This window comes from Eretmochelys imbricata, chromosome 16, assembly GCF_965152235.1.
Source record: "Eretmochelys imbricata isolate rEreImb1 chromosome 16, rEreImb1.hap1, whole genome shotgun sequence".
Lineage (NCBI taxonomy): Eukaryota > Metazoa > Chordata > Testudines > Cheloniidae > Eretmochelys > Eretmochelys imbricata.
The window spans coordinates 10,827,762-11,981,194 of record NC_135587.1 but is presented as its reverse complement, the minus strand read 5'-3'; the positions used below and the strand labels follow the sequence as shown (position 1 = coordinate 11,981,194).

The following is a 1,153,433-nucleotide window of genomic DNA, read 5'->3' as shown; positions in this document are numbered from 1 at the left end:
TTCTTGGAGCAAAGTTGCTCCCTGGAGCTTGGGTATTGGTATTTTTGCTGAGATTCCTGAAAGAAGGGTTGGGCTGCATGCTGCCTGACCATCTCTGTTCCAGGACTGGTGTATATCGTGTAAATGAAACAAGATACACTAAGAAAATACCTAGTTTCTACCACACTGATTTCTCCAATGGGAAACTGACCTGCAGTGGAAATGGGAAACTGACCTGACCTGAAATCTGCCCCCACTTCTCAAAGGGGGTGACAGGGGAATCAAGGCTTACCCTATATTAACTGGCAAACTGTCAGCAAGACAGGGCTGCATAAAAGAAAGTATAAGCTTCGTTGCTTCTGTCTTCTAAATATCCATGTTCCATGAAGTATACAGGCCATCCTGTATTTGTTTTGGATTGTGCTGGACTGTGCAGAACGTAAGCTGCCCAAGGCAGGAACTTGCAATCTGTTTGGCACAGTTCACCTGTCGTTAGCACTGCAGGCACAACATAAATACGTGCCCCGAGCTTGCCCCCACACATGAACCAGGACCGAGCTAGGATTCCTGTCCCATTTAGCGATCTAGGGGAAGCAGGGTGGAGGTGACTCCACAACATCTTTTCATGACCCTACTGGAGGTTGCAACCCCTGGATTGAGAACCCCTGGGTCTTCTGATTCAGACCATTATCAACGTAGGCTAGATCTATGCCATTCAAACCTGGATCTGAAGTTTGGAGGAGCTCAGACCCCAGGGGTCTGATGTGGGCCCATCCCAGAGGTAAAGCTCTGCTTTGTCTAGGGGATGCACAGCATGAGACATTAAGGGAACTTGCTTCCTTTCCTTTCCTTTCCCCTCTCTCTCTCTGTGTGCTAGCTCAGATCCATCTCCTAGCGGTTGCCATGAGAAATTGCTCTAAACGTCCCATAAATAGCAGCAGAATAATTGTAATCTATATTCTAATAACTGCTGCTATAATAACCCCCCTCCCACCCCACTTTCCTCTTTAGGGGTGAGCTGCCAAAATGAGAAACAAAATTACTGTGTCTGTTCAGCAAATTCTTACTGACAAAATCTTTAAGCGTTGACAAGACTAATATACTGAAAATTAGTTTAGAAGTGTTTCAAGTTTCAAAAATCAATCAAAATCAAATTAAATTCTGAAGATGCTGTCTGTAGAGTTTAAGGAAAATAAAGATCAGCTCCAGCAACTCGGGAGCATGGACTCAACCTTTGAGCTGGTGACTGATTCCTGCTCAGCAATTGCCTTGTTTTACAGTCACTCAGCCGGCTCCTGGCCTTTGGGAACGGAGACCTTGGCTGGGCTGGGGGATTTCAGCCATCGGTAGCAGATAGAGCTCTATCAGTGCAAACCCCTAAACTGAAATTTGCCATCAGGCACCTAACGCACTGCTTGAAACTAGTCTATGCTAAGGGGGTGATTCACATCTCCGCTTCGGGGGATGGGTGGTGAATCTCTGCTATTGGGTTGTGTAAAGGGACCATAACAGCCTGCAAGTGCCTGGTAGGAGAGCTCCCGGGACACAGTGAAGTAGGATGTGTGGTACCCTCCTTGCAAGCTCTGACATAGGGGCACACTGCGGGGCAAGGTCAAGCATGGGAGTGGGTGTGCTAGGGGCATGAGAGGGTGTGGAAGCCTGGGCAGTGGTGTAAGAGGGGGTTCCTCTTTCAGATGAGAATTGTAGTCCAAGTCACAATCTAACCTTGAATTAGCTCCAGTTTTATTCTGGGTCACAGTAAATTGTTCTGGTTCCGGATGATGTAAACTATACCTGAAAGCAATTATTATTTCTGAGTCGCTGGTACTTTTCTGGGCTAATGGATTGCATCACACACTCTGGATGTGCTGTCTTCCTTAACCTTCATCCATATGGTGACCAGACCCCTTCTTGGTCCAGCCAATCCAACAGTTTCTGACCTACAAATTCTCAGCCATCTGCTTTGCAAATCAACCTCCACCCTGTTATTCCAGCATTGGCTCAGGTGGATTGATTTTTTTTTTAAGTCTATATTTTTAGGCTGACGGTTATGTCATTGCTGATTATATTCCACCTCAGCTCCTGGCGGGAGAACCTTAACAACTCCCCAGCATTTCTGTTCCCAAAACTGTGAGCCGATACTTTGATTCTGTCGCCTGCATAAAGGGGCTTCAATCTGTTTCTTGGGCAAAGTTCCTTGATAAGATTATATGCTACATAAATGTCTCTAGCAAAACACATTTCACAGGGAATTTATCTCTGCACAACTTCTCCAGCTTACAGCACCTTATCGTTCCAAGACATCTCAAGGCACTATCCAAAAGGTGTGGAATAATAACACTGCCTTTTACGTGAGTACTTCAGAGTGCTTTATAAAGATGGGCACTATCATCCCTGCTTTACAAACGGGGAGACTGAGGCACAAGAGAAGACATAAATGAATTGCCCAAATGCATAGTACCACAGCAGAACCTATGACAGAGCCCAGCGCCCAGAAAACTGCACTCTTCAGTGGGAGAGACAAGGTGACTGATGTCCTCTACTGGACCAACTTCTGTGTAAGCGCAAAAGCTTGTCTCTCGCACCAACAGAAGTTGGCCCAATAAAAGATATTACCTCACCCACCTTGTCTCTCTAATATTCTGGGACCAACACAGCTACCACCTCTCCTGAGTGGGTGTCTCCCTATAATAGAGTCTGCAATGCCCGGCTCGTGACCATTATCAGACAGCCACCAGACTGGCTCCCCTCTACATACTCTCTAGCATGTCTACAGCTCAGGGGCTGTTGTGATAACTGGGCCTACAAATTTACCCTAATTGTAAGCTCAACTGGGAAAAGTGAGTGAAAATCCATAAGATGTCACAATAACCTACGACAACAAATGTGGATGGGAACAGGTGCAAAAACGAGACTGGAAGACTGAATTACTCCAAACAAATAGGCCTTAAGGTATGCTTTCAGATCATGCTTGGTGAACAAGAAAAGCATGGAACTGGAAATCAGGGATACAAAATTGGTGTGTCTGAATTAGGCCTAATTGGTGGAGAAAATAATGAGGGAGTGAGCTATCCCACCCACCACTCCCTTTTGGGTCCATAAAGAAAGACTTTGGGAGAAAAACTGGCAATTGGTGTGAGCTCACGAAAGCTTATGCTCAAATAAATTTGTTAGTCTCTACGGTGCCACAAGACCATCATGGCTGCCACTCCCACCCTCTCTTGGGACCCAGGCCTTTCTCATCTTGATCTTGAGAGGCGTGTCCTGACTACACTGAGAGAGAAAGATCTAGATAACATCGTCCCTTTCACCAGCTCCAGCGAAATCCCAAACACCATCTGGAATGTGAGACTTATCTCCCCAGTGTGTCCTTTTCCTTCCCTACCTTATTTCTTCTCTTTCCTATTGTTCCCCTTTTCCCTTCTGTCTAATAAGAGTCTGGCGTAGCTGGCCAAGACTGTATATTTTGCAGCACTGCTGTGAGCCTGTGACCAGAAAAAGGCAGCTGAAAGCAATGCCCTAACCAGTCTGATGCTGGTATAAGTTTGCCACGTCTGAGTGGCTGATAAGACCATGGACTGTACCTGTGTTTTTCTGTGAAGTTGCAAGAGAGAGTCAACACCAGAGACAGAGCTTCACTTTCTACCTTTGCTGCTCTTTTCACTCCCCTTTTGTGTGTCTTTGTCTTGTTTTGTCTTCTAAGCGACGAGATTGGACTTTAGCAATAACAGCAGCTCCAGTCCATCTCAACCAACTTCTTCTCTTTTCCTCAAAGGGACCTTTGATACCATTCAAAAGACTGTCAGACAAGGGTTTTCTTCTTTCTAAAAACTCTCTCCAGCTAAAGGGAAAGGGAACAAGGGATGTTGTTAAAACAAAAGTCTTACAGAATACTTTACCTTTCTAATGCTTTACTTGGTTTTCCTTCTTTTCTGTATCTTTAATAAATGGTTAAAAGGATTGTTAATGGTGTGTTGGCCAGGGTACTAAGCAGGCTGAGGTCTCTGTACACCAAACCCAGAACCTTGTTTAATGCTGTATAAAGTTGGCTGTATGTACATAAATGCTGTATAACAGTGACTGGGTTCTGTTAACACCTTTGACCCTTTGGGCCTATATATTCCATCTAAATTAATATGTATCTTTTTTTTTTTTAAACCATTACCTGACTGCACAGATGATCTTTCAAAGGAAACCCAGGGTTTAGCCTTCAGCGTGAAAGGAAAAAAACAAGGCTCGGTCCCGTGTCCTTCTCCCACAGTACAACTGATGTAGAAGGCATGAAGAGCGTTCTCAAAGGTGCTGATTACTTAGGGAACCAACTGTCTCCAGCTTGAAAGTAGACAGAAGTTTGTGATGTCCCCAGTACCCACTCTTGGCTGAAGATCAGCTGCAGTCTGTGTGTGCAGCTCCATGTGGGAGTCTGGAGATGGGCTGAGTGAGACTCCTGGTTTCCATATGGGCTAGGAGATTGGAGGCTGGGGTGCCCTTGGTATTGTCTGTGTGGAAATTGGTCACTAAAGATGATGAACTAAGGGATTCCAACAACCTGCTGGGCAATAGGTCCCTTAGTTCCTCTAGAAAAGTGCCAGACAGGGTCTTTGATTCTTAGTGGGCTAAAGCTACTCAGCAAAGCTTCCTTTTGCTCTTCACTGTGTAGCTCATGCAGTGACATTCAAAGGCACGTGTGCCTGGGGTGGGGCGCCATCTGCGTCTGAGATTGGAGGGAATGGCTCTGTTACTCTGTCTCCTCTTTTCTGCTTTTTGCCTTGTCCTGGGGTCTTCCTTTGTTTGTGTTGGACTGAGTAGCCTCTGAGGACCAGTTAGGCTAGAGGTGACAGTCAACCAGGCCTCAGTGATGTAAACTGGAGGAGGGAGGGGTCTTGCCCAAAGTCACATAGTGGTGCTTTACTGATGATCGATCTTGTTTTCAGCAGCAAGAGCTTGAGGCTGTTACCCTCCAGTAGAACCACCAGAGACAGGGCAATGGCAGGTATCACTAGCCGGACTGGCTTCATCTACCTGATTATATGCCTTGGCCTATGGGCTGGCCTTGTTGGCTTTAGCTGGTGGTATCTTTCATTTCCAGTTCCTGCTAGAGACTGAGCTCCCAGAAGTTCCTTCTCCTTGGAGAGGCACATGCAGCTGCTGCTGTAGGCATAGGGCTACAGTGGCCTCTCACAAACCATTTGCTTCTGCTGTACACGAATTGTGTTGTACAGCTGGCCACCTTTATCACATGGTATTGATTCTGTTCCCTGATTGGATGAGTGAAAATTCTTTATAAAGGAGAATAGCAAAAAGGAATGAGCGTTGTCCTGTCTGGGGTGAATTCACAGCTAAATAATCCTTGCTGCTAAAATGAGTGAGCAAGAGAGCTGGGCAAAAAAATTTCGGACAAATAGTTTATTTGCCAAAAAGTACAGTTTTGGTCTTCCCGAAACTGTTTACTAATTTGACATCAATAGTTTTGCCCATTCATAAAACAGCATTAGGAGGTGGCAGCTGCTGCTGCTGCTCAAAACCCCCCACACCACCCCGACCCTGTAACCTTTAACCCAGCGGCTAAGGCAGTCACATGGCTTCTGGGAGATCTCCCAGGTTCAACTCCCAGCTCTGAAACAGATCCAAAACAAACTAAATATTTCAATTCACCAACATTTTAAAAAAAAAAAATAAAACTTTTTAATTTTTTCTGAATTGCCACCAAACCAAAAGATCAGTTATTCAACCAGCTCTAGAGACCGAGGTCATTGCTGTGATGTGCTAGGTGTTGTACGTTTTTCTGGCTACCCAGTGTGACAGACAGGGTAACTTCCTGCAATATCTTTGTGGTCATTTGATTTAAATGAATAGTTTGTGTGTGACTGTGTTCTAGTCCATTGGGGAGGGCTACCCCAGTTCCTCCAGGAACTAAAAACAGTGGGGAGTGATTACAGCCAATCAGCCAGGTTGTAACACCGCCTCCTATTCCAGGAGGAACCACCACCTGGAGACGCTCATGTATACTAGTTCGAACTGGATTCTCCAGAGACCAACAGGCAGAGAAAGGTCTTTTGGATAAACTGCCTGAGTTTAAATGGACTCAGGGCCTGCTTTCTGATCCAGCAATCAGACAGGATCCTCAAGGTTGGGCGTGGGCAATACTTGCGGAGGAGTTGAAAGGGCCTGACCTACTAGGCCCCCCAATAAGACTGATCTTTGGTAAGCTTTCTAGCATTTGTATAGGAATGTTTGTTGTTTTTATATGTTTTCTTTATAATGTTTTCACCTTAAGAATAAATGTGCTTGCTTAGTAAGAGCCGTAACTTGTAACTGCTGGCAACACACTGTTCAGAGCTTTCAGAGAGACAGCAATGTGCAGATGCTAAGCCTGTTTAGGCAGTCTGGCTTGCTGAGAATATCACTATGTAATGCAGGGAACTATGCAGCCTTAAAAAGCCTGGTCAGGGGGGAGAGAGACATGGGTCTCTGCCCAAGAGCGGTGACTGGAAATCCCTAAGTGGGTGGACTATGGAGGGGGAATTCAGGTGCAGTTACACTGAAACGCCAACACCCAGCAATCCTTGTGACACTCCCAAGTATACACAGTCTTAGAAGTAACAGCAAAGTGGAAATTCATTGAATTTACTGCTCTGATTCTCATCTGCATCCTCGCCCCCTCTCACCTTGAGCTCAGCTGCCTAACTGGTGTCCTTGGCTCCTGCTTTGCCCATCACCTTCCTCTGCATTTTATCATGTTCAGTATCCTCTTTTCCCTCTGCTCAGCTCGTATCATCAAAAATCCCTTTGGCACTTTCTCTATCAGTAAACGGCCGTTTATCTGCTGTATCATTGGAGAGATCTCTAAAGCCTGCCTTGGAAATGGACCCATTTTTATTTGATGCAGGATCATCTGAAAGGAGGATGAAAAGCCATGAGAATATGTTTTCTTTGCATGGATCAATATGACTTTAACCTTCCTCTTCATCTACCATGGCAAGGCCTTTCTGCCCACCTTGTTGGTTTGTGTACGTCTCCTTCCCTCCCTCTCGCTTGTTTTCCTTCACCCCTCTGCTCCCTCCTACTGTTCAGTCTGCTTTAATGCTCTCACCACTTGGATCGTTCAGATCAAGTCACATGGGAGCAGAATTTTGCCTTGGGGGGGGGGAGGGGGAAACCAATCAGATCCAGTGTGTGTGTCCAGCTGTGCGCCCCCCATTTCAATCAAGTTGCTGACTCCATCATCCAGTGGATCAAAGCTCCTTTTCAGCTTGTCCCATGCCTTAAATCTCTTTGCCATCCCCAGTATTATATTATATTGAATTCAGATGTTTTGAGTCACTGAATGAAGCTCTGTATTTGCCCAGGAACCCACCAAAGAAAGATGAATTTCTAGCACCATTGAGGTAGTGTAAATTTTTTCCTGTTTTTCTCTTCTTCTCCCCGTCGAGTCACAAACAGTAGAGCTCTTCTCTAAAACACCCTTCCTTCCCAGAGTGGCAGATTTACTCCTCCCTGGCTCCCTTACAGCTGCTGCAGCTGCCAGGTTGAACAAGAACCTCCACATTCATTTCATCTTTCACCACATTCCTTTCCAGTGGGACCAGCTACAGAGACAGCAGCCATTCGGGGCTTTTGTTGCTCTCTGAAGATGCTGGGTCAAATTTAAAGAGGTGGATGCAACTGGTGAACGTTCAAAAACTGCACTGTTTCTTTATTGGCTCTTCTGTGGGGCTCATCACTGTAACACCTGAGCACCACACAAACAACAATGAATTTAGCCTCGCAACACTTCCATGAGGCAAGGGGGGGCAGTCTTTCTGTTTTGAACAGCACCTAACACAATGGCCCAGGACTGGGGCGCTTAGGTGCTATGGCAACACACATAAATTCATTAATTTAGTATTACTTTGCAGAGTTAAGAGGAAACAAGCTGAAAAGGAACTTTAATAATAATAATATCATGATACCTGGGGAAACTGAGGCACAGAGCGGTGAAAGGTTTTGCCCATGAATAAAGACTTCCCTCACCTGCTCTGAACCAAAGTCCATGTGCTGGTCAGAGTCAAAACTTACCCCCCTTCTTGCGGTTTGGCTTTAGTAACAGAGACATTAATAATGCATTAATATAAGGTTCAGGTCAGATTCTTTGGTGACTCAACGGGCCATAAAATACAAGATCCTGTCTGCCTCCTTGTTGGTTACAGCGATGTCAAAGACTGAATGGGATTGTGGCTGCACTTGGATAACTTGGGGATTGAAGCATACTAGATGATACTTATTACATAGATTTGAAGGGAGGGTATTGTTCTCCCATTTAAAAAGTGAAGAAACTGAGGCACACACATTGAAGTGATTCGCCCAAGGTCAGTGGCAGATCTGGAATTAGAAACCAGCTCCCTTGACTCCCAGTCCAGTTTCCTGCCCACTGGATCGTGCAGCTAGCCAGTGCAGCTAGATGGAAGTGTCTCCTACCCTAACTGATGAGGAAAGCTCAGACACATGTCCAGGGCAGTTTCGGGGGATGTTTGCACAGCTGGGATTTGAGATGTATCTGCTGTGTGAATAATTAGTGAGTGTCATTTTCCAGGCTTTAGTCTGGCACCTTCCCCCAGCATCACACCTGTTAAAAAAAAAATTAAGAATTAAACTTTCAGTACAAAAACCACCTTGACAGTGGGAACCCAGAGAAACATCAACTCTTGCTCCTTGTCAGAACAGCTCTTAAGGAAGGTGCTATTTTTATAATTACTGGCTATGGTAGCGCCACAAGCCCCTAACGAAGATCAGAGCCCAGCTGTGCTAGATGCCGAAAATACATGTAATAAGAGAGTTATTGCTCCAAAGAGCTGTCCATCTGAAAAGGCAAAGGATGCACGTCTACACTGCAATTGGGAAGTGGGCTTGTAGTGCAGGGAAGCAATGGCGACATAGGCAATGGTTGCTGAAGTATGTATTAAAGGTCCTGGGGCTATCGTTACTTTGATCTAGCTAGATCAAGGCAAGCCCGGTATATCTACACAACATGCTGCAATCTCACCTCCTGTTTGCAGCGTAGACAGACCCAGAGGCACAGAGGTAAAGTGACGTGTCCAAGGCCACCTAGCAAACCACTGGCAGAGCTGGGAATAGAACCCCAGGGCGTGATTCACAAAGTTACTTAGGTGCCTAACTCTCACTGAGCTCAATGTCTTAGTCCAGCATCCTACCCACTAGGCCACGCTGCCACCTTGGCTTAGGCCTCACCTACTTAGCAAGCAGCTCTGGAGCCCCTCAGTTAGCGAAGGCAGGTTCGGAAGGCTGACACCTATTCATACAAATAAGCAAAAAGTGTGACCAACGCACATTCCATTCCAGCCCCTCATCCTTCACACAGAGCCCTCTCCCTGCGAGCAAAGGAGATGAGAAAATGTTACTGAAAAGAAGGAAAATAAAATTAAAAAAAAAGCATTGATCCTGGGACCTAAGAGACGGTTTAAAGTCTCACATCAAAACAAAAAAAGAGACAGAGACAGAGAGAGAGAGAGCTGGCGTGTTCTGTCCATATCTAGCCAAATGCCAGGTGCTGTCAGAGATTAGACAATTTCGCAGATAAAAGCAGGTAATAGGACCTCGCCAGATAAGGACACAAAGAAGAAAATACAGGGGAGGGAAAAACCTGCAGATGAGGAAGAGGTGAAAGGACAGACAACAGCTCTGGCTATCTGCAGATCAGTCAACCAAGCTGGCCGAGATGCTGCCTGGCCCAATGGCAGTGGGAACATCATATCTACCCCCCCCCCCACCGTGCGGCCAGTGGAATGATATCTCTGTCTCCACATTCACCAGTGCAGTAGGCCCACAGATCACCTTGCCCTGGGCTCAGAACCATGGTTCCTAAAGGCATGGGGTTGAGGGGGAATGAATAGCTTGTGCTGCAGCTGGCTGGCTTTGAGATAGATACCCAGAAAGGGAAACCAGCCGGGGACAGATTCATCCCATGTAACTCCATGAAGTTTCATCAAGGATGCATTTAGCCCTGTAAGTTGAGGGTGTTCGAAAGGGTCCTTGACCCTCGCTGAATGCTTCCTCCACTCCTCAGGGTTACAAGTCCGGAGCATGATGTTCACTGCATCACCTTGGTCTGTCCAGTGCCGAGTTGAAGCCACTCCATTGATACTACCCAGCATCCCACGTCCTGGGCTAGACATCACTGAGTCCTGGTAAAGGCTCTGAGATGCAAGGACAAGTAGCAGCGGGAAGCTGTGAATATGACTAGTGGGGTCTGAATATCCTGTGGGAATTTGCTGAGGCTGTGGGGATACGGTCAGTGGCTAATGCCCGTGGATTGCGGTGTCTCAGAGAGCCTGAAATGCATATGCCAAGAATCTTTGTTCATGGAAAGAAGTTACAGCTTCATTCAATGCATCTTAGCAGGATAGCTGTCTGTGGGAAATGCCCTAAATCTCCCTCAGTCCTATCCCAGCATGGGATGGATTCTTCAGGAATTGGCTGAACTTTGATTGCTCCAAAATCTCCATCAGAATCACAGAGGGGTTCTTAAAAGGGCAGTACCCCTAAATCTGGCTTTATTAACACTCCATAACTCAAATTAGCAGCTTGTAGGAGAGGTGCCCAGATATGCAGTGTCTTGTCTAGGCCTTTCAAGGACCAGGAATCCTCTCTACATCATTCAACCAGTCCGCTGAAGGAAATGAATGCTCCAGAAGGGGATTCATTCTTCTGCCTGCAATTCCCATGCGTAACCCTAACAAACCACTCTCCTGCCCATGGGCCAGTGCCTCTGCTTTGTTAATTATGCCAGACAAAAAATGAGAAAGAAAGAAGGAACTGGCCTCACCCCCCTGTGAAATCTTCTCTGGCCACCACAAGTCTGCCAAGCACCATGGAGTAAATCAGGCCGTCTTCTCATGTTTCATTATCCATGACCCAGATATATAACATTTAACCTCCATTGATTATACCATGCGAGGCAAAGAGGCATTCATAGCCCCTTTTGGTTCTGGTGTTTTCTCTTTGATTCCGATGCAAGCAACCGAGGCCGGATGCCGGGACTCAGTTACAGGCTTTCCTGCCCAAAGTCCGGTTAATAAACCTGACTACGTTGTCACAGCGAGACATCCGCAGTGACAGGGCACACGGTGTTTCCATACAGAACACCAGTGTTTGACTTCTCTGTCTCCTGAACTGTCATGGATGCAACCTTCTTGCTTGGTGGCTATCAATCACATGGTCCCTCAGATCCCTGCAGCAGGAAAGTTTTCTCAGACTCTTGTTAAAGGATTCAGCCCAAGCAACAACTAAGGGCCTGATCTAGCATGGTGCAGAGAGCCTTCAGCTCCCAGCTGGATTTAGCGGGACCTGAGAGCATTCAGCACCTTGCAGGATTACGCGATCAGCCCCTGAACTGCATTACACCTGTCATTTCCCTTGTATGTAGCCTCTACTGCTCACAAGTGTGGTCTCCCCCTAATAGTAAAATAGCCACTGCTTCCTGTGATTTATCTATTGTTTGTGTGGCCTGATAATTCCCAAATCTACCATTCCTCCTCATAAATGTGGACTCCTCCTCGCTTAACGGGCTTCTTGTGGGCAACTTAATAGCAGGGGCTCTGCAGAGGATACTGAAAACCTGGAAAGATCTTGAAAAACTGGATTCCAGCAGCTGTGCTTCTGACAGTTGTGCTGGAGGAAAAACAGCTTTCAGAGGAGACGTAAAACCCAGGCCCTGACCATTTGTGGTCATTAACTATCCCATGCTGCTTTTTATAAAGATACGGCATTAAATGCAATGTCCTGGCTAAATTTCAACTCAGCTATCCTACCTAGCTACCTAAATTCTCCAGACAGTTCTGAATGGGTACAACATCCTTCACTTTCTGTCCTATCCTGTTCTGTGAGTAATGTTGCCACATGCTGTTCAACAGCTGCCCCATTCCACCCCAGATGTGGCTTCATTCCAGGGGTGTAACTTCAGTGTTGTCAATTAATTTAGCCATTTGTGTGTCAGTTTTCCCATTAGTAAAATGGGATGAATAATATTGATGTATTTACCTCAAGGGAAGCTGTGAGGACGTACTAATTATCATGCATGCTTGGATTGCTCTTTGTAGTAAGACCAGGTTAATAACGGGTTAATAGCTGACAATACATGGTTAATCGCTCATAATGCTTTGTACGCATGTGTTTATAACCATCTAGAACACATGCTGTAGCAGGCTTTTAACACCTATTCACCCTTTATAATCCATCTATGAATGGATCCTTAATACAACGTGTGATCCATGTTTATCAGTGGCTTGGAGGTCAAGAGCTCTAGAAATGCCCAGGATAGTTTTTCTCTTATTGGTCCTTCAGTTACGCAATGCTGAATTTAGCATGACACCCAGTCCACCAGCAGCAGAAACTGAACCGAAAATGTCTGGCTCGAAAAGCATGAGTTACCTACACCAGCTGTGTTAGCTGAGGCCTTAGGAGCTCATCCACATCTGTATGTGGTTAGAAAGGGCCACAGCAACACACTGTGTGGGTGAGAGCTACTCTTCACGGAAGAAGCCAACAGCTCCGGTGCTCATTTCAGCAGCGTTTGTAACTTTCTGCCTGCCTCTTCCCCCCATGAATAGTATTCTTTATGGTGGCACCTAAGATGTGACCAGCCCTTTCCAAACACTGAGGAAAGGTCAGTCTCTGCTCCAGGGAGCTCACAGTCTAAGATCATTCGGACAAGCAGATGGAAGTTAGGGGACTGACAGTCGGCATTTTGTATCTGAGTCAGCTTTGCTTCACCATGGCACGTGGGTCTGTGAAACAGACTTCAGCATGGCCAGGGTAGGGCTGGGGGAATGAGTTCAGGGAAGCTGTCCCTGGCACAAGAATTGAACATTGCAGATGGAACATTGAAGAGAGCAGAGCATGGATCCTACTGGAAATAATGACACCGCCCTGAGCCGGGCATTTTCATGGATCATAGCAGAAGGTATGGTCCGAAGCTAGGCAGGAGGAAGACACCTTGTTATGAAGCAGCATGAGAGTCCAAAGCAAATGCAGGACCAGATTTACCTCCCTGAGCTTCTCTCGCTCTCTGTCCACACAGTAAAAGGAAAGCGACGTTTGCCAAGCTTGTTAGGACTCAACCGTTCCCTTCGGTGCAAGGAAGAACTGAAAGTAAGGAGGCTCATGCAGTGCTGGGAGGTAAGAGGAGAGTAAAGTGCTACCGGTATCCTCTGTGAAGCATTATATAATGCCAGGATAAGGAGCATACGTGGCCAGGGCAGTCCCTTTTTTAAGCCCTGTCCCAGCCATCCTGACTTTTTTTCTTCAGAAGGAGGCATTTGTCACATTTGCTCTTGCTGACTTGATCAGTTAGCAAGGGCAAACGGGACAAATGGTCACTTTTGTCAAAAAGTGGGATACGGTGCAGAGGAACATGCGGGGAATGGGGGGGGATGCCAGCTCCCTGAAGGGGGCGAGAAAGAGGTCAGGAGGAGGCAGCATTCCTGTATGGCCCCCCCACAGGGTTCCAGCAATAGGCAACAGCCTCGTGTGGGGAGGGGGGCTTGGGTGAGTGGCTGGGGGTGTCCCATTTTCTCTTTGGGAAATATGGTCACTCTACTCCAGGGCTGCAGAGGACAGATTCGCACTGCCGCACACTTCTGTGGAGAGCATGCTCCTCTGTGCAGCTGACATGGGGGTGGACCTCCTTCCGATCCCCCTCTGCAGTGACTCGCACTGCAGGGAGCACTCAGGAGAGCAAAGGCACTGCAAGCAGGGCTAGCGCCAAGAGGCAGAGTGGGCAAGACCCCTTGTAATCTCTCCCCCATTGGGTACCCACAGCCTCAATCTGACTGGACACAGATTAGGGCCCAATGCACAGTTCTGCTCTAACTCCAAATCTCACCTCTTGTGGGAGAAGGCAGAGTGTCAGAGCTGGACCCATCTCCAGCTGGGAAAGGGACACCCCCCGCACTGATCATCTGCACCATGCAGCATCAGACCCAGGCAAAAGCACTGTCAAACCACAACACAGCTGCAATCACTTTTCTGGGGGGAAACATGGGTGCTTTGCATAAGGCAGACACATGCTGCAGCTTTGGCACAAGGAGATCCGGTTGGCATTCGCTTGCCAGACTTTTCCCACCCTCCTCTCAGACCATCTGCCTCTGAGAAGCACTGAAACTCCCATCTGTCAATTTTACTGTAAACACACAATTACCGAGCTGCCGAAAAAGCTCAGTCGACCCCTGGAGGTTAGCGGGCAAGCCGGGGAGCTGGTCAGCCCTGACTACACGTTATCTTGCTCCTTTCCAGCAAGGTGCTCTGGCGCTTAAGAGTCTGTGCCCTCCTTTCCTGTTCTGCTTTAATGGGGCTCTCTGAATCCTTCCTCCCAGCTGGGAATCAGAGCTATTAACCTCGCTGACTTCTCGTGACGTACAGGGAGCCTCAGAGAGCGCAGGAATCACTGCTGTAAATTTGGAATTAAACACAAAGGAACAGAGCAGCACACTGGCAGTTGCAGAGCCCCGAGCATCACAGCTTCGATCAAAGCCCCCCAACAGCCCTCATGGCGTGTTTGCTGGAGAGAAGAGTAGCCAGGGATGTGCACTTCCTCCCAGCAGTGCCGTGCCAAGTCAGCTAGAACTCCCAGCCACGTGAATCTCCTCACGGCAATGCCACACTGATGGCATCCAGAATGCCAGCAGAATGAGCCTGGACTGTGCTTTCTGATGTCCATGCCATCTTATGTCCATGCCAGCAGTGTGAGCTTCCTATCAGCAGGGCCATAGCCATTGGGCTGGGATTGCACCAGAGAAATCGTCCTCCTATCCATGCCAGCTAGAATGCCAGCAGGGTATTTCTTTGCAGCAGTGTTTGCGCCTTGCCAGAGTGGATGCCAGCAGTGTATTTCCCCAGAGCAATGCTCAGACCATATTAGCAGTGCAAGCTTCTTCAGAACAGTGCCCTCCTCACGCTTTCTAGAGTGCTGTCTGGGACAGCTTTGCCCCAATCATACCAGGTAGGAAAGCATTGGCTGTGTGTGTAGCACAATCTCAGCACCCATCAGCGTAAGCCAGGCTGCCCCCTTGTTTGTCTGTGTTTAGCAACAAACCTCACTGCAGATACTGATCAGCCACTTCACTCCCTTCTCCTACTCTGAGCCAGAATGCAGGAGGAGAGGGCGGTGTGGAGACAGTGGGAGGTGGGGTGTTGGGGGCCGAGGAAAATGCAGATAGTTCACCAAATCAGGGCCCCTCTGGGGCATCTCCAGCTCAGGAAGTGGCTCCGCCACCTGTTACATTCACCGGGAAAGAGATGGCAGAGGTGGGGGGAGCAGCTGGCAGATGGCATGTGTTCCCGGAGATAACATTGGGCTAGTTCAGAGGTTACTAATTGGGTTTCTGCTTGCCTTTCATATTCAATGTGAATCAAAATGAGAACGCACAGTTTAACACACACCTCATCCTCTCCTCCTGCCTCCTCTCCCCCCACCTTCCCGCACACTCACACCAAAGAGGCTAGAACCAATGAATGAGATAGTTACTGTTCATTCACAAGCTAAAGCAAAATAGCAGCACTGCCGACAGAGAAGCCAGTCAGTCCCCGCTCACTTAAAACAACTCCAAAGACCAGGGTTCAACCCTTCCATGCCAGCCGACCTACTAACAAGCTATTGCCTTATACAGCTAATGTTAAGCCATCCACTGACACACGCAGCATGGGGAATAGAACTCACTACTCAGGTAGCTCCCAAGTGACTGCAGAGCATGCTGGGATTGGTATGACACATGCCAGCCAGTAGGGGACAGTCATGCATGCCCAGAAGAGCCTGTTCATTACAGCCTCTGAAGGGGTGTGTCTTCAAGCTTCAAACACCTGCATTGCTTTCCTTTCACAGCAGCGCACTTCCCCTGCCTTCCAATAGTTGTACCGTATTTCCTTTTCAGGGGCTGCCACCTCTAAGCTCTAGGCTATCTTCCCCCAATAGCATGGCAGGACCTTCAAAAAGGGGTCTCTAGTGATGGCAGCAGGAGCTGCTCAGGAGACTGATGGTGTGTTTACAGAAAGGGAGCACGGTGCAGTCATTAGACGCCCTTGGTCAAGATGATGTGGGATGCAAAGCCTTGGCCTTTGGCTCTAAAAGCATGAGCCTCTACTGCTTGAGCTAAAATTAACTGCTACGGTCTGTGAGTTAAGGGAGACTCTCTATGTGGTCCAGTCACCAGAGGAGGAGAAAAACTTACATCTGCCAGCATGAGTTATGCAAAGCCCTGGCCCTGCATAGTTTATCCGGCCATGGGGACAGCAGACATATGGACAACATTTCTCCCTTGGGTAAACAGCTGGATTTTCACAGCATACAGTTTGAGGTGGGCACCATATTTCGTGATGGAATATGGTCCCCTAGCCTGGGTCGGCATATGAGACTTAGGGCTCCTGTGTTCTAGCCTCGGCTCAGCTGCTGACTTCCTGCACAGCCTTAGATAAATCACACAGAGCCAGATTTTTAAAGGCATTTAGGTGCCCAGGTCCCATTGAAATCCAGATCTGTGAAAGGGGGTGCTCTGGATCTTCATTAACGTTTGTAAAGTACTTTGAGCTCCTTGAACGAAAGATGCCATAGAAATGGAAAATAAAGTTCTGAAAATGCAACCAAACAGGCCGTCATGATTTCTTTAGGAAAGGCCAATATTGCACCCCTGGTTAGAATCAAATCCAATCAATATTAGGATTAAAAAATAAGCATCTAGAGTCTCTGACCCTGACTGTCCTCTCACTTACACTGGTATTACACCAGTGGGCTCGGTTCCCTCAGGAGCTCAGGGATAGCTTGTCAAGGGGGTAGCATTAGACGTGATCAAACATTCTCCATCCAAACATGTTTCCCCATGAAAAATGGCCTTTTTCCCCAAAATTAAAATTTTCACTCACTCCAAAATGTTATTTTTTCAGCTCAACAACAACAAAAATGTTTCTCAAAATCCAAAAAGTGAAAAATGTAACCAAAAAAAAAAATTAAAAATTGGTTTGTATTAAAAAAAAAGAAAAAAAAGGTGAATTTTTTTTTTAAGTTTTTGTCTCTTTCAAAAAGGTTTGTAAAAATGATGTCCCACTTTCTGACTTCCCGCCATCAGGGTCAAATTTTCAAAAGGGCTCCACACCCAATCTGCACCCTTCGCATTGAGCCCTTTTCATAATCTGGCCATTTATTAAGCTGTCTCAATGGGAAAAATCAGATTCAATGTAGCTACGTTGACTGCGCTACAATCACTCCTGATTTACACCAGTTTAAATATTCTAAAGTGATGATATTAACCACTGGTTGGGATCCGTAGCTTCTCTCAGCAGGTGTTCACCACTGGGGGGATGCCCGGCACCATGGTGCAATTAAGCACCATGAAAAGGCAGCTTGTCGATGAATGCACTTGTGATGTCCATTTTGAGAAGCACAGGACTGGGGAGTGAGGAGGAGACAGAGAGAGGTGGATGAAAAAAGGAGGGGAGTGAGAAAAAAAGAGGGGTGGGGGAGAGATATGGCAGGAGGGAAGGGGGACAAGCTGAGAGAAAAGAAGGAAAAACCTTTAAAAGCTACTTCTCCAGGGTGGTAGCAGTATCCTTGGTTGTGCCGTGCCACAAAGCTAGAGCAGCTTGTGGTGATAGTGAGGGTGGGACTGCTGGCAGGGGAGAGGCGAGTATCAGCAATGGGCTAGCCTGGCAATGGGCACAAAGCTCTGGAAGCAACATGTAACTTCAAGGGAAAGCAGGGAAGGCTGTGTGAGGAGGGAGCGCTGGCCAGTGTGTCCTGGGGACTGTGAGATGCAGGAGAGGGACGGCAGGGTGTGGATGGCTCCCTCACGTCGAATCAGTCCCCTGGCTCTTTTACACTGCAGTTAGATTCTACAGTCTGTTCTTCTCTTTCCCCCACCCCTTTCTTTTCCACCCAGACACATGCCCCGGACATAAATCACTGTCGATCAGGATAAATGGAGGCCTGTAAGTGCCGTAAACACTAATGACAACATTCATCAAAAGCTGAAGTACTCCATATTGCGCCGGTCACAGGGATGCCCACGGCCATATGGACGGAGCTCATTCCAGCAGCCTTCGCTCCCCCGCTGCCAGACCCCATCCTCCTGTGCCAGGCAGCGGGCCCTTGCCTCTCCTTCACACATCAGCGTGGAGCAGCATCTTAGAGCTCACATGTGAAGCGACCTCAGGCAAGAACATGCCGGCTCCTTGGGAGAATGGATGGCAGACGGGACTGCGAATGCCCCCCTCACTTCTAAGCTTCATGCAGCCCAGATGGGGATGGCTGCTAGATGTTACCATTTAATGGCTGCTGAGCCTCCTATGTAAAATGAACTGGCCTCAGTCCAGGTCCCAACTGAACAAATATCCACCTGATAAGAAAACACTTCGCCGCACCTGGACGGTTCAATTCAGAGCCCTCAGAGACCTCACCTCGAGAGGGGCAGGTTATGGGAAGCTCACATGGCCAATGCCTAGTTTATACCAGCCCTGTGGATGCATGGAGAAATCCAGGTGCCTGTGAGGGACAGCCCAGAACAAACTGCACTAAAAAAAAAAAAAATCCTTTCAACAGGAAAAACAAAACATAAGAACAGCCATATTGGTCAGACCAATGGTCCATTTAGTCCAGTATCCTGTCTCTGACAGTGGCTAATGCCAGATGCTTTAGAGGGAATGAACAAAAGAGGGCAATTATCAAGTGATCCATCCCCAGTCATCCAGTCCCAGCATCTGGCAGTCAAAGGCTTAGGGACACCCAGAGCATGAGGGTCCGTCCCTGACCATCTTTCTTAATAGCTATTGATGGATCTATCCTCCATGAATTTCTCTCATTCTTTTTGAACCCAGTTATACTTTTGGCCTTCACAGCATCTCCTGGCAGCCAGTTCTGTAGGTTGACTGTGCGTTTTGTGAAGAAGTTTGTATGTTTTTAACTTGCTGCCTATTAATTTCGTTGGATCACTCCAGTACTTGTGTTATATGAAGGTGTAAATAACACTTCCTTATTCCCTTTCTGTACACCAGTCATGATTGTATAGGTTTCTATTATAGCCTCCCTTAGTTGTCTCTTTTCTAAGAGAACAATCCCAGTCTTTTGAATCTTTCCTGGTACGGAAGCTGTTCCGTGCCCCTAATCATTTTTGTTGCCCTTTTCCAATTCCAATATATCTTTTTTTTGAGGGGACAACTGGAATTGCACACGGTATTCAAGGTGTGGGCGTACCATGGATTTATATAGTGGCATTATGATATTTTCTGTCTTATTATCTGTCCCTTACCTAATGGTTTCTAACATTTTGTTAGCTTTTTTGACTGCTGCAGCACATTGAGTGGATGATTTCAGAGAACTATCCACAATGACTCCAAGATCTCTTTCTTGAGTGGTAACAGCTAATTTAGATCCCATCATTTTGTATCTATAGTTGGGATTAAGTTTTCCAATGTGCATTACTTTGCCTTAACCACCACTGAATTTCATCTGCCATTTTGTTGCCCAGTCACTCAGTTTTGTGAGATCCCATTGTAACTCTTCATAGTCAGCTTTGGATTTAACTATCTTGAGTAACTTTGTATAAATTTGGCCACCTCACTGTTTAGCCCTTTTTCCAGATCATTTATGCATATGTTGAACAGGACTGCTCCTAGGACACACCCGTGGCGGCCACCACTATTTATCTCTCTCCATTCTGAAAACTGACCATTTATTCCTACCCTTTATTTCCTATCTTATAACCAGTTACTGATCCATGAGTGGACCTTCGCTCTTATCCCATGACTGCTTAGTTGCTTAAGAGCCTTTGGTAAGGGACATTTGCAAAGGCCTTCTGAAAATTCAAGTACACTATATGCACTGGATCACCCTTGACCACATGCTTGTTTACCCCCCTCAAAGAATTCTACTAGATTAGGGAGGCATGATTTCCCTTTACGAAAGCCGTGTTGACTCTTCCCCAACATATTGTGTTCATCAATGTGTCTGATAATTCTTTGCTAAAGTTTCAACCAATTTTCCTGGTCCTGAAATTAGGTTTACGAACCCGTAATTGTCAGGCTCACCTCTAGCACTCTTTTTTTAAAAATCGGCATTACATTAGCTATCCACCAGTCATCTGGTACATGGACGGCTTTAAACGATAGGTTACATACCAAGTTAGTAGTTCTGAAATTTCATATTTGAATTCCTTCAGAACTTTTGGGTGAATATCATCTGGTCCTGGTGACTTATTACTGTTTAATGTATTCAGTTGTTCCCTACTGACCCCTCAATCTGGGACAGCTTCTCAGGGTTGTCACCTAAAAAGAATGGCTCAGGTATGGGGCTCTCCCTCACATCGTCTGCAGTGAAGACTGATGCAAAGAATTCATTCGGCTTCTCCGCAATGGCTTTGTCTTCCCTGAGTACTCCTTTAGCACCTCAATTGTTCAGTGGCCCCACTAATTGTTTGACAGGCTTCCTGCCTCTGATTTACTTTTTTTTAAATTTGCTATTATTTTGTGTGTCTTTTGCTAGTTGCTCTTCTAATTCTTTTTTGGCCTGCCTAATTATAGTACAGGGGGATCCGTGTCCAATGGCACACGCCAAGTGCTCCTTAGATTTGGCCTTGCTTGGGACATGTGAGTGACACACGTGTGCAACCATTCCCAGAGACCTGAGGTCAAATGCCTCCGCAGAATTAATGAGATGCTCAAGACTTTTAGTTGACATAAGTTATCTCACTCAGGGAGGTGAATTAGCTAAGCCCTGGAGCAACATAATTTATGCCAATTTAAGCGCCAGTGTGGACAGCACTATGTTGCCAGGAGAGCTTCTCCAACCAACATAGTTACTGCAGTTCACGGGGGCTGGAGTAATTAAGCCAACGGGAGAGTTCTCTCCCATTGGCTTAGAGCAGCTACATCAGAGAGCTGCCATACGCTCTCTAGCGTGGCCATAGCCTAGCTCAGACAGAAGTTGTGGCCTTGATGCAGAAGATACTTGGTGAGGTCAGAGTAGCAATCATAATAAGGGTTCCTTAGGGCCTTAAAATCTATGAACCAGAAGTGAAAAAAAGTGGGAGCAATCTCCTCCAGTTGCTATTTTGTTATATCATGGATGTAGGGATGGTTTGGTTCAACTTAGCATTCCAAAGTAGAGATGGGTCTCTGAATCTCTTGAGCCTCCATGAAAGGAGAAAAAAGAACAATAATGAGGGAAAGATCTAAAATTTTTTAACTCCACTCAGAAAAAAGTTCTGTTTGGCTTTCAGTTTAAGAGAGGAAGCTTGAAGGCAAAGAGGAAGGATTATCCAGTGGTTAGGGCACTCACCTAGAATTTAGGAGACTGGTTTCAATTCCCTACTGCACCACAGACTTTCTGTATGACATTGGGTAAGTCATGTAGATCCACATCCCCAATCCAAGTGAAATCAAATGGGAGTTATGAGGCAGCTCCTCAAAGATATTTAGGCTTCTATCTCTCTGTGCCTCAATGCCCCATCTGTACAATGGGGTTAACAGCTCTGCCTTACCTCCCGGGGCTGTGGTGAGGATAAGGATTGCGAAGCACTTTGAGATCTAGTGATTAAAAGCACTACATCGAAGGTAGGTATCGTAACTAATTGTTTCCAAAGCGATGTACCCTAACATCCCTACCAAAAGCAAGTGGGGAGTGAGGTTAGGTCTAGAGAGAGGTGTATCATCAAAGCTCTGCCCTAGGAAACCTCAGTGTACTGCCTGCCTTTCAGACACCAGCACTCTGAGTCCCGTCCTTTCATGAGCAGAAAAATTCACTTGCAAATGGAAATAAATAAAAGTTTATTGAAATATGAAATTGCAAATGGAAACGGCTGGTTTGGACCCTTTACAGCAATTATGCAAGGGACGTTCATTTCCTTGTTTTTATATGGAAGTAAAAAGATATTTTAAAGTAATTTTGTGATTTATTTACCTTAGGAAAGCTCAGCTCAGATACAGCATCTGTTTTTCCCACATTGGAGCTGACTTCTCTTCGCTAGTTTCCTAGCTAGCTTGAGACGCAAGAAGGTCAAGTGATTTACCTCAGGTCATACAGCAAGTCAGAACCTCAGTCAGGTTTAGAAGAACTTTTGGCTATGTTTATCCCTGTCTAACCAGTCACCTCAGAGGTCCTACAGAGTAGACAGAACCAGGAACAGTTGTTTTTAGAAATATTATCATTTATATAATGATAGCAGCTAAAGCTAGGGAGGGAGATGACAAGGGTGGGCTGGGAATCATTTGGCCTGGAGGGAAACTGAGGTCAGATGAGAAGCCAGGACTGGGGAGACTGGGACTGCCTAGAAAAGGAGACTGGGGCTGGGAATCAGTGGGACAAGGAAACTGGAGACCATTTCTGACTAGGAAGTGGGGGTGATGTGGGAAGAACTGGGATTGGCTGGGCAAAGAATAGAGATTAAGGCCACATTGGCGCTGGGTGCTGTACCAGCTCATAGAAGAGATAGTCTCTGCTCCAAAAAAGCTCACAGTCTAACTAGACAAGAGATGAGAGGGGAACAGAGGCATAGAGAAATGAGAGTAGCCCCAGCTCACCCAGTAGGGCAGAGGCAGAGCCTGAAACAGAACCCAGGAGTCCTGGCGTGAAAGCGGCCTACCCAGCCAACACACCGGGGATTGAACCAGGGACCTCCAAAGATGAAAAAAATAGGAGCTAAAGCTCCCTAGGCAGGGCTGTAACAGACTCAGGGCACCAAGGAGAGACCTGCAACACACACCGGCTTACACTAGCTCCTAGTCTCATGCCCTAATCACTGGACCATGCTGTCTCTCAAAACGACTGTCCTGGTTCGGTTCTGCAAAAAAACCAGGGGTGAGATGGATCTGGAATGTAACTCAAGTTCAAGTGTGGAAGGACTCTGGAAGGGAGGGGTGCTGGCTAAACGATTCTGGGTTCAGGCCCATCTGTACCAAAAAGATAGTTAGAAAGGCAGCTGCCCAGCCTGTGCCTTCAGCTTACTATTCTGCTCTAAATCACGTACAGGCCCTGAGACAGAGCATTCCTTAATTCCTTCATTTCATGGGTGAATTTCACGCTTGCGAAAGTGAGGGAGTAATGGCTCCAACCAGGTCTGCAGTGATGTCTCCCAACTGTAATCCTGGCTCTAAATGCAGACCTTGTCCAAACCATGTCCCATGTCCAAAGACTATGGCTCTGGCCCAACTCTTCTATAATGCAGGCCAGCTCTGTGCCTGCCTCCCCATCCCTGGCAATGCACCGTATCCACGATCCAGAGCATCCCCCTAGTCTAGCCCTGAGCCCCTGCTTACAGCTCTAGCAGTGGAAAGCCCCCGCTCCCGACTGCCCGTCCTGCTTCTGCAGTGTGAACAAGAGTCCGCTAAGAACTGAGGCCCCCTCCACTTATCTCCACTTTTGACCCTCAGCAATATTTGAACTCAGCGCTCCAGGGATGAAAGGCTGGAGCTGGGTCATTGGTGCCAGTGCCCCCTTACTCAGAGGAAAACACACCAGTCAGATTGTCCCTGGCCAGCCCAGGGGGACCACAGGGTTCTTACTGCATGGGTGACATACCCACCTGCACTCTCAAGCCCAACAGAGCTCCCACTCAGCTGGGGGCATCCAGGTCATGCTAGGACAAGGCTACATCCCTAGTGCTCTTAATGGGCCTTGTCAGAGGATGCTCTTTGATCTGTAGGATGATTCACTGTAGCACAGAGAAATCCCCACTGACCTCTAGACAGGGGCAGATTAGGGTTTTGTGGGGCCCTGGGCCAGAGCAAGTGGGGGCCCCTCCCAACCTCTTCTGCCTTCAGTCCCCCTGCCCCCATGCTCCTGCCAGGGAAATGGGGTCAGAGCACAGGGGTTTGCTCCACTCCACCTGCCTGGCACTCCCGCAGGGGAGCGAGGGAAACCCCCACATCCCAACCCCACTCCCCGGCAGGAGGGCTGATTGGGTGGAGCAGGGCAAGCCCCCGCACCCTGACCCCGCTCCCCAGAAGGAGCGCCTGATGGAGCAGGTCAGGGCATGGGGGGGACCATTTTTCTGGGGCCCCCAATTAGTTGAGCCCCTGGCACTGACCCCATTGGCCCAGTGGCTAATCTGCCTCTAGACCTTCTGGCAAAGCAGGTATGTTGGGATTCGGGAACGGTACTATCTTCCTTACTGATTCTTTGCCCTTCCACTCCGTCCCCATTCGGTCCGGACCCATTGTAGCTCTGGAGGATTCTCCATAGCCACAGGCTGCAAAGGAGAATCATCTCTACGGGTATCTGTGCGTGATGGGGCGCCTGCCCCTCACTGGTATGTAAGGAGTTAAAGCAACCCTGGGGAGGCTGTGCGGGAAGCAGCCAATAAGGCAAAGGCTTGCAGTGCCAGCCAATTAGGGGAAGGTTTAATGGAGGAGCCAATCAGGGCCAGGCTGGCCCATATAAGAAGAGCCCGCAGAGCAGAGGGCAGTCACTCCCTGGGGTTTGAGGGAGGAGGACCACCAGGGACAGAGCAGTGCTGGGCAGGGTCAGCAGAGTAGGCGACAGCTCCAGGCTGCCCAACTGAGGCCCTGATGCAAGGGCAGAGAAGGTGCTGGGGCTGCAGGGAAGTGGCCCAGGGAAGGAGACGGTGGAGTTGGAGGAGGGGCAGTACATGGCTGCCAGCTATAGGGTGCCTGGGTCGGGACCCGGAGTAGTGGCCTGGGTCCTGCCCCCTTTCCCCCCTACTTGCCACCGAGGGGAGTGACCAGTGCATGGACTGCAGTTTGCCACTGCGATGAGCGGCTAGAATCGGGACTGCAGTTCACCACGGAGGCAAGTGGTTGGACTAAGGACTGTCGGTCCCCCGGAAGGAGCGAAAGGACGGACTGGGACACCGCCAGAGGGCTGTGTCCAGAAGAGGATGACATGGTCCGGGGAGCGATGGGGGTCCTGGAGATGGAAACAGATGAGATGACGGGCGAGACACCACCTGAGAAGAGTGTAGTGGCAACTCCCAAGGTGATTCCCAGGATGGCCAGCTGCAGGACTGCAGTGATGAGTCAAACCCCATCGCACTGCGCCAGCCTGATCACATGAAACTAAGGCTGCTCCCAAGTTTAGTGCCTGCTATCTGGCCACTGGGCAACTGGCCCCCTTTCACTGCTGTTGAACCCAGGCTGGCTTGCACAGCGGGTCTAGCTCCCTGCTACATGCACAGCAGGTCACGCTGAGCAGCAAGAGGGAGATTTGAGAGCCATCTCCACGAGATTCCAGATGCCACTTTGCCTTTTACAGATTGGCCCATTTTCAAGTCAAAGACTTGGGCTTCTGCTAGGAAAACACATTTGCACCAGGAAGGGCTACAGTCACACCCACAAACATTCCAGCCAGCAGAGGCCGCGCAGGGTCTCAGGATTATTAGCTCCATGTCCAGCTTGTGGGTTGGCAGCCCTATGAGGCATCCTGGTGAGAGGAATAAAAGAAAGATTCCTCATCACGCATAAGGAAGGGGCAACAGGCAAGCTTCCTACCATCTGTCCCTGAGGTCGCACTATATCTCCCCTGCTAGCCTCAGTCCATGTCTCCACTCATAGCTTGAATAAATCTAGTGCTGGCTTGGCAGACCGAAGGGCTGTGGCCCTAGCTATATACAGTGGGGGGCAGCTTGCCCATGCTGATCGGCCAGTGTCTGCTAAAGGGAACCGTGTCTGGGTCTGGAACCAATTCAGAGCCCTGTTAGCCCTTGGATTCCCTGCCCGTGAAGAAGCCCTTTAGTGCCAGTGGTTTCTGTGATGCGGAAACCCAGCCGGTGTTTTTATTAATGATGATTGTGTTAAGCCCCAACACCACATACAGGAAACAGAAAGAGAGGATGCCCAAAGAGCTTACAATGGACCGCACAAGAGGCTCTAGGAGATGCAGCGGACACTCACAGTGTGTCCAGGGGATTTTTGCAATGCCATCGCTACCCCAGTGCAGGCCCTTGACTGGACACTCTGTGCCAGTGTAAAATGAGAGCTGTTCACAAATTGAATTTCCATCCTACATCGAATGTAATTTCTTTGGGGCAGGGACAATTTTTCTGTTTGTATCGTGCCTAGTACACTGGACCCCCCAGTCCATGAGTCCCCGCTCTTGGGTTCTATCCCACTATGAATAGCAAAGTAAACTAATTTCAGCATTGGTGTTTGTCCTGAAACAGGAGGACGTCAAAATACCAAAATGTTCAGACTGAGCCGTGCCCATAAAAGTGTAGCTTGAGAAATGTCAAAGTGCGCATGTGCCACACTTTCAGTCCAAACAAAATGCTTCCGTTTTCTTATTTCCTCCAAAAAACATGTCCTAGGAAGCTTTAGATTTTGACACAACCTCCTGTCTTGTCCAGAATGTCTTTCAGCCAAAACATTTCAACCAGCTCTATGCCCATTCAAACCCACGTAAGCCATGCTGCTGCAAGCCCTGTTTTAAACCAGTTCAGTGCACTTACACCGGGTGAAGTCACATTGGCACAAAATGTGGATGAGCCCGTGGAGCGGTGGGGGGGGAGGGTTAAGGTTGTTTAAGAGACCAGCCAGTGACATCAGCTCAGCAACAGCAGTTTACAGGTGGATGTTCGCGCGACTGGACTTTGCTTTGTTCTAAGCTGGGGGCCCTGGCTTGCTGGGAGTGGGATGCGGTTCCAGGCATAGTGGGGGAGTGTAAATGAAGGTCTGAGACTCACCACCCGCGCCTGAGAGTCAGCCATCTCTCACTGACCACTTCAACCACCTGTTCTCCCTTTCGCAGCAGTGAGGGGTGCTCTTTCCCCCAAAGGGGTTAACATTAGCATAAGAGCCATCTCTTTATAGAGGCAATTCCTCTGAGCAGAATTTCTTGTAGCAGCAGAGGCTGCAAACACAGAGCAGTCATTTCAAGCAGGGTTTGCAGTAGCGTGCGGAGGGAGGGAGCATTGCAGTGAATGGGCATGGGGTGGAAGGTAGGAGATATTGTTCCAAGCAGTATTTGCTGCTGTGTAGGAAGCTGCTTAGGGGGGGATATTGCTCTGATCAAGGTATTGATTGGTCCTAGTTATTGCTTGCTGCATAGAAGCACTGCTCTCATTGTGCTCACCTCTTGCCTAAGCCTTATTATCTACTCCTCGCAATTATGTTGTGAAATGAATGCCGGGCTGGAAAAATCCTATCTAACCACATTCAGTATAAATTTTAAACAAGCAGCCTTTCAAACTCGATAATATTTCAGGGGCCATTAATCACGCATGCTGCTCACTGCCATGGCAGGCGACTACGTGTTAATAAAGAGGGGGCTGGAAATAAAACTTTAAAATAAAGTGTGGTGAAAGGTAATGTTCCCTCTTCTCTCTGCGTGGAGAGATCTGGGCTATTGGGCTGGGGCTGGGCTGTAAGACACATCCCCTCATCCCGCGTTAGCAGGGGCTCTGTAGACTCAGACTTTAAGGCCAGAAGGGACCATCATGACTGGACTTCACTCTGCCTCACTGAGCCACTAACCCCTCCACCCCACTCCACCCCACCCCTGAGCTCTCTGCATCCCACAACAGGACTTGGGGGGAAGCGGGGGAGATGAGTCCACATGGAATCATAGAAATGTAGGTCCCTTCACTTCTAACCCCACCTACGCATATGTAGCCCCCTCTCCCTCCAGTGGAAGGGGCCTGTCTCTATGGTTGTAACACCTCCATCCCCCAGAGTCCCTTTCTCCCACACTAAATGGAGGTGTCTTGCTCTTTATCCCCTCTCTCCAGCTCTAAGACATTCAGACCTACTGCAGCATGGACGTGGCATTTCTCCTCACCCCATGGTAACCAACACCCGGCCTACTCTCGCCGGCCTCGGTTCTACTGCAGTTTGCTCCGTGCTCACCCCTTCTAAGCCACAGTGAGTTATTTCACATCCAGCTGGGGAGGGCGAATTGGATGCAAGCCCTGGCTTCTTGTGGCAGAGTAGGCCGTCTAGGAACACCCCCATAGCTACTCTTTCCGGATTCCTGCCTCACTCTCTTTCCTGTGGGGGAGTCAGAAGAAAGAAAGAAAGAAACATTCTGAGTCCTGCGAGCCTCAACTCTCCTCATCCTTGGGAACTGACAAAAAGAAACGAAAATATGAGGGGGGGGGGAACAGATGAGGGGGGGGGGGGAACAGATAAGGGAAAAAGAATGAGAGAGAGAGAGAGAGAGAGAGCGCCAGCATTTTTGAATGGCACAGATTCTAATCTTGTTACCGAGTTCAGTTCAGGAGGTTGATACACCCCTGAGGACAGATTGACATTTTGATGCTCCTAGTTAGGGAAAACATGAACTGGGGAAGCCGCATTAACAAGCAAATAAATTTATGATCGGCTGGCAGTGTCTCGCTGTTTGTCGGCAGCATTTAGGCAGTGATATATGAACAGGGTGAGCTCCCAGTAAAACATCTTCCTCTCCCACTTGGAAACCAACACTCGCAACCAGGTGGGGGTGTGGATTTCTAGTGCTCCCATCATGCAGGCAGGCAATACTAAAAGACAAATCGCAAGGCAAAGCTGGGCGGGGGCGTAAAACACAGTCTGAGGTTTGCAAATGATGCTGACTCAGCACCCCAGCCCAGCAGAACTAGGGAGCCTGGCATGCCCAGGGATGGGAGCAACGTCATTCTAGAGGCAAGAAGTGTTTGATTTATAGCAGACATCAGAGCAACTGTGATTTGAAGCAGACTCGTATCATGCACAGAGAAGGGGGTTGGGGGACTCCTTCAGTATCCAAGACAGTCTTATGCTTGAAGCAGCAGAAAGAGAGTCAGGAGACCTAGGCTCTAGCCCAGCTCTGCCACTTGACCCGCTGTGGGACCTTGGGTGAGTCACTTGGCCTCGCTGTGCCTAAGTTTCCTTACCTGTGAAGCGGGGTTAGTACTCACCAAGTGAGGGGAAGGGTTGGACTGTAAAATGATTTGAGATAGTACAGTGGAAAGCACAATAAAAGAGCAAAGCCCCTTTTAACATAGGGGTGGAGGGGGGGTCTGATTATCAGGATGAGGGTCTGGATTAGAACTCACAGTAGCATGACAAGGAGAGATTTTCTGGATTTCTGTTAGGCCATCTTTTTGTTCTGGGGATGCACCTAGCACTACAGGGTCCTGGTCTATGACTAGACCTCCTAGGTGCTACAGTAATACAGATAATCATCATTGTACATTGCTCTTTTAGGACCTGATCCACAGCCCACTGGATTCAGTGGGCTTCTTTCCATTGACTTCAAGGGGCTTTTGCTCAGGCTGTTACAGTGATTTTCATTTGACATCTCACATATTTAATATGAATGAATTCAGCTTCCCAACCTACCCCCTGCAAATGAGACTGGTAAGGGATATACAGTACTGGGCTCTCCCCCACACAACACACACCTCTGGAACACTGCCCCCTCAGGGGTGCAGCTATTTAGCAATGCCCATTGGAGAAGTCAGGAAATAATTTGGAGCTTGATTCTCCTCTCACTTACACCAGAGCAAATCAAGAATAACCCCAACTGAAACTAACAGAGCTTCGCTGCTTTAAACCCAGTGTGCCTGAAAGGCGAGTCAGTCCCAGTATCCAAGGGAATCTCAAGTGGGAATTTATAGAAACAATAATAAATGAATCATGCTTTGCTCTTCTAGAGCACTTTTCTCCTCAGAAACTCAACACTCTTTTGAAACATGAATTAAGCTTCACAAAGCCCCCCTGTGAAGTAAGTTAAGGACATCTGGGGCCCTTTCCGCCCACCCTGAAATGCAGAGAATGTTTAAGCACCACAGACCAGCAATGCACAACAGTCCAGGAGAGGAGGGGAAGAATGCTGCATCAAATGGAAACTGCAGAGCACAGCAGAGGCCAGCAAAATTTAACTAGTGGAGTTGGAATTGGGCCAAGACCCTGGGGTTAACACCCTTATTCTTACAAAAAGTACCCTGAAGTCTTTAATGACCACACATGGCTCAGAGCTCATTGGACATCAGAGATTCCAGCATCTACTAGTCCCACCCTTGGGGCATTGGTCCCACACAGACTCCAAAAAAATATCTGTCTATGGAGTCAGCAGTACTACCTGCGATACTTTGGAGACCTGCCTTCCAGGTACTGAGCAGGCCCTGCAGGGCTTCTAGTAGCAGGACGGCTGCTTAATGAGCACCCACTCATGGCTAGAGGTCTCTCTCTGGTGCCCTGCTATCAATTTCTCCCACTTCAGAGCCCCTTAGGAACTCACAGTCCACAGGTTAAATTAAAACATTCTCCTCCTCCGGTTCCAGTTCAAAGTCTGTCAGGCTTTACCTGGCTGGAGCTCAGCCTTCTTCAGCCACGTGGTTTCCAGGCCCCAAACCCTCCTCCAGTCAGGGTCTCTAGCAGCAGCTGGGCCCATATTCCCAGGCTGTCCCTGGCTGAAGCTCAGCCTCTCTCAGCCCTCTGGTTCTGGCTTCCAGGCCCAAACCCTTCTTTGAGTCAGTAGCTTCCTGATCACAGGAAGTCCTCTCTGTCTTAGCTCCCTTGGTCTCAGGAGACTTCCCCACTCTCTGTAGCCTCTCAGCTATTCCCTCAGCATCACCCACTGCACTGCAGCCTCCTGCTGCTCTTTATAGCACAATCACACCCAATCTTTCCATTCTGTAATCAGGCATGGCTAGCTCCAGCCCATCAGGGGCAAGCCACCGTGTTCTACTTACCGTGCTGGAGCTGACATGAGCACCATTCAAGGCAGTGACTGTTAATGAATGCCTAGGCCCTGGTCTACACTATGAGTTTAGGTCGAATTTAGCAGCGTTAGATCGATTTAACCCTGCACTCGTCCACACAACGAAGCCATTTCTGTTGACTTAAAGGGCTCTTAAAAATCGATTTCTGTACTCCTCCCTAACGAGGATTAGCGCTGAAATCGGCATCGCTGGGTCAAATTTCGGGTAGTGCGGATGCAATGGGATGGTATTGGCCTCCAGGAACTATCCATTGTGACCACTCTGGACAGCACTTTCAACTCAGATGCACTAGCCAGGTACACAGGAAAAGCACCAGGAACTTTTGAATTTCATTTCCTGTTTGGCCAGCATGGCGAGCTCATCAGCAGAGGTGACCATGCAGTCCCAGAATCGCAAAAGAGCTCCAGCATGGACCGAAGGGGAGGTATTAGATCTGATCGCTGTATGGGGAGACAAATCCGTGCTATCAGAAGTCCTTTCCAAAAGATGAAATGCCAAAATATTTGAAAAAATCTCCGAGGGCATGATGGACAGAGGCTATAACAGGGACCCACAGCAATGCCGCGTGAAAACTGAGGAGCTCAGGCAAGCCTACCAAAGAGGCAAACAGCTGTTCCGGGTCAGAGCCCCAGACATGCCGCTTCTATGATGAGCTGCATGCAATTCTAGGGGGTGCCCCTGCCACTACCCCACCTCTGTCCGTGAACACCTGCAAGTGGGGGAGTCTCATGCAAGAGGGATGAGGATTTTGGGGATGAGGAGGAGGAGGAGGAGGAGGATAGCACACAACAGTCAAGCGGAGAAACTGTTCTCCCCGACAATCAGGAACTGTTTATCACCCTGGAGCCAATACCTTCCCAACCCTCCCGAGGCGGGCTCTTGGACCATGAAGCCAGAGAGGGCAACTCTGGTGAGTGTACCTTTGTAACTATAATACATGGTTTAAAAGGAAGCATGTTTAATGACTAATTTTCCCTGAAGACTTGGGATGCATTCGCGGCCAGTACAGCTACTGGAAAAGTCTGTTAACATGTCTGGGAATGGAGCATAAATCCTCCAGGGACATTATTAAGGGGACATTCAGAGGTGGCCATTCTGTCTGGGGATGGAGCGGAAATCCTCCAGGGACATTATTAAGGGGACATTCAGAGGTGGCCATTCCTCCTGGGCTGTTTGTCTGTGGCTGAAAAGAAATCATCGCCGCTTTTAGCCATGCGGTGGTGGGGGGCGGGGGACATTCATGCTGCGTTGTTCACGTTTGGCTGGTAGGGATCTCCCCTGAAACTAGTCACATGGCGGGAGGACGGGTGAAGCGCTCATCCCAGAGAATTGGGTGTGGGGAGGGGGGGCTGCTGCACGTTAATCTGAAACCCGCAGCCCCTCCTTTTAAATGGCCAACCCAATGAGTGCTTGGTATGGGAAAGGAGGGCGCTGTTGTTTGAAACCATTCCCACATGTTATGAAGGTTGAAGGAGCCAAAAGACTGTGGTTTACCATGGCTGCCTCCAAGGCGAATTCTGTTGCCTGTCCCTGCGTGTGTGATCTCTCACACCAAACAGGGAGGCCCTCAATATAAGAGGCAAAATGCGACCTGGTACCGAAAGCACATGTTCTATGTAATGTTAACAGCTTGGTTCACCATGAAAGAGTCTACCCATTGTTCTCTAAAATGTGTCTTTAAATACTACTCTCCTTTTCTTTCCTCCCGCAGCTGCAAATGTTTCAATGTTCCCCCTATCATCTCCGTCCCAGAGGCTAGTGCAGATAAGGCGGCGAAAAAAACGCACTCACGATAACATGTTCTCTGAACTCATGCACTCCTCCTGCACTGAAAGAGATCAGCAGAATGTATGGAGGCAAACGATGGCAGAGTCCAGGAAAGCAGAAAATGAACTTGAGGACAGGAGGGACGAGCAAGAGGAGAGGTGGCAGAAGCGTGATGAGAGGAGGCAGGATGCAACGCTGAGGCTACTGGGGGATCAAACTGATATGCTCCGGCGTCTGGTGGAGCTGCCAGAAAGGCAGCAGGAGCACAGACCGCCACTGCAGCCCCTGTGTAACCGCCTGCCCTCCTCCCCAAGTTTCATAGCCTCCTCACCCAGATGCCCAAGAACGCAGGGCAGGGGGCTCTGGGCACCCAACCACTCCACCCCAGGGGACTGCCCAAGCAACAGAAGGCTGGCATTCAATAAGTTTTGAAGTGCAGTGTGGCCTTGTCCTTCCCTCCTCCCCTTATCCACCACATCTGGTGTGTCCCTCCTCCCCCACCCCTTCCGGGCTACCTTGGAAGTTATCCCCCTATTCGTGTGATGAATTAAGAAAGAATGCATGATTTTGAAACAACAATGACTTTATTGCCTGTGCAAGCAGTGATCGAAGGGGGGAGGGTGGCTGGCTTACAGGGAAGTAGAGTGAACCAAGGGGGCGGGTTTTCATCAAGGAGAAACAAACAGAACTGTCACACCGTAGCCTGGCCAGTCATGAAACTGGTTTTAAAAGCTTCTCTGATGCACAGCGCACCCTGCTGTGCTCTTCTAATCACTCTGGTGTCTGGCTGCGCATAATCAGTGGCCAGGCGATTTGCCTCAACCTCCCACCCCGCCATAAATCTCTACTCTTGCACATATTGTGGAGCACACAGCAAGCAGCAATAACAATGGGAATATTGGTTTCACTGAGCTCTAACCGAGTCAGTAAACTGCACCAGCGTGCTTTTAAATGTCCAAATGCACACTCTACCACCATTCTGCACTTGCTCAGCCTATAGTTGAACTGCTCCTTACTACTGTCCAGGTTGCCTGTGTATGGCTTCATGAGCCATGGCATTAAGGGATAGGCTGGGTCCCCAAGGATAACTATAAGCATTTCAACACCCCCAATGGTTATTTTCTGATCTGGGAAGTAAGTCCCTTCCTGCAGCTGTTCAAACAGACCAAGTTCCTGAAGATGTGAGCATCATGTACCTTTTCCAGCCATCCCATGTCGATGTCGGTGAAACGTCCCTTGTGATCCACCAGTGTTTGCAGCACCATTGAAAAGTACCCCTTGTGGTTTATGTTCTGGCTGCCAAGATGGTCCAGTCCCAAGACAGGGATATGCATTCCGTCTATCACCCCACCACAGTTAGGGAATCCCACTGCAGCAAAGCCATCCAATATGACCTGCACATTTCCCAGAGTCACTACCCTTGGTAGCAGCAGCTCAGTGATCGCATTGGCTACTTGGATCACAGCAGCCCCCACGGTAGATTTTCCCAATACCCGACTGACTGGTAGCTGTCTGGCATTGCAAGCTTTCAAAGGGATATCACCACTAGCTTGTGAACTGTGAGGGCTGCTCTCATCTTGGTATTCTTGCGCTTTAGGGCAGGGGAAAGAAAGCCATAAAGTTCCATGAAAGTGCTCTTACACATGCAAAAGTTTCGCAGCCACTGGGAATCATCCCAGGCCTGCAATATTATGCAGTCCCACCAGTCTGTGCTTGTTTCCTGGGCCCAGAATCGGCATTCCATGGCAAGAGCCTGCCCTATTGCCACCAGGATGTCCAAATTGCTGGGGCCCATACTTAGAGAGAAGTCTGTGTCCATGTCCTCATCACTCCGCTGCCATCACCTCCTCGCCTGCTTTTGCAGGTTCTGGTTCTGCACATACTGCAGGATAATGCGCGAGGTGTTTACAATGCTCATAACTGCCGCGGTGATCTGAGCGGGCTCCATGCTTGCCGTGATATGGTGTCTGCAGGAGAGCAGAGTTGCAGCGGTAGCGGTGGCTGACGGATGCCACGAGAATAGATATTTATAGAGAACGACGAGAGGACCTGCGAGGTGGATTCATGAGAGCAGAGTTGTATCGGAAGCGGTGGAGGATGACGGTTTGCAACGCGCACGTTTCCCGAGGAAGAACACATGTACCCGGGAGCCCAGGACAGACAACATGGAGAAATTCGCTATTGAGACAATAGCAGCAGAGCAGAGTTGCAGCAGAAGTGGTGGATGACAGTGGTTAGCAGTCCTACTGAACCGTCTGCTGAAAGCAGAATGGCGTCCACATGGAGAAAAGGTGCAAAATGATTGTCTGCCGTTGCTTTCATGGAGGGAGGGGCGACTGACGACATGTACCCAAAACCACCCATGACAATGTTTTTGCCCTATCAGGCATTGGGAGCTTAACCCAGAATTCTAATGGGAGGCGGAAACTGCGGGAACTGTGGGATAGCTACCAACAGTGCACCACTCCGTAAGTTGATGCTAGCCACGGTAGTGAGGACACACTCCCCCGACTTAAAGCGCTTAGTGTGGACATATGCAATCCATTTCTAAAAATCGACTTCTATAATATCGACCTAATTTCATAGTGTAGACATACCCTAGTTCAGGCCCCATGCAGAGACAGCAGGCATCACAAGATGCATTTGCCAGTGTGGCTGGTTGAGAGCTTTGGAGAAACACTGAGGCATCAGTCTATGTCTGGCAAACTAAATAAAGCACTAGCTTTGTAGTCACTACAGTGGAGAAAACTCTCTCTTCTCTATCTTACAGATTTCTCTCCTTCTCCTGGTCTCTGTGCGAGTCCAGAGTTGGATTTCCACCTACTCCCTTCCCTCTTCTCACCCACTTCCCCCTCAAGAGGGGGACTTGGCGCTTCTATCACATCTGGATTAGTTTTCCACCACTGTGAGAAAACTCAGGTCTGGAATGGTGTTCCAAATTCCTGGCCTTCTCTTAACTGGAACATGTCAGGTCATGCCAGTCCCAAGCATAGAAAGAAGCATGGATGAAAGATAGCTAGAAAGTAGGAATGAGCAAAGAAGTTTGCAATCCCATGCAGCTGGTATGGCTGTCACTTTGGCCACTGCAATGACTCGTCCCTTTCAGCATCCTGCTGGGATCTGCATCATCTGACAGCCGTGACCTCGTTATAAATAAATTGCATCCCCAGGTAAAAAATCAGAATGTTTATCCAAAAAAGAACTCCCCCCACAACACATGAACACCCAAACAGACATATGCACAATCACACTCAAAGGTATCACAGATAATATATGAGTGCGAGTTTGTGTCTAACACATAGGTGCCAAACTTACCCAGGCACACAGATTCAGCCATACAAGAGCACAGGCTCAACTCACCCAGAGAGACATACAGAGCAACCCCACACAAACAGAGAAAGACACAGACAAATACATACAGACACCCCCCCCCCAAAAAAAGCAACCCGTACAAAGGCACACATACAAATCTGTGCATATATACACACACACGTGCCACACAGACATATCGCTACACAGATACATTCTAGCACATCATGCATTTAGATGCATCAATACTTTTCATGTTGGCACTTTCCCCAGGAAGGACACAATGGCAGCGGTGCTGTGTGGTTCTCTGGTACAGTCACTTGCTCGGGAAGGCAAGGCAGAGGGAAAGATGACCATACGGTTAGAAAGTTGGCCACAGTGGCGATACAGGAAAGTTAGCCCATCTCTGGCGAGCTGCCTTCTCCCAGTGCATTTGCATTCTGCTGTGAATGATTATTGCTTTCTGCCGGCACAAGCAGCCTCCCTGATAAAGTTAAGCTCGAGGGTATTAGGGAACAGACCTTCACTTGGTTAATTTTCAAGGTCCTTCATATCTCCTGCCAGCAATTCCAGTGCCTCACAACTCCTTCAAAGAGCTGCTCTCCGGGAAGGCTCAGGCAGCCTTTCCCCTGTCTTATCAGCCTCCCTCAGACTGGCTTATTTGCCTAATGGCAGTTCGGTATCTGCCATGAGACACACGGCACACAAAGCAAATGACCACCAGGTGACCTCCCAGAGCCAAGCTTCTACAGCTCCTTGCATGACAGTACCCGATCCCAACTGCCCTTCCCTGCATCTTTTCACTCCCCCTCATGCACCCATCCCTTGACTGTAGGTGCAGAGCAGTAACACCCACTCACCCCTCGCTTCCCAATAGCTATCTTTTGGGTTGATAAACCAGACCCAGTGGCTTTGGACGCTGGGTGAAATGGGACTATGGAGAGAACCAGCCATGAGCCCGAGTCCATAAACATCACATCTGCTATGCTATTGTGGACACTGACCTGCAGAATCAACCTCTACTGGGTTTTGCCCACTTATGGCCCTGGGGTGCTCCCCTGCCTTGGGTGTCCCAGCCTCAGAAACTCTCAAGCCCCCTTGCTGCTCCAGCCCTCTGGAAATGAACCCTCCACTAAGCCCCCATGCTGTGTACGGAGCCACACCGTATGGCCCTCTCCTCCTACACAGTCCCTACCACACTTCCCGTCCCTCCTTGGCACACGGAGCCTGGGCAAAGTCACTGTGGGCCATCAAATGCCTCTTTCCAAGCCTTTTCAGGTTCCCCTCCATCCAGGAGAGACCCATTTCTTTTCCCATAAGCCACCAAATTGCTGGTAACAACTTTGGGTCTGTAATGTTCTGGGTTGGTCTGAATCAGCACCCAGGAGCCAAAAGGCTTAACAGCTCAGTGCCAACCTCCTTCCAGTCAAAGTGCGGCTGTTTTCCAACTAGAATGAGGCCCTGCAGTTCGACAGTTCTCACCATGCTTTCCACTGCATGACATGGAGTCCGTTCTCGTCTCTCTCACAGGCAGGCCCAACCACATCTCAAGGGCCTGTCTCTAGACCATGGACACCAGGCTCACTGGCTCTCATCAGAATCTCCCTCACTCGATTTATTTGTGTTGGCAGGGAGGAGGGGGGAGAGGAAACCAGACGGGTCTCTTCCGTGATAGCACCACAGCCTAACTGTGCTGGGGAGCTGGTCATGGAGGGGGTCCAGCACCGTTATAGGGATCCAGTAGGCAGAGCTGGGGAAGTTCTACATGGAGCTGTCACTAGTGATGGGGAAGAGGGTAGAAAAGAGAGGAGAATATGAGGGACAGGAAGAGCAAAGACAGGAGAAGGGGAGAGACTGGGATGAGAAGAGACAAGAGGGATGAAGATGTGTGTAAGGAAAGAAGGCACAGCTGGGATTCGCTCCATGGTCTCTCTGCTCTCCCAGCACTGGCCTCGCTTTCCTTTCCCCGGTATCGGTGTGAGAGCCTTCTCCTTTGCAGCTCCCACTGCTTGGAACAGCCTCCCTCCATCATTTCATCCCCTGAGGGGAATTTGTTTCACTCTCCCCCTGTGAGATGATCTGGGATAGAGATTTTAGGAAAAGTGCTATGCAGAATGACACAGCATTGCTCTGTGCTACCTATTGCATTGTCACGCCCTCTGCGAGCCACGTGCAGTTAGGGCTGTGAGAAGAGGCGTTCCTGGGCAGCTAACTGGAGTCTAGCTAACACAATGCCTACGTTGCCAGCTGACAATAGTTAGGTACATGATGAGCTATGGCAACTGCTCTCTATGCTAAGATGTGTGTTTATTACCTCGTCCTTTTCCTCTCCCCTTACTCTCCAACCCCAGACTATTTAATCCACCTTTTGTATTCCACTAACCTAGACTGTATATTCTTTGGGGGTAGGCACTCTCTTTTTAACAAGGCTGCGGACAGCACCTTGCGCATCAGGGTACGGATCTTTGATTGGATCCCTTAGGCACTACTGGAATAATTTCTTCACAGAAACAAAATCTACAGCCTCTTTGTATATTTCATTTTGAGTCACGGCACTTGGAGCCCTGGACTGGCCCTTTCCCCTGTATCTATTTGTTCTGAATTGAAATAAATAAAGCCCAAAGGCTAAAAAGGTGGACATGATTAAGGACTTGCCTACATTTGAAATGCTACACCAGCACACCTGCAGCGCCTCCGTGTAGATCAGAGGTGGCCTCCTTGAGCTCTCCGCCAGGGAGGCTCGCCCCCAGCCCCTTCTCCCACTGTCCCCCCTCCTCCGCAGCCACGACGCTGCGTGGGCAGTGCTCTGGGCGGCGGGGTTGTGTGCTCCTGCAGGGCAAGCGCAGCAGCATGTCTGGCTCCGGCCAGGCGGCGCGGCTGCCAGACATGCTGCTCTGAGCGGCACGGTAAGGGGGGCGGGGCCGGCGGGTCCCAGGGGGCAGTCAGGAGGCAAGGAGCAGGGGGCGGTTGGATAGGCGGTTGGATAGGTTGGACCCCCTAGGGAGTCCCAAGGGGCCTTTCCAGGGGCAGGGGTGTGGATGGGGTCGGGGCAGTCAGAGAGCAGGGGGGGTTGGATGGGGGTGGGTGTAACGGTGCTCCCCATAAGGCTTTATGGAAATATGCTTATGAATATATATAACAGAACTGAAATATGTTCTATGCTACATATGCCATGTAACATATCTCTGTAAAGGTTATAATCTACAGAATCTATTACTCTTATTTGTATGCATGTATCATTTTTGTATTCGAAGTTATGAATATTGGCCATGTACTGGCTTGATTTCTAAATAACCTTAGTAGAGCATTTGGTCAGTTCCTGGAGAAAGGAATTCGCAAAGTTAGGTGCCCAATCAAGAAGCACTTAAGGAATAATGCATCTTGGAATGCTCCAATCCACTTAAGAAGTCCTCCTGGAGACATTCAAGATACCATAAAAACAACAAGGAGTCCGGTGGCACCTTAAAGACTAACAGATTTATTTGAACATAAGCTTTCGTGGGTAAAAACCTCACTTCTTCAGATGCATGGAGTGAAAGATACAGATGCAGAGATAAATATACTGACACATGAAGAGAAGGGAGTTACCTCACAAGTGGAGAACTAGTGTGGACAGGGCCAATTCGATCAGGGTGGATGTAGTCCACTCCCAACAATAGATGAGGAGGTGTCCATTCCAGGAGAGGCAAAGCTGCTTCTGTAATGAGTCAGCCACTCCCAGTCCCTGTTCAAGCCCAAATTGATGGTGTTAAATTTGCAAATGAATTTTAGTTCTGCTGTTTCTCTTTGAAGTCTGGTTTTGAAGTTTTTTTGTTCAAGTATAGCTACTATAAGCTGTATACAGGGTAAAACAGATTTACTTAGGGTTTGGACCCCATTGGGAGTTGGGCATCTGAGTATTAAAGACAGGCACACTTCTGTAAGCTGCTTTCAGTTAAGCCTACAGCTGTTAGGGGACGTGGTTCAGACCTGGGTCTGAGTTTGCAGCAGGCTAGTGGGTCTGGCTCAAACCAGGCAGGGCGCTGGAGTCCTACGCTGCCAGGGCAGGAAAGCAGGAACAGAAGTAGTCTTGGCAGATCAGGTGGCAGCTCCCACGGGTGTCTGTGATCCAACCTGTCACAGTGGGAGTCCCGGGGGAGGGGGGGAGGGGCTGTCAGGGTGTGGAGGGTCCTGGAATGGGGCGGTCAGGGGACAAGGAGCAGGGGGGGTTGGATGGGTGGGGGGTTCTGAGGGGGTCAGTCGGGGGCGGGAAGTGGGAGGGGGCAGATAGGGGGTGGGGACCAGGCTGTTTGGGGAGGCACCGCCTTCCCTACCCAGCCATCCATACAGTTTTGCAACCCCAATGTGGCCCTCGGGCCAAAAAGTTTGCCCACCCCTGCTGTAGATGCTACCTATGCTGACGGGAGGGATTCGCCCATTGGTGTAGGTAATCCACCTCCCTGAGAGGAGGCAGCTAGGTCAAAGGAAGAATTCTTTCATCTACCGAGCGCTGTCTACACCAGGGGCTAGGTTGGCTTACCTATGTCGTTCAGGGGTGTGGATTTTTCACACCCCTGAGTGACACAGCTGGGTCGACCTAATTTTTTAGTGCAGATCAGGCCTAAGGGATCTCAAGGTCTCCTCTGGCATATAACCCTCCCTCCCTACCTTCCCCTTTCCTTCCCCAGTTCTATACCACCGTCCCAACCATAAATTTGGCCCTCAAAATTTGCACACACAGAAATTTGCTAAGTTCAAAACAACAAATGTCAAAAGGTCAGCATCGCCTACCCTTATTCACACTGCACATACCTTCCTCCCCGAGGACTGCCATTGGCTCCAGGGCGTGCACACACTGAGCAAGGGTAGCAGAATCTGGCTGTCTGAGATAACATGCTGTTTCCTATTCAAGGGAGCCATTTCCAACATACTATGGACTCAATCCTGCAAGAGATCCTGCTGATTTCAATGCGACTACTCACATGCTTAAAGTGAAGCATGTACTTGAGCTTTGCTGCAAGGCCAGAGCAGTCGTCATCTTGTAGCACTAAGCCCTACAAAACTAACATTTATTGCTGGGTTACACACAATGTGAAAACTACATATGCCAGCTGGCCCACTAGTTAGTTATCACCAATACAAGCCAGCAAGTAGAGCCAGTCAAGATCTTCTGATGGTACAAAAACAACGAGGGGTCCTTGTGGCACCTTAGAGACTAACAAATTTAATTGGGCATAAGCTTTTGTGGGCTAAAACCCACTTCATCAGATGCATGGAGTGAAAAATACAGTAAGTGGTATATATATTACAGCACATGAAAAGATGGGAGTTGCCTTACCAAGTGGGGGGTCTGTGCTAACAAGGCCAATTCAATTAAGTAGAAGTGGCACTGTGAAACTGATGGACCAGTTTTCCACCAGAAAAATGTTGATTTGAGTAAATGCAAACACTGTAAACACAAAATTTCAATTCAACACTATTCTTTTCAACTTTTTCATTTTGCTTTGACTCTTTTGTAAGGACTTTTATCGTCTTTTATAATGGACTATAAAATAAGAGTTAAAACAATTAAGTCAAAACAAAATTTTCAATTTCATCAGCATGATGGAAGCAAAACATTTCGCCCAGCTCAAAACAAAACTTTTCGCATTAGTCTATTTTGCCAGAAATGCTGAATTTCTATTTTTCTTCCCTTCTGATATGGAAGAAAACAACATTCCAGAATCTGGTAATCTCTCATGGGTGGGCAATTCCACGTTTTCACTCAGCTCCCCTAGCCAGCTCTCCGTGTGCTGACCCAAATCCAACCCACCAGCTGATCTACATGTCAGAACACCGGACGGAACAGCCATTCAGTTCTATTTATAGGAATATTCTTCTGCTCTGCCCACACCCTGTACTGTGAGCACTCTGCATTAATGCACATTGAGACTGCATTCCCTCTCAAAGCTTTGCTACACATTTCAAAGGCATATACCTCATTGAAATACAGCGCAGTCCCCATTATCCAAATAGCAATGGGGATAGGGATTTTATTCAGATAATTGAGAGGGCAGGAGCCATTCAGCAGTGGGATAGCATCCCTTATGGCTGGGGCCTCGTGTTCCTCTTCCTCACAGCCCTGCCCAGGGGTCTCTGCTCTGCCTGATGATAGCAGGGCTGCAGGGGACTCTCTGCACTGCCACGTATCCAGTGACACCAGATCCCTGCAGGCGCCAGGTGCAAAGCAGAGACCCCCAGCCAGGACTCTGTCTCGCCAGGACCGCAGCCCTCCTTGCACCTGCAGGGACTGGCGTCACTGCCCCTGCGGCGGGGCAGGGAACCCTCCGCAGCTCCGACTTTTGCAGCCCCACTCAATCCTATGACAATGGGACTGCAGAGGGCTCCCTGCATAGCCACACGAGACATTCAGCAGCAAGGTGTCCTCCCCTGTGGCTGGGGGCACATTCTTGTCCTAGCCCTGGTTGGGGATCTCTGGTCTCTTATCCCAACTTCCACTTTATCCCAATCCCGGCCTTGTCCCCCAGCATGTGGGGGGTGCAGATAATGTGGAGATTCAGATGATAGGGATTTGGATAAATGGGAGCATACCATCGTGGGCTCCCTAACCCCAGCAGGCTCCTATGATCAACCTTAATAAACCATCTATAAAACCAGTGGTGCACATCCAACAGCACTGCCGAATGAAACGATTGTCTCATTTCTTTTTGTTGTATTAGGAGCACCAAGGAGCCCCCTTCATGGACCAGGACCCCATTGTGGAAGGCGCAGATTAGAAGAGGGGGCAGAGTTAAGGTTAGATGGGCAGCATGAATCGAGGGGGAGACGAGGGTTTGTTGCCATGGGGAACTGGCCGTTTGTTTCTCGATAGTCACTGGAAGCTGTACGCCCTCTGTAGTTAAGTGTTAGGTTTTTAAATGGGCATTGGCCAGATTTCTGTGAAATGCACCCAATTATTTGTGTGGGAATAACACTCACCGGCTGCAAGGGGCTGTGATGAATCGCCATTCCATGAAGTCGTACGATGCTTTGAGATCCCTGAATGGAAGGCAACATTGAAAGGGCCAGTGTCATTAGTGCTAGTGGGGAGGAGAATCGGACAAGCAAGAAGAACTCCCAGTGCTGGGGATTAGGGGTGGGATGAGCTTCCTGGCCTGCCAGGCTGCTTTCTCAAGGCTGATCTTTCACTCGGCTCCAGACCATCCGCAGCTCCATTCAGTCTGTTCCCAGGTCTCTGCCGTGGAGCTCTGACGCCCCCTGCTGTGAGCAGCTCTCTGAATCAGAGACATTTTCCTGCCTTTTTACACCACGCAGTCCTGCAAACAGGGATCTCTGAATCCATGGGAACAACAGAATCGATACTGTCATCCGCTGGGGGAGGGAAACAACCCTTCCAGAACCCCTTCAGCGGGGAGTGCTTATCCTAGCAGGGACGGCTTTCCAGGCCACTGCTAGGAGCTGCCAGGTATGCACACAGCAAGCAGGCGTTTACAGACCCTTTACCTCTGAAGCGCGTCACAGCTCCAAACTGTTGGCTGTCCGTCACTCTGAGATCCACTAGAAGAGGCGACAGTGAGAACCCAGGGAAATGGTCACGCCAATTCTAAGGCAACGTGGCCACCTGTCCCCAAAGCTCGACCTGGACTCCGAAGGCAAAGTCAATCTTCACTGAGGGTTGAAAAAGTTTGGTCAGCTAATTATTGGCTCTCGTGCTGCTAGGCATCTGCACCTCTGGGCTCCAGGAAGGGCCAGATCCTCAGCTGGTTAACCATTAACTTTGGTGCAGCTGCAGGAAGATGTGACCTGAAGTGTCAAGACAGCATGAGAGAAGCTGCTCTGTGGATCCTCAAGCCTGATGGGTTTCAGAGTAGCAGCCGTGTTAGTCTGTATTCGCAAAAAGAAAGGAGGACTTGTGGCACCTTAGAGACTAACCAATTTATTTGCGCATAAGCTTTCGTGAGCTACAGCTCACTTCATCGGATGCATTCAGTGGAAAACACAATGAGGAGATTTATATACACACAGAACATGAAAAAATGGGTGTTTATCATACACACTGTAAGGAGTGATCACTTAAGATGAGCTGTTCTGTGTGTATATAAATCTCCTCACTGTATTTTCCACTGAATGCATTCGATGAAGTGAGCTGTAGCTCACAAAAGCTTATGCGCAAATAAATTGGTTAGTCTCTAAGGTGCCACAAGTACTCCTTTTCTCCAAGCCTGATGGGAAGCCAGGGGAATGAAAATCCCTAGGGGCTGGCCTTCTCCCCATGAGATTGGGCCCACGAGGTTCACGCTGTCATCCAAACTCCACCTACAAGCCGCCGGAGGATCAGCCAGTACTGACTTGTCCTTTTGCCCCCTGCTTCCCTCCTCCACCTGGGGCAGAGAAGAACAAAGCCGTGAGGGTCTGGTGAGCAGCGAGGAAGTGGTTGCTTGCTGCAGGGCCCATTCAGAGCTCTGCTGGTCTCCCTCCACCTCCCCAGCATGTGACGATGAAAGAACTGTGCGGAGGGGTCTCAGAGCCTGAGCTTCAGCCCAAGCCTCAACAGCTGCACTGCAATTTTATAGCCCCGCAAGCCCGAATCAACTGACCTGGGCTCTGAGACCTGGCGGTTTTTAATCCCAGTGCAGACGTAGCCCGAAAGTCTGCCGTGCTCCTGGCCCCATGTGCAGCTCAGTTGAGTCCAACATGTTTAACCAAGGCATTTAATTCTTGCCATCATGGAGGGGACTTGAACCGTATGTTAACCATGTTACCAAATCATTCCACCCGCTCAGCATAGCCCAGAGCCTTAGCACAACTGGTAACGCTGGTCCATCTCACCAGGACCAAAACCAGCCTGGGCACGATCAGCTTGAAACCAGCGCATCTGAACAGAGCAGATGCAATTGAACATCGCTAACCGGAGCGACTGCCTTTTCTCGGTATCCTCACCCTCCCTTCCCTCTAATGGTTTGCCCCACACTCCCTTGTTGTGCCTTGCCGATTTAGACTTAGGGACCAGATTCTCAGCTGGTCTAAATACACTGAGCCCCGTTGGTGTGTGATGTCTCCAGGTGGGCATCCGAAGTCAGAGGCCCCCGAAATCACGTGTCAGGGTGATAACTCTGGGCCCAAGCCCTCCCACTGCAGGGGTATGCATATGTCCCACTGACGGCAGAGGGAAAGGACAGTGGGATTTCTTTCTCCTTCTTGCAGAGGGGGATGTGTGGGTGGGGGAGCCTGCTTGATTATCTGAGTTTCCACACGGCAGACGTTCCCTTTTGATAAGGATGCTGACTGTGATGGATCAGAGGAAGTGTTACCGTTTGAAGAGGGCGCAGAAGGAAAAACACATCAGCAAAGTTTCCACGTGCAATTATTAACTTCACCTCCGGAAGGAAGTGGGGGAGGTGGAGGCAGGAGTGAGTGCTCAAATTCCCTGGGGGGTGCTTTGGATCGGCTTGCTGGCTGGCTGAGCCCAGTGGAGCATATGGCGGGGAGATCTCTGGTCTCTGCATCGCCAGCACTGCGGTGGAAGAGAAACTGCAGCTGCACAATTCGCTGGGCACAGTGACTGGAGACAAGCTCCCACCAGAAGAAAACTGATGTGGATGCGGCAGGCAGGAGTAGATCCCACCACTGGAAAGTCACTACTGACTGTTCTAGAGCAATCCTGCAGCAGGAGAATCCGAGTGCCGGATGCAATGAGAACTGGGTCAGCTAAGACAGGATGCGAAGTATGTGCCCTTGGGAAACGGAGGGGAAAGGGAACTCAGATAGGACAGGTGGCCGAGAGAGGAAGGCTGATCTAGTGGTCAAGGACTAGGTTTAATTCTTGGCTTTGCCCCAGACTCACCGTATGATGTTGGGCAAGTCGCGTCACTTGACAGGGCTAGATTTTCAGTTCCTAAGTTGGGTGCTAAGCCCTTTTGAGAATTTGATCCTATCCGTGACAGGCCCAGGGGGAGGGACAGTAGTTGGTCTTTGTTTTGCATCTAACATTTCAAGTTGCCATTATCAACAGAGCTCAGCAACAGCAGCTTCCTTTGCTGCTGGGCACTGAGGCCTTTTGAAAATCTGTCCTCGCTTCAGTACCTTGGTAGGAATTGAGGAGAGTTGAGCTCTTGGGGACTTCTGGCCCCAAACGAGGAGGCATGTCTGGTGGTTAGAGAAGGACACCATGAGCCTGAGCTCCTGCCTCCTACTCCTGGCTCTGTCACCAAGTCACTCTGTGACTTTTGGAAAGTCACTTCATTCTTATATTTGATATATTATTCTTCATTGGATGGCACTGAAAAGCACACCGGGCACTTGGGCTGGCCAGAAAACAAGAATTCTGTTTCACATAAAATTTCAAGCTGTCAAAATTTGTTTTCATTCTTCCTTGTGATAAAAATGAGATCTTTTGAAATGTTTCATGAACAAGTCAGAAAGAACAGGAAAGAGTATGCCCACACTAACCAATAACCTCGTATGTGAGAGACCCAGGTTCAAATCCCTGCTCTTCCTGATTCTCCCTCTTCTGTGGTTTGATCAGAAATTCCAACCCAGACCTGAGAAACCTTCCCAACAGACGTTGTCAAAACCAATATGTTTCTGCCCAAAATTTCAGTTTTGACGAATCAGCATTTTACAATGAAAAATTCCCAGCTAGCTTTACCAGGCACCTCCCAGTAAATATCTCATCATCCTTGCTCCAAAGAACTCACCTCTACGTGTGCCCCCATATCTCTGGAGCTGATCGGAAAACGGGGGGTGGGGGGTTGTTCCTGTGAACATTTTTGATTAAAGAAAAAGAAAGTTTTCATTCTCAAAATTCTTCAACTGTTTTCATGGAAAACTTGAAAAAAAATCACCACAATCAGAACACTTCCCATGGAAATTTCCATTTTGATGAAAAAGTCTCATGGGTTAAAAATGTAGTTTTGAGCAAAAAAATGTCAACTGGCTCTGCATATGACCTTATGACCTTTGTAAAATGGAGATAATAAACACTTCTCTGAGGGTAAGTTGTCCCGGGGAGGGGAGTGTGTTCTTAACTCAGGCTAGCTATCAGGAGTTAGAATAGCAACAAGGACAAGGCAACATGGGTTGTAAGTCAGGTTAGCAGCTCACATTAAAGTCCAACCTCTCCAGTAGGCTTTACCCTGAGCTGTTAAGACTACTTAAAAGCATTTGCTGTGTCTTCACTCTTCTTTTAACCCAATTTAACTAATCCAATTGAAGAACACACACACACACACACACACACACCCCTTTTTCTTTAGGTGCAATGAAGTCATACTTCAACTTGCAGGCACCTTAGCTCAATTGACGTCTATAAAAGACTTTGAGCAACTTTGAGCAAGAGGCTGGATAGAAGCACTACATTAATTTTCCTAGCGCAAGGTCAGCAACGAGGTGGTCGGGACCCCATTAGCATGGGCCTGGCTAACTGGTTTGTCAGCAGGGTTGAAGAATGCCGCAACGCAATGGGGATTGCTGCTCTGATTTGCAAACGCTGATTTGGGTTGGTTAGCCGAGTTGCAGCTGCAGGCAGAAGGCGCGACCGTCTCTTCCCAGCTTGAATGTTTGCCTGGCTTGGGAGTCTGCTGAGACCGTTTGAAGTAGGAGGGGTTTGTAATTGCACATTTTGTGGTAGCTAAGAGTCCCCCTGAGCCAAGCAGGCTGCCTGCTGTAGAAGCAGAGCTTTGTGCTCAGCAGCTGGGCTGAGCCAGTGCTCAGAGAACGCCTTGTGAAAGGACACTTGCAAATGAATTCTACCCCAAGGTCTCTGTGGCAGATTTACCAGGCCATACAGATCTCTGCTGTAAACGCTTTGACTTGGAAATTAACTTGGCCCATTGCAAGGAATTGGTTCAGCAAAACAGAGCCTGTCTGGAGCAGGGTTCCAGCCACAGGCAGACTGACTTCATCGATTCAAATCCCTGCAAGGAGCACAGTTCATTCACACACATGTTCCTTTGTCGAGGACTGGTTGGATTGTGGGAAGGAAGCAAGAGAGGGGATAGCAGCAGCATCCTCCAAAGCTCTTCCAGACAGCCAGGAGCAGCAGAGAATGCAACCCTACAGCTAGAGAAATGGAGATGGATGCCAACACGTAGGGATTCATACACTGGTCTAGGAGCCAGGTCTCTGTTTGCTGTTCCGGCGCAGAGTAACTGCGTGAGCTTTGACTAGTCGTGTCCTCCTTGTGTGGCTCAGTTTCCCCATGTCACATGGGAACAACAAACAGAATAGAATATTAGGATTGGAAGAGACCTCAGGAGGTCATCTAGTCCAACCCCCTGCTCAAAGCAGGACCAACCCCAACTAAATCAAAAATATTTCCCTAGTTGTCAGGGGCACGGCAAGGTTGAGATCCTCCCATGGAAGAGGTCCAGTGGTGGAAGGAAGAAGTCAGAAGCAGAACTGCGAGGGATCTAGAGGAAGGTGGCAGTGCTGAAAGGGATGGCTGAGGACTCACCAACCCAGGCTCCAAGAGCCCTGAGCCTTACTGAAATAAAGGAGAGGAGAAAACAATAGAAGGCAATCGAAGTCACCTGTGAAACACAAGATGTCAAATTTACATAAACTCCAGCCTCTGCTCTCCGGCTCCCTGACAGTTATGTCTGAGGGCTTGAATTCAGTACAGGATTCTCAGTAAACAAATGTAAGAGCTTTATGCAACAGAGTAATTGTTTAGCACTAAATAATTCTCTCAGATTGTATATTTCAAACCCCAGACACCCTCCATTTAATCACAGACAGGGATAAAACCAGCCGCTCTACTAAAAACCCAGCTAAATGGAAGACATCTTGTCATGATCCATCCTCAGGGTGCTTGCAGGCTGCTCCTTTAGTGGCTTCTCTTCCCCCTCCATATCCTTCTACGTGCTGGGTTTCTCCAGGACTCTGTCCTCAGTGCCCTCCACATGTCTTTATAAACCAGTATTTCCCAGCCGAGATGGGGGAACCTCATCCTCAGCCTCCCACTTCCTGGATGAGTCTAACAACAGCAGGAGGATGGAGAAAGTTACATGGTCCTGGGTCTATCCTCTCCCAAACAGCACCTGCTCTCCCCCAGAAGTTCATACTGCACTCTTTCATAACACCTTTCCTCTGGGAAGCTCAGCCATCTAGAAACATCTGTTAATCAAGCCCCACAACACCCCTGTGAGGCAGGGACATTGTATTATCCCCATTTTACAGATGGGGAAACTGAGGCACAGAGCGGTTTAAGGCCAAAAGTTTCCAAGGCGGCCGCTGATTTGGTTGCTTCGGGTATTGAGGGGCTCAGGTTGGGCACCCAGAAAATGAAGGGACTCAAAAATCAGTGGCCACTTCTGAAACCTTTGACCCAAGTGTCTGGTCAAGGGCCGCTTAGAAAGTCAATAGCAGGCTAGGAATAAAACCCGGCAGAGCTTATCCTTTTGTTGCCAGCTTCAAGCAGTAGACAAGCCTTGAGAATTCAGCAATAGCTTGATAGCAGGCAAAGCAACCAGGGAAATATTACACACATAAATATAGAGATTTAATGTAACACAAGTAGTATCAGCAAAACCTTCCTGCACCAAAGCAAATCACTCACCTATTTTTAGCCATACAATTTAGTCACACACTTGCAGGAAATAAGGTCAGTTTCCTTGCAATGTGTCCCTTTTTCTCTCTTTCTTTCTTTCTTGATTAAAATTCCCCACCCTGCAGCAGAGCTCACAGACTCGGTGAGATCCTTAGCATCTGCAGAGTCAAACTGCGTCACTGGCCCAGCAGGGCACTGTCCAGCTGTCAAGGTGTCTGGGCTAACGAAGGGATAAAGCCACACAGTCCGGATCGACAGTTGGAGCCAAACATCACCATAGGTTAGGAGCGTTCGGTGTTTTTAATCGGTCATTCTCCAGCCGGGACTCATGTGGATGAAAGAGAGAGGCATGGTCCAATGGTCTGAGCACGCCCCTCAGCTGGTGTCAGAGTTGCGTTGCTTTGCACCAGTGGGGGATCTAGCGTGGGAGCTCCCAAGTTCCGATACCTGACACTGTGGCCTTGAGTAAATCACAAGTTCTGTGCCTCGGTTTCCCTATCCATTAAAAGGGGTTGATAAATACCTCCTGCCCTGAAGGAAGGAAGGAGTTGATGTGCATGAAGCACTTGGAAGATGATAATGCCCAATACTATTACAGGCGCCCCCCCCACGCACAGCACCATGTTAACCTGCCATCGGTTAGAAAGACTCTGTCAGTCCACGTGCAGGGCGGGGCAGGACCAGATGATAACTGGATGCAACAAGCTTGGCATCAGGTGCCCACTGGCTTGCAGAACCCACAGGGCAAATTGCTGGAGGTTCTGCACACTTCTCAGCTGACCACCTTAGAAAGATGGCATGGACTTCCAACAGTGACAGAAGGGTGAGATTTGCCCTGGAGAATGGGGCTCCGTGCAGAGGACAGCTGCCTCTCAATTCCCATGCTGCTATTACTAACCGGTTCTGAAAGCTGCTCCAGGGAAACTGGCTTCTCTCTCGGGGGCTGCAGCAAATGCAAGATGCATCTGTGGGAGCAGTGATGGCTTGCCAGAGAGCAAGAAGAACAGCGTGCATGGTTATGAACCCTTGCAACCCAGGGCTGCAGTCAGGTTCAATAAAGCCCAGAATTGTACAGAGCTCCAAAGCAACTTGTTATTTCCAGCTCAAAGGGAGGGACCCAGACACCTAAACAACAGTATTGCCAACAGCAAGTCTTTCAAAAATCATGAGTTACAGTGCAAATAATGATGACGGGTTGAAAAATAACGAGATTTTAAAAAACAATGAATGTACAGTTCATTTGATTGGTCTTCTCATGTTGGAGACTTTAGGGTGCAAATGTTCACGTGTTTTGCTGCTGTCATGAGGGCCAGAAATTTACTTTATGTAAATGAGAGCTGAGATTCTTGGGCAATAACATGACTCCAGCAGTTGGAGGCCTTAAAAAGAATCCCCAAAATAGTGATACTCATCAAATCACAAGAGTTGGCAACACTCTGAAATTCCAGCTCAAATCCAGGCACTTGGGGCCTGCTCCAAACTCCCCTGCTCCCAGATCTCTTTTTGCACTATCCCCAAAGGAGAGGTTTGGGATCTGAAGGCTGCCAACACACTGCCAGATTTCCAGGCAGCCCCATAGTGACACACACCTCTGGGAAGTACAGAGTGGGGGAAATACAAGAGAATGGGTGTTACCGCAAGGAGGGAGCAAAGACGGGGTTCTGGACGTACCCCCGTGCTTTGTGCCACTTTGATCAGCCTCTCTCAAAGGGCTGGGACATGATGCATCTGTGCCACGGATCTGTGCATCTGTGCCATCCCATCCTTCCCCTTCACTCTCTATGGTTCAGTGGAGTCAGAGGCTGAGCGTCTGCCTTATTCCTTGAAGCTTCATCCTTAACCCACTGAGCCATGTCCCCTGTGACATGTGCTTGTGTCTCAGGTACAGAGTCCTGTGCTTTATGGAAGGTCAGACTGGATAAACTGGCTAGATCAGACCAGGTGACCTTAGAATCTGAGAATTCCGTGCAGTGCCCCATTGGTAGTCAGTGCTCCAGGGCCTTTTGGTTTCTTAACTCGTGGCCCCTGTGAATGAGCCTCCTGGTGGGATGCTGAGGTCTCTACCCAGAGGGGAGGAGAATGAGGAGGGAACAATCTGTGTCCCACTTCCCCCCCGCCCCGCAGTGAGTCTTGTACAAGCAGGCAGGCTCAAGTGTCTATAAGTGCAGAAGTCGCTGACTTGCCAGCATTGCAAGTGTTACCACTTCCAAAAACCCAGGTGTCCCCCGTGCCTTTGCTAGAGCCCCTGCAGTCACCGATGCTGCTGTGACTCAAAGCAGCAAGGAGCAATGCAAATGAACGCCCCCGAAACATCATCTTCCCCAGGACTCCCAGAATGCTGCTCTCTCCGGTAGTGTAATTGCCTTCAGCAATTCACTTAAAACTCTCTTGGCCCAGATCAATATTCCTCCCTGCAGCCCCCCATGCTGCTGCTTCCGCCTCTGGAGAATTCCTTTTTCTCCATTCCTCTGCAGAAAAAACAAACTCCCTCCATCAGCTGCTCCTGTCCTTTTCACACAATCTTCCCCCCCACCATTATTACCATCCGCAGCAGACACATTTGCAGCAAGGAGCATGGAGCTAATGGAATTTCTGTGAAGTTGTAAACGATTATTCAAAAGGAAGGCCGCACCTATTTATCTGCTAATACAGTCAGGGGGGGTGGGGGGTTAAAAAAAGTCCTTCAATTGCATTTGGAATCTATTTTAACAATCTACCCATGTGAGTATTAAGATGCCAACGCTTTTCCATTAGTAATATATTCCCAAGCAAAATCTTTGTTAAAATAGGTTAAGGTGGTAACTAGCTGGTAAACAGACAATTAATTTCCAAGTACATAATTAGAACACTGTAGTTATGTTAAAAAACAAACAAACAAACAAACGCCATATTATTTGAAAGTCAGGATATTGAAAGGCAAGATGTAAAATGTAAATTGGCCAATCAGTGAATTTACAACCAGCTTTTCAAAAATCCCAAATGCTAAAAAGCGTGGAAAGATTTGATTAAGGTTCCAGCATTGACCCTAACTGTGCCCCACTGCTCAGAAACACCCTCCTAACATCAGTTGTGCCAACAAAAACATCCACCCAAAAATATCCACGAGTGGCAAATAATATACACAGCAATCATGGCTGGACCAGGCAGCCTTTTGGAATTCAAACAAATATTTGTGAACAAAGTTATGCAAAACTCAACTTACACTAAGAGCTGAAGACTAGAGTCTGTGCGACTTCCAATCAGAATCCGCAACAACTCCCACCAGAGAGCATGGAAGACTTTTCAGAACACATCATTCCGATTTTTCATTTCAAAATTTCTTTTTGTTTTCAAGTTATAATTCAAAATCGAGGAGGGGAAAAAGTTCTGAAATCAGAACAACGCTTAGATTGACCCAAAATGAATATTTTTCCCCTAAAAAATTTAATTTTCTGGGACAGTTTTAAAAAATTGCTTCAGTAACAATTTAGAACAAAAACAAATGCAGAAACGTGTGAGTTGCTTGAAACTTGGAATTTCCATTCCACTGGAAACGCCTTCTTTCATGTGTGTGGATGGGATTTACAGAGTATAAAAGGGTCTTCCAAGGTCCTAAGTGGTGCAGAATTTGTATCCTCAAGATGGTAAGGCTCTAAAGCTGTGATTCTCAACCAAGGGTACATGTACCCCTGGGGGTACACAGAGATCTTCCGGGGGTGCATCAGCTGATCGAGATATTTGCTAGTGCTTTTTATGTAGCCTGTTGTAAAGCTAGGCAAAGTCAGTACAAACTAAAATGTCATACAGACACTGACTTGTTTATATGGCTGTATATACTATACACTGAAATGTAAGTACAATATTTATATTCCAATTGATGTATTTTATAATTACATAGTAAAAATGAGAAAGTCAGCAATTTTTCAGTAATAGTGAGCTGTGACACTTTTGTATTTTTAAGTCTGATTTTGTAAGCAAGTAGTTTTTAAGTGAGGAGAAACTTGGGGGTACGCAAGACAAATCAGACTCCCGAAAGGAATACAGTAATCTGGCAAGGCTGAGAGCCACTGCTCTAAAGCACGAGCATTCCTAAAGAGATAAGCAATCAAAATGTACAGACTTAGCGGTCACCATTGGTATTGTAAATTGTGACAAGTTATAAAATTGATAAGAAGTAACGAGATTATCTTCTGCTGTACAGCAGAACCTCAGAATTATGAACACCAGAGTTATGAACTGACCGGTCAACCCCACACCTCATTTGAAACCAGAAGTGCACTATCAGGCAACAGCAGAGACAAAAAAAAATTAAAATAAGAAAAAAATTACAGAACTGTGTTAGACGTAAACTACTAGGAAAAAAAAAGGAAAGCAGCATTTTTCTTCTGCACAGTAAAATGTCAAAGCTCTATGAAGTCAACGTTCAGCTGTAAACTTTTGAAAGAACACCCACAACGTTTTGTTCAGCGTTATGAACATTTCAGAGTTACGAACAACCTCCATTCCCCAGGTGTTCGTAACTCTGAGGTTCTACTGTATTGAGAAGTCTGAAGTTCAGCTGCATGTTGCTATTGTTCTGTTTGCTGGTCTGGACTTTTCCTAGTTGATAAAGAGACAACAGACCAACTAATGCTCCAAATAGAACTGCTTGAAAAGTGGGGGGCGGGAGGGGGAATTTTAACATTTTCAACAAAATTTGACCAGCTCCATAGTTGGTTGAACAAACAGGGCAAGATCTGTGAGCCTTTTGTCAATTTATTTTCCTGATTTTTTTTTTTTTGGGGTGTGTGGGGGGGGTATTTTTGACAAAATTTGGAAATTTAAAAAATGTTAACCCGCGTAGGTCCCACAGGAAGCTTTCGCAGAACCAGCCCTCTGCCCAGTGGAAATAATCTCATTTTTACTTGGTTAATTTTTTAAAATGCTGCTGACACTGGCCTAAAAACCTTCTCCCTGGAGTGTTTGCAACAGTGTTCTGAGAGAGCATGAGAGCCCGAGGGTGAAATTGATTAGGAGCAAAAGTGAAATTGACGAGTCAGTTTTCATTGTCCAGAAATGAATAAGCTTCCAAAAGTAAACAAACAGCATAAAGGATGAAAAATAAATGAGATTTTAAAATAATTTTAATTTTAATAATTCATGCCAATGTTTTTCTAACTTGGGTACCTAGAAACTGCAAAGGACAGTACTAAAGAAATGCTCCTTTGTTAGGAAAAGTTTTTGATTGACAAACCCCATGCAGTGAAGTAATTGGGAAAGGAGCCATACAACAGGGGAACTGGGATATGCAATTGGTTTTATTTTAGAAAGGATCAGCACAAGACTGTATCTGCTTCTCTCCAACTGGAGCCATGCAGATGGAGTTATGACAACCGTGGGGTAGCACTAATGAGCCAGATCCAGAACCAATTTATCCAACAATCCTGCATCTTCCTGACTCCCCCATCCTCAGACCTGGAAAAATTGGGACTTGGTTCCGAACCAGCCTGACTGCCAAAGTTTTACAAAACTAAAGCTACATCTGGGCCAGGTCTACACAAGAAACTTTTGTAGGTATAATGTCAGTTAGAGGTATGATTCTTTGCTGCTATAAAAATGTCATAAAATGCCCTCGTGTGGACACCAGTTGTACCGGGCAAAAAAATCCTTTTACCAGTTTAGCTTAATTAATTTGGGGAACAGATATAAACTATTTTGGCAAAAGAACTCCTTTGTAAGAGTCTAAGCCATGTTTCTACCAGGAGGGTTTGCTGGCAGAGCAAATCTTCTTAGTGCAGACCTGGTCTGGGTTTTGCCCACCTAGTAATTCTCACAGACTACAGAGCCGTAGCAGGCAGAATGTGGCCACACCCTGAACCAGGAGTGGCACTTCCTCTGAGATCCTGGCCATCATGTATATAAACTCCCTCTCCCTGCATAGCTCTGCTGCTCCTGGGTGGGGAATAAGTATATTTCCCCTCTTTTCCAGGATCTTCTCCTGGATAGGTCAGCTCCCCAGACAAGCAGCTGCAGCATATACAGCCTTCTGCAGCTTGTGCACCTCAGAAGCCATTGTACTTTGTGTTCAGAATAAGGCTCAACACAATCAGGTGCTGAATGGAATGGAAGGTTGCATGATGCCTGTGTAAGTGTGATCCATGTACATATTTGCCCTGGCTTATTGCAGAGGATCTCCCCACACACTCACAGACACCCCCACATGTTCACATGCACATGCCCGTGTCTACCCAGATGTGCAGAGAAACACACCTGCATGCGCCCCACCGAACGTACCACACACCCCTGAAGAGCTGCAGCTCCCATGCCTACGTAGCTTATTCCTTCCTTAAGCTCGTTGGGGCAAGGACCATCTTTTAGTCTGTTCCGTGTTTGTACAGCACCTAGCACAGCGCCTGGAGCACCTCGATCCTACTGTGCTGCTGCTACCATAATATTATGCCTGTGGTCACTTGCTCAGACACGCACATTCCTACACTAAAGCGTGTTTGTGCACACGCACATACAGGGGTGCACAGGTGACCCGCTTATGAGTGTTTGGTGCAGGTCTCCCTCTGTGCCAGTCCACAAAAGATGACCCTCTGGGACCATGCCCAGCTACAGAGCTTTAGCTCAAGCTGTGGTAACCCCCCACGGTTTTAGTTCTGGAGGTTCCCCCGTTCAAGCCCCAGTGCATCAGCTAAGATGGTGCCTGTCACGTATGCATGTAAACATTCACAGGCGCGCCACTTTCCCCCTTGGATTGAACTGCCTCTGCCTTAACAAGGATGGATGTGCATGACCCAGAGAGGCCACACCATATGCAAGGGAAAGCCATGATCCTGTATGTCTTTGCTGCCAAGCAGCAGGTCTGACGCCAGGGATTTCTGCCCTTGACCTTTGCCTTCCCCCCGAAGTGCAAATTTCCAAAAGGTGGCCAATTAAAGAGCAATCAAACCCTTCCAAGGGAGGAGGAGGGTAGGGGGCATATGCAGCTTCCCTGCGAGAGGCTGGCATTAATGTCCCTGAACTAATCCATCATTTCATGCCCGCTGGACCCTCTGATTGGGCTTTTACAATTAGAACCATCTCATCTTGGCGTGTTTATGGCACAACTCTGGTGTTGGCTCGCTGCAGCTATCATCCCAGATTATATAGGAGTTTATTTAGTCTTTTACTGCCACTCCCCCAGCCTTATTTGCCACTAATGAGGGCTTTGTTCCACGCTGGGGTTTTAAGAGGGCTGCAGATTGCTGCGTCCCCACCGCCCCTCCTTCCTCTGTCCCAGATCTGTCTGTCTCGCTCGCTCTCCCCGGCTCCATTGGATTAAGATGCTATGCCATGCGACAGCTCTCTTTATATAGCAGATTGATTTTTTCTCCCCCCTCCAACTCCCCCCTCGCCCCCCCAATCCTCTTCCCTTCCTCTAAAAGAACAAATGGTATCGGATATGGCAGGGCTTTTCATTCCGGAGTTAAGATTTACTGTACTTCTCAAAACAAACGCATGTAACTTGTGGCCGGAAAGCAGAGTGACAGGGAGAAGGCTAAAACTCCTTCCTAGGAGGAAAGGCAGGGGGACAAATGACGCGAGAAGGCTCCATGCCAGGACCTCAGGATAAAGCATGCAGGGCCCAATCCTAGCAGGTGCTGAGCACCCACAACTCTCACGGCAGCCAATGGGAATTAAGGCCAACATTTTCCAAAGAGGCCTCCATCTATGATACCGATATGGCCTCTCTCCCCATAGTATCTGAGCACCTCACAATCTGCAATGCATCTATTCTTAGAAGTAGGGCAGTGGTATTATCCCCATTTTATAGGTGGGGAAAGTGCAGGACAGATAGACCCAGTGACTTGCCCAAGGTCACACAGGAAGTCTCGTGGCAGAGCAGGGAGATCTATATTCAATTCCCAAGTCCTAGACTCATGCCTTCGCCACAGGGCCATCCTTCTGGCATGAGGTGCCACCACTTTTGGGTGGCCACCTTGCAACACCCAGGCATCTGATGCTCAGGAAGTGCTAAGCGCACGCAGTTCCCGTCAACGTCAGCTGCACTTTGCTCAGCCCTTTCTGAGATTCAGGCCCCAGATGCCTCCAAAATTGAAGCACCTGAAATCAGAAAGTGCCTTGAAAGTGCCGACTTGTGAGCACTCAGTGTAGGACATTGCCTGGGTGCATGTGATCCTGAGCCCCTCTAGTGGCTGACTCGCATCAAGGATAACCAGCTGTTGCTTGCTCGCAGCTCGCCAAGTAGCCCCACGAATACAGGCCAGGGGCTCACATGCTTGGAGTGGAAGCCCCAGGACTGATCCCTGCTGTCAGCCCCTGGCATCTCCATGTAAGTGGCTGGTTCTGTTACATCAGCACTTTGCAGGATCAACCCTGAGTATTATTACTCAGCATGTATGTAGAGCTTTCCACACTTAGTTCTCAAAGCTCTTTACAAAGAAGTGTGACCACCGCTAGCTGCATTATACAGAATGGAAAACTAAGCCACAACTGAGGTCAAGTGACTTGCCCCAGGTCACCCAGGAAGCCTGTGGCAGAGTCAGGAACAGACCCCCCAGGAGGGGTGAAAGTCCTGGCCCTTTTGAAGCCAGTGGGAGTGTTGCCATTAGATTCAGTGGAGCCAGGATTTCATTACCAAGCTCCTGCTCTAAAACAGACTGCACCCCTGGGCTCCAGCCTGCATCCTTGCTCCTCCCTCTGTCTGTAGAATACCAACTACACCAGCCCAAAAGCTACGCCATAAAGGTTCACACACCCCTAATTGGCCACACTTTGCCTTAAGTGGCGGCTGTTATGATCACCCACATTTTGAAAGGGTCATTCCGTCCCTGACAGCAGCAGTAAAAACCTCCACTCTTGTGTTTTGTTCTATTTTTGCAGATTTATTCCCCCCCAGTGATTTTACTGCAATTTAAACCTGTACTGGTGGTTTATGAGACGCCCACCCTCCCTCCACCATCTGCATGTTTTCCCCCTTCCCTTCCTTCAAGATTTAGCTTGAGGGTTCAACCCCGGTGGTAAAATACCTGGCCCTTAAAATTTCAGCACAGCACCATTGATCGCTGCAAAGCGATTTTACCAGTCAAACCGAACAAAATGGAGTCTTTAAAACACAAAATGCCAAGCCCATAAATATGGGGCCTCGTAAGGCCCGGGACTGGCTCACAGCGCTTTAAAGTGGTTAACCGTGCTATTTGCATGTACCAGTGATGTAACTTTGCTGGGTGGTACTTACAGCCCCCCAGGACTCATAGGATAGGTTCACCCTGCACAATGGATGCAGCAAGCCATTTCCCCTAGGTAGGTCATAAATCCTACCTTTATTGCCTTTTATTATGTTGTTTCAACAGACTCTTAAAGCTGGAACAGCCACCGATTCATAGCTGCTTTAAATCTTTCAATTTTTTGCCCCTATTACTTTCCCTTCCCAGAGTTGCTTTTCTTTTCTTCTTTCCTCCCCCCTGCCCCTCTTTCCCTTCATGAGTCAAATTTTATAGGTCTCCCCCTGAGGACTGCAGCAGAATAGACACAGTGTTTGTGATTGCGAAACAGTAACCAAGAGAGAGACAGAGACAGACAGCGTTTATTTTTCACCGTGCTACCAGGAAGAGGAGGCACATAAATTGAATTAAGCTTAAAGGGAGGGGGAAGATTGGCAGGATACGAGCCCAGGGAGGATTTATTGCCATAGAATCAAGGGAAAGAATAAAATGAAAAACTAATAATAATAATAATAATAATACAGTTCTGGCTCGATTACTGTGCTTCTGTTAATGGCTGGATTCACTCCCCGACATCGCTCTCAGCCGACTGCTCGCTTAACCCCAGTAGGAGATGGAAACACAAAGATTTAAGCTAGAAATCAGACTGCATTTTTAGGCTCTAATCCTGCATTGAAAATCTTGGCAGAAGTTACTGATGCAGGATCTGGGCCTTCGCGTGTAAGGCTGTATCTACACTTAACACTGCAGCTGCACCCACTGTCACACTTCAGTGCAGACATTACACCAACGGAAGGGGTTCTCCAGTCAGCATTGGTAATCCACCTCCGAGACCTGGTAGCTAGGTCGAGGGAAACAGTCTTATATCTGATATGTTACAGATAACATGTTGTATTTTGTTTTGACATGATCAAAAGAATTCTTCCATGGACCTGACAATGTCTACACCAAGGCTTATGGCGGCTTAACTACGTCACTCGGGTATGTGGATTTTTCACATCCCCAAGAGAAGTAACTATACCGATGTGACTTTTCAGTGTAGACCAGCTCTACGTTCTTTTGGGCAGGGACTACCTATGTATCATTGCAGTGCCTAGCACCATAGGGGCCCTGAACTCAAGTGGGGTTACAATAACATAACAATTGCAGGGATTTGCTCCAACTAGACAGCTAGTGGGAGGAGGAGGGAGGTTCAAGGTGGTAATGCGTAAACCTCAGAACACCTCCACCTACTTCTTGATAGAGACCTCTGCACCCTGTGGCCTTCTTTCTAGAGCTGCTCAAAAGTTTATTTTGGGCAGAACAGGTTTCCCATCAGAAAATGCAGTTTTGTAGAAATTAAACCACTTTACGGGAACATGTCGGTTTCAATAAAGTTTTTGAAGGGAAAGCCAAAATGAATCATTTGAGATTCAGTTTGGTTTGGCTTATATATTATATTGAATTACTAATTTTATATTATATCCAATATATTTTATATTTTGTTTGGACATGATACAAAATGAAACATTTTTATCTGAGCAAAAACAAACATTTTGACATTAACAAAAGAAAAAAAATATTTGAAGATGATCAAAAATAATTTTGTACCATTGAAAGGATTTATTTTGATCAGTTATTTATTTATTTGAATTTTCACTCCATGGGAAATTTCAAAATTTCAGCTTTTCAGTTGGATTTGGAATGAAAACAAATTTTGAAAGGTCAGAATTTTCTGTGGAATAGAAATCCCATGTTCTGACCAGATTTATTAACCTGGCCTTGCTACAAAGGCTTATGAACCTTTGTAGCATCCCTGGGTCTCTGAGACAGAGCCAAGGCAGAATATAGCTGGAGAAACTGGACCACAACAAGAAACTATTAGGGAACTTTTTTTCTGTAGATGGGTGGTCCTAGCTCAGGAGAGTCCAAAAGTTACAGGAAGGTCTTCACAGACCCCCCAGTAATGAATAGCTGAGCTGTGAGATCAGCCTACACCTGCAGGCACCAATTGACACTGTAAGGGAGTTTTCTAACTCTAAAAATCCAAGATCACTCAAAATTTGCAGAATAATGGCTCTGGTGTTCAGCTCCCTCTTAGTCACCTAAATAAATGGCCAATTTTCAAGAGTGCTCGGCCTGCGGGGTTCACAGTGGGAGCAGAGCCAGTCGGAAAATCTGGCCCTTTTATTTCGGACTGCAATAACAGCTGAACACTTTGGAAAAAACTAGCCCTTACTGTGGGCTCTGAGCACTTAGAAGTCCATCCCTGAGTTCTAAGGAAACTCTTCCCATTCAGCCCTGCTCTCCGACAGACATAGGTCGACCTAAGGCAGTCCACCTAACTCCGTAGGCGTCTGCACTAAAAACGTCACTCCCACCGAGGTAACTCCACCTCCGTGAGAGGCGTACTGCTTAGGTCGACGCAGTGTCAGTGTCGACACCACGTGACTTACAATCGACTGTTGCTGCCTTTCAGAAGCCGTCCCACAATGCCCCATGCTGACAATGAAATCGATAGAAGCGCTCCTAGTGAGGTTGTGCACAGCTGACACAAGTGTAGCGGGGACGTGCAAAAGCGATTTAATTACTGCAGTGGTGATCAAGGTTCCGTCTAATTTTAAACATCCATGTGCGGAATGAATTTTGTTGTGTGCACCAATATGGAGGTGATGTGTGGCAGGGGTGGGCCTGAGGGTTTTGGAGTGTGGGAGGGGGCTCAGGACTGGGCAGAGGATTGGGGTGCAGGGGTGAGGACTCCTGCTGGGGCGGGGAGGACTCTGGGATGGGCCTGTAGATGAGGGGTTCAGGCTGCAGGAGGGGGCTCAGGGCTGGAGCAGAGGGTTGGGGTGCAGCTAGGGATGAGGGGTTTGGGGTGCAGGCTGCCCCGGGGCTGCAGCAGGGAGAGAGGATTCCCCTCAGCCCTCTCTCACCAGAGCAGCCCCAGGGCTGGGGCCAGGGGAGAGGCACCTCTCCTTGCCAGCAGCAGCTTCAGAACCCGTATCCCTCAGAAGTCGCTACCCCTGGACCACTAGGGTACCAAGTTCTGCCGGGTAAGCAAGGGCCATCCTTACATGGCGGTAACTACTACTGGTGGGAAAATGTGACAGTGGTGGCCTCTCCCCACAGTAGCCCTGCATGCCCCAACTTGCTCCCCTCTCTGCCCACCCCTTACCCCTCTCCTCTCCAGGCCTCTGTGGTTGAGTGCCTATATGGCTCTTTATAGCCCGCTGCACGGCCACGCAGCTTAGAGGGAACTTAGGTGGCAATACATCAATGTAACTTAGGTCAACTTAATTTTGTAGTGTAGACTTGCCCTCGGTCACAATTGGGAGCCAGTGAAGACAGAGGGCAGGAAATCTGATCTGCCACTTTCGATGGCACCAGTCTCAGCCCTTGCTAACCTTGAGTGTTCAAATATAATAAATGAGGCATCTCAGAATCATGAGATGGGCTTAAAAATTGTGAGCTGTGTAGACATGATTTTTAAGCCTATTTGCCCTCTGGTTTCTGAGTCCTTGCCTCACTTTTTCACGCTTTTCTCCCAAACATGATTGCATAAGAATCTCTGCTTCCATTTAAAATGAAAACTTTAGCAATCTCTTGATGTCAGCAGCTGGGGGTTTAATCACAAGCCCTGTGATATAAACCACAAGTGTTGGCCGCACTGCCCATACAAGTCTCTTATGGCAATAACTTTGCTGACCACATGCTATGAACCAAACCACCCAGTGACAGGCTGGGGGCGAGGCATCCTTACTCACCCTTTGGAAAGCCAGTGATGTATATGATTAGTCTTTAAGGGATAGATTTTCCAGATACCATGTAGTAATTTAGCCCCTCAAATCCCATTACCAAGTCTAGTCTGTGGGTACCGAACAGCCATATCATGTACATGCTCTGAGCTGAAACTGCACCAAGCACTTCACATGAATTTCTCCTCTCCATGCAAATGAGAATGAACACCCTTGTCCCGTATTTAATGGGGATGGGGGTGGAAACAGACATTTTGATTGACATTCTACAGCTTGACAGGCTCCATCCCTTCTGATTTGTGTGACAGCATGCTCCATAGGTGGAGGTGACAACTGCTCAGTGTCTGATACTTATGCAAGACAAGAGGGTTGCAAATTCTACTGTTTGTCACCAGCTCTCCCCCTGCCCCGCCCCCCACTCTCTGACATCCTCATGCTAATGCTCTATTGTTGAATTTAAAAAAGTAGTCCAAGACACAAGCCAAGTCAATGTGTGAAAGTGTTGCTGGCATAGCTATGGTGGTTTGGGGGATGATTTTTTAAATTTATTTTTTACAACCTAATTATGCTGCCAGAAGTCCTAATGTATATGCAGTTTTATTGGCAAAAAAAAAAACAAGTCATTTTACTGGTATTTTGCTCACCAAATCAAACTCTACTAGCAAAAGCACTTAGTGTAGATGCAGTTATAGTGGCAAAGTGGCTTTGGCAGATGAAGCTATAGTGGCAAATCTCGTAAGTTTAGGCAAGGCTAAAGTGGATTCTATTCTGCACTTCGTTCAGTTGTAGCCACCATGCTTATTAGCATGGTTCTGTGCTTAAGTCTGAGTTCAGTTCCTGGTTCTGCCACAGACTCCCTATGTGGCCTTGGGCAAATCACTTCATCTCTCTGTGTTCCGTTCTTCATGTGTAGACAGAGAATAATATTTCCCTACCCACATAGGCGTCGTGAGAGGAAAAGTCTTCATGCTTGGGAAATGCTCAGGCACTATCTAGACAGAGGACCCTAGACAGCTTGGTCCTGGAACATTGATTCCTGTCATTACTACTTTGTTTAATAAATAGCTGACCTAGGGCCAAGCTCACTACCCATTTTCACCCCACCGCACTATCCTTCCCACCTGCTAATGATCCCTCTCCTATTCCTACCTCTGAACTCTCTGCAATAACTGCTTGGTTTGTTACTATTTCTAACTTTACTGCACACCCCAGAAACAAAGACTGGCTAGGATAGCCCATTTCCAGTGTAACCCTTCTGCCCGTCAGAGTTGGCAGCAACAAGGGCCAAGTTCAATATCTAGGGGATCCATTCCAATAACACAATGCAAACCGGCTCAATCCCCCACCCAGTGACCTGGGACACATATATACCACCCCCGCTGGGCGCCTCCAAGAGACAATACTTCCCCTCTCGCAAGCACATAGTCTGGGTGTAGCAAAAAGCCTTTTAATAACAGAGAGAAACAATGTGGCATTATGTTGGGGAACCACCACCAACAGGATTCATAACACAACCCATGAGCAAAAACCCACCCCAAGCAAATTTGGGGCATGCCCTTTCCCTTTGGTTCTTGAGTCCAGCAACCCCAAATCACCCAAAGTCCCAAAAGTCCAATGACCCAAAAGTCTCTGTCCTTGGTCAGGGCAGCCCCAGAGTTTGAAAATTTATCTGCAGAGCTTTACCTCCCAACCTGGGTGGAGATGGGGGGTGGGGGGAAGAGAGGTAAGGGGCACCTTACATGATCTGAAGCTGACCGCCCCACAGCTCCATAGGCCTTCGCTCCGCCAGCCGCCCCACGAACTGCTTCGCTCAGCTCCGCTCCGCTGCTCCACCAGCTGGTCCACGAACTGCTCCGCTCCACGTCCCACAAGCAGCTCCCGCCGTCCTATGAACTGCTCCACCAGCCTGTCCACAAGGCACTCCAGCCGTCCCACAAACTGCTCCACAATATATCTTCAGGCTCCCCCACTACTTAACACAATGCTCAGTGATTTCAGCTCTTAGTCAATTCAGCTCTTCGATGAATTCAGCTTGTAGTGGGGGAGCCTCAGTGGTGGTGCACCATTAGCCCAAAGTGAGCTCAGCAGCCTGTAACTAGACTCCTAATAGAATCAAAATTAGCTCTGATATTCCACAATGGAGAGAGGAGGAAGTGCAATTAGCATATAAGGCCCTCACCCAGAAGCCCATACCACCAAGTATTAATACTTGTCCCCAGCCTCTCTCAATTCACAGTTTTGGAACCCACGACCCTTGCCTAGTGAGTGCTACTTAGTTGATGGTGAGTCCCTCCATCATGACAAAAGGCCAAGTACAGTTCCAAGCACAGTTCCCATAATCAGGGTAACAATTTATTCTTCCTGCCCCAATAACAGAGACACTGGGGATCCCACAGCAGCCAAAGTGACCATTTGGGCAGCTATGGCCTCATTCTAGGCGGGGTGGGTGTGCCTATGCAAATGAGATCGGCCCCTGAAGTTCTTTTCCACAACTTTCCACACCTCACCACCAGATGTCAGGGTGGAGCTCATCCTGACACTGCTTACACCAGTATTGATTATGTTCCAGCCCAGACAGTCAAATGGCTCTGGATCCACAGAAGAGCAGGATGGTCAGTGGAGTTGGGAAATACTGAAGTTTACGAGCCAGTAAAAGCAAGAAGCCAGGCACTTAATGATCACCCTCACGGCTTTGTGGATGGTTGACTGATAGCTTCTCTTTGGACAGTCCTTATCCATTCATTGCATCACAGCATATCAACCAGGGGTGTTGGTCCCCATTCTGGGGCTGAGCCAGAGTACAGCTGCATACTCCTGCTCACAGGTAGTGGATTTATCTCAAGCCATGGCACTAGAAATCTTGAGTTCAATTCTCTGTGGTAACAACCCCCTGGATGAGCTACACCGTGAATGATTTTAACAGGCGTTTTAATTGGGGGGTGGGGGCTTAGCATCTCCTGTGTCATGGCTACTACTGAACAGAAGGGAAATTGGAGTCTGCCTTCAGATAGGTTTCCAATGGGTGATGTTATGATTTTGGACTACCCCTGCCACATCTTCTACAAAGGAAATATGGTAAACAGAGCACTCGGTACAAAGGTGCTGCACTGGGCTGGAGAGAAATGGGTCTTCTCTCTCTGAAGCAGCCTGTTCAAATCTGGCTTAGCACCGGCCTAGCTTAGCGCATGATACGTTTTGGAGCCCCTAATCCAAGGCATTTGTGGATATTTCACATGACAAAACCCCCCTCCAATTTAGTGACCCAGTTTAGCCAGGGTGACCATATGACCTGTTTTGCCTGGGACGGTCCCTTTTTTTAAGCCCTGTCCTGGCTTTTTTGGCAAAACTGGGCATTTGTCCCATTTGCTCTTGCCAAGTGATCCGTTAGCAAGAGCAAACTGGACAAATGCCCAGTTTTGCCAAAGAAGTGGGGTGTGACCCCTAGTGTGGCATGGAGGAATGTGTGTGGAGGAGGGAGGGGCAAGGGGCAATGCCAGCCCTGCACAGGAGGGAGGGCTCAGGCCAGGTCAACTCTGTGTGGGTAGGGGTCAGGGGGTCTTGGGTTGGCCCCAAGTAAAGGGGATAGAGGGTGATCTTGGGCTGGCGGGCGGGCAGTAGGGGGCCTCGGGCCAGTCCTGTGGGCAGGTGGCAGGGAGGGACCTCATGAAGCAGGGGAGTGGGGGAGTCTCAGGCTGGCCCTGTGCACTGTTTCCTTTTCCCTTTGGGAAAATATGGTCACCCTCTACCCAACCAAAAAGAAAGCTAGGACTGGAACAGCAGGGAGTGGCAAAGGGCAAGACAGAGGAGGGCTGGCAAAGCTGAAAGGATGAAGCTTGCTTAGCGACCACTCTTACTGCATCAGAGTTACTCCAAGTGACACCGATATATTGTTCCTTGCTTTAATGAGCACCAGTCAAACGTCAGTCAATTAAATAGAGCTGGGCAAACATTTTCCGTCACAACTTTTCTTCAATGAAAACTGGACTTTTTTTTGTTAGTGGAAAATGTCATGGAAAATTTTCCCATTCTGTGATAAAAACCAGACATTTGTACTAAGAATGAAAAAGGGTTTGGTTTTTGACTTTTTTCCCCCCTCTTTAAAAAAAATTGTGGAAAATATCAGGAAAAAGTTAAAATGTTTTCTGTCTTGACATTTTTCCTGGACAATATTTATTGTTTCCAAACCTGCTCTGAATATGAAGCAGTGTTTCCCTTGCATCCTTCTCCCCTGTTTTGGAATATTCAGAGCAGCAAAGAAACCTTTGTATCAACAGCTGAACAGGAAGGTGATATCTAGAGATCACTTGTGGTCATGCAAACTGCCTCCCCCCTATGGAGGAGGAACTGCCACATGGATTACTCAGCGACAGTATGTGGCAAATCAAACCAGACTGGAAAGACCTTGAGTGACTCAGTAATTAAACAAAGGGCTTTTCTCTGAAAGCCCCTGCTGATGGATGTCCTCTGAGGCTGGGAACAAGCTTGAGTCATTTGGTTTTGTTCCACCAGCCATAAATAATAGCTCTCCTGGGAGCTGAGGAGAGGGCCAGGATGGTGCTTGACAGTGAAATCACAGCAAGAAGAGGACAGCAATGGGGACCTCAAGGAAACACCACAAGATCCAAGGTAGAGACAATTTATCTCCACCTTCCTACTGTGGTACCAAAAAAAAATCTCTACAAAATGAGCAAGCCAGAAATTAACATTTCAGCAGAATTATTTACAAGCGGAGAAGATAGTGGGGAAATGAAGCTTGTTATGGAGATGGGCCTGAATGGGAAACCTCTGCCCCCAAATCTGAATACCCCTCAGCATTAGGGAGGGAAGGAGACCAGAATTTGAATGAGGTTCTGAATTTCACCAAGAGACTCTCTCATTGTAATAATAAAACGACCACTATTAGTGACCATAGACCTCGGTCCACTTTGCAAACATGGGTTGAATGATCCCCAGGCTACAGACAGGGAACCTAGAACACAGAGAAGTGACTGGTCCATGGTCACACAGCCAATCAATGGCAGAACCCAGGTGTCCTGACCCCCAGTGTGATGCCTCTATACCTTAAGGGTCAGATTTTCAGGAGCTCAGCTCCCACATTCAGAGGCTGATTTTCAAGAATGCTCAGTACCTATTTCGGCCCCGAAATAGGGGCCAAGTTTGCACCACTCTTCAACCCCCAGCAGTTCCTGCTGAAACACAGATGGCCAGATTGCCAGCAGAGCTCAGCAGCCAGCATGCACCCACTGCACCGAGCTTGTTCAGGAAACTTATTTTGCTGCCTAATGAATGGAGAGGTGAGGTCACTGGGAAATGTAGCCCTATGTGGCAAACCTTGAAGGGAGGGGGTGAAAACCCGCTCTGTAAATGTTGCTGCATGCATGATTCATCCTTTTACCATGGGGAGTTCGGAGTTCAGCACCATGCCTGTCTGATTCAGCCCTCACCCTCGGAGGTGAAAGCACTGAAACAACGTGATGTGCCTTTTCACTTTCACTTTGGTTACTTAGCCTAAATTGCTTCCTCTCTTTGGCAAGTTTAAATGGTACCAGGGAAACCTCTGAACCAGGCGCAGTTGAAATCAATTTGTGCCAGATCCAACCTGAAGAGAATTTATAGCTGCACCCAAAACACCACAATGCACTTGCCTTTATTCTTTTTCAACAGAGCATCCTGAAAGTAACAGTAGCAGAGCAACGTCAGAGACAGAGAGAGTTGAGCAGAAGCTGGAGAGAAAAGGAGAGAATTAAAAGTACAGTAAGCTTTATGGAAAGCTGGAGGTGAGTGGGAGTCAGCAGGGAGGGAATTTGAGAGAGGACTTCTCACATCTTGGCTCTTTTCTCTGGTGCGTGCAGCAGTGTGAAGGGATTGTCGAGTTTTTAAACAGAAGAGATAAAGACAAAACTGGTCTCATCCGCAATGACAGCCGCCGCTTACAACTGACCCGAAGGGGAAGATGAGCAGAGTCCAGGCTTCGAAGAGCACTGCCAGCTGCCTAGAGGGTACCCTTTCCTCAAAACATCCAGTTTCCCGCTCCCCTGGATTTTGTCTTCCTGCTACTCTGATCCTCTTGAAAACATCCCTGGAGACCACACAGAACCATAGAAATGGAGGGCTAGAAGGAACCTCCGGAGGTTTTAAAGTCCAGCACCCTGCACTGAGGCAGGATCAAATAAACCTAAACCATCCCTGACAGATGTGTCTAACCGAACATTAAAAACCTCCCCTGATGGGGATTCCACCGCCTCCCCTGGAAGCCTATTCCAGAGCCTAATGACCCTTAGAGTTGGAAAGTTTTTCCTAATACCCAACCTAAATCTCCCTGGCTGCAGATTAAACCCATTACTTCTTGTCCTACTTTCAGTAGACAGAACAATTGATCGCCGTCCTTTTTACCACAGTCTTCAAATACGTGAAGGTCTATTATCAGGTCCCCAGCCTCCATCCTCATCTTTTCTCAGGACTAAACATGCCCAGTTTCTTTAACCTTCCCACAAAGGTCACATTTTCTAAGCCTTTTCTCATTTTTCTTATTCTCCTCTGGATTCTCTCCAATTTGTCCACCTATTTCCTGAAATGTGGCACCCAGAACTGGGCACAGTGCTCCAGCTGAGGCCTCACAGTGCCAAGCAGAGGGGGCAATTACCTCCCATGTCTAAGGGCTTGTCCACACTTGAAACGCTACAGCAGAGCAGCTCTTCTGTTAGGCACTACCTACAGCGACAGGAGTGGTTCTCCCATCGGCATAGGTAATCTACCAGCAAGGTCAACCAAGCTCTGTCTGTACCAGTGACTTAGGTCAGCTTAACAATGCTGCACAGATGTGGATTTTTCACACCCCTGAGCAAGGTAGTTATGTTGACCTAATCTTCTAGTGTAGACAGCCTTTACATACGACTCTCCTGTTCATACACCCCAGAATATTAGCCTCTTTTACAACTGCAGCACACTGTTAACTCTTACTCAGTTTGCGATCCACTATAACCCCCAGATCCTTTTCAGCCATACTATCTCTAGTCAATGATTTCCCTTTTTGTAGTTGTGTGTTTGATTTTTCCTTCCTAAGTGAAGTACTTTGCACTTGTCTGTATTGAATTTCATCTTGCTCATTTCAGAGCAATTCTCTGATTTGTCAAGGTCATTTTGAATGCTAATCCTGTCCTCCAAAGTGCTTGTAACCTCTCCCAGTTTGGTGTAATCTTCACATTTTATAAGCATATTCTCCATTCCATTGTCCAAGTCATTAATTAAAATACTGAATAATACAGGACCCAGGACTAACCTCTGCAGGACCATACTTGATCTGCCCTCCCAGTTTGACAGGAAACCATTGATAACGACCGAGTACAGTTTTTGAACCAGTTGTGCACCCATCTGATAATGATTTCATCTACACCATGGTCCCACGTGATGGTCTCATAAGCAAACTAGGGAATATGTCAAAAGCCTTACTGAAAAAATCAAGACATACCACATCTACTGCTTTCTCCATAACCAATAGGCTAGTAACACTTTCAAAGAAGGAAATTAGGGTGGTTTGCCAAGCTTTGTTCTTGCCAAATACATGCTAGCTCTTCCTTCTAATTCTATTATCCTCCAGGTGGTTTAATAATTTGTTCCAGTATTTTTCCAGGTATTGAAGTTAGGCTGATTGATCTATAATTGGCTGAGACCTCTTTATTCCTTTTTTTTAAAGATAGGTACTATGCTTGTCCTTCTCCAGGCCTCTGAAACCTCACCCATCCTCCAGGGTTCTTGAAGGTAATTGCTTCAGCTAGCTTCTTAAATTCCCTAGGATGAATTTCATCAAACCCTGCTGACTTGAGTAGATCCAACTTATCTCAATACACATACACAATAGATTGATCCAGCAGTATGCAAAAGGGACTGGGAGTCAGGACTCCTGGGTTCTGCTCCTCCCTCTAGTTCCAGGAGAGAGTGTAATGCTATGAACTTGGAGTCACACGTCTTTGGTTTTGCTCCCTAGTTGTCCTACTGACACAGAATCACAGGACTGGAAGGGACCTTGAGAGGTCTTCTACTCCAGTCCCCTGCACTCAAGGCAGGACTAAGTATTATCTAGACCAGTGGTTCTCAAACTTTTGTACTGGTGACCCCTTTCACATAGCAAGCCTCTGAGTGTGACCCCCCCTTATAAACTAAAAACACTTTTTTATATATTGAACACCATTATAAATGCTGGAGGCAAAGCGGGGTTTGGGGTGGAAGCTGACAGCTCGTGACCCCCTATGTAATAACCTCGTGACCCCCTGAGGGGTCCCTACCCCTAGTTTGAGAACCTCTGATCTGGACCATTCCTGACACGTATTTGTCTAACCTGCTCTTAAAAACCTCTAATGGAGATTCCACAACCCCCCTGGGCAATTTATTCCAGTATTATTCACTGTGACTATATCTTCACTGCAGGCTAATTACAATTTGGGCAACAGTGACATTGGGTATGCCTATACCACAGCTGGGAACATGCTTCCCAGCTCAGACAGACACCCACTAGCTCTACTCGAGCTAGCGTGCTAAAAATAGCAATACAGCCTGTGGTAGCCTGGGTGGCAAACCAGACTAGCTATCTGAGTACAACCTGCCTAGACCCCTTGGGTATGTAATCGGGCTGCTAGCCTGAGCTGCTGTCTGTGCTACCCCCAACACTGTTATTTTTGGCATGCTAACTCTGAGTGGGGGAAGCAGGGTCCCTGCTATAGTGTAGATGTATCCTTATAGTTACCTCACAATAATTTAACTGGCTACCGCATGAGCGCATTGTCAGGTTTCACACCACACAGCCACCCCAGCACGGTGTCATAGCAACATAAAATTACAGACCCACAGGGTCAAAGCACAGGCTGCAAGGGACAATACAGATATCTGGGTACGTATCCTCTAGTTCCTAATGACACGATTCACTGTACTGCCCCATGCTCGTTTTCACAGGGTGCTGCAGGACAACTTGCTGGGGCAGAAATGGCCACGGCCCAGGACAGTCATCCCCTAGCAGGACCTAGTGTGGTGGTGAGCTGTTACCTCCCTGGGCTGAAGTTACAGATCCTGCTCATTGCAACATCCAGGATGGACAACGTCTGGTTTTCATGGAGGCAGTCTTTCTTGGTGTGCCTTTGTAGAAGCTGCCATCAAGAAAGGGTGGGAAGTGTTTCAGAGGTGGCTTTTTGCCTGGAGAAGAGGGAAGCAGCAGCTCCAGTCAGGGGTCAGAGCACAGGTAGATGGCAAGACAGTGTTCTAGCAGACCATCTTCTATTGCTTGTTGGGATCGGCTGTGGTTGGGCATCTTCCCTGCAGTCACTTGAGTTAGCAAAACACAAGATAAGCTAACTCAGGGTCTGGCCTTTACCTCAGGACAGGACTGCCTCACCACACAGCAAGACTGTGGCATGGCTGAGTAGTGCCAATTTGTGCACTTGGAATATGTTCGAGGAGGAAACTCACCATTGAATCCAAGTTACATTCCCAGGGAGGACAAATCCTATTTGACTTTGAGCAAGTCATGGCACTTCCCTGTGCCTCAGTTTCCCCACTTGTAAAAAGGGCAATGCTATTGACCGGGTCTGTAAAGTGCGTAGAGCTCCTCCTCCCACGAAAGATTCTATAGAAGAGCATAGTGTTGCCATTATGACATATCTAGGCCAGTCTATCAGTGTAATACAGTCCTGACCTCCTGGTATGGCTGGCTGTGGATAAAAGCAAAGCCAGACCTCGCTTAGATGCCTTGAACACCCCTCCCCATCATTTCACAAGCAGCAGCATGTGCCAGAATAGCCCCGCCATGTTCCCCCGGCTTTGGCCAGAGTTCCAGGCTGTTTCTAGAGCCACATCCCAGCCCTGAAGGATAGCTAGGCACTGAGCAATCTGTGGCAGAGGCAAGCGAGCCCTGCACAATGCTTTCAAAGAGGGTTTCCACAAAGCACCGCGCTCCTGTTAATTTCATTAATTTTATTCTCCCAGCCTCCAGCACTTCAGCTTCATGGAGCACCAGCCCTGATTAATTGGAAGATCTCCCACTGATTCCTGATTAGCAGCTTTTGATTAGGGTTTAATGACTTCACTGGGCCCCTAATTCACAAGGACGAGCTGCAAAATGTCTACAAACTGCTTCAACAGAATTACATTTTCTCACACCCCAGAGCCATCACTTAAGCTCTGTGTACAGAAGCCTCCACCTCTCCTGAGCCCCAGGTAATTGTCCCATTCCCACCCCTCCCATCCTCCTCCTGCATCCTCATACATAGCAGCAGCTCAGAACTCTGAACTAATATGCCCGGCTGCTAGAGGAGACATTAGATGAAAGCCTATCCCAGGAATAGGATATGAGGGTGGAATTTTCAAAGCCACCTAATTGCTAAGGGACACCTGATTCCCATTAAGTTGAATGGAAATTGGATGTTCACATCCCTTAGGCATGTTTGGAAAATTCTGAACCGTGAGGTCCACTTAGGCTATGGAATAGTCACGCAAGGAAAGTAGTGGAAGCCTCATAATTTGGGACCTTTAGAACTGGACTGAACAAACCACTCCAAGTCAGGTCCACAGCTGGTTACATGAATCTAAATCCATTGATTTCAACTTCACTACACCAATTTCTACCACCTGTATATCTAGCCCACACTAGGAAACAATTCTGCACACATGCGGCATGGACAAGATGACCCAACTGTTCTTTTCTATTGATAATTTCTTGGATCCAGGGTTTGGGCCTGAACCAAAACCCAGGATCCAAAGACCCCTACACCTTGGAGTGTTTAAGATCAGGGATGTAAACTCTACCCCTCAAGGTCATCTCAAATGTTCTGCTTGCCTCCGAATTGGGGAAGAATTTAGTGGGAGGTAGCTCCCCTAAGTGGGGTTCCCTCACCCCAATACATTTCTTTCTAAATAAATATCATTGTCTAAAGATAGTCAGCTCAACCCGAGTGCTTTCAACTCAGAGGGCTTGATTCTTCATTAGTATAAGTGAGCACAGCTCATGTATTCTGTAGAGCCATGCCAGTTTTGGGGCCCCCCTTGAATCTCTCAATGACCAGATATCGGGTGGGTCAAACACTATTCAGCAAATAAATTATTGCATAAATTTCACCCTATTTGACAAATTTTTTTCTCCATTAATGACCCAGCTCCAGTCAGAAATTTTACCGGAAACCAAGACTCTATCAAAACCCAAACATCTTACCCAGAGAAGAGACCCAAACCAGGATTCCTAGGGAACATTTCTAGAGTAGGCAAAAAGTTCAAATAACTCTTTCATTGTTTGTGGCAGCCCCAACATGTTCAGGTTCAAGTTGGGACCAGAAGCAAGGGCGGGTGAGATGCTGAAAGGAAAGCTCTCCTATTAAAATTTATATGATCGTACCACCTAGATATACAAACCAAAGCCAGTGTCCCATTGTGCAAAAGCACTGAACAATGGCAGTGAGGTTAAGAGTGTACAATTTGTGTGTAGACAAGCCCTACAAGATAACCCCTGCCCTGAAGAGTTTACAGTCTAAAGAAGTGCTTTGCTGGAGGTCAACAGCAGAGCTGCAATAGAACCTAGGTTTTATGAATCCTAGTTCAGAGGTTGGTCCACTGAGCCACAGTCTTCTCAAGACAGCTGTATACCCAAAGAGTTTTTTCTAATGTTAGACCAAGAATCACCTCAAGCAGAGCAGTGGCAAGAGGTCCCTGGTATTGGTCATCAGCCAGGGAGACAGAAGCAATTGAAGCTGAGAGATCTGTGCTGGGTGGGAAGATAGAGAATGTGGCTCAACATGATGCCTTCAGGAAGGAATTGGAGTGGAAAAGGGGTAGATTGTTCATATGAGAGGCAATGGGGAACCCACCTCAGCGGCACATCCAGGCTCTTGGGGCTCTCTAAACTCAGCACACAGTGGCAGGCCTTGGAGAGAAAACCATCATGGATAGGTTTTTCCCCACGCACTTTCCTCTCTTCACCTTATTGCCTCTCAGACTCTCCCTGCTCCCTCTCCTTCAGAGCCTCTCTCTCACTAGTTCCTGTTTTCTCTTTCCCTCTCCTCCATTTCAGAACTCACCCTGGGCCAACTTCTCAGCTGGGGGTAGCTTTATTGCCTTCAGTGAAGTGATGTAAGCCAAAGATTTGGCCAGCTCTCTCGTTAACACTTTCCCTCTCTCCGTGCCTGAGAAAACAGTCTAGTCAGATTCCCAGGAGTTTGCCCTGCCAGGGAGCACCATTAAACGCATGCCCCAGGCAGTGGACGCGTCAAACTGCATTAGTGGGAGCGCCGCTAATAACTCCGCCAGCCTTGCGTCTCAGCCACCACCTTGGAGACAGAGCTGACTGAAGGTCGTCTTTGGCTCCTGACAAGGCGGGAGCATGAGGGAGGTACTGAGCGCTGGCTTTCAGAGGCTGCCTCTCCTGAAGATGTGAGAGTGCATTTATCTTCCAGAGACGCGCACTAATCTATCAAATCCAGGTGAAGATAAAGGGATAAAAAGATAGTCAAGGCAGGGGGAAGAGGAGCCATTTTATCAATGAGAAGCCTTTCGTCCGCTCTCTGCATCCCCCCCAAGGCACAAGGACTCGGCCCTACAAGAGTTATTGATACTCGGCAAACAGCTGCCTTATCACAGCTCTCCCCACCAGGCTTGACCTGACAGCACGAGGGGACAGCTTGTGCAGCAGAAAAGTCTCCTCGGCATGCCCCAAGCCCCACTTTTCATCCACTTATCTCTGCATCTCAGTGACAAGGCAGACAAGCAACTAGACTCCCCAGAAAACATTCCCTGTGCAGTTAAAAAGACACGGTGGATTTAGTGAGGCTGTAAGGTGCCTGCCTGTATTTATGGACGAGCAGGTAAAGGGCCAGGTAGCATTAGCAGAAGTGTCTCCTCTGATGTCCCATCAATGTGGCCTACCCAGACATGGAGAGCCCATGTTTAAGGGCAAGAGAAGGATGCTATGTGGGTTAGTGGACTGCAACTTGGCAGACCTGGAGTCACTTCCCAGTTCTGCCACTAGCCTTCTGGGTGCCCTAGATCACGTCACCTTGCCTCAGTTTCCCCTTCTGTAAAATGGGGGTGATGACAGTGACCTCCTTTGTAAGGTGCTTTGAGATCAACAGATGAAAAGAGCTAGGTATTAGGATTCTACTCCACGGTGCACTCTCCACTGGGGACCAGCTCAGTATCTGAGACTGGCCACTTGGTCAAAGACTCTATATTTCCACCAGAACGGGAGGCGGGGCATGGGTTTCCAGTGAAACTAACAAACAGCTTTGAAAGACGAGGATTCGATTCAGGTCCACATTAAAGGGCAGGGAAATGAATGCAGCGATCAAAGCGCCTACACTTTCAAATCTATCAAACAGATAAATAAATACGGTTAAAACTTTCAATTATGTTTGAAAGCAAGCGAGGGAGAAAAATCCCAGCAGCCCTCTGGCAGTGCGTTTATCTGTGGTCCCTTTCCGTCTGCATGCCTGGGTAATCAGAAGCAGGACATTGGTAATGAGAGAATTGTGGGTCCCAGTAAGATCAAATGAGTGTGTTTTTAATGCCTCAATTAAGGTTCATTCCGATTGGTTTTTAAAAGCAATTTAGCCCTGCTAAGCCACACCGGGTCAGAAGCAGGGATAGACAGCGTGTCTCATTTGAAAGCTGAGCACATACATTCCCATCATTAACATTCCCTTCCCATTAATGAGAATAATATTGTTGGCTTATAACATTGCCTTCATTTAGCAAGTGGAGAAGAATGAAATGCTTTCCTCTATGCTTGGCCCAGTGCCAGAGCCTGCCTGTAAAATCCAGATAAGGGTTCTTAGCACAAAAGTTCTGATAAGGAAATTAATGGTTAAACTTTACACTTAGACTTGGAGGGAAAGAGCCACGATCTCTTCTCTGGTGCTGGCCCTGTCAGGGCTAATCCCCCTAGAACCAGCCCGCCCTGCTCACTCAACCTGCTGTCCCCAGGGTCGGTGAAACCAGTCCTTTCTGTACCACCTCAGGGCTGGGGTGTGACCGAGTAGTTTCCTAGAGGACCTTCCCATTCTGCTCCTTAAGGCCTCTGGCCCATTGTTGGGGAGGGTCTGACAAAGGGCTGATGTCCTCTAGATCAATCTCCTTTCTGCTCCCCACACTGATGTTCTCAGTATTTAGTTGTCTGCACCTGAGGACTAACTCCCCATTAAATCTAGCCTGTTCCCCTCTCTCTAGAGGCTCCTCCTTGATGGTTGTCCTTCCACCACACAACCCAGTTAGGGCTGCCTGACCTGGATCCATAACGTATCCCACTGCACCTAGAGAATAATGTACCCACATTTCCTCACATAGGTATACCTTTCAGGTGCTATCTAAGGGGACATCCTAGCCCCCTGGTGTGGATGAGAGCCCCTGAAGACAATCTGGATGAAATATTCACCATGAAAAGACTCTTTGGCATCAAGTTTGCCGAGTCCTGAGTTTATGAAAAAAAATCCATCACATTAAAGAAATCCCATCCCAAAAGAGTAGCTGTTTGGAAAGGAGTGAACAAAACGTCAGTCAGGAAGTGGAGTGCAGGTTTCTGATGAACAGTGTTGAAAGCTGCCTGCCAGTGCACATACCACTGCATCGAGAAGACACCTAGCCTAAGATTCTGGCATCATCTAGAGGACATTCTCCTCCCACCTTTGCCACCAACAGGATTGAATGGACAACTTCATGGATATTTCTTTGGTTTTCTGACCATGGGCCAGGCACATGATCTCTTGTAAAACAGGGATAGTGTTCTTGGCTTGCTGCAGAGGGGAGCTGGGAGCCCTAACGAGTTAGTATTTTAATCCTGGTTCTTCTGACCTTGAGTCCCCTCCCCATCACATACCTAATCCTCTTAGTGGCTTCTAGGCAAGTCACTCTCTGCCTCGCTTTCTCCATAAGGAAACTGGGGATAATATTTATTTCCCTATTATCTGCCTCTCCATGTGTAACCCACACACCTCCTGGCTGCGGGGTTCTGTCCCATGTACTGGCACAGAGACCATTTAGAGATTAATAAATCTGCTACAGCTTTAACTAGTAGCCACGTGGCTTTTAGCTCATGCAATAGAGGCTCATGCATTGAGTTTCAGAGGTCCTAAGTTCGATCCCACTCGCTGATAACTAGGCTCTGTTGGTGTTACACAAGGGTACCGTAAAGCTGCACATACTAGGATCTTGCCTGTGGTACAGACATCATTGCCCCATTTCCCATATGGCAAAGGACATCAAAGTGAAGTGACTTGTCTTGGAGGCACCATGACCAAACAGACTCTTCTTCCTTCTTTTCTCCAGGGGTGGGCACCTCTTTGATCTGCTGACAAACCAACTCCTATTAAGCAAAAGCCACTGAACACACAGAACTTCACCAGAAACTCAAACCAAACCCAACCCCCAGAGCCATTCTGAGGGTGGAAAAAGTTTGGTTGACTTCCTTGTTAGCTGCTTACATTATGCTGCTGCTGGACTTCTGTATTTTAAATAGGAGCACCAAACACCACAGGAAAGGCTGTTCCCAGAAAATTTCTGGCATGACTTGGAGCTGAGAGAAATTTCATCAGAAAGTCTGGTTCGGTGATAACTCCAATGCCAATGCAAACTCAATAGCTCCTAAGCTCTAAGCATTTATTAAAACAAACTTAAGAACTACAGAAGGTCTCAAAGCCACTGCTCTTGGTACGTTTGCCAGATGTCCGGTTTTCAACCTGATCGAAAAGGAATCCTGGTGGCGCCGGTCAGCACTGCCGTTCGGGCTGTTAAAAGTGTGGTCGGCAACACCATGGGGGTCTGGGGCTAAGGCAGGCTCCCTGCCTGCCCTGGCTCTGCACGGCTCCCAGAAGCCGCTGCCAGGTCCTGAGACCCCTAGGCACCCCTGGGGTGTTGTGGGGGGGCTGGGTCCCAGCAGTGCTTACCGCAGCTCCCAGGAAGTAGCCACCAGGTCCCTGCAGCCCCTAGGTGCATGAGGGCTGGAGAGGCTCCACACACTGCCCCCACCCTGAGTGCCTTCTGGCTGAGAATGTGACCCATGGGAGCTGTGGGAACGGTGCCTGTGGGCGCGAGGGCGGTGCATGGAGCCTCCCAGGCTGCCCACGCACCTAGAGGCCGCAGGGACCTGGTGGCCACTTCCTAGGAGCTGCAGAAAGCACCCCTGGGATCCAGCACCCCCCCTCCAACACCTGATCACCTTGCCTCATCCTTGAGCCCCCTCCTACATCCCAAACCCCTCATCCCTGAGCCCACCCCAGAGCCTACACCCTCAGCCAGAGCCTTCACTTCCCACCCCAATCCCCTGCCCCAGCCCTCTCCACCTCTCATTTCTGGCCCCACCCCAGAGCCCTCTCACACACCCCAAACCCCTCATCCCTGGCCCCACCCCAGAGCCCACATCCCCAGCCGGACCCCTCCCTCCCCGCCCACTCCAACACACTGCCCCAGCCCAGTGAAAGTGAGTGAGGGTGGGAGAGAGCGAGCAACCGGGGGGAGGGAGGGGCAGGAAATGGAGCAAGTGGGGGCAGGGTGTCAGAGAAGGGGGTGGGACAGGGGTGTTCAGTTTTGTACCATTAGAAAGCTGGCAACCCTAGCTCTTGAGTTTAACTCCTCAGTTGAGATTTTAACTTTGTCCCTTTCAAAAGGAGATATTAAGATCAGGCCTGATCCAAAGTCCACTGAAATCACCAGAAAGAGTCCCAGTGACTTCAAAGGGCTTTGGAGCAGGTCCATAGTTTTTTAGTTCCACCTATAGCCAAAACTTTTGCTTATGAGTCTCAAACAGGACTGAAGACACCAAACTCCTGTTCCCATCCCAACCCCAACTCCCTCCCAAGACCTGCTCCTCTGAATCTCTTATCACCATGTACTCCCCCCAACCCTTCCTGGCATTTCGGAAGAGCTATGGAAAAGAGCTGGTTGGGGATTTTTGTTATTGTTGGTTTTGGTTTTTTAAACACTTTTTGGCTGGAAAAAGCCAATTGTCAAAACTGAAACTGTTTATGGGGAAATGGTTTGAAATTGTCTAAACAACCCATGTCAACATTTTCTAATTTAAAAACTCCATTTTGAGTTCAAAACAACCCAGTTTCAAAAAGTAAAGAAATTATATTTTTAAAAGAAGAAACATTTCAAAATTATTGAAACAAAAATGTTTCATTTGACTCAAACTGGGGTGGGTATTTGTTGTTGTTGGTATTGTTTTGGATTGTCAATTGGTGAAAATTTGAGATGGACTTTTTAGCCAAATCCAGGATGAAGAAAATTTTCAGAATCTCAAAGAGTTTACCTGGATGGAAAAAACATTTCCCACCCATCTCTAATGGAACCCTGATTTTATTGGTCTGTCTCCTCTTCTGCTTCGAACTCAAACAGAGTTAACTAGAGTGATCCAAACTTGTTAAAAAACCAAGAGAAACCTTTCATATTTCAAAAAGAACAGGAGTACTTCTGGCACCTTAGATTTATTAGATTATTTATTAGAAATTTATTAGAGCATAAGCGGCTGTGGGCTACAGCCCACTTCATCGGATGCATAGAATGGAACATATAGTAAGAAGAAATATATATACATACAGATAAGTTGGAAGTTGCCATACAAACTGTGAGAGGCCAATTAGTTAAGATGAGCTGTTATCAGCAGGAGAAAAAACTTTTGTAGCGATAATCAAGATGACCCATTTAGACAGTTGACAAGAAGGGGTGAGGATACTTAACATGGGGAAATAGAAGCAATATCTGTAATGACCCAGCCACTCCCAGTCTCTGTTCAAACCCAAGTTAATGGTATCTAGTTTGCATATTAATTCAAGCTCAGCAGTTTCTCCTTGGAGTCTATTTTTGAAGCTTTTCTGTTGCAAAATTAAAAAATCTTTTACTGAGTGGCCAGAGTGGCTGCAGTGTTCTCCTACTGGTTTTTGAATGTTATGATTCCTGATGTCAGATTTGTGTCCATTTATTCTTTTGCGTAGAGACTGTCCGGTTTGGCCAATGTACATGGCAAAGGGGCACTGCTGGCACATGATGCCCCATCATGTCAGGCATTGGCACCCTGACAGCAGGATTGTCTGGCTATGTGGACTCTCTCCTCAGGTCCTACACTACCAGCACTCCCAGTTATCTTTGAGACACCACTGACTTCCTGAGGAAACTACAATCCATCGGTGATCTTCCAGAAAACACCATCCTGGCCACTGTGGATGTAGAAGCCCTCTACACCAACATTCCACACAAAGATGGACTACAAGCCGTCAGGAACACTATCCCCGATAATGTCACGGCAAACCTGGTGGCTGAACTTTGTGACTTTGACCTCACCCACAACTATTTTGCATTTGGGGACAATGTATACCTTCAAGTCAGCGGCACTGCTATGGGAACCTTCATGGCCCCACCGTATGCCAACATTTTTATGGCTGACTTAGAACAACGCTTCCTCAGCTCTCGTCCCCTAACGCCCCTACTCTACTTGCGCTACATTGATGACATCTTCATCATCTGGACCCATGGAAAAGAAGCCTTTGAGGAATTCCACCATGATTTCAACAATTTCCATCCCACCATCAGCCTCAGCCTGGTCCAGTCCACACAAGCGGTCCATTTCCTGGACACTACTGTGCTAATAAGCGATGGTCACATAACCACCACCCTATACTGGAAACCTACTGACCGCTATACTTACCTACATGCCTCCAGCTTCCTTCCAGGACATACCACATGATCCATTGTCTACAGCCAAGCTCTAAGATACAACTGCATTTGCTCCAATCCCTCAGACAGAGACAAACACCTACAAGATCTCTATCAAGCATTCTTAAAACTACAGTACCCACCTGCTGAAGTGAAAAAACAGATTGACAGAGCCAGAAGTCACCTACTACAGGACAGGCACATCAAAGAAAACAGAACACCACTAGCCATCACCTTCAGCCCCCAACTAAAACCTCTCCAATGCATCATCAAGGATCTACAACCTATCCTGAAGGACGATCCCTTACTCTCAGACCTTGGGAGACAGATCAGTCCTCGCTTACAGACAGCCCCACAACCTGAAGCAAATACTCTCCAGCAACCACACACCACACAACAAAAACACTAACCCAGGAACCTATTTTTGCAACAAAGCCCGATGCCAACTCTGTCCAAATATGTATTCAAGTAACACCATCATAGGACCTAATCACATTAGCCACGCCATCAGGGGCTCATTCACCTGCACATCTATCAGTGTGATATATGCCATCATGTGCCAGCAATGCTCCTCTGCCATGTACATTGGCTAAACTGGACAGTCTCTACGCAAAAGAATAAATGGACACAAATCTGACATCAGGAATCATAACATTCAAAAACCAGTAGGAGAACACTGCAGCCACTCTGGCCACTCAGTAAAAGATTTTTTAATTTTGCAACAGAAAAGCTTCAAAAATGGACTCCAAGGAGAAACTGCTGAGCTTGAATTAATATGCAAACTAGATACCATTAACTTGGGTTTGAGCAGAGACTGGGAGTGGCTGGGTCATTACAGATATTGCTTCTATTTCCCCATGTTAAGTATCCTCACCCCTTCTTGTCAACTGTCTAAATGGGTCATCTTGATTATCACTACAAAAGTTTTTTCTCCTGCTGATAACAGCTCATCTTAACTAATTGGCCTCTCACAGTTTGTATGGCAACTTCCAACTTATCTGTATGTATATATATTTCTTCTTACTATATGTTCCACTCTATGCAGCCGATGAAGTGGACTGTAGCCCACGACAGCTTAAGCTCTAATAAATTTGTTAGTCTCTAAGGTGCCACAAGTACTCCTGTTCTTTTTGCGGATACAGACTAACACGGCTGCTACTCTGAAACCTTTTATATTTCAGACCTCAATCTCTCTCTGCTCCCAGTGGCCACAAAAAATGCCATTAGCCCTGGAGGTTCTTTTAGTAAATAAAGAAAGGGAGGAAAAAAGATGATAGAATAGTCTTTATCCTTTTATTTTCTCTCTTTTTAAATATATTTTATAAACCATTTTCTCAAAGGCACTGAAATCTCTCTTCAGTCCAGAGAGTCAGGGGAGCCCAGGCTTTCAAAGTCCTGTTTTGAAAGGGACTAGTGGCTTGAAAGCGCGTCTCAAATGTAATTTTCTAATACAGGGCAGCTACACAATGGGATGTGTAAATGCTATGCTCCCTACAGAGTTCCCTTCAGCTTTTCTTATTATGATTGTGAGAGATTCTGGGTGAAAACAGCGCAACTCAGCACAGCCTGTAAATCTAAGACACTATTTGCACATCAATGCCCGGAAGGGGGAACTAACTCTTGCTTATCAGATCTGCCAGACTTTGAGCTTTTCACTATGCAGCTATTATTATTGTTGTTGTTATACTATTTTTGGTTTTGCTCTGGGAGATCTGATAGGTCCTGGGGTCTTCTGCTGCCCCTTCACCGAAAGGAGCAGGGAGTTAGGGGACTCAGTGATTGTTTTTACAGACGGCTCTTTGAGGACTGTTATATTTTTAACTTTCTCTTAAGAAAGTTTTGCTTTTAAAGCCTCTGTGAAACATGACTCTGAGCTTGTGTGTGTACACACAATTTCAGGACGGGTCCTACAAAACTCTTATTCATGTGAGGAGTCCTTGTTTACATGTATAATTCCACCTGAACAAATGGGATGACTCACATCAGTCATGATACGTGTACTGATGATCACCCGTGTAAGCAAGAGTTTGCAGGGTCAGTGCTTTTGGATGTTTTCAAATGAATGAAAGATTCACTAGTTCATAAAGTAACAGTAACAGAGATGGTTGATAACTGGAATTTCTATCCTGCATGAAAGGCCAATGTCTCAACACTGACACGGCCTCAGCTGGAGTATTGTGTCCAGTTCTGGGTGTCATATTTCAGGAAAGATGTGGACAAATTGGAGAGAGTCCAGAGAAGAGCAACGAAAATTATTAAAGGTCTAGAAAACATGACCTATGAGTGAAGATTGAAAAAACTGGGTTTGTTTAGTCTGGAGAAGAGGAGACATGATACCAGTTTTCAAGTACAAAAATGGTGTTACAAGGAGGAGGGGGAAAAATTATCTTTGTTAACCTCTGAGGCTAAGAAAAGAAGCAATGGGCTTAAATTGCAGCAAGGGAGGTTTGGGTTGGACATTAGGAAAAACTTTCTAACTGTCAGAGTAGTTAAGCACTGGAACAAATTGCCTAGGGAAATTGCTGAATCTGTCATTTGAGGTTTTGAAGAGCAGGTTAGACAAACACCGGTCAGGGATGGTCTAGATAATACTTAGGCCTGTCTTGAGGGCAGAGGACTGGACTAACTGACCTACTGAGGTCCTTTCTAGTCCTACAATTCTCTGATTTGTTTTGGTCCCAAAGTGGGATGAAAAGTTGAAATAAGTTTTTTTCTCAGAATGGAGAATTCCAGGAAATATTGATTTATGAACAATATTGAAACATTTTGTTTCAGTTCAGTTCAATGTTATTTCCATGCACCCTTGAGCTGCCATAGTGCCTCATGGGGGCATAATTAGGGTGCCTCTTGCCCCCATTCTCCTCAATGGACAGGTCTACCTTTCCCATGGTGCATCTTGCTCCTGTGACTCCCTACTCCATGACAATCCAACTGGAAAGGTGACTGCAGAGCATTATGGGGGATGTAGTCCAATCAGGAGCACTGGCCACAGAGAAATGCAGTCAGTTGATTCTAAACAAAACAGTTTTACTCAATTCCTCAAACCAAGATGTGTTTCAATTGAGGTCCACCTGACCCATAACAAAAAATATTTTTTTAGATGTTTGTGATAGAAAAATGAAAAATTTCAGCAAAAATCAAATTTCCCCCATGGATAATTTTGATCTTATAGAAACCATTTACCATTTCAACAGAAAATCCCTGATCAGCACCAATAATAATAAATAAGTTTACTAAACACTGACAAACTGCTCATTACTGTGCAGGCCACAACAAAACCAACCCTGGCTGAAGAGCTTCTGCTGTTTTTTTATATTCATTCAAGGTACATTTCTAATGCAGGAGAAAGGTCTTAGATCGACAGCACAAAATAGACGTTCTCTGTTTATCAGAGCAGTAACCACAGAGTGGAAGCTTTGTAACATTACCCATGCCCAAGTGCCTGAGGTCTGGTCTACACCTAAAAGTTGGTCAACCAGGCTACATCACTCAGGGGTCTGAAAAAGGCACACCCCTGCAAGAGGTCATTCAGCTGGCCTAAGCCCCAGCATAGACCCAACTAGGTCGCTGGAGGAATTTGTCTGTCAACCTAGTTGCTGCCTCTTGAGAGGGTGGATTTACTAAAGAGAAAAAAATCCCTTCTGTTACAGTATTGTCTATACTATGATACCTCAACCCTGAGCTAGAAGAAGCCTCCTCAGAGTCTCTTGGCCCAGTGAGACCTTGACCCCTCTAATCAAACACTACTCAACCAGGGGGTGCTGGTGACTTTGGTAACAAGGACTTCTGGCCACTTGGAACGGGATAAAAACCTCCACACTTATTTGAAACAGCTTGCTGAATGGCCACCAGGTAGCCAGGACTTCTGATTGGAAGGTGCACCCCTTACTAAGGGCTTGTCTACATAAGAAGTTAAACTGGTGTAAGAGAAGGTGAGAATTCAAACGGCTATTTTTATACTGGTATAATTCCCTGTGTGGATGCTGAGGCAATATTATTTAGTACTATTACACTCCCTGCACCTCAACTTAACGCTTTGCTAAAGCCCAGACCAGAGTTCTGACTTTTCAGACAATTACTACACAGGTAAATCTCAGAGTAACTTTACGTAAAACCTTGATAAGTATGTGTTAAAACTTCCCAGTCAACGTCAAAGAGAGAATATCATAGAACTCCTTCTTGAGCAAACATTTACAGAAAACAATTGTACATAGTATTCTGAATACTATGAATATCTTTTACACAAAAGCTGTTAGAACCTACTGGTGAGGCATATATAGACTTTTCCACTTTGTTGCTGTTACATATATTCTGAAAGAAGGTTTCAGTGTAACAAATACACTTCTATACAGTAGAACCCACACCTAAACACATTCCCCTCTGATCTCTCAGGTTTTGTAACATGGCCATAATACCTAGACTATGTCACCTGGACTCTTCAGAGGGTGAGAAGAACTGCAGCATCTCATCTCTTTTCCAAACACTTCAGAACCCTGGTAGTAAACAAACAGTCTGGGGAATCTCTGCAGCTAGCAGCCTTCCAGCTTGGGGTAATAGTTAACCAGGCCTTCGTTGCTGGTGAAGCAGAAATTCTTAGCTGGTCTCCTACGTGGTACAGGTGCTGGGCTCAGCATATCAGATATCCATTGCATGGATCTCTACAAGACTCTTATTCTCCGGGCAACTATCTTCCCCCTATGAACCCAGCTAAGTCAGACAAGCATTTACAAACCCTCACCTCATGCAGCACTAGTCCCATTCTCTTTAGCAGAGATGGAAACCTAGTTTTAAGCATTTCATTGATGGCTACATGTAAGTTGCCCAGACTATATAGCCTCTAGGAGTGACAGCTGCTCCTCTCCTATCTCTCCCTCTAGGTCCATAAAACCACAGCGGATGAAACATTATCCTAACAGATAGCTTCCTTAGTAAGTAAAGCTGGAATAGCACTCACCTGTATCCAAAGTGGGATCCAGCCCTCCCAACACACACTACTCCTGGTCCTACATCAATCTGTCAGCATCCCAAGGCTGTCTAAGCCCTATATTTATAACTCTTACCCCCACCCACTTACACTCTGATTGGCTCAACTCCCTGAAGGTGATTGGCTGTGACCTGACAGGCAGATTAACTGTCTATACAGCTTCAGAAACAGCCAATGAGCTTGTTTAGTAACTGCCCCACCCTATTTCTAGATGTTTCTGGGCCTCCTGGCTGAGTTGCATTACTCTGCACAGACACAGGATAGTCTAACTAAAAGTCATGTCTCCTTCCCACAGCTTCTCTCCCTTTCTTTGGGCTGAACAAAGTGAAATGCTGCAGTATAAAGCATGTGGGTTATGGGCACTCTGGTTCTGAGCAGAGTGGGCTTTTTTGGTTGGTTAGTTTGTTTATTTTTGTTTAGTTTATGTCACATGGGAAGCAGTGCAACTGCCGGAAAAAGGCACTCTGATTCCAGAATCCGAGTGTCTGCCCTGGAAGTTAGACAGGTATAACTACAGTGGTTTAACTTTAGCGGTAGATCTTCCCATCAGAAAACAAGCCCTCAGAGGGCACTGGGGGAGGGATAACACTGTGGTTCTACTGAAGTCAATGGCAAAACTCCCAGAGTCATACACCATTTCTCAGCTCCATCTCCTCGACGACGGTACTAGACCTGAAGCCTTCTTAGGGCTTGCTCCTGAAAGGTGCTGAGCACTTAAGCACATGCTGGTGTTCAATGGGACGGCTCATGTGCTCAAGCGCTTTGCTGGATTAGTGCTAGAATGCTCAGCATTCTTCCTGATCAAGCCCTTGACTGGTCACTACCAGCCTGGATTAGGGTCAGCTTGGTGGCATGGAAGTGCAAGGATTATGCTGCTCAATTAGCCAGCTCCCAGTATTACATATCAAGTGAGTAGGTCCAGGAAGGCTGGGGGCGCATTATGGAAATAGAGATGGGTGAATCTGGCAGTTATACCTCCAAAAAAAGAAAAAGAAAAAAAAAGCTTCACATCAATGCTTTCACCTGCAGAAGTTCTGTCAGCTCCCATCAGCCTGTTCTGTGCTCTCGAGGTGTACTTTTTGGGTCAAAATTAATGGTTATCTTTCCACAGTGAAAACATACAAAAATTGCACACTCTGAATTAATTTCTGGCCGAGTTTTGCTCAGAAATGAGCTCTTTTTTCCACTGGAAAATGGGCTCACTTAAAAAAATAAAGTACCAAACCTGGCAATTTTGTAAGAGAAATAAATCCATGTTTTAGCCTGGAACAAAATAAGAAGTGAAAACCCTCCCATTTTGAGTAGTTTCCCCTTTCATTGCAAATGTTTACATGCCTTACAGCTACTGGCCTCTTTCTCCAGCCCAGATCTCTTCTTGGTCCTTTCCTTCAGGTCACAGTTTATTGATTTGAACACAAACTTGCAAATTAACACAAAACAAAGCAATTTCCCTGACCAACACAGGCTGCAGGGGCCCAGAGCCACTCACTCTATTCCCCTCTCTAGGCAGGCCATTCATCCGGTTTTAAGCCACACAGTGCGGCTTCTCTAGGGTTTGTCCACCATCCTGTACTGACACAGAATCACACATGGTTTGGTCTGGTATTGGACGGGGGATGTCATTCTGAAGATCACTCTGGCCTGTCCCCGCCAGCATGACTTCACATGCATGGTGTCCTTAAGGGGGCAGGCCATCTTGCTGCACACCTCAGTTAGAAAGGCACCTAAACCAGTGCTCCTATAAGGCAAAGAGTCTATCCCCAGACCTGTCTGACAGCAATAACAGGGCCCATCCTGTGTAAGACTTAAAACACAGCCCTTTTGGCAGGCAGAGACGTGAAGGATGAGCATTTCTTTTCTCTGGAGGCTAGGGTTGCTACTGGTTCTTACTCTGGAAGAATTCCTCATTGGATTTCCTACCACCTCCACGCTGCAATCCCTCAGCAACACGTTATGGTGCGACTCACATATGGAAAAATGCCCTGCATCCTGTGAGGAAAGATCTCCGTGGAAGAGCATTGCCAGAGAAACACAACAGGATAGTTTGGGTGCTTCCAAAGAAACTGCCGCAGAGAAAGGCATCTGCTTCTGAAATCCCTGCTGCGTTTCTAAAGAACACTGGTGACACTATATTATGGGTGAAGCCCATACTGCCCTGGGAGTTTTGCAATTGAGGTCAACAGGGCCAGGATTTCATCCCACATGTGCAAGTGACAACAATGGGGACCACTGCAATTGTTTCATTGTTGGCAGGGAAGGTGCAGCCAGCTGTCACTGCATTTAGCAGACAATATGTTGGACTAGTTTTGCGATCATCTCCACTAGGCAGTAATATAGATTTACTGTAAAAATAATCACCTGTTGGCTTTAAAATCTAGGTTGTATCCAGAGGCCTCTCCAGGTGGGTGCAAAATTCCATTTCAATTTCTTCTCCTTCCAAGGACTGTAGTCAGGGTCCATAGAAATACAGTCTAGCGTCTTCTCCTCCCCAGGGCTGCATGCAAAGACAAGCCCAAGACTCAGGGGTAGTGTTATAGTTCTTCTCCTGCCACAAGCTGTTTTCTGAACAGAATTATTATTATTCTGGTCAGAGTCCCGACTGAGATCAGGCCCCCATTTTGCTAGGCACTGCCTATGCACATGTAGCCAGAGATAGCCCCTGCCCCAAAAGAGATTGCAATCTAAACAGAGGAGACAGCCGGTGGTCAGCAGGGGTAACAGGAGCTGTTAATTCTAGTGCCGGCTCTGCCACTGACCTTCTGTGTGCTCTTGGACAAGTCATTTTCCATCCCTGTGCCTCTGAGTCCCACTCTAGGGTGCTAGCCACTAGACCAGGGGTTCTCAATCTTTTTCTTTGAGGCCCTTCAACATGCTATAAAAGCTCCCCGGCCCTGCATGGTTTGCTGCATATAAAAGCCAGGGCCGGCGTTAGGGGGCAGCAAGCAGGGCAATTGCCTGGGGCCCCATGCCACAGCGCCCACCATGACGTTCAGTTGCTCAGGCTTTGGCTTCAGCTCCTGGTGGCAGGGCTCAGGGTCCCAGGCTTCAGCCCCATGTGGTGGAGCTTTGGCTTTCTGCCCTGGGCCCCAGCAACACTGGCCCTGCTTGGAGGACCCCCTGAAATCTGCTCCCAACCCACCAGGGGACCCCGGACCTCTGGCTGAAAACCACTGCACTAGACCACCATAAGTGTTCGTATTTGCTTATTTGTATGGATTTATGAGCCACAGGGTGCACAACTTACAATATTAAAGCTACTTCAGTGCAGATCCCTGCTCCTGTCCCCGCAGGGGACCACAGCACCTCTCATGAGTAAGAAGGTTGCACAGGGGTCAGGAGCTCTGGAGACGGATTGGCAACCCCACACCATGCTGCTCAAGTGGCATTTGTGGCAATATTTCCAGATGCCTGCACTCCCAGAGTATAACAGGCCCATCTGGAAACAGCGAGGGAGCTGGAAGTGGTAGAGGCAATTCTAGGCAGGAGGAAAAATACACCTGGCTCCTAATAAAAGCCTCTTCAAGGGTGCAGCAAACGCCATGCTCATTGCACCAGTAATGGGAGAGAAGGGATGGGGCATAGCCTGGAACCGGATACCACTTGCACCAATTAATCATGCTACCCCATTCTGTTTGAGGGGCGGGATCTCATATGGATATGATCCTCCTGCTGTTCTGTGCTCCTCAGCTCCTGGGTTGGAGAAGGAGAGACCCAAGTGTCAGAGACAAGTTGAGCACTGGAGAGGCAGCGAACTGTCATCCCATCTTCCGCCCTCTGGTCCCACTGCTCTTACCAAAGACTTGCCTGTCTGCTCATAGGGGGGAGGGATAGCTCAGTGGTTTGAGCATTGGCCTGCTAAACCCAGGGTTGTGGGTTCAATCCTTGAGGGGGCCATTTAGGGATCTGGGCCAAAAATTGGGGATTGGTCCTGCTTTGAGCAGGGGGTTGGACTAGATGACCTCCTGAGGTCCCTTCCAACCCTGATATTCTATGATTCTAGGGGGGACTGGGGGGACTGGAGGAGGTGCCTTACCTGGCCAGCCTGATTTCCCTACCCATATCTCCTTGGGTTCTCCATGAGAGAGGGCAACCTCAGCAACCAAATCCAGGCCCCCATGCTGTAACTGGAGATGGGACTGGTTTGAATTTTCCAGGGGAGGTTCTGACTCAGGCTCCATTTTATCCAAGCCACTGAAGTTCAAGGGAGAGGGGTAGATAAAAGTTTCCCAGTTTGGGCTCATCTGTACTTGAAACAATTCTTGTGGCTACAGGGACAGAAGCATCCAGTTGGTAAGGAATAATGGTAGCAAGACAATCACCTTGTGTATTTTTCCATACTCCTGTCTAATATCAGGTGGCTTCTAGCCAGCTTTTTCTTATGCTCAAGATGTCCTCTGCTTCACTGATCAAGCCTTTCAAGTCCCTCTCAGATTGGAGAGCTTCCTCACCAGCAGCCTCGTAACCTCCAGGGTTAGCTACACATACGAGCAGCCTTCCGCGCCACTGATCCCAAATGGAATTGCGTGGGCACTTGTAAACACAAAGGGCGAGCGTCTCAGCAGGTGTGACTCAGCATGGCTCCACTGGGCTCTGGGCCCTGGTTTCTCTCACACGCACGCAGACACAAAACACTACCCCAGCCCATGCTCACCTACCTGTATAGACACCGAAATAATCCCACAACTCTATGCACTCTCTCAGTCCCTCTGATACTCATACATCATAAGCAGAAATGTGTGCACAATCACACCAGCAGGATGTATACTTACACAGCACAACCAGTGCACACGCCAACACAGAATTGCATATACTCTGGCATACACATACATACACACAGCCAAATATGAACAAGAGCACACACACGACATGCCATGCAAAGGTCACACCCCCCCCCGACTGCTCAGTGATAATTAAAGACGACTCTATTTACCAAGGACTTCTTTTATAGCAGTTGGATTAGGATTAAAGATAAAATCTGGAGTTCCCAAAATTTGGAGGTGCCGGGTGGTACAGATCTAGCTAGCCGGCCATTTGCAGCCATGTTGGTCCCAGGAGAGAGACAGGGTGGGTGAGCTAATGTCTTTTATTTGACCAATTTCTGTTGGTGAAAGAGTCAAGCTTTTGAGCTGCCTCTTCTTCATCTCTCTCTCTCTTTGTCTAGGCATTTACACTGCACTCTCTAATAGCACCTAAGTGCCTTTTAGTTTGGTCTATTGTAGAGATGTGGCCATCTGTTAAGCACTATTTCCTTACCCCATCTAGGCACCATTCCCTTCTAGAGGAGTCTTGTTCGGATGCTTACATTTGCCACTAGTATTTTCCTCTCTTTTATTCGCAAACAGCAACCAACTGGTTCATGTTGTGTTTTCCCGTGATGATCTATCTTTGGCTGCGGTTTCTTTTTGGGTTTCCTACAGGCATATCCTAGTACGGAGCCACCAAATTGTCCTCTGAACTTTCCCAAAGTGCAGGAGCGTTTAGCTCCAGGGTGTTGGTTCAGGCCCAGCTCTAGCCATTTATTGTGTAAGGAAGGAAAGAAGCAAAAGAATTGTCCCAATTTTACATTCCTCTCCCGTTTACTTGAGTTATTTCCACCACAGGATCTCTGGCTGATTTATTCAAATTTCCCAGTGCTGGTCCTCTTTGTAGCATTTCCAGGAGTGGTCAACTGGCTAGTTCACACAATTTACTGGAGCTGCTGGAGAAGGGGGAAAAAAATCATATGACCTGAAAAGAAATGGATCAATGTGTGGATTTCATCATCTCTGCAGGAAATAGAGACTCAAATCCAAGCTGCTGTACTGAGAACAATCAAAGTTGAGACACAGTTGAGATACTCTTGGCAGGATTCCCTTCTCCTGAGAGCTGGAACAATCCCCTTCACACAGAGCAACCTTGAGAAGAAGGAGTGTCTTGCCAGCAGCAATATTGTTAGTTGCATTCATCTGGGTCTTTGTGTTGTGATGGACTGGGCAAAGGTATTCATTGTTTCTAGGAGTGCCAACCATCCAGGTTCGTGCTGAAAAATTCCTTCTCCCGGCTCTGGCTCTTTAATTTATTTCGCAATCAAGCCAGTCCACAGACTGAGGTTTGATTGATAGTTAGGAGGGGTTTGTTTGGGGTTTTTTTTGCCTTTGCTGATACACAAGAAATCAGATAGGAAGAGGCCCGTTTTGTGTGCCTAGCAGAGAAAGTTTAGTGTGCTTCCCAGAGCGGGAATTTCCCAGGACAAAAAGACCCCACTGTAGCATCACCTAAAAGAAGACATCAAAGCCCCCTACAACACCCTGCTCACAAAACATAAGAGCAATACATCCAGCTGGAAACCCCCCAGCTGCTACCTGGCTTGCTCCTTGGGACCACCTGCCAGGAGTGATCAGTGTTTACGGAGTCAATGGCTGGTTTTCTAAATTCCTTCCTATCCAGCCCTCCCTCCCAACAGTTCACTCCCCAGACCATTTCCTAAAGAGAGAAAGCCCTTTTATCGACCAGATCCCAAAGGTTTTCATCCTGCAGAGCCATCAACAATAACAACCTTCTACTTCAACCTCCAGCTGAAAGGCACCTAGGATCGTGTCCCCTGTTGTCTTACTGCCAAGGGAGCAGCCACAGGGACCCTGCTGGCTCCAGAGCAGAGGGCTGGTTCACTCCAGCACTAGCAGGGTATCCTGAATGCTCCCCTCTGCTGTTGCTGTTAAGCTGTTGAGTGAAATACACTGAAGTCCTGCAGTTCTGGTGCCACGGGAGGAAAGCGCTTTATTCAGAACTAGGTGCTGAGACAGCTGCCCTTCATCATGGCTGCCCACACCAGCAAGAATTAAAGTGTCTCCAGCTGGGATCTCCAAAAATGAGACGCCCCTGCCCAGTGGCCACTCTTGAAAATGGTCACCTTATGGTCTCTGTGCCTCAGTTTCCCCATCCATAAAAAGGTGATGCTGATGGTCACCAATTCGTAGATAGCCCTAGCTCAGGTCTGGGCTGCTGCAGTGTGCGGGACTCAAGGAAAAAAAGCACATTTGCCCACCAGAGAATCCAGAGTAGCGTCTTTCCACACTTACCTGTTTCCCTCTGTCTACGACACAGGCCTTAAAGGTGTCTGTCATGCATAAAACACAGGAGAGAGGCATGAAGAGACACTCATCACCAGCAGCCATTTATAGGTCATACACGACACAAGGGTCAGGGAGGGCATCTATGGAGCATGTCAACACTAGAGCCCTGGATCGGACCTTCCCCAAAGTCTGGCTGGGAGTTAGGATCCAGCTTCAGCTCATTACTGAGCTATATTCAGAGCCAGAATTTTAGATGGGAGGAAGGAAACAGCACCTGCTCGCTGCAGATGAGGAGCACCTCCTACTGGTCAGCCCCTGGAATAGGTTTGCCGTTGGATTCATACGAAGCCACTCCTCCAACAGGTCCCTGCTCTCTTTAATAGTGTGCACGCGCTCGCCAGACACACACAGCTCGTCCACTATTCTCACCAACCCTGAGACGCCTTCCTTTCGAAAAAGTTCCAGACCCACTCTCACATTAGACATTAGGGAGCATTACGGGGCCTGCGCTCTCCTGTATCCTGATGCAACTTCAGCCAGTGAGGGAGCGTGACCTTCAGAACACAGGCAGGGGGAACCAGGACTCGTGGGTTCTAATTCCACTTTTACCACTGAACAACTGCATGCTCCTAGGCAATTCGGTTGATAACACTGTGCCTCCGTTTTCCCATCTGTAAAAGGGAGGTGGTGATAGTTACCCAATCTGATAAGGCTATTACGAAGATGAATGCAAGAATGCTTGAAAAAGTTTTTCAAATCCTTGGAGGGGAGCAGTGGAGAAATGCAGCAATATCCAGTGTTATAAGCAACGCAAACACAATAGAAAGCTCCTGCTATTCTGGGCTCTGTATGCAAATGCTTTCACGTCAGAGAGCTGGGCAGGGTACAGCCACGATGCAAATGCATTTGGAATGCTGCGTGCAGCTGTGGGGAGTCGTTAGCATTCCCATAGAGTGTAAACAAGTAGGACAGCACCGCAGTAAATCCAAAGCTGGCCGGACACAGACTGAGGGCCAGATTCTCTGCTGATGTCTCACCACACAGCAGTGGAATCTCTGAGCTTCTCTCTGGCTCCAGCACTTCCATACTGAGTAGCAGTGACATTGTGGCCTGCGTTAGCCAAAGCCCCAGCCAAGGTTGGGCAGTCCTGGGATGAACTGTAGACTACACTCTATTCCTGCTTGCGTTAAAAAAAAAACACCTCAGCAAATTGGAGGGGATCCAGCGAAAGGAGATAAAGATGATTAAGGGTTTAGAAGGATTGACCTAAGAGGAAAGATTAAAGGAACTAATTATGTACTGCTCAGATAAAGGATGAGTAAAGAGGTGATTTAATAACAGCCTGCAAATAGTTGGAGGGCGTCAACATTAAGGAAAGGGGCGGAATTGTTCAGGGTGGTTCAACGGGGAATAACAAGAAGTGATGGGACGAAACTGAGCAAAGGGGAAAATTAACCAGAGCGTTAGGAACAAGTGACCTGACAATAAGGGGAGGAATTTTCAAGAGTTCAGGTGATGTAGGTGACGCATTGACATGCCACAAGATTTATGGTCTTAAATCACTTAGGGCCTGATTTACAGAGGTATTTAGGCACTCTACACAGTGCAGACAGGCACCTGAAGGGATTGACAAAGGTGTCCGAGCATAGAGGTTTTCAACCTTTTTTCATTTGCGGCTTCCTAAAAAATTCCAAATGTAGGTGTGGACCCCTTTGGAAATCTTAGACATAGACCCACGGACCACAGGTTGAAAACCACCATTCTATGGTAATGATAATCTTTTGTGGATCACTTAGACACAGTCTGCGGACCCCCAGGGGTCCGCGGACCACAGGCTGAAAGCCACTGCCCGAGAAGATTGGGTGCCAGATTTCAAAAGGAGTGTGGTGCCCAACCTGCTTGGGTGCTTTGGAAAAGCCCACCCAGTGCCTATCTGCATCTTTGCACTACATGACTTTGAAAATCTGGCCCTAAGACTCTTGTCAAATCCCGCTCCAGGTCAGAAAAGGCTTCAGAACTGGACTGCAAGGGAGGGAGCCGTGATAATGGAGTTATTTAAAAGGCAGAGTGGTTGATGCACTTGGGAATGTTCTGTAGGAAACAGTCCTGCCTTGTCAGGATATTATTCATTATTATTATGTATTCATTTTCACCATCAATTTGAAAGCCAAAGAGACTTAGACTCTGTGCCTAAATCACTTTTTAAAATGGGACTTAGGGACTGTGATAAAGTTCCTCCTCTACCTTGGTGGGTCCTGCACTTATTGGTGGATCATTGTGCTCGCCTCAGAGATTCACAGTAGCCCTCAGTTTGGCCACTTTCATGGCTCAAATCTGCCGTTCACTCAGATAACCTCATCACTGGCCAGCATGGGGAAAAAAGAGTAAGAACAATCCCTGCAGTTTCTGCTGATCCACCCTGTGGGTCGGGGAACAGCTCAGAGACCTTCCCCTCTGGTGGAACCTCCTGGGTTGGGTCCAGAGTTGGGAGGTTTGGGGGGAACCCGGGCCTGCCCTCTACCTTGGGTTCCAGCCCAGGGCCCTGTGGACTGCAGCTGTGTAGAGTGCCTCCTGGAACAGCTGAGCGACAGCTACAACTCCCTGGGCTACTTCCCCATGGCCTCCTCCCAACACCTTCTTTGTCCTCACCACAGGACCTTCCACCTAGTGTCTGTTAACGCTTGTACTCCTCAGTCCTCCAGCAGCACATCCTCTCACGCCCAGCTCCTTACGCACACCTCACTAACTGGAGTGACAGCCTTTTTAAACCAGGTGTCCTGATGAGCCTTAATTAATTCTAGCAGCTTCCCAATTCGCTACAGGTATCCTAATTAGCCTGCCTGCCTTAATTAGTTCTGGAAAGTTCCTGAGTGTTCTGGAATCGTCCCTGTTATCTTACCCAGGGAAAAGGGACCTGCTTAACCTGGAACTAATGTATCTACCTTTGACCACTCTCTTGTAGCCATCTGGCCTGACCCTGTCACAGCACCCTGTGTATATTTTCATTGCAGTTAAATTGGGTGATCAGCACCTGGCTCTGAACACTGGGGTTAGCCTCACTCACTGCAAAGCCATAGCAGAGTTACTTCCTGGAGCTCCACTCACCTGTACAAGCCAAAAGCCTAAGCCCACGTTGTTTCAAATACTCCTCTGAAGCTCATAACACTTCCCAGAGTTTACATTAGCCAGGTCTCCTTCCTAGAGACGTTACATACAATTTCATAATAATACACAATAATAATTATTAATAATACATTTGCATTTTTAAAATAGTGAACTACTAAGATACTTAATCATAATTCAATAAGGTTTGTCCAGGATATTTAAAGCATGACTAGACCGGAAGGAGAAAGTTTTGTAAAGGATGGGAGGAGGGGATGGAGAACAGCCGAGTAAGAGCCTGGGTTATCTTTGCAATGAAGACAGATCCTTAGGATCTTTGGAAAATGCCATGCTTGGTCCCTGTAGTGGTCCCTCACTCTCAGGTAGATAGGGAGGCCATTCCGCCTCACTGCGTCAGGCAACAGTAGTTGGGCTTGGGCCCTGAAGGTCGGGGCCCCGAGCAACAAGCTGTCTATAGCTTGCAACCTCCTGGTTGGGGCAAACAACAGGTAACAGTCTGGGGCTCTGGCCCTCTAGGTGGGGCAGAGCAACAAGCAGTCTTTAGCCCTGTGTCTCCTGGCTAAGGCAGACAGTGGTCAACAGTCTAGAGCCCACAGCCTCCTGACTGGGGCAACCAACAATCAAGCCACAGACCTTCAGACCTAGAGTGAGGGTGCTGCCAACCCCAGGTGTGGGATAATGGCAAAGGGGATAGGGAGACCCAGGCTCACCCTACTCCACCAGGTCCCAGTGGACCTAGTAGTGGCATGTGGTCCCGCCACTGGGTCGTTGGAGAAATACACTGCTTTGCTTTCTGGATCAATGTCTGGTTTCCCTGCGCTACTTCCGACACTATTTAGTCACCATTGCTCCATCGTGCTGGGGCTTTGTCTTCCCACCTCGCAGTCGGGGGGCAGCCACTTCAAGCAACTCCTCGGGGTCCTCTGTCTCTTTGGGCAGTAATGTGCTGGTTTGCATGGCTGCTGGGCCAGGGTCCTGCAGAAGGCTTGGCCCCCTAAAAGAGATATACGCATCCTTCCCTAGTGCAGCCACAACTGAGCTGCAGAGCCCTCCCTTTATACTTCCTGCTCTGCCCCGGCAAGAGGTGCGGGGCGGGTTTGACTCCACCTACCCGGGGGAGAGTAGTGGTCCCTTGCTTTGAAGTCCGGAGGGAGGCCATTCTGCCCTGCTGCAGTCCCTGCCAAAGAGAGCTCACAATCTCGTTTCAGACATGTCACACTCTAGGGCTGGATCTGAACTTTCCTGAAGTTTGGGTGGCAGGTTGACACAGTGGATGAGTAACAAAAATTAGGGATGAGGTGGGTATAAGAGTTCCAAGAATCACGAGATCACAAGGTTATTTCACCGGGGCATGAGCAGGGCTGATCAGGAAATTTTTGATAAAACTGCTATTTGTCAGAAAATGCCGAGTCATCAAAAACCAAATCTTTTTTGTGGGAACATCTCCGTTTCAATGAAATGTTCGTCAGGACGGCCTCTCGGGTCTGCAAGGGAATTTCTGGTCCAAACCAGAGAGCAAGAGACACTAGCCAGTAGCCCAGTGATTAAGGCACTCACTCAAGAGTGTCTACGGGTTTTGGGTGTCTCTGTTTTTGGGATCCCAGCCGGAGACACCTTCCCACTGTGGGCAACCGTTATGAAAGACAAACTGACTCATTGTCTGGGGCACTCAGGTGGAAGACCCTGGTTTCACATGCATTGCCAAACATTCCACATGAGTTTCCTAATCACTGGGGTATTGGCTATTCTGGGTTGGGTCTCTCTCTCTCTCAGAAAAATGATGCAAGCTCTTGGTTGAGTCCCAGGGTGGAATGGGAATTTTTTTTGAAATCTGCAAATTTTTGTGCGACGGGAAAACTATATTTCCCATCCAGCTCTCGTCATAAGTGCATCTCTGTGGTTCCCTGGAATCTCGGAAGGGGTGTACAGGTCTGGAGTAGCACGGTACCGCATAGTTCTTGCAAGATAATTAGGCCAATGGAAACTATAGGGCATTGTGCTGTGATCCAGCTGCGGCACAGGTGTGATGGGAGGCAGCATGAGAGGAATCTACCTTAATGTACGGACAGATCACAATGGCTGTGGACGGAGACTGCTCAACCTTGCTCCCTGCAGGGAGCGAATCACCCAGAAAGGATCAGGGAGGAAGGGGCAGTTCACAGGGCAGCAAGAAGCAGTGAGGGGAAGCAATCTGCCCCATTCTGATGGATGATGCAACATCCCTCCTCCCAAGGAGAGACCATGGAGCACTTTCTCCTAGTGCTCTCCCTGGTCCCTACGCAGCCTCTCTGCAAACTGCACAGCTGAGCCCAGAGTGCAGGGCTTTCACCATTATGACCACGTGTGTTTAGAAACTCTAAACTAAATGCCAGTGTCACGAAAGCAAAATCTCACCTGCTACCTGCCTATTTGATTGCCATAGCCAGCGCGGCTGCGGGTTTAGATGTTCTATTAGAACGAAGAGCACAGTAATAATAGAAGAGGGGAGTGACTTGCGCTTGTTTTCCCCTGAAGAATCCTTCAGGGCAAACATTCTGCAGACAGTTTTCAACACACCACAATCCATTGTAGCCTTAAAAAAAAAATTCAAAGCGTGGCTTTAAAACTCCAGTTTCTAGCAGCTGGGTTAACCCTTTAATGCCACTCACATTGGTCTGAAACAATACCACAGGGGAAAGTTTAAACACAAAAATAAATGGCCAGAGTTGCCAGGGAAACATAAGTGGAAGGAAATTGAAAGTCAATTTAAGGGCTAACTTCATGCTTCATTTTAAAAATAGCGTTTTTATACCGAAATGGAACATTTTTCAAACCCCTGTCGGCCTGCGTCAAACAAACAAGGCTGGCTGCTGGGTAAATCAGTCGATACTAGGGTTCAGCTTGTGGTAATGAAACCTGTGTGGTCCTCAAGTACGTACTGAGTAAAGACCTGCTCTCAAAGGGTTAACCGTTTATTCTGTTCCCAGACCTCCAACAAGTATCTTATTTATAATTATCACACAGGTTGGCACAAATGCAAACACTCACTTACACACACACACATATACACACACTTAAGTCCCTGTTGTGTAATAATACTAGGTTGTTAATGATTCTAGGTCACTTCTGCTTATAGGGACATTTTGGACTGAGGGAAATATAATGCACCTACATGGTTCTATTCAGAGACTGGGAGAAACTATGTTTGAATAGAGTCAAAACCTGTTCATGAACTGCATGCCAATGGAAAACTGGGTTTTCACACAGCCTGTTTGTCTCCCTACACACACACACACACACACCCCTTTGTTATCTGCTCGAAGTGAACATTTGTTCAACAGTTTTGTTTTGATCATCATTAGCAAACAGCTAGTCGGTGGCCTGCAGCCACGATTCTTTTAACCAAGAAACAAGTTTTGCGCAGCAATGAAATTCATTTAGGTCGGGAGTGGCAGTAGAACGTAGAGGTTGGCTCAGCCAATCACGAGACACAAAGAAGGCCATGTGACTCTAATGACCACTCCACTGCCCCTCGACTCAGAGTTTGGCAGACACCTTAATTTGTGTCTGTACAAAGGTGTTAGGGGAGGTGTCTTCCGAATGGGTCTCTTTGCACAGTGCCATAGCGGAGCGCAGAGTGACCGAAGTAAACACGGCAGCACGACTGAGAGCAGCCTTTGCCCACCTGTGTTTGAAAAAAAGCCCTGCACTGTAGCTGTGATGTCAGACTGATGCTGTCTTGACCACGCCATGTGTCAGTTTCATACCGATGCCCATTCACTCCCTCTTCTTTGCTGCTCTTCTCTCCTCCTCTGCCTCTTGTGCATTACACACTGGCTCAGTGTGCGTGATCTCGCCACTCACATAGAAGGAGGCTTAATTCTACTAGCAAGCAAGGACCATTCCTTTAGCTCAAGTGCAGGAGGTCCGTGATTTCTCAGACACGGTTCTTGGGTTCTACCACTCCCAGCACTGCACTTGTGCTGTAACTGGATTGGCTACACATTTCTACACCCCCGCTTGATCCGCCCACTTCTAAACCCCATTCATCTCCTTCTTCCACTCTTACCTTGGCATCTTCTCCATGCCTCTCCTTACACCTGGCACTCCCGTCTGGTCTTCTCAGGTATCAAACAGCCTCCTGCTTCTCATTCCAAATGATACTTTCAGCACGTTTCTCCCACAAGCCCTTTCAACAACTCCCACTGAGTCATGGAATCATAGAATATCAGGGTTGGAAGGGACCTCAGGAGGTCATCTAGTCCAACCCCCTGCTCAAAGCAGGACCAATCCCCAACTAAAGTCCAGAATCTGTATTCCAGTCCACCCTCGGCACCACTTTCATATTGTTCCCTTGACCTGGTATCATGTATGTTTGAACTAGGCATGGATGGACTTCATAGCACTCAAGGTTTTGTGAACCTCACAGGCTATTTGGGGGGATTCAGAAATCTAGCTTGAGCTTGTGACCCTTTTTCTCCAGTAGCTTTAGCCCACATTTATTTTTCAGTTAATACAAACTCAGCAACAACCACATGTATTTTTCCAGTTAAAGGAAAGCCTATGTGTTAGGGAATAGGAGAACCTTTTCTGCTCACACCTAGCCGAAAGCTTAACTGGGTAAGTGAGTGCCCCATACATGGTATATAGACTGTGGATAACATTTTAAAAATCACCTAAGACCCAGATTCTCAAAGGTATTTGGGTGCCCATCTCTCATTCATTTCAAATAGAAGTTGGATTGCAAATCTGGGCCCAAGTGACCTAGGAGCCTAAGATCCATTTACATTAGTGATGTAGGCATTTAGGAGCCTAAATCTCATTGACTTTCAGCTACTAAATGCCTAAGAGGCAGATTTTGTAGGTGCCAAAAGATACAGTGAGGTGCCTAATGTGATTTTCAGCAGGGCCTCGGCACCTAACTCCTATTAATGGGCGTTAGGGCCAGATTTTCAAAGGTGCTTAGGCATCTAAAGATGCAAATAGGCATCTAGTGTGATTTTCAAAAGGGTCTAAAGTCACGCTTGAAAAAAATAGAACTTAGGCTTCTAAATCACCTATAAAGAAAAGGAGGACTTGTGGCACCTAGAGACTAACCAATTTATTTGAGCATAAGCTTTTGTGAGCTACAGCTCACTTCATCGGATGAAGGGAGCTGTAGCTCACAAAAGCTTATGCTCAAATAAATTGGTTAGTCTCTAAGGTGCCACAAGTCCTCCTTTTCTTTTTGCGAATACAGACTAACACAGCTGCTACTCTGAAACTAAATCACCTATGCGCTTTTGAATAATGTTCCCTGTATCTTTTTAGTGCAATCTCTCTCTCCTTCACTCTTCTCCTTTTCCCGAAGATTCTTCAACCCAGAGCATGTTCAAGTCCAGATTTCTAACCCAAAATATTTGAGTGAGTTTGAAATTGGGCAAAATGAATTAACCAGTCCCTTTTTGGAACTCTATTACCTGGGTCTAAACAGCACCTGGGTCTAAACTCTATTAGCTGGGTCTAAACAGCACCTTCCTTTATCCTGCATGTAATGAGCACACTCTAAAGGTTCAGAAAGTAATCTGCAATAACAGCAGGATTCCTGGCATCCCTCGCAGATCCTTCATGCAGCCAGAAGGTGCTTTTAAAATTGGTTGTGTGCTGCTCTCTGAGAATTTTCAGGTGCCCTGTAATATACAGTATCTAAGTCTAATCACGGCTCCCTCGCTGAGAGAGAAGTTCAGAGTTTAGCTGAGGGGCAGTGGCCCCATTTTCACTGCAATAGCGTCAGGGGTCCCCGTATTGCTGTCGTTACCCTACACTGCATTGTAAGTCGTTTGGATTTCACATGCAAAGAGCTGTGATAAAGTGCATGTCCGTCACCCATCTGTCCCATGAAGCCAGGGGAAATTAATCCATTTCACATATCCCAAGGAATCTGCTCTCAGCTTGGTCGGGAGATAACTACACACCCACGAGCCAGCTCATGCTTGCGGAGCAAACACCGGTGACAGCAGCTGCAAAGTGGCATTTGCATGACAGGTGACTATTTGCTGTGCTGCTTACCCCTTCCTCCTACTGAACCGGCCCTGCCCAGCCTTCCCCAGCTCCTGTCACCCTGAGACTTGGGCTCCTGGAAGCGGGCAGCACGAGAAAATTAAAAGCAAATGAGATGTTTCCACCAGGATTGATCTCTCTCCGCTGCACACACTCACGCACACAAAGTCACATGTGGTTCCACGCACTCCCAGAAACACACAGTCACAGTGTCATAGACCTGCACGCACTCATGGCGTAACGCACACACCTTCCTACGCTCACACATACATAGTCCTACATCTATCCAAACACACACATGCCAGGCCCCTGCTCCCCGTTCCCAACATGGCAAAAGAAAGAAAATAAGCGAACAAAAAGAAAGAGCAGCACCCAGGCCTTCTGCCCTGCAAGGACCCTACCTTTCGTAGGAGACCGAGGACAGCTTGGCTTTCTGCTGTGCTTCTCTCTGGGAGCTGAGAATAAGAAGTCTCTCCACATCCCAAGGCTGAGGCCCTAGGAGCTGGGCTTCTCCCTTTCCTCCTCCAATCTGGCATGCTTCACAGCTGCAGTGGCAGGGACACCTGTGCCCACAGGTGCTCTTTAATCCCTTTCTGTCTAGTGCGGGGTTTGTATACCCCATCACACCTGGCCACTGCTGAATCCCTGTGGCTAGCAAATATCCTTAGTTCATCCGAGGACTTTCGGGGCTGTGCAATGGTCTCTCAAAGAAGGTCCAATGGCGTTGCCAACAGGCCTTGTTAGGCAAGAGGGAAAGGCATTATCAAGCAATCACTAGGACAGTTGGCTTCCAGGAAGCTCCGTACCTTCAACATCACATCACTTCTCCCAGCACACAACAGTGACCCACATGAAAAACCCGCTCACGCGCAGACGGTATGCACCCAGCTATGCGTTTCCATGCGTGCCGCCCTCGTCACCTATTTGCCTCCTTAAATGCATGTTTTCAAAAATCGACCCGTGTCCACGTGCTGCATTACACATGCATCCGCACGCGTGTCCAGACTTGTGTTTCCACAACTAGACAGCTCTGGCCACCCCACTGTCCTTGCACAGTCCTGTTGCCAGCCACATGGCCACACGTACATGTGTCCGTACACACAGTTCTTTCATCTGGCACGGGACACAGCACACACACACACAACACTGCACACACACACTGTTCACATGTTTCTCTCCTCCTCTCCCTGTGCACTTCATCCTACCAGAAAAAAAACAAAAACAAAACAACCATCTGCCTCTTGTTAAATACTATTAAAACCAGAAGCAGTTTTAAAAAAAAAAAAAAAACAGCACACCAGCCCTTGCTGAAGGTTGAAGCCACCTTGAGCACAATCCTGGAAAAAGCAGATACTTCCCTCCGCTTCTCTGTCAACTCCACTTTGCATCAAAATCTCCTTTGTATGTCACTGAGTTATTAAAGTTGTGGATTGCGGCACAGTGTGTTAGCAACCAGGGAGCTCTCCATGAAAACTCTGCCCTTGACAAATGCTACCAGCCAAGACCCAAAGAGTCCCCGCACCCTTTTTGTGTGTGCATCCCATCATGGTTTGAAGGGAGAAAATAATCCCTCCTCTTGATGGGCTTTTGTACCTTTTATTCAGCAGTTCCAGAAGGAAGTAATTTCTAGCAGGCCAATCTGGGGGATGCTCCATTCTCACGCTCCGAGGCCTGTGGGGCCTTTGCTCTTTTTAAAATATTCCCTTTCACCTGCAGAAGCAGCTCACAGGCAGGGTAATCAGCTCCTCAGCCTCTCCCCCATCAGCTTTCAGGAAGTGAGGGGGAGGGAAGCAGCCAAACTCCAGGCCTCAAGTAGGGCCAGCTGGGTGCTAGGTAGAGGCGTGGAGGGACTAGAGAGGAGGAAACCTCTGCCCACAGCCAGAGCTTCTCCACTGAGTCTATTTCAGTCCAGTGGCTGAAGCTGCCTATGCAGGCCACTTATCCAGGCAGAAGGTGGAATGTTACACCGTTTCATGGTGGAACTGAACTAGTTCCACTGCAGAGGAGTCCTCCACAGCCATGGAGGAAGGGCTGAGTCTGCCTCAATGGGTCTCGAAAAATGGGACATTCCCTCAGGGTCTGGGAGCAGCATGTGAGCTCCAGGCCTCGCTCCATCCCAGCACCTAGCCCTGGGAGGTGCAGGTTCGGAACCCAGTTGGTACCGATAATTTCATTTGAGGGTCTAAACTCTCCAGCTAAGTGGCATTGTCATTCTCGGTTTTCATCTGGGACTAGGGGCCAGATTCTCTGGCCCAGCCAAGCTGGGCTCCTGGCCTCCTCCACAGTGAGACAGACAGACATGCACAGGGAGAATTGGGGCAGGCACAGCAGAGCTCTCGCTGGTGACTTGGTGTGCACATGGCAAGACCCACCAGTTGACACTAACCGCCAGGTTAGTTGAAGCATGCTGGTGGCCTGCCAGGCCAGTTCTGCTGATCCCAGCCAAAGCAGTGGGGCAAAACCCACTGGTCATATTCCTGAGATGAGGGGGAGGACTTGGTGGAGGGAGGAGGGTTTATCAATGGGTTGTTTTTAAATATGTATGACATTAACGAGGCCATTTAGCAACTGGATAATGTGGTGGGGGCTTCTTAGCTGGGCAGCTACTGCCCTCAAAAAGTTCAAGCTTTACCCTCAGATCCTCCTGGGCCACAATCTTAAAAGCACACAGAAAGCTCTCACTCAGAGCCAAGTCCTGCTCTGTATCACAGCAGTGTAAATCCAGAGTCACTCCTCTGCAGTCAGTGGACGCAATAGGATTACTCCAGATTTACACCACTTTAAGTGACACAGAATTAGACCATCCACTAACACATTCAGTTAAAGCGTTAGGACCCCAAGGCAAACCCATGCCTGAAAAGGGGACAGTGGGTTGGCTTAGTGCTCAAGAAGGGCTGATGTGAAGGGGTTTAGCCTGTAGTCACAGACAAGCAGTCCCATGCAACCGATCCTGGGACCTCAATCACAGAGGGTCAGACAACAGAGATTCCAAGAGAAGGAAAGGGCTGATTGCAGGGGCTTTGCCCCTCCGCCACAGCCACTCCAGCACTGGGAGAGAGCAGGAGGAAGGGAGGGGGAGCTGCTCCAGGACAGACAGCCCAACAGTGGGAAAGTGGAGGCGAGGAGCAAAAGGTGCTGTGTTTGAGGGATCTAGCCCTCAGGCAGAGACATCTGAACAGTCAGTCTGGGCTCATGGAGCAGGAGCAGTAGCTAGACCTCAGAGCCAGTAGCATCTGAGCACCTCACAGTCCATAGCTTTCCTCCTCCCAGCACCCCTGGAAGGTCCAATCCCCGATGGGGAACTGAGGCACATTTGCCCAAGATCACACAGGAACTCCGTGACAGAGCTGCAGATTGAACCCCGCGGAGTTCCCCAGAGTCCCAGTCCGCAGCCTCTGCACTAGGCCGTCCGTCTCCCTCCATGACGGAGCCATTAGTCCAGCCCTGAGCAGCCCTGCACCTTCACAAGTACAGAGACCTGACTTTCCAGGGGATTAACCCCAGAGAGGCTGCCATTCCAGCCCCGCACCAGCAGGCATTATGATGCCGCAGTATGACAAGAAGCCACCACGCTGCCCTGCTTGTGTCCGTTCCAGGGTAATAAGCGCACCCACTGCCCCTTGTGGTTACATGAAACGGAATATCCAGATAATAGAAAAGTCACCCACACTTATTACAGTCTAATCAGGCCTGCTCCATTGTCCTCCGGCTAATGTATGCAGCAGCGAGTCTAAGGGATCTTTGAAGGAATGAATTGTCAGCTCGCGGAAGCGAACGATGACAGGGGAATTATTGCTAATCCCACGCTGGGGCCGGACCACTCCAGAGGACTTAAAGAATGGTTTGTCTGTTTTTTTAAAAAAAGGAGAGGATCTTCTTTTCCTAAGTGCTGGTGCAGATTTGTTCCCCTCTCCTGGCTGGCATTGCACCAAACAGTGACCAGGAATCTGAAAAGAACGAAGAGAAGAGGAACAGGGGGAAAAACGACAAAGAGAAAAGATAAAGACGGGAGATTAAAATTGCACTGACGCTCCATGTTACCCACTCTGGGAGTGTTGGCTCCAATTAAATCTTCCCCTCCCAACAATACACCATTGTCATTTACCTAGTACTCAAGATATTGCGATAAGCGACCATGGTATTACCAGCTAGAGACAGCAAGTACAGGAAAGAGAGAGAGCTTGTGACTAGTACTTGATCATGTAACAGTTGGATCTTATCTGAAGGCCCAGTGGATGTGGTTATGGGGCCAGCCCCTCCATTGGTGTAAATGAGCAGAGTTACACGGAAATTAATGTGACTACTCTCATTTGCACCAGTTGAAGTGCTGGCCCCTGGTCTGAAATTAATAGCTTCAGAGCAACATTAGCAGAAGGGGAAAAAACAAAAGAAAACAAAATTCTCCTTCTGGGTCCACATCCCAGATGTTGCTGATGGAAAGACACAAGCACGCTGCTTTGTGTCCTGGTTTCCAGAGCCCCTTCAACACCCACCTCAGGAGTTTCTGGAGCTTCCCAGGACTTGCCTCCTTTGGCACATCAAGCAAAAAGGGGATAGGAGCAGAAGCTAGCGTGTGGCTACTCCTGTGGCAGGAATTCATCCCAGCTGAACTGTACCCTTGGGCAGAGGCCCTGCACAAGCGCTGTGTGCCACTTAATCTCTAATTGGAGGTCAGAAGTGGCACCTAGGCCCTTATCCTGAATTTCACCCCTTTTGCACGGTGATAACAGGGTAAATGGAGTAGGCCTGATGCCCTCCACGTGTGGGCTTGAGTCAGAAAAGCACTTAAGCATCTGCCTATGTTTAAGCACGTCAGCAGTCCCATTGGAGTCACTTGGGGAAAAACATGTGCTTAAACTTAGGTATGTGCTTGATTGCCTTGCTGAATCGGGGCCTACCCACAACCGGTGCAGTACGGCCGCAGTGGAGCAAAGTTTCCCCGAGCTCCCCTGCAAAGGCACTTAAGCCCTGACCTAGGGAGACCAACGCTAAGAGAAGAGGGGGAGTTTGGTCTTCTGCCCTCTGGGCTACGCCCGCCAGCTGGTACTGAGTGGAAGTGTAATGTCACCGGCACCAGGCAGTGCTAAAAGTGGTTATGTCCTATGCGATGTGCAGACTAGGCCTGGCGCTGCCAGCCGCTGGAAAGCTTTCCTAGGGTCTCTTTCTTTTCCCCAAACTCTTTGTGAATTTGGTTTGATGATGGAGCCTGGATCATACCACCGGGAGCACTGGCTTGGGAAGCAGAAGGTCAGTGGAGGGCTAGAAGGATGCAGGGACATATTGTGTTCTTGGAGCTGTTTAGGCTGAGGTGGGGTTTGGCTTGAAGGAGCAGCTGTCCATCCCCAGCGGGTTTTATATCGTTGTACAATTATACAGCTGTACTTAGAGTTTGGATGAGGTGCACCTTACGGAAAGGGGAATAAATAACTGTACTTCAACTGAGTTCTGTATGTATCACTGAGTTCTGTCTTTCTAAATGTGCCTGTGGATACTGCTGTGAGAAACCAAAACCTGAACATGCCTCAGATGGCATGGGGTGCACACCCCGGGCAATGCACAAGAGGGATTTAACAGCGACAGGCCCCGCTGGGGAGGAATGGCTTTGCCCTTCAGCACCTGGACTCTCTAGAGGACATTGCTTGTCTTTTGATTCCAGCCACCAGCCTGGCAAAGCGAGGCCTGGCAGAGATCCTGAACAATGCCATCCCCAGCATCTTCCCTGTCGGCAGAAATGGTCTCATAATGGACGGCTCCCACCAAGCCTCAGGGATCGAACGGACACCCAGCTTGGGTTCAGGGCAACATCAGCAAGGTCCTGAAGGCAGAATCTGCTGAGAATGGAGGCACAAACGTGAAGCTCTGCGTGCTGCTTCTGCTTCTCAGATGAGCGAGAGTGATCCGATAGAGAGACAGATGAAATCATTCTGATTGCAGTCTCTGAGATCAGACGTAACAGGAGTCGGGGCAGTTCAGAACACGTGTGAGGATTTTTTGCAATGAACACAGCATGGACTGAGCACGTAAGCGGGCTTCAGGACAAGAGTTTCATTTGCATTTAAATAGATTTAAAGGGTGACTCGGTCTCTCTCTTTCCATTCACCACGTGGATAGGAGCAGGCTGATTAATGCAGGTAATGAAAAATAGCCCCGGCTAATCCATTCTGCTGTAACTGCTGATACTGATGGAGAGAAACATGTAAACCACCATATTATTTTATACTGTTTGGGACTAGAATGTATAGAGGGCATGGCCTGCTGAGACAGATATTCCAATGCCAGCCACTACCTGCAGGACTCAGCGTAGGGAATGGGGTAGGAGCCCTATGTGAACAGCTCTTAGCTCCTGAAAACTCAGCCTCTCTCAGCATGAGTCACAGGGGCGCTCTCCCCTCCTTCCCCAGCCTTTCCCTTCACATTCACTGTAGGGTTTGATGAGAAGCCACTGCAGTCCCAATCTATGTCTACACTGCAAATTGAGGTGTGACTGCAGTTTGGGCAGATGTAGCCACACTATCTTTGCCCATGCTAGGGATGGCTAAAAACACCCATGTAGACACGGCGGGGCGGGCTTCAGCGTGGGCTACGCAAGCTGGACGGGGACCTTAGGTACATACTTGCTTTGCTAGCCTGCACTGCTGCAGCTACATGGCTCTTTTTCATAAGGCTGGTGGAGGTATGTCCATCCACGCGGCAATCACACCGCGGATTGCAGTGTTGACGTACCCTAGGAGGAGACCTCTCAACAGGGGCCCTTGCCTGGAGGGAGTGCACTACTGCAGCAACCCCCACAAAAACCCAGGGTTCAGATGAAGGCAGCAGCCCTGCTAATGTTTTACACAGCATTTCACCCAAGCCGATTACAGGTAACAAAACAGAAATGAAGAACTTATGGGCTTAGACGCGGCTTCATCTATATACTGGGTTCAGTAGCACATCAGCCCTCTGCCTAGGGGTGATTTTATGCCTGGTGCGGAGGGGTGGGGGTGGGTTCTATTCTCTACCAGTGGCTGTGGTGTCAGCATTCGGGCAGCCACAGAATCGTTACAGTTACACCGGCTCCCACTTAAATCCCACACGGATCTCTAGTGTTTAGATTGGGCTAGCCCTCAGGGACATATACAGCTTGCTCATTATAGAAGCTTCTGTTACTTTTTGAAACTTAAGATTGGAACTCATTTGTGTGTGTATGTTTACCTGCTTGAACCTTGTAAATAACTCTCATTTCCTTTTCCTATTCATACATCTGTATATCATTTATTACAGGATAGGCTACAAGCATTGTTTCTGGGGTGAGATCTAAGCTGCAATTGACCTTGGGTAAGCGACTGGGCCTTTGGGACGGGGAGTAACCTGAATATTGCTGCAATTTATGGTGTAAGGGACCATCTATCACAAAGATAAGCTTACGCAGGTGGCGAGACAGATCAGAATACCCAAGGGACTGTCTCTGACGCCTTTGTTCAGGCTATTCTAGTGCCTGAGTTTACACTTGATAATTGGGTGGTAAAAAGGATAGAATTCACAACCAATTTGAAGTTTGTTTCCTGCTTCTTAACAGTCTGCCTAGAGGGTCGTCCTCATGCTCTGGAGCCACAGCAGGACAGCCTGACAGGAGGGCTTTGCTAAGGCACTGGGGATTCAAAGGATAAATCTGCATGAAGGACCATTCGCCCTGTGCCACTCCTGCAGCCAGCCAGAGCCAAGACTGGTCTCAAGGCAATGGAATTCTTATTGTGTAACTTCTTCTCTACAGCCTGGAGATCACAAATATTTCATGATTGCAAGGGCCTGGCTCAAATCAGAGATCTTACTAGAGAAATCACCTTCCCAGTGATGATTAGAACATAAGAATGGCCATACTGGGACAGGCCAAAGGTCCATCTAGCCCAGTATCCTGTCTTCTGACAGTGATCAATGCCAGGTGCCCCAGAGGGAATGAACAGAACAGGGAATCATCAAGTGATCCATCCCCTGTCGCCCATTCCCAGCTTCTGGCAAACAGAGGCTAGGGACACCATTCCTGCCCATCTTGGCTAACAGCAATTGATGGACCTATGCTCCATGAATTTATCTAGTTCTTTTTTGAATCCTGTTATAGTCTTGGCCTTCACAACATCCTTGGCAAAGAGTTCCATGGGTTGACTGTGTATTGTTGATTGGCACAGCCCGAGCTGGCCTCAGCATTTTGGGGGTCAGGCCTGCCAAACTATTTTTCCTACTTCCTTTGGATACATGGGCAATACAATCCTCTGGGAGACAACCCAAATTTCCATGTGTGTGTGTGTGAGAGAGACACAGACAGACAGACAGACACCTACCATGCAAACAATGGCTTTGCCAGTCCACAGTAGGTGTTTGCACTGGTCCAGATACAAATCCCCAATGGAGATGAGACCTAAGAACCTAGGTTCAATGGGGAACGCTATGGGAACTCAGCGCCTGACCCTGCACCCGCTGAAGTAAATGGCAAAGCTCCTGTTGCCTTCAAGGGTCCATGGTCAGCTCTTGTAACCAGCTCATCACCAATTATTTGCACCATCTAGAACAGGGATGGTCAGCCTTTCCTGCCCAAGTGCCACAAGCACAAAATACTTTCCAGGTGTTGGGACGGGCACTGCAGTGTTAGCGGGACTATCTTCTCCTCCATTCTCATGAGATGCACCAGGAGTGTAGGCAAAGCTGGAGCTGCTCTGTGAGAAGGAAAGCAAAATTAACTTGTCCTTGTCATGACTTCAGCAAGGACCCCAGGCCCTTCTGGCTGCTCGCCTGGAAAAGGGTACAGGGAGAAAAAAGAGAGACTCCCTAGCATAGCCAATAGCCCAGTGGTTAGGAGACTCACCCAGGATGTAGGGGACTCACGTTCAGTCCCTGCTCTACCTGATTCCTGACCAGCTCTCCTCTGTATGCTATTCTCTGGCCCACATGCTGCAGGTTGCTTAGTGCATTTGCAATGGATAAGCTGGTAAACCTTTGCTTGCTGTCAGAAGTCTATCCAGGGAAGCTCATGTTGCTAGCCACACAGGCTCCCTGACGTAACAGCACTGGTGTTGCCCATAAAAAAACCCTGTGATCCCCCAGAATTGAAATTCACTCCAGCCACTGAGGAAGCAGCTACCATACGCAGGGGTCTACTCTCTCCTCCACTCTCTTCAGCAAGGGAAATGAACTTGCCATGTTCTTAGAAGCGCAGCACTACTGAAGCCGTGTGATACTATGGACAGCAGTCACACTTACTGAGAGGGGACAGACAATTTTCCAACTTGCAAAAACAAAACAAAACAATCAAACAAACCCTCAAACTTGCGTGTGACGCTGTCTCGAATGCTCAGAGAGCCTGTCTCCGGCCTGTAGCCTTTTCTGTTGTCTTACCCCTTCCAGAAGCAATGATGGCTTTCCCACGCACTCACAGCCAGCAGGACAATCTAACTGGGGTAGCCTGGGGCCACGTCCATAGTTGAGTCTGTATGGGTGATGCACGTGTCTGGAGTGGAGAGGCATGGCAGTCACCAGCCTGCCTTTAAAGTGTGGATCTAGGAGCTTCTGACAAGCACAGTCCCAGTAACTATTCTGCCAAACTTGGCTTGCTATCCAACAAACCCTCACCATCGAAACAACACGTCTGTCCTGCACGCTTATTATCATTCCCTGGACCACTTGCAGGCTTTCAGAAACCCATCATTACAATGATAATCAAGAATCATAGGACACTGCGATTTGTACCTGCAATACATTTACACCGTGAATTGTTTGTAGAAGAGACACAGAGAGACAGAGAAAGAGAGAGACCTGCAGCTTCAGTACCATTCAATTCAGGAGCAGTAACTCCCACGCCATTTGATTTGTCCCCTTTCATTTTCTAATTTAAATTGTACCTGCTGAAAACCAGACATATATTTACTTCGTCCTCTGCGCTCTTCTTTAGCCTTGAACCGAGGAAACTTGAGAAATGCCCTTGTTTACTGCACCTTGAAATCTCTCCTCTGTGCAGAAGCCCTCCTCTGGTTTCCCAGGCCTCCACCCCACGGCGAGGAGACAGGTTTGTCTGACAAAGCGCTGCGCTCCCGGACTGTCAGTCATGCCTGAAGTAAGAGACAGAGCACTCTGGAAATGACTGCAACAGTACTTGGCAAATGCAAAACGGAGAGAAACTCACTGCAGGATGCAAATGCAGCGTGAGTCCAGTTTTATTAGAGTATTTTGCACACAGTTCCTCTCTTGAAACACAAAGACACTAGAGAGGTGACTGTGTCACTGGTGAGTAATGATACAGCACAGTGGGAGGTAAAGGGAATTGGGCTTAGGCCAGCGCAAGCCACCCACTGAGACTAGGTCCTCCCTGGGAGCAGGCTTCTGCAAATATGAGGCGTGAGTCTGATCTCACGCACACCTGGCTTCAGTGGAAATATTCCTGATTTGCACCTGAGTGAGATCAGAATCAGGCCATCATTTTGACTAAATGATAAACCTGATTCCTCACGGGACCCTGCCTGGTTTGCGCTGGGATAACGTCACAGATTTCAGCAGGGTTACACCATAGTCAAACTGGACTGACTCTCAGATTCACACCCAAAACCTTCCATCCAGCTGTATAAAGAGCAAGATTCCATTGGGTAACTCATGCCCCAAGAGCACCACCATCATTCCTAGTCAATCGGGGGTGGCTGTAGGCTTTGCTGGCCCCTATTTCTCCCAACAGTAGGACATATACAGTTCTCCATTGCATTCAGCCATGCACCTCTCCCCTTTCTCTCATTTCTTACAGGCCTAAGCTCTGCTACAGCATTATACTAAAGGTCAAAGCCGCTCCCGTTGAACGAAAGGCAAAACTTCCCGAACAAGGATCCACCCCATATAACTAACAACGGAATGCTGGACAGTGATTCCATAAGTCGCTGTGTCGACAGGCCACTTCATCCCACCGGCTCCCAAATTCAGACGCGGGCTGAGCCGTGACATCGATGGCAGAGACCTCACTTCCTGTCCCAGTCACACCTCCCCTGCCCCAGCATAATGGGGAGGAGAGGGTGTATCAAGGCCAGGCAGAGCAGAGCGCTGTTATTTCTGATCTTCCACTGGGGTAGGGCCCGTTATGCCAGCGGTGGAAGTAGAGCAGGCCCCCTGCGGCCCTACCTTCTGCTGGGGCCAGGTGGCTGTGGCCCGGAGAGCTACCACCAATGCTCTGCAGCGGCCGCTCTTGGAGGGTCAGGGCCAATTCCTCAAAAGAGCTTACTTGCCCCCTGCCCATAACACTGTGAGTGGACAGTAGTTCAGGACTGAATCCCAAGCAAGAGTGCCCCCTTATGAAAGCACTACCGCCGGGCTGTTGCCTCTCATCCCCAGGCCAGACCAGCTTGGAATGGCTGCGGCCATCGATGGCCGTCAGGCCAGCCTGTCCATGTGGAAGCATCCCAGATGCACCTGACACCTTAGTTCGCAAGCTCTCCCTTAGAGGAGGCTGCTGAACAAAGGGCCTAGAGCAGGGGTGGGCAAACTACGGCCCAGGGGCTGCATCTGGCCTTTAAGATGTTTTAATCTGGCCTTCGAGCTCCTGCCGGGGAGTGGGATCGGGAGCTTGCCCCGCTCCGCGCGGCTCCTGGAAGAAGCGGCACGTCCCCACTCTGGCTCCTATGCGTAAGGGGCAGCCAGGGGGCTCCGCACGCTGCCCCTGCCCCAAGTGCCACTCCCATTGGCCAGCAAATGGGGCCAATGGGTGCTGCAGGGGTGGCGCCTGTGGATGGGGCAGAGGGGGGACATGCCGCTGTTTCCGGGAGCTGCTTGAGGTAAGCGCCACCCAGAGACTGCACCCCTGATCCCCTCCCATGCCCCAACCCCTTCGTCAGCCCTGATCCCCCTCCCACCCTCCAAACCCCTCGGTCTCACCCTCCTGCACCCCAGAGCTCAACCCCGCACCCGCACCCCTGCCCCAGCCCGGAGCCCCCTCCCGCACCCTGAACTCCTCATTTCTGGCCCCACCCCAGAACCCACACTCCCAGCCGGAGCCCTCATCCCCAGCCACACCCCAACCCCAAATTTCGTGAGCATTCATGGCCCACCATACAATTTCCATACCCAGATGTGGCCCTTGGGCCAAAAAGTTTGCCCACCCTGGCCTACAGTTTCACTGGGTCCCCACTCTTGTACTTCAGAAGAATTAAATTCCTCCAGCTCCAAAGGAAACAACTCCTGGAGACCCAGCTCATGAACCCCGGCTTTCAGCCAGGGCCAGGCAGAGAGAGCAAGAAACAGGGAAGCACCATCATAGTTTGTTCCCATTAGTTTCCCCCGCTTCCTGGTTCTGTTTTGCCAGCTAGCAAGGCCGTCCTCAGCTGCCTCCAGAAGACGTGCCTGCTTATTTCCCTGTCCTTCCACTCCAGGTAGGTGTTCCTCTGCAGGTAGCGGGACAGCCCCAGCTTGCGCCTCAGCAGCGCCTTATTCACTTCCTCCAGCACAATCAGGATGATGCCAGCTCTGCCCTCCACGAACTGCCAGGACTGGGCGATCTCAAGCTCAAAGCTGCACCACTTGCTCTCCATGAAGTGGTCGGAGATGACCGCGATGACTTTCCTGCTGCTCAGGAACCCTTCGTGGATGATGTTGGAGGCAACGGGCACCCCCGGCGTGAAGTCCCGGTAGTGGAGGCAGAGGTGGAAGGGGGGCACTCCCCCCTCCAAGGTCTCAACCAGCTCCTTTCTCACCCACTCAATGTCCTTGCTGGAGTGGATGACAAAGGCGTCGTAGGTGTCATCCCTGTCCGCATACCGCCGGCATCCGCTGAGCAGTACCAGCCCGTAGTACAGATTGAAGTAGTACTTGTAAATGAGGAACAAGAACAGAGCTCCAGCGAGGGCCGGGCCCACATAGATGGCCATCAGAACGGGACTGAGTTGGCAGGAGGAGAGGTCAAAGTTCAGCACACTCACATTCTTCAGGTGCTCGGGGCTGTTGCAGACCATCAGCTTGGTGCTCCAGAGCAGCTCCCCGTGCTCCTTGGCCCACTTCAGGAAACTCAGGTGGCTGCAGGAGCAGTCAAACAGGTTGCAAGAGATGTCCAGGTGGACCAAGCTGCTCGGCAGGCTCTCCAGAGCCTTTTCTGTCAAGACAGTCAGCTGGTTGCTGCTAAAGTCCAGGATAGTGAGGGCCTGGAGAGGCTTGTAGGCCAGGTGGTCAAAGGTCAGCAGCTTGTTGTGGCTGATGTTTAGCTTTTGCAATTTACCAAGGGTAGAAAATGCGCTCAGAGACACCTGTATCAAATTACAGCTGGAAACATCCAGGGTGAGCAGCTGGGTCAGTTTCATGAAGCTGTCGCCCAGGTTGTTGCCCTTAAAGGAGTTGCCGGCCATCTTGAGCACTTGCAGGGACTCTAAGCCACAGAACGCACACTGGGACTCAACACGAGTGTTGGTGTAGGAAATATCAAGGTAGATGAGTTTCCCAAGGGAGAGGAAGACAGGGAAGGAGCCAGGACCATTCAACTTCGAGTGCTGAAAGTCCAGAGACACCAGCTCATTGACACTCCAGCTTCCGGACACGCTGATTTTGGAGTTGAAGCTCAGGTTCAAGTGCTTCAACTTTGGGGTCCCAGACAGGTAAAAGGCACAGCATTGAATGAAGCTGAGCCGGTTCTCACTCAGATCCAGGACCTCCAGGTTAGGCAGATCCACAAATGTCTGCAGGAAGCCAGTGAGGTATTTGCTTTTGGTGATCCGAAGCACTCTCAGCTCTTTGAAGGAGGACAGCTTCAGGGCAGGCACCTCACTAAACTTGCAGGTCTTGCATTCCAGCTGGTGTAGTCTGGAGGCAGTAGGGACCGCTGACACCTGGTTGAGGTAGATATCCACCATCCGAATAATGGAGGTGTTGACCAGGCAGTCAAAGAGAGTGTCTGTGCAATTATAAAACCTCTCGAAGCAAATGAACACAAACTCCTGAAGCTGCACCTGACACAGTCCATCCAGGAGCCCATTACTAAAGTCCCCCACTCTCCGAATGTTCCTGAACTCTCCAAGAACTAGTCTGTTGACCTGTAAGCCAGCAAGGCCTTGGATGCCAGCCTTCATAACACTGGTGTTCTCAAAACAAGCCCTCAGAGACAGCTCATGAAGATGAATCCCCTCAAAGGAGCCTACCTGAATGTATTTTATATCATTGATAGAAAGCACTAATGTTAGGTTGAGGCCCTTCTCTCCTTGCAAAACATCCAGGTCTCCTGTGGAGATAGATGAGATCTTATTCGATTGAAGGCTCAGGAATCGGAGAAAAGTCAAGTTGGAGAAATATTTGGGGAGCTTCAAAGAGTCGACATTGTTCTTGGCCACATTCAGTTCCTGCAGAGTATGTAAGTGTCCAATGGGCAGATCAGCTAGCGAGGATATGCTGTCTTCCACAGCTACCAGCTTTTGCAGGGATGTCAAACTATAGAAGGCTTTTGGACCCAGATGCCAGAGGGGATTTGCAGTCAGAATCAAGGTGAGCAAGTTATGAAGATCCTCAAAAGCATAGTCTTCAATTGTCTGGATGCGACACCTGTAACGCAAGAAAAGAGAACAATATACATGAAGCATTATCACTTCTGTCACACACACGCACATGCATATGGGTACCGCGTTACTGCACTGGGTGCAGACACAGTGTCATTATGCCAGGTGCACATGGGTATGGAGCATTACCAAGCTAGGCAGCTTTGCAGACACACCATTATCAAACCTGGGGCAATATTATCACACCAGATCTACGTGTGAGCACAGCATTATCGCCCAGAGATGCAGACCTGCCCAACCAGGCAAAAAGAAATCAGCTTAGCGGAAAGGAAATGAATGCTGACACATAGAACACATCTCTCACATCTCTTCTGCCCTGCCTAAATCTGGAATTAAATTTGAAAGCAGGGGATTTACAGAGCCATCTACAGTGAGGCAGGGTGCAGGCTTCCTTTACCACCTGACAGTCCTAATCAAAAGCACCCATTGACATTCCAGGGTTTCTTCACCACCAAAAGGCCTTAAAACAGAGGCTGAGCGTTTACAAGGCACCTAGGAGATCTGGGTACCTCATTCCAGTTAATGTTCATGGGAACTGGAATCAATTTCCTCAGGGAGCTTTGACAATCTCAGCCTTCATTTCTGGAATGAAAGGAAACCTTAAACTCAGAAGAGTGCCGCGGAGTTACCAACAATCCATGGGAAGACCCTAAATCTACATCAGGGTGCGGAATGTTGTATGTGACTGAATCTGCTGGGGCAGTCTTCAGGATTTGAACCCAGAACTTTCAGTGCTAAAAGCATGAGCCTCTATCGCTTGAACTAACAGACTAAAAATGCCACAGCCAGAAATAGTAGCAGAGTCGTAAACCTCTTATGTGATTCAGGCATGAAATGTGAAAAATAACCCACATACCCCTAGTATGGGTTAAAAGCTAACCTCCCCTAGGGAACCTCATCCTGAATGTCTAAGGTCTAGTGGGGTTGAAACCCCATGTTGAATACCCATTCTATAATAATAATACTATCTTGTTCTCCTATAGTGCTTTTCATCCATAGATCTCAAAGCACTTTGCAAAGGAGGACAGTATCATTATCCCCATTTTACAGATGGGGAAACGGAAGCATGAAGTGGTGACGTGACTTGCCTTTGGTCTCCCAGAAGGCCAGTGGCAAATCTGGGAACAGAACCCAGGTCTCCTGAGTTCTAGTCTGATGCTCCATCCACTAGGCAACACTGCCTCCATCACCAAATCTCCTATATGACCCATACACTCTAACCAATCCCACTTGGTTCAACAGCCACGTTTAAGCCCAGGAGCTTCAGCACCATACACATGAACCTCTACCACTTGGCCTAAAGGATTTAGGTCTGGATTGAGCAGTCCGTCCCTATTCAGCAAAGATAAGCACAGGCTTACGTGCTTTGCTGGCTAGGGGGTGTACTTAAGCATGTGCTCAAATACTTTGCTCATTCGGAACTTTAGTTCCAGCAGCGGAGGCTTATAAGGAGTCAGGTACACGTATTTTAGTCCTAGATGAAGTCTGAGCTCTGCTTGCTAGTCTAAAGGAAACTGTCCCTAGAACAACATAGAACACAGCTTCAGCTCCTAGCATCCGGAGGGGAAGCAAAGGCCGACTGCTCCTCTAAGCAAGGAGAGTTAGTAGGGATTAGCGTGTAGGGATACAGGATTCTACCCTGAACCTCCAAACCTTAATGCTGTGGCTCAGTCTACACTTAAAATGCTACTGTGCTTCAGAGTAGACACTCACTGCCGCAACGGGAGGGGTTCTCCTGTCGCTGTGGTTAATGCGCCTTACCGGATGGCAGTAGCTATGGACTGGTCTACATTATAAACTAGACTGACCTAGCTACAGCACTCAGGGGTGTGAAAAGTCCACCCCCTGAGCGCCATAGTTCAGCTGACCTCAGACAGCGGTAGGTCGATGGAAGAATTCTTCCGTGGACACAGCTACTGCCTCTTGGGGAAGTGGATTAATTACGCTGACAGGAGAACCCCTCCCATTGGCACAGATAGCGTCTACACTTGAAATGCTGCATTGACACGTCTGGGCTGCTGGAGAGTTCAAGAATAGACAAGCCCTAGGCTGATGGAAGAACTTTTCCGTTAACTTAGCGCTGTCTACCCCAGGAGTCAGTTGGCATTTATGTTTCGCAGAAGAGTGGATTTTCCACTCCCCTGAGAGAACTAGCAATGCCCATGCTAGTTATCAGCGTAGATCAGCCCTGAAACAGCTCATTGGGCTGGAGGGAGACAGACAGAGAGGTGCTGGAACAATTTTTGTAGTGGGGGTGCTGAGAGCCATTGAACCAAACTGGTTTCAGAGTAACAGCCATGTTAGTCTGTATTCGCAAAAAGAAAATGAGTACTTGTGGCACCTTAGAGACTAACCAATTTATTTGAGCATAAGCTTTCGTGAGCTCACGAAAGCTTATGAACCAAACTATATATATATAATGGAATATATATATATATATATTGGAAACCACTTCAAGCCAGGGGGTGCAGCACCCCTAGTTCCAGCACCTATGGACAGGCACAGTAAACAGCTATCTGAACTTAGAAGGGAATATCCTTGACAAGCCCAGCAGCATTCAGCAATTGCTCAGACCTGATGTGGGATTTCTCTTATGCTGAGAGCGGAATTCATCCCAAAGCAGATATCCCTGATTCAAGGCCAAAGGCACCACTTAAAACTTCAGCTCAGATCTCATGTGAGGCTCTAGTGGGTGTAGAGTCTGAAATGGGCCATCGGAGCTGGAGAGAATTCCATCATCAGAGGAGACGTGCCAGTAAGGACCTGGTCTTAATTACCATGCCAGGTCTGTGGGATAGGGAGCTTTTCTTCTGACATGTCTGTAAAGTGCCGCGGGTACCAATGCTTCTATGTAAACAATAGTAATCATTATTATTAATATAATTCACCATTCCCATTGAATCTTTAAAGTCCAGGTCAGCTCTGTAGGAGTGGTGTCACTGGGTCTCCACATTTACTGTCTCTAGGTGATCTCCAGGTCAAATGTGCCCTATTTACCACTAAAAAGATGCCCATTTCTTCACTTGCAACCCACAAAATGCCACGTGACACTTGCACGGGGTACTATCTATCTTGTGCATTGTCACCCATAATGCAGGTTGTGAAAGACAAATAAGGGCTTCACTTACTTCTGTGACCCCCTCCCCCCCCAATCGTTTCCAGGTTATGTCCTCAGTGACACCCGTGCAACCGCTTCACTGCCCACGTGCTGTCAAAACAAGGGGTCGCTGATTCGGACTCAGGAAACAACTCTGCTGCGGATGCACAAGAAGGAAGGGACTTCAGCCCATCATCCCTTCGTGGAGTTGTCTCTGACAGTCTAACAGAAGTAGTAAAGCCGAATGCCCCACGGAATGAACACGAGTGACATGAAGTGCAGGAACTGCACCTTAGAACAGTATTCCCGTGACAGCACTGGGCACGATCTTAAATTATGGTGCAGGATTAGAACCCTTTTTTAGCCAGAATCACCCGTTGAACCACACAGACACAAGAGCAAAGAGAGCAAAAATAACAGTGTCTGTCCCCGTGTCAGTGCACTGGCGAGTCTGAAACAGGATTAATCAGTGTGACACAAAAGCCCTGTCTGCATCCAGTAGGACAACACCAATGTGAAAGGTTCCATACCTAGTGAGGTCCAGAAACCTCAGTGCAGGGACTGCTGAGAAATAATTTGAGGTCAGTGACTCCAGTGGGTTGAAACTCAGATCCAAGTTCTGGGTGGAAGGTGGGATTTCAGCGGGAACTCCAGAGAGGTTCAACTCCATGCATCTGTAAGTTACGTTGGTGATCTCCTGCAAATATTCACAGAGCCAATCCACAAATCAACATCTAGATTCCACAGAGTGCCAGAAAGTTAAACCATTAAAAAACTATCGAGTGCAGGCTAAATATCTCTGTAACAGACAGATCCTCTGGGCCGCACTGAGCAACAGGAAGTCCAAGCATCTGCACCTATTCTAGTAATAGCATCTCTGCTTCCTAAACCAATAACCAATATAATTACAAGTGTAATGAGGCGCAAGCCCACTGGGATGTGCCTACTTATATCAGTGGTGAATCTGGACCAGAGCTTTTAAAGACCAGATTCTTTGTGATGCTGGTAATACACCAGGGAACAGAGATACTCTCAGACAGTAACAATCCAAAATCAGCATTAAACTTAATTCTTCAAGTTAACGTTTAACTTTATTTCTTATAGAACTCGTTTATTTATAAAAGTGACGTCTGGAAACAACCAACTCAGCAACAAGTTGCTGACCAGTGGCTGCAAAACCAACTCTGCAACATATTACAGGAATAACCTAAAATATCAGAGCTTACATCTCTATGGGGTCTGAGGTCTGGTCTACACTACAGAGTTAGGTCGACCCAAGACAGCTTCCGTCAGCCTAACTATGGAAGTGTTCACACTTAAAGTTCACTCCCGCCAACACACCTGCACTGCTATGCCGACTTAATAACTCCACCTCCGTGAGCAGCGTAGAATCAAGGTTGATGTAGTTAGGTTGACACAGCATCAGTGTAGACACCGCAGTGCTTATGTCGACGGTTACTGGCTTTCAGCACGCATCCCACAATGCCCCACGCTGATGCCACAATCGATACCAGTGCTCCTGGTGAGGGCTCGCACCGCCGACACAGGGAATAAAGAACAAACACACCCAAGCAATGTAATTACTGCGGCAGCTATATGCGGACGAAAGTTAGGTTGACTTAATTTTGTAGCGTAGGCATGGCCTGAGTCTATTGCTGTAGGAGAATGGGATCCATTGGTTAATAACTGCACCTCAGCAATACCAAGCCTATGGAAACAAAACTAAAATAGGTCAAAGCTACTTTTTCTGGTGCTGCGAGTTGGTTTAGTCCAGGATTTCCATGGTGGCGTATGCTTTCTGCAAAGCTGCGTAATACTGCTGGCAAAAGACAACGCACCCCACAGGAAGATGAGCACTCAGCACATCAGAGACACCAATAACACAGGCTGGGGAAAGCTGCTCTTGAGAAACAAAAGGATTTTGGTTATTTAGAGATCACGTACCTCCACACAGGGGTTGAGGCTGCTGGCCATTAACTGCGACAGGAAAAGTGTGGCCAAAGACAGCACAAAGCAGGTTGGAAAGGAGAGAGCTTCTCTCCCGAACATCTTCAGGAGGTGACCATCCAGTGGAGAGAACCATAAGTGAAAATAAAAGACTCTAGCAAGACTCTGACCCCACCATCACTGCTCCTCCCAACGGCAGAGGGAGGAGAGGGAAGTGAAACTGAAAACAAGGCAGCTCTGAGGCGTGCTCTGAGAACAACACTCTTCCGTTCAGTTGCTTGTAAAGAAGAGGAAGTTACAGGAAAGCATGACCTCCTGGGCAAGAAGCCCAGAGGTGCCTGGGTCCCATCAGAGCAATCATTTAATGCCTCAGCTTAAGATGGAATAAAAAGGAAAACCACCCCTTTGGAACTCATCTTTCCTGGGAGAGAAAAGACGTCCATCCCACACACTAATACATCTGAATGCACTAGGTGCATCCAGTGTTGGCACTGGGTTTACCCTCACAACCTCTGGCTGCCCGTCGTACCATACAGTCTAGAGGAGCCGGGGAGGTTATACCGGCATTACACAATGCTCCCATCTCAAGCAGAGCAGAGGTCTGCCGGAAACGAGCAGGATGGTACCAGGCATGTGCAGGGAGCAAAACACGCTGGGTGGGGCTGGGAAGTGACCCAGTCGGAAGGAGACTGCTGGTGTGGATTTGCACAAAGGAGCTTTCACCTGGCTGGGATGGCACTTAGGGCACAAAGCATTGGGCCCATACTTTGTTAAGCACTGCTGTTTGTTCAGATGTATCTACAGCTGTTGGCCAAGTTGAGAGCTCTTCATCTCATGCTGCCTGCCCCAGGCTGTTAGATGTCTTCCTCCTTCTTCCATTCCCCCAATCCTGGACAGCCCTACAGACGTGATTTGTACCAGGATAGAACAGCTCTGGCCATGCCAGCATTAAGACACTGTGCCTTCTCAGATGCTGGTTCTTGGGGAGAGTCGAAAATCAAGCCTGGCAGTGCTGCATTCAGACCATTTCTTCCTATCCTGATATAAATATACCCTGTCTGAGGACTTCACCAACAGATTTCAAAGCACTTTGCAAATACTAACTAAAGGTTTTTCTACCCGGGGACACCCAGAAACGTTAATCCAAATTAACTAAAGGTGTGAATTTGAAGTGAATTAGTTAAACCGCATTCAACCCCATTAAAAAAATTAAACTAAACCAAATTAAGGCCACATTAATTCTGAATGAGGTTGTTCACACAGGGGTTTAATGCGGTTTAACTAATCCACTTCAAATTCACAGTTTAGGTTAGTTTCCTGGAGGTCTCCATGTAGATGGGCCCAAATGGGCACAAGCCCCCTGTGAAACAGAGAAGTGTTATTATCCCCACTTTTGCAGAGGGCTTGTCTACACTACAAATGCTGTACAACTGCTGTACTGGCTTAGCTAGACTGTCAGAGACCCCAAGACAAGACGCAGCTTATCCCAGCAAAAGGAATTCTTTTGCCAGCATAGTTAAACTACTTCCTCGAACGACATAAACTGTGCCGGCAGGATGTCTCATGACGTTGTCACCAGGACGTTTGCCGGTATAGCTATCACAGTGGGGTGTATGTGATTTTTTTCCCAGACTCTTGGCTGACACAGCTGTGCTGGCAAAACCTTGTAGTTGAGATCAAGGCTCAGAGGTTATATGACTTATTCACCATCACTCAGAACATCAGTGGCAGAGCTAGGAATAGAACCCAGGAGCCCTCGCTGAGAATGGCATGCGCTAACCACTAGCCCACACTCTTCCAGATCCTGCATTGTCTATCAGTGGCTGCACTGGTAAGGCCTTTTCCACCTTGAGAACATTTATCACCTCACCTGTCCTTAGGGTGTGAGAAGAGAATGAACGATCCTGCCACCTGGAGACCAAACGAGGCAGCGCTCCTTGTGACTGAAGTGGTGCACCAACGTGTCCCTTTGAGATTTAGTCGTGTGTTTCAGGGTGCTCCTTCAGACTGAACCATCACACTGCTCTTCAATTGCATTACCCCAGAATGTCAGGGGATGGCTCACATACCGGTCCTTATTATTATTAATCATGTTTATGACAGGAGTGCCTAAGGCCCAACCGAGCATGGGACCCTGTTGCGTTAGGCGCTCTGCCAAGTAGCAGACCGGGCCAGCCCTAAAGAGTTCACAATCGAAACAGCCAGGACACACACGGGGTGGAGGAATGGGGCGAAGGCACAAACAGAGGGAACAAGGACGTGGCTTTAGTGCGTGGGTGGTTTTAATTGGGAGGGGATCAGAAGAGCGAAGGGACGTGGCAGGGAAGGGGAACGAGAGGAGAAGGGAGAAAGAGGGGCAGGCGTGGAATGAAGCTGAGGGGAACAGACGGTGCGGGAGGGAGAGGATTGGAGCAAAGAGCCAGTCAGCACGGGCCAGAGCAAGTCCAGTTCAAACCCGAGAACATGGTCTGAATGGCCACAGGTCTCTGCCTTGGCTGCTTCTGCAGCTGCTCCGACTGGCAGGAATGTCTGGCTGACCCCTCTCCGAAGTTCTTCCCCATGGCGAGGGCGGAGTGGGAGGGAAGGCACCACTTGGGTCACAGTGGCCTCGGGAGGAAGGCGGGTCTCCCCTGTATGGGTCTGGTCTATCATGGTAGTGCTGTGGGGGCTGGGTGTCCCGGCAAGGCCCCAGAGCAGCGGACCGTGCTATGTCTGTTCCTGCAGTGCTCAGCTGCAGAGGTGGGCGGCTCGACAGAGGATGCGGAGATGGAGACAAGAAGTCTGCCCAGGCAGAGTGAATTATAAATACCTCTGTACACGGTGCTAAGTACGACACTCCTTTCTCCAGGGAAATCATCGTGGGCAGGAAAGCAATGGGGGAGAAAACCACTGTGGGCGTCCGGCAGGTAAAGGCGAGCTCGGCTCCAGTCTTCTTGGTCTTTGGCAGGGCCACAGCTATGCCCTGCTTGGCAGTCTTTTGCGGGGAAGGGGGGAGGGGAGGAATGAACAGGCTCAGCTACACAGAGGACACCTCCTCCAGAGCTCATGGGTCAGATTCAGCCCCACACCGGCACTCGGGCTAGCGCAGGGACAGAGGGGAGGTTGCTCGTGCCTTCTCTATGCCTCTGCCACTGGTGACCACATTGCAGGGGTGAATTTCTTCCCTAGGGTCTGATCCCGAGCCCACGGAAGTCAGTGGAAATATTCTCATTGACTTCAGCAGGCTTTGAATCTGGCCTCTGGCAAGGAATCCTTACAAGGAATTTGACCGGTGACCTTCTGAAAAGAACGCAGTAACACTGAGTTAAAGGAGAATGATTTAGTTGGGGATTGGCCCTGCTTTGAGCAGGGGGTTGGACTAGATGACCTCCTGAGGTCCCTTCCAGCCCTGATATTCTATGATTCTATGAATCTTCCCACGTCGGATGCATTTGCCCTATTCTTGGCCTCCAACAATGACAATCACAAGGTTTCCTGGATTCTACCCTCTCCCTGACTGTGCCCAGCTATGGCAGGAAAGCCTGGATCATCCCTGGCTATGTTTCATAGGGAGGTTACCTCCCTAATGCTGCCTATTCAATAAAGCCCTTCTGTCGTTTACCCAGTTTCCATTGTGCAATAAGCCAGGTACAAGCAGGGAGTTGTAAGTCATGGTGGACAGAGTCATTGCGGGCGCACTGCTTCATTGGGGGGAGCACAGGAGCACAGTGGGAGGAGTTGTTGCCCAGGGAAGAGGACGCACTGAGATCTCCTCTAGAATAAAGGTGCTCTGCACCCTAGCTTTTGTTTCTGTGGGGCCCTCGCAGCGAGCCAATGCTTAAACCGATAAAAATAGAACACATCCCGTCATTAGCTAACAGATCCCCACCTCCCCTCCTCCAGGGCTGGCAGCTTGACTCAGCTCTGCCGGCGTGCATCCGTGTTATTGTGAGAGTCCGAATCCTCCGCTTAGCCATTCTTGGCCCTCTCCTTCTGCCTACCAGCGACTTCATCCCCAAACTCAGCTTAGCAGCCAACCTCTCAGGCTCTTCCCCCTCGCCCCCAACACAGGGCACCTTCCCCCATTTTGGTTCCGTTCTGAATCGTACAGACTCACCGCGGTGACACGTTTCAATTCGATGGATACCGGGTACACGTCTGTACACAGCAGCTTGGCTTGCAGGGGAGAAGTAGGACCGAAAGGAAGAAAGTTAATGCTGTACAAAGTGAGATGCAGAGACTCACTGGGGCAGAAATGGAGCAGAGTCAAAGCCAGGGAAGTCACCAAGGAGAAATGGAGCGTAGACAGCCGCACAGAGAGTGCTGCACACTAGCTGCAGGGAGGGGACGGAGGAGGCTAAGGCCTTGTCTACCGGATACACAGCTGTACCCAAATCAAAGTGTCCACCCCGGGAGATACTGGGATCACTGTATCAGTTTAAACTCACCCCTTAGGACAGGTTACACCAAGAAACCTTCCCCACCTAGGCAAGGCTTTCTAGTGAGAGCTGGAGAAAGGTGAGCGAGCAGGGTGTGGAAGCTGTACTGGGCATGGGGAAAGATGAGCCCAGCAATGAGTGGGGCTGGGGAAAGGTGAACGTGGCAGTGAGGGAGCACTGGAAGGAGGCAGGGGAAAGTGTGCGGTGAGGATGGAGGCCTGGAGGAGAGGGTGGAAGGAAGCCGTAAGTGGGGGGGATTTTGGAGTCTGAGCCAGTCGTGCACAGGAGTTTTACAGGTCAGATTTGATGGAAGGAGGAATTCTGGCATAATGGGCCAGCAACTTCCCAGCTCCGGCAGGATGAGCAATGGGGCAGGGGGTGGCTATGCAGTCATGGCAGGGTGGGAGGGGCAAGCAAAGCCATCAAGAGTGTGCAGAGAAGGGGGGCAGTAACTGTAGATCCAGGAGCAGCAAAGAGTTTGTAGTGACACTGCGTACCGTCATCCACATTAGTCCCCTCCACACAACCCCTCCCTATAACCCTGGTGCCAATCAGAGACACTCCCAGGCCCACTTAGAACCAATTCTGTCTTTATTTCCAAACAGAAACACTCATCAGCACGGTCCCACTGCCAATAACTTTCCCCAACGTTTCAAAGATCACCTGAGATACCGGATCCTCTGAGGGTTCAGCAGAGTCCTTCTCCAAGCTAACGGGACCAGCTCCTTCTCACTTGAGGCTCCAGAGAAAGGGGCTGAGAACTGTAAGGGACCTGGCTTAAGACCACCCCTCAATGCCCTAATGCGGGGCCTTAACCTCTCAAGTCAAGGGTTAATACAAGTGACTAGCAGGCAAAGCAGGGAGGGCTGTTTCCAAAAGGTGTGGGAAGCACCATATGGCACTCTTCCTCCTCCACCAAGGAAGCCATGGATCAGTGATTAGAGGCAAAGGTCGCAGGCCATCAGAGCAAAGGCCATGCAGTCAAACGCCGGAGGACCATGGCTTACTGCCCACCAGGTACAGAACAGGATAACACCTGCCCTGTCTGATACAGATCAGAACAACAACAAGAGTAAAAGCCAACCGTGGCCCAACACTGGTGCATGGAGCAACGGCTCCTGGAACATCACGCAGCGTCACCCCCACTCAGGGGCCCCAGGACCAGGAGGAAGGGCGCAACAAGTCGGAAATCATCCCCCGCTCCATCATTTTCAGCAGCCACGCCTGCTCCGCGCTGATGTTGTGCGTCACAAACTGCAGAGAGAAGTGCTGTTGTTATGGATCATTTCTTACAGCACCCAGAACTGTGTGCTGAATGTTGCCCAGCACAGACAGAAAGCAGGCCGGACCCACAGCTGGTGTAAATCAGTGTCAATGGAGCGACTCCAATTGAGACCAGCAGGGGATCTGACCAAAGATCCCTACCCCAGGACATTTACAAGCTAACATCAGTATGGTGCCATGCTTCAAGCACTGAACTGGGGACCAGGTGACCTGGGTTCTATTCCCAGCACTGCCAGTGACTCACTGCGTAGCCTTGGGCAAGTCACTTTGTCTCTCTATTTCCACTCTCATCCTTAGTCTTTCCACCCTGTCTGTAAGCGATTTGGGCAGGGACTGTCTCCCGTAGTGTGTGTACAGCGCCCACACAAGACGGGCCCCTTCTCAGTTACAGGCTCCAGGTGCCACTGCTATTAATGATATAACTTTAATAAAAGGGGGTAAAAAGACAGGAGGGAAGGGAAAGGGTCAGGAATGGCAAGGGTTAACAGCACTACCGTCATGCAATTATGCAGCATGGCGGGATAAGGGTGATTGGGTTTCTGTATTTTAAACAAATGAATGGCTCAGCTGGCTAATTTCTTGCAGGTGGCATGGAAAAAGTGAGACTTAAGCGGGGATTTGCATGAGATCAGGAAAGTGGCTTTGCAGGCCCCGGTGCCTGAGCATGACGATGGGCACCAGGGAGGAACTGACAAAGAAGACAGTGTAGGCAACAGGAGGGGAGACCAGCTCTCAGAATCAATAGCAAGACTCCCGTTGATTTCAATGGGCACTGGATTGGGCCCATATTGCCATTCCAAATGCTGTACTGGAGTGGACAGAGTCTGTACCTGAAGTCCTCTCAAAAAGCTCCCAGCAGCTACTCCAGTCCCAGCCTCTCCCAAGAGGAGTCGCTGTGGGGAATGATGAAGAAGCACCAAGTGTGGGGGGCTGCCAGCTACTCCAGTCCCAGCCTCTCCCAGCGAGTGGCATCACAAGGAACAGGTTAGCAGAACGAGGATAATCTTACCACGCCCTGGCTCAGATGCTCCGTGTCATAGTAGTGTACTGGTGTGGTATTGTCATGCTTGTCAGGGTACCCAAATCCTATGATGTTAACCTCGTGGCAGACATGGAGGGCTAAGTTCAAAGCGATGATTCCGGTGGTGGAATACTTCTGGATAAAAGGATATGACACATTTTCAAATTGCATTATGCATTTTGGTCTCAACTTTTACCACACCAGCCCCAAGCAACCTGGCTACCTCTGAGACCAACTGCCCCCTCCATGCCCCACTTGGCAGAAAAATACCAAGACCAGACAGAAGGGCGGAGTTTACAGGTCTTGCCGTTTCTGTGACAAAACCACAAGGTGCAATTTTTTAAAGTGACGCTGGGCAGAGCAGAGCGGCCTGTAGTGAGAACGGGGCCTTTGGAAAAGTCAAATGTTAACCACAGTGGAGATCTATGAGCTTCTGGAAGGAATCCAGCAGGCACTGCAGGTCTGCACATACTACTGAGCAAGCATGCAATCTGTCCCTATCGGACTTCTGGGTATGCCTTGTCTGAGTATGTACTCTCTCTGGTTGGCGTGTTAGGGTTGTTCTAAATTCGAGCCCGTGCATTAAATTCCAGCCTAAAAGTTACAAAACTCCAGCGTCAGTCATTTAAAGGCGACACTGGCCTTCACAAACGAACACCTGCATTAAAAAAAAAATAAATGAGACCAAGCAAAACAGCTACAAAGCTCAGCTCTGGAGCCAACGTAACATCTGTAGTAAGAGGCCCTGAAATATAAACCCTTGTATCAGAGGCCTGGTCTGAGGCCTAAAGCCTGAACCAAAGTACTTCCAGGCATTGCTAAGCAAAGCTGGGCTGTGAGCCAGAGGCACGCCCTAATTGCAGAACATGGCAAGAAAAGGGCTCCTAGAAAGCACGCGCTAATGATATAAGTAGTAATAAGAGGAACGAACGTGTGCCAAGATGGCACCTGGACATCCTGATACAAGGACACTTCCCAGAGATAACAAGGAACAGGCAGGTGCATCCCAAAGACAGGGTCAAAAGGACAGCATGATGGACAGAGCTGTTTGTTTGAACCAACATGATCAAAGGGGGAGACAGCACCCTAATGAGTCAAGGGGCTGTACCTCAGTACATCAGGAGGGATGAGTAATCTGTCCGGCAATCTGTTCGGTATAAAAACAGGTCCCGGAGTGCATATCTTTGTCCAGCCTAGGGGGCAGTGGAGTGAGCTGTGTCCATTGCCAGGGGGCACATATTCGTAGTATGTCCTGTAGAGTCTACATGAAACTATTACTGCGCTTCGCTGGACAATAAACCTGGCCAGGTGCCTTACTAGAGTCTGTGGTCTTTGGGGGTTCTCTCGGGGTCTGCTGTGTCAGCTATCTGCGCAGAGCTGGGGCAGTACACAGAGGGAACACGCACGCAGCCGACTGTTATCATCATCGAACCAGAGCAGAGCACCTCACCGGTAGCTACCGACAATACCATCCGGTCTCCGGTCTCTAAGTACACACTTCGCACTTTCCGCATGGACAGTAGCACTTTCAGCGAGGATACGTTGTAGCACATGGGTTTGGAGATCTGGAGACTTGGGTCCCAGTCCCAATCCCAGCCCTGGCTATGAATCACTGCCTGACCTTGGGCAAGTCATTTAGACACCCTGCCTCAGCTTCCCCCTCAGAAAATGCCAATTACAATGCTTCCCTAATTCGTGGTGGTGGCTGAATTAATTAATGGTTGCAAAGCGCTTTGAGGATCAGGACAAAAGACAAAGAATGATTATACTTATTAACTAGATAATCCTCGGTGCCCCCAACGAGTGGGGAAGCTAATGCTACAGAAGGAGTTGACAACAGAGCCATGATTAGACTTGAGCTTTCCTGCATACCTCACTGCTTTAAGGGATGCAAACCTAAATTCCTCTCTTCCTTAGAAGCCCATTATCGGTATGGGTCCATCTGATGGGGAAAGAGAAGAACCAAATACACACAGCTTGGCTAAGCATTGACCAAGCTGGGGAGACATTGTTCAGCCTCGCATGGCAAGGAATGGTGGGATGAAATTAAGAAAGGGAAATTTAGGCTGAATGTCAGTAATATCCAGACACAGACCCGGTGGATGGGGTAGAAACACCCATCGCCCATTTAGAGCGAGGTCAGCCATGGCAACAGAAATCCTGCTAAAGGCATGCACTCGGCTCTGGCAGGCAGATGGATTGGATGATCAAAGAGGACTTTCCCCTCCACCCCTCCATCTCCTTCTGCGATTCTGCTTTGGGCAGTACTGTACTGCGGTGAAGCAGGAAGGCACAGAGTTAAAGGAGGCAAGTAGCATCCTGGAGCTTTCTCCCTGCCAGGCAGTCAGGGCCATACCTTGCCCCTCTTCTCCAGCTGAAGCAATTTGTATGTTGCTTCGTAGGTGACGTAAGGGTGCAGAATCCGCAGGTGAGAGGCATTCCACTTCCATTCACTGGGAGGCCGGCGCCAAAACCCCTGTACAGTCTGTAGGGGAGAGAGAGAGAGAGAGAGATTTGGATCCGGCTGCAATATCCCAGCCTGTTGACTCATTAGGAAGCAGCAGAGCATAGGAGGGCAGGTGATTAGTACAAATAAGAAATGCATACATAACAATGGCTACAGGAATTAGCACAGAGAGATCACATGGAGGTAGCAGACATAAGTAACCTGACAAGACAGGTCAGTACCAACAAGTAACGGGCAAGTGGTTAGTAACTATGGGGAAGATTTTCAAAGGTGCAAATGAGAGTGAGGCATCCAATTGCCACTGAATTTCAATGAGAATTGGGTGCCTGACTGTCGAAATGCCAGCCTGCATCTACCCTGGTGCTGTCCAGAGTCTGCTGCCCATGTTCGCACTGAGTAACAGTTGGCTACAGGATTAGAATCAACCGGACTCTCCGCTGAGTAAGGATGGCAAAGTCTGGTCCCTTCTCCTGCTCCCAATGCCATCAGCCTTCTAGGATTAGTTCCCATGTAGACAGTATTCCCATTTAATGACGGATGAGTTGAGAGCCAGATTGGACCAGAAGCTTGGGGTCACCCCACTGCTCATGGCAAGCTGCTTAGGTGCACCTCGTGATATGGAAGAGCACAAGAGAGCCCCGAAACCTCTTCACTCACCCTTATCGCATGCCACTTGGCCGAGCACCTCCCGATAGCCCTTTGAGAAGTCTCACCTTATTCCTTGTCTTCAGCAGCATTTCCTTCACCCAGATAAAATCCAGGCTCTTGAATGCAACGAGCACCATCAGCGTTTCATTGTCATTGTTATCCAGAGGGTTGGGCAGAGCAGACTCGGGGAAGAAGAGCCGGATGCTGGTTTTCTCACCAACGTCTTCCTTGTGCTCTTTCACTGGAGCATTGTTTAACCTGAGGGGTGAAAGGCAGAGTGCTGAGAGCATGCCAGATACACAGGTTGTCACGGAACAGGTCATGTGCCACTGCCGGATGGAACCCAGGGCCAGACTTGTTCACATGCGGGGGTTTATTTTACTTTACTACTTTGTTATTTACAACACCTCGCGGCCTCAATTGATATCACAGCTCCAGTGTGCGAGGCAATGCATGCACACATAGTAAGAAATGGTCCATGATCCAAAAAGCTACATAAAGGCAGACAAAGGATGGCAGAAGGCAGTATGATTTTAGCCCCGTTTTGCAGATGGGGAATGGATGCACAGAGAAATTAAAAAGAAAAGGAGTACTTGTGGCACCTTAGAGACTAACCAATTTATTTGAGCATGAGCTTTCGTGAGCTACAGCTCACTTCATCAGATGCATATCGTGGAGTTTCAGCATCTGATGAAGTGAGCTGTAGCTCACGAAAGCTCATGCTCAAATAAATTGGTTAGTCTCTAAGGTGCCACAAGTACTCCTTTTCTTTTTGTGAATACAGACTAACACGGCTGTTACTCTGAAACCAGAGAAATTAAGTGACTTTCACTCAGGAAATCGATGGCATTGCAAAAAATTCAACTCAGATCTCCTGAGTCCCAAAGCAAGACCTTGACTACAAGACCATTCTCCTTTCTACTGAATGAGCAAATGGAAGAGGTCAAAGGATTCATCTACACCGCAATAAAAGACCCACAGCACAGGGGTGGCTGGCCCAGGTCAGCTGACTCAGGCTTGCGGGACTCGGGCTGTGGGGCTAAAAATTGCAGTACAGACAGGATTTTTATTGCAGTGTAGCTGTACCCACAGAGCACCCACAGAAAAGGCCTGCAATTTTGGAGGCTGTGAATTCTGATAACCATGGCATCTACTTGTGTGTTTGGCCAAGGTCATGAGGCTCCCTGAACGCAGGGGTCAAGCTGGCTATACAGAAAGAGCTAAGCACGTGTACATCAAGCCATCGGTTCCCCTCTGCGTGTTGGTCCCAGGGAGCATCCGGTACCTGATGACAATGTTGTGCGAGTCAATCACTGCCCCGAAGCCTCGGCCACGAACGGAGTTACTGTTGCCGACCACGACGCACCTTCGGCACCGAAGACTGGATGGAGGAGCCAATGGAATGCATGTGAGGCCCTGTTCGGCCTAGTTCCTCCCCCTGTAGAGCAATATCGCCCAGGGCTTGTCTGGACTACTGATGGGCCTCCCCAGAACAACGCCATGTGACTGCAGCGCAGAGGAAACCTGGAACTCAGCCCGGCCCCAGGAGAATTCAGCTGCTCCTGCTGTGCTCAGATACCAGGAGTGGGCTTGGCAAGGTACGGAGCGCTGCCAGTCCAACCCACAAAGCCCATCTATTACCTGGTTAGCCCTGCAACACAGGGATGCTGCACTCTGCTCGGCTGGATGTGGCCATGCTCCAGTGAGAGGAGCAAGGCATGAAGTCTCCCCAGCATACTAAGAAACTTGCGTGTGGCCTTGGCTAAGCTGGTGGACGGGGAGGCAGCCATGGTAACACAGTCTGTACTGGAAGGGGCAGAAGGCACTGGTGGAAGAGGGAAGCAATCCAGTGGCTAACGGATGCCCAGCAGACGGACCATGCTTCACAGCGAGTAGTGGACGAGCACCACAGACATATGCATGTACCTCTGTGTGCCCTGAGCGGCCCCGCCCTGGGAGGAGGTAGATGGTGATGGGGGAGGAGGAGAGAGCAGGGTGTAATAGAAATTACAGGGCAGCGGCTAGTGACCTTTCTGATGCCCTGGGCACCAAGGCGGACCAGAAGGGCAGCTAGAGGGGCCTGGAGGGAGAGTAGAAGGGGCCTTTTGGGAGGCGAGGAGAGGGAGCAGGGTGTCAGCAGAGGGGATGGATTGGAGGGGAGGTAAGAATGGGAGAACTTTAATGAGCCTCAGATACAATGGTGCCAAACCAAGCTGCTAAACCCTTTTTTGAGGTTTCCCCACCACTAACACCCACCATTGTCCCACCGACACACAGCCACCAGCCAGCCCCCTACCGCTCAATGGACTTTGGCATCCCCTGCTGCGGGAGGAGCTGTAATGTGTGGAACGCATGGAGAACTGGACAGAAAGGAGAAAGAGGTTAAACAATGACACAAGAACACAATAAACACAAGATCAAAAGAACTAGGGGTCACCAAATGAAATGAACAGGCAGGTTTAAAACAAACAAAAGGAAGTATTTTTTCACACAAAGCACAGTCAACCTGTGGAACTCCTTGCCAGAGGATGTTGTGAAGGCCAAGACTATAACAGGGTTCAAAAAAGAACTAGATGAATTCACGGAGGATAGGTCCATCAATGGCTATTAGCCAGGATGGGCAGGAATGGTGTCTCTAGCCTCGCTTTGGCAGAAGCTGGGAATGGGTGACAGGGGATGGGTCACTTGATTTATCTGTTCATTCCCTCTGGGGCACCTGGCATTGGCCACTGTCGGAAGACAGGATACTGGGCTAGATGGACCTTTGGTCTGACCCAGTTTGGCTGTTCTTATGTTCTTAATCATCTGCCTGGGCCAAGTGATCCCTTCCCGAAGACACGACTCCTTGGTTTCATCCGCTCCTCCTCCTGTTTGCCGAATAGTCTCCACATCCTGGGTATGTCTACCCAGAGACTCAGGGCGCGGCAAGCTCGGGTGTAAATCTACAGCGCAGTAGCCTGCCATGCTCTACGTGGCCGCATGGACCCAGCACTGCCATGCACTCCAATGTCCGCACTGCGCTCTGATCGGCTGCTGTTTCAAACTGCAGTACCCAAAGCGCACCGGGAACTCGAATGCGTGGCAGGAGGGTCCATACAGCCACTGAGCACCCAGCGGGCTGTAGATTGACACCCCAGCTTGCCGTGCACGGTGTCTCTGTACAGACAAGCCCTGGAGCAGATGAATGTCAGACCTCTCTATTAATTATCCTACATGTGATCACCCCCACATGTGAACAGACCTCTCTATTAATTATTGATCAGGAACAGTCAGCATGGATTCACCAAGGGAAGGTCATGCCTGACTAATCTAATCGCCTTCTATGATGAGATTACTGGTTCTGTGGATGAAGGGAAAGCAGTGGATGTATTGTTTCTTGACTTTAGCAAAGCTTTTGACACAGTCTCCCACAGTATTCTTGTCAGCAAGTTAAAGAAGTATGGGCTGGATGAATGCACTATAAGGTGGGTAAAAAGTTGGCTAGATTGTCGGGCTCAACGGGTAGTGATCAATGGCTCCATGTCTAGTTGGCAGCCGGTGTCAAGTGGAGTGCCCCAGGGGTCGGTCCTGGGGCCGGTTTTGTTCAATATCTTCATAAATGATCTGGAGGATGGTGTGGATTGCACTCTCAGCAAATTTGCGGATGATACTAAACTGGGAGGAGTGGTAGATACGCTGGAGGGAAGGGATAGGATACAGAGGGACCTAGACAAATTGGAGGATTGGGCCAAAAGAAATCTGATGAGGTTCAATAAGGATAAGTGCAGGGTCCTGCACTTAGGACGGAAGAACCCAATGCACAGCTACAGACTAGGGACCGAATGGCTAGGCAGCAGTTCTGCGGAAAAGGACGTAGGGGTGACAGTGGACGAGAAGCTGGATATGAGTCAGCAGTGTGCCCTTGTTGCCAAGAAGGCCAATGGCATTTTGGGATGTATAAGTAGGGGCATAGCGAGCAGATCGAGGGACGTGATCGTCCCCCTCTATTCGACATTGGTGAGGCCTCATCTGGAGTACTGTGTCCAGTTTTGGGCCCCACACTACAAGAAGGATGTGGATAAATTGGAGAGAGTCCAGCGAAGGGCAACAAAAATGATTAGGGGTCTGGAACACATGACTTATGAGGAGAGGCTGAGGGAACTGGCATTGTTTAGTCTGCAAAAGAGAAGAATGAGGGGGGATTTGATAGCTGCTTTCAACTACCTGAGAGGTGGTTCCAGAGAGGATGATTCTAGACTATTCTCAGTGGTATAAGAGGACAGGACAAGGAGTAATGGTCTCAAGTTGCAGTGGGGGAGGTTTAGGTTGGATATTAGGAAAAACTTTTTCACTAGGAGGGTGGTGAAACACTGGAATGCATTGCCTAGGGAGGTGGTAGAATCTCCTTCCTTAGAAGTTTTTAAGGTCAGGCTTGACAAAGCCCTGGCTGGGATGATTTAATTGGGGATTGGTCCTGCTTTGAGCAGGGGGTTGGACTAGATGACCTCCTGGGGTCCCTTCCAACCCTGATATTCTATGATTCTATGATTATACAGTGGCACAGACATGGACAACATATTGCACTGGGGGAGCCTGGCCAAACACGCAGCCCCTTGCCCCAAGGAAACTATCGCTGTAGCCTTTGCCCTCCCTTCTCCCTATTCCCCCTGCTGCCCAGGGCTTTCACTCCCTGTGTCACTGCACCAGGTAGTTGGCAAACTCTTTAGGGCAGGGATCATATTTTGCCTAGGTTTTCCATCAAGTGTCCCAGCATACAAATAATCAGGGCACACGCTGGGACGGTTCAGAACTGAGGGCCCCGATACCAGCCCATCGCGGGGGTCGATGGGACTATGACCGTGGACTGCAATGGAAGCTTTAACAGTACAGCACTCATCAATTCTATTCACGGGCCTACTGGCCCTGCTGGAGAATGGAATTAAAGAGTTTCCTCCTTCCTTCATCTCCGCCATTCCCCACGTTCATCCTCACACAGTCATATCCAGGGAGCAAAGCCGACACTCCTCCAGCCTGACCACCTACCCAGGAAATCCTGCGGTCCAGCTCTGATGAGCCCTGGCATATTTCTATCCTAGCACCACCCGCACCTTCCATATCTCCGTGTGGCTGCGTAATGGAGAGGCTTTTCTGATGCCCAGTGGGCCCTCACAGTCCCGCGAGTTAACCGCGAGCAAAGGGTGTGCTTGGGGAGGGGGAGACCGGTACCCGAGCTCTTCAGTCCAAAGGGAAGCATATGGAACTGGAGAAGGTAGTTTAGTTGTCTCCTGGCAGGGGTGTTGTCCTGCCAGAATAACTCCCTGCTGGTCAGGAAAGGCTTCCAGTCAGGCTCAAACCTAGCAAGAGAGAGCCTGGGTGTTAGCAGCAGGGTCCAGGGGAGAAAATGCCAGTCACAGCCTCGGCACATGGGCTGAGCGTCCAGGCTCATTTAGGGCAGTGGTTCTCAACCAGGGGTGGGTGTACCCCTGGGGGTATGTAGAGGTCTTCCAGCGGGTACGTCAGCTCATCTAGATATGCACCTAGTTTTACAACAGGCTACATAAAAAGCACTAGCGAGGTCAGTGCAAACTAAAATGTCATACAGACGCTGACTTGTTTATACTGCGCTAGATACGGCACACTGAGATGGAAGTGCAGTTTTTATATTCCAGTTGATTTATTTCATAATTATATGGTAAAAATCAGAAAGTCAGCAATTTTTCAGCAATAGTGAGCTGTGATACTTCTGTATTTTTTATGTCTGATTTTGTCAGCAAGTCATTTTTAAATGAGGTGAAACTTGGGGGTACGCAAGACAAATCAGACTCCTGAAAGGGGTACAGTTGTCTGGAAAGGCTGAGAGCCACTGACCGAGGGCGCTTGGATGCTTCTGTGCTCTCCCCAAGCGCTTTTAGACAAGGAACCACGTCCCACCCTGTTAGCCCTGGCTGGTTCCACCCCATGTCTCAGCCCGGCCTGTGATGGCGAAATCCCCTCTGAGCTCCCACACTCAACTTCCCCAACGTGTTCCCCATGCCTTGGCCTGCCGATGTCTTGGAAATGCTGCGTCATCTTTCAGTTGCTCTTCCCTGGGGCGGAAGTGAGGTCTGCTTTTCCTCTTGTGGTTCCTCAGCGTGTCTCACCTCAGCTTGTTCACTGACTTCACAGCGGTACCAGCACTCACAGTGGACATCTCCCTTCCAGTCTGCTGGATTCCCCACACACCGGGACTGCCCTGCCCCTCCACATACACTGGTCAGAGCGTCAAACCCTCCCTCGCCAACATCCCCAGGGCAAATCAAAAGCAACTAACAAACCTGCCAAGAATGGGATTTCTCCATGCAAAGCGCTTCCTGCAAATGTTGATGTCCTTCCTGTGAAAGACATATGGCTCATTTATTCACAGCCTTCTGACTGCCTCCACCCCCTCTCTAGCCCTCCATGAGTCTGCTCCAGAACTGTCCATTAGCACACCCCTTCGGCTCCCTCTCCACGACCTGCCAGGGATTCCACACTATGGGAAGATGTTAGGTTTAGAATTGAGTCCTTCCGTGACTTTTTCCCCCCTGCTACTTTTCTCTTCCTTTCCTCTCCTTCCACCCCATCCTCCCTGCCACACAATTCAGATCATCTCCTCACCAGGCAGAACACAGCTCTCCCAAACTCCCCATGGTTCCCCATGCCCCACACTGGGAGCGAGCAGTCTCCATTGTCCCAGGACAGAAAAGTCTGAGCTTTACAGGTGAGGTGTGTTTCTGGCTACTGAGCCCCCGCTACGAGCCTAATGTCATGCAGATCGGGCCTGGGGAAGCAGGGTGACTTACTCAAAGGGAACATCAGGTGACATCCTCCTGCAGTACTGGAAAACTTGCACACTGAGCACTGTTGAAGGAAATGGACACAAGACGGACACGTTGAAACAGGGAAGCAACGGCCTCATAGAATATCAGGGTCAGAAGGGACCTCAGGAGGTCATCTAGTCCAACTCCCTGCTCAAAGCAGGACCAACCCCAACTAAATCATCCCAATTTTTTCCCCTTATTTTCTTTTTGCTCTAGATCCCTAAATGGCCTCCTCAAGGATTGAACTCACAACCCTGGGTTTAGCAGGCCAATGTTCAAACCCCTGAGCTATCCCTCCCTCCTAGCAGCACCACAGCTGGGCTCACCTGCCACCTAGCCCCCGAAACGCACATCCGACTGATGTGAGTTTCAACCACATAGGGCTGAAGACCTGCAGATACTGTTCCAGAACAGGGGAGCCCCTGAGTGGCTAGATCAGAACTAGTCCCTCACTGGCCAGGATTGAATGGGACTTTCTGTTAATAATTCCTAGTATTTCTACAGCAATTTCCACCCCGGGCCCTTGCTGCGCGTTGCAAACATTACGACCTGCAGCACCCCCGTAGGGTAGGTATTATTCCCTCCTCTGTAAAATGGCAACATAGCAGCGCAGAGAGGTTAAGTGACTTGTCAAAGCCCTTCACTAAGTTAGCAGCAGAACTAGAAAGAAGAAGACCCATGAGCCCTGACTCCCAGCCCACTGCTTTAAGCCACAGACTCCCTTTCAGGGCCAGGAATAGAACCCCGGAGCGCTGAGTCTCAGCCCCCTCCCCACTCTAACCACAGGGCACTACAGATAGCAGCCCTGAGTTACATCCGCAACCCTGAGCATACCCTTTGCTGGACACAGTTGGGAAAGGCTTCATTTACGCTGAGCCCAGCTCTCTCTCTTTCTCATTGTCTCTTCAACAGCCTCGTATCTGCACAGATTAGGGGATGCAGAGAGCAGGCTCCTTCAAACCTCTCATGTTTCTATTACAGGGAGCCATTCCCCCCCTCCCCCCAGCACATCCACCAGCGGGACCTGGAAAGAACACAAACAGCCAGAACCCCAATCCTGCCCCCCAAAATGTGGGTTAAAAACACAGGGCTGCAGAACAGAGAAAAAAAATCATTTTTTTGTTCTTTCTTTGTACAGCACCTAGCACAGTGGGGCTCGGGTCTATGCCTGGGGCCCCTAGTTGCTATGGTAATGCAAATAATAATGTTCCACCTCCTTGGAAACCAGTGTCCCTGCCAGGGAAAACCATGGGCCCAGCCCTACATTCCTTGTGCACCACTGAAAACAGTAGGAGTTTGGGGGGAGAAAGACAGACAGGATTGGCCCCTGTCTATAGATGGGTAGGAAAGACCCTTTAACACCAAAAGAACGCTAGACATCTTGTCTCCTTTGCGTTGCCTTTATTCTTGGCTCTCCACTCCACATGGGCAGTAAAACCCAGTCATTGAGTATGTTTATTGCAGTTGTGCCCAGGACTCAGCCAAGATGGGGGACTCCACTGCGCTAGGTGCTGTATGAACACAGAATGATAACTCTGCCTTCCCTGGGCTCCCATACCTCTGGGCTTCCGAGATGCACGAAGCTGCAGATTGAGAGGAAAGCAGCCAGTTCACCCCCTCCAAGGGCAGGACACCAGCCCAGGTGTGAGGGGTGTCTGATACTGCACTGAAGCAGGGCCAGAAATAAGGAGATATGGAGGTTACAACCCTGAAGAGTTGGGGGTAGGGACAGGGATGGCGGGGGGGGGAATTCCCCTCATCTCATACCATCTCCCCCATTCAAGGTATCAGTGCAAGAACCCGCACTTGTTCACACACCCCCTGGGGAGGGGAAAGCAAATCAAGCCTCCCCGTTATCTCCCATCCATCAGCAGGGAAGGGGGGGGCACACCCTCTAAGTAGGAAGGATGGGGGAGCAGAAGAGGTGAAGGAGAGCAGCCACAGGAGGGATCCAATCAAGGGGGACAGACACTGCTGTAATGGCCCCCTCAACTCAGCCGTTCTCAGCCCCATCGGAAGGCAAGGGGCACAGGCACAACTTCACATCACCCTCTTTCCAGCCCTGGGCGGAGCAGGGGAAATGGCCTGCAACATTTTTATGGACAATACGTGTGACTCAGTTTACCTACTGAGTATAAAGGGGGCGTGAGGCATAGCTGGATATCACAAAGGCAAGAGGCCTGTCTGGGTTGGAACCAGATACGTCCGGCTGGAATCCACCCATATGCCACGGAAGGTCCTGCAGAGCCAGTGGCAGCTTCAGCCACCGAAAATTCCCTTTGAAGGCCTGGCAGCCAGAGAGAGTTCACACAGCGTGGCTGCGGCGGGACACAGAGGAGTGAGGTGTTTTAAAGGCTGCTGCTGGAAAGACAGAGACGCTGAGCCAGCGAGAGAGCGAGCGAGCCGAGATGGATGCTGGGAGAGCGTGGAACATTGGGACATCGCACACGCTGTCATAGGCTTGGCTTGCCCATGCTTGTTGACCTGAGCATGCGCCGATGCTGTATTCCAGCTGGCTAATAAATGGCACCTTGTGAGAAGGTTGCCCTGCCTCACTGAGAATACCCTCTAGGTGCATTGCTCCCTGAAGGGGTAGCAGTCTCTGCAGGGGTCTGAAGCACTTTGTAGGAGCACTCAATGAGAAACAGGCGGTGCAGGAGCCCAAAGGCCCAGGCTCAGGCCTAACTGCTCCCAAAGGGACCTGAGGAAGGTGGGATTGCGGGACACTGACTGGCAGCATCTCCCAGGGGCCTGCCAGCCCCCAAATACTCCACCTCTGCCTCCAGAGTAAGCTCCAGAACGGGGGAGATCTAATGGGGAATGCCGCACCGAGCCAGCCGGCCTTTGTGTTTGTAACAGACCCTGCCAGCTCCCCTGCTGTTTGCTGCATACCCAGAATAGGAAATCAACCTGCAGTGGACCTGGCCGCTTCTCGCCTTCTGTTGGAGCCCGCGGTTCTCTTGTTAGCTCAGCACTGCCATAGAGTCTGAAGTTACCAAGCGACGTGTCCTCCCCAGCAGAACACCCCTGCCCACATCAAGCCAGGCCTAGGAGAACTGAGCAACACAGGGATAGATGCCAAGGAAAAGGCCTAGCAAACACATTTCATGGCCACAGGCCATGCTGTTCAATCGTGGTGGCCAAGAGTTAGTTGCATTTGTGAGCGTGGGTAGCAAAGTCACTAAGGCCATCTCTGGAGGATGTCAGCGGGGGCTGTTGTTACATCAACTCAGCAGGAGCAAATGGCCCAATGCAGGTGTTCCCAGGCTGACAAGGCTAATTTGGAGTGTTTGGTGCCCAGCTTTAGACACCCAGGGCCTGATTTCCAGAAGAACAGCTGATTTCTGAAAGAGTGGAGGGATAGCTCAGTGGTTTGAGCATTGGTCTGCTAAACCAAGGGTTGTGATTTCAATCCTTGAGGGGGCCATTTAGGGACCTGGGGCAAAAATTGGGGATTGGTCCTGCTTTGAGCAGGGGGTGGGACTAGATGACCTCCTGAGGTCCCTTCCAACCTTGATATTCTATGGTTTTACGTTCATTGAGAAGATAGCAGGACATCACGGAGGCCCTCAGCTACCACAGTAATGAGCACAGTAGGGAAATGGGCTCAATGCTCCTGACAGTCAGGCTCTGTTGTGTGTAAATAAAGATGGGCACAAAAACCTGCAGGCCATTTTGGGAAAACTGGTCGATAAAGCTGCATGTGTGTCACAACCATGACATCCACATGAAATCCTTTTCAGAGTGGTAGTCATGTTAATTTGTATCAGCAAACAACCAAAAAAAAAAGGAGTACTTGTGGCACCTTAGAGACTAACAAATTTATTTGGGCATAAGTCAATGGGAGTTTTGCCATTGATTTCAGCGAGGCCAGGATTTCACCCATGACCTTCACGGATCTTATGTGTAAAAACATCTAGATCTTTGACAACCCAGCCAGCTTTCTGCTGAGCAAAATTCCTCCAGGAATCTTTACAAAGCTGGCTGTAAATCATCTCCAAATGAGTCAAGTGGAATATGGATTTTCAGATTTTTTAAAAAACACCTATTAGTTAAGCCCAATTTTGATTGGAAAACAAAAGATTTTAATTTGACTTTTCTCATAATGTCCCATGTCAAATAACACAATGGTCATTAAATTACCTGGAGGATTTCTTTCAAACTGAAGGTCTGACGGATGCATTTTTAGCCCGAAAGCTGCAATGATTTTCCCCAAGACAAAAAAACAGCCTTTCTAGTGAAAATAGGACACCCTTACTTTGTGGAAGGGGTTCACAAGCACTGGTCTTCCTGGTGGATTTCATTGGACCACCCACCCATCCACTGGGGTGACCAGATGTCCTGATTTTATATGGACAGTCACAATATTTGGGGCTTTGTCTTCCATAGGCGCCTACCAGCCCCACCCCGTGCTGATTTTTCACCCTTGCCGTCTGGTCACCCTACTGTCCACCCCCACACACACACACGTTCTAACTCTAAACCTGTAGGAAGCTCCTCATGAGTACCGGGGTCTACTGAACCGAGACCATGGCTACTTCACGGCCTAAGCTGCTGTTTTCAGGTACTTACAATTTTTGAAAAAGTTACAACTTGGACTGAAATTATCCACATTCTTTCACAGCACAAAGGTAACATTTTGGGAGGAGACTACAGTGACATTCCCCTGGATTGTTTTGCGCTAAGTGTGGGAAATAATACAGGAGATTTTCACATTTTAAAAAAAAATAATCTTTTCTTCCCCACCACACAGGCAAATACAGCTCAAGTGACGCAATTTTCTACAAATAACCTAGATCCAAGTATAAACATAGTCCTGCCCATGACCTGCAGTGTTACTAGGCACCCGATGATTGTAATGCAAAGGGTTATTACAGGTTCAGTGCTTACTGCTGGGAGTAGTTCCACTGAGGAAAGCATCATTGCTCGCAGTAGTAAATGCTAGGAAGTCTTCGCAAGATCGGGTGCTTGGTTTGGAAAAGAACGGCTGGCTGTGGCAGAGCCGCACAAACACAACCTTGACTAGCAGCTCTTTAGGGCCATGTGGCGGAGACCTGACTCACTCCGGGAGCACTAACCCACGCAAGTGTCCCCCTGAAGTCAAAGGATTCATGGGAGTAAAGGTTCCCCAGTGTGGGTACGGACTGCAAACTCCAGCCCTTGGCCCGGACAGTGGCGAAGGGCTGGTGCACGCTGCACCATTCTCCATCCTGTCCGACATCTTTGGGCCTGATTCTCCACATATTCATTCCCATCACACTGCCGGGAGCCAGAGAAGCCTCAGGCCTGTTCTGCTTTGCCAGGAGTAGAGGTGGTTCCACAAATCTCACGGACATCAAACTTTCTGAAGCTATTTAGCTCTGCACGTAGCTGATCTATGTAACCACATTTCCTGTTACGATTACCATGCTCCAACCTAGGGTGACCAGATGTCCCTATTTTATAGGGACAGTCCTGATTTTGGAGTCTTTTTCTTATATAGTCTCCTATTACCCCCCCCCCCGGTCCTGATTTTTCACACTTGCTCTCTGGTCACTCAACTCCAACCTCCCTCGTCCCTTCTACCCCTTTGCCACACTCACTTGTTGGGTCCTGTCTACCTGAAGTGCAAGCTCTTCAGGTCATGGGCTGTCTCTCACTATATAGTGCCCGGCACAGTGGGGCTTTGATCCTGGTGACCATATGCAAATACAAGTGGGGCAGGGGACAGGATGGCAGGAGACAGCGTGAGATCAAGCTCTCTTACCCACACTCAGGAGAAGCCTCAGCACCTTCCACAGCTTCTTGAGAAAGACAAAGGTGAATCTGCCCTGCGATTTGGAGCACACGAGCCCCTCAATATTCATATCGGCAGCTTCTGCGTTCCCAGCCTGCAAAGGAAACTAACAGAGGTGACCCATCAATTCATCAATCAAAAGGACTGGTGAACCACAACATTAGACTTCGCACAGAACGGTAGGCAGGGATCCTTCTCAAGCGCTCGTGCGACAGCTGCCTGCGTTTGCCCTGGCTACATTGACCCGGCATTCCGGGTAATGTCTAGCATTTGAGTCTCTGGGACACGCCTCACGCTGCTTCACCCCCTGCTGAGACTCCCCATGCAAATGGAAGAAAGGCCGCGCCGAAAGACTCACCCACCTCCCTTTTGCTTTGGGCTGCCGGGCAAGGGGCGGGTGGGTTGGTAGGAGATGTTGTTTTTACCAGTTACCCTAAAACGTCACAGTGAAAGGGGACGTCACCAACAGGAGTTACCTAAACGCTGCCCAAAGGTGAATTTTTCTCCCCATGGCCCCAAAGCTTGCTTGACCGATAAGAATGATACTTCCCTCCAAAGAGCAGAGAGCATGGCACCTTTGCCAGCGGAGCAAGGCAGCTCTGTGAGCAAGCCGCAGAGTTTGCAGCGTTTAGGCCTCTGAGCTTGACTGACAGCCTTAATTATACAGGGACAGAGATGCAGCTGGAGCAGACACGTGGGAGCTCAGGCCGGTAAAGCCACAATAATGCACTCCCGCTCTTTAAGGGACGGCGCAGGAAGGAAGAGCTCCGCTTCCTCCGTCTGAGAGCGATCACCTAATTAGCCCCATTGAGCAGGTGAGACAAACTCAAGCACAGCAGGAGAAACCGGCAGCCTGTAACTGACGGTGCCTTATAATCATCCCCCCCTCAGCGGCTGGAAGGGGGCCTCGTGAGGCTGATTATCTGGGGCAAAACCAGCTCTTCCAAAGCTGCCCATTGGCCAACGAAGAGAACCTTCAGTTGCGCTGGCATCTCCTGCTCTCCCAGACCCTGCTGGGGGGATTAGCCACTTTTTTTGGTGGTTACCTTAAAAGCAAGGGCATTGGTGCTCCCCCTCCCCAGGGAGCCTGGGGTTCGCACTGCAGGAGTAGGTGAGATCTGACTGTCTCAAGGTATTGCATTGCTCCTGCCAGACAGGCTTCCGTCTGATGCAGGTGCAGGGGGGCGTTTGCTTCGCAAGGCGTCAGTGGGAGGTAATCGTTTCAAAGAAGGAAGGTTAAGTGCCTCTTTGCCAGGAGTCTGAGATGCATCACGTGAGGGCGATGGGCAAACAGTGCCCCTGCAGCTCGGCTCTGGTTAAGGGCCGCTCAGAATTGACTGAGCATCTGTGTTTCTTTATTGGTCAGCCACAGATCAAAGTTGCTCATTTGAAAAGAAATAATGGGGTGTGGGGAGAGATCAACCAACCAAACTGGGATCTTCCCTTCTCCTGGATCATCACCAGGGGCTGGAGACCAGACTGTGCGTCACTGCCCTCAAATTAAGGCCTTGATGACACCTGTGCAGTGCCATCACCTCCACGGGGTTTGCAGGGGTATAACTGAGAAGGCCTTAGTACCCAAGCCTGTCGCCGCAGCACGGGGTGGACTCATCTCTGCCTCACTCGCCTGCGGCTGCGTGCGTTCTGCAGGGCGAAGCGGAGTGAAGAGCCGACGAAACGTATCTGTCTGTCACTACAGTCAGGAGGCATAACGCTGAGTAAGGGGATTCCTCTTGCCCTTCGCCCTCTCACGCCCTCTCATTACCTCTCCGAGCAGCCTCTATCTCCAGAGTCTGGATACGCAGACCCTGCCTAGCAATAGTGCCCTGACTCTCCCCAGCCCAGAACTGTCTTGGGGGGCTCTGACCCTGCGGAAGCCTCCCTGCTGGGTGCCAGGTGCCACTACGGTCCACAGCTTATGTGCCAGGAGCCTGTCCAGTACTAAGACAAACCGGATGTGACTTTGCCCTGTATCAGACCGGGGACACCATACTGAATAGTGTTCCCCTCGGCCGGCGTGATCTTGCACATACCGTGCGTGCGAGGTCATGCTGGTGGGGGGACAGGGCAGGGAGCTCTTCAAAATGGCATCCTGCATGGCACGCACTGTGCGTGCGAGGTCACACCAAGGGGAAGGGGGGGGGTCACGCCGTTCCTGAAGTACCAGAACGGCCGGTATGCCAGGTAAACGCGGGAGTGGCCACCCTTCCTCCACCAATGCCACGGCGTCCATACTGCTCCTTTAGCACGCTAGCTTGAGCTCTGCTCGTGCGAGTCTGTCTCCCTAGGCTTGCTCCCGGCTGCTGTGTGGACACACCCTTCGTGAGCCCGCCTGAGCTCCGCCCTACCGCCCTTGGGCCCCACTGGAGACCGGCCTCTCTCCTTCCTCCCTGCAGGGACAGAAAGAGGGGATGGATTCACTGGGGGGAGGCATCTAGTTTCCCACCTATGCTGGCCTAAAGGGGGCCCCCTCCCCAGCCCCGTGCACAGGGCTGTGGTTTTGGGGTCCAGGTCACTCTCTGGGGAAGAGAGCTGCTGGGGTTTTCAACTCCTTCCCCTGGGTCAGCTCCTCTCCCCTGCTCTGCTGGATGGGTTCTTCTCACAGCAACTGGCCTGGGAACTGGGGAGAGGGATGGGGGGTGCCCACTGGGTGCTCATGGCAACGTGGCCATGGCTGGTTGAAGATGGTCTGCCATGTGGGGGGGGGGGCAGGGGCAGTTACATTAAAACTGCTTGTTGCCTTGTCCGCCCTTCCTTATGCACCCTACATATTCCCCCTTTACAAGTAATAATAATAATAATTACGGTAAACCTAGGAGCCTGAGTCATGGACCAGGGCCCCATGGTGCTAGGTGCTGTACAAACCCAGAACAAAGATGGTGCCTGCCCCAAGGGACTTACAATCTAAGCACGGCTAACTGTGGCGCCTTGCAGCACCCTAAATGATTCCTCTCCCTCCTGCTCGTTCAAACCCATCCAATCTCTGCAGACCATTATGGTCCCATCACCGCCTTGACCCTGCAAGGAGCTGCTTTCAGGATGCTCCCCCCGCCTCGCACCTGCATGGAGCATCACTACCCTATAAGGAGTGCTGCACAGACACAGGGGGCTGTGCTGCAGGGAACTCCTTGCAGGATCGGGGACTAGCTGCTTTCATCTTCCCTCAAGCCAATGCCTTCACCCCCTCCCATCCGCCCCATTCTGACCGGTTTTGTTGCCATTCCGGTTCGGGGATACCTTCCCAGCAATGACGTGCTCAGATCAGAATACGCCATTCCCCGGTCTCTGTAGAAAGGGGACAGCGAATTGGTGTCTCTGCGGCTCAAAGCCTTACTGAGCTCCCTAGCAATACAGTACGACTGCAAACTCAGACCTCAGTCCCTCACGTGGTGACTTCAACACATGAATGGCTCCACAGAACATGGAGGTCAGACAGGTCAAGAGGTCATCTTTCCTTGCTTCAGAGAAATGCAATCGAGCTGCATAGCTCTCAAGATGCAACGTGTCCGGCACAGGCTGCTTCCTAGCATGGAGCAAGACAGTTTTAAAAAGAAAAAAAAAAAAATCAAGCAAACTACCGCCTGTCTGGGGAAAAGTCTGTCTCTTTCTCCAGCGCTCCACCAGCAGGTGCTGGGCCCGGGTTTATTTTCATAGAGGGTTTTTTCATTTTTGTTTGTTTCTTCCCTTTTAATTAAAGTATTTGTTGCCGCAGCAGGAAATGTAAACTGTACAGCAGCCTATATATATATATAAGAGAGGGAGACATAATTTAGCAAAAGCAATTATCTTCAAGCATACACAGAAGGCACCTCCCTCCCTCACCCCAGAAACCACCACAACCAAAACCAAAAAGTCTGTCCCTTTTAAAAAAAAAATATTAAATTCCCTGTATACGGATTGGGGACCTTTGGCCCACTGAAATCGGTGGGAGTCTCTGCGCTGACTTCCGTGGCGTTTGGATTGGGCCTTCTCTCTACCCGTTAGGCTCAAGCTGTCTAGGTTTCCCTTGGAACGCACATTTGCTCGTCATGGGTCTGAACGGAAATAAGGGTCTCTGACACGCTGTTAAAAGAACAGGAGGACTTGTGGCACCTTAGAGACGAACCAATTTATTAGAGCATCAGCTTTCGTGAGCTACAGCTCACTTCATCGGATGCATGACACGCTGTTTGCACTGCAGCCTCCCAAAGATGCTTTCAACTGCCACTGGGGAGCTTCCTAATTATTCCCGGTTTGCCTTGCAAGACAGCCCAGCGGTCCCACTCAGACTGGGGGCTCTGTTGTGTAGGTGCTGCACACACACACACAGGAAGGCATCGTCCCTGCCTCTATGAGCTTGCAGTCCTGATGGGAGTTGGATACGTCTCCACAGCTGAATCTCAGAGGTCTGCTGCCCCGGACAGGAAGGAGACAAACCAGCCAGAGTCTGGCACTTAGAACATGTCACTCAATTTCAGCCAAGGGTGAGGACGCAAGGACCATCAGCCCCAGGGGCAGGCACAACGCAGGGCAAGCAAGGGCACGGCCCCCGAATAATCGGAGGGGGCACAGAGCTCCTCCGGCCCTGGGGCGGTGGCCAGAACTGACAACTCCTCCAGCCCCAGGGCCACAGCAGGGAGAGAGAGAGAGCTCCCCTGGCCCCAGGGCCACAGAGGGGGCACAGAACTTCCCCGGGACCAGCTCTCTCTCTCTCTCTCTCCCCACCAAGGCCAGAGGCGCTCTGTGACCCCACCACAGCCAAGTACTTGCGGATACACGTATTCAGATGGCTCCACGGCACGTGGATTTTCGTTGATGCGGTGAGTGTCCTGCTGTTTATTTCTATGCACATGATGTAGGTGCATATGTCGATAGGGTTTAATGTGTATAATATGCATGTTTCACATGCCCCTCCAAAAGCAGTCAAATGTGAATTCCTGTGTACACCCCTGATCAGCCGTGTATCCGACTGGAACGGGGAGGATGGAGCCAGAGAGAACAGCCTTCTCTCTAAAGCATGGGCCCCCACCAGTCCCCCAAGCGTTTAGCTTTTCGCCACTGGGTCGCCGCAATGCAGTGGAGCTATCTCTGCAGAGCACTCAGGCATTCCGGCGAGTGCGGAACATGACTGCCAGCCTAGCTCATGGCACAGTCCCTACAGAGCCCTTTACCCGTCCTCTCCGTGCAGCACCATGGCTCCCAGTTCAGATTCAGGTGCAAGGCAAAGTGTCTACAAGGGCCGATAGGATCGAGCCTTCATGGCGTGGGGTCCTGTCTGGATGCCAGCCGCTCTTCATGGGCCAGCCCAGCAGCTCGGATCAGCGGAGACCCTCAGATTGGTGGTTCTAGACGAGTCTGTCTCAGGACCACAGAGCTCTTTGTGGAAGGCTCCCTGGGCTGGAATGCAGCCGTCGCCCCGCACAGGGCCTGTCGCAGCTCGTGGCAAATCTCTGTGCTGTCCCACAGCACACAACCGCCTCATCAGCAGCCCTTCTTTTTGGAGTATTCTCTTTCTTCCCTGGCTGCAGCTGCCACTCGGTGGCAACGCTGCCTCGGGGTTAAAGTTGGGCAACTGATTTAAAGTATGTACCTACATCATCCCCATTTCCTGAGTATGTCATAAGATTGCCTGCACCTATCCTCAGAACACCACTACCAGAGAAGGTCGGGCTGTTATCCCCATCTCACCGAGGGGCCACTGAGGCACAAAGTGACTTGCCCAAGGTCACACACGAAGTCCGTGACAAAGCAGAGAACTGGACCTGGATCTCTCAAGTCCCAGGCTCATGCCCTAACCCCTGGACCAGCCTTCCTCTCCTGGAATGGAAATCAGAGCTCCTGGTTTCTATTCCTCCCTCTGCTACTCACCTGATCTAAACCTGGGCGAATCACCGTCCCACTCTGTGCCTCGGTTTCCCATCAGCGAAATGGCCATAACAATGATATTCTGCCTAGCTCAACTAATGGCTGGAAATTTACTTTGAGATCCCCAGAGGTGAGGTGCTATTTTGATTCATGGCCAGCCTATCAAAAATCCCCAGTGCCTGAGGTTGTGTGCTGTTCTCCATTGTCATGCTGGAGAAATAGCGAAATAAATCTTTATGGTCTTCTAGCAGTAACTGAGCAGGTGAGGTACACTGGGATTTTTTTTTAAACCACCTATTGCACCCTTGCAAGAACAGGCTAGTAAATGACAACACATCCAGTCTGACTCCACTCCTCTAGCCTCCACCTCCCCCACCCCAGCCATCTCTCGCTCCAACCAGATAGAAAAACCAACTTCTCGAAAGATTGTCCCTCTCATTTCAGCACAGCAGGACAAGTGGAAAACAAATTAAAACCATTACAATAACCATCAGAACCATCCACCGCTGGGGCTGGGGGGAGGAGGAGACATACCAGCATCACTTTGGTTTAAAAAAAAATCTATTTATATTAAAATAAACAAGCACAAAAGAAGAAAGAGAAAAATCAATCAACTGCATTTAATAACCAACACACAGTGCTGCATGCCGCAAGGCGGAACGCAGCTGGGGAGAAGGACACCTAAAAAAGGCAACAATTCTCTCCCTCCACCTCTCTACGGGCCCGGTTACGCTGCAATCAGAGGTGGGACTGACATACCCGAGCTGGTTTATACCTGAGCTTAGACATAATTCAGTGAACTTTCTCTTGCAATTCCAAAGCTGTTTCCTCTCCCGGAGGAGAGAGACTGGACCTGTCCCCAACTACCAACCCCTGGGAGAACCTGCCAGGGACCCCTGGCATTGCTGCATCCGCCCCCGCACACACCTTCCGTGAAAATCATCTCCCCACACCTGATGCTAATAACACACCAGCTCAGCCCGCGAAAAGATGCCTGGCACAACTAGGCACATGTGGCATGGACACAAGCGTGCACACACACACACCCCCCGTCAGTGACGATATCCCTCCACCGCTAGCTTTGATGCACGCACCCCTTCCACCCATGAAAAGAAGCCGGGCACATCCGGGCACGGCCGCGCCAATGCACCCACACACGTCTCTGGGAAAATATGCCCTGCGCAGCAGGCACTGATGCAGAGCAGGGCAGGCAGCGTGAACGGACCCCTGGCTCTGTCCTCACTGCAAGGCCACCTTCACCTCTGTGCCCCCCACCTACCCCCCACGCTTTCCCCCTGGAACTCAGCTGGCCCAGGGGGGTTGAAGCAACTTTGCCCCCTGCCAAGGGTTAAGAAGTTTGATCCTGCCAGACAAATGGGCTACGGAGACACCCCGGGCCCTTCGGTGGCCCTGCAATGCCATCGTGTGGCCATAGCGTGCACACCACAGCAAGCTTCAGGCTCAGAAGAGTGAAGAAGCGAAGAAGGAAACAGCCACTGTAAGAACCTTCCAGGTCTCTGCTGCCCCTAGTCCCTAGCCCCCTGGAGTTTGACTGTAGCACGGCACTTCCCTGCTCCCACCCGGCAGTCATCCCCCTCTCCCCGAGGCAGCCAAATGCAGCCCAGAGAGTCCTACCCTCTGGGTCCCAGAGACGTCAGGTCCCAGCCGACGATGCTCCATCTGGACCAGAGAGGTCTGGCTGCCTCGTGTGCTGGGGGCTTGTCATCTCTATGGCTGGATGAGGGGGACTGAAACCTTGGGTGCACGTCCCATGTTCTGGGCGACTGGCCAGCACGGCCTTGTTTCTTTCGGCAAAGCCTAGGTGACCCTGCCTTAAAAGGAGGCAGCTGCTAACTACACAGATGCTGAGTGTCCCCGAGACAGCCCAGGAGTGCAGCTCTGGGGAACTTCTAGCAGCCGTCAGCAAAACCGCAGAGGGTTCAGTTTAGGGATTGCAGCAAAGGGTTAGCGAAGCCTCTTTATTGTGTGAAGTCGGCCAGACACCTTCCAACTTTAACATCCTGCCCAGCTGTCCTGACCCCTAGCCCCGGGGGCTGGATCTAGAGAAGGGCATTTCCACTGTGTGATTTGGCCTCTGCTCCCTGCCCCTGCTGGAGCCAGGACCGGACAAGTTGTGGGGAAACGTAGCTCAGATGCCCGTCCTGCCAAATTTTGCTGAATCCCAAAGGCTCCAGTTTGAAGAAAGGTCAGGAGCCAGATCAGGCTATCTGCCCTGGTGGGAAATTCCACTCCACTCCACTCGAGTCTGCCAACTGGTCTCGCTTGCTTTTAGTCCAAGGCCCAGTAGCCCTGGGAACCAGCAGACCATTCATGCTATTCCCAAACCAGCTGAAAATCTCACCTGGAGTTTGCACTAGAGCCTGGTCTGTGACCCACAAACCCACCCGTACAGACACTGGCTGACAATTCGCTCATGCTGTCACTCCGTCATTGCCTCACATCATGAATTCATCACTGCAACGCATTCCCGCCTCTGCTCTACCTTGACTCGGCGTTTATCCTTTTACAGTTGGCATTGCACGTCTTTAAGCTGCTGCGTGGGTGACAATATAAAAATCTGAGCAGAGCTGCACAAGGGAGAGGGGGTGGAAGAGACAGGACACGCTCACCATTAGCAGAGATCGCTCTCACACCCAACTGAACTGGAGCTGGGGGAGAGTGACACCAGCAGGGAATTCCAGAAATGGCCCTGAAACAAACATGGGATTTAAAGAGTCTTTTCCCTACAATGAACTGAATCAACCCCACGACCTGAAGTGGACGTTGGAGACACCAGATGGCTCACGGCAGATTCTGCAGATGTGAGATGAGATGTGAAATGGAAGCCTCCAGATGAGATGAGCTTAGCACTGTCCTGCTTTGGCCTGGTTAGCTCGCTTGGTCAAGGGGCTGCCTACAGACCACAAGGACGTGAGTTTCTAAAGATACATTTGGTAGACACGGCAGGGTGAGCTCTTCATAGGCAACACAAGTGGGGTCTCTCTTACTGAAGGTGACTGGTCCTTTAAAAACATTCAGGGACCTTGAGGCTTCGCATGGAGTGGGATTTCAGGGCTAATCCAGGCTGCACCAGGATTTCTTTTTTACATTAAGGTTCCTTTTCTTAGCCACCTGCTCACAGCAGCCAAACTCCACCCAGGCTCAACATCTGGATCTATGAACAGATGTGCAGAGAGCACAGTCCTCCTGCAAAGCCACCCATACCTTTCCTCCTGCCCAGCAAAAAGGTGACCCCAAAAACAGAATTCCCCAGGAAAGAAATCGACGGGCAGAAAACGGTCAGGGAGGGGCTCAAAAATGTCCTCCAAGTTTTGCCCTCGTTTTGGGTTGGAAAGTTTGTTGCGATGGAAATTTCCCATCCAGCCCGTCTCTCATCTTAATAAGCCCTGATGCAGCCCTGGCAGCTCCGCCACGCATGTCAGCGAGAGTCGAGCCATGGAGTTAAGCAAGTTTCCTGTGTTAATAACGGTCCCGGGGAGCAAGTGGTCATTAACAAGGCGAACAAGTGCCATCGCGGGGACCTTGACAGCACCCAGGGTGACCGCTGCAAAGGTGCCCAGATGAGTGATGGCAGCAGCCACTTGCGCTCCCAGCACTGACCCAGCAGGATTAGAGAGGGGGGCTGCCCAGGGCAGTGCTGGGAGCAGGGAGGAGAGGAATGAATGTCCTCTCACAGGATGGCTCATGGCAGACAATGCTCAGACAGTCCTGGGTGCCATTATCCAGCTCTCTGCATTCCCCTTTCCTCTCCTCTCCGAGCCTGCCCTCTATTAATCCTCCCCCTGGCCTGCTGAGGCTCTGCAGGGTGTCTGGGGGGGGGGGGGCAGCAAAGGAGCGAATGTCTCAACGCGCCAGGCACAGCAGACTTGCCCCTGGAGCCACCACACCTTAGCGCCTCCATTAACCCACCCACTGCGCTAACAGGGGCCTAACCCTAACTTAGGGTGCTAACGCTAGAGCCTTCTTGGGGGGGGCATCACAGGGCACTGACACGACCCCTGCCCAAGCCCTGACCCCACCACTCTTGTGCTGACTCCAAGGAGCTGCGATGGTGCAGTTATTCTGCAAAATCGGGAGCAAACCTTCTCCCCGTCTCACAGCCCCTGCACAGCATCCCCTGAGACACGGGCCTGACTACCAATCCCCACTGGCCCTCCCGGTCTCGCTCACTGTTCCCATTATACCTTCCAGGGCCCGAGGATTCAACAGTTCCTCCAAGTACAAAACTCTGGGCATACAGCGACCGCAGGATTGGGCCCCACGTGAGCCCGGGGGAACATATGATCCTGGAGCCTACTAACCCCCCCTTGCTGCAGACAGGGAGTGAGCTATTGTTACAGGAACCCAGTGTCCAACAATGGCACTCACCCCACAGGGCAGGAGGAATATGAAGGATCCCCAGGTGCAAGGGGCACTAGCTACCAGCCCTGTTGGACATGCAGACCCTCTGCCAGCCCAGCTACAACTCCATGCAGCCATCTCCCCGGCCCGGCGTGTAGCAGATGGGAACATGCACAAGTGAACTTATCAATTGGCTCTTGCTTATCAATTGTCTCTCCCAGCACCCTGCCCTACAAATTCCACTCTCCTGCTGCAGCCCAAAGCTCTCCTGGAGCTGGCCACGAGGCACTGAGGCTGAGCGGCAGAACCGTTCCTGGGAGGGAGGCAGTGGGACTGGATCTCTGCATTTCCCCTGCAAGCAGTGACAAAACTCACGCTCCTGCCCTGCAAGCCAGCAAGATCCAACCAGCCCCATCCAGAGGAGCATGGGCAGGCTGCCAAGTGAGTTCTCTACTCAGCATCTGCGCAGGAACTATCTGGCAGCCTGGCCTCTTGCCTGGCAAAGCTCTACTTGGGGACACAGGAGTGTCTCCTCCCAATACTTCGCACTCCCCCAGTCCCCGCAATCACTCGCCAAACTCGATCGCCCACTGTTCACCCGGCCTAAAGCTCTGCTCTGGGTGTTTTACTTAGGCTTGGAAGGGTCAGATTTCTCGAAGTAAATGTTGGTAAACGTCGATTTCACTATATACACCCAAACCCAGGAAAAACATATTTCCATCAATAGCAATCAAAATGTATAGTGAGGCAAAGTCAGAGATATGCTGCTTGGGATCTTATTAGAGCTTTACTTTGTATATTTTGACATGGGATGTTGACAATTTGGGTTTCGATGGTTACAATGCTTTACATTTTTGAATCTCAGCTGTCATTAACTTCTTACCATCTGATCCCTGCATTGTCTGACCCTCTCCGCTAATTTCCCACAACTTTGAATATTTCAATGGATAAAAACAGAAAAATATAACACTTAAACCCCACCGGTTTGTGCAACTGTGAAAATTTAAAAATCGATCTTAAATGCTTAAAAATGAGCATTGATATCCATTGGAATGATCAAAAAAGAAAACTCGTGTTCTGCCAAGCCCACTTTTCCTCCATCGGGCAGTGCCTGTGTCCCGAGGCATCTCCAACCCCCGCTCCAGGATTTGAGGGAAGGACAGGGACCAAGCCAACGGACAGGGCCAACATCCATCGAAAGGGATTTTGTTCTGCCACAGTTTACCTGGCCTGTTTAACCAGGACTTTAGCCTGAGGCAGGAACAGGTGGTGGCTTCTGGGTAGAGGAAAAACTGATCCTTAAGGGACATGGGAGTAACCTTAGCTCATGGGCGGGCTCTGTCTCTAAGGAAGGCCACTCCACAAAAGGCCTGCTCTGTTGTCTTTGGCCTCTGGGCAGGGCTGGTTACATGGTTTCCTATCCTAAGGACTCCTCCTCCACTTCCCGGGCCATCAGACCACATCTCTGAGTTAACGGTGCCACGGGCCTGGCCGTGTGACTCTGCCATCCTGCAGCAATGAGAGGAAGCTTTGCCTAGGGGTTAGAGCACAGGGCAGGGAGCCAGGAGGCCCAGGCTGTGCTCCCAGCTCTGCCACTGAGCTACCATGTGAGCTTGGGCACATTATTGTAACTGCTCTGTGCCTCAGTTTCCCCACCTGTAAAGTGAGGCTACCAGTACAGTCCCTTTGCATTCTCCAGATGGCTAGGGAAGGGTTTGAACTGGGTGGGTTTCTCCGGCCTGTGCAGTGCAGGCGGTCAGAATAGATAATCATAAGGATTCCCTCCCCCCACCCCCGACTAAACGAATCTACGAATCACTGATGTTACTGCCGCAGATCTCGGCCCCAAAGCCCCCAAGCCCCATTGTGCCTCCCCCACTCCTGTTCCGTCCTCATGGCTCAGGTTCTCAGACCACGCTAGTCACGGGAGCCTCTAGGCGCAAACACTTAAAGGCGTCTCGCTGTTAGAAAGAACCGAGCAATCTCAGAGACACGCCCTTGCAGACAAGCAAACACGGGTGCTGGAACAAGTTTCATAGTGGGGGGTGCTGAGAGCCATTGACCCAAACTGTAAACCTTGTACATAAGGGAAACCGCTCCAAGCCAGTGGGTGCTGTGACACCCCCCGCACCCCTAGTTCCAGCACCTTTGCAAGTAAATCACACCCCTGCAGTATCTACAGCCACGACACTGAGCGTACTGCAGGCCCCAGCCCCCACTGCCCCTTGGGGTCCCCCTCACCGTAGCCTTGCACCCCGGATGCTCGTCAGCAGCCAGGCACCGTGGCCAGCTTCTGACTCGGGTGCCTCTTAGACCCACGGGGCAACCAAGTATAAAAGGTTATCGCCTGGCCGGGCAGCGTGGTCCTCCAACCTGGCGTGACGTCACTGGCTCCGGGAGAGGAGACGGGCCTTACTCGGGCAGCGTTCGGGCCTGTGCAGGATTAACGGCTGGCAGAACGCACTGCGGCAGAACGAGGCCGGAGGACCCGACGGCAGCACATCTGCAGCTGCCTTTGCACAGGGACCCCACCTTGTCGTGCTGGGCACTGCGCACGCCACACAGGGCCTGTCCCGAGGTCCGTACTGTCGAAACGCCAACCAGGCAATGCCCATTCCAAAAGACAGGGCACGCCGGCCTGCCTCACCAGCGCCACCCACGCCCTGCGGAGCATACCCGTGCTGTGCAGGGGAGACAACGGCACCAGCCCCTGCTCCAAGCCACCGACGAATTAGCCCAGCCACCAGCAACTGCCCTGCAACCTGCTTCCTCCTGGGCTGCTTCCTAGTGGACCAAGCTCAGCGGGGCCAAGTATGCTGCTCAATTTGGGATGGACAGTGCCATCTACTGGCTAGCTAGCATCATTGCCTCGTTAGGACAGACCTTCCAAAACCCATGATCTGACATGGGACACATTAATTTGCTACGTGAAGAGCTAGTTGCAGGGTTCTCTAAGGATAGACTTTTGGTTTTGGCACTAGACAAGGATGGAGGGTTCAATTCCTTCCTCTACCACAGATTTCCTGAGCTAGCAACTTCATTTCACTAAAAGAAAAGGAGGACTTGTGGCACCTTAGAGACGAACAAATTTATTGGAGCATAAGCTTTCGTGAGCTACAGCTCACTTCATGGGATGCATTCAGTGGAAAATACAGTGGGGAGATTTATATACATAGAGAACATGAAACAATGGGTGTTACCATACACACTGTAACAAGAGAGTGATCACTTAAGGTGAGCTATTACCAGCAGGAGAGCCGGGGGTGGGGTGGGGGGTGGAACCTTTTGTAGTGATAATCAAGGTGGGCCATTTCCAGCGGTTGACAAGAACGTCTGAGGAACAGTGGGGGGGGAGGGGAAATAAACATGGGGAAATAGTTTTACTTTGTGTAATGACCCATCCACTCCCAGTCTCTATTTAAGCCTAAATTTATTGTATCCAGTTTGCAAATTAATTCCAATTCAGCAGTCTCTCGTTGGAGTCTGTTTTTGAAGTTTTTTTGTTGAAGAAGTAAAACTATTTCCCCATGTTTATTTTCCCCCTCCACCCCCCCATTGTTCCTCAGACGTTCTTGTCAACCGCTGGAAATGGCTCACCTTGATTATCGCTACAAAAGATCATCCCCCCGCCCCCGCTCTCCTTCTGGTAATAGCTCACATTAAATGATCACTCTCTTGTTACAGTGTGTACGGTAACACCCATTGTTTCATGTTCTCTATGAATATAAATCTCCCCACTGTATTTTCCACTGAATGCATCCCACGAAGTGAGCTGTAGCTCACAAAAGTTTATGCTCAAATAAATTGGTTACTCTCTAAGGTGCCACAAATACTCCTTTTCTTTTTGCGAATACAGACTAACACGGCTGCTACTCTGAAACCGTTCATTTCACTGTTACTCAGTTCCCCTGATGTGAGGCTTTATTTGTGTCTGGAGATCTTTAAGTGGGTCATGTCTTCCCTTTCCCCTGCCTGGGAAGCCTTTCTTGACAGCACTGTTTAAATTGTCCTCCCAGACAATCTGCAATGTTAAAACCCCCTCATCGGGATTGCCAACCCCAACGTGTTCAACAATCAAGAAACCGACTTAAAAACATGACAACTAAATGCAGGTTCTTTTCGTTTGCCTTCTGAGAACAATGGGGTCACATTTCCAGGCTTTTCTCCACAACCATGGGGGCTAGCTTCACTTTTCCTTTCAAATGAAAGCTGAGATTCAACTCCTCTGTTCACATGACTCCAGGAGCTAAAACTTTAAGGATAACAGCAAATTACAATGACTCATGATAAAATCACAAGGCTCGGCAACACTGCACCATAGAGATGAATGCAGGGAATAAACGAGCTGTTTGTTTCAGGCTGCATGTCTGCAGCATGCTGCTTTGGACTCGCCTGGCAAGGCACTCTTTGCAACCAGAAATTTTGGGGCTGAGTTTCCATTACATTATAACCGCCATGCAGTCATTTACACTAGAACGGGCCAGAAAAATGGCCCCCTCCCATGGAAAATGTCAATACAAAAATCATTTTTGCCTGCCTTTTCCACAGAAATTTTGACTTTTTGGCGACATATTGAGTACCTATATACTTTGACTGAAAAACCATAGCGTTCCAAGTCAGAAACGCTGCCATGGTGCCTCATGGGAGTTGCCGTTCAGGAGCCTTGTGCTCCCCATTCTCCTCTATAGGCCAGCCACCCTGGGTGGACTAGATCTCCCAGAGTGCATCACAGTTTGTTTTTCAGGTATTTGGTTTCATTGATGAAAAAATAAAATGCCCTGCAGAAAGCAGGCACTCCCCTGCCCCACTCCCCCAACTCAGTCTGGTTCGTCAAAAACCCAATTTTCTGTCCACAAGCAGTTTTGATGGAAATTTTTCAACCAGCCCTAATTTATAGCAGCGCAAAGTGGGCATACCATGCTAGTAGATCAGAATTATACGGTTTTACACTCCCTGTGCACTGGTCTCGGTGACAACACAGTGACCAGGGTAATGCAGAGTCAGACCCTTAATAATTTTTTCTCTTTATTTACCTCTCATATATTTTTTTCATAGGGCACTTTGAGCCAGAGGAAGCTCCCGGTTTCCCAGACCACCCTTCCAGGCACTGGTGCACCTCAGCCCCGCCTCTTCTCAGTCTTTGGCACCCAATTATGTTCATAATTGAGTCTCCCGAGGGCTGTAATCATTTGGTCTAATTCTGGTTGTCAGCCTGTTGTGGAGGTGGCTAGCTGGTGTTGAGAGGCGTGTGATACACAGGATGATCGGGAGGTCCCTTCTGGTCTTAAACTCCATGACTCCCACAATCAGTCTGGCCTGGGGTGGAGAGTGAGAAGGGAAGGCATGATCCATTTAACCCTCGTCCTCTCTGCTGAGGCAGCAACTCATGTGCATGAAGCAAGAATACAAGGGGGGTCCTGGTCTCCACTGTGGTAGCATTGTTTGCTCTGAGGACACCTATCATAACCCAGGCCATCTGCCAGACCTTCCTACATACCAGCCACATAGGATCAGGAACTTATTTTTTCAAGCCTTATTTGGGAAAGTACCTAAGGATGTGCTTAACTTTAAATCCCAATGGAATTTAAGCATTTACTTAGGTATTCTCCTGATCTGGGGGCCTCAATCCATCCTCCCCCCAGCCCTACTCCACCTCCTTCCCCTGTCCCACTCTCTATCCACTCACCTGCCTTCGGCTGCATATCATCTCATTTCAATAAGAGGTGGGGGAGCAATCTTCCCTGAAGCTTAAGATAGCACAATCCAATATCCATATATAAGCTGCTGGCTTTCTAATTACCTGCTTATGTATCTGGAAAAAGTGCTGATCAATCACACAGAGAGAGCAGACCGCTTTGTGAGCTCGCTTATGGTGGGGCGAAGGCAGCGGGACTGCCCGGGCCACTGAACATCTGGTGGTCTCCGAGGGGGAAGGTACGTTCCACTGGCTCGACTCACAGACAGAGAGAAACCGTGCTTTCATTAGCAGTAAACAGGCTGATTCTCATTCAAGCCCTTTGACGAGAGATTAGATCTGGGATCAATGTGGTGTTTTTTTCCTGGAAAAATCTTACGTACAAAACAGGAACCCAGAGCTAATAGGAACATGGGCTGGGTGGCTCCGGAACTAAGAAACCCGCCTTGGGTTTTGTCTCATCCTTGTACCAAAACAGTCAGGTGCAGAGCAGTAGAACCTGCTTCGATGGCTTATAGAAATGTGTCTTCTTGTTTGGTTTGGAGAGTTTTCTTATAAGCCAGGCTGTGGGAATTCATTTTGCCTAATTGCAAAGCCATGATGATGACCGACATACAACTTAATTCCACCATGCAAATGATTTCAGGCACACTTAAATCTACTCCTCTTACCATGGTTACTGATTCTCTGCAATATTGCTCCACCCAGTGTTTGCAGAGAGGAAAGCGTAGCAAAGCTCGTGACGAAATTGCGTGATATGCCACATCTACCGTTAATTAAAGACTCATTTAATCCACCACATCGTCGTCTGCCCTCATGGCGCCTGCTGGGGAGAAGTTTACCGGGTGAGGGATTTACGGTAGAGGATGTGTGGCGAGCTTCATGGTCTGCAGAGAAAGTGACAAATAATTCTCTTGTCTTGGACCCCATTCAACGTCCACCTGGGCTTGATTTACCACAAAGGCAATGGAGCCTTCTCAACTGGTTTCGTACTGGCATGGAATTTGTGCTGTCGCAGAATTTCGGTGGGATTTTAGAGACAGTCCACTACGTCAACATGGGCGGCCACAACGCATGATGCACATTGTTGAGGACTGCAAAATGATTCAACTTCCTGGAGGTCTTCATGCCTTGAACGTTGTTGATAAGAATGCTGCAGCTTGGCGTGACCGGTTTGCAGACACCAAGTAATAAACAATCATTGAAACCTCATTCTAGCGCTGTGGGGCTGAAAGACTTTTTCAAGTTGATTGCTCTCTATAAATATATCAGAGGGATAAATACCAGAGAGGGAGAGGAATTATTTCAGCTCAGTACCAATGTGGACAAAAGAACAAATGGCTATAAACTGGTCATTGGGAAGTTTAGACTTGAAATTAGATGAAGGGGTTTCTAACCATCAGAGGAGTGAAGTTCTGGAATAGCCTTCCAAGGGAAGCAGTGGGGGCAAAAGATCTATCTGGCTTTAAGATTAAACTCGATAAGTTTATGGAGGAGATGGTATGATGGGATAACATGATTTTGGTAATTAATTGATCTTTAAATATTCATGGTAAATAGGCCTAATGGCCTGTGATGGGATGTTAGATGGGGTGGGATCTGAGTTACGCAGGAAAGAATTTTCTGTGGTATCTGGCTGGTGAATCTTGCCCATATGCTCAGGGTTTAGCTGATCGCCATATTTGGAGTCGGGAAGGAATTTTCCTCCAGGGCAGATTGTAAGAGGCCCTAGAGGTTTTTCGCCTTCCTCTGTAGCATGGGGCATGGGTCACTTGCTGGAGGATTCTCTGCTCCTTGAAGTCTTTAAGCCACGATTTGAGGACTTCAGTAGCTCAGACACAGGTGAGAGGTTCTTCACAGGAGTGGGTGGGTAAGATTCTGTGGCCTGCGCTGTGCAGGAGGTTGGACTAGATGATCACAATGGTCCCTTCTGACCTTACTATCTATGAATCTGTGAATCTAAGTTTAGGCCTCATCTAGACTGGCAATTTGCCCTATTTCAGCCATGACAGTAGCTGCCTCAATGCAGACCTCTCATGCAGATGGGCAAATCTGCAATTTACACTGACCAGTCCTTGAAACAAGATTAAGCCGCAGCAGTGTCAATTGCAACCTATAACTGTTTAGCCCATCTACACTCGGAGTTTGCACTGGTGACAGCTACAGAAATGTAGACAAAGCCTTAGACAGGGGGCTTGTTCCCCACCTAGCTTGTTCCTAGCACCAGAATGAAGACATGGGGACAGTCTATACAGTCTGCTAGTCACCCATTTGTGCCAGCCAAGCTTTCAGCCAGGTTCTTCTAGGCCAACTACATAAAACAGGCTCACCAAGTCTTTAAAAATCAAAAGTCAGTCCCCGCCCCCGTCTCAAAAAGAATGAGTTTTAAAAAATCATAAATGTTGGGTTCTTTTTACTTTGCCTTCTGAGCCTTTCGTGTTCATGTTTTCAAGCTTTTCTCCACAACTAGGGAAGGCTAAAAATGTAGGGCTGGATTCACAAAGAGACTTAGCTGCTGCAACATGGAGCGTCGCCATGCCTGCTTCTTAGGGGCCACCCGGCCAGAGAGTGGAATTCCCAGCCCTGAGTCAGGCGTCCTGTGCAATGCATGAGGAGACCGAGGGGCCTTAGAGTGGGATTCACAGAAGCCCACATGCTGAGCGGGAAGCTGCCTAAGGGAGCCAGTAGGGAATGCCGAGGAGAGGGAAGTGGTCTAAGCCCCATCCTCGAAAAGAGGGTAGGTCCCTCGCTCGACTTGGGAGTCACAGCCATGAACCTGCTCCTGGAGCTGTCAACAGTAGCAGCAGGCCCCCTTGTAATCCTTAGCCCAGGAGTTAGGCCACTCATGCTGGAGACCCAGGCTCAATTTCCCCTTTTGTCTGAGGTGGAGACATAATTGAATTTGGGTTTCCCACCTCCGGTGTCAAAGTCTCTTGTGAACATAGACGTTGTTTTTAATGAAACCTCAGTTTCCCCCGTGATCACAGGACTCTAGGAGCCAGGGCTTTATGAAACACCAGGTATCTTGTGAGAAGAACGTTCCAAAACCCACCATGTAGCCCCGTGAGGGAGGTAAATATCCTCACCAGATAGGGGATGGTGCTGTTAAGCAGCTCACCCAAGGACACCCAGGAAACCCAGAGCTGGCAATAGAATCCATGTCTCCTGACTGTCGTTCCTGTGCTTTAACCCAGAGACTCAGCTTCTTCCTTTGCTACAGCTAGCCGCTCCCTGCACAAATGTGTGTGCTCCAACCCACAATGAAGTTGGGAATACTCCAAACTGCAGTCTCAGACTTTAGAGTTACCCAAGTTCCACAGCAGGTTACAAGTACATGTCCAGGTGTTATGTCCCAAGGGAGGTGGGCAGCAGAGACCTGCTAGGTCATAACACAGAATCTCATTGCAGCCCATTGGTGAGCCTGCATTGTGGGTCCCGCTCTGTGCCTGACCTGCAGAGGATGTGAGTCTATTACAGCCCCATCTAGGTAGCTTCAGCTCAAGCTTTAGCAGCTCAGGGTCTTAGCCCTGGAGATCCTCCCATCAATCCCTTATGTGTTGTACAAAATGGCAGCCATCAACTCATCACTGAGGTAGACTACCTAGCTTGGGGCATCAGCACCAGTGGCTGGGAAGACCTACGTGACTCAGGAACTGGGAGTTTAAGACCCCCTACAGAAGATAAGAACTTTTTCACTTCGGACAGCAAAGGAGAAAGACTCTTTTCAAGGTACAACCCAATTAAAATCTATTGTGAGGAAACTGGAATTAAAAGTAGAGGAAGATGACAGTGGGGTAGCTAAGGCTGAATTCAAACTTCCTGAGGCGAAGGACAGGTTCTTATTAAAGGGCAACCCTGTCAGGTACCATAGGTGGCAAAACAAATTCCCTTTCGTTGGCTTCAGATGCTCAGTCTGGCAGAGAGCAGCACTGCAGATTTCAAGTGTCTGTTTCCTTTTCTTTGTTTCCTTGTTGTCTTTTTCAAACAATCTGCCAATTCATCATGAAGACATTAAATATTTTATAGCTGGTTTCATGATGATGACAGGTGCCAGATTGATTGGTGCTGGCAGAGGAAACGCGCTGCTCTTTCTTTACCCTCACAGCAATGAGCTACATGTGCTGGAGAGAGGGTGGAAATCTCCAAGCTGTCCAGGCTTGACCCAAAAAAGCATTTTAAAAATAGGTGCAATCTGGAGGCATTTCGGTGCCAAAAAAGGTCATCTTTTTTCCATCGATGGTGTGAGTGGGAGGGGAGAATCCTTAGCATCACTATCAGCGATGTTAAGTTTGTCATGAATTTACACTAACTTCCATTTATACATCTCTGATGGGGTGTACAAACCCCACACTGGGCAACAAGGGGTTAAGGGATTATTTTGGGCTCAACCAGCCCCGCCCAACCACACCCGTAGCAAACGCTCCACCTGCTGGAGGAATTAAAAAGCAGGGAATTGGATAATTTGGGTGGCAGAGCTGGAGGTGAGCAGACCTGCAGCCCACAGTCCCAATAGTGCAGTGGAGAGCCTAAAGGCTCCAACACAGCTCCCCAAAGGGGCCTTCCTTGAGTGAGGGGAGGACCCACCCCAGAGACAATAGAGAAGCAAGTATCCCTTGGACCAAGATGAGGCCCAGGGAGGACAGCCTTAAGCAGCCTTGGTTGCCAGACTACTGGTAACCCAAAGGGCTCTGGGTCGGAATCCTGGTGAATTGGGTGATCCCGGGCTCCCCTCTCCACAACCCCCTTGGCAGTCAGGAGTTGCAGCCGTGACCACTAGGCCACACTGCCCAAACAGACCCCAAGTGAAGACCTTTACAACATCTCACCCAGGAACAATGCCCTTCAGAACCTGCCACTATCTAACCCCTGGAGAAGAGGAATGGTTTGTGGCTAAGGAACTGAACTGGGATTCAGCAGATGTACATTCAGCTCCCAGCTCTCCCACAGGCTCCCTGGATGACCTTAGGTGAATCACTTCATCTCTCTGGGCCTCAGTTCCTCATCTGTCAAATGGAGATGATGATAAACGCTTTGTCAGCCTCGCCTGTTGAGGTTGTAGGCTTTTCAGGACAGGACTGTTTCATTATGTGTACAGAGCCTAGCACACAGGGTTCTGACCTGAAGTGTGGCCTCTGGGCATTACTGCGATATAAATAATGATCCTTTGAGTGTTGCTGCCCCATGCACCTGGGCCAGGCTTTGGAGCACTGATGTGCCAATGGGATGCTACACGTGGAAGTTGCTATGGAGACCGCCAGCGAAAGGGTTAGCAGTGCAAAGGGGTGGCTCTTGCACTTCTCGGCCATCCCGGCAGAATGAAGGAAGTCTCTTTTTTTTTTTTTTTTTTTCTTTTTAAGATCTGTGTTTGCCTTCATCCTACTGGAGAGCCTGGGGCCTGTAACCGAGGACATGGAGAATGTCAGAGAAGCAACTCCCCTCCTCCCATCTCCATTTAAACCTTCTTTACCACTTAGGCTGGCATAGGAACCCCCAACATATGTTATCAGGGGGGAGTGAACTTGGGGCCTTCTACACTAAAGCTGCAGCTTGCAGATTCTCCAGTGGTGTAAAGCGGTATAACCCACTGAACAGCCCCAGCTGACCACCTGGCCCACAGGGCTCCTAGAGACACAGAGCTACAACACATTCTTCTAGAACTCCGTCTTGGCAAGGTGCTGCCTCCCTCTTGGCTTCCGTGGGAAGCTGAGGGTGCTCAAAAGATCTGGCCCCTTGCATCCAGAAGGGAAGAATCTAAACACTCCAGAAGCCGGGGTGTTTCAAATCCAGATCCACTTTTTTGTGGCTTGAGCCCAATACAAGGGGGTGGGATGAGTAGAACCCACCCAACCCTACCAACCAACCGCTGAGCCACCCGCCACCTTCTCTGACCAACTCCTCCTTCTCGGCTGCCCTTCCCACAAGCCGGGCTCTCCTGGGAGCAATCTGGTTTATGCTGAGCCAGACCTGGAAGACAGACGAGCCACCTTCCCAGAGCTGACACACTAACTAGATTTACTACCATGGCTAAGGCCTGCAATTGGTGGTGATAACAGGAGAATTACCCTGATAAATATTGGATATGATTTGGAGAGTAATAATAGATTTTTCTAGTCCACCATATCCAGCAGCAAGGAGAAGGGGAGAAAAGAGCCGCTGAAGGAGAGTGTAATTGTAACATCATTCTTCCTGGATGAGCTGACCGCTCGCCTGCAATGGATCGTGGTTCCAGGGGGGATAGAGGAGCGACGGATGGGCAACAGGGCATCAGGCCTGTGCTTTGCAGGCAGTATCACAGCACAGGAAGGGCGTAGGAAGGATGTTGCGTCTGTGAGCGCGTGTATGTGAGAGAGAGAACTCGGGGAAGAGCAAGAGGGGAGACAGGGAGGGAAAGAACAAGAGGGGAGAAGGAAAAGGATGAAAGAGAGGGAAGGGGGAAAGAAAGGGAGCAAAGAGAGGAGAATGGGAGAGACAGAGAAAGGTCAGAGTGAAAGAAAGAGAGGAGCGGAGAGGGGGAAATGGGAAGACAAAGGGACAGGGAAGGTGAGTGAAAAAAGAGAGCCAGGCCGGAGGGTGCTGAGGCAGAAGGTGCTTTTCTGTGGTGCTGGTGTGTATGAGAGGGGAGAACATGACATAAGAACGGCCAGACTGGGTCAGACCAAAGGTCCATCTAGCCCAGTGTCCTGTCTTCTGACAGTGGCCAATGCCAGGTGCCCCAGAGGGAATGAACAGAACAGATAATCATCAAGTGATCCAACCCGTGTTGCCCATTCCCAGCTTTTAGCAAACAGAGGCTAGGACACCATTCCTGCTCATCTTGGCTAATAGCCATTGATGGACCTATCCTCCATGAACTTATCTAGTTCTTCTTTGAACCTTGTTATAATCTTGCCCTTCACAACATCCTTTGGAAGGGAGCATCTCAGTGAGAAATCCAGCCTGATAATTGGCCGTTCCCCTGCTGTATTCCCTACAAGGGGAGCATTCTAAAAATCAGCAGCATTTTTTAGGTTTTGTGGCTCTCTCCTTCTTCCACCTCCATATCCTGAGGTCAATGGAGCTATGCCAGTTACACCCACTAAGAATCTGGCCCTGGGCCCAAAGGTATCCTCTCAGGGCATGACTCTCCACTGTCTCACGACAGTGATATGCTTGTGTGACTCTACTGATACAAATGGAGTCACGGCAGCATTAAAACCAGTGTAAGAAAGTGTAGTCACCCACTTAAATCCATGTAGCTCTCTGAAGGCCATGGATAGAGTGCTGGAGTAGGATTCCTAGTCTTGGATCTCCATGGGCCTGCTGTGTTACCACGGGCACATCATTTCACCCCTCTGTGTTTCCATTTCCTCCCCCATGCTTGGTCAGTCTTGTCTATTTAGATGGGACGCTCTTTCGGGGCCAGGACCCCATCTCTTGCTGTGTTTGCACAGCATCTGCCGCACTGGGCCCTGGCTCTCTAGCTGCCACTGCAATATCAATCAGAGGTGCTGTACTCACTGGGTGCTCAGAGCCTCTGAGACATCAAGCCACCTTTTTAAAGGTGCCCAATTTGAGGTCTCTGAATGCCAAGTGTTCATCTCATTCCCTAGTCGCACCTTCATTTTTGCGCTCAGATCATTAGTCAGACTCTGTTCAATGACTTTGGGGCAAGCATGGTTTCAAGTTAATACAGAGAAAGCATCTGAGAACTAAGATCACAGCAAGGAAACTAGCATACTGACATGTTCAAATAGCAGCTACTCCTCCAGGTAAAACATAAAGCGGTTGTAATGATCTCTTCATAAACCCTAATATACATTCAGTTACTCTTAAGAGTTCCTTCTTTGTTCCTCCCCCTTCATGTCATTCATCTAAACAGGGGTCAGACAGAGAAAGGCAATAACACAAAGTAACTCCAATCCATTCTCTTAATATACCGAAGGATATTAATAGTGGTCGTGCTGGCTAATTGCACATGTCCTATCGCAGAGGATTGATCACGGTAGGAAAGTATAGATCAAAAGCAATTCAGCATGGTCTTACGGCAACCCATTCAAATGGGAATATGAGGCACGCTTCTGCCCTTCTTACGCTTATTCAACCTTTCTGGAAGCCAGTGGGATTAGTGTTTGAAGGTATAAATGAGGGAAGATCATGGTCTATGGTGTCAGTCCCTCAACATCCCAACATGCAGACTTAGTGTTAAAAAAAAAAATCTACCTTTCTGTAGGGTATGTTAATGAAAACCAACAAGAAGAAAGAACAAAAGTGAAGTCTCTAGACGAGAGCACAGTGTGTGCGTCTCCTCTGGAACAGGCTGCAGAATTTCTGGGAACAAAATGGCCATCCTCTCTGAAGGCTGGCTGGGTTCAGAGAAAAGGAAAGACACATTACACAGGAAACAAAGACACCGCACTATCATAGATAAACCGACTCCACTTTTCTTTATACACAACTGGCCAGGCCGCCAGCTCGTGTAGATCAGGCTAGCTCCATTGACTTCAGTGGTACGATGCTGCGTCACATCAGCTGAGGATCTGGCCCACAAGGTTTTGCAATGCTGGTGTCACTGTAATACAGTCCTGAGTACTTTATTATTTGTATTGCAATGGCATGGAGGGTCCCCAGGCAGGGATCAGGGCCCCATTGTGCTAGGTACTGTACATACATATCATGAACAGATAGTCCCCTTCACAAAGAATTTATAACCTAAGCAAACCTCTGAAATCCCTTTTTTGATATTGGCAATCACATCACATAATAAAAATCAGACTTCTGAGAACGGATGGAGTGTGACCCCAGACTGTGGGACCCCTCTAGTCTCCAATTACAAGCCCTCTTCCAGTTTTCTCCAGGCCCCAGCAGTCTTCACCGGCTCTTGGCATAAAGAACAACAACAATCACCCTTGTCCCATAGTAAAGGTTAATTTCCCCTTCAAGCAGTTGTCTTCACAAGAATGAAGAGTTTAATTTTAAGTGATAGGTCCCAGATAATACAGCTAGAACTTACACTGCCGTGCTAGAGACTGAGATAGACACAAGGTTCTGTCCCCTGTGATGGATTCATTCAAATCTAGAGAGCTGGAGTAGAAAAAAAATTAAATAAAGCCCTCTTGATTTTTTTCCCCCTTTTCTTCCCATTGAGTTGTCGCCAGCTGCCTTAATTAGATATTGTTCTTAACAAGAATGGAGTACACAAATTAAATCTGCTCCACGCTTCATCTCATTTGGCTAGTCAGACAATTTTACCCAACTGCGTTCTCCTGAGGGGATGGGTTCTTCTTTTAGCCACTTTCCTCACCTCCGAGGCATCTCAGCATACAAAGTTATTGCTCCGGGTTCTGTATTTGGGCCCCAGTTTGGTTCACTCTGAGCACATGAATGGCCCCATTTTGCTCTCAATGGGATTATGCACATGCTTAAAGCTAGGTACATAATGAAGTACCTTGCTACGTTACGGCTTGGCCCATTAACACCCCAACCCTCCCATCCTCAAGGCATCCGTCCACATTCAGCACCTCTGATTTCAATGGTTTTGCCTGTGGGTACAGAAGTCCAGCCATGTAGAAGCAGGATTGGCCCCAGATGGCAGGATTTGGGGCTACGTTTTAACCTGTTGCCCTTAGGTGCCCAGAGCCCTCAGGGAGCAGCATAGCAAGAGGCACCAGCAACTGGAGCTGGGCTTTTGGTGCTTCCTGGGACAGTGGAGATGCAGGAGGAGGATGGAGTCTGGGGCTACCCAAACTGCCTGGCCCCTGGTGAGGATGGTGCTCTTCAGCCTGACTGCCTCTCTGGGTAAGAGCTCTGGGCTGGGTGTGGGTTAGGGTTATTTTAGGGCTGGGTACAGGGAGCAGAGCTCAGAGTGGGACAATGGGGAGGGGCAGGGAGATGACAGGGCAGGGGGCAGAACTCAGAGCTGCATGTGGGGCAGCAGGAGGGAAGTAGGTGCGGAGCTGGGTGCAGGGAGACACTGTGGTAGAGATCTTGACGCTGAGGGCAGGGGAAGGCGAGCTCTGGGTCCCCCTCCAGAAAACTCTGGGAGCGTTCCTGCCTCTTACCAAGATTCTTCCCATCCCTCCACCTGGGGACCCTGGTATGTCCTACTTCTTCAGCCCCCGTCAGCGCTGGCCTCGGTTTATTCCCTTTAACTCACAGCACCAGCCTCCCCCTCAGTCAGACCATGTCCTTTTATACATACGCTGCTGCAGGCCAATTGTTTCCCAGGAGCCAGGTCAAACTCATTCCACTGGCCCAGGGGAGAACAAGGCTGGATGTGTAAGTGCTAATTGCCCTTGTATTGTCTTTTATCAGGTCTCAGTCTTTGCTGAGAAGTGGGCACCTGGTTTCCTGCTGACCAAAGCTCTATGGAATTAACACATTATTAGACACATACAGTACGGTACTAGAAATACAGTATTCATAGATAATCAAAGGCAACGCCAAATCCATCACACCAACTAAGGGTCTAGTTATCTTCCTCGACCCACCTCCCTAGTGGGTGCAGAATTCATAGGTGTCAGAACTAGGGGTGCTGCTTGAAATTGTTTCCATCATGGGTGTACCCTTTGGTTCAATGGCTCTCAGCACCCCAATTATGCAAACTGTTCCAGCACCCCTGGCAGAATTACTCCCTACACTACAGTTTCCTGTGCTTCTCCAGTCTCAGTGTTAAAGCCTCTGGGATTGTTTGCCATGACACCAGCCCACCACATTGGGACCCTGTAACAGAGCACAGCAGGGCCCCCTCAGCTTCTGCCTCTGCTAGGTCCACAAAGTCACCCTGAAATCCTCAGCTTAGTAACCACCAGTGCAGTTTATTCATACACTTGTTCTCACCACCATTTCACCATGTACAGTTGGCCCTTTACCAGCTACAGGAGAGCTATGAGCACTGCTTCCACACCCTCTCTTTTCCCTTTCTTCCTGCTCCCACTTTGGCTTCCTTCCCTAAGACTTTTATACAGCCCCAGTCTAATTAGGCAGCAGTTGTCTCTGCTTCCCCAATTAGGGTCAGGTTATCTCCAGCCAGCTCCAATTTAGTCCCCTACATGGGAGCTGACCTGACAGACAGCTGAATCAGCAACCCTTTGCCCCACACCCTGTCACAGATGCACTTCTTAAACTGGAGACCATCTTCTCTCAGCCCAATCCCAGACCTTCTCTATAGGACAACCAGAGGGTTTGGCAAAAAAAAAAAAAAAAAACAAATTAAGGTGAGGGCAATAAGAAGATAAAACTAACCTCACTGTAGTTCTGTGGGTGACTCTGTCCTCCCATTCTGTTTCTCTGCTATTTATCCCTTCTCTCTGGGTGTAGGGTTTTACACTTTTGCTGGTCCCCAATCGCTCCGCTTTGACTTTGGTCACCAACTTTCCTAATATCTTCAGGTCTCTTTCTGGTTTGCTTCTGCCTTCCGGTGAGTTCGCTACTGATTCTGGTGTCATACACAAATCTGATTGTAGTTACACGCAGGGCAGAGCTTGTGTTTTTGAGGTTGGTCAGTCAGAAAAAGCCTCTGGAATCGCAGCATGGGCACCCCAAAAATGAGAGCATCCGAAATCTCTTTGAAAATGTGGCTGTGAGAATCCTGGGACCAAATAATTCTCTGTTTATGTAACTGAAAGGTCAGGGTGTTACACAACTGCCCCCGTGCCCGATCCACAAAGGATGGCTCTTTCATTCTAGCTTAGCGACTTAAGCACTGAGTTCTGGAGGTCCCTAGTTCAACCCCTGTTGTCAGTCGAAATGGAGACTATCACACTGGCATAACAACCTTCACTTCATTGGGGTGACATCAGCAGAGAATTTGGTTCCTGGATGACATTAGAACTCGGCAGCTGCATCGCTTCTTGCAGACTAAGTGGTGAAGAATTGTCATGCTGGAGATGACGCCATGGGCCAGCTGCAAGTCCCGTATGGACCACCAATGTTCTGCAGATCACGGTTTAATGTCCCTTTGGGAGGGGACTGGAGAGCACATGAAGGGCTAACAACCTCATTTCCCCTCTGCCTTACCCCTGTGTCATCCTTTGCATCTGTGCCGTGTGGGTGGGAAATGTGACAGCCAGGTGGCCTGAGTAGAGAATTCTGATTTGGTAGCATCTATACCCATGTTGCTCGGAGGTAAATTCTGCGCCAGGTGCCAGAAAGTGGAAAATCAGGCCCTAAGAGAACAAGGAGATGAGAAAAAGGAATCTGCTGTGTGTATTTACAGATGTCTGGGGAGGAATGGGAGAATAATTTGGCCAAGGAAAACAGAGACGGTAGATGAGGATGAAGGTGAGCTAGAACTTTGCCTGGCGTACACTGATCTATACCAATTTGCAGCAGCTGCGGATCTGACCATAAGCGATTGTGTGTTTGCAGAGGGGGAGGCTTGGATAAGTTCTGCTGCTAAAACTGACTCTCTGAAAAGCTGCCTGCTGCCCTCCTGTCCTGTCCTGTCCTGTCCTGTCCTTTCTCAGCACCGCCCTTTCCATCTGTCTGTGCTTTGAAAAGGTCCTGGTGTCACAGCCCAGTCTCGCTAGAGCATTGACCTTTTTCTGAAGGAACAAATGCTGGCATTCCGAGCTTTACCCTCAGCCTGTCAACACGGCGATCCCAGAGGAAGTGGGAAGGCAGAGCAGGCTTCTGAGTCCTACACCCCGCGCACGTCAGAGAGAGGACTTCTGGCCCTTGCCCACCTGTCTTCTGCAAGAACGTAGTCCCTAGCGAGAGCTCATCAACTGCCGCAGCAGGGGGCGGCATACAACCAGGGAAGGGGATGAATGGTTCCCAAGTGAGCATTTCGTCCCAATCCCAGGAACAAATACTTGCCCTGTACTGAGACACTTCTGACTAAGGATGTGGAGGAAAGCTGTTGTTGCTAAAGCTCAGGAGACTTAGTTCTTTGTCGTGGTTGAATGAGGGTCTGAGTGTCGAGATTCCTTTGCCTTTTTCTCAGCCCTACAACAACGCCTCCGCATGACTTTGAGCAAGTCACCACCTCACTCTATGCCTCAGTTTCCCTAGCTGCGAAATGAGGACCTTAATTTGTATCAACTGCACTGCACAGGGTATTGTAAGGGTTAATGCGTTACTGTTTGCAAACAATCCTGAGATTCAAGGATCGGGGGCGCTGTAGACATGCAAAGTATGATGCTTGTGATGAGGAGGATATACCGGAGAATCCAACGTGGAGATGAATGCATGCACATGGAGGGGGAAATGTGCATGTCTGTGCAAGCATATGGGGGCTGGAAGAGAGAGAGAGAGCACAGGTATACAGGGTCAGGCAGTCCATCCATCCCACTCAGTATGCAGCCAGGCACATGGCTTCCTTTTAAAGAGATGTCAGACCACCACCAATCCCTATTACACAGCCCTCCACCTTCCCAGCTCATTCCATTACCTACTCTTGGATGCCTGACAGCAGCTAATATAATACTCACAACAGGAGACAAAAACTCTTTCAAATTTTCCTTAAACACCCTTCTCCCCACAGTGCTGAGCATTTACAAGTAATTACAACTTGAGTGCTGCTGATCCAAACCTGAGAAGGGGCCCGGCAGGGTAACTAAAGCCCTCTCCACTCCCCTTCTCCTCCCGGAAGCATCTCACCTTGAACAGCAGTGCTGTTCCCCATTCTGATTTCATCTGTGTCACCTCCCAGATCCCAGCATGGTTGGCAGCAATAATAAAAGCTGTGACACCAAGCCCTCCACATGGCGGGCCCATGCCAGGTAAGGTGTGAACAGTCCCTTTACATCCAAGTCCGGCTCCTACCAACCCAACGGCTATTTTCCCAGCAGCGCCTCTGAATCTGCAATTCGCTCCCCAACAAGTGCTCATCCCATTTTCATGAAATGCCTGAAAATGAGGCAAACATAAAGCACCAGGAAAATGCAAGGACCAGTTCAATAAGTTACTCATGCACAGAAGAGACTGAGGAATAGACGAAGGGGAAAAGGTGCTTTACAAAAATTCCTTTTTTTACAATGTTAACATTTTTTTACAAATTTTACAAAAATTGCTAACATGATTCCAAACCCCTGGGTAGAAACAGTTCGAACCTTAAAGGTATGTCTACACTGCGGTTGGGAGGTGCGATTGAAGCAGGTGTTAGCATACCCAAGCTAGTGTTGATTGAACTAGCTGGCTAAAAATAGCAGTGTGTAGCCATGGGGGCATGGGCTAGCGACTTGAGTACATACCCAGGGTCCCGGGCAGGACTGCACTTGACTAGCCACTGGAGTACATAGCCAGGGTCTTGGGTGGGATTGTACTCAAGTGGCTAGTCTGTGCCTCTGTCTGCGCTGCCGTGGCTATGCTGCTATTTTTAGCAAGATAGTTTGATCACAGCTAACTCGGTATTCCTATACATGTTGCATGCACTTCTCCTGATCGCAGTGTAGACATACCCTTAGTGTTTGCTGGTCAGGTTGTAACCGAGGGATCGGGGGGAATGTCAGTTAGAATCATAGAATCATAGAATATCAGGGTTGGAAGGGACCTCAGGAGGTCATCTAGTCCAACCCCCGGCTCAAAGCAGGACGAAGCCCCAACTAAATCATCCCAGCCAGGGCTTTGTCAAGCCTGACCTTGAAAACCTCTAAGGATGGAGATTCCACCACCTCCCTGCCCTAAAGAGTTTGCCAACTACCTGGTGCAGTGACACAGGGAGTGAAAGCCCTGGGCAGCAGGGGGAATAGGGAGAAGGGAGGGCAAAGGCTACAGCGATAGTTTCCTTGGGGCAAGGGGCTGCGTGTTTGGCCAGGCTCCCCCAGTGCAATGTGTTGTCCATGTCTGTGCCACTGTATAATCATAGAATCATAGAATATCAGGGTTGGAAGGGACCTCAGGAGGTCATCTAGTCCAACCCCCTGCTCAAAGCAGGACCAATCCCCAATTAAATCATCCCAGCCAGGGCTTTGTCAAGTCTGACCTTAAAAACTTCTAAGGAAGGAGATTCTACCACCTCCCTAGGTAACCCATTCCAGTGCTTCACCAGCCTCCTAGTGAAAAAGTTTTTCCTAACATCCAATCTAAACCTCCCCCACTGTAACTTGAGACCATTACTCCTTGTTCTGTCATCTGCTACCACTGAGAACAGTCTAGATCCATCCTCTTTGGAACCCCCTTTCAGGTAGTTGAAAGCAGCTATCAAATCCCCCCTCATTCTTCTCTTTCGCAGACTAAACAATCCCAGTTCCCTCAGCCTCTCCTCAGTTGGACATCTGAGAGATGTAAAGTGGCCAGAACAGCAGGAGACAATCCAGGGCACAGGCCCATTCAAGTGTCATAAAACAGGGATGCCAGTAGGGATGTATATTCCAGCAGAAGAGGTAGGTAGATGGAGGGTGGTTCTGGGGTGTGGTGGGCAGAGAAGAAGGGGGGTTTGTGGGAAGGTAAACAAGTGTTTTGGCGGGCAGACTGTCCTCAGGTCCAGTGTGAAGGGGGATACAGAAAGCGGGACGATTCTACCGCTTGTTACAGTAGGGAAGCGCTCGGGCAGTAACAAGATGCAGTCAAGCTGTTTTGTTTGCGCGTGGCTTTTAAATGTTAGACTTATTAGCGACGGTTGTCAAAGCACCGCTTGCAAAAAGACTTGCCGTCGCAAGCAACTGCCGGAGCCCTTAATGTTAATTGGACAGATTGTCTCTGGTTTTGAAGAGAAAACTGTGATTAATGAAACAATTGGTAATGAAGCTGGAGAGAAGTGGCCCCGTCGCCTTCCTTCTTGTGAGGGGAGAGAAACAACAACAGCCCAAAACAACTTGTTCTAGGCCAGCCAAAAGAAACGGCCAGAGAGTGGCCATCATAAGACAACCACCAAAAGCTACAGGCCATGCAGAAGGCAACTCAAGAAGGCTGGGTGTCCCATGTCAGGATATCCCAGTCCTTGTTTTCTGTTTAATCCCGGGACAAATCTCCATAGGTCCAGTCTAGATTAGGAATGGACCAGAACCAAAGTCCTGGGCACAAAGAGATCTGAAGGTTGAGGGGGTTATGATCCTGATCCAAATTTCACAGCTCAAGCCGATCGCTGGCTCAGATAAACACCCAAAGGCTTCTCAGAACCTCCTGAGTCTGCAAACCTGGGCTAGGAATCTGGGGAGGACAGCGTTCCTCAAGGGACCTCTGGAGTGGACCCAGGGAGGGTTGGATTCTCCATTGCCTCACACCTTTTGCAGTCATTTATGGAAGTGCAAAGTGGGCATAAAAAGCTACCACATCAGAATGTTGGTGTTTCACACTCACTTTGCCCTAGTGGCAAAGTTCAGAGAAACGAAGCAGCAGGCCCGAAGGCTGGAGTTTAAAGGAGGGAAACAAGCATTTGTGAAGCTCAAGAAAGGCTCCATTCTGCTCTTGGGAAAGAGTCCCGTTATCCCTTTACTGACCCTGAAGTGGTTTTCTCAGACCTAACTTGAAGGTGGTACAATGGCTAACTCGGGTGGCGGAACCAGAGGCCATTGGGGGACTCCACCCCCACGTAAACTCACACATACGTGGGGGGTGGGGGCGACAAAAGCAGGACCTGGAGTGGCCACTGTGGCACCTGGGACCCCCCGTCCAAGCCTAGGTCTGGCTCTCCCCCTGCAAGTCCCAGTAACTCCCCTCACTCCTGCTTCTACCACTTCACACACACACCCCCAGCAGCCTTGTACATGTGCCAGCAGTCATCTTAACAAACACCAAGGACCTCCAAAGCTAAAAGCACAAGCTGCTCCAGCTTGAGCTAAAGAGCCAGGGCTTTCTAGTGTGTGGCTGTAACAGGAAATGGTTTTCCCATCTTGTGAATATTTTTGAGAGTTCAGAATTTTTTCCCAACCCAAATCGTGATGAAAAACCAGGGGGAAAAATATTGTTTCGGGTCAACTGAAATTTTTTTTTTCATTATTTGCAAAGTATTTCATTTGGATTTGACATTTTTTCTCTTTTTTTCAATCTAAATTAGCTTACTGTTTTTAAACACAAAGTCGTTTCAAACAGGAAAAACAGGATTTTTCATTTCAAAAATGTCAAAAAGAAACGTTGCTCCAGTTTCAAAATTTTCTCAGCCTGTTTTCTTGTCAGGAAATTCATGGTCCCTGACCCTGGTTTTGCAAAGTCTTGGTTTGGACCAATCGGCATTTTCCAATGAAAAAGCAATTTATCGAGAACTTCCCCACCAGCTCTACTCACATCCCTCCTGGTGGATTGGAGACAGTGGGGGACATGTAACACTCACCCCCCCACCAATGGGTTACATATACAAACTTGCACAGGTTGCCAGAGAGCCGTATGTGTTTTCTCCTGGAGGATGAAAGCTGAAAAGACTTGTCTCATTCTCCTTTTCCTTATTCCCAATGGCTGGTGAACTCTGGCCAGCAATGATTTGTGACCAGAGGCCCCTGGACCAGTGCTACATCCAGTCTCAGAGACCTCCCTCACTGGAAACAGGGTTTAAAACAGAAGCAGTCTCCACACTCCCGCAGTTGCCTGATGTTTGTGAACTCAGGCCAGTTCCACACCCACATACACACAGCAGACCAATAATTCCCATTGGTTATGGTGTGGACTAGCGATATTGTGCAGTGGAATAACTGGGGCTCTGGGCTCTTGTTTGTGGCCTCGTAGAAAGAAGGGGAAGGCAGGTTCCGAGTGTGGGCACCACCGGTCTCTTTCCCCTCCTAGAACAAATTCACAGGGACCGTTGTACGGAGCCACCCAGTCCTGCTGTCAGTTCCAAGGCTGTGATTCAACTCCAATTGTCCTCAATGGCAAAACTCCCCATAGACATCAACCGGAGCAGCATCAGGCCCTGTCTCACTCAGAGGCAGTGAGCTAGGAAGCCCTCCTCCCCCTTGTGTTCACATGCCGAGGTCTCCGGTCATTACTCTCCTCGCTGCCTCATTACCAGAATGTGTCATTAAAGTTTCGCTCACTTGAAAATGATCTCTTATTATCTCTCCATGGAAATTGCCCCAGCAACAAGCTCCTTCCTTCAATATCTATCAAGTCAAAGAAAGCCATTAGAGAAATTACAGTGAGCAGCACGGACGCCCACAGCCCTCCCCTGGCAGGTAGCCTCGTCCAGCTCAGAGCACCCATCCTCACGCTGCTCTGGCTCCATCATGAGGTGACTGGAGGAGCGGTCTACAATCCCTCTCACTCAGGGGCATTGGGAGTAACAGACTGGATTTAAAGAGAAAAGAGAAGGCCTTGGAACCAGCATATGGACCCACCCATAGAGGAGGTTGCTGGGAGCCTTATAAATCCAGGAGCCCAAACTCTGCAGCAGTGAGAGTGACACAGGCCTGAAGGCCAACACTCATTCCGTTAATGAAGGAGCCTCTGTCCAGCAGCTGGAAAAGGGGCGTGGGAATCAGACTCCTGGGTTCCATTCCAGTCTGTAGGAGGCAATATGGTTTCACGACTAAAACAGAAGTGGCACTAGGAGTCAGGATTTCCGGGTTCATTTTCCAGTCCTGTCACTGACTCACTGTGCAACTATGGGCACGTCACATGCACCCAGATTTCCAGTTTTCCTCTGCGCATGCCCCCATTTGAGACACCCTGGGCCCGATCTCCAGAGGTGCTGAGCACCCACAGCTCCCACTGACTTCAGCTGAAGTTACAGATGCTCAGCCTTTCTGCAAATCAGGCCGAAGGTGTCTCAGGCTGGGCCACCCGAAAGAGAGGAAGTACCCCAAAATCAACACCTCTGTGCCGCATTACCACATCTGTAATGGGGGGAATATTCCTATTGCTGTCAGTGGGGGCAGGATGGAGAGGGGGCCCTAGGTTTCATTGGATCCTTTGGGGCAAAATGTGAGTCTTGATCTGTTGTAAAGAGCGGTGAAATCCCAGGGGCAGTGCAATAGAATGCCCAGTTTCCCTTCATTCCACACGCTCACGTACCCTTTCGAACTCACAGCACATGCTCACGGCCATAATATTTGCTTGTATTTTTCTCTCTTGGCAGATGAACAGAAATGGCTGCCTTCAGCAGCAGTGAAATTAAAACACCTGAGGCATTTCCAGAGCTGCTAGGGACAAACAGCAGATACGGGGCTCTGGCCTATCATAAGCATCATTAAGCTCTGTGAGCCGCAACCTTTATATCTATGGGAAAGTTGATTTACTATTTATGGCACCTTCAACGGTGAAGGAACAGGCCATGAGTTTCTTCTTCTTTCCAGTCCTGTTGCTGGAGCAGGAGATCTGTCTCACCGGTTGTTTATACCAAGCTCAACATCCTGAAATCTCAGTGCTCAGGTCTGGCTGGCTTATGTGCAATGCATGTGCATGGAAGAGGCCCATTGCCAGGGCTTAAATCTGGCCCTGAGCAAGAAATAGGACAGGGACGAGTGGCTGTGGATTATCTGCAGGGCCATATTTGACCATAGCGCTGCACTCAAATGGTCTTTATACAGTATTAGATCCCTAGAGCCCTCACGCATGTGCAATGACAGAGTCATAAATTGAATGGTTGTTTGATTCTGAGCCCTGTTTTCCTTTGCTGTTGAAATAATAGTACCATCCTGTATTGTATGATAATCCTCTGTAGTGTGTATGTTTCCTAATGTCTCTCTGCATGTGCATCTCTGCCTCTTTCAGATCCATGCATGCCCTAAAGTGACTAGGGAGTTTCCCTGTCCCAAGTGTCTTTACCCTGTGCAATGTTAGGTCACTGGGATGGCTGAGATCACAGCCTTCCCACGAAGTTCGGGTGGCAGGCAGCATGTTTTTGGGGAAGCTATTTTAAGGCCATCTGCTGTTTCTCTGGCATTTCTCCTGACCCTACAGTCATTTGCATTGAACATTCATAACTGGTACCCCAAACCTCCCCCAGAACCCAAACAGCTGGCCTAGCCATAATAAATGCTGGGCTTTGAACCAAAGCCCCCAGAGGCTGTGATTTTTGGAGTCACCTAAACATAACTAGAATTCCATCACCCCAGAGGTGTTTCTAAACTCCACATGAGTCCATCCATGCAGCAGTCTTCACCAAACAGCCAGAGCAAAAGTTCTGCTTCTCAGGTTGGGAGGGAGGAAGGAGAGAAAGAGAGGAAAGGAAAAAAACAAACAAACAAGTAGAGACAAAGTGAAGCAGTTGCCTGCGCTAAAAGACAGGTGGAAATAGGGCTAGAGAAGAATGACCTATAGCACATGCTCAGGCTCATGCATATGCTGTTCTTGTTCAGACCTGCTTGGGGACAGCAGACCTCTTTGCAGAGCTTCTCTCCAGGCTGCCGCCCCTGTGGTATTTTAGCTGGTTCTGTGTATCTGTGAGGGGGTGTACTGGCTGTTTGCACTGGTCCCCACAGAGGGCCCTGCAGCCCTGACTCATCCTATCTCATTGGTGCCTCTAGCCAGGAACATGGATGAGATGGATTTTTTGGGGTGGTTGGGCGGGGGGCGGGGGGGAAGAGGGTTGTTAAATCCAAGATGGAAACTGTCCTATTAGGTAGCAAACAGGTACAGCTGAGCCTAGTTGGAGGCAGACCCTTTCAAAGGGCCTGGGCTGGGCTAGGCTCATGGGAAGAAAGGACAGGATTTGCTGAGCACAAGCCAGGACAAAACTGTCTGGAGATGTGAACTATCCTGCTTATGTGACTTGTCTGGCACTTATAAGCTGTTCAGCTGCAGGAAGGGGATGGATGGGGCCAGAGATTTAGTTGGTTTGTTTGGTCAAAAGATAGCCAGTTAAAACTGAAACCCCAGAGAGGATTTCATTAGCTTAACCTGGACCTCCTGTGAGCTCTTGGTGCTTTCTGTGCCTGGGAGCCTTGCAATCAGGCTGCGGGATTCCTGTGTAGAGTCTATGATCAATACCTGCAGCAAGCCGCCTCATCTCCTGGATCCAGAGTATTTCAGAGATGAGCGGTATGTTGAGAGGGAGTCGCCAATCAGCAGCCCAGGTTCATTCGCAGCTTCATCTGGCATGGTCTAGTTACTAGGCACTAGTAGATGGAGCGTGAGGCTGGGCGGCTTAGGAGTCCCTGGGCTCCAGTCCTGGCTCTATCCCTCCCTTGTGGTGTGACCTCGAACAAGACATTTCCTTTCGTTGCTTCCCTGTTTCTCCATCAGTGAGTGAAGGACAATTATGCTCACCCACCTTTCTAAAGCACTTTGAAATCCTCACACCAACTACGCTATAAAATCACCGTTTATTAGTAGGAGTATCAGAAATGTCCTAGTTTTCTCCAGTTCACAGATGGTTTCCCATAGCTCTTCCTGCGCTGAACACAGGCATCTGCTAGGTCAGCACACTGCAGCAGACAAAGGTCGTAAACATCAAGGCATCAGAGGTGGCAGGGAGGCTTGTGTTGAGCCATGATTGTGGCGTCCCAGAAAACTGATGAAGCCTGGTGCATAAGCAGAAACGTCAAACACGGTTGGTAAATGGAGAGAAGTTGCTGACTGTTTCACCTGGGGCCACAGTCATTCTGCTTCTGCGGCCCAAGACACACTGTGAGTTCTCCTTTGGCATGAGTCCGTGGAGTTACGCCAGGGTGATGAATATGCCTCACTCTCTGGAAGCCTAGTCTAGCATCATATTCATCCAAATGAAATAACCTTTACTGGTTGCTCCATTTTAGAGCATCCAGGAGTAGGGATGGCAAAGAGGCATCCAAAGTCTTCCTCGCCAGGCTAAGCAACATCCCATGTGCTGTAGAGAACCAACTCTCTAAATGCACATGATCAGTTATTACACAGTAAATTGTAAGCTGTTTGGGACAGGGGCCGTCTTTGTGTTCTGGGTTTGTACGGCGCCTAGCATAATGGGCTAGGGACTTAGAAATGCTACAATAATACAAATGGTCCATGACTGGGACTCAGAAGTGATACAATAACACAAATAATAAATAATAATATTGTAATAGGATATAGTAACATGATGATGCAGTCTGGACATCCTTGTTACTATGGTACCATTTCATTAATGTGAAGAAACCCTGAGCTATGCTGATTTACATCAACTGAGGATCCGGTCCCTAAGGTTTTGTGTTTGATCATAGAAACCTAACTTTTTGTATGTCCTGTGAAGCACTGCATCTAGGCCTGGTCACTTAATATTAAGGAAGATGACAAGATGTAATTGGGATTGAAAAGGTCCAGTGAAGGGCAACAGAAATGGTTAGCGGTCTGGACAAGGTTTATATATGACAAGAAGTGGCAAGAGCTGTGGTAGAATTATTTAGCCTGGGAAGAAGAGATGATGGCAGGGGTATTTAGAATTATGAAAGCTGTAGCGAAAAATGATCCATCTCTCTTCGTTCCCTGTCCCATAAGAAGAGAACCAGGGTGTTACTCCATTAGATTAATGGTTAGGTAAATTTAATACAGGTTAAAAGAAATGCCACCTAGTGTGTTGTGTAGTCAGCTTGTGTAATTCACTACGGCAGGAGGTCACAGTGTGCTGTATTGGAGTTGCAGTTAAAAAGGAGCTCTATAATTTTAAATCCATTAAGTACATATCTTTATGCCTGTGAATATGGGAGGAGGGGCTAGCAATGAAATCTTAAGCTTCAGAGTGTAAACTGATCACAGCAGCTGTCAAGAAGAGAATATCCCTCACCGCCTACAGGGCACATCACACAACCAGGTAAGGGCACTATAACAATAGGCAGTTGGAAATTTTGGGATGAAAAGGTTTTTTTGTTGAAAAATGCCAAGATCATCAACACTGGATTTTTTGGCTGGAAGCTGTCGGCTTTGATGAATTTCTCAACACTCAAAATGTATGGGGAAAAAAGTTTAGAAATTGTTCAAACATTTTGTTTTGACATTTCTGACATGGTAGTTTTCTGGTTCCAAACAATTTTTCGTGTTGCAAATTAGAGTAAAAGAACTTTTTTTTAAAAAAATGATTGAAATTAAACTGAAACATTTCAGTTAACCTGGACAAAAAAATATATATATTTTCAGTTCACAAAACTATTGAGATTGTGAAATTCTGCCTGATTTAGGAGGGGTAATATTTTCAAAATCTTGAAAATTTTAGCAGGATAGGAAAACTATTCCCACCTAAGTCTACCCATAACAAGTTCTTCCCTTCTTCAGAACTATCCAGTAGTAGCCACTGCCATAAAGTGGAGATCCAGTTTGAGAAAGCCATGGAAGGCACTCAGTGAGGCAAATCCTATGATCTCATAATGTTTACTACACAACACTGGAACAGGGTACCTAGAGAGGTTGTGGAATCTCCATCCTCAGAGGTTTCTAAGAACAGGTTAAACAAACACTTCTCAGGGATGATCTAGGTTTACTTAATCCTGTTTCAGTTCAGGGGGATGGACTAGGTGACCTCTTGAGGTCTCTTCCAGCCCAATGGTTCTATGATTTGCCAATGGCCTATTTGCTGTGGGATTTCAGAGCATGCTTGCTAACCCAGGCTTTACTCTCAGCTGTGTTCTGAAACTCCTCAGCCCCTCTGTTTCCATGAGCTGGGCTGATTCCTATTGCTCACATCTGGCCTGGAGGATGCAGAAGAGAGGGATTGCTCACTCAACATCACTTATCACTCCACCACTCCCACTAATGCACCTCCTCATGTGGAAGCCCCACTGTAGAAAGCAGGAACTGGGCCATGTGGATTGGGAGGAATGGTGATGGCTGCTCATCATGACATTATCCCCATGGAAACCCACATTCTCAACAGTGCAGACTGGGCCCCATTACAGTGTAGTTGGGATAGCTGCTTGTGGGGATCACTCGCACGGATCTTCTATGGGTGCTAGGAAGAGCTGCAGCTGCAGAGGGCCTCCACCCAGATGGCTCTGGCCTCCAAATATTGGGAGGTCCATCAGTTGAGGGACTTAGACTGCAAACCTTGCACCCCCCGCCAACAATGGGATTAAAACTCAAGGAGCTTCCTTTCTCTTACAAGGTCTTTCCTTGTGCAGGGGATGATATGGCCATTTATGTTCTATATTATGCCATCTAGGGGCTGAATAAATGAATAGAGCCTAGTGTTTAGATGAGGTAATCCATGAAGGGTGTCATGGGAGTGGCAGCCATGTTGCATGTGAGTGGGATGAACTGAAGCAATGTTCTGATTTGGGCAACATGTCTCCATCTCCCTCTGTTCGTGGTTCTTCTGCATCGATGTAGTATATAGGAAAGGGGTAGTAGCCCTTTAAGTAGTTAGGCAGACCTCAAGAAGACGCAACCATCTGCACCTTCCACCATCAGCAGCTCACCATAGCTTTCATCTGTATTGTATTATTAGCCTGCCTCTTCAGACTCAACTCCACCCAGCTTCGGCAGCATGCAAGCAGGTTAGCCTTTCACCATTTAGTTTGGCTGTGCACAGCAAATCTAGGGAGATTTCTGTTGATATTCAACGGGGGTTGTGGAAATGGGTGGCTGTGCAGGTTTTTGGATGGACATAGTTTGAGGTGGCACCAGGGGGTCATGAATGCAAGCTAGGCCACAAGCTGCTGGTCATACTCAAGAGCCTGAGCATGCTTGATAAAGATCTCCTTCCTACAGCTCTGCCTGTCTATGCAGCTCTTTTCCCATGGTGAAACAGGAAGTATTTTATATGCTATTGGCCCACAAATCAGGGGTCAGAGCCTCAGCTGGTATAAATTGCCATAGCTCAGTCAGTGTTAATGGATGACTTCCATTTACACCAGATGAGAATCAGGCACAATGATTACACTTTATCCTGGTGTATCTCTGTAATATGGGTGCTGCCCAATCCATCTACAGTTTCAGTGGGAGAGCCTGGCACACTTTGGGGACAGGCCTATTATAAATCAGTATTCTTTATTTCCTTTCCTACATTGCTGGGAACGGTTAACTGGCTGACCACTTCCCCTGGCTGCATTTCATTGGAGACACAGTTAAATATGTGCTGGCTCATGAGAGCACACTGGAACCCAACACCCCAGCCAGGCGAGAAGCAAGAGGGAGCAATGGGAGAAGCCCGTGGAGGATGGACAGCCAGCCAAGTATTGCAGCAGGAGGTCCAGGACCATTGATTTGGGAACCACTGCTCTAGGCTTGTTCCTTGCTTCCCTTTTGTTCCTGGGTCTTCTGAAAGCTAGGCAGGAAAATACACCTGTGTGCCTTTTGCATTCCGGCTGGCCAGCAAGCGGATTCTACTGTCAGCCAGCATTCCAGGATCCAAGTGGCCCACCTCCAGCTTGGCTAATCTGTCACTGCTGAAGCTGTCAGCTGGCAGATAATGTATATGCAGGAGCTCCGATCTTACTCGAGGGCAAGGGTGGAGGGAAAGGAACGGACCCAAATGTATCATGCATGAGCCTAGGGAGGAGGGGAAGCAAAAGCAGCAAGCATGGTGCCTTTATCCACCCTTTTCAGGTAGGTTCCCCCTCCAGTCACAGAGCCAGCAGCCCAGGGAACTCCAGTGATGGGGCAATGGCCTTTACTAGTCCTGGGTTCATCCCGAACAGTAGCTGTTTGTGACTGAGGGGGCTTCAAAGGCTGGAAAGCTGATTGGCTGGCAAGTACAGCAAAGTTGCCCTCTCTTCTGGACAATCAGCACCTCCTGTTCTTGCCCGGATACTGAATGGGGGTGGGGGTACACAGAGGGAAACCAGGGGGTGTGCACAGCTGTTCAAGAGCTCTTCTCTCTCACTCCAGTGTTGATTTGGATTGTGCTTCCTCTGAACTGCCCAGGCCTTCCGCTGTGGATGAGCAAGGCTCTGTGCTGCCCAGCCATGGATTTGCATTTCTCACATGCCCCTCTCGCTCTGACCTGGTGTAACTAATCCCGGAGCTGCATGCATACAAACACCGCCATCATCGGCCAAACCACGTCCATGCAGCACCAAGGGAAGAGCATCCTGGACTGTGTACTGCTGGGAGAGACTCTCTCAGTAATGAGCAGCACTAAGGCTTATCTCGCTCTCTGTGGGCCTTTGCCAACACCTGCATAGGCTTCATCCGTTCAAGGACACTGATGTGTGTACATGCCAGCCAGTGGCCTACAGTGAGCGTTCCCGCTGCATCTGCTAAATAAAGCCGCTTCCCGTAAAACAGCAGAACCACCTCCGCTCCTCTGCACAACCCAGGCTGATCCTGTCTCTTTCCCCCCAACCACATGGCTTGTCCTCCTGGAAAGGGGTCCATCATATGTGGGAGCCAAACTTCTGTAGTACATAGCCACATGGTCTTCACATGCACCTATCACTTAGTGATCTCTCCCTGCCTCTCAGCAAAGATTTAAGAGCAGAGCCTCTCTACTGAAGATTCGTATTACTAGAAACAACTAGCTCTTCCACAGCCCTTTTCAGCTTCAGCTTTCCAGGCAGGTAAATCTAATTATCCCTCTTTTAAAGATGGGGAAACTAAGTCACGGAGCAGTGACGTGAGTTGTCTAAGATCTGCAAATAAGCCAGGGGCAGAGTTGGGGATAGAACCTAGATCTCCTGAATCCTAATCCAAAGCCTCACCCAACCTCCTACACTGAAATTTATAGCAAACTCCCCTAGAAGCTAATTAAGAATGAACTTGTTTCTATAGGACTTAGGCGCTGTAAAGCCCTTGTGTTGGAGCAATAAAGAGGGATGAGATACAGCCAGTGCACAGAAAGGCAGTGTATTTTAGAGCAGGGGTTTTCAACCTTTTTTCATCTGCAGACCCTAAAAAATTTCGAATGGAGGAGCAGAACCTTTTGGAAATCTTAGACATAGTCTATGGACCCAGAGTGGGTCCACGGACCTCAGGTTGAAAACCCCTATTCTAGGGTAACGACAACCTTTGGCTGACCTCTTAGACATAGTCTGAGGATCCACAGGTTGAAAAGCACTGGGTTAGAGGACTCAGAACCAGTCCTGAGCTCCAAGCCTAGCACTGCCTGATTTAGGAGATTGGAGTATTTTTTTGTTTGGGGGAGTTGTGTTTAGTTGCAGGGGTTAATGACAGCTGGTTGACACATTGTGCTGATGTTTTCATTGGAAATCCAACTGGACTTTGATAACGTAGAAAATAATCAATTGTTAGAAGTGGAATGAATCAAGGTTACATCTCCATGGCTTTCCGAATACACAGGATTCCACACGTAATTCAGCCGGTGTTTCTGCTTAATGCTCTTATGGTAACATCGGCTGCACAGAATTTCACTGCATGCTTCCAGAGATGCAAAGGTGTAAATAGCAATTTGCCACCCACTCTGCTTTCAAGTCTCTGCTATGGAAGTTGGCCTTGATTTCTCTTCACTGATGCAGTAATAACTAACAAAGACACCGGCTCTGGTGTAAAGCTAGATTAAGGGAGAGGAGAATCAGCTCTTCCTTTGTTCTGTGGTGGCTCCAAGAAATGAATGCAAGGAGCCAGATCCTCAACAGCATCTCTCTGTTAAAGTCGATGGCGCTAGGCTGATTGACACCAGCTGATTATGGTAATTATATATAATCAGAACTAACCTTTCCTCTGTTCTGATCTTCCCAAAGCATCCAGCCTCTCTCTTTACTTCCAGCTCTGTGGAGCAGAGATGCTCTTCATTCTGCATCTTGCACAGAGCTGAGCACAAAGGGCCAGATCCTCAGCTGGTAAAAATAAGGATGGCTTCATGGAAATCAATGGCCTACACTGATTTTCCCCAGCTGGAAAGCTGGCCCGCAGTGTGCACTTAACAAGTCATGACTGATGGGGGTAAATGGTAACGTGTGCATGCACGGGCCCGTCTGCGAGCCCTCGGGATGCTCCTCCGGCAGAGGAACACCATTACCCAAGCTATTGTAGGGTCACTATCACAGCAGGGGCAGCGAGAGAGGGAGATCTGGCAGCATACTTAATTAAAAGGCCTGATGAAGGATAACACCCTTGACATCAGAAATGTTGCCCTACCGGGAGCTCTAACAATTGTCTGCCATGGCGTCTACCAGCCTGGCTACGACTGTGCAAAATCAGAAGCAGCGTGAAACTCACCTGATTTGGCGACAGGGCCAAATCTGCAGCTGGGGTAAGTCAGCATAACTCCATTGACTTCAGCCGAGCTATTCTGACTGACACCAACCAAGGGTCTCGGCCCAAGCTTGTGTGTGAAGTTCAGGCAGACCTGAGCTGATTAATAACCCTGGGAAAACATGCAATGCTCAGTGGCTTTAGCTGGATTCAGGGGGCTTATTTCAACTCCTGCTGAAATTGGGGCTGCAAACTGAATGACAATATTTTGCACAAACCTTCCTGAAAAGCAAAGCCCCATCTCTCGGGCCTGCTGCTCACCAGTGCTGAGCATTGCTGCAGTCTCTCTCTTACCAGCCTCGGGAGTATGTGCTGCTCTGATTAGGGATCTCCCCGAGCCAGAACACTGTCGGCCAGCCTGGCTGCTGGGATCGACCAATGCCTCCCATGCTTGGTGGGAGTCCAGATCCGGAAATATATGCCGCGTCTCTTTAATGAGCCAAACCAGAACACCTGGGTCTGAAAGCCCAAAAACTCCAGGGAAGTTTGATCTGAACTTGGACTTGGGCTAGGGCTAGTTCTGGAAACATTGTCAGCGTGCAGCTTGACCTATAAACGTAGTAGTGCTTCAGTGACACAGGGCTAAACCTCGGCAAAAATGTTGACAGTTCCTGCTGACCAAACACTTGGGCAAAGGGGTTCATGCCAATCTGCCCAACCTAGCCCCAGCCCTCACAGTTGGTGAAAAGCCCAGCCGGACGTCTGCCAGAAAGCAAACTGGAAAGCTGGCAAGAACAGACTTTTCGAAAGAGATCTGGGTATTCCTACTTCTGATCACACCTGGAAATAAGATGAGAAGAGACCCTCTTGTGATCCTTTAGCATTTCTAGAGGTGGTGAGAGGTAGCTGGTGGGTGGGGCACTGGGAAGCCATGTTTCTGTTCGTGGTTCGACCACTCACCAGCTGTGTGACCTTGGGTAGGTCACTTTGACTCGGTTCCTCAATCAATCCAAGTTAGAAGCCTTAATACTTCTGAGTAGCTGGGCCTACCCCTTTCCCCCCATTGTCTTCTATTTGGATTACAAGCGCTTTAGGGCAGGTACTGCTCCTTCCTATGTGTGTAGCTATCACAATGGGGCCATGACGTCAGCTGGGAGTTCCAGGTGTCACTGTAGTACGAATAAATAACAACTAAGCGTGGAAACCAGGCACACGGACATTGCTTAGATTGTAAACTCTTTGTACAGAGAATTCATCCTTGGAGTTTGTGCCCTCATACGATTATCATGGGACAAGACAACAACCGTAGCCCTGGGCACAATGCAGCCCTTCCAGGCCTAGGGCTCTCCGGTGCTACCACCGTTAGTTATAAAAATGGAAAGGGGAAGAATAAACTCAGATCCTTTCTGAACCCCAAAAATCTTTGATTTAAAGGATGGGGAAGGGGTCAGGTCAGTTCTTGTTCTGTCTGAACTGGGTCAGGTATCCCTGATAGACAATTAAACCTATTTTGTCCAACTACCTTGGAGACGGGGGAAAGGCAACGTACCTAATAGACGGGAAGGGGCCACAAGGTAGAACAAAATGGCAGTGGGAACTTTGGGACTACTTTAAGGTGGTCCCAGAGGCATTTGGTTATCCCGAGGCTGAAGTCCCTGGGCAGCATGTGGGTTGTATAGCATGCACTGTGCCAGCCTCCCACCCTGGCACTCCCCCGGGCTATCGGGAGGCAAGGAGGATGCTGCCAGCATGAGGTGTTGCCACTCAAGCCAAGTGACTACAACTTTGGATCAGAGAGAGAGAGAGATGTGCCAGAGATTAGAGACCATCGGGAAAGTGAGAAGGGCCAGGACCGGTGTGTTTAAATCGATGGAACAATCAGTTGGAGGCTAAAGCAATTTTGAGATTAGGGCCCCTGTATGGAAAGAAGTGATCTCTCTTTGATGAAAAAAGCCATCCCAGCCTATTGCTGTAATCTCACCTCCGCTCGCGCCAGTTTCTCTGTGTCTCACCGCTGACCTACTTCCTTCATCTCCTTGGCTTGTTTGCTTCAAGTGCAGTTTTAGCTCCAAACCACATAAACACCTTGTTTAAATTGCTTTAATCTCCAAGTCCTCCTTATATTGATTTGAAACAGTTATGCTGTCAATCAGCCCCTTTGCCTCACGCTGGAGATGAGGGCAGGAAGATTAAAACACCAAACAAACAAGACGTGAGCAGGCAGGGAAGTTAGTTTGAATTTCTAAATGGATGGTGGCCCTAAATAGCCCTTTGCTGGGTGGGAGCGAGATGTCTCAGCTGGATGAAGCCTCGGGTTAGACAATTCTTTCCAGAGCTAAGGACAGTGTGTCATGTCCCATTGCTCAGTGCCTTGAGCTAATGCACTGAGACTCACGTTATTAATGCAAAGACCTGGCAGTTTTCTTGGAAATGGCCAGTCTGTCTGGACACCATATGAATTACAAATCCCAAAGTCCTCCCCCAGCATGTATCAGGGAGATGCTTTCATGGCTGCCCCTGTTATCGTTAGAACTGGTTGGGAATTTTTAGAAGAAACTTGTTTTGTGCAAAAATGTTTTCTTGTTGAAAGAAAGCTTTTCACAGGAAAATGGTCGGTTTTGTTGAATGTTTCTACTCAAAAAATTTTTGGAAAGAAGTTTGACAGCCATTGAGGCATTTCATTTGGGCATTTTCAAGGCCAAAAAAGTCAATTTTTCTGTTTCCAAACAAAGTTTTGTTTTGAAATGTGAGCTAATTACAGTAAAAAAAAAACACAAAACAAAACAAAACACCAGGGAAAATAGAAAACGGTTGAAACTAAAACACATTTTCGTTGACCTGAATATTTTTCAGATATTTTGGTTTACCAACATTTCTGAGATTTCTACTTTTCATCTTGATTGGGAATTTTTTTGATATCTTGAACATTTTCACAGGACAGGAAGACCATTTTCACCCAGCTCTAGTTATTATTGTTTGTGTGACAGTCGCGTACTGGCGCACTCCCATGTTGGCAGGCGCTGTACAAACACTTGTAGGAGACAGCCCCAGCCCAAAGAGTTTACAATCAAAATGGATGAGAGAGGCAAAGGGTGGGAAGGGAAACAGAGGCACGGAAAGAAGGGAAAGGATTTCTTTAAGGTCAGTGGCAGAGCCAGGTACAGAATCTAGATCGTCTGACTCCTCAAACCAATGCCCCATCAAATTGACCACCTGCCTCGCAAACCTTAGTTCTGAGGGGATGGATGGTCCAGTGGTCAGGGCACTGGTTCAGAATGTGGAAGACCCAGGTTCAAGTCCCTGCTCCCACTGTGGAAGTCCTCTGTAACCCTGGGAAAGTCACTTAGCCGCTCTAAGTATGTCTATCTGGCCTGTGGCAGTGAGCCTTCCAGCCTGGATCAATGCATCTGGGCTAACAATAGCTGTGTAAACCTTGTGGTTTAGTCCCTGAAGCTTAGGGAGAGTGATGGGTGTCAGAGCCTCACCTGCAACTTCAAAGTGCTGCCTAGGCAGCTATGTTTAGCACAATAGCCTGAGCCCTACTAGCTCCAGGCTGGGAGGCTTGCTGTTGTGGACACACCCTGTGCACCTCAGTTCCTCATCAGTAAAAGAGGGATAACATCTCTGCCCTGCCTCACAGGAGTGAGGTCAGGAAAAATCCATTAAAAGCTTGCGGAGCACTTTTGAGATCTACGAAAGCAGCAGCAGATCAGGCCAGGAGTGGGTCCAATAAAAGACCGCACCTCTGCCACCTTGTCCCTCTAATATAAGGATTTGTTGGCTTGTTTCAGAAATCTGGGCAGGAGCATGGAGGGAACATACCTACATGGTTCCAGACACAGGCTTTATCTGAGCAATGTCAATCGGCAGTGCTTCCTTTTCCAAGCTGAACCATACACGGGACCCAAAAAACCACCAAAGCAGCCCCACTGAGCCCCCTGCTGCTCTCGAAGTCAGTGGACAATGCCTTTGCTCTTTCCGTTGCTTGGATAAAACTCCATGCCAGCTGTGTGTAAGAGAGCCCTGCTGGCAAACGCTAAACAGCAAGCTATTATCTCATCATTAGAGCCAGGATAATGACAGGACCAGCGAAGCTCATTGCTGATGGAGAGGTGCGTGCTCAAGGAATCCAGAAGGAGAACAAAGAAGGTGTCCGGCCCTGGAGCATGGCTGGCCTGGCCCAGGTTTGGTTATACTGTTATCGCATAACAGAAGCTTGGGGTCCGCAGCTAGAGTCCTGGCTCTTTTAAGGGGCGATGGGTCCAGCTCCACCCATGACAAGGCCCCCATAGCAGGAATGCAGGGAAGAACAGCCCAGGGGTAGTCACCCAAGCCGCAAACTCATCAACGAGTCCCCTTATACAGTGTCAACAACAGGGACAGCCGCGCTTGATGCAAAGGGAGTCTGTTTTACTGTGTGGCTGCCCCCAATCCTCCCTAGCACAGGGGGATGGGGGAGAAAGCTCTCTGGCCTCTGGTTTAACAAGGGGCTACCAGTTCACCTGGGCTGCACCTTCCCTTGGGGCAGCTCATCCGCCCAAATGCCCCGAGACGCTGCCATAGGAGGGTGAGCAGGCCAGGCACCCACATGTGGGGAGGGGAAAACGGAGGGCAGGAGGAATGGAGGTGAGTGACCCCAGAAGCAAGATAATGTTTCCTAGCAACTTCTGAAAACTGATTAACCCTTTCATGGCTGTCACATGTCCTCACACTGCCCCCCTCAGATAATTTATCAAAGGATACAGCCAAATGTAAACAAAGAACGTAGATCGTCCTTCTAGGATGGGAAGCAGTGATCCAGGGATCGTGGTGGATAGTCAGCTGAAACACAATTCCAATGCAACACTGTGGCCAGAAGGGCTAATGCTAATGTTCTTGGCAGTATAAACAGGGGACTCTGAAGCAGGAGTAGTGAGGTTATATCACCTCTGTATTTGTCACTGGTGTGACTGCTGCTGGAATACTCTGTTGAGTTCTGGTGTCCACAGTTCAAGAAGGATGTTGATAAATTGGAGAGGGTCCACAGAAGAGCCCCAAGAACACTGAAAGGATAAAAAAAAAAAAAAACCATGCTTTATAGGGGGGAAAACTCCAGGAGCTCACTCTAGTCATCATAACAAAGAGAAGGGTAAGGGGTGAATTGATCACAGTCTATAAGTACTTAGATGGGGAACACAAATTGGATAATGGGCTCTTCAAGCCAACAGCAAAGACATAATAAGAACCAATTTTTGGAAACTAAAGATAGATTCAGAGTGGAAATAAGGCAGACATTTTAATAGAGAGGGCAATTCACTATTAGAACAATTTATCAAGGGTTGCCAGCATCACTGGCAATTTTAAAATCCAGATTACATGTTTTTCCTTAAAAGCTCTGCTCCAGGAATTACTCTGGGGAAGTTAGGCAGCTGGTCAGACTAGATGATCACAACGGTCCCTTCTGAATTTAGGATCTATGATGGTTCAAGGCTATTCCTACTCCCTTCCAACTCCACCTCTTAAAGATGGGAGTTGACTCACGTGAGGCCTGATCCAAAGCCGGGTGAAGTCGCTGGGATCCTTTCCACTGAATGCAATGGACCACTCAGGCTCTTGGGTTCTTTTGTGCCCCTGTCACATTTGATCATGAAAAGGATCCTAGCTGGGGGGAGACTAAAACCAACTAACAATATAAGCACGTCTCCTTTAATAAGGTCTTAGGGAAGGGGCAGCTGTAACAATAGCTCATAAAGCCCTGCCCTCAGGACCCTGCTTCAGAGCTCCCAAACTTCACGTCTGCAAAACAGAGTCTCTGGGTCCAGTCAAGCTAGTCTCTTGGAGCCCGCAAGAGCAGTAACCACCCATAACCACCTGCATAACCTACTCCCCTCTCTCCTGCTCAGCTTCCTGTTCCTGTTTAAATAGCTCAGTCCCAGGACAGGGGGGTTCCCTCGATTATTCCCAGGCTGTCTTGTTTGTAGGCTCTAGCTAGCCTGTCCCTTAAAGGGGCAGCACATGCCTTCACAGATCCTTTGTCCTCTAATCCTTTGTTCTCTAACTTGTACAGCTTCCCAAGCTGCTCTCTTAAGACTAACACAGTCTGTACAGCTGTTAGTCGGTTTCCTCCACGCTTCCGACCTCCACCGCGCCAAGAAGCTCAGTGGTGCTCTCAGAGGGAGAGGGATAAAGGATTTGATAATGAGGGAGCCAGAGATCTTGACAGATGCTGGGGAAAGCCAGCTGATTATAACCCCCTTGGTACCATTAGCCAGTGTCTCCTCTCACTTATTACTCCAATATCGTTTCATGCCGCCACCAGCACAAACGAGGTCGAGATCTGGCTCCCCAAATTTGCCACAGTTAAGCAGTGGAGCCACAGAAAGCAGCAAGACGAAGGGAGGCGCTATCAGGAGAGCAGATTGCAGGGGAAGCATGAAAGCTAAGTGAAGGGTGTTGGGGGAAAGTGTTAGGAATCCACCTGTGCAGAGGACAGCTGGGGGCCCCTAAACCACACTGTAATTGGAAAGCATCAGACTGCCAGGCTCCTGGAAAAGAAGAATGACGTGTACAAGAAGTGGCCAGGATGGCTTTGCAAGAAGTGGATGAGAGATCCTGGCTGAAACTTGGCACGGTTTTTTACTTGTATAGCATCAACACAATGCCAAAGGGGTGGTGGGGAAGTAACCTAAGGTGAACACGCAGCTTACTGGGGGAAAACAATAGGGGGGAACAGCCAGCTGAATGGAAGTTAGTCAAAGGAGAAGGAGCAAGACGCTATATATGGGGTAATAGTAACTGGCCCATTCTCTCTCTACTAAGGGCTAGGTTGGGCTTGATTCTCAGTGCTGTGGAAGGGGCAGCACGTAGCTTTTCAAAACAGCATTAGCACCTGCTGCCCCGTCTGCCACTGTTCCTGCCTTTAATTTGCAAGTGATGCAAAAATGGGAGCTTGTGTAAGCATTAATGAAGGCAGAGAAATAACTCAAAGGAACTCAGAGCCTGATCTGAAGCCAGTTAAGTCTATGGAAGGAGTTCCCTTAGCTTCACTAAGCTTTGAATGAGGCCCCTGGAGACCTTAGAAATAGGAGCAGAAAATTGCATATATATATTGGGAAATTGGAAAGTAATGAATCCCGGGGGAAATGGATGACACAGGTATGCTGCATGGGAGGGAGGGAGCTGGGAAACAGTGATACAGAGACCTAGAGTTTAGAACAGACAGCAAATAAACAGGAGTTTGCAGTGTGAAACAGATTCAAAAATGGTTAATGCAATTTTGGGATGCATACCCAGAGGTTTCCCATTAGGCAGCTGGGTGATAGTTTTCCTAAGTCCATCGAAATGACACATAATGTCTTTATTTCTGGCCACCTCATTATCAGGAACATATGGACACATGGACTGCTGCTACGCGATGAGCTGCGCGTGTGAGCCCCAGCTCGCACAGACATACTGGTGCTAGCTCTGATCAAACTTGCATGCTAAAAAATAGCAGTGTAGCCATAGTAGCATGGGCAACGGCAAGCAGCAGCACAGGGTAGCCGCCCTGAGGAAGTGCCCACTGGGTCCAGGTGGGTCTATACCTGGGGCAGCTACCCCATGCCGCCACTCGCTGCTGCTGCCAGTGCCGTCTCTGTTGCTATTTTTAGCACGCTACCTCGACAAGCTCTAGCGCGGGTACGTCTCTACGAGTTGGGACCACATCCGCCGCTCCAAGTGTAGACACGGCCAAGTTTCAAAGAGTGCAGAGCCAAGTTTCCAGGTGCTCAGGACCCCAGTCGGGGCCAGATTTTCAAAGGGCACCTGAAGAAGTGACCAGATTTTCCCAGCAGCACCCAGGCACCAAGCCGCTCCCATTGTGACCCAAAGGACCAGATTTTCAAAAGAGCTCCACGCACTACAGCTGGGTGAAAGATTTTGGCTGGAACTTTTTTCAGCAAAAAAATGTAGATCCCGTGAAGCACTTTGTGACCATGTGTCGGTTTTGCCAAATTGTGTCAGTCAAAAAACAGCAACAACAACAAAATTCCAAAACATTTTGATCTGTTGGTTCGAGATGACTTTGATTCAAAATTTCCTTTAAGTTGTTTTTTTTTTTAAAATCAAACACATTTAAAAATGGTTGAAATCTGAATAAGCTGTTTTGGTTTTGTCAGAAAGTAATGCTTCATTTAGGGTGATCAGATAGCAAGTATGAAAAAGCGGAACGGAGTGTGGGCAGTAATAGGCACCTATATAAGAAAAAGCCCCGAATATCAGGACTGTCCCTATAAAATCGGGACATCTGGTCACCCTAGCTTCACTACTCCTGAAGCAACATTCTTTTTCTGACTTGCCGACAGTCCTGGTGCCACCCATGGGTGCTGAGCCTATCTGAAAATCTGGCCATCGAACGGCATTCAAAGAAGGGCAACAATGATTGTTATAGAATCCTAGAATATCAGGGTCGGAAGGGACCTCAGGAGGTCATCTAGTCCCACCCCTGCTCAAAGCAGGACCAATCCCCGATTTTTGCCCCTGATCCCTAAATGGCCCCCTCAAGGATTGAACTCACAAGCTTGGGTTGAGCAGGTCAAGGCTCAAACCACTGAGCTATCCCTCCCCACTGGAGGGACTGAGCTATGAGCAGTACCCCATGTTCCCTGCAGCACCCTACGCTTCCTGTGTTTGGCACTGCCCCCGATCGCTGTAACCCAGAGGTGCCCAGTTCTGTGGCTGACTGGAGTGCAGGAGGATGCCTAAGAAAGCTATGCAGAAGTTCTGAACTGAATTCTACGTGGCACTAATGATCGTGTCATTCCTTGGAATGTTTTAATTAATAAAAACCTCACTGACTGCATTTTCTTTCCCCCGCACACACAGCGGTCTGCTGCCAAGTTTCCATTTTGCCTCGGGATACTTTGGTGACATGCTGCAAAAATTCTCGCTTGGTGGAGGGGCTGTTAGAGAGGTCACACCTGCTTCTCTTTGGCTGCTGTGACTGGAGAGGGTTCTACTTCCTCCCTCTGCGGGCCACTTGGAGAGGTGTGCGGCCAACAGCCGTGTGGGGGAGACACTGATCGGAGTAATGAGGGAGAGAGTTCCTTCTGTGCACTGAATGAGGCAGGAGCTCTACAGGGAGCAGCCTCCTTCACCATTCCCTGAGCCTCACCTGGCCGCTGCACTGAATGAGACAGGGGTCCTGTTGGAAAAAATCGCATGTGACCATGTAATTATAGACTGTCATAATGCACAAGCACAAGGGGGCAGAGTTAAGGTTGCACCGGCAACCTTAATTCTGGCATTTGGAATGCTCGACTTTGCAACCTTAATAACTTACTTTGAACATAGGCGGGGTTGAATGTCATTTTAGGTACGGTGGACGAGATTGTGCAGCCGACCTGCACCATCCTGGGGGAGCTCCAGGAAGGCATTATGTCTCAGGGAAGCCCAATGGCTCCTGAAGCATGACATGAGACAAGAATGGAGTGAGGCGGATGGTGTGCAGGAGTCACTGGCACACTGCAGAAGCCCCCTTGTGGTGATAACACATGCAGCAAAGGGTTGTCCCTGCCCTAAAGTTTCCAAACTAAGAAAACAAGCAACAGACAAAGCATGGGGAGAAAGGGAGATTGTAAAACAGGGACTTTTTATACATATAGATTTGCAAGATTTGATTTGATTTGATTTTTGTAATTACTCACCATCTTCTTTCCCCATCTGCCCTTCCACCTAGCCATGAACAGATTGCTGCTTCGTGGTAGGTATTGCAACAGAGAGAGGGAGACGGGGGGGTCTCAAGAAGGGATTTGAAGGAGGTAACGATTGTCACCTGAAACTGGGCCTGCCTCTCTGGTGCCCCTTTGCCGCCCAGTGGTGCACTCCTCATGCTGTTACAGGGTCTTCAGTGGTCGGTAGCTGCCCCTCCCAGGGAAAGGTGCCAGGGTGCTTTACCCCGCTAGCTAAGGCACCCAGGAATGTTATCCCTTCTGGGGTATTAAAGTCCCAAAATAAAGGAATGTTAACAACTCCAAAACTGGATTGCCCAATGAACCTGTGGCAGGACCCTGTCTCCTCCTCAGGGCTCCTTTTCAAGCAGCCTCCCTGGTCAGGCTCCTTGGGCATGGTCGTCCCATCCCCCAGGATGTTCATCCAAGCAGCAATCTGTCTCAGACTCTTGACTGAAATGAGGCTTCCCTCCCTGAAGGAGACGCAGAGCTCCGCTCTCCTTCCTGGTCAGGCCACAAACTGAGCAAGGCCTTCTCCTTTGAACTCCCCTCCCCAGACCTGACATAAAGTTGCGGGTGTAGCGGGATGGGGCTAGTTGGGTCCTCAGGCACTTATTAACCACTTCCTTGTCAGTGTAGGGCCTGTATGCCCCATCCGGTAGCCTTTGGGATCAGTTCAGGGCCAGTATTCCCTGTACAAAGGGCAGGGAGGAAGATGGTACTAAGACACCTGGGGGAGGTTCAGAGAAGTAGGCAGTCAAGGCTGGTATCATTGGTGGAGTGGCAGGGATGGGGTTGAGGTGACCAGAGTGGACAAACGGTGAGGGGCAGAGCAAAAGAGAGGGGGCAGGGCAATGCCAAAGCAAGGGAACACATTGGTAGACCTGAAGAATTCCGTAGGGATGATCCCATGGGACCTCCATGCTACAAGCAACAGCTGGTAACATCTACAGAATCTCTCGATCCTCACTCTTCAGCTTCCAAGGCCTTGTCACTACGATGGGCTCTTTCCATGCCTTCTCTCTCTGCATTTCCAGTTTGCTGGAGTGATGCTCTTCAATCAAATCCCGACTTTAGGCTGTGAAGCAGGAGGCACGCAGAAGCCAGGAGGAGCTGGCGGAGAGGTGTTCCACCACTTTAAGGTTATGTTCCCAGCCCAGAATTCACTCCCTCTCACACAGAGACACACACACAGAGCAAAGCAAGGAAGGAAATCAATAGTCCTGGGCTGAACTCATTTTCAAATGTGACTGTAGCCTGTGATTAGTGAGGGGCTTGGTGGAAAGCCATTATTTCCAGCCTTGCTCTGCACCTTAAATGTCAGGCTTGTGCAGGAGGGGGTGCAAAAAGCCTGCCACTGGGGAGTTGAGAATGCCAGTTCTCTTCTCTGGACATGTGCAGTGTTTGGACATAAGCAGGTGAGCGGCTGGTAGAATTTAAATGCTTTCTTTATTCCAGCCATCTTGTCTTCCTCCTCTCATCTCTCTGTTTCTCCCGGTGTTCTCAAGTGTGAATTGCCCCATGGCACTCAGGGATCGATCCTGAACAATTCCTGCATGGCACTGGGTGCAAATGGGAGGATAGGCTGTCCTGTACCTCTGTGGGTGGGCCCAGCACCTACCAGGATTAGGTCCTCGGAGTGTAAGGTGCTGGGCATGGTGTGAGAACTTAGGTGGGTCGACCTGCTCACTGCCGCTCTCTCTCAGGGCTGGGAGAGGAAGAGAGAGGTGGGGAGCCAGGTTCTCCACTGACCTGTGCTTTGCGTCAGCATTTATACCTCTGCACAGGGCGTGAGAAACGCTACCAGCATTCTCAACTCACTCATATCCCCTTTGTTTCTGAGGCCTGGGCTATGTGAAGTGCAAGGCACTGGGGAATCAGGCCCAGAGTGTCTTCTGGGAGGAAACACAGGAGGCAGGGTCCTTCTCCTCTCCTGGGTATTTCGATTAGGGCTGTGTAGACCAGTTTGGAAAACAACAAGAGCCAACTTTGCACCAGAACCGAGCATTTCCACAAGGGCCAAACCTTACCAATTACTCCAGTATTCAGTCATATTCGCTTCGGCACCGTCTGGTCTCTGCTGAGGCGGGAAGCGGAAGCGCTGAGATCCCATCCAGGAGGCTGTTCCCCAAGCCTTCTCAGCTGTGCTGGGAGCAGGACAGAGGGGAATTCCCACCCCAGACTGCCCTATTCACAGGAGATTTCTGCACTCTCTCTGTGAATTCCTCATTAACATCAGAGGAGATTCCGCACTTGCAGTGCTAAGGTAGGATACACCACGGAGCCCCTGTGGTATGGTTTGGTGGCCTTTGGCGGGACAGAGGAGATATAAAAGGCTGCAGATTGTAAACTCTTTGGGGCAGGGGCCACCTTTTTGTTCAGAGTTTGTACAGCACAGGAACATGGGCCCGGAAAGGATCAACTTGGGTCATTGAATACAGTCCCCTGCAACCACAGGCAACCCCATCACACAACCCCATTCGTAAACTCATCAAGCGCCGTCTTAAAGCAAGTTAGGTTGTTTGGCCCTCCCCCTCTCCGCTGATGGAAGAAATCTCCAGCCTCAGATTATTCATGGCCCATTTAGCCCCATTGGTTCTTCTATCAACATGGTCCTTCAGCTTAAATAACTCGTCTCCCTCCTTGATGTTTACAGCACCCAGCACAATGGGGTCCTGGTGCATGATGGGGGCTTTTAAGAATACCACACGGCCTATAATAATTATTATTCAATTAACACACTGGGGTGAAGTTCACCTCTGTGCAGAGGGCCAGCACAAGGGTTATGTCCCCTTTGTATCCATCTGCACTGGGTTGCATTTCCACCCAGGAGGGGATGCCGCAATATATCCCTAGATTGTCCTGGGTGGCAACCTTTCTCTGCATTTTTTTCCTCCTCCAGGCTGGTAGGTCCCCAGGCCTCTAGCAAAGCCCGGCTGATTGAATATTGAGTTCCTGCTTCTTGCTAGCTCTGTAAATGGGTTTTACCAACTCATCTGCTGGGAGCTCTGGAAAGGAGGGGGAGGGGGCCAGGAGTAAACTCACACAAGTCTATTCTGGTCTCTGAAGTTACAGTGATTTTTTGTTAAACTGTATTTTCATTCAATGCCACCTTGATGCTGCAACCTCAATCGAAGAATAAATCGTGACAGTGAAAGGGTGGGGGAGAGGGAGAGGAGATGATTGGAAATAAGGAGGAAAATGAGTCCCGGCCAACCAGACTCATTTTCAAAGGTGAAGGTAGCCGATGATTAGCGAAGTCCTGCTTAACCATTATCATTTCCAGCCCTGCTTGTGATATAAATGTCAGCTTCCACTAGCAGGGAATGGGCCAGCAATGACTCCTGCAATGCTGGGAGGGTGCAGAACTTCCAAATGAGCTTGACATTTTCATAACCTGAAACAAACAGAGAAGTGGAAAAGGCTGGGGAAGGAGCCCATTGGAATGACTGAGAGGGCTATAAAAGGAGAGCAGGACCTCACTTAAACACAGCCATCCGTAATGTGCTATCGGGCCGTGACAGAGCCAGAGTCGTGGGGCTGTCAGAGCACGTGCATCAGGATGGGTCTGCACTGGGCTTTGTGGGCATGTAGAAAGGTGGGTCCAAGTGGGGCAGGGACTGTGTTTGTATAGAACCTAGCACAGAGAGGCCCTGCTCTGCGACTGAGGCTGATAGATGCTAGAGTAATACAAATTAACAATAACAATAACATCAGCCTGACCTACTGATTCAGATCCATTCACGAGGCCTGGGTTAGTGGGATGAGAGCGTTGCAGAGGTTGGACCCTAGGCTAACAGAGGTCTGCACTACTCTTCAGTAGACCTGTGTTTGAAGTCCAGCCTTGGCTCAAGAGGACACCAGGAGGTCAAAGAGCTGTGATGGACCATTGGTCTGACCCAGTATGGCCACTCTTATGTTCGTATGATCCTATGTTTCAAGGTATAAGATTCTTCACAGGGGAGGATGATACTCTGCTGCATTCAGGCGTATGGAGGAATTTGGAGGTCCATGGGAGAGGACAGCCCATATTTTATCACAGGTTGCTTTGGAAGGTTCATTATTGATTTTAATGTGCCGGCACCAAGAACACAGGACAGGAGCAGTTTTGGAAATGGGAGACAGGAAGATTAAAGATATTCAGTCCTTGTCCTCGGAGCACACATTTGCCTCTCCAGTTCAGTCCAATGAGCAGTCTCCCTTCCAAAGAAGGGATTTAATTTTAATAGGGCTGGCGTACATTTGTCGAGCTGCTGCTGTCCAGGGTTGGAATAGTTAGAGGGTACTTCAGGAGAGCACTGAAGTCCACTGGCAGAACAAGTAGGGGCAACCCCGGATTGGAATCACTCGCTATCGGCATCACAAGGTGGCGGGGGCAGGGGGAGGGGAGTGCAGGACCCCACTGACGTGCCCAGGACCGAGACAGCTGCTGATCAGAACGGAGTCACTCTGCAGAGCTGTAGGCAGGGCGAACATGCCCAGCGCCTGCCCCAGCCAGGGCCCACTTCCATGCTTACCAAAATCATAGGCATAAAGACCGATAAAATGGAACAGAGGTGTTTGGGCCTGAATCCTGCTTGGGTTCTCACCTGGTCCCAGTGACCCCAACAGGAGCAGGAGCACGTCCGTGGGACTACTTTTATGTGCAGGGTTGGACCCTAAATAAAGTAAGCTTCCTCGCTCCATTACTGATGATCTTTGCTCCATTCAGACCTCTGTATTCAATGTGTTCCTTCCTGACTGGGGAGCTGCAGGGTCAGCCATGCTGACCTCGTAGTGAGAATGTTAGTTCTCTCCTTGCGGGCGCAGACGAGGGGGGGAGCCGGGCTCTTTCCATTTTGGTGCCGAAGGGTTGCACTGTCCGCAGTGCCCCCTCGGGTTGCACACTGAAGGGAGAAGGGTGAAGCTCATGCTATATTATCCACTAATGAACAGGCCTCCTGCGCTCTGGAGGCTGTCAGCTGGGAGGCATCTCTTGCACATTCCCAGTGCGGTGGCCCAGTCAAGCCAAAGGTTACCTTTCTCCCTGCACCCCTGCCCTGGCGCAGTTCACTCCATGCTCCAGCAACAAACTCACTTATCTCCTGCCCTTCGGTGGCCTTCACAGCTTCTTACTTCCAGTCATTACCAACCCCAGACTAGATTTAATGAGGCTAGAGGTCGCTGGATGAAATAAATGCAGGTCCCAGAACCCTCTAAACCAAAGCTAATGAAAAATATATGCTCTCTCACTCTCTCTTCTCGTTTCCTCATCCTGCAAATTATCTCTTCTAATGCACGCAGTTCTCTGCTCCTCCGCGACTTCAGATGCTGAACTTTGAGTCTTTGTCACATCAGCCAGCGCCGACTAATTCCACACCGAAGTCTGACATTTCCAGTCGAAAAAAATAAATTGATTAAAATTCAACAGGCATGTGGTGTTCAGCTTTTAAAGGTCGGCGAATCTAGGGAACTATCAACTGTAAAATAATTCAACATTTAGAGAGGCGGGTGCAAGGGGGGAAGGAAACCTGTTGTGATCATTTACCGCCTCCATTTTACTCTCAGGGACTTAATTTAATTATAGTCTAACAGACAGGGCATCCATCTTCCCAATCATCGCCCCCAGAGTCTTCACTGCCTCCAAAAGCCCTCGGACATACGGAACGGGATGGCTGCTCTGATTGGAGGATGAGCACCCCACTGTGCTGGGGTCACCTTGCTGCAGGGATCTTGAAGAGAATGGCAGGGGTTGCTTTCTTTGTTTCACTGGGTTGTTCCTTGGAAGCGAGGCTGCCTCTGGGCTCCACCTGGTCTGGGTGGCAAGCCTTCTCAGTACTTCCAAAGGACACCCCAGAGTGTCTGTCAACTGGAGATGCTAGGCTTCACTGGAGATAGCCAGTCAAGAGGCAGCCTATGCTGCACCCTGATGCTGCCTGGCAGGGGACTGCTTCCTCATAGGGTGTGAATGGAGCTCTGTCCTTTCAGCGCTGGGTTTTTCTCATTACTGTTCTATCAATGAGCCCTAGCCTTGACTTAGAGGGACCCAAATCGACTTCCTGATAGTGAACCCTAGAGCCAAACTCTGGATCCAGATCCAAAGTTACCAAGCCACAGCCTCAGCTGGTGTTGTACATCAGCATCACTCCACTGACCGACCAGTGGGGTCAGCACAGCAGATGGGCCCAGACCCAGAGCCTAATGTCCTTGGACTTTGGGCATCTGTCCCAGCTCTCCTTGACCTGCAGTGAGAATGGGGCTTGCGTTAGAAACAAGAAGCGAGGGCCCTTTGTGCTTCTTGATGGGCAGCAAGAGTGCAGGCGGACATCGGCTATAGATGAATTTCCAGCATGGGCCTTCTCCAGAAGTTGCCATATTAGTGGTTACATCCCTTCCCCATCCCCTTTACTTCTCTGTGCATGTCTGAAACAGGCTCAGTAATGGGAAGAGGGAGATCCATTGTCTAGTTCAGCCTCCTGCTCCTGCCCCGCCTTACCCCACTCTGTGGGGATCGGGGAACATGGCTCTTGAGAAATGCTGCTCTCCTGCCTGGCAGGACAGCATTAATGGGGGGAGGATAGAAAGAGAGAGGCCCAGCCGGGGCTTGCCTTCCCAGCCCATCTGAGTGCGGGGACCAGGCTGTAGTCTGTGGGAGGTGGGCACTTAGCCACCTGCTGGCATACTGCAGTATAGTTAAGCAGGAAGTGGGCTGTGTAATGCTCTGATTTCCTTGTAGGAGGATGGACTCTGTTGTGCAATCCAGCTTTTCCCTCTACAGGTCTCTGAAAGGAGAACGCTGGAGGAGACGGTGCTAAGCTCCTCAGAGAGAGACACAGAGAGAGAAACTCCTTTCCTCAGAGCTTATCGCAGCCTCACTATCCCGGCATATCGGGGCACGCCTTGTAATCTCAGCATGCCGAATTCTCCTCCCAATCAAACCAGGACAATCCCATTGACTTCAGTGGAGATCATAGCTGGGCTTGAAGGGAGAATTTGGACTGGAAACCTCAGACCAGAGAGAATCACAGAGGAACCAGCACCCCCCCGCCCCGGGTGATAAGACCACCACAGAGTGCCTCAGGGAGCAGGGTTATGCCTTTCACAGCAAGCTAGCTGAAGAGCAGCTTATCCAGCATAGCTAAAGCAGCAGCGGCTGAGGGACAGGCCAAACCAATCATAAAGGGATGCGAGATGTGCAGGTGGTGGTGGCTGGGTGGGGATTGAGAGGGAATATTCCCACCCTTCTCTATCTATCCTGGCTGTGTTATCTCTCTTCCATGCCAGTGCTGAGACACAAGTTCCAAACCCAGTCCTAGCCACGAGCTGCCAGGACCTGCCTGTGGAGGTGGGGAGGGGAGGGATGCTCTGGGGCTGGCTGGCCTGTTCTCAATGAGGCAAACAGAAGAATGATCTCCAGAGGAAAATCTCCAGTACGTGGTAATGAAACCACTGGGCAATTCCCCAAGGAGTTCTTCCTGCTCCATGGCCAGATAGCTGTAGCCACAGGGAATATTCACTCCACATGATTGTGGTGTATTGAAATCTGTGTTAAAATTGTAGGTTGTCACTTTAAATGTCAGGGGGTTTTCCCGATCCTGCTTGCTGGCTTGGGGGCTCTGGAGGGTAGTGTGTGAAATGGGCCTAGTTAGCAGCAGTCAGTCTGCAGAATTCAAGTCTAGAGTAAGATGGGTTGAGCTGTGCCTCTCTGTTTTAGGGAGCAGCCTGCTTTGTTGCTCTCTGATTTTGTTCTTGTGTGTTATTGTTCTGAATACTAAGAAACAAAGTACCGTTACACTGCAACCTTCCAGCAAGAGTATTTACGTTTTTATCTACTGTCTCTCTGTGTGTTCGCTGTAAATATAACAATGATGGCAGCCTGCAGTGTAGTCTGTCTGTCTGCCTATACTCCAAGCTCCCATACAGAAGGCCCTGCCACAAAAACAGCCTCTTCAGGTATTAGGAAGGGGAGTACACCAGGAACCCTTACTCTGTAGTATTCTCTAGTTGCATACCCAAGCACTGCGGTGTTTTGGGTGATTGCTACAGAGAAGAAGGTATGAGGGTGGGAACAACATCTATGTTGCCTTTAAAATGTGTCCAAATTGCACTGATTGTTTTAAAAATTGTTTTGCAAATTCAGCTCCTTCCCTGGGTGTTTCCTGCTCTCTTGCCCCTCCCTTCATCACACCAGCAATCCAATAAAGTGCCTCCCTCCTGACCCCTGCTGGGGATTTGCTGCTGGGCTTCACTGGAACCTAAAAGACTTCCAGCTCCCACCCCAGCCTGCCTGCAGGCTCCCACTTGCGAGAGGTGGGTCTCAAATGCCGACCTTTTCCAATCTGCCCATGGTGCCTGCACTCACTGGGGGAATTGCTGTCGGATTCTCTCTCCTCCTCATCCTAGCCCTGCACTTCCCCTCTTCAAGAAGATAACCAGAGAACTACAGACTCCAATGCTCTGGTTACCTCCCCTTTACCTGCCCCACTTTGGTCAGTGAGATCTAAAGCCCCAGACAGTGGATCTGGGCAGTACTCATGCCAGACATCTGTTCCCAGGAGCAGGCTTTGAGCCACACACTGCCCTTGTTACATGCACAGAGCTCTGCACCCTTGTCAATGGGAAATCCCCTTCTGGCTTGCCAAGCTCTCTGGGAGGTGCATGTCTGGTCAGCATTTATAGCAAGGGCAGTGGTGGCTCGGGGAAAAGAAAGGGCTCGGGTGGGAACGATCCCTTGCCCTGCTTACAGCAATGGAGGGGCAAGATGCTGCATCAGTGTGGGATGATGACGATGCTCATTATTATTTACAAGGTGTTGTATGGAAGCACCTAGGAGCTTCAGGCATGGACCAGGACTCCATTGTGCTAGGGGCTGTACAAACACAGAACCAAAGGACAGTCCCTGCCCCAAAGAGCTTCCAGTCCAAGTATAAGCTGAGACAGCAGCTGGAGACAGATGGGGGAGTACAAGGAAACAATGCAGTGGTGTCAGTGATGCTGTGACATCATTCAGTATCATGACACGGAGACCTGATGTCACCACACCATGATGCTGCTTCATGGCATCTCCACGGGGTAATTTGAGGGTACCTCTAACCCTAACATCACTGAGAGGGGACCCACAATCCTAAGCCGATGCTGTGTAAAGAGGGGACCCTGAAGGTTTAAAGTTATTATTATTTGTATTCCTGTAGTTCGCACCACATTGTGCTAGGCGCTGTACAAACATAACCCAACGGTCTCTGCCCCAGAGAGCTCAGGGTGTAAGGATAAGACAAGAGACAACAGACGGGTACAGACAGATGGAGGAATACAAGCAAATAATGAGACAATAGTTGTCAGCATGACAGGCACTGATTTAAACACAACAGCAACCTAATTGCTGTCATGGTTTTGGCAGGTAGGAGAGCAAAGGCCAGTTTCCTAGTCAGGTATTAGCTGTGGAGTATAAAAGATGAGGGGGAAGGCATGTACCATGGTCACCCACTGCTGTCCATCTCTACCCCTTGACAACGTGCCCATCAGCTCACTTAGTGCATCACATCAGCTGGGCTGCCCGTCATGTTGTCCCCCTAATCACTCCTGGCACCCAGCAGCTGAAAACCCTGTTGATTATTCAAGAGTGGATCCTTAACAGCTCTAATCAGTTGATAATCCAATCATAAACTCAGCTGAGCCGCGCTCCCGACTCTCAGGTCCCTGTCACTGAAAGAACATTGACAGACCCATCAGGTTGATCATAACCACCGAGCAGCAAGGAGCTGAGTCCCAAGAACCCTTCCCCACCTTGCTGCCACCGCCTGCCCTTCTGCTGGGTCTGAACCATGCGGATCCACCCCCGCCCCAATTGCTCTGGCTTCTGCTTCTCCCTGGAGTGAAAGTAGTCTGCTCCGTGGACCCTCGGTTCAGGTGGTGCTCAGCGCTATCTTTGGACTGGGCTGGCTGGCGTGCAACCGTATGGCTGGGGAAATGAGATGCCCATCTCCTGGGGCCGCCCCAGCCAGCAAAGCGTTTTAAATAAAACCAATAAACCTGGAAGCACGACCTGTGCTGGGCAATTTCCCCGCCTCTTTGTGGATGGAGAGGGGCATTTTAAATGGAAGACGTCAGAAGCCACCAAGCACAGCACAGCCCACTTAATCGGGCACATACTGTTCTCCATGCACAGCGAGTGCAGTGTGGACATTCAGCTCGGACTGGAGATTAAGGGAAACACCAAGGAAAGACGGTGCAAACCTGTCTGCGTATGTCTCTGTGAGAGAGAGCACAATGTGCGTGACTCACCAGCAAGAGCCGGGGGGAGGGATAGCTCAGTGGTTTGAGCATTGGCCTGCTGAACCCAGGGTTGTGAATTCAATCCTTGAGGGGGCCATTTAGGGATCTGGGGCAGGGATTGGGGATTGGTTCTGCTTTGAGCAGGGAGTTGGACTGGATGACCTCCTGAGGTCCCTTCCAACCCTGATATTCTATGATTCTGTGACTCACAGCACTGGCCAGGGCTTCCCACTGAACGGTGCAGGACCAGAAAAGTGAATTGTAATATCTCCCTAACACTGACACAGCAGCGCACGCTACAAGTGAGCAGAGCAGGTCTTTGCAAGGGCAACAGGCTGCTCTGGTGTTCAAGGCGTGGGGGTGGGAGTTCCGGGTTCCATCCCCAGTGCTGCCACAGACTGCCTGTGTGACCCTGGGCAAGCCACTCCTCGTCACTGTGTCTCAGCTTTCCCATCTGTAAATGGGGATCATAATATTTGCCCACCTCTCAGTGCTGTTGTGAGGCGGAGTGTGAGATCCGCCGATGGAAGGCGCTATAACTGTGCAATATCTCATGTCACTAGGGCTGGGCCACCCCAAAAGCAGAACATTTTAATGGGTGCATCTATTATTGTTGTTGTTTGTGTGGCATATAGAGGCCCATCGGTTCTAGGCTTTATACAGACACATAGCCAAAGACAGTCCCTGCTCCAAAGAGCATACCCTCTAACTAGACAAGGCAGACAAAAGGCGATTAATTTCCCATTTTAAAGGTGGGAAACCGAGGCTCGAGGAGGTGATGGGACTTGCCCAGGGTCAGCCCAGAGGCCTAGGGCAGAGCTGTAAAGTGGCCCTAAGCCTCCCAAGCGCCCAGTGAACACACGCATCCTTCCTCTCTAAGGAATTAGTCCATTCCTGTCTCAAACTGTGCTCTCAAGACCAGAGCCAGCCCACTATGGCACCAGGCTATTCGGGCATCTAGACACAAGGCTGGGGGAAGAGGCTATTCCTCCCTCCCTCGTTACACCTGCTGTGATTGGGGTGTAAACGGCGTTCGCTCTATGTTCCAGCCAGCTCATTCCTCCCAGGGAAGCTGGGTTGATTGGAAGAGGAAACAACAGCAGGAATAAAGTCCATTATTGGGCTTGTTATTTATGCCTCTGCTCCCTCCTTCCGACAGCTCTGCTAACAGGTTCCCCGAGGACCTGTGCACAGGAGGAGGAGAGCTGGTGTCTCTCCTCTCAGCACATACACCATCCTCTGGCCGCACCCTCCCCATTGCCTGGCCTCTGCCACCTGCTCTCACACGCTCTCTCGGTATGCAGAAATATCCCCTTGCTCCCCTCCCGGCCCTCAACCCTCCATTTTGCTGCCTGTTCCCCCATGTGATGCATGCAGAAAGAGACCCACCTGCACTCCTTTCGTCCCCCGGGTCTGATTTCTCAAGCAGAGAGATTCTCTGGGCTCTCCCTTGCCCTTCCTTCCCCCTTGCCACCCTCAGGCTCTTCTTTCAGCTGCCTGGTTTCCCGTGTTGTTTGTGGGGGTCATTCTCATCCCATGAGCTGGGCCAAGTCAATTGCACGCTCCCCGCAATCTTGGATCAATTCACCCTCAGTGGCTCTGAAATTAGAGTTTGTTTCCCTCCGGATTGCATTTGCCGCGCAGTAGTAGTGGAGGGTCGGTGTATTTCCTTCAGTCCCTAATTCCAGATTTCCTGCATTTTAATTACCAAAGAAACCTCCCCGTTGAATGGAAACAAGGGGTGTGCATGGGTGGTTTGGGGAGGGGGAATTGTACTTTATTTACAGAAACAGTTCCGTAGGCATTTGGTTAGATGGGATTAGTCATCCCCCAAAAATCTAAAACTAAATCGAGCTGAGGTTCTTGTCTGGCCCTCAACACTGTAGTATCAGAACAGCTCACAATCTTGATGTATTTATGCTCACAACGTCCCTGTGAGCTAGCCAGCAGTGCTATTATCCCCATTGTACAGATGGGGTACTGAGGCACAGACACTATGGCCCAGATCCTCAAAGGTGTCTAAGCACCTAACTCTCATTGACTTCAGGGGCAGTTAGGCGCCTCATACCTTTCAGGATCTGGGTCTAAGAGACCTGCCCCAGGTCACACAGGAAGTCTGGAGCAGAGCTTTCATTCGAAAAAGCTTGAAGTGTCTCTCTAGTTGCACCGATGACTTTACAAACATAAATCAAGTGTAACCGGCACCTGAGTCTCCTGAGAGACTGAATCGATAGGTCCAAGAGGTGTGAACTGCTCCTGTTTGTCTCAATCAGTGTTAACTCTGAAGCATAATGATGGCTGTTTAAATGTCAGCACTTATCTATTTCACTGCTGGTCAAGCCACACAGAAGAATAGAGAAAATAATATTACTCAGAGCTGCATGACATACAGAGAGTGTCCTCGCACCTTAGAGTCAGGAGGGGGCTGCAGGCAGAGTTTGAGTTGTAGATGAAGTTTGGGAGAGCATCACCAGTCACTTCTTTTCTCCAATCCAAGCCCTGTCCAAGTTGGGAAAGGACCTCCACCCTCAACCAGTAGAAGCAGGTATGAGCAGTAACCCACACCTCCTTCCTGACACTTGCTCAGAGATCTTAGACACGTGGGTGAGATGGACAGAAAGACCCTCCCACTCAGCAATGACAACTCCAAATCCATGGGGAGAGGCCAGGAAGCCCTTCCTTTTGTGTCTTCTTTCCCGGGGGAAGGGAATGGCGCCAGCATGGGTTACAAGACAGGAGCCCTGGGTTCTATCCCCAGCTCAGACGCTGACTCGCTGCCAGGCACTGGGTAAGCCACTTTGTCTTATTTTCCTCATCTGTACACAGGGGGTTGTTGCTCCCATGCACACAAACAGCGGTGTTAACAGACTTAATTCCTGCCAGGGTGGAAAACATTGCTTATTTTGTAGTGAAAGAGGTGACAGGGCTCAAGAAATGTTTTTTACTTTCATAACTGATGCGGCAAGCCCGGAGGTACCAGGGCTCAGCCCTGGCACACATTAAGCACTGGGGGAAAGGCTTTAGAAGAGCCACAAAAGATTTGACTTAGGGTTGAAAATGAAAGAAAGAAGGAAATGCAAAACTATCCTGAGGAAACCACAACAGCAGAAGAGCAATAATGTTTAAATAACACTGGGGCCGACATGCCAGCCAGCCAGGGCAGAAGGAGCTGGGACACTGTCTTAAAGTAGCCCATTGGTGTCCAACAATAGGGCTGGAAAGAGGGAGAAGGAGTGGAGGTACCTATATATCCACACAACATGCAGCACAATGGGGTCCTCCTCTATGCCTGAGGTTCCTAGATGTTACCACCATCAAATTAATAATAAAAATTTGCTATACTGCCAGGTCTCAGGGCAGGTCTCACCTCCGTAGCCTGTGGTTTTTTAAGTCCTGACCTTTGGCGCAACTCCTGCAAAATGCCCTTTGAATGTGTATTGATTGGACTGGCGCACTGCAGCTGACAGTATTATCCCATTACATGAACCACCAGCCGCTGTGCTTCGACCGTGCAATAACCACCAGCCCCTGTTTTGCTTTGGGCAGAGACCCATGATGGCGTCCATGGCAATAAGCCAAGCAGCTTCCCCTTCTCCCAGACCTGCTGCTTCTACCGCAGATGGCCCAGACCTGGCTCAGCAGAAGGTCCCACGTCCGGAGGGCTGACTCACGCTCCTAGCCCATCTATTGTATTAAATGCTGTTATTACTTGTTTGTGCTGTAGCACTCAGGAACCCCAGTCACGGACTAGAAGTCCATCATGCAAGGTGCTGTACAAACACAGAACAAAAGGAAGGTCCTCCCCCAATGAGTAGAGAGACCATATTTTCCCAAAGGGAAAATGGGACACCGTGCGGGGCTGGCCTGAAGCCCCCTGCTGCCCGCCTGCCCATGTGGGGCTGGCCTGGCCCAAGCGGCTGTCCCCAGTCCTCCCTCCCTTCCGCTCAAGGCTGCTGTTCTCCCCCCTCCACCAGAACACTCCTCCATGCCCCGCTAGGGGTTGCACCCCACCTTTTTTTTTTTTTTTTGGCAAAACTGGGCATTTGTCCCATTTGCTCTTGTCAACTGATGATCAGCTGGGCAAGAGCAAACGGGACAAATCCCCAGTTTTGCCAAAAAATTCAGGACGGCTGGGACGGGGCTTAAAAAAGGGACTGTCCCAGCCAAAACGGGACATATGGTCACCCTACCAATGAGCTTCCAATCTAAAGCTGATTTAGCGCTCAGGGATTGTGCCAGATTGAGTGCCAAGAAGGGCAAAGCTGTCCAAATGATCTAGCAATTGGACCCTATACACATAGTCTAGGGCTCTGTCCATCGTGAGCCGAACCAAAATGCCGGGTGTCCAACAGCTTCAGAGAACCCAGATCCTACAGTTCAGGCCAACCTTTAATATACTCACTCCCACACTAACTACTGCCGCAGTGCCTTGCCCCTGCCCTGGAGGGACTGGGTGCCATCCAAAGATGATGTAAGTTAGATAAACGCACCCCTGAGGTTAATTTAGGTCACGATCCAGCAACGTGAACCCCGGAACTGGAGTCAATGGGACAGCTCCTATATGTGCAGTTCTGCATATGCTTAAGTGCTTTGGTGGATCAGGTTCTTTTCCCTCCCTCATACCTGGACTTAGTGGGACAACCTGCATTTTGGGGAGAGGGTGTGAGTGTAACAAGGGAGCTGATTTAATGTGCACACTGAAGGGACCAAAAGAAGGTGTATGTGTCACCAGTTAAACAACCCTGAGGCTTTCTTAGCTCCGTGTCCTATTCAATCCTTGGCCTTAACAACCAGAGGCCCAATTAGTGCCAGTGGTTTTAGAACATAACCTACTGGGCTGAGACCCCCAGTTCATTTCACATATCACTAGATATTGACTAGGCCTCAGATGGTAATAGCTTTCTCTCAGTGACTGGATTTGAGCCGGTAGCCTTGAGGCGATAGATTTTGTATCGCATTACCAGCCTCCTGAGCCATCCAGTCCCCCCGAATGACTGCATCCTCCATGCTGGTGCTCTCTTTGCTTTCCGAAGAGGAACGGGCCATGCATATCGATGCTCGCTGGCTGCCAGGCAGTGACACCCATTGGCAGTTCATAGACATACCGCTCACAAAAGACAGATGAAGAAAGCCCAGCGAGGAGCCGCTGTGCTGATTTTCCGGAGCATTCGGGAATTAAGTGCGCATTTGTTTGCTAAGCCCATTATCAAAACTGCTCTTCCGCCACATTAGATTCAAGCCATGTTAGTCCTGCCTGCCCTGGGTCTTTTTCAGAAATCTGTTCTCAATCAATTGTGCTTCTGCTGTGTGTAGTAAAATGCATGCAGAGATCTTCCGCCAGGCTGCTACTCAGCCCCTTCTGCTACTGCCATGCACTGCTAACACCACACTTGGACACATACTGGCTACCCGGCCTGCTCTGCTCCCTCTCATGAGCCTCCGCTAGCTTGTGCCAAGCGCTGGAAGAGGCGGAAATGGTGGCAGGCTCTCGCTGAGGAAGGACGACACTGCGGAAGGTGGCATGTGTTTGGCAATGAGAGAAGCAGCAGTGACTCAGGGGAATTCCTTGCAGGCTCCAGATGAGGGTGTAATTAACTAGCAGCAAGTATATGCCCAGTGCAGGATAAGTGACAGGCTATTGAGGGTCTGGTTGCGATGGCAAGTGGAACCCAATGAGGAGTGGAAGTGTAATGCCAACGGACCCCGGTCTCGAACCTGGGGTCTCTGGAGCTTAAAGCATAAGCCTCTACCACATGAGCTGAAAGCCAACTGGCTCTTAGCTACGGCAGTAGAGCAAACTCATTTCACCTCTCTCTCTAAGTGATCTAGGTGCCACTAGATGGGACACAACACCAGACCCTGGAGCTGTGGGGGTTACAGAAGCTCTTTGGTAGGGGGACGGTCTCATGTGTACGTACAGCACCTAACACAATGGGGCCTGATCCTTAATTGGATCCTCTAAGTGCTATCGCAGTGTTACTACTACCTGCGGAGCAGGCAGAGGTGGCTGGGGAGGAGTCAGCCTGGACTGCGGTTTGGGTAGCTCTGCAGGCAGATAAGGAGAGGCCATCAGGATGAGGATCACTGTACACTGGATGAGACGATGCTGGTGGCACATACCAGGTGCGTGATAAGCAAGGTGCCTTGGAAAGAAGTTTTGTGCATTCTAGCTGAGTGTGCATGGAAGCCATTGGATGCATGCCAGATACAGACTGAACAGCAGAAACAGTCATTGCCGGGAGGGCAGGTTCATATAAGGTGGCACACAGCAGCCGGTGGGTTCGTGCCACCTGCAGGTGAATCCGAGGCTGCAGTAGCAGCACAAATATTGTCTAAAATATCAGACACAGGGCAGGGAAGAGTCCTGACGTATGGCGCCCGCCCATGAGTCGCAGCTCTTAGCATCTCATCTCCCAGGATCAGGCCCAGAATCCATGCTTGCTTTCGCTGGTCACATGGGTGTGGTGATACCCATGGCCCTGCCCCTGCCCTCCTGTTCACATCACGCTGACAAACTGAACGCAGCAGCCAATCCCCTCGCTGCTCTGCCCCCTCCCTGCTGTCATTCCGTGACATAATGGAATCAAATTAAAGCCCCATTTACCAGTTTTATTGCCTATTATTTATAATACTCCAGCTCCAAAGTGCTGTTTTATAGAGTGCTTAAGCTGCCATTGCTGGATAGAGTTTGCCATAAATGTCTCCGCATCCACAGAACATAATGTCCTAGCATCGCGCAGGAAAAAGGAAGAGATTCTTCTCAATTATTTCATATAGTCTGTTTTATTGTCTTATTGTAATAAACTGTCATACCCTACAACACTTTAAAATCAATAGTTTGCATTAAAAGTAATGAAAAGTAGTTATTAATCCCGCTTAGTGCTTCCGCTCACCACAAAGCCCTGGAACGAGGAGAGGGTGATAATTATTCATTTTCAATCAATAGGAACATTTTCAAACACTCCTCGGTCCATCACCATTCTCAGAGCCATTTGCGTTAATGAGAACGGGTGGAGAAGGCTTTCAGGGCTCTGGCCTAGCATGTCATTTTCCTTGGGCATAGCTTTTGAATGTAAAAACAAAACAAAAAGCTTAATTATTAAATAAATAGATAGATAAGTGTTCCTGCTATCTGCTAGCTTTAGAGCTCAAGAGTGGGGTTCTCAGAAGTTCTCACCATTGGCCCATCTCAGCTCCCATTGAAGCCCATTGCTCTTCATTGGCCTAACTCTGCTGCCATCTGAGGATATATCTACACTGGAGCTGGAGGTTACAGTCTCCAGCGTAGACATACTCTAAGTCAACTGGCAGTTTTGCCATTGACTTCAATGGTCACAGAGTTCGGCCAGTGTTGAGCATTTTTGAATTGCCCACCCCTGGAGGACAGAGATGGGCACATAGGCGTTGCCAGACTGAAGCACGTCCATTTAGCCTAGTACGCTGTTTTCGACAGTGGCTAGTGCCAGCTGCTTCAGAAGAAGGTGCCAGAAACCTGGCAGTAGGCCTCAAAAACCCTTCATGTTGGTGTATCTAACATCTTTATCCAAGTTTTCCTACAGGAACTTTATACTGGGCCAAACCAAAACGTGGATCAGAACAGACCTGGCCTTTGAGGGTGTTTGAAATCAGGATCCACAGCCAAATATTGCATCTTATGGAATAATAGAAATGAAGGGCTGGAAGGCGCCTCAAAAGGCCAAGTCTAGCGCCCTGCGCTGAGGCAGGACCAACTAAACCTAGATCATCTCAGGCAGGTGTTTGTCCAACCTGTTCTTAAAAACCTCAATGATGGGAATCCTTCAACCACCCTTGGAAGCCTATTCCTGAGCAGAACTACCCTTACAGTTAGAAAGCTTTTCCTACTATGTAACCTAAATCTCCCTTACTGCAGATTAAGCCCATTACTTCTTGTCCAACCTTCAGATTTAGCCCCTTGCTACCAGAGAATGAGAACACCTCTTTAGCTACATATCAGATACTGCACTAAAGGCAGCCACATTGACAGTTTTCCCTATCGATAATACCTAGATACTTAGCTGGTGCACATCACTGTGGTATTGGAATACCTCCCTAGTATTTAAAGTTGGAAATAACAATTCGTAGATTTTAATGCCCAAAGGGACCGTTATCAACATCTAGTCTGACCTCCTGTATGATGTGGGGTGTAGGACTTCCCCTAATTAATTCGTGTTTGAACTAGACCCATATCTTTTAGAAAAACTTCCAACCCTGGTTGAAAAACTTCCATTGATGGAGAATCCATTGTGACCCTTGGTAAGTTGATCCAATGGCTAATTTAATATCCAGCCTGCATTTGTCTAGCTTCACCTTCCAGCCATTGGATCTTGTTATGCCTTTGTCTGCTTGATTGAAAAGGCCTTTATTATCAAATTTCTGTTCCCCATGTAGGTACTTACAGACTGTGATCAAGTCACCCCTTTACCTTCTCTCTGTAAAGCTAAACAGATTGAGCTCCTTGAATTTATCATTATAAAGCCTAGTTTCCAATCCTTTAATCATTCTTTGGACTCTTCTATGTCCCCTATCCAATTTCAACATCCTTCTAGATTTGTGGACACCAGAACTGGACACAGTATTCCAGCTGTGGTCTCAGTCGTGCCAAATTCAGAGATAATATAACCTCCCTATTCCTACTGAAGATTCCCCAGTGACAACCCCACACTCTTTTTCCTTCCTTCCCTACCCATAGGAAAAAAAAGTTTGTTTATTTTTGTGTGTGTGAGAGTATGAGTGAGAGAGAATAATTTATTGCTAGGAAGCTAAGACAGAGATGGGATTTACATATAGATCTGATGCAATGAGACCAATGGTCCTCCTTATCTCTTCAAGAAAGGAGTTCCATTATCTAGGTACAGTTGCTAAAAAAGTTCCATCTCCCACATTTCCAGCCCTCCTTATTGGTTGACAGCTTCATTGTTCTGGTAGCATGTAGCTGTCATGAGAGGTCATGGTAGCACAGGGCACGGCAATCTTCCAGATAATCAAAACCGGTTTACTCCTGGGGAAATGCTGTGCCTCTGCACGGGCGCAGAATTCATGTCCCCCACAGTTTTCTTTGCTTCCCTGCAGAAAAATGACTTTCTGACAGGGAAGCTGCAGGAGTCGTCATGCACCACTCCCTACCAGCACAAGTACATTGTTTCAGGCCCCTGGAGCAGCTGGCAGAGACGTAAATCACCACGGGGCTGGGGACGCCCCAACCAGTGTCTCCTACCCTAAGCCAGGATCAGATGCTAGCCCCGGCTGGGCTAGGGTCAAAAGAGGATGGGACTTCCTCTTCCTCTGCAAGAAGTGGCTGGGGCTGTGTCAGACCCACCCCCAGAAACCTCCCCCAGATGCAGGAAGCTCAGCATCCTCCCCTGCTCCCTCCCTCCATTGCTCCTCAGCTGTGGGGAGAGGGGTCACTGTACAGGGAGCTGCTCCCCCATCCGGACCTCCCATACCCAGACGCCTCTGCCAAGCCTCACCCAGTACATCCAGAACTCCCCTATCCCTCCATACCTGAACCCCACGCCACTGAACCTCAACCCCTGCACCTGTAGACCCCCTGCACCCTGACCCCTCCACTGAGCTCCCTGCACTCAGACCCCCACCCTCTGCACCACCCTGAGCCCCCACATCCAGTACCCAATGCCACTTATCCCCAACTGCACCCAGAACCCCACCCCACCAAGCCCCACTCCCCCAGCACCCAGAGCCCTCTGCTGAGCCCCAACCATCTTCACCTGGAAGCCTCTGCAGAGTCCCATTGCCAATGCCCATAGAACCCCCGCAACGAGCCTCTGTGCATCCAATTCCTCCCACACCTAGACCCCCCCACTGAGCTTCCTGCATGCAGATAGTCCCACACAGAACCATCTCATCCCACACCTGGATCCCCCCATACTGAGCCCCTCCACACTTAGATACTGCCTGGTCCAGCCCACTTCCCCCACCAGCCACCCTGGTGCACCTGGTGCAGATGGGCAGGGCACTGGGGTGTTTCTGGGGCAGGACCAGGCCTTGTGCTGTGTCAGGGTCAGTTGCAGCCTCACCACTAAGTCCGTGTTCCAGAGGGGAGGGCTGGAGGGGCTTCAGGGTGATCTCCCACCTTCATGCAGCCAGTGGCCTGTGCTCCCCACTTGCAGAGTTTTTAAGTATTGTGCGCAGAATTTTTAATTTTTTGGTGCAGAATGCCCTCAGGAGTACAGGTTGGATGGAGGGCTACAAATATAGGAACCAGACTCTGTGTTCATTTGGGAGCCAGTGCAGAGCAGCTGAGTGATATGTTCATAGCTTGTGTTGCCAAGATGATGCACTGCTATGTTTTGTGCCATTTAGGGCTTTCTCAGATCATGTGGCTTCATCCCTAGATATCATAATAAATTGCAATAATCTGGAAGGACAGTCTCAATAATAGCTCACTCTCCGTCGTCCATTCAGGCTTTGGTGATTTGGGGATGTGAATACCTGTCCACTAGGAACTGAGACCCACTAACTCATTTCACAGTGGCACATTTTCATCACTATCAGCCTGGGCTGGGTTCATATCAGCTCTGTCTCCCCATTGCCAACCCCCTGAGCCATCCAGTCCCACTCTATTGACATTACTAAAGTGCCGTTCTGTTCAGAAAAAAGTGACACCGTTTGAAATGACATCTGGGTGTTTCCAGATTCACTCTTCATCCGTGATCTTTCATAGCAAATGTGCCTGGATTGCAAATCAAAGCATAGATTTCCACCCACCCCTTTTAGCTGCCAGCACTCACAAAAGCTCAACCCCATATGTGAAAATCAAGCCGTGTTCTCTTTGAACCACTTCATACATCACCAACAATAAAGGCAATTCTGAGGGTGATTCATGAGGCCATATAGTGTAGCCCTCGGTCTTCCAAGCTATAGTACAGTTGAATTCTTCTTTGTCCACCCAGGGAACCAATGTGGCTCAGAAGGTACATATATAAAGAATAGTTATGGGACATAACCAAGATGTAATAGATTTTCTTATTTTTCTAGCCATAATTTGGGCAACATTCACTATTGTCATGTTTTTGGGGCCCACTCCTCCTTTCATTCACACCAGTTTAATTCCATGGTCTTCAAAGGAATTATTGCACATTTACACAGGGGTAACAGAGGAGAATCAGGCTCAATGAGAGCTATCCAAACTGAGCTCCAACTGCTGCAATTCTGATGTGATAGAGGTTTTCTCCCTCTTTCCACTTGTTTAAATGACTGCACAAGGTGGAGGTGAAAAGTGAAGCAGGCCCTTATATTCAGTTCTTGCTTATAAGCCCATATCCTTAACTGGTGTAAATTGGAGGAGATTTCCTGATGGGGCCACCTGAGAATCTGGTCATGATCTCTAGAGCCCTGAATGGAACAGGATACCTGAGTGGCTGCATCCCCTGTGCTTTGTCATGACAACTGAGACCAGCTGGGATCACTTGCTCCCTCGGACAGGTCATCAGAAGCAGAGTTGGAGGTGGGGAGGGGGCACGGCTGTAGGGCTCAGTGCCCTACGTATTTGTTGTGGCAGATTTTGAGCTGAATCCCTTGGGTTTGCCCCACATAAGCAAGGCAGCTCCCTGGGCACTGTATTTTGCAGTGTGAAAATACATGGAGGTGTGACCACCCCCTCCAGGCAGCTTTGCTATTTTAACCACATTTTAAATATTGTAAAGATGCCTAGAAACTGCACAAAAACTGGGGATGATTTTGGTTTTACAACAGGTTGTTGGTCGGTTATTGTAAAATCCAAAGCAGGGGTCAATCAGACACAGGGCATATTCCATGCAAACCCCCAATGCCAAAAGCTAGAAAGTGTCAGATAATAACACTGAGCACTTTTCATCCACTGATGTCAAAGCACTTTCCAAAGAAGGGTAAGCATTATTATTCCCATTTTATAGATGGGGAAAAAAGAGGCACAGAGAGAGGTGACTTGTCCAAGGGATCAGAGGTGGGGAGAGAACCCAGCTCTCTCAGTCCACAGCCCAGTCCACACGGCCACTCATCTTGGGCCGCTTGGTTATGGTGGCCCATCTCCGAAGATGTCCATGTGACATGGCAGGTATTATCTGCTTTGAACAGGGTCTCTACGGTGGCCATGTCACTTGCTGAACACTGTTCCTTTATTATTATCATATCATCATCATCATTTTTAATCGCATTTCTGAATTTTTTCCAAAGGAAAGCCCAGCTGGTTGGTTGGATTTACTCTGCCTTTGCTACAATGCAGCTGCAATGAAAATAACCCAGCAGCCCATTAATTCCATAGGATGATAACATCAATTCACCCACACACACGCACCTCACTGGCAGGCCCATTGTAATCAAACAGGAGGAGCATTTCTCTATAGCTGGCATCTCTAGCAGCTGAGGAATAAAAACAAAATAATAATGCAACAGAATGAGTTATTTTCACCTGGGATTAGAGATGACAAGAGATTTGTTTATTTTTAATAAAGTCCATTTTTCCCTTGTTTGTCAGAAGCCGTTTGGGCTAAATGTTGTATGAGCAGAGGCAGAAACAGATGTGTCTATGTTCACCCAGGAAAGCTAGAAGTAATGAAAGTACTTTGTACCTTCCATGCAAGGATTTCAAAATACTTTTCCAAGTGTTGTGTCTCCCTTCACTCTTGTGAGGCAAGTACAGTTTATTGGTCCCATTTCACAGAAGAAGAAACAGATTCAGATTAGTTAAGACCACAGAGTCAGAATGTCAGCTGATGTAAACCAGTGTAGCAAAATGAAGGTCAATGGAGCGGCCCCAGTTTACACCAGCTGAGGATTTGGGCCCAACATTTTCAATCTTGGGTGCCTCAAGTTAAGCAACCAAAATGCATATTGAGGCATCTTAAAAAATGTTCTGATTTTTTGAGGGGCTGTGGACCCGCAGCTCCTGGTGATGTCAGTGAAATTCAGGCTGTTTTTTGTTAGGTGCCTAGGTGTGGACTCAGGTGTCTAATTTGTAGGCCTTTGTGTCTCACGATGTTGGTCTAAGCGACTTCCCTGGTTTCATACAGTGAGGCTCTAGCAGAGCCAGGACTAGAACCCAGATCCATAGTCCTGCATTTTATACACAAGACTGGCCCAGGGATGTGCAAGGCAAGGCAGAGAGCAAGGATGTGTGAGATGGAAAGGAGAGGTCATGAATGTGCTGGCCCCCTTAGCCATTAGACGCTAGAAAGGAGAAAGAATGACCCACCTGGTGGAATAGCCAATATGATGGCTGTGTGCACACCCTGCACCTGACAGCTACGGAGATGTGCCCTAGTGGTCCTTTGGGAGGCGCTCTAGCCTCTGAGACAAGAGGAATGTGCTAAGGTCCTCACCCCCTGAAAGTCAGCCTTTGTAGATCTTCTAGCAACAAAGGCTAAACAGAGGAGATCATCAAGGAAGAAGGAGACAGAGGAGGGGAGGCTACAACCAGCAACAGGGGGAAGTACAGAATGAAAAGGAAGAGGGGAAGCAGAGATACAGAACAGGGAGAGAAAATCCCACCCTGCCTCACATTTGCACATGCCTAGACACACATGTGCACAGAGGCGCACACAGATTCAGGATTCAAAACCTTCGCACATCTACTATCTTTGGCATTTTTTCCTGCTCCGACCCCCTCCTCTGCTATTACTCTGCAGATGCAGTGCCAGAGCTGGGTATTATCGTGTGTGTTCTCGTAGCCCTTCAGCACCTGAGGCAGGGACCACGGCCCTGCAGTGCTAGGCACTGTACAAACAAAGAACCAAAAGAGGACCTCTGCCCCAAAGAACTAAGATTCACCCCTTCCTTGGAGGTGTAAGCATCGTTTAACCCCCATCCCTCTAAACTGGCATCTCATTTAACCGATGCCCATAGGCGGGAGTAGAGTGACTATATTTCCCACATCGCCCATCTCCAGGGCCTTGAGTCTTAACAAATAAAGTCCCAGCCATGAAGGCAGTAAATGCAGGATGGGAAAGACATGTGTATGATGAGGGGTTGCTGCTTCAGCTTTGCATACAGCTGTGCTGAAGGGAACTTGAGGGCCATGAGGTCATCCTAGCTCAGGGTCCATGAGGAGAGATGCCAGGCCTGGGAGACCCGCCCCTGTTTAGATCCATGTGTGAGGTCAGAGATGCTGCAGACAGCCAAGCGTGTCTGTGCAGGAAGAGATGTGAGGGGTTGCCGACCCGGTAGTTCAGTGCAGAGTGCCGTGGGGAGGAGGGCGGGGTTTTTTACATAGATGATAGGGCTTTAATCTGGTTTTGACATTATCTGAAATTAAAATCATACCTGACATATGGACAGTGGCAGAAATGGATTACACCTCTCCTGCCGGTAGATAATCCCCGGGTTATTCCAATGCGGGGGCAGGGAGAGACATGGTTTAAAGATGAGGGGGGGCGGAAAATCTTCCTGCTGCAGATGCCAGCTGCTTTCCGGTCTGTTCCTGCCACAGCCCTTCCAGGGACCCTTTCAAAGGGAGCTGTGATCCCATGTGCAAGATCACAAAGCCAACCTTTGCACTTGGGTGTATGTAGAATCCTAATCCACTGCCTCTCCGCTCATTCAAGCAATCCTGAGAGCAAGCCGGGGGCATTGGCAGCCTCCCTAGGAAGCAGAGACCTGAGCTGTAAACAGTTTGCTGCCTAATGGGAACATGCCATTTGATATGCACATTCCCGTATTAACAGTCGTGCGCTAGCTCCCCTTACACACACTCACCCAACACCCTGTGCCAAAACCCAGTCTGCGGTACGCAGCTGACCTCTGTCACTGGAGTACATGAGCACCTCACACTCTTTAATGTATTTCTCCTCACAACGCCCCTGTGGGGCAAGTCAGGGCTGCGCAAGTATCCCCATTTTACTAATGGGCAGCTGAGACACGGGAAGGCTAAAACCCAGAAATACAAAGTTATTCAGGCAGAGGTAAAGATGCATTGCACATGCATTGATTTTAAGGGGCGTTGGGGGCCGATGTGCTAAGATAGTTTTAAAAGCATGGTCCTAAGTGACTTGCCCAAAGTCACATGGGATATCGGTTGTAGAGCAGGGAACTGAGACCTTCCCAAGTCCAAGGTCCTGCTGCCCTAACCACTAGATCTGTGATACTCAGACCTCAGTGGTTCAGGAGCCAAATTAGTGATCAAAATTACCCAAAAGTATGATGGGGAGATATTTAGTGTGTGTATATAAAAAAAAATTCTCACAGCAAAATGACTGACCAAATATTATTATTTTATCCACTACAGTTGGTTAATAACATACTAAAAGCCTCCTGATTGGTTATTAATTAAAATCACACACTGGTTTAATATCATGTGCTGCAAAGAGCCGCAGCCGTGGGAGACACATTCAAGAGCCACTTCGAGCTCATTAGCCTCAGTCCGAGTATCACTGCATTCGATCACCCTTGCTCTCTCTGTGTTTCCCCATTTGCATGTGCACCACTCAGATGGCAGACACTATCATAGGGCCTAATCACATCAGCCACACTATCAGAGGCTCGTTCACCTGCACATCTACCAATGTGAGATATGCCATCATGTGCCAGCAATGCCCCTCTGCCATGTACATTGATCAAACTGGACAGTCTCTACGTAAAAGAATAAATGGACACAAATCAGACATCAAGAATTATAACATTCAAAAACCAGTTGGAGAACACTTCAATCTCTTTGGTCACTCGATTACAGACCTAAAAGTTGCAATTCTTCAACAAAAAAACTTCAAAAACAGACTCCAACGAGAGACTGCTGAATTGGAATTAATTTGCAAACTGGATACCATTAATTTAGGCTTGAATAAAGACTGGGAGTGGATGGGTCATTACACAAAGTAAAACTATTTCCCCATGTTTATTCTCCCCCACACACACACACTGTTCCTCACATGTTCTTGTCAACTGCTGGAAATGGCTTACCTTGATTATCACTACAAAGGGACCCCCCGCCCCCGCTCTCCTGCTGGTAATAGCTCACCTTACCTGATCACTCTTGTTACAGTGTGTATGGTAACACCCATTGTTTCATGTTCTCTGTGTATATAAAATCTCCCCACTGTATTTTCCACTGCATGCATCCAATGAAGTGAGCTGTAGCTTATGAAAGCTTATGCTCAAATAAATTTGTTAGTCTCTAAGGTGCCACAAGTCCTCCTTTTCTTATTCCTGTTGTGTTGATCCCAGGCCCGTTCCCAGTGGGTGGGTGTCTGCACACAGATGAAACTCCTCTACCACCAGGGACAGTTTCTGCGAAGAGCCTATGGGTTAAGTGAGCCATGGAGGCTGAACTAATTTCTCTGTTTCCCAGGGTAGCCCTTCCCAGATAGGGTTGAGTCCTAGGATCGTAGAACTAGCAAGAGGAGCTTCCAGGGCCACATGTGCCACTGCTCTCCTCTACATAAGCGAAGGGTGTCAAGCCAGCACCTTTCACCCCTCACTTGAGGGGTGAGGTCTGGCCTTCCAACTGAGTCAGAAAAAAACCTTCCTCCAACCACTAAATGCTATGGAAAAGAAAGGAAAACCCTATAACACACACATCAAACCACCACGGCTCTGTGGGGCAAACACTTGGTTTTCATTTGGTTTCTTTGCCCACCTCATGAAATCTTCTCCAAGAGGAAATAACTGCTGGAGATCCCTCCCCCCGGCCCTGATTCCCTCCTCCTCCTTCTCCTCCCCCGCCCATACTTACTCTTCTCTGATTCTAATGCAATCCCTGACCACAAATGAATGCGAGGAAAATGAAATGGGACTGCCAGTCTGCAGCACAATTCAATTTCAGGGCCATTCCAGCCAATAATGGCTCTAAACAAAATACCATGAGTAATTCACAGCGTAATACAGGCCTAATTACATTTGTGGAATGGGCTTTTCTCTCATTCCCCTCTTCCACCCGCCCATAGCCAGCAGGACAAAAAAAAATACGAGAAAGACATCCTTCTCCTGAACGTCACCATGGATTGAGGGGCGGGGGGGGGGGGGAGAGGAAGAGAAACTGCAGAAGGGATTGATGAAAATTGCAGGGAATTTTAATGTTTTTATAGGACGTTGTTCTTGGCATAACCCCCACCTGCTGTGTAACTGATTTTCAATGGAACTCCTGGACGCTATGTTTTCCCCAATTTCCCGCCTCTCCCCCTTTTAGAATTTTAAGTTAATTTTGTGTCATAGACAGACAGACCACGCAGGAGACTGAAGCTGAGGGTGTGCTGGAAGGAGCAGTGTTTGACAACAGCTGTGTCACAATAGTCCCTTTCTGTAGCACAATCTTTACTGAGCCCACCAGCAAGGAGTTAACTGGGAGGCTGTGGTTGGCACTGTAGACAGCTGTGACTTGTCCAGGAAGAACTGGACTGAGAGTGAGCAGCCATTCCAGGATAACAATTTGTAAACCCTAGTGGCCTGGGCTGGATTCAAACTCACAACCCAGTAAGGAAGAGGCCTGTCTCCCATTCTTAGTCCCCTGGGCCACCAAGTTCCCTTTTTGCTGCTGATGCTGGTGACTGCAGCGCCAACAGGAATCTGGAAACAAACTCTGGCAAATCCAGCTGAAATTTTTGCCCTAAATCTGCAGGCTAACTTTAGAATATAGGAGCAAGGAGTCTCATAATCCCCAGTCTTGCATGGATTACTGAAGATCTACCACTGCACCAGACATATTCATCTAAATTCTCACATAACACAATAATGCTAGATCGTGTAGCCATGTGAGTGACTCAAGACCAAAGACAGAGTCCATCTTCTTTTCCCTGCAACTGGTGAGGGCAATAATGTATCCACTAAACATCCAGGGGTAAAGCACAGAACCTGAAACTACACAGATCCCAGTCCATGTCAGGTGATGTGGGCAGAAGTTTGTAGCTGCTGCTAAACTCAAAGGAGCTGCGTGTCCATCCCTCAGCTGGAGATGGGGTGGTACATCACATCGGCTGCAGGGAAAAGTGAGAAATTAAGAAGAAAAATACTTAGGCTGTTATGATCTTTTATTTCTATAGTGCCAGAGGAGGGCATGGGGCTTTACAAAGATGAAGGAGAAGAGGCCTCTACTCCACCAAGCTTGCAGTCTAGCTTAGGCAGGTTTGAGATGAGTGACTAAGTGTCAGGTGCAAGAGTTGGAGAGAAGAATGTCGGCGAGAAAGTCAGCACTGGGGATGCTAAGTGAAGGGAGGAGGGGTAACGCTGGTCAGATGCCAGGGTGCTTCGGAAGTTCTTTGCTTCTAGGCGAGCATTCTATGTATTTCCAGGAGAAACTTTACAGTGAACCTCAAGCCCACTCGCACTCGCATTGGGTTCTGGATTCCGCATGTTTGCAAACTACAGCCCTTGCTCACCCAAGTTCTGCAGAACCGAGGCAAAGGAGCTTGCATGGCTAGGAACCGGATAGACCCTCTCCCACCATAACCTCCCCCTACCCCAAAAATCTTCAGGACCCTCACTTCCTAACCTGGCTGCTTTCAGGAGAGGCTCTGGCACAGGGTGGTCTGTCTCTTTAGGAGTCTGCAGGGGGTGGTTTTGTTGGGAGTTTGCCCCCTTTGAGTGTCTGTGCTTTTTCCGGTCCCGGGTGTCCTTCTCTGGTGCACGAGGAGTGTGGGAGTGGAGTTAAACAGCTAGCATCTTCTCCTTTTGTTTGCTTTCCTCTGCTTCAGCCACTGTAGCATTTTGTCTCTCTATCCTGCCCAGAGAACTGAGGACAAATGCATACACCTGGGTAAAAGCTATTCTTTGTGGTTGCTGGGCTACTAATGACTAGAAGCGTAAGATTAGCTGAGCTCTGCTGGAAGTACAGGGGCAGAAGATCAACCACTGGGCACCCCAGGGGCTTGTCTACATTCAACATTGCAGGGATTTAACTAACGGTGTGATTTTAAACTGGTTTATCTGAGCCAATGAAAAAGGCGGTATGGCAGCTCTCCCCAGTGGCTTACGCTAACTGCGATTCGGAACAGGTTTAAGCTACCCTGAAATAAGCTGCTCCTAAACCAAGCTAGTGGCCACGCAGGAGTTTGTGCCAGAGTAACGAAAGCAGGGCCATGATGAGTGTAAGCAAGGCCAAAACACATAAAATGGGCCAAAACCAGAATCACAAGAAGTGGGGCTAGCTGGGGAAGTTCTGGTTCACAGCTGGCTACTGAGTCCTCTGTTATGAGGGGTTAAGAACCTTCTGCTATTATGGACAGTAACTTTTGTTGATTCTTGGGTCCTTTCCCCAAAGTGGGAATGGCTAACTACATCTTTTACCCTGTCTGCTCTAAAGCACGGGTTCTCAATCGTTTTCTTTCCTAGTCCCCGCCCCACTGCTGTTAAGAACTGACTACATAAAATGCCCGCAGTTTTTCTTGTTGGGCCCAGAGTGGAAGTGTTTCTGTAGAGCTTCTAGATCTCTACCTAGCCTGTCTTTCTTCCAGGGAGGGGAAGGGTCCCTCGGGGTCTCTCACAGGGTGTAGCTACCACATCACCCCCTCCCCCAGATTACAAGCACTCGCTGCCTCAATTTCCTCCTCTGAGATAGGTCCCCTCGACCCCTCCGCACACGTGGGCTTGTGTGGGGGATGCAGTTTGATCCTCCAGCCAAGACACTAAACAAACAACTGCCTCCCAGGTAACAAAAGTGCAACTAAAAGTCCAAACAAACATAAAGATTCTTCTGCCCCTCTTGGGCTACTCTTCAACCTGCCTTCTGGGCTACCTTTGCTTCTTCTCCGCTCTGCTATAGAGCACGTCTCCCAAGCTGCCTTCCCGGGAGTCCCTCTCTCATTGGACTTCCCTGCTCTTCTCCTCTGCTCTGGGGCCCTGCCGATTTCTGCCTTGCCCTGATAGCTGAGCACTGCCTCACCAGGCTTCCCCCCAGGAAACCCTGTTCCCTAGCAGCTTCCCATTGCCTTTCCTCCAGGGGACTCTAGTAGCTTCTCCCAGGAACCTATCTGCAGATCCTCCCTCAGGAGGCCCTGGAATTGCTCACAGGGCTCTCTCAGCCCTTTCTATGAGGAGCAGGTGTTGGCCATACTAAACCCTGGCCCCATTAGTCCCACTTTCTCAGGCTGGGAGGCAGCTAACTATGGCAGAACTGAGGCTGTTCCCCTTTAAGAGTCCGGTCACCCTGTGACAGGTGGAAGGAGACGGCACACCCTCACCATGCTTTGGATTGGCTTAGCAACCCTAAAGCCCTGCTCCTCAAAAGGTATATAGGCTCCTAAATGCCATTGAAATCAGTCTTTGAGCAGCTGGACCTTGCTACCTCTTCACTGGCAGCCACTGTTTGCCGATGCTGAGTGAAGCGCTGTTTAAATCTCTTCCCGTTGTCTTCCGTATTTCCAGAGGGTTTCAGCTCTGGCGGAGCTTTTCACTGCGTCGTTCTTGCGCTTGGGTTACTTTGTTTAAGTTCTGTTCTCTCCTGGTCTCGTGTGGTGATCGGGAATCACCCTGGGCCCCAGGGGCTTGAAACAGATCCTCTTTATCCAGTGACACTGAGCAGGTCGACGCTTAAACCACGGCTTCGGCCCAGCGGCACCAAGGTAGCTGAGCCGCTGTGGCAGTTTAGTGAAGACGCTCTATGCCGACGGGTGTAGCGAATCCACCTCTGCAAGAGGTGGCAGCTATGTTGGTGGGGGAAGCTCTCCTACTGACGTAGCGCTGTCTACACCAACACTTAGGTCAGTGTAACTATGTCCAGGGCCGTCCCGAAGGGGGTTTGAGGCCCGGGACATTAGAAACTCAGCCCCTATCTGCCGGAGGGGGTGCTCCGCCTGGCTCCGCCCAAGCTCCACCCCTTCCCCCAAAGCCCCACCCTGCTTCTTCCCACCCCACCTCTTCCCACCCCCATCCTGCCTCTTGCCCACCCAGTTCCACCCCCTCCCCCGCACACGCTGCGCCCTCGCTCCTTCCCCCCCGCCCCAAGCACCTCCTGATGCCGTGAAACATCGGATCCGTGGTAGGCGCTGGGGGGGGAGGTGCTGAGTGGCAGGGCCCGCCGGTGGGCAGGAGGCACTGGGGGTCGGAGAGGTTCTGGTAAGGGGGGCTCCTCCTTATCTGCCTGCTGCTTGCCTCCCCGTTTGCCTCCTCACCCCGCTTGCCCGCCCGCCACACCTCCCTGCCTGTGGGGCCCCCCAAAGCACAGGACCAGGGGCGGTCGCCCCAATTTGCCGTACCCAAGGGACAGCTCTGACTACGTCTCTCAGGGGATGGATTTTTACAGCCCTGAGTGATGTAATTATACTGAAGTAATTTTGTAGTGTAGACCTGCTCACAGTTACCACCTGTCTCTGCCTAACAGAGCATGGGCTTCTCCTGCAACGTCTCTCCCCCAGATTTCCTAAGTAGAGAAGCTCCTTCAAGGTACGGTTCCAACAACACACTAAACGCAAGAGCTGTACACACATTAATTTATTAATCTTCCCGATTGCCCCCAGTGGGGAACAAATGCAGGTAAATGAGTACTATCCCTATTGACACACTTAGAAACTAAAGCCCAAGAAGTTAATTGATTCGCCCAACACCACACATCAAGTCCATGCCAGACGCAGGCTTAGAATCCCAGGCTCCTAGCCCCAATCACAAGCTATAGGGCCACCCTGCCTCAAGTTTGACCCCAAACTCCATCCCTTGCCCCAGCTCCGAGGAGTTCTTCGTAAACAGTCCTGAGTAGGCTTTGCCTTGGAGTGCTGGGCGGGAGGATAAGTGGCATTCACCATATCCTTGCTGTTGCTTGCTTGGCTGCAATTTCCCAAAGCCATCTGACAGCTCGCTGATTTAGACAACAAACGCTAGCTCTGCTCAGCAGAAAGGGCTGGGAGAGGCATTGATTTTAAATCAAAGCTGGGATTCTCTGGAAAGCCCCTAAAAATCAAAGAGTCCACCACTTTACCTGGTGCTTTTAGCTGGCAAAGTGGGGTGTATAGTAATAGGGATACAAGAGCCCCTAGAATACCCCGTATCTTTTATACCACATGCTTTTATGCTAGGTGCTCTGGGGACATGGAACAGTCCCCCATAGGAATCTCGCATCCCCTATCTTCCTACTTTCGCCAGCTAGCCTGTGCTTCCACCACCATGTTCCCCTTTTCCAACAGATTTCTCCAGCTCTTCCATGAGCTGCTGGTCATGCCTTTCTCCTTTCTGCCATCCCCCCTTTCAGTCTTGTTTGGGGCGACCCCATGCTTGGCTTTCGCCTGCAGCTTGAGTTTGTTAGGCCAGGGAGCAGTTTAATCCATCCCTTTATTTTCCAACTCCTGCATCTCTTTTGGAGATCATCTTCTCCCCTCCCCTCTCTGCCACCCCTTGTAGGCGGGTGGGTCGCACCCTTTTCCACCCTCGGAGTACAACAGGAAGAGCAAGGTGCTGGCATTGCCCGTGTTGAGGGTCAATGCCTTAGTCTCCCTCTGACTAGACTGTGGAAGTTAATTCTGCCTGATCCTTCTTCTCAGCAGCTCTTCCCAAACTCCTGACACCCCTTGCTTGCACCTGCTGCCTCTTTACATCCTTAAGCATGTGCTTTGAGAGCTGTACATGGTACCCCTGATCCACGCTCTCCCACGTGTCACTACTCCCAGGCTATAAAGTGGCCTGGGTTTTTACTGCAGATGTTTCATCCACCATCAGCACCAGGTCTCTCTCCAGCTCTGCAATTCTACTGCAACGAGCAGCACCAGAGTGAAATCACTTTGCACAGATGGCAAATTATCCCTCCCTGCTGCTGTCATCTGATGTAGACCTTCAAAAAGTTGTTTTTTAAAAAAAAAATTAAAATCAAAACATTTCATTCCGAAAATGTCAAAACAGGATGTTTCCACATTGTTGGGATTTCCCCTCCCTCTCTCCCCCCCCCCCCCCAGTTTTCTTCATAAACAAAATTCCTGTGAAATGGACTCGATTTCACAAACCGTTTCGATTTCAAAGGAACCCCATATCCCGATCTCAAAGTTACTCTAGCCGGTTCTAGCGCTGCTGCCAATGGAGAGACATGGATTTATACCAGATGTGGCTCTGGCCCTCCCTGGCCTGGCATGTCTTTGACCAAGGGCTAATCCTTTCAGTTAGCTTTTCTCACTCCTTGGTTCCACTGGCTCAACACCAGGGTGTCTGTGGCCAGGGGAATTAGCCTTCGAAGTCAACCCTTCTCCTGCTCCACTGTCCTAGCCTTGGACGTACTCCAGAGTCAAGATCTGAGCTGGCTGCCACATGCACCTCCCTCTGAAGCTGTTGCAGATGAGCAGAGTTGACAGCTCCCTGGCGTGTGTTTATACTGAGCGTGTGACACGCTCCCCCTTTCCCTGTGTTTCAAGCCTCACAGATGACAACGCTCTTGAGAGATGGATTTAGATAACCTTGCGCTATACAAAGCATGCGCCATTCCTCCGTCGGCCTCCCATCCCATGCTCGCCTCAGTGGGGCAGAGCTCCACTCGGTGTTTACTCTGATAAATGCAAACCTTGGGAAAACAATCAAGATATGCCACTCATTACAGGAACGGATACCGGGAGCACAGGGGGTGGGGTGGTGGTGGAAATTACCAGCAAGGTGTCTTGAAAGCCCTCTCCTTTCTTGTACTTTTCTTCCTGGTTTCATACAGATTTAAAAGGTCTGTGGGAGCTAATGAACCTCAGATAGCAAAGCTGTCTCCTCTTTGTTTGTCATTTTCAGTTTTTCTGGTTGATTAAGATCCTCGCTGGCAGTAAGGTACGAAATAACAAGTGTCTGTGAGTAGGAAGAGGTTACATTTCCTACCCTGAAAAATGCTGAATTTACCAGGGGAAATGGCTAATCCCAAGCCCTGAAGGGAAAGATAACAGCCATGGAAATGAAGATTTTTTCCCCTCTATTTGAATAGGTTTCCCCCCCACCTCCTCTTTTATTATTTTCTGCTTTATTTCACATTTTTCACTATATCAGGTTTTCCGTTAAAAGAAATTGAATTCTCAGTTACAGGCATAAACTGCAAAAGAAACTCACTCGGAATAAGACTCAGGCAGTGAACATTCATCAGGGGAAGAGTCTTCTCCAGGCCCTACCACTCTTGCTTCTCTCCTGTTTCCACCTATCTACTGGTTTTCAACATGACTCAACACTATAGCACTCCCCAAATTAATTATGGCTGCCAGACCTGGTCCCCATCAGACTTTACGGCCGGCAACTTGGCATGCCTCTGTTTTTGTGGTGCCAACTGGAGACACCTTTGTCCTAATTTCAGTCCTGCCACGTCTCATAATTTCATTGAAAGAATCACAATATTAAGTGTTTTTCTTACAGCCCCAGCTTCGGGAGTCAAGTGATCACATGAGAATCTCAGCTTTTATTAATAAACAAAGTATGTGTCTAGTCCTCCTGGCTGGGCACCCTAAATGCTCAAGAGCCAGAAGGCAAATAAAAGGAATCCAATAGTTGTTGTTTTTTAAACACTCATGATTTTAAAACCCATCCCATGGGAGATTCTTTGGAATGCTGGGATTGATGTCACAGATCTAGTTGGGCTCCCCTTGCTGGCGACCCACCGGATTATTGGGAGGAGACTTGGAGTCTGAACAAAGCCCAGGCATCTACCTTGGGGTCCCTAAGCACAGACTCAAGATGCACCCCGTGTTGAGATCTGCCACCACATGGTCCCCTAGCCAGTCCCTGGAACTAACGCTGAGCCCCCAAATTCCCCATATAGCGTAATCGCACCCTTTCCCTGAACTCCACCAAATCGGTGAGCCTTTTGGTTACCTCTTCAAGGGGCCACATGGTAGGCATATCATATAGCTCACACGCAGACACTTTGCACAGAAGTCCAACCCTCACTGCTCTTTACTTAATCATGAGACATACACAGATCTATTCAAAAATAATAAACCCTATACCCGTTTTCCTGCCTCAGTTTCCTCACTGGTCTAGGGCATTCTTTGGGCAGAGGTCACAGCATTTTGGGTTGTCCAGAGTCCTCCTGCTCCTGCACAAATGTTCCTAACTGTGGAGCCTTCTCCTTAGGTGAGCTTGCTTCCTCTCACCTTAGCCAGCCCAACCCCCTCCTTCCTTCTGCTGGAACTTTCTGTGAATCTCACCCCAAGATGGCTCTGAACCTGTTTATATCTCCCCTTGGTGTATTTCACGTCTTGGCTTCTTTGTTCTGTGTTGGGGAACTTTCCACTCCACGCAGTCCAGACCCCTGCAGATAGGTAAGAGAACACTGTTTGTCTCTGGGCAGGAGCCACCCTTTCTCCCAAGCAGCTTTCAATAGGTTGTGGTTGAATTCTGAAGATGCACCATTGTCCCTGGGCTGGCAGAGAGACCTGACACAGCCCTGCAGCTCATGGTGATTACACACACACACGGGCATTCACGATACAACAAGGTTCATAGTAACAGCTTCATAATACCAATCAGCATTCATAAATTGTGTATGTTACACAGTGACAATTTCCTGCACTCGCCTACTTTACTGAATTAAGTTTAATACCTTTGGGGGTCAGTGAAGGGGCTCAGATGCTCCTCCTTGTGGCTAGGTCTGGGAATAGGCTCTCGTCCCATCGGGTGCCACCATCTATTGATTGCTTCTGCGGTGGCCCCATCTCGCAGGGACTCAGGGGGCTCGCTCTTCATGACTGAGCCCTCTGGCCAGCTCACTATAGAGTCCCCCTTCTGGGGTTACCAAGTCCCACCAGACAAGCTGTTTGTATGCCAATTTCAGGCAGGCTTCTTTTCCAACTCCAGGTCCTGTGCCGGCAGGTAGGGGAACCCAGGCCCATGTACTGCTCCAGGTTCCAGCCCAGGAACCCTATGACTAGTAACACAGAGCTCAGTCTCAGGCTCTGTTGTGATTTCCCGAGGCTCCTTCCTACCCCACTTCTTTACCTTCTTACCTATCTCTGGGTTTGCCACTGCAGCTTCCTCTACTTCCCATGGCTATTTCATCCCTGTCGGCCTCTTGTCCAATTCCCTAGTCTAGGATAGTACCCCAGGGATAACTGTCCCCCTACATTTCCCTTTGTTCCTAGCCAACTCCCTTTTCTTTTAGGGAATGGCTGCAGGCCTCCTCCCGCATTGGGTTTCATCTGCAAATAGGCCTTATCAATCCCTCTCTTCCCTCAAGGTGCAGCATATAAGGTTAATTGGCCCACATTAACCTGCTCAGGGCTTGTGTAGTGTAAACACACATCACAGGGTCCACTGTATTCAAGATGCCATTGTGTTGTGTTATGGTGGCACTGCCTGTACCTTCTGTAGCAGGGGGGGAGGCTCTGTTACCAGCCCTCTGAAGCATCCTCTAGAGAGGGCACATATACTACATCAAACTGGATTCTCCAGGGACCAGTAGGCAAAGAAAGAATTTTTGCATCGGTAGCCCAGTTTTAAATTGATTCGGGGGCCTTTTGCTTGATCCAGCAAATGGACAGGACCCCAGTCCACAGAAGCCCCCAATCCTTAGGGGAGAGTTGGAAGGCCTGGGCCTACTGAGGCCCTATAGCAGTGGGGTGCTTGTTCCAAACAGAAGCTGTGATGAACTTGTAATTGCAGGGAGTCTCCTTGGGTGGGGTGCTGAAGGACTGCCCCTGCCAGAATCCATGTTAGGGCTGGGGTGATCTCTGGTAAGCTAATTAATGTGCAGAGGTTCTTTTACTGGTTTGATATATTTTCTCTCAGGCTTGCATAGAAAGAACTTTGGGGTAACTTATAGCTGTAGCTATTAGACCTGTTCACCATCTCTGAAGAGAAAGCCAGCAGGCGTGCTTGAGCCACCTGTCTCTGCTGGGAATAACACAGTGAAGGCAGGGAACGGTGCAGCCTGGAAATACCCCAGTCAGCGCGGAGTCAGAGGTGACTCTCCACCCGAAAAAGGCAACGGCTGGGGAGCTGGAACCCTGTTCCCCTTCCTGGACCACTGAGGGGAAATACAGGTGCAGCTGCCCTGAATTGTGGCAGGAGATTTCCCAAACCATCCCCGGGAGCTGTACTGTGATTCTCAGACGCTGGGGAGCATGCACCGTTTCTGTCAAAGTCAATGGGGGCTGTGGGTGCTCAGCCCTTGCTGAAAATCAGGCCCCTCTGTGGGCTGGTGCCTAAGTGGGAACTTTCCACTTCAACTTGTACCTCAAGCATGACAGCCTTGGCGTGAGTCTTTCTGATTGTTGTGAGACCCACCCCAGCATACCACAGCGTTCTCGTTATCCTGTCCCTCTCAGGGCACTGGCCTCACCAGTGGAATGAAACAGAAGCCACAAGTTAGCCTCCCAAGGGCAGGATTTCAAGTGACCAGCGATTCTGGGTGCCAAACGGGAGACATCTTCAAGGGGCCTGAATTTCCAAGGTTGGGTGCTCAGCACGATCTGAGAGCGGGGCCCCTTGAAGCTGTTTGAAGCTGGGCACCCCAAATCCAGAATTACTTTTGAAAATCTTGCCCCTAAATCTGAAGTGCTGAGCTCCCAACATGGCATGTCTACCCTGCGTTTGGGAGCAAGCATCCACTGCCTCTTGTTAGAGGGGTTCACACTAACGCTCAAAAAACACAGTGTGGCTCAGGCTCTGAAGTCTGGAAGTGTAGGGGGTGGAGGGAGCTTGAGGTCCCAAGTTCCAGCCCAACACTGCTATTTTCCCAGCACTAGTACCAGGCCTGCTAGCACAAATCTGTGGACCCAGACTGGGAGGCTCGCTGCCAGATGCCACGTAGACATGCCCTCATTGACCTGAATGGAATCAGCTGGATGCTCAGCACCTCTGAAAATTAGCCTCCTCCATCATCCCCTTCACAATCTGTGGCCCCGCTCTTGCAAACGAATGCTCATCTTTGCTACCATGAATAGAGTACTATTGAGAGAGATCATTTCCCCCCCACACACACACACACCGGAATGCACCCACGCTCTGGGCGGCAGGTGACAATTGTTTGACAATGCACAGAAACACTGCACAACAGAGTTTAGGCCAGGGAGCGAAGAAGGCTATTGTGTCCAAATGAAACTGCAGGGGAGATTTCGGTAGACGGCATGCAATTACCCAAATTACAATTTAGCCAAGACATAAATCTTTCTGAAACAATAATAACACTTAGCACTTGGAGAGAGCTTTACATGTTCAAAGCGCAAGTGGTAATGAAGATGTCAAAAACATTTGAACCTCAAATAATTATTAACAAGCCCAGAAACCACCACAGCTGTGGGTTTCTCCAGCTGTAATTTACAGAGGTAGCTTTTTTCCAGGGGCACTTTGCTCAAACTTCCATCTTCCCCCAGCCTTCTGCAACTCCAATTCCAAGCTGAACGAGAAAAATCAAAAGCCGCCCCAAAGAAATACAGTTTGAACTTAAGCAAAATAACTAAAATAAAAGATAATGGTGCTAAATTTTTTAACCACAGGATTCTTTTGCAAAAACATTTATTTGGCGGCTGACTCTTCAGGTATGGTGAAGCTCCACGCAACGCAGGTAAGGGGCGTGGCACAGGTGGGCTACATGTCAGTTTGACACACCCTATTTCCCCAAATTCAGGAGCCAGTCAGGGACTGGTTCAGCTGCAGCACAATTTAAAGGAGCCTTGGGGCTGCTCTATTTGTGCTGGCCAGTAAAACCCCCGCAAGGAGCTGTCTGCCATCTGAGGAGTGCTGGAGCGCACAAGCCGTCTGGCCACATCCCCTTTTGCTAGCCCACACTCCCTATATCAACTGGGTTGTCGTGGTGGCACAGAGCCATGAATAGCTGTCCAGTTAAGCCAGCTGTCAGCTTCTTTACGCTGCTGAAGTAGTGATTTGCTCCTGCGTGGGCGCTCCGTTTTCACGCATTAGTCAAGCTGTCAGAAGACAATATGCCCCATGGGTCCAAGGTTGGGACTCCAGTAGGGTGCCCAGAACTTCTTGATGGGTCAACGTACTGAACTCCGGGAATGGTGGTGTTTTCTGGCCTGTTACGTACAGGAGCTCAGACCAGATGGGGGGAGGGATAGCTCAGTGGTTTGAGCATTGGCCTGCTAAACCCAGGGTTGTGAGTTCAGTCCCTGAGGGGGCCATTTAGGGATCTTGGGCAAAAATTGGAGATTAGTCCTGCTATGAGCAGGAGGTTGGACTAGATGACCTCCTGAGGTCCCTTCTAACCCTGATGTTCTATGATCTGGTGGTCCCTTCTGGCCTTAAACTCTGTGACATGCCCAAATATGGCTTGTACCTAAATCCCAGTGTTTACATATGCAAAACTCATGCAAGAGAAACCTTCTCCATGTGCAAAATAGTGGGTGACGCTGGGGATTTCTGAGACTGGAGTGATGCCCCTTTGATCAGTCAACCCTCCTTGTGACAGTCAGGGTAGCGCTGCGTTGGGTTTCTGGTTTTAAGAGAAGAGTAAACCTCTTTTTACAAAACCAATACAGATTCATTTCTCCCCACCCTGGACAATTTGCGACACATAATTTATCCATAGCACTCTGCTCTCCTAGAGCGGCAGCAGTGGCCAACATTTTGCACACCAATGGCTCATTGGCTGACTTGCCAGCAGCCCCAGGGCCTGTATCTCATTCGCATATATATTTGCATACATTTACATACTTTGGCGGGGGAAGTAAATGGAGGCATGGCTGTAATTCTCCATGCGTCTGCGGCTAGATCAAACAAGTTGCTGAGCGCTCAGGGCCTGATTTAGCAAAGCACCTAAGCCCCTGGTTAAAGTTAAGCATGTGCTCAAGTTCTTTGCTGGAGCAGGGACAGAGGGCTCAGCGCTTTTCGGGATTGAGCCCCTGGGCATGGCTGGAACAGTCCATTCTCCCTCCAAGAGTGCAGGGTTTTCTGTAACAGATGCCTCAGCCATTAGATGCCACAGTGGCTGGTGCCTTAGAAATCCACACAGAGGATGGATCGGTTAGTAGAATGCTAGGTGGCTCCCTGGGCTGTAAGGGAGAGGGTGAAACCTATTGTCCCCCCTGCATGATGGGCACATCTGGAAGGAAAGGCTGAGTCCTCACCTTGCTCAAACCCAGAATACACAACCTCCTGCCCACACACCTGCACAGTGTGCTCAGCCACTAGGGGGCGACACATACACACACACACACACTCTGGGTTAGTGCCCCGATTCACCCCTCTTCCTGCGGTGAGCTTTATTAACAAGGAAATTCAATGAACCTGTGTTCCAGCCCAAGACTTGTCCACAGGCGTGGCTGTTTCCTAGGGTTCCTACCTTTGGGCTCCCACTCCCCAGCCCTTAGGTCTTTCAGGGAGCTACTTCATATCCAGGCTGGAGTTAATGACCCACACCGGCTCCAAGAGTCAACCACCCTGCAGGGTTCCAACACCCCCAAACAAGCAACTCCTGCCTTGGGTACCGATGGCGACGCAGTGCACAGAGCGTGTGCTGATTTTAACCTATCCATGGAAGAAATGACTCTTTCTCCCTCATGCACACACACACACGCATACACCCTTTCCCACCTCCCGTCACAGCCTCCTCTCGGCTGTGGGCCCAGTACCTGTAAGAGGTAGAAGGCAGAAGGGTACTGGATTGCATTGGGGAGGAAGGGGGGAGAGATACAACAAACTCCCCTGAAATCTCTGTGGCTCTTTCAAAAACCCCTGAGCAGCTTTGAAGCAGCAACTTTGGTTAAATACCTTTGCTAGGCACAATTAACCGGAGCATGCGGCTTGAACTTTCCCTGCGGCAGGATCCCAGTGGGGTTAAAGCATTGTGAACTTGCGCAGCCTAAGTTTCTCTCTCTCTCCTGCTCAGAGCTAAAGGGGGACTGAGTCATTTGGTTAAAAATGAAAACACGGTGATCTAAACTTTAACGGCTTTGTTTCCCGTGGCTGCAGGCGGTGCTGCATATGCATTCCAAACAGCACTTTGACTGCAAATGTACCATTTTGGAAGCTATTCCACCTGAAAAACAATATCTTTCATCTCCCTTCCCTGCATTGTCTGAAGGCCAGGAGCTCACCAGTCCTGGCTTTTGCAGACACGGGAGAGATGACTGAGTGGGGGGATGGAGGGTACGTGAAGAATCATGAGCCTCACCCGGTTTGCCACCCTCCTCCGGTGTCAATGGCTTGGCTTTGGAGAAGCTCTTGAGGTATCAGGGTGACGGCTCTAAAGAGGCTGGGGGTCCTGCCCCTGCAATCCCAGCCTGCACCCACACCTGTGCAAATGCAAACACACACACTTGTGCGCACACACACACATTCCGCTTTCACAAATGACCCCGCACATACTCACTCCCACGGCCTTTCTCCACCTATTTTCACACCTAGCCAATCACCCAGTAGCTCATGCAACTCTCACAAACACACCCCAACGTCCGCCCACAGACCCTTTCCCAGCACGCATCCATGCTATCCAACACTCAGCCTCTCTCACACACGCACGCTGCCACACAATCGCCTAGACGCTCACACACCCACTCACGAGTGCACAATTGCCTAGTCACCCAGACACTCACACACCTTCTTGCACTCCATGTCACACACACCTCAGTACCCTCTCACAACAACACGCACACAAACACACATACTTTCACAATGCATGCACACAGTCTCACAAATGCACACTTGCACCCACACTTCTCCAACACACACACTCCTCTCACAAATGGACACTCACCTCCCTACAAATCCTTCACACATTTCCTGCTCCTCTGCCTAAATTTAGCCTAGATTAGAAAAGGGGAGGAGGGGGTCCAGGTTAGGCCAGGGTGACCTAACATATTGCAGGTTAACCCTGGCCTTTCCTCTAGGCTCCCCACTAAGGCTGAGCTTGACTATCTAAATCAGGGATCTCAAACATGTGCCTCACATAGTTATTTCCTGCGACCCGCCATAGGCGCCGACTCTGCGGGTGCTCCGGGGCTGGAGCTCCCACGTGGAAAAATTAGTGGGTGCTCTGCACCCACCGGCAGCCAAGCTCCCTTCCTCCACCTGCCCCACATCCTCCTCCTCCCCCTGAGCATGCCACATCCCCACTCCTCCACCTACCTCCCAGCACTTCCTGCCCAGCCACTGCCAACAGCTGTTTGCACACTCCGGTATGGGGAGGGGAGCAGGAACGTGGCACGCTCAGGGGAGGAGGCGGGGAAGAGGTGGGGCCGGGGTGGGGATTTGGGGAAGGGGTTGGGATAGGGGCGGGGAAGGGGTGGGAAGAGGCGGGGCATGGGCGGGGCCCCGTGGAAGGGGTGGAGGTTTCAGCGATGCAGCCCTCGGGCCAATGTAGGAGTCCTCATGTGGTTTTGTGGTTATTTGAGTTTGAGGTCCCTGATCTAAATGGAAGTTAAAGGGTAATCTGTGTCTATACTAGGGGAAAGGCCATGCTGAGGTCAGGGTTAAGTAAAACCTGTTAGCTAACCACCACCTCTTTTCTAAATCTAGACAAACCCTCAGGGTCTCAACCACCAACAAGGGCATGAAGACGTGTCTCTCCCTAGTGGTGAAGGTAGCACGTGCCTGCACGTCACCGGCTCCAGCAGACATCAAACCCCCCGGCCCTCTTCCCTCCCTCCTTGAGAATGCCCTGGAATCCAATCTCATCCTCCAAACATGGGCGCAATTCAGGAGCCTTTTCTAGGATTCTGGTGCCTTGTGCGTGCTGGTCAGGTGCATTGCTGGTGGGGATTCCCTAGCAGGACGTTCTCTAGTAGTCCTTGGCATCACACAGCATAGGTGCAAGTGAGGAGAGCTGGAGAGAGAGGAGACATTCCCACGAAGGCCTGAGGCTTACAGCTGCACTCCGTGAGTTACCAATGGGGCAGGGAAGAGTTGCGGGGTAGCATGTCCCATGCATCCCCTCTCATGGGTGCCCCTCTGGGGTCTGATCCAAAGGCTGTTGAAGTCAAGGGGAGTCTTCCCATTGAGTCCAATGAGCTTTGGATCAGGTCCTTGTGATACAACTAAGTTGACTCGATTTTGTCTCCCCTTTTAAATGACTTTTCCAGCCCTTCCACCCAGGGCTGCAGGCCCCGGCTCCTGCCCCTAGTGAAATCAATGGCCAGACTCCCATTGACTTCCATGTGATAGGATCAGGCCCTGCCAGGGGCAGCAAAGATGGCGGATCCGGGGGGGTAAGGTGGAACAGCTAAATAGCCAATCCTCTGAGGGGTAAGGCATGCGCTGCATCAACCACCAACTTTGTGGTGTTCCCCTGGCAACTCAAGCTGTAAGACGATGCACTCAAATTTGGGAACGATGGGATGACAAATGGCAGGTGAAAGGAAACAAAAGGAAGCAAAGTCGCTGTGGCAGGTGGTGCCCGGCCCACAGCACATGTATCCTGGTTGCAAAACATTATTCTGAGCAATTACACTCAATATCATATTCTGTTTGCCAGCTAATTACAGAATCGCATTCAGAGCCCGCTGTCTGCCTGTCCCCGGCTCTGCCTGCTTCGTTGCAGCCCTGGGAATGACACTCTCATTAACCTGGCTGTGTTTGATCAGCTCCTACATCTCCGCTTGGCATTGGCCCATCCCTGGTTGTCGTTTGCCTCTTCCCCCGTTTGCATATTCTCCTGCCCCCTTCAACCTCCTCTTCACACTCAGCAGTTCCAGATCTGCCTCTTTGCAGGGGCCTTGTTTCCTCCTTTGTTCCCCCTCAGAGGGGCTGCAGGAATTGGGGCCAGCACCACTCGTAGTTCAAATACTGTTAATCCCTCGTACGAAGGTATTTTGCTTTGGGTTGTTTCTCCCCCTCCCAAGAAGCCCCAGCTGCCCTTTCGTCAGCTGCGAATGGCCCAGCAGCCGTGTGTAATTCAGTTCCCATTGTACAAACTGGCCCTGATTCTCCATTGCCCTGGGCCTTTTGGTGTCCCTTGCACCAGTGCAAAGGCGGGGTATAAACTGGTGCTGTTCTGATGTGTTTGCCTTTTACAACCACTCTGCACTGATGTAAATGTCTGGGCTGGTCAAAGGGCTCTGGAGCATCCCTCCCTCCCCCCCCCCCCCCGCCCAGGTGTGGATGTGGAACAGTTCCCCAACTGCTGTTGCAAAGGGCACCATGACACTCTGACACTCCTCCAATTTCTCCTCCAGCCCCTCTGGCCTTGTCTTCACTAGGGAGCAAAGGGTGTTTTTAATATGTGTTAACACACCCCTGTTCAAATCCTAGTGTAGACAAGGCATGGTGCAGTCTGAACACATAGTAGCTGGTCGTGATAAACCCTTGAGATGAGCCCTACTAGCTAACATGTTAAAACTACAACATGGCTTGTCTACACTAGGATTTTAACATGTGTTAGTTAAGATGTGTTAGCTAACTCGTGTTAGCTGATCACCTATTTTTCTCTAGTGTAACCCCAGCCTCTCTGGGTATGTCTACACTGCAAGTGAAAAGTGTGAATGCGGCAAAGGTAGGCATACCTATGCTAACTTTAAACTGGATAGTACAGGTAACAATGGCAGTGAAGATGTGGTAACATGGGCTTGTGCCTAGACTAGCCACCTGACTACAAGCCCAATGGGGAGCCTGGGTATGTGCTCAGGTTGGTAGCCAATGCTGACCTGTGTTGCCACAGCTACACTAGTCAATTAAAGCTGGCCCAGGTCTGCCTACCGACATTACAATCACACCTTCACTTGCAGTGTGGACATCCCTCATGTCTCTGCTCCTATCACCCTGAGATGACTCTCTGCACCTCCTCCCCCACCACAGACTGTGTCTGTTGTTTTTCTCACCCCTGTTAACTTCCCCGACAGACACCAATAGACTGGATTGGCCTAGGGTCATTCATCAATGACTGGGTCCCAACTGGACACTGCTGGGAGACCGGGGCATGTGTGACCTAGCTGGCCAGTCTGAGGGGGTTTAGGGGTCGGTCATCAGGATCCCCAGCCAGACATTGAGGATATTGAAATGTGGCGACTTTGGGCAACCCCTCTGCACCTCCCTGTCCCCCTCTGGGAAGTGGTCGCTGGGAAGGGGAAAGAAGGAAGTGGAGAGGGAATCAGTCAGGTAGAACTGTGTCTGCTTAAAACCTAATCCCCGCCAACACAGCCTGGGAAATCCTCTCCTCCGGGTGAGCTCATTTAGATATACCGTGCGGCTGAGTGTGGGGAGAGGCAAAGTTGTAGGGGAGAGGCCAAAAGGCTGTTCTGACTTCCACCTCTACGGCATGGCTCCTCAGGAGCCATTCCCCAGGAGGGATCTCTGCAACCCACCGCACATGTCTCCTTCCACCCCAGCCTGCCCCAATACATCCCTTCGCCTGGCGGGGCATAGGTGTGTAGAGCCAGCTACACCAGCTCGACACCCCCCAGGCATTCTCCAACCTGCCAGGAAAACCTAGATGTGCCTGTCGGGCAGCACAAAGAAGCTGAAATAGGAGCCGAAGATCAGGCCCACGTTAAGCCTTCACCACAAACATCCACCAAGCCAAACTGCCTAGACCACATCTGGGCCCAAAGCGTTCAGCTAATTTCTTTCCTAACATTTTCCATACTCACCGGCCTGTGCCTTTCAGATTATGCCGAGCCCCGGCACTCAGCATGCCGAAATGACACAAGACAGGGCATGCCCTTCTGCAGTGTCCGTAGAACGTCGATGGAGTAGATTGATTTGGTCGCCCACTCAGCTTCCAGGGAACCCTGGCAGATGCAGGGCTTGCTCCGGCACAGAACAAGTAGTTAGGAGCCCAAAGTAAACAACGCCAATCAGGTCGAAGGGTGCCGGGGCCCCTCTCTTGCATTCATAAGAGTGCTATTGAGTGTCCCCCAGATTACTCCAGCCTGGCAGCAGGATGGAGGTACCCGAGGGGAGCACATTGCTAAGGGCTGAGGTCCGTGTTTCAGACACAACCATTCTCCACTCCCATTCCTGTCACCTTCTATGTGATTTCTGTGGAGAACCTTACCCAGGTGCTATAAGCACTGGCTCCATCACCTTGCTTATGCTTTCTATGTAGTGGTTTAGCCAGGTAGGTGGAGCACTGACTCGTCCCTCCTGCAACGTCTGTGTAATTCCCGCTGCACAGAGCTCTCTAATACAAATTTCTCTCCCCCCCGTCCCCCACCCTTGCATCCCAGAATGAGTTGCTTAAAATGAATAGGTCTGAACTGGAATTAACCCCAGCAGGTGTCTATGAAATGCCGCGGGCCTGCAGAATTCGGACAGATAGAAATATGATAGGATGCAAGAAGAGGAGAGCTGCTGAGAAGGCAGCAAATGTAAATGGGGGGATCTGCTGTCGCCAGATGGGGCACAGGGAGCTGAGCTTAATTTGAATTGCTCCCAGGCTTTGCAGTCAGGCAGAAGGAAATCATAGAAAATCCATCTAATACAAACGAATGCGAGTCATTAGAAAACTGAATAAACTGGCACCATCTGCATCGGGGAAAGACATTAGGAGGAAGGTTTCAGAGCAGGTGTCATTGCCAGAATATATCAGTGATGAACAATTCACCACCCCATTTATTTTTTTCTTCATTTTTTTCTTTAAATAGAAAATAACCTTCAGAGAGCCTCCTTCATATTGTGGGATCGTGGCCAGATTTTCACAGTGCTGACTGCAATACTGTGCCCACTGCAGCCAATAGAAGCCATGAGGCTCAAGCCCTCTGAAAATCAGACGGCCCTTTCTCCTTCTTTTGCACCAGGCGTAGTATCTGTAAGTGAAAACAATCCCTGTTTGCCAACAGAGTTGACGACAACCCCCAGCCCTGGGAAACAAGATTCCCAAAGCAGTCCTTTAAAGATGGTCAAATGGTATCTAATGGCAGTTTGTAAAAAGTAAACAAATCAATAACTCACTTCCAGCTGCAGCCCATGTGTGAGTTCTTCTAACCCTCCTGGTTTCTAATAGAAATACAGGCAATGTGTGAAAAGGGAAGCATTATCTTGGATGGGGGGTGGGGAGGAAACCCTGCCTTATCAATAACACTTTAGATTGGTCACAAATGAACAGATGTTTCAACATTTTGAAACCATTTCTGTTGGCTGTTAGCTTACCGGTTTCACCCAGCCTATAGAAGGAAACTAAACTTGTCAATTTCTTGTCAGTTTCAGATAGGGATTTGTAGCCAGTGCATGCTGGAATAGAGGCTGATTTGAAGCCCTCCACAAAAGATTTCCAGCTAAGCCATATTCATGGCTGAGTTCAGAATCAGTGACCAAAAGCAGGAAGTGGAAATCAGGAGGCACAAAGACCCAAAGAGAAAGGACTAAACCCAAAGAGAAAGGACCATACAGCCACTGTGACAGAGGATAGATAGAGACAGAATCACTTTTTACTTCAATGTCCCATATGTGAGGCAGGAAAAGAAGAAGATTTCCTCAAATGATCAGAAATAATAAAAGACATCTCATCAAAAAGCAGGCAATGAGGAAACCCATACTGGGACCTGGGAGAGATAGCAGAGACGGAATGGCGCTACATAGCAACGTAAGCCAGATCAGGAATGGACAGGGATGATACATGGACACAGGAGAGCAGTCCCCAAACCCAGTGTGTGACCTCATCCTAGGTGGGTTGCACCTGCCTCCGAGAGAGATCTGAGAGGTCTGTTTCTTCCTTACACTTTGGCGATATGTGTCGAGCTTGTAGTGCCAGTAAAGTCATTACATTGAATTGAAATTGACTTTGGGAAGTGAACCTTGAAGCGGAGAGTCATCCCCGTGGGCTTTGATGAGCTGGGTTTTTAACACTGCCTGTGGGAGAAAGATCTATGGGAGAGGAGGCCAAAGAGATTCAGAACCTTTTTATTTTCCTTTAACTGTCTTGGAGAATGTAACAGAACATTATACTCTACCTGTAGAGCTCTACAGGGTTTTGAGTGATTTCTATAGACTTCTGCTAATTTTCTATTAAATCCCTTTGGTTTCGTCCCTATTCAATCCTATAGAACTTTTATGTTAGGGTTCCAGTAAATAATGGCCTGGACCCTGCACAAACGTAAGCTCAGCTATAAGGCCATGTCTACACTGGAGAAATTACATGGATTGTAAGACAGAAGGGACCATCTGGTCAGATCTCCTGTATAACACAGGCCATTTAATTTCACCCCGTTACTTACATACTGAGCCCAATAACTTATATATTTGCACCAATATAATTTATAAGATGAAGTTGCACCAGGGCAAGTCTTGCTTTACGTTGGGGCAGCAGGTCTGCATTCGGACTAGTGTGGGTGAAAAATTCTCCAATGTAGACTGGGCTTAAGATACCCAACAGAGAAGAAAATTAGCTAAGAGCAAAGGAAGGTGGAATCTGTGCAGAGTCAGAGGGCTTAATTTCCTAAGTATGTTTCCATTACCTTTCAGAGAGCAGCAGGAGTTCTGAAATCATCATCACAGATTGGTATTTGGCCTCCCTGATTGTGAGCAAACAAGTAACCAGAATAGAATGACCACACACTATAATGGAAGCAATCTCGTACAGTGATTAGAGTGCAGGTGTATCCAGCAGAGGAGGCGGGGAAGAAGGATGCAATTTTAAAGGACAGGGCTAGCATCTCTCTTTATACGCAGAAGAATTTACATCCCCTCTAAGGCTTTGCAGATCGGGAGATTTCATCCTCTGTGCAGTCGTGAAATAGTTTTAATACATTCCTAATGTCTGAATTAATAATACTTTGCACATTGTGCCACTCATCCAAAGATTTCAAAGCGCTTTACAAAGATGAGTAAGTAAAACTCATGGCATCTTCATTTTAGAGACAGAATGATTGAAGCACTGAGGTGAAGACCATTGATTTCAGTGGGCGTTACATGCCTAAATACCTTTGAGGATCTTGGCCTAAGAGATTTACCCAAGTTCACAGAGCAGGTCAGACCACTACATACTCCAAGAAGTGCAGATATTAGCAAGTGGGGTTTTCAGATGATGCCCTCATTCTATTTTTAAAGAGAATTATGATTTCTGGCTTTTTTTCTTACTGTCCCTGCCTCTCCAGTATTTGCTACCATCTCTCTCATCAGCTCGAGTTTCTCTTTAAACAGATTGGAAGATCTTTGGGGGCAGGGACATAATCTTTTTTTTAACCTGCAAAGTGCCACACACATACATGCATCCATATGTGGCCCTAGCACATAAGGCAAACACGCATATGTGAACAGTAACACACACCACTCCAGCACACGCTATTGCACTTTGTGATGGGGTGTAGATGGTCTGTCCAGCTGCTGGCAGGGAAGGAATTAACACATTCTGACTCAGCAGGAGAGATTTAACACAGGTGTCTGCTGTCAGTTGGTAAGCCTGGTGACTAGGCTCAGTGGTAGAGAATTATTTGATCGGGAGAGGCTATAAGAGAAAGGAGCTGAGTAGGCTCTTTCATGGCAGGTTTGGAGCTGCTCGGTTGCTCTGACCTGGGAGTAGCTAAGGTTGATTGCAGGAAGACCTTCTGATCTTGGTTAGGGTCCAGTTCTGCAGGTGGGGTTGGATTTTCAACAGTGCTCAGCATCCAGTAGAAAATCAGTGAGGAGGACAAAAATTGCATTTTGGAAAAGATGGAAAGATTTTGTCATCTGTGTTTATTCTGATTAGGAAAGAAACTGGAAACATTTGAAATTCTCCATGAATTTTTTTTTTAAAGTCATTTGGGATCAGTTAATATATTTTGTTTCTACAAAATTGAAACATTTAGTTTTGATTTTGCTTTTTTAAAAATTTCTATCATAATATGTAATACAGTTTTGTTTTAAATAATAAGTTTTGTTTTAAAACTTTCAAAGCAAAAAGTCATTTCAAAACAAAACATTGAAATGTTGCAATTTGAAAATGTTGAAATGGGATATTTCAATATTGTTGGAACTTTTTCCCCAGAATGAAATTTCAGCAAAATCTACATGATTCCACAAAGTGTTTTGACTTTGACAGAATGCCATTCTCTAACAGAAATTGGTCCATCAACGTTTTTCTGACAAACTCTCTCCAGCAGTTCCGATTGTGACAATTTTGGTCCGATTTTTGAGTTCAGCACTCATCATTTTGGTGCCTAAATAGAAGCTGAGCTCTCTTGAAATTCAAACACTTGATGACCTCTGGATGTGGGAATCCCCTCTGATTTTAGTTTGGAGGTGAGCCAGAACTGCAAAGTTCAGATCTGGCTCAATCTTTCCTAAAGCTTGGGGACTGTGGTTTTTTGGGTCTTGGTTCCATCTTGAGTTCATTTATTGGAACCCGAACAGCGGTTCATTGGCTTTCTTGAGCTGGGACACAGCTCTGACACAGGCACACGTGTGATGAGAACTTTCCAACATGCCCCAAAGCCTGAACTCCACTGGCACCTTTAGAAATTCATAGATGCATTGATTCCAAGGCCAGAAGGGACCATTGTGATCATCACATCCGACCTCTGTCAAGCGGCCAGAGAACTGCCCCAAAATAATTCCTTGAGCAGATATTGTAGAAAAACATCCAATCTTGATTTAAAAATTATTACTGATGGAGAATCTACCGCCACCCTTGTTAAATTGTTGCAATGGCTAATAACTCTCATTGTTAAAAGTTTGTGCCTTATTTCTGGTCTGACTTTGTCTTGCTTCAGCTTCCAGCCATTGGGTCATATTATGCCTTCCTCTGCCAGATTGAAGATCCCATTATTCAATAGTTGTTCGCCACGTAGATAATTATAGACTGATCAAGTCAACCCTTTAACCTTCTCTTTGTTAAACCAAATAGATTGAGCTCCTTGAGTCTGTCACTAAGTGAATCAGAATCTTTCAAAATAAACACAGAAATGGCCTGCAGCCTGGGGCACTAGCCCACATTGCGCCCCCAAGGAGAACCCCCCCTCCCCCAAATACTCGCCTCTAGAGATAGTCCACAATCTTGGAGACCGTCTCCCAGAGAGAGAAGAGCACAACCCCAGCTCTGTCTGCATCAGGCATCCTGCAACCTCCGACCCCATTTAGAGCATTGGGTGTGGTCTCCCCGAGTTGTCTTGCAGCCTCCATTAAGTCCACGGATAATGATGCAGACAGACCCTTTGGCACAGGACAGGATGGTCCCAGCCCTTGAAGGCCAACATGAGTCCTTGCTATCCTTCCCCCACAATGATAAGCTAGAATTATATTCACTGGTCAGCCGTGTATTTTTTTTTCCTGCTGCCTTCAGATCTGCCCCCCTTTCCTTGAAACGAGGCTTAAACACATTTTGCTGTTAAAGTACTTTTTTCATGTCTTCTGGTTCCCACTGGGCTGAAAAGCAATAAAAAGTCAGGAAGAAGTATGGGCTCCCTTCTCGGCATTGTCATGTGGATGAATAGCACAGTAAAAAGCACTGGATTCTATCGGTTAAAGCGAACCCGCTGCTCCTCCAATATATTTGGAAGTGTTCTGATGGGAAGGAGTGGGGGGCTCAGACGGCAAAATCCTTTCCGGGAGATGGATATTTGGTCAGGGTAAAGATTTCTGCATTAAAAAGAGATTCCAGTTATAATCTCCCCACCAACAGGTCCCCCATTTTCATGTCACAGAAATAAATCTCTGGGTAACGCGACTTGCAGCCAGGATATCCCTGAGCATCTTGGAGGATCTGTTAATAGAGGCCTCACAAGTAGAACTGCATGCAAAGAGCCTCCTATTATCTCGCCTTTGCAGTCTTTCCTGGATATTTTTCTCTCTTTCTCTGCTCTCATCTGTTTCTCATTGTTTCCCCGATCAGGCCGAGAGTAGGAATGGGAGAGAGGGAATGGCATAAACAGACAGCGAGACTTTGTAATATTTCACACTCTCACCTACCTGAAAAGCACTCTGCTCTGAAATTTTAATTTCCAATTGCAGATAAAGGCAGCTGGGAAGTTGCTGGAGAATTTCCCATTAAGATACTTAAGATACCCAGAAATCACTTCCATCCAGGATTTTGATCTGCTATTGTCAAACAAGCTCCAACTAGTTTGCATTAGGGGACAGCAGCCTGAATTGTAATAAAATCCTCCTTCCTGTTGCCTTTTGTGGGCTCTTTCATGCCCCTTTTCCTCTGCAAGGGACAGACATTGCTTTTGGGTTCAGTCCCAAAGAAGTGACTCTCTCCCACCTTCTAAACCCGGGACTGTGTCTAGGACAGTGCGAGATATCTCAGACAAATGTGGACCCTGTCTTTCTCATGCATGTCACTGGAGAGGGTGTAGTAGTAAAATGGTATGTTTGTATTTTATATAATTTAAAATAAAAAATAAAGAATAATAATGTAGCATGTATTAAATGTATTGGTGTATGATTTGATCATATCCTGCCAACCTCCCTTTTTAAATAGCAAAAAGGAATGGCATAATGGGCCATTGGTAAAAATACATCAGCCAAAATCTGTCTCTGTGCTAATTTCAAGGCAGTGACAGACCTTTGAGGGTTACTACTTTGTTGTAGGTTTAGCATTTTTAAATAAGTTTAAAAATGTCATAATTGTTTCCTTGTGCATTGCAACTTAATGTTTCTATTTAAAATGTTCTGTGTACATTAACTCTGTTTTGTACATAAATAAAAAATGTATATATATAAAAATTAATGTAAAGGCCATCGGTAAGCCAAATATATATATAAAAAAAAAACCCAAAGACAAATGCAAGGGCACCAGAAAGCTGCAATACGCCCCTACTGAAATGTCAGAGGAGGGCAAATTAACAACTCTAAAAATAAAACAAGCACCTATCAATAAAAACAAAATAGCTGTAATCAAAACCAGCATAAAATAACTCCCTAAAAAATCTAATAAAAAAACAAAATAAAAAATAAAATGAAAAAGTTAAAAAAAAACAAGCCCTTGTCGAACAACAATTGATTACAGCATAATGGTGCAAAATTCATTGGTACCAATAAAAAAAAATCACTATAGAAACAGGGGGCCTTGCCATGAAACTTTGGGTTCGTCCCGCCAAGACTTCCCCGGAGCATTGTGTCGTGACCAACAGAACCCAGCTCCTCCCAACCCGTGATCCACCTAGCTGGCCACTAGATTGATCTGGACTCTCAACTGGTAACTGTAACATCTACTGGTGGGACAGTGAGCATGTGGTGTAATTGAATGCATATGCTAATTGTTGTATCTTCAATAAACACGGCATATTGCCTTTTCCCCTAAAAAATCCCGTGTGCTTCTTATAAGCATAACAAGGGGAGAATAGCATGGTTCAAGGGCTTGATAATAGTTAGGTAAGGAGCCTTTGACTTATAGCCATGACCTACAACCATTCATTCATAAAACCAGGTGCTTAGCAGGTCTCAGCAAGGGCTGTCAAAAATGTTCTGTCCAAACTTGTGCTGGGTTTTTTGGACGGAGTTTTTGACTAAATGGAAATGTTCACAAATGCCTGATTTGCTCAAGGAAATTAGCTGTTCCACTGGAAAACCCGAACATAAGGCGGGGAAAGGCGGGTGGTTCGACAAAAAGACAATTTTTTCCATTTCTTCTTGTCCTTCTCATGTCCTTGTCAGAAATGAGATGGACATAGGCGATGGCGTTTTCCATTGCTGCAGTGAGGTCCTCGAGAAACGATCAGGTGCTCCAGGGTCTGCACTTCGCTGCACTTGCATGTCTTCGTGTCATTAGAATAGCCCATTTCATTCTGTTAGTCTGCCAGTCTGCACGTGCAGGCAGTAGGCTTTGTCTACACTGCGGACCTTACAGTGTAAGGTCTCCCATGTAGCTGCTCTGTGCTGGCAGGAGAAAGCTTTCCCGCCAGGGTAATTAACCCCCCCGTCCCCCCCCCCCCCCACACACACACAACAAGCAGCAGTAGCTGTGTCGGCAGGAGAGTGTCGCCTGCTGACATAAGCGTGGTCCACACCAGCGCTTTTGTCGGTGATACTTACGGTGGTCAGGGAGGTGTTTTTCCCGCATCCCTGACTGACAAATATTTGCTGACAAAGCCTCAGACATCGCCACATTCACTGATCTGTATCGGCCCCTCCAGGAAGGTCCTTCTGGAGTTCCAGATCTATTTCAGTGCATCCAACTGCATGTAGTCTGTCATTCCATAACCTCAGTCGTGCCTTGCCGCCGGTCATATCCAAAGGCGCAACACTGGTTATAAAATTCCTTTGCGAGTGGGAGGGGAAGGGGCTGGGATGCCATCCAAGGAAAGTTATCTGAGTGTTGTCATCCAGTCTCCAGCTCCCCCACGGGATGTGGCCTTGCTCTTCTTAGGGAAGCAAGATGAAATTATCCTCTCTCCTTACTATGTAGTGCCCTCAATGGGGATAGAGGGGTGGTTAACAGGTCAGCTAGTGGACCCCATTATCCATTGGCATGCAGGGGTCTCCTCGTCAACAGTGGGCAGTGAAAACTGCTCCCTACCCCGCAGAGGGACCCAGCGGAACAGTTTGCAAACTGAAACTACACACCAGCTGCTCCCCCCTTCACTTCCATTTCCATCTTCCATTGATTGGGAGGGCTTCAGCCACCTGCTTATCCAGCCCCATTCAAATAGCTGGGACCAATATCTGGAAACCACACAGCGCTGCTTTGCTCTTGTTATTGATGATGTGTATTGTGGTAGAACAGAGTTCCCAGCCAAGAGAGGGCAGAGCCCCCTCGGACTCAGCTCTGAATACAGAGAGAGACAGTCCCTGCCCCAAAGATCTTTTAGCTTGTAGCTCACAAAAGCTTAGGCTCAAATAAATTGGTTAGTCTCTAAGGTGCCACAAGTCCTCCTTTTCTTTTTGCGAATACAGACTAACACGGCTGCTACTCTGAAAACAGCCTAAGTAGACACGAAACAAAGGGTGGGAGAGGAAAGGTGAGTTTAGGGAGGTGAGGTGAGATGACAAGGCTACCGAGATGAGCAGTAGCAGAGACGGGAAGAAAACCCAGGCGTACTGATTGTCACATAGACGACACTGCCTCTCTCCATAGTACCACAGGTGAGAGCGGTGCTTTCTGACCAAGTAAGAAAACCAGGTCCCTAGCCCAGGGAGCTTATCATCTAGCAATGCATGGCCAAGTAGGCCCTGATAACAGACTGAGGCTGGTGCAGGGGAGTGGGGAGGAAGGAGGAGCCTTTCTCCAGTAGGAGATCATAGTCTGTGTGTCTTCCTAGATCTTGTCCCAGAAATTCGGGAATTTTTTGCAACAGATACATATCCAGTTACATTAAAACTAGGGCAGGATTAAATTAACCCGTGGCACTCCCTGCCAACAGATACCATTGGGGCCAAGAGCATATCAGGATTCAAACAAGGATGGATATCATATAGGGATAACAAATATCCACTGATAAGAGGAAAAAGTGTTTAGAGAGGATATAATCCCTCCTGCTCCAGGTGATAAACCAGCCACTAACTGACAGGACTTCTGGGCAGGTTATTCCATAATTGGCTGTTATGGGGTTTCTTGAACTTTTCCCTGCGTGGTACGGGTCACTGCTGGAGACTGGATACTCTCCGGATCATTGGTCTGACCCATTCTGCAGTTCCTATGGTGCTAATGTAATTTATTGTTATGGCAGGTCTCACCAGGTGGAGCTGTTACACACAGTCTTCCATGTTCTTTTTCTTGGCGCGCAAGCAAGTTTTAACTCTTGGGAAGATATGTTTTGTTTCTAGATTTGAGCTATGCAAGGCTTGTGTGCAGAGCTTCAGGACAGGGACCTGCAGGAGAGAGTGCTCTCTGCCTTGAGCTCTGGTTAGAGCCAATGTTTGCGTTCCCTGGGAGCGAGGCACCAGTTTGGGGCTGAGAGTCCTGGAAAAAGGGATGCCTTGCCTGCTGCTTGACTAATTGCAGGACTGGTGTATGTGTGTAAATAAAATACATAGCCAGGCACCACATCACTGATTTCTCCTCCACTGCGAAACTGAATGGCAAGACCCCAGACATCTGCTCCCAATCAGCAGAGGAGCAAAGTGGGTGTCAGAAGAAGGGGCAACATTATGCTTTATTTCTCTCCTTTCCTTTTGTATAATGAGTCCTGCTGTCCAGCTGGACGTGAAAGTAGGAGACGGCAGTGTCAGAGAGAGAGAGAGAGAGAGAGTGAGCAAGGATGCTGATGCAGCAGTGGCCAGTTAGAGGGCGTAAAAACCTAATCTCTCTTTTCTGCACGGCTGCATGCTTTTGAAGTGCGTCACGCTCCAGCAAAGCTAATGCGCTCCTGTGATGCCCCATCCATGCAAGATGGCTCCCAAAATGTTCCACCCTTCCAGTGTAATTGAGGGAGCTCTGCTAGCAAATTCCCTCCCTGCACCACCTCTGCCAGACACCAGCGCCCGATCAGGTGACTAAAGCCGATTGAGATGAGGGGTGGAGCGGTGCCCGCACCAGGCAGGTCAGAAGGGGAGCGTTCACTGTGGGGGAGCTTTCACTGAGCCTTCACAAAGCCCTTCAGCAGAGGAGGGGAACCGTGCTCCAAACTTCGTCAGTCAAAACTGTGGTTCAACTAAATAATTTTTCCCCAAAAGGTTTCTGCTTCTGGTGGACAATGTTGAGTTTTCATGGAAAACCTGAATGCCTGAAAACTGAAATATTAAATGCTTTCACGGTGTCTCATCTGAGCTATAGTTTGGTTGGCTCCTGTCCCTTTTCTCCAATATGGGCCAGGCTCCCCAGGGGGACTACATCTCTGATGATGCACTAGGGCCATGGGACTCCCATGATGCATCACTTCTTTCCCCCAACTGGGGAGACTGTGATGCATCACAGGAGATGTAGTCTGACCAGGAAGCCTGGCCAGCAGAGAAAGATGGGAACATGAGGAACCCAAACTACAATTCCCATGAGGCATTTCTGCATCTAAATATTTCAGCTTTTGGTTTTTTTCAGCAGGAAGTCCCAAATCTCCATCGGGGGAAAAAGGTCCAGCCACCTCTCCCTGCCCTCCATACTATGACACAACTCCACAACCCCGCTTGCACCGACAGTTTTAAGTGTTGTCCTGATGGGCTGCTGACCCCAATGACTAGGAGAAAATCCAGTGCAGGAAAAAGCTGCCCAGCCATAAGCCACCCTTGTCCCCTGGGGCCCATTGCCAGAGTGCAGGCTGCAGGAGGATGCTGGCTGGAAGACCCTTGTGCTCTGGGAGCTAGCCCCTTGCCGGGCAGGCTGCAGAAGGAGGCTGGCTGATGAGAAAACAAATTCTCTACCTGAGGAAGGGAAGAGGTGAGGAAAAATGCATGGGGCTGTATGTGGTCCTTTTCCCAGTGCACCTGGAGCTGGTCCTACCTGGATGCCCTCTCTGGGGAGGGGAAATCAGGCGGCCTCCTTTCTGTGCCAGCCCCAGGGGTTCACTGTGGAGGGGGGAGGCTGTGTCACCTCACACTCAGGGATGGGCAGAAGGCCAGCGGGGCAGCACAGCAGAGCCGTCTCTCCCTTTATTCTCCAGCATGCTGGCAGGCCTAGCCCCAGAAATCCCTGCGCTGCTTCCCAGAGCCAGGCAGCAGAAAACGACTCTTGTCAAGTGAGCGCAGGATGGCTCACAGACAGCCAGCCTCCCATTGTCCATGTCCTAGGATGGCTGCCAAGCCTCGGCGCCTTGGCTAGGGGATGTAGAAGGAGCCCTGTTTGGTTCACATCTGTTCCGCTTGGGCTGTGGTGGAAGGGGAGGGGAGGGGAGGGCAAGGGGATGCTTTCTTCTCCCCCCTCATTGCTGTGCAGTAGAGGACAGCAAGCCCAGCCACTGGGAGGAGATGCTAGCCCAGTCTGACAGTGCCTATCGCCTGACATAGGCCACAGGGCTATGCTATGACCAGAGACACCTGCCCTGCCAGGAGAAACATACCCTGGTGCGGCAGCTTCAAAGAGCCCCTCTCTAGAGGAGTGAGGGGCACCTGCAGGGGAGGGGGTTTCTCTGTCATCTGCTGGAATGGGCTGACAGCAAGATGTGTAGCCACGTGGAGTTACCACGGAGTCTGGCTGGGACTCAGACTGCACCACTCAGCTCCACTCCCACTGCACAACCAGAGGCAAAGGGTTTGCAAAGCTGGCTATGGAGTCGGGCGGCTTGGTGCAACCAAACAAGCCACAAACCCTGCAGGGGGCGGTACAAGCTGCCTCCGCAGAGGTGTACAGCCAGGAAGGGTCTTCAGAGATGTGGGTGAGCTGCCGGAGCGGGAAATAGGAATGGATCATTATTGAATACAGGAACCAAGCCTTCAAGGGGTGCCCTTGGTTCCCATTGATTTCACCCCCCCCCCCCCGGGCAGGGTAGAGCTGCTAATGTCCAGCGTACTCCCATGGCAAGGGTGTAAGGAGTCCAGGTGCAGCAGGGAATTGCGCCCGGAGCTGGGACTAGCATCCCAGGCCTCCAGCTCTCACTGCACCCTGCAGGAAAACACTCTCGGTTCCCAGCAGTAGTAGGTGCCGCAGAGACTTTGTGCCTCAGCCACTAGAGGGCAGTATCAGTCACCGACTCCTTCACCCTCGCAAAGCCGGGGCTTTCCAGGGCGAGCTTTAACAAGTCCTAACACACCAGTCAGATTTACAGGCACAACCGCTGGGAAATGCGCCCTCCAGCCTCCGTGGAGCAGCTGCTCTCGCCCTGACCTAGGGGCCCTGTTACAGAAAGAGCAGTTACTATGCACTTGTCACATGTAGGGGAAAGAGGGGCCCTACATCTACAGACGCTGCGTGCGGCTTCCGTCTGCCAGGGCCATGGACGGGGACACAGCCCTCCAAACAAACCGGCTCTTTCATCCAACGACGCATGGAGGCCGGGGAGGAGAGTGCTGAGGGATTCCCCTGTCGGGGACAGACAGTGCTGCGGCAGCCCTTTGAAGTGCAGCTTTCCTCTGTATAAAAGCCATGGCGGGGCTCCCCAGGCATCATCTCTCAGTGGCTTCCAGACACAGTTTACAAAACAAGAGGAGATTAATCCAGCTCTGCAAGATCCCCTTGGGAGCTGCCAATCCAGCTGGGCCCTTCCTGCCTCTTGCATCATCCCCCAGCAGTAAAGAGCTCTGCAACAAGAGCTTGGCTGACAACTTTGGCCACGATACGCAAGGTGGCACAGAACTCAATTCGAAGAGGGGCGGCTTTGCAGCCTGTTGCTCCGTGGGGTGGGGACATCCCACTGGAGATGAGGCTAGCAGCAGATCCAATCCGGTTAAAGTGACTACAGTGTTTTCACTCTTTTCTCAGGGCCGTTTGGGAGGTTTGCTCTCCCCTGTGTGGGGGTTTATTCCCCGAGGAAGAGGCAAAGAGTCCCAGGACCCAGATCTACTGGATGCAAAGGCCACCTGTTTGGTGGCCCTTGCTTCTGCATTGCTGCTCTTCAGCTGAACTCCTTCCTGCTAGCAGCTGCAGCTCACAATGTGTTAGATTTCCCCATTCAGTACCAAGCTATCCCCAAAATACCCCCCTTCCCTTGGGGACTGGAGAGGAGGGGGAATAGATACAGAGGTAAACTGAGGCCCAGAGGTCTTACTCCGCCATGGCCACAAAGCAAATCATTGACAGAGCTAGGAAAACAATTCAGGACTCCTGACTTCCAGTCCCCTGCTCTAAATACTAGGCGCCATTGCCTGTATATACTGTTTGCGTTGTTATATTGGTGGCTTATAAACGATGTGATCATTTCCCTTCCAAACGCAAGTGTATCGTTTATTACTTAGATTGTCAGCTCTCTGGAGTAGGGTGCTGTCTTTTTTGTTCTGCGTTTGTACAGTGCCTAGCACAATGGAGTCCTCGTCCATACCTGTGGCTCCTGGGCACTACCATGCTACAAATAATACATAATAATAGTAGTGTCTTGGGTTGTTGTAAGAGTTATCAGCTGGCATTGCCAATTGCATTACTAAAAGGTGCCAACAGAGGGCATCAGCATTTAGTTCAGCAGAGCTGCAGGACACACAAACCTATCTGCTTATTGCCTCTGTCAGACCAAAGGTCCTTTAGATTTTTCACCCTTCCCTGGCAATGTGCGGTGTTCTCTCCATCCGACTCCTCTTTAACTGTTTGTCTGCAGTGTTAAGTGGACAGGCTTTTCCACAGGGCTTTCTGCTTTGGTTGGGAAAAAAATACAACTGCAGCATCTTGGTCAAGGCAGGATTTTGATAAACAGCGTCTAAGCGAGATCCCCATACAGCCTGGCAGAGAGAGAGAGCCGGGTTCAAAGCAAAGGCGTGGATGTTCTGATCTCAGCTCTACGCTGTTGTAAACACCGTGATGGTGTGGAGGAAAGGGCAGCTGCTTTCACTGCGAATGTCCTGGCTTTTGGGGGTTTATATCCTCAGTGTTCTTTGTAGGTGGCTTTTTGGCATTTAATCTCCTTGTTTCACGTCTCTTTAAGAGGGCCAAAAAGAAATTGAACTTCTAAAGCCATGCGCTCCCCTTGGTAAATACACATTGATGTTTGGCCAATACATCAGAATAGCTCTGAGCCGATAGTGTCTAGTATTTTGTTAAGACCTATATGCAGGACATCAGGGACCAGAAAGAATCACCTCCATCAAAGACCATCCAGTCTGTCCGATGCACAGGTCTTTAATGCCCACAGCTTGCCTGAAGGTATTTGCTGCCCCAGTCAAAACTAGATTATAGACAGGGTCCCATGTGGGGGTCAGGGATAGAAGAAGTCTTTGCAGGGGATTTTTTTCCACTTTCAGAAAGAAAAGCACTGGGGGTTTAATCATCTCAGAAGAAAAAAGTCCAGTCAGAGGCCCAGCACATGCAAGGAGGCAGAGGGGTAGATACAGTTAATATTAGGGACGGGGGTGCAAGCGTTGGAAGGCAGGTCACTCTTCCACCCCGTAGTGGGGCCTGCTTTTTTTAGCTATGTGAATGGTAGTGAGTCATGGCTTTTTATTGGAGCCAGGGGAGAACAAAACTCATTTGCACCTTAGAGAGCCTTGTTACCATGCTGCCCCACAGGGCTTGAAATAGTAGATTCCCCATCACTGAAGGTGAATCATTATCTCTGCCCCATAAGAATAGGCTCAGGACTTGGTTTTAACCCTATGGTGATTGTAAACACATTGGCTGAAACTTTCACATGTGCCCACTGGTTTGGGGAGGGTAGGCCAGTTTGGTTTGCAAACAGGGGTGAGAGCACCTGTAAGTGCAAGATAATCAGTCTGTCGGAGTTGTGGGTGGTTAACACCTCTGAAATCCAGCCCTAAAATGTCTCAAGCTGGCCACCTGTGCAATCTGAATCTACTTTAGGAAAATGCCGGCTATATTTGCTATAGTTAATATGCTGAATGGGGCCAGAAACACACAGCTGCATTTGATTCATTGACTACAGTGGAAATTTAAGAAATTTACAATTTGATTAATCCATCCCATAGCTCTTTATCTTTGTTACCGGTAATTCATCCCATATATCTTAGTCCCAATGAGCAGTAATTTGGCTGGCAGAATGGAAAATGTCAGTGTTTTTAAGGGTTAAAACATATGTGCCCAACAGATAATAAACTATTATGACCTGATGCTTAAATGTGTATTCCTCCTTGCTGGTGTCTGACTTAAACTAGAACAAATCTATTGGGTATCAAGTGAATATGTATTTAGGACACATGCTCTTTGTAGGAGAACATCCTTGGGAAAATGCTTTGCAAAACATGCTCACACTTCCACTTCCACTTGCAAATCTTGTACAGAAGGAGCAGGGATCTGCACTATTCCTTGGAATCTATGCAGATTCTCCATAGCTACCTTTGTCAGAATGCAGTGTTTTCACTGTGTACACAGAACAAGGGGGACTGAATAGCTAAGGTCACTGGTAACAGGATATGGAATCTTTTACCTGTAGGTTTAAATTCCTAAAATCTCATGCTTCAGGGCTTCAGCCAGCCACCGGTAGGGGTCAGGAAGGAAATATTTCCCCCCATTGTATTCTGTTTGTTTTTTCTTCTTCCTCTGACGCGTCAGAGACGGCCATGGCTAGAGATGGGATACTGGACTGGGCGGACCAGTGCTCTGAGGTGGTGCTGAGAATTCTTTCTCAGATACTTGGCTGCTGGGTCTTGCTCACATGCTTGAGGTCTGATTGCCATAGGCAGGGTTGGGAAGGAATTTATCCTCTGGGATTTTTCACCCTTTTCTGTAGCATTAGGCATGGGTCATTTGTTAGGATCATCTGGGCATATCTCACCTAATCAATTCCTTGCCACGGGCATTGGTGTACCTTGGCCCCTCCTGTTCTCTGCCTGTAGCACACACCAGTTTAGTTTCCAGAGGGCTCTAATAATTTGGTCTCATTCTGGTTGTCGGGCTTGTGTGGGTGGCTGAGTGTGGTTTATCGGCCTGTGATATACAGGAGGTCAGGACTAGGTAGACTGGTGGTTGCTTCTGGCCTGAAACTCTGTGTCTCTCATCTGAGAGTTGTTTGGCATATGTGAAAGCTCCATCCAGTTCTAGGAAGACATAGGATCCAAATGCCCACCCCCACCCACACACACACACACACACCAAACGAATACTATGAACTGAGTGGCACAATGAGCAAAAATGCCAAAGACTGAATGTTGGTGTTAACTGAGCCTAAAACAGCCACTGCAGCTGGCAAACATGGTTTTTAACACCATCATTATTTTTAAATGATCACATTCTTTTAAAGCGCGTTTAGTGCTGGCAAAAGGGTCCGGATTTCAGTATTGCCAATTCCAGCTATTCAAAAATCATGACTCAGGCCCCAGATTAGCTTAAAAAACCATGAGTTTTAAAAATAAACACGTATGGGGTTGTTTTTCTTTGCCTTCTGCTTTTTGAGCCTTCCAGGGTCCCATTCTCCAGCTTTTCTCCACCCCCGGGAGGACTAGAAAAGTGTTTAAAAGATAGTTGAGTTCTTCATGTCATCCAGTCATGTAAAACCCATGACTGCAAGAGCTGGGGTTTTATGAAATACACCCAACATTGCAAGACTTGCAATAAAACCCCGACAGTTGGCAACAGGGAGATTGCGAGACCTTCTGGAGGCCATCCAGAAAGCAGGTACAGCATGGACATCAGGTGTGATAGCTTCCCCCGCCCTTCCCTGCCAACATACCTCATCCCTGACCTGCACGTATCACTTCTAGGAGGGAGAGGGAAGTTCAGCACCTATCACCCATTTGGTCCTTGGCATCCCTGCATGGCCAATGAAGAGGCCAATTAGCAGAAAATCTGAATCTGTTTTGCAATGCAGACTCCTGTCCATCAGGAACTGGGTTGAGACATGCATGACTTCCCATGCATGGCCACCAATCAGCGCTCAGACAGTAACAACAATCCACTTCTATTAACTGGACTTAGAGATGACCCCGTGACGGTGATGTGGAAAGCCCTGTATCTTCATTAAAACCCCCCAGAGCCATCTGGTCCCCCCAAATGGTTTATTTAAATTAGTTTAAAAAACCAGAGTGCGCCCGGTGCAGAGACACTGTGTGTCATATTTAAGCCCAGAGCAGATTTTTATGTCCAAATTGTAAACCCCTGAAAAGAGAGATTTATAATTGAACAGAGATGCTCTAATTAACTTCTGTGGTGGATACAATCAATCCATTTATTGCCCTCCATACAGATTATATGGGAAACACTGTTATCATTCGTTCGTTAGCAACCTGTTACTTGCACGTTTGGCCTGAGTTGTCTGGTAGATGTTATGTCCTTCATGTTTTTTTGCCGGAAACATGCTATGCAGGAAAGTGCTTTTAGACAAGCAAGGCTCCTCTCAGAGGAATTCACTTCATTCCAAGAGGCATCTTGAATGGTTTGGCATAGAAGGGGAGGAAGTCTGGGCTACTGGCTACGGCACTGGGCTGGGAGTCAGGAGACGTACGTTTTCTTCCAAGCGCTGCCACTGACCTACTGTATGACCTTGGGCCAAGTCACTTCACCTCTCCATGCCGCTGTTTCTCTTTGCACCCTTGGACTTGACTGTTTAGATTGCAGGGACTGTGGCCCACATCCTCAAAGATGTTTAGGCACCTACCTTGCTTTGAGGATGTGAGTCCTTTGCTCCCTGGGTTAGTACAGCACGCAGTGCAATGGAGCTCCGACTTCCTGTGGGGGTCCCAGAACACAAATGTTAACAACCACCCATGTGCCCTCACACAGAGACCCTGTCCAATGAACAGATAGGCTGCTTTGTTTTCTCTTCCTCATGTTCTCTCATACACAATCCTTCCACATACAGCTGGTTAAATCGCCATAATAAATGAGACAGACAGGCTACGAGCTATCCCAAGGTTGTTGGTTCTCAGCTTTCTAACGTGCTCTCCCCCACTCTTCTTCACGGTTCCATCTGAGTGAAAGCCAGCTTGGCTCTTCCAGAACGGGGCTTTTACTTTTACATTCTTGGATTAGCCATGGAATAAAACAATGAATCAACGAGAGATTATTTGTCATGAAAATGTAATCAGGAACTGTCCCCTTGTGTGAGTGAATCCGGATGAGCCTGTGAGATTTGGATGTGAAATAAAAATTGTCTGTCTAACAGAGAGGTAAGGAGGAGTGTGAGGGTACGTGTGAGCATGTTTCACTTCGGCATCCATCTACACAGACTCTGTTGAAGGATGTACTGTCTGCAGCTTCTCCTGTCAATTGCACTGCCATCTATCTCAGCTTCTGAGCAGTGATAAAGACAATACTCCCCCATGTCATGCATCAAAGAAGTTTAAGCTTCTAATGCAACTACTGATTAATTAAGAAGTCTTACATGTGTTTAGAGTTTATCTCTGAAAGGAGAGGAGCCATTCAGCAGACACCTGCTGTTATCTCTCGGGAAAGAATTTCTGAGGGCAGGCTTTGATGGCTAGCTAGTTTGTGCATCTCTCTTGTATTGAGGGAAAGGACAATACAGTGTTTAAGCAAGTTTCCCCTCCCAGCAAAATGTACTAACAGTGTGTGGTTATTCACTCCCATCTGGGGCCTACCTTAGGCACAAGCAACACAAGTGATCTCCTGATGTTTGTGTCTTTGGCCCCTCCCTGACATTCTGTCTCTTGATTCTAACGCACCCATCCACACAGCCTCTAGATTCCAGGCTTAGGCTAACTCAGAAAACCCTTGGTCAGACTAGCCCATTCACCATTCCCCTCTGGCAACAGGGCTGTTAGAAGTGGTGACTCAGAGCAAAACTCCTGCCCAGCTCCAGAAGCTTTCTCAGGTCAGGCTTTCTGATTCGCAAGGCCCCTTCCAAACTGATTGTGCTACATAAGAATAGCACAAAGTTCCTAGCCCACTTTTGGTGGTGGGTAAATAATAACACATTGCTGCAGACACAAAGCACTGCAGGGGAGCAGATGGGTAGCACACAGGACTTCTGTAGCACACAGCAAATCAATGCTGAGGTTGAGAATTGGAAGGTGCTCAAATACCATAGTGATAAGGTTGAGAAAAGGACTTGCGCAGAACTTCCCCTCCCAGGTGAACAGCAAGGTTGCAGTCTCATTGACCCCAGACTTTGCAATGACAATCTTTTGTTTCACCTTAAGAGACGAACAAATTTATTAGAGCGTAAGCTTTCGTGAGCTACAGCTCACTTCATCGGAAGTGAGCTGTAGCTCACGAAAGCTTATGCTCTAATAAATGTGTTCATCTCTAAGGTGCCACAAGTCCTCCTGTTCTTTTTACGGATACAGACTAACACTGAAACCAATCTTTTGTTTATAGAGCATGTTCACCAACCCCTTTCCCTGCTACTGAAGTGCACCCACCTCTGGGCTGAAATTTAGCAACTGTTAACCGTGTACAGAAAGTCATTTAACACAGGCTGGGAAGGCGATTGCTGTATCCCATTCAAATTATAGAGGGGATTTTAGGAGGCTGGCTATACATGCATTACCCAACACTGGCCAGGAAATCGGGGCTAACCTCCCTGAGCTTGAAAAACATCCGCTTTCATCTGCCTTTTCTATGAAAGGCAACTGCTCTAGCAGACCTGCGACATGGGGACGGTGGATCAGTATTAACCCAGAGGCAAGAACGCCACTGACTGAATCGCCAGTGTCATTTCCCGCCTAGCCTAGCTTTTTCTCACGTGGCGTTTCACTGAATCGCTGACCCCCTTTAGCTTGTGAGAGCTGACAAAGAGCGCAGCTTGAGTGGTATGGTTGTATACCACAGTTGGATACCATCTGGCTGCAAACCAGCATTTATACACCCCAGTTCAGAGCAAAATTAATTCTGTAGTATTTCCTTTGGCGTATAAAAATCCTTCGGCTCTCTCCCTTGGCGAAGTTTTTGTTGCGGATGTGAACCTTGCAGTGTGAAACAGATGCCTCTGATGACATCATAGCTGTGTGATATGACTTATCTTTCCCCCACTCACCAACAGCACAATTTGCCATATCCATTACAGACGATATACCTTGTTCTATATATTGTAAATACATATATAGTACATTTTAATGATGGCTGCTGTATATCCTCGGTAATAGGGCCAATTGAAAACCACTTCAGAAAGCCTCTATTGATATCTTTTCAATAGCCTCCTAATCTTCTGCACCAGCACCAGCTGATAAAAGATGCATTAGGCAAGGCTGTCCAGAACACGAGCTCACGCGATTGTTAGTCAAAGAGAATGCTTCATCTGTGGCCACTTAGACCAAACTGGCTTTCCCCCTCCTCTTCCTTTTTAACTTGGATTGTATCGACATTTTAAGTATTTCCCAGTTAAGACGTCTGTATGCAGTTACCCAGAGAGGCACAAATCACAGGACAGGCTGAATCACATTCAGGATATTGTAATACAGGAGACAATGGCAACACTGCTGACTTACCCTGCCTACGTTTAAAAATAAATCAAAGAAAATATCTCTGGGTTTCCATTTAAAATCCACTCAGGGGAGGGTATAGAATTAACGCAGGCCGATTTCAGCCCATCCAACTTCCCCATGCAGTTCTGTCAACATGCAACCTGCTTGTAAAATGTGTGCTGTCTCCCTCTAGTGGCTAGTCCACACAGTAGATAGCCTACTACTGCTACCAACTAACAGAGTTACTCTGCTAGTTACTCCTCCTTCTCAAGCAGCAAAGATCTGCGTTTTTTGTGCTGAAAGTCCCAGATTCAGACCTTACTATCAGCCTGTGCTTGGGGTAGATATAAATATTCTCTCAGTGGGCCAAAACATCTAATTATTTGTACGACAACAGTGCCTAAAGGGTTCCATTGCAATTTTTCCATGCACACACTGAGAGAAAACTCAAACCCAATGAGTTTATTATTTAATAGTCAAGATAAGGGTGGAAAGTGAGGTGAAGTGACTTGCCCAAAGTCACAGAGCTAGGAACAGAACCCCTGTCTTCTGTTCTAGCACGTTATCTGCTAGAGCTAGACCACATTGGCTTGCTACAGCCTTACTTACTGTAACTTGTACTTTACTCGCAATATTCTCTACTGTTTCACTCCTGGGCTTTTCTTGAACAGAGGTGGCCACTTCTATTGTGGCTTTATGTGGCAGACCTGATCTTGATGCTGTTAAAGTAAAAACTGCCACTGATTTCAAAGAGAAAAGGGTTGGGGGCCCTGGAGACTACATGGAACCCTTTCAATTAAGGCTGGGACCTAATTTAGGGTTGAAACACATCTGGGTCATGCACTATACTGGAGCGCCAATTAGTTTCTGAAACCTTCAGCTTTCAGTACGTAAATGCACCTGGCTTAAAGCAAACACAGTGTAAAAAAACCACATTGTAAGCAAACTTCCATAAATAACTGTCACTAGGACATTATTATTAAGTGAAAGGTTTTTTTGTTTTTTTTTTTAAATCCCATTTTCTTCATGCTACCCAGGCTCTGTTTCTCTTTTGAGTGGTGCTCATTTTGGTCAACAGGAATCCATGAAGTCACTTACACTTGTTTAAAACAATAATACCTAGCTCTTATGTAGCAGTTTTCATCAGTCAATCTGAAAGCACATTACAATCTTTAACACACTTATCCTCACAATACCCCTGTGAGGCAGGACAGTGCCATCATCTCCTACAGATGGGAAACTGAGGCACAGAGAGGGTAAGTGATTTGCCCAAGCTCAGACAGGAAATCTGTGGCAGAGCAAAGAATTGAGCCATGGAAATGTTTTTATTGATGTAAATGGTTTCATAGAGATTTTGCGTTTACACTTTTTGGGCTTCGGACTTAAAGAGCCATAATGTCTCTTTAAAGAAAGCAGTTAGAAGACAGTTGACCACCTGCACGTACATACAGTAGCACCTTTCATCCAAAGAAATGCTTATCAAAGGTAGCAGCTGCACTTCACAGCTGGAGAATCTGAAGCATACTATGGTCGCATGCCTTATTCAAGGTCACATATTTAGTAGCAAAGCTGGTAACGGAAGCCAAATTTCCTACTGTCCAGTTTGCTGCTCTCATCCCTACAACATGTAGCTCTCATGGCTCGATTGTGAACAAGAGAACAGAGAGAACTTAAGTACAACTGTAACTTTATTTTTGATTGGTCAGACCTACAGCTAAACTGCACCCAGCCAATTAAGAGCTAACCAAAAACCCCTGTGTTGGGCACTCCACAGACAATCCAGATCATGCTACAGGTCTCTATGTGGTATGGTACTGATATGAGAGAGCTACCACCTTATGGGCCAGGAGAGCCAACAACGGCTTCATTCCTAGCACTAGCGGCCAAAATAATTTCTTGCCCCATAGATGAAGCCTGTTCAGAAGCAGTCTGGCTCCAAGTTTCACCACAGGAAGTTTGGGTTTTGTAGTGAAAAGTTACAGAAAGAGGGACATGCTAGAAATATCCTGAAACAATTGTGAGTGCCTGAACTGAAATAAGCCCTAGTTGAAGGGACTTTCACCGTTCTTTAAAAAATTTGGACTTAGTCACCTTTTACCAGCATGACCTTGCCATTTCAGCCCCCTTTCACTATCAGAATTCAGTGAGTATTGCACAGTTATCAGTGGTATTAGTTTCCACATCTCATCCTTTTGCAGGAGAAGCTAGGGTATCATTACTGGAAGTGAGGAAAAATTCAGTCTCCATAGCTGCTCTAATCTTTTGTTTTCTACGTTATATACACCTCAACACCACCACCACCCCCCTTTCTAAATAACACCTTCCCCTAGAACTACAGAGTTTTTACTATGTTACCTTATAATGAGGTGACTTTCTTATAAAAACTTTTTTCCCAGCATGCCTTTCTGGGGCTGGCCTTTTAAACTAGGCAGCCCCAAGCAGCTGGTGCTCTAAAGGGGCCATTTTGTGGGTAGCTGGTGCTTCTTCCAACTGGTGAGTGGTTGGGTTTTTCCTTTTCTCTTTTCTATATTGATGAAGACAAGGTATGTGATCACATTTCCCTTTTGTAGTGCTAGCTAATTTTTATTATAAAGCTGGTTTATGGTATTGTGAATACTTCTGCACTGTTGAAAAGTCTCTTCCAAGGCCTTCAGTCTCAAGTTTGCCTGAACTAAGCTCATTATAGGCAATCTCTTCTTCTGTCTAGGGACTTGCCCATCTACCCATAAATAGTAATAACCAGCAAAATCTCACACAAAGTACTCTTCTGTGTTATTGCATAGAGCCAATTGTCTAACAGGAATGACTAGCCTGTGGGTATATCCAGCAAGGAACTAGGTACCATTTCCAGAAAGGAGAGAGATGTGGAAGAGAGGCCTGGACTCCATGAATAAGACAGAGGAAGAAATTAGATGCAAAAGGCAGTATAGACATAAGAAGAACTTAATAACAGAGAGAAAGAGAAGGCAAAGGAGGTGAGCTGAAAGAGAGGGAGAGAAAAAGCCACTGAGTGGAAGGGTAAGAGAACAAAGAGCTAATCAGAAAGATTAACATGCGAGCAGGTGGAGGGAGAACTGGAAGGCTGCTAAAGGCAGTGAGAGAACGCAAAAGATAGAAGCAAAACTGAGTTAGTAAGAGACAAGGCTGGGTTAAGGACAGAATGACTGAGAGCAGAAAAAGCAGCTGGTAAGAAAGCGGTCTGATAAATGAACTGGTGGATGGACTGGAGCAACAGACAAGAAGAGTAGGTACCGGTCCGTGGCATTACAGCAGCCATGGAACTGTCTCCCCGAGACTTACTGGAAGAGGTGTTGAGGGATTTTTGCTCAATAAAGTGAAAAAGAGTGGGGTTAAAGTAAATGAGCTAAAGAGAAAGAAAGTGGTTTAATGGATTGGGGGAAATGAGGATTGAACCAGACTAATTGAAGGAAGGTTTAAATTTAGATTCAGGAAGCAATTAAAGGGAAGATGGGGTGAATTAAGGTGGTAGGTAGGAGGGAAAGAAGCTGTGAGGATGACATCATGGAAGATGAAAGAAGTTAGAGATTGAATGGAATAATAATTGTCAGGCAATGGAGGGAAAGCTAGAGAAAAGACCTAGGGCATGGGTGGCCAATCTGAGCCTGAAAGGAGCCAGAATTTACCAGTGTACATTGCCAAACAGCCACAGTAATACATCATCAGCTCCCCTCCCATCCCCGCTCCCACTGCCTCCCACCCACCGGCAGCCCCACCGATCAGCACCTCCCCGCACCTCCTGATCAGCTGTTTCGTGGCATTCAGGAGGCTCTGGGTGCAGAGGGGAGGAGCAAGGGCATGGCAAGCTGAGGGGAGGAGGTGGGAAGGGGTGGCGTGGGGGCAGGGCCTGTGGCAGAGCCAGGGGTTGAGCAGCGAGCACCCCCCCCAGCACATTGGAAAGTTGGTGCCCTATCTCCAGCCCCAGAGTTGGTGCCTAGACAAGGAGCCGCATGTTAACTTCTGAAGGGCCACATGTGGCTCCGGAGCCACAGGTTGGCCACCCCTGCACTAGGGGGATAGAACCGGAGAAAAGAAGGGGGTGGAAAACTGGGTTGGGTTAGTGGAAGAAAATAAGAAGGCAGTGTGGAATGAAAGGTTGTGGCTGAAGTGAAAATTAGAGGGGGTGATGAACTGCAGTGGAGGGATGGGATAGAGACCAGAGGAAGGGAGATGCAGGAATTATATGGTTTAGGAAGACAGGAACACTCAGAAGCGAAAGACTTGGACTTTCCTTAGTCTACTTCCTTTAGAAAGGAGGGAAAGAACCATCCCTGAAGCTAGTTCTGGGAAGGTGAAGTAGTTCTGAGAAAAGAAAAGCGGGCTGAAACGGGGGGGGGGGCACGAAAGGGCGTGCTGGGGAGAAGGTTTGGATGAAGAAGGGCATGGCGTTATGGTGGTAAATGAAGAAAGAGAAGGGGAGCTTGGATGGAGAAGACCGAAAGAGAGTTCCCCCCAGGAAGAAGGCTAGAAAGGTGATGGGAAGGGCAGTGGGGATTCCTGGGATTACGGGAGGGCTGGAGCGCTGGGAATGAGCAGCCAGGAGGAGGCTGCGGGACAGCCGGGAGGGTCTGTGGGGGCGGGGCTGGGAGAGGGGGAGCTGGGAAGGTACGAGGCTGGCTCTGGTGCTCCAGGCCTGGGGGAGTCGGGGGAGCTGCGAGGGTGCGGGGCTGGGCTTGGTGCGCCAGGCCTGGGGGTGGCGGGGGGAGCTGGGAGGGTGCGGGCTGGCCCTGGTGCTCCAGGCGGGGGGGTGGTAGTGGTAGGGCGGGGGGAGCTGGGGGGGTGCGGGGCTGGCCCTGGTGCTGCAGGGCTGGGGGGGGGAGGGGAGGTGCGGGGCTGGCCCTGGTGCTCCCGGGCTGGGGGGGGGAGGGGAGGTGCGGGGCTGGCCCTGGTGCTCCAGGGCTGGTGGGGGGGGAGGTGCAGGGCTGGCCCTGGTGCTTCAGGGCTGGTGGGGGGGGGAGGGGAGGTGCAGGGCTGGCCCTGGTGCTCCCGGGCTGGGGGGGGAGGAGTCGGGGGGAGCGCGGGCCTGGTCCTGGTGCTCCGGGGCTGGGGGGGGGGGAGTCGGGGGGAGTTGGGGGGGGGTGCGGGGCTGGCCCTGGTGCTCCGGGGCGGGGGCAGGCTCTGGGAGCCCCCGGGAACCCCGGGCAGGGCCCGGGGCCGGGCAGAAGGGGGCGGGGGCGAGCGGCGCCCCGGGCCGGGAGGGTCCCGGGCGGCGCGGGGGCGGGCAGGGGGCGGGGCGCGGCGGCGGCCGGAGGGAGGGGCCGCTAGCGGCAGGCTCAGTCGGCCGGCTCGCCCCGCTCGCTCTCCGTGCGCCTCCCGCTCCGGCTCCAGCGCCCCAGCCCGGCCCGGCATGGCAGCTCCCCCGCGCCGCAGCCGGCTCCGCGCCGCCGCCGCCGCCTCCCGGTGCCCGCCGCCGCCGCCGCTCCGCTGCTGCCGCTGCTGCTGCTCCTGGCCAGCGGGCCCGGCTCGTCGCCTCGCGGGAGCCCGACAGCCCGTGCCGGGCGAAGACGGTCACCGTGTCCACCCTGCCCGTGCTCCGCGAGAACGACATCAGCTGGCGCGGCTCCCCGCCGGCCGCCAGCGCCGCCGCCCCCGGCCCCTCGGGCCCCGCCCCGCCGCCGAGTCCCGGCTCCTGCTCTTCGTCCGCAACGAGCTGCCCGGGCGCATCGCGGTGCAGGACGATCTGGACAACACGGAGCTGCCCTTCTTCACCCTGGGTGCGGCGGGGCGGGGCGCCTCGGCGCCGGGGGTCGCTGCCCGGGGCATGGGAGGCCGGGAGGGGGACAAGGGTCTGGGGGGCCCGGGCTTGCCTTCGCCCTGGCACCGGCGGGGTGGGCACCGGGTCCGAAGGGCGAGGCGGGGGAGCTGCCGCCTCCCGGGAGGAGGGCGCACGGAGCGGAGTTCGCGGACTTCTCCCTGCTCCGTGGGGGACCGGGAGCTGGGCTAAGCCAGCTGCTTTCGGCCCCCGGGAGGAGGGAGGCGGGGGGTCGGGGTGGGTACCCGGACACACGCCCGATCTGCCTCTGGCCCCCGCGGGGAAGGAGCAGAGGTTGGATGGGCCACCTCTGGCCCCCACACGGGGCTGAGCAAGGCGAGGGGCTCCGCTTTGCGGGCAGGGGGCATTCTGGGTGTGGGGAGGGGGCAGCTGAGGCACGGCCCTGCCCCTGGGGTGTGTGTGTGTGCTGGCTGGTGGGGAACTTGCCTCCTGTTTGGGATCAGCTCGGAGGACGCGGGGGAGATGATGGATCGAAGGAAGCAGAGGAGGGCTGAGCTGCTGGAGTGACTCTGGGGGGCAGCAGTTGGGGCTAAGAAGCGGCGGTGGGAGCGAGCCGCTGGGGCCGTCTGGGAGGGCTGGCTGGTGGGCAGTGCCCCCAACCCCTAGGGCGGGCTGGTGTTTGGACGGGGAGTGTGGAACAAAGTACCTGCCACTACTCCAGGGCATGTGGAGCACTGAGGCGTTAATAAGGCTGGGGCAGAAGCTGTGGTGGTGGGGGCTATGATACACAACCCCTCATAGCTAATTCTCTGGGGGTCCCTGTCTGTCTTCTTTCCCCCCCCCCCCCACCACTACCTTCCCTCCTGTCTCCCTTAAAGTCCTCTCTCGGTGGGGTGGCAGTTTCAGGGGAAGATTAGCTGGCATTATCTCTTTTCACTGTGGCTGAAATATTTATATTTCTATTCATTTTTGCTCAGGAGTTGAGAGCATTTGACTTGATACAGCTCTTGTGCCTTTTTAGGTGTGTTCCTCTGGGCTTTTCGCATACCTGTAGCTGTACCTGCTTTCCTTAGTTTAAAGACTTCCTCCTAGCTTTTTCTCCCCTTCATTCCCTGTTGCAACAATGCCCAGTGGTTTATGTTTGCTCTCTCACCAAGGGGCTTTTACCCTCGTCCTCTTGGGCAGGACTCCTCTGCCCTTGCAGATGTAAAATATAGGACATTCTTTATGTGGCACGATCTCGCCTCGTCACCGAGTTGCCAACCAGTTTGATTTCAGAAATGTTCTTTGCAATGATCCTGCAGGAGTCACTTTAGTGCTGTCATGTTGCTGTGGTTTGATTTCCCTCCCTTGTAATTGATAGCTCATTATCTTTTAGAGCTTTTTAATGTTTGCCTTTTTGCACGCTTTTTTTTTTTTCTGGAAGGGGGGAAAAGAGCTGTAGCAGGGTCTCAAGGCTGCCTGCTGGCTTGTCAAATGACCGGTTTGGAGCATATTGGATCAACCTGCAAAGCTGGGTGGCACTACTCCTACTTAACTGTCTTCTGCAGTCCTGTGAAATGGCTGGCCCTGGAGAAGCTACCACTGAGCGTAGGGTACAAGAGGAGATTTCCTTTGATTGCTTATAAATATTTTGGCTGAATGCTCTGTGATTACCCCTGCTTTGTGTGATGCTTTAGCTGTCACGGTCTATTACAGCATGACTGCATGTTTCTCCATACTTTCTAGGATTTCCTGGTAGCGAAGAACAATTAAAATGGGTTATGAGAACATCTTTCCTGCATGAAGCTAGTTGATCTCCTGCTCTAACATGGGATGTTCCTCCGTCTTGTCACTATTATCCTATTTTATATATTCGTTCCGACTTGTTCTACTCCATAAAAGTGAACTGTTTCGAATTCTGTAGCTAAAGCGTGGTGTCTGCTGTGGCAGAAGATTGAAGGCTTTTGTTGATCTCAAAACATCTCCTCTTTATCACTGGCTTTCTCCTTCTCTGGGATCTAAGCCGCCTGTAATTTGAATACCTGCTTGGCTTTATGTCTGTGGTGCTGATGAAGGTGCTCCTCTCTGTTGTGATTTTGAGTGGATTGTTTTCTATGCATTTAGCATGTCAAGCTATTCTAGCCTATATGCATGCTAACCTGGTACAGAGCTGTGTGTTTAGCCGCAGACTGTTGTTTACAAGTGACTGTTTTTTCAGGGATTGTGATATGCCACAAAAGTGAAATAACTAACTGCATCTCATGGTCTTTTAACCCCCTGGGAGGCTCTTCCAGTAGAAAATGCTTGTAATAAATACTTGGATGCCTCTTAACCTGAGCTTGTCAGAACCTCACTGTGCAGTCTGCTTGCCTTCCTAGGCATCTTAAGTCAATCACAAACAACAACAACAACAAATCCAGAACTTAAAAAAACCCTGTACTCTAGGTAAGAAATCTCAGACTCAGGGAACAGCCCCTGATGTGCTGGGCTGGCTTTACCATACAGGAGAGTGAAAAAAAGGTAACAGGAAACTTTGATTCACTGAGTTGAGGTTTCAGGGCAAAATGCAGTTACAGCAGGGATCAGGAGTGGATTCTCCCTAGCCCCACTATACATCCCTAGCTAAATGCATCAGAGGAAGGCAAAAGCACCTGCACGTAGCCTTAAATATTGGTTCCTGCCATGCGAAGGGTACTAGACCTAACAGAGCAGCAGTCTGATCTAGTACGGCAAACCCCATTGCAATGGGTGACTTGGTTGAGGGACACAGTATGCCTAAGAATTTCCCTACTTTTCAGCGAGCCTGTGCCTTGACTAGGACTCACAATTACCCCAACTCTTTCTCAATGCTGGCTTCTGTTAAAATCTCTTTTGTGTGCTAGACACCTCAAGGTATCCCCCAAACCAGCAGATATTGAACTTGCTGCAGAGTATAAGTGAGAACGTTCCCCACATGGGATGGCTTTGCCACGATTCTAAACTTCATTAGTGCCTTGCTTCTGCAGAAGGGAACCCCCTCTCCTTTCCCAAGGTCTGTCTCATGAGTTGCTGTGGATACTTTTCAGAGGAGCAGCCGTGTTAGTCTGTATCTGCAAAAAGAAAAGGAGGACTTGTGGCACCTTAGAGACTAGCCAATTTATTGGAGCATAAGCTTTCGTGAGCTACAGCTCACTTCATCGAATGAAGTGTGCCCCAAGTACTCCTTTTCTTTTTGTGGATACTTTGATACTGCTGGTTTTTTTTTTCTGTCTCCAGGAGTGGCAAGAGGTCCTCTCCTATTTAACTCTTTCCTGGACAGTCACTGTTAACGATTTTGCTGGTTAGTGGGATTGCTTTTTGGGCACAGCGAATAGTGGGGCGGTTAGAATAGAAGTCCGGTAGGCCTTTGTGTACTAGCAATATCTATGGACCCCGCTGTCTCTGGCTTGGCGTGACCCCAGAGTTGTCAAGGTTTGTGTGTGGTGGAGGGTGGGGAGACAGGAACGAAGTTACCAGTAAAGCTCTGTGGTAAGCTCTCTCAGGTGTGGTCCCTTGTCCCAAGGTGACTATCCCTGTAGATTTTTCCTCTGCTGCCTGCCCTACAACTCTAAATAGCAGCTGTACTTGCTGTGTGGCTTGCCAGGCTCCTCTGGGATGAAAGGTTCTTGCAAATGTAGGAAAAGGGGGAGGCCAGTAGCTCTGATCTTCTTGGGTGGTGAGGGAAATTGCCTTAAACACTTAGTCCCCTCCTCGCTGCGGTAGTGCTTGCCATTGGACGTCAAGGACTTATTGATTGGGTTTATGGTAGAAATCCGTACATAGACTTGCCTCTGTGGGCAAGTTTTCTTCTGAGCTCCGATTTTACGGGTGCCTGGTTCGTTCTCTCCGTGAGAAGCAGAATGTTTTTCATCTTCAGATGGCCCCAGATGTGTCCTTACCTCTTTTCTGAGGCGCTGGTCCCAAACCGTCTCCCTGAGTAGCTTCCTAGAGGATTTGAGCTAGAACCAGCATAAAACAGAGCTGATGGCAGTGCTGGTACCAAGAACTTTGAAGGAAAGGTCGCTGAGAACAAAACAAAGAAGAGCCTAACTTATGGGAACAGTCTCTTCATCTATTAATGGTAACATCTTTGTGGGAATGAATCAGTAACTTGTGGCGGCTTCTGTCAGGCACCGCTGTAGAATCTTGATACGCGTCCCTTTTTTCTTATCTCCGTGATTATTTCCTTTCCTGTGAATGTCCACAGCTGAAGTGCCCCTTCTTGAAGCCTAATTGGGTCACAAGACTGCTTCTTAATGCCCCAAAACTCTCCGAAGGCCACAACCGACTTATTTTGTAGGGAAGCAATTCTGCATGAGTGGAGAAAGGAGCGTGACTTCACTAGGGGCATTGCCTACAATAGGTGTCTTTTGATTAAAAATTTCTACTGGTGGGAGCCGGAGTGTAGATAAGGCTCCCACGTCTGCTAGCATTCGTCATGCAGTGCCATCTGGATTTGCTCAAAGCAAGGCTGGGAGATACATTGCTAAAGTCTGGTGGCTGTGGGAACCTTCTCCGTAGTAGCTGTAACTGTAACAGTGGGAAACCTGCTAATAAACAAACCAACCAAACTCAAGCAGAGATGTGGGCTAAAAAGGCTGGAGAATCTGAATCCTGGGAGGAGGTACTCTACTAAAAGGACACGGGGTGATCTGCATCAGAAAGAAGCTTCTTCCCCTGTGGTTATGCTCCGTAACCCTGACCTCCGAGGACGTGTTTAAGAGATTGCACCTTTCCCAGTATGTGTAAATGTTTAAAAGTTGTGACTGTGTGTGTACAGATGGCGTGCTGGAGGAGTGTTTTAGCCCACTAGGGGGTGTTGGAGTCTGGAGATACAGACTCTATAAGCTCCAAGGCTGTGCAGAGTTCTTCTGCAAGGGATTTATCTGTATGTATTGGTTTGAAACCAGCTTTGGGGTTGGCGGTGTTGCTGTTGGATCAGAGACCCTGAAAAAGGGTTAACTAACTTGAGTCCTCCTCTGATCGCCTCGGGGGATGTCCAGCTAAAACACTGGCCTAGCCTGGCTTTCTTACTCCCATGAGAGTTAGTTCCTTGCATGCCCATACATGTCATTGCATTTCTCTGTGACTCTGGTCCCAATGCTCAGCATGTTTCATAAACCTTTTCCCTGTCTTAACTTACAGCCCGCCCCAAAAAAACCCATGAAGAGAACCCCAGGCTTGCAGGGCACAAAGCACTCAAAAGGCTGGCAATGACAAGTTCAGCTGTGCCCCTTATCCATATGCATTATGCATTGATAGATAACACACCATCAGTCGTGATTTTCTACAACCTTGGATACACCAGTTACACTTTGCAGTACCTTTTCATTCTTCTATTGTTTTCACTGGCGTAATGGTCCAGCATCTTTGTTGACCTTAGATGCTCTCTGATGAGGCCTCTTCACTCTGGGGTGTGTATCTTGATTTACTCAGCAGCTATGCACTGTACAACGTCTATTCACCAGGCAACACAGCCTGCTTTAAGTGCAGTTCAGAGAATGAAGCAGTTAGCGACCAAGCTAAACTAGATGGCCTATATATATCCTGGCAAATTTTCACTATTGATCTGTTACTTACATTGTAGTATCTTACGTAAGAACAATTTCCTGTGTACTTCTTGTAAATGACTTCAATGGGTTCTGTGTGACTGGCATATGTAGCACTACAAGATGCTGTGTATCTGTGGGTGTCAGAAAAAAGTGTGTTTCTGCATATGTATTAGGATAATCGTTAATAACACCCCCACATGCAAGGGGCATGAGCTAAAGTGGTGTGTGCAACTTTGCTTTCACATCCCGATTTTTGTTCTTGATCCTTAGCTATGCAATCCTAACATCCTCTTAATGTCATTTTTAATGCATTTTCCTAGGTTCTTTATTCCTGGTTTTGATACACTTTGACTTTCTACTGCAGCCATCTGGGTGCTTGAGCTGTCTTTAAAAAAAACAAATAGAAAACCCCATACAGAATCTTTTTAATAGGGAGAATGTTTTTCTCCTTTCAGAATATTTGAACTGACGTCTCAGATCTCTTTAAAAAGAAACAAAAAACATCTTTTTGTTTTTAAGCTGGAATTTTTCCAAGCTTGCTGCCTGCCCAAAAGTGGGATTTTTGGAAAGTGAAAAGAGGGCAACAATGGAAATGTTTATGCATTTGCTGCTGCTTCTTTAACAATACAATACAATCTGCTTATAGCAGCTGTTTTTAGTCGGTGGGACTTTTTTTTTTTTTTTTTTCTGAAAAACAGGATCAGGTCCGTAGTGAAACCATGATGTTGAACAGAATTGCACTCCTGAGTATTTCCTTGTCACCTGAGTTGCATTTTGCACTCTGGTGCTCTGAACCAACTTTGGACCGCCAATGGCACGGTTCCCAATATTTGGGTTCCACTGCGTAGTGAGAAGTAACTTGACCTCAAATTAGTTGAAAGTATCTTCCTTTTCTATTGCACAGACCCTTTGTGTTGGGCTGGAACAAGTCTGTAGTACTCTGAGCAAGGCATTGGTTGGCATAACACTCTTCCATTGGGTGTATCCTTGCTTCCTGCTGGCTGTATCCAAAATAGCCCAGTCAGGTAAAGGGTAGCCACTTCCAGACTCACTGAACAGCCTTGCCTACTGCAGAATCGGAACCCAGCCCTGCCACACAAAAGCACTGATGGGAATGCAGTGAAAACACGACTGTTTCAGAGGAATCCCTGGAGGGAGAAGCAAGGGGGATGTCACCTGATTCAGAGAACAAGGAGCTTTCCTTCTTGAAGGATGCCTGTTTGTGTGGAACAACCTCTATTAAAACGTATCCATTTGGACCAGGTAGAAATCCCTTAGGGGTGTGCTGTTTACTAGGCATGGCTGTGCAAAGATGAAAGGGAAAATGGAACAAACTTTGCGTCTGGCTGCTTCCACCTGGCTTTCATTTCCATGGTGTTACACAAAGTAGAGGATGCAGAACAGATGGAGGGTAAGAGAGGAAAGATATTGAAAGGGGCCATGGGTTGTTGCCTGTTTAAGTTAATGACTCATGGTTAAGGATACGATTTAATCATGGGTATTTTTAGTAAAAGTCATGGACAGGTCACGGGCAAGAAACACAAAATTGTGGCCCATGACCTGTCTGTGACTTTTACTAAAAATACCTGTGATTGAATCTTGCGGGGAGGCCGTGGCACCAGCTGTGTGTGGTGTGGGGGAGCCCCTGGGGGCCTGCTGCCGGGGGGAGGGAAGCCCCAAGGTCAGCCGCACTGGCCGCTGCAGAAGTCATGGAGGTCGCAGGAAGTCACAGAATCCGTGACTTCCGCAACCTCCGTGACAAACACGGAGCCCTACTCATGGTCAATCGCCTTGACACCGAAGCTCTTTGCAACTGATGTGAATGTAATGGCTCAGAGAGAGAGGGAGGGTTCGGGAGGCATGGCCTCTGTTAAGAACAATCTCGTGGGTCTAAGTGCAGTAGATACAACTCTCTTTAAGGAGATTTTGTACAGCCAATACAGAAGGCCTGCGGGGTCTCTCAATGCCAGGGCTGGGAAGCGGGTGTGACTGGTGCCACTAGTTGTCCATGCAGCTTACTGAGAGAAGCTACCTTTAGGAGGAGGTGGCTCATGGCCTGAACACCTGTCAGTGGATTTGAATGGGCCTTGTGGGAAGAGGCAGCATCTGTTCTGTCTAATTCATTCCTACTCTTCTAAACCAAACAGCTGACTAAGATGGGCAGCTTTGCGCAGCTGCGTAATGGGCTAGGTGGTAGGGAAACCTGCGTTTTATTCCTAGCTCTGCTGCTGACTTGCTGTGTGACCTTGGGAATGTCACTTAACTTCTCTGTGCCTCACTCCTGTACTGTGTAAAGAGCCACAGATGCTCTCAGAAAGGTACTAACATCCCAACCACTGAGTCGGGAAATATGCTTGAATCTCTAGCTTTTACTCCCTCTTCAGATCTCCCTATACCCAGCTGATATTTGTTTCCTGCTTCTCTTGAAGAGGTAAAAGGATGGGGAATAATTTAAGCTTAATACTTCTGAGCGGTCCTAGAGAGAACCATAGTCTCATGAATTTTGTTAGACCTTGGCCACACAGTGGTCCCGATCACACATCTCTGCTGCTTGGCTAGTGTGCCCCATCCCCAACTGCCCCAAAGTGATGCTTGCTGCTGTCTAATGCTGAGAAATAACTTTTCTGGGGGGGATCCCTTATGCATCCCTTTCTTAAAGCATTGTCTGCAGTTCATCCTTCCTGAGGGGGCTTAGTCATCCATAAATGCCTTTTTTAATATGGAGAGGGGGGGAACTTGGTTGGAGGGGGGAACTTGGTTCAAACTACCTCTGGCATCTGAACACAAGAGCATCCTTAAAGAATTGCTGCTTTCCAAGAGTACCCATATTGACCAGCTAGTGGCAACAGAAGATTAACTATAGAGAAAGCAACCCATACTTTCCAGCTGAATTGCCAGACAGTGGGTAGGAATTACCAGAGGAGGCCTGCAGTTGTGGGGTGAGCTGGTTTAACCCTCATTTCCCGACTTTCTGTTCCTCTGCCTGCTCCCTTTTGAAAAGGGAGAGGGCAGAAGTGGGGTCAATCACCTGACCTAGATACCTTGGCACCCAAGATTTGCCTTTCCCAGGGCCACGGCACAGTGTAAAATGCACTTCTTTGCAATGTAGGCATGGGAACTTCAGTTCCCAGTGTGTGTGTGTGTTTTTCAGGGTGGGAGGGGAGACAGAAGAGGCCCAGATGGGTGGGCCCCTCAACATACCCATTCCGTAAAGCAGTTACTGAATGTCTCAGACTGTTTTATTTTATATGCATTGCCATAGTGCAGAGGAATTGTAGTCAGAGGCCAGGTCCCCATTGTGTTAGGTACAGACCTTGCTCCCTATATCTGCTTGACCCCATGTGGATGAGACCAAATTGGCATGGACCTTGATTCTGCTTCTGGGTGTGAGGTTAACACGCATCACTGCCTGACTCCTAAACTCCAAACAGACCCGTCGGCTTTCTCCGTGTGTTAAATGATCCCTAGGTCATTGGAACGCAGGCTTGGGACCAGTGTTCTCTGAGGCAGGTGGAGAAGTTATTTCCCTGCGGTGGGTGGGTGGGTGGCTGATGGGGAGGGATTGTTCTTGTACCACCTTCCATACAGATCTAGCCCTAGCATTTTCAGATGGTTTGAAAAGCCTGCCCATTGTCAAGCCAAAGGCCTGACCAAGGTGCCCAGAGAAGGGAGCGGTAGGCTGAGAGCTCAGACTAAGTGAAGTCCTATCAAGGCATTGACGTTGGAAGCTTCTGAGATCAGTAACATTAGTTCTCACTGTGTGCAGTATCCCAAGTGCATCTAGGATGATTTGGAAATAATGAGAGTGTGTTTTTCCTCTGACTGCTGCTGCATGCACAGGAAGAGGAAACCAATATCGTCCTTTCCCTCCTCTTTATTCTCTCTCTCCCCCCTTTTGCCTTCAGCCCCTGGTTCTGCATCCCTTGCTCTGTAGGAACAGCAGCAGAGTGAAACAGACAGGAACCTTGTCAGTAGCCCACTTAGGAAGTGATGCCATGTAAAATAATCAAATGTTTTCGGGTTGCTGCTGGGGCTCTGCTAATTTGATTAGGATTCCTAGTGTCCAGACAGCATGGAGACAGCTAATTTATTGAAGATGCCAAGCATGCAGAATGTAAAATCAGTTGTTCTTGGTGTCCGATGTCTGGATACATCTTTTTGAGGGTACCTTTGAACAACAGGTATGTAACTCTTTGCCTCCCCTGGGACCAGAGGACACTGCTTGGCTCCTGTGTTATCTACTCTGTATCTGCCAGGCAAGTGAGGAAGTTGGGTTACTCTGGTGCAATCCCTCAGTTACCTTCAGTATGTTCCTCCTGCTCTGAACAAGGAGGCGGCAGAACATGGCACAGAGGGACAAGTTGACTTGTTGCTAATTGCGACAAAAGGGGCTGAGTCCTGGATGGAGACGATACCCCGTCTGTCCTGAATGAGGCTCATACAGGAAAGAAAGGAACCAGCATGTTTCCAGCTGTCTCTCATTTGCTCCCCACAATGCCTACGTCGTCCTAACCCCATGCTTCCAGCCTCCCTATCTTTCTCTAAAAGGCAAACCCTGTAGGAGCTAGGGAACCCATGACTTGGCTTTGCAAGCAGCAGAGAAAGGGAAGAAATTTTCCATTAGCAGCATCAGCAGTAAAAGAAATTTCCCAGGCACCTGGTAACTGCTGAATTTAGGAAGATTATTGCGAGTTGGCTGCATTACTCCCAAGGATATGCACAGGGGTTATCCTGTTAAGGGAGAGGAGAGGAGGCAAGGGCCAGGTTTCTTGGCTGCCTGGAGATTTGGCCTTCAGAGGAGAACTGCCCCCAGATTTGTTTCTGATCCTGATAAGTGTAGCTTTGCACATATCTCCTGTAAGGTGAGCAGGAAGTGGTGCACCGTGGTGGGAGGATGGCGGAAACCTACAGGGCCAGCTGCCTCCGGTGCATCATCTCTGCCCTTCTGATGCCCCAGAATAAAACTCAAATTGCACAACCAGCCGCACTAACGAGCTGCAGTGAGGAGGAGGAGAGCACCCAATGGCACACCAGGCAGAGTGGCGCTGGGGAAAGTGGGGAAGGCACCCTGGAATGGCTGGGAATGCAGGGGCAGGGCGAGTTCTCGTTCATAGGCGTGAGAGTGTGAAGAGGCATGGAGGTCTTAAGCTATGCTCAGTACCAAGGACATGAGCCAATGTCAAAGCCGTGGAGTAAATCCATCTCTCTCGCCTGACTCTGACGCTCCAGGGACCTTGTGGCTTTTGTTTCCATTATTAAGTATTCATAATTTTTACAGTCCCCAAGAAGTCTCTTTCCAGAGCTCATAAAAAGCCATGATCCCTGCCATAAAGCGCTTACAGTTTAACTGCAGAGGTGATGAGGGAGGGGAAGGAATGGGACAGTAGCTCAGAGGTTAGGGCACTGGACTGAGAAGTCCAGAGGGCTGGGTTCTGCTTCCACTGGCTTGCTGGTGACCTAGTTCACCCCCTCTGTGGCTGTTTTTCTGCCCATTGCTTGTCTGTGTTGCAGGGACTGTCTATCCAGTGCCAACACGATGGGGTCCTGATTGCGGTTGGGGCTACCGAGTAAAGGATGGGCAAGGCTGATTTACAGCAAAGCAATCCATGTGCTGCCAAGCCGCATCTGAAGAGTTAACTGTGCCTTGCTGATGGGCTTGGTGTCGCTCGTGAGACCTCTGTTCGGTTCTTGTCTTCTCGCCTGTCCCCAGGTCCGCAGCCTGGGCTGGAGCACTGGAGCACGGAAGGGCTCGGAGGCTGCTGCAGTAATTGCATATGAGTCAGCTGTGGGGAGGAGGGCTGGGATTCTGCTCAGCACCCACCGTGGGAAGGAAATGGAAGCCTTGTTTTAGCATCTCCTGTGTGCTGACCAGCTCTCCCTTTAGTCGTCTTCCCTCCCACCCCAAATGAACAGAGCATCCCAGGTGCCCAGCAAATTCTTCCCCCTCCCCAGCTTCTGCTGGCTCAGATGTCTCTTTCCCAGGCTGTCGATCTGTTCCCTGCCGCTTTCTAGTTCCCTGGGTTATTGCCTATCACGGGCTGTGAGTGGGACATTAAAATATGGGATTGAGTGACAGAGTAGTTGCTGGCAATGGCGTGGGCTTTTTGCCTCTAACCAACTGTTCCGTAAGGTCATCTACATGATTCAGTGCTCCCGAGTCAATAGCCTGCTGCAATAGCAAACACCAGGCTTGTGTGGGATGGCAGGAAAGCTGAGAGCTGGGGAAGGCCTGAGCAAGGTGGATCTGCCCTCAGATATTGTGGTGCTCCTAACAGCTGGCTGCTCTCGCTGAGTTTGGGAGCCCATCGCAGTTACTGACCTGCCCCTTGGGGTGAGAGAGGAGCTGGGGGAGAGCTGCTGACGTGCCGGTGACCTCATTATCCATGCGGGATTCACCCCTTGTGCTCACTCTGCTCTGCACTCCTGCCTCGTGACAGGTTCATTTACCACTGAACCAGGAATTCCCAGGGGGGCTGACCCCTGTGCAGATGCCAGTCGATTGGCCCCACTTAGTCCTCCGTTATAAAGCTGCCTCTTCTGCTGTAGGTCGGCCCTGTGGCTGAGAGGGCTATAAACCCTGACCCGGTCTTTCCGGGATCACTGCAGTCCCTTGTGTGGAGCTTTCAGTACAGTGGCTGTCAGAGGGAGTGTGGGGAGAACCAGGTCTGTCATTCCTGTTTATCCTCCCCCACCTCCTGCCATCGTGTTGCACTCTCATTCTAAACACATCCTGAGAGCAGCTGCGTGAAAGGAGGGGGGACCTCTAATCTAAATTAAAGAGACTCGTTAAATTCTCCCTCCAGCCCGGTGACCTGCCCAGGAAATTCTTCCAGGGCGTCAGCACCCTGCCTCTGGGTGTTGGTTTTGGGCCTCACCCGCCCCACGGTCTGTCCCCCTGCCAGGGGAAACTGGGAGCAGAGGGCACCCAGCAAGGGGGTCCCAGGGAGGGCAATTCTTGGCTAAACTGGGGATGGGTATCGTTGTTCTCCTCCAGCTAATGTGATTGATTGCGTGTGTTCTTTTCCTCAGCCCTGCTCCGCTGTGGACAACAGTGATCTCTCTAGGTTCTGGTACTTCCATGGTGCCTTTCTAGGCATTTAAAAATAGAAACAATGAACAATCTCTTCTTTCTTCCTTCGTAGCCGGCAGGGCAGAGGTCGACTGGTTTGTAGGGTCTGGGCCATGGAGGGTGGAGCCGAAGAGGTGACTCGGGCATTTGTTTCTGAACACCAGAGGCCCATACTCATTCTAAATCTCTTGTGGCAGGGAGTTCCCCAGTCTGGGCCCAGCTCCTGGGAACAATCACTGCCTTGCATTCCCAAGCCTCTCCTGTTGGTTGATCCATGCACCCCTCAACCCACCCCGTGGCAGGTTGTGCTCAAGGAGGGAGAGGTGATATTTTGGACCTGTCCCACGGAGGGCTTTGAATGTGAGACCTTGAACTCAACTTTGCCCTGGCTCCCTGTTGAGTAGAGTGGAGTGTACCTGGGTGGTGGTCAGCTGATGGGCTCGCTGTGTTTGTACCAGCTGGAGCTTTCTCAGGGCGTGGCTTCATTTGGACCCTGTTCATAGGGTGGCTTCGTTCCTAGATCGTAGGCCTGAAAGTGACCAGGGTCAGTTCTGTGCCTGATGAGACGGGGCACAGTCAGCTGGTTTACATGGCATTGGGATTCCAAAGGAGCCAGGTCTGCAGACAGACAACCACTGGAGGATAGATGCTGTTGATAAAGGGGGATGTTCCAGAGAAGGTGTGTTCACTCAAGCATGTCCCTCTCCTTACCAGCATGGCCTCCCTGTGGCTAAAGGTGAGCCTAGGCCAGGGCTGGTTTTGGGAGATGGGGCTGGTTACGTTGCGTGTAAAGGAGAGGAACGGGGGAATCTGCATAGTGCTGACACTTAAGCTCTCCCAGCAGCCTGGGGTAGGGATGGAATAATGCAGGGAAGCTGGCTGAGCCTTGTGAGAGGCTGTGGTGATGACTTTGGCACTGGAGGGACAGCTGCCCATAAGGACCCTCTGGCTTAGCCTGGGAGGAAAGACATGAACCAGGTAGAGTTTCCATTCATCCCTGGAGCATTCCAGGTGTGGGGCAGGCATATTTGGTGATCAAGTCTATGGAATGCTACTGAGACGCCCCACGGGAGGCGTGTGAATGGTAGGTCCCTTGTCTAAACAGGCAGGTCCTTGCGAGCCGCCCCTAAAAGCCGCCCCTAGACGGAGGAGTTGTTGCTCAGCCTGACTTGTTCACATCAGGGCTCTTATCTTTTCAATATCCTGTGGAGCCAAGGAAAGGCCTTGGGGGCACATTTGTCACCCAAACAGCCCCAGGCTTCAGATGAACTCTGTTTTCTAGCAATAAAACTGGGCTAGGCACCATGTACTGTAACAAAGCCCCTGGATATCCTAAATTCCGAGAATACTGCACCTTTCATCTCGAAGGATCCAAGGCGCTTTCCAAGCTGCTGAGTGTTACAGCCTGCCTCACTGGAGCATGCTGTTAGTGAGGGCAGCAGATGGTCTCTTCACGGCATACCCCCCCGACTCCCTTGTAACTTCCTAAAGAATTCTCCTCTCCAATCAGCCATGCCGTGGGCTGGCTCTGGACCCGAATGTGAGTTTTGGAGGAAAATACATGCTTCCATTTGAGTTCTGAAAGGATGGGCAGGGGGAACTATTCTTCCAGGACTGTGGCAGTGGGTAGGAATAACTTTCACGCACAGCTCCAGCAGCTTTGGAGCTTGGCAGAAATAGTAGTCGTGGAGGAGGTGTGCATCCTCCACAGCCTGAAGAAATCGACGCTCAAGTTCACGTGCTTGGGGGAAAAAATCACTCCTGGGCCATAGACACGGTAGGAGCCCAGCTGACAGGCAGAGATTGCTGCGGCTGGGGCTGCGCTCATGAGGGAGGCTGTAAATGTCTTGCTGAAACCTAAACGGTGCCGGTCCTTTGCCGCTCACCCTCCCTTTAAAGCGAACTCTCAGAAACAATTGCGGATCTGATTCTCCTGTGGAGTCTCCTTCAATTTTTGCAACATTCAGAAACAGATGTGCTGCTGCCCTTTTTTTAAATCCAGCCTTTCAGAAAACTATCTCCAACATGAGTGACCGATGGAAGGAAAGGAATGCATTTGCTCCCGGACTACTCCACTACCTCTTACCTTCTGCTTTTCATCCGTAAATCTCAAATCTCAATTTATCGGGAGGCAATTATCCCCGTTTTACAGATGGGAAAAGCGAGGCACTGAGACATATAGGGACTTGCCCAAGGTCCCATCTTTGGAGTGTCAGATATAGAGCCTAGCTGGGATCATTTAAGTGCTAAAACATATTTTAATAGAACAAGGGCACTGCATGCGAAAAGAAGCATTAGGGGTGCACAGGTCGTTGGGAAACGCATTTCGTGTTGAACTTCTGTGTGCGCGCTGTAGTACCCAAGAGGCAGCTTTTGTTTAACCGTTTGTGGGATACATTTCCTCATCCTGGGTAGCTTGTTCAATGTTTGCCATAAACTGTTAAATCAAAAACGGCCTTAACTGGTTCCCAGGAAATGTGTCCCAGTGCACAAAACATCTCTGCTGTGCAATAGTGCTAAGTGAAGGTTTCTGCAACATGAGCTCTGCATTTCCTGAGGGGTATGTTTTAGCTTGGCACCATTGTGGTAGTGAATAAGGTAATGAGCAAGCCGGGGGGTTATTTTGTATTTGCTACAATTTCTAAATTCCGGAATTGCTGCAGCTGCCCCTGGGGTGGGCAAAAGCCGTGCCTGACAGGAAGTGGAATATCCTCTCCATGGACACTACAGGGTAAGTTTCAGCGAGGCAGAATTTATTTTTATATATATTGAAATCTGTTAATTGGCCCCAGCACTGGAGCTAATGCCCCTTTCCCGAAGCTCCCCATGCACTGTGAACAACCACAAGCAATCAGGAAGTCTTGTCTTACCTCACCTTTGGCAGCATCTCTGCTGTGGCAGCAGGCTGGGTCATTGGCTCCATCCTGACAAACAATAGAGTGACCCACCTACTGATTTACCAACACTAAAGCTCACAGCTTCCTGTAGTCTTTAATGAGGCCATAAACTTGCTTCGCTTGTGAGATCTGGCAAAGACAGCCTGCATCAATTTGCCTGCAATGGTGTAACGGGACCGTGTTGAAGAGAGTAGTGCTGGAGGAAAGGTCATTTCCCTTTTCAGCCCCACTTTCCCTTCATTCTGATCCTGCACTGAAGCCCCCAAACCAACTGATGCTCTGTATTTACATGGTAGCGATTGATGTAAAATTTCAGCATCCAGAACTCCCTTAGGGTTAGGGAGGTGAGGGAGAAAAGCTGTCTTAATGTTTCTTTAAACACCTCTCTTGCTGTTTTGAGTTGAGGGATCTATTATCAATCAACCCACTGGGGAAGTAAGCTCAGCAGCCATTGTCTATTAGATAAGGAGTAGGGCCTGTGGTGTGGCCAACTCCAGGCATTCAAAAATCATGAGTCAATTTCCTTAAAATGAGATTTTTAAAAAGTAATACATTCTGGGTTTCTTTGTTTTTTGAGTTTCTCTGGGGTCACATTTTTCAGATTTTTTCCCACAACCACAAGGACTAGAAACATATATCTTTGTTTTAATCACATGACTCCAGGAGCTGGGACTTGGAAAAAAACCACCTACTTCATTAGACTACTCCACACTAATGATATTAGATCCAGCACTACTGCTCTTTTCTATTCTTCACTTCCAAAGCACCAGACAGGCCAAGTGACTGTCCTCTCTGCATTGTTGGCTTTCTGCGGCTTCAAGGGGGCAGCGCTGGACCGATCAGGACAGTGCATTATCACATGGAGTGCCAGCCAGAGAGGAGGTCTGGGACTCTGGCTGCATGGGCTGGTGTCGGGTGGCTGGGGGTGTTTCTAAAGCAGCTAGGATCCTGCAGTGGACAGACATGCAAGGTTCACTGCTGGGTGTTTGTTCTGCATTGCGGAAAGTGGCTTTCTTCTCTGCTTAACCTCTGAACTATCCTTTATTTTAGCTTGAAAGTGAAACCTGGAGCGGGGGGCATGAGAGCTTTGATCTGGGCAGGATGGATGTGCCTTCAAGCCGAGGGAGTGGGACCACTTCAGGTCTCTCCATCCAGGACCCCACCTGCTGCCTTGCTCAAATGCCTTCTGCCCAAGAGCATTCTGCCGAGCTGCATACGTTCAGAACAGTCCGACCAGCTAAGTCTCACGTGTGCAGAGAGAGATGCCCTCGCCCCCTGGGTTTGTTTGAAATGAGTTTTAAAATGTCTCACCCCTTGTGCTGAAGGGTTTTACAGTGTCTTTCAATGAGCCACTTAATCCCCCTTCACTCCCCAAAACCCTTGTGCTCGTAACTTGGCATAATACTCCACCTTCCAATTATCAGAAGCCCAGTAGAATAACAGGCTGCTCCCTAGGATCAGACCTAGACCTCACCACCTTCGGGGCTGCTAAAGAAGGTGAGGGGTGACCTCCCTCTGCAGACAGCTGCTGAGTTTCTTCTCCCGACTGCATTCTCCACCCTCCCAGCTGCTCCCCACCATCCCTGGTGTGGCTGGGAGCGATCCAGGAGGGATGGGTTTGGCTGGCGTTCCTCTCTGGCAGGCTTCCCTGCTGAGTTTATGATGTGCGGAGAGTCATTCAAAAGAAATTTTTAGAATGTCTCAGCCCATAAATCCATTCTCCGGCAGGCATGGGCTCAGGTTTGGTTTTGAATAACCTGCCACACATTTTTGAACACCTTCTCTCATATCTCCCCGCCTCCTCTGGGGACGTTGTATCGAGGGTTCAGGGCGGTGAGATGACTCTGTGTGGAGGGGGTTTGGAGCAGGGCTGCTCCCAGCCTGTAATGGGGGAGTTTTATAACAGGGAGGAAGTATTTGGGATAGAAAAAATATACACCCTGGCAGTCGCATAAAAGTCAAGAATGACCAGTTAACGTAGGGTGACTGTTTTATCTCTGTTGGTTCAGATTGCTGCTTCTCTCTCAACTCCTCTAAAGGTATCCAGGGGGAGACGCAAGGAGATGTTAATATCCTGCTGCTTGTCTCTGGAAAAAAGTAAATTAGATTGATCCAGCAAAGGCAGGTTCCTATGTAGTGGGACTCCTTGTCTCTTCCCTGATGCTGGGAGGGCGTGTAAAAACTGGAGACCTCTGCTCTGGTCGTACTAGTAAAGGGAGTGTGCTTTCACAGGGCTCCTCTTGTGGCCAGGGTGCACTAAATAAACTGGCCATCGACAAGTTTAGGCTTGAATTTAGATGAAGGTTTCTAACAACTGGAGGAGTGAAGTTCTGGAGAAGCCTTCCAGGGGATTTGTGTGGGCAAAAAATCTAATTTGTTTCAAGACTGAGCTTGCTAAATTTATGGAGGGGATGGTATGTTGCGGTTGCCTACTATGGTATATGACCCATCCACAACCGCTATTAGCAAATATCTCCAATGGCTGGAGGTGAGACACTAGACTGGGAGGGCTCTGAGTTACTACAGAGAATTTTTTCCCAGGTGCTTGGCTGGTTGGTCTTGCCCACATGCTCAGGGTCTAACTCATCATATTTGGGGTTGGGAAGAAATTTTCCCCCAGGTCAGATTGGCAGAGATGCTAGGGGGTTTTCGCCTTCCTCTGCAGCATGGGACATGGGTCTCTTGCAGGTTTAAACTAGTGTAAATGGTGGAATCTCTGCAACTTGAAGTCTTTAAATCAACATTTGAGGACTTTGGTAACTTAGCCAGAGGTTAGAGGTCTGTTACAGGAGTGGGTGGGTGAGGTTCTTTGGCCTGCAATATGCAGGAGGTCAGACTAGATGATCATGATGGTCCCTTCTGGCTTGAAAGTCTAATGTCTGATTCTAGCCTGGGAGCCACAGCTTAAAATATTGGTCACTAATGGTGGAGAAGGTCTTTCCACATATTTACTGGAGAGAGGACTGAAAATAAATCCAGAGAAACTCAGAGGTTAAAGAACAGACCTGGAGAATCCTACTTCTGATTTGGTTCATGAGCTTGAGCTCATGACTCCATTTTCCCTGTCTGTGAAATGGAGAACACCAGCTGGGAAGACGTGGTGAAGCTTAATTTATGGCTGCAAGGTGCCTTGACAGAAGGTGTAAACTTAAATATAAATTAGTCCAGGGTACTAGCTTAAGCTTTCATATAAAACTTGACTCCTCTCTCTGTGATGGCATAAAATGGGTAACGCTATCCTTTCTGCCATGATATGGCAAATGGGCCACTTGCTCCTACTGGACCTTTTCTTTCCATCCCCACAAGTGGCTGCTAGAAGCAGTTTGGGGTAGGGACAGTCTCTTCCTAGGTATCAGCACAGTACCCACATACTTTGGGAGCTGTTGTAATAGGAATCCTAGAACGGATTGGGACACCAGATTAAAGAAGTGGCTTCCAATTTTGGTTCATGTTGGGAAATGATAAAGCCAAAGCATTCTAAGAAATCATTGGTCCCCCTAACTGGTTTTAAATGGGGCATTGCAATGGGAAAAGGTTGGATTTAAAACAGGCAACATTGTTATATGGCTGCCAACAAATCCCTGCTCTGCCCTTGTGGAATAATTTCTGTCTTCTGATATTATGTGGGGAAAATGGAGGATGGCACATGCCCTATATTCAGGGGAGAAGCATCATCTTCCATTTCGATGCAATACCATATACATTGCCCTTTCTTTGACCTCACCTTTGCTAACAAAAATATATAGCAACATGTATGGTTTAAAAAATCCTAGACACTCTGCTCCCCTTGGAGAGCGGATGAGAGAACAAACCTGTGAGATGTGTAGTCAAATTACATGACTGGAGGGTGCTCAGATACGACAGGGATGACCGTGGTATAAGAACCTATGCAGAACTGGGGAAGAGAAGGGATTTTTTCTGTTCAAAGGCTTGGTGAACACAATGGGTGCCGGCCATAAGTTCTTCTCTGTGGGCTTGTCTATACTATGGGGAAGGTACAGTTAAACATGACTTCGTCCTAGAGTTAGCTACGACCAGCTAACTGTTGAAGCACCACCAGTCTTGTCCATGCTAAGGGCAATAGCAGGTCTAATTAGACAGTGTGTTAACATGTTCTAACGCCATGCATTTTCCTGGTATGGGCAAGCCCCTGGTGTGGACCATGCTTGAGGGAATAGATTAGTGAGGGCCAGATAACCCTGAGGTAGGGAAGAATTTTCCTTAAGAAGGGAAGAGGGCAGAGTCGTGAACAAAAGCTCTGAAGAGGGGCCTGATACACTTCAGTGCTTGCTTCCTCTTGGGCGTGTTGCACTAGCTCTGTTTAGTAGGTCAAAGGCAGAGGAAGCTTGGTATGAGGGAATAAACCCGGAGGTGACTGGTGAGCCAGGACAGGCTGGCACAGCCCTGGTTGCTTTTGCTCCTCTCCTTTAACCCGAAAACGGTCATCTCCTCCAGCCTCATTACACCTTCTGCCATTTCCAACCTTGCTGCTATTTGCTTTCAATTAAGGGAGGAGAGTTTGAGAGCTTGCAAATGAAAACAAATTTTTCACAGCTGTTTAGCAGGCACCTGCCTAATGGATTATTCAAGCAGCACAGGCTCAGTGACGAAGGGAGAAGCAAGAGCAGACGGCAACCCAGCTTCCAGAGGAGTGACCCTAAGGATGCCACCGCATCTAGCCGCTCCTGCTCCTCAGCTGTTTGCATCCTTTACAGGCATCACGCTGGCTTTGCTCGCCACTGTTCCACCTGTGTGGCTGGGAAAGCATAAATGCAACCAGACAGGCAGGTGTGGGGTGAGGCCCCAGGATCACTCAGAGGAAGGATGGTCTTGTGGTTGAGGGATTGGACTGGGGCATGGGCGTTTTGGGTTCAATTCCTGTCTCTGCTGGAGTCATTTTGCCCAACCTGGGACAAATCATGTTGTCTCTACTCCTCATCCCAATAAAAGCTGAATGAAACTTTTTCTACTAAATGATTATTTTGTGGAAAAATCCATTTTGGGAGATGGCGGGTGCGGGGGGGGGGGGGACCCAGAAACTATTCGTCAAACTGATTCAAAAGGAAAAGGAGTCCTTGTGGCACCTTAGAGACTAACCAATTTATTTGAGCATGAGCTTTCGTGAGCTACAGCTCACGCTCAAATAAATTGGTTAGTCTCTAAGGTGCCACAAGGACTCCTTTTCTTTTTGGGAATACAGACTAACACGGCTGTTACTCTGAAACCTGATTCAAAAGGGTGTTTTGATTTCAAATGCAGCCAGTTTAAATCCCCCTGCACAGGTGAAAACACCTGGAACATGCAAACTGAAACTAAATAAAGCAAAACCAAAATAATGTTGAGTCGACTGGAACATTTTGATAGATTTTGAAACCATTTTTTCAAGTTTTCTGGTTTGACAATTTTTTTTTTTTTAAAGAAAATTGTCTGTTTTTTTTTTCGATTCAAACCTATTCTAGTTCATCTTTTATTTTGGCTTGGCAACTGAACTGAAAAACCCATTATTTGCCCAGCTCTAATCCCAGACGTGTCCTTTCTCCTGCCTTTCCGCTAGCCATCTGCTTTCCTCTTTAGACTGGAAGCTCTTTGGAGCAGGGCAGAGGCTGTTTCTGTGTATGTACCACCCCGCGCACAATGGTACTGCTGGAACACACATTGTGTAGAATGGATCTGTGATGCTCAGATGCGGAGATGGGGTGAATGTTTACCACATCTTTTTCATTTGCTCCCGAAACCCTGTGCAGCATCTGCTCTGGTGTTGTGGGGAAAGATGAATTCCTTAGCTGGCTGCAGTCCCTCTTCTCTGAATTTCTTTTGTTTCACCAATTTTCAAAGGGATTACATAAGAACATAAGAATGGCCATACTAGATCAGACCAAAGGTCCATCTAGCCCAGTGTCCTGTCTTCCAACAGTGGCCAGTTCCAGGTGCCCCAGAAGGAATGAACAGAACAGGTAATCATCAAGTGATCCATCCCATGTTGCCCATTTTCAGCTTCTGGCAAACAGAGGCTAGGAACGCCATCCCTGCCCGTCCTGGCTAATAGCCATGGATGGACCTATCCTCCATGAACTTATCTAGTTCTTTCTTGAACCCTGTTATAGTCTTGGCCTTCACAACATCATCTGGCAAAGAGTTCCACAGGTTGACCGTGTGTTGTGTGAAGAAACACTTCGTTTTGTTTGTTTTAAACCCACTGCCTATTAATTTCATTTGGTGACCCATAGTTTATGAGAAGGAGTAAATAACACTTTCTCCACACCAGTCATGATTTTATAGACCTCTATCATCGGGCTGTGCTGATTGTATCTCTTCCACCCCCCCCCCCCCCCGTTAAGTTCAGGTTTTCTTTGGACTTTGTTAGATGCCCAGACAGCTTTGCGTTTGTAGCCTAGAATTAAAAATAAATCTGTTTCTGTCTCTGAGGGGGTTGTGGAGATGTGAGTGACAAGGCCATGAGCTCCCGACGGCAGCAGACGAGCTGTCGGGCAGTTTCTGCTAAGAGAAAAGATGCCTTCCCCAGCCCTACCTCTGTCTCCCTGCAATGTCTAGATTCCAAGTTTATTTAAGAGTGCTTTCTCTATTGCCGAGCATATGCTTTACCATCCCAGTCTGACAAGTCCCTGAGGGAATGGGAGCATGGTGGGAGTGCGATGGAGACACTGAGATGAGTGCTTGATTTCTGGGGTTCTCTCTCTCTGCGGTTTATGCTGCTGTTTCTCTTGCTGCTCTCTACCTCTTTAAAATACAGCTACTCATTGGCACTGCTGTCACCTCGGAATAGCAACAGAGTAGACTTCTCCGCTCAGAGTCCCGTCCGTTGGCAATGTGAACGTCTTCCTGACCCCTCCTTTCCCAACAGAGAACCCACCCTGGTGGCCCAGTCTCGAGACCTCATGCTGCGCTGCTCTGGGTCCTACCCTATAACGCTGCCAGATATTAAGTCTGGCACTGGTGTAATTGGTGTAGTGGAACGGGACACTGTTTCATGCGGTTACGTTATCCTGACCTAGTGGACTTCATGGCCTAGCATTGGCATCCGTCCTGCCAACGCTTTTCAAAGATGGGTTCTTTTCCCTTCCCCTACTTCTCAGTCCCACAAGCTGGAGCAGGAGGCCTTTTGTGTGAAAAGCTGCTCCAGGAAAAGGAATGTCTAACCATCATGTGCAGACCAACCCCAACTCGGAGTGGGTGTTTCTCTCTGTGCATTCCCTCTTTGTTGTGTAAGGAGGAGGGAGGGATAGCTCAGTGGTTTGAGCATTGGCCTGCTAAACCCAGGGCTGTGAGTTCAATCCTTGAGGGGGCCATTTAGGGATCTGGGGCAAAAAAAAAAAAAAGGGGGATTGTGCCTGCTTTGAGCAGGAGGTTGGACTAGATGATCTCCTGAGGTCCCTTCCAACTCTGATAGTCTGAGTCTAAGGCAGAAGCCTCAGCTGGTCTTGTTTCTTCAGTGGATCTCTGAATTCTCTACCTTGGTGCCCAGTTTCTTTGTAAGCTAGGAAAGATCGAGGTGTGTGGGTGACACCAAGCTGAGAGGGGCTGCTAGCACTTTGGAGGCTAGGATTAGAATTCAAAATGACCTTGATACACTGGAGAATTGGTCTGAAATCAGCAAGATGAAATTGAGCTAAGACAAGTGCAAAGTACTGCGTTTAGGGAGGGAAAAGTCAAATGCATGACTACAAAATGGGGAATAACTGGCTAAGTGGGAGTGGTGCCGAAAAGGATTGGGGGCTATTATGGATCACAAACTGGATACCAGTCAGCATTTTGATGCAGTTGTGAAAAAGGCTTATGTCACTTTGGTATGTATTAACTGGAGTGTCATAAGAAAGACAGGGGAAGTAATTGTCCCATTCGACTTGGTACTGTTGAGGCCTCAGCTGGGGGACTGTGTCCAGTTTTGGGCAGTCACTTTAAGAGGAGTTGGGGAAGGGAGCCGTAAAGCTATGCAGTCACCATCCCAAAGTGGCTCCCCAGATGCCACACTTTAAAAAGATGTGGACAAATTGAAGAGAGTCCGGAGGATAGCCACAGAAATGATGAAAGGTTTTAGAGGACCTGACCTGAAAGAAAAGGTTAGAAGAACTGGGCACATTTAGTTATGAGAAAAGAAGAGTGAGGGGGTGGGGTATAAGGCTACGTAAATCTTCAAATATGTTGAGTTATAAAGAGGATGAAGATGCGTTATTCTCCATGTCCGCTGAAGGTAGGACAAGAAGTAATCTGCTGAGTTTGAAGCAAAGGAGATTTAGGTTAGATATTAGGAAAAACTTTCTAACTATAAGGGTAGTGAGCTCTGGAACAGGCTCTCAACTCAGATTGTAGGAACCCCCACATTGAAGGTTTTTAAGGACCGGTTAGACACACACCTCTCAGGGATGGTTTAGATGTACTGGGTCCTGCCTCAGTGCAGGGGCTTGGGCTAGGTGGTCTCGGAAGGTCCCTTCCAGCCCTATGTTTCTATGCTGAGCAAGTATCCAGTTCTAGAGCCAGCCACTCTCTCTCCTTATCTGCCGCACAGTCTAGGGAATGTTCTGTAGTGGTTAGAGCTGTGATTGAGTCATTCTTGGATTCTATTCCTGGAGCTGCTACTTGACCTTGGGCAGCTCACTCTATCTTTGTGTCTCGGTTATCACTGGTATAAAACAAGGATAAGATCTACCTATCTTCACCGGGGCACGGAGAGGCTTAATGTTTGTACCATACAGCTTTTAGAGGAGCTTGGATACTGAGGAGCTACAGAAAAGTGCTATCCAAGTGCCTGCCTTGATCGTTTGCGGTGGTGTTGGGACCCGTTCATCCCCTTGTGATAGAAGGGGCTGTGACGGTTAAATGAGCTGGGGGCAAGGGAATGGTACTAAACCCAAGGCAAGGCTCTTAAGGGCCCGAAGGGGAGTTTAAATGGCCTGCATAAACCAGGACTCACTGCTTCCTAAGGACTGAGACGGCTGCTGCTCCCCACTCTCCTGTCCAACAACCTCGTCTCCCTTTGTGTGCCATCCTCCAGGCAAGAGGAGCCAGGATGTTGCTATAGGGTTATAATTGCTCCAACATGCAGCCCCATTAGGTGACAGTTTCTTGCCTTAGTGCTGTACAAATTGTCTGTATTTTTTTAAAAATTTTTTTTTTCCGTCCTCTCTTCCTGATCTTTGCTAGAGTGATGGCTTCTGTAATTAGGCAGCTGAGTAAGTAACCTTAGCAACTCCACATTGGCAGTGGGAACCCATCTCCAACTGTCCTTGGAGTCAGCGTGTCTGGCATTAAATGGCCTCTTGGAAGGGCCAGGAGAGTGCCTGGTGCTTGTGCTGAGGGCCTCTGTCCCTGACACCGAGGTTAATGCGGCTCGCAGTGTTACCTCGCTGAAGGGCAAGAGCCAGCAGATGGAGAGACAACTGCACCGAGTCTCTGCTCGTTTCCTTCTTGCCTGACATGCTGGAGTGACAGGCTCTCTGATGCCTGCATGGCTGCTGTAGCTCTGGGAGAGGCAGGGCCCCAGTGCTGCCAAGCGAGTGGGTGCAGAAGGGAGGAGTGGCGCCCAAGCCCGCTTTGTATAACTGCGCCTCTGCTCTGTGTTGAGACCCAGCAGCTCTGCTGAGCCGTTGCAGGGTGACTCCTGGAGAGCGGCCACTCCCAGAGCCTCTAGGAACTGGAGACGCAGAGACCTTCCCTTGCATCGCGTCCCTCCGCGGAGCCCAGGGTAGGATCCTTCCCTGTCCTATATTCTCCATTGCACTGTCTGGTTGAGTTAGGTTTCCATCGGTGGGGCTCCCGCTTCTTTCCTGGAGTTTTGCAGCGTAGCAGCTCTCACTGCAACTTGGATTTCTCCCATTTCTGTCTGTACTCTCAGCCCCTCCCCTAGCTTCTGGAAAGGGAGCCAGGAACTTTGTGTCTTCCTCTTGCTCAATAGCCTTTCCTATGGGGCTATCTTCGTGCTCTGTCTATTTCCTCCTTCCCTGACTCCCCTTCCTCATGCAAACCATCATCTCTGGGGCACAAACCTGTGGCTGGAAGCCAGCGTGTTTACGCCTCTCCCAACATGCCACAGGAAATGCTGGAGGGACTGTTGTTAAAATCTTGCCTCCGAGGGGGTCTCTCCCTTGGAATACTGCTGAATCACCCCTGCCAGAGAGCACGTACCCTCTAGCTCTCCGTAAATACAGCTGGAGGGCAACACTTCTTGTCTTTTAGACTGGCCCAGGTTGCATGAAATTGCAGGTATTTAAAATGTGTTCCAGGGAAGGACGTAGAGTATGTCCCAGTCCTCTGCCCTTCTCTCTGTGAGCATGCACAGCCCTGGCATGTGGGAGCGAAGCTTTGTGGGATCCCCTTGAAGTATCGATCACACATCCCGACCCGGTACTGAGATACCACCTGCCAGAGGGACATGGAGCCCACACTCACCATGGTCCTTTCCTCTGCTTAGAGCTAGCCCATGCCATGGGACCTGACTCTAAATGCACCCCATCCCCATGGGCTCACGGCCGTTCTGGGCCTCTGCTACTCCAAAGCGCACTCTGAAGTGGTTCTTGAACAGCAGCTGGGGTTGAGCCAGAGTTAAAATGAGCTGGGGCCGCTGAAGGGAGATAAGCTGAGACTTAAACTGTGATTTTCTGCCCTGTGAACCCGGTGCATGGATTTCATCTTTAATGGAAGTGCAGTAAATAAAAGCTATTTTCACAATAAGCTGAGCAACAGGGTCATAAGTGTCTGAGCTGCTGAAATTGAGAGAAGTGAGCTAAGCGTAACAAATCTCCCAAAATTGCACCAGGCTCTGCTTGTATCTGCTCCCTTCCTGCATCTCTCCAATTATAGCAAACCGCAATTATTCCTGAGCTAGAGCTTTCGCCGAACAAAACCTCAGATGGGCTGGAAATGCTTTCTGTTTCCTTCTCTTGAAATAGATTTGTACTGGAGGAAAAACCCAGTACGGAGAAATCCCATTTGAAGGGGCTTCCCTGGCTGTGCCTGAGGAGAAGGAGATGCCAGACTTGCGCAGAAGCAAGCAGCTGTACCGTGTTCGCGCCTACCTGATAAGGTGCCACGGAAGGGGAGGCCAAAGCAGTCACGCTAGTGCCTCTCTCCGTGGCAGAGAATGACTGGCTGGGGAGGTGCTAGGATTCTGCCATGTCCTAGCATGGTCCAGTCTGAACACCGCTCTACCAGACTACCATTGGCATGTTCCTGGCATCTTGTGTGTTACCTTTATCGAGCGCTGCCGTTCTCTTGCCCTTCCATTAAGTCAGGTCTGATGTGTTGTTGGCTCTTTCCATGCCCCACCTGGGCTGTAGGATGCTGTGTACTAACGCACCTCTCCCGTTATAACATAAACCAGGCTCTCAACGTCTTGGATTTATTTTAAATACTTGGGCTTAAAACATAAAATCTTCTTCTTCCCCGCTCAAAGTAGCCTCGCCTCGCCTTGCATTATGACTATTAGAGTGCAGATGGGCCTGTGACCACAAAGACAACTAAAGGCTCAGGGCAGATCTTAGCTGTCACTATCCAGCTACCAAATGCCAAAACATGGCACTTCCCACACCCACCAAATTGTCAGTGGTCTCGGTATGAAATGTTCCCTGGCCCCATGGGCTAAATTAGGCCATGGAGACATATGGAAACTCTCCTCTCAGCCTGGAAGATGTTGACTTTGAAGGAATGAGGTGTATTGATTGGTCCAGGCGTGTGTATGTGCATTTGTCGTGTGCTGTTCCTGTTCTTTGTTATGTATTTCTAGAGCTCCCTGCATGGTGATGCATGGGTGCTGGGGTTTTGCAAAGAAACAGAAGGAAGTTAGATGCCCAGCTCTCAATGCATTGCAATTAGAGTTAGGCACTTAACTTCTGGATTTTCCTTTGACAATCCAACCTTCATGTATTGTGATGAAGGGCGCTCTAAAAATACCGATTGCCATTGGGCGGTGAACGCCCTTAGGTTTCTTTTCAAAATCTGAGCCCATGAAACCTTCTTTGCAGAAATAGGGGGCTTGAGTCTGGAGGGCTGTCAGCCTGGCATCTTCCAACACTAAATTAACTGGAAGATAATCCAAGATCCAAGAGTGTTGATTGTGCTCTCCTTAAGTTGGCAAAAGGAAGTTTTGCTCTGAATAGCATTGCATTTGTGTAAGTGGTGAAAGTATACATGGGATGTTTTGCAGCCTTTTCAGTGGCCCCTGGGCACCAAATCTCTCCTCTGCAGGTGAGGCAAGAAATCACTAACTCGGAGTGATCAGTGTTGCTCAATGATGCATCCTCTCATGTCATGGGAGAACCAGATTTGATTGATTCACTCTGTGTTTGTTTCGCATGATTAAAAGTTTTTTTTCCTTAGTCTTGGGAATTACATTTTTTTTTCTTGGAGTATTGTTAATGAAAAGCACTGAACCAACCTCCCTTAAATTGAATTTGCTTGCATGAGCTGTCAGGCCAAGAAAAAAGTGTATGTCAAATATTTGTCCAGAGGCAGCCAGGATTGCATTCTAAATAGGCTGAAAAATGAGGCTGTACACACACATCCGATGCTAATGTGCCCCAAATACCTTGTCCTTCCCCTCCAGCAAAGAGAATACACGCTTTGAATCAGCATGTTCATGTTGTTTTCCTAGGTCCTCCTGGGTGTGAAGCATCTATGGGAACCACTGCTGGAAACAGTGATCCTTCTTTAAAGTCTTAGTACACTGTATGCCTATTATATGGGTGCTGGGATGGAGTGGCAGGTGATCTACAGGTGGCTTCATAGACTTTCTCTTAATGTTCAGACAAGCTCTTGTCAGTCTTGGGCACTGAACCTTGATGACTTGGAGGAGCATGCATGTCCCTCGGGGTGTTCGACAGAGCTCCCCCAATCTGACTCAGTACAGGGAGTTTGTGTGTATGATGTGCCTAATATCCAGAGCCCAGGTACGTGTCCCTCGGGCTGAAGCCTGGCCACAGTGTTAAATGCACACATCCTTGGAGGCGGATTGTCTGGGGGAACCGGTGACGCTGGGCGAGAAGGGCAAAGTACAGGGCATTGGAAGTGCCAGCAGAGGTTGTACAACAAACCGCCTCGAGGTCCCCAGGAAATGAATGGTTAGTGAGCTGACCAAAGAGCTCCCCTCCAGTAGTGTGGGCTGCACTGTATTGCTCTCGTTATGAAACGATGCTATTGAAGGTCTGACCGCGATAACAGCAGAACGCGTGGGCCAATGAGGGCATCCATTCCATCTTCACCTTGTAGGTGCCCTTAGAACAAATGTCTGATTGCTCTGGTTGGCTGTGTGGTTTGTGTGATAGCCTGTCTTAAAAGAAACAGACTAGCTTATGTTGTCCTCAGACTGGGAGCCCAATGAGGTGTGCAGGACTTGAGAGCTTGGGGCGGGACTAGAGCAAATGATGTTGCCATGCCACAGGATATGGTCTGCCTGCACCTAATCAGACTTTGTGCAGTATTGTGCCTCTGGCAATGGCCAGTATGGGGAACTGCTTCCTATTCTATAACACTCTTAAATAAAGCTTGCAAAGCCACACAGGAGGAAGGTGGGAAGCCCTTCTTGATACATCACCTCTGTTTTGCAGGCATTTGATTACACCTTCAAGCCTGCGATCAAGTAGCTTTACTTCCTGCTTCCAGAGAGCCTTCCGTCTGGTGATCTCAGTGAACACATGTAACTTGCATGAACTCCAAACCCTGGTCAGCATTATCTCCACTGTGCAACGGGGGAAACATTTTGGTACAGAAGAGGTGAAGTGACTCGTCCCACCTCCCGTGTTAGAGCTAGGAATAGAATTCCTTACCTTAACGGGCATTATAACCGATGTTCATGGTGAATGATCTAGTGCCGTTTAAAACCCAGCCACAATAGCTGGCTCTGAGTTCCTGTAGCAGTGAATTTTCCAGGTTAGATGCCATAAACTCTGTAGTGTCTTTTTCAATTCCTTCTGAGTGCCTCAGGCACTGCTCTTCTCCAGTCATCCTTGTGTTCAGATCTGAGTTATAGTCAGACTGTGGTCCTTGGTCAGTTTTCACTATCCTGGGTTACTATCTTGAACTCTTCCATTGATTCATCTGGCTCTTCTCTCCTGGCTGAATATTCTGAGTTACTTAGTTAAAATGAGAGATTAGTATCTCCATATCCAGCTATCCTTTCCCCTATCAGCATCATCAAAGGTGAAACGGCTAAATTTTAGGTCTATGGAAGAGCATTATCACTGTTCATTATCTCCCTTATTTTTGAAAATGTACCAAAAATATCCTACCTGCTTCTAAAGTAATGGGACCCACAGAGCATACATCTTCATGGAACGCTGATGGCTCCTAAATAGACCTTGATATGGCCACACGAGTTCCATATCTATCGTGATAAGTTTATTTGCTTTGCCAGGGTGTATTAGCCTTACTTATTTGAAATGAATTCCATCATCCCGTTTCCCCCATTCTGCTGTAAATCCATCTGAAGATTCTCAAACTCTTTATTGTCTTTGCTAAGCAGGATGACCTAGTCTCCTGCAGATCACTGTCCATGTCTTCAAGCAAATCACTAATTTAGGCTGCCCCTATTAACCTCTCTCTCTAATTTAGGGAGCATTCTTTGTTTTCTTTTGCTTAGCAAATATTAATCCTTGACATGACTTTGCCCTTTACCCGTTGAGTATTTATTTTCCTTAATCTCTTATGAGGCACCTTTGTCATAAATTCTCTGAAAATCCACCTAAATTATTCCAATTGGGTCACCTTTATTTTTATTAACTTTTTCAATAACTCTAACAGGTTAGAGGCATAATTTTTCCCCTTATTGAAACTGTGCAGGCTTGACTTGATCAGATTATACTTACCCAAGTTTTGTACTAGTCTGACCCTTAATTAGACTCTGCATCGGTTTTCGCTCCACTGCAGCTGGGCTCTTGGGTCGGTAATTCCCAGGATCCCCTCCGCTACATTTCTATGTATGGATTTTTTCCCTCTGTTTTGAAAAAGCACCTTTTTATTGACTTTATGGCTTTTTGGGAAAAGCAGCTGCTGTTTATGACAAATAAACTGCATATCCCTGCCAGTCTCCCTTATGTTTCAAGGCAAATATGGAAGGGGATGTAGCCTAGGCCAATAATGAGAGGGGAAGATTTGCAGAGTGATTGAATGACTTTTCAGATATGCATGATGATTGGGAAGTGGAGTGATTGGTAGAACTAATGCCTAAGTGATCTAAGCTCCCCATACTGATGTAATGAAGGTCCCGTTTGTCTCCTGTATGGTAGCTTGGTATGATAGGACAGCACCTGCCAAACATCAACCAATACAGAAAATTGCTTCAAAGCTGGCTCTGTTGGCCAGTGACTTTGGGTATTTTGAAACTGTACAGAGTGAACTAGATTTTGAGAGCTCTTAAAAGCATGTTAATGAAACTTATGCAGCAAAATCCCCTAAAGTAAATAGGATTTATCCTAAATTGTTTAGATGATTCTGAAAATCTCCCACTACATAGCTTGTCTTTCCCTGTAGCTGCCCAGATTCTAAGGCCGGAACAGACCACTGCAATCTAGTCTGACCGCCTGTATAATACAGGCCATAGAATTTCCCCAAAATAATTCCTGTTCAAGCTAGAGCATATCTTTAATCTCGATTTAAAAATAGTCCTTGATGGAGAATCCATCACAGCTCTTGGTAATTGTTCCCGTGATTAACTACCCTCACTGTTACTTCCAGTCTGGATTTGTCTAGCTTCAGCTTCCAGCAGTGAGATCTTATTATCCTGCTGTCTGCTAGACAGAAGAGTGGTTGTGGCTTTATACAGTTGGATAGGTCCAGGGCTCAAGAAAATTCTTTTTGTCCCATCATTATTGGTGTCTCTAAAGTTATGGGGCTTTTCTAGATCCCTATCATCTATCTGGGACAAATGACTTTTGCTGTCCTTTTTGGCAGCTTGTCCTCTTCCCCTTCCCCATTTCTTTCACAGGAACGGTACTTGGCACAGCTGAGTTTTGTTCAAACCAGGCCCCCGCTTGGAGACTATTTTCTTGGCTGCATTTCAAGCACTCCCATTGGACGTAATGGGAGTGGTGAGAGGTGCATTCTTGGGGCTGGTTCCTATGGCACAGCTCTGTTTGGAAAGTTTGTGGGGAAAATAGCTTTTGAATGAGCAGAACCTCCTTTGTTTGGAACGGAACCCGGAACTGACCAGACACGTTGATAACTCTCTAATCTAGCAGATAAAGGGATGACAAGATCCTACAGCTGGGAGCTGAGGTTAGACAAATTCAGGCTAGAAATAAGGCACAAATCAGTGGTTGGAGTTTTGTTGCCTGAGTAATGTGGGAGGTCAGATTAGATGATCAGAACGGTCTCTTCTGCCCTTAAAATCAATGAGAATGAACCCCTTTTCTGGGAGTCCCAGATATATGGTCTTTATTATTTTTTGATTATTTAATTGCAGGAAGGCTACATCTATTGGTATCCCATGAGCTCACTCTCACTACTACCTCTCCAAGCAGAGTGCGATCATTCTGAAGGCTTCTCTCTTAGTGAGTGTGAGAAACAAGGAAAAAGTCTCTTCTTCCCTTCCTCCACCCTTTCCTTTCAGTGTGGTGACATGCTGGGGTCCTCTAGATAGTTGAAAATTGGCATTTGCTCTTTCAAAGGCTTGTGGGGCTGGGAGAAGCCAGCTTTTCAGAGTTCTCATGCCCTCCTTCTCTTGGGATGGTTCGTTGGTCCATGATGCAGTGGCACGGATTGCAGGGTTCAGTCTGTCCCCCAAGAAGTCAAGGGTCTGCATGGCACCAGCTTCCCCATATTCTGGTAATGGAGAAGGCACCTCTGGGAATAAGAAATTTATTCCCTATGTCTGGCCTGGCAGAGATTTACAGTAACTTGGGATTTAAACTCAGTCGGGTTGAGGAATAAATAATTCGGCTTCCATTCTCTGAAGGGGGATATACAGTAAAAGTGTCTGATTTTATTTAAAAACAAACCTGCACAACTGCTGTTTCATTTGAGACTGCACAGGCCATAGATCAGTGAGACAGCCACAGAGCAGAGCTGTAAAAGCAATGCAAGATCAGATCCCTTCAATCTCAGGGGACGGGGGGTGGGTAGGAAGATTGTCGCCTTCCCTCCACCCCTCAACAGGATCCAGGCTGGAATATCGGGAGGGGGCTCCAGGCTGCCACTGAAGTGTTACTATTTATACTTCAGCCGTGTGTCCTAGAGGTTGGTAGGTGTCACTCTATCTTATGGAGGAGGGAAACTGAGGCACGGGGAGAGGAAGAGACTTGTCCAATGCCACAGCATGCATCAGTGGGAGAGCTAGGACAAGAAGCCAGGCTTCATGATTCCCACCCTCCACCACACTCCACTCAGCCCACTAGATGGCAGCTACCCCTTTTTAACGGGAAAGCTTTAACTCTGGCTGAAGCCAATGTCCTCAGGACCTCATTCCCTTAAACTGCCCCTTGCACTGGAAGTTAGATTGGGGAGTGAGTGGCACTTTGACTGTGTCCTTCCGAACAGCACATTCCTAGCTGCCTTGCCCTGATGAAGGGAGCCCAGCCAACGGGTTCGGCATGACTCAGACTGCACTGATCTGGTGCTTTTAATTAAACCTTCCAATGCCCCTGCAAGGCAGCAGGGAAGTAATACCCCCCTCCTTACTGATGGAAAAACCAGGACTCTGAATTCTGGCTTGCCTGGTTTTGCCATGGATCAGTGGCAGAGCTGAAAACGGAGCCCAGGGATCTCTATTCCCAGTCCCCCCCTTAATTGCTGTGCCAGTGGGGTGCACCGCCTGCAGAGCAATCCTTGGGGCCAGCAGACAGGTGTAAGCTCAGCACTGCTGTGGCCTTGCTGTGATGCTTCCTCTGGGCACCCAGAACAGTCAGTAATTGGTACCCCCTGCCTCAGCCGGAGAGCTTTGCTGGAGCTTAAATTGTGCGTCAGCTCCCTGCCATGCTACTCAGTCCACCTCCCCAGTAAACTCCCGGGGATTCTGCCAGTCTTCACCTTGCCTGGTATGTAACATACGGTGAATCTCAGTTCCTGGAGGAGCATTCCTCTGCGATATCCAGCCCCTTCCCCGGACCCTCTCTCAGCAATTACCGATTTCGCTGTCTCCAGAGAGACAGAATCCCCGGCAGCCTGTTGGCTCAGCTGAGGATGCACGCCTCGCTGAAGCATAGCAGCACTGAGATAAAGTTATAAGAAAACAAGCCGACGTTTATTAATAAAAGAACAGAGATTTAATTGACACTGAGCGGAGATAACAGAAAACGGTTCCAAATAAAATAACTGTTTCTATTGTCTAAAATTTAACAGATTACAATCCTCGTCTCGGGAAATTTCTCACCTACAGTCTTCAACACACATGGTAATGGGATCCATGTCTCAAGAGGGTGGCCTCTTTTGTTCCTTAAGTGCTGGATAACCAAGGAGTCCCCTTGCTTCCCTTGGATAGCCCAGCAAACCTTGAATGTATTGTTTGAAAAGCAAGTCCAGATAAAGGTCCTCTCTCCTGCTGCTTGCTCCCTGGAGTGCAGGTGCAGAGCCCCTTCTTCAGCCTCTCGTCCGTTCAGTTTTACGACTGACTTGATCGCTGTGTTTACTTTAGATGCAAATGTCCTTTGCTTGCAATCAAGCTGTGCTTTTTTCTCATCCACCAGCTAGCTTGGACCCATGCCGACAGGTAAATACGCTTTCCTTTGGCGAGGGCAGGCTTGTGTATCGGCTGTCTTGAACACCTATATTTGCAGCACATACCTGTAGCTCTTGATACACAACCGGTACACACATCATGCAGTGATATTCATCACCCACGTGTTGCCAGTTTTCAAATGATCCCTTACAAGACACTGTTTGGCTAAACATTCTGACAGTAGCACGGTGGGAGTGCCCTTTGGCATAAAGGGGTTTTTAGGGTCACACTTGCTCACATATAGATATGGGGGTAAGAAAAGTTTCAGTGCTGTGATGTAAGTGACAAGTAGCAGGCCCAAAGCCCATCTGGTGGGGTGCTTAGCTGAACGAAAGTCCAGCTTGATGTGAGTAGCTTGCTATAAAGAGCTAAGACGTGAGTGACAGTCACACGCTTGAGCACAGAGGCAAGTGGGAACAGCAGCACAAAGGTGATATCTTAGGATAAGTTTAGGGGATAATTACAATGGAAACTTGCACGATTCACCACAGAATTACCATGGTAACTAATTGAGGTAAAGGCTGGTAAGAGTGAGGTGAATAGGTGAGTCAGTAACAGAGTATCCCCAAAGATATGTGTGGGGGGGAAGTTAAATAAGGGGAAAGGACTGAAATCATCATAAATATGCATAAGATCCAGGGTGGGGGAGGCGGCGTCAGTGTGACACTGTATGCGCTCTCTCCCCTTAGCTATCTTGTTTAGCTTATTAAATACCATTGCTACTTGGCGTAAAGGTGTTGGATAGTTTCTTGCTGGTATTGTGCTCTTCAATTCCTCATTCTGAGCACAACCTCACTGCTGCAGCTGGGGCTGAAGCCCGTCCTTCGATTCAAGTGATGGTCCCAAAGATAGATGAAGCTACAGCTCGTATCTCCTGGCACTGTCCATCCTTCATGGGCGTGCAGCGTAGGGTGGCTGAAGCGTTTAAGGGGTTGTCTGTGAAGTGTTCCTTGTTGAATAAGGCTGGACAGCCAGGTGCAGTCTGGTGAGACTAAATACCTGGGCTTCTCCCAAGAACAGTACCCCTGTTGGCTGTCAGGGAATCGGACCATAGGGTGCATGTCCGTGTAAGCCGATTCGGCTGAATAACTTTGTTACAAAGGCTGGGAGCTGGCCTGTGCGTGTGTGGACTGGCTGTGAAATGGGCAGCCTGCAATGGGGATTGTGCCGCGTGAATTCTTGTGGATTTCTGCTGGATTCTGTAAGTGAGGCTTTCTTGGAGCAGGGATAGAATTTCCTGCCTCCTCCCGTGCTCCAAATGTCCCCTGTCCTTTTAGTTAACTGCGCTGATGCTGGCTGACGAGGGCAGAGCCGGCCTGCTGCAAGGTCCATGCTGCCGACGTCGGCCAAGCCGTCTGCTGCTCTTCCTGCTCAGGACTCTAAACAATGTCAGCTGCGTTATTCTGTTGGGGATCTTGCTGACTTTCCCTTGCGTTAATGAACATTCTGCCTGATTGAGAGCCAGACCTGCCTGCCTAGTGCAGAGACTGGGCTTTGGATGGGAACCCACTTAGAGCAGGAAACTTAAGTGTTTCTCTGCCTCTCTCTGTCAGAGTAAAAAGAAAAGGAGTACTTGTGGCACCTTAGAGACTAACCAATTTATTTGAGCATAAGCTTTCGTGAGCTACAGCTCACTTCATCTGATGCATAAAAGTGGAAAATGCAGTGAGGATGTTTTTATACACACAGACCATGAAAAAATGGGTGTTTATCACTTCAAAAGGTTTTCTCCCCCCCACCCCACTCTCCTGCTGGTAATAGCTTATCTAAAATGATCACTCTCCTTACACTGTGTATGATAATCAAGGTGGGCCATTTCCAGCACAAATCCAGGGTTTAACAAGAAAGTCTGAGGAACCCGGGGGGGGGAAAGGGGTGAGTAGGAAAAAACAAGGGGAAATAGGTTACCTTGCATAATGACTTAGCAACTCCCAGTCTCTATTCAAGCCTAAGTTAATTGTATCCAATTTGCAAATGAATTCCAATTCAGCAGTCTCTTGCTGGACTCTTTGGAAGATCTGTCACTGCTGCTGCCTCAGTCCTGCCTGTGCGTGTGTGAGAAAATAGATATACAATGCAATGTTTTCTATGTATCAGGTGCCTTTTCATGTAGGATTCCCTTGAAGTGCTTTGCAAACAAAAGAACTCCAGCAGACCTGAAATGCAGCCACTTCTGGGTGACAGCATGTGCATAGTGTTGCACAAGAGGAAGGTTATAGAGGGAGGGCATCATCAAGGACCCTTGTATGGAAAGTGCCAGGGGATCTTTCCTGCCCCCTCAGAGCAGACAGCCTGGAGGTGTTGGTTATTTTAAGGTCTCGCTTAAAAGAACCATACTGAGCAATCTACCTGAAACCCTTTCCAGAAAAGGTGGATTTGAATCATCCCTGGTGGTTTCTCGGGAGTCGAAAGTATTTCCTGCCCATTGCTTAGACAGCTAAGCCATCGTCTTCTCCACTCCTCCTACTACAGAGTGCTGGAAGCCACTGCTGCTGCAGGAGAGCAGATGCTGTAAAAGTCACTTTCATGCAGCGTTTCTCCATAAATTATGAAATAATTTGCACGCTTCGTCTCTCTGCTCTGAACACGCTGGTGGCTCAGTTTTGTGATTAGTGGCTGAATGTAGCTTGTGGCAAAGCAAATCACTCAAAGTTCTGGCACTGTGCTTTTCTCCCTAAAATAAATTAAACTCCTTTACTGACCCAGGAGTCCAAATCTTCTTCCAGGGTTTAGTTTCCAGCTGTGTAAATTGGGTGCAAACAGCCAGGTGCACTCCAAGCCCTGCTAATGCTGCTGAAAATCTGGGGGGCTCTGAGCCAGGCCAGCGCTCAGATGGGTTTAGGTTGCACGTGTTTGTGTTTGGTTAGTGGATGGCAGCTCTGCTTAACCTGTTCCATAGCCCTCCCACCTGGGTGTGCTTACTAGTAGGTCTTTGTACTCCCCTGTTAGTGCTGGGGTGTGCAGTGGAGGTAACTTGAGGGGGATACGTGAACCTGCCCTGGTGGTCCTGTCCTGGGCGTGGCTGTGTTGTTAAAGTGCCCACAGTTATCACCATATTACACAGACCATGGATCTAAGGCGGAACTTGAATAACTGCTGGCTCTTCTTGAAGTCTCTGGTTAAGGAGGGGCCAGTATCCTTCAGCTTTAGCTGCAAAACTGAGACAGAAGGTGAAATCCTGCCCCCACTGAAATCAATGGCAAAGCTCCTGGGAGGCCAGAATTTCACCTGGATCGTCTGCACTGACTGTCTGTCCCAGAAGGCTGGGGAAGAGCTCCTGGGACATGGATCTGATCTGAGTGGCTGGCTGTGATCTCTCCCCTTCTAGTGAAGGTGGGGGCCAGCGTGATGCGGCACAAGCCTCAGAGCGCAGCAGCCTGGCTACAATTAAAAGAACAGACCCTGGGCTGGGGGAGCAGGGTGCTGAGTGAGGAGCGCTGGGCTGAGGTTCAGTATGCTGCCTACTGCCCAAGTGAACCAGGTCATGGGCGGTCAGGCCTCGGGTTGGACCAGAGTCAGGGACCATGGTCCGAGTTTGAGCCAGGAACAAAGCAGGAGAGGGGCTGGGATAGGAGTGGGCAGCACAGGAGCAAGGCTGGGAAGAAGGCAGGATGGAGGAGAGTTCACAGCTGCAGACACGTGCATCGAGCAGCCAGAGATCAGGTGTTTCTGCTGCTGGGCTGAAAAGCAAGCTTGATGACTTCTTCGGCCAGTCAGTCAGGTGGCCCGGCTGGGGCTCAGCTGTGCTCAGAGGCTGCCGGGAGGCTGGGCTGGTGCAGTTGCAAGTCCTCGTTCCTGACACTGCCGGGGGGAGCCAGTGACAAAATGAACCTCAGAAATCCAGATGCTCACGAATCAAGTGCTTCCTTCTCCCTCCCCATCCCCCCAACTCAAAGGCATGAACTCCGCTTTCCCGGGTGAGGTCTGTCTTTGTGGCTTTTTGTTCTTGCTACAGCATTCTGGAAAGACACGGCCTTTCTCCCTTCCCTCTCCTCACAAGTGGCTGCTGATCCTAATAGTAAATTACTCTTGAAGAATGAGCTTCTTTGCTGTAACTTGCCATCACCCAGGCTATATTTTGCCTTCTCCCTCGCTCTCTGCCTCGGGTGATTGGAGTGGGGAGCATGCCTTGATTGCTGACAGACTCTGAAGTTGTGGCACAATCGAATCAGTTCCTTTTCAGCATGTAGAATCCCTTCAAATTGTAATCACAGGCCATTTTTTCCCTTGGAATTGTGTTCTGCAGGCAGCTGCAGACGGATGCTTTCCTCCCTCCCCAGCCTGGGACCACCAGAGCCCTTGCTGGCAGGCATCCCCTTGCTGCCCCAGCCTGCTAGGCTGTCCCTGGTTGGAAGCCTGAATGCACCTTACAAATGCAGTTTATGGTGGGCTTGCAAATAAGTGTGATGTGCTGGTATTGATGAACTAGGAGGGATCTATGGCTTGACCCTGAACAGGCCAGGTGTTCAGGCTTCTGGCACCAGCTGGTTCAGAAGTCTATTGGTGAAGAATTGGATTAGACCAGCCATACTCTCAGACCCACCACCCCAATCCCCATCCCCTTCCAAAAGAAGCGACTGACATCCCACGGCTTGACGTTGAGACCTACAAAATTACCATGTCCCCAAGCACTGCAGAGAACCCTGCACAAACAAGGAGAGGGCTTAGACCGGCACATCTCAGTGTGGTCTATAGACTCCTTTCTTAACCACTTGCTGTCAAATCCCTTGAGCCAGGAATACCCTCCCAAACAACTGGTTTGAAAGAAACATTGCTGCCCCTTCTGTCAAATTGTTCAATAAGTTCTTGAATTTAAATAGATTGTCTGTCTGCTTCCTATAACTTCCTGCCCCTTCCGTCTTTGCTGGTGCTGATGGGAGAGCTCAGGGTCTGGTGCTGCTTTTTCATTTTAGCTTTTGCAGCTGTTAAAGAAGCCCTGGAAAGTAACATGGGGTTGTGCCTTCTTTTTCAGCTGGCATGAGGAAGGAGCCTTTGCAAGGGGAGGGTGTATCCTCTGTTGGGGGGACTCATAGAATCATAAAAGAATCCTAGAAGATTGGGATGGAAGAGACCTCAGGAGGTCATCTAGTCCAATCCCAACTAAATCATCCCAGCCAGGGCTTTGTCAAGCCGGGCCTTAAAAACCTCTATGGATGGAGATTCCACCACCTTCCTAGGTAACCCATTCCAGTGCTTCACCACCCTCCTAGTGAAATACGGTTTCCTAATATCCAACCTAGACCTCCCCCACTGCAACTTGAGACCACTGCTCCTTGTTCTGTCATCTGCCACCACTGAGAACAGCCGAGCTCCTTCCTCTTTGGAACCCCCTTTAGGGTAGTTGAAAGCTGCTATCAAATCTCCCCTCGCTCTTCTTTTCTGCAGACTAAATAAGTCCAGTTCTCTCAGCCTCTCTTCATAAATTATGTGCTCCAATCCCCTAATCATTTTCATTGCCCTTCGCTGGACTCTCTCCAATTTGTCCACATCCTTTCTGTAGTGGAGGGCTCCAAACTGGACACAATACTCCAGATGTGGCCTCACCAATGCCGAACAGAGGGCAATAATCACTTCTCTCAATCTGCTGGCAGTGCTCCTACTAATGCAGCTCAATATGCTGTTAGCCTTCTTGTCAACAAGGGCACACTGTTGACTCATATCCAGCTTCTCTTCCACTGTAGTCCCCAGGTCCTTTTCTGCAGAACTGTCACTTAACCAGTCGGTGCCCAGCCCGTAGCAGTGCGTGGGATTCTTCTCTCCTAAGTGCAGGACTCTGCACTTGTCCTTGTTCAACCTCCTCAGATTTCTTTTGGCCCAATCCTCCGATTTGTCTAGGTCACTCTGGACCCTATCCCTACCCTCCAGCGTATCTACCTCTCCCCCCAGCTTAGCATCCTCCATGAACTTGCTGAGGGTGCAATTCATCCCATCGTTCAGATCATTAATGAATGACTCTGGGGGATCCTCTCTTGGGCATTAAACAGAAAGTTAACACTGTCCTGCTGCTCTTTGGTGTATGCCAAAGGGAGCATGTGTGTGTTTGTTTTAAAGGTGGTTCAGAAGCATCCAAGCTGTAGGGACGATTCGACCCTGGCAATGATGGTCTAGCAGCATCTGGAGTCAGATGAAATCCACCAGAGCCAAGGAACTTACACAGTCAAATGCTGTGCCTGTGTGCTCACGTTATGACAACACTTGGTATTTGAATGCTCCCCAGCTTTGCGTTCTCTGCTGCTCTAGCTCATGTCTTTCGCTTGTTTGAAGCATCTGGCAGTGGCCACTGTCGGCAGACAGGACACTGGGCTCGATGGACCTTTGGTCTGACCCGGTGTGGCTGTTCTTAGGCCTTTTACCTTCTACTCTTCCCTTCTGCTCTGTCGTATCTTGTCATTTCCTTTCCTTCCCTCTGCTCTTCCTTGCTCCTTCACTCCCATTGTATTCTCTCCCTTCGTGAACTTTCAGTCTCTCCCTCCAGACCTTGATTCCATCACCCATTGTATTGCCCCAGCCATCTTCCTTCCTTTTCTTCTTCCCATTTTCCTGCACCTTTGGACACAATTCTTCTCTTTCCAGCTCCCCTCTGCTGCCCTTTCATGTAACATGGGGCAGTACACCCTGACTCCACTCAGTGTACCCTGTAAACATGACTCCTAGCACCTGGGGCTAGGAGGAGCTTGATTTCCCCCTACCAGTCCCCATCCCTCCTGCTTTTCCTTGGGTAGAGAAGGGTAGACTAGAGATCAGGCTGGATCCTAGCATGACCCTTCCTCTTCATCAGAGTTGGCAGCTGCTCTTATACCCCTTAGCACAGGCAGCCAATGACCGTGTCTCCAGGCTCGTTTGGCTGAACGGGGAAGATCAGGCTGCTAGAAGCACAGGGGCTGGGTGGGGCCACAGATCAGGGTGGGGGGAGCATTCCTCCAGATGTTCTCCAGTACCATACCCATCAGTGGAGCTGTGTGACATTTTTCATTCCATTTTTTCCTGACCAAAAAGACCCCTTTTTCATCAATAGGGAAATGATTGATTAATTTCGACGAAAGCTTCTTGGGGCTTTTATTGAAAGCCCAAATCAGGGATCAAACTTAGTGGAAACTTTTTTCCTGGGCACAAAAAAGCATTTCCTGACAGGCCCTCTGCAGGAGGGCTCGCTTCTGAATGCTGGGCCTGTTTCTTCCTGCTTCGGGCCCGGAGAGGCTCACTGAGGCATGAGGAGGTGCACTGCCTCTCAAAGCATGTCACTTCTTAGCTGGGATTGGAAGAGCAGAGGTAAGGACCATGTCCACTGTGGTGGCAGGGGAGCATACAGAAAGCATGAAGCCAGCCCCAGAAGTAACTTCGTAAAGCCCTCAGAAAGGGAGGGTTTAGGGGGTTTGAACCCCGCCAATTAATTACTTGTTTGTTTAGTCTTTCATTTCTTGCGACAGAACGAACCTCACAGTTGCAGACCATTCAAAGGCTATCTCTTTGGGTTCCCGTCATGTGACTTCACCAGTAAAGAAGAGGCTTACCTGCCTGAGGATAATAGGGAGATGCCCCCCACCCTCCAAACAATGTACACCCCCAAAATGGTTTGGAACACCCAAGATTAACCTCCTGCCTGCTTGAAGCCAGCTAACTTAACCGCCATGCCAACTTGTCAGTGGAAAATTTACTGTGGAGAAAATTAGGGCAGCAAGGCATAATAATAAAACCTATTGCAGCTGAAAGCCAGCCAAGAGAAGCTGTGGAAGGAGAGCCTGATGTCAACTCTGGGGGAAAAGTATGATTCAGAATGCCCCTGAGCTCATTGATCTGGAGGCTAGGACAGGTCTGAGAGGAGCAATCTAATGCACGGACAGTGGGGAGTCGGCGCTGGGGCGTTTTTGTTTGTCTGCCGTGCTAGATGTCATTACAAACCCAGACCCCGAGGCGCTCTCCGTCCTGGGACCCATCTCCCAAGTCAGGGCCTGTGTGTTCGGAGCACACACTGATTCTTTGGGACGGGGGGGAGCTCCTGCCACCATCACGCAGGCATGGGAAGGAAGCGACGTTGTGTCCTTGGTGTCACTGGTATGTCTGGGATTCAGCCAGGCAGCCCTTCTGGAGGGTGGGTTGCTGGACAGTTCCCAGCGATGCAGCACTGGAGGGGGCAGACTACTGCTGCTAATTCTCTTTTGTTGCCGTTTATATAGCGGTGAGGAGGGAGCCAAACTTACTGACCCCACCCCCCCCGCCCCGAGCCCCGTACGGTAATCTTCAGAAGCTCCAGAACTGGGAGTGCCTGCCGGGGCTCGGGGCTCCGCCCTATGGCGGGGGTCTCGGGAATCAGGGCTTCAGCAGGAGTGGGGCAGAAGCCCCGAGACCCACCACCCCGCCGCAGGGCAGAAGCCACGAGACCCACCACCCCTGGCCAAGTCTGGTAGGCAGAGAATGGGGGAGCGTCCGGGGACTCTGCGAGCTGCACTTGAACTATAAAGAGCCACTTGCGGCTCATGAGCCGCGGTTTGGCCACCCCTGCTATATAGACCTGGCTTTATCTAGAGGCTCTTGGCCCTTTTCCTCTTCTTTTTGACTTGCGTCTCTCCCTGCCCACCTCAGTCCGCTTTAGCATGACTTTTGCCATCGTCCTGCAGTGACAATTGAGGGGTTGGGGGGTTTCTCTCTTGATCTGTGAGCTTTGGTCCTGTTTCAGCAACACACTTAAGTGTCTGAGCCGAGTTATAATAGCATGTTTGAAGTCCGTCTCTGGTCAGTAACAACTTTAAGCATGTGCTTTGCTGAATAGGAGCCCGGGGGTGTATGACACTGTGTTGTGACACCGTGTGTTGACATGATAAAATATCTCAAGGTGGTGAGTAGTAGAAAACGCGGTTTGCTGGCTAAGAAGACAGCAGAGGTCTACGCTCTTGCCTGAAATGTTACTTGGGGATTCTGACCCCAGCTGCCTAACCTGTCCCCTCTCCCCTTCTTCTTCAAACTTACTTGCAGAACTATGGCAAGGGGCTGGTGCCTTGTTATTGAGAATAGCCTTTGTACTCTACTCAGGCTGATTTGTTCCCAGGCTTCCAAACTTTCTGTTCATACCCAGGGGTGGAGGCAAGTCATTGGCTACTGGGTCACTTAAATTCCCTGAGGGAACATTGTCCATGGCACATAAACCGGGTTTTTGTTCTGCATTAGGGTCTCTTCACACACGACTTGATTCCCTGACTGTAATTTAGTGATTATATGGCGTGTAATGGCATATCTACCCTGGGAGACTATGGCGATCTTGGGGAAAGTGGATCAGTGGGTTGGCAAATGCACATCCACATCACATACTGCAGCTTTGCATCCTTGCTCAGTGTCGCGGTGCAAATGTTCTGATTTCTTAAGGCTTAGATGCCTAATAGAAGTCTCCAAGCTTGAAATGCAGCAGGAGGACCTACACCCAGTGACCGCATTACCTCCCACTTCATGCATGGCGTGCTGCGGAGATGAGCAAGTCACGGCAGCTCTTGCTTCCCAGACCTTTCACTGGGGGATGGTGCAGAGGCCATGCCTCTTGCTCATTAACAAACTTCCTGAGTCCTTCATGCACATCCTGAATAGAGGACAGCCCCAACCAACCTTCTTCCCACTCCAAACCCCAGCCAGCAAACAAATAGCCCTCGCTACCACTTAAAGCTTGCGTCTGCACGTCGCCTTGGGTAGAAAAGCTCATATATTCTTGTTTCCCTAAATGAAGGATGCACTCAAGCAATTGAAAACAACTTCTGGGACAATCTCGTTCCATTATGTCTAATGGAATTGAGTATATGTGGCGCACAGTGTGTGCTGATATCTTAGAGAAACAAAGAGGGATTTTCCCATTATTCAGAGAATGGATGAGACGTGAAATGAACTCCTCAGAGGCATTTTCAGTTTGTCACAATAGAACAAAGTGAGTCACATTCGGAGGATATGGGAATAAAATGTGAGGTTTTTTTTTTTTGTGCCTCCCCCCCCCCCTTGTGTATTTCTTCTCCCCTTTTTCCAAGTTACTAATAAACGTGGCAACGAAAGCCCAAAATCAAGGTGCATTTGCTCACACTTTTAAAGAGTTGTCAGTGCTGTTTTGGAATACAAGAAGCCTCTTCTGAGCATTGCATGGTCTTTCTGCCGATTGCATTGGGGCTGTTTAGAGAGGAGCTGCTTCTGCTGCTGATCAAATGAAGAGCTGCTGTCTTGGGTGCTCCTTCTCTTTCATTCAGAAATGTTTTGGCAGCTGTGCTGCTGAGCTGTGAATAAAACTTCTCCCTTTGCAAGGCTCCTCCGCAGGAAGCTGGTGTCACTCACCTGCGCTTGCAAATCCCTTTGATTTCAGTGGGACTCTGTGCGTTTGTGTGAAGGTGGTGACTTCACTCCCATATGCCTTCTCTCCTGTTCTCTTCCTTTAAAAAATACAGTATATGGTTGAGGTTTTCAGTATTGCCAACACCAAGCGCTCAGAAATCACAAGTTACAAAGAACACAAATTATCTCTATGTAATTTGGTTTTTGAGCTTCTAGATGGTACTCAGCTCATGTTTTCAAGCTTTTCTCTGCACTCGTGGGCTTGGAACTTTGTTTTAAATGAGAGCTGAGATGCTCTTGATTGAGAGACTCGTAGTAAAATCAAAAGAATTGGCCATACTGAATTTTCCAAGAAGTTTAATGGACGTATCTTAATTCCCATGAGTGCTTGGTAAATCACAGCTAGGCATGGTTGCATTTTTTCTTTTCATTTTGCATAGACATTTTCCCATCTGGAGACACGGTTTCACTGAAATAGGAAATTTTCCATGGGAAAATCTCTCTCTCTCACTCACACACTCTCTCTCACACTCAGCTTTTTGGCTTTCCAGTTGGGAGAATTGAGACAAATGCCCTTTTCATTTCAAAATATCAAATCGTGGAGACATTTCTGATTAAAAACCTTCTGGCAATGATCCATTGTGTGTGGGGGAGAAATGTATATTTTTGACTTTTTATTCCAGTTTGGAGTGGAAAGCAACCTCAAAATTTCTTGCAGAAGGAGAATGCCGTTTGCCAAACAGCTTTTATCTCAATAGTATATTTTTACAGGAATGACACATTTAATGTGTTCAGCACCTTACAGGGGCCTGTGGTTTCAAAAGTGGCTAACGATTTTTGGGCACCTCTATTTTTGGATGCCGAACTGGAGATAATTTAAAGATTTTCTAGAAAGGCTGAACACCCACCTTCTGGAAGTCGGGCCTCTTTGTCAGATCTCAGAGGCAAAGATTTTTTTAATCAAAGACCTAACTTGGCAAAAGCTAGCAGATAAATGCTGTGGCAGAGAGAGATGAAGGCAGAATGTTACAACAGCAAGAACATGCCATTTGCGGGTGTTGCAGAGACTTTTGTTGCTGGTGTGAAATACCGGGGTTGGGGGGAGGGGGTTTATGTCTCATCAAACAATGGCATTTAATTCCCCCCCATAAAAATGCCACCCAAAAGTAAATTCCTCACATGGGAAATGTAACTGGAAAGTGCCCATGTTAAATCTGTTCCAGGATTCACAGTGCCCATCTCTGCCCCTGACTTGTCTCTGCCCGTTGGAGTTTTTCCATGTTCCCTGCAAGAAGAGGTGACTGGGAAACTCCTGTCTTCGCCGCTTCCTGTTGGCGAGCTGTTCCTGCCTCACTCACTGAGATCTGCCGCACCTGTGCAGCTGCTGAAGAATTCTCTGCAAAGGCAGCATCTCGGCCTTTATTTTTAAGGACTGTTTCCGGACTTAACAGATCAGTGCATTAAAATCCATAAATATTTAATCAGCCGCTGGCCCTCCAGAGAAGCTCCTGCAATTATGTCGGACTCCGCGTGCGTTTTCTTCCCCTACCCTGAAATACTCGGGTAATCTATTTACTAATGAACTCCATATTAATGTGTCCATTTTTCTCCGTTAGTGTCAGGTTCCATTAGAAAATGGAGGGCTGCTGACGTTTAAAAGGATGAAAAACAGCTCTCCTGGAAGCTGTTGGAGCCCTGGAGGGGGATTTTCTGCAGGAAAAGGAATGAGGGAGCCTGTGGCCCACTGCTTTTTTGTTCTGGTTTTGATTTTATTTATTTTTTTATCCTAAGTAAATAAGGAGTCAGGCTCATTTATTTCATGCTGATCTTTGCAGGTTGGTAGGCCCTGTGGCAGGTTCAGTTGTGGGGTCATGTGGTCATCCCTGGTCTTATAGGGTATGTCTCTGCTGCACACTGAGCCCAGGCTGTGAGTCAGGTTTTGAGTCTGAGTCTCCCTTCCATCCACACACCAATCAGTTTGACTCAAACACACTCAAGACCTGGTCCTAGGACCCTGCTCGAGGGGTGGGTCAGAGCCCATGTCCTGCTGTGTCAGTCCAAGCCCTTTCATTATGCAGGTCAAGCCACAAACCCGAGTTCGAAGTGCAAGACGGATGCGTTAGCAAGGCTGTGAGACCAGGGTCCAGGAATTATAAAACCAGGTTTTCAATGCAGTGTGGACGCTCCAGCGTGTGCTTGGAGACACCAAGTCCACAAGCCCCCCGGACCTGCAGATGGAGCTTAGTGTGCAGTGTAGACGTACCCATAGCGATTCAGCCTCGCTTGTCGTCTTGAAGGTCCTGCAGTGTCGCATGGTAGTAGAGGGGGTTGCATTGTACACAAGGGCTTGTGCATGTCTGTTGTGCCCATGTTCATGCATCCAGTATACTCCTGGGGGCATTCTGCGCCAAAAAAATTAAAAATTCTACACAATATTTTAAAAATCCGCAAAATTCTGCAATTTTTTGGTCAAAATAACACTGTAATCGCGCCAGTTTCAATGACTTTGATAGTTGATTTCAAAGTAGCTGTCAGCAAGTATGTCTTTAACAATAGACACTTACACAGATTCCCCCAGAAGTAGACAGATAAAGAAACCCCTATGACACCCTTGTTTCTGTTCATTTGCACTTCTCCCGAGTCCAGCCAGGGGGCTAGACACCCACAACCTCTCTTCTCTCCCCCGCCCGTGCCCGCCTCCCCCCCCGCAGAGCCCAACCACGGGGGCCCCTCCAGCCCAGATAACTGCATGCCCTCCTCCCCAAGAGCCCAGCTGTGGGGCGCCCCTTGCCCAGACACCCGTCTCCCTCACCCCCATCCCCTCCCTGAGCCCAGGGATCCAGAGGGAGGAACAGCCTGATGCTCGGTCCCAGGCTTGCATGGAGTTTCCTGCTATGCCCTCTCCTTCCCTCAGGGGGTGCTGCAGCTGCTAGGAACCCTCTAGCTCCCCCTTCCGCCCCCCAGCAGTGTCTGTTATGTGAAAGCTGGGCTCTGCCAAGTCTAGTGGCGGCTAGCATCATTGCAACCCGTTTCTGTGGGGGAAAGGAAATTCTGCACGCACAACGTTAATTTCTGCAAAATTCTGCATTGCGCAGTGGAGCAGAATTCCCCAGGAGTAGACGGTCTAACCAGGACATGTGTGGCTTATGGTGGGTGGGAACCCTTTTGGCTATCAAGTGACTTGCAAGCTGGGGTTGTGTTGCACTGCTGATGAACTCTCTTGTGCTGCGGTCTCCTGGTGCATCATCTTTGCTGTCGCTGGCCTTTACGAAACACGGTTTTGATCTGCTGCAGCTGTGAGACCATCTGGTGCAGTTGCACAGGCTGCGGCTAGAGCTGGGTGAATAATGCATCTCTTGGTTTGCTGGCAGTTCCTAACAATTGGGAAAAGTCGTGTTGGGTTGAATGTTTTTGTTTTAATTTCAAGCTTTTTGGTTTTGTATGTTTTGTAATAAGCTTTGAAGACCGATGAAAACAGAGTCATTTTGAACCAATAAGATAAAACTTTTGGGGATTTTTTACTTTTGTTTTGTTTTTGACCCAAGCCATTTCTGGTGAAACTGCCTCCAAGTCACGGAACATTTTGGTGTCACCGAGTCAACATTTATTTGCCTCCCCCCACAAAATCCTCTAACCGATGTCACCCAGCTCTAGCTGAGCCTGACTGGAGCTGTACGCTCCTCATGTCTTTACGCTCCTAGAAAACTGGGTGTGGGAAAGGCAGGGAGCAGTGTTAAAACCATGCCTGAAACTTCATGTATAGTGCTTTTCATCAGTCAATCTGGTTGTGTTACAGATGGGGAAACTGAGGCACAAGAGAGCTGAAGTGACTTGTCCAGTGTCACTCAGGAGGCCAGTGGCAGAACCAGGAACAGGTCCCAGATTTCCTCAATCCCAATCCGGTGCTCTTTCCACTAGGCCACACTGCCTCTTGGCATGAGCGAAGAGCGCCTCAGGAGCAGCCGCGACTTTGCTGCAGGTCGTGAAGTTGCTCTATTTACGCCCCTCGTACAATGCCAAACCCATTGTGAGGGCCTGATGTAACGGACAGTAGGTAGCAGAAGAGCTCCTTCCCTGCTGTGTAGGGACAGCCTTTCGGTGCCTAGAGGGGTGCTCAGTCTCGTGCCTCTGCTGAGACTCCTGGCAAGGTGCCGTTGGAGACAGAGGCTTTTTGGGGTCAGTGTTGCCCTCTAGAAGCAGGGCTCACCCACCAGCCTCGAAAGGTCAATTGGATAACAATGGCTTCTGGGTTAGTCCCACATTAAGCTGGATTTAAACCAGCTGCCTAGAGGAAGGAACCCCTTCTTAACGAGCCAGCTCATCTGCCCTCAGGTGAGAAGGCAGAGTGGCCTGGTTGATGTAGCACTTGGACTCTGGAGAGGTGGGGGTCTAGTATTGACTCTGCCACTGACGTTCTGGGGGACCTTGGGTAAGTCTCTTATCCCTCCTGTCCTGTGTCTTGTCTGTTTAGCCTGCAAGCTGTTCACAGCGGGGGGCCATTCGTTGCCATGTGCTCTTACAGCACCCAGCACAATGGGACCCCAATCTAGCTTGGGGCCTCTAGATGCTATTGTAGTGCAAATTAATAATAATACTTGGCTGTTTCAATGAGGCCCTAAGAAATGAGCTGCACAAAGTGGCCCCTTTCTCTGGGCTTCCCGGTGTGCCCTGCCCCCTTGCTGTAGAATGTAGCCTTTTGGGAAGGGCCTGTCTTTATTTTGCGCCTTCCACGTTGTTGGGACTTCATACATAATGAGACAGCAGTTGCTTACCCCGTAGCAGCTCTGACTCCCACTGCTGAACTTGTGCCCGACTCTCCCTCAAATGGAATTATCTTGGAAGAAACAAACCAAAATGCAACCAGTATAAGATCAGACTGCTTCAAAAAGACATTCTTGGCTTGGGATCCTTGCCCCTCCCTGGAGCTGGGCTAGAGTTATAGCCTAGTGTGTGGTACCCAAGTCTCTCTGCTTCAAACCACACCTACAGAGCTCTCTTACTTGTTAAAGTGACAGACCGCCCCCCAACCAGAACACACCCAAATCCTCCCCCGAATAGAGACGCTTATGATGTGATGCTCTTTATCTTCAGCATCTTGAACTTCTTTTTTTACAAACTGCTTCAGGGTCTTGCATCGCCTGTCAATTCACAGGAATACGCTGTGGAGATAAGAACAGGAGTGCGTGGGGGGGAGGTAAACTTAGCTTTGAACTGCGTGGGGTCTCATTAAGGAGGTACAATTGAGATGTATGACGTGGGGGAGTGTGTGGGGGGGTTCGATCTATACAGTTTAAAGTTCTAATTTTAACCCGTCTGTGGAGATGGACCAGAGGACCCATGTGAACAGAGTGGCAACCTCATTGATGTCTGGGATTTTTTCCCCAAGGATCGCTGTAGAAAGGGGTTGCATGATTTTGCATATCACTCCTGCTTCTCTTAAGGAACCGTTGCAGCCCACTGTCAGTTCGTAATATGATACTGTTATGACATAATCTAGATTTTCTTTTAGGAATTGTTTGCCTAGTTGCGTGGTTTAAAAAAATCTGTCAAGTGACAAGTTTAGCTTTTTTAATTTTATATTGAGTGGAAAGGCTTTTGCCTAAAGTCCAGGCTAGGTGCTTGCAAATCTGCATTCCTGGACAGTGAGCTATTTTCTAATTTAGAGTGAGCTGTGGGGAGAGGAGATCAAGGTAGGTTTCTAATTGACCCCTCTTTCCCTTTCCTTCTCAGCCAAATTGTGTTACAGTTGAAGTTCGAGGCCCCAGCAGAGATCAGGGCTCTGTTGTGCTGGGGACTATAGGGTAACCAGCTGTCCTGATTTTATAGGGACAGTCACAATTTTTGGGTCTTTCTCATATAGGCTCCTATTACCTTCCATCCCCATTCCAATTTTTTCACATTTGCTGTCTGGTCACCCTAACTGTAATGCATGAGACAGTCCCTGCCCCACAGAGCTGCCAGTCTTAAGTAGCCAAGGCGGACAAAAGGGGAGGGAATGGAAACAGAGGGACGTAGTGACTTGCTCAAGACCAGTAGCAGAGCCAGGAATAGGACCCATAATTCTTGAGTCCAGTCCAGTGACTTTTTGAATGCGGCAGCACGCGGACAAGAAGATATATTTTTTTGTGGGGAATTGGGGGGGAATGAAGACCTCAGTTTGCTTTTCCCCTTCCAGCTCTCTGCGCCTCAAGGAAGCGGCCACACCAGCTGTCCGAGCTCAGCTGGCTCTGCGGTGCGGTGACTTATTGCTGTGTTGATCGCACGCTCATGGTGTTTGTTTTTCTGTTGTTTGTTTTTGAAGATTTCTGGTGCTGTTCCCCTGAGTTATGGAAACAGACAGGCCTTGGAACAGCTGTGTTGGTGATAATCACGGGGGCTCGGTTTAGTTGGCAACAGGCTGTTTCTTTCACTTGCTCGCTGAATGGCTGTAATTGCTGGTGAATCTAATTCTCTTTATTTTCTCCTTTGCACTTACCCTACTGCTGGTTTTTTGCTTTGTTTCTTCGCTCTCATGGTGCTTATGGCCTCTTTTCCAGGGACAGGGCTAAAAGGCAAGGCTGAGGCCTCTGGGATATGCCAGAAGGAGCTAGTGGACCTGAGCTGGGTGTTTTTCAGATATCGAGTCAGTCTGCAGAATGCCCTGATTTTCAGGGGAGGGCCACAGCCCCTCTCCACCCCCAAACCCAAGGGCAGATTGAACACAGCCAGCTCCAGCTCTGCCCACCTGCTGTAGCTTCACCTGCACCCCGTGGGAGACGTTTTCCTACCCCGGTGATGGGGAGTCCCATGTTACAAGCTAGCCCCTTCCACAGACATCTGGGTGCAAGGTAATAGACCTATGCACTCGCTTGATGGTTCCCAAACTTTATTGGTTCATATGCTTAAAAAATGGTTGTGATGTGAATTGGTGGAACATGAAGCTCGTGTGCCATCAGGGGCTGTGGTTTGGGAACTCCTGCACTAGCTCTCATCAAGGACAGGTGTGTTTAGCGGCAGTTCTTTAGAAGACAAGTCGCCTTTGCAATTCTAAGACTGACCGTGTTCGGACTTCTCTGGAAACGACACCGCTACTGTAGAATTGTTCCATAATCGCTGAAACTATTCATCTGTCCGACTTCCCTGCTGAAGAGACCAGCCGTGGGGGAGGATCTGGGGGAGTGTTTGATGGCACTAAGTGTCCTCTAATTAAAGCTCTGGGGTGGCTGTGGCAGGTCCATAATTACTGAAACGTGCAATATCTGGCTCGTCAGCATTAGCAGGCTCTGAGTGAGTTTGGGAGAGGAGACGGGATGTGGGTTTGGAGGAGGGAGCTGGGAATGGAGTTCTCGGAACTCGCATTAGCGGTGGCGAAGAGAGTCAGTCTGACCTGCCCCGGCTCCAGAATGCGTTAATGATGGTACACGTGGCTTTTTGCCTCACGTTGAAAGCTGTGTAAAAACAGGCAGGCTCAGTCTAAAAACGTGCCGTTGCTTTTTTCTTTTCCCCAATCAGTCAATCACCCCCTTCCCATCAGCAGGCCCATCGCTTGAAGCTCCCTGTGGCTCTCCACGCACTGAAGTCCATGGTGCTCCTGTGTGAGGCCGCAGCTGCCATTCCAGAGCTGTGCAGGTTCTCTGCCTTTCCCTGCATGCTTGGATGGATACTGGGCACTACATGCCCTCTGGGAAGGGGTCCGGCCCTGCACGCGTTTCAGTCACAGACCAGCAGACCCTACTGCATATTTGAATGAAACCTCTTTGTTGAGTGTTAGCCTCTGCTGGTTAATTTCATGCTCTGTGCTCGGAGATCAATGGCTCATTCTTTCCAAGACTTTACTAACTGCTCTTGAATGCCTAAAACTAACCACTGTCTGGCCAGTTAACACACACGGAGAAGGAAATCTCTCTTTGCAGCCAAATGCTCTAAGCTGTTTTTGCCCTCCTTCTCCGCCCCCATCTCTTCCCATTTCCTATTAATGGTTTAATGCTGGTCTAGGAAGCACTCTTGACATTGAGATGATTGTAGCTGCAGAGCCGTACAGTTTTAGAAATGAGCGGTTATCCATGTCCTGTTTCTGTCAGGAGCTGGAGAGCCACTTGCCTTTGACATTTGCTTTAGTGATTCTGGTTTGGTTGGGTCAAACCCTGGCTGTTTTGTTTTCCACCTGCTGCAGAATTGATGTCTGTTCTCATGTTGTTTGCCTCTCCTCACGGGCAGATTGTACAGATGGTGCCGGGGCAGGGGGATGGCCAGATGTGACACAATAGATGATAGATCTTGAGTGGGTGTATTAAAGCTCTGTCCCTCTGCTGCTGTCTGGTGGGAAGAGGGGAAGTCACCATCTCGGGATCCTCTGTGCATCTCCCCCTTGTCTGGTTTTCAGAGAGGTTTTCATTGCAGGGCTTGCATGGAAATGGCAGAAGTCTGAATCCCATCCAGTTTGCTGTAAAGAGCCTAGAGAGTTTCCAGACTGGAACAGATCAATGATCCATCTAGTCTGGTATCCTGTGTTTCAGTGGTCAGCGCTGAATGCCTCAAAGGCAGGTTAAAAATTGTTAGAGGGCCCATCGCTCTAATGGTGTATGTCAAATGATCTCTAAGCGCTTACTGATATAAACCGCACTGGGGGAGGTGAGCATTAAACCCACTTCTGTATGGACAAACTGATGCACAGAGATAATGGCCTCAAGTCTTCAAAAGTTTCCACTAACTTTGGGTGTCTCCATACTTTGAGTTGATCGTTTTTTGTTGGGGGAAGGGGGTTGGTCCAAAGGTGCTGAACCCCAATAGCTCCCATTGACTTCAGCTGGGATTTCTAGGTTTCAGCCTGTCTCTGAATCTCAGCATGTGTCAAATCAAGACACCTAAAATTAGTGGATACCTTAGAGTTAAAACCAGAACTAATCAACCAACACACACAAACTGGAGTTTACATAGACATTTAACAGAGTAGTGAGAGAGTGGAATAGAACCCAGAAATTCTGATCCAGCGCGCCCTGCGCTAACTGCACCTAACACTCCCCTCCTCTATTGGGCCAAACACTATACTAGAATAAGGGGAATTTCTTCCTGTCCCCAGCTGGTGTGATCATCTAATGCCCTGAAGCATGAGAATAAACAACTCTTACTTATAAATCAACTCTGCAATGACGTTAGCTGGGACAAAACATTTAAGTGTCTAATTCCTTTTTTTTGTGGTGTGTGGGAGTAATTCACTTTTCTTTTTCCTTTCCCTCCCTCCCTCCCTTTCCCAATCTGCCAGACTAGTCTCTTGATCTTTCTTGTTTGCATGGAGGATAAAGAATAGTGGGTCGATTTCTGTAGCCTTAGCACGGACCTGGGATGGGGCAGAAGTATTCCACAGCTCTGGCAACCTGAATACTGCTCTGGGCAGGGGGTTAGTTTGAATCAGAAGCAGCATCTCTTCACCTAGAGGGTTATTTTACAGCTTGGCCTTAAAACCAGGGTTTGAGAAACTTACTGGACACCCAATAGCAAAAGGCCAGTTTGAAAAGGGTGTCTGTAACTCACCATCAAGGTCCAGGGATGACATTCTGATGAGAAGACTGTTGTTGTTTTTCCCTTTTTTCAGCTTCTAGGAAAAAAGGAAGGTGCTGGGATTTGTACTGAGGTGGAACCTGCTCAGGGCTCTCTTTTGTACAGTATGGTGTCTGATTAAATCTGAAGCCCTACCGTGCCTGCTTCTCCAGAGCCTCCTGACTCGTGTGTGTGTGTGTGTGTACACGTCACTCCATCCTTGCCTACCCTAGCTATGCTAGTAATATGATTCCTCCCACCCCTGTGCCATAACTCCAGCGTTGCCTTCCTCTGCTCAGCTCTTGACAGGCGAAAGCAGGGGCAGAGTGGAATGGGTAAGATTCATGTCATTCACTGCTGGCCACAAGATAATAAATAAAGGGTAATGAAAGGGAGTGCTGAGCTGAAGCACCGGAGCTTGTCTGCAGACTCAGGAAAATGGCACAGCTCCAGTTTGCATTTGGAAGGTTTCCTTCATGGCCATGAGGCCTAGCGACGTCCTACTGACCGATCATTTTACTGTAGAACCTGAGTGTTTGTTTTTGCTGCACTTCACCTGGGAAAGTTTCCTGTTTGCCTCCGGTGAGGAAATTTTGCAACTCCTGCCTAAAACTATGGGCTTGGAACAAAACGTGTGCGCGGGAATGAGGATTAGTGCTATTAAAAACAATTAAGACTCTCCCTGCCTGGTACGGCAAGTGCTTGTTGGTGCTTCTGGGGGTGATTTTCCTTTTCATCCATTCTAGACTGTGAGCTCTCCACGGTAGGGGCCATCTCTGGGTGGGTGGGTTGAACAGTGATTTGTAAAAGCTACTGCTGCAAACATCGTCAGTAGCCTGCTCAGATACCTGATGGTAACACTGCCAGAGGTGGCAGCCAGTGAGTCCAGTTCATCTGACTCTCTAGTGCATGTTAAAACTGTGGCCCTCCTGTATCGCTTACATTGTAGTCCAGCAGATGGCTCCTCCTCCCCCTTTCGCCCCTGGAATTAGCATACACGGTTTGTGTTTAAGTTTGATCGCTAATCACAGCAGCTAATCTCATGCTTCAGTGTGACGAGGCCTCTGAGTGTCTGTCGAACGTGTTTGTATGCACACACCTAATTTATCCTGACCTGCCAGGTAATGAGTTTTGTATGAATGTTAAACAATGAAGTCCTTGAATGCATTGACTTGAAAAATAAACTGCTTAATAGGCAGAACGTTAGGGAGCTTCGCCCCCAGACTGGAGTCATTTACAGAGCCTCTGCACTTTGGCTGTTCTCGCCATTAACGGCTCACTTTGCCAGGGTCCCCAACAGAGTCTAATCGATGCCCGTGGACAGAGGAGGTGCAGCGGGCATGGTGCAGGCAGTGCCACGCCATTAGAATGCAGAGTCACGGTTCCTAAGAAGCATGGGAGAGGCTATTCCAGTTGTCATATTGGTAGCAAGTCCTGTTAGTGACTCCACTAAACTGGAAATCACCTGTGAGTGCTGGCATTCTTCCTCTGAGAGTTCAATAGTGGTGAAAGATGCAAGACTAAGGGTCCTGGAGACTGCCCATGGAATGGGATACAGCAAGGGCAGCTGCCCTGCCCTGCCTTTAGGCCTTACCCTGAACCAGAGAGACTAATTCTAGACATGAGCAGGAAGCCAAACCTGAATGGCCCATGAAGTCATTAGCCTCTGAGACCTACCCATTGGGAGCTGGACTGAGGCTGAAATTCAGCTCTTGTGGTCCATCAAATGACAGTTTGTAGCCACTACCAACCCTGCTCAGACTGAAAAAGTCAGAGATGGAATTTCCCCAAGTTTCTCCCACTCCTCATGCCAAAATGAGGACACGTTCACAGTAGATCATACAATCTCCATTGCCCCTGTTTTCTCATGGACTTTGGTCAGCCATAAAATGGTTAACAATACTGATATTGAAATGTCTGTGATTAGGTTAGAGGTAGCATCCTGTGCAGATGAATGGGGCAGTTGACAGCGGTGGGCTGCCGTGTCAGGCTGCCTGTAGATGCAGGCAGATATTGCAGATTGGAAAGGTCAGGCTATGCATTTGGGTCACTTCTGACCAGAAAGTTCACCCTGGACAGACCTCAAGAAATTCCTATATAAAGTGATTAAAATTAATAACATCTCTGTGAAACGTTTGGGCTTGGATAAAAAGCATCTTTAGACTAAAATATGTTTGTCTAAAATGTTCGAAAAAGCTTTACTGATGCCCCTCACTCTGCCCTGCTAGAGAGAGAAATGGTTCATGTCCATTTCCCTTTTGTTTCAGCCCTCAATTACCCCAGGTGTTAATGAGACCCTCTCCTCATCAGTTTAATATGCAGCAGATCATTTAAAACCTCCATTCCAAACCCTGCAAAATCCTCAAGACTTAGAACTGAAAAGCAACCAACAAACAACCTTGAGATGACTTCGCTCGTCCACAGAAATTAAAATTAACTGGGCTGATTTGACTGGCCTGAGGGCAAGAAGGAATAAAAAAAAAAAAATGACAATTGAGTCAGTAAAGCTTTTCTGTCCCAGGTGAACAGAGCATTCGCATATGAATCGCTTATAAATGCTTCAACTCAGGGTTCTGGAAATTGCCATGTTGTCAGAAAATAATCTGGGATGTGTTTTGAGATGCAGTTTAAATATCAATGTCTAAAGCAAAAGAACGGGTGACGCTTGGAGGCAGTATTTTTGTGACAAGAGCAGGGTGCTGGGGGTCAGTACTCCTGGGTTCTTCTCTGCCTTGACTCACTGGTGATCTTCGATAAGTTATTAAATCTCCACGTGCCTCATCATACCCATATTGTGATTATTTTATTTGTATTCCAGTCGTGCCTAGAGGCCCCAGCTGGATCAGGCTTCATTTTGCTAGGCACTGTACAAAGTGCTTACAAACTGAGCTGAGGAGACAGAGTGGGAGGGGGTGTTTATACCTCTTTGTACAGCTGGGGAGGAGAGGCTGCCCAAAGCCACACAGGGAGTCTGTGGCAGAGGTTAGATGTCCTGAGTCCTGCTCCAGTGCCCCATCCACAAGACACCTGCCAGTGAAGTAAGGGTTGGAAGGCACGTCCGGTCATATGACAAAAGACTGATTAAGTGCCAAGGATTATCATTCTTGGTAGATCCCAGACGTCCATTTAGCACAACCAGATTCCCAGAGTGAGTCTGTGCTGCCATAATGTCACTATAACAGGGTTGGCACCCAGCTCTCGTGAACACCCCCCTTTGGTCAAATGCGTGTGTCTGCAGTCTCCCAGCTGGTGGTGGTGTAACTGGGTGGCACCCACCTCTCTCGAGCGCCCCCCCACCCCCCCCTTGGGCGACGGTTTCTTTGGCGGGTCTTTAGTGACTCAGCCCTCTGGCCGAGTCTCACACTTGGTCTATAGGTGGAACAGAATAAACCTTTTTCTGGGGCATACAGTCCTTACCTTCTGCCGGCCCTGGTATGGGGTCATACCCACAGGGCTTCCTCTCTGGAGACAATGTCATCTTGCAGTCCTCCCCAGGCCCAGGCCCTGCCCCCACTGAGCTGTCCATGGTCCTGCTGCTCTTTCAGCCAGTCAGAATCAAGGTCCTCTCTTTTCCAGCTCCAGGCAGCAACTGACTGGCTCTCTCTGCTGCTCCTTTTTATATGGCCCTCTTGGCCCCTGATTGGCTGCTTCCCCTGCAGCCACTCTAGGCCGGTTGGAGGATGTCTGTTCTGCTCCTGTCTGGGACGGGATGGGGGAGGCCCCGGGCCTACTCCTGTCACAGTCACGTTTATCCTCTTGCCAGCAGGGGACAGTCCTGTCATTTTCTATCTTGCCCTTGAGTTTGACAGGGACAGTACTTGGCCCTCATTTCTTGGGAAGTGAAACAAGACCAATGAAGAGAAGACAATTGGTCATCAAATACACTGTTCTGTAGTGCACCAAGGTGTTGGTTGTGCTAACCTGGAGTGGGGCACGGAGTCTACCTCCTCCCTGATGTTAGCGGTAGGGATCTGGTGAGTGACACAGTGCAAATGCAGCCTTGGATCACGTGATGTTCATGTGTGCCTATTGAAGGGGTGTTTGTGGTTCGCACAGATGCCTAGCTACATACATGCCTGTCTGGTTACCTGACAGCTTGTCAAGCCATTTGCAGTCTTTCTCTCTTCTGCCTAGTCTGTCATGTTGGCCAAATGGGTTAGAGGTTCATGGTATCCTTTGTGCTGATCTGATAGCCCTGACCATGCTGGCCTCATTCATGCCAGACACAGCACAGGGAGTGTCAGTGCATCTTGTACACTGCTTTTCCCATGTACCTCAGCGTTGACTGCTACGGGTCAGGGGAGTTAGGCTTCTCCTGGGATTGCTCCCAAGGGTGCCAGTTTGGGGTGGGGGGGGCTTAGCCACCTGGCTGTGAGCTGAGACCATCAGCCCATTTCATATAGGTCACCAAATGGTCTTTGGATGATGTCTCTTTCATTGTTGCTGTAAGGTCCTGGCTCAGAGCCCAGCCTGGTGATATGACCATCCTTCCCACCCCAAAATCCTCCAGCTTCAGTCTCCAAGGCTGCTTAACATTGACTCTGACTTGTTTGTTGCCTTTAAGGTTGGGCAGCAGCATTACCTTGACAAGGAAAGGAGGACTTGTGGCACCTTAGAGACTAACCAATTTATTTGAGCATAAGCTTTCGTGAGCTACAGCTGTAACTCACGAAAGCTTATGCTCAAATAAATTGGTTAGTCTCTAAGGTGCCACAAGTACTCCTTTTCTTTTTGTGAATACAGACTAACAAGGCTGTTACTCTGAAACTTGACAAGGAAGTGTTTTAGAGCTCTGTAATCCCTGCTGGTCCATCCTCATTACTTCCCTTCTCTTTCTTCAGGAGGGCAACTTTACAGTGGTAATTAGGGTGGGATTGGCGAGACTTTTTTAATAATTAAGTGGTGTCACGCAAGGAGCAGGAAGGAAGGAGGATGGGGAGACCATCAGTGTGTAGGGGCTAGTGTGGTCTTCCTGAGAATGGAGAACCCACTAGCTCTCTTGAGCCATCCAGTGCAGCTTGGAGAACAGAGCTCTGGCTCCCTGAGTCCACCTAATTAAGAAGTTGCACAACTGGAATCTGTAGGAGGATCACAGAGCGGGTAAGTGATGTGTCACAGCATAACTGAACCAAAATAGTGTAGCCTGGATATTGTATTAAGGGGAGCACTTGACACTCCTTACCAATACAACATCCAGGCTTGAGCGCCAGAGGTGTCAGCCACCTGCAGCTTCCATGGCCTTCAGCTGGAGTCATGGATACTTGGCTCTTCTGAAAATCAGGCCATTTATTTCCACTAGTCCTTCTGAGATGCAGTAGAAAGGAGGGCAGTGTGAGGAAACCCGTAGGAAACTGTCCACTAGTTGCTGTAATCCAACATGGTGTTTTTCTGCAAAGAAATTATTCTAGGTTTCTCCAGCTTTGGAGGCCAGCTGCTTCCCGTACAATGAATGGGTAGGGAAGATGTTTGCTGTGGCAGAGATAAGACCTGGGCTGCTGGTTCAAATCCTTCCCAGGTCATAGTTACCCTAGTACTTTGCATCTATGACTGCTGTTTGGCATGTGCTGAAAAAGGCTCGGATTAGTTGTCTCCAAACACACCTCTGGCTTGGTGACTAGTGAGAGCGACAATGACTTAATTTTTTCCCCATGGGCTTAAATCCAGCCCACCTCAACCAGAATTTAAAAGCATTCCCCTTCTGGCAGGTATTTGCTGTTTCCAATGGACAGGTGGCCCCCCACAAGTCTCACCACAGTTGACATGAATGGTATGTCTCCACTGAAGTCAGAAGTGTGACTGTAACCCAAGAACCTCTTAATGCCAATGGGCAAGTGGTGGGGAGGGACTACAGGGATCTCTGGAGTCTGACATGTACATTCTGGCTGACCAAAGAATGTCCCATGGGATCTCAAATGAAAGCTGGTGCTACACTGGCCATCAATATCGTTGTGATACGTAAGCACAGATCTTGTTTTTGTGTAAGGAGTTATGTGCACCTGCTGAAAATACAGTAGAACCTCAGAGTTACGAATGCCTCAGGACGTTGGTCTTTCAAAAGCTCACAACTGAACATTGACTTAATACAGCTCTGAAACTTTTTTACTCTGCAGAAGAAAAATGCTAACCCTAACCCACCACCCTTCCCCCATTCTCCCTGTCCCACCCAGCCCCTCCTTTCTCTGCCCCGTCATGGGCATTCACTGCTGTAACAGGAAATAGGATGGTGGCCATGTAGGGCTCCCAGCACACACGGAAGGGGAAGACAACTGGCAGTAGGACCCAGGAGGGGGTGTCTAGCTGCAGAGGCAGCGAGCCCCCTCCATCACCTGGCAGGAGATGTGGCTCCATCCCACCCGCTCGCTCCGTTCCCTGCCCAGGCCTGGCTTGCGGGGAGAGGGGGCGAGCAAGCTGGAAACGTGCCGGGGAGGGATGTGCAGTGTGGGAAGGACAGGCCAAGAAGAGCGAGCCCTGGGCAGCTCGGTGCTTGCAGAAATCGGGGGTGGGGGCAGTGGCACGTGACCCTGTGTGTGTCTGCCCCCCCATTCCGTGTCTCTGTTTGGGGGGGCAATGCCCCTGTGCCTTCCCCCCAAACTATGCCCATGTGTGCGGTTGACTGGTCAGTCTATAACTCTGGTGTTCGTATCTCCAGGGTTCTACTATATGTTGTTAAAGTCTGAATCAAGGTACCGTCTGGCATCTTTGCTGGTGACAAGTCCCATCAGACAAGAGGTGTTTATCCATCTCTCTATTTACATATAAGTGGGGTATTGTGCCATTCACAGTGGGCTTCCTGTCATCAGTCTGAACTGAAGGCAAAGAAAGGATTGTGAGAACTTCAGAAAGAAATTAACAAACAGGAAGGGAAAAACGGCAGGGGAGGGAACCTTGTCTTGTGGTGCACTTCAAAGGTTTGCTTGACTCTGCTGGGGGGTAAGAAGACACCTGGGCAGCCTGCATTGAGGGAGTCGAAAGGATAGCGATTTTGCTTCATGAAAACAGGGTCTCAGCCAGGTTTGGCTGAGAACACTGGAATGAACTTGGGGTGAGAAGAAAAGCTTCTTAAGACAAAAGAATAATGCCTTAGTTAAAGGTTTCAGAGTAGCAGCCGTGTTAGTCTGTATTTGCAAAAAGAAAAGGAGGACTTGTGGCACCTTAGACTAACAAATTTATCTGAGCATAAGCTTTCGTGAGCTACAGCTCACTTCATCGGATGCATTCAGTGGAAAATACTTCAAGTTTGAAGTGAGCTGTAGCTCACGAAAGCTTATGCTCAGATAAATTTGTTAGCCTTTAAGGTGCCACAAGTCCTCCTTGTCTTAGTTAAAGTTCAGTCTCTAGAAAGCGTATGGTGATTTTGTTTGGTGTGTAACTGTTTGTTTCCAATATTCTTACTCACCGTCACTTGAATCTCTGTTCGTTGATGATAAACGTATTCTTGTTTTACCTGAGTGCTGGGCTGATGAGTTGAGTCTTACAAGCTGGCGTATACTCCTCCCTTGGGAACAGCAGGCCTGGAAATTCTGAGTGTGCTCAATGGCTGGGCGCTGCTGGGAATACATGGGGAGTTAGGTTGTGCCTGTCACTATCTGTACAGAGAGAGGAAGGCCTGCCCAGGCAGCTTGTGCTGCCAGGGCCTGGTGGTTTCAGGCAGCTGAGGTATGCAGGTATGCACACGATTGCTTTGCACTAAGGGCAGGTGGTGGTGAGGTGCCCCCAGGGAGCATGTGTAGACGTAACCGAGCGAGCTGGATCTCAATAGCCGGGAAGCTGTGGCATTGCAGGCTAGTTGCTTGAATACACAGCTGGGGTCCTGGGCCAGGTTGTTCAGCCCAGCCCGCAGTCTGAGCTGCCCTGGCTTCATTGCTGCTGCTAACGACCAAGCTAGCTCAGGCCTGTCTACGCGTGCTGCAATCGCCCCTCTGGCTGTCGTATAGATGTACCTAAAGTTGCATGGTGATTGAAAGTCTCTGGAAAGAGTCTAGGGACTGACGGGTCCATGGAGATGCAAGAGGTGTCCCTGCAAAGCCAGGATTCTTGCACGTTGCTGGGCAACGTGGGTGGAGATTGCATTGCGGCCATAGCCTGTTGCCATTACCCCAGCTGAGGATCTAGCTGTGTCAAATATGCTAGTTCTCTTACTCCCCCTTGAAATCGGTTGTCCTGCTGGGCATGAACTGACTGCAACACCGCTCGTGGGAGAGCGTGTGAGGGGCCTCCAAGAAAGAGGTGTCTAGTGAGCTTTGCGGCCGAGGCGGCTGGGTGCTGGGATGCTTTAGTGGCGCGCTGGCTTCTGTATTTGACATCCTCAAGTGGGGGTGGAGCCGTATTGCAGGCAGAGCTGTACTCTGCTGCATCTGCCCTGTGCACCAACGCCCAGCAGTCTCGAGGGCTGTGAAGCAGACCCCTCTGTGGGTGCTAAAAATCATTAAATCCAAAGGGAGAAAGCAGGACCAACTGGAATCCTTTAGTCTGTTTCTTCAGTGCGTTTCGGACTCTCTAATTCAGTGCTAGGAAAAAACCTCACTGTTTTTATTGCGAGCCCTAAAGGCTCCTGTTTAATTGTCTGATTTAAAGCCTGCAATAACCCCTTCCAAAAGGGAGGTGAGGAGACTGCCAGAATGCTAAGCCCTGACACTGCTCCCTTGGCTTGAAGATCTCTCCGAGCCCCCGCTATGGCAGCACCGCTCTCTGCTTTCCCTGCCCCAAGCCGCTCCCTTCTGCAGGTGCCTCGAGAAATACCTACTCGTGCCAGGCCTCCGGTTCTAGGTTGGCCATCTGACTCCAGCGACGGGGGCCTGGAGAGAGCAGATCTGGCATCGGTCATGATATGTAGTTTCTCAAGAGGGGCCCATGAGGAGCGTTAACCACCAGACTCCTTGCCCAAAGAGGAGGCTGTTGGTGAGTGTAAGCCTGTGTGAATAGCTCTAGTCCTCCCGCCTGTCACAGGGACGAGGGAAATGGAGAAGCTTCGAAAGGAGAGTGGGTCAGGCTGAGAACGGAGTGTCCTTGTTATGCCTGTGGGGCGGCCCGCTCCCTGTGGCCTGGGGCTCGAGGAGGAGATCTGTAAAGGAACGCAGGGCAGTGAAAGCCAAGGGGTGGGGGGAGCCCGGCTTCCTTCTGTGTTGGAGCTGGGAGAGGGATGCTTATGCAGCAAATGGCCACCCGGTGCTTCAGTTGAAACAGTGCAGCTGCTATTCTGGCTACAGCTTCTCTCCTGCTGCCCCTGTCTTGGGGACAGAAGTTGGGGATACTGAGGGCTGTGGACGGGTCAGATATGTTGCGGCTCCTCCCTCTCGCCCCGTGACAGTGAATGCCCATTTCTCTCCATCCTGAACGCCAGGCGGATTTGCAGTCCCCAAGTGTCTAGGCAGGTGTCACGCACTGATTGACAGGCAGGGACAACTAAATACCTTGGTAACTAGCCTGTCTTGTGTTCCACCTCCTGCCTGCCCTCCCTTTCCCCTGATGGGAGCTGGCTGGGGAAGGGCGTTCTGGGCGGTGTTATGTATGCACGCCGGCTGCCGTGCTGGGGACAGTAACCTTCTGAGGTCTGCATTTCCATTCCATCATCAGATTGCTAAATGCAAGAGACAGCTCCCGTTCAATAATTCATAACCCCGTGGAGCTTCTATCATATGGGGGGGGGGAGGAGGGGGGTGAGAACCCTCTGGTTTGCCCTTCCTCCAGGCAGAGGAGGAAGGAGAGAAGTAATGGAGATTGTTCTGTCCCTGGAGCACTGCAATTTGGCTGGGAGGCAAGAAATTATTTGTACAAATCCCTCCTCAAAACCAGAGTGAGATGCCCTGAAAGGGAACAGGGACACGGTGCAGATAGACGTCTTTGAGGGAGTAAGCCTTCAATGCTGGGCCCTTGGTGGAATGGCATTGCATCTGTGCCATGGGAACAGAGTGCTGCCCAGAATGGACTCTACCTTGCTTTCCCTGGAGACCACGGACAGTAAAGTCGCCTGCATCAGCCTTCTGGGAAGTTTGAGGTTAGGGTAGGCTGGAGTTGATCCTACTGCTTATAACCAATCAGACCCTTCTCCCCTCCCCAGCTCCTTGTGTAGCTGGCCTCCTGGTAGAAATGTCTCCCGTGGGAAAGGGAGGAGTGATCTTGTATTTGCATCCCGGTAACAAGCTGTTTGGGAAGCAGCAGTGTCTAGTGGCTTAAAGGCAGAGAGCTGGGGTTCCTGGACTGTCTTCCAGCTGCCACCGACTTGCCGAGGGTTGAGGGTGGGAACAGACAATTACGGGTATTCTGCACTGGTAAATTGCTTTCCATTAGAAGGTCTCAGAGCTCTTGAATCTGAGAATTGTTTTCCCTGTCATACAGATGAGGCAAATGGGCAGGTCCCTTCATCTCTCTGTGCCTCAGTCACAGAGCCAGGAATGGAACACAGGGTAAAATTTTTAAATGGGGCCCAAGTGACTTGGTAGCCAAAGTCCCATTTTCAAAAGTGACATTGAAAATCAATGGGCCTTTGACTACTAAGCCATTTTTAAAAGTGCCCTGAAAATCCTCCCCCAGGTCTCTCTAATTGTAGGCAAGTGCTCTCACCCCGAGAGCATCCCACCGTCTTTGGATGTGGGGAAATTCTAAATCCGCTCTGTGCATCTGGTTTACTCTTTATAAAACAATGCAAATACTGAACTTTGCAGAGACTTTTTGAAATCCGAGTGCCTTCCAAGTGCAAAGTGTTTGCTGATTGTTTAAAAGTCACTGGAGTAGCTTGTGTTCGTAATTTTAAACAATAGGATAGTGGCTTTAATTTGCTCCAGAATCATAAATGTGATCTTCATTGTGCTTTATGAAAACAATAAAGCTAAACACTAATAACCACAGATTTCCCTTGCTTTATGTGTGTGCATCCTTGGGGAGTGGGGCCTCAAGACTTGACTTGTTCTGCATTAAAACTCTCTTAGAAGCGCTCAATTTGGTCGCTGGTGGAGAGCTAGATTATGAATTTGCTTTGGTTCCGAAGGGAATTTTCTCTGCCTTGAGAGTGCTTGAGGTGAGCAAAAAGATGCCTCTGGAAAAGGAATCCATGCTGGTAGCAGAAGAGCTCAGCATTTCAGTACAAAATCAGGTTTCATTTAAATTACAAACTTCTATTTATATACAAGTAGGGTGTTTTTTTTTGGTTATTTTTTTGCAATGAGTAATACTTTTATATAGCAGATTCATAGGTTTCAAAGCACTTTACAAAGGAGGATGCTCTTTCTCAGGTGGGCAAACTGAGGCACTTCATCAAAGGATAGTGGACATGATGTGACGATACAGACATTTTTACAGAACAATGAGTTTTTCAGCAGATTGTGAACTTTCATATGACACCATGCAAGGCATGAATTGTATGAAATATCACAACCACATACCAGTGAGGAATATGAGGAGTTAAAGGATGCTGGTTTGAGGTATTGTGAATCACTGCACCTACCTGCATGTTTAGGTTCCTAAATGCCTTTGAAAACTGGCCCAAAGTGGCCTGCCCAAGGTGACAAAGGATGTCAGTGGCAGAGCCAGATGTCCAGACTCCCAGTCCTGTGCCTGATCCACTAGACCAAACAGCTGTTAATGTATTTTACTATCTAAGCACATGCATTGAGGAGTTTGTGTAAGTGATTTAATATTTTAATACATTAAGGACGTGATCTTGCAAATGCCTGCTCACATGAGTTGTCTTGCTTGCGAGAGTAATTGCATTGAAGCCAGTGAGACTATCTGAATGAGTAGGGGCTGCTCCCGTGAGTCAGAATCGCCCTACTGGTGCTAGCTTTAATTTAGTTAAAATAACAGTGGAGGTGTGGCAGCATAGACTCTGGCGTGGGCTAGGGATGGGAGCTTCTGGGCAGGTTTGTGTAGTCTGCCCCAAGCACCTGCTGCTGCATTGTCACGGCTATTTTAGCCATGCCAGCCAGATTAGAGCTAGCGCAGGTATGCCTCCCTCAGCTGCAATCACACCTCCGATTGCAGCGGAGACCTACCAGCTGTGTTTGTAAGATCCAGGGTCTTATGCTCTTCATGTAGCAGAGGGATCTGCACGCAGGGGGCCATTATACTCAATATCATTGAAGGTCCCAGACATCTACTTGGGAGTAAAGGTTTGCACTTCTCAGAGTCAGGCCCTTAATTCCTAAATTAATTGGGCCTCCCTTGGGAGAAAAGGCTGTGGACAAATGCAGGCAGCTGCTGCTGTCCCTATAAAGCAGTGGCTCTCAAACTTTTTTTTTACTGGTGACTCCTTTTACATAGCAAGCCTCTGAGTGCGACCCCCCCCCCTTATAAATTAAAAACACTTTTTAATATATTTAACACCATTATAAATGCTGGAGGCAAAGCGGGGTTTGGGGTGGAGGTTCACAGCTCACGAACCCCCATGTAATAACCTTGCGACCCCCTGAGGGGTCCCGACCCCTAGTTTGAGAACCCCTGCTATAAAGGGAAAGAGCATAACTTGGTGGTGCACTGACAACTCTCATCTACATGTGGCTGGGATCTGGTATTTGGATTTATTAGCACAGAGCGTCTTTTCTGGGTTGTTTTTTTTTTTTTTTTTTTTTTCCAAAGGTTTCAGGCTGAAGTGGCTCAAGGTCCAGCCTTGAATGTCTGCACAGTCCTGCTAAAAATGCCATGCTCTCTCTAGCCAGAATGCTAGCGATTGTGTGATACATACCTGGAACTGGTAGCAAACCTTTCCCCTTAATTAGTGGGATTGTGCCTTTACCTGCAAGTGTGAGCGGTGTCCACATAAGCCAGTCTCCCACCCACAAATGGAGAGCAGAACAAGGCAAGCCACAAGGGGGGAGATTTCAAAAAGTATGTTGGGAGTGCTCGTGAAATTCTAGCTGGCTGGTTTGGTGCCTGAATGGGAGTGTCGCTCTCCTGAAAAAATCTTAGTGCTTGGGCAGAGAGAGGGAAGTTTCCGTGAAAATGGTTAGTGTTGAAGTCCCCTGTTGTTGGCTTACCCTGAAATTGCACTTCTGGCCTCAAAGCACAATCAGCTGGCGGAGAAGTTCCAGGAGTTAATAGAAAGTCAGCAGCAACATGGAAGTGTAGCTCAGGAATTGTCTCTGTTTAAGCCACAGTGGCTCTCCGGCTTCAGAGCGCGCTGGGGATCTTTGGCTGCCTAAAAGGAGCTCCCCTCAGAACAGCAGTGAAAAATGTGTTTAAACTTATCGGAGCTTGTAGCCTCGTTTTATCCCAAGATCCTGAGGTGGTATTACCCGGATGGTACGTCTGGGAAAGATGCAAAGTGAATAGATGGGGAGTGGAACTGCCGGGGAATTGATGCAGGGAGCTATCGCACATTTGGAGAGAGTTTTTGTCCTTCCTGCTTTCCCCCCCCCCCCGGGTCCACCCCCTTAAGCTGTGCAATTCTGTTTGTACCTTAACTCCTGCTGGGCAAGCCCATCTTCTAGGGACCGTGCAGACGTTAGAGTGCAGAAGTCGTCCCCTCTGGCTGTTGATCCTGCCCTGGGCTCCTGCCAATGGAAGGACTCCTCTGAAAGGGGCTGGAGCAGAGGAGCAGGAGCGAGAAGGTTAATGGGAGCCCCTGATGCATGGCGCTGCTAAACCAGCAACTTGGATTCTTCTGCTGATTGAAAGTTCCAGGTGGCAGGAGGGATCGGTGTCTGTTCTGGGCATGTTGGCACAGGGATACAGTCACCTGACCTTTGAATCCGGGAGAGAGGAAATTTCCAAACATGTGTCAGTGCAGTCCCATCAGAAGCTGGGCTCTAAATCATTACCTTCCAGCCTGCATGCAGAGTCGTCCAGGGAACCTATTTAATTAGGGGATACATATGGAAATCAAGAATTATTTGCAGAAGCTGTTCTCCTCCTTACTTCCTTTAATGAGGAGATTGTAGGGATTAATTTCTCTGCCCCTATGATCCTGGAGTGTAGATCGAGGCAGGAATGCTGAGCGTATTTCCTCCCTAAACATATATTTAGCTCATCATGGGCAGCTTCTCTCCATCCCTGGTCCAGACCCTAAATACCTGGTTAGCAACCACAGCTACAGAATTATCTTGTTAATACACAACATACTCCCCCTTGGATCTATGGCTCAGGGAATGAAAGGGGGTGGGATGCCTCCACAGTTGATGCGTGCTTTGGCCTTTCACCTGCAAAGATCCTAGGTAGTTGTAAAACGGGTCAGGTTAGAAAGAGCTGTTGGGTCTTGTCTTAGTTCTGCAGGGAAACTGTCCCCCTTGACTTAGTCTTGCTCAGGAAAGGCCAAGGGCTTGATGAGAAGGGTTGGGAGGTTAGGGATTCTGCAAATCCTGATTGGGATGGTATTGGCAGAGTTCTCCTGGGAACTTGGCTCTGTGCTTGCCAGGCGCTATGCCCAGCATGCCAGCCCGGGTTACCAACCACCCTGCTCAGTGCTCCAGGGCACCAACAGACATTCCAAACCGAGCCGAAAGGTTTATCACACTCCAGGGGCTGGAAACCTTGTGCTGCCTTGGGGGGGAAAAAAAAAAGCCATACTAGCTTCTTTCCCTGTCTCACTTTAGGGGGCCAGTTTTTCTCTGTAATAAAAGCCAGTCCTCTTTCTCCCCACACACAAAACTAAAGGAAGGCCTGGCGAAACCTTTTTGTCCAGTCAGTCCTCCTTTCCATGGCGTGGCTGCGTTCTTTGCTCCAGTATGCCATGGATGGCCTCATGGATGGCCCCATGGGTGTGGGAGCAGTGCTGTCAGAAGTGGGATTATAAAGGACTAGCTACTCCCATGGCAGCCCAGCTGTATTTCCCGAGGATCCGGGCTTGCATTCTTATTTCACACGGCGGGCTTGTCTGTGGCAAGTCAGAACATTTTGCAAAGAGTGGGTATGTTTCCCCCTCCTTATGCATGTTGCTCTTCCCCAGCAGTTGCCAGGCAGGTGTTTTTTTTAAAACCTCCTGGTTGAAACTGTTCCCTTGAGCCTCTGGAGCAGCTGGGCTGCTGAACAGAGCCGAGCTTTAATCGCCAGAGATGCAGCAGCCATTGATCTGCTGGGCCAGAGGCTCCATGTACAGAAGGTGGCATGAGATGCTGGCTGTTGGCACGAAGTGGAGTGTTGGGTACGATGTAACAGTGGCAGGGAAAGTGCCCCCCCATCTCCAGGTCTAGACTTGGCCAGCCCACAAGAAGAGGGTCCCATCTCCTCCAAGGTCTGGTGAGCAAGGGAGTTGGCCATGTGATTTCCGTGGGCATTGGTTTCTTCTTCATTGCCTGCTCTGTAGAATGGGACATGCTCCAGGTAGTCTAGAGGTCACTGACTTGTTTTGTGGCCTTTAGCAAATCACATGGCCTCAATTTACCCACCTGTAAAATGGGGATAAATATCTACCCCTCAAGGGGTTGTTGAGGTTTAATGTTCACAAATGTCTTTGATATCCTCAGAGAAAAGATACTGTCGAGTTGCCAAGGCCTGTTATCTGGGGCTGATTGACAAGAGCTGTGCAGCCTCCATCCGTAGAAGGGGTGTTCCACTCCAAGGGATGCTGAAGCTGCATGGCTTCCTTAGAGCTTTGCTTGGCAGTTTGTCAATCAGGAGGTGGTGCTGGAGGCTTTTAAATAGGTATTTTTGTACTCTGCGGCTCCTTCGCTGGGATTGTGGCTCAGGTGAAATAACGATCTCATGCAATCGCTATAATCTTTTCCCAGGTGTCTCTTCAGAGAACTTCAGAGCAAGTATATGGGACAGATCCCTTGATGTTTACATTGATGGAGAAGGGAGGCGTGACTGGTCTCCATCTCTTCTCGAGATGGTCTCTGTGAGTGACATGGATGTCTGTAATGGGGGAATCGGGAATCCGGAGGGAAATGGAAGTTTGAGTCCTTAGGAAAAAGCATTGCCGTGTGCAAACGCCTCACCCTGAGCTGACTCTTTCTTCTCACACCATGTAATGCTGCGCACAGGTTTGAAGCGCCACGGGGAGCTGAGCAGAGTGAGGGGCCTGGGCACGTTTGCCAGTGGTCTTGGCTGGCAGAGCTTTCAGAGTAACGGAGTGTAATGGTGAGGATCTTGCTGTTGGAGGAGCTCAGGAAGTCACAGAGCAAGGCCCCTGTGACTCTGGGTGTTGTACAAGGATGCGCAGGGTGACTTCCAGGCCGCTATATGCGAGGACTCTGATACGACGCGCTAGGTTCCTAATGTCCTGAAACGTCTGATTTATGTTGTGCCTGTTGGTCACTCGCACGATGCATTGGCTTGTGTCAGTCACTGACCTGCAAGGGCTTACCAGAATTGCAGAGTGGCTTTACGCTGGGCACCATTGCTCTTAAACGCTAACAGAGCGATCCGGGCTGTATGGGGTAAGTCTGGCTGTCGTACTGGGGTTGGGAGGAAGGGGGAGCAGGTGCCAAAGAGCATCTCTTGTGGCAGGGGTGTTCTGGGTCTGTGTTCACATTGCTGCGTCCTCCTAGAATCCTTCTGACATTTAGCCTGAAATAAGGCCAGGGATGCAGCATGGGATGGAGAAATGGTTTTAGTTGACGAGTTGATACCCTGTATAGGTAACACCAGCCAGCTCCTCCCATTCCCAGCCCTGCCCAAGCTTCCACCCGTGCTTGTATCCAAGCTAGATGTCTCCTGCTATTAAAGCACAGCAACCGGTAACTCCAGGAAATCCGTTTCCTTCTCCTGTTTTGGGAAGAAGGCCCTATGGGGACTCTGCATCACCTGGGCGTACGGGACCTTGTGGGGTCAGGAGAGAGGCATTTAGTGATTGTGGGAAATTAACGAACATCTGCTCTAGTGAATGCTAAACCCAGCTCTGCCACAGCATCCCAGCCCGGGTCTGCAGTGCACCCCCCCTAGTCGAATCCAGGGCCCCGAAGCACTGCAGCTCCCCTAGAAAGCCACGTAAACGAACTTCACGTGCGACCAGCAGAGCCACCTGCCATTCCAGTCTCCAGGTCTCTTTCTGGAGCAGAGACAGAGTGGTTTTCATAAGGGTTGTTCTGAACACTTGGCCGGGCAGCCTCCCTGCTCACGGCTGTGCTCTGTTGTGCGCACGTCCTTGGTCAATCGGAGTCTCTGCTGACAAATAAAAATGGAATTGAATGGAATGGAATTGAAAGTCAAAAGGGCTCTGTAATAATTTTAGGCTGCCTGAGGCACCGTGCTGAAGCCCTGGCATTATAAATAAGGGTAATGTACTAGAGACTGAATTACAATCAAAGCAGCCATAAGAACATGGAATGTGCGCCACGCTTATTTAAAGGATATAGAGTCAGATTATGATCTGTAGACAGCGCACTGCTGGCAAATCAATAACCACTCACTCAAATAGGGGCCAGGAGGACTTTGATTAGAAACGGGGAAGGGATGTGGGGACATTGGGTGGGAGCCCAACCTACGGGGAGTAAGATCTGCATTGGGACGCCCCATCCCACCCGTTACCTCTGACAACTCAGAGGCGGGGGGGGGAGGGGGTTTGCTCAGTTAAGAATCGGTCTCTTCCTCCTCCTTGTTGCCTCTCTCATCTCCAGAATCTCAGCCCTGATTTCTAACTTACATCCAAGCTTACACTTACTTTAATTAAATTTAGTCTTTTTTTTTTTTTTTAAAGCACGATGCCAAATGTGGGTTTATGAACTAGTCCTGGGTAGTGGGGTAATATCCAGATTGTTGGCTCTGGTTCTGAGCCCACTCACCCCAGAGTAAATCAGGAGTCACTCCATGCAAGTCGGCAGGCTTATTCTGGTATAAACTCAGTTGAAGGGACGTCTTGCGGGCTTCCACTGAGAGGATGGTGCTCAGCTGGAGGGGCTGGGATTTAATTAGGAGCTGATGCTAGCGCCTGCAGAGTCACTGTTGTGCTAATGGAAATGTCTGCAGAGCAATCACTGTTTGTTAGTTAGAAGCTCTTGGAATAGCTGGTTCAGCTGCTGTTCTCCCCTAACTAGACCACATGACAGCTTGGCAAGGAGGATGGCTCTTCTTGCAGAGATCCTTCTACGCTGCCTTGAAGAGCTTGCTACAGCCACCATCCGTGCAAAGAGGAGCTGTTCCAGCTCCCAGCCAGAATACATAGTCTGCCTTGGAGAAACCAAAGGCTGAATGAACGTAGCAATAGGAATAAACACTGGGCCAAATGCTGCCTTCAGCCACGTGCAGCCCACTCCCACTGAACCCAGTGCCTGAGGGGAGAACCTGAGCAAATGTGTGTAAATCTCCAAGGTCTCACGCTAGGAGGTCTCTAGGGGTGTGGTAGCACAAGGAGGTGCATGCACTGGTCCTGCATCTCTTTGAGAGCTCAGGCTCACGCCTTCTGCAAGCGAAAACAAGCTGGGTGCTTCGTGGTTCCTCCTCCAAATGGCCAAAAGCACCAGCTAGTTCAGCCTCCTTGGTGACTTCTGCTCAGAAGAGACCGAATGCAACACAATCCTTGGCATTTCCAAAATGCTGGGGGTGGCGAGGCAAAGGATTCATGGTAAATTCTTTGCTGTGAGGGTTGGAGAGCTTGTTCTTGCAGCCGCTGAGTTTCCTCTGATACTTTGGCAACCCTATGAACTGCTTTGTGGGCTGGGGGTGTGGGTGGGGGTGGGTGGATTAGCCCTGTAGCCCAGCAGAGATCTTATGAGGGTGGTAGGACAGTGCTGGGTGTATCTGAAGGACATAAACATCAAGAGGGGAAGGAAGTGTCTGAGGTGGTACAAGGGCTCATCTGCATCGGGTGATGGTTAAAGATCAGTATTCGGTGCTGACGTTAGACCTATATCAGCTACCTTTGATTGTGACTTGGTATTGGCTTGTCTGGCTTGGAGGGTTTCTGTTCCCTTTGCTGGCAGAGCCCAGCGTTAGGTGAATTGCTCTGCTCTATGGGGGAGAGGGATTCTCAGGGCACTGCAGTGTTAGGTGCTGTTGGCTCTTACTTGCCGTTCCAGAGGCTTAATGAGGAAGTGTGGGTGGGAATGCCGGCACTGTGCTGGGGACACCCAGCTTTGTCTCCCATTAAGGAAGCTTGGAGAGTGGCTGAGCGTGTCTCCTTGTCAGAATGCGAGCAATGCTCAACCCAGATAAGGTGGAGGTGATTATGGAGAGTTGGGAGAAGCAGCCAGTGGATTTGGCAGGGCCTGCACTGGGTCCACTGATTGAGGGTGTGCAGCCAGCATTTGCTGCCCGGTTTTGCAACTTAGCTACCCCTACTTCCCCTCACAGAACCTGAGATACTTTTAAAACTAACAGCAGCAGTGCTAGGGTGGCTTTTTCCATCTCTGGGAGGTTTGAGTCCTTTCCCTTTCTAGTCGTCCGCACTTCTAGTCTGGACTTCAGCAACGTGCTGTACTTGGGGCTATAACCTAAATCCACTCAGAAGCTGAAGCTTAATGCACAAGGCAGCTCCCTGTGTAAACAGGGTGCCTAACCAGCACTCCAAGGGGTGTACCAGCTGAACAGGAAGAGTCCCCTGTGGCCTAGGACATCACCCCATGCAATAGTTGGTGTGAAAGAGAGACCTACCTTGATTCTGGAACTCCCTCCCTTCCCAAATAGTCAGTCATAGTGCAAAGCCTATCTCAGTGGGCCCTTGGGGAAGACTGGGGTGAGGGGCTTCTTTAGGGATCTGAAGAGGGAGCGAAGTGTCTTTGTTGCATGGCTGCCTTTGTGTTTGGGATCTGCCAACAGGGATCTGTTGCTTTTGTTGTTAGTGGTTTGAGTGGTAAATGGTTATCAGGATGCCTAGAGGCTCGGGAGATGTCTCTAAAGATGTTAAATGTAGATACATAAATAGGGGAGATAATTAAGAGTAATAGGATAAAATGCTACCTTCACCATCTTCCTCCTTTCCTAACCTTCTGAGTTTCTCTTCCCTCTCTGTTGCCTTTCACAGTTGTGCACCTGTGCGAACATTTCCCTGTGAAGTGTGTTTGTGGGGACAGGGCAGTTTGTAGAAAGACGCCCGAGAAAACAAAGCGGTGTTGAAAGTGGGAAATAAAGGAAGGTGCAAGCTGATGAGCGGGATAAAAAAATTCCTCCAAGTTAGGCCTGTCTGTGGAATACGTCTCCCAGGGGATGTGGGGGAAACCCCGTTGCTTGAGTCATTTTGAAACTAATCTGAACGCAGCACTAAAATTCAATTCCGTAGGGAGCAATCCTGTGCTGCCAAGGGCGGGTGGAGATTTCTGTCTGGGAGATGCTGCATAATTTTGGATTATATCTTAAATGGTAGATAGCACTGAAGCACTTACAGAATAATGTTTAAATGGGGGTTACATTTGTGGGTACCTCAGTGCAGAAGAAACCCAGGGCATATAACGGAGGCTTATTGCAGGGCAGAACAGAGCTGCGGGTGAGAAGATTCCAAAGCAGTTGACAGCGCTAGGTCTGGCTCTAGCCGGCATGAGATCAGTTCACAAGCATGGTCGTTATAAAAAATATATATACTCCCAGATCCGTACTCAGTTTTTTCTGGTCTCTTTCAATGGTGGTAACAATTCAGTCTCCTTGTGAGCTGAGTGAAATCTTTGTTGGGAGGGTGCCAGGCCAGGTGTTGGGTAAAGGGGCATAGAGGACATGATCTGTGTGCTGGAAATTCCGTGGAGCCTTTTTTCCCCTAGGGATTTGGTCCTTTGCGTAGACAAGCCTGGTGGATTCCAGCAACCTGGAAAAAGTAGAGAGCGGGAAGAAGGAAAGCAAAGCACAAGGAACGCTTGGTTATCATGGGGAGATGCTCCAGAGATGAGCTGCCTTGGGCAGATTGGCTTATTTTAATAATGACCTTCAGGAGTTAAATGAAAATACAATAAGCAGGGCAGATGAGAAAGAACAAGCCAATTAAATACAAAACATGCTTTGTAAAACTCCATGACAGATAAGACAGGGCTGCAACCTCCAGAGTAACTGATGAATGCTAAATCACTCCACAAGGACTGGGGAGGAGGTATGTGTGGTGGGGGTGGGGGAATGGGTTTAGGCTATTGAATATTTCAAGACTTGCAGCCCACTTTGGAAACCGGAGAAAGGTGAAACGGCTGTGGTTGCTTTGCTTCCCTTTCAGTAAAACAAAGGGGGCGGGAGCAGGAGGGGGTTGAGCCGGCCTGGAGCTGGAAGGCATGCAGTAACAATTCTCCAACTTTAATATCTGCTGTTTCATTTTATATTCATCATGTCAGCATAATCTGCTTTTATGGGAATCGTCTTGGTTCTCGACCAAATGCATTTAGGCCCTTTTTCTTTTAAGTTTGATAGTAATGTGACTTGAAGACCTCAATGAAATGTTTATATATAAGGATTGTAGAAACAGCAAAAGAAAAAATGGAATTACAAAGTCGGAAGGGATCTTACTTCTCGGTCTCGCCTTGGACCTTTTTCACGAACAGGTGACCTAGTGGCTGGCTCAAGCCCAGTTCCTGGGTTCTGCTATAAGAGACTGTTTACCTGTTCCCAACAGTGGGGGTGTGACAGCTATTGCTTGGTTTCTTTGGGATACTACACAAACCAAAGTTTTTGGGGGGCAGGGAAAGGCTCTGCCACTCTGCAAGGGCATAGAGCTTATGGCCAGATGGGACCTTTAGCTCACCCTAACCGGACCTTCTGCTGGGGCAATGGACACCATCTTGGATGCAGGAGAAGGAGCATCTCATCATGCCTATGGCTATTAATAAAACAAACCCCTTGTACGTTGCTGTTAATGTACCTGTGCTTGATAGGACGGGGTGAGACTCACTTCTTGCCCCAAAGAGCTTGCAGCATAAGGTTGAGGCGGTGAACTGAAAACGAGTCACAGGGTGAGAGTTTGGGTAAGGGTGGGTGTGGGGGGGGGCAGGAGGGATGCGTGGAAGAAGGGGATTTTGAAGTGGGTGCTACAAGGAGAAGAGAGACTGTTGGGTGGGCGAGAACAGCCAGGCATAGGTGGGAGCATTCTGAGATACGGTGCAGAGAATGGGAGGAGGCAAAAGGAACAGCGAAATTAGGCATTCTGGAGATGAGGCAGACATGTTGGTGGGGGAGGATTTGTGAAGGCCCAGGCCTCTAGGTGAAGATGCTGAATGGGCTGAGGTGAGAGATGGGAATGCCTGAAGGAAGTGGAGGTGGGGGAAGATGCCAGTGTAGAAGCTGCCAGTGTAGAAGCAGAGAAGGTACCTTCAGCAGCAGCCTTCCGGCCACACTGGAGGTTGGAGAGGCAGTGGGGTCAGACAGCGCCTTGCTAATCAAGGTGAGAGCTGGTCAAGGAGCGCAGCAGAAGGGATAGTGAGAATGGGGTTGAGGGTGGTGACAGACCTTAAGGAGAGTCTGGCAGAGGGGGGAAGAGGGGAGTCAGAAGTGATGAGATTGGGAGAGGCGTATACGAGCGGGGTTGTCGGTGGCGAAAAGGGGCAGGGAGAGGGATTAGCAGCAGACAGGAGTTCAGTGAAGTCTCTGCAGCTGTGAGCCCAGGAGTACACACACAGTAGGGGGAGTCACTGCCAAAATGCAGATGGGATCCTCCTGTATTGACAATGGGGGCGGGGGGGATACGAGGCTCGCTCCCAGCTGCAGGGTAGACGTACCCATAGGCTAGTGTGTTCTGAGGTTTATTAATCTGTGGTAAGTGGCACCCAAATTTTGTACCCAGCCCTTATCAGAAATTGCCTAGACACAGGATTTCCAGTAAAACTGTAGAATGAAGCGTAAGCTGAAGTTTCCAGACTAGCCGCCTTTGGGGGGAGGCTTTGATGAATACGGCACGTTTTCCTTTCCCAGGAGTCTAGCTTAGTGAGATCTTGTATTTCAACTAACTTCAAAACTTCCCCAAAACGTTCTGCTCTGACTAAGAGGCACCACATGCAGGCATTCAGGCAGGGAGAAGGAAGTTCCTGGAAAGGAGTAGGGATTGGGGGGGATGTTGACTCTGGAGTGTTTCCAGCCTGGGAGGCAAGGCCTGAGAACCACAAAGAAGCATCAGCACAGATTCTCCATCTCAGGGCTGGTCTACACTGGAAACTTACATTGACATCGCTACGTCTTTCAGGGGTGTGACAAATCCGCACCCTGAGAGACGTAGTTAAGCCAATCTAACCCGTGGTGTAGACAGTGTTGACCGAATAATTCATCTGTTGCCCTAGCTACCGCCTTTCAGGGAGCTGCATAAACTAGAGCAATGGGAGAGCCCCTCCCGTCACCCCAGTGAGTGTCTACACACTCTGCGTTGCAGGGGCCCTGTTCTAGCTATAGTGGTTTAAGTGTAGACACGGCCATAGTCCTAGGAATAAAACTGATTGGCTGAACCTCCTTTCCGAAACTTGGCAGGGACTTTTCCCTTTGGCTGCAGTGCCTCCGAGTGGCAGCAGATCGGCTCAGTGCTGATGGAAGTCCCATCTTTCAAATGACGTTTAAACTGGTCCCCATCTCCTTGTGTTCATTGAAAGGGCTCGTAGCGCTTTCCCCAAACTGCAGTTGGGCTGTATCCGGGACAAGCCCTCCTGCTCTTGTGAGATCACGTTCTGCCTCCCCAACCTCTCCCTCCTTTGACACGGGGCTGGCTTCATACCTTAGTGTCCTATAGGAGGCGCAATGCTAGGTTCCTCCCAGAGGGAGCTATGTTTCGCTTATGGGAGAGGTAAACTCTGTGCGAGGTGCTGTACGAATGTGGGATTTTAATTTTATGAGACTCCTTTTAAGTTTTATCTAACCCTAGAGTGTCCTTGAATGTGACCTCTGGGGTTCAGTTTTGTTTTGCAGGGAGCCAAATGCAAGGGCCACCTTTGCTGGTGTGTGCTGCTCCTGGAAACGGCTTTATTTATTTGCTGGGATGGGGACTGGGTTATTTGCAGAAAACCTGCTTTGGCGGCGGCGGAGTGACAGTGAATTTGTGCATCTCTGAGGTGCAAGCCTACTCTGTTTTGTATTCCAGGCTTGGGCAGGAGTTTATTCTCAACAGAGTGGGCAAACTAGCGGTCGCTGTGCTTGCAAGGTCGAGATATCTAGCTGTCCTCCCATTAGATTCAGGTGGTGATGCCATTGTCTCTGATATGTCGATAGAATAATTAGTGAGAAGGCGAGCAAGGGAGTGTGTAATATTGGCCTAACCTTGTAGCTGCAGACTGCAGCCAGGGATCCAGCCTGCTGTGGGACAGTAGAAACCTGATCGACAGGTAAACCCAGCCCTGTGGAAAGGTTTGGATTTCTTGATGAGGCTTTCTCTTTGAGCGCGTGATTGTTCTCTTGGTCTAAAACAATGACCGTAGGAGTCGTGTGTTTTCTGATGCAAAATGTGTGTTGCTTTCAGGGCTGGAAAAATCCATTTGCCCCTGAAGAGCGGGGGGCTTTCTTTGCCGAGTGAAGGGGCCTGAATGGAACCACTGACTTCTGCAGAAACGGGTCGAAGGCTAGACGCTACTAGGTGGCTACTAGGAGAGCCTTACACCTGTGATGTTTTCCTGAGTCTGCAGACTGACAGCTGCTAATCAGCCCCTTGACTGGAGGCCCCGGTGTGAAACTGACCAGGCCGGCCGTGGCTGCTCCCAACCTTTTTGGCAGCTGTGAGGCTGCTCAGGGTCTTGTTTAGTTTCAGGCTGCTGCTGTTCCTGGGTTGTGCCGGAGGCTCCCTCTCTTTGGCATCTGCTTTCGGCTAGAAGGGGTCTGAGTTTTCCAAGCCTCTGATTATTTATGGTGCCCGAAGTGCGCGAAGTGCTTTGCAAAACCTGGTATGATACAATCCCAGCCCCAGGCTGTTTACGGTGTAAATTTGAGTATCCGGGGCATGAGAGCAGGAGTTCATGTCAGCAGAGGAAGGCTAACAAAGGAGCCATTCCAGGTGTGTCCCTCTCGTGCAGCAGCTTGCTTTCCCACCGGCACTGCCTCCTGCTGGTGTCTCCTTGTGCTTTTCCACCGTGCTGAGGAAATGGCTGTGACTGGTTTTCTGTGCCAAACATAACGGCCGTGCCAGTGAGCTAGTCCTGGAGAAAGGCGTATTTCAGGGGTGGACAAACTGCGGCTTGCGAGCCGCCGCGTGTGGCTCTTTTACAGTTAAAGTGCGGCTCGCAGAGTCGTCCCACCTCTCCCATTCTCTGCCTACCAGTCCGGTAGGCAAGCTTGGGGCTTCTTGCCTGTGGCAGGATGGTGGTGCTGCACCACCCAGCTGCAGAGCAGAAACCCTGAGCCCTGGCAGGTGCGCCCAGCTCACGAACTTCTGGAAATTTGCTGAAGGCAGCTCAGAAGGTCAGTAAGTTTGGCCACCCTGGTGTTTTTCTTGTAACTGTCCGCTGATCTCTGCTCTCTGGCTTCTTCCTCCAATTTGAACTAATGGCAAAACCCCTGTTGAGATAACACCTCAGATCCCTAGGAGCTACATGTTGTTCTTGAGCATCTGTACAGCTGGAGGATAGTCAAGGGACTTTGTATTTCAGGGATGAGGTCCTCTGCCTTTCATTGCATAAGAAACGTACGTGTGTGTGTGTGTGTACGCCATTCCTCTCTCTCCTAGCTTGCAAAAAAGAATGACCAGGTTTACATAACAGCCCTATCACAAGGGCTGAACAGTGTTTAAAAACAGATTACAATAAATATCTTGCGTTTCTGTTGCACATCTCATCCAAAGATCTCAAAGCACTTTCTAGCCAGTAATTAATTAGGCCTCACAACTACCCCAGCCTCTGAAGCAAGGGCAGTATTCTCATTCTATATATGGGGGAAATGAGGAACAGACATGGAGTGATTTGCGGATGATACTAAACTGGGAGGAGTGGTAGATACGCTGGAGGGGAGGGATAGGATACAGAAGAACCTAGACAAATTGGAGGATTGGGCCAAAAGAAATCTGATGAGGTTCAATAAGGATAAGTGCAGGGTCCTGCACTTAGGACGGAAGAATCCAATGCACCGCTACAGACTAGGGACCGAATGGCTAGGCAGCAGTTCTGCGGAAAAGGACCTAGGGGTGAGAGTGGACGAGAAGCTGGATATGAGTCAGCAGTGTGCCCTTGTTGCCAAGAAGGCCAATGGCATTTTGGGATGTATAAGTAGGGGCATAGCGAGCAGATCGAGGGACGTGATCGTCCCCCTCTATTCGACATTGGTGAGGCCTCATCTGGAGTACTGTGTCCAGTTTTGGGCCCCACACTACAAGAAGGATGTGGATAAATTGGAGAGAGTCCAGCGAAGGGCAACAAAAATGATTAGGGGTCTAGAACACATGACTTATGAGGAGAGGCTGAGGGAGCTGGGATTGTTTAGCCTGCAGAAGAGAAGAATGAGGGGGGATTTGATAGCTGCTTTCAACTACCTGAAAGGGGGTTCCATAGAGGATGGCTCTAGACTGTTCTCAATGGTAGCAGATGACAGAACGAGGAGTAATGGTCTCAAGTTGCAGTGCGGGAGGTTTAGGTTGGATATTAGGAAAAACTTTTTCACTAGGAGGGTGGTGAAACACTGGAATGTGTTGCCTAGGGAGGTGGTGGAATCTCCTTCCTTGGAAGTTTTTAAGGTCAGGCTTGACAAAGCCCTGGCTGGGACGATTTAACTGGGAATTGGTCCTGCTTCGAGCAGGGGGTTGGACTAGATGACCTTCAGGGGTCCCTTCCAACCCTGATATTCTATGATTCTATGATGTGCCCCAGGGACATCGATCCCAGTTTTCCTGGCTCCTAGTCCCTTGCTCAAAGCACTAGGGTGAGAGGAGCAAGTCTCTCTCTCAGGTGGTCTGTCTGTTGTGCAGTGACGTGGGACGTGTGTTTGAATGCAGCTCTCTCGTGAGTGCAGAAACTGAACCCCAGTTGTTTCTGTTACTGCAGAGATGTCTGGGACTGTGGCGGATATTTCCTTGGTGCACTGGAAGCAGCAGTGGCTGGAGAACGGCACCCTGTATTTCCACGTCTCCATGAGCAGCGCTGAGCAGCTGTCCCGGGCCACCCCGCCCACCCTTCAAGAGCCTTCTGAGATCGTGGAGGAGCAGATGCACATTCTTCACATTTCTGTCATGGTGAGTGAATCTTTCTTCCCTTTCCTGCCCAATCTGGTGGGCCAAGAGGAGCAGCTGGAAGGGACTGGTGGCTGGACAGAAGTGAGACGGGGGCGCTAAAAGGGTGATAGGCTGGTTTGCCTCAGTCCAGCTTCCGGTGTGCAAACGTCTATATCCCCAACCAGCATAGCGGTCCCTGGTTACTGGGGTTTGGCAGAGCAAGACAAATAACTGAATGGGCCTGGAAAATGAGTTATTCCTGTTTCTAAAGGTAATTCTGTCCAGGGCAGGGGTGTTGCATACGGACGCCTCCCTTGCCTCTGTGTGCGGTATACGGAATGCTTCTCACCAGTGTTAAGTTCTGACGCGAGACAAGTTGGTGAGGGCAAGTTAATGTCTTAATGCTTTTTTTTTTTTTTATAAGCTGACGCCTACCCATTACATGGGTGTCAGCAGTGGACGGATCCTGTGTCATTGAAAACCAATCTGATACTTGCGGGGTTCTGCAAAAGCAGTTTCCGTCTTCCCAAGCGTTTGGATCAGTCTGTCTTCGGTACTGAGGCCTCTGTTACCATAGGATCTGGGTCCTTATTCGTAGAGCACCCTGTGAGACGGGAAGTGCTATTCTCCCCATTTTACCAATGGGGATCTGAGGCATGGAGAGACTCAGTGACTTAGTTGCCCAAGGAAAGTCTGTGGCAGAGCTTAGCATTGAACCTGGGTTTCCCAAATCCCAGGCTAAAACCCTAACCACTGAGCAATCCTTACTCTCTTAGCTGTTATGGTTATGTTTGTGTTGCTTCTTCATTGCTGAGTGGTCTTGCTGGGGGGGTTGAAATCACAGACTCCTGAGAAAGTGCCCTCCAACTGCATTGGACGGCGGAGAATGCACGGAAAGGGCAGTTGTAGGAAGGTATCTCCAGTCCACGCCTGTTTAATGTATGTGTTCATAGCTTTGAATTCGTGCATTGGTTCAGAACTTGTGCTTGCTAGATTTTTCTGGGCTACTTGGATCCTTGTTTTCCACTTGAGCAGGGACTTGCTCCACTTTTTTAAAAGATCAAACCTACATAAGCAAGTTCACTAAATGCATTACAGAAGTGGGTTGCGGATTTAGCTGGGACATCAAGTATAGGTATCTATAAAAAGATACATTGCCTTGACACTTCCATATAAAGAGAGAGTGAATTGGCTGGGACTATAGAGAGGAGAGGAAAGAGGGCATGATAGAAGCATACATAACAACGAATGGGATGGAGAAGGTAAATTGGATGCTCTTATTCATAAGCAAGGGGACAGTCAATGGAACTGAAAGACGACAAACCTAAAAACATGAAAAGGAAATCCTGTTCTTTCATAATACGTAATTAACCTGTGAACCTCATTGCCACAGTACATCACTGAGGCCAAGAGCTTAGCTGAATTCAGAAAAGGATTAGACATTTATGTGGCTAATGAGAACATTCATAGTTAATGTTAGATGGGATCAATTTTTTAAAAGCAATATAAACTCTCATGTTTCAGGGCATAAGCCAACTACTAAGTGGTCAAGGTTAGGAAGACACTTTTCCGAGGTGTAAATTGATGCCATAATTGCACCTTTCTCTCCTAAGCAGGGTTGAAGGGAGGATGTGGTCCTGGAGGGACCGTTGGTCTGATTTGGTGTGGTGGCTCATATGCGTGTTCCCATGTGGAATAGCCTGTAGGAATCTCGCAGAACTGAGTGAAACCCCAGTGCTGGGTTTCATTACAAACTTGAAACTTTGCCCAGTCTGGTTGAAAGATTCATTAACTTTTCAAGTGAATCCGGGCCAAGTTTTGAGTGAATGGGAGCAGATATATGGTTTTTGCCTCAAAACCATGCAAAATTTACAGCTTACGCAAAACCAGGTGAAACGCTTTGTTTTCAGAAGAGATTTTTCATCTGAGGGTGTGTTTTGCTCAATAGCTGTAGGGCTGGTCTACACTCAAAAATTAAATTGAGCCAGCTACATTGCTCATGGGTGTGTAAAATAAATAAATAAAATAAAAAAAAAATCCACACCCCGAGAAGTTGGCTTAACAACGCCGAAGTTCCATTTTTACAGCGCTAGGTGGATGGAAGAATTCTGCTGACTTAGCTCCTGCCTCTCAGCAAGGTGGATTCACTACAGCAACGGGAGACCCTCTCCCCCTCCCCCCCCCGCTGCTGTAATAAATATCTGCACCGACGTACTGCCGCAGCATAGCTGTCGTGTTTTAAGTGTAGACGCAGCCTTCGCTATGCCCTGTCTTATCCTTGACCCCCCTAAACCTACATCCCAGGGCAGCCTGACGTACGTGTTGTACCGCTTCTGCTACTCCCATAGGAGTCCCATAACTATCTCATACTCTCCCTGCAGTGTCATCGACCATCTACTGTGCCAGACCCCAGCGCCTGGGCTCACTCAGTACCTAACCTCTTGCCGTCCCCATAGATATTCCATCTTGCCATTCTAGTTCAGACCACACCATTTTCTTGCCCTCCTTGGTAGGGCCCTACTAAATTCACAGTCCACTTCGGTCAATTTCACGGTCATAGGATTTTAAAAATGGTTAATTTCATGATTTCAGATATTTAAATCTGAAATTTCACAGTGTTGTAATTGTCGGGATCCTGACCTAAAAAGGAGTTGGGGGGTGGAGGGGGTGTCACAAGATTATTGTAGGGGGGGTTGCGTTACTGCCCCCCTTACCTCTGCAGTGCTGCTGGAGAGCGGCAGCTGCTGGCCGGGAGCCCAGCTCTGAAGGCAGAGCCACCGCCAGCAGAAGCGCAGAAGTCAGGATGGCAGGGTGTGGTATGGTCTCTGGGCTGCTGCCTGCAGAGCTGGGCCCTCAGTCAGCAGCCGCCGGGCCGCCCAGCTTTGAAGGTAGTGCAGAAGTAAGGGTGGCAATACCTCAACCCCCATCCCCCCCTGCCCCAATAACTCTCCAACCCCCCTGTAACACCCCGTGAAATCTGTATAGTATAAGGTAAAAGCACACAAAAGACCAGATTTCACGGTGGGAGACCAGATTTCATGATCCATGATGAATTTTTCACGGCCGTGAATTTGATAGGGCCCTACTCATTAGACTTGCTAAACACTCTCCTCTCTCTTATTCCACTTTATGCCAAAAAAATTCAGTCTCCCCTACTTACCCCCTCGGTAGACGAGACACATCCTGACTGCTATGCAGAAGTGGTTCTGAGGCCACACCTGCGCTCCCCGTAGGAGATGAATAGCTACTGCGACCTCACCCCTTCTACACACGCTATCTGTGGGTCCCATTCACCAGCAGCCTAGATAGAGCTATGATCTCACCTGCTTCACATAGGGGACAGGAGGGAACTGGCATGGCCTGGGCTTATCTTTGAATCTGATTTAAGGAGCTGTGCTGTTTACCTTTACTTGCGTGCACATTCTGTGTCCGATTTGCAGCATGGCAGGGTACAGGGACAGAGTTAAGGTTGCCTGTGGAGTATCTGTGTCTGGGATTGGGTGACCGCGCTTTAGGAAGCGTTGTGTGTTTGACTGAACACCATCTTAAAGAAACATTTTTCTTTTGGATTTGTGGTGTTGTTGATGCTGCTTATGCACTGCGTGGTTTTCTGGTAGCCTTGTTCTCTGCCTGGAGTGTACAGTGCAAGAGGATGGGGCTGGGGATACAGGTCCTGAAGGCTGAGATGCTTGCAGATGTACGTTCCGTGTTCGCTGCACTTGTGGTAAACAGGCTAAAATCAGTGCTCCAAGTCGGGAGGCGGAACCAAAAAAGCAGGGGGAACCTGTGCAATTCTGCAGTGACGGTGTGAGCTGGGGAGCAGAGTGCAGCTCACGGTGGGGGTGAGGATAACATCGTGCAAATGAGCTGCAGGAGTGACCCTATCACACCTTCCATGTAATGGTACTTGGCATCTTTCACCGTTGCTTTTCCTTTATCCTTCACTTAGTCTTCTGGTGCTCCTGGTTTTGGTTCTTTTGTATTATATTCTTAATGCAGTGAAAGCGTGAGGAACTTTTATCCTTTTAAATTCAGCTAATTGTGTTTACACTGAACTACTTCCCCTAGGGAAGGGGAGGAGAACCAGAGCTCAGCTCCCAGAACTGGCAGTAATGGGGAGTAAGAGATGCTCCCGATAGGAATGGATAAACGTCGGGGATTGCCTGGAAGGTTAAGAATGGGGATACATTTGATGGGTACACGTGGCTGTATTTCTGGTCATTGGGGTATGAGTACAAGCCATGAATACAGTACAGCAATTACCCAAATCCAGCTTCTGCTGCTAATGTTCCCCAGCTCAAGGGCATCTTTAATAGCAAAATAATACTTGTTTTTTCCCCCTCACTGTTTTTCCTAATCTCTCCCCAATGAGACATAACATTAATTACCGCAGTTAGAGGGAATTGTCTCCATTACTGTCTGCCACCCCTTTCGTCTTGGCTTGAGCATCCAAAATTCATCTCCTGAATGAAAAGGGGGGGCAGGGGAATATGCAAATGCAGGATTTTTTTATTTATTTTTCTTTTGCGCAATGACATGTAGAAAGGAATCAATATTTTTGTCATTACACTTGTTGTGTTTTTTTCCATAATCTTAGCTGTCATTTGGGTTTAATTGTGTTGTTTCCTCTTGTGTGGAAGTAAATCTTATCTGTTTTGGATTAAAATTCAATGAAGGTCAGAGCGGCTCGAAAATTTACCAGGCTGCAGCAATTAATGTTCATTTGGCTTTGATAAATTGGAATGTTCCCCACAATAGGACTGGAGTGGATTTCACAAGCAATAATTCTTCCATTAACTCAATGATTCCATGCATGATGGAGCGTCTTGTCACTGCTCTGTTTGTCATCTGTCACTTCAAGGATCTGGGCATATGCCTGATATGATTTATCATGATTATTGGGGCTGCTTGTGTCAAAACATTTAAAACCACTAATTATTCTTGCCCTGTAAATTGCTGAATTAAACAAAACACGCAGTTCTCAGTTTTTTTTTTCCCCCTCCAGCTTGTTCCCCTGTTTAATTATCGTTCTGGGCCACTATAAATCCATGCCGAGAGCTGCATTTAACAGCATCTGGCTTGGAGATGGGTCTTATTTAGGGGACTCTAGGGGGAGTGCTGCAGGAGCTGGTGAAAGGAGCATGCTTAATCTCTACAATGTAGCTCTTTTGGTTCTCGGTGCTTCTACTGAGCACATTATCTATTGCACTTTGTGTGGCCTCTCTCAGCACCTCGCAATCTTTAATGTATTGATCCTGATGTGATAGGACACATTGTACATGTGGGAAGCTGAGGCACAGAGAGACTGTGACTTGCCGAAGGTTACCCAGGAAGTCTGTGGCAGAGTAAGGACTTGAACCCAGGTCTCCCAAGCTAGCTGGAGTGGAGTATCATGTATCACATGCTAAATGCCATGTAAGCAGAGCCCATCACCAAAGCCAGCATTGGTAGTTATAGCCCACAAGCCAGATGGAGTCAGGTTCCTGATGACGGGAAGTTGAAGACACTGGTACCTCCCAGAAGGAGCTGGCTTCATTGTTGCCTGCTGGCAAGCTCGCAAGAAATGTCTGAAGCCAAACCCTGACAGGCAGGATTCCTCTCCCTTTGCTGTATTATGGCCCTTCGTGAGCTGAAAAATGGATTTGAGAGTAATAATGAGTTCCTCTTTGATCAAAAGGAGGCAGGGCAAGAATCTTCCCACTGATGGAGGGGGAGCAAAGAGGTAAATCAGCCCTGCTCAAAGCCACCAGAATTGTGCTGGGTCAGAGTCTGAGCGCAAAGTTCAAAGGATCCCTGGGGAGGCGAGGCATGCACCCAGGTGTGCAGCCTCCAGGTAGGGATATGCTTCAGGTAAACACCACCGGCACTAGTCTTGCGTCAACTCACTGCCCAAAGCCTGGAGGCTAAAACCCATCTACCAACTGGACTGGTGCAATGGCTCATTCCAAGAAACTGGTAAAGCAGCAATTTCTAAACCCTGCCAGCCGCAAAAGGCCCTTGGCCATGCATGCTGTAGGCTGGATTCTGCCCTCCCCAATGCTGCTGTGAGAGGAGTGACTCCGCTGAAATCAATGGTGCCAGGGACGTGCATGTGTAATCAGACGCTGGAACAATGCACGCAGGTGTGTGTTTGCATAGACAAATTCATCCACTGACTCTGCTGGGTTTATTGCTGGAATGTACCAGGCTCTTATGTCTTCAGGGAAATGTAATGAGCAAATTCACGGCTTTGTTTCATCTCCTTCCTCTCTCCCGGCTATGGAATATATGAGTGTCTGGAATAAAAAGCAAACCAGCCTCGTCAGATTTCCTACACCCACTTTCTGCCTGGCTGTCATTGGCGTTAGCCAGCTAGCTGCTGGAATCCAGTTCTCCCTGTGGATTCTGTTCTACTTCAGCTCTTATTTATACGTTACCATTTTTATTACTGTTCTTATGTATCCTGATGATTCCCTAATGATCAGTCGCAGGGGCTGTGTTCTGCCAGCTTCGGAGATGGGCAAAAGGTGTGTTCTTAAACATTTCACTCTGATATAGCAACCTCTTCCTGCCTGCTGTGAAGTGTAGCCCGGGGATGGGTGCAGTGGGCCTGAGTCGACTTGCTCTAATACCAGTGTGACTTCTGTTTAACTCCACTGACTTCATTGGAGCTGCTCCTGATTACGCTGGTTAGGGAGATTAAAATCCAGTGAATGCCGATTGTCTCATATCCCTGCCTTGTGGGTCTGGCCCTGGGGTTCCTGCTTTAGTATCTGCATAGGGGTTGGTGGAGGGTTTTTTTTTTTTTTAAGTGGCTACCACCTCATTTCAGGATCTTCCTTCCTGCAGGCTCGCTGCCAGCATCCAGCTCTATCCCTGTGCATTAATTTGAATTTTCATCTGTGCACCATATGGCAAGAACTTCCATCCCACACAGAGTGTGTTTTCTGGAGGAATGCAGCTCTGACTAGAGTTTTCCCTTTGAGCTCTGGTGGGGCCAGGTACCTTGTGTGGCTTCATGTCTGTCCTGCACAATAGTTCTGATCAGTGTTTTGAGTTTTTGTCCAAGTGCCTGTGTTTTCTGTTCTCAGACGTTGCAGGAGTCCCTTGCATTGTACATGTTCCTCTAAAGGCTGAACTATATGCAGGTTTTGTCCTGATATAACTGTGTGGTGGTGGTTTGTGATATTTTACCAGTATAACTATACTGGTACAACCCCTAGTGTGGATGCATTGATAGTTATTCCTCTCCCTGTATGTGATGATTACTCTATACTGGTATAAGCAATTGTTACCCCTTTTTTGACACAAGTGGATAGTCAAAGTTTGGGGCCTTTCTGCTAGAAAGAGAAATTGAAGGTAGAAAACAGTCTTGTTTTCCTGAGCACAGAAGGAATCAAACAGCAGGAGACCATTCCTTTGTTTGCTATTCCAAACCTGCCTTTCCAGCCAGCATGCTGTGCCCCAAAAGCCTCCTTTCTTAGCTTGCTGTCAGGGCCACATTACCAGCACTTCTGTTCCCATCTGCTTAGCTTTCTGGTTACTTTGGTCTCTGCCCACCCTTTCTCTCTCACGTACGCAGACAAGCTGCTCCACTGATCCAAGCTGTAGCATTGGGCCACATGGTTCAGCTTCTACTCGAGCTTTTCCATGTACCTGAATGTTGGGTCCCTCCGCTGTTGCTTCAGCCACCTCTTTACATTAACCCTGACACTGTTACCAACATACGCCTGACCCATAGCAGCAAGGTGTGACCCAGCCCACAACATGTTTATACTGGTATAACTGGGTCTGCGCTAGGGGAGCTGGTTGTTGCTTTAACTACTCTGGCTTTTAGTTAAAGTGGTGCAACTTTTGAGTGTAGACACAAGCTAAGTGAATGGATCCGGAACATCCCTGATATTTCTGGGGCGCATCCAGTGGGTTAGCTTGCGTCTGGCAAATGCTGCAGGTCGTTCTCTGCCTGAGGCTTCATTGAAGAAGTTGTACCTTGGCCGGCAGAATCCCCGAGCTTACTGCTCCCGCGTTTTGGGCACTTAACAGGTAGCCTGTTGTCTCCAGAGTCCTCTACGTTAGTTCTCCTCCTCTGAACATGAGCCCTCCCAAAGGAGACCCCCTGCCCAAATAGCTCAAAGCGTGACCTTCTCGATGTGTCCTTGGCGGCTGCGTGGAAGGGTCCAATCGATGCAGGGACACTCAAGCCCCCTCCTCTTGGGGGAGCATGTGCTTCTGTGCTGCCGTCTGGCTTCTCGTCTGTCAGCCGTCTCCGGTGGAAGAAATTGGCGTAACGTGAATAATGAGGTAATGAAGAAGGCACAACATCTGTGTCGTCATTTCTTCACCAGGAGGTCAACTAGATTCATAAAACATGCGCTTCCAGCTTGTGATATCTGTGTTGGAATTAATTAGGAGAGGGAGAGAATTGCTTCCTCAGCACATAGCCTTATCGGAAAGTTATAAAAACCAAACTTATCTCAAATAAATGAGCTTCCTCAGTCCAAAGAACCTGCCCAACACCCACCCCAGTTCAGCGCCGGCCCCATGCGAGAGTGCTGTCCCCGCTCCCAGTTACTGGGGCTGGGGGAAAAGAGCTTAGAGCCCCATTTACAGATGGGCTGAGCATCCTCCACTTCCAGCCACCAGCAGCTGCATCACTCTGCATGGTTAAAACCCAGGCAATCGGTATCTGTCCCAGGTGGAGATGCCATTAGCATCCTCATCTGGGCCCCAGCTGGGTGTGCACTTAAGTCCTTCTCTCCACTGCTTTGGAGAACTGAAGCCCAGGTGAGGATGCAAATAGGACCTCCTTCCAGACTAGATACTAATGGCTCAACCTCCAGTGGTGCTGAGTCCCTGCACTTCTTGTTGATAATAGTGGCATTAACAGGAGCCCATTGCACTGGAAGTTGGGCTATCCCCATCCCTAGTCGGTGGCAAAGCTGCTGTTGAATCAGGGCTCTGGTTGGGAGCTGTACGCAAATGGGCATAGATCTTTTTACCATGGGGTCTGCAACTAGACCCTGGTGCAGGTGGGCACAGAAATCCCATCCCAATTCACTTCTTCTTACGTGAGCTGCCAGCCCTAAAGTGTCTGCCCCCGCCGCCACCTGATTTGGCTCAGGAGGCTTTTAATAGAAAATGTGAAGAAATAAATGGATCCTCCTGCAGATCATCCCACGGATGCGGGGAGGGAAAGCAGAAGCACTGCGGGGAAAGCGCAGATGAAATCATGCTTCAGCAGCTTGATTGAGTGAAGCAAGAAGGAAGCTGTCCAGTCTCCTCCCTCTAGTGCTGTCAGCAGCATCTCCAAATCTGTCTGAAAATTTCCATAATGTTCCATTAACCAACTTTTTGAGGGTTGAGGAAGAAGCCTCTATCTGATTTTCTGATCCTTTATGAAGACAGCATAAAACCAGCGTTAAGTGTAATGAACGAGGTGCTCTTGCATTGAGGGAATTAATTTTTTTTTGATAGGTCTTTAAAGCATCATTCTTGTGACAGAGACACCTGTTATGCTAATAACTTTGCACCAGTCTCAGCAGAGGCCTTGATGTTTTCTACTGTAGTTACGCTGAATACATTAAACACTTTGTAGCATTCTAGTCTCGCAGGTTTTTCCCTCCGTTAAAATATGTAACTGGAGTGCTCAGTTTGCATCCCTGATAGAAATGGGGTGAATACATTTTAGTCCATCCCCCTAGGATGTCCCTAGACTGGGCAGCGAACCAACTTTCTCAAGACCTCCCCAGAGCGACCACGACTAGTAGCAGCATGGGAAGCATTCGGGAGATGCTTGTTTGTGCAGAGAGGAGCAAGTGGGTGGCACGCGCTCCCCGACGATGTGTGTTTAAAAGAAGCGAGCACTGGCAGAAGAATGTTATCTCAGGGTAGCTAATCAGGCAGATGGGCTTCAGAAGGGCCAGGGGAATGAAGCTGGGATGGGGCAGAGCAGATATCGTAGGAGTAGAATCAGCAGTCGGAGCAGTATTTTGACGGGGTGAGGTAGACGTTGAGATGCCCATGGCTCTAGAGAGCACTGAGAAGCGAGGATTCGCACTGGTCACTTTATAGCCGTACCTTTCTACCTACAATGCGGACTTCCTTATAACAGGCTTTACTGATACATGGTTGTTCATTGGGCTATGAATTAAATGATGCCTCTCGAACTCTAATCTTAAGTGTGGCACTCAAGTTGGGGAAAAAATCACGGGTCCACAGTGTTTGAACTGACACTTGTATTGCAGACTTTCGTCCGCAACTCCCTGACCGAGCCTCTCATCCTACCTCTGCATTTGAGTGCTCTTCATCTTGCCTTATTTATTATTTATTTATGTTGTATCGCATCGGTGTATAGAGGGCCTAGCTGAGATCGAGGCCCCATTCTGCGAGGCTCTGTACAAACACACAGTGAGTCCTTGCCCCAAGGAGCTTGCAGTCTAAACAGACAAGACAAGAGATGGGGTGGATGAGGAAACAAAGGTGAAGTGACTTGCCCAAGGTCACACAGCACATCAGTGGCAGAGCAGGGAATAGAATTTGCGTCGCAGTACTCTATCCACTACATCATGCTACCTCCCTTACCTCTGAATCTCTTCTCATTCTACCTTTGTCACCTACATTTTAGTGTATTTTGCCCTTGGCCCTCCTTTCCTTGGTCACAGTTCCTCCTGCCCAAGGAAGCAGCGGGAAAGGGAAAGGAAGGTGTCACTCTTGTCACTTTCATTGGCTGCTGGGCTCACGCCTGACCAGAGCTGTGGGGCTACGGATGGAGCATACTGGTCTTGCATGGAAGGGTTATTCTCTGCCCCTGATACAGGATCCCAGCCAGTTCTGCTGAGCTGCAGGTGTTTCAGAGAAAGCAATTCTGTACAGGAGCCTGGTGCTAATCGTGTGTGTTATGGCTGAGTGCAAAGAGCCTAGAGTATGTGATAGGCACCTTTGATGTGTTGGAGTAACTGCAGAGAATATTCTGTAATCACTGGCCAAGACTTCATAATTTTAAACTGCCAGTCTCAAAACTCCCTGGGACATTGTCTAATAATAATAGAAAATGGAGCCAAACTCTGCTTAGTAACTACAGAACCAGCCACTCAAATAAAACCTTCCCTCTTTCTCCTCCCTCTCAAAAAAAAAAAAAAAATCCAGAACGGAAAAGCTGGTGGGAAAAAAGGGGTGACGGAAGAGCAGTAAGTGTTACATACCTGCATAGATATTCCTGGTGCTGAGCTCTGAAGGGGGGGGCAGAGGGCAGGGGGAGTGCTGGGCAAAGACAGAAGCACAGGTGAGAGGTGACTACGGATGACTCAGTGGGTGGCCCAAGACCTATTCTGATATAGTCTTTGCACTGTAAACTTGGTTGGGCATCCAAATGGATCTTGGAGGCATGCTGGATTTGCAAGTCTGTTGGTTTGCTGCTGTGGAACCTTGTGTTAAGAGACCTTGCAGGGTCGAGTGTGCCCCTAAAACGACCCTTTGTAACATCTCCATGAAATTTAAATCTGAGCAATTTCCAGTGGAAACCCATTTCTTTCTGGTGTGGTGTTCTGTGAAAATAGCACCATGAGCGTCTGTTTCTCCTTGAAAAGAAAAGGAGTACTTGTGGCACCTTAGAGACTAACCAATTTATTTGAGCATGAGCTTTTGTGAGCTACAGCTCACTTCATCGGATGCATACCGTGGAAACTGCAGAAGACATTGTATACACACAGAGACCATGAAACAATACCTCCTCCCACCCCACTGTCCTGCTGGTAATAGCTTATCTAAAGTGATCATCAAGTTGGGCCATTTCCAGCACAAATCCAGGTTTTCTCACCCTCCGCCCCCCCCCCCCCCCCCAAACTCACTCTCCTGCTGGTAATAGCCCATCCAAAGTGACCACTCTCCCTACAATGTGTATGATAATCAAGGTGGGGCCATTTCCAGCACAAATCCAGGTTTTCTCACCCCCCACCCCCACCCCCATACACACACAAACTCACTCTCCTGCTGGGAATAGCTTATCCAAAGTGACCACTCTCCCTACAATGTGCATGGTAATCAAGGTGGGCCATTTCCAGCACAAATCCAGGCTTTCTCACCCCCCCCCCCCCAAAAAACCACACACACACAAACAAACTCACTCTCCTGCTGGCAATAGCTCATCCAAACTGACCACTCTCCAAGTTTAAATCCAAGTTTAACAGAACGTCGGGGGTGGGGGGGGGGCGGTTAGGAAAAAACAAGGGGAAATAGGCTACCTTGCATAATGACTTAGCCACTTCCAGTCTCTATTTAAGCCTAAATTAATAGTATCCAATTTACAAATGAATTCCAATTCAGCAGTTTCTCGTTGGAGTCTGGATTTGAAGTTTTTTTGTTGTAAGATAGCGACCTTCATGTCTGTGATTGCGTGACCAGAGAGCATTCCACACAAAGATGGACTACAAGCCATCAAGAACACTATCCCCGATAATGTCACGGCTAACCTGGTGGCTGAACTTTGTGACTTTGTCCTTACCCATAACTATTTTACATTTGGGGACAATGTATACCTTCAGATCAGCGGCACTGCTATGGGTACCCGCATGGCCCCACAGTAATGCCAGCATTTTTATGGCGATTTAGAACAACGCTTCCTCAGCTTTCGTCCCCTGACGCCCCTACTCTACTTGCGCTACATTGATGACATCTTGATCATCTGGACCCATGGAAAAGAAGCCCTTGAGGAATTCCACCATGATTTCAACAAATTTCCATCCCACCATCAACCTCAGCCTGGTCCAGTCCCACACAAGAGATCCACTTCCTGGACACTACAGTGCTAATAAACAATGGTCACATAAACACCACCCTATACCGGAAACCTACTGACCGCTATTCCTACCTACATGCCTCCAGCTTTCACCCTGACCACACCACACGATCCATCGTCTACAGCCAAGCTCTGCGATACAACCGCATTTGCTCCAACCCCTCAGACAGAGACAAACACCTACAAGATCTCTGTCAAGCTTTCTTACAACTACAATACCCACCTGCGGAAGTGAAGAAACAGATTGATAGAGCCAGAAGAGTTCCCAGAAGTCACCTACTGCAGGACAGGCCTAACAAAGAAAATAACAGAACGCCACTAGCCGTCACCTTCAGCCCCCAACTAAAACCCCTCCAACGCATTATTAAGGATCTACAACCTATCCTGAAGGATGACCCAACACTCTCACAAATCTTGGGAGACAGGCCAGTCCTTGCCTACAGACAGCCCCCCAACCTGAAGCAAATACTCACCAACAACCACATACCACACAACAGAACCACTAACCCAGGAACCTATCCTTGCAACAAAGCCTGTTGCCAACTGTGCCCACATATCTATTCACGGGACACCATCACAGGGCCTAATCACATCAGCCACACTATCAGAGGCTCGTTCACCTGCACATCCACCAATGTGATATATGCCATCATGTGCCAGCAATGCCCCTCTGCCATTTACATTGGCAAACTGGACAGTCTCTACGTAAAAGAATAAATGGACACAAATCAGATGTCAAGAATTATAACATTCATAAACCAGTCGGAAGAAACACTTCAATCTCTCCTGGTCACGCAATCACAGACATGAAGGTCGCTATCTTATAACAAAAAAACTTCAAAATCCAGACTCCAGCGAGAAACTGCTGAATTGGAATTCATTTGTAAATTGGATACTATTAATTTAGGCTTAAATAGAGACTGGGAGTGGCGAAGTCATTATGCAAGGTAGCCTATTTCCCCTTGTTTTTTCCTAACCCCCCCCCCCCCCGACGTTCTGGTTAAACTTGGATTTAAACGTGGAGAGTGGTCAGTTTGGATGAGCTATTACCAGCAGGAGAGTGAGTTTGTTTGTGTGTGTGTGTGTTTTGGGGGGGGGGGGGTGAGAGAGCCTGGATTTGTGCTGGAAATGGCCCACCTTGATTATCATGCACATTGTAGGGAGAGTGGTCACTTTGGATGGGCTATTACCAGCAGGAGAGTGAGTTTGGGGGGGGGGGGGGGGGGGGGGGCGGAGGGGTGAGAAAACCTGGATTTGTGCTGGAAATGGCCCAACTTGATGATCACTTTAGATAAGCTATTACCAGCAGGACAGTGGGGTGGGAGGAGGTATTGTTTCATGGTCTCTGTGTGTATACAATGTCTTCTGCAGTTTCCACGGTATGCATCCGATGAAGTGAGCTGTAGCTCACGAAAGCTCATGCTCAAATAAATTGGTTAGTCTCTAAGGTGCCACAAGGACTCCTTTTCTTTTTGCGAAGACAGACTAACACGGCTGTTACTCTGAAACCTGTTTCTCCTTGCTGACCAGATCGACAGTGCTCAGTTTCGTAGTTTTTAAAAAAAAAAAAAAAAAAAAAAAAAAAATTCTTCCGAACTGCCAGCCCTGGAGGGTCGGCCTGAGGTCCCCCATCATCTCCAGTAGTTTGGGTCCTGTGGGCTAGGTCGTGCCCTCGGTTATGCCTGGGCAGCCATGTTGTTGCCAGCAGCAGACTTGCCCCCGATGTCACTGATTGGAACCTAGCAATTGTGCTGATGAAGCACGTGGAGGAATAGACTGCAGCTCTGTCTCCTGGCTGTGCTCACTCTGCAGAGCTAATGGGACTAGAAAGCAGGGGGAAAACCAAACCAAACCTTTCATCAATCGCTAAACTCAATAGCTGAATCTAGATACGGACGCAGAGCGATTTAGTGAGGATGTGCCTTTTTACATAGGCCTTGCCTGTATTCAGTACGCTAGTATAATGAAAGATGTGATTTTAAAAACAAAGAAAGATTTAGTTAAGCAAATGAAAACCCCCATGTGGATGTTCTTATTTCAATTTAAACTTGACTAATTAATACCAATTTAGCTCCGGGTAAGATCAATTGCTGCAAGCCAAGTTCAAATTGAATTACGAGTGACAACACCAGGCTTTACAAACGTAACTACGTTGGTTTAAATTCACACTGGTTGAACGTAAGGCTTGTCTACACTTGAAACGCTTCAGCGTCACAGTAGTCACTGCCTACGCTGACGGGCGTGGTTCTCCACCTCCCCAAGAGGTGGTAGCTAGGTAGACAGAAGAAATCTTCTGTCAACATACCACTGTCTAGCTAGGGCCTAGGTCAACTTAATTTCGTCACTCGGGGATGTGGATTTTTCAGACCCCTTGAGCAACGGAGTTGTGTCAACCTAAGCAGCCCTAAGGGTGTAACTTGGAATATAGACAAGGCCAGTCTCTTTGGTACAGAAATGCCCTTTAAACAAACATTCCCACTGAGGGTCTCCAATCCCTAGACATTGCAGAACATTGCTGGTGCGTGAAAGCTTGCCGAGGAAATGGGCTAGAAACCAAAGTGAAAGTGGCTAGTGTATTTTCACTTTCCAAGCTGAGAAAAGTGTGTGTGTGGGGGAACTCCCAAACTCAAAAGTAAAGGTAAATTTTCTTCAAAATTCTTTATTTTAATGATCTGAACATTTAAACCCCTCAATAAGGGCTTTAAATAAGAGACCATGTTTGACTAGGTCTTGCTCCCATGGGAAGTCAGTGACAAAATTCCCGTTGACTTAATTGGTACCAAGTTCAGGCTAAGGATTCTTATTTTTAACTTGTTCCTGTTCCTGCTCAACTTTCTGTCCCCTTCCCCTTGCCTCCGATTGCAATCAGGAACCCACTCTGTTTTAGCCTTGAAAAGGTCTCTGTGAATTCGGAGGTGCAGCCTTGCGTTCATTGCATGCCACAAAGAGAATAAACCATTAAATTTGTTTTAAAATCCAATTATCTAAAACTCCCAGAAAATAAGTATATATTTTTATAAGCAGATGGGTCGGATGGGTCGGATTTACCCCCAGCTTAGACGTAGCCCTGACTCCTCTGTCTCCTTCATAGCAAGCATTCAGCGGTTCCAAGGTCAGACGGGATTCATTAACTTACTGGCTAGGAAAAGAAGAAAGCTTTGAGTACCAACTTTCAGTCACTGCTGGGACAGACCTTAGCAGGGTCCACACAACACCCCAATTCCTGTCAGGCTCTGACACCCTTGTGTTGAATTGTTCTCTTCGTTCAAATACGGGAAATAAAGAAGGAACTCTCTTCCCCCCTCCCTCCACCCCAATCCCCTCCTCTTCTATTCCCTCTTGCTCCTGAGCAGCTGATTAATTAACTGTCAATGGGCAGCGCATCCAGGATGAGGAGAGCTGCTCTGTGTTTGGGGTCCCTTCTTACATCCCTGCGTGCAGAGGATCTGGCCCCAGACAATTCAGAGGGCTTCCAGCAGGGACAAGGGGAAATCCTTCACATGGCAAAGGGCCAGAGCCAAAGCAAGCGTGTTAGGGAGCGGCATACACCCACCTCCTGCAGATGCGGAGAGCCCATGGTCTTGTAACAGAGCTGGGACCAAGAGGCATTTGCACCTATTAGCCAGATATCCTTACTTTTCTCCCAGCATGTTTCATTCATTTTGTGTTCTCCATTGGTGGGGAGAGGCCACGTGGGTAAAGCAGAGTCACGTTATTTTGGATTATATTTTGTGCATATTTCCTTCCCAGCCTCCTGCCGCCTTGGGTTCGGGTTCTTGTATGGAACTCCCAGCAAACCTCTCGAGCAAACTTTGGTCTGGATGCATGCTGCTTCCCGGTAGTCTTGTCACACAAAGCTCCATAAAGCTGGCCCGTTTGAGTGAAATCAGGGGGAACTCGATGGTGACTGCAACAGAGGGCTGCATCAAAGGGCATTTTCTGGGGAGCAGCTGGGGTGGGGATTGGGGGGTGAGCAAGCCCCAAAGTGAACTTCAGGGTGCAAACCACTGTGCATTGAAAGGTGCAAGCTTCGCCTAGCTCCGAGAGAGGGAAGTGTGAGCGTTGTGTGGGGATGGCAGGTGGCGAAAAGGCAAAACTAAGCAGCTGGGTAACCTTGTTTGAGGGGGAATGTCGAATGCCGTGGCGGCGTGGTGACAATTTGCAGCATGAAGTTGAAATGGGGTACGATTGGCTGGCAAGCACTTGGCCTGCGTTAATGCCCCAAAGAGGGAGACTGTAGATTAAGCTGCTGGCTTTGCTTGGCCTCTCCATCGTTGTTCATGTCGGAGCTGGGTCTGTGTCACTCTCCCTGCCACAGAAATTAATGATTTGAACTCTGTGACCTGCTTGTGCGACTGGATGAGGCTCCGTAAACCCGCACAGGGCCGTGCGGTGCGGCAGAGGTCCTGCCGGCGGTGGAGCGGGCGGAGCGCCAGGCGCAGGACAGAGCTGGTGAAGCCGGAGGGAAGAGGAGGTGGAGGGTCTTCAGCATCCGAGAGTGCTAAAGGAGTTGGCGGATGTGATTGCAGAGCCATTGGCCATTATCTTTGAAAACTCATGGCGATCGGGGGAAGTCCCGGACGACTGGAAAAAGGCTAATGTAGTGCCCATCTTTAAAAAAGGGAAGAAGGAGAATCCTGGGAACTACAGGCCAGTCAGCCTCACCTCAGTCCCTGGAAAAATCAAGGAGTCAGGTCTTCAAGGAATCAATTCTGAAGCACTTAGAGGAGAGGAAAGTGATCAGGAACAGTCAGCATGGATTCACCAAGGGCAAGTCATGCCTGACTAATCTAATTGCCTTCTATGACGAGATAACTGGCTCTGTGGATGAGGGGAAAGCGATGGACGTGTTGCTCCTTGACTTCAGCAAAGCTTTTGACATGGTCTCCCACAGTATTCTTGTCAGCAAGTTAAAGAAGTATGGGCTGGATGAATGGACTATAAGGTGGATAGAAAGTTGGCTAGATTGTCTGATCACTACGCGTTGAGCCCATGGCTCCATGTCTAGTTGGCAGCCGGTATCAAGTGGAGTGCCCCAAGGGTCGGTCCTGGGGCCGGTTTTGTTCAATATCTTCATTAATGATCTGGAGGATGGTGTGGATTGCACCCTCAGCAAGTTTGCAGATGAGACTAAACTGGGAGGAGAGGTAGATACGCTAGAGGGTAGGGATAGGATACAGAGGGCCCTAGACAAATTGGAGGATTGGGCCAAAAGAAATCTGCTGAGGTTCAACAAGGACAAGTGCAGAGTCCTGCAATTAGGACGGAAGAATCCCATGCACTGCTACAGACTGGCTCAGCATACAGTTTTGCAGAAAAGGACCTAGGGATTACAGTGGACGAAAAGCTGGATATGAGTCAACAGTGTGCCCTTGTTGCCAAGAAGGCCAATGGCATTTTGGGATGTATACGTAGGGGCATTGCCAGCAGATCGAGGGACGTGATCGTTCCCCTCTATTTGACATTGGTGAGGCCTCATCTGGAGTACTGTGTCCAGTTTTGGGCCCCACACTACAAGAAGGATGTGGATAAATTGGAAAGAGTCCAGCGGAGGGCAAGAAAAATGATTAGGGGACTGGAACACATGACTTATGAGGAGAGGCTGAGGGAACTGGGATTGTTTAGTCTGCAGAAGAGAAGAACGAGGGGGGATTTGATAGCTGCCTTCAACTACCTGAAAGGGGGTTCCAAAGAGGATGGATCTAGACTGTTCTCAGTGGTGGCAGATGACAGAACAAGGAGTAATGGTCTCAAGTTACAGTGGGGGAGGTTTAGATTGGATATTAGGAAAAACTTTTTCACTAGGAGGGTGGTGAAACACTGGAATGGGTTACCTAGGGAGGTGGTGGAATCTCCTTCCTTAGATATTTTTAAGGTCAGGCTTGACAAAGCCCTGGCTGGGATGATTTAGTTGGGAATTGGTCCTGCTTTGAGCAGGGGTTGGACTAGATGACCTCCTGAGGTCCCTTCCAGCCCTGATATTCTATGATTCTATGGTTGGGGAAAGGTCAGGGCAGGCCCAGATCCTCTGCCACTGACTGTGTGATCAGGGCTGAGGTGGAGGGGCTGCACCTCAATCACTGGGAGCTGACTTTTCAAGAAAGCCGCCCTGCCTTGCAGCCTTTGACGTGTGGGGGCAAAGCCGCCTCTGATCGCTGCCTCCCTCGCTTTTCCCATCCCCCACTTGCTCCCTGTGGCTGTTCTGGGAGGGCTTGGAAGGCCGTATGCCTGGGGGAGCGCTTTGTGCTGGAAGAGGGGTATCGGGCTGTTTGAGGAGGAGGTTAGAAGCGTTCCTAGGGTGTCACCTGTAAGGAGAACTTCAGTGCTGAGCCCTAGTCCACCCAGCTAGCGTTCATCCTGGCACCCTTGCAGGCTTATTGCTCTGGCAGCTGCAAGCTAAGAATGGTTTTTAATTCTCCTCTCTCACAGCGAATGTACTTGAACCGCTGCCTTTGCTCCACGGTCTCCAGTTGTGTGGGGGGCGGGCGGAGGAGGGATGCAATCCAAGCTGTTCCAAGGCCTGCCTCCCTCTCTCCTGGGGGCTGGAGTCTCACCTTGCAGACGGCACACTCTCCTCTCCCTCTGCTGTTCGCTTTGTACGGGGGGGAAACTAGTTAGAAATGTCTTCCCCTGGCTCGTACTGTCCCTCCGCCGCCTCTCCTGGGCAGACTGTCTCTCCGACTTCCCTCCAGGATGTCGGGTTCTGTGGGTGCACTTGAGGCTCTCCGTAAGTGGATAGAACTGGGCGCACCTTATGAGTAGGCACTTGGCAAACTCCTCTGCCAGTGTTGGTCTGTCGTGGGCTAGCCCCTGCTTTGGACCCACAGGCCGCCTGTTCAATGCACCTTGCTAGTGACCTGCCGTCTCTTTGGTATTCCCGGCCTGAGCACCTACACAGCTCTGCCTCTGCATCTCAGTCCTGAGCACGGATAGCTCCCTGTTGTTCCAGACCCGGCTCTCTCTCCTGCGTGGTGGTTAGCACTGCAGCTAGCCATTCCCCGAGGGATTAAATGAAGACCGACCACGCTTGTATAGCCTGTAACTGAAGGAAGACTTGAACCCAGGACTCCCGAGGTCAGAGATTAGTCCGTGTTGCGTGCTCCAGCCTCCGGGGTTGGACGGCGATAGCATTCCCGCATGCAGCGGCTGAGCCTGGCGGTGGGATGTGCAGAGGAGGAGGAGAACGGCATCAATAATAGATAAGCGATGTGCCGTGCATACACTCCCCCCACCCCCGTCAGCCATCATTTTAATTTAAAGCGAATACACTTCATCAGCCTGGGTCTTGCCTGTCTTCTACCTCTCTCTGTTGGTACTTGGTATCTTATGACTTTCCCCGTATGCACAGGTCTTTCTGTGCAGGGCTCTGGTGCACCAGGGCGCTTTCTGCCACAGAGATAAAACAAGGCTGTTTAACAGTACGTGCCACTTGGAGCTGAGGCTATCAAAGCTGTGACCCTGGTGGGAGATTTGTGCTGCTGTCCCGAGTTCGAGTTGTCCCTGGGTTTGATTGCTGACCCTCTCACTCGCTCTCATTCCTCTCCTCCTCGCCATTGTAAACGACAATGAAACATTACTCTGTGTCCTTCTGTTCGAGATGTGCACTCCTGGCCGCATGCTGCTCCGAGTGCTGGGGACTTTACAAGCTGAGTGCTGCCTATGGGGCATTGGCTAGCTCCATGGAGCTCCATGCTCGTCTCTGGAGGAAAGGAGTGCTGCTCTGAATGCCTGTGGTGGCTGGCTGGCCAGTTTGAGTTGCCATGTTCTTGGTGCAAGCTCCTGCCCAGTATATGGGCTTGGCAGAGAGGCTGCTCCCACAGGAATGCTGCTCTTCCCCATGCCACCGAGGGAGTGAGGGGTGCTTGGCTCAGACAGAATGGTTTCTCTTAGTGGGAACTCTACCCTTGCCTGCAGGCTCCTAGCTTCTGGGAGAGCTGTGTGGGCTGGAGGATAGGTCTCGCTGTTGAGATGCTGCCTTCCAAACACTTGAGACAGGCCCGTTTTAAATTCTACTTAATGCCACTTATCCCAGGATCTAGAGGAGGTGAATCGGTCTGTATCCCAATTTTACAAATAGGGCAGCAGCGTGACCGAGAGGTTAAGCGACTTGTTCAACTGCTCGGTCATGGGCCGAGTTGGGAAGAACCCAGATCTGTAAATTCCCAGTCCCCATTCTAACTCTTGGGAGACTTGCATTGCTCAGAGATGCTTGCAGAGGGTTAAGCACCTGATCTCCATTTATTATTGACGGGCATTGCTGTAATGCCTACAGACACCATTGGGATTGGGGTCCCATTGTGTTAGGTGCTGACCATTCTCATAGTGAGGGACAGACCCTGAAGCTCTGAAAAGCTTACACTGTAGAAAGATCAGACACAGACAGGGTAGAAAGGGAAACTGAGGCACAGAGGGAACGTGATGGGCCCAAGGTCACACAGCAGATCAGTGGCAGAGCTGCGACTAGAACACTGCTCTCTGGAATCCCAGTTCAGTGCCCTGATCCCTAGGTCGGACTGCGCTTGATGCCTCTCAGAGACCAGGCCGGGTATGTGAACTTGGGACACAATGGCATCAGACCCCATGAGGGGCCTGGTTTTCAGATCAGTTCTCCTGTGCCCCTCCTGCCTTGAAAGCCTGCCAGCCGAGGATGCGGTCTGTCTACACGTGGCCACAGCTCAGGCCCCAGCTTGGCTGCACTAACCTCAGCTATACAAACCAATTTAAAGATGGCGAGTCGCATGTCGGCACGCGGGCCTGAGCGGGGTGGGTGGCGGATCCTGTAGCTGAGCTCTCATTTCGCATATCCCTCGGCTTTCACCACTGCCCTTGCGAGTGAAAGGAGGTGGTATGGCTGCTTCGACTGGCTATTGCTGTAACTCTAGTTGCCCTTAGCCTGGGTGGCTGCCCTGGCGTAGGGAGCAAGAGCTCTAAATTAGCTCTTTTCCTTTCTCAGTAAAAACAAGAAGCCTGCAAAACACCTCATCCCTACGGCTGCTGCTGCTCCTTTCCTTCAGCTCTGATCCCTACCACGAGGGGCTTTGTCTCTGCGTAGCACTGTAGTAGGGAACCCTGTGTGAAAGCTTCTGGCAGGCGGCTGCTCAGCCCGTTGAGCAGGAAGAGGTAGAAGCCGAACATTCAAGACAAGCTACATGCCACTGCACTGTGCCCAAAGTAAGGCCTGGCTGTACCCCGCCAGCATGGCTGGTCTCTCTCTCTCTCCCTCCCCCCCGCATCCTCTCCACTCACGCATTTTTGCATGGTGCTCTTGGCACAACATCTGAGTTCTTGGCTGTGAAGCTCTGGAAAGGGGGAAGGTAGGAATAAAGTTGATTGATTGGCCCCCTGAAGCATCCCACGAGACCAAGACAGTGGGCGGCTCTTGCCCCAAGGACGCTGCTGAGAGAGACGGAGGTTACAGCATCTCAGGGTGCCTGTCAGCAAAGACAGACTAGGGCACATGGGCCAGGTGGAGACTGCAGTATGGGGTGAATTCAAAGGGGAGGGCAAAGTCTGCTGGAGCAGAGATCTGTTTGGAGAAGGAAGGTAGAACCTGGGCTGTGACAAGATACTATTCCCTTAACCCATTGTGTGCACTCCCTTCTGTCTCCAGTCCAGGGGGAGTGACCTTCACTTCTGTACCGGAGTGAAGCCATCTTGGAGGGGAGAAGTTCTGCATTCCATGGGTCTGCATTAGAGGAACTGCAGTGTAAATCCATATCACAAATAGGATGCAGGTGCACAGGCAAGCTCCCTTTGAGAGAGAATGCTGGGTAATGGTTAGAACTAGGGACTGCAAAGCTGGAGACCTGGGTTCTGTTCCGTCCTTTGCTGCTCACTTTCTGTGTGAGTTTGGGCCAAGACATTATACTGCCGTGCCTCAGTTACCCCATCTGTAGAACAGGGATAATTCTCACCTGTCTCATGTCATTCAGTTGTCTTTGTCAGGGAACTGATTTGTGAGACCAGCACACAGCCCTTCAGGGCTAACACAAATCTTAACAGAAGTGGATACCAGACTGCCGCTCACCACCCTCCCCTGCGATGCTGGTGGCCAGAGCTCAAATTGGATCAGTACATCACGTATTGGAGATCTGTCATCTCTACCAAGCTGCCATCTTGTGTTCCATAATCTTGGCTTTCATATTTTTAAAGGGGGTTCTCTATCCCCATATGACTGCAAAGATAACCTTGAAAGTGTGAACCATGTGTAAGATGTGTAGCCATGCCTGCCCGAGTCTGCAGAGAACCTGAAACAATACCTCCCAGAGGCATGAAGCCGCCCTTTTCCGTCTGAAGTGTTAACTTAAATGCCCCATGATGCTGATTTCAATGTTAACGTGAATTGGTTCACTGAAGTTCCCAGCTTGGAAGAAAGGAGAGGGGAGGATCATAATATGGAGATCTCTCAATCTCCTGGTGCCATGGGGTGGGCGGTGGTTGGCAGAGAGCCATCACTTTCTCCCTTCCCGCATTTGAGAAAGAGCCAAACCCCAGGAACCCAATGTAGCCCAGCAGAGCCTGTCTCACTATATTTAGAAGATAAGAACAGCCATACCGGGTCAGACCAATGGTCCATCTAGCTCAGTATCTGGTCTTCCAACAGTGGCCAGTGCCAGATGCTTCAGGGGGAATCAACAGAACTTGGCAATTATCGAGTGATCCATCTCCCCTGTTGTCCAGTCCCAGGTTCTGGCAGGCAGAGGTTTAGGGGTACCTGGAGCATGGGGTTGCATCCCTGACCAGCTTGGCTAATAGCCATTGGTGGACCTATCCTACATGAATTTATTTGATTTTGTTTTGAATCCAGTTATACTTTTGGCCTTCACAACATCTCCTGGCAATGAGTTCCACAGGTGCACTGTATGTCGTGTGAAGAAATATTTCCTTATGTTTGTGTTAAACCTTCTGCCTATTAATTTCATTGCCACTCCTGGTTCTTGTGTTACGTGAAGGGGTAAACAACATTTCTCTATTCACTCTGTCTACCTCAGTCATTATTTGTACAGACCTCTATCATATGCCCCTTAGTTGTCTGTTTTCTAAAGTGAACAGTCCTAGTCTTTTTAATCTCTCCTAATATGGAAGCTGATCCATGCCCTTAATCATTTTTTTTTGCCCTTCTCTGTACTACTTCCAGTTCCAATATATCTCTTTTTGAGATGGGGTGACCAGAACAGCATGCAGTATTTAAGATGTGGGCGTACCGTAGATTTATGTAGTGAGACTATATTTGCTGTCTTATCTATCCTGTTCCTAATGGTTCCTAACAATCTGTTAGCTTTTTTTGACTGCCACTGCACATTGAGCAGATGGTTTTCAGAGAACTATCCACGATGACTCCAAGATCTTTCTTGAATGACAGCCATTCATTTACACCCCATTGTTTTGTGTGTATAGTTGGGATTATGTTTTTCGATGTGCATTACTTTGCACTTATCAACATTGCATTTCATCTGTCATTTTGTTGCCAAGTCACCCAGATTTGTGAGATCCCTTTGTGACTCTTCGCACTCAGCTTTGGACTTAACTATCTTGAGTAATTTTGTATCATTTATAAACTTTGCCCACCTCACTATTTACCCCTTTATCCAGATCATTTATGAAACTGGTGGTCAGCATAGATCCCCGTACAGATTTTTGGGCAACTCCATTCTTTGCCTCTCTCCACTGTGAAAACTGACCATTTGTTATTACTCTTTCCTATCTTTTAACCAGTTACTGATCATCAGAGGACCTTCCTTCTTATTCTATGACTGCTTACTTTGCTTAGGAGCCTTTGTTGAGGATGTTGGCAAAGGCTTTCTGAAAGTCCAAGTACGCTATATGCTCTGGATCGCCCTTGTCCACTTGCTTGTTGACACCCTCAAAGAATTGTAATTGAGTAGTGAGGCATGATTTCCCTTTCAAAAAGCCGTGTTGACTCTTTCCCAAGATTAGCGTGTTCATCTAGGTGTCTGATCATTCTTTACTATAGTTTAAACCAATTTGCCTGGTATGAAGTTAGGCTTACTGGCCTGGACTGCCAGGATTGCCCCTGGAGCCTTTTAAAAAAATAGTCATTCTAGTAGCTATCCTCCAGTCGTCTGGTACAGAGGCTGATTTGATAGATTACATACCACAGTAGTTCTGTAATTTCACATTTGAGTTCTTTCTTGGTGAAAGTCTTGGGTGAATACCATGTGGTCCTGGTGATCTAGTACTATTTAATGTACTTGGTTGCTCAAAACATCCTCTATTGACACCTCAATCTGGCCCGGTTGCTCAGAATTGTCACCTAGAAAGAACGGCTCAGATTTGGGAATCTCCCTCTCATCCTCTGCAGTGAAGACTGCTGCAAAGAATTCATTTAGCTTCTTCACAACAGCCTTGTCTTCCTTGAGTGCTGCTTTAGCACCGTGATGGTCCAGTGACCCCACTGACTGTTTGGAAGGCTTCTTGCTTCTGACGTGCTTAAAAGTATTTTTGCTGTTAGTTTTGGTGTCTTTTTCTAATTGTTCTTCAAATTCTTTTTGGCCTGCCTAATTATATTTTTACACTTGACTTTCTGGAATTTATGCTCCATGCTACTTTCCTCAGTAGGATTTGACTTCCAATTTTTAAAGGTTGTCTTTTTGCCTCTAACCACCTTTTTTACTCTGCTTAGCCACGGTGGCATTTTTTTTTGGTCCTCTTATTGTTGTGGGTTTTTTTTTTGTTTTGTTTTTTTAAAATTCCAGGCATACATTTTGTTTGATCCTCCTACTATGGTGTTTTTAAATAGTCTCCATGCAGCGTGCAGGCATTTTGATCTTGTGACTGCTCCTTTTAAATTCTGTTTAACTAGCTTCCTCATTTTTGTGTAGTTCCCCTTTTTGAAGTGAAATGCCACTATGGTGGGTTTCTTTGATATTTCCCCCTACAAAGGTGTTAAATTTATGATGTTTTGGTTGCTATGACCGAGCGATATTCAGCTCTTGGACCAGATCCTGTGCTCCACTTAAGACTAAATCAAGAATTGCCTCCCCCATTGTGGGTTCCAGGATCGGCTGCTCCAAGACGCTGCCATTAATGGTGTCTGTTTTGAGCATATACGCAGTCTACTCCAAGTAGCATGGCATTTGGGTGCCTTAAGTAGGCAGGGCTTTTTCTATGGGCAGCATTTCCAATTTGTTCCCTTCTTGTAGCAGTCACAGAGTAGGGTAATCGGCTAGAGGGGATGCTTGTGCTTGATGAGCATACTCTGTTTTCCCTGCAGCGTTGATTGGAGGTGGGAGAAGCTTCTTCCAAGGTGCTGAGCGGCAATGTACCTCATTGGCATGTTGCTGAAATGATGTTCCAGCTGACCCCCTCCAGGCTGTTCAGCTTTGCCTGTAGGTGCTTTCAGGGAGGTGTGTGTGTGTGAGAAGGCAGGTTGTGAAACACCACCGGAGGCACTGAGATCTGTCTTGTCTGCTGCTCGGTCCTGGTGGAGGATCGCTGGGGAAACAGCAGAGGGAAAATTCCACTCTTGGAGTCGCCTTGCGACTTTTGAAGAGACCTCTGTCGAACTTTTGGTCTTCCCCTTGGTTTGCAGCTAGATCCAAAGTGGCAGCGGTCTACTCCGCTAAAACAGCAATTAGCCTTTTTTGCTAATAAGGACAAAGAGCAGTGTCAGGGCCCCCAAAATAAATTAGTCCCCACTTTACATTTAATCAGCCAAATGCCCAGAAGGAAACAGGAATAACGGGGTGTGTGGGGGGGAATAATAAAAAAGCTTGTTAAAAGAAACTTGCTGAAGTTCTTAGTGGCAGCTTAAACCCACGGTGTAGTGGAGCCGTTTCCAGGAGCACAGAGCGGGTTCGGGGAGTTGTGTATGTACAGTCCCATGTATCCACTACTGGAGACGAGTTTCCCTGGTGAAATGGTTTGATTCGCAGTCCACCAACCACTTTGAAATAGCAAGTGGGCTGTGTAATCACCCACTTTCCTTCCACTGTCTGTCCTTTGAGCCACAAGCAAAGAACACTGGGATCCAGTATGGGAACAGCTGCTTTAGTTGGGAACAGCGCTTGCTTCTGTACCTCTCCTCAGCTTCTTCTCAAAGCACTTCACAAAAGCCAGAAGTATTCCCCCATTTTACAGACGGGGGAAGTGACTCACCCCAGGGGCACAGGAGGTCGGTGACAGAGCTGGCAATAGAACCCAGGAGTCCTGATGGCCAGTTCTGTGCTTGATGGTATTATAGCTGCTGTATGAGCCTTGGGGTACATACTGCAGGGGGAGAGCAGAATGCAGAGGGAGTAAAAGCAGACATTTTGGGGAACAGCCCAGGGAGAGGGGAGTTCCGGAACTTGAGACTGGTATCTCGGGCAAAGTTCCAGTTAAAATCAAAAGGGAATTCTGTCTGAGAGAGGACTGCAGGGTCTGACTAAATTGAGGAGAAAAACAGGCAAGAGCAAGATATCCCAGAAATGCTTAAGGAGAGGGGGCGATGGGAGTGGAAAGAGGAGATGAATACCTGGAGAAGCTGAGATGGGATTGGAGAAGCTGCCAGTCCAAAAACACCTGATTCTCCTCCTGCTCACGGTAGCTCCTACCTCAATAACAAAATAGCCTGGGTTTATGTGGCCATGTTCCTTTCTTCCAGGTAGATCAGATTTCTTACAAGGAAATGTTGTTGTATGTATACCATTAAGTCTGATGTGGACAGCAGTTGGTGAGCAGAAATTTCAGGGATAAGGCATTCTTCTTGCAAGAGGGTCAGACTGAGCTCATGCTGGGGTTGGAGGTGGGCAGTAGACAGATCTCCACTTGTCCCCTTTGCTCCTGTCTTCTAGGCCGTTGGCAAGGGACATCCCCGGAGCTAATTTCAGTGTAGCCGTCTGGTCAAGTTTCAGTCACCGTGTTGCTGCTGTTAGAATAGAGATCCCAGCTGAGCTTCTTTGTGCTGGGTGTTAAACATGTACATAGTAATAGACACCCTGTGCCCTGAAGAGTTTGCCATCTAAATACTCAAGACAGACAATGCGTGGGAGCAAGGGAGTATCATCCCCATATATAGGTGAGAATCAAGGCACAGTAAATTTAAATGACTTGCCCACACATACAGTCTGGGATTGAGCCAGGAATTAAACCCAGATCTCTGTAGTCCTCAGTCCAGCGCCTCAACCACGAGACCAGCCTTCCAGCCTGCCACTTTAAAGCAATTGTTCTAAGATGTTTCCCTTTTGGGCTCCCCTCTTGGCATCTTCTCTGAGACGTTTGCCCCCTCTTCCTGGCAGATGCCCCTGTGCCCTCCTCTATCTTCACCTTCATGATAGTCCCTCTGTTAATCACTCCCAGACGCCTCTCCTCTGTGCTCATTCCCACCATCAAGCTGTTCCCCTCATTACAGCACCTCAGGGCTTGTCTACATGGGAGATTGAGCAGAATAGCTCCCCATGTGGACACACTTATTCTGGAACAAGAATGTCTCTCTCCGATTTAGCGTCATCCACTTTGGAGCAAGTCCTCAGTCTCCACTGAATAATCCATAAGATCCGTGGAGGAGATCCCAGACCTCTTTCACCCTGAATCCCTCTCTGGAGTCTCTCTGCGGGGTTAAATGGATGTGTCTGTGCTGGGAAATGGTTGGAGGACAGAGAATTTCATGTCTAGACAGAGAATTTCAGCAGCAACTCGTTCCACCGCCGGCCACCCTGGGAGGAGTTGTCCGTCGCTGCACGGCTGCTGGTTCCTTGCTGCGCGAGGTGTTAATGACTTTTTAACACTGTGCAGTGGCAGGCAGATCAAAGTACGGGGCGATGAGATAATGTTTGTTCTGAGCATATAAATAGAATCCCATATTCTGGCACAGGGGGGTGTCTCTCCTGGACAGCTGGGGCTGCAGCCTCTCCGCTCACGGACTCGGTGATGTCTCTCACCTTTACAATCTTATCTCTGCGGTCTGGAAATGTGGTTCATTTTTCTGGTTGCTCTGTGTGTTTGGGGGAGGGGGAAGCTTTCCTTCCAAGAGGGATCCCAAATGCTTTATGGACAAAACCCAGCATCAACGAAATGCGGCCAGCTCTGGGGCATCAAGCAATGAGTGAGCAATGCATAAAACTGGGCAAATGGGGTCAAGGTCAGTAGACGAAGCCCAATGCCAAGGGATGTGCCATGGGATCATTGATATTCTGACAGAGCAGACACAGTTTCTGTAGAAGGTCTTCAGCACCGTTACTCTCTGGTCCCAGGGTTCACTCACAGAACAGAGGAGATGAGGGTCCTCTTTCCAGGCTGAGTTTCTATAGTAAGGCACCGTGAACTACTGGTGCAGTTTGCAAAATCCTGGTGAGATCCTTAGGGGTGGATGCCTTGCCCCCGTCACTCACGTGCCAAGGGGAGGAGGTGCCATGCAGACTGTACAACGTGTTCTTTGTTGGATTTGGAGATATTCTTATTGTTTCTAGGGCTCCAAGTCCTTATGTGCCAGCTCCTAGATGAATAGGGGATTTGGGTTTGGAGGGCAGAGCCTGGCTGGGCTGTGTCACTCCTCATTAGAGCTAGTGGGAAATCTTCCATGAAAACCCATTGGTCCAGGCATTGGGGTGGGGGAATGTCATGGAAATGGTTTTCTCTCTCTTTCTCTCTCTCCTGACTGGCTCTGTTCTCCACAAACATCCTCCAAGCAGTTGCCTGGTGTGCTATTGGCTAAAACCAGCCCTGAACGCATTGCGTGCTATCTGAGAGCACTGGGTTTTGCCATATCTCACTAGAGCACTGGCCATTCTAGTTTCCCAGCTTGACGTTATGGAAGAATGTTGACCAGTTCACTTCTTCATACTGCCCCTCCCTGAAAACTGTACCTGGTGATTTGGGCAGGGCTGTTCAGGGGAGTTCTCCTTCCAGCATCTAGCTCACTTGCCATGTGCTTCCTTCACCTTTTGCCTTTGTTAATGGTGGCAATAGACTTGAGCTAGCCCGCATCTCCAGCCTGTGTGCTCTTTGTTTGGGAGCCAGTTGTATGTGAGTGTATTGACTGACTCCCTCTTTCCCCTTTGATGCTTTGTTCCATCAGCACCATAGAAATAAATGAAATCTCATGTCTCCATCCCACTGCTTTTATGCTGGCTGGATCCCTGCATATGTCTGCACCAGGATGCCAGGAAGAGGTGAATGAGGATTATGAGTATGGGCTGAAATCTATCCAGAAAGGGTTAATGGATAAACATTTAGCACAGGGTGGATTAAAATCATGATTTAAAAAAGTCAGGATTTTTTAAAAAATATTTTTTTATATATGCATTGCTGATTTACTTCACATTTTAGCTTTCGCTTGCTAAAGTGGATGTCTGCTACTTGTTTCATAGTTTCCTAATTGTTCGTAGAATTTCAGATTCCGATCTTTTTCCGCTAACAATGGTATACTTAAAATGCTTATCTACAATGAAAAGGACAAACCCAGGGCCTCATGAACATCCTTACTGTAAACACAAACTCAAACACAGCAGGGATAAGCAAACAGCCCGTTCTATTTTATCAACCAACACCTTCTTCAAAAAGATTGAACTTCCTCAGGTCAAGACAGCTGACCTGCTTTGACCAGGCTGTATGCCTCCGTCGGTACTGCAGTCTGAAAGGAATGGAGCTTGTGCTTCTAAGTCACATGGGTGCTGTTGAGAAGGTCTCTCTTTTATATTATTATATATGGCCTTCAGAGCCTAGCACAGGGCTTCTATTTTTTTTTAAATTGTCCTCTGTGAATAAGAAAGGTCATTAACTTCATTGTGTTGAAAGTCTAAGGGTATAATCCACTCCAACTACCTTGGTCTGCATACGACACTTGAAGCTGTGGCATGGGCCAGTCGGAGACAGGATATTGGGCTCGATGGACCATTGCTCTGACCTAGTCTGGTGGTGGTTCTTGTGCTCTTATGAGTCTGAGGCACCTAGATGCTTTTGAAAAACCCACTAGGTGCCTAAATCCCTTTAAAAATCTGGCCCTAAATAATGTTAGTTGTTAACACAGGAACAATTTATTTTTTCTTTTGAAAAGACCAAGATTCTTTGCCATGAAGAGAAGCTGTTAATCATGATACAATTTTAGCTCTTGATGTTGCAACCACTTATGCACACACCAAACTTTAAGCACAGGAGAAATGGCACTGATTTGTCTATAGCAGTTTGGTAAAAATCAAATAAGGTTCGGTATTAGGAGGGGTGCGATATATTTGTGTGTGTAATTTAGTTCATTTTGAATTTTAACCCCAAATTGCAGTGTCACACACTTGCTAATTAGTCTTGCCTAACCTCACCCTAACTTACAGCAATGGCTTAAAAAACAAAAACAAACTATTTAAATCATCCCCCCTGTAAATCACTGCCTTGGTTTAGTCCCTTAAAGGGTTAAGAGCAGCTGCAAGCACCTTCCTCTCCTTAGAAGGCAGGAGCGCTGGCTCTGCATAGTCTCAGGGCCAGGTCCTTCTGCCTTTCTCTGTCCCAGCCTGGGGTGGGTAGGTTGTTTCATCTCCTCCCAGGAGACTTTCCAATGGAGATGTGCACCCAGGGGCTGATGCCAAGGTGAAGAGCCACGCAATCCGGATCCTCAGGGAGAAGAGGATGAAGGCAAGTGCGTCATGCTGCAGCCTTCGATGAGACCAAGCGGGCACAGGTGCCGGAAGCAAGGCTGCCTCCAACAAGAATAAAGGGAGAAGCTTCTTGCCTAGGACCGGGGCAGCAGAGGAGGGGAGAGAGCTCTAAAGGAGCCATGCACGGGGCTTGCCTTGCCTTACCTAGACACTTCCAAGCATGGTTCTGGCTTTTCATCTAATTGGTGTTTTTTAAGGAAAGGATCCCAGTCCCTCCTGGGTTCAGAAGGAAGCGGGGTGCTGTGCAGAAGCCCAAGGTGGCTGAGCAGGTGTTCATGCAAATAGGAAGCTCCTCTGTCTCTTCCTCCACACTTGGTCGGGATGGGAAGGGGGAGGGAAGGTCTTTGCAACAGGGAACCTGCCACTTGTGTAGCCTTTGGGGAGATACTAATCAGGGAAAGGAAGCAACCCGCACCTCGAACCAGAAGTCAGGGTCGGGGGGAGCGTATATCAGTGGCAGAGGAAGGAAGCACTTTTAAGACGAGATTTAAGCATTTCATTAATTTTCTGTCAAGGTGCCCCCCTGATAAATTGCAAACAACTGCTCCGTGTCTCCCCCTCACCCCCAAGCTGCCGGTTCCTCTAGGCTCCAAACAGAACCCAGAAGCCTCCAGGGAGCTGTTGAGGGAGGAGGGGCATGCTCAGCATGTCCCTTCAATGGATACCTTGCTGCACATAGCCACAGATCTCTTCCTCTTGGCTCAAACGGCTCTGTTTCTGCAGGAGGCTGGTTACGTGGTGCCCGAGGCAGGGAGTGGCATGCCCCGTGCTGCAAACACCATTATCACCTTTGTTCTCTGTGCTTTTTATTTTCCTCTAGGGCTCCTTTTTTTCAGTTTGTGCAGCTCAAGTCAAGCAGCTGTTCTCAACAAAATTACTAAACTCGCTGCTCTGGTGCTTCGGCACTTGGGTGTGTACGCAGCCTGGTAATATAGTGTGAGACGGGCTGGATTTCTGTGTCCGTCTGGCTTCTTGTACGACCCTCACCCGCTGTAGTAGCTGAACACATCACAGGTGAATGGGTTTGTTCTCTCACCAGCCCTGCGAGGTAGGGAAACATTAGCCCCATGTTGCAGAAGGGGAACAGAGAGGCAGATTAAATGACTTGGCCAAGGTCAGCGAGACTGTGGCGGAGTTGGGAGTTGAACCAAGCCTCCTACATACAAGTACAATGCCTTAATCCCCAGGCCCACTTCTGTGTTAAGCCAGAAACTATGTGTTTCAGATTAAGTAATATCACAGGATGGGCTGCTCCTTTTCCCACCAGTCATCTAGGATGTTGATCTAGTGGTTGGGAAACACACACCTGGAAATGGAAGCTTTAGGATTATTTGTGTTACAGTAGCACTTAGAAACCCCAGTAAGAGATCAGGTCCTGGTTGTGTTAGGTGCTGCACAGACACGCACGCAGAAAGCCCCTGCGCCAGGGCGTCTGCCATCAGGACACAACAGGTGAATAAAGCAGATGATGATGCGGGGATGCGAAATAGGTTGTAACGCTATAAACCATTTTTCCACCAACCTCTGAAGTCTCTGCTCCCGCCTCGCTGCCACACAGTGCATGATGCCAGCGCGGTGTCGTTCTGCCTTATAATTGGCATAACCTTCTCAGTCTGAGTAGCTTGTGTTGGAGGATGAGCATCCCAACTTTATGGGCTAGTCACTTCTGGAACGGTGGAAAATCTGGAGTTCGGGGTGGATTTCTACCCCTTGTGTTATAATGCCACTTATCTAGCCCCTTTCATTGCAGCATGCATTATTACAGCCTGGGTCCACTCCACCAGCTATTGCAGAGCATCCATTCTTGGGGGGAGGTGATTCACAGCCCCACGGCAGTGCTAGGCAACTGGGTAGGGTAGGAAATAAAACGGTTTTATTGACATTATGGTCGATTGCAAGAACCATGTGGCATAAATTGTAGGAGTTAGAATAGAGCTGAGTGGATAATCTGCTTTTTCAGTTCAGCTGGTGAACCACAAAAAAAAAATGTTTTGAAACTGTTCTTGTGGCTTTTCTTGCTGAAATGAAGGCGGGAAACAAAGTATGGGTCAAAGGGAATATTTTGAATGTTGATTTTCCAAAGGGAAACGTTCAGTTGAAATGTTTTGACATTTCAAAGAAACAAAGTTTTATTTAGCTGAAGCTGTTCCTGAATTTGCAAATAGCTTCAGTGCGTTTTCCGGTGAATTTACTATTCACCCCCCAAATTTTGCCCAGCTCCAGTAAAGCGTGCCACCAGCGACAGAGTGATATGTGCAGAGGGGACATGAAAATGGAAATGGAAAGTACAAGGAAAGCAAAGTTAATGCTGAAGAGCAAATTTCCGAGTGCCCACCTGTCTTCCGCCATACCACATGGCATGACTGTTCCACCGAGACCAACCCTGGATGGGCAGGAGGAACTGCAGATTAGAACGAAGGTGTTCTGGCAGGGCTCTCTGTGCCAGCAGCCTTGCATGGTGCTTGTCCCAGTCAGACCCTCAGCCCTTCATCCTTGCATTTGAATCTGAGACGGGGTCCTTAGCTCCATGATGGCATTACAGGGGCAGTAGGGGAGGCAGTCCTCTGAGTGTGTAATTTTACCCCCCCCCGCCCCGTGCTCTTCAGGCAGGCTTTTCCTTTCTTTATGCTATCTGGACTATTACATTAAATTGCCTTCAGCAATTGCCTGGCTGTCTCATTGATTTTATCGGGAGAGTCCATTGGTGAGGGAGCCCGAAGGTACTGCCGGGAATGTTAAAACAATAAACTTGTTTTGCACCTGGTCGCAACAGCCTGGAGAGACCACAGGGAGTTTGTGACTCAAAGGAGGGAAGGGGTAGGGGATGGGGTGCTGTCTGGGGGGGCGTGCGCATTATACAGGAGGCCTAAACTGGCAGAGTCTAAACCCTTCAGGGCATGGGCACTGGAAAGACTGCAGCCGCTCGGGGGGGATAAAAGTGTCCCGTCTCCTTTCCCCCCTCCTCGATGGGAAGAAACTGAGGCACAGAAAGGCTAGTGGGAAACCTCGGGCGCCAGGCTACCCTGTGAGCCAGCGTTGGAGGTCGAATTTAGACATTCCTGTCTCCCTGGGGTTGGTCCACTAGTCCACAGCTGAGTTTTTTGTGCAGCCGAGGCGCTCATCCTTCCTAACTTCCACAGCTGCAGCAACAAACTTCTCTGGGACCATATGGATATATATTCATCTCTCACGCTCTTCCCCCTCAGGCAGAGCCCTTCCTCCATCAGGGAGCCAAGGCTCCTCCGAATGCAGAAGCAGCATGCAGGCCTGGCTTATTATGATTTAGATGTGTGTGTGTGTAGGAATTCAGTCCAGTGGCTTCCAGCCAGCATGCAAAGAACTCATCCTTCTGTAAAGATCTCATCTTTCTATCCCACCTGCGCATCCTCCTCCCCGTGCATTTGGATACATATGTATTGTCCATGCGGGCAAATTCAATTTTCTCCTTTCCTTCCCTCCCCACAATACGAAATTAAGGATTAAGGTGGCTCTGTCCCTGTCGTGACCCTTGGCAAGGATTTGTTTGTCTTGGGCATGGTTCATCAGAAGGACTTTGCTCCCCAGTGCGTAGTGTGTAACTAACATTTCTCCTTGCAGCTCACCTAATTTCCCCCTCTCTATTTGCCTGGCAGGGAGAGGGAATTTGTCTCGGATGCACCACATTGAGATGGGAGCTCTGAGGCTACGACTATGCAGCAAAGAAAAACCCGGGCTGGCCCGTGCCAGCTGACACAGGCTCTTAGGGGTCTTGCCCGGCCCCTGAGCTCCCGGCCGGGGAGGCTCGCCCCCGGCCCCTCCCTTGCTGTTCCCTCTCCCCTGCAGCCTCAGTGCACTGCACCAGCAACGCTCTGGCCCGGAGGGCGTTCAGGGAGCAGGGGGCGGTTGGATGGGGCAGAGGTTCGGGGGTGGCAGTTAGGGAATGGGGAGCGGGGAGCTGGATAGGCGTGGGAGTCATGGGGGCCCTGTTAGGGGGCAGGGGTGTGGATAGGGGTTGGGGCAGTCAGGGGACAGGGAGCATGGGGGTTGGGGTCCCAGGGGGTGGTTAGGGGCTGGTCAGGGGACAAGGATCAGTGGGGGTTGGATGGGTTCTGAGGGGGGCAGTCGGGGCGGGAAGTGGGAGGGGGTGGATAGGGAGTGGGGGCCAGGCTGATTGGGGAGGCACAGCCTTCCTTACCCGGCCCTCCATGTAGTTTAGCAACCCCAATATGGCCCTTGGGCCAAAAAGTTTGCCTACCCTTGATCTAGTCCCTTGAGGGGAACAGTATAGAACTAAGTCTCCTTTGTTCCCATCAGGGGACAGCTCACTGGCTGATGTCCAGGACTGCATGAGAGTGGGGAGTACATTTCCCTTCCCTCCCTCCCTTCCCAAGCAGGGACCGTTCCCTCCAGCTTCAAGTTGGGGAGTGCACGGGTTGGTTCTGACAGCAGGCAGTCTGCAGGGAGGTAGGCAGCCACGCCGATGCGACTGCTCTTCCACATCCTTAACCTTTCGGAAATGAGGATTCTGCATTGCATGGCACCATCACAGGAAGTTTAATCTGGTCCCGGAGCTTGGTGTCAAACCCTCTCAAGGAGCCAGGCGCATTCTGGATGCTCGTTGTCTGTGACTCCATTTATGGTAATAAGTGCTGGGCAGGGAGAGACGTGCTGGCAGCTCAAAGAAGGGCTTTCTGGGCAGGGTCTGAAGAGCCTTCGACATACAGATTAACCCAGAGACTGTGTCCTGGGACAATCCATTACCACCGTGCGATCACTTCGCACAAGCTTTCTTCTCCTTTGCTGCTTCTGCGGTGCATTAGTAATGCAGAAGCAAGAGTGTTGAGGAGGCAAGAGAGGGAGATGAATCAAACAGCCACAGCGAGAGAGTAGCCACTAATAAACGGAGGACATTAGGGCCTTGAAAAACTGAAGAAGCCTTGTTAGTAAACTTCAGGGAAGAGCACCAAAATATCCCCAGCAAGCATCTTCTGAGAACTACCTAAATTGCCTCTAGTAATGTCTGAGAAAATAGTTAGTTTGTTTGTTTGCATTGATCCCAGCTGAGATCAGGGCCTCATTTTGTGAGATGCTGCATGTACACACACGGAGGCTTTGTATACACTACTACTGTTGTGGGTAAAACTTCTGTTGGTGTGGGGTGTGAAAAAACCCTCTCCTGCCAGCAAAGAACGGATACACGAGAGACCTTCTAGCCGCAGTGGTTCAGCAGTGCCGCTGTAAGGTCTGTCGTAGACATAGCCTGAGAGAGACAGTCCCTGCCCTGCAGTGTTTGCAGTCCAAATAGCCAAGAGGGTCTAAGGTGTGGATCATTATTATCCCCATTTTACAGATGAGGAGCAGAGGCCCAGAGGTGAAGGGACTTGCCCACGGTCCCCCGGGAATCCTGTGCCAGGGATAGAAGCCACAAAGGAATTCAGTTCTCACCTTCCCCCAGCATTCTAGATGTGCCCTCTGAAATATTCAGCGTGGCTACGGTGGAGTTCTGTAATAAACGTACGTGGGTCAGATAACACAGCTTGATCGTTAGATGCATGGAAAATTAAACACCCTGCCGCTGGTTATGATGGGGTTCCGGTTATCATTCATTTCCCTCTCTTTTCTGCTTGCTCTCTCATCAGTCTCTTATTACCCTTTCTCCCTCTCTCCTGCTTGCTTATCACTTGCTTTGATCTCTCCCTCTCTGTTATTACACACTTCCCTTCCCCTCTGCTATGGCTTCCAATTCCATTTGTATCCCAGCTGGGTCGGCCTCCTTGTAACAATGGCCCTCCGCACCACTGCTGCTTTAGCAGGGGGAAGAAAGGGGTGGGAATGGGGGTGAATGCGAGGTAGGTAACCAGGCGAAAAGATCTCAGTCTAGCTCAAAAGCTGCCTCACGGTCCAATCACAGCCTGTTGCTGAGCCATGTGGCAGCCTGCACCGAGTGGCTTAATTCACTCCAGGAAGATTATTCACAGATGCTGCAATTACATTGACAATATTGTTTCAAAAATGGCCAGCGGCATCAAAACGGGCATGGGGGGGCTTATGAGCCTGTTGTTATCCATTTACCCAGATATCCTGGCTAATCCGCTTTAAGATGGCGAGTTCATTGGCTTTGTTCAGCGCGCCGGGCACGTCTAATTGAAATGAATTCTCTCCCATTTCTGAACGGATGGGTCCTCTGCCACCTGGGTCCTCTGCCACCGTTAACGACAGAGCGGGGGATGGGCCACATCGCCTAGATTTCCTATCACAGATTGTCACAGCATGGTGCAGCTGGGCTGAAGTGAGCCGGTGCCCTTGATTTCTCTCTCCATCAGGGATGGAGCTCTTCTTTCTCCATGCGTGCGCCGGTGGCCTGTTGGGATCCGGTACAAGCCCTCTGCTTTTAGAAGGGTAAAATCCCAAATGATTTCAGCCCCTCCAAACGTACAGAGCAGCCTCAGTCATGGGACTTGCCAGAGCATCTGGGGGAAGGAGTGTTAACAGAGCATCAGCCCTGCAGCCTGCCTCCTCTCCCAGGCAGTCCATTATAATCCCTAATTTACATATGAGGAAAACAGAAGGCAGAGAGGTGACATGAGTACAGAGCTGGGGAGAGGAGAGCACAGGCCATCCTGGCTGGTACTCCCAGGCATTGCCTATATTAAGAATGCCACCCTCCCCCCCCCCCGATAAGTGTAGGTGAGCCTAGTGCAGACAGGCTAAACCATTAAACGCCCTAATTTGCCCCAGTGCTGCTTGCCCCAGTTTCAAGCAGGGCTAAGCCTCCCAGGTGCAGACAGTAGCCTGGCCTGTCTGCGCTAGGGTACATGCTGATGCAGCGGTGCTGGGGACTGGACGCCGAGGGCTACGAGTGGGGCAAATCGCTAGTGTTAACAGAGAGCACCCCCGCCCCAGTGCAGCGGCACTGTCAGTCAATCCCTGAAGCAGTGCATCGAAAAATAGTCCACGGAAAGCTATTGGGTATCTCTGCCTGAGGCTCTGGGCGGAGCCCGGTGTCGCAGTCTCCCATAGCCCTCTACAGAGGTGAAGGGTTTGTACAGCTTAATTCGCTGGCATTGATAAAGTGCCCAAAGCCCATAGATGGCAGGTGCAAGGGGAAGGTGCCCTTCTGGCCCAGGCACCATCCCTGCCCGAGCAAACTCTGTGCTGTGGAGCACTCTTGTGCATGCCAGGTGGTCATGCCGAAGCCACCCCCCACTCCGTCAGGGCGTGCCGATCTCCCCGAGTGGCTACTGAATTTCTGCCCGCTCCACCTGGTGAGATTTCCACCGCTGCTGCCCGGCTCCCAAGTGAAACATCCCCCGGCACAGCCTACGATCTCTGCGGGGATGGTGCCTGCTGGGAACATCCGCTCCCTCCCTCGGCCCTTGCATGGTGAGAGTGATTTCAGCGGGGGACGTTTGTGGCCGTGTAGGTGGCATCGCTTCACCCTAGCTCTGTGCCCATTGCGGGGAGCTGGGGGGAGGCATTGCCCTTCCATTGCCAGGAAAGTGCCAGGGAGCAGCGGTGCAGAGGTGGGTGATAAAAGCCCATCTTGGCATGAGGCAGGGTGGGAGCCAGACTCCGCAGTGGGAGGTCGCGGAGAGGGGAGGAGTACGGACTGAGCAACAAAGGTGGGGCTGGGAGAGTCGCCAGGGAATGCCAGAGTGTTCAGGAGAAGCCTGGCAGAGTGCGTTTGCACCGTGGCTTCCCTTTGAAAGCAGATGATGTGTCGAGAATTTCTAGCGGCTCTTTTAGAAGGCTACAGCTTTATTTTTGGTTCTGTAATCACTTGTTTACTTTTGCTGCCCGGTCAAGGTTCTCCCAGGACTTAGTGACTCGCCAGCTAATGAAAGTGATGGAGTCTGTGATAGCGATGGGAAGGAAGAGCCTGCGATTGGAGGAGGTCAGGGCTTAGTGCAGGAGAAGTAGACTAGAAGGTATAAATTGGGTCGCTGTATTGGACGCAGCGCTCCTCCCCCGCAGGCGAATGGAGGAGGATCTGGCTTGCCCGTTCATGGGTTGGATCAGGGAGGGCACAGAGTGTCTGTCCATGGCATGGTCCTGAAACCAGAGCCCATGCACACTGAGATCCCTGATCCCAGGCCGGTGTAACACAGAGGTGGAAGGGAAAGTGTCCTATGTCTGTCTGTGAGCGCGAAGCTCAGAACTGATGCCCATGGAGGAGAAATGCAGCAGTTTGCAAAGCTCTTGCATGTTAACAGGGTTTGGGTTATGGGTTTTTTTAAAGCCTGGCTCTAAGCCCTCAGCATGCATGGCGGGACATGTGTGTCCCCAGCCAGCTCCTTGTAATTAAAGCTGTCTCCTCTTCGTTAGAATGCCTTGTAATTAGAGCTAGGCGTGATGCCTAACTTTAACTTCAGAGGCTCAAAAGTGAAAACTTGAAGCCCTCTCCCCTGGGAAGACGAAATGTTACTCCGGAGGGCGTTTTGCACCCAAAACCTGCACATTCTGTGCACAATATTTTAAAATTCTGCAAAATTCTGCTAGTTCTCTTTGTCAAACAAATGTGGAGGCTCCAGCAGAGCACTGGGGAGCGCAGGCCACTGGCTGCACAGAGGTGGGAGATCACTGCAGCTCCCCTGGGACACAGACTCAGCAGTGAGGCTGCACCCAATTCTGACATAATGCAAGGACCAGGCCTGCCCCAGAAACACCCCAGGGCCTTGCCCCTCCGTGTGGGCAGGCAGGCTCAGCATCCAAGTGTGAAGGGGCTTAGTGTGGGGGGATGCAGGTGTGGACTGAGAGGGTTCTGTGTGGGGCAACCTGAGCGAGGCTGAGCACGTGGTCTAGCCCCCGACCCAATGCCCTGGCCGGAGCAGGGCCGAGCCGCTTGGTGCGACTTGCGAGCCGATCCGGCCCGTGGGCCATAGTTTGCCCGCCCCTGTGCTACCACCATACATACAAATAGCAAGGTGGAATTCTGCTGGCCCATCGGTGCAGAAGATTGGCCACTAAAGCAATGCAAGGTGTTTGCTTTCCAGGTGTTCTCCTCACCCCCAATATCAGGCAATGGGGTGTAGTGGTTTTCCCTGGCTCCCAATGCTCTGCTAGCTCAGATCTCATTCCTTTGGTAATAAGATCGCTGGGTCAGTCCCTGTTAGAACATTTAGAAACAAGCAAACAAAACTACAGCAGGGTCATTTCACACTCTTTATAGTTCCAGTTTTCGATCAATACAGTAAGAGGTCTAGGAGCACGGGTTACAATTTTTCAGTGAGATGGTTTAGCCTTGAGTATACAGCTAGCGCACTGACAGGTGTGCTGCAGAACAAAGAGTCTTAAGATGGGTAAACAGTAACCCCAGATCTGGTACATCAGGAGAAAAAAACCCTTTCTTGCAGAAATCCTCATCCACATTGCAACACTGAGCTTCTGTAACATTTTGGAGACCTTTGATGTGGGCTTGGATAATGGGGACTGTTCCATTCACAGGTCTCAAGTCAGCAAAGTCCTTAAACATGCTTAACCTGAAGGTCCATCCTTATTCACTAAGGCCTGGTCTACGCTAGAAAATTACATTGCTCAGGGGTATAAAAAATTCACATCCCTGAGCGGTGTAGCTAAGATGACCTAAGTCCCTGTGTAGACGGTGCTGGATTGATGGAAGAATTCTTCTGTCAACCTAGCTACCACCTCTATGAGAGGTGGATTACCTATGTCAGTGGGAGAATCCCTCCTGTTGGCTTAGGTAGTGTCTACACTGAAATGTTATAGCATTTAATAAACATATGCTTAAGTCCCACTGAAGACAATGGAAGTTAACATTAACTGAAGTTCTCTGTAGACCTTCGTCTCCCGCTGGAAATATACTGGATGCTATTTTATTTTTTGGGCAGTGGTGAAGGGATCATGAACCTAGGAAACACTCTCCCACCCCAGAAGGGGCCACAACTTGGCACGCTAAGCACATACTTTGCAAAGTGCTTTCAGATGCTCTGAGGAATGTGGGAGCGTTTGTAATATTTTTGATTCCTATGCATGCCTCACTTTCCCTCTGAGCTTTGCATTGCAGAGCGAATGGAGAAGGAGTTTCTCGTGTAGCAGCCTGGTGGGAGATCATGGTCGCTAGCCAACTGAATACAGTCTACACATGTGAATGGAGTGACGGTGTCTTTCGCTCCCTTCTCTGCAGGGAGGCAGAGCAAAGGCCCTGAGTGGAGAACAAAGAAGGGTGACAGGTGGCTGTGCTCACAGACAGCTGAGCTCCCCAGAGGGACAGCACACACAGGCTGGGACTGAAGAGAAGGGGACAGAGACTTTCCGATTCCAGACGCCAGGTGTCTAATAAATTGTCACCATGTGAAAAGGCTGCCTGGTGTCACTGCAGATGCTCACTGAGAGCATTGCACCCGGAAGGGGTAAAACACAAACCTCCAGCAGGAGTCTGGCGCGGCTGGAGTTGCTGCAGGGAATCTCAGAGACGGAAGGGGACTGTTGGCACTAGTATGCCCCAGTTTTGACATCATGGAGGCCTTGGGCCTGCCCCTGTGGAACCGTGTGGACCCTCAGGGTCTGGCACACTGAAGGGGTGACTCCCAAGAGATTGCTTCCCGGCCGGGGCATAGATCATACCCTGTGGATCTGTTACAGATGCAAAGGGAAATCTCCTCACACAGCTCTGATTCTTAATATTCTGCTCCAAGTGCCCCCCCAACCCCCTTTGGAAAGCAGTGACGGTAGTAAAAGTTAAACGGCAGCTTCTGCTGTTACTTTACAGAACGCTCATTATACTGAAATATTTGCACTTAAAAAACCTGCCTAAACATATTTACACAATCGGCTGGATCGGTCCCAAGGCAGTTGCCAGCTATTGGCTCAGTAATAAACCTTTTAAAAAAACAACAACAACAACAACAACAAAAAGAATGCTTTCCCTTCCCTTGATTTCCTAGGAGCACAATTACACCTTCCCATCAGCTCCCGGCTCCATAAATTGTTTTGAATGTCCAGAAATACATTTAAAAAATCCTATTCAACACACTCTCTTTTTCTCTCTCTCATGCCTTTTATTTACATGTATATAAGAGAGAGCAATATGGTAATCTGCATGCTTCCTGTGCCATCAGATATCGCTTAGGGTACAAAACAAGGCTCTGCCATCCCTGTCTGCCTTGGGCTGCTCTGCATGTCCCCTGTGTTGTGAAGTCCCATAAATTTTCCCTCTGAGTCTTGTTTTCTGGGGGTTGTTTCATTCGGCCCCTTTCGCATGTCCCTCCAGCTGCCCAATGGCACCTCTCCCGTGGCAGCTGCTGCTTCTTCACGCAGGCCTCAAATATTTCCATCTTCTTTGCTGAATTACTTTAGATAGAAGGGCTGTTGAACTATCTGATGAACCTCGGCATTTGACTACAAATGTATTCCATTTAATAACGAGTATTTTCCTAAGGCATTTGCTTTTGAAGGCATTTAGTCGTCTGTCTGTCCCTTTGGTAGACTTCCAGTATCACAAATAATAATTACTAGGGCTGTCAATTAATTGTGGTTAACTCGCGTGATTAACTCAAAAAATAATAATCAAGATTAAAAAAAAATAATTGCGATTAATCGTGCTGTTAAGCAATAGAATACCAATTGAAATTTATTAAATTTTTTCGATGATTTTCTACATTTTCAAATATATTGATTTTAACTACTATACAGAATTCAAAGTGTACAGAGCTCACTTTATATTGTTTTTATTACAAATATTTGCACGGTAAAAGTGAGAAACAAAAGAAATAGTATTTTTCAATTAACCTCAGACAAGTACTGTAGTGCAATCTCTTTATCCTGAAAGTGTAACTTACAAATGCAGATTTCTTTTATTACATAACTGCACTCAAAAACAAAACAATGTAAAACTTGAGAGCCTACAAGTCCACTCAGTCCTACTTCAGCCAATCGCTCAGACAGACAAGTTTGTTTACATTTACAGGAGATGGTGCTGCCTGCTTCTTATTTACAATGTCACCTGAAAGTGAGAACAGGTGTTTGCATGGCACTTTTGTAGCTGGCATTGCAAGGTATTTACGTGCCAGATATGCTAAACGTTCGTATGCCCCTTCATGCTTCAGCCACCATTCCAGAGGACATGCTTCCATGCTGATGATGCTCGTTAAAAAATAATGTGTTAATTAAATTTGTGACTGAACTCCTTGGGGGAGAACTTGTATGTCTTCGGCTCTGTTTTACCCGCGTTCTGCCATATATTTCGTGTTATAGGAGTCTCGGATGATGACCCAGCACATGTTCGTTTTAAGAACACTTGCACAGCAGATTTGACAAAATGCAAAGAAGATACCTAGTGAGATTTCTAAAAATAGCTACAGCACTCGATCCAAGGTTTAAGAATCAGAAGTATCTTTGAAAATTTGAGAGGGACGAGGTGTGGAGAATGCTCTCAGAAGTCTTAAAAGAGCAACACTCAGATGCAGAAACTATAGGACCCGAACCATCAAAAAAGAAAATCAACCTTCTGCTGGTGGCATCTGACTCAGATGATGAAAATGAACATGCATCAGTCCGCTCTTCTATGGATCGTTGTCGAGCAGAATCCATTATCAGCAAGGATGTATGTCCTCTGGAATGGTGGTTGAAGCATGAAGGGACATATGAATCTTTAGCACATCTGGCACATAAATATCTTGCGACACTGGCTAAAACAGTGTCATTCGAATGCCTGTTCTCACTTTTGGGTGACATTGTAAACAAGAATCGGGTAGCATTATCTCCTGTAAACTGAAACCAAATTTGGTTGTCTGAGCGATTGGCTGAAGTAAGACTGAGTGGACTTGTAGCCTCTAAAGTTTTCCAATGTTTTATTTTTGAATGCAGTTATTTTTTGTACATAATTCTGCATTTGTAAGTTCAACTTTCATGATAAAGGGATTGCACTACAGTACTTGTATGAGGTGAATTGAAAAATTCTTTTGTTTTTTACAGTGCAAATATTTGTAATCAATAATAAATATAAAGTGAGAACTGTACACTTTGTATTCTGTGTTGTAATTAAAATCAATATATTTGAAACTGTAGAAAATATCCAAAAATATTTAAAGAAATGGTATTCCATGATTGTTTAACAGCACGATTAATCACATAATTAATTTTTTTAATTGCTTGACAGTCCTAATAATTAACTTGTGGTTCTTCACTCTGATTCTTTCTCCTTATGCTTTGCAAAGTTCATTTCCCTTTCTTACCACTTCTTCCGGGCAGCTGTCCGAAAACCAGCAGCTCTGAGAAATGCATTGGCTAATTGAGCAGAAAGCAGGATGTTCTAACATGTCGTCCAAGGGCTGGAGGCACAATCTGAATTGTGTTTATGTTCCTTCATCTGGAGATATGTGGTTTTTATTAGATTTTTTTGGTATTATTTATATGTGGAATATACAGTGGGAACAGCATTAATTTGCACTAATGAGCGGGCGATCCGCCGAGAATCCACTGGGGTTTTTGTAAATTAACAAGGAAGCGAATAAACACAATTATGAAAAAAAACAAACAGGCAATTGTTTTTCAACAGCAAATGTACTTTGTTCCCTGATCTGACTTGTGTTTAGTTTTAATTATTTATGATACTTCATAGTTTGCTACTTAATGTTGTGTAATATATTTTGTACAAAGTAATGAAGTCAGAGTAACTTGAGACCTTGCTTCAGCATCTGTTAAAACTTTATTGGGAAGAAGAGAGAAGCTTCTGGGTTTTGTCAGTGTGAATTATGGGGTACGTGAATTAGCAGGGTTCTGCTGTAATTATTATTATGTTTTCTCATTAGCATTAAGGTCACTCTCCTGTAGGCCCCAGCTGAGATCTTGGGCCCATAGTGCTGAGACAGTCCCCGAAGAACTTAGTCTAATTAGGCAAGACAAACCAAGGACGGGAGACAGGAAAGACTGGGTTCCTCATTTTAGAGATGGGGGATTGCGGTACAAAGATGAAGTGACTCACCCAAGGTGTCCCAGGGAGTGTGTGGTAGAGCTGGGAGTCAAAGCTCTGGCTCCTGCATTCCAGTGCAGTGCCTGTAAGAAGATCGTATTTCTCAAAGAAGCTGTGTGTTTTCATTCCTTGGTCAGTCAGTTTACCCTGTGTGCTTTCCCCCCTCTGGTAGTACCACCCCTGCCACATTCATTGGAACAGTAATACTCGCTTGGAGCCAGTTTACCCAGGGTGGTGGCTGATTTGTTCCCAGGTAGAGAGGCTCTAGCTCAACCAGAAGTTATGGGCTTAGTGGAGGAACCACTGGGTGATGTTCTGTGGCCTGTCTTGTGCAGGAGTTGGGACTAGCTGATCGTAATGGTGTCTTCGGGTCATGAAAGCTACCACTTCACGGCAGCGCCCTGTTGGCAATAGTTTGTGCTTCCTCCTAGCAGTGCCTGCCTGGGCTCCAACAATGGAGAGCGTCCTTCAGTGCCTGGGCATGAGCTGTTTGGACTTCCAGCAATGCCCCAGCAGCGGTATCTGGGGCGTCAGAGGGCGTGATTCCCTTCGGGAGAGACCGTGGTTGAAGGAGTTCCTTTCGGGGACTAAGGAGAAGCCCTTTCTCTGCACCACGGAGGCCACCACCACCTTCCTCCCGAGCAGCATCGAAGGAACATTCAGGGGGCTCTCTGCCGTGAGCTGGGTGAAGGTGTGTGGAGTCATAATGGAGCTCTGGGATGGTAGTTAGTATCCAGGACAGCTGCTTGGTGGGAGGAAGATGATGGAGGTCCTCTCATCAAAAGGACCATCCGTCTGGCATAGAGGGAACAATCCTCTGTGGAAAGGCTGGTTGGGGGGATCCTTGCCAAGCTCTTGTTGCCCTGAAGAGCTTCGGTGATGAAAGCCTAAAAATCCCAATCCCTGGAGCTTTTCATTCCCCAGCTATCTCCCCTGTTTGTTTTCAAGTTGCTTGGGGCCATGCCAAGCCTCTTCAGCCATCCTAGTTATCGCTGAGCAGATACCTGGTTGCCTGTTTATTAGATGAAAGTTCCTGATTTGTACCAGTTCTTGTTTGTCTGGGTTGGTGGGAAAGCATGGGAGGTAGGGCAGGGCAGGATGCCATAAATGTCTTAGCAGCAGCTCCAACAGCCTTTCAACGTGTTTATTGTCTGAACTAGGTTTCATTTGCTTGGGTCAGAGGGCAGCTAGGGGAAGTGAATGTGGTTACTGTGCTGTGACCCAGTTTAATGTGTCTCTCAGAACCAAGTACAGGAAATCCGCCACTGAGAGTTCATGCATGCAATCTGCTGCCTGCTTTTCAGAGTAGCAGTAGACTTTGGTAAGTAGTCCCCTGCAAACATTATTATTATTATTATTATTTTAGAGCCAGAGAGGCAGGCAACATTAACGCTCCCTTTTGCAAAGAATAGCTGGGAAGGGACACTGAATTAGCTGCTTTTCTTCCATCTGTAGGACACTGATGTTTTCCTGACTGCTGTCCAAAAGCCTCTTAAGAAGGGAGCCTGGCCATTGTGGGTTAGAACAGCAGGGTTCCTGTGCCTGCTTTTTCAAGAGGCATTTTCATTTAAGCCCTTGTTTAAACAGTAATTTAAATATTAGCCGTGTTATTTGTATAGCCGTAGCACTTAGAGGCATCAGCTAGGTCGGGCACCGTTGTGTCAGGGGCTGTACAAGTGCGTAGTAAATGATGCTTTCAGATCCGTGCGGTGTAGAGGAGCTTTACTGTTGGTATCAGACTCTTTTCTATTACATTTCAATCTTTCAGTTCTTGACTTGAGAGGACTTCTTTTTTCTTACTTTGCTAGAAGTTTATTGATCGGTTTGAATGATCAGAGTAAGAAAAATCAGTGTGTGTGCCTAGAATGCACATTTCAGGTGCTTTTGGGCGGGGGGGAGGGGAGGGCTGGGATAACTCAAGCTGCTTGAAAAAGCTTTGGTCTTATCCTGGACCTTGCACTCTGCTGGGCTGTCCACGTTTGGAAATGTGATCGTTAAACTGTGATAGCTAATGCATTTAAACTCCGAGTACCGATCGGGAAAATTGCAGTTTGTGCTAGCTGGTTCTGGTGAATCCTAGAGGGGAGCCGAGGGTTAACCCTAAACCAGCTGACCTGTTAAAAGCGATGATGAACCCTGTCTAGGCTCAGATTTTAAAACACATTGGTTAGCAAGTTTTTAATAAAATCACCTTTTGTACCTAGCCCACCAAGGGCAAGTGATTTGAAGAAATGTAGCATAGAAATGGTTTGAACTGTTACCCTCCCAAGATGTGTAGCTCTAGTTAGTGGCGTGTTCTGTTTGTTCAGCAGCTGCTTTTCTTCCGATGCCTGCATATAGACTATCCCGGGGAGACCATTCCAATGAACATCACACTGTACGTTTGAATGGTACGGACTGTCTGATTGGCAGGCTCACCTTGCCATTTGTCCCCAGCAAAACAACATTCAATGTATTTTTTTTTTTTAAATAAAACTATAGGGGAATGTGACTTTGTCTGAGATTTTTAATACAAATGGGTCTGGGATTTTAAAGTTTGTAGTTCCCACAGCAACTGTAACTGTTCTTGTACTTACGCTAGGCTTTGTAGGGCTGTGTATGCTATTAAATTTATGCGCTGTGTGCGTATGGGTGGGGCAGCGTATAGGCTAGATATCCATATGGCACACACATGGGGGCTGACTTAGTGTTACTGTGGGAGCCCTAATTCTTAAATTCCTGGGCCAGACTCTGCATGTGGCTGCACCAGTGTAAATCCATCTGCACCAGTAAACTTCAGTGCCAAATTTAGCCCCTTCCACTTATCTTCATGTTCCCAGCAGTAGAGCACTTGAGTGTGTCACTGCTAAGGCAGTTTTGCAACCGTTTGTCGCCTCTGGGCACGGGTAGATGAGAGCAGGATAAAAAAGAGGGTGTCCAGTCATCATGAGAGCTCAGACCCATCTGAGTGTCAGGAGAGCTATGGAGGAATACAGGAAATAATACGCTTCTGTCCAAAGCCCCAGTTCAGTAAACCGTTCCGATTGGGCAAAGCTTTGAAGCATGTGCTTAAGCCCTATTGACTTGAATGGAACTTAAGTACATGTGTAATATTAAGCACATGCTGCAGTGGGCTTTGCTGACTCCGGGCTCAAAAGGGGATGTGGACATGTAGGTAGAACGTGCCCTATTAGTTGATTGATTTGCCTCTTATCGTGTTTCACTGGGGCGTTTTTTTTTGGAGAGGGATATGGTCTAGTGATCTGAGCTGCTGTTTGTTTTAAACCAGTTTTCTCTCTTTCACTGACTTACTCTCTGACCTTCTGAATGCCTCGGTTTTCCTATCTGCCCAATGGGGATAACAATACTTGCCAGCCATGCAGTTCTAGTGTCTCTTTAGCTCATTGTGGCTCTGTGCTATGCAAGGATTACTATAACTATTTAACATGAGAGGTTAATGCTATCCACTGAAGACCACAAAAGCTGCATGCTATCAGTGAATACACTGCCAGCCAAGGTGGGCAACGAATGTATCTTAGTGACACACAAGCAGAGCTAACTCTTGACATGTCCACCCCGAAATCCTTTAGGTACCGAGCTGATCGCTTCCCCTTACATCTAACTCTTCTCACTTCCTTCCCACCCACATCTCCAACATCGCCCATAAAAATCCTGCCCCATTGGCTGGCCTCCTCCCCCACAAACAGCCATGGTGAAAAGAAAGGCTTTATTTTGGATTCTTCTCTGCCACTGACTTCCTGTGTGGCCGTGAACAAGTCATTTAACCCAAGAACATAAGCATGACTGTACTGGGTCAGACCAATGGTCTATCTAGCCCAGTATCTTGTCATCTGACAGTGGCTGGTACCAGCTGTTTCAGAGAGAATGAACAGAACAGGGCAACCTCTTGGCCTCAGTTTCTGCACTGACTTCATTTTTCTCAGATTCTCTACTATGGGGATGAAGACAATAACTTACCTTGCAGGGCGTGTGAGGTTTAATTAATGTTTGTAAATTCCTGGGAGCGCCTCAGCTGGAAGGTGCTACAGAAGGGGCAGAGTGTTGTTACCATTAGTGGCACAATGTGCTTTTCAAAGCCATTCCATTCTGTTCAGAGATAATGTGGGTCAGCTGCAGTGGAGATCTGGGTGTAATTTAAGAAGGTGACTGTAGGAGAAGGAATGCTAGGATGGGCCTTTCGCCTGACCTAATAGTTCCTCTAGGGTTTGAAGGAGCTTGTGTAACAAATGTTGTATAGGGAAAAGTCCTCGGCCTAGGGGTGTGTGGAAACCACAGGATGCAAAGAAGGTCATGATACGTGGGAGCGTGTATAAGAGAGAGAGCATTCTGCTGAGAGCAGTCTTATTTATCATCATTAGTGAGCTGAAGGAAGGAGCTAACAGCACATTAATTAAGATTTGCAGAAGAAATAGCATTGGGAGATGTTGCACAGAGGGAAGATGGAGCCATAACACAAAGGGATCTTGGGGAGGGGGCTAATGTGGGCAGGAAATAACAGATTGATGTTTGCTCTGGAGCAACGTGAACTCCTACAGTGTATCTGGGCAAAATAGTCTCTGACATGCATGGCAGTTTTCCTCCAAGCTACCACTCGGTGCAGCTCCATCAGAAGTACCTGTGTTGGGAGCTTTGCTGCGGTGGCTTACCCCGCTCTGAGCAGGGTTAGATGATAGGGTGCTCGATGCCAGCAGTCCTGTCGTCGGTACCTCTGGTGGAGCTGCATTGGTGCTAATGTGCTGATGGAAACTTGAAGAAAAATGCTGGTGTAAGCACGGCCTGAGGGAGGGAGAGATCTGAGAAGCAGGAGGCCTTAGGGATGAGAGCCGACAGTCAATCTCACATGGCCTTGCTGTTGTTCTTACTAATTACAGTGCCACTTAGGAGCCCAAGTCATGGCCAGGACCCCATTGTGCTAGGTACTGTACAAACACAAACAAAAACACCCTTCCTGCCTCAAAGTGTTTACAACTGAAGACAAGAGACAGCAGATGGATCCAGACACATGGAGGACTAGAAGGAAACAATGAGACCACATTAGTCACTGTGATGGGAAGTGATCTCAGTACACCAGCATTGCCTAGTCTTTTTCAGCCATCTCGGCAAAGGAGGGGTTTTGAAGGAGGAGAACGAGGAGTTTTTGCAATGTGGTGTTGTGTCCAAACAAGCCGATACGATTTGCAGGTTGTGTATACAGAAGTACCACACCGCAGACCAGGGAGCTGATAGACCTCTTCTGTGGGCTTTGTCTACATAAAGCTTTGGTTGTGCTGTACCTCAAGCTAACTGGTTGCTAGTTAATGAACACTGTTGTAGATGCTCCCAAATGTCGGCATCTGGTTATGGTTTGCTCTAGGATTCAGCCTAGGACGAACTATGACCAGGAACAAATGTTTCCTGGAGCAAACATTTATGGAGTGTGAACACTGGAATTTACAGCCACGCGAGCTAGCTCTGATTAATCTGGCAATCCGTTAGCTCAAGTGACATCGAGTCCAGAAGCTTTAGTGCAGATGTAACGCACATGCACACAATGCAGCGCTTTGTTCTCCCGCCGTGGTGGCTGACACACAGATAGAAGTTGTTGAGTCTGCTGTAGTCCTAACTAAGAGGGCTGGCTGCTTTTAGGTCAGGTAGGAAAGCTCCATGTGTTAAGATCTAGAGGTGTGAGGTTCGATTTCCCTTTTAGTGATGTCCAATTCTGGACTTAGGGTATGCCTTCACTAGGTTTGTAGAATGGGTGGGGAAAGAATGAGTCTACGCTACAAAGTTTTGCCAGCCTCGCTATGTTGGCTTGGAGTGTGGGGGGAAAAAATCCCCCTCCCTACCCCCCAGTAGACCTAGCTATGCTGGCCAAAACCCCCATGTAGTCACAACTGTGCCGCTTCTGTCCGCATGCCTGGGTGGGAGGTATAGTTGTGCCAGCAGAAAACCTGTTAGTGTGCGCTGTATCTGTGCTAAGGGGCTCACGCCGGCATTGGCTCCGTAGTGTAGACAAGCCCCGCCTTTCCCCTGCAGCCCTCCGTCCAAGCACTGTCCACCTGGGAAAAGAATATTCACATGCTCCTGTCCCAAAGGTCCACTTCTCTGATAAAAATGGCAACCAGAATTCACTGCAGGTGAGACAACTTCAGGGGCAACCCTTACTCTTCCTTCTCTCTGAGCCCGGGCAGGGTTGAGAACCGAATGCCTTCAAGCCCAAGAGAAGGCAAGGCCTGGGCCCTGTATGAGAGGCCTGTGTCTATGACAATACCCAAGTTACAGTCTGGACTGATGGATGGTGGTGTCCCTCAATTCCCCATCCTGGGGTGCCTTTTGCACTGCTTCACTCTGAAAGCACCCACTCCTGGTCTGCTCACACCCAGCCTCCAGCATGTATATCATTCCCACCTAAACTATATGAGTTGCTCTAGCTCCTGACTTACACTAGGATACCAGCAATCTCCCAGTCCCAGACTTTCCCCCAGATATGTGCGTTTGTACTGCCCCGCACCCTCCTAGACAATACATGTTCTTCTAAAAACTGTCATTTATTACTAGAGAATGATATATGTACAAATCTTGTTATCCCAAATGGAGTTTCCCTAACCCTTCAATCCAAACACACTGGTTTAGCTAAAACAACAAAAGAGATTTATTAACTACAGAAAGATACATTTTAAGTCATCACAAGTAATGAGGCACATAAGGTGGAATTGGTTATAAGGAAATAAAAGGTAAAACACAACTAACACCTGACTTAACAAGCTAAGTGACTACAAAGCAAAGGTCTCTCTCACCACATGTTCCAGCAATGTTACTGGCTAAACCTCTTTCAGGTGGGATCTCTCCCCCAGTCCAAAGCTGCTTCCTTTGTTCTTCAGGTGTTGACGAGGTGTGAGTAGAGAGCCCGGGAGAGGTGATGGGGTGTCTGCCCTCTCCTCTTAAAGCCCTTTTTCTTGCACAAGACTTGTATCCAGCTGATGTTCAGGAGACCGAAAGTCTGTGTGGCCAGGGGCCTTAAACTGCTTCTTTGTCAAAATGTAGGGTTTTTTTGCCCACACCCTCTCGCCTGGGAAAGAGTGACCACTTAATCAGGTGGTGGTCTGTTTGATCTCATTGACTCTTGCCTGAAGAGTTGGCTGGCCTTTTCTCTCTGGGGAATTGTATGTGACTGCCCTCCAGAACACGTCTTGGTAATATCATATGGTAGAATTTTATACTTTTAACAATGTTGCCACACATTTTACCAGGACAATAACGATCAGCAAATCATGAGTTTTCAAATGATACCTTCCACAGTATGCTTTATACAGAATTAAACTTAGTCTCGTAAAAGGGGTGAACATAGGGGTACAGACTGTCACAGTGCTGTATTTATACTACGTAGGGTTGATCTAGACATGTTACAGGATATAGCAGAGGTTACCATGGTGTTTCTAACACTGGGTGTTAGCACTGGAGCACCTTGCTATTGGGAATCTGTCAGCTATCCCTGATAGGTGTACACCCAAATTCATTGGTACCATTGAGTGTTTGTTTCTCACCCACGGGTAACAATATTGTCATCAAGGACTTTGTAGCTCATGTAAACTACACAAAGTCTCACTCCGCTTGCCAGGCAGTGATGCGGGCTTGGAGGGAGCCCTCCTCTTTCTTTAATCCTTTGAATCAAATCTGCTACCCACAGATTTCTTGTCTCCCACATCCTCCACCAACTGCTGAGTCCTGGAGCTGCATTTTGTACAGGTGACTCATTTTACTCTTTCAAACTCTAGTTCCCCTTCTGCCATATCCGCTCCCCATTTGTGTTCCCCATCTACGTGGCCCAGCGGCCATCCATGTCGCGGGAGTGGAGAAGTATTTAGCTGGTTCTAAATGGACACCTGTGGATGCCATTAAGATGGCTGGGCAGTCCTCCCAGAGCTCCTGCTACATCTGGCTGGCTTCACTTTTCCCCCTTTTCCAGTGCTAAGCAGTAGCTCTCGTGGTCTGAGTTTACCTCTCCTTTCCCTGACGTCCATGGTGACGCCCAATTCCCAAGCCACCTCTGTTCCAGGTAGACTTGGCTTATGCCCACAATCCCTAGAGTCCTGGAGCAGGGGGGAGAGCGGTCCCCTGCGCTCTCTCTGTGTTGGCAACTTGCAACTGCATTGCCTTCATCCTGATCCCCTTATCCCTGGAGCCTGACTTGTGAGCACCACGACTGTACGCATGTCCATGCTCACCCCAGGCCTCAGCAGCAGGAGTTAGCATCGGGTGTTGCCTTCATGAGGGCTTCAACCAGTCCCTTGTGTTGGATGAGCTGAGGAAGCCTGCTCAGAGCACCCTCACGTCTCGGCGGTTCCATTCCCCTTCGGGACTCGGCTGACTCTGGGGGCACGGAGCAGTGCAGGGAGAAGGACATTACGTGGGAGAATATGCATGTTCACAGCTCGGAGGATTAAAGGCCTGTTCTTATCACTGCAGAACAGAGTATTATAAATCCAGCCTTAGAATACCCAATCCCCTCGCGACTCGGCCATTGTTCGGGAATATTAAAAAGCCCTGAGACAGAAATAATCAGTTTCCAAATGACACATTGTCAAATAAAACATTTCTCATATTATCCATTCCTTCCCCTTTCTCTCTCCCTCAGTTGGATAATTTAACATGAAAAATAGATTAAAATGAGGCCGGCTTCAATGCCTCCTAAGTTTGACTTTTTTTTTCAGGAAGCTCTCCCATCTGTGTGTGTGTGGTGTGTAAACTGGGGGCTGTCCACACTGAGGTCAGGGACGGAAAAGAGAATGAGCTGCAAATGAGGAGCTCTTTTTGTTTCTTTTTTCTTTTTTTTTAAGAGTGCTGCTCAGTAGCAGTGCCCGGTGTGCGATGGATTGCTTCCGCCAAGCACTGGAAGAGCAGGGAAGGCCTGGGGAAGTGCACTGAGTCTTCCTGGGACCAGCAGCACGGCTGTGAGCAGCCCGCAGGGGCTATTGATCTGTGTCGAACTGGGGCGAGCAGGGGGCCTGTGGCTCTGGCCAAGAGAAGTCTCCCGTGCAGCGATAGGGAGTGCGGTGCTGGCTCCGGGCAGCGGCCCCAGGAATGCTGAGGGTTAGTATTCCTCGTGTGTGCTCCCCCAGCAGTCTGAGTACATGAGCCATGTTTCGCCGCACATCAGTGCGTTGCTGCCCGCGGCCTGGGGCCTGGCTGCGCTCGGGGAGGGATTAAAAGGCCGCCTCCTTGATGTTTTGCGTAGGGGGAGGATTTGCACATTTCTGCCCTTTCCCAGCCAGCTTGAGTTGGTTCAGACCCCGCTGCCCAACTTGCTGCTGCAGGGGCGCTTGAGGTCATGGGGGGGCCCCCATCCCATCAGGGACTGGCTGGAGTCTGTCACAAATGTAACAGGAAACCTCTATACAGTGTTCCCCTACTTCCCTGCACAAAGACACATCCAACCTGGCCCCCCACCTGTTCTCCCCCCCCCCCCACCTTTGGCAGAGCAGTTTGGTGCGGAGGAGGAGTTGGAAGAGAAAGCTGCCCTTGGCCTTGAAGACAAGCCATTCAACCAAGTGGTTTGGCAGGGGATTCACTTGCACCAGCCCTGTAATCTTCAATGGCATAGGCTAACTCCAGGCCGGAGGAGGGAACATCAGACTAATCATGTCTGTGGCTCTGTGCAGTTTGTGATATCCCTGAAGCAGAAACATCTCGGTGGGCCCAATACAATAGACTGACAATTTTATTTGTCGTGGTTCAAGCTACTTCCCCAAACCACATCTGACTGCAGCAGCCGTGGGTGGACGCTGTGTTAATCTGGTTTGCCAGCTGCAGGCCCCTGGCAGCCAGAGTGGCTCCACTTTCACCGATGGTTCAGATCAATGTCACATCTGATCCCTTCACACTTTTCCTTCCCTCCTCTGGCTTCAGTTGGCAGGTGCTTTTCCAATGGTAGGAATGTCCATGGCTGTCCAGGGCTTTTCCCCCCAGTGCTCAGACTTTCTTCTGGATCAGTCGCAGACCCCTAGGTAGGTAGGGGAAATGTCTGTGGAGGACTGTGCCTGCAGGGGACTGTTTGAATGGGGCACTGAGCATTAGGGCTGTCCGGAAAACCAGACTTCCGTTCTGAGAGACATCCCACCCCTGAAGAGCCACTAGCCCATTGGCTAGAGCATGCTCTTGGGAGACCCAGGTCCAGAGCTGTGCTGTGCCTGTTTCAGCCTCCTAGAAAGTCTCCACAGTCTCCCCCGTCCCAGGTGAGGGCCTGCGCCAGGGTATTGGCTATTCCGGGGCGGTTAGGTCTCTGGTTTTGGCCAGTAATTGCATCCTGAACCAGAGAAACCTTCCTGGTGAACAGATACAGGGACGTGTCTGAGAAAAGCTTCATTTTTGAGGAGTTGGCATTTTCTGAGGATGATTTCACAGAAAAGTTCCTGACCTGCTCTAGTGAGCATATAAGGGGGCATGTCCCCTTTCCCTGTCTGAGGGGTAGGGTGTGTTAGGAGCAAGCAGAGGGCACTCTTCTTGGCTCTGAGTGTTAGGGCAGGGGGGAGCCTGTCAGAGCTGTGGGGGGCACTTTGAATGCACTCAGATCGCTGGGGTGTCCATCCCTGCTGTTGAGGAAACAGCCCATGTCCGGTGCTGAATGGTGCAGAGCTTTCACTGGCCTAAGGCAGCCTGAACATCTCCATTCCTAGCTTTCCAGCTGCCGCTTTCACTCAGGCAGCTTGATAGGTGGGTTCCAGTCTGGCTCTGCCGCTCCTCCTAAGCTAACAGCCACGAGGCTGTGTCCCTGGGCTGGAGTGGGCAGCAGGGATGATCTCCAGCAGGCCCTGCATTTAGACACCCGAACGCTGATACACAGCGCTTGGGTAATGGAAAGCTCCTGCTGGCAAATTGCTTGTGCTTTGCGGGAGAATCTCCTGTTTGCGGCCAGAAGCTAACACCCCAGAAGAGATTCTCGTTTTCCAGCCTCTGCCTGCTCCCGCTTGGTTCTGAGGCCAGGGCGGGATGGGTGAGGGTGTTGTCTTCTAAAAATTCCTCTGCGTCTCCCCCTCCGCCCTTCTTATCTGATGGAGCTCAGAGCTCTGCGGCCTCATTCCTCGTAAATCCAGCCTACCCACTTCCTACCTCCCCTTCCATGAAAATGACTGACTGGACAGCGTGAGCTCGTCCGCCGGCTGCTGCAGGAGTGTTGTGTGATGCCACAGGCAGCTCCGCTGTAAGGCCACTGGATGGTCATAGGACATGCTGTACCTCGTCATGCGTGAAGGCCGCCATCTTGGCTGACCTCAGCGTTGGACCGGGATGCTCCAGAGCTAAAATCTGGAGTTGCCACCGCTTGAGCTAACGGTCTGTAGTGGAGCGGTTGTAAGAACTTGTATCCTCTGCACCTCAGCACGGAGGGGGACTTTTAAGACACCCACCGGTGGGTTACACATGCAGGATTGCTGCAGCTGAATGGCCCCAGCGTCCCCAGGGGTTCCAGTCACTGCAGGGTAGGGATTGTGCATCGCCCTTATGTCATGGTGTCGCCATGTTGCCCTCCGGGGAGACCCTTGCTGCAGGGTCTCTGTGGCTGTGTGGTCGAGTGGATGAAGTGGTACAGCTGGGTGTGTCATAAATCAACAGGTGGAAACTCCCCACCCCCATGAATGACTCTCCCAAGAGGCCATGACCTGCCTGGAAGCGGAGCTCCAAGAAACATTATAATTCATATCACTGTCATGCCTTAGAGTCCCAGTCATGGACTGGGACCCCATTGTGCAAGGCACTGTGTGCACACACACAGGGGAACAGAAGATGGATTCCCTCTTTTTCAAACTCTCTTGCGTACCCTTAGTCTCCCCTGATCCTGAGCGCCGAGGAAGAATCCTCACACAGTCTGTGATCCTCCCCTTGTGTGCCCTTCTCCCAGTCACAGCTGCAGGAGTCTTTTCTGGCCGCTAATGCGTTCGGTTTCCCGACAGACACTGTCTGCTAAATTGGGAAAGTCATGCTGAGCAAAGTCATTCCGCCTCCCTGAGCCCTTCTTCCTATTAGTGTCCATTACAGAACCAAATGAGAAAACAGATGAGGCTGGGGAGGGGATCCTAATGAGAGCTGCCATATTGCGTTTTTACGGCAGATTGGGCTGGGCCAGGAAAGCTGTGGGCTCCTCAGAGGCCCCTCTCCTTATGGCAATCTTTCCTCGCCTCCTAATGCTGCTCCCTGGTGCTCCAGGCAACCAGCTGCTGGATTCATGACCAAATATACCACTGGAGAAGCAAAGGTCCAGGTGGTGCCCCCAGGACCTAGCAACCAAGGACGGCTTTGCACACTTCCCAGCCCTCTGCAACCAAACCAACACTTCCTGAGACTTCCCCCACGTCCCAGGGCACCCCATGTTCTGAGCAGACCTCTCTATTCCTGATCTCTTTCCATCTCTGACAGGGACACTGCCTCCGTTACTCTTGGTAACTTAGAGGCCAAGAGGTTTTCCATTGGGCAGGGGTTGGGGGGATAAAAAAGCAGGTATAACTTGTGGAAATAGGCTGTGGATGGGTAACTGTGCCTGAAGGCTGGGGGTGTGAGCGGCTTCTTTACCATACACAACACTGCAAGAGGACCCATTCCATCCACTATACACAAGCGTGCGGCTGTGTAGGTGTCCACCAGAAGCCACGAGGCGGGTTTGTGAGCGTGAGACCGTTCTGTTGTACATGAGTAGGAGTTTGTGGGGGTGGAGGGGTGATGCTCATCCACCCCACATGGCGATGTGGGTGTTGGGGTGCACGGGGACCCATTCACCACACTCGTGACCTTGTGGGTGCGATTGTGAGATCCACCCACCATGCATGAATGTGCAGGGGGCGTAGGGGCATGCTAGAAGACTGCCGTGCACGACCCTGTGGGTGTACGTGGTATCTCGCCATCTGCATCACGTGTGATATTGTGTATTCCTCAGCGGCTTTCTTTTGAAGTTGAGTGTGACTGCATTAGGGTGGAACCGGCTCAGAACACGGGCAAAGATTGCACTATTGTGAAACCAGTGAGTGAGTCTGCTGGATCCATCCCGCTGTCGTTGGCTGAGGGTCTGTCTCCCAAGCCAGCTCATCTTGTGAATCGCATTTTTTAGACACTAGCTTTTTATAGATTATCCTGTTTGTGTCTCAGATCTCTCTGTGCGCTCACAGTGTTTTTACTGAATACAGATGAAATATTTACATGTCAGTTACACGGTTTGTAAAGTTCCTGGATTTGGGCATTCATTTTCCAATATAAATTCCTCCCCTGCCCCAGCAGTTACATGTCACGCTATAAAGCCCTGATCGTTCACGCCACTCCTGATTTACCTGCCCTGGGATATTTGTCTGCCACAATATGAAACTGACTGGAAGCTGCAGCGGGGATCTCAGAGCGGCTTGCAAATGGCAAGCGCATTTCTCTTGCCTGCCTGCGTTAGGTGCCCACTTGAAAGACAGACCTCCAGAACAGGTGCAGTGTGGACTGTGGCAGTGAAGACTTCTCCATTGCTGCCCAGCCTGGGTGCCTTCACTTGGAGAGATCACCTCTGAGGATGGACCTGCATTAGGAAGCACTTTTACCACTGTTCCCATCAGAGCATCTGCCAGGAGGGCGTATGCGATACTGCTTCAGAGGGGTAGCCTTGGGCTGAGGCACTGGGCTGGGAGGCAGTTGATCCAGGGTCAACTCTTGCCTCTGCCACAGCCTCCCTGTGTGACTTAATCTCTCAGTGCCTCTGTTTCCCATCTGCAGAATGGGGAATAAAGCTTCCCTACCTGACCAGGGAGTGGGGAGGTAAGGATAAATTTAGTGATGGTGAGGTGTTCAGTGTAAATAATAGATATAAATATATAAATCCATCGCAGTGATATATTTGATAAGATCGTTTTTGGCTTGGAGAGGGAAAGACTGGGCCCCGGAATTGTCCGAGTCGTTCCTGAAGAGCGGTGTTGCTCACCAGCTGTAGGAAAGGTGGCCCAATGGCGATGGTGCTAGACTGAGATCCAGATTCAATTCACTGCTCTGCCACAAACATTGCGTGACCTTGGGCAAGTCACTCGGTGTCTCTGTCTCCGCTCCCCATCCGTACAATGTGGATAGCAGCACCGCCCTGCCTCCCAGGGGTGGTAAGGATAAATGCATAAATATTTTGAGGCCTCCGCTATCATGATAATGGGGGCCAGATAGGTACGTCTTCATTGCAGCTGGGGATGTGGTGTGCAGCTCATGCAGATGTACCCACACTAACGGTAATCTTGCTAGATGGCTAAAAACATCCGTGAGAATGCAGGCTTCATTACGGGCTGGATATGCAAGTACGTTCCTAGGGTATAGTCCAGGCTGCCTCATCTTCAGCTGCTGGTTTTATCCGGCTAACTAGGTTACAGCTAGTGCAGGTACGTCCACCTGAGCTGCGGTGTGGACGTAGCCCTACCCTGCAAGTTCTTGAAGCGTGCGCTCTCCATTCAACCGCTGTAATGGCACCAGTGCGACCCCTCCAGTGTAGATGTGCTGGTAACCAGGATGATTCCCACTGGTGCAGCGCATCTCGTTTCGGGGGTTTGCAATGGTGGAGCACTTTGCTTTATCTTCATTCTGTTCTTAGATAATCGCCCCCTTGCTACCAGGAGGGAGTGGGAGCTATTGCAATATGTAGGTTGATATCTAATGAGTCAGATTAGCTGGATCAGCCGCTAATAGAATTGACCCTGCCCCATGGAAATTGAGTACCGTGCAGTTAGCTGTGCCGGCGTCTTTTGGCTGAGACCTTCTGACATCCCCTCTGCTCTGCTGAGACTTCAGATCTTTCCCCCCACCCCTGTTTTTTGGACTAAGTGTTGGCCCTTTGTCCTTGGCCAGAAGCTTTCCTGCCCATGCAATATGCTGTGTGCTTGTTAGGTTTCCTGGCTGCTGCCTCCACCCCAGAGGTGGCTGCATTTCAGGAGCGAGTGTGGTGGTTTTCCTGACAGCTGGCACTTTGCAAAGTGCTTTGGGATCATCCCGGATGAAAGGGTGCTCCAGAAATGGGGGAGGAGGGGAGATGGTGATGCTGTCCTGGTCCCTTGTGGGGTCTGGAGGGAACAGAGCAATGCAAACTCTGAGCTTCTGTTAATGCTTCTCCTTTGCTCTCCGGCAGGGTGGCCTGATCGCTCTGCTCCTGCTCCTGCTGGTGTTCACGGTGGCGCTTTATGCCCAGCGGCGATGGCCCAAGCGCCGCCGGATCCCCCAGAAGAGCGCCAGCACTGAAGCCACCCACGAGATCCACTACATCCCCTCGGTGCTGCTGGGCCCGCAGGCCCGGGAGAGCTTCCGCAACTCGCGCCTGCAGGCTCACAACTCCGTCATCGGCATGCCCATCCGCGAGACGCCCATCCTGGATGACTACGACTTCGAGGACGAGGACGAGGTCCCGCAGCAGGTGGAGGCTGGCGCGAGGGAGGACGAGTTCGGCAGCCAGGTGACGCGGACGCTGGAGAGCCTGGGCAGGGGCGGGGAGGAGAAGCCCGAGTTCGAGAAGAAAGGTTTGTCGCTTCCCTTCCTATTTACTCCCTCCCTGCTGGCCAAACAGCCAAATGTACCAGAGGGTCATTAGGAGGTGGTAGCTGATCTCGGAGGCGCTGGTTGGCAGCCATCCCATTCATGGCCTCCGCTCTCCTCTTGCTCAGTTGAGTTCATGCTCTGGGACACCCAGCTTCAAATGCTTTAAAAAAAAAAAAACAGAATCGGGCAGCAGCCTTCACGTAGGGAACCTGGCTGCTCGCTCGCTCATCTGCGACTGTACTGCAGGCATATTCTTGATCAGTGCTTCAAAGGGGGGAAACTCTGATTCGGTGATGGTTAGTGCAGCGAGGTCTCCGTGCCATGTGTGCCTCATCGCAGCTTCTCGGGCGGGAGCCAGTCCTGGGTCTCGGGCGTCGTCTCCGTTAGCCCGTGGCCTGCTTTTCTGGCAAACCATCCTCGCCAGGGGTTTTCACACTGGGGATTCTTTACAGCGTTAGCCGGGTGGGGCGCTGAAAGAGAGATTCTCATGCTTTAAAATAACACAGCCTAGCCTCTATCGAGAGCTTTTCATCTTCAAAAACACTTCGCAAACGCTGATCCTCACCCCCTCTCCTAAGATTGGTATTTATGAATATTCCCCATTTCTCAGAAGGAGGGGGAAACTGAGGCACAGTTTGGTAACTTGTCCTAGGCTGAAGAGGGCACTGGTGTGAGTGCCTGCGATGACCAGGCCGTGTGATTGCACACACATTCCTCAGCTAGCCTGGCAATCTCGCTTTGCTGGTCAGATGATGTAGCATTAAAGTGAAGTACCAGAGAAACCCATGTGCGTAGGAAGTTGGTGGCATTACAGCTTCCCGTGCGTTTTACTTTATTTTCTCCCCCGTCAAATCCTCCTTGAAAAATGAATGGTCAGAAACCTTCCATTTCCAACAAGCGTAAGAATTTTCACCACCGCGTGCCCTGCCGGGCTAGCGAACTTTTAGCTGTAATTCTGTGCCCGTCCAGCACAACTGGTGCCGGCAGTGGTGGAAGCGGCAGTGTGGACAGGGATCGTAGGTCTTTACTGTCATCATGGATTGTACAATACGATGGTAGACAACCCTGAATGCCTGAATCTCACTGACACTACAGCTTCTGGTGTGGCGGCCACTTAGACCGGGAGCTCTGGGGCAGGGACGACCGTTCTGGTCTGCTTTGGTGCAGCGCTTTGTACAGTGGAGTGCTGGTTCGTGCATGGGGCTTGGAGGTACAATTGCAACAAAAATAATAAATAGTAATAACAACTTTAGAGCTGCGTGGATGGTGGATTATGGCTGCAAGTCTGATGGTTATAGACAGATCTGTTAAGGCTGTAGCTTGACAGACAGACAGTAGCATCCTGGAAAGGGTGAATGTCCCACCTCAATTGGGTGTTAGCAGAGAGGCATTAATTAGGCCAGGCTGTATTCTGTAGTTTCTAACGGGGGCGGGGGGGGGGGGTGTTAAGAAGTGTGCATATCTCTCTCCACATTGAGGGAGGGGGCGAAATTCAGAGTAGATCTTCGGGTCTGCACTCCAAGGGAGGAGGACATCTGAGTGCTGGAGCAAGTCCCCTAAGTGCAGTCTTCCTGGAGCTGATCTGCAGCTGGGTGTGGCCCTGCCTGTGTGTGTGTTCGAGGAGGTTTGAAGAGCCTGGCTCAGCAAGACAGGTTAAAGGGGGCTCATGCTGGCAGAACAGGTAGGCTCAGTGGTATCTCAGCGCATCAGGTGGCTTCCCAAGGGGTCCAGCCCGTCACACAGAGGTCCACAGCTGTTATGGTCTCTTGTGGGGGCAAGTGCCAAGAGAGCTACGTGCAGGCAAGTCTCCACTGAGGCCGATGATTCTAGTGGCATGTAGCTGTTGTGGGAGGCCAAAAGATGGCCAGCGTGAGGCAGTCTCTCGGGGGTTATAATGTGGAACGATCCCATGGACAGCATTGCAGACGAGAGCCGCCCCCCCCTTGAATTTGACCCAGAATTCAATGGGGAGCCAGCCCAGAGAATGGGGCACTGGGGCAATATATTCTGATCAGCTTGTGTTATAGCTCTTTTAATGTGGTTCGTTTTGTACAGAATATAGGGACAGAGGTACAATAACCAAGCCTGGTGGTCACCAGTACGTGGATGGCTGTGTCTGAATCGCACAGTGTTTTCGCCCCCCATCTGTTAAAAAAAGGGGCTATTTGGCAGTCGGAGTGAGCTATTGGGGTATCCAGAAGCAGGGAGGGGTCCAGGTGAGCACAGGATTCAACATAGCTGTAGCGATCTCTGGGCAGGCTTTGCCAGTGCAGGTTGAGGATACAGATGTGACAAGTTATTTTCTATTCAGTTCTGTGACTACTCCCTGGGGAGAGGATATGAGAGAGAATGACCCATGCGTGACAGATGTTAGTGATGTCATTTAATGCACCTTGGGAAGGTTCTCAGATGCTACAGTCATCAGGGAGGTGTAAAAATCTATCTAGAATAGAGCAGACTGACTCTAGTTCTGCTCTCAACCTAAGATACAATTCACTCTGCCAGACCATGTGTGTTTGGAGGAACTGAACTTGGGGAGACAATCCAGCTTTGCTCCTGCATGCTCCCTGCTAGGTGTGGGCTTTCTAGGCAGTTATTTGGATGAAGATCTGATAAACTGCACAATTGGTGGATTTGTTTCTCCTGCACAGAAGGGAAAGCGCTTTCCCCAGAGTGCTCTGGCTAATGCACATTTGATTGCCTGCATTTTTAAAGCCTGTCTCTCCAAAACAGTAACACCCACCTCTGCTTATCGCAATGTCATTTTAAAACATATAATATCATTAACCTGCAGCACACAGTAAAATGTATCCAAATAAACAAAAGCAAAGTGCATTTGTTCTACCTGCTAGCAATATTTAGGGCAGGAGTAGATCGCAATGCTGCACAAGTCCCCCTCTCAAATGGAGTGGGAATAACTTTTTCCTTTCCTAGCGCCATCATTCTCGAAGCTAGCAGGCTTTGATTCAGCATGTAAATGCTTGCAAACTCCATTCAAGTGTGAGGTCGCTGTTAATACTATAGGAAGCTCAGTTTGCAACCAAGAGCCTTTAAGGCGGCAACGCCTGGGTGTCAAGACTCCGGAGTTCTAGTTTTGTAGCTGACTTACCCTGTGACCATGGGCAAAATCACCGAGGGCCTGATGTTCAGAGATGCTGAGTCATCAAAGTCAAGTGGAGCTATGGGTGCTCAGCAGCTTTGGAAATCAGGGCCCTAGAGTCCCGGGCGTGGAGCCGGGAGCCGAATCCTGGGGCCGGCAGCTTGGACCCTGGGTATGGGGCCAGCAGCTGGGACTCTATGCAAAAACTGCAGCACCCCCGCACTCCTACTTCCTATGCCTATGCTGTTGTGCTCCAATGAGCATGTAGATACCCCAGTGCCCTTTTACAGCCCCTAGGTGCCGATCGGAGCAGGTCCTTTCAGCACCCTCCGTTGAATGCACGTGCCAGATATCGGGCCTACAATGTTAACAAAATGCTTCCCTGGTTCTTCCCTCTGTGGCAGAATCTTCGTGTGCCATGCCTGCATTTGCTTTTTTATTCTTTAACATTCTCTTGTTTGTTTTGCTTTTTTATACATTATTTAGGGTTGTATGGGTTGGGAAAGACAGAAATAACTGAATTTTCAATAGTTTTGAGAGCAGAACGGTAAACAAGATCTAGGGCAGAATATTAAACTCTGCGAGGGTTTCAGGAATTGGTGATAAAATACGTTTTACATTGACTGGTAAATTTCCCTTCTGTATGGCTTCTAATAGCCAATCTGCGTTGCCAAAGATGCCTGCAGACGTCTATTAGCCTTGGGTTGTGTAAGCAAATGTTACCGACTGTTCAGTTTAAATTAATAAACTTATTTTGTTTCAGTTACCCTTCTCCATACCTTACTCCATGAAGTGGCCTTAGGCTGTAAGAGCGGAGCTGAGGGGAATCTAAAACTAAAAGGGGTAGGGGGAACCCGCTCAGAAATTAAGTCGCTTTCCAAGTACTTTAACCAGAGGTATCTGTGGATTTGGATTGATCCTGTGATCTAGCTACTGTGAAAATGACCTTACCCAAGACAAGGCAGCTGAGGGAAAACCTGGGAAGATATTCAGAGCAATGCGTGGATACAGCCTTGTCTTTCCCATTTGGCCTTCTTGACCCCCATGGCTCAATCCTCATCTGTCACTTTGAAATGGAGTGCCCCAGCACTTTGTTGTCAGGATATCGCTGGAGCAGCCCTGTCCTGTGCTCTTGGCTCTCCTTAAACTCCCACTGATGTAATGGGGCTTTCGACCTCTCGGGTGATGCAAGATTTGGCCCATGATTGGTGCAATTTAATTTAGTCCCATTAACTAAAGTGGGAGTGGCAGGCGCTCAGCACCTCTGAAAACCAGGCCAATTAGATGCCCTTAGCAGGAGATTTTTCAAAGTATGTGTGCTACTTTCCTATTACAGCCACCCTAGACTCATGCCAGTAGGAGGTTTAGCTCGCCTGCCCTCACTGGTACATTAGTCTGTTTTTTACTAAACAACTGCCTGTATTTGCCAGGCACTCCTGGTCTGAGCCAAACGCCTGGCACCGGGATTGCCAAGGAAAATCTTGGTGCATTAGGCCCAGATCCTCAGAATTATTTAGGCACCTAACTCCACCTGATTTCATGGATCTAGGCCAGGGGTGGGCAAACGTTTTGATCCGAAGGCCACATCTGGGTATGGAAATTGTATGGCAGGCCATGAATGCTCACAAAATTGGGGGTTGGGGTGCGGGTGAGGGCTCTGGCTCGGGGTGCGGGCTCTGGGGTGGGGCTGGGGATGAGGGGTTGGGAGTGCAGGAAGATGCTCTGGGCTGGGACTGAGGGGTTTGAAGGGCGGGTGGGGGGTCAGGGCTAGGGCAGGGGGTTGGGGTGTGGGAGGGGGTCAGGGGTGCAGACACTTGCCTCAAGCAGCTCCCAGAAGCAGCGGCATGTCCCCCTCCAGCTCCTATGTGGAGGTGTGGCCAGGCAGCTCTGCATGCCGCCCTGTCCGCAGGCGTTGCCCCTGCAGCTCCCATTGGCCATGGATCCCAGCCAATGGGAGCTGCGAGGGCTGTGCTCGGGGTGGAGGCAGCGTGCAGAACCCCTCTGTTTGCCCCTTCTCGTAGCAGCCGGAGGGGAGACATGCCGCTGCTTCCAGGATCCGCGTGGATCGGGGCAAGCCCCCAAACCCACTCCCTGGCAAGAACTCGAGGGGTGGATTAAAACATCTGGAGGGCCGGATGCGGGCCTCGGGCCGTAGTTTGCTCACTCCTGATCTAGCCCTTAGGGTATAAAACTGGCTGCCTTTTCCCCGTTCTGCCTTTCCTGCATCACCTCTCTACCCATCAGCCTGGTCCCCAACCCACCTTGTAGCAGGCAGTCAGGTCTCGAGAGGCACCGCTAGGCTGGAGCGATGCTGTCCCAGCTTTCCAGTGGGTAGTTTAGCATCCAAGGAAGATGGTTCTCGCAATGCAGCATTTTAACAATGCATCGGCTGGGACTTGTCCCCAGGCTGCAGACAGTGACATGACTAAAGCTGCCCCAAAAGACTCTTTTGCGTGTCAGTCCCCAGCAGTAACTGCCCTGGAGGGTGAATCAGATGAAGCTGAGGCATTTGCTATTCCTCTTACTTTCTCATACGTGGCCTGGCACTTGACAGGTGTTGTGTGCAGTCAGCGCAAAGTGATTAATTGGGGGGTAAGAGGTTTGATGAATGCTGGACGCCCATGAGCTCAGACCCATGGGTGTGCCAGCTTGGCAGGAAAGGGGCCTTGTGGCAGTGCAGGGACGGAAGCTCCCCTGTCGTTAGGAATCCATGCACACCACTCCGGGCAGCCACCAGCTGTTAGGATCAATGGCACTTTCCTGGAGGAGTAGCATTTCCCCCCCTGCTTTGTTTTCATTTGATTGGGGACGGGGGGTCGTGTTTGCCCATCTCGAGGAGGATTCTGGCTGCATGCAACATCCAGCCCGATGGAGAAACCTCTGCCAGGCTTGGGATATTATTTAGAAGGAATGTCTATTTCACAAACCATAGGTGTGCTGAGTAGAGGGTGCCATAGGGCCAAGTGCTTTCCTGGTGCATGGCAGCTAAGCAAGCAGGAAACCAGCCCCCACGTGTGCTACTTGAACTGCTGAAGTTGGAACCCGGTGCAAACGAACACAGGCGCGATGCATGCAATGGCAGTTGGCAACAAGCACATCTGAGTGATAAAGTTAATGAAATTACAGGATCTGACCTGATATAGGGCTCTGCTATTGATAGATAAACAGCAGGGCAAAGGTGAGATATTTCTTTTTCCCAGGCAACAGACTTTAATCTGGACACATCATACACTTCTGTCCAGGTTCCTTCCCCACTCTGAACTCTAGGGTTCAGATATGGGGACCTGCATGAAAGACCCCCTAAGCTTATTCTTACCAGCTTAGGTTAAAACTTCCCCAAGGTACAAACTTTTACCTTTTGTCCTTGGACCTTATGCTGCCACCACCAAGCGTGTGCAACAAAGAACAGGGAAAGAGCCCACTTGGAGACGTCTTCCTCCCAAAATATCCCCCCAAGTCCTACACCCCCTTTCCTGGGGAAGGCTTGATAAAAATCCTCACCAATTTGCATAGGTGAACACAGACCCAAACCTTTGGATCTTAAGAACAATGAAAAAACAATCAGGTTCTTAAGAGAATTGTAATTAAAGAAAAAGAAAAACCTCTGTAAAATCAGGAAGGGAAATACCTTACAGAGTAGTCAGATTCAAAACATAGAGAATCCCTCTTGGCAAAACCTTAAGTTACAAAAAGACACAAAAACAGGAATATCCATTCCATTCAGCACAACTTATTTACCAGCCATTTAAACAAAACAGAATCTAACACATATTTAGCTAGATTACTTACTAAATCTTTACAGGAGTTCTGACCTGCATTCTTGCTCTGGTCCTGGCAAAAGCATCACACAGACAGACAGACACCCTTTGTTTGTCTCTTCCCCCCCACCCCTCCAGATTTTAAAGTATCTTGTCTCCTCATTGGTCATTTTGGTCAGGTGCCAATGAGGTTATCTTAGCTTCTTAACCCTTTATAGGTCACAGGGTGCGCCTCTGGCCAGGAGGGATTTTATAGCACTGTATGCAGAAAGGTGGTTACCCTTCCCTTCATATTTATGACAACTTCTATTAACATGATAACTAGTATGCAACATCATTTTTTATTAAAAAAAACCCATGCCCCAGAGCCCCATTGCAAACCTAAAGTAAACTAAATTAGAACTGCAGTAGGAGTAGACCTGACCTGGTGACACGGCAGAGAACCCGGATGAATTTAGACAGAAGAAAATCCTGCGTATACCGCTCATGGGAGAGAAATGCAAACAGGGTTTATTTTTTTAAAGAAGCGTATCCGTTGGGAGATCGCATTAGCCAAGTAGATGGTTTTTGGGTAATGAAGGGGGGTTGGTGGGATGGGATGTGGGACTCAGGGGAAACTGGGTTGGTGGGATGGGGTTTTTTCTGCATTCATCAGGATAGCAGGTTGGGACAGTTGCCGCTCTGCATGGCATTGTAAGTTTCGGAGGTTTGGCATGACTGCAGTCTCTGGGGTCTGTGCTTTCTTTGGGGGTTGGGTGTGGTTAGGCAGTGGTGCATTTTGAGAAGTAGGCATTTTTATTCCCCTCCACATTGGGATCTGGTTCAAATTGTGCTTGTGGCCTTGGGTTTCTTCCCCACCCACTCCACCTCTTGGTCTTTCAGTTCCTTTCCTTTGCCATCTCTCTGTGACACGTAACTTGTCTGTCCAAGCAGAGGAGGTGCCAATAATGCTTGTGATTTCTGCCCTCTTGTATCTCCTCTTACATGATGGCCAGAAGCACGCTTCCAATGGGAATTCCTAATTTAGTTGCTGTTAGCTTTTAACACCTTTATCTCTTCTCTCTACCAATAGCATCCACTCCTACAGCAGCATGAGCAGTCTGTTTCTTTGTTGCTGTTACATTGTCCAGCCAAGCGATAACCAACAAAGGTTTCTGCTCTTACTGTGACTGGGAGAGATTTGTAGCAAAGGGTTTTGAGTCCAGTCTATCACTGGGAGCAGGATCGGACCCTATGATGTGGCAGAGAAGCTGCATCAGTTACCAAGGTATGGGGGGCGGGGAGAAGTGAGTTTGATTTAACGCTAAATGTGAACTGCGAAGCAACAGTGAGAATGGAGTGAGCCACAAGTTTCTGGGCCAAACACCCTTTGAAGAAGGCTTGGTCTGGGGGACAATCAGCACAGAAATAAGATTTTCACTAACTTTGAAAACATCCTCTGTGAAATCTTCTTGGTACTTGCTGGTTCACTGAAGAGATCCCAGAATGCAATGTCACCGGTGCACAGATATTATGGTGATGGGCTCTGTATAAAAACCTAACCAGGATGGAAGAGAAGAATTAAAATATGTCAGGATTGTCACTGTAACCTGCCATGTGTTTCCTATTCAGCGCTGGCAGAGGTGCTGTTTGCAGTCCTGGATTCTTCCCCTCCCCAACATGAGAAGCCAGTGGTTCAGAAAGGCGTGAAGTCTTTGCCTGAACAGGTTCTTCTGAGGACCGAGGGAGCCAGAGTTGCTGCATGATCAATATTCACGTGAAATTAAAGGGTGTTTAGGAATAGAAGCTGCAATAGCAAAAAACAGTCATCTTCTGTTTTTTCAGTAGCAGCCAAACGTCTTGGCTCGTGTCTCCAGTAATTTTCAGGCGTGCCTTCCTGCCCACTTCACAGGCTCCAGAATGTGTGTATTGCCTGCAAGCCCAAAGATGAGTTATTAGCACAGATCCAGTGGATTGATGCAGTCAGTGTATCAGGACTGTCACCGTGCGCTGACAGCAGAGGTCTGTAACTCACCTCTCCTGGGTTCTGGGTCTGGGTTTGCTTCTGACCCACTGTGTTGCCTTGAAATATCTGTGTTTGCTTAGCTCTCTTGCGGAGGAGAGACAACACTTGTCTCCCTGCAGAGGTGCTGTGTGGCTTAACTGTTTGTAAAGCATGTGGGGGGTGTTTCTACTCAGGGAAGGGAGGTAACACATGGCACAGGGCAGCAGCAGGGTTGGGTCAGTAGGTAGTGCTGGGCTGGAAGGTGGGAAATTTGGGTTCAATTCTCTGCTCTGCTACAGATTTCCTGTGTGACCTTGGGCAAATCACTGAGTCTCTCTGGGCCTCAGTTCCTCATCTGTGCAATGGGGATAACAGGACTGCCCTGCCTCCCAGGGGTGTTGTGAGGAAGAATACACTAACAGCTGTGATGTGCTCAGATACTAGTGTGAGGGGCCATATAAAGTAGATAGATAAGCAAAAGTTTCTTGCATTCACCTGCAAACAAAAATGGGAGAGGATAATACTCAGACTTAACTCTTTCATCAGCAGATCTCCAAGGGCTTTACAAAGGAGGTCAGTATCATTATCCCCATTTTACAGATGAGGAAACTGAGGTACAAAGGGGACATGACTTACCCCAGGTCAGTGGCTAAGCTGAGACTAGAACCCAGGTCTCCAGAATCCCACTTCAGTGAACAAAGTACTAGGCCATATGTTGTGGTGTCAAAGTGCACTCTCAGGGGTGCAATGGGGCATGATCCCAGCAGTATGCAAAGTTGGGATACTCTTTGCATACTGCTGGGATCATGCTCTGCAGGGGGAGCCTGGGGAGCTTTGGGATAGGAACAGGCTTTCTCTGAGTGCAGCCAGTTCCTGGCTCGGACTCTCTGCTGAGTTCGAGAGTGTACAAATGAATCATAATGGACAGGTGGGGGGCAAAATATTAATCAGAGGCATTTTGATCCTAAAAAAAACAAAACAAAAAAAATTCTGGTTCCAATTTTTGCTTGGCTGCATGGGTACATAGCCACCTGGCTAAGAGGGATCAGAGCATCAGTTCGGTATCTGCTGTATCTTGGGACTCCACCCTGCTCTAGCAGTTACCAAAAAGGCCCATGACCCTATTTATATTTGACCAGGCCTGCTCTGGATCCAATCCCTGCAAACTTCCCCCCGTATTTTATAAAGACTGTTTAAAGGCACAGCCAAAATGCCTGCATGGATGGCGATTTGACTATTATAAGCAGCCCTTTGATTCCTGGTTAAAACATCCCATTGCAAATTTCAGCCTAGGAAAAAAAAAACAAACCTTGGCCTCTATGGGATAAGAACTAGGCCCAGTTCATTAAAGCAAGTGCGTAGTGCTATCTCTATTCAGCCAAGCACTTATGTGCTTCACCTAAATCAGTGGGAGTTAAGCCTGGGCTGGAGTGCTTTTCTGAATAGGGCTGTTCTGTTCAATCAGGGACATTATTTGCAGGAGTTATAATGGTTGTGGCTTCAGGCCCTTTAATTTTGTAGCAACGCTGATTGAATGTAATGTTGGGGGGGGGTGTTTGTTTTTGGGGGGAGGTGGGGTTTTGTTTTAACTTGCTGAAGAGAACAACTGCTTTCCAGATCCATCCACTTGGTCCTAATTAATACGTCAGTTGCCCCTCTGGCTTGAACAGACAGCTCCTGTGCTGGGCTTTTGGGTTTCTTCTCATCACCCCCTTCAGTGAACTTGATTGCTTCAGTCTCCAGTTTGGGTTGCCCTGGGGACTTGGGGGGCAGCTTGTGTTTTATTCTGGAGGGAGGGTTGAGTTCATCAAGCAAAACAAATGGAATTAGATGGAACGAGGCTTTTTTCCCCGCTTAATGAGCCAAGCAGGAGGAGAGGCGTCTCAGTAGAAATGAGGCGAGCAGCGAGGAGGCAGGGGGAAGGCTTGGGGATCCTGTGGGCTGTTAGTGCTGCAGGGTGGCATTGGCTCCTTCTCCCAGCAATCCATTCCTCATGGGGGAACAGGCGCCGGCTGCCGGGGGAGTGGTGTGAATGGTGAAACTGGTGTCTTCCCTGGAGCAGGTGTCTCCATTCCACAGCCGGGAGAGTGCCGCTCGGGTGGGGGTGGCAGCAGGGAGGAAAGGTGGGTGTCACCCTGGTGGAACTGCAACACCCTCCCCACCAAGGCTGCCCGACAGCCTGTCTTGCCATGCTGCCTAGGGCCAAGCTCTTTTAGGGACGGAGGGAGAAAGGAGCCGAGGGTGGGCTGGCTGGAAGGTGTGAGTGCCTTGTCTGCTCTAGCGTCCTGCCAGGGTCCCGGGGACACAGGGCAGCAGCCGGGAGCTTTGTGCAGCTGCTGCTGAGCCAGCATGTCCATCGGGCATATCTGTGTTGTGTCGGCGTGTGTCTAATGGTTCATTATGGCTGGAGCAGCCCAGCGGGGACTTGCTGTGTCCCGCAGCAGATGCTGTTGTGAGACTGCTCAGAGCTTGGATTTCCTGGAGTGTGTTCCCCCCATCCCCTTCTCTACCTGGTACCCTTCGGCAATTGTATTTGACATGGAGAGCGAGGAGGGGAGAAGAAGGTGGAATGCTGACGCTGCTGATCACTTGGAGGTCACAGAAGGGTAAAGGACCATTGTAATGTGTTCCCCTTCCAGGCAGAACCGCTAGCCAGGTTAGCCCACCCCCCTCCAGACATTGCTTCCTGAGCAGCAATTCAGGTATCCTTTGCTTGGTTAGTTTAAAGTGAAAGTTCTTTCTCTGCCGGAAACAGAGATCAGCCTTCTGCCCCCTCCTCCCACCTCAGTACCTTAACAGGACGTAGAACAACTTTGGGTACACTGGATGTGGTTTTTGAATTTCGTAGGTGAGCTTCTGGGACAGAGGCATTGGCTATTTCCATTAGCAGTGGGCTTAGCTATTCTCCGCTGGCTTTTACCAGCCAGGAGGGACATGGCTCTGTTTCACTAGTTAGCAATATATATTTTTCAGGGTTTCCTGAGTGTCAGCATAACTGCATTCTTACAACAGGTTGCACTAGCATAACTACAGGTTTCAGAGTAGCAGCCATGTTAGTCTGTATTCGCAAAAAGAAAAGGAGGACTTGTGGCACCTTAGAGAATAAAGTGGTTAGTCTCTAAGTGCCACAAGTACTCCTTTTCTTACTGGCATAACGGTATCGATTAAAAATACCAGACCTTCCCCTGATGTAGTAACAAGCATGTCGACCAGGCTTAAGCCTGGTTCAAACGGATATGAGTGTCCACACACAAAGATGCACTGGTTGAGCAAAACTGGTATAAAATTCCACCTTCAGTTCTATTAGGACAGCTTAGGGAGCAGGCTGAAGAGACATCAGGCTGGTTTCTAAAGTGCATACAGCTTCCCATGCGGTGTCAGCAGGAGAGTGAGGTGAAAACGTCCTTACAAAACCCTCCGGCCCCTGAGTCTCTCTTGACTTCAGGTCTTGTAACAAATTAAAAACTCCAAGAGCCGTGGAAAGGCTGGAGGTTTTTGTGCCAGGGACTTTTATTGGCTGGAAGTTTTTGTGCCGGGGACTTTTATTGACTGTAGCATCTAGCCTGATGGGGCTCTGACCTGGTTGTGCCTGTAAGTGCTAACACAGAGTAAATGATTCCAAGCAACTGCTTTGCGAGTCAGCCAGGCGGACCGAGGCTGGTCTCGTTTCACAGCAGCACGGGGGGTACATTCGCCTTCGAGTGGGCGAAGTGACTCCCAGCTCAAGGAGACATGCCCGGGCTAGCTCTAATAGAGCTGGCATGCTAAAAGTAGAGTGTAGCCGCGGTGGGACAGGAGCCGGGAGCAGCTGGCCGAGCTGAGTATGTACCCATCTGAGATGCTAGGACTGTCCTCGGCGTGGTTTGCTCCTCCCGCCACTGCAGCTAGCGTACCAGCCTGCTCAGAGCTAGTGTGGGCGCGTCTCCCTGGGCTGGGATTTGCACCCATACCTCGAAGTACAGGCATCCCCTAAACGACAGTCGCAAGGTCTCCTTCATTGAGTCTGAAGAGAAGGTTCTGTGTGTAAACTGAAGCGGCGTAACCTTCTTGCCAATGGAATCAGCAGCTCTTTTGATGTCTGCGGGGCGGGTGGGGAGGTCATGTCAGACCCTAGCTGCTGGTTGGGAGGCCGTGGTGATTTCGTGTATGCATGAGATAACAATTAATTCCCTTGGTGTCGGAAACGCTTTTCATCCAAGCAAAGTCAGAACTACATGGATGATAAGCTGTGAAACGTTGGCTATCCAAAGAAAACAAGCCGTCAGGAACTATATAAATATAAATCCCAGGCTGGCATTGTTCATCACTTTGTACATAACTATGAATGTTTGATAAAGCATTTACATTATTTATGGCCCCGTCGCTGCTGCTAGCTAGGTTGTAGGCAGAGTGTTGACCAGGACTGGCTTAGAGATGTTCTTTCCCTGATGCAAAGAATGGTATTTTCTGTCCCCCTTTGGATACGTCTACACTGCATCTGGGAGCAAGCCCAGAGACTTATGTTGCAGGGCCTCATGTTAGGGTGCTAAAAATAGCTAGGTAGATGATGTGCCTTGGGTTGGAGTTCAGGCGCTCCAACCTGGGGTGTGAGCAAGGATGGGTCCTTTTTGCTCTCTAAGTGCTTCTCTTAGGGGGTCAAGTTTCCGGGAACTCTTAAACCCCCTCCCTGTGGTCTGGCCGTGGCTTCAGAAACAGTCTTGCGAGCAGACTTTCTTAGGGGGAAGGTTACGGTGAAGGGAATGGCCATGCCAATTCCAGCAGTATCTGCTTTGCTCCCTGTCCTTATCCTCCTTCTGTCAGTCACATTTCACATGGGTGAAGCACTGGTTCTGGGTCTGTCTTGTCAGTTCACTTGTAAGGATGATGGATCAAGGATCTACCGGCAGCTTTTGATGTCATTTATCCTGAGGCAGTGACCTACGTGAGGGACTGGGAGGGTAGAGCGCATTGCTAAAACTTGACTCCTTTCACTCAGTAGGGAGTGGTACTAGGGCAGCGACTCATCCCTATAGGGTGCCACAGGGTTCTGGTGCCCCTCTTGCTTTATGTATTAGGTGGTAAGGCATTGCGAGACACAATGTGGCTGACGCTGCTTAGATCTGGCTTCTTCTGGTAAACCTGGAAATAGTGGCTTCCTTCCCCTCACAGTCTGAGAAAGGGACCTGGGTGAAAGCTAGATCAGCACAGCTGTGTCCACCCTGAGAGATGCATCTGTGGCAACCTAAGCCCCGGTGTAGACTGCGTTAGCTACTGCCTCTTGTGGAGGTGGATTAACTACAGTGATGGGAGAACCCCTCCTGTCGCTCTAGTGAGTGTCTATGCTGAAGTGCTTCGTATGCTGGTGTATGTATAGACATAGCCTGGGTCTGGTTGCTCGAACCAGCTGTTTGTAGGCAGGGGGAAGCCACCCAGGGTATGTGACATCGCTGTGAGCGTATGTAACCACAGCCTGTCGAGGTCGTGTCCGATCTTGGCTTCTTCTGGGTTCCCAGGTTGTAGTGGTAGGCAGAAATGCTTTCATGGGCCAGAAGACGGTGCTTTCTGCTGAGATGGGGACCTCGCCAGGGCTGTCTCGAGCACAGAAGTGACAGAGCTGCCATCCTGTAACAGACCTTTACAGTCGGCTCCCCTCGCAAACCACTCTGTTGCTTTAGCTAGCGCAGAATAGATCTCCCTACTTTTCACATACAACAGACGAGGGATGAGAATGCACTACGCCTGCTCCACGTGTTCTTACAACCACTTGCCCGCTGCATCTGATAAAGTTAGAAATACAAAAGACTTCTTGTTCCGTCTTCCTGCCAACACAGGATTGTTCCCTGTTGTACGTTTACTCTTGTTTCCCCAGTAGAGTTTTAAACATCCAGAACAATTTGGCTTCTACTACTTCCTATGGGAGAATGCTCTTCCACTTTGGGAATTGAACAGATCAAGGGAAGATTTCTCCTGACATTAAGCGTCACTTTTCCATGCTTTAATATTGAAGAAACGTGCCAACTTGCACTCTACGAGGAACATGATCTCCAGGCATACCCAAAACAAGAATCCTACCCCTGAATACGCAAGTCACCTCTCCTTAAGTCACCAAGCCACCAATTTCCTGTATCTCAACCTTCCTCCCACATGGTGCCCCCTGTACACGGTTGAGATGGCAGCTCTCTGACTGATTGTTAATAGCTTTTACTAAGATGTTTTGCAATGCTCTTTATGGTGCTTTACTCTGTGTAACTTACATGAAGAATTTTGTTGTGTGTTTGTACAGCGCCTAATGTAAGGGGTCCATGATGAAGGCTCTCGGGTTGTACTGCAACAAAAACAATAATACTTTGCATTGTATTTCTTTGTGTTACTGTCCTTCCTTTTTGACACACAGGCTTGCTTGAGCTCATCCATTCTCAGCTCCCTCCTCAACATGTGCACAGGCTTCCACAGGGCAGATGCACAGGGGGAATGGTGCTGGCATTTGTTTGCCAGCTGGGCAAGGAATAAGAAAGTTTGAAGAGCAAACTTGTTGGCAAAAAGGACAAACTGCTGGGGAGCCCCTGTGCCTGCTCGTCCTGGCTTGGCTATCGCACCAGGGTCTGTGGAGCAGAAAACTGAGTGGTGGCCGTGTTGCAAATGTTTTGCAGTTCTGCTGGGGAGAAAGGTGAAGGAGTCCGAGAGAGGATGAGCATGTGGGAGGTATCCTGGCGGATGGAGAGGGAGGGATGCTAAGGTCAGGCTGCATTACAGAGGGTGGCGGATAGGCGTTCTCTCTACATGAACTGTCTGTTAACCACATCAAAACCGATTAGGTGCAGGTTCATTCTGCGGATTTAGGCCAAGCAGCAGGAACCAAATGGTGATGGCCAAGCTGCTGATTCTATTAATAGATTGTAAAGCTAGAGGGACCATTATGAGCATTTAGTCTGACCTCCTGTGTAACACGGTTTGGAGACAGTGATGACTGGTCAAGGCCTGGTAACAGCCCCAAAGGTCTCAAGACAAGGATTTGTCTTCTCTCCCCCACACATCCACCTTCCGTAGCAGGGCAGAGGCAGGGCATGTGCCCGTCGGTGAGGGAAGTGCACTCCCTGGGCTTTGGCAGAAAGAAGCATCATTTACAGCTATCAAAGCAGACAGGCTGATCCTTCCAGAGTGACAAGCATCTGAGCTCCAACCCAGGTGTTTGCAGCTGCTGTGCCACCTTCCAACTGGCATAGGCCTGCTTTAGGTTTGCATTTTTGTCCCTAACCAGGAGGAACAATCTGTTTGCTCTCCTAGCATCTCCTGGGGTGAATGGGCACCATGGGCAGCGTCTGCCCGAGGGCTGCAGACAGCTGCCTGGATTGGCACCATGGTGGGATTCCACAGAACAGAGACCCATGCTTTCAAGCTCTGCCATCGTCTGGCTCTGGCAATGTGATGCCTTTCCAGAGCCATCCTGTTGGCTCTCCTTGGGCAGTGCTGAGATGGGGATCCGGTAGGTGGACTTCTCCCCTGTGAGTCAGTCCCGAGCATGGGGTGAAGGACCTCTGGGCTGCTGCTGCTGGAGGTACCCTCCCTGAGATCCCCACCCCGCCTCTCCTTCGGGCCCTTCCTTTCCATTTCACATCCCCTTCCTCGGAGTCATCCTGTCATGACTTCCAACAGCTGTGTGCAGGGAGGCCGCTGACAATGAGACTCCACTCCACGTTAGGGGCCCCCAGGTATATTAATAAAGACCCTGAACTCGAAGATACTGCCAGAGGTCTGGATAAGCTCTAGGAAGGATGGCTGTTTCCCTTGGAGAGGTTCTGCTCCGGCACAGAGCAGGCTCTGGTATGGCCGGCCCAACCCTTTCCACAGCCAGCACTGGTCAATGGGAAGTGCACGTTCCCTCACCTCCCGAGGATGCTGAAAGTCTCTAGTGCCGGCCACCTCATGCCCTAGAGGATCAAGAGCGCGTTCTGCAGGGGCAGAGATGGGACTTTTCTTCCTGGCTCCACAAGGCCTAGGGGCCCTCATTCCCCGCTCGCGTTTCATAAAGATGTTCCGTTCTCCGTTTCAAGCGCTGTCATTAATAACCTTTGCTGGCTTTTGCTGGCTACCCAGGAGGGGTGGGGCGGAGGCAGCTCCTCTGTTCTCACTTGGAGATTATTGATCTCTCTCTCCCCTCTCCATGGAACATTAGGCTGGGATTTTGCCACGTGCCCATTAGCGGCAAATCGGGAAGCTTCCTCCAGAGTGTTTTTATTTAACTTTTCAATTATTTTATAACTTGAGGAGCGCTGGCAGCTGCAGAGGGAAGGATCCGTTAGCCATCCCGGCTCTCTGCTCCTGCTCGCTGGCTGCGCATGCTGAAAGGTGCTCTAACAAGATTTGTGTGGGCTTCCTCATGGCCGTACCAGCCAAGGGGATGGATGCTGTGAGCTTCCTCATGAGAGTGCTCTCCTAGTGCTAGTGAGGATGCCAGCTAAGGGGTGAGCTTCCTCGCCTCAGTGCCCCATGGGTGCCAGTGGTGGGAGGGAAGGGCAGGGTGACCGAGTGCCCTGTGGATGCTGGTCGGGGAGGGCAAGGGAGCTTCCTCATCACAATGCCGTGTGGGGGGAGTTTCCTCACTGCAGGACACGGGAGGGGCTGGGCCAAGGAGCATTCCAGACCGGGGATACAGCAGCATCTCCCAGGGAGTCCTGGCTAGGTCCTGACACCATGGCCAAAGAAGCTAATTGACTGCTTGCTTTCAATGGTGTTCACAGTGCATAGGTGTGAGACAAGGGATGCTGGACAACAGCTCTCAAGTGTTTGATCTTTCACTACGTGTTTATAATTGTACAGCATTATCTTAATTACCACGATGAGAGAAAGGAAGGGGGAAGGAACACACTGAAAGCGTGCGCGGGGGGGAAATAATGGCAGTTGCCGATCGGTGGGGCTGTGATTGTGGCTGTAATTGCGAATGGTGCTATTAATACAATACTTTATTCATTCCTTACAATGAAAGGGAAAAAAAAGGAAAAAGGGAAGTGCTTTGCAATTACCCTGTTCCAAATGAAATTAACATTCCGTGGCATTTTCCAGTAAACCGTTAGTTTGCACACATGAGTGGAGGCAATTAGCTGAGCGCCGTGACTGGAGACAGGATGAAGACGGGTCAGGGCGCTTGGCAACCAAGGGACGGGCGGCTCTTCAGACTTTCCTTCGACACTCCCCAGCTGCTGCTATGCTTCCTCCTCCCCCGCACTCTCCCCCCCCGCCCTGCAATAGTCTGGAAATTGGTCTCTTGTGGTCACCTGTGCCTACGTCTCCTGGGACATGCTTGGCTGTAAGATTGGCAGCTGGAGTGAGAATGGCTTCTGATTGTTTCTACTGCCTGCCCCAGCTGGGGTTGGGGGCTTCATGGGGGGAGGAGGATGGAGCTTCACATGCGGGGTGGAAATATGGAAGGGATAAAATAGGTAAAGAGAACTGGGGAGCCAGGCTTTGCCATCCAGAACCAAACCCTCCAGGCGTGGCTCATGAAGCCAGGTTTTGCTGTTCAGGACTGGTCTCTGGGCAACTGGGCTTTGCTATTCAGCACTGGATCCTCTGGACCGGACCTGGGTTAGTTGGGCTATTCCTACTCAGAACTGCTCCCTGAATCAGACTCTAGCCCTCAGAGCTGAGCTGCCCTGGTTTAGAGCTGGAGATAGCAGATGATGTCCCTTTGCACTCTGCTGAAACTGCTGGGGGAAGAGATGAGATATAAGGGTTTGCACTGATTGAAGTTAAATGTTGATTTATACCTGGTGTACGTTGGTTTAGCTATAATTTAGGTACAAGCTAAACCCCTATCAGCAAGTTCAAACCCATGTAAAGGTATGTTTGCACTGGAGATAGAAGGTGTAATTTCCAGCCTGAGTAGATGCCTGCACTAGCTTGGACTGAGCTAGCGCGTTAAAAATACACAGGTGGCCACGGCGGCCCAAGTACATGCCGAGGGTCTCAGGTGAGATTGTACTCAGGGGGGCCAGAGGATTGTGCTCACAGTGGCTAGTCCATCCTGCTGCTCATGCTGCTGCAGCTGTACATCTATTTTTAGCATGATATCTTGATCAGAGCTAGCACGGGTATGTCTGCTCAGGCTGGAAACTACACCTACCAGCTTCAGTGTAGATTGGCCACTGGGTGTGTCCACATGGAGACTTGCACCGGATCCACTGAACCAGTCTCAGTGGGCATTCCCAGCCAGTCCACAGCACCTAGGAACTGCGCGTGGCTGCTTCCACAATCCCGCTCAAGGAACTTGCCTGCAGCCAAAGCCCAGCCCTGAAAATTCGCTGGGCCTTGCCTGCTGCAGAGCTCCGGACGGTGAGCGTCGAAGGACTACGTGCTCCTGCTCCAGCTTCTGAACGTATTGGCCATAATGTGGGGGGGAAAAAATTCCGCCTCCTACTTGCCTTGCATTCGTCGCCTGCAGCACTTAGATGCATAGTTCAAAAGTTGCATCCAAATCTGACTAAAAGGCACTTATCCATTCCCCCTAGTATCTGAGCATCTCTCAATCTTCTGTCTACTTCTCGCAACACCGCTGTGGGGTAGGGCAGTGCTATGACCCCTCATGTACAGAAGGAGAACTGCGGCACAGAGAGCCCAAGTGATTTGGCCAAAGTCACATGGGAAAGTCTGTAGCAGAGCTGGAAACTGATCCTGCGTCTGAGTCCCAGGTTAGTGCCCTAACCAGTGGGCCACCCTCCCCTCTTAAATAAATAAGACCAACTCTGCTCCTCCTATTTCTGAAGCTTTTCCATCATTTCAAGCATGGGTGAGGCCTGATGTATCATCCCAGCAGGCCGCAGGTGCTTGGTGCCCTGAGTGACTGTAGAGCAGTGGGGGAGAACTGCAGTGGCTGGAGACGACAGCATCGTCTAGCGCTGAGGTCTGGGAAGTCCCAAACAGCTGATTGCCCAGTTGAGCCCTGGGCCACCCGTATTACTTGGGTACCCAGTACAGAGTGAGCACTGCCCACATTCTGCTTCAAACCCTCCCTCCACCCCTTGGCTAAATGCCTGGCCCTACGCATCCAGATCCTCTGAAGAGTGCCCAGAGCCATGGCATAGCTGGTATAGGAAAAATGGATGGGCAGGCAAAGACAGGAAGGTCGCCTCCCCGCCACACAGGGAGATTACGGTTTTGTGGGACCCTGGGCAAGTGAGAGTCCCATCCCACCCCTTCTGCCTGCAGTCTCCTTTCCCCGCTTCTCCCCCTCTGTGCTCGTGCCAGGGAAATGGGATCGGGATGCGGTGGCTTGTCCTGCTCCTACCGCCGCTCCTGCTGGGGAGCGGGCTCGGGGTGCGATTTGGATGCTATGTGGGTAGGCAGTGGCCCACCCATGGCTGTGCCCCCTGGCCCAGAGGTGGCCATGCGGGAGCTCCCACACACATGACAGCTCAAGGTCACCCAGCGAGTCTGTACCTGAACCAGGAATAGGTCCCGTGACCCAGTCACCAACACCAGTAGTTGTCAACCATTTTTTGGTCCGTAGTCCACCAAAATGGCAAAGGAAAAAAAATCACTATGTGACCCATATATCCCACAATCCTTTGGGACCGCAAAGGATTATGGGATTTGGGTTATGGTTTCACTCTTCAGCTATTTTGTGGGTTTCAGATCAAAAACGATGGGTCTGGGATGGCTGTCATCTTTCTGGGGTGAGGGGAGACTCCCTTCCCCCCACACCATGCTCAGCACTGCTCTGAGAGGCTGCAAAGCCAGTTGCACCCCCCTTTGCAATGCTACTCCCCCAGCCTCAGAGCTGGGTGCTGGGAACAGCAGCACTTGGGCTGAGTGGCGGAGAGAGGAGGGTGGAGCTGGGGCTGTGCGGGGCTAGAAGCAAGCTGCTGTCTCCTTTTCATGCCTCGGCTGCTGCTGAGTCCGAGTGACCTAAGCATTTTGCTGCCCTGAGCCAGTGAGTGGAATCTGCTAAGGGCATCTGAAGAGAACTATGTGTGGGCCACACACCCTCTTAGAGAACTGCTGCCCTAGACAGTGCTTCCATTTAAAACAAACAAACAGGGCCAGCGTCCTTCCCAGTCACCGATGGCTTAGCCCGTCTGATCCGTTGGCTTTCTCCCCGACTGCCGCGGAGTTCCGCTCTGCGTTACGCCCTTCCCTGATTCGGGGGTGTGCGTGGAAATGTTCCAGCTCAGGCTGCCGGCCCAGGAGCGGACCGGAGGGGTTGGATATCAGTCTCTCTGAGCATCTCCCTTTTTGCAAAGCCATCGCCCGCTCCAAGCTGTATTAAAAAGCAACTGAGACTTTTTCAGATTTGTTAAACTACTGAAAAAGCGCGATTGTATCAAGATTTTCCTTTCTCCTGCCCGGTACTAGATAAGGGCTATGCTGGCACCTAGCCCAGAACAATGAGGGTGGTGGAGACCGGGCTCGAGAAGCAACTGTCTTATGAATTTATGAAGGAGGAAAATATGTTTGTTCAGCTTCCCACAAAGGAGACAGCATCTTGAACGAAGGGTCTCTCCCTCCCGCCCCCCCCCAGACAAACAAAGACATTGACCATGAAAATAAGGTAGATAGATATGTTTTAATGAGATGCATCCATTTTCTATTATAACGTCAAACAAAGTGTGTGTATGGGGAGGGGGAGGGGGGGGTAAATATAAAAAGAAGAGTTCCAAATGCAATAAAAGGTTTTTAAAAGAGATATTGGAGCCATGGAGCTGTTGTAATAGAACTGGAGGGCAATGAAAATATAATTTGCATTGAAGAATTTCTCCAAGCTGGGTGGATTTGCTCTCTCTCTTTGTTATTTTATGTGAGTCAGGTAGACAGGCTGGGGTGCTGGGTGTAGGAGAAGAGAGAGGAATACAGACCACGATCATGCCTTGTTTATAATCTCAACCGATTGGCTGATCTAAGAAGTGACTGGAGACCATACCTACTTCTCAAGGCTATCATTCTCACATGTGTTGCTACAATACATGGTCAGTTTTGCTTGTTTTTTTTATTATTATTATTTTTTATTTGATGATTGCTTTGCAGCATTGTGCATTCAGCAGCATCATTGCATGCTTTGGAATCTGCCCATCCATGTGTGCAAGAAAGCAATTGAAAATGGCACTGGCGAATTGTGAGAGACTGTTACCAGAACGTTGCTGAGATTTTGGTACTTTCTTGCTGAAGACAGGAGCCACATAAAGATGTCCAGTGGTTGGAGAAAGGAGACTGGGGGTTGGGGCTCCTGGATTCTGTTGTTTTTTCTGCCACTAGCTTACTGTGTGACGGTACCCATCTGTGCTTCATTTTCCCCTTCTAAAAAATGGGGATAATGTATTTCCTTGAATGCACCGAGTGTTATGCATATTAATTAGTGGATGTTTGTAAGATCTCTAGTTCTTGCTCTTTGCTTGGCAGGGTGCTTGCGCAAATCAGTCCACATTCAGCCTTTCAGGACCAATACCAAACATGGTTGATATTTCAGAAAACAACCTCTAATTAATAACTAATAATTAGTCAAAAATAGAAATTTCTACCCTGTGGGAAATTCCAACATTTCAAATGTTGTTTTTGTCCCAAATCAGAACTGTGAAACTGGCAGACCAGGTGCCAGCTCATGCCAAGGCCTCTACGCCTGGCCATGACCAAGTTTAGGCTTGAAATTAGATGAAGGTTTCTAGCCATTAGAGGAGAGAAGTTCTGGAACAGCCTTCCAAGGGGAGCAATGGGGTAAAAAAACCAAAACAACTGGCTTCAAGACTGAGCTTGATAAGTTTATGGATGGGGATGGTAGGATGAAACTGCCTACAATAGCATGTAGCCGATCGGTGGCTGATAGCAGCAAATATATACAGTAGCCGGTGGGAAGACACTAGATGGGGAGGGCTCTGAGTTACTACAGAAAATTCTTTGCCAGGTGTCTGGCTGGTGAATCTTGCCCACATGGTCAGGGTCTAACTGATCGGCAGATTTGGGGTTTGGAAGAAATTTTCCCCTGGGTCAGATGAGGGTTTTTCACCTTCCTCTGCAGGGGCCACTTGCAGGTTTAAACTAGTGTAAATGATGGATTCTCTGTAAATTGTAGTCTTTAAATCACAATTTGAAGATTTCAGTAACTCAGCCAGAGGTTAGGGGTCTGTTACAGGAGTGGGTGGGTGAGGTTCTGTGGCCTGCAATGTGCAGGAGGTCAGACTTGATGATCATGCCAGTCCCTTCTGGCCTTAAACTATGAACCTCACTGAACACTGACAAATGCATAGCTGGAAACCAGTCTGGCACCCCTGTGTGTTAGAATTGTTAAAACAGATATTTAGAATTATAAAAATGTGTATATTTATTTAAGTATTTGCTCTGAAACTGTAAACCCACATAGTCAAGGGAGAAGCATTACCAAGTGTGAAATACTAGTTAACATCTCCTGTGGTAATCTCCTGCCCAACAAAGGAAGGCCCATAGACATCAGGCAAACCATTGTGGAACATCAGGGGACAAAAGACTTTGTTGATTGCTCCCCCCACATCCCTGGAGAGGAGATGTGCAGGTGGGCTTGTCCCAACAGCTTGAACTGTTGGGGAAGGGATTAAAAGCCCTGACAAGAATGCTACTTGGCCTCAGAGGAGCAAAAATTGCTAAGCATAAGCAAGGGATCCCCAGCTAAAGGGCACAGAGCTTTGTTGCAAGTGTTGATATAGGATCTAAGGTACAATTGACCTGGGATAAATCATAGAATATGAGGGTTGGAAGAGACCTCAGGCAGTCATGTAGTCCCACCCCCTGCTCAAAGCAGGACTAATCTCCAATTTTTGCCCCCAATCCCTAAATGGTCCCCTCAAGGATTAGGGGATAGCTCAGTGGGTTTAGCAGGCCAATGCTCAAACCACTGAGCTATCCCTCTCCCCTGATGACTGGTCCTTTGGGTCTGGGAGTAACCTGAATATTATTGCTATTTTTGGTGTAAGGGACCATCCATCACAAAGACAGCTTACCTGCGTGCCAAGATAGACTGGAGTGCCCAAGGAGACTGTCTGTCACTCCATGTTAAGGCTGTTACAGTGCTTGAAGAACTCACACTTGATACTTGGTTGGTGAAATCTAAGCCTAGAACTCACAACTGTTTGGGGTTTGTGCCCTGCTTCTTCACAGTCTGCCCTGCGGTTGGTATTCTCTCTTGTGAGCCACTCCTGACAGTTTGACAGGGACAAAAAGTCCAATTCTTGAAATATGTCATGTAATTGAAATTCTGAAATATTTTGTTTTGGAAATTTCAGACTGACCTTTGCAATTGTTGGGGCTGACCGCAAGTTACCTTGGCCTGTTGTTACAGAATGGTTCGGGGGGAGCTAGTAGCGAACTGGCTTTAACCGGCCGGGCTGGCTTGCAGCCACTCAACTAAATAAACAAGACAAGAAATAAGGAGGGCCTAAAAAGGTTAAGTGTGAAAATAGAAAACAGTCGTGTTTCCTGCCAGAGCCTGCTTGTGGATATACACCTCCCCCCCTTAAAAAAATAATAATAAAAAACGGCTATGCAAATTGCTTTAGACAAACAGTCTTACCTGCGGACCCTGGCCTTGTGGGTGTCCAGAAATTCCTCATGCTGCAGCGGCGCCTGCTACGAGCCCTCAAGGATAGGGCTGGAGGGTCCGGGACTGTCCGTAGCAGGAAGGGGCGTAAGCATTGATGCTTGCTTGGTTGGTTGGTTGCTGAATAGCACATATTTAGTAACGCGTAAAGGCTGAAAAGCTTATTGTATTTTAGCAATAAAACCAACTATACTTATGCATCTGGTGTGGCTTCATTAAGTGTATCCGAGCCGCTTCTCCCCCCTCCCCAACCCCTCTTGGCTTGACAGCAATATGAAACATTTTAATAATGTCACAATATGATATACCTTAAACACAGTGTGTATATATAGAGAGAGATATTAAATATACTTGCACATATGTAATTGTAAACGTAATGCATGCAAGTGAATTACATTAATGATTAAATAGCATAAATAAATATAAATATGAGTCAGAAACAAACAAGAAAGTGAAAACAAAATACTCCATTTTGATTTCAAATGTTTCCAAACTTTTTTTTTATCAAAAATGTAGTTGAATTCAGCATATTCCCAGGAAACATTTTGATTATGTCAAAGCACTTTCCGAAAACTGCTTAGCTGACATTTTTTGACCAGCTTTACTAATGATACTGTGCCATGCTATAGCACCTTCTCTCCAAGGCTTTTGGAGTGTTATAAGCAGCACCACTAACTCCAAGCACTCAGAAATCACAGGTTTAGCCTGCAAATCATGAGCTTTGTTTAAAAAAAAACCCAAAACATATTTTGGGTCTTTTCCTTTGTCTTCTAGTTTCTGAGCCTAGGAACTTCACTTGGGTCATTTTAAAGCTATTTTCTGCAACCATGAAGCTAAAATCTTACTTTAAAAACAAAACAGATTCTCACTATGCCAGGACCTGCAGCCTTAAGAAAAACATCAAATATCACAAAATGCATGAGAAAACCACGAGGGTTGGCAGCTCTTGAGCTATTAAGATTCACAGCTCTGTTTTACACACTGAAAATTGAGGCACAGAGAAATCGTCTTGTCCAGCTGACGTAGCAGATCAGTGGAAAAGTGAGGCATAGAACTCAGGAGTCCTGTCCTATTTCCCAGTTTGTTAGTTAAAATTACCTTTCAAGCAAGGCCGGAGGAAGTCAGTGGATGTCCTTAGTGTCTACCCAGTGGCTTCCATTCATTCATTTGTTGAAACTCAGGCTGCTCCCTTTCATGCCAGACCCAGAGTGGTTGGTGCCATGCAGCAGTTGTGCACTGTAAGAATGCAGGAGAGTGCTGGCCTGTCCATGGCCCAGGATTGGCCTGGCTCTGACAGGCTGCCAAATAGCGTCTCCAGAGGCTGGATCTGCCCCCTGGGCCGCTGCTCTGTGTACTGTACAGGCCTTAGTTGTTAGAAACAAGGAGCTCTGCTGTTTGAACGCTGCCAACCCTAAGGTAACTGGGACTTCCTCCCCTTTTGTCTAGGGCACATCACGGATTCCCTCACTCCTGTTCAACAGGAATCTTCCGTCTAAAATGTCTCTGATCTCCCTCTCCAGACATCACCCTTCCCCCCCACCACATACTTTCTGAATCCCTGCCCCCTTCTCCCCCACCCCATGTATCTGTGGCTCAGCAGCTCAGGGGCAGTCCTGGGGCAATTTCATATTGACTCAGGGGCATTGCATCCAGGGGGCCCAATGCAATGACTTTACAGAGTGCCTGAGATGCACTTAACTCTGCTTGGGAGTTCAGTGTAGGGGGGGATGTCATGGGATAGGGGAGTTGGAGCCCAGCCTATATGTTGATGATCTTCTTTAAGGAGGATGAGCCCATCTCAGCTCACCTGGAAATAATCAACTGCCTACCTGGCTGGGTGGCAGCCAATTGGCTAATGAACACCTGCACCAGAACCCAGTTCGGGGAAGGTGCTCCCAGAGAGAGGAGGCTCCTAAGGAGACATGCTCCCAGGAAACAGCAGAGCAGGAGAGGTACCCGGGAAAGGCACTTTGGGAGACAGTGGCAGGAGCCCTAGCCTGCAGGGAGCCAGAGGGGACCCTGCATCAGCCACAGACTGGGAGGGAGTGGCAGAAGGAGCCAGAATCTCGAGGCAGAAAGCTCTGGAAGGCGTCGCTCTGTGAAAGGGGGGCCCCTCAGTGGATGACTGAGGACAGTTCCCCACAATGCACTGCGTGAGACATCCCTGCGTCCCCAAAAGACCGTAAGGCATCGTGGCACTGTTGAGGATTCAATAGCAGAATCCAGGCAAAGAGAGTGCAAAGGCGCCTGGAATATTGCTCCTTCCAAATCCTGCCTCACGGCCGCTGTCCTACCAGCCAGCCAATGGCAGCTGCACGTCTAAGGAATTTTGAAGGTGTTTGAACCTTGTTCTGGGCCTTTGACCATGTCCCTGGATCTGTGTATTGGAGAGGCAGGGGTGTGTGCACGTGCATCATCTCAGTGTGAGCCTGGGGGTGTGTTTGAAAGCACCCTTCTCTTTGCTCTACCCTCGGGATCTGCAGAAGGCCTGGATTTAGCGGAAAGAATTCCCATTAGTCTGGAAGGATTATTTATGTTTTCATTAATAAGTGATAGGTGTGCGATGTCCCTGCCATCAAGTTAATAGACTCAGCTGTATTCGGAGGTGGCTGCAGCATAGCCAGGAACGGTGCAAACCTGATATTTTCCTTTGGCTCCGGTAACGTGGGAAAGTGGAATCGCCCCACCCCCACCCCGGAGTGCAACTATCATGCTCTGCTGGCTGCAAGGTTGTAAATTAATCCTGTGCATGGGTTGTAATTTGTTAAACATGTTGAGTCAAATGAAATCCTGGTGGAACTCTACTGGCTGCTCTGGAGTTTCCACTGGGGATGAATTTGGCCCCTTTCTTGTCTCAGTCACATGGCATTTTTGTCCAAGGCCTAGCTGTTTCATTCTGTCAGGGGCGTTTTTTGCAGCATTTTTCTTTTGTTTTTTGTTTTTCCCCCTCACCAAATAACCTTTCTTCTCGCTGAGCCTTCTGCCAGCGGAGGGAAACGTAGAATGCATTCTCTGGAGAAAAGGGTACGGCGGTGGACTGTTCCCCGTGAGGCCCGTGTGGGAGTGGGGTAACCCGAAGGAGGGTAAATCATTTGCAATATAGCCTTGAGGGAGAATGAAGAGGAGATGGGTATATAGAAGGAACTGCTAACCTCCTTTAGGAAGGTCAGCCCTAAAGACTGGAAGCAGCCAACAAAGGAGATGAGATGATGGTGTAGAAAGGCTGGACTCAACAGTAGGGCCTTGACTTGACCTGTCTGGGAGTTGGGTTTACAGCATAGAGGTATAATACAGCATAATTCTTTAGTGAGGTGGACTAGATTGTCATAAATGTCTGTAATTCCCATTGATGCCTGTGGTTGTGTCTAAATTGCCAGGAGTTACAGATGGATACAAGCTCGACATCTTGGCTAGGCCTGTGAACCATCAGGGGTAGCGAGCATGGGGGGGTACATGCTACATAATGTCTCTAGGACGGTCCCATTCCCCTCAGAAACCAGAAATGGAATGGAGCTGATGGAAGAATTCAGGAGGAGGGTGTGGGGGGCTTGAACTGGCAGACTTAGTGAGCAGTGGTTTTAATTCTAAAACTAATGTGGCCAACACTGAGAATTGTCAGGAGAGGCCTGTGACTATAGTGACTGATGCGTCACTGGGCTGGTCTTGTCGAGATGGGCAGGACAAGAATAACGGAGGTCACACAGGTCAGAATTGAAATGCCCAGACAGAGCTGCATGGGATCCAAGGACTGAACACAGAGGTGCTGCAGCAGGCCTTTATTCTTAAGTTTGGAGGAGATGACGCTTGCACGGCCCCTGTTATAACTCTAACTCCTTTTTATGTCTGCACCGATGTTGCCTCATTGACAGCCCTCTTCCTAGCTTGTGTGTGTGATGTGCATGGCGTCTGACTGAATAGTTGTCCTCTGGTCAGCATGGCGTGTACCCCTGGGGCCTGGTACATGAGAGTTACAGAGCTCGCTGGAGTCTTTAGCTCAAGCTGTGGAGACTCATGCTTTTCGCTCTGGGGGTCCCCAGTTGAGTCCCAGGTGTGATAGCCAGGATAGTGGCCATCGCACATACTAGCCTGTGTGAAGTTTGTGAGGGGGGTTGTGGGTGAGCCCAAACTCCTGTGTGGGTGTCCCTGGAAAAGGGCGGGGGCATGTATCCTGGCACTGGTCCACTCTGCCGTGCCACTTGGCCTCGCTAGCCTCATCTGCCCTCCCTTCATCTCTGCTGGCAGCGAGCGAAGGAGCCTGGTTGATTTATTCAGATTAAGTGCAACAATCCCTCACTTCTCAATTAGAGGGTGGTTTTTGTTGTTGTTTTTTGGTCTGCCACACTACTTAGATCAAACTCCATCTGTTGAGCCCACACAAGCAATTGCTTTGCCTTGCAGTGCCTCGGGGTGTGTGGGGGGGAGAGCCTGGCTGCCTGCCTGCTACTTGAAATGTGCAAGATACCAGAGTGGAGAGGATCTTTGAGCACTGGGATTCTTCCCCCTCCAACCCCCCAGACCCAGACAAATGAGTGAATGGGGAGGGGGCGGGGGGAGGGTCACTTTGCAAATAGCCGACAGCTGGGATTTTCCTTCTGTGAGGATAACACCTCCCTGCGCTTGGCAGCCGCTCCAATGACAGACATTCAAACAGATGCCTCTGGACTGATGCGCCTGTACAGTGCCTAGATGGGGCACAATCACGGCCTCACTGATCATGCCTGTCAGCTGAACAAAGGACATGGAAGGCCCATGACCTCTACGATACTTAGCTAGTTGAAGATTCCCTCTCATGTCTAATCTAAACCTCCTCTAATCTCTTGCCCGGCCTCCTTCCAGGAACTAAGCTTTCTCCACGCAGTTCCTAAAATCGCTGTGCTACTCGCACATGTTACATATTACACAGCCCCAAGGTTTTAAGAAATTGCCCTCTGTTGACAGGGAGGCCTTGCTGCAACAGTCTCTGTCCCCAGGCAGCTGCAAGAGGTGAGAACTCAGAGCAAGGAACTGAGTCACTTGGGAAAGCAGGATAATATCCTGCCCCTTCACTTTGCTGTGGCCTGTGTATTCCCACCGGGTGTTACCCACCTGCAATGCCTCTCCCTGGCCCATGCCCCTGGAAATGGGCACAGTCCCTTCTCCCTTCCCCCATACTCTCACAAACTCCTCAGCAGAGCAGTGCCTCTTAGGGGTCCCTTGAAAGGGGAGCCCGAAGCCATCTCCACTCTGACCTATTGCATCATTGCTCCTTGATGCCGTCTCCTTTTAAATTGTATTTGATGCAGCACCGTGGTGCAATGCGTGTTGTGCATCCAGGACTTGAGAGCTTTCCTCCCAGGCTAGTGGGACGCTGCCTTTGAGTGAGTGTGTGTGTGGGTAACCCTTCACAGCTCGTCTGCTGCTGCTTGCAAGAGTCCTGCAGCTTCCAGACAGGAGTTGGAAAAGGCCTCCAGAGCCCTGGAGAGGGATGTGAGGCTGTCCAGTTATGGTGCAGCTAGCCCATGTGCATACAGATCTCTGCTCAGATGGACAGGACTGAGCATGCAGCTGGTGGGGGGCACCCCCTGGAACGCAGGGGACATGCTTCAAGGGTTTGCTGATGTCGGGCATCTTCCACTGCGGTACCTCACCGGCTGGAGCAAATGGGGGGGTCTTGCAAAGGAGAGAGCCTTTCAGCACAGCTTAAACAGACTTGTGCTGGAAACCTTGGTGGAAGGCCCACATAGATGGAGCGCTGCCTTTGGGGGAGGGAGGGCATGAAAGCAGGTTTCCCTGTGATAGGATAACATTGGTGGGGAGGGAGGGTCACCGTGTCTGTGTTGTCCTGTTACTACAGGCCTGGCTTGGGGCTCCTCATCAGGGTTCTTGGGAGTCAAAGCAAGGGAAGGGCTTGTGTGCTGGTGTGGCCGCTTGCTTGTATTAACAGCCCAGCACTGGCCTGTAACAGACACATCCTTTCTATCCAGACTGATGTCTCAGAGCTCTAATGCTGGGGCTGCTTGCTGATGGGCAATCCCACCTCCCTTGGAGACAGCAGCTCCTGCCTGCCGGGTCTCATCCCATCCCGGAGCCGTGGCTGTCTGCACTGATAAGCCTGCTCCGGAATGGGAGCTCTTTAGAAGTTGGTATTCGGAAGATTCAGGTGCATTATCTCTGGCTCTGGTGAAACCCCTTCAAAGGAACAGGGAATCATCAACATGTCCAGCAGCTAATGGTATTAGGAACAGCGCTGTCACCCCACTGAGTGTGAAATTATACTGCCAGCAAAGGAAGGGCAGAGCAGCCCCTGGTTACATCTGAGCCCAGGAGAAAGGGACCTGTCACCACACTGGACTGGAATGAAAGTGCCCAGATGCTATATCTCCTTCCCAATCACTCCCAGACCCTCCCTTTTTCGTGTCCTCTTTCCCTCTTCCTCCACTTCCTCCTGCCCACATCCTCCGCTCACAAGCTCTTGCTTCCTGGGGAATTGCCCTCTGCTCCTTGAACACATTGTGGTTGCCTGTGCAGACGCGCATGGCTCAACGGATCTGTCATGGGATCTGTCACGGGCCCTCCTGTTCCCTGCTAAAATGGACTCTGCCCCATGCTGGCAAGCGAATTGGAGTCCACGGCCCATGGCTGTTACAGAGCCCAAGCTCCCCAGGAGCCAGAGTATTTCCAATTAAAATACATATCTGATGCATCTCCGCGCCGGGAAAGAGCAGCGGGTTAATGCATTAGCCTTTTAATCCTGGCCGGGCAGTATAAACTCGAAAGCACTAGCTCGAATGAGTTTTGCCAGTCCACTTCCCCAGCTGACATTTGTCCTCAGTGGCAAACCACTGCATCCTTCAGCAGAACGCAGCACGACTGGGAGCCTCTGCTTAGGAGAGGAGCGTGGACACAATGCTGGCCGTGGATGCAGAAAGGCAAAGATCGGCAGATCTGGGGGGAGGAGGGGTCGTGAAAGAGGGAGTCGGGGTGCTGCGGGTCAGGATATGACATTTGATTGGCAGAGCTGTTCTAGGAGAAGGGCCTCTGCCTGGTATTAGCCCAGCCATTTGCCATGCAGGAGAGGCAGTGAGTGTCCAAATCCAGACCATGAGAAGGGGCACTACGATAGAGACTGTATTGTGCATCTTAGCGAATGGAAGAACGCAACGCTAGGAATGACCGAAACAAAGCCTGAAAAGCCAATCGGGGCTTGGGTGAGGTGAGCCAACCCTATGGATGTGTGCATGGCCCAGTGAGTTGCCCAGCAGATGGCAAGGGTGGTGGTGAAGCCTTTAATGCAAAGGAGCCCCCCAAGTGTCTACAAGAGGGCAAGGAAAATGTCCTGCATGGGAGTGGTCTATGGGCAGTTTATTCCTAGGGCTGGTGACCTGTGCCAACTCCAAAGCAGGCCAGAACCCCAGGGTTTGGATGGCTTGTGGAACTGATAACAAGACGATGATGTGAAATTCAAAATGGATGCAGGAGCAGAGGCCAGTATTATATTTGAGGAAATATCAGGGAACAAACAACTTGCCCAAACCTGGGTGACTGTAGCCTTTGAAGAGGCCTGCATAAGGCTGGCTTGGTACTGGAATTCAGCATGCTTGTGGTTGCATTATTTCCCGTACTTGCCCGCTTCTCTGCAGGCCTGGCTTGCTGGTGCATTAGATGGAGCAATTCTAATTTCTTTTCATTGCAGCTTCTTCGGTGTGGGTTTAAAGGCAAAGGTCCTTTAAATATGGAGAAATGTTCCCTCGGTGTGTGCCATGGCAGAGCCCCATTTTCCACGCTCAGCCGCTGTTGCTCCCTGATGGAATTTGGAAGGAGGGGATTTTCTGCTGGGGTTAGGTGCTGGTAGCTGCAGCTGTTAGGCTTGGGAAGCCATTGTTACTCCTGGTGAGCCAGTAGAAACTGTACAGAACTTAGCTTTGGGTTTGGGTTTGCTGCACAAGCATGCCTAGCTGGGATCTGAATGTGCTGGTACCTCGTGGGCCTCAGTTCAAATGAACCTAGAACCTCAATGTGAAACATGGGCAAAATCCCTGTGTTCCACCTGGCTTGAAGCTGTGAACCTCTCATTGCTTTGCAAACCCATAAATCAGCCCCGGCTTTATGTGTAACTAGGCCCTGGTTCTCTTGGAAAAGCTTGCACATCTTCGGTTTAGCTGGAAATTCCCTAGGCTGAGCCCGGGAAAGTGCAGTCTCACTCAGGGTTTCCTATGGCTGTAGTATCAATGGCCAGTGTTAGAAGAGTTCATGGTATAGAAGTGTGTAAGGACACCTACAAACATAAGGCAGGATTGTGCTCAGCACTAGGTGAGGGCAAGTGGGGAGGGTAGCACAAAGACACTTTCCCTGCCCCTTGCTCCTCTGGTCATGGGATAGGTACAATCTGGTCCTTGTGCTCCGGGGAATGCCAGGACTCCACAAGGTTGGTACTAAACTTAAGAACGGCCACACTCGGTCAGACCAAAGGTCCCTTTATCCCAGTATCCTGTCTTCTGACCGTGGTCAATGCCAGGTGCTTAAGAGGGAATGAACAGAACATGTAAGCATCAAGTGATCCATCGCCTGTTGCTGATCCCCTGGCAGAGGTTAGGGACTCCATCCCTGCCCATCCTGGCTAATAGCCATTGATGGACCTATCCTCCAGGAACTTAACGGCGCTCCCAAAATAGGTGGGTAGAAGGTGGGGCCATGATGACATCCCTCCTGCAGAATTGGTTGAGCCCCGACGGGCATGAGCTGTTCCTTTGCAGCAGCCACACTCTCTGGAGTCAGGCACATTGGAAGTGTCTTGCAGCCCTGCTGGGGAATGTGGCTGCAGGATGCTCCCAATGCAGGTATGTGCCTGAGAAGTGCAATGAATGGCCTGAAATGACTGAAAGGGTTTCAGTCTCATGCCCCTTGTCTGCATTGGGAAGCCCTGCTCGCCTGTCTGGCGTGAGGTGACTTGACAGATCTGAGCTTTTCTTTCCAAATGGCCAGTGCTGCCCACTGCCTCAGCCCTGCACGGCTCTTGGTGGGCGGGTGCCCCAGTGGCCAGCAAGGTTTAGGAAGCGCCTCAGCTCTCGATGTCCACACGTCTTTTAACCTTCACCCCCTTGCCCACATTGTAGCCGCTGAGGCGACGCAGGAGACGGTGGAGTCCCTGATGCAGAAGTTCAAGGAGAGTTTCCGCACCAACACGCCCATTGAGATCGGCCAGCTCCAGCCGGCCCTGCGCAGCACATCGATGGGGAAGCGGAAACGCAGGAGCAGACCCCGAGGTAGGAAACCCCCCTTCGGAGTGATGTCACACTTCCTTCTCCTGTACCATTGAACTGGTCATGAGTACGGAGGCCGTTGCTTCCCAGAGGCCAATGCACGAGCCTGTGGCAAGCCGGGACTTGCTGCACAGGGCTCTGCTGAGGCTTTCTGCTCACTTGACCACGTAAACTTAGAGGTGTCACAAAGTCCCTCCATAGCTTGATGGAGGAGATGCAGTGCCCTGAGAGGATGTGCATCTGATTGTAACAGGCAGTTGGGGTGGTGGTGCTTGTGAATGGGGTTGGCCCATGTCCCAAATCTGATTCATTCTGGGCCTGATCCTGATTGATGCTGAATGTCACTTCCAACTCAATGAGCACTTTCAACTCTTGAAGTTGGCAGAAGCTGAGGGCACCTAGCCCCTCTCAGGATTAGGCCTATAATGTTAGTCCTTAAAGTTATGATCCCCATGGACCTAGCTGGATGGAGGAACAGGAGTTGTAGGTAAATGAAATTCAGATTTTGTGCAAATCTTTTTGCTGTTTGGGGGCAAAATGGATTTCTGATCACCCAAAATTCACATCTTCGGATTTCCTCTGTGTTGCACAATTGCCAATCTTTGACCTAGAGAAATAAAGGGGGAAAAATAGGGACATGCCACATAGCTTCACTGGACTAGATTAACTGGGGAGATGGCTTCAGACAGACTGGGGGAAAGTTTTTGATTGTTTTATTTTAGAATAATGGTGTGAGAATTATCATGTACAATGTAGCATGTTTATATGGATTTCAAAGCATAATACAACATGGCCTGACAGTATGGTTTGGTTTGTGGCACTGTTTGTCGTGCCCCCCACACCGCTGCACAAAATGTTCTAGATTTTGACTGGTTGTGATCCTACTCTTAGAACTTGTCAGTAAGGGGTAGGGTTATACTCAACAGCAGGGGGAGATGTTGCTCTTCATTGTGGGTATTGTGTAGCACTGATGTAGGTTCCTGGTTACTCTGCAGTGTGAGACTTGTACATTACCACACATACGTTGGTGCCCAGCTGCTAATAACCCAGTGGCAGAACATTAATGCCCAGAGAAGTCACATGGCCCTTCGTGCATTAACTTCTGGCTGTTTACTAACTTGGAATGAAATGTCAAAATCTCAAATTTTTGCAAACCAAAAATCCGAATAAAACTTTGGCTCTGGTCCACTGAAATGTTTTGTTTCAATAAGTTTGAAACACTTTGTTTCAACTTCAACCATTTAAATGTTTTTGTTTTTAAATATATATAATTTGCTACAATTTCCAAACCAAACATCATTTTGAACCAGAAAACTGTCAGTTTTCATTTAGAAAATATAAAAACAAACATTAGGACAGTTTTGAAAGTTCAGGTTTTTTTCATGTAAGAAATCCTTCAAAATGGACCCTGGCCTGCAGAAAAATTTTGGTTTAGATGGATCAGCATTTTCCTACCAAAAAAAACCCCAACAAGTTGTCCGAAGTTTTCAGCCCACTCTGTTCTTAACCTCATGGCTCCAGATCCCAGAAACCCGCTCCAATTCACATGGTGCTTCAAAGGATTCCTGGCTCCTACCGGTACTGCAGTTACCGCATGTGATTGCAGCTTGTGCAGACGTACCTGAGCTAGCTGTAATCTAGCTACTTTGGGTATTGGAGCAATACGCTCTTCAGAGCAGGCTGCCCCCCAAGTAATTACCCAGAGTTCTAGGTTGGCTTGTACAGGCCATGCTGAAACACGTGCTGCCCTGGCTTCCCTACTTCAGTACCCGTGCTAGTTAGAGTTTGGTTGGCTGTGTCAGCCCATGATTGCAGTATAGACATACCCTTGGAGAAGTAACACGCTCGCTCTGTGTCCCAGTGGGTTCTGGGAGCAGAGGAGATCAGAGCTTCTGGGAGCGAGGCACCTCTTTCCTGCTAGGAGGGTGGGGTCAGTCTGTGGGAAAGCTTGCCCTGCAGGGGCCGTCGGTGGGCTAGCAGGGTGTGAGGTACAGCTGGCCCCCTTCCGGGGTCAGACCCTGCTCTGCAGTGAGGAGAGGGTCTGGGTGTGCAGTAGGAACGTGGTGAGTCGGTGCCAATCCGTCCTTCAGCTTATCAAGGAGAGGTTCTGTTAGTGCAGCAATAAAAACCATTGTGCTGTCTTTCTAGTGAGAACTTTTCCTTGGTGAGAACTCCAGTGGGGGCTGACTCGTTCGCCTCGGGCCATTCTCTGCACCGGTCCCGGCGGGCCAGACCTGCTGCGACTCTGGAGCTGTCAGGGATGTTGTTTGCTGTCTGGCTTCCCCTTCAGGCTCTGCAGGGTGCAATGGGCAGCATGGTCTCATTTGCAGCTGGCATTCTGGCACCATGCAGAGAACACATGGTGTCCTTGCGCTTCATTAACCCACTTGCCTCGCCATGGGGGCCTTCAGCCTTTCTGGAGAAGGTGACTCCGCAGCGAAGAGATCCTGGGCCTGTCTTTCCTACTGGCCATTAAGACCTCAGTGCTCCGAACTTCCTCCTCTAGCCTTCCCTCCCACACCTCTCTAGTGTCTCTGCTTCCTGCCCAGCCATACATCAACCCTGCACAGTACAGCACTCCCGCCACACCGTGCCCGCCGCTCTGTAATTCCGCTACAGAGGAGGAGAGACCGGCTGGGCTGTAATGAATGTAAAGGGGGTTCTTTACTTACGCTGCTGGACATGGAAAAATCGCTGTGGCTCTCCAGCTCCCATACTGCCTAACTCAGCTTGTGCTGCTTAGTGTAACACTCTCAAAGTATTTATGACCCCTCCAGTGGCTAGTTTGCACAGAGGATAATAGCCTGCCCGTGCTGCCAGCTAAAGGACTTCGTCTGTTAACTCACATAGTTGAAATGTGTGGCTTGGTTCTGAAGTTCCAGGGTTTGAACCATGCTGGTGGATGGCAGGGAGAGGGGGGGTCATTTTATGACTTTGACGCAGAGAACCTTCCCTCGATTTAAGCGGCTATGGTATGCTTTTCATGTGGGTGCCTAGAGCAGTGTGGGTCGGCTGCATGGCTGTTTCTGCAGCAATGTTGGGAAGCCTGGGGAAAAACGCTTTCCTCTCTGTTTACTGTGGGTTTTGTTTTTCATTTATTTATGAGCCTGAAATGTGATCTTTTATTCTGGGTACATTTTCCTGTGGTAGATGACTGGAGAGGGCTTTTTTTATTATTATTATTGTTATTATTATTATAGCTCTGGCCATAAATTATTCACTTAGTGTGAAGAAAATATTCTGACTCTTTAACTGGTTTAGATTATTTGGTTTAGTCTGTTGTGGTTACTCAAATATGCATCTCTGTATTTCAGAGAAAGGTGAAGGTGGGTGACTTTGGGGTCAGACAGGCTGCCCTGTGAGATTCCTCCCCTCCACCAAACATTACCTTTTCTCTCCTTTAAAGCCCTTGGTTGGGAGACATTTTCTAGTCACCCCAGCAGCTGAGCAAAGCTAGCAATGCTCTCCACCAGTGCTGGTCTTTGGGTGGCCAGAGGTGTTCCTCAACCAACCTAAAGTGTTGCTCAGAACCCTAGGATGGAGAAACTTTCCCAGCACCCATTAGCCCAGGAGCGAGGTCCCTGAATCCAGATCTCCTGGATAAACTGCCACTTTCTAAAGGCTCTCCACTGCCCTGTGACCATCTGACCACCTGGGACTCGTGAAGAGATGTCAGCAACCTAACACTGTTTGCCTTTAGGAAAATGTTCCTTGTATTCAGCCGAATGCTTCCTTTTCTTAATCTCCCCCCGTTACTCCTAGTGAAAACCCCGGCAGCCCTCCCTAACTAGTAACCTCCCACGCAGATGGTCTGGTAGTTGGCCGTTCTTGCGACTTGACGGCTGTTGGGGCTGCTAGAGCAACGTGGGAGAAATGCCCAGCAGGCATTGGCTTGAGATCTCCCAGACTCTTCCATTCGCGCTCCCCTCAAAGAGAACAAATAATCCTCTGCTGGACTGTTCGGTTCCCTCATCCACCCCTCTTTCCCAGACATGTGCCTTCTGAATGCTCGTGCTGGGGCATGATGGACACTGGAGAGTGGGACGTGCTTGTGATCTTGGCCTTGGCAGGGGTTTTCAAACTGAACCCTTCCTCTTTGCTTTTCCAGTTCAGGACCCACTCATGCTACCTCCCGTAGTAACATCTCCTCACACTCCCACCAGGAAACCTTCACAATCCTCTACGGAGAGAGACCTGAGCCATGCGGAATCAAAGCCCTACTCCTATAAAAATTGCCATGACCACGTGTGGTCAGAACCTTGGTTTTGTGTCTCCAGTAATTGATGGCTCCGTCGGTGTCACAGCGCCCTTACCCCCAAACTCAATCTTCTCTAGAGGAGTCTGGTGTAGGGCTTTTCTCTCATTAGTCCTGCTGCCTCTGGCTTAAGCCAGCCTGTGAAAAGCAGGCTGATTTGAAACCGGAGCTCGCAGTTGCTTTGTCGATAAATCATCCCTGATGTGCTTTTCATAGTATTTTGCTTTCCTGAAAGTGTCTGTCTCCTTCAGGGCGTTTGGGTGCACATCTGAAATATGTTGGGTTTCTTATTTCAGCAGCAGGCAGTGCCTGGCCCAGCAGTGCAAAACAGGTCCTCACAAGCCCATATCTTGGAGGGGAGTCTGGTCTCAGGTGGTGCCAGGTGACGGGGGAAAGATGGGGAGGAAAGGTGAACCAGTCCTCTGGATGTCTTCCTGAGCTTGAGTTTAATTTCTCCTGGTGACACTGAGATGGTTGCAACAGGCTAGAGGCATAAACCTCTCTGCTGTTAAAAAGGGGACCTGTCTAGGCCAGCAGAACCCAGGAATATGCCTGGTACTTGTGCCTCTGAGCATGTCAGCACGGGTTGTTCAGAAAACCATGTTGGTCCTCAGACTCTCCCCTGTTCTCCACTCCTTGAGGGGCTGGCTCAGTTCACTGTGGATAGGTGGGATTTGTTCTCTGTGTGTGCCCTCCACATCTGTCTCCCTGTGTCTCATTTGTTAGGGTGGAGGATTCTTGGGGACCAAGCTGAGCCATTCCATAGGGAGAGCTCTCGTCGGCAGGAAGGATAAAATCCACTCGGAAATGGGGTCCGCAGAACATAACAGCTAAAAGAGGAGAGAGGTGCATGGAAAATGTGGTCAGAGATGAGATTAGGGGCTGGGAGTAGGGGCTACTGAGTTCTATTACGATGGTCACTGATGCTCTGTGACCTTGGACAACTCACTCGGTTGTCCCATCCATAAAGGCAGAATGATGCTTCTCTCAGAAGGGTGCTTTGGGGCTTTAATTCGTGGGTTTTAAGGAGGTGCTTTGCGATCTTTGGGTGGGAAGCAGAGTGTTCTTCTGAGACTCTCCTTTCATGGGAAGGGCTTTGTATAGAATGTCTCCTAGTGCCTTTTTGTCTGACTCCAATGGGTAACTCTCTTGGATGCTTTCTTTTCTCCTCCAGGGAGGAGCAAATGCAGACCTTATCACCTGTGCTTTCACCTTCTTCTGTGACTTCATTTCCTCCAGGTCATCTCCATGCTGCATAGTCACGCTAAGCCCTCCCTCTCATCACGGCACATACTCTCGGGTTCAATAGTGATGCTAGTAGGTTCAGTAGCATGCTGCCTTAGTTATTCAGAATGTAATCCCCCTCTCCCCCCCCCCCCCCCCCCCGTGATTTTCAAAAGTGATGAGTGATCTTGAGCCCAGCTTGAGACGCCTTTAAGAGGCCTGATTTTCAGTAAAGAGCTTAGCACCCACCCATGCAAAATCAAACCCCTTTATGGCACCTCAAATTGAACTCCCGAAAACTTCATGCACCTAGTTGTTTGTGGAAACCTTGGCCAGGAGCTCTGTGATGCTGCTGCAACCAGGCATGTCTTTTTCTATTCATTTCTCAGCTCCGCTCCCATTTTGGAAGTTTTTTGTTTTTATGGCTTGCGTTTAATTGCTCCTCTGGTGCGTTAGCGATCGGAATACTATTGAACATTAAGGTTAAATGATGATATCACCACTCACTATGTTTGCATTTTGCATGCATTTGCCAACACAAACCCTTCGCCTCATTAATCCTTTGCAATCCAATTTTTTTTTTCTTCCCCTAAATGAAATTGTCCGTTTGGGATGCATTTATTTCCTTTTAACAGCCGCATGACAATTCCGCTGATGGAGTTTGCATCCAACTTTGTTACTGGGTAGTGTCAACTTGGCCTGACGGATGTGTGTGTGTAATTATTTTCTCGCAGTTTGATTTAATTAATGCTTAACCTCATCAGAGTCCTACAGCTGGAGTTCTCTCTCTGCAGGAACTGCTAGTGGCAGAAGGACTGCCTTTTTCCTGGAGAACCTCTGAGCACCTGGCTGTAAAAAATTCAGCAACAAACCGCCACCATCCCACTCAAGAAAAAACAAATGGCAAATAAACCTCCCTGGCTTTGCTTCCCCACACTAACTGCGTTTAAATGGTTGCCATTGTATCTGATTTTTCGCTAAGTGTTTCTAACAGCTATGGGGAAGGTCATATGTCTCTGAGAACATTTGACTTAAAAAAAAAAAAAAAAAAAAGTCTTTTCCTGTATAGTGTAACCTAACTTTATTTTGAACAATACCACTTTCCTACAAACTCTCTTCTGAAACACTTCTATCAAGTGTCACACATTTAGAGTTAATAAGCAGGAGAGAGAGGAAGATAGAGGTGTGGGCACAGAAGGGGGCGGGATAGGGGAAGGACCCCTTGGCTGAGGTTTGTGGGTGGGGAGCTGGCTAGACAGACAGGTTACAGGGAGGCTGTTCTAAGTAGTGTATTCGCAGGAGAGAAGGCTTTTGTGCATCAGGCTTGTGGCCTAATGAACAGGGCAATGTGCTAGGAGATAGGAGACCTATATGCTATGACCAGCTCTGTTACTGTCCTGCTGTGTGACCTTGGGCAAATCATTTAACTTTCTGTTGCACAGTTTCCCCATCTATAAAACAGAGGTAATGCTCTTAACCTTCTTTTGTAAAGTGCTTTGAGCGCTGTGGACTGAAGAGGTTGTGTAAAAGCTAAATATTTGTACTGTTGGTTGGGAGAAAGAACAAAGGGGAGTTGAGTAAAGCCTGGGTCTTGAGGGGTCATCTGAGGCAAATCCATGGCAGGTTATAACTAGAGCTGGGCATAGTTCATGGTGGTGGTTTTTTGTGGTTATTTTTTCCAGAGAACAATGCAGACTTCGGTCGATCAGAACATTTTGTGAATTTTCCAAATTGTGTTAAGGGGGTGCCAAATAAAACTCCAAATTTGTGTGTGGGGAGAAATCGAAACATTTATTTCAGCATTTTTGAAATGTTTCTAATTTTTTTATTCAAAAGCGCTTTTCATTTTGAAATTTCCTTCAGGTGTGTTTAAAAATGTAAAAAAAACCCAAAACACACAACAGGCTCAAAATCAAATGTTTCATTCAACATACAGATTCCTCCTGCCCAACTTTTTGGTTCATCAGTTATTTTTTAAAAAATTGTTTGGGGTAAAACTGAAACAATTTTTGTCCACTATCTTCCCTCCCCCCCCAACTGCAAGCAGACTGAAAAAATCAGTTATTTGCACAACTCTAGTTACAGCCACAGAGATGAGTCTCACTGCTGAGATGAATAAGGAGCTGACAAAGGTGTCTGAGGCTTGGAATGTGGGGGGAGTTAATCAGGTTACATTCCTAGGTCACATTTTTCAGTGACAGTGGTTGGTAAGTAGGATGGACCCCTGTGACTATTGTTTAAATATCAATACAAAAATATAATGTTTACATCTAGGTGTAAAGCTCCAATGTGTTTGATTATTAGTCTATAGTGTCTGTTTGAAGGGCATCTGTTAATCAATATCCTAATTGGATCAGCCTCTGGCTGGGTTCGCCTAGCTCCACCTTTTTAGGCTGCCTGTGTAGGTGGTCGCGCTATCAATGGTCCAGTGCGATCATTCCCCTTCTCTTGCTTTTCCAGCCAGCTCCATTTTTACTTTACATTTGTATGGCACCTTTCAACACCTTTGCCGACTATGGACTGTGTTCCCAGGAAGTGCTGGGTACCCATGACGCCCATTTAGATTCACCTTCTACTGAAATGCAGCCTGCTCTGGGGTGGAACACAGAAGCTGCAGTTAACAGAACACACCCATCTCCTCTACAGTGGTTTAAAACAGGAAATGAAGAATGCCATATTCACCTGGAAACACAGCGGGTGATTTGAGGATACAGATTGTACTTGGAGTGCAGCTGAAACGTGGAACTCAATGCCCCCTGCAGGGAAGGAGCGTGATGTAGAGGTTAGAGCACAGGACTGGGAGACAGGAAAATATGCCTTTTGGATTGGGTGACAATATTCAAATAGGGGTGTATGGCGCCCTCTATTGGGACAGATGGTTAAAAACAGCAGAACGGGTCAGAAGGTTTTTTAAGGCATGAGAACTGACAATCTAACAAAAAACAAATCAAAGTGAAAGCTGCTTAAGGCAGCTGAGGGATTCCAGCCTCTGAACATAAAGCTGTTGGTGGATAAAAGCCAGCACTGAAATATGGTGGTTATCTAAACTGCCAAAGGTAAATAAAGAGGTTCAATGAGCATCTTTCCTTTTTAAAATAAATAAGTGATTAATAGATCATGCTGCCAAGCAGATAATTTACTGTTGATCAGGGTTGTCTTAATGCATCTAGAGGTCTCTACTGCACCATAATTTACCAGAAGTTACTGGTGCACCGGCTAGGAGGGGAAATTGGAAACCCAGAAGGAAATGAAAGGAGCATTGCAGCTTTCTCAAGCCTGCTTCCCTCGTGTACCTGCTTCTCCAGGTAACTAACCTCCCTTGGCTTCCCATCCCCACCAAAGCAGGACTGGACGTACTGCAGAGTGCAATGTGTTGGGGAAGCCTCATCGGTCTGTTTGTGTGGAGTCAGGGGTTGGAATTTCTAAATCAGCCTGGTTTTGGAGGGCAGGTTCCTGGATCCTGCTTCCAAATGTCCCATATGAGCTAGATGGTGGGGTGGGGGGGCCACGCCTGGCCCTGGCTGCTTGTCCCCTGGCACAACCTCTGTCAGACAGGAGACAGTTCCTGCTCTGAGGACTGACCCCTTTGGAAGGCACCCGAAATATATGCCAAAGCAGCCTGCTGTTGGCCAAGGTTAAAAAAGAAGTTAAACTGCAGCGTTCTGTTCAACCATTCCAGCCCTGTAACACGGCACCAGGCTCTTCCTGCCAGGTTGTTTGGTAGAAGGACTTGGAGGTAGTTGGGCTGTTGTCACTGCATGGCTTTGCTTCGGTTCACTTGGTTTGGTGCTAAAGCTTAGAAACTACCTGAGCCTAAACAACAAGGAGCCCTGAACCTAGTTCATTCACTGGAGACAGGCAGGGGAGATGGTCTAGTTTCCTTTCCCCTGAACCAGCCCCACTGGCCGGCTTTTCAGGAGCCCCTTGCGGGCTGTGCCTTTGATTCCATTGCTTCCTCCTCAGAGTCTTGTTCTGCTCTGTGTTGCAGGTGCCTTTTGAAGCCACCTTCTTTGAAATTGGAGTGATGCAGAGGCAGCCAGCGGGTGCCTCTGCTCTGCCAGCCATAATGATTGCTGTCCAAGCTGGGTCAGGAGGAGAATAGCTTTCATCTCCCTCTCCCCTACCCCTCCCTTTCTCCTGGCGATCCTGTATCAAAGGCTAGCTGGAGAAACTCTGCCCAGCACTGTTAAGCGCTCTCCAGAAGACGAACGATCCCTGGGAGGCTTACCTTTAAAATCTCAAAGTTTCATGCTTTTTGTGTTTGGGGCAATGCGGGGATAAAACTCACCATTTTGTTCTGGCAGCTAGAAAAGCTGATGAAGGAGGAGCAGCTGGGGGAGGGCGGATTGCCAGAAAGAGATGGACTGAGTGTGGTCTGAAGTCTGGAGTGTGGAGGACAGGACCGTGTAAGGATGCGGTGCTAAAATTATTACCAGGCATTACAGGTGCAACACCTACAATTAAACTTGCCCAGCACTTCCCCATTTTCAGTTGTGTAGAACTTTGTTGAGATTTAACCGGTCGAGCTGAAATGTTCCATGCTGGGTATCTTCCTCAGGCTGAATTTCTCTGGAAACTTTCGGCTGAAATGGCTCTGCCATTTCCAAGAGTGAGGCGAGGGAAAAATGCATTTGTTTTGCCCAGGGTTAAAAAAATTCATACTGCCGTTTGACTGGGACGTGCTAGTGCCCCCTTGCTTTGCAGCAGGGACTCGATGTTTGGCAAGGGGATGTCCTGGTGCTGTTTCCATGGGGGAAACAAAAACACCCAAATTTGGCCAAGGTCTAAACCTTTGAAAAATCCCAGTTCACACTTGCTCAGCAGAGACTTGTTAGAGTTTGGCAGCCAAATTCTCTGAAGACACCGTCTGCAAAGAGCACGCTCCCTCCTCTCACACAGCTCCTGTGTGCCAGCCAGACTATGCTTGTGCCATGCCCACAGAGTGACTGAGTGTGAGCTATCCTCCTGGGGCTGAGCGGGACTGTCCCAGCAGTTGCTGCTGTGGCACTGGGCACGGGAACAAAGAGCAGGGAGATTCTCTCTCCTGTGCTTTCAATGTTCCCTCTGCCGGCACCCAGGAAACATGGAGGAAGCAGTCTGCCTCAAATGCAGAGGGGACAAGAGCCAGACTGGAGGGAATAGACTGGGACAAGGAGCCTGGGGGTGAACTGGAACTGGGAGTTGCTGCAGGTGGGCAGGAAGAGATTGGGACTGGCTGGGGTAAGGAGATTAGGAGCCCACGAGGGGGAGGAATGGGTGCAGGAGGAGGGGAGCCTGAGATTGGACAAGGAGCCTGAGTGAGACTAGCTAGGCGAGGAGCCTGGGACGAAAAGCCAGGAGGGAGACAAAGGACTGGGACAGGCTGGAGGGGATGGGTCAGTTGGGGTCAGGCTTGGCGGCCATTGGATGGAGGATTCTGTGACAACTGGAGCACAGAATGTGGATTGGAACCCACAATCCCTGCGTCTCGCCATTCTTTATCTGTTGGCAAATATCTGAAACCCACTGGCACAGTGTGTCTCATCCCCTTCTAGTGCTGGTCCTCATAGAGGATGACAACCTTCTACTGCTAGCAGTTCATTAGCCCAAATGGTGGGTCTAAACCTACCAACCCATCTGATGGCCCATGTGGGTGTCAGTGTGTTGCCACATGATGCAATTAGGTTCCTCCTCCAGTTTGCTTGTTTTTAAACCTAGCAAATTACACATGCAAACTATGTTAAAAAGAATGGTAAGGTTGCAAAGTCAAACGCTCAGAAGTGAGGATATGCCAGTACTGTGGTTGCCCATGAAGCTCTAATTCAGCCCCCTTGTGCATCTGCATATTATATTATACAGCCTTTGATTACATGACATGTTGTTTTTTCCTCAAGACCCCTCCCTCATTCACCATCTACATTAATATCTCATTCAAAAACAGCAAGAAACCCTGCCCTGCTTGTCCCTGAGCTGAGATCAGTTTCAGTGAATTAATGAGCTTGTAAATCTGCAAACAGGATTAGAGATAAAAGCACCTTTATTGAGACTTCTGGCTCCTGAGGAGGATTTCAGCAGGGCTGCTTCCAGGTTTCCATGCAACTGGGGGACTTCTGCAACCCTGCAATCCTGCTGTCTTATTGGCCTGGTTTAATAATTAACGGGACCCAAGTTGTAAAATTGAATGTAGCTCCTATGTAAGTGGGGGGATTCCCCTGGAAGTACCCCAGGGTGAGGCATCTGCTTCTGCCGGGGCTGGATTAGGTCCTCACGCTTTAAATAAAGATGATCAATGGATTGTGCCTTGAACTCAGTGGGTGTCTGCAAAGTCTGTTAACACCTGGGTTGCAGGGAGATCTAATCCAAGGCAAAGTCAGTTTGTTCATTCTTTTTCTCTCCGTCTTTCTCCATCCCTGGCCACTGCAGCTGATGTGGTTCACAGTAATTTAATATTGGTCTGGGTAGCACCTGGCCAAGAAAGCTCCTGAGGGGGGAGGACAGCTGGTGCTAGAGTATTGCGAGGAGCCTTTGTTGTGAAGGAGGTGGTGGAGTGTGTGCGTTGGGGGTGGCTTGCTGCTCTATGCTCTTCCCCCCGGGAGGCAGGCTTTAAAAAACAAACAGCCCAACCAGAATGCATCTCTCCCCCCCCGCAGGCATTTTTAAAATTAAAGCACAGTCTGGACTCTTCTTTCCAAACTGGGGGTACATGAGGGCCGCCAAGGGGAGCTTGCAATGTAGTTAATAGACAGGCGGGACATGAGGCCACACCATTAGCTAAGTCCCAACACGTGCCATGTGAGGCACAAGGGAACATGTGGTCCCTGCCCTGAGCAATGTTCCCTCTAATTTTTCCCATGCATGTGCAGAATGAATTTTGTTATGTGCACCAATATAGAGTTGATGTGGGGTGGGGCCAAAGGGTTCAAAGTGTGTGTGCGTGGGGGGCTTAGGGCTGGGGCAGAGGGTTGGGGAGCAGGTGGGGGGTGAGGGCTCTGGTCGGGGGTGTGGACTCTAGGCTGAGGATGAGGGGTGCAGGGCTCAGGGCTTGGGCAGAGGGCTGGGGTGCAAGGAGGTGAGGGCTCTGGCTGGGGGTGTGGGCTCTGGGCTGGGGATGAGGGGTTCAGGGTGCAAGAGCGGGCAGAGGGTTGGGCAGGAGGAGGGTGAGGGCTCCAGCTGTGGATGCGGGCTCTGGGCTGGGGCTGGGGATGAGGGGTTTGGCGTGCAGGCTGTCCCGGGCCGGGGTCGGGAGAGCAGATTCCCCCAGCCCTCTCTCACTGCAGCTGCAGCTGGGCTGGCGGGGAGAGGCGCTTCTCCCTGGCTGCGGGAGCTCCGGAGCTGGGGGAGAGCGTCTTTCCCCGCCTCTCCCTGGCCGTAGCAGGTCTGGGGGCCAGAGCTGCAGGAGAAGCTGGCACCTTCATGCCTCCCCACCACATCCCCGAGCACCTGCATTGCCCTTGGTAGGCTGCTGCATGGCCGCGAAGCGTAGAGGGAACTTAGGCCCCGAGGCGCGCGCAGCCTAAATGGAGAAGCAGCACTGACATCCTGCAGGATCCAGGGGACAGCTCTGCCGCAAGGCAGCTTTAGGCTGGGACTTCCAAAGAAGCTGAAGGGAATTAGTGGTCAGCTCCTGTCAAAGTTCAAAGGGTTTTGGGTGCCTAACTCCCTTAGGCTCTTTTAAAAACCTCAGCCTGAATTCTTGGGGGGGTGTGTGTGTGTGAATTTTTGAGGCTGTGGGATGACGTGGATTTGTGGCAGTTACGGGCTTCACAGGAGAATCAGCATGGAAGGAAGGGCCTGGAAGAAAAGATGAGGGTGGGGAGACCTTCTGAGGTGCAGAGAGAGGGAGTTCCAGTTGTAGTGGGTGGCATGGAAGTGGGAGTGTGAGGCTTTGATGGGCTGCAAGGTGAGGAAAGAGATGGTGGAGCTCTGTGCCGAGATGAACAGGGGAGGCTGAGCTCTGAGGGAATTCTGGGTACCTGATGTCTGCTAACCATGGCTGCACTCACATCACGAATGGGAATTTTCTTGTGACGCATTGTGTTTGGAGCCATGAGCCAAGATGACCCCATTCCCAGTAACTCCCTGCATCATCACATGTGTGCTGCTGAGCGCCGGCTGAACCTTATCAATGGAGAATTTTGCATATCGGATGCTTTGTTCCAAGTGATTTACTCTGCTTTGTAATTGGTTGCAGTGATTATAATCTCGTTTCTATTACTCTGCAGTCCCTGTCTGTCTGTCCCCTCCCCGTTTAAGAGAAATAAAGGAATCGCTGACGAGGGGCGACTGTCTTGTCTTTAATCAGGTGCTCCCTATTCTCACTCTGTCAGCTGCTTGTGCTCAGATAAATCCAGCTCATATGCAAGGATCTGTCTCATCTGCCTAGGGCAGCCCACTGTTCCTGTCAAAAAGAAATGATGATGGGGCGGGGGGGGGGGGGAAGAAGAGAGGCTGGCAAGATTGGGGGTATGCAAGAAAAACAAGGACAATATAGTATGCAGTGTTGGTGTAGCCGTGTTAGTCAACCCAGGGAAGAGATCCCAAATCTTGAGCTACTCAGAGCAAGACTTTGGGGCCAATTTAAAAACAAAACAAAACCCAAACCTCTCCCCAGGTGGCTTGGAGTGTGAAGTCAGGTTTATGTGAAGTCTCAGCTGTGCTAAGATTTTGCTTTCCTACGGATAATGTCAACTGACTTCACCCAGACTTGTATCTGGGAGTGTGTTGTGATGGGAAACCTGGAAGCGCTGAGTTACCGGGAAGGTAAATTTCCACTCCATCCTTGAAGTTTTAGGCAGATCAGAAAGGAATTGCAGAGACATCTCTCTCTCTCTTGCCTAGCTGTTGCCAGCTGGCTAACATTTGCCCTTTCTGGGTGGGTTGGGGGAGGCATTTCTTTTCCAGCCCAGCGACCCTGATGTGGGTCTCCCAAGTCCCATATTTATACATCCTGCACAGTTTTAGGTAATCAGCAAATGCTGTCACCGGCTCGCCGAAGACACTCAGCCTGAGTAATTTTACATGTCGGCACCATCCATCACAGAGATGCAACCCACAAACATGTGAAAAGCTGCTGAAGGGGGCGGAGATGGCTTCTGGCTGTGAACCTTGCTGGTCAGTCCATTTCCCAGCGAAGAGCGTGGAGAGCATGTTAACCCCTTTCGGGATGTGGCTGCAAAAGGAACACGACTGGGCTTGTATTCCTTTCCTGAAAGCCCTAAAACCTTGGATTGCTTGGGCTTTGCTATGGCATTTACTCCTGAAAATATCTTGCCAACACAGAGAATGGCTCAAGCAGTAGAGGTGGGAGACCTTGTCTACACTACAGGTTACTTCGGTATAACTTAAGTTGCTCAGGGGCGTGAATAATCCACAACCCCTGAGCGCCGTAAGTTATACCGACCTAAACTTTGGTGTAGACAGCGCTACGTTGGTGAGAGAGCTTCTCCCACCAATATAGCTGCTGCCTCTGGTGGAGGCAAGAGTTATTAAATTGACGAGAGAGCTCTCTCCCGTCGGCATAGAGCATCCCCCCCACAAGCACTGCAGTGGCTCAGCTGCACGGCCATAAGTGCTGTAGTGGAGATGTAGCCATAGAGACTGTTGGTCAGATAACTAGGGTTTACGTGTGCTTCCATTCCCATCTTCATGGGTCCTCGCTGCCCTGAGTTTTGAATCTCACTCTGAATCGAAGCTGCAGAGTCTCACCTGGTTTTGAGCTCCACAAGGAGCAGGAAAGCTGGCAGAACCCTCGCTCAGACCCACGCGTTGGCCCAGGCACTCCCTGTGAGCCTGGGCAAACACTCTGATGTCCCTGGGCTAAGTTTCAAGCTTGGGATGGGACCTGTAACCTCCTGAGCTCCACAGGCGTTCAGGTTTCCTTGCAGACTTTTCGCACATGGCTCTCTCAAGCAGCCTTCATCTCAAAGTGCCCTGCTCTTTCCCCAGGGTAAATGCTGGCCCTTCTCGACTAGCCTGGTAGTTTGCAGTGGCATTCCCTGACGGCATGCCCTGGTAGTCTGGTATTGATCCGCTGTGTGGAAATCAGATGCTAGGTGCTAACAGTGATTAGGACGTGGCAGGAAGGTGATACGGCTCACCCGCTTTGACGATCTACGTTCTTGGTCACAGGGTATTGTTTAAAGCCCTCTGCCTTGTTGCTATGAGCGCAGGTGGCAGGAAGCCTCGGAGCAGTTTATATAGCCATTGCCACATGCTGATAATCCTTTACCGTTGCGTTAACGCGTTCCAATCATTTGCTATCTTTTAGGACCTTAGTGGAAATATTCACCTAGCTCCAGGTAATTAACGGCTGCACTTTAGTGCCCTAAATCACACACTCGGTAAAAAATACCAAGCAGCAGGCACCGTTCACCGTGGCGAGAATCATTGCAGCACCCTTAATCGCTCCTGGTGCCTTCTGGGTTGTCTTGGAGCTTTTGAGACCAGTGCCAATATTCAGCTTTCAAGCCACCTGCTTTTGAGAGCTTGCCACCCTCCACTTGCATACCCTCCGCCCTTTCCTGCCTGTGGACTGCTTTCAGGATTTTGGAGGTGCCCTCAGCAAGCTGAGTCCTGGGAGGATCCCTAATCTGCAATCACGTGGTGACACTGGCGTCTCATGCTATGCACTTTGAGGGTGAGAGGAGCTGGATGGATGGATGGTTGTGTTCGTCTGGACACCTACGTTCAACCCCATTCCCGCTGCACCAGGGAAGGAATGATGAATAGGTCATATTACCTTATTGATACAGCAAACTCTTAGAGGCACAGCAAGCCCCAAGCTGCCAGTTCTGCATTGTTCGGGGGTCCGCTTCCAAACGGCCAGCAGCGTGGCCGCAGCTGAGGGCTGGCTTTGTCATCTCCCCTTTAAGGAGCGGGGCCCATTCTCGGCGCCGGACTCTGGGCGGACTTGACACAGCACCCTCTCCTGGAGGGACTAGATGGCTTAATGGATTGATTGAATGGGATTCCTGGTCTTTTGCATTGCATCCATGGTCTGAATGCAACCTAGGCTGGTGGAGACCAGACTTGTTCCTATCTGAAGGCTGTTGGGTTGCAATGTGAGATGAGTTGGTTTAGTTCCTAGCTGGGGAGTGTTCCGTTCACAATATATTGCCCTCCACCTCCTCTCCCTTACTGGCAGTCTCAGCAGAGGCTAAGGTCTGAGTGGGCCAAGTGACCAAGGGCAGAGGCATGTTGGTGAGACTATGGGGGTGAAGCTGGTGCTGCTACTGTCTGTGCCTACGTGCTCTGCTGATCGACAGACACCGGTCTCCGGGGCTGTCCGTTCTGTGCATTTCCCCAGCTCTCTCCCCCCTCCCACTCATCGCGGTGATTAAGAATTTTACAGGGCAGAAAGTGCGCTTTCATTTGCTGGACCCTTGCCAAGAAGTGTGGAAATTGTACTTCTGCATAGAATAAAGGGGGTTTTAAAGCAGTAAAATATTTTAATGGCAGTTCAGAGGGCCACCGTCAACCCCTAGAGGTCTCTTTTCTTTTAATTTTCCATGAGGATTGGCAGACTCGTGCCAAGTCTATTCCTAAGTTGATTTTTCTAACTTTTGCTTCTCCTAAATGTTTAAAACCACCGGTGGGAGTGGGGGGGGAAGGAGGGGGCTCTGCCTGGTCAAATGAGTCTGAGTGCATCTGGGCGCCCCTAGCTGGGGGATGTAGCAGACCAGTGGACGTGTTACTCTTTGGGCATGGGCAGGCTCATCTTTCCACGGCTTGTTTTTGTTCCTTGGGAACATCAAAGCAAAGGGGGCGGGTGAAGTCACAGCTCCATTTTTCTTCCCTGCTGTTTGTATTGCGGTAGAGCCTAGGGGCTCCAACGGAGACCACAGCTCCCTAGGCCCACAGCAGAGACAGCTTATGGTCTAGACCCACGCAACAAAGGGAGAGGAAGCAACTTGACCAAGGTCACACAGCCTGTCGGTGGCAGATCAGGGAACAGAACCCAGGTCTCCTGACTCTGTTTCATGTCCTGTATTCTGGACCACATTGTCTCTCATCTCCGCCTGCTGGCCTCTGAGGCAGATATGCCACGGTCCATGTGGTTCACTGTGCTTGGGTCCTTAGGAGAGTGGCTTAAACTCAAGGTCCTCACTGCCATGTAGATAGAAAGCTCTTTAGGACATTTTTTGTTCTGTGTTTGTACAGGGCCTAGCACACTGGTGGTCCTGATCTATGACTGTGCTCCTAAGTGCTACTGCAATACAAATAATAACACCCGGACTTTAATGAGCCCATGTCTTTATTTGGAGAAGCAGGGGTTTAAAGAGATGGCAGAAGGGGAAGCTGGATAATGATTTCCTGAGTTTTGCTGAGGAGCGCACAGCTAAGTTTTGTGGGTGAGCCCCTAAGATGGCAGTACTGATTTTTCTCCTCACTTCCTTTCAGGTGGAATTGGGTTTGGACGTGCCAAGGGAAACTCTGGCTCAGAGGCAGATGACGAAACGCAGCTGACCTTCTATACCGAGCAGTATAGGAGCCGGAGACGGAGCAAAGGTAAAATAAAAGAACCTGCAGTGACACAGCAGCTGTGAGAGGCAAAAGAAAAAAACACTCCAGTTTACCTCCTTTCGCTGCACCCCTAGCTAAGAGGTCTGAAATAATTTGACTCTCGGTCCATAGGTACAAATCTTCATGCCCAATAGCTAACATCAGCCTATTCATAAAGATTTCCCAGCCTGGGACTATCCCCTGCCAGCTACTAGCATGTGGGAGACATTAGCAGTTTCCTAGTGATTATATTAATTGGGTTGGTTGCTTGTTCATGGCTATTCCCTGGTTTCCAATATCAGCCACATTAAAGATTTAGGAAGCACTGATCAGTGACCCCAGCATTTCCTCCCCTTCTTTCCCCTTGATGCACCAGACCCCCAGCATGCTGGAAGTGGAGTTGGATGGATGGATGGATGGAGCTGGTCTTCCCAGTTTTGAACAGTATACAGCTAATTGGAAAAACATCCATCACTGAAACACTAAGCTGTAGATCTGAATTAAGGAAAGGGGAGGGATGGGGAAGCACAGCCCTTCAAAAGTCTCCAGCTAAGTACCATTTCCAGTGCATTATATTGTAACTACCGTGGGTTTTCAGTACAGCCTTGCTAAGAGTATCATGGACATTATGTTTTAAGGCCTTATAGACACTAGGCATTTCAGCCACTGGCAGCCAGCCACTGGTGTCACTGCACCAATTCATACCTCTGATGTCAACACACACAAGTGTGATAAGCCACAGCTTGTACTGGGGAAGTTTACTATCCATGGCAGTGGTGCTCAAAGTGTCTTCACTAGGGATTTGCGTTGGTAGAGCCGTGCTATTGGTCCAGCCACCCGTGACTGTAATGGTGGCGTTTCCTGAGGATATGTAAAGCTCAATTTCTGTCACTTAAAGTTTCTCAGCAAATTTCCTGTTGGACTTGAATTTTCCACGCTTGTTCTCAGCCCAAAAGCAGTTAAAAAACAAACACAAAATTGAGGTTGAGGCAGGGACTTAATCTCGTAAGTCACGTTGTGAGTTAAAAGAGAGAGAAAGTCTCTTCCAGGGTTTAAAACTACTTCCTACGTTTTCCCCCATTCAAATAATACCAGGGATCACTTTGTTTCTAAACCTCTGATCTAGTGTGTGTTTAGCCTTCAATAGGGGAAATAGGTGACTTTTGTTGCTGCTGTTGCTAAGTCTGAAAACCACCATTAAGAAATAACCAAGTTGGAAAGTGATTTTAAGATTGCACCGGTGGCTCTGAGTCCTGAATTTGTTTTCTTTGTTAAGCCAAGCAGAGCCAGAGTGCAGCATTCTAGATAGATGCCAGAGCCCACCAAACTAAATACAGCTCCATTTATTTCCGTGATTAGGCATTCAGATAAATGCGCATAACATGTTTATTTCAATGTGAAATTACCTCCACACCTATGGTTGGCCCAGTGATTTCACGTTAGAACAAACACACACATTGCGTTTATTTATGTGGAATAGGATTGCGTTCAGGTGTGTTCTTGTATCTTCGTTCTTTTAGAAGAAAGGGAAATCCAATGTTACATAAATTTTCACTGGAATTATACTTGCCCTTTTAAGCACGGAAAGTCAACAAAGGCTTCCTGTGGCAGCATTGCCTTAGTCTTGTTAAAGATACAGGCCTCAATTTTGGAAAAGGGGCTAGTGAATTTGGATGCTTCAGTTTTTGCTGTGAAATGAGTTCTCCCACTTCAAACAGTCGTGTAGAGAGCAATCCTGCAATGGCTGGAAGACAAAATACATTTTTCAAAAGCGTTGAAGTGACTTAGACCCCAAGTCCCATTGATTTTCAAGGAGTCACTTTTAAAAATGGGACTTAGGGTACTAAGTCATTTAGGCACTTTTAAAAACCCCACCCATGGGATTCAGTGTTTGTTTCTCAACCAGTGGGTTGTTACCTCTAGGGGTGTGGGTAGGGAAACACACAAGGCAATCGGGGGGTCATGAGTCACTGGAGATTTTATTACAATCTAAAGCAAATAAATTCTTGCTCCTTCTTTCCCTTCCTCTTCAAAGTCAGTGTTCTCTGTCTGGTTATTACTTATACTTAACAGTAAGAGTAAAAAAGATAAAGGGAGAGGATTGCAAAATTTCATAGAATCATAGAATATCAGAGTTGGAAGGGACCTCAGGAGGTCATCTAGTCCAACCCCCTGCTCAAAGCAGGACCAGTCCCTAATTTTTGCCCCAGATCCCTAAATGGCCACCTCAAGCATTGAACTCCCAACCCTGGGTTTAGCAGGCCAATGCTCAAACCACTGAGCTATCCCTCCCCCCAAATTTGTTGAACTCAAATAAGGGGTTGCCATCCTGAAAAGGTTGAGAAATGCTGAGCTAGATGATCTAATAACCCATCTGTCTCTTCAATGGAACCACAAGTCTGGTTTTGCTAGATGCACAAATGACCTTGGCTATTTCTCCATTAACCAGAGGGGTTTTTTTTGGTTTGTTTTGGTTTTTAAATAAATAAGCTCCCTGAATAAAACTCCATTGCCTTTCCCTGTTGCTTGGCTAAACTTTACCTTTAACGGTGTCTTGGAAGAAATTTTCCATTATCGTCTTCGCTCCCTTGTGTGAAGAAAGCACTAGCTTAGTGGGAAGTTACAGCATAAAAATAATAATTACTGCTACAACAAAGATCCATAATTGGACAGGCTCATCATTCTAATAGAGAAGGGTGCAGACTCAGATACAGTTTATTGTTACAATGATGTTCTAATATTGATTCCACTATGGCTGTGTGTCATTGTAGGTGCAATGGGATAGTCAACGAGTCCAATGAGAGAGATCTTTCCCACAATTTCTCTCCTTAGACCGGTTTTTGCAGGACAGAGTACAATTTCTGAAGCATTGGTGGTGCTTATCAGAGTTGATGTGGTGGGACCTCTTCAGATGTATGTGATTTGTTAGTTACAGCATGCACGATAACTTCAATTTATGTCTAAACGATCCTGTAAACGCAGGGTAACACATGGATTTTCTTTGTGCTTTGGTCAAGTAAGCTAGTTAGGTGGCTGTACATTATAATTGTTGCAAATGGCTGCAGGTTGCACACATCAAGGGATGCAGGAGGAATTGTTTGAGGGGGTAGGCCAAAGGAACATAAATAAATTGTCCATAGTTGGTTTTTTTTGTGTGTGTGGGTGAGAAGGAGGATATTCCTAACAGTGAGGTCTCTTTGACTGTGGAATAGCCTCTCATGAGAAGGGGTCAAAACCTCCCTGCTTGATTGCTTAAAACTGGAATGGACAAAGCATTGAGAATATAAAAGAGAGAATCAGTCTACATTGGCCAGGAATACAGACTAGTCGATGTAGTGGGAGTCTTCTCTCTCTAATCTCTGAATTCTGTGATCCCAGTCATACCATGTTAGAGATCTTCCCATCTTATAGTTGCTGGATCCCTTCACTGGTAGGTACTAATGTTCCTGTGTCTTTGGAATCACCTTGGAGATGATGGGAAGAAACATGGGGAAACAAAGGAGAATTTTCCCTTGGTCAGTGGTGCAGTGTTCCCTTTCAATGTCTGTCTGTCTGCTCAATTGAGTTCGTGGTGGAACCTGGAGGCTGGATGAAGGCGTGAGGTTTGAATCCAGAAAGAACTAAAGCTCAATGCTAATCAGGAGAGGTCCTTGAGGGGCTGGCTAGCACCATCTCTTTGCCCTTGTTGGAGGGCACATGCACTCTTGTATGAAGCCTGTTGGTCATCCTGGCTTGTTGCTGACCACACAGCAGTCACTAGAAGCGCTCTTTTCCACCTTCTTCGGACAACAAAACTGTCCTTTCCTCTCCAACGAAGACCTGGCCATGGCTGTTCATGTGTTCTTCATCTGCAGGTCAGACTGCTACATGATGCACTGTCCCATCTCCTGACCACACCACTGCACCTCATCCTTTAGTGGTGCTCCATGCCTTACCCAGTCCCATTCACTGCTCCGCAAAGCCCTTGGTGGGATCCATGTTATCTCAGACCTGCTCTTTTATAGGAACCCTTGGCAGCAGCTATGATCACCTGGTCTGCCATGCTTATAGGAAGCCATAGGCACCAACTCCATGGGTGCTCCGGGGCTGGAACCCCCTTGGGGAAAAATTAGTGGATGCTCTGCACGCACTGGCAGCCAAGCTCCCCTGATCCCCAGAGTGCGCCGTGTCCCCGCTCCTCCACCTACCTCCCAGCGTTTCCCACCCGGCTGCCGCCAAACAGCTGTTTGGTAGCGTTAGCACACTCTGGGATGGGGGAGGAGTGGGAATGTGGCGCGGTCAGGGGAGGAGGTGGAGAAGAGGCGGGCCGGGGTGGGGATTTGGGGAAGGGGTTGGAATATTGGCAGGGAGGGCGTGGAGTTGGGGCGGGGACTTTGGGGAAAGGGTTGGAATGGGGGTGGGAAGGGGTGGGAAGAGGTGGAGCCTCATGTAAGGGGTGCAGTGGGGGCGGGGCGGGAGCAGAGGGAGGGTTGAGCACCCATGGGAAAGAGGGGAAGTCGGCACCTATATTGGAAGCCACATACGGACTTAGTGCAGCAGTCAGCAGAGCCTGCTGGTTATGCTACCTAAGCCCTGTGACAGCCTCCCCAAGGAGATGAGAGTCTCCCGCTTGCCATCCTACAGTCACGCTGCAAGGCAAGGGTCCTCAGTGAACCGGACAGTGGAAAACCCACTGGCATCCACAAGCAAACAGCCCGTTATTAGCCTGGAGCAAGGCAGAGGGCTAGCATGGTGTTCAAAATCAGAAGTTATGATTAGACTTAGGCTAGGTCAGGGAATTGGCTGTCTTCCTTCCCCCAATTGTGCGTGTTTTAATACTGCACTAGAATACTCCAATGATGGGCATTTTAATAAACCCTTCGAAATGCATTTGCACCATCAAAACCCGCCAGCGCAAGTGCCGGTGCTCCCCTTGGCAGCCTCCGTGGGAGATGCCAAGGAGCAGACGAGCCACAGAAGCGAACTTCGTTGCTCATTCCAGTCAAGTGAGGGCTGGCAGGGCACTGTGGGGACGCTCCCACGCTCTGTACCTGTTCTGCAGGTACGTAGAAGGTTCCCGTCTCCAGGGCTGTCAAACTATGCACCTTTCACCAGCACTACAGTCGTATAAAGAGAACCATCATTGTTGTCGAGATGTGTATCCAGATCTGCAGCTGCCCACCATAGGAGATGTCAGACTCTGTAGTTATCACGCTCCTGTTTTCCCTCTCGCCGGGTGGGGCACATTCAGTCCAGTCCTCTTCTTTTAAAGAACAACTTTCCTCCATGCTGCTGGAATCCTAATCCTCCTTGCTCTAAAGAAGGGCTACCTCAGCCTCCCGTCCAGCTGCGTCTGGAGCCATTCTCTCCACCGGCCGCTCACAGAGGGTTAATTTTATAAAGTGCTTGGAAGCCTCGGATGAAATCAGCTCTGGCGCTGAATGTCAGTGCAAAGTATTATTATTGCAATAATGGCGGCTTGATGACTGGTCCAGTGGCCCCAGAAATGGGGAAGGAGATTTTCCCTGTGAGCTGAATAACTTGTCTCTCTGATAGGATGCAAATGATTTTTAAGCAGCCGTTTATACTTCCTGGAGACACTCCGAACAGGCCCTGCAGTGAATAAATTGTCTAGGCCAGCTCCCATTGGTCCCCACCCCAGAGGAGCAGAACTCTGGCAGCTTCCCTCAACTCTGAATCTCTTCTCCACCAGCCTGGTAAGAGGGAGAGAAAAATGGCTCCTTGTTTGATTGTATTGCTCTGGGCCAGACAGCGTCTTCTCCTCCACAGTAATCTGGCTTCCTTGTCAGGATAACACACGCATCCTAGTCATCATTTGGCCTCCCAGGGGACATGTTGTTGCCTCATAAAACAGCGCAGTCTTCCCATTATGGCCTAATTAAAAGCTTGGGGATTTGGGTTCCTGTTGTCCGATGATAAGTTCCGCATACTGCCTGGCTGAGATAAAGGCTGAGGGTGGATCTGGATCCTTCTTGTGTTGAGGGCCTGTGGACTGGGGAGGTGCAGATAGAGAGAGGCAGGGGAGTGGGCTTAGCCTACATCCTCTTCTTTTTTTGTGCGGGAGGGGTCCGTGTGTACTAGATGCCCAGTTGTTTCTGTAGCACACAGCGATGTTTCAGATAAATTAGCAGAGCCCAATTATCTTCCTCGGATTTGCCGTAGCCTCTGTATGTGTGTCTCTGGCTGGCAGAGCCTTCTGAGAGCCGTTAGAGGAGCAAGAAGCCGGGCTTTGATCTGCTTCTGTATTTGGTGTTTAAAACAAGGCCCTTTATAAGGGAAAATTAGGTATTCGGAATCTGTTACATACGAGGAAGCTTCCCTTTGATCCTCTCCTGTCTCCGGAGGCAAACCAGACACTTATTATTTCACAGGGAGTGAAAGGAAATGCAGAATGAAATTTAGGTAGCATTTTCCTTCCCTCGCAGCTGAAACGCAGGGAAACATGAGGGCTAAGTAAACAGGGAGCACTGGAAGGGAATCACGTCACCATGTCTCAAACGTGTCTCTTTGAGGCAGAGAGGCTGCTGGAGAATGCAGTGGTTTGAAATTGTCTCTCTGGGTCTGCACCTATTTCACCAGCCAGCACAGCTTGCCTCCCTGACAGCGGCAGACTTCAAACTCCAGGAGATGCCTGTCAAGAATCAAATGGGAGACAAAAGACGATAAACCAAACATGTCGTTTTTCGTTGCTTACACTAGCAAGAGGGAATAATCAGTCTCTCCGGTGCTAATGCTTTCCAGCTACGCTCAGCTATCCCCCACCCCCAGCACTGTGAACGATTTCTCCTCCCTCCCCCTCTGTGCCACTGCGCTGAACTCCTACAGTTTGACCGCCTCATCTCCTGAAGTTACTCACAAGCATCGGCCAACTTCTGACTACGTTCCCTGGGGCCAGGTGAACGTACTGCGGGTTCCTGCTTCTGAAGCAGCTGGCACTGGCCACAGCTGGAAGCAGGCTACTGGGTTAGATGCACCTTGTCTCTAATCCAGTGCGGTGATTCCGAAGTTCCTAGTTCAGGAATGCATCACGGGCATGCACACCACCCTACAGACTTCACAGCAAACAGGATGTCAGAGCTGCATCCCTAATCACTGAAGATGGGGCTCTTCATTCCTTTGATGTAGTTTAATGTCCACAGTTGAAGCATGGGGTGGGAGAGGGTGAGGGGGAAGCTATCAGCACATTCCAGGACATCTGTCATCATCCCGGTTCTTTTCCGTGCCTCCCCAGGCCTGCAAGTGACCAGAAACTAGAGCTCTGCTGTAGGGAGAGTCCTGAGTGAGCAGACCTTTATGGGCAGAGGGTTCTAGTCTCTCCTCTGATTCTGAACCAATGCTCAATCTAACAGATAATGTAAAAGGCAGGACTTTGCCATGGGCTGGTCCACCAGCGACTCTCCATAAGTCCCAGAGCAAGGGGAACACATTGCTGCCTCTGATAGGGAGGGAATGCTCCAACATACACGTGTGGGATTTCCCCAGAAAGGCACCCCACATAGTTAATTTCCTTACTGCTGAATATTTTTCTTCTGACCTTTTGGATGTTAGGTAAGCAGTAAATAAAGTTTGAGGCAACTGCTCTGGCATCTCTTGGAGCTTCCCTGCTGTCATAAATATAAAGGGAAGGGTAAACCCCTTTAAAATCCCTCCTGGCCAGAGGAAAAATCCTCTCACCTGTAAAGGGTTAAGAAGCTAAAGGTAACCTCGCTGGCACCTGACCAAAATGACCAATGAGGAGACAAGATACTTTCAAAAGCTGGGAGGAGGGAAAAAAACAAAGGGTCTGTGTCTGTCGGTAATGCTGCTTTTACCGGGGACAGAACAGGAATGGAGTCTTAGAACTTTTAGTAAGTAATCCAGCTAGGTATGTGTTAGATTATGATTTCTTTAAATGGCTGAGAAAAGAGCTGTGCTGAATAGAATGACTATTCCTGTCTGTGTGTCTTTTTTGTAACTTAAGGTTTTGCCTAGAGGGATTCTCTATGTTTTGAATCTAATTCCCCTGTAAGGTATCTACCATCCTGATTTTACAGAGGTGATTCCTTTACTTCTATTAAAAGTCTTCTTGTAAGAAAACTGAATGCTTTTTCATTGTTCTAAGATCCAAGGGTTTGGGTCTGTGGTCACCTGTGATGCATCCGATGAAGTGGGCTGTAGCTCACGAAAGCTTACGCTCAAATAAATTGGTTAGTCTCTAAGGTGCCATAAGTACTCCTTTTCTTTTTGCGAATACAGACTAACATGCTGTTACTCTGAAACTGGTCACCTATGCAAATTGGTGAGGATTTTTACCAAACCTTCCCCAGGAAGTGGGGTGCAAGGGTTGGGAGGATTTTTGGGGGAAAGACGTGTCCAAACTACGTTTCCCAGTAAACCCAGATAAAGTTTGGTGGTGGCAGTGGAAATCCAAGGGCAAAGGGTAAAATTAATTTGTTCCTTGGAGAAGTTTTAACCAAAGCTGGTAAAAGTAAGCTTAGGAGGTTTTCATGCAGGTCCCCACATCTGTACCCTAGAGTTCAGAGTGGGGAAGGAACCCTGACACCTGCCCTCAGCCCAACCCAGCATGAGGCTGCTGGGTAACCCTTTTCATACTGAAGGAATACAAAGTGCTTTCCAAACTGTGCAGACAGACAGGGACAGTTAGATGGTTTCTTCCATGGAGGCCCCATTGCTAAACAGAACACGCAAATACATTGCAAAAAGCAACCAGGGGATCTCTACCTTCTCTAACCTTCCAGTATCAACAAGGCAAAATGTGTCTTCTCTTAATGGATGGAAAGTCCCAAATCCCATTGATACTATCCCATCCGGGGCCTGGTCTACACTACAACGTTAGGTCAACATAAGTTGCTTTACGTCAACCTAGTTATGCATGCGTCTACACTGAAATTTGTCTCCCACCGATGTAAGTGCCCTATTATGCCGACACAGTAATACCACCTCCCCACTCGTTGTAAAACAATGGTTGATACAGCGCAAGTGTAGACACAGCGTTTCTCATGTCGACCTTCACAGTCCTCCAGCAGTGGTCTCACAAGGCCTGACTCTGACCGCTCTAGTCCCAACTGTGAGCTCCGCTGCCCAGGAGTCACTGAAGGGTGGCGGTTTGCACACTGGGATACCTACCCATGGTGTGCCGCACCGTGAATCGACACAAGCAATCCTGGTGAGCGTGTGCTGCAGCAACGCAAGGGGCCACGTCCGCATGCACAAAGCGATATACTAACCCCAGCAACAAAACTTGCGGTGGGAAGACTTTGTAGCGTGGACGTGCCCTGAGATCACTCTTCCCCTTTTCTCCTCTCTCTCTCTCTACTCTTTCACAAATGAGCGGCGTGTGCGTGTGTGGCTTGGTCACACCTAGAAACTTTTGCCAGTATAGCAATGGCAGGTAGGGGTGTGACCTTTTTTTCATAACATTTCAATAATGGTACAAACCCTAGTGTATACGTAGTTACACAGACAAAAAAAAATCCATTTGCTTGTGTCGATCATTTCGTTCGCCAAACTAGAGCAGCAAAATCATTTATTTGCTGGTGTAAGCTACAGGTTTATTAGAAAGCTTTGCCAGCTTATCCACGATTACTGTTGCACTGCCCCAGTATAGCTGTACACGGGGCAAGCTTGTCCTCTTGCAGCCCTCGTCCTGGACGTGTTTGTCGATTTGGTTGTAGCATGTCTGAACAAGCAACCGTGGAGCCATTGTGTGAAGACCATCATTAACCGAGTGGCAATGAACTCGGAGGGGAGGCACTGCTTGCCCACCCACCCGCTGCAATTAGGCCCGCCACACCACAGCTGCAGCCCCAGCCTCTTTAACGTCCCCTGGCCTGCGATAGAGATAACAGCTTTTACATCTGTTCCTGGAGGCTGGGCTTTGCTTTTTTTTTTTTTTTTTATTGTATCTGATACAGCCTCACTGAGTAATTGAGTGTTTGAGAGTGAAAAATTATCTCCCTGGGTTGGCCCTTATCTTGACAGCAAAGCAGCTCTTTTAATTTAATTTTGTTTGGAGCATGTGGGTAACAAATTTCTCTAATCGCTCTGCTGTCGTCCTCCGCATGGCAACAAACCTCTTGTGTCACAGGCAGTAAAATGTAAACACGTTGTTGGTGCTGGATGCAAAGGGAGGGAGTGGGGGTCGGTACCTTGGCAATAAACAGGCCCATTTGCTCTGTGCATCCATGACATGACGGTGTCAGATCATTGGTCTCCTTGCTAGAATGAAAGGAAAGGTAGGGTGACTTGTGCCCACCTACACTGTAATAGCAGCTAGTTCTTAGAGAACTTTTCATCTGTAGATTTCAAATCACTTTACCAAGGAGGTCAGTATCACTGTATCTCCATTAGAGGAAACATGGCTTGCCCCCTCATTGATCCAGAAAGCTAGTGGCATAACTGGGAATAGAACCCAGATCTTCTGATTCCCAGTCCAGTGTGCTATAGCCATTTGGCCACACAGTCGCAGGTACCAAAGTAGCCAGGAGAGGAAGGACGGTTGTATGGTTAAACCACTGACATGAGACTCAGGAGACCTGGGTTCATTTCCCACCTTTGTCCCAGATGCCCTGTGTGGCTTCTTGGGTAAGTTACTCTCAGTCTACATCTGTAATGTGGGAATACATCCTCCCTATTTCACGGGGTGGGTTGAGGATATACTCCCTGACTGTGCAATGCTCACATGCTACAGCCGAGAGACAATGTTGGGGGACCTAGTTATAAGAAAGCATAGCCCCTTGGCATGGTGTAGGTTTGGAGTGTAGGTGGGGCCAGACAGTTTGTATCATGTTCTAACATGGTCTCTAACTAGGGTGACCAAATGTCCCTATTTTATAGGGACAGTCCTGATATTTGGGTCTTTTTCTTATATAGGCACCTATTACCCTCCACCCCCGTCCCGATTTTTCACACTTTCTATCTGGTCACCCTACTTCCAACACTTTGGCTGGTTCTATATTTTGTTCCCTGAACCTCTCTCTTTCCAGAAAGATTCTTCTCTGGGCAGTGACTGCACATGGGACATTTCATAGAGAATGATAATATTTTCCCTCTGGGACAGGGTTTAAATTATGCTTATCTTGGAAACTGTCTTCCACCTTTAAAGTGAAGGTCTCAACTCAGATTTGACCCAGCAGTTGTAATTTGTAAAAACAGGGTTGGTTTGTTTTTGTTTTCAAACCTTAATCCCAGTGGAAGAGTTTCCATTGATTTACGTGAAAGACAATTCCAGTAAAAACAATTGCTGTCTTTAAACATATAACTGCATCTCTAAAGTGATTGCATCTCAACCGATTCAGTGCTGAGAACATGAAAGTGAAACGGACTTCATTGATTTTAATTGTCCGTGGCCAGAGAAATGCAAAAAGTAAACAGCATAAAGAGTGGGAAAGCAAATTGGATTTGTAAAAAAATTCTTTCCACTTCAATACGCTAAGGCGATTTTAGTAACACAGGCAAAGGAATTTGATCCCAATATATGATTGGATTGACTGTGTTCCTTTAACTATGGTATTAGTCTGCCTGCATGCCACCCACGCAGGGAATTTTTCACACTTAATAAAATATCTCCTTGTCCTTTCCAGCAGGTTGATGATAGGTCAGGTCTGCTAACCAGGGGTTAATGTTGGGTCAGCTTCCCCTCTCCTTGGGAAGCAAAAGGACTCTGAGAGGCTGTTTCTGGGAGCGGATGCCTTTGGAAGGTCAGTGCTATACCCAAGTGTCCCAGGACGGGGCTGGATGCCAAACGGGACACTACAACCTTGGTTTTGCTTATGAAAAATGCCAGTGCTGGTTGTGATTGTGTCTCGCTGTGCTGAGTAATTCTGTCTGCACAAAGCCCCCATCTCAGCCCACTCCGGTCAGGAGTGGCAGAAGTTCCCTAAAAGTGTGTGTGGGGGCAACAGTGCCCGAACCATGGCCCTGCTGCCCCTTCTCCCCAAGGCCCTGCTCTCACACCGTCCCTTCCCCTGAGGCCCTGCTCCCGTGCCGCTTCTTCCCCCCAAGACCTCACCCCCGCTCACTCCTCTCTGTCCTCTCCCCCTAATTGCTTGTCCTTATGGCCGGAAAAAAGTGGGGGCATGCCCCCATAGCCCCCCTGTTCCGGCGCCCCAGGCTCCCATTCTCAATGTGTTGCAAGATCTGGTCTACACTGCGGAATAGCCCCAATGCAGTCAAAGGTGCAGCTGGCTCGGAAATAGCCAGCTTTTCAAACGGGCTCATTACCCAACAAAGATTCACAGATTCTAAGGCCAGAAGGGACCACTGTGATGTAGTCTGACCTCCTGTAGAACCCAGGCTTGCAAACTTCCCCAAAATAAGTGCATATCTTTTAGGGGGAAAAAATCCAATCTTGATTTTAAAGCTGTCAGTTACGAGGACTAAACCGTGACCCTTGTTAAATTGTTCCAGTGGGTAATTACTCTGGCTGTTAAAATTTTATGCCTCATTTCAAGATTTAATTCGTCTAGCTTCAATTTTCAGCCTTTGGATCATATTCTACTTTCTCTACTAGATTTAAGAGTTCATTCTTAGATTTGTTCCCCATGTAGGTACTTACAGACTGTAATGGAGTCACCCCTTAACCTTCTCTTTGTTAAGCTAAAGAGATTGAGCTCCTGGAGTCTATTGCTATAAAACAGTGTTTCTAATCCTTTAATCATTCTCGTGGTTCTTCTCTGAACCCTCTCCAATTTATCAACATCCTTTTTTCATTGTGGATGCAGAACTGGATACCAGTGTGCCAGCAATGGTCGCACCAGTGCAAACTACAGAGATAAAATAACCTCTCTACTTCTACTCAAGATTCCCCTGTTTATGCATCCCAGGATTGCATTAGCCCCTTTGGCCACAGCATCTCACTGGGAGCTCATGTCAGCTGATTATCCACCATTGGGATAGAGTCCCCCATCCTGTTAAGTATGGCCTACATTCTTTGTTCCTAGAGGTATACATTTGCATATAGCCATAATCAAACACATATGGTTTGCTTATGCGCAGTTTCCCAAATGATCCAGATCTTTGTATTAGTGACCTGTCCTCTTCATTATTTACCACTTCCCCAGTTTGTGTGTCATCTGAAAACTTGTCCAGTGGTCATTTCATATTTTCTATCAGGTGACTGATACAAATGTTAAATAATATGGAATGCAGAACAGACCCCCGAGGGTCTAGCTCTTCAGTTCTGTGTTAGCTCGAAAGATTGTTTCTCTCACAAACAGAAGTTGCTCCAATAAAAAAAAAATACCTTATCCTCCTTGTCTCCCTCTAATATCCTGGGACCAACATGGCTACAACAACACTGCTTATGTTATTCTGTTTGCACATTATAATTGTGGTCAAACCATGATCACTTGTACCTAAGCTACCATTCATTTTTTAAAAAAAACTAATTTTCTGCACAGGCAGAAATTGTGGAAAAAACAACATCGCTTGCCTCATAACCTAAGTTGTGCAGAACGCAATGCCATCCACAGCCTCAGAAACAACCCTGACATTATAATCAAAGAGGCTGATAAAGGAGGTGCTGTTGTCATCATGAACAGGTCTGACTACCAAAAGGAGGCTGCCAGACAACTCTCCAATACCAAATTCTGCAGGCCACTTTCCTCAGATCCCACTGAGGAATACACTAAGAAACTGCACCATCTACTCAGGACACTCCCTACACTAACACAGGAACAAATCAACATACCCTTAGAGCCCCAACCGGGGCTATTGTATCTACTACCCAAGATCCACAAACCCAGAAATCCTGGACGCCCCATCATCTCAGGCATTGGCACTCTCACTGAAGGACTGTCCGGATATGTGGACTCTCTACTCAGACCCTACGCCACCAGCACTTCCGGCTATCTCCGTGACACCACTGATTTCCTGGGAAAACTACAATGCATTGGTGATCTTCCAGAAAACACCATCCTAGCCACCATGGATGTAGAGGCTCTCTACACAAACATCCCACACACAGAGGGAATACAAGCTGTCAGGAACAGTATCCCTGATGATGCCACAGCACAACTGGTTGCTGAGCTCTGTGACTTTATCCTCACGCACAATTATTTCAAATTTGGTGACAATATACACCTCCAGACCCGTCGCACCTCTATGGGCACCCTCATGGCCCCACAATATGCCAACATTTTTATGGCTGACCTGGAACAGTGCTTCCTCAGCTGTCGTCCACCCACACCCCTTCTGTACCTATGCTACATTGATGACATCTTCGTCATCTGGACCCATGGGAAGGAAACCCCAGAAGAATTCCACCACGATTTCAACAGCTTCCACCCCATCATCAACCTCAACCTGAACCAATCTACACGGGAGGTCCACTTCCTAGACACCACGGTACAAATAAGTGATGATCACGTTAACATCACCCTATACCGAAAACCCACCGACTGCTATGTCTATCTTCAGCTTCCATCCCGGACACACCACACAATCCATTGTCTACAGCCAAGCGCTGAGGTACAGCCGTATTTGCTCTAACCTCTCAGACAGAGACCAACACCTAAAAGATCTTCACAAAGCATTCTCAAACTACAATACCCATACGAGGAAATAAGGAAACAGATCAACATAGCCAGACGTGTACCCAAAAGCCTCCTGCTGCGAGACAAGCCCAAGAAAGAAACCAACAGAACTCCACTGACCATCACCTACAGTCCTCGGCTAAAACCTCTCCAACGCATCATCAGTGATCTACAACCCATCCTGGACAACGATCCCTCACTTTCACAGCCCTTCGGAGGCAGGCCAGTCCTCGCCCACAGGCAACCCGCCAACCTGAACCATATTCTCACCAGCAATGACACACTACTCCATAGTAACTGTAACTCAGGAACCAATCCATGCAACAAACCTCGATGCCAACTCTGCCCACATATCTACACCAGCGACACCATCACAGGACCTAACCAGATCAGCCACACAGTCATCGGTTCATTCACCTGCAAGTCCACCAATGTAATATATGCCATCGTGTGCCAGCAATGCCCCTCTATGTACATCAGCCAAACTGGACAGTCCCTACCTAAAAGGATAAATGGACACAAATCCGATATTAGGAATGGCAGTATACAAAAACCTGTAGAACACTTCAGTCTCCCTGGACACACAATAGCAGATGTAAAGGTAGCCATCCTGCAGCAAAAAATCTTCAGGACCAGACTTCAAAGAGAAACTGATGAGCTTCAGTTCATTTGCAAATTTGACCCCATCAGCTCAGGATTAAACAAAGACGGTGAATGGCTCGCCAACTACAAAAGCAGTTTCTCCTCCCTTGGTGTTCACACCTCAACTGCTGGAAGAGGGCCTCATCCTCCCTGATTGAACTAACCTCGTTATCCATAGCCTGATTCTTGCTTGCATATTTATACCTGCCTCTGGAAATTTCCACTACATGCGTCTGACGAAAGGGGTATTCACCCACGAAAGCTTATGCTCCAATATGTCTGTTAGTCTATCAGGTGCCACAGGACTCTTTGCTGCTTTTACAGATCCAGACTAACATGGCTCCCCCTCTGATACTTGACATTAGTTTTTAGTTCTGTGATCAGTTCCTCTTGATCTGTCAAGGTGAGGTCTAATATAGAATTCCTTCTGGTGGTTGTAACACTTTTTGAGTTAGGAAATTGTCATCTGTAATACTTAGAAATTCCAAGAATGTTTTAGTACTGGAAGCAGGAGACTTGCAGCATATGTCACTCAAATTGAAATCCCCCATCATCACACAGCTTTTTTTCCCTACACATTATAGGTAGGCTTGGCAGAACTCAATGTTTATTTTTTTATCATTCTGGCAGAGAATATTGATGGTTATCGTAAGCATGTTTTAAATTTTTTATAATTTTCACAGTTGCACAAAATTATGGGGTTTTAAGCATTATTTTCAATTTTTATCTATTTATATGTTCACAGTTATGGGAAATGACATGGGTTCAGACAACAGGGAGGTGTCAGATAATTGTTTAATGACAGCTGTTGAGATTCAAAACGCTAAAGCTTCATAATGGTGAAAACACAGATTATCAACATCATATGTCAAAATATACAAAGTAAATAGTCTTAAATCAAACACTAATAAGTTCTCAATAAACATTTTTCTTTCTGTGCCTATCTGTAAATTTGGATTATTGTTGATGGAAATATTTTTTTATCGGTTTGTGTGTGTACAGTGAAATCAATGTTTACCAGTAAAAATCTAATCCTTCCAATTCTAACTATAGCCAGGTATGTAAGGAGCAGGTCATGCCGCTTCCCTAGTGTGATATGGTGGTCTGGCAGGCACCAACTGATACCCTGTCTTGGGTTTTATCTGTCAGGACATTGATCCATAAGCATTTCAAGATCTTATTCTTCTGAGTTAGCAGTGACTCAGAACCGGTAATACCATTTTAGACAGAGAGAGTAAGAAAAATCTTTAGAAAAATCTGGACTTGGGTGTGTCCAAGGACAGGCTGGGGGCATTTGCTGATTGAGCTAGTTAAGGTTTACCCCTGCTTATAATCAGGATAGACTCCAAGCAGCGGCAGCCCTGGCTTGCTCTTGTCAGTGTTGGTGCAGCAGCTCCATTTGATGGGCACTGAGAGCTGGCTTGGAGCTAGTCCCAAGTGTAGAGCCTCTGACATGCAACTGTTGAATCGCTGCTCTGCATGCTGAGTTGTTTTGGGGGGGGGTGGCCCCGGATTTCTGAGCTCATCTCCCCAGCCCACACGTAGGGCAGATAGTACCTGCATTAGCCAATGGGGAAGTCCAGCTTGTGCCATCCATTCTAGAGGCAATACCTCCGCTGCATCCTGCTAGCAAATCAGCTGCTCCCTCCCTGAGAGCTTCTAAGGATGCTCCTGTTAACCTCTGTTGGGTGGTGGCACTGCTGGGGGCAATGGGATTGATGCTTGGGGATAGACAGAGGCATTCCCGTGAGTGCGGTGGAGGTCCTGGAAGCTAAAGCTGGCCTCGGCCCACCTACCTCTGCAAAATATCTCCTCCTCCCCATCTCCTCTTCTCGCCAGCAGGACCACCTCCCAAGAGATCAGTGCCGCAGTTGCAGTCAGGCTGTTCTCAGGGTCCTTCCCCTTAGCCTCTGGATAAGGAGAGGGGGACCTGTGCCAAAGTTAACGCCTTGTTAGCAGAGGACCCGCAGCCAGCCTGTTCTGCCGATCAGCATCTAGCACTTTGTTGCCTTGTGTCCTCTTTGGGTAGCGTGTGAGCCCAGAGCTGTCCAGTTCCCTGTCACTGAGATTCAGCCACCCTGCAAGGGTACTGGGGTCTTCCTTGCTGAACCCTCAGACTCCACCGACTCAGCAGAAAACACTCAGGATGATGGGAGCTTCTCTGGGGAAACGGTGATTCCTGCTGATTTTACCCAAGAGCTCACCTAGTGGTGGTGACCATGGCAAGGAACCTCTTGCCTCTCATCCAAGAAAGGAGAACAACTACCAGAGCCTCCGCTGGTTCATCATCTGTCTTTTATTCCCTTCTCCTTACTTCCCTCTCCCTCCTGCACCTTCTGTTTCTATGTGCCCTGCCCGCCGGCTTCCCCTCCCTTCTCCTCGTCCTCCCTCTTATCGTGACTGATTCTCTCCCATGCATCTCTCTCCGCAAACGGCAGGTCCCGTATTTCAAATAAGAGAATGAGAGTGAGAGAGAGAGAGAGGTCAATATTTGAAACTTTATAAATACTAAGTCCAGACACATTTCTTTAACGCCTCGGGTATTAAAACTCAAAGTATATAACTGGCCGAGACCCAGGGTAATAAAAACAGATCAACAAAGGCGTCACGGGATCTTCACGCTGAATGGAACATGCAGACTGCACAGGGAAGGAGTTGGCTTCCCCATGCTGCTTAGGCTCTGACGGGCTGGCTGAATCCCTGATCTCTGTGTGAATCCAGGAGCCAACTTACGATACTGAGAAAGGCACCTGAGCCTCCTGCATTCACTGTTGGGATCTCCCTTATCAAAACTGCCAACAGTTTCATCTGCACACTCCTTGCCCCCAAATAACCCCCCTCTAGGAACACCAGTTAAACTAGCTCGAACTCTGACGGAGGAAGTGTTTACAGGCTGATATCATTCATACCTGTTAGTGTTATCGGTCATCTTTGCTCTACACTTAAGCAAGATCAGGCTCTTAATAAACCTGAACATTTCTAGTCCTCCCACATCTGCCTTCCTGTATGTTTCACCACTTCCTCCTCCTCCATCTCTGACCCTTGGTCCATTCTCTCTCCTTTCACCTTTTCTCTTCCTTCCTCAGAGCTATCCAAAGGGACCAGTCTCTGTAAAGAAGGTGCTTTCTTGGGGGAGAAGACTCAAGTTTCAGGGTCAATGTCAAAACAGGGCAGATGGAACAAAGTCCAGTCCATGCTGCCAACAAAGGGGCTGTAAGTTGGGACTAGAACAGAGGTGGGCAAACTACGGCCCATGGGCCACATCCAGCCCGTGGGACTATCCTGCCTGGCTCTTGAGCTCCCGGCCGGGGAGGCTAGCCCCCGGCTCCTCCCCTGCTTCCCCCCTACCCTTCAGCCTCAGCTCGCCGCATCGGCAGGGCTCTGGCCCTCCGCTCCTGTCGGGCAGCGTGGGTGTGTGGCTGGCTCTAGCTGCGTGGTGGAGGTGTGAGCTCCTGCTGCTCTGAGCGGTGTGGTAAGGGGGTGGGGAGTGGGGGATTTGGATAAGGGGCAGGGAGTCCTGGGGGGCAGTCAGGGGACAGGGAGCAGGGTAGGCTGTTGGATGGGGTGGAGGTTCCGGGGGGGGGCTGTCAGGGGTGTGCATAGGGGTCGGGGCAGTCAGGGGACAGGGAGCAGGGTAGGCGGTTGGATGGGGTGGAGGTTTGTGGGGGGGCCTGTCAGGGGTGTGCATAGGGGTCGGGGCAGTCAGGGGACACAGAGTGGGTGTTGGATAGGGACTGGGGATCCCAGGATGGGGTGGTCAGGGGACAAGGAGCAGGGGGGGTTGTGTGGGTTGGGGGTTCTGAGGGGGGCAGTCACGTGACAGGGAGCAGGGGGTGGTTGGATGGGGTGGAGGTTCGGGGGGGGCCCTTTCAGGGCGCAGGGGTGTGGATAGGGGTCGGGGCGGTCAGGGGACAAGGAGCAGAGGGCGTTGGATGGGTCGGGGGTTCTGAGGGGGGCAGTCAGGGGGCAGGAAGTGGGAGGAGGCGGATAGGGGCATCCGCCAGCCTGTTTGGGGAGGCACAGCCTTCCCTACCCGGCCCTCCATACAGTTTGGCAACCCCAATGTGGCCCTCGGAGCAAAAAGTTTACCCACCCCTGGACTACAGACTGGCCGGGACCAACCCCCCCAGATTCTGACAGCACCAAAATGCATGGGAGGGGGTCCGGGGGGGGGCACTGAAAGCTAGATCAAAATGCTGGACTCTTGTGTGAGGTGGTATAATGCCCTGCAGATTCAGCAGGGATCACACACCCTTACTTCGCCAAACGCTGGATGTGGCCCATGGAGTTAATGGCATGATCTCTCCCCCGCAAACCTCCCCCCCTCATTCCCCAGTACGTACACAAACACACAGTGTATTGTCCTGCCCCTGTGGGTGAGAGTCTGGGATGTGGAGTGTGGTTGGAAGAAGGTCTCGGCAGGCTTGAGAATGCCTGGCCTGGGATATGGACGTGGAAGGCAGTGTGTGTGGTTGGCAGAAACTTGAGAAGAGAAGGTCTGCTGCTCTGGGCTTACTTTGTGGAGAGGAGGGCAGCGGACATGGGTTCAGAGGCAGCTGGTTACCTTAGGGGGGAAAGAGGACTGTCCAGATAAGGGGTGTTGGCTCAGGTTCTGGGCTGGACACTCTGGGAAGATGGGGAGAATGGTTGGGACATTCACCGAATGGGGGAGGGAAGGTTTGCTTGCTAGAACTTCTTTGGGGGACAGTGCCTTGACTGAATGTGGGTTCTGCAGCTGGGGCGTGGGCTGTGTGGAGGGGTAAAGGGGAGTGGCTGGCTTGGGGGTTGGGTAGGAGCCTGCCAGGCAGCAGCTACAGAAAGCAGTGTTTCTTTCCCAGCGGGCGGTGCGATCCAGTGAGAGCAGCCTTCCAACATCGCTGTTAATCTTTAATTGGTATTTGAATTGATTTAACATGATCTCCTGCTTGTAAAACACCTTGAGATGTTTCTGTGTGTGAGAGCATCGGGAAACGCTGTTGTACTGTATTAACGAGCCTCCACTGGAACATAAAGGGAGATAATTAGAGGCAGTGAACTTACTTCACATGCACAGGACAGCTGAGTGCTTTGTAGGTAGCCCTCCTAGATCTGCAAGGAAAGCTGTCTGAGGTGTGCTGTGGGTGGGGGCAGGATACCATATCAGGGTCATTCCGCCATGTCGGTTGCGTCAAGGTTATAATCAGGTGGCTGGTGACTCTCTGCCCTCCACCCCAGAGGTGGCTGCATTTTTGTGCTGCCAAAATTCAAGCTGAAACACACCCTCTCCGGGTTAAAAATGCTGCTTTCTGATTCGCGGGTGCCTTTGCACGCCTCCCACTGGTGTGCGCGCTGTAGAATTTGGAGTTCAGTGCTAAGGAGTTCAGGAGGTTGATTTCTACATCCCCGTCTTTCCTGGGAGGTAGAAATATGTTTTAATATCCAAGCAGTCTTGAAACATTATGTATGAAACTATTATATCTTGGGGGGGAAAGGATTGAAGAGTACTTGGTGTTTAACACCCACATATGGCCAATGCTATGGGCTGTGTGCTGAGAAAGATGGAGTCATTAAAGTTTATTTTTTATAGACTAATCTCCCAAGCATGTATTTGAGCCTGATTTAGAAACATCATATTGCCAAGCAAGCAGGATTTTAGTGTTGCTTAAAATCCATACGTGTTCTGTATGTTCCTTTTTAATTTCAGCAGTGCCGCAGTGCCAGATCCGAGTTTTCTGCCCTTTATGTGCCAGATATTGGGGCTGGGGAGGAGGCAGTGGAAGGAGGAGTAATTGGCAGCACAAGTAAATGATATTTTAGATGAGACACAGGGCTGCATGTGGAGTGTTTGTTTGCAGGGGGTGGCTTTGAATTTATCTTCCTCTTGCAGTAGGTGCAAAATATTCAGGCCCTTTGCAGGCTGCTTCCAAACTCTCTGCAGAGGGGTCTTGGGTATTCTCAGGCAGACCAGAGCCAGTCTAATTGGCGCTTGGTGTCAGGATCAGAGACTTCCAAGGAGAGGTTTTATTTTGGAATTTCTTTTGCATTCCAGTCTAATTAAGCAGTGGTTAATTGGATCGGTAGCAGGAAGAAACTCTGATGCAGTTCTGCCCTAGAACTGATTGGTTTGCTTTTAATTTTCACATTCCTCTGTCTTCTCCTTGCTCACAAGTTGGGGAGTGTGGGGTGGGAGAGGAGGGCCCCAATTTCTTCTCCAATTCAGGAGAAGTCCTTTTCCTCCTCAACCCGTCTCTTGCGTTCCCTTCCTTATCTCTTCATTTCCTGGTTTCTCCTCATAGAATCATAGAATATTAGGGTTGGACGGGACCTTAGGAGGTCATCTAGTCCAACCCCTGGCTCAAAGCAGGACCAATCCCCAACTAAATCATCCCAGCCAGGGCTTTGTCAAGCCTGACCTTAAAAATATCTAAGGAAGGAGATTCCACCACCTCCCTAGGTAACCCATTCCAGTGTTTCACCACCCTCCTAGTGAAAAAGTTTTTCCTCATATCCAACCTAAACCTCCCCCACTGCAACTTGAGACCATTACTCCTTGTTCTGTCATCAGCTACCACTGAGAACAGTCTAGATCCATCCTCTTTGGAACCCCCTTTCAGATAGTTGAAAGCAGCTATCAAAACCCCCCTCATTCTTCTCTTCCGCAGACTAAACAATCCCAGTTCCCTCAGCCTCTCCTCATAACTCATGTGTTCCAGTCCCCTCATCATTTTTGTTGCCCTCCGCTGGACGTTTTCCAATTTTTGCACATCCTTCTTGTAGTGTGGGGCCCAAAACTGGACACAGTACTCCAGATGAGGCCTCACCAGTGTTGAATAGAGGGGAATGATCACGTCCCTCGATCTGCTGGCAATGCCCCTACATATACATCCCAAAATGCCATTGGCCTTCTTGGCAACAAGGGCACACTGTTGACTCATATCCAGCTTCTCGTCCACTGTAACCCCTAGGTCCTTTTCTGCAGAACTGCTGCCGAGCCATTCGGTCCCTAGTCTGTAGCAGTGCATGGGGTTCTTCCGTCCTAATTGCAGGACTCTGCACTTGTCCTTGTTGGACCTCATCAGATTTCTTTTGGCCCAATCCTCTAATTTGTCTAGGGCCCTCTGTATCCTATCCCTACCCTCCAGCGTATCTACCTCTCCTCCCAGTTTAGTCTCATCTGCAAACTTGCTGAGGGAGCAATCCACACCATCCTCCAGATCATTAATGAAGATATTGAACAAAACCGGCCCCAGGACCGACCCTTGGGGCACTCCACTTGATACTGGCTGCCAACTAGACAGGGAGCCATTGATCATTACGCATTGAGCCCGACAATATAGCCAATTTTCTATCCACCGTATAGTCCATTCATCCAGCCCATACTTCTTTAACTTGCTGACAAGAATACTGTGGGAGAGCGTGTCAAAAGCTTTGCTAAAGTCAAGGAACAACACGTCCACCGCTTTCCCCTCATCCACAGAGCCAGTTATCTCATCATATAAGGCAATTAGATTAGTCAGGCATGACTTGCCCTTGGTGAATCCATGGTGACTGTTCCTGATCACTTTCCTCTCCTCTAAGTGCTTCAGAATTGATTCCGTGAGGACCTGCTCCATGATTTTTCCGGGGACTGAGGTGAGGCTGACTGGCCTGTAGTTCCCAGAATCCTCCTCCTTCCCTTTTTTAAAAATGGGCACTACATTAGCCTTTTTCCAGTCGTCCGGGACTTCCCCCGATCGCCATGAGTTTTCAAAGATAATGGCCAATGGCTCTGCAATCACATCCGCCAACTCCTTTAACACTCTTGGATGCAGCGCATCCGGCCTCATGGACTTGTGCTCGTCCAGCTTTTCTAAATAGTCCCAAACCACTTCTTTCTCCACAGAGGGCTGGTCACCTCCTCCCCATGCTGTGCTGCCCAGTGCAGTAGTCTGGGAACTGACCTTGTTCGTGAAAACAGAGGCAAAAAAAGCATTGAGTACATTAGCTTTTTCCACATCCTCTGTCACTAGGTTGCCTCACTCATTCAGCAAGGGGCCCACACTTTCCTTGACTTTCTTCTTGTTGCTAACATACCTGAAGAAACTCTTCTTGTTACTCTTAACATCTCCTGCTAGCTGTAACTCCAGGTGTGATTTGGCCTTCCTGATTTCACTCCTGCATCCCCGAGCAATATTTTTATACTCCACCCTGGTCATTTGTCCAATCTTCCACTTCTTGTAAGCTTCTTTTTTGTGTTCAAGATCAGCAAGGATTTCACTGTTAAGCCAAGGTGGTCGCCTGCCATATTTACTATTCTTTCTACACATCGGGATGGTTTGTCCCTGTAACCCCAATAAGGATTCTTTAAAATACAGCCAGCTCTCCTGGACTCCTTTCCCCCTCATGTTATTTCCCCAGGGGATCCTGCCCATCAGTTTCCTGAGGGAGTCAAAGTCTGCTTTTCTGAAGTCCAGGGTCCGTATTCTGCTGCTCTCCTTTCTTCCCTGTGTCAGGATCCTGAACTCAACCGTCTCATGGTCACTGCCTCCCAGGTTCCCATCCACTTTAGCTTCCGCTACTAATTCTTCTCTGTTTGTGAGCAGCAGGTCAAGAAGAGCTCTGCCCCTAGTTGGTTCCTCCAGCACTTGCACCAGGAAAATTGTCCCCTACCCTTTCCAAAAACTTCTTGGATTGTCTGTGCACCGCTGTATTGCTCTCCCAGCAGATATCAGGGTGCTTGAAATCTCCCATGAGAACCAGGGCCTGCGATCTAGTAACTTCCATGAGTTGCCGGAAGAAAGCCTCGTCGACTTCATCCCCCTGGTCCGGTGGTCTATAGCAGACTCCCACCATGACATCACCCTTGTTGCTCACACTTCTAAACTTAATCCAGAGACACTCAGGTTTTTCTGCAGTTTCATACTTGAGCTCTGAGCAGTCATGCTGCTCCCTTACGTACAGTGCAACTCCCCCACCTTTTCTGCCCTGCCTGTCCTTCCTGAACAGTTTATATCCATCCATGACAGTACTCCAGTCATGTGAGTTATCCCACAGAGTCTCTGTTATTCCAGTCACATCATAATTCCTTGACTGTTCCTCCTCCTTCATCCTCAGCTGGGGATCACCGATGACTTCTTACTTTCAAGCCAAGCAGACTGCATGCAAACAGACTGTGTTCACGAACCCTTAGAGCGGAGACTTCAAAGGCAACAAGGAAAGCAAATCTGTGGTTTCTGCACTCTAACCCAGCCGCTCGGGCAGATAACACCACTGGAGGACTCCACAGAGCTGGGCCTGTGTCAGACACGAACCCTATGAAGGAGTGTTATCCAACCTCTTATAGACTGGGAAACTAAGTCACAGCGAGTTGAAGTCACTTGCCCAAGGCTACCTAAGAGCTTGTCTACATGACCAGTTAGTGCGCGACAAGCTGGAGTGTAGCGTGCCTTGAACTGTCTGTGTGGATGCTGCTGCCGCACATTAAAAGTTCCCTCTTGCGTGTTGACCTACTCCTGTTTCAAAGAGCAGTAGCTCAAACCGCTCTAGGGAACTCTTAGTGCGTAGCAGCAGGGTCCGCGTGGACAGTTAGTGAGTGATGTGCTGGTATGCCGTAGATTTATACCCCAGCCTGCCAGGTGCTAACTTGCCTCTTGACAAGCCCAAAGTCATTGGTGGAAGGAGGATTGAAGTCCAGAAGTTCATGGCTTCCAGTCTCATTCCTCATACTCCTTCCACCACACCCTACTGCCTTGGTTTGGGGCCCTACCATCCTCCTATCTGTGACAGATGCTCTCTGTCAGCGGCAGGTTCTCCACTGGGGCTCCTGACTTGGCATGAACACTGGCTGTGAATACTGAAGCCAACCATTTTGGCCTCTCGTACTGCCCTGCCTTGGGGTGGAGGAAAGGAGGGATTTATTTTTTGGGCAGCTTGCTTATTATTTATAAGGCTGGGTGACTGCAAAAGTGTGGGTGGAAGGCCGAGGGTGGAGAACCCTAGAGAGTACGACATCCCTTCTGCTACCCCAGCATTGCTCCTCCACCTTCATATGCCTCAATACTCAGCAGCATCGCCCCTCTCCTCCTTCACCTGCTGCAAGGAGTCTACCCCGGGAGTGTCTGTCTTCCCTACTCAGGCCTTTACTTAGCCAGAGAAGGAGTAAGACCCCTCCTTGTCCCCCTGCTCAGATTGTGCCTTTGGCTGCTGTGAAGAGAAGAGAGGCTGTTTGCCCAATTCACCCTGCCCCCAAACCATGCATGCAAGAGGAAGGAAAGGAGAGCTGATTCTGCCCCGCACCCCCAGCCAGGTGCATGGGAGTGAGTGGGGGTGGGTAATGCTGCTCTATGGAGAAGGTGATATATTTATATAATCTCGAATAAGGTGAGAGCAGAACGGGGATAATGACTCCAAATCACAGGTCCTTCTCCGCTCTGCCACTGGGGCAATGGGTCAGCCGACAAAGGTCCGATGGAGCTCTCAGCTGGCAGGAGCTGTGTGCTGCTGCCTGGGAAGGAGGCCGACCCGCGCCTCTCTCCCCTCACCCCCTTGGGCCTCCTGCTGCCCAACTCGCAGCCTCATTCCATCTAGAGCTTCCATTCCCTGCCCCCTCCCCGCCTGTAGAGCATAAACCTGGGGCCAGCCTTTAGATGGGTTTGGGATTGGCAAACTGCTGTGCGAACATCTTGGTGGTAGTCCCAGGCTTGTGGGAAGGGGTGTGGGGGGATAAATTGAGAGCAGCAAAGCTTGGGTCTCCAGCCTAAGTCACCTAAGACAATTCAATGATTGCTGATGGTTATTGCAATACCTGGGAGTTTGGACACCCCTGGGGCAAGGGTGGGGTTGGATTTTTGTTTTGTTTTGTGCCTCTCAAACAAACCCAACTGCCTCTGGCTAACCCCTAGAGGTGCGTTTAGTTAGACACAGGTCGTAACACGTCCATTTCCCTGGGTTTTTCAGAGATCTGGCACTAAACTGTTTATCTCCAGATGGGTGTTTAAACGCAGCCCAGAAGAGCTTCTGCTGAAGCGTTAGTGGTCTGAAGAGCAGGCGATGGGATGGAAAACGAGAGAAATGCCCCTCTGTTTAATGAGCGAGGGAACGAGCTGTGTATTCGGTTAGCGTTCCTTAGAACCTGGCAGCAGACTGGCCTCGAGCAATAAAGAGCTGAATCGGAAATCTAATTTCAGCTCAAACATAAGCCCCGTTGTTGCGGATCGGTTGAACAGAGACCCCTGCTTGCCACCCTTGGGCGATGGTGTTTACTGTTCGGGATGTCAGTAATTAGATACACAAGATGAAAATGAGCAGGGCAATGGAGCAGGGGTGGAGACGTGGGAGGAGGGCCAGTGAAATGAGAATGGCAGCACATTGTTCCTTCCCTCCGACATTCAGCCCCATCTGCCGGGAGCTCAGCTGCTCAGGCCTTTGGCTATTTCAAACGTTTCGCTCTTCCGCAGGAAGAGGAGGTCATTGGGTCTGGCGCAGCAGTTGCTTTTTTGGTTCATGTGCCGCTTTCTTTAAAAAAAAGAGTTCGGGAGTGAATGGTGGAGCATCAAGAGTCGTGGTACACGTAGGAAGGGTAGGAGATTGGGAGTCAGGGTCCCTGCTTTCTGCTCCCAGCTCTTCCACTGACTCACAGCGTGACCTTTGGCAAGCCGCCGTATCTGCGACTCAGGTGAATTGTAAAAGCAGAGTAGTACTTCCCTATCTCCCTGGGATTTGCGGGTTAATGTTTATAAAGCACTTTGAGATCCTGGGCTGAGAGGGGCTTTATAAGGGCTAAATAATACACATTTGCTATGCGCTCTCTAGTCTATTGTGACTCGTAATGTTTCCAGTCTCACCGATATATTTCCGTTATAAAAGCACTGAGTGGCCCCAGCCAGGCTTGGTCTGAGAAGTCTGTGCCTTGGCGAGCTTGCAATCTAAATAAACAAGACAGGGAAGATGGGCCCAGAGAAGTGAAGTGACTTGCCCAAGATCACACAGCAGGTCGGTGGCAGAGCTAGAAGTTTAGGTGGTGGGTATATTTTGGGAATGGGGAAGGTGCTTGTACGGCTCTTTGGGGACACGTGGAATGTGAAATGTGTCGTGTAAATATCCCTGTTCTGTACTCTCCTCGCCTCTGTCACAGGGAGCTGTCCAGCAGATCAGCACCTCTAATTCAGTGCTGAATGCCTTTCTGAGACCCAAACTTTTACCCTGTTTGCAAACCCCCAGCGCGCTGCAAAAAACTGCATTTTTGGTGCATATATTCCCATTAGCTTCAAGGCTGGCTCGTGCTCTGAATCCAACTTAAATGAGATTCTCTGTTCTGACACCAATATTTCTAAAAGCAGAATCGATCAAATTATGAGGTAAAGAGCACTGGAGTATCTTAGTGGATGTATTTCCCGTTGTTTTCAAACAAATGCATTTTAGGTCTCACTTTGCTGATGTGATTTGTGCATGTGTGGAGGTGGGGGTCAGAAAGGAGACCAAGTTCCAGAAATAAATAAATAGTTTTCCCCGAATTCTGAACAGAGATAGAGTCAGCTCTGCTGGGAATTCAGTGATCTGTGTCAGACTGTCACAGAGGCTGCAGTTAATTGGAGATCAGTGGTCTCGCTTAAGTGTCTTTATATTCCTGAAAAAAGGTTCCAAAATGCTACAGGGCTGCTTCCCAAACATCCCAGAATTGCTAAACGCAAGGTTGCCTTAAGTCCATTTTAGTGCTTGTGCAATCTGTTAATGGGAGAGCGAAGTCCTCTGACCGAGAGCAGATGCATCCCGAACAGCAGCAACTCGAGCTTCTCCAGCCTGCCCCACTAATGTATCTTGGGGCTGCTGTCGGTGAGAGGGTGATTTCTCCGCAGTGGAGCACACAATCTTTGGCCTCTCTGGAGAGGGCCAGCATGGGTGCCAGTTGTGATGGTTCCTCTTTGGGCAGCAGATGGAGACCACAGACTCCATTCAGCATAGACTGCCAAGCAGCTGGCAGATAGTAATGACATTTGGTCACTACCACCCTGGGCCCAAAAGGAGCCATTGGTACATAGTTTTGTGTCCCATGAGGTAATCCACTGTCCCACAGTGGTTCTCCATCTCATTCACTGATTCAATTCCCTTTCATTGTATAGAGCTAGCAAGTTGGCCTCTTCTGCCAGAAAGCTAATGGGCCATTGGCCTGGCTTGGGCTCCTTAGCAGTGTGTTATGCTGTAGGATTTCACAGCCGGTTCTGTCCTCGGCCCAGTCTGTCCAGAGCTGCAGCCAGCTGAGTTCTTTTTTCACTTTATCCCTTTCACTAAAAACACCCAAATCAAACCAACCTTGCTCGCACCGAGCTTTGTGCCATATTCTGAGATGAGACAGAGCGTTAATCCTGGCAGCTGCAGATCTGGGCTCTCTCTTCCGCCTCAAAGGCACCACCGCTCCTGAATTATTACTGAGGTGCCAATGTTCTGTGATCCGTGGTGTTAGACAGATGGCCCACAGAGATGGAGGGAGGGCTCAGTGTGACCCACATATCGCTCTGGTGTCAGGGTAGGATTGGGATCCTTCAGCATGGCGTTGGCCTGAACTGGAGTCTGCCTTCCTACTGTCAGAAAATATTTTAGCTAGCACTTGCAGGGAGTCCCTTTGTGAGCTGGGTTTTGAGAGAAACAGTAAACATCTGTGACTGACAAAATAAAACTCCTCTTGTAAAATCCACTGGCTCTGGTTTGCTCTGCACAGATTGTTTTCTTGCTCACTGAATTAACTGTTAGATGTTTGTAAGTATAGGAATATTAATAATTAGCATCTAGGTATCACTTGTTAATTAGTGCAATATATAATATTGTACCAACGTATGACACGAGGTGTAGTTAATGATAACACATTGCACACAGCCTTGAGACTTGGCTTGATATTTTTAAGACTCAGCAAGATCTGCAAAACAAGCCAAGTTTGAAGAAAATCGATTTGGTCGTTGAAGTAATGAAATTTTAGGTCTACATTTTAAAAAATGAGGAGTGATCTTTTTGGGGGGCCCTCAGTTTGCACATTCCCAACTTAAAGGACTTTAAAGGAGTCAAATTTTCAAAAAGCCCAGAGCACCTACTCTCTGAAATTAAGGCCCCTTTAGGGCGGCTGAGGTTGGGTCACCTAAAAATTGGAGCACCCAGAATTGCTAGCCACTTCTGAAAGATTGGGCCTTAACAGGGATTGATCCAAGGACTGACTAATCTTAACAAAACGCAACCAACACCAGAAATAACAGGATGGAAAAGCTTCAGACTGAAGTCATTGAGGATATGTCTACACGACATTGTAAACCCAGCTCTGTGAGACCTGGGTTTGTGGACTCAGGGTTTCCAACAGAGGTGACATGTGGGGGAGGGCATGTGGGGTCAAGCGGTGCATCAGGGCCCCCTCCCTTCAGAGCAGCTGAGCCGGTGAGCTGTGCTGGGCAGGGAGCGGCAGAGGCAGGGGTACAGGAAGAGCTGGGAGCTGCTCAGAGGTGCCGCTGCTTTAACTCTGCAGGGAGAGGCAGAGGAGGAGTTGGGAACTGCACGGAGGGGTAGCTGCTTTCCCAGAGGGGTGAGGAGGCTGCTTTCCAGAAGGGGGAGGGCTGCCGGGAGAGGGGAATGACTCAAGCTGTTCCAGGGTTGTGCCCCCGCACTGTCAGCAGGCACGGGTCATCTTGTGCTAAAGCATCCACCCAGCATTATAAACCTAAATTTACAATTGCTGGACCCGGGTCTCACAGCCATGCTGCCAGGGCCATACTCCACTACACAGACCTTCTGACTCAGGTCTGCAGCTTAAACGCTGCATCCGCACTGCAACAGGTCAGGGCTTGGATTCGAGCTACAGTGGGACTTGGGCTTTGATCCACCTCCTCAGCAGGGTCCTAGGACGCTCGTCCTGAGTGTCGGCTGACCTGAGTCAGACTGATCTGTGTGTGGGAGTGGCTAAAACCTGAGTCAGAGCCTGGGCTTAATGTGCCAGGCAGACATCCCCTAAATGTTGGATGGTTTAGACACAACAAACCCTGCGTCTCAGCAGGGCGCTAGGCAAGACAATCCTTGCGCCCCATTCTAACCCTGTGATTCTACGTTCTTCAAGCTTTAACATGACAGAACTAATTTGTCTTCAAACATCGCTTGCTCTTAACTGCAATGCCTTTCAGCACGAGACATAATTAACTGAAACATTTTTCTAGTAAAACGTTTCCCCTAGCATGGCCTTCTTACAGTTACTGATGAGTTTAGCATCACAACCACCGTGGCAGGCAGGCAGGTAGGTGTTATCCTCAAGTGAGAGATGGGGAAACTGAGGCAGGTGAGTTGTTGAGTGGACAGGGCATTGGAGTGGGACGGGGGAGCCCTGGGTTTAATCTCTGGCTCAGCCACAGATTTCCCATATCGTCTGAGTAAGTCACTTAATCTGCCCCGCCCCTTGGTTTCCCCATCTGTAAAATGGGGACAATGCTTCTCGACCTGACAAGATTGCTGTGAGGATAAAATCCTGCAGTTAGTGTGAGGTGCTCAGACACTATGGTGAGGATGGGTATCCAGAAACAGAGATGGGGTAGGGCCCTAAAGAGTTAGATCGAATTGCTCTTGTTCTTTTGTGCTGCTCATGATGGGTTAGATGCAAATTGGATCCACGTCTTTCCCCTTTAGCTCGAGACGCTATTACTTCACTTTGGCCTCTGTGTATATATGCGTGTCTGTTTGCGTTGCAGGCTCTCTGAAGAGTCCGGTGAACAAGACAGCCCTGATGCTAATTGCAGTCAGCTCCTGCATCCTGGCCATGGTGTGTGGTACCCAGCTGTCCTGCCCTTTGACAGTGAAGGTCACGCTTCATGTGCCCGAGCACTTCATTGCAGACGGTAAGATCCCGAGAGCGACACCTCTGTGTAAGGACTTGGCATCCTGGGGCCCTGGAGCTTCCCAGTTCAATCTAGTCAGTAGAGTCCTTTGCTTTGTGACGTTCCCAAGTGCCTCCTAGAACTCCCCTTTCTCAAACCACCCTTCAGGGGACTTTCCACCCTTCACTTTATTCCTCAGCGCTGGGACGGCCTAGAAAAACACCTGGGGACAATCTGTTATAGGACACTAACTCCCCCCTTTCCCCAGCACCCCACACACTAACCCTAAAACAATGTTTGACATCCCCAGCGGGGAGAGGAAAAGGACTTTTGCCATGGAGAGTTCTTTCCCCTCTCTACGTCCAGGGAGAGAGCTCTCTAGGACGGGGTTGAGGCTCACTGCTGCATCAGGCTCTGTCTGTGCATACTTATTTTTTTGCATAAAGAGAAGGCTTCATTCTCGGGGGTTTGACAATCTGGCAAGTCCTCAGCAGCACCGCATTCACTCTCACTTGAAAAGGGGGCGGGGAGGTTGTGAGGAAGACGCGGTGAGTATGGAGTGATTTATGGGTTTGGTTGTGTGGGAGGGAGACTAGTCCTTTTATGTTGCATTTGTATTGTTGGCATCAGAGCGGCTCAGCTTTCCTCTGAGATTCCTCCCCCTCCCCAACAGGAGAGCTGCCGAGTGCATTATATTTGTACCTCAAGGGAAACTTCCCTGGTTCTGCATACAGAGCCAATTCAGACAGAGAGATGCCAGCCCCATGGAACTAAAACCCAAGCATGCAAAGCTGTTGGCACGAGGGGGAGGCAGAAATCTTCCCCCCACCTCTGTTTTATAACTCTGTCCGACTGAAATCCCTGCTTGCTCTGAAGTGAAGCACTGGGCTTCACCGGCGAACCCTGGGAAGCTGCATGGATGCTCTCCCTCCTGTCAGAATGAAGCTGTTTGTCTCTGGCCCTCGCCGCTCCGGAGAATGTGAAATTGCCAGTGTTGGAGTGAAGAGTGAGAGGCTCTGAAGAATTAGACAAAGGCAACTGTCACTATTTATTGCTTTCGCCAGCTTGCCTCCTTGTGTTTGTTGTTTCACTGACCTTTTCCATATAATGTGCAGTGAGCGTCCAGTGTAACTTTTCAGTAACATGAGGGCAAAATTTTGAAGACGGGACCCATTATTCAGTCGGTTCCAATTCTTTAGCTCCTGCGCTCTCCTTACCGCCTGGGACAGGCTGAGGGTGGTCTTTTGTCCAAAAGAATTCGATGCTGCTTAGGGGGCTGCAGTCATTCTTAGCTTGCACCCATACTGCACTACTGGGCGTCCGGTTCTGATCCAGTCCGGGGCTGTTCGCCGGAGACTGGGGAGGTGCTAGCATTGGTGGGGAGGACAAAGGCTTATGAAGCAGCAAAGGAAGTGACCCTTGAAGGGGCCAACTGCGGTGAGATGGAATTTATGGCACGTCCGCCTCAGTGGGTGAAATGGTCTGGTCCACGTTGCGCAGGGTTCAGACTAGATGCTCATAATGGTCCCCCTCTGGCCTCAAAATGAATTCACAGCCATTTAATCCTGCACAGAACCACAAATGGTCCACGCATCCCAACCCTGGTGTTTATGATGACATTTTCCAAGGTTGGTACCCACAAAATTTGCACTGATCTCTGGTGCACCCCAAAACGGTGCTTGCGCACATGAGCACTACGTGCACTGGCCGGATTAATGTGCCTGCGGAACTAGACCTGAACCCAGTGGGGCCTGTGTTAGGTTCAATTTGGGCCTGAAAATAACCTAACACGCTTGGGCTGGGTTGTCTCTGCTCACCATCTCCGGCCCGGGGGCTTGGCAGAGGGGCAGCTGCGTGCCCCACTGCCGCCGGCTGCCACTGCCTCGCTGAACTGCATCGCGAATGCGCCGAGGAGCCGTAGCGCCTCTCACTCATAGCACGCATGCAGCAGCCAGGGGGCATTGCCCAGCAGGAGCGGGGCCCGCAGCCTGGAGACAGATTGTGGGCATGGAGAACAGGAAGCCTCCCCTGGCCACGTCCCAAGCATGAAACAGCGACGGGGTGCTGACCCAGGTAGAGCAGCAAGTGCAAGATTCGGACTGGGTCTGAAAATGACTTGGCACTCTCAGGCTTGGGTCAGGCCAGCTGTGGGCTAGTCGGGTTTGGGTCAGGCTTTAAAATTAGACCCAAGCAGGCCTCGGTGCAGTATGATATGGAGGTGGGCAGTTACCTGTTTTGCAACATCAGATGTAAGTCTTGAGGGTGCTACTTATATGCTAGGCTTTGAAAATCCTGCCTCAGCACATGCTGGATAGCCTATAAAAAGCAAACCTTTGAGCCCTTACCAGCAATGCTGAGTGTGTTTCCATTTTGCAGCTGTAGGCTGAAGTTGGAAAAATTCAGGGTTGAGAACAGGGAGAGGGCGTGTGTGTGAAATGGATGTCAAAACGAAACAAGATACTTCTCCTCAGCCTTCAAATAAATAAAAAGAGCGCTTAGACCTTAGACTGGAGTGAGTGGCGTTTCCATAGAACATAGCTGATGAGTAATCGGTGACTAGGAAAGAAAACAAGCAACCGTTGCCCTGATAAAAGAGGCTGCTGCTCCTTCTCTATCCACTTGCATCCAAGGAACGTAGCGTATTCATACATTGTTATTTACTGTTTGTTCTGGTAGCGCTTGGAACCAGCAGTCAGGTTCTGGGCCCTGCTGTGTTAGGCTCTGCATGAATGCATAGTAGCCAAATGCTAGTCAAGACACCCAATAGTCATGGAAGGAAACGAGTGCTATTCCTAACGCACAGTCAGCTACATTGAAGCAGGGAGAGCTAAGGTGACTTGCTGAAGGTCACAGAACAACACGGTGGTGTGGCTAGAACCCAGGAGCCCAGACTCCTGGTCCATAATTCGAACCATCTGATGACACTGCACCCTCGAAAACTATGATGAAATATAAGGTGGTGACTCCATAGCATTAAAGTGAAAATGGAGCCGGTTATATTCCTGTCTCCAGGAAGAGGGTGGTACTGCAAATTATGCAAATACCCAGAACATTCAAGCAGAGATGACAATGAAATACCAATAAAACAGATTAATCTCTCTGGAACTGGGGGAAAAAGGCTGATCTCCCATCCTGCCTTAATGACTTTTCTAAAGAGAAAGTGGTGAGAGGAGTGGTGAAAAGGTTTGCAGGAGAAGGGAAATGAGATTTGGCAACGAAACTGTAAAATATCATTATAAACTGTGAAAACTTTTTTTTTCTTTTGTAATGGGAAATGGGGTCAAGGGCTCCAGATGGAACTGGGAGCAACAGAGACAATTTGCAGCAAAGATCTGTTTTCCTGAAATCTCATCATGAGATGCACCGGCACTCTGAGGCCCTGTCTTGGAACGGAGAATTGCTTAGAGCCATTCTTTCCTTTAAATAACAACAAATCCCCAGGTAGTGCCAGGCTGGCAGCAAAATATTATAAAACATTTAAGGAGATCACAGCATTGAGCTGGGGTGGGAAATTTTAATGACACCCAGGGAAGTGTTCTTGGCTTGGTTTCTCCCCAGCACAGATCGTTGCTAATTTCACTCTTCGGCAAAGGGAATAGCCGAGTTCAAAACCGGAGGCTAATTCTTCTGTTTGGACAGCAGCCCTTAATGTATGTAGAAAAGAGAGGGGGCAGGAGGGAGGAGAGGCAAATTTCCTCTCTCCTGCTCTGCATGGGATGAATTGGGCGGAACAGAAGGGAATTGTCTTGGGGACCAGAAGGAAGATGGAGCTAGTGGCTCATTGTCAGAGTTAGACCTTGTCTATTCTGGGTTGTTTGAGCACAAGTGGGTGCAAATCACCATGTAGATGTCCTGCCCTGGTAAAAGATCGGGCTTACATAAGTGACTTGACCCTGGTTTTTTACTGGGATGAGCTGCACCACAGAGCTCTGCCCAGGACTGTTTGCAATCCCGCTCCTGTCCCACTCCGGCTATTACGCCAGTGGGTCTGGCGGGACCCACAGAATCCCAATCCTACTGCCAGGCTCTACGCTAGTTGCACACAGGGTTCTCAAGCCCAGTTTTGCACCGGTGCAGCGTCTTCATCAGGGGTGTGTGCCCCTGGAGCTACATGGATGTAATGACACCCCTTCAAGCTTCCCCAGGTTAGACAAGCCTTTGGAGCTTTGATCAGTGTTAAAGCAGAGTATTGTGTGAGCCATAAGCGTGTGCTCAACGTCTTTCAGACATTGCCGTGAACATAAATACTCGAGGCTCTGTCAGCAGCACGCTCTGGTGTTTGCGGAGTGATGAGCCAGCCTCTGAGGAAGGGGAGGGCTGGTGCACTTGTTCAACACAGTCCCAGGTGTGAGGCTAGACTGGCCTCAAAGATCCCCTTTGAGGCACGGTTTCTTAATAGATGCCGGTGGCCGCGGCAAATCTCAGAGTGGAGCCACTGTTACCAGCATCCTCAGCTCTACAAGAAACGCTGTCAAAGGGAGAGCCTGGAAAAACAAACAAACCCAGTCCTTTTGTAGCAGATAAATGGGAGCTTGCTCAGATGTGCCGCATTCCAAAGCCAGCTTGATAAAAGCCAAGCAGTGTGGGCTACTGGGCCTCAGGGAGAAGCCACCCCCAGAGCAAGCTGCATCATCAGGCAGCTGAGCGAATTGGAGCTGCAGAGGTCCAGAGACGGATGAATACAGGAATGGAAACAGATGTCGAATGCAAGCAAAAGGGGGCAGAGGAGAGTCTATTGCACCAGGTGGCTTTAATAACCAAACCGTCTCTATTGCTCTTTTTCTCTCTCTCTCCGTTCATTTTCTTTCTTTCATTTGTTTGTTTGTTTTCTCCTCCTCTCAGAACAATGAGCCTCAGGTTTTGTATCGCTGCTTTGTCTCAATGTTATGGGACAGCCAAATAAATAGAAGCTGGTTGCAAGCTAACGTCCACCCCCCCCCCCAGTACCTACTCTTGTCGGAGAGGTTGGAGGGTCCTTGGCGCAGGCGATTTGCTGCTCTATTGATTCCCTCTGCTTTTTAAAAATATTTGTAATAGACCTTTTACATTTAAATCCCCATGTTTTGTGGGGTTTCGTCAGACGCGCCCCGCATTATAGAGGTGGGAGTTGGCTCCATTACAACTTGCCAGAATGCAGGGGAATGGTAGAGCACAGGTAATTACATTGACATAGTCATCGTGGGAAGGGGCAAGGGGAGATGGCCTGTGTGTGAGTCTGTTTCCTTCTGCACTGCACAGCTGCCTCTGTGGCACATCCCTCCCCCTCCCCGGGTAGCCTGCCAGAGTGGATCTTGGGCTTAGAAGCAGGGCACCCAGAAGGAAGGTACTACTCCACCCCAACCCCCAGCCTAAGCCAGGCAGGCAACTTGTTTTGTTTCGGGTTGTTTTCTGCAAAACCCCCACCCACCTCTCATGCGCTTAAGCTGCTATGACCGTTGGTGAGATTCTTCCCAGTGCTGTGCAACCCACTTTCAAGGAGGGGGTCTAGGGGCAGCTGCCAGTGGGGGACGTCCTGTCAGTACCTCTCCAGTGGAGTCATGTTACCGTGGGGTGGTGTCCCAGATTCACTGTCCTCTTGTGAATCTCCTGGGATCTGCATTATTGTTTTCAGGGGAATCCATGAGTGCTGGTGGGGAATCCCCTCCTTCATTTCACTAGTGGGCAAGCCCCAAATACTTGGGTGCCGTTCCACGAGGGGAACTTCTGGGCGTTTCCCTCCTCCCTCTTACTCTCCCTCCCCAACCCCTCAGCCTGGGACAACTTGCTCCCAAATTTCAAGCTGACACAGTCAGAAACTCCGAGATCCTACCACCATGTCACCCCATGGTGAGTGGAAGACGTCATTCTAATTTCAGAGCAGGATCACAATTATAGACTCATACAGAGTAGCTTTTGTGAGGATTTCAACCTTTAAGTGTTACTTAAAGTACCATTTATCAGCAGCAAGAAAGAAGGGAACAAAAAAAAAAAAAATAGAAAGAGCTCCTTGGTTGAATTGTCAAAATCCCCTAAGAATATGTTCGCCACTCCTCAGTTAAGCACTCACAATGGGTCTTTCATGTAAGGAATCGTTTAAAATGTAGAGATACAAGTGACAAGAGCTGCCTGTAGAGAAATCACGGCTGGAGAAAGAGACCCGGAGGACTTAGCCTCGGGTGTGTCCTTGCTGCAGAACAGTTTGAAATGGGGTATCCATTAACTCCCCCCCTCCCCGTTCTCACAACCTGTGTACGGCTGGGGCATGTGTTTACATCTGGCTATGCTAGTGCGGGAGCTTGGGGAGACTCTCTGGAGCATGAGGCGGCAGCGATGTTCAGTCTGGAGGGGGTCTTTGGTTTATAAACGATGCCCCATTGTGGAACTCAAAGCACATGTGCCAGAGTGGATTGTAGCGTTTTTCAAAGAAGCTCCCCCTGCTCCTTCCCCTCTCCATCCCGTCCACTCTCCAGCAAACCTCGAGAAAAGATAGTCCTTGCTCCAGCCCTTCAAAGTCAGTGGACTTGGACTTGGTTGGGCCAGCCAGGGCAGTGAGCCAACCCCCCGCGCCCCCTCCCCCGTCCTGTGGAACTCCCTCCCACTCAAACATTTAGGCCTTGCCCCCCTTGAAGATTTACCCCAATTTCAACCCCCCGGTGTAGCTGGTTCCCGTGCAACCTCTGGAGCAGACGGGCTGAACCCCTATAAGCAGCGATTTGCACTGTGAGGCACTTTTACCCTAGTTTCAAGGGGGCTGGGGGGGTGGGGGGGCAGATTCCTCTCCTGGCAGCTTTTCCCATCTGCACTGGGGCAGCTACGCTGGTGCCTGAAATCAGGGCCAAATCAGCAGCCCTTCAATCCAGTTGCTGTTAGCTGGAGTGGTCAATCTCGCTGTCCCAATTGTGTGGAGGGGGAAACAGGCTGAAAACCCATGAGGTTTTCCAGGTCCAAGCCAACCCCTCGGATTGCCCCCTTACAAGGGCAGCAGGATCTTAAATAAGATGTAACTTCCCCTGCCCCGATGAATGCCATTCCATGATTGCCATGCAGCTGATCTCTAATTGTTTCATCTGAAAATGATTTATCTCCTTCCCACATGATCATCTCCTCTATGCTTGTGGAATGGCGTGCAGCTATTAGCGGCTTTCACTGACTTCCCCTGAAGGTTGACTAAGCTCCTCGGGCAGCAACGTTGGGCCTGCAACCACTTCTCATTTTGTTTTTAATTAAATTTGTTGCTTTAAATTGTTTGCTTTCGCTCACTCTTCAGCCACTCTCCGAGGTGACCAGGCATTCGTTTGTTTCCTCAGACATTTCAGTCTTGTGTGCCCAGCATGCCCCGCACATGCGTTTGCATATGACATTAACATCAAACGTTAGACTCTCAATCTGGGGAACTGGCTGCATTTCCGCTGGCATTGTGGCTACATTCTACTTTCGGGGACACTGGGATAAATCTGGAATTAACCTACTGACTCCCACAGAGGAACTCCAGATTTGCACCAGTGAAACAGAGAGCAAGATTTGACCCTTCATGTAGCTGTCTCACCACTGCAAACTGCAAGAGGGAATCCTATTCCTGTTTGCTTGTCACCTGGGACCCTGCTTAGAACCGTATTCAAATCCCATTGAAATCAACAGATGGACTCAGTGGACTTTGAACCAGGCTTTCCCTTTGGTAGTACCTGAATATGCAATCATGCTGTTGCATTTAATCATGGAAGCCCTGTACAAACACTTCACAGTAAGCAGTGTTTTCCCCTTCTAGGGACACTGTTCAGTCTGATTGACCGAGGCAATACATCTTTCTCTTCAAGAGACCATATCTGAGGGCTGCTTGTCTTGAATGCCATTGCATTTCTGTGGCTTTGTGGGGTGCGCGCGGGCTCTGAATCATCAAGTCATCATGGTTTCCCCAATAATGCATAGCCTTGCTCCTATACCCTCGGCTTGTAGGAAACTGTTGGCAAACAGCTGGATGCTCATTCTAAATATTAACAACAGTTCGCGGGCTACATCAGCCCAGATCAAAGGCTGTTTTCCAGCACAAACACTTTTTGTATGACGAGCTAATAGATTCCGCAGACTGAAGTACATCATGTTTTTATCGTTCCTTTGACAGGCTTCTGATCCCGAGATGTTCTCTCTTTGCTTGCCTCCCTTCCCCTCCCTCCCTCCAAAAGGTGGCTTGCTTCCCGCAAGCGAGAGACAGGGCTGCCTGCAACAGGCACAGGCCACCCAGCCAGGAAGCCCAGGTTGCCAGCTTAGTTTGGGAGGGCAGGTGAGCACCTCTCGCTCTCTCCTTTGCTCTATTTTCTGAGCAAGGAGGAGCTTGAAATTGAGGTGACGCCTGTCCTCAAATCCCCTTCAAGGCACCAGGGTGTGGGGATATATGTGCCAGGACTGCAGGCTGGGAATCCGATCAGCTGGGACCTCTTTAAGGGGGTATCTTCAACGTCGCTTATGTCAGTTTCCATTTCAGAGTGGGGGAAAACAGAGTAGGCAAGGTGCACAGAAGGGCTTTGCCATCCTGGGGCAAAGGGGAGCTTATTGGGAACCTTAACTGGGAGAGAGGAAGAAAGGTAGCACCGCAGCATGTCCAGTGGGTGATAGGTGGGGGAGGCCCTTGTGGAATACATGCGTGCAGCCAGCCTGTGGTTAATTTCTGCAGCTGATTGACATGGGGGGAGAGGGGGTGGTGGTTTACAAAATGTGGAACAAAACTTTCCCAGTTTTTGCTGGGACGTATGGAAAACTTGGCATTTTTAAAAAATCCTTCAGCAAGAAATATCCTGGATATCTAATTCTGCTCTCCTGATGAGTACAGAGAGTACATTTTCTTTTCCTTCTCCCATAGCATCTCGAGTTGGCATGTTTCACTTGCTCTGCTGTTTCTGGTGCTGTACAGCAAGGAGGATGTTTGCTCGTTGTGCCTAGCAGCAGAATCTCTTCCATTGACATGCAGATGTATCTTGTTTGAGCCTTTATCATCGCCTGGCCTTCATAAACATTGCGGAACAATGAGAGTGAGGCTGGATTTCTCTGAACTATTGTCCAGTTTCCAGAGAATGTGATTGGACAATGGCCCAAGGCTGTGCCGTGAGAGTTTGGAGGCTCTGAGAATTCAGTGGAAGCTTTCCTTTGACAATCTGATTTCATTTTCAGCCTCCACTGTGTTCAGAGGGGCCAAATTATCAACCTAAGATGCTGCTGCTGATGGTAATAATAATAATGATTAATAGCTTTGCTTTCTTATGTCATCGGGTGGCAGGAGAGTTGCGGGGGGGGCGGGGCGGGGGAGGGAGATACAAGCCAATTTAAAGGTCTGGATTGAGGTGGAATGCCGGGAAGAGCAGAAGCCTTACCTGGAAACATGCAGCCTTTTGGAGGATTTGCTGTTGTCCTTCAACCCAAGGGGGACGCTAACGAGAATGCAATGGGCAGCAGCCTGGCCCGCTCTGGACGGGCCTGAGATCGGGACTAGCCAAACCCTCTGGGTCCTGGAGAGAGGGGGTGGAACGGCTGCATCTGCCTCAGTTTCCTCAATTCCAGAGGGGAATGTGCCTCTGAGACAGACTCCTCCGCACTCAGCGGAATTATGCCACCTTGAGCCCAGCTCTGGAATCTTCATCCATGCAGGTTTCCCCAGGGCAGCTGACGTGGCGCGTTCGCCTAAGGACGGACTCTCCAGTTGGGTGTTCTTGGCTGCCTGCTTCCATGCAGAGTTTGAATGGAGGAGCTGGCAGCAGCAGCAGCATGCTGGGATGGAGGATGTTGTACGCTGTTCTTCCCCAAACAGATGGCCCCTCGTTGGGCAAGACTGACACCATCCAGTGGAGCACAGCATGGGGGGCGTAGTTATAACCAGGCCACGGGGGTTCATTTGGGAAACTGCCATTGCAAAGCGCTCCATAGAAAATGTCAAGAACAGATGAATCTCCAGCAAAATTCAGAGATGCACTGCTAATGGCACAGATAATTGTCCATAAAGAGAGCTTTAACAATTAAAAATCAAACTAAGTCCCTCCCGCAGGAGAGATGGTTCTGGTGTCAGCTGTAGAAATATACAGGGTTTTAATCACTAATTTAAAACTTGTGGAGACTCTTCAGTGGCTTCGGCTTTGGCTGGCGTGCAAAATGTGATCATTAGTAACAGCCTCGAGCCGCCGAGTCCAGATCTGCCTGAGTCCCAGGATCTGAATTTCCACTGAGTTTGGGCACGTTTAGATCTGAGCCTTGGCCCTTTATGGAAACAGGAGCAAACTACAGTCAGTGATTTGGATCTGGGTTCCAAACCCCTCCCTCCCAAATGCTGGTCCAGTTCTCTCCTGCCCCCCACAGCCGTGTTCCCCGTGGAATCACAGGGGGTGCTGCTCACACCATTCAGCTCGGGGATTCCATTTGGGTCCATTTCTACAATTAATGTGTGTGTTCTACACAATCAAACCCCCAGAGCTCGAGTGAATCTGAGGATTTCATTCCTCTTTCTCCCCCAGAGAGCAGGTGGACACTCTCAAGGAGGAAGGGAGACATCCCCCACCCCCATTCCAGAGACATGCAGGGAAGTCATGGAGTGAAGTGTCCCACTCTCCCATAGCGGAGATCAGATTTGCTGGTATGTAGGGAAATCTGTGGACAGATTTCCCCTCCCACTCCTCAGTTTTCTCTCCTAGATCAGTGTATTTTGGATCACATGGATGGAGTCCGTTGGCTGCTTCTCTGTGATGAATTTGAGAAGCAAAATGTATTTTTAAAATGTTATATGTATAGGGATGGGAGGGGGCCAGTCAGTGGAGAGTGGCTCGTGTTGTCCTAGTGGGAGAAGCCCATTCCTGTTTAATAGAAATGAAAAGAATAGTTTTCTGTAGAAATGTAAAAGGGTTATTCCAAGTACCCATGTGTTTGTACAGCACCTAGCACGCTGGGGTCCTGCTCCATGACTGGGGTTTCTAGGCGCTACAATAATAAATTACTATAGAATTGAACAGAGGATATGATCTCTTCTATAATTTTTGCCTCTGTTTCTTTGTTTTAACCATCCTTTAGAATGCCATAGCAGGGATCTAATTCTATTGGGACTTCCCCATAAGGGCAGAAGCATTAAGAAAGGGGTTTAGTATGACCAGCCACAGCAGTCAGGAAAGAAATGCTAATTTTAGATCAAAGGGAGTTTGGCTCGCCAAGACGTAGCAATGGGCTAAAAGAGACAAAATGGGGAAAAATAAAATTCTTAAATGGAAGTAAAAAATAATCCGTCTCTTAAAAAAAAAAAGAGAGAGAGAGCGAGAGAGTTAAAAAAGCCAACCCTTTCTAGCTGCCTTTTGGGTGCTTTGTTCTGTTCCCTTGTTAGATATCTGTGTTCTGAGCTGTTTTATCCTATTTTGTTCTGGAAAATAATTTTTGAAATGTCAAAACTTCAAGCCTCTTTTGTCAAGCTTAAACAGTCTTGTTGAACTTTGAAGGAGACCTCGGGACGAGACACATGAACTTTTGAAGCTGCCTTAGCTGGCTTGACTTTGATCAGCATTTGAGAGAGGGGGGTGGAAACCCAAACAAAACAATAGCCTCAAGTCTTTGTGGACCTTGTAGTTCTGGGAAACAGCTACGTTTGAGGCCAAAAGACATACATAGCTTTGTGTTGAAATGCTCTGTGCCAGCCATGCTCTTTCTTTGCCTCTGCCTCTCTTTCATTCCATTTCTCACAGCCGGTGGAGCCGGGCTGCGTCAGTCACTACTTGATTTATTGGGACTCTGTGCAGACAGCTTCAGAACTGTTGCATTTTTGTTTTGTCCTTCCTTATGCAATCGGATGCCATAGCATTGATGACAGTCTGGTCCTGAGGCCTAGCGTTCTACCTGCTGTGTGAATTCTATTGAATAATGTTGAGTTGCTCTGGAATAAAAGACCCTTTCTTCCTGCACACTAGTGATGTTTGGCGTCTCTTGGACTGCAGCTGGTTAGCACTGGGAAATACCTTGATCATTTTGGTGCCAATGGCTGAGATGCTTGAGGTGAAATCCTGGCACAATTGTCGAGAATGGGAGTTCTGAAATTGACTTCGTGGGCCCAAAGTTTCAGCTCTAGACTATGAATACCTCCGTACATTTCATGCGGCTAATATGAGATGCAGCACCACTTTGGTTTGGCCCATCTGCCCCTTTGTCAACGGAGACAGAGGCGCAGACGGGCCAGATTTGATGGGCGTTGCAACCTAGTGCACAGGGTTGCAGGGCCATTCAAATTTGGCCCAGCCACCCCACTGTAGATGGAGGGGTGGCCAGACCGAACCTGAGTTGTGCTGTGACCCTGTGTGCCGAGTCACAATGCCTCTCAGTGTGGGGGATCCAGAGTAAATTGCCCCCTGTCTTCCTGGCTGTGGGTGTCCCTCAATGTGGGGAATGTTCTGCTTTAACTGGGACAGCTAGATTTGGAGGTCAAGCAGGACACTCCCTTGAAAGCTGGGACTATAGGGATGCCTGACTATGGTATCTCACTGTTCTTTAGAGTTCAGTGTTGTCAGCACTCCGGATTTTTCATAAGTGACGGGATTTCAGCCAGGGCTGGAGCCTAGACTGGTGATGACACAAGAAACTCCAACTTTCTTGCCCATCTCCTGAGGCGAAGCATCCAGCCAGAGCTGCTGTAGGAAGAGCTCTGTCCCCCTGCAGCCGACAACCTTAAGCCAGCCTCACAGAAGGAGAAGGGAGCAGAAAGGGCCCAGCAACTCAGCAACTTTCTTTCTTCTTTTCCCTCCCATCCTGTGAGCAATGGGACAAGGTGTCTCCTCTGCTCTCCCTCCCTGCCATACCTGGCCTTGGAATAGGCAGGGAGGTAAAGAGCCCCTGGAGCTGCCCCCCAGTTCCTGCTAGAAGGGAGAGGGGGTCCCTGCTACAGCCACTAGCCGCAGGCCTGGGAGAGGGGGAGTGAAGAGCTGCAGGAGGGAAGGGGGGACTGAACTGTTGGGTTGGGGTCAGAATTAGCTTCTGGGCAGGGAACAGCAGGTGTGGGGGTGAGAACTCCTGCAACAGAAACCAAAAGCACCTTGCCCAATACATGTGGGTCAGTGGGCAACACATACATACTTTTTGCAGGAGGGTGACTAAGTGTGAAGGTGATGAGGATACCTGTGAGCCTGTCTGAAAATCTGAGCTGGGGGAATTGGGACACACATAAATGGACAGGACTCCTAGTCACTGCACTATCTTGTGCATGAGCTGGTCCGTGAATGGACAGATAAATAAATATTCGTATGAGCGTGTGGGTTTGTGAAAAGTTCTTGTGTTGTTTGAGAGAATTGATCCCCCAGTTTACATGGACATTGGCCTGAATTCTGAAAGTCCACAGGGCTATCGGTGTCCCCCATTAGTGGCATGTTCGCGTGTTGTTGTGTATAGTGCTTGCATAAACTTCTTTTATCTTTTTTACTTGCCTCTCAACAGCAAACACACAGTTTCCAGCTGGGTTTTTCAAAGGAGCCTGAAATCCTATGGGTATTGGATACCTAGCTCCACTTTCAACCTGCTCCCCATCCACCATCCCCCAAGACATGTCTCTATGCTTCTATACCTTTGAATAGTCTTGTTGTTTTGCTTCTTGGTTAGTTTGTTGCTCTTAGTTTATTGCCTATTCATTGTGTTTCTATTAATTTGGGGTTGGCTGCATTTTAAATCCGGGTAGAGAGCTTTGGTGAAAGTGTAATGTGCTGGTCCATGTCGTTGCTCAGTCCTTTAGGGCAGGGGGAATTGTCCCTACAGGTGCACTCATGAAATATCCCCGTGTGGGTCCCAAAGCCGCCCTTCCCACCAGCTTAAATAAAATGAAAATAAGGAGCAAGATTTTTTTAATATACATATTGCATATATGAATATATAAAGTGTGTATCTGTATATTGTATAAATGTCCAATATGCAAATATAGGCACCTAAATAAGTGGCCAGCTTTTCCTAGCTACTAACCTCTTGGCAGCTCCCATTGAAATCAGCTGGAACTGCTGCGAGCTCAGCACTTGTTTCTCATGGGCTTTTCCCAGGCCACTCATTTAAGCACCTGCATTGAGACTCCTGCTTTATAAATCTTCGGTTGGTGCGGCAGGAGGAAGGTGATTGAGAGGTTTCTTTCTCACTAGGCCTTGACAATCCTCATTTACATGGCAGTTAACTTCTAATTTTCCAACGGATGCATGTGCGCTGATTCTTGTCCTGATGGGGTTTCTTAATCGCTTGGCTTCCATTGGTGCTAATGGGAGACAGGAGACGAAAACCTCACACACTGTTTTCAGAAATTAAAGACTGAATCCTTTATTAATTCTTGTGAGTCTTCCATGCTGCAAAGGGATAAACCCAGTTTCTGGAGAGGCTCCCACTCTGGGGAGTCACTTTGGAAGGCTCTGAATCCTCAAAAAATCTAGTGCATTCTTTGCCCTCTATTTTAAAGGTTATATTGAGACCTGGAATTCTAAAGGAATGAAATAAATTAGTTCCAGGCCTCTCTTATAGTCCACAAAGTACATTTGTTTCCACCATTCTTCTCTGAAGGTGTCTTCTCCCAGTGGCCTCCATGCCCTGCTTTTAGTAGCTTCTACCTGTTACTTCACAAAATGCTACGTGTAATGGCCAGGGTTCCTTGGCTCACCTCTGATCTATGCAGCACTATTACAGATGCAGTCTTCTAATCAATGTAATTGAAGATCAGAGTTAATGAGGACCTCTGCGTCTGTGAAATCCCCCTAGTGATGCTGGGCTTCAGATGTTAGATAAGGAAATGATTGGGCTGAACTGAAAATCTATTTGGCTAATTAGAAGATGCATATTCCCACAAGCTGGGGGGTGGGGTGTGTGTGGGGGCGGGAAGAATACATTTCACAAATAAAGAAACATCAGATTTCTTAAGAAAAGGGTTTTGGCAGGGATTTACTTCTCAATCACTGACCTCTGGAGGAAGGGAGTTTCAGGAGAGAGAAGACTGCTCATACGGGGAAGTGAGAAAAACAAGGTGGGTGAGGGAACATTTTTGATTGGACCAACTTCTGTTGGTGAAAGAGACGAGTTTTCGAACTCCACAAAGCTCCTCTTCAGAGGAATTAGCATATGGGGTAGGTTCATGCCTCTTGAGCCAAGAGCAACCTGGTGGTGCGTTCTGCTGCTACTGTCTATGAACGTATATGGCCCTATCTCCCTAGGATCTGTGGGCCTCAGAAACACCACCCTCTGAGATGGGGAAGTGTTCACCCCCTTTTACAGATCAGGAGCTGGGGAACAAATCAATCCATTTGTCCAGGGGCAGGAAGTCTGGCAGAGCCGGGTGGTGAATCCAGGTTTTCTGAGTCCTGGGCTGATGTCATGTAAGCTGGACCCCTCTTCCTCTTCAGGGTGAATTCATAAAGATGTGAGCTGAATGGCAGGTTCAGATTTGGGGGCGGGGGGCTCTCAGTACTCCTCTGTGCTCTGCTGTGGCTCTCAGGCTGTTCACTGAGCTTCTGCTGCTGCTTTGGGGCCGTGGACCAGCCTGGTTCTGGTGGTGGAAAGCAGCTCTGGGGGTGCACCAAGCTATGAGAGGGCACAGGATTGGGCTGATGCGATGCAATGAAGCCCCAACACCCTGTTTGTAGATCTGAGCCATAATCCTCCACCCTGAGCTCCCGCATCCCCTGATAAAATGAATGTACTGACATTGGGGCAGATAGTTCCCTCCAGCAAGCAGGGCAAAAGGGAGAAAAACAGGGGTGGAAAGGGCCAAATAACCAATGAAAGAGGGGAGTGACATCTACGGCTCCTTCCATTCCTTAGCCCCCAGAAGACCCTTGGTGTGAATATTCCTGCATCAGGGCTCTGTGTGATTTGGGGAGTGGCTGAGGATCAAGAAGACGGAGCAAGAGATCAATCATCCGTTTCTGGCAGGAATAGCTCTGGAAAACCAGGGGACGGTAACTCTAGAGTGTCACAGAGGAGGTTGCTCAGCACAATTGCATCTAATTCACTACGCATGAGATTGGCAAGAGTTTGCTTTCTGCAAATAGCACAACTGGGCCAAGAGGGAAGTGGGAAGAGCAACTGCATGGTCATATGATGATGCTCTACCCACGCTCTGTGCATACCATTTGGGATCTTGTCTGATGTGTCTGTCCTCTTCTCCTCTCACCCTCTCCAGCTATGCCGAAGTGCTTGGAGTCCTGATTACACCCGACTAACAAACTGTCCCTTTCCCTGTTTTCCCCCCGACAGGAAGCAGTTTTGTTGTGAGCGAGGGAAGCTACCTGGACATCTCTGACTGGTTAAACCCAGCCAAGCTCTCCCTTTACTATCAGATTAACGCCACCTCCCCCTGGGTGAGAGATCTGTGTGGGCAGAGGACCACCGATGCCTGTGAGCAGCTGTGTGATCCAGAGACTGGTAAGTGGAAAGCGGCAGGCAAGAGACTTGGGGAAGCGTTGGAGGTGTCTGTCTTGGTATTAAGAGTGTCTGTGCTGGGGGGTTGCAGTCCTTCATAACCTACGACTGGCTGATCTACCAGCCCTTCAGCATTGGACTGCTAGTTACTGTCCCTTCCACAAGGATGCAATTTAGCTATGATCTCTCATGCAGCTCTCCAGCACGCAATTAGAAAGGAGGGTACTGTCTTTTCTACCCTAGAAACACTCTATCTTTTTATTATGATTTGTATTGTGTTAGTTCCTTGAGCCACTGTCATAGACCAGGACCCCACTGTGCTAGACATTGATCAGCTCTCCAGCATGACAGTGGGCAGGATGGGGAGTTACTCTGCTGTTGAGAGTTGTTTGTCATCTGAATAGCCTTCCCCTGCACCCTGAGACATGGCATCAGGATCACAGTCTTGTTGGAGGTGCTGCCGAAACTGCAAGCCCGTGCAATTGTGTTCAGTGCCCTAATGCCTCTCAGCGCAGCTGTGAGAAACTTGTCCCCAGAGCCTGTAATTAGCAAGGAATTGAAAAGAAACCAGCTGTACAACCAGCAAATAAAGGAAAGGAATTAAAAAGAAAACTTGTCAGCAAATAAACTCATGGCTGTGGCCAACTGAAAGCTCCTTATCAGGTCACTTTCCATTGACACCTCCTTCGCTGCCAGCACTGATAATGAGGGAGCAGGGTGCTCTGCATGGGAAGATGGCACTGTGGCTGTGATTGGTTTTCTGATGAGGGTCCTTGGTACCCTCTGCAGGGTTTGGGGAGAGTTACCATTTCCCGGTGCCTCTCCCTGGAATGCTTTGCTGGCTGGCTGGAGGGAAGTGGCCTCGGTGCTGATAAAACTCCCTGCGTGCAGCTGAATCGAAAAAGCATGCAAATGACCTTGCCTCCCAGAAGAGAAATGGGATAACCCTTGGCTCATCGAAGGAGAAGCATCGGACCTTCCCCTCCTTCCACCTCCCTCTTGTGTAGCCAGTGCCAGGGAGAGCCACAAATCCCCAGCAGCAGGGTGGGATTGTGTTTCTGCTGGCTAGATTTGAAGAGAGGCAGTTTGTGGCTGTGAAAGCCTTTCTGAGATGCCATCAGGCCCTTGAATGCGCTTCCCCCACGGCAGCCTGCGAGGAAGAAAGGGGGTTCATTTTCAACTCTTTCAGCACTTAAGGCTGTGAAAGCTTTCTCTATGTCCTCTGTCCAAGTTCCAGCTGAGACCCTTCCCCCTGAGAAACCAGACTCTCTCCCTGCCTGAGCAGGGTTGTTTCTGGCTGACATCAAGGCTGGTGCAATTTCATAAAATCATAGAATATCAGGGTTGGAAGGGACCTCAGGAGGTCATCTAGTCCAACCCCCTGCTCAAAAGCAGGGCCAATCCCCAATTTTTGCCCCAGATCCCTAAATGGCCCCCTCTAGGATTGAACTCACTACCCTGAGTTTAGCAGGCCAATGCTCAAACCACTGAGCTATCCCTCCCCCATTTCTGTCCTTTCCATCTTTTTGCAGTGACCACAATGGGAGGCGGTGGCACCAGCTACACCAGTCGGAGAGTGACTGTATGAGGATAGTGCTAATCTGTTCCACAGCTTCATGAGGGCTGAATTTTAGGTGGGGGCTCCAGACCTTGTCTCAGCTGCTCATTCATTAGTGAAGGACACTTCTCAGTGCACTATTGTGGCTGTCAGACTGTTCATGGCAGGGCACTGGAGCAGCCCAATTCTGGATGTGGAAGAGGAGCTCTGTCAACTGGCTGAACTGGGAGCAGGGGATAGAGTTGGGATCAAGCTAAATTTATTTTGCTCTGATTTTCTTTGCTCCCATCTCAGGAAGTTGCCACCCCACACAGGTCAGGGGCCGTTGTGGCTGTGGAGATACAAACACCATCTGGGATCCGGGAGGTGCTTTGTCCTGGTCCAGATAATGGGAGAAAGGAGTCCCAAAAGCAAGGGCGGGGATGGGGGGGGACTTGCAATTATAAAACATCAGACACTTGAGAGTCATTTGGGGCTGGGTTGTGTTCTAAAGAGTGGGTCAAATATCTGTGTCCAGGAGTAGCTTGGAGGAGATGTGTTTTAGTCCCCTCTAAGTGTTTCTCTTTCTCAGGGCTTGTCTGCAAAGGGAAATTAACCAGCACACCGATAGCAGGATAATATATCCATTATAGCTACGCTGGTCAATTTCCCTGTGTAGACAAACCCTCAGTATCACCTAGACTTCCAGGAAAAAGGGAAGAACCAGCCCAGCAAGGAGGGCTGATATGTACATAGAAGCTTTTCCTCCAAATATCTCAAAGCCCTTTGTAAACTATATAGAGAGATCATTCCAGCCGTCAGAGAAGCACTGTCGCCTCCGGGGCGGGAGGCAGCCCACTGTAACTACACCACAATTCAGAGAAGCAAGTAAAGAATTTTTCATCCGTCTGAAACTGCGGGGAGAACGTATGGAGGCAGAATGCAATTACCCAGTCAGAACAAGCCCGGCAGCTCTGCTTGCAAGCCCCATGCTGTCTGGTTTAATTCTCTCGCAGTCTCTGCGGTGTGGGACAGACTGCTGCTGGCCACATCTGTACAACGGCAGCAGCTCAGGCTTCTCTGGCTTGTGAGAGCAGCTGGTTCGTCTGGCTGGCTCCCCCCGCTCCCCGTGCCGTGCTTCACCAGAGGGTGACAGAACTCAGCCAGAGGGAATGGAGCAAGGCTTGCTCTGCGCCTTTGACATGCTGTATTCCACTTTCGCTGGCTGCCTCTGCCCTTTTGCCAAGAACGTTCCTCAGCACATCCCTCAAAAGGAGCATCCACCCCTTACTGAGTGCAGTAAAAATCCGTGGGAAGATGGGCTGATTGGGCCCCTTTCTGATCCAAGTGTCGGCCCTCCTGGACCCTGCTGTATCACTGATCCAGCTGAGAAATAAATCAGTTAGAAGTCCCTGGCAGGGGCTTGCTGGCCGTGAGCGACAGAAAGAGGATGAGCTCAGCCCTCACCTGTAATGTCTAGTCCAACCACAGGGAGCTCATGAAGGCCCGGGAATAGCTAGATCAGGAAGGGTGAGAAAGCAGATCTGGCACACAAGGTGTCTGAGTACGGGGACCTGCCATGAAGAAGTGTTCTATTCTTAAGCCTGTCCTGCTGCTCTTGACTCACCCGACTATGCCTGCGTATTGCAGCACATATGTTCTCTCTCTCTGGGGTCTTGGAAAGTGTTGGTCACAAGCACTGCATCATGTAGGCCCAGGGAGATGAGTCAAAGAGATCTCAACCTGGATATTCTTAACCTTAAGCTTAAAATCAAGGAAGGAGAGATCAAGGGCAGAAATTACAAAGCTGATCCCATCTTCCCTCCAGACCGGTTGATAAACAGGGATAGAGTGTTGCTGTTGGGAAGACGTTGGCTGCAAATTTTAAAATGGGATTAGTGATTTTGGCAGCCTAACTCTGAGACTATGTAAAGTGACCCATTTCTCAGAAAGTTCTGAACGCTCACCCTTTGAAAACCTGGAGAGTTGAGCGAGCCCCCCGAAAGTGAGACAGTCAGAATCTCTAGGCACCAGTGACAATCATGGCCAGTATGTTTGTGATATGGCTACTTGGCAAGAAAGTTCTCTGCTAGGGAAATGTTTCAGGAGGGGTGGGTGGGAGAAGAACCTGTTCATGGGTCAAGTTTATTTTATTTTTTTTAAGTGGCATTTTATCATCTTGAGGGAGAAAATCCTGGGGTCCTGCTGTGTCTGATTTCAGCCCTTTCTGGTGAGGGGTTTTATAAACTTGTTGGATCCCTAGTGATGGTTTGCTAGAGGCCTCTCCCACCTAGGCTGGATAGAGGATTGGTGGGAGGAGAGGCCCTATGGCAAGTGATGGCTGAGGTCTAGAATGGGGAAGGAGAATGACCCACGTAGCATGAGGGAGCCCCCCTTCTAGTGACAGCCCCTTGGCCTTGCATAGCATTTCTGCTCTGAAGGTCTCAAAGTGCTTCGCAGGCATTAGTTAAGCCTCTTTCCTGCGAGGCAGCTTGGTATTGTTATCCCTGTTTTACAGGTAGGTAAACTGAGGCAGTGAGGGGGGGCGTGGGTTTGGCTCAAGGAGCTGGAGTGAATCATTGAGAAAGCTGGGACTGGAATCCAGAACTCCTGCTGTAACCATCCAATGAAGCCTGGGTCTGGGATAGAAGGGTAGAGCTCTGTTGTCAATCCATGGTCCCCTGGGGTGTGTCAGCCATAGGCAGGGATAGGACTCAGGCCCTTTTGCTCCAGAAGCGCAGACCTCTTCCATGTGAGCTAAAGGGGATCTCCTTTAGCTGTAGCAGTACAAGGGGCCTGTGACACATGTGAACAGGTGCATGCAGTCCACGCTGCGAAGGGCAGCAGCGCATTTACATGTTAGCCTTTGCATTTCAAGTTCCTAATAGCTCTTTGGGCAGGGACTATCTTTGCCGTGTTCAGACAGCACCCGGCATGATGGGGACCTGGGCCACGACTACAGTACAAATAACACAAATTAGTCTCCTACTCACAAGCCTCAGGGTGCCCTAGGTTTTATGGGTGATGTGATTGTTACTACCAAGCTAACTTTTGGAGTGGGTGTGAGGGGGTTGACATCTCATTTTAGGGCTAATGCCATGTGATACAGCTGCCGTGGAGACCCTGGCAGGAATCCCTGTTTTTCAAAGGGATTAAGTTTAGAGTCCTTCCTTCGCCACCCCCAGATCCCTGGATACTGTGTAGCTGTGAAGTGCTGGCTGGCATTTCATCTACCTGTAATGCACCAATGTAACACACCAACCTTGGTTAGGTTGATTCAGGCCCCCTTTTCTGCCGGCCAGTGCCATCCATCCTTCCATGAAATTTACATGAGTGAGAGCTGCTGCTCTGTTGGCATGGCTGGCTATAAAGATTACCAACAAGAAGGGGCAATTCATGCCGTGCTTGGGACTGGATTGCTGCCCTTTGCAAACTGAGGATAAGGAGGGATTGTACTGTGCTGTGAGTTGGAGCTGAGTCTGCCAGCTCTGTGTCTCAAAGCTTTGTGTGCGCATGACAAAGCCGCTGCTTGTACCACACACTATGATGCAGTCTCATAAAATCAGTGAGGGGCTGCCTTTTCACTAGCCTCCCTTATCAGCACCGGTTACATTTATGAGGGCATCTATTTTTTTTCCCTTCTCTGTGGCATGTGCAAATACTAATTTGTGTATGCAATTACCTGCTTTGTATGCATGCAACTAATTTACTCTCACATGTTGTGGGCACATCTTAGGAGGCCTGCTGGAAAACTGGTCCAGTTGGGCCAAATGCTGAAATGTTCAAAGTTCGTGCTGGCACTTAGCAGTGCAATGAGATAAATGAGATGGAAAACGACCTTGATTAATAGGGGCACGTGATTTTTTTGCCCTCACAAGTCAGACCTCTAAATTGTATCATCTGTAGAGCTGATTGCCTCAACAAAACGGTGAGCAGAATTGATTGAAGATAAAAAAAAAAAAAGAGTAGAGACCCCTTTTAAAAATTGGCAATGGCATTGGTTTCCAGTGTCTTCCAGATGGTTTCTTTTGCCACTGTAGTCACAGATCATATGACCATCTCCAGCAAAAAGGGGACTTGCCAGCAGGAGGTTCAGGAAAGACATTTTTAAACATATCCCATTTAACAAACAAACACACTCCCCTTTAGAGAATTTGGAGATTGCATGGTTGAGCATGTAAGTTGGGAAGTGCCCCCTCCCTTTGTGTATATTAAAACCGCCCTTTTATCCCAAGTAATGCAAATTAATATCATGCAGCTTTTCTGCAGTATCTAGTACAGTTTGTTTATTCTTGTATCCATTTGCTATTTTCATTTTCATAATGGTCCAGCGTCTTTGTTGACTTAGACTTGTGTATGATGAGGTCCCTTCTCTCTAAGGTCTGTATTTTAATAACTTGGTCAGCAGCCATGTAATATCTGATTTCTTTTCATCCATCAGCACAGCTTGCTTTATGTGCAACTCAGAGCATGAGGCAATTAACTCCCATGCTGGTTTAGCTTCAGGCTTAAGCGATATAATCAAAATGCATGCACATAAAGGGGCAGAGTTAAGGTTATCTGTGCTGCCTTTGCTTTCTCATTTTCTACCATTTGCAGGTTTGACCGTGCAACCATTAATGTTGTCATAATGGAATTTTTGAGTTTGTGTAAAGAAAAAAGGATTCCATAATGTGGAGCTATTTTTGCACAGGCCCCTCTAAGCCAAACTACTTGATAAATATGATGAGATCTGCAGGAGGTAACCTTTCAGCTGTGACTCCTTAGGAGCAGTGCAGCTTTTACCCTAGATGATAAAAAGTGCCTGAGACGGGGCTCTGGCAGAACCCTACCTCCTTTGGTGTGTGCCTTCACAGCTGAATATAGGTTGGATGCAATGAGGCTTAAGCACCTCCTTAAAGTTAAGCACATGCTTAAGTGCTTTGATGAATCAGGACCATGAAAGGTGGAGCTCAATGGGATGTAACTGGCAAATCAATGCCAGATTTCACAGCACTCAAAGGGGCTTCTGCTCAGGGAGGGTGCTTTCCCTGCCAAATTTCGCCCCTCTACCCCAGCTGTTTAAAGAATTGTAGCGCCAAAAAAAAAAAAAGTCTAAAGAGGAAGGTGTTTTTCATTTTAAATAGCTCAACTGTGTGTGTGTGTTTATTTATTCATTAAATCACTATTGGGAAGAGACCAGGCCTGGAAAACGTCAGCCCAGAAAGTTAGAAACGACTGGTAACCAGTGGCTGGAATGGAAACGATGAAGCAACCTTTCCTGCAGCTGTCACCGCCGCTGCGGTTATTCGCGAATGCAGTTCACAGTCTCTAGCTGGTGCTTGCTTGGCCAGGAGCTCTCTGAAGACGGCACTCTTGGCCAGGAGCGGCTTTCCGCTGAAGTCAGCATTTCATAATTTATCAGGATCTCTTTCTTCGTATTTAATGTTCTGTGAATCTCCTCACCTGGCAGGGGGAGCTGTGAGATCTTGCCACGCTGTCCCATGGCGGCCTCGTTAATTATTTGGCAGGGGGTTTGACTCTCTGCTTATCAGCACAGCTAATAAGTTCTCTGGCAGCTGGCAAGCCTGGCAAGAAAGCTTGTGGACATGCATGTTCTGGCCTCATCTCCCAGGGGCTTTGCCTTCAGAGCATCGCACAGCATTCTCCATCAGCGCTGTTCATCTGGAGAGGTTGTTGGTGAATGTGAGGTGCTGGGGTCTGGCAATTTTGTCACTATGTCACCTAGACCTGCTCTGAGTTAGGGGACACAGTGATTGAAACTCCTCCAGCAGCTTATCTACGCTGCTGCTGCTGCCATGATGGAGCTGGACCAGTGAGGGTTATGAAAAAAAGGCCAATGTGGAGACAGCCATTAGGTGGCCGAATGTCACAGGGCAGAGTTTCCCATCCTTTCCCATACTGGGGTCCCCCACCCATTGAGCAATACGAAAGGGCAGGTTGTTTCATACCTCCGTCAAGATCTCTTCTGAAGCTCATGACCCCTAGATTGGGAGCCCATACTGTAGAGCAGTGGTTCCCAAACTGGGGTTCGCAGAACGTTACAGGGGGTTCGCCGGAAAAATTTCACTCATGGCGGCCAGAGGACCCCGGGTGTTGGAGGCAGCAGGTGGGACCCAGTTGCAGGGCAGACAGCCCGAGCCTCAGGGAGAGCGGGGCCGGGCAGTTGGGGCTGGCAGCCCGAGCCCTGCCCCCATCAGCGGGGGAGCCAGCAGCCCAAACCCCAGCGCTCCGCGTGGGGCTGGCAGCCCGAGCCCCAGAGAGAGCGGGGCTGGGCATTTGGGGCCGGCAGCCCGAGCCCCGGCAGTCAGCGGGACCCGCAGCCCAAGCTCAGTGGAGCTCAGCTGACCGGGGTGGTCACCGGGGTCCAGCAGCAGGAGCGCCACGGAGTACGGCGCCTGCAGCCCAGACCCCGGCGCGGGGCCGGCAGCCTGAGCCCTGTGGTGGGCAGGGCGGCCGCTGAAACGCCAGGCGCACAGGTGGCAGCTCGGACCCCTGTCCTTGTCGGACAGGGGAAGTTGGCATCAAGGGCAGAGTGAGCAGGTGCCACGCTGTACCTGGGGGGTGGGCCAAGCTAATTTAAAGGAGGTAGTCCTTAGAAATGTTCATTTTTAGGAGGCGGTTCGCGAGACTTGACCTTTTAGTGAAAGGGGTTCACGGGTTGTTAAAGTTTGGAACCACTGCTGTAGAGAGAAGGAAGAGAGGAAGGTGGGGAATTGTCCCCCTTACCACCTCCAGGGTTGGTTACCAAAGGAACTAGAGTCAGACAGCCTCATGCTATGATCTTGGTAAGTAGGGTTGCCGGTTTGGGTTGAAAATATCCCTGGAGGTTTCATCATACGACATAATCTTTCATTAGAGATTAATCTTCGATTCCTGGAGGCTCCAGGACAATCCTGAATGGTTGGCAACCCTACTTAAGTGACTAGCCTATGCCGCTGTGGCTGTTGTTAACTAACAACTAGCTGCTGATGTTAGCAAGTTAGCTCCGTGCTCGCTTGGGTATAGCTACATGGGCTGTCCCGATTGCAGAATAGACACTCCCTGAGAGTTGCAGCACTCTAGCTAGCCTAGCTCAAGTGACCACGCTGTGAAACAGCATGGGGCTACGCAGTGTGGTTGGTTCGCAGTTGATGCATGGGCTGCTGTATCCCCACGGCATTACTAGCTCCAACATCTGCAGCTCTGGAGCCTCAGACACCATCAGCCCCATCTGGCTAGCTCAAGCTTAAAGCATCCCTTAACTTGAGCGAGAGATATTTGTGTGAGGGCAGGAGTCAGGTTAGAGGCAACACTCAGATTCCAGCTCGAGCTCTGCAGCGATGACAAGCCCTTAGTAGGGTCAGTGCGGTGCTTGGATGGGAGACCCAGTAGGAAGTCGCAGGTGCTATAGGAAATGGTGCTGGAGATATTGTAGGTGGTGCTTTTCCCAGTGCCCTTAAATCGCATTGGGGGTGCTGTGCTGGTGGAGGGTGTTGTGTTATAGATGCCAAAATTCTGATTATATGGCAGGTTACAGATTCCATGGCAGTTTTGTCAGACCAGGGCTGCTAACCCCAGGGCCTAGTTTGGATAATCAAAATTGGTCTGGTTAAATCCCCCTTGTGGTTTCCGTTGGATAGGACATTTTTCTTCCTTCCCAGACCTCAACTTTTCTGTAACGTTGCTGTGTGCTGTTAAACAGCTGCCTTATTCTATCCCAGGGGTGGCTGCCTTTCAGTGATGGGTGAAGCGTTTACTCCTTGTCTAGTTTCTGTGTTAATTTTAGTGTGTGAAGAAGGCATTTTCATCCAGTCTCTTGGCTTTTAACAGCACTGGCAGCAATCCTGCTCTCCAAGGCCAGTTTGTGGGTAACTCCTGCACCCTAAGTGTAGCTTCCTTGGCAGATGGGGAAGAGACAGACCCATGACCCTGTCTCCCTCAGCACCAGCCAGAAGAATTTGCAAGCCGCACAGGGGACCCTATGATGAATCATCCAAATGGATGTAGCCCGGGCATGTTCCCCGTGCCTGCCTGGGGGCAATGAGGGCGATTGCACCATAGATCCCAAAGTTCCCCCCGGTGTCCGAGTAGGCTATTGCAGCTCCAACACTACCCGTCATGGAGGGCTGTGGCCAAAAGCCACAGCAGAGCTCTTACATAAATTGTCTTTACAGAGCATCTTTCATGGGCCTCAGAACATTGCATGCCATGACAAGCTGTGTATGTGGAAGGAGGCCTTCTGTGTACAATAATGCATCCACCTCAGCAGTGGGACGTGGCAGCACCGTTGGCTGACAGTACTGTGACAGAAAGTGAAGAATACTGTATCCAACTGAAATCGCACGGGGCAGGGGGGCTTGTGCGGGCAGCACCAAGACCTGATGCTAGCCAGTGTGCGACCGGTGTTAATGCTCAGCTTGGACTGCAGGTCCCCCGGTTGGAGAGCGTGGGGCAGGGGGGAGATCGGTGCCTGCATACATTGAGTCCCCCAAACCTGTTTCTGTTAGTGAGGCTCCCTATATATGATAAAATGTGGGGGAGGACAGACAGAGGGGCCTGCAGGGCTAAATCCTGGGCTTCCAATGGCAGAGCGGAGCGACGGGCTTTGACCCACCCATTTGGCAGTTGCTCAGGATGTTGAATTAAGAACTTGTTTCTCTGATGTTCTACCTGCCACTCAGAAAGCTTCAGGGCTGATGGCAAAATTGCCATGGATTTTGATGGCTAGTGAGCACTGGTTGGGGACATGGGTTCTGGTCCTGGCTCTGGCACTGGCCTGATGGATGACCTTAGGCAAGTCACTTTCCCTCTCTGTGCCTCAGTTTCCCCATCTGTAAAATGGGGATAAATGCTACTGACCTACTTTGTAAAGTGCTTTGAGAGCTACTGGTGAAATGTATCATATAAGGGCTAGATTATGATGCTGGTCAGGGCACACCCAGACCCATTTCGTGGTGAAGCCTGGTCTGTCGTGTGTCTGGGGCAAGGAGCAGTGTGGGCTGGGGCTGCAAGAGTGTGATGGAGGTATTCCTGGTGCTGTGCCCCCGTCCAGGCCATGCCTCGCTGGCAGTCGCTCCTGCTGTTGTCACTGATGCTACCCACAGAATGGCCTTAACTTGTATAAAAGTTCCTGTTGGTGAGCATGGAGCTGGCTGCTGGCGTCCAGCTGGGGCCTGTCCCCTCTGCAAGCGGCATTTCTAAATGGAGAGGAGGGCACCCCAGCCTGCTCCTCTGCTCCATTTCCTTTCTCTGGAAGGAGATGGGGATTGCAGTGTACCATTGCTCTTCAATCCTACCTGTGCTCTGGCCTCACCCAGGGAGTGATTGTGCCAGGGGATACCTGTCCTGGCAGCTTTTTCTCGCTCTAGCATTGGAGAAAGGCCCTTTCCATAGGTGTGGGGTGGGTCAGAGATTTCTGTTGTGGAGAAGGACCCGCAGGCTCCCTTAGCCAAGTCGGCCCTGTTCCTCTGCATTGTCAGTACCATGCACACAGCCAGCAAAGGGGAGAGGTGAGCCGGCCCCGCGTGTACCTGAGATCCCCTCCACATGCCGTAACAAAGAGCCTTATCCGAGCGTGATTGGAACCGCAGTGATCCGTTCAATGCGAGCCCAGAAAGGGGTGCCGCTCTCCATCCGGATCCTATCGCTGTTGCTAAAGGCAGCTCACCCAGAAAAGAAGGGCATTGTGCCCGCCTTTGTGCAGGCAATGTAGCGAACACTGGGGGCAGTCAGCCATGCTCTGTTTGGGAAATGGGGGCACTGAAAGGGTCCTTCTGTGAGCTGACTAATGCTCGACCTTGGGCCACCAATTACAGCTGGGGCTTTCTCTCTTGGGGCACTCCGCCTCCTCCTCGTTCTGCAGGAGAGGCAGGCAGCCAGGGGGAAGCAAACGGCACTGTTACGGGGTGGCTGTGCTGAAGATTCCCCGCTGCCGTGGAGTTGCCTGCGGATGACACACAGGAATTGGGTCCTGTCTCCTCTTGGCCCTGCATGCGGCGGGGGAAACGCAGCTGCACCTGCTGGGTTGGAGCTGGCATCAGATGGGAATTGAGAGCTGCGGGGAAATGGCCTATGTTATTTCCAGGAATGCTTTCCCGCTGGCTCATTGGCTGTGGAAAGTGCTTTCCCAGGGCAGATGCTTTCTCCTGTTTTGTCCATCCATGCGTGTTAAAGACCTTTCTTTTTGGATGTCTTCCCATGCCCAATCTGGAGCTGACCCACAGAGCCAGGGACAGGCTGCAGGAGTAAGGGGTGGAAGCTTTGCTTTAAGCTGCCACAAGGGCATTGGCTGGAATAAACACCCCTGGAGAGAGAGGGAGTGTATGTGAATGCAAATTTATAATATCAAGCCATGCAGGGGGAGGGAGGGACTCCTGTTTCTTGGCATAGAGGGGGAAATTGGGACGAGATCTTGGAAAGGAGCCACGGGTCAGCAAGCGAGGTGGCACACCTCAGCTGCAGTGCTGTGTCCAGGTGTGAGCACCACACTTCGCAAAAGATGTGAATAAACTGGAGAAAGCTCAGAGGAAAGCAACAAAAATAAGACGTTTGGAAAAGCAGACTTGTGAGGAAAGGTGGAAAGAACTGAGTGTGCTTAGTCTGGAGAGCAGACGTTTGAAGGGGGCCTGATAAGTCTTCAGATGTGTAAAAGGTTGTTGTCAGGAGGTCAGTGATCAATTGCTCTCCGTGTCCACTGAAGGTAGGACAAGAAGTACTGGGCTTAAACTGCAGCAAGGGAGATTCATGTTAGAGATGAGAGAAAACTTTCTCGCTGTCAGGGTAGTTAAGTACTGGAGCAGGCTGCGGAATCTCTGTCACTGGAGATTTTTTAACAGGTTAGGCAAACACCTGCCAGGGATGGTTTGATATATTGTGTCCTGCCTCAGCGAAGGCGGAATGGATTGGGTGGCTTCGCAAGGGCCCTTCCAGCCTTACATTGCTATCGTTCGGTGATACGTGTGACTCAGAATCTTCCCCAGGACCCCAACTCGCATGGACAAACTTAGGCGCTGTCTTCGTTAGCGAAACTTTCACTAATGTCACCACATCACTGGAGTTCCACCCGTGCAGGACCCCTAGGATGGAGACACTGCACCTGCTGAAAAAGGGGCTTACCGTAGAGTACGTTGCCCCAGTGCCAGCCCGACCTGACACTGGTGCCGCATGTCTACACTGGGGGGAGGTGTTCCAGTGTGACTCCATCTCTGTGGTTACAATGCGGCCGGTTTCTCCAGTGTGAAAAAGCCTTCAGGGCGTGTCTACACAACAGGCACAGCTGCAGCTCTGCGGCTGTAGCACCATTGTGTGGGTGCTTCCTGCATCGAGGAATGGGTGTTTCCACCCCTGTAGATGATCCACTTCCCCAAGCAGTGGTAGCGAGGATGACAGAAGAATTCTTCCATCGACCGAGCCGTGTCTACACCAGGGGTTAGGTCAGCTTAACTTTGGCGCCCACGGTGTGAATTTTTCACACCCCATGGCGGCATAGATAAGTCCATCTAAATTTTAAGTGTAGACCAAGGCTAAGAATAGGAGATATCAGCAAAGAGTGGCCCAGCTATGATGCTCAAATACCGGAAGTGCAAAACACCGAGTGACATTGCTTTGTCCCCAGATTTGAAATGATGAGCGGAGAGAGAAGAAAATGACTGGGAAAGAAGATAGATTTGTGGAGCCTTCTGTCTGGGTGTGTTTGGGCATTAAAGGAATCCCTAAAGCATCATCACAGCAGATCAGCTGCTCGCCCTAACCAGGGCTAACAGGATTACTCTGCTGCACTGGCGGGAGGAGGAAGAATTTTCGGAGTGAGGATTCTTGACAGGCTGCTGCTCGGCAGCCTCTCCTGGGAAGGCTACTTTGGGAAGAGAGATGAACTGGAAGACCTTTAACAGGGCACGAAACTGAATAGTAAATTTTGGGGAGAAGAGTCACTGGATTTTAGGCGATGGGGTAAAATAATTTTGCAACTTTAAATGTACAAAAGAGACACCCCCCCACCCCCACCCCCCTCAAAAAATCCCAGATCTCGTTGATTTAGAGGCTGGGGCCTGGGATATTTTTATTTCTGCATATGTGCAACTTTTGATACAGCATGTGGGGATTACTGTCCTTTGCCCTGAGAGTGTGCTTTGTAATGGATGCATTTCCTTTTTGGGCATCATCACAGGGTGCTCTGCCTCTTTAAGGGGCCAGCACCCTGTTGAGAACCAGTTGGGACCTGGTAGTTTGCAAGTGGTCACATGACTGCCAGGTGAGCACCCGATTCCTATAAAAGCGGAAAGAGCTCAGTTGAGGGCAGAGTTGCAGCAAGCAGGTTGGTTTCTCTTGCAGGTGTGTAGCCAGAGGATGGGCCCCCAGACAGATGGCCTCAGGGAGGACTGGGGAAGAGCTGTCAGCAGAAGGCAGGCTCAGGGGAAGGAACAGGCTTGATGTGGAGTTTGTGCTACCAGTTTTATTTGGAAGTAAAGCTTGAAGCCCTGAGAGCAAGGGTCTGAACGGACTCTGGCTGGGGCATGAGCCCACCCTGGGCTGGGGAGATGGGTCAGCAGCCGACATGCTCTTCCTTGTCAATTCTAAAATCTCTCCTGCCAGTAGAGAAAAGAGAGACTATTTGGCACTAAAAGAGAAGGACACCATCTCCTGTTACTGCTTCTCTCCACTCCCAGGGACTCACCTGTTCCTGACAAGGTGTCACTTTTCTCCTTGCTCTCTTGCGCAGAGCCACTGTCCTCTTCCACCTTTCCGGCGCTGCCAGCCTCAGGCAGAGCTGCAATGCCCCCAGCTTCCCTAAATAGCCAATAGAGGTCATTGCCGCAGCTGCACAAAGTGGGCCAGAGCTGTAGGCTCCATCCCTGCAGCACACTCCCTGTCAGAGGTGTCCAGGGGCTCGAGGCTCTGCTTGGATCTCCACCCCCCCCCCCCCAGGAGAGTGGCTCATTATTACCCTGCTGCGCTGGCTCCTTTTTGCATGGATGCACTTTCACGTGAGCCAACGGAAGCCTCCCGAGCCAACCTTCCATGGAAATTAAAAGCACAGCAGGCAGAGAGGGGTCACAGGTGTCTCTCTCTCGTCTTCCCAGGCGTGCTGGCTGAGGCAAAAGGGCATCTCCTCAAGTTGAAGTCAGCAGAGAGACTTCAGTGTGACCTGGAATTGGTCACTGACGCGCAGCACGGGACTGTTGGGGGTAGAGGTTTCTGAAGTTGGAGAATGGGCACAGGCAGTGCATCCTGTGCACAGAAAAACACGTTTCAAGGATTCTCAGTGCACCCATCACTGTATCTGGGCCCCATTGATAGCCCAGCCAGTTTGAGAGGCAGTGTGGTCCAGGGGAGAGGACATCAGACTGCGACTCAGGCCTGGGTTCTACTCCTCTCTTTGCCGTTGACCTGGTATGTGACCGTGGATAAGTCATGTCTCTCTGTGCCTCTGTTTCCCCTCCTACCCTTTGTTCCTCTTGACTGTTTAGATTGTAAACTCATCAGGTTGGGACTGTCTTACTGCGTGTGTACCGCACCTAGCACAAAGGGACCCTTATCTCCGATGGGGTCTGTATCCCCCCGCTCTAGAGCCAGCGTTAATTCCCTGCAGGGGAGGACAGCCAGGGGAAGGGAGAGCATACCTTCTTCTCAACTGTTTGAAATGGGCCGTCCTGATTATCACTGCAGAAGTTTCTTTTTTCTCCTGCTGATAATATCCCAACTTAATTAATTGCTCTCGTTACAGTTGGTATGGCAACACCCAGGTTTTCAGGTTATCTGTGTGTATATATATCTTCTTACTGTATTTTCCACTGCATGGCTCTGATGAAGTGGGTTTTAGCCCATGAAAGTTTATGCCCAAATAAATTTGTTAGTCTCTAAGGTGCCACAAGTCCTCCTCGTTTTTTTTTTTTTTTGCTGATACAGACTAACACAGCTACCACTCTGAAACCTGTGTTTGTCCTTGTTAATGATGTTTGACCCTGTACTGAAAGGTGAGCTAGCTAAAAACTACAGTGCTCCCCCATTCCTCTCTTCTGGTGTCACTGGGCGTCAGAGATGTGGAGCCCTGATGTGTTGGTTGAGACTAACAGCTCGCTTCTGGTTGTGTGTTCTTCCGATATTCGTGCTCCGTCTCTCCAATCATGGAACTGCATTTCGAGAGAAAGTTCCTCACATGCCTGCTGCTAGTGATTCTGTAACCAGCGCTTGGCAAGCCAGGAAAGTGCGTTGCCACCTTGGCCCCATGCTGGAGTTGCTCCAGTCCGGGGGAAGGGTGAACCAGTCATGGGCTTGCTCAGGTCTCTTAGTCCACCCTCTTTTTCTATATCCCAGTTACTCAGGCCAAGGAATCTCTGACATCAGTTAGTGGCTGAGATTAGGGGCTCTGAGAACTTAGCCCATCGGACCTGGCCTCTTAGCTGCTGATTTTCCTGCACTGTGGTTGCATTGTCAACTGGGAACGAGGAGAGAACATGTGGAACACAAGGCCGATCCTTCCCGCCTAATATAAACCCACAAGTGGCCGTTCAGAAACAGCTGGGTCTGAGCATCAGCACGGGGTAGCAGGAAGGAGAGAACAAAGGAGCGCGCCCCAGCGGGCTGTTGGAAGTAGCTGAACTGTGAGCACCACCTGGACAGGCGAGCAGGAGCTCAGTTTTATATCTCCTGTGAAGAGAGGCACCTGGTACCATGCATGCCTTGAAAGCCTTGCCAATGTCTGTCTGGTTCAGCCGTGCAGTGCTGCAGTGGGGGATGTGCAGGCCAGTGGAGGATGTGCAGGCCATGTGCACCCTGCAGGGCCAGGTCTCTGTAGCTTTCTGTGTGCTCAGAGCAGAGAGGGCAGCTGCTGACTTGTCCCCAGAGGGCTCTGGAAGAAATGCAGCGGTCTGGTTTGGCAGCTGCACAGCCTGCCTTAGAGGGGCTTCACTGCTATCCTGGGCCTGTGGCTCCCCCCTTCAAAGCCCGCCTTGTGTTCTGTGGGAATCACCATACCCCATTTCTGGGTTTATCAGCCGTTGCTTTGCCAGTAGCTGGTCACTGCCGAGGTGGTTTCCTCATGATATCTTCTGATAAAATAGTGACATACTGGATATTCCTTACCCTTAGCATATGAGCGATCTGTAACCTGCCAGCCTAAAGGAATGTGCCACATCTTGGGTGACACACCAGGGAGTGAACCGGAGACCTCCAGACCTGAAAGCGTGAGCTGCTACAGCTTAAGCTAAAGTGCCAAGCCTCCTCTGTTGGGAGTGGGGAGGGCCTCAGAGCCTGGTCTCCAGCCCTAGCAGGAATGGCTGTTTTTAGCCCTGCAGCTCAAGCCTCAAAAGCCTGAGTCAGTTGACCCGGGCTCTGAGATTTCCTGCCAGGGGTGTTTTTGAAGTGGAGATGTACTCTTACAGACTCATATCCTTTGTGAATGAGTCACAGCAGCGGGGACCTGTAACATACTCACCAATGGGTAGAAATGCATTGGAGGCTGTCTATTCACAGTTAGGTATGTGCCATCAGGGTGTGATACCCAAAGAGCCTCAAAGTACTTTCTACACACTAATTAATTTTGTCCCCTCACAATAAGAGCTGCACAGAACGCTTGTAACTAAACCCGAAGCTACCTGCAACTTGTTGCTGTGGAGTTTTGTCCGTGACTCAAAACTCAAGTCAAGTGCATGAGCCTAATCCAGACTTAGAGTGATCTTGAGTTGACTGATGATCTTGACTTCTCATTTATGCAAAATCTGGCACCTCCAGCTGAGTTTTTCTGAACAGCTTGTTTGTACCTGAAGAACAAAGAACACGGATTCTTTCAGAAGGGAGAGTTGAGGTGCAGGTCGCTCCCTGCCCCCATAGGGAATGAATCTAAAGCAAAGTTCTCGCCAGTCAGTCTGCTGTGATCAGCTCTGCTCATAACACACCTGCAAGGGAGGAGCTGAGTCACAAAGGGCCAGTTCTTCAAAGGTATTTTGGTATCTAAAGATGCAGCTAGGGAGTCAATGGAAGTTAGGGGCTAACTGGCTTGGGCCCGCTTGCAAATCCCACTAAGTACCTGTCTGCATCTTCAGGCACCTAGCTACCTTTGGAACTCCAGCATGGAGAGGTTAGTGACCTGATTGCCAAGAGTTCAGTGCTGGCAGCTCCTACTGTTGTGACATTGAGGATTTAACACCCAGCATGCTCGTCTTTTTTGAAAATCTGGACACACATGACTTCTCAGGCCTGGCAGCAAGCCGCATGGATAGACGGCGGAGGCCTGATTCCCAGTCCCTGGGTCTCTCTCATCTCTGCTCTCTGAAATGAGTTTAATATCTGGATGGGAAGGGAAGTTGGTAGTGTTGCTTGCTGTTTTTTACTTGACTGAAATAAACCTTCCGGTAAACCCTCAAGCACAACTTCAGCTGTTGGCATTGTGGGAATGGAGTCAATAAAATAAGTGTTCTTACTGGTGGTTGCAAATAGTTAACAAACTGGAGGACAAAATAAACCCTTTAATAAACACTTTAGTCAAAGGCACTCCACACCTTCCTTGGTGCCAACCCTTAAAATCCAGGTCTATTACAGCCCTATGGATCCATCAAGGAATTCTCAGTGGGTGCACTCCAGCCTACAGCTCTAGTAATTGCTGGGGCAGGGGCTGAAGATGGAGAATGGGCCAACATCCCTGCATCCCCACAGCTCTGCTTTGCAAGCACTTTGAGATGTCTCTCATTTGCAGAACACATATTTGTTATGTAATAAGCGTCAGGAATTAATGATCCACGCAGCAACTGAGAAAACTTGCATGCTAAGCACTCTTGGAAAAATAACTGCTTTTCGACTGATGGTATACGAGAATAAAACTCCATCCACCACATCCTGGGGCAGGCACGCTTGGCCTTGTTGTCTGAACTCCTGCAGGAGACAATACAACCAGCCTTCTTCCCCAAGTCCCTTTCCCTTTGGAGAGGTAATGCTTCCACAGCTTCTTATGAATCATGAGTTTAGCAGCTATGGCAGATCATCAATCAGTACTCTAGAGTCACCAGGACAAATCTTGGGATGTTTAATCTTTAATATTAGACGTGTTTAAAGCAGTGAATATTTCATGAAGGTGCTGTTGCATTTGAGCACATCATTAGCTGTCTGCTTCCTCCCCGCCCCCCCTTTGCAGAGTGTTCTCTTCACAATCTTCGAGCTGAACCCCTGTTTCCTTCCCTCTGCAAAGAAAGCGCTTATTTCAATACCCCTAAGACATTTTGAGGTCTTCCATAGGGCCCAAAGAAAGCATGGGTATTTTGTCAGTCTGTGTTAACTCTGTCTGGGGTATCCACACCCCATTCTGCCACAACATCTTTCCTTCACTCTGGCCATAGCGGGGTGTGGGCAGAGAGAACTAAAGGGAACGGTTTGCTTTGAACAGTCCCTCCACCACCCCCACCCCCCACACACGCTCTGCCTGTGTTTAAGACTTAGTCCAATGCTCTGTCAAGTGAAGACAGGAGCTGAAGGGGAAAAGAAAGGGATGGGGTTGGAGGGAAAAAAAATCAACAAAAGCTTTTAACAGCGACTATATGTGCAAATCCAATTAATCTTTTATTCCACCATCTCTCGCTCTGGGTTATGTATTTCTACCAAACAAAGAATCAATCTGGGCCAAGTGTAGTTAGGTCTCTGGTGTGGAAAAATCATGATGCCTCCACTAATGCTGTCAGGAGGGGAATGGGGTGTGGGGGGGGAAATCAGAGAATGAGCCCTTGAGGTAAGGAGGCAGAGAGAGCTTGGAAGAGGTCCCTTCTGACCTAAATATCTAAATATCTATGAAAAAAAGAAGGGAGAGGCAGAATAGGGCAGTAGATCAAAAGAGACTGTTGGTACCATCATGTATCCTTTGTGGGAGGTGGAAAACGGGCAAGAACCAGGACTGCTGTGATGGGCCTGAAACCTTGCAGTGAGAGGAGGACTTCAAAAGAGTTTACAATTAGAAGCATGCCGTGGTCCAGGAGATTAGGGGGGCAGAGAGATGATTCAGGATTGCTGCTTGCCAGGAGGGGCTGGTGATGAGATAAGAGGCACCTTGTCCTGGTGTGAATCCAGCCCAGATCAGGAGGGGACGAGAGGCTATTTCCACCTGTGGAGTGGGATGCTGTTATTGTGAACTGAATTGGTCACAGAACAGCCCCTAGCATACAGATTCATGACCCTAATTGGCATCCAGTTGCAACCGGCTGACAGGGTCAAGAATGTCACAGGGGAGGGGACTTCCCTTGGGGAAGAGGTGTTGCCTGCTTAAGGGACTGGGACTTTACCCTTTGAGAGGAGTATTTCATTCCGCTCTGCTCCATGGGCCTGAGCCACAGCTGGAGTGCCTGGCTGCTGCACTGGTGAAAGCCAGCAAACCCCTGCTGTCCCAAACATGTCTGTAGCGAGGAGGAGATGCAAGGTTCTGCGCACCCTCAGTTCCCAGTGATTTCAGTGTCCGCTGAGGATGCTCAGGGCATTGCAGGATTGGGCCTCAGGTGCTGCTAGCCGAGTGAGCTGTGTCTTCTGCAGAATGATCAGGATCAACTCCCACCAGCGGCTATTCTGTCTCTCCCCCCCACTTTTGTTATGTGCTCAGCTGCATTGCACTGAAGCTCCAGGTAAAGCAGGAGCCGACAGAATGGCACGCTTTGGGGGAGCTAGCCGAGACTAGAGATGCTGCAGGGGTTCTCTCTCTCCCATGCGCGTCACCCTAGCTTCTAGGTAGATTCCAAAGGGCTCTTGGACCCAGGAGGGGGCGTGGATGGAAGGGATGGGGCAAGGAATGCTAGAACGGCCAGCTGTGGATGAACAGGGAGAGGAATGGTGGTGTGGGAGCGCCACATTGTCAAGGTTCCTCCCCCACTCTGAACTCTAGGGTACAGATGTGGGGACCTGCATGAAAAACCTCCTAAGCTTATCTTTACCAGCTTAGGTCAAAACTTCCCCAAGGTACAAAATATTCCACCCGTTGTCCTTGGACCGGCCGCTACCACCACCAGACTAATACTGGTTACTGGGGAAGAGCTGTTTGGACGTGTCCTTCCCCCCAAAATACTTCCCAAAACCTTGCACCCCACTTCCTGGACAAGGTTTGGTAAAAAGCCTCACCAATTTGCCTAGGTGACTACAGACCCAGACCCTTGGATCTTAAGAACAATGAATAATCCTCCCAACACTTGCACCCCCCCCTTTCCTGGGAAATGTTGGATAAAAAGCCTCACCAATTTGCATAGGTGACCATAGACCCAAACCCTTGGATCTGAGAACAATGAAAAGCATTCAGTTTCTTACAAGAAGACTTTTAATAAAAATAGAAGTAAATAGAAATGAAGAAATCCCCCCTGTAAAATCAGGATGATAGATATCTTACAGGGTAATTAGATTCAAAAACATAGAGAACCCCTCTAGGCAAAACCTTAAGTTACAAAAAAGATACACAGACAGAAATAGTTATTCTATTCAGCACAATTCTTTTCTCAGCCATTTAAAGAAATCATAATCTAACACATACCTAGCTAGATTACTTACTAAAAGTTCTAAGACTCCATTCCTGGTCTATCCCCGACAAAGACAGACTATAGACAGACCCACAGACCCTTTGTTTCTCTCCCTCCTCCCAGCTTTTGAAAGTATCTTGTCTCCTCATTGGTCATTTTGGTCAGGTGCCAGCGAGGTTACCTTTAGCTTCTTAACCCTTTACGGGTGAGAGGAGCTTTCCCCTGGCCAGGAGGGATTTCAAAGGGGTTTACCCTTCCCTTTATATTTATGACACACATACAGTTACTCCTCATGCGCTCTCTGCAGACAGAGGTTGAATCTCTCTCCTTTCCCTTTCAGGTGAGTGCAGCTGTCATGAAGGCTATGCCCCTGACCCAGTGCATCGGCATCTGTGTGTGCGCAGTGACTGGGGGCACAGTGAAGGGTGAGTGGGGCTGGTAAGGTGGGCACTCACCCCCAGACTGCCCCCTTGGGTCCAGGCTGGCATCATCAGTGGCACACACTGCCCAACGGTTCAGTGCAGATCCAGGGTTACGTTGCTGCCTCAGTTTCCCCAATGGGCTTTTAGTGAGTTCAGTGAGGCTTTCACGTAGTGAACAACGCCCCTTCAGGGATCTAATTCATGTAACTAAACACTGAATGTGGCAGGCAAGCAAGCTTTCTGCCCAGCGTCCTAGCTGGGGGAGCGGCAAATGTCTGCCCGAACCGAGTCCATTTGCCTTCTCCGTCCAGGCTCCTTACCTGTGAGGCCTTCTCAAATCGAGACCCTCTTCTGGAGTTGGGCTTCTTGAAACCAGCTGGGGAAGGGTTCCTTCTCTGGGCTCAGGGATCCCACAGAGCTTGAATTACCGCAATGCTTCTCTGGATCTGGATCACCTGCTGCTGTCTGATAAAGTCCTTTCACTGGGACCAGCTCTCTGGATGGACTTGTCACTGATGGCACCTGCCTTTTGAAACACATCCCCTCCAGGAGTATCTTTCGTCAGTCCCCTTTCCTGGGGAGTTCCCCTGAGCAGTCCCTTTCCTCTAGAGCTTCTGGAACCTTCTGACTGAACCCTCAAGCCTTTATTAAGCCCAGGTGTTCCTTAGCTAATTAGCTGCTGCCTGGCCGCCTATGCAATTAAACGACTCACGGGTGGATCTGGCCGGGTTCGTTCTCTTTAGCAGAGCCTGTCACAGCTAGTCTAGCCCGTCAGATGGGGCTAGGCACCATGGTCAGGCACCCTGTGACGGGTGCTATGAGCCCTTAATGTCAGGATGGGAAAAACAGCTTTACCTTTCTCCCAGATCCCCTTGCTTGTGTACCAATTCCTCATGTGTATAGTTGGCTCTAGACCCACCTGTTGGCATCACTAGGTGAGCTTGTCCCTGGGTGTTTACCTTCCCTTGCCGGTTGACATGCGGTGCTCTCTGTCCTCTGTCTCTCAGGCCTTGGCCCTACACAACGCTCGAAAGGGGCTATGACTTGGTCACAGGAGAGCAAGCGCCCGAGAAGATTCTCAGGTAAGCTGAATGGCTAGTCAGTCAGTCTGTTGGGAGTTGGAGCACTTGGCTGCCAGGGCACATTGGGTCTCTTTGGGAACCACTCCAGCAGGCTTTGCAGTCACTAGCTCCTGCTGCCATCTTGTTCTTCTCCCTGTGCTGCACTGGCTCTGTTCGTAGTCAATGAATTTGGAAGACCTTTGGTGGGGGGGGGGGAAGGGTTTGACCCTCCGGTCACCATCCCCTTTGGCATGCACCTGGGTCAGGAAGCAACCGAGGGAAGTGTGAGCTTCCTAGCGATCCACTCTGTCCTCCAGATTCAGAGGGGCCAGTTTGCCCACTTGTGCTCAGGCTGCCCTTCTACCCCTCTCCCTGCTCTCACCTTTTCTGGCTCCGTTCCCCAGTGTTGGCTTTCTGGAGCAAGATACCAAACAGGCTCCGTAATCCACCCCACCGTACCATCCAACCAGCCTCCAGACGTTCAGACACTGAAGAGGGACCTAGCGCTTGCCCTGTATTTCATGTGCTTACGCTACGTTCTTGCCTCTCTCTCAGGTCCACTTATAGTTTGGGTCAGGGCCTCTGGCTACCTGTCAGTAAGAGCTTCGTGGTGCCTCCTGTGGAGCTTTCCATCAACCCTCTCGCCAGCTGCAAGACAGACGTCCTGGTGACGGAAGACCCGGCAGACGTCAGGTAGGGGACCAAACTGTCTTGCGGAGATGACTCTCAATGCTCCTTGTAAGAAGCTGAGATGCAGTACCCCTCTGGTGGGATGTCTTCCTATCTCCAGATGGGACTTTCTCTTGGGCTGAGTGCGGCTTTGAGTTCTTCAGTGTTGACCTGGCCATTGGCAATCCTGCACATGAGTCAGTTTCTTGAGGGAGAATGTGTTTTCCATGCCCGTGTCTTCTCCAAAAAACCTTTCTACATGCTTGAGTCAGTGGAGAGCCACCTTCATTGTAGATGATATGCATGGTGGGAAGAGGCCTACACGGATGCTGTTAGGTTGTTTAGTTCTTCTGAGCTTAGGGCTGGCCTACACACACAATTGCTCAGATTTTAACTGAAGGTGTGTTTTCAATCCATGCAGCTAAACTAGTGCAGATGTTGGATGGATTCTCTTAAATTAAACCAATTGAAACCTGACTTATACTGATGTATCTTACATCAAAGCATTCACCAGTGCGAGCTAAATAAGAATAAGGGGTCAGGGATGTCAAGAGCTCAAGTGGCTAGCAAGAATCACATGCTCTTATTTGACTGTGACAAGCACAAGTGGGGAATGCTCTTTGCAAGGCAGGGAGTGGAGGGGAGAGATTGCTTGCTTGACTTGGCAAATGGATTATTCATCTTTCAGAAACGCTCATAGAAATGCCAGCAGTTCTCCTGGGTATTAAAACATTAGGCACTGGCTCCAGGCGGAGAGATGGAGGATTGGCAGACACGTACTCAGACTGTCTTATACCCCTATGCTGCAGCCTCCAGCACTTGGCTGTGGGGTCAAAGCTGGTCCCTAGTGAACAGAGCCCACCTTGCCTTGTCTTGTTTTTATACATTTTTCTCCTATGCTTCTCTGTAAACTCGGTGGATTTTGTTTGGCTTCCCTGGCGTGGCTCACTCTGTTTCCCAGACTTTGGTTGGTTGGTACTGGTCTAGTTCAGAAGCTGGATCTAAGGGAACCTCTGCTGGGTGAAGGAGAAGTGTACTGAGTGTGGGCTGGGAAGCAGAGGTGTTCTGTGGTTATAAGTGTTACCTTGGGCAAGTCACGTGTCCACCGTGTGCCAGAGAGAAAACCAAGTATAGGACAGGGCCTTAGAGACTGCCCCTGCTGGCGCTGTGATGGCTGTCAACTGAACGAGGTTAACCCGGGTGCAGGGCAAGTCTCACCCCACCTTGTACATGAGGGTTTAGCTATGCTGCCCTCCTAGCTATGGAAGTGTGAGCTCCCCTTCTTATACCCCTACCCTCAACCATCATGAGTCTCCCAAATCAATCCCTGGGTGAGAATAAGCTAGTTGGGTTCTATTGAGACCTCAGGTTCTTTTTTTCTGGTAAGACTTTCCTCATGAATGTGAGACCTCACTTCTCTACCCCATGGATCCTCATCAGTGTTGCAACTCAATCTTTGAACATTCAGACATCCATCCATCCACTCACTCAAGAAAGGCGATGGTCAGGTGTGCATCCTCTCTTCCTTCACCGACAAGCTAGGCACAAACCCAACCTTAGGAGAGCAGTGTTGTCTAGCGTGCTGAGCAACCAACTGGGAGTCAGTACTCCTCGGTTCCATAATTTTATCACAATGCCCCTGCCCTTTCCTCTCTGCCAACTAGCCCACTTCTCCAATAGTCGTCTTTGCTCCTTCTTTCCCTTTGCTTCCCAGGTGTCTGGCTGGTGGGTCTTGCCCACATGCTGAGGGTCTAACTGATCTCCAGATTTCGGGTCGGGAAGGAATTTTCCCCCAGATCAGGTTGGCAGAGACCCTGTTTTTTTGTTTTGCATTCCTGTGCAGCATGGGGCACTGGTCACTTGCTGGTTTAAACTCGTGTAAATGGTGGATTCTCTGTAACTTTCGACGTCTTTAAACCATGATTTGAGGACTTCAGTAACTCAGCCAGAGGTTAGGGGTCTATTACAGGAGTGGGTGGGTGAGGTTCTGTGGCCTGCAATATGCAGGAAGTCAGACTAGATGATCGTGATGGTCCCTTCTAGCCTTAAAGTCTATGAGTCTGCTTATAGAACACCTCCCTTACCTTGTCTGTAAAGACACCACCCTCCCCTTCAAATCCCTCCTGAAGATCTACTTTGAGCATGACACCTACAAGGCATCTACCCCCTGATGTAGCCATTGATAGCTGTCTGTCAGGAAGAGCTGCTGTTCATTCATGTAAAAATGTAAAGTCAAGTTATCACAGAATATAGAATATTAGGGTTGGAAGAGACCTTCACAGACTGGGCAATGCATGCGCCTGGAGGTTCATGTCATGCCCAAGGTCATGCAAGAAGTCTGTGGCAGAGCCAGGATGCCAGCCCAAGAACTCCTCACTCCCCATTTTATACTTTAGTTTCTGGGCTCACTTTTCCTACAAAATAATATACCCCAGCCTTGAAGGGCTGTTGTGAGTTGCTCACTTTGTACTAAGCACTTTGTGGTGCTGGGGAAGGTTTAACATGTTTGTGCACTTTTAATATCTCCCAGCACATCTAGCCAGGAGAATATTGTCTCTCTCCACCTCCAAATTTAGTCCAAGCTATTTTAATAAAAGCAAAGTCTATTAAGCTTCGTTTTCTCTTGGCGGCAGTAAATCTCTTCAAACACTGATCCCTATGGGAGATTCCTGGGATTATGTGCCACTGCAGAGGGGGTGAAAGAGCAACAGAAGGGGATGGAGGTGAGGGGAAGCTTCAGGTGCCGAGAATGTCACTTGCTCCCTGGTAAATGAAACTTGAATCTAGAATTGTGGATATAAATATTGGAGTGACCCAGGTAAAATAAAGGGAGAACAGTTCACTGAGCTTGACTCTGACATGCAGGAGGTGCTAAATTATTAAAACTTTAATAAACGTAATAATAAATATTTGATGTTGAATTATGGAAGTTTTCACAGATATAGTGGAAACCGAAAAATGATCTATTATCTCTGCATTAGAACTTAAACACTGCTCAAACAGGGATCAGGCTGTCAGCTCCAGGGCCCGGGTGTCCCATGGTGGATGACAGCCAAGGTGATGCACGCGTAGGTTGGTGTTACAGGTTCTCTAATGCAGTGACGGGTGCAGTGGAATCACGTTCCAGTGCTGGAGGTTCACTGCAATGCTGAGAATAGGTGATGGAGTTACATCCGCTATTAAGAAGGCTTGGTGCTGTCCTATCTCAGCACTGGAGGTTCTCAAGTGCTCTCTTGTAATAAGAAAGCTACTTTGAAAGCTTAGCTGTTTGGGAAATAATCAAATATATTTTCCCAGTTCCTTCACTTTGTCCTTGTGGACTGAGACACACTCAGGACATGTCTACACTTGGAGCTAGGTGTGCGTGATTCCCAACTTGTGAAGACATCCTTGGGCTAGCACTCGGAGCTATCACACTCAAAATAGTAGTGTAGCACGGGCAGTGGTGAGCAGTGGTACAGGCTAGCCGCCCTGAGTACAAACCCATGCGGACCCCATGGGTATGTAGTCGGGGTAGCTTGCTTGTGCTACCGTGGCTACACTGTTCTTTTTGGCATGCTAGCTCAGTGAGACCTAGTGTGCGTAAGTCTGCGCAAAGTTGGGAGTTCCCCCCTACCTCTAAGTCGAGACATAGCCTCAGAGTGATAGTCTGGGAGGGGAGATACTGAACTTGTCTCTCAGGGCTGTAAATCCCCAACACTGACCTGTAAGACACAACCTGCCATTGGAGACTCCTGGGCATTTTACGGTAATATAGTAACCGTACAGCAGCTGGGTCTTTGTCCTTGGAGCTTCCCATTGCAGAGCTGTAATACGGAGGCAGTAGTGCAGTCATGTCTCTGGATTGCAATATCCCACTGATTGTGTTGGAATGCATAAGCACTAATGCGGTCCCATCTCAGCACAAGGGCTTCTCCTGTTCAGTGCCGAAATGCATTAACTGTAATGCAGCTGTGTCTTGGTGCTGGGAGAGGTTCCCATTTGCTGTACGGTAATACGGTGGCAGTAAAACAGTCATGTATTTCTTTTATGTCCTTGGTAACAAGTGTGCCACATTCCTTCAGGCCTTTGATTAGTCTGTCCCCTTTGGCTTGGGGGTCACTTGTCTCTAAGAGTTTAATGGAGGGAAATTGCAGAGGGGCTAGTTTTGAAGAAGCATGTGAAGTCTTTACAACTCTGAGGGGAAAGGTCTGAGTGTGGCCTTGTGTTTTTATGAAGACGCCGGAGAGTGTGTAAAGAATAGATGGAGATCTGCCTTTCAATGGCTGTTCAGTGAAGTGCCGACTCCAGCTTCCTGCCAGCATTCAGAGGGAACGTTGTACTCGTTCGCTGCTCTGCTAAATAGCTCAACAAGAGAGTCAGCTGCATGTCCCAGCTGTTAGCTGCAGGTCTGGTGAAAGGCCCTAGATAGCTCAATGAGTTTCAAGTTGTGACTTAGAGAAGTTGTTATCATAGAAGTTAGAGATGGAAAGGACTATCAATTTGTTTAGTCCCATCTCTTTGGCAATGCAGGATTGTTCCCCATGTTACATTTTTTACCGGAGATGAGCTGTGATATAACTTTGCATGCATCACTTACAATGGTGTATTGTTTTAATTCTGTGCACCATAAATTAGGCACATGCCTTCTTTTATGGTTAATGAAACTTGAATGTATAATTAATATACTTGCATATATAATTCATCAGGGACTGCATTACGTGTCCCCTCCTCAGCCACACAATATGATCCATTGTATGATGTTGATATCAGTCTCATGTCATTGCATGGCCATACACAGATTGGAATCTGTGTTATTGGGCATTTGGCCCAGTGCATTATGGGGCTGTTCGCCTAGCTCTGAAGCATCTGGCATTGGCTGTGCTAGAAGCAGAGTACTAGGCTTGATGGACTCTCCCAGATTCCTCTCCACTGATGAGACCATCAATCAGTATTTGTCTCCCTTTCTTAAAACATCTGTTAATTTCCTGCTCTCCCGCATCTCTGTGTTTTTTCCCATGTTACTCGCTGTGAATGAACTGACCTTCGTGCCCTGGCTTGCAATCCACATCTCTCCTCATGCTAATCCCACATTTCCCACAAGTTGCAAGTTCATAATATCCAAACCCTTATTTCTCCCCTCGGTATCTCCCAGAGTGCATTGCCTTCTCGATCTGTGCCAGCACGCTCTGTTGGGACAGAGACTCTCTAAAGCTTTATGTATTGCACAGCGCCGTGAATGTTATCAGTTCATTATGTACCTGGCAAGCCTTGCACTCCCAATGTAATTTCTCCACTGAATCCCCCAGCTGTAGTTTAAGCTGGTCTATGGTTGGTAAAAAATGGTGTGCAGTACTGGGGCAGCATGGTGTCTATAGAATTATAGAAATAAAGGGCTGAGAGGGACCTTGAGAGGTCATCTAGCCCAGCCCCTGCACTGAGGCAGGACCACTCCTGACAGAAGTTTGTCTAAACTGTTCTGAAAAATCTCTAATAATGTGGAGCCTCCCTAGGAAGCCTATTCTACTATTTAACTATCACTATTAGGGAAAAGAGTCTAACTATATCTAACCTAAATCTCCCTTCCTAAAGATTAAGCCAATTGCTTCTTTTCCTACCTTCAGTGGACTTGGAGAACTGTTGATCTCCATCCTCTTTACAACAGCCCACAACATACAGGAGACCGTTATCAGGTCCCCAACTCAGTCTTTTCTCAAGACTGAACATGCCCAGTTTGGGTCTTTTTAAACCTTTCCTCATAGGCTGTTTATCACTTTTGTTGTTTTCCCCTGGATTCTCCAGTTTGTCCACATCTTTCCTACAGTGTGATGTCCAGAACTGGACACAGTACTCCAGCGGAGGCCTCACCCATGCTGTCTTACAATATAACACAGCTGTTATACACCCCAGAACGGTATTAGCCTGTTTTGTAACTGCATCACATTGTTGACGCATATTCAATTTGTGTCCCACTCTAATCCCTACAGTCTTTTCAGCAGTACTGCCACCTAGCCAATTATTCCCCATCTTGTGGGTGTGTGTTTGATTTTTCCTTTCTAAGTGTAGTATTTTGCATTTGGCTTTATTGAAATTAACCTTGTTGATTGTTGACCAATTCTCCAATTTGCTGAGGTCGTTTTGAATTCTAATCCTGTCCTCCCAAGTGCTTGGTGTCATCCACATGTTTCCACTCCGTTATCCAAGTTATTAATTAAAAAAATTGAATAGTACTGGACCCAAGACAGACCCCTGAAGGACCCCACTAGATACGCCCAGCCAGTTTGACATATGTAAACGATACTGACAGATTGTTTCCAGTAGTGGAAAGGGGAATAATTATGACCTAGAAAACGGTTAGCTCCGGTGAGCATTGTCATAGGTGAGCAGAGACTACATGGCTAAGGAGACTGAGAAAGGGAGAACCTTTCACCTCTGGAATCAGTTCAAATCCAGACCAGCTCTATTGACCAAAAATCGATATATCAGATGGCAGTACTGGGGGAGGGATAGCTCAGTGGTTTGAGCATTGGCCTGCTAAACTCAGGGTTGTGAGTTCAATCCTTGAGGAGGCCATTTAGGGATCTGGGGTGAAAACTGGGGATTGGTCCTGCTTTTGAGCAGGGGGTTGGACTAGATGACCTCCTGAGGTCCCTTCCAACCCTGATATTCTATGATTCTAGGGCTGTTTGGCAACTTGTGTGGAATGAGTGGATTGTCTTCATCCAGAATTTACCGAGCAATTGTCCACATCACAAACCAAAGCAATTAGCTTTGTTGCTGACAGTCGGGCCAGAGGGGATCAAGGATTGAATGGGCCATAGAGCCTGAACTCCCCTTTTACCCCTAAATGGTCCCTGTGGGATCTGGGGTTAGAGCGGATCAAGGATTGAATGGGCCATAGAGCCTGAACTCCCCTTTTACCCCTAAATGGTCCCTGTGGGATCTGGGGTTAGACACATTGGTGGGTAAATGGGTAGGGGATTCATGCACCTTCTGCTGCCCATGCGGTCTGGGTTGAAGCTTTTGATCTCCTTTTCTTTTCACACCTGCCGATTGTCTGTGCTCGGTTATTTATTAATATATTTTTTTATGTTCTCCCCTCTCCAAAGTGCGGGTTTCACGCACTCCGACTTTGTCACTGTTTCCAAAGAAAAGTTTCTAATTTAGCCCGAGCAGCTATAAATCACAGGAGCAGAGCCTCTGCTACCAGCTGACATGACTTACAGCTCTATCGTTATGGCAACCATAGAAACAAATAAAAGCCCTGCTTTTGCTTGACAAGCCTTTGAGGTGCCCTGATGGAGAGGCAAGTGTTCAGCGGAAGAATGAATTTTCTTGAATTCGCTGTCGATTCATCTCCATTTTGCTCCCAAGTGAGCCCCTTTGCTCTCTGAATTCTTTGGCCAATCAACAGGTTGTTGTTTTTTTTCTCTCGCTTCTCTCACTACTGCACATGCTTCTTCCTTTCGACGGCAGGACAGAGAGGGAGCTCCGTCCGCCGTCTCCGAACTTACCCAGCCGAAAAGGGGAACGCTGCAGGAGCACGTGCTGGCTGAAGCCACAGATTCTATCCCTGACTCAAGCTCTGCTGCTGTCCTGGTGGGTGACCTTCCAGCTAGTCGTTTTGGGGAACGTTTTCCAAAGCACCTAAGGGTCAGATTTTTAAACGTTATTTAGGGTACGCTGCACTCAGCTTTGCAGTGCCTGAGACCCGTTTTCAAAAGTGACTTGGGCACTTTGGAAACTTGCTCAAATTGAAAGTCAATGGGATTGTAGCTCTTCAGTGACTTAGGGCACTTTTTGGGTGGGGGAAACACACTCTTCACCTCTTTCTGCCTTAGTTTCTCCATCAATAATAGGAGGATTATAATGCCCACCTTGATAAAATGCTTTGAGATCTGTGCAGAAGGGTGAATGCTCTATTGGTGACAATTATTCTATGCAAATGGGCTGGGGTTATTGGATGGTGCACGCCAGTGATGGATGGGAAGGACGTGGCTGATTACAGGGCCTGCAATATCCTGCAATATCCCGCTGCCTGCAGAGACTGGGAAAATGCTGGCTGGTGTCATGTTAGATTCCTTTTGTTCGCATTTTTACTAGTATTCCTTGTATGGTACTGCCCAGGGGCCCTGACAGTGATCGGGGCCCTCTTGTGCTAGGTGCTGTGCACAGACAGTCCCTGCTGCAAGGTGCTTACAGCTTAAATAGACAAGACAGGCTGAAGGTGAGAGGGGAAGTGATTTGCCCAAGGTCACCCAGCCGGTCAGTGGCACAGCCAAGAATACAGTGTAGGTCTCCTGAGTCCTAGTCCAGTGCCTTATCCATTGAACCACACAGAACTGATTCCAGGATCTACTCTTGAGCTGGCTTTTCTTGGTGCAGCATAGAATGGGTTTCCAGCTTCTTCCCAGTCGCACACTCTCTCTCTCTCCAAGTTCACTCATGCTATTCTGCATTTCCCCGTTCTGCCTGAGTGAACCATTCATCTTGACACCACCTGCTTGTCTGCAGGATCTTAAGGAAACAAGGCTGGCCAGGCAGCGTGCCAGGGCTGGGGTTATTGGATGGTGCACGCCAGTGATGGATGGGAAGGACGCGGCTGATTACAGGGCCTGCAATATCCTGCGATTTTATGATAGCTCTGTGCCCCTTGGAGTCACAGCGGGTGCTGAGGGGAAATCGAGTCCCCTGCAGCCTCCTATATAGAAGATCTGTCTGATAGGCCCCCTGATAGAGAGGTTTGGCTTCGGGACATTCCAGGCATCAGGGGGGAAGAGGTTGCTGAGGGAGATGCTTTTCCGGTAAGAAACCATTTGCTGCTGCTGGAAGAGAGAATGGGCGAGCGCAAAGCAAGGCCTTTATCAGCCCCTTTCATCAATGGCAGCCTTGAGCCGCAAGGAGCTACCTTCAAAGGCTATTGCTCTGTCGATAATGGCAGCAGCCAGCACCAATAAAAGTGGCCCTGAGCCCCTGACAGCAGGTGCTGGTGATGAATGGACGGCTTAACGTGATGAAGCAAATTGATCATTGCATCACCGACCACAACTTATTCATTTCTGAAAAGAGGGTGATTCATTACCTGGCATGTCACGGTGGCTCTGTCATCGCCAGAGATAACAGCCGTGTTGCACGGGCTGATGGCTTTCATCAACCTGGCGGGCTCCTTATTTCCAAAGGGAGTGGGGGAGGGGAGCCCCAAGTCTTTAAAGCCAGGATAGGGACCATCTGTGGACAGCATCTCCCAAAAAAAAACACAGAACAGGAGAGGCCTTTGCTGAAAGACAATTGAGAACGCGTTCCAGCCCTGTGCTTGTAATCTCCCCTGACAGGGTCCCGGCTGCTCCTTGGAATTCTTCCTTGCCTCCCAGTTTGATTTATGAGAGCAGATGAAAAGAGCCAGCTATTTCTAGCTTGGCTAAGGGATGACTAAGTAGGGACCTACCCTTGTGAAAGCACTTTGAAGGATGTAAATGCCAAGGCAGGATAGGAATTATTTAGGGCTGTACAATGTGGTGTAATTCAGATGATGATCAGATGATGTTAGTTAAAAAGAAAACTTATGCTGAAAGCCACCTATGAATTGCCCAGCTGGGCCAGAACCGAGGTCCATGTATCCTGTCTCTGAGTAGAGCTGCTCTGAAATTGTTTTGTCGGAAAATGCTGATTTGCTGAAGCAAAATGTTTTGCCAGCTCTGTGGCAGATTTGACAAAACGTTTGCCGGAACACAGACAAGTTTTCACTGGAAACCTGATGGTGTTCCGGGATCGAGAGCTCCGCAGCAGGGAGCCTGGCAGTCCTGGGAACCCCAGCTGGAGGCAGGTCTCTGGGGGCTGCTCGGGTCCCCCTCTGTGATAGGGAGCCCTGCCAGCCCCTGGACCCCTGCCTGGAATGAAATTGAATTGGAATAAAATCCTGAATCGGGATGAAAGCAAATTGGAAATACAAAACCCCTAGCGAACCATTCCCTCACCCTCAAGTTTTGGCCAGCATCATTTGCTTCCAAGGAAGAGACAAGAAAGTTATGAAATAACCTGCACCTGGAGAAAGTTTCTTCCTGATCCCAAGCATTAGAAGTTGGTTCATGCCCTGAAGCATGGGGGTTTATATCCCTTCCAAAGCTCTTGGGGTTTGTTTCTGTTCTGTGTTGTTGTTGTTTTTAATTCTTGCTATTGTAACTCTTAGTCTTCTTGTCATTAGTATAAAAGTCCTTTTTAATTTTTTTTTTTTAATCCTACAAAATTCTCAGCCTCTTGCCATTGAGTTGTAAAACTCCACCCCAGGAAAAGTGACAGAAGCATTTTGGGCCATTTAAAACCACTTTGGAGCAAACTTTAGCAAACCCAGTGCCATAGAGACCAACCCTGCAAAGTCTCAAGAGATGGTTTGGGTTTTCCCTGAGTCTGATTGCTGTTTGCATTGGCGCTGATGCCTCAGCGTCAAGAAGGGAAAAAAAACGAACTAAAAAAAAACCTCCCCACAGATGTTGTTTAGATATTTATTGAGCCAATTTAATAAATAAAAAAAGCTCTTCAAATGTGAACGTATTTGTAATGCTCTTTTGTTTTCTCTGGATCTTTTCATTACAAGCTTTTAAAACACTGTTATTGGACTCTGCAGCTTCCCCTAACTCAGTGTTTTACCCCAGATCTTCAAAAGAAATGGGGGATGACTTCTTCTGTCTTTGTTACTATTCGTAACGATGGACACACACTATGCTAGCATCCACAGGCTTCCCACTCTGCTCAGCTGTCCAAACACCTAGGAAGTCCTGGTTTCATTCTCCTTCAAACAGCCTCTTTGTTGTGGGAAGGGGACTGAACAGACATCATGAGAAATATACGAATACAATGTGTGCAGGGAGGGGCATTGAAGTGATGCAAATACTCAGTGCAGCTGGAGAGCTGCCCGATAGCACAATCCAAAAACTACTTTGTCATGAAAGGGGTTTTCTTCTTCTTCTTCTATTTCTTCTTCTCCCCCTACTTCCTTCCCCCCCCCCCCCCACTGCCACCTTTAGTGGTGGCATTTAGGGATAGAAAATTAAGACAGAAAATATCATAATGGCACCATATCGGGGTTCTCAAATTTCATTGCACCACAACCCCTTTCTGATGACAAAACAATCTATATGACCCCGTGGGGGAACACCAAAGTTTGAATCCACCCAATCCCTGTTGCCCGGGCGGGTGGCGGGCAAAGCCGAAGCCCCAGGCAGGGGACCTGTAATCTAAGCTCGAGCAAGTCTAACACCAGCCCTAGTGACCCCATTAAAATGCAGTCACAATCCACTTTGGGGTCCTGACCCACAGTTTGAGAACCACTGCACTATATAATCCATGGCGCACCCACACCTTAAATACGGTGTCCAGTTCTGGTGACCCCATCTCAAAGAGGATATAGAGGAATTGGAAAATGTTCAGAGAAGGGAAACAAAGATGATCGAGGGCATGCAATGGTTTCCATATGAAGAGAGATTGAAATGATTAGGGTGTTCAGCTTAAAAAAGAGATGGCTAAGGTGTGTATGATAGATAGCGAGCTATAAAATCTTGAATGCTGTGGAAAAAGTGAATAGAAAAGTGTTACTTACCCTTTCACCCAATACAAAAACCAAGAGTCACCTGATGAAATTAATAGGCCATAGGTTTCGTACCAACAAGAAGAAGTACTTCTTCACTCAAAGTGCAATGAATCTGTGTAACTCATTGCCAGAGTTGTGACAGGCATGTGATAGGGATGTTGTGATGGCCAAAGTATAAGAAAAGAACTAGCTAAGTTCATGGAGGATAGGTCCATCAATGGCTATTAGCCAAGAAGGTCAGGGATGCAACCTCATGCTTGGAGCAACTCTAAACCTTTGACTGCCTGCAGCTGGTGCAGAGAAGGGCTACAAGGATGATCAGGGGGTGGAGAGCCTGCCTTCTGAGAGGAGACTTAGGGCCTGTCTACACTTGAAACACTACAGTGGCACGGCTGCAGCAGCACATCCATGTAGACATTACCTAAGCTGACGGGAGGGGTTCTTCCATTGCTGTCATTAATCTATCTCCCTGAGAGGTGGTTGCTAGGCTGATGGAAGAATTCTTCCATTGGTGTAGTGCTGTCTTCATGGGGGGTTAGGTCAGTTTAACTCAGTTGCGCAGGGGTGTGGATTTTTCACACCCCATAGCAACCTAGCTGGGTTGACCTAACTTTTTAGCGTAGACAAAGCCTTCGGGCTGGTCGGCACTACAGCGTTAGGTCAATTTAACTACATTGCTCAGGGCTGTGGGAAGAAAAGCCCCAGCAGAGACAGTGCTAGGTTGACAGAAGAATTCTTCTGTTGGCCCAGCTGCCGCGTCTCGTAGCCACGCATTTATTCCAGCGGCGGAAGAACTCCTTCCATGGTTGTAGTAAGTGTCCACACTACAAGGCTATAGGGGCCTGGCTGCAGCTGTGCTGCTGTAGCATTTCTAGTATAGATGCACCCTAGAAGAGCTTGGCTTGCTTAGCTTAGAAAGACAAGGCTGCAATGGGATCTGATTCCTCTCTACAAATGCCTTGTGGGGTAAACACCAGGGAGGGAGAAGAGCTACTTAAGCTCAGGGACAATGCTGGCACCAGAACAAATAGGGATAAACTGGCTATAAATAAATTTAGGCTGGAGATCAGAAGGTTTCCAACCATCAGATGAGGGAGGCTTGGGAACAGCCTCCCAACAGGAGTAGTGGGGGCAAAGAACCCAACTTGCAGTAAAGTGACGCTTGATACATTTACATTGATTGAGATTATATGACTGCATTGTCTGTGATAAGAGGGGTCTGGACTCAGTGACCCAGAAGGTCCCTTTCAGTGCTGTGTTCCCACGGCAGCTCTCCCCCGATTCAATCACATAATGTCCCTTTGGCAATTACAGTTTTGGCTTCTGTGGGGCAGTAATGTTAGAGAAAAGATATAATTTATTTTTCTTAGCTTCTTTTCCTGACATTTAGTAGGAAGAGCCACCACCATGTGACCAGCCAGCTCTGTATGGACCTCAGTTTGCACCTGCAAGCTTGTCTGAATAAGGGCCAGTCCACACCAGGAACTTATATCGGCATAGTTATGTCGCTCAGGGGTATGAAAAACCCACACCCCTGAGCGACGTAATTAAGGAGACTCAACCCCTGGTGGAGACAGCGCTAGGTCGATAGAATAATTCTTCTGCCCACCTAGCTACCTCTCGGGGAGGTGCATTAACTACAGCGACAGCAAAACTCCTTCCGTCACAGCAGCCAGTGTCTACGCTGACATGCTATAGCACGCAGTCACCACACTAGCTGCGTGCCACTGTAATGTTTCCAGTGTGGACAAGCCCTGAGTCTCTCTCTCTCTCTCTCCTTCCCTCCCTAGTTTTTAACCTCCAAGAATGATCGCTGGATTTCTGCAGCCAGAGGGCAAAACTAATACACTCATGAGAGACAAAACTTTCTGGGAGTTTAATAACGATGTGTGATGAGTACCTTAGCTCATATGAAGGATGGAAACAACCCACAGGGTGAGAAAGAAAGAGAGGAGAGATGGATGTGGGGGGTAGATTCCATCTCCTGATGTGCGTGTCTGTCCATCCTTCGTCTGTGAGGTTCTCAGGGCAGGTATCAACTCTTGTATGTCCAGTAGGAACCTAGGGCGTGATGTATCTAATCATTGCCACATCACAGGCTGTGTCTGGTGTCCTGGGGGAAAGGAGTTGGTGGCTCTCAGTCCAGTTCTCAAAGGGTTGCACTTCACATCTCATAAAACTCTCACCATGACTAGCACCCCCATTGGCCAGCCTGAGCAGAAGGGCTTGGGCTAGATTCTCATCAGGGAGTCAATCACGACAGCCTGATCCTGTGTGTCCAGCCTAACCCTTTGAGGAAGCCCGGATGCTGAGGAATAATTTTAGCTTTTGCCACCGGTGTGAGATCCTTTGGTGCCAGTGGAAGATCGGACATAGCAGCGTCATCTCCGCTCCCCATCCCAGTCCTGACGTGCCTCTCCCTATCCCCTCCACCAAGGGAGAGCCCATAACGCAGGGGAAATGTTCTGCTGGCCACTGAGTAGCCCAGATTCCACTGGATCATCTGGCTAAGAGACAGGGGTAGGGGAAGAAAGGTGCAGTAGTGCTCTTCCTCTTGCACAGAGCGGCTCGAACTCCAGAGCTGTCTGACACCTCTCACCAGTACTTAATATCTGCTTGTGTAGATTTACATGCCCTGTGCTGGGACTTTAGCCCCGGCTGTGCCTTGCAGCTGTCGAGAGGTGATATTACAGCCAAAGCTCGTTGTTTCAGCCCTAAATCATGTGCTGTTTGGCCTTCATCAGTTCAGGTTTCACTATATTCTCACTTTTTCTGTTTTGTTTTTTTTACCAGTCCCCCCAGTATGGCTCCTGTGAAGTTGCAGGGCAATGCATCTGCTTGGTAGACCTCTTCGATAGTACAGATTCTGAACTGTTGGGGGGGGTGGGTGATAACTTGCTAGGCATTGCATAGAACTGTTCCAAGCAGAATGGCATTTCAAGGAACTAAACGGAATAAGAGATGCTTGGGACATGATGAGGAGTTGGTGGGGGGAAAAAGATGAAGAAAAACTAAGTAATACCTAGCAAAAATAATCCCATTGTGGGAATTGCCCTGATTTCATTGCCTGATGAATTACTGAGCACTAATCAATTCTACTCCAGATGTTTCCTCTGGTGTTTTTATCAAAATGAGTTACTATTGGCTTAAACCAAATGGCTTTTATTGTAATATGGATCGGTGTAGTTAGGGACCCACTACTGCACAGCAACACAAAATGTACACAAGACATCAGCTCTGGCCCCCCAGAACCCATCACAAGCTGCAGGTCAAGTCAGGTAGACACTTTAGCAGCAGTGGAAATAAACAGGATAACAAAAGGCGAGAGGGATTTGATTGTTTGGAGAGGATTTGGTCTCTTATAGTATTAAGCATTGTTCATGTCATAGCTAGAAATAATGTCTTCGAGAAACAAGGTCTCAAGCCAGCTTCAGAAGGCATGTGGAGTGATAGTTAGAGCTACTACTGGAAATAGGAATTTGTAGATTCCTAGATTTTCAGGCTAGAAGGGGGCTGTTATGATCATCTAGTCTGACCTCCTCCAGAACACAGGTGTTAGAATTTCACCCAGCAATTCCGGCTTATCTAAAGTTGCGGGTTCTATTCCCTGCTATGACACTGATTCTCTGTCACCCCTTTTTCCTGAGAGGTGCTGAGCATGTACAATTCCATTTAAGCGAGTGGAAGCTGTGGGTGCTTGGCACCTCTGAAAACCGGGTCTTTGGATTCCCATTTTCAAATACAAGTGACTAAAATTAAATGCCTAAATAAGCGTTTAGGTGCTTAAAGATGGATTTTGGTGCCTAACTTTAGGCGTCCCTAGGATGAAAATTAGGCTCGTAACCTTTCAGTGCTTTAGTTTTCCCAGCTGTAAAATGGATCGGATGTTACTTAGCTCTTGGCATGTGGGAGGTTTCCGAGGCTTAAGAAAGGCTGGAGAGCCTCAAACACAGGGTGTGGTAGATGGGCAGAGCACACTTGTTCTGGAATCGGGGCTGAGAACTGTCTCCCTGTAAGCAGTTGCTACTATATTTATAGCACCATTCTCACGTGAAGGAAACATTTGTGTTTAAGACACTGAACTTCCTGTATAACTTGGGGCAAGTCATTTAGGGACTGATTCTCATTTATGCTAAGGCCTCTTTATGCTGCCCAGGCAGTGTGAAGGGGACTTAGTGGACGTAAATTACATTTACCCTTTACACCGCCAGAGCTGAACGAGAATCAGGCCCTTAAGCTCTCTCCACTCCAGTTCAACAACTCTAAAATATTTCTTTTCTTTCACTTTTTGTGTGTCTTGTTTCTTGAGTGCAGACTCTATGGGGTAAGGTCTGCCTCTTGGTATGTGTATGTGCAACGCCTGGCACAGGGGGCCCCCGATCATCATTTCTAGCCCATAGATGCTACTGTGATGCAAATCAGAATAGTTCTCCTGCCCATTGTGGCATTTCTCTCATGTAAAATGGCACTGTTGCTCTGACACATCTCTTTTCTGTCCATCCAGTTCTTTCTTCTGATAAGGTTGCACAGCCCTGCCCCTTCCCTGCTGGGGAGTTGCACTGGTTCTTCAGCATGCATCTGTGGAAGCACCGGCCTCAGGTGTGAAACCTACCTTCGGGTATGTCTTATACTTAAAACACTGTAGCGGGTCAGCGGCTCCCCGCTAGGGCTTCAGTATAAAAACTCACAGTGATGGGAGGGGTTCTCCTGTCACTCTAGTAAATCCACCTCCCCAGGAGGAAGTAGCTAGGTAGAGGGAAATGTTCTTAGACCTAGCACTGTTTACACTGGGCTGAGCTTGGCATAGCTAGATCTCTCAAGGGTATGGACTTTTCACACCCCTCAGAGACGTAGGTATGCTAGTGTAGACCGGCCTTCAGTCTCTTCTCAGATGTGGGATGGAGGAGATCTCCAAGGCCATGTCTACACTAGCATTTATGTCAGCAAAACTTTTCTCGCTCAGGGGTGTGAAAAATCACACTCCTCCTGAGCAACATTAGTTTTGCTGGCCTAAGTGCTTGTGTGCACAGCACTCTGTTAGTGGCAGACACTCTCCCGCCGACATGCTTCCGCCGCTCGTTGAGCTGTTTTATGACGTCAAATGGGAATGTTCTCTCCCATCAGCATAATGCGGCTACATGAGAGATCTGACAGCAGTACGGCTCTATCAGGACAGCTGTGCTGCTATAAGCTTGGTAGTGTAGACATGGCTCAAGTGACTTGCTCTTTGGGACCTGCACTGACCCCAGCGAGACAGAATTAAGCACAAGCTAATACTTCTCCAAAAAGGTGGAAGGCTTAAAATGGCACAAATGAAGAAGCTGAGTGCTAACGACATGGTGTAAATATGTACTGAGCCTTTGCAATAAAAGATTCTTTATCCAGTTCCTTTGTATTCAATATATATTAAGTAGAAATGGGCCCAATCAAAAACTGAGCTGTAAAATCCCACAGCTCTGGATTCAGATTAGATTCTGGGTCAAACTCCATTCCATCACACTTTATATTGAGTGTTTCTTTATAAATATTTTATAAAGGGTTCATTACTGGTGAATAGATGTTTTAATAAAGGGTTATTCGATTGTTATAGAGACCAACAGGTCAATAGGCTGCCTATAGCCATCTATAACACACATTACTCGTGTCTGTAACATGCTTCTAACATCTATTAGTCATTTATTAGCCTTTTATAAACGAGAATGTCCCCTTGATTTAAAGTGGGACCTTTAGCAGGGAGACTTAAGAATGGCCATACTGGGTCAGACCAAAGGTCCATCTAGCCCAGTATCCTGCCTTCCAACAGTGGCCAATGCCAGGTGCCCCAGAGGGAATGAACAGGTTCAAGTGATCCACTCCCTGTCGCTCATTCCCAGCTTCTGGCAAAAAGAGGGTTAGCAACAGAGGACTTGCAAAGAGCAGGCTAGACGTGGACTGTGGGGCCTTGTTTGTGTGTCGAGCGACATTTGATGGTGTGAGAAGGATTCAGATTTAGTCAACAGAATTGGGGCTCAGATTTCCAAGGTGACATTGCTCACCTCTGTATTTGCACACGCAGAGTGATATTTTTGCTTGTGGGCTGTACAGATGTGCTCCTGGCAAGTGACTGGCACATGTAAGCTGAGTCCCACTACACACACATCTGTATATGCTGTTACCGCACTTTTATCCTGAAAATTCTGGGGCACAGTGGGTTCTCCCTTGAGAATATGGCCTGCCGTGGTTACCTAGACCAAGCAGGGCTCCTGGTGGCTGTATTGGGGGAACACTTCACAGTACTGCACAATCCAAGTGTGCTTTCTCTAGCTGCAACATCACAGTTATTGCTTGCAAGTAAATCATCCACAAGGCCCTCCTTGAGCTGCATTGCACAGTAGGCGTGAGACCCCATATTAGGTGTATCTTGTGACTGTGGCTTTCTGCTTGCTAGCTCCATCATGAGCATAGTAAATCTGCACTTAGGTATTTTCCCGAAATGAGGGTAGGTTCCTTACTCATGAGGCTGTATCATTTGGGCTAGTGATGCTAGTTACTGCAAGAACGGTCTAGCCTAGAAGTACCTCAGCCATTCATATTGGTCCCCTCCAAAAACCATGACACCGTATTATGAACAGGTTGTTTCCCAAGTTGTTTTCTTCTTGGTTCTTAGGTGATTTTACTGCATCGCCATAACAGGGCACTTACATCAACCTAACTTTATAGTATAGACCAAGCCTCATGAACACTTCTAGGTGTGCAAGCTCATGGCCATTAAGCAAGGGAGGGTACAGATGGCACATGGAATTGTTGTGGTTTCTGTTTTCCTTACCCTCCTGTTAATGAACTCAGCACCAGCTTTGCTGATGGCTGATGGACAAAGGTATTTCCTGTGCCAAGATGCATACTGCTGCTCTCAACAGGTGCTTCCTTGCTGTGTATGACCAATGATCACCCTGCCAGCTAGGGCAAGTCCCCTTCTTACCCTTCCTCCAATACCCCAAGCTACACAAAGAGGCGGAGGATTTCCCAGCTTCTCCCAGCAACAAAATCAATACCAAAGGCCTCCATTAATATTCTGGGAATGGCAGAAAAGATTGACTGCCTCATTAGCAGGCATCGTGTGGAACGCTGACAATAATTAACAACTCAACGGTCTTATTGCTGGCCTATCACAGAAGTATTCAATCAAAAATGTAATTTTCTCGACGCTTCCATTTAGCATGAAGAGAATATTCCTTCAAAGTTTTAAATAGACTAATTAAGAGGGAAGAAATACAGGGGGGAAATAATATTAACAGTACAGTTTTAATGGGAAATTACTGGAGCGTATTAATAATGCAATAACCATTTTTAACAGCTGTCTGTCAGTTTGTGGGCTGGGGTAATTAAATTAGACACGAAAGGGTTATTCAGATTAGGTGGCGGTGAATGGCGCTGGGGCAGTAACGTCAGACTTAATGTTCCGGTGCCCGAAGGAGGATGAGGTGCCACCAAAGCCTGCCTGGTGAAGGTTTAATGAGGGACCCTCCTTCCCTTCTGTCATGGTCACATGTTATATGAAGCTCACTTGGCTTTAAAGGTGACCTGAAAGACGTTTAAATCCCTTCCCAGACTGGAGTTCAGGCTTTGTGCTCTTCCAGCAGCTGCTTGGGGCATCTGGAAAGAGGAGGCAGGATGGGCGTATTACTATTTGTGATAGGGTAACAGGTAGAGCTCCCCAAATAGATCACCCCCCAACCCCCTGCTAGATGCTATACAAACACACAGTGAGAGCGTCCCTGCCCTGGGGAGCTTACAGTCAAACCAGACAAGTTTTGGGAGGGAAGCAGAAGCGCAGAGGAGAAGCGACTTGCCCAAAGTCACATAGGAATAGAATCCCAGCCTCTGGTTCCCATTCTATTACTCGATCCACTGGATCAGGCTGCCTCTTAGTCAAGCTAAAAACCCAGGCCCGAAAGCCAACCAATGTGTGTTCTGTACACAGCTCTCCCCACAGATGGGTGAATGCATCACTTCCCTTCTCTGTGCCTTGGTTTCCCCCTCCAAAATCTCAGACGTTAACGGTTTCCCCGCCTCACAGGGGCGTTCTGAGCCTGGATCCTTGGTTTGCAAATTGCTTTGAGATTCTCAGGTGGGAGGTGCTCTAGATGTGTAGATTATTATAGCAGAGGAGAGGGTGGAGTTGGATTCCTTATGCAGTTTTAGGTGGTAGCTGTGGTGGCAAAGGCCTTGGCTCAGTAAGTGAAGGATAAACTCATTTAATTTTCTACGTATATTTATTTGTACATTAACATCAAACACATGGGGCAGAACCTGGGCTCTGGTTCCTCAAGAGTGGACAGTTGGCCAGGAGCCTGCTGTTGACTGGTGCACCCTGGCTCAGTGAAAGAGAGGACTGGACACTTCCAGATGGGGTGCTCAGGAACTTGTAGTATGTGAATTTTGTAGGACCAAAACCTTGTGCACTGCAAATGGCTTCCAGTGGGTAGCACGTCACATACAGCTCTGGGTGCAGTGTTTCCCACAGCTCACCAACTAGCCGTGGCGCCCTGGGGAGGACTGAGCCAGCTGTCAGAGTTCCTGTGAAGCCTGGGCAAGAACTTAAAGCTTCCCTCTCCAGGCAGAATCCCTGGAGGAAGGTAGCAGTGGGACCAGACCACGCCCTTTCCTCTGGTGGGTTCTCCACCCTGGTGCCAGAATGGTGTGTGCGGTCGCCACCCGCTCTGAACATATGAGTAGATTTGTCCCTCTAATGTTAAAACACTAGGGTCTTCTCATTTTTTCCTGTATTTACTTTATTCAAATATTATGTGTATATATTATATTACAAACACCCCCTTACATTTAGACAGCATTATCAAAGTTGCAAAGTCATGTACTCAACCGTTAGGAAATAGCAGACTTAAAGTTGCCTGTGCAACCTTTAATTTATGATCGTCTTTAATGACATGAGCACGTTCTGTTTTTTGCACAGGATTCCTGCCTCATTCAGTGCACAGGATGGACCTGTTCCGGGCTTTAACCATAGTTGTATAGTGAAGAAGGCTGTTCTCTCTAGGACCCCTGCTTCATTTGTTGTATAAATTGGAAGGTGTGTAGTGAATGAGGTAGGGGATTGCAGGAAAAAGAAAGGATGGGAAAGTCCTTCTTAGACCCAGGTTGGAGCATGCTCAGTGCAGATGGAATGTATCAGTTACGGTCCCCAAAGTCTCTATTGAGCATGTGCAAACTGATTTTTTTAGGCTTACAACTTGACCAAATCTGGATGCATTTTCATGGAGATAGCAAAAGGCACATCCATCCCTGACACAAGGCTGCTTCTTCTTCAGCGCTTAGCTAGACAGTCAGCTGTCGCAATCGTTTGCAATTTGGTCCATTCCTGCGCAAACGCAAAGGCTTGAGGGCCTGAAAGTCCAACATCGGAACAGACTTGATGAACCCATGTAATAGTGGTTCTGCCTCTGGGCCGCCTCCACCCCTCCGTTGGTGGGATTTTATCCTGGATGTCACAAGCCACCCAGAGAACGGCGTTCACTGGAACGTCTTGTGGCATCCTTGCAACATGTCTGAAAAGTGTAAGGCATCGCCTGTGGACAATGGCCCCAGTAGTCTGTGGACCCGAGTGACCATAAACATCTGCATTACAGATGAAGTCATTCCACTCTCTTCCCAATATATGACATTGACATTTTGTGTGGAAAGTCTCCAGCTTTGTCCAGTCTGAGCGCCGTAGTGTTCATGTTTCACAGCCATACAACAGTATGGGAAGGATACAGCTCGAATAAATCCTAAACTTGGTTGCCACACTAAGATGATGTGGATTCCATACCCTTTGTAAACGGCCCATGGCAGATGCTGCAATGCCAATCTAATGGAGAACTTGTGTGTGAGAATTGGAGGAGCTGGTAAGTATAGATCCCAGACAGCAAAAGCCGGAAACTGATTCAATGATTTTGTTGTTCAGAGAGATTGGAGTCGCGGGTGGACCTGGTCCTGGATTTTGCATGTTTGTCTTTGACCATGAAACACGGAGACCAATCTTAGCTGACTCCTCCTCCATATGCTGGAGTGCCTCACAAAACCTGTTGGGGCTCTGTACTAAAAAAACGTCAAAAGTGTAGTCAAGGTCTGTGAGCGAGGGATCACCGATCTCAATGCCTATAGACCTGGCGGAATGCTGCATTGGGAAATCCATTGCCCGACAAAGGAGTGCAGGGGCCAGAGCGCAACCTTGCCTAACACCAGATACTGATTTAAAAGGCAATGACATCTGGTTCCCTAGACGGACACGGGCAGTGGTTCCATTATGCAGCTCTCTAATCAAGTCCAGCAAAGTGGTAGGGACACCTACGCCCTTTAAGGCCTTCCATAACGCAACACGGTCTACTGAATCAAATGCAGCCTTAAGATCAACATACGCTACGTTTAGGGGCTTCCTGAACTCGCGATGTATCTCCGACAACAAGCAAAGGGCCAAAATGGCGTCTAAGGTGGACCTTTTTCTCATAAATCCTGGCTGTTGAGGACGCTGCTTCCAATGTAGCAAAGGCTCCAGGCATGCCAGCAAAACATGCTCAAACACCTTCCTGGGGACGGAGAGCAAGGTGATCGGCCTGCAGCTCTTACATTCACTGCGTGGTCCCTTGCCCTTATAGAGTGAGATCACAATACCGTCCTTCCAGGCAGTTGACAGGGTTCCAGTTCTCCACACCAGATGAAAGATGGCCAGAAGTGATTCTGCTACAGGATCAATAGCACATTTTAGCAGCTTTGAGGGGATGCCATCAGCACCGGCTGCACATCCATTTTTCAGTTTGGAGATGGCACACTTCATTTCATTCAATGTTGATGCATCAGTACAAATGTCTGTATCTGGAACTGCAGTGACTGCCAGATCATTCAGCTCTGAACAAGCGGCAGTTGGAGGATGGTTCAGGACACTTTGATAATGTTCCACCCAGCGTGAGAGATTGTCATTATCCGATTTACATGGATGGTCTTGGCTGTCTTTCAGTATGCCGTTTGTAGTGACTATCTCTTGACTGCTGAGGTTGCGAATGGTGTGGAATGCTGGCTTCAAGTTGCCCCTGGCTAAGCGAAATTTAACATCATCTGCCTCTTGGTTATAATATGCCACGTGATCGCGGAGTGTCAGGGTGTTAAATTTTCGCTTCTGCTGATTACGAGAGTGCTTATCACCATGCTGGCATGCTGCGGCCTTCAGTTTAATTATCTGGAAGGCCTCCTCCGATAGCCAGGCTCCTTCATCCGATGCTGGATGCCTATAGCCAATTGCCTGCTCAGCAGATTGGTTGAGGGTAGAAATGAACAGGGACCGGGCAACCCCCACATCATCTGACAGATTAGCTAGAGCCGAGAATCAGTTGCTGACGTCAACACAAAACCTGTTGGCTAAACCTGGCACATGGAGCGCGTCAATGTCAAACTTCTTCATCATTGCAGAGGGCTTACCCGCTCTTTGGAGCGTCAACTACTAGATGGTGATCTGTGTTCACTGCACATTCCACACTACAATGTACTCTACAGGAGGCTAAGAGACACCTAGCGTCTGTAATGATGTGGTCCAGCTCCTTCTGAGTGACACCCTCATGAGAGATCCATGACATCTGGTGTATGCATTGCCACTTGAACCATGACCCAAGAATGGAAAGATTCTGGAGGCACAGAATGTAAGCAAGCGGCGAGAGTTATCATTGGGTGTGCCTGAACCATAACGACCAATCACCTGTTCAAACCCAGTTCGCAGGGCGCCAGTAACTGCATTTAGGTCGCCCAGGGTCATGAGATTATCACAAGGCTAAAAATTTCAAGTCCCTGCTCTAAAGCCTCTATAAGAGCCCAGAATTTTTAACAGGGGTGACACCACATATTTTTCTCTAGCCTCATTCTTCTAAACAGTTGAACGGTTTTGTTTGAGATTTTCCAAAACAGTATCCGTTTAAGGCAGACACCCAGCATGGGAAATTTCAGCCCAAACTGTTAAGGTCTGGCAAAGTTATAATATAAGCAACCAAAATCATGGTCTTAAAATGGAAAAGGTCAGGCAACCTTAATATAGGTGGGGCTACCAACCTCGCCCATAATATATCAAGAAGAACACAGTGGGCGAAACCCACCCCAGGCGTAACACTGTTGCAATCAAAGCAGGTACTCCAGGGATTAACTTGGTTCAACATTGATCTACTCTGGGCTGCTCCTCTGCTTGAGAACCATGGTAGGAACCTGTGCGGTCAGAGACTTGGTGGGGGGCTGTTACAGAACCATCTGAAACCTAGAGGAACTAGTACAGATAGGCTTGGAAGGGTTTTTATCAGTAAACATCGGCAAATACTGATTTCACTGCGTACCCTCCAAACTGACAAAATATTTCCAGCAATGATACTCAATATTTACAAGAGGCAAAGTAAGAAAAACGCTGTTTGAGAACGTATTACAGTTCGATTTAAGGATATTTACTGTGTATATTTTGATGTGATGTTGGCAATTTGGGTTTTAATGGTTGTAAAGCTTTAACTTTTTGAATCTCAGCTTCAATTGTCATTAAATTATTGTCTGACGCCCCCCGCCCCATTAGCTGACACCTCCACAGTTTCCCACAACTGTGAAAATTCAAGTGACTAAAAATCTAAACATTGATATTATGTACTAAAAAAAATAGAATTGAATTCTGCCAAATCTAGCTGTAGAGCATTATATTTCCCTTTTAATTTGGAGATGAGCACTGTTTTGTTCACCCCACACCAGCACCCACCCATCCATCTTAGCTCATCTAGCACTGGAGATGGGCCCTTGAAAGCAGCCCTGGCATATGAAAACCCCTTTCCATTCGCCTTGACTTTGTGAACAGACCTACTTCACCCACTGTAAGGGAAGTGTGGGGAGGGTATAGGTGTGAGGGAGGATGGGGATTGGGGCAGGTGGGGAGAGGCTGGAGTTTTGTTGGTTGTGTGGGGGGAAATGGAGGGCCTGTGTGGACTGATGGGGTAATTGTGAACAGGCTGCTCTGTGTTTGAGTACTGAGGCGAAGCGTATGTGAATGCTTACAGAGTGGATGGTCCAGTGATTAGGGGGCACTAGCCTACACCTTGGAAAGATGTGGGCTCAAGTCCATACTTTGCTTCAAATTTCTATATAACCTGGGGCAAGTCACTTAGCCTCCCTGTGTCTCAGAGAATGGCCTGTCCCTTCCTCCCATGGGCGTTGTGAAGATAAATATATTTAAGATTGTAAGGCACTCGGACACCATAGCAGTTGGAACCAAGTCCTTAAGATTTGAGCTGTGTGAAATGTATTGGACAAATAGTTTATTTGCCAATAAATGCACTTTGGGGGCAATGGAAACTATTTGTGAATTCAGGTCGAATTCAATGAATAGTTTCAGCTGGAAAAAAATGAATATTTTTTTCTGAAAGATCAAAACATGTAATGTCAATGCTTTGAAATGAAATACTTCAGCTTTTCATTTTGAAATTTAGATAGATTTAACAATTAATAATTAAAGGTTTTAATACAATGTGAATATAAAGAGAAAATAACAAAAATGTTTTAGGTCAAACAAAATGTTGTAATTGATGTGAAACTTCGGGTTTTTTTGTTTTTCATTGAGGAAAAAAAAAGAGAAAACTCTCCATTTTGGGTTGATTCAAAACTAATATCGATGATTTTCAGTCCAGCCACCAAACTGAAAAAATCAGTTGTTTGCACAGCTCTGCTTGAGGTACACAGATTTGGAGCTGATGTTTCAGATTGATCAAAAAAGTACGTCAATACATGCCCTGTCCTTTCAATGTCAGCTCCATCAAGATGCCAGCAGACCCTCTGTCCCAGGTAAAGCAGGACCGTCACACCACCTTCCCCCAGCAAACTGACCGTGTTTAATGGGTTTCAGTGTAAATGATCCCCTACTGCTAATTCTACCCTCCTGCTATCCGATGTGCCAGGTGAACCCACCCCAGGAGAGACAGGATAACGTAGCACAGGTCAGGCACCACTCTCTGTGACATTCGCTTTGCCTGAGCTCTCCGTCTCTCATCCAAGAGCCAGAAGGCAGCCGTGTTCTGGCTTTGCAATAGTCACTTTAGTGCTTTATATTCCTTTGGCTCCAGCCTCGCTTTTCCCCCCTCCTCCTCCCTCTCTTTTTTAAATTAATCTCAGTTAATTTTGGATGCTGCGGAATCTGGAACACATCTCTCCTGCTTCCATTCTATTAAAAAATATTTACAGCTCCATAAAGCAAAGCCAGCTGTCAAGGTAATGTCCTGCTGGCTCCAGTATGTTCGGGGCAGAGGGGAGGGGGAGGAAAGTGGGTGAGGCTTTGGTGAGGAACTTGCTCATATGATCATGGCAAAGATTTTGAGTTGAACATGGAGGTTTCAGACTGACAAGTTCACTGCTGTCCGGGGGATGGTATTCATGGAAGCAGTGTGGTCTAGTAGGTAGAGCAGGGGACGGGGCATCAGGACTCCTGGGTTCTATTCCCAGTGCTGCCCCTGATTTGCTGGGTTTCTGTTTCCCCATCTGTAAAAAAAAAAAAAAAAGGGGGGGGGGTGATAATACCTGGCTTGTGGGATGATTGTAAATTTCCCATTATCTGATGAAAGGCTGTTCAGTGCTGTGAACAGAAAGGATTTGGCAACCTTAACACAGGGGTTGTTGCTACTCCCCTTATAGCAAAATAATCCTTGTCTTCTGCTCCAGCTATCCTTCCCCCCAGCTTTCTTCTGTTCTGTCCAGCTCTGTGCAAAACAGCCCACTCCCCCCACCCCACCTAGGTGCCTCTGCTCACTATTGCAGCTAGTGCCCCTGTTCCTGAAGATTGCCCAGTAGAGCAAGTTGCTCCTAACATCACAGTCCTCCTCAGCAGTGGATCATAGTGGCCTTCAATCCTCATCCTCTTCCAGGGAACTGGAATAACAGAGTTGCTATTTACCATAGGATTCCTTCTCTCCTATTTGCAGACCCTCATGGATTATTTCCACCATGTGGGAGGCAACAGGGTTCTTGGACAAGGTTCCATGCCAGGGTAGTGTCCTGTTGATGATATGTCACGTTCACATATTCCCTTTTGTTATGAATGGGTTTCTAGAGCACTTTACGTATCCAGGCATCACTACACCCAGCACAGTAATGCAGCCACCGCTGGGGGGGAAAGTAGCTACTGTTTAATAGTGCACAGCAACAGTATGTAAGCTCACAGCGAGACGTGAAGAAGAATCTTGCATCCAGTTAACGCTGCAGAAAGAATTTAATAGGGTAGAACAGAACTGTCCAGATAATTGGGGTTTGCCCAGGACATGGGCTGAATATCCTTATTTTTGCAAGGAGCACCATATGGTATTTGGTGGTTGCAAACCTGCCACACCTTTGGTTTTACATCTCATGTGAAATATGGTACCTCCAGCAGCACAGCCCCTCCAAACATCATGCTGCGGTGTTTGGTCCAATAGCAGTGACTCCCGGGGGCGAGAGCCATTCACCAGACGCACTTCGGATTTTTGGTGACAGGCTGCCATGCAAACACCGACCCGCTGACCCTGTGTAGCTTGAAATCTGGCATGATTACACTCCCAAAGCTGTGTATGACTGTAAGCATATCACAGTGGTGAGTGTGCCTTACAAGTCCCCCTCTGTGCCAATGCACAGAAGATGCGAGTTGTTACAGCCTCCAGCTGCAGAGCCTTGGACCTTTAGCTGGCCCCAGTCAATCCCTGTTTGTCAGCCATGGAGGGGTCACACAAGCATTCACTGGGTCTCTCACCATTCCCAGTGCCACACTGCCCTTAAAGTGGTGTTCTTTTGCATCTGAAGAAGTGGCAAATGCCAATGGACTATGTTCATCTTCAGGGGAGGTACTGGATGATTTCCTTACAATATCCACCTGTGCTGGGCATGTTCTTCCTAGAGTGGAGGGCTTCCCTTGTATCCACGTCAGCATGGAATTTCTACAAGAGGGACAGGTCAAACCTCAAAGGGACACCAGAGCTGGTTGGGAAATTTCAACAAGAAATGGAAAATGGCAGGGATGGGATTTTCAAAAGAGCCAAAGTGGCTTAGGTGCCCCCAGTGATATTTACTTTCAGTGGGACTTGTGCTCCTAAGTCATTTAGGTTCCTCTGAAAATAACACCCAACACCCTTTGTGCAGGAAATGTTTGCAAATTGTTTCCTCTGGTCTTTGCAGCCAATAACCCTTTGCTTCTTGGCAGATTGGCTCCCTTTCTTCTTAAGAGAGGAAGGATGGCCGAGTGGTGAGGCACCAGATGTGAGCTCAATTCCCTGTTCTATTGCAGACATCCTGTGTAACCATGGGCCAGATTTTTAAAGGTATTTAAGCATCTAAAGATGGAGACACCGAGTGGGGTTCCGCAACTTTCTTGGTGTGAGCATGTCATTAGAATGGAAGACCAATGACTTCTGAAGCAAGTTTACCAAGGAATGCCACTACGTGGCCAGTGGTCTCCTGGGCACCCAAAGGTTCGGTGAGCACTAAATTGCCAATGATGGACAGAAAATTAATATCCAGCCCAGTGTTGAGTCCCCAAAAAAGATGCCAGCATGCAGTCCGACAGACAGGACGCACAGAATGACTCATGGAGTGGTTTACTCTACAATGATCAGAAGTATCAGAATGCTCCTAAAAAAGTGCTAGAATGGCATTATGGAGCGTTCCAGTATGACTCGAGCACTGATCCAGCCAGACCGCCTTCAGGATCTAGCCAGAGATCGAGCCAGGTGGCACTCGATCTGCAAGGAAGCCTCCTCCCTTGGGGATTTGCCATGATGAAGATGATAGGTGCCTAACTCCGTTTGAAAATCCCACTAGGTGCTAATCAGCATCTTTTGGAGCCTTTAAAAATCTGGCTCTGTGTCCCCATACCTCAGTTCCCCATCTGTAATGAAAGATAATAGCACTGCCCTACCTCACGAGGGTATTATGAGGATAAGTGCATTAAAGATTGTGAGTCACATAGATCCTATAGAAGCTGAAGCCATATAAGTACCTAAAATAGCTAGCTAGCCGAAAAGGACAGACCTGCAGGAGAGCAGATCACGTCCTCCCTCAGTCCTTTTCGTTCACGTGCAGCGCAAAGGCCTATTTCAGAAGAGAGCCAGCCAACCCCCTCGTTGCCTCGAGAGCTGCAGAAAACTGCACCCCCTCCCTTCCCCCCATGCTGCAGCATGGCAAATGGCAGGGTCAGGACTAGGAGCTCTCACAAAGGCAGGCTCCGCTCGCCTTCTCCCATGCTGGAGAATTACGAGTGGTATAGATTATTTTAATGGACGCATTACTTCCAACGGTGACACTGCCATCTGTTCTTCCCCAATTATGGATACAAAACCCCAGCATGTTTCTCCATTCTGGCAGTAGAGAATGAAATATAAGGGCTGTGAAAGCGTGGGTATTCTTTGAACAATGCAGTTGGCACCTGTGATATTTCCCTCCGCCTTCAGGCACATGTGAAGCCGGAAACACTGTCTGGGCCTGGTGCAGCTTTTCCTGCTCCCATCAAGTTCTGTTGCACCAGGGGCAGCTGTATTGATAAAAGGCAGAGGCTCGAATGCTGCTTGATTGACCCAAGGTGTGCAGGCTAGCTGAATTATTAATGCGACCGAGCGTCTAAATGCTACAAAACTCGACAAGAATGTCTTACCTGCGAGGCGGCAATAAACAGGAGTGAAGCTTCTTTAGGGAGAAGGAATCAAGACAAGACATCAAAGTCCTGGATTCTGTCAAGGGAGTCACCCCCCTGCAGCTAGAGGGAGAGCCCTTAAATCTTTTATGAGGGATTTTCAGCCACTACCAAAATTAAGATGGAAGGGATGAATGACTAAAAACCAGATTAACGAAACGATAGCCCCTGAAATAAAGCTGCAGGGTACCAACCAGCGCGCCTGTACGCCGCACCATGTCTTGGCCTGCAGGTGGACGTGTCTGAGGGCAGTAGGAAGGGAGAGCAGAAACACTGTCCCACTGGAGACATGTCTGGTTCAAAATCTGCAGTGGGTATCAACTGTATCCCGGTGGCGCCTAGAGGCCCTGGCCAAGATTGAGATCCCGTTGTGTTAGGTGCTGTACGTACAGATGAGAGCCAGTCGCTGCTTTGGAGAGCTCATAATCTAAAGAGATACGGAGTAGGAGCAAAGGAGGATTGTTATCCCGGCTTTACAGCTAGGGAACCAAGGCATAAGAGAGAGTTGTGCATGGTCAAAGGGAGCAGGAAGTCGGTGGTGCAGCCAGGAATTTAATCTAGGTCTCCTGAGTCCCAGTCTAGTGCCTTAACCTCAGAACCATCCTTCCTCTTGAATGTAGGCTGCTGTCAGTTGTCTGCTAAAGTGTCTTGTCATTGGCCATTTCAGGGCCCGCTGACATCTTCAACACTACCTTGTTGGGGCATTGTGATTATACCATGGGTAGGTCCTGTCTGCAGAGCCAAGAATTATGTCACCGTCCCGATCTTCTCAGAGTAGCAATACAACCTGGTCGCCTGGTGGTTATCCCCTGGTCTCCCGACATGCTCTCTTTGGTAGGGTGAGCGGACCCCAGAAGTGCCTGGGTAGCCAGATGTTTATACGCTGTGCAGTGTTGTTTTGGGGTTAGAGCATCAGGACCCCTGGGTTCAATGCCTCATTAGTGTGATTATATATTATTTGCATTGCGGCAGTGCCTAGGAGGCCCAGTCACGGACCAGGACCCCTGTGGTGCTAGGCGTCCCACACAGACCATCCCTGCTCCAAGGAATTGACAAGCCAACTGATCTAAGTGCCTTTTTCTGCCGCTGGCTCTCTCCAGTGCCTCAGGAAAGTCGCTTTGCTGCCTTGTGCCCCGGTTTCTCTGTCAAAGGGGGATGATATTTATCAGCTCTGGAAGCAGGAGATTGCTATTCGTTAAGTGGTACCTTGCACTGTGATGGGAGAGAGCGTGATAGCAAACCATTAATCTGAAAGCATCATCTGGGGATAGGGTGACAAGACAGCAAGTGTGAAAAATTGGGACAGGTGTGGGGGAGTAATAGGAGCCTATTTAAGAAAAAGACCCAAAAATCGGGACTGTCCCTACAAAATCGGGACATCTGGTCACCCTACCTGGGGAGGCCTGGAGATGACTCTGTGTGTTTTTCAATCTCCAGGCTTGTGCACCTTCTGCCCTGTTTCTATAGAGGGTTTGCGCCGGGTGCTCAGCAAAGAATCTCCTGGAGAATGTGGAGTTGTTTGGTTTTTGTGTTCTGTTTTGTTTGTGTGTGTTCTTAACAGTTTCAAGGCTCTTGCATTGTAATGCACAGTCAAAATCCTGTGAATAACAGTACTGATAAAGTCACTGGAAACAATTCACAGTGAGTCTAGAAGAACACTGCTGAGGCTCACCCTTAATGGAACAAGTGGAGGCCTCATTCATAATGTAACTCTTCTGCCAGGCGCAGTTGGCCGCAACAAGGGCCAGATTCAGTATCGAGGGGTTTGTCTTAATTACACAAACAGACCTGGTTCAAGCCCCACCCAGTAATCTGGGAAAAATTAACACCACCCCTGGGTGCCTCTAAGAGGCAATACTTCTCCATTCACAAGCACTGAGTCTGTGTATAACAAAAGAAAAGTGTTATTGGAAGGTAAAAGAAACTAGGCATTAATTTGGGAAAACACCACAACCACATTCACAAGCATGAATGGGGAGCTGCTCCCCCCGTCCACCCAACCCCCATGCATCCGGACCTCCATACTCAACCCCCCTCCCCACCGAGCCTCACCCCCCGCACCCAGACACACACCCCTGCCAGCACCCTTCTCCCTCCCCACCCTCCACCCCCAAGGTGCAGAGCTTCCTGCAGCCAGGGGAAGTTTCTGGGGGTTGATCTGACCCAGCCCTGGCTGCTTTGTGCAGGGAAGAGAAGGGAGAGGGGGAAATCTGTCTCCGTGGTTGTCCTCCTCCCTGCCCAGCTGGGACTAAAGTCCCTGGGTGGCTGGGGCATTCCCAGACCTCCCTCCCCCAGTGCTTTACCTCTCCCCGACTGCCCGAACAGGTGTGTCCCAGGTGAGCGAGCACTGGTGCAGCTTCTCTTTGCTTCCCCACAGAATCCATTTTTGGTGGAAAGTAAAGAGAATCTGTGGGGGGTATTTTTCTGCGGTGCCGCAGAATTCCCCCAGGCATCTGAGCGGTTGGAAATGCTAGACCAGAGGACTCTCCATAGTACAGGCATCACCATAAAATTGCTCCAGTTTCCTTCACCCTCCAAGTTTGAACCTCTTGAAGCCTGGCTCCTTCTAATGACACTGGCGGGAACGTTGACTTTACATGTCTAGAGGATGTAAAGGCAGAGTTACAGCAGGCTGGTATAGAGAGCTGATGGACAGTCTCCCCAGGGTGCCATGCTCAGAGACTTGGGATAGGGCAACTTGAGTGGATGGACAATGACTGAGGGCTAGTCTACACTTGGAATGCTCCAGTCACTGTCATTAATCCATCTCCCTGAGAGGCAGTAGCTAGGTTGATGAAAGACTTCTTCTGTCAACCTAGCACCACCTACGTAGAGCGTTGGCTTACCCGCATCATGGATTGTTCATACCCCTGAGCAACGTATCTGGGTCAACCAAACTTTTGAGTGTAGACCCAGCCTCAGATTCCAGCCTGCAGCTCAGGATAACCATGAGGGCCTTCTAGGGCCCAAAGTCAGTCTCATCTCTTCCCCCAGGCCTCCCATCAGTGATGAGGGCTGCATTTGGTAACTAACGTTCCTCCTGGAGGACAACTACTGTTGATGATCCAACCTAGAAAACACCCTTGAATGTGGGTGGAGCAGAGAGGTCTAAGTCCCTCTTCAAAGAGGAACAGTGCTGCTATCGGGATAGCACGCAGCCCTGGGCTCTGCAACGCTGGGGAGCTTAGAAACACAGAGCCAGACAGGGCTGTTCTGTTCCGACCCTCAGTTCCTGGACCAGCTCAGTTCTGGCATCAGGACTGGAGTTGGTGGAAAACTTGTCCCTGGATTTCTCCACAAGCCCCTCAGGAGCTTGAAGGTCATGTCCATTGCTTAGAGTGCACTTATCCCTGGGTAGAGGTGTGTGTTGCTCCCGCAGTGACAGTGGATTTGAGATTGAGGGGGACTCCCCTAACGTACATGGCTCCAGTACAGTACTGCTGCCCCTTTGGCCAGAACCGTTCTTTGGGGCCTTGCAGGGTTGGTTCCATTAGGATGAGAAATCGGCAATATGAGTCAGGTAGAAGTAGTCTTGTTTAGTCATAACAAAGTGTTCACACAGCCGCCAAATAGAGTAGCAATAAAATGGCAAGGAGTTCCTTTGCTCAGCAACCTCTTAGTCTGCAACCCCAGCAAGCTCTACGCCCAAGTAGCTCTGTCCTTGTACCTCTTCTTTGGTCTAATTTCAGCTGTCGGGTTCCGTGTGCTGGTGCTGGGTGGCGTTGCTGGCTTGGGATATACAGGATGTCAGACTAGATGATCAGTTTGTCCTTTCTGGCCTTAAACTCTATGACTCCCTGGGTCCTGAAAACAACTATTCCTCCAGCCCTTTTCTCCCTTTAAACACACACAGGCTGTCAAACCAATATCATAGCCCCAGGGCTTCCAGTCAAGGAACCTCCTGTCCTTGCTTTGACCTGCCCTGTGCTTTGGGCAGTCCCTCCATTGCTTGCAGTTGCCTGTTGTACATAAAGGGACTTAATTGCTCTCCCATTGAATCTGAAAGGGTGCTTGACACCACCATTGGCTTTAATTAGGTCTCTGACTGGATCAAAAACTCTGAGGTGTTTGATGCCCATTTTGCTTCTTCTTCATTGCAAAGGTTAATTGTGATCAGATGCTTGACACAATTTCTATTAACAAGAAGGGGGAAGGAACACAAATTGGACTTGGGAAAGAACAGGTTAAAGAATATTTAGATAAATTAGATGTAATCATGTCAGCAGGGCATAGTGAAATTCACCATAGGGTACTTAAAGAACAAGCTGAAGCAATCTCAGAACCATTAGCAATTATCTTTGAGAAGGTCCCAGAGGACTGGAAAAGGTCAAACATAGTATCCATCTTTAAAAATGGAAACAAGAAGGACCTGGGAAATTATAGAGCAGTCAGCCTAACTTTGATACCCAGAAAAATATTGGAAGAAATTATTAAACAATTTGTAAGTACCTACAGGATATTGTGGTGAGAAGTAAAAGCCAGCATGCATTTGTCAGGAACGAATATTGCCAACCAATGTAATTTCCTTCTTTGACAGGATTACTGACCTAGTGGATAAGGGGGAACAGTATATGTGTATGTTGATATTAGAAAAGCTTTTGACACAGTCCCACATGACATCATAAACTAGGGAAATATGGTCTAGCCGAACTTACTATAAGGTAGGTGTACAACTGGTTGAAAGATGTACTCAAAAATGTTATTTATCAATGGTTTGCTGTCAAACTAGAAGGACATATTTAGTGAGGTACTGGAGGGGTCACTTCTAGGTCCAGTTCTCGTCAATATTTTTATTCATGACTTGGATGGTTGAGTGGAAAGTACACTTATAAAATTTGCAGATGGCACCAAGCTGGGATGGGTTGCTAGAACTTTGGAGGACAGGATTAGGATGACCTTTATAAATTGGAGATTTGGTCTCAAATCAACAATATGAAATTCAATAAAGACAGTGCAAAATACTACACTTACAATGAAAAATCAAACACACAATTACTATTTGGGGAATAAGTGGGTAGGCAGTAGAACTGCAGAAAGGGAATGGGCAGGGGGTTTGTCAAGGTTCCTCTCCCACTCTGAACGCTAGGGTACAGATGTGGGGACCTGCATGAAAACCTCCTAAGCTTATCTTTACCAGCTTAGGTCAAAAAGTTCCCCAAGGTACAAAATATTCCACCCTTTGTCCTTGGATTGGCCGCTACCACCACCAAACAAATACTGGTTACTGGGGAAGAGCTGTTTGGAAACGTCTTTCCCCCCAAATACTTCCCAAAACCTTGCACCCCACTTCCTGGACAAGGTTTGGTAAAAAGCCTCACCAATTTGCCTAGGTGACTACAGACCCAGACCCTTGGATCTTAAGAACAATGAACAATCCTCCCAACACTTGCACCCTCGCCCCCTCCCTTTCCTGGGAAATGTTGGATAGAAAGCCTCACCAAGTTGCATAGGTGACCACAGACCCAAACCCTTGGATCTGAGAATAATGAAAAAGCATTCAGTTTTCTTACAAGAAGACTTTTAATAGAAATAGGAGTAAATAGAAGTAAAGAAATCCCCTCTGTAAAATCAGGATAGTAGATACCTTACAGGGTAATTAGATTCAAAACACAGAGAATCCCTCCAGGCAAAAACTTAAGTTACAAAAAAAGATATACAGACAGAAATAGTTATTCTATTCAGCACAATTCTTTTCTCAGCCATTTAAAGAAATCATGATCTAACACATACCTAGCTAGATTACTTACTAAAAGTTCTAAGACTCCATTCCTGGTCTATCCCCAGTAAAGGCAGCATAAAGACAGACCTACAGACCCTTTGTTTCGCTCCCTCCTCCCAGCTTTTGAAAGTATCTTGTCTCCTCATTGGTCATTTTGGTCAGGTGCCAACGAGGTTACCTTTAGCTTCTTAACCCTTTACAGGTGAGAGGAGTTTTCCTCTGGCCAGGAGGGATTTTAAAGGGGTTTACCTTTCCCTTTATATTTATGACAGGGTTATAGAGGATCACAAATTGAACCTGAGCCAACAAGATGATGCAGTTGTGAAAAAAGGCTAATGGCATTCTAGAGTGGATTAACACGTGTCATATGTAAAACACAGGAGGTAATTGTTCTACGCTACTCAGCACTAATGAAGCCTTAGCAGGAGCAGTGTGTCCAGTTTGGGGCACCACACTTTAGGAAAGGTGTGGACAAATTGGAGAGATTCCAGAGGAGAGCAAGAAAAATGATAAAAAGGTTTAAAAAACCTGATCTATGAGGAAAGTTTAAAAAACTGGGCATTGCTTAGTCTTGAGAAAAGAAGACTGAAGGAGGGACCAGGTAACAGCCTTCAAATATGTTAAGAACTTTTGTAAAGAGGACAGTGATCAATTATTCTCCAGATCCACTGAATACAGGACAAGAAGTGATTGGCTTAATCTGCAGCAAGGGAGATTTAGGCTAGACATTAGGGGAAAACTTTCTAACTGTAAGAATAGTTTGCTCAGGAATAGGCTTCCAGGGGAGGTTGTGGAATTCCCTTCTGTGGATTTTTTTTTTTTTTTTTTTTTTTTAAAGAACAGATTGGACAAACACCTCTCAGGAATGCTCTAAGTTTGCTAGGTGCTGCCCCAGTGCAGGGAGCTGGACATGATGACCTCTCAATGTCCCTTCCAGCCGTATCTTTCTATGATTTTAGGATTCCAGTGTAATAGTATAATGAGTGTCTAGGAAAGGCAGAGAAAGTTTCCTTTATAACGATTTTACCCTCCAAGCTCTGCTGATCCCCCTTGGCTTGCTAAGGGGTTTCTCAGAGTTTGTAGCCCGAGCCTCACATGTCAGTGGTACTCAGTTTCATGAGAGCTGCTGGCTATACGGAGAAGAACTGTCCTTTTGCATAGGCGATACAGCTTTCAGTTGTTCCCCTGTATTCATTGCAGAGTGCTTTTAGTTTAATTCCCCAGGAACGCTTCTTTTCTCCTTTGTATTCACTCCATATCTTAGTCAAATGGTTAAGTGTTTTCCACTGCTGCAAATGCCCTTTTAGCATTGGGCAGGTTCCTGCTGCTGCCTTCTTAACGCTGACAATGGATTTCATATTTATTTCTCTAGTACCTGTCAAAGGAATCCATTGTATTCTGCACAGTCCTCTCCCGTCCCCTTGGCTCTGACACACTCAGAGCCTGCATTAGCAATGAGGCCATAGCTCCTGGAATTGGAATAGGTATTAAAAGGCGGAGGCCGGGGGAAAATGATGGTGGGAGAAAGAAAGAGACCCTGAAATGGCAGGGCAAGATTTTATTTTCTCCTCTGATCAGGTGTCTGCCGCTAAATGTGAAGCTGGAGAGCAGATTCCAAGGCACAGCTCGGTCTGATCTGTTTTACAGATCTAATCAGGCAGGAATTGTGATGCCCAAGTCCCACACACCAGTGTCTCCCTTTGCGGATTGCCGTTCAAACTGAATATCCGTCACAATTACATTGTCAACTGAAATAAACCTGATGACTGCACAGCTGTGGACATAAGGGGTGGGGGGTTGCATCCCTCCCAATGCACACCTGCCTTCAGCAGGCATCATTAACCCCTGAGTGTTCAGAACTTCTGAGAAATCTTTTGTAACCATTGCTGGGGTGCAACTCTTCTGGGTGCAATCTGCATGGTACATGGGTCCAAAACCTGATCCTAGAGTGGGGGCTGCCAGAAGGGGAGGCGTCTGTCTTGGCCCTTACCAGATGCATACATTATTTTATACTGATTTTTGTTTTTGTTTTGTTTTCCTAATCATAGAATCATAGAAATGCAGGACTGGAAAGGACCTCGATAGGTCACAGAATCATAGGATATTAGGGTTGGAATAGACCTCAGGAGGTCATCTAGTCCAATCCCCTGCTCAAAGCAGGACCAACACCAACTAAATCATCTCAGCCAAGGCTTTGTCAAGTGGGGCCTTAAAAACCTCATCTAGGAGATCATCTAGTCCAGTCCTCTGCTCTGAGACAGGACTAAGTATTATCTAGACCGTCCCTGACAGGTGTTAGTCTAATTTGTTCTTAAAAACCTCCAATGATGGTGATTCCACAGCCTCCTTAAGCAATTTGTACCGGTGCTTAACTACCCTGACAGTTAGGACATTTTTCCTAAAGTCCAGCCTAAGCCTCCCTTGCTGCAATTTAAGACCATTGCTTCTTGTCCTAGCCTCAATGACTAAGGAAAAAAAAATGATCAACCTCCTCTTTGCAACAACATTTACGTACTTGAAGACTGGTATCATGTCCTCCCGTGCATTCTTCTCCCTCCATCTCCCCCCCACACAAGTTTCTCTTCTCCAGACTAAACAAACTCACTTTTTCCAATCTTTCCACATAGGTCATGTTTTCTGGACTTCTAATAATTTTTGTTGCTGTCCTCTGGATTTTTTTTTTTCAAATTTGTCTACAGCTTTCCTGAAATGTGGTGCCCACAACTTGACACAGTACTCCAGCTGAGGCCTTATCAATGCTGAGTAGACTGGAAGAATTACTTCTTGTGTCTTGCTTACAACACTCCTGCTAATACATTACAGAATGATCTTTGATTTTTTGCAACTGTATTATGTTGTTGACTCTCATTTAGTTTGTGATCCACTATAACCCCCAGATCCTTTTTGGCAGTATTCCTTCGTAGGCACTCATTTTCCATTTTGTATTTGTGCAATTGATTGTTCCTTCCTAAGTGGAGTACTTTGCATTTGTGCTGATTGAATTGCATCCTATTTAATTTAAGACCATTTCTCCAGTTTGTCAAGATGATTTTGAACTCTAATTCTGTCCTTCAGAGTACTTGCAACCCCTCCTAGCATGGTGTTGTCCACAAATTTTATAAGTGCACTCTCTGTGCCATTATCCAAATCGTTCATGAAGATATTGAATAGAACCAGATCCAGGGCAGATCCTCTATTGTGAATCATTGATAATTACTCGCTGATTACTGTTTTCCAACCAGTTGTGCACCCACTTTATAGTAGGGTTGGCTTGGCTATATTTCTCTCATGTAGCTGTGAATCACATTTTATAAACTATTAAGGAGACAATTGTGTTCTTCTCTATCAGATAAGGACTGGTTACAGAGCTTGCTTGTACACACCAGATGTGTTCCTCATAAGATTGTGTAATGCTCTGCCAGGTATGGCTGTGGTTGGCTTACACAAGGTATTTTAGACACAACACCAACTAGTAGCTGACCAGTATAATACAGTTTACTATTAAGTTCTTCATTCCTACCATTTACACTGTCATACTGCCTTTGAAATTCAGTATGTAACAGTCTGTTTAGTGTCTCTGAATTGTACTGGTTTTCTAATTACGCGACCCAAACGCATAATAACTTGGTCATCTAGCTGTCCATTATTTGCAGTGACTGGCAGCGGTGGGTTTGAAATCCTTCAGTCTTCATCTTCTTGTTTTGCATCTGGCATCTGTAGAGTTTGCTCTGTTGATGGTTGTTTCTGAGGAACAAACTGTAGCTGTCAGTGGTTTGTGTTGAGCTCCCTGCTGTCAGACTCAATCACATATGATCTGGGCACTGAATTCTTTTTCTTTACAACAGATGGAGTTGTACATCCTTTTTCTCCATCCGATTTGACCTGAACATGGTCATCAGGTGCTCGATCCAGCAGTCCTCTATGACATCTGTTGTAAAAGTGTTCATAATCTCTTTTAGCCATTTTATCTGATGTGGCTACTGTCTTCATGTCTGGCCACTTTGGGAGCAGGTTCTTCTTCAAAGTTGGAACAGTAGTTCTGTGTTGTCTTCCCATCAGGAGTTGTGCTGGACTACAGCTCACGAAAGCTTATGCTCAAATAAATTTGTTAGTCTCCAAGGTGCCACAAGTACTCCTTTTCTTTTTGTGAATACAGACTAACACGGCTGCTACACTGAAACCTGGTGTTGATCTGTAACTCAGAAGACCAAGGAATGGGTCTTTTTGCTGTAGGATTTTCTGTACAGCTCTCTCAGCCTTTCCATTTGCTTTTGCATAATGTGGACTGCTAGTAATATGATCAAAATCATATTTTGTTTGGAATGACTTAAATTCTGCTGCAGCGAATTGTGGTCTATTGTCAGACACTAGTTGTTCTGGAATACCAAAGAGAACAAGAGTGCACTTCAGTTTCTCAGTAACTCTATGACGTGTTATGTTTTTCAAGTACATTATTTCTATATACCTGGAAAAACTGTCCATAACGAGCAAGGAATGATGTCCTCTGAATCTACATAAATCTGCAGCTAGACTCTTCCAAGGTCTTTCTGGTAGAGGAGTTTGTACACTGCATGACCCAGCATGGTCTCTTAAGTTCATTTGTACTGGATCTCTTTTCAAAACTCCAATATCCTCAAATCTTCCATCGAGTTCTTCCATCTTCCTTACCAGGCCAATCATGTCTGCCACACTATGATTGATAAGGTTGCTGATCTTAGAGCCTTTGATCACATGCACTCTGAATGCATAGCTTTCTATGTTGTTTCTGTAATAAACCTGGTGCGTGCAGTTCAGAATACTTCCAGGGCTAGTCAGGGCTATGTCAGGTGACTTCAGCTCTGGGAGGGGTTGAAGGTAGTTGTAAGTCCCTTCCGTGACATCAGCTCCTGAGTCAATTTTAAAGTCAATAGTCTTGCCATTAATATCCAGTTTCACTCTCTCGGTAGGCTCTGTCATCACAAATGATAGATCAAAAAACAATGGCTCTTGATTGTCTGTAATATGAGTCCAACTCCCTGATTGCTTTGGTGTGACAAACTGTTGCAAAATATCCATATTTCATACATGTATTACACCAAGCGCCTCTGGCTGGAAGTGCATCTCTTGAGATATGACTTTTTTTCCATACCTTGTACATGTAGGCTGGAATTTGTCCCTCTTAGCCTGGGAATTCTCTCTCCTTGCCTCAGGGATTTTATGATAATGACTTCTAACACTCAAGTGTCTGTTTATAGCTTCTAAGCTAGTTTCAGGTTTTTTCAAGGTGCTCCTGCCTTTTGTTCTGTTGTTAATTCTGACTGCTTTGCTGTCTGTATGGCTTAAATTGTGGTTCATTTGTAGCTGCTGTGACAGGTTTTTATGTGTTAACCCAATAACCAGTCTCTCTCTAATATTTTCATGTTTCCCATTCCCAAAATCACAGTTTTCAGCCAATGTATGCAGAGCTCTTATAAAACATTCAAAATTTCCCCCTGGTTCTTGAATTCTCTGGTGAAAACGTGCTCCGTCATAAACCACATTTCTCTGAGGTATAAAGTATGTATCAAACATAGCCAGAGCCCTTTCATAGTCATCTTTGTGAATGACCACAGTAAAGTCAAAGGATTTAAAGATCCGCTCTGCTTGCTTCCCCATAGCATAAATTAAAGAAGACACCTGTCTATTTCCAGTGGAGTTTGTTTGCAATTTGCAATCTGCTTCCAATCTGTCCATTGTGAAGGTTTGTCAAAGCTGAAGTTCTCTGGGACATTGAAAAGTGACATGCTGATGAGCTCTTGCAATCTTTGTTGCACTTTTTGTTCTATCTGCAACCTTTGTTGCTGTTTTCCTTCTGATTCTGGTGTTAGTTTAATCATGAGACCATGTCATTTAGGTAAGGCTGAGGTTTGTTTCAATGAAGTATTTTATATGGAGTGCCACCTAGTGGCTGGACAGTGTAATACAGTTTAGCATTCCATTGCAGCAATGGTCCATCCTGGAAAGCTTGGTAATTCCCATGGGAGTTAGGCACCTAGGTAACTTCAGAGATCTGGGCCTCTGAATGTCTAATGTTTTGTAGTTTACACGCCCCGGTGCCTGTGCCCAGTGTAACAAACATGCAATTGGCACCAGAAGGTGGCAGTTATGCTAACACAAATTCTTGTAAATTAATCTCTAAATTTGGTCTCTTAGGCTATACTAGCTTAATATTAGTGTTTGTCCTGGTTTAAAAAAAAAAAGGCAAAAATCCCACAACCCCCCAAAAAACCAAATCCACACAAAACAGGCTCCACACAAAACAAGTGCCTCATCTGGGCTGGAACTCTCCTGGCCCCCAAAACTGAGCAAAAATGGGGAGCTGAACATTGGGTTATAATACAATCCAGGCACTTGTCGTCCACTGCTTTCTGCCTTTAACCATCTTCCTTCCCCACCCCCAAGTAAATCATGACCACTTTATGATGATCAGTTTGCCACTTAATTTATCTTGTTTATTTGCCCAAGCAGAAAGTCAATGTGTTCTTCATCTGCCATCAGGCATGGTGGCAACCAGCTTGGTTGTAGGAATAAAAATGGATGCAACAGAACTCAGATCCAGATTCTTTTCTTTTCTTCTTTTTCGCGCGGATTATCTTTCTAGAATACACCTGGTGTGACTAGGTAGCATTTCCTGCACAGTATGGCTTCAGGCAAGGCTAAAATGCAGAGCAGTTGCCTCTGGAATTGAAGAGCTGGAAGCCAGCTTGAGGGTCAGCTCATTACAGAGAAGGAATTTCCCAGAGCTGATGCTGTCCCTGAGCTGTCTGTGGCTGTGGTTTGTTGATGGAACACTCCAGTATGAGGCTTAATCTGCACTAGAAGCTACTATTCTGCCAGGAGGGTCTGGAATTGATACTTCAAAGATGTTGTCTAGATCAGTGGCTCTCAACCTTTCCAGACCGCTGCCCCCCTTTCAAGAGTCTGATTTGTCTTGTTTACCCCCAAGTTTCACCTCACTTAAAAACGACTTGCTTTCCAAATCAGATATAAAAATACAGAAGTGTCACAGCCCACTGTTACTGAAAAATTGCTGACTTTCTTATTTTTGCTGTATAATTATAAAATAAATTGAATATAAATATTGTACTTACATTTCAGTGTATAATATATAGAGCAGTATGAAACAAGTCAGTGTCTGCATGCAATTTTAGTTTGTACTGACTTTGTCAGTGCTGTTTGTATAGCCTGTTTTAAAAGTAGGCAATATCTAGATGAGTTGTTGTACCCCCTGGAAGACCTCTGTGTACCCCCAGGGGTACATGTACCCTGGGTTGAGAACCACTGGTGTAGATTGTACTGAGGGCTTTCCACCCACCGGGGAAGGCACAGCACCTGCCCCAAAGAGCTGATCATTTCAGTCCCTGTCCTGCCCTGAACTCCACGCCCTGCAAGCAGCCCCGCAGCAGTCAGTAGGTCCCAGCATGGGCACAGAGGTCTGCCCATGCAGTCCAAGTGGTCAAAGGGATCGTAGCTCACATCTTTATAATGGCTTGCTCTGAGTTTTTTTGTTGTGTTTTCTTCTTCTCCACTATCTATCTATCTAGGATCTGTAGGTCCCATTTACCATAGTGTCTGAGCACGTCACAGTCTTTTAAAGAATGGGGATCTGAGGCACAACAAAACTAAGTGACTTGCTTAAGGCCACACAGGAAGTCTGTGATGAAGCTGGAAATTGAACCCACGTTTTCCGAGTCCCAGGCTAGCACCTTAACCATGCACTATCCTTTTCTGAGGTGTCTTTTGCCCTCTACACTTTCCCCAGCTGCCCCTCCCCTAAGTCCCTAAGCCTGCCCTACAAACCCAGAGTGCTTGAATCTTCATTCCACATGTTCATGCCTCTTTCTAGGTTTGCTACTGAGAATCTCCTCTTACCATGACTTCCCCACCATCCTCCCTCAGCACAGAAAACCCCTACTTCTCACCCTTCCTGCCCTCACCCTGCTGAGAATATTTCCTCTCACTGCATGTGTCCCCAACCAGTTGAGAGGTGAGGGCGTGACTGCTGAAGTTCAAGGACATTCTGGGTGCTCCTCACTTGTGGAAATCAGACCCTGAGGAATGGAGCTTTCAGAAGGACTCAGCACCCAATTTCAGTGGAAGTCAAGAGCCTAAATACCTTTGTGGCTCTGGACCTGAATCCTTTTGAAAATCTGTCCGTAAGGGTATGTCTTCACTGCAGAGGTAACTTGGGCCATTGGCACCTGGGTTAGCCTAGGCTGGGTGTGAATGTTCCCCACTGCAATGCCCAGCCTGCATTACTATATCCTCACGGAGCATATATCCCAGGGTTCTTTGCTGATGCTGTTAGATTCTTTCCCAGGCAATTGTGGGAGAACTCGTGTGTCCTCCGGGGGAAGGCATTGGCAGACTGTCAATGCTCAAGTGATTTAGCCTGTGTCCTCACTACGAAGTGAGTACATTGCAGCCCATGTTAAAATGGATCCCAGGCTCTCACCCACTATCCCAGCTGGGCTGGGTAGCCCAGAAGTTTTTGTGTGGGGACAGTAGTGGGGTTTGGGCTAAAACCCAAGTAAGAGCCCAAGTTAACACTGCAGTGAAGACATACCTTAAATGTGTAAAGTTGGGCCCACTTTTGAAAATTTAGCCTTCAGTAACGTCTCTGCTTCCGTTTCCCCATCTGTGGAATGGTGATATTTATTTACTTTTAAAAAGTGCCTTGGGAGTGTCTGGTGGAAGACGTTCTAAAAGAACAAAGGATTTTAATATCTATTTGCATAGAAGCCTCCCTAGTAACAAGCCCTGTTGAACAGCGTTTTGTAAAGCGTGGTGCATGGACGAGGTTTGGAAGTGCCCTCTAGAAAGTAATATTCAGGGCTCCATTCCTGACCCCTGAACTCCTTTCTGCCTCTTGTCTACAAACAATTCCCCCATCGCCACGTGTCCCCCTTTCCCCTGCCACCCCCATCCCTGTGTAAGAATGAAATTAAACTTTGGCTGTGCCTAGTCTTGAACTGCTACAGCTTTAGTTAATCCTCCTTGAGAGGCGGTAGGTTAGGTTGGCATACGTCTCTCAGAGGTGTGGATTTTTCACACCCCTGTGAGACTTAGCTAGCTGATGTAAGTTTTCAGCGCAGAACAGCCCTTAGGGCATGTCTACATTACAATGACCCAGCAGCAGCTGTAATTCTACAGTGTAGGCACTTCCTACAGTAACAGAAGAGGGTTTCCTCAAGAGTGAAGAATTCTTCCATTCATGTACCACTATCTACACTAGGGTGTAGGTCTGTTTAACTACGTCTCTCAGGGGCGTGACTTTTTTACACCTCTGAGTGACTTAGCTAGGGCAAACTAAGTTTTAGGTGTAGACCAGGCCTCAGTTTCCCAGCCTCAAAGGTTTCTCTGCATGTAGAGGGGGAATGGGGATGGTGGGGTGAGATCTCCTGATTAATGGGGCTCTGAGATCATTCAGGGCCATTCATGTGGGTGTTTGTGCTGATATTCAGCAGCCTCCAGAAAGCTCAGGGCTTCTCAGATCAGAGGCCCTTCAGGTAGCTGTCCTGTTGCCTTTCCCTACCGCCAGCCGTGAGGCGAGGGGATGTTGTGTTGATTAACAGTAAGCGTGACCCAGCCGCCCACACTGTGCTCAGGTAGATAACGAGAGCTCACTGCCGCAGGGGGTGGTCGGCGAGTAATGTAGCGTGCCGGACCTTTGGAGCACCGCCAGCCTGGGGCCGGGGCCGCCTCCCCCCTTAGCTTGAAGGGAAGCGTAATCTCCAGGAAGAGTGTAGTGCTGACGGGTTCATTCCTTTAAGGACAGTTCCACCTGCGGAGAGACGAAATGTCCCCACACCTCTTCTGGAACAAGCCTAGTCACAATCTGTACACCCGTTTCCTCCCCTCCCCTGCCCCTGCCCCGGGAGGAGCAGGCAGGAGGGAGAAGGTGCCCTAGAAGCCAGCTGCGTAGTGTTGACTACTCTTTCAACCCCCCCTGCCCAAAAGACTGAACTTTGATTGCTAATAGCCAGATTGTTGAAGGTGCCTCGGCAGCCTCTGTTCCCAGCAAATCGATGGGAGCGCCAGGCGCTCAGCAGCTGTGACAAACCAGGGCGTAGATGTCTGCTCCTGCACAACTGGCCAGTCCCTATTTATCCAGTTCTATCGGCATTTCTAAAGTGCTGATCACTGCTGCAACCAAGAACTTTATTTGGATTTAAAAACCAGCAGCAGCAGCAGAATGAGAGCTGGCCGGGCTTGGGGCTGGGAGCTTGGGTATGTGCGTGGGCGAGAGAGAGAAAGTAGCTAAGTTCCTGGGAAAAGTGGAGGAAACTTTTCCCCTGTTTGTTTTCTACCAAATACAACATCCCATCACTTTCCTTAATTGGCATCAAATGCCAATGTATCTGTCAAGCAGCCCATCAGAACAGAAACATTTCCCACAATGCTTCTTGAGGAAGACCAGGATAATCGAGGAAGAAGAAGTGACTGCTTACACCCGTACGTGGCATGAAGATCAGTGGGTCTGTACAGTAATGCCTGGCACTCATAGCACCTTTCAGCTGCAGATTGTGAAAAGCTCTTTACAGTTGTGGATGGAGTGTAATTATTCCCATTTTACAGTCAGGGAATGCAAGGCAGAGAGAGGGGAAGCATGTAAAGCAGAACCCAGATCTCCCAAGGATTTAGACTTGTGTCCTCATTACTGGGGCCAACCTCATTTGGGGGTTAACACGGTGCATATGGGTTCTAAAATCGGCCTTTCCCCGGACGCTCACCACACAGCATTCCATTCTTCTTGTGACTTCCTCAGGCCTTCTCCCCATGCAGACCTCAGCTGAGCGTGTCCTTGTGGGTGAGGCGGGGAAGACCGTCTATCATTGTAAGCAGGCTGAAGCCCAGAGCTCTGCATTGGGCTTCTCATGTATTTTAGCCAAATCGCGAGCTGATGTGGTTACCATGGCAGCAGTGTGGACCATACCTCTGTGTGTGCGAACTACACATTAATCCACAGCAGGGCAGTATGCAAAGTGTCAGGAGAATATTTAGTTCTTATTCCTCCCAACCTTCACTGAATAGTAAATCGGGGCTGGAGGGAAGGCAGACAGAAAGTCCAGAGAGCCTCCTGCAGGGGGGAATGCAGAACATTAGCTTGTGACAAATGAATCACCAGCCATTTCTTTGGGCTGATGAATGAGCAGTGACCTTACATGTTGGGCTTGCTGGATGCTAATTATTTTGAGAGGCCGGAAAAAAAAATGGTGATTGGATGATCAACTCCCTTCCAATGTCCCACCTGTTTAATTGTGGCCTCTTTCGGAATAGATACATGTGAGGAGGAGTGTTGCTTGAGGATCTTGTCCGTTACTGGTGACACTGATGTGAGCTTTCGCCATTGAACTATGATAGAAATAAAATTAGTCCCCTGTATAATTGGTTCTCTTCTGTTTCATTGTAGGCAGGGCTAGAAGAACAATCTATTATTAAGGTTGCCAGATACCTCCCGTTATAAAATCCTATTTTTACTCACTTATAATTTTACCAAACTTTGACTGTTCTGAAATTCTCCATGCCAGATGTCTGCCTCAAGCTAAACTTTTTAGGAAAAATTCAACCAAAACAGTTCATCCATTTGCTAGAACAGGGCTAGAGGAAAACGTTGCATTGGCCATGCTGAACAATTCTGATGGCCTCTTTTTTGAATAGCTGTAGTGCCCCCATGCTTTGGAACAGTGACTTGACTTTTGGCGCAGGGGTTGCCCTTGTGTCAGGAACGTGCCTTTTGCTGTCCCCTAAATTTGGCTAAGTTATAAGCTTCTGAAAAATTGTAGTTTGCGCCTGCTCAGTGGAGAAGTCTGTTCTAGCGACAAAAATTTCCAAAGATTCCATCCTCACTGAGCACGTTCCAGACCCTCATCGAGCCTAGTGCTCACCAGACTGTGTGCACCATCCACACAGAATGACGGAGCATGCTCCAGTACAGGGCGAAGCCGGAGTGTCCCTGTAAAGGCTGCTCCCAACTGCTTTGGGCTTGAGTGGGGCTTGCCATCAGATCCGAGAACCAGGAAGACTATTTCTCCTGTGCTCTCAATGAATCCCCCTGTGGGCACCCAAACAGCGTGGAGATGGAAGTTGCCTGATTTGAATGGAGAGGGCACAAGCGCCAGACCTGGAGTGGGAGGTAAAGGCATGGACTGGGGCAAGGAGTTTCATCAGAAAGGAATTGGAGTGGGGAGAGAAGTTATGACTGGGAGTGGTTGGGCAAGGATACTGGGAGTCATGCAGAGCAGCGTGGCATCTAACTCCAATTCCTTAGGCTCTTAAAATCCCGTTAGGCCCCATCTACATCTGTAGGAGCATTAAATATCTGGTCCAAACTGAGCACCATCCATCGTGTGCACCAGGAGTCCTGTGGGAGAACTAGTAGGTGCTCGGGTAATTAAAGACTGTATCATAATGCAGACGCACAAGGGGGTGAATTAAGGTGCCATGGCTCATTTTAATTCTGACATTTCTTAACTTTGGAGTGCTAGACTTTGCAGCCTTAAGACTGTTCTTTCAACCACAGTTTTTGGTGTGTAATTCTGCATAGGTTCTTATATCACCCTCATCCCCCCAGTGTGAGAGCACCTTCCAGTAGTGCCCTTAGTGAGGTGTTACCCTGTATATCCCCAGGTTTGCAGAGCTACAGTTGTGTTCCTTACATCCTTCCGAGAACCCAGGGTTTGCCCGGCTGGGAGTCTGAGTCTGACTATTAATTGCTTTTGGATGTCCTACATGCACCAGCCACCTAGGATTTGGGCTTCTGACTTGCCTGAGTAGGAGCGAGGAGGGGAGCAGGGGTAGAGTTTTCTTTCCGTTCTGAGAGTCTCTGGTAAATTTGGGTTCTTGGTGAGTTTCAATGTGAGTAGATAAAGAACTAGATCAACGTGGACAGACTGGCTGCAGGGGAGATGAACAGCAACCGGGTTGGGGCTGGCACCACTCTTTCCTCCTCTCCCTGCAGGAAGTTTGTCCCTGTCTAGTCACCTGGCTTTCCTTGTGTGGGGGCTCTGAAGTGATCTGACACCAGGCACAGAGCAGCCTCCAAGTTCCATATGTGACTGTTTCTCTCACCAAAAAGAAAAGGAGTACTTGTGGCACCTTAGAGACTAACCAATTTATTTGAGCATGAGCTTTCGTGAGCGACAGCTCACTTCATCGGATGCATTCAATGAAGTGAGCTGTAGCTCACGAAAGCTCATGCTCAAATAAATTGGTTAGTCTCTAAGGTGCCACAAGTCCTCCTTTTCTTTTTGCGAATACAGACTAACACGGCTGTTACTCTGAAACCTTTCTCTCACCAGTCACTATATGAGAGTCTTGGGCCAGAGTTTGTGCTTCTTACCAATCATTGCAACACTGTCTTGCTTTCCCTCCCCCTCAATAACCCAACTTTCACTAGGGGTGGAAGCCCATTTTACCCAGAGTTAAGTCCCTTTCCCCCATCATTCAGGATACAAGGAAGTGAATTGCAGTGAGACATCAGCACAGTTCAGTGGGGCAGTTTTGTTTCAATTGATAGGAGTTGGTTTCTTCCTTTGGGGCCCTTTCCAAAGCCCATTGAGGTTTAACTGGGGTTTGTCTTCACTGCAACTAGACACCCACCGCTGGCCCGAGCCAGCTGAGTTGCGCTTGCAGGGCTCGGGCTAAGGTACTGTTTAATTGTGGTGCAGACATTTGGGTTCAGGCTCTCTGGGACCCTCCCAGCTATCAGGGTCCTAAAGCCCAGTTTCCAGCCCAAGCCTGACCATCTACACTGCAATTAAACAGCCCCTAAGCCAAAGCCCAGTGAGCCCGAGTCAGCTGGCACAGGCCAGCAGTGGGTGTCTAATTGTAGTGTAGACATAGCTTGAGACATACACTTAATACACTGCAGTGCTTCAATGTAAACACTACGGCTACAGGAGGGGTTCTCCCGAGAGGTGGTAGGTAGATCAACAGAAGAATTCTTCCATCAACCTAGCACTGTCTGTGCTGCAGGTTAGGTTGTCATAGCTACTCTCCTTGGGAGTGTGGATTTTTCACACCCCTGAGAGATGTACATAGCTATACCAATGTAAGATTTCAGTGTAGACCAGCCCATGGAATCATAGAAATGGAGGGTTGGACAGAACCTTGAGAGATCATCTAGGCTGTCCCCCTCACTGAGGCAGGATTAAGTAAAGCTCCAAGACCGTCACTGATAGGTGTTTCGTCTACGCAGTTCTTAAAAACCTCCAGTGATGGGGATTCCACAGCCTCCCTAGGAACAGTGCTTAACTACCTTGACAGTTAGAAAGTTTTTCCTGATATCTAACCTAAATCTCCCCTGCTGTGAACTGAGCTGATTCCTTCTTGTCCTACCCTCGGGGGACATTGAGAACAATTGATCACTGACCTCTCTATAACAACCTTTGATATATGGGAAGACTGTTGTGGATGGGTTTTGGATTGAAATCTTGCCACTGTCATGAACCACACCCATTTACCCTAGGTTCAACATGTCTTCCTTTGTGACAGAGCAGCAAGACAACTCATTTTGATATTTTTTTAGTACCCCAGTCATCAGCATGTTATCGGAGTGCTTGTTTCATAGGCTTCAGGGGAGAGAAAATGGCACGGGGCTTTTTAATTACTGAGTCCAAGCAAAACAATTATGCTACTTACTAAGATTTAGTTTGAACTTAAAATTAACATTTTGAGAAGACGGATGGTGGGGTGAATTGCTTGGCAAATTTAATACTAATAAAAATATTAATAAGCAAAGAGAAATCACTTAGTAATTTTCATTTACATTTTTTTTAAATTATGCATTGCTTCAAATTACATATAAACCTCTGCCATTATAGAAAGAGAGTTGTTTTTTTTTTTTTTGGACTGGGTAAATACATTACTCAGTAAATGAGTTAATTAGTGTTCAATTACCATCAGTTACTAAATATTACTACTGCCAATTATTTGTTGAATGGACACATCTTTTTTTCTCATCTTAATGATTTAAATTATTAATATTGTGCAGCTACAGATAACCTTTCCTGCAAGTTTTCCTAAGTGATCATTGTGGTTTAGGTGAACAGGTATCTCACTTCTCCAAGCTGTTCCTTTCACTACCCAGCATATGTAGCCGAGCCAGTGTCACCACCCTGAAGTGTTCAAAATTCACAAGCCAGGTCCCTTCAAAATCATAAGATTTAAAACAACAATAATTTTGGAGGTCTTTTTATTTTCTTTCTGGTTTTTGAGCATTTAGAGGGTCACATTTTTCAGCTTTTCTCTGCAACCATGAGGACTGGAAACATACTGGGAGAAAAAAATGAAAGCACAGATTCTCACATAATCACATGACTCCAGAAGCTGCAGCTTTAAGGAAAACAACAAGTATGCAAGACGTGATCAAATTATGAGCACTGGCAATACTTGATTTTGAGCAGCTCTGTCTGGATGGGTAGGGAATAATTCTTATTAACATTAATCAATATTTAGATTGTGATATCCCTCAACATATGGTAGGCACTTTCCAAACACAGAGGAGGACATGTCTCCAGCCCCAAAGAGTAGACTTTCTAAGGCTCTGATTCTGCAAGTGATAAACCAAATAAGTTCCTCAAACATGTATGGGTGAGCAGCAAGGATATGCACCTATTTAATTGTGACAGGATTGAGTTCTAAGAAGCTTCTTATGTCTTCTTCAAACCGTGGCCACCCTTATGCCAGATCTAACTCTGAGGGCCTGGATCTCCTTTATACTGACTCTAGCAATGTAAAGCGGTCAGCATTTGAGTAATTTATGGTTACTTTACATTTACAGAGTGGTATAAAGGAGCATTAATGTAAATGAGAATCAAGCCCTAAATATGTTCCTTATGATCCATTGGGATCTGGGTTAAATGCAACCCTTTTGTACCAAGAAAACCAAGGTTTGTTCTGCCCTCACCACCCGTTTGCCAGGGCTCTGGAGCAGCCTGGAGAAAGTGTTAAAGTGATCTCTGTGGATATGTGTGTTCTAGGATGTGAGTAGGAATAGAGAGAGGTCTCTGAAATCCCATCTCTGTGTTCTAGACCGTCATCCTCTGATGTGGTTAACCCTAGCTTATCGCCCTGACAAAAGCTGGAATTTCTTGTGCTCTGAATCAAGTCTTCTGTGTTTTATCATCTGGCCACTGGTGTCTGGAAATGCACAACCTTTTAAAAAAGATGGTTCCACCCATGAAATCGAACGTACTGAATCTGGGAATAATTATGCGCCATGAGAGCCGCAGTGAACTGGGAACTGAGACATGCAAATCACAAGGCTCTTACTGAATGTGGTTTATCATCTATATTAGATCTAATGTGCCTCTTCTTAAATCTCCCCTAGCAAAGGTTGCCTAGGAGACCAGGCATGTGTCAGTGTATAGCTAGGGCATCTTACTTGCACCTCACTTGTTCAGCGTTGAAGAGGGGATCATGATTCTTTGCTAAGGCAAAGGGAGGAAAGAATAGTTGCTTACCTTTATATGGCATTGCTGATTTGGCCCTACCCCTTGCAAATGACATCTCTGAGCTCTCTCCCCTTCTGTGTGGTTGTTACTTTACCATGAAAGAGGCCACTGGCCTGATGGGAATTCTTTATGCAGAGCATCATAGGATCAGTCCCAGATAACTAAACACATGTCAGTTTCACCCCTAGATTCTGGGATCTCCAAGGATGAATTTGATGTTTCCTACAGACTCGGGGCGCTTTTTTTTTTCTATTTTAATTAAGTTTCTGGTTGCCAGGATAAGCTTCTAAATGCAGCCGATGTAGCGCTGGATTTATCGAATCTCTAGTATATTACTGCAAACTTGTAGGGAACCTGTCACACTTTGAATCATGGTTTTTATATATATATAAATTTTGTCATATTGGGGCTTATAAGGTCTACTATCATAAGACATGGCAGTACTAAGGAAAATTCATATGAACCAGCTGCCGACTTGCATTGAAGTTAATCGTCCAAAGTCAATGGGGCTACACTGATTTCCCCCAGCTTAGGATCTGGCCTGTATGACTGATCTTTTTAAAACCACCTGTGATATTTGGATGCCTACTAAAATCAGTGGGAATTGGGTTGGCAGCACTCCTCTCGGCAGCTTTGACAATATCGGATATATATGGGAGAGGGGGGTGATACGTAAACATTAGGAAATTCCACAGTTAAGGTTGCCTGTGCCACTGTAATTCGGCCCACTGGCATCTGCGTAATCAGGCGTCTGCGGTGTCATAGAATAATGGAAAGTTAGGGTTGGAAGGGACCTCAGGAGATCATCTCGTCCAACCCCCTGCTTGAAACATGACCAATCCCCAATTTTTGCCTAAATGGCCCCCTCAAGGATTGAACTCACAACCCTGGGTTTAGCAGGCCAATGCTCAAACCACTGAGCTATCCCTCCCCCAAGGGAGCCTTTCATTACATGAGCATATTCTATTTTTGAAAGTGAAAAGTGACGGGCTGGCGCAGTAAGGCCCTGACCCCAGGTGCTCATGTGGAGATACCTTGGAGGGGTTCTGCTTTTTGGAGGGTAGATGTGCTGTGCATTCTGAAAATCAGGCTCTTTTAAGTCGTCTCAATGGACACCCAAAAATGGAGGCATATCAAACCACTAGGTGCTTGGCCCTAATCACTGCAGGATTGTCACCTGCTACACCTCATCTTTGTGCATACCTGCCATCGCCACCAGTGAGAGCTCCTCTACGCACTGCACTATGGCGTCCTGGAGGTAGACCCCAGATCACAGACCACTGTCACCAGTGGAATTCTGCCTCCTGCCCACAGTGGTTGCCACTTCCCTGCCCCAGTGGCTAAAACAAGTGAGCTGTAGCTCATGAAAGCTTATGCTCAAATAAATTGGTTAGTCTCTAAGGTGCCACAAGTCCTCCTTTTCTTTTTGCGAATACAGACTAACACGGCTGTTACTCTGAAAGTTGTAGGAATGGCATTGCCGGCATTCACGGACTGTGCACAGAACACAGCAGCCCTCCTCCCCAGCTGGGACAGAGCTCCATGTCAGCTGTGTGCATTAAGCTGGTGTGAACACAGTTGCCCCAGGGCATGGTTCATCCCTGCTGCTCATTGATAGACAATTCAATGGCTGCCCTGGGTCAGTCTGGTTAATTTCCACCTCTAACCCATAGCCTGGCTGCTTCTGTCATTCCGTGGATCTGCCAGTTCCCTGCTGGGGAATCCACGGAGCAGCTCATTAGAAGGCAAACCACAGCAGCGGATAAAGGTCATGTCCCATGGAGCTTTCCCTGTTGGGGTGAGGGGACAGCAAAAAGCTGCCTTGTATCCAGAAAGGGAACAGTGGAAAGCAACTCCTCTCAGTGTGTGTGGGAGTAACATAGGGCTGGACAGCACAGGGCACCCTCTCTGGGAATGCCCAGGGCTGGTAAAGGGGGTGGGGGGATGGACAGTGGAGAACATCCTCTCTGGATCTGGCCAGAGTGGGGAGCACCCTGTCTGAGTATGGCTGGGGTGGGGAGTGGCAGGGGGTTGGGCAGTGGGGAGCCCTCTCTGTGGGTATAGTCGGTACTGGTGGGCTAAAGAGAAGACAGCTCTGTGTTTGGAGCCAAAGATGTCCCGCTCTCTGCTTGGGCCTTTCCATTGTTGTCTAGGGTATGGGGATGGGGGTGTGCAGTTCCCTACACAGAATGGGGGGATGCTGAAGTTCACAGAGCATGCAGCGACCCCATTTCCACTCAGCGTTCGCTGTCTCTGGGACTCGTGAGCAGCAAGGCTGTAGCTCGATGCCCCTCTCCAGTGCTGTGAGTAGATCACAGGGCAGCCGATGCCGGGGATGTATCAGGGTCTCACTAGTGGTTAGGTCCGTGGGTTGGGGACAGAGCAGGTATAGAGGAGAGGGCAGCTGAGGGGAATCATCCCCAGCAGCCCCTCCCAGGGTCAGCCCAGAAGACAAGGTTGTTGTGAAGCTCAGGAGACTGGCGTGATGAGCTTGTTGTGGGATGAGTGCTTTGGGGCCTTTTAGAATTGCTTGACACTGATATTTCATGAATAAGTAACCCTCAGCAGTATTTGTCACTGATGCTGTTTTATTAATGATGGGGCAAGGGAGGAGGATGCGGAGCAGTGGGGAAGGAGAAGAGAAGAGTATTTACAAATGAGTAGTCAAAGCAAGTGCAGGCTGTGGGAGATGACACGCAGCACTCTGACTGACTCAGGAACCATTGTGAAGCCTGGACAAAAACGAGTGACTCTGGGTATCATGCAAAGAATGTATTGCCATAAAACTAGTCAGAGAGCCTTGTTTTACAGGGGCTCGCAGCAGGGTTAGCAGCGAGGCAGGCATATTTCATTTAAACGTATGCCTTTTGTGCTGGGGAGAGGTCTCAGGAAACAGAAATTTGCTCACAAACTCTGAAATGTTCTTCGCATTGGGATCCAAAATTTGCTCTGTGTATCAGATATTTCTGACCCACACAGCACGCAGAATTCCCAGCATAGGTGTAGCATTCTGAGAGCTGGGATACGGTACGGGCATGGTGTTGCGGTGGATGGTTAGGGCCCAAGCAGAAATTGACATACATGAGAGATTGCATAAACTAGGGTTATTTTGCCTGGGCCAGAGAGGAGTCAGAGGGCACTTCCTTGAAGTTTCTGAGATACAGAACGGCAGAGTTCAAACTGAGGAGCCCCTCTTTAGTATCCTTTCGTGTTATGAGAGATCATGCTGTCACTCAGTGAATTTAACAGCAAAGGTATAACAAAGAAGAGAAACATTTTTCAAGGCAACCTATGGAACTCACTGCTGCAGGGAGTCAGAATCAAACATCAAGAATAATCCAGTCCCATGCTGCTGCCGCGGTTTAGCTGATCTGAGGTAAAGAGGGATTATTTCCCCTAATGTACAGTTATACACAGTTGGCTAGACTCCCCTGCCCCCCCATCTCCCTTCCACTATCCTCTGAACCATGGGTGTTGTCACTCATCAGAAGCAGGAGGTGAGACATGATGGCCTGGTGGTCTGATCTGATGTGGCAACCCCAGATTTTCACATGGCCGGCAGTGGAATGTAGCCACCGCAGCAGTCACGGGAGAGAAGCCAGCAGTGATGTGGTTAACCGGGGGACAAACACAGAGCTATACGGGAATAGATGTGTTTTGTTCCCTTGGGAGCACAGAACCCTAAGTGCTGGAAGCAGACAGGCACAAGGATCAGTGCATATGCTTGGGCAGCCGGACAGCATGGTGGCATGAAGTGCAGCAGTCAGAGATTCAGTTTGCAGTGGCTGCATGAGCTCTCCTGGATGACAAACCCAGCCCCTCTTGGTCAAGGTGACTAGGTGGTCTGGATTTCAGGTGTTTATGCAGAAATAAATGCACCTCTGGCTTCAGGGGGTGCTACAGTGTCTGTCTTTGGGAAGGAGAAAAGGTTCTTGCTGAAACCTTCCTGATTTAGAAGATGCATTTCCTCTCCAGCTGCTCAGAGAGGGACTGTTCCCTCCCCTCTCTGCCCATGCTGCTAAACATTCCAGATCAGACACAGCTCTTGCTCTCCATCTTGACTTGAGCATTAGCATCTCTCCATGAGTGACACTGACCTTAAAGGGCATGTGTTAACAATGGGACATGTCAGAATCTGTTATCTGTATTTATTTCCAGTGTAAATCCAAGCATCTGGCTCAGACTGACAGGGTGAAATGAGTTCTGGGCGAGATGTCAGTTCTACAGAAACCAGCCGTAGGCCGGGAGTGGGAGAACAGGCTTTTGATCTAAACCTCAGTCAGACAGGAGACGTCTTGCTGAATTGCCCATAAAGCCAACCGGTTGGATTTGTCTTTTAGTTAATACCCTTTGGTGCATTACCACTGACGATTAACGTTCACGATGGTCCTAGACGGAAGAGCATAGTTGGTGGGGGTCAGTAAAATGTTGATGAAGAGGTTGAGTGGTACAGCATGTCAGAGCACTAGCCTCTCTGGCATGCTTAGCGTTTAGATAGTGGCTTTTCACCTGCTGCTCTCCACGGTGGGTGAGCACGGCTAGCCACCACCCTCCCTTTATGATTGGCTGGGGCTCAGAGAGTTTAATTGACTTCCCAAGGTCACTGAGCGAGTCCAGTTAGAGCCAGGAATACAATTAAAGATTCCGAGTCTTGGGCCCCATCTAATGACTCACAGAAGAAATGGGGTTGGCGATGTCAGTCAAGGTCCTAGTCAAGGGCTTTTCCAGGTCACAATACGCACTCTGCAGTCTCTGTTAGGGACATGCCTCGGAACAGACTCCCAGGTCAGTGCAGAGATGCACGAGCAGAGATGTGTGGACGTGTGTGATTGCTCGGGGTGGGGAGGGCTGGGCAGTGGGGCTCGACCAGATTAGGCATTTGGTGATAAAGGCTGCAGGTGCATTGACACAACTGTGAAGAAGTCTGGACTTACAATAGCAGGGGGTGCTGTGGGTCAGCAATGAGGTACATTTGCAGAACCATTGGAGCAACCAAGGACTGGGATAAGGGTGGGGCATTAGGGCAGAAAGAAGGTGAATTGGCAAAGGTTTTGCGGAGCCCCGATCTGGAACAGTAGGAGGTGCTGTTGAGAGGGGCTAAGGAAACATTGGAAGATCTGGGTGGGGGTCCTAGGACTGGAATAGCAGGGGGCTGCAGGTCTGGATTGAAGGGCATTGACAAGGTGGGGTGTGGGTCCTAGGACTGGAATAAAGTGGGGCTGCAGGTCTGGACTGAGGGGCATTGACAAGGTGGGGTGGGGGTCCTAGGACGGGAATAGCAGGGGGCTGCAGGTTTGAATTGAAGGGCATTGGCAGGGTAGGGTGGGGGGTCCTAGGATGGGAATAGCAGGTGGCTGCAGGTTTGAATTGAAGGGCATTGGCAGGGTAGGGTGGGGGTCCTAGGACGGGAATAGCAGGGGGCTGCAGGTTTGAATTGAGGGGCATTGGCAGGGCAGGGTGGGGGTCCTAGGACGGGAATAGCAGGGGGCTGCAGGTTTGAATTGAGGGGCGTTGGCAGGGCAGCGTGGGGGTCTTAGGACGGGAATAGCAGGGGGCTGCAGGTTTGAATTGAAGGGCAGTAGCAGGGCAGGGTGGGGGTCCTGGGACGGGAATAGTAGGGGGCTGCAGGTTTGAATTGAGGGACATTGGCAGGGCAGGGTGGGGGTCCTAGGACGGGAATAGCAGGGGGCTGCAGGTTTGAATTGAGGGGCATTGGCAGGGCTGGGTGGAGGTCCTAGGACAGGAATAGCAGGGGGCTGCAGGTCTGGACTGATGGGCAGAGGCAGAGCTCTCTGTGTAGAAAATCACCCGCTGCCTATGACCCCGTCTGCCCCTGTCTTGTTGTGTGAGCTGGTTAATTAAATATTGCGGCGCTGAAATCCACCCCAACATTACAAAGAAAAGCTGAGTGTGTCCTTGTCTGTGGAGTGCAGTCTGGCTCCGGAGAGCTGAGCAGCCCCTCTCAGATGCAGCAAAAGCAAAGTTTGCTCCCAGCTCCCTCGGAGCTCGCCGCCCATACTTTCCTCTGTGTGACATTTCCTCCTGTCAGGCCTTGGTGTTGTAGCAATGTTCCACCAACGTAGCAAACGTTTATGAGGAATCGATGCGTCAGGAGCCAAACAGCTCCTCTGTCTGGAGAAGGTGCTGTCACCCCGCTCATCTCAGAGGTGACATTTAAATGCTTCCCTCCATCTCTCTCCCTCCCGCCCCTGCTTCCGAGGAGGTTAATATTTTAATACACGTAATGGCTCATTCAGGCTCATCAGCTGCTGCCCCTGTTTTGTCAGCGATGATCCATTACGCCAGGCATAATTTCAGAGAGCGCCGTTCCCCTCCCCTCTCTCCTAATCGCTGCCAGCAGAAATCACTGGCCGTACAAGAGGCACAAAAGCCTCTTTCATTCGGTGTTTCTAGATTTAATTAAAAGAGAGAATTGATCCCCCCTCTCCAACTCCTAGCTTGCACTCCGTCCTCATTGCTCTGGTTCTAGTGCAACACAATAGAAGGGCCATCCCAGCTTTGCACACCTGTTCTGCCTCGAGTCATTGGAGCTGCAGTGATTTACACCAGCTGAGGATCTGACCCTGGAATCCCAGCCGCACTATAGCTGTGAGACGTCTCCTCCTCTTTCTCCCCCTACACCCAGACACACACTTGAGAGGAGTTGTAAAGCCTAGTGAGGACAGAGCACCAACGGTTAAAACAGTTAAAACGCTACAGTGTAGACACTCAGGGCTTGTCCATACTTAAAATGGTGTAGCAGTAGGGCTTCAGTGAAGATGTTACCTACACTGATGGAGGGCTTCTCTCATTGGTATAGATAGTCAACCTCCCCATGGGGTGGTAGCTAGACTCTCCCATCGACCACGTGCTGTCCTCACCAAGTATTAGGTTGGTTTAACTGCGTCACTCAGAGATGTAGATTTTTCACACCCCTGAGCGATGTAGTTATACTGACCTGGTTTCCTAGTGTAGATCTGGCTTCACTACAGCAACGGGAGGGGTTCTCCCCCAGAGGCAGTAGCTATGTCAGCAGAAAAATTCTTCGTCGACCCAGCACTGTCTACACCGGGGGAAAGGCCAGCATAGCCTTGTCTCATAGGGGTGTGACTTTTCATAACCCTGAGGGACATAGCTTCGCTGATGCAGTGCCCAGTATAGACCAGCCCTAATATAAAGAGACCCAAGAGGTGTATGAAACATGGGCAGGAAATAACAGAGGGAGTGACTCTGTGACCTAGGGCAAGTCACTTCACCTCCCTGTGCCTCAGTGTCCCGTCAGTAAAACAGCATGATCATATCTATTTCCCCAAGATGTTATGGGGATGAGTTAATATTTGGAGAGTGCTTTGAAGAAGATAAACATTCTATAAGTGCTTAGTGCTCTCAACAAAGATCCCAACCCCCTTTGACAGGAATCGAATGGGAAGAACACATTCACCCTGAATTCTGTGCTACCTGCAAAATGTTCTGTGCATGTGGCTCTAAGAGGTGAGATTTTCAAAAGTGCCTTAGTGACCATTGAAAGTCAGTGGAACTTGTGCTCCTAAGTCACTTAGGCCCAGATTTTCAAAAGTGTTTAAGCACCTAAAGATACAGACAAGTGCCTAGTGAGGATTTCAAAAGCATTTTAGGCATCCAGGTATTTCTGAAAATACAACTAGGTGCTTATCTGAATATTTAGAGGCCTAAATACCTTTGAAAATCTGGCCTTCATGCACATTTGAAATCCCACCCTTTTGTCTTCCCCCTAAAATGGATTACTGAACACTGCAAGCCACACAACCAGTCACTGTAGCATTGGAAGCAGAATTCCTGTATGGTGGGTAGGAATTATGCCCATAGGGTGGAATTCACCCCTGTACAGAGGACCATAACTAGGCCAATGAAACATTTTAGCTTCAATGACAAAGCATATTTCACATAAATATTTAATGTAAAACGTTCCATCCAGTTACCCCCCTTTTACCCTTTGGCCACCCATAGACAAGCTGTCTCGAGTCTGCTCGGTCGCCAGTTCTAACAGTGCCTTTTCTCTCCAAGGGAAGAAGCGATGCTGTCCACCTACTTCGAAACCATCAATGACCTGCTCTCTTCCTTTGGGCCGGTTCGAGACTGCTCACGCAACAACGGTGGCTGCACCCGTAACTTCAAGTGTGTGTCGGACCGCAAAGTGGACTCCACAGGCTGTGTGGTATGTATGCCACCGGGTGACTAGCTCTGTAGAGAGATGGCGTGTTGTCACGGCTGCCCTGGGTAGGAGTTACTAGTTCTTTGTCCATGGATTTGGGTAAGGGAATCTCTGTTGCCTTTTTGGGCAGTGGGACTGTGTGTCTGTCTATCTCTCTTTCCTTTTCTCTCCCTCTCCTCCTTGTCCCACCTTTGTCTTCTCTCTCTCTCTCTTGCCTTGCTCTGTGGGAGCAGACTGCTCTGGCCTTAGCTGGAGAGATGCCCCGAGGATCCTGTGAAATGTTAACAGGGCTGGTAGAATGGTCTGAGCTGTGGGGAGGGGTGGGGGCTCCTAGGGAATGCCGCAGGTGCGAATTCTGCCTCAGTAATGAGCAACCTGTTCTCCAGCCCAACGGAGCCCCCAGCGGTCCAGCGGGAGCTCAAAGGCACACTGAGCAATGCAGAGTCGATTGTCACGTACTTGCCAAAGTGTTGTGGACTAGAAATGGACTTTGCTGTCTCCTCTGTCGCCCACATGCTTCCCAACTTTCTGGGAGCTCCTCCCTCATGCACTGTGCCCCTCCCAAAGCCCTGTGCCACCTCTTTGGCCCCAGTGGGTAGCCGCTTCTTCAGGGTTGTTTCCCTTCGGAGGAGAAACTCCTGATAGAGGGAGGTGTTTCTTTGGTGCAATCCTGTTTGTTTTCCAAGAACGCACAAAAGTCCTGTTTCCCCAAACACAGTAGGAACAAACAACAGGCAGTTTCCTGGCTCAGAAATCCAAGTCTGCCTCTTCAGCAAGTTCTGCGCCGAAAAGTAGCTCCATCTCTCAGCCTCCTCCAAGGGTCACGCTCGCCCCGGCATCTCTCTCTTTCTGCTTCTCACGCACGCACATTCACAGCTTGCCAGACAATACCCTTGTCCCTGTATTTGCAGCCAATCCCCTGGAAATCCCACGGACCACACTGCTTAACTCTGCCCAGGTTTTGCCAGGCTGCCCAGTGCCTTGGGCAGTAGCTTCTTCTTCTTTCCAGCTTTCATTACATGAAGAGGCATAAGCTTGAAAGAAGGGTGCTTAGCGCAACTATTGACTTTATCCAGGTCTGTGATTGATGGCAGCCATTAACACCTTCCAGCATCACAGTCCTCTCCAAGGGAATTTTGTTGCTGTAGGTTGATTTTTAATATGAATAAAGGAACACCACTGCAGGGGATGGGGAGGTTTCCCTGTCCAACAGAGTCACTTGGCAACCTTGGAGAATCCGTCCTCTTCTTTCTGTAAAAAGAGCCTGGAAAAAACAAGCTGATTAAAGTGGGATCCTTGTCCTGGTGCTCACTGTTGAGCTCTTGCATCATTACACACTTTACACAAACACACACTCACGGACAGTCTCTGTCACTGGCACACAGGGCCAATCTGGAACTCATCTCACACACACACACACACACCAGATTGCCAGTGACAATGACACTCCTCTATGTGTATACACGCTCTCTGTCACCTCAGCACATGTGTACACACACACACACACACACACTGTCACCTCCCTACACACACACACACACACACATGCTGGTTTTCATGCACGCACGTCTTTCTCATAGTCACACTCAGCCTCTCTCTCATGCACACGTGCACAGCCATAGATGCTTCTCCCAGCCCCTCCACCACCCCTTCTCCAAACCCGCCCTATTCCCTGCAGGAGCGTTCTCTGGCCCCCTCCTCAGCTCTGCAGAAACAGGAATGAAGTGTCTCTTTCTTTATTGAAGATGTTTATACACGGGAGCCAAGTAAGGTCAGCCTGGAGTGGTGCCGTCTCCGGGTGGCTCTTAACATTACCCCCCTGTCAGGGTTCCTTCCCCACTCTGAACTCTAGGGGACAGATGTGGGGACCCGAATGAAAGACCCCCTAAGCTTATTCTTACCAGCTTAGGTTAAAAACTTCCCCAAGGTACAAACTTTTCCTTGTCCTTGAACCCTATGCTGCCACCACCAAGCTTTTTAAACAAAGAACAGGGAAAGAGACCACTTCCCCCAAAATAACCCCCAAGCCCTACACACCCCCTTTCCTGGGGAGGCTTGAAAATAATATCCTAACCAATTGGTTACAAAATCATCAAAGACCCAAACCCCTGGATCTTGGAACAATGGAAAAATCAGACAGGTTCTTAAAAGAAGGATTTTATTAAAAAAAAAAAAAAAAGGAAAAAATCATCTCTGTAAAATCAGGATGGAAAATACTTTACAGGGTATTCAGATTCAAAACACAGAGGATCCCCCTTCTGGGCAAAACCTTAAAGTTACAGAAAACAGGAATAAACCTCCCTCTTAACACAGGGAAAATTCACATAAAACAAAAGATAAACTAATCCGCCTTGCCTGGCTTACCTATACTGGTTGCAATATTTGAGACTTGGATTAGGATGGGTTGGAGAAGATGGATTTCTGTCTGACCTCTCTCAGTCCCAAGAGAGAACAACCACATAAACAAAGAGCACAAAACAAAAGCCTTCCCCCACCCCAAAATTTGAAAGTATCTTGTCCCCTTATTGGTCCTTTGGGTCAGGTGCCAGCCAGGTTAGCTGAGCTTAACCCTTTACAGGTCACAGGATGTTGCCTCTGGCCAGGAGGGATTTTATAGCACTGTGTACAGAAAGGTGGTTACCCTTCCCTTTATATTTATGACACCCCCCATCCCCGAATGCTTGTTAAGCACATTTAGCTTGGCCGCCTAATAGCACTGGTGCGTTACAGGCAACACTTTACAATGTGTGTCCTTACACAGTTGGTTTTCCTTCCTCTTGTCTGTCTGTCTGTCTGTCTCTCTCTCTTTTGCCATTTCACCCTGAAAAGTAACGTGCCTCCCAGATATTGTCAGAAACAATCCTGGCTCCGATTGCCATGCGCCACAGAGAAGCACCGCCAAGATGCCGCCTTTTAAAAGATAGAAATTGTCAATAAATTACAGGCCTGGCTCTCCCTGCATGTGCCCATGAAGCGGTGGAAATTGAAATCCATGTCACTCAGGGAAAATGGGGCTTCTTTCCTTTCCTTGACCCTGCTCCTATGCCTAAATGTAGGCTATAATTAATGGGAACGAAACACAGGAGGGTCGGGGATGGGATGGAGAATCAGCGTGAGCAGTCACCTTGGAGTGCAATCCTGGTCCCTGATAGCTACGGGGGAGAGACAGAGCAGCCTCCATGTGGGTGTAAGTTGCTGCTAGGTGGGAGTGGGGAGCTGGAAGGGGCAGGGTGCTTGCTGTTTTTAGGCTGCCCAGGGCCGCCCCTCCACACACACTCCGGGTTGCTTCCTTTGTTTTTTGCTACCAGTGTGCGGCCCTGGTGTGGGAAAAACGGGGCTAGCCTTGGACTGGTGAGTCGCCAGGATCCATGCCACTTCCAGGCAGAAAGTGGAGTTCTTTCTGCTCCCCTCACCAGTCTCATGACGAAAAGCTGGTGCTGCAATGGGAGGTGCTCGAGGCATAACGCTTTAATCTCCTCACCCTCTCTTTCGTTCCTCTCTCTTTTCATCTCTTCCTCTCTCCCTCCCACTTGGAGAAATAGAACACCAATTTATGCGGTGTTGCAAAGGGAGGGAGGACTCCATGCTATGCCAGGGCTTGGCACTGATCCTCCTTTGTCCAGACAACTTTCCTACTTAGCAAGGGAGGTGGCCGTGGTTCTGGGGCAAGCGCAGACTTTCTAGGTCTGGACTGTCTCATGCTGCTCCACTCGGGGTGCTGGAGCAATGTGTGTAGTGGGGGTGCTGAGAGCCATTGAACCCAACTGTAACCCCTGCATATGATGGAAACCGCACCATGCCTGCTGCAGCACCCCCTGCACCCTTAGTCCCAGAACCTATGGCTTCCCACATGAAGCCCAGCTGTAGCCCAGTGGAAGCCTTGCTGAGCTAGCTGCATGGGGAATGCAGGGCTGGTCTTGGCCTGATGTGATTTCAGTCATGTTGTTAGAGTTCCCCCTTTGGGAAACATTTCAGAGCTGATTCTCAAATGGTCACTCCCTCGACCTTTTTGGGAATTGTCTGTCTTCTTCTCTGTTTAAATATCAATGGGAGACTGATGTGGGATTCCGCAGGAGAAGCAAAACTGGCTCAATGAGCAGGCAAATTGGTATCAGCTGACGAATGATCTGGAAAGCTAAGCTCTGTTGTCAGAAATGCTGAGGGACAGAGCATCCGTGACTATTGGCGGGTGGTTGGCACTGTGATCAGCGATATGTGCCTCCCCGGAGAATTCTGGTGAAAGCAGAGCTGTGAGATTTCTCCCTGGCAAAGGGCTTGGGCTGCAGTACTCTTGCCAAGGATGTTACTAGGAGAGATTTCAGGACTGGAGTGCAGAGTTGGAGATCGGCTGACAAAGCCCACAGAATTTCAACTTCATGGTAAGGGGAGGCTGGTGAGAATCCCGCGGCTGAGCAGATAGAGATGCCTCTAATAATCCCCTCTCTGGTTTCTCTTTCACTGAGCTTTCCCTTCTGCGAGAGGTTATAAAAGGAATGTGATGTATCTTAACCCCAGAAATGATCTCTTTCTGCCATACCAACCCCTGTGCAGCTGAGAGCACAAAGATTTATGGAGACAGTGAAGGCCAGTCACTCAGACATGTAGGGAGGGGGCCAGATGGGTCACCATTCACAACTTCCTGTTGATTGTAGAAGAGGAGAGGATGTTCTTGTGGTTAAGGCACTGAGCTGGGACTCAGGAGAGCTGGGTTTAATCCAGCCCTTGAGCTCCCGCTGGGGAGCGGGGTTTCGGGCTTGCCCTGCTCTGGTGCTCCAGACAGGAAGCAGCGGCATGTTCCCACTTTGGCTCCTATGTGTCAGAGCAGCCAGGGGGCTCTGCTCCGCACGCTGCCCCCTCAGCTCCCATTGGCCAAGAACTGCAGCCAATGGGAACTGCAGTGGCGGCACCTGTGGATGGGGCAGCTTGCAGCAGAGCTGCCTGGCTGCACCTCTGTGTTGGAGCTGGAGGAGGGACATGCTGCTGCTTCTGGGAGCTGCTTGAGGTAAACGCTGCCCAAAGCTTGCACCCCTGAGCCACCCCTCCGCGCCCCAACCTCCTGTCCCAGCTCTGATCCCCTCTGCTGCCCTCCAACCCCCTCATCCCATGAAGCACCCTACTGCACCCCAAACCCCTCATCCCCAGCCCCAGCACAAAGCCTGCACCCCCAGCTGGAGCCCTCACCCCCTCCCGCATCCCAACCCCAATTCCATGAGCATTCATGGCCCAATGAACAATTTCCATACCCAGATGTTGCCCTTTGGCCAAAAAGTTTGCCCACCCCTGTTTTAGACAGAGAGGGAATTGGTCCTAGTCTCCTGGTAGACATACAGGCCTTTGCTCAGCCTGTCTTGAGCTACCCCTTCTATTTTCATATCAAAATGATGCAATATTCCTGAGGTGCTGGAAGGCAGTGTTGCAAAATAGTTTGATTTAAGAATGTAGTTGTTGCATTAGGGATATAGGCTGTGCAATACAGGATCAGATCACTGGTCCATCACATCCGGTCTCTTCCTTCCAGAACAAGCTAAAGATGAAGTTCCAGTGGAAGGTGGTGGGGCCTGTAGATATGAATAGAGCTGGTTGAAACATGGAATTTCCATTTCACTGGGAATACCTGACATTTCATAATTTCCCAAATCAGAACCAGATGTTGAAATTTCAAGTTTTACCATGAAATGGAAATTGTGAAATAATTTTGTTTCCAAAACAGTGAAATAACCTTGTTGAAACATTTTGTTTTGACTCTGTCATTTCACATTTTTACGTTGTCATACCATAAAAGTCTAAATGACAAAGTGGAAACAAAACATTTTGATAATTTCCTTTCAAAATTTTGTTGAAATTGATACATTCCTGAGAAAACTTTCAATTTTGCCAAATCACCATCTTCCAGTGGAAACCTGTTCCATCAGAAAATGTTCTAGCAGCTCTCCTTCCTCCAGCACGAGCTAAAGATGATGATTCAGAGAAAGGTGGGTTGGGTTTGTAATTATAATGAGAGAAACTTGGATTTTCAGTTCCTTGGAAATTCTGGCATTTCAAACTTGTCTTTCATCTTGAATCAGAGCGAAATATCAACATTTCAAAACTTATCACAAAACAAAAATTCTGAAACATTTTGTTTCAGAAACATCAAAGTAATCTCCTTGAGGTATTTCAGTTTGGTAAGGTCAAAACGTTTCATTCTGACGTTATCGTTTTGACTTTTAGTTGGTATCATTATATTGCAACATACGAGTTGAAACCATAAAGTGGAAACAAAATGTTTCTGTCAAAATTTTTGATGAAATGGGACATTTCCACAAAAATGTTTTGATTTCTTTGATTCAGCATTTTTGGACAGAAAACAGTTCAGTCAGCAAATTTTCTACTAGTTCTAGTTATTATGCACCTAGCCAGTTATGCAGAGATGTACATGGGGGCAGTGAAGGATTCCTTCCTGACCCCTATAGTGTTCAGCTAATACCCTGAAACGTGATTATTTAATTGTATTGTGGGAGCACTTAGGAACCCCAGTCATAGACCAGAACCCCATTGTGCTAGGTGCTGTACAAACACAGAACAAAAACACGCTCCCTGCCCCAAACAATTTACAATCTCTGATTCCTCTTATTTTCCTTATTAGCTACCAGTGTTAGAAATATTGAGAAATGTGGCCAAGTAGGAGCTAAAACCAAGCCTAAATTTACAGTAGCTACGGCAAGCATGTGTCAGAGCTCCCAGATGTTGCTGAAAGTATTTCAGAACAGTAATGAAATGGAAAGAAGCAACTGCTAATCTGAGGTGTCTCACGGGTGATGGGTGGCCATTCCCCAGGGGGTTTGAACCAAGGGACTGTCATCACAGGGATGAATAGCAGCTGAAGACCGGGCAGAGGTTGGCACATCACAGTGCAGCAGATGGGCCTGGCTCAGTCCCTGATGCACATAGAAGTGTGACGAAGAAAAGGGATTGTGTGGCATGGACCTCACTGCCAGTTCAGGAAAGGGCTTGTTAAATTAAAGAGTAAATACAAATAAATAGCTGGTAAAAACTGAAGTATGGGAAGTTTCCAGCCTGCTCTGAACAGAGTGCACACATGCTTTATGAATCCAAGCGTAGCCCCTTTCTGGGCTCTGCCTTGACTGATAACTTTAACAGCAAAGCAGACGTTTTCTGCTCAGCTCTCCCAAGGGTTTTCTTTGCCAGGGTCACTTTGTCCCAGCGCCACCTCTGTCTGCTCCTGAAGGAGGCTGCAATCCTGCACACATTCAGACTGCAGCTCTTTGGATCCACTGGCTAGTACGATTCAGCAGAATTACGGTGCATCTTGGTGCAAGGTTCAAACACCTGCTCTCAGGGTGACTTAGCAGACGAACACCGTATCCCCAGGCAGATTCTTAGAGCCAGCCAATCTCTCCCATGCTGGATGTAAGCAAACACAACTCAGTGCATTACAGCTGTCACTCTAACATCTAGACGGACCATTTTCTGGTCCCCAGAAGGAAATCTGAGCCGGAATTCACAATTACCTAATTTCTTTTGTTGGGGGAACTCAGAGTGTGTTACACACATGTTCATTAAGCCTCAGAACATGTCTGAAACAGGAAAATATTTTTATCTCCAGTTCAAAGATGGGGAAATTGAGACACGTGTAGTGTGGAGTGGGGTAGTGATTTGCCCAAGATCACATTGGACGGGTCTGATCCTTAGAGGTGCTCAGCAACCACAGTTCCCACTGAATTCCATCCTGAGATGTCATGGACTTTCCCAAGCCCCTTTTGGTAGCTTCAACATATGCATACATTAGCGACCCAATAGTCTGCCAATATTGGGGGCCCAATCCTGCAGCTTTCACTCATGAGCCGTTCAGTGAAACCAGGGGGGCAGGATCCATTCAATGGATCTGTCAGTGTTCAAACTCTTAGGATCATGCCAGAAGTCAGTGAGAGCCAGCCACAGTACCTACGAGCCCGGGCTCCTAGTCATCCGCTCTAACAGGTCCATAAACGATAGCATGAACATTTTAAAATTATATCTATATCTATATAAATATAGATAGATATATAAAAATAAATGTAAGCTAGGAGGGAATGTGTCATTCTGTTTAATTTCCAAATCCATTACTGATTTCCCTGTGTTTGTTGTCGCTTGGGAGTATTCTGGGAAAGGCAAGATATTGCAACGTGTGATTAGAAGCTCGAGAGACAGATGGATTTGATCATCTGAAACTAAAATAATGACTGATCATCTTGAAAAGGCGGGGGGCGGGGGGAGAAAAGTATGGAAAATAGTGGCTGTTATTTCAGAAAGCAGTTGCAACTTATTTTGCTCTGGCAAGAGGTGTTACCCTCCCGGAGTGTCCTGAGTATTAGTGTAAAAGCTGCAAGTGGGACTGCCACAGCCAGTGGAGGTGATGATAAGCTCTGCGGACATCATTACTCTGGAGAGGGAGAAGCAATGATCTTCACTGAATAGAAGGGGAAGAGCAGGGGGATGGCAAAGAGAAAATGAGATTGTTTGCCCCCTTACAGATGTGGCACACTCCATTTCTAATTTTCTTTGGTGTTGAGTATCTTCCTTTCCTAGCAACAAGAGCGCTGGAGACAGATGAGATCTGAGTGGCTGGGGAATGGAGGGAATAAAGACTGGAGTTCAGTCACAGGAAGCTAGAGAGGAACAGCTTTTGGTCCTAAAACGGAGAGCTTTTGTGGGGAAAGGTCTTTCACGCTCATGCATGTATGGCTGAGAAGAGACGGGATTAGGGGAGAAGGTTTGGGGTGTCCTCCTCACTTGCAAATAGTGCCAGGGCAGAGCTGGGACACAAGTGGGTCCTTTCCTAGTGAGGGGATTCTACCCAAGCTGACCGGCATCCCAAATTCACCTGCATGAAAGCAGACCCTTTCATCCCACTGACATGGAAGTGAGGAAGGACGGTGTAGTGTTACTAGCCTACTACTTGAAAGGCCTGGGTTCAAGTCCCTGCTATGCTATGGACTTTCGGCAAGTCACTAAGCCTCTCCGTGCCTTGGTTCCTCATCTGTATAAGGGGATAATAGCACTGCTCTGCCTCCCAAGCTGGTTTTTGAGGGATAAATATGTTACACAGGGGGAGGTACTCAGATACTATTCTAATGGGAGATGTGCAAGTAGCTATGATAGACAGGCAGGAGCACCTCCAGCTCAGTGTTCTTGTGGGCCGGCTAGGTACTGAGGTTTGCAAGAAAACTGCTTTGCCTGCTCACAAGCCTGGAACAGGATGTCAGTAACTCAGCCAGAGGTTAGGGGTCTGTTACAGGAATGGGTGGGTGTGGTTCTGTGGCCTGCAATGTGCAGGAGGTCAGACTAGATAATCATGATGGTCCCTTCTGACCTTAATGTCTATGAGGACATTGGTGGGCTGGGGGGAGGAGGGGTGATCTTCCCACCAACGGAGGAGGCTGGAAGAGAGCTTCTCATCATCGGGAAGGGCAGGCTCAGAGTGGCCACAGGTGGGTCTCTGGGCTCACCCTGTGGGGGATCATCATGGTGATGGACATGTTTCTCCCATGGCACAAGCCCATGTGGCGATGCAGCTTTTCTGGCCAAGGGAGTCCTGCCTTTGTGGTGGCTGGAAGATTGAACCTTTACTGCTGGCTAAGGAAACTGAGCTTGTTGTTTGGTGGCTACTTGGCTGAGGAGCTGGGTGTTGAGGTATTTTCCGGGCAGATAGAAGATACGTTTCAGTGTTAGACAGATATTAAAATGAGAGGGATGTTAAAACGATAAAACGAGGTCTGATTAATTCTGATGATTCTTGGACACTGTGCCTTTGCTCTCACGGATACGTGAATTATAGGCCTGCAGTTTTAAAGGGGCCTTAACCTGGCCTCTGATTCTGTGGCTGCAATTGATTGCAGCCACAAATGATGGCATATGGCTCTCCCACTGCATGATCTGCAGGCGCCATCAGCCAGCGAGATGTCTGAGTGCTGTGATTTGCAGCGACTGCGAACTGTGCTCACGTTTCATTGCAGAGGCAAATTTAGAGGCGGTTCAACATTTGGCCCTAAAATATCTTGAAATCGTTGTGGAAGTGCTCCTGAGAACTCTGTCACCCTGTGAAAATCAATAGCAGAGACGCGTACTGCTAGGAGCACTCAGGAAACCGGGCTCCACAAGTACAATGGAAGGACTTCGGAAAGCAAAAATTCAGCCTCTCAGCAGCCATTTCCAGCCAAGTGTCTGAGGCCGACATTGCTCCTGCAGCAGGGCCGCACTGTACACAGAAGTGGCTGATGCTGCCTGTATGTTGCGGTGCCCCTCCCAAGGTGTGTTTTTTTCTGTGATCACTTTAGTCATGTAAGTTATAGTTGGGCGAGATTTTCTAAAGAGACTAGTTCTCGTGGGTTAGCTCCAGTTCTGGACTCCCCACTTGAGATTCTTTAAAGGGCCCTGATTTTAAAGGGTGGATTTTTCTCTGCACATTGTTTTTTTTACACACACACACAATTTTGGGGGGATCTGAAACTTTTTACCACATTTAGATTGAATTCAGCAAATAGTTTTGCTTGGGAAAAACCATTTTGAAAGAGTCAAAATATGTGTTTTGATTTTAAAACTGGCCAGTTTAAAACATGCACAAAAAGTTGAAAAATACCCAAAATCCAAATGAAATACTCAGGGGCAGGGTGCGAGGGGTGAAGAAGGGGAATAGTTTGGAATCAATTGAAACTTTTCCATTAACTGAAAATGAATTAGAAAAAAAAATAATGTTGTGTGTCAATTTGGAACATTTTGGTTGACTTTCAACATTTTTGTGTTTTCCAATTCGATAATTTTTTAAAAAAAATTGTGTCCCTTCAAATCTAATCAGTTTTTTTTAAAATTTGGTTTGGTCCCTGGAATCAAAAACTCCATTATTTGCTCAGCTCCAGTCCGGAGCACCCATTTTTTGAGGTGTCTCATGTTGGACACGCAAAATTTGGAGTCACTTATGAAAACCTTGGCCATTGGGTTGCTTTAATGACTTCACTGCTGCCCAACAGTGCTTACACTGACAGCCTTGGAGACTGACACTCTCCCCTCCATCCCCCCTCCCCCGGTCTGTCTACGAGCACAGCCCTGGCTATAGCAATGCAGGCTCTTCTGAGCCAATAGGGGCACCATTTTGCACAAAGAGGTTAGTTCCATTTCAATGACTCATTGAGCCCAGGAACTCAACAGCGGTGCTACCTGTGGTGATGGATTTATAGCATGTGGATGTGTAGCCACTGAGAACTGGACTGAGACCAGCAACTCGCCTCCCATAAGGGGTCAGGAAGGATTTTTCTTCCCTGATGCACGATTGGGCAGACGTATTGTGGTGTTTGTTTTTTGTTGTTGTTTTATTTTTTCGCTTCTTCTGAAGCGTCCGGGATTGGCCACAGCTGTATATGGGTCACTGGATGGGGTGGACCAGTCTGCTCAGGGGGTCTAAAGAATCCTCTTTCTAGATGCCTGGTTGGTGTGTCTTGCTCACATGCTCTGGGTCATACTGATTGCCAGATTTGGGATCTGAAAGGAATTTTCAGGGTAGATTGGCTGGGACTCTCCCCCACCCTTTCTGTGCAGCATGGGGTCTCACCTGCTGAGACCATCTGACTCCATCTCACCTAATAAGTTCCCTGCCTTGGACATTGGTGCACCTTGGTCTCTCCCATTCTCTGTCTGTGGCACACAGTTTATTGCCCTGAGGACTGATATGTTTAGTCCCAAGCCTGTGGGGTTAATAGAGGGGTAATTGGGTGGAAATGAACGGCCAGTGATATACAGGAGGTCTGACTAAATGATCTAACGGTCCTTTCTGGCCTTAATATTGAACTCTGAAGACACTGGAAAGTCCTTCGAGGCAACAGCTGGTCACCCTCAACCTGAGCTGCACTGAAACTGGTGATCTAGACACTGGATCTTCCACTGCCAGTCTCCAGAACCATTCGTGCATCCTGGAATGCATGCCTTGTGTGGCTAATAATACAGATATCCTAGACATAAGCGTCTAAATAGACGTAGACACACAGACATACGATTGAGGCATTTGCATTGCATTTCAGAGCAGATCAGATGCATGTCAGTGCGTAGCTGAGATCTCAGTACAATGTTGTCGTGTGACGGAATGACAGGAACACTGAGGGTGGCTGTTTGTCTTGGGGCTGTGGGTGAGGGAATGAATGCCTCCAGGGATTAATTATAGTCTGTGCCGTTTCTCACCACCACTGAAGCTTGTCTCCAGTCCAACTCAGGTGGGCAGACAAAGTTGTTACCATCTGGTAGCTCTTGGGTGGCTTGTGCGAAATGAAAGTTGGTGGCTTCAGTCCCGTTCCCAGCCCTCAACCCCCGTTGGTAATCTTGGCAAGGCGTGTGAGAGTCTGAGTTCACCCTATAGATGGAACTCCCCATACTCTCCTCTAGAGGTCAGGGTTGAGTCACATGGGCGGGGGGAAGATTGCCCTGCCGCCATCTGTGTCGTGCCTGTTCTGTGAAATATTTTAGTCTTTCAGGCTGCGAATCTGGCACGTTTCACCAGCCCCAAATCAGGAAGCCAAAGATTAGTAAAGGAGGAATGGTGGGGTTGGATGAGCGAGGTGCATAGAGCAGCCAATAGAATAATTGAAACTGCATTGTCTCAAACTTTCCTAGCCTTTGCATTTAACCTCCTCCAGGCCCCTTCCAGCAAAGCACTTAAGCACATGCTTAACTTTAGACCCACTAACATCAGTGCTTAGACTTATATGTCTAAAGTTAAACATGCGCTGGATCAGGACAGAGTGCTCAGCACCTTGCAGGATTGAGCCAACTTTTTGGATAGCCTCAATCTAGCAAAGCACTTAGGCCCCAGTTCAGAAAGCAATGTAAGCACATGGCTAAGTCCTTTCTTATTCAGGACAGCACTTCAGCGTGGGCTTACCTTTCAACAGATGTTTAAATCTCATTGATGTCAATTATTCAGAAGAGGGGTTACTCACATACTTATAGTCAGACATGTGCTTCGGTGACTTGATGGATCTGGGAGCCAATTCTTTGCTATCCCATGCACCACAAGCTAGGTGCAGGGCTTAAGAGCAATGTCAAATTCCCCAGAACTGTTTTGAAAAGAGTGGAGACCCCAGCTCACCTCCATGCTGCTGTTTGCTTCCACTACTGCCAGGCCATCCCTGGACACCCGCCATCCTCTGCACAGCACTGAACCTTTGCTGGGAGAATCTGGGCCTTCATCTCATAAACATCTCCAACAAAAAGGCAGCTGATATTTAGAAAATACAGCAGAATAATAAAAACAGGCAATTTACTCTCTGCAGAACCACTTCATTAAATATTCTTTTTTTTAAACTTCATAATAAAAAAGGGAAGCAGAGCTGCAAAAACCCCGTCAGGCAATTTAGCTGGAGAGTCAGTTTCCTCTCATTCGTGTCAGTAATGAGGCATTTCTGATGTTTCCAGTGACCCCGGCACCCATCTCCTTTCTAACGTGCTTTGCGAGTGTGGACGAAAAGCATGCCTTTGCTTATTGAAATAAATAGGGACCGGTCCATACACTCATTTCCCTGGGGAAACAGTCCTCTGTGGCTTTCAGCTGTCATTTCTTTAATCTCGTCTTCAAAGAGCTGCATCTCTTCTGCTTTGGATTTGATTATGCAGGTGAGTCTAGACAGAGTCTTTCTTCTCAGAGTCCTAGCTGGCCAGTGGATTGAGCTGGGACCCAGAGAAAGGACTTGGCAATTTGCACAGTGGTGAGTCACCTTAATGTTACCGAGGTGAATGGGCCTTGGTTCTGGACCTTGTTCTAGCCTTCAATTGATCAATGGTTGGCTGCTAATCTGCAAAAGGTGTTTATTGTTGTTGGTATCATGCTAGCGACATAGAATGTCAGTGAGGTTGGTTAGTGTGGTCTAGGGGTTAGAGCAGAGGCTGGGGAGGCAGGACTCTTGAATTCGATCCCCATCGTCTTGCTGTGTGCCCTTGGGCAAAGTCATTTAAAAACAGCAATTCTACGCCGAAATGTACCTAAGTAAAAATAGCACCTTCTTATTCAGCATCTCTGCTCCCCATGCACACACAGAGTTCTTTCTGCTGACCGGAGTGACAAAAATAGACGAGTTTCTCCTCCTGCTATACCTGCAGAGCTAAGGCATCTGAGAGCGAGTGAGCTGGAATCTATTCCACTGTTCATCTTCCGCGGGTTGTTTACCGAGTTGCAATCAATGCCACCTGTGCAAACCTCTTGATGGCAGTGGGGTTGCATGGGAGTAGTTGGGGGTCTAATTTATCCAGCAGAATATTTATTACTAGTTACGTTGCTCCAGAAGGCAGGAATCTAACTTGACTCTTGGATCCCAAGTGGAGTTTTTAAGGCTGGAGATCAGAGGTGGGAGGGAACAAAACACATTTGTTTGTTCTATAACCTGAGCAGTTTGGAGTGACAATAAGCATGTGACATTTGCTGTCGCTTTTTAACCGTTCCATGCCTCAGTTTCCTGCTCTGTAGAAGGAGTCAGATAGTTGAACTACCTCCTGAGTTGAGGTTTAATTATGTAAATGTTGTTAAAAAGACCTTAGAGCATTGTTCATCCAAGGATCTAGAAATTTCAAGTATTCCTCTTATGGTTAGTGATTTCAAGGGTTCTGTTCCCATCTCTGCCACCGGCCTGCTGGGAGGCCTTGGGCAAGTCACACCTCATGCCTCAGTTTCCCTGTATGTAAAATGGTGGTGATGATACTGACCTCCTTTGTAAAGTACTTTAAGATCTTTGGCTGAAAAACACTATAGGAGCTAAGAAGGCATTAGGTGATTTTGTTGGACAGCTAGTGGATTGCAGAAGCTATTAGTCTACATGGAGAAAAGAGTTAGAGTAACAACTGATTTGTTCCAGGTGTTTAATGGCATTATTTGGCTAGCAGGATACAGAGTGCCGTCCCCTGCCTACCTCCACCCTTCACGGCGTGGTCACAGCAGGGGAATTGGTGAGGGTTGTGTCGCCAAGGATTGCCCAGACAGAATTATTGGCCGAGTTAGCTATTGATTTTCTAATCATTTTCAGATGATGTCCTCCCTCATCCTGTGTTACTGCAGAGGAGATTGCAAATTGAACTGCAGCTGGATTGATGCTGGATTGATTAGAACACACAGTAATTATTGGGTCTCTGCTGCTCAAGCCAGACAGATGAATGTTAGCAATAATGGATATGGTTCTTTATCAAAGCGCAGAAAATGCACACCAAGTACCATGCACATAAGTCCCCCTGGGTGCAGAGACCAGCCCTCCAGAGCAGCTTATCCTGTGCACAGAGGTGTCTAAATACAACCTGTGGACACATAATTTATGGTCCACAGCTGCTCTTCCCATAGAACTGCTGGGTAAGGACAGTTTTGGGGTAAGGGCAAATTCGATCAGCTGCAGTATTTTTATTGGTGACAGGCAAGCAACAAAGTTCCATTCCTCTATCAAGGAAGATAGAAGTACAATTATGAGGGCATGATCCTGGGAGGTGCTAAGTGCCCTGTTGACTGCAGAGAAACACCCACCTACTTTCCCTGGAAATCGGTGATACAATGACTAAATGCATTTGAGGTCATCAGGTTTAAGGCCAGAAGGGACCCCCCACTCACCCAGGTAGACCTCCTGTATATCACAAGCCACAACACACCACACAGCCACCCCCACACCAAGCCAGCCAACTAGAATTAGATCAAAGCATGACAGCCCTCAGGAGACTAAACTATTGCATACCACAGGCAGAGAACAAGAGGTAAATAGAAAAAGCTAATTTTAAAAATAAGACAGCAACAGAGATCCATGCGTATGCTGCCGTCTGGCACATGGAAGGTTGCTACACTACAAGCCTGCCCTCTCCCTGAATAGAATATACCAACACATTCCCTGTATCGACTGCCAGCCTGACCCTTGTGATCTCGCTGGATGGAGATCAAGAGACCAAGCTTCTTGAGCACTGCCTGCCCGGAGACCATGCAAAGCTGAAATTACAGCACTTAGGCCCTGAGTAGGGGTCTCCATGAGGCATTCTGGAAACCCAGGTGCATTATCCTGGCCAGCTCCATGGTCCCCTCCCTGCTGGTCCCTGCTTGGTAGATTCGGGCCAGAGCCTCAGTTGCTATAAATTGGTGTGTCTCCCTTGAAGTCAGTGTATTTACACCTGCTGAAGATTTGACCCTCATGGTCCTTGAGCAATCTTGAGCCCAGAGACTAATGGTGTCCAGCCCCCTGTGTTAACCCACATTAACCCTTTGTGGCTTTTTGACCCTCTGTAAGTGGAGAGGTTTATGATTCTTCTACCCCCTCCAAGGTGGAGGAGTTGGTCCGTTAGCTCAAGCAACAGCGTCTCATGTGTTTAGATCCAGAGGAACCAGGTCCAGTCCCTGTGGACGAACCATCATAATACAAGGAAGGGGAGCTCCTTGCAGCTGCCTCTCCCTAACTTGCTGCATCCAATCAGGGTTCAGAACTGACGTTGCTCTCAGACCCCTTCTGCTGAGCTCTGAGGCTCCTAGACTTTGCAAGTGACTCCGAAACACTTTCAGGGACAGGTCTGATGTACACTAAAGAGTTAGGTCAGCCCAGCTGCATTGCTCAGGGCTGTGAAAAATCCACACCCCTCAGCTACGTAGTTAAGCCGACCTAACCTCCAGTGTAGAAAGCGCTAGGCTGGCGGAAGAATTCTTCCATCAGCCTAGCTACTGCCTCTTCAGGACGTGGATTACCTGGGCCTATGGGAGAACCCTTCCCACTGCTGTGGGGAATGTCTGCACAGCAGCTGTGCTGCTGTAGCATTTCAAATGTAGACAAGCCCAAAGACTGAACATGCCCACATGCTAAGTAGTTTGCTACATAGGGAAAGGTTTAAATTGAAGTACAAAGTACAGCCAAGATTCCCATCCCCCCAGCCCTCAGGCTTGAATTTATTGTTGCCTCCATGTCTGTGTGTCTGTCTTTTAAACAGTCTGTTGCTAATTGCAAAGCGGACCGGCTCCCTTTGGCTGTTGCCCATCTCACTGTGTGCTCCGAGGAGGGCTTGTTATGCCTCTGACCCTGCCAGGGAACCCCCCAGTATTTGTGCAGTGTCAAGGAGATCTTCTTCCCCAGGGGTACTCTCTGCTGCAGTGCAACAGCTGGCTTGTGAGCTACTTCCCTGGAGATGGGGGCGTGGAGGTGAGGGAAGGGGACTCTCTTTTGCAAATTTCACGCTGGAGCAATTTGCGTTCAGTAATTAATGCACATTGCAATGCATAATTACAAACAGAAACAAAGCACGCTTCCTGATGATTGAAAATCAAGTTGGGGAAGTATTCCAAGGGGCAAACCTCAACCAGAACGTGGCTCTACGAACCACGGAGAACGCTCCGGGGTGAATCTCCATCAGTCCAATCCACTCTGAGCTACCACAGGGTGCCAGCCTCTTCCGCCAGAGACAGAAAAGGGTGCTCCCATCTCTCCATGGTACTGTCTTTCTTCAAGCCAACTTGCAGCTCCTGAATCAGGCCATGTCTACACTGCATGGTCTAAGCAGCATAGCTGCAGAGCTGTATCTGTATCAGCATTACCCTATACTCTAGATACAACCCACAGTGACTGAAGGGGCTTTTCCATCCCTGTAGGAACGCCAGCTCCTCAAACCATCCTAGTTAGGCCAATGGAAGCATCACTCTTCCATCAACCTAGCTGTGTCTACACTGGGGGTTAGGTTGGTCTGGATTTTCATACCCAAAGCGCCAGAGTTATATTGACCTAAATTGTAAGTTTAGGCCAGGCCAAAGTCAACAGAATCTATGGGTGTGACCCTAAAGCAGGAGCCCCGCCAGTTCCCCTGGAAGTCAATGGAAGGATCCTCATTCACCTCAGCGGGAGCCCTGTTGTTATGGTCCGACCCCTTGGAACGAGAGGCATCTCTGTTTCAGCTACACAGGGTGCTGTCCATGCTCATCAGTGGCTGAAGAGCAAAGTCAGTGCAGAGATTGAAGCCAGGGCAGCAAGGAGAAACTTTGACCACTACTGCAGTCAATGAATCTTTTCCCCTTTTGTTTCTGCCTGTTTGCACAGCTCCTGTTGCTCTTCCATTGATCCGCACAGACTAGAAATGTGGCTTGTATCTATACAGCCACAATTATTCTGAGCCTTATTTGTCCAGAGTGTTTAGCAATAAAATGTAGCACGCGCGAGAGGCATCTGTCCCCTCTTTATATCCATGCTGGGAGTATGAACTGAAAAAGCTTGCCGCAGGTTGCTGCAACCTCCTCTGGTGCCTTATGGGTAAGACTCGGAGGTCACAAAATCTGCGATTTCTGATTTCCAGAGACCTCCTGACATTCTCTGCTTCAGCCCCAGGGGCTGCAGGACTCCAGCTGACAGCCAGTGGGGCCCTGGCAGGGTTCCAGCAATGGGCGACAGCAGCGACAAGTGACAGGGTTCCCCTGCAACGTTCCAGCCACAGGTGGCAGACTCCCGAGGGGGCCCTCCTCAGGGTTCCAGTGACGGGCAACAGCCTCATGCGGGGAGAGGGGGACGTCTCGGGCGAGCGGTTGGGGGGGGAGTTCCGTTTTCTCTTTGGGAAATATGGTCACCCTGCAGCTCCTGGCCGCTGTGGGGGGAAGGGGGAACCCTGCAGAGCCACCAAGGTGGTGGGGGAAACCAGGGAGCCGCAGCAGCAAAAGTCACAGATAGGTCATAGCTTCCATGAATTTTTGTTTATTCCCATGACGTGTCCGTGACTCATAAAAATAACCATGACAAAATCTTAGTCTTACTTATGGGTATCAGAAGCTTCGGTCTCCAGTGTGGCCAGTCCTGGCCCTTTCCCCATGGCTAGACATGCCCTCACTCTCCCTGTCCTGTGAAAAGAGGTGTCGTCATTCCCTTGCCCGTCTCTTCTGGACAGAGAAGCCTTCTGCCTCTCCTGCTGTTCCTTGTTCCTTTGCACGGCCCGTGCTCCAATGGCTGAACCGAGGATCCCAGGCTCTCATGGTCCATTCCACCTAGTTCGCAGCTCAGCTGGAGAGGAAGAAGTGGCCTTCGGGAGCTCACTGCCTGTTGCATCTGCATTTGCCCTACAGGGAGGCTGCACCGCCTGCGGGAATGACAGCAATCACTCAAATGAATTAAGTTTTATTTTAAGGAGCTAGCGCAGCAGAGGGGAGGGACTGAGGCAGGTGACAGGAGCTTTCCAGCTGAGAAGCTACAGGACTATCCTGGGCATGTGTGGCTTTGCACCGTGAGCAGCCAGAGTTCAGCTGTCATCGTACAGCTAATGGCCTGATGCCCAGGCATCCATCAGACCTGGCAGCTTGGGTCTGGAGCGGCACCTGGCTGGGTAGCCAGCTCGGGAGGAGGGATCTCCTGGACTTTTATTACATGTATGGCATTTTGCTCGCACAGAAAATTGATTTTCTTTTTTAAGCACAAAATATAGCAGTTTTATAACCTTTCTTCTGCTTGACAGAGGCCATTTATAACCTGCCTTCACTGCTACATGTGCAGGCTCTGAGCTAACTCATCTTCAAGAACTCAGTAATGCATTTTTAATTGTGAGCTGTTCCTAGGTGAGATTTATTTTTTCCGAGGACTGGTCCTTTTGTTGTGTTTTAGGTTGGTTTTTGTGTTTTTTTTTTTTGTCCTGGTTTTGGATAAAAGAAAATAAATAAATAGCAAAGGTGGACACGGAAAGCACTTTAATCAGGGTGGCAGATGATTGATGGCATTAGGTGCCTGCTGTTTTTAATCTTTTGGGACAGGGAAAGCCAGCTGGAGAATTGAAATTAAAACCCGGAGCAGAGCTGGATCCCTAGCTTGTGCAAAGTGGCCCGGCTCTGCTGGCTTCAGTGAAGATCTGTCCTTCTGCAGTTGCCTGCTTCATTGTCAGCCAGGAAGGCTGCCCCCTGCTGAGAACTGCTGCAGAGCCCCACCTGCCTACTTCAAAGAGGCACTGGGCTGTTTTTTGGGAATGATTTTAAATGGGGGGTCCGGGGTGGGGGTTGAGATCCCCAACCATGAATAAAATGCATCGGCAGGCTTAAACAAATGACCAATACCCAGCCAAAATCCCCACTGACTCCAGGAGGGCCAGGATCAAACCCACAGGAGTCCATTTACTTGGGATGCCTTCCATAGTCTGTGCTTCCCATTCAGCGTCACGCGTTGCCATTCCCTAGCACACAGACGCTGCCCAGGTAAAGGACTCCAGGGAGAGAGGTAGGTGGGGCTCTGCAGCAGGCTCTGAGTGGGGTGTGCCGTGAAGTTCCTTGCAATGGCTCTTTTCACCAGAAGATCCCAAAGCCCTTTGCCAAGGGGGTCAGTATCATTAGCACCATTTGCCTGAGGCACAGAGCAGGGAAACAGGCCAGGGGCAGAGCCTGGAGTAGAACTCAGCTCTCCTACGTCCCAATCCGGTGCTCGTCCCAGTCCACACCGGCTCCCCAGGTGAACTTGCACCTGTGGAGACCTGAGGTCGGGTTTTCATGTGTCCTCTGTTAATGCCGACAACAGACCTGAGTTCACCAGTATAACGCCGTCCACTTCGCTGGAGTGGAGCCTGCTTCCACTAGGAATGAATGTGGCTCCCCAGGGCGGAGAGCTAACTCACAGCAGGGAGCTGCGTCCCTGGCACTGGCTTACCTCCAGTGGTCACACCGTCACCTCCTACAGGGAAAACGCCCCCAGCCCTGGGAACCAGCAGGGTGAAGCATCCCACTCGCCTTAACATGTCCCCTCTCTCTGCAGTGCCCGCAGGAGCTGAGGCCCATGAAGGACGGCACTGGCTGCTACGACTATTCCAAGGGGATCGACTGTTCGGATGGCTTCAATGGTGGCTGTGAGCAGCTGTGCCTCCAGCAGACCCTTCCCCTGCCATATGACCCTTCCTCCAGCGCCATCTTCATGTTCTGCGGGTGAGTCTCCTGGAACCATTGTGTCAAAGGGGTTCTGCAGCTTGAATGGAAGACTTGAGCAGCTGGTTCCTCCTCCGCCTTCTTCCCTCCCCCTGGATTCCTCTGAGCCATGTCTGCGTCTGTACTCGCATGTCTCTCTGTCTGCGTGGTTGGACCTGTCTGGCATGGAGGCAGTAGAGAAGTATATTAGCTCAGAGCAATGGTGGAAGTGGCCTGTGTGTATGCATGTGTGGAAGCATAATTCTGTTCTAGCTGCACATCCATGCAAGAGCTTGATGACCCAGTATGCATCTGTGAAAATAAATGAGCAACTGTATGTGCTGCATGCCCCCATGGGGGAAAAGATTATTCACATGGGGGCAACAAGTTGCGATCGCATACACATGCAGTTTTTGATGGTGAATGTACGTGCCTGCTGGCCTGCAGTCTAAGCACGTGGGAATGATCTGTGTGCAGACGGACAGTTCTCTCTCCTACTGGAGTCTGTGTGAGAGAGAAAGAGAAAGGGACTGTACAAGTCAGTCCATGTCTTGTTATATAAATCCCAAACTATTTTGTGTCGGGTTGTTGTGGTTTTGCTGTGCCTTTCTTTAAATAGAGTTTCATCCCAGAGCTTGGCCAGGATCCTAGAATCCGATGTGTTTGAGCATTTTCTCTAAGGAAAATCTCCCCAACTACAGAATGCTCCAAAGGGAGCTCTGTGATTATCTGGCTTTATGCGGCACGGCTGCAAAAATAGCCATCCATCACACAAGCCGCCCTATGCAGTGCCCTGGTTTAGGGGCGGGGCAGATTGTATCCCTTTGTAAAGAAATCAAGAACATAGAGAGAAAGAAAGAAAGACAAATCATAACATCACACAATAAATAAATAATAAAGTAAGATTATTGGCTGCACCTTTGCTAATGCATATCTGCATTTCCACATAATTGTGAGCACATGCATTAACCTACTTCAGACCTTCTAGCTACAGGGGAAGAGGTGGTAATGGGAAGGTGAGGGAAGGGAGCAAGAAGCCATTTAGTGAATGAAACATCTGGGCCCAGTCGTCCCCTGGAGGGTAGCAAAAAAGTGCAGAGGAAGAAGGATTTACAGCAGAATGCACTGAAATGGAGGGGTGCATCCGTTCATCCTGCACTTAGCGCTATGGCATCTGAGTGCCTACATGCCACCGTTCCCTAATATACATGACTGCAGGCTGACACGCAAGGAGGAATGAGAAGGGCCTCTGGGCTCACAGCAAACTCTTACATGGGAGAGGGGACGGTCACAGCGCGAGAGTAAAAGCCATTACCTGTGCCCAGCCTTGGTGACAGTGAGGTTCCAGAGGCAGGGCCTCTGAGGCATCTCAGTACCCAGCCTGGCTCAAGGCAAAGGCCAAATGGCTCCCAGGCAAGTGGGAAAGTAGCAGGATACCCCATCAGCAGATGCAGAGGCACAGAGTAGAGGGAGACATGCGGCATCTGGCTAAAACTGGTGGGTGGTGGAGAGTAAGAGGGCACTGAGGAACAGGAAAGCCATGTCCCTAACTAGAAAAAAAAAACTGCAGGGAGCATTGATGGACGCCTGCCCTGTTAGGCCTTTGCAGACATCACTGCCCTTCCAGCCAGGGGTGCGGGGGGGAGTGTTGTGCTTGGTAAAGGCAGAGTGGGTGCACCTTCCTGAGTTTATAATAGCCACTGTTCCGGTTTGGGTTTGTTTGGATGGAGGGAGAGAGCCTGGGGTTTGTGTGTGTGTGTGTTGGAAAGGGGCGGGGGGGGGGGGGATTTCTCCCAGCACCTGTGCTTCTGGGGTCCAGCCAGAATCTACAGGCAGGGAGCTGGTGAATCCCCTCTCCCCCAGTGCTGCTTATCTGGAGAATGCTGCTTTCAGGCCATAAGCTGCATTACACACTAAGCCTTCATGCGTCGCTGCCCTGAAGTCACGTCAGATGGAGAGGGACTGGCAGGACAGGCCCAGAGTGTATGTGCGCAGCCTGGTCTATCACCACCTTCCTCTGGCCCTGCTCAGACAGCACAAATCTCTTTTCCTCTCGGTGCCCGGGGAAAAGCGGCCACACAATGTCCACCATTCTTCCTGTAAGCACCTAGGGGACCTATCAGCCAGCAGCAGGAGCCTGGCTGATCACAATCAAACGGGGATGTTTCCAATATCCCCTGTGCATTAGGGTCCCAAAGTGGAGTTCTCCACCAGCTCTGGCAGGCAGAAAAGGGAGCATAGAGGCTATATAACAGGCTCCCCCAAGCTTCCCAGACACATTCCTCCTCTTGCCTGGTTGCTGCCGTCAGTCAGAAAAGCACTTTGACCTTCAAGGAAATGTGAGTCACAGTTCGTGAAGTGAAGAAAAAAATTCCTAAAAGTAACTCCGAGGAACATCTGTCTGCTCCTGACACATCCAGGTGCTCAGACGGCAGAGATCTCGCTGAGCCCCAGCCATTCACAGCTCTCAGGGGACCCAGCTTTCTCAGCCAGTTTCTTTCCTTTTATTTTTTTCCCTTTTCTTTATTGCTTTGCTACTTGGAATTATTGTGTTAGAAAGAGAAAACACCCAGCTTCCGCAGCTGCTATGCAGGAGTTTTGGGAAGCGGGGCAGGTTCGGCAGGGAAGGGGATAAACAGCCAGGCTCTGCATTCCAACAGAATGTGTTACGTACACGGGGAAGGCCAGCAAAACTAGTTCAGCTGGGCCAAGCAAATACCATGGTGATGAGTACAGGGTAAAGTCATATTTGTGTTATAACTACACCTCCAGGGCCCCACAGTGCTAGGTGCTGTACAAACAGTGACCGGTAGGCCCTAGCCTGTAGTATAAACAAGAAAGGCCAAAAAAGGGTGGAAGAAAGACAGCACTATTATCCCCATTTTACAGCTGGGAAACTGAGGCGCAGAGAGATGACTGACTTGCTCAAGGTGATGTGGAGTTTGTGGCAGAGCTGGGGATTGAATGCAGATCTCCTGGCCCCAGTTCAGTGACTCTTCCACAAAATCATCCTTCATGTCTTGTGGGAGCAGAAATTCGGAGAGTTGTTTTTTATTTCTGGCTGCACAACAGGAATCCCTGTGTAACTTGGGGGCAAGTCACCTCACCCTTTCCGTGCCTTGGTTTCCCCATCTATAAAACAAGGATGATGATACTTTCCTTCTTTGCGAAGAGTTTTGCTAGCTAGAGCTGCAAAGTTTTGTAGAAGCCCTGGAAATTAACAGTGGGAGAGAGGAACAAAAAACCTTGGATTCACATCTCTGGGGACAGAACAGCTAAATAAAAACAGGGGCAGTGTCTCTGGCTTACTTGTGCTGTTGGCTGGGGGGACGTTGGCGTGGGTGTTTGTACTAGTATTGGGAGGGAATGTGTAAAATAAAGCAGCTAAATAGACAATATGCACTGGCGCCCAATTCTGCCATCAGGCACAGGGCGTCATTCCCATGGATTTGTGAGCATCTGCCCTGGTAGATGGGGACTGGCTCCCTTGGGAAGGAAAGCATGTTTGAGCTGAATTCTCTTTCCCCTGCCACCTGACCGAGGCAGCAAGAACATTTGCCTTGTGACCCTGGTACTGGCGTTTATACGCTGCCAGGCCTACCCACAGGGAGGCCCAGAATACGCACTGCTGGCACCAGATGCGGCTGGCAGCCAATGTGGATGTCAGCCCTGCTGCAGCTGTCCATGGTGCTGAAGAAAGCTGTTACTGAAGCTGCAAGAATAACAAGCATTGGTAACTCTCAGGCCTCAGCTGTTAGTCTCCAGGAGCTCTCCCCAGCCTAGGTTTTGAGTGCCAAGCCTGGAGCTAATACTTTGTTGGCTCTCCAGGCCCAGTGCACCCACGCGGTGCAGGTTTTAAGTGATGTGACTCCCTGGAGTAGTTTGCTGCACCCTGGTTCCCCAGATCCTCATGGAGTGCCTTACAGTCAGCTGGCTTGTTCTGCATCGATTGTGTGCATCACCCTGACTCTCCTATCTTGAGAAGAGTCTTTCTACAGCAGGGTTCATGTCACTACAAGCCCTGTTTGCGGGTTGGGTATTGCATGCATGTGGCTCTGTCTTTCTCTCTGACCTAGTTTGTGTTGTTTCCCAGCTGTGTCGAGGAATATAAACTGGCTCCAGATGGCAAATCCTGCCTCATGTTGTCTGACATCTGCGAGGGCCCCAAGTGCTTGAAGCCAGACACCAAATTCAATGACACCCTCTTTGGCGAGATGCTGCACGGGTACAACAACAGGACCCAGCATGTCAACCAAGGCCAGGTGTTCCAGATGACCTTCAGGTACTGCCCCATCCCCTAGCTGGGTCAGGTAACATGGTAGATTTGCAAGATGTACCCTGATGAAATTGCAGGTCGGAAGGGGGGGTGTCAAAGGTGAGGGTGGTGGGAAGCTTAGCTGTCAAGCTTAGCTGTCTTGTAACATTGACATACAAGAGCTGGGGGCAACACAAAGTAAATAGAGGAGGGGAAAGAGCTGAGAGGTTGTTTCTGTCTGAGGTATGTCACATAGCGGGGCCAGAACTTCAGCTGGTGTAAACCAGCTTAGCCCCATTGACTTCAAAGGATCTATGCCGATGTGTATCAACTGAGGAGTGACTCCACATTCCACCCGACCACTGCAGGGTCTGATGCAGGGTTGTTCTACACAAAGTGTTCTCCAGTGGCCTCATTCTTCTAAAGCCCTGAGGCTGCACAGCTGCCATGGACGTCAGTGCGAGTTGCGTGTGGTCCTCATCTCTTACAGTCCAGCCCTGCGGCTTTCTCCAGTCGTTTGTAAAATCTCCCCAGTGATGTATTGGTGCTGAATTCTGACCCTTTGCTATGACGATGGGGTCTGTAGAACCAGTATGACCAACAAGGAGCTGCTCTGCTCCTTTCTGCACCCAGAAAGCATTGGCAAACCAAGCACTCGGGGGTTCTCAGCAGTGCACGCTTTGGCCTCTGTAGATCAGCAGCCTTTGCCGGAAGTGAGAACTGACTGTGTGTGGAGACAGTTTTCCTAGGGCCGCCTTCTTCAGTTCCCCTCCCCTTGTGGCAACCCTTGGTGGGGCCTTTTGAACAGAGACAGGAATGCAGATTGGAAATCTTGCCATGCGCTTTGTTTCCTGATGGCCGAGCAGGACTGGGAGTTCCATGAAACCTGCCCGCCTAAAGAGCCCCTTGTGCGATGGCTGCAATCTCACATAAGCCCTCCCTGCATCCTAACCAGCTCCCGCCTCTGCTGCTGTCCTCTGGGCTCCAAGCCGCCTCTTGTTGGGACTTTAATTTCCTCTCCCGCTCCTGTAATAGTGTGGCCTTTCCTTGCACTGCACTAGGGCTGAGGGATTTGTTTAAAGGCAGCCTTCTCCTTGCCCAGACAGCAGCCTGATTGAGGGGGCTGTTATTGCAGCATGAAAGGAAATGCGGGGCTCAGGGACTCCAAGGCAGACGGGTTTCTTCCTTTGCCGCTACTGCAGCCAGGATGGATTCTGGTTCTCAGAGGAAAGATGCTTTAAAATAAAAAAACAAACATGAATCCTTGGGGGGAGTGCTGCCTCCCTCCCATCCCCCGACCCCATTCAGTGTGTTTGAGCCACTCGGTCTATACTGGCTCTAGACAGCACCGGGGCTTCCTTTATCTGACCCTGCCAGGTGCTTCCAGTTGGTGTGGGGATTAAAAAGCAGGCGAGAAACCATCTTCCAGGCTAAATACCAGCCATAAATCCCACAAGATTTTATAACTCCATTTTCGTTTGGGAGACGCTTCACTTCATTCCTGGCTTTGGTGGCCAGCTGGCTTTGGGCCCAAGCAGTGCAAGAGACCACGAAGCCTCGGGGCTTTGTGCTAAGAGACTCTTCCTGATCCAGGGCTGATTCAGCGTCATGCCCAACCCAGTTTGTCCCCCCGGCTGGAGGGCTGGACAGGGAGACCCGATTTGGCTCCCTTCTCCTGTGGGCCAGTAGTCACGCCCAAATCCAAATCATAAGGCCATGCCTGGTGTACCGTGAGCTGATCTCTCAGCCAAAGAGGGTGCACCTTGCTGTTCTGGGTGTGTCAGGCCCTCTGCGATGGCAAGGTGGAAGCCCCCCTCCCCCGACAGTTTTGCCTATGTAATATTTTCCATTTATGGCTGGAGTTTCCACCACACTCTCCTAAGCACTCCACTTAGCCCCAACACCATTGGGGATTTTTTCCTTCATACTGTTGTATGGTGAGTGATGCCACTGGGCGAAATTCCCCCTTCTCCACTCGGTCTTCATCAGCAGGTGCCTTCTACCTCAATCCAGATCTGTGCCACTTTCATGGCCCTGGACTCCAAGGAGTGTGGTTTATTTGCTTGCACCTGCTGAGACATGCCAGGATTTGTGTGCTGCAGCCGAAGTTCTCCCAGTCATCTGAGGGGACCACCTGTCCCCTCCCCCCAGTGTATTACACCTGCCTCCCAAAACTTCCAGGTGTCAGAGTCCAAAAAGCCACTGACCAGTGGAGAGTCTGAAATACCTCAGCTGGTTCCGGTAGCTCTAGCTACCAGGCCGAGATTCAGCTGGAGGTTCCCAGGCGAAGGAAGGATGCCGGTGGGAGGTGAGACCATAAACACACTTTCCCCATCTGATGTGAAACCTGCACAGAATTCTGTGCGCTCCCCTTTGTAATGCTCGCAGCTCTGCATTGAGACAATGACCGCAATCGAATCTCATTGCGTCAGGGCTTCAGAGAGTTGCTTACTGGGGTCAGGAAAGATGTATTCTGGGCGGGAGGGGGTGGCCTTCTTCTGAAGCATCAGGCTTGGCCACAGATGGAGACAGGACCACGGACAGGGAGGGTAAGTGCTCTGAGGTGGCACAGGAAAGCTTCTTCCTTAGGGTATGTCTGCCCTTCCAGCCGGGGGTTGTAATTCCCAGCTCAAGGAGACGTAACTTGTGCTAGGTCTCATGGAGCTCGGGTGCGAAAACCGGAAGGTAGCTGTGGCAGTGCGAGTGGCAGGAAGGGCTAGACACCCTGTGTATGGACCTAGCGTCTCCGACGGGTACGCGCTCGGGACAGCTAGCCTCTCCCGCTGCCACGGCTCCCTTCTAGATTTAGCACCCAAGCTCCGTGAGACCTCGCACAAGTTTATGTCTCTTTGAGCTCATTTCCCTGGCGTTGCAGAGGCCCTGGGGACACCTGGCTCGCTCCTGTTCTCTGCCTGTGGCCCACACCGGTTCAGTCTCCTGAGCAGCGGAATGCGTTAGTCTAACCTGAACTATTGGGTTATAGACAGGAGGTCAGACGAGGTGGCCTTAAACTCTGTCTGCCTCTTGGGCATGTGAGTTGTGGGTTTCCAGCCCCACTGGCATCACCGAGAGAGCTCCTACCACAATCTACATGGGCTATAACGAGGGGAGATTAGACGATATCCAAATCAGGACAAAAATTGGCCTTGTGCCTTGCATGCAAGGAGCCAGGTCCTCAGCTGGTGAAAATCATCATGGCCTCATTGAAACCAGCAGAGTTATGACAGTTAGACTGGCGGAGGATCTGGCTCTGAGCCCAGCTGCTGTATAGGACAGGGACAGAACAGCTCTGGGGTGAAAGCAGTGCCGGAGGGGCGGGAGAGCTGGCAGCTGTGGTGGCTGAATAGGAGAGGAGGGATTGCAGGATCCTCTGAGAATGGAGAAGAGAGGTAGCACCCGGAAGGGATGAATGCCTGGGGAAAGGCGGGCGGGAGTCCTGCTATCCTCTTTCCTGCGCACATCTATACTACTAGCTAACATCCGTGACTCGGTATAACGTGCAGCGTTTTCAGCGCCCAGGATACCAGGGTCTTGGGCTTTAGAGATTGTTCCCTGGGGTGGGGAGGCCGGCGCTGGCTTTGTTGCCTATTCAAAATGAGACTGTTTGTTCTGAGAATATTGGCTAAAAATGGGAGGCCCCTGCCCACACGCACACAAATTTATTCAGCCCCCTCCCCTGGAGTTCCTCTGCCTGTTCTCTGTGGAGGGTTATGGTGTCAAAACACCATTACATCATCCTCTAACAAGGGCCGGAAAGGAGGTTAATGGAGAAGAAATTATTAACTAAAAGATGTAATTTGCCTCTGATTTTCATATATATTCAAGAACCTCTCTGAGCATTAAGGCGCCAGCTGTTCAAGAAGCCCTTAATTTGGTGCATTTGAAACATAGCAGGAAACTGCCTAATACCAGGGATTAAAAACCTGTTTCAGCAAAGTAGGAGCAAGAACCTGCTATCAGAACAAAGGGCTGAGTATTTTAAAGGCATTTATCGTGGCTGGGATCCCTTAGTTATGGAGATGTAACAGTCCTTTCAATGCTCCCCACTTCTCATGTTGTCATCTCTTCAGTGTCCTTAATAAAGAGTATAGTCTCCATCCACTTATCATGGCAGCCCAGTGTTGGGGGAAAGCGTTGTGCAGCTAGAAACTTTGTCCTTCACGTCTTAGTCTGGATGTCCCCATTAGTCCCAGTTTCAGGGTCTGGTGGTAAGTGTTGGAGTGTCCCACTGCCACCCAATGCTTGGCAGTAGGCCCTGCCCGTTAGTTGCTGGATATGCCTTTCCATCCAACGTGCAGCATGAGATGAGGGGCTGTGCGGGAGTACGGGCAGGTTCCTCATATGGCGCTGAAGGACTGGGATGTAAAGTGGCCCCCTTTAGAACTAGAACAGGTAAAGGATTTGGTAGGATTACACACCCGGCTGGAGCAGGTGAATTAGATTATTCCTGAGATCTTAGCCCTGTCCCTTAGTATCACCGTGTTACAAGCTCTCTTGCCTGCACATCCGCTTCCCCATTCACCTAGCCGCTGAGGATATGTCCTGTTCATGTACATCAGCGATGGGTAAGCTAATGTGTGAGCATCAGCTGAGCAGCTCACATCATCCAACTCTGAGGAGCAGCAGGCATATCTTACCCCACAGGAATTATTATGTCACCCTCACTGTGTGTGCCATGGTGATGAGCATCTGTCCCTGTCCCAACATCCTTGAATGCCACCTTCCAGTTCATGGACAGTGGAGAGAAACAGCTAACATCCCTGCACATAGCTCATTCATTGCATAGCTGGGCTATCATTCATTAATTATTACTGTGTGTGATTGCATAGCCCTGTGGGTGTGCACAGCACTTAACAGACAAGTTAGAAGATGAGGTTCCTGCCCCAAAGAGCTTATGAGTACAGCTGGATGACGTTTGGGGGTTGAAAACTTGATGTCAACAATGACCTCTTTTGTGGAGCAAAATACAGTAAAAGCTTTGTTATCCGGCATGTTGAGGGAATGGGGGGGAGGGGCCGCTGGTAAGCCAAAAATTCCAGTTAACTAAGAGGGAGGAAGTTTGGGTGTGTGAGGGGGCTCAGGGCATGGGGTTGGGGCGCAGGAGGGGTTGTGGGGTGCTGGATCTGGGTGGCTCCCACAAGTGGCGAAATGTCTCTGCTGTTCCTAGGCGGAAGCGCGGCCAGGTGGATTTGCACCTGGCCTCCACGTGCGGGCCCTGACCCCGCAGCTCCTATTGGCTGCGGTTCCCGCCAAAAGGACCTGCGGAGCCAGCGCTCGGGGCAGGGTGGGGCAAGGGCAGCGTGCAGAACCGCCTAGCCATGCCTCCACCTAGAAGCAGCAGGGACATATTGCCAGGTAGGGAGCCTACCAGCTCCTCGCCAACCAGACTGTAAACCAGATTTTCAATGAAGATCAGAAATGCCAGTTTATAGAGCTTTCCAGTTGGTCCAGGGCCGGATAACACAGCTTTTACTGTATTTTGGATGCAAATATTCCTTTTTTTTTTGACAAAACCTGGGCATTTTCAATTGAAAGCCCAAAATCCCAAACCCCAAATACCATTTTTTTTTTCATATGGGAGGGAAAAAATAATTTTCCAAAGAGCTCTCTCTACAGCTCAGGGGTGGGAAGGGCACAGAGTCCTGTCCAGTGGCTGAGCTGTTACAGGCAACCTGCCCGTTGCCTCTCACTTCGCTCCTGACACCTGCTGGACTCCTGATTTCCAGCTTTGTGCTCTTCATTTAAAGTAACACACACGGATTGCAGGGGGGCATATTGAGCCTCCCTCAGCCTTCCATGAGCCTGGCTGTGAGCGTTTGAACGAGCGAGGGCAGTGCCCTAAAGTGACCCACTTACAATGTGTTTCCCTTCCTCCTTTCTTTCCCTTTGGCTGAATGCCAGGACGGCAGATGAATGCTCTTTAACCACACTCCAACAGTCCGCTTTGCTCCCCTCTTGGAAGTTCCCCTAAGGGATTGTGAGCAATGAATTCAAAACCACACTTTCCTCCCACCCAAAATGTTACATTTATGGAATATTCATAAATAAGCCTAATTCAAGAAAAATATGTATCTATTCCACACATGTCTCTCAGTTTGGGTGGGAGGCTTAGCAACAAATCCAGCTCACTAAAGGCTAGATTAACAGTGTTTTTGTGTCGCAATGGGGCCCAACCAAAAGCTATTGTTGTCCTCAAATTGCAGGGGGATTATCTTCCAAATGGCTTGTTTGCCAGTCCCGTCTGTGTTTTGCGCCATCTCTTTGCCCCAAGGGAACAAAGATTTTTGTTTAAGAGTTGTTTGGAGTTTCAAATGGTTGCTTTTATGCAATTGGTTGACAGAAATCCCAAATTACTGCTCATGGAGGGAGCTTTGCTTGCTATATTCTTGGTAGGTGGAGAATGGGATGTCAGCCCAACATGTAACTGTCACATAGGAAAAGCGCTCCCTGGGGAGTGGATTGGAAAGACCCTGCTCAAGTCGGTTGACCCTAAATGTGATATTTCTCTTTCCCTTATCTTCTGCTGTGTCTCTTTTTTCTTCCTCCCTCAGCTCCAGGTTGGGGTGGGCCCTTGCTCGCTTGCTCTCCTGTCTCTGGGGCAGTGAACTCAGGCTGTTGCGGATTCTTTGGGTGGTGGGGATGTAGCCAGTGCAGTTTAGGGGAGGAAGTGACACATTTTGGAGGTGGGGAGAAGGAAACATTTCTGTGGCCATTTGATTGATGTGAGTGCAAAAAAAAAAAAAATCTGGTTGAAGCAGTTTAGGTTGTTGCGATGAGTCCTTGGAAAGATAAAATCCACTCGTGATTGAGAGATGCTTGGACAGCGAACAGGAAGAGAAATGGGGCTGGGCCCCTAAGAATGGGGAATGGGGGTAAAAACCTTAGTGTGCTTGCTCAGGGAGAAGTGGGAACGGCTCTGCCTCACCTGCCTGTTAGCCTTGGGCACCAGACAGCAACGTTCCCCAGGAGCAGGGCCTCCCGAAGCGCAGGCTGGCTCCCCCTGTGCTGACGTGGTCTCACCGGGACAGCGTTTTTGCCTGAGGGCGCAGCCGCACGGGGGAGCCCTGTGCGGGAAATGCTGATCAAAGAGCACGGCGAGAGTGAGGGGCTTCCATCTTCAGCAAAGAATTGCCCACTGCCATCGTCAAAGCGGAGGGCCCAGCGAAGGGTTTTGTTTCAACAAAGTTATGTTAATATTGTCAGGCAGCGCGCCGGGTCACTGAACTGATGTGGGGAATTGTCATAATATTGACGGGGAGTTTGGCAAGTTAATTTTAAATCTGTCACTCCTTCCCCTCGCATTCTCTCGTTCCGTAATAAAACTCCGCCGTGATTGCGGGGCTCTGCTGACAGCTCCGCTGGAGCCTGCCTGAAATGACTGGTTGCGCTCCCCCATCACCTTTTCCCTCCTCCTCCTCCTCGTCCCCCAGCAGCACACATCCATGCACCAAGCAAACCCCGGATAGAGTGTTTAGGCACCAAATGTCAGGGTGCTCAGACAGCAGTTCTCCCTCCCGTTCCCCCGAAACAACCTCGTCTCGCTGTGACTGCTGCAGTATGGAGTGGGGACGGGATTTCAATGAAGGGGAATGCTGGAAGTAGGGAACCTTTATTTCTTGAAGTCCAGGATAGCTTCCGAAGGAGCTGCTGTCAGTAATGAAGCTTGGCTCACCGAAGGTCCAGTCACCATTCCCAGGGTTGCCCTCTCCCTGGGATCTATTCAGATGGGCTGGATGTGGAAACACCTTGAAGTTTTCTGTCATGTCTAAGGTCTTACTAATTAACACCCTGAAACTCCCTGCAAAGGGAATGAGCCGGCAGGTTCGCTGAATAAGTCTGTCTGAGCTGGAGAGCTGCAGAGAAGTCACTGAAAGTTTTCTCCCAGTTTGCACTGGGTCCGGCGTAAGGCCTTGGGTGGCTTCACTGTCAGTCATTGCAAAGTTCTGCCTGGGGACTCCTGGGAAATACCCCCTGCACCTCCGAGCCTCAGCTGACAGCTGCATGCCAACAATCTCTCCTGCCCAACTTCCAGGCTCCCCCCCCAAGCTGGCTGCAGAGCTCACTCCTGACCCTGGATAGGTAGATGTGAATTGCCACAGGCCTTTGAGGGACTCTGCCAGGGGATGTACACGAGCCCAATGCTGAGTGTGTGTTACAGGTCCCGCTCTATGCCAGTCCAGTTTGTTACAGCCTCCAGCTAGGGAGCTTTAGCAGCTCATGCTCCTAGCTCTGCAGGTCCCCAGCTCCGTCCCTAGTGTGTTGGCTGAGATGGTGGCAATCGCACACGCAGGTGTGATTTTAAAATGAGCTGGTTGTTGTGGGTGAGAGCATGCCATGAGCCCTCCTAACCCACCGAACTGGCATCTCTATTTCCTGGTGCACCATCAGAACCCATCGCTATCATTACCCCTACTGGCCCAGCCAAGATCATGGCCCCATTGTGCTAAGTGTTCTACGTCCCCATTGTCAGAGACAGTCTCTGCTCCAAAGAGCCCACAGCCTAGCTAGATAGACGGGGAAGGGGAAATTGGTGGGAGGTGACTTGCCCAAGGTGACACAGCAGATCAGTAGCAGAGTCAGGGATAGAACCCACATCTCCCAAGCCCAGCTCGGGCCCCTTTCCACTGGGTCTTGTTGTGTGTGGCTGTCTGACATGCGTAGATCTGTGGGTCAGGTTACCTGTAGCTCCTATGCAAGTGAGTAAGGGGGGTGGAGCATGGGTAAGGTGCCAATAGGTGCCGAGCCCCAGGATCCAACAGGGGGCACTGTTTATGAATGCAGGGCAGTTGCACACCCAAAGCAACATGGCTGGCATGGCCATACCACCCCATTCCCGGGCGCCTTGCAGTGACTGAACTGTAATGCTCGGGTCTGGTTCACCTGGCAGCTCCTTGGCGAGCACTTCCCCAGCCCCCGTAGCATAATAAATGTAAAGTCTGTAACTATGTTAAATTAATTTCATTGATCCTTTCCCCCATCTTCTCTTTGAAACACCTGAGTGCGGCGGTTATAATTGGGCTGTTTATTATTCCAGTGCCGGAAAGGTCCGCGCCTCCCCGTACCCCAGTTGGCTTGTTTACCTATTACCCTTCAGGTTTGGATAATGGATAGAGCTCCTTTTCGGTGGCTGGCTTCCATTTCATTCCCTTTATTATTTGTTGCTGTGATTCTATGACCGTTCACGACTCGGAAGCCGCAGATGTATTGGTGACAGCCCAGCCTGATGCCACAGGCACAGCATCTAAGGACTGGACCAAAGTGTGCTGGCTGAGGTGGTAAATGCGTCATTAGCAATTTAGTGCCATTGTGCTGCCTGCAGAGAATCCAGCGCTGTTGAATCCCACGCTCGAAGCAGCCTTGTGCTGCAAACCCCACAGTCCTTATTTTTTTTTTAAACAGAACCCTCCTGCGATCCCCCCATTTTTAAATGTCCAGTCCTGATGCCTAGAGGAAAGGTGATAATCTGGCCTGCATGCCAATGTCTCCAGCAAATGAGCTCCCAAGTCCCCCTGACACAAATCCAGGCGTAATACGGGGGAACAAAATGTCACAGTAAACTCCGTCTCTGATCAGGCTGGACAATTTGTCAGCAGTCAGATCTTTGGTCCATCTAGCCTGGCATCCCAGCAGTGGCTAGTATCTGATTGTACAGTGGTTGGCCAGCACTGCCCCTCCTCAATAAAGCATGTAGACAATTAGCATCCTGCTTGGTAACCTAGGGCAAGTCATAGCACCGCCTGGTGCCTCAGTTTCCCTATCTGTAAAATGGGGATAATGGTACTGAGTGCCTTTAGAAAGTGCTTTGAGATCTATGGATGAAAAGTGCTATGTAAGTGCTGGGTGGTGGTATTATTAATTAATTATTATTATTATTTATTTATTATGCAATGTTATACACATGGGAAAGAGTGAGAGGGGGAGTTCCTTCCCGACCAGCCCCAGGAGGGTCTAGTGTGCATGCATTTTGATTACTCTTATTAACCTAACTCTCACAGCTAGAGGTTTTCTCTCCCCCCACCCCACTCTCCTGCTGGGAATAGCTTATCTAAAGTGATCACTCTCCTTACACTGTGTATGATAATCAAGGTGGGCCATTTCCAGCACAAATCCAGAGTTTAACAAGAACGTCTGAGGAATGGAGTGGGGGGGGGGAGGAATAAACAAGGGGAAATAGGTTACTTTTTGTAATGAATCAACCATTCCCAGTCTCTATTCAAACCTAAGTTAATTGTATCCAATTTGCAAATGAATTCCAATTCAGCAGTCTCTCGTTGAAGTCTGTTTTCAAAGTTTTTTTGTTGAAGGATAGTCACTTTGAGATCAGAAATGGAGTGACCAGAGAGATTGAAGTGTTCTCCGACTGGTTTATGAATGTTATAGTTCTTGACAGCTGATTTGTGTCCATTTATTCTTTTACGTAGAGACTGTCCAGTTTGCCCAATGTACATGGCAGAGGGGCATTGCTGGCACATGATGTCATATATCATATTGGTAGATGTGCAGGTGAACGAGCCTCTGATAGCGTGGCTGATGTTATTAGGCCCTGTGATGGTGTCCCCTGAATACATATGTGGGCACAGTTGGCAACGGGCTTTGTTGCAAGGATAGGTTCTTGGGTTAGAGGTTCTGTTGTGTGGTATGTGGTTGTTGGTGAGTATTTGCTTCAGGTTGGGGGGCTGTCTGTAGGCAAGGACTGGCCTGTCTCCCAAGATTTGTGAGAGTGTTGGGTCATCCTTCAGGATAGGTTGTAGATCCTTAATAATGCAGTGGAGGGGTTTTAGTTGGGGGCTGAAGGTGACGGCTAGTGGCGTTCTGTTATTTTCTTTGTTAGGCCTGTCCTGCAGTAGGTGACTTCTGGGAACTCTTCTGGATCTGTCAATCTGTTTCTTCACTTCCGCAGGTGGGTATTGTAGTTGTAAGAATGCTTGATAGAGATCTTGTAGGTGTTTGTCTCTGTCTGAGGGGTTGGAGCAAATGCGGTTGTATCGAACCTGGATTTGTGCTGGAAATGGCCCACCTTGATTATCATACACATTGTAAGGAGAGTGATCACTTTAGATAAGCTATTACCAGCAGGAGAGTGGGGTGGGGGGGAGAGAAAACCTTTTGTAGTGATAAACACCCATTTTTTCATGGTCTGTGTGTATAAAAACATCTTCTGTATTTTCCACAGTATGCATCCGATGAAGTGAGCTGCAGCTCATGAAAGCTTATGCTCAGATAAATTGGTTAGTCTCTAAGATGCCACAAGTCCTCCTTTTCTTTTTGCGAATACAGACTAACACGGCTGTTACTCTGAAACTTGTCACAGTTTGGCGTCCACCGTATTTACCTGGGGTGGCCCTCTTTTATGAGGCCTGTTCAGGGTGCTGCAATGGTGGACAATCCTGGGACAAAATGTTGACAGTACCCGGCTAATCCCAGGCATCATTGCGCTTGTTTTTGATCACTGAAGGGACGGGGCAGCTCATTAAAGCATGGACTTTGTCCACCAAGGGTCACAACTGGCCACCTCCTATTGTGTACCCTAGCTATGTAACTCCATGGGTCCTAATCTTGCATTTTGCCAGATTGGCTAACAAGCCTGCACCTGCAAGGGATTGAAGTACTGCTGCTACCTGTTTCAGGTGGTCCCTGCAATTCTGGCTCTAGGTGACAATAGTGTCCAGATAGGCAGCATCATATTGTCCATGGAGTTGCAAGATTTCATCCATCAACCTCTGGAAAGGGGCAGCTGCACCATGGAGTCCAAAGGCCATGGTATGGAACTGGTACAATCCATAGGAGGTGGAGAAAGCTGACTTGTCCCTGGAGTCGGGTGTAAGGGGAACCTACCAGTACTCTTTGGAAAGGACAATAGTAGATATATACTCGGTTGATCCTAATCGTTCTACCCTTGGCATGGGACAGACCTCAAATTTGGATATTGCATTGACTTTGCAGAAGTCTATACAGCAGCGTAGTGGCCCATCTGACTTAGGGACCCAGGTGAGGGGGCTTCTCCACTCACTGTAGGACTCCTCTACCACTTCTACATCTAACATTCCTTGAAGCACCTGACGGATTACAATCTCACACTTTCCGGGGCAGGGAGAGGGCTTTCCTTCACTATTTTTGTCCTGGTGCAGTTTCAGTACGATGAGTGGTTTGTCTTCCATACAAGATCTCAAAAGGTGAAAAGCTCATGGAGGACTGAGGGACTTCCTGGATGGTCAATAACAGGGGTGGGTGTAGTTGGTCCCAATATTTGGGGTCTGCAATCACAAACTTCCTCAACATTTCTTTTAACATTTTATGAAAACATTTCAGTAGGCCAGCTGTTTTCTGATGGTAGACTGATGGTCGCAGTATCTTTACTTTCAATAGGTTGCACAGTTCCTTCATCAACAAGGATGTGAAATTTGAGCCTTGGTCTTTCAGGGTTTCTTTAGGAAACCAGTTTCCTGAGCTCAGTTGCTATGGGGGCTGCATTAGTCAATCGTAGTGGAATGGCCTTGGGGTATCTCGTGGCATGCTCCAGGATGATGAAAATGTGCCGGAAGTTGGCAACACTCTAATCCAGGGGTCCCATCAAGTCTATTCCTATCATTTCACATGGTACATCCACAAGAGGAAGTGGAAGGAGAGGTGCCTTGGGGATGCCCCTGTGGCCAGCTGACATTCTGGGCAGGATCTGTAATAGTCACTGACCCACCCTGGAGCCGAATGTCCAAAGTGCTATTTTTAGTGCCCTAGTTCAAGCAGAGCTAGTGCAAGTCTCTCTACCTGGGCTGGGAGGCTCACTCCCAGCAGCAGTGTAGACGTACCTGAGAAGATTACCTAGGCCTCTTAGTTGCTCCAGGTGGGAAGTGGTGCATTTCATGGAATCTGCATCAATATTCACCCCCTGCTGTCAAGTCTTTTCCCAGAGTCTAAGCTTCCATTTGAAAAATTACGTTGCCAGTCTGCACGGTTGCAAAGAAAGCTTTAAAAACACGACCAGAGGGTAACCCAACATGGGCCGTCCCCACCTCAGAATAAAGGCAGTTTAATTTTTCCTGCCTTTGCCAATAGATTTCAATTAACGCTTTTTAAAACACCCAATTCGCACCACCATGGGAGAGGGGGAGACAGGACAAGCTCGCGGAGCTTAACCAGATCCAGCAAACTGATTTTTTTAAAGGTGTTAAGCCCTGACTACAGGAGGTGGTAAGTGGTATGTAAAATCATGTTAATTAAAAGGTCAGCGAGGATTTTTTTAAGCACCTTTTTTCTTGAGAGCCACTGGTGTTGTCTTCTGGATTACACGACACTGGATTTTTTGAAAAAAAAGTCTAGTGTAGACACACTGTGGTGTCTGGAGACAGCCTGAAATAATAGCTCCGAGAGGTGTGATCTGCTCCCAGTCTTCTCCATGGGGTGTTAATTTTGAAACCCTGAGGGGCAGGACGCGATAAAATGAGTGTAATATTAAACTGAACGATAGAGGGTGCTGTGCTGACTCCATTTTTCATTTTCCTATTTAATGCCACGAAACCTCCAATAGGGAACCTGCTCAAAGCAGATGTGGGATTGCCTTTCCGATGCGTAATTTCAGCTTGCTGCAAGCTCCACATTGCCTTGTCTTGAGCCCGCTGCTGCAACTAACTCTGCAAAAGGCTTGAGGGAGGCGTGGAGAATAACGTCCCCTTGAAACTGCAGTGACGCCCCGGTGCTTGAGGATTTGTATAGAGGATGAAGGTGAAGAGGCTCTGGGGTGCAGTTCCCTGCCCTTCCCACTGAAGGTGGGGGGGAATTTGGCAATGCAGGGGGACATAGAGGGAAGGGACCTTGTTCCACTCTGGCCAGTGGCTAGCGTAGATTGAAATATGAAGGGGGGTGGGCGAGAGGAGGGCCTTCTCGGCCACAGCGGTGTAACGAGTCGGCCCTAATTAAACGCCAGCCTAAAAGTGAAGCATCCCAGACAGCACAGCTAAGGCAAGCAGAGTTTGTCAGAGTGAGACCTAAAGTGCATCCTGCCTCTTTCCTTCTGTCAGAACTAGCCCGCTCCCTGCCCAGCACTGAACAACAACCTCCAGTGCTCATCCGCTTTGCTCACCCCATTAAACGTAGCGGTCCCTGCAAGGGACCCAGGAGCAATGCAGAGAACCTTCTGTTTCTGACTACAGGGCCATGGTCTGCTCTCACAAAACGGAGATGCCGCTAAAGCCAGCAGTGGGGAGGGGGGGAAGGTGCGTAAATGAAAGGGGCCTCCTTCTGGTTTAATTCCATTGGCTTCAGTAGCATTACTCCTCCTTTACGCTGGTGCAACACAGCAGAACCAGGGATCACCTTCCCCAGCTGTGTCTACAAATCACTGGGTAATGTCATGGCCACTAGCAGGATCCGTAGTTGTGAGAGTTAGGTTAAGAGTAATCAAAGAGCATGCTCACCAGACTCTCCTGGGGCTGGTCGGGAAAGAACTCCCCCTCTTACTCTTTCCCATGTGTATAACATTGCATAATAAATAAATAATAATAATAATTAATAATTAATAATACCACCACCCAGCACTTACATAGCACTTTTCATCCATTTGTAGTGATAAACACCCATTTTTTCATGGTCTGTGTGTATAAAAACATCTTCTGTATTTTCCACAGTATGCATCCGATGAAGTGAGCTGCAGCTCACGAAAGCTTATGCTCAAATAAATTGGTTAGTCTCTAAGGTGCCACAAGTCCTCCTGTTCTTTTTGCAAACTGTGACAAGGCCTTTAAGCCACTCAAGGAGTGTCTATGTAGAGAACCTGTCCTTTTCAACTTGGACTGGAGGCACCTGTCAGCAGCTTGAGAACTGTGAATACAATAAAATACAAGAGCAGTGAAGAAATCTGAGGATCTGCTTCCACATCCAGCTCAGGGCCCTGCTGACTTCCCAGCCCCTCTCACACTTTGCTCTCTTGAAATGGTCCTCCTCCGTGCCAAGCCCAGGTACCATGGACAAGGAGAATAAGAAACACAGAGCTGCTCTCAGTGCCAAATGGTTTTATCCTGACCCCCTAGGGAACCACCTCCTTAGTCTGTCCCCACTGGACAAACTTGTCTGATGTGATCCTGTCACATTTATGTCACTGCGTTGGGCCGTTGCATCATGATGTGACGGTGCTGCATCAAAACTGCATCACCCTGCTGCAGCGCCCCTCTGTACTGAGAGAGCACGCAGGGACCAGAGACATGGATTACGAAGTTCCCTGCTGCTCGCCGAACAGCGTGATCTCCGCAAATATCGTCAGCGTTGCAACACCATGACTATTATAATGGGCCCGGAATGGGATTCCAAGATCCATGAATGTTCCAGTCTGTGCGTGTTGAGTCCGTGATGATGAAACCAGGGGCTCAGATACTCAGGTGACCGGGGCCATAATAAGCAGCCAGGTAGACAGAAATACCAGGTTAGTTGTGACCCTAGCTCTGGCCCCAGCTGCCACATGCACAGGGAGGAAAGTGAACTTTGAGCTTTTCCTGACTGGTGACTCAGCGACACTCACCACCAGACCACAGGTGGGCAGCGAAATCTGGAGCCAGTCCTGGGATTTCCTGTCCTGAGGAGCAGTTCTGCCCACAGTCATGGGATACTCTGCTCAGAGCAACAGTCTGCAGTGCAGCCCAGAGGTGCGATTGGACTGCTGCTCAGGCGTGTTGATTCCCAGACCTTTGCAGCTAATGGAGAGGCATGCATTGACTTCAGTGGACTTTGGATCAGGCTTGTGCTTAGGAGAATTTCCCTTCCACAAAGCAGTGAAGCATCTGTTTTTCCCCCCAAAGCCACTGAGACGCGGCTTCCCCTCCGCCACTCCTCCATCTCCACCCCGATAGCATGTCTGTGCAGATGTTTGTATTCTCTGCAGCTGATGAAAATATTCATTATCTCGTTAGCGGCTGTGGCGAAGAAAGCTCGGATTTGCATTTCCACAGATAATCACCCAGCACAAACAGAGCCTGTCACCCGGTGGCACTAATTGGGCAGAACACTAATCTGCCAAGGAAGAGGAAACCCCCACAGAAAGGAGGGGAAATGGCATCCTTCCTCACTCCATGCAGTGGGTGGCCAGGAGGGGAGGCAGGGAACGATCCCCACTCAACACAGGCCTAGCATCAAGAGGGAAGGGGAGTTGGGGCTCCGGATGGAATTACTCTGAATGGGGTGAGCACTGGGGAGATGGACTGGATGGACTCCTCCCTCTTTGCTGGGGAAAGGGGGCAGGAGTCGGAGTGGATACCTAAGATGGATTTACTCCACTTACATGGACTGAGTATCGGGGGGGGGAGGTGAGGTTCAGAACAGGAGCAGATTGCCCATTCTGAGGGGGGCAGGAGAGAGAGAGAGAGAGAGAGTGTGTGTGTGTGTGTAAAGGGTTGGGGAGGATAGAGCAAGGGCCCAGCGTGGAATTGCCCCTCTGTGCAGCCTGAAAACTGATCAGATGGAGGGGCAAGAGGGAGCAGAATTATTCCCTCAGAGTGGCGAGGCACTTGGAAGCCGGGCCCAGAGCAGGTGTAGAGGATGAATTACCTCATCTGCGTGTGGGCTGAGAACAGGGAAGGGGATGGAGTGTGGTCAGAACAGGAGCCTAGACTGGAATTGCCTCTTCTGTGTAAGCTGAGCAGCTGGGGTGGAGAGGGCACAACTGAGGTTATGGTACATCCTGGGGAGCTGAATTTTCAGTCTTCTCTGGAGTTAGTGCAATGCAAAGGTGGGCGTATGCCTCCACACTCAGCACCTGAGTTTAGGGAGCACTCGTGAGACAGGGGGCACAGGTTGTATGGGACAGGGGGATTCTTACAACGTTGAGCTGGTCAGGGAATGCCCATCCCTCGAATGACATGATTCCGATTGGACATGGGGCTGCTCCCCCGAGTAGTGTTGTTACTTTCCCAGCAGAACTGTTTCTCTGTACACTTGTTCTTTGATTTTTGCACCTGACTTCGTGGGAAAGGCCAGCACGTCCCCATGAGACAGTCCCTCTCCCAAGCCAGTCAGCGTTCCTAGAGCGGTGTGGGATGATGCGCTGCTTGAAATGAGAGGGCTTCTGTATCCTAACTGGCTGATGAGGACATAATTTACCCCCTGCCCAGAGTCCTGAATAGCCTAGTAGTGTCCATGTGCCATCAGGAAGTGAGGTGGAATGAGTGGGAATGAACCAGATAGAGATGGGCAAGTGAAACTAGAGAAGGGCCTTGGACCCAGGCACTGGGCTGATGAGTGTATAATCCCCCCCAACACCACATCGGTCTCTGTCTCCCCCTCTAGTGGTCAGCCCACGTCAGAAGGTATGAGCTGACTACAGTTACCAACTAATGAAGTTACTCCTTTAGCCAAAGCAATGAAAGTAGGTGCAGGATTCACACCCCAAGGCAGTAGGGGACCAGTATAAATGCTGAAGCAGACTCCTAGATGAACAGAGGATTGCAGGGCAGTGGCTTGTGGATTTGCTTTTGTTCACCTTGCTGTGTTCTCAAACACTCGGCGATTTCCCTCGTCCCTTCCCCGCAGCACTGCTGTTCAGTTTTGGCTCCTCTTTTACTAGCTCCCAAGATACATGAAGGGTTCCCCCCACCGCCTTTCATTATCCGGGTGGGAACATTCCAGATTCTGGCTAGAGATTGTCTAGCTGACCTGTTAGGTCTTTCTCATCTCTAACGTTTATGCTTCTCTTTATGCCTGGGATTATTGCATTGTTCATATAGCCCTTTTTGTCCCAAGGGACCCAAAGTGCTTTATAGCCTTCAAGTGATACCCAGACTTATCCAGAGGGATTGCTTCACCCACGTGCTGGAATTCAGCTGCCTCGGGTTGGGTGCCGCAGATTGTTCAGCAGGGCACAGTGAGAAGTGAAGAAGAGTCCCCATATTCAACCGAAAATACAGGGGGCGTGGGGGAGGGGGAGGGAGGCAAGACTTGATCACCAAAAATGGAACTGGGTCAGGATACTGGGGTTAACACCCTGTATCCCTGCAAAACATGTTGTGGAACCATCAGTGACAAGAAGCGGTCCGTTTCGTATGTCATCTCCTACAGAACAGTGCCCCTGCCAGCACCACGGACATTGGGTCAATCGTGACGCTGAGAGAAGACGCACCCACTAGGTCATTAATGCTACTTCTTATGAGCACCAAGCTGGTCCTCAGAGAGCTCCCATACAAGGGCTAACCTAGTGCGGCATTGCGTGGCTTTGGAGAATCATTGCTCCAGGCAGCGTGCCTGCAGATTTCTGAGCCCAACAGTGTTGTCACTGGACCCTGCCAGGTGTCAAACGATACCTGCTTCCAGACTGTGTGGCTCTTGGTTGAACAGATTGGATGGATGACTAGAAAGCCCTTCCCCATCCCAAGCTATCATTTCAGAGGCCAAAGAATAACTCTTGTGCAGGTTACACTTTAACATGGACAGTGGAGTTGTCAAGCCAAGCTCTGGGGCATTCTTCATGGGTTAATTGGACTGGCCCTCCACCAAAGGCTAACAGTCACAGAGAACATGCTGATTGTCCTTCCTTTCTTATTGTCACATCCCAGCCCCAGGGGGTGTATGAAGAACTGTAGAAATATAGGGCTGGATGGGCCTTCAAGAGGTCATCTAGTCCAGCCCCCTGCTCTGAGGCGAAACCAGGTAAACCTAGATCCTCCCTGACAGGTGTTTGTCTAACGGATTCTTAAAATCCTCCAAAGATAGGGATTCCACAAACTCCCTTTGTAGCGTGTTCCAGTGCTTAACTCTCCTTATAGTTAGAAGATTTCCCCCCTAATATCTACCCTAAATCTCCCTGGCTTCAGATTAAGCTGATTACGTCTTATCCTACCTTCAGGGGACATGGAGCGCTATTGATAACTGTCCTCTTTATAACAGTCCTTAACATATAGAAGACTCTTATCAGCCTCCCTGTTTAGTTTTAGTTTTAGTTTAGTTTTCATTTCTCAAGACTAAACATGCCCAGATTTTTTTAACCTTTCCTCATAGGTCAGGTTTTTTGAACTGTTTGTCACTTCTATTGCTCTCCCCTGGAGTCACTCCAGTTCACATCCTCCCTGAAGCGTGGTGCCCAGAACTGGACACAGGACTCCAGGTCTGGCCTCACCGGTGCTGAGTAGACTGGACCATGACTTCCTGTGTGTTACGCACGACACTCCTCGTAATACTGCATCACATTGTTGACTCATTGAATTTATGATCCACTGTAACCCCCAGCTCCTTTTCAGCAGGACTGCTGCCTAGCCAGTTATTCCCCATTTTGTAGTTGAACATTTGGTTTTTTTCCTTCCTAACTGTAGTACTTTGCGCTTTGTTGAATTTCATCTAATTGATTTCAGACCAATTCTCTAACCTGTCAAGGTGGTTTTGAATTCTAATCCTGTCCTCCAAAGTGCTAGCAACCCCTCCCAGCTTGACATCATCCGCAAATTGTATAACCTTGATGTGCATCGGACACCTCCTATCTCTACACTAGGAGGTTAATGCCCAATGTGAGACTGCATGGCCACAGCCTGGTGCTCAGAAATATAGGTCCAGACGCCCAGCACTGATCCAGGATTCCCCTCTCTTCTTGTTGATTTCATACCCACATTCTGTTCTGCCTTCCATATTTTCCCAGCAACAATTCTAGACTGTCTGAGGGCTGGGACAGGTGCTGGAGTCTCCCCACGAGCCTGCAGGCTTTTTAACAGCATCCCTCGAGAAGGAAAGCTCGGTGCACATTTGTCACTTCATTTCCCCTCCTGTCTGCCATGCTGGCGGCTGGGAGCGCAGCTTGTTTGGTGAGGTGGATGGCGCAGAATAGCAGGACACAGCGCCTGCCCCCACCTCTGCTTTCAGGGGGATTGCACCGGATACCAGATTTCTGATTACCTGAAGGCAACAAGTGAACACCTGGAGGCACGACTGATATTGCCGCTTGTCATTAAGAAGCCTGGCCCATTGATGCAAATGGACAGCTCCCTTGCAGATGGCAAGTAGCGCAGAGAGGAGCTGATCTCAAAGAAAGCCAAGGCAGAAGGGATGTGCATCTACCCACATGATCCTAAAACGGGGGTCTTTAGCTCTCGCTTGGCCGGAGAGCAGAGTTGTTAACTTCACCCAGTGCTGTAAATGCAGCCACTCTGCACTGGCTCAGCGAGGGCAGCATGTCACGGCTTCCATAATTAACTTCACACACAGCAATGCAGCATCGCAGAAGCCGTCACAAATTTTAGCTAATTAACCATATGGTCTGGCTGCCTGACATGCTGCCTAATCGCTGGTTTTCCAAGCACTCATTCACAGGTGCTGCTTTCTGTGCCGACACAAAGATGCAGGAGGCTCCCAGAGAGATTCTCCGTTCTTGGCTCCTTCTGTCTTCAGACGCATCGAGGGGCTCACCCTTCCAGTGGAAACACCCCACAGCAGCGGGCACGGGGTCCCAAACTAGAGGTAGAAGTGAGCACTGCAGGAGGCAAGTGGTTTGCATTGATTCTGAGTATTAGGAGACAGGCTGGCAGCTAAACAGACAGGACATGGCACTGCTGTGAGGAAGCTTGCTCTGCTGTATGCCCAACTGGCATAAGCTGCCCTAATGGGCACTGCTGCCATGAAGCTCACGCTGCAGCAGCCCTGGCTGGCATAAGGGGGGGCACTGGTCTGAGGAAAAGTCGGCACATTAGCTGTGTTGAAATGACTTTGCCAGCATATGAAATGTGTGGTGATATTACAGATCTGCCACTGCCCGTGGCTGTTTTTCCTCTCCTAATGACTAAGAGAGATAAGACAAAACCTTTTCTATTAGTTTCTCCCACACTGCAGTGGGTTTCTTATTTTCCAAACCTCATTAGCGTTTGTAATCCCATGGTGGTAGCCAAGAGCAGCCCAAGTTGCCCTGGGGCGGGAGGAGAGCAGAGAAGAGAGCAAGAGAGCTGTGATGTGTAGCCCAACATTAGCACTGATATTGCCTGGCTTCCAGAGCCCCTTCTCAGTCCCTTCCAAACTCTTATGTCTCCTCTGAGCCTTAAAGGTAAACGACAAAGCTTAGAAGAAAAAATTCTTCAGATCACGAGTTGTTAAGGGAATCTATGTGCGTGCGGCGTGGAGACCTGCCAGCGCATTTATATTGTAAAGACAGATATTTAAAAAGGAGCTCCCCACCTGCCTGGCGTCACGGTCCAGGGGTTCCCATTTCCCTCAAACAGCTGCTGACCCTCAGTGGATGGAGAGAACCGTGCAGGAAGATGTCAGGTGACAGGTGTCCGGCATGATAGCTCTTGGTAGTCCCCCACTGACACAGGGGAAAAAATACCAAGGCTGACGTTTTGAAAGTTGCCCAAACCGCATCGGAATTCAATGCAAGATGGGCACCAAACTCCCCTAGGCTCCTCTGAAAATGGCAACCACAATCTGGGGTGAAGTCCTGGCTCCACTGAAATTGATGGGAGCGGCTCGGTCCTGCTGCAATACAAGTAATAAAAATTAGCAACCGATCAGAAAATTGCTGAAGCAAAATCATTTTGAACAGTTGCAAATAGCGCCCACGCATCCATGAGATCAAACCCTTTGACTCGCGTCACCACCAAAGCAAAAGCTTGGAGGAGGAATCGAATTGGTTTAATCCACTTGACTCTGGCATAAAGCGTTGAAATACACATACCCCGGTCCATTTCAGAGCAGCTACAGTCTAGCAGGCATGTGTGCTGTTCTGCAGACTTTGCCTTTGTTCAGTCTCCCATCCAAATATTCACGAGGCTGAACCTTGCTTAGCTTATGAGAGCCGACAAGGTCGCTCCCCTTTGCTGTCATTAACATAATGGGGCAGGAGACGTTGAATACCAGATACCCCCTCAAGTACTAAACAGCTTCAGACCTTTGAAAACAAGCCCAGCTAGCCACATCAGCTGCTTTGAAGCATCCACAGTCTGCCCCTTGGATAAGACAGCCAGAGCATGGTGCTGGGGTCAGGATGCTCAAGTTGAATCCCAGTGCTGACACTAACCTGTTCTGCTAAGGAAAGGCAGAGTACACCGAGACTCGGCCTCCCCTCCTGTAGAATGGAGCTGTCACCTGTTTCCCAGGGACACTATGCAGTATAGTAGATCAATTGTGTTTGTCACGCACGACGGGTCAGACCGAGAGGTGTCTCATCGCTGGACCCAGCCACAAAGCAATTGCTGCCCTGCTTGCTCCTGGCGGCAAAGGGTGTAATTGACTGCAGACCTGAAAGCTTTGTGGTTTATTTCCTTCCCTGTTCCTCTGCCTGGGGAATGAGGGGCAAGCGCCTTGCCCCCAAGTGCAGTGGGGGGAATAGCAGAAGTGCAGAGGCTCCAGACCTAAAACCAAACTCCCGAGCCAAGACTGTGCCGCACCAGAGCTGGATACAAGATCCAGAGGGGTCTTACTTGGCTGAGCAGGGGAGTGAGTCCCTCATACTGCCCTGCATGACCAAGTAAAACAAGGGCACAGTGCAGCCCTGCGTGTTCGCTTTAACTGTCCCATGGTTAAACCTCCTCTGTTTTACGGCTGCCAGGTAAGCCAGGAGTTGAGCCGGGCTTGCTCCAGGTGACAAAGTCCAGGCTCTGCAGATGGCACATCAGCCTTGCTGGAGGAGACCTCTCTCGTTCTGAAAGACGGGCTGGTCTCACTCTGAGCTAAGGTTGGTAGAGGCTCGGCATGCATGGTGGCAGGGGAGGGAGCCTTTCCACAGTAGTAGTCATAGATACTGATTTGGTGCCTATGCTGGGAGTAGTGAGTGGCCCTCTCACTTCCTAACGTTGGGTCAGATCCCAGCACTGTTAGGCTGTCTGCACTGCAAGTGAAGATGAGACTGTAGCATGTAGCCATACCCAGGCTAGCTTTAATCCAACTAATGCTGGTAATGTAGACGTGGTGGCACAGGCTTCAGCGCGGGCTAGCGACCCGAGTACGTACCCAGGGCCCCCAGTGGATTTGTACTTGGGTAGCTGGCCACGTGTACAGTACTATTGTTATCCCGTGCTACCTGGATTAAAGCAGTCTGGCTACCCATGCTACAAGCACACCTTCCTTTGCAGATAGACGCTTGACCCTGGCGAGCAGAGAGTGACACGAATAGGTCATCAAAACCGATCGGACTCAATCAGTGTAAGTGCGGGACTCGTGGTCTGGCTCACTGAGAGAGAGCTACCTTGGTGCACGTTATTGTACCCTCCACTCTGAGCTCTGGTGCAGCTAGGAAAGGTTAACCAGTCTGACCACTAATAATCATCCTTATTTCTCCACCAAATCTCCCCCCGTGTCACACGCACGTGCCCTAATGGAGGATTGAGAGTCTGACAGGCGTGAACTTTGAAAAGCAAGTTGTGCCTGTGTTACGGGTGAGCAAAATAAAGGTTGCAGCTTTTTTCTTTTTTTTTTTGGCTACACAGAAAGCTGTCCATTTTTCATTTCACTCCTATTACTCAAGACCATTTTGCCCGATTTCCTTGAAACCCTCAGTGAGAAATTGACTTGGAGCCAAAGCAAAGCATAGGGAAATTTTAGCCCCAAAGGGTAGGATCTATTTCTTTGCAGAAGTTGTACAGGGGGCTGAAACCACAGAGGTTAGCGTGGAATTCCTCCAGCAATCATGACTCCATAATTAAGGTATAAATCTAGTGCCGTATACATTAACATCACACACTCCATATGCACAAGGCGTTGCTGTGGGAACCATAGCTTTTCGAATCTGCTTTTACACCGCACTGTGTTTCAGTGCGTTCCCAGTAGACGCTCCAGAGGAAGAAAGATCCATAGCCTGCTGCAAGATTTTGCCCATAGGAGAGAGAGTTTAGTAGAATAAATAAATAGCTGCATAATGGGGGGAGCGGGGAGGAGAAGCAGAATGTAATAAAAAGGAAGGGGGGGGTCGGGCTGCCTTGTTGGAAAGCCAGTCTGCCTGCACAGCTGAGACCAGTCCTCCCTGGCATGCGCTGGGATGGCTGGGCAGCTGAGGGTGTTCTTGATTTGATGGTTTTGGTGCAGTGCAGGTGAGAGATGGAGGAGTGTCGATTCTGGAGACTGAACTTGGGTACTGCAGGATAGCACAGAACCCCATGCAGCAGTGGGCCTCAGCCCTGTTCCAGGGGAGTCGCCGCTGGGAACGACATCAGCAGTGCCTTTAGCGGTATTAGGAATACTGCATATTCTCCACTGGCAAAGCATCACCCAGTGTGGACACAGCTGTATTGGCAAAGCTGTGCTTTGTATGAGTGTCATAAAGCCACTCCTCCCCACCCCCGAGCGAAACAAGTCATTCAGGCAAAAGCAGTTTTGCTGGTTTACTGCGTTTACACAAGTGGTGTCTGTCAGCACATCTCTCAGTCAGGGATCCGACCTTTTCACACGGAAGCCTGTAGTATAGACATGGTTTGAGACTGCATGGCCCATTCAGTCCTTTGGCTTCTCTACAGAGGTTGAGGGTGCCAGGTTGTTTTCTTTGTGGTGTGTTCTCGTCTAGTGGGGACTTGGGTGAAGCCCCCAGGGGCTGTCCTAGCCAAGGAAGAAGGGTGTCTGGCCTTGTCTCGAGAGGATTACTTAGTTACTGTCATGCTCCTGCAGATCTGTCGTCAGCCTGAAGATGTTGGGATGGTCTCATCAGGAACAGACGTGAACCTGAGTGCACTTTTTCCCCTCGGATCCTTTCATATGCATGTGGTAGGAGCTGTCAGCCGGGTTTCTTTCTGCACTTGTCTTCTATCCAGCTGCACGAAGGGTGTCCAGGCCTTCATGCTTTTCATCTGCTTGCCCGGCACTTCTGCTAGGGAGCTGTCTCTGCCCAGCCTTGTTTGCTGACCCAGTTCCCGTTGTCCTTGATGTGCTGCACAGAGGATGGTGACAGCAGGTGGAACCCGGGGTAACAAGATTGTGGGGTTTGGAGAAAGGGATGGGGATTGTAGAGGCTGAACTAAACTGGCTTAGTGCACTAGAAACCTATGGCAGGCCCATGTGCATAGGACAGGGTCTTCAGCACAAGGAGGGATGGCTGGAGATCGCTGCTAGGAAAGTCAAGTTTGAATAATGCAACATTTCTAGAGAGTGATGCTGACCGACTTGACCATGCCATCCAGCCTGCTAGGCAGCGCTGACAATCTCTCCCTTCATCTTCAAAGCACTGGTTGACCCCAACTGAGCCTCCCAAGCCCACTGCTAAGATGGGCAGGGGTACTGTTGGGAGATGTGTCCCGGCCTCAGCATTTGGATCCACACTAAGATTTCAAACACCAGATTTCAAACACAGCTGGGGGCAGCTGGACCTTGGGGCTTTGGCTCACACCCATGTCTGGCAACCAACCTGGCGTGACGGATGGGGATGCAGAGATTCAGGGGGGGAAGTGATTTGCCCAAGGAAGTCGCCATCAGAGCTGAGATTAGAAATGTGACCTTTAAATTCCCTCCATGCTGAAGGGATTGTGGGGGGTCTAGGGCTTACAATGGGACCCCAACCCCCCAAAGAGAGTTTGGGATTTCCTTCTCTGCACCAAGAGTTTTCTACTGGCTCCAGAGAGCCAGGGCTGAAAGGAGATGGAGTGGAAGTGCTCATGCCACTGCGGATGGAGAGCACTGTGGAGACAGAGATCTCTGGTGAAGAACCAACAGGGGGTTAATGGTGCCTGATACTTAGCAGCTTTCCACAAGTGTGTGTGAGAGTGTGGGTGAGTGTGTACTCCTTCGACTTGTCAGTTTCACTTCCCCACGTCTCCTGGTCCTCCCTCATCCCCACACAGTCTGGAGCCAGCTGGGCCTCCCCTCGCCCCGGTGCCATACCTGGAGCCAGCTGGGCCTCCCCTCGCCCCAGCGCCGTCCTGGAGCCGGCTGGGCCTCCCCTCGCCCCGGCACCGTCCTGGAGCCGGCTGGGCCTCCCCTCGCCCCAGCGCCGTCCTGGAGCCGGCTGGGCCTCGCCCCGGCACCGTCCTGGAGACGGCTGGGCCTCCCCTCGCGCCGGCGCCGTCCTGGTGCCGGCTGGGCCTCCCCTTGCCCCGGCGCCGTCCTGGAGCCGGCTGGGCCTCCCCTCGCCCTGGAGCCGGCTGGGCCTCCCCTCGCCCCGGCGCCGTCCTGGAGCCGGCTGGGCCTCCCCTCGCCCCGGCGCCGTCCTGGAGCCGGCTGGGCCTCCCCTCCCCCTGGCGACATCCTGGAGCCGGCTGGGCCTCCCCTCGCCCTGGAGCCGGCTGGGCCTCCCCTCGCCCTGGAGCCAGCTGGGCCTCCCCTCGCCCCGGCACCGTCCTGGAGCCAGCTGGGCCTCCCGTCGCCCCGGTGCCGTCCTGGAGCCGGCTGGGCCTCCCCTCACCCTTGCGCTGTCCTGGAGCCAGCTGGGCCTCCCCTCGCCCCAGAGCCAGCTGGGCTTCCCCTCGCCCCGGCACTGTCCTGGAGCAGACCGGGCCTGCCCTGGCCCCAGTGCCATCCTGGAGCCGGCCAGGCCTCCCCTGGCACTGATGGAGTTTAGTGGTCCTTAGACTCCACTGAAAGAGAGCTCAGAACAGAGCCCCCATCTCTAGGTGTCAGCGAAGGCCATGCTGTTTCCATGCTCAGCCATTGTTGCCATGTGTGCTGCTGTGGCAGTCTGGCCTTGAGAAGACTGGGGAAGACAGTTGATGCTGTTTCTTCTTCACGAGCCGACCCCCTCGCTTCCCCAGTCCCGCTCCATGTAGGAGCTCATGCATTTTGCAAGTGTCGTTTCTGTCAGGGCTCTGCAGTTGCGTTCTCTCTGCGGACAGCTGCCTGTTTATTTCCCCATTCCTGTGGGCATGTGTCATCCCTGCCATGCCTTTGTGTTCTCAAATCTCATGCTATTAGGGAAGAGGAGCCCAGGTTAGGCTGTCTGGAGGCTTCCTTGGCTGCGGTGCCGAGCGACATCGGCAGTGGGAGAGTGGCAGCGTGATTAGTATTCCACTGCTCGGATCAAAGAGCTGCCAAGACAGAGCCCAAGGCACTTGGCCAGCTCTGATGGACTGAATCATTTTCAGCACCTCACAGCTACGGTGCAGATAACTTTATATCAACGCACTGTAACCCCTGGGGAGAGGAGGAGGCAAGGAGCCTGTGGGGCAGGACTACGGCACCACACCCCCACCCGGGACCTGGTGTGGGTGACAGGAGCAGGAAGGCCCCGGGCAGCTTTCTGCTTCCTTTGATCCAAATGGTCAGGGTAACGTCTCTCTTGCTGCAAAGCACCCCATGGGCTGGCCCTTCCAAACCGGTGTATGCTATTGAGTTTGCAGCCTTTGCAACTGCAGAGCCATTGGCCCTTGGCACCTGCCGCCATGCACCATGCACTGATGCAGATCTAGCTGTCCAACCCACGCACCCCCTTTTAGGGGTCAGTCTCAGGCCATCTCAAGTGTGCAGCCCTGAGCGCCTCCCTGGGACCGGTTCTCCTTTCGTAGCAGGTGATGGACGCACAACCAGGCAATCTGTTTGAAGCCAGAGGATTGTGTGTGTACACACACCCACGCAGCGCCGCATGAGCTGGGAAGCAGCCCTGGCAGGCGAGGATACTCTCCCTTTCTGGCGCGCTCATGATTTACCTTCCTGAAATACCTCAATTTAAATGCTAATTTCCCCAGAACTGAGGGGGGTAAAGCAGCTATTGAATACTGTTGGGCTGTTTCTTAATGGAGCTAAAACACTGGCACGTATTCTTAATGTGCCAGGGAGGGGCAGGGAATGGAGTGCAGGCAGAGTTCTTCTCTCGGCTGACAGCATCCGGGGTGAGTGACTGACTGAATCTCCTGTCACTTCTGCCTCCCCTCCCGCCAAGTGTTTAGCGCTGGAGCCCCAGACTAGAACGGGAACAGATGTTCCTGTTTCCTTCATTCAGTGTCAGTGTGCTTCCCAGCCACTCTGCCCCCGTGCCGGGACACCTGGGCATCAGTCTGTCTGCCTCATAGCATCACGCGGGATGGAGCTTCCCCATGATGCTCTGCTTTGGCCCTGATGTGGGCAGCTCCTGGAAAGGCCCTTTCCTTGCCTTGGCACATCGGCCCAGGAATAAAACCTGCCTCTGCCCCATATGCTGATTGCCCCTGAAATGAGACACATTTCCAAGAAGCTATGTCAGATCTGATCTCTCTCACCACCCCTCACTCCCTCTCTCTCTATTTCCATTGAGCCCCGAGCGTTCTGCTCTCCTCAAGAGAAGGAGGGTTTTCTTCCCTTTCCTGTACAAACCAAATGGTATCATCTTGCCGCCAGAGGCTGTCATGTTGGCCCTCTGATCTAATGCAGTGCACCATCTGCGTGCTCCGCTTCCTACCACAGGAGCCGGGCGGGAGCTGGCTTGCAGTGGAAAACACCTCATGCCTTGGAGCAAGGGCATCTCCAGCCGGCAGCTGAGGGATTGCAAAGCTCAGGGCTCATAGCTCACTGTCCTTCAAGGCAGCGTGCCAGCCCGGACAATGGGCTGCCACTGCACAGCAACCGGCTGGAGTCCTCATTCTCTCCAGGGAGCGGGCTCTCTGCTCTGCTAACCCGCAGGGTCCTCTCTGTCCCACATGGGGCATTGAGCTGTCTCTGGACTTCTGCTCCCCAGAGTCTTCTAACTCCTTGCCCTTCTTACTCCCACGTCGGTCTGTCTATCCCCTTGTCCCACACTGGCTCTGTCCAGCCCACTCACTCCGGTGGTTTGGCACGTTCAGCTGGGCTCTCTCCAACTAGCCCCAGCCCCAGTGTCAGAAGCCCGGACCTTTCCAAACTGCGTGTAACCGACTGCAGTAAGGGACACCAAAACCTTGGGCCAAATCCATCTCTGGTGTAACTCTAGCAAATCACAGCTCTCCTTGGAATAGGAGAACGTGAAGCTGGCTTCCTTCACCTTTCGCCAGGGTTAATGAGCCTTCTGGGTTACTCCTATCTTCTGTGCCCATGGCTCTGCTGGACCATGAGACACTGCAGATACTCAGGCTCTTGGGCTTAGCAAGTTAGGGAGCTAGAGGGGACTGAAGATTGTGAAGGACACTGTGAAAACTGATTAGTCTCTTCTTTTTACCCTGTCTCATTATACAGGAACAGGGACTCACTCAAATTTAATGACCAGTAAATTCAGAATAAGTAATGCTACTTCACGCTGCACATAATCAGCCTGTGCAATTCACTGGTGCAGGAGGACAGCGAATCAAATTCTGGGGTTAAATTTACCCTCTCCAAAGTGACTGTAAAAATAGGACTCCCTGTTTACTGTCTCCAAGTGCCTCTAGATCCGTTGTGCCCTGTTTACAAGTAAAAAGAGATTTCCAGCCCTACAGCCTCAAGCAGGGATTGAAAGAAAAGTGGGCTCTTCTGAGCTTGCACAGTGGTAAAGATCCTGCCACTGAAAGTTACTTAAAAATTCAGATGATGCCTAGGCCAGGCTAGAATGTGGCTCACTCTCCCTAAGCTAAGAGGAACCAGAGCATCACTCTACTCTTGTCATTCCACTCAGCGTGTCAGATTGGTACAGCAGCTCTGTGGCGTGAAAAGGTGCCATTTTCACGGCGTTTCCTGGACATGACCACTCTGGCTGATAATTTGATTCTCATTAGTAGCTGCGCCAGCTAAGATAAGGGTAATTAAATCTTATCCTTTGGGGCATCAGCTAATGCACTATGCACAGATGCACTGGAGCGGGGTGGAGGGGAATGATGGCTGCTGTCCTCTGAAGTATCCCCTGCCAACCACTGCTGGAGGCAGGATACCCACAGGCTGGCCTGATGGTCTGATCTAGCCCTGGAAATCCTGTGAGAAGCAAATGGGTTCATAATGAGGATGTCAGGAGAAAGTCTCAGTTCCCAAGAATGAGGGAAGAAGTGACAGTGCCCATCAGACCCCAAAAAAGGGTTTCTCAGCAGAATATTTTCCGAGTGGAAAATGATATTAGCGTGAGGCTCTGGCTGTCTTTAAATGTAAATCCACCCTCAGTTATATCCAGCTTGGGCCATGGTACATCAGGCCTGTTGTTCAAACATCTGCACAGGATACCTCATGTTGTAACAGAATTGCACCTTGAGACGATGCATGATGGATGTAGCCCTGCCCATGACTACCTCTCACAAGCTTGTGTCATCATATCTGCTCCAAAAGCGCACACCTGGGGCTTTACTCCATCTCCCTAGTAGGGTAGTGAGGAGGGCAGGGGGCAGAGAGGAGTGAGTGGCGGGGCAGCCCCGCTCAACAGCTATGGGGCGGGACAGCCGCTGAAGAGCTGATGGGGGTGCAGGGGCAGCTGCTGAACAGCTGATTGGCAGCCAGCCCAGTGTGTGCTGAGCACCCCCTCTTTTTTCTCCATGTGCCCCTGAGTACCCCCAAGGAGATGATGGCTATGCTCCTCCCTCACACCAAAGCCAACCAACAGCTCACCCAAGCCCCTCACCCACTGCCCTTCCTGGCCACTCCCCACCACCCCTGGCTCAGTGCTCCACTCCCGTCCTGGGCCCTGGCTCTGCCCAGTACCTGCTGCCCAGCAGCTCCCCTTAGCCTCCCCTCACTCCCATGGCGTGGGCCAAATTTGAGGGAGCAGTGTTGCGACCTGGTGCGTGGGGTCACCATACCACTCAGGTTTGGCCTGTTGCAACACCACCTACCCAAATCCGGTGGTTTGGGGCCCTGTGCAAGTGCACTGCGAGCACGTTGGTTAATCCGGGCCTTGTTGTGAGGACGAATGAGTTAATTCAAAGTCCACCACTTTGAGGAGCTACAGCGCTATTATTACTAGAACTGAGTATTAACCATCTGCTCTGAAAAACAGAAGCATTAGGGATCGAAGTAATGGGGGGGGGTAATGTTCTGTTGTGGGGTGTTCATAGACGGCAGATATTCTGGACTCCGCATGGATCTAATTGGAGCCAAGTTTGTTCCACAGTTGGTAGAAACCGTGGAGTTGCTCACTCACAAACATACACGGTCACAGACACACACGTGCACTACCCGATGCAGATACACATATTCCCACGCCCGCCCGCATACAGATGCCCATGAAAACACATGCATGTGTATATGCATGTAAACACCCATGTACATCATGACACAGATGCCAGCAGACACACACACTCTGTCCCTCACCTAGACGTATGTGCACACGCTTTTCCGCCTGCACCGCTGGTAATTTGGTGTCTTTGAATCCCTCCTGAATCCTTTCCTCCCCTCTCTGATGTTTCTGTTCCTTGCACAGAGTTCAGCAGGGCTTCATGTGGGGGCTTTGATCAGTGCTTCTTAAGAGCACAAAAGCCGGGCGGAAACTCTTTCTTATGCATTTACTTGAGCAGAAGCAATACGGTTATCATAACGGATAGATGAAAAGGAGCGACAGCCCTCTGCTGGCTAAAACCTTAATCTACAGCTCTGGCCACTCCAAACCAAATTCCAGGGGACTTGAAGGGGAGGAGAAAAGAGAAGAGATTTTCATGGTCATTCTCCTTCGTCCCCAACTCTCTCTCCTCTTGCCTGTAAGAGCAGATATCAGCTCGGTCCTGGGCCCACTCCCAAGAAAAGATCATCTAATTAATTGTCCGTGGAGAAAATATCTTTGAAAAGAGGAACAAAGAAGACCTGGGGAACTATAGACCAGGCAATTTAATGTCAATACCTGGGAAGATAGGGGGAGAAATTATTAACCAATCAATTTTTGGATGATTATAGGGTGATAAGTAATAGCCAGCATGGATTTGTCAAGAATAAATCATGCCAAACCAACCTCATTTCTTTCTCTGACAGGGTTACTGACCTAGTGGGTAGGGGGGAATCAGTAGATGTGATCTATCTTGATTTTAGTAAGGCTTCTGACACAGTGCCTCACAACATGCTCATATACCTGGGAAATGTGGGCTAGATGAAATTACTAGAAGGTGGGTGTACAACTAGTGGAAGGACCTTTTTCAAAGAGTAGTTATCAATGGTTCACTGTCAAACTGGGAGGATGTATCTAGTGGAGTCCTGCAGGGGTCCGTCCTGGGTGCTGGACTATTCAATATTTTCATTCATGACTTGGATAATGGAGTAGAGGGTACCTTATAAAATTTAAAGATGGGACCAAGCGGGGAGGGGTAGAAAGCACTTTGGAGGACATTACTGGAATTCAAAACAACACTGGCAAATGATAGAACTGATCTGAAATCAACAACATGAAATTTAATAAAGACAAGTACAAAGTACTTCACTTAAGAAAGAAAAATCAAAGGCACAGCTACACAACGGGGAATAATCGGCTACGTGGTAGTATGGCTGAAAAGGATCTGGGGGTTACAGTGGATCACAAATTGAATATGAGTCAACAATGTGCGGCGGTTGCGAAAAGGCTCATATTGTGAGGTGTATAAACAGGTGTGTCGCATGTAAGACATAAGAGGCAATTGTCCCATTCTACTAGCATTGGCAAGGCCTCAGCTGGAGTCCTGTCCGCAGTTCTGGGTGCCACACTTTAAGAAAGATGTGGAGAAATGGGAGAGAGTCCAGAGGATAGCAATAACAATGATAAAAGGGTTAGAAAACCTGACCTATGAGGAAAGGTTAAAACAGCTGGGTGTGGTTTTAGTCTTGAGAAAAGAAGACCGAGGGGGGCCTGGTAAGTCTTCACTATGTTAAGAGCTGTTATAAAGAGGACGGTGATCAATGGTTCTGCATGTTCACTGAAGGAAGGATAATAAATCCTTAATCTGCAGGCTTAATCTGCTTGCAAGGGAGACTTAGTTTAGATATTTGGAAAAACCTTCTAACTATAAATTCTGCAGTAGGCTTCCCAGGTACGTTGTGGAATCCCCGTCCTTGGAGGTTTTTAAGAACAGGTTAGACAAACGTCTGTCAGGGATGATCTAGGTTTACTTGGTTCTGCCTCAGCAAGGGGGGCTGGACTTAATGACTTCTTGAGCCTACTGCCAGCCCTACAATTCTGTGATGGAGGCCCAGGCTGCTCTTTTGCCTTGCCCTGTTGCTCTTCTTCTAAATTGCTGTGTCTGGTATGCATTTGAGTTTGAGGACCGGGCACGCAATAGTGGCACAGGCAGGGTTTGTGCCGAAGACGGAGCTGAGGGCAGAGAGGAGGGAGAGTTACAGAAAAGCTAGCAAAGAATGTATCATCAAAACTGCCCACTTAGACACACAGCAGCCAGATGTAGCCATGCATTGCGGCCATTCGCGCCACCGTGCACGGGCACAACAACATCAATGCACAATCCACACACCACAGACACACACACCTTCCCTTACAACCACAAGCACCAATGCAGCTGGACCTGCTTTTCTTTAGCTCCTTGCTTACAGGACAAAACCTGCATTACAGACCAAAGCTCTTCAGTGAAAATCTTTTTATAGATCCCCTGCCTCAGCTAGAAACCATTGCGTTCAGATTACCCTCTCCAAGTTGCCTCTGCTTTCTTCTTCTCTCTCCCCAGGTGCTGCCCTGGCACACAGGTTGCCACCCCGTTCCAACCCAGCGGTTGTTTTGCCAAAATCCTACTCTTACACCAAATAAGTTGGTGTTGTGCCCAGATCCTCTGGCTGCATCTGTGTAACCCTCCACGTGTGCTCTGTATAATTACATGGTGTGTGTAGTGCACAAATAGTTGTCACTGGAAGTGCAATACGCATGCAGAGTGACATCAGTATTTGCCCAGTTGCCATACATGTATCTGAGTCATGAATAAGGGATGATCATCCTCCGTTATACAGCTTTGCACAGTTAACTAGGTGCATTTTGTAGGGAAGGCTGTGGGGGGAGTCATTTTCCTTTATTTGTGTTTCCTCTGGTGCTGGAGGCGGGACACCAGATTTATGTGGACCAGAGCTCACATCTGGTATGGCAAAGCCTGTGCCACTCTCGGTATTTAATGCACCTAGGCTAGCACATTACCCAGACATGCATGGCCCCCTCGGTACACTCGCTGCTGCCAGGGGAGAGCTGATTTTCTGAACACATGAGGCAGCTCATGCCACAGACTTTCCTCTGCTAGCCAAGAGGGCAGAGAACTCTGTGTCTCCCATGCTGAGCTCGCTGTCAGCGAAAGGAGTGGGAGAGGCAGCCAGCATTAAACCAGAGTCAATGGAGAATGAAACAGGCCGCACATGGGGAGATAAAACGCTCAGCTCCGGAAGGTGTTTGCAAGGCAGCCTTTCCATGAGCAATGACCAAATCCATTTAGATGTTGCTCTTCCACGGCTCAGCTTTCAACAAGTGTTTCTCTTGCCCGGGAGTTTGGTTCCCTTGCAGAGGTGCTCATGGGGGCTGAGCAGCCCCATCATCACCAATAATCCTCAGCCCCAGTGGTGTGATGGCTAGTCATGGGTACAAACAAACCAGAGCCTAAGCCGCTGCAAATGGCCTTCAGTGCAGCTGCACTAGGAAAGGGCCTGGCCCAACACTGTTATTTCATGGTGCTGTGTGGTTTCAGCTGTCTTGGAAATTAGCTTCATTGTGGCATGGTTTCCCTCCATGCTGAGGCTGTACTTGCATGCTGGAAAGAAAGCTGAATAAATTGATCGTCTCTCTCTAGGCCCGCAACCTCTCTCCCTCCCCTGTCTCTACCCATCCACCCAGGCTTGAGGCTGATGCAGTAATTGCTAACCCGTTTGCACTGCTAAGACGGGGAAAGGCTGAGAACGGCAAATCACCCCTTAGCCACCCGGGATCAGGAGCGGAGTGTGGTCAATATTAGATCTGCGTGTGAGTGACAGGAAAAGAGAGATCTCTCCCGCCCCCCCAACCAGTAAAACCTCGTTGTTGCTTGAAGCGAAACCTCTGAGATGCAATAAGGTGCTGGGTCCTTTGTTGAACAGGACGCAAGGCGGCTGAGAACACAAGCAGCTGTTAAATCTACAGCCAGACCCCAGTTCCTGTCGCCGTCGTGCAATACCCTTTATTATCCTGACTCTTGCCCTGCACTTCACTGGCTCTGTCCCCCAGCCCTCACCGTTGGGTCCAGGTTGGCAGGACAGCTCAGCTCCCATCTTGGCACCCAAGTTTTCAGTTTCCCAGGGCGTGCACTTTGGGAGCTGAGCTGCATTGACAATCTGGTCCCGGTTATGGCTCCCAAAGAACCCAGCCCCTGGGTTTCCCAGAAAGCCCCGTGGTGTTTGTCACCACAGCAGCATGCCTTGTCTGTTTTCAGCGGGCAGCATGTGCTTTCCAGTAACATCCATCAGCCAGGAATATAAACGTCACTCGTCACAGCCGTAGCTTTCCAGAGGCCTGAGCAAGCCAGCAAGGGCAGAGTCAGCAGTAGCCAGGCTCGCTATCTGCACCAGCCCTTAAAAATCCCCAACAATGATTGAGAGCTTTCCCAGCCCCCTCCTCCTGCCCTTTGCCATGAAGACTTGTCCTCTCTGTCTGCAGGGAGCATAGACCTCAGGGCTAAGAGATCGATTTGTGTAGCTCAGCTCTGCCATGAGATACTTGAAGCCCTTGGAGCCAAGTGGGGGATAAAGGAGGCAGAGTATGGGTCCTGGGTGCAGAGAGCGGGCTGGGCTTCCTCCCTCGCCTTGCACTAATGGGCTCGTGACTGCCTCCTCTCCGCACTCCATGGAGTTGCAGTTGGCTCTCCTTTCCTGCCCTGCACAGATCAACATGAGTGTATTTGGTGGAGCATCTTTCATATCAGCGGTCTCTCCCGAAGCGCTTTGCGGAGTTCAGTAAGGGAAAACAGCAGAAGGGGAGAAGGGGCACAGACGTGGAGACTAGGGAGGGACCCCCCATTCTTTGGCTGAGACTGGGAACGGACTGGGGAGCTGCTGGAGTGGGGAGGCCAGAGGGCTGATTCCTTCAGGAACGAGGTTTTGCCTCGGGTGAAACAGCATGGGGGGAGGGAGAGCAGGTTTGGGGAGGTTAGCAGGGAGGGGAGCAGGTAAAGAAGGCCCATGTTGCAGACTGGACCAAATCCAAGAGGAAATTAAAGGTGAATTGGCTGGTTTGGATGGGAACCCCGATTGGACCAGGGTCAAGTGGGGCTTTTTGGAGGGACCTAGGGATGTAAGAGAGTCGGGTCTTGTGGTATGTTGGATCAGCACCAGCAGGGGGAGCTGTGGTGCCTGGGTTGTTCAGGATCTTGATTACAGCCGTCCAGGTTGTCAGTTCGAGTCTCACTAGCTCTTCCCCTGGAACATCCCCTCCGATGCGGTCGGTCGTGGTGGTGGCCACACCATGCCCTTGTGCACCGCTGGCCAGGAAAACTGATGTGCCTTTGCCACGGCAGCCCACTGAGCCTTTGGCTTTGGTCCTGTGGGAGTGTGGAGAGCTGTGGACATGCCATCGAGAGGGGGAAGGGATGGCCGCTTTGGGGAGTTGGGCGAACTTAGAGCTGGAGGGGGTGCCATGGAAAATAAAGAGAAGGGTGAGGGACAAGAGTCAAAGGTGCTGCTAAGTGAATCTGCCCTGAGGCTCCAAGGGCTGCATCTGTTCCATTTTGTTATCCCCTCTGTTGCTCCAACAAGGGCTCTGTCTCTCACGCATGAGAACCCTCAGGGGACCAGCATCAGAGGCAGTGGTGTTGCACCAGGGATGAATTTGCTCTTTGTGACCATCGAGGAGAGGTGGATAATGGAAGGTGGCCAACCCTGGGGAGTTGCCCCATTGCCTGTGTCCCGGTCTGACACCTTACACCGCTGAGGCACAGCTAAACCGCCAGAGCGGAAGCAGCGAATGCATCCCCGGGCCTGACAGGCAGACTCTTCTATCATCGCCACTGCCAGGAAGCTAAGAGGGATAACAATGAAGCAGCCCCCAGGGGAACTAATTAGTGACTCACCTTCCTTAGAGGGAAACGTGGGATTGAAACTGAATGGCAGCACATGCGAGAGAGTCGGATCTCAAAGCTGTCTCCATCCGCCGGGATTCATCTGCGGGCGTTCCAGGACATGGCTGACAGCAACTGTCGCTCCAGGCAGAGGCTCTCTGAACTCTCCTCTGCCGCCTGCAAGCACCAAACCTGCTTCTTACCGCTGAGAGGTGCAAAAACAATGCTAAGTCTGTGGGCATCTGGCCTAGAGTGCTGAGATCCCCGGGCCTGCAGAATAATAATGCCTGGCTGTCCTGTAGCATTTTCATCTGTAGATCTCAGAGGGCTTTACCAAGGAAGTCAGTATCATTATCTTCATTTTACAGAGGGGGAAACTGAGGCACAGAGAGGGAAACGACTTGCCTATCGTCACCCAGCAGGCCAGTGACAGAGCTGGGATTAGACCCCAACTCTCTTGAGTCCTGTACAAGTGACCCATCCAGTAGGCCACACTACGTCCACTAAGAGGGAGGGGTGGAACCTGGTTTGTAGCACTCCCTAGTGACCCCTGCAGTGTGGGGCTTCGGAGGATGGAAATGGGGAGGCATTTAGGGGAGAGGTGGACACTTTTATCTGCTCTTCAGTAAGCCATCAGGAGCTGTGGTGTTCAGCTTGGCACAGAGGGGATGGGGCAGGTCCAGGGACCTAAAACCATGGTATTATGACAAAAAGCCTCATGCAAACTTTGTGCTGGTGACAGGTGCTGGCTTGACCCCGTCGCTACGTTAAACTCATGTGCACTCCCACCCAGAAAGCATGGCTAGTGCCTCCTTAGCACACACTAAAGTGCTTCACGATTCAACCGGGACTCACCCGCAAGCCCCATTGGGTCCCTGTTAATTGCCCCATGGCGACGTGTCTTAGCAGCACTGCCTCTGGGGCAAAAGGGGCAACAGCAGCGCCCTCTGAGGAACGTGCCGTGGCCAGCTGAAGTCTGGGCTGTCGGCCGAGTGTTGCGGTCCCTGGTTGGGGTGGGGCGGCTGTGGGCTCCAGAGGAGAGTGGCTCCCCAGGGGGACAGGACGAGGTGAGGAATGAAAACCCCGTCACACGCTGTAGGTTGGATCTCGGGGATTCAGTTCCGTCCGCAGATCCGTGCCCCATGGGACTTCAGTGGGAGCAACAGCCACAACGCGCCCACACCCCATCCATCCCTGGGTGCGTGCCTGTCTCCCACAGAGCCCTGCCGCCAGCCGCTCAGCCTCGCCGCCAGGAGGTCCCCTGCATCGTTGCTTTGGAATTTTCTTTTTTTCTTTCTTCAGGGAGAATAACTTCATCAAGGACTTCCCCCAGCTGGCCGACGCGCTGATGGTGATTCCGCTGCCCGTGGAGGAGCAGTGCCGCGGCGTCCTTTCTGAGCCTCTGCCTGACCTCCAGCTGCTCACGGGTAAGCAGCCCCTGTCCCGGCAGCCTTCCTGGAGGTGGTATGCTCTCAGCCCCCAGGCAGGGCTGGGCTTTCACAGCCGCCTGTCGGAGAACAACACCCTAAAGAGGTGTCTGGGGTGTGCTCAGAAGTAAACCCCCTCTTTTCTGTCTCCCTGTCTCTGACCCCCATGTTTAAATCCCTCCCCCCATCTCCCCACATTCCCCAGTGGTCCTGCTCTCCTCCTCAGTCTCAAGGACCTTCCATGTGTCCAGCTGGCTAATGTCTGTTGGAAATAATACACTGGCCAGCCCACAGTCATGGTTGTTATGCCAACCTGCATCCCATCCCTGTGAGCTTCCTCACAGCAGTGCCCTGTCTGTGTCAATGCCAGCTTCTCCAGCAGCGTGAGCTCATGGAAGGTCAGCCTCCTCATCTCAGCCCTGGCCGTGCAGCCAGCGCTCCGGCAGTGTGATCCGTCTGGGGTGATGGTCTCTGTTATCCTTGTGTCTGTAGCCACAAACCACGCAGCAAAAAATACAGTCAGAGTGAAAGTAACTCTTCCCAGGGTGCATCCTTCGCTGTCTCCTCCCCACTCTCTAAGCCCTGGCTTCCTTTTTACAGGAGACATCAGGTATGATGAGGCAATGGGCTACCCCATGGTGCAACACTGGAGGGTCAGAAGCAACCTGTACAAGGTGAAGCTCAGCACCATCACCCACGCTGCAGGTGAGAGCTGCCTTGGTCATGAAAACGGTTCTAGCTGGGAGGAGAGTGTGTGTGTGGGCAGCAGGCACTGGCTCTCCCATCACTACCCATGCCTTAATACCGAGCACTTATCCAGCACTTTGCTTCTCCAGGCTCTGTACAGACACTAATGCTCACAATCCCCTCCCCCAGGAAGGTCGGCAGAGAGAATTATCTGCTTTCTATATAAGAACATAACATAAGAATGGCCACACTGGGTCAGACCAAAGGTCCATCTAGCCCAGTGTCCTGTTTTCTGACAGTGGCCAATGCCAGGTGCCCCAGAGGGAATGAACAGAACAGGTAATCATCAAGTGATCCATCCCATGTCGCCCATTTCCAACTTCTGGCAAACAGAGGCAAGGGACACTATCCCTGCCAATCCTGGCTAATAGCCATTGATAGATCTATCCTACATTAATTTATATAGTTCTTTTTTGAACTCTGTTTTAGTCTTGACCTTCACAACATACTTTGGCAAGGAGTTCCACAGGCCGACTGTGCGTTGTGTGAAGAAATGCTTCTTTTTGCTTGTTTTAAACCTGCTGCCTATTAAAAGACAGAGAGGGGAAACTGAGGCAGAGAGTTCACATGATTTGGTCACGGTCACAGATGGAGACAGAGCCAGGATGAGGGTAATGAAATAATAACCTCCAGCCCTTACTGTTCACAGAGCTCTGCATCCGAGGAATGCACAGCTCTTTATAGTGGGGGATAAAAACCATTGTTCCCATTAAACATGGGGGGAAACCAACACAGGGAGAGGTTGAGGTCAGAATGGTCCATTTTGGGTGCCTAAAGTTAAGCACCTAAATCCCTACTTAGGCACCTAACTGAGGGACTTGATTTTTCTGAGATTGTGAGCACCTGCAGCTCCTGTTGGCTTTTGGTGGCTGGCTTTAAGCAACCACATTTAAATGTTTTGTGCTAAATGATTTGACCAAGAAGACACAGCAGTGGCAGAGGGATGGTAGAGGTTCAGGTCTCCTGGCTCCCAGCTCCCTAGGTCATGTTTCCTTTTCAGAAGTTTCTGACTCCCCACCGCCTACTCATGCCACAAGGCACTGCCTCTCTAAACTAAACCCCGCCTCCTGTAACACATACAGACTTGTTCCACTGAGACACGTCCTCCTTGCTCTGCACTATCAGAATAGTGTGTGTTCAACGGGATTAGAGTTACCTCCCTTTCCCCATTCACCCTGAGCTCATCTGCTGTCCCTCTTGCACCTCTCGGAATGGTGGGAGCTCGGGATTAACCAGGGAGGTTAATGACCTAGACTTGCTAGGCTTCCAGTTGCACGACTGTTCTTGAGCAATCTGGCTAAGCATCACTGTTACACAAATCCTCGAGATCACTGTCTCAAGAGCCTTTTTCAGCAGCCTTTCTGCCGGTGCACAGATACTCCAGGGCCAGGTGCTTTATGAAAACCTGGAGAGACTGGCCCCGTTGCGATCTGGTTTGTATTTGATCATCTGGTATAAAAATTTTCCCCAGTGGACAAACTCATTGCATCCGAATGTCATGTCTGCATCAAAATGTCTTTGCCTTGTCATGGTTCTCCAAGTTCCATCATGGGGCAATGTCCCGGCAAACCTGATGCACCAGCTCTGAAGAAACAAAATACAGATGAAGTCTGCAAGGGCTTTTCTTCCCAGGAGAAAGTTTGCAGCCAAAAGACTTCCCCACCCTCAAGTCCAGCCCTGTCCTGTGACCCCAAAGCATTTCCCCCTACTGTCTGCCAAGTGACCAGTGAGCACCCCTGAGCACCTGTGCAAAGGAGTGGGACAACTGAGTTAAGGTTAACCCCTTTTACCTCTGTGCACTCTTTGTGATACACTGGCCCAGATTCACAAAGGAGCAGAAGACATCTAACTCCTATTGAAATCAAGGGGAGTTAGGAAGCTAAATTCCTTAGTGAATCTGGGCCGGTGTGCTCAAACCAGGACAGTGGCCTCACATTTTGCTGCCACCAGGAGACACGTCAGGCTACTCCTTGCCTTGTTCCAATGGAACTTTTCCTGTGACAATCCCAAGAGCTGGGACACCTGCCTTAGGGTTACTCACTTTCAACTGGGGCTGCTGGCAGATTGCCAGGAAATTCACATGACCTGCAGTCCGGCTATCTGTGTCCAGTTACTTTCTTCCCCTCCCAACCATCCAGGGCACTCCAGGGCACTTTCAGCTTTTTTTTTTAAATAAACAAACATGCCCAGAATATTAACTCTGGGGATGCTCCACTGTATGATCTGGAATAAATTAATCCCTACGCTAGGGCAACGTCTCCAGCTGTGATAACTGCAAAACAAAGCTGAGACATACCCTCCGGTGTAGCTTGCAAAAAAGGAACGGAGCTTCAGTTGTGTAACACATGCATGTGTCTGCACTGCAGCACTGTCACCAGTGACTTATATGTGAAACCCCTGATGGGGGGGAAGCCACAGAAAGGTCCGAAAGCTGCAGACCCAGGTAAACAGCATGTGTTTAGCAAACCATAATGTAAGCCACAGAGGCAGGTAGAGGAGGAGGAAATGCAGCTGGCACACAAGTGTTCAGGGATCAGAGAGTTTGGAGCAGGAACTCTGTGAGTCCCCACTGCCCACACCTGGCTGCCCTGTCTGGTGTGTTTACCAATGAGATGCTCACTCTTTCAGGATTTGCAAATGTGCTGAAGATCCTAAGCAAGGACAGCAGCCGGGAGGAGCTGTTGTCATTCATTCAGCAGTACGGCTCTCACTACATCCAAGAGGCACTGTATGGATCAGAGTTCAGCTGCACCATCCACTTCCCCAGCAAGAAGGTCCAACAGCAGCTTTGGCTCCAGTACCAGAAAGGTAAGGGGACCCCAGGGAGGAGCTGCTGCCTCGGGCACGCCCACTGCTGCAAAACCATCCCAGCCCTTTTGACCCAGTTCCCTCCCAGCCCTCTCACCACCACCCTGCAGGCGCTTTGGGCCATGCCTGTAATTAGAAGCAAACTGAAGGCCTGGGTTGACCCAATGGCCAGCGACACAAGCCTGCCTGTGTCCCGAAGTCAGTCCAAAACTCCAGCTAGGCCTTGGATCGACTATTTACCTGTTCCTGCCATTGCCTTTCCTCAGACGCACACCCTCCCTCATGTAACCTGGGCAGCTGCCCACCGGGCTGTCGCCTGCAGGCCCTGTTTTGAAAAGAAGTACTTGCCATGATCCTTGTCATTTGCTTCCCTACCCTGTTGTGGTAGCCCCTGGAATGCCCTGGGTGATTTGGGTTGTTTTATATAAATGTGACATAATTGAGCTGTCTCAGAATGGCTTTGTTTTATTGCTTGTGACAATGACAGTCTTTAAGGAAGTGTATTAAATCAATAGCAGACTCATTGTGCTGCACTATAAATAACGAGACACATCATTAAGCAGGGCAATAAACTTCAGGCCTTTGAAGTAATACAATTAGGTTATGTTTATAAAAACTCCCTTATTGCTGTAGCCTTCCGTGTACCAGTTCATTTCCCTCCTCCGGAGAACCCGCAATAGTCCCTTGACTTGATCTTTCCCCACTCAAACGGACCACAGCGTATGTATGAACACATGGGACATATTATAGGATTCACAATAGCAGAGATTGCAAAGGCACTTTCATTCTATCATCTCTACATACTGAGCCTGGCCTGACATGCTATGATTGAGAGGAGACTAACGCATACACTGGGGTTCTGTGAACCTTTGGCTATGGCCTTTAGCTATTTTTCACCTGCATCCCAGCCGTAGTTGTTCCTGTGAGTTATTTATAACATGCTGTTCTTGTTTGTTTTATTTTTAAATATTGATAAATGGACGTTTGCCATAGCAATGCCATCGAATGGGGAGGAAAATGTGGAGATACGTTGTATACGTATGTGTGAGGCTATTAATCATTCAGACTGTGCAGCTTCCTGGAATCCCTTTGAAAAGGGGATAGTGTGAAATACTCAAGAGGGCCAGATTCTGCTCCCAGTTATGCTGATTTAAATCCAGAGAGACTCCACTCCAGAGAGACAGTGGAGTTACTCCAGATTTACAAGGGCATAATTTAGAGTAGAATCTGGATTTGATGACTAAAGTAACTAATAGCAACAGTGCTGTCAGTAGTGCTTTTAATCCATAGCTCTCAACACAGTTTAGAAAGGTGGGTGAGTAACATCATCCCCATTTTACAGATGAGGGAGGTGAGGTACAAAGCTATCTGTGGACTTGCTCAAGATCACAGAGCAGGTCAGTGACAGAGCCCAGGTCTCTTGACGTCTAGCCCACTGCTTTAGCTCCTGGAGTGCACTGCCTCCCCCACCAAACAGGTGCATCAAGGGAACAAGGTTGGCCCTCACTGGGTGAATGGCTAGGAGATCTGTACCTTCAGCTCTTTCATTTGGGGCAGCAGGGGAACCTTGGTTCCACAGAGCAGCTGCCTTCTGAAGGACAACATCCCACTGAGTTAATTTCACCTGAATGTGTCCTCACAGACAGGGCACTTTATTTGCTATTCCATGCAGTGCCGTTACCAAGGCTTTTCTGTGTAGGCTTTCCCTCCCCTCCAGCTGTCGTACATAGCACTGGGACTCACTGCCCAAAAGCAGTGGGGAGAAAGTGAACACCTTACCTGCGTGGTTATAAGACACTCCCTTGCACTGTTCTGATTCCTTTCCTATCCAGCTCCCTTATCGCCTCCATCCCATTCTTAGTAGCCCTGGCCATGGCATTCACCTTCCACGTGGAACAGTAAGTCATCACCCACAAGGCTTCAACTGCTGTTCAGCAGCCTAGGTGCTCAAGTGAAGCCATTATTGTCTCCTCCACCATGAGGTGGAAAGCATCCTCTCTCCAGGAGTGTCTTCATTCCAACCAGGCCAAGGCTTCTAGCCCTTTGGTGATTACGTCCTCCCACTGGAAGACAAGCCACACAGGTTGCTTGTATTCTGGAGCGTTATGGCACATTATTTATCTGAAAAATGGACATGAAACCTGCCTAAGGGGTTGCTTCAAGGAAAGGCTCTAAAACGCAAATTATTATTGTTTTTAAACAATGAGGATGACATGACTAAAGTGCCCCAACCCAGACAGTTTGACTGGGTAACTGCTCAACTCAGAAACATCTCTGGCTTATCACTGCCTTCCTGCTAGCCAACCCGTTTCCTGCCTGCACCGGGAACACACATGCAGCACGTCTATGAACTATATGAAAGGGGCACTTTCCCTGTAATCTGGTAGCAGGTGAAATTGATAAAGGAGAAAAAAAATCTCATGCTGACTGGAATGGCCCCAAAAATAATAAAATTGAAGTTGTAGCACATTTGCAGCTTCCTGATCAAAGTCTCTTAATATTTTAATCAACTTCACAAATAAATCTGGAGGCCCCAGGAAGAGGTGCCCGCCTACAAAGTACACAATCTGTGTGTTTGTGTTCTAATTGAAAACATTGTCTCGAACATAAAACCGTACTGCTGGCAGTCCGATTTCTTGTAAATTGCTGGGCCAGACACGGGCTAGTTGCCAACGTTGGAACTGTTTGAATAACCACGCTAGCAGGCAGCAGAAAGGAACAGTCATGGGAGCCCTGGAAGGGCGTAGGTGTTTGCATACGGATTTACTCCAGCCAAATGCAAGACACGTTGATTTGGTTTTGTGGAGAGCCAGCAGAAAGCTTGCCCCTCTCGCTCCGAGTGCTCAGACACCCTGGGGACGAGCATGATACGAAAGCCGAGAGAGAGATTCCACTCTGCTGCATCTTCTCTCATTTGTGCTAGTGACAGAGGAGATGAGGTGTGCTCTGGGGTTGATGGACAGCTTGGTTTCTATGTCCATTAACAAAAGGGGGGAACTGCAGAGTTAATCTTCCCTCATTAAAAACAAACCCTGTACGTTCAAGATAAACATCGTGCTGATGACAGGTACTGGATGGACAGGCCTGGAGACAAAACAGAGGCCAGATGAGGGCCAGTTTTCCCTACTCTGCCCCTATATAGCATGAGCAGCATCACCTTACACCACCTTAACATTGCTCTGGATGCAGCCCCTCAAAAGGCAAGAGGAGCATACAGCCTCCTGAACCCCTCCACTGAGATTGCAAGCAAGAGAACCAGTTATGATCGTTTTGGAGGTATAGACATGTCATCCCTGGAAATTGAACTGACGCCATCCAGGAGCCTTCCTGGGATAAGGATTTTCAGTCACATAAAATATTTGGAAAGAGAGAGAGGGGAATTTTTGAGTAGACATTACAAATCAGGAGTTGCTTTTCTTTTAGATCTAAGGCAAATATTGGAAGTTTGCTTTCTTCCAATCTCCCCTCTGGAGAACGAGTTAGATTGTGGGCAAACAAAACAACCCCTCCCCCCCTTTTATTTCATTGAAAATCATTAAAGGCCCTATTTCAGGGGCTCTTTGGCTAGGGTTCCACGTTACCTAGCAACACTTTAACTCATCAAGGGCAGATGTGGGCACTGATCCGAGGCTTTGAAATTGACCCTGCTGTTGATCCCTTTCACTGAAGCCTGCATCGGTTTTCTCCACCATTAGAGCCTGTGTTTAACGCTGACAGCACGTCATTAGGTTCACACCAATTCTGCGGACATCTTTATTTGGCAGTTTGTGGACACCTGTGGACTCCGTGCCACCTCCTGTTGCTTTTAAGGCACTGTCACAACACATGCAGGAGGAAGTAGGGGAATCCTTCCAAGAAGGGCTCTCCCATTACAGCAAATGCACCTGCTACTGTCCGGTCCGTTCTCTGCAGAATAATTGTAATAGATCTATTTGCTCTGCGCCTCCCTTCAGTCTGACTGAATGGAGAGAGAAAGGCAGCTGTAAGAGGAAAGGGGAACAGTTATTCAGCAAGCCAACTTTGACATCCCAGGAGGAACTTCAAACAACTAAGCTTTGTATCTCCCTCACTTCCAGCGAGATAAACAGACCACAGACAATGAATGTGCATTTGAAAATGTCATTGGCCCAGATGAAAACGGAGAGGTCATCAGCAATACTGCAGAGAGTCTACTAGCATTAAGCCCTTTAGTAGCACTCTTCCTAACAGCACTGTGCAGACGGCAACGAAACCTTCCACCTTTCCCATAAGGCAGGATTACCTCTGCTCTACAGCTGGAGAGACTTGAGGCACAGCAGTTAAGTGACTTGCCCAAGGCCACGCAGCCAGTGTTTGATGAAACCTCAGATGTACCCAGTCCTAATACTCAGATCACTCTTCTCCCTCACAATGGAAATGGGAATAAAAAGATTCTAACAGCCAGAGAAACAGCTGCTGCTGAGGGGTTTAGAGTGGTAAGGATGTGAGGGAAGTGTCTGGAGAAGCAGAGGTTATGTTCTCATTGTCAGACAGCATTTTCCTTCCAACATTGGGTTAATTTTATTTTGCTCTTTTTACACCTCTCCTCCCCAAATGGCACACATGTAGATTTCCCCTGCCTGAGCCAACCTGGCCCAGTTATGTGCCCAGCAAACCAAATGTTGCAAACAGTTTCAGCATCTGGAAACAATGCACCCCTAGCTAATAAAGGAGAACAATGGCCATACTGGGTCAGACCAGTGGTCCATTAGCCCAGTATCCTGCGAGGTGCTTCAAAGGGAATGAACAGAACAGGCAATCATCGAGTGATCCATCCCATCATCCACTCCCAGCTTCTGGCAATCAAAGGGTATGGACACAACCAAGAACATGGGCTGACCCAGTTCCTGACCACCTTGGCTAATAGCCATTGATGGACCCATTCTCCATGAATTTAGCGAATTCTTTTCTGATCCCCGTTATAATTTTGGCCTCCACAACATCCCCTGGCAACAAGTCCCACAGCTTGACTATGCACTGTGTGAAATACTTCCTTTTGTTTGTTTTAAACCTGCTGCCTATTAATTTCATTGGGTGACCCCTAGTTCTTGTGTTATTTGAAGGAGTAAATAACACTTCCTTATTCACTTTCTCCACACCCATCATGATTTTATAGATCTCTATCGTTTCCCCTCTTACTCATCTCTTTTCCATGCTGAAAAATCCATCTTTTTAATCTCTCCTTATATGGAAGCTGTTCCATACCCTTAATCATTTTTGTTGCCTTTCTCTGAACCTTTTCCAATTCTAATATATCTTTTTTGAGAAGGGGTGATCTGAACTGCATGCAGTAAACAAGGTGTGGGCGTACCATGGATTTATATAGCGGCATTATGATATTTTCTGTCTTATTATCTATCCCTTTCCTAATGGTTCCTAACATTCTGATCGCTTTTTTGACTGCTACTGCAGATTGGGCAGACATTTTTAGAGAACTATCCACGATGACTCCAAGATCTCTTTCTTGAACGGGATCAGCTAATTTAGACCCCATCATTTTGTACTTATAGTTGGGATATTTTCCAATGTGCATTACTTTGCATTTATCAACGTTGAACTTCATCTGCCATTGTGTTGCCCAGTCATCCCGACTGTGGTGTGTTTCTCTGGCATTTTTCCCTGTACAAGGATGTTAAATGTAATTATATTATGGTCGCAGTTCAGCTATATTCACCTCTTGGCTCCACTGAGGATTAAATCAAGAATTGCCTCTCTCCTTGTGGGTTCCAGGACAAGCTGCTCCAAGAAGCCATCTTTTATGGTGCCTTGAAACTTTATCCCTGCATCCTTTCCTAAGATGACATATAGCCAGTCAATATGAGGATAGTTGAAATCCCCCATTATTATTGTAAAGGAGGACTTGTGGCACCTTAGAGACTAACAAATTTATTTGAGCATAAGCTTTGAGCATCTGATGAAGTGAGCTGTAGCTCATGAAAGCTTATGCTCAAATAAATTTGTTAGTCTCTAAGGTGCCACAAGTCCTCCTTTTCTTTTTGCGAATACAGACTAACATGGCTGCTACTCTGAAACCTGTCATTATTATTGTGTTTTCTACCTTTATAGTCTCTCTAATCTCCCTGCATTTCACAACCACAGTCACCATCCTAGTCAGGTAGTTGGTAGCATATTCCTACTGCTATACTCTTATTGTTCAAGCATGGAATTTCTGTCCATACAGATTCTATGGTACAATTGGATTCATTTCAGATTTTTACTTTATTTGCCTCTCTTTCTTGTACATAGAGGGCCACTCCCTCACCAGCGCAACCTACTCTGTCATTCCTATGTATTGTGTCCCATTGATTACCCTCATTCTACCAAGTTTCTGGGTTGCCTATTATATCCTAATGTAATGTCATGCCCTCTAGTTCACCCATTTTAGTATTTAGGCAATTGGGATATAATACTTTCCCCCTATACCTGGTTTTATTGTCTGGTTACAATATGAGCCTATAGAATTTTATAGCACTTTGAAATGTTTCTACCAACAAGCACTATATTAAGTGTATATCTCTTTGCAGCATGCAGTTTCTGTCCTGATACATGTTTTAAAACCACAGATTTAACATACTGTTCAGGCTTAAAAAAATCTAGTCAGTTGCTGTGAAATTTTGTTTAGACTAAACTGCACATGCGGTGAGTCAGTCTGCTAAATGACCTTATGCCCTGCTCATTGTAATCCAAAATTGCCAGGCGAGTACAGTAATTAGTTGTGCAAAATGAAATAACTTTAAAGCCTCACATTGACTAATGACCCAGAAAAATCACTTAAACTATACAATGCAAAGAACCTAAAAGTGCCTGTATTTTGTTTTTAACTTTTATAACCCTGCCCTCTTTGATTAAAAAAATAAAACTTTATTTTTAAAAATAACCTCCCAGCCTCAAACTTCACATGCCAATTTTGAATCCAGAATAAATGCTTACAGTGAAATTATAACTGCCGTGAGAAATCACCTCTTTTCATGAAACAGTTGATTTAGTGCTAAGTCTAGCAGGGACATTATGACTATCATTCTTCAAAGTTCTTTTTATTTTATAAACCAGCAACTGCTTAAAGCACTGTCTCACATCACAGGAAGAGAGTCTGGGTAACAAACTGAGCTGGTAACAAGGAAATCAGAGGATGTGTCTCCACTGATGAGATGTTGTCCTCTAAACCGAAATGGCAAATTGCTTGGCTCTCTTGTGGCTTCCCCTAAATGAGATTTTCTTAAAAAGAATACTGATAGCACTTATCAGATTATCCCAGTTTAATCCATAACAACTAGTTGAACCTCATGCCACACTGGAGTAATATAAACAGTACTGTCCCAATTTAAATTGAATAAATTGAAGCAGGCAGTGGCTAAGTGAATTGGTGGCAAATCTAGGATTATAATCCAGGATTCCTGGCTCTAACCACTTGACACACTTTCAACTATTTTTATTTGTTGCACTGCGAAAGGGTGAGGGTTGTTTGCCTTTGAAGCATTAGGTACGACATACATCACGAAGATACAGGCCTTGAGGGCCTATTGATCTGAGCGTATATGACAAATCCTAGTATTTATGTTTGTAAGGTGGGGAAAGAAGTGTGACATACTTATTGTAGACCTGCCAGAGAGTGGATTTATCCTCCACTTCCTGAGAGGAAGAGAAGAGGTATCTTGCAGTTAATATGTTAGCAAACCTAATTCCGGATGGCCATGGAACCCAGTCTGCCACCAAAGAGAACATAAGGAGAAATGTTTTTAATAATGAGATGAGCCATTTGTAATGCACTTTTAATTGGATCAATTTTCCCGTTATTACACAATCTTTAAAAATCAAACACACTCATAATCAGACATGTTCCATCTCCAGGTGAAAAGCAGAAGCTAAACTATTTCATCACAATCTTTAATTACTCCATTTCATCTCCTTTGGAGCGGATCACAAGGGTGGCAAAAAGGCAAAACACCACGGCAAAAGATGCAGCTCTGAGAAACTAGTTTATAGCCAATTCTGCTTTGCCAGCTGCAGCACGTATTCTAGCTGGGGACAGCCATTCCTCTTCTCTTCCCCGTCTGCCTGAAAAAAACCCCACAAGAACAGTATAGCAGCTACAGGCTAAACACACACACGGGCACCAATCCCCCCCACCTTACTCTACAAGTGCTTCACAGAATAGTGTCTCCTTTTCTTGGAATCTGTAATACAGGATGGAAGAGATGATGGAGAACTTAAACTGTGGCCACCAGGAGAAACCTAGGCAACCAACTGCTCAGTCAGCAGAACAGGCCAGGTTTTAAGTCCACTTAATGTATCCAGTTGGCCTCTAGGAAATATTCTCTCCCGAGTTTGATGCAGATGCTCATTAGGAAAGATAATATTGCTTCATTTATTCAGTTCTACGGAAGCTGCCTGCAGAAAATGGCTCTTAGGAACAGGTAAGATTTTTAAACATGAAAGATCAGTACAATAGGAACTGCCATCAATGTAATGTTTATAGAACAGCTTGGGCTGCAGCAGAGTTAATTATCCAAACGAAGTCCAAATACAAGTAGATCTATCCAAACAGCATGCACACCAGAGTGCAAGTTACTCTCCAGACTGCTACTACACACCCTAGGCAAACTTGCCCAGAAGACAGCTGAGTGTGTAAATCCATGTTTGGGGTTTGTATCTACAGCAAATCAACACACCACAGTTCATATGGTAAGGGCTGAATTTTTAAATTCCCTCAGAAGCCACAGTGTCTTCCCCTCTACAGATCCATTGCTTCCCTCTGTGCCTGCTCCCTTCTCTCCAAAGTTCTCCTAGCTCATCACTTCATAATACAGTAACGCGCAATTGCCCTGATCAGCATTGTACTCCCTGTGCTAGGCACTGTACAAACAGCAAAGATGGGTCTAGAGTAGTTGGGGCTAATGTGCTGGTCCTGCTCAGTTCTTTGGCGATATCAGGGAATCCACAAATCAAGATGGTTCTGCTTTTACCACTAGGTCTTGAAGCCCCGTTACAGTCACACAGCTGGCTGGAGAGGCACAAACAACAGCAGCTGCTTTTAGGAAGCTCTTATTTTTACTGCTGCTTAGCTAAGAAGGGACAGACAGCTTGTGGGAATTTAAAACTCACCTGTTACAGACACATTGTAGCACAGATTTGATACTACAGCAAATACAGTTCGAAAATGCTGGACAGGACAGATAAAGCCAGTTTTTTACGTCGTCTATTGTGCCCCCAAATTTGCAACTACATTGTTGATGGTAACACATAGTAATTACACTGCTGTGTAACCATGATCTTTAGCAGATTAACATTCTACAACTGTGTCCTATTTAAATGTTTCTTTTCTTCAGTGAACTATTTTAGAGAAGCAACACCACACTGAGATATGTGTTTATCAGCCAGGATAGGCACACTGTGGGGGTGTTAACTCACACAGCTGCAGTTATGTGCTTCATCTGACCCAAAGCTGAGACGAACATGCACCTGGTGCCTGCTGGAGCCATAAAAAAAGGCCAAAAAACGTCTCTAGGAATGTAGCTTTTTGCTGTGCATGGAGAAAGATGCAAACCACCAGAGCAAGAGCTTCCAAGTAATAAAATAAGATTCCCTCCCCACCGTTTTTTCCCTTATCTCATGAACAAGTAGCTTTCACATACAAAGTGCAGACTAATGGAAACCTATCAGTAAATGCAATGATCTGGAATGCAAAATATTGAAGTGTGCAGAAGAACATACCATTTGTCACATTTGATCTTGTTTACTTCAATTTCTCTCTCCCCTGGCAAAGCTTTAAATACCAAACATACCCTTCAAAGACAGGTTCCAAGCCAGATTTAATAGTAAAACAACTGTGAATACTAAGACTGAAATTTATTCTGTTAAATAGGTTCTCCTGTCAATTCCCCCCTCTCACGCTACACTTTTCTCATGCTAATCAAACTGTAATGAAATTCTCTTTGCCATCAGAGGGCAGTTCTCTGGCTCGATCAGTCTTCCATGATTGCACTGTACTCACTTCACATTGAAGAGACTGGTGGACCAAGTGGGATTCACTAATGGCACCATGAGGATAATCTCCTAACTACTGCAAACAGGGAGGGCCACAGCCCTGCCCTTTAGTTGTATGCAAGCTGCATCTTCGTGCAGTTTAGGGAGGCTGTGTTGTCGTATGCAACTACAGCGTTGCAATCAGAAATAGCTTTCCGTGGTTGTCTGTGAAGAATTGTGACTGAGATCTTTGTGAAGACTGTGGTGGTAAGAAGATCACTTCACAAGTCCCCTAAAGAAAGGTCATATAGAACAGTCAGTTAATATTTATGGCACAAAGCTGCTTGCAGTGGTTGAAGCTGGGAATATGAGCTACGGTACAAGGCAGTAAAATGTAGGGAGAGATCAGTCACTTAACCCACAACCAGTACTCCATAAGTATCCTTTGCTCCATGGAGGTGGGGGTGGTGGGTTTTTTTTTTTTTTAAATTACACAAATAAAAAAGGCTATTTTGTTTCTAAACACAAAATAGTGACACAGCTCGGACTAGGACATAATCCACCTGCAAGTGCAGCACTAACTTCTGTCAAATGATGATAAGGCGGGGAGAATCTATAATGAGAAGAGTAGCTTTATCCAGGGAAACACCCTTATGGTGTGGAATACCTCCTCAAATGGTAACTGTAGATCTTAATGCAGTGATCCCAACAATCCAGCACTAGGAGCTGCCCTTTAGGGGTAATGGCTATGCCAACAGGACAGGTGAGGCCTTCCCTGATTAAGATGTTGTAACCACCTCCTTTAGGAAAATGCAGGATTTCTTTACGGCTGCTGTCTGCAACTATCAGGTCTCCCCTAGCATCCACGCACATCCCAGCGATGCACCTGAAATCCTCATTCTCTGAGAAGAAGTGGCTGATCTGGCGGCCTAAGTGCCCATCTGGACCTACAGAGCCAATTGAAAAGCCCCCCTCGAGGTGGTGCTCATGCTGACGGTTCTCCAGATTGAGTCCCAGCCCCTGAGTGAAGTATACGGTCCCTTCAGAATCACAAGTGACAAACTTTGGGCGCACAGCACTACATAAGCAACTGTACTTGACTACCCCAACACCACGGTCCACTGTGAAACACCAGAGCTTTCCCCCTTCCACATCGGTCACTACAAACTGCCCTGAAGGCAGAGCTGTGATGCCCCAGGGCTTGCTAAGCTGGCTCCTGTGACATGCAACGCAGTGTCCATCCATGGTATACACCTTTAGTGAGTTATCATAGCTGTCAGTCACTCCTATCAGGCCATGGCAGTTCATGGTGACACATAGGGGAGTCAAATTGGGTAGATCTGCTCCAAGGAAACTCAGCACAAAGCTATCAATGCCACTAGGGCTCCGCCGGATCTCCTTCAGAAAACCCTTGCGGGTAAATACCTGGATTCGGAAATTGCCACGATCTGCCACAAGCACCTCTCCCTGTACGGTGACATGTACGCTGACAGGAAGATTGAACATCCCTGGCATGCTGCCTTTGGAGCCCATCTTCTTGAGGAAGTTACACTGCTGGATGCTAGTGGCTGTTTCAGGCATCCTTGGTTTGGCAGGTGAGGAATTTGGGGTCAAACTAGTCTCTTCTTGCACCACATCAGTTTCCCTAAATGTAGCCGATGAGGATGCAGCAGTCTCCATCAGAGATTCCTCCATGTTGACTGTCCGAGGTTTCTTTGCCACCTGCCCAATCTGCAGAGGTCCCACATGGCCCACCTTGAGGAGCTCCACCTCTTGCAGAGTCAGCTCTCTTGGTAGGTTGTTCGTCAGTTCTGGCTCTTCCTCATCCGCTGCCTCCTCCAAGAGAGCTATATCTCCCTGCTTAATCTTGGCAAGGAAATAGTCACATCGAGATACGATCTGCACCTCTGCTATGTTCAGCAGATAAGCCTGTTCCTCCATTACCTGGTTATTTACTTTCTCAACTTCAGACAAAGAGTTTGTGAAGAACTTCCGTGACCTTGCCAGTTCTTCCTGGATCTTGCGCTCTTCCTTGCTGTAATCCTGAAGAACTGCTTTGTATCTGGATTGTACATCTTTGGAGACCCCTTCCAGCGATGCTTTTCTTTTCTGCAGATCCCCCATGAGCTCCCGAAGTCTGCCAAGCTTTATCCCAAATTCCCTCCTCCGTTCATCAGCAGCCTCTTTGATGGCAACAACACCATGTCCTTGTTGCTGATGTTCCATCTCCTTGCATGGGTCACACAAAACCAAATTACAGCTCTTACAGAAGTGCCTGGGTAACCTTCTCCCACAAACTTTGCACATGAAAAGGCCCACAGCCTCACTTAGTCCTGTGGTGTCTATGATCTTCAGCACCGTGAGATTGTCGGTCAGTTGAGCCAAGTTTGTGATCCGAGTGACCTTGCTGCAGAAGGGACAGCGTATCCCATTGATGCTGTTTGCTAGGAGTTTCTCCAAGCACTGCTTGCAGATGGTGTGCCCACAGTGTAAGAGTTTGGGCCTCAGCTGGTCCTCAGTAAAGGACTCCATGCAAATAGGACACTCCAGAACTTCCCGAAGTGCATCCGAGTTCAGGTGAGAGGCAGCGGCCATGGCTTTCCAAGGTGGATTCAATTAGTGTAAAACTTGTACTCACATTTATTCCAAGGTGCTTTGATCCTGTTCAGAAAGAAAAGAGAAAAGTGATTTATTTCCTCACCACCTCCGGCTATACATACACATGCAATTTATTTCTGATTTATCAACCAGCTCTGGCGAATAAGCAATCCACTTGGCTCTTCCACATTCTGAAGGGGCAGATTAATTTCAGCTAATCTCACAGTGGGCAAGTTCTAACACTAACTTGCAGTTTCTGGTACGCTGAATGATTCACTTACAAGATTTATAAGTAAAACTGAAAGAAGTCTAATGGCAGCAATAAGGAAACCCAATAGATATTGATGACTAAATCATCTGCTCATGATACCCAACTACCACTGCCGTGCCTCTGAGTTTACACAATTTATGGATACATAGGGATAGTAAATCAAGCATTCAAATATTGCAGATCAAAAGGGGGACCAGATGGTGCAGTGCCTTAGGACATTAGTATATTACTTCTGGAGACCAGGATTCAGATGTGACCTCAGACATGAGTGAAATGAATGTGGTTGTTCTGATCTACCTTCCTGGATGTTAATCAACCAAAATGATAAATTTCCAACATCCCGTCTGTTTGTCAGAAAGATAAACTAGAGTGAAAGAGATTTGTCAGTTTCTGCTGGTTTTTTGTGCATTTTTTAAACATGCAATCATTCACAGCTAAGATTCAATCCAGTATATTTTATTAACCTCTTCAGTGTTACATCCCTCCCCCACACATGAAACAAAATACACCTCTGATGTACCAAAATTCCAGTGGGCACTGGCACTGAACAGGTTAATAATTAGACATTTCCATTCATTTGTAAAAACTACTTGAATTCAATTGCTCATTATTCGTTCTGGAGTTTGGTTTTAAAATGTTTCACTTTATAGATTTAATAATCTTGCAGCATCCATCTTGCTCTTACATTTTGGTTCAATCTAATACTACCTTTATTGCCAACCTCCCTTATCCAGGGGTTTCTGTATCCTTCAGCATCCTCACATTATTCCTCCATACTGAATTAAAGAATTGCAGTAGTTCTCTCACTAAAGCAGGCATCCACTCAAAAAGAACACAAGAGTTCACATCATTAAACCATTATTCAGTGGACTTGGTTTCCATACCTTTACTATTGCAAGGCCTGGCCATTAAAAGAAAGAAATCCCTATTTTTTTTTTTTTTTTTTTGTCCCGAAGATGAAGAGAGTGAGCTGTGAGACCTGTACAGAAAAGTAACATACCCACTGTGCTCTGAATCACGGCTGCCTGACCATAGCACTCTCCTGCTTCCCTGCTGAGCTTGCCTGCTTCATCCTTGGGAGCATCTGAGACAGAAGGATTTTGTATACTTCAGTAGACCATTTGCTCAAAGGAAGGGAGCAGACAACTGCTGTGGAGGAAAGTGCTTTGTGCTCATATAGAGAGAAAGTGTGCATCAGTAGGTTTCAACCAATGCCCTGTTTGTTATTCTTTGGAGCCCTCATTTTCAGGGACTGAGTCAGTGGTGTAGGGGAAATCACAGTTATCTACCAAGTGAGGACCTGATCCTTTACTCCCAGGATTTGCAGTGTTGTGGATGTAATACTCAAGAGCTCCTGGGGAATTTTGGCGTCATAGTGTTTAAAGCCAGAAGGGACCACTAGGTCATCTAGTCTGACCTGTATATCACAAACCATTACATGTCCTACTTACCCTATAGCCCAATAACTTGGGTTAGACTAAAGCATTTCAGTCTCCAGAAATTAAGCTGTGTTATCTAGCAGCTCCTACCGCTAGCACTGAAATAGAAGATTTGTCTTTATCCTTCACATACATAGGAGCTGTGGGAACAGAAAGCATTGCTCAATAGCCAGGACACTGCCAAGTAGGCCAGAAATGTTCCTCAAAGTAGTGAAAATCAGTATTTAAGAATGATAAATCCACAGTGTAAGACCTATTATCTATATATATTCTCCTTAAAAATATACAAGAGGGCTGGCTTTGCTTGGAGGGATAACAATAGGGAAAGATGTCAGGTGATTGGAGTGGGGAGGAATCCCAGTTTAGATAAAAGGTTGCCGACCACCTTTAAAAAAAACAAAGCAGAGAGAGCTCTGTTCATTAAAAATAAACTGCTATTCATTTTGAAGTGGCTCAAATATTCAGCAAGCTGAACTAAACAAGGTCTTAAATCACAAAAACACCTGTTTATGAGAATGATACTGTGGGTCTCACTGAAGTAAAACAATTCAGTGATCGCTGTAATTGCATCCTTAACTCGCATGAGGGCAACCCTTAGGAGAGGTTTCCAGCTAACAGGTGCTCTTGTGCATCATAGTTCAGGCAGTTCATTAAGCACAAGGGGTTAAAATTAGAGAAAACCTTAGGTGAGGGTCAAGTTAGAAATATATATGTGATTTTTTTTAATTACTGTATAACTTTGCACCATCTGTTTTTGTTTTGTTTCTCTTAGCATGCACTGAGAGACTAAACTAGTTAGTTTACTAGTTACTTTTGTATTTTAGTCAACTTTACAATCAGATTCTGGCACTAGGACAAAGCTTCAAAATTTAGGCTACAAACCCTGCAGGGAAATTGTTTAAGAAAATACTCCACTGGAATGAATAAATAATAATAATAATGCATCCCTGTAACTCAGAATTTTCCTGCCTTTGCTTTTATTTGCATTAACCCTTATCTGTATGTGTGTTCAGAGTGAATATACAGGCTACTAGAAACATTGCAGGATTTTTTTCAAATCAGCACTGTGGGAATGGAAACATACAATGTGATCACAGGAGAATATTTTTCTATAAAAAGAAAATAATGTTTATGTCCCAAGAAGCAAAGTTCCATGCATGCCTCTAAACATTTTTATTAAGCAAATGTAAGTCCTGAGTCAAATGGAGGTGCCCTTGGGATTGTTAAGAATACGCTTTGTGAACACAAGCATGTCAAGCATGGGCTGATGAACGCACAGTGGAAACTATCGCAAGTGATTCAGTTCAGTGATGCCCTGAGACTCTTGCACAGCCATGTACAAGTTACTTAAGTTTGATTTGTAACATGGGTACAACCGTCTCCTTAGCAAAGACATGTCTGCTGCAGCAGGAGATAAATTCATTAAACAAGGGGCTCTGTTAACATGGGAATAACCACAAATGGAATTAACTGCTGATACAATTAAAGCCATATGTAAACATAATAACGCTGCCTGCTAACAAGCCTTAAAAGAAAGACAGCTGTGGCTGGGAGAACTTTTTGGGGGGTCAGGAGTGGTGGGAAGGGACTTCAAAACAAAGCCATCATCCATACACAGGTCATATCTAAAACCTAGCCTGTAACTGCTCTGCATCCATGTTAACTAAAATTATAAGAATTTCCACATTCTCTTCTAAAAGCTTCCAGCCTCTCCCAGGAGAAGGAATGCTGCTCTCTGTGTAATATGGTAGGCAGGAAATGCTACAGTCCCGCACTGGCCCTGGAAATCTTACAGAGATCTAGTTGCCCCAGGCTTTATCTACATGGGGATATGTCTACGCTACTGAGACTGTACTGGAATAGCTACATCAGGCTACACAGATAGAAAGGTTTGTTTTGACCCCCATTAGCATAGGAACCCCACCTCCTTGAACAATGGACGCTCCCTTGATGGAAGCATTCTTCCATTGACACAGTTGTGTCTACGCTGGGGGTCAGGTTGGCATAGCTACGTCCGCCAGGGATGTGGATTTTACACCCTGCCCGTACGTTGCCCTAACTTTTAAGCGTAGACCAGTCCTAGAATAACAAATCCTGAGTGACAAAAGGAGTTAAGCAGACATACTAACCTCCCTCGACTTGGATTGAAAATGTTTGTCCTGTAGGTGGGGATGTGGTCAATAGAGCTTAATGCCCATCGCTAGCCGAGTACGCTAGGGTATGTCCACACTACATGTATTAGAGCGACAAAGTTGTAGTGCAGATGCTTGTAACCGTGAAGAAGGGATTTTTCCATAGCTGTAGTAAATCCACCTCCTTGTGAGGCAGTAGGTAGGTCAATGTGCTTAACTATACCCCTGAGCAAGATAGCTAACGGACCTAAGTTTCAGGTGTAGACTCGGTCCTAGTCATCATAATCCAGGGAGCAATGGTGTGTCTATTCTTTTGCTATCCCTCCATTTTTCCCCTTGGTCCTTCTTGCTCCCCGCTTCTGCTCCCCTACCCATCATCCCAGAGCCCATCCTGCCATTGCGTCCCTCTCCCCTGGGGTTGGCACCGTCCAGAGAGAACATACTGACCTCACACAGCACCAGGCCAGTCTGGTTTAGCGCCTTTGAAAGCAACACTTGGCTTTTATTTATTGTATTCAAATGGGGGGCGTCTTTCAATGGCTTGGAACCTGGCCGTACCAGCCGGAAGGAAAGAGACCGGCGAGACACCCCCAGGTGCCCACCCCAAGCCTGGCTCTGCCCTGGGAGCTTTTCCCTCTCCCCCTACGTCTGCATCCCAAATTCAGATTTCTCCCCCCACTCTTTCTGCTTCCCCAGCCCATACTGCCCCCCTTTCAGTATGGGGGCCCGTTACACCCTTCCCCCCCCGGTGCCCGCCCCCGGGGGCCCGTTACACCCTCAACCCCCCCCCGGTGCCCGCCCCCGGGGGCCCGTTACACCCTCAACCCCCCCCCGGTGCCCGCCCCCGGGGGCCCGTTACACCCTCAACCCCCCCCCGGTGCCCGCCCCCGGGGGCCCGTTACACCCTCAACCCCCCGGGGGCCCGTTACACCCTCCCCCCCCCGGTGCCTGCCCCCGGGGGCCCGACCGTTCCTCTCCCCCACAACAATGTGCGCGGCCTCCCGCCCCCCGGCGATCCCTGGCTCCCCGCCCCCTCCCGGCCGCGAGCCCCGGCCAACCGCCCGGCGCGGGAGGCGCGGCCCATCCCTACCTGCCCGGCCCCGACCTGCTCCTCCGGCCGCCGCCGCCGCCTCTCCCAGCCTGCTCAGCGCGCCCGGCGCCTCCCCCGCCCCGTCCGCGCCGGCCCGGAGCATGCTGGGAGCTGTAGTTCTGCCCGCGTCCAGCTGCGCCGCGGGCCGGGAGCCAGCGCTAGAGCGCTCCCGCGGGGCAACGCGCTCAGGGTACCCCGCTCGCAGGTCTGTGTTTGCGGGGCTCCACTGAGTGTCCCCCCAGGGTTGCCTTTTGGGGGCGTCCCCACTGCCCCCCCACCCAAGTTTGCATTTCCAGGGTTGCGTTTTGGGGGGCCTTGCTGACAGGAGACCCCCCCACCCCCCGTTTTGTACTTTGGTAGCTTCCCCCTGCCCCTTTCCAGGGTTTGGTTGGGGATCCCTGGTGCCCCCTGTTTGCATTTTGGGGGCATGCCCCATTGTTTCCCTCTGCTTGTACTTGGGGGTGATTCTCTGATGTTCCTTCCCCCCCAGTTTGTGGGGCCCGTACTCCAATTGCAGGACACCCACCGCCGAGTGGGAGCTGTTCCCAAGGAGAGACAGAGCCTGAGAAAAAATAACTCAGGTAGAATAGCTAGAAAAACATATGCATGATGGATGTATCAGACGTGGGGCTTTCAAGCTTTTCCATAGCCTTTCTTCGAAGAAGTAGTTCACGCTATCTCATGGGCACCTCACTTCTCTTTCTCTTCGTGCAAGTGGCTTCACTTTCTCGTCACCCTCCTAACATCCCCAGGGTGATTATGGCAATTGCTTGGTTTTGGAAAGGGTTCAATGGGAGTTAAGTTTCTTTTTACCACAATTTGGCAGCACATGGGTTCCAAGGGTATGTCTACAATGCAAAAAAAAAAAATTTAAAGGGTGGGGGGGGGCTGTTCTTAACGTGGGTTAAAATAGAGAAGACATAACAACTCTGCTTTTAACTTGAGATAGCAGCTTGTGTTAAAGCCTGGGACTGTACTCATGCTGCTAACCTGAGTTAAAAGCTGAGTTGTCTTGCCTTCACTGCTATTTTCACCTGAGTTAGCTAACCGGAGTTAAGAATAAACTTTTGTTTGCAGTGTAGACATATAAGAGAGAAGCCAGAACCACGTGACCGTTAGCAAATGCTCCACAGACCATCAATGCTTCTCCGGTCACTGTTTGAGAACCACTGTCTTAGGACAGATCTACATTAGAAAATTAGGTTAGTTTAACTGTGTTGGTCAGGGATGTGAAAAATCCATACCCCTGAGCGGCATAGTTAAGCTCATCTAAGTCCCTGTGTAGACGGCGCTAGGTCCACGAACAAATTCTTCTGTTGACCTACTGCCTGTCAGGGAGGTGGATAACCTGTGCCAACAGAAGGGGTTCTCCTGGTGTATGTAGTGTCTGTACTGAAGCTTTCATCTGTGCCACTGTAGCATGTTAGGTATAGACAAGCCCTTAGACAGGACAAAGCCCTGGGGAACACACTGTAGGTCACAATCCTGGCCTGGCCTGCGCAAGGTGGTCTGGATGATTTAATAGGCGTTTTCCATTTCTGATGTCTGTGGCAGCCTACAGATGGGTGGAATTGTGCTGTGTGAGCAGGACAGGCATGTGGCTGCTTTTAGGAGCATTACATAAGGCTCTTTATAAAGTTCAGCTGCCTCCCAGCTTCAGGTTCGATGCAAGACAGTGCTATAAAGACAGGGTAGAGCAGTGGTGGGCAGCCTGCGGCCCGCGGGCCACACGCAGCCCGTCAGGGTAATCCACTGGCGGGCCACGAGGTAGTGTTTACATTGACCGTCTGCAGGCATGGCCGCCCGCAGCTCCCAGTGGCCGCAGTTTCACCGGTTGCTCACCACTGGGGTAGAGGCTGCTTATTACAAGATTCTTTCAAAAGACTTTTAAAAATAGCCCACCTAACTTTCTATATCTTGATGTTGTTAAGGCGTTTGATAGTCCCCATATGACGTTCCCATAAGCAAACTAGGGAAATGTGGCCTAGATGAAATCTACTGTAAGATGGATGCACAACTGGTTGATATTACCTCATCCTCAACCTCATCTTGGTTGATATAATCAAGATATTACCTCATCCCCCACCCCCCTTGTCTCTCTAATATCCTAGGACCAATATGGCTATGACAACACTGCACACAACAATGATTAAATGCTATGGTTAATAGGACCTCGAGGTTGTGGGGACCTCATGCTGTTAGGAACAGGGAGACGGAGAGAACTGGCAGCCCAGAGCCAAGGTCATGTTGACTCGCCTAACCGAGGCTGGGGTGACTCATGGTTGGGAAGCTGCCTTTTCACACTAGCGGTGATTCAGGCAACCAGGCAGGATTTGGTGAGATGGCTCAGTAAACCATAGGAATCCTAGGGGAAATTAGCCATGGGGAGGGAGAGGAGTGGGTGAGACATTGGACTTCTGGTGTGGAAAGGGTGGTCCTTGACTTGCACCCCATAAGATAAACTCCAGCACTGTTAAGGGGTTTGCTGAGCTACAGAGGGGCCTCTGAGGACCTGTAACTGCTTGGGGAGGGGAGGGCAATGAGAGAGGCCCAATCTTGCAGGAGGGCAGGTCTGCAATCCTTCCCTTAATGAGCCAGGCACAATAGCGTGCACAAACTGTAAGGTCACAGTGCGGGCCTCCCGGGTCTCCACAGAACTAACACCTTGTAAAAGTCAGCTCAGCAAAGATGCCTGCACTTTCCGCTTTTATAGGGTTTATTAGTGCGATTTAAAAGCCTTCCCCAGCTTTTTCCCAGCCTGGATATGCTGTTGGGCTGCTGTTATGGTTTTGGGAAATTTTCTTGCTAAATTTAGTCCTCGTGTCTGAGCCTGACATTAACTCAGAACAGGCCTGGACAACCCGAGGGTTGTGGAATGACTCTGCGTCCCAGATGCCTTCAGGACCAGCCCAAGGAGCGTTGAAATAGGGTGCCTGCATCTGCCACTAAATTGTGAAAACCTCGAGTCGTGCTTCTGCCCAACTCGTCTCAGTATCGGGGTCTCCCTGGCCCCAGTCCCAGCAAATGCTCAGCACCCAGCCTGTTTACCACCCAGCCAGGTCAGTGGTCAGAGGAGCAAGCTTAACATTTCCCACGAGCCATTGGGGCAGCCTGCCCCCTTGAGAAGTGTGGATTTTCTGTGGGAGCCAGCCCACACAGTCCGACCACACTCCCCACAATGGGCCTGCTAGAGGGAAGCAGCGTTCCTCTGGTAGATTCCTTTGCTAGGAAGTGTTCAGAAAAGGTTGTGGAGGACTAGGGGGTGGAGAGATTCCACCACTGCCTCTTTCCTCATGCCCGGTTCAAGAAAGGGAAATGTGAAGAATCTGAAGCAAATTCAAAATATGCCTTAATCCTAGACCATGCCAAGGGACTGTATAACCCCCAGGATAGCCCAGATACTCCTCTCTGGTGGAGGGACCATGACAGGAGGCATTTCTGCCAGACAGAACCGTGGGGAGAGCAACCTACATCCCAAGTTCCTCCACGATCTCCCATACCTTTGCCAGCTTGGAACCCGGCTCGTGCCTGTCAGTTCCTCAAATCAAGCTGCCCCTGAACCTTCCCACACTGCAGGGCTGGAACCCACGTGAAGGCGAGCACTAGAGGGTCTTTTCCACGTGGCCCTGCAGCGTTAGCTTGACCTCCACACCAGTTACGTGGCTGAACAGGAAGCCACAGCCCCAATTGATCGTAGATGTTGCTGTGTGTTCTCTGCAAGGCATTGTCACGTCCCATTGAGGTCAGTCGGAGTTGAGGAGGCTCAGCACCTTGCAGTGTCCGGGCCTGGGTTTGTATCAGAAAAGGGGCCAGGAGGGAATTTCCGTGGCAAAGAGTCTTTTGAGAGATATCATCCAAAACTAGCAGGAGCTGAGCTGTCGCAATCAGGCCCTCAGGGCTCCCTGCTGAGTGCTGGCCGGGAGGGGTTCACCGTGCAGATTTCCAGCCCCACCCCCCCGTAAGATGCATCTGTGATGTTGTTAGGCACATAATGCCTCTGTTGCAGCAGTGGCCTTCCGACTGAGTGCCGCAACTCTGTCTGGAAAAGGAAAGCCCGGTGCAGCAACTAAATGCAGCTCCCCACCTGTGCCTTCAGGGACTCATAACACTGGGCAGCTTCACCCCCGCCTCGTTATCCCCGCCTGCCTTGTATCCCACTTTCCTTCTGGATACAGTCAGCTGCAGCCCTCTTCTTCTGAGCAGGAAGGCCACAAGCACCTACCAGAGCTGTAACAGTCTCTGTGTCTGCACATGGTCCCTTGGCTGCATAGGAATCTCTGAGACAAGGAGAAAAGGCTCCAATCCACTAGTCTCTTCCTCTTGATCATCAGACAGAGAGTCTAGGCTCATTGCAAAGGGCTTGTATTGGGAGGCAGGGAGCCAGTAATACATCTTTCTGACCTTTCTCCCCACCAGTTCGATCTGGGAAAGCAGCCTCTTCTCAGCTGACCTATCAGCATTTAGTATGGGGAGTTTTCTGCAGAAAGTCCCACACTCCTTGATCAGGGGCTCCACCCTAGTTCACTCTTGGGGAAGGGGTTCTGGATTCCCCTAGTTTTGTTTTTCCCCACATGCCCTATCTCTCCAACAGGCTGCACCAAGCCGGGCTGCCTTTCTTTTTTACTGTGACTGTCGTGCCGGAGTGGCACTTTCTAACCCTAGGACAGCTGCAGCTCCACTGTAAATTTCCACCCCCACATGGTCTTCAAAGGAAACCTGCACAACACCTTTAAAAGACGAGCCTGGGAGCTTAAATTCATCACTTTGCTAGACATTAAAAATCATGGACTGAATAGAGACCCTGGATTTATGAGTTATTACAACAATCTGTAACCCTACTTCCCCCCGCCTGCAATGACTGGACAGAAGTTCATGGGCAACTTCACCTTGAGTGGTCCCTTGAAATGTGTTAATTACTTATGCTAAACAGTCTGTTCCACCTTGTATTTAGCTGTGATGTTCTGTGTACCTTTGCCAGACCTGAAGAAGAGCTCTGTGTAAGCTTGAAAACATGTCTGTGTCACCAACAGAAGCTGGTCCAACAAAAGTTAGTACCTCACCCACCTTGTCTCTCTAATATCCTGGGAACAGCATGGTTACAACCACACTGCACACAATCTAGCTTTGGGGTTTTTTTCCCCCGAGAGCCATTGCTCTGGAACACCACTAGAGGGCAGCAGTCACTCGCAGAAAGCAGATTCTTTAGCCATGTGCCCCACCTGATACACTTGAGATGAGGCTGGTTGCACACACACACCCCGTCCCTCACATGAGCATAGCACACCCCATTGTCTCTCTCACACACACACACACACTCCTGGCTTCATGTGCTTAGGCTGCTGCACCCACGTTTCCACAATACATGCTCACACTGTTACATGCATACACGCATGGTCACACACACACACAGCTGGGACAGATACTGCCGTGGACCAGTTTAGCTGGTGTATAGCCCAACGGCCCCATCCCATGGGAGATTCTGCAGTGCCCAGCTCACGCTGGCTGTATGTATTCATGCTCCGTTCAATACAGTGCAGCCTTGCAATGCATTTCAGCCGGTATAAATATTGTGCGTTCTTGTTGTTATTTACTGAGATCCAACAGTGTGCTGGGCATTGGGCAGTTATTGTACAGGTGGATACATAGCACGGAAGGTGCCCTGCTGAGGTCTTTGTGGATATTGCAATCAGGCTTTCATGGCAGACCTGAGTAATATTTGCCCATAACTAATAGCAGGCAGAGTTAAAGCTGGCAGACTACTTCAGAGCTCTGTTGTTTACTGCTCTAACAACGTCTTGGTACAGGAGGAACTCCCAGGCAAATACTATGATTGATTTTCTTTCTAACTGCCTTTGGAGGAACCGGCAAACAAATGGGATATTATTGCACTAAGTAATAAACTGGCAACCCCAAGAAACTACAGCTGGTGCAGTGAATACACATCATCCAGACATCCCCACTCCTCTCTCTCACAGTAGCAGAATGTCTAAGCCCTGGTCTACATTTAAAAATTAGATCAGCCTAGCTATGTCGCTCAGGGGTATGAAAAATTCCCAGTAAGCCCTAGTTAAGCTGACTGAAGCCCCAGTGTAGAATTTTTCTGTTGATCTAGCTAGGCGTGCTCTGGGAGGTGGATTATCTACGCTCCTGGAAAAAACCCTTCTGCGGATGTGGGAAGCATCTACACTCCAGCACTACAGCTGCAGCCCTGTAGCTGTGCCACGGTTGTGCGTGTAGTGTAGACACGCCCCTGTGCTGTGCTGCCAGCTGTCCTGCAATCAGTGCGCGGGAGACTTGCCTGAACTTTCGGATGAGATGTAAAACTGAGGTCTGAATCCTCAAAGATCAAGTGGCTTTTCACAAGGGTTAGATGTGTTCCCCCAGTTACCAGGGGAGATTTCGTCCTGCATAACTTCACGTGTGCCTCCCTAAATGCCTCCTGCAGTTTCAGTTGGATACCACATTTTTCTTCCCGTTCTGTTCTAAACTCTGCCATGTTACACCCCTGAGGTTGCTGCATTTTTGCAGCAGTGATTTCTAGTTTTAGACGGATTTTGGATCCTTAAAACAAAAGGCATGATATGAAATCTCAGGGCCATTATCAAGGTCGTTGTCTTCTCGGAGTCTCCAGATGAAGAGCACTGTTTAGGAACTAGGTATTGTTATTATTTTAGTAGTAGCAGTATTAAGCTCCCTCTGGCATCCCAGCACTACGAAGCGCTGTCCATAGAACAGAAATCCTCCTGCAATTTTAACTTATCACATCACAGCCAGTGACTCCAAAATGCTGTTCTCATTTGCCTTTCAGTGAGGGGCTGCAGAAACGGCTTTAGGACCGTGCAGGCAAAAAGTTCTGTCCCAGAATGGCCAATAGGTTACCTCTTCAGATTCCTAGGTGCTGTGCCTTGCTTCCATCAGAGAAATACCCTAATAACTCCCACAAGTTGCCGTGATGCATCTATCGTGTGGGGCTTCTAAACAGATGTTGCTTGGTTTCACTGAGTCACTGCAGCACTAGCAAAAGCCCATACTGACAAAAAGGCAGATAAGGAATCGCTCATCCATCACAATGGATACACTGTACTCCCGCCCCCATTGTCATGTCCTGCATGTGCCCCGCCCATCCCTTAAAGGTTTTTTAACAAGGCTTTGGATCATCCCAAACGTGACCACCCTCAAAGACATTGTCCCACTGGCCCCAGGACACTTTGACAGAGTATTTGTGTGAGTACCTTGGGAGACGATATACTGTACCTTAGAAGTACCTACATAGACCTGCACTGTAAAGCTGAGTTATTTTGGATCTGCCCAACTTTAGTTGAAGACAACGGGAGTGTTACTATTGGCTTCACTGGAAGCTGGTGCTGGCATTTCAGTGTTACATTGTAGGATCTGGTTTTGATCCTTTCTAAGCCACTGGGAAAACTCCCATTTATTTCACCAGGTACAGGGTTGGGCCATAAGCGTTTCAATTCAAGAAGTACCCATTTGTTGGGCCCTTGCACTAATGGCATTTGGGAATATCACGCAGAGACTGGTGACAAAAACCAGACTGAGCTCCCAGCAGTAAGTCAGTCTTCTCCAAATCAAAGTCAAGTTCACCCTGCAGAGATAGGGCCAGGCTGTGAGCCCTTTACTCACACAGATAAGGAGTGAGTAGCCCCATTGACCCATGAGAGTAACTTCCGGAGGCGAACCTTCTCAAGTCACCTGTGCTTCATGTACAAGGGATAAGCCTGTTTTCTAGCCCTGTTGCAAAGAGACCATTACAGGTTGGGTGGGTTGAGGAGTCTTGAGATTTCTGCATCAGGGTTGAAAATGGTCCATCCCCTCAACACCAGATTTCAGCACCAGTGGGAGGAGGAACAAGGTGAGCCTGTTGACAAGCAGTGTCAGCAAGGGGTCATTTCCCTCGTATAGAAGGACTCCAAGGGAAGAAAATATTGGAAGCCAAGACCTGGGTCTTCTTTCTCTCTTTAGCCTCCTCCATCCTCAGAGGCATAGGACATGCATTAGTTTCCACCATTTATTTCAGTCTTGTGCTGGTCTGTTCAGGCTTCTGAATATCATGTGGCAGGATTTGGCTTCTCTCTCTGTTGTTCTACATAATGTTTCTCTAGGCCATCCTCTTTTTTTTCTCTTGTCCATCATATCACTTGCTGTGAAAGTTGTGTTGGTTGTATCCTTCAAGGGTGTCCTAAATATGTCCATCGTTGTTTCCCCACCATAGATGATGTTTTAGATTAGTTTGCTCTACTTAGAATTTCTGATGTTGCAAGCCTCTCTTTCCAATGAACTCTGAAGATCTCATGCAGGCATTTATTTGGAATGAGTTCATCTTCTTATAAATATCTGTTGTAGATTTCCATGACTCTGCTCCATAAAGGAGGACAGACATGATGCCAGTATTAAAAATTCATATTTCTGTGTCAGTGCCAATTATGCTATTTTTCCAAATCTTTTCAAGCTTATGGAAGTTGTTTGCTACTCTTTATGTTCGTTGCTTAACATCTAGCCTGGTGTCACCACAATTGCACATCTCACTCCCTCGATCTGTAAAATGACATTTCTTCTAGTGTTTCTTTTTCCAGTCTAATGGTTGCTTTTGGAACATTGATAGCCATATATTTTGTCTTCTCCTTGTTAAGGAACAAACTTGTTTTGCTGTATCTGCCAAAAGCTGGGTCTTTTCTTCCATTAAGTGATGTGTTGAACTAAGTAGGACAATAAGAAAAGCATAAGGTTTCATGAGCTACAGCTCACTTCATCGGATGCTGTAGCTCACGAAAGCTCATGCTCAAATAAATTGATTAGTCTCTAAGGTGCCACAAGTCCTCCTTTTCTTTTTGCGAATACAGACTAACACAGTTGCTACTCTGAAACCTGTAAGTAGGACAATGTCCTCAGCACAAATTGTACTTTATCATTTGCCCATAAAATTCTTTTGTTGCCTTTTGCAATTATTTTCCTCACGACATAATCAGTGACTAGTGCAAATAATAGTGGGGACATAATACACCCTTGTCTTATTCCAGTTGTCACTGCAAGCTGTTGGCTGATTGTCACCGTCTCTGACTGCACAATCAGCATTATCACATAGATCCTTGATTTTTTTAATTATTTTTTCCTGGTATTCTGTAGTATGCCCTAATGTTCCAAAGTCTGTCTCCGTGTATGGTGTCAAAAGACTTTTGGAAATCTATAAAACTTACCACAGTGGCTGCTTGCCACTCCTCACTTTGTTCCGTAACATTTCTGAGAACAACAGTATGTTGTGTTCATGAGCTTAATGGTCTAAAACCTGCTTGCTTCTCTCTAAGTTGAAGAAACAGCTTGTTTCTTGATGAGTACCTGGATGATTTTGATTATGCCTTTTTTCCAGGAAAACAGAGTAACTTTTTTTTCATTGTAATATCTCCCAAATTAATATCAAGTTCTAGTGGTAGGTCTTCATAACATATTTCTAGTAATTCGCTTGACCTGAGTCACCCAGCTTTGAATACATTTCCACTCTAAATAAGGCAAAAAGGTGATCGGTCCCCTCTCCGCGTTCCTTCTCATATGTGAACCCACATCAGAAAGACCGCAGCCTTTAGGCATTACACCTTGATCTTCTCAGACAACTGAAACTCCTCAGAGAGAGAGGCCCAAGGAGTTCACTTCCCCCTTCTTAGTTCCTCTTCGGACAAAATTAATGGCAAGTTTCAGCTGTGAGGCAGGACTGTTTTAGAGGGACGGTATGGAGGGACCAACTCTAGGGAAGTTGATTATTCTCCATGGCAGGTTCAGTATTCTTGTTTGACTGCTAAGAAAGGGGGAAGTTGGTCGGACAATTTTTTTTGTGATGTGGCTTCTAGGAACTTACCTGAGATCCCACCGGCTTGTTTCACAAAGGCTCCCCAAAACTGCCATCCACTGCTGATGTCTTTGGGGCACTGCCGTCCTGGGCTGGATGGGAACTGGAAATTTAGCACCGAACAGTTCTGTAGCCCTTTCTTAATCTGCCGGGCTGTCTAGTCTTCCAAGCCCTGTTGCTTGCAGTTGTGCCCCATGTCTGTGCAGTGCAATGGAACACCAAATATTGATTGAATCACATTGCACTATTGATCTAAGAAACAACCACCCCTGAGACCAAAGGGAGCCCAAAGGAGTCTGAGAAACGAGCCCACCCTCCAAAGTGTTTAGGGATTCAATTGTAATAAAGAAATGGCATAAATAGCCCAGTTCCCACCTTGCCCCAAAGAATGCTTTGTTAACAATTCTAGCATGACTCGCCTGAGTCCCTGAAGAATCTCCCATTACTGAGAGCCCAGGGTGAACTAGCCACATAATCAAAGCTCGCTGACCAGTGAGGGACCTCCCTGGTCTGCACAAGTATCACAGTCCCCTTGTCCTTTCAAGGAACAGTTGACCTAGCACCTTGATTTTGTTTTTTTACATTGATAGGTGAGATCCTAGTACTTCCAGCAGGAATGCCTTGCTCTCTTCTCAAAGAGAAGTCATTCTGACCAAGGTCCATGGTACCAAATCATTCAGAAAATTTGGGGAAGACGCGGGTAGTTTCCATTGGTCACAGGTGAAGGGGAATGGACAGCACTCCCGTTTGAACTATTTGGCTGTTAAACAAGAAATAACCCATTTTCCAAAAGGAGCCAAGGTCAACCTCTCGAGGTCCAAGTCAAAGTCCTGAGATCCTTTGTCTATCGTCAAAACTGATGCAATCTCTCTCTATGCTGCCCCACCAATGTGCTCTAATCCTGAACAAGCTGGGACCCCATTTGAGGGCAAAAGGGGAGTTCATGGCCCATTTGCTCCTTGGCTTCTTCAGGGATTGCCTTGGTCTGCATACAAAACATAGACAGGGCTTTCTTCTACCTATCCACATTCTCTCCTTTGAGGGTAAGAGAGAGAGGGATAATCCCAGAAGGGTCCCACCCTGGGAAGGACTTGTCTACATGCTTCCTCTTGTCCGTGGAGTCTCCTTTGTACCACACCTCCTAAGCCTCTCCCCCCGCTTCCAGGTGCCCTCTGTCCCACACTGGCACTTTCCATTGGCTGGGGCGATGAAGGTCAGCATGATGGAATTTGACCGGGAAGGAACACAGGTTAATGTTTGTTCAGTCCAGTCATTATTTTCTGTGTTATGGTAGCACCTAAGAGCCCAACCACCATTGTGCTAGGCCTTGTACAAACACCTAGCAAGAGGCAGTCCCTGCCACAAAGAGCTTACAATTTAAATAGACAAAACAGACAAAAGGCAGGAGAGGAAACAGAGGCACAGAGAGGGGAAATGGCTTACCCAAGTCACTGGCAGAATTAGGAAATGAACACAAGATTTCTGATTCTCAGTCCAGTGCTCTATCCACTGGACCATGTTGCCTCTTAATGCTAGGCTATTTTCAAACATATTTCCTGAAGGGTGCATTGTAGAATGCAGTTGCTCTGTGGGGTCCGGCTCTGGGAGGGAGTTTGGGTGTGGGAGGGAGTGGGGGGTCGGGCTCTGGGAGGGAGTCTGGGTGCAGGAGGGGGTGTGGGGTCCAGCTCTGGGAGGGAGTTTGGGTGTAGGAGGGGGTGAGGGGTCGGGCTCTGGGAGGGAGTTTGGGTGCAGGAGGGGGTCTGGTGTCTGGCTCTGGGAGGGAGTCTGGGTGCGGGAGAGGGTGTGGGGTCCGGCTCTGGGAGGGAGTTTGGGTGCGGGCTCTGGGCTGGGGCAGGGGGGTTGGGTGCAGGAGGGAGTGAGGGGGTGGCGCTTACCTTGGGCGGCTCCCGAAACTGACTGGCACATCCCTCTGGCAGTGGCTTCTGGGCAGGGGGTCGCTGCAAATCACTGCCCACAGGCATCGCCCCCACAGCTCCCATTGGCCGCAATTCGTCGGGATGGGGGCAGCGTGTGGAGACATTCCCCCCTCCCCCGAGGCCACAGGGATGGTGCTGGCCACTTCCGGGAGCAGCGCGGAGCCACGGCAGGTAAGGGACCCTGCCTTAGCCCCGCTGCCGCGCCGGACTGTTAGCGCCCCAAATCTCCCAGTTTGGCTGAAGTAGCCACCGGGAGATAGAGCATGACTCCAGGAGACTCCCAGCGAAAGCAGGAGGGTTGGCAACCCTACCTTGACCTCTGCTGAGACTGGCCACAGGAGGCCAAGAAACACACAAGAAGCAATTTGTGCGTTTGGGAGATTTGGACATCGGCCTACTACTAGACAGTGCCCTGAGACCACTGTGGGCCTGATCTCCCAAATGAGCGCCTACAACATCCATTGACTGTGTCTCTTACCAGGCCTTACCTCAGGCCACCCACAACCTTTAGACGTTGAGGCTTTTGGCCAATACCCATCAAACCATAGATGCCAGGAGGGAAGGCTCCATATCCCACTGTAAATGCCCTATGTCAACTGGTTCCCCTTCTCTTCCACTTCCATGCACCTTCCAGCCTCCTCACATGCCCTCCCTCCCCTGCGCTGTCTGAAATCTGGAATGTAGCCTCCCCTCGTGATGCCTTTCCTGAGGGTTGCTGCGCTCACTCGACATTTGCTGTTACACGTGCTCTTTGTTTGGCTACGTAACACAGTTCTGTTTCAGCTGTATCGGCTTCCTGAAAGCAGACAGACTCTATCCCCTGGATCATCCCACCTGGGAGCCTCTTGCAGCCCTAAAGCTGTGATCTTAAATTGTGTTTCAGACTCTTTAGGTGAGAGACCACTTCTGCTGTCAGAGAAGAGGCCGCTCACTGGGAGAGCAAAAGCCTGAAGCCTGTTCTCAATTTTTCACTCAGATCTTATTCATGCAAAGCTCTCATTGATCTTGGCAAGAGTTTGGCTGAAGCAGGACCTCTGGATTTATCTGCTTGGAATTAGGGCGGCCAGGAAGTTGCACAGTGGTTGCAAACACTTGAATCTTTTTCAGAAAAAAAAAAAAAAAAAGCATTGTGCTAATGTTGTAATATTAATTAATAACACGTCTCCTTTCATCATCGTATCTCAGAACACTTTGTAATGAGGATTGAGCGTTGGACCCCCCCCCACCCCCCCGCTTGGGTAGAGAATGTTACGATCCTCATGGCAGGAGCAGGATTTTCTTCTTAGAAGAAACCTTTTCCTCCAACTTACCTTCAAAAGCTCCTTTGCCTTGTGTCGGGTAACCTGCTGTTTCACTTTGGGCTTGGTTTGTTCCCTACCCAGCAAGCTCTTCCATTGATCTATATTTGGGACTGACCCAGCATCGTGGCCTCACGTGACAACGCTGTATGGGGAGGGGAGGGGTTATCGAGATGTGTCAGCTTGGTTCTGGAGGAGAGACCTTCAGAGGTGGCAACGGTAGAACTCCATGCTGCAGCCGGCTCCATGAGCAGCAAGAAGGTCATTCCAGGTCCCAGTCACCCTCACTGCAGAGAAACATATTTCTAACATTCAATGTATTTCCCACCCCCTTTCTAGTCAGTTTCAGTGCCCTACTCCTTACTATATTCTCCACAACAGATAGGTAGGGGTCACAGTTCAATAGTGGGGAGGGAACAGGATTTGAACCAGAGTTTGACATCGCCTCTTTGGAGATGGAACATTTTTTGGCTCAGGGACTGTCATATACTATCTATTTGTGCAGAACCCAGCCCCAGGGAGCCCTAACGTGATTGGTATCTAGGTACCACCCTAGTTTAAATAATAATAATAATTAATAAATAATTAATTAATACTCAATTATAATGATCACAGGGCTTGTCTCACACCAGACAATGGGGCTATCAGGCCAGACAGCTGGTTCATGTAACCTAGAATCTTGCCCAGTACTTGATGAGTAAGAGTATATCGTGATGCTCGCCAACCCCAAGTGGTGTGTTTCTGTGCATTGGGGAAAAACAGGAGGTTGGGGGGACATCATTACTTCCTGACCTCAGCTGCCTGAAGCTTTCTGTCTTTGATCCTCACAAAGACCGCACCTCCCATGGTTTGATGCACCCAGAAACCCACAGCAAAACCCCATTGAAAGTGCTTCACGTGGTTCTGCATGTCCGAGACCTGAAATCCCACAACAGCCACAGTCTCCCTGCCAAGTTGTCTGAAAAGGTCATGAGCCTTCCAGCAAACCTGGTTTGGAATTAAGGCGCTATGTCTGGGTGAGCTTCCATTAGTGTTGGTGGTGTATTGGACCACACCATTCCTAAGCAGTAGAGCTGATCCGCTTTGATTTTGTTGACATTTTTTTTCCAATGAAAAATAGTGTGTGTGTGTTTGTTTTATTTTATGTTTTCCTAAATGAAAATAATTTAGATAATGGCATAGAGAGTACACTTATAAAGTCTGTGGATGATATCAAGCTGGGAGAGGTTGCAAGTGCTTTGGAGGATTAAAATTCAAAATGATCTGGACAAATGGGAGAAATGGTTTGAAGTCAATAGGATGAAATGCAATAAGCATAAATACAAAGTACTCCCCTTAGGATGGAACAATCAGTTGCACACATACAAAATGGGAAATGACTGCCTAGGAAGGAGTACTGCGGAAAGGGATCTGGGGGTCATAGTAGATTACAAGCTAAATATGAGTCAACAGTGTAACGCTGTTGTAAAATGTGGAAGTGTAGTACTCATTTTGTGCTAGGCAAGAGCCCTGCAGAAGACAGGCTAACCTTATTGTTAATAGTGCGAGATTTGTAGAAGTGGGGCTTGTGCTAGGCGGCTGGGAAAATTGTTTGAGATGCTGTTTTTTGACCTTGCTTTGATAAAATTGGAATGTAGACTGTAGCAGAATTTGTTGAGAAAAATAAGATAGCAGGTAGGAATATGTATAAACAAACTGCAGCTGTGATCATTATTGCCTGTAGCAAAAAGGTATAAAGGCTTTCCTCAATTGCTTATCTATGGAGCCCTACCTGGAGTGAGGCAGATTCCCTGCCCGGGTGTGTAGTTCCCCTCTTGCAATTGCTTGAGAATAAACGGTCTCTGATTTGTTACAACCAATCTAAGAGTGAAGACTCTGTTTTCTTCCACACGAAAAAGCAAACATCATTCTGGGATGTATTACCTGGAGTACTGTGTCCAATTCGGGGTGCCACATTTCAGGAAAGATGTGTACAAATTGGAGGGGAGGGATAGCTCAGTGGTTTGAGCATTGGCCTGCTAAACCCAGGATTGTGAGTTCAATCCTTGAGGGGGCCATTTGGGATCTGGGCAAAAATTGGGGATTGGTGCTGCTTTGAGCAGGGGGTTGGACTAGATGACCTCCTGAGGCCCCTTCCAACCCTGGTATTCTATGATTCTATGAAAGTCTGGAGAAGAGTAACAAAAATTACTAAAAGTCTAGAAAACATGACTTGTAAGGGAAGATTGAAAACATTGCGTTTATTTAGGCTGGCGATAAGACGACTGAGAGGGAACATGATAAAAGTTTTCAAGTACATAAAAGGTTGTTACAAGGAGGAGGGAGAAAAAATATTCTTCTTAATCTCTGAGGATAGGACAAGAAGCAATGGGCTTAAATTGCAGCAAGGGCTGTTTAGGTTGGACTTTAGGAAAAACTTCCTAACTGTCAGGGTGGTTAAGCACTGGAATAAATTGCACAGGAAGGTTGTGGAATCTCCATCAGTTGGGATATTTAAGATCAGGTTAGGTAAACACCTGTCAGGGATAGTTTAGATAATACTTAGTTCTGCCATGAGAGCAGGGGATTGGACTAGATCACCTCTCGAGGTCCCTTCAAGTCCTACGATACTATGAAAAATTTCTTTTCTGATGGGTATGTTCCCTTTTATTTCACTGGAAAAAGGGGCAGGGAGGGAAGAAAATAAGGGAGACAAAAGGGAAAGGGCAACTGAAAACCTTTTATTTTTTTTCCAAAGACCAAAATTTTTTGGTTTTCATTTTATTGAAAAATCAAACAAATCTGCAAATTTAAACACAGAAATGTTCATTTCTTTAGAAACATTTCACTCAAAATACATCCCATTTTTCAACCAGCCACACCAAACAGCAATGTGAAAATCTCATGTTTCTCTTTATCTCCCTTCCCTTCTCTTGTGCCTCCATCCTAGCCTGGTCCCACACGACCTGTGCTGTAAGCAGCTGCGTTTATCCTGGCTGCTGTGGTGTTCGGTTTGGCGACAGAAAATGTTTGATTGGGCTGAAATGTATTTTCCACTGGTCTTCTCCCCCCCCTCCCCATTCCCTAAACAGAAACGACTGAACTCGGTACCAAGAAGGAACTCAAGTCCATGCCATTCATCACCTACCTCTCAGGCCTGCTGACAGCTCAGATGCTCTCGGACGATCAGCTGATCTCAGGTGTGGAGATCCACTGCGAAGAAAAGGGCCGCTGCCCCTCCACCTGCCATTTGTGTCGGCGCCCAGGCAAGGAGCAGCTCAGCCCAGCCCCCGTGCTGCTGGAAATTAACCGCGTGATGCCCCTGTACACTCTGATAACGGACAATGACACAAAGGAGGTGAGTGAGGTGGTGATGAAGCCTGCTCTGGAAACTCCTCTCTCTCTCCCTGCTTTCCTCACCTCTTCTCTTCTTCCCGTCGATCTCTCTATCCAGTTTGGAAGCTCTTTGGGGAAATTTTTTGTATTTTTGTTTTGTGTTTGTACAGCCCCTAGCACAATGGGGCTCTGGTCTATGACTGGGGCTTCTAGCCACTACCGCAAAACAAATAATACCTCTCTGTCATAGCCATTGATCCTGCACTAGTTGCCACAGTATCTGAGAGCCTACCCAAATTATCCTCACCACCACAGAAAGGCCAAAACATGGCATTGTGTCCATGTGTCTCAAGCAGCCTGGGAGCATCCCTCCCTCTCCACCCCACTCCCCACCCCCCAATCACTCCTTTTCTCACTGTTTCTTATGAATCCCTCTCTCTCTCCTTCTCCCCTTTCAGTATCCAAATCATTTTCCCTTTGGATGCAAAGCAGAACAGTACCGGCAGCGTGTGTGTATGTGTGTGTTCGTTCTGTCCCTATCAGTCATCCACGGCTGAAAACAGAGCTCATGGTCTTTCCCATGGACGCCCCTTGAATTCAACAAACCAGGAAAATGGCTGCCTTGTATGTAGGATCAGGACCTGGAGTGGCACCCCTTAAATGTGCCTGGGGAATCTGGTGGAGATTCTCAGTGCCCTAGGACTTTGCAAATAACAACCTACATCTCTACCCATCCCTTGCACAGGGAACAGGGCCTGGGAACAGGCCCCTGGGATTCACCCAACCAGCCACTGGAGGTCACTGTTACTCTAACAGGTGCAGGCGAGGCTAGGATCAGCCTTGCTTCTGGCACTGGTTTCTCTCCTGTCTCTTGCTCTCTGCAAATCCTGCAGGAACGTAAATGTTAATCAGATGTAGATTTATTTGCTGGTTTCCCCGGTCCCTGCTCCCCCCCACCTTCACCCCCGGCCCCCAATCCAAAAATGACAGACCTGTTTAAAGTCACTTATTAGCACCAAGCCTGCACTTGATTAAGGGGCTCAGAGCAAGCCAGCGCGCGGCAGCTGTGGGTGGGACGAGGGGAGCTGCAGGTCTGGAAACAATCCCAGCCCCGAGTAGAGGTGTGGCCACCTAGTGCGATTCCCCCGCGCTCTCCCACACCCTCAGAGGGCAGAGCACCGATCTCTCTCTCTCTCTCTCTCTCTGCGTCCTCCCCTCCTCCTGGGCCTGTCCATCCTTCTTTCTGCCCCTCACTCTCCTTCTGTCTCCTTCTCCACCCCATCTGCATGCCCCTCTCCGTGTAGCCATTTCTCAATCCTCTCTCAGTCTCCCTTGTTTCTCTTCCGTCCGTATTTACCTGCCCCCCCAATCAGTCTGTCCCTCTTTGCCACTACCGCTGCCTCTCACGATCCCTCCATCTCTCTCCAACCTCTGCTTCTTTCCATCCAGAGGAAGAGTCTGCACTCCTTGGCAAAGGCTCTCCATTCCCCTCTGTGCCCTGGATTGGCCCAGCCGGCCCCTGATTATGGCTTTTAAAGCTGCCCGTCCTTTAACCAGGCTCGGGAGCTCCTCCCGCTTGTGGCAGGTGAAGTGCAGGAGGATTGCAGTCTTCCGAAGCTGGCGGAGCCCTAGCTGGCCCACCTGGACCTGGAGACCTCAGACTGGCAGACTTCATGGCCCCAATGCAGCCATGATACTAGCCTGGGCTGCGCCGGCCCAAGCTTTCTTCTCCCCCCGCCCCCCTTTGCAGTGAGGGAGCATAGACGATGGACATTGCTGGCTCTTGGTGTCAAAGCAGCCTCCATGCATCCACCACCAGCACCATCCCATCAGCATGCCCTCTCCTTCCATGTGAGAACTTCTGCTGGGACACTGACAATCCCTCTTCCCCCAGCCTGACCCAGGAATGAACAGGGCGGGATTTCCTTTAAGAGCTGGGAGAGACGAACGGGAGGCTGATGCACACACTGGCTTCTTCCCTGGCCGCAAGACAGGACGGAGCTATTTGCAGCTTCTCGCAGGCAGCCAGAATAACCCAACAAGACAATGGCGTCTTGGTCTCCGGAGCGCCCTCCCTTACTCCTAGCAACACATCCACAGTCAGGGTGTTGGGCAGTGACAGACAGTGAAGGCTGCCGAAGGCCAGGGTGGATCCAAGAAGGATTCGGGAATCAGTAGGCCGTGTGTGTGTGTGTGTGTGAGGAGGCGAATAGCCTGGAGTGGGCACTGAGCCACACTTATGCCGTTTGGTAGGTTGGGATGTTACTGCGATGGGGAGTGGGGGCAGGGTTGTTCCCTCGGGTTGCTCTGCAAGATGTCAGTTTGTTTTGGGGAAGGGGAATGGGTTCACCAGCAGGCAAGGGGTTAATGGAGGAGAAAAAAGAGAGAGAGAGAGACCGAGCCAGTCTAAAGAACTCCTGCTGCTACTGCTCCTCCACCAGGAAGTAGGACAGCTTCTCCGCCCCTCCCTTCCCCATGGGCTCGCTTGTGCAAGGGGGCAGTGTGGCCTTCCAGTCTCCTCATCTCACTCTCCTCCTGCAGAGCGCCCCATCGCCCCTCCCTCCGCCGCTACCATGATGCAGCCATCCCCTCCCAGCCGCCTCCTCCCTCTGGGTGCCCAGAGATCAGATCTCACTCTTCCCAGGCTCCGAGCAGAAGCAAAGTTCCCATGTGCCCTGCCCTGGAAGGGCCTCCTGTTTGGCTTGTGAGTTGGACACGGGCTGCGTTTCTCCAGCAGCAGCGTCACTCCCTCCCTCCGTCCCGCGGAAGAGAGACTGTCCCACCGGCCGCAGCTGGAACCGAGCCCCGAATTGTACTTTCTGCTGAGGCCCTGGAAAAACCAACCACCCTTTTACGAAGGCTTTGATTAATGCGCGCGTGCTCCTCCCTGCACCTGCTAAATTTGCACACAGAGAAGCATGCCCCCAAAGGGAGCCTGTCTCTGCAGGCGGGGGTTCCATGCATGTGCATGCAAATTTGAGGGAGAAAGAGCCTTCCCTCCCTTCCCCCAACACTTTCTGCATCAGCAGCTGCTCCTGCCAATGGCGGAGCTTGGATCTGAGCTGCACATTCTCTTGCGCCTGTGCATCCCATGCCAAAGAGAGGGGGAAGGCTGCTCTGAGAACGGCAGGAGAAGGAGTCGCAGAGGCGGAGGGGTGCAGGAGAACACTGCACGGAAGGTCAGGGAAAGTCGATGCGTATGGTGTTGGCGGATGGAGTTCAGCTGAGTACATGTTATGTGCCAGACGGTGACCATGTGGCACCATTGCACAGCAGCTGTAACCCGGCCTAGGCCTCCTCTGTCCGGCTGGAGTCTCTGATGCTTGCCTTTGTTACAGGCCCCACTTACCCACCCACAGTCCTTCTAGGGGCCCTGTTTTTGTCTGGGGCAGGACACAGGTAATTAACTCCTTTTGTCTTCCATGTCCACCTCCCACTACAGCTTGCCCTCTGTCTTTTGCTGTCAATCTCTCTCTCTGTCATTTATTTCATATCACTTCCTACTTTCTTCTGTTCCATTCTTTTCCCCTTTCTCTCTTTCCTCCTTTTCATTTTTTCTTAAAACCTTTTTTTCATCTGGTCTGCCCGCCCCTTTCTCCCCATTCCTTCCCTCCGCTCCTCTCTTTCTCTGATCCTCCCCTCCTTGTGCTTCAGCAGGTTATTTCCCCCCCCCCCCCCGCCCTTTAGCTCTCCATCCTCTGTTGACTGAGACAGCTCCCGATGTCTTCAGAGCCAGTCAGCTGTAATTCACAGCCGCCAGCCAGGAACCCCCAGTAAGAACTTGCCGTCGCTTCTGTGGGAAACTGAGTCAGGTCTCTCCGTCCCAGTGTGGGGAGAGAGCCAAGATGTTCACGGCATCGCTCTTACAGCAGGCTCGGTGCCCTCAGCATGATTTCTACTGGGGAGAGCGCAGCGTCCCCATTGACTGAAAGAATTGGGGTTGGAATGACGCAGTCCCTCTATTGTAAAGAATCCTACAGGGTCAGGATTGCTGGTAGGAGAATAGGCAATGGAAACTTTCATGACACCCCTGGGCTAAGTTCACTACCTATTGAAATTGATCCTACCAAATTGTCACGGCCAGGGCATGGGCAGCCGGGCCAAGTGGGCAGGGCTGGAGTCGGAAATCAAGAACCGACGCCAAGGTCAGAAACCAAGAACCAAAGCAAGGCGAAGGAGCAGGGTCTGTCATAGACCCAGATGGGGATCCACCTGGTTGCACAGACCACTTCTTGGGGTCCCCACCAGGCTTAAATAGTGTGCCTGGAGCAATCAGGGCCCCCGTGAGCACAGCCAGACAGGCCCTCTTTGGGGAGCACATTCTGTGGTACTTTGCTCCTCCAGGCTCACAGCCTGTCGGTCGCTGCTGGCCCACAACTGTTGGGTGGTGACATGGGTACAGCAGCTGCTCAGTGTCCAGCAGACCTAGGTTCTAGCTGCTCCGTACACTGACAATTCCTACTCCTACAGCGTTCTCTCAGTCCTCCCCATGCAGAGAGGCAGTGAGCTAGGTTCAGGGACTTTACTAGCTGATAAAGGACCAAACTGAGCCCTGGCTACCAAGTCCCCATCTCACTAGAGGAGTTCACCATAGTATCTGTTCATGGGGTTTACCCTACACGGCAGAGGTGCAGGGTAGATTTAGTGACTTGCCTGAGGTCACACAGAGATAGTGGCAGAGCCAGGAACGGAACACAGATTCTTCTGAGTTCTAGTCTACAGGCCCAGCTACCAGGCCATTCTTCATCTCCACTGGAGTCACTGGGAGCAGTACCCTCCCCAGCCAGAGCTGAGTTATGCGGACATACAGATGTGCACCGTTCTTCTGCCTGTCCCTCCCCTGCATTGTGCTTTGCCCTGTTTTGATTCTTTGAATGTTTCTTTCCTGTTGAGGGCACAATTGTGACCTACTTTACACACCAAAGCAAGGATGCAAGAGGTCACCAGCTTCCCCCTACGCATGCTACCCCATATCATGGGTCAGTGCGTGAAAGGGACGGCAGTTTTCAATGCAGGGTTACTCCGCATCCTGCATGAACTGGCAGACAGGGGCCTGCAATGGGAAGAGCCTTGACTCCTCCCTCCCTCACCATGCACCAGTACTGATGGGGAAGTGATCTGTACCAAGCATAAATCTGGCACAGATAACTTCCCCCACTCCAGAGTATGGGGAGACCAGGAGGAACCAGGTGACTCTCGAAGTCGCACTGCGGTTCCTGGCCTGCTCTCAGGGCAGCGTAGCTATGTGCTGTCCCTTATGTGGCACAAGCTGTAAAATGACACACTTGCCCTAAGTGATGATTTGCTCTAAGGAACAGCAACTCTGTAAGAGAGCAGAAGGGAAAGATAAGAAAACATTGACCGGCAAAGCATCCTCTTCCAGCATCAAGCTTGAGGACCGGGGCTGGTCTCCACCAGTTGCGGAGGTAGAAATATTTATTGACCTTGAGCACAAACAACAAATGCAGGTGTCTAGGACTCCCACTCAAACTCCAAAATGTCCAGCCTGGTGTGAATACTCAGCCCAGAGAGATAGACTTCACTGCAGCAGCCATTCAACACGAATCGCCCACAGACTAGTCTCGTGTTTTCCTCCAAGCACAGGATCCACAGTTATTCCTCCAAAAACTCCCATTTGCTGTCTGCTGTGGGAGTGGGTAATACTCAATTGATGTAGCTATTGCTCTCCTGTGGAGTGTCTGCAAGCAGATAATGAGTTCTTCACATTTATTTAGTAAATAACCTGTGGGTTGACTCTTTCATAGTGAATATTTGAATTTTCCAGTGTGTTGCCAGGCTGCAGCGGATCGAAAAGTCACATGCTGGACAGTATTTCTGATTGCAGATTGGATGCACAAGCACTTATGCGAGTGCTTGGGTCTGAGGATTCAAACTTTACTTCCTGCAAATACTTGCACACATGGATCTTCAACGTTCTCTTTCCACAAACGTTTTCCCAGCAACTTAACTGCTCCAGTGTCCGCGGGACTCAGCGACAGGTGGGGTGAGCCCGGCCCAAGGAAATTCATTTCAAAATTCAAACACCTATTCCTGGCCGTCTTTGGCTGTCTGTGCTGCGATGCATGAGCTGTTAATGAAGGTTTCTGCAGTGAAAGGACGCTCTATTCTCCACCGAGAACTCCTGCTCTACCAGTCAAATTGGTGCGACTCAACTGTCTTGGGTGGAGCAGGTGACTTTGTTGCCTCTCTTCAGTTTATAACAGCTACCCAGCATGGTTTCAAGTGAGCTCCAGTCCTCTGCTTCCTGTCTAAGTCGAGCCTGATGCAAATAGGCAGAGGCTATGACTAAAGCAGGGGCAGGCAAACTTTTTGGCCTGAGGGCCACATGGGGTTCCGAAACTGTATGGAGGGCCGGGTAGGGAAGGCTGTGCCTCCCCAAACAGCCTGGCCCCTGCCCCCTATCCGCCCCCTCCCACTTTCCGCCCCTCGACTGCCCCCCTCAGAACCCCCGACCAATCCAACCCCTCCTGCTCCTTGTCCCCTGACTGCCCCCTCTGGGACCTCACCCCCATCCAACCCCCCTGCTCCCTGTCCCATAACTGCCCCGACCCCTATCTACACCCCTGCCCCATGACAGGCCCCCCGGGACTCCCACGCCTATCCAACCCCCCTGCTCCCTGTCCCCTGACTGCTCCCCGGGACCCTCCACCCCTCCTCCAACGCCCTGGCCCTGGCCCTCTTACCATGCCTCTCAGAGCAGCATGTCTGGCAGCCGTGCCGCCCGGCCGGAGCCAGACCAGTTGCCGCACTCCCCTGAATGAGTGCGCAGCCCCGCCCCCCAGAGCACTGCCCGTACGGCAGCATGGCTGCAGGGGAGGGGGGAACAGCAGGGGAGGGGCCGGGGGCAAGCCTCCCGGGCCAGGAGCTCAGGGGCCGGGCAGGAGGGTCCCACTGGCCAGATGTGGCCCGCGGGCTGTAGTTTGCCCACCTCTGGACTAAGGCATGCAGTGCGGGGCATCGTCTCACTAAAGGTCTCTGGGGACCGTCGCAGCGTGTAGGCTAGTCTGCTGTCTCTGTCCTGCTTCCGCCTGCTTGTGCATCGTAACACCACTGGCACTGAGCAATGGTCCATCCATGCCAGGATCCTGTCCCTGACAGCGACCAGTCAGCGCTTCAGGGGGAGGCGCACCATGCACTTTCCTGTCAATTTTCGGAGGTTTCTCCCTCTCCTCCATCATTTATTGGTCAGTTCGGCTCCTGCAGTGAAGCACAAAGGTTTCTGCCCATCCTACATCTTTGTTCTGTCTTATGGAAAAGCTCCCTCTCCCCGTGACCCTTGGCACAGAATGCAATCAAGTGAACACAGCAGCCATCAAACAGCCCCACAGGAAGAGACATGTAACAACAGCCTTTCTCAGACAGGCTCCAGTGCCAAGGAAAGGAATCACTCCACCCTGCCTTCAGGAGGGTGCGGTTTAGATGTCTGCCATGGTCATTTGGTCTCCTGGGCTTAGCCCATGCTATTCCACCAATGTATTCCTGCCCTGCATTGGCCTCACATCCACCTCTTGGGTCAGGCAAGGTGATTCTCATTGCACCTGGAGTTTCCCTGGCACTGCTCTCCAACTTTGAGCCGGGGGAGCATCCATCTCCTGCAACGACCGGGCAGGGGGAATTCCTCCAGCTCTGAGTGCAGCCAGGAGAAAGAGAAAAGAGGCAAAGCCTGTAATATTATCATTCTCACCTTTCTGCTTCTTTGACTTCTCAGCTCTCTGCAGCTGTGTGATTGACTAGCAGCCCCGCTCGTGATAATCACCCAGAGGCACAGGCTGAGAAAGCGAGAGACATCAGGTTTGCGTACTCTGTAAACCTCCAAGTCCCCTGGAAGAGGTGGTTGGAAAATGAGCCAGCCCGCTAACCCAGAGAGGCAGCAGGAAGAGAATGGAGCTTACGCTTCCCCCCACACACTCTGAACATCACAGTATTGAGACCTAGAAGATTCAGTGCATGCATAGTATGCTGGTTACCTACAGGAATCCACCTTCTGCACCAATAGCAAGCCAAGGGATGCTGGTTTGAGGGGGGGTGGGTCACACCTGACTGGCTGGGATCTTCCTCTTGCAAGATAATAATTTCATTTGCATTGCACTTTCGCCCATCAAACACACACGCACACACAAGCTCTCCCAGAGCAGCTTGGCCAGCTGCAGAAACGCTTAGATGGTTGCTGGGGAAGGGGAGCAAAGGGAGATTAATCTCGTCTCCTGCGGGAGATTGATTCAAAGCTCTGTTTGAATGTAAGGAGATGAATTAACTTCTAGTTAGAATTTTAGGAGACCTCTGGGACCTTTATTTAATTTTAAACCTGAGTAATTTCAGCATCAATCGCTCGCCGTGTCGCCCTCACAGCAAAGAGCACAGCACAGGAAGGGCTTGCTTCGTGAGTGGAGCTGCCAGTGCATGGTCAAAAACACCTGTGGCAGTCTAGGGACATCACCTCCCACGTGGCCTCAGGAAGAGGAGAGGCCAGGCTCCCTTCGCACCCTTGTTCTTCCTCAGCTGAAGGAGATGCCCAGGGTCCAGTGAGCAATACTGACCTTTGGTGGACTCTGTGGGGGCATTTCTTTATCTCCCCCGCCCCAAATGGAGACCTCTCACTTCACCGCATGTGGGAGTCCGGTGAGAGATCCTCCCGCATGCACAGTACCACTGTGTGTGTGTGTGTGTGTGTGTTGCGGGAGGGGAGGTTTCTTTAGATGGGAGCACAATTCTTCATTACTACCTGATGCCGCTGGCTGCACTTTGCAGTCTCTTGTTGCCAGTGTTCATCCAGCCCCCCTCCCCTGTGTCTGTGCATGGATCTGGCCTCCCCTGAAAAGGTTCAGCCGAGCCAACACTTGACACTTCCCCCTGTGCCAGAGGCCTTAAATGATGGCCTTGTTTGTACTCCCCCTTTCGACCAAAGGCGCTTTCTTGGTAGCGCTAGAGAGGCCTTTATCTATGCTTATTACCTTCTCTCCCCTTACACAGGCTTGTATGGCCAATATATACTTTAAGGAGGGGACAATACCCACCTGCTTCTCTGCACAAACAAGGCTGTGCTGGGAACTTGATCAGTAAATGTGCACTGAGGTTTGTCCCCTCACAGCCAGTCCGTCCTCTTCATCAGTGCTTCACCCACCCATCCTCGGCAGCTGTAGGAGTCTGCCCATCAGTGCTGCCTGTCTGGGAAATGCTCCGGCTCGCGGAGTCCTTAGAACGCTGTGGCTGGCGGTGATGGGTCGCAAAGGGAACTGCAAGCAGCCCCACCGATGAAACCAACTCTGCTGGAATCCCCAAATGCCGCTTGCTGCCCACCTCCCTTCCCCCCGCCCCTTCTCTCTCTTACTCTCAGTTGCTGCCCGGAGCAGATGGGATAAACAGAAGGAGACTCAGACACATATTGGCCATCTGTCCTCCTTAAATCTGGCCAAGTAAACGGCCAAGTGGAAAAATCCAACTGGGAAGGCTCTCACTGGCTCTTCCCGGCATTCCGGTTAGCAGGTGCCCCTCCGATGGTACCGAGCCTGAGCACACCAGCCAGCCAGGCTCGGCCATGGGGCCTCCGTGCCGGAACAGAAGGAGCTCCAGTCAGCACGTGAGATCAGGCCCATGGCCCTGAGGGGCCGAGGGAGGCACGGCTTCAGGACTGAGGAAGCGCGCAGTGTTTGCATTGAGCCTGACCCACAGAGGCAGTCTGGAGTTATCCCCAACTAAGAGACCCCCCTCAGAGACCGCAGGGTTGTCTTCGTTTGCTTGGCTGCGCTGCCTGAAAGGTTGTGGCCCGCTGATGAAAATGAGGCCATGAAAGGAGAAAGGGAGGGAAACCCCTTCGTCACACGCTCCACTCCCCCATCCTTCCAAAGCTCTTTTGGGTGCTGGGCTGGGAGGGGGGGCTGTAATTGAAAGTTACGCACCCCCCACAAGATGTCTCAACTCTGTGACAGCGTTTGCATGAAGCTTTCTCTCAGAAGTTCCCCGTCCTGCTGCAGACAAAGAGCCGGTGTCGTTACCGCTCTGAGCAGGTCTAGACGACACAGTGGCAAAAGCAATGGCAGCCTGTCTAACCTGCCCCTCCCAAGGCCTGTTGTTTTGCAGCGTGGGCGCAGCTCCAGCGGCAGACCGGAGTCAGAGAGTCTGTGTGGCACAGTAGGGATACGTTAGTACAGGTGTGAGACTTGAGTCCAGCAATGGTAAACGCAGGTTTACAATGCAGTGTGGATGCTCAAGCACTGGCTTGGAAACACATGAGACCACAAGCCCAGGTCCAGTACATCTGGGTTTGCAATCTAGTGTGGACATACCCTAAGTGCTACTGTAGGACAGCTAATAATAATTAGTAGGCATTTGAGAATGGGATTCCAACTGGGCTTTGGCTCTGATACCTGCCTTTAAGCTGATATCACTATCACACATCCATGCCCAACTATTCCCAAGGCAGATGCTCAGGGTGGAGGGGGGAATCCATTCTGTTTGGGTTTTCACGCTGCACTCACCTGCATGGTATTTGAGCACCTGGGCAAAGAATTTACTTTCCATCACTGATGGTTGAACCCCCTGTGCCAGGGTGGCCCGCCCCTTTAAGGACCAGGAATCCGTGGGGCAGTCAGCCCAGTTCACTTAGCCCCACCCTGCTGTCATCTGCTCTGGATGTGGGGCGTATGTTGAGGAAAGCCCAGCAGTGGGGATAACTGGCTGGGGAGGAAAGAAGAGGAGCTGACTGCAGAGGAAAGCCCAGCAGCTGAGTGTTGGCTGGGAGGAGAGCAGACAGATTGCTCCTGCCTGGGGGCGTGAAGCCTGGGTGAGGGCCACGAGCTGTTTGAGGACTTTGGCTGGCCAGGGCCCTTGGTAGGAGGAGGCAGTTTGTTGGGGTGACCAGAGCCCAGGTACCTGTTGGTGGATGTGAAGACTGCCATTGCAGCTGGGACCTACCTGTAAGGAAGGGGGCTGGACATTGAGCCCAGCTAGGCCAAAGATTCCTTTGGAGCTTTTTTTGGGGGGGCAGGGGGAGGAGGTTGGGAGTTTGTCCAAAAGATACTGTTACCATGGAAAGGTGGATTTGCTGGGGGGTCAGGTCAGCTCTATGCCGGGAATAGGCTTAAGATCATTGTGGGGAAATTGAGGCGGACGTGCTGCAGTGCTGGGTCTCACTGTGAGGGGGTGCGCCAGGACAGCGAGTCTTGGTGTGCTCCCCGCAGCCTCTGTGCCAGAGTTTCTGCCAGGGAAAATGGGAGATTGAAAGGAGCTGCAAGAAACCCCGTAACAGTGTGATCCAAAGGCCCAATTGGATAACATGAGCCGAGGCGCAGGGATGCTTTGTCATCATGGGGAGTTAGCACATGTTTCCAGCAGGGATTTGCTTTGTAACATGATGTTCAGGTGTAGCAATGTGCAAAGCAAGCGTCCCCGAGGAAGGTGCGCTCCGCAGGCTGAATTGGAGTGAAGTGCACATCTATGTTTGCTGGGAAAAACCCTGGGAACACTGGTAGTGTAGCATCTCCCCAGATCCACAAACACACATCTTGGGATGCTCTGGGGCAGAGGGGAAGCAGGAAGTGATGACAGGTGGGAGAGGACAGGAGGGTTTGTTGACAGTCAACTATCCAAGCACCTGCAGATCAGCTTGGGAAGGTCTCTGGAAGGCTCACAAGCCAGTGTAGGTATGGCCAGCTTGGCCAGGCCACCCCTTGCCATCTCTGATTTCCATGAGTTAATCACTCTCTCTGATGATATCACAGTTTGCCCTGGAGGCAGAGCAAACCTGGACCTGGGGAAGTCAGAGCCATGGACTGAGAAAATGAATCGGGATGCCGTAGTGCTGAGAGCCTCCGCGAATGCAGGGAGGAAAACAATCAAAGAGGAGCTAGAGCATGTCAAATGTGGATTTACTCAGAGCACTTTCTGACCTACAGCTGGCCAAGAGGCACTGCATACAAGGTTGTGATATTTTGCTCTTATCCCTTGAAGTCTGTTCAAGCAGACAGACATTTGTGCCCCTTCCCATTGGTCACATTTTTCAGGGTTGTTTCTCTGTGGTATCCCAGAGCTGCTTGTTTTAGGGGAGGGGAAGGGAGGAAAAATCTGTACCTGTGACTGGCAGCAATGCCAGGGAAACTGGCATTCATAGGGCCTTGGTTCCAACACTGCAGCTCTCGCCAGCTTCTCCAAGCGCTCTTGGGTCCTAGTCCCGCCAGACTGCGCAGAAGTGGAAGGCCAGGCAAGCTTCTGAAAGAAAAGAAAACATTCTGTGCACGCAGATAATTCCCCCAAAGCAGAGTCTGAAGACATGGAAGGTCGGTGCCAGTAATTTATTTTTCCATGGACAAAGTCGCAAGGGAGCCAGAGCAACTGGGGACAACGTTGTTATTGAGTGGGGGGGGGGAGGGAGGGAAGGCCGTTTATATCTGTTAATTGGCACTCATCATTCTTGCATTAATACGCTGTGCAAAGTTTAGCCACTCGGGCCTCTTCCTGATATGGATCTCGTCCACATCCGACTTGCATTAGTGAATAGGCCCGCTCTGATCTGACCTATTGTGCTATAATAGGGAGCTTTGTATTCTAGGTGTGAAAGCAAAGCCGACTCGCCTGGACGGGACTGTCGCTACAGTATGAATGTTGTCTGATGCTGCCAGGTTTTCCAGTTTCCTCTGCTGCTCCCTTGGTTCCCATCAATAATAGAAGCCAGTGCATTGCCCATCCTGGATCCTTTCCAGCACCCTGAGCTTTCTGGCAAAATGTTGAAGTCCCTTCACAGGATGAACGGCAGGAGATACTGCTCCCCGGGGAGAAGCAGCCGGAGAAGAGGAGGGTGTGAGCACTAGAAGATGTGGTCGCCTGCCAACAACAGTAGGGAAATTTCACCTTCCTTTGCTCTGAATCTGGAACAGACTTGCAGACGCAAACTCCATAATCCTGGAAAGAGTCCCTGGTCTGGGAAGTCCTTTATTTTTATCTCCTCTATTAGATGTTGTAACTTATATGGAGTAGCATTTATCTCCTGCTGAAGCCCATTGAGCCATGCTGCTGGGTTTGAAATGCACTGAAACCGAGGTCTGACCTGAGATTACGGTTCTGTCTGTCTAGGTGCTTATATGGCCCTAATCCTTGCAGAACCTTCACTCGCCAATAAATGAATGTCAATGAATAATGCCCAGGGCATTATTTGTATTGCTGTAGTGCATAGGGGCCCTTGTCATGGATCAGCATCCCCTTGTGTTAGGTGCTGTAAAAACTTGTAGCATTTATCTGCACAGGATTTGCCCTGTTATCATGATAAAGGTATGAACTGGCTGCTGTATCTGAAGGGCACTCCTTGCTCCAGTCCCCACAGCCGTAGCTGTGTTTGACAAGGAGGATTGTGTGGTTAATGAACCCCAGTGTCAAGTTAGTGGTACAGAAAAGCAGGATGTTAATCTTGGCTGTGGGACTAACTGCCACCAGAGATCAAGCCGATCCCATGTTTTGGCTAAGTTAGCAGCTTCAGAATGGAAGAATGGGGCCATGGCCTTGGTTCTTCTTTCCAGAGGGATGTGACGTGACTTTGGAACTCATGTAGCGTTGCCTAGAGATACCTTTATTGATGCCTTGGAAATGCATGGAGACCACATAGCCAGGTCACAGGGTGCACCTCGGAGACCAGAGAGTAACAGATGGGGCCTAGAGGCAGTCAGACTACACAGTAGAAACAAGGCATGTATGATGCACAAGAGGGAAAGCAGCTTTGAGTAACAGCCCATTGAATGGAAGGTCACAGTGGAAAGTCTGCTATCCCATAAAGGATGATGGAGGCATAAGAAAGATCAGATCTGTATCTAACTCTTTTGGGATGATCCACAATGTCCTAGTAGATGGGTGCTCCTTTCTCAATGCCCTTTGCAATCAGCTGCAAGAGAATAAGTCTTCTCAGCATCTTGTTCAGGTTCACCATCATGAGAGCATGCACTCAATTTATATATAGGCAAAATGGATAAATGGGCATAAAGAGAGGAACCCCATGACTTCCTTTTAGCGTCACAGGCACTCCGATGTGATAAAGAAGGATTATTATCCCAATTTTACAGGTGGGAAAACTGAGGCATGGGGAGGTGAATCAGGTTGGCCAAGGTATCCCAATGCATGAGCAGCAGAACTGACAATGGAACCCAGGCATCTAGCACCCTGCTGTCAGATGCAGAAAAGACTCCATGATTGCATACATCGTTTGGTTAGAAGCTCCTCTTGGTTTTGAGAGACATGCTGATTTCGAGCCCTTTACCCATTCCTCCTGGCAAAGGGGCTGTCCCCTGTACTGTTTGAAGGAGGCCGTGGAGTAACAAGAAAAAGATGGAACTCTCATTTATTGCTGAGGTTGGTCTAACCAAGCAGTTAGTCACTGGGGGAAAACAGAGATTAAGGTTTGAGAGGCTTATCCGGGAAACCAATGCAAGACACACAATGTACCAGAATAGCCAATTTCTATTGGAATAATCCATCCAAACAGTCTATAGCCAGATTCCCTCACAGAAATTCACTTCCGCATTCAACCTGACTGCATTTTTTCCCCCAATCCATATATTCCCCTCTGTAATTCTTCCTGAAAATGAGGCATGTACTAACCTAAAAGTTCTTTGATCCAAAGAATAAGTAAGGCCAGATTTCCAATCCTTAGCAGCTCCAGTTGAGGCCACATTTTCAGACATGCTCAGCACCCAACATGCACCCAACCCTGTGAGCTCTTTGGAAATCCTGAGCCCCATGGTGGGTGTTGAGTCCTTATGAGAAGGCTGGCCTGAAAGCTCGGGCACTTGAAGTAGATTCTCCCTCCCCACTATCCTGCAGCTGTTCCTCAGTCAGCCCTGGTGGTGGAACTTTCTTTGTGTTCAAGGTCCTGGGAGCTGGACTGGGGCCCGCAGGACATTTCCCAGCAACCACCAAAAAGCTGTCATACAGGAATGACTTTCCATCCTTCCCTTTCTCACCCGGATTTGAGCTGTCAGCAGACTGTTAAAATGTTTCTGTATTCAGTTGCGGAGCCTCTGAGCCATGAAAACTAAGCAAGCCCTGTGTTCACCGTGGCACAAACAAGAGGGGAAGAAAGACCCATCTGCACTCACGTCAGTGATAGATGGGGTACGTGGGTCATTCATTTTCCTAATATTTGTTAAGAATAGACTCAACGTATGGCAAGATGGGGTTTTACGGCCCTTTATGTCTTGTTCACGTCGAAACAAACAAAGTAGCCGTCTTGGGGGCGGGAACCATCAATCCATTATATGGGTATGTGTGGGTGTGGGGTGTCAGTCTTATTATACCTTTAAGAGCAAATTTGATGCTGTTGCGGTGATTCATAACGCTATATATCTAATGGCATGACTCCTCATCTAGAAAATAAAACTTCTGAGCCAGTTTCTACTCTCATAAATCTTCCTCTGGCACTGAAGGATGTAAACCAAGTGCCCTGACTCACAGGGAAGCCATACAATTTGAATACTTTAAAATGAAGGAGAAATTTGCCTGAGGACTCAGAGCAGGGTCGGGGTGCTGGGGAGTGGTTAGCTCCCACAGGACAAGCAGCCTGTTCAGTGCATTGTGGGAAGGGAGTTACTCTGCCATCCCAGGCGCCTCCAACATGGAGGACCCAACCCTGTGAGGTGCTGAGCACCCTCACGTCCCTTGACTTGCCATGGCTCAGTACTTAGCCAGGATCGGGCCCTAAATCAGCACATCCAGGGTTAACTTTATGGTGCTGTGGGCCTCCCTTGCCAATGTCCTAAGACGGTGATGTCGAAGAGAGAGAAGGGTTAACTTTGGGTATGGGAGCGGGGAGAAGTACCTTTCAATCACAGACACCAAAGCAATGAGGTAGCTGTGTCAAGGACAAGAAAGGGTAGCCTCCCGGGGGATTAGCCCCCAGTCACAGACGCCCTAATGCCAAAACAGGGAACAGAGAGTCTTCAGTCGCCCAGGGTCAGGGCTGGATTAAAGGTGTTTTGGGCCCGAGCACAGCTGTGTTTGAAGATACACTCGATAATCAAAGATGGATATATGGCAGATCTCTCCCCCTTCATATGTGTCCCACCATTGCCATCTGCAAGCAGTCTTTTTCCCCCTGAGGGTCACTGTTTGGATTACAGTGATTGCAGTTTCACCTTTGTCTATGTAAGCGGGCTCTGTGCAGCATCCCTTCCTTCTTTACGATGCTCAGGAGAGGGAGAAAGCAAGCAGGCAGCCGGGTTACGGTGACAGCCCAGCTTGCAGGGTAGCAGATAGCTCTTGAGCATTACCGCTCTCTGAGACTGAGCCCCTCCAAGAACCAGATAGCACCCCCAAAAGACACATTCGTACCCAATGAGCCAGGCAGGTCCCACTCATTAAGTACTACGTCCCTACCGGGCAGCAGAGAATTCCTGAAGGTTACTGTGTGGTCCCACAGGAGGAGATACTGGACTCCTACAGGCTACGGCAGAATCAGCTGGGCACCCCACTTTGCAGCAGGGGCACCCAAGCACAGTGCAGAGCCTTGAATGTTGTGGCAATGTCCCTTGAAGGCATCAGGGAACCCCTGAAGGTTACAGTGGGTACGCTATGGTAGACATGGAGCCCTGAGGGGCAACGCGGTGGCCCCAAAGGGAATTTGGAGCCCCAGGATTGTACAGCGGTGTCCTGGAAGGCTAATGCAGCTTCCTGGAGGCTGCAGGATTCTGCTGGAATCCTGCTTCAGGAACTGCTTTGACCTTTGTCGCGACCTGTTTTTCCAAAGCACCTGACTTCTTCCCTTCCTCTGATCCCCCCCCTCCGCCCCAGCTCCCCACGCACACACTCCCCAGCGCACACACTTACTAGAAACCCTGATTAAAAACAAGCAACGCGCAGCTCTGCCGAAGCCTGCCCACTGGCTGTCTGCTGAGCCCGACGCCCAGCCTCTCCTGGCTCGGTTTGACGTCAGCCAGCTGCTCCTCCATAAACAAATGTCAGCGAAATTGAATAGAGGCTGCTGTCAGGGCCGGGGGCCCATTGTTTCTCGTGTAACTCTGTTACTGCGCGTAGGTGCGCTCAGCCTAATGAGTGGAATTGAAGGACGCATCGATGGGCTAACCTCGTTTGTGTAAAGGTTGACACAAGGCAGATCAGGGCTCTGTACCTGCAGGATCGAATTAAAGTGTGTCAGGTTGCGGGGGAATGGGGGGGGGAGCATGTAGTTCCTGTAAACAACAAAAAAGAAATTAACTCTTGGATGGGGCTAAAGGGTATGGCCATTGGTGGATGAGATTACATCATTAGGTGGCCAGGGTATCCAGCAAGGAGCGAGCCCAGGCGAGGGGGAAAGAGCTGCAAAAGCACCGACCTCTGACTCTGTGGAAGCCTAGCGCATGCGTGTTCGTGAATACCAGTGACCATGCACCCACTGCTGCACCATCCTCGGGGCAGTGTGAGTGCACGGCAACATGACGCAGACGGAGGATGTACGGGCATGTTGTGATGGTGCCAGGGTGTCTGGCATGGCAGGCGTGCACCACACGGGTAGTGTGTAGAGGGAGAGTGCAAGGGGGCGGCAGCATTTGGGGTTGAGGTTGTGAGGCTTTCGGATGATGGTGTGACAGCAGACTGGGCACGTGTTCGGATGGGTTGGCAGAGACAGCAAGGGCCATAGATGTGAAGAGTAACGGTATGAGAACAGTACAGGTAATGTGGTGGCAGCTCAGTGGGGGTGGCAGGCGGCAGTGTGGGGTGCGGGGGTCGCGGGAGGGTGGTGTGTGATGGGGGTGGCGGTGTGTGATGGGGGGTGGCAGTGTGTGGTGCGGGGATGGTAGGGTGCTGTGCGGGGGTGGCAGGAGGGTGGTGTGCAGTGAGGGGGTGGTAGGGAGCAGTGTGAGGTTCGGGGGTCGCAGGAGGGTGGTGTGCGGTGAGGGGATGGCAGGCGGCAGTGTGCGGTGCAGGGATGGTAGGGTGCGGTGCAGGGGTGGCCGGGGGCAGTGTGGGGTGCAGTGATGGCAGGAGGGCGGTGTGCAGTGAGGGGGTGGTTGGGGGCACTGTGGGGTTTGGGGGTCACAGGAGGGCAGTGTGGGGATGGTAGGGGGCAGTGGGGAGGGTGCGCAGGTGGCAGAAAGGCAGTGTGTAGTGCATAGGGTTGCCAACTTCCTAATCGCACAAAACCAAACGCCCCTGCCCCGCCCCTTCCCTGAGGCCCTGATCCCACTCACTCCATCCCTCCTCCCTCCATCACTCACTCTCCCCCAACTTCACTCACTTTCACGGGGCTGGGACAAGGGGGGTGGGCTCTTGGGGTGGGCTCAGGGCTGAGTGGTGTGGGGTGCAGGAGGGGGCTCAGGGTCGGGACAGGTGGTTGGGGTGCGGGAGGGGGTGCGGGCTGCATGCTCTAGTCAGGTGGCGCTTACCTCAAGTGGCTGCGGGTCAGCGGCGCAGCAGGGCTACGGCAGGCTCCCGGCCTGCCAGCTCCAGCTCTGCATGGCTCCTGGCAGAGGGGCCAGGGGGCTCTGCGCACTGCCCCAAGCCCGCAGGCACCCCCGTCACAGCTCCCATTGCTCACGGTTCCCAGCCAAAGGGAGCTGCAGCCGCTGAGCTAAGGGGCGGGGGCATCGTGCGGCGCTTCTCTGATTGCCGGCCACTTAGGGGCCGCAGAGACGCGCCAGCTGCTTCCGGGAGCTGCGCGGAGCCAGGCAGGGAGCCTGTCTTAGCCCCACTTCGCCGCCAACCAGACTTTTAACGGCGCGGTCAACAGTGCCAACAGGAGCTGCCACGACCCTTTTTGACTGGGTATTCCGGTCGAAACCTGGACGCCTGGCAACCCTAGCGGTACGGGGGTGGCAGGAGGGCAGTGTAGTCACTGAGAGGAAGTCCATTGCTTAGCAGACCTTGTTTTGGGCCCAGGTGACTTTCCTGGGCAGCCTGACACAGCTGTCTCTGCAGGCTCCCACCCCATAGGCGCTAGCGGACGTTGAGCTCAGAGAGCTGGAAGCTATTTCCTATTGAGTGGTTCAGGTGTTTTCTCTCTCTTCGGCTCCACCTGGTGCTCTGCTCCGACACGCTGCACATGGCCCCGCTCAGTCCAGCAAGCTCCCCGAGTCTCCCCTGTTGGCTGGAGATGTGAGGGGAGCCCGCACCCATGTGGGCCAGCAGGGAGCTGTAAACAGTGAGTCTATTGCAGGACACATAACATGGAGCAGGAGGAGCAGTTCAAAGGCCAAGGATGATCTAATGTCTTTCCTTCCCCATTCCTGGCCTGGCTGGAGAGTACTCTCAGCTCCATGCCCTTCAAATCCTCTTGGAAATCCAACCTTCTCTCTCTCTCAAGCTCCCTCATGCTTTTCTAAAATCCATGTGTCAGTTTCTCCTCTTCTTTCAAAACCATCAGGAAATCCCATCCAAGCTGTGGCCCCATTTAGAAAGAATCATCCCGGGCAGCCACCTATGGCATCGTACCTAGGTCAGCAGTACAGCCCCCTACATCCCCCAGTTATGGAGTGGGACTGATGTATTTTTGCTTATGTATTTTTCCTTTTCATTAATTCCTGGTCACATTAGTTATAGCAGACACTCTGGGTAATACAGAGGTTGAGAGATTATTATATGGTTGCAACATGGGACAATTCATTCTCATGTATCTGATCTGTCTGTCTGTCTGTTCTAGACATTCTCTAATTGTCTAAAAATACCCTTTCCGCTTTTAGGCTTTTACTTAGGATCTAAAGAGTAATAATGTATTTTCTCTTTCTTTTGCTCTCTTTCTGATCCCCTTCCCTCCCCCCTGCTTTTTATTTTTATTTTTTATTTTTATTTTTTGAGTGGGAAACATTTAATAAATGCCTGGAAGCAGAAATATTGCAGACTTGGGTGACTCAAGGCGCCTTATTATAAAGGTGGTTGCGTGTTTGGGGAAATTGTCAAAATCCCAAACAATAGAGTAAAAAGAAAAGGAGGAGTTGTGGCACCTTAGAGACTAACCAATTTATTTGAGCATAAGCTTTCGTGAGCTACAGCTCACTTCATCAGATGAATTAAATGAAGTGAGCTGTAGCTCATGAAAGCTTATGCTCTAATAAATTGGTTAGTCTCTAAGGTGCCACAAGTCCTCCTTTTCTTTTTGCGAATACAGACTAACACGGCTGCTACTCTGTCTGAAACAATAGAGTGTGACGTATGTCTCTATTTATACCCTTTTTCTCAATGGTTCGAGGAAGGTGCTTTTACTACAGTGTTGTGTTAAATACCAAATCTGCTGAAGCCATTCCTGTCCTCTCCAAGGGGTAATTTCAGTCTTTAAGGTGTAGCCCTTAAAGTTAGTCTTCTCACGTGGGCCAGGCAGCTGCGGTCGGGCACTTTTGGAGATTTGAAGGGGGTGAAGTAGTGCTGCTTTAAGTACTGGGGATTTGTCAGATCAGAGCTGGCTGGGGCGGGAAAGCCAAGAGAGCTGTTAGGTATATAGGGGACACTGCTCAGAAGTTTGGGGTCCAAAATGTAGGTCTTCTAATACCTTGGGAAAGGAATTGCAAAAGCTAATAGAAGCAGATTTTAAAAAACAATTACAGTGAAGTCAGAGTTTCATTATTGCCATATCTCTTAGAAACCTAAATGGAGGCTGGAACGCCTGGGTGCCAGGTGCTGTACGTTCACATAGTGGGAGACAGCTCCTGCCCCAAAGAGCTAATGGTCTAAGTAGAGGAGACTGACAAAGGAGGAGAGGGGCAACAGAGGTGAAGCAACTTAAGGTTACGCAGCCGGTGGGAGGGACTCCTGTCTCTACAACCCGGGTTTCCTGAGACCCAGTTACAGAGCTGAACCACTAGACCGGGTGCTGGTTTTGTTTTAAGCATTCCCCTGCGGTATTAGCAACTCAGCTCCAGCAGCCTGGGGCTAGCGTGTGAGAACCAGGCAGTGAAACTGACCTGCTCTGTCTCTCTGTCCTAAGCCGAGTGAACAGCAAAAAGTGAACAATCATCAGGAATAGATTCTAAGGAAGTTAGATTTTTTAAAAAATGATTTCACCTTTACTAATCTAGGGCCAATCGTGCTGTCTGATCCATGAGGATCATTATTGCTTCTGAGGCTTATATTGTAGTATCAGTCCTCTGAGGCGGTAGCAACCGCAGTGAGGAGTTCTTGTCATGTTAATGGCAGTGCATAGGTATTAATAATTTCCATTAGATGCACTCCCTAAAGTGCTTTTACAAACTCTTCTGGTTGTACCTACTAGGGTACCTAGTCCTGCAATTCTTACTCTTGTGAGTAATCCTTACTCAAGCAACTAGCACCACTCACTTCAGCTGGACTGCTCATATGAGTCAGGAGTGTGTGAGTACAGCATGCATGATGGCCCCTGGGTGCTTTTTATTCAAGAGTCACTCTACTCACCTTTGAAATGCAGTCAGTTCTGGGGTGGAGCATAAGAAATATTAAAAGTTGGAAGTAAAGAACAGTAGTACATCCTACTGAAACTTCAGGTCAAGTTAAGGGAGCCCAGATTTGTTGGAATTGGGTTTATCCCTGTCCTTCTGCAATAAAGTCCCAGGGGACCACATGGGCCCTTTTACATCTCAAAAGACTCCCTTTGTGGTCAGCGCTGTACAGATACATAAAGAGATACAGACCCTGCTGGAAGAAGTGTACAGTCTAAACAATCAAGACCAAATCATTATCCCCCATTATCCCACAGACGTGGGAACTGAAGCACAGAGTAAATGACTTTCTCAAGGACACATGGGAAGTCAGTGGCAGAGCTGGGAATTAAACCCAGGTCTCCTGAGTCCCATTGCATGCACAAGCCCCTACTTCATCCTTTCCAGATCTAATGACATTGACATTGATAATTGGGGCAGGGTAAGGACTAGGTGTTAGCTGATTTCCCTGAGCTTTCAGAGTTTACATGTTTGTTTCTTTTTAATAAAACTTTCCAGGCCTTCAGGGGAGCCCTGATGAGCTCATACTGGTGCTCAGGGAAAGGAGACGTTATCGAGGATTGGTGCCGATGTGACCTGAATGCCTTCGACGAGAATGGACTCCCAAACTGCAGTCCTCTCCCTCAGCCTGTGTATGTATCTCTTGGTGAATGACTTCCATGTTGTGGTGTGGTCAGCACATACTCAGTCCCCTTCTGGTTTGCTGAGTGGGGTTACGATTTTGCCCACAGGTGCCTCCTGGCTCCTGCATTCAAACTCAGGTCCCCGGCCCAGTGCATCTTGCTGTGTGACTGAGGCCTTTCAGATATCCTGATGCTGCCTGCGGCCCTGGGAGGTTTCTTTGTTATTTTTCATCACCTTATTAGTACGGCTTGTAGAATGGGATTTAAAACGGTGAAAGAAATGGAATTACAAAGTTCATTGTGGCTTGTCAGAGCGAGAACAAATCAGGAGCAAACTGATGAGGAATTAGCTGAAACAGCAGGAAGAGAGACTGGCTTCAGCTCTCCACTAGGAAGAGAACATCGTTTTAGTAAGCCAATACCCTCAGATGGCATTGATTTCCCATCCTGAGCTCAGCAAATACACTGGTACTCTCAGAGCCTAGTTGTTAATAGCCCTGCACCTTGTGTTGTCATTGACTACAGTCCTAAGGGGGCGCAAAGTCGGCATGATTCTGACCTGGTGGCACTTTATGCTCTTCTTTGCACTGGTGTCAGTGATGGTGATGGTGTCCTGCCATGTGTGCAAGGGGCTGAAGTAGATGACTTCTCAAGAACCCTTCCAGTCCTACAATTCTATGATACAAGGCACATACCATGAAGAATCAGACCCCTCTCTCTCCTCACACATACACTCCCGTTCTCTCTCTCACACACACACGCTCTCTGACTCACACTTCGTACATATTCATCCCTCTCTTTCTTTTGCTTACACACATTTCTGAGACTCGCTCACAAGCCCTCTTGCACACACACACCCGTACACACTCTTGGACGTGTACACTCTTGCAGTCCTTCACTCCCATTCAGGCACAACCTGAGCTAGATTCTCTCTTCACTTATACCCCATCTGGGTATAAGCAGGGTAGCATGGAGACACACAGAGGGAAAGTTTGACCTTCTTGCTCTCCTCTTTCACTCTCTCGTGCTGCTTGATATCCATTCTCCATAGGGTCACTGAGCTGATCTGAGATTGCAGGGACGTAGTTATGAGGGTGTTAAATGAAAAGGTGGAGAGCCCTTCAGGTGGGATGAGTTTAGCCACTCTCAGTCGGCAGTAGGTGCATAGCCCAGAGACGCTGATGCAGGAGTCACGAGGCCAAGGTTCTTCAGGGAGCAGGTGGAGGAGGGAACAGCATACAGCAGGATCTGACTCCACCTGGCTGAAAGTTTCCTTTTTTGTTTTTTTTCTCCCTCCGCTTCCTATTGTCTCCGTGTTTCTTGTGTTCATGTGTTTGTGTCGGAATGTGCGAGAGAGCCCATAGGCATATGTTCAGAAGCTGCTTTAACAGGCTGCCTTTCCTCAGAGTGCAAGCTGATCTCCAGGAGTTCTGCTTTGTTTGTGCCCTGCCCAGGTTGCGCTTATCCCCCAGCGTAGAGCCCTCCAGCACCGTGGTCTCTCTGGAGTGGCTGGACGTCCAGCCTGCGATCGGGACAAAGGTCTCCGATTACATCCTTCAGCACAAGAAGGTTGATGAGTACACGGACACTGACCTCTACACAGGTAGGTGAGGACAAAGGGCAGCAGCTCCGGAAATGCTGCAGCAATGTTAACTGATTCTGTGCCCGAGATTGCTGGCCACAGCAATCCGAGCTCTGTCCTTGGGATTTTGTTGGCTTTGTGCAGAAGGGTACGGAACACAGACACCAGCTGGAGTGTAGTCTCAAAGCTCCGGCACCGGGAGTGGCTGCTGAAGGCCTCTGTAGATTCTGTTACTTGGAAAAATGAGAGAAAAGTGTTTGGTAACTACAAAGAAGTTATTTGCATTTCAAAAGTTTTGTAGCAACTGGGCAACCTACAAAACTGAGACCTCAGCTAGAGCTGTGCAAAGCTTCCCTAACAGCACCTGAAACTCACCTGGTTTTGGAGTTTAGCTATAAACACAGAACGTGGACCCAGTCCCCTGAGGCTCGTCAGTGTTTTGGCTGAGACTCAGAGCATGATTCAGGGGCCTGCAGGTCAAGGTGGAAGGATGTGAAACTTGTCGATGGGTCTGGATGAGTAATTAAAAGTGATGTATTCTAAAACATAGCACCAAAGTTGTTGAAAGCTGCTGCTCAAGCTCTGCTCGGTGAGAAAACCAGGCAAAACTCGGTTCCTTATCTTGCAATTAATGGAGGATTTGGGGTTCATTTAACTATGAAAGTTCAAAGTTATGGTGCATGTGGGTTTTTCTCTCTCTCTCTCTATACATTACAGGTTCTTTCTTTGGAACATTGTGTTGCAAATCTCACAGGCTAGGCGGTTTACATGTGGGCGGGGTTGCTTACATTTGTTTTTCCTGGTGCTATCCGTCTCCCCATCCCATGCTCATTGCCGTGCTGTCTGAGCGCCTCCTAAAGGCTACACATGTCAGCGCTAGCAGGGGCTAGGCTCCACCACTGTATGCATTACTAAACCATGCTCTGCAGAAGCCTGAGGAACGGGCCCGGCTGGTGGGCGTCACTCTGAAGTGCTACCAGACAGATTGAGCCTCTCCATGAGGCCTGCACAGATGTGCCCACAGCATCTGCGCTGGTGAGCGTAGCCCGCCAGAGGCCTGCTGGTTCTGAGACCGTTCCCTCACTACTGCTCTCTCTTTGGCACAGGCTCAGCGCCCTCCGGATACTCTTGTGACCCCGTGTAACACCTCGCTCCAGTCGCAGTCACTTTGACACACCTTTGTATCCAGATGGGTAGCACGGAGGTGTGTGTGCACCAAGCCACAGGCTGGTGACTAGTAGAGGCTCCTCTTCAGAAAGGCTTTCCGTTGCTGTTGTTGCAGACTAAGCAGGAGCTGGCCATGCGCCTTTTCAGTGCAGGGCAGGGTGCTGGCACCCGCACCAGGGTGGGGCAGGGGGACATTAAAGTGCCTCTGGCTGGCAATGAGCAGAAGACTCCTGATCGTGACTGATGGAGGATGAGTCCTGGGAACCTGGGACTCTGAGTGTGTGATGATTCCGTCAGAGGCGCTATCTCACTGTGATCATTCATAACCAATTCCTTCTCTCAGCTCGGCAGGGGCAAGCCAGGGAAATGCAGACGAGAGAAGAATTTGGCTATTAGTGGTGGGTGGATTTTTGTGGGTTTATTCACTCTGTAACTTTCTGAGTACCTATGGGCTAAATTCTCTTCTGGTGTAAACTGGAGCAACCAAGGAAGCTGCACCAAATTATACCAGCAGGGATTTTTGGTCCCATCTGTTCTTCCTGTCAGATATCTCTCTCAGGTATTTATATGGCCCCCATTACTACGCATCTGTGCTACAGAGGCTAGATTTTCGTTGTCAGGGGAAAGATCAGCGCATCCTTCTGAGGCCACTGATCATTTGCAGGGGCCTCCGCTATGGGCAGTCAGAATTGATGCCCCTCATTTGTTTACACCTCAGTCCCGGTCTCAAAGTAAGTTTCCCTTCCTCCCTGTCACTGACTTCCATTTCCAAAGCTATCCAATGCCGTTGCAATGCCTGGGTTACGGTTCCAGTTTCCAAGCATGGCAGGTTTGTTCTTTGCCTTGGAGGGGCACCCTCAGTATGCAAAAGGAAAGCAACACGGTAAAGGAAGCACTGTGTTTTGGATGGAGATTCCAGATTGCTCACACATTTGTCAGGTGAGGCCAGACGAGGGAAACATGGGGTTTCTTCTCTGATGTGGCTGGACCTCCGTGTGACAGCTGCAGCAGGAAATACAGATTATTATTATTTTCTTTTCTTTTTGCCATGTGTTTGACATGCAAAGAAAATCACTCCCGAGAGCCGCATGCCCCTCACTCTGAACACACAAAAACAGAAACAACGAACAGACATTAAAAAATAAATAAATAAAGAGCAAACCCCAAAATTCTCTCTTCCGTCAGTTGTTTGTATCCAAATGTTCCCTCCTTTCTCAAGCCTGTGGAGCTACTAATTTTAGATGCCTTGATTTTTGGACGTCCAACTGGAGACATCAAGGGGCCTAATTTTTCCAAGGCGCTGAGCTTCGCTGGTTCCGTTGACTTCATTTGGATGTGTGGATGCCCAGCTACTTGGAGAACGAGCCCCTGGGTGCCTCCAGTTGAGTATCTCTCTCTTTCTCTTGCTTTCTCATACTGCTGCCCGTCACCAGTCTCTGTGTGACTTTTGCATAAAATCAATAGCAAAAACCTAAAAACAGGAGCCCCCTGGAAAAGCTATGCCTCCGTTTTGGGGCAAGTTGAGGTTTTTCACTCTTCTTCTCTCAGTAGGGCAGCTGGCCATGCCCCCTCCCACAGAGAGACAGCAGGGTCATTCTGGCAGCACAGCCATACCATCCAAAAACCAGCTATGGTCTTGATGCTGCTGGAGTTTATTCCTGAGATCTCCAGGTCTTAAGAGTGGGAAGATAATCCGTATTTTTTAAAGAAAAATTAGAGTTATAACCTCCTAATATTGTGATTCCTGGCAATGCCCTCTGCTAGCACTGTGCCAACCCACCCTCTGGCTGCATGGCAGGATTTGCTCCTGTATGGCATCTGGCCCTCTGCCTGTCCCCCAAAGGCTCCAGCATCTAATCTCGACAAAACCCTTGGCCTCCTATTCTGCTGGCAAGTGGAAGAAGCCCTTTTCCTGAGCCAAAAATAATTTTATCCTCTTCTTCATCCAGGAGCAGGGTCAGGAGCCAGCTCTGCTTTTTCTTTGTCTCGGTGTGCAGGACAGAGGTGCTAGGGAGCGAGGGTGAGAGAAATGAAGGCCTCTCGGGGAATACCTGCCCACCCAACTCCCTGGCTAAATACACTTTTAAAGGCTTATTACTGGTGCTTAGAAAAACACAGCCCTCAAAACCTTGGATGTTACCAGGACTGTTCTCAAGGTGAATTTGTGTGCGAAGCAAACCATACTTTCAACACTGTGCAACGGCGAGAGAGTGGCTCTCCACTCAGCAGCCAGAAAAGAAGAAGGAAGAATCGCATCCCGAACTGTTCCTTAAAGTTTGTGGAAATTACTCACAACTCCATGTGCGTGACAACTTGGCAGATGAGGGATGCTCTTTGTTCGAACATGAGCTGTTCGAAGGGGGAGAGCGCGCGAGTGAGCGCGCACACTGGCGGGGCTGCTAGCAGATTATGTCATAGACAAAGCAGGCTCTGCACTTGAAAAAAAGAGAGAGAAAATGTGTTTTACAGAGTGAGGTACAAACCAAAATGTCTGTGAACATCTGGAACTAATATTAGGTTTGGAAAATGTTTTCTGTGACTTCAAAACTCCTCTGGAGGAAGGAGTGTAAAGTTAAGAACCTCGGAAGTGGGAAGAAGAGCAGAGCAGCAAGAACCCTGTGCTACGTACTTTTCATTTCTTTATTCTGGTTCCACTTCAGTCCAAATCCCCATCTGGTTCAGACTAGGGTTCCAGGTTATTATTATCGTTCATTGTTATTACAGTAGTTCATAGAGGCCACAACTGATATGGGGGTCTCATTGTGCCAGGTGCTGTACATAATGAGGGACAGTCCCTGCCCCAAATGACTTGCAGTCCAACTAGGCAAGGCAGACAAAGGATGGGTGGAAAGGAAGGACTGTTGTCTCCCTTTTAGAGATGGAGAATTGAGGTTCTGAGAGATCACAGCTGGGATTGCCATGCCCAGCTCTAATGGAAAGTCAATGGAACATAGGGACGTAGGAATGGAGGACTGGAGTCTCTTGAGTCCTCAAATCTAGTCCCCTGTTATTGCAGGCAATTCTGTCATGTAATCTTGTTCAGAAATGTATCATGCTCCATTTTAAAAGTAGATAGGCTCTTTGCCCCCTCCTACTCCTGATGGGAGGCTGTTACAGAGCCTCACTTCTCTGTTGGTTAGATGTCCCCTTCTGATCTCCATCCTCAATATATTCAAGTTCAGGTGTACCCCCATCGGTTTCTGTGCCATTAGATGTGGTCTCCCTGAGCTGCTTTAGAAGATCCCATGCATAGTGATGTCCCCCGGGTCCCACAGCAGCCTGTGGCAGAACCAGGCGCTCCAGAGTTTCAGTCCAGGACAAGACCATCCTTCTTCCCAATCCCTGTATACGATGTACCTCGTGGTAGTGCCTGGACACCTCAGTCTGGATCAAGGCCCTGTTTATACTAGACACTGGGCAAGCCCTTGGGAACAGCATTTCCTCGCACCCCACCCCCCCAAGTTTACAGTGTAAGAAGGGGTGAATGGTGCAATTGCCCCCATGCACAGGGGCCAGTGCAGGTCCATGTACCAGTTAAGTCCCACCTAAGCCCTCAATCTAGGGGAGACGTGGGTGCTTAGGCCGTTTGCAGGTCCTCTCCACAGAGGTGAATTTCACCGTGAAGAAGGTTCTTCTCACTCCCCCTACCACAGTTCAGAGATGCAGGGACAGGAGACCAGTGGGGTAGCTTGGGTTTGTAAATGGCCCTAGTGCTGGTGGATGGGGTCAGGCTGGCCGCCCTGGAGAGTGACGTGAGCCCTCTGATTCTCTGCACAACAGGTGTGGCACGGGCAGTGGTGAGGTATCCTTGCCACTTATCCCAAACAGGGCAACCCCTTCAATGGACGAGGGACATTCAGTCTCCAGGCCAATTCAGTGCTAACCAAGGGGCCTCCTTTCCCATCTCGTGTAGGCCACAAACAGCCAGAAGACAGTAACAGTCTTCAGTCCCACATCTCTCGTATCTCTCTCCAGGATGGAAACTCTGTAGTTTGTCCAGGTCGGGTACAGAAGCCTGACCTGCAGGTTGCAGCCCTGCAATCTACTGTGTACAAGGAGTACCTGACAGTCACTCTGGCCATGAGCCGAGTGTTCAATCCAGCAAGCTCGGGGAAAGGCTCCAGAGCCCACTGACAATCCTGAGCCATCCAGGGTACGTCCACACAGCCAGAAAAACCAACCCATGGCAGCTAGTCTCAGAGCCCAGGTCAACTGACTTGGGTTTGTGGTGTAGAGCTAAAAACAGAGCAGACATTTGGGGCTCTCCTGCCTCTGAAGGGGGAGGATCTTGCAGCCCGGCCTCCAGCCCGAGCCCGAACATCTACTCTGCTATTTTTAGACCTGCAGCGTGAGCCCCATGATCCCAAATCGGTTGACCTGGACTCTGAGGGTTGCTGCCATTGCTCTTTTTTTGCTGTTGTAGATCTACCTCTCGACTCCTTTTCTCAGGCGCTTGTTTTTAATCTGGGTGAATGGACTCACCAGATCCTGTGTCCATCTTCCAGGTCAGGCCTGGGCACTGTAGCAGTCTAGGGAGTGAGATGTCGGGCTTTGAATGCCCACGTGATATCCCATCACAATCTGAAGAACCACAAATAAGGCCCCTCTTGTGTCGGGGAACCTTGACGTCTCCCGCACAGTTAGAGCAGTTTCCTGCCTTCATATTGTTAGTTGTATCGCAGTCGCACCTAGGAGCTCCGGTTGTGGACCAGGGCCCATTGTGCTAAGTGCTGTACAGAACAGAACAAAAAGATAGCGAGAGTTGGAAACTTTTGGATTCTTTTTCAATTGGTATGGGTGGGTGAGTCCTTGTAAACCTCCCCCACACACGCTTCCTGCTGCTGGAGCTACTGTCCCACTACAGGACTTTGTACATGCTTGATAGTTCATGCACCTCCTCTCAAAATCAGTCCCTCCATGAAACTGCTGCCCCATGTCAGCCTGTCTGTGACTGAGGGCTTCTGTCCCTGTAGCTGCTGTCCTGGCATCAAACTGTTCGTCCTTGTGACTCGTCTCCTTTGCAAACAGGCTGTTCAGTGCTGAGATTTTCAGAGCTCTGTGGCAGAATAGCATCAGTGCATTACACACCTCCATGCCAAGTAACTCCAGCCCCTAGAAGAATGAGAGTTCAGCATTGTGATCCCCTCAAAGGAGGAGAAAGGAACAACCCTTTGGCTGCATGCTCCCTGAGTGACACATGGGTCAGAGAGAAGAAAAGCCTCCTTGTTAACCAGCCCCTGTGTAGGAATAAAGGGGATGATTAAATGTAATGTCACTAATCCCATCTCCTGTTTACCTCATCGGGGGAGGACATTTGGGTGGATTTTTAGGGCTTCAGATAAAAATAGCCACATTAGTAAAGGGTTTAAAAATAAAATAACAAAATGTACTTGTGATGCTGGCAGACCAAGAGCCAGCTCACGCTAAGATCCCCAGGTCTCCACACAACACTGACAAATGTGTAGCTGGAACCAGTCTGGCTCACCTGTGTGTTGGTATTGTTAAGGCAGGCGTTAGAATGATAAGAGTGTGGTTAGTATTTAGACTATATGGAACACTTGTGATTTCCTGCCTGCATTAATCTCACTCATAACCTCTGTAGCCCATATTTTACGGTAATATTTGAGTGTTTATGCATTGTAAGCCTCTGTAACCACATATAACACCAGACAGAAGAGAAACATTATCTAAGTGTGAAATGCTGGTCTCCGACACAAGGTGTGGTATCCAGCCCGACAAGGAAGGCCCGTCAACGTCACGCAGTCTAGAGTGAAACATTAAAAGGGACCAAAGATTTTGTTGTTTACCCCCCTATGCTCCTTGAACTTGAGACTTGCAAGGGAATTCCTGCCATCAGCTGAGTTTGCAACTCACAGCAGAAGGGGAGAAAGGAATAAAAAACCCTAACCAATACAAGATCATCCTTCCTCCTAATCCCTGTATACTATGTACTATAAATTAGGGCTCAACTGGAGTATTGTGTCCAGTTCTGAACGCCACATTTCAGGAAAGTCCAGAGAAGAGCAACAAAACTGCTTAAAGATCTAGAAAACATGACCTATAAGGGAAGATAGAAAAAAACTGGGTTTGATTAGTCTGGAAAAGAGAAGACAGAGAGGGGGCAGGATGACAGATTTCAAGTACATAAAAGGTTGTTACAAGCAGGAGGGAGAAAAATTGTTCTCTTTAACCTCTGAAGACAGGACAAGAAGCAATGAGCTTAAATTGCAGCAGGGGAGGTTTAGGTTGGATGTAAGGAAAAACTTCCTGTCTGGGTGGTTAAGCACTGGAATAAATTGCCGAGGGAGGTTGTAGAATCTCCATCATTGGAGATTTTTAAGAACAGTTTAGACAAACACCTGTCAAGGATGGTCGAGATAATACTTAGTCCTGCCATGAGTGCAGGGGACTGGACTAGATGACCTCTCGAGGTCCCTTCCAGTCCTGTGATTCTATGTACCTCGTGGTAGTGCCTGGACACCTCAGTCTGGATCAAGGCCCTGTTTATACTAGACACTGGGCAAGCCCTTGGGAACAGCATTGCTTCCCCGCCGCCCCAAGTTTACAGTCTAAGAAGGGGTGAATGGTGCAATTGCCCCCATGCACAGGGGGCAGTGCAGGTCCATGTACCAGTTAAGTCCCACCTAAGCCTTCAATCTAGAGCAGTTGTGGGTGCTTAGGCCTTTTGCAGGTCCTCTCCACAGGGGTGAATTTCACCATGAAGAAGGTTCTCCTCACTCCCCCAACCACAGTTCAGCGATGTAGGGACAGGAGACCAGTGGGGTGGCTTGGGTTTGTAAATGGCCCTAGTGCTGGTGGACAGGAGGATGAACTGTATGTTTATGCTACTTGGACACTGGGGTGGGGCTGGGGGGCAAAGATTACTAGGCATAAGCAAAAGATCCCTAGTGTTTAGCCTGCGGTAGCCCTAAAGGACATCTAGAGCTTGCTTACCATAGAAGCTTCTGTTCCTTTTTGAAACCTAAGGCTGTAACTTGTTTGTGTGTGTTATGTTTTCCTGCTTTAACCTTGTGGATGATTCTTGTTCCTTTTCTTTAGTTAAAAAATTGTAGTTAATTTATTATTGGGTTGGCTACAAGCGTTGTTTTTAGTATAGAATCTGTGATGCAATGGACGTGAGTAAGTGACTGGTTCTCTGGGACAGGGAGTAACCTGAATATTGCCGTGATACTTGGTGTAAGGGATCATCTGTCACAAAGGTAGGCTCACCTGGGTGGCAAGACAGATCGGAGTACACAATAGGACTGTCTGTAACTCCATATTAAGGGTGTTATAGCACTTGAGGAGTTTATACTTGATACTTGGTTGGTGAAATCTAAATGCAGAACTCACAACCAATTTGGGGTTGGTGCCCTGGTTTTGAGTAGTCTGCCCTGAGGCTGGTACTCATGCCCTTGGGCACTGTAGGGCAGCCTGACACTGTTTATAACACACACACTGCAGGCCAGAGAATGGGGGTTGCTGTTCTGTGGCTGTTGTGTTGGGATGTGGAGGGTCACGGCCGTGTCGCTGTGCGTTGGCGGGCATGGGTGTTGTTGTGTTGCTGTGCTTTGGCAGATGTGGGGGCTGTGTTGCTGTATGTTGGCGGGTGTAGGGGTTGTTGTTGTGCTACCGTGTGCTGGCAGGCGGGTGTGCGTGTTGTGTTGCTGTGAGCAGGCATGAGGGTTGTTGTGTTACTGTGCTGGCAGGCGTGGGTGTTGTGTTGCTGTGCAGGATGGGGGTGGTTGTTGCATTACTGGGTGCTGGTGGGCATTCTTTCACATCCTACCTTCCTGGGCAGTTTGGTTTTGGCTCCTGCCATCATCTCCGAGCGCCCTCACAGCCCTGGCCTGCCAGTGACCCTGAATATACCAACAACAATTGGTGCATCCTCACAGCAGTGCCCAGCGTTGGCCAGCTGGGACTCGCACCATGTGAACATCCATCAAATAGTGTCCTGCCAAGAATAAGGAACATTCCCCCAGCATGAGCTTCCTCACAGTAGTGTCCCCTACGCTTGCCAGGTAGTATCTAGCTGGGTGAGCTTCCTCACAGCAGTGTTGTGCCAATGACAAACAGGAAAACAGCTCTGGGAGCTTTCCTTGCTGGGAGTAGCTCCCAGCTAACGAAGAGCAGAAATCTCCTGCTGGCCACAGCCTCTCCCTTTCAGCATTTGCCAGGCCTTCCTTGGCCTCCTCACAGCAGGCTTCTGCTATGACTATAGGTATGTCTACACTGCAATAAAACACTTTTGTCTGGCCCATTTCAGCTGACCTGGGTCTGCGGGACTCGGGCTGCAGGTCTGTACAACTGCAGTGAGTTTGGGACCATATACACGGCACATTTAAAGCCCCACGAGCCCGAGCCAGCTGACATGAGCCAGCTGTGGGTGTTTTATTACAGTGCAGACATACCCTCAATGTCCTGAACCACAAGCACAGCAGAACATGAGCAGGAAACTCCTACTTCTGGATCATCACCTCTGGGCAATCTAACCCTAGGGACAGTCCCCTTTCTGGAAGCTAGGTGGAGATCCCCCAGTCCTGGAACAGTCTGAATCCACTGTCTCTTCAGCTCCGGACTCTGCGATTGGGTTAAGTTTGACCCCTCTCTCTCTCTCTCTCTCTCTCTCTCTCACCCACACACACACGCGCCTCAGTCCAGAAATTTGGGTGCTGTGTTCTGTGATCTAATCTACTCATTACAAATCACCCAGGTTCCAGTAAGGCTGAGGGCGCTTACACAGTCTTATTTCTCTCTCACGGTCCCCCCCCCCGCCCCCAAATGATCAGTGGCTGCATCCCCTGAGGCAGGAGAGCGGGTTTGTCAGTGTGAGTATAAGGAACAGGAGCAGCAGCAGGAGCAGACTGAATTGTGCGCAGCATGACCTCCTGTCAGGCTCACATGGATCCAGAGGAGGCTGTGTCAACCTAAGGCAGAATACATGGGGCCTCTCCAGAAAAGAGCTTCCCTTTTGCATGGTGATCCTCCACCAGTGAAGCTTACTAGCCCTCCTGCAGTTGCCATGGGTGCAGTCCCCGGGCATCCGCAAAGGGGTGATGAGAGGGGTCTGGTGCACATGCACTCCTCTAAGAGGGCGCTTCGAAAGCTCCATAGGAGGAGAGGTTAAAAAGATGGAGACAGGTCAGCTTAGAAAAGAGACAGCCAGTGGGGGATATGAAAGAGGTCTCTAGAATCATGAATTTCGCGGAGAAAGTGACTAGAGAAGTGTTATTTATCCCTTCGCATAACACAAGAACTCGGGATCACCAGGTGAAATTAATAGGCAGCAGGTTTAAAACAATCATAAGGATGTACTTCTTCATACAGTGCACAGTCAACCTGTGGAACTCATTGCCAGGGGACACTGTGAAAGCCAAAAGTATAACGGGGTTCAAAAAAGAATGCGATAAGTACATGGAGGATAGCTCCATCAATGACTGTTAGCCAAAATGGGCAGGGACACAATCCCATGCTCAGATTGTCCCCAAACCTCCAACTCCCAGAAACTGGGCCTGGATGACAGGGATGAATCACTCAGAATTGCCCTGTTCTGTTCATTCCCTCTGAAGCACCTGGCATTGGCCATTGTTAGTGACAGGATACTAGGCTGGACCATTGGTCTGACCCAGTCTGGCCGTTCTTATGCTTTTATGTGCCACAGGAAGAGCTCAAAGCACTTTACAGACATTCATAAATCAATCCTCAGCACCTGGGAGGTAGGGAAGTATTATCCCTATTTTACGGATGGAGACTTGTTAATTGATCTCCTCCCCTCCCCAGTCATGAAGAGCAGACATGCATGTGGACTCGTCCCATCAGCCTGAACTCTGTGGGAAGGGAATAAAAATCCTTGACAAGAAGAAATTGTATTTCTGTGCTGCTTGGACTTTAGGAGGGCCATGTCTCTAAGCATAAGCAAGGGATCCCCAGCTGCTTAGCATGGGTTAGTCCTAGAGGACATATAGTGCTTGCATATTACAGCAGCCTCTATAACCTTTTGGAACCTAAGACTGTGATTCATTTGTGTGTGTATATTTATCTGCTTTAATCTTGCCCTCCTAAAGTCCAAGCAGTTAACACACACTTTTGTCCTCTGATGTTCCACAATGGTTTGCCTGGTGTCTATGGGCTGCCTTTTTTTTGGGCAGAGGATAACACCTCCTGTGGTAAACTACCATTTCACACTTGGTAATGCTTCTCCCGGACCATGGGGGTTTACAGTTTCAGAGCAATCACTTTTACATTTACAGAGCAAACACTTAAATATTACTTGATGGCATGGGATAGAGATATTATAAATGAGATTAGTGCAGGCAAGCAGCTCACAAGCATTTCATAAAGTCTAAACACCAAAACCTAATACCTGTTTTAACAATTTTAATACACAGTTGAGCCAGACCGGTTTCCCGATATGCATTTGTCAGTGTTCAGTTGAGGCGTAGGGGTCTTGGCATGAGAGGGCACCTGGTCTGCCAGCATCACACAGGCCCTCAGCAATATTCATTGGTTTTTTTGAGGGGGGCGGGGGGGCGTAAAAAGCTGGTGCCCATTCACACATGATCTGCAACAACTCAAACCCTGGCCGAGGACCTTAGCTAGCAAAGCCCAAGCAGTGATGATGGGGAGGAGCTAACAGGTGGGAGGAGCATCTGGGGTCCTTCCCCTGGGGACTTGTGATACATCAGGTGCGATCCCCTGCATTCACGAGACACTGAAAGTATTTTGAAACAAAGCCTCTAGATTGTGATTTAAAGCCACATCCAGTGCTGGAGGGCGGCGAGCAGGAGTCCCAAGGGAAGAGCAGGCTGGGTCAAACTAAATTCCTCCCGGGGAGGAAGACGGAGAAGCAGCTCCACCACCGCATGAGAGCGTGCAGCACGCACTGCTGTCAGTGCCTTCCCATGCTGGCTCATGCCACCCTCATCCTGTCCCTCCCAGCTTCTCTGGCACCAGTGGTAGAGCCAGCAGTGTGTTATCTCCAGCTGCATTGAGCTGGTCCCCAGGTGCAGGTAAATGGAGGAGGCTCCTTGGTCACCAGCTTTTTATGCCCCCCCAAAAAAAAATTAAACGTGGGCTTTACGTAGTGATTTTGTACTAAAACCAGGCTGGCTGCAGGCTCTCAATAGATCGGTCGATCGGATTTGTTCTAAATTTACCTGCTGCTACTGTCCTCCGGTGACCCTTTGGTCTCCTGTCAGAGGACAGGCTTGTAGCTGCCGTAGGATTCTTTTGCCTTAACACGGTTAGGAGAATGTGCGGCATTTCTGTCATCAAGCCTGCAGGCTGGGATTCTCAGTGGATGGGTGCACTCCCCTGTGCTGACACAGGATTGCTGTGAAGGGGATATTCCTTAGCACGTGCAAGGAAGACTCCAAGTCCCTTTGCACTGGATCTTTTTGTGCGGGTACATGTGTATGACAAGCCTGCCTGGGTAGCTGGGAGTAATTCCAGAGCATCAGGTGAAGTTTACACCTGGTTTTGCCTTACTATGGCAGTCCTGCTGTGCACATTGGAAGGTGCCCCCTTCTGCTTAGAAGATAGGCATTCAACATCATAGCTCCCCATTATTATTTTTATTAAGGTAACACTTAGAGGTCCCAGTTAAGACTGGGGCTCTGTTATGCTAGACATTGTACTCAGCACAGTAAGAGACAGCCTCTGCCCTGAAGAGCTTGCAACCCAAGTAGACAAAACAGAGTAAAGGGCGGGGAGGAGCAGAGGGAGGGACGGGACTTGTCTAAGGTCACGCACCAAGTCAGTGACAGAGCTGGGAATAGAACCGTCAGGCCAGGAGTAGGGGGGGGCTGATTTTAACAGTTTGCACAGGGTCAATCCAGCCTTCTTTTGCGCTGACACAGCCCAGCTGACATCAGCCGGGTTGTGTCCACATGAGTAGGAGAAGACCTTGGCTCATTGATTGAAGGCGGTATGTTGGACAGTAGACCGGGACCAGTCAGGATTATTTGAGGAGAGTGAGGTCCCAGCTTTGTTGCAAACTTTTGGCAGAAAGTATAGGATTGAAGCCTTAAAATTCCACCTCTCCTCTAGAATGCCATGTCCTACAAGGGGGCGTCCATTGAAGAACACCGGCTCTTGTAAAGAAAGGTGTGTGCCTTCATGCTGGACATGGAAAGCTTCCTTTTTGGTCAGTTCACAAGGTACATTTTCAGTTGCGATTTTGAGAGGATCTTACTTGAATCGTATTTACAGCAGTTTTGGTGTGCTCATTGTGAATCATTTTAAAACATCGTCACTGCTTGGCTATGTAAATATAATTATGGTGACCACCATTTTCCAGCAAAACATCTTCTTCGTGGATGCTGTGCAACTGGTATTATATGAACATCTGTTTATGGACATGAAGGAATAAAGATATAGCCAGAGTGAACGCAGTGAAGGTCACAAAGGGATTAGAAGTTGTCCCTATTGCCTGAAGTTAGGTTCCTAGCTGCATACTAGATCAGAGTCCTGATTTCTGAAAGTGCTGAGCAACCAGCATGTTCCTCTGTGCCTCAGTTTCCTCATCTGTGGCATGAGCGTAATGATACCAACCTCCATTGTAAAGTGCTTTGAGCTCTATGGCTTTATTAATATCTATATTTCTCTCTCTCTTTCTCAAAGAGCTAACAATTAATAATTTAATTACTGTCTTTTTTACAGTCTTGGCCTGTAATCACAGCTGTGTGCAGCTCGGACTCCTGGCTGGTTCTGGTCAATAGGCTGGGGTCTTTTTTTTTCTGGTTAGGAATGGAAGAAAATACTGTTGGCCTTTATTGGTTTTAAGGAAGTTGTTTGTATGGTGCACCAAGGTTCTGCTTGTCTTCCTTATCATGGTGCTGTTGGAGAGCTTGTCTCAGAGGAGACTACCGTAGGTGATAAAATCTGATAAAATCTAGGAGGTTTAGACTTCACAGTCCGGGAGTTATATGTAACTGTTTCATGGAGAGTCTGGCTGTCGTGACCTCTCTTAGGAAGTCTTTGAACATCACTGGAGTAGAGGAAGACTGGTGGCTCTGGGGAATGGGTGTTGGCATATTGAGCCTTCTACCTCGGGTCAGTACCGAGCAAATGTTATGTTACCATTTGCTAGCTTCTTGTGGCTTACATGAAATAGGCCTCCATCCACTTCCTAGTTGGCAGCTATGCACATGACATAAAACACCATCCCAGTGAGCACTGACTGTCACCCTTGTAGATAGTGTCAGTAGAGAGGCCAAGAACTGAATGGAACCTGAACTACCCATCTCCAACACAAAGCGACTCCATCCAGACTTAGGTTAGTGTGTGTAAATTAGCACAGCTGCTGCCTCTGTTGTATCCATTGCATGGAGAAATAGAAGACTTCAGTTCCCCAGGTGCCTTTCCTGAGCACTAACACACTTAGCTGTTGGCTTGTATAAAAAAAAAATCAAAAACAAAGGGAAGTCTTTGAAAAAAAGGTCAAATTTTTGGAAGACGCTTTCTGGAAGGTGTTATGAAATAATACCTAGCAAGTAGTTAATTCTGGGGGTTGCATTCATCTGGGGAGCACTGATTTTCTCCCGCTGGGATAGCTATAGTTGTTTCTACCTACCAATGTCATTTTTGAATCCTAGAAAGCAAGAAGGAAGAGGAGATTCTTGGCCAATGTTGAACCACGTGCCTCAGCATTTAATTGAATCATGTTTCCGTGGGGCAGTTCCAGTTCATTATCTTGTAGGAAGGCCTTTGGGACAGAACTGGGATTAGGGCATCACCTCCAATCCTCCCAAATGGTTCTGTAGTTTGAGAAGTAGGAAAATCCATCAATACACTTCTGAACAAGGGAACTGAAAAGTGTGCTGAATGGGACAGAGCCAAGAGAATGTCATCCACGTCAAGGTATATTGTTAATCGAAGGCTTTATATTGCCTGTTCAGACCACACTGGTTCTTACTGAAGACAAGGATAGTGGGTAAAACGGCAGCTGTAGGATGTTCCCTCCTCGCCAGAACGACTCTGAACTTACTACAATGGAGGTTAATGAGGTCACACATAGCGTTTTGTCCAGGTTTATAAAACCATCCCCTAGAATAAAGGTCTGGAGTAGTGAGGTCCCAGAGTTGTCTAGAGTGAAGGCTGCTCCTGGAATTTGGACTGAGTGATTGTAGCGTATGAATGCAGGTCAGTAGTCATCTATATAAAACCCTTTATGGACTAGTCTTTATGGAAAGACACTGTTCTCGACAGTAAAATGATATGGTTGGAAACTACCCGGGGGTCCAGATTTTCAAATTAGTTCACCTCCCATTGAGGTACTCAAAGATGTGCCCACAGTTTTGAAAGTGCTAAGTTCATTGGGTGCATGTCGGGATCTTGGCTTCTGTGAAAATCTGACCCCACTGAGCGCTTGGAAATGCGCCCTGAGCTCTTCAGAAAATCCATCCCTTAGAGCACAGTTAGGTGCATATGGCCCCGATCCAGCAAAGAACTCAAGCATATGAATAACTTTAAACACATGAGTAGTCCCTTTGGAGTCAACCGTGCTACTCATTTGCTTGACAGTACGCACATGCTAGACTGCTTTGCTGGACTGAGTCCATGATGAGGCTTGTACATGTTCCTTGGAAGCATCTGGTCTTAGCCACTGCTGTGGGAATGGTGCTGAAGTTGGTGGATTTTTGGTACTAAGGTTATCCTTGTATCCTTGCTTTAGAGTCTTTTGCAAGGCTGTTGGGCATGACTATGTCTTGGATTATTTCCAGTGATGGGAAAAGAATGCATCAAAAAGGAAAGTACCTGGCCCCTGTCCACCGCTCTGGCTGCGTACAGAGGCTATAAAAGGGCTGCCCCAGCCTGGTGAAGAATTCCTTTGGCACAGAAATTGCATAGAGCTGGCATATGCTGCCTGACCTCTGAGCCTCCAGCATAGGAGGCATGCTGGGGGCAAAGCCAGAGGCAGGAAGGAGAGTAGCCGTAGTGCTGAGTGTTACAGCTCTCCTGGGCTGTGGAGCTGTCCCTTGGTAGCTGCAGCGAGACCATGGTAGTAAAGCAGTGCAGCCCTTGGGGCTGCTCTAATGTACACCAGGGGCTGCTCTGGCCCCTGGGCACAGACAGGATCTGGGTGCTGCAAAGCTGTCTTAAAGTCCCCTTTGCCCCTGCTCCTCCTGAGCTGTACCCTGTGTGTTGCATCTGCCCAAAAGCAGAACTCAAAATCTCTCTTCCCCCTCTCCACCCCATATACCAAGACAGTGTGCTACCCCCTCGTTGAACCATGGCTCCACGCACTGCCCTGCATCTGCCCTTTCCATCGCTTTTTCTTTCGGGGAAGCGGGTACTGAGAGTTAGAGGCACTTGCCAATTAAAATAGCTACTCCTCTGTCACATTTCACATGATACCGGAGTAGGAGAGATCCCCCCGCTCCCCGGTGGCCCCTCCCCAGTTTGTTCAGCTTGCTGTGGAGGAAGATCTGGTTCTTGCAAGGAGGCTACGTCACATTTCATGCTGTTTAGACAGGCTAAACCTTTCCTCCTTGTAATTGGGTGATTGAGTCCGTGTGCTTTCCCAGATATTAATCTGGGGGCCCTGGGGGCGGTCAGATTAGGTTATGGAGACATAATAGGAAATACTGCTGGGGCAAGTTTGGGTTATGGGGGATGAATGGATATTCTGTAGCATTCCCCTGATGCCTTTCCCTGTCAGGGGGCCTGCACTGTGGGGTCAGGGATGGGTCTTTCCACAAAATCAAACTGGTTTTGACCTTTGCTGGGAGAACCTCTCCCTGGTCCCGTTCAGCTCATGTAACTGTGCCCTTCCAGAGCATCTAACTATGATCTCTTCCTTGGGACTGACTCACTCCCCTCCCCTTGGTGCAGAGGAGAGGAGTTGCCTGGCTTTCTATTTCAAACGGGCATCACATCAGCAGCCCCACTTCGATAGAGAATGCCCAGGGGCCTCCTACACTGGGGCAGCATTGCTCAGAGAGAGAAAGCTATGAAAATCTCCCCTTGCAAGCAAGCCCCTGCCTTGTCCAGTTCCCCCCAGCTTGGGCGGGTTTGTGTGCTCCAGAGGGGTTGGCAAGCACAGGGATAAAAGTCTCTCTGCCTACAAATCTCCAGCTTGCCAGCCCACCGGTGCTTCCAGGCCCCAATTCAGGACAGCATTTAACCTCATATTTAAGTCCATCTGTGGTGGGTTGCTCACCCCATACCAGCCCCTGAAGGGTTGGCTGCACCTGGAGGAGGAGCCAGGGAGCAGTGAGGACTCCTTAAAGGATGAAGCTCAGCTGGATGGGAACAGGCAGGGCTGGTATAAAGCCAGGTAGCTGAGGGCAGAGGGGGGCTGCAGGAAGTTCTGCAGATGCTCTTTTTGAGGCTAGGGGGAGCGGAGGCTTGGCCCAGAGGGCAAGGTGGGCGAAGAAGGAGTTGGAGCCTGAGAAGGGCAACCTAGGATTCAGGCCAGGGAAACAGGAGCAAGGTGTGGGGTAGTGCTTTACGTCCAAATAAGGTCAGTGAACCTGAAGCATGTGCCTGAAGCACAGGAGGTGCTTCCCGGCTATCTTGATTAGGGATGCTTTCCTGAATGGAGGCCCCAGGGACGTGAAGAAAGACAACAGTACAGCCACGCTGATGCTAAGGAGGACCCCTCTTGTGTGCCCGGGAGCATGGAATCTTGTCCTTTAACTTGCATTGGCTTGTTCAGGCAGGTGATTTTGCTGGGCTCAGCGCCATAAGCCCTACTGGCATAGGGCTGCCCCAGGTGCCAGCCCACAGCACTCACTCCAGCCCTTCTTTTGTTTTGTTGATTACAGGATGTTAGTTGTGGGATGGGCATTCACTTAGGAAGTTTCTGATCAGTAAGGTTAAGTGGTGGCAAAGGCCCAATGGCTGGAATGGCTGTTAATGGTAATTGTGCAACTCTCCAGTGAAGTAGGGTTCTGCCTCGTTCGGATTCTGCGCCTGCCAGCAGCTCCTTTCCCATCGCCTTGCAAGGAGTGGGGGATGCATGCGGGATATATTCCAGCCTCCTCAGCCAGGATGTTGTTAGCATAACCTGGGAGTGCGTTTGGAGTGAGGTTAACATGAAGAAAGGGCTTTTTCCAACCCTCTTTAGTGATCAGCGTTTTGACCCTCGCATGTGAGTTACCCGTGAACCTGATGCAAAGCTCACTCGAGTCAATGGCTCTCTTTCCATTGACTTTAACCAGTGTTGGATCTGGCTCTGCCACCTGATTGCATCCCCTTCTCAAGAAACTACAGTGGACTTGTACACTGTTTCAATAAAGCAGAGGGACCAGTGTTCCCGCCCCCCTCCATATCCCCTTTGCCAACTCTCTCCCCCTTCCTCCAAACTGTGGTGGATTGATGCCAGCAAGGAATGACAAACTAGCTGTGCAGCCCTTATGCTGGAGGAGAGTTTGCATGTCAATCATTAATAGTGCTTTGCATTTACACATGTCTGCGAAATACTTTACAAAGTTGGTAACTTTTGTGAACCACATTCTGTAGCTTAGGAAAGTGGGGTGTCGAGAGGTAAAGGCACAAATGTTCATAGATTTCTAGATTTTAATTGTGATCAAGTAGTCAGCTGTCCTGCACAACACAAGCTAGAGAGTCACCCTGCAATTCCTGCATCATGCTCAACAGCTTCAGACTTGGCTTCAAACAGCTTCAAGTCCTGACTCCCAGTCCCTGCCCTAAGGCTAGAAAACACCTCCTGTTGTCTTTGTGCTGTAAGACCGCCACAGCATTAGAAGGAGAGGGGAGGAGTGTAGCCAAATCCAGGAGAAAGAGCAAGAGCAGCAGGAGTGCTATCCTTTGACAATCAGGATCCAAACTCCAGCAAGGGAACAGTATGGGAAGGCTGTCACCCTGGCATGAAAGCTCAGGGCTCAGTGGGAGACATGGAGGTCCCATACTCAGCACATTCCTTTCAGATATTCCCTTTCTGTTAGTTGTAAACCGTATTTCCCTCTGAGGTCACCTTCCAGGACCTTCCTGACACTTCCTAGACACCTACACAGGAGCTGGCTGCAATAGTTGCCTTGTCTTGGAAAGTGAAACTCTGGGACAGATGCGGGAAGAGGAGGGAGATTTTCAAAGGTACAACTGACATTTACATGCCTAACTCCTCTTGAAAGTCCATGGGAGTCAGGCGCCTCACTCTTATTTTGTCCTTGAAAATCTGCCCCAGGATGTCATCAATACTGAATTATCCCCTCCCCATCCCAAAATAGTGGGTCCTGAGGTCTTAAATTAAATTTCTGGTTGCTGGTTAGGTTTGTCCACAGAAGGCACTTCCTTCCCAGTCCTCTTTGGATTGAAAATTCCATCCCAGTTCTGGATAGTAATATAGGTGTTGGCATACTGGACTAGATGAATGGTTTATCTAGACTGGCATCCTCTCTCCTGCAATAGCTAATGAAGGATGACTCAGGGAAAGGCATTAAAAACTCCTACATGGTATCAGACCAACTGTGCAATGCCAGAACCAGGGGAAATTCCTTCTTGGCCCCAGCTGGTATTGAGTTTATGACCTGAAGCATGAAGCTTGATAGTCCTTGTCTGTTTTACTTTAGCTCGTGCAACTGCAAATGATGTTAATTAAAAAAGCAAGTTTCTACTGGAATAACCTGCAGCAATGAGTTCCACAGATCAATTAAGCACCATATGTTCTATAATGTTCCTTTTTAAGTCAGTTGCTGTTTAATTGTTCTAGAGTCCTCCTTATTTGTGCCTGGGGACCAAGGGAAAAAGAGCTCCCACGGCACAGCAAACTTAGCAGAGAGGATGACATTAGTAGTTTCTTGGGCTAGCTGGTAGAGGATGACGATAATTACCATTATTGTGGTAACACCTAGGAACCCCAGTCATGGATCAGGACCCCACTGTGCTAGGTGTTGTGCAAGCATGGAATAGAAAGACAGTCCGTGGCTCAGAGAGCTTGCAGTCTAAGGGTACGTCTACACTGGAACTGGAGATGTAATCTCCAGCTTGGGACCACTACCCACACTAGTTTTGATCAAGCTAGTGCTCTAAAAATAGCAGTACAGCCGCGGCAGCACAAGTAACCAGACAGACTAGCTTCCCCGAGTACGTACATTGGGTTTCAGACAGGATCAGACTGAGGGGCGCTAGCCTCTTCTGTGGCTGGGGCAGATGCAGCCACACTTCCGTTGTTAGCACATTAACTCGATCAGCGCTAGCGTGGGTATGCCTATCTGAGCTGGAAATTATAATTCCAGCAGTAGCGTAGACATTCCCTGAATAACTTCTGCTATCGAAGCCTGACCTAAACTCTAGCACAGACATAGGGAGAGACCCTGAACTTTGAGTTGTAACCTAGGTCTCTTGCCCAGGCCAGAACACTACTTTTCATCCCCTTGTCTGTTGTTTGAATGCATGTTATGATGGGAGATAAAACAGGGATGGAAAATGCATGCGGAACCTTCCCCAGCACACACACAAAATCCCGTCCCCCAAGAGACTTGGCCATGAGATTTTGGGTAACTATTAAAATAAAATAATAATTAATAATAATAAAGAAAAGGAATAAGGGGCGGCCCGATGGGGCACCATACAGGGAGCGAGGAAACACAGCCGGTTGATTTAGGTGCTTTTCGGTGGGAGTTGGCACTCATTAAAAGCTGTTGACTTAAAAGTGCGTGAAGCAGAATCTATGTTCAGACCGCCCAGGAGCAGAGCCCCTGTCCGGGAGGAGAGACACAATGGGGAGCTGGCGCACGCTGTGTAGTGGTGCAGCCTGCTTGCCTCTCCCCCAGCTTGTTCTGATTGCAATCTCAGGCGCCTGGCTGAAGAATGGCCATTCTTGGTATTTCATTGCCGGTGCAGCCAAATAACCTTGCACTTGCTTTCTCCAGATCTCTCCTGAGTGGGGGAGGCAAGGTGATATTAGGACATTGGTGGGGGTTTTGTGCTGATAAAAGTGCACCATTGTCCTGACATGCAGCCTCCTCCTATTCCAGTCCTGAGACCCAGCTCTGCCAATGCACCTCATTTCTGACCCTTATTCCCCTCTGCTATTCTAGCTACAGCACTTCATCCCTGAGAAGCAGCAGCCACTGCAGTACAGATCCAAAGTTTCACCTGGTGAGCCGGTATTAGGAGGAAAGAGGGTCAAAAGGGAGTCAAAATCTTTCACACACACACCCCCCACACACATATCCCTGCACTCTATAAGAGCCCTTTACATCTCCAGGCATTTGTTAAAGCCCCCCTTTGCATCATCTCGACTCAGCCACATCCCAAAGGCTATTTCTTCTCCTAGCAATTGTCTTTTTTTCTTTTGTTTTTTAACTTTTTGTTACAGCAAAGTTACAATAAAATGTTAACATGCTACATTGTATATTACTTATTGCTCATTCAGGTTCAGGGCAAAATTCAAGGAACCTGGCTAGAGATTCTGGCTGGATGGATGAAATTTTAGGAATTAACATCCTGGAAAAGGTCAGAACAGATTGTTGTCAGCTACATAGATTTAAATGCATAAAGGAACCTTTAAAATAGTTAGGGATAAATGTTGTGGAGAAATGTAATAAAACACTTGGACGAATGGAACAAATATGAAATTTGGGCATTTGCTAGGGCAGTGGTTCCCAAACTTGTTCCGCTGTTTGTGCAGGGAAAGCCCCTGGCGGGCCGGGCTGCTTTGTTTACCTTCCGCGTCTGCAGGTTCGGCCGATCGCGGCTCCCAGTGGCTGCGGTTCGCTGCTCCAGTGAGTAACCTCGGGAAAGGCGCATGCCCTCCCGAAGTTATTTTTGTTTCAGAGCCTCCCCATTGGTATCCTTGATATGACATTAAAAGCATGGCAGGATGCACTATTCGGGTGCCCATTCATGCATTACTGCAATAGTGGACATTCTGGTACTTCCGGGAATGGGGTGGGCCTGCCCCCACCGCTGTGAGCTCACGCATACAGTGCGTGTGAGGTTATGCCACATGGGGAGTGCCATTTTGAAGAGTATGCCGCCCTGTCCCCGCTGGTGTGAAATGCGTGCAGTGTCACGCCGGCAGGGGCAGAGCCACACACTCTACAAAATGGCATCTCCGGTCTGATACTGGACAAATGCACATCAGGTTTTCTCTCAGTACCGGGCGGGGGATGGACCAGCTAAAAAGAGGACCGTCTGGTTCAAAGCCTAACAAGTGGCACCTCTGTCTATTAAAATTCACATAGACATGTCAGAAGCAAAGGGTGAATTCTGAAGTTCTCTCTAGGCCTACAAAGAGGGGTGGGCTGGCTTCCCTTGACTTGACTTATCATTATTATTATCTATCGCAAGTAACAGATGTGATCAGCTGGGTCAACAACAGAACCATCGAAACACTGGGTAGAACACGAACATGTTCTCTTACCCTGGGACACCTTGCTTCCTGGAGGCGAGAGCAGAAAAGAGACAATTGTGTCCTTATTTGGCCCTTATGCCATACATGGAACTCTCACAGACCAGATCAGAGGGAGTTTAGAGGAATAGCAACAGCTTCTTAGTGTTGGATACGGAGACCTCTAGGAGTCAGAAGTATGCCAGGAAAAAAGCCCCCTTGCCAGTGGGAGATGGAGGGATATCTAGGAGGGGCAGGCACCGCAGCAGCTCTCTCCCGCTGTGGGATGGAGGGAGCTGGGGAGGACTCCTTGGAGTGGTTCACTCTGCCTCCTCTGTCCCCGCAGCTTGCACAGTGCTCTCATTCTTTATTAGCCGGGGGAGTCTGGCGAAAGCAAGTGTCTGCAGGCAGCAGGCATGTCTGGGCTTGTCGGGAACACGCCTGGCCGGGGAGGCTGGCTGGTTTAACAGTGTGTGTTGGAGAGGGTGCCTGTGGAGGGGGAAAGCAGGGAAACAGCAGGGTTAGTTTGGGCAAGAGTAGGAAAGCCCACACCAGCAGTGCACAGCAATGGTGCTGCTATTCATCTGCATCCGTGCTGCACACACACTCAGCTGGTGCATTCAGCAATCAAACCCAGCACTGGATGGAGACTGACCAGGCATCAGCATGTGCAGGGTCGGTCAGCTCCATCTGTCTATCAGCCCATTGGCTGACATTGCACAGTGGGGGAAAAGGGAACTTTGCCTGCCTGGCTACAGGCCCATGTTCCACTGCAGCATCTACTAAGGAATATACTGGGTCAGCCTTCCAGGGGCATATTAGGGTTGCCAATCCTCCAGGATTGCCCTGGAGTCTCCAAGAATTAAAGACAAATCGTTCATTAAAGATTATGTCATGTGACGAAATCTCCAAGAATACATCCAGCCAAAACTGGTAACCCTATGTCATAGAGATAGATTAGGTTAGATAGCAGTGGCCAGTGTTTGATGATGCAGAGGAGACTAATGCATTTAAGTCCAACTGTGCAATATTGTACATGGAGTGGGGAAATTCCTTCTTGCCATTCCCCCTTCCCCCCGACATCCTACAGCATGTGGCCAGATTCTCCTTATCTAATAATATTAGTCATAAAATGATCCAGCCCTTTCTATAATCCTGTTATAGTCTTTGACTCTTGTTCTGTGACTCCTGAGGGCTCTAATTACAGATGCCCGTAGATGTGATGAATGTCTCAATTCATCTTAAACGGCGTCGGTTTTTAGGACAGCCCCCCACGCTCTAACAATTTATGAAAAAGGGAACTAACCCTTGTTAAAAAACCAACAGCTTTGTTATGCAGCATTGGCTTTTTGCCTTCGTCTGGCCAATCTGCATCCAATCCATTCCCTCACTCATCTCCTCTCTGCTTTCCATCCCTTAGTTATCAAGAGAACAACCCTAATTGCTGCTCATTCTAATTTTGCTGCACGGTAACCCATAAATCACTCTGATGTGTGGAGTATTTTCATGCTCCGTAACAAAGGAAGCAAGATTTTCTTCTCTGCTGCATGTTTTTCAAGAGACTAATTCTATCAAGGCACCTTTGAAACAATGACTTCATCAGTCACTCAGACGTCGGCCGCGCCACCAGTTATACAGGCATGATCGGAATCTTACATTTATTAGGATTAATTTATTCTCCAATCATGGTTCTTGTGCTGTAAGGACAGGGAAGTTGAGTGATGTTACTGACTTGGATTGGCTCAGCTACGTAAGCATGATTTCCTGCCTCATTACTGAGCTCGAGATATTTTTGTTGCGCGCTGAAACTTCTCCGAATGAAAGTGAATAATGTTATGTGTCAGATGAAAGTGCTTCCAGGACTCTGGAGAAAGTAGAGTTATTCAAAGGTGCATACAAATTGCCTTTAGACCCTCTGCTTTTTTGTTCCTGATTTCCACTCTTGTTTGTCATGGGGCACGTGCCCCTATGCAGGGTGGGGAGTCCCGATGGCTTTGTACAGTGGGGGTCCGGGATGGATATGGGCCTGTATCACCCAGCTAGGGAACAGCCGAGTGCAGGGGTTCTCAACCCGGTAGTTGGGACCCCACAGGTGCCACAGAGGGCTGTGACCACCCTGCCCTTGCCATATTGCTACGTAGGAGAGGCACTGTGGCTAGATACTGGATGCATAAGAAGGATTTTCTTTCGGGGGTCCAGGCTGGAAAGTAGTCCCACTGTAGAAAAGTCTGAGAACCACTTGCATAGTGGCAGGAGCTGCCGGTAGCTCACAGCTACTCTGGTCCCAGCCTCTCCCAGCAGGAGTCTCTGTAGGGGATGGTGTAGTGCAGTAAACAGTGGCTAGTACTCAAATGTATTTCAGATTTTGGGGTCAAACAATTGGCTAGAAATAGGAATAATTCTGGATATCCGTTGCCAGAACCCACTTCCCATCCTCAACTCAACCCCTTGACTCCCTGCAAAAACCCTCTCCCCTTTGGGTAGAGTTGAAATTGCCTCCATGTTGGGGGTAATTCTGCCGCTGGTGCATCCTGCGTGACATTTGGCCATTCCTATGCCATGCAATGTATTGCTGGCCCCAGTCGCTGCCCAGAGAAGAGCTTGCGACAGTTCACCAAGTGGGGTCGTCGGCCGGCTTGGCGGGTTCTCAGCACTGGGGAAAGCCTGGCTTTGGCAAGAAGGAACGTGGCGACGGGGGGAGACCCTATTGCCATGTGTACTCGTCCTGGAGCCTGATTCTGGAGAAAAGCCGGCTTGGAGCACTACAGCCATGGCTCTTTAGTTCGCGTGTGGCAGCCTGTGCTGGCTCAGTTCCATGACAACGGACCTCCAGGCGGGGTCGGGAGGAGGCAAGGGGGAATGGAAGAGGCTTGACAAGGAGCAGGGGGAGACTGGTAACTCCAGTGCTTCCCCGACAGAGGGGGCTCCTGCACCGTCCAAGGCCATGCAGGAAAGAAAGCAAATCCGAGCAGGGCTGCTGAGGCTGCCAGCTGACCTTTCTCAAATAGTTCATGGGTTTCCAGAGCAGCCGAGGTGTCGGCGGTGTAGAGCAGTCACAGCTTCCCAGTCACTGGAGGAGGAAGGCAGGGGGCACTCGAAAGGGGAGGAAAAAAGGCTCAATCCTGGCCCGCTGGAAATCTCACAACCTATTAATCGTTTCTCAGCAGAGACAGGAGATGGGAAACAAATAAGGGTGCGCTTTCCTCCCTCCTCCTTGCTTTTTCCCTTGGGGGGGCTGCTGTCTTTTGTTCTCCCTCTTTTCCATCCCTGGCTCTGCCACCAGAGCAGCACATTGAAACCCAGGGAGCAGCCTCCAGGATGTAGGCAGCACCTGTTCTTCCCCTCCAAGCTGAGTAAAGCTAAACAGGCTGGTATGCTGGCCAAGAATGCTCCCGAGTAGATCCCTCTTGGAGCTTGGCTGCAGAGAGCACAAATCACTGCCTACAATACCCCTTATGGGAAGCCATTACACATCGATGCCCATAGCCAGCTTTGGTGGAGTTTGCAGCAATCCGATTTAATTAACGGTCGCCAAAATCTTCTGCTTCTCCTCAAAATTATTTTTAAAGTGGGGCCTTTCATTGTTTTGGGGTTTATTTATTTTATCTTATTTTATTTTAATGACATTTCTTTTGAGCCTGGGGCAGCTGGTCAGTCACCAGCTAAAACCAACATACAGTCCCTCACAAGCACCAAAATGGAGAGTAAATTAGCCAGTGGGTATTGTGAAAGGAGCTGTTTCCTTAAATGTCTCCACGAAGCTTGTTGGTTTGTTGGTGTTGCTACCCTTGAGTTAGTCCATTGTACTGGGAATCAGGACTTCTGGGTTCTTCCTGGCTCTTCCAATAAATAGCTTTTAGTGTGACCTTGGGCAGGTCGCTTCATGCCTCCATGCCTTAGTTAGCCCATCTGTAAATGACGACAATAATACTGACCAGAGCAGTGATGAGGCTTAAGTACTGAGTGTTTATAAACTATTTTAAGACCCTGGGATGAAATAATGTATAGAAAGGCAGGTTAATATTCTTGTATTTAGCTCCTTGAAGGGGAGAGACTACAAAATGAAGCTACTTGGTTTTAATCATTATTTTATTTTTAAATTATATTTAACCACCAATTTTCAAATCAAAAACAAAACCCAAACGTCCATGATCCCCAAATTCCACCCCCTCCTCACCTCCCCGTGCATAATAACAGCCCATTTCTGTTTGCTCTGGAAACTAGCAAGGAAAAAAACAATCCATTTGCCTCCTCCCCGTCTCCCTTAAGAATGATCACTGTTTCAATCAGCTGGTCTATAACCATGTCCAGTAATATTCAGGGATGTCATTTGCCAGCCAGCACTGGAGTAAAGAAGCTATGTAATGGCAAATGTGTAATGTTCAAGGGAGCATTTTCCACGAATTTCCCCCCTCGAGTTCCTAGGAGCCATTAATTATTAGCAGTACTTGTGTTGCAGTCAAACATAGAGATGCCAGCCGAGATCAGGGCACCATTGTGCGAGGTGCTGTCTACAGACAGCGATAGGCCCTGTCCCAAAGAGTTTACAGTCTAAAGAGAGAAGACGGAAAAAAGGGTGGGATGGGAAAGGAGCACAGAGGGATGACGTCTAAGGTTGGCTCAAAGCGGTGAGCGAATGTTGGCAGCATCGGAGGATGAGCTGCCCCATTTGAGCTCATGAGTGCTCCGGGGGAACTTCTATGCGAAACACCCTCCCAGGGTAACCCAGTTTGGCACCTCCAGAAGTAGGAACAGCTGTTACAGGACAAGGCTGTTCTCAAAGATACTACTGTTTATATGGATGGGCTCAACCTGGATTCCTCCATCTCCAGGACTGGATGGAGCTGGCAGGTCCCTGACAGGGAATTCAATCTCCCTCTTGTTGTTTCCAGGCTGGTTGGCTGTCCTCTGATTCCTGGTCTGATTCCTTCACTGCCCACACGCTTCAATCTGCTACCTCAGCTACTACCCTCACAAACCTGCCTTTCCCCTCCCTCCCTCCCTGCATTTGTACCATCTTTATAGTACCCATCACTATAGATCTAGGCGTCGTCTCCAGTAATGCTGGTAGTGGCACTGGATAGCCCCCAGAGACCAAAGCCCAGACAGCTCTCACTTTGTTTTCTCATCACTGCCTGCTATCTGCACAGACTATGTGACTCCTCCCCAGCACTGTCCACATACTGCTTCCCTAACCCCCTTGTGACGACAGCAGCTGTCTTCTTATACCACCCGCCCTGCCTAAGCATCCTCCATATCACTCAGTCCCTGCCCCATTTCCCTTCAGCATCCAGCACATCCATTTTTGCGTGTGCTCTTTGTGTTCCTTCCCTATTCGATTTCCCTCCCTTGTTTGGCTGGGCATATTCCATGCTGCAGCAGCCTTTGCATCTTGTAACAATGTTCACTATGATTCCATGCCATGCTGCCAGACATGGATGGTTCCAGAGAAGAGCAGACAGTGAGCACTCCTTGTAGAAGAGGACAATGCAGGGTGATGGGCTGCCGGGTGCTTTGTTGTAGGTTTCCAAAGGGGTTGCATTTCGTAAACAGGCAGGTTGTCTTCTCTGCTGGTCTTTGTCCCCACTGTGGTGTCTGTGTAACACACTTGTAATAGGCGTGTTGTATCTCCATTCAGTGGTACATCCGGGAAGAGGATAACAGCCTTTTACCATTGCCAACTAATAGAGTTTCTCCTTTAGCTCAAGCAGTGCTTTGGCTCTGAAGATCCTAGGTTCAAACCCTGCTGATGACCTGTGTTAGGGAATATTATTAGAGCTTAATAGGAAATAATTTTCCCAGCCTGTGAAAAATTTCCTGTTCCATATCAAGATAAAACGATACAGACAACCCAACTCCAGAATAGTCCATACCTTGCTGGGTTGGGGACTTGCCTGGGCTGTGAGTGATCCATGTTCAGGTCCATACTCTTCCTGATTCAGACGGGTACTTTCACCTGGTATCCCACAAACCCAGGAATGCCGTGACCACCAGGCTATTGGCTATTCTGCAGTGACCATTGGCTATTCTTTCTGAATAGAAATTCCCCCCTGCATCTGAGAAACCTTTTTTTTTTTTTTCCAAAGCTGGCCCACTCCTGCGAAAAGAGTGGTATTTTTGGATGAGAAATTTTCATCACAACTTTCCCAAACCACTCTAGTCATTAGGTTTGTTTCCACTGGCTATCTAGGATCTATCCCAGTGGCCAACAGGTAGAACTTTTCATATATTTAAATCTCAGTATATTTATGCTCCATGCGTAAGACCAGAGTTTGAGCCCCTATCCTCGACATGCCATTCCTGACAAATATTCTCCTCAGGGACATTTAAAACAAGGCTAGACAAAGCATTAGAAAATGTACCATGAGGGACAGCTTTACACTGTCAGGAGGATGGACTAGATAGGCTCTAATAGGCCATTTCCTTCACTGGCTTTTACATTCAATCATGCTGTCTTATCTATCAAGTGGTTTTTATATAGCATCTATCACTGAAGTATCTAAGCACTGATCATCCATAGACTCCAAGCACTTACCCGCAGAGGGCCCGGCTTTCTATGCCTATGGAAATGCAGACGCTTTGTTCATGTACATGCAGACCTGAAATGGAGGGGATGGGGGAAGATGGAATCACCTGGCGTTTCTAAAGTGGCTGGTGACCCATGACGCATTATCCCATCAAGCCCTAAGGGCTGGCCACTGATGCCAGCTGTGACTAGAAGTCAGGTGGAAAAAAATGTTATTGTTGTGCAAGCCCCACTGTGGTGTTCAGCTTCCCTGGCGTACACTGTCTGGCTTTCCTGGGCGGGGGGCCCCGTGCCGGAGGAACCCATGCACTGCATTCCCAGTTGGTGCAGATCACCCTATATGCAGAGGGCCAGCACAATGCCTGTGCACCACTTAAGACTTCAGGGCTGGTGCCGACCCTTTGCAAGGGGGGGGTGAATTTCACCCTTGATCCCATTTTATTTTCAACTCTGAAACCCACATACAGCCTGATCACTTGCCTATTTCAGCCAAAATAGGACGCTCTGTTTACTGCTTGCACTGTCCGGTTCGTTTTCTGGCTGCACCGCTCTCCCCTCAGCACGTGACTTGCACCATTTTAAACTTCCTACCCACACTGGGCCTCTGAATGGGTCAGGGAGTCTGCAGGGTATTAATGCCCCTCCTCTCTCTTCCCCTTCGCTTGTTATCTCCCCCTCTCTCTCTGGAGGCAAACGGCTGCATGGTTTCCACAGGGTGCACTGAGGCTCCCATCACCCAGCTCTCTCCCTACCTGTGACAGACGCAAGTGGGAGGCGGGTGGCTGGACTGCAGACTAGCTGCCGTGCCGCTGGTCCATCCAGCTGGGGACTATTTCTCCCGCAGTGCCGAATCCTGTGCCAAGGCTGCACTTTGGCCACTTCCACCCTGTGATACAAGGTTGCTGCTGCGGCTCAGCTCCCAGCTCATGCACGTTACAGTGTCATTTTTATAAGTTTGTTAAGCAAACGAAGCAATTCTGTGAGAGGGGGAGGTTGCATCCCAACCACCAGCGCCTCTGCACTCGTTGTCACACTCAGCTATATATGTGCCCTGTAACGTCCCCATCCATCTGCAGTCACACACACCCATACTCACACAGCCGCTCATCTTGAAAAGGCCGCACTCCCTCTGAGTGTCAGCCATGTTCATCACACAAGGAGGGTTGTACCCTGGCTACTAACAAGTTCCTTGTCCCAAGCTGTGGCTACAACTCTGTTAGATCCCATCCTGGGCCCCCTCTTTCCTAAATCACTGCAGCTTTCCAAGGTAAATTCTTCCAAGCCTTTCTTTGCATTAGCACCAGGGGGGTGGGGTGGAACAGGGCATCTGTGCAAACCCATACTGCAAACCATCCATCAGTTGCAAGGTCCTTCTGCACAGACATTGTTAATGCTGCAGTTGGAAGATGCTCTGTTTCTGTCTAGTTCGATCAATTTGAATATTTTAGGTCAGCGATGGGGCATTCTGGAATTGGAGTTATCTGTACCATGCTGCAGTAGAGGGTAAAATGCTTGTTTGCTCAGCCTCTTAATTACCTACAGTATATTCAGTGATGAGTATCTGAAAAGGCTGCTTTTACACCCTGCCTTCCCCTCCCCCCCCCACCACCACTTGACTACCCCTTGTTTTTGTTTGTGCTGGCCCGGCAGTGGGTTGAAGATGGAGCCCTATCTTCTGTGGCACAAGAGAGAACCAAACTGGTGGGGCTTGGATGTAGCTACACCTTAGTGAGGAAGTCCCAGCAGAACCATGGGCCACAAGAGCAAACAGAACTGACGTTGGTACGTGTAGTCATCACCCTCTGGAGGAGCTCAGTGACGTGAGTGTTTCAGGGTTTCCCAGAACAGGGGTGGCGGGGAGCGGGGCGGGGCGGGGAGGAAAGGGACATACCTGCGAGTAAGCAGCAGCCCCAGGCTGTGCTGGGTCAGGGAGATAACAGTGGTTCAACTGGATCAGATGTCTTGGGACAGGGAACCAGGTCTCATCTCTAGTGTGTAAAAACATGGTGTGGATTTACCCAGCTACCATCTGTAAACGTTTTAGGATTAATAATGGAGAGGGAGATGCTGATGGGATAGCAATCATGATACTGTCTGAGGAGCTCCGTGCTGTCTGTACTAATTACACCTACAAGCCTCTGAGATGTGATTATAATAATATCTAGCTCTTAAATAGCACTGTTCACCTACAGAGGTCAGTGCTGTTGTCTGCATCTGTGTGTTCATTTACAGCACTGCATAAACAATAGTAACTGGGCTGCATTGACTGAAGTATATCCGTGTACTTTGACGTGCCTGCAGATTGCCCAGACCCTCCTGGGTACCACAATAGAATAGCAGGCAGGCATTGTCCTGGACCAGAAGCCGCTTGCTGAACATACCATGTGTGCTAGTATCCTTGTGGTGCCCTGCATTGCCTGTGCACAGCTGGGGTCTCTGCATGCAAAACAGCGGCTGCACGCCCCTTTGGAAATCTTGCCTCCCAAGCTCTTGCTCCCTGTGGGCAATTTCTGGTTCGTTGGAAGAGGCCTTGTCTTCCCTTGGTTCTGCAGAATATGTGCCTATTCAGCAACTCTGCAAAAACCAAGAGGCCCACTCTCCAGCCTTGACTGTCTTCTGTCTTCCCCCTTAAACCGGCAAACGACAGTAAATCCTGCAGGTGACTGGTGAAGAGATCCTAAGACTGAGAAAGATGCATTCTCCTCCTCGGGTAGCTCTTATTCTGCCATCATGTCCTGTATCGCTATAGATATCACATGCTGAGATAGCACCTTTCATCCCAAATGGCTTTAAAGTCCTGTAGAATGCATACACACAGGAGCTGCTTAACCCATCACAGCAATGCTGACTTGGCCACAGAACAGTTTAGGACAGGAAGTGAAGACAAGTCCCGTATCTGCATGGTCCAGTCAATTGGGAGTCAGGAGACCTGAAGATCTATTCCTGACCTGCGTGTAACTTTGAGTAAGTCACTTCCCCTCTGTTTCCCTCCTTATCTAATTAGTTGGCATGCTCTTTGGGGTGTTTCACCGTGTGTTTTTACAGTGTCAAGCACCCTGGGGCTCTGATCTCAGCTGTAGCCTCTAGGAACTACCAGAATATGAAATGATAAAATACAGCTGTACATCAAAATGTCATGTTACATGAGTCTGATCTTTCCAAACAAGAAGGGATTGGTCTGTGTCTGTGTTCGGGAGCCAGATTGTTTCTTGTTGCCAGACAGACTTTGATACAGCAGTTCAGGCTGCATAATTAACGAAGGGAAGGGATGGATAGGTACATTCTGGGAGCTGTCTCAAGGTGTAATTTCCCCACACCCGTCCTTATATAGCTGAGTGCTGGGACTTTCTCTGTGTGAGCTCCTAGCTGGAATAAAGCTCTTCCCCTTTTTGACCTTAAATGATGTTTCAGGATCACTTTACGGGTGGAACTTTTCCTTGGCACCTCACACTGTCTGTCTCTCCAAAAAAGAATTGTGCTCTTCCACTTTCCAATGCCAAATTGGAATGCCTGTTTATTACCAATCTGGATCAGTAAATAGCTCATCTGATTTAATAATACTTAGCATTTATATAGCGCTTTCCATCTTCAAAGCCCTTTGCCAACTCCAAGTAATCCCTTCAGCACCCCTCCGAGCTATGGAAGTGAGAATATTAATCCCAGGCAAAGAACTTTAATATGGAGCTAAGGCTGTAATTTAAGGGTAAACAGGTATAACCAACAGCCCTGTAATGAAGTGATATTTATTTAAAACCACCAACTAACCATTAGAAACTAAAGTTTAAAAGAAGTAACTTGAAAACACAAACACTGGTAACTTACATGTCAAGTTGGCAAGACAGTAAACACATGCTAAAACATGTTTATACAAAACCTAGGATGTGCTGTTTTGAGGTATAAAACATACTTCACCGGAACATCTTGTCTATAACATAATTTCACTAAAAATTGCCTTCAAGTTTTGTTAATATACTAAACTTAATTTATACTTTTGTCATCTTAGTTTTCTTTTTTTGAACAAAATGGCAAGCTTCTTAAAGCTTCTTTCAAATGAAACAGAAGCTCTTAAATTTCTGTTTTTATTTATTTGTAATAACTCCAGCACTCACTCAGGTAGGTCACTGCTACTGAATTTTCAAATTTAATGCCAGCTTTTGCAAAGTTCCCACCTGATTGCTCCTTAGGTTTTTTTTTTATGTATTTAATTATTTGTTAAACTGGTTCTATGGTAGGCTGGAGGAAAGCCATGCCACTGCAGGCTCTAGGAGTGTCTCAGGAGAAGAACAATGATTTTGCACCTTTGTAAGTGTTTTGAAGTGGAGGAACGCACTCGTTCCTCCCCACTGTGCTGTTCCTTCAATTTTCTGCAAGCCGCTCTGCATCCAGAGAGGAGCCCTGCCTCTGTGAACCTCCTATTGGCTACAAGAAGGGAGAGTATTGTTCTGCACTTGGGCATTTGCTTTGGTTGCAGTTCTTTCACATTTTAATTTAGTTTCATAATTCCCTACCCTGCATACAGAGCAATAAGAAGAAACACACACAAATACGCGTGCACTCCCCCCTCCCCCCGATTGTTGGCACAGTTCAGTGTAAATCACCAGTGCATAATTGTTAAGGCAACAAAATGCATTTCCACTTAAGATACTTGTTTAATCCTGATCAACACTGTCTTAAGAGTTCCTTGGTCCCCAGATGGTCTCCCAAAATTTTTGCAAGAAAAGAATAGCAAAGTTCAGAAGAGTCTGACCTGCAGTCATGTCCCCTGTCTTCTCTGAGGGTATGTTGGGAATGCATTTGAGTCTCTGCCCAGCAAGTTACTTTCTCCCCGTTGTTATTGTTAATATTCCTCTAGCACCTTCCGGTTACAGGTGAGCTTGTACCTGGCCACAGCTCATCCTGCTCCCCATGTTACTAAGACTACACATCTATTTATGCTTTCCCTAGCTCCAGTTTTCTAAACCTTTTATCATTGTTGCTCTCCTCTGGACTCTCTCCAGCATGTCCACACCTTTCCTAAAGTGTGGTGCCCAAAACTGAACACAGTACTCCAGCTGAGGCCTCACCAGTGCCAAGTAGAGTGGAACTATTACCTCCTGTGTCTTTCCTACAACACTCCTGTTAATACACCTCACAATATTTGCCTTGCAACTGCATCACGTTGTTGGTTCATCTGATCCGCGATAACCCCCAAATTCATTTTGTAGTTGTGTGTTTGATTTGTACTTTTCCCTTGTTGTTGTTGAATTTCATCTTGTTGATTTCAGACCAATTCTCCAATTTATCAAGGTCATTTTGAATTCTAATCCTGCCCTCCAAAGTGGTTGCAACCCCTCCCAGCATCTGTCTCACTCACAGATTTTGTACACATACTCTCCAGTCCATTATCCAAGTCATTAATTAAAATATTGACTAGTATCGAACACAGGACAAAACCCTGTGGGACCCCACTAGATACATCCTCTCAGTTTGACAGTGAACCATTGATAATGACTCTTTGAGTATAGTTTTTCAACCAGTTTTGCACCCATCTAATTTTAATATAGACCGCATTTCCTTGGTTTGCTTATGAGTATGTCGTGTGTTAAAAGCTTTTTCTAAAATGAAGATATATCATGTCTACCGCTTTTCCCTATCCACTAGGCCCCAGTAACCTTATCAAAGAAGGAAATTAGGTTGGCTTGGCATGGTTTGTTCTTGAGAAATCCATGTTGACTATTACTTATTACTTTGTCCTCTAGGTGCTTACAAACTGATTGTTTAAAAATCTGTTACAATATCTTTCCAGGTATCAAAGGTATCAGGTCCACTAAGTTTCTCTTTTAAAAGATAGGAAATACGTTTGCTGTTCTCCAGTCCTCTAGGACCTCGCCTATCCTCCATGGGTTCTCAAAGATAATCACTAATGGTTCCAAGATTGCTTCAGGTAATTCCTTAAGTTAGGGTGAATTTGTCAGATCCTGCTGACTTGAATGCATCTAATTTATCTAAAAATTCTTTAATCTGTTCTTTCCACATTCTGGCTTGTGTTCCTTCCCCCTTTTTGATCATATTAATTGTGTTCAGCATCTGATCACAATTAACGTTTTTAGAGAAGACTGAAACAAAATAGGCATTGAACCCTTCTGTCTTCTTGGTGTCATTGTTCTTAGCTCTCCTGTCCTGCTATGTAGTGGACCTACGCTTCCCTTCATCTCTCTCTTGTTTCTGATGTATTTATAGAAACTCTTCTTACTATCTTTTATATCTCTTGGTAGGTGTAACTCATTTTGTGACTTAGCCTTTCTGATTGACCTAATGACTGTAAAGGGGATTCTTTATTGATGCTGCTGGATACAGACAGACCTTGTGGTTCTTTTCGACCCCAAGACTGACTAAGGCCGCCTATGCTGCCTACTGTCAGCACACAGCACCTCCTTCAGTCCTGGCCTGGACTCAGCTCCTGTGGAAGAGACTGCTTACTAGACGGAAGTACCACCCATTCAACAAGGAATAACCTCACCTGCAGCTCCACACATCAATCTCCTTTCAAGCCTTCCTAGCAGCAGTAAGATCAGCAGGGCACTCTAATGCCTACTCAGGCAGCCAAAGCAGGAGGACAGGTGAGTAACCAGCTGCGAATGATGCTCAAACCCTTTCCTTGGAGCATCAATCATCAGTTTCTTTCTCTTTGCAGTCAGGCCTGGAGGCTCCCAACAGATACTTCAGTTTCACTTTCTCTTTAAATGCCTCCTCACAAGGTCCCTCCTGTCAAGTCGCTCCTCTTAAAGGGAGGCAGTGTCATCTAATGGCTAGAGTACTGCACTGGGACTCCGGAGATCTGAATTCTATTCCCGGTCTGCCAATGGCCTGCTGGGAGTCCTTGGGCAAGTCATTGCCCCGCCATGTGCCTCAGTTTCCCCATTTGTAAAACAAAGAGTGATACTGTGACCTAATGTGTAAAGTGCTTTGGGATCTACTTATATAAAATACAATAGAAGAGCTAGATGTTATTATTTTATTATTAAAGTGACAATAACTCAATACCCTGGTAATTAATTTTTGCAAAATATGCCCAAGGGTTACATTCTCCACAACATCTGACACTGCAACAGAGCTCAGTGACTAATTGAGATCTAACTGAGCGCAAAATTATATGCCATTAATGCAGTTGCTTTTGATACCTTTCTACTAAGAATCTACTCAGAGTTTGCATAATTGAAAATATTTGTGGTATGTTCTAAACTTTCCTTGACATGTGAGTTTCTACAGGTAAATTCATTTACTTTACATAGTGAGACAACAAAAAACCCTCTAGAAGACTCTATGCACTCTCATGAATGGCTGTATTTAAATGTCTACTAATGAATGAACCTCTTGTCTAAATTATTTTAAAAATTCCACCTTGGCCACAGACGGCACATAACAATTTTGAGGCCAATATTCCATTTTTTGATAGATTTTGAGAGAGGTGGCAAAATTGGGCTCCTATTGGAAACTGAGTTCCCAACCTTAGCTATGGGATAATGGCTTCTGCCCTGTATTCCCCCCATTGTATAGATGGGGAAACTGAAGCAGAGTCTTAAATGGCTCATCCAGGATTACAGAGAGAGACCTGGGATTAGAATTTGGTAGTCAATCCACTGGATCATGCCTTTACTCTCCAACAGCCTGATCCAGTGCCCATAGGAGCCAATGGGAGCCTTTCCATTAACTTCACTAGCATTGGATCAAGCCTTAATTGCCTAGTAATGCGTGCTGTAACACTTGTATTTGTGCAAGTATTTGAGTGGACCTGGACTGTCAGATTCCTACAGGTGGCTCCCTTGTATATGGTATCTTGAGGCTAGTGAACAGCAGTGTACTGTTCAAGCGTGGCCTACCTTTTTGATGATGCATTGTTCCCTTTCTTTGAGTATCGCTTCGAATGATCATTGCTGTTGATAATGGACTTTATTACAGCCCTATAGACTTTCAAACTTCAGAAGGGTTCTTTCCCCAGTCTTCACTGCTGCCCCAGCATTATCCACTCGCCAAACTAGTTATGAGAGATCAAGAGAAGTGGTACAGAATTAAGGGCATCGAGGGAACCGAAGAGGAGAAACTTTAAACTCAAGAAAAAGCTGGAGGAAAAATAAGCCGCTCCCATCTGGAACCCGAGCTTTACATCCTCTGCTGAGATGACAAGTGGAATGATTTATATGTCCATATCTTATTCCTAACTGGCTGGATGTTTCTATCCCAAAATCACCAGACATTCAGATGTGACTGGGGTGAGCGCAAAGGTCTGGAATTTCCCAGGTGTCGTAGGTTGGAATTGAGGTTTTTTGGCAAAACTATTGGGATGGACTGAAATAACAGGGTCTGATGTGCTACATTGGAAGAGCTCTGGCAAGGCTCCAGAATGGAAGAACAAGCAATGCCGGTCAGAACTGAGGTCTGAAGAGAGTGTTGTGTGTCAGCTCAGGACTGGACGGGGACTGCAGGTCTGGACTAAGGTGGATTGGCAGAGCTGCGTGTGGGCCAGAATGCGATCGGAGGGGAGCTGCAGGTCAGGACTAATGTCCATTGTTAGAGCTGTAATGGGGCCCAGGATTGGACTAGCAGGGTGGGTCCTGGGTGCATTGACAGAGCTGCGAAGGAAGCTTGCATAACATCTGTCTGCACTCTATTTGCTGGAAGCCAAAAGATATCATACCCACTTAAAAATGTATAAGAAATAAAATACCCGCCCAAACCTTCTCCTCCTCCCCTGTTTTGCAAGGAGAGCAACTAAGACATGCCTAAAGAGCGCTGAGTGTGACCATTTATCCTCGGGATTTCACTGTGGGGGAGAGGTTAAGGGAGAAGGCAGAATTGAGAGCAATCGGAATGACTAAAGCAGGCACACTCAATGCACAGAGCTCTCTGGCTCCTGGGAGCCATATAGCTTCTTTCCGCCCTCCACGCCTCTTCTCCCCCTCCCCCCCGCCCCCCGGCAGCCTTGCCCTTCCATAGCAAACTTCTCAAGTCGTAAGAACAATAAAGGTTTGGCAGGTTTGTCTGCACTGCGCGAAATCGAATTAGCCGTGGTATGTGAGGAACACGGCTCGATTTCCATGGGGATGAGGATTAGCCTGTGCAGCACAAAGCCCCCTCTGGAGCTGGCACATAGGCGTCCTTCTGCGCTCCTCTCTGGGTAAAATCAAGGCAGTGTCCTCTCTGGCCCTGAACTGCCAGTGCTGACTCCAGACTCTACAAAGCCAGGGATTGGGGCAGAGGTGAAAAGTCTAAGGCAGTATTATTCTCCTGCAATGTGTCCAAGCAGCCCTGTTGAGAAAGAGGCACTCTTCCTCTGGGACGGAGGTGCCTCTTTAAGGACTTGATCCTGCAAGGTGCCAGGCACTCATTTTAATGGGAGTGGAGAGTGTGCAGCCAGTCTTTAGTCAGTGCACAAGGTGCTGGGTCAGTAAAGGCAGCTAGCAGTGGCTCAGAAGCCTTAGATTGACGTTGGGCGTCGGATAGATGGCAATGCAAATGTCACAGTATTAATGTCACCGGAAGAAAGGGAAATAAATGTCAACTCTAACTCAGAGATATTGCTTTGGCTGATATGGCCAAAGTGTATTGTTATTTCTGTAGGCTGTACTGGCTTGGACAATGTGTCTGCATAAAAGAATGAGAGAGAGAGGAGAGACTCGCCCACACACAACCCTACATGGGCTACCCAGACTTTGGGACCAGGCACGCAGGAGTAAACAGCCTGTCTTGGGCACAGGGGGAACAGGAAATGGATGGAGTCTTGGCCAAACTTCCCCTACTTGCTGGCCAGTACAGCTGAGCTGGTGCAGATGTTTACATAATTTGCTGCTGGTAGAGGCGGTGGGGAGAGACCATTTGTTATTTGGTGTGGGAAGGGCCATGTAAGAGGGTCCCTGCATGAGCAGATGCAGCAGAGAACAGATTAAGGGTGTGTCTACATTGCAATTCAAACCCCACAGCTGGCCCCTGTCAGCTGACTCAGGCTCAGGGGCTGTTTCATTGCAGTGTCGATGTTCAGGCCCAGGTTGGAGCCCGGGGTCCAGGACCCTGTGAGGTGGGAGGGTCCCAGAGCTCGGGCTGCAGCCCAAACCCAGAATGTCTGCACTGCAGTTAAACAGCCCCTTAGCCTGAGCCCTGCAAGCCCGAATTAGCTGGCCTGGGCCAGCGGGTGTCTAATTGCAGTGTAGACCTACTCTTAGAGCCAGACGCTGGCGACTGTAACTGGCTGACTGTCAGAGCAGGTGGGTGTCAGAAGGGACTGGAAGTTGGCAAGGCCTGATGTGCCTTCATTTGGAGGCTGTCTCTCTGCGGGGAGGCAGCATGAGAGATGGCGCAGAACCAAGAAGTAGGAATCAGAAGAAAAGGCTTGCCAGAATGGGAAGGGGACGTGGGAGGAAGTGGGGGTCCCCAGACAGGCAGGAGAGGAAAAGTTCGCCGTGCATGTGGAAGAAGGGGGAAGGCCAGTGCAGAGATTCCCAAAAGAGGAGGCAGGGCGGAGCTGGCTAGACTGCGGGGTGGGTGATATGAGAGATGGGAGGGCACAGCAGCAGACCACCTCTGTTTTTTCTCCCGTCAATCAGGTGGCCCAGTCTGCCATTCTTTGCATCTTTTCCCATCTCAGCCTAATTTGTCTGGGCTGTGCTTTGGGGAATGATCACATTCAAAAGGCTTCTCACGATCCCCTTGCTAGATAGGCCTGCAAGGGCCTGCCCATCTGAGGCTGGGAAAACCTGGCCCAAAACACCACGTATTGAACAGATGTCCCCTTTGGAGTCACGCCCATTCTGAACATCACAGACCGGGCTATGTCGGGGCAGCTCTGACCCATGTGTGGCAAGACTAGCTCACAGGTCTTTGACAAAGCAAGCCCACTCTATCTAAGGTACATATATGGCCCTCAGTACTGTTGTATCTGAGTCATAACACTCCTCTGAGGTAGGCAGTGCTGTTATCTCAATTTTACACGGGGGGGGAGTGAGACACAGAGAAACTAAGGGTCTGTCTGCACTGCAACCCAAGGCACCACTGAAGCTCAGGTAGACCTACCCATGCTAGCAGTAAAAAAGTAAATAAGGAAGTATTATTTACTCCTTCTCATAACACAAGAATTAGGGGTCACCCAATGAAATTAATAGGCAGCAGGTTTAAAACAAACAAAAGGAAGTATTTTTTTCACAAAATGCAGAGTCAACTTGTGGAATTCCTTGCCAGAAGATGTTGTGAAGGCCAAGACTATAACAGGGTTCAAAAAAGATTCATGGAGAATAGGTCCATCCATGGCTATTAGCCAGGATTGGCAGGGATGGTGTCCCTTGCCTCTGTTTGCCAGAAGTTGGAAATGGCTGACATGGGATGGATCACTTGATGATTACCTGTTCCGTTCATTCCCTCTGGGGCACCTGGCATTGGCCACTGTCTGAAGACAGGATACTGGGAAAGATGGACCTTTGGTCTGACTCAGTATGGCCATCCTTCTGTTCTTATGCTCTCTGCAACTGCCTTGCAGTACAGCCAGTTGGTGACCGTGATCATCAGAGTCTTCGCGAGGCACTGCAGTGGTCTTACTTAGATGTACGCTTAGGACAGCTGAGTATTATGATTGCCCGCAAAGAGGGACTCAGAGTCTGTTACATCCTGCAAAGGGTTCCAAACACCCTTCTTTGCATTGTTTCTGTTGTGTTCATCCCCTCTGAAGCACCTGGCTTGGGCCACTGTCAGAAAACAGGCTACTGGGCTAGATGGACCTTTGGTCTGATCCAGTCTGGCCTTTCTGATGTTATGGTCTAGCAAGGTTACAAATAGCAGTGTATATGTGGTGTGAGCCCCACAAGCCCCCCAGGTTCTTGTATAGATCATGCTGCCACACCTACCTGGCTATTTGTACCCATGCTAGCACAGGTGTGCCTACCTGATTGCAATCATATTTCAGACAGCAGTGTAGACATACCCTATGTGACTTGCCTGAGGTCATGCAGTAAGTCGGTGGCAGAGGTCAGGTTGCCTGACTCTCAGGTGAGCAGGCTAACCAGTGAACTATCCTTCTTTCCATTTTCAGCAGGTGTGGAGCCCTCCTTCCCTTACCTGTGTCACTGCAGACAAAACTCCTCATTTGTCAGAAACGGGGTTCCCAAAGCAGGGACCATTTTTGAGTGACCCTGGCCCAATTCATGGTTTCAGGTACTGGGTGGTGCATGGTTTCTATCAGGTAAAAGAAAGTGGGTTTGGCTGGGCTTCTCTTAGAGATGGTAGGTCCTTGCTGATTTTTCTGGCAACTCCCACTGGCTGCTGGATGTTTGAATCCACCCCCTCTATCTCTCCTCCTCACACATTCACTTGTCACTGGAATAGCAGCCTATTCCTCAAAGCAGGATCCTGCCTGGACAACCTGCTGCAGATAACCCTGCTCTTACCTTCTACAGTGTCTTCTCTTTGAGGATCACCCCGGACTTTACACACATTAGTGACTAACCTCACAACCCTCCTGAATGGTAGGGAAGTATTGGCAGCCGGGGTTAGAGCCGCTGCAAGTGGCCCTGGCCAAGTCACTTACCCTCTCTGTGCCTTTGTTTCTCTCCTGTAGGATGAGGACTGTGATACTCACCTCCTGAGATAATCAGATGAAGAGGGCAATAGACGTGTACTTCATTTCCCCTTGGTTTAGCAATGGGGAAACTGAGGCACAGAGAGGGGCAGTCACATAATGAGTCGGCAGCAAAGCCAGGAAGAGAACTCACACCTCCCAGTACCTTGTTTTAACCTCTAGATCATGTTACCAACTGCCATCTCCTCTTAAAAGAACAAGCATCCCCCAATATACCCGCCTACGGCCTCCCAAACCCACCCACCGTTCTAAAGCCCTGGCAGTTTTTCCTTCCTGTGCAGTAACCCACTGGCCCGGCTGGAAGACTGATTTCCATTTCAAAGCTAACAAGGGGTTAATTATAACCAAGAGCAAACATGAGGATATATGTGTACACCCGGGAAAAATACAAGTCTCCAGTGGCTGGTGAGGTGGCACTGGTTTGACCTCGGTGTATCTTGGGTACTGCATCTCCCCTGGCTGTTGCTGGTATGGCACAGCCAGATCCGTGCGTAGCTGCAGCTCCTGGGGATTTGTCTGCAACATTAAAGCTTGCTGAAGCCCTTTGTATTTTTGCACGCACACACACACACGCTCTCTCTCTGTCACTGGGAAGCAGATCTTGGGGCCTTTTTGATTGCCGTCTTTTTGTTCTGTAGCCAGCCTCTGGTTACTGTTCTGAAAAGGTTAAAGTAGTTGGGGGAGGAATCTATCTTCCCCCTTTCTAATGAGAGTTTGGGGACCTTTTCCCTGATGACGTCAGAGTCGTCTCCAATAGCCCTTTCAGTGAGGCCTGATTTGCAAAGGATACCCTAGGGTATAGCAGAAGCCTTGGTGAAACCTTAAAAAAAATCCCTTTGAAATGATTCTCTGTTTCTTTTACGTCCTGATTTCACCCTTTTGGGGGGAGGGGGGGAGTTGGGGTTTAAAGCAGGGGAGGGTAAAGTTTGTAACCCCCTCCCCCTCTCTGCTCACTCTCTGCTGGTTCTCTCTTCCAGCTGCCATGCAGGAATAGGCCAAGCCTGAACAGCTGGGTTGCTCCATCCTTTCTTGGCTGAGAAGGCGAGGGGGCCCAGTCTGGGTCTCTCAAAACTCAGGCAGTCCCAGCCCTTCCAGTCTGTGTGTGTGTTTCCTTTCTTAACGGCTGGCTTGCGACTTGGTCTCTGTGCCCACACTAGGGAATCAGAGCCCCACTCCACACACCACATATACAAACACAGGCTAACCAGGCCTCGGGGTCTGGAACAGAGGAACAAATGGGGCTCCTCGCCTCCCTGGAGCAGGAAATGGGCAAGGAATGGGTGGAGTCTTGGCGTCACTCCTCCTGCTGGCTGGTCGATGTTTTGGAGCCAGTGTGAGGGGTGCTGTGAGTGGCGGTGGGCATAGGTGAGGTGTCCCCCAACTACCCGGCCACAAGGGGAAAGGAGGGACAGATTTGTGTCTTAGAAGGGGCGCAGTGTCTCCCAGGGGTACTCCCAGAGCGGTGCATCTTCTGAGCTGTCCCCTGCTCAGGGCTGCGCCCAAAGGCACAATCTCGCTCTTCATTTGCAGAGCTTTTGTATTGCTAGGGGATTTGCTCAGTTCTCAAACGCCTGATACAGGCAGGACACTGATTCTGGAGAAATCTGAATGCAAAAGAATGGCAGGTTTTGTGCCATCCTGTTAGCACATGTTGTTCCCGCAGGGAGAGGGTGATGTGGGTTCTGCTTACTCCCTGAGGCCTGGGGGCTTGTTACCTAATCTGGATATAGGGGAGGAAAGAAGCACTCTCTGAGAAGTGAGGATCTAGAGTGTGGACTGAGCAGGCCTGAGGGAGGAACCATAGGAGCAGCCATGCTCTGGGAGAAAGCTTGAGCTGAATTTTGTTATCTTATTGTTGAGGATTTTGTAAGCCAAGTCCCAGGAAAAGGGGAGTATTTGACTCTTTGGTGTGTGGACATAGTTGTAGACAGATTGAGAAAAAGCCTGCTCTGAAGTTCTTCAGTAATTAGGCAATTACTCATTAATCAAAAGCTACAAATAGCCTTTTTTTCACCTTACCTGGAGCTGCCACTTCTGAGGCTTAGTCTCCACTATAAAGTTTTGATGACGTAGCCATGCCAGCTAGGAGTGTGAAAAAAATCACACCTCCTCGCTGCCCTAACTGTCATGCTCTGTCAGCAAAGCCCTCTATGTAGATGCAGCTATGCCGACAGAAAAGCTTCTGTTGATGATCACGGAGGTGCTGTGAACTATGCCGGCAGAAGAAATTCTTCTGTTTGCTTACACTGTCTCCACTATGGGATTCTGCCAGCATAGCTATACTGCAAAAGCTGTGCCCTTCAGACAAGCCCTGACAGGCTGAAATATAGCAGTTCAGGTGGTCTGCTTATATGCCAAGTGACGTGTGTTTGGTGAGGTCTCATCCTAATCCCTAAAAGTCATTGTTTGTCACGGTAAAACTACAGCGTGGATGAAATTCTACGGCGGGAGGTCAGACTAGCGGACCTTACCTGGCCTTAAAATCTATGAATCTGTGAGCACAGGTCTGTGCAGCTGGCAGTATTCCTATGGGATGCAGTCTTGCTTTCCAGAGTGAGACTGGCAAGAAGGAAGACAAGGAAACACAGATGCTCATGAGTCTGTTGGACATGGTTTTATGCCACCTGTTTGTTCTTTTGCAGGTGTGTAACAGAAGAGCGTCCCTACCCTCCCTTATGCCTGAGTCCTATCAAGCTCAGCAGGCCCCCAGCACAGACATTCTGATAGCTGGGGAATGAAATTGGCACACGTTCCTGCGTTAACAAGCAAAACAATTGGGAGTCTCTATCTCTTCCTGCTCTCTCCAAGCATCAGCATTTTGGATTTTAAACTAAGGTGGCAACACTGTGAATCGGGTCAGATGCCAGTGTCTGCTAGCCAGAGGCTAGGACTGGAACAGCAGGGGATAATGTCAATCTGGATCGAGGTGGACAGGCAAAAGAGGGTGGAATTTACAATAATATCATATGTCCAGCTCTGGCCAGATTCACCCTCCTCAAAGACTACAAGACATGTATTTTATTCAGGGAGAGTGGGCACAACTGTTTTAGATGGGCTTGAACCCAAACCCCGTGACCCGTCCTGAGGAAGTTTAGTTCTGGGTCAAAATTTTACAGCAAACCAACCCTGAATCCAAAAGTATCCAGCATTTGGGCAAAGCTGGATTCACATCTGGATCCTGATCCAAATGTGGCAAATTAGGGCTATCTGTACTTCCTTCTCTTCCTTAATTCTATGAATGTTGTGGCTCTTTAGCTGAATCAAAGATCTAGCAATGCTTAGGGCCGCACCTTACTGAGATTCTGGGCTGCAGTTCTCCCAGAGATTTCTGCTCTCCTGCAACCTGATACAACTGCCCACATTCTGCTCTCCTGGCCCGAGATATTCCCCATCTTATGCCAAACACTCTAGGCTCTTCAGGGCAGGGACTGTTTTCCTGTGTGCAGTGGAGCCCTCTCCCTGGTTGTTTTAGGGGGTTGTATTGTAATGCAAATCAGTATAAATAGCACCATCCTGTCCTATGGTTGCTGACTGCCCACTGCCTCATTCTTAAATAACCTGTAGCAAGAACAAACTGGAATTTTGTTCACCGGAATTTTGATTGCTCCTGCAAACCCTCTGCACTTTGCTCATCCCCAGAGCTCAGGCAGCTATGTCATGAAAACTAGAATAAGGGAGGGGTTATTTATTTGTTTGTCTTTGTAAAGAAACCTCCATATCATGACACTCAGATGCCATATAAATGGGCTCCCTAGGAATGGATTAGATAGAGCTGCAACCTCAGAAATGCTCGTTACATGGCAGTGTCAATATGGGGAAAAAACAGACTTTACAAGAGTCAAAGAAGAATCAACGGAGAATCAGGTGTACAGTGGCCATGAGGTGCCTATAAGTCTATTAGAGCACGATTTTCTCTCACCTTCCTCTGAAATGTCTGGTTCTGGCCACTGTCAAGAGAGAGGAGATTGGCGAGACAAATGGTTTGGTCTAGCAAGGCAGGTGATAGGATTGCATAGCGTTTTCATGGCACTCTTGTCCCCGGCACATAAAATGGTGCTACCCATCCCCATGCTACTTTGTTCTGGTGTTGGTGGGTGTTAGGCTAAGACCAACCTTTTCTTAGCATCTTAGAAAAATAACCGTAACCCTTTAAATGTCTCCATATCTCTGGCTACCTTCTTGCCCATTGTCTGGATGCCTCTTGCTCTCAGAGCTGCTCCTGCCTCTGATTCCCAAGCCTTTCCAGTGCCTCTCTGGGGTTCATGGCTATGAAGGATGTGCCTGCCCTGCTCCCATGGCTTGTGCAATGAATAATGTGGTTTATCAGCAACTGCCCCAGGCCACAGCATCTGAGCAAAACTGGTCAGCCCATTGCTCCCTCTTCTGCTTCCTTGTATATGTCCCCGTGGGGCAAAGAGTCAGGATAGCCAGTGGAATGTCCCCAGCTGAAGGTGATGAAGTGAGGAGAAGTTAATGCCTTTACCACTTCTCCTAGGAAAGCTGCACTGAGTTTGCAGATTCCTTGTGACCTCATGACCGGAGTGGGTCAGAAAGGACTAGAAGGGTCTCTAAACTTAACCTCTGTTTCTCTGCCCATATGGGACAGAGTCATCCCAAACTGCTCCAGCTCCAGCCCATGACGAATTGCTTCGCCTGGCATCGCTATCGCCAGCCACTGGCCAAGTCGTTGGGCAAGAGACAGCAGAGCTTGCCCCCGAACAGCTGGAGTGGAGGCCACCTCCAAGAAAAACATCCAGCCTGCTCCCTCGATTGAGCAAGAGGCTGGAAGAGGAGAATGAGCCAGTGTGATGCAGACAGGGCTGGGAGGGTCCCAGAGAAGCCTGATGCCGCGCTCAGAACCTCGCTGCAGCCCCAGCTGTTTGGTCGGCGCGCCTCTTCGCAGACTTCTCTTGAAATGCTTTGTGCAGCCAAGTTTGTTTCAGACCAGCAGCGAGATGCTGTAAATCATAGTAGTTCCTCTCCCCCCTCCTCCTGTCTCACTCTCCCCTCCATCGCTCCTTCTTTTTCTTTTTTCCTTCTGCTGCCGCTTCTCCTCACTTCTGAATTACCTTAAGCAAACACCACCGCATCCGATCCGAGCCAGGCGAGAAAGCAACACCGACCCCTTTGCCAAATGCAGGCTTAGAGGCACGGCACAGACACAGCTCCATTAAGCCAGGCCAAGCCTTACGGGAATCGTTCCTGGCCCTGGCTTGAAAAACAAATATAGCATGTCGGTTTTCTTTGGCCGCTTCGGGGGGGGGAGGGGGCTGGGGGGGTCATCCGAGGACACAGGTTTGCTGTTCTGATCTGAAGTAAAGTCCAAAAGAGGAGCGTCATAGCCTGGAGAGTGGTGGCAATGGTCTGTTGTTATTTGCATGCCAGGGATACATCCAGCGACTGCTGAGGATGGGCTTGTTTTGGTGGTGTTGTACTGTCACATGTGGGAGAGGGGAAGAAAAGGAGAGAGGCTGGGAGCTCTTTCAGTCATGCGTCAAACCAAAGCTGAGCAAACCTGTAACAGGTAAAAACTTCACCTTCCCTCTGCATGGGCAAGGGACCGTGCATACATGCCAAAATGCCAGGGCATGGCCACTGACACCCATACAAGCATACAGTCACGCCTTCCAGTTTGCACATGCCTCTGTGTCCACTCACTTGATTATTTCAGAGCACCCGCAATGGGTGCTTGAAGCCCTGCAGAAGATGTAGGCACATATGGCCCCAGCCCAGTCTCATGTACACACCTTTTCACTTTTCTACCTCCTGATCCAAATTCACAGCTGGTGTAAACTTGACTCCAGCGGCACTGCACTCCCTCTACATTGCGTCTGATTTCAGTAGTGTCTCCTGAGAAGCAGGGGCTGTGAGTAAGGGGCAGGGTTGAGTTCAAGACACTTGGCTTCATTCCTCCAGCTCTGCCACATACTTCCTGTGTGACCCTGGGCAAGTCATTCAATTTCTCTGTGCCATCTGTAAAACAGAGATGATGATTGTTTCTTTCTCCCACTCTTCATAGGTCTTATCTGTTTCGAGGGTAAGCTCTATGGGGGAGGAGCTATGCATCTGAACAGCACCTACCACAGTGGGGCTCTGTTCTTGGTAGGCATTTTGATGTGCAGCTGTAATACAGATAAATAATAATAATTTACATTGGATCTAAATTTGACCCTTGGACTCCAGGGAAGCCAACCTGAAAAAAGAAAAAATTGCTGACAACCTCCAATATGTGTACTGACATTCCAGGTTTTTTTTACTGGCAAATTTCCAGACTGTAAGAAAGGTCAATAAACTATCATATATATTTATATATATATAATCTAACTTATACCATATACATATTTATCATATCTGCACACACACAGTCATACAATAGCCTGGAAAATTAGGATTTCCAAACAAGTTTGTATTTGTATAACTTCTATTTATGGCCATGTGTGTGCTTTTTTTCTTTTCCTTTTTTTCAGAACCCACCTTTTCATTCGCCAAAAAAAAAAAAAAAAGGCAAAAGGCCATAAATCTAGATTATATATTAAAACTTCTTGTATACTCCGAAGTTTACACTGGAGTAAGGGGGGGAAATGTCTCAAAGTTAATTTACCGTTTTTATAGCTATGTTACAAAAAAAAAATACTGACTTTTACTGAGACTAGACCTTTGATGTCTTTTTTTTTACTGCCAGTCAGGAAATTCACTGCTAGTTGCTCACCCTGTCTGGGATGGAGACGTATGCATGCTCATACACACACACACAAGTACACACAACTTTCTCTGCGATGCACTCGCATCCAAACCCAGAATCTTCATTGGTCCTGGGACGGCTCATTTACCGCCTTCCCAGTGATCTTTCTGGAAAAAAATACATGGCTCAGTGGATAAGGTACCACACACGTACTGACTTGAAGTCAGGAGAGCGGGGCTCTATTTCTTGCCCTGCTACTGATCTCCAGGTTGACCTTGGCCAAGTCTCTTCCCCTCTGTTTCCCCTCCTTCCATTTGTCTGTCTTCTCTATTTAGATTGTAAGCTGTTTAGGACAGGGACTGTCTCTTATGATGTTTCTGTACAATGCCTAGCACGAATGGCTCCTAATTTGAACAGGGTGAGGACCGACTTTTCCCTTTCGTGGGAAATTCTGTGATTTCAATTTTTTTTTTTCTGTTCCAAAGTGGAACAACAACAAATAGACATTTCCTGCAAAAGTGGAATTAATTTGGGTTGACTGAAACATTTGATGTTGATAAATCTGAAACGTTTAGTTCACTTGACCTTTTTAAACTATATGTGTAAAAAACACAAGGAATTTTGTTGTGAAAAGTTATTTTGAAATGAAAAAGTGAAACTTGCCATTCTGAACACGCTGAAACAGGACATGTCAGCATCATTGAGGTGCTTCGTTCCCCAAACATGAACTTTTGTGGAAATGTATACAGTTTTGAAAATGTTGTTTTTATTTGAATGAAAACTGCATTTGTCCTCAAAACCCCATTGTGACGCAAAGTGCCTGAATAGCTCTCTCCCTAATCACAGTTGGAGTCCCTCAGCAATATTGTCGTATCGGTAATGAATATGTAAGGGGACTCTGTTGGCAGCTCTCGAGAAGTCAGCATTCGGAAGAATCTGTTTCACATTTTCTGTTACATTTCAGTACATTTTAGCCCAGGGTGACCCTTCACTCCCAAAGCAAAGGATTAACTGCCTCCCTCAGCAGTTTGTCCAGTGCCTTCACTCTGGTCTTTACCAACTGGCAAGGTGATACCAGCAGGGTTTCTGAGACCACCAAGCAACTGGTCCTTCTCAGCAGGAAATCCTGCAGAGGCTTAGCATTCCGATGCTGATATCGAGGGATGTGATCATTCCCCTCTATTCGACATTGGTGAGGCCTCATCTGGAGTACTGTGACCAGTTATGGGCCCCACACTACAAGAAGGATGTGGAAAAATTGGAAAGAGTCCAGCGGAGGGCAACAAAAATGATTAGGGGATTGGAACACCTGACTTATGAGGAGAGGCTGAGGGAACTGGGGATGTTTAGTCTTCAGAAGAGAAGAATGAGGGAGGATTTGATAGCTGCTTTCAGCTACCTGAAGGGGGGTTCCAAAGAGGATGGCTCTAGACTGTTCTCAGTGGTAGCAGATGACAGAACAAGGAGTAATGGTCTCAAGTTGCAGTGGGGGAGGTTTAGGTTGGATATTAGGAAAAACTTTTTCACTAGGAGGGTGGTGAAACACTGGAATGCGTTATCTAGGGAGGTGGTGGAATTTCCTTCCCTAGAAGTTTTTAAGGTCAGGCTTGATAAAGCCCTGGCTGGGATGATTTAATTGGGGATCGGTCCTGCTTTGAGCAGGGGGTTGGACTAGATGACCTCCTGAGGTCCCTTCCAACCCTGATATTCTATGATTCTATGATCACAGCAGGGGCAAGAATCTTCTTGATCCAATCAGGCCTCTTCCCAAAGAATGAGGGAATGATTAGGGGTATGGAACGGCTTCCGTATGAGGAGAGATTAAGAAAACTGGGACTTTTCAGCTTGGACAAGAGACGACTAAGGGGGGATATGATAGAGGTCTAAAAAGTCATGACGGGTGTGGAGAAAGTAAATAAGGAAGTGTTACTGCTTCTCATAACACAAAAACTAGGGGTCACCATTTGAAATGAATAGGCAGCAGGTTTAGAACAAACAAAAGGAAGTGTTTCTTCACACAACGCACAGTCAACTTGTGGAACTCTTTGCCAGGGGATGTTGTGATGGCCAAGACTTTAACAGGGTTAAAAAAAGAACTAGATACATTCATGGAGGATAGGTCCATCAATGACTATTAGCCAGGATGCATAGGCGCCGATTCCATGGGTGCTCCGGGGCTGGAGCACCCATGAGGGAAAATCAGTAGGTGCTCTGCACCCACCGCCAGCCAAGCTCCCCTCCCCGCCCCACCTCGCCTTTGCCTCCGCCTCCTCCCCTGAGTGCGCCGCATCCTCAGGCCTCCGCCTACCTCCCAGTGCTTGCCGCCGCCAAACAGCTGTTTGGCAGCGTAGCAAGCTCCAGGAGGGAGGGGGGAGGAGCGGAAACATGGTGTGCTCAGGGAAGAGGTGGGGCCGGGGTGGGGTTTTTGGGGAAGGAGTCGGAGTTGGGGCGGGGACTTTGGGGAAGGGGTTGGAATGGGGGCGGGACACAGGCAGGAGGGGGCGGGGTGGAGTTAGGGCAGGGCCGGGAGCAGAGCGGGGTCGAGCACCCACCGCCGTGAACAGAAGTCATCACCTATGCCAGGATGGGCAGAGATGGTGTCCCTAGCTTCTGTTTGCCAGAAGAGAGTAATAGGTGACATGGGATGGATCACTTGATGATTACCTTTCTGTCGGAAGACAGGATACTGGGTTAGCTGGACCTTTGGTCTGACTCAGTATGCCTGTTCTTATGTTCATATGCTCTCTGCAACTGCCTTGCAGTATAGCCAGTTGGTGACCGTGATCATTAGAGTCTTTATGAGGCACTGCAGTGGGCTTACTAAGATGTATGCTGAGGACAGCTGAGTATTATGGTTGCCTGCAAAGAGGTACTCAGAGTCCGTTACATCCTACAAAAGGTTCCAAACACCCTTCCTTGCATTGCTTCTGTGCAGAGGGGTTGCAGAAAGCACCAGACTTTTAGCTCTCCTCACGCTTCACCTTGGTTTATGTCTACTTGAGAACTGCCTGGCTTTGTTAAGGCTGTGATGAGAAACTCATTTATGGTTTCAGGACATAGCTACCCATCACAGGAATCTCAGTCCCTTGTGTAATCTCTCCACCCCCATGCAGCCTTCCAAGGTGTGGTCCACATCCAGCAGCTGTCCATGCTGCAGGTGGAAATGCAGCCGGTGATAGAAGCCAGGCAAACTGGAGGGTTCAGCTCATTGTGACAAGCTGTCACACTCTATAGCTTTATCCAGTGGCCGGGGCAGGAGGAGAGCATTAGAGCTAGGAGTTTAGGGCCCATCTCCAGGACATCAGCAAGTGGACACTTGAGAAATGAGACTGGAGGGAAGCGATTGTCGGTGTTCCCATCAGCAGCAGTACGTGCAGTGAGCGTGCGGGAGGGAAGGAGGGTGATGGTAAGAGAAGGTTGGTTGGACACAACCCAGAGGAGGGGAAAGAAAACACACAAGGCCCCTAACGAGGTGACGACGGAGAGCTCTGGATTCCAGAGCAAAGCGTCAGTGGGGAAGGAGGGAATCCTTTAGCTGCAGCCTTTACGGGCATTATTTCATGTACTTATTTATTTACTTTTTAAAGGGACTTAGCTTCCTTGTGTCAGCCAAGAAAGTGTCTTTCTCCTTCTGTGCCATGGTTTCCCATTGGCTTGGCGCCGGGCAGGGTTTTCCTGTTTGCTCCTGTGGTCTCTCAAGGCAAAGAATTGGAATCTCTCCAGGCCTGAGTTGGTGTTGGTTCTCCCCCCACCCCCATTATCCTTGCAAGGTGAGTCGCTCCAGGTGACAGGATGATGGCCTTCAGAGTGCCCTGGATCATCCCTGGTAATGACCCTGGGATTCTTCCCCCTGCACCATGTGTCTGAAAGATGCTGTCAGCTAGGGAGCCCCACTCAGCTGCTCTCTGTCCTGTTGCAGGAGCACGCTTGGAAATAAAGCCAGCAGCACCTTTCTTAAATCATGTATATTACATGCAGCCTCAGTGTTCATCGGGAGGCCACTGTGATGACTGGGAGGGATTTACCAGGTCCAAATTCACTTGACAGAAAAACAAAATTCCAGCGTAATTTTAACCAGCTGTGGTAGGAGAGAGAGGGCAAGAAAAGGAGAACTCTGCATGGGGAGGGGGAGGGAGGAGAAGAGAGGTGGCTGTTCTGAATGGACTGGATGTGCGCAGTCTTTGTATTCAAAGAAACACACTGTTGCTGGAGACAAGGTTCTCAGGATGCTCGGTAGTAGACACCACTAACTGGGTGCTTCCAGACATTGCCCATAACCCTAATGGTGATAGGGACTGCGGAGGTTGCTGCATCTGGGCCTTCACCTTCTGTAATGATCCCTTTCCCCTGGCAGCGGTATATAGGTATATATCAGTGTGCCACTCGGTCCTTGAGAGCCTTCTTCATAAAAAGTAAATATTCAGTGGAACCTCACTTCCATTCCAAATGTCACCCGCCTGCCAGCTACTCTGCAATATTTCTAGGCACCCAGACCCTGCCCCTAGGTAGCATGATTTAGAGCAGTCTGCAGCTCTCTCATCCTTTAACACCAAGCTCAGTGCTGGCTCAGATCATGTCCTAGGGCCTGTAGTCACCATGAGCCACACCTCCATATTAAAGGCGACAGCTGCCGTGGGTTGCATGTAGAACTCCTTTGGTCTGCAGTCTGCCCTTCGGACACCCCTACCATAAAGCTTTCATCTCGCTAGGGTGAGCCAGGGATCCTATTAAAAGCTGTTCCTCTGATACACTTTTTCTTCCACCCTCCAGCAGGCTGCATTCTCTTTGAAATGCGTTGCTTTGTTTCCATCTTCATGTGGCCTGCCATGTTTTTTGTTTCTGTGGCTGCTTTTCTTCTTCCCTATCTACTCCTTAAAGGGTGGAAGAACGTTGGCTGTATTTGGGAGGCACAGGCAGCTGGTACATATGTCAAATAGGGCAGCAGTTGTTTCACTTAATTGTGGCCACCACCTACAGTTTAGTGGCAGGAGAGAGACAGATGGCAAAGACAGAGAGGGAATTAATGGACACGTATGTGCATTTAATGCTGGTCTTAGCAGTGCCTCTGTACCCATTTCCCACTGGTTCTCCCTGTGTTTGCATTGGGCAGCAATGGCATTGTGATTCCCGGAGCTGATGATTTAAACATGCCTTGGCACAAAGTGGCCACGGCCGGATAATAACACATTTCTAGAGAGGACCACCTTCTCCCGGGCCATTGACTGTCCCTGATCTTTCAGTGCTGGGCTCCCACACATGGACAGGCCCAGTTCTCCGCCAGCAGGTTGTAAGGCTAAGCGTCTCCTGACGTGACAGGAATCCTGAGTGGCATTGTTCAGCTCATCTGGAGGCTGATGTACCTGTGGCTGGAAGGAACCTTTTGGCAGGGTGCAGGGGGTAAGATCATGTTGCACCAGCAAAAGTCATGAAAAAAGCCCCCAAACCCCCACTCAGTAGCAGCAGTTATATTAGTGCCCATTCTGCCAAGTACCGAGCCACCCGTCACTAGCATCAACTTGCCCTAGCAGGATGCAGTTGCTACGTCCAAGGAGCAGCAAGGAGCAATGTGCTCGCTGCTCCAAACCATTGCAATCCTTCCTCCTTGTACTCGGGGCCTAGACATCACAGCACCGGGTGCCCAAGAAACGTCGAGATAAATCACACAGCTATGGACACGTTCTCACCAGTATCCTGCATCGATCCCCTTCCCCTCCCCCTGTCCTGTCGAGCTGTGTGTGTAAAACACCTATCACTCCCATGCTTTAATGACTTCCACATGGTGCCGGGCCTTGTGGACAAATTCCCTTGAACAGTAGGAAACATTCCTTGGTCTCTCATCGTGTCTGTCTTTGGGAAGGAGGGGGAAGAATGAAGATGACGGGCTGAGAAGCTCTTAATATTCCACTCGGAGAGCTGATTAATTCCATCCTCCCCAGCCGCATTTGACCATCTCCAACCCGCCCCTCTCCTTCTGGTTCTTGTTGTTCTCTCCTCTCCACCTGGCTCCGTTTGGCAAGGAAACTGATGGGACTTCACGCCGTGTGGTGCTCCCGATGGAAAACCCAGATGGCAAGAAGCTCTGTCCCCCGCACAGTCCAGGGCCTGGGCTCCTGCTGTTAGAGGGAAGGCTACATATTCCACGTGGCGGAGACCAAACAGATTGGGGATTCAGCATTCCTCTGCAGCAATTCAGCCCCAATCAGGGAAAGGAAGAACCTTCCCACTCCCCCATCCCACCACTCCAAGGCAGGTTAGTGTGCAACCTTAAACGGTAGAAGCAGTCCCATATGAAGAAAAGGAGGACTTGTGGCACCTTAGAGACTAACCAATTTATTTGAGCATGAGCTTTCGTGAGCTACAGCTCACTTCATCGATGCATCCGATGAAGTGAGCTGTAGCTCACGAAAGCTTATGCTCAAATAAATTGGTTAGTCTTTAAGGTGCCACAAGTCCTCCTGTTCTTTTTGCGAATACAGACTAACACGGCTGGTACTCTGATTCCCATATGAAACGCTGAAAACAACTGAGCATGGTGAACTCTCTCCTCATACTCACACTCATCCATATGTGCATGAGCACACTCCTACTCACACCCTTGCCCTTACACTTTCACTCACCCACCCTCTCGCACACTCATACACATCCCTGAAAACCCCTATGCTCACCCACTCTTTCCGTACCGTCCCCATCTGTCGTCACGTGGAGCCCTGGCCATTCTGTCTCCAGACGTACTCTCCAGCTCTTGCTCAGCTGTGATGCAAGGGAGAGGGGGAAGAGAGAGACGGGCATTTTGATTGCAATTATGGACTTGATTGATGAGAATCATGTTAGAACACACAGCCATCTGTGTGCCTCTCCCCTGTCCAAGACGTATAAAAGACCAAACCAGCCATCTGACCCCCAGCTCTCCCTCCCCCTCCACTCCCTTCTTCCATACTCATCAGTGACCTGCTTGCCAAGACACTTGCCCATACTTAACTCTTCTCCCAAAGAGACCATGCTTTGCATTCTTGTATTAGAAGCCAAAAAAAAATCCTATTCTGCCTGCACTTCGCAGCCTGATCCTTTAAGCTGCTTTCCTGGGATGGAAACAAAGGAAAAGAAGGAGGTGCTAGTGAAAGGTGCTCAAGTGACATCCCTGGTAAAGTTCTCCTTCACTCCGCCTCTGGAACAGACCAAGGATGGGCAGGGCACGCTGCCCCACACTGCCCTCCAGAGTGACCCAGGCCTGTTGGGAAGAGATCCCCTTGAGGGACGAAAGGAGAGTGTGGTCTCTGTGTCCCATTCCTTCCTTCCCCTTTCTTCTGAGGCTGCCAGCAAAGGTCCCCATTGTCAAGAACTGGGGGGTGCTGGGAGTTTCTCCTTCCAGGATGTTCTCATGGCTAAAGCCCAGGACAGGAACAGAACTGAGGTGTGAGTCTCCTCCCATGCCAGTGTAAGTCAAGTCAATGGAGTCACATGGGAGGATGTGAGAAGAGAATCAGTCCTCCCCTTGTTTCCATTCTCAGTGCTGCTACAGACTCCCTGGGCCATTAAGGTCAAAGAAGCTATGCGGATTTACACCAGCTGGGGATATGCCCCTTCTTGTGACCTCGGGTAAATCATGTCACAGCTCTGTGCCTCAGTTTCCCCACACCTTAGATGTCTTAGGCATTTGTAAAGGCACATCGACATTACAAAAGGAACGGTGAGCCAGTATGACTAACTAACAGCTGTGGGCTTCCACATTATACCACAGTCTTTTTATCATGCGTGCAGATGGGAGAGAACAGATGCAGCACTGGGGATTTCCCATCTGAAAAAACAAACACAAACAAGTTACAATATGGCTTTCCCTATCCTTGGCATAGAACCACGGTAGCCCAGAGTTTGCCTTGAGTAGGAAAAGCAGTCGCGTTTGAGTCGGGATTAGCTAATGCATTCTAGCTAAGCCCAACCTACGCTCAAGAGCAGAGAGGAAGTTTGATTTGTATTTATTTATTTATTTGTGCAGAATTTTGGTTTTCTGGATAGTTCTTTTCAACTTCATATTTAACCCTAGCAAGATAAACCTTATTGTGATGGGGCTATAGGAGTAAAATCCCACACAGGACCTGAGAGTGCTGGACCTGTATGGAGTATGGAAGCACTTGCAATCTGCTAATGAGGGTTAATGGGATAAGCAGGGTATATGTGGGGGATGGCAAGAGACTTCACCTCCAACTAAGGGACTGTCCTCACTACAGAGTTAACCAAGGTTCTTAGTTGGGTGTTGCCCCAACTTCTTCCCATCCACACACAAAACCCTCTCAACTGAATGTGGTGCTGCTTTTAACCCAAGCTAGCTGGCTCCTCTGGGATATAGGCTAAAACCAAAGAGATGCTTTCACTTGGGTTGGTAATCTGCCCATTTTGCAGTGTAGACAGGTGAAATTCCACAAGTGCTGATAGTCCTCCATGCCTTCCCGTAATTTCCTTTGTGTGTCAAGAAGAACAGACAAGTTCTCCCACAGTTCATTGGGAAAGAACCACAGAGCGACTCGTCTTCCGGCAGAACAGAGAGCCAAATGATGTGCCCCCAGATATTCTAGTGACACCCAGAGAGGAGCATGGCACCAGTGAGGCTGCCATAACTCAGTATGGCAGCTCACACCCCAGCTAGGGAAACCCAGGCGCTGAGCCCCTAAGTTAACTCTGCAGTGGAGACAGATCCCTAGAAGAAACAGCCCTGCTCAGGAAGGTGCTTGTCAAATGAGACTGAGGACAGCCAATAGGGTGTATCTTAGGTGCCTGTACACCCAGATGATAGTGGAAAGAAAGACACTGGATTTTGGCTGAAGAAGGCCTATTCTGACCTCGTGACTTTCCACTGTAAATAATATACCATTCTCCCTCTCTAAAATTTTCCCTTCGCCAGATTTTCCAGCAGTCCCCATGCTCAGCTGCTGTGTCATGCTCCAAGCAGCTGCCACGTCCCACCCTGGAGACAGCCGCATATGAAGTGCCTGGATTCTCCCCTGGGATCATGTCAATCAGGAGTTGTTCCATTGAAGTCAGTGGAATTACACTGGCGGAAAAGCGGGATGAGAGAAGGATCAGGTGCAGATCTTTCTGGATGTATGGTGCTGTGTCCATGCCAGATTGTTGCTCTAACTTCCTTCATGCTTCACATTCAGACTCTGGTGGAGAGAAGCCTCTTGTTTTGCATTGGTGGTTTGGATTAAGGGGCCTTAAGGGGGCCAGACATTTTTTTTGTGCTCTCTCATGCCCTATAAATAAATTGCACCTCTTCGGTGCTCAAAATCCACCCTACACTTGCAGATTCCATTGTCTAGCTGCCACCACTCGACATGGCCTTTCACACTCTTTATTTTATTTATTATGGAAATATTAGTAAACCTCACAGTCTGTGACTGGCCAAAAAAAGTATCCAAAGGAATGCTCTTCTCTCTCCCCCTCTCTGCAGACAATCCCTTTCCATCCACAGTCATCTGGTTTGCTTTGTTTCCCTTTCCCTGCATCTGCAAGTGCCGCTGGATTGTCATGTAACATAGCTTAACGTGACCAAAGAGTTCCCAGAGCCTTGTTGCTGACCACAAAGCAGAGCCAGCATTCCAAAGCAGAGAAGCTGGGGACATCTCATTAATGCCCAGGCATCATCGTCACCTTTGATGGGTTGTGTTTTCCTAATAACTGCTGCCATGCCAAGCGCAAGGAAGAGATGTAACCTCCTCGGCGTATCTGGGAAGTATGCATGGAATCTCTCAGTGGCTGGGTCAGTGTTCTCTAGGTTGCTTTCAACAGCATACTCACCCTGCCAGGTTCCACCTCTCCTCCCCAGGTCTCGGGAGAAGTCACCGGGTGCACCCTTTGTGCAAGAGTGTCACATCAGGGTTGTCTCCTTCTCACGGATGTTATTAATAGAGTAACGCTGAGGCCAGCTCCAGGGTGGGTTGGTTTCTATTAGTCTTATTTATTTTTCCATTTTTTTTTAAGCGTGGGTGAAAGATACAAGATGAATAGCCCTGAAGACTGAAGTCATTTATTTAATCTCCGAGCAGTACAGCCAGAACTCCAGCTTTCCCTGCACTGGGCTCCACGAAGTACCTCAGTCCTATTTGTGGCTACGCTTTCATCCCCACTAAGCCAATGTGGGATTTTTCAATGTTGGCAGAGGAAAGTGGGCAACTGTCGTAGTAGTTGAGGGGTGTGGCTTTGTATGCAAGCTCTGTTCTCTCTGAAGTACTTCTGTGGCCCCCACACTGTAGTATTTGAACACTTCACAAGTCTTTAATGCATCTATCCTCACAGGCCCGCTGTGTGGTAGGGCAGAGCTGTTATACCCATTGTACAGATGGGGAGCTGAGGCACAGAGAGACTCAGGGTGTGTCTGTACTGCAGCCAGAAGTGTGAGGGGCAGCTCCTGCAGATGTACAGAAACTGTATCTGGATGCTAGCTAGCTAAAAATAGATATGGCTCCCCTGGGTAGGTACTTGCTTGTGCAGCCACCGCTGGAGCCTACCCTGCAACATCCTCGTTGCTATCTTTAGCAAGCTAGCTAGAGAGCAGCTGGTGTGGGTACGTCTACACGAGCTGCAAATGCCACCCCTGGCTGCAATGTGGACAAACCCTGAATAACTCGCTCAAGGTCCCATGGGAAGTCTGAGGTGGGGCAGGGAATTGGAGCCAGGTCTCCAAGGTCCCAGTGTAACACTCTGACCCCAGCGCCACTTTCTCCCCTAACGCCACGTAAATTGGAGTGGGCCACCAAACCCTGTAGTGGTGCGTGTTTGTGGTTAACATAAAATAGTGTGTTAATCCAAGTGGTGATTCATTACTTGGAGGAAACCCTGAGGTCTTGAAACAAATAAGCCACTTGATTTTGGTTGTTGGTTTACTCAAACAAGCCATTTTTTAGCCACTATTACTGAAAGAAGGTAGCGACTCTTTTTTAAAGTGTTTCCCATTTTTCCTCTGATGTTTTTCTTAAAATATCCCTCCCCCCCAGAAAAGAAGAAGAGGAAGAAGAAGAAGAAGAATCTCTGTATATTTCAGGTTCAGTCCAGACCCATTGAAGTCAATGGGAGTTCGGGCATTGATTTCACTGGGAGCTGGATTACGCCCTGTCTGTGCTGATCAGGCCTCCGCTGGGGATGTCTGGGTGGCTCCCTAGAAGAGCTAAAGCAACCAGCTCAACCCCTAGAAGAGCCCAATCTGCAAACCTCAAAACTATCCTGTTCCTGAGGTGGCAGGAAGTTCAAGAGGAGGGACGGGAACCTTAGGCCTCAGTCATGCCCTCAGATTGGTGCAGAGCCCCACTCATACTAGTGAGGCCTTGTACTGGTGAAAGTGTCTGCCCGCGTGCCTCCAGTTGCAGGATTGGGGCCTAAGTCACTCATCCCCACTACGTAGTTGCTAGCATTTGAAAGTTACTTTCAGAAGACAGACTTCTGAACAAGGCTAGAGGGGCCCTTGTTCCTGGCTGCCATAGGGACAAGTGTGTGTTGTGCTGAAGCTTGGGATGTATTTTCTATTCCTTTCCATTGTCCAGGCCTCTAAGCTGCTGCTGTTCACAGGCTGTCATTGTGATCCCCACTAAAGCAGCCATTGGCTCACTTGCCCCCGTCTCTCACCGTGAGGGAGGACTCAGCATGTTGCTATACCCCCCCATGCCATCTCCATGGCAGACAGGTGGCCTGATCCCCAGCACAGGTATCTTGGGAGCTGCCTGCCACAGACTCCTCCCCTTTCACATTTGTGGGTGTTTCTCATCCCTCTCCCCACCCCTATTAAGCTCCTTTCCTCTTGACATCCACCTCCTCTCTCCCCCTTCCAAGGTTCCCCTTCTCTATGTCCTTCCTCTCAACCTACCTTTTTATTCCCCTGCTCAATCCCGCCACCCCCCTTTCTCTTTGCTCCTCCATCCCTCTTTCCTCTCTCCTTCCCAACCTCTGTATGGTCGCACCCAAGGGATCCCTTCTTTCTGCTAGAGCTCCCTCTTTCCTCCTGTCTGTCCTGTGGCTGCAGAGAGGGCAGTGAGAATCAGCAGCAGGAGGAGCTTCTTCAGCTCTCTGAACAGCCCTAAAAATGGAGAGTGAAATCCTGTCCCTACTGAAGTCGGTGGCAAAGCTCAGATAGGGCCAGGGTTTGGCGTTGAGTCCCCGGGCAGAGAGGCAAGTAAATAGGACCTAAGACTTAGTATAGAAATTCAGGATTCATAGACTTTAAGGTCAGAAGGGACCATCATGATCATCTAGTCTGACCTCCTGCACACTGCAGGCCACAGATCCTTGCCTACCCCCTCCTGTAATAGACCCCAACCTCTGGCTGAGTTACTAAAGTCCTCACATTGTGATTTCAAGACTTCAAGTTACAGAGAATCTACCATTTGCACTAGTTTAACTCTGCAAGTGACCCATGCCTCATGCTGCAGAGAAGACAACCCCGCCCCCCCCCCAGGGTCTCCACCAATCTGACCCGGGGAAAATTCCTTCCCGACCGCAAATATAGTGATCAGTTAGACCCTGAGCATGTGGGCAAGACCCACCAGCCAGACGCCCTCCCCATCTAGTGTCTCATCACCAGCCTTTGGAGATATTTGCCACTAGCAGTTGCAGATCGGCTGCATGCCGTAGGCAGTCTCGTCATACCATCCCCTCCATAAACGAATCAAGCTCAGTCTTGAAGCCAGTTAGGTTTTTTGCCCCCAAAACTTCAGGACAGCTTGACTAGAGCGGAGGAAAGAACTCAGATGGAAGCCGCCTCTCCATCACCACCATTCCCGTCTTATCGCCAAACAGGGATACTGGATTCTCTACTCCCTTGCACCTGCTGAGTGTGCCCAGCGTTTGGGAAATGCTTAGCAACTGTTTCTAGTTTTTGAGCAGCATCCAGGAGGAACAATGGGTGGGAATGTCCTGCTCAGCCTCTGGAACACGCTCAGTTTGTGTTGTGGGATTGGTGTGCATGCAGGTTGCTCACACACAGGGATTGTGAGGGGCTGGGACATGCTCAGTCCAGATGGAATCTTCCGAGAACTTAGCTTCCAAACTCAAAAGTCTCTACTGAGCTGGTGCATACTAAGATTTTGTGGAGGCTTGTAGCTTCACCAGATTTGGGCAGATTGTCACAGGGATGGCATAAGGCACATCACTGGCATCAGGGTGACTCCCATGCCAAATTTCAAATCCCTGCCCCAAGGCATGGGTATGCTAGGGCTTCTCTACAAAATCACTGTAAGTTTCTTCTTTTAACATGGACGACACAACACAGTATTTCCCAGGCTCATTCCTAGAAGTGACTGAAACATTTTTAGCTGAAACTTTCCAAAATATTCCACCTGAGGCAGATACTTGGCATGGAAAATTTCAGCCCAAATGGTTAAAATCTGGCAAACTTAAAAATCATTGAAAACATGTGATTGGAAGTGTTGGCCAAGCTTAATTTTAGGTGGCATCCCTGTAATGTATATTGTTGCTGGAGTCCCCATCTCAGACAGTGAAGCACGGGGACAGAGGAGCTGGCTGCAGAGAGATGTAGGGAAAGTTTAGCCCTCGTTGACAGATGGAATAAGGAACAGAAATTTCTATACACCGTTCCTAGAGTCCACGTACCCAGCAGCAACACAATTGTCTTTGATGCTAACTGGCTTTCTTTCTGGGAGCTGAAGCAGAGGGATTATAGACTGAACAGTCGTGGAGGCTGGATTACACTTGCTGTGTTACCAGGGGTGCTTAGCACCTTAGCTGGGAACAGTTGGAGGGAAGCTTGTATGATTTGCATTATGAGAATGTGGGACTTTGTCTACCACAGCGGCTGGCTAGCAGAGTTATTCCTTTAACTTTAGTGGTAGAGACTCGTGATTTTAGCACTGAAGGTCCAGTGCTAAACCCCCCTGCTGGTGGTACAAGCGTGATCAGTTACACTTTGGAGGTTGGTGTAGGGGATGGCTAGAAGCTTTCAGGGGGGCAAGGATGTTATGCTCATTGTACCTCACTGCAGTAATAGCAGATTGAACCAGCAAAGTGATGCTACGGCCCCTCCTGACACAGGTGATGTCCACAGAAACGGAGTGTGAGAGGAGACAGAAAGGAGAGTCCCAGCATCCTGGCCCTTTAACTGGCCTTCAGTGTGCACTGTCTTTAGCCTTGTTCCTGAGCTGCAGAGGAGACTTCTCTGGTCTGTGCCAGAAAGACCTGCTCTTCAGAAAACCAATTCAACAAAACTTGTAAAATTCCATCTCTGCGAGCCCCAGGACTCCTGTTACTCCAATGTTATTGTTGGGTTGGGAAGGAAGTTTGCAAGCCTAGAATTTTTTTTTTTTAAAGACGCCTGTAATCTTTTGGGAAAGAAGCGAATAATGTAAGAGCCTGTTTGGGTTTATTCTTTGTCTGATCAGGGTGGTACGAGTTGGATAATCATTGCTGTCTTACCAAGTGTGGCAGGATAGGAGAGGTGTCACAATATTGTCTCTGCCATCTGCTTTCCCACTTCACGCTGCTCTCCAAGAGAAAAACCATAACCAGGCACCGTGTGGCAAACCAATCTCCCCCTGGAGCTCGGAGAGCTTGCCTCTCCCCCCTCCCCATATCCCCTCTCTGTCGTCAGTGCCACGTGCAGTCCTTTTGCCTCTTCCCGCATCAGTCACATGGGGACGATCCTACTTGCCAACCATAGGTAATGCACCAACCCCGCATCAGCTCAAGCTCTCGCTTTTTTTAAGAATAAATCCAATTCTTTCTATCTATCTATCTTAAAAAAAGAAGCATGTGGAAGAAAACAGCTCACACTGTAAAATCTGCTCCACACACGGTGTGACATCAACATGGTTTGTTTCCTTTGGGATGGTGCTTTACATTCCGGCTGAAATTTTGAGGGCCGGTTTTCATTAAAAGTGGCTTTTGAAAACGGTAAAGTAATAATTTGCTAAATCAGGCCCTGGACTGCTCAGTTTAGCAAATGATTCCTTTTTCTTTTTTTTAAAGACCGTGTGTAAAGGGAAGCCCATTTAATGAAAAATGGCCAGGTTAGATCAGGTTCAGGTTAATAATTGTTTGATCTGGCAAAATAAATAATAATAATTGATAAAATAATCATAATGTTCCTGTCATACACTTCTTTATGTGTTAATAAAACTATGTGGCAGTAAGTGTAATAAGTCATTGCTTGACTTCTTGCTTATCTTTGCTTTTTGTTCTAATTCTCTTTCAAGGCACAAAATAGTAAAGGAAAGTAAAACTGACATACCTTGTACAGTGTAATTAGTCAAATAACCAGGTGTCAAGTAATATATTGATTTCCTAATAACTTTTATTTAAGATGCTTCATTTGACTAGCTTGAGCAAATCTGTGCCCCCCAAAACTTCATGGCTGCACCGTGTTGCACACCATGTAACAGCCACGCTAGAACTCAGATGTTCTCACTACCAAAGCACAGACTGCTACTACTTGAGCTAAAGGAGAATTTGCACTCACTTGTTTGCAGTCCGGGACATGGCATAGCAGTGAGCAATTCTGATTCCATCCAGTAGAGGGCAGTGGTACACATGCACAGTCTACCTAGGCTTGGAAAGATTAGATTTTTATCGGTAAATGTTGCTAATCGTCGATTTCATCATACACACCCAGATGAGTGAAAAAAAAATTCCGTCTATAATAATCAAAATTTACAGATAGGCAAAGTAAAGGAAAATGCTGCTTGAGAACTTAGTATTTGATTTCCTTTGTGTATTTTGACATGAGATGTTGACAGCTTGTGTTTTAACGGTTGTAATGCTGTAACATTTTTCATCTCATCGTCATCTGTCATTAAATGATTGTCTAGCACTCACACACCCACAGTGTACCACAACTGTGAACATTTAAATGGATAAACATAGAAAAAATGTGTAAAATCCATAATTTTGCACAACTGTGAAAATTTAATTTATAAAAATAGAAAACGTTGCTTGAAATAAACACTGATGCTAGCCATCGAAATTACAATAAAAATAAAATTCTTCCAAGCCTAACTATCCTGAGAGAGATGTGGTCTGAGTACGGAAGTGGGAGACAAGAAGTCCTGAGGTTCTGATGCCTCTTGAAGCTGTGTGCAAGTCTTTATTCCTCTGTGCCTCAGTTTCTCTATCTGTAAAATGGGATTAATTTAACCCCAATGGGAGGCTTGATGGATTAATTATTCAGGACTCTCTTGTGCCTTTGCAAGGCGTAATGATGCTGGAGATGTGTCTGCTCCAGTGGGGGTGTTCAGCCAGTAGAGTACACAGGAAGGAACTTGCTGAAGAGTGGCGCTTAGAACCCCACAGTGCTGGCTGTTGCCTGTCAGTCAATGCTGAGGTGCCCTGCATCCTTTCATTTGCTTGGTACCGTTCTCCTTGTTTTTTAAACTCACGGAGTACAAGGGCTGGGATGGTGGCTGCTCCCAGGGCAGAGGATTGGCACAGTGTCTTGCGCCTTTGCTTTGTCCTCCCGCACCATGAAGGGCAACGAGTAATGTGGGCTTTTAGACCAGATTCTGAGCTCCCATTTAGGCACCAAGATACAGGGCAGATTTTCAAATGAGCTCAGCCTCTTGGGAGGCAGGTCTTATCTGAAAACCTGTCCAGAAGTGCCACAATGGAAGTTGCTGGGTGCTGAGTGCTGTTGAAAACCTGCCCCCTCTCCCCAACTTCCTCGCAAAGCATGTAGAAAATGTAAAACTTTCGAAGTGCTACTGCAATTAGTATATCAGACAATGAGCTCTAAATTAATTGTGGTTAATATAGTCTAAATAGAGCTTCCACACATCCTCCTTCCTGTCTAAATTATCTTGTGCACTCTCTATTGATCTCCTGTTTGCTGTATGCATTCATCAGGGCCCTTAACCACAGTGTATGGGAAAGCTTGCTTGTTTTCTCTTTCTTTCTTTCTTTCTTTCTTTCTTTCTTTCTTTCTTTCTTTCTTTCTTTCACTAATTTGCAAGAACCATTTATACCAAGAGGCAAAATGATTAGCTGGGTTTGCACAGTGTCTGGGGAAGTGATTTCAGCCGTTGTGTTTGCATGTGTATTTAAGAAGGTGATGCTGCTGTAGTAGCCTTCAAGATCCTGTTTCCCATGGGTCTTGCAGGGCTGCTGTCATCCCTCTAGCTCAGTGGTTCTCAAAGCCGGTCCGCTGCTTGGTCAGGGAAAGCCCCTGGCGGGCCGGACCGGACCGTCCCTTGGCCCGCGCCGCTTCCTGCAGCCCCCATTGGCCTGGAACAGCGAACCGCGGCCAGTGGGAGCCACGATCAGCCGAACCTGCGGACGCGGCAGGGAAACAAACCGGTCCAGCGCGCCAGGGGCTTTCCCTGAACAAGCGGCGGACCAGCTTTGAGAACCACTGAGCTAGCTGACAACAGCTACACACAATGCCACTCTGCATTTGGCCTCGCCACTTTGAGTGCCAGCCACAGGCCTGGGACAGAGGCCACATAAGAAGAACCAGAAAAGGTTTCGGCAGCAGCACTCATAGGCATAGTTGGCAAAGGCCCATCAGATCATCCGGTCCACTCTCCTGCCAAGCAGGGCTAGAGACTTTCAATGTAGCCAGGCAACACCAACACTAGACAGTAGGCAAAAGAAAGCAGAAGTGAGTAATAGAGCTTGCAAATGGGTCTTGTCTTTACTGCAGCAGTGAAAGGCACAGTTCGGTCCAGAATCCGGCTTTTATCCAGACTGAAATTCTGTCTGTTAATTATTATCCGGATGACAGTAACTCCTGAAGGCCCCAAATGAGATCAGGGTTCCATTGTATTAGGTATTAGCGCAGAGGAAGAAACCAGCTCTGTAAGAGCGAACACTCTAAATAGAAAGCTGGGAGGGCAAGCAGAGACAGAGACTTGCCCAAGGTCATGTCACAGATCAGTAGTGTAGCTCACAACAGAGCCCGGCTCTCCTGAATCCCCGCTCAGTGCTTTATTCACGGGCCCACACTGCCTCCTGCCGAGCTGTCGTGTGCCTTGGCTGCAAGCAGAACACTCCCAATTCTTGAACCTTTTCACCCCACCATATGCCGCCCAGCTGTATGGGCGATCACTCTCTTTCACTGAGTGTTTATGCTTGTGTCGGTCTCTATTTGTTTCTAAGCTCTGATTCTCTCTCTCTTTCTCTCTTTTTTTTCTGCTACGGCTGGCGTGAGGAGTAGAAAAACAGTGGCATCTCCCCCAGTGCTCTGACCCTAGCAGGTTTCCCCTAATATTACATCTGAATAAATAAGAAAAATCGAATAAGAGCTCACTGACAAATTCTGCCAATATTGGCCTCTGCGCTCACTTTCCAGCCGCCTGGCTCCCAGAGGAAAGTTTTGCCCTCTCTCACACCGGGGCTTGCAGGAAGTAAACATTCATTTTCGTTTCTTGAAGGAGAAGGAGAATGAAAATAACATGACGGTGCCTGAACCCTTCAGATCTCGGTGTGGGTGGCTGCCTAGCTGCTGAGGCAGCCTCAGGCCATTTGCTTTCAGGCTAGCTCTGGTTCTGAGTGTCTGTGTGATAGGCCGGGGCAGAAGTGCCCAAATGAGGCCCATATGACTGCCATCTTTATATTAATTAGTAGTATAACACCACAGGGGCTCAAGATGCTTGATAGAATCAGTAATGTCGAGTGCTGTACTCAGAGGAGCTCTACAATGCCTCAAGGAGCGAATTTCCTGGGGGTGTTCCGGTTCTGCAGAGGACAGTCGCAGGCTGCCCTCTGCAAGCCCCCTTGGAAGCCTGAGCACAGGCAACCTGTTGCGGGTAGAGCCAGGGGTTGAAGGGGAATCCCTGTAGCTTTGGGGCAGCTTTGGGGATTCTCAGCAGCTGTGGTCTTGCAGACCAGCTCATAGGAAGCCTAGGGGAGTAGGGGACACCATAAAATAGAGCAGCTCCTGGCTCCTCTACTTTATGTTGGGAGTTGTTCCGGTACTGGAACAGGCCTTCCCAGGCTGCACCTCCTGAAAGAATGGCACGGTATCTCAGCCATCATTTGTAACCAGTTTTTGAGGATGGAGTAAAAGGAGGAGAGAGGTGAGATGTGCTGACTGGGGCTAGGAAAGAAGTTCCATGCACCGGGGATGTGTTGAAAGGAGGCATGGAAGTGGGCATGGGACAGAGACATAAAGGCTGGATCCAGATAGCTGAGCAAAGATGGAGAGAGGTAGAGAGGTGCAAAGGAATTAAATCGCCAAGGGCCTTGAATTCAAGCTACTTGTTCTTACCTTTGATGCAGGAGAGAATGGGGGACATGTGGACGTGAGGGGTGGATTGAACAAGGCCACAGTATCAGGCAAGGAAGGTGATTTTTGCCCTAGAGTGTTTGATGGATTGGATCAGGGGCAGTGACTTGCCAGATGCCAAAAGCTGGCACTTAGTTTGTGTGTAATGGAGCAGATTGCACTCATCCATGTTGTTAGAGGATATGTTCCTCGGGGCTGACAGACACTATCAGGCAACGGTCTGTGTTGACACGAGTGGCCAGGTATCCTTATCTGCTTCCTGTATCTACTAGCCCGGATGCCCAAAGCAAATTTCATCTTTGCTCAGAGCTGCTTTCACTGTCTTCTGTGTTATTGATAAAGATGACCACCAGTCCTTTAGTGTCGGTATCTGCCAGGTCGCATTTGCCATCTGTTGCACTCTGGCCTTCCCTCTGTAATCATATAAAACTTCTTCTAACAGACACAAGTTGGCGTATCTCTGAATGTTCACATATGGGACAAGTGGAGTTGCCAAGTCACTGATGTAAATCCTTCGATCTGTCTGCTTATTTGGAGTCTACCCATTTAGACACTGCTCATCACTGTAGTTTCTGAGCATCTTCCAGAAGTATGTAAGAATGGCCTGGTCCCTCCTCAAAGAGCTGTCAGGAAATGGGATGTTTCACACAAATGTTTTGTGTCTTTTAAAAAATTTTCATGTCCTTTTATTTTAAATGTTCACAAGTTTCAACCAAAACAACAACAAAAAAGCAAACAGCAAACACATAAAAAGGAAAGTAGAGAAAGGGGAGAATAACCAAACAAAAAGATTTGGTTTCGAGAACTGAAACATTTTCAGTTTTTCAATTTCAGGTTCTTTTGCATCAAAAAAGGGCAAACATGGACACATCTCACCACAAATGTTGCTATTGGGAGAAAAAGTCCATTAAAAAAATATTGAAACAGTTTCAAACAACAAATTTCCGCCAGCTGTATTACCATCTAAGGCTTCAATCCTGCAACCACTCACACACATACGTGACTTTAGTACCAGGACTTCTCCCAGTGATTGCAGTGGGACCACAGATGGTAGGAGAGTAAAGCAGGTGTGTTTTCAGGACCAGAGCCTTAACTTGGAAATAATAGACCAGATCCTCAGCTTGTTGTAAATCAGCATAACTCTACTGAAGTCAATGGACCTACACTAATATACAGGATCTGGCCCAATAGCAATAACAAATGAAGGATGCGTCAGACAGAGAGATGACAAAGGAGAAAATATGCCCATGCAATTGTGTTAGATTTCATTGTACGCCACTTGATGGCGTTTGGTGGTGGTGTTGCTGTTACTGATTTATCCTTTGTATGTGAGCAGAAGGGAAGTGATTGGGGGAGAGGACGGGGGAGGAGAAGAGGCACAGTGAGACGGTGGCAGGGACTGAGGAGGAGTCAGGAGCCTTCACTGCAGCTGTTGGACTGGTTATATAACATCGGCTGCAGGCTCACTGCCACTGGCCTGTCTCTGTGCGGATAAATCTCAACTCCTGCAGGAGGTGAAAACACATCACTGAAATCTGGAGGGCTCCGGGGGATGACTGGCTGGTAGGAAAGTTGACAAGCAGGAGCTCTTCCTCACTAGTATCATTCAAACATCTGCCACTGGAGGGGCTTCCTGGAGAGTGACACAATTCAGAAGCTGGGCATGTTCCCCTTTTTCTTACAGAGCTCCATTGGAAAGCTACTCCGGGAACCCAAACCCAGAGCCAGATGCTCTGCTGGCGTGAAAATCACAGGAGTTCCACCGAAGCCATTGGCTCTGTAGTGATTTGCATAAATTGGGACTCTGTCCCTCAGCCTCACATTGTCCCTTCCTCTATCTGCTGCTACCTCTCCTTCCTCTGATCTCAAGTGGGGAGTGTGAATTGAGCTGTTGGCCTCAGAGTGCGCAGTGTCTGTGGTGGAAGTGGGCCTGCTGTGTAAGAGTCTGTGTACTGTACATGGTTATGGGGATGTTTGCCATATGAATACACTGGTTCAGTTTAATAGCAGGCTGCTGGAAAGACAAGCAGGAAGGGAAACAATAGTTCGAGATAAGCCAGCTCCCAGTAAACCACTTCATGGCCATTAAGAGACAATGCCTGACCCCATTCACTGTGAAGATTGGACCTCCCAGGCTCCAGCCAGCTTACAAAACTTGTTTGGCCAGTGCTGGGGGCCATCTGCCCAGAAGGACTATAAAGAGCTAAAAAAGACACTCTCTGTCCAGAAGTCAGGGGCACTTGTAGCTGAGGAGCTGTGGCACCTATGGGGATATCTGAAAAGCTTAGGCTTCCTTCAGGGAGTAGTCAGTAGAGCTGGTAGGGAATTTGTCTTCAAAACGTTGTTGGTTGGCAAATGCCAGCTCTTCAGATCTGAACCTTTTCACAGAAACGCCTCAGTTCCAGTGACACTCTCATCAGGGAAGGTTTCTCGGATCCAGGATGGAATTTGTGGTCAAAACAGAGGGAGGCCCCAGAAAAGCTGCTGTTCCTTACTCAGAGCACGTGGACCGTGCACATGCCACGTGAGTGCGCGAGCCACCAGCCTATTGAACTGACGGCACAATTGCTGCTTTTGGAGTAGTTCCGCTTTGTATAAATATTCAAATAGTCACTGGGCCAGAGAGCAAGAGAATGATTCGACAGCCTGGTGGTTGGGCCCTCCCCTGCAGTGCAGGGGACCCGGGGTAAAGTTACCTGCTCTGAATCCAGCTGACTAGTGGCTATTCTGGGACGATGTTCTCTCCTTACTTCTTTTTTTTTCCCAAAAAGTGTGAAAGCTCTCATTTTTATTCCAACGTAGAACAAAAACAAATGTTGAAACCTCAACATCTTTTGTGAAAGAGAATTCTTGTTTTCTGGCCAACCCTGCCCTAATGGTAAGCAGCTAGATAAGAGAGACATGCATATAGGCTACTTCTCGTTTTGAAATCCTGTTTTTCTTATGCCTTGTTTTATTTCTACTGTTTAGACATTTAGAAGGTTGTTCTGGTCACTCTAGTCACAGACTTCGGAAGGAATGAACTGCAGACACTGGACAGCTGGACCTGATGGCTAAACACAGTGGATACCCAGGGTACTGTAGCCCAGGGACCATCTAAGAGTGGGAGAAATCACTGCTTCTACCCCAGGAGAGGTCATGACTGAGACATGCAGTTTATAGCCTGACACCTCCAGGGCTGTGCTCAGAGAGACCAGACACCGCTAGCTCTGTAACCGTGACAGTGTCCACATGACAAACTTCAGCAGCACAGTTGCCCCCCTTGCTGGTGGACATGGCAGAAAGACCAGAGAAGAAAAGGGCTCAGTGACCCATATAGATGGTGCCTCCAAGCCAGTGCATAGGCTGGGCGTGTGTCAAGAAGCGTGCAATGTCTCTGCCCATGCTGATCCTGTTCTGTGGATATGCAGAGGACTTCAGAACCCATGGCTGTCCATTTGGATACCTTTCCCTCACACTAAAATGCCTGCCCTTGGATTCTCTATAATGACCTATAACAGCTATAAATGCCTTGCAGACAGATGGCATGTATGCCTGGATTCCTACCTCTGGTACACAATAGAATCATAGGACTGGAAGGATCCTCGAGAGGTCATCTAGTCCAGTCCCCTGCACTCATGGCAGGACTAAGTATTGTCTAGCCCATCCCTGACAGGTGTCAGCTAAGTGTCGCTAAGGCCATCCCCACTTCCATCGCACCTCTATGGGTCTGCCTCCATCTGTGTCCCAGGGACAGACCCTTGCTCTGGACAGCTTGCTGGGCAGCAGGTGGACAGAGCAACTCCTCTGATACCATACAGTGGCATTCCTCCTCTCTCCAAACAGTAAGCAGTGATTGTTCCAACTCCCTTAATGAGACTGACTATTTATTACAAAGGAGATTGCAGGAATCGGGAAAGGAAACAATTCCTCAGCCTGGCTAGCTCACACCTCACTGTGTCAGGCTGCCTTTGGTACTGAGCACATGTCAGAGCGATCAGAAGTGCTGCTGTGGAGTCATGGCTATTTTCTTTTTTATTTTATTTTTTACTATGTAAAGCTATCAACGGTATGGGTTAGGTATGAAATAGAGCCTTATAAAATGTGTTTACTCATTCTGTAACTCAAAGCGGGGATTAAACAGTAGGAAAAACTGAGTGGGAGAATTTTCCAAACTGAAAAAGCTTTACAGCTTTCATTGTGGACTGGTGAGAGAGGAATTTATTTATTTATTTAAGATAAAAAGAAGAGGGTGGGGATGGGCGAGGGGGAGATAATGGGTGGATGAAGAAATAGACTCAGGGGTAGCGAAATTAGCTCACACGGTCAGAACCCCCAATGGTCCCGTCTCCCCGCCGATGGCTTCCAAAAGGGCCTTCTCCCCACAGTGCGCAAAGCTCCTAAGCAGGGCCTGCTTTTCTCATCTCCTTGAAGGCATCTTTTATGGGGAAAACAGAGTCATGCAGATCTGTGGCTGCTCAAGGGGAGAGGTGGGGGAGTGAAGTGACAAGATCGAGGGAAGACGCAGCTGTGCTGAGCGCCCCGTGGAAGGGTTGAGGGTGCGGGGGAGCGAAGGACATGGGTGTAGTTATGGTATTATAGCCTACGTGCGATTAAAGCCAAAGCACTGGGGAATAACTGGAACGGTCAAGGGAGATGGAGATAGTGGTCAGGTCCCACGCGGTGTTGAGTGGCTCCCTGATAAGGAGCAAGGCGCATGTAACCTGGACCCTTCCCAGCTCTCATTTTCTCCCCTGCTTGAACACAACTTTCTTTCTTGCTCTCTGGGGCTCTGCCACCTTTCAACTCCCGCTCCCTGGTCCGTGAATCATCCCCGCTCTGTGGAATGGTGATCCTCGCACTATTAGTAAGCCTGACTCACCCTTCCCCTCCACACATTATTTCCACAGACCTTAGAGGGTTTTTTTTCCCCTTTTTTCTTTTTTGCCTTTTAATTTTTTCGCTCTGCTTTACGAACTTTTTCCGGGGGATAGGACGGGGGGAGAAGAGAGAGTGGGCTCGTTTGGGTAATTTTCCCTCTGGCTAAATGTCAGCATCCTATGCTTGGTGTCTGGGGCCGGGGGAGGGTTACAGGACTGCCAGGGGTTTTATTTCAGGCTTTGCTGGGAGCCAAGGGATTTGGGCCGGGAGAGACTCTCCCTATGGTTTTGACAAAGCCCCAGCCATCAAGCCGTGGTTGGATTCCATAGAAGGGAAGGAAGCGATGACATCGCTGTGCCAGCTCGGAGGCTTTCACCGCCAGGCACATGCTCCCTCGTTAGCATGGGTCTTGGAGCAGCTGTGGAGTCCATTCCCCACTTGGCTTAATCCTTCACTGCTCGCTCTGGGAATCTCTCTTCCCTCTCCTCCCTTCTCTAAGTGGTGGGATATTACTTGGCTGCTGGCTACGACCCATCTCCGTATGACAGTGCCGCCGTCTAAGAGTGACTGGTGTTACTGGGGATTATGAGCACGCATGGAGGATTTCAGTGACTCAGCCAGAGGTTAGGGGTCTATTACAGGAGTGGCTGGGAGATGTTCTGTGGCCTGCAATGTGCAGGCGGTCAGACAAGATCAGTGGTTTTCAACCAGTGATTTGCGAACTCCTAGGGTTCCTCAGACTACGTCTAAGGGGTCCTCAAAAGGTTGTCATTACCATAGAACAATGGTTTTCAACCTATGGTCTGTGGAGTCCAGGGGGTCTGCAGACTATGTCTAAGCTTTCCGAAGGCGCCCGCGCTTCCATTTAAATTTTTTTAGCGGTCCACAAATGAAAAAAGGTTGAAAAACACTGGACTAGGTGATCATTATGGTCCCTTCTGGCCTTGAAGTCTATGATTCTGATTCTGTGAGACATTTAGGAAAACAACTCAGACATTCCACCATGTGAATGCCATCAGCACCTTCCTCTCTCACGTAAAACAGACTCCCAGGAAGTATTACATTGAGGGACAGCCATCCCCAGAGCTGCCCCCTCTGAAAATAGACTCTCCTGATGCGGTCACTCAAGATGCCATAAATTTGCCTTGGTGGCTGAGGCTGTGTTGTCTGACATTCAGAGCTGGGGACATTCCTGCCTCTGCCAATGTCCTGCCATGTGATAATGTTGCTTAACCACCCCAGTGCCTCAATCCCCCCATCTGTAAAATGGGGTTAATGCTACTTATGAGCAGGGCATGATGGCAGATTACATAGAGTGGACTTGGAACCAGGAGATATGGGTTCTAATCCCAGCTGTTTAGCTGTCCTGCTATGTAGTGTTGGACAAGTCATTTTTCTGTTCCCCTCTCACCCTTTGTCTGTCTTCTCTATTTCGATTAAAGGCTCTAAGAATGGGAGCTGCCTGTTACACTCATAGACATAGAGTTTAAGGCCAGAAGAGATCACCAGATCATCTAGTCTGACCTCCTGCATATCACAGGCCACCAACATCACTCAACACCCACACACTAAACCCAACAACCATGTGTATGTAGCACAATGGGACTCAGGTCTAGCCTGGGGCCTCTACACACTATCATAATATAAATAATAACGATCTTTGTGAAGTGCTTTGAAATCTTTGGATGGCAAATGCCATATCAATGCCAAGTATTATCTCTAAGTGAGTAAGTGCTCAAGATTCAACATGGCAGAGTCTATTCCAGTGGAAATAGTAATGGAACAGAGAACATCCTGATACAGTCAATGGCAAGGAGAGGACAAGACATGGAAGAACTTCAATCTGAAGAGAGATTGAAAATGTTGAAATTGTTCTCCATAGAAAGGAGTCAAATGAGAGAGGACTTGAAAGATGCAGACAAAACAATGAATGGCACAAGAACTAGGAGACAGTCAATGAAATTGTAAGGCAATAAATTTAGACCTGATGTGGGGAAATCCTTTTCCAAACAGTGCACAATTAGCCTGTGAAACTCGTGGCTTGAGTTAAAGTTGAGCATTGTGCTTAAGTGCATTGGTGGATCAGAGCCAGAGTACTCAGCACCTTGCAGAATCAATCCCTATTATAAAAAAAGTTTTCCTAGCCACCTCTCTTAGGAGAACCAAAGGGAAAATGATGCCCTGCTTAACACATTGTTTCGTGCAAAACTCTGAAAGCCTCAGAGAGCCCAGAGTCTTGGCAAATATGGCTGGCTGGAAATCAAGAATTCCTTTTTAGCAAAAAAACTCTGAGGTTCTGGCATTTGAGTTCATTCCGCATCGCCCCGAAACTGAGACCTTTCAAAAAATTTCATGAAAAATAGAGTGGAGCCCCATCCCATAATAGCCCATTGGTTATGGCACTCCTCTGCAATGTGGAAGACTCAGGTTCACATTCCTTTTCTGCCCATTTCGGAGCAGATAAAAAAATGTTTTGCTGGGAAAATCTTGACCAGCTCTATTAGTTAATTTGCTTGAGGCTGTTGCCATGAAGACTTTAGACAACCTTTCTGCTAGTACAGTGGTAGACAAAGCTGTCTCTGAAGAGCCAATCTATAATTCTCTACGTGCAGGTCATTAGAGGTACTTATTCTGCTGATGTTGTCTTCTGCTCTTTATACAACATATATAATACAAAGGAACCACATGAGCATGATGGGTTCAGATAGCCGTGTTTATGAACTACATACAACATGCAAGGCCTGCCTGCATATACATACAACATTGCAGCTCTGGCAGCCTTCTGGTGGCTTGTGAAACATAGAAGACAGTGAAGGTCACTAGAGGGCTCACAAACTATTTAAAAGGATATTACTCAGTCCTCATACATTACAGATGGGTTTCATGGAGGAGATGCATATGGCATGTGTACTCGGAAAGGTCTAAAGGAACTTGCCAGTTTTGGTATGGGATGCAGGACAGACACTGCTGGAATGGAGAACTACACTAGTCACACCAGAAATGGAATGGGGGCAGTTGGCCATTATACTAGTGATGAAATAAAGTCATCCTCATTCAGAGAGTTCCAGCTCCAGCCTTCATTCGACCCAGTCATTCATTAAAAATAATCAGAATTATCAAAGAATGAATCACTTTGATCACCATTAGATCTGATTTGAAATCTTGGTTATGAACTGACCCTAATTACAAACATAGCCCTCGTTCAAGAACTGATCTCCATCCTTGCGCTTGTATTCACGAAGGGCTTGAATGGGTGATTTCCAGCCTATGAGTTCTTTGTGATCTGTCTGCTTCTGCTATGCATTATTTGTGTTGTCATGGCATATGTAGTTGGTCTCCTAAGTCACATGGCATGGCTTCTTCTCCCTGATTGGATGACTGAAAGTTTGTAAACAGGAGAATAACAAATTATATACTTCCTGGTATGAATTTTTGGTTGAAAAACATCTGTGATAAAATGTTCAGGATTCACCAATATTTTCTCAAATTCTCCAGTTGTCAGGGTACTCACCAATTATTGCCTTGGTTCTGCAAACACATACACACCTGAGTAAAAAGAAAAGGAGGACTTGTGGCACCTTAGAGACTAACAAATTTATTTGAGCATAAGGTTTCGTGAGCTACAGCTTGAGTAACTGTATGCATCTGAGTAGTTCCATTGAGTTTAATGGAATGGCTCACATGAGTAAATTAAACGTGTGTAAAGGTTTGCCTGAGCAGGATCAATAATTCCTCAGGAATCATAGTGAAGCAACTCCACACTGTTATTTATGAGAGTGTTCACTACATTCCTATCTTTTTTTCCAAATCACTCATTGGTCTGTAATAACCAGTATGGCACCGTTATTCCAAATCACTCACAGCCAGGGTGTAGATCATCAGAGGTTGTAAATTGACATAGCTCTATTGCCTTCAGTAGAGCTAGGACAGTTCATACCAGCTGAAGATCTGACCCCCGGATTTTCAGGTGTTCAAAACCCCAGTGGGAGGCCAGATGTTCCAAAGAGCTCTGCTCCCATTGAGGTAACTGAATAAGGTCCAGATTTTCAAACGTGCTGATAATCCAGCCCGAGTTGTGAGTGCTGTCCTTCTGAAAATCCTGATCTATGACATTATCACTAGCACACTGCAGAAATCAGCGTCTGACAATATCACCTGGCTGTATTCAGAAGAAAATTGGGCTGGACACAGAGTTGCTGCTTTAAATTGGCCACTACTGACAGTAGTGAACTTGGGTGCATTAGTCCAAGCCGCTCTCCGGCACTGAGCCAGGAAGTATCGGAAGGGGCCAGGAGGGGGGGAAGGCAACTATGATGCTGTGGAACTAATTTTTGGATCTTGCAGAGCTACAAAAGGTCCATTTACCCAAAAAGTGCAAAGAGAAGTGAAGCAGAGAGCAGGAGATTGCTTTTTGGCATCAGTTTACAGTGATTTGATTTGACAAATTACTCAGGGCAATTGTGTTTTTAGAGATTAATTACACACTCTGCGTTTCTTTCTAGGAAATGCTTCCCCCCGTCTCGCTTCTACCTTGGGATTTGAGGCCAGGGTGCATGTGTAGAGAGGAGGATTTTTTTTAAAAAAGCTAAGGATTCAGTACTGCACTGAATTGCACCCAATCAGTGAGGTCCCACAGGGTGTTAAGTCAATGGAGAATTTGGCCTTTAAGAGCTGGTCATAAGGGGGCGTGATCAGTAGAGTTGAAAATGAGGGATTGGCAGCACAACATTTGGCAGGCTCTCTCTTGCTCCCTCGCTGGATCAAAGTCCCTACTTGCATTCTGTGGTAGGCCAGATGGTATGTTAGACCCAGTGGTGGAATTCAACCAGGGCTGGCCTTCCATCCACTAGGCTTCCTCCTAGTTCAGCAAAGATCCCCAGTGCTCCTAGGTGAAAGCTGGTCCGCTCTGCATTTGGGCACCCACCAACCAGCCAGAACCTCCCAATACCCTGGATAGACAGAGCGAAGTTGCACGGGGCTATGCTTGGGTCCATGAGAGCAAGGGTCTGAACCAAGCGTGGGGACAAACCCACCTGAGTGGTTTTGTGACCCTTTGTGAGCAATTTGGTAGTGAACTTCTCACAAGACTTTAAGCTCCTGGAGGTAGGGACTGTCTCTTTGTTATAGGTTTGTACAGAACCTTACTGCATGAGGCAGAGGTCTCTAGGTGTCACTTCATTACAAATAATAATGAGATGGATGCTTCTCTTAGTGGGAGACTGTCAAGGCCAGAACTCTTCCAGTCCGGGAGCAAGAGGACTTCTTGTGCTACCCGCTTAGCAGCTGGCTTCATGAGGATCACTAAGGATCATTTCATTAAAGAAGGAGAAGCAGGGAAGTTTGCGGATGACACTAAACTGTAGAGAGAAGTACATATGCTGGAGGGTAGGGATAGGGTCCAGAGTGACCGAGAGAAATTAGAGGTTTGGGCGAAAATAAATCTGATGAGGTTCAACAAGGACAAGTGCGGAGTCCTGCACGTAGAATGGAAGAATCCCATGGACCGCTATAGACTAGGGACCGAATGGCTCGGCAGCAGTTCTGCAGAAAAGGACCTAAGGGTTACAGTGGACGAGAAGCTGGATATGAGTCAACAGTGTGCCCTTGTTGCCAAGAAGGCCAATGGCATTTTGGGATGTATATGTAGGGGCATTGCCAGCAGATCGAGGGACGTGATCCTTCCCCTCTATTCGACATTGGTGAGGCCTCATCTGGAGTGCTGTGTCCAGTTTTGGGCCCCCCACTACAGAAAGGATGTGGACAAATTGGAGAGAGTCCAGCAGAGGGCAACAAAAATGATTAGGGGCCTGGGGCATATGACTTATGAGGAGAGGCTGAGGGAACTGGGCTTATTTAGTCTGCAGAAGAGAAGAGTGAGGGGAGATTTGATAGCAGCCTTTAACTACCTGAAGGGGGGTTCCAAAGAGGATGGAGCTCGGCTGTTCTCAGTGGTGGCAGATGACAGAGCAAGGAGTAATGGTTTCAAGTTGCAGTGGGGGAGGTCTAGGTTTGATATTAGGAAAAACTGTTTCACTGGGAGGGTGATGAAGCACTGGAATGGGTTACCTAGGGAGGTAGTGGAATCTCCATCCATGGAGGTTTTTAAGGCTGAGCTTGACAAAGCCCTGGCTGGGATGATTTAGTTGGGGATTGGTCCTGCTTTGCAGGGGGTTGGACTAGATGACCTCCTGAGGTCTCTTCCGACTCTAATCTTCTATGATTCTGAGTGAGCCTTAAAGAACAACCTATTTGGAAATCCCAGCCAATCCCTAATGAAAGCTAGGGCCCAGATCCTCAAAAGTATTGAGGTGCCCGACTCCTGTTGAAATCAATGGGAATTAGGTGCCTAAATATCTTTTTGAGGATCTGAGCCAAGTGATCAGAAGAACCAGCTCTGACAGCCTCTGCATGCCATGGGTGAGCCTGGAGAGGCATTAATGACAGGGCTAAATGCATTATCTCCCATCTCACCCCACCCCACCCAGTGGATGGTGTCTTTTGCAGTTTGCACAGGCCAAGCGGGCTGGGTGCACGTTTTGTCTGGATGCTGGTTTCTTGGAGGACAGGGATAGTAATGCTGGCTGCAGGGTGGGCTGGGTCACGTCCAATGGAGGGCTGTTTTCCAGAAGGTCTTTGCTGCAGCTATCAGGTTCTGCTGTGAAGAGCAGCGTGTCCAGAAGGCATAAATACTATGGTTCTGGGTGCTGTAGGGAATCCTAAGACAGACAGATACAAGCCTTTGGAAGTGTGCCATTTAAATCAAAGGGATTCATCTGAGAAATTAGCCATGCACACTGTGTTCCTGATGAGGGGCACTATGTGCTGGGCATTGCAGCACCTTCAAAGTAAGACCATTTCCTTCAGCTGAGAAAGCTGCTATTGATTGCGGTCAGCAGTGCACCCTGCAATCTGGTGTGGGGTCTGCATCCATTGACTCCTAGACTCAGAAGGCTCTAACAGAGCCATCCTTCAGGTTTTTCGGACTCTAGACACATTGGGAAATGCTGTTCTTGTCATTTTAGCCATGCACAAATGCCAGCTGCTGTCGCTTGAGGGACTGGAAGACTCAAGGGACTGGATAAAAGATGGAGCCTTTTGTTATTATTCATGTATTGGTGTAACAGAGGCACATAGGCTCTGTATTGTTCTGTGCATGTGCAGCACCTCTTGCACTGGGGTCTTTCTCTCTGTCTGCAGCTCCTGGGTGCTACAGAAATAGAAATAATAACTAATATAATAATACCCACACAGTAAGAGACAGTCCCTCTCCCCCAAAGGGCTTATGGTCTAACTAGACAAGACAAAGAATGGGAGAAAGGAAGTACACTGGGGAACTGAGGCATAGAAAGATTAAGAGACTTGTCCAAAGTCATAGTCTCAGTTAGCTTCCATGTTCCACTCTAGAAGTGGCTGCATCACAGGTACAGGCAAGGTGATTCCCGTATATAGTGTGCAGAGCACTTGGAGGTATTCCAGGACATAAGGAGCTTTTCGTAGACTACACGCTCTTCAGGTCAGAGGCCCAGTCTTCCTGTGTTTGGCAATGGGAACTAGCACATTGTGGGCGCCGCTGAAATATAAAGAAGAGCTAATCATTTTTTGTGAATTCCCTTTGTGCCCCATGGCAAGAGAGGTGAGGTGGAAGGAGGGATCCGACCTCCCGTCCCCAGGAGTGAGGACACGGTTTGATTGGCATGATCAATGGGTTGGACCCTGTACATCACAGTAGTTCCACTGACTGAAGTGTCCGCACACTGATTTACCCCAACTGAGGATCTAGCCGAGCCTCTTCGAGAGATACCTCCCCTCACATGGCGGGGGTCTGATCTGAAAGCCCATTGAACTGAAGTGCAGCCTGTCTCCCGAAGAACAACCCTGGGCCTGCACTCGGCATCTGTCGCTCCAAACAGAGCAGAGCAAATCTCAGGCTCCCAAACTTGCCCTCCTCTCTTTGCCCCAGCGCCTTGAGGACGGACCCTGGCCGGAAGGGAGGGTGCAAGGAGGACCCAGAAAAAAGCGATGCGTTTAGAGGCCTCGCCGCATCAGGTGTTTCTTGCAATCAGAAAACAAGACTAAGAAGGAGCAATGCAGGGGCGGCCTCCCTTCCCCCTGCTCCCATTGGCACCGCTCCAGAGGGCACCGCCGGGGACGGATGTCCCAGCAGGGCCCCACCCGCCGCCTCTGGGCGCCGTCATTGGTGCCTGGTTGGGCTTCTGACATTCTATTCTGTTGTTCTTTCCTTGAAAATGGACAGGGAACTGGGAGCTGCTCTGCAGGCCTGTGCCTGTTCCCCATTACAGCTCCACCGGGGCTGTAACGTGAGAGCCTCTGCGCCATGCCCACATGGCTATTTATTTGTCCATACCGACTTTCCCCTTGTTTTCATTAAGTTAGGCAGAAAAGGTTAATCTTCCTTCTGCTGAAGCTTCAAAACAAACCAAACTAAATTAAAGATGATTTTTAAGGACTTCCCCCCGCCCCTTGTCTTCCCCCCTCTCTCCACCCCCCGAGCACCAGTTTTGAGTTGAGGTCACAATCAGTGATAGCACAAGAATAAATTAAAAACAGGTTGAAAGAAAAAGTAAGAAAGAAAGAGAAAAAGAAAACCACACTCAGAGGAGAGTGACTGGGAAGTTCATAGGGGTGGGTTTAGTCTAGGCCAATAAACAAGCTGTCCGGCCTGAGTGACAAATGGACAGCTGAGAGTTCTCTTCCTCCTTTTCTTTCTAGGAATTGCAGCAGACCGTTCTTATAGAGCCTCCACTCCCTCTTGTTCATCTCCCTCCTTTGCCACTATGCCACATCAGGCCTGCCTGTGCCAGAAAGAAGAACCACAGCGCCCGGGGCTGAACCTTTGTGCACCCACAAAGGAGCCTGGCTGAGTCATCCTCTCCCCATGCTTTATGTGCTGCCGTTCTCTCCATGACATGGTTTCTGAGCACGGGGGGCAATCTGGTTAAACAGGCAGGCGTTCCCTATGGCAAAAGGGCTTCCACATTCTTCCCCCAAGGAATCTCATGGGTTGATTCGCCTCTCCCCTCGTTTGGCTCTGCACAGCCAAGGAAGTCCCGTTGACGTGAGTGAATCTGCTTGTGATTTACACAGCTGTCGGTGACAGGAGGATTAGGCCATCGGTGCTGATTATAGTTCATACCAGGACGTGTGACTCAGAGCCTGCTCACAGCTAGGCCGAGAGACCAAGTGTTCGAGTCTCCGAACGGGATGCTGAGTCTGGTACAGGGTGGGGTGATGGCCTTCGGATGAGGCATTAAACTGAGTTCCCCTCTAAGGACTGGCCAGGTGGGCGTTAGAGAACCTGGGGCACTTTCAGAAAGATAACTCTGGTGGCCTACCCAGCCTTCCCTCTTGCACTGAACAGAGCCTGTAATCTCAGGGTGGCTGGGCGGGTAAGTTATTGCTGACCTGGTGCTTTGATGCTGCGTTCACAAGCCATTCTTGAGAGAGGAGGTTCTAATGAGGAACCTTGTCCTAGCAAGTTCTAGGAACAAAGTCCCTGGGGAACCTTTTGTTACCACCACAGATCTTGGTCCAGAGACTAAGAAAGGCTTATGGAGGCTCACAAACCTAAGCTGAATCCCCTGCAACCCACTCCTACATACGCCATCTATTTTGCTTTGAGTTTTACGAGTTGGTTCAAACTGACACCTGGGGGTCACGGAGGGCGGACTATGAACAGAACTTCAATAGGTTTGTCAAATCCTAATCCAGTTTGAATGGCCAAGTTTCACATAGCTCTATCAGTGGATACAATAATAAGGGGTCCTGTAAAGGCGCTTTCAAATGTACTGCAAGGCAGAGTGGGCTCGTGCACGAGCCATCGTGCAAAAATCACCCCAGGGAACTGGATGTTTATGGAGAGGCCATTCCCTGGTAGCACGGAGGTAGGAGAGGGATAGGGCATGTAATTTGTGACATCAACTGGTGTTATTAGCCAACTGGATTGTAAAGAATTTGGAGCTGGGACCATCTTTTACTCTGGGTCTCTGCAACATCTAGCACAATGGGGCCCGATCCTGATGAAGTTATCTTGGCCCTAAGTGATAAGCCCAGGTGGGACATCCAGATTGGAGCTGGTCATTACTGACTGTTGCTTTATCAGTATGGGGGGGTGGAATTTTTTATACCTGCTAATTAAAGACACACCAGGCTGGCCTGTCAATACAAACCTCTCCTGCTCCAGGGAGGTGACCTAATTAGCTGTCATGTACTCAGCTAGGGATCTTCGTTTTTTCTTTGAAGGCCAATAATGCAAAAAACTGCCACAGTTAGGCTGGGGTGTCTGTGCTTCAATACTGTTTTAGGGGGCTGACTTCCTTCTTTAGATTGATGGGGGGGTCTGGTTTCTAATGACCTGCCTCATCCGATAAAGGATATGGGCAGCTTTGCTAAGGAAGCAGATGGGGGGCAATTCAGTATTCACATTATTTCAGCCCCAAGCTTCCTGTATTGTTCCACTATTGGAGGCTAACTGTGATATGGAAGGAATGCCATCTCTCAAGTCAACAGAGGAATTTGGACTCCATGTTCATCCAGGCCTCCTGGCTGCTGAGCTCCTCCCAGACTTCAGTGGGGTTTGTGGGTGCTCAGCACCTCATAGGTTGTGGTTCTTGGACAGGAAAGTCCACCTTTTTTTAAAGCATTGATTTTCTGCTTCGTCTGTATGCAAAGTCTTGGTGAGGAACATCAATTGTGGCATCGGATTAAGGTCTAATATGTTCTTCGGGGGGTGACTCTATTCTGCTGTTGGAGGGAGATGATATTTTCCATATCTAATGGCTGTGACCCTTGCGTGAATGAGTATATTAAAGACACTGTGATGGCCAAGATTTTAAAAAATGATGAATGATTTTGCATGCTTCCAACTTGAGACATCTTAAAGGGGCCTCATGTTTCTGAGGATTCTAGTTGGAAGCACCCAAAAATGGAGGCACTCAAAATCACTAGCCATGTTTGAAAATCTGGCCCAAATGTGCTGCTTTCAGAGGCTCATAACTTTCCTAAACTTCTATTTTGGGGGTCTGGTTTTGTGTTCATTTTTTCCCCCACACTTGAACTCTGGTTTGTGAGGATATTACGGAAAGTTTGAGCAAATTCCTTTCAGCTACTCCTGGTTTATGAGAGGGTGAATAAAGAGACTTCCCCCCGCCCCACATGTTAAAGAAAAATCATGGTTTGTTTTTTAATTGTGGGAGAGTTCAAAATGCAGCTGTGCCTTTAAGCTGAAAATTGGTAGATAGTTTGACCTTTAGGTAGCCTATGGGATAGCCAATTTTCCCTTGAGCTGTGTTACACCTGCGGCCATACCTGCCCCCACATCTGCTGCACTTGTGAACCATAGGCATTGGCTTCCTGGCTACTACCTACACATAAATGCTCCTGTCCTCCAAGCTGCCAGGGCCCAATGTGTGTGTGGGAGGGATAGGGGAGGGGGCTGGCGGCGGTTGTTGAGAGCACAGGAGTGCTAGGCTCCCTGCTCTCAGTTCAAGTGGCTGGCCCCAGCCCTGACACATCTGGCCCTAGCCCACAGCGGCTGTTGAAGGGAGAGTTCTGCTCAGTTTTAGGCTGGAGTGTACCCAGGGCAGATGGAATCCTCCAGGAATTTACCTGCCCAGCTCTAGTAAGTCTCTGCTGATCAAGTGTGAACTGCAGTGTTTCAAAGGCTTATCACTTGGCCAGATGTGGGCAGATTATTACAGGGACGGCAAAAGGCACATTCTGTTTCACACAGCAGTAGGTCAAAGCGCACTGGGGAACTTGAATGTGCAGTGGCAGGCTCCACCTGGACAGTTAGTGTGTAGTGCACTGGAGAACTGTAGAGGTACACCCCAGCTTGCTACATGCTATCTTCTCCTCTAGAGAAGCCCCCTGCCAAGTTGCAAGTCCCTGCTCCAAAGCATGTGAGCATTTCAAAGAAAGGTTTCCAAATATTTTTAACATGTAAAACAACATATTTTCTCCCTAGCCTCATTCTCTGAACTGGCTGAACCACTGCGGGTGAAATATTCCAAAATCATTCAGCCAGAAGCAGACATTCAATGTGTGCATTTTCAGCCCAAATGGTTAAACTCTGGCAAAGTTATAAGCAAACTGAAAACAGGGTCTTAAAATGGGAAGTGTCAGACAACCTTAGTAATAGGTGAGCCTACCAGCCCTGCCTGTTATACTACCAGTAAACATCTTTCATTCCTACTCCACCCCCATCCCAATGCGAACAGCTGTGGGTCAGTGTGATAAACTTTGTCAATGATTATTTGCAGAATGGTTATTTCTGTGGATGGGGTTTTTGCATTCCAGGTGGCCTTGCTCCACGTGCTGGGTCTCGGTCCCACAACGTTGTCCCTGCAGGTTGGGCCTCTGCGTATGTCCCATGGAAGCAGGGAGCTTGCAGCTAGTCTTAGTCACTCATGTGCCAGCTCTCTTGAGCTTAGCTTGTCATTCCTCTAGACCAGCTACGCTTCTGTCTCACTCCCCTTCTTGCCCAACCTCCTGCTGCCAGGCTCCATGGAACAGTGCAGGGCGAATTCACTGGGATCTAGATAACTAGCCATGGTGGCAAAAGCTGGAGAAAATGGGATGCAGGGGATGAGTCCCAGCAGACAGAAAACAAAATGTCAGAAGTCTGGTTCCAGCAAAATGGTGACTTCCGCCGCATAAAGGCTAAATTCTGCAGCATCTTGGAAAAAAGCCATAGGCTATAAAATTGTAGAGTCTACAGGGTAGGTCACATCAGACCACACCTCCCAGCGTTATTGTTCTAGGCTTTCTGCAGGCATCACTCCGTCAATTTATATTTGGTCAAGGTTATTTTTGTAAGCACGGGTGTGATGGATGTTATAGCGAGGATTGAACTAGGGTCCTCCAGAGCTGTAACTGTAAATTGCTATAGCTTGAGCTAAAGCTCTATAGGCAATACTGCTAATTATTCCTCTTTGGTAGATTGCCAGAGATGAGGCCTGCACACGCTCACCAGCAGGTTACACTAGAAAAACGTTTTATTTTATATGAAAGCAGAGATTCCGAAGCACAATTCTGCAGCAAAGGGATATTCCATCGCAAATTCTGTGGCTATGAAATACGCAGGACTTTTATCTAAGGTACCTTTTCACAGAGCATCCTGGCTTCTGGTCAGCACAGTTCTTATGCAACTATTTATCTGCCAACTTGCAGACGTTTTTCATGTTCATGCGCTAGATTGGGTCTCAGGAGACCTGGGTTCAATAGGTGGCTTTGCCACAAACACATCTCTCTGTGCCTCAGTTCCCCCAGTGTATCTGGGGAACATTAGTGCTCTCCTGCCCCAGAGGGGTGTTGTGGTGGTAAATTCATTAATGTTTGCAGGGAACTCAGATATTGCAGTGGTGGGGTCCAGAGAAGTAACTAGACAGATGGGTCCAATTTTCAAAAGTGCTCAGTGCCTGATGTTCTGGTCTCTTTAGAAAAACCCAGATGGCGTCTGTTGGTGTCTGTGTGGGTGCTGTGCTGGTCTCAGATCCAGCCCACAGTGCCTGTTAGAGCAGTGTGAGACTCCTGGCTCTGACTTCATCTCAGAACCCTGCCCATCCTCTGGCTTGCCCGGGTCACCTCTTAGGGCTGGCAGTGGAAGTGCCAGGGCTTTGGAATCCCCTGCAGAGTGAAAGCAGCAGCCTGATAAGAGATCCCTGCCTATCACATGGCTGGGTTGAGGGAGGACGGGTGTGTTCTCTTTCTCTCTTGGGGCTTGAGGTAGGGAAAAAGCTTTTGGGGGGATTGTAACCAGCATTTTCAGGTTTGTTATGTTCATGCCCATTGTTCAAAGGCCCTTACAAAGGACTCGGGCATGGAGTTTGCTTCCCTTCCCTTGCTGGTTGCACTAAAGCACTTGTATGCTCTGCCCATCACGTGCATTTATTAACTCTCATTGTGAATGCAGGTGCTTCCATAAATCCTCAGCTAGACATAGCTGTGTTTCCCTAAAACTCTGCAACTGCAAAATAACATCGAACCAGATAATGAGTGACTGTTGTTTTAAGTCAGGAGAGCATTGGCTGTGCAGCAAGCAGTGATAATCTCTCTTGTGCCCAAACATTTGCACTAGACTCATTAGAATGTGCTGTGTCACCTCAACCACAAACATCTTCTGGTTATCCTCAAGTAACCTGTGACCCTGTATTCAGAACAGGAACCTTCAAGACATCAGCAGCAATTCCAGACAACAAAGCTGTAATGGTGGAAGGTCAGTTTGTATCTGAACTATAATGGTAACCATGCCTATATGCTCGGGTGCATTGTGTCTGTTCAGAGGTACAGGGCATCCGGTCTCAAAGAACAAGGTCTAAGTTAAGCAGTAATGAAACCACAATTGAATGAGGTGGGCACCAAGATCATGAGGAATAACATAGGAATTGCCAGACAGGACCAGACCTGTGGTCCTTCTACTCCTGTATTCTGCCTTTGGCATTACCTCATGCCAGATGCTTCAGAGGAAGTCAAAAGAACCCACAGAAGACAGATGTGGACTAATCTGCCCCCACATTAAGTCTCTTCCTGATCTCTAATAGTTAAAGATTGATTTAAGCCCTGAAGGATGCAGTTTAATATCCCTCCCAAAATTTCATAACGTTAACTATTCTTTCTCTAGATTTTCTTGTTATCCATATAAATGGCTGACCCCTTTTTGAATCTTGGTAAATTCTTGGCCTTAATATCATCCTATTGCAATGAATTCTACAGTCTGGTTATGTATTGTGTGAAAAGGGCAGGAAGTTAAGGTTGGAACCAAGGGCCAATCAGTTCAAAGCTGGGTTTGTTTTTTTGTTTTTAAATCTGCCCAGAAACCCAGAGAGTTTAAGTGACTTGCCCAAGGTCACAGAGGAAGTCCATGGCAGAGCCAGCAATTGAACCCAGATCTTCTGCATCCCAGTCCTGTGCTTTACCCAAAACCTTCTTCTCAATCAGACTTCCTCAAAATTTGGTTCAGGTCCATCTCTAATAACAATGTTAAAATATGGAGAGCAGTAATGGATCTGCCTGAAAAATTGTTTGGAAACAGCAAATCATACCGAGAGCCTGGGCCTGAATGGTGCATTAAGATGAATAATTAAGAGTTGGATTCCTTTAGGAAAGGAAGAAATTTATTGCTGCTCTTCTCTCCAGTCAAGGGGGACATTTGTTATTGAACTGTGTAATTTGTGACAAGACACAATTTTTGTGTGTGCTATCTGGGTAATCAGCCTGCGGGAATTATGCATTCCGTGTTGATTACACCAATGTGTTGCTTTTTACATTTCATACCAAGAGTTTAAAATTTATGTTCCATTTCTGTGGTCCTTAATCAGATTTACTTTCAGTTAAAAATGCAAAGAAAGAAATATGGTCAGAACAGAATTCTCTTCTGATATGAGCCATAAAACCTTGGCACTTCCATACAAGGTGCCCTGGCACAAGCGGGAATGAAGAGTCTGATTCTGAGCTCACTCACACCAGTGTAATTCAACTAATTTCAATGGAATTACTCCCGGTGTACATCAATAGCAAGGATTGGGTCTGATTTTCCACTGCTTTGCCTGTGAAAAATCCAAATAGTAACTCACTTTGCGCTGGTATAAATAACGGTACGTAGGGGAAAGCAGTGAGGAGTCAGGTCCTAGAAGTGTAATTAAAGGGATGCTGTCAACTTAAATTGGGTCATGCTGTAAAAACTGAGTGGTGTAGTAGTAAAAATAAGCTTGTATAAAACCTAAGACGTACAAAAATGTTCCTGCGTGATTATTATTTATTATTATTTTAAATTATAATAAAAACGGTGGCTTTAAAAGAAGCAATCATCTCCCTGCAGTGTTTGAACTGCAAGTTCTGCAGCGTTTAGAACCTGACGGGGAGACGGTCTGTGAATGGGAAGTCATTGCTTTTTGTTGTCCAGCCAGCCTGAGAGAAAAAGCAACAAATAAAGAGCGTAACCGTGACAAGGACATGGCATTTCTAAAATGTCCTTCAATGCCGGTCATCTAAGGTGTTAGTAGTAGCCAAGGTGAAGAAACCTGCTTGACTGTGACAGGTGCTTTTTTGAAAAAGTGATAGTGTCACTTTAAAAACAGAATCGGAAATCAGAGATTTTTGAGGTGGAAAAAACCAACCAAAGCACTAAGTCCGTTTTCTTCCAAAGAAGGATACATTGCCCCATTAGAGGACGTAGGTTCAGGGTTCAACATTTGCAGGGTCATCCCTGGAGTGAATCTGTGTGTTGCCTATATGATCTATGAGTGCTCATATTGCCCAGTCCAAGCTGTGAGTCAACTCGGTCTGGATTTGACTTGCAGTGTATGGGCCCTGCAATGGGCTTGTATACTGTTGGTGGCCCTGCACTGTGTATGTGCAGTATACCCTATAGGAGCCCTTGGTGCACCTTCTTCTTTTCTGATTACCTGCAGGCCTGTGCTGTATATGAGTTACTTTAGGGAAAGGCTCAGGAAACAATGAATGCCAGGGCTGGAGATTGAGCATGGGGTTGCTTAGCTTTATTAATCTTGCCCTTCTGTTCTTTGTTCTTCAGGAGAATCCTTGAGCTTTGCTGATGATTTGCTCTCTGGACTCGGAACTTCCTGCGTGGCAGCTGGCAGGAGCCATGGAGAGGTCCCAGAAACCAGCCTTTATTCGGTCATTTTCAAGTGCCTGGAACCAGACGGCCTGTACAAGTAAGAAAGTGATGGATGTAGGGTGGGATGGGGAGGAGGGTTGAGAGATAGCATATAATGCAGTTATTGGTTAACATTTTGATTGCAGTAGTGCCTAGAGGGCTGTACCAAGACAGGGCTCCGTTGTGGTTGGCACTGTACAAACAGGTTTGTTGGGTGCGTATGTCTTGACTGTGCGTTAGGAGCCGAGACAGGCTCAGATCATGAAACTGAGATCCAGTTGTCCGGCATTGGAGAGACTGGGGCTGTTTGGATCTGGGAGTTTGGTTCGGTTCCACGAATGGGTAAGTGGGATAAAAGAGATCCCACTGAGGTAATCACAACTCTCTGATATCATGTGCATGATGGGATATGGTCTGCCTCACTCTGATGAATTGAGCCAGCATCAGGGAGATTGGAATCTGACCCTAAAGGGAGTTCCTCAGAGGCAGCAGATGGGTTTGAGTCCTTGCCAGATTCTCCCCTCTCCATTTCCCCGCTTAGCAAGCAGGGCAACCAGAGGCAGTATTATGAATGTTACAGAATGGCTTAGAGTCCTCAGTGTGTTAGACACTGTGCAAACACGCTGTGAGGGACACGCTCTGCCTTGAAGAGTTTCCAATCCAAATAGACAACGGAAGTGTCATTGTCCTCATTTTTACAGAGGGGGGACTGAGGCGCTGAAGGACACAGTGACCTGTCCAAGGTCACATAGGCCCAATTCCCTTGCCTGTGCTTTACCTGCAAGACCACCCTTCCTCATGTCTGTGCTTTCCATGCGCTGCATCCCCCACGTGGCTCAGTTGGCGTACAGGGGACGGGGAAAGGTAGGAGAGCAAACGTAAAAAAAAGAGAAAGAGACAGAAAAAGAGTTGAGAGAGAGAAACACCCAGGCCTTAACGTCAGAGCGGCTGTAATAATTAAAACACGTTTTGTAGTGAGTAATGAAACTTTTTATGGGACCACAAAGGCAGTTAAATTGAGAGCTGGCAAATGGACTGTCAACGAGAACTTTTTAAGATCTTGATTAATACTTTCCCTTCACCTCCCGCTCCGCCCTCTCTTCCCCACCCCATTAAGTACGTTGACAACCTCCAAAGAGGGAAGAGCTTTTATTGCACAACTCTGGTGCTGTGCTGCATCTGGGAGCAGGCTCCAAATGGTGCTTGCCATTGAATAACTCTAAATGTTTCCTTGTTAAAATATATATAGGTATGTAATATAATTATTAATATCATTGGGAATGAGCAGATGCCAGGAAGAGTCTGGAACGGAGCTGGCTAATGATTTGCCTCCAGTAAAATCTCGTCACTTGCGAGCTATTGGCAGCTTGGTCCTTGGTTGTCAGAAGGGATGAGCAATTCTATTGGCCTTTCAGTCTCTGGGGAGGCTAGTCTTGAGGTTAAAGCATTGGGCTGGGAGTCAGGAGAACTGGGTACTGGGTCCAGACTCCCTGTATGACTTGCCAAGGCACCTTTATGACTCAGTTTCCCCATTTGCAAAATAGGGGCATGATCCTTGCCTGCCTCCCAGAGAGCTGTATGGCTTAATTCACCAGTGTTTGTAAAGGGTTTGGGGATTCTCAGGTCAAAGGTGCAGAGCTTTACCATTTGTCCAAGGGCATGTAGACAAAGTGTTGTCCTCTCCTTGGGCCAAAGGCTCCTCTCTGCTGCACAGCACTGAACCCCATAGCAATGGAGATGGGGAGAGGTGGTCCTCAATTAGCGAGCAGCCACCAGCATCCCTGCTAGCTACTCTCAAGTAGAACATGTGTGCATTAGGGAGTGTGTGGCTGGGTGGATTTGGGAAGCTGCTGCTCTGTGCAGTCCGCCCTCAGGGGAAGTGGGCCAAACCTCCGTGACCGCTTGATGTATACAATGATGCAGCAGCCTTCTGTACTAAAAGCCTGAGCCACCTCCCGTTGCAGTCACTGGGAGTCTTTCCACTGACAACATGGGCTTTGGGTCTAGCTCTCTATCTCCTCTCTTCATGCCTTTCAAAGACAAGTTGGAACTGGGAGAGCTAGCAGATGTTCTGGGAGTATAGGTGGGATTTGGGAGGCACACAGAGAGGCTCCATGCATCTGACTAAGGACCTGTGGGGCTGGGCAGCCATTTCCCTGGGGATCCCAGAATGCTACGTGCACACCAGCACGTACACACAGATGCTAGCATCTGTGCACACGCACTGGTCCATACGCACGTCTATAGGGGCTGATATGTGTATACATCTAAACATACACATTCACACACTGGTACATGCACACGCCAGTACGCGCGCACACCTGTCTGTAAACATACATGTGCCCATGCAGTGTGTGCGTGCCCACCCCCCCCCACACCCACACACACGTAGTGTAATCCTAAGGACTGTTCTCTGCAAACACCCGTACAGTTGTGACACAGAACGCAGAAAGTCAGGGCAGTGACCTGTGAGGCTAATGCTCTGTTCTGAACCCACGCAGACACAACTAAAACAAAACCCTGGGCACAAGGTTGGGTTTAAAATTGAATTTCTTCTTCTTGTTTCGCTTTTTTTTATTTTTGTGGAAAAATCTCTTTCTTGGAAGACTCTAAAATGGGCAAAATCCAGTTTGCAGCAATTCGGTCAAGAGCTGAGATTTCTTTCAGGCGGTCCGGTGAATGCACGTGCACTGTGCTGCATCGGTGTTTTTAAAAGGCAAACCCTTTTGCCGTCTGGACAGTTGGAGGGCATCATCTAAAGAGAGCGACAGACCTGTGCGATCACACAAGGCTGATCAAATCCGTAAATGTGGATCTGACATCCTGTCCATTTGGCTTTTCGTTTTGAATCACCTAAAGCAATTAGGCAACACTATTGACGAATCGCTCAGTGCATTTCTGTCCTTAGATCAAAGCCAGGATTCAGTTTTTTAAGAAAAACAAAATCTTTGAACAAACAAGCTAATTGATATTTCTGTTTTTGAGGTTTCTGTAATTGAAACAAATAAACTAACAAAAGCAGAACTAATTTGTATGTCTTTCTTCATTTTCAGTTTGATGAGAACAAGTTGCCTTCCAGCTTGGGCTGTTCTGCCTGTAAAACATTAGGGTTGTTACACCAATCCTACAGCACGAGCAGATATAATACACACGTGCCTGCCTGTAAACACATACACATGCAAATGCGCATACACACAGATACCTGCGTACAAATGTGCACACACAAATGCATGCATGTACACACAAATCCATACTGAAAACACGTGAACGCCCACTTAAAAATACACAGCGGTATTGCTTGTGGGTGTTTTTTGAGAATACAGTATTTGGTGTATGTCCCTTAAAAAAAAAAGAGAGAGAGATGAACTAAATATCCTGCTGGCAAAATGTGCCGTGAGCAAGAATTCCTCTCCCCATAGAACAGCAGAACTCAGGCAACCCACTCACTCCTCCAAGCCTGGTCTGGCAGAGCCACCTCCATGTCTGGTCAATGCTTGGCTGCTCCTGGGACAACCAGCAAGGGGCGTAATTAGTGCCAATTGTACTGATGGTTTTGTGATAGTGCTGAGACCCCGTAGCTCATTGCACAGCAGCCATTAAATGGGAAGGGCTGTCCATTGCATCTGACCAAAGGCAAAGATCAGCCTAGAGGTAAAAGGGTCCATCACCCATAACCCAACCCCAGAGGTCCACCAGCTTCCTTTATTCCCCTCTCCTAAATGAGACTTGTTGGGTTATCTCCTTTTGCACACCGCAACCTCCCTACCCCTGCAACCAACCTCCCCCGTCTCATCTCCTTACCTAGCTGCTCTCCGAGCACTTAGGACACCAGTTTACTGAGCTGTAAAAGCCGTCCGCATCCAAGTGCTGTACCTGATCAGATGCTGGAGAGCGGGATTGCTAGCCAGCATGTTTATTTCAAAGCACTTGGGGAGAAGCCACTAGCTGGGGGCCAAAGAGGGAGATTTTGGAAAAGGAGATGAAACCTCTTCTGGCTCTTCTATAGATCGGCTCTGCGAAAGCAGGAGCAGCACCAGCCGCTCTTTCCTCCACCAGAGATACTATAATTATAGATTAGATTAAATCCCAATGTTTCACTTTATTTACATTCCTGACCTAGCCTATTCATTTCCGGTGTTTGTGCCAAGAATCAGCACAAAATTTACTGGAAACAATATGGAAGTCATCAGGAACCCCTCCAGAGCCTCTTCCTTGGAGCGTGTCCTTCTGCCGAGAAGGAGCCTCCAGCCTCCCGCTGAGTTTGCTTTTCCCCTCGCCATGCCAGATAGGCTACCTTGGTGTGTTGCTGACCTGACCCGAAGCCTCTCACCATCCCGAGCGTGCAAATGTGTCAGAGGGGTCATGGGGAGAGAGGTCGCTGTGCATCATCACCTCAAGGAGACAGAAACTTGGAAGCCAGAGGAAATGGCTCGTTGTGTCTCGAGCTCTTGATGGGGAGCTGCGGAAGAAAGGTCAGTTCCCTTGGATGGAAGTGAATTATAGCCATGTGACTACAATCAGACCTCAGAACAGCAATAAACTCTACTCCATGGGGCTGCAGCCACAGCCAGCAAATCCTGCTAGCCAGCTTAATCCGCTAACTGGCACAGCAGCTGTCTCCAGTGCAGCTAGGCTTAGCCTGTGCAAAGTGTATATGCCTTTTTGACGGCATGTCTGGCTATTTATATGCATACAAGAGCCTGCTAATGCTGGCAAATGCCTGCTGCTCTTTAGTTGGTAGGGATTGTTATTGTTCGTATATCAGAAAGACACATGAGTGAGCTCAGTAGCCAGCAGCAGCAGATCCTCAAAGGCCACGTCTACCCTCCGAGCGAGGGGTTTGATTTGTACTGGGTAAGAGCTGGTGTGGGTGTAGAGCGCCGTGTCGCCGGGATAGTGCCGGCGATGGCAAGCTATGCCAAGTCCACACTCATGAGGGTCAGGCACGTTTGTGCTCAGCATAGCTAAGCTGGGCCACCTACTACTTATACTCGTGCTAGTTCTCGCCAAGTACGTCTACACAAGCAGGGACCTACCCCCAGCTCGTAGTGTAGACGTAGCTGAAGACGTAGCAGAACAGGTTGAAACTCAGCCCTGGCTAAGCTTCTGCCTCTGGACAGTCACCAGGCTGCAAAACTGGATCCTTCCATTGGATCCCATGTGCTTGTAAGCCTATTGGGTCTGAGCAGCATCCAGCTACTGTCCCTATATCAGGCCTTTTAAACATAATCCCTGTTCGGCACCCTTCACTGGCCAGTGGGACCCTCTGGTCCACTGCCCTGTGCCCCAGGATCCGTGCTGACTTCCCAAGTCTCCCCGGTAGCTTATGTATGCCATTAGTAGTGTCGCTGTGGTAACCTGGGCAGCGGTGGCACAGGCTAGCTGCCCTGAATACAGACCTGCCTGAGCCTTGTGGGTACATACTCAGGGCAGCTAGCCCATGCTGCTGCCCCTGCTACCATGGCTACAGTACTAATTTTGGAGCAGGTTCTTCACCCTTACTGAGAGCCGATAGGTCATGATTCTTCTGCCCTCTCTCATCTCCCACCCACTCTTGTCTTTTGGCTTTGCTCTGCCCTCCCTTGCTAGAGAGTGTCTCTTTAAACAGCAGTTTCTAACACCTTTGTCTCTTCCTGCCCTTACCCGTTTTCCTTCCCCATTCTCCAATCTCACTGGATTTGTTACAGCAGACCAGAGCCATTCGCAAGTCCATAGTCTTTGGCCAGTTGTCGCCCCTTGGACTTGGGTAAAACAGAAACGGCTCAGTTGTGCCTCCATTGAACAAGGACACCTTCAGCAGCTCTAGACACCTGTGCTGTTTGTTAAGTATCCCTGATGGAGCTATCTACAACCATTGTCTGCCTTCCTGCCAGTAACACCCCCACCCACCACTCCCCAGCATGAAGTTAACTCTTTGCACCCATGTAACAGACATCACAATAGTAATAGAGGTCTAAAGATATTCATAAAGGAATAATAAACGTAGCCCCCATTTTCTTCATGATACTATACATCTGTCTTGCATGCATTACCGTGCTTGCTTACTTATCAGGGCATCAAGGACTGGCAGCATGTGCAGCAAAAGGGGGACAGATGTCATGGAGAACTAAGCAGAGACTGAGTGTTTGTGTGTGTGCATGTGATTTCCTCCCCACCCCCCAGCACTGAACATTAAAAATGCCCATTAGTTCTACTTTCACTCTACCATAGACACAAATACAGGATTCTTGGCAATGTCATCTCAGAGCAGAGCAGTTCCAATAGATTGTACATCCTGGCTAGCTAATACTTGAGTTTTATTTTTATTTTATTATGTTACCAAAGGACCTAGGAGTCACAACCATGGATCCAGAGTCTCCTTTTGCTAGAGGCTGTGCAAACAGCCCCTGCCCCAGAATGCCTACAGTCTAAATACATGAAGGTCAGTCAGAGCTGCGCATATAGGCAATTCCTGTTACATATTTTTAATGTTTGTATTACAGTGACACCAGGGCCCCATTGTGCTAGCTGCTGTACAAACACATAGTAAGAGACAGACCCTGCCACAAAGAGCTTGCAGTTTAAATAGACAACGCAAGAAGGAAGTATTGTCATCCCCATTTTACAGATGGGGAACTGAGGCACTGAACGATGAGGGGACTTGCCCAAGTTCATCAGGGCGTCTGTGGCAGAGCCAGGAATTGAGCCCAGGATTCCTATGTCCCAGACCTGGGCTTGAACTGCAAGAACCTCCTTCTTTCAAGATCTTAGAGTTGCAGCAAAATCAGGCTCTCCAAAGGTAGGCCTAGGTGACATGAGTTTGTAGGGGTTAAATCCAGCTCCCAGTTGACAGGTGTCCACATTACCTACCAAAACATAACTGCAGCAGGCATTAATGGACCCCTGTGAAAGGTGATAATTGCAGATGGGCCCAGGACTGAAAGGACCATGAGGCCTGGCCTCCCCTCACTAGTACAGGTGATACCCCCAGGCTAGGGAGAAGGTTGGGCTGCTACTGCCCGGACTGTCCGTATCATGGTGGTACCCATAGGCAGCTTCCAAGCCTGGCTTCTTCCACCAGCATTAAAATCATGCATATACTTTTGGGAAAGGATTCACAAATGGAAACCGTGTGAAAGAAAGCAAGGTGCTTCTCTCCCTACCCAAGCAACCCACAGGATGGACCACTTCCATCTCCTCTCCCCGCTCATCACCCTGCCACTTGTGGATGGAACTGTCCTGTCCATACAGCAACAGCTGGGTCTTGTGACAAGGGGCCTCCTTCTGTCCCTCCCTGTGCAGCCTTCCCTTGCCCACGAGAGATGGGCCCAAAGCAAAACCCCTTTTCCAAAATTACCTGGTCTTGAATGAAGTTCAGATTCCACTCTCAACTTCACAGCAGCTCTATGGTGTGCCAAGCCCAGCATGCTACAGGAGAGGCAGCGTAGTGTAGTGGCTAGAGTGCTGGCTCAGGAGACGTGGGTTCTGACCCCAGGTCTGCTGTGTGATCTTAAGACAAGTGCTTCCTGTGTCTGTCTTTTCTTTTTAGCTTGTAAGCTGCTCAGGGCAGAGGTTGTCTCTGACTGTCCTCGACTTGGACATGTGGGCCAGGTTCTCATGTGGTGTAAACTGGGGTAATTCCAGTGCTTTCAATGGAGTCCTGATGATTTACACTAGCTGAAAAGCTGGTCTTTTCTCTCCTCTTTTGTTGGGAAAAGCAAAATTTCCCTCCCTCCCACCCCCATTTCTGACTACACCCCACACTGTAAACAGAAATAGAGCAAGCATTATAGATTCCCCCCACGCCCAGCCTCTTCCCAACCTTTCCTCAGGATGTCAGGAATGAAATAACATTCTTTGCATTTTTGCTATAAAGCTCCTGGCATCTGATCTGTAGACCCCCAGCCGTCTCTGAGCTTATTTGCATGGGTCCATTGGGGTCGGCTGGAGGAGGAAGGCAAGATAGGAAAGTTGAAGGGGGAGCGAGGAGGAGGTGGAATTCTTAGATCATTGTGTAAGGTATTACAGACAGGAACGTAAAAATTGATGATTCTGCCAGGAAATGTTAACAGGAAAGGGGGGGGAAAGGACCCTATCAGCTTGATCTGTTGATAGGCTGGTGGGGAATTGGCCCTTACTGATCCCACCAGTTTCCCATTGCAGATTTACTAACCCTTTTCATCTGTGTGCTTGAAGGTTATTTTCACTTCTGAGTGTGTAGTAACCTAATACTAGTAAACAGGTTTTTTTCTCTAACCTTATCTCTCTGATTGTAATGGAAGAGACAGTGCAAGAGACCCAGGGAGCTACAGAAATAAACACAAACAGAGATGTTATTGGCTTTGGTCCGTTTCTAAGCCAGCAAAAGCTTCTTTGTGCTCCTAAGTCCTCCACCGTTGCTTTTATATTGATTCTCTGAACTCTACAGCCGCTTTCACCTGATGATTGTAATGCCCAGGACAAACGCTAATTTAACTCTGAAGCCAGCCCTGAGGTTTGATTTCCCCTGGCCACTGCCGGACACATGTAACTCTCACTAATCTAAGCAGGAGAACACTGCAGGGGAGAGCTGGCCCTAGAAGGAGGGGAAGTGTTATTTTTATTAGCCATGTTTCAGAGTTGCAGCCGTGTTAGTCTGTATCCGCAAAAAGGAAAGGAGTACTTGTGTCACCTTAGAGACTAAATTTGTTAGTCTCTAAGGTGCCACAAGTACTCCTTTTCTTTTATTAGCCATGTCACAGTTGGGGAAACTGAGGCAGAGAGAAAGGCAGTGACTTCCCGAGGTTGCCCAGCAATTTGAGAGCAAGACTCAGAATTGAACCCAAGAGTCCTGCCTTACAGTGCTCTGGTGTAGCAACATGACCACACTCTTCCTTTTCTAGCAATCATTTTTCCTCACTGCCACCCGACTGCAGTAAAGCACTTGCATGATGCGCTTTGCTGGATCGGGTGTCAGACAGCACCCCCTGCAAGAGAGAGAGAGGCCGAGAGCTGCATGGTATATAGAATCCCAGCAACAGTTTGCCAACACCTTTCTTTAGCGCGGCGTTTCCCAAACTGTGTTCCGCACGATGTGACTAGGTGTTCCATGTTCCCATTTTTAAAAAGGGCCTTTAATTTTTTTTTTAATTTTAAATTTGGCATATTTGAAGCGTAGTTTACAACTCTTTTTTGAATGACTATAATTTAACATAAAACTCTTTTTCCGGTTATTGATAGATCTCGTATTGAATATCGTGGCGTAAACAGAACGCGGCACGCAAGCCTGTTGGCGTCTACCCCTTTCCAGCACATTTCAGTTATAAGTGTTCCGTAAATATATACCAGGCTAAAAAGTGTTCCGTGGCCAAAAAAGTTTGGGAAACGCTGCTTTAGCGGATAGTCTCCCCATCCTTTTCTTTCCCATTTCCTGAGTAGGGATAACATCTGGGTACCCAAGGGGCTTATGTGGGGGAGATCCAGGTTGTTATGGTGCCCTAAACTCTCCAACCTGAAACACTCTCTTGCTGTTAGCCTTTTTTCTTTCCTCCTGACAAAGACAGTCCCTTGGTGAAGGGAAAGATAAGAGGGGCCCCACTCCAGTTGTTTCAGCAGTGGCTCTGGTGCCCCGCCTATTCCTATAGGGAAAGGAACGTATTGTAAGGCCAGTTCCTTCCAGCTGGAATTATAGATGCTGTAAACTCTTCCTGGAGCCACTTTGGTTGTTGGTGGACCTAAATGGTGCTTGGTAAAGGTTGGCAAGGGATAAATCAAGCATTTAATACAGAGACATAGTACTGCCTCGTGGCCTGGGAGTCGCCATCTGAGTCTTGGACTCTATTTCCAGCCCTGCTGTTGACTTACTGCATCCCCTGACCTCCTCATTTCCCTGTCTGCAAAATGGGTGGTGATCCAGCTGCGGTGTGGAGTCATTCATTGTTGGTCAAATGCTTGGACCGTTTAGGATGGAAGTTTCTAGAAAAAGTTCAGCCTGTTGTTTACAGCTAGCTACTGCTCTCCAGGGAATGCTAGGCTGGTCGTCACCCCTGAACCTTCCAGCAGTTCATCAGGATGTGTAAAAAGTGACTCCAGTTTTTAATAGGATTGTTCCACCCATGGGGAACTTCAAACCCAGGGCTCTTAGTCTCTGCAGCAACAGCCTCTGTACATAAATGTGCTGCTGATGAGGATGGATCTGGATGAATGCTCAGCATTTACAATTAGGGCTAGAGGTGCAGAAAGCACAGCTCCAGTCTGGGCCTCTAAAATTCCACCCTGATCCAAAGCCTCTTGAAATAAATGAAAAGCCTCCCATCGACTGAAATAGGCTTTGGACTGGCCCCTAAAGTGGTCCTGGTTCAAGCAGCAAGTTAAGCCACAAATTAATCCTCCTGCAGTTGTCAACTGAGTAAGCCCCCTCCGCACGCTGTGGTGCATAGCTCCGACATTACAGTGACAGGTGCCACGTGAGAACTTCTGGAGACATGCCTGCCTGAGACCTGAAAGCTCATCACAGTAGTAGTGTCTGTCAAACTGGCCTGTACGTCTGTAAAACTTTTTTTTTCTTTCTCCAGCTGACACCTGCAACAACTCCCCCTCATCCCGCTTTCTTGTAACAACCACAAAAAAACCCAAAACAAAGGCACACAAAGTCCTCGCCAGCCTTATCTCCAGGAGGGTGCTTCATATTCTTCTTTTAATTTATTTTTTTAAAAATATTTCTCTCCTAATCTCTCATTTACGCAAAGCATTACGTCATAGGCACCCTTTCCAAGCCTTGCTGCTGCCTTTTATCAGGGTTTGATTCCACCAACAACCCATCCCAGCTGTGCAAGCCATTCTTACAACTCAAGGTTTCAAGACAAAAAATGTTTCCAAGTCTGCCAATGTGGTTATCTTGGGGGCTGCAAGGGAGAGGTGGATGGATGCAGGAATCCTCCTCAGAGGGGTGAGTTGGGAGGGGGTTGCTGGACTCAGCTGCTTTCCAATATACATTAATTGAACATTCACTCTCTTATTGTTTTTCCATATAGTTTGCCTGGTTTTCTTTTTCTAATCCTTGGCTGGGAAGTTTGAGAGGGGAACTGAGAGCCCATGTGTAATCGCTCCTGGACTTTTCTGAGCTGTTCCATCACTGGATCCTTTGCTTGACTTTCTTGGTCTGATCCAAAGCCCCCTGGAGTCAATGCAAGTCTTTCCACTGACTTCCATGAGGTTTGGGTCAAGGCTTTGGAGGAAGTATGTTCAGGTGGATTGGGTTGAAACTCTCCTCTTCTAGACTCAACCATGCCACAGATTCTCTGGGACTGCTGAGGCACGTCATTGAAGGGCAAAATGATCAAAAGTGTTCACTAATTTGCAGTGCCAACTTTAGGCAGCTGTAGTAGGGCTGATTTTCACAGGCTCAGAGCTCCCACAGTTCCTGTTGTAGGTACTCAACATCCTAATGTGGGGCTTAAATGGGCAAAAGTAGCCAATCATTTCTGGGTGCCTAACTTGAGACCTCCCTACGATTTGATTTTCAGAGGTGCCAACCACTCGCAGCTCCCAATGACCTCCATTGAAGTTGTGCATACTCAAGGCCTCTGAAAAAAATCAAGCCCAAGGTGCCCAAATTTGGCCAACCAAAACCAGGCGCACCCCACATGAGTGAACACTTTGGAAAATATTGCCTTAAACCTCCCAGTGCCTCAGTTTTCCCATCTGTAAAATGGAGATCACAAAACTTACCTGCCTGACATTAAAGTGTTGTGAGGGTTAATTAGTGAATGACTGGAAGGCAACATGAGGACGTAAGATTTACTGGTGCATCTGTCCTTTTATTGGACAAGATGGGAACGCCGTCTCGGTATGCATTACCCTCTCAGCTTCCTCCACGTAGCTCCATCAGTGATCGCCCGAACTATGCCCTGAGTACCCTCAGCAATGATCGCCGTTGATAAGTTCCCAAACGGTTGGTTCCTTAGCAAGAAATCTCACAAGAACAGGCCCTTGTCTAAGATTTATGGTGCTTCCTGCTTCAGTATTTCAGTCCTTTCACAGCGGGGAAGCACAGGAACATGTGCACCAAATGAAAAATAAAGGGAGGTAACATTATCTGGACATTTTCTGAACTTCATTAAAGACTCAGCACAGCTTTTGTTTAGTTCTGATTGTATGCAAGCCATTCCACCATCCACCATTGTTATGCGCCGGGATTGCCCTTGCAAGGCAGTTCGAACTGAGGATCCTTTGCATGACCATCCAAGCTCAACATTTGACCTTGGGGGCCAGTTTTTCAAAGAGCTCAGCACCCAACTCAGCATGTCCAGCGCATGTTGAATGATGAGTTCTCTGCAAAAGCTGCTACAAAGTGCCACAGAGGGAGCTGAGCTCTTTGCATAATCTGGCCACTTCTTTGGTTCTTAAATGGATGCAGAATATTTGAAAATCTGGTTTAGAGAGCACAGTTCATGGTCTTAAAGCTGGGAGTGTGGAGGGGGCAGTTATCATCCATGGTGTCTGAGACAAGATCCTGAATTCCTCACACTCTAGTGGGGTTTACTGGAATCTGATGGTCCTTTAATCCATTCACTTGGAAAAGGTTTGTCCAACACTGGATGTGTTGGCTTCTCCTTTCTGCTTGGAAGACACATCTTGCTGGAGCAAGATCTAATCCCTGCCATGGGAGTTTAATGTGGACTGGGTGTATTGCACCCCAGTAGGCATGTGTGATGAGCTCCACCCATGTATATGTTGATGGACATCCCACCTAGCCCAACAGGTGCTGTCTTCAGTGGATAACTGAGGGGCCAGGTTTCAGTTCTCTCTAGTCATGCGTTTACACTGTGCTCCTGACTATAGTCTCTGAGCTTGCCAGACGCCTGAGATCTGATGCCACATTACACAGCCAAGGTCAGGAACACTCACCTCAGTTGTTCTCTTTGAGGAAGGAGATGAGGTACCTTTAGGTTTTTCCCCCCTCTGCTTCTGATCTCCTCCCACATACTCCCCTCCATCCTTCAAGAGCAAGATGAATTGATTACACAGCAATATGGTTTCTGTTATGAAAAGGGGGAAAGAAAATACCCTGGCATTTGCCGGAAACCCACAGAGCCAAAGCGTATGTCATAATTAAAATGCTTCTTAAAAAAGGAGGGGGGCAGGGGTGGTTCTTGTTCAGAGCGGGAGCTGAGCACACTTGGAAGGATCCGGGGGTGAGCCAGTCTATTAGCTTCCCTCTCCGGGGCAAGGTGGTGGACCAGCTGTGGATACCTGAACCTCCAAACTGGGACGAGCGAGAGTGGGGGGGAAGGAAGCCCAAGTTCATTGCTGAATCAGTGATAACCCAGCAAAGAGTCCTGTGGCACCTTATAGACTAACAGACTTATTGGAGCATGAGCTTTCGTGGGTCAATACCCACTTCGTCAGATGCATGATAACCGTGTCCCCAGCTGCCTCAGGCACTGGAACTGCAGCCGGCCAATCCTCAGACCTTCTCCCCTCTGCACACCTGAGAGCATGGCCAGGTGCCCCCCGGCCTGACGCCCCCCCTTCTGCTCAAGAGTAGGAGGTGACAAGTTCAGTCTTACAATCCCAGAGAGTTATACTTGGGCTCAGGGTTCTCCCCCGCTCCCTTCCCAAACTCATTCCCTGAACCAGTACCCATTTCTCTGTGTTCAGCTTTCCTGGCCCCGGCTTTACTGGCCCTCCAGAACCCACCAATGCTCCTTCTAACTCTGCTGGGAACAGCCACTCCCTTTGTCCTCCCAGCCTGGGCTGGAGGAACTCCCCCGCTTCCTCTGGAGCTGAAGATACCAACAACCCAAGTATGTACCAGGGAGACTAGGAGCAGCCCAGCAGGGAGTGTGATCACCGCTGGCCACTGGGCAGCTCCCAGTGATCCTGACTGGCTGAGCTCAGGGCCCTCAGGCATTGGGATTCTCGCCAGCTCCCCAAGGCATGAGGCAGCATACCTGGCTCAACCTCAGGGGGCTGGGGGCTCTGCTCTGTTGACCACAGGATGTTCAACCTGTCCGAACCCTCTCTCCCCAGCAGCCAGTTGAGGTCTTGCAGCAAGGCTGCACTTACACTGTGGGACCACACAAAAGAATTCTGCATCTAAATGACCCTGCAGGGGGAGCTCTGGGTTGGGGAATGTAATGCTCTGTCTCTGGTCCCTGCGGCTAAGACTCTGTTCTTGAAAAGAGTGTGGCATGGAGGCTGTGTGGGTTAATGGACAGAGCATTGGCCTGAAATTCAAGAGGGCTGGATGCTACTCCCAGTTCTGCCACGGAATGACCTGGTGCAAGTCACTTCACCTTTCTGTGCCTCAGTTTCCCCCTTTTGTAGAGAACTGCAGAGATAGGTGTTGTTATTAGGGGATCTTTCATGAACAAAAGCTCTCACTGCCTCAGCTGAAAATCAGTCCCTCCACTAGCATGATCCTGGAGAATAGGTTTAGTACTGACTCACAGGGAGAAATGCAACCTACAGTATGTACCACCTTGGGTTTCCCTTGGGCAGTGCAGTGTCTCTTGCCAGCACTAGATGTCTGGAGCACTCTGACGATCACACAGCCAGGGATGACCCAGGTTGCTGGCTCCTCGTAGATGAGAGCTGGTGTTACTCTCTTCTCCCCTCTGACCATGTCACTGTCATGGTTTTGAAATCGGTTCAGCTCTCTGTTTTGCGGTGCCGCCACAAAGAGATGTGTACACAGCCAGGCTGGGCGCATTCTTGCTGGGATTGCATCTCCTGTGGGTTTCTCTTTTCAATCTGTCTGGGCTGCAGGACTGCACAATAAAATCCTCCAAATATTTCCTTTGTATAACTAGGAGGCATATTGAGGAGGAAGGATCGGGTTGGGGGGAATTACTCAAACAAGATACATGATCATCAATGGGCTGTTGTTTCTGTTGTGTAACTGAGGGCGTTTGAATACTCTGGAGGCAGAGCTGGTCTGAGCTCTTCCGCTCTCCCCATAACCCCTACCCTACCATGCAAAGAGAGACATCCACGCCAAGGGTCACTGCTGGTGATGGGCCAAACTCAGGAGGGCTGGAGATCCCGCTCGGAAGAGCACCCACAATTGAGATGCATAGCTGGGGGCACACTTGCTTCTATGCTTTGCAGCGCAATCGCCAGGGTGAAGAATACAGGGTCAAGCCTATTTTGTTGCTACTGTGAAGTTCCCTGAAGATGCACGGTGGAGAGTGATTGGCAGTCCCTGGTGCTGGGTTCCCAGGTCAGAAAAACTTGCCAGCACTGCGAATAAAGGCGTGTCCTGGTGAGTAGCCTTCGCTGAGAGAGGGCAAGGATAGAATGGGCTCTGAAGCCTGAGCTCACCTCTCTCCTCTCCCCACCCCACATCCCTGCTGCCGGGGTGGCTAGGGGTTTGTGTGCCTAAGGTGGGACAGAGTCAATTGGGCATAGGCTCCTAAGCCACAAATTTTGCCAATGGCATGTAACCCTTCTGCCCATCAGAGTTGGCAGCAACAAGGGCCCGGATTCAATATCTAGGGGATCCATTTCAATAACACAATGCAAACCGGCTCGAGCCCCCACCCAGTGACCTGGGACAAATATATACCACCCCCGCTGGGCGCCTCCAAGAGACAATACTTCCCCTCTCGCAAGCACATAGTCTGAGTGTAGCAAAAAGCCTTTTAATAACAGAGAGAAACAATAAGAAAAGGAGTACTTGTGGCACCTTAGAGACTAACCAATTTATTTGAGCATGAGCTTTCGTGAGCTACAGCTCACTTCATCAGATGCATACCGTGGAAACTGCAGCAGACTTTATATATACACAGAGAATATGAAACAATACCTCCTCCCACCCCACTGTCCTGCTGGTAATAGCTTATCTAAAGTAATCTTCAGGTTAGGCCATTTCCAGCACAAATCCAGGTTTTCTCACCCTCCACCCCCCCACACAAATTCACTCTCCTGCTGGTGATGATGATGAATGAGTGAATTTGTGCATCTGATGAAGTGAGCTGTAGCTCACGAAAGCTCATGCTCAAATAAATTGGTTAGTCTCTAAGGTGCCACAAGTACTCCTTTTCTTTTTGCGAATACAGACTAACACAGCTGTTACTCTGAAACCAGAGAGAAACAATGTGGCATTATGTTGGGGAAACACCACCAACAGGATTCATAACACAACCCATGAGCAAAAACCCACCACAAGCAAATTTGGGGCATGCCCTTTCCCTTTGGTTCTTGAGTCCAGCAACCCCAAATCACCCAAAGTCCCAAAAGTCCAATGACCCAAAAGTCTCTGTCCCTGGTCAGGGTTCGAAAGTTTATCTGCAGAGCTTTACCTCCCAACCTGGGTGGAGATGGGGGGGAGGGAAGAGAGGTAAGGGGCACCTTACATGATCTGAAGCTGACCGCCCCACAGCTCCATAGGCCTTCGCTCCGCTCCACCAGCCGCCCCATGAACTGCTTTGGTCGGCTCTGCTCTGCGGCCCACAAGCAGCTCCCGCCATCCCATGAACTGCTCCGCTCCACATCCCACAAGCAGCTCCCGCTGTCCCACGAACTGCTCCACGTCCTACAAGCAGCTCCCACCTTCCCACGAACTGCTCCACCAGCCTGTCCACAAGGCACTCCAGCCATCCCACAAACTGCTCCACAGTATATCTTCAGGCTCCCCCACTACTTAACACAACACTCAGTGATTTCGGCTCTTAGTCAGTTCAGCTCTTTGGTGAATTCAGCTTGTAGTGGGGCAGCCTCAGTGCTGGTGCACCATTAGCCCAAAGTGAGCTCAGCAGCCTGTAAGTAGATTCCTAATAGAATCAAAATTAGCTCTGATATTCCACAATGGAGAGAGAAGGAAGTGCAATTAGCATGTAAGGCCCTCACCAAGGGGCCCATACCAGCCAGTATTAATACTTGTCCCTAACCTCTCTCAATTCACAGAGTTTTGGAACCCACAACCCTTGCCTAGCGAGTGCTACTTAGTTGATGGTGAGTCCCTCCATCATAACAAAAGGCCAAGTACAGTTCCAAGCCCAGTTCCGATAATCAGGGTAATAACAATTTATTCTTCCTGCCCCAATAACAGAGACACTGGGGATCTCACAGCAGCCAAAGTGACCATTTGGGCAGCTATGACCTCATTCTAGGCGGGGTGGGTGTGCCTATGCAAATGAGATCGGCCCCTGAAGTTCTTTTCCACAACTTGCCACACCTCACCACCAGATGTCAGGGTGGAGCTCATCCTGACACTGCTTACAGGCGCTTAACTACACTGCCTTCCTCCCCTGAATATCCCTCCCTCCGTGGCTGGAGAGGAAAGGAACACTATCTAGGGACCTGGTACCACAGTGGAAAATCCAGTCATTTCTCCCAGGGCAAGGTAGCCACTGCCTATGGCCCACGGCTGATCTCAGCTGCCGTGGTGTAAATCTAGAGTAACCCCACCAGAGTCAAATCGGTGAAGATACTCCGCATGCTCCTGGTCTTTATTCTATCACCACCCTCTGCCCAGGCCACACTCCCGCACCTGCCCTGAAAGGTTTGCAGCAAGAGGGGGCCACATTGAACCAGGAGAACAAAAGTAACAATGCAGAGTGAAGCCCTTGCTGTAGTGTCAGCCGCGCGTGCCCTGTAGCAATGGCAGGTGAAGGGGGGGCTAGAGGCAGAGTTCTGGAGTGCTGCGACTGGGTTTGCCTTTGGAAAGGTAGCATCAGGTGGTAACGTTCCTGGGATCAGAGGAGGGATTTTTTGTCTCAGGGTCCTCTCCAGTGGGTGGTGTGGCTGGTGAATACATGCGCCCTGCAGTCATTGGGGTGAGTTTTCCCAACCCTCTCTCTCTCGCCCTCACCCTGAGAGTCTGGCTCCTCATCTCCAGCCTCCTAGCTTTCCGCGCCTCACACACTTGCTGGGGGTAGCAGCGATTTGGAAGCATAGTCCAGTCCCAGAAGGTGGGGCGGGTGTGGGGCTTGTGTGTTGTTCTTGCACATCTTTGTTCTCTGTAGTCATTCACAAACCAGAGAACACAGAGTCCGGGTAATCTAATAAAGTCCAACCTTCACTACACCCCTGCTCTCTGTAATGTGTTTATCCGAGCCGCAGCCTGGCTCAGAGGCACATAATCACGATCAGTGTGACCCCAGCCATCCTCTCTCGTCCTTTCTGCTTTCAGCTGGGGTTTGTTTTGGTGTTTGTTTATTTTTCCAAGAGCGTGCAGTTCCCCCGGGGCCCTGCTCCTGTGCTGGCATGGCCACCTGCAGCCCTGTGAGAGGAGGCAGGTGGCTGGGCGTGTGTTTGAGGGGGTGTGTGGTGTCTGTGTGGGTAGGGGTTAGCTCATAGATGTATGTGTTATGTGAGTGTGGATGGGGATAGGTGACTGGACAATGGAGTTTGTGTATGTGGGAGGAGGCTGTATGTAACTGTGAGTGCTGGTGTGTTGCTGGGAGTGTGGATGCCTTGTGTGAGTGTGGATGCAGTTTGCACATAGGTATGTTAATCTATGGCTATGCATACATGGGTATATACACATATATACTGAATATGGGTGCGTGTACATGTTGGGGTGTATAAATAGGGACTGGATATGTGGCTGGTTGTGTGCATTTGTGCATGGTTGTATGGGTGGATAGAGGAGTACATTTGTGTGTAATCAGTTGGCCCTTTGTGCAGAGGTGTGCGTGTCTGAAAGCCCGTTTGTGTATGGGTGGGGAAGTGTAGGAGCTCTCGGAATTAGTGTGTGGGCATGGGGACATACCAGTGTCAAAGAGTATGTCTACACTACACCATGGATGCGGCTAGCCCGGGTCAGCTGACTTGGGCTCGCAGGGCTCAGGCCCCAGAGCTATAAAACTGCAGTACAGAAGTTTGGGCTTGAGCTGGAACCTGGGATCTGAGACCCCACAAGGGGCGAGGGTCTCAGCACCTGGGTTCCAGCCGGCACCCGAGCGTCCACACTGCCGTTTTTAGTCCTTCAGCCCAAGCCCTGCTGTATATATCTGTGCTGGGACGGGTGTGCAAGGTGTGGGGGGGGGTGTATGTGAGAGGGGCTGGGGTGTTCTCAGTGCTGACACCGCAGCTGTCTTTCATTTGTTGATCTGGTCAGCTTCCCCAGCACATTTGGTTGCTATTATTTTGTTGTGTTTGGTCCTCATACCACAGCCCTGCGCTCTGACTGAGAGGCCTGAGGTTTATTATTATTATTGTTGTTTTTAAACAGCCCGTGCAGGGCCTAGGGAAAGCAGAGGAGCTAAGAGGAGAGACGGTTCCTCGGCTAACATGAGTGCCTCTTTGGGCTGGGATCTAAAGCCAAGATTTAAAACCCAGTGCCACGGACAGGGCTGGGGTATCCCTGTTCAGCGTTCGCTCTTATGTCAGTTGGTTTAGGATTGTCCTGTGTCTTGTCAGGAACCGTTCCCCTTTGTGCCAGGCACCCCGCCTGCACCCTGCAGCAGCCACTGACAGCAATGATGTAGGAGCGCTGGCTGTGGTGGGAGCTTCCACGTGCTAGGTCCAGCCTCATCCAGAAGGAGTCACTGTGGGGAATGGTGTGGCAACATGGGCTGGGATGGGGTTCTCCGAGCTCTTGGCTCTCATCCCTTTTCAAGGGCGCTGCTATAATGCCCGTGTATTATAGACTAGCAATCACACGTACTAGGCCAAGGATAACGCTGCAGAGGACTACGTCACCTGAATGCTATTGAAAGCCAACAAAGCATAATACCTTTGGTTCCCCTAGCTCACGCCCCATGGCATCCCATATTTACTGCACTTCATGCCATCCCCAGGGGAGTAGCTGGCGGCGGATGTTTCTCTTTCTCTTGCACGTCGGCTCAGAATCTGCCCATGCGCGACTCCTGCAGAACGCCCCTCTGCAGCGGACCATCATGCGTGCCCCCAAATCCCTGCCTCCCCAGCTTTGTGCAGCCCTCCAGACAACCCCAGTCGGCCTTGACCAGCCAATCCCACCAGTCCATCGCAGGCATCCTGACCCTACCCCTGGTTTATGCCTGCTGCAGTGCCACCAGATGAGATATTTTCAAAGTGGAAACGTGAGTTGGCGTGTTAACTCCACAAGGGCCTTTCTGTGCAATGCGCCGGGATTAAATATTTACGTTGGCAAAAAGCATGCAATAGACAGCTCCAGATCGGAGATAATGAAATTGAGGTGTGTGCGGGGGCGGGCAGGGCAAGGAGGGGTTTGTGGGACCAGTGGGGAAGGGGAAAGGGAGTTTGGGTTGCAGCGGAGTGTTGTATGACTTATCTCACCCCTGTCCACGGGGCTTTGCCCCAGCTCCAGGCCTGTAAACGCAGAGCATGGTGAGTGGGTGGGGTAAGGAGAGCGTGGAGATGAGGCAAGCGGCACCTGAGTTTCTTTCACCTTAAATCAGGAGTAACTCCAGGCAAGTTATTCTGGTGTAAAGGCTGTTTAAGGCAGAACAGCCATGAGCAATCCAAGGAGAGGACTGTGGGGGTGGAGAGAGGGATTGGGCCCCCTAGCTGTCATCTGCAGCTCTTGCACAATCCTAAATCATTAATGGGTTCTGATACAGGATCCCTGGCTTTTCTGACCTCTAGCATCAAGGTTATTTACTGGGGACTCTTATCTAATCAGGCAGCAGTGTGGCTTGATTTGGCTTATATGGAGAGTTTCCCATAGGCTCAGGAGGGTGAGGATGATGATGATAGAGGTAGATTTGCACTCGCTCTTTAATTCATTGCAGGGCAATCAAAGGGGAGGCCTGGCCATAGGAAAGAAAAAGACTCCTTAACATTGTTAAGACATGTGGGGAAAATGGGTATGGCAAGAGAAGGAAGAAGGGTAAAGAGAGATGCATGCAGAGGTGAAGGGGTGAGGTTTGTGAGAGAAGTGGGGAGAGATAATAGTGGGGATCAGGGAATATTCTTTTGCAGTAGCAGAAAATACAGCAGTCAAGATGCAGAGTACACTGTTATTTCTGAATTCTAGTAGACTCCAGAGAAACCCCTCCTGAAACAAATAGTGGAGAACAACAAATAGCTCTCTGACTTCCTAGCTATGCTGTGGAATTGTGTCCACTCACAGAACCACCAGGAAGGTCGGGAATGAGGGGCTGGAAGAGAATGAAATGTCTCTGCCGGCTCCAAAGCGCTTCTCCGGGGGGGTTCTTCCTGACAGACAGAAATTTCTTCATCCTCATTTCTTTCTCTTTCTTGTGTGATGTGCCAGACTGCGCTGGGAGTCGGAGCGGGTCCCGAGGAGACGGGAACGCATCATATAAAGCTTCCCACTATGCCACCAGTGAAGAACTGAGCAAGATTTTTTTTTTTAAATCCCCAAACAAATCGGGATGTCTCTCTTACTAACTGTTGTGTGTTAGTATCACTTAGCACCTCGAGGCCCTTCAAGATTGGGAGTCCCTTGCGCTAGGTGGCTGTACAGTCTCTGCCCCAGAGCGCTTGCCATCTAAACCGACAACACAAAGGGTGGGTGGGAAACCAGAGGTAAAGTGACTTGCCCATGGTCACTCCGCAGGTCACTGGAAGAGCCAGGAATAGACTTCTGACTCCAGGTCTGTCCACTAGGCCACCCTGCCTCTCAATATATTTAAGTTACAATGGTAGAAGAGAGACATTCCCATTGCTTGTACCCACCACTGGCCAGATTCTGCCATCCCTAGGTGTGCTGAGGAATACTCAGGTACTTAGGTGTGCTCCATGAATACTTCTAGATTGTGATTTGGGCTGCTCACCTACACAGGGGAATAAGGGTCCGGTGGGGGGGGGAAGAGCCCCATGTACAAACACCCCAGTGCAGGTTCCCTTGCAGCGTAATGTGCAGAAGGGGGTAGGCCCTGCATCCCCCACAGAGCGAGTGGGCACAGAGTGATTGAGGAGGGGCAGGGAATAGAGCATTAGCAAATTGCTACTCCCCTGCCTGGAGCAAGGAGGAAGCAAGGCTAGGAACGGTGCCTCACAGGGGTGTCTTTGAGGGAAGGTGTCTCCTTGGAGTGGTGCAGCATATGCATTGCTCCCTGCTCAGGGCAGTGTCTAAAGCCACAGCCTAGCCCCTAGATTTCACTGGTGGTGACTAGTGAGACACTATGCTTTGTGAAGAAGGGTGGCGACGTCTGGTTGAGAGTTGGTAGCCTTGCAGCCCCGTTCGGAGTGGTAGGGCTCTCGGTGATGCTCCTTGGGTACTTGTCATTTCAATAAAGAAAGGATTTAAAAAAAAAAAAACAAGAAGAATAAAAACATCTGTTTTACTTCAGATCTGAGAAGATTCCTTTGCTTGCAAGGAATGTGTAATTCACGGCAGGCTGGGAGCTGTACATAACCCTTCCTGAAAGCTCCGCCGGACTTCAAACGAATTCTAACATGCTTACTGGGATTTTGTTTTTATTATTTGTTTCTCACTCCCCGCCCTCTCCTGCCCGCCTGTCAGATCCGTGAGAATTTCTCAGCAGTTGTTAACCTTGCCAGTGCATTCCCTCCTCTGATGAAGGGCTTGGGGGGCAGAGGCTGGTGGGTAAAGGAGACTGCAGGCCTGGCTGGATTTCTCTTGCCTGCCTGGTACATACCTGCTTATTTGCACATGGCACTCCTTCAGCCAGCACCCAAAAGAGCTCCCACTGGCCAGCCTTGTTCTTCTCCATCTTCTCTGTGCCATCCAGGCATGGGCCTCTTATGTCCCATCTCTGTGCCATGCAGATGTGGTCCTCTTCCCTGCTGCTTCTGTGCCAGCCATGTGTGTCTCTCTTCCACTCCATATCTGGTGCCATCCAGATGTGGGCCTCTCCCCTGCTGCCTCTGTACTATCCAGATGTGGGCCTCTCCCCAAATCTCCTTGTGTCATCCAGATGTGTGCCTCTACGCCTCCATCTCGGTGTCATCCAGATGTGAGCCTCTACCCCTGCAACTCTGTGCCATCCAGATGTGAGCCTCTGCCCTTGCCATCTCTATGCCATTCGTTTGTGGGCTCTACAGTACAAATATCCAGAGTACGGTTCAAAGACTGATGTTGGGCTGTAAATTGTTTTTCCATTCGGCGTACGCAGCTGTTGCATACTAGTGCCAGGGGATGGGGATGGGGGGCCGGGGGTGATGCCCCTTGTCACGGGATGGGCTGGCATTGAGACTTTCCCTGTCCGGGACTTTGAGAATGAGATTAGCAGAGGCTTCCCAGACTTAGGCTTTGGCTACACAGCGAGTTACCGTGCAGCCAGCCAGGGGGTGTGACTCTATAGTGCACCGACTTTCCGGGCCATAACAGCCTGTTTGGGCACTCCAACGCAGTGTCCGCACGGGACATGCCTGCACAGCAAGCTCGTGCTGTAGAGTCACATGCCATGCCGCCAGTTGCCATTTAGACAATCCCCGAGCCTCCGCAATGCACGTGTTTCCTTATCGTTGTCTGGGGTGAATTTAGCGCTGGCGAAAGGTGCCGGAGTAACAAACCTGGGGACTGAAGCCCCTGATCAGTGCTTTTCAAGGGCATGAGTAGCAGCAGGGCAAGCTTCCCCCACACCGCTGTGCTCGTGTCCTCTGGAGCGTACAAGCAGAGCCCACTCCCTGTGCTTCAGACTGTCAGCCAGGAGCCCATAGTGTGGTGTATACATAGGGGGCTGGTTGGAGCCGAGACCCCTGAACTCACTGAATGACAATACCTATGTCTTCTCATCTGCAGCCCTCCGAGTGCTTTACAAAGGAGGTCAGTATCATTATCCCCACTCTACAGATGGGGAAAATGAGGCACAGAGCGATGTAGTAACTTGCCAAAGGTCACCCAGCAGGCCAAGCAGCAGAGCTGGGATTAAAAGCTGGGTCTCCTGAGTTCCAGTCCAGTGCCCTATCCACTGGATCATGCACATAAACCACTCCATAGTCCTCAGGTGGCAACATTTTTAGTCATTCCCAATCTGGGCTACAGCCAAGATTTAAACCGAGCACCCTGTAGGATGAGAACAAGCCCTACCAAGCAGACAGGAAGGCTGATCTCCTGGGGGCAAACTCATGCTGAGTGTCTGTTTCTTGTTTGGCACCACTGTTGGGTTGGAAGGAGCAGAGGTTTCCCAGTTTAGCGAGGGCAGCAAAACCCCTAGAGCCCAATCTCCACAAAGAGTGTGCAGGTTAAATGGATAGTGTTGTTATATGGGATTGTTTCTGCTGTGGAGCCGGCTGCAAGGTGTGAAGGTCTCTCTGGCCTCCCTTGTTTCCCAAGTGCTCCAGGAGAGCGGTTGGGTTTTTCCCTCTCCTTCACTCTGAATAGCCATCTCCGCTCTGTACGCACACAGCCACCCGCAGCCTTAATTTGCCCCATGAATCGCCCCACATAGAGGAAGGCACTAAAAGTGACCTCTCTGGAGACCTGTTCAGTACAGTGGCTTGCACTTCAATGCCTTTCTACGTGGCTCAAAGTGATGCCAGCATTAGACTTGTGAAAAGCAGATAGGCTGTAACCTTTGACTAATGGCTTGACCGTTAGCATGTAACCTTCAGGGCGCCATGGCTGGAGGCTTGGGGATATCTGTCAGGCTGGGGGCTAGTTATAATTGTTTCTTTTTCTACCAAGGCAGTTGCAAATAGCTTGAAGCCAAGGTGGTGATTGTGTTGGGGTAGCGTGCAGAGCCGAGCCCAGATTCTAATGGTGCAGCTGGTCCCCAGAGCATCATGGTGGCATTGACGGTAGAGAGCAGTGCTCTGGCAAAGACCCTATTTGACTCCTGCCAAAGTACTTCATTTGGGGGTTTAATCCGAGTTGCAATGGTGCTTTGGTGCTTGAATGAGCTGATTGGTGCCCCATTATCTGTGAGACAGAGAGATCAGGCAGTGGTAACCCAGTGGCAGCCCCATGTTCAGCCAAAAGCACAACAAATGGCCTCTGAGCTGCTGCTAGGACCTCACCGGCCCATACCAGGGCAATGCAGAGAGCAGCTATTCAGCCCAGCTCCATCTGCTCCGCGGGAGGTCAGTATAATGCCAGTAGCTGCACGTTTGCTGACCACCCTCACTTTCATTGACCCAGCCAGGGGAAGGAATGAGGAGACAGCAGCCAAGAGGTAAGGAGGGAGACAAAGGACTGTCCCGCTGTACCTCCATGGTTACTCTTTAATGCTCCTCCTGTCTTTCCTCTGCAGGGTTTCATGTGTCCTCAGTTCACAGCTGGGGCTGGCAGACCGTCCAAGGGAACGCTCCCTCCTGTTCTGCTCAGCCCCCTTCTGCATTCAGCGCTTTGTCTCCGCCATGGCGGTGGCTTAGGGTTGAGTTCTCATCTCGGAAGTAGCCACTCGGCCCCATCCCTGACCATGTAGGTGTGGTATGCTTATACGGTGCCAGCCCTGGCATTACATTCTGTGCTCTGGGGCAGCCTTTCTGAAGGGACAGGGCAAAGGACACTGCAGTGTGTGGGGGTCAAGAAGAAGGCTCCTAGAAGACCCTGCTGTGCTGAGTAGTATGAGTGTGGCACCTGCCATTGCCTCCTCCTTCTGGGGTGGGGAGGGGACATGGCACTCGGCACAACGTCCTCCTTCCGGGGTGGGGAAGGGAGGTGGCACCGGACAGGTCCACCTCCTTCCAGGATGGGAAGGGAAAGTGACATGAGATGCGGCCTCCTCCTTCCGGCGTGGAGAGAGGTGCATAGCTGCACGCAGGTCCCTAGCCTCTGCATGAGCCCCCTTCCAGTCCTGGCTTTTCAGTGTTGTTCAGAGGCCCCAGCAGCACAGGGAGGGCAGCAAAGTTAACACAGAGCCTAGACCACAATGCGATCACCCTCTCTCTATGACTGTATCCCTTCCTGCCCCTCCCTACCCTCCGAGAGGGAAGTAAACCCTTTCAGAAGAGCGGGGCTGCCTTCCCCTTTGGGCATCCCCAAACTCCACTGTGACCCTGCTTTCCCAGCCATGCCCATTATCTGCATAGCTCCATTCCCATCCCTTCGGAACATCCTTGTGACATGATGGGCTGCTTGTGATTGATAAAGACCAAGACTCTTGCTCCTGGGAGCAAGCTTAATTCCAAAAGCCCTAGACCTTCGGCATAAGCTGCATTAATGTTATCTCATGTCAGGGCTGCTTTTTGGACGAGGTCTCCTGTTGCCATGCCAAGGAGCTGTTCTCTGGGCCACGTTTGCTCTCCGTCAGAGGGCTTTGTATAACACGCCAGCCCCCCTCTGGGGAGGCTCGCTCTGCTCTTTCTTAATCAGTGGTGCAAAGCTTTTCTGAAAGGACATATTCAAAATGTAACGCACACACTCAGGAAATGGAAACCTTATCGAGTGTGAGGGATGAGGGACAAATTATCTGCTTCTTGCCAGTGGCCCTGAGGACCAGGGGTCAGAAAGGAGAAAATCTGCAAGACTGAGAGAAAAAGGAAAGATGACTTAGCCAGGACTCCCCTAGGGTGAAATCCTGGCCCCATTACAATCAGTGGGAGTTTTGCCATGGATTTCAATGAGGCCACCTAGAGCACTCCGGGTGTGTTGCCAAGGCACTGCCAGCAGCGAGATGAGCTAATTGGGGGGGGTTCTTTGCGGGAGAACAGCTCCCAGACACAGATACCCTACAGGACCCAGGGAGCAGGAAGATCGGGGTTCCTGGGGGTTCCTGCTCGGTCCCGGACATTGCCACACTGGGGAAAGCAGTTCTGGAGGGGATTAGAGAGGTGGTTTCCAGGAGATCAGCCCTGGGTCACTGGGACTTTGGAACTGGGGGGCAGGACGGCTGATTTCTTTCCTTGGAATCAGGGGCAAGAAGAGGGGAATTAGCTCTGTCTCCCAGGGCTCGTCTACACTTGGGCCTGTGGGTGCAATTCCCAGCATGACTGGACGTGCTGGCAGTAGCTCTCATTGGGCTAGCTTGCTAAACATAGAAGTTTCTCTGTGGCAGCCCAGGCTAGCCAGCTTGAGCACGCATCCGCCTGGACCCAGTGGGGGCATACTCGGGGCGGCTAGCCCCTGCCGCCACTCAATTCCACCTGCGCTGCCAGGACCACACTACTGCTGGTAGCGTGTTAGCTCAGTCACATCCCTAGCACCACGTGCAGGCACAGCCTCCCCACCGTCACCGGAATGGCAGATTCAGGGAGCAGCAGGAGCCGATTTCTTTCTCTCCCTTCCATCCTTTTTGGATCCTGGCCAGTAGGGATATGGAACCTAAAGAGATCAATGAGGTGTTGTGTAGCAGGGCGCTCACCCCACTCCGGTTTGGAAGTGGTTAAAAACAGCCCTGGGAAAGGGCTGCCCCAGGGAGCCAATCACGAGCAGGCTTGAGGCAGCCAATCAGGGCCCAGTATAAGAAGGGCTCCTGGGGAAAAGGAAGTCAGTCTTGCTTCAGCCATGGAGTGAGAAGGACCTAGCTACCTGGTAGAGACAGGGGTACCTTGGGCAGGGCAGGGCAGGGCAGGGCAGGCGAGGCGAGGCGAGGCGAGGCGAGGCGGAGCTGGGGAGCTCTGGCCTGGTGACCTCCCAGGCTGAGGCCTTGCAGCAAAGGCCTGAGGAGGTACTAGGGAGGCAGCCAGGCCAAGAAAAGGCAGCAGGTTGGGGGAGGGATATGGGGGGAGGGATAGCTCAGTGGTTTGAGCATTGGCCTGCTAAACCCAGGGTTGTGAGTTCAATCCTTGAGGGGGCCATTTAGGGATCTGGGGCAAAAATTGGGGATTGGTCCTGCTTTGAGCAGGGGGTTGGACTAGATGACCTCCTGGGGTCCCTGCCAACCCTCATATTCTATGATTCTATAGGTCCAACCCACTTGCCAGTGATGAGTGGCCATTACAGCCTGCAATTTGCCCCTGAGAGAAGGGGCTAGATGGTGACTGGCAGTAGCCACTGGGGCACGGTGGGTATAGGGGGTTGGGGTTCCCATGAGGAAGGGAGACCCAGAGTGTGGGGGGAACTGCTGTGGGGCAGCACCTCAAGGTACGGGTCACCGGAATCTGGGAAGGACATGGGGTCAGAGGTTGTGGAGACAACAGACCAAATAACCAAGGGCAAGAAACTGGCCAGAGGAGGGAGCTCCTGAGCTGGATGAGCTAATTCCTGGACTGACCAGCAGGAGGTGCCATGCCGGTGAGTTGGTGGCACGGCTACACGTTGTAACAAGCCCAAGCAGAGTGAGTGTGCCCCATAGCTGAGCTAAAACATGTTGCATTCAATGGAAGGGACCAAGAAGGAAGGTTTATAGAGCTCTTGTACCCTGTTCTCTCCACTTGATGGCTTTGCCCCCGGATTCCCATAGAACCCCAGCCTGGTGGAAAGAACCCAAAGCCTTCCCTTCCATAGAGGTATCCCAGGGGCTGTGCCCCTGTGGGGTCGTTACCTTTTGCATTAAAAAGCTCCCTCATGTTAAGAGTCAGAAAATCCCCTCATGTGACCCCTTGCTTCGCCCCCCCCCCCCCAGTTGGTTAATTGTTGGGGATCAACAGCCATTGTCTGGAAGGAATCCAGATTCTGCATGGGAGGGGTTATGAACTACAGGATTTTGAGGTTTCCTTATCTCTGGCGTCTCTTGCATTGTGGGACACATACTGCAGCCTTTGTGGGAACCCCCACCCTTCATAGAAATGGAGGATGTTCCCATTGTATTTTGTTTTATTTGGATCACCCTGTAGAACCCAACAGAAAATAACATCCCTGCACTAGGTTTCCATAGGATGGGATCAACGTAGGCCTCCTTTCTTCCCGTCGCACTTCATGGCCAGCTGCCTTTCATCAGCCTGTTACTGATCAACAGCCAGGTGGCCCTTCTTGGGGGGTTGATTCTGCAGGATCGGTACCCTTCTCTTCCCAACCGCCTCTTACAAGAGCCCAGCACATCGTCTGCCCTCTGAGGGCAAATGCCAGTGACTCTACCTCATAACTGTCTCTGACTCAAATGGCCGAATTTCAGGCCAAGATTTTATTAAGAATAGAGTGGTGGGGGGGAATCAAATTACCCCCACGAGAAGCACTCTGTGAGATGTACTAGCCTCATTCTCAGCAAGAGTTACATGAGAGAGATACAAGTTTTTACCATCTGTTTATCATTACAGTGGTGCTTAAAGGCACTGACCAAGCTGAGGGCCCCGTTATGGTAAGCGCTGCACTTACACAAAGTCAGAGGCTGTCCCTGACCTAAAGAGTTTACTAGCTAGATAGACAAAATCAAAAGTATTATTATCTCCACTTCGCAGAGGGGGCACAGAAAGAAGAGGATTGCGTCTTCGCTGCCCAGTGAACTTGTTAGCCTAGTTCAAGGCAGAGCGGCCATGCTGCAAAATAGCACTGGAGCGGCACTCGCTGGTGCATGGTGCTAGAGCTTTGGGGGGAACATCCTGTGGTGCTTTGAGCTGCAGTGAGCTGAGCCACTCCATGTTTCTTCCCCTGTGAATTGTAGAGAACTTGTTTCTCCTTCCTGGGCACATGGCAGGGGATTGTGGGAAGGCACTGGAGGACTAGCTGCACTTGGAGGGGCGTTCACCTGTCCTCTCTGCAGAGTGGTGGTGGTGGCAGCTGGGGAGCGGTGCAAACGTGAGCTTTAGCCTGCACCTCTGAGGAGCCAGCCAACTGGATTTACAAACGCCACCATGCTCAAGGGCCTTTTTGGGGGGGTGGGACTCAAGTTAGAGGCACAACTTGAATTATAAATTGAGTTAATTTTGCAGCAAAGACAAGCCCCCAGTGACTCGTCCTAGGTCACACAGGAGAGCAGGGAATTGAATCCACCTTTTTGGAGTCTCTCACCAGTGCTTTAACCTTCTCATTACACTGCCAAACACAGCAGCTTATTTCTCTGCTGCTCCTTTCCCTGCATTTCCTTTTGCAAGAAAGCCTTTCCTATCCAGAAAAGGAGTACTTCATTCAATGAAGTGAGCTGTAGCTCACGAAAGCTTATGCTCGAATAAGTTTTTAGTCTCTAAGGTGCAACAAGTACTCCTTTTCTTTTTGTGAATACAGACTAACATGGCTGCTACTCTGAAACCTTTCCTATCCAGGTAGCTGCTGTCTACCCTCCCCGCTCGTCGTCTATTGTACTTTCCAGCATTCATTCAATGTGCAAAACTTTATGCCAATCCAACCCCCCCAGACACGAGTTGATTCTCAGCTCAGATTTGTTTTTCCCCCACCCTCCAGTCCGTGGTCTGTTCTTGGAACAACTTTTTGGGGAATGCTGGTTAGCCTGCTTTAAAATGTTTACCGTCCCTGAGGGAAGGCGTAATCCTTCAAAACCACTTGCTGGCTGCCTTGGATCTGAGTTTAGAGATAGGGCTCCAGTATTCAGAGACAGTACTTCCATGTTAATGATCATTCATTTCTGTATCAGATGGGAATGGCTGATAGAATCAAATCCAAGATGGTTGTGTCAGATGATTTTAAAAAAAAAAAACCCTGAACGCCGATAAATCTCTATTCAATTTGATAGTTTTTTGGAGTATTTTATATAGAACTGTCACACATTTCTAGTGGTTTTGCCCTTTATTAAATTCTGTAGAATTTTTCCATAATAGCAATATTTATCCACTTATCCAACCATCCGCCTTAACGTGTTCACTGTGAAAACGCTAAACAACAGACCATGGAAATGCTAAACAAACACCTTCACAGCTGTTCCAGGATGTGTTTTGGGTACATACAGTGCAAGAAGCAGACCTGGCGGGGCTGGTGATAGCAGCTGGGAGTTGCATGTGTCAGTTGTGTCACCGTAGGCCATAATACTCATAGATATTGCACAGATATTGCCCCTATGCACAGCACATCTCCCCCAGCCCAGCATTGTTGGTGGCCCAACAGGACCGTCTTGTCACTGCAAGGTTTTTGTGGCGCCAGCCATAGGGAAGTCAAGGCCAGCCATGTGGCAGGGTTGGAATGTGCAGTGGATCTCTTGACAAGGCATTCCGCCTGCTTGGGTAATGGCACTATAAACACGGGCATAGCGTGACCAGTCAGGCAGGAATTCAGGGCCCGACAAAAGCAACCGAAAATTCCTTCCCTTCCAGGGAATGCTCCCTTCCTATTGTCTGCTTGTTATTCACCACAAAGTGGCTGGGGGGTTAACAGTTTCTTAATTGCAGAGTCACCATCAAGCAATACACTGAAATGCATTCTTGCGGCTTGTGTCGAGGGGCTGATTTTTATTTTTTTATTGTAATGGTTTCTGAATAGGAACACTCACAAAGACACCCTTACAGACTCTACATTTGGCAGATAGCTCCCGCTCCACTGAAGCCAGTGGGAGTTTTCCATTGACTTAAACGCTAGATCAGCACCGTCGTGAAGCCACACACTTGCTCACCCAAACACACAGGACACGTTTCTCAGGAAATCCCTCCCCTGTGTACTGTCATTGGGCACCTCCGCCAGCGGTAGCGATGGTGGAAGCACTAGTGTAGACAGGACAGCAGCATATTTGCCACCAGGGCATCTAACCTTGCTCAGAGTAGGTCTAGAGGGACAGCAGTAAACATGCTGGCTCTTCCCAGAGCTTTGTCCACACTAGCAGTCTCATGCCCCCACGGGGGATGCCTTGCTAGTGCAATGGTAGGAGGTTTCCTGAAAAGACACAGTGTAGACAGGCTTTACAGCCAGTTGCACACAACCTCAGTCTCCTTTTCAAACTCATGCATAGCACATTTACACCCAATCTTAAGTAATTAAGACACAAACACCCGCCGTGCTTAGATTCGTTCACACAGAGGATGCCTACAAACCAATGCAGAGACACCCTTATCTTGAGATATACCAATAATACTTAGCATGTATAAACACTTTTCATGTGCAAAGCACTGCAAAGACATTAATTGTCACACACAGACATCTTGAGGTACAGGCAAGTACGCAGCTCTGCTCACACAAAAATGCACCCATGCACGCTCGTCCACACAAAATCCCTTAAAATTTCAACACTTTCCCCTATAGGCACATCAACACTTACTTGGAGTCAACCCCGTGTACGTACACAAACTGTATTGGGAGAAACTGGGTTGTCTGTCTATATCTCTCTGTCTATCATAGTCATTTATAAAAGTGCCTGTCACCTCAGTAACCTAAGTGCTTAACAAAATCATGAGAAAGCACAAGCCCTGGGAGAGAATGGTGTTTTCTCACTCTGTTTCCCTGAGTACAACACACAGCCTGTGCAACTCGTGGTCAGGGAATGTTGTGAAGGCCAAAAGTATAAATGTATTTAAACAAGAACTAGATAAGTTCATGGAGGATAGGTCTATCAGTGGCTATTAGCCAAGATGGTCAGGGCACAACCACATACTCTGGGTGTCCCTAAACCTCTGACTGCCAGCAACTGGGACTGGATGACAGAGGATGGGTCACGCAATAATTGCCTGTTCTTTTCATTCCCTCTGAAGCATCTGGCACTAGCCCCTGTCAGAAGACAGGATACCGACTAGATGGACCTTTGGTCTGACCTCATATGGCCCTTCTTATGTTCTTATGAGGTGTGAAGTGATATGTACAATGATTTTATTTACATATGTATTTATTTATGGGCATTGTTCCTGGGGTGTGTCTCACACTTCATTCTGAACACACTCAAGTTTGGGCACAATCTGATCTCTTCTGGCATTGAGTCCCATAGCCTGTGTCCTGCAGCTAAGAACACTCTGGTCCTAGCTCTTGGGATCAGTCCAGCTGCCTCATCTGAGGGCAGGGGGGATTGTCTTGGAAGGTCATGAAGGGTGAAGCAGATGGAGATAACCGAATCCCTGTCCATTGAGGGCTTGTAGATTAGGACCAGGGCTCTGAATTCTGTTCTAAAGCGAATAAGGCGCCAGAGGAGCTGGCAGAGCGCAGGTGGGATGTGTTCACATCAGCACTCTGCACTGGCCTCAGGCATTTTGTGTTGGTTGTGTTCAGACCCAGAGAGAGTGAAACAAAAGCCTTGCTCACTGTAGCTGAGTCTTTTCCTGAAAGCAAAACACAGTCCTCTAGCTAGCCAAGCAGCTTTCATTGGGAGAACATTTCCAGAACCTGAGTGTGGATCTGATGATCTATTGCTCCAAAATCGAGGAGTGTAATTATGAGACTGTAATGGGTTAGAACTCAATAGGCAGAAGGTTCAAATGAGAGTGTAATACAGGCATTGATGGACTCCAGGCATACAACAATAGTGTCATACGTGTGACAGGGTAAGGTTGGTAGAAAAGCCAGTCAGTCATTTTTCGACGAAATGTTTTTCATCGCAACCTAAATATTTCGCAGAATCAAGTTGGTTTGGATGAAAATTTCTTTGGGAAGGTTTCTCAGGTCCAGGATGGAATTCTGAGAGAGACAGATCTATCCTCCATGGTAGCCAAGAGCCTGGTAGTTAGGACAATCACCTGAGATGTGGTAGACTCACGTTCAAGTCCCTGATCCAAATCCAGTAGTTCCGGGGTGTGAATGCGGGTCTCCCCCATCTCTCGCTGAGTGCTCTAACCTACAGAGTCAGCATCTCGTTCTCTGGGCCAATGAATATTTAATTATTTATACAAAGTGGAACAGTGCCAACAGGAGAGACTGACTCTATAGCCCAGAGTTTTGGGCCTCGTTCAGAGGAGGGACCCCTATATCCCCAACCACTGGGCTGTTGCTATTCTAGATTGGGACTGTCTCTCAGTCTCTCCTATTTTTTCTTGAAGCATGTTGAAAGGTCTAGTTTTGATGCTGAGGTGAGACAAATCCTGAAACCTTGACATTTTTTGACTAAATGGAATTCTTTTCCCGCCAGTCCTCGTCGGTGATCATCCCATAACTGAATATCCAGTGTGTCCATATACCTACATGGTTACTTAGCATCGCTACATGGCAAATGATGGGATTGTTTATTGGCACTCTTTTCCCATGGCCCAGGCAGTTAGGTCATGATATCCGACAGCATCTAGCAGTTGCGAGAACCCAAAATATACAGTAAACAGCAGAGGCAGGAGAGAGCAAGAGTCAAGCATGTGGAGTGTCAGAGAGATGCAGTGGTAGGTTGGGCCTGCATCCATGTCATCATGTAACAGAAACTGTTCAGCTCCCACACAAAGTGTGGTTACGTTGGGTCAGTTCTTGGCTGTAGCACTGCCCAACCCAGCCACTCAAAAATCATGAAATTGACTTTAAAATCATGGGATCTGAAAACATAATAATATGTTCTGAGCTCTGTTTATTTGCCTTCTGGTTTTTGAGCCTTTCGGGTTTTGCATTTTCAAGCTTTTCTCTGCAACTACTAGGCCTAGAAACTTACTTTTTGTTTTTTTATTGGAAGCTGAGATTCTCCCATAACCATAGGACTCCAGGAGCTGGGGGTTTAAGAAAAGCACCAGACGAGTGATAGAACTGCAAGAGTTGTAAATTTTGGATGGGAAACCTATCAGGAAGATGTCATAGCATCTCTCAGGTGCTACAGCAACTTACCTTATGTTTCAGCAGAAGTGGTCTTCCATCTAAGTCATGAACTAGTTTCCCAGCATGATGGCAGGGGCCACTATGCTGCCGGGGCTGCTATCTTTTGGGAAAACCAGATATTCTAGCATCACGTTTTTAAAGGCACCCTGGCAATTTTTAAGAGCTGGGTTTTTAACCCTGATTTCCTGGACAAATCTAAATCAGGAAATTGCATTCTGTTATCCTGCATATCCCCTGCAGCTCCAGCAGAATATACATGATGATAAGTCTTGAGAGGCATTGCTGTGTTTGCCATTCAACCTCTGCTGCATTTCACCCAAGAGGTGAATAGCAGTGCATGGATGGAGCCAAATATTTATTATTTGTGTAAAAGTATTGTTCATATTATTCAACCAAGAGCATCAAAGAGGAAAAGAGCCAGGTGTGTGATGCAGGCTGGGTGGCCTACAACCCACTGGAGACCTGGGAAAACATGAGAAGACCTGTTAGAGGAAAGCTTAGCATTAAATGCCTCTGTGCTATGTTGCAAGCCCTGCCACATCGTAATGTAAGGCATTTCTGATTGGCGGGCATGTAGGGTAATGCCTTGAGCATGGGGCTGGGAGCTGCTGAGTTCTGACCCTGACTCTACACCTGTTGTCTTGGGCAAGCCACTTAGTCCCCCTTAGTCGGTGGACTTGGGTTGCCAACCCTCCAAGATTGGCCTGGAGTCTCCTGGAATCGTCATTGATCTTCCAGCGATGATTGAAAGCTATCCGGGAGATTTGAATAGGATATTTTAAGAAAATGACGTTACATTATGGGAGGAATCTCCCGGAATAGCTTCAGTCAGAGTTGGCAACCCTACCATAGACTTCAGTGGAGTTGCACCCATTTCCATCGGGTCTGTGTTTGGCCCCAAAAGTTCGTGATGGCCTAAGTAGTCGTATTGTGTCTCTCCACTCAGCCTAGGAACATACAGTGTATATCAAGTGTCTGCCTACATTATCCTTCCCCTCCCCCCCATACACACAGAACGTACACTTGGAAAGAGCCTTTCTGGGTTTTCTCCTGTTTCTAATGTCTCCGTTGCACAGGGTGGTGAGATGCAGATGGACAGTTTAAACAAGGCTAGGTTGGGCTTGGCAGCAGCTCCAGGGAGCCTGGATCTGAGCGATTCCCCCTAGCCATGCACTCCAGTGGATGAATTGATGGCTAAGGAAGTGTTGTGGCTGATTTACTCAGAGCTGGACTCCAGGGCGGGGTGTTCTCTGCTTGAGTCCTTCCCTTAGCCTTGCTTCCCTTTTGTTTTCCTCATGTCTACGCTCCAGACAGTCCCCTCCACCAGGCCAGATGCAGTCATCTTGCTGCCTGCCCTGTGGATTGCCCTGGTGTCTGCATGCCTTAGCAGCTTCATTTCCTCCCAGGGCAATCCTCATTCTCTGGCTCCACCAGGGTCTCCTTACATCAGCTCTGCCAGGTCAAAAGCTCTGCAACAACTTGACATGAAGTTGTGCTCTGGTTGTGTGGCTGACTGGCAAGACAGCAAGTCTCACTGGTTACAGCAGGTTGGCTGATGTCAGCGGTGGGACCCTTGTGAAGGTGATTAAATACAGGTCCCATCTGAGGTGTCTGATGGAAGGCGTTGACTGGTGTCAAAGGGAGTGCTGGTGCTGGATCCAGGACCAGTGGTGGGAGATCCCTGTGTTCCACCCCAGACCCAGGTGATGAGATACGTTCCCAGTCAATCTACTCCTCCACGGGCTTTGAGGCGGACACACCGTTGCGTTAACCTATGGCAGCCCAGCCTTGTTTCTGCTCTCTTCCCCTAGGAGCCCAAGTGAAGATGCTCAGTTGCAGTGATTGGCTACTTTCCGAGTCTTTGAGGTGATGTCTGGAGACATCTTCTCCACCCAGGGACTGGTGTAGTTCAAAGCCCAGACTGATACCGCCCCTAGCCAACCATCACCACTTTTTGCCCTGTACTGGGTACGCGCCTGAAAGCTTTTGTGCCATCTGTCCTCCTCAGTCCCCATAGAAAGCGGCTGCTGTTAGATGTCCGTGGTCTGCACCCTAGAGGGCGAGGGGGAGGGTGGGGAAGGAGAGAGAAACAGACACACAGTTAAAATCCCATCCGAGAGCTTATGGAAAAGTTTGAAAATTTCCCTACCCCTGTAAAAAAAAAAAAAAAAAAGAAAATGTTTGTTTCCAAAAATAACTAAAAACTCTCCCACAATAGTTTGTTGTTCAGTTGTTTTCAGTTTTTGGTTTTTCATTCATTAAAAAAAGAAAGGAAAATTTAAAATTTCCATGACAACAATTGGGGGAATCGTTTTGTAAAATTCTTTTGATGTTTTTCATGGAAATCCTGCCCCTTTCATCCCTTTGCTTTTCCTCTCATGCAGGGACCTCAGACTCCCCTCCCCCATGCAAAATATGCCCCTCATTCTATCTGCTCTTGGTTCAAGACTAATATCAGAACAAATAATAACACCTAGCCCTTCTAAAGTGTCTTTGCATCTTTAGATTTCAAAGAATTTTACATTATCAGTAGCATGATCCCCATTTCATAGATAGGGAGACGGAGGCACAGGGCAGTGAAGAGACTTGACCAAGATCACCCACAAGGCCAGAGCAAGAAATTGTACCCTGGTCTCCTGAATCCCAATGTAGTTCCCTATCTACTAGGCAACACTTCCTTCTGTCACCTTGCCCATAGAGACAACCAAACAGGGTCAAACTTACTAAAATTTTCCAGAGCTAATTCAGCAGTTCCTGCTGCTCTCTCCCTGTGGGAGATTTATGTTCTCATGGGGATGCCAGGGGTCAGGGGCTCTCATGGCTCCTCTGCCCACATGAGGGGCTGTAGAATGACCTCATGGATGGTCCTACCCCAACTTGTCCCACAGGTCCCATTTATTTTCAGTGTGCATACAGCATCCCTTCACATCATGATCGGGAATTGCATTGGCATTCATTTTTCAGTGCAAGTAGCTGGTTTAGTTTAGTCGGAGCTCCCTGTTGATCCCCTAAGCAGTTTTCTGCACTCCTTGGTGTTCACAGCTCCCCAGCGATAGAGCATGATGGTGCAGGGAACTGGAGGAAAGAAAAGGGAATTTAATCCATTTCACAGCTCACCCCACAAGGCAGCTTTTTATCCCCATCTCTTCAGGTTACTTCCCAGCGAGTTCACTCTCCTTTGTCTCTCCCCCAGAAATGCACAACGCGTCAATTCAGTTGTTGCCACAGCAGGAGGGCAGTTTTACTGATGGCAGCGGTGTCTTTCCTATGAGGAGACACCCACACGCCGAGCCAAGTGCAGAGAGGAGCTTGGCAGGCTACCCAGAGGGGTCTCTTGGGTTTGCAGCACTAAATAGCAGAAATAAATTCAGTCCTGTAGTTGCCCGGTCCTCTCAGTGGTGGCATTTACCAGTGGGTCCCCAGTGCTCTGCTGTGCCACCCGGTCTTGGAGAAAATGAAACTGTAGGTCGGGGGCATTTTCCAGCTTCCAATCAGAGTTGTGTCCGTGAGGACAGTAGAGTAGGCTAGACAAGGAGAGAGGGTGAATGGGGATGGCTTGTGTGACACGGGCCTCGGGCCAATCACTGCATCACAAAAGCCACCAGCACAGTTAGTGCCCATAGGCCCAGCTCAGGAAGAGGCCCTTGTTGCAAGCCCGACCACCTAGAAGCTGTCCTAGCAGGTCTGTGACATGGGACAGCTGACAAAATTTTCCCTGCTGCTGTCTCCTGTTATAGGGATCGTGAGTTTCACTCTCCAGCCCTGTCAGTCCTGCGCCTTTTGAATTTATTTGCCGACTTTTAAAAGAGGGACCAGAAAAAAGAGAGTCACTGCGGAGCAGAAAGGAAAAGAGAGAGAGAACCAAAGGGGGGAAATAAAGTTCAAGGAAATGGAAGCGAAGCACCTTTCACCTCTTGCCTCCCTTTCCTGCTGGGGTCTCCACGGAGAACTAGATGTGGTTATTTTGCTAGCATTGCATGCCTGCAGAGCAATTCTTTCCATCACTGAAGTGGGTACGGAGCTGGGCAGCCCTTCCAAGCACTGCATGTAGGCGCTACTGAGGATTTCGAGGGCCTTAATATAAACCCCTTTGATAAGTGTGAGTGTAAGAGCCAACTGTGAGTAAGGGAAGGAAATGGGCTACTCCCCATGCAGAGCAAAGAGAGCTGGAGGTGGAGGCAAAAGGCCGAGTTCCAACACTTCACCTGGGACCTTGCAAATCAGGAGCCAACACAGTGACAGTTCTGGAGAGCTCAAAAGCATGAGAACAGGAGATTAGCTGGCAGCTGTTGCTTACTAGGGATCTGGGAAAGCAACCTGCTTCGGCAGTGTGAGGCATGTTCATGCAGAGGTCTTTTTACCCTGTAATCACTGGCGGATGTGTGAGCGTTACTGGCCATGCCAAAAAAACAACGGAAAACCTGGGAAACAGAATTGAGATCTACACTGTATGTGTGCACCTCTCGTGGCCTGGAAGGCTCAGGCGATTTGCACTGGGATGCAGAGCCTTTCACCTCCAGGTCACTAGATCTCATCCAGTCCCATGTTGACCATGATTCAGTCGTTCCCACCTGACAGCCGTTCAATAACGTGTATGCAATAGGCTGTTGGATCTCAGTCCAGTTAACATTCGTCACACCCTTATTGGCAGTGTCTTAGCAGAGACGCCAAAAACTGAATGAGTCTGGCGACCAAACTAATCTCTCAGCCTTCGAACTGCAAGAAGAGGTGGAGCCTGTCAGTGGGTCACGTAGAGAAGCTTATGTTCTTGCTGCCCATGTTGTATTTGGACTGTGAATAAACAAAGAGCGCTCCCAAGCTCAGCCACTCACCAGCACCAAATTGTTGCACAATTTGGGCCCAATCCAAAGGCGATGTGTAATTTAGAGTTTCCTACACTCCATTAGAATCCCTCAGACCGACTTACATGTCAGTATCTGAGGGAGAGAACGTTGAGCATGTCTAATAAGTTTGGGCACCAATTTAATTAAATCAGTTTAGAAACAGCTTGAGATAAATTGTCACCACCACCATCACCCGTGTGTGGACACTCTTAAACCTATTAAAGAATGATTGAATTTGGTTTAGTGTAAATCGTTTACACACCACCACACAAAGTTGCACCAGTTAGACTCGCTTGTTTCCAGATCACCCCTTTGGCTATGCCACTGCCACTGTGTATGTGTGGAGCAAGCCCTAGTGTGATGTGCATGCTGGGAGGAGCGAGGAAGGCGATGGAAGTGACACCAGTTTAGGGCACGGATACACTAGAGAGTTTGCAGCGGCACAGCTGTAAGCTCTCTGATGTAGCTGCTCTAAGCTGACAGGAGAGAGCTCTCTCATTGGTTTAACTCAGGAGTGGGCAAACTATGGCCTGGGGGCCGCATCCGGCCCTTCAGACATTTTAATCCGGCCCTCGAGCTCCCGACAGGGAGCAGGGTCTGGGGCTTGCCCTGCTCTGCATGTGCCATGGCTCCGCGCAGCTCCCAGAAGCAGCAGCATGTCCCCCCTCCAGCTCCTACGCGCGGGGCAGCCAGAGGGCTCTGCACACTGCCCCTGACCCTGACCCTGCCCCAAGTGCTGCCGCCGCAGCTCCCATTGGCTGGGAACTGTGAGCATTCATGGCCTGCCATACAATTTCCATACCCAGATGTGGCGCTCAGGCCAAAAGTCACTTTTCTTAACTATTCCAGCACCCATGAGCAGCAGTAGCTATGTTGGCTGGAGAAGCTCTCCTGCTGACAAAATGCTATCCACACCAGTGCTTATGTCGGTGTAACTTACAGTGATTTATTCTCACACACCAAGCGACATAAGTTATGCTGACGTAAGCTGTAGTGTAGACATAGCCGTAGACTCCCTCTAGAATTACTGAGGTTCATCTCCGAATTTGGCCCTTTAACTCAAGAACATCTGGCTCCCCTCTACAGAGTCTTCCCTTTGAGAAAGACCGGAAATACAGGAGATTGCAGTAGCTGGATGGCTACAGGCTGGAAATGTTAACAGCTGAACTTAACAACCTGGATGGTGGAATAGCCGGCGTGGGGCGACCTTTGCTCCATGCAGCGGACGTGAAGTCACAGAGTGGGAATGCTGCTTTCCATCCTCTCTATAGTAAATGAATCACTCCCTGGTTTAACAGAGGGTCACATGACAGGGGACTTACAGGCTAGAGCCGCTGGCAAATTGTGTCCATGACACAGGAGCTTTTTGCATTTGGGGGCTGCTGGACATTGTGAAGGCCTCTCAACAGCCAACGTTGTTGGAAAATGATGTCTTTCAGACATAACAGTGAGGTCCTGGCCACTCATTAAAGATGCCACACTGATGTGTTCTTAGCACTTAGAGCTCTGCTCAATGTCAGATACTGGCCTTTCTTCTCTTTCCATGTCCCATAGGAGCAAATCATTTCATCATTGCCCTGTGGTACGGTGTCACCACCTTTGTTATTGTGACATACCCTTATCCCCTCAGGAATGCCTGGATACATTCTGGCCTCCTTAAAATCACTCACCAACTAAACTGAGGGTGAACCTTGAAATCAGCACAGGTGGCTGCTGTGATGCGAGTAACAGATTGCCAGAGGTATTGACAGAAATGCTCCTTTAGACACAGTGAGGCCACTCTGCCCAGCAACTCCAGACAGCCTAGTTCTAAATATCTGAAATTTGGTTGCCCCTACTTCCTTTGGAAGACTATTCCACAATATGAGCTCTCGTTGTCAGGCATCTTCCCGCGCCCCCCCCCCCCTCGACATTCAGCCTCAGGGCTTTTTCCATAGCTAATTCCTTTGCACCTAATTTGCACCCTCTTGGACCACACCCTGAACAATTCCTCTCCTCTCCCATCTGTGTAGATCTTCTTTTCCTTCTGTTGTTTATTTACCTTATTATAGCCCTGCTGCCATGCCCAGCACTGTACCCAGCCGAGGAAAACACCCCTGCCAAGTCAGAGGTTCCTGTTGAGTTTACACTCTAATGCAGGGCTGGCCAACCTGAGCCAGAGAAGGAACCAGAATTTACCAATGTACATTGCCAAAGAGCCACAGTAATACGTCAGCAGCCCCCCATCAGCTCCCCAACCCCTCTCCCAGCGCCTCCCACCCACCAGCAGCCCTGCCGATCAGCGCCTTCCCCTCCTTCCCCACACCTCCCGGTCAGCTGTTTCGTAGCATGTGGGAGGCTCGAGGGGGGAGGAGCGAGGGCACGGCAGGCTGAGGGGAGGGGGCAGGAAGGGGTGGCGTGGGGGCAGAGCCTGTGGCAGAGCCAGGGGTGGAGCAGTGAGCATCCCCCCGGCACATTGGAAAGTTGGCTCCTTTAGCTCCAGCCGCGGAGTCGGTGCCTAGATAAGGAGCCGCATATTAACATCTGAAGAGCCACATGGGGCTCCGGAGCCCCAGGCTGGCCACCCCTGCTCTAATGTGTACAAGGGGTAAGAAACAGGCGGTTAACACAAAGCCAGGCAAAAAAAGGGACGGCGGGTTCCAACCTTTCCCCCCCGCAGAAGCTATGAGGGATTTCAAGGGGAGCAAGAGTCAAGCCCTTTCTGGGATTGGGCTCATTATGACCAGGATATTCCCTATGATTCCTGAGGTGGAATTTCAGAACATCCTTGAAGGGCTGGAGAGTTGTGGCTTAGTGGATATGGATAGTTTGGGTTTTTTTTTAATTCTGACACAGCTAACCAGAGCCAGGTTAGAATGTGTGGGACATAGGGCCCGCTGCCCACTGCAGCATAGTATTGAGGGAACCCTGCTCTAATAAACCATGATCCAGGAGGCTGTGTACCTTTTCTCAATTAACCCAGCCCTGCCAGTGTTCCTGGAACTGGTGACTGAATAACTTTCCCATTGTGTCAGGGTGAGCTCAGTGACGAGTCAGGCGTGGTGCCGGTCTGGGCCTTTGACATCATCCAACGCTGCTGAAATATTTTAAACACTCTTCCAGGCAGAGACGCCACCTTCTGACCCCCCTTGCGGTCGAAGCGATTATGTGGGCACTAATTACAAAGTGCTGCAATTATGTGCTGATAAAACCTCTCGGCTTTAAAGGAAAATGCTGTGGCACAGATTGGAGCTTGACTGACTGAATGACTACAGCTGGGGCAGAGGTTAGGGATTAAACTTGTGTTCACACATTACAAAAATAAAAAATAGCACATGCAGAAACAAATGACGCCGGTATTGCACTGAACATCAGCTGGCGGGAGAACTGTGTCGTTCGCTCTTTTTGCAGCTTGTCACCTTTGTGTTAAGCTGGTTGTGGAGAAGGAGGAGTGCTGTCCAGCAATGAGAGCCGGGGACTGGGAGTCAGGACTCCTGGGTTCCACTGCCGGTTTTAACCGCTGCCTCACTGCAAGTCGCTCAACCTGCAAGTGTCACAGTTCACCACTCTATAAAATGGGCCTTATCATTCCTGTGGGCTGCAATGGTTTTCCATATGCTCTGATGCTTCCAGTCTAAACAACTTCAGTTTTAGATGAAGGGACCACAATAACAGGGTAAAAGCAGTGTCTCCGCTAGAGGGCACTGCATGGGCTTCTTCTCCGTAACATGCTGTATCAACTGAGCTTCACAAAATGAGAACTGTCCCTGTGGGCAGGCAGACTCCTTGGCGATGTATAGACAGAACTGTGCCCATGCAGACCCCAAATATAGCTAAGAAAAGACACTGTTTGCACTGATGGAGCGTATCCCTTGCTGTGAGCTGCCTTGGTGCAAATGACAGAGTTCCTTGTCGACTCTGGAGGTGGGCAGGACATAGCTACATAGCTCGATGGCCCTCGATGGCTGAATTGGGGCTAATCCCAATCCCAGACAAGGCCAGTGTGTGGAAAAGAGCAGAAGCCAGTTCGTACGTTGTGTATGCGTGGGTAGTACACGCTGTAGCTGGAGGGATCCATTCCCAGCCCAGGCAGATGTACACGTGCTCGCCATGATCGACCTTGGACGCTACAAGTAGCAGTGTGCCCAGTGTGTCCTGGCTAGCCAGAGCAACGTGGTCCTGACGGCGTGCCTAGCCAGAGCAGTGTGGCCCTGATGGCGTGGCTAGTCACAGCAGTGTGGCCCTGATGGCGTGGCTAGCCAGAGCAGTGTGGCCAGAGCAGTGTGGCCCTGACGGCGTGGCTAGTCACAGCAGTGTGGCCCTGACGGCGTGGCCCTGACGGCGTGGCTAGCCAGAGCAGTGTGGCCCTGACAGCGTGGCCCTGACGGCGTGGCTAGCCAGAGCAGTGTGGCCCTGACGGCGTGGCCCTGACAGCGTGGCTAGCCAGAGCAGTGTGGCCCTGACGGCGTGGCTAGCCAGAGCAATGTGGCCCTGACGGCGTGGCCCTGACGGCATGGCTAGCCAGAGCAGTGTGGCCCTGACGGCGTGGCCCTGACAGCGTGGCCCTGACGGCGTGGCTAGTCACAGCAGTGTGGCCCTGACGGCGTGGCCCTGACGGCGTGGCTAGCCAGAGCAATGTGGCCCTGACGGCGTGGCCCTGACGGCGTGGCTAGCCAGAGCAATGTGGCCCTGACGGCGTGGCTAGCCAGAGCAATGTGGCCCTGACGGCGTGGCCCTGACGGCGTGGCTAGTCACAGCAGTGTGGCCCTGACGGCGTGGCCCTGACGGCATGGCCCTGACGGCGTGGCTAGCCATCTGAGCACAAACCTATCTGAGACTCCTGGTACGTACTCAGGTCGCCCGCCTGTGGCACCGCCCCTACGCTGCTCTTTGCAGCTCACAAGCTCAGTCACGGCGAGTGCCTGTACGTCTACCCAGGCTGGAAATTGCCCCTTCGGCTCTGTATGGTAGGGAGACCATCCGTGGGGATGGTACTTCTGAGACAGCCAAGGCTGCTGTGGACTCGGACCACAGCGAAAAGAACATACAGCACAGTCCGGATCCCACTTAAGCTTCCACAGCTTTTAAAAGAACAATTTTCACTCTCTCCCAAGAGCTGTCAGGTTTGACATTAAGATAATAAGCTGGGCTGTGCTATTTAGTGGCCCGATCTGGCTTCAGTCAGCGGGTGCCCCGTCCCTGGGTCTCTCAGACCTCCAAGGAGGCCAGGTAAGCTCCTGCACTTTGTCAAAGCCAGCCCTGGAGACGTGTGTTGCACCGCCTGGCTCTGAGTGGATAAATATGGAAAGATGCCCACTGAGAGCCGTGCAGAGGATTATGCTAGGATTTACCCGATCCCCAAGCTGATAAGAAGCTCTCTGTGTTTTACACTGTAAGCCTCTGATTGGGACACTCGTTGCTCAAAACCAAAAAAAGAAAAAGGCCCACGGCCTGTTTGATCAAAGGTTCTTCCTTGCACAAGTGCCATATTTTACTGTCAGATGCTCTCCATTCATTTCAAGTGTGAAATCAACACTCTCAGCCTTTCCCAACCCCTCTCTGGCTAGAGAATGGAGAAAAGACAACCTCCAGGTCTGTTCAAAGGATGCATACAAGCTGCTGCCACCACCGCTTTGGGCATTTAAGAGAGGAATTAAAACCTCTGTTACTTAAGGATGGAGGTAGAGGCAGTGTACTTGGAGAAACTAGTCTCCTGGCACAGTTGCAGTGCGGCAGGGGAAGCAGTCCCCATAGGTGAATGACTTTATACAGCTGCAGTGCAGTGGGACAGCTCTCCAGACACCAGTCCCCTTGCATAAACGCAGTGAGCAGGGTAGTGAGGCCCCAGCAGCTTTCCTTCTTCGTCCTCTTCATTATAAATGCTACTGTTCTCCTCTAGCCCACTCAAGCTGCCGGAAGTGGACGCAACGAACTTGGACCGAACAGTTCATTGCTCTTTTGGAGCTTTTGTCCATGTACCGTCGCGGAGCTGGTGTGGCGGCTATCACAGCTGATCTTCTCTCTGCCTTCCAGATTTACCCTCTATGCCGTGGACACCCGAGGGAGGCATTCAGAGCTGAGCACCGTCACCCTGAGAACAGCCTGCCCACTAGTGGATGACAGCAAGGCAGAAGGTAAGAGTTCAATCTCCTGATTCCCCTGCTCCCAGACCCGGGAGAGCTCTCCTGTTAATCACCCCTGACCCTCCTTTTTCCCACTTTCCCTGACCTCTGAGACACAGCTGATTGCCGTGCAGCCAATGATGCAGCGAGGGTGAGGAGAGAGAAAAGAAAAGGAACAAAGGTAAGAGAAGGGGAGAGAGATACTGAAGGAGACGTTAAAGGAGAAGGAGGGCTTATCTATACAAGGACACTTCGAAAGTTCATTGAAATTCAGTATTAAAGTGGCCTAAATTCGATTTTGCTTAATTCATTTGAATGACAGCATCAACACAGGGATTTAATTTGGTTTAACTAATCCACTGTAAAAAATAATTTGGATTAGCTTTCTTGGGTGTCCCTGTGTAGACAAGCCCTGAGAGAGAAAGAACGAGGGGTGAAGCTGGAATAGCCAGACTGTTCTGAACAGCAGTAAGAGAATGAAGAGCCAAAGAGGGACATGCAGGGTACATGCATAACCAAAAGCTCACAGTCTGTCTGATGAAAAAAGAAAAGGAGTACTTGTGGCACCTTAGAGACTAACAAATTTATCTGAGCATAAGCTTTTGTGAGCTACAGCTCACTTCATAGGATGCAAGTGATGTCTGATGTGTGTGATCTGTTACCTTTTTCCATTTGCGGACCCCTACAAAATTTTGACTAGAGGTGCAGACCCCTTTGGAGCACACACCCAGAAGAATGAAAGTCGGGGGTAACTGCACCACCCCCCCATAGGTGTGTCGCTTCTTTTGTACTGCTGTAAGCTGAGCCGCTCTGTGATGCTTTCCCAGCGAATTGTGGGAGGACTTGGGGGATTGGTGGGAAAGCACTGGAGGGCTGGCAGCTTTCGAGGGGGTTAGCCGGGGTTCTTGCCGCAGAGTGGGCAGATTACGAGCCCGAGAGAAAGCAGCAGTTGAGCTCTACCCCAGGCAAGCCAGATTGCCTGCATTGAAAACGCCAGCCAACTCACGCGCGAGGGCTCGGTATGGGGATGTTAGGGGCAACACCCAAGTAAGAGCCTGGGTTAATTCTGCAGTGAAGATGACTCTCATGGAGAGCTGAGCTCTTGAAAATCTGGCCCCTGGTGCCTAATGTTTGAGCAAGCAGTTCCCTCTACAGCGGTGCTTCCCAGCTCTGGGGTATAGGTGAGCACTACGGGTACTTTAGACTTTTGTGCCTGGTATTCTGGCATCTCCTTCCCTCTGTGCATCACTATTTGCCAGCTCCCACTCAGCAGCTGCAGCACTTTGGCTGACTGGGACTGGACGCAGGGGTTTAGAGGGTGCATCACTGAATGGGAGATGGCAGAGTTGAGGTGTCAAGCCCTGATCCTGCAAATGGTTCTGCAGGGGCAGACTCCCTGCACCAACTTGGAGTTGTTGAAGTCACTGGGTCTCTGTGGGGACTCTGGGTTCCAGCCATGTAGGGCCTCAGTCTGGTTCAGCTGCCCAGATAGATGGCTGTGCTCTAAAGCCAACTGCCAAGCTGCTGTGGGTGAGGTGGCCACCCCAGTCCCACAACGTCAGCCCCACTGGCCGGTTTTCCCTTCCTGCACTCCCATTCCCTTGTAAACCCCTCCTTCCCCTGCTTCTTTGCAGAGATAGCCGACAAAATCTACAACCTCTACAATGGCTATACCAGTGGGAAGGAGCAGCAGACAGCCTACAACACGCTGATGGAGGTCTCCACGTCCATGCTCTTCCGAGTCCAGCACCACTACAACTCGCACTACGAGAAGTTTGGAGACTTTGTCTGGCGCAGTGAGGATGAGCTGGGGCCCAGGTAGCTGTGCTTTCCCATAATCCTTTGTGGTTAGTCCATCCCACTCCATTAGACTGGCCTAGTGTCTTACACTGCTGAGTGCATCCTGTTTAGGTGGCCATTCAGATGACCCTGATGATCCCCTAATACCAGAGAGGTAGCGTTTTGTAAACCTCACCAACCAGTCCCATCATCTGCCCTGGATTGGGACAAGGGGTGCTGTAATTTAGGATTTAAGTGATTTGTAACAGTTGTTTGGGAGACCAGTCCTGGGAATAACAGGCAGTGCTGCAAAGTAGAATCTGGGCCTAAGTGAACTGATAAAGCTGTGTGGACACAGTGCTATACATTAGGACTGAGGTGAACTGCCAAGGCTGTTATAAATTAGCACTGATCCCCAGTCTTTTTTACATTGGAGAGTCTTCATGGCAGAGACTGTGACTCTTCCAGGATTCAAATGTGCCCTGATACTTTCAGCATTATCACAGTATACACTGATTCGATGAATGAATGAATGTGGAAGTAGAGAGAGTGATACAAATTAGGACTGAGGTGCATTGTGTCAGGTGTTTGGAGAGCTAAGGACTAGAATAATAAAGGGACAATTTACCCTAAGGATGTATCCAGGACTCTGCCTCAATCAGCACATCCTCTAACAGCTGTAGCATTGGTACGTAGAAAAAGTCCAGGTGATGAAGGAGAGCAGCAGACCACCGTACTGGGGCACTGGCAGAGGGAGACTGTTTGGGATTTTGACAAATCAGCACTTTTTGACTGACAAACACCTTTGTTGGAAAATCCCTCCCCAGCTCTGTGTCATGTGTTCTTGAGAAGTTTACAGTGGATGTTCTACCACTTAGATCCTGCCCTATTGTTCTGAGATCTCCGGAGTGAAAGTGGCTGTCCCACAGCGATCGTCTTTGCTTGTGTTCTGGTTTTGAACAGCAGTAAAATTAACTGAGGCGACAGTGAATGCTGGAGTTGCAGCTTCATCTAAACCATTAACCCAGCTGTGGCCCACCAGCCCACTACAGATGTGAAGGCGTAAACAGGCTCTTTCTCCCCCTTTATTTTGGAGGCACAAGGCATGAGGGCCTCATGTAGCTTTTGTTTAAGGGGCAGGGGAGAAGGTTCACATGCATAAACTGTCTTGACACCATGAGAGAGTGGAGATAAAACTTCCATTTGTTTACATGTCTCACAAACAGCAGATTTTTTTTTTTTGAATCTGTAGTTCTACCCTTGTGATATCTCCTTAGGGTTTGGTGCATGAACTGTCAGCATGTGATAGACTGTGACTTTGCAGCACAATATCTCCTAAACCCCTGCTGGTGAATTAATCCTCTCTCTCTCATCTGATTGATGGAGAGACAGACAGATGAGGTGTATAGTCTGTCTGTCCGTCTAATCAGCCTAATGTGACATATTGATACGTTGCCCCTCACCATGGTTATTGGGCACTTTACAAGTTATAAATACTCTTAAAGATCTTAGATTTCTCTCCCTCCCTCCCACCTAAAACAATAACATGGCATTACAGTGGCCTCCCCAAATTCTAAACTCAGTGCGCACTAAAACCATGCTGCAAACTGAAGCATGCCCAGGCTATGGCAGAAAATGTATTTTACAAACCTGTGTTCCCTTTTCCCTAATTTCGTGCTAAGAGTGGGAATTAGCAGCTGGATAACTCTGAGATTGTGAAGAACAACGGTTCCAGCAGTAACAGCCCCCCCCCCCCATATTGTTTTGGCGTATTTGCAAAAGTATATTACTGGTGAACATGCAGGTTCAGAGAGACTACAACTGTGGAATAGAGCATACACGGAGTATGCCATGTCAGAGTACTGGGAGAGTAAGCTGGGTTGTTTCCTGGGCAAGGTGTCTTCTTACGACCTTTTTGCCACTGCTCATGAGCTGCTACCATAACTCCTCACAAAGAACATTCCGCAAGTGACATGAAGCTCCCTCAGGTTTCTAGATTCGGCCAGGATGCTTAGAGATGTTTCACAAATGCCATGTTGTCAGCAGTCTGTTTCAGAAATGACCTTTTCTCTGAGTGCTAGAAAGAAACAGAGAGAGAGAACTGGGAGGTACAGATGATGGGGGGAGCAATTAACCACAATAAACACATAATAACAATAGATTATACTTTTTTTTGCCCACCCTACATATTGGGCACAAGCAGGGATCCACTCCTGACTCCATGCCACAATTTCTTGCAACAATTTACGACCCTCCTAGACATAAATCCAAGTTAGCCTGTGACTGGCCCTCCTTCAGAGGTGACCTAGATTGTAATTTTTTTGATAGCTCATTAACCTCTGATGTGCAGCCACTCTCTTCCCCTCTCCTTGATGGCACTGCAAGATGTTTGTCATTTTAAGTCGTCCCTCTCTGTACAAATCCATGGGGCCACTGGCTTTCTTTATGTTTCCCCGGTAACTGCATCTGTTACTTGGGCATCTCTGGAAGCTGAGTGACGATGCACCTATTTGAGGGCATTATCCAGCAGGAAAATACAAGCCAGGCAAACTTGTCTCTCCATGTCAAGCAAGGAGATTTGGAAAGTGCTCTCCAGCATGTCCTTGACACATCGTTATACAGAAAGCAATGTCTAGAGACATCCATGGATTCCGCAGTTGTCCTTCCACACAGAGGCAGGGATCTCCGGTTGAACTTTCAGCAGCCCCTCATGCATCTGAGTAACCAGCATCTCCTAGCCATGGGGAAGCTTCTAAAAATACCCCTGCCGCTTGCAAGCAGTTCTAGTCTCTTGACAAGAACGAACGTCTGTCCTCCAGCCTCATTTCTCAGGTTGCTCTGGCAGCGATGGACCCCCCGACAGCGGGAGAGGTGACTGAGGATTTCCCAAGGGAACATCTCGTAATGAGATTTTAATTGACAGGCTGTTCTCGTTCCCAGGAGGGCATTCATTTTCGTACCTTGAAATGTTTATCAGATGAGCCTCAGATCCACCGTAAATGTTCACTCATAAAACTTAGTGACAAGAGGGGAGTCTATTGCCTCTGTGTAATAAATACATCATGCTGGAGTCCTTGAGAGCCCAATTTCCATGAAAGCCACAGGTTACTGCAAACAGCTGCTCGCGAGAAGACACACTGACAACCAGATGTCTCAAACAGAAGGTTTACATTAAGGAGACATTAAAAAACTTAGCTCATAGGTGGCCCTAGACCAGGACTTGCTGTGGTCAGGACTTGGCTCCTGGTTTGCTTCATCCTGCTAGTCTCCTCTAACAAACCCCATATAACCCTAACACACGCAAAAAGAGACGCTTTCTCCAAATTTACAGCAACACTTTGTTCCAACTAAAGAGAAGAATCTGTCTAGACCAATAAAGGCCTGATGCTACTATGCATTTGTTCGATCCTTCCCAGGCTTGTGTGGTGCAGGGACGGTGCTTTGTTATGTCACAGGCTCTTCTTTTAACAGCTGTCTGGATTTTTGGGGAGTTGTTGTGGACATTGCAACAGTGTCTGACTCTCAGCGAGAGGTGGAGGAAATAGACATGGTTAAATTGTCCCCACCCCCGTGCTCATCAGGTCAGGATGTGACATCAGCATGGGGCTTTAAGCCCCTCCTTTTCTTAAAGCAAATAACAGACCCCTGCTGACCGCAGCAGCAGGAGAAGATCCTTTTAAATGCAGGCGTCTCCACCAGCAGCTGCCTTACAGTAACAGGAGGGAATACGATGTACAGATGAGAGGCTGTGATAGCAGGGTTTGGAGTGCTGGACTCTCTATCCTCCCATCTGAGAGCCTGACAGACCTGGGTCAATTATCACTTGGGCGGAAAATCTGAATTTATAGCAAAGAAACCCCACAAGAGAACAAGACAACCAGGCACTGACCCTCTCCCCCACCTCCCGTCAGAGTCCTGGGGCGAGACCCTGCTCCACTCCAACACAGCTGTTGTTCCCTGTCTGCTCTGTAGTCCTGCGTTGTACTTTCCTAGTGCCTTTCATCCTAGCATGTCAAAGTGCTTTGCAAGCAACTAACTAGGCCCACGGCAGCCTTGGGAGCAAGGTGAGTATTGTATTCCCAATGCAGATGGGCAAACTGAGATGGGGAAGGGTGAAGTGATGCACCATATGGGGCACAACTGGCCCGGGGCAGAGCTGGAAGTAGCCAGTGCAAGACACCCAGCTCTCCCAAGCTCCCTGGCAGCACAGGGAATAGAACCCAGGAGACCAGGTCTGCTACTCTAACTACTGTATCACACTCCCTTACGACAGTGCCTTTATCCATGCATGAGCACTTCGAACGGCCCGAACAGTCACACCTTCCCATCTCTCTTCAGGCCCCAGTAACATGAGAGGGGAAAATGGCAGCAGAGGGCCATTACTTTTAATCCCTTCCATCATTTTTACCGCAGCATCGACCTCCTAAATCCTTCACTTTCACAGCAAACAAGATCAGTCCCAGGCTGGCACCAACTTTAAACCAGCTGGCCGCAAAGTGCGCTGTGGCAGGCGAGGTGGAGCGGGGATGACATCATGTGGGGATGGGGTGGGGAAGAAGCCGCTAAGCTTCGGTGGGTCAGGGGGCTTAGTGCAGCCAGTGTCAGCCCTGGCTGTAGCCAGCCCGGGAGTCTGACTTCTGCAGCCATCCCCTCCTGATCCTGCCCTTTCATAGGGGAATAAATGATTGTTTCTGGCAGCGACGGGGTAGCTCGGCATTAGGAAGATTTCATTTCCAGTCTTTGAAAAGGTGGTCGCTCTGGCCTGACATCCCCCCGCAGAGAGCACTTGGATGGTGGCCAGAATTTGATTGATGGCGTTAAATTGGCAGCCCAAGAACTGCTTCTGTAATTTATTACCCGGCCTTCACCAGCAGGCTTCTCTCTCTTTTTCTCTCCTCTCCCCTGGTCTCTTTCTCTCCTTCTTCCTTTTTTTTTTTTAATAAAGAAAAGATGTCAGCCAAAAGTCTAACATTTAAGCATGACTTCATTAACCCTCTCAAACAAGTGAGCCACACCAGCTCCCCCCAAGAGAGCCAAGCAACCTGGCCGTTGCTGAGGGGGTTTGTCATCAACCCGGGGATAGCAAAATCCAGGTATCCACTTCCCTCCTGATCCTCCACTCCAGCATGTTCCTCCTTGGTTTCTCCTGCATTGTTGCCTCCTCTGCTTGTCCGTCAGAGCACTTTGCAGTTGGTGCATCCCCTGGGCCATTCCATCACCTGCTGCTTCCCATGGTTGCACTCCCTAAGGCTCCCCAGCCACTGAGCAGAGCCAGACCCAACAAAGCAGCTGGAGTGAGACGGAAAGATGCAACCACATGTCTGCTGGAGGACAGAACAAACCCACCAGTTGTCCCCAGGAGATGATGGATAGAGGGAGTGGCATGGGTTTGCCCTGTGCTGCCATAACAGCAATGGCCCAGGACAGGCTGGAGGAAGCAAGCTGTGTGAGGGAGTTTTCAGTGGTGTCTAAAGGTAAAGGGATGGAGAGGGGGAAAGAGAGAAGAGGGGACATGGGAAACTATAGAAGGGACAAGAAGGAAATGGAGAGGGAGAGATAAGCAGATGGCACAGAAGAGGGAGAGAAAAGACGAGGGAAGCAAACACAGGGTATAGGAGATGGAATGGAGGAGAGATGGGACAGGAGGCACATTTAGGCATGTCCTGGAGATCTAGGCCTTCATCTGAAGCATCTGGCATAGGCTAGGGGCAGGATATTGGACTTGATGGACCATTGGTCTGAATCCATCCTTGGGGATCTGGGGTTATGAAGCTCAAGGCATGACCCTATTTGCACCCATTTTGATGCAGGGCATGATATTCATGCATTGTGCACTGTCCTAGAGCAAGTGGAGGGGACTCACTTGTGGGTAAATGCAGCTTCCCTTTACTGTAGCACGTAAGGGACAAACTCCCAGCTATTCCTGCCCATCCACACATCCATCTCCTGTTTGCCTTCTCAGCAATAGAGTGAGTGTCACCTCCCGCCAGTCTCTCCTGTTGCATCCACTTCAGTAGGCAGTTCCAAGGCAAGCAGAATAACACAGGTCGTTCCATTTGCAACTTCAGCCCAGAGTTGGACCACCCCCTCTTCCCGAATCACCCAACGGGCAGAGAACACCACACAATATTACTGATACCAAGATAGCTATGACACCTCCCTCACTCTGTCCTAACTCACGCCAAACACCAGCTGTCTCCAGAGCAAGCCCAGTGTAGGTATCAGAGTGTTGATTCACCCTGCTTCTTAGGGTCTGTCTACACTGCAGTCAGAGGCGTGACTGCAGCACATGTAGACGTAAGTGAGCTAGCTAGCTTGAATAATGCTAGTAATGAATCCACAGCACCAGGAGCTGTACAAACCTCTAGAAGCTGGACAGATTTAGACTGCAAATAAGGCATACATTTTTAAAAGTGTGAGTGCAGTTAACCCAGGGTCGTGATGGATTCTCCACCACAACCATTTTTAAATTAAGACTGGATGTTTTTCTACAAGATCTGTTCCAGGAATCTCTATGGCCTGTGCAATACAGGCGGTCAAACTAGATATCAAGTGGCCTTGGAATCTGTGAATCTGTGTAGTCCAGTGGCTAGCCCATACTGCCATGACTTCACTGCTATAGTTGTTTGAGCTAGCTAGATCAAAGCTAGCTTCAGTCATACCTCTGATTGCAGTGTAGACATACCTTCAATCTTCCAAACAAGAAAGTGTTTCCAGATGTGTGCTCAAAATAGGTTGGTCTTTTCTTTCTTTAACTACCTTCCTGTTTTCTTTCCTTTCATTCAGACAGACTGGATAGTTCCCACCCATATAAGCCTTTCCATTCTTTGGCAAGATTTGACCTTTGAAGCAAACACCCAACACATGGTCCCCTCTCCGAACACACTGTAAGGGGTTCATGAATGTTAATAGATCTTGTCTCCCTAAACTCGACAGGGAGAGCTCACAACTCGGGGCCCAGCTCACAACCCAGCTGGCTTGACTTTGAGAGAAGCTCAATGGGAATGTCGTTAGCATGAACTGGAAATGGCCATTGCTGTCTGACTGGAGCTGGTGAAAACACAGAAAGCTGATTTCACAAATAATGTTGAAATTTCAAAGTTGTTTTCATTCTGTTGAACTAGGCCCACTTTTCTTCATTTCTTTTTAAAAATTGTATATTTTTACTGTCATAAAAATTCAAAAAGTATTTTCACTATTTTTTGACAACTATTTTGGGGGGAAATTAGCCCCCAGAAAGAATGAAAAATGACAAAATTTGGACAGTGTTGAGAAGGGTTCATGAACATTTTTGTTCCTCCCCCCAAGAATAAAGGTTGTTTTCTGACGAAAACTCGTCATTCAAAAATGTGTAACTCATTTTATATCTACCCGTTCCCGTCTACATTTAGTAATAGCAAGCATGTCCCGATGCTGTGCTGCAGACAGTGTTCAGAAGCACTGGACTCTTTTAGACATGAGTCTAACTCCTATGCTTGCTTACACCCAGTGCAATCCACATCGAAGTTAATGAACTCTACGCAGTGAAAGTCAGTGCAGAATATGACTCCTTGGTGTGCATTGTTTTAGCTATGGCATCCTCACTGAAAATATCAACTTCCATAATGGGAAACCTCCAAAGTATTTCCCATTTTAACAATCTCTGGCAAGGATTGGGGTGGGGCGGGGCGGGCGGTATGTCACTGGTGAAGTTATGCATCTTGGATTGCAGGGAGAGGGAGCACCTCTCTGGTAGGGTGGTGGCTACTTAATGGAATTGTGTTAGCGGGAGTTGGAAGGTGTTGGTCAAAGCTCAAGCCATCACATCGAATGTATGAGCCTCCCCAGAAACAGAGAGTCATACCTGGTTGTGGAGGCTTGATTGGCCTCCAGTCACTGCTGTTTTGGCTTGTCGCTCTGTCATGCACTTCTGTCTGTACCACACTCTTTTGTGACTCACGGTGAATTCTTACTTGGAATCTCAATTAGTGAGATGCCTCGGAGAAAGCAGCCGCATCAGAAAATAGCCATGCTCCCTCCCAAAGAATCGGGGGCTGAAGCACCAGAAAGCTTTCATAATCAAATAATCCCTATGTTTATACCTAGCTGACTGAGAGCGCTGCCCCTGACATGTCATTATTGGGAATTGACATTCCTTCGGTAACTGTAACAAACCCCAACCCTAATTCCAGAGCTTTGCTGCGGCACCAGCGGGAAAGGGAATAATCTGTGATCTTGAGACTTTCAAACCACTCAAATAAACCCTCTTTCCCCACTTTTGATTTAGCACTTTGCAGGCTCTCACTAGGGGAGGGTTGGCCTCTAACTACTTAATTTTGTTTTGTCTTTTGGGTTTGTTGCACGTTTCCTTCTCTGCTGTTACAGAGTTGGGTTCTTCCTAGCCCGTTCCCCCTCTGAAGACTTGACAAATTGCAGAGAGGGCGGCTGTGTGCTTGGGTTCCTCCCTGGCGTAAGGCATGAGTGGGGGGAGGCAGGTATTCTGGAGAATTCCAGATAAGTAAGGGAAGGAGAGGGCAAGGTATTCCCATTTGGCTTGTCACTTCTCCACTGGCTTCCTGTAGCAGTGAGTTTGAGGGTTGTGCCATGGTGATAGATAGATGGCTAAAGGGATGGATAGGTGGATGATGGTAGATGACTTATGATGAGAGGCTGAGGGAACTGGGATTGCTTAGTCTGTGGAAGAGAAGAATGAGGGGGGATTTGATAGCAGCCTTCAACTACCTGAAAGGGGGTTTCAAAGAGGATGGATCTAGACTGTTCTCAGTGGTACCAGATGACAGAACGAGGAGTAATGGTCTCAAGTTGCAGTGGGGGAGGTTTAGGTTGGATATTAGGAAAAACTTTTTCACTAGGAGGGTGGTGAAACACTGGAATGCGTTACCTAGGGAGGTGGTGGAATTTTCTTCCTTTGAGGTTTTTAAGGTCAGGCCTGACAAAGCCCTGGCTGGGATGATTTAGTTGGGGATTGGTCCTGCTTTGAGCCGGGGGTTGAACTAGATGACCTTCTGAGGTCCCTTCCAACGCTGATATTCTATGAGTCCATGTTTCATCAGCTTCTTAAGAATCGTGATCAACTTGTTACTTCACTGGAGTTGCACCAGTGTAACTGAGAGGCAAATTTGGCCCCTGGGTTGGGGGAGGAAGCCCAGCTTCCAACAGGATGTTTGCTTCTCTCTCTCTTTCAGCCAACTGAGAAATAAAAAAAGAAGGGAGCATATATTAAACTCCGGAGTCCCCAGGGAGTTATTGGAGGAATAGTTTTGGTTCAGGAATGTATTGCCAAATCAGTCATATATATCTATTTTACTCTAATTGCCAAAGATTCCGGTAAGGGTTGCTTTACTTGAGCTGCTCATACCACCCAAGCCCTAGCCCCAGCGGGAGTTTGCCAGTTTTGAAGCCATAGGGCAGTGCTCTGGAAACTTTCTGTGATAGGTCAGTACTACTGAAGAGGCTGTTACTGCCTAGAGGGCAGCCTAGGTTAGATGACCCAATGCAGTTGAGAGACGTGATGAATTGTATTCCCAACTTTTTATCTAGAGCAGGTCACTAAACCTCCTTGTGCCTCAGTTTTCACATCTGTACACTGGGAATAATAGTATAGATGTCATAACCCTTAATTCATTGTCATAGAATCATAGGACTGGAAGGGACCTCGAGAGGTCATCTAGTCCAGTCCCCTGCACTCATGGCAGGACTAAGTATTATCTATCCCATCCCTGACAGGTGTTTGTCTAACCTGTTCTTAAAAATCTCCAATGATGGAGATTCCACAACCTCCTTAGGCAATTTATTCCAGTGCTTAACCACCCTGACAGGAAGTTTTTCGTAATATCCAACCTAACTCTTCCCTTGCTGCAATTTAAGCTCATTGCTTCTTATCCTATCCTCTGTATCATCTGTAAAGCATTTTGAGATCCTTGCATAGCAGGTGCTATAGACATTTAATTACAGTAAAAACTGTGTTATCCAGCCCTGTACCAATCGGAAAGCTCTATAAACCGGCATTTCTAATCTTCAGAGAAAGTCCGGTGTATAGTCCAGTTGGCGAGGGGCCGCGGTTCCCAGCCAATGGGAGCTGCGGAGTCAGCACTCGGGGCAGGGAGGGGGCAATGCACAGAGCCGCCTAGCCTCACCTCCACCTAGGAACAGCAGGGATAGGCCATGGCTTGCGGGGAGCTGCTTCAGGTGAGCGCCCCCCTGGATCTGGCACCCTGAAACTTCTCCCGTGCCCTAACCCGCTCCCGCACCCCCTCCTACATCCGAACTCCCTCCCTCTTAGTTAACCTGAATTTTTCTCTTACCAGCACCCCCCCATTTCCCAACATGCCGGACAAAAAAAACTTTTACTGTAATTAGGAATCAGAAGACAGACTCTATCAATCTATCTGCTGGCAATTGTTAACAGAACTGTTTTGTGTATGTGACAGGACAAACTACCAACAAAACCTAGGAGCCCTGGCTAGAGCTAAGTGAATAATTGTTTTGGGTTTTTTGGTGGTGGCCGAACCAAAATTGATATTTTTTTTCTTGCCGAAATAAAAAACCGAAAAAAATTTCAGTCTGGTCGAACAAAATAGTTGAATGTTGAATCAAAACAACATCTTGAAACAAGTTGTCTGTTCGAATTGACATTTTCTAAACAGAATGTCAGTTCCAAGGGATTGTAACAGCTCATTTTGTAACAGCTCATGTTGAAAATGTCAAAACAAACCATTTCAACATTTAAAAAAAGATCTTTTTTGTTTGATTGGTTGGTTGGTTTGTTTTTGGTGGGAGGGGTATGCACAACTATTGGCTAAATTCAACCTGAAAAATGAATTTTTCGGCAAATTTACTATTCCCCAAAACAATGTCACCCACCTCTAGTCCTGGCTCCTAGCTCCCTGGTCTAACTGCTTCCACCTTCTTGCTATGTCTCCGTCTGCTATTCTCCATTCCAGGAAAGCTCACCTGATCTTAAGGAGGTTGGAGAAAGTTAGCAGCCACTGTTCGACCCTGCTCCGCAGTGCCTATATCCAGAGCCGCACTGACACCATGCCGTACCTGTTCTGCCGCAGCGAAGAGGTCCGGCCAGCCGGCATGGTCTGGTACAACATCCTAAAGGACACCAAAGTGACGTGCGAGGAGAAGATGGTCTCCATGCTGCGCAACATGTACGGGGAATCCAAGGGGCGGTGAGGGACGATGTTGGCCTGGAGCTGTGGAAGGGAACTCCGAGGAGTCATGGACGTGTGATAACCTGAGTAGCTGGTGGGCTTAGAGGAAGGGTGACATTCAGATGGAGGGGACAGCGAGGCCAAACTGGACTTTTTGACATGGGCGGTGGAGAAACAAGAAATCAGCCAGTTGGACTTTGATTTCCCTTTTTATTTTATTTTTTAAAATGAAAATGCCTAATTTGACTCAGTAGCACCGTCTCTCCTTTTTAATCTTTTCTTACCGAATTTCCTGGACTACGCACTCCAAATCTGAGAGGAGGAGAAATCCAAAAGAGCCAGGTCAGGGCACAGGAGAGCTAGCTGCGCCCTCCCCTGCTAGCCTTGGAAGCGGATGAGGTGGGAAAGGGGGCCCGCTGCCTGAGAGCGTCAAGGAGCCAAGGCGAAGCGTCTCAGTTCTGGGAGGCGACACCGGGAGCTGGAGGCACCATCCTGAAAGCGAAGATCGTGGAGATTAACGCCAGCCGGGCAGGTGCAAAGACATTGCAGGCAAACTGGGGTTTTTTTAACACTCTGAGTTTGCAGAACTGCTGCTTGTGGAGTCTTCGTTTGCAGGGCTCCTGACAGGTTGTTCTGTGCATTAAAGATTCATATGAAGTCCACTTTACCCGCCTGCTGGGTATTTTTTGCCAACACACGTCTCTGCCATGGCCTTTTTGCAGGGTCTTTTTGCAGAACGACCTGGGGAGGAAACGAGTCTCTTCAGAGCTCGGGTAAAAGAAATGCGAGTGTCGGGTACAGGATTAAGAGAAGAATCCCAGTAAGTGGAGCAATAAGACACTTCTCAATGCTGGATTGGGGTGGGGGTGACGGGAGCTAAGCATTTAAAGAGGGCGGGGAGGGCCTCTTTTTGTCTGCAGACTTCTTCTATAAAGCCAGATAGCTCTTTGTTCTCAGCTTCTGTTTTTGTAAGAGTTCTGTGCTCGTGGGAAAACCCTATAAGGCAGCCAAGAGCTAGATAGACATGGAGACTCTATCATCTTTTAGCATCTGAGATGGATAAGGTTGGCACACGCTGATGGAGCAAGGTGGGAGGCTGAGGATAGAGGAATCCGATCCAGAGCCCAGTGAAGTAAGTGGGAGCCTTTCAGTGGTGCCAGTGAATTCTTCTTTCAGTCCAGAAGAGGAGTTTGATCTGGGCCTGAGTTGGTATCTGCTGAAGAAGCAGGTCCAAGACTGAATGGAGACAGAGGTTGGAATTTCTCATTTGTGAGGTCCCACAGTGTTCATTGCAGAGCAGATGGGGGCTGACCAGTCCTCTTACCTTAAAGAAAGAGAGGGTAGGGGAAGGATCATTAATAACACAAAGGAAGAACACCCCTTCTTCTCAGCTCTTCTGGGGCTGTGAAAACACTATGTGTTTGTACAGCACCTAACACCAACGTGGCCCAGTCCCTCCTGGGGCCTCCAGATGCTACCACCAGACAAACAATAAATAATAGCAATAACCTTCAGAGAGTCATCTGTGGTAAGCTCCCCCCGCAGCCCTCCCAGCTCCCCTGAGTCCAGACCCAAATTTGCTTAGATACAGACCTGTAGCATCTTGGAGCTGAGGTCCTGCCTGCTGCTGTGCCGCTGAAAGGTTAATCCCATGGCACCTAAAACACCCTACACTGTGATCTTCCTTCTCCCTCCCATTGGGCCGTGCTCCTGCTTTGCATGCCGTTAGGCCTCAGGAGATTGTGAGTTACCGGTCCCCATTAGTCAACCGTTCCCTTTGCCGTTGGTGGGGCCACATTGAGAGAATGCGAAAAGAGATGAAAAGGTCAGAGAGCCTCTCCCCCCCCTCCCCCCCATGCCCATGCATAGGGGCCAGCCACAATATGCAGGCCCTGTCCAGTCTGAGTGCATCCATGGACAGAAGCCGACTCTTTTTCAGAAATGCCGAGAGCGTGCAAGCTTCCGCTGACTTCGCGAGGCAGCTCAGTACCTCCTGAAATCAGGCTAAAGCTGAGGAGGCAGTGTGCATCCACACTGTGGGGGGGGGTAAGGGGGGGGGTGATTTCCAGCACGTATCCCTGCTAGCTTTGACCAAGGTAGCACACTGAAAAGCACAGCATCGCCACCACAGTGCAGGCAGCTGCGCTGGCTACTCCCCCAGGTACGTACCTAGGGGCTCGGGCCGGATGGTACTTGGGCAGCTAGCTTATGCTGCCGCAGCTACGTTGCAATTTTTAGTGGGCTAGATTGATTGGAGCTAACGGCGGGTACATCAAAGTATACCGCCAGCTGCAGCAGAGACATGCCGGTAGAGGGCTGCGAGGTTGTCCTGGCCAGCCACACGCCCCAGAGCGGGCACTTGACAAGGAGCACACTGCAGCCTCTCCAGCGGGCACACTGGTTTGTACTGGCCAGCGGGAATTCTGGTTGCGTTTCAGCGGCTCCTCGTGCAGGCAAGCCCTTGGGACCCTTTCCAGCTCCTGAGCCTGCCAGGGATGCCAGCCAGGATTGAATTGCTCGTACAGCTCCTTTTAAATATACACCCCTTGTTCCGACCCTATAGGGTAGCGGGCGGCTCAGCTGCCCCGGGCATCACATGTTCATTCTGGACATGGGAGACAAGGTGAAGGAACTATTTGTTGCAATCTGCTATTGTAACACAAACAAACTTTGAAGTGCACATGAGGGCCTGTTTGATGCCCTGGCTGGTGTTTTGGCACCGCACTGCTGTGCTGTGTTCCGATTGCGTGTGCTGCCATGAAAAATACCAGCCGTGGCCGTGAGGGAAATCTGTTGGCAGCCCTAGCGCCCAGCTGGCTGGGCCAGAGTCTTCCCATCCTTACACCTGGGTAATCCCATCAGCTTGTCTTGACTGTGCCTGGTTTACAAGGGGGTGAGCGAGAGGTGAATGGGGACCCCGTGAGTCACGTGTGATAGCATGTGACAGCTCTTGGGGGGGCGTGCCTGGCATGTGCATGACCAGCAAGTGTATGTGCAGGGGGTGTATAACCTGGGCTGTATCGCTGACACGGTGTGCCTGTGTCTCGTCATGTGAGCTGGGTGAGCCGGGAGGCGTTGGACGTTTCACAAATTTCATTCACTTTTTTTTTTTTTTAGGTGCACAGGGGTTTGGACCATTTCCTGTCCCTTCCCCATATTCGACACACACAATTTTGCTTGGTTTTTCAAGGAGGAGTCATTTCTTGCTTTAAAAAAAAAAAAATGGGCTTAAAACCGACCTGCAAGTGCCAAGGGGGAGAGGAAATCTGTGGATTAACGATGGGAAGGAGGCAGTGTTGGCTGTGGACAAATCAAATGCTTTGTCTGTAATCCTAGAAAAAGTTGGTAGATACCAGCAACAGCATAGGGCTACTGCTAGACGGATGGGCTCTGTAGCTAGAGCTGCGTGTCCTATGAATTAGGATCTAAGACTCACTCCAAAAGCTGGGCTGGCTTGAGTGGGTGAGTCAGGGCACATTTGGTCATGACAACTTTTTGCACACGTTTTGCCTCTGATTGTGCCATTTGCACGTGCCTTCGGTGTAGGGTTCAAGTCATGGCAGGAGGTAAAGAGTGCACAGTGCCCATCGAAAGCCAATCTTCAGTTACAACAGCACTGAGGCTGCTCAGACTTACACAGCAAGCAGAATAAACGGTGCACAAAGATAGCGTACAGTCACCTTAACTCCCAGCCCTCCGTAGCCCAAGCGTCAGGACAGAGTAACTGAGAATCAGGCCCAGGGGGCGTAGTGTCTTTTCATGTGTGGTAGTGTACGAAACACACACGTACATCGTCGGATCTGGGTGTATGAGCACAGCAGGTTTGTGAGTATGGTACACTGCAGCGTGTAGATGTGCCGTGTGGGCCAGTTTCTCAGCTGGTGCTTCAGCAGTGAAGGACAGGGAACAGACTGTTGGGAATCATTAGGAAAGGGATAGATAATAAGACAGAAAATATCATAATGCCGCTATGTCAGGGGTGGGCAAACTTTTTGGCCCGAGGGCCACATCAGGGTGTGAAACTGTATGGAGGGCTGGGTAGGGAAGGCTGTGCCTCCCCAAACATCTTGGCCCCCGCCCCCTATCTGCCCCCTCCCACTTCCCGCCCCCTGACTACCCCCCTCAGAACCCCTGACCCATCTAACCCCCCTGCTCCTTGTCCCCTGACCTCCCCCTCCCAGGACCCCCCCCAACACCCCCCCCAGAGAGCCCACCCCCTATCCAACCCCCCTGCTCCCTGGCCCCTGACTGCCTCCGGGCCCCTATCCACCCCCCCCCAGCCCCCTGACGGCCCACTGGGACTCCCACGCCCTATCCAACCCCCCCGTTCCCCATCTCCGACTGCCCCAGAACCTCCGCCCCATCCAACCGCTCCCTGTGCTCTGACTGCCCCCCAGGATCTCCTGCCCAACCCCTGCACCGCCCTGCGCTCCGCCGCCACCCCCTTACCATGCCACTCAGAGCGGCAAGAGCTCGCAGCCCACTGCCCGCATGGCTGCAGGGGAGGGGCTGGGGTCTAGCCTCCCAGGCCAGGAGCTCAAGGGCCTGGCAGGACGGTCCCACGAGCCAGATGTGGCCCACGGGCCATAGTTTGCCCACCTCTACTCTATGTAAATCCATGGTACACCCACATCTTGAATACTGCATGCAGATGTGGTCGCCCCATCTCAAAAAAGATATCATGGAACTGGAAAAGATTCAGGAAAGGGCAACAAAAATTATTAGATATATGGAATGGCTTTCGTAGGAGGAGAGATTAAGAAGACTGGGATTTTTCAGGTTGAAAAAGAGACTGGGGGAATATGGTAAGGGGGGATATGCTAGAGGTCTATAAAATCATGACTGACGTGGAGAAAGTAAATAAGGAAGTTTTATTTACTCTTCATAACACAAGAACGGGCGGGGGGGGCACCCAATGAAATGAATAGGCAGCAGGATTAAAATAAACAAAAGGGCGTATTTCTTCACACAACACAGTCAACCTGTGGAACTCTTTGCCTGAGGATGTTGTGAAGTCTAAGATTATAAAAAAAGAACTAGATAAGCTCATGGAGGACACGTCCATCAATGGCTATTAGCCAGGATGGGCAAGGATGATGTCCCTAGCCTCTGTTTGCCAGATGCTGGGAATGGGCGACAGAAGATGGATCACTGTTCATTCCCTCTGAAGCACCTGGCATTGGCCACAGTCAGAAGACAGGATACTGGGCCAGATGGACCACTGGTCTGATCTGATAGGCTGTTCTTATGAACAACTTCGATTTACCCCAGCAGAGAATCTGGCCCCATATGTCTGTGTTTATGTGCCCAGCAGGGCTGTGTGTGTATGTATTGCTGGTGATAGAAACAAGGGAAGGGAGGCTTCACACTTTGACAGCATATTCAGCTGTGATGCAATGTGCATAGCCCTCAAGATCAAAGCTAGTTAAAAGCAGTGAGCCATGGTGAGTGCTGTGATGGTACCCAAGAGTTAGGTGCCCGAGCCAAACAAAACCCAGGAATGATTTGAGGTGGCAAATAAAACATCTCACAACTGAAAGAAAGCTTCTGGATTTCCTCACTGGAAACTTTGGATGATGTTATGCGCAGGCTTTCAAGCCAATCTGTTACACTTTCCTGTCCCACAAGAGCTGACAGATCGTAGCATATGTACAAAAGTGTTCCCTGCCTACCAGGCTGCCCCCCTGCCTGAGCATTTATAAACGCCTTCTCTCTGCAGGTTACAGACTTTCCTTAGAGGAAACCTTATCCTAAGTCCTCCCCCTGTGCACAACACCCCTCTCTTCCCCCTAAAAAACCCCCCACCTCCTGTAGCGCCTTCAGGAAACTCACTGGCCAAGTCTCCTACTTCTCCAAGTCACTGCTTTGTCTTCAGCATGAACTGCTCATCTGTTTAGGGGGTGGAGGGATGTTGGCAAGGATGTAAGGACACTGGAATCGATGCTGGGAATTGGAGGTGAAGACAAGGGGATTGAATCATGGAAGGAGGATGGGAAGAGGGGAATGGATCATTTTTAACTTAAAACAGCAGTATAAGCATGTAGCTACCAAGCCACATAGCTTACATCACACGGAGCTCCTCGTACATTGCATCCATATCTCCCAACCTTGGTGTGGCTTTGTTTGGGATTGGCAGTTCATTTGGGACTGTTTTCCTCTGTGTTGGGAACATGCCTAATAGATGGCGGCCACTACTACAATGTAAATAATAAATAGCAGTGCAATTTTTGTCATGCCAATAATGCCCTTTTCCACCTGGGCTGGCTAAGCCTTGCATTTCTTGTGGTGGGTGGAGAGGGTAAACAGGAAGGAGTTCTTAGGAGGAAGCATTTCAGAAGGACTCAGCACGATGGGTGCGCATTGAGTGTTGAGCTCACTGGGAAATCTGCACGCATGTCAAACAAGCTGGGGTAACTGTTTTAGGCGCCAAGTCCCACTGATTTGCAATAGGACCTAGGCTCCTTGGGTGATTTTGAACTTTGTACACTGTGCCTATTCAGTTTCATCTGTGTGAAAGGGATAATGAAGGTTAAAGCTGACGATAAAGGGCCTGATTCTTATCTCACACATAGGTGTAAATCAGAAGTAATATGACCTGTACCACCCTGCTCTCCTATAGGGTGTTTCATCCACACAGCTCACAGTGCATTACAAAGGAAGTAAGCATCGTTAGCCCCCATTTTACAGAGGGGGAAACTGAGGCACAGAAAGGCAAAGTGACTTGCCCACAGTCACACAGCTAGGCTCAGAACCTCAGTGAATTTCTCACGCAGGGCTGGAAAGGGAGGAGTGAAAATTAATTGGAGGAGAAAAGAATGAACGCAGCAGGCAGGTTATGTACATGGAACTAGAATTGCTGGGTGCCAGGGATCCGGAATGACAACGAGCAGCCCACTCTGGCCATACCAGACGCTCCTGATGTTGCAAATCCCATCTCATCTCTCAGTGCACGCCAAGCAGTGCCCTCACCAATGTTCAGGTGACTAATTTGAGGCATTCATTGGGGATTATTTCTTAAGCCACTTGCATTTTCTAAAATTAAAATAAAATAGCCCAACCCACCTTTCCCATCCTAAATCCAGGGCACATAGTGGGGAGGGTTCTTCCGGCTGGGATCGTCCAAGGAGCTGTAAGGGAGCTCAACACCAAGCGCTCACTGAGATTCAATTCAATGGGGCCATGGCTTCACTAAATCGTGTGATTGGCACCTGGATCAGCCTAGCTGGGTGTGAGCAGTCACCTTGCAAATCCCTACCTGCATCAATGACCATTGGGGGGGGGGGGGGGGCACTAGGACATCTGGCATCAAAATCCCATAGTTCTTTGCGCTGCCATCGGCAGAGTCACACTCTAATTCTTTCCCCGTGACTTGTGGGAGAACTTGACTGTCCTTCTGGGCACGTGCAGGGAATTGTGGGAAGGGACTGGAGTGGTTTCGCCTGCCTCCTCGCTGCAAAGTGGGTGGGTTGATAGGTGCTGGAGCTAGAGGTACTGGGGGTACTGATACACCCCTGGCTTGAAGTGGTTTCTATTATATCCAGGGCTTACAGTTCGGTTCAATGGCTCTCAGCACCCCCACTGCAAAAAATGTTCCAACCCCCAAGTGAAAGACGAACATGGATTCTAACCTGAGTTTAAAGCACGAGCAACTTCAGGTGAGATGGTTGTGAGAGTGGATTGGGGCAGGGCAGAAAGATTAGGGGCAGCAATGTAAAAGCCCAAATTTACTCTGCACTGTAGATATACGCTGGGAGAATACATTGGTAAGTTTGAAAATCCAGGCTAAGATAACCTTGCGACCTTCCTGAAACTCCCTTTTGGGTCAAGACCCCTCAATTTGAGAAACACTGGTCTCCCCCGTGAAATCTGTACAGTACAAGGTAAAAGCACACAAAAGACGAGATTTCACAGCGGGAGACCAGATTTCACAGTCCGTGACATGTTTTTCATGGCCGTGAATTTGGTAGGGCCCTAGCTTTGGGCACCGTCCATGGCTCTCCTGCCACTGTACGTCTTTGCCCGATCATACCCCTGCCACGGCTATGCCCGCTCTGTACCTTTGCTACCGTCTCTGCACCTTGCCCTCTTTCAGATTCCATGCACGCCACATTGGATGCCTGGGCAACTGTTAAAGATTTGGACTGGTTCTGCTCTTTTTTATGCCAGGAAGGTCACATGAAATAAGTGAACCTGCCTTTACACTGCCTGAATAATGTGCTCCCAGTTTGTTCATCAAACAGCGATACCATTTTACACCAGGAGATATTTTCCCAGACGTCACAACTGTAACTCTGGTCTAGCCCTGGGGGCTTTTATTTTTATCTTCCAGGGCTGCCCCCAACCTCTCTACTTCAACCACCACCTGGGAGCATTGGAGACATATCCAGGGCATTGCAGGAAACCTTCAGTGCTATTCAAAAAAACCAAACACCTTGCCAATGATTTGCATTATAATTCCAAAAAGTTTTTATGGTTTTCCAGATTTTTTTTATTGTTTTTAATGATCCGGCTCTGACGTAGCTGCCGCCAATCTGACCCTCTGGCTCTGTTCTTTTTTAATGATATAGCATAGAAGGTGCGGCCTACATAAAGGCCACTGGGATGAGTAAAAGGGAAGGGCGAGGCTGAAAGATAAAATGCCATGTCTTTGCTTCACAGTAAACAGCAACTGTTGTCAAAAAAAAAAGTGTGTGGGGGGGGGGGGCAAAGGAGTGCTGATCAGGACTTTGTCAAAGGGCATTCCACGCAAGACACAGTGTGAACGTAGCAATGTCTCTAAGGCCCGTCTACGTGAAAAAAGTTAGGTCTACCCAGCTACTTTGCTCAGGTTCCCACTTGCAAAAAAACCCCAAGCCCTGGCTCAGACCAATTGCACCTAGATGTTTGCATGTCAAGTGTAGACAAGTCCTAAGGGGAAATTGCTAGGAGCCACTGGTCTGAGCCAGGGCTTGGGGATTTTTTGCAAGTGGGAACCTGGCAATGTATGGCAAACAGGGGCCTGGCTGGTCCAGCACCCTGTCTCCTTGTCTTATCTGTGGCTGCTTTAGCAGTGGGAATTTTCTCATTAACCTTGAACTGGCTTTCAAGGAATCTCCTGACCTGAGGCTCTTACATCAACAGCCTGGTGGGCTGGGTGGGGTCTGCTCTAGGTCTGCTCCTAATGTATTGCTGGAACACAGGCACAAATGTGGGCATACACAGCTACTGAACTCCCTTTGGGTTCCTTGGAAGTCCCAGCCCGTGTTTCTGTCTCAGGCGCTCCCCGCCTCTCGCCGCAGAGTGACAATGAGCGGCAGAACCAAAGCTAGAGATGATGACGGCTACGCTCGTGTGGTGGTGCACGGCAGGGTGCCCAGACAGCAAGTGTGAAAAATGGGGACACTGTTTTGGAAGGGGGAGGGGGGGTTAGTTATGTATATAAGACAAAGCCCCTAATATTGGGACAGTCCCAATAACAGCGGGACATCTGGTCAACCTAGCGCAGGGCAAGGCCTGTGCATCATTTAAGCCCTAGCTCAAGGCCTTCTGCCTGGGGTAAATGTCACCCATAGAGAAAAAAGTATCATCTAACACAAATTCTTTCACCCATGGATTTCAAAGGCAGCCGGTGTCATTATCCCCATTTTACAGATGGGGAAACTGAGGCATGGAGAGGTAAAGCAACATGCCAAAACCTACAATTAAAGACAGGAGTGGAACCCGGGTCTCCTGATTCCCAGGCTAGTTAGTATAGCTACTGCACAAAACAGCCCCCTATTGTTATACTGGGGTGGGGGGAGGGCTGCATAAGTTGGTCCCATCCTGCAGTCGTTTACCCAGGCCAAATGCTTGGATTCCTGCCGAGGGTCAGGCCCCTGAGTACAACTTCCCTGTAGGCTGGACTGCAGCTCACTCGCTGGCTTGCTTTCTCAGGCAAGCACATCACTGCCAGAACTGTCCCTTGGGTAGGGCGCATTAGGGCGACCGCTCCGGGCCCTGCGCCTTGGGGGCAACCCATGGGCCAGTGCGATTGGCAGGCGTGGTCGGTCCCAGAAGAGACGAATCCGTCACTCCCCTCCCCCCCCCGCCCCATGCTCCCCCCGCGGGCAGGTGCGATTGGCCAGCGCAGTCAGTCCCGGATGAGACGGAGCCGTCACTTCCTCCGCGGGCCGTGCCCCCCCCAGGGACGGCCCTGGTCATTGTTCAGCCTTATGGTGGGGGCCCAAGCACTAAGTGCTGGCCAACCTCTGCTCTCCTCGAAGTCAAAGCTAAAAGCCTCCCGTTGACTTCAATGGGAGCAAAGTTAGGCCAAACGCTGAGCACTTTTCGGAATGCCACGCACCATGACATAAGGCCAAATACGCCCAGTGGCGGATTAAAGATTTTGCCGCCCCTTAGGCCCTGAAATAATTGCCCCCACCCCCACCCCAGAAGCCCCCGCCCCCGCTCACCTCCGCTCCTACTCAGCCTCCTCCCCTGAGCGTGCCACCGGGTCCTGCTTCTCCCCGCTCCCTGCCAGCACTTGTGTGCGAAGCAGCTTCGTGCGGCTGGGAGGGAGGAGGAAAGAGGGGGGAACGCGGCACGCGCAGGGGAGGGGGCAGGGCCGGGGATTTGGGGAAGGGGCTGGAATGGGCACGGGGAAGGGGTGGAGTTGGGGTGGGGCCGGGGGGGCGCAAGTGCCCACCGGTGCCGGGGGAAGTTGACGCCTCTGGCTGCTCTTACAAATTTGCCTCCCCTGCAAATTTGCTGCCTTAGGCCTAGGCCTTGTTGGCCTAGGAGTTAATACGCCGCTGAATCCACCCCGTTCTCAGTGGGGTGGCAAAGCCGCATGTGGGAGCAGACGGGGGCAAGGCACGACCCACCGCGAGGGTTGCTTGGCACAGTTGTAATTTAGTACGTTTCTCACCCGCCTTAGGGTTTAAAATCACACCACAGAGGTTGACAAGCCCTCCCCCCCCCCCCCACGAGGTTTTGCATGACTGGATGGAAAGTTATAGTGTTGAACTACTAATAAACTGTCCAATAAAAAGGATTCCCTTCCCCTTTCTTTCCAGCCTCCCCCTCCTCCTCCATTCCCCTCTTGTAAGGTCATTTAACAGCCTCTGTGATTTGCAGCATTCTTCCACGGTGGAAAGAATGGAGAGTCTCACTTACCACAGTTAGGAAGAAGGTTACTGTTCATGCCAGTGCCCCAGATGAGGGCAGCCCAATTTGGACGGAAGGGGTAGGGAAACGACATCATTTCCTAGGAGGAAAGGGCTCTTCTGCACTTTGATCTACCGTCTGGAAAGAAGGGGTGGCTGGGAATATCTAGGAGAGAAAGGCTGTCTTGTAATGACCATGGTGAACCAGTCAACAGGCTGGAAGAGGAATTTGGTCTGTCATGGAGACACTGTGTCAAATTCATCTTGGGTGTAATGCTATTGAACTCAATCTGATCTGGTCCCTGACATTATCCATCCTGAGTCTCCCCTACAGATGGAGGATGTGCCAGTGAAGGGAATAGAGACTCTCCAAGAAACAAGCCGCCCTATTCAGAAAAGAGCTTTTGATTTCGTGTCACAAGTTGGGCACTCAAAAAGCAGAGGTTGGGCTTTGAAACCGTTGGCCCCAGGATCCCCACATATCACTGCTTTCCAAGGCTCCACTCTGAGAGCCAAGAATTTCGCTGGACTGGGCCAAATACGCTGGAAGAGCCAGAGAGATATTGCACTCAGTTAAATATTAGGCACATTTCCATGTTGTACTCATTAAAGATCTAGAATTATGGGAGACATGGGAAACTGTGTAGAGATGACTTGTCAGGAAGGTAGACAAAAGGATAGAAATTAACAAAACGCAATCAATTTGCGCCAAGCTGTTTATCTCCTAGGAGCAAATCAATCAAACCATTTTTTTCTTAAAATAATTGGGGACTGCTCCAATGTCCGCAGAAATAAATGGAAAGATATCTAGAAGCTTAGGCGCCAATTCAACAATCATGTGGCTGACTTTAAGCCTGTGTTTACGTCCCTTGCTGATTCAAGCCCTTCATCATGACTCTTACATGGCTCTCACTAAGTGAGAGAAGCCCAAACCCTCTATTCATTGGCCATCTCACTGCACTTCACAACCCAAGTACATCACTTTGAACCTGAAGATCTAAGAGACGTTTGATGAATTTTGCTTTGAGTAGTTAATGCCAGATCATTCGACGTTTCCTGTTTGCATGTGTGTGAATGTATGCATGTGCCAGGGTGCGCGTCTGTGCATTCATTTGTTCAGCATGTGGCCTTGTTTTACACTGCAAAGGCATGTTTTCTTTGTAATTAGGACTTTCAGCCTCAGTCACCATTCATAGTCCTGAAATGCTCCAACTTGTTGAGCAGAATTAGGCTCCTCCCATCATCCCCTATGACCTCTTTGAGGAGGTGTTTGGTCCCTCTTGGGGGCACTATCTGGGTGGAGTTTTTGCTGTGAATTTGACAAACCCAGGCTTACCTGGCTTGGATATGGCCTCATGCCTCTCAGTGCCACATACTTTGACTCTCCTTGGAGAGCAGTGTCAGAGGACCCTATGGAGAGGTTTGGGATTTTCCAATTCATCTTAAATTGGTTTATTAGGGCGACTGCTGTAATTGCACAGAGGCAATATGCTCAGGGTTGTTATGGCTACAGATAGTTTGATACTAGTGCACTAATATATCACCATTCGTGATCTGCAATACACCTAGTAGAGAAGATTTAATTTATGCACAAGTCATGAAACACACATGATTGAAAGGGTTGCAGGTGTTCTAACGTTAGCAGGAGTAAGGCCTCAAAGGTATTTAGGCTCCTATTGAAATTCATGGCAATTGGGCTCCTAAATACCTTTGAGACTCTGGGCCTAAACAATTTAGGAAGGTCTTGCTTGACATAGGAGGTGTAAGCCTGTCTCAACTCAATTGTCTCTGGGGGCTACGAAGATACCGTCATCACCATGATGGCGCAGTGCACTGGTTCTGGCCAGGAACATGAAATGAGCCATGTCACTAGTATATTGGACACACAGTTTAATTATCTATCCTTGTGATGCTGGCGAGAAAAACCAAGATAAGCAGGAACCAAAACTCCAGATCCACATATTGAAGGCATTTAGATCTATATATAATCTATATATATTTATGGGTCACCCGTTATATTAAGGCACATCAAGGGTTAATAGATGACTTTTATAAATGACCAATGATTATAGATCGTTATAGATTCTAACCAGTCATAAGTCGCTTATAGCCATCTGCAAGCCCTTCTACTGATGTGCTTATAACCATCTATAACACATGCTGCTCGTGTTTATAACATGCTTATAATAAACTGTTAATCATTTATTAACCTTTGCAACGGGATATATAATATATAAATTGTGACCACATTATCTATATACAGAAGGGGAGAGACCCATCCCCATTTAGTTGGTGTTGGTCCTGCTTTGAGCAGGAGGTTGGACTAGATGACCTCCCGAGATCTCCTCCAACCCCAATCTTCTATGATTCTGTGCGGCAAACTTGATCAAAATTGGACAGCTAGACCTCCAGCTCCAGGTAGCTTCCTGACTTAGCCGACTCTGATTTCTGCAGCAGTTTTAGAGAATTAAAAAGCTGAGCTGTTCTTATTGACTTATGTATGACACCAAATGGTATAATCAATGTTATTCATGGTGACATGCCAGTCTATTTTTTTTTCTGTTGTGCCCAAATGTTTCCGTGTGCTGTGTGCTGCAGAAATTTATAGGCAAAATCCCTCATCGCACAGGTGAAGAAGTTGGTAGGTTATGGACTGGATGATGCCTTTGGCACCTGGGTGAGACTGGGAGGCAGTAGGAGATGCTTGGTAGCTTGATGTCTCTGCTTGTACAGCCATTAGAGAACAAGGTTGCTATTTAATTGGTGATCATTAGGGTTAAGAATCAACCTCATTAGGATCAAGAGTTAACATCCCATTGCCGACTTCAACCGTTAACGCCTCTCCTGTGATTGGCTGCAGTTTTTTTATTAGTGAACAAGATTGCTATTTAATTGGTGATCGTTAGGGTTAAGAATCTACCTCATTAGGATCAAGAGTTAACATCCCATTGCCGATTTCAACCGTTAATGCCTCTCCTGTGATTGGCTGCAGTTTCAGGATGACAACACTGCTGCTGTTTACATTTTGAATGTTTTCTTAACCACGGGGGCTTGAAACACATTTCAGGTAAACAAAAGTGCAAGTTTAGCACATGGCACATGCTTGTGGGACAAGGGTGTACCTGTGTCCAGAGGCTGCAGGCAGAGCCAGGGCCCAGAACCTTGGGAGGCACGAGCAGTTCTTCGACACGCTGAAGCTAAACGTGAGGACTGCCTTCAGGAGAACTGATACTCTCCAGCTCTCCTGGCACCCTGCTGCAGCATGGACTGGCATGGAGGTTGCGGGGAGGGGGTGTGTGTGTGTTGTGGGGCGGGGCGCTCTTCACAGCAGCTCTTGTGTATGAAAACACACGCGCCTGCTTTTGTTTGCTTATGTTGCCAATCTGGGTGGGGTTAAGAAGAAAGCGAGGCAGCGAGATGGGGGCCCGCTCTGAGTGAAAAGAATGGAGCCTTTTGCCTCAGGAGTGGGAAGCTCTGAGTGGCACAAGCAGGCTTGTGTCTTGTGCCAGGGCAGCGGGTCAGGGTGAGAAAATGCAGGCCACGCGACACAAGGGCTCTATTGTTAATACCCTCACTGCTCCCCGTGGGGTGCTTTTTGGCCTGCAGCCAGCCGGGGGGGGGCCAAGTGGTTTTTGCACGCTAGGCAGGGTTGCGTGTGCTCAGAACTTGGCTGGGAAGCTTCGGGAAGCTGTATCAATGAATCAAAAGATGCTTTTCCTTGAGAGACACTGCTGACCCATTGCCCCAGCATGGGGCCAAGAAGTGCTGGAGGGTGTTGTCTTTGACATAAGATGGAAAAGGAAGAGCCTCGTTATTTCTCGGCATTAAATAAACTCAGTGTTATTTGCACAGGGAGATGCATTAGCTGTGACCTCCTGGCCAGTTTCCTATTCTACCTCACTAATTGCCCACATCAGGCTTCTGCACTTCCCGTCCTGAACTGGGCCCACTCAAATTCCCACTGCTGTTAACGGGCGTCTTCCCATTGACTTTACAGGGCATGGGATTGGTTCCCTAACAAGATGCATGCCCCTTTGAGGTGCTGAGAGCTCTCAGTGGGTCACGCCTTGACAAGAGCGGATTTGTGTTTGTAGGGCCGCTTAGCACTGTAAACAGCTGCTGTGTTCCAACCCAGTGAACAGACAAAAGCTGAGATTTCCAGAGCCACTGAAGGGGCTTGGCTTGCCATTTTAATGAATGGGGATGCCAAGTCCCCAAGCCAGCTTTGAGAATTTCGGTAGTAGCCTGTAGGCTCGCTTAGGCTAAAGGGCACCCCATGTCCGTCTGTTAATACTACCTGAGTGTGCATTCCTGCCTGTCAAATTCTTCACCGCGTTGTGTTGCAGGAGAATGCTGACAATCACCAGCCCCTTGCTGGCCTGACAGCCCACCTGCAAAGCTCATTGGGTAAACCAACACTCTCTTTCCCCACAGTTGAAAGTGATGATGACCATTACTACATGCATGCAGAGGGGAAAAGAAAATAATTAGCCCCTTGAAACATTTGAGGACATTTTAATGTTGTTTGAAAAGTCAGGCCATAACTAATGCTGGTCACTTAACTCCCATCTTGATGGATCTGAGCTGTCTAAGCTCCTCCTTGGTGCTATAGTTACCAGTGATGAGAGGTAATATATAGATATCAGTTGTCCCCCAGGCCTGGCTCTCCCATTTAGTACAACTTACAAAGACTAGCAGGGTCCGTTGCAGGGCAGGTGGGACCGAAGCAGGTTTGGTTAGGGCTAAGGTGCACAGGGCAAGAGGTATGGAAGGCTTGATCTACAGGTGAGTGCTGTGTGCTCTGGGAAGCCGGCGCAAGACTGGCCTGGCACATGGTGCTGACCGTACGGCAGCAGAGGCTGCGGTGGGTCTGCTGCTCTTCAGCCAGTGCTGTGGGTCTCTCCTGTCCACCAGCAACGACAGTCGGGATTGTCAAGGCTGCCTGTCTATGGCCCGTTGCCGTTAATTGCTAAAGGGCTTTGGGTGGCCAACCCCTTTGAAAACTCACCCTGACTCGCACTGAAAATCCCAACCTTTCAAACACGATTGGCTTTGTTTGTAAGACGTGAAGCTGACCGGGTTTCTCTGGCCAGCGAAGTACGGAGAAAAACACATCCCCTGAGTCAGACACAGGCCTGGCAGTAGCACCTCCATCTGTGAGACGCTCGGGAAGGTGGCCAGTCTGCCCCATGCTCAGCAAAGTGGAGCCGGTTGGTGTTTGGCTGCAAGAGCTCCAAGGAACGTGCTGCAGAAAGTGGTGAGTGGGGCATGGCTCCAGCTGAACGGGTGTCCCAGGGTGGCGCGAGTGGGCAGTTGCCTGCTGGCTATGCTGGTTTTTTTTAAAGATGAGCTGTATAAACTGGAGGTTCTCGTCCTTGCCAATCAGTAACAAGCCCATGGCAGCCTGGGTGTTTGGGCAGTTGGGTTAATGCTGCCAGTATTTACTAGCTAAATTCCCCCTCCACTTTCAACGGCTTGAAACTTTGCGTGAAAAGTTGGGACAGAGGTGGTGGTGGGGTAATAGGCACCAATATAAAAAAAGCCCTGCATATCAGGACAGTCCCTATAAAATCGGGACATCTGGTCACCCTAGTTTCCCAGCTTGTGGGGGATGTAGCATCCCTGGGCACTGCTATGCAGTGGCCATATGCCACTGCTGACGTGATTCCTGAGCACAGCGGGCTAGGCTTGTACCCTTAGCCAGGACCGTGCGTGTGTATAATTTATGCCAGCCCAGGCGTGGCTTGGGGAGACAAGCCTCTCAGTCACTAGGAGGGGTATTAAATTGCTGCAGGCCTATCACAGCAGACAGTTACAGCCCCCTCCATCATCCTGCCAGCTCCAATTTCTCTGCCCACTGCCTGTCTCCATCTGCCCCAGAAGTGGGGCATCAGCAGCACTGCCTTACTCCTACGGGCCTGGATCCGTCACGAGCTGGTAATCCCACAGGGGGAAAACGGGGGTGGGAGGGGTGGTCTTATGCCTTTGCAGGAGGCATAGCTCAAGTCACAAGCGAGCCTGTAATTTTTATGGTGCTTGCGAATCCTTGAAGCCAAATAGGGGCACCATGTGGCTGCCCATCACTTTACACTCGTTCCCCAGCAAAACAAATGCTCAGTGTTTGTTTTTATTGTGATTTTAAAGTTGTACCTTTTATGAAAGAGCAAGAAACTACAGTTCTGTGGGGGTTTTTTTCCTGTCTTTTTGGACCTGAGCAGCCCCTTGGGCATGTAACTGAAATGTGTCCAGTTATGCACAGATGAAAACAATTTTAATGGATTGCAGAATCTCATTCTTTAGGAGGTAAACGAAAGGCATGTTCTCGCCCTGTAAACAATGGAGCAAGATTAAAATGGGAAGCACTATGCTCAGGCAGGACAGCCACTGAGAACAGGACTCTAATGTGTGAGTAGCCTTTATCTGCCCGGGGAGGTTTCAAAGTGCCTTGGTCAGGCGTGAGGTTGCAGGCCTGGCTAGCGCCTGACCCATTGAGAATGACGCTTATCTTTAGCTGAATGTTTTCTTGTATGGCCACAGGCTTGGTGCCTAAAGAATGTCTGGAGTTTCCAGCTTTATAACTGCATTTAGGCAGCTCTCAGCTCCCTCCCCCACCTCAGCCACACCTTTGCATCGAGGGTGGCCCCAGCGTGGAAATGATTTTATGGTGGCCACTGTCTGGCTTTGGCGTGAAAGGGGGGCAAAAATCCCTTTGCATTTTTTAAAAGACTAGAAAATTGGGCCTACTGGGGGAAGGGGGGGGCAATCGTCTTATGTAATGGGGAAGAAAAGAATCCTGCCGGGGGGTCACCAAGATGCAAAAGAGGGAGTGTAACTGCACCTCAGTCATTCAGTGATACTGTGCGGAAACCATGCTTAGCCAGCTATCGGCGGCGACAGTTCCTCCCTGCCAGACCTGCAAGGGGAGTGCTAATGCTGAGTTATGACCATAGAAGCACTGGTGGCTCATGGTAGCAACCAAGGACCAGCCCAGGTGTACCCTGATATGCAAGCCATGCTGGCTTTTGCTCAAATTTAAGTATCACTAAACCAGGGTCATACACAGGAGTAAAAATTTGGCTGCTTTAGAAGGGCCCCCTGCAGCCAGAGAAGCTAGTTCTCGGCCCCCTCTCTGTTCCCTCCCCTGCGGCCGGAGGAGCTGGCTCTCCCCTGTCACAGCCCCCGTGGCAGAAAACCCAGTTCTCCCCACTGCGGCTTCAGGGCTGGTGGAGCTGGCTCCCCCTTCTTCCCCCAGCGATTGGGGGGCATGGTCTTTTGCCACCCTCGTGCATGTCCCTGCTCTAAACACAACCGTGTTCTCGTCTTTGTGCACACTGCTCTGCTGACTTCAGAGACCAAAGTTAAATTGTTACTATACTATTAGTTCCTGCCATCAGCTCTGCTGAGCCCAAGCAGCGATGTGAGAGAGAGCCACCTTCTCTGCTGGCTTGTGTACAGTCGAGACCACAGTTGGCTGGCGTCCCCCTGCAGAATCTTCACTGGTGAGGTATGAACCACAAAGGACCCAGCCTGACCTTCGGGTCCCAGGGTGCTCTTGTGGCACTGGCAGTTAGGTGAGCCATTGTTTCACTTATCCTCTGATGTGGTCTGGGAACACTGAGAGCCAATAGACAACACGAGACTATAGCTGTAGAAGCACTTTGTAGGGACCCACACTTTGTTATCTTAAGGGTTATGCCTTAAGTAGTCACACTTACCATGATGTTCATAATTTTTTTTAAGTTACTAGCAGGGATGCTGGATTTCAAGACACCATCTGATGTCACAGAGCTTGCTCTTTTGGGGGCAATTTATGTTTTTGCCTGATGAGCAGCTACTGATGAAACCTCACTTTTCCATGCAACTATGCAACAACCTCGAATAGATAACTGCTCTGCATTTAGTTATGTGAAGGACCCTGGCCCCAAATCAGGCAAACATCACTCTGCAGGAAGAGTGTTTAAGCATGCGCTTAACTATAACAATTGCTTAAGTTCCATTGAAGTCATGCTCAAATAAATTGGTTAGTCTCTAAGGTGCCACAAGTACTCCTTTTCTTTTTGCGAATACAGACTAACACGGCTGTTACTCTGAAACCTGTCATTGAAGTCAATGGAACTTGATGTAAGCACATACTTAAAGTTAGGCACATCCCTAAGTGTTTTCCTGAATAGGGTGGACTTAAACATGTAAAATGTTTTCCTGAATGCGGGGCACCTACCCCTAACATGCATGACACCCTCAAGGTCTTAACTAATTGGTGCAGCAGGGGCCAGTGTGATTTGGTTGGAGGCTACTGTCCCAGTTCTGCGATTGCAAAGACACCAGGTAGCAAGGGAGTAAGACTCCATACTATTGAAAAGTCACCATATGGGCTGCTTCTGTAAGTCTTTCCGTTCCCTGTAGTGCAATCATTTTGCACGCACACACACACACACACACTCACACACACAGAGGCAGCTAATACACAAACATGCCTGTGGTAGCCGGCTCTCGGATCCCTGTAACAGATGTAACCAAGTGCTTACTAACAGCCGGTGTTCTTTTCAATGCATATTAGGTAGTAATACGCCCAGTGTCCACTTGCCACAAGAAACCAAACAAGATGGGGCACAAGAAAACACTCTTGTTCAGAACTCTTTAATACAAGCTTATATTGTTTGTGTTTTTGATTCTCTGTTCTCCCGGCGTCAGGGGACATAAACCCTCTTAGATGTGTGAGCATGTGTATGAAGATATATACAAAATCACACAGTTAAATATTTAAGCATACAAGGTATTATATATTTATATAATATAGAACTTTAAAGTATAGGAATCAACAATGGCAAAATATTTCTTATGTCTTTGACATAGCTTTTTTTTTTTAAGTGACACGTGACCTGTATTTGAAAGACCAGAGGAATTTGGTTTTGTTTTTTTTAAAAAAACCTGTATAAAGAAATTCTGTGAAAATGGTAAAAAAAAAAAAAAAAAAACCCTCATGAACCAAAAAAAAAGGACAACTGTTAAAAACTGTATTGAAAAAAAGAAATAAATTAGATGAACAATTGTGTAAATATAAATTAAAAAAAGATGACAATCTTAATAAATAAGCTTTACTATTTACATCTTTATATATTGCTTGGAGACTTAAATTAGATCCGTTAAAAACAAACGAATGCAAAATAAAAACCCAAAATAGGAGCAGCAAACGTACAGGCGTGAGGTACAGAATTAAGGGCTGAACTGTATTTTATCTGTTTCTTTCTTTTTTTTTTTTTCTCTCATTTTTCTTGTATACAGTAGACCAGTAGAATTCTTGTGAAAATACATCCTCAGCACTTCCTTGGATTATTGGTTGACGTGGCTTCCAGAAAGTGCCAGAAAGATTCCATAATAATAATAATCATAATAATAATAAACATAATAATTATAACAATAATAAAAAGATACAATATGATACATAAATATGGAAGAGCAGTTGGTACTATGAATACATTTTTTCTCTAGATGAGATCACAGTTTTATTTGTAAATATTACACACATATATATAATATTACACATATAATATTATATATATATAGCATATATATCTCTAATATGGCTCAATCCTGCTCCCATTGAAGTCAATAACAAAAAAAACCCAACTTCTTGTTGGCATTGATGGGAACAAGATCCAGCCCAACATCTACAGACAGGTAAATGATTACAGAGGCCATACAATGCAAACTCCACAATGGTTCCAATTCCTCCCTCTTGAATTTCTGGAGAAAAATGTCTCATTACAGCCCTGGTTCTTTGTACTCAGAAGATCACAATGGGTGGCTGAATTGTGACCTTATGGATTGGAAAAAAAAAAAAACGGAACCAAAAACATTTTCAGAACTGAGTTCTTTTGGCTCAAACGCAACCCTCATTAGCTCCGCCGCCCCCCGCCCCTACAAGGCCAATATTGCACAGGTAGCATCAAGACTCTCTATCTGATGCTAGTCAAGCCAACTCACGCGCTTGTGCTTGGCCAGAGAGGAAGCAATTAGATTTTAACTGAATCTCAGAGTTGTAGAATGGGGCCAAAAGGGGGGGGGGAAATGGTTTGCTACAAAATATTACTACAATGAAAACATCATCCCCATCCTGATCCCACCATACTCCACTGAGTGTTTGAAAACTGGGCTCACTGGGAACAAGAGCAACCCATTAGCCTTTGCGTTAGTCCCTATTTGCCCTAATGAACTGGAGCTCAGAGGGAGTACAGCTTGACAGATTTGGGTCTGTTCTCAGTAAGTCCTGATCAAGCCCCCTTGAGCACAATGGTTAAACTCCATCAATGCTCAATCCAACAAGGTGCAGAACACCCTCCAATTAACGGGAATTAAGGGTGTTCAGTGCCTCTTGGAGGGACTCAGCACTTCACAGGATTGGGCCCCAGGATGGTGTAATGCGGAAGTAACTCAGTTGAAGTCAATGGAGTTACACGACTGAGATCAGAATCAGGCCATGTAACTTGAAGCTATCAAGTCTCTGCACATGGCTTTCTCCCAGCGACAGACTGAACACACCTCTAACTCTCACTGGAGTCTGTGGGAGTTTTGCAGGTGAGAAGACTGCAAGATGAGGCCTTAAGGCAAGGATTCTCAAAGCTGCCCAAGGGAGTTAGACATCAAAGTACTGGCATCTAACGCCCTTAGGAAATCCCAACCTAAGTGTCAGTTTAACCCATTCAGTCACCTCCTTGTTTTCTAGTTTGGACAATAATGGAAATCAAGGGATGGAATCTAGGAAATGGGGAAAAGTTTAGTGCCCCTAATCCCAACTAATTGGAATTACCTGTCTGATCATTTAGCAGCTTTTCTTTTCTTTTTCTCTCTCTCTCTCTATCTTGTTGTTCTGAATTCAGACTGTGCAGTGATTTTTGAGTGCAGTAATTGGAGCACAGTGAAATACTGGATAAATGTATATGTACAGTTGGATAATGTAAAAAAGCACAAATACACATGTTAAAAAAATCTGGAAAAGATAAATGCAATGAACCCACCCACCCCCACCCTCCAAAAAACAACAATATACCAACCTCCCGCCCCCTCCCCCGCAAGAAACAGAAAACATATCAAACTAGCCTTATTTCCTGGACTTGTCACAAAGCACAAGGGAAAAAAAAAAACCAACCCAAACCCCGAAAACCCTCCAGACAAAGCAATAAACACTTCACTGTATTTCTAGGGAAATCTACACATAAGTGTCTAACTCTCTACTCAGTTGGCAGAATAACACACAAAACTAGGTTTTGCTCTTCTCAGGTTTGGATCATGCATTTTTTTTTCCTTTCTTTTTCCCCCTCCTCTTTCTCTTCTCTCCATAAAGTCTTGTTGTTATTTTTTCCCCCACTTGAATCAGTTGCAGCAAGAAACCGTTGTTTGGTTTTTTTTTTTTTTAATATATTTTTTTTAAACACAGGTAAAACCTAGAACAAACCGACAGTTACAACCAAGTGAAACCAAAACCGGAAGGGAGGTAGCTGGAACCTGACTCTGAACGATCCTCTGGCACAACCCTCCTGTCTCAGCCTTGGGGGGTGAGGGGCAGCAGAATGTGCAAGAAAACATGGACACCAGCGCAGTCCGTTTGGGGGTGGAGAGTAGCAGCTGATCGGGTTTTTCCACCCCGTCACGCACGATTCGCCACTTTCTGATCTAGCTCTCCCTCTTCCTAACCATGGAAGCCATCAGCAGCTGGAGCCAAGCCTGGGCAAAGGCTGCTCCAAGCGAAGATGATCGCCTCACTCAGGGCCACTGTGGGGTGGAGTGTTGGCCCCACATCTCTGGCAATCAGGCAGGTGCCACGGGACCTGCACCAAGTGAGCAGCTGCCTTCAGTGGCTTTATAACTTTTGATTTGTGCATTCGCTTGGTGGCTCGTGTCCCTCCCGCCTGATCCAATGCCCACTGACATCAATGGGAGTCTTTCCACTGATGCCAATGGGGGCTGGACTGGACTCTGAAAGAGTTAACCCCTTATACACCAAGGATTAGATTAACCTTTTCCTCAGGACCGCTGCACAAGGGAGAGGGAGGTTGGGAAAGGGCCCACTGTGGCCCCTCCACTCACCCACCTACGCACAGAGGCAAGGCACAATGGGAGTCTTGTGTTCAGGGAGCGCAAGTGGGCAGAGCTGGGAATCAGCAGCCCCCTCACGCACATGCCAACCCAGGTTTTCTTCTGGTAAACCCCATGGGAGGGAGGGAACGCTGTGCAAAACAGCGCTGACGTCCGCTGCTGGTGCTGTGGGCTCCGTGGGAGGAGATGCACCGCCTAGGCATGCCAGAGGGGAAAATAGCAGCATGGAGGTTCTGCCCTGAAGAGGGGACTGCCACTGCTGGCAGACCGGGGACTGCAGCGCTGTAATTGGCATGTGAGGCTGTGTGGGTGAGAGGCTACACCTCCTTCCACACTAGCCTCTCCCCCGAACGCAAGGAGGACTCAAATCTCTGTGAGCAGCAGCTTGCCCTATCTTCTCCGCATTGATCCCTCTCTATGCAAAAGGGGGCTATTTTGGCCCTGAGTTCTCAGGAGCTCACAACGAGCACGCGGCAAGTATGCGTCTTTGGGACTCTATGCAGGGTGGCATTATAACTGGGAAAATTATATATATTATATATATAAAATTATATATATATATAAAAACCAAACCCATATTAATACACATCACTGAAAAGTTAGAGCTGCCCCTGGGCCTAGCAGCTCTTTGCTCTCTGGGAGGTGCAAGTAGGACACGGGGCACAAAGCAGAGCTCCTGCCAACCTGTTGCGGGCGTAGAGGACACAAGCCGGTCGATAACTGGGGCTTGTGAGCTCTTTTGATGACACGTGAAGCAAACCGCCAGCACGGGGAAGGCGTAATGCCACTGTGGATGGCGGCCTCAGAAGAGAGGCAAAGGACTCGAGGCTGCAAGCTGCAGGGGATCTCTGTGAGTAACCGCAGCTCCCAGTCTACTCAGCTAGATTTGAGGATGCTCAAGATAAGCCCCCTGAGAGAGCCATGATGCCTGACCAATCCTTTTGTCCTTGGGAGGGCAGCAGTGAGCGCGTGCGTACAGGTGGGTGGGACGCCTGCCTGACAGCCAGGACCGGACCTGTGCTCTTAATCAATAGAGGGCTTTGGAGGTGGGACCCTTCAGCAGATGTACGACACAGTCACTGCCCCTGCCCTCCCAGATTGGAATTGTTTTGGGGCCATCCCTAGTTTAATTGCCGTAGCTTTAACGGAGTGAGTCCAGGGATGTGTTTGGCCCTTTATCTTTGGATTCTTAATCTTGACTCCAGTTTCTACAAGCCTGTTGATTTCCCGTGTCGAGCCATTTTTACAGCCTCCGGCAGCTCCCCAAGTGCGCCATGGCTGGGGAAGGGAGATGCAGCCTCTGTAGAAGGCTGGGCATTGACTATACTCGACAGAAATAAAGTCTAGGTCTAGGGAGAGGTCCTAAGCCCCTAAATCAGTGAGTGCCACTGGGATGCCCAAGCTGGGCAACGAAGCATTGGGGGATTTTGGTGTCACTGAGTTGAGGAAGAATTCCTCTTCTGGCTTAAAATGTTCCCATGGATTTGAATTTTTTGCTTCCCCCCACCCCCCAAAAAATCTTTTTCCTTCCCCAGAGTCTAAAATATCAGGCAAGCAGGACAGTTCATTCTGGCTGCATTGGTTCAAGGGATTGCAGCCGGTTCTAGGATGGCTTCAAGGGGAGCCGTGGCCCTTGTGAATGCACTTAAATGAGCTGCCCAAGCTCTAAAATGCCGTGGCCATTCCCTTGTCAGGCAATGTCAGGCCCGCCTCCCGTCTGAGCCCATTTTAAAGCCCTGCAGAAGGGGGAATTAACCCTTTCAGGGAGGCATTATTGTCAACAGGAGCCCTAAACTACGGGATGCCAATCCAGCCGTTAGTGTGCAGACTTTAGGGATATGTTTGGAATGGGTTGTAGCAGCAATGTCTGCACTGGCTCCACTGGGTATCAGATTGACTCGATGGGATCTGAAGCAACCAGAGGATGCTGAATCCCAATTAAGATATGACTGAGCGGCCGGTGGAAAGTGCACCTTTCCGGACCAGAACTGGAGGTGGGGAGGAAGGGGCAGATGGGAGGTGTGAGGGTAACCTCTCTTCATGCCCTTCCTTTTGGAAGATTCAAAGCAGCTGATCTCCTGCTCTGAAGTCGCTCTGTGGGATGTATCGCCCACAGGCCTGGGAATTTAACACTGACAAACTGGGTTCAAAAGTCTAATCCTGTCCCCAGCCATTCTTTCCACTTGGCTCATGCCTTTGCACTCTCTCCCTCTCCTCCGGCCTCTCCTGTGCCAACAGGAACACGAAAACGTTGTTCAATATAATATATCAAAGGGGAGGGGAGGAGGTTTAAGCAGAACCATTGGCTAGCTGGAGGTGAAGCAGCAAATCTCTTTGGCTGGCTGGTGTCCTGATTTCTTGCCCCAGTGCTGAGGAGAAAACCAGAGGGTCTGAAAGGCAGGTTGTAGGTAAGCTTTAAGGCAGATTGTTTGGTTGCTTGGGGTTGTTGTCACCCTGTCCTGACACAGTAAAGAAACTAGTTGTATGGGACATAGCAGCAGGAGTAGCAGCAGCAGACATGCTCAAACGATAAGTATGGGGGTTTGATTTACCCTCCTTATTCCCTCAGGAGCAATAATCTCCAATCCTCAGTGCCAGCCTAACTCATCAATGCCAGTCCTCAGCCCATCCACCCACTAGCACCCTCCTTTGCTTCACCACGGGACGGTCTGCCGACCAGCAAACATTTCGGAGTTCTCCCATGTGTAGGCTGCAATTTGCAAGCTGGATGGAGGCCAGTGCAGCCGCGCAGAAAAGCCCCGTACAGTTTGCAAAGCTCCTAGCCTGGGTGTAATATTTTCATGATAAGATAATGCAACCCACTTTTCAGCCGTCTGGCCATTTGGAAAGACATTCGCCAAGATGCACGGTCCCGTGGTGAACCCATCCTAACCTCAGTTCCCTGGGCATGAGATACCTTGGCATTCAGCATCAGTATAGGCTTGGCCTGGTTTCATCCGAGAACTCAGCCTCTTCCATGAATGGTCTGAGTTATGAGCGCTGGAGAGGGGAACGTGTGTTTGCTTTGATCTCAATCTCTCTATTTATCTCTATAAATTTGTATATATATATATATGGCTTGTTTCTCGCCTTAGATCTAGATACAAACAGTTCAAATTAGGTGGGCGCACAACTGCATAAACACATGCTGTTTTGATACTTAAAAGTCTTGACTCGACTCTTTGTTTTTGCTTGTTTGTTGTTTTTGCTATTTAAGATATACTTAATACATAACCCCCCACTTTGAGTTCTCCTTGGACAAAAATTAAAGGCAGACTGGTTGAATTCTAAAGGTCCCTGGTGCAGAAATGCCATCCAGTTGAGCAGCTAAATGTTAAAGACAATACCAAAAAGGGATGTGGTGTCTCTCCGAGCCTGCCTTTAGCGGTGTGATCGTCCATTCCATGTTGCCGGACGTTACCCACGACTGAAGCTGCGTACATCCTTCTGACTGTTCTCTTGAGCGTTGGGGTCTAGGCAAGCACATTCTGCTTGTAGGTCACAGGACATAGGGAAAGGAATAACCTATGGGATAGAGGCAAAAACACAGGGAAGTGCACAAGGAAACACACTTTTCGACAGTCATGTGGATAATTTCATGCCCCTAGTCTTGAAAATCTTGGGCTAAATTCCTCGGGGCAGGCCCTGTACCCCACCCATCACTGAGCACTTAAACAATGATGAAAAGGTGCCTGGGTTTCACCAAGAGCGAGCCTTTAAACGTTTGGTGTTTTCAAAGTACAGAGGCCCAACAACTGAGTGGGTGGGAAACTTGGAAGGAATGGGAGCGGGAGATATTGCTCTGTGCAAATAAAATCTCCTCATTGTCTGTTTAAAGAAGAGCGTGCAGTAGTCGAAGTAACAGCCTGGAGTGCTTGGCTAACAGACGTTGATTTCAGCCTATTGCATCATGGCATTTACATAAAGAGAAGGGGGTGGGGGAGAGTCCTGCTTGCCTGAAGTGAATTCCCAAGAGTCTCTCCCATCTGCGCAGACAGAGTTAATGACCTAATTCCCCTCCCCCAACCCTTTCCAGGACAGTGCTGCAACCTGTTCAAATGTTCTCGGCAAGTACAGCAAGCATTTGCTCACTCTCATTCGCTTGGCTCTGCTTCCACATGTTTGCTTCCTTGTTTTATATGCACTTTTCTCCAGGCCATACAGCTCGGATCTGTCTGTTCCCTATCTGAATCCATCCATCACTGGCACATGGAAGAATGTGGACCATGCACTTACACACATAGTTACCATTTCTGTCCATGGAGCTATCCCTTCCGTACGTGTCCCTGCGTGTCTGTGTACAATGTGCCTTTCTCTTTACACACACGCACAGGGCAGATGGGTGGGTGGGGCGGGGGGGGGTGGGAATCTTTATTTCACAACGAGGCAGCCTGAGATGGGGACACAATGCAGCTCAGAAAAGAGCTCAGATAGCCAACGCCGGGCACGGATTCAGTGCTCTCCAGCACCTCCACCCAGCGCATCTGACTTCACCTTCACAAACCTTAACCGTTCAGGTGGAGTCGGGACCCGGTTTGGGGTCAAACTGTGGCACTGCCCAAAGAACTGAATCAAAGACCGAGTGACTGCAACACGTGTGAAGGGAAGAGAAATGTCAAGAGTCTAAAAATAAATAAATTCAAATAATAGAAATCAGAGAATTTGTAGAAACTGGAGAAAACAGGAAGAGCTAAGAGGATACTTTGTAGCCTAAAGGTATAAGTATTTGCTAGGTAAGGCATAGGCACAAGTTAAGGCAGTAAAGCAATGAGCTTTCAGGCGTGTAAGGGTGTATTAATTATATTAATTACTTAAGAATTCCCAGTTAACACACTGAGGTTTGATAGTAAATACCTTTACCCATAGTCTACAACTTGGTCCATCCCTAAACCAGTCAGGGCAGGACTACTGCAAACTACAATGTCCCAAATATTCTGAAATGAGATGGTGGAGTCTACTGGGTAGAGTGAAGACCTGAAGTTCATTCCTGACTGCTGCTGACTCACTGTTTTGCCTTGGCCAAGCTCTTCTGTCTCTGTGTTTCAGTTATTCTCCCTGTAAACTGGGGATAATGCTCCTTTAGAGATACCATCAGTGCAACATTGTCACTCTTTGGAACTCCAGAGTCAAGAATGAGAACCCTGGAAGATGATGTCTTCAAAGAAGCATGTTACAGGTATGTAATTTCCCTGTGTGCACCTCACAGGGCTGTGCTGAAATATTGACTTTTGAACTTCCTGGCTCTCTGGAGTTCGTTACAGTTTGATGTCAGTCTGGTGTTCTTTTGAAATGAAGTCAGTGGGCCTCTCCTTATAGCTTTCCCCCCTCCATCGGCCCCTCCTTCTTTGCTTTCTAACAACAATTACAAGGACGCGTGAAATCAGAACTGGACAATCTCAGGTCTCAATACAGGGTGAAATGCAACGGCCAGCGATATACAGGAGGTCAGACTACATGACCTAATGGTCCCTTCTGGCCTTAAAACTCTATCAATCTGCGGAAAGAGAATAATCCCTCTGTACCGTGAGAGCCTCTGGAGAGGGAATGTCTTCCTCTGTGTTGTCCGAAAAGAACCCTACAGTCTGCCCTATAGGATTCTATACTGAAATAGTCCAACTAGGCCAGTAGTCTGTCCCCAACAGATGCTTCAGAGGAAAGTGCAAGTTCTCTGCAGTGGAACAACATGGCTATAAGGGGACTTTCCTCCTAATCCAGTGAACGGTTGTGTTCGTCTCTTTATACCCCTTACATATTTTTATCCTATCTAATGTAATGTTCCCATTGTCTAATCTTCACCACAATGATATCTTAACAGCAGCGAGACTCCCGGGATAATTATACATTGTATAACGATGTACTGGACATTTATATGGATAAAGAGAACATCCACAGTCCTATCTGACAGGATACAAATCTTTAAATGCTCATGCTTCAGGGCGTAAGCCAATCGCTCATTGATAGGGAAGAAAAAGGCAATGAGGACAGGTAAACTCAAACATGCATGGCTAATCTCATGACTTCAGCACCAAAAGAGCAGAGAAGCAAGGCTTGCGTTCTCACAGAGAAATAACAATTAAAACATATGGTTGTTCCAAGCCCCCAAGATTTTCACAAGTATTTAGGCACCTAAAGGTGCAGAAAGGCACCAAGTAGATTTCAAAAAGTTACTAGCTACCTAATTCCCACAGACATTTAAAAATCCTGCCCTAAGCTCTTTGGGAGCAGAGACTATCTTCTCCTTCTGTGTTTGTACATTTCCTGACACAACAAAGGCCTGGTCCATGACTCGGGCTCCTAGGTGCTACAGCAATACAAACAAACAACATTAAGAAGAAGCTGCCTTCCATTCCTTGTTCACTGAGCCATGCTCCGGTTAGGTGCTTGAGCCCAGAAAAACACACTCTAAAATGAACTGGATTTTTTTTTCCAGATAGCTCTTTAAGGTCCCAAGTCATTAACAGAATATATGACTAGCACTGACATGTCCAAATATATGCATTTAATCTAGACATTATACATTTAAAAACAAATCTGTTTTCCTTCATTTAGCTACCAAGACCTGCGCTCCCTTGTGTCTCACTTGCAACAGTTGATGCCTAACACCCAGGAATGCTGCTGTAGCAGGAGAAAGACAGAATGTTAAAAACTCAGGTCTTGGCTCAGTGATTGTTGTGAAACAGACAAAGATACTGTATCCACAAACAAACTGATGTAGGCAGAGAACACCACAGCCCAAGAGGGGACATGGAAAAGGGGTTAGGGGAGAGAAATGAGAGCGCATAACACATATACACACACTAGCATATGAGAGATGAGCCAGAACCAAAACCAAAGGACCGAACCACAAAGAATTCCAGGGACATATGGATCAAAACCGGAATGCTGGTCTTTGAGCCCATCTTGAATGCACACACACATGCACAAATATCTGAGAGATGGGCCAGAACCAAAAACCACAGGACGGATTAGCACAGAACTCTGGGGAATTTTGGGTCAAAATCTGTATGTTGGTTCTTGGGTCTGTCTTTAATGCACACACACAGTTAACAAAAGGAATCAAAGGCACCTTGTCCTCATCATGCACATAGGCTAAGCCTGACAAAGAGACATGGAGAACACAGAGCAAACATTATTCTGGAATTAGAGCATCCACACACAGCTATTCAAGAATCAATATTGCATTTTAAATTCACATCCCACCTTAATCCAAATTATCTTTCAAATGTAGATAAATCCTTATGTTTCTAATCCTTTTCTGAATTTTACCGAGCATTCGGTCTCAATAAAATCATGTGGCAGTGAGTTCCACATGTTAAATGATATGATGTGTAAAAACTGCTTCCTTTCATCAGTTTTAAATTTCTTGCCTTCCAGCTTCATTGGAGGGGGAGAGGACAGACAGACATAGAAAAAGAGAGAGACCACTTGTATGAGGACATTTCACCCTTTCAAACCTCTCTGTCAGCTCTGTGACACCAAGGCTCAGAGGATCTATTTGTGGTTCACAACTAGAAGTTATTTTTTGTTTGTCCCCCTTTCTTTGAGCTAAAAACTCCATATAATTTGTAGCCAACTTTACATCCATCACAGGCTATAGAAGGGATATAACCCTCTTAGAATCATAGAATATCAGGGTTGGAAGGAACCTCAGGAGGTCATCTAGTCCCACCCCCTGCTCAGAGCAGGACATAATCCCCAACTAAATCTCTGCAATCTCTGATCTAAGAGCCTTATCCAGAGCCTGCTGAAGTTAATGGGAATCTTTCTGTTGACTTCAGTAGGCTTGCGATCCGGCCCTTAATTTCTGCGCCCATATATTACATGACAGGTCCTGTTCCGACGGTGAAGAAGCATGGCACTCTGAGTCCTAGAGGAGACAGCACAAAGACAGGAGACACTGATGCATGGCTGGGATCCAGTCAACTAAATGGACCAGAGGCAGCTTGTCCTCCTCATGGTGCAGCTATGGATTGACACACAGCTAATGCTATCCAGACTCAGATAACCCACTGAGAATCGCTGAGAAAGGACAATCTGGAGGAAACAGATGGGAATGCGTTTGAGGGTATTACTCGCCTCCTTCCCAGGGTGAAATCCCAGGCAGGTACCGAGAGGGACGGGAGAACAGTAACACAAATAGCCTGATTCTTAGCCCTCCACACCCTCTCCCCCACCCCCGCTTCACACTGTGGCTTCAATGCACTTGCGGCTGATTTACACTGGCATAAGTGCTGCTGTGGGGGTGGGGAGGAGCGTCGCATGTCGGGAAACAGCGTGTTGCTAGATAGAAGTTGAAATGTTTGCAAAATCTCCCTGATGTGACTAACTCTGGAAGTATGAAGAACCCCCACGTCCATCTCCCCTCCTATGGATAAAAGTGCTGGGTCAAGATAAGCATGGCAGGCTGCGGCAAGCCGTTCTCAGTGGCCGCTCACCTCCCCCCGGTACCCTCAGAGTTCACACACCAAGTGGGGGCTTTGTTCCCTAACAGGGCTCTTAAGCACAAACACGTCTTGTACTTTTCTTCTCCCTGGTTTTTGGCATTTAGGTCACCAGGGCTTTTCTAAGATGACGCAAAAATTGACTTTTAACTCTTTGGGCTGGTATGCTGGGTTCACTCCCAAACCAGGTCAATGCCCCCTCAGGGCCTGGGAAAGGAGAGATTAAAGTTCCTCAGAGGCCCAGTACAGGACGGTATGTAAGGTTGAGAAGGCCTGACTTGCCTCTCCCAAAGTTGTACATCCAGAGCTATCCCATTGATGTTCATGGGCCTGACTCTCTTCTCACTCATCCTGATGTAAATCAAGAGTTACCCCATTGAACTCAACAGGCCCGATTCGCCTCTCATTCACCCTGGGGTGTCAATCAGGGGTAACTCCACTGAAATGAATGTAATTACATTGACATAGACCCAGCATGAGAGTAGTGTCAGGCCCTAGAGGGTATGTCTACGTGGCAAAAATTGACTTTTAACTCTTTGGGTTGGTATGCTGGGTTCACTCCCAAACCAGGTCAATGCCCCCTCAGGGCCTGGAAAAGGAGAGATTAAAGCTCCTCAGAGGCCCAAAGGACGGTATGTAAGGTTGAGGAGGCCTGACTTGCCTCTCCCACAGTTGTACATCCAGAACTATCCCATTGATGTTCATGGGCCTGACTCTCTTCTCACTCATCCTGATGTAAATCAAGAGTTACCCCATTGAACTCAACAGGCCCGATTCGCCTCTCATTCACCCTGGGGTGTCAATCAGGGGTAACTCCACTGAAATGAATGTAATTACATTGACATAGACCCAGCATGAGAGTAGTGTCAGGCCCTAGAGGGTTTGTCTACGTGGCAAAGAAAAACCCATGGGTGGCCTGTACCAGCTGACTTGGGCTCACAGGGCTCAGGCTATGGAGCTGTTGCATTGCAGTATAGACTTCCGGTCTTGGGGTGGAGCCCAAGATCTGGAATCCTCCCACCCCGCAGGGTCCGAGAGCCCGGGCTCCCGCCCAAGCCTGGAAGTCTAACTGCAATGAAACAGCCCTCAGCCCGATCCCCACGAACCCAAGTCCGCTGAGACGGGCCAGCCGCACGTGTCTAGTTGCTGTGTAGACATCCCCCTAGAGTAGGGGAGGATGAAATAAGGAGGTCAGTAACTTACTTTAATTCCCTGCTCTTCATCTGCGTTCGTAATGCTGACAGTCGAGGGGCTGAAATGAGCAAGGGAGCCAGTTTGGCAAACCACACGGAGTGTGAAAGCAAGCAGCTCTGCCGCTCCGCAATCAGCTGTGCTTCCAATCCGTGTGCTACTGATTGTGAAAACATGAATGTAATTAGTCTAAATAAGCACCAAAGATTTCAGAGCAGCCTGACCACCCAGAGGCAAATAGCTGGTGTGCAGAAAGGAAAGCCCTGTTCCTTGGTTTCTGTAACACTTGCTAATGAAGCAAGGTTGGGTGGCTGAGCAAACAGTTAGCAGCTCTCCAGGGATTGCTGTGTGTTCTGGGGTTCCCACAAACATACAGCATTTCTCATACCAACCAAGAATTTGCTCTCAGGATAGACAACACGGGCTGCAACCATCACTGTGTTTAATGTATTGCTGTCTGGAAAAGGATCCTTTTGGTGTTAGGCAAACCAACTCTGAGCCCTGAAATGGCCACTCAACCACCCATGACCAAAATTGCCCTCACATGTCACACAACCACTTGCTAGCCAGGACCAAACATAACAAGTAAGCAAGTTCACCCGAATGCCTGGATAACACAGTGCACTTGGAGCACATACTAAACACTGAACCATTTCCAAACAAAGGAAGTAATGCTTTTATATTGCATCCTCTGTTCCTTCATGCACCCTATATTGTACCTCTCTAGCTAATTACAGTGAACGGGAACAGCCTGCCAGGGGCACTGGAGGTGGCATGTCAGGGAGATCCACTCTTCTGGATAAGCATCGTTTCCTCAGTGGCAGCTAGTCCACTGGCTGTGTGAGCTTTCTCATACCCACGTTCTAAACACTGCCAGTTAGGACTGTTGGCTTCAGGCAGAAGAGCAGGAATAGGAACATTGCAAGAAAGCACCATGTTTCAGAGATGATCAGACTTGGGTATTTACATCTCCAGAGTACTCACAGATTGTCACTTTTACTTTTGGCCACAGAAGATGGGTAGGGATCCACTGGATCCCACTTTGGGGTGGGGGGTGGGATGGACGCACTCCTTGGAAATCAATGCTGATACTACTGCAAATTAAAGCAATATGTCTGCTCAAGGCCCTTTGCTTTATGTCCTGGTTTCTTGAGTGAAGAGGCTCAGATAAGTTTCCATGGGTTTTGGATAAACAAAACGTTGGATGAACCGTGCCAGGTTCTCCATCCAGCACTAGGCCTCATTTGTTTTTCACTGAGCCACTTTGTAGTTTTTTCTCCATGGTGTGCACCTGTTTCAATGGAACATCAATCGGCGGAAGATTTGGCATTCTAAATGGAGATTTGTGCCAAGGTGATGTATCCTTGGCATTAGGGCAAAGTGGTTGATGTCTAACCTGAGCTGTGAAACTGTCTGAGACAGATTCTCCTTTCAACTGCACTGCGGCTACCCTCCTTGTGATGAAGTGGAGTGGCCGGGATGTAAGTGAGAGGAGAATGTGGCACTACAAATACCGTCCAGTTTTGCGGAATTTAAAGAGCTTATTCTTCTGGGTTAGATTCAAGTTGTGTACCTTGAACAAGTTGCAGGGACTGGGATGCAGAATATTTAACACAGAGTGTCCGTAATGATAGTTTAGAATGGAATATGTGACCAGGGCCCATTGAGAAATGATTTTGATCTGCACAAGTTCTTTCTTGCCATGCTTGTCAAGCGAAAACTCATAAAATGGAAAGAAACGAGGAAAGTAGTGGAGGAGAAAGGCAACTGGACAGGAGAAATCCTGGGGGAAGAAAAAAAACACACCCACAACAGGGGAGTAGTTACACTGCAAGGAGTTGTTAAAGTTCCCTAGGGAACTTTTGGAGGATCTCTGAAATTAAGTCATGGAAGACAGGTGAGATTCCAGAGGACTGAAAAAGGGCAAATATAGTGCCAATCTATAAAAAGGAGAATAAGAACAACCCAGGAATTTACAGACCAGTCAGCTTAACTTCAGTACCCAGAAAGATAATGGAGCAAATAATTAAGCAATCAATTTGCAGATACCTAGAAGATATTAAGGTGACAAGTAACAGTCAGCATGGATTTGTCAAGAACAAATCATGTCAAATCAATGTAATAGAATTCCTTGACAGAATAACAAGCCTTGTGGATAGGTGGGAAGCTGTAGAAGTGATATATCTTGGCTTTAGTAAGGCTTTTGATACTGTATTGCGTGGCATTCTCATAAACAAAGTACAGAATTACAACCAAGGTGGAGCTACTATCAGGTAGGTGCATAAATGGTTGGAAAACCATTCCCAGAGAGTAGTTATCAGTGGTTCAGAGTCAAACTGGAAGGACATATCAAGTGGGGTCCCACAGCGATCAGTTCTGGATCCGGTTCTGTTCAATATCTTCATCGGTGATTTAGATAATGGCATAGAGAGTACACTCATAAAGTCTGTGGATGATACCAAGCTGGGGGAGGTTGCAAGTGCTTTGGAGGATAGGATTAAAAATCAAAATGATCTGGACAAACTGGAGAAATGGTCTGAAGTACATAGGATGAAATTCAATAAGGACAAATACAAAGGACTCCACTTAGGAAAGAACAATCAATTGCACACATACAAAATGGGAAATGACTGCAGAGGAAGGAGTACTGTGGAAAGGGAGCTGGGAATCACAGGGAATCACAATCTAAATAGGAGTCTAGAGTGTAACACTGTTGCAAAAAAAGCAAAGATCATTCTGGCCTACATTAACAGGAGTGTTGTAAGCAAGACACGAGAAGTAATTCTTTCACTCTACTCTGCACTGATGAAGCCTCAACTGGAGTATTGTGTCCTGTTCTGGGCGCCACCTTTCAGGAAGGATGTGGGCAAACTGGAGAAACTCCAGAGAAGAGCAACAAAAATGATGAAAGGTGTAGAAAACATGACCTGTGAGGGAATATTGAAAATATTGGATTTGTTTAGTCTGGAGAAGAGAAGATGCAGAAGGGACATGATAACAGTTTTAAAGTACATAAAAGGTTGTTACAAGGAGGAGGGAGAAAAATTGTTCTCTTTAATCTCTGAGGATAGGACAAGCGGCAATGGGTTTAAATTGCAGCAAGGGAGGTTTCGGTTGGACATTAGGAAAAACTTCCTAACTGTCAGAGTGGTTAAGCACTGGAATAAATTGCACAGGGAGTTTGTGGAATCTCCACCATTGGAGATTTTTTAAGAGAAGATTAGACAAACACCTGTCAGGGATGGTCTAGATAACACTTAGTCCTGTCTTGAGTTCAGGCGACTGGACTGAGGTCCCTTCCAGTCCTATGATTCAATATGATTCTATAAAATGAGGGGATAGGAAAGGAACAGACACTAAATCAAAGGAGCCCTAATAGTGGGATTTGAGGCAGTCTGCTGTTGGGGCTAAATCATGCATTATCGAAGGTGAGGCTGTTGTGCGCATTTGGCCTTACATTTGGAAGGATGCCAAGAGCTTTAATGTTCGGTATTAAAAGATGCAAATAACCCCAGCAAGATGGGCGTGTGGGAAATTTCTATCACTTCCACTCCTTCGTTGGCCTCTGGGGCCTAATTTCTCCCTCAGCTCTACCCAGACCTTTCTACTTACTCCAAAGAAGTTGCACAAATGGAAGCAGGGACAGAATTTGGCCTTAATGTTTGCTGTCTGGGATCCCAGAATGCTATCAGCTTGGACTGTTACACCGACCAGGAAGTCCTTCCAGACAACAACCAGTCTAGAGATGTCCAGTAAATGCCTGGGTAGTTGCTTGTTTACTTTAACAATGTGCCATATTTTTCTAAAACATGTTTTATAAATACCTTACTTCTGTGTGTTGTGGGATGCAAAGCAAGAAGCAGTTTTATAGCGCAGCTGGGCAAAGGGCAAGCTGGCAATCTGTGCCAGGTCAGGAGGTTGCAGACATTAAAAAGAAATGAGATTTTATTTTGTCCTTAATGGAGGACCTTGTTCCCGCTGGATCCACAACAGAAGCTCTTTCTCCCTCGAGGACATGCATTGTGGTGACCTTCCTTTGGCCAAGGGGAGCTGGGTGGCCTTCCCTATGGAGTCCTTCAAACCCACTCCCGGGTCATCAATGGGGCAGGCAGCCCAGCAGTGCCCCATACTCTTTCCCTCAGGGGCTTACCATGCTGTCTGTACGTGTACCAGTCCCTACTAGACTAGAACCTGAGTTTTAGGTGCACAACCTTTGATTGTTAACTGCCAGGCCTGTCGGCTGGTTCCATAAAGGGTGCTGCAGGAAGTGGTTTGATGATTCATTAGGCGGTGCTCTTCTCCCAGAATCTTTTCCTGGGCATGGTGCTGTGGGACACTGCAGCTGATCCAGGAATGCACAACAAATCATTTATCTGACGAATGTATCCTTTCCCTGCTTACTAAATACCCATGACAGATCGCAATCGCCTCAAAATGTATTCACCTCAATATTACTGAACGTGTTCACTGAATATCAAAGTATTCCATGCAGTTCTTTCATGATTTATTTTAAACTCTGTGGACTGATGGTGAGCAGTTCTCGGCAAGTATTCACTATTGATTATTTCAGCCGAGTTGCGATTGGTCTGGTAAGTCATATGGCATTGTTTCCATTCCTTGACTGGAGGAGCGCACAAGGCCATGTTGTTCTAATAGATGTGTGGACCAATTTAAAATTTGGTTTCTGCCAATCCTTATGCATGCAAATTTAATTGCCTTTCTGTGAACTTTCACACCAGTGTAACACGATTGCGTGAACATTTGTGGAAAGTGAACAGAAAAGGGGTCAATGTTCCAGGGACTTTTTGGTGGAACCTTTTATTTCCATACTGCCCAGCTCTATGTGGTTGCTTTGCAGCTGGAGATACCACTATTTTTGGAAGAGACATAAAACCAAACTTTTGACCGTTTGTGGTCAATAAAGACCTCAGTTCGCCTTCGGCATGACTGTTAACACCTGCAGCTTCAATCGGATATGCAATGATTCTTTACTTCCTTTTTAAAAACAAAATGTGGTGGCGGTGTGCACCGCTAAACACTCAGAGGTGACTATATTGCAGTGAGGACTGAAAAGGGGACTGTATTTCAGTGGGGACTGTAAAATGTCTTGGGATCTTTGGGGATGAAAGGTGCGGTGCAAATACACAATATTTTACTAGTCCTCTTTTAAGAACCTTGTGAGACTGCAGTGTGTGAATTTGACACAGCAGGCAGCAGAGGTGGGTGTCTCCCTCAAATGCTTGAACACTTTCTAACAACTGCGTAGAAGTACACCATCATCTGGTACTGGAATTAAAAGAGCTGGGTTTGCCCCTCCCTATAACTCCTTCAGGTTTTGGCCTTTACACCCAAAATGTGTTTTAAGGCTGTGGCTTTTAAGTAGGTGACAAATTGCGCTGGAAGGATTTGGTATGTGGAATATTTTTATGCATCTCTCTTTTCTCTCACCTTTCATTGTTTTTCCCTTTGGAATATCTCCTTTAACATTCCACTCATAATGCTCTTCAAAGGAGGAGACTGTAGTTGAATAGCTATGCCTAAAATCTGTTCTCCAGCCAAGGGCCCTTAGACCGGAAAACAACTAACTTCCCCATATGGCTGAGTGTCTGCATGGGAATTCAAACAGGTGTCTGTGAGCTGGTGGCCATTCCTTTGAACTGCATGAGACACACTGCTGGCCTCAAACGACCCTTTTCCTCTGAAACTTTTACATCATGCTGTGTGCCTGGCTGCTAGATTATTATGCCATAAATTTAATAAACTAGGCACTGGCCATCTCACTTTTGATTTGAAGAGCCTAGGACTTGGTTGGTTTTCTCATTTCTTTTGTGTGTTTTGTTTGGTTTCTGGGTTCTTGTTGTTGTGTTTTAAAAGTCTTTGAAAGCTGAGTGCATGTGTCTGGAGAAAACACTTCATTTGAGGAGTTGGCCCTTGTGAATGATTAGGAAATACTGAGGATGGGATTTTCAAAAGCCCTCAGTGTTGGCCAACTCTGTTTCCATTGAAGATAATGGTAAAACTCCCACAAAAGTCAATGGGAACAGAGCCAGGCCAATGCATAGTAATTTGCAACCTCTCTTCCCTCCCCTCTTAGTATCTTATATGGAATAAGTTTGGAGGTCTTAGTCCAGTTCCTTGTGGAGAGGTACCCCCTCTTAAACCTACTGCCACATTTGCTGGGCTATACCAGCGGAGAGGCCAATGACTGACTAGGCCATGGAAACTGAACACTCCCTTACATCCCAAGAGGTGGCCCGTTCAGTTAAGGGTTGAGGGATATCAATTGGGAAGCAATTGCCCATGATATCCTCGATCATGCCCATGCCACCGCCCAGGCAATACGTGATTTGTGACTAAAGAGAGAACTTCCCTTGCCAGGGCTGCCCCTTTGCCTGAACAGTTCACACAAATCATTTTAAAAACAAAGATATATCGAATATCTGAAAAGAGGCACTATTAGGAAAATTAAAGCACTACCCCCATCCCTTCTCTGCTGCTACCAAGAGATGACATTAACCTATCACCAGTCATTGCTCACTGCCCCTTTCCAATGATCCCTGATATACCAGAGACATGCCACAGCACAGAATTGGTAGACATGGCCAAATGAACCAAAGGAGAGATGAAAAAAGACCCTCATGCTGAGGGCCAGCTTAGAAAAGACTGTGTTCCCTGCAGAGACATCCTCTTTGTCCTCCAGGTATGGTATACAGACTGCCTTTCCTTAGACAGGTATGACTGGCCTTCTTGAAACACACTAAGCCTAGCATACTTCCATCTAAGATACCTCCCTTGTTAGTATCAAGATTTTTGGCTTTCTGTCCCAACCACAAATCCCAAAGAAGAGGTAAAGAGCTGTGCAAAATTCAGTACGTAAGCATGAACACATGTGGCTAAATTCTCTGTCAGTCCCTTAGTGAGTGACCTTGGAATCTACACTGTATGCAGCAGATCCTCCTTTCAGTGTGCCTGTCTGTAATTCCCACAAGAGTCAGGGTCAGAACTGACGTCGGACCGCTTTACTGATGACACGCCAAACCAGTCTCGAGGGGGCGCCAGCAGTTGTCTGTAAAGCAGCCAGGGAACCATTGGTTTAGAACAAGAACGAAGGAGGTAAAGCAATATCCCTGTGTAACAACACCTGCTGTACGGGCCTAAGGCAGACTAGGATAGGAAACACAAAGGCAGACCAAAGGAGAATGAGAGCACTTTCAAATGAACCAGCAGAAATTCAGTGCCTTTGGTAGGACAATGTTCATTGGCCCTGGAAATGTTTGTGCAGCTGAAGATCTCTCCACATCCTGGATCTCCAGCTGGACACCAATTACTGTCCAAGCCTAAGCCTGCATTGTTGGGGAGCTCTGGGTAAGAGAGGGGAAGGCAGACCTACCTTTTTGGTCTTGACCGTTGAGGTGCAGCAGTCCCCTCCATCATAGTTGCAGAAGGCTCGGTTATTGATGGCATCACAGTAGTTGTCCCCCATGAAAGGCTAAAAAATAAACAGCATGAAGAGGCTAAGAATATGGATACAGTCCTCAGTGAAGGATCTAGCACTACTGTCGGTAGTGCCAGACACATCCTCTTTAAAAGCCATGGCCATGTTCATAAGTATTCTAAAAAGACACCACAAAGCAGCTTATACCCAGACTTATATTACTGTTGCAAATTTAAATATTCTTTTGAAATGTTGGACACCCAAACATAACAACGCTGTACCCATGTAGGAAAATCTGGAAGTAAAATTGGCTAGTCTAGTTTCACCTTCCAAATGAGCTTTGTGCAAAGAGTAAACAAAAAGCATAACTGGTGGTAAGAAAATTAGAATTGTTGGGCAAGATGTCTACTTGGTGTAAATGGGCTTAACGCATTGACTCTCATTGAGCTATTGTGATTTACACTAGCACTGGCTTTGGTCCATAAAAGCTTTTCTGTTTTATTTATTTAATGTGCTAATAGTTATACAGGCAAGGGCTTTTTTTAAAAAAAAGATATGATTTTATTTCGATAAGGTCACTTTAAAAATATGTAATATTTGGGCAATCTCCCAATAAACCTGCCAATCCATTTACTTATTCGACACACCTTTCCACCCTGGAAAGCTGTCAATAGGGACTTTTTGAGGAGTATGCCTTTTACCTCCATTGTAATACATAAGAATAGGGGGCCTGTCTGGAGGGACAGAATGGGAAAGATAATAAATATTTTGCTTTGGTAAGAACATTCTCGGTTGAATCATCTGGGGGGACTGAACCGAGACCTCTGTATTTAAAACCATGTGCCTTTACTGCTTGAGCTAAAAGACCAGGTCTACTAGTTCAGCTGCAGGGGTAGACTCATAAAACCTCTATACATGCCACTAGAAGGGGACAAAAAGTCACACTGCATTAGCCTGGGTTACACTTTGAAAAGCAAAGTCAAGGAAATCATCTTCTTAGAGCCTTTACACAGGTAAAGCTCCCATTGCTATCAATGCAGGATCATGTTATTACTGGCTTAGAACACTGCCTCCCCATGGCCTGGGATAATGGGAAAGGTTGCTCAACCCCCTCCATGCAGGAAGGAGGGGACTCCATACTGAGTGTTTCCTCCATAGCCCTATGCTGGAGAACATGGCCTGGCCCATTCTTGGCTAACGCCCTACACATTGGAAGGATCATTCTCTGCACAGATGACATGTTTTATGCAGTAGCCCACAACCAATAGCATGGTAAAGATTTCGATGGAGAGGCTATGACACTACTGAAAGAATGATGATGAAGAAGGTTTCTATTGACACAGAGGGATCCTGGCAATTAGCAATGATGGGAAAGAAAAAGCAGAAAAAAGGCACGTCAGTAATAATAGCTTCTGGTAAATCATTACATCATTTCAAAGTCTGCCTGAGTAAGAATGCTGAGGAGTTGGTACCCAATGATTCATCAGCACATAACTGGCATTTCTTAATGGTCCCTGGATGTTGTTTAGCTCTCTCTAGAGAATAGAGGATGAGCCAGTAGACACCAGAGCCCTGGAGAACTCCTGAATCATGAAGCGTCCAGGATTGAGAGACAAAGTAGGTCTGATGCTGCCTGGTACGCTATTGGCGTAGGGCCGATGTGGTCAGTACTGGACTCAATGGATGCCCATGACCACAACCAGAGTTGACAGTACTGGGCTTCACTGCCCTCGGTGCTGGGCCAGGGAGTGGCTGGACAGACCTGCTCACTCCCACATGCCTGTGCTGGTCAGCACTCCTCTTAGAAGAGGAGGAGGAGGAGTCTCCCTGAGCCCTGGAATGGTCCTGGTTTGTTTTATGGGACCTTTTCCTCGCTGACCAAAGGAGGACGAACAACCCTTTTCCGCTTGGGGCAAACACCAGAGCCTGAATGCGGAATGGCATCACCTGCCAGGTCCGAAGGCAGCTGCTGAGCAGATGAGGGCCTCAGTGCTGAAGCGGGCCTCGTGGCCTGCTCCAGGAGGTACTGCTTAAACAGCAGATCTCACGCCATCAGGGTCCTCTTTGGGAATGACTTGCAGATGGAGCCACTGTCTTTAACGTGTCCCTCGTTAAAGTGGGAGTCGATGCTGGGGATGCCCCCCCTACACACTGGACAACTGGTGAGGGCATCAAACAAGTCAGCCAAGTAGTCTAGCTAAAATTAAACTAACGCTTAACTAAACCTAAGGTACTCATACTATTATATACAAGCAACAGTTCGCAGAAAATGAGATGAAATTGTGAGGTGAAGACACCACACAGATCTCCAACTCTTGGCCATGGGCGGTGAGAAAGACCTCAGGGGGTTAGCCACCCTTATATAGCCAGGGCAGGGTGTGAACGCTGCCCCTATAGGTAAAGTTCTTTGGCTCTGGCACACAGGGTGCGCACACCCGTGCAGAATACATGGCTATGTCTACTCGAAGAAGAACCTGTCTTTTACCATGTGAAAGTTGTACTGCACAACATCCACACAGGAGGAGGCACTGTGGTCTAGTATTTAGTGTGGAAATCAGGAGACCTGGGTTTCGTTCCAAGCTCTGCTACCTTGGGGAAGTCACTTCACTTCAGCGTACCCACCTGTAAAACTGGAGTAATATCTACCGATGGCATGGGGGTGCTGAGAGTATTATCAGTGCTTGGGATTCTCAGTTAGGTGCTAGCGGAAGGCTCAGAGGAGCAAAGACATTCTTAAGGATAATGCACCAGCAAGGAACTCAGGAGGCATGGGTTCAAATCCTGGCTCTTCTATAGACTCTCTGTGTAACATTGGGTGAGTCACTTAGGCCCAGATCCTCAATGGTATTTATATCCCCAACTTCCATTGGAAATTAGGGGCCTAAAGACCTTTGAGGATCTGAACCTTAATCCCTCTATGTTTTAGTTTCTCCCTCTGTAAATGGGGATAACGCTTCCCTGCCTCACAAAGGGGCTGTGAAGTTAAGTTTGCGGAGTGTTCAGACAACACAGCGGTGGGGGGCAAGTCAGCACCAAGACACACAGAGAGGTGCCCAGTGCTGCTTTTACACAAAATATGTCAAGACTTCTACAACTGTTAAAGGAAGCAGCCAATAGACATTTCATACTTCCTGAAAATCATTAATTATTAATGGCACATGAGACTAAAAAGCCAGAAACAAGCCTTAAACTGCCTCAATTTGCTCAAAAATGGGCTGAGATTCAATGGGGAGGTTTGTTAACCTTTCAGTATCTCAGGGCAGAGGGCTGAGTGTGTGATGAAACCAGGAGAGTTTAATATGTTTTTTAGGTTTCATTGGAAACGCTTTCCATGGCTCTAGATCTGACTGGATGCTTGTTCAGATAGAAAGGGTACGAGATGCTAACAATGTCTTGGTTTGAACTGTTTGCTGGGTGGGGAAGGGCCTTGAGGCATAAGTCCTTCATAAACAGGATGAGTTCAGTGCCCAGAAAACCTGTCTGGCAGGGTTCATCAACACTGTTTCCTTTAGGAGGCAAAACTTTGGCTTGGAGGGGCCACTTGGTGGGTTTTTACTATCAGTGGCCATTTTCCCTATTGTATTGGGTGACGTGTGTCCGGGTTTTTGAACAACTCAGAAACTAATTCAGGCTGGCAATTCCAATGAAGTCCAAAGGTGTTAGGCCCCCAATTCCTATTGTATTTCAATGACAGTTGGGTGCCTAACTCTCTTAAGCCCCTTTGAAACATCCCAATCTCAGTATTTTAAAAGTCCGCATCTCCAGTCCTCCTTCCTCCAGCCATTTCCCAGTCATTCCTGCCCTAGCTCCACATCTGGGTTGTTCTTGCTCCCTTTCTCTTTCCTAACGTTGATCTCTTCTCCAAAGTTCAGGGGAGAGGAGGTGCCCTGGGCTTTCAGAGAGTTCAATTTCTAGTCAGACAGAGCACCCTTAAACACCTTCAACATCAATGCAAACAACTGGAGGCTTTTGCGACTGTCCAATGATGACTCGTCAAACCCTGAGAATGCCCGAGTGAAGGGAATCAGGCTTGTTTAGTAGCAAAGAGTTGTCCACCTTAGTTAGACACTCTAAGGCTCGTCCAATCATCAGCTGTCATTGAGCACTGCTCTGCACTAGAAAAATGACTTTTTCTTGCCAATAGGTGTCAGAACTGGTATAGCTGAAGACCATTTAACTGCAAGTAAAGACAAGACCAAACCGGATTTGGCCATTCCTTAGAAACAGAGATTTAAAACTGATTCATCTGCATCCATTGTTACCACCCACCCTAGGAAACCAAAGTGGATGGGCTTAGTTAATTAACTCTAATGCTCACGTCGCAGGCTTTGATGCAGTGAATCAGCGCTGGGTGCGGATACCACTTGAGTCCTGCTGTGCAGACAACGCTCTGGAGAAGGAGAGAGAAAGAAATGGGCTAAGACAAAGAAATCAGTGTGCACAAAGCGAATGTGCTTGCATACATGCCCCCCACCCCACCAAACTCTCCCAATGTAGTCCCATTCCTAACACCTCTTGAATTTTCAGGATCTGGCAGAAGTCCAACTATTTACAAGATGTGTTGGACTTGACACTTGCAATAACAGAATGTTTGGGATTAAAATAATACTTAAGGTTCTTCTGAAAAGTCATGTTAAATATTTCACTCATGGCGGGGAGATATGGCAGGGAAAGGGAAAGGTTCTAGCCAGGCTCTAGCTCTGGGAAGTGTGGGGGAGATATTTTGGAATGGCTTTAGGGGGCTTCTTTGGAGCCACCAGGTACCACTTTTTATGGCTGCCTATCCTTCCCATGCTGCATGAGGAGATTGCTGGGGTGAGTGCTGGGGGTGGAAAAAAGCTCTTATGGAAAAAAGTCTTTTAGAATTGAATAGAAAATGGAAACCTTTCTATAAGTCTTTTGCACCCTCATATAGATTTTAAATAGCATTGTATCCCCACAAGACCACTCAGAATAACCCATAAAAAGGGCTATATCCGCTATTACATTTAGAGTCATTTCAATAGAACCCTATTTATTTCAGCTTCATCAAATATTACATGACTTTTCCGTAAGGCAAAGCTGGGAAGGACTAGTCATGGGCAAAACACAGATATTTCAAAAAGTTCTTCAAACCCGACAGGTCTGCAGAAGGGAGTGGGAGACTCATGAGAGCAGGTATATTTCTGATGACACTCTCACTTTGAGTCCCCAGTCGTCACAGAGGCATTGTCTTCATTAGGAAAAAAGGTACATTCTTACCTCATGTTAACTGACACATGGTAACTAACATGGGGTACAATCCCAGTGAAGACAAGGCAGTGTGTAGTTTTATCATGAGGCCTTCCCCATAGTCTTTACCTTGACCTGCTAATTCATGTAAAACTACAATCTGCCTTGTCTTCACTTGGGTTTTACCTCACATTAGTTACCGTGTCTCAGCTACTACAAGGTAAGAATACACTTTTTTTCCCTAGTGGAGGCACACGCAGCATGGTAATGGTACCCACAAACATGGAAACTATAGGAAAAAGAAGATTAAGCCAAACTCTTTCAAATATCAAGAAATGGTTGAGGGTTTGGATAGTCTTTGGGTGGAGAGAAGAGGAGGGAAAGTCCAAAGGAACCAAAGAGGATTATTATTTTATCTAAACCAGTTCTCCCCTACTTAAGAAAGACCCTACCTGAAGCGAGCTTAGTAAGGAGTACTGCGTGGACTGCATGACAGCTATCTCTATGCTGCCTTCTCATCCCCACCCTCCCTGAACGTCCATCAGTCACAACACTCATTTCACAAGGTTGGTTTCCTTTACAGAGGAGGGAACAATTGTATTAAGATAACAATGGTGACACAACCGCTGGTTTTGTGAGGTGTGCCAAGGGGCATTTGCCAAACGGTCAGGATTGTGCTAGAGGCTTAGGAAAGAAAGGAATTAACATTTAGAAGGGACTGTGGCATGAGCCATCCCTTTCCCTACTTATCTGAGGCCTAATTTAAGCCATCTGCAGGGGAACCTCAGCATGTTTGTACAGTTTCTGTCATTTGAGGCTTACCTGACGTGCACTAGGAAAAAGGACTTTTATACTATCAGCACAGGGCTGTTTATCTTTCCGACACCCTCGGATTTTCCACTATTAGTCAGGCCTGGCCTGCCCTACCTGTCTCACAACAGGGCCCGTCTATGTGAGAGGGAAAGAGGCCGGGGAAGCTGGCGGGGGCGGAGGGAGAAACCAATGTTGTTTATCCCATCAGCGAGGGAGGCCGCAAGGCGCAGGGGCCCCACAGCATCAAGTTTGCTCCCAATGAGCTCTTGACAGACATCTGGAACTTTCAAGGCCGCCACAAACGGTAAGACTTTTTTCCCCCTTTTATTTGCTGCGCTTCAGGGCAAAAAAGAGAAAACCTTTTTAGGTTTCAAAACACAGAAGCCCAGGGATTGGGGAGAGGCAAGGACTGCCTCCAGGAGCTTTTGAACCCAGGGCTAAACTGAAGGAGAACTGAAGAAAAATACAGGCCTTGCCCTTCTCCATACCCAGACCCATCCAAATAATACGAGAAAAATAATTGCATTTCCAAAGAACTTCCTCTGCTCCCTGGGACACCAACATTAAAACCAAAAAACCATTTGCTGCCAATATACGTGACTGAGTATGTGGATTTGGAGCTGGAGAAAGGGACTGGCCCGGCCGTCCTGGAAAGGGAAGGACTGTGTTTATCCACAGAAGAGGTCAAGCACTCGCAGCAGCAGGGCAAGCACCCAATCACCATGTCTTGTTGATATGCACCAGCCCTGACTGGGAGACTCCTCTCCACGGCCCCTTCAGTTCTCTGTCTCTCTGTTGAGATGGACAATTGCTACAGCCTGAGAACTGCCCTAACAGCACCAAACCTATCCCACATGACCGCACTGAGCAGTCACCTAACTGATCCAACCACCTGGGCTGGATTCACACCAACTGCTTAGAGATGATAGACTCCATATCCCATTACAAACAGTCCTAGCAAGAAGTCAACTGAAAGGAAGAATTAAAACACTGGAAGTGATAGGACAGTGGACAGTTTCTGTGGGAAAATTCATGGGCTGAAGTGGATGTCCAGTCTATAGTTGCTCAAACTTTGCAAAACTGAGGTTCATATGAACAATCCTGGCTGGGATGATTTAGTTGGTGTTGCTCCTGCTTTGAGCAGGCGAATGGACTAGATGACTTCCTGAGGTCTCTTTCAACCCTAATATTCTATGATTCTATGAATTTGCCACGAGCATCTAATTGCATAAAAACATAGATACTACTTAAATTCCCAAATCAATGCACGTTGCCATAACATTTGTTTACAGTGCTTTAGTGGGTGAACAACCCTAGTAAAGACCTAGCATAGGCCACCACTCAAGTGCACAGACCAGACCGGGGTGCTTCAGGGAGGTGGTGTTTAAATAAATGGGGAGGAAACTTGTTCTCAGTAAATTTGGAGGCAACTTTGGAGAAGCCTCTTCTTCAGAAAGGCTGTTGCCAAGTAAAGTTGGTTCTCTGTAGAGGATCTATTGGTTATTTTCACTGAGCTCAGCAGTAGAGCCAGGAGAAAAATGGATTTGTCAGTTCACTGGCCATTCTGAAAAACTTTAAAAAAATCGTTTTGGTTCAATCTGAAAATTATTATTATTTTTTTTTTTAATTTTTGGTGAAATGACAAGCCGGAAAAAAATCATTTCAGATTGAACAAAACATTTCATTCAACCATACTGACATGTTTCAACTATTATAAACCATTTTAAAAATTAAAAAAAATAGGATTAAAGGAAATTTATGAACAAAAAATAATTTTGAACTGAAAAGTCAAAACCTTTTGATTTGGGGGGAATATTTTTCCCCATTGTTTTTCGACCAAAACAATTCAGTGAAAACGACATGAATTTGTGAAACGTGTACGTGTCTCTGAATCTGCACTTTTCACCCCCCAGAAAATTAGTGTGAAAAATGTCTCCCAGCTCTACTTACCTGCATTAAACCACATCAGCTGTTCAGCTTTGTCTTCTCCCTGTAGCTATATACAGAAGGTGATATCCACCCCCCCAGTCAAAGGGCTAACAAAATGCCTATGCCCCACGTAAGCCCCAAATGTTAAATGGTGGATAGGTTTTGTGCTGGCCCTTAGCCTAGGGGGCAATTTCACCCAGAGGGAGGGAATGCAGCCACTGGCCACTTTGCCATATTGTAGGGCCCTGTAGGATGCCTTTGGCTGATTAGCCCTGTATTGAATTGACCAGGGGCTTTTGAGCTGTGACTGGAGAGGGACATGGGGGGTCCATATTACAGTGAGCAGCTTGGGGGAGTGGGTGTGGCTCATGTTGCAGCAACTGCTCTGCCAACCTTTCTGCTGGCCAGTCTGGGGAGGTGGGACCCTAAACCCACCCACACCACACTTTTCCCTTCTCCATGTTAGTGATGGAATGCCCAAGAGAGCAGGGTCTGGGGCAAGGCAAGCAGGGGACTGCACCCAGATTAAACAAGGGGTGTTGTGGGTGTGTGCGGGTGTGAAGGCCGTTTTCACCTCCCACAATCCTCCTCAGACATGCACAGTCCAAACACACCCAGAAATCAGCTGGTGCAGTAGAACATACAAAGTTGCTACTTGCACAAAGCACAGTCCACCTGTGATCTGCATTGGTTCCAGGTCATTTCCAGATGCTATTTAAGGTGGTGGGTTTAATAACTGGGAGATTTACATGGGCTCAGTCCTGGTGACTTCAGAGACCAGCTCTCGCCCAGTGTGATACCTTGGCAGATGAGATCATTGCAGCTGCTCCCGCTAACACCTGACACGGCTAATATGCAGGAGGCTGGGAGCAGGACCCTCTCAGAGAAAGGCCCTCAGCTATGGACTTGGCTTTTCTTGCTGGTTTGACAAAGCCTGAATTCCCAATGCAAGGCTAGTTTGTTCCCCACAAGGCTTTTCCTCATGGGTGAAGAAGGGGCAGGAGGAATGACTTGATGGGAGAGTTCTGTCTGTATGGAAATATGGGAGGTTTTGATTTGCAGCCTTTGGTCCTAACAGCGGTAGCTCTAATGAATACACGGGCACTCGCACCACTGCATGGGCCGACTGAAGTAAATAAATGCAAATACCGAGCAGAAGAGGAATGGGAGGTGCCCTCACTGTTAAGAGATCCACCCCTGGAGCCTGGCTTGCAGATGTGACCCAATGGTATTTATGGGGTGGGGACAAGACCAAGGCAAATATAGAAGGCTGCCTGGTAAGGCATGAATATGAGGGCTGCTGTGCTGCAAAAGCAGATAAAATAGGGGGTCATCAGGGAGGCATATGTCTCTGGAATGGCTTGGGGCTCATGTCAGTGCCTGGGAATGAGCTTAGGTTACAGTCATTATCATAATACAAAGGTACATACGTTATGAGCGTGTTGGGCAATTCCATTCTTCCCATGGCCCATGAAGGAAGGGGACGTACCAGGGGATTAATAGATTCAGATTCCAAGGCTAGATGGATCACCATGACCATCAAGCCCGACCCCCTGTATGCACAAGCCACAGAACTTCTACCAGAAGCTGAAGTAAAGCATATCTTTCAGAAAAATATTAAATCTTGTTTTAGGGTATGTCTGTACTGCACACAAAGGCTGGCTCTCTGGGATCTGGGCTTGTGGACTTGGGGTTTCCAAGCCCATGCTTGAGCCCAAACCTTGGCTTACAACAGTGTGCCCTTGTTGCCAAGAAGGCTAACGGCATTTTGGGCTATATAAGTAGGGGCATTGCCAGCAAATTGAGGGATGTGATCATTCCCCTCTATTCGACACTGTTGAGGCCTCATCTGGAGTACTGTGTCCAGTTTTGGGCCCCACACTACAAGAAGGATGTGGAAAAATTGGAAAGCATCCAGCGGAGGGCAACAGAAATGATTAGGGAGCTGTGGCACATGACTTATGAGGAGAAGCTGAGGGAACTGGGATTGTTTAGTCTCCAGAAGAGACGAATGAGGGGGGATTTGATAGCTTCTTTCAATTACCTGAAGGGGGGTTCCAAAAAGGATGGATCTAGACTGTTCTCAGTGTTGGCAGATGACAGAACAAGGAGTAATGGTCTCAAGTTGCAGTGGGGGAGGTTTAGGTTGGATATTAGGAAAAACTTTTCACTAGGAGGGTGGTGAAGCACTGGAATGGGTTACCTAGGGAGGTGGTGGAATCTTCTTCCTTAGAAGTTTTCAAGGTCAGGCTTGACAAAGTCCTGGCTGGGATGATTTAGTTGGGACTTGGTCCTGCTTTGAGCCGGGGGTTGGACTAGATGACCTCCTGAGGTCCCTTCCAACCCTGAGATTTTATGATCTTTCTGCACTGCAAAGACTCCAAAGGATGGTCTGTCCACGACCTCCCTATGTAAACCATTCCAGTGTTTCACAGCAGGTGGGGTTTGGAGAGGGAAGTGAATGTGTCATTTTCTTTCCTTTTTTTTTCTCTTCAATTTTTGGAACTGATCAGAAAAGACCAAACTCTGACTACAGACTGGCCTCACGGCCAAACACTAATACTGCTCACTTGCAAAAGTTACTGCTTTCTTAACTGCAGGCCTTCCAGAATTATGCAGAGACTGATACCAAGTGACGAGACGGTAAGATGTTTTCTAAGAACAATCCCCTAGTTGATCCAACCAGAACCTGCTCTAGGGAGATGCTCCATCCTCTCCATTTCCAAAGAGGTCTGTTTATTGAGGCTTCAGAATGGATTAATTTTCACTTGGTACTCAATGTCCTATCCACCTTTTAACATAATTTTAGAAACTCAACCCTTTAACCTGCTATTTACAAACCAATCCTTTTTGGTGTTTGTGAGGGGGTCAAACTCCTAACCAGTCACAATCTAAAGATCTTATAAGATCACTGCTGTAGGGGCAAAATGGACCCAGATTTTTCCACTGTGCTCCTGGAAACCATCAACCCCCCCCCCCACCTTATACCGCACTCCCCTGTTCTCCCCCTTTACTACCATTTTTCCCCCTGCTGCCTAATGAGCCCTCCAGAGACCCTCAAGCATCCACGCTGCATTGTAAACCTGGGCTTACAATTGCCCATTACAGCTCCCTCCAAGTCTTGGCATCAATAAATGAGGGCAGCACAGCAGAGATTGGGAGGGAAGCTGTGGTTTTATTTCACCATGAATTACAAAACCTCTTTGAACTCCAGAGCTCAGGACAGAGCCAGTGAGAAATAGCCTCTCATACAGAGATAAGGTTTCTACAGATATGTATTTCACACCAGCAGCTTGGCAAAGCTTTGGCCAGGGCCGTAATGTAATCAGAGAGTATGGAGTGAATGAGGAGATCAGAGGGACAGCCTGTGATTGTGACATCCTCCAGTCACCTCCCAGGAGCGTTTCTATCGCTCTGCCTGCTTGCTGGTGTGCAGCACACAAGCACGGCACAGCCAGCGTCTTCAGAAGGGCTCAGTACCCACACTCAGGGCCAAATTTTCAAAGATGCTACATGTAGACACCTAAAAAGACGGATTGTCAAATATGCTCAGCATGCTGGTTGTCTGGTGGGTGCTTAGCCCTTTTGAAAACCTTGCCCTGGATATGTAAAATGCAGGGCCAGATTTCCCACAGAACTCAGGGCCAGACTTTCAAGTACTCAGCACCCACTACTGGGGAGACATTTAAAAAAAATGGTTTCCAATTTAGGCATGAAAAAGGGGCCTGATTTTCAGAAATGCTCTGCACCCACCCTGCACCCCAGGTGCACAGTGCTGTTGAAAATCTGGCACACAGGGTGCATTTCTGTGTTTATATGCCTACAGTAACCTGTATTAGTGAGTGTGTGTATGTAAGTGCTTATTTATGTGGTTTCTATGCAGGAGCTTATATTTACATATGTATGTGTAGCATGAGTGTGGTTTTGGATGAATGTGTGTGCTTGCTTGTCTAATCTACACATGTGCATATGTGTGTGTGTTTCCAGTAGTGGTTGAATGCGTGTGTGTAAATGTGCACTCTTTGTGTAGGTGTGTTTATGGGTGACAGTAAATATGCATTTGTGTACATCTGTGAGTGTTTACTTGTGTGTGCGCATCTGCAGGTAAGTGTGCCAACCAATGTCCACCTGTTTGTGTTTTCATGGGTAGATATAAGTGCACGTGCACGATCGGAGTGTTTGGCCTGTGTGTGTATCGGAGAGTGTGTGTTTGCAGAGCGCAGAAGGAGAGAGCAGTGACCTCTGAAATGGATGCTGTGCTGAGCAGACAGACGTCTGTCACATGGGGATGTAGGAGAATCAGTTGCCTCAGCCAATTTGGGAAATTATATACTCATCATATCAGGTTCTTCTGCTGCCCGAACACAGACAGTTCCCTACCATGCAATGTGCACAGAAAACTGAAGAGTAGTAAGAATTTAAAACCTGATCTGTGCAGTTTTACTTGTCCCCCTTTGTTTTCTCCTACAGTTAAGTATGTAAATGCATTGTCTGCACTCCCCATGGTGCTGGTGCAAGGGGTGAAAGTCCCACCAGATCAGAACTGTTAGGAGCTGTGTGGATCAGAGGGCAAGGACGTGGTCCCTTTAGCTCAAGGTGGAAATGCCCAGGGGTTGTTGCACTGGGAAACCGCAGAGTTAAATGGGCAATGGTAGAGCAAAGGAAAAGGGCCGTGGGGTAAGCAAGAATCAGGTTTGGAGTCCCTATTGATGACAACCTTGTCCAAGGAGGGAAGATGTCTCGCTACACAGACAGATATGAAATATTGCTGGTCCTCGCTATCCTCTGCATCCTTAATCTCTGCTTTGTGGGTCAAGCTGCATGTTCTCCTATTCTGGAGGAACATGAAAGTCTGTGGGTCTGGGGAGGGGTACTTAGTAACATGCCCCACCACTGACCTTCACTCGTTGAGGATTCATCCAGTGCTGGATGTCTTGTAAGGTCTCATTCACACGCAGCAGGATGGGCTCGTTGTGGTCCGTACACGAAGTGGTGCATTCGGCTCCTTCATGGCACATGCAGAGGGGAATGAAGGAAGAAAGCAAACACCATGTCACTCTCCTACCATCATTTCAGTTGTCTGAATAGCCTCCATCTTCCTACTCTGCAGAACGATTATTACAGCCAACCCATAATGGAGCTCTTCATCACCATGCACCTCACAACCTCCTGGGATTTACACTGTGATAGGATTCTGATCACACCTCACAGCTTGTGACCCTAGGACCAGAGTGGGGATATACATAAGGGCTTGCTTCTTAACGTGACCAATAGATTACAGTATCGAAATATCACTGTGGCTACTAATCCACGGATTGAATGGGGGATTTATTCATTTCCTGAAGCAGTCACGGAGAGGCAGAGGCATTGAAGGCAGTTCCATTTCAAGAGCTCTTTCTGAAGCCGTGAAGCAACTGAGCAGATGCCACCAAATTCCTCTCACTTCTGACATGGACAACAAGCCAATGGCCTGATTTTCCAAAATTAGAAGACCCTGAAATAATGGTGAGCAAGTCTAATGATGTTGCAGGCTGGTTATCACCTAAGCCCCATGCTAAACAAGAAGTAAGAGGAGAGGTAATGATCAATTTGTTCACGTGTAAACCGGTATTTTCTCTGATTAACTGCCATGCCCTGTGGGAATCCTATCCTTTCCTTGTTAAAACACACTGCGGTGCTCTGCAGTAATGTGGTGACACAACCATAAGCCTTAGCGTGTTGGACTATTACCATTTCCCCCCTAGCAAATCACTGCTGAAAGGGGCAGCTGCTGTAAACCCTATCATTAGGAATCCTGCACTCCAATCAGCGTGAGGGGGAGTTAATCTGTGGAGTGGTTTGGATGGCTGTGCCTTTGGCTCAAAAGTCACTTCAGCCTGGAGGAGCAGATTAGGTGTCTGTGGAGAAAAGGAAAGGTGTTAGGGTCACACTGACCCTGGCTGGGTACTTTTTCCCCCCAGCCTCTGTCTTTTTTCTTTTTCTCACGTGGCGGAGCCAGTTGGAACAAAGCAGGAGCCAGTTAGTTTAATTAGGAAGGGTTTGTTTCTGTTTTTCTCCTCTAGTTTGAGCAGTAGTGACTCCATTGATTGTACTGGATATCTGCCAGGTTTGGCTCGGCCCATGAGTGGAAGGAAAAGATCCTCTTTTGAGGGACATCCAGATGACTTCCAAAATACGTGACCTGATCCTGAAAAGTGCTGATGTGAGACACTCACAAAGTGTGTGTTAATTTCTCCAGCTAGTGGCTGGTCCTCTAGACCAGGAACCTTTTTCTTTCTGAGCCCTCCCCACCTCCCCCAGCTATGCCACAATGATTGCTTTTCTGCATAAAAAAGCCAGGGCTGGCGTTAGGGGGTAGCAAGCAGGGTCATTGTCCAGGGCCCCACACCACAAGGGGCACCGTGAAGCTAAGTTTCTCAGGCTTTGGCTTCAGTCCCGGGTGGTGGGGCTCAGGGCCCCGGGCTGCAGTCTGCTGTGGCAGGACTTTGGCTTTGTGCCCTGGGCCTTAGCGAGTCTAACACTGGCCATGCTTGGCGGACCCCCTGAAACCTGTTCGCGGCTGGGTTGAGAACCACTGCACTGGAGGATAACAGCCTTCAGATGCTACCCTAAGAGAGTTACCCCTTTAGCTGAAGAGGTCAAGGTCCCAGGTTCAATCTATGCTGTGGGCCAGTGCACTGAGCTCCCTTGATTCCTACTGAAGCTTTTCTGAGGGTGTGGGGGCCACTCAGGATTGGCCCCAGGGATCTGTCTTCTGGACAAGGCTAATGTAAGCTAAACTAACAAGCATCCATTGGAACGGAGGTGAAAAGGGCCAGGAGTGCACAAAGAAGGGCTGAAAAGCCTCCTTCCCTCCAGCACAGAGAGATGTTCCCTGGGAACACGCAATCAATATTTCTTCTCTGAAAAAGTGGCAACCCCTGGTAGGTAAGCAAAGGTCGCCTCATCTCAAGGGTAAAATGCATTGTCAAATTAAGAGTCGCTGCTGCCTGCTCACAGGCCACTCCACGGTGCTATTTACACTCAAGGAAAGGAGCAGGTCTCCATTGTTTTGATATATGATCCGTAATTGGCACCATTAAAGAGCAGTGATCTCATCCAGGTTGTGTTCCTCTCCCCTGGGACGGGACTGGAGCAGGCTCCTGGTACCTTACAATGGTTACAATATAATGAGAGATCTGCACAACAGGGAACACTTTCTCCAAGTTCAAAGGGACAGCAGTGGGGGGAGGAGGTTTAGGGAAAGGGGCCTGGAGGGGGAGGAAGGGGCCCAGGGTTTCTCTCCAAGCTGCATCTAATACAGCTCACATTCGAATGCTCCAGTATGGAGCTCGGGCGGTGACCTTGGGGAAGGGAGGTGCAACCCGGTGCGCGGAATGGTAAATATAGCCCGTCCCCCAGCAATCTGAACCTGGCCTACAGTACAAAGCATAGCAGACCACGCTGAGTACTTAGGGACCACGGAAGGCAGAAGTAAGACAGGCCTTTACGAGGGTGCCCAAAGAACTTACTGGTATGCGGGTTTGTCACTCTTACCGGATGCTGAGCCGGGGGTTATAACTGTCATGAGAGGAGGGCTGTATTTCTCACTGAACTGGCCCACTACCAGAGTGCCTCCTCCCCCCACTGGCTTCTCCGTCTGCATCAATGCTCTGCTCTGCCCAGGCCTGCATCTCTGTCCCTCATTCCCCTCCGCCTCTTTTGTGTGCTACACCCAATTCTCTCTCTCTCTTTGGCCCCGTCTACACTAACCTTTTTCTTCAAATCTCCCACATCACTGGTGCGGCCCCATGGGTGGTAGAAATGGGGGCAGGCCGTGGGGCACCAGTGTAAACAGAGAACGAATGCTTTGCCACCGGGTAACGTAGACCTGCTCTGAGCAAGGGTCAGTGACACCGCCAGTCCCTGGTACCCCGTCGCTGTGGGCAGAGCTGCATTAGAGCTACGGCAATGGTGGGAGATGGCCCCAAAGCACTAGAGAAGACACAGCCTTTGTCTCCTTCTCCCACTCTTGACTTTGTGCTGTTTTCACACGGCCCCTGGGCCTGAGGCAGTCTCCTTTATTCTTATTATTGTTATTATTATTTGTATTCTAGTAGCAACGAGGAACCCCAGCTGAGATCAAAGCCCCGTTGTGTGAGGCACTGACCATAATAAGAGATAGACCCAGCCCTGAAGAGGTTCTCTTCTAAACAGACAAGACAGACAGAGGGTGGGTGGGGAAACAGAGGCACAGCAAGGGGAAGTGACTTACCCAAGGTCACACAGCAAGTCAGTGGCAGAGCTGGGGATGGAACCTAGCCCTCCCGAGTCCCAATCCAGTAACCTATGCACTAGACATCTTCCAGCCAAGTGCACAAATTATTCTTCACTTATTTTGGTTAGCCTGTCACCATTACCCACACTCCCAACCTTTTGCCTCTATACCTTCTGATAAATTCTTTAAATAAAATATGTGGAAGAATATAAAGAAATAAAAAAGCTTGGCGCTAACACGGTAGGTTGGAATCACGCACACACATGTGCACAAACACAGCAATCATATGATTTTTGTTGGTGAAACCCTCCACCTATTCCATCCCTCCCCACTCCCTGCCATTGTCTGTGGTCAGGGCTCACAACATGACTATGTTCTGTCTAAGGCAGATGATAAACTCCCCAGGGTAGGGATCCTGTCTTCCTCCATATCTGTAAAGGGATATAGGTTTCTATGAGTCATAATAACTGATAATATGAGAGAGTGCACACTGGTAAGTGTTTTTGTGTGCCTTCCGATGTATGAGCATGTGGCTTTGTGCGTATGACAAAGAATGTGGTTGGATGGGTGAATTTATATTTGAAGGGGAGTATTTACGCACGGGGGAGTGCACTTGTGTCTTTGTGAACATGCATGGGTGGGAGAGCGTGTTTGTGTGTGTGCATATATACGCGTGTGTGTATTTCTGTGTTGGTGTGGGTGAGACTATAGGGGTGAGAATATCTGAGAGTATGTGAGTTTTGTATGTGTGCGTGAGCATGTGTAGCTGAGTGGGAATATTTGCCTGTTTGTGTGTGTGTGTGTGTGTGACCATTCACCGAAGGCTGAGCGGAAATGTGTGTCTATTTCTTCATTTATTTTAAAAAAGATCGTATTGGATTTGTCGCTCTTGTAGTTTGATCCTGGGAACTGCTCATTAAACTCAGCAGGACAAGGGACGTGGTGGAAGTGGCAATGCTGTGGGGGAGTAGGAAAGCAGCATATGTTACCTGGTGTGTGGCAACTGAAAGCTTGATGTTCTCTGCAAATCCTCTAATTAGCTGCTTCCCACTAGGGCAAACTGGCCCCAAAGACACGATGACCCAAGGACTCCTGTCTCCTTCCTTTCCCTCCTCCCCACTGGCAGGCAGACCAGCTGCAGCCCTGGCTTTGGCTCATATACCTATTCCATAGCCGTGCGCACAATGCAGCTTAAGGTTGCTGTTGAGCTGAGTGGGAAGAGAGCACTGGCCCTGCATCTCCCTGCAGAGGTGAAAGGAGCCGCTCCAGGTGCCATCCTTCCGGCAGTGAATCACGTTGTTACCACGTCCCTGAGAATGGGAAAAGCAAAATACAGTCAGAAAAGTGACAGAAAAAGAATCAGAATCGAATCAAGGGCTGATGTTCTCTGGGAGCTGCAAAGGTCTAGGGGTTGGGCTTTTAGCTTAGCGAGAAACAGAATCAGACTTCTTCAAAAGGACAAAGAAAAGACAGACTGTATCCTGCCCAGAGAGACAGATGCACACTACCGTTTTCTATGTAATATTATGGCCTGTAAAGGATGCTCTCAAAATGGACCCAAGCTAACTAGAATAAGGGAACATTCACCCAATGTTCCCTCTTTCTTGATTTTAAGGTGTTTGTGCGGAGGACAGCCAACCTTTCTCTTCTTTCCCTTTTCTAACTAGTTACATCATCCTTGTATGGAAGGGAACAAAGAGTTCCCTATGCCCATGTGAAGCAGAAACAAAGGCAGGACACTTCTCTGTGAGGTTTTGCTGGGGTAATCTTTATAGCTTGCCTGCTGTGACTGACAGCAAAGAAAGAAACTGCGATAGAGAAGCACAGAGACAGAGGTAGAGAAAGAAATCATCTTGTGTGTGTGGATGCGTGTGAGGGTGGGGGAGGGTGCGGGATATCACATTTGTCTTACAAAAAGAGACCCTGTGGAATATTGGAGAATGAATGAAAGTCCACGGGGAAATATCATGCCCTTTTAAAACAACAAAGAAGTGCACAAGGCTTCTTTCATCAGATCTATGCACGCAGCACCCAGGGAATTCTGCATGAGCTGCTCTGCAGGATCCACAAGCCTAGTTGTTACTGGGTAGACAGGGGATATTCTGCACCAGGATATTTTGTGGGGCTAGGTGTCTAGCTCCCAGCGGTGTTCTACATTGGATATGTTATGGGATCTGGCCATTTCACTCCCAATCCCTGGCATGCAAGGGGGGTTTAATGTAATCCCTGTACTTGTCACTCTGCGGAGTGTACTGGGCATTCTCTGTGAACTATCTTGCGGGGTCTATGTGCCTAATAGGAAGTATTTTCAGACAGAGCCGTCAGCAGGCAAGGGGGATATTCTCTGGGACCCGCATGCCTCACTCTGCAGGTGCCTGAGGCGTCTTGTGCAGGTTGCATAACAGGATCTGCACACTATGTCCCCAGCACATCCCTCGGTGTTTTGCTTGTGCTGCTTGTCACCTTTGTTTTGCTCTTGGTTCCAGGAGGAAATTTGTTTTTCTCTTTGACATTCTTATCCTTCCCTGCTGAGCTTGTTGACGAACACGATGTTCGGGGTGATGCAACTGGTGTTCTCTGCAGGCTACTGGGTTGAATTTTCAGCCCACTTGTTTGTGTGATGAATGATGATGATGTCATTTGAATTTTACAGTATGGCAGAGACCAGTACCTGTGACTCTCAGTGGCCCAAGGGTAACCATGCAAACAGCATAAAAGTCCAGACTAGCTGAAGAATGTTAGGTGAGGGATCAAAACCTCAACTCCCTGCTTTGGTTTGCTGCTCACTGGACTCTGGGTGTCAGACAGCCCAGAGCACCTACATGCAGGGAACATTTTCCCCTGCAGCAAGAAGTTCTTGTGGTATGGTGGGAAGAGAAGGGATTTGAGTGGAAGAAACTTTATTTCCCCAGATTTCTTTGTGAATGAGTAATCCAAATTAGACATGGAGACGACCTACTGGGTCATGTTGTCCATCCCCCCTAAGATTTGTACCTATAGCACATTATGGCATTTCCTATGGCTTTATGGCAGCCCAGCCTCTAAACACTATAAGAAATTTCCATAAACAGCCTTGCTTCTTTCTTTTCTGTGAACTTGCACCTGCAAGCTATAAAGGGTCTGAATCTGATGCTGTGACAGTGAACTAAATATTTCATTCAGGCTACAAGGTTCTGTTTGCCTTCTCTGGGCATTAAGGTATTGTCAGAGATAGCAAGAGAAGCATCTGGTACTGTTAGTCTCTAAGGTGCCACGAGTACTCCTTTTCTTTTTAGTTCTGACCACTGACCAAAGACAGGGTACTAGGTTCAATCTATACGGCAACTCCTACCTCATGTTTGTGGTGGTAACTTTTCTCAGGTTTGCAGAGACAGCTTAGATCTGATTTTCATTTGGGGCATGCACAGTAGCTAGAGAAGGAAGAGATTTGTTGTCTTTGTGTGAGTATTTGTGTGTACCTGCTTAAACAGTCACCGCACACCTGATGGTCAGTCCATTACAGACTAAGATATCATGAGAATAGAAGGTTTGGGCTAGATTCTCAAGTAAGTTACACTCCTGTGCTCAACTCGGGTAGAAAATTCCAGCAGAGAACTCCCCTGGTGTAGAATTCAGATGAATGTTACTTGGCCTCTGCATCTCCCATAGAGGGCATAGGGGCCATGTTAAGGCAGGAAAGCTGTGCTGTGTGGTCCATTAAGGACCCTAGGTCAGTGGTGCAACTTAGTGTTGACCGAGAGCAGCTCTGAAGGTATATCTACGCAGGGATAAAACACCCGCGACTGGCTCGGGTCAGCTGACTTGGGCTCACTGGACTCAGGCTCCAGCACTGAAAAATTGCTGTATAGATATTCAGGCTCGGGTTGGACCCTGCGAGGGTGAACAGTCCCGAATGTCTATACAGTGATATCTAGCCCCGCAGCCCGAGCCCTGTGAGCCTGAGTTGCGAGCATGCCTGCCATAGCAATGCTGCGGGTCTTTTATCCCTGTTCAGACATACCCTAAGTGTCACGAGGGTGGGGGTGTCAGAACGGCGTCACCAGCTCCCGGACAGCCTCCCCCTACTCCTGCAAGAAGCAGATCTGTGGAGCAGGAGAAAATCTGGCCAACTTGGCAGGACCCCCCATTGCCTCTTGAGCAGAGGATAAAAATCCAGGTACCACATGCTGATCAGTGATAACTGAGCATGGTTTGTTATTGTAACACGTGGGTTGTACTTCTGTTGCAATTTTCAAAATACATGTGATAGCAGTGTTCAACAGCGACTTTTAAAGGTGACCCAGAGTTATACCCATAGAGCTGGCTGTGCTTTGGGTTACTGTTGTATTATATTTGTAAAGTACTCCCAGATTCCAGTACTCTGGAATGCTGGAATATGGAGGAAAGCCGATGACCAAAAGATTTTGACTGCAGAAACTAACTGCCTGAGTGGAATACTGAGAGTTTCAGGACTACAGAAAATAAAAATAAAGTGATAAGAAAAACAGCTTGCACTAGAAATAACTCTGTTACAGAAGATTCAATAAAGACAATTGTGATGGTCTGGAAACAAGTCAGGAATGGACCCAGAAAGGATACCATACATGGCGATACATACCAGAGTGCTAGTAACTAGAAACAGAAAGATTGAGGATGCATTGGATAGACACAGTGAAGAATGACATAGAACAAAAAAAGGTTTCTAGATGAAGAAAGCCGTAAAGCTGGTGCAAGACAGAAAGTGTGGGCAGACATCATTCAGCCCCATGGTCGCTTGCAGAGCTGGCTGATGGGAATCAAAGAAGATGATGCCAAGTTCCCAGGACATCTGCTGCTATAGTAATATCCTGTCCATCATTCCCTACCCTGCATAATCTCTTGTGAAAATCCCTGCTGTTTTTCTTGCTTGGATGAAGCATGCATTATCACCTTGTATATCTGAGAAAATCTTAGTGGGTTTTATTCCTTAGATAATTAACACCTCTCAGGCAGGTCAGATGAGGTCAGGGGTCCTGTCTCTTTCTCTCTCTCTCTCTTTTTTTTTTTTTGTAATCTGTTTTCCGTTATATCTGGAAATATCTTTCCCTGGAGGTCCTTTTCCAAGCTGCTTCTTGCACATTTGTTTGAGATGTTTTCTGAACTGACCACCAGAATCTTACTTTAAAGTGCATAAGCACATCCCTAATGTGTTGCAAAGAGTCTCTGGTGTCACCATTGCAGCCTCATTAACTCAGCTAACTCTTACTCCATTGCCCATTACACCTCACTGGCCTTGTAAAAATGCACAAACCTTGTAGCACCATTTAGTCTTCAATATTATGCACAGCCCTTGTTATACTGCATAGGCCTCATAAGGCCATACTTCCCCGGTGGCATCACCACCTTTCCCCCGTTCCGCCCCACAGGACTCATAACACCACACAGACCCGCATCCTTCATTACATTGCACATTTGTAACACACTACCCAACCCTCCTTTCATAGCACAGACCTCAGAGTGCCACACAAGCCTTGTCATGCCAGCCAGGCCTCTGCACCATTCTGGTTAATCTCACATCAAAGCACCGGATTCAGTCCTTCTCTACTCCTCGCCACGAGAGCAAGTCAACTCTGAGAGAGTTGGGGATGACAAGAAACACACTCTTACTTTCTTGCAGAACTGTCACAGTTTTAAGTACAGAAAACCTGACTGGGCCCTCTTCCAAGGCTATGTGTTTTTATTATTTGGAGCAAACATCAGCAGTGTCCTTCAGGCTACTTGCCTGATGGCAGATGCAGTCCATGTTCAATAGACCCTCAGAAATTTCAATTATAATAAAAAGTATTTTGGCAGGGTATTCTCTGTTCTCCGAACTGAGTGCACTCACCGTAACTTCCAGGGCCTCCATCTTCTCTTACCAAATTTATCAAGCAGTAGCACTTTTAGGATAATTTAGTCATTTCACAAACTGAAATTACGCTCTGGTTCAGGAAACCAAACAGTTCAGACTAGCTGTTGAACTTTATAAAGACTAGAGCCTCCTCTGCTGTAAACCAGCTTAGTTCCAATGAAGCCAATGGAGCTACACTGATCTACATCAGCTGAGGATCTGACCCTAACTGTTTAATGACATCTTATAGCCAGAGAAACATTATAGCTCAGTGAAGCTGAAGTATTGCTTAAAGTGTCGAGATCCATATAAAAGTAAACTACTATATGATATAAATGCCTGAACTGCACAAGGAAAAGAAAACCCAAGAACCAAACTTATGTCTTTAAAAACAGACAAAGTCACCCAAACAAAAGCCATGTAACAACCAAGACAAGGGCTAAACTTCACTGCTCGGTCAGTTTCTTTTACTGTGTCCCATCTCTCTCCTGTATTAGTATGCTATTATAGAATGTCTCTCTAGATTACAAAACCTTTGAGGCATAGACCCTGCCCTCTTACCTGTCTGTAAGGCCACCAGCACACACCATTAGCCCTCCACACATAAATGATGAATACAGTTATCATCCTAATAAAATATTTCCCAACTAATAACAGTACTGTTTCTCCTTCACCCCTACTCCCACATTTTCTCCTTCTTGGGCACTTGCTCTCCATTCACAAAGACACTTTACAGAAGCATACTCGGTTTTTTCCATTGTGACCGCGAGAAGCTTTTAATGAGCATGATGTTACCAAGGACACTGCACGGATCACCTGTCAGAACCCGGAGGTAGTGATTAAGACAGTGCATTACAGGTAACAGCCTAGCACACTATGCAGCCTGGTGCATTCTCTAACATCCATGGAAGACTGCTCCTGAACCTGGGACGGTGACTGCTCACGTGACCACACAGCACGACCACTACCATACGCCCATGCTGCAGCAACCTTCTCACCTATCTTAGGGAAGCTCAATGCAAGCAATCACTGAGACCTCATACCAGAAAGACAGTGGCCATTCTCTGCAAAGCTGAAGGGACTGGTCTGATCCAATGAAGATGGATTTATACGGCCACATCCTAGAAGGCCCAAAGCATCCTCAAATCCCACTGATGCCCATAGGAATTGCAGGTGCTAAGCACTTCCCAGGAGGTGTGCGGCCTCTCATAGATTTGGTTCCTGAGGCAGCCGGGTGGCACATACAAGACTTGCCAGAATCTAGTTCCTGTTGGCTTAAATTATTCGGACACAAAAGGAACTCACTGATTGATTGTCATCTTCCTCACACTTGATCCTGCATTCGCTGTTGAACTGGAAGCCGTTGGTGCACTGGTACAGCCCATGGAACTTTGAGGGTGGCGGATCGCAGGTGACGGGCATGCACGCTCCAGCTAGCCAGGTGCCATCTTGCATGCACTGGATCTTAAAGGCCCTCCTTCCATGTGGAAACAAACCAGAATATTTAGTGAGTGGCTGTGTCAGCTACAGCTCTGAAGAACCCGAGCTCTGTTTAGCAAGCTGCAGGAAAGGGCTGTGTTTGCGCCTTTCACGCTAGGGACCAAGTTGTGAATTTGCATCGTGTGGTCTTAAAGCGAAAATAATGATGAGATGCAAAACCAACATTCAGTCTGCTCATCTAATCCTCTCTTCTGCCTTTGACACATTTCCCAAAACACTGCTTCTCCAGTTTGTGGGCTGCGGGTAGTGTGAAATGGGTTGAACAGGGTCAGAAATATGACAGTAGTAAGCCTTCCCCACAGAGTTTCAAAGGGGGCTCCCCAGGTTCAATATCAAAGATATATTTCTAAAGTAGGTCCTTAATGTAAACTCATGGGGAACACAGGCTGGAATTGTCAAAGGATAGTGATTGAGTTAAGCGCCCAACTCCCATTGACAGTTGGGTGCCTACTTCCCTTTGGTTCCTTTGAAAATACCAGGTGTGCTATCCCCTGTCCTTGTAAGATCGCTAATAGGGAGAACTCCCATGAGTCTGTGTCAAGAAAAGATCTTTCTCATGCCTATGGGATCTCATCTGCGTCCTACCCTATCCTCATTCTGTACTCATAGGATCTCTAATGGTACAGCTGGTCCAATTATTCATTGCAGATAAATTACCCACTGAAGTTAACTGTCTTTTCTGTTGGTAAACACACTTTGATATTTACTGATTTAGCCACTACTTTAACTGTTTGACAAATAGTTTATGTGAATTAATTTCAGCACGTGGATTGTGAGTTAATTATTTTCTTGGACTACTCAGTATTTATTATTCATTATTAGTGGTGTGTTACTAGTCACCTAAGTCATACAGCCTTGTTTTTGCTATCTGATTGGATGACTGAAGCTTTTTAAACTGGTGAAGAATGAATCATGAACACCAAATAATGAATACTCCTTCTGGTGCACAAAAATATTTTTGTTTGGATGTGAATATGGGTATTTGTATGAAGAACGACCATTCCCCAAACATTTGGATGAACAAAAGTACGTTCGGGAATAATGAATAAAAATGGCATCAATATGGTTGAACCAAACAGCTGTTTGGAATCTGAGCAAATGGCTCCAAACACTGTTTTTACTGTATACAACTAACTTTGTCTATGGGCTCTCATCCCTCTCATTCCATAAACCTGGGATATCCTCTATAACTCTTCTCTTTTCTGGGATCTTTGATAACGTTGCGTTATCCACAACTGCTGACATATGTGAGTTGCCCCACAATAGTCCCTGCTACTCACACAATCCACTAGTACCTAGAGATCTTCCTCTCCAGAATTTTTTTTTAACCCACATCTCTCTGGAATATGTTGTCTGGTTGGTGTTACTGTTTTACTTACTTCTTTGCTTTCCTGGAGGAGCCAGGAACATGGTAACCCGGTTTGCATTTGTACTTGCAAAAGGAGCCCACTTTGTGCTTATCTTCACGGCAACGGGCAGTCTGAAGATCTGCATTAGGAACTAGAGATGGAGCTCGACACATCAGCTCACAAAGGGCCTCGGGGAAGGACCACAGCCCGTCTTCCATACATGTCAAGTTGCTGTTGTTTCCTGGAAAGGACAGTGGAAAGGGTTAACAAAATCAGGCATGGCTATTTTGTTAGGGTATCCTAACTCATACAACAGATCAAAAGATTCCTTGGTTTGCATGTCAAAGTGAGCTATGTATATTTTCTTCATTTATCTTCTGCGTCTTCTACCTTTAAATAACTAAGAACTCTGCTGTCCACAAAGACAAGGTAGCCCTTCTGTGCTCTTTTCAGGAAAGGCTGTGACACAAGAGACATACTGACTGTCTGCTCTTGCATGGATACTTTACTTTGTTCTTTCCTGTTTTGTGGTTTCTCTTAATCTAAAAAAAACCAAAAAGGTCTTTTCTGTTTGAAAATATCCATGCATGGAAAGTCTGCTTGCTTGTTTGCAAAATCATTCATAAGCTACCACAAAACATACACACATACCCCATGGAACTAACATGATGTTGCTGCCATCCTTTCACTCTGCTTGGGTGTGATACCCCTTCTCCCTACCTTGTGTCTGTCCTGTCTATTTAGATTGGAGATTTGGGGGACTAGGGACCATCTGTATTGCATTACAGTGTCTAACACAATGGGTTGGTCCTTTGGCACTAGTACCTGAACATGATTAGCATTATTTGTTATTAATTATTGTCATTAATAATAATGATAATAACAACAACTAAAGTGTTGTTTTCCTTTGGAAGCTTGCTTGGCCAATATCTGAAAGGTAAAAGATATGGTAGGACACATTCATCCCCGGTGTGGCTTCGCTGATTTCACTGGAGTTACACCAGGAAGAATCAGGCTCAGTATGTTTTGTATTTCTTTGTCATTTTATGTTGTATGTAACAAAGGAACAAGCTTTGTCCAAAAAAAAAAAAATCCCACAGCTGTGAGCCAATAACCATTCAAAGACCTAATAGTCAATCAACCCCCCAACCCAGTGCTTCAGAAACAGTGTGGGGAGCTTCACTCACGTTGACAAGTCCCAAACTGAGTCCCATATGGTCTTTCTCATGTGGAAGGATGAGAGCTGTGACATGAGATGTCAAAGCTGGTATTCAAAGAGAGGAAAAATGGAGGAATTCCCAGAGCACAGCAAGACATGCGGAGAAGCCCTCCTCCTTCATTAAACCATTGGTGGCTTTTTTTCTTGCCTTCATAATTGTGGCTGATTGCTGACGTATTTTTGTGAAAACCAAAGCTCTTTCCTATAGCACCAGCCTGCTTCTCTTGTCTGACTCATGCAGCAATTCTGCAGTCCTGCACTGGTGAGACCCTGCTTGCTACTGCAAAGTGATGAACCGTGACATTACAAACAGCGGCTTCCATGACATCAGTGATTGAATTACGTCTGAGTCATTCAACGTCCATCCTCCAGAAGCTCAGTGGCAATGCCTATTAGTCACCATCTGAGACTGTGCAACAAATGATTATTTTATTGCAGTGGTCCCCAAACTGTGGGGCATGCCCCCCCTAAGAGGGCACAGAGGAAGGTTTCGGGGAGTATGAGGGGGGGGGAGGCCAGCCCCCACAGAGGGTGGGGAGAGAGCACCACACAAACCCAGCTCCAGCTCCACTCCACTCCTTGTTCCGTCCCCAGCCCAGCTACGCCTCTAGCCCCAGCTCCTCCCCCATCCCCAGTTCTGCCTTCAGCCCAAGCTCCTCTGGAATGGAGGGGGGGGTGCGGACAGATTCCATTACTGATAAGGGAGGGCACAACAGGAAAAGTTTGGGTACTACTGTTTTGCCGTATTGTTTTGAAAGCTACACTCCAAAAGTACAATGATACTAGCTGTGCAAAACTAAGGGCCAGATCTTCAACTGGTGTCCATTAGCCTAGCACCACTGTGTTCACCAATTGAGGATCCAGTCACTTGTGACTTATTTTATTCTGCAGTGTTCAGTGTGACCATTTTCACCCTTTGTGGTGGACAAATTTGCGCCCCTTGAATTTGACTGTCACAGTTAAAACTTATTCCACTATTTTTTCTCCAATTATTTCCAATTAGATGCCACCTTCCTCTTGGAGAGGATCCCACGTTAGTGCAAAATAATAATAAAAAAGACATTTTGATAAAAATAGGACAACTTATAACAACAGGGGAAACTCATGCCTTTTGAGCAGTTTTATCTTTTTTACTATGGAAGCGTTGGCTGTGGATACATAGTTAAGGTTGAGCTGAATTTTGCACTTAAAGCAGGGATTCAACAATTTTGTCATGAATGGAGAATTCAGTCTGCCCTCCCACAAAATTAAGGGCATTTCATGCACCTCATCTGGAATCCAGAATCAGCACTAGCAGATGAGTTGACATCATACATACAAAAAGCCTTGCATCTCTAGTGTACCTAAATATACAGTAACGTTAGAGATTAATTCAGTGTTGGTGGGTGACAAGCCAACCCGCCTTCAAAGTTCTTTCAAGTTAGAAGCCTTCTTGGTGTACAGACAAGATCAGATCAGGCAGTGGTGAGAAGGGTAGAGATTGCAGGGATGAGCACTTTAGAAGCCATGTGAAATTGGGATAGGCACTCATCAGAGAAAGGAAGGCAGTAGCAGGAGGAAAGAAAGGAGCAGCATGTGTTACTTTGGGGAGTATCATTTAATGGACTCAGGCAGGGAAGGCAGAAGAGAAGGGGACAGGCTGGGATGTGCAGAGGGCTGGGAAAGAGGATGGCAGCAGGAGATAAGAAGATCAGGAAAAGATCCCTCAGGGAACTGAGTGTGCGCCAATGGGAGGTTGGAGGCTGAAGTCTTCTGCTGCCTTCAAAATCAAAGGGAAGGAGCATAAAGGGGAGAATGGAATAGGAAGCAGAGAAGACATGGGAAGGAAGAAGACGGAGCAAGGAAACATGCTCCATTTGGACAACATTTCAGGGGCCAGATCCTCAGCTGTGCTTCAATCAGTACATCCAGTTAACTCTGGGATGTTCAAAAGCCCCAGGGACCATTATGTCCAGTGCATTATCTTAGACTGTGAGATGAGCTGGGCCAAAATCATAAGCTCTGAACTCTCCAAAGTTCAGATGCAGTGTTTTGATTGGGTTTCATCCAATGAAGTTCCTTAAAGTCTGAATTGGGTCCACCCCTAATTATGAACGATCAAGGTCACATGCTGTGCTTGATGGGAGCAGGAAGGAAAAAGTAAAAGATGGAGCTGAGATCACATCTGGGACATCTGCTTTAGTGATCCATCTAGCAGTACCCCCCTCACAGGGGTGCGGATGCAAAGGCAGACCAAATGTACCTCAGTGAACAAGACAGACGAATCCTGAGATTCTCAAATATTCTATTATTGACACAGGGTCAAATCTTGAAAGCTTCTGAACATCAGCAGTTCCTACCAAAGTTGGAAGGGGTTACAAGTGCTCAGCACCTCTTCAGGATTCAGCCCCTGCAGAACATTTTGGGTAACTTAGAGGTTTTTTTGGGGTGTGTTTGTTCCTTTCATTGTTTACTTCCAACAGTCTTGCCATCTGCTCTGAGGAATCCCCTCACCTTTCTCATTCCAGACAAAGCCCTCCCTACAGCTTCTGTCTGTGTGGCATGTGTGAGCCTGATGAAAACTTTGGAGGATTTCTTTAGATGTCAGTAATAATAATCAATGCCCAGAGGTTTCCTTTTGTCAGGCTGGATTTTGATATTTACTCACACTGAGTACCACTTTGCTAGTCTAGTAGGAGTTGACGGGACCACTTGTGGAATAAGGTGCTATTCAACATGAGTAAAGGTGTCAGAAATTGGCCCTTGGTTTGGACTCTCATCGCGTAGCTCAGAATGAACGACCACAGCGCTCCCAGCTACATAAGTCATAGCTGGTGCTGGTGCAAAATTTTCAAAAGCGCCTGAGCGACTTAGGAGCCTATGTCCCATTTTCAAAAGTGACACAGGAATTTAGGAGCTTGAGTCCCATTGAATTTCACTGAGACTTGGACTCCTGAGTTTCCATGTCATTTTTAAAAATGGGATTTAGGCATTTTGAAAATCCCACCCTATGTCTATAAACACCTTCCCCTGCACACCCCAGGAAGTGATACAAGCTTTACTTTTCACTGATGGCATTAAACATTCTCTGCTCCCTCCCAGTGAGGGAAGCCAGCCTGGAGGAATCACGGTTCTGATTCTATTTATTCCTACCACTTTTTAAAGTTTTGATTTTATGGTGGTAATTTTTGCGTTCATTGTTGTTCCCAGCCCACAGTCATCAAGGGACAAGGTATTAAATAAACCCTCACAACATACAGAAAGAGAAGGGGAAATTAACTTCCAGAATAAATAAAACCTGGCCGGTAACTTTCTGCCCTCATTCTTTTTCATGCTTCAACCCCATAGAATAATAAATAATAATAATAACGACTTGTCTGTGTCTTTTAGAGACCTAACCTTAACTTGCAGCAAAATGCCCTCCATACCTTTCAGCAGCGCCGGAGGTCGGCATCTGAAGGAGCATGTCTTTCCGAAAGTCGTACCCTCGCTGCAGTTGAACGTGGCTGGGTAGACATGGTACTGGTCTGGGATGCCACAATCCACTGGTTCACAGGCCACCTGTTTGTTCCATTTCCCGTCCGTGCAAGTCATTGTGATGCTGGACTCCAGCTGAAAGAGACGCATGGCCAAAGACATCAAACCTAAGAATAACCAAATAGCTCCCAGTACCCACTAAGAGCCACCCACAGCCTAACTGCTGCTCATGTTTGCTATCCTATCAGGTCTCGAGCCTGATCATCAGCAGAGGCTTCCAAAGAACATCCAGATGTTAAGGAAATGGTGTCAGTGAGTCAGTAGGGGATATTTCCCCCTCTGAGTTAGCACCAAACCAGTGCTCCCGAAGTGCTGTGTTGCTGGTGATGAGACTTAGAAGGGAAGTCCTGATAACCTGTGGTTGTTATAGAACTGTTGGTGATTTTTCTGCTACTAAGATGTTAACCATGGCATCCTGGCTGAATGTGAATTGGAGGTATTCCTGTTTGCCAACTTCAACTCACTCTCCGGTTTTCACCGTATGTGAATCTCTTCTTCACTTCCGCTCCTTAGATGCGGCTGTATGTGCTGTGAAACAGCTGCTGTGCCTGACCCCAGACAGGGCTGAACATCAAGCTGTAAGGTGCTCTGGCACCCAAGGGACTGTGCTTTGTGATCCATTTCCTGGAGATGCTCACATTTACTCTGATAACACTGTCATCCATTAAGTGTGGCTATTATTATTTACTTGTACTATGGCAGTGCCCAATGGAATCAGGGCCCCAATGTGGTAGGCACTGGACATGCCTCTAGTAAGAGACAGAAGAGCTTACAATCTCAACAGACAAGGCAATATTATTATCCCCATTTTTCAGATGGGGAAACAGAGGCACAGAAAGGTCACATGTGGCAAAGGTTGTACAGAGATTCTGTGGCAGAGCTGGAAATTCAACTCAGATCTCCTGAGTCACACCTAGTGCCTGGGCCACAAGACCATCCTGGAGTGGTTTGGAGGAATGTCCCTCAGAGATGCAGCAGATATCCAGAATCGCTAGATAGCAGAGGACACAGAAAGTGAGGGAACCACCCTTCCACTGCTAAGACCATGAATTTACTACAAAGCACAGGCAGGTAGGGGTGAAGACCACAGAACAAATAACACAGCCAATATTTTAAATGTTCTTTTAAAGCATTGTGGTTAGAAACCAGGGAAGGCCAGCCCAAGAGTATGACTCCTTGCAGGAGAATACAGAGTGGGATAGAGAGGAGAAATAAGAGAGATGTAAGAGACCGAAAAGCAAGAGGCAGCTAGAGCAGGAAAGAAAAGCTACCTGCACAAATCTGCCTGAACTGTAGCAGTCCTGTCACTCCAGGGGATATTTTATTCAGGGCTGGCACAGTCACAGGAGATTTGCAATGCCAAGCATTGATCTGGGTTTATAAAAGCCAGGGAAATTTTTCTAGCACACATCAAAGGGACCTGGAATTCCCTTTTGCCAAAACACCCTAATGGTTTCAACAGAAGTTCGAACCTGTCTCCCTTTGATATATGGTTGTATTCAGAATGGAAAAAGCAGTCCCACAGGCTGGAGACTTCCCAAGTGGGCACAAAACCCCTTTTCCCGGTCACCAAGTTTCTTTAAATAGGAAGCATTGTTGACAAAAACAAAACAAAACAAATTCCTATTGATCCACAGTGTAACATACTAGGATCCATGGAGAGCCTAAGGCAAACTGACATTATGGACATCACTTTCAGAGGATGTGTTTCCCAGGGACTTTATCTTCATTGCTTTCCAAATTGTCTGCACCATTTTTAAATTGTTTATAGACTGCAGATAGAAAGTTACTTGGAGATGTCTGTACTTCAGGAAAGTTGTTTTACGGTGTGAGACTCCACAGAAGAGAAGTGAAGAGATGAATGTTCAAGTATGTAACATCCCTGCCCAACCCCCCCTTGCCTGCTTCTGGTGCACTCCTTGGAGCAGAAGTAGAAATTGGGCATTTCTCAACCACTGAGATTTCCATTATTTTCAATGGACAACACATGGGTTAATGAAGGAGTTCAGGGCCTGATTCAGAAGCTGAGTGATGCCAGCTCCCATTCCATATTTCAGTCGGAGTGGGTGTTCAGTGCTTCTGAAAATCAGGCCTTTTACCTCTGTAGACCAGGGAGACATGCAGTCTTCCCTGCTACCACAATGCAGCATGTGGTTTTGCACTCCAGGCTGTGTGGCTCCATGGTGAGCGGAAGCCGCTGTTTCCCATAAGAAACATTATTATTATCTGCTAATTTCCACAGAACCTATGGCCATGGATGCTCGGCACGTCAATTTCAGAGATTAAAACACAAAATAAAAGCTGTTAATCAAATGCTAAACCAAATACATGCCTCTTGCACTGTGCCCTGAAGGACACTGGACTCAGGCTCTGATAGAAGGCACAGGGAAGCGAATCCCAAAGGCGTGGGAGTTCAGCTCAGGAAACCCAGCTGCTGGGTATGGAGTGTTCTAATGTAGTAACCAACTTCAAGAACTTCCCAGTTGACCTTTGCTTCTGGGAGAGGATATAGAGGAAGAGACAGCCTCTCCAATAGAATCATAGACATGTAGGGCTGGAAAGGATCTTGAGAGGTCATCAAGTCTTGGCCTCTGTGCTGTGGCAGGACCAAGAAAGCCTAGACTATCCCTGACAGGTGTTTTTCCAACCTGTTCTTAAAAACCTCCAATGATGGGGATTCCACAGCCTCCCTGGGAAGCCTGGTCCACAGCTTAACTCCCCTTATAGTTAGAAAGTTTTTCCTAATATCTACTCTAAATCTCCCTTGCTGCAGATTAACCCCATTACTTCTTGTCCTAGTTTCAGTGGACACAGAAAACAACTGATCACTGTCCACTTTACAACAGCCCTTAACATATTGGAAGGCTGTTATCAGGTCCCCGCTCGGTCTTCTTAAGACTAAACATTCCCGTTTTTTCCCCCTTTCCTCAAAGAACTCATGTTCTGAGCCTTTCATCATTTTTGTTGCTCCCCTCTGGACTCGCTCCAATTTATCCTCATCTTTCCTAAAGTGCGGCACCCAGACCTGGACACAGGACTCCAGCTGAGGCCTCACTAATGCCCAGGTGAGCAGGACAATTACATAGTGTAGCTTGCATATGACGCTCCTGAAAAGGATTATTGTGGCTCACAGGGCGTTAAATAACCCGACAAGTCACATCTGAGCGAGCGTTAGGCTTGATAAGCATGGAGTCCAGCTGAGCAGGGAGCAGGTGGGGCTAGTATAAAGCCAGGAAGTATGCAACAGACAGGGGCTGTAATGTGGAAGCCTGCAGTCACTCTCTGGGCTTAGAGAGGGAAAGGAGGAGACCCAGGGGGAGAGCAGAAGCCCTGGAATCCTGGCCCTGAAGGATGGGTTTACCCAGAAGGTTGGTAGAGCACAAAACTGATGGGGTGGAGTAGGAAGAAGCTCAGGGAAACAGCAGCAAGATTTGGGACAGTACAGACATTGGCTGCTGATTCAAGGATTCCTAAGATGGAACCTGGAGTAGTGGGTAGGCCCGGGTTCTCCTACCAGCCACTGGGGAAGTTGCATTGCCTTGGATTGGAGGACTGCTGGGTAGAATACCTGATCAGCCGGTCCAGTGAGACTGTGACACTCTGGAAGGTGGTAAACACATAGTGACCTGGCTGGAGGGCCCAGCCATGAAGAGGGAGTATCCTGACTCACAAAGAGGAAGCCCTGCAACTCCTGGAACATGAAAAGAGCTGTAGCATGAGCAAGACACAGAAGGGGGCATCAGATTGGGCAGAGCTAACCCCCAGACACAGGTGCAAGGAGGCACCCCAGTGATGAGTAGTGTAACCCATGACAATCCCCCAGAATATTAGCCTTTCTTTCGCAACTGCATCACATTGTTGAGTCATATTCAATTTGTGATACACTATAACCCCCAGATCCTTTTCAGCCATACAACCACCTTCCCATTTATCCCCCATTTTGCAGTTGTGCATTTGATTTTCATAAGTGTAGTACTTTGTGATTGTCTTTATTCAATTTCATCTTGTTGATTTCAGACCAATTCTCCAATTTGTTAAGGTTGTTCTGAATTCCAATCCTGTCCTCCAAGTGCTTGCAACCCCTCCCAGGTTGGTGTCATCCACAAATTTTAGAAGCATGCTCTCCACTCCATTATCCAAGTCCTTAGTAAAAATATTGAAGAGTACTGGACCAAGGACTGACTCCTTCGGGACTCCCCTAGATACATCCTTCCAGTTTGACTGGGAACCATTTATAACTATTCTTGGAGTAGGATATTTCAACCAGTCGTGCACCCACCTCAGAGTAATTTCAACTACACCACATTTCCCTAGTTCGCTTATGAAAATGTCATGTGGGACTGTGTCAAAAGCCTTCCTATAATCAAGGTATATCTACTGGTTCGCCACATCTACTAGGCCAGGAAACCTATCAAAGAAGAGAATTAGGCTGGTTTGGCATGATTTGTTCTTCAAATTTATGCTGGCTATTCCTTATAACCCTATTACTCTCTAGGTGCTTACAAACTGATTGTTTAGCAATTTCTTCCAGTATCTTTCCAGGTATTGAAGGTAGGCTGAATGGTCTATAATTCCCCAGGTCCTCTTTCTTCCCATTTGAAATACAGATACTATGTATTGTGACAGAGTCGGGCCAGATGGCTACAGGAGAGTGATAGAAGGCAGATATATTAGCCCCAAGTTAAGTAGTTCCCTTTTTCCCGGGTAAGGTAACAGGGAAGGTTCCAGAACAATCAGGAACTTTCTGGAAACAATTAAGGCAGACAGGCTGATTAGAACACCTGCAGCCAATCAAGAAGCTGCTAGAATCAATTAAGGCAGGCTAATCAGGGTACCTGGGTTTAAAAAGGCTCTCACTCCAGTTAGTGAGGTGTGCGTAAGGAGCTGGGAGTGAGAGGATGTGCTGCTGGAGGACTGAGGAGTACAAGCGTTAACAGACACCAGGAGGAAGGTCCTGTGCTGAGGACAAAGAAGGTGCTGGGAGGAGGCCATGGGGAAGTAGCCCAGGGAGTTGTAGCTGTCACACAGCTGTTCCAGGAGGCACTCTACACAGCTGCAGTCCACAGGGCCCTGGGCTGGAACCCAAGGTAGAGGGCAGGCCCGGGTTCCCCCCAAACCTCCCAAGTCCGGACCCAACACAGGAGGTTCCACCAGAGGGGAAGGTCTCTAGGCTGCTTCCCGACCCACATGGCGGATCAGCAGAAACTGTGGGGATTGTTCTTACTCTTTTTTCCCCATGCTGGCCAGTGATGAGGTTATCTGAGTGAACGGCAGATTTGAGCCACAAAAGTGGTCAAACTGAAGGCTACTGTGAATCACTGGGGTGAGCAAAATCCGCCAATAAGTGCAGGACCCACCAAGGTAGAGGAGGAACTTTATCACAGTATGTTTACCTTTTTCCATCCCTCTGGGACCTCACTCATCCTCCAGAAGTTCTCAAAAATAATCGCTAACAGTTCCAAGATTGCTTCCGCTAGTTCCTTACGTATTATTTAAACATTCTTTAACCTGTTCTTTCCCTATTTTGGCTGGTGTTCCTTCCCCCTTGTTAATATTAATTCTGCTGAGTATTTGGTCACCATTATCTTTTTTAGTGAAGCCAAATGGGCATTCAACACCTCAGCCTTCCTGAAGTCATCTGCTATTAGCTCTCTTCCCTGTTAAGCAGAGGAACTACACTTTCCTTTTCCTTTCTCTTGGCTCCTAATGTATTTAAAGAATCTTTTCATTAACCAGGCCCCCAGCCCAGTCAGAGTGTTCAAAGCATTTTCTGAACACCTTGAACTGCTCCCACAAACAGGGAAGTAATACAGAACCTTGAGCCCCGGCGTTATACATTTATGCAGGCCCACCCACTCAAGAAATAGTCAAGCGTGCACTGCACTATTCCTGAAGGGCTTCAGCAGTAGCTGTGTTGTATATTAGTTGAATAGTATAGGTGCAATCAGCTGCAGCCTGTTGGAAATGGTAAGTGACTGTGTTATTGCCCTGTAGCTTAGAAGACATCATGTATCAGCAGTGCACTTAATCTGCACTTATTGCTGCCTCTGTCCTGTATCCTGCTATGGCATGATCATTCTCTGCTGTGTAACAGGAAAATTCAGTCTCTTGTTGCATTCGGCCCTAGGCTTCCCTCCAGTCCTCTTCAGGATAAGAAGAATCACTAGGATACTTCAAACCCTTCAGCCAGTGCACATTATCAGTGTTCCATTGCAAAGAAATAACATATCAGAGTGTGAGATCATTGGCTTCTCAAGCAATTGGTTCCCTACATTGTCTGGTGGGGGCTCTTGGTTTTCAAGGTCATTGATACTGTACTCTTTAAGGCATATCGATCATCTACCATCGTCACTTTAATTAATACTGAAACGCACATACCTTTGTGGCAGAACATCACAGTCATGGCTTTCAGCAAAGAAAGTGAAAGCTAACTTATTTGTTTCAATGTGCAGGGGGAATTTAGATTGCCAGTTATAGTAAATGTATCCAGGGAACCAGCATTCATAGCCCTCCTTTTGCAAAATGTGCTAAAGGCTCTAGGAGGGCTGCAGGTGGCCAGGACTTCGTCCAAAAGATGGCAGATCCAACAACAGAGCATTCCTTAATTCCACAGTGGGACATTAATCAATCCTGCCTCAGAGGGAGCAGCACCACCCCCTGAATCATCAGCTGCATCATATCCGGAAGCACCCATGCTTTTCCTTGCAGCTCTCCCACTAAAATACTGACCAGGCACAAGCCTGCTTAGCTGGGGAGACCTCTCAAGGCCACACAGCCCAAGGCAGCATCTGTGCAGCACTTGGCTTTTGCCTGGGGTTTATTAGCTGTCATTCTGGGCACTTTGTGTTGCTTTGACTGGCATCCCCAGCAACTGCTGCCCTCACTCCTCTGCCTTCCAAAATGAGCCTTATGTAGGGAGAGATTGAAAAAATGAAACACAGTCACCCAGTGTCTGGTGCAGATTAAAGGAACTAAAACTCAGCCAGTCTCATAAAAGTTGTTTCTTGGGACTTCTGACAGCTTGTGAGAATCCACGTCCCCTTCCCACTACCCGAGATCTGTCTGCTCCTTCTTCAAGAGTCGTTTCACGTGTGAAGTTTCCCCTCCTTAAAAATGAACAGCTGTGTGCTCTCCTCTAAGTACTCTTCCTCTGCTGCCCACTTACTGTGCCGCTAATTGAACCCACATGAACTGTGCTTTCTTTGCCTGGCATGATTGATGATGCCTTTGCACAACATTAAGGAGCTGCTGGGTTTTAAGTAATACCTCGCAACCACAGCCGCAGCGGCAGTGGCATCCAGAAGGAGAGATGACAACAAATAACCAAGCGATGGGGGCTTTTAGGGAAGGCAGGACAAAAAAGGGATGGGGGGAGTGGGAGCAAGAGAAAGGTAATGAAAGAAGAAGAGAGGAGGGAGGAAAAGAAGAACAAGAGAGATTACGATGGGAGAAAAAGAAAGGTGGGACAAAATGAAATATGGCTAGAGTAAGAAACAGATGTAGTGGGTAATTTAAAACGGCCCTATGTGGGGAAAGGTGCATTGAGGATTTAGCCCCCATCCGCACACTGAGCTTCTTTTGTCGTCAATATAGTTAGGTGAGGTTGAGAGACAGTTACAGTAAATAGCCAGGCCACCACTTCACTTCTGTTTACTGCACATGGCTTCGCTGTATTCAGGGTTCTGTCACCTGACGGAGTTTGCCCTTAGATGCCCCCCCCCCCCCCAAAAGAGCACTGATTGAATGGAAAAGGTTCAGAAAAGGACAACAAAAATGATTAGGGGTATGGAATGGCTTCCATATGAGGAGAGATTAATAGGACTGGGACTTTTCAGCTTGGAAAAGAGATGGCTAAGGGGAGATATGGTCTATAAAATCATGACTGGTGTAGAGAAAGTAGATAAGGAAGTGCTGTTTACTACTTCTCATAACACAAGAACTAGGGGTCACCAAATGAAATTAATAGGCAGCAGGTTTAAAACAAATAAAAGGAAGTATTTCTTCAGACAATGCACAGTCGACCTGTGGAACTCCTTGCCAGAGGATGTTGTGAAGGTCAAGACTATAACAGGGTTCAAAAAAGAACTAGATAAGTTCATGGTCGATAGGTCCAACAATGGTTATTAGCCAGGATGGGCAGGGATGGTGTCCCTAGCCTCTGTTTGCCAGAAGTTGGGAATGAGTGACAGGGGCTGGATCACTTGATGATTACCTGTTCTGTTCATTCCCTCTGGGACACCTGGCACTGGCCGCTGTCAGAAGACAGGATACTGGTCTAGATGGACCTGTGGTCTGACCCAGTAGGGCTGTTCTTATGTTCTTATCTTCATGTCCCAGGAATGGGTAAGGACCGGGACTCAACACAGACCGAAAGGCTGAACAGTCTTTAGCCACTGAGATGGAGATTTTCAGAAGTGCCTAAAGGGTGATAGAGATTGACTTTCAAGGGTACTTGTGCTCCTAAATCTTTTTTTTTTTTCCTTTTTTTAAATCTGCCCCAGAATTCTCTCTGTTCAGTCCCTAAAAAAGCCTCACCCTGAAATGTCTATGAGAAATTCAGCTCTGGTGCTGAAATCAGGGCATGATCATCAATCATTTTCATCAGCATGGCAGTCCTCACTGTCCCTCCTGCCAAGAAGGCTATAGATCTTCATGACTCTCTTTCAGATGCCTGATTTCCTTCCCTACCCAACACTATGGAATACCAGCTTGTGCAAAACTGCTTTCCTTCTCCCTTTCTCCAGTTTCCTTCAGTTGAACGAGTGGAACATGTTTCCAGTTCTGCACAAAAAACCACTGTGCAAACACAGAGATTCCATCCTAACCCAGGGCAAAAAAGGCCACTGGTTATAGATAGTCAACAATCCATACATCCTATTTTACTTCTGAACTACTGTCATCAGAAGAGAAACTGGAAGTTGGGAAGCAATTGAGGAAGGACAAAAACAAATGAAAGGAATCTAAACTATGATAATTAAATTCCAGGATTTCACAGAGCTTTTATTTCTTGTGTGAAAATAACCCAAATTCCAGCCTGAAGCACCTGACTGCAATGAAATAAAGAACCCCTGTGTGGAGCATGGTGATATCTCCTAAGCACATGCATAACTTTAAGCATGTGCTTAAGTGCTTTGTTGATGAGGGATGGACTCAGGGTTCGGATAAGAGCATTGTGACAGACAGTGAATCTCGTTGGCTAGTGGAATTAACATCTCAAGTTGTGTCATATGAATCAGATCAAGTCCTGAATGCTTTGGGGGCAGAAAAAAAGCACACTTTGAAACCAGGGTTCTCTGATCAAAACCATACAGTAATAACTGGCTTCAATCTTCCCCATTAGGGACTTTTCCCATTTAAGTGATACGGTGTTGGTGAAACAATTTTAGTTGTTTTATTTGGTTTGTGGATTCCTGTGTTCTCAATGTAAAGATCTAGTCCAACTATTTCCCTGGTCAGTCATTCAGGCTTGTTTGAGACTTTGTTTTCTAGTCTGCAAAAATGCTCAGCTGGAGCTAGGGTTCTGGTGCTGATGCCAATTAAGATGGAAGAGGCCCAGCTCATGGGGTCCTGTATTTGTTTTGTAATGGAGTTGAAAGGGCTGACTCATTCCCCTCCACTCTGTCTCCCCCTCAGTGATCTTATGAAGAGCCCAGTATTTTACAAATCCAGACAAGCTGCTGAGTGTGGCTGTTTTCCTTTACATCCCCCACAACACCACGCTTGTTGCCCCTACCACAGAAAATAGTGCCTATGTGGAACACCTGAACTAAAGCACTGTTGGTCTCATGGGCAGGACCCAACTGGTTTTACGTACACAAGTCTGAGAAGAGGGAACCAGCATGTGCGTATCGGAAAACTCCAAAGCTTTGCCCCCAAACTTAACACGAATCCAGGGAGGTTCTGCATGTGAGAGTCATGGGACAACTCCCCCTCCCCCACATTAACTCTCTCCCCGCAAACTGCAGGGAAAGCCGGAGTGATTTTCACAGCTCTGATGGAGTTCAGCCCCCTCTCCGGGCACTGAAAAATCATCCCTGCCTGGGGATGACTTATGCCTGGCGCGCACAAGAATCCTTCTGAAGAGCAAATAGTTTGGCTTTGGAATGCACCAGATTGTAGCAAGTGTCAGGTATTTGGGGGTGGGAGTGGGGAAAAAAGGATTCCAAGGAGGGTTCTCCAAGGTTTCCTCTAAAAGGTCTTTGCACACACTCCACACTTCCTGTAACACACATGAACACTCTGCCATGCTATCAACACACACCATAGATTTTCCAGGAACAAAGTATAAATATTTCCAGCACAAAATGAATGTAAAATTTGCTAAGTGGTGTTGCCTTCCCTTCTGGGTTTTGTTTAAACAGGAAAACAAATGAACAGTTTCCCCTGTCCCTTGCCCTCTCTGCCAACAAATGCACTTGTGGAATGGGAGGCTTAGCTCATCATTAAGGGGAGGCAGCATATCAAGGTCTGACCCCCCCCCCCTTTTTTTTTAAGTCTGAAAAACCCGGGTACACTTTTCCCCTTGTTGTCGTTCATGTTTGTGCATCTCTGCACTGTCAGGTTTCTGGCTGGAAGCCGATGGAATGAAATGCTGCAAAAGAGGCGTGGCCTGTGACATTATCAGGCCAAGACAAAAGAGAAAACACCAGAAATCTCACCAAAAAGCTCGTGCTCGTAAGATTCACAGTTCAGCTTTGCAGACCTAATAAGATCAGATAAGGTCAGAATAACCATCTAAATGTTTGGGAATTCTAAATTTCAGAAACATCTGAGGTTCACCCATCATTAGAACATGTTTCTATAGAATTGCCCCTTTCTCAAACAAGAAGACATATAGAAGCTACAGATTTATCTAATCTTGCTATAGCTGTTTGGATGTTGGGAAGGAGTGTAGTCTACAAGCTCAAGCATAGATTTGCGGATGAGGATACCTGGATTCTATTTTCAGTCCTGACAATGCCTACCTGTGTGATCTTGTGTGAGCCATTTGGCCTTTCCGTGCCTCAATTTCTCCAACTGCAAAGGAAGGTAGTAATACTCAACTTCTCTCTCTTGCATTTTATGAGGGGCAACAAAATTGTTTCTAAGCTGGTTGGAAATACTTTCATGAAAGGCTTTCTACAATAAGACCCAACTTTTTATCATCCATGTGATGATGAAGGAACCTCCAAAGCTTTGGACTTTCTATTCTGATCAGCTCTCACAATTTAAGAACTTCCTGTGAACCTATTCCAACTTTCTGGGTTGGTAAAAGTGACCTTGAAATCTCGTGAAAACAGGATTTCTTGTGACACTCCTGGTATGTCCTACTCCTGGATCAGACCAGAAATTGTACCATGAGAATGGACTTTCTTACGGTGTTCCAGTATTTCCTCTGCTGCTGAGCCTGGGAGGGACTAGGAAGTGCAGAGGCATGTTTGAAAAAGATTTTGAAATGTAGATGAAAGTGTGGGTCAGTTCCTATTTTATCCAGACTTATATTTACCCATCTCTCCTTTTGGAGAACCCCCAACACACCTGGCTCTTGACAAGGTCATCATCTCGCTGTACTTGCAGAATGTAGCCCATCTTGCAACTCACACTGCACTGGGCACCGTTGTAGAGCTCCCCACTGGTGCAGTTCAGCACAGCATTCTCAATCTCCAGCTCTTGACAGTCAGTGGCTTCGCAGGAGTAGTGGACACAGCTAGTAAGGAAACAAGAAAAGGCCCCTTTAGTTCATTTTTGCAGAACAAGGCTACGCTGACAAATGCTTCATTGGTAGGGCAGCACGTACAAGTCACACAGCTTGCATACTGAACTAGTTTTGCAAAAATCATCCGGGAACAGTAGGCACCATTGTCACACTTCCTGCTGAATGAGTGCCTGCTGGCAATGACACCTGCAGCACATTATAGATGTTGTGCGTCTGAACAAAATGCTGGTGCAAGGGGCCAGGTCGTCAATGCTCGAGAATGACATTTGGTTTTTGTACAGGATACACAGAACACGAACAGTGTGCACTGCAGCATCTCAGGCTTCCCTTCAGCGCTCCACCAAACCTTGCCAGAGAAGAACCATCTTCAAGGTTTAGGGATGTTGTTCGGTCTCCAGGCACCATCCAATCTTTGGTCTCTGCTGAAATTACAAGGGTCGGACCATACCGATAAAGCCGGTGTTTTTGTGATGCTGACACCTGTTTTTGGGGAACTGGATTGAGACTCAAAGGACACAACTCCAGGTATGTAGCTAGTGATAAGCTCTTATCAGTTTGAACAAGCTCAGTAGCATGCTGTCTTTTCAGATCACTCCAATGCTGCCTTCCTGTCCACAAAGCATTTGAACAGATGGAACCTCTCTGTTTCCTCGCAGGAAGTGATATTAACATTTAAAACAATTTGCAAAATAGTGATTTCTTTTTTAAACGACACATAGAGGATTGTGTGCAGCAAAGTCTTTCAGTCTATGATAACCCAGACACAACAACTACTGAAAACGTATCCAGCTCAGGAACTTGAGCATTTACCCAGTGGTTCTCAACCTATTTAATACTGTGGGCTGCAAATGCAGCTCTCTGTGTGTTACCTGGGCCGCACCCACACAATAGAGATACTACCTGCATGGCCCTGAGAATGTCACATGGGCTGCAGCTGGGGGATGATTGGGCTGCAAGCTGCCTGCGGGTTGAGAAACAATGATTTACATGACATGCATCCGACGAAGGGGGTATTCACCCATGAAAGCTTATGCTCCAATACGTTTGCTAGTCTATAAGGTGCCACAGGACTCTGCCGCTTTTAATGATTTACATGACATTTTTACATGGTCAAAGTGTCGTATGGACACTAAGTCAGGGTTCTCAACCTGAGGCTCTCCCTCCCCCGCCCAATACTATAAAAACTCCACAGCCCACGTGTGCTACAATAACTGGTTTTCTGCATATAAAAGGCGGTAGCAACCAGGGCAACTGCCTGGGGCCCCATGCCCGTGAAGCTACATTGCTCAGGCTTTGGCTTCAGCCCCGGGCGACGTGGCTCAGGGCCCTGGGTTTCAGCCCCATGTGGTGGGGGTTCAGCTTTCTACCCTGGGCCCCAGTGAGTCTAATGCTGGCCCTGCTTGGCGGCCGCCCCTGAAACCTGCTCGCGGCCCCCCAGGTGGCCCTGACACCTGGTTGAGAACTACTGCACTAAGTAACTACCTCATGATATCCCTGTGAGGAAGCTGGGTCAGTGCAATTAATCCCATTTTAGAGCTGGGAAAGGAGATACAGAAAGGGGAAATGACTTGCCCAGAGCCACACAGAGAGTCAAAGGTGGAGCCAGGTTTAGAACTTGGGACTTCCTGAGTCGCAAATCAGACTTGGACACAGTATTCTGTCGCTGTATCAAATCATTTCTCTTCCAACTAGGAAATAACCCCGCCTGGGAAGTAACCTACGCTTGGAATTCAATCATCCCTTGCTTCTTGGAAGCCTTTCGCTGGAATGAGTTGGGCTGCTTATATCCTTTGCATTCGGACGGACTCCATGGGCCCAATTCCCATCCCTTTCCTCTAGGTTGGTGCTTCCCAGCCTAAGTAAGCTCACAGTATCGGAAAGACGCTGCCACAATTCCCACTTAGGACCAAACTGTGAACGAGTAGTATCCTACTCCATAAGCTCCATTTCCATCCCACTGAAATCTCTGGTACTGAGTCTTTTAGAAGCACTCCCTCAACTAGTCCTAGAGGCAGCCACCCTTACTTAAAATTGAGCAGCATCTTACTTTGCAACTAGTCCTGTTGACATGAGTGGAAGTAATTACTGAAGAGGGTCCCACTTAACATTCATAAGGCTGTTGAATCTGGCCACTAAAAGGGAATGGATATTGAACCATGATGGTTTGTCCAATCCTCACTACACATTCCAACTACACCTGTGCACTGAGGCTAATTGTTATTTTGTTTTCCTCCATTTTTGGACAGTGATGTTTTGTATGTGAGTTTCTTCTGCCTTGGTGCTTCACTGAGAAGTAAGTTGTGTTGTTGAGGAACAAAGTGAACATTACTGATAATTCAACATATCGAATAAGGAGAAATCTGTTCTCAAAAATACATGTTGTGAACCTTGTAAACCTTGCAGGAAGAATTAAACCCTTCTGCACAAAAGACAGATAAAAATAAATAAAATAACAGATCCTTTTCAGTAAATATCTGATGTGCACCAATGTACAGCATATTGATGCTACCCTGAATTCAAGCCTTGAAGGATATCATAGGAAGGAATAAACCTGAGAAAAATTAGGGCCAAATTCTGTTGTCCTTACACCAGTACAAATCTGGAGTAACTCCACTGAAGTCAACAGAGCTAGTCTTGATTTACATTGGTGGATGTGAGAACAAGAATCTGGCCCCCAGATGACCATTGATAGTCGTACAGAACTGAAATGCCAGAGGCAAAAGCATTAAATAACACTTCTTGTGATGTTCCTCTTTCTGTTTACAAGTCCCCTTGTGGTCTTAGCAAATGACTGGGGAACATTTTTAGCAATCCCTCGAGGCTCCAGATTATGCTTTGGTTAGCAGGCTCATCCAAGCAGCTCTCTCGGCATGTAACTCTATAAGAATGACTTCATAAAAAACAATACAACCATTCACTTTTTGTAAAACAACAACTACCACTACCAAATGTTTCCAATTTAAATACTTTTGGCTCTCTTGCTACTAGTTCCAGTTTGGTATCAGCTACTGTCAGCTGTAAATCCCAATGACTTTGGGAGTCACCATCCTGAACCGAGTGCTGCAAGTACAGAATTAAATAGGCGAAACAAATATCAACAAGAAAAAACATCCAGACAGAACCCATCATGCCCATAAGCACAAAATGGTGGGCTGCACCATTCCTTTCTCAGGTACTACCACGTAGGAATGGGAAAACACGACATGTTCAAGAAACCATACATTCCTAAGGAACGAAAGAGTAAAAAATCTGAGAATGAAATAATTTTTTTGCCTTAATCCACCTTCTTAAGTGTGGACAATAGTTTTTCAACGAATGACTTAATGAAACTTTGCACTGTTCAACGGAGGGTCACTAAGCAGATTTCAAAGAAGGGTATGTTACAGACAGGGAAGCCAAGGTAGAGAGAGGGTATGACTCAATATTTTCAAAAGTGGTCTCTACATTTGGGTGCCCAACCTGAGACCGCTTCAGTGTGATTTTCAGAGGTGTTCCGCACCTGTAGCACCAGCTGGAGTCAAAAGCAGCTGCAGGGGCACTAAACTCCAACAATCCGGCCCTATGCATTTAAAGCTGTGCACCTAAAAATTGGGACACCCACAATGAGAGACCACTTGGTTTTGATCTTCACTATCAACTTTTTGCATAGCTTGATTCCTCCTGACTCATCTCTCTGAAGATACCACTGGTTTGGAAACATAAGGACGGTTGTATTACTATCTGTATCTTTTCAAGTACCTTGTCTCCAAAGCTCTCTAACCCCTGACACTCAAATCTGTGATGCTGGCTTTCAACATTTCTGGACAAATCAGGAAAACCTGGAAAAGTATGTGGGGAAGGGGAACTATGCACTCCTCCAAACTCATCCACATCTTTGCAGACTGGAGATCTTGAGAAATACGAGATTGTGAGTTCTATGAGATTTCTAGTGCCTTTTGCTTTCAGCCATGTTGGAAATAATACCGCACCGACAGGCTATCTCACAGTGTGGCACCAATTGAAACTGGGAGGAGAAGAGACACGTGACTTTGTTAAAATATATATTTAACCAAAGTATTTTGAGCTTCACAGAAAATTTGAGTTCAGGTCATATCTATGCTGAAGTTCTGAGTTAGTTTTTATTTTATCTTTTATCTTATTTATTTTATCTGAACCATTTCGCCAATCTCTAATCTAGATATGCTCAAAACTTGAGCTCTAATTCCCCTCTTCTAATATTGGCCCTGATTCAGCAAGGCACTTAAACATGAGCTTATCTTCAAACATGTGCTTACATCCCACTGGAAGTATATGACATCAATGGGACTTAAGCATGTAGTTAAGTGATCTGAATGGGAACCCCAGTAACAGAATCCTGGAAACATCTGTATTGTTATGTGTTTGTACAAAATTATGACAATTAAGAGGAACTCTTCCTTCCTTACATAAAAACAAAACAACACCTCCTGCTTTGTAAAGCTTACAGCAGCCAAATATCTTTCCCTAATCCTGAGGTCAAACACTTTTTTCCAAGAACTCATCCTAACACTGTGCACCCTCATTATTTAAGTAATTTCCTTAATGATCTCTCTGCCAAATATACTTGTATAGGCAAGCACAAAGACACACAAATGCACCCTGACATACAACAGAGGGTCAATTCTGACCTTATTTTACACAGATGTAACTACCTGTGTAGTTGAGGATAGCTTTGGGCCTTAGATCTTAAACATTTCTGTCTACCCTGATTCTATGACAGTGCACATAACACACACACACACACACATCCTCTACCCATGTTTCTAATGTTCTCATCATCACCAGGTCTCACTGAGGTGGACACAAGAAAGCAGAGATGGACATTTCTTCTGGTCTGTCTGGAGGGCACTTGTCAACCGAGAAAAAGCAGACTCTCTCTCTTTACGCAAAACAAAGTAGGCTTTGATGAATGCTTTAGAAAAGCAGATGCATCAGGCTACTTCCAGTTACACTGCTGGTTGCAGTTATACAGTTCAACCAAAGAAAGATTTGAAAATCTTGTTGTCTGTTTAGTTTCTTTTCTCCAGCTTTCTGCTAACATCTTGTCGATTCCTTTGTTCTGAAGCAGAAGTTCTGAATATGTGTAAGGCAAATATCAGAATTTATTAGACAGAGGGGATTGGATGGGTCAGGGGATTTGGAATGGGGTTCAGAGCCTTTCATTTTAGGTTCTCTGCTTCAAATCCTATCCCTGATAGTGATCAGAAATAGTTACCAGCTGTTGGGTATTCATTCAATGACTTGGGTGAAACTGACCTCAGCCCAGTTCCCAGAGGGACCTCAGTGGGAATTGTGGATGTATATGTTGATAGGAGTGAAGTGCAGAAAGAAAGAAGGTGCGCGTGTGTGTGTGTGCGTGTACGTGAGAAATAATTACCTGAACACTTCAGTGCTTTCTAAAAAGTTTGGCTCTAAAACTGAGTGAACTGAAAGGAAGGAGAGGCATAGCCTACTGATTAGAGCCATTAGACTGACTGGTTAGCCAGACTCCTAGGTGCCATTCCCTGCTTTGGAAGGGGAGTGGTTCACAGTGGTTAGAGCGGGGTGGGGCAGGTGTCAGGACCCCTGAGTTCCACTACCAGGACTCCATGAAAATTTTTCCACCTGGTTCTCCTGCTCTGTGAAATATCATGTCCAGTGAGACTTCTGCTGAAATGAAGACCTCAAAATGCTCAAGCTTTCAAAACACCTCTAAGATCTCAAGGCAGCTAAGCAGTGTTTGGGAGGTGTGTGTTAACAACTGAATGCCTTGCAGTTTCTCCCTGTGAAAATGTGTTGAAGAGAAAAAAAAAGCGCACCACATTCTAGCTTAATAAAAGCCAAATGATGCTGTTTGCCAATTACCAAAACAGGGTGAAGGTTAAAACCCCATTGAATTATAACCCAAGTCACGGGCCAAGACTTCTATGATTAACAGCTCTCTGAGAAATTCAGTAATTTCACCAGAAGCAGATTGACCGCAATTGCGTAAAATGAAAGAAAGCAGAAGAGTTGGAAACTATAGCAGAATGAGTTAAGAAAAGGAGCATTAAATAACAAGTCTGAGATCAGAGGAGGAGGAGATTCTTTTTTGTTTTCTCTTTAAAAAAGTCACAGGAGGGACTACAAAAGATGATCAGGTTTGTTATGCTTTTGCAGATGATTGTCTTCTTAGTAATTTCTTCTTGGAGACAGAGAGAGCAGGAGAGAATTGAACGAATGCTTGAAAGGAGAGAGAGGCCACCTTTCTGAGAGGGTTGTGTTGGCCCATCGAAGAGAGAATTCTCAGATGGAAGGAATTTTTTTAGGGCAGGGGTGAGGGGAGGGGATTGCATGTTGTTGAGGAATGGTTTATGCTGGCTCAGGTATGCCAGGTCATGCACTTCTGTGGAAGGAGCTGAGGGTGCATGGTTTCCAAACCATGTCTAAACAAACTGTAGGTCTGTTATTCAGATCCCGATTATTGCACTCAGGGAGCTGAGAAGCAGTTGGGAGATGCTGATTTTATTTTAGTTTATTTTGCCTACAGCCCTGTCCATGACATAAAGAGTTGTTAAGTGTGTATCTGTGTATACAGGCAGAGATTTATATGTATACGTGTATCGTTACATAGACATAAGTCAAAGGAGTAAAAAACACAGCCCACCCTGCATAAGCTGGTTCTTGGCTGCTACAGTGAGGTTGATAGTAATAAAACAAGGTTCAATGGAACTGGGAAAAGCAAATGTACTTTCTTCAAACTATAAAATACACACAGTGGTGACATAGTTATGTAACAAGAAAACATGCAGTACCTGTACCAGAGAACCACATAAAACAGGATACCATTGGCCTTCCCACAAAGGGGAAACTTATCTTCATTATAAACAAGGAGTCAGTGGAGAACTGTAAAGCTGAAATGCTGTTGGGAAACCAGGAATTCTAGCAGTTGGACCAAGGTGTCTGCCTAAGCTGTGAAGCTGCAGTTTCCATTAGAGTAACAAATCCATGACAAAGTGAAGGAGATGCCCAGCTCTTCTTGTGAACAAGGCATACAGAGGTTGCCATGAAAATGTCAGCACGCAAGAACAGTGGGCACGCAAGAGATCACATTGACTCCCTGCACCATGAAAAGGAAATAACCACAGTATCTCAAACCCAGGTCTGGCAACCACTGATTTTCCCTCGCAATCACCGTACACACATCTTCATGGAAATATAGTGTCTCCTGGGTGGAAGCAAATGCTTATATGGGCCTGTCTTCGATCTCTTGTGCACTACTGTAAATAAGGAGTAACGTCACTGAAATCAGTGGAGCTGTACAAGTGTAGAACTAGTCTGAGAGGAGAATCAGGCCCATGGTATCGGCTCTGAGGGTGTCATGTCACAACCGCCCATGTCATTTTGACAGCATGTCAAAAGTCCCACTGTCAGCTGCACTGGAAAAAGAAAATCAGTGGAAAAATAAGGAATGCAATGTTATGAACACTCCATAAATGTCTTATAAATTAAGGTTGGAATTTCCAAAGTGCCTATGGACATTAGGAGCAGAAATCCTAATGAATTTCAATGGAACTTGTGCTCCTAATTTCCTTAGGCTCTTAAAATACCACTCTAAATATATACTTTTAAAAGGGAGAGGGAATGCATGTTTTATTCAGTCATCAGGGTGACCAACTCGTGACAATGGGAAAGATGAATTCACACCCAAAATAAAAGCTGTGTGAACCTCTAAAAGGAGGTATATTCCTCTTCTCTCTCTCCTCCATATTCAGACTCTCACCCAAGCTTATAAGCATCTGTATATCTGAGGATACAATTCTCCCCAACCAAAATAATTCTCCTTGTGGGGTGGGGAAGAATCTTTTCTTGCAGACTGAAGCCAAAATTAGAGGCAAAAATATCCACGTTTATCTAAGGAAAATGAAGGAGGAAAATCTTATATTTGGAAAGCAAATTTCAAACAAAAGTCACCTCATCAAATGAGACCTGGGCCAATGGGAAAGAGGAGTAGAGAGACAGTTCCTGGAAAGAGAATGCATGTGTGCATGCTTGTATGAGATCAGCTGGAGTCTACCATCGAGGACAGCCCAAATGGGAAATACATCAAGACAGCTTGGCAGGCTCTGCAGAAGGGAACAGGAAACCTACATGCAGGTTCTGATCTGGTTAAGAATTAATTTAAAATTAACCCTCTTTCTAAGTTCATCTCAGATTGGGTAAATAAATGAAGCAAGAAGATAGCAGCTAACTCCCAGAGGTCTGGAAAGTTGCTCATTTCTTGGCCTCTTTGATGCCTGTCTTAACACTCCTTTCCCTATAACATTCACTCGTTCAAACTATTTTATGGAGGGGGGTGGGCGGAACTATATATGGTCTCCACAAGCAGTCTCACCATGCAGTGATTTGCATTCCCACCATTAGGGCCTGATTGAAGGGAATGGAAAGGCTCCTGTTGATTTCAATCCTTCTTTCAGAAAGTCTCTAAATCCTTACTTGAAATTGGAAGCTTTATTCATAATCCAGTACTTAGCCATAACCCGGATGTCTCTGAGTTTTACTATTTTGAATAGGTGAGACTCTTACTTTGAAAGTTTGGGATCCAATGGGCTGCGGCTTAAAGGGGGTCAGCCATGTGTCATTAAAAACATGGAGAGAAGACAGAGTGGGCAATTGTTATTATTGTTAAAGAAATGTTTCGAAAGGTTAGTTTGCTCTGTTGCAGCTGAGGTCTTGCCTAAGGGGAAATGTATTTTTTTAAATCAAGGAAATATCTTTTCTAAACACACAGCACTTCTAATTTCACAATAAATGGTTCAATTTTACTGAAAAATAGCGAGAGAGAGAAATGGGGCACTGTTTCCGAACCCTCTCAAACTCCACATTGCTCCTAGCTACTTCCTTCTGACGGGTCGGTTTCTTTCTCTCTCTCTACCTCCTGCACTGGGAGTTGGCCAGACTTCCAAACTAGACCTCTCATCTGAAACTTGATCTTGCTGAGTTTGGGCCTCTGAATTTATACAGCTTATTGCACAAAATGATTGAATCTAGGTCAGAACACACTGACTGAATTGATTTAGCTATAGATATACTCCCCCACCCCTCGGAATAAAAAGTGAGGTCCTAAAAAACCAGCCAGGAGTGCTATCAAAAACCTGAGAGTACTACTAGAATCCTAGGAGGCAGAGCAGGGGCTTGTGAGGGAATGCAACTTGCTTGTTTTATTATTGTACTCTACTCAAACTGCTGCTACAGTTTGACTATTACTTGCAGCTTTGAGCGTAGTGAGAAAAAAACCCATGACTTTTATGTTTTTTGCTAAGTTCTCCCCACATCCTTTCAGTGCCTTTCTGAAAAGATCCATGAGACTGCAGAGACTGGACTGTGAAAGGTCACAATCTCTTCATGATGCTGCAAAGCAGAGATGGGGAGGGATTGGTGATGACCTATTGATATGTATCAATAGCAACAATAAGCTTATTATAGGGCCTTTCATCCTACAGGGTCCCAAAAAGCTTTCCAGACCATGGGAAAGAGCCACAGAATGTTCTGGGGGCCCTTGACTCACCTTATAATCAGTAGAAGTGATAGGTACTAAGCACCTACCATGAGGTGCTTTTCAGAGTCAGGCCTAACAAAGGCACAGGAATCCCTTAATTCACCATGGAAGTGCATCCATAGTAATGCTAATGCAGTTTAGAGCAAGGACTATACTTGTGAGAGGCTAACTCCACTCCTTATTGGAGAATGTGTATAGAGCCAGCTGGCCACAATTCCATCTCATAACAGAGGAGGGAGGAAAAAGGAGTAGGAAATAATTTACTAACAGTGTCCCGTGTGGGTTAAATGTCCCATCCATCCTGGTCAATGAGAACACTGCTGTTTTTACCAACAACACAAAAGGGTCAGCAGAGTTCATTGGCCTTGCCCCTCCTATCTCCTTTTAACCTCTTGATCAGACCCACTGGAGCTGAAGTTGGTGGGTGGCTAGGGGAGGAGGCGGCGTGCTGACAGGCTCACCTCTGCTCTGCCGGGCTGTAGGTCTGTCCTCTCTGACAGCTGCTGATGGTGATGGGGTCGAAGTTGTGGAAGGAACGGAGGGCCACCCCAGAGATGGCCACATACGGGGAGCTGAAGCTAATGAGGACAGCCTGGGTGTGGTAGAAGGGGTGACTGAGGTCATGGATCACAGGGATAATCAGGGGATTGTTCCTGCAGCTCAGAACGTGGACACCTGTCAGAAGACACAAGACCGGGGAAGATGGGGGGGATCAGTACTTTGCACAATTACACCCACATGCCATCAGCACTTCAGAAGCATTCAGCCATTATGGAAAAGCCCTACAGAATTTAACAGTTAAAATACAGGAGGTTTTGGGAACCATCTCCTAAAATTTTACAGAGAAGTATATCTCTCCTGAAGAATCAGATAGGATGGTCCAAATAACCCAAAGAAAGGCCTCCATTCTCTCCAGTAATTTCTGTAGGTTTTTAGAATAATTTCTATTAAATCTTACTCCACTTCTATTAAACCCTATTAAAGCAGAAGCAACTATATTAAAGGCAATGGAGTTACACTACTATTAAAACAGCATAAGCAAGCAAACGATTAGACTTTTTGTGCTATGCACCGAAACATGTAACTACACAAACAGAATGGGTAGCTTTGTGCAAAATGGGCAGTTTACCAGTGGTTTCTTTGCAGCTGTGTGCAATTCCCCACTGGATGCAGGACATACACCAGTTTGTTTGTTTGGTCATTTGATTTTTTTTTTTTAAACAAAGTAGCTTCTTGCTTTTCCCAAACAGGGCAATACTGTGCTGATGAGCCAGGGGAGAGATACAGGTGTGTGATGGGAGAAAATGAGGTTTTAAAGGTGACCTTGAGGTGAAAATAAGCCAAAGATGCACGAAGTCTGTCCATTTCAGGGAGGTACTGTGCACCATCCTCAGAGATGCTGAGCACCTCTCTCATCCCATTAACTTCAGTAGGACAGGAGGACACTCAGTAGCTGCTCAGCACCTCCTGGGATCAGGCCACAGTACAGAAAGTCTGAACTTAATGGGCCAAATTCATTCTTGCAGTAACCCTACTGATTTCATTTGAGTTACCCCAAGAGCCAACTGGACTGCAACTCCATTCACTCCAATTTGTTGCACCAGCAATGAATGTTCAGCCCTTACTCCACTGACTTCAGAGCTGCATAAAGGATGAATTTGGCCCCAGGTCCATTCACCTCCCTGGAGTTCTACCAGCGATGGATTTGGCCCAGTGCCTTTGGTGACACCGATACACTTACAAATTTGAGACTAAATTCTCTTTGCGTGTTTAACTGGCTCAGAGATTCCCCCCACCCCCACCCCGTTCAGGTTTCTTGACTCAAGGTTGGGGGTGTGGGGATATTTTTTTTTCTTAGAAAGTGATTTCCAGTTAATTAAGACAGGCTTCTGATCATTCTCTTTAAACCTCTCTCTTTGAAACTGCCCTTTTTTATGTGTTGATCTCCTTGTCCTTCTTCCAGCAATAATAAATAAAATAAATAAATAATAATAATAAATAAAAGGCTTCTCTTCTCCTTTGGTTCCTATCTGACCCTGGCATAACCTCTCTGTCTGCTTGCCTCCCAGAGGTCTTTTGATATGAGCTCCCTGAGGAACGGTGCAGGTTTCGCACTTAGAAACAGGTGCAGTTAATTCGTAAATTGAGCCCCACTGGAATCCCAGGATTCCAAATCCCTTGGACGTTTCTGCTGTCTTTGATGGAAAGCCCCAAAGTCCTCACTGTTGGGCTGGTTATTCATTTTGATTCAACTCCTAGCAGTCAGGTATCTGCAACAAAACAGATCACTACAACGGGCGCTACTAATTGGTGCTTCAATTCCCAACAAAGGAAAATGGGTTATGGACACGGAACTCTCTCTTTCTTCCCTAGACGGAGCCCATCCAAGACAGGACTAGGCCATACTGGGCAGACCCACATGGGTGAGAGCTATCTGCATGGCTGTCTAATCTATCTGGTTGCATGACTTATATTTTTCACATGCTGTCTTGGTGGGTAAAAATGCAATCCTCCTCACATTCTCTCCTAGGCAAGGCACCATGGACCCCTGACCTCATTTTTTACTAAGTCCAGAAGACACAATAAAAACATGTTCTAATAAATGTCGTGAAATCTGTTGTCTCTTTCTGCCTGTTATACCTAAGGCTCACTGTCTGTACATAAAAGGCCAGAAGGGGCAACTGTGACCATCTAGTCTGACCTCCTGTTTAACATATGACACAGAACTTCCCCGAAACAATTCGTCTAGGCTCCTTTCAATTTAGGTAGTTAGTCTGTCTTTATTCATGTAATAACACACCTCACAAAGGCACAGAATGGGCCTGATCCTGCAGTCAGTAAAACAGCCACTGACGTAAATGGTAGCTGAGTAAGAACTGCTGAGCTGAGTCTTACATATTTCTCCCTTCCATTCAGCTACAAAAAGCAACCTAGCCTGGGGTGGTCCACGGAGCCTTTCCATGATGAAGAGAATCCCTTGACTGTGAAGATTTGCAGGCATCAGTTTGGAGAGTGCCAAACTCATGTTGCAACTTCTTGCAAGATTCGCAAAACTTCGCCCTTGATCGCTGCTTCTCCTTTCTCTCTCCTGCGCCCTCTCAGTCTGTCTGTCTCTCCATATAGTTGTATGTTATCTGTTAGTTACCATGGTTAGCTCTTTGTCATTTATATTTAAGAAGGTGGCCACCATAGGAAGACTACAAGTCACTCTGCTGTGTAAGGAGAAGGATGCAGCTGACTTAAGGTGTGCTGTATACTCCGGGACTGTTGCTTAAGGAAACCCGCTCAGCTAGAGCAATGCGCTGGGCTTATCTGGATACATTTCATTCAGTGCTAAATGGGAGTCACCCACATAAATTCCTGTTTACTCTGCTGCGAGTGAACCCCTAGAGACTTGCCTTTGTTTCAGGCCCAGTTAATTTTGAGTGGAAAACCTGTCAAATATCCTTTCTCCTGCCCTGGTCTCCTTCCTCCTCCTCTCTACAGACAGAGAAGGGTAAGAAAATCCAGAAAAGGGGGAATGATTTAGGAGAGCATCTGACAACAATAATAATTCCTCTGCACTCCAGCCATCAGAATACCTGCAAAGGCTACTCCTTCTCCCTGCCACACACACACACCTGGTGTATGGATAACAGTGGTGGCATCGGGCTTCTTCAGGTTTTGGGGGCTGCAGCCTCAACAAAAGCCATCTGCAAAGGCTGCAGGGATGGCAGCAAGAGGCTTTATGATAAATATTCAGAAGGGCTCAGCTCCCATCATCAGGGCCAGAAGCTCAGAAGAACTCAGCACCCAACCTGCTACGGTCTTTTAAAAACCTCCCCATTGGAGCTGCTGGGTGATGAGCACTTTTGAAAATGTGGCCCTTATTTTGATGCCTACAGGGGAGCTGAGCACTTCCAGAATTCTAGCCCACCGTGATTAGTTGCTGTGTAGTCTCAGTGGGCATGACAATACTTGACTAGCAGCACAGACTTGCAATAAACCCCAGCTCTTGGAGCTTGAAGTGGGTACGTCTTCCTGCTGGCGCTCTACTCCAGCAACACCAGGCTGCTGGTGGGAAAGCTCAACAGCGGCACCGGCCTTCCTCTGAATTGGGATGGAGCAAACAGAGGAAACCGATGGAAGAAGAAAGGCAAAGCTCATTGCAAAACTGTCTTACCAAGATCATGGTTTTGCTTCTTGGTGTCAAACAGTTGCACAGTGATCGTTTCCTGCTTCTGATCCAGGTAGTGTGTTCCATCAGTGACCAAGTGGACAATGATAGCAGCAGCCACCATGGGCTGAGAAAAATATGCCTGTGAGAAGGAAGCATAGCAAATCAGGCGCAGAACGGGTGTGGGTCATGGGTTTTTATGTTTTTAAGATACAATGTCTGAAGCATCACTTTTCAGTCACAGTTCCTGTCACAAACCACACAAAAGTCTTCTTTTGTCCGTGCTCACAACATTGTGGTTTTTAATTTTGCAAAAAAGGTAAGACAAAAAAAGGAAAGTCACTGCCCTGGTATGTGTGTATCTCTTACCTTGAGCCAGAAAATGGTCTGAGCCATATGGGAATATGGTAAGTTGGCTGTGCAGGGATACCAGGCATACTCAGACACCACATCGCTCAGGTCCATCACCTTGGTTCGGCATACCTGACCGACACAGGGGAAATGTAACAATGGATTCAGATTCAAGTATGAAATGGATATGACTGTCAAAAGAGGTGCTGGTGTCCATAAGAACTGAAAATGCTACTTTTAATACCATTAGGTTAATAGACATAATTATTTTTAGGTCATATACACCACTGGATTATTCCACAATGACACCATGAACAGGAACACCAGACTCATAGTGGCCCTGTGTTTGCCAAAAGAAAGTTTCCTTTTGTGATTAATTGTTTAAGGGTGGAGTCTTCAAAAGTGCCCAGTCTAACTTTGCTCCCATTGAAGTCAAAATACTAAAATAATAGATGGATGGAGAGATATTTGCTGTGTTGTTGTAGCCATATTAGTCCCAGGATATGAGAGACATAGTAGGTGAGGTGATATCTTTTATTAGATCATCCTCTGTTCGTGGAGGTCCCAGCTTTCGAGCTTTTGAAGCACTCCTTCCCTGGACCTGGAAAAGACTCTCGGTAGTTCAAAAGCTTGTAAAGAAGTTGGGCCAATAGAAGATATCATGTCACCTACTTCGCTTCTTAGATACATAGACAGATAGGATATTGTGGATGCAGCCAGCACTCTCTACACACTGTGTCTTTCTATTTAAACCCTGCATGTTACTGACAGTTACTAGCTGTCTCTCTCTTCAGGATGGCTACAGATGACCATGTGAAATTGAAAATACATGCCATCAGCATTGCCTCCACAACCTAACCTGAAATGGGCCCTGATAGGAAAATGGTGATCTTATTAATTAGTTTCTTTAATCAAAATCACCTTCTTCTCACATCTACAATTCATCCCATAGCATACAATTCTCATAGCAACCCATACAATTCCCATAGCATCCCATAAAATTCATCCCCTGGTGAGGCAGAGGTGAAAATGAGATTGGATTATCTGCAAACCTCTCCATTCTGCTCAAGAACAAATATGGCATATCTGAAATGGTGGGACAGGTGAAAAGGGCTAGGAAGGGTACAGGGATTTAAGTGCATAAGAAATGCAGAGCACAGTCAGTATGGAAGACGTGAAAAATAATCTTCAGGAAATGACATGGATTTTCTCTTGCAATATCATAGCGAAGTGAGATAGTTTTTTAAATGTATATATGTAGCTGTGAATTATTAGCCCCCATAGTGCTGCCTCTGGAGAAAACTGAATGGAAGAACAGCAAAGCTGCAGTGCTTTGAACATTAAAACCACAACTGCATATGTAGGATGCCTTCCATTCAAGGATCTCAATGCCCTTTACTGATGCCCCTCTGCAAACTCAGCAACATTATTATCTGGAGAACACGAGGCACAGAGAGGTGAAGTGTTTTCCTCATGGTCACACAAGTTGGTAGCAGAGAGAAGAGTCCAAACCTGGAGGCCAAGGCACCTCGATTGTCTAAGGCCCTGACTCTGCAATTGGGACCACAAGTGCAGAGGTCTGCATTGGGCAGCGCTATGTTCCGTTGGGTGCAGTGGGGGGTCTGACTGCAAAAGTGGGGCCTCAACGGAGAGCTCCAAAGTCAATACATTGCAAATAGCCCATTCCCTGAAACTACACCACTGTTGTTGTTGTTTTTAAAACAGGAACTGAGCATATTACAAGAGCTATTTTGATAGTGAAAAATACAGTGTCCATTCAGTAATTGTGCACCGAACTCTGTTCCCGGTCTCGGCAGGCAAATGCTGAGAGTGCTTGGAATGCCTGGGAATGGAGCAATCGGATTGGCCAAAAGTGAGGTAATAGCTTCTATAATTTGAATCCCTAAAGGCCCAGCGCTGAGGAATCTATGCACAAAATATAAATCAGCTTTAATGGGCTGGAAGAAGATTTTTAGTTTTGTTTTTTTTTGAACAACTGGGACCAAGCTTCATTGAGGCTAGCCAGTGGATAGTGTTACATTTTACAACAGTGCAAGACTTTACATAAACTATCTTTGGCATTTGAAATCCAGTCCAACAATTCAACATGTATCATTTCACAATTCTCCTTTCTTGCATTTTCAGCAGCCTCTCTCTTGTTGGGAGCATGGGTTTTATTTTAATACTGTACCTATCCAGTTAGGAAATGTATCTTACCCACATCTGCAATTTAAATGGTCATAGAACTCTTTGACATGAACAAAGATCTCACTGCTTTTATATTGTTTTGTTCTTTTTCTTGTTTCTCTACTAACTCTATCAGCACAAAAAGCTGGTTGAGAGAAACAGGAGAGCTGGGGTTTGGCTCATTTTAAATGCCACTTAAAAGATGTGTGAGAACCAATATTAAAAACAGGCCCAGACCTTCACCAAAAATTTGAACAAAACCCAAAACAAACCATTGTTGAGGATCAGAAAAACTCTGATAACTTTTAAATAGCTAGTTTTCACTTTTTGTGAACTGTAGCTCTTTCTGGTTCTATCTGGGAACATAAGCAGAATCCTTAACATCTCACAAGAAAGTCTGCTCCTAGGAGATTTCTACTTCAATTTTGCAGACTCAGTAGATTTGGCTAGTTTGAAAAAGGTTCAGATAAGCACCCCAACCTTTTGAGGCTGACCTGTCACTACTTATGCAAACAACTCAGAACATTGCAGGTGGAGGGGGAGGGGTAAAGATCAAGGGGAAAGCTGTGATTGACAGGGGTCTGAGCAAATCTAATCCATGTGGTGTTAAGAATGGCTGCAGGAGTTGTACCATTGTTAAGGCTGGAGTTAGCAATTGATAACAAATTTCCCTAGTATGGTCAAGTTCCTTAAGGGTTGTGCCATAACAACCTGATTAGATTAACTGTCCCACTCTCTGACAGATTTCACCATTTCAGTAGTCCTTCTAATGCACATGGTGAATGTATCCTTTTCTCAGTTCTAGCCAATTACTGATTGCCACAAAGCAACTGCAAAGTATCTCCATGAATTACTTGCTAGGAGCTTCCCCATGTTTCCCTTTCAAGCAGCCCTGCCAGAGTATGTGACAGCCAACAGCACCAAAGAGCTCTAGCTTCAGACCCTTATTACTAGAAGCCCAACAGGTTTAACCTGCAAATGAGGGAACAATTCCCTATCTGACAGGGTTTCTGTGAGGATAAAATCCATGAAAGACAGAGAGGCACTCAGAGGATACCATGATGAGGCCTATAAACACATGAAGGATCTGCCTCTGCAAGCAAGCATGTGTCGGTCATGTACCATTCAACCCAGCCAAGCAACCATTCAGCCCAGACAAAGCAACCCCCAAGTGAAGTCAAGCAAAGCTCCTATTTGCACTGATGGGACTCACCCCTACTTGAAACAGACAGAAGGAAAAATCTGCAATTAATAGCAGCTGAGCCTATCTATACCAGGAGTATGAGTCAGTGCAGCTACCCAGGTAGGTGGCCTCAGATGGCTGTAAGTAGGGCAAATCTCCAGTGCATAGATAAGACCATAGTGTATGATCTGGTCTGTTCTCACTTCCTCCAAATCAAGCCTTGCTGCTGATCATCAGAGCTGCACCAGTGTCTCATCTGGTGACAATGAGCAGGGTGGCTTTCAGGTGAGACAGTTTAAAGTGGATGTAATGTTTACGTATGCAATGCTGATATGTGGCGTTGTGGTGTGTTGTTAAGGGCCCACTGCTTCCTGCTGTAGCAGGGGGCTGTGTTTCAGCACTGGCCAAAGCAATTCCTATTTGTAGGACTACAGTAATAAAATTGCTTTGGGATCCTTTGTGATGAAACATGCCGAACACAGTACTGTTTCCGAAAGAGCAAGCCCCAAATGAGTACAATGGGTTCCTCGGTTACAATTCACTGTGACAAGTATATTTGTGCTGGGACACAAAGTCCTGCACAGGAACTGTAGAAGGTGTGATGGATCTGCTAAGCAGGAAACTACGATTCCCAAAAACCCCCTCCCCACAGCACATTCCCCCTCTCAGTGGGCCAGGTAGGAAGAGAGGCAGACACCCCATGAAAAGACCCTGAACCAGCATGAAGTTCAAGTGACCTGGAAACAGCAATGACATGGCTAGCCAGGAGCTGCAGGGAAGAAAAACCCAGAGTGCACTGCATACAGAGTACGTTGTAGCAGAAGCTAAGGCCCAGGTGTGGAGCAGGGTGAGACTGTCAGACACTCAGCTGGGACTTATGCTGGAAGGGCAGAAGCTGGGCAGGGAGCTGGTGAAGAGGGGCCCCAATGCGAGAGACCAACACCACTAAGGGAGCCTGGCCTGGAAATCTGCAAGCTTTGCATAGAATCTGGACTGCAGAAGGCATCCCCAGGGAAGAGTATAAAAATATTGCTCGGGCATGCAGGAGTGAAATCAGGAAGGCCAAATCACACCTTGAGTTGCAGCTAGTAAGAGATGTTAAGAGTAACAAGAAGGATTTCTTCAGGTATGTTAGCAACAAAAAGAAAGTGAAGGAAAGTGTGGGCCCCTTACTGAATGAGGGAGGCAACCTAGTGACAGAGGATGTGGAAAAAGCTAATGTACTCAATGCTTTTTTTGCCTCTGTCTTCACGAACAAGGTCAGCTCCCAGACTGCTGCACTGGGCAGCACAGCATGGGTAGGAGGTAACCAGCCCTCTGTGAAGAAAGAAGTGGTTCAGGACTATTTAGAAAAGCTGGATGAGCACAGGTCCATGGGGCTGGATGCGCTACATCCGAGAGTGCTAAAGGAGTTGGCGGATGTGATTGCAGAGCCATTGGCCATTATCTTTGAAAACTCATGGCGATCGGGGGAGGTCCTGGATGACTGGAAAAAGGCTAATGTAGTGCCCATCTTTAAAAAAGGGAAGAAGGAGGATCCTGGGAACTACAGGCCAGTCAGCCTCACCTCAGTCCCTGGAAAAATCATGGAGCAGGTCCTCAAGGAATCAATTCTGAAGCACTTAGAGGAGAGGAAAGTGATCAGGAACAGTCAGCATGGATTCACCAAGGGCAAGTCATGCCTGACGAATCTAATTGCCTTCTATGACGAGATAACTGGCTCTGTGGATGAGGGAAAAGCGGTGGACGTGTTGTTCCTTGACTTTAGCACGGTCTCCCACAGTATTCTTGCCAGCAAGTTAAAGAAGTATGGGCTGGATGAATGGACTATAAGGTGGATAGAAAGCTGGCTAGATTGTCGGGTTCAACGGGTAGTGATCAATGGCTCCATGTCTAGTTCGCAGCCAGTATCAAGTGGAGTGCCCCAAGGATCGGTCCTGGGGCTGGTTTTGTTCAATATCTTCATTAATGATCTGGAGGATGGCGTGGATTGCATCCTCAGCAAGTTTGCAGATGACACTAAACTGGGAGGAGAGGTAGATACGCTGGAGGGTAGGGATAGGATACAGAGGGCCTTAGACAAATTAGAGGATTGGGCCAAAATAAATCTGATGAGGTTCAACAAGGATAAGTGCAGAGTCCTGCACGTAGAATGAAAGAATCCCATGGACCGCTACAGACTAGGGACCGAATGGCTCGGCAGCAGTTCTGCAGAAAAGGACCTAGGGGTGACAGTGGGCGAGAAGCTGGATATGAGTCAACAATGTGCCCTTGTTGCCAAGAAGGCCAATGGCATTTTGGGATGTATAAGTAGGGGCATTGCCAGCAGATCGAGGGACGTGATCATTCCCCTCTATTCGACGTTGGTGAGGCCTCATCTGGAGTACTGTGTCCAGTTTTGGGCCCCACACTACAAGAAGGATGTGAAAAAATTGGAGAGAGTCCAGGGGAGGGCAACAAAAATGATTAGGAGACTGGAACACATGACTTATGAGGAGAGGCTGAGGGAACTGGGATTGTTTAGTCTGCGGAAGAGAAGAATGAGTGGGGATTTGATAGCTGCTTTCAACTACCTGAAAGGGGGTTCCAAAGAGGATGGATCTAGACTGTTCTCAGTGGTAGCAGATGACAGAACGAGGAGTAATGGTCTCAGGTTGCAGTGGGGGAGGTTTAGGTTGGATATTAGGAAAAACTTTTTCACTAGGAGGGTGGTGAAACACTGGAATGCGTTACCTAGGGAGGTGGTGGAATCTCCTTCCTTAGAAGTTTTTAAGGTCAGGCTTGACAAAGCCCTGGCTGGGATGATTTAGTTGGGGATGGGTCCTGCTCTGAGCAGGGGGTTGGACTAGATGACCTCCTGAGGTCCCTTCCAACCCTGATATTCTATGATTCTATGATTCCATGATTCCTACTCGCTTTGCATAGAAACTGGACTGCAGAAGACATCCCCAGCGACTAGCCCTGAAGAGCCTAAACCCTTGACTGGACAGCCCAGGGGCCCAAACAAGAACGGCTATTGCTCATTTTAGACTGTAACTGTTAAAGCCTCTGTACTTACAGTACCTGCCACCTTTCCCCTTCTTGCCAGCCCTAGTCAAACACCCTTTCACTTTAGCCATGGGTCTTAAGCTATGCCTGCACTGCAAAGAAAAGCCCCTTAGCCGAAGCCTTGCAAGTCTGAGTCAGCAAGCAACAAGCCAGCCGCAGGCTTCTAACTGCAGCGTGGACTTATTCTTAGTGGTTACTGGGACCCACCAGGGTTAGTGACTAAAAGGCCTAGTAGCTGAAGCGCCTTCAGCACTTGGCTCCGAGTTGTGGTACACCTGGCACACTATTGGTAACTTAGGGTATGTTTACACAGCAACTAGACACCCGTGGTTGGCCCATGCCAGCCGACTCAAGGCTTGCAGGGCTTGGGCTGCAGGGTGGATTCGCTGCTGTGTAGACATCTGGACTTGGACTGGAGCCTGGGCTCTGTGACCTTGCAAGGTGGGAGGATCCCAGAGTTTGGGCTCGAGCCCGAGCCTGGACGTCTACACAGCAATGAAACAGCCCTGCAGCCCAAGCTCTGCAAGCCTGAGTTGGCTGACCCGGGCCAGCCATGGGTTTTTCTTTGCTGTATAGTACATAGTCCTTAGCGGTTTGGTTTACCCAGCGCTGAGCAGATATAATGATTGCAAAGGGCAGGAAAACCTTTTTGATCAACATATGACCTGCTGGAGGACCAACTGGATGCATTCAGTTCCTTTGGCAGCTAGCGAAAGAATTGCCACAAATAAATAATAATAATAATAATTAATAAAAACCAGCTCCATTCCTAAAGTTTCTAGCTGGCCTCACTGCAGAATGTTCTTTACATTCACCCCAGCAAATTTGTCTTCAGGCCAGCTTTGGAAAAGCGGTGCCAAAGAATCTCAAAGGCAGACTTAAAAAACATCGTTGCATATCCCTCCAAAATGAAATATTTAACCCTTTGATGTCAGAATTGGGGGTTGTCCTCCGCAGTCACCAAGAGGACATATTCTCCAGTATATATGTATTTTTACTGACCTAGGATTAATTTCATCCAATAAAGCTACACACAGATGCAGCAGACAGTTTTCAGAAAGGCTCCTGCCTGCTTATTACCTAAAGCCAGGATGACTGCCACATATAGCTGACATGATTTCCCTACTACTGCACAGTGGGTCCAGTCTGTACTAAAGGCTCCAAACTGCTGCTCTTTGGTCCTCATTTAAGCTAGGAAATGGGACTTGTGGGTTACAGGAAGGTGAAACTGTCTAAACTAGTGATGAGTGAATCATTAAAAGGGTCAGAGTTTGGGTTCAAACAAACACCCAATAATCTGGCAGTTTATCTGAACTATCCAAACCTCAGGAGTCTGCAAAGCTGTGATGGCAATCTCACAGGAACAGGCTTACTCATGAGGTATCCAGCAATTCAGTTTCAATTCCAGTCCAGAAATACCCAAAGAACAGCCTTTCTCCTGGTGAGGAGAACCTTTAGTTCTTGTCCTGTTCGGAACTAAGAAGTACTGAGGCAAAGTTTATCTGAACATCATAGAAAGTCAGCAAAGGCTCAGTTCTAGTTTGCTTGTAAACCTCCAGCTGAAGATTGAGGGTTATTTTATTCAGACTATTCAGTCCATTACAAATCTGTGCTACCCTGGCCTATTTCTCTTGTACGTTCCCCTGCGTTTTCACAGAGCTGGGGCAAAGGGAGAAAAACCCGCAGCATGGCCACTGTCCTTTGCGCCAAAGAACTGTATGCAGCTCATCAACAGTCCGCTTAATTCACTGGAGGCTGTTCCACCCTCTGGGTGAACACACTGATTCTATATTACTCCCAGATTCTGTTGGCTCAGGAGCGAGATGAAATTTCATCTGTCAATTTCACCAATGTAACTAAGAGTTGAATTTGGCACTGGGACTGGGAATCAAACCTATGTCTTCTGCACAGCAGTACAAAGTCCTAGCACCAGACTGCTGAGCCAGTTCTCAACAAGAATAGTTTCCATTTGAATCTGGTGCAGCCGATGGCATCTGTGGCTTGAAAGTTACTGTGCAATTGGTCTGTCAATACATACTCTCACTGCTGTCTTGGTTGATTGCCCCTTTGATCCATATTCTAGCAGTTTTCCTAGTGATGAATCCCAGTTTTCCATTGCGGGGTTTTGTTTTGTTTTTTGGTTAATTGAAATGTGATCTTTACACATGTTCAAACACTGTTACGGGTCTCACTTGCATTGCTTTCAGAGTTGTGTTACTGCACTGGCTTCCCTGGAGTGACTTCTGAACTGTACTAGTGTAACTGAGATGTGGATAAGTGCCCTTTATGTTAACAGCAACAACAATGATAGTATTTGTTCTTATGGGAAAATGGCATTATGAAGTGTACTGTATATAAATAGAGATTATGAAAAAGCAGTATCTAATTAGCAGATCCTCCACGGCTGTAAAGTGGTGTAGCTTCACAGAAGTCCACTGGGGTTATATTGATTTACATCTGCTGAGGATCTGGCCCTGGCTGTAAGAGTGTCTGAAATAACTACATGACTCAAGGTGTTATTAATTACGGCCTTATGTAAAATGTGGTTATTTCACTTCCAAAAGGTTTGTGTGAACATTGTGTTTGTTTTTTTAATCCATTTTGGTTTGCACATTCTGAGCTTTGCTTTGTCTTTCTGGTTCTAATGTACCCCCAAACTCAAAGCAAATTCATTAAAAACTTAATGAATTTCAAATCAAAATCACATGAAACCATGAACTTCATCTGGTATCAATACAAAACCATAACTTAGTCCAGATTGGCTCAGAACCGGGCCCAAATTGGCCTGGATCCACACCCAAGTGTTCACAAGAGGTGAGTGATCTTTGCCGAACCTTTCAGCAAAGCTCATTTGAGTTCTGAATTTGTAATAAAACCCCAAACCTGGTGATTTTGCATAGGTCAGAGATTCATTGCAAACATTTCATTCAGCCCTACTCAGTCACTAAAAGAATTAAAATTGCAATAACCTTGTTTAATAAATGCAGTTATGCCACATGCCAGAATTTCTTGGTTAGCTAGAGGCACCCAAGTGTGATGCACTAGTACCCTGCACCTTATGCAATCATTTACATTAGTGCAAAGTGAGTGTAGGTGTAAGTAAATGATGGCACAAAGTGCAAAGCAACAGAGAATCTGAACTCATCTGAAGAATGGGGGTATCCCGTGTAACACAATTTTGCCATGTATTCCTGTTTATATATATCACAGGGTTACTGTTTATTTAACAGAGTACTTTGGAATAAAGCGGTTGCATTGAAATAGTTGCATCACCTATGCTAGCTCTGTTAGGAACTGTTCTAGTGTGACAGTTCTGGTAACTAGAGGGTAAATAATGGCTGTTTTCCACTAAGAAAGGGCATTGGTTCAAATGTCTAAACAGATTACAAATGCCAGCTATATACATAAAAAGGCCATGAAGCATGTAGGATACAGCTTAAAGTAGGACCTTTGTACCTTTAGCTTCAAAAACCTCAGGTCACTCCCATTAAAATGAAAATAAATCCTCAGCTAACTCTCAGCAGCAGTAGCTCTTGCATCCACCTTTCACACCACCACTCACAAAAGTGTGAAGTCGTCATAGATTGCTAAGTGCTTTAGCAGATTTTACATCCTGTCCACAAGGAGGCAATGGTAAACAAAAGACACTAGCCAAAACATCACCGTTGGCACAGTTGGGTTCCCAATTTAAATGTCTCTAAATTGGACCAGCTAGCACAGCCTATGGCAAAACAGTTGTGTAATAGCTCGCTGGGGTTGTGGTATTAGTGTCACTGTAAAGACAAACAACCTCATTCAACAGGCTTTTATGAACACTGGGCAGAGCAAAGAGTCTTTTAAGGAGGAACCCATCTGGCATCAAGTGCCAATATGAAGTCAAGTTGCCAACAACAGAGAAAAGTGACATGAATTTAGGCAGACAGAAGGGCAAAAAAATGATCTCAATGGTCCTGGAGTGGAGTGATTTGATGGAGTGACACTGGCGAGGCACTCATGCAAGTCTGAGCAGAATCAGGCCTGTTAAAACCTGCCCAACAACTTTCCCTCCCTATCCCCACACAAAAGGATAGCAAAGATGGACTTGGATGGATCAAACACACATCCAGCTGTAGAAAGACAGGCAGCAACAACAATTCATCCAAAAGGAGCTCTAGTATGAATATTAGTTACCCATAGTAAGAACATACTGACTAAGAAGATACTTGGGCAACAAAGACACTTGAACCAACCCAGACAATGAGCAAAATTTCAAACAAAAACAAAATTAAGATACATTTTTAAAGTAGTAAAGTAAAAGTGCAGGGCCCAATTCTGCAATACTTAGTCAAACAGAACTCCCATTGGCTTCGAGGACTGGAGCTCTGGACCGTAAATAGCTATCTGGCCATCAATCTCTTTCCCTTAATAGCTCAAGTGCACAGAACCATCAGTGGCAGCTTGAGGGTTACGATGAGACAGGAAAGGTGCTCCACGTGTTCTCTGAAGGTTTCTGGATAAGCTTAGCCTGTGGGTACAACCAACAGTCGTGCAGCAGTTAATGTCAGCTCTGACCACACGGTCCCATTCAGGAAAGGTCAAAGGAGTGATTTTTCACTTAAAAACATCTGCGTGTTGAAAGAACAAAACCTTTTCATGTGCTGAAAACGATGAGTTTCCAGGCCTTTTGTTTTCAGAGTTAGAATCATGTTTTTTCAGTGGTGTGTAGGGTTATTTACCAAGACAATATATTGTATAAACGACATACAACCCCCAACTCTCAGCAATACTCAAGCAGGAAAGGAGGCAAATGCCCAGTTACCTTCTCTGGGTATGTGAGAACTTAAATATGCCTCAAATTTTAAAGGGTATCAGGAAAGAGGGACACACTTGCTCTGGCCTGTCACCAGGCTTCAGTTGGCTACAACATCCAGGGAGAAAATACATAGAGAAGACATACCCTAGCGGGCAGCAGTGGTAGGGGTGGGGGTGGGGTGGGGTGGGGTGGGGGGGAGGAATACATTTGTACTTTAACAATCAAAGTACTTTGGCCTCATCTCAATTATCCAGCAATACGTCAGCAGGCACAAATTGAAATTAAATGGTCTTGTGGCTTGTTTTTCTTAGCACCCGAAAGGATGGCTTGTGGGGTGTAAACCAGAAAGAGCACACGCGCTTCCCAGGGCTTCTCTGGTGGTCAGACGAAAACTGCTGACTAACAAAACTGCCGCCACATAAATGAGTTCCCCTAAATGAGTTGGACCATCCAAAGAGACCCTTCCTAGAGCAGCAGCCAGTTGCTTCCTTTGGCATGCAACCGTTCACATCTGCATCCAAGTGCAGTTTTGCTGCAGGTGTCCGGGAAAGCCCCTCACTTTTATCAGGCTGCAGAACAGCTCCGGTAGCTCTGATGAGCTTCAAACTTTGATTAATGAAACCAGAAGACTGTTTGGAATATTTCCCCCTAGAACTTCCCAGGATAGTGAGGGAGTTCACAACAGGGATTCCAGTCCCTGTCTTTCCCAACAGAAGTCACAGTAGGGAATAAAGCAGGAGCGCGGTCTGTGAGAGAGAGCTCACAGCTACCGCAGTCTCAGTCTCTCTCAGGCATAGTCCCTTCAGAAGATAGAGTAGGACTGCTCACAGCTGTTGCAGGCTCAGCCTTTCTCAGAAATCGCTGCCGGGGATGGAACAGAAACTCCATATTCCAATACTGTTCTTTTCCAATAGTTTATGGTTGGGAATAGTGCAGGTCTGTATCAAGGAGGGAGCTACTTGACTCTGAAGGCTGGGTTTTCAAAGGTACTGAAGTGCCTGAAGATGCAGATAGGTGTCTAGTGGGATTTTCAAAGCTCCAAACCAGGTTAGACATCTAACTCCCATTGAAACTCAATGGGAGTTAGGTGTCTAACATGCATTTCTTTAAGCACCTAAATACCTTGGAAAATCTGCCATTCCTTGACTTCTGGGGCCTGCATTAAAACACATGCACAGTTAAACCTTCACACACATTTCATTTATATGGGAAGCAAAGGCCACATCTTTAAACCTGAGATGTGCAAATTGAGTTCACAAGTAATGTGCATGTGCAACCAGCTCCCTGTATGCACAAATATATACATATTTTCGTAGGTGATCACCAGTTTTGTATGTGTATTTACCTACTTGCTCACAAGCATGCGTTCTTTATGGCCACAGTTCAAGCATGCCACTGGGAATCAGGATATGTAAGTTTAATGCCTGGCTCAGACTCACTGCATGACTGTGAACATGTCACCTCTACTCTGGGCCTTAATTTTCTCATTATTGCTCTGCCTCAAAGGAGTGATGTAAGGATTAATTAACAAGTGATAGTGAAGTCACCTCTGCTAGAAGTGCAAAGCGTTATAACAACTTAGAGCCATGCTGTGAACCCCTTACTCACATTTGTGAGTAGTTATGCACAAGAGCCATCCGACTGAAATCAGCTGGGAAGGAGACCAAAATGTTCTGCTGAAATGTGTGCCACCATCCCTTACCCACACACACAGATGGTGGGACTGCTCGTGTCAATAACAGCAGCACTGAGTGAGAAGTTCACAACATGACCTTTAGGCATCCATGATTGAAAACTGGGTCCTGAAGGCCTAGTTGTGGTATCAGATACGTTGCACAGCTTCCACTGATACCAATGGGCTTTGCAGCCATTTATCTGAGTGGAGAATTAAGCCTGCTTTTTGGAGCTGCTGAGCATCCAACACTCCTATGGAAGTGACTTCAAAGGGAACAGGGAAAATCAGTCCCTAAGGCCAACATTTTCAAACATGGTCACTAATTTTGGATTCCTCAGTATTAGGTCACTGAGTTGAGGAACCAGTGGCCAATGGTAATAGGCCAATTTATACCAGCTGCGGATCTGGCCCCAAGGTCTCACATTTTCAAATCCAGCAAGTGATCTTGGGTGCCTGACACCTCTTCAAGTGGCTTGACTTTCAGACACTGGCAGAGTGAGCACCCATCCCCTGAAAATCATGCCTCATTAAGGTGCCTCAAGTTGGACACCCAAAAATTGAGCGATACCCAGCCCTTTCTGACAACGTAGGCCTAAATGCCTACAATGCTCTGGACAAGCAGCCCAGACAAGCCTTCATTTAAAGAAAAACATAAATTCTCCACTGCTGGCATGAGAAAGTTTACTTTCAGGCTTAAAGAAATGAGCGTGTGGTTTTGAGGATGGCATTCCGTTCTGCTGAAGAATAGCACCCTGCCTGTCTGTGTATCTGTGGCTTTGTAGCTACATTACAATCTTGGAGAGCTCTGTTTACATATTTTACATGTTTTCTCGTGCAGAACATGAAACCAAATTACATAGTAAAGGCCACGCTGGCTTCACTCCTGCACCCCTCTTCTTCTTCTTCTTCTTCTTCTTCTTCTTTTTAAATTCAATCAAAACTAATCTACAAGCATATTTTTAACCTAGCTTGATTGACTGGCAGTGCTTTAAGCAGGTTTTATTTCCTGCTGCAAAGGGAAATTATGCAAACTACGGTGAAGCTGCATGGGGGAGAGAGTCAGACGAGGGTTGGGGAGGGGGCGGGAAGAGAAATGCTGTGATCCCTTCATGCATGAACAATGCGAACGTGGTGATGCATTTATGTCTGATCGTTCTGCTCGGAACAGAGAGAGACCTGAAACAAACAATCCAGATTGGATGTAGGGGAGCTACCCCAGGTTTACTGCTGTACACGTTGCGAATCACAAGGGTACAGCAGCCGCAAGCACATAGACCAGCAGGTGGAGTGGCAAGAGCAAAGGAGGGGAGATGTCTCCATTCACAAGAGTTTATGCTAGTGAGCACTCTGATTGTACCAGGTACGCACTTTCCATCTCCCTGATGAGAGGGGGGTGCCAACCAGGCCTGTTTTCTGTTCTCTGTGTGTATAACAGGCAGGATGATAAAATGATGTACTGTACTGGTTCCCTGAAAATGCAGACGAGGTTTTTCATTAGAGAAAACCTACCTACCTACCTTCCCTCAAGGTCTGGCCTTAATTTAGTACCAGTGTTATGGACTCCTGATCGTGTTTTGCTAGTGGTAAATGCCACCAGGTCCTAGCCAGGCAGGAGCAGTTTCCAGTACCTGAGGACTTTCAGTTTGATCTTCATTTCTGAAAAAGGTCAGATTAAACCTCTCTGCAAGTCCTGATGGTGGCTTTGCTCGCTGCATCATCCTTTGTTTCTTTTATCTATTTTCTGAACAGTACACAAAGGGAACACAGTGTACCAGCCCCTGGTCCTCACTGTTCTGTTTCCTTTAGATGACTTGCACATGTGCTCTTGAAAAATTGTTCTGAAAACCAAAGGATGGAAGGGAATCCCTCCAGTGTTTGGTAAAATAGCTTGGAATCTCCTCTGACATCTCACTATGTTTCCTCACTGTCCTCCTCTCAGGAATTGGCCTGAGACTACTACATTCAGCATGCGGGCTGGTGTTTACTACTGCAAAGATGAAATAAATGCTTAAGGAAGTGGGTGGGAGACAGACCATTGTTCTAACAGGTTTCAGAGTAACAGCCGTGTTAGTCTGTATTCGCAAAAAGAAAAGGAGTACTTGTGGCACCTTAGAGACTAACCAATTTATTTGAGCATGAGCTTTCGTAAGCTCATGCTCAAATAAATTGGTTAGTCTCTAAGGTGCCACAAGTACTCCTTTTCTTTTTGCGAAGACAGACTAACCAATCCGATGAAGTGAGCTGTAGCTCATGAAAGCTCATGCTCAAATAAATTGGTTAGTCTCTAAGGTGCCACAAGTACTCCTTTTCTTTTTGTTCTAACAGGGAATGCAGTCAAGTGATTAGCATTCTACCCTTTTTACTATCTAATCCCTGATTGCCCATTAAGATAACTGTCTTTTCCAATCTTCTCTATTCAATACAGCCTTTTCATGCCGGTCAGCACACATGGAAATCCTACTTCTCATTCAATTTTACTTTGAACTGTAGATTTCCTCAAAACACCAATCTGAGTTATGCACAGGAGGGATGGTGTCATTACTGAGGGACATCCTTCCAGCCTCCCAGGTGAGCCACCTCCAGCAGGGGACAGAAGATCAACAAGACTAGGTGGCTGGCGATACACTTGTTGGACTGCAGCAGACTGATGAAAAACACTTGATCACTCTTAGCAAAAGAGCTGAAAAATCATGTTTTCCCAGAGAGAGGTGATAAGAACAGACACCCACGAATTTGAACCAACCTTTCTTTAAGATTTGAAAATACCAGGATAACGTCTTTCATTTATGAGGGCCTCTGAATTTCCTAGTTCTGGGAAGCAGGACAGTCTAATCCTAGCCAGTGTGGCCCAGTGGACAGGGTACCAACTAGGACTCAGGAGGCCTGGGTTCTATTACTGTGTACCTGCCGGGTAACCTTAAACAACTGACTTCACTCTCTATGCCTCAATTTCCCCATCTGTTAAACTGATATGAAACCCCCCCATCTCAGAGTGGGGCTGTGACGAGGCTAAATTAATTCATATTTGTAAAGCAATTGAGATCTTCAAATGATGCACTAAGTGCCACTACTGAGCCATGGAGTGGAAGTGCCGGAGGTCTCCTGGGAAAGATCATTCTTTTGAGATTTCCAGCCCAGTTTGGCACAGTGGCAAGAGGCCAGCTCCTTGGCAGACTCAAACCTGCTATCAATGGCCAACTGAGGATTCCCTTGGAGTGCTGGAAGCTTGGGTGGCATATGGCCGCTGTAGTAGCTCCGCATCAGACCATTCTTGGCTCTGGTGCAGGTGCATGGCTGGTGAAAAAAGGGGTCTGGCCACAATGCTGCTATGTTAAGTTAATCTGAGCTGCTGGACTAACCACTGTCAGATGGCGTTAGACAAAACAGCCTTTAGGCCAGGGACCCAGTTATCTGGTCAGTAGACTCTGGGCCAAGGTCTGGTTTTAAGGACTTCCTGAACCGAATTCAGGCACTCAGGAAGATCAGTACTAGAAATCCATCTACATGAGCGGAGCATAGGCTTGAAAGAGAAACAGACAGTTCTTTTGCAACAGAAAGCAACTAGGACCCAGCTCACTGTTTTCCAGAACCAGCCTGTCATAAATATAAAGGGAAGGGTAACCACCTTCCTACATACAGTGCTATAAAATCCCTCCTGGCCAGAGGCAACATCCTGCGACCTGTAAAGGGTTAAGAAGCTCAGCTAACCTGGCTGGCACCTGACCCAAAGGACCAATAAGGAGACAAGATACTTTCATATCTGGGGGGGGGGGGGAGGGTTTTGTTTGTGCTCTTTGTTTACGTGGTTGATCTCTCTTGGGACTGAAATCCATCTTCTCCAACCCATCCTAACCCAAGTCTCCAATATTGCAACCAGTAAAGGTAAGCCAGGCAAGGCGGATTAGTTTATCTTTTGTTTTATGTGAATTTTTCCTGTGTTAAGAGGGAGGTTTATTTCTGTTTTCTCAAAAAGAAAAGGAGTACTTGTGGCACCTTAGAGACTAACCAATTTATTTGAGCATAAGCTTTCGTGAGCTACAGCTCACTTCATCGGATGCATACTGTGGAAAGTGTAGAAGATCTTTTCATATACACACAAAGCATGAAAAAATACCTCCTCCCACCCCACTCTCCTGCTGGTAATAGCTTATCTAAAGTGATCACTCTCCTTACAATGTGTATGATAATCAAGTTCGGCCATTTCCAGCACAAATCCAGGTTTTCTCACCTTTCTGTTTTCTGTAACTTTAAGGTTTTGCCCAGAGGGGGGATCCTCTGTGTTTTGAATCTGAATACCCTGTAAAGTATTTTCCATCCTGATTTTACAGAGATGATTTTTACCTTTCTTTTTTTTTTTTAAATAGAATCCTTCTTTTAAGAACCTGACTGATTTTTCCATTGTTCCAAGATCCAGGGGTTTGGGTCTTTGGATAATTTTGTAACCAATTGGTTAGGATATTATTCTCAAGCCTCCCCAGGAAATGTGGTGTGTAGGGCTTGGGGGGATATTTTAGGGGAAGACGTCTCCAAGTGGCCTCTTTCCCTGTTCTTTGTTTAAAACGCTTGGTGGTGGCAGCATAGGGTTCAAGAACAAGGCAAAGTTTGTGCCTTGGGGAGTTTTTAACCTAAACTGGTAAGAATAAGCTTAGGGGGTCTTTCATGCGGGTCCGCACATCTGTACCCTAGAGTTCAGAGTGGGGAAGGAACCCTGACACAGCCACTAATGGTTCCTCTTAGGGTATATCGGCACAGCAATTAAACACCTGCGGCTGGCCCAGCTCAGCGGACTCGGGCTTGGGCTATAAAAATTGTTCGGGCTCCCTGGGAGGAGAGTCCCAGAGTCCAGGCTTCAGCCTGAGCCCAAACGTCTACATAGATTTTTAGCCCTGCAGCCCGTGCCCCATGAGCCTGAGTCAGCTGACCTGGGCCAGCCACGGCTGTGCCATGGGTCTTTTATTCCAGTGTAGACATACCCTTAGCAGGATTCTGTGTCAACCAAGAGGCCAGCAGTTCAAAGCCTGGATGTGCTATCAATAACCAAGACATTTACAAAGCAAATCATCTTATTAAAACTGGGGATTGTTTCTCAATCCAAGCACAACAGACATGTCACTGCTGACGAGCAGGAGCACGCGGCTTCTAACAGGGAAATTCGGACACGGCCACTCGCAGGGCCAAGAGACAGACACCTTCCCTTTTCTCAAGCAGGTCACCTCAAAGGAAGTGGCGGGTTTCCTCTTTTCCCCACCCCCATCCAGGATTATTATATTTATTGGCATTGCCAGATCTTTGGGGAATTCTCTTCTGAGCTATATTTATTTGTTGAAATAAAACTATGTGGCAGAAACCTGGGAATGGATTCTTCATCCTTGTCAATGTCATTACCGTAATTGCTCTACTCCCCCCACCCTCCCAGATCCCCATTTTGCAGTGCTGTTATTTCCTTTATGCTGGGGCTCTCTCTCTCCTAGCACACAGAATATCAGCAGGTCAGCGGTTCTGTAATTCTAGAAAGGCTTTTGCAGCAGGGAGAGTGATGTGCTTATTGCTTATACACATGGGTTTGTAGAAGTATAAGAACTGAGAGAGGGTACAGAAGTAACAACAGAACAACAGTCCCTTTCCATGACTTCTTACTCCAATGGGAGTCCCTGTGTGGTGACCCTAGGCAGCACAGGGTATATGAGTCAGTCTGGGAGCTTAAAAGCCAGAAAGAACCACAGGGTCTCTCTGTGTCCAGCAGACTCAATACAAAATCTCCTTTAGATTAGTTACAACTGAGCTCTGCTTCCTTTCCATCCAGGGGACAACACAGGTACCAGCAGCAAGCATAAACTGAATATTTACACGGTGACTTGCTGTAATCAGCTTCTGCACAATTGGGAGGAAATGCAATCAAGGCCTGCTAAGCTATTTAGGGGCTGGCACTGAAGGTCGCCAATGCAAACATCAGCTTCTGGGTCCTGCACGCCATGTTGATATAAGTGGGATAATAACAAGCAGGGCTTGCTGTAAGTGCAATAGTAAGCTATCCAAAGATTCTCTTTTTATTCCTTTATTAAAACCACTTAACGGCTCAATGGGAATTAAACCACAAAAGAGTTAGCCATCCACAAGTGGGAGCGATGCCAACCAGAGGTGAGGCGAAATGGCCTCCCAGGCCCCCTGTGGTCACTCCACACATGCGAGCGCTCCATCTGCTTTTCGCTCATAAAACAGTGGATTTCCCTTCAGAAGATCTCCAAGGTAAACAATCCTTCCTGAAACCAGCCTGTTAGCGTTTGTGTGGACTTCCCATAAAGGATATTAGCAAAGGCAAAGCTGTGCCGAAAGCTTGCTCTAAAAAGCAACAACAACAAAAACAAAACAACACCCCCCAAACACAAGAGTGTGATTTGATGCAACCTGCTCTAAAAACAAACAAACAAACAAACAAACAAACCCCTCTGTTTGGTGCTGTTGGAAAATAAGGGAAACACATGCACAATGAGAACGCTGACCGAATACGTAGCCTTCTAGCCAAACCTGCCTCCTCAAATCCCAGTGAAAAGCAATGTGGCCTCCCATTCGCACTCTGTCTAGTCCACAGCAGACTTTCTTCCTTAAAACTCTCCACTGGTGCACCTTTACTCATGGTGGCGGTGGCAGAGGTCCTAGAGTGGACTGGGAGAGCCGGCATGTTAACCACTGTGTCGTCTAATGCAGGGGTTACTAGTGTGCGGGCTGGGGGATGCATTAATCTTGCCATCCCATATTTCTAAATGGGACCCAGCAAGGTGCCAGCTAAATGGGAAGAGGGGGCTCTCAGGGGCTTCCAGGATGGAAAACGTTCTAGCCTTCTCAAGGTAGGTCTCTATGGCACAGTGATTAAAGAACCCCTGGCCACACTAGCACTCCCACTAGAGCATCACCTACAGTGACAGCAATAAGGAATTGTAAAAAACAGGGCTAATGCAGACGTGGGGTCCTATCTTCAGCTGCTGTACATCGACTTAGCTCCACTGCTGTTCGTGGTGTTTCACTGACTTATACTAGCTGAGGATCTAGCCCAGGTCCTGTAAAGAATTACACCAGCCTCAGCAACCTCCAGCACACGAAAAGTTCCAAGGAAACACTACATGCATAAGGCATGTGCCTGGATAATGATTCTCAAAGCATTTATGGAAAAGAGAAGATCCTTAAAAACCTACTGAAAGACTTGTAGGTTGAAGAGTTGCCCGACAGTGTGTAGGTTGCCCAGAAACTCCTTGTCCATCAGTGACGGATAACTAGTTGCCCCTGCATGAAACATCATCAGAGGATGAGAACTTAGAAATCAGGAAAATACGGTGTAGGTACAAGTAGCTTGGCATTTGTGCAGTGTTGCTGACTGGTCCAATTTGGCTTTAAATGTGACATTATTAGTTCTGAGAATATTTCTTAATCAGCTCTGAACAGTGGCTGCCAGGAAAATAGAAGTGGCCGGTCTATCATTTTTGCCTCTGTGGAAAGTGTGACTACTTAAAAGGTGAGGGGAGGTTTGGCCTCTCCATTTTTCAAATTTATACCTGTGTGCCAAGATGGTGTCATTCTTTACAAGCATTTTGGACATTGGATATCCAAAAAACAGACTGGATTTTGTAGCTTCTTTTTTTTTCTTAGTATTTCAATATTTATCAATCTAGTACTCATGAGTAACCCTACAATAACAAAACACATGCAATCCAGTACCCACGGGTAATCTTAGAACATCAAACAAACTTGTGCAATACAGTTCTCATGAACAACCAGCCCTACCATAGCAAGCAACTGGGCTCAGTACATTGCTTGTAAACAAACCCAGAATAGCTAACAAATGCGATCAGGCCAATACTCAGAAGCCACTCTACAATATCAAGGAAAGACACCGAGCCCAAGACTTATGAATGACATGACAGTAGCTAACAAATGTGAACAAACTGCTGCTCGGGAGCAGCCTCGGACAGAAATAAAGTTGTGGTGAGAAAACAATTTCAAATATCCAAAGATGGGGGGGAGGGGGAGAAACACCCGAAGTGACTTTAAAAAGAAAGTACTTAAAATGTTTTTAAAGCACCTTGACAGTGCCATTTTAATTACGGAAAACATGGATAGTTAGCAAACAGTGAGCTTACGTATTTTGTGTATTATCATGTGCCACACTCATTTCAGGGGATTCAGATGGGAAAAGCCAGCACAAATGCCTTTTTATTTTCAAGCAAAAGACTACAACACCATGAAAAACTATAACTGAAAATACACACACACACACACACACAACTCTGAATACTGTTCTGATGGGGAAAGGCATCCCTTCCACCAGTAATCTCCGTAGGAAAAAGAAGCCACAGGCTTGGGTGCTTTGGGCAGATAATGAAGCTGGAGGAGTCAGCGCTCCACTGATTGTCACATGCAGTGATTAGAGGGGGGTCTTAGGTTAATTTTCACCCTGTCAGGGCTTCTTGTTAAGATGCTGATGGCGTACTGCCTGGTCTAAGTATCAGGGGGTAGCCGTGTCATTGTTTTTGTGGATACAGACTGTGGAGTCCGGTGTACCTTAAAGACCAACAGATTTACTTGGGCATAAGCTTTTGTGGGTAAAAAAACCACTTCTTTAGATGCATCCGAAGAAGTGGGTTTTTTATCCACGAAAGCTTATGCCCAAATAAATTTGTTAGTCTTTAAGGTGCCACCGGACTCCTCGTTGCCTGGTCTACATGTTCCACGGTGATATGTAATGAGCTGTTCTGCAAGTTATGAAGCTGCCTTGGTCATGTGGAAAACAATGGCACCATACACATATGTCTTTAACTTCAGAAGGTCAATGAACTTAATGCACTAGTGCAATGGGAACATGGCCACATACATACAGACTCCATGGTTGTTAACGGGGACACACCCTGGGCCCTTAAGCACCAAAAGGACAAAGGCCTACCTGTTGAGCTAAAGGAATATCCTTTATCTGGGAGTGTCAGCTCTTAGGGGCACTGTGGCCAGTCACAAGGGGGAGACATGTTTACATGCATTGAGCCTGTGTGATGCAACAGTGTCCCTCCCGTATGTATATTTTCTTCATGAGGCTGTGACAACCTCGTCTCAGCTGGGTACAACAAACATGCTTGACTTGTGGCCGCACAGTAGGGTTTTTTTCCACAGCATGATCGTATGTCCCCTACTTCACTGCCTACGTGTATTTGTATAAGTACACTACGAAAACAGATCTGCTATCCTGCAGTGCCTCAGCTGGGATAGAGTGCCTGGGGGACACGCACACTGAGCAGTGCCAGAAGCATATTAGGCCATGCATTTTGGAATGTTCTAATGCACAGAGAATGGAGAGGGAGGAGGAGCAGGGGCACCTGTGCACAGAAAGAATAAAAGATCATATCAAACAGGTAACCACAAGGCAACCACATGCAATCCTAGCCTGGTAGTAAGCTTGATGCTGCCATGGTACTAACCCAATACTAATGGCACTTTATGTTTTTGGAGTGGACTTTGTCACTAACTGGTTACAGATTCATGTACAATATAAACTGGACCAAGTGGTTTGGTGAAAGTTATTCTCACTTGCAGGCCTCTTGGAAGTGTTTAGAATGTATAATTCACAGTTCAATCTTTTGCTGTATATGTTGACATTACACATCCTTCTACACTGCCCTTCCATGACCCATTCTAGATAATCATGGGTAGTTCTACCAGGGGAACAGGTAGTGAGGAGCTGTTTACTTTAGAGAAGTACTCATGACGAAAGTATACAAAGTAATGAATGGTACAAAGCAGATCGATTGATCCCCACTGTTCACCCTTTCTCAGAAAATAAGAATGAGGGGACATTCAATGACACTGAAAAGTGACAAATTCAAAACTGTTAGAAGAAAATATTCCTTCATACAACACACGGTTAGCCTTTGGAACTCATTGCCACAAGATAGCATCAAAGACAAGAGATTCCAAAAAGGATTCAATATCAATACAGATAACAGGAATATCCAGCCTTACAAGCAATAGATATGAATAAACAAATGCTTTGGAAGGGATATAAATCTTCAAGCTTTGGTACATAAGGTAACTTTAACGAATGGGCTTTAGGAGGAAACCTTCCTTGTGGGCAGATTATTTTACAATGGCCTCTTGCAGAGTTCTTCCTCTGAAGCAGCACGTATTGGCCACTATTAGATAGGATTCAGAAGCAGAGAGACCAGTAGTTTGAGCCAGTTCCTACCCGGTCATTAGAGGCAGAATCTGGAGCTCGTTGCTGCTTGGCAGACTCATACTGAAGACAGCTAACCTCAGTAGCTTTCCTGATCCAAGTTGCAAGTTAATTGGATGGATCTACAGATGGAAGTTTTGCATTGTTGGACTTAGCTTTACAGCAGGTGAAGAGGGCTTGGGTCTTTCTTACCTGAGTTGCTGCTGGCTGACCAATGACCACCCAGCCTGGGCACCCCTGGTCACTATGATGAGAGACTGACGCGTTGGAAGCCCACTGGTCTAGGAAGCCTTTGGGGGTATAAACCCCACAGTCTTTGATGCTGGTCATTTGCTCAAACTCCTCACATACCCCATCACCATCATGGAAGTAGCACCTGCTGGGCTCGTCTGCAGTGAGAAATCAAAGAGGAATAATTACTAAGGACTTCCCACACTCACCTGTGTCCCCAGTTGCTTGGGTCACAATAGGCCAGGCAAAGGAAGTGGTAATGCATCCCCCATCCAGGTCCATGTGCAGTAATGGCAGTGGTCATTTAGCAGCGCAAGATGATATGATTTTAAGAAAGCAGAACAAAGAAAGAATGCAGCTCTTCTGCCATATGAAAGTCCCCAGGATACTTCCTAGCCCGTGTCTTCCCTGCATATTTTTACCTGTATCCATTTTTAAAGGATCTTACTAAAGCTTAGTGCTGAGAAAGAAAATGCACTTACAGGGCCAAATTCTTAGCTGGCAGAACTTCATTGACTTTGATGGAGTTAAGCCAACAGAGAATTGGGTCCACAATGTTTCCCTTTTTTGTTCTTAAATGACACTTGCAAAACGACAAAAACTAAATTCAGTGATGGTCAACACTGCCAAATGAACAGCCCTAGGGAGAAACTAAAGGCCAAATGTATCTGTTTATTCAGATACAGCGTGGGCAGCGGAAGGGTAAACTTGCCACACACATACCGCCCCAACCGATGTGACTTAGACTTGACCTGGAAGGATCAGAAGCAAGAGGGGACTTAAATCTCTTTATTCATTTATTCTGTGGCTTCTCTAATGAGACCGCCAGCAAAGATGCCCATTAGTGCCAGATTTTTGAGGTTGCGTCTGTGACGCTCACCCAGTAGGAACTGAACGGAGACCAACCCTCTTCTTTTAAACAGACTTCAGACCAGTAATGACTTTCAGTCACTGAAGGCCTCACTGAGAATTAAATCTCTGACCTATCAGTATCCCAGTTTATATCATGTTATCATTGCCAAGCATCCAGTCCCAACATGCTGTTGTATTTTTGTCTGGTAAAGAAGTTACTGCAAAAATGGTAGGAAATTGGCATGGGCGGCTAGTTGGAATGGTGGAAGTGACCCCGGATGAGAATTGAGTCCTTTCTGAAGATAGGTGTCAGCAAATTCAATAGTCACTCAATTCTGAGTCACTTCCAAAATACGAAACCCCCTGTTTATTTTTCCTCATAGTTTACACAATGAAATACCATTGCATGAGCCAGAATAAATCAGTTTATTATAATTCAATTATGTAATGAGTTTCTCTCCCCTCCCCCCACCCACCCCAATGTAAGGTTCTAATCCCTTAATATCAGGCCTGGTCAAAAGAGTGGAAGGTAACAAGAAGACAATGAACACTTGCATGCTGCATTCCCTTGCTTCTGACATCTGTGGTCACCTAAAGAAGAACTCCACCATTTCATGCCTCTTCAGCTCTTTTTCTATTTACCTTTCCTTCACATGTGCATTAACGCTTTTAGACATCTCTCTGACATGCCTGGGTAACTCTGGTATCAAGCGGCCAAAGCTGTGCACGGTTTTCGGAAAACGACATCCCAGATTAGGGGAGGATCTGAACAGAAATCTCCAAGAAATATTCAGGTCTGGAAAGATGGTGGTAAATAACCCAAAGCAAAACACCACTTATTCTTTGGAAAAAGGGTTTTATGTTCTCTTATAAAGAGACCGATTTCCTTAAAAAGTACAAGCAACTAAAGACCGCCAAACTTAAAAAAAAACAGACTTTCCCTTATAGACAGACACATGGCAAGTACAGACACTCTGAGGCAGCTTGCTCACGGACACACACTGACTGAGACGCACATTTATTGACAAACACATGTACATGCAAATGCACGCACATACCCGCTCATAGCCCACCGATACTCATCCATGCACACAACCCCCATGCAGGGATAGCCCCACTAACAGAGACACACTCTCCATCCACACATCCATCCTACACATACGCATTTAGACACAATCTCCACAAACAGACTGATTTGTCACTATAGGCACTGGAGTAAGCACAGAATTTATATAACCAATGTTCTCCTGTACTGTTTCCAAATGTTCCCTCCTAATGCGATGATAAATGTAATGGGCCTCTGATAACATCATGTGTTTGGGATAAAAGAATACTCAAGACCTGCTCCAATCAGATGACTTAATTCATATTCACATGGAGAGGAAGCTGCCTTCGAATAGCTGTGATCCAGGCCAGTGTGTGATTCTTACAGAGGCTAATTTGTTCCTGATTATGTTTAAGACCCCAATAAATCTGTCTGCTCGGAGTCTGCAAAACCCAAGGGAGGAACAGAATGGAGAGACAGAGATGTCTGAATTAAATGGAGACTGCCCAGATGATTAGCAAACAGCAATGTGGTGTGTGTGTGTGTCCCATCTCCAATTCCAGTCCCAATGAGTCAGTGTGCTCTGCCCTTTATTACCTGTCGCTAACACTGGCTGAATGGCATTACTTATGCGAGCCAATAGAAGATCAGGTGTTCAGTCAATGATGTAAGCTTTGAAAAATGAGGGAGGAAAAGTGGTTTTACAACGGCATTTTGCTTTTTAAGGGAATGTGTTCTTGCCACTAGCAAATCATTCTGAAACATTTAAAGATGTCCTTTTATGGGGGGAATAAATACTGGAAAGTTTCCAACCTCATGGCTCTGAATTTCAATATGCCTCCAAACCTCATCACATAAATACTCTCACATATGAGTGAACCCCAAGAGGCTGAGCTTTCCGACCTCTTTCCGAATTTTGTAGATGCAAAAGGGGTGCACATCAGAATCAAGATGCTAGCCGGTGCCCAAACTAACGTCACATGGGTGACTGAAGGGAAACCAGAGGGACTGATTTTCAGAGGCGCTGAGTAGCTGCAACTCCTGTTGACTTCAGATGGGGCTTTGGGTGCTCAGCACAGCTGAGAATCAGAGCCACAATTTTCATACTGCACTTGGGTAATGTTCTGGTCAGGTCTTCCTGAGACTTCCCTCACTACTTGTGAAAATCTATGGGCTTGACTGTCGTCCCTCCGTGGTGCGCATCCAGCATAACTCCACTCAGTCAATGGAATTATATGGATTCAGAATCAGAAAGAGGAGAAGTGGGCCCTATATTTCACAATAGTCAGGACAATACGAGGTACTCTCAGCAGTAACAAATACATCCAAGCTTTCTTTACCCCATCCTTATCAGCCCCAAACGTCCCCTTCAGCATGGTTCCTGTCCATTCATATATCCGCTCTTTCGGGCAATTTTATCACATTCTAAAATAAAGGACTCTTCAACACTGCTCTTGTCCATCATTCTGAGAAATCTGGCAAGAGCCTTGGTTGGCCAGAATGTACTGGCATAGCGTGAAAGACTTTACCCAGCTCCAACCACCAAATCTGATTATGTCAGGGACTTCCATTCCTAGTGGAATAGGACAGCAGTTCTTTGTAAGACCCATGGCTGATGTTTCACCGACCTTGGAAGCAATGTTTCCAAAGTCAGAAGGACAGCAAAGACTGGATGTGTGCAAAGTAAGGCAGGGAAGGAAGCAGGACGTGACGCTGAATGCAATCACATTTGGCCAAGCAATAATCTCTTCTCCTGCGAGACAACTGTGATGATAACCTGGTGTTTTTTTAATGGATAGTTCTTTTCCAACAGCCTATTTCACCCTCCAGTCTACCCTGCTAGGCCTCAGTCAGGATCAAGGCCAATTGTGCTACGCCTATATACACATAGGTGAGGGCATGGTCTACAGTTGCATGACCTGACGCTGCAACGAGCTCCATGTGGACACTGTGAAACTCATCACTGGATCAGGACTAAGCTAAAGCACAATTTATGAAGAATCTACAAGCACGGGCCTTTAGGACAGTGGACACTTCCCCCAAATTATTTGCAGTGGACTCTTCTTTTTGTTTTATTTATCAGGCACCAAATTAGGTGGAAGGTAGAAGGCACTTGGATAGGAGCTACTGCTCTTACCAGACCCTGTTGTGCACTCCATCGCTGTACAAACCAGGCCAGGATTTAAAGAGACCATGTATGGTGGCAGTAGGCAGCACCCACTATGTTTAACCACTTGAGAGCCAGAGAGAACCTAGACTCTAACTGTGTCTAGTAGCCTCAACAAAAAATCCCCTTTATTTTACTTACATCTGAGTCTGGTCTCCTCCCTAACACAAGGGATACTGCAGGCTCCATCTGCCATTTCCTGACATTCCCTTTCGCTGGATTGGACCCAGATTCCTTTGCACAGTAGGGTTCATCTCACCTCCTGGTACCAGTTGCATTTATAAAAATAGTTTTGCTGTGGTGCTTCTCTCTATTGCTAGTTGCTTGCTCCTTGTACTGTGTCAACTAACGGAGTTGCTTTTCAGTTTGAAATTGTGTCTAATTTTAACTGCTCAACCTGGAAGGGGTCCTGAAGCGGAGCAGCTGCTGACTGTGAGCAAGAGTGACATAAAATAATTAATACAGATGCCAAAATCAAATCAAAATCTGGAACAGCAAAACTGTTGCAGGGGCAGCAGTTGGGAATGGGAGATGGAGTCTCTCTGGACGTTTTGATACAGATGCCCAAAGACCTGAGCTGAACTCTGAAAGAAACCAAAGTAATAATCCAGGCAATCCAAGTTCCCTTCCCCCTAGAAAACCGTCAGTGCAGGCACTGGAATTTTTAAGCCAAACCTTGCCCCTTTTTCTATTGCTGACAGGTTTGCCCCGGAACAGGACAGTCTCTGAATGGCACATGCAAGCTCTCTGCTAAGCTCTGCGGACCCTGGTGTAGGTGATGTGTCTGAGGAAAGAGGTATGGCAAGACAGCTGCTGCTTTCCAGTGAGCCCCAGCTTTAACCAGACTTTGCAACCCACAGCAGCCCTGAGTCTCGTCTCCATCATACAGGGGCTAACGTGTTGGGGTGAGGACGGAAAGCCACCTTTAGCATGGGTCCCCAAGCACAGCTCCCCACAGCAGAAAATTCAGCTCTCAGCATCCAGTGTTCCCATTTCTCACTGGGTTCAGAGATAAGGGAAAGTACAAAGCAAGGCAGGTGGTAGAAAACCTTTTTCGGAAGCTGCTAACATTGCTAATATTGTAGTTCACAGAAGGATTGTGGCTACCTGTTCAGGGAGAGGCTAGAGCTTTACTCCAGTGAAACTGATTAAGTTTGGGACACATCAGGAAGCAGACATGCAGGATACAGACTTATCTGTGATGGGCAGCCTTCCACACTGTGGGGAAAAAAATAAGATCTACCCAATTCACGGCACAGAGCACATCCTCAGACAAGGCCTTTAATGTCCAAGCAGAATGGTCAAAGTGCTGGGGACAGACACCCAGTGCAGCTTCCTGTTTTCAGCTCAGAATACAGTGATTGGCACCAGAATAGTCTTCTTTTGTACATTAACTACTGTTTTTTTAAAAGTCAGGACAAAAAAGAAGTATTTTTAAGCTCAGCTGTTTATTTAGGGACAGTTCCAACTACAACAACCCTCATGCCTCATAGCTATTCCTCCCCTCTCCCCCCCAAAAAGGGACAAAAATGCACACACATTGTCTCAGAGTAACGGATTCTTGGAACAGAGCGGGCATTAAATCTTAACCCCTAAAGGTCTGTTTGACCCTCCCAGGGAGATGACAATTGGCATACGGGTCTTCCCAATCACCAGAGGAAATATTCAGACCGATTAAGGCCAAATCACGGTCTCTACAAAGTCAGTGGGGAAAAAACAAACAAAACCCATTGACCTACATAAAGCCAGGATTAGACCCACTAGTTAATAATCTGCACTAGATTATTTAATCTGCAGATCTGGCTACAGAACTCGCATTAACAGATGAGCAGGTATTTGTTCAGAGGCTCCCATATCAAAATAAGAAGTGGTTCCACTGGCTACCCTTTGAAGGTGGGCACTGGAGGCCAGTTTCTGCACCATTCAAATCAATGGGAGTTTTACCATTGACTTCAGTGGGAGCAGGATCAAGCCCTCGGTGAGGAGGCTTGAAATCCAGGATGTCTGTTATCCCTCTCATTCATTTTGACAAAACTGGGGATAGTTACATTTCTTCTGTCAATACAAGGTTTCAGATGAATTTTCCTTTCTGTAAATTTTAACTGAAGAGAGGAAAAATAGTTGACTAGGACACATGGAAACTGCACCGAATAAAGTCACATCTCAGTAACTTGTGGCATTTTTCATCAGTGAAATAAAATGGGTAGATAGACATTCTTGGAAATGAAGTAAATGTGGATGTCACACTCTACGGGGGAATATTTAGAGGCTTGGAGGAAGGTGACAATCATCTTGGAGCGTCTTCTGAACTGAAAGGTCAAACACAAGGAGTGTGTAGTATTACCCTTTGATCATTCAGCGACTTCCTATAAACTCAGCCTGCCATCCCTGGGCTTCTCCTTTGACCAAGGTGACTAGGATCTTCAGTACGATTTAGTGGCCTTAGCTCAACATAATAACTATGTAATTCATCTGTGTGCCACAGATTGCAGATAAAATGACAACTCACCTGCAGTGAGTGGGACTAAAATCTTGATACTTCACCTCCAAAAACACAAACCTCTGTCATTTGAGCTAAAAGAGATTTTCCATAGCGAGCCAGCAGTAGTAAACTATTTATCTTTTCTGTAAACCAACTACCCACGTACTCATGAGTTCTAATTTTGCTTCCACCTCTCACTCTCTATCTGCTTGGGCAAGTCACTGAAACTCTTTGTGCCTCTATCCACCCATGAAAATGGAGCTGATGATACACCATTACTTCAGAGAGGATTAGTGCAGATTCATTAACTGGTTTTTGGAGATCACACTGAAAAGCTAATTGGGTTTCCGGTGGAAGTGGGTGATAGCCACAGGGGAAGGAGATGTTTTGAACATGAACAAAGTTAGCAGTGTGGATCTTTCAGAAGCTTGCCAATTTGCTTTAGAGGCAGGGAAGTAACCTTTGCGAAAAACCAAGTGGCATCATTCACAAAGAAAGTCAAACCACTGGTCTGCATGCTAAAAACTACCCTGTTAATGATGACAGCCCCTGAAAATTGACACTAGTATTATTGCTAACTTGCCAAATGAGTAATTACACACCTTGGAACGTGCAGCCACATGCTCCCAAGGGCTGCAGAAAATGTTGAGCTTCAAAGTATTTACTGGAAGCTGAATATTGGGGTGTGTGTGAATTTTGGCCGAAGAGCTCCAGTTAGCAACATTCATTTCCATTTACTATGAGGTTCTACTACAGACCCACCTTAGTTTGTTAGCAGCAATACTCATTCCCCAAGGTACTTGGGTCCACATTTTGGCCTTAGGACACCACTGCTCTTATGTAGCCTGATCCAGTGAGGTACTGAGCGTGTCCTGGAAGGGGCTAAGTGCCCTCCACTCCAGTGGTGCACTCAGCCCCTGGCTGGATTTGTAAAGACCTTTTTACCATTCTCAAAAGAAAAAAAAAAGCACCATTAACTGCTGTACAGGGATGTGGAGTCAGCTGTCAAAACCACATGTTCCTGTGCAGGAGTGGGTGTGTGGGTGGTGGTGGGGAGGATGGGAGCTCAGTCTCCTCTGAATACCCACAATGAATATGGATGGTCATCCATCAATTTATTTTAAGCACATTACTTCTCTGTCAAAAAAAAAAAAAAAAAAAAGACATATAAAATTAGTTTTATGTCACTCACTTAACATTGCATTTTCCCTAGAGGCTCATGCTCCAAATAGAGATAGCAAGCTCATGAATATTAATTATTTCCCTGAATGCAATACAGTCTCCAGACAATGAGACTGGGGAGAATGCTACACCTAATGTATGGAAAATTGGCGAGGTAAATGATGGATCCTCCACATTTGCAGTTTCCAACTGCAAGGAGAGGCTTTTCCAAACAGGGAAAGACAGACCAGGGCGACAGAGGTAGAACGATAAAGTTGATGCCAAAGCATAAGCTGAAAAGCAGTGATATTAAAACGACATTAGCAACTTAAAAAACACACATCTCTCTGAACGTTTTTCACCTACCGCTGTGCCAAGCAGCCCCGAAAATCACTCTAGCTGAAAGAGATCGGGGATAAAAATTGTCCTCTTTGTTTTCCTGGAGTTTGTTTCCTTTTTGGCATTTGACAGCACGAGGCCCTGATCCAGCAGATGTGTAATGAGGATTTCAATGGGACCGATCATGTGCTTCAAGTTATGGTCGCACTTCAAAGCTTTGCTGGCCTTGGTGTGCAGTTGGTTTCCTGACTTGTTTACATGGGCCTTTCTCACCATGATGTGAGGGGGAAGTTAAGTAATAAATGAGAATAATAGTAAATGTGATTGTAATAACCCACAAATTGCCAGGCAGACTCAGGGGTAGATGCAGGACCTGAAACTCCTTTAAAGACATTTTTTAACTAGTCTTTCAGCCTTTACTATGCTCCTGTCATAATATCTTCTCACAGGTTTCTTTGATATTCTTTGGTGTCTTTTCCAATATAGCCTTCTCTTTCTTCAGAATGGTAGGAGAATGTGCATCCCACCACTGTACGCCTTTACTCGGGCAAGTAAGGACCAGTTGGATAAGTAAACTTTTATTAAAAGATGCTCATGGAGACTCTCATCTTCAGGCAATTGGTTTGAACCTGGCTCTGGTCCATAGTGACCCCAAATCATTTCCATGCCATGAGGCCTCATTGTCAATGTGAAATGAATCAGGGATCTCCATCCAACTACAGGACAGCTGTATGGGTGTGTGTGTGTGTTGCAATGGGGCAAAGCTCGGATTTGCTTTTCTCCTGCAGCATGTTGTTAACAGGAGAGGAGAAACTTTCATCCAGGGACCGAATTCCAAACTCCATGGGGAAAGAACAAGGGCTCCATGAGCAAAAATCCACTAAGCAGAAACTAGTGGATGTGGGCATAGAATAAAATTGGGGCTGGAGAAGGACTAATGACATTGCAGTATCACATTTAAAAGGAAGCACTGCCAGATGCTTTAATTAATTAATTTATTTATTCCACATGTCGCTCTTCAGTTTGGTGTGAGAGCATCTTGCAAGAACTAAATGCTATTAATCTTATCTGTTTTCTTTTCTCGGCTTTCTGTTCTGAGAAGGCCAGGGCAGCCTGACAGTAAAGACCACACAGCTTTCTCCCCCGCCTCTCTCCTTGGTTCACCCCACCCCTCCCATGGCAAAGCAGATTGATCACAGCCTTATCTGATTATAAGGGGGAGGATGAGGGAAAACAAAAACAAAACAAAAAAAGAGAAGCAGCCTAACTGAGTTATAGGCACCAGTGCAAAGCGTCCTGAGAGCTGCTGTGTGCCATGTACACAAAACAAAGTGAACCTGTCAGAGACAAAAATAAAAGGCCCTGATGGCAAGAGATGTAGAGGGAAAGCAGCAGATTTAAGCTTGCTAGTATTTGCTTGCTTAATTGCATTTCTGCTCTAGCAAAGAAGGTGAGGAGAGTCGTCTCTCCGGAGGTGTGAATGTGCATGCCTGTTAAACCTCCGATCATGGAGACCTCAGAGTATCTTTTGATTCTGAAAAAAGAAAAGGAGGACTTGTGGCACCTTAGAGACTAACAAATCTATTTGAGCATAAGCTTTCGTGAGCTGCAGCTCACTTCATCGAAAGCTTATGCTCAAATAAATTTATTATCTCTAAGGTGCCACAAGTCCTCCTTTTCTTTTTGCGGATACAGACTAACACGGCTGCTACTCTGAAACTTTTGATTCTGAAATGTTTAGTGATCACTTTGTATAAATTAGGGCCCGGATAATGCTTACTGCCAGCTGTATAGCCTACTACTGTGAGTAGACCTGCTGACTTCTACAGAACTGCTCACGGTAAGTAAGCACTATGCCTGGTGGTGTTTGGAAGATCAGACCTTTGCAGTACGGTCTACATTGCTTCTGGGAGTGAACGTTCCAGGCCACGTAGACAAACTCACACTAGCTCCGCTCAAGACAGCATGCTAAAAATAGCAGTGTTGATGCTGTGACCTGGGCCGTGGCTCAGGCTAGCTCTCCTTGTCCAAGTCCTCCCAACCCTCTGTGTCCAAGCTTGGGCGGCTAGCCTTATCTGCTGCCTGTGGCACAATGCCCACACCGCTATTTTAGCATGCTGTAATATCTTGAGAGGAGCCAGCTTGAGTCTGTCTTGGGAGGCATGCAGTGTAGACATAACCGTAGGCCCCAAAGAATTTAAGCATGTGCCTAAATTCCTTTAAAGGCTTTGGTAAACAGGGGTTGTATGCTTCACTGGTGCTAAAGAGAGCTAAATATTATCACAGTAATGTCAGTATAAAAGTAGTACAATGTGAAATGATTATTTATTATTCTACAGGGCCACAACATGTGCTAGTCTCGTAACATTACAGATCAATTGCACATGTTTCTCTGCCTCTTTTCCATTCCTCAAGCCATGGGCCCAATCATTCAGTCATTTCTCAAGCAAAAGACCCGACTGAAGTCAAAGAAGAGTTTTGCTTGACTAAATCTGGCAGGATCTGGTTTGATGTTATCAGGCTTTCAAGAAGGGGGCTACCTGCTTTGTTTTTTAGTTATGCATTTTTATTAGTAGTAAAATTTGTTTTAAAAAATAACCCCTTCCCCCACCCCAATGGTTTAGTGGTTTCTAATAAAGTAATGCCTTATTCTGTGTTAAAATATGTCTGTCTGGCTGAAAGACCAGTATTGTGTCTGTCTAGACACTCATCACTGGTAATCCAGAGCCCCTGGAAGCCAATTGGTGTCTTTCCGTAGATCTCAGTGAAGTCGAATCAGGCTCTTATTGAATCCACATATTAATGATTTCACCAACAACTGGGTTCTATTTTGATTTTTTCTAAAACTAGGACCTGTGCAAAACACCGGCTTTAACTCTGCACCTGCCTATGAAAAATGAACAGCTTTATGCTGCTCTGAAAACTAAGTACATTTTCACAACCCCCCTGCTGAAAAAAAAATCCATCCTAAAACACCAAACACAGAAGACAGACTGAAAATACTTCAATCTGCAAAAATGGGATTTGCACTGTATTTATTTTGATTTTTTGTCCATCGTGTTAGAGGACACGAATTTTGCACACTCACATGTAGCTCTGCTCTGATTCCTTGAGATGAGCTATGTGACTGGGATAAAAAAAACCAAAACACCCACCACCAAAACTGATGGAACTAAACACAAACTAAACCTTTTCGGAGCTCCTAAAAGGTTTGGATAAGAATTGTTTCACTTCCAGTTTGAACGGGTAGTGTCAAAATACCATGTTTGAGGCCCTGGTTCAGCAAGGTACTTTAACCTGTGCAGAAATGTAAGTATGTTCAACTTTAAGCCCAGGTGTATTTTCATTGACTTCAATGGGCTATTCATGCGCTTAAAGGTACGCATACACCCAAGTATTGCTGAATCAGTGCCTTGGATCCTTAGGTGTAGGTTGCTATATCAAAATCTTAAGTAGATTAAATAGACTGTGGTTAGATAGATTGCTCTCTCAGTCCATCCAGACGGGACCAGCTATGGAACTGCATAACATCACCTGAGCACATCCGTTCTCTTGTGATCTGCAGCCTGATTCTGCAGATTCAAGAAGTCTAGATAGGTCAAAAGAGCATCCAAACCAAATGCTCACAGAGGCTCGTCCCCAGCCTAGGCCATAACATGATTCCTTGTGCTGTATGTCTACACATACTGTGCTGTAGTGGTGCAGCTGCATCACGGCAGCATATCTGGCGAAGACGCTCTATGCTGATGGGAGAAAGCTCTCCCGTCAGCATAATAAAACCATCTCTGTGAGTGGTGGCAGCTATGTGGCGGGAGCTCTCACGCAGACATAAGTGCCAGTGTGGACAGTGCTATGTCGGGGTAACTTATGTCACTCAGAGAGGGGGGGAAGATTATTCACACTCCTGAGCAACATAAGTTACACCACCATAAACTATAGTGTAGACCTAGCCTTACACAGAAGCTGCAGTGTAGATGGGCCCTCAGTTGCCCTTCTCTGCCCCCTCTTCGCCTCAAGGATTTAATAAATATGTTAAGCTCACAACTGCAACCCTGCAGTCCCCAGAGAGCTGCAACATCTTCTGGCCATTGTGTTTACATTTCCTGCTAATCAGGGCAAACCAGGCTTGCAAACAAAATCTGATTAAGTAGTTTTCACCTCTGAAAAAAGGGGATTAGCTGGTCCTTTGATCCTCAGATATTGATTTGCATCTCAAAGCAGGTGTGACCTCAGCTGGGGCTGCTTCTGTTCCAAGTCCCTTCCCCTGACACTCTTTCCTCTGTTTACCAGAAGGGATCAGTTCATATCCTCACATCGAGCCTGATCCAAAACCTATTGCAGGGGGTGAAAAGCCACCCACTGACTTCAATAGGCTTGGGATCAGGCCCTAACACAGCTGAAAGTCCAAGCCAGTTACAAAACCACCAGAATCAATTTTCCATCCAAATGACTAGAAACTGGGAAGGGACACGCGCCTGTCAATCCCACAAATCCCACCTTTTCCCTTGCATCTAGGGCGACCCATCGGCAGGTCGCTGAGGTTGCTGTTTATTTTTTACTTGCACCACGCACAGAGGCGCTGCCCACTCTGGGTGGAAGGGGCTCTGGACCAGACTTACCAAGGCAATTAAAGGATAGCTCCTGCTGACAAAAGAGGGAGCAGCCATCGCCGTTGATCTTATTCATGTCATCACATTCTTCCCCCAGATCTCTGCAGGCAGGAGACAAAACGAGGGATCAGATGGAAAACAGCTGCATTTCTCAGACCTCTCTCAGTTCCTGTCTCATAACCTGGAGATGCTTAATTCAGTGCTGTGCTGGCCCTCAAAACACCTGTTCTCTCTCCTCCATCTCCCAGCTTTGACAATTCCAGGGTACAAGGTTTCCCCTCCAGTTCCCTCGCAGGTAGGTAGCACTATTGCTTCCGTGCTAAGACATGAGCACTTTCCTTTATGGCTGCTGCTGACGGCTCAGCAGGTGGGGGAAAGACAGCAGCTATGGGATCAGAGGAGAGCCTGGAAGGGCAGGAATTCTGGAAGCTCTTCATGTTCTGTCTGAAAGGGCCAGATTGTGGCTCCAGCAATGCGCCCACACAGGGGAATTAGGAGGTGTAAGTGCCTTCCATGTGCTCAGATTTCAGGTAGCTGCATGGGATGGAGAGCACTTGGCCGATAGTGGATGGAATCCTGGCTTTGCCCCCACAACCCACCAGCCAGTGCCGTTAAGCCCGCACAGAGGGGGAAGCAACTTGAACCACAGAAAGAATGGGCGTGGGTGACTCTCTCCCCCCACAAACCCCACAGGAGCAAGTGTGGCAAGGAAGGACCAGACTTTGCCACAGTCTGGTTCCGGGTCTGCTCTTGGGGCCATGCCACTATGTGCTACCCCTTACTCAAGCCATGTGGCAAAGCCACAACGGATGTCTAAAGCATTTGCAGCATAATGGCATGAGAAGTGGTACACAAAGTACAACCGATACCTCTATCTTTCTCCTCCCAGCTGCCCCAGATGTGTCAATGGCTTGGTTATTTTAATTTGAATGCATTGGCTTTAGGGCCCGATATTGCAAACACTTGCTGCCAGGCCTCATGCTTGAGACCATAAGTAGTCCCATTGTTTTGACAGGAAGCTCTGCTTCCCATGAACAGTGTTTGCAGGACTGGACCTGCGTTTGTTGTTAATTTTGTTGTTAATTAATTACATTTTGTTAAAGTGCCTGGAGACTTTTGAGCAGGTCCCATTCACGCTATAAAAACAATACAGTAAAAATAAACTACAATTGTTCATAATTATTTTTATATAGTGGTCTGTCGATCAGCAGGCAAGGAGAGGGAGGAGTTGATTGAGAACCTGCAATGACTAACACTCTCCCTTGGAGCCCAAATCTGTCACCTCCAAATGCATCCCAGCTCCAGCGGCCTGCAGAGCAACCTTGCCCTGAGGTTGCCCTGGAAACCTGGCCTCCCATGTGCCAGCTGTCCATCAACCGCCAGCCCGCCTGGGACTTCTCACTTAATGACAGCACCAAAGATGTTGTGAACATTTCTTTTTTTGTCAGCAATTAACACTAAGAAATTTATTTATATATATATATGTGTGTGTGTGTGTAAATAAAGGTGTCAGGACAGCAGGACCGAACTAAGTTCCAATTAAATGTTATCATCTTGATAATAATCAGAGACGTGGGTCCTTGTCTCTCTACTTCTGAGAGTCAGCCTAGGCTATGGAGACATCAGGTGATCAAAGACAAAAGCTGTAGTGATTATGTATGAGAGGCAGTAATTTCCTTTCTAGCCCCAATCTCTGGATCAATGGAAGCAGCACAGCTGTATCTATTTGCTTACTCCACACTTACTTTTGGATAATCCCATCTCCACAGTATCCACTTCCATGAGTATATACAGTCATGGGGGAGGGTTCACTCTCCTCTGTCCCAGAAATAACGGCAACCTGGTACGTGTACACGATGCTGTCACTCAACTCCCTACAATGCAAGAGAGGAAACAGTATGTGAGCAGCACAATACAGTCAGTAATACAGGTCAGAGAAGGGGCTGCTGAAAAGCAGCTAGGCTTCTCAGAAAACGTCCTTAATTCAATCAGGCTCCTAGAACATTCCTGAGTCACTTGATTGGGATTACATGGGACTAGTTTTCAGAAAGGCACCCTCCTTTTTTGTGGGAGTAATCTGTGCCCACATTCTTCCACGTTCAATTCGAGAGCAAGTGCAAATCTGAGTAGCGGCAGCTCTTAACTGCAGGTACAAATCCAGGAGTGAAATAGCCTGCTCCCCAGATTTGCCCCAACATCTGATTTTGTGGGTACAAAAATGTGGGTGCATTTTGCGGATGTAAATGATTACGGATAATTCTGCCTGTGCTCTGCTAACCAAGAAAGGCACAAAATCATTTGTGAGCTAACAGTTCAGGCAGCTGTAATAACCACAGAGTCACTGCAGAAAAGTGAATGTGCCACTCTTTGTGAGCTTGAACCTCCCCAAAAACAGTTCACACAGGTTCTGCTCTTGGGCACACATGCAATTCCTACTGATAGTTGAATGCACATACATTTGAGAGCAAAGTGCAGCCAATGTGTGTATGTATCTTCTCTGTGTGCGCACATTCGCATGGGTAAGCAAACTGAAAATACATTCAGCAAAGGAAAATTTTGCTATAATAGAAATTCCATAGGAAAACAATGAGTTACAAAGTTCATGTTTGTTTAACTATGGGATGGGAAATTGGTCCTAGAGTGTCATAACAGAGGGACTGGCACTACATTAAGCATGGGGTGAGGATTATGTTTATGAGTTAATGGGCTGCAGAGGACTGGGTTTGTGCGTGAATATGACCTGGAAGACTGGAAAGGAAACTTCATACGGAGGAAGGACTGAGTGTGCATAATTATGTGGTCAAGGACTGAATGCACGAGTTAATACAGGGAGAGTGTTCTGTGTATGTCAGGGAAGAATGACTGCTGGGCTGGTTTGTCTTAGTGTGCTTTGGCTTAATCCAGCCACCAGTTACACAATGAGGTGGGAGAGTTTTCCAACTGCAATCTGCTACCCATGTGATCCGACAACAGATGGCTCCCATCACAGCAAGTGATTCTTACAGTTTAGCTATAGGGATGGAGGCAGAAAGGACATTTCTCTACTGAAACACTTCCTGGACCTCTTTGCTAACTGTGGAGGACTAGGAAATATATAACCATGCCTCAGGCACAGAAAGATTAAGTAGTTTGCCTAAGGCCACAGAGGAAAATGGAGGCTAAACCAGGAACTGAACACAGGTCTTCTAGTGCCCAGAACTGTGCCTTAACCACAAAACCAATCTTCTTCCCGATTTCCATTGCTCCGGCCCTTTCAGAAGGTTCTTCTGCGCATACTACTGCTAGCAAATTTAAGAAGCCTCCCTACCTTAATAATCCACCACAGAGAAGAAATTTCAGTCTGTCAGATACCTCTGTGGTCTAAGGTAGATTGAGCACTTCCAATTAAAGGAAGGCTAGATTAGAGTGACCCACAGAGGATGGGAAATGGGAGAGAGGGCAGCTCCAAGTGACCCTTCCAATTGGATGCAACAGGTAGATGCTGGTTACAGATGTTCCTGAGGTGGAGCAACACCTGGGCTACAAACTCTAAGACTATGTCTACACTATGGAGACTGCATAGCCCCTTAGTCTAGATGCAGCACACACCAAGAGGAGGAGTATTTCTGCCAGCGTAAGAACACCACTGCCCTGAACGACATTAGCTATGCTGACAGAAGCCCTCTTCTGTGGCATAGCTGCGTCTACACTGAGGTTTTTTGTTGGCATAACAATGTTAATGGGTGTGTGTTTTCACTCCCCGACTGACATTGCTATGCCGATATACGTTTTAAAGTGTAGCTCTGGCGTTTTAAGCTCACGTGACTTAGGGTTTGCAGCACTAACCATGCCAAATGCTTTGCAATTAATGGCAAATCGCCTACTCAGTTTGGCTTACCAAAAGTGGCCTTTCAGAATCTCCCACTTGGGACTTAAGTTACATTAACTCATCCACTGCTGTTTGTCACAAGCTGTGTGTGGTTACTTAATGCTCTGGCATTCCTTTAGAGTGCCAAACTTGGAGAGAAACATGAGTGTTTTAAAGTGGATACGCCTAGTATGTCGGGCAGTAATATGCAAAGCCATGGTGATAAGCACAGTGTACACATAGAAAAACAGATAGATTAACAAAAGAATGAGCGAAAAATGCCATTGCATTTTCTTCCATGTGTCAGGTACATTAATGAGCACTCAAGTGGATATTAGAGTTTGTGTATCTGGAGTTGTCAACAAGACAAGCTTTTTGGGGGGCACTGATATAAGCAAGATTTTGACCATTTATTTTTCCATCTGCCTTCCCACTGACCCGATGGGACAGTAATAATGATAATGCACACTTTCCACTCCTCCGTCAATCGGTTCTGATGCATGGCTGTTTCACATGATGGTACTTAAGGAGTTGAAGCTGAAGAGCATCTTTAATATTAAGGATACGAGCAACTACTCTTTCAAATTTATACATATGGTCTTTTAATGATCTTTTCCAGAACTGAGTAAAGGGTATTGATCACTCTGGCTTCCGCTCAGGGGGAGGCACTATTACTGAAAAGCATTGACTCAATTCCTCGGTTTAGAGGAGGAATTAGAATACACCATGTGAAATACCACAAGGGCTGCTTTTCCTCTCTCCAGCAGCAAGGGAGATATTTGGATATTGAGATATCGGGGTCTTCTATTTCTTTTTCTCTTTCTATTGGGGAGGGTGGGCAGCTGAGTTTTTTTTTTCCCCCTGTGTCTCTGAGAAGTGACCTTGTCAGCCACGTTTCCTGTTTTGGTTTCAGCCAGAGTTCCTATAACATTCAAAGGGCTCCACAGTGCCACCCGGATGCTGGGGCGGAGCTCCCTCCCCAAGTAGTGGTGAGATAAGTAGGGCCCTATCAAATTCACAGTCCATTTTGGTCCATTTCAGGGTCATAGGATTTTTAAAATGGTAAATTTCACGATTTCAGCTATTTAAATCTGAAAATTCATGGTGTTGTAATTGTAGGGGTCCTGACCCAAAAAGGAATTGTGGGCTGGTCGCAAGATTATTGTAGGGGAGGGTTGCGGTACTGCTACCCTTACTTCTGTGCTGCCTACAGAGCTGGGCAGCTGGAGAGTTGCGGCTGCTGGCCGGGAGCCCAGCTCTGAAGGCAGAGCTGCAGCCAGCAGCACTGCAGAAGTAAAGGTGGCACGGTTTTGTGGGTACAAAAATGTGGGTGCATTTTGCAGATGTAAATGATGAAGGATAATTCTGCCTGTGCTCTGCTAACTATGCCACCCTTACTTCTGCACTGCTGCTGGCTGCAGCTCTGCCTTCAAAGCTGGGCTCCTGGCCAGCAGCCGCAACTCTCCAGCTGCCCAGCTCTGTAGGCAGCACAGAAGTAAGGGTAGCAGTACCGCAACCCTCCCCTACAATAACCTTGCGACCAGCCCACAATTCCTTTTTGGGTCAGGACCCCCAATCTGAGAAATGCAGATCTTCCCCATGAAATCTGTATAGTATAGGGAAAAAGCACACAAAAGTCCAGATTTCATGGGGGAAGACCAGATTTCACACCCATGACATGTTTTTAATGGCCATGAATTCGGTAGAGCCCTAGACACAAGGGACTGTGGATTTTAGAGTGGCAGTGCACACTCCCCTGAATGCTTGCAGGTGTGCAGGAGCTAGGGTTGCACCCTAGGCATGCCTGGGTATGCCCCTGTTAGGGTACTCGGCACCTTTGGCCAAACGAGCTGCCCCTCCTACTCTGCAAGTGAAATCAGCTCCTTTCTAGATGTCTCCTGTTTGGTATATTGGGGGAAAGCAGCTCCCTGCACCCTTTCTTCCCACTGCAAGGGCCAGTGTGTTTTTAGTAGCATAAGTGATAGATAGATAGATAGATAGATAGATAGATAGATAGATAGATAGATTTTTAATTATAAAATTCCCCCTTTGTCATGAAATTGAACATCTTCTTAGAGACCATCCCAGCTTCTGCCCCTAGAGAGCATGATTTCCGTAAAATAATGAATGCTGCAAGGAAGGCTAGCCAGGTGCTCCTATCATGTAAGGAGAAGGTGGAGAGTCACTGCATGCAAATGTCTTGAGTACCTGCAGCCAAATTATGGCTGCCTCCAGCAAGGGTGTGTGGGAGGGGTGAAGGAAATCTCTGTATCCTCAACACCTTCAGTGTTCCCAAGAAGGCCCAGCCCCTATTTGTTCCTAAATGGGGATGTGGTCCACCAAAAGTTTGGGTCCTGCTCCCCCTAAGACTTTGTTCTCTGAACAGACTCTCTCCTTCAGCCCTCCTCTCGCCCCAGAACCAGCCCCTCCTTCCACATGTCCCAGCTGAATCCTTGCTTTCCTCCAGCACCTTTGCCCTTGGTTTTCTTCCTTAGTGATGAAGCCTAGTCCAGCAAAGCAAGAAGCCAGATGGCAGCTACAAGCTTGGCCTTGACTTTCTCTGGCTGCTATACCTTGGACCAACTGCTTGAGGGTGGGCCAACCATGGTCACAAAGCCTGAATCCTGAGCAGCTGAAGATCTTGCCTTATTCCACCTCAGTTCTCCACAGTCATAGAGCTGCCAAGTATTTTGCCATTTTAATTAGCTCTACTATGTGGCTGTCCTATATAATGAAAACTTGAGTCCAGGCAAAGAACCCATTTCCCGCCATTTTGAAATTCCTGCTATGTTCAGATTTGTTATGCCCATGCCCTGCTTTGGTCAATGGTCCTGAAGTCCCCACAGTGCATGTTACACTAGTGAGTTAGCCATGTTCACGCTGAAACAAGATGGGATGGGGGGTCTCAGTCCAGCTCCTAGTGGTCCAAGTGCCACAAGAGCTTTCACAACTGGCCACAAGAGGCCCGATCCTGACTGACTGAAACCAACCGCAGTTTTCCCCATTGGCTTCCATGGGAGTAGGTATCTGGTCACAAATCGGAATGGAGATAGGGCGAGATTTAATGGGAGTTAAGCACCTAGATACCTCTAAAAATCTGACCCATAGAGACTAAATTCCTTCTTCCCTTGAGGTATGTTGGCAGGAGAACTTAGATAAGTCTTCACTGCTCCTCTTGATTAATGTGATTGTTATTTGTTACCTATACTACAGTAATGGCTCCAATTGGGATACAGGTACCATTGTGCCAGGCACGGTGTGGACCCACAGGGGAAGGGAGTCCCTCTCCCAAAGAGCTGACCTTCTAAATAGGCAAGAAAGATAAGGTGATGGGAGGAAAAACAGCGACACAGAGAGAAGTGCTTTGCCCAAGTTCACATGCTATTTCAAACCCATATTTAGGCACCAAAATAAGAGGCCTTATTTAAGTTAATGGGAGCTGAGGGAGCTCTGTAGCTCAGAGATGATGCTCCATGGGATTGGTCCTGAGCTCAGGGCAAGAAATGAGGGTCAATAAAGTAGCTGAGAATCAACTACCTCTTTTTCTGCGGTCAAGCGTGCTCCTGGATTACTGAGAGCTGCCCCATCCTTTCTTCGAATCTGCTTGAAGCTAGGGTCCTTAGACTTTACTTCCGCTGCAAGGGGAAGAGCACCTAGGAAGTGTCACTGTAGCTTTTCATGTTCCCATAGCCTATGGTGCTTACAAAAGCTCTTACTATAACAGATGGCCCCAGGGGAGAGGGTCACTTTAGGACATATTGATCACACTTGTTATTGACTATACAAACAGAGCTGCTTTCCCCTCTTCCGTAATCTCTCTCTCTCTCTCTCTCTCTCTTTTAAATAAAAATGGCATGAGAGTGATGGTAGAAGACAATGAAGAGAATTCCTGTCTGGTTTTGAAGCTGGGAGGGGATGTGTGGAATTTTGTAAACAAAAGAAGGACGTCAAAAATCTCGAGTTCTTGCACTTGTCTATTATTTCAGCTGCCATCAGATCTTTTGCTGTTTGCATAAGCCAAGCGACATGGCAGATGCAAGGGCCTCAAAACAACCCTCCCACCTGTCTCTTTGGCACAAAGTTGATTTAGAAGAAACGATCGCCCAGGAGGCTGCCGCTGAGATTCTTCTCTCTCTACGGAAGATAGGCTAGGCTCTGATGGGAGGATTGGGCTTATGTGCCATCCTCGGGCTTTTACTGTTCATCAGGGAGAACAAAACAAATTAGTGGCGGGATTAAATAAACCTGACAGGCCCTGGGCTGTGTTCCCTCTGGAGCAAAGGCTGGAGATGCCAGGATGGATTTTACCTTGTCCCTCTGCCTGAAACTCAAATTAAACCTGAACAGATGGAGAGTTTCACAAAATGGCAAGGATGAATACTGGCTAAGTTTGGGCTGAGATTCGCCCAGGAGTAGCCTTATTATTTATTTATTAGTAGTAGTAACGTTATTATTACAGTAGCATCAAGAGGCCCCAGCAAAGATCAGGGCTGGGTGCTGCACAGACACGTAGCGAAAAACAGTCCCTGCCGGGGAGAGTTTATAATTGAAATAGACAAGAGACACAAAGGTTAAGTTGGGAAACAGAGGCACCGAGATGTGAGGTGACATGCCCAAGGTCACAGAGCGGCTCAGTGGCAAAATGAGGCATAGAATCCTGTCTCCTGAGTCCCAGCTAAGTGCCCTATCCACACTGCCTTTCCTGTCCCCAACCTATAATGTGCAGCATACACTTGCTACGGAACCAGACGGGTCTCCTTAGTAATTACCCTAGAGGTTATGGGGTGCTGTGTTCCACAGAAAGCCAGTTTGGAAGTGAGAATAGGGAGCAGGAAGGAGAGATGGAGGGGTACAGACTGCTTGCCCACCCTAAAATCTCTAAGTACTGGGGGAAGCCAAAACCATGTAAAGCATCTTTCATCCTCACTCCTGCAATGAACCAGTTTAGGGAGCAGAACAGTCACACACACACATACACACTCACCCCTCCGAGGTCTCGGGGAAACTCAGGAGGGATAGACAGGTCACACAGGACCCTCAATACAGCAAACATACGCTGGCTGGAGAGGGTCCCAGAATCCGTGGGACACCTCTTGGAAGAGCAGTGGGAGGAGGACTAGGGGTTGTTTGCAACCTGATCATCCTCAACTGATGTTTATAAACCATTCACGAACATGGGCAGACGTTTGCAAATACCAAAGTACCCAACTGCACCAGCCCTGCATCTTTGGGGAAAGTCCTGCCAAGCCCTACCAGCTACCTCATCTCCTACAAGCTTGCACAACGTGTGAGGTTTATGCATCAGAGGCAGTTTGTGCAGAACCATATGCCACTTCTGAAATTTAGGTAGTTGCCATTTCAAAAAAAGAGTCCTCACTTATTCCATTCCCCAGCCTGATTGTTTCTCTGCACCATTCCTTCCAAATGGCTAAGAACTTCAAAGTCTTCCCAGCAAACTGCCTGATCAACTCAGACCTTTTGGACATGGAAATGTTATATCTTTACCAGTCCTACCTCCTGTCTCCAAAGACTGTGTTCCAATCTCCCCTCCCATGGTCACACTTACACAGGCAGAGTACGATTTGTCTGACACTCCCCTCAGACCCCACACAAGTGGATATACAAACAATCTTCAAGTGGATTTTTGTCTAACCTGATAGACATTAATTAGTCTAATCCATTTGTCTTTTATTCTATTCCTGGGCACCTTGCTGTGAACTCCATCAATCAAAGTTTGGGTCCAGATCCCCAACTGGCATAAAGTGTCATAATTCCATTGAAGTCTACAGCATTCTGCCCATTTCTGCCAGCTATGGATCTGGCCCTTGGATTCTAACTTGTTTGCCCATTTGACATGGACAGTGGTTTTCCATGCAGTATATAAGAGATGCACATGTCCTGCCCATCAGCTCAGCAGTTGGTATTAACCATAGCTGGAGGAAATAACAAGTATGCCTCAAGTTTTCATCTCAGCTGAGTGCTTTGTGTAGCATATTTTGTATTACCAAGTGGTTCTAGCAACCCAGAGTCTGACCTTTCCATTGAGTTCAACAGAAACTAGACCAGGCCCTCAGCCAACTCTTTTCTAACTCTGTCTTGGCAAGCTAGTTCTAGAACCACATCAATATCGACATCTTACCCACTTCCACAATGCTAGGGAGCCTACACATCTCATCTATGATGTCCCAGATATTAATGATAAAGCAATGATCAAATAAATTAGAATTTGCACGTAACGTGCTTTTGTGTACCACTGGCAACAATGACACCCGTGAATACAAGATTAAAAATACACACCTATGGTACAGTTTCTACTGTCAATTACACTGGCATCAATCTGGAGTAACTCCACTTATGTCAGTAACCTTACTCCAGATTTACACTGGTGTAACAAAAAAAGAGTATGAGACAACGAGTTCAATTTCTAACCTAGGTTAAAATGTCCATTCTATACTTGGTGCTCAGATCAGCACATAGGTTCCCATAATAGGTAACTGGTGCTGTTCTGAGAGGTCAAAATGCAGTAACGCACACGTTAATATAGCAACCTAACTCTGAAAATTGAGCTCCATGTATTTTTCTAGCAGATAACTTGGACATTAAACTACTGAAAAATTTTCCTTTAAATAGATCACTTTCTTCCTTCATGCAAACGCATGACGTTTTAAAGTAGCAAACATATATATGCAACTGATTAACTCCAGCAGACTTTGATATAATCATACAAATATTTGCCCTGGTACCAACTGAAAACACAGTAGCAAATTTAATAAAAAACAAAGTTTGCAGCCAAGGTCGCAAAGATATTTCTTGTTTGTGTTTGAAAACAAACTTTTTAACACTGATGGACAATTTTTAAGTTTCTTGGTTAAACAAAATAAGATTTTTTCTTTAGAAGGATGACAAGCTCCTTCTGAAGCTTCTTAATGGGATCAAGTTACAAATTCCACGATAAAGTAACTATTAGAGGTCCACAGTCTTAAATGGGAGTTTGTACCCGAGAGGCAGTTTTATGGACGTATATAGGTTAAGGGGCTCAGCACCTGTTGGTTATTAAAAAAGCAGGGAGGGTGGAAATCTGTTTTGTTCGTTTCCTGAGCACGGTTTCAGGTGATGTTCATTTGAGGTATGAGAGCTTCTCAATTAGAAAAGGCTCCTGTGAAGTTCTGTCTCAGCAATTTCAGAGAGAGGGGTTTGTTAGGAGTTGATCCAGCACCAAGGACTCTGGAAGCTAAAATGTATCAGGATGCATCTTCAGTTGGTATAAACCAGCTGGGGATCTGGCAAATAATCAGCTACCCAACTACAGTGTGTCAGTTTGAGATGGGAGCAAACCAACCGGGAGGCAGGTTGGAGATCGGAAGGGCCGTCATCAGCAACAGTCACTGCTGAACCTTAGCCTTGAGCCATAATTTTGAGATATTAAGGCCAGCATGGGTGGCCAGCATTTTATTACTCACACGTTTAATGATGTTTCCATTTCTTACCCATGCACAAAGCATTCCACTGACAAGACTGCTACCAGTGGGGTCAGCATCTCTTGTAACTTGATTTTGACAACTACGCTACCTGGGAAACGCCTGATTCAGACCCTATTAATTTAAATTGAAAAAGGCTCCTAACAGAAATGATGGGGACCCTGTGAGTTGTCTGTAGGCTCTTCCAGGCAGGACTCAGCATACAGATGGTTCAGCTGCAGATTGGTTTTGAAGTTCAGTTAGTTTTAAGATCCAGCATCAGCAAGTTCAGTCCTGCACCACTGAGCATGTCCCTGGGAGGAAGGTCCCTCCAGGGCTGAGGTCATTAGCAAGGCAGTGTCTTTGAATCTAGACGTGACCTCTAGGATTTCCTTTCAACAATCCTGAGCCAAGACCTCATTTTCAGAATGTAATACTCTAATGTTTCTGTGTAATCCTGAAGAGATGTAAAACACTCAGTGTGCAGAAAAAGAGCCATGCGAGTGGATACTCTAGGGGACTGATCCAAAGGGGAGACTGTCCATTGATTTTCAGTGGGTTTTGGATCAAGACCTGGGTGGTTTTGAGGTTCCTCTTTTCTCAGCTAAGCCGCCTCTTTGCTATCCTGAACTTCTCTTCTTCTTAGGGGAGTGGCACCAAAAAATCACAAAGTCCTGAGCCCTTCCTCGGAGGATACTGCTTCCAAATAGCATAGGGCTGAAATATGTGGATGCTCTCATGTGTACAATGTATCTGTACTTATCATTTACACAGGGAGATGATGTGTCTATTCCAAAGGAATATTCTGTCACGATTCCCTCTGTAGGGGCTCTGTGCCTTGGCTTAATCCACTTCAAATTATGACAAATCCTACTAGGAGATCACTTATGGTTCTTCAGTGGTTTAATAACCAGATGGAACCTATATCCACTGGCCTCTCTCTACCCAGCTAAAGTCCCATCATGAGCTAACTTCTTCTTTTGTCATTACATTTGCAACTGGTCATACTTAAAAACAAGCACTGTGAACAAATGATCCAGTTCATTGCATTTAGCTTCAGAGGCCAAGATTTTCAGTAATGACTAATGATTTTGGATGCCCATCTTGAGACACCCTAAAGAGGCCTGGTTTTCAAAAGTGCTGAGCACTATCTCCCTGATAACCAAGTCCCTATTAGGTGTTTCAGGTTGCTCCCCACCCCCTTAAAAAAACCCAGCCCCTGAGTAGTCACTTTTAAAAGCCTTGGTCACAATGAACAGGATCAAGCCTGAGAGGTCATAGGCCCCTCTCTTTGTTCAGAATATTTGTAAGCCATTATATGCCTAAAAGGGTTTCAATCGTGCCCATCAGTGTCCTATCCAAATGGGGTACTAAGGGAAGAGCAGCATTGCAATGCCAGTCTAGCTCTGTTTTCAATTCCCATTTGATTTGACTCTGAGTTCCAACTTTATCAGAAGCTTAAGAATATAGGAATGTCCATACTGGGTCAGACCAATGGCCCATCTAGCCCAGTATCCTGTCTTCTAACAATGGCCAATGCCAGATGCTTCAGAGGGAATGAGCAGAACAGGGCAATTTATCAAGTAATTCATCTTCTGTTGTTCAGTCCCAGCTTCTGGCAGTCAAAGATTCAGGAATAACCAGAGCTTGGGTTTCCATCCCTGACCATCTTGGCTAACAGCCACTGATGGACCTATCCTCCATGAATTTATCAAATTTTGGTATTTTAATCCCACACAAAAGATATTAAAGATATAAAACTAAGTGCCCAGCAACTGATTAGGCCAATAGTTACAAAAGTAATACCAAAAACTAGACTAGCTGATGCTGCTGATAAAAAAGCAGGTAACACATTTCTGCCTCTCTTGTGGTATTCAAGGCTCAGTCCACGTTTTACAAAGGAGTTATTTTTAAATTGTTGCATAACACATGCCTGTCCAATATTTCTTTCCTCAATCAAGCAAAGAACATGCATTTGTTACTCTTGGGAGATTCCTGGGGCTTCTTGCCTTATTTAGAAGCCCAAATAATAGGTACATAAGAAGGGAAACATCAGCTAACAGTAATTATCCATGAGTAACGTACAGCCAAATTCACTGCAGCTCTGAGACTGTTTCACCTGCAATAAATTATTTTGCCTAATGGGAAAGGTCCCATTTAGCCTTCATATCACCTTGCAGCTAAAAACCCTGTTGCCAGGTTGCCAGTTCAAATGCAACCATGGCTGGTAGTGACTGAAATCAGTCATCTTCAACTAATGTTTGCTTGGTGGCCAATATGGCTTGAGTTGGTGGTATCAATTCACGTTCTAATGGCTATCTGTCTACAGCTCAATAGTGGGCCACATCCTTGCCCCCTCTATAGCCTCTTTGTACGGCTCTGGCAGGGCATAGGGCTGCAAATCCATCTTAACATGCCTCCTGAGGATTTTCTTTGCATAGTGGCAACTCTCCATCACTACTCCCAGCCCCTGGAGAAGCAAGTATCTCTAGGGAGGAAATAGTCATGGTCAGAGTGCTTCTGCATTCTACCTATTCTCTGTGGTTGGAACCACCCCATGAGGCACAGACAGCTGTGAGTAACTTACAGCAACTCTGAAGCTCCTCTAAGGTAAGGTTTCCACCAGAGCTGGAGGTGTAATTCCCAGCTGAGGCAGATGTACTCATGCTAGCTCTGCTTGAGCTAGCATGTGGAAAATAGCCATTCAGGCTAGCCACCTGCGTACGTTCCCATACAAGATCTTAGGTATGTATTCAGGCAGCTGGCCTGACCTGCTGCTGGTGCCATCATAACTACACGGCTATTTTTGGTGTGCTAGCACCCGTATTTCTACCCACGTTGGGAATTACACTACCTAGCTGCAGTGTAGACATACCCTAAGTTGAATCTGGGGCCAAAAACGGTCTCGGCCCTGTCTCAGGATCAGCGCACTGCTAAGGCATAAGCCCACCTTTGCTCTCTCATTCCTAATCTTACATCAAATGCAGCTCAGCCAGCACAGAGACTCTGGAGCTCTGTGTTTTGTCCAGTGCCACACGAAGCTATGGTGTTACGTAAGTAACCACAACAACTAATAATCACGACCCATCACCATAGCTAATGCACCTTTGTGCAGATTTAACAGGAAAACTGCCTAGTGAGTGGAGAACGAACATGCCCTCTTGCTTCTCCAGGTCAGGACTAGAACGCTTTGGCAGGGGGTGGTACAGGGGAAGCTTGCAATGCCTATTCTGTAGGTGGTGGGAAGCAGATTTCATTCTCTTGCAAAAATAACCTGGCATTTTTAAACCAGTACTAAACTAATCAGAAAAGAAAAGAAAAGAAAAGAAAAGAAAAGAAAAGAAAAGAAAAGAAAAGAATGTGGCTGCCAGCTGCCAGCTCTGATCAGCTAAATGGAGATGTATAATCCCTAGCAACAGCAGCAATATTAGCCTCGAACATTTGATTGTATGCTCTTTGACGCAAGGACCTGGTTTACTTCTTCTGTAAAGTACCTAGCACGCTATTGGAGGTTGTAAATAATCGCAACATACACTTTAGCTTTTAGTAGCATTGCATATGTGAAGGAAACACTCCAAAAGGAATATTAAGGAGAATAGTAGAAAGGAAAAAAAAAAGTGGATTTTCTCTTTTTGGTTTCTCTCTGCCAGGCACTTGGTGTGCTGTGTGTGGGTGAGCAATGGTACATATTCATACCTGGAATGTGTGACTAGAATTAGTCATCCTCCCTGCCCAGTCTAAGATGTATGTCAGAGGTGTGGTGGTGAGAAAATAATTCCCCCCCAGGGCCTGGTGGCAGTGATCTTACCGGTGCTTGAGCATCTCTACTTCAGCCAGAGTCCTTTGTCTTGGACTAGCAGTCTCATTCATGCTGGAGAGGAATCTGGAGCTGCTTACTTTCAAGTGTTCTATGACACCTCTGGAAGCAAACTTAAACCAGCCTCCAAGCCTCAGAAGTTTTACTAACAATTTGTACAGTTCCCCATGACTAGCCTCAGGCTTCTTAACAAGAATACACAAGCAACAGATGGGATTCAAGAGTCCTGGTTTGTCAATGTGCAATTTGGACCAACAATATCTCTCTTGCTCAAGTCATCTGTATGCTGTCTTCTGATTAGTTGCATCATACTTTTTTTCTTCACATTATTTTCAACTGTATCATTGGCTAATGGCCTGCTCCATGCCCATTGACTGTTGCCTTCAATAAGCTTTGGATTGGGCCCTAAATGCTGAAGTCCTTATTCAGTAGTTGGCTTTACTGAAACTTTTGCTTGAGGACTGAATGACAACTGACGAAGGGAGATTCCAAGACTTGGCCAAAAGAGAAAAAGCTTCAAGCACATTTGGTCCGTGTCTAGGTGGTTAACAGTCTCTAGCTTGCCGCAAAATGTAACCCTAGACCCACAATACAAATGATTTCTCCATCCAAAACCGTGGGGATGGGTGTCACAGGCAGGAAACAAGTAAGGCTGTGATGAAGCTTGGGGGTCTGATTCTCTCCCTTGCATCACTTCAGTTCTACACCAGTAAAGCCCCACTGAAGACAACGGAGTTTCACCAGTGTCAAACTGGTATAGAAGAGTGAAGAATCAAGAGGGTTTTTGCTTTGGTGTTTTTTTTTTTTTTTTTTTTGCTACCACATACAAACCACGCCACATCTACAAGGCCTCTTACCATTTAAAGCAAATAACAGGAGCCAAAGCCACATGCACCCTCTCCCTATCCTGGGCACTCCTGCAGAGCCAGCTACAAGCCTTACATTTGTATCTAAACCCTAACAGACTGATTGATAAAAAACAGTGAACATGTTTCATGAATGACCTGCCATGTAGCTAAGGACATAGCTAAACTCTCTGTTCTGTAACCTGAATGGTTGGCTCAGACCCAGTTTACATCACTGCCACATACAGACATAAAGGCAGGAGCCCAGGTTTCTAGGGACCCTGTGAAATCCCTATTGTATCCCCTGTGGACTCATGTCCCAATTTTACTGTGGGATCTTTAGTGAGGGTCTGAATTTCTTCCCCATGGAGCCAAGTGCCACTGACTTCAATGGGAGTTACGCATGCCCCATGGCGGGAGGACCAAGATCCCAGGATTTTAGTGTGTATAGGAATTCACAGGAACAATACAACCCAGCTGTGGACTCTTCAACGACAGCTCAGTCTCCCCAGAGTTCCAGCACGCGCTGTACAGCTATAGTACAAATTAGAACTTTGAACAGACCACCTCTGTCTGTACGCTGCCCATTGCCACCAATGCACAGGGAGAGCCGGCTCTGTGATGGCTTCTCTTCGCCAACATTTGTTCCTGATAAAAAGGCTGCACACATGAAAAGGGGGTGACAAGTGGAGACTGCTGTGGCTATGAAACAGGACAAGTCTTTTGTGAGTGACATCTACCCATGTTCTCGACATCTTGGAGGAAGCTTCCCATCCCAGGCTTTCTCTACTTTATAAACTCTCCCTAAAAATTCAAGGGTTTTTGCTCCAGAACAAATGTTGAGCTACTGATTACATGGCAGCTCTAACTAGGTCAGCATACCAGGCTACAGCTGGGTTCAAAAGGTTTTGTGTTAACTGGTTTGACCATCCCTAATTATTTCTAGTGATCAGCCTGAATGAAAACCCCAGAGCTGAACCTCCAGGAGTATTGGGGAACTTTGGATCTGGATGTGCACTCAGATCTGAACTTTGCAGGCAAGTCCCCGCTCTACTTATTCCTAGAGCTGTGAAGAACTCAGCATTTTCACACTGCAGCTGGTTCGCCTATTTTATTTATTTATTTCCCCCCTATTTTTGGTTTATGTCAGTTCATAACTGATGAGTTTCCCTTTATTTAATGGATTCAAGAAAACCTAGACATTCAAAGTCTTCTGAAGCTATTGAGATTTGCCTGGTTACTCTATAGTCTGCAGGGATGAAGGGGCCATTCAGATCTCAGCCCCATCCTTTTGAAACGTTCCCTGATCTCAGCCTGCTTGAGAGCTGAGATTCTAATTCAACCTGAGAGCAGGCAGGGTTGGGGTGGGTCTGTGTTCCTTAATAAAAGGTTTGCCTTACTCTAGCTATTTTCTCTCTCCTGTAAGAGCACCTAATGCTGACTAGGCAAGAGCCATCAATTAAGACTGTCTCCCCTTTCAGCTTAGGGGGATGTTCTCTTCACCAGCAGGAAGAGGGTATGAGAAATTAATTTTCCTTTCATCACTGCCACACCTGGGGAAAAGATCCTCCTCAGAGAAAACAGAACAAGCAAATATTTTCTTTAGGAAGAAAAGAGAAAACAGAGACCAAGGTCAGAGGAGGCAGGGGAAGAGATGTGCAACTTCCTCCACAATATTTTTATATACATGTGTGGATGCCGCTCTAGTCAATCTGGAAACATGCAAAAACAATGAGGAGGGGTAACTGGGCTGGGGTTTACGGAGAGACAGATGGGCTGCACTGTCAGCTGGCAGCGGGATGCTGAGTTCCACGTATACAGAATCAAACACACAGGCAGAAGAGAATCTGGGCTCAGAGATATTTCAAAGCGATATTTTATGTACATGTTTACATAGGGACATATTCTAGCTTCTCTTTCATGGGTGCCTTGGTGAGGGGCCACCAGCAGCCCTCTCCTTTCTGCTTGGTGAGTAAAAAATACTCTGCCCAGACTGATGATGGAAAGCTTATCGTGCCTCAATCTAGCTCCTAACTGAGAATACAAAGGATTCGGCCATATGACAAAAGAAAGAACCAATCAGATTGTGCACTTACACAATCTACCTAGGGATCTATTTGGTCCTCATCACTATAGTACCTGAGCTATTATCCACTGCCCACCCAGGAGATAGGGCAGTGCTATTATCCCCATTTTACAGAGAGGGAGGCACAAAGAGCCCATGGGTAAAATTGTCAAAAGGCTCTAAGTGACACAGGAGCCTAAGCCCCATTTTCAAAAGGGACTGGTGAGACTAAGACACATTGACTTTCCGTGGCACTTAGGAGTCTAAGCTACTTTTAAAAACAGGACTTAGGCTCCTAAGTCAGTTAGATACTTTTGAAAGTTTTATCCCCCATGACTTGTCCAAGGTCACAAAAGAACCTGGAGCAGAGCTGGGAGTTGAACCTTAGGTGTCCTGAATCCCTGGACAGTGCTCTAATCACAAGATCATCCTACTTCTCTGAAAACCAGTTAAGAGGACTATCAGATAGAGGTCTGAAAAATATTCAGAACAAAGTTTGATAGAACAGTGCTCAGAATTCAAAGGTTTTTTCCTCCACATTTCATTATGAACTCAGAATTCGGCCCATTTCATGGAACTTGTGCTAAGGAATGCATATGTTTCAAGCAAAACCAGTCCTTTTTTCCAACAAGAATGGGCCAGTTTTCCGGCAAAGATGCTTTTGCAGCAAAAACCATGGGAAAATTCACAATTTCCCATATTTCCAAAAGGCCAATGGCCTTATTTACTGTAAGTGCCAGCAATATTGCAAATTAAAGCACCAGACCAGGAAAATATTTTAGCGCATGCTTAACTTTAAGCATCTGAGGAGCCCCAAAGATGTACATTTTTTGGTTTTAATAATTAACCTGGATTCTCATGCGCTCAGAGACTATTTGCATTCTCTCAGTTGTACAGTTGGGCTGCCAAAGTGGCAGTATCTTATAATTACTGGATTGTTAATTATTCTGTTTTATTATATTTTAAAACTCTTTAGAAAGCTGTAACGATGTAGTCTTCCTTGCTATTAGCTATTAGTAGTAAGATTATATTTTTTTTAAAATTAGCATGTGCTTTCCTTAGCAGCTTTGTACCTTTTATCTGATGTTAATTTTCAAAAGGGCTTCATTGTGTTGCTAAAGGTGAGTGAATAATTACTAAAGAATACTTTTATTAAACAGTTTTGCTTTTTTCTGTTTGTGGAATGTCTGTGAACAGAGCATGAATTACTTTGAAGTTATTACACTATTTTACTTTTCCTTTGGTTTAAGTTGTGCATAGCTGATTGGCCTAATAAAAGTCACATGGTAATGTTTATGTTCCCTGATTGGATAAGCATAACCCTTCTAATCAGGCTTTAGGCTAAAACCCAGTGTGAAATTCACCTGTGTACAGAGAACTTGCAAAAGGCACGTTTCATGTAAGTCCCACTCAAATCTGCAAACTTTTGTGCTAACAAAACTCAGCTGCAGAAAGTGATTATAAGAGGGATGCAAATGTAGCTGAAATAAATTCATTAAAAATGTAAACAAATATATGCACTTCTCTCTCTCCCACCCACCTGCCAACCTCAGCTTTGGGTGCTCCCAATAAGAGCACTCCAAATGGTTTCCCACCACAACACACATATTTCTTACAAAAGATATTCTTCTGAGTGTCGCTATGCGAGTCCCAAAACCCTCTCATGGATTCTCTCACAAAGTTCAGAATTTGGATAAGTATTTGGTAGTCTGTGCGGTAAAAAAAATATCTGAACTTCTTGTGCCTGCAAATCTAGGCTGGAAAGCCCACGAGGTCCGGCTGTCTCATGTGATTTTGGTACCTCCAGTTCCAGACATATACCCTGAGAGTGCCCTCTCTTGCGGAGAGTCAGCCTCTCTAAGTATTTCAGAACCCTGCCATTCCAGTGTAATTTTATGGGGAGAGACGTTTCCAAAACCGTGTGTCCATCCTTCTGACTAGAGATACTTACGTGTCCACGAATCTCCTGCTGAGGTTTGAGATGACAAATGGAGAACCAGTCTGGAAGGGAGGGTCCCGGATCACCTTGTACCGGATGGGTCTGCAGTCTGTACACAGCAGGCTTCGCGGGATGGAGCTCAGCATGGCCGCGTCAATCTCCAGGTGCTCATCCAAGGTATAGATCTGGATGCCGTACACTTCCTCGCCCACCTGTTTGGCATTCAGCTTGATGGTCAGAGGGATGTCGCAGAAGACGTTCTGGGGCCCCAGAGAGATGTTCTTCCCGCCGATGGTCAGCAGCTTGATGTCATTCACTGCTCCACTGGAGTCCCAATCCGTGGAGACAAATGTCACCCAGACTGTGAGGGACTCTGGGATCAAGGGATAGCGGAACTCCAGCTCCAGATAGCAACCCTGGGGCTCGGGACAGACTGGCGGTACTGTGTGCTGGTGGACCCCTGAGTTGGGACTCCAAGTCCTGACACTGGGTTTACAAGGTTGCTCTACATCAGGGTGACCTGAAGGAAAGGCAGAAGCAAAGAAGAGAGATAAAGGATGTTAGAGACTATGGCTTAGCACTGATTTTACAGTCTTCTGAAATACAAACCTACAAGCTAAGAGTAGAGCAGGCCACCTCCAGGCAGGGAGATAAGCTATATATTTAGATGGAAGGATGAAAGATATCAGGACTGAGAGACTGTGGAAGGAAGTAGGAGGCTACCTAGAACTGTACCCTACCTTTCAGAAAGGTTTTGTGTGACACAGCAATTGGGTGAGAAATGAGCTCTTAGGTAATCTGTCCTGTCCAACTGCTAATGCAAGATTGTTCTGTACTGTACAATATGAGCTGGATTTGCCAGCACATCATGGCCATGCAAAAGAACCACAAACACAGTTTCATTGGCTGGCTGAGCACAGTTTAGGGCTGCCTTTCATCACCAGAGAGGCACAAAACATCTGGAGGTATCAGTAAACCTGGCCCCGTATTTTCAATCTCCAGTTTCAAGTGAAGGTTGCTACCACTGTGATGATTCCACAGTCTGAAAGAGCTCAAAGTGGCAAATGATTCTTTCCAACAATCAGCCTCAATTCTCGTTACTTTAATTTCACCTCATTGCTGCTAACTATACCCTCTTGTGGCATTTTATTATATAATTAGGAAGAAAAAGAATCCTTACAATGTTACTGGTCCATAAGTGGATGGAAATGGAAGAATTATCAATAACAACACAGAAAAGGCGAAAATGTTCAATAAATACATTTATTCCATGTTTGGGGGGAAATGAACAGATGATGCTCTCTCATCATATGATGATGATGATATTGTTCTGTCCATTCCACTAGTATCTCAGTAAGTTGTTAAACAACGGCTACTAAAGTTAGATATTTTTAAATCAGCAGATTCAGATAATTTACATCCAAGAGTTCTAAAAGAGTTGGCTGAGGAGCTTACTGGATGGTTAATGTTGATTTTCAATAAGTTTTGGAACACTAGGAAAATTCCGGAAGGCTGGAAGGAAGATAATGCTGTACCAATATTTTAAAACATTAAATGGGATGTTCTGAGTAGTTATGGGCCTGTCAGTATGACATCAAGCTGGGACAAGATAATGGAGTGGCTGATATGGGACTTGATTAAAGAATTAAAATAGGGTAATATAATTCATGCCAATCAATGTGGGTGTATGGAAAGTAGATCCTGTCAAACTAATTTGATTTTTTATAAGATTATAAGTTTTGTTGATAAAGGTAATAATGTTGATGTAATATACTTAGATTTTATAAGGCATTTGACTTGGTACAGCATGACATTTTGATTAAAAAATGAGAATGATATAAAATGAACATGGCACGCATTAAATGGATTTAAAGCTGGCTAACTGATAGGTCTCAAAATGTAACTGTAAATAGGAAATCATCATCAACAGGGTGTGTTTCTATTGGGGTCCTGCAGGATTCTGTTCTTGGTTCTACATTATTTAACCTTTTTTTATTAATGACGAAGTAAACAAAAAATCAATCACTGATAAATTTCGCAGATGACACAAAAATTGGGAGAGTGGCAAATAACAAGGAGGACAGATCACTGATACAGACTGATTTGGATTTCTGGGTAAACTGGATGTAATCAAACAATATATATTTTAATATGGCTAAATGTAAATGTATACATCTTGGAACAAAGAAAGTATTTCATACTTAGAGGATGGGGGAGCTCTATCCTGGGAAGCAGTGACTCTGAAAGGATTTTGGGGTTGTGGTGGATGATCAGCTGAACTTGAGCTCCCAGTGTGACACTGGAGAAAAGGGCTAATGCAATCCTTGGATGCATAAACAGGGGAATCTTGAGTAGAAGAGAGGTTATGTCGCTCTGTGTCTGGCACTGGTATGACCACTGCTGGAACACTGTGTCTATTTCTGATGTCCACAATTCAAAAAGAATGTTGAAAAAAAGGAGAGGACTCAGAGAAGAGCCAGGAATAGGATTAAAAGATGAGAAAAACTGTCTTCTAGTGACAGACTCAGGAGGCTCAATTTATTTAGCTTAACAAAGAGAAGGATAAGGGGTAACTTGATTACAGCCTATAAGCACCTAAATAGGGAATACATATTTAGTACAGGGCTCTTCAGTGTAGTAGAGAATGCTATAACATGATCCAGTGGCTGGAAGCTGAAGTTAGACAAATTCAGACTGGAAATAAGGCATAATTTTTTAACAGTGAGAGTGATGGGGAAGTTCTCTGGCCTGTGTTAGACAGGAGGTCAGACTAGATGATCACAATGGTGCCTTCTGGCCTAGGAATCTATGAATCACTTTCAAATAATCTATTTCTCTCCAAAGGACACAAAGAACAAATAAAGTGCATTTGATTACTCTGAAGGGCAGCTACATTGTGCTGTTAAGAGGTTGACGTGTTCACAAGGGCTCTTTGGGTGAAATTCACTACTGTGCTGAAGGCCAGTACAAGGCTGATGCCGTGTGATGGAAGCCCAGGCTTTTGGACGGAAGTGGTGCATAGACCTTGTGTTGGCTCTGTGCTGCGTGAATTTCACCCGTTGTGATGAAATAACGAGAAAATGTGCTCTTAAATTTCTCACCACTGGCTTTGCTCTACAACACAGGAGGTATTACTAAAAGCTAATGAAAGCCACAATGCTTGCTGGGCTCCCAAATAGTTGGTAACATTACAATCTGGCATGAAATCATGTACTGAAAGATCCAGAGAGGTCGGATGGGTGGAACAGTCGGTAACAGAATCCAGTGCGAGCTATAAATTCCCTCTTCCTTCCCAAATAACCACACGGAGAGGGAGTCAGCTGGACAGGGAGAATACAAAGCAGAGGAGAGAAGGAAGGGAAAGTAAAGATAAAGAGAGAGAGAGAGAGAGAGCACACAGCCGAATGTAACAGAGGAAGAAAAGAAGGGAAACAAAGCACTGGTCAAACACAATTAAGAGAGGACATGAGCGTTAATTTAAAAAGAAAATGCCAATATGTGAGTTTTTCTCATGGTCTGCGATCCTCTGAAGTGTTAGAAATATGTTTTATTATTTATTATTTATTTCCCTGAAGGTTGGCTTGTAGCAAAGACTCTCCAGTTCAGTCAAAAGGAGTCCAGATGCAGAATGATTTCCCTACAGCAAATGCAGTCCTGGCAGAGGGCCAAACGGTGACACCCTTTCCCCATTAGCCCCCTCCACACGTACCCTTTCTACCCCTCACACACATCCCTGTGCAGCAGGAATGCCACTTACCTCAGGCATGGAAAGAGACCCAAGCTCAAGTAGCAGTGACATATTTTGAAGGAAGCCAGGGCTCTGTTTCAAGCTCTGTACTATTTCTTTAGTTAGCTCTCCCTTTCTCACGATTCCAGCAGGGCAACTGCTGAGCCCCACATCTACTCCCGCCGCCCCCCAACCTCATTCCTGCTAGGCTTACAAGTATTGAGTGTTTGATCAATCTGAGTAGCAAATAATCCATCCAGCTCAGATTATCTCAGACCATTTGCTGCAGTGTGTATGCGTGGTCTGGTCCAACGGTTATACTGTATCTGGTACACTGAGCTCCTGACAGCAGCCCGAAGAAAACGTTTTACCCACAGATCCCCAAGGACTTTCGACGGGGGAGGGTAAGTACCATTTGGCAAATGGGGAAATTGAGGCAGAGAGTGGTTTGGGGCCAGGCCCAGGTTTTCAAAGGTGGCCACTGGCTTCGGCTTCCTGTTTTTGGGTGCCCAAACTGACACGTCGGGCAGGATTTTCGGTGGTGTGCTGCACCCATGGCTCACTTTGGCTTCACTGGGAATTGCGGGCACTCGGCACCTCTGAAAGTCAGGCTTGAGATGGGGCTCTTTTAAAAAGGTCACACAGTGCATGAGTGGCAGAGCCAGGAGTAGAACCCAGGGTTCCAAAAGTTAGCGTCCCATCCACTGGACCACATTGTCTTTCTTCCATTCACCTTCCCTCCTTCTTCCCCATTTTCTTTTCCCAGGTTTTCAAATCCCCGACAGTGCTGCAATGCAGACTCCTTTGGCACAAATGAGAGACGTCCTCAGAAAGGGTGCAATCCACCCAGCACAACGCTTGTGCAACACTTACACAGCCAGTGGGCTAACTCCCCCACAGGGGGTGAATTTCACTCCAACTGCAGAGAGTTTAATACTACAAGACATTTATCCATACTAAGCAACAGCCGTTCTGAGTAGCTACACTGTATGCTTGACCACGGCCCTGCATAGACTGAAAGTCTGAGCAAACTACAGACGTTACTACTTTAAAAAATTTCAGGTAGCTCGATTTATTTAATTTAACAAAGAGAAGTTTAAGGGATGATTTGATTACAGTTTAAAAATACCTACATGGGGAACAAATATTTGATAATGGGCTCTTCAGTCTAGCAGATAAAGGTATAAAGCAGGAAAATGGCTTGAAGTTGAAACTAGACAAATTCAGGCTGGAATAAGGTGTACATTTTTAACAGTGAGAGTAATTCACCACCAGAATAACCTACCAAGATTCATGGTGGAGTCTCCATTACTGACAATTTTAAAATCAAGACTGGATGCTTTTTATAAAAAAGATTCTTTTGGGGAAGTTCTAGGGCTTGTGTTATGCCGGAGATTAGACAAGATGATCACAGTGGTCTCTTCTGGCCTTGGAACGTATGAATTTATGATTAGTCAGAGACTGTGTTGAGCTTAGATAAAAGTTTATATTTAATTGTGGAGAGTGTGAAAAGTCCTACTCCATGCACCTTTGGGTTTCTACGGCAGGGTGACTACGGCAAAAGGAAGAAGTACCAAACACGTGGCAGCATTTTTAAACAAATTTGCTTTGTGCCCCTTTTACATTCGTCTTCTGCAAGTATGCCAGTAAATGAGTCAGTTGGCGGGAACAATCATAGCAATGTCAGATCCTATGCAAGCAGTGCAGAACGGACACGAAGAGAGCATTTTGGATTTGCAAGCATGAGTGACCACACTAAACCCTGATTCACTGAGTTGCACTCATTCATTCAGGGCAAAAAAAACATACCATGTGACCTACATGTCCAATTAAGACAGCTCAAATTCGAATATGGAATGAACCGCTCTTGAGCAATGTATTTGGCCATTGCCAGAGGCAGAGTACTGGATTGTTCAGTGGTCTGATCCATCGTGGCTATTCCATGTTCCCAGCTTCCCTTAATCAGTATGACACAGGCAACCACAACCTACCCTTGACTGACAAAGAGAACTTAAGGCTTGAAATTGCAGCAATTGGGTTCATTGTAGCTTTTGATCCATGTGAGAACTGTGGTTTTCTGGTAAGCTGGAAGAGTACCACAAAGTATTTCCCATGAATATTGGCTCAAACTTTAAGATGAGCTTGTTTTGACCATGCTTTTTCCTCTTTCAAGGCTGCTTCCTATGACCATTCAAGTAGTGGAGTGTTTACACACATGAATCATTGCAGAAAGTGGTTTTTAAGCTTGCTGAATACTCGCAGAGAGACAATTAACGAAGTCAGGCAATGATCTAACTAGGCTGTCTGCAACTAAGACCAAGTGTGCAAACACAAACACACGCAGTTACTGTATGCCAGTGACTGGGTGGTGATGACAGAAAATTACAGACCAGCAAATGCCATCCACTTGGTAGATTTTATATATGGGAGAGGACATGGATGATTAACACAGTAGCCAGACACGGTTTCCAAAACCCTCGCCATAGCTATGGCCCAACTGCAATTGAATGAGTTAGATAAGGATCTGACTGCACATTTCATAGCTAAGAATATGCAGGCACACACTGTGACAAGAGGAAATTAAATGTAAACTCTGCAGCCCGCTAATAATATCTTACAGTGGCCCATTTTTTCTAGCAATATTGCCTCTGGTTAGGCCTGTGTGATCCAAAAGGAAAAGGTGGTTTCAAATTAGCGCTAGTTGGAGACATTTAGACAGAACCAGATATTCCAATGCATTGTGCGGGTCTGTCAATATCAACATGCTTTGTGGAATGCGGTTGATTTCACCAGAATTTCATTCTGGAAGAAAACTGGGGGTGGGGTGGGGGGGTAGGAATGAGTTTTGACAATGTTGAAACATTTCAATCTTTTGTTTTGAAATGACTTATTGTTTTAACAGTGTTTATCTTTTGTATTATATTTATGATATATTATAAAATGTATATATATAACTTCGACATGTAAACAAAATGAATAGAAACAAAATGGCTTGACTGAGACCCCCAAACTAATTTGGGGGGAGAATTTTCCTTCGTGGAGAATTTAGAAATTTTCTATTTTTGGTCCAATTCGGAATAAAGCCAGAGTTTGAAATCTCAGAATCCTTTGTGAGATGAGACTTCCATCCTCTAGCCAGCTCTAGATCCAGATTTCTCTAATCCTGCTTCTCTGCTCCCTCACCCTGAAAGATACAAAGCCCCACTGGCTTCTTCCTACTGCCTCTAGATTATAGTAGTTACAAGTCAACAAGTCAAGGAACAGAAACAATGGCATGGAATTTATACAACCAATCACAATGCATGTTTAATCTTTTGAGTATCATCCATTCACTATTTGTGATTAAGACACAGACTTAAAAAATGGGAACAATCTGTCAGGTGAACTTGAATGGGGAATGCATCTGAGGGCACTGAGATCTGCTTGTGGACATTCAACAGACAGGGGAAAAAAAGAGGCTAGATACACTGAATAAGTTATTCAGTGTGAATTATTCACGCAATCTATTTTCTGGTGAATGGTTCATCTGTCTCTCATGCTCTTTAAGGAGACCAAAACCTTTGACGGCTGCCTTGCCCATTTCTGATCCCCTGATCATCTTGATGAGATGAAACCAACAATGGGTCACAGCTTCTTATGGAAAACCAGTTCAATTTCTACAAAGCTCAGAAAGATATTTCAGACCATGATTTGTGTCTCAATTGCAGTGTTTGTAAAATATCCAGCTTAATATCTAAATCTAAAGCTGGAATAATCAGTGCTTGGACAAAAATCTGCTTCATATGGATGAAAAGAGGGAAAAGGAAATATATCGCAAGGATTCCTGATGAAAAAGTTTTTCTTCTAAACTATGGAAAAGGTTCTGCAGTCCCCAGAAACCAATGAAGGATCCTATATTAAGATACACTAGGAAGGTAGTTTATAAAAATTTGGGGCCCAATTCTCCATTGTCTTAAATCAGTTCTACACTGGTATAACTCCATTGAAATGGACAGAGCTACACCTTATAAACTGGGTGTAACTGAGTGGGGAATCAACTCTCCCAAGCTTTTCCTAACCTTGTTGAGCTAAAACTGCATATCTAGCAGATAAACATTTAAACTTGTGCTGTGTTGTTGGTTTGTTTGTTTTTTAAATTTCTTGGCATTAACTGCTATGCAGGACTATTCATAGTAACACCCCATAAGTCAGCACTTGCCATTTGGGATACATTGAAATTAATCAATCATTAATCAATCAAGGAACTGATTTTGCCTCCCTTATTCCTGCTGCCGGGTACTTTGCTCTGTAAGTAGTCCCCACTGCTTTCAATGAGGCTACTCCTGGAGTAAGGTACTACTCAATGCAAGTAAAGGTGGTAGAATCTGGGCCTCAACAAATAAAATTAAATATTGCATTTTTGTGGGTTGGAGTAAACAGGCCTCTCTGTCGGCACCTATTTCACTTCACGTTACAAATCTGATTAGTTGGTTTCTTGGCACAGTTCTGCTCTCAGAAATTCATGCTCAGCTCCCACTGACTTAAATGGGAGCTGTACAGGTACGTCTGAGCACACAGATTTCAGCTAATGAGCTATGCCATGGCGGAAACCGGTCCTGTGTGCTTATCTGCCCTTTATTTTCGTTCATGCCACATGAAAAGATAACCAGTGTTAACTTTATCTGTTCCTCATTTTGCCCCTTTCTCCCTTCTTTCCCATTCTAGTGTTTCCACCCATCCCCCACCTTTTCCCTTCCATGGCAGAGCCATCCCTCCCTCCGACTCACCTTCTGCTTCCCGTGGACTCCAGTGCCCAGATGGATCACATGGCATTGGTGAAGAGGCACCGAAGGCATATTGCACCAGGACTCTTCCTTCTGTACACAGATCACATGCTGATCCCACTTCTCTAGGAAGCCAGGAAAACAGAAGAACACATCAACTTAGTAACAGCTGAATGAGCTGCTTCTCCTACAATACTAAAAGCCACAAGATTTAGAATTCAATTCCACTTAACCCCCTTTTCTTAGGGCATTGGCAAACTGCACTTTTCAGCATGACCTTCTGTAGGGTTCAGCTAATAGCCTGTGAAGACTGCATCTGTGTTTTTAAAATGAATACAGAATACAAAATGACAGCAACTTGTAAAACCATGCTGGGTTATTTATTTTTTCTTCTCTACAACTGGATCAAACCCCAATGAAAGAAAACCCTGTCTAGTTGTTAAAGCAGAGAAATAGGCATCAGGAGAGTGCAGTTCCATTCCTGGCTCTGTCATGGACTTCATGCATGACATTAGGTAAGGCACTTCTTCTGCTGCAATTTCCCCCTCTGTAAAATATGGTTAATAACAGCTACCTGAATAAGGTTCTGTGAGCAAAGATGGTAGAGTATGGGGAAAAAAACAAACAATCTCACTGATTCACAAATATTTTTACTAAGTGCACAGGGCCAGAACCTCAATGGGTGTAAATTGTCTTACCTCCATTGACTTCAATAAAGCTATACTGATTTGCACCAGCTGAAGATCTGGCCTGCCCGGCAGTTTGCAATGACTCTGGGTCTTATTCATTTGGAAGTATTTTTGAAAAGTGTTTGCAGACCATGAAGGTATCACAAATTTTGGCACAAATAGATTATCCATTCAAAGATGTGGCATAGAGAGACTACATTTATAGAGTTTGTGGACGACACCAAGCTCAGAGGGGCTGCAAGGTCAGAGGGTAGGATTAAAATTCAAAATGATCTGGACAAACTGGACAAATGGTTGCATGCAAATTGGATAAAATTCAATATGGACAAATGCAAAGTATTCCACTTAGGAAGCAACAATCAATTGTAAAAATACAAAATGGGAAATGACTGCCTAAGAAGGAGTACTGTGGAAAGGGATCTGGGGGTTATAGTGGATCACAAGCTAAATGTAAGTCAATAGTGTAGCACTGTTGCAAAACAAGCAAACATCATTCTGGGATGTATTAGCAGGAGTGTTGAAAGCAAGACATGAGAAGTACTTCTTCTGCTCTACTCTCAGCTGGAGGGTTGTTTCCAGTTCTCCAGTGGCACCTTAAAGACTAACAGATTTATTTGGGCATAAGCTTTCGTGGGTAAAAAAAACCCCTCTGATACTTGTTTCCAGTTCTGGGTGCCACATTTCAGGAAAGATGTGGAAAAACTGGAGAAAGTCCCGATGACAGCAACAAAAATGATGAGAGGTCTAGAACAGTGTTTCTCAACGTTTTTTGTTACCAGTGACCAGCTTACTGCCTTCCTAATCTGTGTCAGGGAGATCTCAGGGACCGGCGTTGATCCATGGACCAGTTGTTGAGAAACACTGGTCTAGAAAACATGGCCTATGAGGGAAGATTGGAAAAAACTGTGTTTGTTTGTTGTGGAATCTCTGTCACTGTTTAAGTACGGGTTAGACAAACATCTGTCAGGAACCGTCTAGTTATTACATATTCCTGCCTTGAGTGCAGGGTACTGGACTTGATGACCTATTGAGGTCCCTTCCAGTCCTACACTTCTATGATGGGTTACCTGCTATTCAGCATTTGTGGGTCTTCCATTCTAAAAAGTTGACCACCCATTCAGGGAGCAGAAGAATATCATGTGACTTCAAGTGACCAATTGCACAACACGCTGGTTTAACTCCACTACAGTATTTCATAGGACATGTTAACTATTGAGTTAGTCATGGTTTGAGTAAATAATAGGGCTCAACTAATTACCATTTGTAAAATGCTTTAAGATCCTAGGATGAAAGATACTAAGTAAGTGAAACACAGAATTATCACCAGGCATTTGTGTTAGACCCTAATGGTAATTTGTTTACTAGACCTTAATAGCTAATAGTTCTCAGTCTCTCTACAAAGAAACTCCTGCAGCAGCACTTGCTCCTGGAGGAACACAGGGCATGGAAATCCAAGTTTCCACATTTAGGACTGCTTTTTACTTAAATGAGCAGCTATAGTTTCATCATAGGTTATCATGGTGGAAAAAGCAATAGTCTTACAGAAAAAACATTTTCCTTTCTCAGCAATGACTTGGAGGTAAGAGAAATCACAAGGAGCATCATGTGGGATAGGCTGTGAACAGATATTCTCCTCTTACTTTTCCAAACTGGGAGCAAAACTCAGCCCCTGTATAACTCCATTGGTTAAAAAAGGAGCGTTACGCTAGGGACGACTCTTGGGTTAAAGCTTTCGGTTTGTCTAATCATGCACACGTGGCCACACAAATCCTGTAAGCAGACATGGGCACCAGAACTGATTAAGAGTTTGCTATTACAGGTTTGTGAATCTCCGAGCCAGATTCTCCACTACCCTGCAAATGAGGACAAAGTGGATTTAAAATGTTACTAATTCAGAATGGCAATAATTTATACTGAATTTGTACATGTATACTGGGTGTACAGGGTAATGGAAAATCTCGCCCTCCATGTTTTTTGAGAAACGAAGTACTGGGCACATTTCAGTGTATGAAGTTGATGGCATAGAGGTGATGTGCTCCCATAATTACACATTTGAGTGGAATGGATTCAGTAGCCTATACTGAGACAAACCTTATAGCAGCCTATTTAAAATGAATTTGCAACTGAACAGTGGAGAAATGCCATCCTCTCCTGCCATGGCTGGCTCCATCCAGATTAAAGTTTTTGAAGATAAAAACACCTATATAGCTTACTTGGAGTTCAGAATCTCTTCCATGTCCTTGGAGACATTTAAACTGTCAAGGGTGATTAAAGCAAACAAACAGCAACAAAACCCCCAGTTATCTATATCTAGGAATTGTGCTGCACAAAATATTGTATTGCAAAGAATGAGATATCAGCAGTTCCATGGAAATTAATGCAGTTGTCTTGATGAAGAGTTGGAAGATCAGATGCACTCAGTCCGTTCTTGCCTGAGCAAGCCACACGACACAGCCCCATAACAATAACTGTTTATATTCCAACTGTGCATATCAAGCAGTAGCCACATGAATGGATGCTTGATAACAACAAGATTAAAATAGGTCTGAGACAGTCAGGAAATGAACAGGGTTTCTCCCTCCCCCTTTGTTTCCTCTTTTTTATTTTTATTATTATTTTAAACACATATGTTTGACATCAGATTCTGGTAATGCTTTTATTCCATGAGACAGGTCTTCTCTGCAGAATACATGGATGGCAGGTACAGCAGATCTGAGCTGTGTGAATAACCCATTTTTCAGTTTGGGTTGACCCAAAATCCATTGCCCCAATTTTTTGGTGAAACAAAAAAAGAAAAAAGGAAGTAATATTCAAAATGAAAAGTAATTTCAAATAAAAAAATCAAAACGTTTCCTTTTGAAAATATCTAAACTAAACATTTCAATTTTTTTGGAGTTTTTCTTCCTTTATTTTCTGGATTTAAAAAATGGGCAAATTCAACACAATTCACAACATGTTTTGGTCAACCTGAATATGTTTCATCCCAAAAAATTCTGCATAACTCTATTCTAGACCCATGTGACTGAGAGGCACTATTTACCCACATATTTGAGTGTTAAAAGACTTAGGGGCTCAGTAACCTACTAGAATTTAGGGACATTCATTCAGATTTCACCCTGGCATGGCACACTAGCCATACACTACATAAAATACAAAGCTATGGAGTCATTGGATTGACTTAATGTACCAATAGTGTAGGTATCTGGTATAACTATGTTTGCTGAGGTTATAAATAAATAACACTCTCCTCTCCGCGTATATTATAGAAAAATAAGATCACAGAATCACCAACCCAAAGCTTTCTAAAATCACAGATCAAGGCGCCCAAAATAATTAGATTAATTCGTTTCTGGCTCTTTTTATTTTCTTTCTGGTTTTGAGCCTTTAGGGATCACATTTTCAAGATTTTCTCTGCAACCATGAGGGACAGAAACATGCCTTTTTTAAAAATGAAAGCTTAGATTCTCATGTAATCACCTGACTCCAGAAGCTGGGCCTTTAAGAAAAACAATGAATATTGCAAGACTTGTGACAAAATCACAAGAGATGACAATATGAATTTACACTAAAATGTCTCCTAAAAGACACCTAAGGAACTTGGCCCTTGGTGTTATGCTTTGTGTCTCACCAAGCTTATGAAACTTAATGGCCTCTAGTACAGCAGCATTACATGCCTTCTGTTCTTTGATAGTATATGGCTAGGTTTTATGGGCCTGATCCTTATTTATACTGAGGCCTCCTTATATTGCTCTGACAGTGTAAGGGGGACTTAAGGTGAGCATAAATTATACTTATGCTCACTTGAAGGCCCCTTTATGCTGCCAGAGCAATGTAAAAGGGCCCTCAGTCTAATAAGAATTAGGCCCAAGGTGCATAGCAGTGGAGAATCAAACTCCTGAAATTTACATGAGTAGTCCCATTGAAGTGAATGCTCTCCTCATTTCAGCAAAGGAAGCAAGATTTGGCCCATGATTTATGCTCTGAGGAAAAAAGCCCTTCACGACAGCCTTTTCCCACACAGATGAGACTATGACCAGCCTCACTTTCTAGTTCTCTTTCACTATGGCGCAGAACCTGCAAATGCTTACATGTGCTCATCTTTGGTACTTAAAGTTAAGCATATTTGTAAGCAGGTGTAGGATTGAGCCCTATGACGGAACAAGTGTGCTTGGTTCTCCCAACATATAAGAAGTGGTATTTACCTTTAAGGGAAAAAAGATTGTAGCTAAATGTATTTGTTTAAAAGGTCACAGGAAAACTTTGCTTTATATTAGGATGGGAAACTTTTAAAAGATCAAAAGTTGGACCTAAGCTCCTTGACAATGTCTCTTTAACTATCTATAGTAATATTGATCACATAAATGTCAAGCCCCAAAGGATATGTTTCGAAGAAATCAGTATTTATTTAATATGTGATAACTTTGTTATGACATTCTAGACTAACAGGCTATCCATTGTGTATCATTTAAGCACTAACTAGCGATGAGTTATTAAAAACCTACTGATAAAGTTTTAGAAATATGTAATAGAGACATATTTTGTTACATAACAATTAATCCCATATCAATATGTTTTTTAACAGTCAGATGGTATTTATTTAACATACAATAACTTCCTTATGAAATCTAAATTAAATGCATATTGGGAAAGCTTAATTTAATCTCTTTATGATGAATATAGACCAAAACTGCCTGAGAATTCTCAATGATTCATATAAGATGCTATACATTTTCAGAAGTACATTGTCAAAGCAGTCTGTCTTGCTGCAAAACTACAATTAAAGTAATGGAGAGTTTACAAAACTACAAGCAAATACATGAGAGCTAAAACGCTCGAGATCAGATATTGATCTGATCTGGTATGGCATTTCCTACATTACCATGCAGAAAGGGTGAAATTCACTCTCTTTGCACAGAGGGTCAGAACCATCGCTATACACCACTTATAGCCACAAAATAGAGTGTAAGTGAGTCTTAAATGGTGCACAGTTCTTGTACTGATGCTCTACACAAGGCGGGAATTACATCCACTGAATGCCCCATATTTCGAGGTGCTCTCCTTTAAATAAATATGAGTGTTCAGATAGATATTCATGTACTGATATGCTTGTATCTGGAACACTGCACTTCAGTCTCATACACTGCAGATTGCATTGGTTCCAATGGGAGTTCAATAAAGTTTTCTCTTTTATAAAAAAAGCAAAACAAAAACCATGGAAATTCAATGCAAACAAAGTAGGCTATTACAAAAGAATGGCCACACTGGGTCAGACTGATGGTCCACCTAGCCTAGTATCCTGTCTCTGACAGTGGACAGTGCCTGACGCTTCGGAGGGAATGAACAGAACAGGTGATCCGCCTCCTGTCCTCCAGTCCCAGCATTTGGCATTGTATTATTTTGGCATGTTTACTGCAATGCTAAGACTGAGACTGTAAACGTGTGAGGAAGTTCAGTTAGGCTTCCCATGGCTGCCACCATTCAGCCAATCTGCATATAAATATATTTTAATGGCATATACCTTGAGGCTACGTCTCACTACACACCACTTCTGCCAGTGGGTCTTCGTAGCTACCCACCGCAGTGAAAAGCAAGCTACGTCCACACTGCAGCCTGTAACTACATGGGTCAGTGAAAGGCTCTGGTGGGAGGGAGGCAGCGGGGAAAGGATGAGCCTTTTCCCATTGCTGGAGCCTTTCCCTGCGGAGAAGAAGGGCTCCAGCGGCCAGGAGCTGTCAGAACCTTCCCCCCACCGCTGTAGCAGGAAGGTGCTAGCCATGGGGAGCTGCCAAAGCTTTTCCCCGTTGCTGGAGTCTTTACCTGCAGCGGGGAAAGGCTCCAGCAGCAGAGAGGCAGCGGGATGCTCCATGGCTAAAAACAGAAGTGTAGACAGGAAAGCATGGCTTGGGCAAGTCGAGAGCTGTGGAGGGCTGAGTTATGGTAGCTGTAACTACGAACTGCTTGACTGCTGCGTGTTGAAATGATCAGCCACGGCATTGCATTTATCTTGGTTCTGTATTAAGGACAGACAGCCAGCTGCATATGCACACCTCCTCTTCTAGACAAGTTCTACTTGATATATAGCCAGGGGCACTCGTCAGGTTTATAGGGCCAAATCATACGTGCCACTTACAAGCCTGAGCAGCTGGTCCGTGCACTGACTAATTGTTCTGTGGGGTGGGGAAAAGAATCCACCCTCCCAGCGGTTGTGTGGCTGCTGAGATGTTCTGCAAAGGCTACTGGCTGAAGTAGCCCTACTGGTCATTTTGGCAAGTTGCAGAGCAGAGAGGAGCTAGGATCTCCGGCTCTGCCCTTGCGCCATTTCCACCTGCTCTGCTACTTTACAGCAGATGCGGGATGCTCTCCCAAACACTGCTGCCTCTTGCAGAGCTTCCACTGCCAGGGAAGCAGAGGCAGGATCTGGGCTCTGAAGCATGGAAGCCAGGCAGGATTTGCCCTGTTTTGCACATGGGAGTAGGAAGGACTTGCTGTCCGAGGTGAAGATAATAGAGCTGTCTGTGAGTATCTATTTGTGAATGGGCAGCAATAACAACAGAGATCACAAAACCAAAATCGCTGCTTTAGATCAAATATGGAGGAGATTTGCTCTTTAAATGCCCAATCAAAGGACCTAGAGAGAATGCTCCAGACCAATAAAGGAACAAAGGGACTGATAGAGATGGTGAAAATAGATCAATAAGCTATTGATTCTAGCTCTTATTCAGGAAAGCATCTCTATTCAGGACAGCACTTAAGCATATGCTTAACTGCTTTCCTGAAGTAGGGCATCTGGTTACTTCCATGTTCCCTTCCCCTGACTCTTTCAGGTTAAGGGCTGCAGCACATCAAAGCTAGTGATCACCTTTCAAAGAAATGACCGTCAACGGGAGGAAACCATTCCAGAGTGATGGAGTTCGAAGTTCGGTCCACGATCTGAGGGGCAATGGCAATTGGAGCGGGTTTCTTGACAGGCTGCCAGCTCTGGTACACCAGGTCCAAGTAGCAGTGCATTCTCGCCATCTGATTGGGCGTGAAGGAATTGGTGCAGTCGTCGTCTGAAAACCAACAAAGCGAGAGATAAGGAGAGAGAGAGGAGAGAATTATGATGTGGCAAACGTGAGCTCCCAAGCTACTTGCAGATGTTGGAATGGGCTCTCCCTGCTCTCGGGAGTTAATGGCCTGTGAACAAATTAGTACAGTCATCACTTCTGGAGACAGGTGAAAGGAAACAGAAGAGAGAAAAAAAAAAACCAAAACAACATCAGCCCTCCCCTCTTGCTATGGCCTGGGGCACACAGGAAGATCCTGAAGGTCACCCCAAGGAGGGCAGTGATGCATAGAGGTATGAAAGGAGCCAGACAGCCTGAGTGCAGCACCTTCTGGTCAGAGCTGGGTCTACACTTGAATGTGAGAGCAGAAAAAGGTTTTGTCTTTAAGGAAAGGTGGGCAGGGAATGGAACGAAAGCGCAATTCAGAGCACGACTCTCCCCCACGCCTTCCTTATCCTGCCTCTGTTTCTTCTTTAGCTCCTTTCTGTTTGGACTCACTCCCCACACATCCTCATCCTCCAAGTCCTCCCTTTCCCACCACTGCTGGCTCTGCATTAAGCCTCGGGGAAGGTAATGCCCCATAAGGCCTAGGGTGGTAACAAGGGAGTATGGCAGGGAACTACTTGCTCCAGTGGAAATACAGAACCATTTGCACCAAGAGATGGAGGTTCTCTCTCTCCCCTTTGAAGGTGAGGGAGTGGGTGTCAAGCTGCTTTTTGGCCTCTCGAAAGACAACTGGATAAGTGAGTTTAATGGCCCTCTCCCCAAAGGTAGAAAATGTGGGATCAGCCACTTGTTACCCCTCAGAGGCCCAGAAGGCAGTAGAGAATGCAGAAGAGACAGTCTCTACCCACAGGCCAGTTGGCAATAGTAAGTAGGGGGGTCCTGGGTCTGCAGTAGTGATGGATTGAGGCTGGGTAGCTGAAAGTTTGAGGTGAGCAGGTGGTTGTGAGCACGGAAATGAATTTCACCAGGAACCTAGCACATTTTAAAACCAGGCTCAGTTAGAGGGGGTTGACGGTTTTGTCACGTGACCATTTATGAAATCTTTTGATGTCTTCAGATCAAGACTGTATGCCTTTCTGGAAGATAGGCTTTAGTCAGACACAAGTTACTGGGGTCACGACAGGGGTAAATGGGGAAATGTAACGCCCTGTGATACACAGGAGTTCTGACTAGATGATCTAATGGTCCTTTTTGGCCTTAAACTCTGTGAATCTAAGAAGGATGCTCTTGTGTCTTCAGCACGGAGCTGGGACTCAGGAAATCTGTATTCAAGAGAACTAGTCAAATTTTTTTAACCAAATTGTTTCCCCCACCAGTAAATGTTGTTTTCCCAAAAGTCAAAATTTTCCATGGGAAAAGATCAAATTCAGTTTTTTTTAAAGTTATGCAATCAGGGGAATACAAACAAAATTCTATTGAGTTTTGAAATGTCTATTTAAAATAAAAATTTCATTTCAAAATGTCGATTCAGAATGAAACATGTCGTTTCAGCACGTTAATAATGTCGAAATTCGCCTCTTTGATCCTTGATTTGAAACTTTTCAGAAAGTTTCATTTCATGAGAATTTTTTGACATTTCAACTTTCTGTTCTGAATCAGAATGGAAAGTCATCTTGAAATGCTGACATTTTCGGTGACAGAAACATTCCATTTTTTTAACAGCTCTGCAACTCCCTGGCTCTGTTGCAGATTTCTAGGGTGACCCTGGGCAAATCACTTCATCTGCTTTTCCCCATGCATAAATGGAGATAATTATCTATCTAGCTATCATAGGTACTTACATGCCCCCAGTTATCATAGCATGAGTCTCCTGACCGCAACTTTTAGTGTATTCCTCCTCATAACATTGCTAAGAAGTAGGGATTTATATATCCCTATTTTACAGATACACAGGGAGACTAAATGAGTTGCCCAAGGTCCCAGAGGAAGTCTCTGGTGGAGCAGGGAATTGAAGATCTTACAGCCCCCAGGCTAGTACTTTAATCTCTATCCTTGCTCTTGCTTGCGCCTTGTCTATTTAGATTGGAAGCTCTTGGGAACAAGGACTATGTCTTATTATATTATATGTGTATAGACTGTACCTAGCATAACAAGGCTTCAATCTCATACAGTGACTTTAGGCATGACTGTAATACAAAAAACAACGATGAGTTTACACAGCTCTTGTGCATTTGGTTTTGTGTGGGTGATGGGTTACTGAGGACAGTTTGGTTGCTTGCTTGGTTATTTGAATATGTTGCCAGTTTGATATTTTGGGGATTAGTTATATTTATTTGTAGGTGCCAAGATGCCTTCAGTTCTGAGCATTGTGGAGCACAAGAGGAATGAGAGAATGTGAAAATGTTCTAAAGAAAAAGGGAACTTGCTTGCTTAGTGGGGTCCTTTCCACCTCATCATCCAGCAACAGCACAAGGAGGGTGCTTTGGTTGGAATCAATGCTTCAAGTTCCAGCCCCAAACCCTTCCAGGAGATGTGTTGCAGGAATTAATGTTGCCAGGATGGCTAGAGGTTCATATCCTCTCCAGTGCATCTCCTTTGCTAATTCCACAGAGTAACTAACTTCCCCGCATCAAAGAAACAAACAAACTGAGCAGGTGCAGTTGGTTTCTAAATATCTATCAAATCCCAGTGGCCAGCTCAAAGCTGCTGTGTCCATGCAAGGAGCCGCTTTAATCCTTGGATTTCCTCGATAATTATTGACAGGCTATCCCTGAACATCCTGTAAAAGCCATAAATATTCCTTAGGGAAGCCCAAAAGTGCACAAAAGGCTTTGAATAGCCACCATAAAGGAACAATAAAATATAGATAGGACTCAATCGTGGAAAGAATGGCAGAGGGGGAAGATGACATGCAGTCTATGCTGCAGCTCAAGTGTCTCTCTAAACACCAGCCTCGGCTGCTCTTTTGGGGGTGGGGGAGGGGAGAGAGAGTCATTAGCGTTCAGGAAAGGCTCACAAATCCACAGATGATATAATGACCAGAGAAATGAAACAGGCTTCATTAGGACTTCTGCTCTCATTGAAGTCAGAGGCAGAACTCCTACTGGCTTCAATGGGAGTGGCCCTAAGGAAGTAATGTTTTGTTTACTTGGAGACAACATGACTCTGTTTGACAGGCGAGACAATGCAAATCACCCTCCTCCGGCTTCTAGCTCCCCTGAATTCTAGAGAGATATGAGGTTGCCTGTATGGGTACATCCTATAGAGACAAAGTAAGAAACAGATAAGATAGATAGACCAATATAGACATGAGAAAGAGAGAAAGTCAGTCGTTCAGAGCTGTATGACCTCAGCCTAGAGGCTTCAAAGGTATTTCTACAGTGATGTGATATCCTGATATGATTTTTATTCCACTGGGAACAACAGAAAAGCAAACAGATTCATGCATGAGCTCAAGAGATGCCTATCGTGTTACTTCACTTAATTTTACAAGAATAAATAGTCGCTTTTGTTCACAACACCAGCACCTCTTTAGCTCTCACTAGCAGATAGGTATCTCGGTGTCCTGCCTGGCTGTGTCAAATCTGTTGAGAGAGCTGGCGAGCGTGGGACAGAAGAGCTCTCTGCATGTTGAAACATTCCGGGCCCACCCCAAATCTTCCGCCCTTGTCCACACACACAAACACGTTGCTGGGAGGAGTGTAACAACAGGTGGCCTCTACATGTAGGTGTGAGATTATCATAAGAATTTAGTGGGCAGGAATAGTTTCTGGCTGTAATCTGTATATCTGCGTAACGACAATGTTAGTATACAGGCCAAATCATGAGAAGTGCACAGTATGTACTAAAAAGCTAGGTCACCGTGTGTATACTTGTCCTTGAAACCAGGAGTGGGAAAATATGAGAAACAGCAGCACCCATTAGATCCGGCAGCATCCAGGATATATCTACCGCGGTGTTATAAATCAACTCAGCCTCTGTCCCGGATGATATTAATCATTTGCTTCTCTACAGATATATTAGCACTCATGTGGCACTTTGCATGGACAATCTGTTTCTGCCTTCTCTGCAAAGGTACCTTAAAGTGGCTGTACGTGTAATAGGTTTCAGAGTAACAGCCGTGTTAGTCTGTATTCGCAAAAAGAAAAGGAGGACTTGTGGCACCTTAGAGACTAACCAATTTATTTGAGCATAAGCTTTCGTGAGCTACAGCTCACTTCATCAGATGCATCCACAGTACGCATCCGATGAAGTGAGCTGTAGCTCATGAAAGCTTATGCTCAAATAAATTGGTTAGTCTCTAAGGTGACACAAGTATTCCTTTTCTTTTTGTACATGTAATAGTTCAGGCTAAGATTTTGTCACAGTTATTTTTAGAAAAGTCATGGACAGGTCATGGGCAATAACCAAAAATTCACAGAAGCCGGTGACTTGTCCCTGACTTTTATTAAAAATAATGATGAGAAAATGGGGAGGGAAGCACCCACCAGTGCTGGGGCTCCAGGGTTCCCCCACCCATGATGGCTGAGAGTGCAGGGTCCCCCCTGCCACCGGCAGCAGCTTGGAGCTGTGGGGTCTGTCCATGTTGGCTGGGAGCTGCAGGGACCCCCACCACAGCCCACTTGACTGGGAGCTGCGGGGTCCCCCTCGCCGCCCATGCAGCTGCAGCTGCAGCTTGGGGCTGTGTGGTCCCCCTGCCGGCAGTGGCTTGGGGCTGCACGAGTACCTGCCGCACATGTCAGCTGGGAGCTGCAGGGTCCCCCTGCTGCCCACGGTGGTGGCTTGGGGTTGTGGGGTCCCCTCATCCCCTGCAGCAGCTGGGAGTTGTAGGGGGGACCTGCCCGCTGAGACAAATTCTGTGACTTCCATGACAAAATCTTAGCTTTAGTAATAGTTTACACTTACTTTAAGACACCTTTCTATTGCCAGGGTGATGTAAAAGAGGCTTACTGCAACTGAGAATCAGGCCCTAGTACCCAATCAAAGGGGGAATGCTGTGAAGACATCTGTCTCTATCTCCTACTCTCTTCCCAAAACAACATGGAATCCTTCATTGCCCATTGGACTGCCAAGGGAGAGGGGCAGGGATCCCACCCCTATGTCTTATCTGAAGGATAAGGGCTCTGGTAGCTCAGCTCTCCCTACATTGCAATGTCAGCACAGAACCCAGCTCATGATGTAGGACTTGAACTTCTGACATGACCCAGAGATGAGAGCGCTAACACCCGAGACAAACCAAACTCGTACGGTTTGTTCACATCTTCCAAAGGAGACAAAAGGGGGTTAGGAACCCAACTCCCATTGAAATTAAAGAGGAACTGGTTGCCTACCTCACTTTGGAAATCCCAGACTAAGTTAAGCCCCAAATCGCCATATCTAGATGTGAAAAGTGTCATTGGAACGTCAGTGACCTTGGGATAATGTCTCATCTGCAATGGAATGTTAAAAATCAAACCTCCCTCTCTGCCTCCCTCTTCTATCGCGGACACCTCTGGCAAAGCCTGAGTACCTGCGTAGCTCATGAAGTTGCTGAACGGTGTGTTTAGAAAACTGTGAAAACCGCATGTGTCATTGCCAGGTCCAGGGTCCCCACACAGTTTGTGCTTTGGAGCAGGGTTGGTGTCGCTGCAGAGGTCTCCAGTCTCAAAGGAGGGCTCCGTTTCCATGCACTGGTCACTGCAGGAGAGGATCTCAGAGATTCCCCGGAAGACATGATAGAGCCCCAGGCTGTGCCCGATTTCATGGATCATTGTGTGTGTGTGGCCGGGGATGCCGTAGAAGGAAGGGTTCAGCACGATGCCACCTGCATGGAGAAAATGAGAAGCTGTTGCTTTTGTCTCATTTATCCTGGAGTTGGGGGAAGTGGAGAAGTAGGTTTTTTACCCACAAAGGCTGATGCCCAAATAAATCTGTTAGTCTTTAAGGTGCCACTGAACTCCTAGTTGTTTTTGTGGATACCGACTAACATGGCTACCCCCTGATACTTAGATCCTCACTGTGCATCTGAGCCTTCCAGGTGCTGAGCAGGGAGCTCAGAGTGATCTGCACCCCACATGCGGTGCTCTGCCTTTTGCAGGAGCAGACTCTGTTAAAGTCTAGGAGGCATGTTGCTTATTGTTGGTATTTCTAAATTAATAACTGGACAAAAAGGTGAGGATATTCCACATTACAAAGGGTGAAGCTTTAAAATCAACTGGAATTGGTTGTCCTAATCATCTAGGCAGCTTTGAAAATCTCAGATGAAATATACTCTGCTAATTTATTAGCCACTCTAACTTTAATTATCTGAAAAAGTACTGCATAGTACACTAGTAAAGGCATGGAATCTAATTTGTAAAAAATATGAAATCTTAGTAATGTGATAACTTATTTGCTTGGATATTAAATCTGTAGAGAAGTGAGTGGTGATCAGGTTTTGCATGTGAATTAGAGCATGTGTAGATAAGCAAATGGTAAGCTAGCGAGGTTCAGCAGCATACTGAAGGGATGGTTAGAATTTTATTTTTTAGCTGAGCTTCAGCTATGTTTGGAGTTAGTGAGAAGTTCCATATTTTCTTTCCATAGTTTGTTAAACTCATCTTTTCACAAGCCCTTTTATTTTAAAGTGTTTACCTACCTTGCTGGTGCCTTACCCAGGTAAAGGAAAACTGTTTTACAAAAGAATACTGGCAAAATAAAAAATGGATGCGATGCACTGTTAAGTTAGAGAAGATGAGGAGCAAAACGGTTTGGCAGGAGGAATTTTATCAGAGGCTGTAGCACTGTGAGGATGAGATCATTACGTTATGACACACCACAGATACTATTCATGCTCATCTGTTCGTTGACTCTTGTTGCAACAATAAAGGGGTGCGTGTGAATGAGCGAGGAGAGGGAGTGTGTGTGTGTGGGGGGGGCAGTGTAGAAGGGAGAAAAGAGGAGAGTGAGCATGTGAGAGAGAAGGCAAAAGAAACACATTTTTATATGCCTATAAAAAAAGGAGAGATACAAAGTGGTGTGTGAATGTGAAATTCTCCCTGAGAGCACAAGGCCCTACACTCCTTCAGTCATGCATGGGGTTGCACCAGGAGTCAGCCCCTAGCAGTCCTATAGGGGTGGCTGCGCATCTCCTGCATGCCAGAGGACTAGTCTCTGTGCCAGCTTTGCATAAGTCAAACTGAGGGGCTGTGGATCGGTGGTTAGGTGGATCCTGCTAGCTCAGCACCCTGGCTCTTTGTCTGAGGGAAGCATGCGAACTTCGCCTTCCCATCCTCCCTGCACTACATCTACACAGCTCCCCGAGTGTTTGGGCTCATGTGGGGTAAGTTAATTTCACCCAGGGAGAATCTCTGTTACATAATTCGTGACACCTCCCTCCCCCTTAGGAAGCACACATTTTGGGTTTACCATCACTGGCAATCTTGGCAATGCCCCAAAGTTGGAGTTGCAATCACAATAAAGGCTGGCTCAAGAGCCCTGGAGCTGGGCAGAGTTGTTTTATTTTTGCCTTTGTTGAAGATGTCTCTTTTTCATAGCTGCCAAGAGTCTAAATCAATTGTAGTTTTACAGAAAAGATAGTTACCTCACCCAGACAAGCTATGTTCCAGCACTTAGATCTGGACTACAGAGCATATTTCATATTTTTTTATTAAATACATATTGGACTTATGGAAGAGAGAAAGAGAGAGTGAGAAAAGAAAGATTAAAATAGCATTCTCACAAACCAAGCATGGGGCAGGAAGGCTGTTAAGACAAGAAATTATTATTATTACTTTTACTGTGAGTCAACCTCAAACGGTCAGTTAAAGGCTTTCTTGCTCTCTAGTGAGCTCTCCCTCTGGTCAATGAATTCAGTCAATAAGCTGTAGAAGCTGAATTTAAGCTGTTTTGTTAAGACACATTATTGACAATCAGCCTTAGAGAAGTGAAAGGACAACTAATCAAAATTACAAATGAGCGCCACCATCTCTCTGTGTCCAGCAGGAGGCGCTACAAGGACTTTTTACCAGGCAGAGGAATGCATGGGTTCATGCGTTCTCTGCCTCTCTCCACAGTTATAGAGGTAGGAGCTTTAGGAGCTATTCCAGTCCCATCTTACCCCAGCAAGAGTCATTCTAGGAGTAGTGGCACAGGCTCTTAAGGACAATCCAGGCTACTCCAGTCTTAGGCTGTCAGAGTCATGGTAGAGAATGTTGTGGGAGCGTTGGTGGAGGGGAACTTGCAGCTCCACTAGACCCAGCCTGTCCTGGAAGAAGTTACAGAAGGAGCACTGGCTCTTAGGAAGGCTCTGTGCTATGTCAGTCCTAGCTTCACCCAAGAGGACATGATGAAGGGAATGAGACAGGAATGCTGACTATGGGGCATTCACATCTACTCCAGTCCCAGTCCCTCTCAGCAGGAATCACTGTAAGAAATGGCATAGGAGTGATGGCTCTTGGGGGAACTCTATACTGGTACTTAGCTAGCCGTCTTCTGTAGTATGAGCGACCCTGATGAATGCTGCATGAAATGCTGGTTGCCTGTGGTGAAGCAGCCAGCTTCAACGAAATTGTTTGACTAGGGAGGGTGGTAACCTTCTGTTTTCTGTGGATTGTCCTTTTGAATGTAGAGGAGACTCCCTGACCACGCTGCACAGCCAGCAGTGAGGCTGCCATTGTGTAGTTCAGTTCACATGCAGAATGTTACAGAGGAAGGAACACTCACACTGTGCTCTCTCTATATCTCTCACAGAGACTTCACATTTGCCACTTTATTGTTTTTCTTAATCTGAAGATGGTCTGGCTCAGATAATATCAGAATTGATCCAAATGGCCACACCCAAACCTCCATCTAATCTAAACTGGACCTTATTCTTGGTCCAGAAAAGTCTGCATGACAGTACTTATTTTCTCCACTGTTGTTCATTTTGACTTACTCTGCATTTGCTGCTTCCAGGTGACACTGGATGCAGGAAGCTCTGGAAAACATGTGATCAACATTGTTCTTGTGAGATCTCCAGTCCAGTTTTGCTGCCCCCAGGAGGTTTGTGTAGTTCAGACAAGCATATCCAGATTTTTTGGGTGCTTAAGTGACCTGTCCCTCTGTCTCTTTTGAGGCTCATCCATCATTTCATAAGGATGTAAGGACGTTCTCTGGCACTGTAAGCATCCAGGGAGTGATTCATCTGCTAGGTTGTGTGGCTTCCTCTGGATACCTGGGGCTATAGCAGCTATATTCAGCAACCTTAGCTAAGAAATACACAGGCCAAGCTGCAGGGTAGCAAATTCTCTCCAGTTCCACTCAATTTAACATTAGAAACATGGGGATTTTGCAGGTTGCTTTTTTGCAAACTGATATAGAACAACAACAAACCTGTACTGCATTTTAAGAGGAAAATTAACTGCACACATTCTAGGTAATGGGCTAAGGTTAATACCGTAATGGGCAAAGGTTAATAATTCAGTGCTGTCCAGCATTCTCCCTTTGCCCTCCCTACAACCTCCTCTGCAAAGTGCTCCCATGGGGCTGATGCCCTGTAAAGTAGCTTCACTTAAAAGGTGAAATATTTTCAGCCTGACATCATCTAGAAATACCATAATATGCTTTGGCTTTATAATCTAATATTTTCCTGGTTGTGAGCCAGGAGCTGGGAATCATGGAATTTTTTTCCCCTTGACTATTTATTAGTGGAATGATAAGAAATCAAAACTGGGCTTAATGCATAATTGTCTTCCCTTCTTGCTCCCCCTGAGAAAACTTTTCAAAAGAGGCAGCGTCTCTAAGACTGACCTAGATGCATCAAGGCTTCCTTGTCCCAAGGCCAGGTTGCCACTCCAGCCAGCTCTTCCTCAGAGGAATTAGCGAAGAAGATGTTGAGGTGAGTGGATCCGTCGAGTTTGAGTATATTCTTCAGTTCGTTGACATCCAAGTATGCTCTGAAATAGATAAATGAACTATTACAAACAGCATTATCAGCACTGGCAGAGTACTAGGACGCTGAAAGCCAGGTAAAGATCCTCATGAACCCATGAGCAGCAAGCAGTTGAGAACATTTTAACATCCTAATCCTCAAATCCTAAATATGGCATAATAATTTGCATTTATATAGTGCCTTTGATCTGGGGAGCTCAACTCACTGAAGTATTGATCAATGAAGGCTCACAACATTCAAGGTAAATACCCAGAATTGTCTACCTTCCTGACACATTCGCAGAATCTTTATTATTATTATCATCATCATCATTATGGCTGGTAAATCCAGTTATGTAAATAGTTGCCTTTTATACGTGCTCTAAATTTGTTATTGCTACCTATATTCCTGCTTCCATAACACAACAGCAAGGAGTCTCATATCCTCACTCCAGCAACAGATGGTAACAGATTATTACTGCTACCAGCTTCTGGTGTTATTCCTTTAGCCCAAGTGGTAGAGGTTCATGCTGAGGTGCAGAAAGTCTAAGCCTGACTGAGGGCCCTGGTTATGGTACGTTGTTACATCCAGATGGAAACTAGTACCACAGAGAAGGAAGTAAATACAACAAGGTTAGATTTTGTTTATTAAAACACTGCAAAGAAGCAAAGCAAAGCAATGTTTGACAAATGGAGAATGATAAGATCGGCAGGGAAACAATTCAGCGGCAAGCTCCTGAGAGGTTATTATAGACAGAATTTAGAAAATAGGACAACTGGGAAGAAAAATTGACCTAGTTTATGGTGTTGTCAGAGGAGGCAGCTATGTGATACCTGCTTCTTGCCTGTCTATATTACATGGCAGAATGGAAAATCCACACTTAGCCTGAATGTGGGGGTTCTAAAGCTGAATTAGTATTCATATGTGTTTGGGTGGAGAGGGGAGCTAAGCCTGGTGGTCAGGTCTATGTGGGTTTAGCAGATAGCAGGGTGAGAACTGTTCTACATGGCATCATCCCCACTGAACCAGCATCTACTCCCACAGGTTGTTGGTCCCTTCTATCTACCTTCTTGGAGAAGGAGTAGGCCTAGTAACCACTGACAATGGGGCTTCTGAGGGAGATGTGCTCCATGAGAGAATTAGGACGAGGTCATTGAGTAAATTCCCCAGGCCTGTTTCCCCAAGAACTGTGGGATTTCCTCGTGAATCCTGGGATATCTGCAGGGTTGTAGGAGCACACGACTTTGAGGAGGCAAATCCAGCCCCCTGAACTCAATGCCTTTTCTGAGTATCTTTAGCTCTCCCTTGGGGTATTCCAGAAAAGGTGTGATATGGCCTTGTCTGGGCACAGGCACAGATATGTTGCCAAAGAATATGCCATGCTACCGATTAAGTTCCCGTCATACCATAACGCTCTAACCCAATGGAGTGCAGCTGTAAGGAGGTGAAGGGAGGGTGAGGAAATCAGGCAGTGTTCTAACAGAACAGAAACAAACAAAAAATCAAGGGAAAAGTTGATGTCGAAAGTGGTGTTGTTGGCACAAAGACACAAACTTGCTTTCCTCTCTTGATGCCTCATTAGCAAAGCAGCCAGTACCTCATGGGAAAATACTGAGGGTATCAGATACTGTACATTCAGACTCAATGAATGCACGGCACCAAAATAAATCTATAAGAAATGAACTAGTTTCACTGCACTCAAAGGATGCAGGGAGTCAAAAATACAAGCGATAATCAGGATATAAAGCTTCCAGGTTTACTTGTACTACTTCCAATTCGACTTCTTAATGCACCCTCACCTATCCCCTTCCCAGCTCTCCTGAGAAACAAGCCGACATGTGGGAGTTTAGCCATTCAGCCCTGCTGACAACTCAATAGAAAGAGTTATCATTTTTTCTTGTTCTTCTCTTCCCCCATTTCCCAGTGTACAGAGGAAGGTGAATTAGATTATCAGTTTTGTTATTGGCTCATTGTGTGAACACGGTGATACTATTTTTGTGCCTCGGTTTCTCCATTGGTAACAATGGAAGCTGGGATTTTCAAAGGACCATAAGGGAATTAAGTGCCCAAATCCCACTGAGAGTCAAATGAAGTTAGGTACCTAACTTTCTTAGGCTCCTTTGATAATCCCAACCAGAGATGATACTTCTTACCCAGCTTTGTAGAGTGCTTTGAAATTCTCAGATGACAGCAGCGGTGTACATGCAAAGTAGCATTATGACTAGAACACACTGACGCCTGGATTTTGTTCCCTGAGAGTTCCCCCCAACTCAATCCCTATAGGCACCATTAAGGATACCATCATCGTTTTCACACCAACCATGTTGTTTGTGACAGAGGAAATGAGGCTGTAAGAAGTGAGAGAAAATGAGCTCATAACAACACAAGTTTTCTTTGTAAGCATCCCTAGAAATGTAAAATAGATCAGGTTAGAAATACAGAAAATGTGTTTCTGAGACGGCCAAGTCCTCAAGGTGCTTAGCACCCACAACTATTCTTATCTCACTTATACCAGTGCAAATCATGAGTAGCTATCTGCAACCAAGTCAGTGGGGTCACATTGGTGTAAAACTCACCTGAGATCAGAATCAGCCCATTAATGGGGGGCTGCAAGAATACAGCCATGGCACAACTCTTTCCATGCAGAAAGTTTTACAAAGTTTAAAAGTTTTTAGAAGGTTTGGCTCAGTTTGGAGAAGCAATTCAAATTTGCAGATTCATAGATAAGGCCAAAAGGGAACCCTGTGATCATCTAGTCTGACATGTTGAATAACACAGGCCATAGGACTTCCCTGAATCAATTTCCTCTTTGAACAAGAGCATATCTTTCAGAAAAACATCCAATCGATTAAAAAAATTCCAATGATGGAGAATCCACTGGAAAAAGAAAAAAACTTGGTAAGTTGTTCCAATGGTTAATTACCCTCGCTGTTAAAAATGTGCCCCATATTTCGAATCTGAATTTGTCTAGCTTCAACTTTCAATCATTGGATCTTTTTATACCTTTGACTGCTAGACTGAAGAGCACATTATCAAATTGTTTTCATCTCCATGAAGGTACTTATAAAATGTGATGAAGTCACCCCTTAACCTTCTCTTTGATAAACTAAATAGATTGAGCTCCTTGAGTCTGTCACTAGAAGGTAGGTTTTCCAATCCTTTAATCATTCAGCATGCTTCTTGAATTATGAATACCTGACTTGAACACAGTTTTCCAGCAGTGGTCGCATCAATGCCAAATACAGAGGTAATATAACCTCTCTACTCTTACTTGATATTACCCTGTTTATATAGCCAAGGACTGTATTAGCCCTTTTGGCCACAGCATCACACCGGGAGTGCATGTTCAGCTGATTATCCATCATAGCAAATGATATGATTTCCTTAAAGACCTGCCAAGAGTAATATTACTCCCTTTCCCTTGTTTTTGGTTCTCTAGCCCCACTCCACATGACCTCCTGTTATTAACCGCTGTGCCAGGAAATATGAAATGTGAATGAGCATCATTGCTCCCATTTGTCAGATGGGATAAATGAGGCACAGAGATTCCTAAGGTTGTCACCAAGTTAGAGTTTAGAACTCAAGTGGATAACTCCTTGTTCCATGCTCAATCTACTACACCACAATCATCCTTGGTTTTAAGACCAACATGGACAGGGAACACTCTGAGAATAAAGCATAATTTATTAGGGAGTAGGGCTGGCCAGAAAACAAGACTTCCATTTCATGAATAATTTTTAGGTTTTCACATTTGGTTTTATTCTCATGCAGAACAAAACTGAGGCCTTTCAAAAAAAATTGTGAAAAATTGTTCAAAGACAAGTGTCACTTTGCAGCAGGAAAACAAGGAGGCTGAAATAATGAAATATCCTCAGGACACCACACAAAACAGAGAGGAGGGCCTTTGTACTCCTCTGTCTTGCAAGTCCAGTCTCCAATTGCCTGCTCTCATTGCTAGGTTTAAAAGGAATGCTGCTCATCTCCAGAAGGAGGCATTCGTTAGTCTATCTTTCCATGTAGGGGGAAGGGGAGTCAGTTCAGTGGGTAGGACATTTATCTGGGCTGTGGGTTCAAGTCCTTGCTCCATATCAGGGAGAGAACCCTTCTCTCTAGTTCAGCTAAACTTTTGTAGGGAAGGTTTCTCAGGTCCAAGATGGAATAACTGGTCAAAACCAGACAGCCACTAAACCTAGAACAGACAATAGTGTGGTGGTTAAGCCTGGGATGTGAGAGACCCAGGGATGTGAGAGACCCAGGGATGTGAGAGACCCAGGTTAACTTCCCTGATTTTTCTCTCACGCCAGAAATTTCATACTGAACCTGAGAAACCTTCCCAAGCAAAGTTTTGTCAAAAACGATATATTTCTGCAAAAACGTTTTTGACAAATTGGCATTTTCTGGTGAAAAAAATGTTTTGTTGAAAAGTTCCTGACCCATTCTAATAGGGAGTTGAATACTTCTGCAAGATGACTGCTCCCTGTCGTCCCTCTTTCCTTATGAGTGTGCGTGTGTGCAGCTCTCACGAACTCAATGCACTCACATTCAGTAAGCAGGGTTCCTTGCATACTTGACAAGGCTTCCATTCCCAGAAGGGCAAAAAAACCCCAAAAAAACCTAGGGGAGCTGGCTCAGCACCAAGATCTTTCTGTCCTTCCCTGGAGGACACCCCAATGGAAAACAGACTCACATTTCCGCAATAGTTTCCTTGCCACTCACTGAAGTCACCATCTCCAAAATAGCTCGAGGCCGGGTGTCCCCAAGCCCCCGCTGACTCACCGAGGAAGACATGCTCTTTGGGGACATCAGTAAGAGGGGCTTTGTTTCCATTCCATGTAGCGTTTATCTTCAAATCAATGGTTTGTGATGTGGCTGAAGTTCTGAAGGACAGGCCAACACTGTGACCCTTTGCACATTTCTCATCTCTCCACTGTTCTCAGTTCATCTCTCATAAACACACAGCCCTCTCCCTTCCCCCCCCCCCCCCCCCGCCCGTTCTGCAAATATTTGCACAATGGTTTGATTCTATATGTTAATCTAGTGCCAGAGGGTTCTTCATTTCTTTGAAACGTCTTTGCTGTGCACTGTTCATCCTGGTATGACCCATGTGTGAGAGTGTGCAATTGTGCAGGTGCACACACGCAGGTCTAAGTATGAGAGTGGGTCACATCGTGTGAGGGAAAGCGTATGTACAAGAGCACGTGTGAGATGGTATGTCAGTGAATGAGAGATAGCAGGAGAGCAGCATTATCAGAGTATGAGAAAGTGTAAACAGGCCAGTGTGTTTATTACTGTGTGAGACCCTGGAGAGAGAAAGTTTCTGGGTTTAAGGGAGAGGGGGGCTACTGCCGCTCATGCTAGAAGCAGACAGAATGTAGGGCCTACGTGAAGCCGTCACAACTGCACATTAGAGCAGCAGTTCTCAAACATCATTGCATTGTGACCCCCTTCTAACAACAAAAATTACTACACAACCCCGGGGGGGGTGGGGGGGGAAGGAAGTGGGGGAGACCAAAGACCGAGCCTCTGCCCTGAGTGGGTGGCATGTAACCTTATCCCTGGATGGTGGGGCTTGGGCTTCAGACTTGCTGGGGCCCAGGGCCAACACCATCCTTGGTCACCCTATTAAAATGGGGTCGCGACCCACTTTGGGGTCCTGACCCACAGTTTGAGAACCCTTGCATTAGAGCATTCCAGCAGTTGTATCCTCATTCTCCTGTAGTTCCAAAGAAGCTAAGCTGTCACCTCCTTATTCTTAGCTACCTTTTTGCCTAATATGTTCACAAGCCATTCACCAGCTACATCCCATTCCCATACCCCCTAGCACAATCTTCCTCTGTCTTGCATTCACAATATACTCTTTCAGCTTCTGGGATGGTTTGTAAATGGAATATTACCATAGCTAACCCATCTCCCCAAGGCTGAGTGCATCAGCCTCTGACTAGCCAGGGCTGTTTGTACCTCACTGTAGGCCCTGTTCACATCTGGTGTAACTCCACTGAAGTCAGTTGAGTTGCACTGGCTTACCTTTGCTCGGAATTTGACCCATAATGTGGTACAGACTCACCCAGGGGTTTGCAGAGCATCTGCTGTTTTATATAGGGAGCTGGTCAAAGTCAGCCAATAAGAAGACTAGGATATGTAGGTGTGAGGACAGGATGCGAAAAGTGTTTTTGCAAGGGGGCTGAAAGTAGCCAACCGGGACAAGGGCTGTCTAGCCTGGTGGCCGGAGCGGGTGTTAGGCCTAGTGGTCAGAGGGGGTGCCAGAAATCAAGAAGTAGGGTCAGAGCTGGAGTCAGTAGTCAGAAGACAGAGCCAAGGGTCAAACCAGAGGGCAGGCACTTGAGCAAGCAGAGTATCAGGCAAGGAGGGGTTCAAGGCAAGGGCAGGACAGAGGAAAGGCTGGGTGCAAGGCAGGGGCAGAAGGAACAAGGAGCAGGCATAGCGGTGGGCATGAGCACTGAGTAGGCATTGAGTAGGCCCTGATTCCTGACCCTGGACAGGACTGGACATAATAGGTGGGTGTAACTGGGGTGTGTTTGGACAGTGTGTGTGTGACTCCCCTGGCACGTATATACTGTGACCTTTTGCATATATTCATGAACACACTCAAGATCATGTTCAGGCCAGTCCCTTGGGTATATGTATGTCTACACACACACACACACACACACACGTAAGTTTGGGAGTGTGTATATATGCAAGATGATCAGAGCATATTTATGGGGCTCCATGCAAAGCTTTAGAGTGTGGGGGAAAGAACAAGAGAAAATATGGTTTAGAAATCTATTCCTTCCTTCCTCGCCATGTTTCTAATAATCTCCCGTCTATATCCCTCATCACCACATTAGTACACACATACACAGACACAGATTAACTACCTTTGCAGTTCTTATCCAGGCACTGGACCCTACCATTACGAGGTCAGAACAGTTTTCGGTTATTGTGTTGGACTGATTTGACTCTCCTCTGGCTGCTGCTGCTTCTTTGCTATCAGTCCAGAATATCTGATTCAGTGCAATCTATGAGCCTCACTTACTCTTCTCAAGGTTATGTGGGTCCCACTATAGAGGACGTAATGCCTGTCACGTGGGCCCATGCCAAAGAGAACCAAGGAACCCAGCCTCTGCACCGGTGCCAAGCTCGCATTTCAAAGACATGAGTGCAGTTTTGGAAAGGGATCAAAGCCCTTCCAACTGTCATTAGAAATACTCCTTTATGCATCTCTCTGCGAGTGCCAGCAACGTATTTCATAAATCCATTGGCTCGAGATGGTACCTCCAATATAAACCTGAATGGGGGAACTGTCAGGGCAAGTCTGTGTGGAAAACAAAACACAACACAACACAAGGCATATGTAACCCCTGTAATGGAAAAAAAACCCTGTGACGCCTTGAGTGTGCTAGCTCAAAAACACACGATGAGATCATTAGTACATTAGTAAAAGGTCTCCCCTGCTAGAATCTGTTTTAGACATAGAACTGCTGCAGGCTGCTTTTGACCACTGGGGACACTGAATCGTATTGGATTGCGGGCACATTCCCACCCAAATGTTCGCACAGGCATATTTGTCTAATGCACAGTTTTAGCCCATAGAGTGGAGAGCACTCCAGAGCTGCATTGTACACCAGCTTCATCTGTTTCCAACAGACTCCATAGCCCAACCAACAGTACATTTCCTATACAACAGCTCCATCCCCCATCCAGCATGCACATCATCTCCCATATACGGAGATCGATCCATTTCCCTCTCCTGTCTGTCAGGCCCATCTCCTATCTATCTGGGTCCTGGGTCCTAGAGAGCAGGCCCATTTCCTGTCAGTGAGGCCAGTCTTCTGGACAACTGATCCATCACCTACCGATTGATCCCTATCCCTGATACGGTGGACCCTGTCTCCTGTACAGTGGGTACCACTCTGCTGAACTCCGCTTTGCTGGATATCAGTGCCAAATCATATTAGCAAAACGTGTTGTATTTAGATACAGTCAAGTTGACCGATAGCTTTTACACTTGATTGTGGCTCAGTCATCAGGGCTAGACCCAGACAGAGCTAACCTGCATGGAGGACCTAAAACAACATGTCTTCACCAGGCAGAGATCTGAAATAGAGCACAGTGTTTTAACCTGACGATTCCATGGCTTGATCCTTTTCACATGAGCTGGGTTGCAGTCCAGTCCAGCCTAACAACGGTTGTTAAATGTGGTTGTTTCTATGACGTGAGAGGAGCCTTCCAGCTCTCACTGTCAGGAAATGTTTCCCGACATTCGTCCTTAGGTTTTTCTTCACTTGACTTTGTTTTGCTTTTAAAGTTCAAAGACAAGTGTCACTTTGCAGCAGGAAAACAAAGAGACTGAATAACGAAATATCCACGGGACACCACACAAAAGAGAGAGGAGGGCCTTTGTACTCCTCTGTCTTCCAAGTCCAATCTCCAATTCCCTGCTCTCATTGCTAGGTTTAAAAGGCATGCTGCTCATCTCCAGAAGGAGGCATTCATTAGTCTATCTTTCCATGCAATGGGGAGGGGAGTCAATTCCTAACCACCAAAAGCGCAGCTCTTCTCTCCTTGTATGTAAGTTCGGCCTTTCACAGAGGGGAGGACATTTGCAAGGGATAAAGATATCCCATCGCTGAATCAGTTGCATAAGCTGGCTTTGATTGGCCATTGGTCCACTCTGTTTTAAATTTTGTGTGAATTTGATGCTCCTCAAAGGAATTGGTAGGTGCTGATTTGAACCAGCTATAGACTCAGGCAGGCTCAGAGCACCCTTCCCCCAATACCGTTGCCAGTGCAACTCAGTTCTGACCTGCACCTGTTCCAAGCCAGGTACCCAGTGAGGCGATGCTGATGCACCTCATTCATGACCTATACATTATAGACTATAACACACTCTGGTGTTCTAGTCTTGGGGCCTATCTTGGACAGTGACTGCCAGGAATGTCAAAGCATGCTGTAGTCTGGTATGTGAACGAGTGTCTGCTACGTATTAAAGAACAGCCACCAAAGTGGTTTTCACATATTACCCAAACCATAATTTGAATACCCATCTTCTGGGGTAAACAACCATTGGGATAACCACCTACAGACATTACAATGCCAGACATCATCAGCAATGATCACTCCAGGCCAAATCTTGGTCCCATTGCATGGCAAAATTCCCTGATGTCAATTAAACTAGCATCTGGCCTTTATATAGGGCCATTTGGCAGACAGATATACAGCATGGGGACCTGGAATTATTATATTTTAACTTTTCTTTCCGTGCGGTTTCTCAATCTTAAGTGGCCAGGAATGGAGCTCTCTTTCTCATAGTACCTACATACCCAACTGTTGCAGAGAGACACCTTTCACTTGACTACACTGCACATGTGTTTGTAAGCAAGTGTGACAGTTTGGTTTTATTTTTGTCCTCAGCTCTGTTCCCAAGCGCTTTCATTCCTCCTCCACTATCATGCTTTAAACCTAAATGACAGAGACCCTAAGTCTCTGACATACTTGATGGCTCTCTTCACTATTCCTGTTTGGCAAGGAGCATTTTCATTCATTAGGATCCTTATTGGGTGTACTGAAATTTCCTAGCTTTTATCTTTAGAACGTATTGCATTTGGAGATGCAGTGGAAGGATGCTATAGTAAAACAAGGCCTTTCTGATCTTCTGTCACAACTAACAGTTACACTATCTAATCTATTCCATTTATCACATCACCTGATACACCCTTCCAAAATACAGGCATTTTCTGGGCTTTTACTTTCTTCTATTTGAAAGGGTGATGGTATGTGCATATTAAAAACCTGCACAAAATGATTACATCCTATGAAGAGGTATAGTCTCACAGGGTTTCCAGTGCAATTTTGTCTGACCTTACAATAAAGACTCACTTCTGGTAGTAAACTCAGTATTCCTAGTCATTTAAGACAGAATCAATAAATCCTCTGAAGCAGGAAACATGTCTCATCTATGTTTAGAGCAGCATAAATCTGTGACACTGGCCATGTGTTTAATAATAAATCATGAGGATGATGATAATTAATAGAGACTAAGGCTTTCAGAGCTACTTTGGATGGTTTGGAAGAGGCAGATGTTTGAGGTATGGTGTAACCAAAATGTTGCAAGAACAGCAAAGTATTTGATTCCAGTTTGAATCCAGCCCACTGCCTATACGCAAGTAGAAATCCAAACCTGAAATTGTAGTTCTGGCAGCAACCAAAAGAGGAGACAACTGGCTTCAATCTACAAACATACGTTCCAAGTATTGTCCCACTTACAACTTTGAAGCTGTTTAGGAATTTTGGTTTGTTTACTGCAGCAAAATGTCCTCAAGACTTCCTAGATCTGCTCTTCTGTCTGAAGAACAGAGAGAAACGTTTGGAGAGGATAAAATAAATTAAAGGACTCCAAGGAGATGATGTAAAGTGATGTAAACAACTGGATAAAAACCTGAATGTTTATGAGAGGTGTCTGTGTTTCGTTTCTGCTGATACAAGGGTGTTCTACATAATAAACTTTCCACAAACTGAGTTTATCCTAAGGTCGTATTGGCTTTTCTTATGGTTCTGGTGATTCAAGCTTGTCATGTTTTAGACCATCATCAAAAGTCTCAATAGTAATTGCAGCAGTGTTGTAAAAATTGGGTCGAGATACAAATTACTTATTATTTGGCCCCAATGGAGAGTGTACAGTATATAACACAATGGATTGCCAAACACATGGTAAAAGACAGTCCCTGGCCCAAGGAGCTTACAATCTAAACAAATATGCAGCTGAACTAGCTAACATTTTGAATACATTTGGATTCTGGATTTTGTTTTGGTTTACTATAGGGACCAGAGCCAGAGTCAGACTGGGGAATTTCTGCAAACTTTGGGCGGATTTAGTGTAAACTCATTCTTACAGAAAAATACTAGAGCATTTGATAGAAAATTATAGCTTTTCTACAGGACTTTTGGACCATTCTACAGAACTGAATAAACTAAGAACTGAATAAACATATTCCTGCAATAAGAAGTTATTCTTTATTAAATTCCAATAGTCTGGAGTAATTTCTATAGAATCCTACTGGTTTCATCCCTACACTACTCTACTGGACTTTCCCCTAAGGAATCCCTAATACAAAATACAGCTGTATTTTACACAAATGCCCATAAGCAACTTCTGAATGTTCCAAATGGCTAATATCTCTTTAATGGTCTGAAAAACAACCATTAATCTGAATAATCCTGGATTCTGGTTTGTTCAAAATCTAGAATTGGATCCAAGTTTTGAGGACTACACTCGCTTTTCTTTGTCTTCTGCTAGTATTGGTTTGTACTCTGGGCTGATTTCTGTTCTCATTTACATTGGTGTAAATCCAGAGTAACCCCACTGGCTGTAATGTAGTTATGTCAGTGTAAATCTAGCATAAGTGGGAATAGAATCAAATTTTACTTTTGAATTCAAGTTCAAAGACTCAAAGCAAATGTCCCCCCAAATTACCAGTTTTTGCCTAATTTCTGGCCAACTAAACCCACTTTTGTAAAGAGGAAGGAGGGCTTGCTCAAATCTCAGCACAGGTTCTCTTGAAAGTTTCATAAATCCTCACCAAATCCTTTCAAAAACTTGGGCTGAGATTCAGAAATACAGTGAGAACAGATATTTTTTACACTTCTGCTGCTGGTCCTGGCTGGGATGGGGAACAGTAGAGGCTCAGGAAGAAATGATACAAAAGGTTACCCAATATATTTCAAATGTCAAAGTTTCAGTCTGAGCTGTAGGCAAAGATTCACAGTGACTTTTAATACATCCAAAATAATTCACCCACCCTAACAGCTACACTGTCCAGTCTCACAGGGAACTACACCTATGGGTTTACATAGTATTGTGCTGCTGAGTAACACAAATGTGTTATCTCGGTAGCTTCCTCCTCTGTATGGTTTACTATTAGCAGTGGTACAAACCTTTGAGCTCATTATTGCAGTGAGAGTGGTGGCTGCTCAGCAGCTTGAAAAACTGGAGCCATAGTCAACCTGTGGAACTCTTTGCCAGAGGATGTTGTGAAGGCCAAGACTATAACAGGGTCAAAAAAGAACTAGATAAATTCATGGAGGATAGGTTCACCAGTGACTATTAGCCAGGATGGGCAGGGATGGTGTCCCTAACCTCTGTTTGCCAGAAGCTGGGAATGGATCCCTTGATGACTACCTGTTCTCTTCATTCCCTCTGAAGCACCTGGAACTGGCCACCGTCGGAAGGCAGGATACTGGGCTAGATGTACCTTTGGTCAGACCCAATATGGCTGCTCTTATCTTCATAATCAATAATTAAGCTGACCGACTGCGAATTAAGCCAACTAACTATAAAGAACTGTGAGAATTTATCCTGGATGGCCAGCTTTTGGGAGGAAAAAGGAGGATGTGGGGTGAAGGCACGATGGTGAAGTTCTGGCAAATTGAATTGTGCTCTTTCTACACAACAACCTTTTTAGACTGGAAGTAGGACTTATTTACAGTGAATTGCAAGGAGGACACATTTTCAAAGAGCAAGTACGTTCTGGGGAATAAATTGCACCATACTCTATCATCAGCAACACTGTCTGGTTTATCTGTTTCAGTTGTTTCTTTTCTTTTCTTTTATTCCTATTTTTTTTCTTTTCAAGACTGAGGCTAAGTGACCCATGAGAAATATACAGTAATTTGCCTGTTATCCATCCGTCATCTCCATCTGATATTCACTCTGCCCTCGCTACCCTGATGTTTTTCCAGACTCTACATGCTGAACCATTGTAACACAGAGATAAATCAAATAATAAAGAAAGAAGTGGTATAAGGATATTTTCCACAAACCAGTTCTGTTAAAATTGACGTCCCTTGCTGCTCCTTCAAAGCCCTTTTGGCTGTAATGAGTCTCGTTCTTATATCCAAGAATTTAAAACAATATATTAATGTATGTATGTTTTAAGCAACTTAGCTAAAGATCCAGTTATACTATTTAGCACTTCTGTAGCACCTTGCATCTGAGTCTCAAAACGCTTCACAAACATTGAGTGAAATTCACTTGGCACAAGGCCTCTGCATTCGATTTAAGTTCTATTTGGAGGGCTTAAGTGGGACTGGAGTGGTGCAGAGGCCTTGAGCTGGATGTCCTCTGCAATAGAGTGAATTTCACCATAACTGGTTAAGCCTCAAGCCCCCCTCCACCCTCTCTGAAGAAGGGAAATAGAATCATTATTCCCATTACACATCTGGGGAAACTGAGGTGCAGAGATAAAATGACTTGATCAAAGTCACTCAGTAAGTTAGTGTGAGAGCTAAGATTAGAAACTAAATCCCTTGAGTCTAAGAACTGTGAGCTAACTACAAACCCATACTACATCCTTTCTCCAATTAGATACCTTTCGTTAGTCATGCTCACATGTTCTTATGCATGCAGTATTTGAGGAGCAGGTGCCAGCATTCTTATCTCAGTGTCAGAGTACCTGGGAGACCCACCGAAGCTCTCCTACGCTACAGAGAGAAAGTGAGTGGTCACTTGAAGAAGTCAGCCTTCCTTTGAATCCAGCAGCTTAACCATTTCAGAAGGAGCTGCAGGTAAACTTCTGCCATGAACAGACTCTCTTATGGAATCAGAACTCTGCTTCTAATGAATGAGTGGCTCCGATTCTAATAATATTTGACAGTTATATATCACCTTTTAGTCCAAAGAGCGTCCAGGAACAGCCAGGCTGACAGAAACTGTACAGTGCATTACACAACAGTTAGGTGTGGGAGAAGCTTTTATGGCCTAGGATACCAGAACAGACTCTTGATCTTAAGGGAAGCACTGATGAATGCCTAGTGTCCCGACAGTCCTTCCCATGATCCAGGCCAGGACATAGGTAGATCCCCTGTGGTGACAGTAGACAGCAAAGGTGGTGTTAATCAGACTCAGAGCCAGAGAGCAAGAAAGAACCACAGGTTCTGTTTGTTTCCAGAAGTCTCCACAGAATCCACTATTATAGAGAGAGCTGGTAGTGATCCCTATATTTAAGTTGCCTAGTACTTTCCGTTATAAATATTAATTACAGCCAAGTCCTATCTCTGGTTCTTAGTTGAAACTACAAGCCGTATCATACATTTGACATCCTTCAGGTGCACTGGGGTGTGTGAAACCACTGGGCTGACACCGAACACCCTAAAAGGAACTGTGATCAAAAGACTCAGATTTCCTCTCCTTCTGGTGGTCCTGAGGAACACGCACTGACAAAAAAGCTATCACATCGGCTCCCTCTTTCCATGCCCAAACAGCTCTGTGGACCCAGGAAGCGGGAGGCAGAGACTCTGGCGTGCCCCGTTGCTATTCTTCAACACCCGGTCAGGCAGATAGCAGGGCAGGGTCTGGGCCTCCAAGCTACACTGTGGCTGGTCCCTGCATAATAGTGTTGGGTGTATGTTGATTCAGTCTGTAGTCACCAGCCTCCCCGCTCAGGTTGACAGACTCGGGCTAGAGGGGCTCCTGCTAGTGGTCTAAAAATAGCTGCGTAGACAGTGCTCTGAAGTTGAGGCTTGGACTGGAGCTCAGGCTCCAAAGCCCACCCCATCTCCAGACGTCCAGGCCTGAGCTCCAAGCCCAACTCTGTCGATCCAGGCTGGGAAGCTCACTGCCACGCATTTTGTAGACGTACCCAGAGAGGGAGTAAGAGGCTTCTTGCACCTTGCCATCCATCCCTTGTGGCCTCTCACCCACCGTCTGTGCATCTGGCCATCTCTGCCTAGCAGACAGGACCTAATGTTTTAAGATCTTCCATGACAGACCCACCCAATCAATGGCCTGATACTCTATTTGTCTTTCTCAGTTGAGTTGACCCCACTGGGGTTTGCAGCTGGGGGGTCCAGGGAGCCTGGGTGTTCCCTACCTGATGCAAGACCTTTTAAACCCTCTCTCTGGTCTCTATCCTAATTAGCATTCAGTAGTAAAAACTGAAAAGAAAAGAGAACAAGCTCAAGGTCTCTGCTCCTCTCATCTCATTTTTTGACATTAATCCCTGCTGAATATTTACAGAGACCTCCTGCACATAAACTCCATGCAACAAAATGAAATACACATTTGCTGTTGGAAAAAGAAAGGTTTGGAGCCAGGCCCACAACATCAATAAAACCCCACATATATATTCACAAAGGAGCTAGGTTTGTTACAGATACTTCTATTCTTGATGGGCCAAAATAACCAGCTCAGCTCTGTCTCTGGCAAAATAACACCTTTGCTTTGCGGATCCTGTTTCTCTTCTGCTTTTGTTGTAACACCACAATGAACTCTGAAATCTTGTCTCTTAACTTTCTAGAAGAATTCTACATTACGTTGATACCTTGTTATCAGGCAGATCATCAGTGGTTTATGTTTAGGATAATCTCACCTTTCCTCAGTTCTGAGGAAGAGCTGAAAACCTGATTCCACTGATATTAAGGCTGAATTCTCCTCTCAGTCCATATTTGGAACCAACTGGTAGAAGAGGGTGGAAGGAGATCAAGATGATTATATGAACATAATTTAAAGAATAAGGCCTCAATTCAAGAGCACCAAGAAGGGTTGCCAACCCTAAATGTTCAACTATCACAAGATTTAAAAAAAATTGGGTATTTTTATTTGCCTTCTGGTTTTTGAGCCTTTAAGAAGTCACATTATTAATCTTTTCTCCTCAACCATGCGGTCTAGGAATTTACTTTAAAAAAAAGTAACGCTGAGGTTCTCAGATAATCACAGGACTCCAGGAGCTGGGGTTTTAAGAAAACATTAAAAGATCCTTAAAGAGACTCAGAGTTGTCAACACTGAAAGAGTGTTGGCTGGAAATTTTTCAACAGAACGACTTTCCACCAGCAAAACTGACTTGGGAACATTTCAGTTCCCAGGCTCCCAGGCAGCTTGCCAGGTGAGCTACCATGGACCTGGGGCTCCTCAAGCTCCCAGGGCTTCCATGCTTCTCAGTACCCTGCCAGAAGGGCTGCCACAGAACCAAAGGCTCCAGTGCTTCTGCAGCACATTCCTAAAATAGAGGGGGATGGCAGAGTGGCACACAGGATCTTGAGGGGCAGAATGAAGGGATGCAAAAAGCCTAGGATTGCCAAATTCCTGAAAACTGGACCCCCCTGCTCTGCCTCTTCCCCAAGGCCCCACCTCCTACTCCATCTCTTCCCTTGAGAGCCCACCCCCACTTGCTCCTCTCCCTCCTCCTCCCATTGCTCACTCCTCTCACCCTCCTTTTTCCTCGCTGGATCCTCTCCACCTCCCTCTCCCCCCTATATGGGCTCCCTCTGTTCCAGAGCTGGGATGGGAGGTGCAGCCTGACTCAGAGCCTGCTGCCTGCCTACAAGCAGGAGATGTCCCCGGCTGAGCAGGAGCTAGTGCGGGTTAATGACCCAGTGACTCCCCCTACCCGAGTAACCGGACTTCTGGTGTCCAGTCAGTACAGCTGACTGAACACTGCCAGGTCCCCTTTTTGACTGGAATTTCTGGTCAAAACCCAGACACCTGGTAACCCTAAAGGAGCCACTGGTGTGTGCAATGAGCTTGGCCAAGAGAAGCAATGAAATGTGCAACCTCCTAAAAGTGCAAAACGTATTTCTAAACACAGGTACAAATAACGCCAAACAATGCAGCAAATGGTATGAATTCACTTCAGCAGGTATTCCTGGACCCTTTCCTTCACCTCCTTCAACCATTGGCACAAATCCAATTCACATTTGCTTGTCTATTTGCATTCTTAATTGTACTGTAAGCAGTCACTTGGACAGCCCTGGATGGAAACAGAAATAACAAGAGCATTTAACCAAACAAGCAGCATCAACAGGGAATTAAGAACAAGGCTTAAATGAAGAGTTTGCAAGCACAATCTATAGGCTGGAATAGGTTCATATAAAGAACCAGTTGGACAATTTCACATAATGAACTTGTTTTTGGATAATTCATGAACAGACAAAGGTCTAAAATTGTCAAATAAGCTATTTCCAGCAAATAAAGAGCCCTGGCCCACTATGAGTTTCTAGGCACTACCAGAATACACATAATAAATAATAATAAATAAATTCACCCAGTTCTAGTCTTTACCTTAAGTAACCCTAAATGCCACTGACAGAAAGAATGTTTTTACCATGGTTGGGAGGGGGAGCATATGGCAGGAAAGGTGTTGGTGGAGGTAATCTTTGTACGATTGGGAAACATTGCTAAAATAATTAATTCCCTAAAGTCAAAATCCTCCCTCCAGATCCGCAAGTCAAGCCTGCGATATGCAGCAGAACGAAAGACTTTTCTGCATTACTGGGTGGAAGTGTGTCGTCTTAGACACTGCCAGTTTTTACACCTGACACGTGCATGAGACCTAATGGATCTTCCAAAAAGATGTATGGCAAGGCAAAAAATAGTTTGCACGCGCGTTTGCAGATTAGTTGAACTGAAGGATATGTCATATGGAAAAGATATTCTACTCCTTAAGTAAATGACGGACAGCAGCCACATCAGATGCTGAGGCATCAGACAGATGGAAGGACATATGTGTACTCTGTCATATGGATCTGCTAATGTAAAGATCAGAAAGCAAGCATTAGCAGTCCAGATCAAGCTGATTGTGGATATTCCCTGGGGGATGCATTTCCTGAAACCCCACAAAATGGGACTGGCAGTTTATGAAAGATGGAATAATGCGCCTACATGTCATGGAAAGCTATAGAAACTACGCACATCCTCTCTGTCAGCCCTCAGACATGACAGTTGAAAATTGCCCCTTTCAGCACCAAGGAACTTATATGCAAATGACCTGCCTTAATCTACTACAAATGCAGACTTCTAGTAAAGAGTGAGTACAACAATCAAATAATTTTTCCATTGGTGAATAGCACTATGAGAGAGGAGAACCACATCACTCTAATTTTCATCTACAGGATAACAGACCCATGCCACACTTTTGGCAAAAATGGGAATGTGTATGAATGGAAAGGCATATAGTAGACTGGCTCATAGCTATCCCCTGCAGTCTAGGTGTTATCCTTGTCATGGCATGAGCCGATTGTATCATAGTACAACTTGGTTGCCGTATCCCAACCACGTATCAAGTGTGTCATGGTGATTCCCTTTACAGGCCAAGCTGTAAAATGCCACTAAATGACAACCCCCTGTCTTCTACAGAACCTAAGCTTTTGGTGACTGTGAATCTGACTTTTGATGGTCCAAGCAAAAAGTTTTATAAAGTCGTTCTTTGGCCTATCATAGAATCATAGAAGATTAGGGTTGGAAGAGACCTCAGGAGGTCATCTAGTCCAATCCCCTGCTCAAAGTAGGACCAACACCAACTAAATCATCCCAGCCAGGGCTTTGTCAAGCTGGGCCTCAACAATCTCTCAGGATGGAGATTCCACCACCTCCCTAGATAACCCATTCCAGTGCTTCACCACCCTCCTAGTGAAATAGTGAAATATACTACATTAGACCTCCAATTTTATAAAACCGGAACTTACAACACTTATTTTAATCTGAAATGACTTCATATCCCCCTCAGAGACAGAATGGATTCTCTCAATTTCACAGTCCCAGTGTAATAAAATCTTGAGAACTTTGTAAAAATGGGATCCCACTGTATAACATTTTGGGAGAGAAAATTATCTGAGACATTCCATTTGGAGATTTTTTTTTTTATCAACTGCTGCAATGGGGTATACTAGCTTAACTATAACATGCTTCAGATAATATGAATCTCAGGCAGGTAGGCTGATACTCTGTGAACATTCAAGTCAAAGAGATCTAAATGATTACGTCTAGGTTTGCTAGAGAAAACATTGGACTTAGAAGCAAAAATCCAGATGGAAATCTAGCCACAGCAACAGATCTATCAGATGAATCCTGAACATATGAAAGGGGTACTGGAAACCTGGAACTCTCAGCCTCTAGACAGATCCAACTGGCCTACAGGGAAAGATTCAAAATGTCCAGAGAGCCTCAGGCAAAATGGGAGAAATATCAACTGCATCTGCCTGACAGAAGCATTTTGTGTTACGTTTGGTGCAGTGTGCTGCTTTGCACTGGCTGCCCTCTTGGCTACTGTCTTCCCCACCCCAGAAGTGACTTCTATATTAGTGCTACTATATGAATCTAGGGCCTGATCCAAAGCCTGCTGAAGTCAATGGGAGTCTTTTTATTGATGTCAGTGGGCTTTGGATCAGGACCTTGGTGAAAGCCCATGCTTTGGAATCCCCGTCTGGATGGAAAGTAAAACATACATGCACAATGTATGTTTTCAATGAAAACAGTGAAATGAATGTTTAGGAATGTGAAGTAAAGGGGAAGTCTGCTCTAGACAAAGGGGCTAATCCTGCAAGGTGTTGAGTGCCTACTAACAGCTGATGAGCATCTTCAACTCTCACCGAAGTCAGTGGGAGTTGAAAGTGCCCTGCACCTCACAGAATGAGGCCCTAACAGTAAGCAAGTCCTACATGCAGATGAAATAAAAACCCTTCACCCAAAATATTGAGCCAAAACCTAACCTGAGCTTCCTTGACATTACAAAAAGGCCATGTAACTTTCTCCTTTACTTTTTCTCAGGTTTTCCTACACCTCTCCACTGCAGGTTCCTGGTGGGATTGAAAGCAGAAACATGGCATATTGCAAGGAAAGATGTTACTGCAATATTCCAAGCCTCAAGGGAAACAGGAAGCCCTGGAGTTTTCAGGAGTTTTCCTGTAAGACCTGTTTGCAGACCGAGACAATTCGGATAAGTTTCCCAACTTTGTGGTGCTTTGTTGAACCAAACTAAACTCTGGCTCTGTTGAGGGTCGCCCTCATGTATTATACAATGTATTATATTTATTTATTTATTTATTTAATTGTTGATAAATCAATCTGTCTCTGTCTCATTTCCATTTTACACAAAAAATCCAATATAAGGGCAGCTTTTCAAAGGGACAATGAAGAGTTAGACACTCATTTCCCTTTGAAAGTCAGTGGGAGTTGGGCACATTCCTTTTGTGTCTTTGGGAAGCAAAATGTATAAGGAGTTGGAATAATAAGTCTATTTCCTGATGGACTTTGCATCTTTATCAGTAGCCTACCACTGTCTAAAATAGGTATTAAATTGGCACCTTTGTCCCCTTCTGCTCCTTGCTTACTAATCAATCCTTCTTGGTACACCTGTAAACGTGACTGCGTGGCCAAAAAGCTCACACAATCTTATGAGGAAAATCATAGATGGAAAAAAATTTCTAGTCCTCTAGTTCATACCATATTAATGCACAATTCTCCACATATGTCTTCCAGTCTAAATTTAAATGTCTCAAGGGGTGGAGATTCCAATGCTTCCCTTGGGCAATTATTCCACAGTCTAAGTTGTCTCCAAAAAGTAGACATTTTCTACCCATGTTTTTGTTAACTTTTTTCTCACTACAATTTTGTTCAAAAGGAGACAGTTCAGAAATAAATCCGTAAGGTCAGGGCAGGTCATTAACAAAGGAGAAGAAATGCTATCACAGTGCAAGGAACAGATTCAACCCTTTTCTCAGCGCTATTCATTTGACTTTATCTTTTGGTATAATTTCAACACTGAATTTTCCTGGCATGAATCCCATAGCTTCCCTGCTTCACCCTCACCCCCCCCGCAACATATACACACACCTCCCCAAGCTTTTCAGTGCTGGGTAGTTCTATGTTTTGGTAAACTTATTCTATTAATAGTCGCCCTCTGTGGCTATAAAAAATCCCTCAGTAGTCAAAAGCCAACCCTTGCTCACTAACAGCTGTGGATGTCTGAATGCACACAAGACCCGACATCACCCAGCAGAGCCCCTTCTTGGCTCCACGTCAGAGCAAACTGATTAAATAAGGCCGTTGCCAACTTGAGAAAACGGAAAAGGAGGCCCCCCATAACAGAGGAGGGAGGGAGAGAGACTGACTCCTGCACTAGACTGAGGAAATAGGAGGGTATTTCCATTTGCTCACTGGCTTTTTCACTTAGCAACCCCTTTCTTCCCCCCCCCCCCAAACTCCAATAAACTCTTGAGTCTCAGAAATAGAGACAGAACAAAGAGCTGTTCAGAGATAGAGTCGAAGGTGGTAGGTAGAGTTGCAGTTGCAGGTTTTAAAGTCTAATCTAAGTTTTCATTTGGTTGGTTTAACTGAATTAAACATTTCTGCTACTCCAGTCCTATTACTGGTCCTGGGATAACCCTATGGCAATTTAAACCTGTCACCTGTGGTCAGTGTTAATAGTCAATGGTGAAAACGCACATGATGATGCTGATTAGGCAGAACAAGACTCAGGGAATTAAAAAACAAAAACGATCCATCTGCATCCTGTAAAGGTGATGAAAGAGCTTTTATCCATCAGAAAGGGAAGAATTTGGCTTCTCAGAGGGTAAAGGGAATTTCCCATATTCTCAGTATTTCTAAGGTATTTCCCTAAATGTAGTTTCTGCTAAGCGACGAGATGCCTTAGCTATGTGTTTGACTAACAGAGTTCCTATGTTATGTTCACTGTCCTTTACCCAGAGTTTCACTCTGATGTTTGCATGAACGCCAAGTCTCAAAGAAAAACATCAGGAATTGCAGAGATTCCACTAGTTGCATGTCAAATCCATGTGAAACCACAAGTGTCACAAGATGTTGAGGTGAAACAATATGTCTAACGTGTTCATTTGAAACTAGGCCCAGAGTCTCACACCTTGTAATAAACCTGACCCAAATTTTGAGTCAGTTACAAAACCAGTAGCCAGGCAACTCAGGAAAATTTTCAGATTTCTCTATGAATGCTTCATTCTGGTGAATTCTAGCTAAACAGCTGATGGGAGTGAATTTTTAAAAATGTATTCAATACTGGGGAAAAGTGCTGAAATTACAGCTCCAGGAGACTGAAGTCCTCTGTTTATTCACACAACATGGACACACACAGGAAGCATTGGTGCAAGGTTCTCCTATCAATATAGCTCAGTTCTGACCTGCAGGACCCATCTCTTGGGGTCAGAAGGGAGCTCACACTCCAAAGCCTTTCTAGTCCAAGGTCTCTTTGCTGACACGTAACCAAGTGGGCCAACTTGTGCCAGCCACAAGGGTAGTTTTCACACCTGACTATTGGCAACGAGACTGAGATATTCCAACTCATTTCACTCAGGTGTCAGTCACTAATGATCACCAATCAGCTCTGTCCAGGATTTAAACCAGTAATTTAAAGGTTCTGTGTCCTATTACATACCTCCAGAGCCATCAAAGTCCCTTGTAAAATAACGTCTCTGAACTTTCTTTCTCTCAGGTGTCTACTGGGACTGGAGCGGCTACTGGAGCCCATTAGCCCAATGAGAAAAGAATTTTGCTTCGTCCAGTTTTCCCAAATAGTTTCACTGAGAGCAGATTGGGTCCAAAGAAACTGATCCAATCTCAGTGGAGTCCCCCTAGCTGTCATTAATTAGAAGGAAAAGGAAATTTAAAATGAAAAACTACAATAGGGAAAAGTTAAGCACTCGCTTCCAACTTGCACATACCAGGAAATTCAGAGTTGAAGGTTAAACTCCACCCTCAGACCACCTCTGCTGTTCCCTATATTGCAGGCTTCTCAGCAAACTAACTGAACACACGTGCTAGAATACATAGGCCCCGTGCATTAAATATGGAGTTTCAGCTTTCACTCTGAATTTCCTGACTTTTTAAGACTTTTATTAGATGGTTATGCCCCTAAAATGGTACATGTTACATGGAGTTTCTCCAACACAGCTGCCTTTTGGAAGCTCCGAATTGTCAGTTTATCCATTCATTATTAATGAACCTGGAACTACTTTCATGCAAACCTTTCTTAATTTAAGGTGTTGTGTGTTGAAATGGGATCCAAATGAAACCATCGCAATTGAGTTTCACTAAGAACTTGGGGGTTCATACAAACTAAAAACCCAGAAGGTGTAAACTTGCTTAGCTCAAAACTGAAGGAAAGATTCTTATAAACCTCTGCCAAACAAGAATTCTGAATTTTGCACAGATCTAGATGAGCCCTATGAATCCTCGAAGTGCATCCTCTCATGCATCTCTTGGTATATTGAGCAAACTGAAATGCTAATGACAAGGTTCGTCTCTATTTCAGGTGTGACCATCCCACAGCAGTGGGACTGGATCCTAAACATCACACTTCTCACTAGATCCGGCTCTAAATTTTAAAAAACAGTAACTGTTACAAGCCTCATAAATTATTTTTATAATACATCTTTAATAAGCACGTGTTATAAACACTGCAACAGCCCTGCGCTGCACAGGGATAACGCCATCTCATAACAGCCCTTAAAGACTTGTTACAAGGCTTTGTGTCACAGGCCTTCGTGATAGCATTAAAGGAGCCATTACTGTCAAATGCATCAAAAAGCACTTCCAGATTTTTTTATAGGCGTTTCAGTGGGTGCTATCATGACATATGGCCTATTGGGGAGACATCACATGCACTTTAAAGATGATCTCAACTAATAAATATGTGCTTCCTTCACAAAATGGAATACCTGTGGAAGGACCATGTATGTCTCAATATCTGATGCCATATATTTCTGTTTGTGCATGTTAGACTGCAGCAGGCGCCTAGCCATTGTTCCTGAACAGGAAAAAAAAGTCCCTGCCTTTTCCAGCAGTGGATTTTGTCTTCTGATCTATTTAATATTTTTATTACTAAAGTAAAAAGCTCTTAAAGGGCATTTTCCCCAAAGTGGGGCATCTGATGTACACACAGAGGGACAGATTCTTTAGCTGGGGACAGAGAGCAAGCAGCACAGATTGCACCTGAAGGGGTGGGCGCAATGGTGAACAATAGTTGTGGTAATGGGGTGGCTGCTTCCAGAGAGCCTCCCTCGTGGCATGGGGTTTGCCCTGCAGCATTCCTGCCTGTGCTTCCCTCTCCTCAGAAATTTCACAGAGGTTCTTCTCATAGCCAACAACACCCTGGCTTGGGCTGGCTTAGTATCAGAAACAGTTCCAAAATAAAGTTCTCAAAGCCCCAGGGAAAAGTTCTCATTTTACGGTTTATATAGTCATCTTTCCCCACTCTTCATCAAGCCCCTCCCAGACCTTCCTGCCCAGAGACTTCCCTGCCTTGGCAATCCACTCCCAGTCTTACTTCAGTTGGAATCTTTTCTCCCATGGCATCTTGGGGTCTACTGCAGGAGCCTGCTTGCTCTCTGCAGCCCTCCTGTCCCCCATCTTGGGCCTTTCTGCCTGGAATCTCTCCCTAGGCCTCATCCTGAAATTAACCACTGGGACCAGACCTTCATTTTCACAGCCTGGGGAGGAAAGTTCCTTGACAAGAGCCAGCCAGCCTGTCAGAGCTGTGCCCTCCCCTGGTTCTGGTGCCACTGTGTGCCAGGGAAAAGAAATGCAGCACACAAGTGGTGTGAACAGTGCAACAGTTTGCTAACTCGTTAGTGCCATAGACTTCCAAAGGGGCCTGGCTATAAGGAATGAGGTTTTGTAACCCACTTGTGGTCTCCCAAGGGCTTGAATGGGGACTCCATGAGCTTTGCAAATACTAAATATCAACCCCGTATGGTAATAGACTCCTCTGCTGAGGGAAAGGTGTCGGCAAAGTCTTTAAAGAATCAGTTAACATTCAAAATAATTCAAATAATACAAACAAACAAAAAACCCCAAAAACCTTCTAACACACAAAACCAAACCATACAGAAGTCATGGCACTGATGTGTTGTGATAGGTTGTATAGAATCAGTTAATTGTAGAGTGAGAGACTTATGTAGGGGCTGGCACTATGCTGAAATTGCAACTAAATAACCTTCAGGGATGCCACAGATAAGTCAGTTTCCTTTAAGTGTAGCAAATAACACAGACTTGCAGAAATGGGAGGAGGAGGCTCTAGAACAAGTCAGCTATTACCTACCCTCAAGGTGAAATGTTTCCACTTTTGTCTATAATATTTTATGACTGTAGGTTTCCTTGACTTACTCTTACAGAACAAGAGAGGTCAGGCCCCTTTGGAAGTCTATCATCTAGGCTGCCAGGAATAGGGACTGTAGATTTGGGTGGAGAATTCTCCCATCTGCCTGGGATAAGGGATCCAGGGATAAGGGCGGATGATACAGTGGAGTTTGAAAGAATTGTAATAGGTTGGCATATCAGTGTTGTCTGGGCCAACCTCATGCAACCAGAAGAGCTTTCACCCCATTTGGGTCTTGTGTATTATTCTGAGTAGTAGTGAAATGGGTGGTGGTATCATGCAGAAAGTCCCGGCTCCAATCTGTTAGAAATTCTAGCTCAGAAGTGATGAGTCTTGGTGCTCTCCTTGGTGGCAAACACATCTATTGAGGGAGTTCACCATTTGCAGAAAGGTGCCGAGTCCCCGAGTCCTTCAGGAACTTTTTATGTTGGTCTTGGTTTAGTCTGCTTGAGAATTCTCCGCTCCTGGCAGCTGCAGAGCGATTTGGTGTGTTCAATGAGGAATGCACTGCAGACAAAGCTTTACTGCTTCCGGACACTCCATGGGGGAGTGAGCTCCACCTGGTGTGTTTACATCATGCCTTGCGGCGGTGCTGTCACTTAGTATCTGTACTGTGTTCACCACCAGGGAAGGCAGGAACGACTCCAATGCCCAATGTGTCACTCAGTGTTCCAGAATTCCTAGGGATTGCCTGGATCCCTGCTGACTGTACAGACCCGGAGGTGAATGTGGACTCCCCAGCCATGTCTGGAGAGGCCCACAGTGACTACAGCTGTTGGAACTGGAGGACTGAATGCAATTCCTGCTTTTCACTGTCTCCTCCCATCACGAAAGATTCTTTAACAGCTCTGCTGGGATAGTCCATTGTTCTTGAAGCTGTCCACATTTGGAGTGTGTGCATTCAAACTAGCCAGCGTTGCAGAGATCTCCTATGACATTTCCCATGAAGGATGACATGTGGAAGAAGCCATAAGTGCAACTACTGGTGAAGTAGACTGTGCTAGGAAGATTTCCTTAGCAAGGTCAAGCAAACCCTTACGTATGAACGTTGTTTCAGAGCCCGCAGGTCTTGCATGTATGGAAGAATCACTCCTCTAGTAGGGAGGTGCTGCCTACAGTTGCATTCAATAGTGCACCTATAAACATCAGCCATCAGATACAGAAACACATGACATTTTATAAACACCCTAATGGATGATAAGCCAATGGGGAAGAATTCTGCATTTTAGATGCTGATTCTGTAGGTGAAATCACAGATATTTTTTGGGTGACTGCCTGATCCCTGTGACAGCGTAAGGATCTTTGAGGTCAAGAGTCACATACCAGTCTCCTTGGGATATGTGGGGAGTTATGCTCCACAAGGAAAGTGTCCCAAACTTGAAGACTTTGAGGTGCCTGTTCAATCCCCTTAGTTTAGGGCTGGGCAGAGGCTGTGTCCTGTTTTGGGAGTCAGGAAGTAACTTGAATAGAAGCCCCTTCCCTTCAGTTTTTGAGGGACTTCCTCTATGGAGCCCTTTGCCAAGAATTAGTTGACTTCTCCCTATAGAGTTGTGGTGTGAGCAGCGTCCCTGAGGAGGGGTAAGATGGAGAATAGGGAGGTAGTCCAATGGAAAGGAACTCTATAGAGTAGCTGCAATCTACTGTATTATACAGCAATCTGATGTGATTCACATCAAGTTTTATAGACTGCACAATATGGTCTCGAGAGGGAAAGATGGAGGAGGCAGTAGATGAAGGGTAGGATATGCCGAACACTGGAACCTGACTCTTGACTGTGATATTAAACCTGCAACCTCCAGGCTGATGAAGCAGGCTGGTTTACAGACCTTGGATGGTTCATTCTTGTCTTTCTTTGCTGTTTGGCAGAACGGGAGGTCTGCTGGCTCTTTCAGTACTATGCATAAGTATGAATGGACGCTGACAAGCCAGGTCTGTGGTATCAGTTGCACATCATGGCTTTCCACCTTGAATGGCAGTGAAGTGTGAGAGTCCAAGAGAGCTTGCAGTTGCTCTGGTGGCTTTGAGTTTCACCTGTCTTTTCACTGAAAAGACTTTTGCCATCAAGGGGAAGATTTTCATCTGTCCATGAGACTCTGCAGTGAGGTCTGATGGGCAAAGCTATGAGTACCTGCAAAACAGTGATTCTGGTGGCCATTGTATTAGCACAAGACTCTGATGCACCATATGCCACATGCAGGGCATGATGTACAGGGATTCTAGAAATCCGTTTGCCATGGGAAAACGTGGAAAAAACCACAGAATTTGCATTTGTACAGAGAATCTTTCATTTTGACATCTTGTGAAAAAATATATATATACAGTAAAACCCTGTTTATTTGAGCCTCCATTATCCTGCTCTCAGTATTAACCGAACCACCAGCTGCCTGGCGTGGACAGCAGTGGAGTTCTGTGAGCCCCAAGAAGCTGGTGGTTCAGTTAATACAGAAAGCTGGATAATGGAGGCTCAGATAAATGGGGTTCTACTGTATCAAGAAAGCATTGTGTTCAACTGATACCACTATATATTGTGGCTAGGGAAACTAACGTTCAGTGTTTCATTTTAATTGTGGAAAAACATGGATTTTTATTTTTTTTAATTGGAGAACTTTGGTTTTTTTATCACAGAAAACTAGGATCCCTGGTGATGTACTATGATTTTTATTCAGCAGCCAGATCCTTTGGTGAAGGATAGGAGTTATGGTTTCCCAGAAGTCAAACTGGTAGTATGCCATCACTGCCTGATAACGGATGATGTGCATGTCCAAAGATCAGAGTAATATGTCTTCCGATCAAGTACACCTTTCCTGTCTCTATGGGCAGAGTGGGTAGATGACTGGGAACATCCTGTCCCCTTGCCGTGAAACTGCTGGAGAAGACTGTGTCAGGCAGATTTCCTTGGCTGGGTCAATCAAACCCCTGTGCAGGGGTAGTGATATCCTATCCTTTGGTTTCCCTTGCAGAACATCAAAGAGAAGGGCAGATGCTTCAGTTGGTATGGCACCAGCGTCCAGTTGTAGCGTATAAGCTATTCTGGTCAGCAGCTCCTGGAATTGATTAAACTTGTTCAGAGGGGACACAACTAAGGGATCAGTATTGTCATCTGGTGATATGCCATCCCTTGGGACATCCCCCATTTGTACATTGACATCATCCTGAAGAAGTCCTCTGTCACTGTCTCCACTGCTATCTGCAGGTGCTGTGGCGTGTTGGCTCTTTGGTGGAGAAGTCTGTAGATAGATGCCAACTCCGTGGGTGCTCCAGGGCTGGAGCACCTGCAGAAAAAACATAGTGTGTGCTCAGCACCCACTGGCAGCCCAGCGGATCAACTCCTCCCCATCCTTGCCAGCGCCTCCCACCCGCCGCAGATCAGCTGTTTAGCGGTATGCAGGATGTGCTGGGAGAGGAGGAGTGAGGGAAGGCGCAAAGATGGCGTGCGCTCAGGGGAGGGGGTGGAATGGGGCAGAGTGGGGATGGGAAGAGGCAAGGCAGTGTGGGGGTATGGGCTTGGGGCGAAGCGGGGGTCGAGTACCCCCGGTAACTCAGAGACGACACCTATGAGTGCCAGAAGGGAAGGAGGGGAAGCCAGTGACAACACTAGTGCTGGAATTGGCACCAGTGACCTGATGGCTGCAGCAGGGCCAGTGACTGAAAGGGCAGTGTTGAAGGACTCGAGGACCCTGCCAATTGTGCCAGAAGGAGATCCCAAGGAACCAGTAGCAGAGTTGGAGGCCAGTGCCACGGCAGCCCTGTTGGTTCAGGCCGAGCAATGTCTATTACTATTATTATTTGTATTACCACCCTCAGCACTTCTTGTAACATGGGACATAACAATTCTAAGGGGCCATGGAATAAATGCATCAAGTCTGAGAGGACCAATCACAGAATATCCCTTAGCTAGAAGAGTGAAAGGAGCCTGCTCAGTCTCCTCCCAGGGGGGACGGAAAGGAGCTGTTCAGTGGCATGCAGGAGGAAGTGCTGGGGGAGAGGGGAAGGAATAGGGGCAGGAAGAGGCGGGGGAGGGGCGGAATGAGGTGGGAAGGGGCTGGGCAGGAATAGGCAGGATGGGGGGCAGAATGGGGGCAGGAAGAGGCGGGGCAGGGGTGGAGACTTGGGGGAAGGGGTGGAGTGGGGGCAGGGCTTGGGGTGGAGTGGAGGCCAAGCACCCCCCGCGATCTAGGGAAGTTGGTGCCTCTGCTGGGGATGCTAGGATGCTATATGGCACCGGACTGTCCAGTATAGGTGATGTTGAGGTTGGGTAGGGAATATAAATCAGTGAAATGTGGAGCCCTATGGTGCTGAGGAAGACTAAGAAGCTGAGAAGCTCCTCTTGACACACTGCCGAGGAATCATCATGTGACTGGCACCATTTCCTTTTCTCCCGGGAGCCCTTGAAGGAGTCAGAGTTCTGTTTCCCTTTCCTCAGCATCTTATGTGACGTTGAGCTTTGACAGGAGTCAGAGCAGAGCATGTAGCGGACAAAGAGATGTTCTCAGCAACAGGTGCTGAGGCCTCCAGCAGAGGGCCTGAGGACTCAGCAACGCCATACATGCTGCCAGACGTGGTTGGCATGGGTGCAGAATGGGTGGGGTCAGTGCTGACTGAATCTCTGACTTTGGAGCAGTGGTGATGGAACCTTTCTGAAAGGAAGCACCAAGGCCAAGTACCAAGGGGGTGGAGGCTTTACCCATTCCATTGATAAGGGCTTCAGTGCCAGGTGGCTTATTGCCGATTGTATTGTTAGCCTGAACCCCTGATGCCCGAGGCCTGTACTACAAGAGTCTTAGTGATCAAGGATGCCTGTCGCCCCTAATAGTTGGTTTTGATGCAGTCAGAGTGAGAATGCCCAACAGATGGAGCGCTGAGATGAGGTGTGAGCCTTTCCTGGACACATCCAACTTTCACATTAGATTCGGGATAGACATTTACACAGGTGAGGTTTCTCAAAGACCTTCTTAGCCGCACTGCTGGCCTTCAATGAGAGTGTTGCAACCTCAAGGCGGTGCTGAGGTCACATTATGTTTTCTCTCTTTTTGATGATCTAAGCTAAACAATCATGTTTATCAATTGTGGGGGGCTATATGCATCTGCTAAGAAGATCCAACACAAAGAGGTTCCCAGTGCTTATCGCTGTGGAGAAGGACCTTGGGCAGTTGGGGCTGCACTCTCTTAAATACACTGGGACCCCGAAGTCACTAGGGGGCGCTCATACAACTGCAAAGGCCACGGCTTTGGTAGATGTTCCGTGAGCACAATGCCGGGGGCACCAAATCCACAAATAACAGTGCACAGAGGTACCCGAAGAAGAATAAACAGCTGCACATGAAAAAACAGTGTGTAGAAATGCCTGTTTTGTCCATGGAACTGCATATTTTGCAAATGACATTTGACTTACTTGAACTTCCACATGTACATTTTTTGTGCACAACTTTGGGCATGCAGTTTGGAAAATTTGGCCCTGAAAGTTTCTGAATGTTAAGGAACAGTCTTAAATATGGTCATGTGATTTTAAATTAAATAATAAATAATAATAATACCCAGCTTTTATATAGTACTTTGCATTAGTTGATCTCAAAGCAATTTACAAAAGAGTTAAGTATCTTTATCCCTATTTTACAGATGAAGAAACTGAGTTAGGCTTTTCTTATTAGGTTGAATTTAAAAGGTTTGTGCATGTTTGTGATGTTGGATACAGTAAAAATGTTAAAAGGGCACTGTCAGATTAAAAATCACATTTTAAAAAATTATCTTAACTATATTATTACTAAAACCATGGGTTATGAAAACTGCAGATTTAAAAAAAATTCCAATTTACATTTCTCTACTGATGGTGTTTGCTTAGTTGCATTTTTCTCTGACTGGACAATGAAAGTAGATTGGTCAGTTTCCTTTTTTTGTAATTGGTATTTAATCCATTTCACTGTCTGACTCTCCTGCACTATCACAAAGATGTAGTGTTTGAGCTGAGCTGCAAAGGAATATCGATTTGTTTATTTTTGAAGAGATACATTGGATTTATATAAACAAAATCGAAGAAGCATTTCTCAGATGTTTCGTAAATTCGGAGCCCAAACTGAGCTGAAAGTGTCCTTTAAAACTTCTCTCTGCTCAAAATGTTAAGGAGATGGCTTGAACCAACACAATGTAGGGAATTCTCTCACAGCTGACATTTTCCTTCTTAATCTGCTCTGTGGTGGCTGGTAACACAGGGTGTTCTGAGCGCTGTGTGGTTCTCCCCCCTCCTTCCCCCCTCCCATAACCCTATAAGCTGCAACACTAAGCCACAGTGTGTGAAGGACAGAATTTCACCCTTACCTTCTATTTAATGTAGGTTTAAGATAGACCATAATGACTTTAAACCATAGGGTGAGGGTTTTTTTGAATATACAAGGGTCTGATTCTACTCTCACATATGCTGGTGTAAATCAGGAGCAACTCCACTAAAGTCACTGGAGTTAAACTGGTGTCAAACTAGTGCAAGTGATTTGAGATTGACACCCCGATACAAAATAAAAAATTGCATTTATGTAGACACGTAGACCCTTTCATCCAAAGACCTCAGACTGTTTTATAAATGTTATGTAATTAGCCCACACAGCTCCCCTGTCAGGAAGAGAAGGGATACTTTCCCCGTTTTTCAGTTGTGTAAACTGAGACAGTTAAGTTACTTGCTCAAAGACACAGAGCTCATACAGAAGCTAGAAGTCCTGATACTCATAAGAATGGCCAAACTGGGTCAGACCAAAAGTCCATCTAGCCTAGTATCCTGTCTTCCGACAGTGGCCAATGCCAGATGCTTCAGAGCGAATGAAAAGAACAGGTAATCATCCAGTGATCCATCCCCTGCCCCCATACTCAGACCCCTCCTCTCTGTAACTGCAGAATGACATTCCCTCCCTATGCGTGCACAAAAAAAGCTGCGTTGACATAACATTAAAGGGCCCTGAATAAACTGTCTATCCTTTAAAGAAGTCTCAGTAAACTGAAGTCTGCCTAAAAGTATTTAATCGCTCTCAACTCAGAGCCTCACCAAATGCGACCTTCCTATGGTTTTGACTCCCACACTCCGAGAGCTTGTGGCTAAAATCAGCTATTCAGCACTCTAACCTACAGCTGATAACCTACAGCTTGTGGATTTCCCTGAGTTGGCCGTCTGAATCTTTGACAATCTGATCTTCGGTGGTGAGAGGGTAAATTTGGATTCAGTGGCAAGGCAGGTCTGAGGACTTGTGCTGAGACAGGTTAAGTGTGCGCCAATTACACACACACACAAACACACACACAAAGGAAAGAAAAAATACAAGAGAAGCAATAAATATGGAGGAATGGACAGCTGGCAGGACTGCCATTAGTCTGATGTTCACAGGTATTATTATAAATACCTCATTTGTTTAAGAAGTTGCCTACCTGTAAGGAGAATCTGGTTCAAAACATGTCTTGGTTACATCAGTTATCTCCGGGTTACAGCATTCCCCACCATCAAAGTTGTACCTCTCATAGTTACAATCCATGTCACACACGCCGTTCTGCTTCTTCTTGTGGAACAGGGCATGACGGACGTGCCGGCAGTCCCCTCCATCGTACCCAGTCAGCGTGTGGTTGCACTCGGGGTCACAGTTCTCGTCTCCAATCTTGCTGATGTCGCAGTTGGCTAGGATGAGGCGGTGGCGGAGGGATGAGTTCTTCACGTCCAGCACTTCCAGCTCCCAGGTGATGTTGTAGCGGCTGAAGGCCTCATTCAGCTGCTGGTGCTGGAACTCGATCTGCTGCCGGCTGACAGTGGGGTTCTGATATGTGTCGTCATAGAGGTTCATCACCCGGTAGCGCACCACCTTATTGCGGCGGAAGCGGGGAAGCTTGTTGTAGCTGGCGATCACCTCCACATTGTCGCAGACTGTCTGCCCACAAAGAGGAGGGTCCAGACTGGTATCCAACAAGTAGCCATGGTGATAGTTGAATTCGATCTGAGGACTGCTGCCATCCTTCATGGGAGACCAGGTGTTTTTCACATTCAGTAAACTCTCCTGAAGAACTAGCTGAGGTAGAGGGGTGTCTAGTTCATGAACCACCTGGCCCATGTCAAACAAGATCTCCTTCTGGGACCGGGCTGTCCTCCAGAGATTGAAGTGTTCTATATAACCCCGATAGTTCTGATTCAGGGCATTTCCTCCAATCATGAGCACTTTACACTTCAAGGTCAGAAGGCTGAAGATGCTGCCCACTTGCTCCCCACTCGTGGCCACCTGGGCTCCGTTCACATAGAGTTTCATCAAGTGCCCATCGTATGTGGCAGCCAGATGCACCCACTGGTTGGGAAGATAGCTGCGATGAGTAGCAATGGTGGTGACCTTGCGAGCACGGTCCGTCTTCAGCGAGAAGAAATAGCGGGGGTCTCTATTCCCCTGGTCACTGACGGTGTTAATCCCCAGGACCCATCCTCGGTCACGGGAGGTGTAAGAACATTTGTCATATAATCCTATGGGCCCCCAAAAAAGAAATAGGAATAAATAAGGGTGACAATAGATTATTTAATGTATTTACTTTGTCATTAAAAATATAGAGGTATTAAGAGGGTTGGCGTAGACCAGTGGTGTTAAACCATCTGGTGGCCGCGTGGCCATACAAGAGAACTTAGCATCAAAGGTCAAGGACTGCCAGAGGCATGCAGTGTGAATGGGACCCCCATTCCCTGGCCAAAGACCAGAACTGTTTTGCAATTTCAAAGCAGTGGAGAGCTGTTCTGTGTAGTCTCATTAACTTCATTTGAGCCATAAATTTAACCTCACTGGTTTAAACCAAGTAGAGTCTTATGAAACGTCCTTGATTGCTAATTCTCTCTCCCTCTTTGCCTCCCCCACCCCGGGTCCATTCTCCCCCTGAAAAAGGAGGAACAACCTGTATGCAAAGTTTAGCAGGAGAAATGAATATGAGATCCAATCTTATTACAGCAGGAGAAATGCTAAATGGATGGGATTTCCATAGGAACCTAAGGGCTAAATGACCAAATCCTGCTGAGATTGATTTGGGTGCCTAACTTCCATAGGCTCCTTTTAAAATCCTAGCCAATGAGAACTGGTGAGAGAAACATACACACACTTATATTGAATCTGATGAACAAGTTGTATTCCAGATCCCCCACACATCCAAAGATGTGTATCCATTTACTGCACCATAACAGAACAGATACTAATGATCTCTCTCATACACTACATATCCATGCTTCTACTCACCTACATGCAAAGCGCTCTCTGGTTCATTGTGTGTCCAAATAGCTCAATTTAAATATATAAGGGAAATGGAAGGGAGGAAGGAATGAAAAGAGAAAGCATGCTCTAGAAGTTAGAGGAATGAAGCAGTCCCCCACCCAGGGTTACAGGGAGCAATGGGGTGGTGGTGGGGGGAATAGAGGTGTGGAGAAAATCACTTCTCAAAATGGGAGAGAGAGCACTCTGGGGGTTAGAGACCATAGTCACAGTGATAAAGTCATAGAGTTTAAGGACAGAAGGGACCACCAGATTATCTAGTTTGACCTCCTGTATGTCACATGCCACCAACACCACCCAGCCAGCCACTCACACACTAAACCCAACAACAGAACTAAGACTCAAGTATACAACCCACAGGAGACACAACTCTGCCACAGGCAGAGAATAGGAGGGACCGAGGTGCACCAGTGCCCAAGGCCACCACAATGTCAGGGAAATCACTCAGTGAGATAGACTCAGATAATCCTGGCAAGTGGCCCGCACCCACACATTGAAGAGGAAGGTGTAAAAAAACCAACCAAGCTCATTGCCGATCTGACCTGGGAGAAAATTCTTTCCCAACCCCACTCATGGTGATCAGTTAGACCGTGAGCATGTGAACAAGAACCGGCCAGTCAAGCACCTGCGAGAGTGTATGCCCAATGCCACCTCAGAACCCTGTCCCACCCCGTCTTAGAGAAAGTCCTTTCCCAGTGTCAGATACAGGGATTGAGGAAGATAAAGGAATACAGGTTTCCTCCCCTCAGCTCTTAATAGTAGACACCTTGACTGAAAAAAAAGTAAGGACTTCTGTACTAAATGGCATTCTAGCCCTAACAGCATTAAAACAATCTCTTTCCCACCCTCTGCCACCAAAAGACCTGACTTGAAATCATAAATCTTTGACAGCTCTATCTCCGTGAAAAGACTAAATATCCCTCTACCTCACCTCTGCACCCTAACCCTCTCAGCACCATCACCACCAAATGACAACGTCTTTTGCTTCTGAAGCTGGACAAGTTGCTCAACAGCCATCTGTTAACAATCACTCATTAACAGTGTGGTCTTGTCTAATATCAACAGAGCAAAGGTTACGGGAGCAGTCACTGTATTTTTTCCCTTCCCCCACTTCTGTCACCCACCTTTCCCCCCCAGCCCCAAAATCCTCTGATGGGAAGTCTGAAAATTTTTAAACAGGCCTTTTTTCTGCACACTGTTATTTTGCCAGGGGCTCTAAGCTCCCCCTTTTCCTGTTTCCTTTGGAAGAGAGATCCCAGGGTTAGGAAGGTAATGTGTTTATTCATCTGTAGGGCGCACTCAGTTCAAAACCTTTACAAGACCAGCTTCAAGCTTATACTGCCACTTCTGATCATGAGAGGGAGGGAGAGAGAAGGGAGAGAGAGAGAAGGGAGAAGGAAAACAAGTAGGTTTAAAAATGACATTTTCCAGTCAGGCTAAGGTGAATGTTTACCCAGGAAATGAATACTATCAAATTCAAAGCTGCCAATGATGTTTGGTGTCAGGGCTCCCAGCTTGCTTTATTTCTTTACTATATATATATGTGTGTGTGTGTGTGTGTGTGTGTGTGTGTGCACATGCATGTGTGTATATATATATACATACACACACTCATTTTCACATGTGCCCTCTCTTCTGCACTTCCTTTTAATGTGCTAAGTGAAATGTTACTTCCAATGGAAGTACCATGTAATGGTGTTGGGTAAGTAATACTGTAGTGAATGATGGGAACACTGGAAAGACAAGTTTCATCCACATAAGAGGTTCTCGGGACTAGAAGTCCAGAATGCATCCCCCCACTCCAGTGTGGGATAGAGGGAGCCCTGAGGTGTGTATTGGTATGGAAAGAGTCCCTCCCACACCGGAGGGACATCTGGGGGATAGAGAGCTGCAAGACACACCTTTCCTATAGTAAGATACAGACTTTTATGGGCGTTTGCTAGAGGAACAGTTAAGAAGTTGCACATAACAATACCGTCTCCATATCTGCCGAGACTGAAAACCGGGGCACAGGGACACTCAAAAAAACATTCACACAGAAATCTTAAAATGTAAATATCTGTTTCTGTAGCCTTGGTTTTTATTTCTGAAATAGAAAACTTTCACTAACTAAAGTGCAAGGATATCAAATCCTAGCAACTTTGGATCTCAGACGAGTGAGGTCCCTCAAAATGAGGGACATTTGAGAGGAAAGTTAGAATGGTCTCTTCTTGACCATGGTAAGCCCTCTTCCTCTTGTTCTTATGTGCTACATGGGGCTAGCAACTGACCTCAGTCAAACAGATGGAGCTGCTGCAGGAATACTATAGAAATGTACCAAACCTCCTTCTTCCTTTGTGCAATGAACTCTGATGTGATACAATGTGGCTTGAGTTTGCCTCAAACAGCTGCTATCAATTCAAGATTTATAGCCAACAGAGGACACATAAGTAGTGACAATGGGGACACTAATGAACCAGCCCGTGTGAATGCTGCTGAGATGGAACAGTTTAATATTCTGATTCCTTATGTTCTCTGGTTTAGGGCAAAGGCCAATCAGTCAACCCAAATGACCATATCTCTCATGCAATATTCCTTTCTCAAGCATTTACCATCACAGGTATCCAACCACAGCTACAAGGCTAGAGTGGACCTGTTCCATTCCAAGACAGACTAGCTTTATGGATGTATAGAATATTTGTGTGCTGTTTATTTTTAAGGGAGAGGGAAAAGAGGGGAAAGGAGAGGAAAACCCTACAATAGCTGTAACTTACAAAACTGTGCCAATCCTTCACAATATCCATTTGTTTGTATGTTACATCCACATCCCCTACCTTCATCTGCTTTTCCCTTCGGTTTATACATCTTTTCAGGTAGGGGACAATCTCTTTTTCTGTGTTTGTCCAATGCCCAACACAATGAGGCCCCAGTCCCAATTGGGGTCTATGAGCTCCATCAAAATATAAATATTTATCACTCCCACTAATAACAACAAAGGAAAGGGCTCTGGAATAGGGACATGTGAAATAATTTCCATACATGTGGAAAACGTCAAAATCAGAGGTTTTCACAGTTTATTTTGACTTTGTAAAATGAGTCCATCGGCGTGAGTTATCGCTTAGAAATCATTAAAAACATTTTGAGCAAAAAGTGCCCCTTTGCATCCCCAAAATCAAGCCTGTTTTTGAGCAAAATGACTGAAATTAAAATTTTATAAATGTAGTTCTCATGATCAACTTTCACATAATTTATACTCTTATTGTTACTATTATTAATTATTTGTACTGTGGTTGTGCCTATGAGATCCTGTCATGGACCACAACCCCACTGTGCCAGGCACTGTACAAATACAGGACAAAGAGCCACTAAGGCCCCTTCCCGCTGCTCTGCTACAGTAGATTTTCACCTGCTTTAAAGTCCCTTTATACTTCAAGAGCGGCGTAAAGGGGCCGCAGAGTACAGGAAAATTAGGCCAATGATTCTGCAGAAGATTCAGTGCAATACCGGAATTTGACAAACACGTCTTGAAAAGCAAAGTTTCTCAGCCATGAAATGGTGTGAGATCAAACCAAAGCCCCTCCTCCCGCCACCGAAAAAAGTGCACAATTTTCCCATTGCCGCTCTTCCTCATTTTTGCCTGCCTTGAGTTGCTAGGGATGGATAGCACGTTAGGTGAGATGAGCACTGTCGGTGTTGCCAACTCACAAGTCTCGTGATATCTGTTGCTTTCTCAGAGCCACAGCTCTTGGGGTTAGGGGGTTAGGTCAGAATCTCAGCTTTCATTTACAAAGAAAAAAACAAGTTTTAGCTCTTGTGCTTGCAGAAGAAAGCTTGAAAATGTAAGCCCCAATGACTCAAAACCTAGCAAGCAAATAAAAATAACCAGAAGTCTATTTTTTTTTAAAATCTCACAATTTTTTAAGCCAAACTCATGATGTTTGAAGCCTTACCCATGATTGCTACAGTATACCTCTGCTAATCATAACTGATCCTTGCAGGAGGCCATGCACAAGGCCTGTATACCACTTAAGTCCCACTTTGTTTTAAGGGACGGTATGGGACTGAAATGGTGCATTATCTTTGTGTGGGCCCTTTGCACAGGGGAGAATTTTGCACTGTGCATATAATAGATGACACCGGTTGCTGAACTTTTGGAAGAAAGGTCATTGGGGGAACATTCTGTCTTGGATGGTTTAGAGACAAATCCTGCGTCTTAGCAGGGGGTCCCTTCTAACCCTATGATTCTATGAGGCGCTGCTGTAACCAAACTCAAGATGCTGAGGTTGCAGCAGACGGTGATCAGGAACGGCTACAGGGAGGCTGGGACACACAGCTAGAAGCTCTCCATGCCAAAGTTATAAGTAGCATTCTCAGTGGGCAGTGTTCACAAGGAAGGGAGCTAAAGTAACCTGTGCAAACTGCTATAATCCATTTTCAAATGATCAATAACAAACTCCAAGCCTCCTTCCATCACTTCAGCACTATTTCTTGTGTCTCTAACAACAGCTTCCTGGTAACCAACCCAGCCGGTGAACTAGCTAAGGTTTGAAATCTTTACTTCAAAGCAGGTTTCTCACTTTACTGTGCAATGGGGGATGGGAGCTTGTGGTGCCCTTTTTTGGGGCGGGGTGAGCTGACTTTGAACCCACCAGGTGTGCTGTAGAGTCCACAGCAGCCTTGAAAAGAAGTGGGCGTGGAGGGAATAATACCTTGCACTTCTGGAAGTTGGCCACGCCTGCTGTGCTGGGAGACTACAACCAGAGGTGACAGGACTCCGTTATGAAAGGGGAATTTAGGTCAACAATCAAAGCTGCAGTCAGGGGCCCAAGAAGAGGGAGCTAAAGGTTGGGGCTGTTTTTTTCCCCCTAGCATGTTTTAATCGTTTAGTATCAAAGCCACAGAGGAATGCTTGACAGAGCAAATATTCTACAGGAACCTATAGAAAGCTTTTATCTGTCCAGAGGAAACTAATTAAAACAGACAGATTTGGGTTAAGTATCCCCATGCTCCATGCTATTGGGTAAGTCAGGGAAGATCCACTGGAGCAGCTTCTCGAGTTCTGCATTGGATATTTCACGGTACAATGTTGAACCCAATATACTTTTATGAAGGGAAGAAATAATCTCTCCCTTCTCTCCCAGCCTCCACACACTTTCCTCCAGAACAGTTAAATAATTCAAACTCCAAGGTACTTAAGAAAACAACTCCATCTGTACCATTTCCGATGCTGCCAAGCAGCCTTTGGGGCACTCCCAGGGGCAAGTATTGGCTCAAGCAAAGCACCTCAAAATTGCCCAGGTGGCAGTTTACTGCTCAGGCCAGGAACAAGTACTTGTTTTTCTGCTGCTGCCTGCCTTGCTGAATTCAGATCGGATACTTGCCATTCACCTCACAAGCAATGCTACAGGATTTGATTTAGGCCCCATATGCTTGATATGATGCCTTGTAGTATCAGGGTTGGGAGGCATGAACAGCACAGCTAAATATGAGATATATACATTTGCAGTGGTTGGTTAGTTATGAACTTTATAAAAGTCCTGGCTTTGTGATAACTAAATCATTTATGCTGTAACGGGGCAGCTACTGGCCTGGACCTTGGAGCCCCAACAATGGGCGTGAGACATCACTGAGCTTCACTGTGACAATAAACCTGCTGTCTGTATGCAAGGTGCCTCCTACAGACTGATCTCGTGGGGTAGGGACAGAGATAATTTACTGTATTATGAGAGATTATGAAGAGTAAGATCTCAAAGCACACAGCAAGATCCGACAGCACAGAAGAGTGTGCTTCAGTACTACACCTGGCTTCATTGTTTAGAGTATCAATATCAAGGAGTACTGCTCCTTACCTAAATCTCCCTAAGCATTTCACAATTGCTGCAGGATCTGAGGAGTGTGGTGCTCAGTTAACAAATTGTAACTGTTCGTGATTCAGATTCCTCAAAGAGACAATGGATCATTAAACATCAAACAGCTGCTGTGGTAATGACTTGATTTTTTTTCTATACTTACACAAAACCTAAATGATATAGGCCACATTTGGGCAGATTCTCACAGGACAGTAAAAGCCACATCCATGATACAAAGTTTATCTCTACCTCCCAGCCCCCAACCAAATTTCAGATCCCTGCATGAAATCACGGGGGAGTTAGAACATTTTTTAAAAAGTCTCAAGGATTTTTAACATGGGCAAATCAACTTATTTTACCCTAGTCTCATTCATGGAAATGACTAAGAATGATTAAGGGTTAGAAAACCTGATTTACAAGGAAAGACAAAAACTGAGCATGTTTTTTCTTGAGAAAAGAAGACGGGGTGTATATGTGCATGATAGGTTATCTAGGGAGGTTGCGGCATCCCATCATTGGAGGTTTTTAAGAACAGGGGTAGACAAACACCTGTCAGGGATGGTCTAGGTTTACTTGGTCCTGCCTCAGTGCAGGTGACTGGACTAAATGACCTCTTGAGGTCCCTACCAGCCCTACATTTCTATGATTCTATTATTCTAAATAATTTTGGCTAAAATTCTCAAAATTCATTCAGCGCCAGCAGAAAACACCCACCATGGAAAATTTCTGCTTAAAGGGTTAATGTTTGGCAAAGTTATAAGCAACTGAAAAGAGTCTTATAAAGGGAAGTGTTGAGCAAACTTTAAAATGGGAGGTGCTACCTAAATATGAGGGTGGAGCCCTGTGGAGATGAAACAGTATGTGGTCATGTAATTAAAGACTATCATAATGCATATGCACATGGGGACAGAGTTAAGGTTGCACAGGCAACCTTAATTTTGGCATTTCCTAAATTTTCCATGCTTGCCTTTGCAACCTTAATAATGTTTTAACGACTTTATTTTTTGCATGTAATAAATATATAAGGCTAAATCTTGAGGTTTTTCCTCAAGTTTTTCTCAGGCAAGACTCCAATAGGAGCTTAACAGAATAAGGCCGTCATGATCTAGCCCACCAATCAGAGAGCTGTGTTTGTTATTTATGAAAGGCTGCTGTTCTATAAATATAGAAAACGAGACAAGACATTCATGAGTTTGGCTCAATTCGAGTACAGCACCCACAGGTTTGGATGCTCATCCAAACTAGCTGAACTTCTAACTGGGTCAGCAAAACCTGGCTAGGAATCAAATGTGAAGAAGGTTTCTTATTGGACTTCCAGAACTTCCTGTTTCCAACAAGCCAGTTTTGCTGAAAGAACAGATTTTCTCCTGGGGTTTCATCATTTCTGCTTGCAGCCATTGTCATAATCAGGAAGCAGAGAGTCCCACTGCAAAAATGAAAAGTTCTATTCTATATCCAGCTCTTTCTAGCCTCAAAATATTTCTTTTGAATTTCACATTTGAGTGAATTTTGGGCAAAGGCTCTCAACAGTTCCTATTTTACTTTCACATAGTCTCTAGGAGAAATTCAGTAGTAACATTACATTGACTTTAAGGGGGTACATAGCCAGAGTCCCAGACACAAAGATACACACACACATACACAAGCGGGCAAGGAGCACACACAATAAGGAGAGGTATATACACAGGGATGCATCACATGCACACACTAACAAATTTACCTACACGCCCATGGAGAGACATATATACCCAGGTACACACAAGGATTAAAACAAATAATTTATACACACACACATAAGAATCCACACACATGAACATCTCTGCTCCCACAGCTCTTACCTCCCCTCTGTCTTAGACCGAAACATTGCTTAACCTTCAAAGGTCTATAGGAAAATAACGTAGCTTTGTTCCTGCTAACCCAGTGGCACCTCCTTCTCCATTCTGAGGGCTAGCACTAGGCAGCCAGCTCTGTACGGAAGCTGTATCATAATTCTAGTGTAATCTAAATAACAAAGGCCTCGAAATTTCTGGGCTTATATTAGACAACATGGAAAGCTGGTGCATAAATTGGGTCAAGAGAGGTCACAGAACCTCAAAGTAGATCAGACAGCCAGAGAGTCCCCAAAGAAAACGTCCTTCTGGAGGGATTATGGAGTATATCTGTCACTGGACAAGTGCACACAATGCCCATCAGCTGACCGGCAGTTCCAAATGCTATTTCATTTCATAAACTCGCACCAGCTCCTGTGCCTGATGTGCTAGGGAAGTAAATCATCGGCAGCACTGGCCAAGCTAGTAGCTGAAGAGGAAAAGGGCCAGACATTCTGCCCTGAAAGAGCATTCTTGCTGGCCAAGACAGCAGAGCAACAAGGTGGGGATGTATACAAGTGAGTTTGGCTGTGATGCAGCCAAAATTCATGGTGGAGAGTGGGGGAGGGGCAACCTAACTTGTTTTGCTCTTCAGAGCTCCCTTTCAACTGACCTTTACAAGGGCTCCAAGGGCAGCCCTGGAACCAGCTGAGCAGTCACTACTCCCAGCTGCAAAGGGGATGGCTTTTACACCACTGCACAAAAGGAAGCGTGGGGGTGGGGATGAAGAACAAAGAAGGAAACACGAGCAGCCCCTAAACTAAATGGGAGGATCAGGATGGGGGCAAGTGGAGACCCGGGGGGGGGGGGGTAGAGGGGAGGGGACAACCTTGCAACCATTCCTTCCGGCACCCGACAGATGGCTAAAAAGTCTCCATTAAAACAAAAAAAATCTTCCATCAGGGCTAACCAGGACACCCAGCTGGGAGACTGTAAAAAAAAAAAAAAATCACATCAGTGTTAACTGGGAATTTCGTTGGTAATTTAGGGGCATTTCCATGTGAAATGGGCATGCTGGTTATATAACTGGACTGTGAGGCTATGTGGAGCAGATTATCACCTGATGTAAATCTGCGTAGCTTCACTGGAGTCAATGGATTTACACCACCTGAAGTTCTGGCCCTCTGTGGGAAGCTACAGTCCTAATCAAGAGTTAAATATTATTTTTCCATGTTTTTTTCTATGTATAGATGCTAGAGAGGCAATATGCAGACTTTAAACTAAACTTTTTAGGTCTGATTCACACAGAAGGACACAATAACCATTCTGCAGACAGAATGGGATTGATTGTGTTCGTTTCCTGCTGTCACTCTTGAAAAGCATCCTGCCCTCTTCTAATCACGATTATTTCGTGACTCAAATTCTCCCCTCTTCACACAAGAGTGCCAAACCGATACACCAAACCACAGAGACACTCCTGCTTTCTAGGAAACATCCTTCTGAGAAAAGAAATGCCTCTTTCAAGTGATCTAACTGTTATAGTATATGTTCTTCATAGGATGTAGGCTCCATATATTAACTGGAAGAATGTAGTTTACGAGCCAGATTTTCAGTTTGGTGTTAATCCAGTCTGATATTTTTGGGTATAATTTTCCTCCTGCAAATAACCAACCCTGTAATTTTGCACACATTATGAATGTTGAGCACAATTAAGTAATTTGACTACTTGATTTGCAAACATAAATAGTTAAATGTTTAACGTCCAACAGTTATGCCTGCAATTTATTACAGATGCAAAATGTGGGCCCAGATATTTGCAGAGGGAAAAAAATACACCTGCAAAAGTGATGGCTACTGCGAAAATCTGACCTTTAATTCTTAACAGGCAAGATGTGGAAGTGATGGCCAAACCTCCAGAAGATCAGAATTCTAGTTTGGTTTTGCACAAGCCTCTCCAAAGTAGCTGGCCCTCATGAGTTTCCAAGATTGGGACAAAAATGTTATGAGTAGAAGCTTCCTTGGAAGATTTCTGGCAGTTCGTGTGTTTGATTGGGCAGTGGGAAATATAATTTATCCAAGCTTTCTTACGCTATTTTAACCCTTCAATTTCTGGTTGCATCTTTGGGCAAAGATTCTTATTTGACCCAAACCATCCTCAGCTACGGACCTATCTCAGGACCCTAATTAGCATCATTAACTCTTTGCCCCATTCTTTGCGCCTGCAGCTTAGCTGAAGTCACTAGAACAGGTCATTTCAGCCTTGGGCGTACATACCACAGTGACTGTTGTGCCCTGAGACTGAGGCAGACCACCCAGAAAGAAGCTGACCACCAAAAGGGTTACCACCAGGGGTTTTTTTAAAACCCTTTTGCATTTGCTTCTTTATTCTCAGAGGATGTCTGACGAGTTAGCCTCACAGCCCCCAAAGCGTTAATGCTGCAGCTTTTGAGATGAGACCTCTGATTCACTCCTTGAAGGATACACTCCTGGGGGGAAACCCTGGGCTCCCTGAAGTTAACAGGACCAGCATTTTACCACTGTTCTTTCACCTGTCTGGGGCAAGGGTCCTGGGGTCTATGCTCCTATGGTGAAAGCATTAAGCACAGTCTGATGCTAATCAGCCGATGGAGCTCCACAGATTAAAGTGCCAGAGCCATAATGGGACAATGATCCTGCTCTGCTATTTGGGAGGATTTACAAGACAGTCCCTGCTAAGCACCAGGGTGGGCAGAACTAATTACTATTGCCGTCTAAAGGAGGACTCAGACATTGACGCTTTGGTAGAAGTTGGTACGGGAGGAAAATTCAACAGTCCTAAGCTTGTAAAAGAGTTTTCTTAAAGACCGTTTTATTACCTGAGCCTGAGATCTGGTTCCTATTTGTGCCTGACTGGAGTGAGACTCCATCTGACACTCCATCCCGCAGCTGTGTGGGGTCAGGAAAGCCCTGGTCAGAGGAGTCCCTAACACCACCCGCCCTCCCCCAAGCACAGAGGGCCCTATGTTTTTCCATTCTTAACCTTTTACCCACCAGAGAGCTAAATTCTGTGCCTTACTTGGGGCACAAGTGAAAATGAATTTGTCAGCCCCCGTCTAGGCTAGTCCTTAGCAGTTATTGGTAGGGCCCTACCAAATTCATGTCCGTGAAAAATGTGTCACGGACCATGAAATCTGGTCTCCCCCCTGTGAAATCTGGTTTTTTGTGTGCTTTTATCCTAGACTATAGAGATTTCATGGGGGAGACCAGGGTTTCTCAAATTGGGGGTCCTGACCCAAAAGAGGGTTGCGGGAGGAGGTTTGTAAGGTTATTGTAGGAGCGTCGCAGTAGTGATACCGTTACTTCCTCACCGCCTTCAGAGCTGGGTGGCTGGAGAACAACGGCTGCTGGCCAGGCACCCAGCTCTGAAGTCAGCACCCTGCCAGCAGCAGCCCAGAAATAAGGGGAGCAATGCCATACCATGCCACCCTTCCTTCTGCACTGCTGCCTTCCGAGTTGGGTCAGGACCCTTACAGTTACAACGCCATGAAATTTCAGATTTAAATATCTGAAATCATGAAATTTACAATTTTTAAAATCCTACAACCTGTGAAATTGACCAAAGTGGACCGTGAATTTGGTAGGGCACTAGTAATTGGTCAACACCACTAAAGAAGCTCATATAGTCTGGACATTGTAGGCAGTACGACTACAAGAGCAGGGAGTGTTACTACTCACCAGCATGGTGCACTGGCAAGGCTGTGTGAGGATCCCATGAACGGAACATTAAGAATAGAGGATGGAAAGAGTACCAGTTTGGATTGAGGTTTTTTAGCAGAGCTGTCTGTTGCAGATCATGAATGAGGTGAACTGCAGGACATGCTACAGGTCAATATTCAGATATATCATCAGCAGAGAGTTTGAATGGGTGAAAATGGTATAGTGTGCGTTTACATTCAGTTCTACCTTTCCATCCTTCTCTCTTTGAAATCAGGACTTTTGCTCTTACCCTGAATTTACCCCTGCCTCATTCTTCGCAATTATGGGATTCTGAAGCCTAACCATCTCCAACCTCTTCCTCTAAGTACAATCAGCTCTCTGTCCGCACCCACATCTTAAACCCAGTGACTCCTAATCTCTAGCCACACACTGATGTATCATCCCTTTCCCCTACCCACTATCCCCTTTCATTCTGCCACTACATCTTCCTTACCCAAGCCAAAGCCAGTTTTGACACCCCAGGAGGCCAACTTCCCTTTACTGGTAATCTGCCACATTTGTGGAGTGGGTCTCACTTGATCTGGCAGTTTCAGCTGGACGGGCTGCTGTATCCAAACTCTGTATGGTTCCAAGGGGCTTTCCTGTGTCACTAGTGAGACAGAATGATTTGTATATCTCTGAGACTAGAGAGCAACTCTTGAAGCATGAGATTTATGAATAGCAGCCATCCCAGAAGAGGCTGAAATGCAGCAGGGATTGGCTGAGCTATATTAGCAAAAGTACAAAGGAGTCTTGCTGAGTGTTGAACGTTCCTCGGATTGAATCAAGGATAATACTTGCCCAAATTGATCATGTTATTTGAGTCTGGTGCTTGGTTTGAGGCTAGTTCTCACTTTCTTTCTCACTACTGCTTTGTCCATCCCTGGCAGAGCTGTTTGTGTCAGGAAGACTTAGATGTAGGATCTCCAAATGCTACCCGAAATGTAGGATCTCCAAATGCTCTCATGGTGTCTTCTCATTTCAAATATTCCTTGGCAGAATTCCCTTTAGCAAGGCACTATTGTCGAATGCTTAACGCCGAGGACTGGGATTTAGGACACCTGGATTCCTGGCTCTGCTGCTACCCTGCTTTGTGACATGGGGAAGTCTATTCACCTCTTTATGCCTGTTTTCCCTCCCACCCATTTGTTTGTCTTGTGTATGTAGATTGGCTGCTCTTTGGGGGCAAGGACTATTTTTTACTAGCAAGTTGAGTCCTTTGGGCCCTACTATAATACAAACAACAAGTTTGCAAATAATCAGCTTTCCCTGAAAGTGCATCATCTCTCCCCTCCAAACACTGCAAAATAAATATAGCAAAAGATTGGTCTTCCCTATTGTGACAAAGTTCCTGCTCTACCTTGGTGGGTCTTGCGCTTATTGGTGGATTTGCTCACCTTGGAGCTTCACGGCAGCCCTCAGCTTGGCCGTTTTTCTGAATTCACAGTCCAGGTCGACTCCTCCTGTGTCTGACCAGGAGTTGGGAGGATTTGGGGGGAACCCGGGCCCGCCCTCTACTCCAGGTTCCAGCCCAGGGTCCTGTGGAATGCAGCTGTCTAGAGTGCCTCCTGGAACAGCTGAGCGACAGCTACAACTCCCTGGGCTACTTCCCCATGGTCTCCTCCCAACACCTTCTTTATCCTCACCATTGGACCTTCTTCCTGGTGTCTGATGATGCTTGTACACCTCAGTCCTCCAACAGTCTGCGTTCTCACTCTCAGCTCCTAGCGCCTCTTGCTCCCAGCTCCTCACACGCACACCACAAACTGAAGTGAGCTCCTTTTTAAAACCCAGGTGCCCTGATTAGCCTGCCTTAATTGATTCTAGAAGCTTCTTGATTGGCTGCAGGTGTTCTAATCAGCCTGTCTTAATTGTCCCCAGAAGGTTCCTGATTGTTCTGGAACCTTCCCTGTTACCTTACCCAGGGAAAAGGGACCTACTTAGCCTGGGGCTAATATATCTGCCTTCTATTACTCTCCTATAGCCATCTAGCCCAACCCTGTCACACTATATACAATACTTGAATGCTTAGCACATATGGAAACATAGGCATATGCACGTGTATATCACAGACTGTCACAGGCTTCTCTTATTAAAAATAAAGTACAAAACTCTACCAAGAGAATCACTAGTACAAAATGTAATGCTTTAGAGCATTACGGACGGATACATGCATGCATGTGAGTGGAAACATTCACAGACACATGTCCTACACATGCAGACCATGGGCAAGTGTGGGCTGGATGGTCTCTTAAACTCAATGCTATCTGAGCTGTGAATGGTCTGTAAATATTGTGAAGGGCTACTAAAGGCAGCATTATGAAAGAAAGAAAGAAAGAAAGAAAGAAAGAAAGAAAGAAAGAAAGAAAGAAAGAAAGAAAGAAGGTTGAAACCTTTCCTTCCTGCTGTGTCCCCTTGTATAGCTACAAATGGGAAAACCTGCCGTTATGGAGTGGGGTTGACTATAAAAAGCATCTATTACTGAAAGTTACAAGGCTGGGAATATTTAAGTCAAAGATGTCCACTAACTGGTCTGATGCTGTTCCATTGTGCAGGACACATATAGGACCTGACCTTGCCGGGTAATGAGTACCTTCAACTTCCATTCTGTATAATGTAAGCTAAGGGTGCTCAGTCTCTCACGGGACTGGGCTTACAATAAGGATATTTATTTTATATTCTAGTCTATTAATAAATACCACTTTGCACTTCCACAGTGTTTTTCATGAGAGGATCCCAAAGCCCTTTACAAAGAGGGATTAATATTATCTTCATTTCGCTGGTGAGGAGACTGAGCATAGGACCAAGTTATGTGGAGATTTATATTGTATGCAACCACACCATGGCCAAGGGGATCCTGCGGGATATAAATGAGAGCAGAGATTAAGTGGTAAGGCCAAGGTCACAGAGCAAATCAGTGGCAAATCCAGGAATAGCATCCAAAAGTCCTAACTCCCAGTCCCTGTCTCTAGCCACTAAACCACAGTGTTAATTATTAAAGAAAGATGCTATTTCAACTAGACAATTTGTGGCGTATATATTTTTGCAGTGATAGCTGCACAGCAATAGAGTTCTTTCACCTCAGAAACACTCAGATACCGTCATAATGGTGAGGAATACATGGACAGATGGGTAGATTAGACAGAGGCTTTGGCATAAAAAATGCAGAGATATTTCAGAACTCTTAGTGCTGCAATATTCCACCAACCAAGAAAGAGATCAAGAGATGCAAATTTCATCCCAAGAAGTCTGCATAATGCTGAATGCAAAGGAGGATTGCTTGAGTCACTCCATTCAGACAACAGCCTGCTATTGAACAAGGGGAACAAATGCCTGAGAGACAGGCTGCTGCACACTTACACAAGAAGCAAGAGTCTTTCAAAAAAAGAAGACGGGAAAAATAGATAAGGATGTGATATGCAAGATATACTGCTGTATTTCTGTCTCCTGTACATTCTGTAACCTGAACACTACTGCTACAGCAGAGAGAATAGCGCTGTGAGGATACCTTGCACCTACAGCAACCCTGGCAGAAAGAGCTCTTCTTCCATCCATTTTGAGCACAATAAAATGAACCAACTCTTTACATGTCCAAAGTATCGTGTGTATACTAACACTGCTGTGAGGATAGGTCTGTATTATTATCCCCATTTTACAGATAGGGAAACAGACAGATGAAATGGATGGCCCAATGTCAGAGGTATAGCCAGGATTAAAACGCAGGACATCCCTCTACCTATCACTGGGCTCATTCCTCCACATCACTTTGTCAGGAGAGAAAAAATTACTTTTCTCCTAAAGAGCAGTTTTTACATTTTCATTCACAAACATCCTTTTCTCTACCCCAAGCCCCTCTAAATTATTAGTAGAGAAAAATCTCTGTTCTTTTCCCAAATTCATCAGCAAGGAGTCTCCATCTCCTTGTGCTCCAACCAGGTTCTTTATCTCTCTTCCTTAAAACACACTTCGCAACCCTGCCCTTTCACGATGACATCTCCAGGAAATCTTGTGCTGCTTGGAGCTTACTCTGTCATGCAGTGTCTGATAAATGCCTGAACCGTGGTGTTTCTGTATGAACTAAGCTGGAAGTTCTTTAGGGCAGAGACAGCATGTTCTGAGCACAGTGATGGCACTCAAACAACATTACAGCTGAATGGCAAATTGTGTTGATTGGCTTTTGAAGAATGTTGTGCACACAATTTACCTGTGATCACTCTGTCATGGTATACAGAAGAGCCATTAACATACTGGAGTGGGAAGAGAAATAAGCTACTGCCAGAGGGTAGTGAAGTATTGCTAAAAATTACAGAAGAGCACAAACTTCTCTAAAGGTTGGGGATCCAGGATTTCATCGCAGTCCGTTACAGAAACAAGGGTGTATTTGTATAGTTTGTATGTGGAGTTTTGCTTTAGCCCCATCTCTTGTGCTCTTTTCAGTCAAATTTCTTGTTCACTGACCAACGCTCACCCACAAATCAGCATATTTTGCCAGCGGCTTTCAAAAGACTCACCCCACAGAAACAGCACTGAAAATGCTGCTTGCCAAACAAATGAGTGACTGTCCCCCTCTAGACCATTCATTACTTTGCTTTTAATTCTGGGCCAAAAAGGCACACCACAGCAGGTCACCTTTATGCTGCCTGGATTCTGCCTGCACTGGGAGCTGGTGTGGTTCCTAGGGCAAGTGAAAGCCGTCCCAGGGGCTTTTCTAACTTATGATAGCCTCCCCAAGCTTGCCTGTGCCCAGCTCAACAGTCTCCAGTGATTGTAGAGCTGAGTGCTACATCCGCTGCCCACCTCCACACCCCATCCGATGGAGGGTGAATGAGGGGGAAGTGTAGGGCCACGTTTGCCAGCCCTACGCTATTGGAATTCTCCCCAGAGTTGTTGTGACCCCTTTGAAGTCCCTGTACACCAACAGAATAGTTTAGAGCGGCTGAGACAGAGGCCAGAATCTAGCCTTCAGTGTTTCAAAAGGAGTCACTCCAAAATGGGAGCTCCAATGGATTGATGAGCTAGGAGTCCTGCAACCTCCACTCAACTGGACTATGTATGTGACCAAGAATTACTCACATGACCGAGGGTTGCAGGATCAGGCCTTAACTTGACAGCAGGACTATATTTACCCAAAAGATTTTAGTAGAAGATGATCCCAAATCAGAACTCCAGATTGATCCCCTTCAAACTCTGGGGATGTTTAGATATGAACCCAGACACAACCAAAAATGGCCTAGGCCCATCTTGAGAAGGGAACCAAGCCAGAACCACAAACAGTCCTAAATCAGAGAAAGTTTACATCTAGCCCCAAAAGTTGAAGCTTAGTTCTGGAGATCTCTGAAACCTTCAGGTAAATGGGATTGCAGATAAGCTCAGTCCCTGTGGTGGTGAGTGTAGTGTAAATATATTGATTGAGAAGGTAGACAGAAATGCATGATGTACATTGATGTTGAGGGGCAGAATAAACCTTTGGTTAAGCATGAATTTCAGTGACCCAAAGCTGGTTGAACAGAGTTCTACATAGGCTACTACAATCTCAACAAATATCTTTTTTTTCTTTTTTGGGACCTTGAATGGTTATTGGGTTGACACATCTTTAAAAATGAATTGATGCTAGAAGCAGCTTGCTTCTCTCCTCCTTCCACATCCCGCATAAATACAATGGTAGACATACTCTGTCAAAGAGACATCCATAAGCAGATGCACAGTAGGAAACATCCAGTAACCTTGCTGGTTCCAACCCCCAGCCTCGGGACGAGTCTATGGCTGCCTTTCATTAACTACCTTCTGGACTTCCTCCTGGGGTTTGTGTTTGTAAACAGAAGAGGCAATATTATTACTGGATTTGGGACATTAGAGAGGGAAAACAGTTTGTGGCGAGAAGACTTGAGAGCCGAGTTTACATGTGTTTGTTGTCAGCGACACAACGGGCTTATTGTGTGAACTGTATATGGTGTGATTTTACAAGGCTAGGGGGAATACCATAGGAACATGAAGAAAATACTTCAGAAAGAAAAGCAACCCCGTGCTGTACAAATGCTTCCCACTGCATCACCAGAACGAACACACACCCTGATTAAATCATCCTCAGCAAACAGAGTCTCAGGGAGACCCCGGGGTGGGGTGGGGGGTCGGGGGAGACAGACTTTGGCACATTGTTTCCCCATTGACAATTACACCTCTAGGCTCAAAACTCTGCTACACAGGTGTAAATCTAGAGCAACTCTATTGATCTCCACTTCAATGGAGTTCTTCCAGATTTACTTTGATGTACTCAACAGCAGAATCTGGCTCACCCTGGTTATCCTTTCCTCTGCCAAACACACATTTCAAAATCCTGTGCATAATATACTCAGTGAACATTCAGCTTTGATTCCCAGTTTTCCATCTCTTCCCTAATGTTGCGTTCAAGAGCTAAGTTTTGTGAAGGCTCCAATTTTTGTTTTGTTTACATTGAAAATGATAATTAAACTATTGCTGGTGAAGGGTGTTGTTTTGATAACCCCAGAGACAGAGTCCTTCTGTTTATCCACAGAACACATGAATTCTACAATAAACAGTAATAATGCAGCTGTCCCCTGCGTCTACCTGGGCACCTCAGTTCTAACTGGTCTGGTCTCATGGCTCATTCAATCCTTAGCTTCCCTGTTGACACTGCCTACAAAAATGCAGTTGTTCATGGGGTTGTGGACATTTGATGTAACAGTAAATCACGGAACAACCATCAGAAGGAAACACCTTTCTGTGTCTATTAACCAGACCCCTATTCAAATCGATGACAGGCAGTGAAATGCTCTAACCCACTGACAATCCCCTGAGCCATCTCTGGCTGGATTTCCAAACTGCTCACCACCCAACACGTCCCACTGTGAATAATGGGAGCTGCTGGGTGCTGAAAATCTGGCCCATAATCTGAGCTGATTTGTTTAGAATAAGGCTCATGAAATGGGTAGATGGCAAACACTTATAGCCTTTTTTTCTAAAAAGCTTATCAGCAAACAGATGTACTCACTGATACACAGAATAAACCAATGGTTTCCCCAAAGTATTAAACTATCCTATTTTAACTAGAGATGGATCTGATCTGAGAAGCTTGGATTGGATCTGCACTTCTCCCAAGTTCAGGAGAAAGTCCATGTTAGAAATAACGGCAATTAATTTGGATCTAAACATCCACGACTTTCATGGTCTTTGGATCTGAGATTTTAATTTAAAACAAACAATCTCTGTTTTTATGTTACCCATTCTCCAAACAGTGAATATGATCTACACTTCCCCCTTCCCTTTTCTCAATTGTTGCCACCATACTAAACTAAGTGATGTTAGAAAGAACGATTTTGCACCAGTCTCCACTGGAACTGCACTGCTTACCAACAAGTATAGTAAGACCTAGTAAGATCTGAGCAGGTGCAGTGAAAAGTCCTACAGGAATTTAGAGACCTAGCCTTGACTTTAAATGAACAAAACCCAGATTATGGAGTAACATATGCTACCACTAGAGAGAGCTAAAGCTGCAGACCAGGAGACAAGACTGCTGGGTTCTATTCCTGGACCTGTCATTGACACCCGGTGACAGCACCTCTCTACCTCAGTTTCCCTGCCTGTAAAATGAGGATAATACCAACTTCACAATTGGGGAGTATATCATTGTTTGAAGAGTGCTTTGAGATCCCTGAATGATCGGGACAACGTATAGAAGTGCAGTTATTGTTATTATAAAAAAATAACTCTAGAATAATCAGGGTCAGTGAAAAATCCCCTGCATTCAAAAATAAATAAAACTGACAGTAATCAAACATATTGGCACATCTCCCTGAGTAATAATTTCCCTCAACCCTTGCTCCCTTAAATATTAAAAAAAACCCCAAAACCTGAGTTATTTGAGTCCTTTCCTGACTCTGACTGCTTGAGCACCAAGAGAGGAGGGAAAAACAGGGAGAAATGGAGCCAGCAGCTGATGCACTTGTGTCTGGAACAGGCCTCCTCTTCTCCCAGTTGTACAGAAAACCCCTGGGAATCAGATGGAGCTGGAGGGGATGAGCAACGGGGAGGGAAATGTGTATGAGAAAGTGATCTAATGCATATATATATAGAGAGAGAAAGAGAGAATAAATCACTGCAGTAGAACGGAAGGGCAAGAGATAAAAGAGACCTAAATCTCACTCAAGAGAAGCAGGTGAGGAAAGCCTACCAGCCCTCAGGAGTTAATTGGCCCAGGACAGATTGGGTTTCTACTCTAACACAGTAATCTTTTTGCTTTTGTGAGCTGGTACCATATCATTGTGAGCTGGTACCTAATATCGCCTCTGACTCTCCCTCAAACCACATCCCATGCTTCTCAGTTTCACTTCACCCCCATTGTTGGAAGGGTGCAGGCAATTCAAGTGACTGCTTGTTCCATATTCATATAGCAGTAGGGTGGATAGTAAACTGGGTAAGATCAATAATTCCAGGAGACACACACATGCACTTGCCCCCATGCACCCACCATGTAGATTTCAAACAAGGAGTGGCAAATACTCTTAAGCATCAACCAAAGAGTTGTTCCTCGAGGCATATGGTGCACTACCATCATGTGGTGAAAGATGAACAGAACTTTGAAGAGCTCAAGGTTATTCAACAGATGTTTTTTACTTAGAGAGACCAGGTAGGTGAGATAATATCTTTTATTGGACCACAACTTCTGTTGGTGACAGAGACAAGCTTTCCAGCTTACACAGAGCTTCAATAAAAGATTTTACCTCCCCCACTTTGTCTCTGTAATATCCAGGGACCAACACAGCTAAAACAACACCACATACATGGTATCTGCTGGTCAGGCAAAAGGCAAAGAGTCTGAAACTCTGCCTATCAGGAAGGAAGGAAATAAGGGGGAATCAAGGACCCCAGATAGTCAGGGAAGAACCCAGAATATGATGGTCATATGAGAGGGCAGAGGGATTGATCAGGAAAGTTACACACTTACATCATCCAGCAGACCTGAAAATTGGATCGTGTATTTTGAATAAATACTTATTTTAACCATGAAAAAAATAGCTTGGAAGAGACAGAGGCCATAATGGGATTTGGATTACAACAAAAACCACTTCTTCCTCTCGCCAATTATTCTGATGTTGAGGGCTTTGTGATTTTCTCCTTCTAGTCCAGCTCCTATATGCAAGATAGGGCAGGAAACCAATGGATGTTAACTCTCCTGCAGAGATGCAGAAGGGGAACAAGACACAAAAGGTTCTCTTTACAATCCTTGTGCCTGATCTAAAGCCCACTGATATCAATCTTCCTGTCTTTCCTTTGACTTCAGGTCCCTCATGACAGATCCTCAGCTGGTGTAAACAGAAGTCAATGGAGCTATACTAATTTGCACCATTTAAGCATCTGGCCGATCATATTTATACACTTTGACAATCTTGATGATAGAATTTGTGTCTATAGGGTCAGGGTCAGTCAACCTTATTGAGATGGAGCAGTAGTTTACTCGGCGAGAAGTTCTATTACGATCAACCTGAATAAGCGTGGCAGAATCAGTGATTCTGGGAACTGTCTCAAGCTTCTCTCTCGTTTTCTTTTCATCCTGTGGGCTAACCCTCATTTTTCCCCCCCCCCCACTGCTTTTACACTCTTCACAGATATTCCTCCCAATGGGCCATTGTAATAATGCCTTCTTTTATGTATGGCTTTGTGGAGCTTGAAATGTATATCAAACACATGCATTAAATGAAACCCACGGAGTTTACAGGATCCTTCACTTGTGTCAAACAATTTAGAAGAATAAACAAGCTTTCTTTCCTTTATGACTGGAGTTTAAATGCTCTATTGATCCGAGAAAAATCAAAAGGGCTTTGGGAATTGTGTGTGTGTGTGTGTAAGAGAAAGAGAGAAGAATAGAAGGGGGTTAAAGGTGAGCAGGAATTAATAGAATAGCCAGGAATTTTTTCCCCACCTACAGAAAGCTGTGATAAAAATAAAGAAATTCACATCTCATTTACACCAATGTAAGGGAATTACTACAGATTTACACTGGCATCAGTTCAGAATCAGGCTGTGACATTTATTTTTAGATGTTACACTTATAAAAAAACAAACACTGGAGCAGTCTTCATTCATTGTCCCAAACAAAGCAGTAACAAACCTGTAGTGTGCAGGGCCGTGGCTGTAAAATACTGGGTTGTTATTTCCAGGCTAGTATTTAGTAGAAAAGATGGAAATGAAAGACATACAATGCTACATGGAGCATTGCTTCAGGACTATTTGGGATATAATGAGCGATTTCAGGAAGAAAAGACATTATTCATATTATTGATTTGTATTACAGTGGTGTCTAGAGGCCGTACCAAAGAACAGAACTTATTGTGCCAGGCTTTGGACAAATACATGACAAAGACTGCCACAAAGAGCTTACAATCTCTATAGAGAAGACAGACAAAGGGGCAGGAGAAAGAAAATAATATCCCCATTTCACAGATAGAGACTAAGTGACTCCCTTATACACGAAACCCTCCCAGGGTCCTTCTGCCTATATGGGCCTGCCAGCCCTTGTCCCTGCAGCTCACTTTCTGCAGACCTCCCTCTCTCAGGGTATGCCTACAAAGCAAAAGCTGTGCACTAGCGAGCTTGAATCCAGTTAGAGTGGGTAACAGCAATGATGACAGCGCGGCTTGGGCTTCAGAGCAGGAGTAACAGCCTAGCGTGGCCCCACGAAGTCACGGGACCTCCTTGTCAACCTCCTCCTAGCCCTGGCCAAAATGGCTATCTACAAACCAGGGAGAGGAGGTTGGCCTACGGAGTCTCCTGTGACTGTGGGGCCTATTTCTGCTCCTCTGGCCGCTCACGCATCCGGGCGGAGTTCCTCTGGGCGGCGTCCGCTGGCTCCCTTGACACCTTCGAGGAGCAGTGGGCACTGTCTGGGGTTCTCTGCTCGGTGTCCCCGTCCGGTTCCCTTCATTTAGCCCCATGACCTCACTCCTGTCCCTGTTTTATCTTTAGTTTCCCCGCATACTCACTTGGAATCCCGGACCTGTGGATACTCCCCTTAGGCTGGGGGGAAGTCCTTTAGTAGTGGGCGGGCTTCCGCTTCCTGGATCCCAATAGGATAGACCCTGGGCATGTATTTGGCTCACTAGCCTCCTCGAAATCCGGCATTGTGCTCTCTTCACTGCTCTTGTTACCCATGCTAGCTGGATTCAAGCTAGCTCAGGTAAGCTAGCCTAAGCACAGCATTTGCTGTGTCGATGTACTCTGAGCCACAGGCTTGCCTTACGGAGTGTAGTCCTGTCACAAGCTCTGGGTACAAATCCTATACGGGACTTGAGGGAATCAGCTCACCCTGTGACAAACCCCAGCATTTGGGAGCCTTAATTTACCACCCTTAACATATGCACAGCCCTCCCTCCCCTCCACTCACGCACCACCATGACCACCGTTCCTCCTTTATTTACAATTACTCTATTTATTAGCAAAGCCAGAATTGTAGACTCTTTCCTAAACTGCTCTCCTGAATATGGTGGTCTGACCGCTTGAGTAGCCAGCAGAACCCAAACGTCAGGACCTTTAAATACTCTCTGGGTTCTAGAACTGAAAGCCTTCTCAAGCTTTGGCAAACTTTCCTCCCTTCCCCGGTTCTACCTTGCCTCCACTGGGGGAGGTGAGAGACAGGTGGAGGGGAAAAAGTATTTTAAACCCCCATGGCTTTCCCCCCAAACAAGTATGAGGTTTTGCAACTCCCCACCCCAATGTTGCTGTCTTCTCCCATCCCCCGTCCCTATTTCTGCTCTCAAAATTAAATAAATCACAAAAGCACCGAAGTGTTGCTAAAATGACAAGCCATCAGTGGCTATTTTGAAATGAGTAAGTAATCCTAATCTCAGTGGCCAGATATCCATGGCACAAAACTGCCACCAAAATTGGCACTACTGATTTGAACCCTTGAGCCGAATGGCCAAAAATACAGTGCACTATGGAGTCAGACCGATTTATCCTCTCACCCCACAGGTGGTTGATTCAGGTCAGGGTTTAGCAGCATTGGCAGAGCATCTTGGTGGAAGACTGTGTTACCCCTGCTTGCCAGGCTGCACCTATTATGCAGATAAACAGAAAAAAACACAGTATATTGGTGCCCTACCCAGCCCTTTCTGTTTTATTCCTTATACCATGCCCATCACCTTGGTATCAGAGCCCCTTCCAGCAATGCAGTAAGTGATGGGACTAACACGTGTCACACATGGTTCTTTCTTTCTATGGTAATAAAAAAAACAGAGATTTGATTTTTTAAAAAAAAACCCAATTACAAATCCATGCAAGTGAAAGACTGCAGGCTGTTGAAGAATAAAAGATGCGGCGTTATCTGTCCGTTTTGGTACTACTTTACCTACCTATCTGCTTCGTATGGGGGGCTATCAAGCGTGGCATCTGTGCAGAAGCAGTCACTCAGCTGAAAGTGCACCTGCTATAAAATCGGCTGGCTGGAAAAGCACCACCATTTCACCCCACTCATGGAGTCCAATGAAAGTGGATCAATCTGAGAGCAGATTAAAAATTATAGGAGGAAATTCCATGGACATGAAACTGCTTGTCGACCTGCTCTGATGCCGCTGTTTGAACGCTGGAGAGCTACTGTGTATCCCTTGTGTACCTTCAGATTAACCCATTTGTTGAAACCCTGCTGGAGGCATTTCTCAAATGGCTTACGGCACACTGAGGCTGTGACTTTAAAAGAGCTCCACTGTGCGCTGATTTTGGCATTTCTTTTCCCTTGGATTCTGCTGCAGTTGTGTGTTCACCAAAGAGGGAAGCTGGGAAAACACAGGCACTCCCTTACATATGAAGCGCTATTAACTTGGGATCATGCTCTCTGTTGGCAGCCAGAGGGATAGAGACAGACAGAGAGAGAGAGAGAGAGTGTATGTGAGTGAAGGGGAAAAAAAGAAAACAAAACACAAATAACTTTTACTCTTCGGAGCAGGCACGCCTTTTTACTCCAGCTCCCACGTCTGATCATTCACACAATCCTCTCAGCTCCTACCTCTTAAAGAGTCAACGTCACACTGCTAACAAAACACAGGTCATCCAACTCTTGAGCTTTCTACCAACAACACACACGCAGGAACAAGCCAGGAGGAGCCCATTTCTTAGCAATTCTCAGGGTGGAAATGTATTTCCATTGTAGAACTGGACTATCTTTGAGTCCAACAGAAGCAAGGTCAATAGCGCATTGCAGTCTATGTATTGTGTTGATTTTAGGTAATCCAACCGGATTAACGGTCACCCCGGTTTAACCTGGTTAAATTAACTCCTTCGTTTATGCATGAGAAATACATCCCGTCGTCGAAAGGGTTGCATTAGAGATTATTGCAGCCTTTGAAAGCAATCATAAAGCATTGTTTGAGCATGTGTGTGTGAATGTGTCTGTGATGCAGGATGTGGGGGAGGGGGTGTCTCTGCAACCGTTGTGCGACCTGACTGTGTGGTGTTTGTGAGGTCACCTGTGCTGCATGTGTGTATGCTGTATGGGCTGGCGTAGCGAAGGGATATTCCATGCTCTGAGTCTATCTCTGGGCAATTGAGGCTGGGGTTTTGCACCGCACATATTTGTGGGTCAAACTGCAATTTTCTCCACGGCTTTGCTTTGCAAAATGCCAGAACTGATATCCATGAATCCAAGCAGGGCAGAAATAACATCGCTGCAAAGCAGTCTGAAAATCGGCAGACTCTGGTACCAAGGGCCACCTACCATCAGAGACGGGGGTGAGAGGAGGTGGCTCAAAGTGATGACTAACCAGTATAGTAGCTCTATAAAATTAGGCATTCATAAAAATAAATTGAATATAGCAGCAAAGGGTGACACAAGGAAATTTGGCTTCTGAGCAGCACGGAAGCTCCCTTTAGCCTGAAATACAGAAGCTCCTTATCTCTCAGGGCTCACTTGGAGAAACTGATGGCAACCTGGCTTCTACCTGAGATCTAGAATGAATGAATTCAGTGCACATCCAATCTCCCCTATGGGCACGTTATTGACTGTGGCCTGCAAATGGAGCAATGAATATTTTAAGATCCGGGATTGAACCAGTGGGGTGCGGGGAGAACGGGGGGGGGGGGGGGGGGCAGGGGGCGAAGAGAGAGAAGAGAAGGTTTGGTGAGGGAGGGCAGAGGAAGTGATAGGAAGGATACTAAAGAAAATGAGAGGTTTCGTTTCACTGAGGTAATATTCTGCCCTTATTTACATCCTGTGCAACCCCACTGACTCCCTCTCCTCCCCACAACATATCAGTGGTAAAGACAAGAATAGACTGAAGGGGCCAAGACTGCCACTTATACCAGCAGTGAATTTGGCCCCATCTCTGCTCCCGTTTTAGTGGCTAGACAGACTACTGACTTCCGTGGGGTCACACCAATGTGACTCGTAGGGCAGAATCAGAGTCCTAAATCTGTCACATCCAAAACGAGTGAAAATGAGAAAGCCAAGTTTCTGGGCACCTGGAACCCTTGATTTCCTCATTCAGGGAAGAGTCTAATCTCTCCCTAAGCTTGCTGCAGGTCTGGGAGACCGTTAGTGTGTGGAGGATACTCCAGGCGAGTTCCTCCTTGGATCTATTCCAGGTGTTTACACACACAGCCAAACCTGGCTCCTCTTCGGGGGGGTGGGGGGGTGGAGTTTAAAAAAAAAAGAGTCAGCATTCTCTGGAGTAAAGCTACAAGCTTTATGGTTCTAAACTGGGGCATTTCTTTTCTAGTGGAAGGTCATTTCCGTGCATAAAACAGGTCAGGTGTTTTATACAAGCAAGAACTTAACCTCCCCTATCCAATTAAAATATTTTACTTTACTACGAACAATCTTTGTGCGTGTGTGTATCTAGCTCCCTCATCATGTGGATTACACATTCTTGTGAAACAGTGCTTCCGGGGTTTGATTAAATAAATGTATGTATTTGCTTTGCATTTTCATTGACAATATCAGTGTAAACCTAGACTCTGTCTTTCTCCACTTGAAAGGGAAGCAATTTCAGACCTACTGTTGTAAATCAAGATTAGGAATAAGGGAGGAGGGGGAATAATAAATAATGGGGAATGGTGATAATCTAATCTTTTCCTTGCCTGAGATCACTCATCTCTCCTTCGTAGTTGGACTCCAGCTTTTTTCCTTACCATAGGCAGAAGGAAATACAATCTATGCTCAGGTTTCAGAGTAACAGCCGTGTTAGTCTGTCTTTGCGAAAAGAAAAGGAGTACTTGTGGCACCTTAGAGACTAACCAATTTATTTGAGCATGAGCTTTCGTGAGCTACAGCGCTCAATGTCTCATACTCTGACAAACGCACCGCATTCACCTCCTTAAAAGTGAACACAACAGCTGGGCACAGGGGAAAATTAAAGCAATTTGCTGCCGAGTCTGCTTTGTTTTTGTTTTTTTCCTGAGAAGGAAGAGACTTTCTTGAGTGACAACAATCCCATAGGTCAAGTATAGTGCAGTCAAGAGAAAGGAAATAAAAGAATGGAATGTGGCAGGGGAGCAGGAGGAAAGCAGCCCTAAAGGCTGATCAGTGACTATATCAAGAAGAAGAAAAGCATCCGCTGGTCTCTTGTAGGAAATGACTCTAGTTAAAGGGGAAGGGAAAACCCTCACTGTCTCTTTAAGGCATCCTACGACATGGAAAAATTGTACTTTCAGGGAATCTCCTTGCCAAAAGAACTATAAAATATGTCCTCCTCTCTGCCCCCCCCCCATCCCGTGTCTCCTCCCCTGTTTGGTTTGGTTTTGTTTAAAGGGCATTTCCATTTTCTACAGCTTCCTTCAGAGCAAAGATGAATGTTTCAGCGATTATGAGTGTTTATAAACCTTCTACTTTGTCAAAAGTATCCAATTTTATCGCACTTTAGCACTAAAGCAGAGGGAGGGAGGGGGAAAGAAAAAGAACACAAATCCCTGATGGGCTCATAAGTTTTAAATAAGAAAAGTGCAATACTCCTCATTATTGTCATGATCGGACAGCTTAGCTCAATAACTGGTCTCAGCGCTAAACAATTTCATAGGGCAATTTGACCTTACAATTATGTGTGTTACACTTGTGATTTCGAAGGGGAGAAAAAAAAAAATACTAAAAACATCCTCTAGATTCTGTGCCAGTCAAGTACTAGCTGAGTGTTGAGGGGCTGGGAACTTTATGAACTAAATTTGACTACTGAGGCTTCACAATAGCCAAAAGTTCCTTTACAGCTTTTTGGAACCACATGCTAACCTAGTGTCTAAAAAGGTAACAGCGGAAATAAACGGAAAAGCTAATAAAATCCAAGGAAATCAAATAGGACCCTCACATGCACACCCCCACACAAACAAATTACATATGCATGAATTGTGCACACACACACACACACACACACACACTTCCTACAGTTCTATTTTTCCTTATCAAATTAAATTAGAAACGTATAGGAGGTACTCGCCTTCCCATTTGTACATTGATTTAAAAATAAAGAGGCTATTTGGAATAATGCCATCGCTACTGGCAAAAGTTTACTTGACTGTATATATATATATGTATACACACACACACATACACTTTTAGACAGTTTGCTGAGTTTCTAGTTCATCAAATGTAGAGATATCTCTAATAAACACACAAACGTGTATACATACATCAGTACATGTATGTGTATACGGGGGTACATACACACACACGTCTATATATACCCACACATTTAAATATCCGTTCACACATTATACACACACGCGTGCCTACAGTCGGCTGTTCTGCAGACGTGTGAAATATTAAAGGGATGCTACAGGCACAGGGAACTACCTACCTGCAATGACAGCTGGTGATCTCTGTCCTCCTTCAGCTCTCAGCCACACTTGCAAAGTGAAGGCATCTCTGGGCAGCTCAATATCTGCTTTCAGCCGCAGCTGATCACCTTGTCCACTGAAATAGAGCGCCCTGCTTGGGGTAAGGGAATCCTCTTCGCCCTTTACCTCCCGCTGTTGCCTCCTGCGGGGGACAGGCAGAGGCTCCAGACGAGCAGTGGAACGCCTGCCTCGGGCTAGCCTGGTGGCACAGGTGCCCGGGGCGGTGTAGCGGCTCTGGCGGGTGTGCCTGGTGTCCCTCCTTGCCCTGCGGGAGCGCTCGTCCATCCCACATTCGGGTCCACTGGCTACGGCTGTACAAAGAAGCGCAAGAGGCAGCAGCAAACTCCAGAGCTGCATTTCCAATCTTCCCCCCCCTTCTCCCCTGCAAATCCTCCCGATCTGCCAGCTTTGGGCTCCTCCTTGCCTTGACTTTCTTCTCCTGTTCACCCTTCTTGGGTATTTGCTCTTTTTATAACCCTTCTCAGTTTCTTTTTCTTTTCTTTTTTTCTTCCTTTCTTTCTTTCCTGGTTGTAGATTTTTTTTCCCTTTTAAAATAAAATAAAACAAAAAAACAAAAACAAAACTCCTCCTGGGTTAAAATGTATTTCTCTGTTCTTCCTACTCTATCTGTCTTCTTCTTCTCTATTCCTCCACAGCTGGAATTCCTCTCTCTCTTCTTTTCTCTGCTGGATTTTGCTCCCTTTATTTTTTTCTTCTTAAAAAAACAAAAAAACAAAAAAACCCAGCTTTCTCCAAGACACAGACCCACTGATTTCCCTCCCCCCCAAAAGATGCTCTAATCTATTTATTTTTTGGCTCCTTTATAACATAAGCCACAACCCCCTCCTTTCCCCCCCCAACCTCTCCCCCCTCCCTTCTTCTCTACAAAATGAAAGAAAAGAGAAAAAGCCCCTCAGAAGATGAGTAAACAAGAATATGCTAATCTACTCAAGGGTGCTCCACCTTCCCAATTGAATGATTCCCATTAAAACTGCAGGGATCATGACTAATCAATCAGCTTGAAGGGGCAGATAGCTCCAGAGTCTCAAACACTTTTGCTGATTTCTTTTCCCCCCCCTCCTTCCCTTCTGTTCTTTTCCCTCCCCTCTTTCCTCTTTTATTTATTTTTTTAAAGAGGGCAATTAATGTGAAGGTACCAATGTGATAAAAATCCTGCACCCCTTTCTGCAATCTCCCCAGCTTTCCTCCTCAGTCCAGCCCAAAACACACATTCCTATGTTTTCTCTTGGCAAAAGAGTAAGCTATTTCTCCTCTCAGGCTCCCCTTTGCACTTTGCTGGTAAACCTCATGCTCCTCTGCAGCACATAAAGAGTCTTGAAACTTGATTCTCAGATTTTTTTTAAAAATTGCTTGCTTTCTTTCTCTTTTTCACTCTCTCTCTCTAATTCTTTCTTTCCCTCTTACTATTTTCTTAAAGTTATGCAATCAGCCAGGCTCCCCCTTTTGTGGTCCCCCTCAGTGCAGTTGTGTGCAGCTAATCCAAATGTTGCATCAAAGGTCCCCATCCGATCATCAGGAGCAAAAAGGAGTGAAGCTGTTTGAAGAGCATTTGCTTTCCAGAAGCTGTAGCAGCAGAGCAGGGTTTGCCTTTTGAATGCTCCCAAAGACTCTTGGTTTGGGTTTTTTTTTAAATAATAAAAATTATTAATTTTATTTTTGATTGATTAAAAAAATCCTCTCTCAATTGGCTGATTTTTCAAATCTAAGGAATTCAGCTCCCCTGGTTTCCTTGGCTTAGTTGTAGCCAGGTAAGATTCTGGCTGCTTGCTGGTTTGTGGATCTCTGTTTCTGAGCTGGGACGTTTTTTTCTTTTCTTTTTTTTTCCCCTCTTTTCTTTTTTTTTTTTTTAAATATATATATAGTCACTCTTGAAAGATCTCAAAAGCTCCCCCTGATGGCAACAAAAAGGATTTTTCTAAGTACTTAAGTGGAAATGAGTTAGCAGTAGTACATTATAAATCCATAGGCTACTATTCCATTCACAAAAAGTATGCTACAGCCTGGTTACCTCCCACTACATTAACTCACAAACCCAACAACTCTCACTAACCTCCCCCAAAATACTAGCGGCCTTGTTCTTCTGCAAACATTTAAAACAGAGTCGCTGCAGTGAAATCTCCAATTATTATGACCTCGTTGCTTCGACATATTATACTACTAGTATAAGAAGAAGTTTCACGATAGATGATTACATCTAGAATACATATGTAAAAAAGTAACTAAAATCAATTCTTTCAGTCAGTAACCTAGATGTTTTAAAAATTATTATTAATGTGAATATATGCGAGGATTTTTTGTTTACTTGCTAATTTGCAAATATTCAGGAATATACAATGGGGACCAGAATTTCAGAGGTGCTGGGCATCCAAAGGGTATCATGGAAGTCAGTATGGCACTGCAGATGCTCAGCACTGCTCTAACCAGGTCAAGGGTCTCCCAGGCATTAGCCCGAATTGGGATAATTATCTAAAGAAAAAAAAACAACCAACCAACCAACCAACCACCCTTGTAAGTCTATATCATTTTCCATGCAAGGACCTCAAAATGCAACACAGGTACTTGTGAATTAAGCCTCACAACATCTGTGTATGGCAGATACAGATTAGCAATTACTGATCAAAACACATGCTATGGTATAATCATGCACAAGTACTGCAATACAAGAAATGACAGAAAAAGAAAGGGCACATTCAATTACACGCATACTTTACAGAGAGGATCTGGAGCTGAATCTGAGTACCTTATTAAATTATTAATTATAATCTGGACTGCAGTAGCACCTAGAGGACCTAATAGAGACTAGGGCTCCATTGTGCAAGGTGCTACACAAACCCATACTGAAAGACAGTTCATGTCCCAAAGAGTCTACAACCTAAATAGACAAGATGGATGGTGGGGGGGAAAACAGAGGTATAAAGAAATGAAATGAACCTGCCCAAGATCACACAGCAGATCAGTGGCTGATCCAGGAATAAAAAACAAGTCCTCCAGATTCCCAACCCAGTGCCCTATCCACTCGGAAAACTCCCACAAACGTCAATGGGAATTTTGCCTGAGTAGGGTCTGCAAGGGCAGTACTTAGTAATAAAAGGCCTAAGTAGAGCTGGTCGCACAATTTCCAATGCAATAATTTTCCATCAGAAAATGGTGATTCAATGAAATCAAAACATTTCACATGAACATATTGATTTCGCTGAAATATTTAGATGAAAAAGTGTCGAAACGTTCCATTTCAAATTCATTGTTTTGATGATTAGATGAAAATATATTATATAAAAGTCCAAATAATAAAGTCAAAACAATACATTGCAGCATTATCAAAATGAAACCTTTTGTTAAAGTTGTTTCAATATTTCTGAAAAGGAATTTTCATTTGGTGGGAAATCCCAAATTTTAACTTTTTTTTCTAATTTGGAAATTCCAAGTATTGACCAGCTCTACGACAAAGACTTAAAGAAAATGTAAACAAAAAGTAAGATATAACAAATACGCATGTTCCAGAATTTTTTTTAGAAAAAGCAAATGAGTAAACAACCCATCCAAACCAAACCAAACATCTTAATAGGATTCCCTTAGCCTATGCATCAAATCCTGCTTCCCTTTCTCACAACAAATGAAATTCAACCTTGTGCACATGAAAAGCATCAGAGCTGTGCCATACTTGAAAGCTCTGAACTATAATCTGGGCTAGCAATCTCCTAAAAATTGCATTTCTCGTGAGATTTTGGCTGCCAGTTGGGCCAGAATCACCGGAACAGAAAAAGCCTCCTTCCTGAGATTTGGACATTTCCACTTTTGATCCCGGTGGAACCAAGAAATACAGAGGCAGAGCAAAAATGAAAACAATGGCAAAAGAACACTGGGAGTGGGTGAGGCTGATGTGGGCTCATTGCCAATTTTTCAAAAAAGGGATTCTAATTTTTCTTCTTTAACAAGTTGTCCATCTTTACTTAATCTCCATATTATTTGAAAATGAGTGCATGTGACATAAAGTTTACACCCTGCCTTAGTTACCTGCATACAATTCACATCAAAGTTCCATTGTTATGGATCCTTTACTGCCTATTGCTGTGTATTCAAAATAGTGTATAGATATGCTAACCTAAAACATTAAGCTACTGCTATTATATCCCCGTTTTTACTGGATATTACTAAGTTATGTATGAATACTCCTGTAATGCTTTAAGAATTGGAGAAAAAACAGGCAACTGGTTCAGGTCAAATTTGGTGTAAAACAAGGAAGCATGGAATCCCATCACTTTTTGTTAGGTTCTTAAATTGGACATTAAGAATGGTAGATGAGTTGGAGGGCATGACATTGAGAAACCCTGCTCTAGATCATCCCAACTTCATTGCACCGTGACGCACTTCTGACAACAAAAATTACTACATGACCCCAGGAGGAGGGATCAAAACCTGAGCCCACCTGAGCCCCGCCGCCCCAGGCAGGGGGACCAAAGCCAAAGCCCGAGGACTTCAGCCTCGGTTCGGGGTACCTGTAACTTGAACCCCAGCACCCAGGGCTGAAGCCAAAGCCTGAATCCCGCCGCCCAGGGCTGAAGCCCTGGGACTCTGGCCCCAGGCAGTGGGGCTCAGACTTTGGGGCTTCGGCTCCAGCCTGGACCCCAGCAAGTCTAACACCAGCCCTGGTAACCCCATTAAAATGAGGTTGGGCCAACTTTGGGGACCCAAGCCACAGTTTGAGAACTGCTGATCTAGTGGTAAGCTCTTTATCTTATGCACACAACATCATACCACTGGCAGACATGTCTTCATTAATGATGATCTTCTTCATTACTTTGAAAAATAGGTATACTGAATGTGGACTGATAAATGCCAAGACGACAAAGTGGTTGTATCTTGGAGGAGAAACTGTAGATAAATTGTTGAAATGCAGCAGCTGTGACGTCACTGAAGAAGTGAAACCTTGTGCGCGTCTAAGAAGTTTGATCATTATCGATGGTTCCATCACCAAGGAGGTTAAAGGAAGACGTGCCTTACCAACAAGTGCTGCGCAGAAGTTGATGAAATTATGGACTGATAAAAATATTAGACTTTGTATCAAAGTGAAAATTTACCAAACCAGTGTGCTAACAGTATTACTCTATGGTCTGGAAGCAGCTTCATTAAATGAAACAGACGTCAGAAGGCTGGAGGCAGTAGAGATGAGAGTTCTTTGGAAGATGGCAGATATAAAGTGGAATTATTTTAAGATGTCAGAAAGAAAGTAGGATGTAAAATAAGGGTACTGAATGGGGTGCAATTTAAAAAAAAAGATTATGATGGTGGAGACACTGTAGAAGACAAATAGATGATAGGATGCCAAAGAAAATGATGCAAACACAATAAAGGACATTCAGACCTAGAAGCAGATCTCTGAGTAGATGGCAGGACATTGTATACCAGGACATGCCCAGTCTGGGCTTAGTGGCAGAACAAGCCATGGACAGGAATCAATGGCACCACTATACTGCTCCCAGGCTCGGCAGAGATGCTTTGGAATGAGAAGAAGATTCCTGGATAAAAGACTCACCAATTGTAATTTCCTCAGTTACTCCATATACAAATGCACACATGCCGTTACTTTATATAGCCTCTTGTGAATTTTAAACATGTTGCTTGAGCTACAAAACAATTAAGAATTGCAATAAATTACAAAGTTAAAAACTATATTGATCACTTTATAAAGGGGTCAGTCATGGCTGCAAACTTTTACTTTAAACTTCTCTCCTGCAGAAAAGTACATTTCCCTGACATGCTGATCAGCCTGTTTGTTTGGAATTCAGTTACTTTATCCTTCAAATTTCTCTCATGAAATATCACATTTCCAATGATAGTATGTATTCTCTGTTTGTTTTTTCTTCATTACATTCATTAAATAAATTCTACAGTTTTTTGGGAGGTAGAAGGGTGAGTAATAAGTTGAATTCTATTCCATTGTGGTTATAATGAAAAGAAATTTTGATTGCCATAGATTATATAAACGATGGGCCAAATTCTGCCCTTAGTACACCAGTGTAAATCCTGAGCAACTCCAGTAACCTCCAGGAATACGGCCAATCAAAACTGGCAACCCTAGCTGTGGGATTATTCTGCATTTACAGTGCAGTAACACAACAGGGGTTGATTCTGAAAATCATTTTAAATCAAAGATTCTCCTTTTAGTTTTATGCCACAGCTTTTAGCAATATTCTGTTCAGTATGGACTCAGTAGGTGAAATCCTAGCTCCAATGAAGCCAAAGGTAAAACTACCAAATGACTTCAAGAGGGTCAGGATTTCACTCAATATTTGTCTCCCTTCTGCATGACAAAATACCCGTCAATATCACCCGGACATGTAAAGTCAATTTCTGAAACTCTTCCCTATGAGAGAGCCAACCCTGACAGTTCAGTGAGCTCAATGGGAATATCTGCATACATAACGTATGATCCCTTTCCCATGGATTTCAGTGCACAGGATGGGGGCCACACTAATCATAACAGGGGTTGCGGAACTGGGCCTTTAAGGAGACTAGGGTATTGGCTTTGAGATGCAGCTTCTGGGATAAAAATGTTGCCCTGAACTTGGGAATTTCCTGCTTCTTTCTGTCCCATAGACAGCTAAAATAAGCTTTAAGAATACTACAGCATTCTACAGTCTTCTTCTTTGTGTTAATCCTACCAAATGGGTCTGCTCTACAAGCCCTCCCCGCTCCAAAGAGCTCTGTTCAATGCCATAAACTACAGCAATGACCTCAAATAACTTTCAAGAGTATGGTGTTTTGGACTTCTATGGTAGGATACAGGTAGTAAGGGCTTTGGCTGGCTGTTTTTAAAGTTGTGTGTACTAGCTGAGGGCAGAAGGCAGACTCAAAAGGGGCTCTTGTTCTGTTGCAAAAGATGTTTGCATTGCTCTGTTCTCTGATAATCTCAAGAGTGACAAAACACCAGCAAATTGTTCCAGAAGGAACCTTGTGTATCCTTTATTTAAAGCCCCAGGCTAACACTGATTCCCATCTAACTAGATCTTATTAGCACTGGGTGGGGACTATCTCAAGCAGGGCTACTGAAACTCATGTTAAAGCTCCAGTTGATAGAATCAAGAAAGGGACACACTGAGGGGAGAGACAAGGTGGGTGAGGTAATATATTTTATTGGATCAATTTCTGTTTGTGAAAGAGACATACTATGCTTTCAAGTTCCATAGAGCTCTTCAGGTCTGTAGAGGAGACATTTTCAAGGCTGTCTAGGGCATACAGACTCCCAGTTGCCATTCACTTCTACACAGAAGAGAGTATAGAGATCCCCTTAAGGAGCTTTGTATCAGGGGGTAGCCGTGTTAGTCTGTATCTACTCCATCTGATGAAGTGGGTTCTAGCCCACAAAAGCTTATGCCCAAATAAATCTTAGTCTTTAAGGTGCCACAGGACTCCTTGTTGTTTTTAAGGAGCTTTAAAAATCCACATTACTCACCCTTACTTTAAAAAAATAATAATGTGGATTTTTAAAGCTCCTTAAGGGGATCGCTATACCCTCTTCTGTGTAGAAGTGAATGGCAACTAAAATAAATAACCTAAAAATCTTTGGGGGCAGATCCTCAGCCAGTTTAAATGATCACAGCTGCATTGACTTCAATGAAGTTATGACACTTTACTCCAGCTGAAGATTTGGCCCCTTTTTAGCATGTACTGGAGATATAGGACATAACTGGGATTCAGGTGTCAGGGCTCTATTCCCATCTTGCCTATTAAGTCACTGAAGTCACAATCACTTTATACCTCACTTCCTCCTTTCATTTAACAAGGATAATAATATTCACGTACCTAAAAGTGTGTTCAGTGTAGGGTGACCAGCTAGCAAGTGGGAAAAATTGAGACACTTTTTTCTGGAGGGGGAGAGGGGTATAGTGGTGTATATAAGACAAAGCCCCTAATATTGGGATGGTCTCAATAATACTGGGACATCCGGTCACCCTAGTTAGTGAATTACCTGACTGTTGGCACAGAGATTTGAGATCCTCAGATGGAATTTGCTACCAAAAGTGCTACATATTAATCACGATGATCACCCCCACCCCCCTTTTGTCTAATAAAGAATTTCCAGATTGCATGAAGACATCGTAACATGTATATCACTTTAAGAAGTAGGCTAAAGGCAGCAGACTAAACAAGTGGACTACATTCCGGGGTGAACTAACTGGATATCTGGTATTCCAGAACAAAACTGAGATGAAGTCCCAAATTGTCTCCTCAGAAGATTTTAAAATCTACAGGATGTCTGGCTTCAGGTCAAATGCTGAGGAAAGAAATCTGGTAAATGACTACTCTGCCTGCAAAATCTGCTTATCTGATCATTAGGATAACATGGGCTACTACTGCAAGTTTCTGGGGCGGGGGCGGTGGGCAGGGAAGATGTCCAACTGTCCACGAACATAAATGAAAGACGACAATGTGTTCTTCATCCCTGGACTATTAGATTATTTGTTTTTTGACTTTCACAAGGAGGACTATCACATGGCAGCTGCTTTACTCATCAATATTCATGCTCACTCTGTAGGGACTACTTTGTGAGCAGCCTCCTTGCTTTCCTCCAAAGACTGCAAGACTCTTAAGGCCTGGTTTCCAGAGGTGTTGAGCACCTGCAGCCCCTCCTGGAGTCAGTGGGAGCTGTGGAGATGCTATACCTCTGAAAATGTGGCCCAGGATGTGCAAAGTATGCAGCCTCCCAATACGGAGATAAAGGCTGTCTCAGATTGGGGAAAAATACCTTTATGCTAAACCAAAGAGCAACTCCTTATTAGCCAGCACTGGGCAGCCAAACAACTGCAAGACGGAAAAGACAGGGGGCTTTTTTTTATTACACAAGGGTCCCCTGTCTTTGTAAATATATTAGTAGATATGTTTAATCCAAATGGGCATGTAGCCATAACACAAAACACAGCACTACGGTTGCTGTTAATTAGCAACTCCCCCCACCCCAGGCCCCCCTGCCTTTTGGCAGTCTCAGCAGAGAGGTCAAGGACTGAATGGGCTATGGAGACTGAACTCTTTTCTTAGCCCTAGTAATGTTTTCTCTACAATAAAGATAAAGCACAGTGGTGCGGGGGAGTGGGGAAAAATTATACGGCCTCTACCGATTCTGTACCTGTTCTGTGGATACATGGAAGACATCAGTCTCCAGGGCTGTCAATCCAGCAACTTTCTCCAGCCATAATTCATTTAAAAAAGAAAACAGAAAGAATGGTATGTTACTGACAGTCGTTCTGGAGGGGATACTGGGAGCCTAGGGCGGCAGAGAAGTTGGGTTGCCTTCGCGCCGAGATTCTGGTGGCTGGCTCAGGACAGAGTGGCATTGACAGCTGTTCTGGAGGGGAGCTGTGTGTCCGGGAGATGGGGAAGCAAGGAGTGGTGCTCCGCGTACCGCTCGCTCGGCGTTCCTGAAGGCTGAGTCAGTACGGTATGGCATGACAGTAGAAGAGCTGAGTGAACTGGTCTGAAAGCCGGAAGCAAGGTGCTATGCTGGTTAATGCGTGTGCATGAGGTGATGAGGGTAGGGTCAGAGATGGATAGAAATGTACTCTGGAGTACTTGGCTCCAGAATAACCTGGAAAATTCAAAAGCCACCTGGAGAGGCCTTTAGATCAGGTCAGGCCAGGGCATATTATGCCATCTATCAGGTCCCAGGACTTTCACAAATGAGTCAAACACACCCAAGTATTTTTTTTCCCAGAATCAATTTTCTAGTCTGAATGGTGATGCTGATAGGATCAAAGGGGAAAACCTGTCTTGTCTTGCTGCTGATGAAGATAATCAAGTAAGTGATAAACAAACTGATCAGGAGAAAGACACTATTTCAATAGAATGAAAGCCAAGAGAGAGAGCTCAGGAGAAAGGCCTCACTCTGCTCCTCAGAAATTCCCTTACTTCTTTCACTCAAACGGCATTTGAAAAACGCAACTGCAATGTCCCATCCACACGAGATATGGGCCCAAACTGAACTCCCTGATCCAGACTGCCCCAACTTTCACAATCAGATCTGAACTTAGCAATTGCCCCTATTTCTACAGTGCAAGGGGCTAAATCAATGCCCTGGATCTAAACACCCCAAACGTTAGTAAAGTTCAGATCCTGATCCAAACTTTGTGGCTTGGGTCCATCTACAACAAACCAATGGGTAGATTAAACTTACATTCTCCCACATGCTCCTGACGCCTGCCCCAGACCGATTTGTCCTCCAATCCCAGCCCCATTCCCCCCAGGACAGATACCTTCATAGCTTTCCTGATGAACTCCTGTCTTCTTCCCACCGATGAGCCCTTAATCTTCCCCCTAAGTGAGGCAGGTAGTGCCGCCCACCGCAGTAGCAGCTGGCTGGCAGCAGTCAGCTATCAACCCTGCACTGCACCTGGTTCTCTGATTGTGGGGCTTCAGCTGACCCCCAGGACCCTGCCAGGAATGATAACTAATGGCCACTCCACAACAACTGAAGAAATGGATGAAAATGAAAGGTAGGTCACTCTGCACAGGTAAGTCAATCCCTACTGAATGGGCAAGCAACATAATGGAGCTGATAAAAGGCATACATTTCAGAATCTCTATCTTGTCTGCATGGGGAATTCATGCGAAAGTTAGTGCAAAATAGCTAGGATGTAAATGTAAAGTGCAGTAGCTATTCCACCCTTACTTCCTGTGTGGACATTCTTATTCGGCACTAGCATATGGGGTGCTAGTTCAGAATAGCTCGTCCAGTCTTCCCCCATGTAGATAAGCCCTTGGGTACTCATATTGCCCCCATCACCAGTGGTGCATTAGCCACTGGGCCAACAGGACCTGTGCCCATGGGCCTTGGCACCCTGACCCTCTCTGTCTGCCTGCTGCTCCTGGCAGGGGGCGGGGCGCAGGGGCTTGCCCCACTCTGCTGGCTTGTCCCGCTTCACTTGCCTGTCCTGCATGCCCCCGCGCCCTGATCCTATTTCCCTGGCAGAAGTGTGGGGTGGGTGGACGGGCCCTCACTTTTTCTGGCACAGGGCCCCACAAAACTGTAATCCACCTCTGACCATACCACTGTATGTAAGTGCCTCATAATTTGTAGTGTATTTAACCTCCAAGCCCTCTGTGAAATAGGGCAATGCTATTATCCCCATTGTACCGATGGGGAACTGAGGCACAGAGAGGCTAAATGACTTGCCTAAGGCCTGTGAAGGAGTAGGGAGTTGAATCCAGGTCTCTTCAGTCCTAGGCAGGTGCTACAATCACTAGCCATCTTGCCTCTTGCCGCCCCAAAGCACTACTGATATGGCAAAGAGGGCAAATTACAAATGGCCATTGGACCCCTTCAACCATTTCCTGATTGGTTCCTTGGGTTCAAAAGAAGGGTTGGGGAAAGGGGAGTGGAAGGAGCATATAATCCTGTACTAACCTCTGCCAATCAGAGCGTTGCATAAATCCTGGTCCTATCTAGTCACACGGTTCTGGAAATGCTAGGATGGCAAAGGAAGACACTCATCTGCAGTGATCTGTCTGTATGGCACAAGGTGGTTTTTTCATACTCCTGTCTGCCAGACATAACATGGAGGTAGGTCCACCCATCACTGCTCCCTTTCAGTAATATGCTTTGCCTCAGCTCCTGAGAGTGTTTCCCATCCCCTTTACATCAGAACATACAACCATGCTAGAGCCCCTCCTCCTTGCCTCCCCTCGCCCCCCCCCCCCACACACACACGTGAGGCTTTGCTCCTTTTTCTTCCCTAGCATTACACTGTCAGGATGTGCAGAAATTAATTGATTTGTGAAAGGAAGTTGCAGGCAGAACTGTATGAAATCAAAACATTCCAGTCATTCCTCCCAAGCTTCTGAGTGCAATAGAGATTCCTCAAATATGGTAAGAAAACAAAACAAAACAAACAAACAAACAAAGGAAAAAATAGAAGATGGGCAGACAAAGGAAAAGAAGACAAAAACCACAACAAAAATCAAATAAACCTGAGGCCAGCCCTAGCTAAAAAATGGAGGGGTTGGGGGGTTCTGTTAGAAACTTGGCATTGATGACTTTCTGTGATATGTCACTGCATGAAATGAATACAATTTCGTAAGCTTATAGGAAACGATTGCCATAGGTGAGGCTGATGGCAAACTGCCCTTTTCCCGCCACCCCCTATTGCTTTAATCACTAAAGCTGAGATTAAATAAGTGCAATCCTTCTCCATCTATCTTAATGTGTAAATACATCATGGACCAAGGTGTACCATTGGTCACAAACCAGTGGCAGCTCTAGGTCAAAATTTTAAGGGAGGCATATCCCTCATTCACTGCCCATGAAATTAAGGGCACTTTTGAAAATACCCGTTTATCCTCGCTGTGCTTACCTGGTTCTTTAGGGAAGTGTAGGAGCCCTCACTGATGTCCTGGTGTGATACAGGACACTGCCAAGTCTGGAGCCCTGGTCACGCCCTTGGTTAGAATATGGGGGACGTTACATGGACACCTATGAGTGTCACTCTGACTTGGGTTCTCTAAATGGGCTGCAGAAAACTGCCGCCTCCAGCCCGAAATGAGGCAGGCAACTGCAGTTCCGTTAGAAGCACCTATTAAATCTCCCTCCTTCAGAATCTGATCCAAAGCCCATTGAACTCAAGAGAAATCTTTCCTTCAACTTCATGGGCTTTGTATTATCCCCTAAGTCTTTATGTAGTTTGAACTATGATAGAAGTGGCTCATCTAATGTATGATTTCATCCTCCAGGGAACAACCAAGATTATTAGGCTTATCCGATGACTTCTGATTACCTTATGTGAAGTGATGTGCATGTGGCAGTCCCAATCCTCACGTTTGAGCATTCGTGTCACAAGGCCACCAGAACTGCTACCCATTGGCTTCCTTGTTGAGACTGACACAGAGGCTGAGGACTGAATGGGGGTTCAGGGGCAGCCTATCCAATTCTCTCACTCCCTGAAGGTGGTGACTGCAGGTGAGGGTGGGTTCACCTGGATAGGGTGGAACATGTGGAAGGCTTGTATTGATACTGCTCATGCTGAAGCTTGTTACACAGAGTTCCACCTTTCTCCATCCACCATCTATCACCAGCACTAAACTCACTATCAGATTTTTTTTTAAGTAGAATTAAAAGAAGAAAGATTATTAGGCTTCAATGTTAATTTACTTTGAATTGTGTCCTATATTTTGGGACTCTGCTTCCTGATTCCACTGTGGTATTTCTTATTAAAACTGATCTTTGCAAGGGCACCAAGTTAAAAAAGAAGAAGAAGAAGAAGAAGAAAAAAAGCACATTCTCCTGGTTTGTTTATATTGGGTCACACAGTAAAACCAGGTTTTGTTTTTCTTTTAATTTCGTGCTTTAAGAAGAAACACATTGTTGGAATCACGAGGTTAGGACCTACAGTATGGTACAACTTTCAAGGTACCCTAGGCCAATTCCCCTCCCGCCCCCCATTCCAGTCTCCCTTTAATTATCCTTGTGATGAGTTTTCCTGTTCTCAGCTAACAAGTAACAGACCACGTCAGAAACACATTCCACACCCCCATTATTGGGAAGCGTTTTTCTTCTTTCCTCTAAGAACAAAAATAAGAGGTCAGTTTTCAATAAATTCAGAAATGGCAGCTTTGAAAAATCTTAGCCTGCATCTGGGGGATTTTGATACTCAATTCACATTCAATTTAATGGGAACTGGGTGTCCACATCTCAGCTATGATTCTTACAAAAATCCCAGTTGATCTGTGGATGCACATAATGGCGCAGATAAAACCCCTCCTTCTGCTCCCCCTACCCCCCTCCAAATGAACCCCTAGGACAGGATTTTGAGGCAGCTGACAGATACTATAGGCACAGCGTTTATAGCCCTGCAAGAGTTACTGCTATAGGGAGTTATTAAGAGGTATTTGGTGATTAAGAGCCCTGGTTAGATGAGAACTCACTCACAGATACTCTTGTCTTAGTCATTTTCAGCAGCAGAAGCTGTAAGGAATGGCAAAGACACCCTGGTCAAATAGTTTTCAGCGACAGAAGCTCCAGACTCTCCCAGAAGGTGTCACTGTAGGGAATAGTCTAGGAGACGACTGGCTGTGGGGAACTGTTAGCGCTGGCTTCCAGGGCACTCAGACTTACGGTAGTCGTAGCCTCTGGAAGCAGGACTCACAGCAGGAAACGATGCAGGATGCTGTCTTTGGTGGAGCTTCCAACCATTCAAAGCCCCAGTCTGCGCAGCAGGAATGGCTCCAGGGAATGGGGTGGGAATCTTAACTATGGACAAAAATCACGCTTTCCCTCCTATCTGGCTTTCCCAAAAGGACTATGGAAGCTAGCCGGCTTTTTGTTCTCGGTAATCACTCCACCAAGATTTCAAAGGCATTATGTAAGTGAACCAATGTAAAGTGATTATGTCCAATGCTGTCAATAAATCATTAACATTTTTTAACACGATCAGCACAACTATTTGTGTCACAGCTGTCTTGTTCACTTTCAAATCAAAGCTTTCAAATTAAATATTCATTTAATAGTAAAATATTAATGCATCCCCACTGTTTCTGTAACAAATATTAATTTCTTATGGCACTTCCAGGCAAGGCATAAGTTATAAAGTTTGGCTTCCACAGGAATCCCCTCATCTCCCCCTTTCCCCTTTTTTTTCTTTTTTTTTTTTTTTTTCTGCATTTTCCTGTGTTTAGCCCAGAGAGAGGATCTTTTCAAGGAAGGGGCTTTCAGAAGGAGCAGAAAGGTATATTATTTATTTGAAAGCATACCCACGACCCCACCCCACTAAACCAGGAGAATATCGAAGGCTACCGTTCCGTCTCCTGGCTGCAGAATGAGTCATTCATCCATTCAGCAATTCCTGTTGGAAAAGAACCATGAATGCCTCTGCCACCAGAATCCATTACAGATATTAAACTTAGCAAATCATCAAGGAGGGGCAAGATTTAAAGTCTTCAAGGCGCATGCCTGGTCTCAGCAGAAGTGGAATTGATTTGATAACAAGCTTTTGCAGTCCTAATGCCTGGGATATGTGGTATGCAGTTACCCTGGATGAGAAGCAGGTGACAGGGATAGAGTCTCTCTCTTTTGGATGCTTTTTTTCCTTTGGATTTTACTGGTTCATCTCAGGGAAAGACACACTGAATTCTAGTGAAGGCTGCAGGGGTGTTTCTTCAATTTTATAGTATGTTGGCACATTACAGTCACAGACAGTGCACAGCAGTCCCCCACTCTTGTTGCATGAGGCGTGTCCGTGGGGCACAAGGAATTTACAAGAACTGACAGGGTATTCCGAAGGGGCAGCATGTAATGGGCCGTAACAGAGCTGTGCCATAATGGGGAACCTGCACTGCCCTACATAAGGCATTGGGTTGTCAAGGACTTCACGGTCTAGAAAATTCAGGAAGGGAGGATGGGGGAGTGGGTGCAGTGGAAGGGCAGAGGTTAATTTTTGATAAATGGGAATACATAAATCTCCTCAAAAAGATTACTTTTCTGGGCAATTTCCCATAATTGTTTCTATTGCTTGCAATCTGCTGATCCCCTCCTCCTGGGGCCATTAACTCCAAGCTACTCCTCGTTATGTTGTGGACTAAATCATGTCCAGTCTTGAGACCCACTGGTCTCCTTCTCCCACTCCTGTCCCCAAGCCTCTTTTCCGGACAGCAGCACCCCACCTGTCCTGGGGTGTCAAGACACAAACCATTCTGCTCCCATGCCCCCCCTAAAGATCACTCCTCTTCTCACGGACTGTGCTAAAGGAGTGATCCTTCCTCTCGGCTTCCTGATGAGCCCAGTCGTTTCTATCTCTGCCTATTAGACTGTAAGCTCTTAGCAGCAGGGATGCCCCTCATTTGGTCTGTCATACTGCACCAGGCACATTGTCAGTACTTAACAAACACGACACAATAGTGAAAGTGGGAAGCAGCAAGACAGTGGTGACCCTGGGAATTGCAGACAATTCCGGAGGGATGCTGGGGTTGACTTTAAATAGGTTTTGGGTAATTTCTTCCCTGACTACCTGTTCTTTTTCATTTTCTTGCACCTAGATTCAGATGAGAATGACAGCAGATGGGTAAAATACCACAAGCATGGCTGGTCTCCCAAGACCAGTACATCCTTGGCCCTTCGATGGATGCAGAAGGAGTAGGATGCAAGCTTTCCCCTCCCCATTCAAGGACTTTGAGGAGCAAAGCATCTTCTTTCTCTGGGTGCCCTTATAGGTGTAGTCAACCCCAAAGGGGGCTTGGAGGAGGCAGGGCCATGCTCCCCTGCCTCCACCACACACACGCACAATGGCCCATGCAGCCGGTTACCTGTGCAGAAGGTAGCAGGGTATACCATCCCAGAAGATGCTGCAGTGTATGCCTCCCTGGAGATACAATCCCTCCCACAGCTCCCATTAGGGTGGTGCAACTTCATTCCACCCCGCTGCAGGCCGGTGCCTTTATGGCTCAGCTTAGCCCTTGGTATTTATGGCCTGAATGGAAGCAGGAGTTACTAGAGAGCTGCCATCTAGCCTAATTCTGCTGAGGAGCAGTCAGGATAAGCTTGGATAAATATCTGTGCTTGTTTGAATGGAATCTCAGAACCCGATGAGGTTTCTCCATCACTAGGGCAAAGCTCTGAATCCTTATAATCATCCAAAGACTATCTGGCTGCAGTGACCTCAGGCACTCTTATCATTCACTATCAGCAGTTAAGGAACTTGGTTGGTTTGGAGTGGTGGGGGACTCAGAGAGAAATTTCACAGACATTAGTCAGCGGGGTGGACACCAGGCTTCAGGGGAGGGAATAAAAACAACATAGGCACTTTTTAGGACATTCTTTTCAGTAAAAGTTTCATACAGAGATTTAACCCACGGATGGAGTGCACCTGTGCAGCAGCTGAATAATCCGCAGGTTTAAGAGCCTCTGACTACTCATTGACACAATGAGGGCAGTGAGCAGTCAGAATCAGGTTTCCTAAAAGTCTCTAAATCCATAGTCCCAGGATACAGCTTAACAGTTCCAGAGGAATCATTAAAACCTATTGATTCAATCACGCAAGCTTCTTACTCACCTGCCCTTCCTCTATCAACACTTCCACTCCCCCACCGCTACCACGAATGGCTTTCCCCCACTTCCCCATTCCTAGCCTTTTCCACTCCCCTATTACTGCCACACTGGCTTTCCCCCCCAAGACTACCTCCTACCAGTGTCCCTTCATTGTCACCTTTCCCGTTCTCAGGGGACATCATTTCAGAAAAATTCTGGGGCTGGGGGGGAAGTTGTGCCAGCATACGGAACAATATATCTTATATCTCTGCATCTTATATCCTGCAGAGTTGGCGGGGGGCAAAAAGTGGAAGACATGATGGAGAATGTAGTCCTATGAAAAGCCTGGGGGCCCTGCTGAAGCGTTCACTGCCTGTTTTACCCTCTCGCTGTAAAACATAAGCCAATATTCTTTTTTTTTTAAAGGATGCTACATAAAAAGAACTACATTCGTTTTTATAAGTCCCTCTGCTCGTTAAACCACCACCCTGGACTATAAGGTTTTATGGCCAATTGTAAAGCCTCCCACGGTCCCATTACAGTCAATTGAAGGACTAAAATATGGTTTTGAAAATAATCTGGACACATTTCCATTAGCCATTTCCCCCTTTCCTCCCTAAATTGATCATAGAAATCAACACACTAAGAACACACTCCGCGCCTAAAGTTTTCATAGCATTGCACACAGGTGGGAGGGGAAGGGCATCTGGCGTGCAAGTTCCATTCAATTTAAAAGGCAAGGAAGGAGCTGTCAAGTTGGTTATACCATATCAAACCTCTTCTGCCCATTAAAGGTAATTAAAGCACTACAATATACAGCAGCCATGAAAATGGCTAGGCAAGGCTAAAACCACTCCCCTTCATTCATCTTCTTGTGGCTAATAATGATGAATCACAGATGTCATTTTTGGAAGAGAACTCTTCTCCTCAGCAATGGTCAATGCAGGGTTGCCCCTCTCACAACATGCTCTAGCGCTTTGTAAGCTGTTCTAAGCTCTCCAGACCTTTTTGCTCCTCAGTGTTTTATAGATGCCTTTCTTACAGCTAAAAATTCTTTTGAAGGGTGGCTCGCAAGAGTCTCTTCCAGCCCTCTGTAGATCTCCACACAAGCAGAAATCAGTCCAAGACCTCAGCAGCCTGCAGCTCCATTCTCTCTGTGTTGATGTGGTTTGGGAGGAGATTTCCAGATAGACCACGACTGAAATACGTACTCATTACTATAGAGATGTTAAATTGTTAATTCAAGGGGCCTCGTTCTGGTTGTCCAATGTATATGTTTGCTTGAATATTCTTTCATTCACAGTCTAAGCCCTGGTGGGACATTTTTCTGACGTGTACCTTTGTTTGCCTCTGAAAGGCACAGATGATAATAGAGCACTGATTTGGTAGAAGGGGTGCCTTGAAAACACAAATTAACATTTACCCTATCCCATGCAAAGGAGGACTGTGGCGAATGGCTGCCTCCTAAGGAGTTCAGTACCGATCTAGATATTGAATCATCTTTGCTGGACCCAACTTAGTCCTCAACTTAAAAAAAAAAAATTCAGAAGACCCGTTTCTTTGCCCTTGGAGTTTACAAGATTGCCCCAAATAGCTGGTATTGTCTAAGGGCCTGTTTCTACCTTCCCAGTTCCAATGGGGCTACTTGCAAAGTAAGGTATTACCAAGCATAATGAAAGGTGGGAAGATCCAGTCCCAAGAGATCTTCATCCTCCACCCCATTTAGACTGCACACATTGAATTCCTTGTTATGCTATCAATATAAGCAGTGTATTTTTCAGGAACAACCTATAATTTTTTCCAGCAAGTGCACTTATTATAAGTTTGTTTGCCAAGCAGTGTGGCGTCACCTTCCTCCTCGGTTATGGTTAAACGAACGTGGTTTTGTTTTCAATGGGAAAACAAATGGCATCAATTCTCCAGCCTTCTGCCCCAACCCTCTTTAATGGCATGCACCCCTTCTAGAAGGTTGATCGAAGGCTAAGGGGGGGGGCACATATTTTTGTGGGAGTCCCTTGTTAAAATACAGACAGCAGATTGTTGTACAAGATAATCCACAATGATTATCTCAGGCAATGTTTTACAAAGATGTCAAAGTGGCATTGAATCAGAGAAAGGAAAGCTTTGGGCCAAACTCCCAGCAGATGTAAATCAATTTATACCACCTGGGGACATGTCCCTTTGTCATGAGCTGGCTGAATTATTCAGTATAAATCATTTCTGTGATGAGTTTGGGCATTTTTGTTGTTGAACAAATCATTTATACATATTTTTATCATTATCTGAACAGCTATGCAGATGTGGGCATTATATTGGGCAAATAATTTAGTTCTCATTTTCCCCATCATGGGGTCTGCTACTCACTGTGCATTGGCGCCTCCTCGCGGCTCATCTGGGGAATGAGCTCGCCGCTGTCCATGCCCCATTTGGTGGTCACTCAGCCCATTGCCTCAGTCGCTCGCTCTGTGGCCCCTCTCTCGCTGTTGGGAGCTGCAGCACCTCTCCTTTGTGGCTTAGCCCTCCACAATCGTCCTTCCCTTTGGGGGTTTCTCCAGAGTCTCACTTCACACAGTCTCAGGAGGTCTCCATAGCCTCTGTGTTGACTGCACCACTCCAGCAGTGGCTTATGGGGGAACCCGGGCTCGCCTGCTACACTGGGTTCCAGTCCAGGGGCACTCGAACTAGCAGTTCAGGTCTATGTTCTCAGAACTTACTGCTCCTTCCTACCCTGCCGTTTCTCAGGCTCCTGCTCTTCCTCTTGGATCAGGGAGCGTGACTGCAGGCTCACCTCCCTGCAGCCCCATTCCATCCCCAACTCCTAGGCTTTACAGTAGCCCCTGCCTGCTCCTGCCCAGGTGAGTTTCGGTCTCAGTCTCATTGCCCCTTAGCTCCCCATCAGGTGCAGCCTACGACAAATTGGCCTCTTTTGCCACTTTAACCCCATCTGTGCTGGTGTGGGGTGAACGCCCCAACACACCCCCTTATCCCCGCCAATCATCTAATACAATTATCCATTCAAAAATGTGTTCATCCACTTTAGCTTTGCCCGACACACCCTCCTTGACTTTCAGCTCTGCTATGCCACAGCCAGGCTCATCCCAGGTGATGCATCAGAGCGGTAAAGCCTGTAGGAAAGCGAAATGCCCAGTCATTTCACTGCCACTGCATGCAGCTTGTCACAGCATCTCACAACCTGCTCTGGTATTTTGCATAAGCATTGCCATTCTGTAAAGAGCATTAAAAGAAAGTGGTACCTATTTTGCTCGTCTAAGATTATAAATACATACAGAGAGGAGGTTCTTATCTATTGAAAATCAAGAGGGTTGACCTTGAGGAAATGGTATGTTTCCTTTAAATAGCATGCCACATGTTATATCAGGACTATATTTGTCCCAAACTAAACTATGGGGTATACAGAGAATGGAAAAATCCTGCAAAATGTCCTAGTTACATATTGCAGCCTCCCACTGTAAGCTTCTCATCTGAGATCTGCCTGGTGGATCTGACGATAGGATTTTACTTATCAGCCGATATATTTCCCTGGTGCTGTCCCACAGGCTGCACAGCACGAGCCAAGGGAAGGTGAGAATCAAGGATCCATGTGGAAGCTGATGCCACGGAGTGAACCCATCCTTGACCTAGTTTTGGACAGCCTCTCCTCCCCCAGCCCATTTCACCCTTGTGCACAGAACTGGGATTTGCAATGCACAGGGAATATGCATCCTCCCTTGTATGGCTTCCCTCCTGTGATGGAGGACCTACACTGGTGGCAGTCTGGAGTCGCCCCTTATTGGCTTCTGTGGTGATGTGAATAACATAGCGAATAACATAGCAGAACTCTGACACTGACTGATTTCTCCACCAGGGGGAGTAAAATTTGCTTAGGTGAGCATGCGAGGGTGTCTAGCTGGCAAGCAGCCTGCTTTATATACAGCCCAGTCAGTTAAATTCTGTGATCCAAGAAAATTGTGGGATTTTTTTTTAAAAAAAAAGCCTTGGTAGATCAATAGTTCCTAAGTAAAACTGAGAGAATCACAGGGAAAGGAAAGAGCTGCAGGGAGCTCTGAATCTAGCAGTTATGTGACGTCTGGGGGCTCCAAATGAACAAGGAAATTTATATATTAAGCAGCAAAAAGTTTCCAATAGAGTAAAATCTGTCTCTAATTTAATTGTTTGATTGGCATGTTTTTAAAATACAATTTAAGCAAGATGATATCGCCTTCACTCACTCGAGAAAGAGAGAGAGTTCTATAATGTCGCTGTCAGCAAATGTGTCTTATGTCAACCAGCGGAAGAATAGTTGGATATCTGTCTGCTGAGATAATAACATTAAACTTTCTTGAAACATTTGAGAACTCTGACTAATCTCTCTGCCTCTCTATTTGATTTTTCTAAAGTGAATTTACTGCTGATGAAAGGTTCCCGATTGACAGCTCCAGAGACAGAAGTTTATCCACAGAATAGGTACAACCTAGTCAAATACACATCCTCTTCTCACAGTCGATGTGACTGTTTTCCCACTTCCCTGCACCTTGCATTGTCATTTATGCCTGTGAACAGTGGGCGTAAAGCTCTGCAGCCACTGTGAGCAAGCGGAGAATTGATGTGGTAATGGTTTACCTATACTTTGCCCAGGTGCAAACAGCAATGGGGAATTAGGCCCAATGTCCCTCAACCCAACCACGAAGTCCACACCTCTAGAGTACATTCAGCTGAGGAAACAGAATCAGCTGGGGGAATTAGCAAAGGCTTGGGACCCAGGAACTCCTGAATAAAGTCCCCACAGGCCATTCGCTCTTTGGCATTTTGGCTGATACCACTACAAAGAGCGCCAATTAGTGCCCATCAAATAATCCTGGATTGAGATTTTTTTTTCCTGACATACACATTTGCTCACTGGGAACTGAACTGCAACCACATGGGCCACTAAATAACCAGCAGGTGGTAACAATGTTCAGTCAGCATCAACCTAACATCTGCCTGAATGGACAACCTAGCCATAAAAAGTTCCATGCAATCCCTCCATTACTGTCTTTCTCCATTCTGCACTTTCCATCTCTCCAGGGCTCAGGTAATTCAGACTGGCCTCTGTTCATCTCAGAGCACCTCAGGATTTCCTAATAATAAAGAACAATATAATCACTTTGCATTTTCAATGTACTATGCAAACATATTTAAGCCGCACAGCCACCCTATGAGGTAGATAAGTATAACTATCCCCATTACACAGATAACCATACTTATAGGACACCCATCATATGTGTGCTTTACAAACATTAACACATTACTCTCACAATTCCTCCATAAAGGGGAAGTATTATCCCCACTTCACAGACAGCGAACTGAGACCGAGGGAGATTAAGTGATTTGCCTAAGGTCATACAAGAAGTCTGTGTTGGACCCCAGAACTGAATCCCAAGCCCCAGGCCAGTGCTTTATCCACAAGACCACCATGCCCTGGACATCCAAAGAAGTTAAGCGATTTATGAGTCGCTGAGAAACCTGGGAATGGATCTCAGGACGGAGACCCCAACTGCCAACTCTTTGCTAATTTAATCAGTCCACACTACTTTCTCAGATTGCATACAGAGTTCCACAGTTCGTCCTGCGGCTGCAGCTCTGTAGATCCCATCCATGAGAAACAACAACAAAGCAGAAGAGGACTGATGAGGCAACACAATCCCAATGCTTTCACAGAAGTGCAAGTGACAGGAAAACTTTAATCAAGAAAAAACAAAACAAAAACACTACTTGCGGGAGAAATAAGGGACAAATGAGAGAAGACCCATGAGCAAAGGTTGTCATTTCCTCAATATCACCTTAACAGAAATACTTGACAGATTGTCCTTTGACATGTGGGGAAATACCTGGGGTAAATGCCTCATCTACTGGGGAAATACATAGGGGAATGATAACAATTACAGGGAATTCTTAAAGGGGACATACCTTGTCTCTAGTGAAGTGCTTCTGTGGACATTCCCATCTACAGAAAAAAACAATAGAGAAAATGATACAAATGGAAGTGTTCCCCACGCATGAGGGTAAGTGGAAAAAAATCTTGGAGAGGGTGTTATGCCTCCATCCATGGAGAGTGCTTTCTTGTGTATGGCAGGATGCTTCATTGGACAAGCCCAAACATAAGAATGTTTGGAGAAAAGATACCTTATTATGGGGAACACAGCCACAAAGGGGGAAATAATTTGTGTGACTAGAGGGACGGAGGGGAATAAAAACTCACCCACCTACCGAAAATTCTTCAGGATAGAACAATCCATTGGTGTTATTTGCCTGTTGAGCTGTGAGGAGCATTGTCCTTCATCCCCATTGGAAGGCCTGCTTTGGCAGTATTTCATGAGATCCATGGAGCACACAGAGGTTATGACTGAAGGGGCAGCAAATCTGATCAACACAGGTATAATCTGGCTATCAACCTATCAGAAACACACAAGAAGAAATGTTCCATTGTTCCTCATTCCTATTCTTATTTGGTTAAGAGTCAACTCTCTGTTTCAAGCATCACCATGAAGGAGGCAAAGATCAATTTAGGCCACTATTCCTTCTCAGTAGATGATGCATTCCATAAACTCTATTTCTTCCTGCAACCAGGTGTCTTCCCAGCTTGCATATTCATTCCCTCCATTAGCACCATGGCTTGTGAAAGACAATTAAATTCATTCCAAGGAACTAGTGCTAAGGGAAGCGATTTACCCACTGACTCTTTGGTGCCACTCCCGACACAAAGGACTCCTGAGAAATGTTGTACTTGTTGGAGGAGAGGGCTCAGACCACAAGCATCAATAAGGAGAAGAGTTTGACACAGTAGATCATTGGTGTCCAAACTTTACCCAACCATATGCCACACTGGCAACTTCCACAGTGTTCTTTAAATTTTCCCGTGTTGCCCACAGGAAGAGGATACCTAGGCCCTGTTCAAACTTAAGAACATGCTTAACTTTATACACTCCAGTTATTTTTACTACTCTGAGTGAGTAAAGTTAAGTATGTATGTAAGTCTTTGCGGGAATGGGGCCGTGTCCTCCTGATGTACCCATTCAATTGGGAGGGATAGTGGTTATTGGTATCATCTCCCATCATGGGATCTATCCTTTCATATTGAATTGAAAATAATTTCTCTTTTATTCAAATACTGAGTATCCCAGGGCCTGGGGTGAAACTATGGAGATCCTGTTGACATCTCCCAGCAATGCTGGAATCCAAGCTGCAATAAACTCAGTCCATTCCTGTCAAGGTTCCTTCCCCATTCTGAACTCTAGGATACAGATGTGGGGACCTGCATGAAAGACCCCCTAAGCTTATTCTTACCAGCTTAGGTTAAAAACTTCCCCAAGATACAAACTTTGCCTTGTCCTTAAACAGTATGTTGCCACCACCAAGCATTTTAAACAAAGAACAGGGAAAGGGACCACTTGGAGACGTCTTCCCCCAAAATATCCCCCCCAAGCCCTACACCCCCTTTCCTGGGGAAAGCTTGATAATAATCCTCACCAATTGATACAGGTGAACACAGACCCAAACCCTTGGATCTTAAGAACAATGAAAAAATCAATCACGTTCTTAAAAGAAGAATTTTATTTAAAGAAAAGGTAAAAGAATCACCTCTGTAAAATCAGGATGGTAAATACTTTACAGGGTAATCAGATTCAAAACACAGAGAATCCCTCTAGGCAAAACCTTAAGTTACAAAAAGACACAAAAACAGGAATATACATTCCCTCTAGCACAGCTTATTTTACAAGCAATTAAATAAAAGAAAATCTAACACATTTTCTAGCTAGATTACTTACTAACTTTACAGGAGTTGTAAGGCTGCATTCCTGATCTGTTCCCGGCAAAAGCATCACACAGGCAGACAGACCCTTTGTTCCCCCCCACCAGATTTGAAAGAACCTTGTCCCCTCATTGGCCATTTTGGGTCAGGTGCCAACGAGGCTACCTTAGCTTCTTAACCCTTTACAGGTGAAAAGGTTTTGCCTCTGGCCAGGAGGGATTTTATAGCACTGTATACAGAAAGGTGGTTACCCTTCCCTTTACATTTATGACAATTCCAGTTTTAAAACTGATGTGGCTTCCGCATCTCTGAAAATTAGGTTACATATTTCCAGTCTCCTGTTAAAAATCAAACCTGTAACTTTAACGTTTAATATGTAAGCAAAGCATTTAGTGTTTGCACAGCAAAGTGCTTGTTCTAAAATTAAACCCCTGCTGAAGCAAGATAGAAAACAGTGATGGGTGAACCTCAAACATTTGGGAGGCTGGGTTCAGTTCGGAAGCATATCCAAACCTCTTCTGTCTGAAAAAATTGGCTGGGAAACTTGCAAGAACACGAGTCATCTATATGTAACATTGTCTTATTGTGGCCCATCAACCAGTGAGAGATGATTCCCAAGTTCTCTTCCTCGCCACCAACTTTACCATTGATTTCAGGTTCTAATGATTCTGAGTCACGATGATGATAAACTCGCCAGAAAACCATTTTAATCTGCTTGGAGAACTAGCACCAAATCCTCAGCCACACCCAATTTGCCCACATTTCAGGTTACCCACATCAAACCCCAGCCCACCCTGGAATGTCTCTTGAGCCCAGGGCTACTGCAGAGGTGCTTCAGGACTGAAGGAGCTGGCTCTGTGCCTGGTATAGGGACCCCTTGTGCCAGCGATATTCTCCAGGGGCCCTTGCCCATCAGCCCCTTTACTTATCTGGTGGTAAAGGGCCATAGGCCTTAGTGCAAGACCTAAGGAAGAAGTAGCCATTTTCTTCATATCAAGGCCTGTGGCAGTTTAAATATGAAAGCTAAGGCAGTCTATATTTGGTCTTATGCCTGCTGAACAGATATCTGCATCACCCGAAGCCCTGACAGCTTCTCTTGTGCTTTGAATTACACACCTCTAGAGATTCAGAGGATCCAAACCATAAACGGTTTGTGTAGACATAACAGTGCTAGGTGTACTCTAGCTCAGTGGCTCTGAAGCGGGGTACACAGAGGTCTTCCAGGGGGCACGTCGACTCATCTAGAGATTTGCCTACTTTTACAACAGGCTACATAAAAAGCACTAGTGAGGTCAGTACAAACTAAAATTTCATACAGACAAGGACTTCTTTGTACTGCTCTATATACTATACACTGAAAGGTAAGTACAGTATTTATATTCCAATTGATTTATTTTATAATTATATGGTAAAAGTGAGAAAGTCGGCAATTTTTCACTAACAGTGCACTGACCCTTCTGTATTTTTGTGTCTGATTTTGTGAGCAAGTCGTTTTTAAGTGAGATGAAACTTGGGGTACACAAGACAAATCAGACTCCTGGAAAGGGTACAGTAGTCTGGAAAGGTGAAGAGACACTACTCCAGCTTGTGAAAAATAACAGTGAGAATGCTACAGGGCGGGCTTCCGTGTAACACTTCAGTATGTCTGAACTGCAGCCGGGGATGCGAACGACAGCTCACGTAAATATCCCCATGTCAGCGGTACTCTAGGTAGCTCGCTACAGATAAAAGCGAGGATGCAAGGGCACACACTCACTTGTGTAGCTAGTACTGAAGCATGTACCCAGAGGGGCAGGCAGGCTTCTGCAGCCTATACTGAAGCCTGTGCTGTAGCATCTGCTCTTTAATTTTTAGCAAGCAGAGCTAGTGCAGATATGAACACACAAGCTACCATTCACACCCCAGGTTCAAATGAAGATGTACCCTCAGAGTCCTTCAGTCTTAAAATACCAGCCTTCACAAAGGAAGGGACTGAATTGTTGTATGGAAACTCAGTGTTATTCACCATGAAGCCACTAGGCTAGAGCATCCCATCTCATCTGTCTATTTTAGAATGAGATGATCCACCATAAGACATCTAGGGCATTATACACAATTAAAATAATCCCAGCAAGGTGGCCCAGAAACCATAATGACTCTTAGCAGCAAGTGAGAACAGGGGGCAAAAAAAAAAAAAAAAATTGTAACCAATATGAAAAGTTAACCAGGCTCTCCAGAGCCTGGGCAAAACAACAGGTCTGGTTTTAAACTAGGAAGTCGTTCTCTTCAGAGTGATTGCTAAACCAAACTGTGTGCAGCCAAAGTCTGGGTCCATCGAATAGAAAGTCCACCCCCCCCCCACCATCCAGTAATTACCTTCTTTCCCTCCAAGGAAAGCTCTCTCTGTCTTATGAGGCCTGATCCAAAGCACACAGAAGTTAAAAGGACTCCTTCCATTGACTCCAATGGGCTTTGGATCAGGGGCCTAGCGTGTGGAGAGAATTACCTAATTCATGACAGTTGGAATAGCTGTACTTTCATGCAACCTTTGCATTTCAAGTGTGCGCCTGTGGTCTCTTCTATGCTTAGAGAGAGACGGTTGATCCCTCCCCTCCCCTGCCAGCCCTTTGATGGACTATTAGGCTGATCTGGTATGGCGAACCCTATGGGCCAAATTCAACCATGGTTTAAGTAGATGCAACTCCTATTGAGATCACTGAAGCTGTGCTTGTTTACATGAGGGATGAATTTGCCCTGAGATACTTATATCCACGATCCCATCATGTCCAACACACACACACAGAAAAATCCAACAGAGAGAAACTGAATTTAACAAACAATCCCTCTACTTTAACAATGGCAAATACCCTTTAGCTTACGCTAGGATTATCCATCATCTGTGGCAGCTTTCCAGGAATTTCTGGACACACTCCTGCCGCCGCTTCAGAAGAGAAACCCACGTCATGGACGTACATTGCTTCTTCTGACGTTACAAGGGTCAAATTAAATTCAGATAGCCGGGATAATCCATTTTTATTCCTGAGATTGCTGGTAAATTTTATTTTTGAGTTTCATTTCTGTGCCTTGAAGGAATTGTTCTTCCCTTTTGATGCCATTTTCAGTATTTGTCCTTCACCTCCCCGGTTGTCTCGGTGGAGCCAGCCCAAATGTCACGAAGACTATTAATGGTGTATACTTAACACACATACTCACAGTATGTTCATTCTCAAGGAGACTAAACATTATTGAAAGGTTACAGCATTTATTTTGATGTGCGTCCATTTAACCAGGTCTAGTAAATGTTACACAAACGTAAAATGGCTCTTCCCTCCCCAGGGGTCATATTGAACCATTGATTTATAAGCAAACCTCCCCACTGAAATGAATCCGGAATTAAAAACGGACAACAAAATATGCCAGCTTGACACACATTTGATTTATGCAGAAGACATCACAGAGAACAGAAGTATTCTATCCTCATTCCCCTACTGGAAACAGTTTCCTACTTGAAGCCCTGGAATAATTCAGTTTTTAACTCCTCTAAATGGGTCGTCTCTACAGTGGTAATGAGACACCACAAAAGCTTCAGCATTTCAGTTGTGAATAGGCACAATGGCAGTCTGGATTTTTATTCAAAACAATCTGAACCTCTTTGCGGATTTGCAAACCAGGCATTTTGTGGGATCCCAAAAACATGCAGCTCTCATTGGGGCTGATAATACAGCTAAAGCAGCAGCCTCTCTCACGGTTGTGTCCAGAACTAGGAGCATAAAAATTAAAAATACTTTTAAAACACCAGCTGGAGTTTTGGGCACTGGATTGTCTCAAGTACTGTTCTAAGGATATCTATTCATCCATCCCTACTAATCATCAATCTTTGGCAGCAGTGAGGTTTATGAAGGATGACCATGGATTCTAGGAAGATCCCATGAGCACCCTTACGTACTCAGTTGTTGTTTGATATATAGATGGAGAAGATTCCTCTATCCCTCCAAAAATAAAGGAAAGATACTTGGCATAGGATTTGTCAGACTTCGTTCCCAGCTCCATAGTCTGAGTCCAACCAACAGCCAAACAAATAACAAAACCTAAAGTACCAAGGGATACCCAAGGTTGTACCTCAGTGGCATAGTCTCCCTGACTTATCTTTGAATGAGATAAGGGTTTTTCCCATGCCCTGGGATTGCAAATTAAATGCTCTCCTGTTTGCCCAGTTAGACTCTGATCCTTCTCCATGTGAGTGAATTTCTGTACCCATAGAGTACTCTATTGAAGTCAGTGGGGCTCTACACAGGGGCAAGGTCCTCCTGCGTGGAGCTACTTGCAACACTGACTTCATAATGGACACAAACCGCCCCTATTCATAATGCCCTAGTTGTGTCTTGATTGCTGTCTCTCCAAGAGACGTTCTGAAAGATTACATCCTTATGTTGGGCACCACCAAAGAAGACAAGAGAATTACAGCAGTGACACTATTATACGAGGTCAGAATTATACAGCAGTGGCAACAGAAAACATAGAAAAAAGAAAAGGAGTACTTGTATTTACAACTAAGGTGCCTTAGACCTAATCCCAGCCTAAAAAACACAAACTGTCATTCCCAGACTCCAGTTAAATGCACACTCTCTTACGGGGAAGTTAGTTTGACTCAGTCTAGTTGTCAAATACTAATGCAAAAACAAAGAAACAGGACAGTACTCTCCCTCCCCCATTGCTCTGAGACCCTCCCACCTACAATGCCCTTATGCTCAGAAACACCCCTCCAGCCAACCACCTCCACCAAATTCCCCACCAACTCAGAAACCTGACCTATCTGTTGTTGGGTCTAGAGAAGCAGGAAAGGTCTGCAGCTGCAGGCAGCTTGTGCTAGAGGCCTCGTATCTTGCCTCTGGGGGTGGGTTGATTGGAAACGGCCACACAGTAGTCCATATTCCAGCACCTGTGCCTTCTCCCTGTGACACAGGGAGCCCAGATGGGATTTCAACACCAGGTGTCACTGGCAGCCAGATGGACCGCACCCACCCACAAAGCTCCAACCCCACCGTGTGGCAGCAGGTGGTATTGCAGCCTGCACCACATAATAATGTGGCCACTACCTACATTATTTGTGGGGCTGAGCAACACCAGCCCTGCCATGACCAGCTGCCTCTGCTGTCTCTTTTCTCTCTCCCTCTTCTCCTCACTGGCCCAGTCTCTCTTTCCTCTTTTCACCCACCTGCTCCTGCAGACTCGCCACCTTCTCTGCCCCCCACCCTCCATCCTAACATCTCCCTTCCCCTTTCGCCTCAGAGTGAGGGAGCCAGTGGGTTTTAGAGGGAGCCAGGGCCACCCACATAGGGGAGGGCAAGCCTGATGCAGCCAGGGTTAGGGATGGCTGGGGGCAGAACCTGCAGCCTTGAGGGGGCTGATGGGGGTTGGGCTCCTCACCCATTCTGCCCCTGCTTCCCTTTTCTCCCCTTGAGCCCGCACATCACATCCTGTTCCCCACTGTGCCCCTGTATGGCTAGTCTGACCCCTCTGCTTAAACCCTTGTCTCTCAAGTCTGCACCCTGCCCAACCGGCTGGGCCCTAAGGCGCCTGGCCACAGCTCCATCCTTGCTGGGCACCAGCATGGGCAGCACAGAGATCAGATGAGGTGAGACCATCTCCCTGCTTTCTGGGCTGGCAGCAGGGCAGCCTCCCAGCAGCCTGGAGGAGGCAGTCACCCCAGGGGGTGCCCTGCTCCATACCAGCAGGGCTTCAGAGTGCATGACAGAGACTGCCATTGCAGCTAGGGAGGCCACGGCCACATCCCCAGAATATCCAACGTTCCTGTACTTCTGGGAATGGCCGCACAGGGGCAAAGCGGCATGCTCTTCAAAATGGCATCCCCCATCCGTGATACCTGACATAACCGTATCTGGTTTTGTCTCAGTACCGGTCAAGGGGACAAAACCATAGAAAAAGAGGACTGGCCTGCTTAAAACCAAAGAAATGGCCTGCCTCACTTGGCCACCAGAGAGAGAGTCACAGGCAGCTGTTGGCATTTTCGTATTGATAAAATTGCCATTCTAACATTAAGAGGAGGCTTGAGGCCCTAGGCAGACCCTGTGCATGCCCCACAGTCTGGGGAAGCCTAGTGGAGAGGCAGCAGTGGAAGGCAGCACCAAGCCATCAAGGTTTGGTTAGATTTCTTTGCTGCTTAGTACTGACAACCTGCTCCAGCCAGCCCAGGGAGGCTGTGTGGAGTGACTGGGAGGCAGCTCCCGCTACTGCCTCTCCACAGAGAGGCCTGAGACTAGCCTTGTACTGTCAAAACATTAGGGGGTTGCAACCTTGACCATATCGTGACCCCCTTGTCCATACCAGGCCTCCCCTCCCAGCTAGTCAGCACCTCCTTCCCACTTAGGTGAGGTGGTTATGATCTCTGATGCCTTTCATGACCCAGGGGTGTCACAGCACAGAGGTTGAAAACCCCTGTTACACCAGATCCCCTAAACCTTGATGACCCAGGGATCCAGGCCAGAGGTGAGCTAACCAATTTGGATTAAATAAGAACCATCCAAAACTTTATCCAAAACCCAATCCAAAGCCAAACCTTTTATGAAGTTAAAAAAATGGGACCGGTTTTCCTCATTGTTTTTCAATTTCATGCCACCTCTGTACTAAGTGGCTCTGCCCAGGGCTTTGAATGCCAAAATGTGACAAAGAGGAGCCGTGCAAAAATCTTATTGACGCTTCCCTGAATTAACCTCCAATCCTTTTGAGGTTCCCTTACTCCTGCTCCATTCTCCCTGTATGCAGGGAAAGTGATCTTGTCAAACACCCTCACGGGCATACGAGGTTGTGTGTACAGCTATGTAAGGAGAGTTATCAAACAGCTGCATAGTTTCTGACCATGTCAGCACAACAACTGTATATCAATATGCAAAGAGGAATTCAGAGACCTCTACGGTGCCTCTCGACACTCATCTGTTTTCTAGAATCAATTTTCCTAAACTCTTCTGCAAACTATTAGCATGCTGGATGTCCAGTTGAGGAGTGTGTTTAAGTAATCCCAAAGTAAATGGTTTCGCCTCAAGAAACATGCAAAACAATAAACTAATCTGAGTTGAGTTTATTTTAATCTTTTTGGGCTTCTCGTTGTTTTGATCTGGTCCCAGACGTGGAAGTCTGGTTTAGGTACTGTGTTTTTGTTTTGGTATTTTTGTTCTTTCTGGGATTTGCTCAGTACAAGCCAGATTCTTGGATTTGACAAGTTCTGCTTTATGCTATTTGTGTAGCCACCTGCATAGCCAGAGTGTGATTTAAAAGGCTGACTTCCAGGTTCATAAAAGCAACGTGCACGGAGAGGGGCTGCATTCAGCTTTGATTGATAGGAGATTTGTTTTCTTTGCTAGTTTCAATTTACTGCAGCAACCTGACTTACTACCCCGGGCCCTTCCCCACACTGCCGGCCAATGGACTTCCTCTTTACAACCCATTTATATAATACCCACCTCCACCATAGGCACTCCTGTCTCATTTGTTTTGTTTAATTAAATCGGCTCCTATACCTACCCACTCAGTGAATGACGTAGTGGTGATATGTAGCATTCTTCCCTTTATCAGACGACTGAGTGATGAGGTTGTTACCCAGAGACACAACAGCTCCAGTTTCTGCCTCGTGGGATTGAAAGGGTAACTTTCAAGTGAGAGAGTTTAGCAAAGCTCTTACCAGCTCAGCGAATGGGAGGGAGGGTCTCCTGCTGGCAGCTTATGAGCCACGAGGGTCCTGTTTGGAGCCATGGCTAGGTAATGTTCTTGAATCACAAACAAAGTGAATTCAGACCCTGCATGGATGGACTCCACTAACTGGCTAAGTGACCTGCTCCATGTCTCATACAAAGTCTGTGGCAGGGCCAAAAATAGAACCTAGGAGTCCTGGCTAAGTCTCCTGCCCCAGTCATTAGACTACAACTGAAAGAGAAAGGGAGGAAAATGGAAGACAACTGTATAAAAACATAGGAGAATAAGATTTACTTTATGCCAAGACCAGCAGCATTAGTGCTTGAAGTTTAGCAGATAACTCAGAGAGATACTTTAGTTAGCAAGCATAAATTTGGGGAACGAAGAGATTGGAAGCTTTGCATGGTTCTTAATAAGACCTGCCAGCATTGTAACAGCACAGTTGTCTGTGGACATCAGGGGCACAGAAGAAAAAATACCTGTTATCCCTTGTGGAAAAATAAGCAAATAATACACTGACTATACAAATGTTTGGAAGAGTGAGGTCTGACATTAGACCGCAAATACTCCTGTGTGGTCTAACACCCAGAAACTAGAGACTCACAAAAACTATAGTGTTTTTCCGGACTTTTTATTCCTTGACAATTTTATCACGGTTTAGTGAGCAAATAAAAGGAAGATGGTTACATGTTATTAAAGGTGAGTGGGATCTTTTTTTCTGTGTTCCTCCATGTTGACTGATAAGCAAATCAAAGGGAGTAAGTGTCCTGAGATACAATTCACAGAAAGAGAGGACTCAGACCTCTTAGTAATATAGCTGTACTGTAGCTAGACAAACCTTTTTAACATTCAAAAAAAGGCATTTGGTGACTCAGAGCTATGAAGACCTTCCCCAAACACTGGTTACAACAAAAACACCACTTAAGAATATTTTCAGATGGGCTAATTATGTTTAAATAAAGTTGTTTGTTTTCTTTGCCATGAAACAACCATACAACTCAGTTTTCCTTTGGCAAGCGAGACACTGACTAAGAATCACCCAGGATTCCCTGTCTTATGTGGAAATCCATTTGTGTCAGAATCACTGCTGTTCACGCACTGTAGGTATACAGAAAGTCCTGTGTTTCAAGGGATTGTAAAGAAGATTACTTTTAAAACAGTTTGATTTCCTCAATCAATAGTACTGCCTTTTAATTTCAAATGTGCTGAAGATGTTCGGTTTATAAGTAATGAGGAACTTATACGCTACTTAGCAAGCATATGCTTATATGCTCGTATACGCTACGGCCTCCGAGTTGGCTAACACACTGAGGGCGGAACCAGGGATCCTCCAGAGCTAGACACAGGAGCTGCTACAACTTCATCTAAAGAACCAAAGCTCCCTACCTAAGGCTGTAGCAGACTCACATCCTTTGTGGATCAAGCACAGAACGGGGTCATGCACTCACCAGTGGGTTACACAAGAAGCAACAAATGGTATCACATTCCCAGTCTAGTGGAGTCTGATGTAAGTTCACTCCTGGTGTAACTACATTGACTTCACTCTCCCACATATTTTCAGTTAGACCTGTCTCAGCAAACACATCTTCATGGCACAGTTGAAAGACTAAGCACGCTCATCAACATGAGTCGGGATTGCACAGTTGGGTCCTAAAACGCCTAGAAAGTGGGTAGTTTAACCAAATATTTAGCCACGGGAGAGAACGCTCTATCAGGTTGCTTTTGGAATCCCAAGAATTTGAAGTAGTTTTCTTTAGGACTATATCTGATTAGGTACCTAGAGCAAGAATTAGGTCCTCTTATTGATATTCTAAAATAAAAAACAAACAAAAAAGTTTCCTAGGTAAGGGGAGAGTGAAAACTGAGCAAGGAACACAGGATTTGACTCAGTAATAATAATTTTCTCAGAAAAAAAAATGAAACAAAACACAAAAACACAACGGTTTTTTGTCTGTGAACATTTCCTTCTGTCTTGGAGGAGAACAGCAACAACAAGTCAAAGTAAGACTATAAAATATTCAACTTGTAGCACATGAACAGCATGTGGGATTTTTGTGCAGATTGTACAAAACATAGGGTTAGGTTGCATGTGGTTGACACCCTATTATGATGGCTTCTCCCTGTCCTTCTGTTCACTCAAGGCTAAATTGTGTGACTTACTCATGGGGGAGGAATTACGAACACAAGTCATCCCACTGGTGTCAATGGAACTACTCATGGGAGGTACTGCTCACAATGGTGAGTAAGGGCTCATAATGTGGTCCTCTACTTTTAATGAGTCAGGCAATGGGGCTTTACCACACTCTTTTGGGAGGCTGTTTTAATACAATCAAAGCTGGAGATATAAAAGGCCTACTAGATCATCCAATCCATCTTCCTGCTAATTCAGGGTGGTCTCCTACAGGAGTTTCTTGTATTTCATCCAGCCTGATTTAAAAAACCTAAGTGGTGGTCACTCACCATTATCTGTAGGAGTCTATTCCACAGCCAAATACCTCTTACTGACAGGCATTTGCTAATTATCAGGAATTTTTCCCTGTCTTAGTTTAATCCCTGTATGCCTACTTTACTTGCATCCCAGACAGCCCGCTCCCATGGAAAAAGCTTATGGGATAAAAACCTCAGTAAGGTTCACCTTATAGGGTCTTCTCCTCTTTGTTCTGGGGTGTGGTGAGGTAGGAAGGAAGGGTTTACCCCTCCATAGAACAAGCAGCACAGGGTTTTGCTTCAAGAACCCAGAAAATCCCCTAGCACCATACAGATCTTAGGGAACATGCTGGAAGGTTGGGTCATCGGTACAGAAGGTCTGGTGAAAGAGCCTACAAACTTTCCTCTGGTTTTCATTCCTTTGTATGCTTACCCTGCAATGTGAGCTCCTCCTTGTGTTTTGCCTTCGAGCAGATGGGATTAAACTAGTTTTGTCATTATGTCTCTTAAGGCCACTGGAATTGAAGACTCAAAAATCATTCAAAATTCTGCCTTATTGTCCTGCTATCTAAGCATATTAAAACCACATTTTTACACAGTGTAAGGAAGGAAATGCCCTGATCTTGAATGGCAAGGGTCAGAAGCGACATGAATTATTAAGTGCCTTGTTTTGTATTCTGATACCCCTTTGCTTAACATTGGGCTCCCTGGAAATTTTTGAAGAATTCTGCAGCAGGCAATGTAAGGCATGAGGTTAGTGACTCACAGGAACTTTACCTGATGGATGGCATTAAGCTTTCCGTGCCCTCATGATCTCTGAAGTTATTTCTTTCTTCTCCCTGAAATCAGATAGAAGGTATTTTGTAATGGACACATTTCATGTTCAGAGACATAGGAAGACCATGCCTCTCATTGGCAAAAAGGGACCGAGGGGTTGATTTATGAGAAGATTAAGAGAACTAAACATGTATATCTGGTTTAAAAATGACATCATGGGGATTCATACCCATCTTCACAGACATAAACACTAGGAAACAAAAGAGGATGTCTAGGGCAAGCCAGTGGAGGTACGCCTAGGGGTAGTGGTAGGATAACAAGTAAAATTTAGGCTGCGTAGAAGGAAAAAAAATTCCTAGCAGTGGGACTTCCCCAAAGGTCTCATGATGTAACAAGGATTTAATGTTCATAACGATTTAACATTGTTCCAAAGTCATAAGTCTCCTAAAGAAAGCTGGGCATTTCCCATTGATTATAGCCCATGAAGGAACAAATGACCCAAGAAAAGCATGATTTGATACAATCATGCAAGGATCTGGAAAGAGATTTTAGGATAGGAGCACTCAGGTGAACCTTCCAGTTCCAAGTGTCAACAAAAAAAGAAGACAACTAATAGGCATGAGCAAATAAAAGATGAATGTGTAACGGCTTCTCTTTGGGCTTTGGGCAAAACCGTTGGGTTTGAACCATGAACTTATGGTATCAAAAATAGGAGCCTCTACTGCATCTGCTAAATAAGTAACTCCATTTGCTAGAGAAGGCTCTTATTTTCTTATGGAGATCAGTCACTAGAAGGAGACAATGACCCACATTTTGCTAGTGTGCGTTAGGTACAGGGGGAGGGTTTGGGATTTACAGAGCACTATGACAAAAGCCACTCTGTCAGGGGACCAGGTCATAGGCACCCATGCCTAGTGGTTGGAGCAGGAGTCAGGCTTAGTGCTCAGAGTCCCAGTAGCAGAACCAAGGGTTGGGACAGGGTCAGAACAAGGGCCAAAAGTCAGAACCAAAGTCAGAGTCCAAATGCCAATAGCATAAATCAAGGCAGAATCAGAGTCAAGGATTGAAGCCAAATTACCAGGAGTTAGGGAAGGCAGGAGCTGGGGTGGTTCTGAGGTGGGAGCAAGGCTGAAACAAGACTGGGCACAGGGTAGGATCTGGCCAAGAGCCATGGAGGAGCAAAGGAGGAAAAGGGCTCAGAGAGAGACAAACTCAGAGGCAGAATGTCCACAGGCATGTGCATTTAGCAGCCAGCAATGTTACTGCCGCTGGGCTTAAGAACCAGCCTGCTAGCTTCCTCAGCTAATCGGGCAGGACGGTCCACCAGGGAGCCTGGCTGACTTGTAAGGGTGTCAGGAGTACTGAGCAAGTGCAGCTGCAGGGCCTCACTCCTGACAGCTTGCTCAAATTAGGTAGTTCCATTATGCAGAAGATCTGATTTCCCAGGTTTAGAACTAGCATGTCTTGTTAGGCAAGCTGCAAAGTAGGTAGGAACTGGGGTGAAGGGGAGTGTGACAGGGCACACTCACCTCTTGTGAGCACCTCCTGTTGGCTGGGTGCAAACCTGCCCCCCCTCCTCGCCCCCCGTTCCTGGGGCCCTCTGTCAGTTGTTGCCCTCATCAGATGGGTGTTCAGTGGTTCAACCCTCTGGCTAAGTCATGTAGTCTAAAACAGATGAACCACTTCCATGGTAAACGGTCCAATAAGGATTATCACTGTGCCCTGGTTGGTATCTGCAGCCCTGCCTGGGCTCAGTTCTCAGCCCCTTGTAGGCCAGCTTTAAGTCTGTCCCTGCCCTGTTATACAGTAGCACCCCCAGGGCTTTCTCCTTGGAGATGCTTTACCTTTAGTGGTCCTGAGATAGCCCAACTCTCCAGCCAGGTCACTCAACTTCAGTCCCCTTCCAGGGTAAGGAAGTCCAACTAACAGCTGGCCCTCTCCCAGGGTCTTCAGCCCCAGCTCTCCAGGCCTCTTTAAATTCCAGCCCTTTGCTTGGGCTCCAAAACAAAACTTGTCCTCTTCTCAGGGCTTTGGACACTTTGCCAGTCGGGGCACCCAGGACTACCCACTACTCTGGGTCCCAACCCAGGGACCCTACAAATAGCAGCCACGTGCTGTTCTCTTTAATAGCTGCTCCTGCACCATTCTCTGGTATGCTTCCCATTCTGTCCCATCACCTTTACCCATTAGCTTAGGGTTCTGGTCCTTAGGTTCCCTGCATCTGTTCCCCATTTGCACAGGGTTTGCCCCTAGACTGCCTGCCTGGACAATCCCTCTGTCTTACCCCCTTCTGGTCCCAGCCAGGAACTCACCTGTTCCGGACCTGCCGTTCCTTTTAACTGAGCCTGCTGTGTTCTGATTGGCTGCTTCCCTGCAGCCTTTCTAGGCAGGCCTGGAAGACCCACCTTCACTGCTCCTTTCCTGGGGTATGGTGTGGTAGGACCACCAGGCAGTACACCCCATGGCAGGGAGTTTTCACTTCAATGGTCCAGTGTGTACTTCCCGCAGACAAAGTAAGGTTGGAGACAGAAAGGTTCTGAAACCCAAGATAAAGGATTAGGATAGTAACGTGCATATGCAACTGAAGGATCAAGGGGAACAAGCAAGAAGAACTGGAACTCATCTTAAATTAAGGAGGTTATGATTTAGAGGACCCAGTGGAAATTTGGTGAGATGGTTCTTACAGCTGGAATGTCAATGCAGATGGGTAAAATCTGTAAATAAGAGAATGGCAGGGAAGAAGATGAGGTACTATCTGTTTGTCAGAAGTATTTCCAAATCTAGCGAGCAAGGTGGTGGTGGAGAAATTACTGGGTTGAGTGCTGTGTGAAGACTCAGTGTTTATTTTACTTGCTAGCTTATCAGTCCCTAGTAATAATAACCATGCTTCCATTATTTACATGTCATAAGGTTATTCATTGGGAGAGGTACAGAGCGGCACAAAGCCAGTGTGCAGGGGGAACATACCCATTGATACACCCCTTCAACGGGGTACAGTATTTTCCCCCAGATACATGGGGCTTGCTCCAGAGGACAGGGCACAGGGGTGGTGGGCTCACGGCCCTTCCTGCACACCTTATGTGCGCCCCCTGGAAGCAGGCAGTAAGACCAGTCCCTGTGCAGGGTCAGGGGAGCACACACACACATACCTCTTCCCCCTCCCAACCATGAGCAGAGCTAAACTGATCAAGAGGTCTGACTATCAGATCTGATCAGGCCCATCGCCTGGTGGTCCTGGAACTAGTCAGAATGAAAGAACCTTTATAGCTTCACAGATGTGGACCACAAATCTAAAGACACAGTGCTACCCCTCGGACAAGTGCTAAAAGTTAATCTACCGTATATTTCACTAAGGACCAAAAAAAAGCTACTGTTTCTTAGACTTCAGTATATAATTGGCCAAATATTGCACTGGAACCCTTGGAAGAGAAGTTTTTTTTAAAATTCTATTTTTTTCATGATCCGTTTGTTTATACCATTCAGTCACTCCCATCAAGCCAAACCTGGCATGACTGACTCTAATCCCACATTCAGCAACATTGCTGCTATGTTTATATATCCAGGGGGACTTTTCAGAAGGGGGGGAAAACACCTCTAGTACATGAATGCCAAAGGACTCAACAATTAACAAACTAATCTTATTCCATGTGCTAAGGGCCAAATCCTGGTAGATGAAACCTGAGCTAATGAATTAAAAACCCAGAAACTACTTTGGCTGCATAAGCCTGCTTTCTATTTCAGCTAACCTTTCAATAATAATTCGGCAGGATTTTTTTTTCCATGATGCTTATGCTTTCTGAGATATGTGACTCCTTTTGGACACAAGCTCCTTTGATATTTTATTTCTTGGAAATATTTAGCTATGTCCCAATAACTTACTTGTTAAAAGTATATTTGCTTTTCCTGTCCTGAAGGTTGTAGTTGAGTTTTCCCCTCTGTGAAAAGGCCCTGGCTTTTTACTGCATTTTTACTGCTGGGAGAAAACAAGGCTAAGGGAAATGTTTGCCATATGTTGACATAATGCTTATGTCATGGGGTGGGGGGGTGGGGGGGTTGCCCCTCTGACATCATGACAGGAGTGTCTGCACGCTACAGCTAGAGATGGGTAAATTGATCACAAGAAAATAAGAATAATTCGGAACTTTCATCAGAAACTCCGAAGGAACCAAAACGCCAGGTTTATTACAGAGGTTCAAAAAAGGTCAATTAATGTTCTAAAAAATATATATTTAGAGGTCATTGGGGGAGGGTGGGAACATATAAAAGAAAAGCCCCCTATCACATGGAAAGGAGAAGATTCTACTATAGGGGTTCTCCATAAAAATTGAATTAATCTGGGATGAGCTTAGATATTATGGTGGTGGGTGCTGTAGAAAACTTGGGTGGGGGGGATCCTCTTTCTCTAATTTATTCTCAAACCTGGACCTTGAGTTGGATTCACTACTTTTAGTGGTCTCTTTCACTGTTTGTATATATATTTTGGACAGCTGTGATGCTAGCTGTGAAAATATTTGCAAACCCCAAACATTTTGTGAATTTTAGCATAAATGATTAAACTTATGAAAATCTGTTTGATCTACTGGAATTTTGTCGTTTCTTATTTGCTATTCTCGTGTCTGAAAAGTTCCAGTAACTCAGTCCAGGCGCAAGACACAATATCAATGAGATTTAGGTGACCGACCAACAAAACAAAAAGTGAATGACTAGTCAAAGTGAACAGCTCATGAACCACTCATAGTCTCAAAATTATTCACCCTTAGGATTGGTAAAGGATGTGTTTGACTTCAGTACAATAAAAGGTGTGGTTTTACATCAGCAACATAAATCATACTGATCAGTATTGTTTCACTGTTTCCTTGGATTCCCTTGTTGGTCTGTCTGTATCCATCTGTTGTCTCGTCTCTTATACTTAGATTGTAAATTCTTTGGGGTGGGGACTGTCTTTTTATTTTGTGTTTGTACGGCTTCTAGCACCTAGAACATGACTGGGCCCTTACATGTGACAATAATGTAAATAATCAATAATAACAATTAATGAAGTCCTAGTGGAGACAAGGCACTGTAGTTTTTACATTCATGTAGCTAGCTGAGTATAGAGTTAATCTGAACTAGCTACATCAAGGTAAAAACTTACCTTTGCCTTCTCTCTACTAGGATTTTACTTTGAGATGGCTTTTTTTTTAACATTGAGATAGCTTTTCTATTTTTATTTTTTGCAGTGAAGACAAAGCCGACGAGGAATTCAGAATACATTCACAGCTAATTGAACTGGTTTGCAAAGGATGCACAAATCCTCTCCCCAAAATCTAAGTCTTCATTACATTTTTTGGGTCTGATGAATACTTTTGGACCACTTTTAATGGACTTTTCATTTCCAGGCACCTCTAACTTTCTTCGACTCAGCTTTTCAAGCCCCCCCTTCAGTTCTGTATCCCTCTGTTTCAACTGAGGCCAACAATTGTCAAAGGGGAATCAAACCAAACCAAAGGCTAAACGTTGAAGCCGAGACAGCCATGGAAGCAGCTGATGGGGAGAGGGAGGGCAAAATGGGGAGAAATAGAGATGTGGATGATTAAAAAAAGGGGGCAGTTCATTTGCAAAATCCAGGTCCAGAGGCAGCGTGTTTGAGTTGTAGGGCACTGGATTGAGAATCAGGAGATGAGGGCTCTATTCCTGCTCTCCTGACCTGCTGTGTGACTTTGGGCAAGTCACTTCATCTCCCTGTGCCTCTATTTGTTCTCGTATTCTTTGTCTTCCTTGTCTATTTAGATTTTAATATCTTCAGGTCGGCTACTATCCCTTACTTTCTGTTTGTACAGCAGCTAGCATGATGGGACCCTGATCTCCATCGGACCCGCTAGGTGCTACTAGAATAGCTATATTAATAATAATAAGGAATAAATATCTTTCTTTGGATTTCAAACACCAACCGCCCTGACAAGTTTGAGATCAGGGAGAAGGGAGGGGTGTTTATGTAGGGCCTCTTTCTCTCTCTCTCCCTAAAATGAAAGTCTTAAGCGAAGTATTAGAACCACGTTAAAAGTTCTAATACTTCTTGCAAGACTTTTGTTTTAGAGAGAGAGGGAATGAAAGGGGGGCAGGAATGTATATGGTAAGGGATTCCTCTGACATATAACGAGAAACCAAAAGATAAAACCGCAGGCGAGAGAGCACAAACTGACACGCTGCATGCGCTGGCAGGGGGCGGGGCGGGCAGGAAGATGTTAAAAGGGCTGTGTGACCACTGTAAACTGAAGAAACACCTTGCTTCATTTGATATTTTCCCCACAACCTCTTTTTCCAGGCCTGCAGTAAGAAAACCTTGCATCTAATAATATTTCTCAGCCGGCACAGTTTACAAATAATCCTTTCAGGCCATATAGGTGGACAAGCGCTCCTGTTATGAACTGTTCCTATAGGCTTTCCATGGAGAAACAGTAGTTATTGTTGGCAAACCTTCGGTTTGAGCCCCCTGTGTCAGGGAATCTATGGAGGGAGGGCTACGGAGCAATGTAATAGAAAGTATAAGCCTTGGCAGGCTTGGAATAGGCAATCTTTCACTTGAGACACACATACAGAAAGAGAGAGGTTTATTTCACAAACTGCTGTTGGCTATTTAGACTTTTTTTTCCCCAGACTGCCCCACTGTCAGCTCCATAAAATAATCCATAACGATGTTGTACTTCAGAAATTGGATAGCGTGGTCCAGAGCGAAAACCACTGTTTTAAATTCCTTGGAAAAATGGGTTATAGATTCTATATTTAAATAAAGGTTAGAACAATAAAGCGGCCGGATTTTTCCACAGTGACTCTCACCTTCTCAGACAGTAAATGCTGAGTAACTCCTCATCTCTCCTCGCCCTCTGTCCCCCACCCCGCTTCCCACACCTCAACGAAAGGCCTCCGTGTTCCCTCTTGTTTACTGAACGTCTGGAGTGATGTCAAAGAAGCCACAAGGCCGCTCTTTTAGAGAGACCATTTCACTTGTCGTGGAGGGAAAAAACGGGGACAGACACAGCAACAGTCACCCAGAATGGTCAGCGTGGGCCGGATTATGGGGACTGGCAGAAGTTCCGCTGAATTTAGGCCAGCCGGGGGCTATGGAGTTGCCGACAGCCAGAAGCAACACAGTGTGTGTGGTGAATGGTGGTGGGTGGGGGAGGGGGATGCTGACATTTTTAGGCAGCTGGAGTCACCGCAAGGGTTCCCAAATCTCTCGTTTCATTAGGGGCGTATGTGCTTTTTTTAAAAAAAACAGGTCAATTGAAAATATGGTCGTGCCACTAGGTCTTTGCTTCTTTTTCCCCTCCAGCATGAGAGGTGTGATATAAATAACAAACCTGTTACAGAACTGTGCAAACCTGTCAAATAACCCAATGATGCACCGTCCGAGAGATTGGAGCCCTGGCAATATGCTGAGCGAAACGAAGGAAACAGTGGCTGTATAACCTACTGAGAGGGTAAAACAGAGAGGTACCAGTAATGATTGGCAGGTGGCATGCCAGCATCCTCTCCTGACAGTGGCTGACTGGCAAAGTGATGGATCTCTGCCCATTTAGTGTTGGTTTTCTGAGGTACACTAACATTGGACCAACTGGACACTGACCAATTAAAACTGTCCATGATCCAAACCTGTCTGTTTTTCCACATGCATACAAATTCCATACACTTTGGAATAAGCAACATATATTACAGTCAATTTCATGCTCCAAGTATGGTGACATCCTTGTTGGGATCTGCCAGCTTTAAGCCTTGCATGGAACTTACAACTGTCCAGTGATTTGGCTGGTCAGAACACTGGCATCTAGTCACTTGCACACATCAACCTCCTGACCTCCAAATGACAATCCACACCTCTCCCGAGGAATGACATTTTTGTTTTTTGTTTTGTTTTTTTGCCTGACAAGGCAAAACTGTCTACTTACTGTTCTACATACCACTTCAGCAGCTGGAAGCATCTGGCATTGGACATATGGAATTTAATTTCCCAATATTTACATAGATTGAAACAATTCTGATTCCAGACTTCAGAAGACCTATTCCACCAGACCTCAAGGCAAAAGCTTTCAGTTCATTTCATTTTCCTCCTTTTCTCTTCTTTCGGCAAATGAGCTGGGAATTACAGTTTAAAGTCTGCACGGGTTTTACGATGTTGAAAGACTCTCCAGTCCTTGATCTAAAAGGCTTACTGCATAAATGCTGCATTTCACTTCTGGGAAATCCAAAAGGACTTTTAAGAGCCCTAACCATTTTAAAAATCTCTCTTTTCAATGACCTTGACTAGATTTGAAACAGGCCATCTGAGAGTTCTGCACGTCAGCTGTGGATAAAGTCTCTTTGTAAAAATAGAATAGTTAAAAAAAATCACTCATACAGAGGAGAATGAAGACAGGCATGTCTAATGCTGACTGTGGGCCATCATTGCTAGACTACTTGCTAGTATAGATTTAAACCATTTAAACATTCTTTTTCCTCAACCTAAGTAAGGTGGGATGTCATAAGACAACACATAAGTCAACGGAGCCGAAGTTATGTGCTCTGCAGCTTGATCGCTCTAAATTTCCCAATCTGTGGCTATCCATGGAAAAGACACTTCTCATTATTATAGAAACACAGGGATCAAGAGATGGTATAGACCTTGAACGCCATTGTTTACAAAGAATTCCCAGTGATGACTGGAGTTCATTCTAATACTGCAAAATCCCTTTTGCAGCAATGATTTCACAAAGAGGGAAAAGACTGTAGGACCATGGGCTGAAAATCAATGAGGTTCAGAAGAGCTTAATATTACAAAGTTTTCTGCAAAAGACTCATTGACTGAAGATGGGAGCATGTGCTTGTCTTTGTAATGTCTCAGGAGGCTTCTCCTCATGGTTCTTTTATAAAAACATTCCATGAGATCTTCAGCTGGTGTAAATTGACATGGTACTACTGCCCCTAAAGAGACTACTCCAATTTATGCCCGCTGAGGATCTCACCTATCAATGTGCAATTCACCAGTAATGTTTGTTCTAGTGGGGTGGTTGCCTATTAACATGCTAAAAGAAACAAAAACGTAAAGTCCATCATCCTGATAGTACAGTAAAAATCTCTCCTGTAACTACAGTTATTACTGTTCATGATTTATAGTATGGTAATCTAAGATCAGGGCCCCTTTGTGCCAGGTGCTGTACCCACATAGGGTGACCAGATGTCCTGATTTTATAGGGACAGTCCCGATTTTTGGGTCTTTTTTTTTTATAGGCTCCTATTACTCCCCGCCCCCATCCCGATTTTCACACTTGCTGTCTGGTCACCCTATATGCACACCTAGTAACAGACAGACCCTGTCCTGAAGAATCTGCAATTCAAATAAACAAGACAAAGGACAAGATGATAAACAGAGGCACAGATAAGTGAAGTGATTTGCCCAAAGTTGAAGAGCAGGTCAGTGGCTGAGCTGGAAATAAACCCGTTATCCTACATGCCAACCCAGTGCTCTATCCACTAGACAATGCTGCCTCTCACATTTTCTTCATGAGAAGAAGGGTAATATTTTCAAAAATGCCTAAGTGACTTAGGAGTCTAATTCCAATTTTCAATTGGAATGTACTCCTAAGTACATAAGTCACTTTTGAAAATTGGACTTAGGGCTTGTGAACATGGCAAGTTACTGAGCAGGAAGCCCAAGTCTGAATCCGGATTTGGGTCCAAATCAGCTTTTCACACAGTAATGTCCTGCGTGGACACTGCTTAAGCTGCACTCCAGGACTTTCAGTGCAATATAGCAGAATCTGTGTGTGATGTTACTGCACGGCAAGCTGTTGTACTGTAGAGTCACCCCTTGACTTGCCAAACAGTAACTCACCATGTAGACAAGCATTTAGACTCTGAGTCACTTAGGAGCTTTTGAAAATTTTACCCCAAGTGTAGTATGAGTTTGATACCATTTTCTATTGCAGGGATTGGCAACCTTTGGCATGCAGCCTGCCAGGGAAAGCCTCTGGCAGGCCGGGCCGGTTTGTTTAACTGCAACCTCGGCAGGTTCAGCTGATCGCAGCTCCCACTGCCCACTGTTCGCCGTCCCAGGCCAATGGGGGCAGTGGAAAGGACAACCAGCACATCCCTTGGCCCATGCCGCTTCCTGCATTGGCCTGGAATGGCGAACCACGGCCAGTGGGAGCTGTGATCAGCCGAACCTGCGGATGCTGTAGGTAAACAAAAACCAGCCCAGCCTGCCAGTGGCTTGCTCTGGCGGGCCGCAGGCCAAACATTGCCAATCCCTGCTCTATTGAGAAGTGATGGGAGCTATATGCTGACTTTGCAAAGGGAAATGAATCCAGTAGTCTATGGTGTCTTTTCCATTTCTAGCAACTACACTCTTCTGATATCACTGTGACACAGAGGCCTGTTGATGGTTTAGTACTCTGTGTCAGCAACTCCTATCAGGCCTGACAAACTCATTGCTCCTAACACATTACTGTCATAGTATTTATCTATAACGGGTGTCTTGTAAGGTATCAGATGAAAGCAGGTAACACACTGGTCATTAATATCAATGTGAAATGTATACTAGCACTGTGTGAGAATTACGGATACTTACTGATATTATGCTCTAAAATCTGTAACCAAACAAAGGAAGAAATAGGTTTGCTCCCAGACAAGAGGGAAGGTAATTATTTCCCTGCCACTAATGTAAATTAAGGATTGTGAAATCAACACAAAGGAAGCCCCACTGGCATGTAAGTCAACATGAAAACCCAGGTTGACAGAGTGATATGAAATCAGCATGAGAGGCCAAGGCTACTGGGAATTATTGTGTCTCTGGGGTCAAATCAATGAGTTTGGGGGAAATATAAGGGGAAGCAAAAAGACATTTTGTTATCCATTTCACTGAGGAACATTCCTGGTAGAGGGGAATGATTCATGAAAAATCTGGATCGTGGTTTAACTGAAAACTCCAAAAGGACTCTGTGGGTGAGAAACAGTTTTAGTCAAAGGATTGTAGCTTGTTAAGTTAAGCTTTAGTCACTAGCACGCATGTTATCCTTTTGTTTTATATGTAAGCATTTTCTGTTTCTATTATCTTCCTTAGTATCACTTAAATCTCTGGTCTTTGTTAATAAACTTATCTTGATGTTACTGTGAATTCTTCTCAGTGCTGTAATATTAAAGTGTGACTCCTCAGCAGAGCTGGTGTGTATGCTGTCTCATTAGGGAAAGCAGACTTGGTAATTTCTCATTACTGTCCAGTGCCAGGGGCTGGACACTGCAGTGGAAATCCCTATCAGTGGGTTTGGGGGTCTATGGTGCATCAAATGTTAACTGCAAGGCAAAGTAAAGACTGACAGAGCTTTGGATGAGATTGTTTGGATGGCTAACAGACCCAGGCTGACAAGGAGCGGACACCTAGTTAAGCTACAGCAAGTCTCTTGTTTGCTAAGACAGAGGAGGTAACAAGGTCACCCACAGTCCTGTGTGACCCAACAAAGCATCACGGTCACTTCATAGACAGCTAGAGAAACACTGGATACGAATTTCCAAAGTTTCTAAGGCTCTTAAAAGCCTAAGTCCCATTTTCAAAAATGCATGAGTCAGTTAAGTCATGATTACACTAGGAAAAAGGAGTGTTTTTAGCCTCAGGACCCCAAGTTCTATTGATTTTCTATGGGACTTTGGCTCCTAATCAGTCAGGTGCTTTTGAAACTTTTACCCGCTCTCAAGGATAAGGTCCTAGCTGAGGATCTGGTCTTAAGTTTTACTCTACAGGATGAATGTCTCTGCGGTAATGTCAGAATTCAGAAGCAGGCAATGTCAAAACTGGGATTTAGGGAGGATTTATAGTACAGAAAGTAGATCTGGACTTGTGCTACATTAGAGCAAGTGTGATTGTTATAGAGTTAGCTAAAGTCTCTGTTCTTAACTCCTTATTTAATTCAGCTGTTAAACCTGATGCTACACTAGAGTGCGAAAAGATCTCCTTTTATGGCTTTTTTTCCTTAAACATAGATAGTGTTTTAATATTGGGTTCATTTCATTTTTGTTATTGTATTTAGAGAAGCTTATTGCAATTTTATTGCTATTATATAACCCTATTCTCCTTGTGATTATTTTACAGGGCATTAGAGAGTTGGTCGTAGATGCTATGTTATTATAGGTACCAGGTGGTAGAATTAGGTTGGACAGAATTGGCGCTCTCTTGTCAATTATCCTCTGAAATATGTGTGAATTAGCCTGTATGGTGGGGCTGACCTCAGTGTCTCTGCTGCCCAGGGAGAGATTGCATTATACCACTATGTAAGGAGACAGAGATTAAAAAGCTTTCAGTAGTGCATTTTCACTGGCTAGATGAGCCACATCCCCAAATAAGGCCCCCCATATCACTAGTCACTTTCTTAAAATCTTGGCCTAACTAACTTGCCCAAACTCACCCAGGCAATCTGTGATGGAGCAAGGCATTGAACCCCCTCTCCCAAATGGTAGGCCCCTGCAACTGCATCTTCCCTGTCACGGCTCCCAAGAAGATTCTACAGCAGCCCCGGGGTTTACAGTCAGTGGAATTACATCAGTATAAAAAACAGCAATTAAGAGCAGAATCAGATAAGAACATAAGAACGGCCATCTAGCCCAGTGTCCTGTCTTCTGACAGTGGCCAATGCCAGGTGCCCCAGAGGGAATGAACAGAACAGGGAATCATCAAGTGAACCATCCCATGTTGCCCATTTCCAGCTTCTGGCACACAGAGGTTAGGAACGCCATCCCTGCCCATCCTGGCTAATAGCCATGGATGGACCTATCCTCCATGAACTTATCTAGTTCTTTTTTGAATCCATAGTGTCCCCTGAAAGTTTACTGTTTGCTCAAGTACAGGAACAGATGTGACAGCAGATTTCTGAAAGAGCTCAGCTACTCTTTAGACATCTAAATATGGACTGGATTTTCAGAAGTGTTCAGGAACTAATGTGTTGAGCTCTTTTGAAAATCTTTCCTTTTACAAAAATGTTCACCCCAGTCCCTTCTTTGGCACCTAAATAAGTGGCATTGACTTCATTGGGAGTGAAGGGGCTCTGAAAGCAAGCAGTTTATGATTCCAGCCTACATATTGATTTGAAGCAAATTGAACTTTTTAT

The 1,153,433-nt window shown here is 47.8% G+C and overlaps 5 protein-coding genes across 6 annotated transcripts; 1 reads left to right on the top strand and 4 right to left on the bottom strand.

The window, feature by feature from the left end:
- Positions 1–114,059: 114,059 nt before the first annotated feature.
- TLR4 (toll like receptor 4) lies at positions 114,060–121,574 on the bottom strand. Its single transcript, XM_077835846.1, has 3 exons — positions 120,998–121,574; positions 120,187–120,353; positions 114,060–116,545 (listed from the first exon to the last, which is right to left on the bottom strand). Exons 2-3 carry the CDS (start codon positions 120,324–120,326, stop codon positions 114,295–114,297), a joined length of 2,391 nt encoding a protein of 796 aa, XP_077691972.1. The 5' UTR covers positions 120,327–120,353; positions 120,998–121,574; the 3' UTR covers positions 114,060–114,294.
- Positions 121,575–127,167: 5,593 nt separating this feature from the next.
- On the bottom strand, positions 127,168–133,757 carry LOC144276298 (CMP-N-acetylneuraminate-beta-galactosamide-alpha-2,3-sialyltransferase 4-like). Its single transcript, XM_077836287.1, has 6 exons — positions 133,738–133,757; positions 132,727–132,822; positions 131,507–131,699; positions 130,683–130,811; positions 128,315–128,461; positions 127,168–127,275 (listed from the first exon to the last, which is right to left on the bottom strand). Exons 1-6 carry the CDS (start codon positions 133,755–133,757, stop codon positions 127,168–127,170), a joined length of 693 nt encoding a protein of 230 aa, XP_077692413.1.
- Positions 133,758–269,511: 135,754 nt separating this feature from the next.
- On the top strand, positions 269,512–864,630 carry ASTN2 (astrotactin 2). Its single transcript, XM_077835839.1, is given in 26 exon segments — positions 269,512–269,581; positions 269,584–269,628; positions 269,631–269,768; positions 269,771–269,878; positions 350,574–350,761; positions 411,106–411,490; positions 444,976–445,125; positions 462,980–463,087; positions 493,926–494,072; positions 510,249–510,416; positions 531,745–531,829; positions 532,834–532,908; positions 533,443–533,580; positions 593,043–593,193; positions 613,914–614,080; positions 618,153–618,341; positions 656,291–656,415; positions 657,016–657,120; positions 659,791–659,970; positions 693,644–693,909; positions 715,781–715,914; positions 717,360–717,508; positions 806,387–806,528; positions 851,582–851,682; positions 853,305–853,488; positions 864,393–864,630. Coding segments are annotated over 26 exon segments (3,936 nt in total).
- TRIM32 (tripartite motif containing 32) lies at positions 667,744–672,583 on the bottom strand. 2 transcript variants are annotated; one of them, XM_077835840.1, is made up of 2 exons: positions 669,980–672,583; positions 667,744–668,043 (listed from the first exon to the last, which is right to left on the bottom strand). In XM_077835840.1, exon 1 carries the CDS (start codon positions 672,544–672,546, stop codon positions 670,603–670,605), a length of 1,944 nt encoding a protein of 647 aa, XP_077691966.1. In that variant the 5' UTR covers positions 672,547–672,583; the 3' UTR covers positions 667,744–668,043; positions 669,980–670,602. The 2 variants fall into 2 exon arrangements, with proteins under 2 accessions (XP_077691966.1, XP_077691967.1); XM_077835841.1 differs by having other exon boundaries at positions 671,377–672,583.
- A 26,611-nt stretch (positions 864,631–891,241) lies between the features above and the next one.
- Positions 891,242–1,104,976, bottom strand: PAPPA (pappalysin 1). Its single transcript, XM_077835969.1, has 22 exons — positions 1,104,580–1,104,976; positions 1,074,563–1,075,631; positions 1,042,141–1,042,286; positions 1,037,903–1,038,196; positions 1,032,261–1,032,453; positions 1,024,716–1,024,837; positions 1,016,235–1,016,742; positions 997,998–998,126; positions 996,262–996,353; positions 983,558–983,754; positions 960,289–960,402; positions 959,926–960,061; positions 956,225–956,438; positions 946,051–946,219; positions 934,425–934,608; positions 929,829–930,039; positions 928,255–928,426; positions 922,264–922,411; positions 917,743–917,849; positions 909,210–909,281; positions 904,847–904,945; positions 891,242–891,349 (listed from the first exon to the last, which is right to left on the bottom strand). Exons 1-22 carry the CDS (start codon positions 1,104,974–1,104,976, stop codon positions 891,242–891,244), a joined length of 4,881 nt encoding a protein of 1,626 aa, XP_077692095.1.
- Positions 1,104,977–1,153,433: the final 48,457 nt, after the last annotated feature.

What these genes read in the sequence shown, in the direction of transcription:
- PAPPA (XM_077835969.1), bottom strand. Translation starts at nt 1,104,976, where the DNA reads ATGCAGCTCTGGAGTTTGCTGCTGCCTCTTGCGCTTCTTTGTACAGCC. An exon ending in GTCAGCCAGCAGCAACTCAG is followed by an intron (nt 960,403 to 983,557) that starts GTAAGAAAGACC and finishes TGTGTCGGTCAG; the next exon opens with GTATGCCGAACCAAGGTGAT. An exon ending in TGCGCACGGCTATGGAATAG is followed by an intron (nt 917,850 to 922,263) that starts GTATATGAGCCA and finishes TGTGCCATGAAG; the next exon opens with GAGCCGAATGCACCACTTCG.
- LOC144276298 (XM_077836287.1), bottom strand. Translation starts at nt 133,757, where the DNA reads ATGCCAAAGTCCATTGAGCG. An exon ending in TCGCACAACATTGTCATCAG is followed by an intron (nt 131,700 to 132,726) that starts GTACCGGATGCT and finishes TTCACCCCTCAG; the next exon opens with GTTAAACAATGCTCCAGTGA. An exon ending in AGCTGGAGAAGAGGGGCAAG is followed by an intron (nt 128,462 to 130,682) that starts GTATGGCCCTGA and finishes CCTTTTATCCAG; the next exon opens with AAGTATTCCACCACCGGAAT.
- TLR4 (XM_077835846.1), bottom strand. Translation starts at nt 120,326, where the DNA reads ATGGAGTTGAACCTCTCTGGAGTTCCCGCTGAAATCCCACCTTCCACC. An exon ending in AGGTTTCTGGACCTCACTAG is followed by an intron (nt 116,546 to 120,186) that starts GTATGGAACCTT and finishes CTTGCGTTACAG; the next exon opens with GTGTCGCATCCAGACAATTG.
- TRIM32 (XM_077835840.1), bottom strand. Translation starts at nt 672,546, where the DNA reads ATGGCCGCTGCCTCTCACCTGAACTCGGATGCACTTCGGGAAGTTCTG.